The sequence below is a fragment of the Dermacentor variabilis genome, chromosome 9 (assembly GCF_050947875.1).
Source record: "Dermacentor variabilis isolate Ectoservices chromosome 9, ASM5094787v1, whole genome shotgun sequence".
Taxonomy (NCBI): Eukaryota; Metazoa; Arthropoda; class Arachnida; order Ixodida; family Ixodidae; genus Dermacentor; species Dermacentor variabilis.
Genome location: NC_134576.1, coordinates 10,862,043 through 12,015,475, shown reverse-complemented (window position 1 = coordinate 12,015,475; position 1,153,433 = coordinate 10,862,043). Strand labels below are relative to the sequence as shown.

Below are 1,153,433 nucleotides of genomic sequence, written 5' to 3'. Positions count from 1 at the left end.
CACGAGCAACAAGTTTGATTTTAGATGGATGAATTGAATCTAGGCCACAGCTTGTGGTCTTGAGCCCTATTATAGTGCGATGAACTTCATTTGGCGAAGTGGGTTTTAAGAAAAAGGAGTGAGGCACGCGGGGCAACTTGGGCAAGTTAGGGACACCGGCTGCAGAGCTCTTGAAGAGTGATTCATTAAATGAATTCACGACATATATAGCATCAGTTAGAGTGCTGGTGCCGTCCGTAAACTCTGTCACAGGTGTGTCCTGTTGATTAAGATTTAAAAATTCTTTATTTACATTCCAATTTTTTCTCCAGTCATTCCCATTTTCGAGCACTTTATTTTCATAGTAGGTTCTTTTAGCCTGTTTAAGTAAGATGGAGAGAGTTTGTGAATATAATTTGAATCGAGCCTCAAGGGCGAGGTTAAATGGTTGGAGTTTTAATTTTTCGAAGAGGTTATCTTTTTTATTTATAGAGCGCAGTAGTCCTCTAGTGATCCACGGGTGCCTGTGGGTGGAGTACCAACGTGATATGGAGGATACAGACGTACAAGTATTTATAATATCTGTTAGTTTCTCATTTAAAGTGCTGAATGCTTTGTTAACACAAGATTGCCCGGATAATAGGCCCCAGTCAGAGCCGGACACCAAATCCACAAATTTTCCTGAATCGAAAGAGCTTAATAACCATTTTATTTTTATAAGTAGTTTGAGTATTTAGTAAGAGAAAAATTGGATAATGGTCTGTCAGATTAAAATTGACCACACCAGCTTTTTGATTAGTCATGATATTACTGAGTACATGGTCAATAAGCGTATTTTGACCGGAAGAAGGACATCGTGTTGGAGCATCTAGCAAAGATTCCAAACCATGTCCAATGAAGCACTTGGAGTACTGGACACAAGAACTATCGTTAATATTTGTAATTTTAATGTTAATGTCGCCAACAATGATTACATCATAATTTTTGGTGATGAACGAGTTTAATAAACTATCAAGTTCACCACAGAAATCATCGTAAAATGACGATGGGGAACGGTAAGTTGAACCAATGATAGTTCTTTTGTTGGTTGGTCTTTTGTTGATTGTCAAATTCAAGCCAAACTGATTCGCATTTGGCCATGGAAAATGAGATATCTGCACGCCGTTTATAAGATGTGTTGGAAATAAATATTCCCGATCCACCGTGGCGATCAGCCAGACGATGAAAATATTCAGAATGATAGCCCGGTATGGAAAATAAGGTATCGTCAGCTGCAGATAGCCATGCTTCCGATAGACATATGAGCGAAAGGTGGTGATTGGTTAAAGTAAGAAAGTTAACCATATGATCAAAGTTTTTGGGTAAGCTTCGGTCGTTAAAATGTATGATAGAAATCTGAGAAGTGGACGAAGAACTAAGTAGTTGCTTCAGCTCATGAACAGTGTGTGACGCCATGGGGATTCCCAGTCACTAAGGCACAGGAATAGTGCTTTTCAGGTAAAAATGGCTAGATCATCGACTCCAGAGATGCGGTACACCCTACTGTCTGTAGACTTTCGTGCTTAGATACGGCAGTTGTCGACCCAAAGGTACTGCCACTGCTTTCCTTTTTAAGAGCCAATGCTTGAGCAAACAGCCGCTTGTTCTCCGGAGTCAGGTGATCGTTGACGAATATGGGCTTATCCTGATTCGTTATGCCAATGGACCTGGTTGACAGAGGCGCCTTCCTAGCTTTTGTAGCGAACTCGGTCTTGTTTTGACGAGAACAAAAACGCGCAATAATGTTTGGACCACCTTTAGCAGGGACCCTGTGTACAACATCAATTTCTGCAGGGCTCACAGGACAACCAATTTTTTCTGCGATATGTTGCAGAATTGCTTCACAGCTTTCGCCCTTTGTTTCTGGTACACCTTTGATTTCCACATAGTTCATGCGGGAGTATTGCTGCAACTCAGCAACCAGTTTTGTCAGCTGCCCGTTCGTTCGCGAGAGCTCCTTATTTTCTTTGACCAGGCCTTGCTGCTTAGTCTTCATCGTTTCAAACGTTTCATTAAATAGGGCGATGCTGTTACGCAGTTCCTCAACTTCTTTTCGCAACGAATCCATCTCTCCAGATAACTCAGCACACGTTGGCATTATGATTTGGCAGCAGTGGGTACGGCAAAAAATGTGAAGACGAATTCCTATGCAGTGATGCAAATGCGACCAACCTGCGTAGGAGACGGAAAAGGTTCAGCAGAATGCTCCGCTGCCGCGACCTCAGCTGCCAAGTGATGAATTCTGCGGTGATCCTAGTTTATATGGTTTCCGGGTGCCGATGGTTCCTGGCGGGATGGACAGGTGGCGTTCGTCACGGGCGGCACGTGGCGCTTCGCTGACACAGCCAGTCCTGTTAAATCTTCGTGGGTTAGGGCACACGGGCTTTAAATATGGTGGTCCATGCGCTGCTGACGCTGGTTCACGGTAATACTGTGCCGAATCTGTAGAAACCTGCGTAGGTGACGGAAAAGGTTTAGCAGAATGCTCCGCTACCGCGACCTTAGCTGAAAAGTATATTTTAAAGCTACCTCAGCTGCCAAGTATTTTATATAAAGCGCGTATTTAAAAATATTGTGTGCAGATGTCAACACTAGGGCATGGTGTAAACATCAAGATCATCTACAAATAAGGTCACTGCACTAAAAGAAAGTCTTAGCTCTTAGGCCCGTATTCAGAAGCAGAACTTAAGTAGGGCGTCAATAGGTGCGGGAAAAGTACAAGTGTTAGGAAAGTTATAGGAGGGTACTTCAAAAACGACACTTAAGTATCACTTCCGAAAGTAACACTTTTCGAGTCAAGTATGTCGTTTGGTGTCGAGCATACGTAAATAATTTACGTGTGCGATCGGTTCAATCGTAAAAAAAATAATTTTTGCCGCAGACTCATGCGGATTAAATGCTGCAGTGCTTGCTCGCGCATTCTTCTGAGTAAAATACAAAGAACGGTTTGGTTCTAGCGCTTTACTCAAACTCGTCTGCCCACAAGGTCACATTGGTTCTCGTAGCCACTGCGCTTTTGTGTGTCGCCGTCCCAACATTTTTTTGGTTTTGCTCCTGAAAACGTATGGTGTTCTTGCGCCGAGAGTGTATGTGCGTTGCGTATTTTCAACCCGCGCGGACGATGGAGAAAAGGAGGACAAACTTTTCCGAAGGAGAACGCGCCGTGCTCCTGGAGCTCGTTTCGCGCCATCGCCGCGTGGTCGAGAACACGAAAATGGACGCTGTATCCATCAGTCGAAAACGGGAGTGGTGCAAAAAAATCGAGGACGAGTTCAACTGCTGCCATAGCGTGACGCCGCGGACGTGGGGCTAACTTAAAAAGTGTTGGGAAAACCTCCAAGACAAGTGGCGCAAGTGTAGCGCACAAGGCATGCGGGAGCGGTTTTCTACAGGTAAGCATTGTGTCCTGTGCATTTGCGATGTTATTGACGCAGATCCTCTTTCTGAACATTGCATAGCGTTCAGCGACCTAAGGCGTTGGATTAATTCGCCAAAATAAGCAAATTTGGCGCCCGCGAACTTCTCGCAGCTTGAGGCTCGAATGTTTTTTTTTTTCTTTTTTGTACCGTTTGCGCTACGCACTATCAGCGTCAAATTAAACTTGAACAGCGGAGCGCGTGGCCCAAGCATAAGTGAAGATATAGTGCGCGCTGTCCAATCACCATTGACAGGCGCGCACACCCGCTTTGGCCGCACTGCACTCGTCCGGGAGTCAAACGGCCAAACGCGATCGGCTCCCTCACGCCGGGCGCTCCCAGCCATACCACGCTGCGCAAGTTTTCCGATCGAAAGAATGAATGTGGCGTACAAGCGGCAAACCACACCAGGGAATGTACCTCTAATGATGACGGTGCAAAGTGCACCAGGGGCACCACTGTTAGCGTTTCATTTGACGCCGATAGCACTTATGCTGTCGGCGAACTGTGCGAAGATACTCGCCGTAAACTGCAATATTTTAGCTTCGGTTTTCCTTTAGTTTTATTTTCTCCCTTTCAAACAGACCAGAAGCGAAACTATCTCACGATCGCGTAGCGCCCAAACCGGATGTGCGCGACTGCAGATGGTGATGACTGTGCGGAGCACACCATATATGCTTGCGCCACGAGCTCCACTGTCCAAGTTTAATTTGACGCTGATAGTGCGTAGTGCGTAGCGCAAACAGATATGATTCAGTGCCGAAATGACGGCATTTATTTGGCTGAGTGCTGAAATAAATTGCATGTAGTACAGAATGTAGTGCATGCCTATTACATTGTACACCTTTTTTTCCACCCTCGTTCAACTTATGTCGTATTTTGTGATTGCGCACAAACAACTTGCTGTTCTCTAGAAAACAAGTTATCTTGGGTACTGCAATCGCATATTAGCACTTTCTAAAACGAGTGGATTTTCCCAACTACGGCTTCAATTTCCGCGCTCTTGCTGTGTTTTTCCCTCCTTCTTTATTTGTAAAATGTATGGCATGATATGTCAAATGGGTACCATGTAGTAATTGCATTGAAACATTTTCTCACATTTGGCAGCATTGATAGGCAAACTACGCTTCTCAAAGAGCAGTTTGTCCCTCGGAATTTACCGCTGCTTGGCCATCGAAAAAACAATAAGCTGGAGCAGCACAAAACCAGGGACTTTCCCCTGTGGCAGAAGATGCCAGTGCTCTGGGAACAGCTAGCACATAAGTCATGCGTGTCTCCGAATAAGCTATGCTATGGTGTACCTTGACGTTTCTTAAAGGTGCATATCTTGAACACCTGGCTGTGTTGCACACACTCACAGACAGCATAAAACGCTTCAATTTATGTTTTCATATGGCTGTGTAATCATTTCATGTGCTGTTGGGATATGTTAAACCTTGTCTTCGCACAAACTGCTTCCTTGCAATTCCAGGTAGCAGTACACCCTCACGTAGCCAAGCGACCGACGAGCTGCAGCAAGTCGGAGCTACAGCGTCACATGTGTCACTTCGACTGTCAAATCTATTCGACAGCGACCGCAGCGGACATCACGCTGTGCCAGGCGAATCGCGCTCATGCCAATCCCAGTGCACACCTGCTGTCGTTGCACTACTCTCGCAGACGCAGAACGAGTCCCTAGGTGAGGCAAATAGTATGCTTCTTCATTTCTTTTTACTTGTGCTGCCCAAATTTCATGTCATTTACGCTAAACTGCTCTTTTACAAAAAAAAATTACCAAAATTTCTTGAATGGCACAAGGAATCATGGGTACTAAATAAATCATTATTACTCTTCCATGCCTTATTTAACCAGGTTTTGTGCGCTTATATATTGTCGCGTAGTAGTGACGGTGAAGAAAACAGTCGTGAAAGTGTGAATGACGAAACTGATTCTTTAGTGGGCGAACCTGAGGTCACAAAAGCAAATTACACTCGAAGCACAACGATAGCGGCGAACACAGTCAGCGATCGTCGAAATCATATCAGCGGGTCAAGCGCGTCTGCTTTTATACACGAGTTACCCAACGTTCCAGAGTAATCGCTTGTGCTGGCGTGTTACTAAACAATTCGATTGGCACATACACGCAATAATAAATTGTCTTGAGCTGTTTACGTGGTGTCCTCAATAGGTCATGCAAGCACCAGTTGTCAGTGTGACCAACCAGGAGATTAGGTAAAGATAATCGAGAAGGAAACGAAAGGCGCTGAAACCCAGCTCGAAAAGCGAATATAGTTGCGCTGTATAGTGTGTATACATATTCTCCTACTTACATTGGCGACCTCGTGCACTATGCAGCCGTAGACCGTGCATAGGCACCAAGGTATTCAGAACATTGCAGAATGTTCAGTGTAGCAATGTAGCAGCCATCTTGCTATGTGGTCACTTTCAACTCATACTGCAGGTAGTCAAGACGCGGCTGATGAGACCGACTACTGGTCAAGGGATGATGCTGGAAGGCCACCAGCAGAACCTGAAACGAATGCTGCCCCATTACCGACGACCACAGACAGCCGAGAGCTCGTTCATGGTACAACAAGCCACGAAGCTGCTGTGACAGAGCCAGGTGCTGCCGCAACTTCAAGCGGTCATGTGCCAGCTGGAATAAGACACCCCGCGACAAGCAGCAGCCAGAGACAGACGGCGGTTTGACTTGAACTGGCTGCACGTCTCAGTGCCATCAAGGATGACCGTGAAGAAAAAAAAGGAACAATTATTGAAAATTAAATTCATGCGCCTGGAGCACAAATACAAATCTTTGCACAGGCAAGCTGAACATGAACAAACTATGCAGCTTCTTCGGCTTAAAGAAGCCAACCAAAAAAGAAAAGCGGAAATTCTAAAGCTTCAGCTAGAAGCTTTGAAGAAATGGTAAACGTCTTTCTTGTTGCTGTGCTTTTGTCTCATTCCATTTACGTAAAATACTGCGCAACTATGCGGTCTCTGATCCTGAAAGCACTTGCTGTGTCTGGCAACGGTGGCATGCCTGGTGGCGTTGGTTGAAAGGAGGCAGTGGGAGCTTGCGAAGCGGCGTTGTGTATTGCCGGGCTTTGTGTAGGAGAGGGGACAGGGTCTCTCAGCAGGTGGCCGAAGTTGTGTAGTGCAGCACAAGCTGTGATGACGATAGGAACTGATCTTGTTTTTATCTGAAGAGTCATTGCAAGGCATGAAAACCTTCGCTTCCATACTCCGAACGTCCTCTCAACACTGCAGCGAGTCCTGGAGTGGCACTTGTACCTAAACAATGCAGTTTTTCAATTAGTTCATTATTTTCGAACATAATGGTTACTTCGCAGGATTTTATAGTAGCGTTGAAACTCCAAATCACCTGTGTTGAGGGCTGCTTTGTGCCTCTCGAAAAGGGCTCATGAGATAGGACCTGCAGGGGCACCCCTTGTCACTAAGTAGGATATCAGGCACATTCCCTTCTTCGTACTGCACTCTGGCTGGACCATTATCGAAAATTCGGCTGTCATGTGTTGAGCCGGGCCAGCTGGCAACCAAATAAAACAAAAATTGAAGCCGAGGCCCTGTGATTGCCTGCAAAACAAGCCACATCTTAGCTGTGTTTAAAAACGGCTAATAATACAGCGTCACGCACATACCCAGGATATTTCATTCCAAGTGCACTCGAAAGGTAAGGCACGAAACGTATAAACGCCTCCTTGATATTGGAGTTAGCTAATTGCAAAATGTGTGGTCATTTTGTATATGAGAAATCGGTAACATTGCTTACTGCTGCCGTAATCTTTAGCCCCGACAGTTTCTCTCGCAGCTCCGTACATTGTACGACAGCGTAATAAACATACCTGGACATTGATGGAGAAGTACCCCTTTCGACAGCGAAAAACCTCCGCTTCATCTCCTCCGGGACTTCTGATGGGTACATGAGTGCAGTCAATGCACCGGCTCACACAAGGAAACCGTGCGATGGTGTAGAACTCCTTCATTACGGATGCCAAATCATTAGCATTTGGGAACTTCACGAGCTGCGGGAACAAAGTCTCGGCAATCATTCGGGACATTCGTGCAATTATTCGAGACACAGTTGCTTGAGAAACATTAACGATGTCCCCGGTGACAACCTGAAATGTACCGGCGCCGTAGAATCGCAGCGCGATTATACGCTGGAGCAGCGGCGGCACGCGGTGACCGCGTTCGTTGTCTTTTGGGACCAGCGGCAGCATTTCCGACAGCCGTAGCACCGCTTGCTTGGAAAAGCGGTACCGCCACGAGAATTCCGCGTCGTTGTATACTTCCATGGGATTCTGTCGATCCTTAAGCCGTGGCCGTAATGGAGACACGTATCGGTATGCCTCATCCTCCCTAATATTGCGCGCACGTCCGGCGAAATCGGCAAAGTCGGCGAGGCTGCCGTAGCAGGCGGCCATCTTGCTTGCTAGGGGAGAGTAGCGAAAGTCGCACTTAAGGTTGTCAATGACCGTACTTTACTTTCCGGCACTCAAGTGTCGGTTAAAGTTTAGTTTAAGTACAAGATTTGTATATGAAACGCGGTAAGCATCGACCGGCTACTCAAGTCATAAGTTAAGGTTAAGTTCCGTTTGTGAATACGGGCCTTAGTGTTCCTACTGAAACGCATGCGAAACATCTAAATACCTGCAATAGTCTCCTGCTAAACTACCTTCAATTTTCAAATTTACAGAAACAAGAAATAACCGACAGTTCATCCTCCTTCAGCACCAATGTTGTAATATTCCTACTAATAAATAGAATATTGCTCATTATCAGATGTAAGTCTGTAATTAGTCTGCTGTTTCACACACACACTTACACACGAAGTGAAAACTAGCTTCACTTGCACAAGTTCAGATGTAGTTCATATGTTTGAACGTTCCTTGAGTAAGAAACAATATATCGGTGAAACGGGACAATCAGTGAACGTCACATTAAACCGACTTCGCGTGGACACAGCTAAAAAGCTTCCCAAATCCGTATTCGAGCATTTAAACAAACCAGGTTATAACTGATGAGCTTAACCTCTCCATCTTATTCCAATTTTCGTTCTGTACAAGAAAGAAAATAGAGAGAATCATACCTTATCCATAAGTTCAAGGCATTGCAGCCAATAGGCATAAACGTTTCAAAGGGAGCTTTGAAATCTATTGGCTATGTTAAATTTCAACCTATAGGTTGTTTAACATATTTTTAGCAACCATTGAAAGGTAGTTATTTTCATTCATTCTGTATTGCTCATATAGCCTGCGTTGTTTATCATTCTTCTGCCTTTCATACCCACTCCTGCAATAGCTCAATACGGCTGAAGTACGTACAAATAAATATCAATAAAAAACAGTTTGGTTGCTTAGTGTGTCTTTTCCTTTCTTTCCTTTTATTTATTTATTCATTATTTTAAGCATTTTTTCATTTTTTTCTCAACCACCAGTTTCTGCCGCTCCTTTTATTCTCTTTCAGAGATGCGATAGCCCACGCCTACCAGCGAAGCAGATAATAGAAAGGGGCTGCGCACGTCGTGGACTCGCCGGCTGCCAGATGGCCGTGTCACCGGCCTTGTGCATAGTACTGCTTTATTCGCAATTCTACACCCTAGCCGCTAACACACACTCGTCGCCGCAGCCACCTCCCTTACCCCGTTTCCGCTTTAGAAAAACTCTGCCTATATATTGTCACGTGGTGGTGAGGTTCAAGAACACAGTAGCAATACTGTGGAAGACAAAACTAACTTTTATTGGGCGAACCTGTGCCCACAAAAACAGGCTACACTTATAGCACAACGACAGCGGCGAACACGGTTGGCGATTGTCGAAAATCTGATCACTGGGTCAAGCGCGTCGGCTTTTATACAACAGTCGTCGAATGTTCCAGACTAATAGTTGGAACCCGCGTGCCATCCACAAAGTTCTACGCCGTTCGCGTCACGCGATGAAATCTGATAACACAAGGTTCGGCGACAACAGACAACCGGATAGAAGCATCGATAATATTCCAGAAATTTCGGATACATGCAGGCGCGTCCCGCACTGCGCGATAACATTTGTTAGGTGGCGAAACGTGCTCGCCCGATAAAGATGAGTACACGGGTCCATATACTGTGCAGAGGAAAGCATATGTTACCTTAAATAAGGCAAGTCTACTTGTCGAAACGATGGCTCCCGCTTTCACAGTGTTCTCGTTTCGCTCATCGTCACAAACACCTATTGCGACGCATCCCAAGTACATGCCCAGTGTCCCCCCCCCCCCCCCGCTCAGAGATTCGTAACTAGCTCGTTGTGCCGCGGCTCAAGGCATAATCGTGGGATAATAGCTGCAATCATGATGCTCACAAGGGTAAAAATATCACCCTCCAGTTGAATGGATACTACTGCGTGTGCCAAAAAGAATGGGCAACACGGTTTCTTATGACAAGATTACCCACCTTTCAAAACTAACAAAAAACAGTTCACTGTGACCTACATCTAAGCTCACTAAAAAGTATAAGCTAAAAGCATAAAACGGAACACTTCTCTGCTTAGTGCAGGTGTTTCTTGGCTTCGCTGCTTCTGAATGCGTGCGACCACTTGAAGCGTCTTGTGACAACAAGAACAACAAAACTATTCAACAAAAGGTCTTCCGTTTAAACGCTCTCGTCATCCAACGACGCAATTCTAATGGCCTATCCTATCAAGTATCTCAGTTGGACGTCATTGCTTGCTGCCGCTATAAAAGAATACCGGCATGTTTTCGTCTCCGGTGGGCACGGCAGATCCAAAGCCGCCATCTCGCTAAGCGGGACACTTCTATGCTTAGTGCAGGTGTTTCTTGACTTCGCTGCTTCTTAAGCGTGCGGCCACTTGATGCGTCTTGTGACAACAAGAAGCAGCTGATCAACCAAGGCCCTTCATCTCAACGCTGTCGTCATCCAGCGACGCAATTCTACAGGCCTATCCTTTCAAATATCTCAGCTTCACGTCAAAGATTGGCTCCGCTATCAAAGAAGACCAGCATGATTCTATCTTCTGAGGGCACGGCGGATCCAAAGCTGCCATGTTGCTAAACGGAACAGTTCTCTGCTTAGTGGAGGTGTTTCTTGGATTCGCTGCTTCTGCATGCGTGCGGCCACTAGAAGCGTTTTGTGACAAGGACCAGCTGATCAACAAAAGGCCTTCGTTCTAAACGCTGTCGTCATCCAGCGATGCAATTCTACTGCCCTATCCTTTCAAGTATCACTTTAACGTCACCGCTTAGCGCCGCTATAAAAGAAGAACGGCATGATTTCGCCTTCTGTGGGCACGGCGGAACCAAAGCCGACATGTTGCTAAACGGAATGCTTCTCTACTTAGTGCACGTGTTTCTTGGCTTCGCTGCTTCTGTATGCGTGCCGCCACTTGATGTGCCTTGTGACAACAAGAACCACCTAACCAACCAAGGCCCGTCGTTCTCAACGCTCTCGTCATTGGGCGACGCAATTCTGCTGGCCTTCCTTTCAAGTACCTCAGTTTGGTGTCATCGCTTGGTGCCGTTGTAAAGGAAGACCGGCATGATTTCCTCTTCTGTGGGCACGGCGGATCCAAAGCCGCCATATCGCTAAAGGGAACGCATCTCTGCTTAGTGCAGGTGTTTCTTGGCTTCGGTCTTTCTGTATGCGTGCTGCCACTCGATCCGTTTTGTGGCAAGAACCAGCTGATCAACAAAAGGCCTTCGTTCTAAATGCGGTCGTCATCCAGTGACGCAATTCTACTGGCCTATCCTTTCAAGTATCACTTTAACGTCACCGCTTAGCGCCGCTATAAAAGAACGGCATGATTTCGCCTTCTGTGGGCACGGCGGAACCAAAGCTGACATGTTGCTAAACGGAATGCTTCTCTACTTAGTGCACGTGTTTCTTGGCTTCGCTGCTTCTGTATGCGTGCCGCCACTTGATGTGCCTTGTGACAACAAGAACCACCTAATCAACCAAGGCCCGTCGTTCTCAACGCTCTCGTCATCGGGCGACGCAATTCTGCTGGCCTTCCTTTCAAGTACCTCAGTTTGGTGTCATCGCTTGGTGCCGTTGTAAAGGAAGACCGGCATGATTTCCTCTTCTGTGGGCACGGCGGATCCAAAGCCGCCATATCGCTAAAGGGAACGCATCTCTGCTTAGTGCAGGTGTTTCTTGGCTTCGCTCTTTCTGTATGCGTGCTGCCACTCGATCCGTTTTGTGGCAAGAACCAGCTGATCAACAAAAGGCCTTCGTTCTAAATGCTGTCGTCATCCAGCGATGCAATTCTACTGGCCTATCCTTTCAAGTATCTCACTTTAACGTCATTACTTGGCGCCGCTTTAAAAGAAGAACTTCATGATTTCGTCTTTTGAGGGCACGGCGGGACCGAAGCCTACATGCTGCTAAACGCAGCACTTCTCTACTTATGCAGGTGTTTATTGGTTTCGCTGCTTCTTTAATGCGTGCCGACACTTGATGCGTCTTGTGACATCAAGAACCACCTAATCAACCAAGGCCCCGCGTTCTCAACGCTCTCGTCATCTGGCGACGCTGTTACACTGTACTATCCTTTCAAGTATCTCAGTTTACGTCATCGCTTCGCGGCGCTATAAAAGATGACCTGCGTGATTTCGTCTTCTGTAAGCACGGCGGGTCCATAGACGCCATGTCGCAAAACAGAGAGCTTCTCTGCATAGAGCCGGAGTTTCTTCGCTTCGCTGTTTCTGTATGCGTGCGGCATCCTGATGCGTCTTGTGACAACAAGAACCAGCTGATCAACAAAGGCCATTCGTTCTCAACGCTGTCGTCATCCTGCGACGCAATTCTACAGGCCTATCCTCTCAAGTATATCATTGTGACGTAATTGCTTGGCGCCGCAATAAAAGAAGACCGGCCTGATTTCCTCTTCTGTGGGCACGATGGATCCAAAGCCATCATGTCGCTAAACGGAACACTTCTCTGCTTAGTGCAGGTGTTTCTTGGCTTCGCTGTTTCTGTATGCGTGCGGCCACTTGATGCGTCTTGTGACTACAAGAACCATCTAATAGACAACGGCCCTTCGTTCTGAACGCTGTCGTCATCCGGTGATGGAATTCTACTGGCCTATCCCTTCTAGCATCTCAGTATGGCGTCATCGCTTGGCGCCAATATAAAAGAAGACCGGCATGATTTCGTCATCTTTGGGCACTGTGTATCCAAAGCCGCCATTTCGCTAAACGGAGTGCTTTTTTCTTAGTGCAGCCGTTTCGTGGTTTCGCTGCGTCTGTGTGCGCGAGGTGACTTGACGCGTCTTGTGACAACAAGAACGAGCTGATCAACCTGTTCTCAACACTGTTGTCATCGCGGGAGGCAATAATAGTGGCCTATCCTTTCAAGTATCTCAGTCTGGTTTGAACGCTTGGAGCCGCTATAAAAGAATACTGCCATGATTTCGCACATAGAATAACCGACCTGCCTATATAGTTGAGTGTTCGACGATGCCTTCTTTCTGAAGTGCATTCCGCAATATCTAACGATACTTCAAATTGTCGTGGCATATTGTTTATACTTCGCTTTGTATGGCTTATGTGGGTTCTTCTAATGACGTACTGGCTCGAATAAATGTACATTGCATTTCTATATACTCTATTGTTATGTATCCCACTCCTGTCTCAAGCCTGACATCCAGGCTGGCAATATGTAATAAATAAAAATTTCGACTTCTCTGGGCACGGTGGATCCAAAGCCGCCATGTCGCTAAACGAAACGCTTCTCCGCTTTATGCAGGTGTCTTTTGGCTTCGCTGTTTCTGTATGCGTGTGGCCACTTGATGCGTCTTGTGATAACAAGAACGAACTCATCAACAAAGGCCCTTCGTTCTAAACGCTGTTGTCATCCGGCGACGCAAATATACTGGCCTATCTTTTCAAGTGTCTCAGTTAGACGTCATCTTGGCACCGCTATAAAAGAAGACCGGCATGATTTCTTCTTCTATAGGCACGGCCGGTCCAAAGTCGCACTGACGCAAAACCGAGGGCTTCTCTGCTTAGTGCAGGTGTTTCATGTTTTCGTTATTTCTGTATGCGTGCACCCACTTGATGCGTCTTGTGACGAGAAGAACCAGCTGATCAACAAGGGCCCTTCGTTATCGACGCGGTCGTCATCTGTGGACGCAATTCTTCAGACCTATCATTTCAACTATCTCAGTTTGACGTCATCGCTTCGCGCCGCTATGAAAGAAGACCGGCGTGATTTCGTCTTCTGTGGGCACGGAGGATCCAAAGACGCCATGTCGCAAAACACAGAGCATCTCTGCATAGCGCAGATGTTTCTTAGCTGCGCTGTTTCTGTACGTGTGCGGATTCTTGATGCATCTTGTGACAACTAGAAGCAACTGATCCGCAAAGGCCCTTCGTTCTCGACGATGTCGTCTTCCGTCGATGCAATTCTACTGGCCTATCCTTTCAAGTATATCATTCTGAGGTCATCGCTTGGCGCAGCTATGAAAAAGACCGTTGTGATTTTGTCTTCTGAGGGCTTGGCGGATCCAAAGCCGCCATGTTGAAAAACGGAGATCTTATCTGCTTCGTGCAGGTGTTTCATGCGCTTCACTGTTTCTGTGTTCGTGCGGCCACTCTATGCGTCTTGTGAAGACAAGAACCAGCTGATCAACGAAGGCCCTTCGTTCTCAACGCTGTTGTCATCTGGCGACGCAAACATACTGGCCTATCCTTTCAAGTCTCTCAGTTTGCCGTCATGTTGACGCCGCTATAAAAGAAGCGCGGCATGATTTCGTCTCCTGCTGGCACGGTCGCTGCAAAGCCGCACTGTCGCAAAACGGAGGGCTTCTCTGCTTAGTGCAGGTGTTTCTTGGCTTCGCTGTTTATGTATGCGTACAGGCATTTGATGCGTTTTGTGACTACAAGAATCAGCTGATCAATAAGGGCCCTTCGTTCTTACCGCTGTCGTCATCCGTCGACGCAATTCTACTGGCCAAACACTTGGTAACAAAGCTACGCAGAATGCCACCCGAGACGGTTGCCTTCACAGACGCCGCCCTTGGCGGAGACGGAAGCTCCGTCTCAGTGGTAGTCGACGGGTCCGGAGCAGAACAGGGCGCGATATATACAAGCGGAGTAGACGCCACGGTAGCGGAGGAAGCAGCCATCGCCCTAGCGTGCGTTAGTACGGACGCAAGGGTGATCGTTAGCGACAGCAAATCGGCAGTCAGGAATTTTTGCAAAGGCAAAAAATCAGACTGCGCGTACAGCATAATATCGAAAGATAACATAGACAGAGGGATCACCATAACCTGGGCCCCCGCTCACTCCAACATACCAGGAAACGAAGCCGCCAACGCCCTCGCCCGAGCGCTCATTATGCGGGGGGGGGGGGGGCGGCGACGGTAGCCTCAACCTAACTTTAAGGTCGAGACGCTCGCGACTAACCACGAGGTCACAGAGCACTACAGATTAGGACGTCGGAAATATCCACTCCCGGATAGGTCCCTCACGTCCGCAGAGACAGTCACCTGGCGCCGCCTGCAAGCCAAGAACCACACGCCTCCCAGATGTAGATACCTCACGCAAACGGGAAATCCGGAGGACCAATTCTGAAGATTCTGCGATAAAATAGGAACCGTAAGACATGTCCTATCGGAGTGCAGCTACTCCCCGGGCTATAATTTATTCTAGGACGAAGAAGCATGGGAGACCGCGCTTCATAGCGAAGACCCGGCGGCACAGACCGACATTGTCCGTCTGGCAGCCGAAGCGGCAAACCGCTTCGTCTACTAACACCTGCCCCTTACGGTAACATCGGGCTCCCTGGACGCCTACGAGCAGTACCGGAGCTCCGGTGTCACCCATTACGGACAATAAAAGTTTTCTCACTCACTCATTCACGATAGCGCGGTCCCACGTCGACCTGGATCTCGATCACCGGGTGATCGCTGCCCAAGTCCTCCTGCGTGTTATGCCACCGCCCGCCAGCGACGTTCTTCGGAAACGTAAGGTCGGGCGAAGTGTCCGCGCATACGCTGTTGCCCTTGCGTGTGGGCGCGGAAGGGCCCGTAACGAGCTCCAACCCCTCATTCTGCGCTTCTTCCCACAGGCGCTTACCCTTCGGCGTTTCGTACTGGTACTCCCACGCCGCGTGAGGCGCGTTGAAATCACCCGCAATGATTAAGGGTCCATCGCCGGCTGCTTCGCTCGCCTTTCGCAGTAACGTGCTAAAGCGGTGTTTGCCTTTGGGTCTACTGCACACGTTCAATACAAACAGGCCGCGCCCTTTCGTCGGAATAAGCTCGATCAGTAGGTGCGGTATTCTAACGTTCTTGAGTTCGCGTTGCGCCACGGTGAGGTTGTGTCTCCCTAGCGTTGCAGCGGCCGGCGGTGCTCCCGCGTTCACGGCCTCGTCGATCACTTTGTAACCGGCCAGCTTGACCGGGTTGTTGGTTTCTTTTAATAGTATTACCTCCGGCCGTTCCCGGTTGCGTAGGAATTGTTGAAGATGCCCCCGTTTCCTCCTGCACCCCTTGCAGTTCCACTGCCAGATCGTGTACGTGTTCTGTGTGTTACGCTGTCGTAGCCGTTGTGTTTGTGTGGTGTCGTGTCGAGCCATGGTGACTGTCCGCATTATTATTTGCCTTCCGGCTGATCCTGTACCTCTTCGTCTGATACCGGCCTAAGGTACGGTTTCTCAGTCGTCCGTACCGGGCGATGCGCTCCGCCCGGGAGCCTCATTTCAATATTGTCTATGGGCGATTGCAGCGTCGCGACCATTTGAGTGAGCTGTGCTATTGCACTGCTCAGCTGTTGGGTTTGCGCGGTTTGCTGAGCTATTGCGCGGTTCAGTTGTGTTGTTTGCTGCGCTTGTTGCGTCATCATCGCTTCTACCTTGTCTTCGAATCTGTTGACTCGCTCGCGGAGTTTCTTCTCGCGTGTTTGCAATTTGGTCTCGGCCTGTTCCGGGTCTATCGCCTTGCGTTTAGTAGGAGCGGGTTGGGCGTCCTGCGCCTCCATGACTTCCTCCGCGCTCTCGACCGTTCGAGCAGCCGCGTCTGCGGCGACGGCTTTGGTCAGAGGAGGAGGAGAGGGGGTTGTTGGGGCCACCTTTAACCTTGTAATTTCTTTCTTTAGCCTAGCATTTTCCTGCTTTAGTGTTTGGATGACGCATTCTAACTGATCCAGTCGCTTCAGTAACAGGCTTTCTGTGCCGCAGTTGCTACTCATAGCGCTACTGCTGCTTGTAGTTGCTCCGGGGTTTCTATTAATGGGAGTCTCGGTTCACGATGGCGGCGCACGAGGTGCGCCTCCGGAGGCGACCGCCGCCCAGCTAACCTGTGGGGGCTTGGATCCTCGTCCTCCTTCCGCTGCAGCTGCGTAGCTGGCACGGGCCGTCGACCTGCTGCGAGGCCACGCCGAGCGGGGGCGGGAACCGGTGCGAGAGTGGGCTCGAGAACGAGTGCGGGAGCGAGTGCGGGTGCGCGCGAGGCTCTCCCTCGAGGTCGAGCGGCTGTCGCCGCTAACTTGTCTCGGTGTGGATCGTCGTCGGCAGCTCTCCTCTCCGCAGTCGTAGGTGCTGTTGCTGGCGTAAGCGGCCACAGCCTCCTCGCGCATTCTGCGCTCCCATTGTCGTCGCTTGACTAGGTACGGTGTCTTGTTCTTGGCATTGCACTTGCGGTCCCCGGTAAGGTGACCCTTCCCACACAGTTGGCACACGGGCTCGCACCGATGATCGTCGGGCGGGTTGCTGCCTCCGCACCCGCGGCACTTGTCGTTCGGGTTGGGACACACGTCGGTCCTGTGTCCCAGACGACCGCACTCGTAGCACATGTCCATTTCTTTCTTGTAGAGAGAGCACCTCATCAACATCCCGCCGTAGTTCACGTAACAGGCAACGTATTAGCCGCCAAAGAGGATGACCACGTTTATTGTGTTCCCCATGCGCTCGGCATGCAGGACGTTCGGGTTTTGCTGGTTCACGAGACTTCTCACGACGTCCGCCGGCCTTTCGTCTAGCGATATGCCCCTGATGATACCTTTGGACGTGTTCTCCGGAGCCGCTCTGTAGGCGCTTGCTTCGAACTAGAGGTCGCCGATGCGCAGTTTGCAAGTGCTGCCGTAGCGTCTAGCGCGATCTTCTGATTGAGTGCTCACCACTGTCACGTTGTGACGCTCGTTGAGAGAAATGCTGTCCTTCTCAGCTGCCTCGCGTCCCACGCCTGCTGCGTTGTGTATGCAGCAATGGACGCGGTCCTTCTGGTACTTCGACACGTTTATGCCGTCCCGGGGTCGCACAATGATCTTGTAGTCGTCCGTGGGTAGGTTGGGCATCCGGCTCGCCATGGTGATCTTCCGCACGTAGTGCGTTGCTTTCTTCATAGACGCCGCCTTCTTGGAGGACGCTGTCGTGGCTTGCTGGTTCATCTCCGGGTCGTCGCTTCCCGCCGCCTTCTTGGTGTTACGCTTGATCTCGCACCATCTCTGCTGTTTTCCGAGCTCCGTCGGCGATATTTCCTCCCCTTCGACTTGCACGACTTCCATCTCGGAAGCCGGCGCAGCGGATCGGGGCTCCGCTGATGCTTAGGCCTACCGTGCCTTGTCTACCAGCCTGGCTGTCGTGCCGACGTGGCGACGCGGAAAATCTTCGAAAAGTGGCCGGAAAACGGGCTCACCTGCCGAAATCTGGCATTGAGAGAGTCCGTAGAACTTTCACAAGTAGCTGGGAATACCGTGAACAGGATAGCTGTAGAGAATTCGCCGAAAACTTTAGAAAATTTGCGGAGCCGGTGCGACGCGCGTCCGCACTCCGTGGCCCCCTAGCGGTCTCCCCCTCGTAATGGGGGACTGAAATATAAATGCTAACTTCCAAGAAAAAAATCATAATGTTCACAGGGTGGCCTAATTTTGGGACCAATAAAATGGCTTTTAAGGAGTTCAGCTGCAACGCGTTGGTGCGAGATAAGGCAAGAATGTCTGCAAGTGTTGTAAAGAGGCCAAGTAGGTCCTGTGACTGACGCCAGCGCCCGGCAACTGCCAGGCGACTGCACAGGCGACAACACCCGTGTACTTAGATTTAGGTGCACGTTAAATAAACCTAGGTGGTCCTAATTGTTTCGTAGTGGGGGACTCCAAAATAATTAGGACCATCTAGGGTTATTTAACGTGCACCTAAATTTAAGTACACGGGTGTTTGTCCCAAAATTAGGCCACCCTGTCAACATTATGATTTTTATCTTTTAAGTTATCTTTTATACTTCAGTTAGGGCTGTTTTGAGATTTCCAGCAGTTTCACCTTTTCCAGAATGTCTGCGTTTTTGTGTGCCTCTCTTCATATTTTGGGAGAATTTCGGCACACGATTAAAGCATAGCATGGGCCCTTAACCTTACTGCTCAAGAATTTATTTTATTTTCCTCAGGGCTTGGGCAAGCTTCTGCCTTCTTGCCGTTCACCAACCTCCTGATCCACCTACCACTTTTATCCCATTTTGACGGCAGCCGCATAGCTACCGCTGTGGGCAGAAAAGCGCCTATTTGACGTGCGACTGCTTCCTATGTCGCGTCGACTCTACGGTGAGTTAATACGGCTTGGCACCTGCACGCCCTGTGTCAGTTGCCCACTTGACGAATTTGCGTGGTGCTTATTTTTTAGAAATGGCAGAAACGTACTATACCGTACCTGTGTCTACAGTAGTAGTGTTTCCTTGCCTTCGTTCCCTTATGGTAGCCTTTTCCCTTTGCCGATCTTCCCCCCTGCTAGGGAACTGCGAGAGAAAAGTGGCAAGACTGTTGTTCATTCGTTTCACGATTGCGCCGGCACTATTCACTCTCTGCCTCATATCCATGCCCTTCTATTTACCTCTCCTCAGGACTTGTACGTTAACAGAACAGTAAGCGCTGCAGTTTCTGCAGTGCTTTTGAGACGGTACACGGATAATTACAGCTGTCAAGAGGCTAATGCGACGACGCCGAGGGAGCTCCAGAGAGGACTGTGCACGTGCGATGCGCTGGAAAGGCCCAAACGATTTTCTCGCGTAGCCTTTCCTCTCTGCCACGTTCCTTCTATGTATATGCATGCACCCCCACCCCCGCTCCTCCGCGACGCGACGTGCAAGGCAGCAGCAGCAGGGCAATGGTCGAAGGAAAAAGCAAAGATTCGCCTTAAAAAAATTTCTTTGGTTGTTAGTGTGCCGTAACATGTCGACGTGGCGTCACCACGTTGTTTGCTGGATTTCGTCACCGCGAGAGCCAACTGGGCGACTTGTGCACTAGACTTTCTGCCTTCGGGAGTATCCTTATCCTGCTTACAAGATGCCAATGGTCTATGCAGTTTACTACAGGCCTATAAGAACGTTTTTTTTTTTTGCAGCCTGTTCATTATTTGCGTCCTCCACAGGTATACTGTAGAGGTGCTTCCTTTTTACTACACTGTAATAATAAGTGAACTTGTTTTCGAATAACATTGTCTAATAATATCGTATTCTTGCTATCGCTGTGGTACGTAATCTACACAGAGTACTCAGGCACCCTTTCATAAAATGCTTTCAATTTTCGCCTGATTACGCCAGCCAGTGTGCTGTAAATAAATATAACTTCAACGCATTTTCTCAGAAATAAACGCTGAATAAAACGCTGAAGTTATCCCGAACAATATCAGCAAGGGCCATAGTACTCAATCTACTCATGCCCTTATTCGCAAGTTTATTTTTTCCAGGATGTGATCCTGCACCGCAGGAACGTCCCTCGGAGGTCTCTGGTGTAGTTTTTATTCTCAAGCACTCCGTGGAAGCTGTCATCGCGCAACTCCACGATGTCCTGGTGGCAGGCAACTATGGCGCGTCAAGCAAGCATGACCACGCTGGTTCATATGGGTTGTTATACACTATGTTGTGCGTCGTTATATGGCCACATATTAACTCTGCTGGAGCTGTCGTCCATCTAACCTTATTGTTTTCTTCAGACTCTTGATAGACAATACGAGTGCTGTCATTAGGTTCTTTTCAGCTCACTTGGCTCTTTCTCTCTGTTTATTTTCGCAAAGTGCATGTTTATAGCGGTGGTTACAAAATTCGCCCAACGGTGCGCTACCATTCAAGCCTTTCTGACCAGCTGAGAAACTCAAGTCGCAGGCTTTCTTGGACGCGGAGTGGATGTTCAATATGTCGAACCTAGAGTACTTTTCGCGGAATTAGCTAACCGCTTTCTCTTCAATGTCATCGCTTACACTACTCACTCGTGCTGGACACAAAACAATCATGCAACGGCCGTAATGACGTGTCAATTACACGCTAGTCTACATGATGTCCATGTAGTTCCGCTCATCAGCGGTACATGAACAGGGCCCTGTCTTTGTTGAGATTCACGTGCAACTCCTCGCTCTATGACATCACTTCTTATTCGTCACTTCTTTTGTCGACAGGAGCATACTGTATTTCCTCGAAATACTCTTTCGGCTTTTGGCGCGGATGCTGAGAAGACATTAGATGCTTGCGGTGATGTGCGCTAACTTATCACACAAGCGAAGTCACTCGTACCCACTTACCCTCTTATATCACTGCTCATCACCAGAAGTGGCTGTGCACTACTTGCACTACGTCCGTGTTGTGACCCTGCGGCCTTACTATACTTACTTGACCCATACTCCGAACCATTATAGTGAATGACTTCCTTGTGTTTTTGTTGCTGGGCACCTCTTCATCGCCGGCTGCACTTTAAGATTTTGTAAAAAATAAACAGATATGTAACTTTCAACTGCACAAACGGATACGCAGCATAGGGCCCAGTAACGCGTCTGTTATTCGATTTCTGTTCGCTTTTTCACCGGTGTAAATCACTAGAGTTTAAGTTGAAGATTGCCGGCTGTTTTACTCATGCGTCTTTCTTCCAGAAGCCTTTTTCCGAGCAGTATTGCTTTTTTCAGGGAACAAAGATAATAAACAACTCGTACGCAATAAACTTGTGAAAGATTACAAACATCTCCCAGAATTAATGTATTTGAATGTGACTTGAAACCATAAAGTTGGCGGCCGGCCAGACTGATTTTAGCGAGCCGAATATAATAATATACCTAATGCTTTATAAGAACTATCATTTAGCATTCGTATTCATAACCTTTCTCATTATTTGTTTCATGCCTTAAGGCAGCCCTCATCGCTAAAAAATAAAAGTGCAAACTACATTGGATTATTCGAAAGCAGCGATATTTTTTACTTGCACGTTGGCCAAGGTCACGCACAGCGTAGTCACATCATATCATTAGATTACGTTTCTATCCAACTGCAGCAAAATGCATGGGCACTTTGCTGAGCTAAACTGCGATAGGCAAACGCCTCTCCATGACTGCCTCTGTTCCTGTCTCTGTGCGAACGGACGCCACCGTGGCCGCGAGAATGGGACGCAGTCAGAGCCATATGGCTGCAAGGTTTGTCGCCGATGTGCGCGCACCCCAACGCGCATGTCCGCGCTCTCCCACGCGCCCACTCACACAGCGCTACGGGCATGGCGCCTGATCTCCTTGCTCCCCTCGCCGGTGATCACCGCTTTCCTGCGTGCACCACGGACTGCGCCCGGACACTCAAGAGCCAGTAAAGACTTACCTCTTAGAAACTTTCACACTCCCATCTTATCTAAATGGCTTATAACCACAGGAAAAAGAAGACATACGGTAGAAAATTGTTACCTACACGCACATTTATAAGTTTATTCTTTCGTAACTGCGATAATGACAGGTATACGTAAGCGCCAGCGTTTGTTGCGTATCGCAGTCCGGGTTAGCAGCGAGAAACACATCAGTTGAACATGCCAAATCAGGCACACCTGTCGCTATAGTGTTCTACTGTGGCAGCAGTGAAGTGCTAAAATCTTGGTTGGCCTTGCTTGCCCTCTGATTCTGTTACGCTGACTGCGACCGTTGTCCTCATTCTGAGCTTCACCATCACCACAGAGCACATAAAGCTTTCTTTACAATAGCCGCCACTGGAATTTGAGAACATGCAACTGCAGCAATGCGCATTTTGGAGCTGGGCACACTTACCGCTACGCTACCGTTTTATCACGTATTACCTTGGGGAAGCTGTCATTTCATATTTCATAATTCGGTTAACTCGTTTACCGCTGATGTGAATGATACTGAAACGGTGTTTATTTAATACTTTGCAATACGTGAGCTAAACTAATCAGTTAAAAAGTTGAGTCGTGAGATTGTGTTAGGAAATTAGAGGTTGGATTGCGCAACACTTTGACGAGACACACAGAAGAGAAACACACCACCACAGAGCGCTACTTGCAACTATCGTTTTATTCCCTTGTCAGGGGAATAAATGCAGGAAGATACTCGGGGGGGGGGGGGGGGGGCGGTGCGACAAAGAAAGACAAAAAAAAGGAAAAATGTTTTGACAAACATGTTCTGTGTGTCTCGTCAAAGTGTTCCACAATCCAACCTCTAATATGCTACATCAACACGCCCAGTTGTCAACCTTGGTAAGTTTGTTAGGAAATAATGCATTCTGAGTTACACTGTAATAGTGTTGGACTTTTCGAGTAATCCAGCTCACTTAGTAGTTTTTTGCTATATGCCGCAAGGTATATTTTGTTAAATTTTAGCACTTAAAGAAGGCACCCGTTACGATACGGCCAGTGGACCGCAATAGCATTTCCCTATTCAAAAGCAAAGCCCATCAGAAAGAAGCACAGCGAAAAGCCACAAGGCAAACAGCTAGTGACGTTTGCCCAGCCTGTGATACGCTTCCTGAACCGTTGTCGTTAACTACAAATAGTATGCTGAGCTCGGGGCATGCCTGCATTCTGCAGCTGGCATTGCGCGGCAAAAAAAATGGAAAAAAGAAACGCCCGACCGACCTTGCAGGATTAGAAGGAAAATTTCAGTTCTGTGCCATTCTGAATGCGGCACTTTCACAATCCATCCCCAAGCCTAAGCATGGATAACGGAACTAAGGTCATATTAATGTGACAGAGTGTGATGTGTGGTGCGCGACATGGTGCGGTGATCGGGACGGTCAGGAGCAGACGACAAGGAGTGCGCACCGAGGCAAATTCCGTGCTGGACGGTGAAAAACGACAACGCCGAAGAGCGTCCGGCACGTGAACGCGCGGCGCAAGAAAAACAACTGAAAGAAGAAAAGCAAACCAATTAGGAAAGACCACGGGGCGTCAGGCAGCCAATCGGAGAATGCCTAATCGGCCAGAAAGAAGAAAAAGCGTGGTGCACTGGCAGAAGAAGGGAGACGCAGGGAGACGCAGGGGAGACGCCAGGAGAGTTCCAGGAAGCGACGCCAGGAGCAGGTCAACCACCGGAGCGGGCGTTGAAGACGGGCCGTCGGGTTCCGGACTCGAGCCACCAGGACTTCACCCGACCGGGGCCTCCTGCCAACCTGTTCCTGTGCGTCGCCCGTCTACCCGAGCCTGCCGCCAGCTCCTCAAGGCCGGTGAGCTTCTGTGCTCGTTGGTACGACGGGAACAGTCGGGCTACGGGCCCGAGTTCTACGCCAGCTGCCCGGCCAGAACGCCGCCCCCGTCTGTCGTGCCTCCTGCTGCCCGAGGCCGGCGTTCGAGCTTCTGTGCCCGTGGGCAGGACAAGAACAGTCGGGCTACCGGCCCGAGCTCTACACCCAGCTGCCCGGCCAGAACGCCGCCGCTGTCTACTCGTGCCACCAAGCCGCCTGCTTTACCTCTCCAAGCCAGAGCTGGCCAGCTCCACTCGCCCGGTCAACCAAGTAACACCACGACCTTTGGTGAGAGCGGCGCCATCCCGTTCGTCAGCTTGTCGCCGCGTCGAGACTGTTGTGTCCCTGCCGTCGTGGCAAGCCCGGACTCGCGCACTAGTTAGCTCCATACTAGCCCCAAGTGTGTTTCTTTCTGCGATTATGTCTATTTGAGTGTTTCTTTTATGTTTTCTATTTTCTTCTATTTATTTTAAGCCTTTTTTGTTCCATTAAAAGTTTGTGTGTGTGTTCAAACCAATGGCTTTGTCCTCACTTGGGTTCTCGGAGGCTCCGCCTAAGAGAACCGTTAAAACATTTGAGTGCACGAACCTTTGCCCCCATATTTGGGCATCACACAGTGGAATTGTGCAACGGTTCGTCAGCAAACGGACGACCCTGCGACAATACCTAAAAAGTGTAAAGGACAAACCCCAAGTAATCGCCTTGTAAGAAACGATCGCATTATCACCCATCAATCTTCCCAGTTTGCTAACGGTAGTTGCCACTGAAAGGGGAAGGGGGTCGCTACTCTGGTCAGTGAAAAGTTCACGTGCCTGCAGCGAGACGTTGCTCCCACGGACAATGAGGTCGAATACGTCATGGTCGAACTCCCTGTGTACCTTCCTATGCAGCGCCTAAGAAGAAACAGTATCTTTATAACCTATGTTTACGACAGACCCGGCATACACAGAACCAGGGCTGATCGTATTCTCAAGAAGGCAGTGCATTTGGCCGGCTGTCAACCACTAGTCGTCATGGGGGATTTCAATACGCAGCATCAAGCGTGGGGCTATCGGACCAATACGAAGAAGGCTAGAGACATATGGCACACGGCAACGGAGGAAGATCTTACTTCTCGGTGTACCGAGATATGACTCCGGATCTTTTCTTTTTCAAGAACCTGGAAAATGTCAAGTGGATCAACACAGCCATGGACCTCAGTAGCAATCATTCCATCATCGAAGCGGCAATCAGGGCTGCCCGTAACAAAACGAGGACTTTTAAGTTCACTGACTGGGACTTGTTCCGAGCCAACCACTCCGAGCACGTCCTCAACCAGGATATTGACCTAGTCTCTTGGTGCGACGAGATAATAGAGGAGAGAGAGAGAGAGAAAATAATGCAGAGAAAAGCAGGGAGGTTAACCAGAGGTAGTTCCGGTTGGCTACCCTGCGCAGGGGGAAGGGTTAAGGGGGATAAAAAGAGAAACAGAGTGGAAGGCGGAGATAGAAAGAAAGAATAGAAGGCAAGCACGAACAAAGCGCGTACACTACAGAGCGGTAGGTGGCGGCATTCTTAGAGTCTGTCGTGAAGCCCAGTGGACCGCAAGAACCTTAATAGCGCGAGTAAGGCCTTTAAGGCGGATGCTATTTCGGAGCATTGGCCTAAAGCTTTCAGTTCTGAAAGTGGACGATTGTCCAACTGGTCCAGCACTCTGCACATCACTTGTCTCTCAGCACGGTACCTCGGGCAGACACAGATAATGTGTGCTAGCGTCTCGTTGATGTTACATGTGTCGCACGTGGGGCTGTTAGCCATTCCTATGAGGAAAGCATATGAGTTTGTAAAGGCAACGCCTAGCCACAGACGGTAGAGCATGGTCTGTTCACGTCGTGGTAATCCAGGCGGGAGGTGCATCCGTATGTCCGCAGACAACGAACGCAACCGACACATGGTGAAAACATTCGAGTCCCACAGGGGCAAGGTACACTCACGGGACATCAATCGCAGCTCAGCCGCAGCATCTGTTCGCGAAAGCGGAATGAAGACTCGTTGACCACTTTCATGTGCAGATCGGGCGGCTTCGTCGGCGTGGTCATTCCCGCTGATGTTACAATGTCCTGGAAGCCACTGAAAGATTATATTGTGTCCCTTGTCATGGCATTGATGATATATGTGCCGAATTTCTGAGGCCAGTTGTTCATTGGGTCCGTGGCGCATTGGGCTTCGTATGCACTGAAGGGCTGCCTTGGAGTCACTAAAGACTGTCCATTGTTGCGGTGGCTTCTGCTTAATGAAGCCAAGTGCAGCACGGAGCGCCGCGAGTTCTGCACCCGTCGATGTGGTCACACATGGAATTCTTAATTTGATTTCCTCAGATTGTGCCGGGATGACGACTGCAGCAGCAGAGCTGTTGAGTTTTACTGAACCATCTGTGTATACATGTTGCCGGAATCTGTGCACGTTATGAATATGCTCCAAAGTTTCTTGTTTCAAAGCTTGCAATGACGCTCCAGCTTTCTTTCTGATTCCTGGAATTGTCAGTAGCACTTGCGGCCGGTGCAGACACCACAATGTATCTGACAATCGTGTAGCGGGTGTAAATTCTGATGGCAAGTAGGACTGATGTCTTACAATAGTTTTAGCAAAAGTTGAAAGTGGCCTTTTTGCTGACAAGCAAGCAAGATGGTGTGAGGGAATCTGAGTCAGGTGTCGGATGTGTGCTCTCAGGACAGCCGTATCAATGTAGACTGTCAAAGGAGCGTCTCTGGATATGGCCACTGTCGCAATCGATGACGTAGTTTTGGGAAGACCGAGACAAGTCCTGAGTGCTTGGGCTTGCACGCTGTGGAGTTTGCGAATATTCGTAGTGCAAGTATTTCCTAGTATAGGTAAGCTGTACCGCAGGAAGCCCGAAAACAGTGCTTTATATAGTTGCAATATTGACGGTACTGTTGCACCCCAGGACTTCCCGCCGAGAAACACAAGAAGGTCCACAATGGCGGCCAAACGCTTTGTCATGTACCAGATGTGAGGGCTCCAAGACAAGTCTCTATCAATGATGACGCCAAGAAATCGGTGCGTTCGTCTATATCGTATAATTTGGTCATTAATCCGCAAAGCATACGGGGCCATCGCTTTGCGAGTAAAAGCAACGAGTGCACTTTTCTCAGCGGAAAGCTCCAAGCCTTGTCTCCTTAGGTATGTTGACACAGCCGTTGAGGCTTTCTGAAGTCGTGTGTGGACTTGTACACGTGTCACGCCTGAAGCCCATATGCAAATGTCGTCTGCATATACGGAGAGCTGAACGGTTTGCGGTAACGAATCAGCGAGACCAACAAGCACCAGGTTGAAAAGGGTAGGGCTGAGTACCCCGTCTTGCGGTACACCACGGCTGGTATAGCTTGATGGCGTTGGTCCGTCTTCAGTCAAAATAAAGAAAGATCTTTCATTCAAATAGTTGCATATCCAGCGAAAGGTGCGGCCACCAATCCCTACAGCTTCTAAGGCGTCCAGAATTGCATGATGATCTACATTGTCGTACGCACCGTTAACATAAAGGAATAGGGCCGCAGTGATTCGTTTCAGATGTTTCTGGTGTTGTACGTATGTTACCAGGTCGATAACGCTATTTATTGACGAGCGGCCACGTCGAAAACCAGCCATTTCCTCTGGATAGACGTTGTAAAATTCCAAGTACCATTCTAACCGTGTAAGGATCATTCTCTCCATGACCTTGCCGACACAGCTGGCCAGTGCTATTGGACGGTAAGATGACAATTCCAACGGGGATTTGCCAGCCTTGAGGAGTGGAACAAGCCGACTGGATTTCCACGTTGTAGGGACCAGGCCGTCACACCATGATGCGTTGTATAGGCCAAGAAGGGCATCTCTGGCCTCTGGACCAAGGTTTGCAAGCGCAGAGTATGTAATGCCATCGTGCCCAGGTGACGAAGATCACCTGCACCCAGCAAGCGCGGCCTCCAGTTCTTCGATGGAGAAAGTAGCGTCTATACGAAGATCTCGGGAGCAAGGGGGCACAGTGGGAATAGGTGCGCAAGGTGAATACGTGAGCGCCGGACCCGCGATCCTTGCGCAGTAATCTTCGGCTACCTCGACTTCTCGGCGTCCTTGATGTAGGGCTAGAGACTTAAATGGACGACGCTGTTGGGGAGCTGTTCGAAGTCCATGGATTGTTCTCCAGACAATCGACAGAGGTTTACGCGGGTCGAGAGACTCACAAAACGATTTCCAGCGTTGATTTCGCAGTACAGCAAGGCGACGCTGAATTTTCTTTTGAATGCGTCTGGCCTCTCTAAGGTCGTACAGGGATTTAGTCCGTCTGTACCGTCGCTCCGCACGCCGGCGGATTGCACGGAGGCTCTGTATTTCCGAATCAAAAGCTGTGTATTTTTCTAATGGCCGAAATGAGCGCATAGCATCCTTCATAGCCTTGGCGATCTCAAATTCTAGTGTGGACGAAATGCCTTCGTGACATGCGTCTTCCATAAGTGATTTAAACACGGGCCAATCGATTGTTTGTGTAAAATTTGATGGAACGGATTTGGTGAGGCCTTTTATGTTCAGGTAGGTAGGAATGTGGTCGCTTCCGTGGGTTTCTATATCTACGAACCAATGGACGCAGTGAGTGAGGCATCGCGAAACAAATGCTAAGTCTAAACAACTACTGTACGTCCGGCCGCGCAGAAACGTGGGACTGCCATCATTTAGACGGCAAAGTTCATGGTCGCAAGCAAAGGACACGAGGTTTCTTCCTTTCCAATTTATCTTGTTGCTTCCCCAAAGTGAATGATGCGCGTTGAAGTCCCCAACAACAATCCATTGACCAGGTGTCGCATCTATAATGTCACTCAGTCTCTGCCTGTCGAAACGGCTTGATGGAGAAAGGTAAGCGCCCACTAAAGTAAACGCAAGTTTTTTGTTTTTTCACGGTCAAACACACATACTGATTAGTGTCATGTGGCCGCACTCGATGAACAACGTAAGTCAGTTCACACCGTATGTAGATGATCACTTTGCTAATGTCAGTGCAAGTCGATGACACATGAGGTTCATAGCCTGAGATCCGGACAGGTTTGTGTAACTTCGGTTCACATACGGCAACAATGGGGAATCGATTGGTGAAAACGTAATGGCGAAAACCACTGCGGGATTTCCGGCCACGGGCATTCCATTCCATAATAGATGCTTCCTTGACTTGTCTGAAGAACGGCTGAGGCGGTAGAGCCATTGTGCTTGCTACTCGAGGCTCGCAAGAAGCGGATCCAGGCCGTCGAGCACTTGCAGTGCACCTCGAGCAGATGGCGTCTGCATGTCATTTATCAGCACGCGAATGACTTTCATTAGAGATTTTATTATGGCGATTACTTGCTTGTCTTGACCTCGCACGTGATCTGTGCCCTCATTGATTCGTCGGTAGTCCTCCGTCGACCTTTGTTGGGCTGGAGGACTTAATGTCGGAAGTGCAGGCCAGTCGTTTGCAGTAGAGGTACTCACTGCGTCATCAGACACCGTTTTGTTACTGTGGGTGAGCGCCTTGGGAGCACCAGACTAAGGAAGTAGCGTCTGTCTTGCGACGGTATCAGTATATCTAGTAGACGAGGATCGTCTACGGTGACGGCGGACACTACGCCATTGCACTTTGGCGGCGGCCTCTCTGTGAGTTGAGTTGTCTCTCACCATTTGTTTTAGGACTTTCCGCTCTGTCTTGTGTCTCGGGCAGTCTTTCGACGATGCTTCATGGGGACCGGAGCAATTGGCACACTTGAAGTGAGTCGCACGGCAAGCATCAGCGCTGTGCTGCTCAGAACATCTTGCGCACACGGTCGATTTTTTGCATATGCCGCTGACATGCCCGATCTTCAAACAATTGCGGCACTGAAGTGGTTTGGAACGAACCGTCGCACTGGATGACGAAAGAATCCAACTTTCACGTGGGACGGCAAGCTACCTCCCTTGAAAGTTATCCTCACACAGCGTGAATCACCTAGGCGACGGATTTCAATAATAGATACATCTGCTGTGGCGGGTTTGACCAAAATAGGCAGATCGTTGTCGTCGATTGACTCATCGACATCATAAGTCACACCTGATACAGTATTGCTGTCCTGTGGTATTATCGTGCGAACATTTATCTTGCCCAGCATTTTCACTGTACTCAAGATATCCAATGCTGCTCTGTTCTTGACGTCAACCGCGAGAATGTTCTTACGGGTGTTAACTCTCATATCCGTGATCGCATTTGGAACAATAGCATCCATTGTTACAGATATGGCTTGCCTGTTTAGCCGATTCAGGTTGTCGGTCGGTGTCTCGGGCAAGAAGAGGATGGTATGAGCCGTGTCATGGGCCTTTGCTGCCGCCGTCGTCCTTGTTGAAGACGAGGAGGCAGTCACGATTCTCCTCTTTCCTTTTTGCCTCACAACTGTCAAGTAGTCGCCGTCATCCGACAGATCTTCTTCTGAAGCAGAGTAGTACAGCAATGTGTCCTCGCTGACTGTGTCGCTCATCAGGTGATTGCGTTTCCTCGGAGCGCTCGACGCTGTGACGTCGGTCTCCTCCGGACGTCTAGCTGACTCCGATTCCATCGCCGAAGGTCTCGGAAGCGGCGCCTCCCGAAAACACGCAAAAATACTCGCAAAATGAGAGCATTAGAAAACGGGGTTCCACACAAAAGCCACTTCTTCGTCTTCCTTTCAGATAATAGAGGGTGCGGCTAGAGCCACCAAGGCAGTGATAACCGATCTGGAGGTGGACAGGATGAACAGTAGGCTCGCGCATCTGTTGGAAGCCAAGCAGGCACTTCTCGCGAGTTGGAAAACTCAGCGCCATTACAGAGGACTACGCAACAAAATTTCCGAAATAAACAAGACGATAGAGGTGCGATAAGGTGCTATGCAAGTAGCAATGGGACGAGCTGTGCGACTCGGTGGGGGGCCAGCTCAAGTACACTAAAAGCTGGAGTCTCCTCAGGTACCTACAGCACGATGGCAACACCAAGTCCAATCAGAAGAAAGCTTTGGCGAAAGCTGTCCATTTGGCCACCGACTCGACTCCGGATGAGGCGGTCACGAAGCAGCTCATAGACAGGTACCTGGTGGCCACGGACGATCCCAGTTCCCTCCCCCAATTTCCCGAGTACGAAGGGCGCGACCCATCTATGGACGAGGATTTGACCGTGGCTTGAGGTCAAGCCGGTTCTCGCATCCCTCAACGGCAAATCTGCCCTTGGGCCTCACGGGGTCACCAACAAAATGCTCAAGCATCTCGACGACGACTCACTAGTGTTCCTTAAACACAAGATGAATGAAATCTGGTGCAGCGGCCTCATTCCCAAGAGCTGGAAAGCGGCCTACACAGTACTCATACCCAAGCCAGGTAAGGCGCCGAGCATCAATAATCTAAGGCCGATCTCCCTAACGTCGTGTGTTGGGAACGTGGCCGAGCGCGCCATGCTTAACCGCCTCACTGACCATCTCGAGTCTAACAAATACTATACGGACAACATGATTCACTTTCGGTCGGGGCTCTCGACTCAGGACGCCATGAGACAGATCAAGCACCAGATCATTGACTCCACCTCCGCCGACACTAAGGCAATTCTCGGCTTGGATCTGGAAAAGGCTTTTGACAACATATCGCACGCCTTTACTCTCAAGAGGCTGACAGAGTTTAACGTCGGCAAGCGGGCGTACGTCTTGTTCTCCTTCCTTTCATCGAGGTGCACTAGACTCAAGATTGACGAGCTTTTGACCCACGAAATTCAGCTTGGGCCAAGGGTCCAAGCTGAATGTCCTTTATCTTTGCTACAAATGCGGATGAGTTTTCAACGTGCGTCGAGGTCTTACCGGCAAGAGGGCTCAACACCTGGTGAAGGTAGCCCGATAGTCGGTAGAGTGGTGATCTGGTGAAGTCGACGATAGGACGAAGTGGGACGTCAGGCTTGTGGACTTTTGGCAGGACGTAGATTGCAGGGGCTGATCCGTTCGTGCAGAGCAAACGTTGATAGAGACTCACGTGGTGCGGAGGGACCAACTTGAAAAGCCTGGTCAGCAATTTTTGGAGTTTGGTTTGTAGTCTGCTTGTAGGGTCATACGCCAGAGGAGCGTACGTATGATGGTCTTCGATAAGGGCCAACATCTTCTTGTGGTAGTCGCTCTTATCTAGCAGGACCGTAGCGTTGCCTTTGTCGGAGGGTAGAATGGCGATGCTACTGTTATTCTGTAGGCTTCGAATGGCTTGCTTCTCCGTTACCGACGAATGCGTTCTTGCACCGTGTCTCCGCATACCGGAAAGTACACCAATGGCACGGGTGTGGGCTTCTTCTTGCACTTCAGAGGGAAGTTGACGACCGCCCTTCGATGTCCCCGAACTTAGCGAGCTGCTGCAGTTTTGTCTAAGCAACACGTATTTTTCTTATGGTGGCAGCCTTTATCAGCAGGCGCATGGCACGACAATGGGAGCGTCAATATCGGTCACCACGGCCAATCTAGTAATGGAAGCCTTGGAAGGGAAAGTTCTGGCCTCATTCAACCCGTTACCTAAAGTTTTTTACCGCTACGTGGATGACTGTTTCTGTATTTTGAAGAAACAAGACATCCAACGCTTCCTGGACTGCCTGAACGCCCAAAATGCGCACATACAATTCACTGTGGAACACGAGAGGGACAACTCGTTGCCTTTCTTGGATGTATTGGTTCGTCGGGATGGGGGCGCTCTCGCCTTCTCGGTATACAGGAAGCCTACACACACAGGTCGTTACCTTAAGTTTAATTCTTGTCACCCTGTCGGCCACAAGACATCCGTAGTGTCGTCCCTGATAACACGCGCCGTACGCGTCTACTCAGGCGACGATGCACTGAAAAAGGAATTACGGACGATCGACCACGAACTAACCCGCAACGGCTACCCTAGTCGTTTCATATGCAGGGCCGAGAAGCGGATATTAGAGCCAAGCTCGGAGAACAACACGACAATCCGTGCACGTGCAGCCATCCCTTACGCCCAAGGAATCAGCGAGGCACTGTCGCGCGTATTTTGAAAATATGATTTGCGCATTGCCCGCATCCCGACCAGCAAGCTCCGGAACCAGCTCATGAATGCGAAAGACAGGTTACCTCTTGAATCATTCCCAGGAGTTGTGTATAAGATACCACGCGCTGATTGCCACAGAGTATATATTGGTGAAACAGGGAAGTTCGCCAGACGCCTCAAGGAACATAAACGTGATGTAAGAAATAATAGGCACACGACGAACGTCATTGCCGAGCATGCGCAGGAACATAATCACAAGATTCACGGGGACAATGCCACTGTTGTCGCAAAAGAAAACAACGTGTCATCCCGACGGCTGCTAGAATCTCTAATCATTCAATCGTCGCCAGCTACGATGAACCGGACACCAGGGACTATGCCTGCTGTATACGCACGTTCATTGCGTCACGTGCTGGCTATATGGGTGACGACGATTTCCTGTCCAACTCAGTGCACAAGGAACCCGTATGCGGTTCCGAAACGTCAGATTATTCATGAGACTTGGTCAGTGACCGTAATTCCCTTTATTTCCATGCCTGACCAGACGAACTGTCGTCGAACCCTTAATTATGACAACTGGCTCTTGTCAGAGCGCAACAAGATCAATGCCATAATCACAAGGGTCTTCAAGCTTACCCTCGGCCTTCCCCTCCGAACGCACAGAAAAGGCCTCCTCAATTTGGGAATTCACAATACGTTCAAAGAAATTGTTGAAGCACAGGCGTTTTCTCAGTTTGTCAGACTCCCCGGTATCCCAGCGACCAGAGCCATACTTGGGAATCGGGGACGTAACCCCACCGTCGTCGGTCCCGACGATGTGAAGGTGCCCAAAGACGTAAGATCCAAGATTTCCATACACCGGATACCCCACGCCATATGCATTCCACCTGCAACGAAGGAGGAAGACGAGCCAGGGGTAAAGCTCTGCCAGCCGGTGCCCGCTTGAACAAGGATCGAACATGCTTCGCAGACGCTGCTTTATACGCTCTACAAGAAGCCTTCTCCTCAGTGGTCATCCACTGTGATTCCAAAGTCCTCTGCTGCGCTACCATCGCACTTCTAGTTCCAGCGTTGCAGAGCAGGTTGCTATTGCACTCGCATTCACGGACCGTGTACATGACACCATTTATTCAGATTCCAAGGCCGCTGTGAGGGGCTTTCATATGGGAATGATGGCTCCCCAGGCCGTACATATAATCCAAAAGGCTCAAGACATCAAACATCACTAATTTATCTGGTTCCCTGTGCACTTTGAAACCATTGAGGGTGCCTCGCTCAATCCCAATGAGGAGGCGCACTTGGCTGCACGAGGCTTGACTGACTGCGCCGAGTAACGCGTCATCTCCCGGGTGACCCGAGCCTCTCTGATCGTACAACGAGATATGCAAACGTAATTATCTATCAAGAAGACTCCTGCCTTTGCCTCAGTCCTCGCTGTGCAGGGCTCAGGCCGTCACTCTCAGACTTGTGCAAACAAGCACTTACCCGAGCCCGGCAAAAGCACTTACCCGAGCCCGTTCGGGGCACACAATGTACCCCGAACGGTTCCCAAGCCCGTAATGCCCTCTGTGTGGTGGTTATGTGGACTTCGAGCATGTCCTGTGGGGCTGCGGCTCTGTAGGTCCGCCTTTCACCCAAGAGGAAATTATGAAGCTCATTAGGGCCCAGGACCAGCCCTCTCAAATCCTGGCAGTCAAGAGGGCTCGCGAGAGGGCCGTCAGGTTTCACCTGATGGGTCCCGAGTGGGCCTAGCCCGATGACGTTGAGTTTACTCGCGTCTATTGTGGACCGAATAAAGTTGTTTCACTCACTCACTCGCTCACTCCACTGGTTTTACGCGTGAGCATATCTGTGCCTCTACTTTAGATATTAGCAGTGCGGGTGTATGGAGCTCGATGATAACAGTTGACATAACGCCAAGAATGACGCAATAACAATGGCACAATAACACAATACACAATAATAATAACAATAATAACACAATAACAATGGCACACGCCAAGAAGAACAGCGGATGATGGATGACCTACGTAAAAATGGGCGAGCGGCGCGGCAGGGGTCCTCAATTGTCGACCTCTTCCAACTTCCTTTCATCATCCTTGATTTGATTCGATGCATTCATTGACTTCAGTACAATAAGATAAAGAATTACATAAACAATAAGAATATCATTAGATAGACAATGTCGGCAGAAATGAAACAAATTACGCTGACTTGAAATACAGGTTCACTTCACGGAACGAGGTTCTTCTTTTTCTACTTGTATTAGCGCTTTTCGAAATTATGCAATAAACCACGCATTTTAAAAATTCGCCCGCATATGACCCTCAGTATGTGTCTCTCTATGTGCATATTTAAACGGGCTGAAATATTGTTCTCCTAAAATGTAGCGGCAAAAGATACGCACGACGTTTATATAGTGTTTTCAAGTGGTAGAACACGTAATTTGATGCAGACGCTATAATTAAACGACACCGTTTACAAATTTGTTCATATGTCTTAACACATCGCCCCTATTTGCGAAAAATTCTAACTTGCTGCTACATTGGGTTACCCCAGAGCAAGGGAAAATCATGGGTGTGACGTTTAGAAACGCTTGTACGAAATTTTGCAGTATACGACAAGTACATCTAGGGGTTCGGGACTGCTATTCCGAACTTTGATACTGCATGCCTGAATGACATGCTTTGTTGGCAAATGTTCATGTAAAATGTGTTCTTACCAACTTGCGCGATACGTTTCATTTCTTTCACATGTAAATAAATGTCCTGCTTTCAGCCGTCGTGATGCTATTGTTATCTGCTTTGGAATAGTCTTCATCGCTTGGCACTGATTGGGAATTCAACATACGATACATGATATCAGCTTCGGCCGTATTGGATTTCAAACAAATAGATTTCCTACTAAAGAACACTAAACGTCATGCACCGCAGTTGTTTCCCTTCTCCTCCAATTGTGGTTTCCTTTCTTCGGTACCGCGGTACTATGGACTACCGGGGTACTACTATACTATGTAGTGGCGAACATCAGAGGCAGGATAAAGCGTGGTAATTATAGGGCTAATTAAGTAAAGTCACGTGAATAACTTTTTAACTTATTCACTTATATGTGGATCACAATAAATAAATTGCATGTGTCCGGTTTCCACACGCTACATTAGCGTGTCACGTACAAAAATTGTGATTCCCCGCTCCTATCTAGCGCGACGAATCTCCATATCTGCACGAAACCGAAACACAGATGCTAACGGGCGCTTGCAGCCACGCCTCCGATGAGACGTCAGTGGTTCTGAATGCAAGTAGAATTTTATTAATGCTATACAGCATCACACACTAGAAGGATCAACTGGGATATTGGAGATTAAATCAAATACCACAAGTAATAAAATATTTGTTCAAGGAAAACGAACGCACTCCTGCTTTTATAGGTTGGATGGCGGAAGTGAAGCAGAAAACGTCATTGATCATCGTGTTTTCTGAGAATACGATAACGCCTAGGAAACGCTGGTGCCGCAGTTGCTTCCACACCTGTCCGAAGTGTTTCGACTGGTCAGAGTTTGGTGTGTGTTTGTATGTGGATCAATAACAACAACGAAAACCGCAACAAATAAAATAAGAGCGTTCCGTCAAGAACTACATCGAACAACTTAGCAGCTCTGAACAAACGCGCGGATAGTAAACCTGCCATGAAAGTGCAGACGGAAAGACTCAACGAATGAGATGAATAGTGCAAAGGTGAGGTTGTACTTCTGCGGCAATCATCCTCGATTCACTCATCGTAGCGAAGGCACCAGTCTTAGGTAAACTTTCACGGCACTCGTGCAGGAATTTTCCGCTGCAAAATCTGTGATGCCACCAAACTTTTGCTTCGAGCAAACGCCGCCGATAGTACTCGTAATAACTAAACAATAATGGTTTCGGAATTGTATAGGGGCAAACGAGCAGCACTTAGTTAACCCTTCCCTGTATTATAGCTGCTACTAATTCAATAGGAGGCGTTACATTGAAAGCAAGATAGAAAATTGTGCCGATTCCAGTCACAGGGGAATCAGCGCTGCACAAAGCATAACATGTAGAATTATTGGCTCTGTGTATGCCTGTGTACGTTACTTCATCGGGAGAGCATCTGGCTATAATCTCCTACATTATAGTTTTAATCTCACGTCTGTAAATCTTTTCTTTATTGAAGAGACCCCAAAGCAATCTGTATGTGTGATGAAAGTTTCAAACAACACTAAATTGTCCACGTCTTACTGCTGCCCTAAGTTTGTTACTCTGTCTTCAGCTATAGCAAACCCACCCGGTATCTACAAGGTTTATGATCTCTCGTAGCCCATTTGCGACTACCAGGCCAGATAACAGATCCAGAGGTCCAGGTTAAGCACTTGTGCCATGCGACAGCTTAAATACATAGTGGCTGCCCACCGTCATGCACTGCCGCCTCCCAAAAAAACTAATGCACCGTACGAGGGACCCCATATGTTGATCTTGTATCGCAACGGCTAGCCAAACTGTGCTTCTATATACATCGACTTGGGCAAATGCACCAAGGGACATTTATTGAAACGCGTTTTTTATTGCTAAAGCTACGCACTCATGCCATACGACTTCAGGTAAGACGCTAAAAGTGCAATTATTCTAGACGCTGTAGCTCTTCACCTAGATGATGCATTCCTTATTTGGATGAAACTTCACCTCAGGAAAAAATAAGGTTCAGGCCAGGCATTCAGGGCAGGACAGCTTCATTATCCAGCGTGTGAGTAGAGTAATCGCCTGCTTCCTCTGTCCATGCCACTTACACGGCCGCTGGATAAAAAAAAAAACTTTGCAAGGTCTCCTGAGTGAACGTATACAGTCTCAGCCTCGCATATTTCTAGTTGCACATCCAGCATCGTAGTGCAGCCAGAAGAACCGACACAAAGAACAAAAACCCGTAAACGGGTTTTTGCTACTTTGCTCGTTGCTTCTTTGTTCTGTTATGTCAAGGTACTTGGAGAAGACGTCACTCAATATGTGACACCTTCCTGCACACCATAGTTAGCGGGTATTACGTAAGCCCCAAGCGTATTTTCAATGTTTTGACCTAGCTAACTATTAATAATAATGCCCCCCTGCGTATTAATAGTAATACCTTCCTGCGAGAGGGCCTTTAGGGGTATTCTGGATAAATAAAAATAATCTGAATTTCGCATCATTTCAGCAAGTGAGTGGCGTTTTTGTCGTTTCATTGTCGATGACGTTTATTTTTCTAGCATATCTTAACGAACCTACTTGTGTTTCAGGCGTAGTACTTTCCACAAAGGTTACTCTTGCCTGCGCTTTCTCAACGACCACTTTTTCTACCCGTAATATTGAGGGAGTTGGGTTTTCACACAGCGATTCCACTTTGAACTCCAGTGAGCCCTGTCGAGAAAGGAATGCGCAGTACTTGTCATTTCTGCCCGTTCCGCATCTTTACCCCATTGCCCTTTTCCCACTCGAAAAGTACGCAGGAACCCCACTGGAGTTGCGTATGCGTAAGCATACCCGTAAGTTTTAGTTGGCCCACCCCCAAATTTCAGTTGGGCCACCCCTTTTAATTTGGTCCACGCCCAAGTTTCAGTTGGCCCAACCGTAAATTTAAGTTGACCCTCTACTAAATTTGAAGCTGACCCACCCTCGAAAGTTCACTTGGCTCATCCCTTTCAAGTGGCGCACCCTCAACTTTGAAGTTCCGCAATCGAATTCCAAAATTGAATCCCAAATTTCAGTTGGTGCTACCCCCTGAAATTCTCTTGGCCCACCCCCAAATTTTAGTTGGGCCACTTCCAAATTTAAGTCGGGCCACCCCCAAATTTGAAGTTGATCCACCCCCATTTTAAAGTTGGCCGAACACTAAATTTCAGTTGGCCCACCTCAAATTTCACTTGCGCCACCGCTTATTTTCAAGATGGCCATTCCTCAAAAATTCACTTGGCCCACTCAAAATTTAAGCTGGCCTACCCCAAAATTTCATGTTGGCCCTCCCCCAAATTTTAGTTCCCCCTTCCTTATACATTTTCTATGTAACCCTATATATCCCTATGGGTATTCTCCTTGGTCAATTAATTTTTTCTTTCAATTGTTCCTTATTGCTTATAAACCCACCAGTCATCTACATTTACACTGTTATGACAATTAAACGTCCTAACTTCACAAATTACGCATTCTTATGCAGATACAAGGCATTACACTTTTCGCATTGTGAACAGATTTTGCTAAAGCACTCGCCAAAGAATGCTAGCGCAATAAAACCCATAGTTTGTTGGTTTTTATTGCAATAGAGTTTGTTATTTTTTTCTTTCCTACAACTATAGAGGCCTTCTACAAATTCAGGGACCTGTTTGCATATAGGTTCATTTCATGCTGCAAGGTACAAAAGTTGAGTGATGTTTTTTAATATTTTAAGCTTGCTTATCATTAGAGCATGGTCTACAGTATCGAATGCCTTGGTCAGGTCCATGAACATTGCTCAAGCGGCACGGTTGTTTTCAATAAGATAATGAACTCAATCAGAAAATTCTTCCAGGAGTGCGATTGTGTTTCTATTTTTTTCTGAAACCAAATTCAGCTGGATTATGCAGAGAAAATTTCTCACAAAACGACTGCACCACATACACAATATGTTTTTTTTTTCATTATTTACGCTATAGCGCACAAAATTGCGATTGGCCTGAAGTTGGTATAGTCGTCTTTTTTATCGCTTTTATAGACGCCTTATGATCGATATTTTTAGCTCTTGCGGTGTAACGCCAGTTCCAAGTATGCCGTTTAGTATCTTTAGCATTACATCTTTCAGCTCATTGAAATGGATGTGTAAATCTCGAAAACATACTTTAGCTGCTCCCGGCAGTTTATTCAGTTTCATCTGTCGCATGATGCGCCAAAGATCCGGTTCACTTATAGGTGGTAGAAAGGCCGTAGGTGCGCATGTGCGAACTGGTTTGTACACGTCATAGATGCTGTCATTACTTTCTCTCAGTATTTCCGCAGCTGTTATGAACCTATCGTTTAACTTATCGCATATTGTCTGCACGCTTTGGTTGGGAAAGTTCTTTTTGACCATATCCTCGATACTGACGTGTTTTGATCTGCCCATTAACTCATTTGCTACTTTCCATGTCATCCACACATCGTATTTGCTCACTGTGAATTGATGCAAGAAGTATCGCCTTTTAGTCTGTCGTATTTCTGCAGTCACAAGATTTCGTAGCATACGGAAGTCTCTTCTTTTTTCGTCATCTTCCGGATTTTCCTGCATCTCTGCCAAACCTGGTCTTTTATGTAGCAGAGGTTCATTACCTCATGAGTCATCCTTTTATGATCAGGATGTATTTGCTTCAGTGTCACACATCTTGTAGCTCGATCATATATCTCTTGAAATGTTTGCACTAGTTTATTGTATGCGAAGACCTAATGGAGACGACCAGTTAGTATTCTTGATCAATCCATCAACTTTTTGTTGTCTAAGAGATCCCGTTTTAAACAGCTACCCACTCCTTCGACATATTTTTCCGAGGAGATAACACCTACTGAAAAATAATGGTCTGCTAGGTTTAGCTTGATCCCGCCTGACCTATACGATTGTTTTGCCAGCCTAAGTACCATGTGGTCAATGCATGTTTTCGTGATTCTGCTTCCTAAGTATTATTCCCTGGCGTAGGCATTTATTACGTGCATGAGTCCATATTCAGCTAATAAATTCAGACAACCAGCAACTGCTGGTATTGCTTCTTGCTGAATATCAATATGGAGGTCCTCAACCAGTGCTAACTGTTTTTCATTCATATGCTGTTGGAGGAATGGGCTCAATTCATTCAAAAACATATTAGTATCCTTGATTGGTGGCCTGTAAATGCCACACAATATACATGTAGCTTCTCTTTCGTTAATAGATAGCGCTAAAAGTTCTGCATTTTGAAAAGTAACATCAATCTTAGAATATATACATGCGTCTTTAACAAAGATTAACACTCCTCCTCCTCTTCTGTTCTCTCGACATATTGCGTAATTTTGATAACCGTCCAAGTCATAACAAGTCTGTCTGGTTGAATTCAGATTTACTTCTATTAAAACGATCACGTCAGTAACCACATTTCACGACAAGTAAACACATAACTGATCCCTGTGTTTTCTTATGCTTCGTATGTTTATGTGCTTAAACATTAACCCTCACAGGTTGAACTTTACCTACAAATGACTCACAAGGTGCCCCACATTTCTTCCTTATTTCTATATAAACAAGGTGCCTGGTTTATTTCAGTTTACCGAGCCCACCACAAAACCAAGTACGAATCTCCTATGACGAATCAAGCTAGGAAGAAACGAGGGTTCAGTAATTATTCGCAAAGTTTATCAGACACCAGCGTGAGCGATTCACAACAGATTGCACGCAACATTTCACTCACTTTCGCCTAGTGCTGTTTACTTGTATGGTTGGTTTAGAACTCTGGGAAACTTGTCGTTTATTGGCTGTATGACACTCTGGAACGCTTGATTAAGTAATTTTATAAAGACGATGTTGCTAGGTGACACAGACTGAAAATTTGTCACTCGTCCTATTTCAATGAAACCCACCGTGGTTGCTCAGTGGCTATGATGTTCGGCTGCTGAGCACGAGGTCGTGGGATCGAATCCCGGCCACGGCGGCCGCATGTTGATGGGGGCGAAATACGAAAACACCCGTGTACTTAGATTTAGGCGCACGTTACAGAACCCCAGGTGGTCCAAATTTCCGGAATCCCTCTCAACGGCATGCCTCATAATCAGAAAGTTGTTTTGGCACGTAAAACCCCATAATTATTTTTTTTTATTTCAATGAAATATAAACACAGGATCTTGCATATCTCACCAATTGGACCGTGGAAAAGCAACTATTTTTCTCGAATAAAGTACGAGGGACGTACTGAAAGTAAGTTTCGTACTTTATTTTCACACGGAAACTTTATTGCCAAAAAAAAACACCACGGAACCATGAACTATACACCTTGCACTATTTTTCCACATTGTCGCCACTGATATTGACACATTTGTCGTAGCGTGCAGTCAGTTTCAAGAAGCCACTCTGAAAAAAACTCGTTGCCCTGTGATGCAAGGAATTGTCGCGCAGCCTGCTCCACCTCACCATTAATTATTTGGGAAGTGACGTCCCGAGAGTACGGCTTTCAATGCCGGAAACAGGCGCCCATTCATAACAGCACGCACTTTTATTGGCGACCACGTTTCCAGTACACACGGCGATTTGCACTCGAATGTAACCTCGCCTCATTCTTCCTCCGCTACCGTTCCTTCCGTCGTTCAACCAGCAATGGGCGTGCATTCTTACGGCGATTGTTTGTTTCACGTGGTTGCCCCTGTTTCAAAGAAATGATGAAACTTACTTTGAGAACGTCCCTCGTATAAAAATTGGTAGAAGGTGATAGTTAAGTAATTATTTTAAAAGAACCTCATTATTCTGTGCACTTCAAACGTTCGATACACGTTACCCGTAAAATCGTAAAATAACCCCCAAGGCTCATAATATAAAACCTCTGGCGTCTGTACTCCTCAGAGGGAAGTGGTTAAACTTTTCAAGCATTTCAAACAACGCCTCTAAACTAACTTAAAATGAGGGCTTAGCAGTTTGTATTTCAAATCTACGTTACACACGCACAATGCAAATAGTCATCCACCGTGGTTGCTTTGTGGCTACGGTGTTGGGCTGCTAAGCACGAGGTTGCGGGATCGAATCCGCGTTCGATACAGCGACCAAACACAGATTCGAAACGCGGCCGCCGATCCCGGCGGCCGCGCTTCGCTGGGGGCGAAAACGACCGTGCACTTTGATTTAGGGGCAGTGGCGTAGCAACAGGGGGGCCGGGGGGCTGTGGGCCCCGGGTGCAAGGGGCCAGTGGGGGGGGGGGGGGGGGGGGGTGTCATATGCCTGAAGACACCTCCGGCTTGACTGGGTGCAAATGGCAAAGAATGCTCCAGCATCCAATAGCCCGAGCTCATGTACCCGATGCGTTGCGCCGCAGAATTGTCGGCTGCAGCTCTATCAACACCCCACGAAATGATTGCACGATTGTGCGGGCTAAAAAATTTATTTCGCGGAATGGTCGCCAAACTATTCGCCTTAGCAGAATGTTTCATGCGGGGCGCGCTCGTGCCGTCCATTCATGCTTGGAGCAGGAGTCGCTAAACATGCAGTGAGGCTTTGTAAGGCGTTGAAGTTCTTGGGTCCCTCTTCCCTTCAGAGCGCGCAGTGAAGAGGAACAATGACAGCGGCAAGAGGGCGTTCAACGAGCGCACCCGGCGCTCTCGTTTACGGCGAAGCGTTCGATGAGAGCAACGTTGCATAAGTGCGACCGTCAAAAGTCGCGATTGGGATTCTCTCGATTGTCTTCAGACTCGGTGCGGCCTAAGAATTGGACAGCGTATGACTCGACAGGCTGTATATAGTAGCGGGTGCCGTGATGTTCAACTCGGTCTTACTTCCCCTGTCCCGCTCGCTCCGAGAAGCTACTGCGAAAGCTGCCGTTATGTTTCACGCTTTCCTTCTTACCCTCAAAAGTTTCAGAAAACTGCCGTTCTTGTGTGACTTCATGTCACGAGTACAGCGCCTATGTCAGCTGCACAGAATTTTACAAAAACAAAACATGAATTTTGTAGGGATATTTCCCGATATTCTATAAAGTTATGTGTCTTTGTGATTACTAGGAACTCGGTAGCGTGAAAAATATGGCAGATAAGTAATAAGCATATCCTCAGTAATCCCTTAATTAGTACTTATAGAAGAAGAAGAAGCACTTCAATTCCAGAATTAAGGACTCAAAGTCATATTATTTAATCAACAAAAACTTCTTCAACAAAATTGTCTTGGGTGCTACAACCTACAGTAGTTTGGCACTGCGGGCGGTGCCCAGTATGGTAGTAGCTAAAGAAATATGAAATAGTGGACCAGTGAGGTTGATCCCTCAACCCTCTCCATTGCGAGTGCAGACCAATAGGTTTCGCTGGCACGGGCTTCATCGCGATCTTTTTTTTTTTTTTATGGTGACGCCAACAATCGACGCGAAGCGTGCTCTATTCCATTCCCAATCTTTTGGTGGTACCGCAGCTCGGATAATCACGTTTGTCCGTATAGCCGCAAATAAAAACAAGGATTTATTGATCACAATGAAGAGAACTCGTAATTGTCATAACAATGGCGCCCGCGCAGCAGGGAGGCAGGTGGCGTTTTCCGTTTTTCTCATATGGTGGGGAGATCAGCATCACTGAGGCACAATTTAATTTTCGTTTTCGTTCAAGGCGGCCCACAGCAAGAATACTGCGGGCCATAGTACCTACAACGATTTTTGTGAAGTTGTTCTTGGGCAAGATATGAATGTCGGCCTTCAATATTGCAAATGCAATGTTTCCGCTAAAATTAATTTGGTGATTAAAACATTATGAATTTTTTTTTACTTGTGACGTACTTGTGACGATGTAAGGCTTGGTTACCAAGCCTTACAGTCTCACAGAAGATGTGCATATAAGCTTATCACAAGATATCAGTGCAGCACCCTGTGTTATTTGGCGCAGAAAAAACAGTGTGCATTGGCCTCGAGCTCCACCCCTGGAAAAGCTGGCGCCACCGTCGGCGTGACGTGCTATTAGGGATTACGTGGACATAGCGACCGCATCGGCTGCTTCGGGAGCGCCGAAGGGAGCTGAAAACGACAGATTAAATTCCCTTGTACGCTGCGGTCCTCATTTAGTGGCGACATTTTCCCGATTCGAGTGTCTCCTTTACAACTCTTGAAAGCACTACAGTAGGCAGTGGTTGCCTTTGAAGGCGCGCAACATGGTAGACTACTGCTCAGTGCCGCAGTGCCGAACGTACGCAACCGAGCCCGGTGTCAGCCTTATTCACAAGTAGCCGCAGGACAAGAAACAGCGTGAAGCTTGGCTCGCGAAACATAAAACCGGCAAACAGTCATCGGCTACAACTCGGGTATGCAGCAAGCACAGACGCGAAGAAGATTTCTGCTACGGCGCCGGGTCCGCGATGCTCGAAAAACGCGCACTGAGACGCTCGCCCGAGTCCGCTGCCCGACTAATGTCATGACGGTTTGGTCTATGAACTTGTCGATGCTAGAGATACTGGCAAGATCACTGGAGTTGAAAGGGAACGTTAAGAAGCACATTAAAAAAAAGCATGGCATGTGGTCATGTTTGCGTTATGAATTAATGCACTGGATAACAAAAATAAAAGAAGTCGCGGGAAATCGCAGGCTGAGAACACCAATAAATATATAGTGCGAGGGAACTCGAGAAATAATATTGAAACGTCCAAGAATTTAGAAAAAAAAGAAGATTGAATCGTCGCGACGGCACATCACAGTCCCCGTAGGCGTCGAAGTCTCTACAATGAAATTATTTTTGAACGGCTCTGATAGCCCCCACGCAACAATGGTTGCTTGTATACTGTCAAATGCTCATATTCTGCGGCCTAAAGCTCATGGCATGGCGCGAAAACGCGCACGCGGCGAAGGCGAAAGAGAGCGCGGACAAGCATGCAGACGCACAGACGGTCGCTGCGTAGCTGTGCGATCGCTGCATTGAGGCTTCATTCTATTACGCTCCATTTAGTTATACAAACACTATAAGAACATATTTCACATAGTTTGCTCTCAGACTTTGCCTACCTTTCATGCGAGAAGCAGGGTCAGGAGACTCCATCGCGGCGGCCGCGCACTGTGGCTTTCACTGTACGTATTCGGTAAAGAGATAGCGTCCGTAAACGATTCTTTGCTTTCAGTTTGCCTAAGATTATTATTTAGACAGTAAAAAACTTCTCTAGTTTTGAAAGTACTTACAGAAAAGTCCGGCAGAGCTCCCGCGTGGTGTTTTCAGTGTGCGCTGACAGCAAAACCTCTGAGGAGCGCGCCGCGTGATCCCTCATACTACGGCAGCGAGGCGCTTCCGGTAGATGGCGACTCCGTAACTCCTCACCGCCAATACCTGCTGCATTCGCGATCTCTGGGAAAGAAAGCGAAGGAGAGGGGGACCCGGCGGACGTGCGCGGTATCCAAGGCGGCTGTACTGGTACTAAAACCCGGAAATTGTCGATATCCTCGCCTTCCTCGACTACACCCGGGGGGGGGGGGGGGAGTGACAGAAGACCTATGGGCCCCGGGTGCCAGACGACCTAGCTACGCCACTGTTTAGGGGCACGTTAAAGAACCCCAGCTGGCCCATATATGTGGAGTCCCCCACCACGGCGTCCCTCATTATCAAGTCGGGGTTTTGGCACGAAAACGCCTTACATAAAATTAAATAATGACAAGTAATCCCTGCATATGGCCCATAATATTCTCCGCACTTACTTAAAATATAAACTTTTCGAGTGTAGCAGCTTTTAAAGAAAAATGTGAAAGCTGGAAGATCACATTTCTGAGTCATTAAATAGTCGCATCACCAGCTTCGCTGTAAAAATACTTTATATTGAATCGAATCATACTGGGAAAGCGCACGTGCCATGCAGTGATGGAGAAATTGCCGAAATGTTCCTTTAGCATTTTTAATTTAAAATATTCATTTAAATAAACAATCCTTCTGTCAATAAAAAATAATAGTGGCTTATTCCTAGCAATCTAATTCGGCGACACGCCAGTGGAAAGACCCTCCAGGTGGTTTGAAGGTGACTGGGAGCGCATTAATGCGTTAGCAATGCTTCTTAAATCAGAACGAGCAATCACAGGAGTAATGACAATACGGGTACTGTAAACAACTAAGAGTTGTACAATATCAACTAATAGAAAAACGAACTAAACCAACAATTAACCAAAGTGCCTCTTTCTTGCGAACTTCCTATCTGCTGCCAGCAATAGATTCAACACCAGCACACATTCTTTAACGAGCCTTCAACCACCAATAGTTTAAGGGGTGTGTTGCTTTTTTTACAAATAATTTGTTTTGCTCATCACGTGGCATAATCAGATGGCAGCATATGCCCACCACAGAAGACTCGGCCGCCGCAAAGCCTGACGTTGTGCTGTCCTGTTTCAGCTGCTTCTAAAGCTGCGCAGAGGGCAGAGAGCTGTCGCTTTCGAAGCAAAGGCGATCGCGCAGAAGGGGTTCTACGATTTCTCCAAACAACAAACATAAGAGCGCGGCCAGTCAGCCTGCGGTGAATGAGTTCGCGTCGGTGAACGCGCGTCATCATCATCATCATCATCATTTATCATCATCATCATCATCAGCCTGGTTACGCCCACCTCAGGGCAAAGGCCTCTCCCATACTTCTCCCACAACCATGGTCATGTACTAGTTGTGGCCATGTCGTCACTGCAAACTTCTTAATCTCATCCGCCCACCTAACTTTCTGCCGCCTCCTGCTATGCGTCCATTCCCTTGGAATCCAGTCCGTAACCTTTAATGACTATCGGTTATCTTCTCTCCTCAATACATGTCCTGCCCATGCCCCATTTCTTCTTCTTGATTTCAACTAAGATGTCATTAATTCGCGTTTGTTCCCTCACCCAATCTGCTCTTTTCTTATCCCTTAACATTACATCTATCATTCTTCTTTCCATAGCTCGTTGCGTCGTCCTCAATTTTAATAGAACCCTTTTCGTAAGCCTCCAGGTTTCTGCCCTGTAGCTGAGTACTGGTAAGACACAGCTGTAATACACTTCTATTTTGAGGGATAATGGCAAGCTGCTGTTCATCATCTGAGAATGCCTGCCAAACGCACCCCAGCCCATTCTAATTCTTCTGATTATTTCAGTCTCATGATCCGGTTCCGCGGTAACTACCTGCCCTAAGTAGATGTATTTCCTTACCACTTCCAGTGCCTCGCTTCCTACCGTAAACTGCTGTTCTCTTCACGAGACTGTTAAAAAATTACTTTACTTCTCTGCAGATTAATTTTTAGACCCACCCTTCTGCTTTGGCTCTCCAAGTCAGAGAGCATGCATTGCCATTGGTCCCCAGAGTTACTAAGCAAGGCAATATCATCAGCGAATCGCAGTTTACTAAGGTATTCTACATTAACTTTTATCCCCAATTCTTCCCAATCCAGGACTCTGAATACCTCCTCTAAACAAGCTGTGAATAGCATTGGAGAGATCGTATGTCCCTGCCTGACGCCTTTCTTTATTGCGATTTTGTTGCTTTCTTTATGGAGGACTACGGTGGCTGTGGAGCCACTATAGATATATTTAAGTATCTTTACATACGGCTCGTCTACACCCTGATTACATATTACCTCCATGACTGCTGAGGATTCGACCAAATCAAACTCTTTCTCGTAATCATTGAAAGCTATATATAGGGTTGGTTATATTCCGCACATTTCTCTATCGCCTGATTGATAGTGTGAATATGGTCTATTGTTGAGTAGTCTTTGGCGTCCCCTTTCTTGTGGATTAGGATTATGTTAGCGTTCTTCCAAGATTCCGGTACGCTCGAGATCATGAGGCATTGCGTATAGAGGGTGGCCAGTTTCTCTAGAACAATCTGCCCACCATCCTTCAACAAATCTGCTGTTACCTGATCCTCCCCAGCTGCCGTCCCCTTTGCATAGCTCCCAAGGCTTTCTTTACTTCCTCCGGCGTTACCTGTGGGATTTCGAATTCCTCTAGACTATTCTCTCTGTCATTATCGTCGAGGGTGCCTCTGGTAGTGTATAAATCTCTATAGAACTCCTCAGCGACTTGAACTATCATCCATATTAGTAATGATATTGCCGGCTTTGTCTCTTAACACATACATATGATTCTTGCCAATTCCTAGTTTCTTCGTCACTGCTTTTAGGCTTCTTCCGTTCCTGAGAGCACGTTCGATTCTATCCATATTATACTTCCTTATGTTAGCTGTCTTACTCTTGTTGATTAACTTCGAAAGTTCTGCCAGTTCCATTCTTGCTGTAGGGTTAGAGGCTTTCATACATTGGCGTTTCTTGATCAGATCTTTCGTCTCCTGCGATAGCTTACTGGCATCCTGTCTAACAGAGTTACCACCGACTTCTATTGCAGACTCCTTAATGATGCCCACAAGATTGTCGTTCATTGATTCAACGCTATTGCTTCAACACTTCAACACATTGCTTCAAGTCGAATACCTGTTCTGTAGCTTGATCTGGAATTCCTCCTTTTTCCCTCTTACCGCTAACTCACTGATCGGCTTCTTATGCATCAGTTTCTTCCGTTGCCTCCTGAGGCCTAGGATAATTCGACTTCTTACCATCCTATGGTCACTGCAGCGCACCTTGATGAGCACGTGCACCTCTTGTATGATGCCAGGGTTAACGCAGATTATGAAGTCTATTTCATTTCTATTCTCGCCGTTCGGGCTCCTCCACGTCCACTTTCGGCTGTCCTGCTTGCGGAAGGAGGTGTTCACTATCTGCATAATATTCTGTTCCGCAAACTCTACTAATAACTCTCCCCCGCTATTCCTAGTGCCTATGCCATATTCCCCCACTGCCTTGTCTCCAGCCTGCTTCTTGCCTACCTTGGCAGTGAAGTCGTCCATCAGTATGGTGTATTTTGTTTTCACTCTACCCATCGCCGTTTCCACGTCTTCGTAAAAGCTTTCCACTTCCTGGTCACCGTGACTGGATGTAGGGGCGTAGACCTGTACTACCTTCGTTTTGTACCTCTTATTAAGTTTCACAACAAGACCTGCCACCCTCTCGATAATGCTATAGAATTCCTGTATGTTACCAGCTGTATTCTTATTAATCAGGAATCCAACTCCTAGTTGTCGTCTCTCCGCTAAGCACCGGTAGCACAGGACGTGCCCGCTTTTCAGCACGGTATATGCTTCTTTTGGCCTCCTCACTTCACTGAGCCCTATTATATCCCATTTACTACCCTCTAATTCATCCAATAGCACTGCGAGACTCACCTCACTAGATAAAGTTCTAGCGTTAAACGTCGCTAGGTTCATATTCCAATGGCAGCTTGTCCGGCTTGTCCGACCTCCTATATTAACGCGCGTAGTGGGTCGTAAAGCGCAGACCACACGTGCGCTTGCGGACGCGCACAAGCTTGCGTTCACGCGCCCACGCATGCGCAGATGGTGCGGCATGGCTCGTATGCGCCATAGGAATCTCTATGGTACGCGTGGCTCCTCTCTGTTATCGCGCGCTTGGATTGCCTCGCGTTGGCGCGCCTGGCTACCCAGCTACGGCGCGGAACGTTCAACTCTTAGTAAAGCAGATTATTATCATGCAAGAAGGTGGTCTTTCTTTTCTGCGCTGATCTAATAGCTATAAAAGATATAACAATTACGTTAATACATAACGGAGCATTTTGAAACACTGTCGATAACAAAGTCCGAAGCGGCGCCTGCCAAGGTGTCTGTGAGTGAGCCCAATGAGCACGCGCTGTCGCGCGTCGTTGCGGATGCAAACCGCCATTACTCCCGAGGCGCGGAAGGCGCTAGGAGCGCGGACGCGAGCCTACACCGCGCTGCTTTAGAAAGTGAATGCACCGACTGCATGGCGCCCGGGGAGACCAAAATATAACAGGAACGCTGTCTTTTCTTTCTTGGCGAAATGCGAAAACACCCGTGTGCTTAGATTTAGGTGCACGTTAAAGAACCCCAGGTGGTCAAAATTTCCGGAGTCCTCCACTACGGCGTGCCTCATAATCAGAAAGGGGTTTTGGCACGTAAAACCCCAAATATTATTATATTTTCTTTCTTTTTGGATGTGTGGGAAAACCGGAATTTCAACGTCACCCTTATCATACATTGCCCTCAGCCTGCTGATCGCATTGCTAACGCGATCGTTATCAACGTCGTTCTGACCAACGTTACTAGACTAGGTTCAGTCGTTGAACTCTCCCAAGCCGCCGTATGGCGCCCCCGCGTCTTGGTTTGCCGCCAGATGGCGGGAGTTCCGCAGGTAGCGCGGGCGCAGCTCGGCGTTGGCGAAGGGGTTCGGGTCCTCCGACTTCGCAACTTACGAATGCAGCAAATGTTTTCACCGAAACGTCACGTAGCTGTGAAAACGCTGTTGCGCTGCCCCGGAGTGCGCTGTGGAGTCCTTAGCCCAGGGCCACATCAGCCCCGGCCGTCCACTGCGCTCTACTAATCACCTGTTGCCGATGAGTAGCTGTAAGTAGCTGATTAGTAGTTCTAATCAGCTGTTGCTGCTTAGTACTAATTAATCATTAATGCGAACACATGGTATGACTCATGAGGCGTTGTTAGCGCGACCGCATGATTGTCCAAAAAAGTCACGGGAGCCCAATCAAACCAATCGAGGCAGTTCACGACGCCAGTTAAGGCAGCGTGGATTAAGGCAAACTAAATTAGGCGAAGTTAATTAAGGCAGTTAATTAAAATAGAGTTAAGGCCCTCGAACCCACGACAATTGGGGGAACCTTTCGAACCCGCGACCGTTGGTGTCAGTTAGGGCGATGTTGATTAGGGCCCAATTTCTAAGATATAATTAAGGCACTCGAACCCATGACCTTTAGTGGGAGTCCAACACACAGCCTTTGGTACTCATTAAGCCGAAGTTAATTAAGGCTGAGATAATTAAGGCACATGTTTAATTACGATAGAGTTCACTACAACACTCGAACACACGAGCATTTGTAGGAGTCGAACCCGCTTTCGTGGTAATTAAGGTGAAGTTAATTAATATATAGTTAATGAAGGCACTCGAACCCACGATCGTTAATGAGAGTTGAAGCCTCGACCTATGGTGGTGGCAACGCTTTCGCATTCATCCACCTAAGGATAACTCTTTCTTTCTTTCTTTCTTCTTTCTTTATTAGAACATAAGACATACAAACCAAATATTTCACCTGTGCAGTGCCCCTCAAACTTTAATTATTTAGTCATGTAATGAAACAATTAGTTTGCTAGTACTAAAGTTGCTATAATCACCTGTTGTGGCTGTCCGCAGGTAAATCGGGTAATTAATTATTTATTTTGTACTAACAGGCGCTTCTCATCAGCAGTTGTAGACGTCAGCAAGCCGATCGCTGCACTTTTAAAGTAGTAGGAATAAATCCAAGGCATCTTCTCTCGATATACAGGGGGTCCCAGCTAAACCAGAAACGTGGCTGTTTAGCAAAATATTACACTTTACATTTGTTAAATGTATTAGAAGTGTGGCCACATAAACTCAGTGCGACATATTCTTCTTTAGGGCAGCTGTTGAGTATTTTTGTTAGAGACACTGTCATGTATCATTACAATAAATTTTGCAGGCATAATGGACCCGTAGTAATAACCCTATGCATTTTCACAAAGTTGAACTCGGTGACAATTAGAGTTCTCCCATGGCGGCGGCCTAATTACGGCGACATTTAAAAAATGCGCTTATAGCGCTCCGTAGATTGTCAATTCGCATTTTGCTGCAAAAGCATAATTGCGCCCCCGACTTTATATTTTACCTTCACATCCCCTACATTCGACCCATTATTTTGGTACTTAACCAAGGACAACTACAAAACATACAACCTTCAGCACGAAAAGCAAGAGAGTAGGCGTTATATAAGCATTACGCCAGTATTTGCTATCACCATCAATATTATCATCCTGTTTTTATTTCTACTGCGGGACGAAGGGCTCTGCCAACGATCTCCAATGACCCCTGTTTTGAGCTAGCTATTTCTAAGTTGTGCCTGCGAATTTTGAGAAATTTCATCAGAATACCTAACACTCATGCGGCCCTGAAGGCACTTCCCTTCCCTGGGCACTTATTTTCTCATTCTAATAGATATGTGCCCCAGGATTTAGGTGGCCTGGCCAGGTCGGTTATTTTTTCTCTTTGTGTAAATGCAATGCATGTATTGATCACATATGTTCAAGAATCAACGCTAAAGTTTCCCCTCACACCGCCACCAGGAACATGGCTCCCTTTGCGCCAAACGTGACGAAAATGTGACGCAGAAAGCTGTGAAACCGATCAGAGAACGGTCGTACAACGCGCATGACTACTTGCTGAAAGAATATTATGCAAAAGGATAATTTATCCACAGACACTTGAGCTCACGTGCACAATGGCGTCGAAGTTCCCACGTTTGAAATGAATTCGGCCTTCATGACTTGCAAGCTTTAATTCTCTCAAGACATTTAGACAAGTTCTGCCTCTTTTGTAAAGCACAGATACAACTCTCTTGAGATTTTTGACACGTAATTCATTGAAAAACGCGTAATGAAGCCGCAAACTTCGAGCTTCGCCATGTCCGCTATGATCTGCCGTATGCTTTCACCGAATATAATCGGAAATGTCTTGTTGAGCACGCGGAAATGAATTAAACTCTTCGTATAACGTGAAAAAATCGGGAGAAAACGAGTACCGTAAAACACCAATAATTTTGCTGCACAAGTGTCCGCGAATTGTCCGCTTACTGTCCTTGGCATATACCTAACTACTAACTTTAGGTGTTTAAGGCCAGAACCGAGCGGCAAACGTGAGTGGCAGAAGCCCCTTTGAATTTCTCAGCCAAGTCTGTCTTTTCGCAACAGTGCAATGTGTTTTGCCCAGTACGTGACACTTCAGTCACATAAAGTTCTTCGTTGAGCCTTATTGAAGTATGGGAGGCTTTCAATACGAGGCCGAATATTCTTTGTGAAGCATGCGAGAGGAAAGGCATAGCTGAAGCTTCCTATGCAAAGAAATCGAATGTATTTCATTGTAGAGGGCGCAGACAGCAGAAGTTGCCGACAAATTAAATTCAACCATTGGCCGGCATTTTTAGCCAGCACTCAGTGGAATGCTGAAGCTACTTTTTTAGTATGAGCAACTGTATATTAATAAATACACCATAATTTTGATAGGTGACCTGAGCTTTTCTGAGCTAGTGGTAGTAGTGCACTTTATACTGTATTTTTTCAGCATTACCGGTCGGTCTATAGTGCTATCCCACAAGACACGCAGGTAGGCTAAGTTTCATTTCTTGGTCAATTGCTAAATTCCTGCAATAAATTCGGTGTTTGCATGAACACTGCAGGCACCGACTCGACAAAAGGCGTTTCGAGACAGCGACACTGACCGGACGTCTGCATTCTGCAGGTATAAACCATTATAGGCACTGAAACATCCTCGCACATTCTGTTGCATCACGTGTAAATTACGTTAGTTGTATCGTAGTTTTCAAAATAAACTTGTTTTTTAATATTACTTTTTTCAAATGCCGATACAGTTGCCAGGAACGCTCTTGTTTGAAATATCTGTATTAGTACATACGTATGAATATATATTATGTATTTCGCACATGTATGAGACAATGAAAACGGTACGAAAGACACAGGACATATATTATGTATTTCGCACATGTTTGAGACAATGAAAACGGTACAAGAGACACAGGACGGGTGCAGTGTACTTCTTTCTGAGGGCTTTCCCGTCTGCGCTGCTTTAAATATGAGGGTTAACCTGCTCGCCCAACTGTCCATGCTGCTACATTTTTAATAATAATAATATTTTTATTCTTATTATGGTCCTTATGTAATCTCAACCACATTTTTTAATAACGGGTATTTCAGGTAATAGAAAGAAATTAGAATTAGAATTCACACATGACATAGCCACATCACTAAATAACCGCGGTCAGCTTGACGCGATCTTTATCGACTACTCAAAATCATTTGACACGGTAAGCCATAAAAAATTACTTCTAAAACTTGCTGCAATCTTTCCTGGTAATAAACTAATTGACTGGATATCCGATTACCTGCACCTGCGATTCCAATCCGTCACTTTTAATTACATAACCTCTTCTATAGCCCAGGTTACGTCAGGGGTGCCGCAGGGCTCAGTTCTCGGGCCACTCCTATTCATCATATATGTTAACGACATTATTGAAGTAGCCAGAAACACACAAGTGAAAATACGTCTTTATGCAGATGATTGCGTGATCTAACATTCGTACTCTTCGTGATCAAGAAGTGCTTAATAGCGTATTTTCATCCTTTTCAGACTGGAGTAAGACATGGCAGATGAGCATTAACTTCAGCAAGACTGTGGCAATGTCTTTTACTAATAATAAACAGCCCCTAAAATTTACGTATAGCACACAAGGATACATTATTCACGAAGTTAACGAGTTCAAATACCTTGGACTTACTATCACAACTAACCTTCGTTGGCATAATCACATCAATATAGTCTGCTCTAAAGCGATGCGAAAACTAGGGTGCCTAAAACGCACTTTAAAATACGGCACCAATCTTAATGACATTGCCCACTCCCAAGCGCGCGCACTAACCCACCGCGCGGGAGCAAGATTGAGCTCAGACTCCGGTGTTCTCGAGTTTCGGGACACTCTCACTACTTTCAGCGAAATTACTACGCACTATCACCTGGGTAGGAGGACTTATCCTCCCCCTCACTGCAAACTGGCTAGACCTCTGGCGTCCACTTTACGCATGCTTCAGACGCAGTGCTATCCAAACCTGGCCCTTTTCCACACAATCACTCCAGAGGCTTTCAGCTCTACTTGCCCCGACTGTGGGGCTGTTAGCAATTTGGCACACATGCTCTGGCGATGCCCCTCGTTACAGGGACCCAATCGCATCACAGAACAAGAATGCTCTGCCATCCGGAGCTCAGAGTATGCACGTCAAACTTGGCCGGTCCAGAGAGCCAACGATGGGGCGGTTAGGCTCGGCCTACCCGTCCCCACGTGGGAGCGGCCCGCAGCTCTGCCCTAGGGAAAAGCTTCTCAGGACCTTGTTATTAAAGTTCTTTGTCTGTCTGTCTGTTCTGTAGTGTGGTCGCCTTATCGCATACAGGATATTTCCAAATTAGAATCCATTCTAGTGAGGGGTTATCTAGTGAGGCGAGTCCAGCAGTGCTATTGGAGGAATTAGAGGGCAGTAAATTGGATATAATAGGGCTCAGTGAAGTTAGGAGGCCAAAGGAGGCATATACAGTGCTAAAAAGCGGGCACGTCCTGTGCTACCGGGGCTTAGAGGAGAGAAGAGAACTAGGCGTCGGATTCCTGATTAATAAGAACATAGCTGGTAACATACAATAATTCTATAGCATTAACGAGAGGGTGGCAGGTCTTGTTGTGAAACTTAATAAGAGGTACAAAATGAAGATTGTACAGGTCTACGCCCCTACATCCAGTCATGATGACCAGGAAGTCGAAAGATTCTATGAAGACGTGGAATCGGCGATGGGTAGAGTGAAAACTAAATACACTATACTAATGGGGGACTTTAATGCCAAGGTAGGCAAGAAGCAGGCTGGAGACAAGGCAGTGGGGGAATATGGCATAGGCACTAGGAATATCAGGGGAGAGTTATTAGTAGAGTTTGCGGAACAGAATAATATGAGGATAATGAATACCTACTTCCGCAAGCGGGATAGCCGAAAGTGGACGTGGAGGAGCCCGAACGGCGAGACTAAAAATGAAATAGATTTCATACTCTGCGCTAACCCTGGCATCATACAAGATGTGGACGTGCTCGGCAAGGTGCGCTGTAGTGACCACAGGATGGTAAGAACTCGAATTAGCCTAGACCTGAGAAGGGAACGGAAGAAACTGGTACATAAGAAGCCGATCAATGAGTTAGCGGTAAGAGGGAAAATCGAGGAATTCCAGATCAAGCTACAGAACAGGTATTCGGTCTTAACTCAGGAAGAGGACCTTAGTGTTGAAGCAATGAATGACAATCTTGTGGGCATCATTAAGGAGTGTGCAATGGAAGTCGGTGGTAACTCCGTTAGGCAGGACACCAGTAAACTATCGCAGCAGACGAAAGATCTGATCAAGAAACGCCAATGTATGAAAGCCTCTAACCCTACAGCTAGAATAGAACTGGCAGAACTTTCGAAGTTAATCAACAAGCGTAAGACAGCTGACATAAGGAAGTATAATATGGGTAGAATTTAACATGCTCTCAGGAACGGAGGAAGCCTAAAAACAGTGAAGAAGAAACTAGGAATTGGCAAGAATCAGATGTATGCGTTAAGAGACAAAGCCGGCAATATCATTACTAATATGGATGAGATAGTTCAAGTGGCTGAGGAGTTCTATAGAGATTTATACAGTACCAGTGGCACCCACGACGATAATGGAACAGAAAATAGTCTAGAGGAATTCGAAATCCCACAGGTAACGCCGGAAGAAGTAAAGAAAGCCTTGGGAGATATGCAAAGGGGGAAGGCAGCTGGGGAGGATCAGGTAACAGCAGATTTGTTGAAGGATGGTGCGCAGATTGTTCTCGAGAGACTGGCCACCCTGTATACGCAATGCCTCATGACGTCGAGCGTACCGGAATCTTGGAAAAACGCTAACATAATCCTAATCCATAAGAAAGGGGATGCCAAAGACTTGAAAAATTATAGACCGCTCAGCTTACTGTCCGTTGCCTACAAACTATTTAGTAAGGTAATCGCAAATAGAATCAGGAACACCTTAGACTTCTGCCAAGCAAAGGACCAGGCAGGATTCCGTAAAGGCTACTCAACAATAGATCATATTCACACTATCAATCAGGTGATAGAGAAATGTGCGGAATATAACCAACCCTTATATATAGCTTTCATTGATTACGAGAAAGCATTTGATTCTGTCGGAACCTCAGCAGTCATGGAGGCATTACGGAATCAGGGTGTAGACGAGCCCTATGTAAAAATACTGAAAGATATTTATAGCTGCTCCACAGCCACCATAGTCCTCCATAAAGAAAGCAACAAAATCCCAATAAAGAAAGGCGTCAGGCAGGGAGATACGATCTCTCCAATGCTATTCACAGCGTGTTTACAGGAGGTATTCAGAGACCTGGATTGGGAAGAAATGGGGATAAAAGTTAATGGGGAATACCTTAGTAACTTGCGATTCGCTGATGATATTGCCTTGCTTAGTAACTCAGGGGACCAACTGCAATGCATGCTCACTGACCTGGAGAGGCAAAGCAGAAGAGTGGGTCTAAAAATTAATCTGCAGAAAACTAAAGTAATGTTTAACAGTCTCGGAAGAGAACAGCAATTTACAATAGGCAGCGAGGCACTGGAAGTCATAACGGAATACATCTACTTAGGGCAGGTAGTGACTGCGGATCCGGATCATGAGACGGAAATCATCAGAAGAATAAGAATGGGGTGGGCTGCGTTTGGCAGGCATTCTCAGATCATGAACAGCAGGTTGCCATTATCCCTCAATAGAAAAGTATATAACAGCTGTGTCTTACCGGTACTCACCTACGGGGCAGAAACCTGGAGGCTTACGAAAAGGGTTCTACTCAAATTGAGGACGACGCAACGAGCTATGGAAAGAAGAATGATAGGTGTAACGTTAAGGGATAAGAAAAGAGCAGATTGGGTGAGGGAACAAACGCGAGTTAATGACATCTTAGTTGAAATCAAGAAAAAGAAATGGGCATGGGCAGGACATGTAATGAGGAGGGAAGATAACCGTTGTTCATTAAGGGTTACGGACTGGATTCCAAGGGAAGGGAAGCGTAGCAGGGGGCGGCAGAAAGTTAGGTGGGCGGATGAGATTAAGAAGTTTGCAGGGACGGCATGGCTACAATTAGTACATGACCGGGGCTGTTGGAGAAATATGGGAGAGGCCTTTGCCCTGCAGTGGGCGTAACCAGGCTGATGATGATGATGATGATTAGAATCCATTCAAAAAAAGCTGTTAGATTTATTTATGGCCGTTACGACCGTATGTTCTCACCGTCATTCCATGCACACGCTTTATCACTGGACCAATTGTCGTTTCGTCGCACGTGTGACCGCCTAATCCTGCTGCACAAAATCGTTCACGGATCATCTAATATTGAAGCGCCTATCTCGCTAACCACACCTCTTGCGCGAGTAACCCGACGTACTCACCCATTATACATAGATCCCTTCCTTCCAAAAATAGATTGCTATAAGTTTTCTTTTTTCCGCATACTGTTGAATTATGGAATAACTTAGATGGTTCTCTGCGTTCATTGCCGACTAATCAATTTCAGAAAGAACTGCCTAACCACGTTGGTTGACATGTTTTGTTCATAAGTTATGTAACCCACCTCTGCTATGTCTCTAAAATGAGATAGCAGTATTTGTAAATAAATAAATAAATAAATAAAATTCATGGGAGCGTGCGACGTGACTAGAAACTACCGTTTTCCATCGCGGGCTTGGGTGCTTCGCTCATAATTACATCTTTTTTTTAATTATGTGTAATTTTAAGTGTTGTCACGGGACACTGTGTCCTAGTTTTGCTTTCTTCTATTATGGCAACAAAGCGCATGCTATGGTGATCCCGAGAAAATCAGATGAGCAGTTAGAACGAAATACAAAAAACGGTAAAAACTCTGTTGAAGTGTAATTTCAGCTTTTACGTTCGCACCATAATCACTGTATTTAGCGACAACAGTATAGGGCCGAAGCAAGATGCAGCGGATATTGTAAGGTGTCAGATTTAATAAAGATGTTGCCGGTAGAAATGCACCACTAAAGCTTCAAGGCAAAGAGAGCGAAACATTATTCTTATCACTCTATACTTACATATCAGCAGCAAGACATGTTATGAACTGCATTGATTCTTGCAATCTCTCAGCGTCATTAACCAATGCTTAGAGTGGGTTACCAGTCGTAACAGCAAAATTGTTTGTCGCGAAAGAAATAGCGACGCGTTTGTGCTCTCGCTTGTTTACATCATAGTTCTTCCCTCTTACGTCAATGTATTCTAGGGCATAATGTACGCAGTTCCTAGCAGTTTTAAATATAGTAACTGCCTATCAGCCAAGTCCCATGAAAATGGTGAGCCAAGAACTTCTGTAAATAACTTTCTTTACGGCCTTGATTTCGCTTCGTTTCCTTAGTTCCTTAAACTGTGCATAAGAGGAGCGTCACGCTAAAGGCCTGAGGAGGTCTCACTCGTGTAGAGATATCAGCTCAACGTAGTTACTCTGTGCATTGTAAACATGAAGCAGCTCGCGCAGACCGAACACAATACCGAGGGAGGTAGTACACCGAAATTAGCTGCATAGGAAAACTTTCTTTGTATAAATGGGATGGCCTTCCACTTCATCTTCATTCCCTTCAAACACATTTCAACATTTCATTGTAAAATTATACTGACTTATAAAATCGTTCTCGTAGACGAAATTTTGACTCCCTTGCCTATGGTGTTAATAACGTCGCTCGCTTTCTTTCTCTGGGGAAAAACTGATGGACGTGGAGTAGCACCGCCCACTCCACTGCGACGAACAAGATGCTTTACACGCTGCTGGTTCCCATTTCCTACGAGCCCGCACGCAACACTGAACCCCCGGAAGGACCGTGCGACGAGGCTCTTTCCATTCGCATAAAGCGCGATGTGCGGCCGGGCCCCAGCTAGAATCATCGCCGGCGAAGCGCGAGAGACATCAATATCAGCTGAGCCACGCAAAGCCCCAACCGTGGTCGGAGGTGAACGAGACGCGGAAGAAAAACAGAAAACGACGCAGCCGGCAACCTGTCGTTAGGCGCAATTTTAGCCACGTCGTCGCAGAGCGCACGACGGCCGGCGAAGCCGCCCGCGCGAGTCACGCGCTAGAAAGGCGAGTCAAGCTGAAAGCACCCAGACGAAAGCGAAAAAGAGGCACTTCTGTGGGCACACGGTTGGCACTACATCTCCGCAATTCGGTGCAGTGTAGGGAAAAAGTGAGAATGCATAGCCCTTGAAGATTAATCAGTCGTCAAAATTCCATATCATCGGAGTATAAAGCTCGTTGTGTGCCAAACGCAGACGGTCATGACATCCCGTACTTGAAGTGTCCTGTTGGCCAGGTTCCAATACTGGAACGCACCTGCCAGTGTGAAAACAGGTAGCGAGCTTCTTCGCTGCGTCACGGAGTGCACCATCACCTCCCTCGTCATTTGCGTGTCCCGCATTTCGTGTCGGCTCGGAAACAGATCTAATTTGTGCAAGTATACGTTCGTTTAGTGCATTAACTGCTTGAAAATAACCTCGAACACGTTTATTACCGCATCAAGACTGGCTGCATTGTGCCCACAATATCATTATCAGCGTAGCTCTCGGAAGCCTGTTCTATGCGTTCAGGGCTGGCTGCTGCGTGCGTGTTCGGCGGCTCTTTTAAACCTGTCTGGTATATTTACACAACATGAATTTCTAATATCGCCAGGTGCCGGACAAAACAGGTTAACTAAAAAACGAAAAAATGACAGGAAGTAGGATAGTGCATAAGCCAAAGAGGTACTAAAATACTGCAGCAGAGCTGAGCGCCGCTGTCCCGCACATGCTATTGCGATGTGACGTCACGCCAGTGGGCCTCTCCTAAGGAACGTATGAATGTCCTTGTATGCTACCGTTGAATAATTTTTCTTCTGTGAAAGGGAGTTCCACAGTGCGTTAGCATGCGACGGCAAGGTCCACCTCAAATGAAAATGCGCTGCAACGCCGTCCTAGCCCGAAATTAATTTTTTGTTTCGATCAATGGATCAGTGATTATTGTATTTATACTCGACGAACAAACAAAGAAGATGACTAAGATGGAGAAGAAGGGAAGAATGAAGGCATCGATGACCGCTACATCAGCTGATTAACTTAAACTCTTGCACGCTTTCACCGTGTGTTGGAACTTTGTATTATATGGTGCAGCCGATGACAGTAAACAGATGTGGGTGGCAATGAAGCTGGCGAGACGGGCCTCATCACGGACTATGCTTTGAATGGCGATAACTGCGTTGCAGCTCCAGAGGAACTGACAGGCCGACTCCAAACCGTCAGCAAGGCACCAATCAGCGACGTCATGGAAAAAGGTACCGTTAAAATTGGCATGCAAGTGGCAGAACTTGAACCTGTTTATCTGTTAAAGAATACGGAAAGTACTGCGCTGTGTAAGCACATGTTTTCTTGTTTCTGCCTTACTGATGTAGCTGTGAGGGCATTATGGCCCTGTCAGGCAATTTTTCGCCTTTAGCCGTGCTCCCCAGGGCAATTTTTGCGAGATTGTTTTGAACAAACAAATAAAGCAAGAAAGTGGAAGAAATAAGGGGCGAAAGAGAAAGAAAGGAAGAAAGAAAAGAGTCTGAGCGCTGAAGGCGAGACAGATCGGGAAGCACTGCCGTCTCTGCAAGCCACAGTAAATGGCCTAGCACAACTAACGCAAGCGCAAACGCAGCACATACAACAGCAAGTCATTTTCAGTTCCATTGTTGCTGGAGCGATGTGCCGATAGATGGTGAAGCCGGAAAGGATGGTAGCACAGCTGGCGCCGCTCTCTGGCTGCATTTTTTCCAGGTCACGTGCGAGCAGAGCGACTGGCTAAGTGACTCCGACAGGATACTTACCACGCGGCTGCACCTAAAATGTGCTAGGAGCTGCACCTCAAAGGTCGTGTAAAAGAATTGTGGGACGCGTGGAAATAAGTTTTAGCCAGCTATTTCAGATGAACCCCGTCCACTTGTGGGACAGAGTAATTTTTTAGAGACATCAATTTTCTGGACAATACCTTGAGAAGCAGCAGAGAGCGTGCAGCGGTGGCGTAGAGGTAGAACACCCGCATCGCGTGCAAGAGGTCCGTGATTCGAATCCCGGTGCCGCGCAATTTTCCACCGGATTAAAAAAAATGCGCGTGTTGATAAAATTGCATAAGCAGGCCTGGAGTGCGGCCTGATCTCGGTGACCAGAACCGGTAACGCACTCCCTCACCAGAGCAGGATTGGCCACCCTGGTGCAATACTTGGCCACAACATCCTATATGAACATTAACCAACCTTTATATATAGCCTCCATTGATTACGAGGAAGCGTTTGATCCAGCCGAAACCTCAGCAGTCATGGAGGCACTGCGGAATCAGGGTGTAGACGAGCCGTATGTAAAAATACTGAAAGTTATCTATAGCGGCTCCACAGCCACCCTAGTCCTCCATAAGGAAAGCAACAAAATCCCAATAAAGAAAGGCGTCAGGCAGGGAGATACGATCTCCCCAATGCTATTCACTGCGTGTTTACAGGAGGTATTCAGAGACCTGGATTGGGAAGAATTGGGGATAAATGTTAATGGAGAATACCTTAGTAACTTGCGATGTTGATGATATTCGCTGATGATATTGCCTTGCTTAGTAACTCAGGGGACCAACTGCAATGCATGCTCACTGACCTGGAGAGGCAAAGCAGAAGAGTGGGTCTAAAAATTAATCTGCAGAAAACTAAAGTGATGTTTAACAGTCTCGGAAGAGAACAGCAGTTTACAATAGGTAGCGAGGAACTGAAAGTGGTAAAGGAATACATCTACTTAGGGCAGGTAGTCACGGCGGATCCGGATCATGAGACGGAAATAATCAGAAGAATAAGAATGGGCTGGGGTGCGTTTGGCAGGCATTCTCATATCATGAACAGCAGGTTGCCATTATCCCTTAAGAGAAAAGTGTATAATAGCTGTGTCTTACCAGTACTCACCTACGGGGCAGAAACCTGGAGGCTTACCAAAAGGGTTCTACTTAAATTGAGCACGAAGCAACGAGCTATAATGATGGGTGTAACGATAAGGGATAAGAAAAGAGCAGATTGGGTGAGGGAACAAACGCGAGTTAATGATATCTTAGTTGAAATCAAGAAAAAGAAATGGGGGGCATGGGCAGGACACGTAATGAGGAGGGAAGAAAACCGATGGTCATTGAGAGTTACGGACTGGATTCCAAGGGAAGGGAAGCGTAGCAGAGGGCGGCAGAAAGTTAGGTGGGCGGATGAGATTAAGAAGTTTGGAGGGACAACCTGGCCACAATTAGTACATGACCGGGGTAGTTCGAAAAGTATGGAAGAGGCCTTTGCCCTGCAGTGGGCTTAACCAGGCTGAGGATGATGCTGATGATGATGATGATGACCTTGAGAAGAGGCGCATACTGCTATTGGCGGGCCCCACGTTTCCGGACTCCTGCGTCGTGCCTCTAGCAATACACGCGATGAGAAAAGATTGACAGAGACAAATACAGGTTGAAGCGCCGTCCGCTTCCGATGAGCTTCTCTACAGCTTAATATGTGTCGTCTGAGTCCTGGCCTCAACATTCGTCAGTACGTGAGATGCAACGTAAATCGGAAAGAGAATGGGCATGGAACAGACGAGAATGGCGTAATAGCTCCGAGGAAACCGACAAAGTGGAGAGAAGTAATTAATAAATAGAAAATGAGACATCCACCCAAACGAAACTAATTGCGACGAAGTATGCGGGTTCTTCGAGAGAAAAAACATCGCAGTTGAAGAAGAAGAAATTTCCTTTATTAATTACTTCTCTCCATTTTGCGGGTTTCCGCAGAACTATTACGCCAAATTCTTGCCTTTGCTTCGAGTTGTTGGTAAATTCGACTTCGTCCTGCCATCTGCTAGCCGCCTTGTTAGCTCAGATGGTAGAGTGGCTGCACCGGACAGGCGGTGGTCCCGCACTCGAGTCCCGGACGAGCTCGAATTTTTCTTGAACTCACAATTGATTATGAACTTTATTTAAGTGTCCTGAGTAACATGAGTGTTCCCAAATCAAGTTGGTGGCTCCGCCCGCGACAGAACCGAGAGGTGGTGACTCTCTGTGGCATCGCGGACTCTGTAATCTTTTCTTCTAATTGTTCATAAATTCGACTTCGCCATGTCCTCTGCTAGCCGTCTGGTTAGCTTAGGTGGTAGAGTGGCTGCCCCGGAAAGGCGATGGTCCCTTGTTCGAGTTCCGGGCCCGGACAAATTTTTCTTCAACTGCGATGCTTTTCATTCGAGGAACCCGTATGGGTTTCCCTTATAGCAATTAGCTACCTTTCGGTGGATGTCTCATTTTCCCTTTATTAACATATGATATTACTAAGACCATTATGATGTTCGCCTGTTTCTTCCTGACCAATTTCATTTTTTCTCTCTCGCGTCAAATTCCAGTGAATCCCAGACCTCACTAAACTATGACCACTGCGCTTTACCCAACCTAACCCTTCTACATCCTTCACGATGCTGGGATCAGCAGAAAGTACGAACTCAATTTCATTTGTCGTTTGACCAGTCGGGCTTTTCCAGGCGTCGCGAGCGCGCACAGTGAGTACCGCGGCAGTGAACACCGCAAGCACAAATGGACGCGGGGATTCTCTTCACCTCCAGGCGGCTTCCTCCTCCAGCACTCGCTTCCATCGCGGCTCCAAAAAATCTTGCCGATTTCACAGAGGGGTCATCTATGATTTATTTATCTATTTGTTTGTACATAGTGCAGTCTATACAGACCAAGCAGGTGGGCGTATTTCTGCAAACACTCATGTAAGACAAGAATAATATGTGCTCTTGTGCTAGACATATGGAACAGAGAAAGGAAGAGAGCAAAAAGGAAAAGGAAGAAGTTGGCCTTTTTGTACTGCAAAGGACGATATTCACACCATCAGAGAAAGGCACTGGGATAGTCATATCATATTGAAATCACGAGTTCACACGAGAACAAAATGCACTTGCATAGGCGATTGTAAATATAACATGAATAAAAGAGGGACAAATAACATTCGATATTACTGTGCAAAATTCATGAGTAGTGCCTGCTCAAAATTATCAGCAGAGAAAATTTCCGAGGGTAGATCATTCCACTGAACAACAGTACGGGGAAACAATGAATCTTTAAACAGGTTGGTGCCTGCGCGGAGAGGGAGCAAGTTGTCAGCATGTGGAGACGCGCGTGACTAGTTAAAGTTGAATGAGTGTTCGTCCACTAAATTCAAGCGACTTATCGTACATCGTGAAAAGAAACTTTAGCCGTGCCCCAGTTCTTCACGCTTCTAAGGTAGGGATATGGCTTAGGTTTTTTAGCACACGAAAAGGAACGAGAGACAGAGGAAGACACGGACACAGCGCAGTGTGCGTGTCTTGCCTCTGTCTCTCGTTCCTCTTCGTGCGCTAAAGAACCTCAGTTATGGAATACCAACACGCCCTAACCTGCGCTCTTTCTACGGGTATGATTTCTGGTCATTAGTTGTGACGGCAAATCAGTGGACCTAAACTTGTTGAAAATAAACCCTACTGCTCGCCTCTGAACCATTTTAAGCTTATGCTTTATCCTTTATGCAATAGGGGTCCCAAACTATTTTCGGCAATATATAAGTTCTGTATGCTAGAAGCTTTAAATTTGAAGGTTCTCTTTTCAGTTTATGACGCAGAAAGCCAAGCTTTCCAGAGGCGGATGCACAGACGTTTGCAATATGTTAGAGTGTTGATGGAATGTTTATTTATATATTTAGAAAATACTGCAGGCCTTGTAGTGAGTGGCCCTTGCAGCAGGGGCAGAAGTACAGAAAAAAAACAAGGAAATGCAAGAGTACCTGAGTAGCAAAACAAAAATAACAACAATTCATTACATTGGTATGATTGCAGGAAAATAAAAATAAACAATTTCAGAAACACTGCATCAAAACAAGATAAAAACAAGCAAATAACACTTTTCAGCTGTCGCATGTTCAGCTTGCAAAGCGTTCAATGCTGTCAGTGTTAATGAGAAGCGATATGGGCAAGGTATTCAATTCGGTTATTGCACGAGGAAACAAGGAATATATAAAGGTGTTGGTCCTGGTGTTGGTAATTGTTATGCCTAGTATTTATATTCGGAGACTAACTTTATTTGTGTACTATTGATGCAATGTGTGAATGCCATAGGTTGCTTTTTGTTCATGACACGAAGATAGTTTTGTCAGTATTTAGGGTCATAGACCAGGTGGTGTACCATTCATTAAGTCTGGCTAAGCTAGTGCTTAACTGAGCTTGATCATCATGGCTAGTAGTCTCTTTACAGACAAGACAGTCATCTGGGAACAATTTCAATCAATCAATCAATCAATCAAGTTTTATTTTCGCCGCAGACAGTACATTGTTACTGCGAAAATAGGGGGCCAGAGAAAAAAGCTGCATCTGGGCAGCTTGACTAAGCTCTAGCCACCCGTACAACAGCAGTGACACGACGATTTATTATCTTGATTCAGTTATATAAACACATCAGCAAATAAACGATCAGGCAGTCCGATCACAAATGACAACTACGAGAACAATTAGAAGCATAAGCAGTTTCAATAAAGTCAAACAAACAGGTCAAATAAGGTTTTGTTAGTAAGGGCCAGAACGTTCACACCTTTCCGGTCTAGCTCATTTAGTGTAGTTGCGAGGGCGTAGTCAAGTTTTTCTTTCCCATAATGGGCGCGCGAGGAGGGAACGTAGTATGGCGGTTGATATCGGAATGGGTAGGAAATTGTACTTTTCCTGAGATTTGATAATTCTTGGAATAGTTCCGCCCTACCTAATGTGGCGTTAGTACAGGTTCTTAATAATTTGTATTTGTATATATCGTGGATTTTTAGAATTTTATGCTTGTGAAAGAGTGGCTCTGTGTGTTCTAAAAACGAGGAATTTTCTATTGATCTAAGTGCTTTTTTCTCAATAAGGAAAAGTTTCTGCAAGTTCAATGCTGTCGTGTTTCCCCATATTAGCATGCAGTAATGTAAGTGAGAGTTAAAGAGGGCAAAATATAACATCTTTTTAATGCTGACTGGAAAAGTGCGACGGTTCTGGCTTAATACACCGGTGGCTCTACTTAATTTTGGTAATAAAGTTTTCACATGTTCATTCCAAGACATGTTTTCTGAAAAAATGACACCTAGAATTTTAACAAACATATCTATTTTAATTTTGAATGGCCCAAGAGCAATGTGGTCGTCTATATTTTCTAAGGTACCTGGGGTGCGAAACAACACACACTTAGTTTTTGACTCATTAAGAATGAGCCTATTGTTCTGGCACCAAATCAGCAAGTTGTGACAGAACGCACTTCCCTTTTGTCTTACAGTATCAATGTTTTTTCCCTTAACGAGCACCGAGCAATCATCGGCATAAATAACATATCTACAATCCTGATATATTTTTACAATGTCATTAATATAGAAAAGAAAGAGAATTGGTCCCAGTATACTACCCTGTGGAACTCCAAATTTAATAGACCGTAGGTGAGATTTATGCTTATTTAGTTCGACGTATTGATGGCGCGCACTCAAGTAAGATTTAATAAGTTGTAGTGTTGTGTCACGAAACCCATAATGCTCTAATTTATCTAACAATATCGGATGGTTGACTCGATCGAAGGCTTTGCTAAAGTCTAAGAGTATACCCAATGTCATTAACTTATTTTCAAAATTGTTTAATATTTCTTCCTTCAGAGCTAGAAGTGCTGTCTCGGTGCAGCGTCCCTTTCTGAAACCAAATCGGTAGTCCGTTAAGAGGTTATATTTTCTAGTAAATTTCTCAATGCGAGAATTAATCACTTTCTCGAGTCCCTTAGAGAATACAGGCAAGATTGACACAGGGCGATAATTACCTAAACAATTTTTGTCACCATTCTTGTAGATTACTGAAACTCTTGCTACCTGCATGTTGTTTGGAAAAATCCCCGTTGAAAGAGAGACGTTATATATGTGTGTAAGCGCTGGCGCAATTAAATCTATGACGTATTTGATTGGTTTGATTTCTAGATCATCTACATCACGGCTACGGCTATTTTTAAGCTCCTGATATAATGTTGTTACTTCAGCGATGGATGTAGGCAGTAAGTACATTGTGTGGAATAATCTCGGAATATGATTAGCAGCTTCATGGCAGTATGTACTGGTGACAATTTCAACAAAAAAATCGTTAAAAAGGTTAGCTAGTTCCTTTCCACCAACCTTTTTGTTATGTATAACAAGGTTGTCAATCGTGGCATCCTTAGTGCTCTTGTTTAAAGCCTCGTCAATTATCCTCCACACTTTGCCGCTATCACGCAAGCAATTGTTGTCAAATACACGCTTGTAATATTCGCTTTTTGATCTTTTTATATCTTTATTCAATTTGATGCTAACGTGTGGATGAATGGTGCTAGTTATATCATTAACATAGAATAGGAAAAGAATCGGGCCGGGTACGCTTCCTTGAGGTACTCAGGATGGAAATGGTAATGCAGTAGAAGCATGGCCGTTAAAATCTACGAACTGACTACGGTTTGAAAGGTAGGCTCTTATCCAATTTATGATAAATGTAGGAAGGCCGAGCTTATACCCGTGTCGCACGGGCGTTTGGAAGGGTTTCCAACCAATAGTCAGTTGACTCAAAGATCAAGTTCGAGCTGCTGCACGGCCGGTTTCGAAGGCCGCCGAGTCAATAGCCTATCGAGTCAACGGAGCACCTTACAACTCTATCGAAATCTCGATGGCCTTTGAGCAACGGCAACGGAAACAGCGCGAACATGCCCTCTCGTTCACAGTGTGCTAGTACTCCACGGTTAGAAAAAACAAATCAAACCAAAATGCTCTAAAAATAATATATATGAATGTTATTAATTATTCAATAAAGTATTTTTGCCACTTCATATGTGCGAACTACACATACTCTCGACAACAGCGACGTGCAGCGACGCAAACGTTGCCGCAGTTTCGCTAATCAACAACTTGAAAACTTAACATATATGTATGACAATGTATAAACAATGTTTTTATGTATAAAGAAACATAAAAGAAATTAGTGCTTTTAAGTGGTTTTAATGTTGTTTAAATTTTCGTGACATGAAAACGAAAATAAAGATCCGCAGCGCCACACAATTTTGCGAGAAACGCCTGAAACACTCAACGGCCTTTCAAAAGTGCCGTGTAGCAGCGCGACAACTCCTTCGGGTCGCTAGAGTTCTGGCATTTCGAAGGCCGTCGACTGGAAGGCCTTCCAAATCTGACCGTCTGACACAGGTATTAGTCAGTTTTGCAAGAAGTTTACCGCGAGGGACGCGATCAAACTCTTTCCAATGTGCTCCCATGCCCCCGTCTTTCTTTATTATTTTTCCTTCCGTGTTCTTTCTCTCTTAATATTTTTTCGTCTTGGTGTCGCCCCGGCTTTTTTTTCTGCTTTTCTTTCTTTTCTTTTCTCCCCGCGTTCGCACTCTCCCGCTCTTGTCCCCTCGTTTTGGGAACGAAGATCACAGACGGCGGACGACAGCGTTCTTTACCTCTGAAATCTTTCCCTTTAAAACCAGCCGCCAGCAACAACACCCGCACGTGACGTCACTGCACTAACCCTTTAAAGCTAACATGCCGAGGATGACGAGGCCGCCTTTGACGAGAATAGTTTCTCCTATAGAAACGTTGGCCAGCCTTTCTGAGGCTGGCACTGTGGTACAAATTTATGCCACAGTGTGCTATTCCATCTGTCAGCCCCTTTCTTGATTTTGGACTACTGAAATCAAGGAAGATAAGATCAACTTGTTCGGAAGAATGAAGCGTTAGAGCGATTTCGTGAACAGTTGTCAAAAGTTGCGTAGATGTCGACAGTTTCTTTCGAAAGCCATACTGAAATGGAGAGAGCAAGTTGTTACTTTCAAGAAAATTAGTTACGTAATGAGACAGGATTTGTTCTTCTGTTTTACAGCACGTGGATGTCAACTAAAGGGGACGATAGTTCTCAATGCTTAGGCGATCACCCTTCTTCTGGGCTGCAATGACACGAGCCACACGCCAGCCATCAGGTAAAGTCGCCGTGCTCATAGATAAAGAAAAGACAGCTGTGAAGATGTGTGCAACAGGCTCGGCGTAACGGTGAAGAACAGAATTTAGTATGCCATCCGCCCCCCCCCCCCCAGAAGATTTTTCTTTAACATTAAGGAATAAGGAAAACACGCACGCCTTCAAAAGATATGAAGTCTGACCCTTGGCATGGAGAAGAAGCCTCCACGGCTCTATCAGCACGGTTAAACAAGTGGAAATATTCATTCATTAAGTTAGATATTTCCTGAGGATCGGTGATCACAATGTCGCGTTGGCTTATTTCTGGTAACTGTGTGTTCTCACTGCCTAGATATCACCAAAATTTATCGGGACTGGTTCTTATGTGATTTGGCAAAGTATGAGAAAAATATATTTTTATCGGGCAAAAGACAATGCCTCTGAAATCTGGACTTGCAGGTGGCTAATAACTTCAGGGTTCTTGTTTCGGTGTTTTGGGCGCGTTTTAACCTGCGTTCTATATTTATAATTTTTTTCTGCCAATCCATGGGTTTATTTGTTGTGGTTCAACACGTTTATTCGGCACGAATGGATCAATACAGTAGTTAACACCGGTCACAAACGCACGCCACAGGGAAGTAACATCAGTTTTTGGTAAGTTGTCGACCAGCTCCAAAGTTCATCAAGGATACATTGATCATTGGCATTAATAATGTGTTTAACAGTTTTGCAGGGCTTAACGTACTTCCTTTCACAACTATCAATCCTACTACTGACCAGCACAAGCTTGTTGTAAAATGTGCCCTCCTTCCCTAGGACATCGAGCTATGTCGTAGTTTTGCTAAGAAATACAAGATCCAAAATTGAACAAGTATCAACGTTGACACGTGTGTTTTCAAGCACAACTTGTTTTATGTCACATGCGAACATTATGTCGAGAAGAGGGCCATCGGCCAGCTGCATCTCGAGCATGTGCCGCCAATCAGCTGTGGGTGGGTTGAAATCGCCCGCCGTGATAATTTTCCGGTGTTTCAGCACAGTCACGTTGTCACGCCGTGAGGACAAGAACTCGGGAGTGAATGATGGTGAAACTGCGTGATACCACAATGCATGTCCCCAACAATTACCTTTCAAAAACAGACTCTCATGGTTTTCGATCTCAGGAAGCATTTCTGCGGAAAACGTCCTTTTTAGAATAATCGCAATACCTCCTCCCCTCGATCCACAGTCCCGAAGGAAAATCTTATGTGATGGTAATGCCAGTATTTTGTTGCTAACGCCATCATGCAACCAGGTTTCTGTAACAATTGCAATATGGGGGTCGTATGTCAAGAGGAGGCATTCAAGCTGTTCCACCTTAGTTATACTTCTGGCATTCTCGTTCGTAAGAAACTCAATCATGTGACACATGATCTGAAATTGGCTTGCAGTAATATTGACTATGTAATGGTAGAGATCATACCTGATCGGGTCAACCAAGGCAGCGTATATGTTCTTAACATTTACAGTAGTCCCAACGAAAAAAGGCAACGATTTAACTCTGCTCCGCAAGGCCGTAGACCTGGGAGGCTCAAGCCCTCTTATTGTCGCAGGGGACTTGCCCCGCTTCATGTCTGGGGTTATAAATATGGTACCCATAAGGGTAAGCATCTCTGGCAGGATTCCATGGATCTGGACCTGACGCTCATCTCTGACCCTAACTTTTCCAACACGAATCGGGACATCCACGTGTAGAGACTCTAACCCCTGATCTCATCCTTGTCAAGAACGTTACTGAGGCCAAATGGAATAACTTGGCTGAGAACCTTCGTAGTGACGACTATATTTCTGAGGCGCAGCTTCCTATCGTGGGTAAAAACAGCACGAATTTTCGTACACGAACTGGGATATATTGCGCAAGCTTCGGGAGGAGAAGCCTCCCTCCGATTCCCGACCTACCATAGAACAATCGATGGTTCAGGTCCAAGAAGATGTTCGGCGTGCAACCTTTAAGGTCTGCACCGACCTTCCTGTTGAGAAAATGGACAGCAGCTTAGTCCATCTGTTAAAGGCCAAACAGTCCATTCTCAACAGGTGGAAGTGTCAACGACTTAATCGTAGGCTACGCAAAAAGATATTTGCGATTAACAAACATATTGAGGAGTATTGTGTAACCCTCTCTAAACAGCAGTGGGACGAGGTTTGCAATTCGATAGACGGCCAAATGCACAATGGTAAAACTTGGAGCTTGCTTAAGCATCTGCTTAAGGAGAGCAATACTAAGTCTAATAAGATGCATGTAATTGGCAGAACCATACATCAGGCCGCATGTACGACCTCTGAGGAAAAATTAATCCGCACGCTTGCTGACAAATATCTCCCAGTCGGCTCAGGGTGGTCTCCTGTACTTCCCGATTACCACAGCCAGGCCAATTCATACCTGGATGCGTAGTTTGGCGTTGAGAAAGTTCGTAGGGTTCTACGTGGAGTCAATGGTAGATCCCCACCAGGGACGGATGGCATCTCCATCAAGGCGTTACGAAATCTGGATGACAAATCCATCCCATACCTCACAGAGGCAATTAATGACATTTGGAGGAACGGAACCGCTCCATTAACTTGAAGGCTGCTCTCGCCGTACTCATTCCCAAACCTGGCAAAACACCTAGTTTTAACAATTGAGGCCCATCTCGCTTACATCCTGTGTGGGTAAGGTAGCGGAGCACGCAATCCTGAATCGACTCTCCTGGTTCCTGGAGAATAACGACATTTACGCCCATAGTATGACCTCAGACCCAGTACTCACGTACAGGGCAGAAACCTGGAGGCTTACGAAAAGGGTTCTACTTAAATTTAGGACGACGCAACGAGCTATGAAAAGAAGAATGATAAGTGTAACGTCAAGGGACAAGAAAAGAGCAGATTGGGTGAGGGAACAAAAGCGAGTTAATGACTTCCTAGTTGAAATCAAGAAAAAGAAATGGGCATGGGTAGGACATGTAATGAGGAGGGAAGATAACCGATGTTCATTAAGGGTTACGGAGTGGATTCCAAGGGAAGGGAAGCGCAGCACGGGGCGGCTGAAGGTTAGGTGGGCGGATGAGATTAAGAAGTTTGCAGGGACAACATGGCCACAATTAGTACATGACCGGGGTAGTTCGAAAAGTATGGAAGAGGCCTTTGAACTGCAGTGGTCGTAACCAGGATGATGATGATGATGATGATGATGATGATCGGACTCAGACCAGGCCTATTCACACAGGATACCATGAAACTGATTAAGCATCAAATCATAGACAACGACTCTAGCGGCACTCGGGCCGTTTTGAGGCTTGATCTTTAGAAGGTCTTCGACAACGTTCTACATTCGCATATCCTAGCGTCGATATCTCGGCTCAATCTCGGTGAGAGAGTTAATAACTATGTTACATCGTTCCTCTCGGATAGGAAGGCTACCCTCCGAATGGCCGATCTCGAATCACATCTGCTGGAACTTCGCGAGAGGGGCACCCCACAGGGGTCAGTCATTTCCCCCTGTTTATTGAATATAGCTATGGTCGACCTAAGCAGTAAGCTTCTCGAGATTGAATGCATCAAACACGCTATGTATGCTGATGATATAACTATATGGTGGCCAGGAGGCAATGACGGTCAGGTTGAGGGAGCCTTAAAGGAGGCCATAGACACTATCGAAACCTATCTCGAACCCACCGGTCTCAGATGCTCCCCCTTGAAGGCGTAACTCTAACTGTATAGTCCCAAGAAACGTGGTCCAAGGCCCAAGGGGTGGACATCGGTAGAAAACAGAGACATTAACCTATATAAAAGAAACAGTTGCCGCATACCCAGAGTCGATTCAATCAAGGTCTTAGGCATGATCATTGAGTCAGGGGGTTCGAATCACAAGACTATACGCAAGCTAATTGCTAAAACTGAAGGTGCAGTTCGTTTATTTCGGAGGGTATGAAATCGGCAGCATGGGCTCAAGGACGATAACCTCATTCGACTAATGCATGCATTCGTTCTGTGCCACTTTACATACGTGACAGCCATGCATCGATGGAAACAGGCAGAGCGGGATAAATTGAATGCACAGCTGAGGAAGTCTACTAAGCGGGTTCTCGGGTTACCCGTATACACTTATAAAGAGCGCTTGATGCAGCTTGGCGCTCACGATACTGTCGAAGAGATTGCAGAGGCCCTGGAGCGCGCACAGCTAACTCGCCTCACTACAATGAAGGCAGGGAGATCCATCTTGCAGGAACTCGCATATCATCCCAATAGAGTAGCGGAGGAGTTTTCTCACGTTCTTCCGTCGATTCGTGAGAACATTGCGGTCGCCCTCATACCTAGGAACATGCACCCCGATCATAATCGCGGTAGAAGGAGGGCAAGGGCGGCCAACCTCCTTAGGCAAATACACAGTGATCAGCGACAGGTCAGCTTTGTCGATGCCGCTTCTTGTAAGGGACGTCGGGCGTTCACCATCGTCACTGTCGATGGTCTGCACGGAATCACCAATGCGGCCTCGGTTCGGACGAGGGACTCCGAAATAGCTGAACAAATGGCTATTGCACTAGCCCTGCTGGATATCTCACGGGATGTCATCTATATTGATTCAAGATCTGCAGTCAGAGCATTTGCAAAAGGCACAGTTTTCAAACAGGCCCTCAGACTTCTTAAAGGGAAGCTGAAACACTTTTCGAAAAAAATGAGTTCTCTACGGCATTCTACAGTTTTCAGTCCCCTGAACACGAATATCTGGTTCAAAAAGGGCGGAAACAAGCGCAAGCGGCTGTTTTTTCATGAAAACGCGCACCAGCGCCTCAGAGTATCGCGCGAACGCAGCTGTTACCCGTGATTAGTCGGGGCCGCTGTGACGTCACTCGCTGCAGTCGCCGGTCGGCGCCGTCGTTTTAGAGCGTAAGCACGCTGTTCTGTTCTGGATTCATAGCTGAGTTGTAAGCATTATGGAACGTACTCGCTGTCTCGGACAGTTTGTATTTTCGCTGTACATGTTCGAACCGACAGCCGATATGGAAAACGATGGCGGCAACGGCGGCAACGACGATGTTGAGTGTGCCAAAAGCGAGGGCGATGTGTGCACCTTCTCGCGCGTTGGAAATCTTAGCTGTACGTATGTTGTTTTTTTTTCATGTAGCTGCACGTTCCAATGACGGGAGAAAAAATGCGCTAATGTGTCACTGGGAACTTGCTGCTGGAAGAATGCCGAAGCCCTGACTTCTCATTAGATTGTAAACACGGGTGCGATTCCGCGATGTCAAGCACCTTGCCGCTGCTTGTCTAAAGTCCCGTGGTTTTTTGAGTGTTGATACACGATCGCGAACATAAGTGCCGCGTTTCAAAGCGCGCACATGCAGTGCTGTGAGGTACAGTCATGGAGGTTGCTTATCATACACGTCCAGAGATGACCACAGGTATTATATTGACGCGTGTAGTTTTCTCTATCGGGCGACCACGTTTCGCCGCCTAACAAGTGTTATCGCACAGCGCGGGACGCGCTTGCATGTATCCGAAGTTTCTGGAAAGTTATCGATGCTTCTATTCGCTGTCTGTTGTCGCCGAACCTTATGTTATCTGATTTCATCGCTTGCCACGAATGGTGTAGAACTTTGCGGAAGGCACGCGGGTCCCAACGATTAGTCTGGAACATTCGACGACTGTTGTATAAAAGCCGACGCGCTTGACCCGCTGATCAGATTTTCGACGATCGCCGAGCGTGTTCGCCGCTATCGTTGTGCTATAAGTGTAGCCTGTTTTGTGGGCACAGGTTCGCCCAATAAAAGTTAGTTTTGTCGTTCACAGTATTGCTGCTGTGTTATTCAACGTCCCCACCACGTGACAATATGTGCAATATTCATACTATGGTTCGACGACTTTGCGATTGTGGCTCAATCAAGAATCGGAATGCGCGCTCCATGCTAGTGTTGACATAAACATATTAGGCAGTTTTAGCATCGCCATGTGGTAAACACGATAACTGCAAGCGTACGTCGAATGTAACTAGCCAAGCCTATACTCCATTTCATACCTCAGGTGCAACGCTGTGGAAGCTACGCACGAAGTCTGGTCACCAAAATTTATTACTGCGCGCGTTTCCGTCTATGCTTCGCAGCGTGCCAGCGGCGTTTGCTCGCGCGAGCATGCACGTGAAGCTGCCGCGACGGGCGGCAATTAAAATATGCCGACAAAGAAATTGATTTAAAAGAACGTGTTAGCAGCCGTATTGTTTCTATGGGTAAATTCTTTCTTTTTCATTCAGAACTGAGCTTATATATGAAAAATTTTCTAAAAAATCGGGTCAAGAACCACCGAACTTTTTCTAAGTGCGAACGCAGCCACTGCAAGAAGTATCTCAAGCCTCCACAGCGTTGCACCTGATGTATGAAACGTAGTATAGCAACGCTAGCAACAACGCGTTTCCGCATTTGTCGTAAGGCAATCCGGTTATCGCGGAAATGGTCCGAGCACAGCGCAGTTGATTTCGTCGGCACGAACTTATCTCTCCTCATCGCACTGCGCTGCAAGCTTCTTGTCCTTCGGGAACCTGTGAAACACCACATCGTCTCGCCCGCCTGTGTTCGCGCAGTCGAATGCTGCACAGAACGACGGCATGTTGGGTGCCCTTGGCTGTAGGCACTCACACAGCACCGAAGGAAAGAACAGTTTACGAAAATCGCAAAAGAAAACAAACGTGAGCGGTGGCGGCGGCGGCAAATCTCTCGTAGCGTCGTTCTGTAAAGCGCAGGACGGAAAGAGGCATGCCAACACATGCCAGCACGCCGGTCCGGCAGCTCGGTCCCCGCGCGTGACGTCACTCTCGCCGGTTCTCTCCTCTGGCAACCACCTCACCCGGCGCTCCGGGAAGCGATGGGGGCGTGTCCGCGGGGGTGATTTAGAAAGCGATTTCCGCCTCTTATATTAACAAAACGAAGAAAAAAATTTCGGAACCGTAAATTATTAGGTCTGTTCTTCCCAATCCCAGCAATTCATGGAAATTGAAAATCGTTTCAGCTTCCCTTTAAGAGGAAGCTTTAGCTCGGGGGCTCCTATCTAAATACATGTAAAAGGAGAATTCGTTTTTCTAAGCAACCACAGCACCAAATTTGACGAGGTTTCTTGCATTTACAAGAAAAACTCTAAATCTAGTGACTGTTGGTTTCGAATTTTTGAGTTAGGTCGTGAATTTTTTATTAAAAATTGGCAAAAATCGAAAAATTTCAGAAAACGAAACTATCAAGTTTACAACTCTGTAACTCAGCAATGAAAGATGATATCACAATTCTGTGAATTGCATCTAATAGTACATCTAAAGCGGACAAAATTGGTATGTTACACATGAATATAAAAAAAATTTAATCATAGGGACGTACAACGTTTGCAAAACCGTCGTAACCAACGTAACAAATTCACGTAAGATGTAAAATGACATATTGAATTTGTCCGCTTTCAATAATCTAATGGATGCCGTTTACAGAACCACGATATCAGTTCTTGATGCAGAGCTATGAATTTGTAAACTTCGTGCTTCTATTTTTTTCAAACGGTCAAATATTTGAAAATCGTGTTAAGGAAATTTAAGCCCTAAATCGAAATTACGCTTCCAACAGTCACTATAATTTAACTTTCTCTTTCAAATGCAACAAATTTCATCAAAATCGGTCCAGGGGTTATCTCATAAAAACGTTTTTGCGTTTTACATGTATTTGAATAGGCCGCGTCGGAGTTGGGCCCGAGCTAAAGCTTCCTCTTAAGGGCAAGGCAATCACGCACCACTTCATTTATTGGTTTCCTCCACATGAAGGTCAGATAAAGGGTGCTCCTTCCAACCTCAATGAGTCGGCTCACGGGGCTGCGCGTGAACAGGCCCACCACGCTACCCTCGACCAATCGGAATCCAACTCCCCAGAGAACAGGGACACACGCTCCACCTACAACGATATTACTAAACACTACTATCTCAGCCGTAGAACCTACTTTGTTCCTCATCCGCAGCTCAATAGAGCTCAAGCATTAACGCTCCGTCTGCTATAAACGAATAAGTATCCAAATCCGTGGATCTTACATAAAATCTATCCGGAAAAAAATCTAAAAGAAATAAAGATAAAATCTAACCAATGCTACCTGCCGCGATTGTGGTTAAATAGCCACGTTGGACCACATGCTCTGGCGGTGTGCCCGGTCACGCTCTATCATCGATAACAGTTCGACCAGATGGGAAGCGGTTCTCCGCAGCCCTCTTCTGGCTGAACAACTCCGGGCTGTCCAGCAGGCCCACGATGGGGCCGAGAGGCTCGTCCTTCCGGTTCCCACGTGGGAGCGGCCCGCTTCATGAAGACTCAGGATCTGCAGGACGTCATTAAAGTTTTGGTATACCATACCATTGCAATTTAGCACTCGCAGCGTTTTAGAAATAGCGCACGTGTTCTGTCATGCATTACTAGAAATTGTGTTGTCGCGACTCACGACAACTCGTTGAAATATACTGTCATCCCAAGCATAAACGCAGCCATCAAATTTCAGTTTGCCATTGATAAGAAAAGCACGTTTTCCATTGCCGACATCCCGTTTGACAGTTTCCCAAAGTAGTTTTGATTTTTTCAGAGTGTCCTTGCTGTAATAATTCTGGATAGATATACCACTACCCTTAAGCTTACGCACGTGGCGAAAAACGACCTTTTTTTCACAATTCATGGAAATATGAGATAACAGGTTTCCTGTCTGTCTTCCAAGACGATGAATACGCGCGATAGATTCGCATGATTGCTGCAGTTCTATTGAAAAAAAAATGTCGTCAATGACTGCTTTCGTAATGTTTTATCATCTTCATCGTCTTGCTCTTTGACGCCTAAAACAAAAAAGTTTGATCTGCGACTGCGGTATTCAAGGTCACTTTTTTTTTTCGTTCTGGCTACTGAGCACGAGATTTCGGGATCAAAGCCCGGCCACGGCGGCCACATTTCGATGGGGGCGAAATGCGAAAACACCCTTGTACCAAAATTTAGGTGCACGTTAAAGAGCCCCAGGTGGTCGAAATTCCCAGAGTCCTCCACTACGGCGTGCCTCCTAATCAGAAAGTGGTTTTGGCACGTAACACCCCATAATTTAATTTTTTTAATTTTTTTCGTTGTGTTTCATAACTGTTTGATCTCAAGCCGGAACTTTGTTTTCTAGTGTTTGAATTGGGGAGGTTTTTTTTGCTAATTTCAAGCAGTAGCTTATCGATTGCATTCAATCGTGTATTAAGAGTGGCGACGGCTTGTTCATTCAAAGTAAGGCGCTCCCGAATACCAGTTAGCTCAGTTAATATGCTTGCTTGCCCTGACTGAAGGCGCTCAAATATTTCTTCAACTGCAGGGCCTTGGTTTTCTTCAATGTCTCCACAGACAAGCAATTTATACATGCAGAAACAGTCGTAAGCAATTGACAAGCATGTCCATGGGCACACCAAAACCACCAGTGTAATATCGTTACTGCAGAATGTAGAGACAGACAAACTAACCTGGGGACGGAACATAAATCTTTTGGTGAGCAGCATGATCCCTTCGGTTTCGCCGTGCCCACTGACGAAGAAAAGGTGTGGACTGTCTTTTATATCCCAATCTGATGGGGTCACAGGCAGTGATTTGGCGTGGGCAGTGTGAAACATACCCACACGTAGGTCGGCAAGCGATAGGAAGTGAGGAGAAGGGGCGCGGCAGTCGTCCACGTCGCACACTGGGAGCACTGTCGACGAACTTGCTGCAGTCGATGAAATGGCGCTGACAAGCAACAAAACCTGGGGAAGGAACATTAATCTTTTGATGAGCGGCATGATCCCTTAGGTTTCGCCATGTCCACTAAGGGTAGATGACCCTTATGTGAAACTTAACGTCATAAAAACAATAATTTCTATGTTCGCATTCGACGTGCGTTGCTACACAGACGTGAAAACTCCTGATCTGTGAGCACCATTCACGGTTGGCTTATGGGTATTTTTGTGTAATGTCCTAATGTCATATGCATTCGATATCTCGCAATTAGATTGTTCTCTTCGCCTTTTGAGGGTCCGTGTTCTCTCGCACATTGGCGTGCACCCTTTCTCTCGCCAAATGTACATACAAATGGGAGCGAGCTGGTTTTTTTTTCAAGAACATTTGGTGCCCCGAGAGGCGTTTGTTGATGCACCTTCTGTTCTGCCGTACGTGACGTTTTCGGCATGTCAAGGGTAGCCGCTAAATCATACCGGCATTAAAGCGATGCGTAGAAACAAGCGAGCTTCATTTGGCAGACACCTTGGTGTCCAGAAGAGGCAATTTCGCTCCTTTCTCCCACCTGGGTGCAGGATTTTGTCCGTACCGCACGAGGACATTCGTTAGTCTGTCGGGTAATTGGTGCACATAGAGAATGACGGCGAGGTTTTGAATGCGTAAGCATTCTAATTTCTACTTACGTAGGAAATTTGTCCGTCCCTCAGTATGTGTGTAAGGCGACACAATTCGCTCCACAGGTATACATGGGTTCTTATGGGGTTATATATGGGAATGCCTTAGGCCTGCGTATGACTGCTGAGATTTATGACTATATATATATATATATATATATATATATTGTAGCGACTGCAGTCAACACAGGTTTATAGAAATAAACTATTTATTAAGGGGCGAACCTGTGCCCAGAGCTAAAGAAGATCACTCTGTCTCCTGCGCAGCGAACGCAGACCAAAAACGTTCTCTGCCGTGAGCAACTGTCCTCGCATGCCGCATGCGGGCTCTTGGTGAAACCAGATGCGGTCGTTTCCCATTGGTGGGGCAGCTCCTCGGTGGGAGCTGCTGCGCACGCAGGCTGGCAGGCAGGCGCACTCCGCGTGTCTTGATGGACGCTGGTGGTGCTTCGCTTTGTTGCCTCGCTTGCGGCGTCCAAAGGGAATTGTGTGGTACTTTACTGCAGGCTATGTGGCACTATCCCCCCGCCTAATGAGCATCGTCCCGATGCGTAGCAACACAATGTACGGGTTGCGATGAGATAATTTGTATCACGGACGTCTTGCTGGGTGCTTTTATTTATCTCTCAAAATAAGGTATCATGCGCACATGTACGCACTCCGTTAGGTCGCGTTGCCTTGAACGCTCGTGTGCAGCAGATTTAACTTCCTATGTAAGGTCGCTAAGTCGGTGAACTACTTCATAGGGGCCAAAATATCGACAAATAAGTTTTCGGACAGCCCACGACGTCGTACTGGGGTCCATATCCGCTATTTGTCAACAGGTTCACGTAGCATTTCGCGATGTCGTCGGTTGTAGTGCCTTGCGTCTATGCGTTGTTGGAGACGTATTCAGTGTGTCGCCAACTGGTGGGCTTCCTCGGCTCTTTGTAGGTACTCATCTAAATCTGGACGTTAATAATCGTCATCTATCGGCAGCATAGCACCCAGTATTGTGATAACTGCACGATCGTATGCAAGCTGTAATGGCGTTTCTCTGGTTGTCTCTTGTACGGCCGTCCTATAGGCAATTGTGACACAGCGTAAAATTTTCTCCCACATATCTTATGCTCAGCATTGACATACATAGCAATCATCTCCATTCAGGCGTTCAGATCAACCATTTCTTTGAGGATGATAGGCGGTAGTTTTGCTAAGTATGGACAGCTGGGCTAGTTGGTTATTAGCAAAACTAGTTGGTAGTTTTGCTATGGTTAGTATGAGTCATTCTCATCAAGCATTGCCTAAGTAGCGCTGTGAAGGCTGTTCCGCGATCAATAATGACGATGGTTGCAGCGCCATGCCGGAGGACTATGTTGTTTACTAAGAACTTCGCAACTTCAGCCACTTTTCCTTGGTGCAGGAAGTCTGTTTCAGCGTACCTGGTTGAGTAATCTGTAGCCACCATGACGCACTTTTTCCCAAGTGAATATATAGGGAACGGTCCAAGAAAGGGTCTGTGACCTTGTCAAGCTCTTCTGACAAACAGCTTTTTGACACAGTCCTTCTTTCTGTATCTTTGACAGAATGAAAATAAACTTGATTGATTGAAGGTCCATTACAACTTGTTGAAATGCCTCTTTCGGCGGATCTATAGGCTGTAGAAGGCCTGCCACTTTCACAGACGGCGATTTTCTCCTTTGACATTCGCAGCAAGTCTTATCGTGATGTGGCACTGAAGCAAACAATTTGGGCCAATAATAATTTAAACTAATTCTGACATATGTTCGACTCACGCCCAAATGTCCAGATGTGAGTTCATCGTGACATGCTTGGAAAATTTCTTGGCGCCTCGTTGTGGACACTACAACGGAAACTTTTCGTGGTTTGGCTTGAAGTTTGTCTTGTTTAGAACATTTCCTTTGGGGCAGAACGCTGAGGGGCCTCTGGAAAAGAACGGGGTACTAGGATGTTGGATCGTTCGAGGTGTTTGATAAGTGGTAGTAATTCTTCGTGGACGCGTTGACGTTCCGCGATTTCAGTGGTTTCTACAACGCCTAGGTCCGGAAAGTCGTCCTCCTCTGTCAGTGCTGCGTCTACTGGCGCGTGTGACAAGCAGTCGGCATCGGTGTGCTTTCTTTCAGATCTGTATACCACCGTAATTTCATACTCCTGTAATCGGAGGCTCTGCCTTGCTGATCTTCCAGATGCGTCCTTGAGGTTCACCAGCCAGCAAAGCGAATGGTAATCGCTGACTGCCTTGAATGGTCTGCCATATAAATACGGACTAAATTTATTTATGGCCCAGGTCACAGCGAGGCGCTGCTGGCGACTCAGAGTCTAGGCACGAGGCTCGAAGAATCCCATCAAATCATGTGGACGCCGGGACACGCGGGGCTTGAAGGGAACGAAACGGCGAGCGCCTTAGCTCGAGCGCCAATCAACCGAGCGGGGCGAAACCAATCGTCTCATCAATCCACGCCTTCGTGCCCCTGCCATCGAATTACTGCGACCGACTCGAGATCCATGCTTACTTGAACTGCTGTGCTTTAATATGAGGAAACACTACATTACCCATCTGAATGAGCTAAAGATACTTCAGAAAGGAGCTATTGGGGCCATAGAGAACATACCATACCTTGAACACACCAGCCATCTTTTTGTGAAACATAAAATTGTTACGGCGAACAATACATACAAACGCAGGCTTCTACAATCCTACATTAGTGCAAATCGCGGGAAGCTTGACACATTTCTCACACTTGCAAATATTAAACCAATTCCAAGTATTTACTTCCATCGGTATAAACCACCCTGAAAAACTTCATTCTCACGCACTATTTACGGAACGCAAAAGCTTAGCCACACATTATCAAGCACTCTTAACGGATATGAGCAGCAAGACATTTAAGAGGAAGCTTTAGCTCGGGCCCAACTGCGACGCGGCCTATTCAAATACATGTAAAACGTAAAAACGTTTTTATGAGATAACCCCTGGACCGATTTTGATGAAATTTGTTCCATTTGAAAGAGAAAGTTACATTCTAGTGACTGTTGGAAGCGTAATTTCGATTTAGGGCTTCAATTTTCCTAAAACGATTTTCAAATATTTGACCGTTTGAAAAAAATAGAAGCACGAAGTTTACAAATTGATAGCTATGCATCAAGAACTGATATCGCGGTTCTGTAAACGGCATCCATTAGATCATTCAAAGCGGACAAATTCAATATGTCATTTTACATCTTACATGAATTTGTTACGTTGGTTACAACGGTTTTACAAAAGTTGTATTTCCCTATGATTAAATTTTTTTATATTCATGTGTAACATATCAATTTTGTCCGCTATGGATGTACTTTTAGATGCAATTCACAGAATTGTATTATAATCTTTAGTCGTTCAGTTACAGAGTTGTAAACTTGATAGTTTCGTTTTTTGAAAATTTTCGATTTTCACCAATTTTTAATAAAAGATTGACGACCTAACTCAAAAATTCGAAACCAACAGTCACTAGATTTTAAGTTTTTCTTTTAAATGCAACAAACCTCGTCAAATTTGGTGCAGTGGTTGCCGAGAAAAACGAATTCTCCTTTTACATGCATTTAGATAGGAGCGCTCGAGCTAAAGCTTCCTCTTAAATCAATACACTAAACCCCACCAGTGAAGTTAGCTTGTTTTTGTAACTGCGCATTCCTTAAATTGTATTGCTTTATATCATTATGTTTTCACTAAGCATAGAACTACGATGTCAATTTGGCTTCTCTTGCTTTATTATGTGCAAAAATGATCCGATATGTAATATTATTTTTCGTGCTGGTGTATAATAATTATTTACTTTCGCTTGTGTGTTTACCCTGTCACTTCAATTATTCACTTTTTGCTTGTATAATTCTCTTTTTGCTTGTACATTTACCCTGTCATTGCTCCTACAGTGTGGACGATGCTTAGTCAAGCTGCAGTATCCGCAGCTTTTTCGTCGTCTCCCCTTTTTCACAGATGTTTTTGTTTGGCGAAAATAAAACACTGACTGACTGAGACGGACACTGACTTACGCAGCCACAGGTTTTATCCTCCCCCTCACAGAAAGCTCAGCACTGAAGAGGCAGTAGCTCTCAGATTTATTCAGATTATCACATTTCCAAACCTACGCAGATATAGCAATATGTACCCACATACTTATCGCGGCATCTGCCCCTGGTGTGGTGACACACGCCCTACACTCTTCCATATCTCGGGAGATGGAGGGGGGGGGGGCAAACCTCGACAGTTAAGACGCCTAGCACGTCATTTGAGAGGTGGGGTATACAGCTAACCGGAAATACCCTGGCGGGACAAGACGCTCTCGTCCAGCAAGTACGTGGAGCAGCCATGGCCAATGGAGTCCTGGAATGAGGACACCACCCACTCGACCTCAAGAGCAACAACCTCGATGGTCCAAATAAATGTTTCTCTCTCTCTCTTTCACGGTTGCTCAATAGTTGGCCTCTGCGGTCGATAAAGTACGGCTGGCATAGGCTATAACCTTTTCTTCATCATTTTGCCAATGGACCAGGATGGCACCGAGACCGAAATTACTGTCGTCCGTGTGTATTTCCATGTCAGCTGTCCCGTCAGAATGAGCAAGGATTAGAGGCGCTTGCAGGCGTTTTATTAACTCATTAAACGCGCTCTGATACTCGCTTTGCCACACGAAGGGACATCTTCGCTTGTAAGTTTTGTTAGCGGCTCTGCAATTTTTGAAACCTTTTTGACGAGTCGTCTATAGTAAGCGCATAGACCCAAAAAGCGTCGTACTGACTTTTTGTGTGTGGGCGTCGAGAACTTCGCGACGGCCGCTGTCTTTTCGGGATCTGGACGAACACCTTGAGCGCCGATCGCATGTTCCTCAAGCGTGAACTGACACTTCTCCGATTTCATTGTTAGGTTAGCCAACGGATTGCCGCTAACACTAACCGCAGTCGCTCTATGTGTTGCTCGAACGTTGCCAAAAAGATGACCACATCATCCAGATACACTAGGCAAGATTGCCATTGTCAACCGGAAAGCACAGTATACATCATGCGCTGAAACGTTGCCGGCCCAGAACAGAGACGAAATGGGAGAGCTTTAAATTCATAGAGTCCATCCGGGGTGACAAATGCTGTCTTCTCGCGGTCTCGCTCATCCACTTCACTTTGCGAATATCCGCTTGTTAGATCGAGGGAGGAGAAAAATTTTGCACACCGTACGTGATCTAACGTGTCCCCGATGCGTGGGAGGAGGTATACATCCTGTTTAGTCACACTGTTCAATTTATGGTAGTCTACACGTGTGCGATCTTTTTTCTTAACAATCACTACAGGGGATGCCCACGTACTGTTGGAAGGCTGCATGACATCGTCTCCGAGCATTTAGCGTACTTGGTTCTTGGTGATCTCCTTCCTTCGGCGAAACTCTACATGGATGTTGGCATACCGGCCTGGTTGTCTCCTCTGATATAATCCTGTGCTTTGCAAGAGTCATGCACCTTATTTTTGACGAACTAGAGAAGCACTCAGCAAAATCCTGTACCAGGCTGTGTAACTGTTGCTTTTGAAGCACTGAAAGGTTCGAGTGGACGGGGATCCCTTCGAGGACGTCGCGAGCAGTCGGCACAGCCGCTGATGCTAGCTCTGGGCTGCCTAATCCTGTCGTTTCAGAAAACTCATTGCAGAAGGTAACATTCGTTCCCTTCCCGATGTGCAGAAACTCCTTCCCAAAATTCGTGAAGAAGATATTTGCGCACGCGTTACGGAGGTGAACGAGTCCATTGCCACACACACGATGCTGTTCAAGAAAAGTTTCGTGTTGCTATCTGCTATACCTTGGGAGTCGTCGAATTGGTCATTTTCGATCAGAACTATTACACTGTTGCGTGGTGGTGTAGTTACATCGTCATCAACGACACGCAGTGGAGTGGTAAATGGTTCTGATTCTTCCCAGGATATAGCTAGTTCGGTCGAGAATGATACGCTTGGCTGCTTTGAGTTGATAACGGCGCCCTTCGCCTTCAGAAAGTGCATTCCAAGTATAAGATACCTCCAGCATTTCGAAAATACTACGAAGTCACCAGCGTATGTGAATCGTCGTATCTCAAGTCTTGCGGTGCACCTACCCAGAGGCATAATAAGGTGACCACCTGCTGTGGGTATCTTGGGTCCATTCCACTCCGTCAAAACTTTTTTAGCTTCTTCGCCAGTTCATAGCTTATCACCGAATAATCCGCCCCCGTATCAATTAAGGCATTTATCTCGTACCTATCAATAAGCAAAAGTAAGCCTTAAGCTATTTTCTCATTACTGCATTTCTTTACCTGGAACCAATCGTGGATGTCACTTTGGTATCGCGGTGGTGAATCTTCGCATGTCTGATTGTTAGCTGTTTCGCCTCAATAGGTCGCTCGCTTCAGTTTTCCGGCTTTGGGCTAGGCCAACGATGCCTAGCTAGGCTCGAAGAGACACGTGGGTTTGGCGATCGGTAACGCATACGGTATGGCGACCGCGGTTGGTGATCGCGAAGTGTGCCGAAATTCTGACGTGCACGTAAGTATTCTTCGATGTCGGATGGTTTTTCAGCATTTCGGGGGTATGGCGCTTTCATAGGAAATCCGCTAAGACCGGCCTCACGGCTCAGGCAAAATCGGTGCAAATGACCAGCCTCTCCACAGTGAAAACACAGGGGCCTACGGTGGGCGTCACGCCGCACGTATCTTTTCCTGGGTCTTGTCTCAGCCATACGGAACTGGCCTATCGGCACGTATTTACTTGGCCTCGCGATGGGCGCACGGTGAACGATGGACGCACTGTGAACTATCGGTGCACCGTCAACGGCAGGTCGCCTTAGCATGTCGGAGTACGTTGCCGCCGGTCGTGCTGGTGGTGGCTGAGACTGCGGATTGTGTAGCTCTTCCCTGACTACAGACCTGACGAGTTCCCGCAGTGTGTGCAGATTATTCTCAGTGCACACAGAAAAGACATGTGCGGACGCGCAGCTTAGGTCGCGGTTCTATTGCCGGGCTCGCTGCAGAAGCGTCAGTTCAATCGTTGTTGCTTCTGACCGAAACTCAGCAGCGATGCGTGGCGGAGTGCGCACGAGGCCTACAGAATGCTCTGGATTTACTCCATGAATTAAATGGCGCACCTGTCTGCCTTCGCTCATGTTGGGGTCAGCACAATTGAAAAGGCGGGCCGTGTCCTCTATGTACACGACCACGCTTTCATTTGTGCGCGGATCCCGTGCTCGAAGAGCAGTTTCTGCCTTCTCCCGTGATCGTTGTTACCATGCGTAGCCAGCAGCTGCCACCGAAACTCTACCCAAGACCACTCATAAACCACGTGGCTTTCATACCACGCTCGTCGCGAGTCTTCTAAAGTAAACAGTTCGCAGCTTGCGTTCTTCAGTCCATTCGTTCGACCTTGCTACCCTCTCGAGATGGCCCAACCAGTCCTCGGCGTCTTCGAAGGAGTCACCGTGGAAGGCTTGTGGTGTGATAGGTTGGTTCCGAATGAGTTGTGCCGGTGCAACTTAGCTGGTCATGGTAGAGGTGCGAGTTGGCTCCCTTGCCGTGAAGAGAAGAAGTCCGAATACTGGGGAATTCCTTTGAACATGACGGCTGGTCCGTTGGTGCACTGGCGTCAGTTCCAAGGGTTCCAATCACCGAGGATCAGGACTATGCGCTATTCGGTCTGCGTGGCTCGGAATTATACCCCTCACCTTCACCAGAAATATCGCGACTTTAGTCAACACAGGTTTATAGAAATAAACTATTTATTAAGTGGCGAACTTGTACCCAGAGCTAAAGAAGATCACTCTGTCACCTGCGAAGCGAAGGCAGACCAAAAACGTCCTCTGCCGCGAGCCACTGTCCTCAAACGCCGCTTGCGGCCTCCCTTGGTGAAATCACACGCGGTCGTTTCGCACTGGTGGGGCAGATCCTTGGTCGGCACTCGTGCCACTCAGGCTAGCAGGCAGGCGCACTCCGCGTGTCTTGATGGACGCTGGTGGTGTCTCGCTTCGTTGCAACGCTTGCGGCGTCCAAAGCGATCTGTGTGGTACTTGATAGCAGGCTATGTGGCGATATATATATATATATATATATATATATATATATATATATATATATATATATATATATATATATATATATTGTAGTGGGTAATATGCATGTGGCACTGTAGTTGTAGTGGGTAATATGCATGTGGCACTGTGCGGACTGCCACCGCTGCGGCGCGAGACACGAGCGCGGGTTGTTGATGCGAAGCGCTAGGACTCGTGATCTAGACCTACCTGCGATCCCTCGAACGAGCTACAATAAACCCCATTTCATTTGGTGGAGCTGCGCGGTAACCTCGAAAACTGGAACTCCGAAGCCGGACGCTACCGACTGCTGCGACCATGCCTGACGAAACCACCCAGGAAGATGCACCACAGCCTCCGACGGTCATCGTTTCCGGTGCATTGCGCCAGCGTGATCCTGCCATCTTTAGCGGCACCGATGATCATGACGTGGAGGATTGGTTGTCATCTTACGAAAGGGTGAGCCAGCATAACAAGTGGGACGACGTCACGAAGTTGCACAATGTGCTGTTTTACTTAACCGGCGTCGCGAACCTCTGGTTCCGAAACCACGAACACGATTTCACAACGTGGAGCAGATTCAAGACAAGTTTCACAGAAGTGTTCGGGCGCCCCGCTGTGCGCAAGCATCGCGCAGAACAACGCTTACGGGGGCGCGCGCAACATCACGGTGAAACGTTCACAAGTTACATCGAAGATGTCATTGACCTGTGTAAGCGCGTGAATCCGTCAATGGCGGAACAGGACAAGATAAAACACATTATGAAAGGCATTGATGAGGACGCATTTCAAATGTTGCTAGCGAAGGATCCGCGTACCGTGGCCGAAGTTATCAACTTGTGCCAAAGTTTTGACGAGCTACGGAAACAACGCATCTTAGCTCGGCGCCTACCGCCTACGGAAGATTCGTTAGCAGCATTAGTTATTGGCGACAACCACACAACTTTGCTGACGCAAATAAAAGAATTTGTGCGCGAGGAGGTCGCGCGACAGCTCTCGATTTTGCCGACCACGGAGAAGCCTTCTCAATATTTGGCTCCAGCGATCCGACAGGTAATTCAAGAGCAAGTGACCGAAGCTCTTCCACCTCCGTGTCAGCCGGCTCTCGTGGCCGCGCCTCTGACGTGTGCTGAAGCCGCTGCACGGGCGCCTCGTCTGCCGGGATTCTCGCCTCCGCCTTCAGCGCCTCTCCAGCCGGTGTTCTCTCATCCGCCCTCGCCTCGCCAGCAAGTCGCTCCCTTTTTCAGCGCACAGCAGCAAGGCACAAATCCTTGGCGCACTCCTGACAACCGCCCAATATGCTATGCCTGCGGTACACCGGGACATGTAGCGCGCTTCTGCCGCCGGCGCTTGCCGGCCTTCGTGGGCACCGCGCGACCACCCAGCTCCGGCTTCCGACCATACCGTATGCCTCAGCGACCACCACCGGAAGTCTACGCTGCTGATGACCTACCAGCACCGCAGTCACAGCTCTACAATACTCGTCGCTCGCCTTCCCCTCGTCGGCGCTCACTCTCACCCATGCGTCGTAGGCCCAGTGCCAGTACTACTGAGGCGGAAAACTGATTTCCGCAGTTCCTGAGGCACGAACTGCGTCATCGTCGGAACATCAAAGTCCTCGTTTTTTCCCCGCTAACGTTATTGAAGTGTCTGTTGATGGCATCAAATGTCTTGCGCTCGTCGATACAGGTGCTGCTGTATCTGTGATTAGTGAGAAACTTTGCCGTGCATTACGGAAAGTGACCATGATGCCTTCGGTATTATTGCTTAGAACAGCCAGTGCACAACAAGTTCAGCCAGTCGCTATGTGCACTGCCAGGGTGTTGATTCGAGACATTTTGTATTCGATTGATTTCTTTGTGCTAACTTGTTGCTCCCACGATGTGATTCTTGGTTGGGATTTTCTGTCGCGCCATCACGCCGTCATTGACTGTGCACGTGCTGAGGTTCAGTTCTCCGTTCTGTGCGATTTGCCATCTCACGACTTTCAAGTTCATGATGTTACCAGGATCTGTGTAGCTTCAGATACTGACCTTCCCCCTCACAGCGTGGTATTTGTCCCTCTTTCATGCGCATCGCTTGCCGAAGCGACGGTCATGTTTTCACCCGCTGCCGTCTTCATTCGCCGCCTACCTCTATTGTTGCCTTTCGCCCTCCTCACGATTCACCATGGGGCTGCAGCAATACTGATTTCTAACCCAAATTCGTACACTTTGGCTTTGCACTGTGGCGAGACTATTGGTACCACCCAGACTGTGGACGCTGACGTTATTGTGCATTTCCCTGTTCCCGACGACGTGGATACTGCCAACGTAACAGCACTGGCACCCCATGTGCCATCTAACCGAGTACCACCGGATGTTTTTTGTCGCTCTATTGCCGATGACCTCGAGCCGACACAACGTGAGCGGCTTATTACTCTTTTAAATGATTTTCACGCCTCTTTTGACTGCAACCAAGCATCATTAGGCCGCACCAGTACCGTCTCTCACCACATTGATACGGGACACCACGCACCATTACGCCAGCGTCCGTACCGCGTGTCATCCACCGAGCGTCGTGTCATCGCTGAGCAAGTTGAAGACATGCTTGAACGTGGTGTTATCAAGCCATCCTGCAGCCCTTGGTAATCTCCTGTAGTACTCATTAAGAAAAAAGATGGCTCGATTCGTTTCTGTGTGGACTATCGTCGCCTCAACAAGATTACACGAAAAGATGTCTATCCTCTACCGCGCATAGATGACGCCCTGGATTGCCTTCATGGTGCCGAATTCTTTTCTTCTTTGGACTTGCGATCGGGCTATTGGCAAGTGCCAGTGGCTGAATCCGACCGCTCGAAGACAGCTTTTATTACGCCTGATGGCCTGTATGAGTTTACAGTAATGCCATTCGGCCTCTGCAATGCACCCGCGACATTCGAAAGGATGATGGACAATCTTCTACGAGGCCTCAAATGGAAGACGTGCTTGTGTTGTTTAGACGACGTGGTAGTTTTCTCCCCTGATTTCACCACTCACCTCTCTCGTCTACGCGAAGTCCTTACTTGCCTTACCACCGCCGGCCTTCAACTTAACTTGAAAAAGTGCCGCTTCAGAGCCCGCCAGCTGACCATACTTGGCCATGTCGTGTCCAAAGACGGCGTCCTTCCCGACCCTGACAAACTTCGTGCTGTTGCAGAATTTCCGCGACCGACTACAGTGAAAGAGCTCCGCAATTTCGTCGGTCTTTGCTCTTATTTTCGCCGCTTTGTGCGCAATTTTGCCTGCATCATCGCTCCCCTGACGAAGCTCCTGGCTGGCTCTGGTGACCTTCGCGACTGGACTCCGGCATGTGACCAAGCCTTCACCACTTTGCGCCGTCGGCTTACCTCACCGCCTGTTCTACGCCACTACGACCCGAGTGCACCGACTGAAGTTCATACCGACGCCAGCGGCGTTGGTCTTGGGGCCGTCCTTGCACAACGGAAGCCTGGCTTTCCAGAATATGTGGTTGCATATGCGAGTCGTGCTCTCACGAAGGCAGAATCCAATTATTCTGTCACGGAAAAAGAATGTTTAGCTATAGTTTGGGCCTTAAACAAAGTTCGCCCTTACTTGTATGGCCGTCCGTTCGACGTTGTGACAGATCACCACGCGCTCTGCTGGCTTGCGTCACTGAAAGACCCGTCGGGGCGTCTTGGACGTTGGGCTCTTCGGATCCAAGAATTTGACATTCGCGTCATTTATCGATCCGGGCGCCAACATTCTGATGCAGATGCGCTCTCCCGTGCGCCCATGCGATCCGACGAAAGGCCACCTTCATCCATAGAGTGCCCGGTTGCTACGCTTGCCGTTAGTGACATGCCGTCTGAACAGAGAAAAGATCCGTGGATTGTGTCTCTTATTGACCTTCTTAGCAGTTCTTCAACGTCTACATGCCCTCGAGCCATTCGTCGCCAAGCCACCCACTTCGTGCTACGGGACGCCATCTTGTACCACCGAAACTATCAGCCCGACGGTCGCAAATGGCTGCTAGTCATCCCTCGCCATTTGCGTTCCGACGTATGCACGTATTTCCATGCAGACCCACAACAAGCTCATGCTGGCGTCCTGAAAACCTACGAGCGGCTCCGCCAGCGGTACTACTGGCGCGGCATGTATTCTTATGTCCGCAAATACATTCGGTCATGTGCAGCCTGTCAGCGACGCAAGACATCTCATACGACAGGCCCTCTGCAACCTTTACCTTGTCCTGCACGTCCTTTTGATCGGGTTGGCATCGACCTTTATGGGCCTCTTCCATGCAGTGCTACCGGCAATCGTTGGATAATTGTCGCAGTAGACCACCTGACAAGATATGCTGAAACTGCTGCACTTGCTTCGGCTGCTGCTCGCGACGTCGCCGCATTCATCTTACGGCATTTCGTCTTACGGCACGGCGCACCGCGAGAACTGCTCAGTGACCGAGGCCGTGTCTTCTTGTCCGAAGTTATTAATGAGCTACTCGCCGCGTGCCACACTATTCACCGCACCACTACGGCGTATCACCCACAGACTAACGGTCTAACGGAACGATTCAACCGCACCCTTGGGGACATGCTCACCATGTATGTTGCGTCGGATCATTCCAATTGGGACGATGTCCTTCCTTTTGTGACGTACGCATACAATACCGCCGTTCAGGCTACCACAGGCTTCTCACCATTTTTCCTTCTTTATGGCCGTGAACCATCCACTACCCTCGACACCGTACTACCATATCACCCGTATGCCTCTGAATTCACCCCTCTTTCCGAAGCTGCTCGCCATGCTGAAGAGTGCCGCCAACTTGCTCGCTCGTTCACGTCGGATACCCAAGGAATCCACAAAGATCGCCACGACAACGATCAGCCCCCACAGTCCTTCGTCGTGGACTCTCACGTCTGGCTTCGGCTGCCCTTCCAAGCTCCAGGCTTGCTCCCCAAAGCTTGCTCCGAAATATCAAGGTCCGTACCGGATCGTCGCGTGTACTTCGCCTGTGAATTATGTGGTCGAACCGGTGACGCCATCTTCGGACAAACGCCGCCGTGGCCGCGAGACTGTTCACGTCAGCCGCCTGAAGCCGTACCACGACCCCCTTGTCGTATCTTCGCCTTAGGTCGCCAGGATGGCTCCTCTTCGCCCCGGGAAAAGTTGTAGTGGGTAATATGCATGTGGCACTGTGCGGACTGCCACCGCTGCGGCGCGAGACACGAGCGCGGATTGTTGATGCGAAGCGCTAGGACTCGTGATCTAGAGCTACCTGCGATCCCTCGAACGAACTACAATAAACCCCATTTCAATATATATATATATATATATATATATATATATATATATATATATATATTGTTACGTGTAGAAAGACACAGACGAAAGAGGCTATTTACACTGGACTGGAGCCAGAGCACCAGGCCGACATGCACTCGCGCCAAGGGATCAGACCCACTTCGTCGTCGTTCTCGCGGCGACTCGTCCCTTGAGCACCGCTCGATGATATCGTAATACTACCCCCCGGCGGCAAAAGCGCTGTCACGGTGCTGTTAAATATCCAAGGGGCGTGGAGAGTTGTATGGTTTGAGTCTGGCGATGTGGACAATGTCACTGGTTGTCACAGCAGAGGACGTAGTGGGCGTGGCTAGAAAGATTTCGTAGGTGACAGCGGTCACTTGGCGAAGCACGTAATATGGGCCCGTGTAGCAGGAAAGCAGTTTTTCAGAAAGGCCAACTTTACTCGATGGTGACCAAAGCAACACGAGGGTGCCGGGCACAAAATGGACATCACGGTGACGGAGGTCGTAGCGTTGCTTTTGTTTGACTTGAGATACTTGTAGACGAGCGCGCGCATACTGGCGAGCATGGTCAGCATGGGCGATAGCATCAAGGGCATAAGCGCTAGTGGTGGACGGAAGTACAGTGTACAGTGGTAGCGTAGGTTCCCGGCCATACAAGAGGTAAAAAGGAGAAAAGCCAGCAGTGTCGAGACGGGAAGAGTTGTACGTAAAGGTGATGTAAGGTAGAGCCTGGTTCCAGTCACGGTGGTCGTCTGAAATGTATTTGAATAGCAGGTTTGTAAGGGTGCGGTTCAAACGCTCAGTGAGGCCGTCCGTTTGAGGGTGGTAGGAGGTGGTAAATTTATGCTGTATTGAACAGGCACGCATGATGTCGTCAATGACTTTGGCTGAGAACGTACCGCCATGGTCTGTTAGCAACTGGCGCGGAGTACCATGAATCAAAATGATATCATGCAGGAGGAAGTCTGCAACATCAGTTGCACAACTGGCTGGAAGAGCGCGGTTTAAGACGTAGCGGGTCGCGTAGTCCACCGCGACTGCAACCAACTTGTTTCCTGATGTAGATTCCGGAAATGGGCCTAGAAGCTCTAAGCCGACACGATGGAATTGCTCGGCAGGGATGTCGAGCGGCTGTAGGTAACCAGCGGGGATTTGGGAAGGCTTCTTGCGCCCTTGGCAAAGTTCACAAGTGGCCACGTAACGTCGTAGGGAACGGGCAAGGTCCGGCCAGAAAAAACGGCAACGTACGCGGTCATAGGTTCGAGATACGCCGAAATATCCTGCCGTTGGTGCGTGGTGAAGCTCTTCTAGAACGGTTGAGCGGAGGTGTTTAGGTATGACAAGTAGGAACTCAGAGCCGTCCGGATGAAGGTTAGGATGGTACAGAGTACATGACGCGTCAAAGCCGTGAGCTGTTGCGCTATGCAAAGGCTTGGGCAGGTGAAAATGAGTACCAGTATGCTTGGCACCGGAATGGAAAAGTGTTCATTAGAAGGAAACAATACGATCCTGCGATTGTCATTCGTTGTGCAGGAGATTTAGACCAGTTGTGAGGCCAGTAATGTGCGGTAGTACGCGGCACTCTTTCTTCAATGTCTCTTTTTACTGAATTAGTTCCTCTTTCTGACCTCCATAGTTCCATTAAGCTTGATAATCCTCATTGCCGCTCTTGTATTCACGTTAATCTCAGATCTGGCCGAAATAAGCAAGAAGAACTTGACTGTTTTTTCGGCGAAGTGGAAACTCGTTTCAATGTTGTTATGTTTTCGGAAACGTGGTTTACTTGTGAAGGTGACGTTTATGTTGTACCGACGTATAAGTGTTTCTATATGAACCGATCCATAAGAAGGGGAGGTGGTGTTGCAATGTTGGTTTCGAATCTTATGGAATCGGAAATGCTGCCTGAATTTTCTTGTATCACGCCCCATTACGAAGTCTTGGCAGTCAAGTCTGGCACAAGGATATTTTGCGTCTGCTATCGTCCACCGGGTAGCAGTTCTGCTGAGCTTTTTTTATTCCTTGATTCATTCCTAGAATTTGTTAACACGAACCAATATCAGTTAATTTTAGGTGGCGATTTTAACATTGACATGCTGGCCAATAATAACACAACAATCGAGTTCAATACTTTACTTAACGTTCACTCCTGTGAAAATGTCATCATGTCACCTACACGGATTACGACAGAATCAGAAACACTTTTAGATCTCTTCATAACAAATTTCAAAACAGATAGCTTGAAATCTGGCACCATCGCTTATGCTCTGAGTGATCACATGCCAATTTTCATATCTGTCAATCTCACTCCGAATTCCCAACGACAACCGGACCAAACGTCATTTTATCGAGTTATAAATGATCAGACGTTATGCGAGTTCAAGGAACGCTTATCTATTCTTAACTGGGAACATGTTTTTGAGGAAACCGACCCTGATGAAGCATACGAAAAATTTTTAGAGATATTTACTGACATTTATACTGCTTCCTTTCGACTGAAGAAATTCTCCCAATCAAAGAAAAGTAGAAAACCATGGGTCGACAAAGATATGTTGCAATTGATAAGAAAACGAGATAAACTTTACAGACTGTTCTTAAAAAGTAGGTGTCCTGAAGCGCTGAAAACGTTCAAAAAATTTAGGAACTTCGTTACAAAGCAACTTCGCATCGCTAAAAAGCAATATATTTATAACCGATTCAATTCAACTGGTGGACAGTCCGAAAAAGTTTGGAAGGTTTTAAAATCTATCTTTGGTAATTCTTCCGAACCGACCACAAAAATTATTCATGAAGGGATTGAATTAAAAGGTGCTGACCTAGCAGATGCCTTTAATGACTACTTTCTTTCTTTTGCGGACACATCAAACAGCGATGTAAATCTGTCTAATGTGAGTGCCCGAAATAGCGAAACAATATTTCTAATGCCGGTTACAGTAAATGAAGTAATTACAGAATTTTTATCACTCAATAATAGCAAAGCTACAGATGCGTCAGGTTTCCAGATACAGCCCATAAAATTTACTATCGACATTCTTGCACCTTGCCTTGCCCATATCTTCAACTTATCTTTAGTTTCCGGCGTTTTCCCGCGTCTTATGCAAAGGGCAAAAGTTATAGTAATATATAAAAAAGGGAACAAAAATGTAGTGGGAAACTATCGCCCGATATCCATCTTACCTGTGTTTTCAAAAGGCCTCGATAAAGTTGTTCTTAAACGGCTATCTTGTTTTAGTGAAAGATATAACATTATCACTACAGCTCAATATGGCTTTCGTAAAAACAGATCTACTGAGTTAGCTCTCCTTGCTCAAAAAGAATTCATACTAAAAAATTTTGAATAAAAAAACATGGTACTAGGATTATTTCTAGATTTTTCAAAGGCGTTCGACCTTGTTAATCATTTTGTGCTGCTTAAAAAATTGGATCATTACGGTATTAGAGGCATAGCCCATATGCTGATTGCCTCATACTTGCGACATAGGTCTCAGTTTGTTAGTATTGCCGGTGAATGCTCCCAGTTGAAAGCGGTAGCTTCCGGCGTTCCGCAAGGGAGCATTTTGGGTCCGTTTCTTTTTGTTCTTTATGTCAATGATATTGTCCACATCGACAGCACTGCTAAGTACATAATTTGCGCAGATGACACCAGCTTGTTTTTTTCGGGTACTTCAACTGCTGATCACGCAAATCGAGCTAATAAATCCTTAAAAGAAATAAATACTTGGGCGGTTGATAATCACTTAAGAATTAACGTTAGCAAAACTGCAGCAGTCATGTTTCACCCACGTCACAAACACTTTGAACCTCCTCTAATTGAATTAAACAATACCAGAATAGAATTTCTGCAGTCTGTGAAAACTCTGGGCGTTTACTTTGCAGCAGATATGTCGTGGAACGATCATATTAATTACGTAGTTCAGAAACTTTCCAGAACAGTTGGTATCATGCGCTGCAATTGCTTTAATTTTCCTACATCAGTTAACTTGTTACTTTACCACTCTTTGTTCTCTTCCATAGCCAACCACGGATGTATGGTGTGGGCAACAACAACAGCTGGAAACATTAACAAACTCACTGTCTTACAAAAACGTATTATACGCATTGCATGTAAAGTGCCGTATTTCTTCCACACTGCAGGCCTTTTCCATCAACACAACATTATACAGATGAAGTCCATGTATAACTACAGACTGTGCTATAAATATAAACTCTCCATGATGAAAAATGATGACTCCTTGCTTAGACTTGCTGGGTTAGAGCAGAGCAGAACTGTGTATGATACCCGCACAGCAGAACCTTGGAATGTTAAGAAATGCCGCACAAACTATGGCAAACAAATGTTGCAGCATACCTTACCGACACTTCTGAACCATTTGTACTGCTACGAGAATATTGATTTATCTAATATTTCTCTGAAAGAATTGCCCCAAATGTTCGTGTAGTTTTGTACTGTACAAGTACAATGTACTGCGTACTGAACGTGCATGTCTCATTCTCTGTACCGAACGTACGTGTTTTATTTTGTTTTTTTTTGTTTTTCTTCTCACGTTTTGTTTGTTGTTGTACTCTGCCGCCGTCAATGCTGCACTGTAAGAGGAAGCCAGGACCTCTCAAGCTGTCTATACAGCTTTTTCCCTGGCTGTCCTCGCAACACCAGTTGCGGAAATAAACCTTCAAACCTTCAAACCTACCGCCGCGGAGGACTAACAGGCGTAGAGTGGCGTCGGCCGGAGAGTGTTCAAAGCGGTCGGTGAGTGCTCTGATGTAGGCGTCACGACGTTGCTCGTCGGCGAAATGAAGCAGCTGCGACACAGAGAATACGCAAGGAGCACTGGTAATATTGGAGGAGTCAGGGTCGTCAACAGGGTAACGTGACAAGCTGTCAGCGTATTAGTGCAGGCGGCCAGACTTGTAGACCCCGGAATATGAAAATTCTTGTAGCCTCAAAGCCCATCGACCAAGCCGGCCTGTAGGATCTCTTAGCGATAAGAGCCAGCAGAGAGCATGATGATCAGTGACTACGAAAAAAGGGCGACCGTAAAGGTAAGGACGGAACTTCGCAACCGCCCATGCAACAGCAAGGCATTCTTGTTCCGTAATGAAATAGTTGCGCTCCGATGGTGTGAGGAGGCGGCTCGCACAAGCAATAACGCGATCCTGGCCACGCTGAGGCTGGGCTAAGACGGCACCTACCCCATGACCGCTGGTATCTGTACGCAATTCTGTAGAGGCATCAGGGTCGAAGTGGGCGAGAATAGGTGGTGAGGAAAGAAGAGTAACGAGGCGAGAGAAGGCGGCGGCTTCTGGAGTACGTCACGAGCATTGTATGCCTTTCTTCAAAAGATTAGTGAGGGGTCTAGCAATTGCCGCAAAATCATGAATAAAACGACAAAAGCACGACCATAGCCCTACAAAACTTCGAACGCCTGCGGCTGTCTTCGGAACCAGAAAGTCTCAGACAGCGCGAGTTTTGTCGGGATCAGGCTGCACTCCGGAAGCGTCAACGAGGTGGCCCAGAACAGTAATTTGGCGGCGGCCGAAACGACATTTGGACGAGTTAAGTTGCAGCTTCGCCTTTCGAAATACATCAAGTATAGCTGTTAGACGTTGAAGGTGAGTGTCCAACGTGGGCGAGAAGACGATGACGTAGTCGAGGTAGCAGAGACATGTGGACCATTTGAAACCTCGGTCCATGAGTCCATCATACGCACAAATGTGGCAGTTGCCACGTGATGGTCGCCGCGACAATCAACGTTGACAAGACAAATACCTTGCGGTAGAATTTGCTTTGCCAATCCAAAGTTAAAGATAAGCATAAAAGTGTGGTTCGCAGTAATAGCAAGTATACTGTGTGGCACGGTAACGTCCTACTGTAGTGGAATAACGGGCAGAGGAGTGACGAGGTACTCGCCATCAGGGACTGGTGGGTAAGACAAGAGTTCAATATAGGCTATTGATCTTGGCGGCAGGCGAATAAAGCCGGTGGGGCGTAGGCGGCACTGGGGTGCGTCAGAAGGTTCTGCGAGAATCGGCATCTCAAGGCGAAGGGTACTGGCATAGCACTCAATAAGAGCAGAATGCGCGGAGAGAAAATCGAGGCCGAGAATCAGGTCGGGGGGCCAATGAGCAATCACGGTGAAGAGGAAAGGAGTGTGACGGCCGGCGATGCTAACACGTGCCGTACACATGCCGATGATAGGCACAGTACCGCCATCCGCAACGCGGACGACGCGTGCCGACGCTGGGGTGAGGAGCTTGTTCAGTCGTCGCCGGAAGGCAGCACTCATGATAGAAAGATGTGCCCCTGTAACGATTAGTGATGTGACAGGATAGCCATTAACGTCAACGTCAAGAAGAATTTGGTTCGTATTTAACGTGAGCAGAGGATTTGAGGGCAGTGTTGACAACGCAGCTTCACCTCCAAAAGCTGCAGTGCGTAGTTTTCCGGCTGGGCCTGGGAGGCGATAGGCGGTGAACAGAAGCGGCGGGGTTGGGGCGAACGAGACTGATGGCGTCGAGGTGAGGGCGAGTGGCTGTAGCGAAGGTTCGGAGCAGGGGAATCAGCGGCAGTGGGTTCATGGCGGGTGGCATAGGGAACAGAAGGTCCAAAGGTGCGGGAATAAGTTGTGGCGTATGTCCGAGAAGGCGGTGGCCATCGGTTGCGGTAGTGACGAGCGACGTGGCCGATGCGACAGCAGTGGAAGCAGATTGGTCTGTCATCTGCGGTACACCATTCGGACGGGTTGCGGCGAGATGTGGTAGAAAAGGACTGTCGGGGATGAGGAGGGCCGGTAGAGAACTGGGGAACGCTGGGTTGAGATGTTGAACACACGGAGTTCAGACCCAAGTTCTCAAATTCCTGTCTGACTATGGCCTGAATCATGGCAATCGTGGTAGCTGGCAGACCGGGAGGCGTCGCGGAGAAGCTGGCGAACAGGCGGCCTCGAGCTCGCGGCGAACAATACGCGTGACGTCGTCACAGGTGGTGGCCTGACGCGGTCGACCCTCACATGTCGACGTAGCATTGGTCTTGGGTAGCCGCGTGATGTGGTGTGTGATGCGGCGGCTCTTGGTTTGTTCAAGGCGACGGCATTCTTTAATGATGGCGTCGATTGTCCAGACGTTCCCGAAAACAAGCAAATAGAAAGCGTCGTCGGCGATGCCTTTTAGAACATGTGGCACTTTATCTGATTCAGACATAGCATCGTCAGCTTTGCGGCAGAGAGCCAACACGTCGAAGATGTATGAAACGTACGGCTCTGTAGATGTCTGAACACGAGACGCAAGAGCCTTTCTCGCGGCAACCTTGCGGCCAATGGGGTCGCCGAACAGTTCCCGTAGCTTTTCTTTGAAAGTGTCCCAACTGCTTATCTCGTCGTCATGCGTCTGGTACCACACGCGTGGGGTGCCGCCAAGATAAAAGATGACATTGGCAAGCCTAGTGGTTGGGTCCCACCTGTTATTAGCGCTGGCATGTTCATATACCTTGATCCATTCGTCAACGTTCTGTCCCTCCAGGCCAGAGAACACACCAGGGTCGCGATGTTGGGCAACCGTAACGGCTGGAGCAGTCGGACCAGCCGAAGCCGTTGCAGAGGCGGGCTCGTCACCGGAAGGCATGGTGACAAGCTCGATGTACCGACCACTCCGGAGTTCCGTGGCGAGGACGGGGATCGCTGACCTCCACCAGAATGTTACGTGTAGGAAAAGACAGACGAAAGAGGCTGCACACAGGCTGTTTACGCTGGACTGAAGCGAGAGCGCCAGGCCGACATTCACTCGCGCCAAGGACACAGACGCACTTCGTCGTCGTTCTCGCGGCGGCTCGTCCCTTGAGCATCGCTCGGTGATATCGCAATACATACATATATATATATATATATATATATATATGTATGTATCATGAGAAGCCAACAAACACTGACACCAAGGACAACATAGGGGAAATTACTTGTGCTTAATAAATGTAATGAAGAAACGATAAATTAATGGAAATTAAAGTGGATGAAAAAAGAACTTGCCGCAGGTGGGAACCGAACCCACAAACTTCGCATTTCGCGTGCGATGCTCTACCAATTGAGCTACCGCGGCGCTGTTTCCCCATCCACTTTCTTGGGTATTTATGTGTACTATTAGAACCCTGGGAGTGTTAAGCCAGCGCCATCACTCACAGACCTTGGCGGCGGACGTGGAACGTCCTTGTTGCCGCAGGCGTCACGAGAACGTGATCTTTTCGGGTGAAGGCAACTGGTCAATAAACCCACATATGCTACAGGCATCAATGGTGCCGGATTCGAGACCCTCGTTATGTAATAAACGAGAAGAAAGGGTGTTAACCGACCGAGGGGCCCGAATATTATTAGTCATATCATGAGAAGTCAACAAACACTGACACCGCATGCGAAATGCGAAGGTTGTGGGTTCGGTTCCCACCTGCGGCAAGTTGTTTTTTCATCCACTTTAATTTCCATTAATTTATCGTTTCTTCATTACATTTATTCAGCACAAGAAATTTCCCTTATGTTGTCCTTGGTGTCAGTGTTCGTTGGCTTCTCATGATATGACTAACAATAATCGGGCCCCTCGGTTAACCCCCTTTCTTCTCGTTAATTACATAACGAGGGTCTCGAATCCGGCAACATTGATGCCTTCAGGTAGCATATGTGGGTTTATTAACCAGTTGCCTTCACCCAAAAAGATCACCTCCTCGTGACGCCTGCGGCAACAAGGACGTTCCACGTCCGCCGCCAACGTCTGTGAGTGATGGCGCTGGCTTAACACTCCCAGGGTTCTAATAGTACACATAAATACCCAAGAAAGTGGATGGGGAAACAGCGCCGCGCTAGCTCAATCGGTAGAGCATCGCACGCGTAATGCGAAGGTTGTGGGTTCGGTTCCCACTTGCGGCAAGTTGCTTTTTCATCCACTTTAATTTCCATTAATTTATCGTTTCTTCATTACATTTATGAAGCACAAGTAATTTCCCTTATGTTGTCCTTGGTGTCAGTGTTCGTTGGCTTCTCATGATATGACTAATAATAATCGGGCGCCTCAGTTAACCCTCTTTCTTCTCGTTTATATATATATATATATATATATATATATATATATATATATATATATATATATATATATATATATATATATATATATATATATATCATGGCGATGAATGAAGACAGGCGTGTGCAGCAAGCGGATCGTCAACGCCTCACTCGAGCACAGAGCTCGCGCGCTCGATGTCCGACACTTGATCGACAGACCTGCCTGTGTATCGTGTCACGTTCTGCCTCGTTCATTAAACGGTCTTACATATTTGGGGGGTGTTGCTAGGTTTTCCACAGCCCTGGAACTCCGCAGTCAGAAGTCGCCGCCCATCATGCCTGAAGATGCAAGCCATATGCCACCACCGGCCTCGCACACCCTTCTCGGCTTGCTGCATCAACGGGATCCAGCCATCTTCAGGGGCTCAGGCGAAAACGACGTCGAAGACTGGCTCTCATCCTATGAACGCGTGAATGCCCGCAACAAATGGGACGATGCTCACAAGGTGCACAACGCGGTCTTCTACCTCACGGGCGTCGCGAACGTATAGTTACACAACCACGAATCCAACCTTCGCACCTGGCGAGACTTCAAGACGAACTTCATGCAACTTTGCGCAAGATGTGCGTCTCAAACCTGTATGTGTGCATATATAGACATGTATTATAAATGCGTATAATGTGTGTATCAGTGTATGGATACACATTTATCGCTCCCCTGCATTTCGTTTTCTTTCGTTCTTTTTTTTTTGATATTGTAACAGTTTTTATGCTGCCTAATACCCTCTGCCAGTCAAGCCCTATGCGGCTTTGGCAGGCCGGATTAATGTATTCGGTTTTATAGAAATAACAACAGAGTTTATTGTTTATTATTATTCGGTCGGAGCGCGCTGCGATAGCTTTGTGCCTAAGAGTGCTTGTGCAATCGTTCCCAGCATCCCGGTGAGAACTGCCGCCTTTACGACGCGGACCGCACGAACAGCTAATATTTCACATTACAGAGACGTTAAACCATATAACTGAAGCAGGCCATAAAATAACTCTCCAATGGCTTCCAAGTCACTGCGGGATTATTAGCAATGAATGGGCCGATCAAGCTGCCCATTCAGCCCATACTGAGGAGCACCACGTACCAATTCCGCTTTCTAGAACTGACGCACCACGGAAGCTCCGCCTGTTTGCTTGGAAGTACACCATGTCACAATGAAATGATCCCTTTTAAGTAATTTTCGACTGTGCGCCCTTGATCCCACATTAAGTCTTCGAGCGCCATCACGGCTTCGCAATGGAGATGCCATGCTTTTGCATCGGGTGTTGTTTGGTCGTTGCCTTCACCAAAGTCTATGCTTTCCGCATAGGGATGACAGACACCCCAACCTGTGACCACTGCGGCCACAAAATTGACCATATTTTGTGCGCCTGCCCGCAGTGCAGTGAACAGAGGGAATGCCTTCGCTATGAACTTGACCAACTGGACGACCAACCACTATCGGAAAAAAGAATTCTATACCATCGAAGGGATCTAACGTACCACAAGAAGGCCGTGCAAGCGTTATGGCGCTTTTTGCGATCTACCGGCCTTCGTGAACGTCTTTAATTGGATCGCCTTTTGTGTGTCTCCATGTGTACGTGTTTATTTTTTGTTTTTTGTGTTTACAGTTCTCTTCTCTGTCATCTTTCTAACCTCCATCTCACATCCCCAGTGTAGGATAGCAAACCGAAGACTGATATGTGGTTAACCTCCCTGCCTTTCCTCTTCATCTCTCGCTCTCTCTCTCTCTCTGTCACCAACTACATGGAAGACGTCGTCCACATTTGCAAGGGTGTCAATGCATCAATGACCGAATCCGATAGTATCCGTCATATGTTGAAGGGCATCGAAGATGAAGCCTTTCAAATGCTCCTATCGAAAAACCCGCACACCGTCGTTGAAGTCGCTGATCTTTGTCAGAGTTACGATAAATTCCACAGACAACGTCTACTGACCCGGCGCTCTTCCCCGCAAGATGGCTCTGGTTTGAGCTTAACCCCAGTTTCCCACCACGGCCTCCGGCTCTGTGATATCAAAAACTGTCGGATTCGCTCAGCAGCTGTCTCTACTCACTGCCGTTCCAAGCTCTATGCCATCTTTGACTGCAAACATGCGACAAATAATACAGGAGCAAGTATCTGAGGCTATTCTGTCCCCGCGTGCACCGCCGTCGGCGCCTGCACCTATAACACACGCTGATTGTAACGTGGACCATGCCACCGACGTATTCGCCACCACAGCCCGCTGTACTATGAAATCTGCCCGCCTTTCCCACTACGGTACCGGCCAACACTGGACCGTGGCGCACGCCCGACAACCGCCCAATATGCTTCTCTTGCGGCATCCCTGGCAGTGTGGCATGGTTCTGTCGCCGTCGCTCATGGCTTCCCCGAGCTGACCAAACGGCGCCATCATACGCCCCTCCAGTTCTTTTCTGCTCGCTTTGCGAATAACGTCCGGCTTCTCTACGCACCGCCAACCCTGCCTACGAACGCCGCTCGCCATCTCCCCGATGCGCATCGCTTTCGCCATAGCGTCGTCGTTCGACTCCTATCGAACATGAAAAAAAGTTGCCGCAGTTCCCGAGGCAAGAACTGCGTGTGTGTCGAACAACGCAAGGCCTCGCTATTCTCCAACCAACGTTATTGAAGCATCCGTAGATGAAATTGTTACACTTGCACTAGTCTACACAGGAGCCGCCATTTCTGTAATTACCAAAGAACTTTGTAGCTCGCTCAGAAAAGTAATGACACCCTTGTCTACCCTGTCGCTACGTACAGCAAGCGCACAGCACATTCCCCTTTTTGCTGCATGCACTACCCGCGTCCCCATTCAAGGACTCGCATACACAGTTGAATTTATTGTTCTGCCTTCATGCTCATACGACATCGTCTTGGGTGGGACCTCCTTGTCGATCACAAGGCTGTCATTGACTGCTCTCGCGCAGAAATCGAATTTTCGCCGCTCCCTGACGTGCAACTTGATGATGCTAATGGTTCCGGCGCGAAGCTGCTGGTTGCTGATGACACTACGATACCTCCGCATTCGTCTGCGATTGCAACTGCCTGCTCGCAACGGTGTTACAGATACCACTTCTGTTTTTACACCATCAAATATTTTTATTCATCGACGATGTTCTCTTCCCTTCGCTGTCCTCACTGTGAACGGGAGCTTCACTCATATGCTTGTCTCCAACGATTATGCCTCGCCCCTTTGTGCCGTGGCGAGTGCCTTGGACGTTTTGAGCGCATCATGTGACTCTACGACCATCTTCGATGCCCTTCTTGGTGGCACCTGCTCCGAGATGAAAATAATGGCTTGTTGCCCTGCTCTCCCCTGTCTTCGCCAGATGTCTTCGCCAGTTCTATGGATACCAGCTTGAGCGCCGCGCAACGTTCCCAGCTTCTCAACCTGTTTCGAAAGCACTTCTCTACATTTGATTGTCATCAAGTGACTTTGGGGTGCACATGGACGGCGTATCACGAGATGGATACGGGCGCCCACGCTCCGCTGCGCCAGCGACCTTTTCGCATGTCACCCAAAGAGCGCTTTGGTATAGGAAACAAAGTCAGCGATATGCTTCAGCGTGGAGTTGTTCAGCCTTCCAATAGTTCCTGGGCGTCCGCTGTAGTCCTTGTGAAGAAAAAGGATGAGTTCATCCGGTTTTGTGTGGACTACCGCCGTCCTAACAAGATAACGCGCCGAGACGTATATTCTTTGTCGCTTATTGGCGACGCCCTCGATTCTTTGCAAGGCGCGGACTACTTTTCCTCACTCGACTTCCGATTCGGCTACTGGCAAATGCCCATCGCACCCGCTGATAGCCAAAAAACAGCTTTTCTAACACCCAGATGGCCTGTATAAATTTAAACTTATGCCGTTTGGTCTTTGCTATTCTCCTGCTACTTTTGAGCGGGTGATGGACAATCTCGTCCATGGTCTAAAATGGAACACGTGCTTATGTTACCTTGATGACGTGGTCGTCTTTTCTCCTGACTTCGCCTCTCATCTGTACCGTCTCGAGCAGGTCTTGCAGTGCTTAACTAACGCAGGCCTCCAACTCAATATGAAGAAATGTCGCTTTGAAGCCAAGCAACTAACGATACTCGGACACATGTTGTCCAAAAATGGCATTTTAACTGAAACTTCTAAACTTCGCGCTGTCACCGATTTCCCGAAACCAACGACCCTGAAGGAACTTTGAAGCTTCAGAGAGCTCTGCTGATGCTGTTGTCGTTTTATAAGGATTTTTGTTTCTATCATTGCTGCGTTAACCCACCATCTGCGAGGTGACACTTGCCTTTCCACCTGGTCACCAGCTTTCACTACGCGTTTACAACATTGCGCCGTCAGCTGACATCGCCGCCCGTACTGGGCCATTTCGATCCCATGGCTCCCACAGACGTTCACACGGACGCCAGCAGCGTAGGCCTTGGTGTTTTCCTCGCACTTGCAAAATTTCGACCACACCTGCACGGCCGTCCCTTCGATGTCGTTACCGACCATCACGCCCTACGTTGGCTGTCGACATTGAAAGACCCATCAGGCCGCCTTGCCCACTGGGCCCTCCAGTTACAAGATTTCGATATGCGCATTATTTACCGGTTTGGCCGCAAACACACCAACGCGGACGCTCTCTCTCGCTCCCCCACGTCAAGTGACACAACTTGCCTTTCTGCCATCGACTCGGTGTTTTCGTCACCAACGCTCATCGATATGGCTGCGGAGCAGCGCAAAGATCCGTGAACTGGGGCTCTTTTGGATTGCCTATCTGACTCGATCCCCGGCGACTCACCCTTCACTTTTCGTTACGGAATGGAAAGCTGTACAGCCGAAATCAAATGATCGCAAGTGCTTGTTGTCCCTCGCCACCTCCGCGCAGATGTGTGCTCCGCTTTCCATGCAGACCCACAAGGCGCTCACACTGGCCTCTTCAAAACGTACACCAGACTCCACTTGCGATTTTATTGGCGTGGGATGTACAGTTTTCTGCAAAAGTACATCCGCTCATGTTCAGAATGCCAATGCGACAAGTCTCCTGCTCGCCGGCCTTGAGATTCCTTGCAGCCAATTCCGTGCTCCTCTCGACCATTCGAACACGTCGTCATCGACCTCTACAGCCCTCTACCCTACATACCTGCTGGGAATCACTGGATTGCTGTTGCCGCAGATCACTTCACGCGTTATGCAGAAACACCTGCACTCCCAACCGCCAAAGCCACGACGCTGCGCCCTCCCTCTTGGAACACTTCGTACTTCGCCACGGAGCGCTCCGAGAAAGTCTCAGTGACAGAGGACGTGTCCTCCTTTGTGATGTAGTTAACGCGCTCCTTTCTGCATGCCGTACTGTCCATCGCTCCTCTAAAGCCTATCACCCGCAGATTAACGGCATGACTCAGTGATTTAAACGCACTTTGGGCGATATGATATCCATGTAGATTGCGTGCGACCAGACAAACTCGCACCTCGTTTTACCGTATGTGACCCACGCATATAACACCGCCTCACAGGCCACGACAGGATTTTCCTTATTCTTCCTCGTATATGGCCGTGAACCTTCCTGCACCTTCAACACGATTCTGTCCTACCTACTTGACCCACAGGGTGCACGCCACTATCTGACGGTTCCAGATACGCCGAGGAATGCCGCTAGCTATCCCGCTCTTTTACGACTGAAGACCAATGGCCAAAAGTTCCGTCGCGATGACGACTGACTCACCAGCTCATGTCAGCCGGACTCTTTAGTCTGGCTCTGGATACCTACTACCACCCGCGGTCTTTCCGCTAAACTCCTAGTCAAGTACCACGGTGCCTACCATGTCGTGCAACTGACGTCTCTTGTCAATTACCTTGTCGAGCCCTTCCCTGTGTCCGCTGACTTAAGGCGCCGTGGAACTGAGACGATGCATGCGCAGCCACTCAAACCTTACCATGACTCGGTCGTCCTCTACTCCCCTTGAGTCGCCAGGACGGCGTCATCTTCCCCGGGGGCAAGTTTTAGCGAAGACAGGTGTATCCTTCAGGCGCATCATCAACGCCTTCCCTTAGGAACAGAGCTCGTGAGCTCGGCGCCCGACGCTTGATCAACAGGCTTGCCTGTGTATCGTGCAACGTTCTTGCTTGTTAATTAACTGACGCAGGGTGGATTAATTAAACGGCCTTCGTAATATATATATATATATATATATATATATATATATATATATATATATAACAGAGGTTCATTAGACGTTGGACCGATGAGGGCTAGAGCGCTTCATAGCACAATCTCTAAGCTCGAGTATCTGTGCCAAGCGATGCTGTCGGCAATGCTGCTGCCTCCGTCCATGCGTTCTTCATTAGGATATATATATATATATATATATATATATATATATATATATATATATATATATATATATATATATAATGTTGTAAGCGCAAACTGTGTAGTTCATTATCATCTTCAACTGTACATACATTTTCTAAAAATCATCATCACTGTTTGGTTTTGTTGGGACTGACTGACTGGTTAGAGCCGGTGCGTTGCAATACAAGGGCTCTGTCTTCGTACCAGGCGTTGTCTTACAAGTGGTTGAGTGCTGCGATACCTGTACATTTAGCGAAGTTTCCGGCTGCCAACTGTGTAATGGAAGGGCTGCTCCGACGACGCCAGTGCCTACGCTCGCAATTGGACGACATCGTAAAAGAAGAGTAAGGCATTCTACGAGAAGAGCTATCACAGGTTGGCGTTTTCGCGTTTTGAACTACTCAATTGACACACTCTACCAGCAAATAGCGAGAACTGATGAGAACATTTTAAACGATATGCCTAACGTTCTAATCGAAAGTGAAATGCGAGCAAAGATGGGGACCCGGTTTTTACAACGACATCGAAACTTCGTTTCGAACTTCAAAACAGCGGTATGTCCCAAATTTTGCTTCCGCCATCGTAAATTTTTGACTGCCGCACTCGGAACTGATGAAATGATGATGAAATGATGAAGATGGTAACCGAAAGGAATCAGATCGTTTTTGCCCAGTTTTCGACGGCAGTGCACAATAAGGAAGAAGTCAGCACTTCTGACAAGTTTAATTACCTGAGCACTCTACTCAGTACAGCATGCGCTTCGGCCATATTTGGACTCCAGCCAACTGAAGAGTGCTATCAGGACGTCATAGACATTCTCAAAAAAGCACTTCGGAGAAGAAATTAGGATGGTTCAAGAGCACCTTCGAAGCCTTTTGAATCTGGTACTGGTCTCGATGTCTTCGAACATCACGAAGCCTCGAGACCCCTATGACCAAGTACAGATGCGTGTAAGGAGCCTGAAAGCTATTGGTACGAGCCCCTCCGCTTACTGTTCTATGTTACGGTAGATTTTCTTGCGAGTATTGCTGTTAAATTTAGTTCTTAAATTTCAAGTACGTTCCAAGACGACGACAGCCTACACAGCGGCGTCAACGACTCAAGTGGGAACTGACTCGTAGGACCGGATGACGAAATCAGAGAAAAAGTTAGTCTTCTGGAGTACTTCGGGTATCAACTTCAGTAGCCAAAGTAGTGCCAACACATGCGTCTTCCTAAACACCAAACGTCGTCGAGGAAAGCAGGGTGAAATCGCGGTCTGTTCAGCATCGCAACGTGCCTTCAGCAGTGGCTCCACAAAGTGTGTAGCAGAATCCTGACCTGTGGCTGTTGTGCAAATAATTTAAGCCTAGTGCCGAAGTCTGCGACAACAAAGCATTGAAGTTGATATGCGCGCAACACATTCTCACCAAGAGCGGGCGATGTTTTCAATGTGTGAAACAACGTCACATGGCAAGAGACTAGATGAAGACGAAGATGCGATAGATGTTCCCGACGCCATGTCAATTCTGTGTGTAACCCTGATTTCAAAAAGAAAGAGAATGAGGCTTCTGCCACAGCAGTAAACCTTCTTTCTCAACAAGTGATCCCCGTTATATTATTGCAGTCCTTGATGGCGTGGGTGACAGCCATGGCATCTTCAGAGTACTACAGGGTACTTTTCGATGGCGCCAGTCAACGCGGATTTATAAGCACAAACGCATTCCGCATACTGGGGTGTTAGCTTCTGAAAGAGGAAACGGTGAATGTAGGAACTTTCTGGAGCACAGAAGACTCGTGAAAGAATGAGAACAGTCCACGTGACCACCTTGCCAGCAAAAATGATTGAAGCTATTAATCTGGCAATCTGTAGCAACTACTTTCCCATTCCAGGTGAATAAGTTATAAAGAAGATAAGAGAAACTGAATTTGATACACGAGCCCTTTCCTCAGATGGAGACAACATAAATTCTCTAGCGATACTTATAGATTCAGACTATAACTGGCAACATGTGAGTGGCAACATAAGGTCCGCTTGGAAGAAATGGAAGTAACTAAAAGCCTATGCACACTTACTCTGGATCAACTGTGCAAGGGCCACTTCTTTTCCCAGCGAACGTACTTCACTATTTCAGTGCCCATTGTGCTCCGAACATGCCTAGAAGAGGAGACGGTTTCGGAGGCTCTCACGTGATTTTTGGACCTGAAAAGGCTAGGTGTCAGAGCTGATGAAGAATGCATGCTATGTAGCGAACTGACACTTCAAGAGTTCGAGAAAACTATAAATATAAGGGACAGTCGCTACCAAGGTCGACTTCCTCGGAAGAAAACGCTAGACCTGGCAGACAATTTCTATGTAGCCCCTAAACGCCTTAACATTAGGATGCGCAAAATCAAAGACGACCACATAGGTACGACAATACCATACACGTATATCTGGAAGAATGATCAGCAGAAAGAATTCATGATTTTCAGTTTCCCTATTTTCACAAATGTTTACTTTATTACAAGCCACACCGAGCGGTAATGAAGAAATACCCGGCTACATCAAAGAGTCCATCGTCTCTGACGCATCGTCGTGTGAACGTTGAGGGAAGTCGCTGACATGACGTGACAAGAATATTGAGTCATGAAAGACTGAGATATTTGTCAGCCAAAGCCGAAGACTCCCGCAGATCAAGTCGGTGGCTCCGCTTACGATGGGACCGGGAGATGAAGTCGCGCTCCAATGTCATGGGCCCTCTGGACAGCCTGGAGTTGAATGTGGAGATTGCTGCTCTTGAGCGATTCCAGCCATTGTTCTTTCGTGATGGGTGGAGAGGTGTTGAGGGCAGGGCACAGCGAGAGAATGTGTTCAAAAGAGCATGAGTCGTGACCACGAAGTCACTGAACGAAAATATTTAATCCGGGCTCAGGCTAAACCCATGCGTAGTACTCTGCTTTTGTGTTTTCGGCGACACAAGGTCTCAATAATACCTGATGTCGAAAAGGCTTCTTCAAATTTGCCTGCACGAGGAGCAACGATATCAGGTGGCACGACACCGTTTTAGACATGAAGCGTTCAGCAACGCTTCTGTTCCAGGTTTGTTACCTGAATTGTTGTTCTTGCCTGAAGAGCAGCAATCGCTGTCTTTTTCTGGCGTCATGCCCCCGCGAGCTGCCATTTGCTATCAAACGCTGTAAGAACTTGTTGTGCTTGTTTATATGTCGGCTACGCTTACTTGTTTCTAGAGACGACGAATAACATCCTGGTCCCGGTGACCTAGATACCATTTTGGAATCGTTGCGACGTATCGAAACCGGTCAGGATGAAATTCGAAATGACCTGCGAGCCCTTAAAAGTTTGCAGGCATCTCTCGACGGTCAACTGAAGTAGTTTTTCGTTAGGCTTCAGACTGTTGAATGCGATCTCGAACCGATTAAATGTTTTGGCAATAGCTCGTCACCCGACTCTCCTGAAAAATCCCATGCTATCTCGAGGCAACTTAAAAAATAGAGATGCGTTATGAGGATGCCGAAAATGGACTTCGGCGGTGTAATTTACGCTTCTCTGGCATTCCTGATGATCGAAATGAATCATGGTCATCATCTGAATCAAAAGTTATCAACATGTGCGGCGAACACCTTGGCAATCGCCATCGAACCCACCGAATAGAACGCGCACACGGCCTTCACCAGTGCAAAAGAGAAAAGGACTGGCGAATAATTGCTAAATGTACATTTTTTAAAGATAAACGAGGTATAGTAGAACATGGTTCAAATTCAAAGGTCCGGAATTCGCCATTCGCGAAGACTTTTCCCTCCAAACGCGGATCGCCCGACGCAAGCTCATCGCCTTCGCCAAAACCAGTGGCGTGCCCTTGACAAACTGCGTGTAGATAACACTACTTACAGGTATGTCTCCCTGCCCATGGCGTGGTACCACTTTCACGATAGCTAGAACTTAACCCGATAACATGCGCGTCTAACAACCCCTCTGCTGCGCCACATACACACATCGACCCTTCCTACTTAGCTTTATCATTTACTAACATTCGTAGTATAATTTTTAAGCGCACTGAAATCGTATCGTGCTTAGAAAATAGTAACTGTGATAATTTGGCACTAACGGAAACTTAGGTGGACGCCCACCTAAGTTAGGTTAAATTAGGTTAAGCTAATCTCATCCACCCACCTAACTTTGTTAGGTGGGTGGATGTTAGGTGGGTGGATTAAGAAGTTTGTAGGGACAACATGGCCACAATTAGTTAATGACCGGGGTGGTTGGAGAAGTATGGGAGAGGCCTTTGCCCTGCAGTGGGCGTAACCAGGCTGATGATGATGATTAACGGAAACTTGGCTCTGTGGCGATGTGAATGATAGCGAAATTTTTCCTGATACGGAGGACGATTTCATTTATCGCCGAGACAGACATAATCGAAGGGGAGGTGGTGTCTTGTTGGCAATAAAGAAACACATCACTTCGTTTCTGGTACCGATACCGTCCACTATTGAGATAGTGTGGGTTTGTATAACATCGACACTATCAAAGTCACTTTAGGGAGTGTGTTACAGGCCTCCTGACAGCAGTGATACCTTTGTTTCTAACTTTCGTGTTGCTTTCTAATTTGCATTCTAGCTTTATTTCTAACCTTGAGTTCGTTCTAAATTATCTAAAGCTGTAATATTTATTCTTGGCGGTTCTAATTTCCCAGATATAGATTGGCTTAACTTGAGAGGCAATTCGCGTGCATGTAATGACTTTGGCCAACTCATCCTTGATTTTTCTTTTGACCAACTAGTCATCCAACCAAAGCGCATTACTAACGTCTTAGACCTTGTTCTAACAACAGCACCTGAAAGAGTTAGCACCATTTCAATCACTGATGGGTTCAACGACCACTCGTTATTGGAATATATAGTTGGCACACCTTTATGTACGCGTCATCAAACAACAAAACGAATATTTGACTATAAAAGAGCAAACTATAATGCCATTAACCATGATTTACAAAGATTTTCATCTAGATTTATCGCAACATTTTCTCAACGATCAGTCAACAAAATTGGTGCCTTTTTAAAGAACTACTAGGTTTAGCAAATAAATACATACCTCATATCTCATTTCCCTCCAACTGCTCCAAACCACGGTTTAATAGAACTTTGATTTTTGTTTTTTAACACAGACAATGTTTATATCGGGCAGGCAAAAGTGTCAACACGTTAGATTCGTGGAATAAACATAAAGCCTGCGAAAAAGCCTACTGCAGTTCCCTTCGTCATGCATAGCATAAATTCTTTTCCGATGACATTCAATCACTGATAAAAAATAACCCTAAGAAATTCTGGAACACCATATCGCCTTCAAACAGCACTGACACTCCCGCACTGGTGGATAGCACTGGTGTTCCGATACCGCGAGAGCACAGCGCATCTGTATTTAACAACTACTTCCTTTCCACGTTCATAAAGGAAGGCCATTCCAATATGCGAAAGATGGCAGACTTTGATCACCAATATATGACTCCTATTATAGTAACAGCCTCTGTAATCGATACTTTAACAATCTGAAATTATCGACAAGTTCCGGATTTGATACCATTAGCACGAAAATCCTAAAGCATACAGTAGTCCCCTCTAGTACAATCCTTCGTCATATATTTCATCAGTAACTGTTAACAGGGAAGCTGCCGAATGATTGGAAAGTCGGCAAAATCATACCCATCTTCAACTCAGGTGACGATTGCAATGTAATTACCGTCCCATATCACTAACTAACATGACCGGGGTTGTTGGAGAAGCATGGGAGAGGCCTTTGCCCTGCAGTGGGCGTAACCAGGCTGATGATGATGATGATCACTAACTAGTGTTCCCTGCAACTTACTCAAACACATCATTATTACTAATGTCGTTCATCACTTAGAATGTAATAACTTCTTTTTTTAAACATCAGCATGGATTCAGAAAAGGCCTTTGATGTGAGACACAACTAATTGAATACACTACGAATCTTTTTCAAAATATGGACGTCAATGGTCAGACTGACTCAATATTCATCGACTTCTCTAAAGCATTTGATCGCGTTGCTCACTGTCGCTTTAGTTCTAAACTCTCATGCTTAAACCTTGACGAACTAACAATTTCTTGGATAAAAACTTTTTGTTTTTTCAAAAGAAGTCCACTGTCATTGACTAGTACTCTTTCCCTTTAAGCAACGTAACATCAGGCGTACCTCAGGCAAGTGTCCTTAGATCCTTACTCTTCCTGATTTTCATCAATGACTTGCTATCTAACATTAGATCCAGTGCTCGACTATTCGCAGATGACTGGGTTATCTACCGTCAAATCCGTTGCCTCGCTGATCATATCGCTCTTAAACATGACCTTCAATGTGTCACTAACTGGTGTTTGGATTGGCAAATTACCCTGTACACTAACAAATGCAATCTAATGACATAAGGAAGGGAAAATCAGACGTCCACCCATTCGCTGCAATTCCTACAAAGGAATCCTATATGGGTCCCTCAAAAGAAAAGCCTCACAGTTGAAGAAAAATTCGTCCTGTCCGGGACTCGAACCCGGGACCACCGCCTTTCTGGGGCAACCGCTCTACCATCTGAGCTAACCAGGCGGTTAGCAGATGGGAGGGCGAAATTGAATTTGTCGACAACACGAAGCTAAGGCTAGAGTTCGATGTAATAGTTCTGCGGAAACCCGCAAGGTGGAGAGAAGTAAGGAAGGAAGGCAAAATCAGACATCCACCCGTTCGTAGCCATTGCTACAAGTGAAACCCATGCGGGTTCCTCGGACCATTTGTACCGCTACGAGAATATTGATTTATCTAATATTTCTCTGAAAGAATTGCCCCAAATGTTCGTGTAGTTTTGTACTGTACAAGTACAATGTACTGCATACTGAACGTGCATGTCTAATTCTCTGTACCGAACGTACGTGTTTTTTTTTGTTTTTTTTTTGTTTTTCTCCTCACGTTTTGTTTGTTGTTGTACTCCGCCGCCGTCAATGCTGCACTGTAAGAGGAAGCCAGGACCTCTCAAGCTGTCTATACAGCTTTTTCCCTGGCTGTCCTCGCAACACCAGTTGCGGAAATAAACCTTCAAACCAAACCAAACCAAAGAAAAGCCTCACAGTTGAAGAAAAATTCGTCCTGGTCTGGGACTGGAGTCCTGGATGGTAGAGCTCAGACGGTAGAGCGGCTGCTCCCGAAAGGCGGACGTCCTGGGTTCGAGTCCCGGACTAGGACGAATTTTTCTTCAACTTTGAGGCTTTTCTTTCAAGGAAACCATATGGGCTTCCTTCGTAGCAATTGCTACGAACAGGTGGATGTCTGATTTTCCCTTCCTTAATTACTTCTCCCCACCTTGCGGGTTCCCACAGAACTTTTACGTCAAAATCTAATAACATTTACTTGGCGAAAATTCTACTCTATTTTCACTTACTCACTTGGCAATAGTATCGCCGCTCGCACACCTTCATACAAGCACCTTGGCATTATTCTAACACCTAGCCTTTCATGGTCATCCCACATTGAGAGAATAACGGCTATAGCAACGCGTACTCTCGGATATCTAAAACGTAACCTTCGCGGCGCTCCTTCCCTCACCAGAAAGATAGCCTATCAAACATTAGTGCAACCCCAGCTCGAGTTCACAGTTTCTATATGGTCACGTCATCAGACATATCTAATCCACCTTCTCGAGTCGATCCAAAACCGCACTGCACGTTTCATTGCCAGAGATTATCGCCCGTTTTCGGGCGTAACTAATATCAAGTTATCGTTGTCGCTTTCATCTTTGAAATCACGCAGGAATGTAGCATTACTTTGTCTTCTGCTCAAAATTATGCATAATGTAGGCCCATCTACTTTACAACTCGTTCGTCCGTCCCGCACATCTAGACGTCTGCATAATCAACTCAGTTTCCTATGCATATTCGGTCACACCAATGCATTCAACTACTCAGCTCTGCCACGTGCGATTGCGCTATGGAATGGTCTTCCTATAACATCGGTGACATGAACGACCCATTAAACTTCAGACAAAAAATCTGTGCAATATTTGGCTAGTACTTAGCTAAAAACAAGTATGTGTTTTAGGTTTGTTGCTGTTAACTTCAGTGTTTTGTATTTATGTAAGCATTTGTTGTAAGGTTGTTTGCTTTACTGTATACTGAAAAGCTAATAACTGCTAGTTTACATTCCTTTCTTTTTATCTTTATTTATTTCAGGTTCTTTGTTTATTATTTGTTTCTTGTTGTGTCCACATTTATGTAAGAAAAAAATTTTTTGCTCCAGTATTATTATCGGTAACACCCCCCTCACGCAATACTCCTCTGGAGCCTGTGAGGTATATGAAATAAGTTCCCTAGAATTCCTCTGGTTTACAAGGCTTCCTTGGACAAAGCACCCGTTATCATACTAATAAATCTGAAGGATGACCAGAGTACCATTTGGAGTCACTTCTGGGCCCTTTTCTTTATATGGCCACGTTGCAACATCAATATCGGTGCGCCGATAGATAATAAACGAAAGCTTTATTACTTCAGAAATCTATGTATATAATGACCTTCTCATCGGAGCTGACACAAGAGAAAACGTCATTAGGATGTATAAAGAAATCATTATATTCAAATACGCTCCTATGAACATAAAGAAATGGAAAAGCAATGACCTTGTAGTGACTGTATGATTTAAATGTTCGTTCACGTCACAGGAACAAGCACTTTGTTCATCGTTAAGAACACTCAAAGTTCTTGGATTGACCTGGAATACTGACAATGTTAGTTTATTTTTTCATCCTGTGAAAATCTTGCACTGTATTTCAGCTCACGAAGTGACCAAGCGTTTCGCTCTGCACGCTGTGGCAAGATTTTGCGACCCCTTAGGTCTCACTTCTCCTTTTCTTGAAAGATCGAAGATACTTTTCCGAGACTTTTGGACGGTGAATCTCGAGTGAGATGAGCCTTTATCATCCAATCTAACGGACGTGCGGGTAAAATGTAGTCAAGAAACTAATCTTCAGGACCTCACTATCTCCAGATTTTTGGGCGCAGGAATTGCAAGTCCAGTCATGGAAGCGAATCTCCACATCTTTGCGGTGCAAGTGAATCAGCATGCGGAGTTGTTACTTGCACATCCATGTTTGATTCTACAGGCAACAATTGTGGTACAATTCTGCTCGCAAAGGCACATGTTGTACCAACCAAAGCAATGACGCTGACTCAACTTGAGGTGATGCCTGCTTTGTTACTGCCACTTATGTACCGTTATATTTCAAGGAACTGCGACCTAGCCTTAAATAAAAGAACAATTTGGTCTAACTCACAAATTACCCTCTGCTGGAGTCCAAGAGAAATAGCGACATGGAATACTTCCATCCCAAACTGCGTGGCCAAAATACAGAAGCTAAAGAATTCTTCTTTTTGGTGCTTCTGCCCAGGCAATGAAAATCCAGCAGGCTTAATGACTAGAGGACCTTCAGCTGACAAATTACAGCAGGTAGAGCTTTGGTGACATTGACCAAACTGGATGAGCGATTCTTTAAGGTGGCCGAAAGACTTTTTGTTCAGACACTCACATCTGAATATCTGAACATGTCGATATGACAGGTACTCATGCTGTGAGCATGAAGCCAGCCTCGGAGAGAATAATTGATCCGAAGCAGTTCAGTTCTTGTAATAAACTGCTAAGAGTCACAACCAAGAAAATTAACGTAACCCCTACAGCACATAGCTCCACTGATAGTGCTACAGGCGAGCATCCAGAGCACTGCAGCAACTTAGCAGACGATCCCAGGGTCTAAGCCCCGATGAAGTTGATCTCCTGAAACGTGACTTAACATTTCTTTCCAAAAAGAAGTAGACGAACATGAACTGCACAAAAATATAACAGTTTTCAAGGCGCACGCGCTTCAAGGAATCCTTTTTCGATAGGCCAGACGCAGGAAAACAGGATAGAGAATCTCTTAAACCACCTATTCTGTGTACACTGGAAGCCAAACAGTGCCCAGACATTGATTTATACATCAAGCTAATATCAAAGAAAATCCTAGAGGCAGGGCAGCATTGCCGGAAACGCAAGAATTTCTCCCCCGCTCAGCGCCAAATCGTTAAAAATCATATTGTAATAAGAAAGTCAAGGCAAGATTAAAAGCATTTTTTAAAAATCATTTGCCCGTGCACACTCGGGCGTCAAAGATATGGCACCTATCTATCATGGTGTGCAGTTCTATCGTATTTGTTACACCCCTAACAAACAATTTTATTACAGAATTTTTTATATTTTTTTCCTTTAGTGTACTTCCAAAAAGGCAACCTCACCACGGCTTAGATGTACACATGGCTGACTGATACAACCCTCTCCCCTCTTGTGAATGTGAAAGGCTTCGATTATTTTCCTGGTTAGCTGATCCTTGTGGTGCGATAAAACTGTAGTACCATTGTGAAGCGGCCAGCACCCATGTTGTGAGCAGCGCCCCGTAATGTGGGAATGAGTGTTTCCCCCCAGTGATCTTTTGTGCTCCAAAAGTCTTGTGTTTACACACCGACCCGTTTGGCTGATGTATACTTTTCCACACGATATGGGCAAACAGTAAACAACGGATGACCTGCACTCGACAAGCTTTTCCTTATGCTTGACCATGCACTTACGACCATTTACTTTTATTTTTGTTGAAACTCTACGATCCAGTCCGGCAACTATCTTTCCGAGTTTGTTAGGTGCTGAAAAAACTACTCGTAGACCATATCTGTCACCTACGTTCTTTAGGTTATGCTCAATTTTGTGTGCATACGGAATTGATACAATTTTTTTGCTGTCAATCTCTTTTCTGTTGCGCTCTTTCTGATAGTCATTGCGCACATAACGAATCAACTTATAGGCGGATGTACACAGTACATGTTTTTCATATCCTGCATTCTTTAGTCTGATAACTTGTTGGATGAAAGTTTCTTTTATTTTTTCTGGACAAGACTTAGTTAAGGACGCCCTCAGGCACGAGAAAGCTATGCCGCTTTTTACGACTTTTGAGTGTCCCGAATGATAGCTAAGCAAGGGTTTTCCTGATCGCGGATTGTATGAGCAGCAAGCGTGCTCCGGTGTGGTAGTTAACGCCAAATCTAAAGACTGTAGGTCGCCATTCTTTGGCCAGTGAAACAGTGAAAGCCAGTCCTTGGATGTTCTCCTTGAACACTTTTAAGACCTTGTATCGACCGGGTCCCGGTCGAAGAAACGAACAGCAGGCGTGTCAAGACAACAGTGAACGCTTATGTTTATTGCGCTGGGCATTTTATACCTGAGCGAGGGAAAGGGGGTAGTGGAAATAGAGGGCAAGGAAAGGCACGTGTCGTTCCAGCGTGCCAAGATAGCTTGTGCTCGTTTAACTGATACGATACATCTTCCCCTTCAACGCCGTTGGTTTGTCTGCTGGAAGTTTTGATCGTATCCCAGACGTTCAGGAGGACGGGTGTGAAGCAGCGACCTTCGTTGTGGCAGAACTTGTTGCGAAGGTGGCTGCGTACAACTTGCCACTGGCGCACTTGAGTCGGATGTGCGAGATTCTAGAGGCCGGAACCTGGCCTTCATGGCAATACTCTTCGTCTGTAGTGTTCTCAAAAGGTTCGCTCGTTGCCAAGAGGTGCTGCCGATTACGGCGCAAGGTGTTACGGTCCTGCATTTCCACATAGAAGGAACGTGGTCCGACTGATCCAAGCACTTTGGCTTTTCGTGCCCATGCCGTCCCCTTTATGCGAACGACGTCGTTGCTCTTGAGGCCAGGAAGTACGCGCCTGTTGTGCTTGCCCTGCTCGTGCTTTCTGACTCGCGTGGCTGCAAGGGGCCCGAAGTCCGGTATGGGCGTGCGCAGACGTCTTCCTTGCAGTAGCTCCCCTGGTGAGCGGCCATCCTCCTGTGGACTTGCTCTGTAATTCAGGACGCCAAGCCAAAAGTTTTCATTCGCATCCTTTGTGTTTCTTAGAATGCGCTTTATTATCTGTACACCTTTCTCGGCAAGACCGTTTGACTGAGGGTACTCTGGGCTGGATGTGGCATGTTTGAAGTCGTACTGCTGAGCAAATAGCGCATATTCATGGCTGGCAAACTATGGGCCATTATCTGTGCAAACTTCGGTCGGTATACCACAACGAGAAAATATGGCCCCCAACTTTTGTATCAAAGAACTGGCTGTGGCATTAGGTTCCACGTCAGGGAAGTTGGACATTGAGTCATAGGCGCACAGGTAATGTTGGCCGCCGTACTGAAACAAATCAACACCAACACGTTACCAGGCTTGTGTGGGTGTTGGGCGCAAGATGAGTGGTTCTGAGTGCTGCTTACACGCATAAGTCTGGCACACTGGACATTTGTGGATCAGCATTTCAATGTCAGCATTCAGATTTGGCCAGTATACTAACTGTCTTGCTCGGGCTTTGCATTTTCCTATGCCGAGATGCCCTGCATGAATGCGCTTTAATATTTCCAAGCGCATGCTACTTGGCACTACCACCTTCGTTCCTTTCAAAAGGATTCCTTTTACTACAGAGAGCTCAGAAGCAACAGGCTTTAGCGGACCTTCCACAGCACACCCCTGCCCAAGCTTTTGTAGTACCTGGTTGAGATATATGTCACGCTCGGTCTCACTTGCAAGCCTTGAAGCGGTTTGACGTCACTTCGACGTCACTTGTGGGCGAGGCTGTGTCATCTTGAGGAGCAGATGCCCGGGAAAGCATGTCTGCCACCACCATCTGCTTTCCAGGAACAAAATATAAGGTGTAATTATATTTCAACAACCGCAGAAAGAAACGTTGGACTCTTGGCGGCATATCAGCAATGGCTTTTTTTGTATGTCAATTAATGGGCGATGGTCGCTCTCAAGGATGAACGGGTGACCCTATACAAAGTGATAAAACTTTTCACATCCGAAAACCAGCACCCGAGATTCCTTTTTGATTTGCGAATAGCGTTGCTCCGATTCGCTCAGAGCTCTTGAAGCGTAAGCCACAGGCCTCCAGCTACTTCCGTGGCGTTGCATCAGTGCCGAGCCGACACCGTACTGAGAAGCGTCTGATGTTATCTTTGTTTCTCTGCCGGGCTCGAAAATTGCTAGAAGTGGCGATTTACTCAGCTCTTTGCATATAGCCTCCCACTCGCTCTGATGATTAGGCGTCCAGTCAAACAACATCGTTTTTTAGCAACGAACGCAAAGTGGAAGTGCGCTGAGAGAGCGACGGCACGTATTTGCCAAAGTAGTTGACAACGCCCAAGAGCCTTTGTACCGCTAGCTTGTTCTGCGGTGCCGGCATCTTCAGCAGAGCTTCGACCAAAGCAGGGTCAGGACGTATGCCCCTGCTGCTGATAATGTCACCAAGAAATAAGACTTCCTCAACGCCGAACAAGCATTTTGACGCATTAAATGTCAGCCCCCCTTTTGCTGCTGCTCGTAACGAGTTTCTCAGCCTGTCATCGTGTTCTTCTCTGGTAGCGCCCCAAATGAGCACATCATCTACATATACACGCACACCTGGCAGGCCATCGAATATCTCATTGAGCGCCTTCTGAAACACTTCGCTTGCCGATGAAATGCCAAAAGGCAGTCGAAGAAACCGGTAACGGCCAAATGGAGTTGCAAACGTGCATATGTTGGAAGACTGCTCATCCAGAGGGATCTGATGAAACCCGGCGTTAGCGTCAAGGCGAGAAAACATCTTCGCGCCTGCAAGCTCCGCTTCTATGTCTTCTCGGCGGGGCATCTGATAATGCTCCCTCTTAAGGGATTCATTAATTTTTCTTGGGTCCATGCATACCCGCAACTTCTTGTCTTTTTTAAGCACGATGACCAGTGGGCTTACCCAATTTGTCGGACTGCTGACTTTTTGAATGATGCCCTCCGCTTCCATTCGCTGTGGTTCCGTACGGAGAGGTTCTCGGAGCGCCAAAGGCACTCGTCTGGCTGGCTGGATGACGGGCACAGCATCCTCGCGAAGGGTGATCCTGTACTCGCGCTGTACACGGCCTGTTCCCTTAAAGAGCTGCGGAAATCCCTCGACGACCGCTGAGCTGCTGTTCGTTGTTACAGCATGAACATTCCGCTTGATAAGCCCCAAGTCCTCTGAGGCTTTTAGACTAAGGAGGGCGCTGTGGTCTTTCTTAACAACGAAAAAGTCAGTGCATATCTTACGGTCACCAATGGTAATGTGCGTGGAAAATTCGCCAAGCTCTTTGATGACGCTGCCGCTATACGACCGTAGAACTGCGCGACTTGTCTTCAGCCAACCGGCTTTCAATTTTCGAAAAAGAGACAGCGGTATAAGGTTTGCTCGAGACCCTGTGTCGATCTTGAATTTGATCTCCTTGCCTTCAATATTTTCCGTCATGATCCAGTCCCGGTCACTGATAATATTGCCGATGGCGACGTCCAACACATTGAAATCGTCGTTTTGATCCTGAGTCTTAAAATCGTGCTGTACCTCACGGACGGTGTCTCTTGTTTCGCAGCATGATGCGAAATGGTTACGCCCCTTGCACAAGTAGCATGTTTTCCCGTAGGCTGGGCATCGTCGTGCTGCATGTGTTCGGCTGCAGCGGAAACATTTAAAGACTTGCCGTGGTCCTTGCGCAGCGCTTCGGCTCGACGATGCTGCAAGCACGTGAAGTTCCCCGTCTGTCTTCTTCCACAGCGCGTTCTCGCGTGCTGACGTTTCCGCCGCCTTGCATAGAGCAGCAGCTTTATCCAGGGTAAGCAACTTGTCCATTAGCACCTTCTCTCGAAGCTTCTGGGAGTTAGTACCTAATACAATTTGGTCCCGCAGCATCTCGTCCATCATCGTTCCGAAGTTTCCGAACTGTGCTTGTCTCTTCAGCGCGCGAAGAGACTGTTCAAAAGGTTCGGCTTCGTTCTGGAGTCGAGAGCGGAAGACGTAACGCTCGTGAATTATGTTTTCTTGCTCGACGTAGTATTCCTCAAGTTTACCTATGACAGTCGCATAGTCTTGCTTGTCCTCGCCTTCGCTGAACGTGAAGTTATTGTAAACTTCGAGGGCCTCCTCACCATCCACGCTGGAGAAAAGAGCTGTCTTCGCTGCCTCTGACCTCGGTTTTTCAGAGCATTCCGTGGCTGCCAGAAAGAAATCATACTTTTGCCTGAACGGCTTCCACGTCCGTCCTCCGTTAGTCGCCAGGCCCAGAGGTTCCGGTGGCTTTACGTACTGCATGTCCTTGGTCTTCTGTTGCAGGCATACAGCTTCAGCATCCCACTTTTGACACCATGTATCGACCGGGTCCCGGTCGAAGAAACCAGCAGCAGGCGTGTCAAGACAACAGTGAACGCTTACGTTTATTGCGCTGGGCATTTTATACCAGAGCCAGGGAAAGGGGGTAGTGGAAATAGAGGGCAAGGAAAGGCACGTGTCGTTCCAGCGTGCCAAGATAGCTTGTGCTCGTTGAACTGATTCGATACAGACCTCATGCGCTCTTATGTCCAAAACAACATGTTCGACTATAGCCAAAAAAAATCGTCCACAAAACTGAACACTTTTACCGCAAGGCTTTCAAGGTTTGCATCAATCGCTTTGTCAATGCTACCTAAAAAAATCGTGCTAAGTACCGGAGCTACTTTTGAGCCTATACATATACCGGACTTTTGTCTGTACATAACATTATCCCAGAGTACAAAGGTGGACTCAATGCAAAAGGTTAAAAGTTCAAGAAATGCAACACCTGATACGCCAAATTTGCTGACAAATTCCATCTCGTCGTTGTCTTCCGTTATACAATGCCTAACACTTGATAATAAGGGATCATGCGGAGTATTGTAATAAAGATCCTGCACATCTATGCTGAAGAATTCACATCTTCCAGGGTTAGGCGTGCTTAAGTACGGTACTAACATTTCAGACTTTGGTAATATGAACGGATCGGTAACTATCAAGCCATCAGTGGCGTAGCCAGAAATTTCGTTCGGGGGGGGGGGGGGGGGAGCTCCTGTTGAAGCTCGGCCTCCTTCTTAGGAGGACGCTTTAGATCGGGTGCTCCTATCTAAATTCATGTAGAAGAAGAACTCGTTTTTCTCGGCAACCACTGCACCAAATTTGACTAGGTTTGTTGCACATAAATGATGGCGACTGTTTGTTGCGATTTTTTTATTTAGACTGTCAATTCTTCGTTAAAATTGACCAAAATTACAAACTTTCAGAAAACGATACTATCACGTTTAAAACTCTGTAAGTCAACAATGAAAGACTGATATCATAATTCTGTAAATTGCATATAATAGTACATCTACAGCGGACAAAATTGTTATGTTACACATGAATCTAAAAAAATTATTATTAATGAAATAGAGCTTTGAAGAACCCTTGTACACAACGTAATCAATTCACGTAATATACAAATTGACAAACCAAATTTGTCCGCTTTGACTGTTATAATAGATGCCGTTTACAGAACCGCGATATATGTTCTTGATGCAGAGCTATTAGTTTGTAAACGTCGTGCTTCTGTTCTTTTCGAGCTTTCAAATTTTTCAAAATATTCTAAACAAAGTTCAGGCCCTAAATCGAAATTCCGCTTCCAACAGACACTAGAAGTTAACTTTGGCTCTCAAATGCAACAAATTTCATTAAAGTGATCCAGGGGTTATCCCAGAAAAGCATATCTGCGTTTTACAAGTATTTGAATAGGCTGCATTGGAGTTGGACTCGAGCTAAAGTTTCCTCTTAAAAAATTTGTCTAATGATCAAATACATTAATAATAACTGCATTTTCATTACCAAAGATGCTGCAAACGAATTCTTGAACGCTGCGCACTGTCATAACAAGTAAAATATGTATTTTTTCATAAAAGGATATACTTGTATGTGCCAAAAATTGTGCCCAAAATAACTGATATCAATTCTTCCATATATTTTGTCAATTTGAAGGTAAACAAAATATCACACGAACTCTAGAACTATATCAGTTCGAAACCAGCAAAGCCGTGCATGCCGCTGATATGGAAAATATCAAGGCCATGAAAGGAACAAGTTGAGGATAAATATGTTAATGAACTTTGTCATTCAAGATCCTTGTTGACATTCTTTTACATATGCGACGGCTAGTGCAAAATCTCAATGACGCTGTCATTTGTTCCGAAGTATTACGCAGGAGCAGCTGTCACCGGTCATGTATTGTGAGTGATTGCACCGAAATTATAGTCACAACAGAGAGCACGTATAAAAAGCACAAGTTCTGGAAAAATTTACGAGGGCGAGTAAAATTAAAGTGAGCCAATGCGAATACATGACAAACGGGGTACTTTATTTAAAAGTAGTCTCCATGATCATTTAGAAATTTGTCCCATTGACTAACAAGTCGAGTGATTCCCGTCTCATTAAACTCCTTGCGTTACTGCTTGAAAAAGTCTGCAACTTACTCTTTCACGCCATCGTCCGACACTGATCTGGTTCCCTTGAGCTGTTTTTCTCCGTTGGCCCAAAATGTGGATGTGGCAAGGCGACAGGTCTGAGCTGTATGGCTGATGTTGCAGCGTTTCCCACTTGAACATTGCCAGTTTTGTATTAACCACATCAGCGACGTAGGGACGGGCATTGTCATGGAACAAGATGACCCATTTGTCAATTTTCCGTGTAATTTGTTCTTGATTGCGACACGCAGCCGATGTGGCCTGTCACAATATCGGAAACAACTGATAGTCTGTCAAGATTTAGCAAATTCTATCAGTAATGGCCCCTGATGGTAAAAAAAGCCAGAACCATCTTTCCGGCGGAAATGACGGCCTTTCCTTTCTTTGGGGGTCGTCAATTGGAATGTTTCCACTTTAAGCTTTGCCGTCGTGTTTCAGGCTCGTAGTAGTGGCACCATGGTTCGTCTCCGATCACAATTGCAGACAAGAAGTCGTCGCCCTCATTGTGATACCGGATCAGATGAGTTAAGGCAGCGCTGAACTTCTCCGTCTTCTGGCGGTGGTTTAAAATCTTCGGCATTCATTGCGCACACAAGAGCCGATAACCAAGATGCTCATGAATTATGGCGTGAACCGAAACGTGACTGATGTTCACACACTCTGCCAGTTCATCGATGCTTCTCCTCCGTTCCTGTTTCATCAGCTCGTCAACCTTTTCAATTTTGTTAGAGGTGATTGCGCGATGAATTTGGCCCGGGCTTAGATTGTCTTTGCAACTTTCACGTCCTTCTTCAAGCCGTTTGCTCGAACGCTTCACATTGGCCAATGAGATGCAATGTTCAACGTACACGGTAGCTATGGCGACTAATTTATTTTTGGGAACAACCTTCAGCTTTTAAATACCTCACGGCACCATGCTGCTGAACTTCTGGAGCGTCCATAACGTCACACAACCACGTTCAACCCAGTGTATGAAAGCATCGAATAACACTTATCCTCACACCTGGGGTGCTATGCAGGATGCGCCGAGTTTGGCGAAACTCGGGATCTTCACGAGCTCTGGCGACACCCCAAGATAAAAGCACGAATGGTACCGAGACACAGTTTATCTTTCGACAAGCCTCCAGTTTCATTGGTTTATCTAGATTCACTCTGGCTGGCTATCATTCCTTGGGCGTTGCCTTCTGGGCGGTCGACAAACTGGGGCTCACGTGATCATACCGTCGGTGCATGGTCGTGCCTTCTTTCACTTGTTTGTCGTTCCACCGAGTGCATTACATGCACAAGCGAGTTATAAAACAAACGCATTTAGTACAATATTATTAGTTAGTTTAACGTGGTTTAGAAGCATTTTAAAGCTTACAACATGTACACTGAATGTGCATTAGACTAATTTGTAATTTAGTATGCATCGCATTATACCACGAGGGAACGCTGTGGTGGCGCCATCACATCCATTCACCGGGCGAGCATGGCGGCTAAGCATCGGAGGCGCCTAGTGTAAACAAACTCGTACAACGAGCTTGCAGTGCGCGACGTCGTGATCAGGCTCGACGATGACCACTATTTCTTGGACAGTTCTGTTCCTCCGTGAGCAATCTTACCGTGCACCCGAAAAGACTGCCAATAGCTTCGGCGATTTTACAGATCGCAACGCGCACCTACTGTTCACGGCGCAGTGCTGAAGAAACAACTTGTCCGGTGCTGCTTCTGCGAGTGCGCTGAGTTTCTCCACTCTGAGTGACTGCGAGCGCCACGAACATTACATAGTGTGGGCAAAAGGCAGACATCCTATATAGCTACGATGCGACAAGGAGGTGGTACCGACGATGGATCTCGCTACCAACACAGTGAGGGAGACATCGACAGACTGCAGATAAGTATATTTCTACTGTTTCATATTTAGCATAATAAGAGTGCACGGATTAAGTCGCTTTCGTAGTAACGAACTGAATGTCCAGCAGTTTAAAGAAGGCAGTGAGAACCAATGAGTGTTCGTGCTTCTACATGCAAGTGGGCCCGCGAAAATATGGAAAAGATGAAGGTAACCTTCACTAACTTGGTGAGATAACAGAAATTCATGAGTGACATTAAGCCCGCAAAATTTATGGAAGAGTATCTTTATCCAGGTGAAATATCAATAGCAGGTACTGATATAAAGCAGGAAAGTTATACAAAAATTTCATGGGTTGAACAGCACATGGAAGGCATTAGCGAATCGTGATCGCCACGTTGCCGATATCCTTGAAAAAAGTTTAGAATCACTGCATTCTACCGGTTATGCAATATGGGACATAAACCTGGAGGCCAACAAAGAAACTTGAGATGTCAATGACTGTGCAGAAAGCGAAGTAACAAAAATTGTTGGAGATAGCATTAAGGCAGGAAGACAGTGGCGTAGTAAACCGTAGCAACTGATATGCTAGTTGACATTAAGAAAAAAAAAAGGAATGGGCAGGTAGGCCATGCACGTAATCAATCACTTGTTGCCAATTCATAAAAGGTGATTACATAAGCGTGACAGAATGGATGTCAAGGAGAGAGAACTACAGCCGAGGATGGTAGAAAATTGCGTAATAGGACAAAAATATGATTTTGTAGGCATAGAATGCAATCAGCTCGTATAAGACGGGATTGTAGGGTGAGGCATTTGTTTTGCAGCGAACAAAGATAGGTTTGTGGGGCTGACAGTAGAGACTCGTGAAGGTGCGGGGCCACCTTAGCTGCTGGCACATGAATCAACATGACAATTGGCTCTGAAAAACAAAACACCAGTTATGAAAAATAAAGCAACGTTGTCGCAATGCATTGTTTAATTATGCATACTACACTAGACGTTTCCACAGTTAAGGGCACTTAGTACTAATAGTGCAACGAGCATTTTTCTTTGTAAATAATGATTTGTACGCAGCTGATTCATTCCAATACACTTTTTTGCAGCAAAACATTCTGCTGCTGGAGGCACTCAACCGCCTGGTGGCAGTAGGCGAGCGCCAGGCACGTGCTCTTGAAAGTGTGGCAGAGGTCCAAAGGGCTGCTCTGCAACAGTAGTATCGGTGCCCTCACTGCTCTCCTGTCGAGCCCACAGAATGCACCTTATAAAGGAGTTTTCAGTTTAATATTTTGTTTATTATTCAAGAACATGAATAAAATTATTGCAGTAAACATTGTGCTGTGCATATTAGGAGACTTGTAACATGCATTGGTGTCCCTTCAAAATAGGCAAAAACGTAAGACAACCTGTGCAACTCTTGGACCATGTAAATAAAAAATACACTAATGCAGCATACACGTCATTGTGCTGTTTGTTCTTTCTCTGTGCAAGAATACAGTGCGTGTTGATTAGCCACAAGATGAACGGTGTGTGTAATTCACAATGAAGACAGGAAACAGCAGGAGCTTAATAATGCTATCACCTTTAGACTGTGCATATGACTGCAGCACACCCCGATTCAAATGTGCCATTACATGCATGTTCGATACCACATATTTTTAACATTGTCTTATAATTACATGTACTATATTTCACACATCTTAAGCCCTTGCATAGCACACTTCTGATGTATTCATTTCATAGGCCAAATAATTGTACTTTGTCCTTTTGTGTTGTATGAAAAGCAGCATCCTTTACAGTCGGAAAAAACTTAAGACAGGTGAGACCCCGCCCAGATGACCAAAATGCAGCAGCCGATTGCCTCCACGTCTAAAGAAATAGTCCCTCTCCAACGAGCAGGTATTAGTCTGTCCGGCGGCACAATGTCAGTCTAGAGTGCGTGCCCATTGGTGCAGGCTTGTGTTCACCTGCCTTAAAGTGCAGATTCCACAGCTTCCTAAAGTTGTATCCGACTATAGAAACACGTAATTAATGCCTTGCACCAGTTGCATAGACTTCTGCAACTTTATAGCACACAATGATCAGGAGCAGAAATCTATAAAGGCATCCAAGCAAAGCCGGCTGGCCACACTTCATTATGAGGGGCTCCAAAAGGTCTCACCAAATATTCCCATGACGTCCTTGAAAAAGAGGTGGTGCTTGGCACTTATTTAGAATCAAAAACAGATTACAGTGAATGTTGTGTAGCACGTCAAAACAAACTGAGCTTGGTTGTCTGCACAGCATGTAATGGGAGGTTGCGCTTCACATAGGAAACAAACTGCTCTGCCCAGTACAATTTTGAGGCCGGTATGGCACCTATTATGTCAACAGTGTCAATATATAAATTACACTTTTCACAGACCATTGATTTCACCATTATTTTTGTATGATGGTTCTTTCAATCAGTGCTTGTATAACTTGAGCAGGTGGATTTGAAAGCAAAGCTTTGTTTGCAAACCTTCCGACTTCCATAATTGTGTGGCAACGCACTGGCATGTTGTCGAATAGCTCACACTTCCTCGGTCCTGCACCAAGGAAGCCCAAAGGTAACGGCAGCAGCAAGGCTGGTTAATGCTTGCCCCTTTGATTCCTGTGAGTTTAGTGGTAAAGAATATGGCACGTGCATACATACACCTGTGCTGCAAAATTTAACATTTGTCATTTTTTGGAGAGCTAATTTGTGTTGGGAAATTTCAAAGATGTGCACCATTGTGGCCTAATAACTAGAGCATTGGTGATGTTGAAGACTGGGTTATTGGTATAGTAGCTTGAAGTTTAATTGCACAACAATTCAACGGCACATACAGAAGAGTAACACACACAGCAAAGCATTCTGCTGTGTGTATTTCTCTTCTTTGTGTCCCGTCAAATTGTTGTGCAATTAAACTTCAAGCTACTATACCAATACACCCAGTCTTCAACATGACCAATGCTCTAGTTATTAGGCCACAATGGTGCACATCTTTGAAATTTCCCAACACAAATTAGCTCTCCAAAAAATGACAAATGTTAAATTTTGCAGCACAGGTGTATGTATGCACGTGCCATATTCTTTACCACTAAACTCACAGGAATCAAAGGGGCAAGCATTAACCAGCTTTGCTGCTGCCGTTACCATTATCATCATGACACCAATGGAAAGACAGTGCCACGTTTCAGTAAAGGGAGTGTCGGAGGGAAAGGTGTGACAGCGAGGGCTTACAATAAAAATAACGGTTACGAGACACGTTCAATGCCAATATACGCTGCATGTCACTCAGCCTACTTTGGCATTGCGGCAAGCGTTTACTTGTTTGAGCATATCACGTTTTGTGTAATCATTGCTCTAAAGCTGTACAAATGGTCTATTTGCTCTGCAATTTTTATTTTTATCATGGTGGGTTAAAGACCCACTTTTCATTGGCATCTGCACCCCATTTCTCCCGATATGTAATTTTGCCTTGGTGGTTCATGACATCTTCACATACAGAGAGTTCTGCAGAGCACTGGATGTGCATTATTCTACTGCTTAAGAATTGGAGCCCCATTATGAGACGAAAATATACAATTTATCCATCCAGAATAACGCCGCCCCCCAAAAAAAAGAAGATACACTGAACCTCTGGCACATGCATCGACGGTGAACAGAGCAAACAATGTGAAGTATTTTCTTCATGGAAGCTAACACACTAAGATTCTCAATGCAATTTCATTTCGCCACACACACACAGGCACAACCGGCTTGGTGCAACATCCACATCTCGCGCTGCAACAAATTGTGCAATGCCTCACTGTTTCATAGTGCGGCCGATAGATTACGCATGACCAAAATTCAGCATTATGCATACTAACTTCACCAATGAAGAACCCAAAGTTCTTTATGAGATTAGGATTCATAGGTTACTTCACACAATTTGTGATATCCATTTATCTATTTATACTTAATTAACCTCTTTCCCAAGAAAGTGAGCCATTTGGAAGGCACCCTGACAGACAAGTAGAACAATCGGCAAAAAGTCAACCAGCGAAAAAATCAGTATCATAAGCAGCCGCATATGAGATGTCGCTAACACAAAATTTAAGTCGGCTATACAGAAGTGACAAATTTGGCAATATGGCGTGTCTAAACATTGCTTCAATGTTAATCACAGTAACACTGACATTGAAGGCGCCTTAATTCCTACGTACGTTCCGTCGACACACCCGACTACGTTCGTAATGTTCCCACGAAGTAGGAAGCATTCTTTTATATATGCCCGCTCAGCCGCAGTATTCTGGAAAGCTAGCCACCGCTTACGCACTGCCGCATCGAAAAGCGCGTCAGACACATCTCTGACACAGTGGCTAACAGTAGTTTGATGGCGTCCACTGTAACGCTCGGCGCCGACGCTTCTCTAAAAACTCTCAGTCTCGTAGAAACGGAGCGCACAGATGACTTGTTCTACGACGGTGAACGAATGAAGCCCGCCAGGCTGTCTCCGCAGACGAGAGTCTTCGCCTAGCTCGTCACACAGCCAGCGCACTGATGTCTTCGACAGGCGAAAATAACGCTGAAAATCCCCGTCGGTCATGTAGGTGAACGGGTCCGGACGGTCATACTGACGCTTGCTGCCGCTGGATGCAATGAAACAGGCTGCTGCTGCCGCCGCCATGTTTCCGAGTTGAACTCGGAGGGGGTTTCGCGATGTACGAGTTTAGCACGAGTTCGCCTGTCAATCAAAACCAGAGGTCACGCCCCGCGCGAAGCATGTAACTCTAGTGCGCGCACCCACTACAGTTGGGACTTATCTTTCGGCAACAGCGACGCGGTGTCGAGCTGAGAGGCACCAACAATCTTGACCGCCGACATAAAACGCGCACAACGCACTGTCATCGGTGATGTATTGAGCACCACTATCAGAAACAAAGCGTTGACTGTCGCTGGCTTATGCATACATCTTCTCGGGCTGAGATGGCCGCACAACACGGTTTCATTGCCTGCATCGTGGCGCGTAGCGTACAGTAAATAATTATCGGCACGTCACTGTAGCTGCTCACAAGGCGTCGATGCGGCGAGGGGGACGACGACGCTGAGGAGTGCGTATTGCAGCAGTCGTTTGAGATGGCTGCTCTGTCATCGGTGATGAAACGGAGCCACAGCGTCGTAAACACGATCAGCGTCCGAGGATCGCTCGCTCTTCTAGACCCAGTGCAATGGCATTTCTTCATCACAAGCACTGCGCACTCAACAGTTCCAACACCTCTCTCCGTTCGAAATCTGATTTCATAACTGCACACAAGAGCCCTCACCTGCCAAATGCGAGTGCTGCGGTGTCGTTACGATATCCATGTGCGATCGCTGCTGGCTCCAGCAGAGGTAATCCGCAAGCACCTTCGACTGCACAACAGACTCATATACTGCGTACATGCGCTCAGAGGCACCTTCACTGGGCAAGCGATGACAAGCGATGAATTGTGTCGCTGGGGAAGCACGCACTTTTCGCAATGTATCGCAGAGGCTTCGCGCATAAACTGGTACATTTTCACTGAACTGCGTCACTACGCACTCTAAAATAACATACCGCCATTTCGCAGCGACAGCCGTTGTGTGGTCTCTAGTTGATAAAGCGGGGGGCCTTAATGGCCTAGTGAAGCGCCTGCGATGAACAGCCGTACCGCGGCGCTGCGTTTCTATTCCCCTAACAGAGAAAGAGTGGCCTTGACCCTCCATGGATCATGACCGACATTATTGAGAATAGCTCTGCAGCGCCCCTAGGCGACTTATCACCGTATGGACGCCCTCGTGCGTGCGACACGCTTCAATGTACCGCTTCTGAGCTTTCGCCTCACTGTCGCCACTCGCGGCAAGAAGTGCAAAATTTAATAATTTGCTCGATCTCCGTTTGTCATCACAAATTTCTAGCGTTGAAAACGAAAAACAGATACTTAGAGAAATAAAAATGTTCGTTATTTTATTTGTTGCATTTTAACGTATTCGTTTGAGTGAAAGTGTAGGTGCAAGAATGCGCCGCATGTACCCTGTTCACATTCGATGGTGGAAAGAAAGATAGCGCCCGAAAGAGGAGGCACGCCCTTGGCGCGGCCGGGAAAGGCGTGGCAAGCGGCTCACGGCAACTGTGCAGACAGACAGCGCGACCATAGAGAAAGAAATTCAACAAGAGGGGACACTCTTCAAAAACTGGCAACAGGAAACACGTCACGCCTAGTTTCAACAACAACCGTTAGTTGACGCGAGCATCAGAAAAAAAAGAATGTGAAATAAACTTCCAGACAACGTTTTATTTTTTTTATTCCTTCCCACTAAAAGTGAAACAGTTTTGCGTGTAATTGAACTTATACTTTGCAACTTTTTGTTACGTTGCCTAGCAACAAGCTAGCGGCACGCCAGACGCGCGTGCATACGTCACGCGCCAGACAAGCCGCAGGAGTGAGCGAGGCCGGTCGTACGTGCGAAGCTCGCGTGCTCGGCGACCCGTCTGTTTTGGATATAGCCCATGTTTTTGGGCTCCCGGCCTTCTCTACGCTTTTCTTGCGTATCGTCTGCATTTCGGCACGGCACCACTGCACTACTGGACCACGGCAAGGTGAGAAATTGTGTTTGACAGTGTGCGGCACATTTTAAGCACATTTAGGCTTAGTTCGAGTGGCGCAGTTAGCGAAAAACAGCTCCGCCGTCCTGGCGCAGTTAATTTGAGTTAATGCCTCGTCCTGGGAGATGTTTGCGACGCTTTCTATGAGCCCCAACATTACTGTAACTTATTTCGGTAGTTTTGGGGCACGCTTGCCGCACCCGGCTTATTGACGCAGTAAGCGAAAACCGGCTTGGCCGTGTGACGCATTTGCGCGTGTACATGTACATGTATGTAACATGCGTGTACTACGTCGTAGCGCCTAAGACAGACAAGTTTTCGCGCATTCTGTGGCCCCCAACATTATTGTAACTAACGTCGTTATATTTGGGGTAGTTTAGAAGCACGGTTGCCGCGCCCGGCTTTTGACGCAGTTAGCGAAAAGCAGCTCTGCTGTGTGCCGCAGTTAAGCTTCGCGTGTACGGAATCTTACTGGTAGAAGTTCGTGACGCATTCTCTGACCCGAAAAAGTATTGTAATTGGTAACTTTTTAGGATATCTTGAGGCTTGCTCGCCGCGCCTGGGATTGTGAAGGTGTTAGCAAAATAGCAAGCCGGCCAAAGTGAGTTGGTTTTGCGTGTACTGAATTTTAGTGGGACAAGTTTGTGACGCATTTTATAGCCCTGCAACAACATATACCTTTTTTCGGTACTCACGCTTCTCGAAAACGCGACGAGCGATTGCCGAGAGTGATAACACGGGAGTGTTGCATGCGCCGGCGGGACGCGTAAAAGATAACACGGAGGAGCTCAAGGACATGACATTAACGTATTCTGAGCGACTGAAAACAGGCTTTGCACCCACGAGTCTGACTTGAGTGCGATTAGAAGGCATTCTGCGAGAGTGTAACATGGTCTGGCTGAGCCTGTGTTGTAGCTACCTTTGTGTACTTGGCGTACCATCGTGTCGACTGAGGCCAAGTTGTTTTGGAAACGCGCAGTCACCCGTGTATTTGTGCACTTAAAGTGCAGGAAATAATGCCCGGGAAAGGAGGGGTGCTTGAAAATCGGATGTTAAGATTTTATGGCATTGTTTGGGAGGAGTCTTTGCTGCGAAATGTACGTAAAAGTGAATTTATCTGTAATGCCGCTCATTCACCACTTACACACGTTTCGCCTCTACACGGAATACTCCTGTTAGGTCAATATGCCGAAATGATTCATGCTTGTAATTTACTTTCTTTCAGCTGATGGCATCCGGTGGAGCATCGTACGGCAACGACTGCTGCTTACCTGGTGCCACAACTTTGGATGAATGCAGAAGAAGCCTGGAACGAGCATTTATATAGAGCAAAATAAACATTTCATCATTTCAGAAGGCGTCTTTCGCTTTCTTTATGAAATTGCACCTGACAGATTCGGTGCAGTCTTGTAAAGGTCAATCGCAGTCATTTTTACTTAATAATAAAACGATTCCACGTCAAGGCCACGCGAGGTTCAGCAGAAGCGAAAAGAAAAAAAAAATGAATGCCGCGCCGAGCACCGGAGCCGGCGCGGCGTGTACCAACTGGTGTTCAAAACGCGCGCGCCCAAAACCTAAACCGGAAAGAGTCAACAACATCCGCTTGGTGTGCTACAGTCAATTCGGCCGCTGGGCTCTATGGGAGTGTCCGCTCTTGTTGAAATTTCTTTCTCTATGGCGCGACAGTCACGGTATCGCTAAGTTGCGATAATCCGTTGATAACAATACGCGGCGCTGACGCGTTTCGTTGTGCAGCCTTCTGCGCTTGAAACGTGGAAGCAGCGTGCCGCGCAGGGTGCGCTCATGTTGTCATACGCGGCTTTTTGTCTACATATTTTTTTGCCTGCACCTTCGGCGCGTTTCGCGCTATCTCCGTTCACTGACTGCCGCCGAGCAAGCTCGGGTAAAACTCGGGTGAACGAGAAACTCGGCGCATCCTGCATAGCACCCCTGCTTGTTACTTTTGTAAATGAGAGATGCCTCGGGGCTACGCGCATGCCTCGCAGATAATGAACCGAACCATTGTTGCGCGGGTAGGGTTGGCTCACATTCAATTGAAACGCCCTCGTACATTAGAAATGCGAAGATACAATGAAATATACAAATGCGAAGATACAGCTTCAAAAGGGGCAGAAAAGTGTCACTGGAAACAAAGTTCACGGCACGTATACGCAATACCTCGAAAACAAGATCTTTAAATGTACGTATAATTCTCCAATAAATCTACGTACCTAAAGAAAGTCAATGTATATAATACATCAAACAAGGCAAACAAACATGTTGCGCAATCACAGATTCACAGAATCTAGATCCCGCCCCCATTCCATTCACTGCCCTCATGTATCGCGCGCGACAGAAGGCGGAGCGCTTGCTCCCCGCTTTTCTCCTTCGCGCACAAAAGACTGAGCCACCATCGTCGGCTCACCCATTCCAGCCTCTCCCCCCCCCTCCTCCATACGCTTTCATTCGCACATACAGCATGCGGCGGGCGGTCTCGATGTTATCGCCCGTGGACTTTATACGAAACATGAGGGCGACAGCGACGGTAGGATTGCGGCTGGAGTGTCCATATAATTGCTATCGCAATAATATAATAAGAGTATCCGGCAACTGATGCGTCACGTGGCCCATTGCTTTCCGCAAAAGAAGTAACAAAATCAAACTTTACCATGCGACAATTCGCTGCGCCGCAACGATGTCTGTTTCTTTTTTGTGTGGCCGGGGCACCGAAATAAAAAAACGCAAAGGAAAGTACGCTGGCCACAATCGAATGCCTACTTTAGGCACCTGATGTGGCTACCGATGGAATATGGGAGAAAATGTGAGACACTTGGACCAACGAGAACCGCGGGGATTCGCGGCCACAAGCAGCATTTACTGAGTTGTGCGTTTTCCTGTCATAGGTTGACTCGTGCTTGCCGCCGTGTGCTGCCTGGCCGCCCATCATCAGAAACTGAAGCTCTGCATCACCTGAGCCTTATCTTGGTTCCGCAGCGAACTTCACTGAGTCTGCGTCGCCGGTATTGGAAGCAGCGCCACCTGGACCTATAAAAGGACCAGCACTGCAGCAACTCGTTGGGATTCGCGGCCACAAGCAGCATTTACTGAGTTGTGCGTTTTCCTGTCATAGGTTGACTCGTGCTTGCCGCCGTGTGCTGCCTGGCCGCCCATCATCAGAAACTGAAGCTCTGCATCACCTGAGCCTTATCTTGGTTCCGCAGCGAACTTCACTGAGTCTGCGTCGCCGGTATTGGAAGCAGCGCCACCTGGACCTATAAAAGGACCAGCACTGCAGCAACTCGTTGGGATTCGCGGCCACAAGCAGCATTTACTGAGTTGTGCGTTTTCCTGTCATAGGTTGACTCGTGCTTGCCGCCGTGTGCTGCCTGGCCGCCCATCATCAGAAACTGAAGCTCTGCATCACCTGAGCCTTATCTTGGTTCCGCAGCGAACTTCACTGAGTCTGCGTCGCCGGTATTGGAAGCAGCGCCACCTGGACCTATAAAAGGACCAGCACTGCAGCAACTCGTTGGGATTCGCGGCCACAAGCAGCATTTACTGAGTTGTGCGTTTTCCTGTCATAGGTAGGCCATAATTTTGAGTTGTTCGTTTAGCCCTAGGTGATTTTTGTTTTGGCCGTTGATCCCCCCGTGTATGTGCCTTTTTTGATGTTCAAATGGGTGTGGATCTGTGCACATACCGCGCACGCATTGGTTTGTTTGCATGCCGCAGTCACAGTGGGGTTGAACTTTTACGTGACAGCTCGTGCTTTATTCACACGCTTAGCCCCAGACCCTCATTGACATTGCTGTGCATTTGTCTCGCTCTGCTCTTGCTTCGAGCTGGAGACGTGGAGAGTAACCCCGGGCCCAAGATTGAGGACGTACTGACCTTTCTGAAAGAGTTTCGTGAAGAAATTTCATCCGATTTAAAACATGTTAACGACCAAATTGCAAGCTTAAATACCCGGGTCACTGCCATTGAAAAAAAGATTAGTAGCGTACCGGAAATCAAAAAGCACTTTGACGCTGTCAAAAATACTGTTCAGGAAGTTAAGACAAACATATCGAAAGCAAATGAAGAACTCGTCGATGTTGTGGACGACATAAGCAACAGAATGAGGCGCAACAACCTTATAATCAAGGGTATACCCGAAGAGGGCCATGAAGGATACGCCGAATCCGAAGCCATTGTGAAGAAATTTTGTTCCACTCACTTGAAGGTCAACGTTGGAGACATTGAGCGTGCTCACCGTATTGGTCAGCGCCGTCACGGTTTTCCCCGTCCTATCATAATTAAATTCCTCAACTTTAAATCTAAAACAGAAGTCCTACAAAATGCCCATAAACTGAAAAATCTCGAGTCCCCTAAAGTGTGGATAGAAGAAGACTTTTCGCCTAAGGCACAGTTGGCTCGTAGGAAGTTGCGCGAGTTTGCTAAGAGCAATCGTGAGGGAAACGAACGTTTTTCTATTCGTTATATGTCTCTACATTTTAAAGATTCTGTTTACCGGTTCGATTCACTCACTAATAATGTTGTACAGGTTGCTTCAAGGAACCAACCTTCCAGTAATTGACGAAAAACAACTGAGAGGCGTAAGTTCACGCCCGTACATGCAGTCTCGTTGCTCTTGGCAAATTTCCGCAGCCTTTTTCATAAAATTGATGCGCTGAAAACGCTCATACATACTTGCACCACAGATATAGTAATAGGTACGGAAACGTGGCTTTCCAGTGACATCACTAATAGCGAACTTGCACTTGATCCATCTTTTGTAATCTTTCGAAAGGACCGGGAAGGCTTCCGAGGAGGCGGAGTTATTTTGGTCATTAAAGATGACTATCAACCGTCTCTAGTGATAATCGACTCTCCTCTTGAAATAGTGTGGGTCTCTGCACGTATCGGACATGCGCAATGTGTCATTGGTGCATGCTATCGTCCACCCGATAGCCGTTTGGAATTTGTTCATTTTTTCAATGATGCTTTACAACAGGTCTTATCCCAGTTTCCAAAATGCATACTAATATTAGGGGGTGATTTTAATTACCCAGGTATCGAGTGGTCAACTTCTTCGTTAAAGGAAAATTGCAACAGATCTGAGTGTCTTCATTTTCTACAAACCTTGTATTTTCATCACTTAACTCAAGTCGTGCGCGAACCAACTCGGGGTGAACACATACTAGATATTATTTTAACAAATCATCCAGACCTTGCTACGACACATGTGCTAGAACCATTAAGTGATCACAGGGTGGTGCAATGTTCCTTTTCATTGAAACCTGCCAAGAAATATACAGCGAAAAAATACATTCTCAACTACGCACGCGCCGACAATGGCAGAATAATTGATATGTTAGCCTCATTTACAGCAGACTTTGCAAACAATTTTCAAAACAGAACGGTACATGATAACTGGAGCTTGTTCCGCGATAAACTCAAAGAAGTTGAAACTACATGCATACCAAGAATGACCATCAGCTCAAGGCAGAACGATCCGTGGTTTAACCGCGAAGTGAAGAAATGTATAAACAAGAAAAAAAGAGCGTTCAGAAAAGCTGCGCGAACAAATGCTCCAGAAGACTGGCAAAATTACAAAACCATAGCACGCCATACAGAAACAACAATTATCGAAGCTAAACACAAGTTTTTTAATTGCACCCTTCCCAATATGATAAAAACTGATCCGAAAAAGTTTTGGCAAGTAGTTAACCCAAAAGCAGATCACACTGCTCCCTTACTACTTTCCGAAAACGGGGCAGTGCTCAACACAAAAGATAGCACTGAGCTATTTAACAAATGCTTCTCTGCAGTTTTTACTAACGAACTGCCACTTGATAACACTCACATACTTGAACAACCATCTATTCGATTCCCTTTTTCATCCATCATAATAACGGAACATGGTGTTTCTCGTGCCATTGACAGGCTTCCTCATAAAACGAGCCCAGGTCCTGACGGTATAAGCGCTAAACTTCTAAAATTAACCTCGCACTACTCTTCAGTTTTGTTATCTCTAATATTTCAGCAATCACTCGATACAGGGTGCTTACCGGAAGATTGGAAAACAGCATTAGTGATACCGGTATTTAAATCAGGTAATACAGCAGACCCTAATAATTACAGACCTATATCACTGACATCTATCTGCTGCAAATTACTGGAACACATCCTATACTCTCACATTATAGCCTATCTTAACGATAATAACCTGCTCCTCAATAACCAACATGGCTTTCGCCAAAATCGCTCATGTCAGACGCAACTTTATGAACTCGTAACAGATATTCACATTTCTTTGCACAGATTGATTAGTACAGACGCCATTTTTATTGACTTTTCTAAAGCTTTCGACCGAGTACCTCATAATCGACTAAAACTGAAAGTTAGAAACCTACAGCTTAACTACAACACGACGCGATGGATTGAGGAGTTCCTAACGAACCGATTTCAAGTAATCAGTCTCGACAACTGCTTTTCTAACCGCACTCACGTCACTTCGGGAGTTCCTCAAGGATCCGTCCTTGGGCCACTGCTATTTTTAATATACATAAATGACATCGCAACTAATATTACCTCACATATACGTCTCTTCGCAGATGACTGCGTCTTATATAATGAAATAAGCTGCCCTGCCGACATCTCTGTGTTGCAGTCTGATTTAACAAAACTAACTGGCTGGTGTGACACATGGCAGATGGAAATTAACATAGCCAAAACTAAACACGTAAAATTTGCTTCGATACCTCAACCTACCTCTGACCATTATGCAATACGCGGTATTACTGTTGACTCAGTATCTTCAATCAAGTACTTGGGTGTCCTGTTTACCTCCAATTTAAGCTGGAATGCTCACATTGAACACATCACCACAAAAGCATGCAAAAAACTTGGTTACCTGAAACGTCACTTACACCTTGCTAACACAGATACCAGACTTCGAGCATACAGTACTCTTATCAGGCCTTCTTTAGAATATGCGTCAATAATTTGGCACCCCCATCAGTCTAATCTCACGAACCTACTCGAATCAGTTCAAAATAAAGCTGCGCGGTTCATCTTAACTTCATACTCGCGATATCAAAGTGTGTCCGCCTTAAAGAAATTACTTAATCTCCCTTCACTTGGCATGCGCAGGAAATTATCACGGTTGACCTTCTTCCATAGCCTTTACCACAGCAACACTGCATTCGCTCGAGCCCATATTCTTCCCGCTCCCCACATCTCTACCCGCACAGACCATGTTCATAAAGTAAAACCTATCTTTGCCAGGACTAACGCTTATCAAAATTCGCCTCTCGTTTTATCTATTGCCGAATGGAACTCGCTACCTGCAAACATTGTCTCGCTTACGGAATCATCATCATTTCATGCAGCACTACTAACCTGTTTAGAGTGTGTCAACCTGTCAGAACCCACATTTTCTTGAATATTTACTTAAACAGCGTTTTAAAGTGCTTGGCATTGTGTAAAATTCACTCCGTTTCATCTGCTATGTATCTGTGTCGGCTGTTTACCTAAACGCTTATTTGATTTGAGTACCCATCGTGTTCCGATGGGTACTGATTGTTTGCATCACATTCTAGGTTCTTATGCGTGTTTCACACTACTAAACATTGTATAAATTTCGTTACCCTTTTCTTTCTTTCTTTCTTCTTTTTTTGTTTGCTTCTGCTAGATGTTTTTTATGGTTCCTAATGCCTTCATATATTTACATTGTACAGATTTCACTCATGCTTGAACTTTTTCGTCCCCCCCTATGTAATGCCCTAATGGGCCCTTAGGGTACTCAAATAAATAAATAAATAAATACGCATACTACTCGGTATCCTATACTGGTGAGACAAGGGTTTCCTGAGAGGATGCACTCAAGCGAATGCGGTGCAATCCGTCGAGTCCCCGCAGTGATGGCGGCGAGTGACCATTTTTTTCTTTTTCTCGTCTGCTAGCCAGAAAGCGTCCTAAACTCTGCCAGGCGAAAATCCACTCGGCCAGAGAAAACCAAACGTGCACCGAAGTGCTGCGCGTGGTGGTCTGGGCAACAAGAGAAAAACGCATGCGTTCTGTCTGGCTCTGGCAGCCAGCGGGTAGGGTAGCGCGAACAAAAAAAAAAATCCAAGAGGCTCAATTTGTCCTCGCGGATAAAAGTCAAAGTAGAAAAAATAAGTAAGAACGTAGTTACCTTGGCTGACTTTAGTGTCTTGACATGGATGCTTTGGTATAGGTGAAAAAGAAATGTCGATATTTTTTATGTGACATGACGGCACAACTGAACCACCACAACGCTTCGTCTCATCGGACCTCGCTGCGTGCTTCGTCAGGTTGTCTGATAGAGTGTTAATTTGGCTTGTCTCGTTGTATGTTCCGATTTAAGACTTTAGAAAAGTCGGTGCACCTTTGGCGTCAAATATTTATAGGAACATTTGTGGGCGTAAACCCACAAAGTTCCGCAGTTGAAAATCTAAAGCACAAATTTGAAAATTTCAATGCACCTTTCATATGAAAAGTTTATACGAACTTTATACCCATAAAGTTTTGGAATGGAAATTCATGCGCTCCGTAGATACCGCGGCCTCCGCGAGACGCTGCGGCGAGCCCGTTCGTAATCAAAACGCCCTTGAAAAGTTTTGCTCGGATGGGTATGCTTGGCGTTATGTGACTCCCGGTGCACGGGCGTTGCCGCGAAATCCAGCCTGAGCTTCCAATGTTCGCGGTTAAATGCGTTTTCGAGAGTGAAAAAGATATTATAGACAAAATTCAGAATCATTTCAAGCGCCAGCGGTTGCTGTGGTCGGCGGTGTGTGGATAGCACGAAAAAAATTTCGGAGGTGTGGGGGCTGAAGCCCCACAAGACCCCCCCCCCTCTGGGTACGCCCCTGCAAGCCATAAGGGTGGTTTTGAAGAAATCAAGAAAATACTAACTGCCACAAGTCCGTTTCTGATACTATGGTTCTGAACTGCTCTTAACAGTATCTGACTTCTGATAAGGAAGGTTGTTTTGTAGTCATGCTAGAAGGTCTCTTCCAAGAGAAGGCGACGACAGCGGTCGAAAAACAATTTCCTCCGTGTCGGCTTAAAAGCTAAAAATGTGAGGGATAAAGCAGTCACATTACTGGCAAGCAACAATTTTGAGCGACTTGCTTCAGCAGTTAACCCGCCGTGGTTGCTCAGTGGCTATGGTGTTGGGCTGCTGAGCACGAGGTCGCGGGATCGAATCCCGGCCACGGCGGCCGCATTTCGATGGGGGCGAAATGCGAAAACACCCGTGTGCTTAGATTTAGGTGCACGTTAAAGAACCCCAGGTGGTCAAAACTTCCGGAGTCCTCCACTACGGCGTGCCTCATAATCAGAAAGTGGTTTTGGCACGTAAAACCCCAAATATTATTAAAAAATTATTATTATATTCAGCAGTTAAGCGCTCATGCAACCTGCACCTCGAATTGTTTTTCTTGGCAAAAACACATAAGGTTGGCGTTCCGACAATTGGAGGGGCCAGGATGACGTCACCGGGGATGATGGCACGCATACTATCAGCAGTCGAGGTGATCAACAGGCCAGGGGTATCTTCAGCGAAGTAGACAAGGCTGCCCATGTCCCCATTAGCCTGGTAATCCACGTGTTGAAACGTAGTCGAAAAGGGTTGCCGGTGTCTTTGGTATCGAGGCATAGAAGTTCGCTCCAGCCGTTCACAGTACCAACAAAGCAGGCCAAAAACTGCGTAAAAATCAGAAAGCGGTTCAGCATCCCGATTCCGCTGCTGTGAACTCTCCCACTGAAGAAGGCAGCTGTCGACAAAGTCTTTATATATCCTGCTGGTGAAGTCACGAAGCAATATTTGAATAAAATTGGAGGGGCCACGATGACGTCACCGCGGATGGTGGCACGCATACTATCAGCAGTAGAGGTGATTAACTGGCCAGTGGTATCTTCAGCGAAGTAGACAAGGCCGGCAATGTCCGCATTAGCCGGATTATCCACGTGCTGAAACGTAGTCGAAGGGTTGCCGGTGCCATTGGTATCGAGGCCTAGAAATTCGGTCCAGCCGCGGACAGTGCCGCCAAAGCAGGCTCAAGACTTTGTAAAAAGCAGAAAGCGGTTCAGCATCCCGATAGCGCTGCTGGGAAATTTCCAACTGTAGAAGGCAGCTGTCGACGACGTCCTTATATATCCTGCTGGGGAAGCCACCAAGCCAGATTTGCCGACAATTGGAGGAGCCAGGATGACGTGACCGCGGATGAGGGCACGTATACTATCAGCAGTCGAGGTGATCAACATGCCAGAGGTATCTTCAGCGAAGTAGACAAGGCCAGCCATGTCCCCATTAGCCGGGCTATCCACGCGTTGAAACGTAGTCGAAGAAGGGTTGCCGGTGCAATTGGTATCGAGGCGTAGAAATTCGGTCCAGCCGGGGACAGTACCGGCAAATGAGGCCGAAAACTGCGTAAAAAGCAGAAAGCGGTTCAGCATCCCAATAGCGCCGCTGTGAACTCTCCCCTGAAGAAGGCAGCTGTCGACGACCTCTTTATATATCTTGCAGGGGAAGTCACCATGCCAGACTTACCGCCCTTATGAAAATGGTTATTTCCTTTATGTTAAGTGTATGTTTCCCACAGTTGAAATGCGGAAATGTTCTTTATGTTTCCTCCATGTTGAAATTTGGCCACTGCTTTTAGGTTTCCTTCGTGTGTCCTACCTTTATGCATCTTTTATGTGTCCGCAGTGATTAAATCCTGTATTTTACGTAGACATGCATAGATGAAGTGTTCCGTGTACACATTTTATATTTATAAACTTTTCCTGAGTTAGAAAGTTTTGCATTGGTTTTCATTTTAAGGTTACTGTTCCCTACATGAGGCAGCATATGGATTGGAACTCTGCTATGGCACAGAAATTTATGCCAATTTGTTCTAAACTTACGAACTAACTGGACTAACACTTGGAGTACCACTGTACGTTCCTCATTGCAGTGCTGCTGTTGTTCTAGTTATGTCTTTGTTACTAATATAAAATGTAATGTTTGGATGGAAAGATCAGGTTGGATCAGTACTTGCACTTTTAAAAGAAAGTTTTGACTATACTTTGCAAAGGTTTGTCTGAAACTACGAACAGTTTATTGGACTATCTTGATGTTACTTCAATTTGCCACATCTGCTCACCGCAGACCTCTGGAATGTGGAGCTTGGGTGGGAGCTCACAAGGCACCTGAAAAACGAAAGAAAAGCTAATCTTTTTTACCTATTCAAAAATATTCATATAAGCAAGAACAGCTTGGCCTGTATGCACACAGCTAAGAAACGTGGAGCCGTCAAAAATAGCTCATAAAACCATCAGTGCAACACACAAGCTTTTAACTGATTGTTGTTTGAAACAGACTGAGCTGCCAGACCACTCAGGTATTAAACTGCTCACAAATCCTTTAAATAGTATTGCAGCAGCTCCTAAGTAGTACGTGACCTTTAGGAGCAGGTAACTGGGCAATAAATCTTTGTCTGCTACCTTTGTGTGCCTGCTTGTACAGATGTCTCGAAGTTATATCTCAAGTGGTTACACTGTTATGTGGTAAAATACAGGCGGGAATAAAAGCAGCAGCAAACATCAGACTACCTGGGAAATCATCGCCGAAACTTAAATATCTAGTAAGTCAAACGAACAACCGATTATGAACGGTCGCGATTTTGTAGCAATCCTTTTTCTGGTGCTACTCCTTTTCCTCGTTGACCCGACCGACATTCCGCTATCGTTATTCACTAGAACAGCCAGCGGTGGAAGGTGGGTTATAAGAGTGGCAAACATCGAACGGAAAGCATCGCAAGAAAATCGCAGCCCTTATTAGGCAGTGCTGCAAGTCACTGTCTATAACAATCGCAGGAAATTACATCCTGTTCTTTGGATGAAAGTATTAATGAAAACGAGTGTCTAATTGACATGCCTCGATTAAAACGAAATTTGCCGTTGTAATGTCGATCTATATTTGCCCTACAATATAAAAGACAAATACGCGAGCACGTTGAAGAACACAAACAATGCAGACAAGTTCTCGCGAAGCTGGACTTCAAACTGAACACTATCAATTAAGTAATCTTCACGCAAGCTAATATCTGTTCAAGTGTCAAGCATCGCAGTCGTGTGCCAACTCGCGATGCCCACGACACATCGACATACATTCCACATGTAACTTGCGGAAATGCATACTCACGGAAGAATTTCTTGCCGGGAAACTACTGGGGAAACAGTAGCTTTCAGCATGTACGTAAATGTTTGCCCATCCAGTCCTAACAATCCGCGGAAAGCAAGTAAGCGGCCAGAAATAATACATTTCACGGAAACTCCCATCGTGAGACGGTTTGCTAAATGTGCACAGCAACATGGACGAATTGCGCTCCGAAAGTGCTCTGTTGTCAGTGCACAATGCTTACTACATGAACCATAAGCTGCGAAAATGCGCGCAAGCATCAGACTTGCTTACCTTCAACATGTGGTCAGCGAACGCTCCTTCGTCTCGCAGGCACCACACGACGACGCTCTTTCCAAAACGAACAATGTTGAATTGTCGATGAACACCAGCACACGAAAGCACAACTTTCAACAAATTCTTCCACGCACCATAGTTGGAAGCCACAGTACCAGGTATTTCACGAGCGAACGCGGACAGGCGAGAACAAAGACAGCTCGGACGGGTGCTGTAGTACACGGAAGCCCCTGGCTTATCGCAGGAAACATAAGGCGAGCTAACAGCGTTACACAAGTCCAGAAGTTTCCTGATGGCTAATGCACACGATACGGATCACATTTTGTTTATCCACTTCTAAAATACGATTTACCTACCGTCTAACTGCAACGAGCACTCTCACCGCTCACACCAACACAACGTGGCCCAGCTCAATATATCATCCAGTAATTTTACTGGGCATAAACAATGGATGGATGGATGGATATTATGAGCGTCCCCTTTGGAACTGGGCGGTGGGTTGCGTCTCCAAGGTCTTGCTACTATACTGCCTAATATCCCACCTAAGTTAAACAATGAAAAAATAAAAAAACCCTATGAACTACCACGCCCAAATTTTCTGATCCCCTATTGCGAAGTGTGCTTTTGTACGTCTCCGTCTTTTGTCGTTTCCCTACTTTTCTTCCACCAATCCTGCAGTCGCCTCTTACTAATGTCTATTGCGGAAATGTTTGCTTTACCACTGCTCCCTCTCAACCCAAGGGCTTCAAGGAGGCCAGTGGTGCCTAAATCGACCGCTGGGTAGACGTCTTCACATTCTAATAAAACATGCTCCGTAGTTTCCCTAGCTTTACCACAGCAAGCACATGCTTTTTTTTTCCTTCTAATATCTCGCTTTATAGGTGCGTGTTCTAAGGCATCCCGATCTCGCTTCAAAAAGTAATGAGCTTTCCTTTGAGTTATCATGAATGGTTTCTTTCCTGATTTCCTTTTTTCCTCTTAAGTAGTTACTCATTACAGGTTTCTTTTCCATTGCCGCCACCAATGAGATAAATTCGGCCTCTCTGACTTTCTGCTTGACCTTCTTTGTTGCTGTGTTCTCCACCCTACAGGCCGCATACTTGCTGGTAAGCTTCCTAGTCCTTTTCCTCCACTGTGAATCAATGTTTTTCCTGTACAGATACCTGAACACTCTCCCAGCCCATTTATTTTCTTCCGTATTCCTCAGCCGTTCTTCATACTCAATTTTACTGCGAGCTTCCCTCACTTCTAAACTAGTCCAGCCCATATTACCCTGCACAGCTTCATTTGTAGTCTTCCCGTGAGCGCCCAATGCAAGGCGACCCACTGACCTTTGGTTCCCGTCGAGTCCTGATTGTACCCCTGATTTATAGCAAACCACCGCATTTCCAAAAGTAAGTCCTGGAACCATTACACCTTTCCACATGCCTCGGAGGACCTCGTACCTATTGTATCCCCATAGCGCTCTGTGCTTCATTATGGCTGCATTTCTCGTCCCCTTTACTGTTATGGTTTTTTCCTGTGTTTCCATATGTACATTGCCTTCGTTTATCCATATATCAAGGTATTTATATTCTGTTACCCGAAGTATTTCTTGGCCCTGTATCTCCACTGTCTGTTCACTGTTTTCATTGAATACCATAACACCTGAATTTCTAACACTAAATTTCAAACCTAAATTGTTGCCTTCCTGTCCACAGATATTAGCCAGACGTTGCAAATCACTTTGCTTGTTAGCTAGCAACACAATGTCGTCCGCATAAAATAAACCTGAGAGTTGCTGCTCTATTACTGTACCCGCCTGTTTGTATAAGAGATTAAACCTGATATTACTTCCTTCTAGCGCCCTCTCCATCCTCAACATGTACATCATAAATAGCAGCGGGGATAAAGGGCACCCCTGCCTCGGTCCCTTGTTGATATGAACTTTCTCCTCGCTCCTCATCCCTTCCCATTCAACGCAAACGGTATTTTCTAGGTAAATCTCTCTCGAAAGCTGTATACAATCGTTACCTAAACCTTCCCCTTCCAGAATATCCCACAAAATGTTGCGGTCTACATTGTCGTAGGCTCCTGTAATGTCTAAAAAGGCCACATACAACGGTCTGCTTTCTGCTTTTGATATTTCAATACACTGGGCAAGAACAAACAAATTATCATCCAAACGCCTACCTATTCTGAAGCCATTCTGAAGCTCTCCCAAAATGCCATTATTCTCTGTCCATGCTTGAAGCTTTAATTTGATTGCCTGTATTGCTAGCCTTTATATTACCTTTTACATTGTATATTACCGATTATATTAACGGTCTATACGGGTGAATTCTGTCTTTCTCCCCCTTATCTTTATAAATTAAGTTCATTCTACTTTGTCGCCAACTGTCTGGTATTCGTCTATCTTTTAATGTTTTTTCCACTGCTTTCACCATAGCTTCTTTACTTTTTGGTCCTAGTTCATTTATCAGCCTAATGGGAACCTCGTCTAGCCCTGTGGCTGTGCGCTTAGGAATTTTCTCTTCCGCTTTCTTCCAGTTTGAATTTGCCAACACCCTCCCTTTCTTTCCTACTTAGTTCTGTTGCACCCTTCCCAAACATAATTCTCAATAACTAGCGTCTCTTCTGAGTCTTTAAGGTGCGTTTCTGTAACCGCATACACCCCTGTTTGTTCTCTGTGTAACTGCTCCTCAATCTCTGCCTACTTTTCCTTTCTTCTACCGCCCTGCATTTTTATTTAGCCTATTGCATGGCGAGCTTTTTTCTTGTTTTCCTCCTTTTTCTATTATTGATGGCGATGCTCTTCTGATGTTCCCCTAGGGCCTTCTTCATTACTATCTACTCTGACCTCCTGAGCACCCGCAGGCCCCCTACAAAGCAACAGCGCGACCACCAAGTCGCCAGCTCACTTCTCGTGCTAACCTATTCGCAACTTTCACCGCCTATAGGTGGCGCTACTCGAAATTCAATATGGCTGTCGTTAAGGGGATCGTGTCGACGCCACCGGCTAGTGTACGCGCTGCATCGGATCGCATAGTGTTTCCGGCCGCAGCGTGGTATTGTCATGTCTTCATTTCAAAGACCACTGACTCTGGGATGTATTATGACCCACATCGGGGGTTCAGAAACGCATGTTCGGTGACTGGTTGAAGGTGAAGTGTTGAACGCAGGACACATCGTTTGCTGCGGCTTGAAAGAATGCACAGTCTCGTCGTACACCGTCCAAGGATTGTGCCTGCAAGCATCACAAGTGCGGCAGAAACCGCTCGAGCTGTGGTTCGAATTTAGGAGCGACGAAACCATAAAGATGGGTACATGTGCTATTTAGTGGCTTTGTTCTTTTTTTTCTTGCGAGTCCTTCGCCGAATAGGCTTCAGTGGCCGCACTTCAGGAAATTAAAACAGCTCATTCTGTTTACTGCAGAGGCGTTAGCGGGCCCCAACGCTCCGTGAGAATGAATAGCTTGCTGCTGGTGCGTGTGGCATGTGCTACGTGTACTACATATGCGGTAGTCCGCTCTTGGTTTGAACACGCGATCACATGGCTGCGCTCTTCAGCCTGCAAGTGCGACCGACATATGTGCGTTTCCAGGCAGACTGGTTTATGTGCTCGCATTCATTTGCTAAAGCATCGTCTATGCAGTCGTACATCACATGGAAGACGTTTAATGATGCCACAAAACTGATTTCATCGCCGTATGAGCATTACATTGATTTGGTCATTCTCCGATGAACCGTAGAACTCGATTCGCGTGCCCACACCTCAAAAGTGGTTCTTCCAGTACTTACTTGAAGTTTTTATTTTTTTTTTTTTTGAGCCCAGATGCGAAAAGCCGCTAAGAAAATACTGCACGAAGGCAGCGCAAAAGGAAGAAAGATACACAATGAAACGGGAGAAAGAGCAATGCATCACGTTTATTTACATAACATGAAGAGTGCCTGTCCTGCATTGGAGCAACAATTTTTTTTTCTTACAGGGCCACTGCTCTTGCAAAGCAGGCAAGCAAGCAGGCAACACAGGCTGTGAGCTGCACCTGATTGTGCAGCATATCCTCACTAACCGGCATGCACAAAAGTTTGAGGAACTTCTCTTCTATGAAGTCGCCTTCAGAGACTAGGACAAGTTAAGAATTTACAGAGCTGATATGAACCACTTGAGTGCTCAGCTAGCAAAATTTTATAAGAACATGATTGCTGTGAGCTCAGCACGAGCAGTTAGAATTTGTGCCGAGACTGCTGGGCAAAAGAATACACAGTGGCAAAGAGAGCGAATGCTCAGAATAACAGGAAGCAAGTGCCACACATTGTAGATTTGTGCCATCACCAAGAAACAGCTGGCAAAACAAAATTGAAAAACTGCTGACGCAGAACTTCCAAGGAAACGACGCCACGAGATATGGCAAGGCGTGCGAGAAGACAGTTCTCGAAGAGTATGCACTTAACACATTGTTTTCGTGACAGGCTTCCCAATGCGCCATTCACTGCCCACTCCTTTTTTATTCGTTCGTCGCAAGGAAACGAGCGAAGGCTTACCTCGCCTTTGACTGCACGGCGTGTGCACTGAGGCACACAGCACATTTTGTTGCTCTTGTACGTCTTGCCCATTTCATCAAACACGTAACCCGTCAAAACAGTGTCTCTGCGAAAGGCAACCTGTGCCTCAGCTGCGTAGATCACTGCAGAGCTCTGAAATACCGCTGTAAAAAGCGACCCCAATCAAATATACAAAACACAGGCTCCAGCGCACCACACTAACTGAACACTGGCGACGCGGGTACGAAACGCGGGCATCCCCTCGTTGAGGCTTACGACGGCTGCCGCGTGGCGTCGCTACCATCTGTGAAAGTTGCGAATAAAGTGGATCCCGTCTCGTTTAAAAACACCACAACTTCTCACTTCCCTGTTTACTTCGACAACCTCAAAGCCTTTCTCTCGGCTCATTTTCCATATTGCCTCATTAGCAAGCACTACGGCTCTTTGTACTTGACTGTCACGCACAGGCACCTCCGGCACCGTGCATACCACGATCTGCACCAGAGGGGATAGCTCACGCAAGTCGTCCACCCTCTTCGCTAAGCGCTGGGCTAGTCCTGGCCTTTTCCTGTTTAGGACGTCATTTAGCCCACTTGCTACTATGACGAGTTTGCGCACGTGGGCATTTTCCGCGAGCTTTTCTTTTGCTCGCTCCATGACAGAACCCAGTGTGCACCCTGAAAATGTCCCTACCGCCACTCTTTTGTCGCCTTTCGCCCTCTCCACAATTGCTTTTGAACACCCAGCCAGGTTTGAATCGCCAGCGATAATCACCCTTTCACTTTCTTCTACCTCTCCCAGCTTCCCTTTGTCATTTTCCGTGTGGTTCGGACTCGGCAAGGGGCATTGTCCCCTGGGCTCCTGCTTTTTCCGCGTAGCGGCCTCAAGGTAGGTGCTGCTCTTTCCAGCTAACCCTACATCACCCTGCCTGCGTTCGACGTATTCCTCTCACCCTCCCTCGCGTGTCGCGTCAGGGGTCTGCGTTCCATTGTCACGCACATTCTTGCTCACAATGGCGGCCCTGTTCAGCTTTTCCTCGGCTGCTTCAAGTCTTTTTTTAACTAGCTTCCCAGCCTCACGCTCCCTGTTTAGCTCATTTTTGAGCTCTTGCACCTGTTTGAGAACCTCTTCCTGGAAAGCCTCCATTTTCTGTAGCCTAGTATCTACATCACATTGTGTGATGTAGATACTAGGTGATGTAACCGTTCTTTTCCTGTTGCTTGTATACTTCCTTATTATATGCTGTTGTTGCCTTTAGATGTTAACTACAATAACCGTTCTTGTACAGGAGGTCCCGATACAGTCTTTGACTATGGGACCTCCTTCTGCATACTAAGTACTTGCAATTGTGACCCAACTTCTAATAATAAATTTTTGATTCTGATTCTGATTCTGTGCCGGTTGCTTCGACGCCCTCTCCAATCTCACCCATCTCCTCATCTGCCTTGAGGGACACCGCCCCCCCCCCCCCCCGTACTGCCGGTTTTACCGGCTTTCTCGCCATGTATTGCGCGGCTTTTTGCAAATATTATAATACTATATCAATGCAGAGCACGTGCCTTATAGAAAAAAAACGATACGCACAGGATCCAAATCCTCAAAATGCCGCAAAGCAACTCTCGCCACTGTTGCAAAAACAATCAATGTCGCGGAGACAGAAGGTATGACACGCTCTCGCACGCGCTCAACCACGCGGCCACGCTCTCACTTTTGTACCAAACACGCACAGTAAAATCGCTAATAGCTGTTTATCTTGCCACTTCCAAGCTACTCTTTAAGGACTACAAACACTCAACCTCCCACCCGGCTGCACGTGTTGGAACACGTGGCACGAAAGGACGCTCTAATCATCCCGCAAAAGAAATGTACACGAAGCACACCCACGCACCCGAAATACGAGAGACAAAAAAAGGAAAGAAAAGGAAAACCCCCTAATTACGATTTTAAATGCAAAAAAAACAGCAAATAAAAACAGAAGCAAGCTCAAAGCATGCACAAAAACTTATGATGTCGTCGTCGCCACGAAGCCCCGAAAAGCACGTCCATCCACCACAAAATCCAAATCCGAACTCCCGAAATCCGAAATCCGAAACGTCACACTGCGGCAGCGCCGCACTGCGGTTCACAAGTGAATTTAGCCTCCGTGATCCACATTTGCTTCTAGGGCGTGCAGTTTGCAAAAGCACGGCCTTCGAGATTAAATTTTGTTACTGTGGGCAAGTCGAAGCTGGAAGGAAGGCTGGTATTTAAACACAACTTATTGAGTTTAAACTGCCTTGCTGTGCTGCCTTGTTTTTTTAAAGCATATACAGAGATTTTAGACGAACTATGCACGAACTTTTGCCGGCGGACACGAGCCAATCAGCGCGCAACATGTGCAGCTCCGTCTGCATCGGATGGCGGACCGTTTATAGACCGTTTTTTCGTAGGCGCCGCCATATTGCGAACGCAGTGGCGCCGCCTATGAGCAGTGCCATACTGGCTTGGGTGAAAGCGGTCTTTTGCATGGCAGGTATACGCTTGGCGGTAGTTTCTGTCGTTTGTTTTCGCGGTCGTGCGGTCTGCTTAGTATGATGTGCGTCTTCTACGTAGTAAACGGTTCTGTGAGACGTGCTGAAGTGGTTTAAGGCATCATGGCCGGAATTTCTGCTGGCGTTGAGGTGGACAGAACACGCAACGCGACCCGCCGTGGTTGCTCAGTGGCTATGGTGTTGGGCTGCTGAGCACGAGGTCGCGGGATCGAATCCCGGCCACGGCGGCCGCATTTCGATGGGGGCGAAATGCGAAAACACCCGTGTGCTTAGATTTAGGTGCACGTTAAAGAACCCCAGGTGGTCAAAATTTCCGGAGTCCTCCACTACGGCGTGCCTCATAATCAGAAAGTGGTTTTGGCACGTAAAACCCCAAATATTATTATCATTAACACGCAACGCGATGTGTGCGCGCATATTCGAGTCTGCAATCAGCCTCGGAGATGAATTGTGTATTTCTGAATGTTCCAATCACTAATGTGACCTTAGTGCAGTATTATCCTCTGTTTCTAAGCTGCGGAAACATACGCGACGATCATAACAGCGTGATCGTGGGTACCGTTCTGCTACGATAGGAGCTGTGATGTTATACTTTGGCAAGCGTTCAAACTGTTCGCTGCAGGTTACATTGCGTGGACTACTTGGTTCGATGGGTGAGGTTTCCGCACCTGAATAAAATAGTTTTGGCAAGTGATAGCAGCATACCTTACAGTCTGAATTACGCTTGTCCAGCAAAGGGACTGTTTACAAACTGCGCGAGCGTCCTAAGCAGTGGTAAGTGCTGGATTACATATATCTTTGTTCTATATACCGCATGGTCCAAGCATACCGCATCAGAGGTTATATATTTATAAACGTTGTGCGGCGTGACTCTGCGAGGCCCTGTTGCGGCGTTAGCCCGTTTTCTCTTGCTTTTTCGAGAAAGAGGATTATAACCGAATTTCTTTTTCGGTTGTGTTTGTTCCGTTCACTACGACGCACTCACACGCATTACTGAAATTTTGTCCTCAGAAATAGGCATCGCATTCTTTTTATGCGATCCTTCATATATTATGGCTGTATGCAGGCAAAAAAGGCAATGCCGAAGCGCACAGCTTACATATGTACCGTGCTGGTTCACAAACCGCAGTGATCGCTGTGTTGAGCAGCGCCATCGGCCTCATGCAGGAAGGCTAGCGTAGACATATGGTAATTTGAAGCCTACTAGACTTGATATGCGCGAGAACGATGCCGGTGCATGATAAATATTTGATTGCGCCTGCCGCTTAGATGCTTCGTGGTTGCCTTAGGTTGGCCGTGCACGAGCACGCGCTCTTATGTTTATGCTTTGCTCCCTACGCCAAGCGATCAGATATTGAGCAGATTTACCATTTCATGCTGCTGATACAGAGACACCGGGTTTCTTTGTTGAATTAAAACCGATATAAGTAAAATAGTTCACAACACATAAACACACTGCGACTGATAATGTGCGTACACCGCGGCTTATAAAACGCGTCACATTTCTGCGCTCCCAAAAGATATTTCCGCCTACTGTAGTTACCGATGCACCGAAAGGCTTCCCTGACGACCTTATATGAACGGACAAGGCGTAAATTTCACAAAATACCATCTAAAACATCTCAAGATCGCTCCGCAGCACGCGACAGCAATACTTTCAAGCAGCGCCGCGCCGGATCGCCCAAGCCAGAGAGGAGGAAAGGCTCTCCGCGCGCCCTATCCTCCTCGCCCGATGAAAAGGTCTATTGGCGGCGAGGAGTTACGGAGTCGCCATCTATTGGAAGCGCCTCGCTGGCGTAATATGAGGGATCACGTGGCACGTACTCATAGGTTTTGCTGTCAGCGCTCACTGAAAACACCACGCGCGAGCTCTCCCGGACATTTCTGTAAGTACTTTCGAAACGTGAGAAGTTGTTTACTGTCTAAATAATAATCTTGGGCAAACTGAAAGCACACAAGCGTTTACAGACGCTATCTCTTTACCGAATACGTACAGTGAACGCCACTGCGCGCGGTCGCCGCGATGGAGTCTCCCGAACCGGCTTCTTGCGTGAAAGGTAGGTAAACGCTGAGAGCAAACTATATGAAATCTGTTCTTATAGTGTTTCTATAACTCTTGCATAGAGTTTGTAAAGAAGCCTCAATGCAGCGATCGCGCAGATTCGCAGCGACCGACTGCGCGTCTGCATGCTTGTCCGCGCACTGTTTTGCTTTCGCCGCGTGCGCGTTTTCGCACCGTGCCATGAGCTTTAGGCCGCAGAATATGAGCATTTGACAGAATACAGGCAACCATTGTTGCGTGGTCGCCATCACAGCGGTTCAAAAATAATTTCATTGTAGAGACTTCGACGCCTACAGGGACTATGATGTGCCGTCGCGACGATTCAATCTTTTTTTCTTCTAAATTCTTTGACCTTTCAATATTATTTCTCGAGTTGCGTCGCACTGTATGTTTATCGGTGTTCTCAGCGTTCCATATCCCGCTGGTCCTTCTTTTGCAATCCAGTGCATTAATTCATAACACAAACATGACCATGTGCCATGCTTTTTTTAAATGTGCTTCTTACCGCTGCCTTTCCAATCCACTGAACTTGCCAGTATCTGTAGCATCGACAAGTTGATAGACCAAACCGTCATGACATTAGTTGTGCAGCAGACTCGGGCAAGCGTCTCAGTGCGCGTCTTCAGAACATCGCAGACCGGGCGCCGTAGCAGAAATCTTCCTCGCGTCTGTGCTTGCTGCATACCCGAGTTGTAGCCGATGACTGTAGCCGGTTTTATGTTTCGCGAGCCAAGCTTCACGCAGCTTCTTGTCCTGCGGCTACATGTGAATAAGGCTGACACCAGCCTCCGTTACGTGCGTCCGGCCCTGCGGCACCGAGCAGTAGCCTACCATGTTGCGCGCCTTCAAAGGCAGCCACTACCTATTGTAGTGCTTTCAAGCGTTGTAAAGGAGACACTCGAAGCGGGAAAACTTCGCCACTAAATGAGGACCGCAGCGTACGAGGGAATTTAAACTCGTTTTCAGCTCGCTTCGGCGCTCCCGAAGCAGCCGACGCGGCCGCTATGTCCACGTGATCCCTCCTAGCACGTCACGCCGACGATGGCGCCAGCTTTTCCAGTGGTGGAGCTCGAGGCCAATAGGCAGCCGCGATAGCTGGGAGACCCACGGATCAGAAATTCGGGATGACCACACATACGCACGCTTCTTACGGCGCCCAATGGCATGTTTTTGAGAATGTGAGGCCTTATCTTGAATAGGTGGAACAATATTTCCTCGTAGCGTAAGGAATAAAGGCGAAAAAACGTGGCGATGGCTGGCTTGCAGTGGCACCTAGAGCTTCGACCACAGTGAAACAGCCGTACTGCTTGCATGCTCTAGTAATCAAACAGATACACCCATACTCCGCACACAACTTTCATACTCAGTGAACCATAGTCACCATAGTCCTCCATAAAGAAAGCAACAAAATCCCAATAAAGAAAGGCGTCAGGCAGGGAGATACGATCTCTCCAATGCTATTCACAGCGTGTTTACAGGAGGTATTCGGAGACCTGGATTGGGAAGAAATGGAGATAAAAGTTAATGGAGAATACCTTAGTAACTTGCGATTCGCTGATGATATTGCCTTGCTTAGTAACTCAGGGGATCAACTGCAATGCATGCTCACTGACCTGGAGAGGCAAAGCAGAAGAGTGGGTCTAAAAATTAATCTGCAGAAAACTAAAGTAATGTTTAACAGTCTCGGAAGAGAACAGCAATTTACAATAGGCAGCGAGGCACTGGAAGTCGTAAGGGAATACATCTACTCAGGGCAGGTAGTGACGGCGGATCCGGATCATGAGACGGAAATAATCAGAAGAATAAGAATGGGCTGGGCTGCGTTTGGCAGGCATTCTCAGATCATGAACAGCAGGCTGCCATTATCCCTCAAGAGAAAAGTATATAACAGCTGTGTCTTACCGGTACTCACCTACGGGGCAGAAACCTGGAGGCTTACGAAAAGGGTTCTACTCAAATTGAGGACGACGCAACGAGCTATGGAAAGACGAATGATAGGTGTAACGTTAAGGGATAAGAAAAGAGCAGATTGGGTGAGGGAACAAACGCGGGTTAATGACATCTTAGTTGAAATCAAGAAAAAGAAATGGGCATCGGCAGGACATGTAATGAGGAGGGAAGATAACCGTTGGTCATTAAGGGTTACGGACTGGATTCCAAGGGAAGGGAAGCGTAGCAGGGGGCGGCAGAAAGTTAGGTGGGTGGATGAGATTAAGAAGTTTGCAGGGACGGCATGGCCACAATTAGTACATGACCGGGGCTGTTGGAGAAATATGGGAGAGGCCTTTGCCCTGCAGTGGGCGTAACCAGGCTGATGATGATGATGATGATGATGATGATGATCAACTGAGAATTATAGATTATTCAGTTGTACGCCCAAGCAAGCATTTACGGGATCCGTGGTGATGTACTATAACCCCGCTAATGTCAACACAGCAATGACTCGTACTTTTGGTAGGAGCGCGAAAGCGACACGGACAACAGGAACAAACACGACGCTGTTTCTTCGGAGTGTTTCTTCCTTGTTTCCGCGTTGCTTTTACGTTGTTGCTGAAAGTACGATGAATCCTAACGAACTCGCCCACTTTGCTACCTTGCTACAGCAATCACTCGCAGTTTTTAAAAGAAAGGCACTTTTACCATCGACCGCCGGTTCTGCTTTGGTGAGTGAGCGAACTTTTGCGTTTAATTTGTGCGTGTAGTAGAGAAAAGGTATCATAACAGGCCGAGGCATGAAAAAAGAAATACCGTCGAAAAAGCAACATGTCAAAAAGTGCTTAGAAGACCACGGTTTTGAGGGAGCAGTTTCTGCCAATGTTAAATCATTTTCCGCTTTAGAGTATCAGAAGCGTTATAGATATTCAATTTCACTACATTCTTTCGAACTAGGGGTTTTGAAAGTTAGCGTGAGCTCCAGTTCAGCTTTAGAAGTGGCAGCGCTATTTTCAGTTGACGGCTGCAAAGAAATGTCAACGAGCGTAATACAGAGACAAACGTAACGGACGTATTATATTTACGTGTAATGACGCTATCATGCAACCAATATAACACCACGAACAGCTACTTACATGGTAGGTGGTATATTCATATACGCTCATAGCAAAGCGGTAGATTGGCCCCGGAGGCGTCGGCCTCTTTTTCGGGTCATGTCATCATCATCATCATTAGCCTGGTTACGCCCACTGCAGGGCAAAGGCCTCTCCCATATTTCTCCAACAACCCCGGTCATGTACTAATTGGGACCATGTCGTCCCTGCAAACTTCTTAATCTCATCCGCCCACCTAACTTTCTGCCGCCCCCTGCTGCGCTTCCCTTCCCTTGGAATCCAGTCCGTAACCCTTAATCACCATCGGTTATCTTCCCTCCTCATTACATGTCCTGCCCATGCCCAATTTCTTTTTCTTGATTTCAACTAAGATGTCGTTACCTCGCTTTTGTTCCCTCACCCAGTCTGCTCTTTTCTTATCCCTTAACATTACACCAATCATTCTTCTTTCCATAGCTCGTTGCGTCGTCTTCAATTTAAGTAGAACCCTTTTCGCAAGCCTCCAGGTTTCTGCCCCGCAGGTGAGTACTGGTAAGACACGGCTATTAAACACTTTTCTCTTAAGGGATAATGGCAACCTGCTGTTCATGATATGAGAATGCCTGCCAAACGCACCCCAGCCCATTCTAATTCTTCTGATTATTTCAGTCTCATGATCCGGATCCGCCGTGACTACCTGCCCTAAGTAGATGTATTCCCTTACCACTTTCAGTTGCTCGCTACCTATTGTAAATTGCTGTTCTCTTCCGAGACTGTTAAACATTACTTTAGTTTTCTGCAGATTAATTTTTAGGCCCACTCTTCTTCTTTGCCTCTCCAGGTCAGTGAGCATGCATTGCAATTGGTCACCTAAGTTGCTAAGCAAGGCAATATCATCAACGAACCGCAAGTTACTAAGGTATTCCACGTTAACTTTTATCCCCAATTCTTCCCAATCCAGGTCTCTGAATACCTCCTCTAAACACGCTGTGAATAGCATTGGAGACATCGCATCTCCCTGCTTGACGCCTTTCTTTATTGGGATTTTGTTGCTTTCTTTATGGAGGACTGCGGTGGCTGTGGAGCCGCTATAGATATCTTTCAGTATTTTTGCATACGGCTCGTCTACACCCTGATTCTGTAATGCCTCCATGACTGCTGAGGTTTCGACAGAATCAAATGCTTTCTCGTAATCAATGATATCTATGTATAAGGGTTGGATATATTCCGCACATTTCTCTATCACCTGATTGATAGTGTGAATATGGCTATTGTTGAGTAGCCTTTACGCAATCCTGCCTGGTCCTTTGCTTGACAGATGTGTAAGGTGTTCCTGATGCTATTTGCGATTACCTTAGTAAATACTTTGTAGGCAATGGACAGTAAGCTGATCGGTCTATAATTTTTCAAGTATGTGGCGTCCCCTTTCTTATGGATTAGGATTATGTTAGCATTATTCCAAGATTCCGGTACGCTCGAGGTCATCAGGCATTGCGTATACAGGGTGGCCAGTTTCTCTAGAACAATCTGCCCACCATCTTTCAACAAATCTGCTGTTACCTCATCCTCCCCAGCTGCCTTCCCCCTTTGCATAGCTCCCAAGGCTTTCTTTACTTCTTCCGGCGTTACCTGTGGAATTTCGAATTCCGCTAGACTATTCTTCCTTCCATTATCGCCGTGGGTGCCACTGGTACTGTATAAATCTCTATAGAACTCCTCAGCCACTTGAACTATCTCATTCCTATTAGTTATGATATTGCCGGCTTTGTCTCTTACAGCATGCATCTGATTCTTCCCTATTCCTAGTTTTTTCTTCACTGCTTTTAGGCTTCCTCCGTTCCTGAGAGCATGTTCAATTCTATCCATATTATACTTCCTTATGTCAGCTGTCTTACGCTTGTTGATTAACTTCGAAAATTCTGCCAGTTCTATTCTAGCTGTAGGGTTAGAGGCTTTCATACGTTGGCGTTTCTTGATCAGATCTTTCGTCTCCTGCTATAGCTTACTCGTATCCTGTCTAACCGAGTTACCACCGACTTCCCTGGCACACGCCTTAATGATGCCCACAATATTGTCGTTCATTGCTTCAACACTAAGGTCCTCTTCCTGAGTTCAAGCCGAATACCTGTTCTGTAGCTTGACCTGGAATTTCTCTATTTTTCCTCTTACCGCTAACTCATTGATCACCTTCTTATGTACCAGTTTCTTCCGTTCCCTCCTCAGGTCTAGGCTAATTCGAAATCTTACCATCCTACGGTCACTGCAGCGCACCTTGCTGAGCACGTCCATATCTTGTATGATGCCAGGGTTAGCGCAGAGTATGAGGTCTATTTCGTTCCTAGTCTCACCGTTCGGGCTCCTCCACGTCCACTTTCGGCTATCCCGCTTGCGGAAGGAGGTATTCATTCTCCGCATATTATTCTGTTCCGCATACTCTACTAAAAGTTCTCCCCTGCAATTCCTAGTGCATATGCCATATTCCCCAACTGCTTTGTCTCCAGCCTGCTTCTTGCCTACCTTGGCATTGAAGTCGCCCGTCAGTATAGTGTACTTTGTTTTCACTCTACCCATCGCTGCTGATTCCACGTCTTCATAGAAGTTTACGACTTCCTGGTCACCATGACTGGATGTAGGGGCGTAGACCTGTACAACCTTCATTTTGTACTTCTTATTAAGTTTCACAACAAGACCTGCCACCATCTCGTTAATGCTATAGAATTCCTGTATGTTACCAGATATATTCCTATTAATCAGGAATCCGACTCCTAGTTCTCGTCTATCCGCTGAGCCCCGGTAGCACAGGACGTGCCAGCTTTTTAGCACTGTATATGCTTCTTTTGGCCTCCTAACTTCACTGAGGCCTATTATATCCCATTTACTGCCCTGTAATTCATCCAATAGCACTGCGAGACTCGCCTCACTAGATAATGTTCTAGCGTTAAATGTTGCTAGGTTCATATTCCAATGGCAGTTTGTCCGGAGCCAGGGATTCTTAGCACCCTCTGCTGCGTCGCAGGTCTGACCACCGCCGTGGTCAGTTGCTTCGCAGCTGCTGGGTACTGAGGGCCTGGGTTTGATTGTTGTGTTAATATAGGAGGTTTGTGGCCAAGTACTTCACCAGGGTGGCCAATCCGTCTCTGATGAGGGAGTGCGTTACCGGTTCTGGTCACCGGGATGAGGCCACACTCTTGGCCTGTTTATGCAATTTTATCAACACGCGGATTTTTTTTTAATCCGGTGGGAAATTGCGCGGCACCGGGATTCGAACCACGGACCTCTTGCACACGAGACGGGTGTTCTACCTCTACGCCACCGCTGCACTGCACGCTGCACGGGTCATGTAACGCAAGCCATCGAACACTGCGCTTCGTGCCACCGCGTCTCAAGCCGCCGCGCAATCGTTATTTGTCATGAGAGATAATTCGCTGCATGAGGCTGTACGTATGTACTGTTGATGACGCGTGGCCGTCAATGCATCGGATGCGACCAAGATAGATAGGGAAGGCGAGGCGGGCACCCGCCCCCCAATTTTTTACTTGAATACGCCAATAGTTAATACATCTTTCAGGTAGATGATCTATCTCTAGGCGTAAAAAGATAATCACTGGGTACACCATAGGTTACCTATATGTGTACTCGAGGTAGTTCACAGCCTGGTAACATAGAGTGCACATAAGGGTAACATCCTGCCGTAAACACAGAGGGAGTACACAGCCAGGTAACATAGATTGCACACACAGGTAACATCCTGCCGTAAACACAAAGGACACATCCTACAGGAAAGATAAAGTTCATTTCCTCGAGTTCTAACAAAGGATGAGTAAACAAGCCGTAAACAAAAAGTATGTTTCTTGAAGTTCACATAAAGGTCACACTGGGCACAAGAAGGAAACATACAGAAAACATAAAGGTCATGACCATTTTCATAGGAGTGACAATTGGAGGAGCCAGGATGACGTCAACAAGGATGATGGCACGCATACTATCAGCTGTCGAGGCGATCAACAGGTCAGGGGTGTCTTCAGCGAAGTACACAAGGCCGCCCATGTCCCCATTAGCCGGGTTATCTGCGTGCTGAAACGTAGTCGAAGAAGGGTTGCCGGTGCCATTGGTATCGAGGCGTAGAAGTTCGCTCCAGCCGTTCACAGTTCCGATAAAGCAGGCCAAAAACTGGGTAAAAATCGGAAAGCGGTTCAGCATCTCGATAGCACTGCTGTGAACTCTCCCACTGAAGAAGGCAGCTGTCGACGACGTTCTTATATATGCTGCTGGGGAAGCCAATAAGCCAGATTTGCCGACGATTGGAGGAGCCATGATAACGAGACTGGGGGTGATGGCACGTATACTATCAGCAGTCAAATTGATCAACAGGCCCGGGGTATATTCAGCGAAGTAGACAAGGCCGGCCATGTCCCAATTAGCCGGCTTATCCACGTGTTGAAACGTAGTCGAAGAAGGGTTGCCGGTGCCATTGGTATCGAGGCGTAAAAATTCGGTCCATCCGGGGACACGATCGGCGGAGCAGGCTAATAACTTCGTAAAAAGCAGAAAGTTGTTCAACATCCCGATTCCGCTGCTGTGAATTTTCCCACTGAAGAAGGCAGCTGGCAACGAAGTTTATATATATATATATATATATATATATATATATATATATATATATATATATATATATATATATATATATATATATATATATATATATATATATATATATCCTGCTGGGGAAGTCACCAAGCCAGATTTGACGACATGGTGATGGGCCAGGATGACGTCACCGCGGATGATGACACGCATAGTATCAGGAGTCGAGGTGATCAACAAGCCAGGGGTATATTGAGCCAAGTAGACAAGGCCGGCCATGTCCCCATTAGGCGGGGTATTCCATGAGCTGAAACGTAGTCGAAGAAAGGTTGCCGGTGCGATTGGAATTGAGGCGCAGAAATTCGTTCCAGCCGAGGACAGTACCGGCAAAGCAGGCTAAAAACTGCGTAAAAAGCAGAAAGCGGTTCAGCATCCCCATAGCGCTGCTGTGAACTCCCCCACTGAAGAAGGCAGCTGTCGACGAAGTTTCTACATATCATGTTGGGGAAGGCTCCAAGCCAGATTTTCCTGGAGGGGCAAAGATGACGTCACCGCGGATGACGGCACGCATACTATCAACAGTCAGGTGGTCAACAGGCCAAGGGTATCTTCAGCGAAGCAGACAAGGCCGGCCATGGCCCCATTAGCCGGGTTACCCACATGTTGAAACGTAGTCGAAGAAATGTTGCCGGTGCGATTGGTAACGAGGAGTGAAAATTCGGTCCAGCCGGGGACAGGATCGGCAAAGCAGGCTAAAAACTTCGTAATAAGCAGAAAGTGGTTCAGCATCCCGATAGCTCTGCCGTGAACTCGCCCACTGAAGAAGGTGATATAATGACGTTCCTGACGGAGCCATATCCAGTACGACATTTTTACAGATATGTACCTGCCGCACATTTTGGTACCTGTGTATGTACACAAGGAGTTCACCGTTAATTCTTTAGCACGCAAAGAAATTTAAACTTACAGTAACAGCCGGCACAAATTATCTACGCTGCAAGCTACGCACGTTTGCTGGTAAATAAAATGAGCCATTTAAAGGTAGTGTTGGCGTCTCTTTATTCGTATTAAATTGAATTAATATTGCACTAAATGCGCTTTTTTGCGTAAGTATTTATCATAAAGTCAAAATTACCTTTACGTCGCGATAACGGTTAAGTTTAAGCAAGTCGATGCCTTATGCATAATCTTTTTACCATAGTGTCCCTTTTTCTTAGCACCTTTTATTTATTTATTTATTTATTTATTTATTTATTTATTTATTTATTTATTGTACCTTGAAAGCCCGAAGGCGTTACAGAAAGGATGGGAACGAAAGAAAGAGCATGTACAGATCACAGGGTATAATAATAAAAAAAACTTAATAAGAGCGGATTAACAATAGTATTCTTCAATAGTAGTTCTAAGAGCATATGTACCGGTTATATTGACAATTGAGGCCGGTAGATGCTTCCATTCATTGGTAGTTTTAGGAATAAAGGAAAGAAAAAATAGGTTTGTGTGAAAATGTGGAACGCTCAATTTATGATGATGGTCAGTATGTGATGATATGTATGCATGTCCGGACAAAAGTTCACTATTTAATTCCGTATTAGAGTAAGAAATTTTGTGCAGCATTAATAAGCGTGCTAACTTCCTACGGCATGAGAGATGAGGGAGGTTTAGAGTAGCCTTCACAGATGTTACGCTTGATGTCCGATAGTTACTAAGAATGAAACTTGCGCTACGATTTTGTATAGATTCTATCGCATTTGTTAAGTAATGTAAGCCAGGGTCCCAGACAGAAGAGGCATATTCAAGCTTCGGACGTCTTAGTGTTTTGCACAGAAGTAACTTTAAGTTAGCGGGTGCCATAGAGAAATTGCCGCGGAGTTAACAAAGCGTGCGGTTAGCATTGTTAGGGATGTGGTTTATGTGTGTTAGCCAGGAGTACAGGAGCCAGGAGCCAGAGTACAGTAACTCTGTACTTCTTCGAGTACAGAGTTAATAAAGTAATAGTTGGGTAGGTTAGACGAAGCAGTATTGCGGGAAATCCTCAGTAGTTTGCACGTTTGGCTGTTAAGCCGCCTTTTTCAAGTGTTGTACCAGTTAGTTACCTTATCTATATAAGATTGTAGTTTTAGAGTGTAAGAATTTGGTGCTATTACTCTGTAAATGACACAATCGTCTGCAAATAACCACCTTGTGGAGGACGCTCTACAGTTACGCAAATCATTAATATAAATGATAAAAAGCAAGGGTCTGAGAACGGAACCTAATAGCACCCCGGATGGTACTGGACAAAGCGAAGAGTCAGAAGTGTTAGCATAGACGAATTCTGTTCTGTTGGATAAGAAGTTTTCAATCCATGAGATAATATTACGGTCAATGTTGAGTGTATTTAATTTTAGACGAATGGGTGAGAGACGAGATCAAATGCTCTAGAAAAGTCTAAGAAGATGGTGTCAATGTGAAATCCATTATCCAACGCGCACAGATGTCATCTTTAAATTAAATAAGTTGAATATCACAGGAAAACAATTTACGGAACCCGTGCTGACAAGATGAAAAGAATGAATTTGTTTCTAAGAATTTCGTGAGATTGGAGTATATTATATGCTCTAGAATTTCGCATGGCACACTTGTTAGAGAAATTGGCCTCTAATTCAAAGGTAAATACACTTCACCAGACTTAAATAGTGGAACCACCTTGCCAACTTTAAAATTCTTTGGTAATGAGCACGAGAGAATATACTGCGAAAAGATAGACTGCAATTCTGGCGAATGTTTTTATTATTATTATTCAAGCTCCTGTGAACAGCTGTTTACAAAAATTTTGAGAAAGAAGTACGACGGCTATTTCTTATTTTCATTTTTAAATAGCGTTCATTTTCCTGAAAACATCACATTTGAAGCTAATTGTAAAAGTGGTAATTTGTGATACAGCAAGAAGCAGGCCCACCAAATTTCAAATGGCAACATCCCTTACAAAAATATTGTTATAAGGTTATTGAAATATCGTTGTTCAACGTCAACAAATGACCTTGAAAATTTATTGGATAATGTTGAAACATCACTGAGGAATCAGTTGACAAGTGTTGATAATTGGCCCGCGACATTTTGCCGAAACAACGTTGTGGCGTTTCAATTTCAAAGATCATTGACATATTGTTGAAACTATTATGTATGTCAATGTTGAAAGCCCATTGAAGATTGTTGAAGATGTGTTGAGTCTCGAAATTAAAAGCCCATTGAAGTAGTGTTGAAAGGTGTTGTTTGTCAATACTGAAAGCTCATGGATGAATTGTTGCAGATCTGTTGAAAATCAACACTCAAATTATGTTGAAAGCCCTTTATGCCACAGTGTGTGTTTGGCAGTGTTTAAAACGGTACTTTTCTTAAAATAAGGCTTAGCAATGTTGCATATATCTTTGATGTCAAATTGATATGTTTGCGGTGAGAGGATAGGGGTAAAATTTAAATACAGGCGCTTTTGTACTGCAGGCCTCTGTCACTCTAAGCTCAAAAGCATGCTCCTAGATTACCTGTAATAAACCATATTGTAAAGCTGCTAGCATTACTGTTATGTCACTTTTTCAATTGTCTTAGTGAATGGTCCTCCACGAAATAAAGAGTGCTGAACTGATGCAGACAAAAACCATTTTTCTAGGTGAACTGTTTATTTGTAACCAAACATCTGTGTAAATGTGCAACCATTTGTAGTTTGAGAACCTCACAAACTTCTTAAAAACCATTGCAAAGAACAAGCTTGCTGCATGAGACTATAAGAAAATAGAGTATCAGCAGATTTATTCTGTGTGGCCCTCAAGTAAAACAGATCTCCCAAAAGAAATATATCTTTATAAATATAACTAAATAAATAAATGTGCAAGCAGACTCACGTGACTATAAATAAGAACACTCAAAAAAGGTACTTGCTTTTTCTATTAGGTAGCCAGTGGTACTATAACTATTGTACGATTCGCTTGAGCCCACCGCACTCACTGAGAACTGATCTGAAGGGTGGTCATCTATAAGTTTCATGGAATTTATTAAAGACTGGCTGTTGCTGCTAACATAGGTCCAGATACAGAGTGCCAAACATCACTTGCACGAGAAATAAAGACACCATATTCAGCTAATTAACAAAAACTCAATTCCTAATATTGTTTTACAATTTGTAGCCGGTAATTTTAAAGGTGTTTAAGTGCATTAAGTGCATAAGTGTATGTTATAAGTGCATTAATAAATTTGAGAGAATCAGTTGAATGTGTTCACATTTATTGTGCTAGTTGTCCACCTCTGAATAATCCAGCTCAAGAACAAGAATTATGCTACCTGGCACAGGCAACTTAAAAGAAATCTGTAAAACTGAAAAAGGATCACTCTGCACAATCCTTATTTGTTGGTTATATGTTTTGTGCCAATTTCAGTAAACCTTATCTGCTTTGGAACTTGGCAATCACAATAAGTGATATTTATAGCAGCAGTTTATTATGCTGCATTGCCGTTGCATGATCCAATTGTGTTTTCTGCCATGATAACGTTCCTGCGCAGGTCATTCCATATCAGGAGACTTATTCATATTGACTGCTTCAGTTTTTTATATGAAAACAAACAGCTATTAGTGATCTGCTGGAATACTGCAAAGTTACTCCTTGTGTACGTTCCATTTCAATTTTGTTCACTGCCACAAAAAATAACGAAAGAATTGACAAAAAGTCTGGTTTCATGCAAACATGAAAGGCACATCATTTCCATTACTGGAGATATTTTTGTTGCATTTTAAATTTAAGCCGACCTATACCTGGTAATTTTTACTCGTGTATCAATAAACCATTTTTACGAAGTTATGTAAAATGCAGTTTTTACTAAACTCTGACAATGACACAGATGCACTTGCAGGTGTGCGATTCCATGCCGTATCGACCAGTGTTTTTTCGACAGCACAGATGTAGCTGAAAACATTGCCATATCCTTACTAGAGTCCGAAACTCCTTACCCATTGTCATTTATTTTTTCCAGATATTTTGTAGCATTTTGGTGACAGTTTAGTTTTCCGGCTCAGCTGAGTAGAGGACATCAATCAACATTCTTTTTAAAATCCACATTGTATTGAACGAGGCCTTCAAGTGGTGCATGGAAATATGGTGAAGTGATGCAACTGCCAAAACAGCCAATTTTCCAAATATTTCAATACTTCAAGTGCTTTCGGCACCGGCAAAAGAGAGTAAAATTGCAATACATTATTTTTTTTTTACAAAGAATTCAAAGGACAGAAATTAGGTAGCGCAGATTACACAGTAAAGCAGAAAAATATTTCAAGCTCTGAAGGTTCAGCTGATCGCCTGTAAAGAAAGTGTAAAATTCTAATATTTTGGAAGAAGCTTCATGTTCAAGGTAAAAACAGCTTTGATAGTTGGCCAAAAAATATGTGATACATTCTAGGATAGCTATACCTGTCTGTTATGCATGTGTGAAGTTAAAAAGAAGCCAACTTTTTAAATGCGAAAAATTCTTTTTTTAATTTTTGTCGGCACTGAGTTTTGTTGGATGTGCGCACAAGCTTGCCTGCCGGGAATGCAGACGACAAAGCTGGCTTCGTCTCCAACACAGATAGGGTCTGCATTTTATTGCCAAGAGATGCTTGCTATAACGCGACGAAGCTTGTGCTTGGTGTGGGCCGGGTAAACCATACAACTATTGCACATAAAATATCAATACGTGTTAAATTCCTGAGGGCGTCCTGCAAATGCTAAAAGTTATGTTTCATGCAGTTTAAAAAAGGAAATATCTGCTATTATGTAGACAGTAAATCCGGAAAGAGCGCTGATATTGTTCATACAAAGCATATTAAAGGACATGTCGCACTGCAATGCGACATACAGGGTGCAGGACACTGTGGGCCTTGCTCCATGGAACCCAATGATGATGCAAGTAGAAAACACCTTCTTAATTAAAACTGAAAACCTACACGAGTATGAACAAATTCTTGTGGTGTTGCGTGTTGCCACCGTTTCAGAGCCGGAACATGCTCATCTATAAAAGTCAAATATGCCGTGTTCAGTCTGATGTGGTCAGGCATCGTTGGCGACTACTTTTCGTGTTCATGTTAAAAAAATACGAGTCGAGACCGCGGTGCTTGCCGTCACCTGTCTTTGTAAAGACAAAAAAGGCAGTCACAGTTTGTTGAGTAGTTCTTGTGGCTAGTTATATTAACAATCTTTCCTTGCTAGACGACACGGCTTCGTATAGTTATGCTGTATGTGTGATCCACAAATGAACATGAAAAATAATTTATCGCACTTAAAGATTAATACCTTTTTGCTGCTTGTCACATACATAGCAGGCATTTAGGGCTACGTAATGATGGGTAACATATACTTTTGCATCAGCCACCAAAGCTAATTTGTTCACCTTCAACACCAAGCTTCCTGCAAGAAATTAGAACTTTTCAGTTTTTTTAGGTGATCAACTGAACCTCCAAGGCTTAAAATATCTTGCAACTATCCCTAGTCAACCAGGCTGATTATATATTTATTTTCTGCCTTCTGTATTTCCCTACGTTCGTAGAAACAAATTCAATCTTTGCAATTTTTCGCAGTCTCTTTACATGAACACCATCTGAATATCTCGATCATACAATTTCCCTTTGAAAAAAAAACGTGGATGAGTGCCTTCTGTACTTCCATGCGTTCGAAGAAAAATTCAAGCTTTCCAATTTTTCCAGTCACACCACTTACAATTAAATTGTGGGGCTTTACGTGCCAAAACCACTTTCTGATTACGTAGCACGCCGTAGTGGGGGACTCAGGAAATTTTGAGCTCCCGGGGTTCCTTAACGTGCACCTAAATCAAAGTAAACGGGTGTTTTCGCATTTAGACCCCCATCGAAATGCTCACACCACTTCAGTCTCTTGACATGAACACCATCTGAATATCTGGATCACACAATTTCCCTTTCAAAAGAAACATGTGTCCGTGCCTACTAGCTTAGTTGGGCAAGAACAATCAATTTATGCCAAAATTCCAGAAAATTCTTGCGAAGGAAAACAATTGGGGAGGAAGAGTTCGGAGCTTCAACAAACACATCTAATTTTTTTCAACTATATTTTTGATGGTAAAAAAAACGCTGGTTGGTTGCCCTGGATTGACTCATGTGTAGGTGTGAAAGCAAACTTTTTAGAAAATTTTTTCATTGTGTCTACTTTTTAATATCAAGCAAACTTGAAATGTAACAGTTCTTGAAAAAATTGGGTGGTTTGGCATGAAATGACTGAAGATACTTAAAGAAGATAATTAGGAAACACTATCCTTGCTAGAACTATATCAAAAACTAACATAAAAATCTAGTGAAATATAACAAAGCACAGCACTTGTATTCTGGATTCAACAAGTCAACGTAGGCTTCTCAGGAGACTAGCATAATTAGCACAAACAAAATTAACATCAAAATAAGAAGGCATAGAAAGGCAGAACATTTGTATGCTCGTTTGAGAAATCCGAATTGGGCTCTTCAGGGGACTAACATAAACATAAACAAAGATAAAAATACCGAGAGAAACAAAAGCACAACACTTGTGTTTTAGTTTGAGCTGCAAAACTTGGGCTCTTCAGAGGCTATTGGTCCCATGCGAGAATCGAGGCCAGAGTTCTTTACGTAGGGCATGTTCGTACCAGGAAATTGGCGACACGTGAAGCCTGCAAAAACAAGAAAAGCCAGAACAAGTTTTAAAAAGCAACTTCCACATGCAAGAGCGTGGCATGCATTATGCCCTCGTTATATTGATATCGATTTATGTATTTGTCTTGCATTATTCCAACTTTCCACGGGCACAGCTTCACAGCATGACCATTTAAATTTATTCAATGTGGCACAGGACTCCACTAAGTGTCAAATGCAGGAAAGGGCAAAGAGGAACAAAACACTCTAGCAAAATAACTTTATGTATATCCTCAATATCGAAGATGTGAACTTTGCTTGCTTAGAAACAAAATGGTGAAAAAATTTCACGTTGTTCATAAAGAAACCTAAGCTCTTGACAGCTAAAATTATTCCTCGTAACTTTCATAATCAAAATGTGCAGCATTCACTGTGCTTTTTGATGCTCCAAATACAATACTGTCATATCACTAGAATTGAGTGTGGCTTCAATTGAAGTTAGGTTTCATGAGTTCACATGCAATTGAAATGTACGTGTCGCCTTACAAAGACTTAGGACTTTGTACATTAAAGAAAATACTGCTTACAGCGAAGTGTGTTTTCTGCCTCAACGACTGAATGACTGTTATAATGAGGATTCCGTGTAGTTGTGTACCAAGCTCAGATACGACGAAATGCTCAGTCTTCTAAGAGCCATACGTCAGAGCACTGACTTTTTTATAGAACTGGTACAGCGCAACATAGCCACAGTTCATCAACAACAGAGCCAGAGCCAGGCTTGCTCGGCTTGTTTCTTCCTTTGTATATTGCGCTGTACGAGTTCTAGAATGCAATACCAACTCGCCCAATCCTCAACCCTACTGACTTTAACCCTTTTAGGGTTCACTGCTGTACATCTGTGGCTGTGACGGAACATTAAAAAAATTTGCCGTTTCAGAAGGCAGTGTTGCCTGGCATCCCACTAGAGTGCTGCAAACTTCTCAGATTTCTAGAAAATATTCTTATTGTGCTGCTGCTCCTTGGGTTTCTCCAAAACTGATTTTTCACTTAGTTCCTTGGTGTCTGTCATTGCAGTAGTTTGGAAGGGCTGCCACTTCACCTAGTTTACTAGAAAACAAGTTTTTGTCAGTTTCATTACACAATAAAATTATGCTGCTTTATCCTGCATCGAAAAATAAAACATCTAAAACTGCAAATACTGAAAGGGTTTTGCCACTTTATTGCCTCTTAATATTATTTACCGGTTTTTTTTCTCGGAAAGTCACTCTAAAGAACAAATCTGCGATAAAAATATTAGGGATGCACAAATAGCGATTTTTGAGACCAAACCGAATAATGCCAGGAGCAAATCGAATATTGGATAGCTTCTGTATAATGAAAAGCTGATATGACAATTAATGTAAAATGATGCTCACATCCTAGTATTCTTAAAGTTAGCAAGTTTCTGTCATTGCATACTATGTTATCAAGAGCTGTTTATTAAAAACACAAATGCAAAGCAAAAATGCACAAAACAAAAAATGCACAAACACAAATGCACAAAAGCAAAAAAGTTTCTTCACATGCACAGGACTCTTCAGTAAGCATAAATGATTGCTGTGCAGCCTCTAAAGTACCGCTACTTAGGTACCGTAGCCTGGTCTGCTATTTGTGCAAGATCTCACGTTTTATGTCTATCCTGTGTTATTGGAGGTGAAAATTTACTCTACTACGGCTGAAATTTTATGTTTTATTGGTGTTTTGAAATATTAGAATAATATTCGCATTTACATACAATGACTATTCAAAGACCAAATCGAATAGGACACTATTCCATTTTCGAGTGTTTGCACACAAGTTTCGAGTATTTCCACACCACTAAAAATATATAACTCCTAAATTGGAGAGGCATACTTATCCCCAAAATGTGATCCTGAACGGGCTAAACAAGAGCGACAGGAAAGCCCATTCATCTTTTTGATAAATTTAAGCCCATAATCTACTTATCAATGGTTCATAATAGCCCTGTAAACAGGCAAGTGAAGTAAGGAAGCAGGAAACAATTCCAATAATTTCAGAATGGGAGTAGTGGCCATATCCTATGGTCTGTAAGAAGCTTTATACAGTAGTCGCCAAGGGCCTATTCTCAATTTATTGAAGTATATGGGGAAAAGCCACACAAATATTTTTTTCATATTTTAGAATACAAAGTGATAAAGTACATGTTAATAAATACGAGCCCTATGTTAGGTGCTTAGATTGAGTAAGCGTCGACTAAACATAGTACGGTTGACAGTGATGCTGGCAACTCTGTTCCTGCTGTTTCTTTGTTTAAAACAACCAAAAGAAAATTGCCATACAACTCATGTTCCTTCTGCTGAAAGGCTGCTATCTGGCATCACATGGACCTCCTTCAAGATAGGAGCAACTTTAATTCACTGTGGTCTGTTAAATTGCTGAAACCATAGTTTCACATCCCAGAACCTGGAGAGCTGTGTTGATTGCTGAAATTTGGTGAACATACTGCTCCCCTCGATCTGAGCAGTAACCACTCTTGAGCATAGCTTCTCCGCAATTCGTGTATTAGAATAACGCTTTCAGGCTACTGAAACATGTCCTCCATGCCACTATATTTGTAGCGTGCTTCACAGACAACTATCCAATGCAATGACAGCCAAGTAGCACTGCTAATGCGCAAATGCAGCTCATTTCATCTGGTGGAGCCGGCAAAAACTGGCAATGAAGGCAACTTCTAAATCTCAGAAGCATTTGAGCGTGGTGGCATTAGGCACTTAAGATCATATTAACAGTCATTGCAAATGGTAGGCTATTGTAGCACACAACTGCACACATGGGCTACTTGAAAGTCGCTTGTTATGCCAATGGCAAGTTGCTAATTTTAGAAAACAATGTGAATGTAAAAATGCAACTGGAAAGGATATATGGTACTTGCCTGTAAGAGCGTGGAACCTGGTGGGGTCAAAAGCCTCTTTTGCCCCTTGGTGTTCAAAGAACAAATGGCCCATGAGCTCCTCCTCTGTGAACATATAATGGAGCAAGGCCCTTGCAAACTTTCCTGGTCCACCATGGCAGGCCATGGTAAGCTGTGTCAGGATATCCTTCTCAATGTGCCCTCCTCCAGCTTTTGTGAACCTGCATGTTAAAGTAAATGTTAGCAAAGCAGTTTTAAGCCTTTCAAGCACATTTACACAGCAGCGCTAGTGCAAATAAATACAAAAGTACCTGTTGCAAATCTAGAATGCTAAACCTGACTTCTTACTAGCTTCTTATGCTGTCTGGATGCCGCGTGTCTTCAGAAAAAGAATCCAGCACAAACAAGAAAAATAATAACTAAACCAAAGCAACCAAAACATCTAGTATTATTTATTGTGATTACCATTCTCAGGATACTTGATATTTTCAGGTGTTTGTCTCTATTTGCCCCCCGATTTGTGGCAATGCGTAGCCCATGGTCTAATGGGTAGAGATTGCGCTGCTATTTTGAGCGAAGTGGGTTCATAATCAACCGTCAGAACCACCGCTACTAGATACTTTTCAGTTGCAAAACTCCGCTTGGGAGCGGCGCGACAACATGACCCTCTGCGTCTCCACTCGCGAGGTGACGCTGCCGCCACGGTTGGCCCGGTTGGCTACGGAAGCTTACCAGGGCAGCAGTGCGCTGTCGACTCAATGCCAGGGTTTTTTTTTCTGGTCTCCGTGGCGCTAAGTATTAGAAGAATAGCCTTTTTACATTGTGCACTCTGTAAAAAGCAGCTAATAGGTGAATGAAGAGTACAGTGAGGCTTTTCGTTTGTGGCATGTTGTTTTATGTACACATGAAAAAAAAAGAACAGGGAGCGGTACAACGCCGGATTGATGAATCTAAACGTGCTGCATCGATATTCACAAAAGACGCGCTTTCTTGGTGGCTACAGCTACCTTGTGGCTGCTTTCTAGTTGACAGTTAATATCTCTGGAGTAAAAATGCGTCCGCATAACAATGAAGAAATTCAGTACATCGCACGTGAGCGCGAACATATGCTCTGCACAACCAAGAAGAGGGAAACAGCACCCCTCTAGGTGATCTAAAACTTTCCAAAATATCTCTCCGCAAAGGCCTGCCTCATCCAGGGAAGCTGACACACTTTTGTTAGCAGTCTTCATAAAGCCCAGCATCTTTGGCGTCGGGTGCTTCAAGGAACCTTGCTTGAGACTTCTGTACTCAGTTAAGTAACTGTCGGAGCCAACTGCTGAGATTTCAGAGCTTATGTCCGCTATGCATAGATCACATGGTGTGCTCTTTCTGACTTTATGAATAACATATCCACACAGATAATAAACAACATTGTCCTCTATGTTTCCTCGAGCATAAGTGTGCTCATTTCAAGCGTATTCTGGTGACCTGCTTGACTCCAGGCAACTTATCACCGTCGCCTCAATGGCACTGCGAAGACTACTTTGTTTTGACTTGCAGGCTCCTCTGGTCTGCTTGAATGTGTCGTTGACAGCGACGAGAACAGGGCTTGGCACACCTTCCACATTCCTACGTAGCACTGCTTTAACAGGTGTATAGAGGCTTAGAAGGTGGAATATCTGCGTGAAGTTGATTATAGTTGGATGGGACTCATCTCCACCGAAGGAACGCACCAGTCCAAAGCGTCGCTGAAAAACATCGAGTGAGTGAATTTTCTAGCAAATAGTGCAATGTCACTGCAGTCACAACAAATGTCAACAGTGTGCCTTCCGTCCAGTGGATCTTGATTTAACTTGGCTGTCAAAACATAGAGCGCACCTTGACGCAGCAGATCATCGACAATATCTAAAGCCGACATCAGAGTTACTCGCAGCGACTCTGTCGTTTGTTGTGATGCAAAAGTCTTCAGGTTCTTTTGAATTGCATTCTGCTCTGTCAAGTTTAGCAGTTTCAAAAAAATCTTTGATGACCTGAAATGAATAGCGTAACAAATTTGTAGCCCTTAGGAAATGCACAAAAAGTTCAAAGGCGGTGGTCTGGTACACTATTTTGTCGTAGATATGCTCGCAAGTTTTTAAGAACACAAACAAAAAAGAGGAGTAAAAACAAAGTGATAGTTAGGAGGGGTGCTGCACCCTCCCTAGCTATCACTATGCCTATTTCTCGAGGTTTTTCTTGTTTCATTGCTGTTCGCGGGCATTGTATGACGCAACAATGTAATAACTCGCCCAACAAGCCACCCATATGACGCATTACCTGTATTTCCTTCGAGTGGCGCCTGATTCTTCTGGCTGGCAGCTTTGTGCTCAGTGCATCAAACAAGTCATTCAGCATCATGGTGAAAGCCTCTGTGCCTTCCGAGTCTTCCATGCCTGCTGCCTCAGCTTCTCGGTACACTCTAATACCAATGCCCATTCCACGGCTAAACAGCTGTTAAGAAAGGACATCTCAGTTAGTCTTATGAAAGGAAGCAATGGTATTTACCGACCTATTTATGTGAAAAATGCATCTTCTAAGTGATAAAGACCTGTATAGCTAGTCTGACGCTCTGCTTACGAAGATTGCCAGGGGCAACGTGGGCTTTTGTCAGCTTTGAGACTACTCGCACGTATTTATCCTTTTCTGCTTAATAGAGTGCACTGTAATGTTTAAAGTTGAATTGATGATGACTGGCCTGAAAGAAAACAAACAAAACGTTAAAACTCAAAACAATCACTACGGTGTTCTTTTTTACCATTCCATAGTTGTGCTTCTGTAGATGATTCCTGATGCACTTCATGATATGGGGAACATCACAGACGAAGATATCTTTTGGAAAAGATCCCAAGGGTTCTCAATGTAGTGACGTGCCGAATGTAACTTTCCAGACAGCCCGAAATGCTAACCAGGACGATTATCTCAATCTGCAACGTTATCTAGATAGGGTATTTGAATGGTGCAGTCAATGGCTCATCACACTTAATACAACTAAATGTAAAAGTATGCAGGTTTCTCGCCACAGCACTAATCATTGTTCGCGTACTTACTGCCTCAATAATATTCCATTACCATTGTTGACAGCTGTAAATACTTTGGTGTTCATATTTATTCTAATCTATCGTGGAGTACGCATGTAGAATATGTAACTAACAACGCCAATTGCATGCTTGGTTATCTGCGTCGAAACTTGTTTGATGCCCAATCGTCCCTGATGTTAACACTTTACGAAACCTTGGTACGTTCTAAATTAGAGTACGCATGCGCCATATGGGATCCTACTCAAATTACACTCATTCAAACTCTTGAGACCATTCAGAATCGCGGAGCACGTTTCATCTTGTCGAATTATTCACGTTACTCCGGTGTCACATCTATGAAAAAAACCCTAAACTTGCCTGACCTTTCGTTGCGTCGAAAGTCATCTCGACTTAGCCTTTTTCATAAAATCTATTATTAAAACAACGAGATGAAGGACGTTCTGTTTCATCGACCTCATTACATATCTTCAAGGACCGATCATGGCTTCAAGGTGGGTCTACCTTCTTGTCGCACAAAATTGTGTAATGACTCTTTTGTTCCTAGAACAAGTGTCGCATGGAACCACCTTCCCTCCACAATCGCCAGCATAACTGATGACCACAAGGTCAAGATCGTTTTACAAGACGCCTTGTAATATTTTTTTGTTTGCTACACGCCTTGCCATTTCTTCCCCACTCCTTTCTGTAGTGCTTATGGGCCTTGAAAGTATTTTAAATAAATAAAATGATTCCACATTGACTTATTGTTGCCGGCCCCGTCACTGGTTACAGCAAGCACCGAGGCATTGTTCTTGCGAAACTCAAGGATGGCGCTCAGTACAAGCTCCGAAAGGATCCTTCCAGGCGCTGCTCCTCTTGTTGCGAAGCTTGCTATCGGCTGCACCCAGCTCTCGAAGAGTGGCCCGAACATGAGAACTAGTGCATGATCTGCGAGTTGATTTGGGTTTTTGGTTTTCAGGTCACCGTAGTCAACAAAACCATCCATTCTGCAGGAAGCTTTGTTAAATGCAACAACCTGCTTCAGTTTGATTTCATCAAGCAGTAACACACCATACTGTTTAAGCTGATCCTTGTCGTGGAAGTGTAGCTTAATACTCCTCAAGGCAACTTCATTGAAGCCGCACCTGCAAGGGATGCCACTGATTATTTGTTGCAAGCGTGTCTTGGAAGGAAGCGGCAACAGTTCCATGTCAGAAATAAGGGTGTATGCTTTTGGACTTGATATCCGTAGCAAAAGGCAGGTCATTAGCCGCTCATTGTCGTATCGCCCCCTTTTTTGGCCCGAGTCCTTGATGCCATCAAAGCTGTCTTAAACAAGAGCTGCTGCTTTGCCGGGAGAACGTGGAGGGCACTGTCGATCTTCGCTTCAGTGATATTGCGAAAGGAGCTCTTCACGACCGCAAGCTCATGTTTCAGTTTTTCTCTTCTAAGTGTTGCCCGTATTGCTTTGCGACGCAATGGTTTCAAACAGATAATTCTTTGCCTTGGTTTTCGGTGATGACGCTTTTTCATACGGTCCATGAAGAGTTTACTTAGCATCTTACATTCTGGGCAGGTGGTGTTTAAGCTTATGACAGTACATGTCTTCCGTCTCCACGTATCGCCGCCTTTCGTGGCAACCGTTGATGACTCGATTTCTGGACAGAGCTCGGCGGGGATACGTTCGCACGGTTTTATTTGGTCTGTGTAGCTGAGCAGATATTTGAAGTCACGAAGTGAAGTGCTTTGGACGGACGCATTTGTGGCATAAATGGGTGACGGTACAAGTAGGCCGTTCGCACTAAGTGTTAGCTCAAGCTCGCTTGATATTGTCACGTCTTTTTCAATGCGAGGAATAGCATTTTCCAGTACAAGTTTGAACAGCACAACCGTATCGCCAACTGCTTCCGTCGACCAGCCTTCCACGCGTTCGCCCGCTTTAGCGATGGTCGAAAGCTCGTCGAAGAGCGATGCAGGGCTTTCGATGGCAACCGCGTCGTCCATGGAGCACACTCGTTCACCATTGTCAGAATCATTGGGCACTGCGTGTTCATGTTCGCCTCCATTTTGTTTCTTGCGGCGCTTAACTTCACGAGCTGGTCTCACCGCGGGTAGCTTGCGCTTCTTTGAGGGCTTTGATAAATATTTCGGGCAATTCGGAAAGAGACATGGTACAGCGCCTTCCTTTAACGCCCACTCATCCTGAGGTATGGTGACCACTTCACCATTTATGTTGTGCACGAAATCTTCAACGATGTCTGCTGGCTGGAAGTGTACGTCACACACCACAAAAGAGCTAGAAAGTTCTTTGTCGACCCTCGGAATGGCACGCTGCCATTCGCGAAGGCGGGGATGAGTCTTCGGCGGCCTGAAAGAATGTCTCTTCTCGTTTGAAGATTGCACTGAGTCGTAGCCACTCCTGTAGCGAGTCACAAAACACCGAGGCATGCTTGCTCACAAAGGGAGCAGTTTTTTCCTAGAACGCAAATAAGAAACACGACCAAAACGTGGCACGCTGCCGCACGCGTCGGCTTCACTGTCCGCTCGCACAAACGTTGCTCGCACCGCACGCCTTCGGGCGGACAGTGTCGCGCGCGCCGCGCCGCGGGCGCGACAGAAGAGGCCCAAGTGCCGCGAACGGAGTTTGGCAACTGAAAATAATCTAGTAAGGTTGCGTCAAGAAGAGTTCTATAGAGTTTCATACAGCACCAGTGGCACCCACAATGATAATGAAAGAAAGAATCGTCTAGAGGAATTAGAAATCCCTCAAGTAACGCCGGAAGAAGTAAGGAAAGCCTTGGGAGCTATGCAAAGGGGGAATGCCGCCGGGGAGGATCAGGTAACAGCAGATTTGTTGAAGGATGGTGGTTCGATTGTTCTAGAGAAACTGGCCACCCTGTATACGCAATGCCTCATGACCTCGAGCGTACCGGAATCTTGAAAAAACGCCAACTGAATCCTAATCCATAAGAAAGGCGACGCCAAAAACTTGAAAAATTATAGACCAATCAGCTTACTATCCGTTGCCTACAAAGTATTTACTAAGGTAATCGCAAATAGAATCAGGAAAACCTTAGACTTCTGTCAAGCGAAGGACCAGGCAGGATTCCGTAAAGGCTACTAAACAATATATCATATTCACACTATCAATCAGGTGATAGAGAAATGTACGGAATATAACCAACCCTTATATATAGCTTGCATTGATTATGAGAAAGCGTTTGATTCTGTCGAAACCTCAGCCGTCATGGAGGCATTACGGAATCAGGGTGTAGATGAGCCGTATCTAAATATACTGAAAGATATCTATAGCGGCTCCACAGCCACTGTAGTCCTTCATAAAGAAAGCAACAAAATCCCAATAAAGAAAGGCGTCAGGCAGGGAGATACGGTCTCTCCAATGCTATTCACAGCGTGTTTACAGTAGGTATTCACAGACCAGGATTGGGAAGAATTCGGGATAAGAGTTAGTGGAGAATACCTTAGTAACTTGCGATTCGCTAAATGATATTGCCTTGCTTAGCAACTCAAGGTACCAATTGCAATGCATGCTCACTGACCTGGAGAGGCAAAGGAGAATAGTGGGTCTAAAAATTAATCTGCAGAAAACTAACGTAATGTTTACCAGTCTCGGAAGAGAACAGCAGTTTACGATAGGCAGCGAGGCACTGGAAGTGTTAAGGGACTACATCTACTTAGGACAGGTAGTGACCGCGGATCCGGATCATGAGACTGAAATTATCAGAAGAATAAGAATGGGCTGGGGTGCGTTTGGCAGGCATTCTCAAATCATGAACAGCAGGTTGCCATTATCCCTCAAGAGAAAAGTGTATAATAGCTGTGTCTTACCAGTACTCACCTACGGGGCAGAAACTTGGAGGCTTAACAAAAAGGCTCTACTTAAATTGAGGACGACGCAACGAGCTATGGAAAGAAGAATGATGGGTGTAACGTTAAGGGATAAGAAAGGAGCAGATTGGGTGAGGAACAAACGCGAGTTAATGACATCTAAGTTGAAATCAAGAAAGAGAAATGGACATCGCCAGGGCATGTAATGAGGGAAGATAACCGATGGTCGTTAAGGGTTACCGACAGGATTCCAAGGGAAGGGAAGCGTAGCAGGGGGCGGCAGAAAGTTAGGTGCGCGGATGAGATTAAGAAGTTTGCTGGGACAACATGGCCTCGATTAGTACATGACCGGGCTAGTTGGAAAAGTACGGGAGAGGCCTTTGCCCTGCAGTGGGCGTACCCAGGCTGATCATCATGATCACGATTATGATGATGATGATGATGATGATGAACGTTGCGTCAGAACAGCTTGGGTGTCTGGGTATGTGACCCTGGGCATATACCACTTTTCAATTAATCTCTTCCACGCTATCTTGGGCAACTGCTGCTGCTTGTGTTGGCAAGCAGCATTAGGAGCTCAAGGAGGGACATGACTGTCGATCGTTACTAAGATTACCACTACTCATCAGGTTCGCTTGCTGTGCTCCAGAAGTAATATGCGAGATTCCACTCCACTGTGTGAAATGTACATAAGCTGCAAAGACAGTATGTGCCAACCACCACCTCATCAATTAAATTAATCGACTCGCAAAGCACAGGCTCCACAAGATCATGGAGTGAAGTCAGAAAGTTGTGGACAGTCGGTTGATGTCCATATCAGGGAACTCTAGGGAGACTCGGTCATTTCCTCGATGTCCGTCATCGTGCCCTCACACATTCTATTACAATTCTGTCTATCTCGTTGTGCCACCGTTATAATAGTCATCTAGTATCACCACTAATTAAAATATAAGCTGACACATATATCTCATCATCATCATCATCATCAGCCTAGTTACGCCCACTGCAGGGCAAAGGCCTCTCCCATACTTCTCCAACTACCCTGGTCATGTACTAATTGTGGCCATGTTGTCCCTGCAAACGTCTTAATGTCATCCGCCCACCTAACTTTCTGCCGCCCCCTGCTATGCATCCCTTCCCTTGGAATCCAGTCCGTAACCCTTAGTGACCATCGGTTATCTTCCCTCCTCATTACATGTCCGGCCCATGCCCATTTCTTTTTCTTGATTTCAACTAAGATGTCGTTTACCCGCGTTTGTTGCCTCACCCAATATGCTCTTTTCTTATCCCTTAACGTCACACCCATCATCCTTCTTTCCATAGCTCGTTGCGTCGTCCTCAATTTCAGCAGAACCCTTTTCGTAAGCCTCCAGGTTTCTGCCCCATATGTGAGTACTGGTTATTAAATATTTATGGAGAATACATTGAGCATGAGTTCTTGCAGGGATGATGAATGCTATTGCTTAAAGGACCAGTGAAGAAAAATTAAGTTAATTAAATTCTGGCGTTTTACGTGCCCAAACGACAATCTGATCTTGAGGCACGCCATAGTGGGGAACTGCGGATTAATTTTGGCCACCTCAGGCTGCATGGTACCTGGGTAGTTTCGCATTTCACCTGAATCAAAATGCGGTTGTTTGATCTAGTGACCTCGTGCTTAGGGGCACTGTGCCAACGCCCCTAAGCTACTACGGCACGAAAGCACTAAAGAGAAAAATAATTTTATATGTATCTGTAAATGACCTTCCTACAATTCTAAAGATTCACTCGTACCGTGACAAGAGGCTGACTAAACTGTAGAATGAGCAAAAGGAACCATTGGTGGCAGCACCGCCTTAAAGTCGCCACACCAGCTTGCTGCGACGTCATGAATTTTGATGATGTCTGTTCAGGTGTAGCAATTTTTTTACAAATAAAGATGTTCTTCATCATATTCTAAAAACCCAAAATAAGAAGGAGCAGGAACTTTTACTGAACCAATCCAACCCAAGTTTGTAAAAATACTTTAACTCCACGATGTGACAATGAGGTGTCAGCACAAAGATTTTGGGGCGATACTCAGAAAATTGAACTTTGAGCGTTATTTTCTCTAATAATCAACCAACTACCAAGAAGTTAACAGAACTAGATATTTAAAACGATGGTTTTTTATTTTAAACTGATTTGGGGTGTCATTAGTGTCCCCTTAACACAAAACAAGGAATTCGCTTGGCTGCAAAATAACATGCCTGACTGCTTCTCATTAAGGTAGGATTGTCAGTATAGCAGAGAGCATGCACTGGCTCCTCCAGAAGGGAGCCCTGCCACCTCCCCTCAACCTCCCAATTGTTTTATGAGCAGTGACGCAATTTCTGTATCATAAAGAGACATAATGCCAAGGAGATTCATGCCGTGCTGGCTACAGTATGTGGTGTCCGGCACTGTACACCGTCCAGCTCGGCATCAGTTCTTTTTGGAATTTGGCCCTTGAAATGCAGGAAGCCCCGATGACTGCTCGTTCTTCAGCCAACTTTCTCATGGGTGCTGCAGTTTTGGTTTAATACTCCTAGCAGTGCACTGCTGCATGACATAGGTCATAATACCTTCATATTGGTCAAACTATAAAGATGTGCACTCATGTAGACCACTAATGTCCACACTAAGTTTCTGAACGCCCCTCTTATATCAGGCATATACAATGAAAAAGGCACATTCTACGTTTAATATGCTCACCAGTGTCACTGAAATTTACTCCCAGTCCCGGTGTAGTTGCAAAGTCTTTCAGATGAGTGCTTATGGGCACTATGTCTGCTACTTAAGGCACTCTGCACCAATTGATCACCGGAGGAAATGCTTGCAGTTACATCAGCAATGTTTTTTTTTCTGCTTCCTGCGATACATTTTCACGGCATCACGGTATTTGATCATGGTGACGCTACAGAATGGATGGCCACATAATTCTTCTTTAGCATTCCAGCTGGGGCGTCTCCCAGCTCATTTTGAATCTGAAACAAGATGTCAGTATTAAAACGTGAAGCCACGATGCAGCAAAAGCAACAATCAAAAGAGCTACATCGACCAATAGGCTGACATTAATGGACGGATACAAATGACTAGTCATTGAGAACACTAAAGTGTCGCTGCTCTTGTCAATGGCAGTGTGAGCTTGTCAAATAATTTATTTCGCGTTCCTCTCCTTACTTTAAAAATTATTTCTGCTCATCTACTTAACTGTTATGGATACATCTTAAAGGCAGCTCCTTCATATAAAACCACGGTGTTACATTCTTTTACTCCCCGTCTACCTGATGCTACTAAAGTTTTCTTTACTCTCAAAGAAGCTATTTCACAGAACTGCTACACCGACAAAGCATTATTCCAAGCTTGTGCCAGAGCGCCATTTAGTTCACAACGATGCCCTCCCCTTTCAATCTGTTCTCTCTATAGTGCTCGGATTCAAAGCAAAAATAAAAAATACTTTTCGACATAACTAGCTACTATGGTCACAAGAAACTTTGCTAACTGTTGATGTTGATGTTGCCGATAACGTCTACATGCCGCCTAGAAACACTGGGACGACGAGGCAGATACGCCCAAGCATCTCGTTCCCTTACTGATTTTAAAACTTCGTTAAACCAATCAGTTACTGAGATGCGAAAAGCTGAAATTTCACGCAATTATGTTGTTTTGAACGTTCTATCTCAATGAAGTAGGACCTGGAGTGCCATAAGATCTGCCTTTTCCGTGAATGCAAAGAGCGCCTACGCGAAGCCGTTTGCGCGAAGCACTCGATGGCGTCGAACGGAGAATATGAAAAAAGAAAGTTCAATGCGCGCGAACTGGTGCAAAACAAAACACACGCGGTTGGCAAGGCGTATAACTCGATGATTTCGCAGCACTCGGTGGCACCACCCCTATTTTATCTCACGTATCGCATAGAATTGCATGTACACCCTTGAAATTCTTTAATATTATCGCGCGATAGCCTCCTCTGTGTTTTCTAATCGCGCGAACATCGGCAGCACGGCGTGTCAGCGGCCTTGCAGCAACGCGGGGTCACGCTATCCTGAAAGGAACAGCGCAACATATCCAGCTTTTCTGCACACGAGGGGTTAGTTCGCGTGAGTGCAACCACGTGGCGTACTGACCTTAAACATTTCCAACTTCCCGCGGTGACGCGTGATGACGTCAACAAAAGGAAAATAAAATAACTAAAAGCTATCCCTCCGCATTGAACTTTGCCACAATGCCTGTTCCGCCGGCGTTATCAGTGTTCTCGATAAAGCGTAGCCGCTTGTCGCCTGGAAATGACTTATCATCCTACGAGCGTTTAGTCGCGACGAGCGATGATGGATTCTGGGCTTTTGATACGGTTCTTTCTTTTTCTTTTCTTTTCTTTTTGATGCTACGGAGTAAACAAGCTAGGCTAACCGTCAGAAGCACTCCGTGGCAGCCTTTCCTCAGTCGGCACACATTGTTAACATCCGAGCATCGCACAGCGTCTACGAGAGACGCCGTCGTGGAAGGCTTTTGATTTTCACCCATCGATTTCGCTAAGGTGCCCCCAATTATTTCGCTAACGACTTTGCTATCCGCCCTCACGGGCTACCGCCACAGCTGCAAATCGATATGTGCTCAAGTATTAAGACATATACATGGATATGTTGGTTTTGTACCTTGACGCAAAAGTCACGACACAAGAATTTAGCAAACTGTCTCTGTGTCGTCGTCTGTAACCATGCAATGGCCGAAGCTCCTCGCAATATTACGTCACATTTACTGGCCACCAGGCCAGGTACACCTTTGGGTATGACATATACAGTACTTGCAGTTAGTTAGACGGTTAGACGGTAGTAATGTATGCGGGATTTGTATGCTCTAATATTGTCTACCATGCTGCCGTTCCGCCTTTATAATATAGCCGCAATGTAGACTAGCATTTATCGAACGCCATAAAGGCTACCGGCATATCAAAGACCTCGCGCACAGCTCCTGACAATCACTTGTATTCAAGAGTTGTGCGACTGCCAAGGACATCCTTAACGAATGTTACATAACAGATTATGGAATTTTACGTCCCAAAACTACGATCTCATTATGGGGCACGCCGTAGTGGGAAATTTGGGAACAATTTAGACCACTTGGGGTTCTTTAACACGCGCCTAACCCTAAGTACACGGGTGTTTTCTCATTTCACACCCATCGAAATACGGCTGCCTTGGCTGGGATTCGATCCCGAGACCTCGAGATTAGGAGCCAAACCCAATAAAAACGAAGCAACTACGAAGGGGAAGTGATGTTGGCTGTTCGAAGAAGGAGACAGTCGGCACGTGAGACAATTTGTTCCCATCCTTGTTGCACGAGAATCGGTACCAGTCATCGAAGAATGACACCGTAGAATGCACTGTATTTAATGTGATGGAGTCCGCGTCCAGTATTTCAGACCCGAATCACCGTGTAACTGACCACCGGGCATCTCGCTTATAAGTACAGTCGCCCGACAGTTGTCGGGCGATGGCGTCGGCCAGAGGGCCTACTTGACTTCTCATCAACACTTGCCGCCATTCTCTCCTTATTTTGAACCATCGGGTTTCACCTGAACTGCTTCAACAGCCCATTTATTTTCGCCAAAATTTGGCCACCCTGCCAACGTAATGGTTTCTTATTTTTAGGTCATCTCTTATATTTAGGCTAATGCTGTCCTAAGATTTCCAGCGGTTTCACCTTCGCCAAGATGCCCGCATTTTTGTCGGCCTCTGTTCATATTTTGGAGGATTTTTAATAGACGTTGAAACCATTGCATGGCCCCCTGACCATGCTGCTCAAAAAGTCATTTTATTTCCCTGCGGTCTTGTGCAAGCTTCTGCCTTCTTGCCGTTCATCAACCTTCGGGTCTCCCTGTCACTTGTATTCCATTTTGACGACTACAATCCCACAGAAGTTGGCAGTGATATGATGTGCATGGGATTAAAGCCGTTTAAATCAATTCTACCGTGGCGACGACAGCCGCTTTTGCTCACTGTGAATGCAAATATTGCATTAATGAGCGCCATTCTTAAGGATCTAAATTGACTGTAAAAAATTATGCGGGTCCCATGTATGTGCGAATCGATGTAAGCAAAGCTTTGTGTGTTTGTTGTCATTGTCATACGTAATCTCCACAGAGTAGACAGGCACTCTCTAATGAAATGCTGTCAAGGTTTGCCTGATTACGCCTACCATTGTGATGCAAATAAACGGAACTTCAACTCATTTTCTCAGAAATAAACGCTGAATGAAATGCTGACGTCATCCTAAACAAGATTAACAAGCGCCGTAGTGCTCGATCTTATTATGCCCCTATTGCCAAGGTTATTTACGTGTTTTTTTTCTTGGCGGGGGCGGGGAGGCGATGTGCTCTTGTACCTTAGAAACGTCCCTCGGACGTCCCTAATGTGCTCTTTTTTATTTTCTAGCACCCAATGAAAACGGGCATCGCTGCAAATTTAAAATGTCCTGATGGGAGGCCACCATGGCGCGTCGCGCTAGTATGACCACGCTGATTCATTTGGGTTGGCATATGCTATTTTGTGCGTCATACTTTGCCAAATTCATTTACAAACTATACCAGAGCTCCTAAAGGCCGGGCAACTCACTAGGTCCCTTTCCTCTGTTTACTACCGCAAGGTGTGCATCTATCGCTGTGGTTACGAAGTATGCCCAGCGGTATGCTATTACTCAAGCATTTCTGGCGACCTGAGCAACTGAAGTCGCAAGCTTTCTTCAAGCGGCGTCTACGTTCAATATGGCTATCCTCAAGTACTTTTCGCGGACTTCGCTCACCGCCTTCTCTCCAGTGTCATCTCTTATACTAGTCGCTCCTGCTAGACACTATACTGTTAAGTGTGGAAAGACACAGACGAAAGATGCTATTCACACACCATTTACACTGGAGCCAGGCAGCCAGGCTGACACTCTCTCGTGTCAAGGGCACCGACCAACTTCTTCGTCGTTCTCGCGGCGGCTCGTCTCTTGAGCATCGCTCCATGATATCGTAATATTACCTCCCGGCGGCAAAAGCACCGTCACGGTGCTGTTAAATATCCAAGGTGCATGGAGAGTTGTAGGGCTTGAGTCGGGCAACGTGCACAACGTCACTGGTTGTTATAGCAGAGGACGTAGTGGGCGTGGCTAGAGCGATTTCATAGGTGACATCGGTCACTTTGCGTATCACGCGATATGGTCCTGTGTAACAAGAAAGCAGTTTTTCACAAAGGCCGACTTTACGCGATGGTGACAAAGCAACACGAGGGCGCCGGGCACGAAATTGACATCACGGTGACGGAGGTCGTCGCGTTGTTTCTGCTTGTCTTGAGACACTTGTAGACGAGCACGCGCAAGTTGGCGAGCATGGCCAGCATGGGCGATTGCATCACGGGCATAATAGCTAGTTGAAGCTGAGGCGGACGGAAGCACAGTGTCCAGTGGTAGCGTCGGTTCGCGGCCATACAGTAGGTAAAACGGGGAAAAGCCAGCAGTGTCGAGATGGGAAGAGTTGTATGCAAAGGTAATGTAATGCGGAGCTAGGTCCCAGTCATGGTGGTCGTCTGAAACGTATTTGCATAGCATGTCTGGGAGGGTTCGGTTCAAACGCTCAGTGAGGCCGTTCGTTTGAGGGTGGCAGGAGGTAGTAAATTTATGCTGTATTGAGCGGGCACGCATGATGTTGTCAATGACTTTGGCAAAAAAGGTGCGGCCGCGGTCTGTAAGCAACTGACGCGGAGCACCATGCATCAAAATGATATCATGTAGCAGGAAGTCCGCAACATCAGTTGCGCAACTGGTCGGAAGAGCACGGGTTACGGCGTAGCGGGTCGCGTAGTCCACCGCGACTGCAACCCACTTGTTTCCTGATGTGGATTCCGGAAATGGGCAGAGAAGGTCCAAGCCGACACAATGGAAGGGCTCGGCAGGGATGTCGAGCGGCTGCAGGTAACCAGCGGGGAGCTGGGAAGGCTTCTTGCGTCGTTGGCAAAGTCCGCAAGCGGTGACATAACGTCGTACGGAACGGGCAAGGCCCGGCCAGAAAAAACGGCGACGTACACGGTCATAGGTTCGAGATACGCCGAGGTGTCCTGTCGTTGGTGCGTCGTGAAGCTCTTCTAGAGCGGTGGAGCGGAGGTGTTTAGGTAATACAAGCAGGAACTCAGAGCCGTCCGAATGAAGGTTACGACGGTACAGAGTACCGTCGCGGAGGACGAAGAGGCGTAGAGCAGCATCGGCCGGAGAGTGTTCAAAACGGTCGATGAGTGCTCTGATGTAGGCGTCACGGCGTTGCTCGTCGGCGAAATGAAGCAGCTGGGATACAGAGAATACGCAAGAAGCACTGGCAGTATTGGAGGAGTCAGAGTCGTCAACCGGGTAACGCGACAAACTGTCAGCGTCTTGGTGCAGGCGGCCAGACTTGTACACCACGGAATATGAAAATTCCTGTAGCCTCAAAGCCCATCGACCAAGCTGGCCTGTAGGATCTTTTAGCGATGAGAGCCAGCAGAGAGCATCATGGTCAGTTACTACGGAAAAAGGGCTACCGTAAAGGTAAGGGCGGAACTTCGCAACCGCCCAGACCACAGCAAGGCATTCGCGTTCCGTAATGAAATAATTGCGCTACGATGGTGCTAGGAGGCGGCTCGCATAAGCAATAACGCGATCCTTGCCACGCTGACGCTGCGCTAAGACACCTACGCCATGACCGCTGGCATCTGTACGTAATTCTGTAGGTTCATCAGGGTCGAAGTGGGCGAGAATGGGCGGCGAGTAGAGAAGAGTGACGAGACGAGAGAAGGCGGCGGCTCCTGCAGTACCCCACGAGAATTGTACGCTTTTCTTCAACAGATTAGTTAGGGGCCTAGCAATTGTCGCAAAATCTGGACGAAACGACGAAAGTACGAGCACAGCGCTAAAAAACTTCGAACGTCTGCGGCTGTCTTCGGAACCGGAAACTCTCGGACAGCGCGAGTTTTGTAGGGATCAGGCTGTACTCCGGAAGTGTCAACGAAATGGCGCAGAAGAGTAATTTGTCGGTGACCAAAACGACATTCGGACGAGTTAAGTTGCAGCTTCGCCTATCTAAATACATCAAGTATAGTTGTGAGACGCTCAAGGTGAGTGTCGAACGTTGGCGAGACGACGATGACGTCGTCGAGGTAGCAGAGGCATGTGGGCCATTTGAAACCTTGGAGCAAGGAGTCCATCATACGCTCAAAGGTGGCAGGGGCGTTGCATAATCCAAAAGGCATTACTTTAAATTGGTAGAGGCCATCAGGTGTGATGAACGCGGTTTTTTCTCTGTCCATATCGTCAACAGCAATCTGCCAATATCCCGAACGAGGATGAATAGACGAGAAATAGCTGGAACCGTGCAGGCAGTCAAGGGCGTCGTCTATACGTGGGAGCGTGTAGACGTCCTTCTTAGTAATGCTGTTCAGATGACGGTCGTCTTCACAGAAGCGCCACGTGCCGTCCTTCTTCTTAACCAACACCACAGGTGACGCCCAGGGACTCGATGAAGGCTCAATGATGGATTTATCGAACATTTTGTTGACTTCATCTTGAATTACTCGGCGTTCCGACGCAGAAACCCGATACGGTCGTCGGAGAATGGACGCAGCATCGCCAGTAGGAATCCGATGCTTGACCGTGAGCGTCTGGCCTAAAGGGCGATCGTCGAAGTCGGAAATATCGCTGTAGGACGATAATACTTCGCAAAGGTCTTCAGCCTGCATAGAGGACAGGTCCGTCACAAGCATATTCTTTATGTTGGGATCAACGCCCGAGGCTGGCGCGAGGGGCATGCTAAGCTTGCGAGAACCATCGGGCGATAACGTTGCCACGTATCGGTCGCTGAGACAATCAATGGTGGCAAGGCAAATATCTTGCTGTAGAATTTGCTTTGCCAATCCAAAGTTACAGACAGGCATGCGAGTGTGGTTCGCAGTAATTGTAAGTATACTGTGAGGCGCGGTGACGTCATACTGTATTGGAATGTCGGGCAGAGCAGTGACGAGGTACTCGCCATCAGGAGCTGGTGGGAAAGACAACAGTTCAATGTAGGCTATGGACTTTGGCGGCACGCGAAGAAAGCCGGCGGAGCGTAAGCGGCAGTGGGGTGCGTCAGAAGGTTCTGGGAGCATTGGCAACTCAAGGCGAAAGGTACTGGAAGAGCAGTCAATAAGGGCAGAATCGGCGGTGAGAAAATCGAGGCCGAGAATGAGGTCGTGTGGGGCAATGAGCAATTACGGTGAAGAGTACAGGAGCGTGGCGACCGGCGATGCTGACACGTGCCGTACACATGCCGATGATAGGCACAGTACCGCCATCCGCAACGCGGACGACGCGTGCCGAGGCTGCGGTGAGGAGCTTGTTCAGTCGTCGTCAGAAGGCAGCACTCATAATAGAAAGATGTGCTCCTGTATCGATGAGTGCCGTGACAGGATAGCCGTCAACGTCAACGTCAAGAAGGTTTCGGTTCGTGGGTAACGTGAGCAGAGGATTTGAGGGCAGGGTCGACAACGCAGCTTCACCTCCAGAAGCTGCAGTGTATAGTTTTCCGGCTGGGTCCGGGAGGTGATAGGCGGCGAAGAAAAGCGGCGGCGTTGGGGCGAACGAGACTAGTGGCGTCGAGGTGAGCGCGAGCGGCTGTAGCGAAGGTTCGGAGCAGGGGCATCAGCGGTAGTGGGTTCATGGCGGGTGGCATAGGGTACAGGAGGTCCAAAGGTGCGGGAATAAGTGGCGGCGTAAGTCCGAGGAGGTGATGGCCATTGGTTTCGGCAGTGACGGGTGACGTGGCCGATGCGACAGCAGTGGAAGCAGATCAGCCTGTCATCATGGGTACGCCATTCGGACGGGTTGCGGCGATATGTGGCAGAAAAGAACTGCCGGGGACGAGGGGGACCTCTAGATAACTGGGAAAAGCTGGGTCGAGACGTGGAACACACGGTGTTCAGACCCATGTTTTCAAATTGCTGTCTGACGACAGCCTGAATCATCGCAATGGTGGTTGCTGGCGGATAGGGAGGCGTCGTGGAGAAGGCTGGTGAACAGGCGGCCTCGAGTTCGCGGCGAACAGTACGGGTGACGTCATCGCAGGTGGTGGTCTGACGTTGTCGACGCTCACATGTCGATGTAGCAACCAGTGTTGGGTAGCCGCGCAATGTGGTGTGAGATACGGCGGCTCTTAGCCTGTTCAAGGCGACGGCATTCTTTTATAATGGCGTTTATAGTCGAGACGTTGCCCAAAACAAGCAAATTGAAAGCGTCGTCGGCGATGTCTTTTAGCACATGTGCCACTTTATCTGCTTCGGACATATTATTGTCAGCTTTACGGCATAGAGCCAAGACGTCGAGGATGTAGGAAACGTATGGCCCTGTAGATGACTGAACACGAGATACAAGAGCCTTTCTCGCGGCACCCTTGCGGCCAATGGTGTCGCCGAACAGTTCCCGTAGCTTTTCTTTGAAACTGTCCCAACTGATTATTTCGTCATCATGCGTTTGGTGCCACACGCGTGGGGTGCCGCCGAGATAAAAGATGACATTGGCAAGCACAATCGTTGAGTCCCACCTGTTATTAGCACTGGCGTGTTCATAGAGCTTGATCCAGTCGTCGACAGCCTGTCCCTCCAGGCCAGAGAACACACCTGGGTCACGTTGTGTGGCAACCGTGACGATTGGAGCAGTCGGACTAGCCGAAGCCGTTGTAGGGGCGGGCTCGTCACCGGGAGGCATGGTGACAAGTTCGGTGTGCCGACCACTTCGGAGTTCCGTGATGAGGACGGGGATCGCTGACCTCCACCAGAAATGTTACGTGTGGAAAGACACAGACGAAAGATGCTATTTACACGCTATTTACACTGGAGCCAGGCTGCCAGGCTGACACTCGCTCGTGCCAAGGGCACCGACCAACGTCTTCGTCGTTCTCGCAGCGGCTCGTCTCTTGAGCATCGCTCCATGATATCGTAATAATACAAACACGCAACGACCTTTATGAAGTATCAATTACACGCTAGCTGACATGCTGGCGATGTACCTTTCCGCTGAGCACCGGGATTAGAGCGTGGTCCTGTCTATGGGGACATCATCGGTCTACATCCTCGCTCTACAACACTACTCGTTACTCATCACTTTCTTTTCCGACGACAGCAGAATACTGTATTTCCTCTGAATATACCTTCCGCTTTAGGTGTGACCTTGCACGCCCGCTTATTCTGTTACGTTGGCGGCGACCCTTGTCGTCAGGCTGCCGCCTCCATTTTGAGCTTCGCCCTCACCAGAAAGCACAGAAAGTTGTTTTCACAAACAAACCACCGGGATTCGAGCCCATGTACTCGCAGCCTCCTCCATTTGGGAGCTGGGTACGCGAACCATTACGCTACTACCTCCCTCCGCAATTTTCTGTTCATCTACTTTCCCACTTCACGTTTTCGTCGCAGACGCAGGCAGAACGGACGCAGAAACGAAAAAAAAGTAAAGATTGCTTGAGCCGCCAGCTGAATATGACCTTAACTTTGGCAGGTTACTCTCATTGGAGCGCATGTGCTAGCGGCTAAGTGCAGATCGTGGGTCGCCTTAGCTTTATTGTAAATTTGCTTTCACTAACTCTTTTCGGATAAAACTGAAACGCCGGACAAAAATGAGACCTACCGTTGTATTCTTTTCTTGTTTTCTAAGTTTAAACCAAAAGCACTCATTCGCACAAACGGCGATTTTTTTAAAGAAATGGCATAAGGAGGATATATTTCGAGGCCATGTCGCTTCCAGTACGGGCCAGCACCACATATCGACGAGAGAACATCACACTGCCGATGCATGCGGCAGGTTACTGAATGATGAAAACAGGAAACACGAATGTTTTTCAGTTCACGCAACTTATTAGACACAGAACACCAGGCGCCCACCACCATGACATTTTTTTTTACAACAGCGACACACAATGGCGGGCTGATATGCTTCTTAAAAGGGTTTAATTTTATTTTTCCTCGCAGAACCGCAAGCACAGGGAGCGCCGCGCCGTATACAGCGGCCACGTACATACCCTAGCCGCCCTCCTCTTCCCCTAACAATATGGCCGCCGGCGGCTTCAAGCGCTCCCGTAGGCGGCGAATTGGACTGTCACTCTAGAAGTTTAAATATATAACCTCTTTACATAGAAACGACAGCATGATTATTAATATATTATTGGCTTGGATATCTTTCGCACGAGGCCCAAGACGGCACCCTGTCTTCTGACACGTTCTTATGTTTGCGTTCGCGTCTCTGTCTTGAAGGGACGCGCCCCTAACATGCTGCAATGGTGCTTGTGTTGAGCGTATGTAAGGCTAGAAACGCTGTTTGATAATGTCAGTTCTCTAACTTGTGCGGCAAACCCATGTTTATAGTATTCCCGCAATAGCAAGAGTCCCGAGTATAGTAAGCGTAACCGCAAGCGTCAAGTTATAGTCGTAACTTGAAGCGACACCGTAGTTGTAATCAACAGACCCTGCCAGTAAGGAATGAGTGGTGAGGCATGGCTGATGAATAAGTAATTGCCAAGATTCTTTTTCAGTAAACGTTTGTTGCCAAGAACGGCGGGTGCTTATACTACCACAAAGGATGGATGCTGGGCGGTGACTCCAATCATTTACTCGCCACATCACAAACCTACACTGTAATTCAACTGGTTTCACGAACTCTCGCTTATATTCCCTCGACCCTAAACTGCAGCTTCGCCTGCCACCCGGGCTCCAGCTTTTCCTCTCTTTGGGCCTCGCTTCTTTCCCAATGTGCCAAGACATGCTTTATCTGATGCTTGCTGCTCCTTTTTCTCAATAAATGAAGGCATTCATTCATTCATTCCTAAGTTGCTGGAGAAAAAAGTGTGTCTGCATCTCCATAACTACCCTGTCTCTCACCTGGACTCTCCCATCGAAAAACAATGTTGCTGTGTTGCAAATGGCTAGGCGCCACATATACAATTTTCTAGGAATGCCCAGCAGCGCGGCGTGCTATTTTCGGTGGGTGTCGAGATAGTATATCAAGCGCCTTCTCTGCCACATCCACACTTAGCGCTCTACTCTTTGAGCTACTATTAGCGGCTAGCATGCAGTACGAAATGAAAGAAACCTATCTGGGCTGGTCGGGGGCAGCTCATTTCGGATTCGTGATGCATCGATTTAAAATATATACTTCTTATCTAAGCCTAAATGACAGCGATATAGGCGATGTAGTAGCTACGGTAGTCGTAGTTACGGTAGCTACGGTAGCTCGTTGGTTTGGACTAACAACGCTCTTCATGCAGCACTTTCGTCTTACGCCTGTTTTCAAATGGGAATGAAAGGCAGGAGGGTAACGCGCCTTCCTGAAATAAAACATTCGGAATAACTCTTTGTTTGACGGTTGGACATATGTCAAGGGCCCCCGATAAGAACCACCTGCAAGTCGGTATCAGCTTGCAAAGGAGAACTCAGATGAAACGTTGTCAAGCGGATAGTCTTTTAATTATCATAAGGATATCTTTATTGAAATTCCTTAACGTGAGGTGAAAGCCGACTAATACGCATTTATATTTTCTGTGTCATGAAGACCTCATATTAATATAACGTTGCTGTCTTTTACAGACTCCTAAATTAAAAAGTGAGTTATGAATAGCAAATTCTGGCGGTAAATGTGTAAACGCAGGCGCCAAGAAGAGTCCTAGTCCGTTTCCCAGTATTCACTCAATGAAGATGGAGAACGTCTATACTCTCACCCGTTGAAGGGATGTGAACAACAAAACAGTTCCAAAAGAGTGAGTCACAAATATAACATATTATAAAAGGTGAGCTTCCGCTGGAAAACACTCAAAGCACAACGATGGCTGCGCGCATAGTAATGCTTCCCTGGACCTGATCTACGGATCAAGACATCGGTTCATCAGATTGGAATGCCCGTACATTGCAGCGCAATCTCGGGTCCTCAAATGTGATGGGGAATGCACGCCAGTATTCGCTTCGCGAGCAATCTGATGAGATAACGCTCTTTCGCTATTGAATCCGTGACAACATACTGGATATTAGAAACACGTGCAGGTGCGGTTTGAGCTAACCTATAACTTTGGAGCAGTGATCAAACGCTAAAAAAAGCTCCCCCCACCCCAAAAGAAAGGGAATAGAATACAGTTGCTTTCAATATTAGCTGAAACATAGTGCTCCTGGTAAAAAGAGCCCCCAAGGACTGCACATCGGCGCGACATGCAGAAAATTCAAGAACTAAACACCTTTCAATTACTGGTATTTATCAAACCAGCATTTCGTGGTTCAATGTAGCCCTTAAGTCCAGGGGCCAGTTCCACCACGGGTACTGTGGCGGAGCTCAAATTCATGTCAGCATAAATTGTCACATCACAACATTTTTTTCTTTAGACCTTAACAGTAGACAGCCACAATAGATGGAGCGAAACCGTTATCCTAATGCTTGAGTACTTTTCGTTCTAACGTACATGTCCGCACTCATCCATATGTTACAAAATACTGAAAATGTTTCCAATGCTTGATGAAACCGAGCCTGATGCCACCAACGTTCAGAAATCTAAACAGGAGCGTGGAAAATGTTCTCGCACACCCTTTGCGATGTACCGTAGCGCTGAGAATAGTCCATTCTAAAGGCAGAAGTGCATGCTTGGGCACATGTGATTAAGAGGAAGCTTTAGCTCGGATGCTCTTATCTAAATACATGTAAAAGCGGAATTCGTTTTCCCCACCCACCACTGCGCCAAATTTGATGAGGTCTGTTGATTTAAAAGAAAGAGTTAATATCTAGTGACTGTTGGTTTCGATTTTTTCATTGAGGTCCTCAATTCTTAATTAAATATTGGCAAAAATCGAGAATTTTCAGAAAACAAGGGCTATCAATTTACAACCCCCTAACTCAGCAATCAAACATGATATCAAATTTCTGTGAAGTACATCTAATAGTAGATCTAAAGCGGACAAAATTGATATGTTACACATGAATCTCCAAAAATTCATTAATATGGAAATACAGATTTTGTAGAACCCTCATACATCAAGAACTTGTCCGCTTTGAATGATCTAATGGATGCTGTTACAGAACCGCGATATCTGTTCTTGACGAAGAGCTATTAATTTATAAAATTTGTGCGTCTATTATTTTTCGAAATTTCGAATTTTTAAAATTTTTTTCACAAAATTCAGACCCTAAACCGAAATTCCGCTTCCAACCGTCGCTGGAATTGAACTTACTCTCTCAAATGCAACAAATTTCATTATAATTGGTCCAAAGGTAATCTCAGAAAAACTTTTTGCGTTTTACATGTATATTGACACGTGTACTTGTCTTCATCGGGCGACACATTTCACCGCCTAACAAATGTTATCGAACGCCGCAGGACGCGCCTGCATGTATCGGAAGTTTCTGGAATGTTATCGATGGTTCCATCCGCTGTCTGTGACCGAACCTTGTGAAAACTGATTGCACGTGCGCGCTACGCGAATAAGTTAGAACTTTGTGGAAGACACGGGGGTCCCAGCGATTAGTCTGGAAAATTCGACGATAGATATATAAAAGCCGACGCGCATGACCGTTGATCAGATTTTCGATGATCGCCGAGTGTGTTCGCCGCTACCGTTGTTCTTCGAGTGTAGCCTGTTTTTGAGCGCACAAGTCCGCCCAATACGACGCTCGTTTCGTTAATCACAGTTTTGCTGCCTTCTGAACCGTCACTGCCACGTGACATCTGGTGGAAGTGCTAGTGCGTTCATGTGCCGAACGCCCCCGCAAAGCCGCGATCCAAGCCCGAAGCCCGAGGACAAAACCAACATCGCCCAAGACCAGCGTGCTAGCCGCAGACTGCAAGGACTGCCCCCAGAGCACGGACTTCAACCTGAGTCACCAAAGATCGTGGTCAAAACCCCAATGGCTGCCCCAGCATCCCCCGTTATCCTACAACAACCACGGAACCCAACCTTCCATGGAGGAGCGACTGAAGACCCGGAATCCTGGCTGGAAACCTACGAACGAATGGCGGCTTTTAACAAGTGGGACTCCGACGACAAGCTGCGGCATATATACTTTGCCTTAGAAGACGTCGCCACAACGTTGTTTGAGAACTGGGAGTCGACCTTGACAGCATGGGACCTCTTCCGTAACGGCTTCCTGCGCACCTTTACGAGCGTCGTGCGCAAGGAAAGGGCCGAAGCCATACTGGACGCCCGAGTGCAGCTACCTAATGAGAACGTTGCCATCTTCACGGAAGAAATGAACCGTCTGTTCCCCCACGCCGACCCGGATATGCCCGAGGAGAAGAAAGTCCGCCTTCTCATGGTTGGTGTGAAGGAAGAGCTTTTAGGTGCAATAATACGAAGCCCACCGAAGATTTCAATAGAATAAGCGCCAAAATTGACGGCACACAAGAAGAAATACAGACAGGACATTTACAGACAGGACGGGCGTGCTACAGACAGACAGGACGGGCGGACGGGCGTGCTGCCGCCGCCGCCGCCGCCGCCGCCAGCACGCCCGCCCGTCGCCCAGCGCCGCTACGTGAGGAAGACAGACATTTCGCGTGCTCCTGACCACCACCCGCTCTGTTACCACTCCGGAGAAGCGGGTCATGTGTACCGCCGATGCCCATACCGGGAGATGGGAATGTGAGAGTTCGCCGTCAAGGCGCCGCGACCGCAGATTGGCGGACGACCTCGCGATATCGCCGACTACATCGCCGCCACTAACTGGAACCCTCGACAACACTTTCTTTCGCCATCACCAGGCCGCTACCTGTCACCGCAGCGCCGACCGTACACTGGCCCAGCCCGGGGCCGGTCAGCGAGTCCATCTCCGGAAGACTAAAAGCAGCAACCGATGGAGGTGCGGTTGCTGTTCGTCGAACTGACGAAGATCCTCCACCGCCGACGAAGACACCGAAGGAACTGCCTCGACGACATAACGACACGCCGCCGTCCCGACGAAGTCTGGAAACGAAGAATACGACGACGAAATACGACCGGACCACGCGACGTTCCAGCTTCAGTTCAACACGACGTAGCCGTGATCCGACGTTAAGACCTAACTGCAACGCCAGACAAAGAACAACCAACCTCGACGTGCTTCTCCACGGCCACGCAGTTACCGCCTTATTGGACACAGGGGCTGATTACTCCGTAATGAATGGACACATCGCCGTCCAGTTGCAGAAAGATAAAACTGCATGTGAAGGCCCTCAAATTCGCACCGCTGGAGGACACCTCATTACGCCGACTGGAATCTGCACGTCAAGAATTACCGTTCATGACCGGACTTACCCTGCCACCTTCGTTATCTTCCAACAGCGCTCACGAGACGTCATTCTCGGCATGCACTTCCTGAACCAACACGGCGCAATCATATACCTGGAGTCAAAATCGATAACGCTGTCGGAAGATCAAGCGATACCGCCGGAGAGCTCTCGTAGTCAACACGCCTTCAGTGTTCTCGAAGATCAAGTGAGCATCCCGCCTCGCTCGAGCATTGTTATTTCGGTCGGCACCGAAATACCCGATGACGTAGAAGGCTTCATCGAAGGCGACCAACGTCTACTGCTCGACCGTGAAATTTGCGTCGCTAGAGGAATCGCTCGACTGCGCGGAGGAAACACGAAAGTGTTGCTGACAAACTTCAGCCAGGAGTTCAAGCACATCAACAAGGGCACAACGATCGCATACATCGAGGATATTCTGGAAACCAGTAATGCGTTTGTCCTCTCGCATTCTGTCGCATGTACCCCGACGACCGTAGTTCCCGAACCAGACTTCGACATAAATCCAAGTCTTCCCATGATTATGCAACAACAGCTGAGCAGCTTACTTCGACGATACAAAGAGTGCTTTTCGACGTCATGAAGGATTCGAGAAACGCCAGTCGCAAAGCATCGCATAATAACCGAAGAGTGTATTCGACCATTTCGCCAGAACCCTTATCGAGTTTCTACGCGAGAACGTGAGGCTATAAGGCACCAAGTGGACGAAATGCTGCACGACGACATCATCCAGCCATCCAAAAGCCCGTGGGCCTCTCCTGTGGTCTTGGTAAAGAAAAAGGACGGAACCCTACGTTTCTGCGTCAATTATCGTCGTCTGAACAAGATCACGAAGAAGGACGTATACCCCCTCCCACGAATAGACTACCTATTGGATCGGCTCTGCAGCGCTAAATACTTCTCGTCGATGGATCTCAAGTCTGGCTATTGGCAAATAGAAGTCGACGAAAGAGATCACGAAAAGACTGCCTTCATCACCCCAGACGGCCTCTACGAGTTCAAGGTTATGCCATTCGGACTGTGCTCGGCACCTGCAACGTTCCAGTGCGTGATTGACACGGTTTTAGCAGGATTGAAGTGGCAGACCTGTCTCGTTTACTTGGATGACGTCGTCGTCTTCACCGGAAATTTCGACGACCACCTCAGGCGGCTTGCGACAGTACTAGAGGCCATAAAGTCATCAGGCCTTACTCTGAAGCCGGAAAACTGCCCCTTCGCTTACGATGAGCTTCTGTTCCTAGGCCACGTAATCAGCAAATCTGGTGTCCGTCCAGACTCGTAAAAGACAGCTGTCATCGCACAGTTCCCGCAACCCATCGACAAGAAGGCAGTGCGTAGATTCCTTGGCATGAGTGCCTACTACAGGCGCTTCGTCAAGGACTTTTCACGCATCGCTGAGCCATTGACACGTCTAACTAAATGTGATGTTGAGTTCAAGTGGGAAGCGCCGCAGGCCGATGCATTTGAAGAACTCAAACGACGCATGCAGTCGGCAGCGGTACTTGCGCACTTCGACGAGCACGCCGATACAGAAATCCATGCTGACGCCAGTAGCCTAGGCCTCGTTGCCGTTCTAGTACAGAGGAAAAACGGAGTCGAACAGGTGATAGCTTACGCTAGCCGGTCGCTGTCACAAGCGGAAGGCAACTATTCTAGGACCGAAAAGGAACGCCTCGCCATCGTTTGGGCTACAGCTAAATTTCCCCCTTATCTTTATGGTAGGCCATTTAAAGTCGTCAGCGACCATCACGCGTTGTGTTGGCTAGCGAATATAAAGGATCCTTCAGGACGACTGGGGCGGTGGAGTCCCAGACTACAAGAATACGACATCACTGTAACCTACAAGTCCGGACGAAAACACTCTGATGCCGATTGCCTATCACGCGCCCCCACTGACCCGAAGTCGCAAGATGACTTGAATGACGACGCCTTCCTTGGAATGATAAGCGCGGAAGACTTCGCTGAACAGCAACGAGCAGACCCGGAGCTAAAAGGCCTCGTCGAACATATGGAAGGGCACACCGACGTTGTACCCAGGGCATTTGAACGCGGATTATCTTCCTTCACGCTTCAAAGCAATCTACGCGTGAAGAAATCACCAGTCCGCGCGAACTACATTCTTGTTGTTCCGTTGGCGCTACGTCCAGAAGTACTGCGCGCCCTATATGACGATCTGACCGCCAGGAACCTCGACTTCTCCCGGACACTATCGAGGATACAAGAAGGGTATTACTGCTCCTAACCGCCGAAGTTGCCCGTTACGTCAAGACATGCCGAGACTGTCAGCGACGCAAGATACCACCGACAAGGCCAGCCGGATTACTACAGCCGATCAAGCCTCCTCACCGACCATTCCAGCAGATCGGGATGGACTTGCTGGGACCCTTTCCGACGTCAACGTCCGGAAATAAGTGGATCATCGTGGCGACGAACGACCTCACCCGCTTCGCTGAAACTAAAGCTCTGAGGAAAGGCAGCGCCGCCGAAGAGGCAAAATTTTTCGTCGAAAGCATTCTGCTGCGACATGGCGCCCCAGAAGTCCTCCTCACCGACAGAGGAACGGCCTTTACAGCGGAGCTCACCCCAAGCCATTCTCCAGTACTGTCAGACAAGGCACAGGAGGACAACTGCCTACCACCCACAGACAAATGGTCTTACGGAGCGCCTGAATAAAACCCTCGGCGACATGCAAGCAATGTACGTCGACGTCGAACACAAGACCTAGGATGCCGTCCTGCTGTACGTAACATTCGCTTACAACACGGCGGTGCAAGAAACAACACAGATCACGCAGTTCAATTTGGTTTACGGCAGGAACCCGACGACGACGCTCGACACCATGCTGCCGCACGTCCCTGAGGAGAAGAATCTTGACGTCGCTACCTATCTCCAGCGCGCCGAAGAAGCCCGACAGCTCGCCCGCCTACGGATCAAGAACCAGCAGCGTACCGACAGCCGACACTACAACCTCCGACGACGCTTCGTCGAGTGCCAGCCCGGTGACCGTGTTTGGGTTTGGACCCCAATACGTCGACGAGGACTCAGTGAGAAACTATTGCGACTTTATTTCGAACCCTACAAGGTCATCCGACGTGTTGGCGCTCTGGACTATGAGGTCGTGCCAGACGGCATTTCGCAGTCAGGGCGGCGCCGGGCACGATCTGAAGTGGTCCACGTGGTGCGCCTTAAACCGTTTTGCGGACGCTAACGCACTTTCCTTATATTGTTGTTTTCTTTGCTACGAGTGCTTTTCTTTATTACTTTCGTTTGTTTGCAGCACCGGGTCGATGGTTTTTAAGAGCGGGGTATTGACACGTGTACTTCCCTTCATCGGGCGGCACGTTTCACCGCCTAACAAATGTTATCGCACGGCGCAGGACGCGCCTGCATGTATTGGAAGTTTCTGGAATGTTATGGATGGTTGCATCCGCTGTCTGTGACCGAACCTTGTGAAAACTGATTGCATGCGTGCGCGACGCGAATAATGTTGAACTTTGTGTTAGACACGCGGGTCCCAGCGATTAGTCTGGAACATTCGACGATTTATGTATAAAAGCCGACGCGCACGACCTGTTGATCAGATTTTCGACGATCGCCGAGTGTGTTCGCCGCTACCGTTGTTCTTCGAGCGTAGCCTGTTTTTGAGGGCACAAGTTCGCCCAATAAAACGCTCGTGTCGTTAATCACAGTTTTGCTGCCTTCTTAACCGTCACTACGACGTGACAGTATGAATAGGCCGCGTCGAAGTTGGGCTCGAGCTATAGCTTCCTCTTAAGCTCACGAAGGTGATTTGGGCCAAGCTAACTTGTCCATACTTTCATACTTACTTTATAGAAACCTACCGCACCACCAATATGCCGGCTGCTTCTAACTGTACCAACAAAACTATTAAACCAATACAAGCAATGGAGACATCATTTTATCATGTGAGTGTTCAGATTGGCAACTTTTGGATGCGGAGTAAGTTGAGAAATTGTGTGCTTAATTAACAAATCTACGTTAATTAACTTTTCAGTAATTGATCTTACATGGCTAAAGAAAAATAAGCAGCTTGGAGCCCGTCCTCGAGATTATGCAGCCAAGCGAAGAAATTTCGATTAAACATGCTTCTGTAAGAGGCATGCGATCAAAAACCTTGTAAGTAAACGCTCTTGGAAGGCGTAACTGACGCAGAAAAAGGGCATATGTAATGTCACAGAACAACACTTCAAGACGGGAGACAAAGGAGGAACCACACAGAAACTGCGCTAACAACTTCAAGCGCTGTTCTTTCTGTCATAATGAAGCAACTAGCCCGTTTGTCATTACTTACAAACCTGTGAAGTAAACCTGACCGCACCTAGCCTTTTGTGATGCTGTCATTAATAGCATCGCCCCGTGAGCATGTTATTTGTGGCCGGCCAGTCCGCTTTCGATTTTTATTCGCGCTGTTGTTTCGGAGGCAAGCAGTTTAAATTCTTATTGTCAATATAGCAGCGAACGTTTGCTGCCGAAAGTTTGCTTGGTCGCAGAAGCGATGCTGACGCAATGATCGTGCAGATATAGCGCGTCGCTGGCACCAAGACAATACGGTACCGCCGAGGAAACGACGATAACAAAAGTGATCAGCTTGGTAGGTCGGTTCTCACGGCTCCGTGCCGATGGTGACGGTGCCATCGTAACGGAATCTGGGGCGGCAGTTTTGACGGCTGAGGCATTTATTTTCTTGATTTTTTTTTATATATATGTAGCGAAGCTGTTCAGAGGAAGTTCTAACTCGGGCCCAACTCCGGCGTGGCCTATTCAAATAGATGTAAAACACCGCAACGCTTTTCTCAGATAGCCCCTGGACCGATTTTACTGAAGTTTGCTCGATTCTAGAGAGAAAGGTAAATTCTAGTGACTTTTGGAAGCGGACTTTGCATTCTCTTCTTCACATGAAACAAACGTTTCGAGGTTTCTGGGATGGTATTTCAGCAGTCCACGTTGACCTAATTTTAACCTTTAGGGTCCCCATACGTGGGCTGATACCGAAGATAGTACAATACCGACCCGACCTGCGGTGGAGGTGAAGCAGGCGTGGTAGTGATAGCGACCAAAGCTCTCCTTTATCTGCGCGCTCTAGCGATTGCTAAACTAAGGATGTGGTTAGCATGCCCAGCCACTGAATGCAAACTGCAGCAGTTACGAGTAGTGGAATCCCGATGGCACTCATTGTGAAACAAGCTTCCTTTCTCTGTCCGCTTTCGCGATGGTGAACCTAAGAATGAGGAGGATGTGGATTGGTTAAGTTGATGAGAATTTATTTAGATAGTAACTTTTGAAAAGTGTAGCAAATTGAGGAATTTTTCTAAAACACTTCTTTTCTGCACGGAAGCCTCAAACAATGCTAGCCAAATCTTCTTTACCTGCAAGTTTTACGCACAAAAATGTATTCTTTGTAGTCTTCATATATTGTATTTCACATTGTTGTTAATTTGCGAGAATGCCTTGTGAATGAAATAGGCGCCTCCACATTGAAGAGCTGCGGTATTTTTTTCCTCCTAACGTATTCATTTGGCAAAAAAGCCACGTTCGCTTTTGTGCTACCGAGTGATGTGCGCATAAAATATAAAATATTTGATGGAATTTGATGGAACTTGCTGGAACTATGAATTTTCGAAACCGTGCTGAGTTCTCGTGCAAATAACTGTGTTTTGCCTTTCGGGCGAAACTGCGACTTTTTTTTAACTATGAGAAGCGCAGTGCAAGATTTTTAAGGAAATCGAGAAACACGGATCAAAATAAAAGGCTGGCCAAAGTGAACAAGCACCTGCACCTGAAAAGCGTGAACACAGAATGGATGAAGAGGTCAAGAAAACTGGCAACCAAGAACAGGGTAATTGAAAGTCTAAATAGACAACCAGGAGTCCACAGAAAGTGAGAGAAACAGAGACAGCGAATTGAATGCAAACAATGGAAGCGAAAAAGACCATGAAAATTTACAAGAATGGGAGGAAAGATATTAGATGCTAAAGCATGTACGACAACACAAAGAGTAGTGCTTTGATACTTAAGGCTCGAGCTGGTTGTCTACGTACTAAGATCTTGCAGAGGAAATATTCAAAAGCAGATTAGGCATCGAATACCCGGAGAACTCTTAGCGTATTCAAATGTATTTAGCCAGCGAGACCCATAGGTAACATACACCTTCCAGAATGTCTGGGATTTAAAGTGAATGGAAAAATTAATCGCTGAGCAGTCGAGATAAGCAAAAAAGTGTTGAGTATTGGCGGAAAAAGTTGGGAATATATTATTAAGTCCACATCCATTAGATGCATCGGTAACAGCACAAGTTTTAGGGAAGAGGAAAAGAATAAGGAGATTTTGTCGAATTGCTACATCTAAAGCATGTATAGCATACATGATTAGCTAAAGCAGGCTAGGTGAATGTTTGCGCGTTTACTTACTTATCTTTCTCCGGTGACCGCTTTTAGAGCACAGCTCTTAGGCGCCCATTCCTGTGGCGAGTGTCTGCGCCGCCGTCCTACCTTGTAACTGAGCGAATAAGCACAGCGAAGGATGCGAGCGAACGTGGAGCGCAGCGAGAGATGAAAAAAAAGCGGTGAGAGCGAATAGAGCGCAAGGAGAAAAGCGGAGGAGTATGGTATGGCGAAAGGGTGGGAAGAAGCGCGTATTGCCGCGCACGAGGGACTTTGCGGCGACGATGGCTGCGACATGGCGCAAGAGTAGCGCGCGTCGTGTATATCGAAACAAAGTGCTGCATGAGCGGATGTTGTCTGCGACGGCTGCTGTGAATCACGCCCACGCGTCACCCACGCGCTTCCTGTCGTGATTTACCAATTAGCGAACCAGTTGCGCGACACATCGCTTCGTTTGCAACGTGCCTCATGAGAGAGATTATCCGTGCCGGCGAATATATCGCGAAATGAAAGCGCGTATACAGCTGCGCTCCAATTTCGCATTAGGAAGTATCCTTATCGGCGTAAATCTTTTTCACGAGAGATTATCCTGTTTTCACGTGAGTGAAAAACATTTACCGCCGGCTGCGATGCTTCATAATGCGAAATGGGAGCGCACCTGTCTACGTGCTTTCATTTCGCGATATATTCGCCGGCAAGGATAATCTCTCTCATGGAGAGTCGAAGAAGAAGAAGCTGGAGGGAGCGGATGCACATCACGTCGGCTCCATAATCCACGAATCTTTCTGTAGCGCAAATCACCAAAAAGCCACCCCCTATTGCACACCAACGGACTCAGCTCATTCCCAGGAACAAGTGAATACCGAAAACCAGGTGGCATTACCATTTTTCAAGCCTCTACGACAATATCTTGGCCCGACCTCGTGGCGGGAGAGCCGCGAGGCCACGCACCGGAGCCGGCTTCCACAACAATTGCCGATCATTTTCTCAATTATAGAAGTCACCATACATAAGCGCAGCATATCCTAGGAAGAAACGGATATGAGCAAGGGATGGAAGGAGGCCAGGCACAGAAGATCAGACCGGCAAACTTCCCAACATCGCAAGAGCACCTTGTCGCCGACGCGGCTCGACAAGCGCAATGACAACCCGTGGAAAGGCAAGCTAGAGCAAATACGCAAAGCAAGCAGAATGCCACATTTGCCAATAAGGGATTACAAGATTGTGATCAGACCACGTGGAGGACTGAAAATATCCGAGCACGGTATAGTTCACATCACAGCGGCTGTACAATATGCGGCAGGTATCCCTCGAGACGAAAGGGAAAAGGACATTGCCTGCCGCAACAATTATCAAAATATCCTGATCGTCAGTACAGCGGATCAAGAGCGTGCAAACAAATATAAGGAAGTAGGCCGTATCATGATTCAAGACACATTCTACGAGACCAATGTTTACGAGACAGCGCCTGGCATGATGGCTAAAGCAGTCATCAGAGGAATCCCACCCGATGAGGGCCCAAGAGACATCACAGCAGCGGTGGTTACGAGCAAAAATCCAACGGCAAGAGCAGCAAAGAGACTCCGTAATACTACAACAGTAATTGTGCTCTTTGAAGGACACAAAGTGCCCACGTACTTCCGGTACGAGGCAGCGCTACTCCGATGCTCACTGTACAGGAATCAATGGATGCAACGGACTTGGACACAGAGGAGATGTATGTCCCAACTTTGACAACAAGATTCGTGCGGGATGTGATACGCCAAACCCACATGAAGACGATAAATGCCAACCTAAATGTCAGTTATGCGGCGAGGACCATCCGACCGCAGACAAGATGTGCAAAGTCCAAATTCAAGAAGCGCTTCAGCGTTAAACAGAGACAAAGACACAGACTGAAACGAGAACAAGGAGAACATCAAGGCGCTACCTCAAGAGAAGACAGGGCAGAGTCTCGTGGAAAGACTGGCCTCCCGAACGCCAGGGAACGACGCTCCAGTTCGAGAAAAAGGTTTCCATCCACCACCAGATCCTTATCCCGGTCCGGCTACAGGACACCGGGGAAATGACCTGGATCCAGATCCAGGTCCAGAACTAGGCCATCCTCTTCAGCAAACCAGACAACCACGGTGAGCTGGGCAGACGTGGTCGATGGTGTGCGCCCGGGGGCTGGCGGTGAGACCGCCATTAATGACCAGATAAAGCAACTAAAACACAAGAACGCACAGTTGGCGATTTGCTAGCACGTATGAGCGATGAAATAAAATTCCCAAGGAAGGAAAAAAGCCAAACAAGTCAGGTAACTCGCGCTCCACACGCGAGCACGAAACAGCCATCTGAAATCCCGGACAATAAGATGGACGAAGGGAATGACCCCCCTCCACTCAAACGCAAGGCCCAAGCCAGAAGTGATAAAAAAGATAACACAGTGGTACATAAACATTAACCTATATCTAAAAGACCCTAGTAGATGTACAAAAGTCAAATGAAAAACGGGAGGAAATGATGAACGAAATGGCTAAAGCAATAGCAGCGATTATGAGTATCTAGACATCCTAGAGGCAAACCACTCACCAGGTTAATGCACTCCGATCCGTTGCATAAGAAGCACCACAATACTTACGCACTTCACAACCACATAATTATGTAAGTATCAGCTTCTCTCCAACCTCCCGTCTGGCATCCCATGGTCGCACCCGATATGAGGCGCGCTAAAAAGGGTTTAGGATATGGGAATGTAATTGTAGAAGTTGCGAAAACAAAAAGTCAGTTTTGAAGTAGTATATAAAATACAAGGATACGCCGGACGCCATAATTCTGCTGCAAACACATGGGATCGCAAAGCTAGCAGGATACAGATGTTTTGGCTATGCCGTAAGGGAGATGAGCGCATTAACCACACTGGTGAAAGTGAATACAGCGCGCGTGCAACACAACACAGGCATAACGCACATTGACAATATTCTGTTGCAACTCATCCCGCAAAAGAAGACGGGAGGTAGCTTATTTATTCTCAATATTTATAACAACCCCACGCTACATAAACACAAATTCAAGAACCTATTGCAGAAAACATTCAAAGTTGCTGGAGAAAATCTGGTAGTTATAGGAGGAGACTTTAATGTCCCACACATCATGTGGGGATATCTATACACCAGAGCAAGGGAAGGGACTTATGGAACGACTCGCAAGGATTAGGCCTCATGCTCCGTCACAGACCCCGCCACTCCAACCAGAGTAGGCACGGCGCTAAACAGGGACACAACCCCAGACCTAAATTTTACCAATAATATTGAAAAGGCAACGTGGCACAACACACTGGAAGATTTGGGTGGCGACCGCCGCATATAGGAGTTACATGTCAGATAAGGGCCGAATAGACCCAAGGAACAATAATCAAATTAGTAGACTCAAAGGATAAAATTAGTAGACTGGGAACTATTTCGTTGAACGTGAGAGACGACAGAGCAACCATCCATCACAGACATAGAACAATGGACTAAGGAGCTCAGCGACGACGTCAAAGCTGCCATAAAAATAGCGCCACGTGAATCTAACTTGGAGAAATGCGACAGCACATTCCTCCACATGTGGGAAGCTAAGCAGTCGCTTCAGAATAGACTTAGAGATCAGAAGCGTAACAGAAAGTTAAGAAAGCGCATAGCACTCCTCAAGAAAAAATATACGAACACGCTAAGCAATTGACCAAACAACAATGGGACGAGATATGTAATTCCATGGGCGGGCAATTAAGCACCCGCAAAACCTGGCACATGCTCAGGTTCCGGCTTGACCATGAGATTAACAAGAAAAACCACATGCAAGCCATTAATAAGTTAATAGACGCATATGAGGGCACAGAAGAGGAATTTCTCAATTAAACACAGGCACCCTTTGCAGCTATCCTAGCTGCAACGGGAATACAAACGCAAAATTAGACGAGGAGCTCACGGAAGCAGAAGTCCGCGCGGCCCTACAAAAGTTAAACACCAAGTCAGCTCCAGGCCCGGACGGTATAACCAACAAAACTCTCAGGAACCTCGAGGATGAATCGATCGCCAGACTAACAGAATACATAAACTAGTGTTGGGTAAAGGGAGAAGCGCCAGTTCAATGGAAGAAAGCGACGATAACGCTCATTCCAAAACCTAGTAAGGAGCTTGAGATTAACAACTTCAGGCCAATCTCCCTAACATCCTTCGTAGGAAAATTATTGCAATATGTAATTTTAAACAGAGTAGATAAATTCTTAGAGGATAATAACATATACTCAGATACCATGATAGGATTTCGCAAAAACATTTCGACACAAGATGCGATGCTTCAACTTAAGCATCAGGTAATCGATTATAAAACGCACTCTACGAGGGCAGTCTTGGGCCTTGATCCTAAAAAGGTTTTTCATAATGTGAACCGCGCAACCATATTGGAAACCATCGAACGAATAGGACTAGGACAATGGACGTACAACTACATCAAGAGATTCCTATCAGATAGGAAAGCAGTCATCTCCGTCGGAGGGCTCACGTCACCCAAGGTCGACATGGGGCGGGGAGGGGGGGGGGCACGCCGCACGGCGCTGTCATCTCCCCAATGCTGTTTAATCTCGTCTTGATGGGACTCCGCGAAAAATTAAATCACATAGAGTCCCTGAATCACACAATCTACGAAGATGATATTACTCTCTGGGCGTGTGATGGCAGCGACGGATCAATAGAACAACGACTCCAGACTGCAATTAACACAGTAACACAGTAGAGGAACACCTCATAAGAACAGGCCTTACATGCTCTGCAGAGAGATCTGAACTTCTCTTGTACTACCCCAAACTTAGGGGCAGGACTCCCAAAGAATGCGACAGAAACGAGACTCGTGAGGAAATCAAGCTACACACCAAGAACCGGCGGAATATCCCAATAGTCAACCAGCTCAAGGTGCTGGGTCTGGTAATCAAGAACAAAAGCACAAATGGGGAAACGATCAAGAAGTTAGACACAAAGGCAACAAACACCATAAGCTTAATCAAGCGAATTACAAATAAGCACCAGGGTATGAAGGAAGAACTCTCACACGGCTGCTACTATCATTCGTAATCAGTCAGATCACATACATAGCCGCCTTCCACAATTGGTTTGCAGTGAAAATACTGAAATTTACAACCTGATAAAAAAAGGCATACAAACTCGCACTAAGGATTCCCATCAGTACGAGCATGGATCTCTTGCTAAAGTTACGACTCCACAACACACTGGACGAACTCATAGAAGCACAACAAACATCTCAGGCAGAACGACTAACGAAAACCAAAACGGCACGACATATACTAAGCAAACTAGGAATGAATTACAACAATCTATACGGGGAAAAGAGGACGATAACGAGAGAAATTCGTGAGACACTCCTAGAGCCAAATATACCCAAGAACATGCATCCAGGTTACAACGACGGCAGACGCAAGAGTCGAGCAGAGAAAATGATCCGAAGGTTTGGGTCAGACGAAAAAGCAACCTTCGCAGACGCGGCTGAATACCTACACCGAAATAGCTACGTAGCAGTAATCGTAGATCACACCCAAAAACCCCTTAAAACGTATCAGTTAATATCAAACATTCCGAGACAGCAGAGGAGGTAGCCGTTGCACTAGCATTGGTCTCCACGAATGCTCAGTACCTAATCAGCGATTCTCAAGCGGCCATTAGATATTATGCATAAGGTTGGATCTCTCCTGAGGCATGGCACATCGTCACAGTCAATGATGCGAAATTCTCCAGCGCAGAGAATAACGGTAGGCAATTGCTCTGGTTCCTAGCGCGTACGACTCCAGGCATTCCCGCAACCAACCTCAACGAGGTAGCACACGGCGAAGGCAGAGGTCTAACTCGTGGAGATGAGGAAAGAGTGACTTCCATCGGTCAGGAGAGCGCAGAGGAGGAGATCTGGAGAGCAAAAGATAGATTAAGAAGATTTAGCGATATTACCAAATTCTATCAAAATCGGAGGCGAGTATTGCCACCGCCTCACACTAAACTGAACAGAGCTGACTCCGTTACTTGGATGCAATTATAAACAGAAACTTATACGAGTTCCGTGCAACTAAAACCTTTCTACCCCGATATATACGACACATTATGAGGGTTTTACGCGCCAAAACCGCTTTCTGATTATGAGGCACGCCATAGTGGAGGACTCCGGAAATTTCGACCACCTGGGGTTCCTTAACGTGCACCTAAATCTAAGTACACGGGGTTTTTTGCATTTCGGCCCCATTGAAATGCGGCCGCCATGGCCGGGATTCGATCCCGCGACCTCGTGCTCAGCAGCCTAACACTTTAGCCACTGAGCAACCACGGCGGGTCCCGATATATACGAGAGCGATGCGTACAAGCTATACAAGTCTTTTGGAGCCACCCTTCAACACAAGTTGTGGGGATGTGAAATATATCAAGATAAAATGGCAATCTCCCCGGAAAATCTACGGGCGTGGTGGTCGGCCGCGCTGCTCAGCTCAGAACTGCAAGACCAACTTTGAGCCATCCAGTGAGCCATGGAGGCCGCACGGGAGCAGCAGCTCCCAGTGGTCATCTAGGCAGCCCCAGGCCTGGGCCTCCCACTCACCGGATTCCAAATAATGTTATCTCGCTCGCTCACTAACAAATGGTAAACGTTATCGCTTGGCACAGGACGCGCCTGCATGAAGCGGAAGGTTCTCGAATGTTATCGGTGGTTCATTCCGTTGTCTGTTGCCACTGGAACTTCTGTAACCTGATGGTGTGAGCGACGAGAATTGCGCAGTAGTTTCTGGAAAGTACTCGGACACCAGCGATTACGCTGTACCTTCGACTAGTCATGTGTAAAAGCCGACGAGCTTGACCCGCTGGTCAGAAGTCGGTGGTCGTCGACGGCGCTCGCTATTATCGTTGTGCTTTGAGTGCCATTTTCTTTTGTGACCACAGGTTCGCCCATTAAAAAGTGTCTTCCATAATTCAGTTTCGCTGTTGTGTTATTCAGCGTCTCTACAACATGACATCTGGTGGAGGTGCTTGTTTCTTTATGTATCGGACGCCTCCACAAAGCCGTGATCCAAGCCTGAATTGCAAAAGCAACATTAACGCCGCCCCGGATAATCGAGCAAGCCGCAGACTACAAGACTGGCCTCCTGAGTACGCACTTCCTCCCGAGCAGAGTGAAAAAGATTAACACCAAATCAGCAACAACGATGACAACACCAGCGTCACCATCAACCATTCTGCTTCAGCAACCCAGGGAGCCACCTTTCTTCCGTGGAGCTTCATAGGAAGACCCGGACAGCAGGCTCGAGACGTTCGAGACAGTGTCAACCTACAACAAGTGGAACCTTGGAGTGAAGCTGTGTCACGTCTACCTTTCATTGGAACACCGCCAGGGCAGAGTTCGAAAATTGAGAGTCCTCGTTAACCGCATGACACCTTTGCTGCAGCGAGTTCGTTAAGATTTTCACCAGGGCCCTCAAGAGAGAAAGAGCCACACTTCTGCTACAAGCCCGAGTACAACTTCCTAACGAGAACATCGCTGCATTCAAGAGCATCATGAGAGTAACGAGAGCATCGCTGCAGTTCACAGAAGAGATGACTCGCCTTTTCCGTCACGCCGACCCGGAATATCTGAGAAGAAAGTGGCTCTTCTGATGCGCGGTACAAAACAACAACTGATGCGCTACCCGCCCAAGCCCGTAGCACAATTTCCGTGACATGCCACGACGAACCACAAGACGCCGGAAATGCGGACCAGAAAATTCAATCGCCGCTCTATACAAGATTGTGCGGAAATGCAAGCCCTCTGCTTCGACGCCTCGCGAGAGACGATAAGTTATGCGTGAAGAACTACGAAAGATGCTCCCTGCGAGTAAGCCCCAAGTGGATTCAATTTCTGACATCGTCCGCCGAGAGCTGCATCAATCACTGCGAGTTCCTGAACCACTGCCATCGACTGCCTTCATGTTACACCTCCGGGCCTACAGCACGGCACAGTAAAAGCAAAGCTCCGTCGTCCACCGCCGCCGCCAGCATGTACACCCGTCGTCCAGCGCAGCATTCCAAGGAAGACTGACGTTTTGTGGGCCCCCCACCACCACCCGCTCTTCTACCACTGCGGAGAAGCGCGCAACGTATACTACCGGTGTCCATACCGCGAAATGTTAGTACTAGGGTTTCATCATCATCATCATCATCATCATCATCATCATCATCATCATCCCGGTTACGCACACTGCAGGGCAAAGGCCTCTCCCATACTTACCAACTACCCCGGCCATGTACTAATTGTGGCCATATTGTCCCTGCAAACTTCTTAATCTAATCCGACCACTTAACTTTCTGCCGCCCCCTGCTACGCTTCCGTTCCCTTGGAATCCAGTCCGCAACCCTTAATGACCATCGGTTATCGTCCCTCCTCATTACATGTCCTGCCCATGCCCATTTCTTTTTCTTGATTTCAACTAAGAGGTCATTAACTCGCGTGTGTTCCATCACCCAATCTGCTCTTTTCTCATCCCTTAACGTTGCCCCTATCATTCTTCTTTCCATAGCTCGTTGCATTGTCCTCAATTTAAGTAGAACCCTTTTCATAAGCCTCCAGGTTTCTGCCCCGTAGGTGAGTACTGGTAAGACACAGCTATTATACACTTTTCTCTTGAGGGATAATGGCAACCTGCTGTTCATGACCTGATAATGCCTGCCAAACGCACCCCAGCCCATTCTTATTCTTCTGAATATTTCAGTCTCATGATCCGGATCCGCGGTCACTACCTGTCCTAAGTAGATGTAGTCCCTTAACACTTCCAGTGCCTCGCTACCTGTCGTAAACTGCTGTTCTCTTCCGAGACTGGTAAACATTACGTTAGTTTTCTGCAGATTAATTTTTAGAACCACTATTCTGCTTTGCCTCTCCAGGTCAGTGAGCATGCATTGCAATTGGTCCCCTAAGTTACTAAGCAAGGGAATATCATCAACGAACCGCAAGTTACTAAGGTATTGGCCGTTAACTTTTATCCCCAATTCTTCCTAATCCAGGTCTCTGAATACCTCCTGTAAACACGCTGTGAATAGCATTGGAGAGGTCGTATCTCCCTGCCTGACGCCTTTCTTTATTGGGATTTTGTTGCTTTCTTTATGGAGGACTACGGTGGCTGTGGAGCCGCTATAGATATCTTTCAGTATTTTTGCATACGGCTCGTCCACACCCTGATTCCGTAATGCCTCCATGACTGCTGAAGTTTCGACTGAATCAAACGCTTTCTCGTAAACAATGAAAGCTATATATAAGGGTTGGTTATATTCCGCACATTTCTCTATCACCTGATTGATAGTTTGAATATGGTATATTGTTGAGTAGCCTTTACCGAATCCTGCATGTTCCTTTGGTTGAGAGAAATCTAAGGTGTTCCTGATTCTATTTGCGCTTACCTTAGTAAATACTGTGTAGGTAACGGACAGTAAGCTGATCGGTCTATAATTTTTCAAGTCTTCGGCGTCCCCATTCCTATGGATTGTGATTATGTTAGCGTTCTTCCAAAATTCCGGTACGCTCGAAGTCATGAGGCCTTGCGTAGGGTGGCCAGTTTTTTCTAGAACAATCATCCCACCATCCTTCAACAAATCTGCTGTTACCTGATCCTCCCCAGCTGCCTTCCCCCTTTGCGTAGCTCCCAAGGCTTTCTTTACTTCTTTACGAGGGTTTACGCTCACTATAATTCAATTATTATTTTATAGTAATCAACCACATGTAACCAGCAAATGTACTGGCGACAAAAGCTGTAAAAAGCGGCGCAGGAGCTTTTGAATTTCGTGGAAACTGCAGTGAAGCAACGCCTGCGCCCACGCTTGCGCCACGCAGCGTCTTGGTGAACGCACATGTTCAGGCACTGAGCGTTCAGTATTTGACTCATTGTAATCTAACAGCGCAGTGCATGAGTAGGAGCTTTCCTTTTTGCTTTTTCTTTTACAGAATGATAGTTCCCGTGGGCAAATATGTACATTCACACAGCATTTGCTCCAGCTGGTGAGAGCCCAGGTGTGCTGCTAAACCATTACTTCTTCGCAAATAATTTAACACATTAAAACGAAATAAATAACCAAATTGTATCCCGTTTGAAGTGATTGGAGTAATAGAAATTTTCGTTTCTGACGACAGAAAAAATATTTGTGGTAGTCAATTCGTTACAGAAACTATATAGGTGGCGTGATTGCCCAGGATACATGCACTTGCACTGCTTTGTGTATATATATATATATATATATATATATATATATATGTCCCCAGCCCTGCCTGGTGGATGCGGATAGGAACGCAATGCTCGATTCCATAGTTTTGTGTGTGAAAGAACAACAGATGGCCGAAGTTGATCCTAGGGGCACCCCTATAGCATCTCTTGTGGCCCTTGGGTTGTTCAGTGGCTAGTTAGCGCCCTGCACAGAAGTTAGTTAGTTGCAATCTCTTCGGTATCACCCGATAAAAGACGAAACTCAAGATGCAAGTAACAATACCTCCGAACTCATTGGACTTGGCTGAATTCTGAGCAAATTTGAATATGATGTTCAGTAACGTGGAAAGTTGGGCTAGTTGGTGAGTGATCATAGTACCTTGCTGGTGAAGCAGCGCACAAACACGGACACAGTGGAGACAAGCAGGAATAGACGACACTCGCTGCACTCGCAACTATTTTATTTCAGAACACATACTTCAAGTTTATATACCTGCGCACCCTCAGGCGTCAACGCAAATCATGGCAAGATTAGAGGCTTTTATATATATATATATATATATATATATCGTTTGCCCGCTCATACTCGGGCGTCAAAGGCATTGCACTTATCTATCATGGTGTGCAATCCTATCGTAATTTGTTGCAACCCTAACAACCATTTTTATTACACATTTTCTTTTCTCTTCTTTTTAGTGTACTTCCAAAAACGCAACCTCACCATGGCTTAGATGGACAGATGGCTGCCTGATACAACCCTCTCCCCTCTTGTGAATATGAAAGGCTTCGATTATTTCCCTGGTTAGTTGATCCTTATGGTGGGATAAAACTGTGGCATCATTGTAACGCGGCCAGCACCCATGTTGTGAGCAGTGCCCCTTAATATGGGAATGAATATGCGTTTTTGGAAGTACACTAAAAAGAAGAGAAAAGAATATGTGTAATAAAAATGGTTGTTAGGGTTGCAACAAATTACGATAGGATTGCACACCATGATAGATAAGTGCAACGCCTTTGACGCCCGAGTATGAGCGGGCAAACGATATATATATATATAAAAAAGCCTCTAATCTTGCCATGATTTGCGTTGACGCCTGAGGGTGCGCAGGTATATAAACTTGAAGTATGTGTTCTGAAATAAAATAGTTGCGAGTGCAGCGAGTGTCGTCTATTCCTGCTTGTCTCCACTGTGTCCCTGTTTGTGCGCTGCTTCACCAGCAAGGTACTTTGAATATGATGAACTTGCGCAAAGACCAGCAAGAAGGACAGTACTCTATATATAAAAAGTACAAAGGACGAATGCGGGACTAACAATTGAGCTTTATCTAAATATAGTATACGCGTAAGCTGGCGAGGTAAGAACCATTGCATGCGCCACCACGAAGCAACGCTCATTCGGCTGCGGACTGGAACTCACTCGTCACCGTCCTACAGAAATTCCTTAAAGCTAAGTAACCGCGCCCTGAGAAGCGCTGCGTAAGGACTATTCCCTTCGGAATTGTTGTCAGTCACGTCGTTAGCATAGAAGAGTGGGTAATTCGGGTGCCCAGCTAGAGCTGAGGTTGCTTTTGAGTTTTGTCGTATACTGGTATCGCGGGCAAACCATATCACGCGGGTTGTCGGCACCCTTGCGCCGTTCAGCCGCGCTCATGTGCGAGGGCTCACCATCTGGGCACGTTTGCGCAAGGCAGCAGCCACGAAGCATGCACCGCATGCGTCAGCGGGGCAACATCGCGCGCCTTTCTGTGGCGCATGCATGCCCCGCAGCGACCAAGTGAGGGACACAGAATGAAGCGCTGTTTGCCGCCGGCTTCGTGTCGCTGCACGCATTTGCCGGGGCGTTGCTGGGCGCCGACATACATCTCCATATGTGGTGGCTCGACGGTCTCTCGCCGCGGGAGCGGGCTTGCCGAGAAGTCAGACAGCAACCAAATCTGGGCAATTTGTCTTGCTCGAAAATCACTCCTCTATAGATTCGGATGGCGGCGGCCGAGGGAGGTCCGCCGATGTTCGTGGTCCCCGAGGATGCGCGCAAAGCAAGAACAAAAGGCAGCGCCGAAATCAATAGAGCATTTCCAGGAGGGACTTGATCCCCAGCAGCCCTCTGTTCTCTTTTCGTGGCGCGGGAGTCGTTTAAAAATGATGCTCTTTCATCCTCGCCTCCCATGCACAAATGCTGCAAGGAGAGGAGGAGGCCGACAGCCGGCGAAGATGTAGCCCCGCTCGCGAAGCCTTCTTGCGCCGCACGCGGCCTCTTTCGCTGCAGCAGCGCAGCGCCAAGGCAGCAGCCGCGCCGATTCTCAGGCGCGAGGTGGCGACAGATTGCGGTGAACTCTCCTCTGCGCACCGACTAAGCGCACGCCCTCCGATCGCGTTTCTTTGCTTTTTTTCCTCGGTTCATACTTTCTCGTGGAAAAGTGAGCTCGCCTATGTACGACAATACACGACGCTTGGGTGCGACCTTTAACGGGAGAAGTTCGAATTTCGAGCAATTCTGCTTCGCATTTCAGCAGCTTCGCGTATTCTGCATGTGAACGCCCCTTGACGTCTTCGCCACTTTTGCAGCTGGAATGCATGCACGTAAGAATTCTATGAAATAGTCTAATACAGTGGCTAGCAAATAAGATATCCTTTCATTTTGGGTTTACATTAAGCGCTTTCCTACAGGCTCAAGTGCCTAGAACTCAGTATGAACGAGGAGAAGGGGGTTAATCGAGGGACCCGATTTTTATTAGTCATATCATAAGCAGCCAACAAACAACGACAACATAAGGGAAATCACTTGAACTTGATAACTCAAATTAAGAAATGACAAATTAAAGGCAATGAAAGTGGATGAAAAACAATTTGCCGCAGGTGGGGAACTGTCCCACGTCTTCGCATTACGCATTATTAAAATATAAATACCCAAGAATGCAGATGGGAAAGCGGCGCCGCGGTAGCTCAATCGGTTAGGGCATCGCGCGCGTAATGCGAAGACGTGGGATCGTTCTCCACCTGCGGTAACTTGTTTTTTGATCCACTTTCATTGCCATTAATTTATCATTTGTTTATTTCAATTATTAGGACAAGTAATCTCACCTATGTTGCCCTTGGTGTCTTTGTTTGTTGACTCGTTATGATAGAACCAAAATATGTATTTTCATTCCTCGAGAGGGGGGCTGTTCTTTGAGCACGGACCCGTTCGAAAATCCAAAGCATGCGATTTTAGCATCTTTCGGTGTCTGTTACATCAATATTGTTACGGGGTCATACAACAGACGTTGTATGATGTTGCAAAGCTACCGATTTACTAAGAAACACTGTTGTAAAGAATTCTAGATTCACTCTGAACACGTGGGGCTGTTTAGAGTGTATGCAGAATGAAAGTGCAGCGAATATTTTTCCATCCTGTGCCAACTGAAGTCTGGGCCTGCGATTCGAATGAAGCTGCTACCAGGTTCGTTCCAGCGATACCAGTGCCCCGCACGTTCTCAGGTATGGCGGCTGATAACGTTCAATCTATTCCTTAGAGAGACTAGTTTCAGAATCTGGGTAAATACGAAGGTTCCAACGGAAAGCACAAGTGAACGAGCGGGGTATACGAAAACTGGCCTTGGCCTGTTCACTCATAAACCGGCATGACAGGGACAACAAGTTCTGTAAAGTACGCGCAATTTGTGTAACACGTCCTATCTTCGTTAACGAACCATAATTCCGAGGGTTGTAGCAAAGCAAAAAACAATATATAAGGTTACTGTGCTCATGACTAAAAAGTGGCAGATCTTTAATTTATAAAAGCACGAAGGTGGTGACTAGGCCACGTTTTTTAAGCGAAAGTAAGAGCCTGCTAGCAGCCAACGTTCGTACAAACGCGTCACATGGTTTCCAACTCTTTTAAAAATGACTATTGAAATTTTGTTGGCCCATTGTTGATGACTTGCTGACTCAATATTTTTTCAACAATGCCGCAACAGTTATAGAAAGCATGCAGTAATAACTCAACAATAAGGTTGTTGAGTAGCTTACAACAATAAAGTCATTGACTGAACGTTGACTTGTTGAATAATACTGAGTAATATTGAGACTTATTGAGCAATATTGAGTTTCGAAATACATGTGAAAAAAACACACAAACATGTATACCTCTGAGTGTTTTGCAAATATATATTGTTTTACTGATCATTAAGCACCACTAGATATATACAGATATATACGTTACTTGAACCATAGATGCATCTCCCGAGTGGGCAGGGGTGCAAGTGCCCCTTGACCACCAGGTAGGTACACCTATGGGTCTATTTACCTGACTGCCCCTCCATCACCTCTGAGAGGGGGTAAGTGCCCCCTTCACTCAACTACCAGTTGGGCGCCCCATTGTCCACCCAGTAGATAAGTCTGTGGATCAAGCTACCTCAAACGCCCTGCACACTAACACCTGACCTTGGCGGCGGACGTGGAACGTCCTTTTTGCCGCAGTCGTCACGTGCACGGGATCTTTTTGGGTGAAGGCAACTGGTCAATAAACCCACGCGAAATGCGAAGGTTGTGGGTTCCGTTCAGTCAGTCTGTTAGTGGTGGCGTTGGCTAACACTCCCAGGGTTCTACTAGGACACGTAAATATCCAATAAAGTGGATTGGGAAACGGCGCCACGGTAGCTCAATTGGGAGAGCATCGCACGCGGAATGCGAAGATTGTGGGTTCAGTTCCCGCCTGCGGCAAGTTGTTTATTCATCCACTTTAATTTGCAATAATTTATCGTTTCTTTATTTCATTTATTAAGCACAAGTAATTTCCCCTATGTTGTCCATGGTGTCAGTGTTTGTTGGCTTCTTATGATATCACTTACACCTAGTCTTCTGCCGTCCTCGACTGCTTTTCCCTTCCCTTGGCACACATTCTGTAACCCTAACGGAACCAACAAATTACATGACCTGAGCAGCTCCATTTCTATCTCTTTATGTCGATTAAAATATCGGCTATGCCCGTTTGCTTTCTGATCCACGCCGCTATCTTCCCGTCTCTTAACGTTACGCCTACCATTCTTGCCTTTCTTATGCCTTACTTGAACAAAATTATGGCGAATAGGTTACTTAGTAAGAGAGAGAGGGATATATGGGAGGCAGTGATGTTAATTAGTCAAGAGTCTGGTTGGCTACCCTACGCTAGGGGAAGAGAAAGAAAGGGGAGAGAGAGGGCATAGAGACGTGTACGGGCAGTATAACAGCTTCAAAGGCGCTCGCACAAACCAAACGTTCTCAGAAACCAAAAGAAAGCATTCACTGCCTTTAAAGCCGATGATCGGTGGGAACGGTGTTCTAGCAATAATTGTTCACTCAGAGGGCCATCATCTAGTCTCCTGAATGCGTTGGGCATATATTGTCTGTGTACTTCAAATTATGGACATTGGCACAACAAGTGGCCCGTGTTCCTGCATCCGCAGACATCGCAGCGATTGAGGGCAAATGATTGAGTAAAATTGGCTTGTTTCCTATACCTAGCAATGTGCACAGTAAAACGCGTTTATATATGCATTTTTAACGTTTATTCTTCTCTCATTCCTTCTGTGGACATACGTGTGAAAGCATAAATGGTAGCTAGTGCGGCCGCGTATTTTACACCGCTCCTGAAGTTATAGACGCTATCCTCCACATACGTTCTTTCAGCACGTGCATCCAAACAAGACCGAACGATTCGAGGTGTACAAAAATAGCTCAAAGAAATTTCCACCAAAATGATGTGCCGATTTTGATAAAACATGCCAAACGAGACTGCGGCTCGCCGTGGTAAGTGATGCCAGTGTCGAGGACGTGACTGTCGAGTTCATCATAAACGGGCCATTGTCTACGGCCGAAGAGCAGGGCCTCGTTGCCCTTGTCACAGGTGCGCTGCGCCTGCATTGTACATTATATAATTTATGCTGGACAGCTCCCGAATTGCGTATTGAATTGCTGACATTTTCAGGTTTACGCCCAGAGCACACTGTGATGTCTCGCCGAAAGTTATGCCGAATTGTTGAGGACTGGGCAAAGATGATTTGTGACGTTCGCGCGCAGCTTTCAGTGCAGAACTACGTAGCAACCACTCCTGTCATCTGGTCCAGGTCTCACCGTAGCTTCATGGGCGTGACCATTTATTGGGTGAGCGAGTTTTCAATATAGAAGGAGTGCTTTGCTAGGCTGCCAAGAAATTAGCAACAACTTTATCGCATTGTTTAAATTGATGCTGACTCGCATTCTCGGAAGTTCCTCGCACTGGCCTGCAGGACATTCCCAGGAAGTCTTACGTACGACGGAGTGGCCGACATTTTAGACTAAATTGAGCAAACATGTGGCATGCCCCTCCAAAAGGTAGTGACTAGGGTCACTGACAATGCGAGCAACTTCGCTAAGGCATTCGAGGAATTTGGTTCTTGTCTAGAGAACAACGATGAAGGTAGGGATAGTACGTGATTAGCCATGGTATACGTAGAAGTAAGATACTATATGTGCTGCAGATGCACCGCATCGTTCCTACATATATTTCACACTTTCTCGGATGTTTCGAAGCGGTGAAAAATGAGATAATTTTACGACGACACATTCTGAACCTGTAGATTTGATTTATTGTAAATTCGATGTAAACAGCCTCTTCTTTCTTCTTTTTTTGTTTGACACTCTCTAGACACCGACGACAATATGGACATCTCTTCAGGCGACAATGACGATAGACGACGATGTATGCAGAAATCATGTTTCAAATCAGGTGCGCATGCCACACGCTAAGACCACCACCGACGCCAAAAACGCAAAGCAGGCACCTGCGCTTGAACATGTAAGTGCATTCCTCGTGTGAATATGTACTGCTTTGTCGAATGGCGCCCGAAGAGAACAATCATCGGGAAAAATTGTCTCTATTTTGGGCCACTTTCTTAAAGGTAAGCTGAAAGCTTTTCCAGAAAAAATGAGTGAAGAGCAGTACGTCGTGGTTTTCAACCCTCTGAATTCGAATATCGCATCGAAATTGAGCGAAAGAAAGCGCAAAAACATTTTATTTCGACGAAAAGTGCAGCAGCAGACACGCCCAGCTCACGCGCCTCGTTTGCGCCTGTGATTGGTCGGGCGCCTCGTAACATCAACAATGGTGTTCGTCCGGATCCACTGCTGCCGCTAAACACGAAGCATGGTTCAAGGTAGTTTGGTGGTGTTTTGCTGAGACGGTCATGGAAAATTTCGAGAGCTTGCGTTTCTCTGACGAGTTCGGCGTTAAGTCCAAACTCCACGAGAGCGATGTTGCGCGCAACGGTGACTGGCGACGGCTTCGAGCGACAAAACGGGCCGTCACTTGAACAGATCGCTCGGTGTTGTCGCTCGATCGCTCGTTTCTAGAAATCTAGAACTCGTCGCTCGTCGCCCGGAAATGCTATGAGCGACTAGCCAATAGTGCGAAGCTTAAACTGGATGTACGCACCTCAAATACTACTGTTTGTCGCACGGAACGAGCAAACTATTGAATTTTACATGTGCAAAAATAAGAACCTAGTGCAAGACCATCAGAAATATTTTATGCTCCTTCTTCAGTAAAATACATCAAGTTAAATTAATAAATAATGCGTCACGCTAGTTTCGGCGCGTATATTGCTGCCCTCATACCGGGAAGTCGTCGCTCAAAGCCGTCGCTCGCGTGGAGTTTGGCTTGCGGGCGACGAGTGAACGCGACAGACATCGCCTCGCTTGTCGCGCTGTCGCTGTCGCGTGCAAGATCACTTGTAAGGGGTTTATACTTTACTCCCTACATGTACGAGCCGAGTGCGAAGAACCGGGCTCTCCAAGAAGCAAAAAATGCTGGTGCAAGCACTGCTTTCCACGCGAACGAAGGCGAAGCAACTCCTTGTGTTGGAAATGTTCTTTGGCGAGTATGTTTTTTGCTAAGCTGCATTCAGCGTTCCAATGAGTACGTTTCCGGGTAAACAACTGTAGTGTTATGTTCTTGCATTCCTCCTCGTAGAACGTAAGCGGGGATGCGATCTTCGGCATTTGCGCGTTGCCCCAAAGCTGGCGGCGATCTACACAGACGGTTTAAAGGCGGGAAAAGTTTACCGGCTGTTGTAGCACGTGTAGTATAGAACCTTCATCAGCGTGCCATCCGCAAGCTACTCGTAACCGGCGAATTCCGTCAGCTACGTGAGATGGTCGGTTTCTCTATGTGTGTGAGAGAAGGGGGAGCGCAGCGTCCTGGCGTGAGCAGGCTTTCCAACACATGCAAACTTTGCTCTTGCACTGCGTTATGGTAGCTGCATGCAGGCTGTTTCACAACACACGTGCGAATAGAAAATTCGCGGCGCTTGGCGATGAAACCTGCGTCAAGGGTGGGAGATAAACATGCACCTTCTGTTCAGCGTGCTAGCTTTTTTTTTAGCAGAACCCAAAGCACACATTATTGATAAACTCCGGTAGTAATCGTCACGGAAGTGGTTAGAGCACAACACTGTTGTTCTTGAGCGCTTGAAGTTGTTTCGCTTCACAGCAGCCTCCCACTTAGCTGAAAGCTTCTTGTCTTGCAGGAACTAATGGAACATCGAACCATCGTCGCGGCCGCTGGTGTTCGTGTAAGCGTAGGCTGCACAGAACGCCGGCATGATCGGCCTACAAGTTCAACTGATGCTGCGCACGTCAACTACCACTCCTATATACACACAAACAAAGGAATGTAGGGTCGAGCGAAGCAGATTAGGACGGCACGCACGCAGAAATAAGCCCGGTCAGGCACGGTCGCGGAGACTGCGAAGGAGCGGAACACCAGTGTTGACGTCACTACGCCGCGGTTTCTGGTCTCCGCTCGCATCGTCAGCGTCAGCAGCATCGCGCGGCGCTCGACGGGGGCGGAGCTACAGCGCAATTTTAACCTACGATTGCGTCGCTCCTAAGTGAAAAATCCCCCCCAAAATTTTGCCTTCGTGGTTTATAAGGTTCCCGCATCCGTATATGAGCGTCTTATTGAATTCGACAGACGCTTCAGCTTCCCTTTAAGAGACCCTGTGCTACGCGCTGGAATTCTACATATGAGAGCATAAAAGCCTTGTAAAGTTCGAAAGAGAATCTTGGAGAGTGTTGTAATAAGCTGAAGTTGCAGATATTTCAGGAGGGAGACTGCATTATGACAGAGTGTTGCGGCGTCCTATTAGACCAAGGCTCGAAGAAGAAGTTCGTACGAAAGAAACGTACTGCAATCCACTTTTGGTGGAAGTTATGGATAGCTTTCTGCATAGATTTGACGATTCTCTCGAAATTAAACTCGGCGCAGAAGACGCAGTAACTGCGGCAGGTCTCCATCCGTATATTAAGGTACGTTGTTTGTAGGGAGCGTATTTGGAGATTTGCACTCCTTTTCAGCAACTCGCTGAGAAAGCGGTCATTGAGTCGTTGACGACACCAAGTCACAGTGCTCGGGCTTCTCCACGCCACCCTTCAACTTCAACTACTAACACACTGGACGAATTCTTTCCCTTTGAACAAGGCCAGTGTGCAGTAGAGCCACGTTATCGGAAGCAGAGAGAAAACTTGCGTCTAAACCATCAGCGTGACCCCCACTTGATATCTCGATGATACAGTCGTATCAGTACCTGAAGGTGGCATTCATTAGGTATGACATACCGACCTGCTCTTCTGCTCTTGTAGAACCTGCTCTTATAGTTCTCTTTTGCCTCTTTGATTTACCGCGGTGATCGTTTGACAATTTCCGATCGCCGATTTGAGCAGCAGCTTCTTCTGAAACCTCTCAACTGAGGTTCTAACAGCGTTATCACCACCTGTACTAAGGCTAGGCATAGTAGAATAAGCATTTACCTAACAGATCATATCTTGGCGTACTACATCTGTTCTTCCTCATATCTTTATTCAAGGAGTTCTTTAAATTATAATTAATTTGTTAGCACAAGTGCTTTCTTAAGTGTCCTTTTTTTTTCATCCCATACAGTACCTAGGTCTCTGTATTATTTATTCCCGTCTGTTTGATGCAACATCTGTTTTGTAGCGTGCTGCTAAAATAATTTTTCTGCTAAATAATTGTGTGATACGTAAACTCCTTTCTATTTTACTTAGATATATATTTTTTTGCTTTTTTCTAGCTCCCCCTAAATTTCTTACTGTTACCAACCCCCACGTAATCGTGGCTATAAGTGGCACTATTATGCATAGCCACGTCATCCTGCGACGCTTTCTGCCACTAGAATACGTATGAAACGTTTCTGGCCTGCACAAGTAGAAGAAAAATCGTAAGAGGATGGCACGTTAAAAAATATGTCGCTAACGAATTCTTTACGCCAGCATTATAGGCAGAATATGAAAGACCAATGCCGCTTTATGAGCCCTGTGTATAGAAGATGCATAAAAAATGTCACTACTAGCGTTCTTGTTGGTGTACACAAGTCCGGTTCTCCGTTATTGCGTAAACGGCAATATGTTTATCGACAAGGTAAAACTCCACTGCGGTATTTGCACCATCACGCAGAGGCTTCTTATTGACATTCGTGAAATTACATGCCGACCCGCCAGCTGGCCGGCAAGCAGAGCAGCCACTCCCATCAATTACAATAGCAACAAGCAATAACCGCTTATAGCGCAGCGTATAAAGATTTTTGATGTTAGGCAGCCAAAGCAAGCCCAATAACTTGTTTTGGAATGAAAATATTATACTTTGAACAAGAAAGACAAATTATTTTAGATACTGAGAGACATTTCATTCAAATGAAACATGGTTTCGCGGAGTTAAGACATTCCCAAGCAAGCTTTCTTTGTTCATACGCGTTTACAGCTACATTATATAGATGAATAATAAAAAATTTGCAAACATACCGAAGTATATAAGATTCAAATCGGAAGTATCGTATCGCATACAATAATTGTGGTAGTATCTTATATCTGTTTCTCAAATACTAGGGCCCTAGTCAGTTTGAGGCTAGGCAGTTGACCTTGCTGTTGTTTTGTGGCCCAGTTTAGGCGACTACAGCAAAACGCAGGATGAGTTCACACACCGCTGTATCGGCCAATAACCGGAAACGAAGCACGCAGGTGGGTTCCGCGAAGAGGGGACGCGAGGAACATCCACGCGTGGAGAGAAAAAGGATTAGTGGCTGCGTCGTAGAAAAGGCACTAGATCTGCACCCTCTGACATGAAAACTGTTTACAGCGCAAACACATGCAACCACAAAGTATAAGGGACAGGACACAAGCGCTGTCCATGTCAAGTATGCACCAACTCGCCCAGAAAGAAGTTTTAATGCTGCACCCTCTCTCGGAACAAAAGGGTAGATGGTCTGAGCTGAAGGGCAGCGTTCGGGGAGACGGGCGTGAAGATCAAAGGTAAAGGGTGCTTGAGGTCACCGCCACCACTAATGCCCATGCGTTTCCCAAATGTCCCGTCGACCGTCTCAGTCACGGAAATTGGGCCACGCGACACTGCCCAGCCGGTTTCATGTTTGGCGTCCGCGTGCGCCTTCTGAGACTGTGAAAACGGCGGTAGCTTTACCACCACTTAGCCGGCTAAGACAGAGGGATGCTTTTGTGCGCGATCGCCATCGGGTCCCAATTATGGTCTATAGATTTCAATCGAACCAGCCCACAGCTGCGCGGGAGACAGACTTTTCTCAGTACTGGCATGGCAGCCCGCTGTCCGGCAGATATGCAGTTAATAAGCGATGGTTTCATGGAAACATTCTAGCATCTTGCATGGCGTCCTCTTGCAGGTGAAAAGGGAAGGACATCATGGGCCGATACTCGCAGCCCAACGTAGGGGAGAGGGAGACAACACATGTCTTTGAGAAATCCTATCCCCTGGCGTGTTGTAAAGAGTGCCACTGTTTCCACCAATGCCGTGGGCGCCACGAAGGTGGTTCTGCTATTGTTTACAATGATGTGAACTCGCATGTGTGATTGGCTTGTTTGCCACTACTTTGTGAAACTGAGGGCTTAAAAGGTCGTGTTTGGTTGTGTGGAGAGAGCGGAGCTTCGGGCTTGAACTCGGACAGACGCCTCGGCGTTTGAATAAAGCGTCACTTTATCGGACAACGGCTCTTCCTTCGAGCTGCCACCGTGCTCTCGAATCATCGAGGGGCGCCGACTTCGGACCTTGAACACCTTCCCTCCTTAACTAGTGTTGAAGCTACCAGAGGACAAATGGAAAGGAAATTAACTGGCGCAGTCGACCCTAGAATCGGACAGCCCGCAGCGAGGAAGGTGCTTAAGTCCGGTGAAGTTGACTGGACGCTCGCTGCAACTTGGACATGATGGTATGCTATGAGAAGCAGTACTGGCATCCCGTACGAGACTGCCAGACAACATTTGTGAGACAGGAGCTGAGCGGGACGAGAGCTGCTGCACGTCAAGGAACGAGGGCAGACACGAACGACATCGTTTAGCGACAAAGGAGGTGCTGTGCTGTTCTGCATCACGAGTAAGGCAGCAAGGTACGTTGACGCGACTGAGCAAGGCAACGCCAGGAGTGGTCCGGTCGAGCATTTGGAGCACCGAAGGACTACGTCACGACGAGCCTGGGAGACAAGACTGACGCAGCTGACAGCAGCACCGGGCGACGCATCACGACAAGGTGACGCTCATTTTGTGCTCTCTCGAGGTCCCTTTCACAGAATGCACTTGCGTTCAGGCACACTCTGCGTGCGATGGAAGGTGACAGTGTGAACGAATCGCATCGCACACGTGAATTGATGCTTGAGATAGAGGCGTTAAAGCTCAAGCTAGAGCTGGAGAAGATGACGTCGCCGCGTGCATCGTCAGAGGAACCGGAGGACAGGAATCAGCACACCGCAATGGCACGATGCGCGAAAGAATTGAAAGCAGTCCTTGGCTCCGTGCCCACTAACGAGGCAATGATTCCCGCCTGGCTTAAGAAAGTGGACGCTATTTTTGCGGCATAGAGTGTACCTGATGAAATACAGGGCACGATTATATTACCTTTTCTAAATGACAAGATCCGAACATTCGTTACCAATCAATCGCAGACTGGTGTAATGCGTTACTCAGACCTAAAATCTAGAGTGTTGGAGGAACTGCGGATGACTCCAACTGAGCACCGTAGAATATAATCGCCTGCAGACAATGTTCACGTACTACCTAAGAAGTAGAGAGGTGCTGTCATTTGAGAATCTGCCGGAATTGCTGATAGCTGATACGCTAAAGCAGTTAATGCCAAGTGATCTCCACTCACTGGTCATCCAGCAGGAAGTAAAGGGCTGGTTGAAAGCTAAAGACATAGCAGAGTTAGCCGCAAATTTCGAAGAAAGCCTGGACATTAGTAGGCAAGGCAATTACCGATGTGCTGCATCAGGAAACTATAATTATAGGCCGCAAGCTAAACAGGCCACTTGGTCGAGCTTCAGCCGTAATTCTTTGGTGTGTTTTAAATGTGGACAACGGGGTCACTTCAAAAGAGATTGTGACTCTTCACATGACACTACTGCCAAGGACGCTGAAGTTTCGTGCGTAGCTCCCCAGAGTGAGATGTCAGTCAAGAGCTCTTCCACACCACCGCGATACACCGCCTTTGGGAACAACCCACTGACGGGTTACCCGAGAATCGAGATTTTAGTGGGAGGCAAACGCTGCGTCACGGGCATTGATTCAGGTGCAGACATCACGGTGATAAGAGCGAATGCGGTATCAGTTGAGATTTTGGGTCAGAGTAGCGACAAAATAAAGTTAACTGGTGCTTCTGGACAAGGTGTCACCGCGCACCTAATGTATGTGCCTATCGGTCTTCCGTGCTCGTCGGGGAGCGCCGCTCAGCGTGTATCATGGCTTTGCGCAGTAACTGATCGGTTAACTACCAGCGTGACAGTTTCACTCACTCCGGAAGATTACGAAAGCCTTCGTCACTGCCGGCAAGAGCTAATGAATGATCCGCAGGAATGTGATTGGGGTATAGACTTTAAAGCAAAGGAATTCGGACTGGAACAGTATTCCCCGATGAGAGAGCAAGAACAAGTGACCGCATGCTCTACCCGTAGCGCTAACACCGTGCAGCGCGCATTAGAGGAACCATCGAGCAATGAGCGCCAGGCGACTGACACTGAGAGTGGCGCAAGCACCTCATTCGGAGATGAAGGAGAGAGAGAATAGGGCACACAAGCATTGGAGCCGCGAGCTACTAATCCGCCATCAATTGAGGAGCAGCAGCAATTGGATAGTCGGGATGCTGTAGGGGCGAATAATATAGACGACAGCGAACAACTTCAGTCAATCACAGAACGTTCTTTCGCCAAAAAGCAGGAAGATGAGTCACTGGCCGATGCTTGGCGCCAGGCGAAAGAGGGGTCGCACGGCATGGTAATCGATGGTCCATTGCTTTATCACAGGGCAAAGTTAGATGGGAAACAGTGCCTCCAGTTGGCAGTCCCAAAGTCCCGCCGAGCCGAAGTGTTAGTGTTAGCGCACGACAGACCTTGCGATGGTCGCTTCTCATAAAAAAGACAAAAAAGCGCATTAAAGGGGCCTTCTTTTGACCATTATTGGCGTCTGATGTGAAGCGCCACTGTAAGAGTTGTCATGGCTGTCAGGTTCATGCGCGATAGCTGAAAACTAATCAGGTGCCCATAACGCCCCTGAACAGACCGCAAACACCTTTTGAGGTAATTTAACTTGACTGAATAGGCTCCCTAGAGCCAGCTTCGTCACGGGGTCATAAATGTGCTTTAAGTGTAGTGAATCTTTGTACTCGATGGGCAGAAATGATTCCACTGCGAGCTTTAACAGCCAAGGCAACTTGTCAAGCTTTAATAGACGTACCAAAGCAAGGTTTGGGTACGGGCAAGTTGGTATTCCATGTTATCAATCGTCAATTACAGGGCATACATGGACGAGTAACAGAAAATGACGACGAAGACAAGCGGTGACTTCCAACTGACTTTTATTATGAGAAACATACATATATATACTGGGACACCAAGACAAAAGCACCCCCTACAAAGCAACAACCCGACACGAGTATGCGCTCAAAATTCATGACCCAAGATGAACGAGAGCGCATGTGCGACTTCAGAAAAACCAATTCTTTGTCTGTTAATGCAATTGATAGCTTGCTAACTGAGTCACCATCGGCAATCACTGCTGATTCAATGATAAGTCTGGTGCATACATTAGAATGCCTAGCTAAGATAGTGGTTTCTTCAAAAAGCGGGATTCAGCCGCTTTTTGCGCAATGAACACCTAGAAACCCTTCGCGCCCTGTGCGCACTTTATTGCTGTGTTCTTGTAACCTGACATTACGACATCTACCTGTCTGCCCTACATAAGAACGACCGCATTTCAGAGGCATCTTATACACAACGCCTTGCGAACAAACTCTATACTTTTTTCTATTATTACTACTGCAAATCCTACGTTCCTTAGCAACAGGACTGGTTCTGACACAAAGCTGGGCAAGTTTTTTTTTGGAGCAGAGAATACAACGTTGATACCTGTTCTATGTCCTACTTTTTGTATTCCGCTTTTTGAAGAAACCACTATCTTACCTAGGCATTCCAATGAATGCACCAGACTTATCATCGAAGCAGCAGCTATTGCTGATGGCGACTCAGTTAGCAAGCCATCAATTGCATTAAAGGGACACTAAAGGTTACTATTAAGTCAACGTGGACTGTTGAAATACCATCCCAGAAACCTTGAAACGCTTGTTTCGTGCCAAGGAGAGACTTATTTTAAGAGAAAATGCGTTCTGAAGCGTCCGCGTACCTCTAGCGCCGTTCAAATCGCCCGCCCTCTGATCGAGGAGTACTGACATCATGGTCTCATAGTGACGTTGCGCCATCGGTGAGTAGAACGGCGTCCGCAGACGGCGCTACGGCTTTTCTGCGCAAAACGCAAACGCGCGGCCAGAAACAGAGCCAAGACAGAGCCGACAGGAGAGCGAAAGCGGGAGCATGGTGGCTAGCGGAAGGAGACACGCGCGACCATAAGCTGGTACTTCATTCTATGACGCAAACTTCGAGGCTCGTCGCAATGGACCCTGACAACGACAGATTGGCTCGCGATGCTGGGCTCAACTCCAGCGATTTGAGCACTCACGAGCGCGACCTCCTGCTGAGGGCTCGCGCTGCCGGCGTCGTTGCGTACTACGACGGCGGCCTCGACACCGGCTCTCCGGAGCAGGAAAGCAACGAGGGCTTCCCACGACATCACATGGACGTGGCATTCTCGCTGCTTCTTCCAAATGAAAGTTTCGCGAGCCAGCAGAACCCTCACAGCACGACGCGATAACGAAACTACTGAAAATCCGAAGCGTGCCCGGCGCCGAGTCGAGCGCGCAGAGTCGCACGAAAGCGAAACCTTTCGACCACCCATATTACTAAAGAGTAACGTCAAAATGTTAGTTTTTCTTAGAATCGAATAGACGTAGACAAGTAGCATTTTTTCCCGTCTTATAATCGAATGAAATGATATTTTTAGTACGAGTGGTTGAGTATTAGTAACACAAATTATGAGGAGTGCTTTCGTCATCAGGCTAGTACCGGAATGTCGCTGGGGGGCCTCGCATCGTGTCATGCATTTACCTCAATTTCTCGGTTACTAAAGTTCGGTTCCCGATTATATTGACGCCTTAGACGTTCTAGAACATTGCTCTACCACTTTAACTTTAGTTTCTGGTAACCTTTAGTGTCCCTTTAACAGACAAAGAACTGGTTTTTCTGACGTCGCACATGCGCTCTGGTTCATCTTAGGTCATGAATTTGGAACGGATCTCATGTCGGGTTGTTGCTTTGTAGGGGGCGCTTTTGTCTTGGTGTCCCAGTATATATATGTATGTTTCTCATAATAAAAATCAGTTGGAAGTCAGCGTTTGTCTTCGTCGTCCTTTTTGTCCCTCGTCTATGTACTTTTTTATTTATTTTTATTTATTTACAGATACTGTAAGCCCTTCTCGGGCCCATGCAGGAGTGCACACAAAGAACACGAACAAGAGAATTAAATTTAAACTAATTACTTGACATAATTGCAAGGACATAATACATACAAAAGTGAAAAAAGCACTGTAAGTATGCGCTGTAAGTGACGATTGATACCATGGAATACCAACTAGCCCGTACCCAAACCTTGCTTAAGTATATTTCTAGTTCGTCGGGCATCGCTAACACTGTTTGTCTTCACCCATCCATCCTTGTCACCTTGACAACCTTTGCCCTTTGACAGGCGCGCATCATGACTTACTGCATTCGTAGCCGGACGGGACAGCTACCTTCTGAGATTATTGCGGCCTTCGGTGGATTTGTTCCGTCCGCAGGGCATGGAAAAGAGCGTGTAAAATCCTGTGCTCCGAATGGATGAGGCAGGCAAGGATTTATCGTCAATCTTTAAGAATTCAAGTGGATCGAGGACCTGGGAGCCGTAAAATCAAGGCCAGGAAACGACGAGAGCAGAATGTACTTACTGACAGCTCCCTGGAACAGAGGCGGCAGCAGGAATTGTTTCCTCTTCGCAACTGGCATGTGGCATCTACCCCCAAGACAGCGAAGCACGTTCACACAGACGTACTTGTGTCCCTGCCGGACTTCGTCGCACAGACTCTCGTTCTACAGCGTCTACAAAAGCTATGCAAACAGGTTAACACAGAAAATAACAAAAGGCCCTCATGTTCTACCCAACATCGCAAACAATTTGTAACCTGTACTCATAACGTTGTCTATGCCATCCCACTTTCATGCGGAAATACGTATATTGGTCAAACCGGCAGATGCATCAACGTGAGATTAAAGGAGGATCAATACAATGTCAATAAGGTAATCTCGGGTCACTTGGGTATTCACTGCCGAGATTGTTCCTGCAAGCCCATGTTTGAAAGCACTTCCGTTCTGTATAAGGCTCATAGCAGGATGACGAGGGAGATTGTAGAGGCATACGAGATAGCAAAATTACAGCAAAAGTGCGTAAGTAAGCCTTCGGTATCACTTTCGGAAAAGGAGATACGATTCCTTGGTTTGTCTTCGTGACGAATGTAGTACATGTTTTTTTTTCTCTCTTTTTTTCCCTTGCCTTGCACACGTGTCCGGTTCAACGAAATGTACCACTCAATGTTCTTTTTTGCTGTCACGTTTGTCTCCGCTCGCACGGTATATATTTATCGATGCGTGCGAAAATAAAATATATAGTTGAAAGTGAAGCGCTGTGTCTGTGTATCTGTTTCTTTCTTCGTCCTCGTCCAGTCGCGCTTATACACTCTACCTTGGGCCAAAGTTCGCCACAGTGGGAAGGAACACTCCACCGGAACTTCTTACTTTGGTGCGTGACGTGTCGAGGCGTGCTCCGGAAGGCGAGGGTGACCGTTGTGTGTCTGAGGGTTGTGCATCTGGGACGTGCTCCGGTCATACTCTCCTCGTAAAAGCGCTATTCCTGCTGAAAGGGTGTTTTCCTACCTCACCGACAGTGGCCTTTGTCTTGCAGCAGCTGACAAAGAAGGTGGGTTTTTCGTCACAACTAGAAACAATTTCTTGGAAAAAGCGAGAGCTTCCATTGATTCTGTCTTTATCAAGCGAAGTGGTGTTGATCTGAAGAGGGTAAAATCGTAGGCAAAACGCATATTATTCGAATTGAATCTAGGCACTCTTGCACAAGCTGTAGACAGCAAGGAAGGGTTGTCCCTTTGTATGTTTTTCTTGGCGAAAACCCACGAGCCAGAAAAGCCCTTCCGTGTCTTTATTTCGGAAAAAGGCACGTCGCAATATTCTTTCCTGTTGGCTTCAGTGTCACCTTAAGAAGCTAGATGCTAATGATTCGTTTCTGGTTAAAGGATCCCCCGAGGTTACACACTATCTTTCTCAACATTCTGACGTCCCATTTAAGGCTGTGCCCATAGTTATAATAAACTTGTTTTATTCTATTCCACATCAGGCGCTCTTGGTTGTTGTCGAAGAAGCCATTAGTAGTTTTGGTGACGTTGCCTTCCAGAATGACTGTGGGGTGTCTGTTTCAGACGTTATAAAATTGCTTCAACTGTACCTTTCCTCTACTTTCGCCGAATGGAAATGTTTTCCTTAAAAAAAAGCGGGATACGTATAGGGTCATGTATCGCTCCCTTGTTGAGCGATTTATTTTTGCCGTACCTAGACAGGAATGTCATGTCACGAATGGGCAACACAAAAATCGAAAAAGCATATCGTTATGTCGATGATTTTTTGGTTCTGTTTAATTGTGAGGACAGCTGTGTGGCGACTTCTGTTCGTCAAACGATAGAGCTGTTTGAAGAATGCTTATCTCCACTCACACTCGCACATGAGCTTCAGGTGAATGAGTCACTCAGGTTTTTAGATTTGAAGTTATCTTTTACCCGGCAACATGTATGCTGGATGTACGAGCCGCGAGCCAACAAGCCTCTGTTATCCTATGCATCTGCCCATTCAAAACTCGTTAAGAGAGGTATCGTTCAGGCCTGTTTGCATAATGCAGTAACCAAATCCTGTTATCATTTGACAGGACCTAGCTTCAGTTCGCAGATAACTCGGCGGAGGGCGGCAGGGTACCCGAGGTAACTTCTTTTCTCAGTCTCGGAGAACTTGCGTAGTAAGCTTAGCACCGACCCTCACAGCTTTGAACCTCAGGTAAATGATAAAAGAAACAAAACAGCTGTTATCCCGTACGTTCATGGAATTCCCACAAACTTAAAAAAATAGGACAAAGAGCAGGTATCGACGTTCTATTCTCCGTTCCAAGAAAACTTGCCCAGCTTTGTGTCAGAACCAATCCAGTGGCTAAGGAACGTAGCATTTGCAGTATTAATCATAGAAAAAAGTATACAGTTTGTTCGAAAGGTGTTGTGTATAAAATACCACTGAAATGCGGTCGGCCATGGGTAGGCAGGTAGATGTATTACCGTCAGCTTACAAGAACACAGCAATAAAGTGCGCAAAGGGCGCGAAGGGTTTTTAGATGTTCATTGCGCACAATGCGGCTGTATCCCCCTTTTTGAAGAAACCACTATCTTAGCTTGGCATTCTAATGAATGCACCAGACTTATCATTGAATCAGCAGTGATTGCCGATGGTGACTCGGTTAGCAAGCTATCAATTGCATTAACAGACAAAGAACTGGTTTTTCTTAGGTCGCACATGCGCTCTCGTTCATCTTAGGTCATGAATTTTGAGCGCATACTCATGTCGGGTTGTTGCTTTGTAGGGGGCGCTTTTGTCTTGGTGTCCCAGTATATATATATATATATGTTTCTCATAATAAAAGTCAGTCGGAAGTCACCGCTTGTCTTCGTCGTCATTTTCTGTTACTCGTCTATGTATGCCCTGTAAGTGACGATTGATACCACTTAACAGACGCCTATAATGGATGCGGAACGCCAGAACTGATATGTAGCGACCAAGGGACATATTTTACCGCTAAATTAACCACGGAGCTGATTCACAGATTAGTTGTAAAGATGAGGTTCACGACGCCTGACAACCCGCAAAGTAACGGTATCGTTGAATGCTGGAACGGTAGTTTTAAAGGTACGCTCCGTCACGTAATAGGAACGCACGGAAGAGATTCGGACCGCTACGTACCTTGCTTGCTGTGGGCGTATCGCGAAGTGGCGCATGACATCACTGGGAAGTCACCATTCGAACTAACGTATGGTCGCGCACCACATGGGCCCCTCAGCACTCCTCGTAAATCGTGGACTGGTGAGTGGACCTCTCCGACAGGGCTAAGCCAATCAGCAACGGTGTATCTAAAAGAGCTCCGAGAACAGATGAGCAAGGCTTCAAAATTTTTAAATGAGCGTAGCAGCGAAATGCAAAAACTTTATACACAGAGGTGTAACCTGCGCTTCACCCGGAAAGAGTTTTACGCAGGGGATCAGGTACTCGTCGTGCAAAGTGAGGGCGTCAGCAAGCTGCAACCGAAGTGGCAAGGACCCATAGTGGTGAAAGAAAGGACGCGGACCGACATTTACGTTGTAGTGGATACTGCGGGTGCTGAGAGGCTGGTCCATGCTAATAAGCTCCGACAGTATTACGCGTGAGCTAGTAATGTAGGTGTGGTATTCGAGGCTGACGCAGAGTTTGCGAACATCGAGATGACACCGCACGCTACCAAACCGTGTGGCTAAATTCATGTTGCACAGACAAGTGCCCTAAGTCCTGGCCTGAGGCAAGAACTCAGCGTGAATCTGGATGAGTATAGAGAGGCAATGTCGGACCGGCCTGGTCGAAGTAAGTTTGGTAAGCGTAGAATTATACTATCACCCGGTACTAAGCAGACGCGTCCACATATGTGTAAGGTACCAATGGCTTTGAGGGCGGAAGTGGAAAGGCAAATGCAAGAGTTGCTGACCTGGGACTCTATCTACCCAGTACAGTGCGCGCGTTTGCCATTCCTGTGGTGTGTGCGGCCAAACAGGACGGATCCCTCAGAATATGTGTAGATTACACAAACTTAGATTCCGTCACAAACAAAATGGGAAATGTGACTGAGCTCTTGTACTCTATAGCTACAGCAAAGTAACATAAGTTTTAGATACGAACCGCGGGTATTGGCAAATACCGCTTGATCAAGAATCACAAAGGCTGACAACGTTCGCAACACCCAACGGCTTGTACGCATGGAAGGTTACGCCTTACGGACTACGCAATTCTGCGGCAACATTCCAGCGAGTAGTCAACGAGTTACTCAGCACTCACCGTCAGTATACTTGTGCACGTGGTAGTGACTGTGAAGAAAGCAGCCAAACTGAGAAAGACGAACCTAGCGTTTTATAGGGTGAACTTGTGCGCTCAAAAACAGGCTACACTCAAAGAACGGCGACAGCGGCGAATACAGTCGGCGATCGTCGAAAATCTGATCATCGGGTCAAGTGGGTCAAGCGCGTCGGCTTTTATACATCAGTCGTCGAATGTTCCAAAGTAATCGCTGGGACCCACGTGCCTTCCACAAAGTTCGACATTATTCGCGTCGGGTACGCATGCGATCAGATTATACAAGGCTCGGTCACAGACAGCGGACGGAAGCAACGATAACATTCCACAAACTTCCGGTACATGCGGGCACGTCCTGCGCTCTGCGATAACACTTGTTAGGCGGTGAAACGTATCGCCCGATAAAGACAAACAAGTACACGTGTCAATACCCTCCTCTTAAAAAAACATCGACCCGATGCTGCAAACGAAAGTAATAAAGAAAAACACCAGTAACAAAGAGAACTATAATATAAGGAAGTTCGTCAGCGTCCGTAAAATGGTTTAAGACGCAACACGTGGACCACTTCAGATCGTGCGCGGCGCCGCTGTTAATGCGAAATGCCGTCTGGCACGACCTCATAGTCCAGTGCCCCAATGCGTCGAATGACCTTGTAGGGCCCCGAAATAGCGTCGCAATAGTTTCTCACTCAGTCCTCGTCGGCGTATCAGAATCCAAACCCAAACACGGTCGCCGGGCTGGTACTCGACGAAGCGTCGTCGGAGGTTGTAGTGTCAGCTGTCGGTACGCTGCTGGTTCTTGATCCGTAGGCTGGCGAGCTGTCGGGCTTCTTCGGCGCTCTGGAGATAGATAGCGACGTCAAGATTCTCTTTGTCAGTTACGTGCGGGAGCATGGCGTCGAGCATCGTCGTCGGGTTCCTGTCGTAAACCAGCTTAAACGGCGTGATCTGTGTTGTTTCTTGCACCACCGAGGTATAAGCGAATGTTACGTACGGCAGGACGGCATCCCAGGTCTTGTGTTCGACGTCGACGTACATTGCTAGCATGTCGGCGAGTGTTTTGTTCAGGCGCACCGTGATGCCATTCGTCTGTGGGTGGTAGGCAGTTGTCATCCTGTGCCTTGTCTGACTGTACTGCAGAATGGCTTGGTTGAGCTCCGTTGTAAAGGCCGTTTCTCTGTCGGCGATGAGGACTTCTGGGGCGCCACGTCGCAGAAGGATGTTCTCGACAAAGAAATTCGCCACTTCGGCTGCCCTACCTTTCGGCAGTGCTTTCGTTTTAGCGAAAAAGGTGAGGTAGTCCGTCGCCACGACGATCCACTTATTTCCGGTTGTTGACGTCGGAAAGCGGCCCAACTAGTCCATCCCCATCTGCTGAAACGGTCGGCAATGAGGCTCGATAGGCTGTAGTAATCCCGCTGGCCTTCTCGGTGGCGTCTTGCGTCGCTGACAGTCTCAGCATGTTCTTACATAACGGGCGACGTCGGCCAATAATACCTTTCCTATATCCTCGACAGTGTCCGGAAGAATCCGAGATGTCCAGCGGTCGGATCGTAATGTAGGGCATGCAATACTTCTGGACGCAGCCCTGAGGGAACAAAAAGAAGGTAGTTGCGTCGGACTGGCGAGAAGTTCTTCTTTACGAGTGGGTTGTTTTGAAGCGAGAACGAAGACAATCCTCGCCTAAATGCCCTAGGGACAACGTCGGTGTGCCCTTCCAAATACCCGACAAGGTTTTTCAGCTCCGGGTCTGCTCGTTGCTGTCCAGCGAAGTCTTCTGCGCTTAATATGGCAAGGAAGGCGTCGTCATCCTCGTCATCTTGCGGCGGCGAGTCAATGGGGGCGCGTGATAGTCAATCGGCAACAGAGTGTTTTCATCCCGACTTGTAGGTTACAGTGATGTCGTATTCTTGCAGCGTTGGGCGCCACCGCGCCAGCCGACCCGAAGGGTCCTTTAAATTCGCTAGCCAACACAAGGCGTGATGGTCCCTGAGAACTTTGAATGGCCTGCCATGTAGGTGAGGGCGAAATTTAGCTGCAGCCGAAACGATGGCGAGGCATTCCTTTTCGGTTATAGAATAATTGCCTTCCGCTTTTCACAACGACCGGCTAGCGTAAGCTATCACGCGTTCAAGTCCGTCTTTTCTCTGGACTAGGAAGGCACCGAGGCCTAGGCTACTGGCGTCAGTGTGGATTTCGGTATCGGCGTCCTCGTCGAAGTGCGCAAGGCGGCTACTACATGCGTTGTTTGAATTCTTGAAATGCGTCGCCCTGCGGCGTTTCCCCTCCTAAACTCGACATCACATTTAGTTAGATGTGTCAGCGGCTCGGAAATGGGTGAAAAGTCCGTCACAAACCGTCTGTAGTAGGCACACATGCCAAGGAAGCGACCCACTGCATTCTTGTCGATGGGCTTTGGGAACTTTGCGATAACAGCAGTCTTCTGCGGGTCGTGGCGGACTCCAGACTTGCTGATGACATGGCCTAGGAACAGAAGGTCATCGTAAGCTAAACGGCACTTCTCTGGCTTCAAAGCGAGGCCTGATGACTTGATGGCCTATTGTACTGTCGCAAGCCGCCTAAGGTGATCGTCGAAATTTCCGATGAAGACGACGACGTCATCCATGTAAACAAGACCCGTCTGCCACTTCAATCCTACTAACACCATGTCCATGACGCGCTGGAACGTTGCAGGCGCCGAGCACATTCCGAATGGCATGACCTTGAACTCGTGGAGGCCGTCTGGCGTGATAAAGGCGGTCTTTTGGCGATCTCTCTCGTGGACTTCTATTTGCCAGTAGCCAGACTTGAGGTCCATCGACGAGAAGTATGTTGCGTCGCAGAGCCGATCTAATGCGTCATCTATCCGTGGAAGAAGGTATACGTCCTTCTTCGTGATTTTGGTAAGTCGACGATAATCGACGCAGAAACGTAGGCTTCCGTCCTTTTTCTTCACCAACACTACACGAGATGCCCACGGACTTTTCGACGGCTGGATGATGTCGTCGCGATGCATTTCGTCCACTTGTTCTCATATAGCTTCACGTTCTCGCGTCGAAACTCGGTAAGGGTTCTCGCGTAGTGGTCGAGTGCACTCTTCGGAGAGTATGCGATGCTTTGCGACCGGTGTTTGTCGAATCCTCGACGACGTCGAAAAGCGGCCTTTTTATCGTCGAAGCAGACTTCTGACCTGTTGCTGCTTAATCACGGAGAGACTTGGATTTATGTCGAAGTCTGGCTCGGGAACTACGGTCGTCGGGGTAGATGCGACAGAATCCGAGACGACAAACGCATCGCTTGTTTCCTGAATTTCCTCGATGTATGCAATCGTCGTTCCCTTGTTGGTGTGCTTGAACTCCTGGCTGAAGTTTGTCAGTAACACTTTCGTGTTTCCTCCGTGCAATCGAACGATCCCTCCTGCGGCGCAAATTTCACAGTCGAGCAGTAGACGTTGGTCGCCTTCGATGACGCCTTCTACGTCAGCGGGTGTTTCGGTGCCGGCCGAAATAGCAATGCTGGAGCAAGGCGGGATGCTCACTTGATCTTCGGGCCCACTCAATGCGTGGTGTCTACGAGGGCTCTCAGGCGGTATCGCTTGATCTGATGATTGCACCGTGTTGTTTCAGGAAGTCCATGCCGAGAATGACGTCTCGTGAACACTGTTGCAGGATAACGAAGGTGGCAGGGTAAGTCCGGTCATGAATAGTAATTCTTGCCGTGCAGGTTCCACTCGGCGTGATGAGGTGTCCTCCAGCGGTCCAAATTAACGGGCCTTCCCATGCAGTCTTAATTTTCTTCTATTGCGCTGCCATGGGTCCACTCATGACGGAGTAATCGGCTCCTGCCTCGACTAAGGCGGTGACTGCGTGGCCGTCGTCAAGCACGTCGAGGTCGGTGGTTTTTTTTTTTCTTGCGTTACATTTAGGTCTTGGCGTCGGATCCCGGCTGCGTCGAATTGACCTGTGGTTGGTACGTGGCGTCGTCATGTCATCTTTCGTCGGCGTATTCTTTGCTTTCGGACTTCGTCGGGACGGCGGCATGTCGTTGTTATGTCGTCGAGGAAGTCTCTTCGGCGTCTTCGTCGGCGGAAGATCGTCTTCGTTAGTTCGACGAACAGCAACCACACCTCCATCGGCTGCTGCTTTTAGTTTTCCGGATATGGGCTCGCAGAGCGGCCCCGGGGCTGGGCCGGTATAGCGTCGGCGCTGCGGCGACAAGTAGCGGCCGGGTGACGTCGAACGGGATAGTCGTCAAGGGCTCCACTGAGTGGTGGCGAGGTAGTCGGTGATATCGCGAGGTCGTTCGCGATTCTGTGGTTGCGGCGCGTTAAAGGCGAAACCTCGCAGTTCCATCTCCCGGTATGGGCATCGGCGGTACACATGGCCGGCTTCTCCGCAGTGACAGCAGAGCGGGCGTTGGTTGGGGGCTCGCCAAATGTCCGTCTTCCTCACGTAGGTGCGCTTGTCGACGAGTGGGCATGCGGGCGGCGGTGGCGGCAGACGACGGAATTGCGTCGTTGCAGGGCCTTGGCGCGGTCGCGGAGGCGGACCTTGACGGCGTGCGCCGGCGGCGTATGTCATCGCTTCTGGCTGGGGCTGCGGTAATTGTGGTTGCAGCTCACAAACTCCAAGCGATCGGTGCACCTCTTCTTTCACGATGTCGGCGATCGAGGCCACTTGAGGCTGCGACGAACGCAAGACCTTGCGCAGTTCTTCGCGCACAATGTCCCTGATGGTCTCGCGCAGATCGTCCGTGGTCAGTGATTGAATTCCTGCGTAGTTGGTAGAGTTTGTACAGCGGTTGAATTTCCGGTTCCGAATTTCGAGTGTTTTCTCGATGCTGGTGGCCTCGCGAAGGAACTCTTCTACGGTCTTCGGTGGGCTTCGTATCATTGCACCGAAACGTTCTTCCTTCACACCACGCATGAGTAGGTGGACTTTCTTCTCCCCGGGCATATCCGGGTCGGCAGACGGCTCATTTCTTCCGTAAATACGGAAACGTTCTCGTTAGGTAGCTGCACTGGGGCTTCCAGCATAGCTTCGGCCCTTTCCTTGCCCACGATGCTCGTAAAAGTGTGCAGGAAGCCGCTACGGAACAGGTCCCATGTTTTCATGGTCGACTCCCAGTTCTCAAACCACGTTCTGGCGGCGTCTTCTAAGGCGAAGAGAACAGCAGTTTACGACAGGTAGTGAGGCACTGGAAGTGGTAAGGGAATACATTTACTTAGGACAGGTAGTGACTGCGGATCCGGATCATGAGACTGAAATAACCAGAAGAATAAGAATGGGCTGGGGTGCGTTTGGCAGGCATTCTCAGATCATGAACAGCAGGTTGCCATTCTCCCTCAACAGAAAAGTTTATAACAGCTGTGTCTCCAGGTTCCTGCTTTTCGTAAGCCTCCAGGTTCCTGCCCCGTACTCACGTACGGGGCAGGAACCTGGAGGCTTGCGAAAAGGGTTCTACTTAAATTGAGGACGACGCAACGAGCTATGGAAAGAAGAATGATAGGTGTAACGTTAATGGATAAGAAAAGAGCAGATTGGGTGAGGGAACAAACGCGAGTTAATGATATCTTAGTTGAAATCACGAAAAAGAAATGGGCATGGGCAGGACACGCAATGAGGAGGGAAGATAACCGATGCGTCATTAAGAGTTACAGAATGGATTCCAAGGGAAGGGAAGCGTAGCAGAGGGCGGCAGAAAGTTAGGTGGGCGGATGAGATTAAGAAGTTTGCAGGGACAACATGGTCACAATTAGTACGTGACCGGGGTAGTTGGAGAAGTTTGGGAGAGGCCTTTGCCCTGCAGTGGGCGTAACCAGGCTGATGATGATGATGATACATGCCACAGCTCGTCGTCGGAGTCCCAGTTGTTGAAAGTCGCAATTTGTTCGTAGGTCTCCAGCCGGGATTCCGTGTCTTCAGTAGCAGCTCCGTTGAAGGTTGGTGGGTCCTGAGGTAGTTGCAGGAAAACGGGGGACGCTGGGGCAGCCATTGGGGTTGTCTTGGCCATGATCTCCTTTGTCGTCTCAGGTAGGTTCCGTGCTCTGAGGGCAGTCCTTGGAGTCTGTGGCTAGCACGCTGGTCTTGGGCGACGTTGATTTTGTCTTCGGGCTTCGGGCTTGGATTGCAGCTTTGCGGGGGCGTTCGGTACATGAACGCACAAGCACCTCCGCCAGATGTCACGTGGTAATGACTGTGAAGAAAGCAGCCAAACTGAGAAAGACGAAGCTAGCGTTTTATTGGGCGAACTTGTGCCCTCAAAGACAGGCTACACTCGAAGAACGGCGACAGTAGCGAACACAGTCGGCGATCGTCGAAAATCTGATCAGCGGGTCGAGCGCGTCGGCTTTTTACATCAGTCATCGAATGTTCCAAAGTAATCGCTGGGATCCGCGTGCCTTCCACAAAGTTCTACATTATTCGCGTCGCGCACACATGCGTTCAGATTACACAAGGTTCGGTCACAGGCAGCGGATGGAAGCATCGATTACATTCCAGAAACTTCCAATACATGCAGGTGCGTCCTGCGCTGTGCGCTAACATTTGTTAGGCGGCGAAACTTGTCGCCCGATAAAGATAAACAAGTAAACGTGTCAATATATTGACGACATAGCCATATTTTCTGAGACATCGCAAGACCACATGTACCACTTGCGTGCAGTATTACGAACAATTCAGGATGCAGGCCTCACGGTAAACCCGGTAAAATGCCAATTTGCCCAGCTGCAGGTTAAGTATCTCAGACACGTAGTGGGATCAGGTGTACATGTTCTGGACCCTGAGAAAGTGCATGCAATCCAGCAGCTGAGACCACCCAAGACAAAACGTGAACTGAGAAGTGTCCTCGGGCTTTTCAACTACTATAGAGACTATGTGCCTAACTATTGAAGACTCACCGTGCTGGATTTGTTTTCGCATGTTCGGAGACAAGTGTCGTTTTAAGGTAGATCTAAAACATGAATATTCTTGTCTATAATGTCGATATGTCTTGCTTGGCGTGTCAAATAGTCACTCATTTGCTGGTGCGACCGATTGAGCTGAGACTATAGCTGACACTGATCCTGTCGCTCCTGTTGAGTGTGCTCTGGGGGACCTCGGGGTGCACAGAGTGGGTCTCGCCTCTTGGGAAAATCACGGTGTGGACTGGTGACCGTGAGAGACACTATACCACAGGACAATTGGGACTCCGTCCTGTTCATGTGCATTGTGTTAGAGGAGTCAAACCTACGCGAACTTATTAATACTGTTGATTGCAGCGCGGAGTGTGTCATAATTGTTTTTGCGTTGGCAGGATGGCGAGACTTTTGCTTGCTAATGCGAGTGTGAAGTCTACAGGCATTATAAGCATAGTCATGTGTTTCTCTTCGCATTATTACACGAGGTTATCCTTTTGTGTATGAAATGGAGATGGGCCCCGTGTGCGGGAAGGGATTAATTTAATTTTCGTGCGCGTTTTTTTTTCATTTGTTTTATCATGTTACGTGGACATCGAATGTCAAGTAACACTCTTGAGGTGCGAGGAGTCACAGGTTAGGGAGTTGACCTTGCTCTTGTTGTGTGGCCCAATTTAGGCGACCACAGCAAAACGCAGGATGAGTTCACACACCGCTGTATCGGCCAATAACCGGAAACGAAGCACGCAGGTGGGTTCCGCGAAGAGGGGACGCGAGGAACATCCACGCGTGGAGAGAAAAAGGATTAGTGGCTGCGTCGTAGAAAAGGCACTAGATCTGCACCCTCTCTCGGAACAAAAGGGTAGACGGTCTGAGCTGAAGGGCAGCGTTCGGGGAGACGGGCGTGAAGATCAAAGGTTGGGGGTGCTTGAGGTCACCGCCACCACTAATGCCCATGCGCTTCCCAAATGTCGCGTCGACCGTCTCGGTCACGGAAATTGGGCCACGCGACACTGCCCAGCCGGTTTCATGTTTGGCATCCGCGTGCGCCTTCTGTAGAATGCCAGTGAAAACGGCGGTAGCTTTACCACCACTTAGCCGGCTAAGACAGAGGGATGCTTTTGTGCGCGATCGCCATCGGGTCCCAATTATGGTCTATAGATTTCAATCGAACCAGCCCACAGCTGCGCGGGAGACAGACTTTTCTCAATACTGGCATGGCAGCCCGCTGTCCGGCAGATATGCAGTAATAAGCGATGGTTTCATGGAAACATTCTAGCATCTTGCATGGCGGCCTCTTGCAGGTGAAAAGGGAAGGACATCAGGGGCCGATACTCGCAGCCCAACGTAGGGGAGAGGGAGATAACACATGTCTTTGAGAAATCCTATCCCCTTGCGTGTTGTAAAGAGTGTCACTGTTTCCACCAATGCCGTGGGCGGCACGAAGGTTGTTCTGCTATTGGTTACAATGATGTGAACTCGCACGTGTGATTGGCTGATTTGCCACTACTTTGTGCAACTGAGGGCTTAAAAGGTCGTGTTTGGTCGTGTGGAGAGGGCCGAGCTTCGGGCTTGGACTCGGACAGACGTCTAGACGTTTGAATAAAGCGTCACTTTATCGGACAACGGCTCTTCCTTCGAGCTGCCACCGTGCTCTCGAATCATCGAGGGGCGCCGACTTCGGACCTTCAACAGCTTCCCTTCTTAACCAGTGTTGAAGCTACCAGAGGACAAAGGGAAAGGAAATTAACTGCCCTCTAATGTAAAACTATTTGAACATGTGTTTATTCCAATCTCCTGACGTCAGAGTTGCGTAACCGCCGACACAAGCACCGGGCAGTCACCCGCAGGGTTGTCTGAAAATACCAATCAAATGCTCTCCTCGTTCATAGGAGGGCGCTTTCGTTTGCTTCAAAAACAAATAACATTGCCTACACTGAGCAGCTTGTCCTATCTAATTGGATGACAAGAGGCGAGGAACCCGCTCAAGTGGAGAGGGATTTGATGGGGCCGTGCCACTGCACTGAAAATCGATAACCGGACGAAGAGTGTGGTGCCGGCGTCTGCGATTGGTCCGCTTTCCCTTTTAGTAAAGCAATGAAAGGGGCTAGTTGGTGAACGTTCATGGTTATATTGCGCTCAGTTTTACAAACACAATATTAAGGAAGGACAGGACGTGGACGAACGCAGCGCAAACTACCAACTGTTTAATACTGTTAAATAACGCGCTTATATACATGGAGATATGGTGCGGGGGAGCGGGAGGTTCATATAAAAAAGATATGATAAGGTGACGACAAGTGATCATAGTTTGAGTCGGGAATACATCGTTCACATGCACCCGTTCGCCCTGGCAAACTCGACCTCAGCTTTGATAAGCGCGATGGACGGAGTGCTTACGCACATCTCGTTTTCTTTAGCTATCGCGAGCGCCTCCCATATTTGTCTCTCCGTTTTTGTTTTTGATGTTCCAATGACTGTGGTGCTTTCTAGTAGCGGGGAGCATTTGCATTGTGCGGCCAGGTTGCTAGGTGCTGTCAGAAGCTGGCACGTGTATTTGTGCTCCCGTAACCTATCATTTAGAGAACATCCAGTTTGCCCGATGTATACTTTCCCGCAAGCTAGTGGGATTTGGTAAACAACTGAAGTAGCGCATTCCACGTGCTTTTTCACGTGCTTAGTCTGACACACCGTAGCACTAGGGTTGGCCTCTGTGGGTCCTGCGTTCACCCTCTTGCACATGCCTTTTAGTTTTTGCGGGGCGGAGAACAGAACTTGAACATCATGGCATTGGGCTGTCTTTTTATCCTATGTGACAAGCCGTGGATGTAAGGCAACACCACGCGTTTTTTCAATTTTTCCTGTGTTTTCTGCCCTTTCCTGCTGGCTCTGATTTCGGGCAACAAGTTTGCACAGATTTGCACCACCATGCTGTTCGGGTACCCACTGTTTCTTAAGCGGCTTACTTGCAAATCGATGCTCTCCCTCACAGCAAGGCGGCATGATTTTTCAGTTGCTTGACTGATGCAAGCCTTGGCGATGCCTCTTTTTATGATTTTAGAATGGCAAGAGTCATACCTCAGGATTTCTTCTTCTCCTCTAGTTTTGTAGCACCAGCAGATGTGGGAACCTCTGAGCCTAATGTTTATATCAAGGTACTGCAATCGACCTTCGGTAGGAGTCTCGTACGTGAACTCTAAACCTTCATGCGCTTTTTTTAACATGCTGATGACAGTTTCTACGCTAAATGGATCGGTTTGGTTTTCTTTCACGCACACCAAATAATCTTCAACATATCGGAAACAGGTAGTTATGTTAGTTTCTCCAACCAAGGCGGCAAGTTTCCTGTCTCCCACACTAAAATATAAGTCGGAAAGCACGGGAGCTATACAAGAACCATTAGCGATGCCATCCTTCTGCTCATACACACTGTCACCATATTCGATAAACGCACCATGTAGATACAGTTTTAACAAGTTCACAAAACTAGAAATACTGCACTTGCACACGTCCTGAAATTTCGTGTAGCCCAACGTGTCGATGGCTTCTTCTACTGCTTGTACCACCGCTGGCCTCGGGACACTGTAGAACAGGTCCTTCACGTCGATTGAAAAACAAGACGTCGGCGGGCTACTCTTTAGTGTTGCAATAACTTCGTCAGAGTTGCGGATCAAGAACGGGTCGTCGAAAGGTAGAGTTCAAGCAGGCCTGAAGGTAGTCCGCGATGCATCTTTGCCAGGTCCCGCGATCTTCAACAATCGTCCTAAAAGGGATTCCCTCTTTGTGGGTTTTTACCGTGAAAAATGGCTTCAGAGTGAGTTCTTTGCTCTCTTTCACGCGCTTTGCTAATCTTGTCAAGCCCATGCTTTCACATGTTTTGCATGCTTCATTTTTCAGTTTTGCAATTGCTTTGTACGTGATGTCGCTTATTGCGAAATTCTTGCGGATCTCTTCTTGGGCGCATTTTTCGTATTCAGAAGCGTTCATCACGACAAACACGCCTGTTTTGTCCGAGAGCAGCAGTTTTAGGTTTTCTTTCTTGAGGTTCCTAGTCACTCTGCTTGTTCCTGCAGGTTTGGGTTTTCCTACTAGGCTCTTTTTCAACACTCCCGTCAAAACTTCTTGGATGCAAGTCACTTTTTCTGGTTCAGGAGTTCTTTCCGCGACTGAGTGTACCATGGCCAGGAACCGTACTGCCGTTACTGGAGGTTAAATTGCGTATTTTGGTCCCTTATTTAGGGTCTGTTGCACATAATCTGGGATCTTTCTACCGGATAGGTAGACAGCACCGTTTCCTTGAGGCTTAGCGCAGAAACTGTCATCAGCATGTTCAAAAAAGCACATGAAGGTTTAGAGTTCTCGTACGAGACTCCTACCGAAGGTCGATTACAGTACCTTGATATAAACATTAGGCTCAGAGGTTCCCACACCTGCTGGTGCTACAAAACTAGAGGAGAAAAAGAAATCCTGAGGTATGACTCTTGCCATTCTAAAATCATAAAAAGAGGCATCGTCAAGGCTTGCATCAGTCAAGCAATTGAAACATCATGCCGCCATGCTGTAAGGGAGAGCATCGATTTGCAAGTAAGCCGCTTAGGAAACAGTGGGTACCCGAACAGCATGGTGGTGCAAATCTGTGAAAACTCGTTGCCCGAAATCAGAGCCAACAGGAAAAGGCAGAAAACACAGGAAAAATTGAAAAAACGCGTGGTGTTGCCTTACGTCCATGGCTTGTCACATAGGATAAAAAAGACAGCCCAACGCCATGATGTTCAAGTTCTGTTCTCCGCCCCGCAAAAACTAAAAGGCATGTGCAAGAGCGTGAACGCAGGACCCACAGACGCCAACCCTAGTGCTGCGGTCTGTCAGACTAAGCACGTGAAAAAGTACGTGGAATGCGCTACTTCAGTTGTTCACTAAATCCCACTAGCTTGCGGGAAAGTATACATTGGGCAAACTGGACGTTGTCTAAATGATAGGTTACGGGAGCACAAATACACGTGCCAGCTTCTGACAGCACCTAGCAACTTGGCCGCACATTGCAAACAATGCAAATGCTCCCCGCTACTAGAAAGCACCACAGTCATTGGAACATGAAAAACAAAAACGGAGCGACAAATATGGGAGGCGCTCGCGATAGCTAAAGAAAACGAGATGTGCGTAAGCACTCCGTCCATCGCGCTTATCAAAGCTGAGGTCGAGTTTGCCAGGGCGAACGGGTGCATGTGAACGATGTATTCCCGACTCAAACTATGATCACTTGTCGTCACCTTATCATATCTTTTTATATGTACCTCCCCCCCCCCGCACCATATCTCCTTGTATATAAGCGCGTTCTTTAACAGCATTAAATAGTTGGTAGGTTGCGCTGCGTCCGTCCACGTCCTGTCCTTCCTTACTATCGTGTTTGTAAAACTGAGCGCAATATAACCATGAACCGCTTGCCCTTATTTAACTAGCGGTGACTGGTCGAAAATTGCAGCGGCATGCGACGAAAGGTTAAGAATGCCGCTAAAATGAATCCTCAGCAAGGAAGAGTTGGCAGAACGAGGTCTTAAACGTGCCGAAAATGCTCGAAAACGTTACACGGCCACGCAGAAAAGTTTATTATACGCAAATAAACCCATGCTCTCCGGTAAGTGCGAGTAGCCAGTGCCCGGACGATCGGCGGCAACAATATTTTATTCCTTTCCGAATGGGGCAGCCTGCGGCTATTCATAAGAAAACTCAATTTTGTTCGACATATTAATGCATCTTTATCTCGTAGACAGATTCAAAAGATTCAAAAGATTGGTGGCGCTGCTGTCACGAATTTTCCGCACCAGCTTGCTGTGACGTCATGGATTTTGATGGCTTAGTGTAGCAATTTTTTTTTTACAAATAAAGGTGTTCTTCATTGTATTCCAAAAAAAAAAGTGATGAAGTTTTACTGAACCAAAACAGCCCAAGGTTGTAAAAATACTTTAAATCCATGTCCTGACAATGAGGTGTTAGCACGGAAATTTTGGAGCGATAGTCGGAAAATTGAATGGTGAGCTTCATTCCCTCCTATAATAAACTTACTAGCAAGAAATTAACAAAAGTGGATATTTAAAACGATGCTTTTTCGTTCAAGTTGTTCTAAGGTGTCATTAGTGTCCTCTTAGAAGGAATGCAGTTGGCTGAAAAATAGGATAACATGCATCACTGGTTCTCATTAGGGTAACATTGCCAGTATAGCGGAAAGCATGCACTGGCTGATCCAGAAGGGAGCCCTGCCACCTCCCCCCCCCCCCCAACTCTTCCCGATTTCCAATTGATTCAGAGCAGTGATCCTGTTTCTGCACCTTAAAAAGACACAATACCCAGGAGATTCATGCTGCGCTGGCTACAGTACGTAGTGACCGGCACTGCCATACCGCCCAGCTCAGTATCAATCTTTTTGGTATTCGGCCCTTGTAATGCAGAAAGTCCGGATCACTGGTTCTCCAAGCAACTTTCTGACTGGATGCTGCTGTTTCCGGTTTGATGTCCGTATCAGTGCACTGCTGTATATCATAGGACGCAATAGTTTATTCTGCTAAAACTAGAAAGATGTGCACTCACGTTGACGCCTAATGCGTACACCAAGTTTCTGAGTGTCCCTTTTAACGCAGGCATATACCCCGAAAACGACCACTGTACGTTTAACTTGTTCACAAGTGACACTGCAAGTCACACCCAGTCCCGGTGCAGTCACAAAGTTTCTCAGCTGAGTGCTTAAAGTCGTCACGTGTGCTACTGAAGGCACTGTGCACCAATTGATCACTGGATGAAATGCTTGCGGTGGTATTAACAGCGTTTATTTCTGCTTCCTATTATACATTTTCGTGGCATCTGCGTTCGATCATGGTGACACTAGAGAATGAATGGCCAAATGTTTCACCTTTCGCGTTTCAGTGGTGACAACCCGCTTATTTTGAATCTGAAAACAGATGTCAGTAATAAAATGTGAAGCCACGACGCGCCAAAAGCAAGAATCAGAAGAGCTGCATGGACCATTAAGCTGACAAATAAACGAACATAAATGAGTGATTGAAAGCATTAAATTGTTGCTGCTCTTGCCAATGGCAGTGTGAGGTGGGCAATAACTTTATTCTGATTCCCCTCCTTATGTTAAAGATTACTTCTGTTCATCTACTTAACTGCTTTGGTCACGCCTTAAAGAAGCTTCTTCATATAAAACCATTGTTGCACTTTTTTACTGCCCGTCTACCTGCTGCTACTGAAGTTTTGCTTACTCTGAAAGAAAGTATTTCATAGGACGGCTCCTCTGACAAATCATAGTGTGCGAATTCAAAACAAAAATAGCTTTTTAACTTAACTATTTACTTCTACGGTCGCAAGCAACTCTGCTAGTTTTTTAAAGTTTATGTTGTCGATAAAGCATAAATGCCGTCTGGAAGCACAATGGGACGAAACGGCATATGTGCCCAGGCATCTCGTTCCCTGTTGATTTTAGAGCTTTGTCAAATCAATCAACTACTTAAGTGGCAAAAGCTGCAATTTCACGCGATTGCATAATTTTGAATGGTCTATGCCGGTAAAGCAGAACCAACAATGGCAGGGAATCTGGCTTTCCGCGAACGCGAACAGCGCCTGCGCAAATCTGTTTGCGCGAAGCACTCCACGGCGTCGAACATGGAAAAAAGAAAGTTAAACGGCCGTGACTGGTGGCAAGGCGCGTAGTCCGATTGTGTTGCAGCATTTGGTGGAACCACCCCTATGTTATCTCACCTATCATATAGTACAGGTTGGATGATTTCACGGTGCATTGTTTTGCGCTGATAATTAAGGCTAGCAGAATCGGTGCTCGAACACCATACCAAAAATTGTGGCCTACAACATGCCCTGTTTTAGCTGGCACTACATAGCTGCCTTATGTTGCCACAAGCGCAGTGTGAATGTAAACCAGGACAAAAACTCCATGTTCAGTGCCACAAATCTAGCGCTGTACAAGCAATGCTCGCAACGGAAGGAAATTACTGGGAATGAAAACGAGCACAGAGGGGCGCGAAAACACGGACAGGCGCTACACGCATTTCCGCGCACAAAGGGAATTCAGAGCACCTTTGTGTGGCTCAGTCGGACGCGACCGCGATGATCTTCGAGGCCACAAGAAGCGAGCAACACGCAGAGATATCCCAAAGAAGTCACCACGAGGCACACAAATAGCGCCGACAATGCAGGAAGCTCTCAAACAAACCGCGCGTCTGAACTCCAGGAATGCGCCAAACAGGGTTTCCACGTGGTCCCAACGAAAAATAGCCAAATAATCTTGAAATGTAGCCCAAAAATAGCCAGACGGAAATTTTTCGTGAGTGAAATGTAGCCAAAAGCATAGCCAGAACCTTTCATAATGTTTTCCAGCATGCAGGAGGAAAAAACTGAGGAGTGGCTGTGACGGCACTCTTTCTGAACTTAACGCTGTGTGCCAATACTCGCTGTAGACGGCAAACTAGACGGCTAAGTGGACAGCGGCCAACTTAAGTCTCGTTCACGGTGGTCTCGTTCCAATTCTCACGAAGACATCAAAGTAGGCAGCTTCGCGAAGACAGCATTGGAGTCAAAAACGACTCAAGCTACTTTCCTGTCCAAAGAAGGTGGCGGCTTCGCAGCTGGCTTGGAAACTCGACGGAAAGGTTGTCTACGCACAGGAAAACGTAGATACCCTTAATGCGAGTCACATTGTGTTTTTCATACGAAAAAATTTCTACCTTCGTCAGCTCTCCTTTGTTTCCACGAGATGGCGTTACGTCACAGAAGCGTCTTCCAGACTGCTCGTAACGCGTTCCATTACTTAGCATTAAAGCTTCTGCGGCTGTCTCTATAGCTGTCTACGTAGACAGTCTCCGATGTTGGCCAGAATTGGAACAGACCCTAAGTGAATCCGGAAGTTGGCATTGCTCCGCTACCCTCCGTGGCTCTGGTGTTAGGCTGCTGAGCGCGAGGTTACGGGATCGAATCCCAGCCACGGCGGCCGCATTTCGACGGGGGGCGAAAACACCCGTGTACTTAGATTTAGGTGCACGTTAAAGAACCTCAAGTGGTCTAAATTTCTGGAGTCCTCCACTACGGCGTGCCCCATAATCATAAAGTGATTCTTGCACGTAAAATCCCATAATTTATTTTTTTAATTGCTCTGCCATCATTTCGGGCCAGTCCTGCTCTCTTGTTCACATTTCTCGCGAAACCACGCTGCTCTGCACGCAACCTGGCTGCTCGGACGCGCGCGCTTTGTAGCAATCCTAAACATACGGACGTAATCGCGATGTCTCATCGCATCACCGTTGCCGAAGTTATGTACAAAGAAGTTCATAATAAACTTCGCAAATTGCGCCCTGAGGTAGAATTCGCTGCTTTTACCAGCTTTTATGAAAATAAAAGATGTTTATCAGCCCAGCCAACTGAACTGTTCTCATAAACCGCAGGTGCCGGTCGCTGGGCAGTTCTTACGTGTTTGTAAATAAATATCACCTTTATCGGTCCCTTCTACATGCTTTTCTCTGCTTGGTCTTGCGAGCTAGACGTCTGGCGATACGAAAAAAATGTACGCATTCTCACTGCACTGCAAGAATGCACTGGAGACACGTACGACACACCGACCCATTTGCGATCCATTTGGATCGCGAATGGATCGTGAAAGTGAACCTTTGTAGGGAGGTCATATACAGATACGTCTGAAATCATTTTTCTGTTTAGTGCTCACTTGCCGTGGTTGCTTAGTCGCGTTGGCACAGCCCCGCTAAGCACGAGGTCGCGGTATCAAACAAGTGCATTTTGGCGGAAGTGAAATGCAAGGCTGCCCGTGTACCTGCAACTCTAGATGAACAAAATTAATCCGGAGTTCCCCACTATGGCGTGCCTCCAAATCAGATTGCCATTCTGGCACGTAAGACCCCAGAATTTATGTATTTAGTTTTTCTTTAGTTCTTCTTTAAGCTGTAGCATTCATTATCTCTACAAAAACTCATGCTCGATGTATTTTTCATAAAGATTTCGTAAGCATAGTAGGTACAAGTGTTTACTTATAACTGTAATTAGCGGTGATATGCGATGAGCATTCTTATGATGGTGGAACTAACAAGACATACAGAATAGTGATACAATGCGTGAGGGCACGATGACGCGCGTTGCTGAAATGACTGTCTCCCTCGAGGTCACTGACGTGGACATCAACGGACTGCAAGCTCATGGTGACAAGGGTTATGTGCTTCTCAAGGTTGTGCTCGTCCACAAACCTCTGATTCTGTTCCATGACCTTGTGCAGCCTGTGCTTTGTGAGTCAATTAATTTCATTGATGAGGTGACAATTGGCGCACACTGTTGTTATGGCTTATGTACACTTCATAAATCAGAGCAGAATCTCGCATATTACTTCTGCAGCCCAGCAAGCGAATCTGATGTCCAGTGGTAATCTCATTAATATCGACAGTCGTGTTCCTCTTCGAGCTGCTAATGCTGCTAAGCAGCAGCAGTTTCCCAAGATGGCGTGAAAGAGGTTAATTGATGAGTAGCACATACCAAAGCTCGTCCCAAGGTTGATTATCAACCCATTTCCCTCAACATGGCAGCCCGATATCTACCCATTAGACCACGTACTACCCATTGGCACAAATTGGCGGGAAAATAAAGACAGACAATCGAAGGTATGAAGTATTATAAGAATGTTATTTGCAGTATATGATACTAGATGTTTTGGGTACTTTGGTGTACTTATTATTTTTCTTTGTGCAGGATAAATCCTTGTTTTTTCTTAAGCACGTGGCATCCAAACAGCATAAGAAGCTATTAAGAAGTCCAATAACATTAGCATACTGGATCTGCGACAGGCACAATTGTTGTGATTTGCACTAGGGTTGTCGTGTAAATCTGCTTAAAAAGCTTAAAATTACCTTGCCTTAAATATGCAGGTTCACATACGTTGGAGGAGCTTACCATGGCCTGCCATAGTGGACCAGGAATGTTTACAAGGTCTTTGCTTCAACGTATGTTCACAGAGGAGGAGATCATGGGCCATTTACTCATTTAAAAATAACACAAAGGGGCAAAAAGAGGCTCTTGAGCCAACTAGGGTCAACAGTGTTGTAGGCAAGTATCGTACATATTTTTCAATTGAATTTTTGCATTAGTATTTTGTATCCTAAATTAGTAATTTAACATCAGCATAACTAATGACTTTCAAGTAGCCTGTGTCTGCAAGTGTCTAATACAACAGCGCACCGCTTCGAATGACTGTTCATCATCTTCATCATCATCATCAGCCTGTTTTATGTCCACTGCAGGACGAAGGCCTCTCCCTGCGATCTCCGATTACCCCTGTCCTGCGCCAACCAATTCCAACTAGCGCCCGAGAATTTCCTATTTCATCGCTCGACCTAGTCTTCTGCCGCCGTCGACTGCGTTTCCCTTCTCTTGGTACCCATTGTGTCACCGGAATGGTCCAACGGTTATATAACCGGCGCATTACATGACCTGCCCAGCTTCATTTTTTCTCTTGATGACTGTTCATATGGAATTAACTGCCCAATGCCTCCATACTCAGATGCTTCTAAAATTTAAAAGCTGCCTTCACTGCCCGATGTTTTTGGCGGCTCCACCAGACAAAATGAGGCGTATTTGTGCATTAGTAGTGCTACTTAGCTGTCATTTCACTGAATAGCTGTCCGTGAAGCACGCTACCAATCCAGTGGCATAGAGGACATGTTTAAGTAGCCTGAAAGTGTGATTATAATACAGGAATTTTGAAGAAGCTATGCTAAAGTGCGGTTACTGCCCAACTCGAGGAACAACACTTCCACCAAATTTCAGAAATCAAAACGGCTCTCCAATTTCTGTAGCAAAACAGTGGTTTTACCTATTTTACCAGACTACATTTGACCCCATTTGAAGTTGCTCCTGTCTTGAAGGACGCCCATGTGCTCGAGACAGCAGCCTTTCAGCAGAGGAAACATGAGTTGCGTGGCATTATTCTTTGGTTGCTTCAATCCAAGCAACAATATTTGACATAGTTGCCAGCATCACTGTCAACAATACTATGTTTCGCGAACGCTTATTCATTCTAAGCACCTAACCTATTTGTTATTATGCACTTTCTTACTTTGCATCCTAAGATGTGACAAAAAAGCATTTATGTCGCTTTTCTCTATATGGTTAAATAAATTGAGCAGCACTGAATAGGCCCTTGGCGACTACAGTCTAAAGCAACTTACAGACCATGGGACATGTCCACAACTCCCACTTTGAAATTGTTGGAAGTGCCTCCTGCTTCCTCACTTCACTTGCCTGCTTACAGGGTTATAAACCATTGCTAAGTAGCCTGTGGGCTTAAATAAGTTGTGTAACCGGAGTCAATAGTGACCTGTTTCTAGAGCTTTTAAACTTTTACCTTCAATCTACCGTCGTTAGTTTAGAAAACCAACAGTATCCACAACGCAAAGGTATTTGCAATATATATACTAGCTCCCATGCTATCAGATATCTCCCTCGGAGTCTTTCACAAATGTGCAAATAGCATTCTGGTTCAGTCATATGCTCCTACCATACTGAGTACGTCGATGACTATGTGGCTGTTGTTAAGATGGTGCACAGGATCGAGGCTAGATGACACTGTAGAATCGGTAATTAACACTTCTACAAATGCATCGTGGGCTCTAAACTTCACGTGCGAAAGGCCGAGTGATAATTACAGTCGTTTGCTGGACTGTAATCTCCCTTTAATGAACACTCATGTTTGTTTGGAATACCAGCCAAAGTTGAACAAGCAGCTGACATGATATGACAGATAAATAAAAACTGTCATATGTAAAAACTATCGTTAGTAAAAAGAGGAGTTGTAATGACTTGTCCAAAGGAAGCTCTAAATAAATACTGCGTCCACAAAGTAGAAAGAAGCTTTAACAACCAGGTTACAAGGCTGTAAATAACAATATGGGGGCCATCTAGCTGAACGTCCTAAACGACACAAACGCCACCCGTTTCTTCATGACATCAAGTTTCCGGCACGTTTCGGAGCTAGACTAGAAAGCGAAATATTAGAACCGTCTTACATTGCTGGGGCCGAGGGCACGTGCATTAGCTGCTCGTCAGTAGCCCTTGCTGAAAAAGATATTGCATTTCTGATGTCATAGAGAGATCTTGACGTCACGGTGGTACTATCTGTTTTTTTTGTCTATATGAACCCTTCTTCTTCAAATAAAATTTAGTTGTACGTTATCACCGGTCCATTGTACATGTTCTTCTTTTAGTCCTTGTCTTTGTAGCGCTGTCTTTTCTTCCAGCGTTTACCACTGATCTGCGGAATAGTGACCTTCAGCCTAAATTCTACGTTGGATAGCTTCTTTCAACTTCCTTCATCTGCTTCTGTTCGCTCTTGAGTTCCCTTTGTAGCTTTCCAACCCACTTAGCTAGTTCATCCTTCTCCTGCTCTAGATAGTCTAACCACGACCTTAGCACGAACATCCTATAGATAAAAACTATACCGTTGGCTTCTCGTACTGATTCAAAGCACGCTTCTCCAACGCGTAAAGGCTGTTTCACATGCTGCGACTGGAACGACGAAAATCGGTGCAGTCGCAATCGTCGCAATGCGATTTTCGAGGACCCATTTTGCATGATTGCGATTTCAACAATGCGACTGGTGCGACGCCCAGAGTTGCTTAATGCCAGATTTCGTGGCACACGCTGCATAGTTATTTTATTGTAATGAATAAAACGTTTACATTAAAATATTGTGGACTTTTCTTTATCAGCAGCAAGTAATATGCGTGTTTCATGATTCTAAAACGTGTTGAAGTTAAGATTTGCTTTGCAGTGCGCAACGGCGGTTTCTGAATTTCAGTGCGACATGGCGCACGTAAACAGCTGTTCGCAGGTGGTTCAGTGCTCTGTGTTGTCTCATCTACCTTCTATGACTGCCTTCTATGACTGCCTTTATCTGTCTCATCTACCTTCTTCACTGCCTTCTCATCTGCCTTCTATGAACAATCTACGAGATGGCCTATCGACAAGTTCATATAGCTACCCTCTCCGCATATTCAGTATTCGGAATTCGGCTGCCACGAAGTCGTCGTGACAGCCCAACAAGATCCTCGCGCTACCCGTGCTCGGTGTGAGCTTCTGGAGAAATAATGTGTGTATATTGCTCTTGATTGCGCATATGCGGTGCCTGCTGCTAGCCATATTCTTGCGCCAAACACAACAACGAGCTCCAACCCGAAAGCCCACGTGTGCCCCTGAATTAAGCCCTAAATGATATGTTTGATTACTGGACGTGGAATGAAAATTGTGTTGTGAAATTCAACCTTAGCGCTTGCCTGGTTCGTCCAACGCCGTGCGTGTGCTGTGAGTATAGACATGCGAGTCCTTTCTAAATATTTGTAAAGGCGCAATAGCCGATGCATCAAATGTTTTGAGCAGTTACCGTCACTTCTGTAGAAACCTGTACGTTGTAACATAGCATTCTAAACGACACGCTTCTCGTCCACTTTGTTGTCCTGTGTCTCGCGCTGGTAGTATACTCAAAACTTCTAACATAAAGACCATATCAATACGCGCTATTCATAATGCAGGATCGTAGGCCCACGGCAGGCTCACTTGCCGTAGAATTTTTCAGCTTTCTGCTCAGCCTCGCATGCCGCTCACGTTTAGCCTGTTTTGTGGAAATAAATATTATTATTTTATTACAGCTAATAAATATTATAGTTTCTTCACTGTAATTTATAGCAATCATCCATATTTGCATTTCAGTCATGCATTTAACCTATATTAGATCAACATTGTTACGACATCCTTATGGTAGTCATTTCAAACTAGATTGCTCCGCCAGAGAAAGTACAAATGAAAGACTCAATGTTTATCCAAGTTGGTATTCATAAACAGAATATATTGGCAGAATTTTTGCCTGCTTGCATATCCTGCAATTCAATGTTCAGAGCTGGAAAAACTCATTCCTTTTCTTGCTGTCGAAAGGCTTCTTCAATGTCGATAGCAAGCAATAATTATTCATTTCGAAAGCGTTAAGAAATGACTAGATCTCTAAGCTTATCAATGCGTTTTTCTTCCACGAACACAATTGAGTTTTTCTCCCTCTCATTGACAGCCACGGAATGAAACTGTTCACTTTCATAAGTATCAGGATGCAAACATTCTGAACTTTGTTCTGAGCATTTGTCCACATCCTATAGTGCGCGTGCTTGTATCAAGTTCTGGTGTTGCAATCGCTGTGATGTACACATTTTTTTTATTATGTTGCAACAATGCAATTTTGTGAACTTTGTTTCCAATTGTACAATATGTGGCCACGCAGTAACGACCACATTAATAAGCAAAAATAAAGAAACTGCACATTCAGTGTACGTGTTGGTATCTGTGCGAAGTTTTTGTCAAGTGGTCAATTAAATGATGTTAAAGTAACTGCAGTATTATGCAATTGGTCCTAATTTCAACAATCCAACATTTCATCTTTCGCAAGGTTTATTCATGCACCCAATAGGTTAAAACCTTGATATCATGTAATGTTTATGCACTACACTGTTCACTAACTATACCAAAAAGCAAACAGCGGTTAATGTAGATGCACACTGCGAGACACCAACACTGTGACGTTTGTTGAGGGAGGGATGATGCGAGGTGTATGCAGATAAATGAATGACATATGCTTATGTATTCATTTATTTAGATACCTCGCAGGCTGCAAGCTTGGAGTATTAGGCGAGGAGGAATACAAAAGCAGTCGCAAAGGAAGAAGGGCGCAACAGCATCACGCGGTGCCGAACAATCGGTAAAGAGGATACATTCACCGCCCATGCACCCCGTACCGTGCAGGCGAAGCTGAAATGTGCTATTCCTCTGTTTATCGCTGGTTTAATTCCTACGGTCTAATAAGGCTTTTCTCAATTATTGGTTACGTCTGGGTTTCCCAATAACTTTACGCAAACATTTGGCTTGGGTCTATCACATTGTTTATTTGAAATGCCACTCATCGCGCTTCGCATAATCACCATCATGGAGGGTGCAATGAGTGGTTCATTGTGTTAATCCAGTGGGTTCATCAAAGTCGTTCAGAATTATGTTATGCGTTTGTGTTTTGTAATGCACTAATCATACTATATATGACTCAGTTATGCACTGTAGTTAACAAGTGACGCACCGGGGCCGAACATATTATTTAATTAAATACAGGAACACATTTTTGAGCCTATTGCGAAGTCGGAGAGAGACTGCTGCACGCGCGCTCTGCTGCGACAGAGAAACGACGCCACTGTTGGTGTGGCCAATGGCCCGCCACACCTTTGCTGCGAGATCATTATGTCATCATGATCTTGTCTTAACCTCGTCCCCCTCTGTGTCCCTTTCCTGCAATAATACGTGAATAAACGCATATGTTTCAAATGCGCATGCATTTCTACGTCTACCCAACAAGAATTTTGTCCGTCCGTCCCATAAGACGAAGGCAATGGCTCATGCCCCCACAGTAGGATTTCTCCCCCCTCTATTCCGTTGCCCCCTTCCCTTTAATGAGGGGTAAATAAAGTTTTCATCATCATCATCATCATCTCATCGGACCACGAGTGTTTCGCCTAGGCATATACGGCTTCGCTGTAAAAAGAATCAACACCTTTTGCTAGAGAACAAGACGATAATAAGGCGCACTAACAAATGAAAGCTTATTGAACATGCCGAGTAAGTGCTGTTTGACAATAAATCGAAGTTACACAAAAAGGAGAAGCAAGAACTGATGTGTGCCCATACAGATCCCAACAGGAAACACATCCATCTCCGAAAGTTTAACATAGGCCATGCTGACACAATATTATCATAGTGTCTTTACACCTGCAGCTTCCATAAATTCTCTAGGCAGCCTATCTGCACAGGATGCTAGCTTCTTTCTGTACAATGCACCCTCGACATCGGAGCGTGCGTTGTACAGGAAGAAGCTAGCGTTCTGTGCAGATCGGTTGCCTAGAGAAATTGTGGAAGCTGTAGATCTAAAAACGCTGGAAGAATCTTGTGTGAGCCTGGGGCCCTATAACGTAAAGCTTTTCCAATATGGTTTTATTACAATCTCCTGACGTCAAATTTGCGTAACCGCCAACGCAAGCACCAGGCGGTCACCCGCAGGGTTGTCTGATGAGACCAATCAAACGATCTCCTCGTTTATAGGAGGACGCTATTGTTTGCTTGAAAAACGAATAACTTTGCCTACACTGAGCGGCTTGTCTTGTCAAATTGGCTGACAAGAGGCGAGGAGCACGCTCAAGTGGAGAGGGATTCGGTAGGGCTGAGCCACTGCACTGAAAGTCGATAACCAGATGAAAAAGGTGGTGCCGGCGTCTGCGACTGGTTCGCTTTCCCTTACTTAGCTTGCAGTGGCTGGGCGAAAATCGCGGCGACATGCAACGGAAGCTTAAGAATTACGCTAAAACTGATCCTCAGCAAAGAAGAGTTGGCAGAACGAGGTCGTAAACGTGCCGAAAGCGCTCGAAACGTTACACGGCCACGCAAGAAGTTTTATTTACTCATATAAACCCATGCTCTCCGGCGAGTGCAAGTAACAAGCGCCTGAGCGATTGGCGGCAGCCATCTTTTATTCCCTTCGGAACGGGGCCGCCTGCGGCTATTCAGAAGAAAATTTAGTTTTGTTCCGCATATTAATGCTCTTTAACGCGTACACGTCACTTTTACGCGGTGAGTTTTTGCGGTTTTGTGACGTTGCGTGACAGGCAGGTGAAGTGGGTGCAGCCCGAAAACTTTTGACGAATAGCCGGGGGCTAATGGCGAAAAGGCGTCGAATGAGAAATAACTACTTCTTTTTTGGGTCAAATCATGCATAATCAGTCTGGACACGTCATATGAGATGGGGAGCTATCGCGGTTTTCGTGATGTCGCGTGACAGACAGGTGAAGTGGGGGTGGTCCAAAAAAGTTTTTGACCAATCGCGGAGGGCTGAGAACAGGATTGGAAGAGAAAAGTTTGGAATAGTTTTACGTTATAGCGCCTCTGGTGCTGAGTTTCTCCAGGAAATGAGAGCAGCCTTCAGTTCAGCGAGACTAAAGGGACAGTTGTAAGGTTCATCTGCTGCACATTTTCGTTCAAGGCGCTCTCGTTCTATGCGTTCCTTGAACTTTAGGAAAGTTGGCGCATAGTGTGATGCACTAGAAATATTTCTAAAATGCTTGCCCAGGAAATCTGCCTGATATTTCATGGCATCGCCTTGAGCGTTTACTAAAGGAAGCGGTTGTGTTTCCCTACGCTTTAATCTGTTCACCCCGTTCCATACCTTACCCTCATCCTTGTAAGAATTGATACTACATATGTATCTTTCCCAGCTTTCTCGCTTAGCACGTCGTCATGTTCTCCTGCCGTGTCATTTTGCCTTCTTGAAATTAATGACGTTCTCCGCAGTTGGAGAGTCACGAAACAGGCTCCAAGCTTTATTTTGTTTTTTCCGTGCCTCTTTGCATTCGTCATTCCACCAAGGCAAACGACGTTTATTAGCAAGTTCGTTAGTTTGTTTTATGCATTTTTCAGCGGCGTCAATAATAAAACCTGTTAAATATGCCACAGCATCATCTATGTTTAAAGAGCTCAAATCATCGTCTGTAAATATGTAATCTCCTGAAACAGTTCCCAATTCGACGAGTCGATTTTCCATCAGGGAATCTGTGGAGGTCATTCAGCGCGCTTCGTTAAATTTAAGAGAATATGAACGTAGTCACTTCCGTAGGGGTTTTTCAGGACCCTCTAATCAAGGTATGGCATTAGAGATGGAGAGGCTATTGTTAGGTCTATTGAAGAATATGATTTATGTTTAGTGCTATAAAAGGTGGGTTCTTTTTTATTCAGAATAACTGCACCGGTACATAAAAGAAAGTCTTCTATAGTACGCCCTCTTGCATCACAGCGCGAGTCGCCCCATAGCGTATTATGGGCGTTCACATCACCTGTTAAAATGAATTGTTCCGGAAGCTGATTGACTAGCGTTTCAAGATCCCTTAGTTGCAAGCAATGTTCGGATGGTAGGTAGAGGGAACAGACCTGTCGCAACCAATCTGTCGAATAGAATCGCCCTAACCGCTACTGCCTCAAAATTAGTTTGAAGGTGGAGGTGTTCGCAAGCAACTAACCTCTGAGCTATAATTTCCACGCCACCAGACACGGCATGGCCATCATCGCCATCTTTGCGGAATAATGTTTATTGTGTTAAGAAGTTTGTATTTGATGTTTTCAAGTGTGCTTCCTGAAGAACAGCCTAGGATTAAACTCTTGTATTATTTCTTTAATGTCATCTAAGTTGTTTAGAATGTCACGGGCATTCCATCAATAATTTGTACAGCCATCTTATTAGGATGGGAAATGTTCTGTGTTCAGGTGTGTAGTGGTGTACCTTAGGTAACAGGACCGTCGTCTGGCCCTATTATGGGTTTTTCGTTTGTTTTGGCGAGCTAGAGAGAGCCACGCCGATTTTTTGGCACCAAACGTGCCCGTGTTGTGTCCATTGCCTCCTGGGAAGCACTGGACGCCCGCGCGTGCGGGCTCCTATAGTCGGATACAACTTTAGAAAAAAGGGGGCGTTTACTCCTCCGATGCGGATGCACACGAACATCCACAACGGGCGCGCACTCTGGACCGACGTCATGTGGCGGACAGCCGGTGACCCCGCCGTCGGAGAAGATGGCCATCCGGGCTTCGAACTGGGCCAAGTCGCGTCTGCTGTGCGCGTCAACGCCTCGTCACACTGAATTCCCAAACTGTTTGTGATTGTCTATCATGCCGGAAATATTACTGCGAGCTTGCGATACGGCATTTCTGCCGCGTGTGTTTATTGTAAGCCGTGATCCGGCGAAGAAACATTGCAGCGGGCATCGCTGACGCTGCACTACGCTTTGCCTGAAAACAGGTACCCACGGCGACCGCTGCAAACACACATCCTGCCTGGTTGTTCGATGTCTGTTTTATTTCGCTCCCGAGTGAAGTTGCGACGAGAAAAGTTCGCCAATGTCTGGTGCCTACCGTCAGCGGCGGGTGTGTTCGTGTACTGTGTCGCTGCGTTTCTCGTCGGACGGGGTGAAGTGATGGAGCAAAACCATTCTCAGGAGAAATGAGAAAGGCGTGCGCGCATGAAACAAACCTACGAGCATCTCAACAGAAAATATTTGCAAAAGAAGCCTCCAACGCAAAGATTTGTCACCGTCAACTTAGCGTGAACGATCGTTTTCAGCCGTGAGGTGGCCGAGCGTCTAAAGCCTGTTTCACATGCAAGCGAAAATGCTCACGAATCCCGCCGCCGCGCCGCAGAAATCTGTTTCGAGCGGCGGCACTAGCGGCGGCACTAGCGGCGAGGTTCGGGCGAGTCGGGATTTCGTCGCAGCGGCAGAGCGGCAGCACCGCTTCCGAACGGCCCACCTCGACACGTGACCAGTGAAGCACTAGTGCTGGAAAGCCTGCGCATAGAACGATGTTTATTTTCTGGCTACGCGTGGTACGGGCAACATGACAAGAGAGCTTTTCAACGAATTGCTAATTGCTAAGCGCAGGATATGTATTTCTAAAATAAGTATTTGAGAGGCAGGGACAAAGCGATGCTTATGTTGGTAGTCGCAAACTACTGAAACTGGCTGAAAGTCCCGTGTTTTTTGCCAGCAGCATTGCTATTCGCAGCGGCGGAACACGCACGGTGGCATTGCATGTGAGACGAAACCCCGCGAAAAGCTTTGCAGCGCCGCGCCGCTGTTCGCTCCATTCGCTCAATCGCTTGCATGCGAAACAGGCTTAATGGCGGTGCTCGTGCGTTGTGTAGCACCGTCGATTGATTGCTTTCCACCAGTCTCACCGCGCGCGCAAGCTGTATAATCCGTGCTGTGGCACAGTCACGTATAAGTTGTGTTGCCAGCGCTCGATATGGTTTCCCAAAGCATAGCTTTGCGCAGCTTTTCGATTCTCGTGATATGTTGCAATTAAAGTTCCCAAGACAGTGTTAAGAGAACGCTTAAAAAAACATACGAGAAGGTAGGCACAGCAGCTTGTGAACCCACTCCTATAATACCTCTACCCAGGTCTGTTTGTAAATGTGTGTATGTTTTCTTGCGTTTGTCAAGTTTTTTTTATTTCCCACATTTCATTATATTTGAGTTTTTCTTAGTTTTCGCGTTTGTGTGCCTGCTTCTATGCATGTTCGCGCTTACTCTTATTTCCGTCCGTTTATTTTATATTAGCATTTGTTTTTGCTAGTTTTCTTTCAGCAAAGTCTTTACACATTTTCATTAACGAATCGCATTCAAAGCACTAACTCCTGCACACTGCAGGGCTGGCATCTTCCATCTCATTAAAACCTTTCTCACTAGTCTACCTCGTCTTCTCAATCTGCCTACTCGCTGTGTTTTCTGTCCTTGCTTCTTGTGTTGTTGCTGCAATGTGATTAACCAACTTGCTCAAAACAAATTTTGATCGCCTATGAAAACAGGAAGGTTTAGAGATACATTTTCTTAAAAGCGTCATGTGGGTTGCACAGCAACTTTGCCTCTTAGCTCTGATCATGTTTATGCATCAGTACATGTGGCAGCTCACCAGAAGTGCACATGAAAGGCTGCATATTGCGAAGAAACACCTTTCTATGCTGTTGCATTTCTCATGCATTCAGTCTTAGTAAACAGACGGTTTCGCTGCTCATCACATATGATGGTAAAAATTTTCAACACGAATAACATTGTGCAGTGGGGAGTCATTTCCTGTCTGACGCTTTCGTCGTTGCAAAGACATTCTTCAGTGAATGGAGCCCAGCAAAGCAGTGCACTGAGAGTTTTTGCAACTTTCACTATTTATTACTTCACAAATATCATTGTCTGAACCTGGCCGTCGATCGCTATGCCGATGGCTTGTGAATTTAATAATTGCCTCACTAAAACACATTCGATTTCACTCAGAATTTTTTAGTATAAACAATGCTAGCAGAGCTATTCAGGGTGAATAATTGTGCTTACATTGGTGTTACTTCCCCGGTCAGATAAACAAATATAACAATGGCTGCGGCATGATTGTGATTTGATGTGCAGACTGCAAACGGTGCCTTTCAAGCGCGCCCTCGACTACTGCTACTAATAGCTACCCAAATGAGTTTTCTGGGACGACAGAAAGCTGAGCTAGTTGCTAAGGATTCATTACTGAGCTAATGATGTTTGATATTTGTTCTCTTATTCGCATTACTTGCCTTGGCCAGGTAGCCAAAATAAACAATGCCACCACATGAATGTGTTTTTGCATGCAAGCTGCCAACAGTGGCTGCCATTTTCACGTTGATTGCTACCGTTTCACCAACAGTGGCTACAGCTTGACTGCGCTTTGACGTGCAGACTGCTAATGGTGCCTTTCAAGCGTGTCCTCGACTACTGCTACTAATAGTTACCGGAATGAGTATTTTGGGCCTCACTAGGCTAATGATGTTTGATAATTGTTCTCTGATCCGTATTACTTGCCTGAGCCATATAACCAATATAAAGAATGCGACCACATGAATGAGCTTTTGCATGGAAACTGCTAAAAGTGGCGGTCAATTTCGCGTTGACTACTGCTGTTTCGCCTACCATGACTGCGACATGGCTGCGTTTTGAAGTGCAGATGCTAAACGTGCCTTTCAAGCGTGCCCCGACGACTTTTATTTCATCACAGGGCCCGTAATGCTCGTAGGTGGCTGCCTAAAAGAGTATTTTGGACCTTCTGACATTGACATTATTCATCTCAACAGGCTGGAAAAAAACAATAGGGGCGGCACAACTGCACGCAAAGCACAATGTGCTTTGGCGTGCAGGCTGCTAAAAATGGCTGTCACTTTCACGTTGACTACTGCTTTTTTGTGTGTGAAGCTGGACAGTGGCTGCCCGAATGAGCATTTTGGGCCCCACATAGTTATTCAGGGTTAATAACTGTATTTGCATTCAGATTTTCCAGCATTTCAACACGTTTCCATGCGAATTCTTATATTGAGCACGATCTGTGCAGGACGATGCTTTTTCAGAATTGGGCTTCCATTAAAAGAAATATGTCATAAATGAACTGCTTATTTATTTGAGAGGTTACGGGAGAATGCTTGGCTGTTACGAACCCACCGTCAAAAATTTTGGTAGCCCTAATAAGGGTTGTTCTTTTGTTAATAAGAAGCTGTTATGCTTCATCGAGTAGCTCAATGCCGGACAGCTCGCAATCGGAGTCGCTTTCTTCACTGTCATCTTCACCCACTTGTGTGATGATGGATTGGATGCGGTCACTTCCAGACGTATCAAGCCTGAACTTTACCTCCAGGTCCATCACGTGGTGAATGTTCTTCCTCCAGTCTTCTGCCGTTACGTGCTTGATTTTTTTCCCTCAAGACGTCTTCGACCATGGACAGCTTGAAGTCTCTGTTGTCCGCAGCGATGCCATTTTTCACCTTTGCCCACACGAGCTCGATAGGATTAAATTTGCAGTGCTACGGTGGCAGCCTGAGTACAATGCAACCAGCCTTTTCAGCTGCATTGTCTACGATGTAGCTCAGAAAGTGTGGCCAACTGAAGCAGCTGCTTTCTAACCATCCTTTTGCTGTAGGTGATGTTCTTGCTTTTGAGCCACTCCTGTATTTTTTCATTCTTCCAAGCTGTCATCGGCAATTTCTCTTCTCTCCGGGGATGGTAAGGTGCATTGTCCAAAACGGTGACGCTACCAGCAGGCAACTTCTGCAGAACGTCATTAAAGCATCCCTCGAAGCGATTACCATCTATTTCTTTGTGGTAGTTGCCTATTTTTTGGCCACGGAATCTATCTAAGCAGCCGTCGACGAAGCCATCCTCGCTGCCGATGTGCGTCACAATTAGGCGCTGGCATTTTCCAGAAGGTTGTTTCAGATCCGTTGGCAGGCCATTTGCTCGAGCGTATAGGCGTCCGTGCTTCTGCACCACGATGTCTATCCACACGATCGACCCTGTGTGTCCTGCCGTCACCCATGTCTCATCCAGGAAAAAGATCTTTCGGCCTTCTGCCTATAGCGCTCCACGTCAAGAACGTAGCGATTCCACCATTCAGCGATGTCATCCCGGTCGATAAGCAGCGAATTGCGGCTCCTCTTCTCATGCTTGAGTCAGATCTCGACAAGAAGGCGATGCACAGTTCACCGCTTCAGTGATGGGAGATCCATTTTTGCTTGTGCCGAGGTATGTGTGGCCGGCAGGAGGTCTGGACCCCACTTCACGCAGAGTCAGAGACGAGGAGAGCTTTCTCGGCGAAGAATTCTTTATACAATGTTTACCTGTTGTGGTCGTTATCAGGAGAGAGACCAACAGAGCAGCTGCAAGCTGCTTAAATAACACCCCTCAGTCCCCAGATTACCCAGGCGAGGTCTGACAAACAAACTATAGTCGCATACAACTTTAGAAAAGAGGGGGAGAGAGGGAGAGAGTCCGGTCAGCCTCCGTGGTCTTAACGCCGCTCTCGGTGGCCAGCGCTTCCTCGAACCGCGCTGCGGCGTCTGGCCGATCTGGCGTTCGGTCAGAATGGTGCGCCGGGGAAGTTTTATAGCCCGCATATGACAAAGGGAACCAACTGCAAGGCACGGGGTCGAAACACAGCCCTCCTTTGGAAACCGTCCCAAACACAGCGGGAGTCGTTCGTGGTGCGGGCGCCGCCGGACAAAAGAGGGGGTGGGGTTGCATTGCTGCCGGCACGGGGAGGCGCCGAATAGCAGTCCGTGATCCGGTGGCCGCTTCAGTCGTGGACGCCGCACAGCCACGAGGAAACCCGAGCCGTGCACGTAGTCGTGTGCTCGAAGCAGGCACCATGCGGGGATGAATGCTGCCTCCACGGTCGACACACCATAGCACTGGCCTTCCGTCAGGCAAATCCCAGGGCACAAACATAACACCATATACGCTTCGAGAACTCGTTGGTGATCTTCACGAACGTCGGTATCTCGTTGCGGCGAAAGAAATCGTACACACGACCTCGGCGCTCACAATATGTAATACTTCGTGCGGCGTCTTCTTTTCTCCGCATTTCGTGGGCGCTTTCGCGAGGGCGTCGACAGTTTGGCACCCGAAATATGCGAACCTTTGACCTCCCTCCTCACCTTGAACACTGTGCTTTCGCTGACACCGAGCATCTTGAGTTTGTTAAGTTTGCGATTAATGCATTGTTTTATATAAGTACTTGTTCAATATCAACTGATTCATTTGAAGCTCGGAACAGGAGTAGCATATGTGCCGCGTACATGTAAACCAGCGCAAAAGCCATGCATAGCTGCGCTTTCTACTTTCGTCACTTGCAGTGAAGCTAAAGAGCAGACGACGGGCAGCGTTGTGGAAGGCACGGGGTTATTTTTCTGTCGCGATCCGGCATGTGCTGTAGCACATGAGAGCTCTACTAAACCAGTCATAAAAATACAAGAGTCTTTATTTATACCGAGAATTGCGCGTTTCAGAAGCACAATTTTTTGAGAGGGGTTATTTTAGTCGCGGAAGCAATCGGACGTCGCGCTTCGGTCGTCTGGGCGGGGCCTCCCCTCTTTTCTAAAGTTGTATGCGACTATAGTTTGTTTGTCAGACCTCGCCTGGCGAGGCGTGGTTTTGAGGCCCGACGTGCTCAGGGTAGCCGGCCTCTGTGTCTTGGTGGGCGGCGCAGGTTTGACTGCTGCCACCTTGGGGGCGGGGGATGCTGCAGCCAACGACTCGCTGTGCGCGAGCCGGGCAGGTGGCACAGGCCGGTGCGGCGCTGCCCCCTGACGCGTCGCATCGGCGTACGTTGTGGTGTGGTATGGCGAGGAACTTTTTCGTGCTTCCTTGAAAGAGATGTTTTCGTGTACTTTTAGGGTGATTATTTCCTTTTCTTTTTTCCAGTTCGGACAAGATCGGTAGTATGCTGGATGTTCACCTTCACAGTTTACAAAGTGAGGTGTTGCTTGACATTTATCTAAGACGTGGCCTTGGAGTCCACAACTCGCACATGTGAGTTTACCACGGCAGCTCTGCGATCCGTGGCCAAATCTTTGACATTGGTTATGATGCTTTTGTGTACATTCTAAAATCTTTTATTTGGGCAACGTTGCAAGAGTGTATAGTGTGAAGCAGCAAGAACAGGGCACGCTAACTTCTAATTAAGAGGTTTATAGTGGGAATGCAGTTATTTATGAATGTTACCAGAAAGTAGTCCTGCAAGAAAGCATGATAAAATCCAGTGCTTGATGAAACAAAACAATCAAAACAGGAAAGAGAGAAAATACTAATAAACAGGGGGAGAAAAGCATTGTGATCACCAACTGCGCATGCGACTGCTATTCAAGAAACAATATTTTTTTTATTGCATGGAACTGGAAGATCGTGCTTGGATGAGCAAGCTGTTAGTCTGTCTATTGAAAAAAAACAGTGTTTCTTGAATGGTGCTGGCATGCATGATTGACGATTGTAGTGATTTGTTTTTTCCTGCACTTGGGGAGTTTTTATTTGTGTTTTCTTTCTGTAGCATATTTATTTATGTTTGGTTACATCAAGCACCAATTTTTACCTTGCCTTCTTGCTGTCTTTTCTGCTAAACTGTACAAATTGCCTCATTTTCACAATAAATCTTATTTGGAAGTCAGCCCTCATCCCTCTCTAGCGTCATCCTGTTGCTGCTGCTTCATGCTATGCGCCCTTGGAACATCTGTGTGTGTGTGTGTGTGTGCGTGTGCGTGTGCGTGTGCGTGTGCGTGTGCGTGTGTGTGTGTGTGTGTGTGCGCGTGCGTGCGTGCGTGCGTGAGTGCGTGCGTGTGTGTGCGCGTGCGTGTGTGTGCGTGCGTGCGTGCACATAGATTTGGATGTCAACTCAGGGCCTTGGGCGTGGGCGTTGTTCTCCTGTGCCACCGAAAAAAAAATGCCGGAATCGGGCCGCAGCAAGGTCGTCAGTTGCTATACATGGCGACTACGGCTCGGTGAGAAGATCAGTCCTCGATGCCTAACAGTTGACTGTAAGCAACGGCATATAAATAGCAAGCTAGGGCTCATTTAAGCGCCATGGTCGCGGCTGCGCCGCCGGTTCCACAGAAGACCACCAGTCGCACAAAAGCTTTCAACGGTTCGTTGCTTGTCAAGGACATCCCATCCCTCACGGTATGCCGGAACAGGGCCGTGACCATGTCATCAGCTGCTATCTACGATGACTCAAGAAGAGCAGTCCAGGATTCCAAACTGTTGTTGATTAGCGGCAGCACATGCAAAACAAGCAAGCGTTTTTGAAGCGAAACAGTCACTGCTGCGCCACCGCTCCCCCTGAAAACCATCGGTGGGACGAAAACTTCCAGTGATCCTTGCTTCTGGATGATGTCCCCTCCCCCAACGAAACGCCGGAACAGGGCGGCGACAAGGTCGTCAGATGCTATCCATGGCAACTACGGCTCGGTTAGAAGATCACTCTTCGATGACAAACAGCTGGCGATTAGCGGCAGCATCTGCATACCAAGCTAGACCGTATTTACGCACCACGGTCATTGCTTCGCCATCTGTTCCACAGAAGACCGTCGGTCAAACTAAAGCTTTCAAAGGCTCGTTGCTTGTCAAGGAAGTCCCATCCCTCACAAAATGCCGAAACAGAGCCGCGACAATATCTTTAGCAGCTATCTATTGTGCATGCTGCCATCTTGTGAAAACGGGGAGACAATTGGTTCCGCATACTGCGCGTGGTCGGTGATCGGGCAGCGCGTGCTCTTCTTCTTGAAATAAAACACGTCTGAGAGATCATTAAACGTGTACGCATGTGACTCCTCGTCTGGCCGCCTCACTCTTCTTTCCTGGCTACAACATGGTGTCAAAAGAACAGATTCTACCAGCACACATCGGCTCCTAGTCCTCCTCCATGCGAAGGACAATGCCAGCAACGAAACGCCGGTGGGCTGCTCCCTATACGCACATCTCGGTTTTCAAGCAACGCGACCCTTTAACGTTCGAGGCAATGCCGTCATTCGTAATTCAACCTCAGGACGCCTTCAAGTTTTCGTCGCCGAACGAGTGGCTGAAGTGGAAATAAAGATTTGAATGTTTCCGAACCTCTTCAGCGTTGTGCGTTAAGCCCGATAAGCATCAAGTAGACGCGCTGCTCTACATCGTGGGCGAGCGAGCCAAGGAAATCTATGCCACTCTTGCTCTCTCTAAAGAGAACTCCAAGAATTTCGACGCAGTGGTAGAGCAGTTCGACAAATACTTTGTCCTGTGACACAACGTAATCTTCGGACGAGCCAGATTCAACACCAGAGTGCAACGAGACGGTGAGTCAGCCGAGGATATCGTTACTGCGCTTCACACACTTTCGAAAGACTGCGAGCTTAGCGCTCTTCGAGAAAAGTTCCTGCGTGACCGCCTCGTAGCTGGGATAAAAGATAAGCAGATATCCGCCAAGCTACATTACCACGCAGACCTCACTCTTCAGAGGGCTCTTCCTCATCCTCCAATAAAAACAGCATGCAGAAATCATGCCGCTTGTGCAGTCAAGAGTGTCAATCCCGTGCTCCGTGCTCAGCACACTCGGAAATCTGCAGGAATTGCCGGAAAAGGGTCATTACGCCTTCGTATGCATGTCGCGGCGCCTCGGTTGAGTCTAAACGCAACACGGCAATTTAGAAGCGGGATTCCTCGGAGTAATCAAGACGTCGGATGCTGGAACGTTGGAGGCAATTGTCGTGGTTCAGGGTCAGCCAGTAGATTTGAATATTGACGCTGGTGTCGAAGAAACAGTCCTCCCGAAACAAGTATTGCAGACGCTCCAGAACAGACCTTCCCTCTGAGTTCCTCCTCGCCAGCTACATGGTCCAGACGAAATGCTTCTTCCGTCCTCGGGAGTGGCTCGACTAGAGCTCATCTACCGCGACCGTACGACAACTCAGGGTGTCTATGTCTTAGATGAGGTCTGCACTCCGTTTCTAGGCAAGCCAGCGATCAAATAACTCCGGATGTTGACATTTGTAAACGCCATTGCTGAGAAAGTGAATCCGAAAGAAGAATTTCAAGCTTTGTTGTAGGGACTCGGCAAGCTGCACAAGGAACACCGAATTCAGCTGCAAGCAGGAGCGAAACCTTTCGCGCTCAGCTCTCCGAGGCGCATCACAATTCCTTTATACGAAAGGACAAAGTCGGAACTGCAAAGAATGCAGAAACTCGGCTCCATATCACCTGTTGACGAGCCGACTGAGTGGTGTGCATCAATAGTAGTCGTCCCAAAGCTCTCCGGAGACGTGAGAATCTGCGTGGACTTCACAGAGCTAACAGCTGCGTTCTGAGAGAATGGCATCTTATCCCTTCCGTGGAGTACACTCTCGGACTTCTTAATGGAGCTAAGTGGTCTCCACACTGGACGCTAACTCTGGATTTTGGCCCATTCTACTTTGTGAGGGTTCTAACAAGCTTGCCATGTTCGTCTCACCTTTTGGACGCTTTATTTCAACCGGTTACCGTTTGGAATTGCGTCAGCTTCTGAACGCCTCCAGAAATAGACGTCACGCATTTTACAAGGCGTCAGTATGGTTGTCTGTCACATGGACGACATCCTTATCTGGTATTCGAATGAGCATGAGGACAATGAAACACTCAGAAATGTACTGCAGCTACTCGTCAAGGCTGGAGTGACATTCCGAGAGACCATTAAACGTGTGCGTATGTGGCTGTTCGTCAGGCCATTTCACTCTTCCATCCTGGTTACATTATTCGTGGTTACTCAGGCTTGTTTGGTAGATCGGTCCTCGATGTCAAACAGTTGACGATTAGCGGCAGCATCTGGATAGCTAGGTAGGGCGCATTTAAGCGCCATGGTGGCTGCTGCGCCGCCGGATCCACAGAAGGCCATCGGTCGAACTAAAGCTTTCAAAGGCTCGTTGCTTGTCGAGGACGTCCCATGGCTCAGAAAATTCCCAAAGAGGGTCGCGACGATGTCATAAGTTGCTATAAATGGTGACTCAGGCTTGTTTGGAAGATCAGTCCTTAATTCCAAACAATTGACGATTATCTGTACTATCCGCAAAGCAAGCTAGGCGTTTTTAAACGACACGGTCGCTGAAAGGCCACCGCTCCTACAGAAGACCATCGGTCGCACTAAAGCTTTTAACCTTGCTTTAGCCTTGCCATCCAAGACCTTCACTATGTCTAAATCAATGCTGAACAACATCAAATAAAGCAAAAATAAAGGGTCGTTGCTTATTGATGTCGTCCCATCCCTTACAAAATGCAAGGGCGACGGTGTTGTCATCAGATGCTATCCATGGTGACTCAGCTTGTCTGGAAGATCAGTCCTCGATTCCAAACAGTTGATTAGCGGCAGCATCTTCATAGCAAGCTAGGCGTATTTAGGCGACATGGTCGCTGTTATGCTGCCGTTCTCACAGAGGACGATATGTCGGACTGAAGCTCTCAAACGCTCTTTGCTTGTCGCCGATGTCCCTCCCCTAATAAAATGCTAGTACAAGGCCACGAGGATATCATTAGTTTCTTTCCAAGATTACTTAGGCTTGGTTGGAAGATCGGTCCTTGATTCCAAACTTTGACAGATTCAGCATGTGCAATGCAAGACCGTTTTTAAGTGGCATGGTCGCTGCTGGTCCGTTGCTCCCACGGAAGACCATAGGCAGGACGAAAGGTTTTCAAGGCCCCTTCCTTTTCAATGATGTCCCTTACATCACAAAATGCACAATCAAGGCCACGATTTTGTCATCAGCTCCTACTAATGGTGACTTGGGCTTGTTTGCACGATCAGTCCTCGATTCCAAACACTTGACGATTAGCGGCGCCATCTCCAAAGCAAGCCAGGCCTTTTAAACGACACGGTCGCTGCAATGTTGCCATTCCCACTGAAGACCATTTCTCAGACGAAAACTTTTAAAGGATCGTTGCTTGTCGCTGATGTCGGTTTCCACAAAATGTGCCACAACAAGGCCCGATCATATCAGCCGCTATCTGTAGTGAACCCGGCTAGGCTAGAACAGCCTTCTATTACGAACAGTTGATTAGCAGCAGCATCAGAAAAACAAGTCAGAGCCTTTTAAGACGACATGGTCGCTCCTGCGCCCCCGCTCCCACTGAAGACCATCGGTCGCACGAAAGCTTTCAAGTGCTCCCTGCTTCTCCATGATGTCCGCTCTCTCAAAAAAATACCGGAACAGGGCCACGACAAGGTCGTCAACTGCTATCCATGGTGACTACAGCTGGACTATAAGATCAGTCCCCGATTACAAACAGTTGACGATTAGCGGCAGCATCTGCAAGGTAAGTCAGAGCGTTTTTTCATGCGACACGGTGGCTGGTGTGCCGCCGCTCCCACTGAAGACCATCCGTCATACGACAGGTATTATAGGATCGTGGCTTGTCGATGAAGTCTCTTCCCTCACAGAAATGCCGCAATAGGGCTACGACAATATAATCAACTGCTTTCCATGGTGACTAACGTTGGGCCAGAAGACCAGCCCTCGAATAAGAACACTTGATTAGCAACACCATCGGCAAAGCAAGACAAGCGTTTTGAGCGACACAGCTCTCACTGAAGACCACCTCGATCCGTCCTGGGTCAGACAACCTGGGTCAGTTTCAGGTTCTTTTTCGTATCTTCGGTGCCCCCGCTGCCACGGACGAATGAATGGATGGATGGATGCTATGAACATCCTCTTTGAAAAGGTGGGGGGAGGTGGTAGCGTCACCAAGCGCTCGTTCCCATTTTCCTAATACCCTACCTATCTTTTGGAGAAAAAAAACATTCACAAAGAATTCCGTGCTTTCAACTTTCCGAACCACTACTGGGAACTTTGTTTTGTACTCCTGCGTAGTCTGTGGTCTTCCTTCTTCCAACAAAACCTCCAATGGCCCCTTACTAATCTCTACAGCGGACATGTTTACTTTGCCCCTGCTATCCCCGAACCCAACTGCTTCAAGGGGGCCAGAGTATCCTAAACCAACAGCTGGATAGAAATCTTCACGTTAAAAAAAAAACATGTTCCTACGTTTGCCTAGCTTTACCGCAGCAGGCACACGCGTCTTCTCTCTTGGTGACCTCGCTTTATAACTACATGTTCTACGGCAACCTGATTTCACTTCATAAAGTAAGGAGCTGCCCTTTGAGATATATCCGCCCTTGCCTCGTCGTGGATGATGATGCTGATTTATGAGCTCTCCTTGGAAACGGGGCAGTGATAAAAAGTCACTTAGGCTGCTTGAGTTACTCAGGTACCCTACTTTTCATTGTAGCATTTGTGTATACATCTTTTTAGTCTTTTTTGTCTTCCTAAAAACTTCTCTAGCTACCTCGCACGGCAACCTATGGTTATAGCGGATTCAGGCGTATAAATCTCACCTCTGCTTTTCTTCCACCAATGCTCTAAGCGTATCTTGCTTATCTTGGCTGACCGGTTCATGCCTCCGTAAACTTCATGTCCAAGCGCTTCTGTAAGGCGTACGTTTCCTACAGGTCCCACCGGGTGAATCTGTTCGCATTCTATTTGCATGTGCTCAGTGTTCTCCGGAGTTTTGCTGCTGCATACACATGCCCCATCTTGTAGCGAATATTTGCTTCATTGTGTTTTCGTCCTTAGGCAACCAGCTCGAGCCTAATAGCAAGGCACTTCTCCTAGTGTTATAGTATAGACTTTCCTTTCTAATTTCATTCTTCATATTCCTGTAAACCTGCATGGTCTTTCTTGTTTCCATTTTTTGCCTCTAATTCACTGTCTCTGTTTCGCTTTCTTTCTGACTCCTGGTTCTTTATTTACATTTTCAATTACCCTGTACTTAGCTGCCAACATTCCTGACCTCTTTCTCCATTCTGCGTCCGCACGCTTCAGTTAGACATATTTGAGCACTTTAGCCGCCCCTTATTTCGATTAATGTTTCTGAATATTTCTTCATAACTAATTTTCCTCTGAGCTTCTGACTTCAAACGGGGCCGAACCCATGTCCCCCTGCACTGCCCCATTTGTGGTTTTGCCGTGGGCTCACAAAGCCAACCGACGTAACGATCTTTGGTTAACTTCCAGCCCAGACAAGATATTCGATTATAAGCATAGAATAGCACTTACAAACTATAGCGCTCCTGTCATTGCTCCTTTACAGATTGCTCGTATCACCTCATATTTCTTGAGGCCGTAAATTGCTCTATGTTTCATTATTGCTGCATTCCGCTTTCCATTTAGTTTCTTATTATCTTTGGGGGGGCTTGAGTATGTCTTTCGGTCGCTTATGTATGCGCCGAGGTAGTTATATTGCTTGACCACGGCTATTATTTGCTGTTAAATTGACACCACGTGATTACTTATCTCTTCAATAAATATCATAATTGCCGGTTTCTCTGTGTTAGACATAAGGTATAGGTTTGTTACTGCGTTGCCACGCATATTTGCTAGTGTCGGTATATATATTGCATTGTCCGCTACCAGCACTGTGTCGTCTGCATACATCATCCGGGACCGTTTGCTGCTCCATTTTTCTATAACAAATAATAATAATAACTTATTTATTTTCATCAATGATAGAGGAGACTGCAGGGTAAAAGTCGTTTGAGAAACAAGCTACTTGACTGAAGCCAGCAGCCTCCTCTACAAAGCAGGCAGTGATATCACGATACAAAAGGTTCAAAGCTAATGCACTTTCACATGAAACAGTCAAAGAAGTTAAAAATGCGGAAAGAATGCAAGATTGTGCTCTTTGTCAATCGGTTTTTTATAATTACACAAGAATACTTTACAGATAGAGGTATACAGAAGGAGGTCCCATAGTAAAAACTGAGTTGGGACCTCCTGTTTATGGTTAGCACAAAAGTTCCATTAGCAGTTACCATGTGAGCAAGGATTGGTGAAATGTTCACGTAGTGTTCGTACAGAAGTTGTAACTCAATATCTGATTTATGAAGTAAATTTAAAAGGATTGGACGTGTGCATGGTATTTCTTGCACTGACTACCTTCCGCCGTTCTGTGTAACGAGTGGATGCGTCGTTGATCGAGACTAGATAACTCACGAAAAACTAACTTTTCTTTTGCCTCCCGTTTGAACGCCAGGCTTACCTTGTAACTATAAAGCTTAAACACGCGCATTATATTTCCTTTCAAAAATAAATCTGAAATATGGGAATTATATGTTAAAAAGAGCTGAAACTTCTTTTTCAGAATATGTATCCTTTCAAGATTTGTACATGTCGTCGTACACCGTACCAATAAACAATATTATAATGGAAAAAAAAACAAGTGCTTTGTAAACAAGAAGCTTTATTTTGAAAGGTAATATACCTCTGTATCGCGTCATCATACCAACAACACGGGAAAACTTGCCTAAGACCGATTAAATGTGCGCATCCCAAAGCATATTTTGGGTGAAGATAACTCGAAGGGATTTCACACTGCTGACTTGTTTCGCGTGCATAAAGAAGGGCGACGAGGCTACAGTTTATTTGCTTAGATTATGGCCTGAAAATCACAGCTTTTGTCTTGTTTGTATTTTTTGTGCAATGCTTGCTGCTCACAATTCTTGGAAAGTTTTTATAACAACGTTGGCTTTAATCTGAAGGCTACCAGGTTCAGGTGACGTAAAGAATATGCTAGCTTCGTCAGCGCACATTATGTATTTCGCATCTCTATGGATATTTACTACGTCCTCTATCTACACTACAAAACGAAACGGGCCAACAATACTGCCTTGAGGAACGCCTCTGCTGATGCGTTTTTAATCTGAGCGGCAATTATTTATTTGGACGTATTGACATCGATTATCTGGGTGAAAGTTCATGCGGTTTAGACAGTGCCCTCGAATACTGTAAATTTCAAGCTTTGCAAGTAATATGGAATAATGGATGCAATCAAATGCTTTAGTGAAATCATTGTAAAGGCTGAGCATGAGGTCCTTGTTATCAAACTGTGATTGACTGAATTTTTTTCTTTAAGTAGGGTTAATTCTGTAGACAGGCGTTTCCTAAATGCAAATTGGGTTCTAGAGATAATATTGTGTTTATCGAAAAAATTGGCCAACTTCCATATGTATTAGTTTCTCGAACATTTTCGATAATACAGCTAATATGGAAATATGTCTGCAATTTTTATGTGGTTTACGGCACCTTTCTTAACAGCACCGAAACTCTTGCTATCTGCATCCTCCTAAGAAAGATATAGCTCTTGCCAAAGACATGTTAAAAATATAGGCGCAATATGGACAAAGAATATCGAGCACATACTCGGACGAACCTTCATGCCTTCAACATCGCAACTTGAGAAATTTTTAAGTGAAAAGAAAACTGACTGTACCTCAAGCTCCGTAAATGGGTAAAAAAAAAGTGAAATTTTATGTTTATTTATTTATTTCAATACCCTAATGGCCCGGAGGGCATTACTTGGGGGAAGGGGGGGGGGGGTTATCATGCAATCATAAGGTACAACAAGGTTACAGACACCAAGGAAAATAACAAAATATAATAAGTAAAAATGTATCCCTATCTGGCATGAATTTCGAAATATCAGCTGATACACAAGCATTACAATGGCTCGCAAAATAGTCATTAAAAGTATTCGCCAGAGCACTGCCCGATATTTCGTTGCCACAGAGAAATAGCTTTCCTACGCGTGGAGATGATTTGCGGCGACTTAAGGCAGTATTTAAGACAGTATCACTTATCACGACAGTATCACTGGGACTAGCGGCGGGCGAGCTATGGGACTGCCACATTTGCCTCGCTTCGTGTTTCTGCACGCAATCGTATTCATGCTGCCCTGGCCACCTCACAGCACTTTTCCGCGTGTGGTCGATGCTGATTTTCGCCCATATAACTTGCCCCAGGATCAATGTTTGGGTACGTTCACGCACCCCTGCGACCAGCACCTTATCAAGTGGAAGGTATTCCAACACCAGCCCCCACACCTTCTGACGCAGCCTTTCGAAACACTGACCCGAGTTTCGCTGCTGTGTTTCGAGCCACTGTGGGCCGTATTGACATCATCATTGCGGAAGTGCTATATCAAGTCGAGCAAACCTTTGTCAACCCTTACTGGGCCTAGTGTCAAGTAAATTACGGGGCTGTCCGATACGCAACTCTTCGCGTTCATGCAGGTAAAAAACAACTGTTCACTATATGCGCCGCGAACACGTTACTACGCATTACTAGTGTTGCCAAGCCCACACTGTTGCTTCGCTATTGCATATGAATGTACTCATGTTTTACTATCGTTACTAATACTATCAGATGTAGAAGAAATCCCGGGACCTAACACCCGCACAGTCATTACAGAAACTTCCAATGATGTGATATCAGTAATGTAAGAAATCAAATCTCTCGAAATAGCTCTTCTTAACGAAATGAAATCCGTTTGTTCTAACCTTTCGGAACACAATAAACGTTTTGTCGAGATCAATAAAAGGCTCACACAAATTGAAGACGATTCTTCGTCCATAACAACAATGAAAGCACAAGTGATTCATGTCCAAGCCCTCTCGGAAGAGAGCGCGCCGAAAATCGCCAGCCCACGCAAACAGGGCACGCCGGTCGAGCCTCTTTGGCCTCGACCGCTCGGGATACGTGGGAGCAATCGCAAAGACTAGTAACTAAACGGTGCACTAAGAAGCTCGACATTCTCGTGCAGCCAGCAGATATTGAACGGGCGCGTTGGCTTGGGCCTTTCCAGCCAAATAAGAATACACCTATCGTTGTCAAATTTGCACATTTCAAGCTTAAGGAAACTCTTCTATCAAGTGCCAGAAAACTGAAGGGCTCTTCATGCAGCATTCGAAGGCCTGTACCAGCCGTCCCTGGAGGATTGGGTCACCCAGGTGAGGGAGGATGTAAAGGAGGCTACGAAGGAGATCACTACGGATTTTGAGGTGGATAGTGTTGATAGCTGGCTGGCCCATCTGACTGAAGCCAAGCGGTCTATGCTGGCTACGTGGAAGGGGCAGCGGCTTAGTCGCAGGCTGCGTAAAAACATTTCCGAGCTGAATAAGCTGATTTAGGAGCACTGTAAGCTTTTGTCTAGGCAACAGTGGTATGAGGTATGCAACTCGGTGAACGAGCAGGTGCGCAACGGGAGGCCGTGGGGCTTGCTGAAGCATTTGCTGAACGACTCCAATACGAGGGTTAGTCAGGGGCACGTCCTTGCTAGAACTGTACACGAAGCAGTGGGGTCTGCCTCGAAGGAAGAACTGGTTGAAAAGCTGGCCATCAAATGCCTTCTTGTGGCTGACCCGGATGCTCTTCTGACGGAGCAGGCCTACACGGGAGAGGACAACTTTTCCCTAGATGAGGACTTTTCTCTGGAAGAGGTACGCACGGTTGCAAAATAATTGCGCTAACTGAAAGATGGTTGCATCCTTCCGCTCCAGACTTCGACATCTTTCGGCACTACCGCCTTAGCAGGCGAGGTGAGGGCGCCCTAATTGCAACTCACCACAGCTTACGCTGCTATCATATTGTTAACCATAGTGATCTAGAAATCATTTTCATACGTTTGCAAGTTTTCCATGCACCTCTGATTATCGCCACATGTTACCGACCTCCAGACGCTGACTGTTCTTTCGTCAATCAATTCCATAATGCGCTACATTCTCTGCTTGTATTGTACCCCCACTCAGCGTTACTCTTGTTCGGCGATTTCAGTTTTTCCCTCAATAACGAGGAACGACCTCGCCCTCACGGCGTCGAAATGTTCCATAGAGAGCGATTTTATTGACACACGCCTCACTTTTAACTTATCTCAGCTTGTCATGAAGACTACAAGCGGAAGCATACGTTTACCCAGCATACTAGACCTCGTGCTCACAACCCATCCCGATCACTCAATACTTCACGGTACATATTCTTTTGACCCAACACGCGTTAAAAACAAAGACGTTAACACTTTATGAGAAATGTGACTATGGCGTCATTAACAAGGAATTAAACGACTTTTCTATAGATTTTACAATGACTCTTCTCAGCGTTCATTCGAATCGAACTGGTCCCAGTTCAAAAATAAAATAAAATAATTTGTTGATTTATACGTCCCCACCATCACAGCAACAGAAAGCCCAGCTTCACCGTGGTTTAACAACGCGTTAAGGCGACTAAGAAACAAGAAGAAAAGACTTTCTTTCGGCAAAACAATCTAACATACTTTCATCATGGAGTAGGTAGCACATCATTGAAAAGAAATTCGACTCTCTTGCCGCCCAAACTAACGTTCCTTCCTATCATCCAAATTACCGGCTATGCTAAGAAATAATAGTAAAATATTCTGGCAAGTTATCAACTCTAAACCTTGTCCGCCTATATCAATCTGTGACAACCTCAACGTTCCTGTGCGAAACGAGGACGTCGCTGAAATACGAAGCTCTACCTTCTCTTCAACGTTTACTGAGGGGCCCGTAGGTGACCTCCCAGATCATCCCTACACTGATTACCATGACATGCCTGGCATAAGATTTGAAGCTAACGGGATAATGAAAATAATCATGCGCCTGAAACTAACATCGTCAGCTGGAATCGATTGCATCAATGCAAAGATCCTAAAAATATATAAAATGCATTTCCGGCGCTCTTCTATCGCACGTTTTCAGCAATCCGTCATGACCCGAATTGTACCTCATGAGTGGAAGGTTGGCAAAAATAATTCCTTTGCACAAAACGGCCCCAAACCATCGCGAAAAAAGTGTCGCCCCATATCGATTGGAAGGGTGAAGGGTCGCTTTAAAAATAACAAAGCACATCATTTGTTCACAAATAAATTTCTAATATCTGTACATTTTTTTCATCCCTGCCAACATGGATTTCTAAATGATCGCTCATGCTCTACCCAACTAGCCCTATTCATTAGCAATGTCAGCTCCAGCCTAAACGTTAACGTGAGTGACCGTCGACGCACTCTTTTTAGATTTTGAGAAAGCTTTTGACACAGTTGGTCACCAACGCCTTCTGCTTAAACTCTCGCATTTAAACCTTAACCCTCTTGTCCTAAGCTGGGTTTGTGACTTCCTTACAAATCATCAACAGTTTGTGCTGGCTAACAACTGTGCGTCTCGTAACGCACTGGTTGTCCCAGGCGAGCGCAGGGCACGGCTCTGGGTACATTGCTTTTCCTGATTTATATAAATGATATTCCCAATAACATATCCTCTAACATTCGATCATTCGCCGACGACTGTGCTATCTACCGCAGCATCATAAATAACCTTGACTCTACCAAGCTCCAGAATGATCGCAGACAGCGATCCCGAGCTCGAACGCGACTCAGGTCCAATCCCAGGATGGGTTCGCAACAACGAGGCGGCAGCAGATCCCGGTGCAAGAGCAGAACAAGGTCCGGCAGTCAGTCGAAAACACTGAGTCACATGAGCTCCAAGGAACAAAGGGTGACCTGGGCAGAACGCTGCATCCCGAAGTCACAGAGACAAAATGGCAAAACCAAACAACATACACATCCACCGTGAGACGCAGACAAGCAAAAAGAGCACTGTACAGGCGCAAGCGGCCCCAGTGGAGGAACTGCGCCCAGAGATAGGCGAATTTTGCGCACAGCTACAATAGGAACGAAGTCGAAACAAGTCACCAGCATAACAAAGCCCATCCGGGCCCCGAAAAATGCCACCACCGCCTCAGCGCGCGTTCACTTCCTCGGTAGTGGAGGTCTAGGAAATGAACACTGACACTCCGCCCGAGCCGAATCCGACAGCGAAACCGCTGGAAGCGAGAGTAATGGTCTGCGAAAGAGGTATTCAGGAGTCATCCACAGGTGTTCAGAACCGTCCAAGAGCTACATCTGCAAATTAAGAAGGGTTTCGAAGAGCTCCGACAGATAATAACGCAACTCCACGAAGTTTTTACTCTCCTGGTAAGTGATCAGCGCCGAAAGAAGCCGCGAGTCTACCTACACAGAGAGGCAGCCCTCCAGAAAATGCTACTAGAAGATCAAAATATCCTTAAAACGGAATGATCAAAGCGAAGGAATCACCGCTTGCAGTAGAAGTGTCGTGGCTTCACTCGCAATTGGACGACGCTTCTGCAGTACATTGTCGAACAGGATCCACCATCGGACGTAATAGTCTTACAAGAAACAGGAAAACCACGGAGAGTCACCGGGTATGACGCTATTTCTTAAGCCGGAGTACGTAAGCCCTTTTGTGATCGGCCGTTCGCCCCGCAACACCCTTCGGTCACGGTTCGCACGATTATGGGGAACGGGCCGGCGGCCCCGTCAGAATGGTTCTCGACACGGATGAATTATGAATAGCCCGCGAGTACCTCCTTCAGGAGAGGTTCGAGCAATTAGCAATGATACGCCTGTCACCTGGCAGCAACACAAACTGGCGTGATCAAGCCGGAGACGCGGTCAGTCCGATGATCTGGCCATCACCTGTCAGAGTACGATTGGAGTCAGCGAAAAGGGGCAACCTACCTCCGGATTAGTGGGGCCTGATGTCATCGGCCTCCTGACACCGAATTGGGGGAAGTGACTAAACGATGATCACGCAAGGCATAAAACTAACTACGGATGGTGGGAGTGATCGGCGACAACAACTTCATCATCAACGTCTCTGTATTTCTTTGCATTTTCTTGTACTTATGCAAATATATACGTGTTTGTCTAGCGTCCTGAATATCGGGCCCAGCTTCACGTTCACTTACCCCTTCGAAAGGATAGAGAATCCCAATTCTTCGAACCCCGAGTCGCAACATTGGTGGCAGCGGTGGGATAGTCTGCGCAGTGCTTCGACTTCGGCATAATGAGTACACGACCTTTTCTCCTTGTGAGTTGTCCGGCTTAACGTGGTTCTTCCTGGTAGCAAGGGTGTTAGAAGCCTTGTTGAAAGATATCTTGCTTCATCGCTTATTTCCTTGAGAAACTTGTCGGCAAAAGAGAGGTAGCCATGGATTGGAGGAAGTTGCGCAGAACGGACCTGAACGCGATATGCGGGGAATTCGGAATTGATTGTGGGAAGCAGCTAAAGGAAGTGGAAGTCACTGAGGCGATAGCGACAAGCGGCAGAGATGAAGAGGAGATCGTGGAGGCTTGGGAGGATATTCAGGGACAGAGGGAACGCAAACACAAAAAGAAATAATACCAGAGAAAGCAAGAGCACGATGAACGCGAGTACCAGAGAAAGCGAGAGGAGGATGAACGAGAGTACCAGAGCAGGATGAATGCCACAGCAGGATGAGTGCAAACGCGAAAGGGAAGAGTATGATCGACAGCGACCGCACAGAATACGGATGGAGGAACGCGAAAGGGAAGCGCATGAGCTAAAGCGACAGCACAGAATACGGATGGAAGAAATGGAAAGGGAATTCCAGTATCTAAGGGCGCTGCAGGCATGGTGTAGGCGGCACGTATTCGAGGACGGCGAAAACATAGAAAGATTTCTTGAATTCTTCGAGAAGGTTTGCGCAGAGGTGCAACTAGACCGTCACTATTGGTCGGTAGGGTTGTTGGAGGTACTTCCCTGTAGTGTGTCCTGTTGCTTGGGTCGCCTTTCCGACAAAAACTTCTGGAATTACGATAAAGCCAAGAGTGCGTTATTCCGGCATTTTTTTATTCCTGCTTAGCGCGTGAGGGAAAACGAGTGCAAATTTCTCCTTTCGAAGAGACTGAGGTTGCGCCGGCACACGATGAGCACGAAAAGTGCGAGGTGGCGAAGTCCTCAGCGACAGAGTGCGTGAAGAGTGAGGCCGTTGCCGGTCTACAGAGAGGGACCATTCCGGAGGGCGTCCCTTGCGCGGGCGAGGCTTGTTCCAGTAACCATGAGAACGTTAAGGAGGCGCTGGAGACCTTCCTCCTATGCGAGCATTTGGGCGACATTCCAGAATTGTCTAGGATAGACCCACATATGGTAGCAGCCGAGCCAAGAGAAGACCTGACGCGGCAGAACGGAGAGGAAATCGCTCAGGGCTCCAGCATCGGTGACTGCACAGTGTAGTCGTACACTGAAACCGAGAGAGCAGCCATCCCGGAGAGCCCTCCTTGCGGGGACGAGGCTTGTTCCTGCAACCCTATGAGGGTCAGTGTAAGGCTGGATGCTTTCCTCGTGCCTCAGCATTTGAGTGACTTTCTGGCATTGTCAAAAATAGAGAGCGAAGTACAGGCAGTGGCGATACTGAAAGACGTTCCTTGCGGGGAGGAAGCTTCTTTCAGTAGCCCTAACAGTGTAAAGGAGGCGCTGAAAACCTTCCTTGTACCAACGCACTTGAGCGACGTCCCGGAATCGCCAAATGGAGTGAATGCCATGGCGGTTAGGCAGGGCAGGAACCCGAGACTCGAGGGTTCTAGTGACATATTCGGTGACCACATGGTAGCGCAAAATTAGTTCAGGCGGCTGAGGATGAAAAGAGCGAACTTTTCGGTGCATCGAAAACTCGCGAAAGACGCCACATCGCCGTGCCTGAGACAGAGGAATAGGCCATCACGCAGAACCAACAAGGGTTCATTGCGGCGATTCAGGAAACGGAGGCGTCGCGAAAGGCTAATTAAGATGGGAGAGGACGCGTCTCTGCGATTAAGGGTGCGGCTGAAAAATTCGACTGGGCTGAGACATGCGCGTCGGAACCGCGTAGGTCGAACGGTCACTGAGGTAGAATGTGCCGCGAGATCGAGAACAAAGGGACAATTGGTATTCTTCCCACGTTTACGGCCTCCCCCTCGGAAACGAGACAGCAAGCCACGAGCACACGGAGTGGCAGGCGATGGCAGAGGGCAATATAGGTCTTGCATCCCTCGGGCTCTGCGTGGCCCAAAGGCTGTCAGTCGGTGGCCCAATCGAGCGCGCAATAAGAAAGAGTAATGGTACAATTGGGGGGGGGGGGGGCGAGCGCTTGATATAGGTTTTTATTTTGTTGTTGTTGTTGTTGTGGTTGTTATTGTTGTTTCTCTTTGTAATAGCACGCGAGCCATTCTTTTATTAGTTATTAGGAACGTATCACTTTTCATTTTAATAATTTCGCGCTAGTAAAGCAAAACTTTTTCGAAGGGTCTTGCGCGTAGATAGAGTGTAGCTTAGCGTCTATAGGTTTTGAATAGCACAAATAAACAAATGTGCGCAAAAAAAAAACATGGGCAGAAGCATGTAGGATGTGTAAAGGAAGTAGTTTATTCAGTTCCCTTGTCGTGTGGTTCATATTATGTAGGCCATAGGGGCAGATGTCTGAATGACAGACTGTATGAGCATCGGTATAAGTTGGAAAACCAGCGCTCTGGTCACATTAGCGCTCATTGTAAGGCTCACAAATGCATTCCAGATTTTAATAGAACCTGTATTTTGAACAGAGCTGATGATCAACTGACAAGGGAGATATTGGAAGCTCTTGAGATCAAGGAGCGTGGTGATGCTTGTATCAGTGAACCCTCAGTTTCTCTGTCGACAAAGGAACTGGCGTATCTTGGGAGCAGCGCGTTCTCCTTGTGCGATGCAGATGAAGACACTGTTTTTCTTGTTGTTTTGATTCTTCGCAGCAGCTATTTATTCCTGTGTCAAGAAATAAAACGCTCAGTTTTAGGGCGCCTACGTTGGTATGCCGTGTCGCCTTGCTTCGTCCGTTGTGTTGCTTGGCGCCTTCGTCGTAATCTTTAAATAGCACTCTACGAATTAGCTTAAAGTAACGCGGTCATCAGAGCCAAGTACGTTTTGTTTTAGAAGCGCTGCTACCGGCACAGCGACCGAACGAGCAACTCGGCACGCGGCCCTTTCGCCATCTGAGGCATCACGGAGGCGAATGCCGCGGTTCAAAAGGCCGCCTCTTTCTTTCGCTTTGGCGACTAGTGAATCACGAGCTACGTGGAAATTTTAGTTCGGAGGGGCAGAGTTCAGGACACGGGACACGTTGCCAGGGGAGGATCCCAGTTGTTCAAATTTCACCCTCGCCGTACCGTGACCAAACTGACAGCGGTCTCGGGGCCGTTTCGATAGGGAAGAACAAAGGTGGCTCAAAGTAGCCGACTCATGAGCTATGTCGTTGGTTAGGTGTTTATGCCTCGATAGGGAACATAGATCTTTTTTGTCTAAACGATCTCAATTTTTTCATCGTTTGTTCAGAGCTGCGTGAGTGCGCCTTTGAGCCACGATAAAAACGAAATTGACAAAAACGTTAGGCACACTACCATTTAAGCCTTGTTCAGGGTCTGAAATCTAATTTTCTAATTAATTTGTTTAGGTTCGTTTGAGCAGTGCTCCTCTATGGCTGCCTTTCTGGCGCTGTTAGGAACGGCCTGCAGAGGTGCCGACATGCAAAGTTTTCTCAGCCAGCTACAGCTGCGAGCGTGACGAGCTTCCCCGAAGAGACCATGGAAGCCTTCACCACCTTCCGCGGTGACTCGTTTCGTAGGGACGACGATGTGCCGCGTCAACACCCCATCGGCGCCGCTATGACTAAACGTGATCGGCGGACCAACTATTATTAGTGAAATCGCCAACGCCTTCACGGTTCGACTGAGAGAAGGCGAATTCATGGAAGGAGATGCTTTGCGGTGCCTTCTCATGAGCCTTTGAACACGCTAGACAATGGACAGCCGAGGCGGCCGCTGTACGAGGTCAGCTCGGGGATTAAGAAGCGCCTGCTCGGGTCAAGCACCGTGACCGCGAGAACCGACTCTCCTCGACGTAGTCAGCGAAGCCTGTGCGGAAGGTGTGTGTGTAAACCCCCCACCCGCACTCAAAGGCGGGTCGGCTACGATGACTTTCAACGCTCCGAGTTTGTCGCAGGTTCACCCGTCCCGGTTGCTCAGTGGCTATGGTGTTAGGCTGCTGAGCTCGAGGTCACGGGATCGAATCCCCGCCACGGCGGCCGCATTTCGATGGGCGCGAAATGCGAAAACACCCGTGTACTTAGATTTAGGTGCACGTTAAAGAACCCCAGGTGGTCAAAATTTCCGGAGTCCCCCACTACTGCGTGCCTCATAATCAGAAAGTGGTTTTGGCACGTAAAACCCTATAATGTAATTTAAATTTTTTGTCCCAGGTTGAACGGCCGTTTTCCCTCACCTAGGGATCTAGGGAGGACAGAGTGTTTATAAGCAGCTGTTGTGCGGCCACTGAATGTGCTTTCTCTCGCATTCATGCTAGACTGATGAACTGCAACTTCCTTATGTAGGTACTGTAAATAAACCCATATTCCTGTACCCCTAGTTCTCGATGAGAAGCAGTCCTTCCCTTCGACAACGTCCTCAGCGTGGATAAGTTGGACGACAGCATGGGTCAGCTACCATCTATTTCATGCCCGACTCCAAACTTGACAGCGCTCACTGGCTCAGACCTCGGGATTAATTAAGGGAGAGGGGGATTACATAGCATATCTCAGAGGGGGTTTGGGCGCTTGCCTTGTCGCTGCTCCAGGCGCTGTGCGGACTTGGTCACTAAAATGCCAGTTCCGAGCCTACGACCTGCAGCCAACCCTCCCTCCAACATGGCCATTGAACGTGATCTTCCCGGCGAGTCCGGGACTTCGAGCCGGAGCTGAGCCTGCCGAGTGGCCAAGGCTTCTTCAAGGGGCACCGATGATCTGCCCCCTTTCGAGCCCTCTTCCCGGCGGTGGAAGGCTGTTGTGATCGGCCGTTCGCCCCGCGATACCCTTTGGTCACGTTTCGGACGATTATGGGGAACGGGCGAACGGCCTCGTCGAAATGATTATCGACACGGATGAATTATTACCAGCGCGGGAATACCTCGTTCAGGAGAGATTGGAGCAATTAGCAGTGATACAGCTGTCACCTGGTAGCAGTACCAACTGGCGTGACCAAGCCGGAGACGCGGTCAGTGGGATGATGCGGCCATCCCCTGTCAGAGTAAGAGCGGAGTCAGCGAAAAGGGCAACCTACCTCCGGATTGGTACGACCTGATATTTTCGGCTTCCTGACACCGGATTGAAGGAGGTGACTACACAATGATCACGCAAGGCATAAAAGGAGCTACTGACGGCGGGAGTAATCGTCGACTACAACTTCATCATCAACTTTTCTGTATTTCTTTGCATTTTCTTGTACTTATGTAAATATATACGTGTTTGTCTAGCGTCCTGAATATCGGATCGAGCCTCACGTTCACTTACCCCTCCGAAAGGAAAGAGGATCAAACGTCTTCGAACCCCGAGCCGCAACAGCCCACACTCGCGAGCAAACACCTCACCACAATAGACCAAACTCATGCGGACACGGGAATCGATCACGTGTTCATGGAAATGGTACTGCAGTGCAGGGAAAACACGAGTCTTTTTATGCTTTATACAGCGTGCTGAAGGATACGCTAGAAACTCTAGACAGCTTGGTGCAGCATGCGAGGCAAGCTGGCGGGACAAAATCGCATCCTCATACTTGGAGACTTCGTCGAGTACTCATGAGGCGTGAGTGTACGTCAGACACACTAAAAAGGAAACGACCTTGTACAATGTCATCAAAGTGACCGACTTAATCGTAGCGACGAAGCCCACATTTCCAACGAGCGTAGCCAACAGCACGGCCCGCGGCACCTGTCCCGATCCCGTTCCGACTTCACGACATCGAGTGGGAGAACACTCATGACCCGCTAAGAAGCGACCACTCCATACTCGGCCTCGCGTTACACGCGGGAAAGCTTCCGTAGAAGAAAGATACGCTCCACCAAAATCATGGACTGGGCTAATTTCCAGAACGAAACAGAAACGCAAGAAGCCCAAGCAATAAGAGACCTGGAGGGTCGTATTAAAGAACTGCGTGAATCGGTGGCCAGACACCCCAAAGAGGTTGCGCTAACCGCTTAAAATGCGTCAGTGGACCCAGGCCTCTTACACGTGTGGGCAGCGCGCCACACTGCTGAGATGGTGAAGGCAGAGGCACAATTAACCGTAAGCTAAATATTCCCATCGCGAAGCTAACGGATGAGGCAGAATGCTACGCAGAACCACTTTCACGACAGAATTCGGACCATTTCTGTAACTTCCGCCAAGAAGCGCTGGGCACTGCGAAGACGTGGACCATACTCAAACACCTGCTAGATCCGACGCAGAGCAAGAGAGGAAGCAAGCAGACGATGAGCCGAATACTACACAATTGCGGAAGCACAGACAATCAGCTATTGCGCGCTCTACATAGCAGATATGTTGAATTAAAGCAGCTAGCAGGGTGAGTTGACGAAGTAACATATTCCTAGGGGAGGGCAGCGCAGCGCGGACCAAGGACAAAGGAAGTAGACGATACGAGGGCAGCTGAAGACTGGTTTACTTTTCAAATAAGTCATTAAATATACAGAGAATGAGATCATGTGATGAAGTGACGCGTGCAAGTGGTAAAAGGTTGCCACTCTATCCTGCCATTAAAAACTTCGTTTCTTTATCATGCAGAGATAGAAGTCTGGCTGACGCATGCACCTGAGTTTACATGCATAAAGTAAGGTTCTAGAATCTCGCGGTTGATTGGATTTCCATTTTTGTACAGTATTTTAGTTGTTTTTTTTCAAACATAGGTTTTCATGGGCAATTTCTACAGTGCGTGGCCAGATTCGAGCCTTTTTAATTTATGATAGCACCTTGGAGCTCCCTGAGGCGGATGTTTAGGCAGCGTCCCGCCTGCCCAAAGCACTTTTTGCCGCACGAAAGTGGAATGACGTACACAATTCCTATTGAGCATGCCATGAGCTGCCCCGTGTGCTTGATGCGGCAAATGGCCTTGGACGCCTGCTTAACTCTACTGACCCGATTGCACATTGACACAAACGATATTTAGCTGAAATGACGATTTGAACACCATATTTCATGGCTGCCTTTCTTGAACCATGCCCCATCTCATGTACATAGGGGTTAACTGCATACTTTTTTCCCGTTTCGACCTGTTTTAGGGATCATACATTTTTTTTTATTTTCTTCACTAGCCCGTTTCATATTGATACAACAATGAATTTTGGAAAACTGGTCTTCTCTTGGCGATTTAGCTGTTGCGAAAAGGTGAGTATAATGAGGCGGGGCATGACTTTCTAAATGCGGAACCTAAACATGTCATAGCAATGCTTATTTTAACTAGTTTTTAGTGTACCGACGCGTAGATTAAAATTAGTTTGTTTGTCCTGGGGTTATATTGCCAACAAACGTGTTGTGGTGTTAATCTTAACTGTAAATCCAAAAACTGAATTTCATTATTAGTCGGCAGCTGGAAAGTAAATCCGAAACCCATTTCTTCTTTATAAAGGGCAGCAAGAATAACGCCAATATCTTTAGAACTTGTTTACGAGTGGATCATTATTAAGTAGTCATCAACAAACCTAAAACACGTAATCAGAGTTCCCGTCCAGACGCTCCCGAGTGCCTGGCCAACACTGCCGTGAAAGATCTCGCTAAGAATTGGTGCGACCTGTGGGCCAATGCAGACCCCCTGCTTCTGAATCATAACTTCACTACCCTAGATAAGGAACGTAGAGTTTAAATTAAAAAACCAAGAGCTCGAGAAATGACTAAACCGGGATGCCACTCTCATTCCTACACTTTAACTCATCGTTATCCGTTATGCAGTCTTTTTTTGCCTTCATCAGATAATTTTTGGAAGGAAATAAGATAAATCTGTGACGTCAACGCTGAAGGTTGTGCTTGCTGGATACACCCCTTGTAAAAATCTAATGACTTCGGAGTGTTGTTTTTTTTTACCTTGAATGGGTCTTTTACCCGGATCCCTGTTAACTTCTGAAGATTACCGGGACTACGTGTTGCCAAGTGTTTCAGATACAATTGTGCGCGAAGGTTTCTTAGATATATGGCTTTTTATCGTAAAGAAAACCGCAAGGTTCAAGTCCTGACTTTCGCTCACTGTACTAGATAGACGCCCGAGGTTCTTTAACACAGCTACCACAAAGCTATGGTCACTGTGGTAACGAATGAGACAAAGTAAAGGTCATAACTGTCATGACGTTGCGTGTCTTTATTTAATCAATATAGCAATAACCATAGAAATCAATATAGTTGTCAATATAGTCATCCCAATAAAGCTTCGCTGGTTATACTTCTTGTCTTGTCTTGTCTTGTGTCCCAGACAGTGGCGCATACCCACTATGGGGGATTGGTCAAGAAGCGGGCGGTTTTTCGTTCACAGAGTGGAAGGGCACTAAATTTTTCTTCTTCGAATGTCTCGGGGTCGGCGTGGCGGAAGAGGCGAGTCATCTCCGTGAAGATCGCAATGTTCTCATTCAGTACTTGTACTCGCGTTCTCATAACTTCGGCCCTTCCCTTGCGCATGACGCTCTTTAAGGTGTTTAAGAAGGTGCTGCGAAGAGGCCCCACGTTGTTAGGGCAGACTCACGAATCTCGAACCACGTCATGGCGGCGTCTTCCAAAGAGAAGTATACATGCCGCAGCTTCTCGTCGGAGTTCAAGTCATTGAATGTAACAATCATTTCGTATGTTCCCAGCCAGCGTTCAGGGTTTCAAACGATGATCCGCGGCCGGCCGGTAGCTCCTGGAGCCGTGGGAGCCTGATCATGGGGACGCTGGGGCTGCTATTGTGATTGTTGAATTCGCCTTCTACGGTTTTCTAGCGGGGAGGTCCTTGCAGTTTGCGGTTAGCTCTCTGGTCCTTGGTGATGTTGGTGTTGCTCTTTGGCGACTTTGGTAGTTCGGGCTTGGAACTCATATTTTCGTGGCGCTCGGTACATGAACGAAGAAGAACCTACACCATACACCACGTTGTAGCGGCGGTGATGAACACTGTAGCAAAAATGTGAATCCCGAAACTAATCTTTTATTGGGCGTATCTCTGCCCAAAAAAGCAAGTGATGCTCGAACCACAACGTTAGCGGCAAACGCAGTCAGAATCTGAACTGCGGATCAAGTATGTCGACTTTCGTTGAACGAGACTCGTTGAAGGTTCTGCCGCAATCACTGGTGCACGCAGGTCGTGGCGCGCATACAATCAGATGACTCGGTGCAGCAGACAGGACCAGCGATGGAATTCGACACACTTCAGATACAGAAAGGTGCGTCTTGGGCTTAGCGATAACATTGGATTACAAATACGTTCGTAAAAGGCGTTCACCGCAAACATGAACAACTTATGCACGCGTCGATGTATAGAATATAAAGGGTGATCATTCTTAATTTCTATGGAGTTTTCAAGAATAGCCTGTTGCAGATAACATAAGTCTAGTCCTTGAGCTGGATTATTCAGGGGCCGACATTACTTGCATGAGAAATCGAAACGCATATTCAACTAACTAGCATAAATCTCGTGAATCTGTGAATCTTGTGAATCTGCAGTAACGTTATCCATGCAATAAAGGAAGTTCGTCTGAAGCAAGCTCTTTCCGCATGCATCTAGCAGTGATGTGTGAAGCATGAAATGCTGTGACCACTGCGATTTCGGCCCACAACAATCCTAAGCGAACACCCCTGGTGCTCAGCTTGCGTTTTGAAATGCCGAGCACACTGAGCACGAGTGGCGCCGAGTACCGAAATCTCACGGGCCGTTCTCGCGCCGCGCGGTCTTCGGCCAGGCGGAAGAGAGAGCTGCCGTGCGCTCGGCTGAAACCCGAGACGCCGGGAGGTCGGCTCGGGGCGCCGATTAATAATCCGCCGCTTCTTTTGTTTCAGCTGCCTGCGAATAGGGGCCATGACAGGTGCTCGCGACCATTATCGGCCTCGCCGACACAGCGGCGGAAAAATGACACGGTTCGAGCCGCGGAATGCGGCGCCCGCTGCGATCGGGCCCGAGATGGATGGTGGCTCATTACTTGGCCCGCGTGCCCGTGAAATGCGAAAAGTAGCACCCGCGCATTTCCCGCGCACCGAGCAGAAAAGGGGGTGCTCTCCCGACGCGGGAGAACAAGAAGGCGAGAGGTTTGCCGGCTTTCCTTGAACAGCGAGCGCGCGCCTCTTCACAGATGCCTCACCACGCTTTCACCAGATGAGGCAAGTCCCTGCGAACGCACAAAAATGCTTTTGTCAATAATGTCGACTGCAACAAATTATTTATCTATTTAGCAAGAACACAAAACTTGTGAAGGGTAGAAATTCGGACTTGTTGGTACGACATACTGCGAGTGAACCGCAATAACCAAGAGCACACAGGTACTATTCCATCTATCCCGTTCTTTATTTTCCCCTTTTATTGTGTCCATGACTTTCAACCGGAGTACATGCAACCATTGGAAGCGACCTCAAGAAGAAGATGATGAAAACAGAAGAGGGAACGGAAGAAGGGAGAATGAAAAGTAAGCGACAAAGGTGACGTGCATCATATTTGATCTGTGTTATTATGTACAGTATCATTGCACATTTCGGCGCAGCCGACAATGTGGGTGATATTCTTCGCTAAAGACTGTGGTGGTCGTTCGGTTTTCAAGAAAAGTGAGGCCCAAGAGGAATATGGCCTCAACCTTCCCGAAGAAAAACACATGTCAGTTCGTCGGCATTGTCTTGGCTGCAGCCTTCATTTCGAGCAAGAAACGTCTTGATGAAGAGTCAGCAAAAGTAAATATACCAGCACCATTACTCGGCGAACATGTATTGATGCGGCTTCAGACATGCCCTAGCATTAAGCGATCTTCATTTCATGTGCCGTCAGTTATTCTGCAGTCGTTGGAGGTACAGCTGCAGCAAATGTTGCAGCAAAACAAGCTTATTGAAACGTTAATGTCAGCAGTGAACCTTCGCGAGGACACTGTTTCGGAAGTGTACCACTTTCGATCGTCTGTGCTATTGTCTATTGTCTGTGCTCTTTAATGTTCCACCAACAAGAAGCGGGCGTGAAGCAATACGATGAAATTTTCTTACGTAGCTTAATTCATGTTGCGGATCGGCGACTGCTGTGGCAAAATTACGTGTTACTTTTAGAAATCTGTGGTGAAGGCAGCAGTTCAGCGAACTAAAATTACAATTGGTAACAGCCAACAAGAGCCATGGGCGCACCAGAGCAAAGGAGGAGGAGGAATGAACGTTTATTGTAAGAAATAGCGAGAAAGTGTCCTTTCTTCGCCCTAGGTGGGCGGCTCTCTTAGTCCAGAAAGCCGTTGGCTAATGCGGCCGCCCGGGCCCGGTCCACCAGACTTCGCTGATCTTCCAGGCTCTGTGCCTTTAACATTGCCTCCCACGTTTCTTCGATCGCTTGTAGCGGTTCTGAGGCATCATCTTCACTGTTTTTCTCGCGGTGCGGGCACACCAACACCATGTGTGGGAGCGTGTCTGGTACGTCACAATACCGGCATAGGCATGAGAATTTGGTGGGGTGCATTCGGTGCATGATAATTCCATGTACATACGTATTTGTTTGTAGTCTGCGGAGGGCGGTGGCTTCTTCCTTGCTTAATTCTGGATGAGGTGGAGGATATTGTCTTCTTTCCAGTCGGTAATGTTGCAATATTACGGCGTAGTTGATGGGAATGTCCTCCACCCTCGTCGCTTTCCGGAGACCGTGCGGCAGGAAATCTCGGCTGGTATGCTCTCGGGCGACAGCATGTGCTGCTTCGTTTCCTGACAGGTGTTCGTAGCCTGGGGTCCATGCGACGTAGGTGTCGGGTAGTTCTTGGCGTCTTGTTATTTCTTTTAGAATTTTCACTGCTGCGGCAGAAATTCGGCCTTTTCGTAGGTTTCTACATGCCGTTTGCGAGTCGCTCAAGATGATTGCTGTGTCTTTGCATGTGGCGATGCCGAGGACGATGGCCACTTCCTCCGCCGTTTCTGGATTTCTGGCCGGTATGGTGGCAGCGATTAGCTCCTTCCCTTGGTTGTTGGTCACGGTAATTGCGTATGCTCTTCTACCTGGGTATTTTGCCGCATCTGTATATCTCGTGTTGGGGTTCTTTGAGTATTTCTTGCTCAGCGCTCTAACTCTTGCTTGTCTTCTGTCTTTGTGGTATGTTGCATGCATGTTGCGAGGTATTGGAGCGACTGAGATAGAGTCACGAAGGAGGTGCAGCAGTCGGGCTTTCGCGTCTGAGTCTGCTATGAAGTTTTCGCTGTATGCGAGCTTGCGAAGTACTGCTCTGCCTGTTTGAGTCAGCTTAAGGCGTTCCCGCTGGCTGGCTCTGTGCGCTTCGCTCATTTCTTCCCAGGTGTTATGGAGGCCAAGTTTGAGGAGTGTCGGGGTTGAGGTCGTACTGGGGAGTCCTAGTGCGCTCTTGATTGCTTTTCTGGTGATGTTGAGTTTTTCAATTTCAGCTTTCTTGAGGAGTAGATACGTGGTGCCATATGTGATCCGGCTTACAAGGAGTGCTTGGATTAATTGGACGGTTTCTTGCTATTTAAGTCCTCTTCTTTGGGTGGTTATACGCCGAATGAGATGGGTTACTTGTGTTAGGGTCTTCTGAAGCTTTGGAAGTGTAGCTGCCCCAGAACCGTCTTTATGTATTGTGAGGCCAAGGACGCGGAGGGAGCCAACTTGAGGGATATCGATTCCATTGAATCTGACGTTGGGATCTGGAGCGACGTAGGCTGGTGGTCTTCCCCGGGTCCTTGCCTTGATTATAAGTAGCTCTGGTTTTTCGGGGGCGCACTGGAGACCGCATTTTGAGAGGTACTGTTCTATCTGGTCGATTGCCTCTTGGAGGGTAGTTTGCTGTTGGCCGGTTGTGGACGCTTTTGTCCATACCGTTATATCGTCGGCGTATATTGCATGGCTTAAATCTTCGATGCCATCGAGTTGTTGTGGGAGCTTAATCATTGCGAGATTGAACAGCAAAGGTGAAATGACTGACCCTTGTGGAGTTCCTTTGTTGGGCATTTCGAACTTGTCGCTTCGGATGTTGCCTATACCCACCGTAGCCGTGCGATCTTTGAGAAAGTCGTGTACGTATTGGTAGGTCCGGATTCCGCAGTTTGTATCTTGGAGATTTTGGAGGATTGCTTCATGCTTCACATTATCGAAGGCTCCTTTTACATCTATTGTTAAAATAGAGAAATTTTTGTGGCGTTCTAGGTGGTCCAAGAGGTCTTCCTTGAGCTGTAGTAGTATATCTTGTGCAGAGAGGAGCTGTCGGAAGCCAAACATTGTGTCGGGCATGAGTCCTGAGTCTTCGAGGTATGTGGCGAGGCGATCGTGAACCATGTGTTCGAGCAGCTTTCCAGCGCAGGAAGTAAGGGAGATGGGCCGTAGGTTGCTGATTTGAAGTGGCTTGTTGTGTTTTGGGATCATAATTACTTTTGCGTGCTTCCATTCTGCTGGGAGCACACCTTTTTCCCAGCAGTTATTCATGTAGTCGAGCAGTCCATTTAGGGCCTTGTCTGGGAGGTTTCGCAGGATCTTGTTGGTCACCTTGTCATTTCCTGGCGATGTGTTACGGGTCAATTTGGCAAGGGCAGCATGGAGTTCAGGAAGCGTGAAAGGGCGGTCGAGGGTGAGATTTGGTTCGCCTTTGTACGGTCGGGGATAGGTAAACTTAGGGGCATTGTCTCCGACAAGTTTACGCTTGATTTCTTCCACAATTAGTTTTTCTGTTCCTGGATGGGAGTTAATGATTTTCTTGAGGTCATGTCTTTGCTGGGTCTTGGCTCTGGTGGAAGCTAGAGGGGCTCGCAGTATATGCCAGGTCTTCTTCGTGCTGAGTGTGCCTTGAAGTTGGTCGCACAGTTTATGCCAATTCTGCCTGCTAAGTTGATCTCCATATTCTTCTGCTTGCTTTGTTATGTGAGAGATCCGTCTCTGCAGCTTGCGGTTAAGTTTCATCTTTTTCCACCGCCTCAGTAGTCCTCTTCTGGCATCCCAAAGATGTAGGAGGTGAGAGTCTACGGCCGGCGTGTCCATCGTGAGTTGGATGACTTTAGTGTGCTTCTCCGCCGTCTTGACCACTTCGGTGAGCCACTCTTCAATGTTTTCGATGTGTTCTTCTGTCATGTTCTCGGAAGGCCTTCCAATCCGTCAGCTTTGCCGTTCCTGTTCTACTCGGCTTCTTATGGTGCAGGATTTCAAGCTGAAGGATGTGGTGGTCGCTGCCGAGATTTTCTTCCAGTCGGGTCTATTCCGCCTTGGATATTCCTACTGTAAAGGTGAGGTCGGGATTTGTATCCCTGGACACACTGTTGTCTATTCGAGTCGGTAGTTTAGGATCATTCCAGAGGGTGAGGTGATTTTGTTGCGCCGAATCATGCACTCGTGCTCCTTTCTTGGTCGTGTGCTGGTAACCCCATGCTGTGTGGGGGGCATTGAAATCCCCCATTATTACGAGTTTATGTCCTTTAGATAGTTTTCTGGCTTGCGTGATGAAGTTTTCAAAGTCGGATAACGAATTCCTGGGTGGGCTATATAAGCATAGTACGTATAGTCTTTGGTGTGTCTTCTTCTCAGGTAGCACTTCCACTAGGGTGTGTTCCACGGTTGTTCCCTGAATTGTGTGATCCTGCGTGGTGACATTTTTCTTCGTCAGGATGGCTGTTCTCTGAGATCCGGTGTGTGTATTATATCCCTCTATGCGCAGATTGTTGTAATGGGTTTCTTGGATAGCAATGATATCTGGTTGTTCCAGTTTCGTCAGTTCTTGGAGGCTTGTTCTTTTGGTTCGGATAGAGCGACAGTTCCATTGCCACAGCTTCATCGGGAGTTGTGGTAATCTCTTCTTGGTATTACTCGCCATCTTGTTCGATATCGTTCTCTTCGTCCCGGGCCATGGATTCTGGTCTGGCTGCATTGTGGAGGTCTTTACGTGCTTTCTTGCGAGCCGTGTCGGTGTTGTTGAGTAGCTTTTCTACTGTGGCTTTCGTTACGTGGTTCTGCTTGGCATAGGACATGAAGTTGCTGAGGTCTTGGAGGGTAGCATGGATAGGGGTCAGCTGAGCGGTGATGTGTTGCAGGAGCTGTTGTGTTGTCTCCTTTGCAAAAGTGGCCATGGCCTCCTGTATCTGCTTCCGCACCTCCATTGCTACGATTTCCTTGATTCTTTCTTCCGTAAGGGGCGGTGGAATGTTTGGCATTCCTTGAGGCTTCGAGGCTTGATTGGCGGTGTTTTGTTCTTTGCACCTTTGTATGAGCTTGTCAATGAGGACTTGCTGATTTTGGAGTTGTGCTCGCAGGTCTCGTTCGGTTTCCGTGGGCTCTTGTGCTCGTGTGTTTCCTCCTGCAGCGTCTGCATACGTGACTCGCTTTTGTGGGTTGCGTGTACGGGATCCAGATCGTGATCTTGACCGGGGTCCATCGTTTGCTTGACCACTTGTTGATTTGGAGTCACTTCTGGATCTGCGTGGACTCTGTAGTGAGGTACTGCTTGATTCGGATAGTGCCGGAAAGTCTGAGTCTGAATTTGAGTTCCATCTGCGTTGCTGCTCTTGGATCTTGTTTTCCCATTGCAGTCTGATCTTGTACGGTGGTGGATTTGGCTTCAGTTTATGTCAGCACCCCTTCCCTTCTGTCTCATGGGGTTGTTGACAGATTTTACAACTGGGTTGGCAGTCGTGTTCTCCCGGTTGATTCTCCATCCCGCACATGTAGCAAAAGTTGATAAGGGGTTTCGGGCAGATATCTTGCCGGTGCCCTAGTTCTCCGCAGGTTCTGCAGTACTGCACAGATTTCCTGTATGGTTTGCAGCGGTAGTCACAGCATTTATAAATGATGTTGTATGGGACGTGCGGTCCATCGAAGTATATGAGTGCTGTTGACGATCTTCCCACGATGCGTGCTGCGAGAACCTTGTATCTTGCGGATACTCGTAGCCCCTGTAATAGTTCTTCTTTGCTCGCGCCTGGCGGGATGTTGTAGATTACGCCTTTGCTGATGCCCTCTGGGGTCCTGAAATGTGCTTTGACTTCGTAAATGGACCCTCCAAGCTGGATGCTGGTGATCTTGAGGAGCATGTCGTACGCTATGTCTTTGTTTGGTGTACTTGCGATTATTATATTCTCGGCATGTTGCACTTGAATGCGGATGTTGTCGTAGAAGTCTTTCTGGGACAACTTGCTAGCTCGGCCGATGGCATGTGTCACTGCCACCAATGTCCATTTGGAGAGTTGTAATCCCGCCTTAGGTCTGTAGATGATCTTCGTGTCGTCCACTGGCAAAGGCGGAAGTCTCGGTTTTCTATAACGTGGCATGTTTCCCGCAATAGGTGTTGTTGCTCCGGCTTGCTGCGTTCGTAGTTGGTCTGCTTCCTCGGCTGTGGCTTTTGTATGCACCTGTGCCTTCTTGCCTCTCCTCTCCCATGTGTGCCATTTTTCCTGGATGTTTATCGCCTTTCCGCTGTTCACGTCATACGTCCACTCCGCTTCCAGTTGTTGCTGCTCTTGTATCGTTTCCACCTGCATTTCAATATTGTTGTTTTCCTGGCTCAGTTCTCGTGCACTTGGTGCGTCGAATGCGTCAGTCATTGGTACACAGCGGCAGCGCCGAGTCGCTCTCGAAGAGAGCGAGCGGCGGCTCACGAGCGCTCACGAGCCACGGGATACGCTCCGCGGGTCACGGGTCACGCGCGTTCGGCTGGCCGCTTAGCCTTGTAGGGTTATCTCCGTTAGCGTGGCGTGAAACCTTCAAACGGCAAAAAATGACGAGAATTCCACGTACCGCTCATAAACTTGATATCCTCCGGTGCCGCTTCCCGTGCCGCTTCCGTCGATGCCACAGTTTCGATGAATAAAAGCAGGTGTCCGAAAAATTGCCAAAAAGTGCAGGAGCCCAAGCGAAGTGCGTCAGCACTGCTTAGCCCCCTAGCGGGCTTTTCCGCACCAGGGCAAATAAAATAAAAATAAAATTCCTGTACAAGCTCTCTGCAACAAGAACAGGGCATCCGCGCAACGAACGCGCGCTCACTAGCCGACGATGTACTTCAAAATTGGAAACGTCGTGTTCTGTAATCTATGCCTCAAGTATATATGTTTGGAAAAATGGTGTAACCATAAACTTGTAGTTTAGAAAAACACTAATTTAAGAGCGTACAATGAGCGATCAGCCTTGGCGCACGCAGCGAAAGTACGTTGAATATTGGTTTGTTCCATTGGTTTGTGCCATACCCACGTACCAACTATGCGAAACAAAAGCTTTCACACACTTTACCCCAATTATTAAATAAGCTAATTAACGATGGTATTGATGCTTTTTCTTGCAGTAAAATAAGTTAATAAATTACTTTGGTGCCTATTAGCCTTTAATCTCTGTATAAATAGGCTTATTTTTTAGTTATGTATTTTTCTATTGCTGTCTGCTGTATGAACACTTGTATGAGAACGTTTGTTTTGTTTTGTTTTGTTTTGTTTTGTTCTCTCTCTTTTACCCTCCCTTTTTGCCATGTGTTGGTTTCTGCTGCTGCTGTCACGAGAAGGTTTAAGGACTAGTCAAGTTGCTCTTTTGCAACTTTTTTTCCTTATATCCTCCATAAACCTGTATATTTATGGAATTAACTTCATTCATTCATTCATTCATTCATTCATTCATTCATTCATTCATTCATTCATTCATTCATTCATTCATATGCGTCCGCCCCAATCCAGTTCGCTAGCAGCACCCTCTCACATTTTTCACACGTGGCGCCTCAAGGGAGAGCGCCTTCCAAACCACTCGAGCTCCTTCTACAGGCTTTTTCACTCAATTTAATCAGTGCCAGTCAATTTAATCCGAGTGCCAGTCAAATTAATCCCAGCGCCAGTCAGCATAATCCAACTGACAGTCATTTTAGTCCGAGCAGAATTCAATTTAATCCAAGCACTACTGAATTCAATCCAAACTCCAGCCGAAATAATCCAAAAGCCAGTGAATTTAATGCAAGTGTAAGGTCGCTCTGATTGTTCGGGTTCTTAAGTGTCACGAATCGGCCACGTGCTTTGTGCATAGAGAGGGGGTTCACTTGCCCCCGTGTCAGCCGGGCGACAGTTGCTGTGTTATGTGGGGTCACAGGCACCGCGCGGTGTTGGGTGACGCGTCGCGACAGGTGCCAGGTGGGCGAGTGCCGATTCCGGGAAGTCGGCATTGTGCGCACGGTGTTGGCAGTCCGCCGACGGTCACACGAGTCCACACAGACCAGCCTTGAAAGGGACCGCTGTACAAGGTATTGTGAGTGGGGCTCCCGAGTGCCTGACTAATTGGAGGCGCCGCCGAGGTTAAGAAGGGCTTAGCAACTCTGACCCCGTTCCGCATGCAGTGAGCATGGACCTAATCTTCTGCGCGTCCGGAACGCAATCGCCAGCTGTTGTTGGGTGCTACTGCCGGTGTGGTGTCGAAGGCCAGCTTACAGTGCACGCTGTAGGAATGCGGTGCACACGTAAAGAGTGCATTCGGACGACGGCGTCTTGGAAACACGCACTCGGAGAACTTTGTCTTGTAGACAATAAGTTTGAAGGACAAGGAGGGCCATCAGTCTCCCACGCGGACAAACTTTGAGTACGGCCGCACTACGTGGTATCGATGCCCCTGCTTCCGAGACATTTGCGGCCTAGACGCCGTTGGGATTTGAAACGGTCTAGCGATAACTTGTTCGGGCCTGGCGTGTTTTGCTGAGCCCGTCACTAACTACGGAGAAATGAGAGGGCAACGGAGTTTTGGCGAAGAAGGAAAAGAGCTTTGTTTTCCAATATGTTTATTTTTAAGAGTAAGCCCATCCCTGTGGGTTGTGGCTTAACAAACGGTTGACCCTGATTGGCAACTGAACCTGTGGGACGGGCCAACGGCCCTACCGCCTTTTTTTTCTTTGTATATTTGGGCTATAAAAATCGGGACGACATGCTGTCCCTCAGACTTGGCTGAAATCAGGATTACTGATAGATCAGTGAGGCTCCGTACCATGTACGTTAGACTTGGCTGAAATCAGGATTGCTGATAGATCAGTGAGGCTCCGTGCTATGTACGTTAAAACGAGTCTGGGCTCTAACAGTCATTGAGACAGTCGAAGAGTGAGACTTTGTTTCTCAATTGTTCAACTTTGTAATGTATTTGTTTTACCTGCCATGTATATAGAAAAGTTTGCGTATAAATATTTCTTGTACATCTGATCTGCATCGCTTCCTGTCTGCGTTTGATCAACAACTGCCGATCATCGTCCGAGAAGCTTCAAGTTCCAACGGTGAAGCGAGGACGGAGAACGAACGAAACATTACTGCAAGCATAAAACAATTCAAGAACCTTTGAATTTCAAAGCAACTGAAATTTTGCGAAAATATTAGGGATTAACACCTTGACAATTAAAGGGCGAGCTGAGAGACCAATAGCTTTTCTACCACGTCACTAACGACAACTTTTGGAGGTCTTTTTCTTCTTTGTCATTAGAGCAACACAGCAGATCACAATTTTCGCTATTAATTGAGAAGAAATGTCGACATGAGATCGTTAAGAGAGTTAATGACACACATACGATTTGGTCATGGTAGTCAAACGGAACTAAAAAAGTGATTTAATGATAATCACTATAGGCACTGGTATAAGCTTCGGCTATTTACAGCGATATCCGTAGTCTCCAATCAAACACCTCGTCATCGATATCACAAAACGCTCATGAAATAGTAAATAATTGCATATATTGCACCTTCCTTATAGGGTCAAGTCACTGGTGAGCACAAGCGAAATACGATGTGCAGTTCACTGTTCTCGCTTTTTTGCGCACCATAACGTCATGCATATCAAGTAAAATGTGATAAATCGAGTGATTTGGTTATGCCTACTATGAAATCGTATGTTGAATTCTCCGGTAACTATTATTACTCTATTGTACTGTCACAGCGGCAGCTTTCATTTTTGATTGTCACTGCTATCAATCAACCTGTAATAAGCATTATTTGTTACCATTGATTACTGATAACGCCAAGTCATTAGGGATCACAAGTGATGCGCGCACTGCGATGTTCTCCTACTTTTATGCGGAACAGCACCATGGATATCAAATGCACGTCATTCACCATGGCGATTGAATAACTATAATATAATAAGTATGAGATGCTAAGATATACTCACTGCCGATGACGAATCACTTTGTGTAGTGTGGCACTCATAGCCATCATTCGTGTACGTCGTGAATAGTATAAATGAAAGTGTAATTAAATGAGAGTTTTAATCAGTCAGCATTGCTAATTGACATCGCAATGATCCCTGCTGATAAGCTCAGTGCAGTATTCCTATCCTTTCATGCTGCATAGCGTCATGGATGCCATAATAAAACTCTTTTAAACGACGATTTCATTATGATAGCTAGGAGATGCTAGGAAGAACTCACTAGTGATCACGGATCACATATTTCTGTATGACACTGGTAGCCATCGTTCATGCACATCATCATTGGTATCTATCAAAATGTCATTAACGGGCCCCTGAAACGGTTCGGACAAATTTTGTAGACGCTTAGGGTACAGCTAAACTTAATCATTCATACCACAATTTGAGTGAAGCGTCTCATATTAAGAGAGTTACGGACGATTACAAAGTATGCCCTCCTCCACAGCCATGCATTTTCTCCTCAACACGTTCGCCGACTGATCGGGGCTAAGCTCCGCCTTCACTGGCTCTGCGTCATGAGGGCACGTCGTCTTGTCTACGTAGGGTTCTCTAGGAGCGAGCGCGCGAAGCCTCTTCAACCTCTCCGGCAGCTGCTTGGCAGTGGACCCCAAGCGAGAGCTATCGAAGCAGCGTGCGTTGCGAGCATTCTGTCGCAGCGCCGAATGCCAGTGGCGTAGCCAGAAATTTCATCCGGGGGGGATCACGTTACAGCTCGGCGTCTTTCTTATAGAATTTGTCGAGGAATCAAATACATTAATAATAACTGCATTGCAATTGCCAAAAATGCTGCAAACGAATTTTTGAACGCTACGCACTGCAAGACATGTAAAATATGTATTTTTTAAATAAAAGAATATACTCGTATTTTCCAAAAATTGTGCCCGAAACAACAGATATCAATGCTTCCATGTGTTTCGTTTATTTAGTAAGTAAAGAAAATATCATACGAACTCTAGAACTATATCAGTTCGAAACCAGCAAAGCAGTGCATGTCGCTGATATGAAAAATGTAAAGGCCGTGAAACAAAGTAGTTGAAGACAACTATTTTAATGAAACCTTGTCATGCAAGAAACTTGTTTACATTTTTGTACATATGCAACGGCCGGGGAAATATCTCAGTGACGCTGTACTTCGTTTCAATGTATTGTGTATTGTATCGTGCATTGTGAGTAATTGCACCGAAATTATAGTCACAGCAGAGAGCACATATAAAAAGCAGAAGTTCTGCAAAATGTACAAGAGCGAGCCAAATGAAAGTGAGCCAATGCGAATATATGACAAATGCGGCACTTTAATTAAAAGTGGTCTCCGTGAGCATTCAGACATTTGTCCCACTGACTAAGGAGTCGCGTAATTCCCATCTCAAAGTTCCTTGGGATGCTGCTTCAAAAAGTCTGTAACTGACTCCTTCACGTCATGGTCCGACACGAACCTGGTTCCCTTGAGCTGTTTCTTCAATTGCCCCAAATTGTGGAAGTCGTAAGGTTACAGGTCTGGGCTGTATGGCCGATGTTGCAGCGTTTCCCACTTGAACTTTGCCAGTTTTGTGTTAACCACATCGGCGACGTAGGGAGTGACATAGTCGTGGAGCAAGATGACCACATTCGTCAATTTTCCACGTGGTTTGTTCTTGATTGCGACACACAGCCGCTCCGGCGTAACACAATATCGGAAACGATTGACAGCCTCTCCAAGTTTAACAAATTTGATCAGTAATGGCCCCTGGCGGTCTAAAAAAATGTCAACACCTTTCCGGCAGAAATTACGGCCTTTGCTTTCTTTGGGGGCGGTGCATTCGAATGTTTCCACTGTAAGCTGTTTCAGGCTCGTAGTGGTGGCACCATGATTTGTCCCCGTTTACAATAGCAGACAAGAAGTCGCCACCCTCGTTGTGATACCGGATCACATGAGTCAAGGCAATGCCGAACCTCTCAGTGTACTGGTGGTGGTTCAAAATCTTGGGCATGCATTGCGTACAAAAGAGCCGATAACCGAGATGTTCATGAATTAAGGTTTGAACCGAACGGTGAGTGATGTTCACACGCTCTGCCAGTTCATCAATGCGTATCCTCCGTTCTTGTCTAATCAGCTCATCAACCTTTGCAATTGCGTTGAAGGTGATTGCACGGTGACTTTGACCCGGTCTTGGATCGTCTTTACAACTTTCGCGTCCTTCTTTGAACCGTTTGCTCCAAGGCTACACAGTGACCAATGAAATACAATTGTAATGAAGAAAGGAAGAGAATGACATACCGATCATCATCAAGAGCGGAGGGCACGAGACCGGCGCTCGAGCACCACCATCTTGTTCTCCCTGCTCACTGTTCCGAGCTACCGCCCGTTTGTTGGACTCGTCCAATAAACTTCCCTACATTTGGTGGATCGTGCTGGGTACGCACATCGCCGGCACCCTGGAACTCCGATCCCGCACGTTGCACTCGACCATGCAAGCAGACGCAGCCCAACAGCCGCCACCTCTCCCGGCCGCCGTTTGCCCCGGCCCGGTTCGCCATCGAGACCCCCCGGTACATTCGGGTACGGGAGATCAGGACGTCGAGGACTGGCTGTCATCCTACGAAAAAGTTAGTGGACCCAACAAGTGGGATGACGCTGCTAAGTTGAGTACCGCGAACTTTTACTTGGCTGGCGTGGCGAAGCTGTGGTATACGAACCACTAATCGGAATATGAGAACTGGTCTGCTTTCAAGGAGGCAATATCGGCCGTTTTCGGTCGCCCTGCCGTGCGGAAGTTACGCGCCGAGCAGCGGCTGCGCACACGGGCACAGGAACCGAATGAAACTTTTACTGCCTATATTGAGGACATAATCAATCTCTGCAGGCGCACCGATGCATCAATGAGCGAAAGTGCCAAAATACAGCATATTATGAAGGACGTCGATGACGATGTGTTTCAAATGCTTCTTGCGATGTCTCCTGGCACTGTCTCTGAAGTTGTAACACTGTACCACAGCTATGACGAGTTGAGAAGGCAGCGGGCTCTCACCCGACGTTCATCTCAGACGTACAATCAACCGCTCGCTGCACTGGACATCATTCCTGACCAGTCATACCTTATCGAACAAATGAAAGAATTTGTGCGTGAGGAGGTGGCCCGTCAGTTGTCTCTCCTGCCGTTTGCTCAGCGTCAGGAGCTCCCACAATAGCAGCAACTGCAGCGACCAATTCCGTTGGCTCCCGTGCTTCGACACGTCATTCAAGAGGAGATTTCCGAGGCCATGCCGGTGCCCATTCAGCAGCAACCTGTCGCCGCGCCTCTTAGTTACGCTGAGGTAGTAAAGCGGCAGCAGCTTCAACAGCCCTCACCGCCTCATGGTGTGTCGTATGCTTCAGCACCGATTCAGCCATCCGTGACATGGGCTGCTCCCATCCCTGCAAATCCCTGGCGAACGCGCGATAACCGGCCGATCTGTTTTGAATGCGGTGGCCCTGGTCATATCGCCCGATTGTGCCACCGTAGCGCGCCAGGATACTCAGACGCCCGTTCTCCGGACTACACGGATCGTTCACGCTCTCGTTATGAAGTCCGGGTCCCCGAACAAGCACGTCTTCCCGTGACTATCCGCAACCCACGTCTCGTCGCTCACCTTCACCCCGTCGCCGATCCTTGTCGCCCATGCGTCGTCAACCAGCCCCTGAAAATGAGGGAAACTAGCCCCCGCAGTTCGTGAGGCAAGAACTGCGCTGTCGAAATGCTCAAGTCCTCGAACATTGCCGTCGAATATTGTCGAAGTTTTCGTAGAAGGCACCCATGCATATGCTCTTGTCGACAGCGGTGTTGCCGTTTCTGTTATAGACGCCACACGTTGCCGCAAGTTTCGGAAGGTGACCACGCCTCTTGAGATGATGCCCTTACGTATAGCGAATGGAGACCCTGTTCGGCCTATAGCTGCCTGCACTGTTCGACTTATTATCGCTAAAGAGCACTACATTGCTGAGTTTATCGTCCTTTCATCCTGCTCGCACGACTTAATACTTGGCTGGGACTTTCTATTGTATAATCACGCCATTATTGATTGTGCCAGATCTGAACTTGAGCTCTTCCCGTTAAGTGACCAGTCCTACAACCCCGCTCATCAAGCCGCACACAATATAGTCGTAACAGAAGACATAGAAATTCCGCCGACAGCAGCTGTTTTGCTCCCCGTGTTCTGCAACAGAATATGGGATGAAGCTGCATTCTTTGAACCATCACGCCTCCTTCTAAGTCGGAAGCCACTTATTTTGCCTTATTCGACCCTCTCTATTTCGACTGGAACAAGCGCTCTCTGCCTCACAAATCCTCTTCCATATCCCATCAGACTGCTTAAAGGTAAATCCCTTGTATGCGTACAACCCATTGATATCGGTCAAATTTTTTCCGTGCAGCATGATTCAGCTCGACGCGACGTCGACGTCATCAGTGCTCTTACTCCTTCTGATGTACCAGCTGCCGACCTATTCGATTCGTCGATCGCAGGCGGACTGCCACCATTTGAACGATCTGCTCTTCTTCGGCTGCTCTACCAGTTCCGCGACTCTTTCGATGTTGCCCAACGTGCCCTTGGCCGAACTTCTGTCATTTTTCACTACATCGACACCGGCTCCAACTCGCCAGTGCGACAACGCCCTTACCGCGTCTCCACCGCGGAACGCCAAGTTATTTCCGACAAGTTTGACGATATGCTTAAACACGAAGTTATTCGTCCTTCACAAAGTCCTTCGGCATCCCCTGTGGTTCTCGTTAAAAAAAAGGATGGATCGATTCGCTTCTGCATGGATTACCGGCGCCTAATCAAGGTCACACGAACAGACGTGTACCCTTTACCCATAATTGACGATGCCCTTGATTGCCTACAAGGTGCCGAGTTGTTTTCGTCGTTAGATTTGCGTTCCGGGTATTGGCAGATGCCTTTAGCAGAGGCCGACCGTTCAAAGACAGCCTTCGTCACGCCTGACGGTCTATATGAATTCAGTGCCATGCCCTTCGGCCTCTGCAATGCGCCTGCCACCTTCGAGCGCATGATGGACTCGGTTCTGCGGGGTTTGAAGTGGCACATATGTCTCTGCTATCTCGACGACATTGTCCTTGCGCCAGATTTCGCAACCCATCTCAAACGCCTCAACCATGTCCTGACGTGTCTGAAGACCGCTCAGCTGCAACTAAATCTCAAGAAGTGCCGTTTTGCTGTGCGAAAACTTACAATTCTTGGTCACGTCGTATGAAATGACGGTGTGCTTCCGGACCCAGCTAAACTACGTGCCGTGACCGACTTCCCCAAACCGACGACTCTAAAGCAGTTACGAAGCTTCATAGAGTTATGCTCTACTTTCATCGGTTTGTACGCAACTTCGCCTCTATAATTGCGCCTTCGACCAAACTTTTAAGCAGCGCCTTCAATATCTCGTCATGGTCTTCTGAGTGTGACCAAGCTTTCTCCACCCTTCGCCGTCTCCTGACGTCAACACCTTTAATGCGCCGCTACGATCCTACGGCCGCAACTGAGGTGCACACAGACACCAGCGGTGTCGGCCTCGGGGCTGTTCTCGCGCAGGGAAAACCTGGGTTCGCAGAGTATGTCGTCGCTTACGCCAGCAGAATGCTCACGAAGGCTGAGTCAAACTATAGCGTCACCGAGAAAGAATGCTTGGCAATAGTCTGGGCGCTTGTCAAGTTCCGCCCTTACTTGTATGGCCGCACGTTTGGTGTAGTTGCGGACCATCATGCATTATGTTGGTTGTCTTCATTGAAGGATCCGTCAGGTCGTCTTGCCCGCTGGGCTCTTCGACTTCAAGAGTTTGACATCCGCGTTATATATCGTTCCGGACGCAAGCATGCCGATGCTGATAGCACTGTCGCGGTCACCACTATCCACCGAAACTGCGTCCATATCCACTATAAACCACCCATTTCCAGCTCTTGAGGTCGCCACCGTCTCTTCTGCACAGCGCCACGATCCCTGGATCGCTTCGCTTCTTGACGTTTTATCCGAGGCACCCACCCTTTCGACCACTCGAACACTGCGACACCAAGCTTTGCACTTCAGTATGGCCTCTTGTACCGGCGCAACTACTCGCCAGATGGTAGGAAGTGGCTCCTAGTTATCCCCCGAACGCTGCGCTCTACAATCTGCGCTTCCTTTCACTCCGACCCGCAGTGTGCTCACGGTGGTGTCTTCAAGGCCTATGAAGGCTTACGGAAAAGGTACTACTGGCGCGGAATGTTTCGCTTTGCCGCAAGTTCATTCGCGGCTGCCACGAGTGTCAGCGACGAAAAAAACCACCGCATCCTGCCGCAGGTTCATTGTAGCCCCTTCCATGCCCAGACCGCACATTCAACCGCGTTGGAATTGACATTTATGGACCTTTACCTGGTCAACCGCGGCGCGAAACTGATGGGCTATCATTGCTGTCGACCACCTTACACGATACGCCGAAACCGCTACTCTTGCCACGGCTACAGCACAGGACGTCGCCTCTTTCATCCTCAAGCGTTTTGTGCTTCGACACGGTCCTCCTCGCGAACTCCTCAGTGACCGTGGCCGCGTATTTCTCTCCGATGTAATTCAAGCACTTTTCCACAATTGCAACATTGTACATCGGACGTGCACTGCCTACCACCCTCAGACGAACGGTCTCACTGAGCGGTTTAATTGGACACTGGGCGACATGCTTGCGACACATGTTGCATCTGATCAAACTGGGACCTGGTTCTTCCTTTTGCGACATACGCGTATAACACCGCTACGCAAGTCACAACCAGGTTATCCCCCTTCTTCCTTCTGTACGGTCGCCAGCCGACGCACACTATCGACACGTTGCTGCCATACGCACCAGATGCCTCAGAGTGCACGCCCGTGTCAGCAGCCGCCCGTTACGCTGAACATTGCCGACAACTAGCCAAGCGCTTTACTACAGCCGACCAACAACGCCAGAAAAACGCCCGCGATGATGATCACTCTCCTGCCGCAACATTCGCTCCTGGAGCACTTGTGTGGCTGCTTGTACCACCCTGCGCCCCTGGCTTGTTATCCAAACTACTCCCAAATTGCCCTGGTCCCTACCGCGTCGTCGAGCGTGCTTCCCCCGTAAACTATGTCATTGAACCTCTTGCGCTGCAAGGCGACCGTCGTCGACGTGGACGTGATGTTGTTCACGTAGACCGCCTCAAGCCATACTCGACCCTCTTGTCCCCACCTGTTAGATCGCTAGGATGGCTCCACCGTTCTCGACGGGGGCAATTGTAATGAATAAAGGAAGAGAATGACATAACGATCCCCATCAAGAGCGGAGGGCACGAGACCGGCGCTCGAACACCACCATCTTGTTCTCCCTGCTCACTGTTCCGAGCTACCGCCCGTTTGTTGGTCTCGTCCAATAAACTTCCTTGCACAATGTTCAACGTATACGGCAGCCATGCGGCGACTAATTTCTTTTTGGGAAATACATTCAACTGTCGAAAACCTCACGGCACCACACTGTTCAACTTTTGGAGCGTCCATTATGTCACGCAACATTGTTCAACCTAGTGTATGAAAGCATTAAATAACATTTTTCCTCCCACCTGGGTGTCACTTTCCTAAATGAGAGATGCCTGTGTGTGCTACGTGCATGCCTGGCAGGTCGTGAACCGAAACATTATTACTCGGAGTGGGTTCGCTCGCTTTCATTTTACTCACTCTCGTAAATTAGAAATGCGAAAATACAGCTTGATAAAGGGCAAAAAGGTGTCACTGGAAACAAAGTTCACTGCACGTATACACAAAACCTCGCAACAAGATACTTAAATATACGTACAAGTTTCCAATAAATCTACATATCTACGAAAACGTCACTGCACATAACGCGTCAAACAAGGCAAATAAATACGTTGGGCAATCACAGATTCACACATCACAGAATACCAAGACCCGCCCCCCCCTCCTCCCACCACTCCCCTCCGATGTATCGCACCGGGCAGAAGGCGGCGTGCTTCCTCCCCGCTTTTCTCCCTTGCGCACAGAAGACTGAGCCACCATCATCGGCTCACGTTTGCCACCCCCCTCCCCCACTGTCACTCGCACACGCAGCATGCGGCACTTGGTCACGATGTTATCGCCCTTGCAGTTTAAACCGAACATGAGGGCGACGACGACAGCAGGAATGTGCCTGGAGTGTCCATATAATAAGGGTATCTCGCAACTGAAGCGTCCCGTCGCCCTTTCATTACCGCAAAAGAAGTAACGAAATCGAACTTTCACCATGCGACAATTCGCTGCGCCGCAAATGTCTTTCTTTTTTCGTTTGTGGGGCGGGAGCGCTGAAATAAAAAAAGAAAAGCGAAGGAAACTATGTTGGCCACAATCTAATACCTACTTTGGGCACCTAATGTGGCTACCGCACGAATATCGAAGAAAACGTGAGACGCTTCGTCCACAGAGAACCATACGCATACTGCTCGGTATCCTAACCCAGTGAGACAAGACTTTCCGGAGAATTTGCGCTCAAGCAAACGCATTGCAATCCATCGAGTCCCCACAGTGATGGCGGCGAGCGACCATTGTTTCTTTTACTCGTCTAATAGCCAGAAGGCGTCCAAAGCTCTGCCAGGCAAAAATCCACTCGGTCAGACAAAACAGAACGCGCACCGAAGTGCACCGCGCGGTGGCCGGGGCAACACGAGAAAAACGCATGCGCTCTGGCAGCCCGCGGGTAGAGAGAACAAGAAAATTGAAGAGGCTCAATGTGTCTTCGCGTATAAAAGTCAAAGTGGAAAAATAAAGAACGTAGTTGCCTTTGCCGGCTCTAGTGTCTTGACATGGATGCGTAGGCGCAGGTGAGAAACAAATGTTGATATTCTTTTCTGTGACATGACGGCACAAATGAACCTCCACAAGGCCTCGCTCATCAGACCTTTGCTTTGCGTTCTTGTCAACTTGCCTGATATTATGTTGGTTTGGCTTGTCTCGTTGTATGGTCCGATGTACGACATTAGAAAAATTGATGCATCTTTGGCGTCAAATGTTTATAACAACATTAAACCCACAAAGTTTCGGAATTGAAAATCTAAAACATGACTTTGTAAATGTCAACGCACCTTTTAGATCAAAAGTTCATGAGAACTTTATACCCATAAAGCATCGCAATTGAAATCCATGCGCTCCGTAGTTTACGTGGCCTCCGCCAGATGCCGCGACGAGCCCACTCGCCATCAAAACGCCCTTGAAACTTTTTGCTCGGATGGGGCTCCTTGCGTTATGCGACTCCCGGTGCATCGGCGTTGCCGCGAAATCCAGCCCGAGTTCGCAATGTTCGCACTGAAATGGCTTTTCGAGTGTGAAAAAGACCCCCCCCCCCCCCCCCCCCCATTCTAGACAAAATCCAGAATTATTTCCGGCACCGGGAGTTGTTCTGTTCGGCGGTGCATGATAGCCCGGAAAAATTTCGGTGAAGCTGAAGCCCCATAAGCCCCCCCCCCCCCCCCCCCCGAATACGTCCCTGCCGAACACATCTGGTATTCCGGTAACCACAGGCAGGCTGGGCCTGTCGACGGATGGGTGGAGGCATAAACTCAAGCTGATGAAGCAACTTTAGCGTAGACATACGTGAGCGGCCTGATCGGCCAGCACGGTCCATCCAACCTGTTCGCGCAGAGCTTAACCAGCCAAGCAAAGAGGTAATATTGCTCTAACCAAGTGTAAAACATTTTAAACATTTGCAAAAACAACATGTTAACGATTACACTCCTGGTAAAAATTTATACAAGCAGCAAAGAATACACTTCGTTACTGCTACTGTGTTTGGTTGAGCTCTGTGCCACCAGGTGGCTAATTATCTGCACTGTGCAGATAATTCACGTTTGCGCTTCTGCTTATCCCGTGAAACAGCACGGTCAAGCGGCCAAGCCCTGTCCCCTCGCTTGGTAACTGGTAATGCAGGGTGATTAGTTATCACTAGCGATAAGCTGAGTTTGGTCCGAAGCAAAATTGGCCGAGGGCCGACCATCGGGCGGTGCTCGGTGGATCGCTGGGAGCCGATCATGTCGGCACGAAGAGCTTGGACCATAAAAAGGACGACCGATGTTGCCGAGCCCGTCGGCGCTGGCTCGGCCGCAAATGCTGGCACGGATGCGCAGGGCCGCATGATGCCGAGCGCAAGTTTTGGCTGGCCTTAGACGTCGGCTTCATGCTGGCGCGACGCTGCTGTCCAATCATATAGGATGCCACCGCCGCCTTTAATTAACACATTACATCAACCATGTAATGACATTAACCACACTTACATCCATAGGACATCCATTGTACTACGTATGGCTGTATCCGCAACATGCAATAGATATCCACATTGACATCCATTGGATGTGCCTTGTACTATTTCTGGCTGTCTCTTTTATTCGTCATGCGTGCATGCACTGGGCCTGTTTAATTTGTTGTCCCAGACTGCCCCCAGAAATCCCGGCAAATTGCCCAGACTGCCCAGAACTTTATTGCACACTCTCGCAGATGCGATGGCAATGTACCGCGTTACCAAAGGGCCCTCTCTCCAGTGAGCCCGAATGGGAAGAAGCCCTCAAAAGCCCGGACCTCAAACTCCAGCTTAAGGCCGTCCAGAGGGCCCAAGAACTGGCGGAGCGTCACCATGTTCCCGTCCCGACTTGGGCGTCGCCTACGGTTTCGGCCGGAGGAGTTCCCCGCGTGGGATCTCCAACGGCTTGAAACTCCTCAGGACTTCAATAAAGTTCTTGACCGACCGACCGACCGACCGACCGACCCACCCACCCACCCACCCACCACCCAGATTACTTGAGACGCGTTTACAGCCACTGATTATTGGCGTACGCAGCTTCTCGGACATTCCTGAACCGTTTGGAACAACAAATCAATGTGCCACTATTACTAAGTGAAGAAACACTAAAGTTGCCACCACCATCATTCTATTGTGAAAACTCTCATTGGTATTGTAGCGGCAGCAGCATCGGCGTCGCACGAGGGATGACGTAGACGCTCGCGTCTACACGAGGCTCGAGCGGCTGGCGCTCCGGCACGGGCTAGCGTTCCGAAGGAGATGATTAAAAAGAATGCTACGCTAAGAGACGAACTGTCGGTTCTTCCTCTCCTGCGAGAGCCCGAGACTTTAACGGTCTACGTGGTCGCTCGTCGCCACAGTTTGGTGACCCGGACGTGATACTGCCATACGCTCCTGTGGTAGAGACGACCATGGACCAGACCGACGCTACAAGAGCTCAAGGCCAGAACCCATCCGAGGAACGCGGTGAGCCCTCCTGTTCCGCCATCGCTGTCCGCCTCCCACAGTACTGGGACCAGCATCCTTCGGCGTGGTTTCTTCAGGCCGAAGCGCAATTTCAAGTCGCTGGTATCCGCTCTCAAGCCTCGAAGTTCCATTACGCCGTCGTAGCGCTATCGCCCGCCGCCATTGACGAGGTGGCAGATTTGCTGAACTCCCCATTGTCTGCCGCCGCCTATGACGATCTCAAGGCAGCACTGCTACAGCGCACAGCAGCTTCACAACGTTCTCGCATCCAGCAGCTTCTGTCCGCTGAAGAACTCGGCGACCGACGCCCTAGTCAACTTCTTCGCCGAATGAGCCAGCTGCTCGGAAACAACGCGAGATCCATCGACGACACGCTGTTGCGCGAACTGTTTTTGCAACGACTCCCGGCTAACGTGCAGATGGTCCTGGCGACAGCCTCTACCATGGACCTTACCGGACTTGCCGCTTTGGCCGACAAAGTCATGGAAGTAGCCACCCCAACCATCGCAGCCACGTCACCGTCTCCGGGTGACAATACACCCGCTCTGCAAACTCTTCCCTGCTCTTCCGCAGTGCAATCTCCGCTCGACTCCTTGTGTGAGCGCCTGGAACGCATCATCTGTGGAGCGTAACATCGCCGCACGTCTCATCGCCCACACAGCCGTAGTTCCAGCAGATCAAGACGCACGGGCACTCAAAATGAAACCTCAACTACAGCGCCTGGCGTTTGCTACTACCACCGCCGTTTTGGAAACGACGCTCGTCACTGTCGGCGTCCCTGCGCTTGGCAGGGAAACAGGCCGGCCGACCTCTAACGGCGACGAGTGGTCCGGCCCAACACACAAGTCGCCTTTTCTACGTGACGGACAGAGTTACGGGACAACGATTCTTAGTCGACACAGGTGCTGACGTCAGCATTCTCCCCGCCCAGCGCTCCGACCGAAAAGCGACTCATGTGTCGTTTTTGCAAGCCGTCAACGGCACCAGGATTCCAGTTTTCTCGTCACGCTCCATCATGCTAAACCTTGGCCTTCGACGAGCATTCCGCTGGATCTTCCTGGTTGCAGACGTCCGTCATGCAGTCATTGGAGCAGACTTCTTGCATAACTACGGACTCCTTGTGGACATCCAACGACGCCGTCTCATCGACTCCGTGACCCAGCTATCCGTCCCCGGCGTCCCATCATCAGGCACATCGCCCATAGCGCCTATTTCTGCCATGTTGGACGAACCTTTCGCCGCGCTCCTTCGCGAGTTTCCCACTTTGACGCGCCTGCCGGACTGGACGCAACCAGTACAACATGACGTGTGCCATCACATCGTCACCTCCGGCCCACCGGTCTACTTCCGACCCCGGCGTTTGTCCCCGGAGAAACTCAAGATCGCTCGCGCGGAGTTCGAACACATGCTGCAACTTGGCATCATCCGCCCTTCCTCCAGTAACTGGGCATCACCACTTCACATGGTGCCTAAGAAGACGGGAGACTGGCGCCCATGCGGTGATTACCGGGCACTAAACAACGTCACCGTTCCTGATCGCTACCCTCTACCGAACATTCAGGACTTCACGGTAGCGTTGCACGGTGCGACGATCTTTTCTAAGATCGATCTCGTTCGCGCCTACCATCAACTACCGGTCGCTGAAGAAGACATTCCCAAGACCGCCATCACCACACCCTTCGGTCTTTTCGAATTTCTCCGCATGCCTTTCGGTTTACGGAACGCGGGCCAATCCTTTCAGCGTTTCATCGATTCCGTCACCCGAGGTTTGCCTTTCGTTTTTGCATACATTGACGACCTTCTCGTCGCAAGCTCTTCGGCAGAAGAACATCTTCACCACTTGCGGTTGTTGTTTTCACGCCTTGCCAGTAAAGGAATTGTCATCAACGCCGCCAAGAGTGAACTCGGTCAAACCGAACTCGAGTTCCTCGGTCATATCGTCGACGCTAACGGCATTCGACCTCTGCCGTCTAAGATTCGCGTCATCGAAAACCTTCCCCGACCGACCACACTCACCAAGCTTCGCCAATTTCTCGGTTTCGTCAATTTCTACCGCCGATTCATTCCGGAGTGCGCACGACTTATGGCTCCGCTAGACGCCCTCCTGGTAAACAAACGCAAACAAGTGCTTCAGTGGACTAAAGAGGCCACCGACGCTTTCACAAGAGTCAAGTCTGCCCTCGCCGACGCCACGCTGCTTAGACACCCAAAGCCAGACGCACCCACTGCCATCATGACCGACGCTTCAAACAACGCCGTTGGTGCCGTTCTGCAGCAATTCATCGACAATGCGTGGCATCCACTCGCTTTTTTCTCCAAGAAACTGAAGCCTGCGCAGTCCCGCTACAGCGTGTTCGGCCGTGAATTACTCGCTGTTTACCTGGCTATCAAGCATTTTCGCCATTTCCTCGAAGGCCGTGCATTCACTGTCTTGACGGACCACAAGCCCCTTGTGCACGCAATGAATCGTTCGGCGTCCTGTTACTCGCCCCGCGAGGTTCGACACCTTTCCTACATTTCCGAGTTTGCAACAACGTTCCGCCACATCAAAGGCACCGACAACGTTCCAGCCGACGTCCTCAGTCGTGTCAATGTCGTTTCCACGTTGACATCGGAACCTTTCATCATCGAGGCCGACTTACTCGCCAGTCAACAGCGTGACGACACTGAACTTCGTACACTCCGGAATTCTTCAACGTCCCTGAAAATGGAAGACGTCGTTGTGACCCCAGATGGTACATCCGTCGTCTGCGACACTTCTAACGACACACCTAGACCATACATTCCGGCATCCCTTCGCAGACGTCTATTCGAAACCGTGCACAACCTGTCGCACCCTGGCATACGCGCGACACAGAAGCTCCTTTCCAGTCGTTTCTTTTGGCCTCGGCTAAACGCGCAAGTTCGCGACTGGGTTCGCTGCTGTTTGTCGTGTCAACGTTCGAAGATCCAGCGTCACTCCATTCCGCCTGCCAAGTCTTTTCTTCCACCGGATGCTCGTTTTGACACCATACACCTGGACCTCGTCGGCCCTCTCCCACCCTCGAAAGGCTACTGCTACATACTGACATGCATCGACCGTTATACACGGTGGCCAGAAGCTACACCTATATCTGACATCTCAGCGCCCACTGTTGCAGCAGTTTTCATGTCTACGTGGATCGCAAGGTTCGGCTGCCCATCCACAATAATCACAGATCGCGGTCGGCAGTTTGACTCAGCACTTTTCAACGAGCTACTCAAACTACTCGGAACGACGCGTTTTCGCACAACTGCTTACCACCCTCAGTCCAATGGACTAGTTGAACGTTTTCACCGGCATCTCAAGGCCTCCCTTATGGCGCATGAATCGCCGGAGAAGTGGGTCCTACATTTGCCCCTTGTCTTACTTGGCATCAGAGCCGCACTCAAGAGTGACCTAGGTTGCTCCTGTGCTCAGCTAGTCTACGGCACCCACCTACGCCTTCCGTGCGATTTCTTTGTCGCCACCCCCCAAACGCCTATGCCATCACCTGCCGACTACGTTGCCGAACTGCAAGCTTTCTTCAGCCAGATGCGCCCCGTGCCTACACGTTCACAAGAAGCAAGGTCCCCGTACGTTTCTCCCGCACTCAGCTCTGCTACCCACATTTTCGTGCGTAACTGTGCCGTGCGGAAGCCTTTGCAACCACACTACTCCGGGCCATATTGTGTTCTAGAGCGTCGTCCGACGACGTTTGTTGTGAATGTCAACGGCCGATCAGACACAATTGCACTGGAACGTCTCAAACCCGCCTACATAGAAGCACCCACGCCATCAGCTCCACCACTATGCGACGCGACCATGCTGCATCCTTCGCCGCCGCCAGTGCACGTGACACCCAAGACCAACGCCAAGACACGCCGCGTCACGTGGACTTTCCATCGTTCGTCGAACTTTCCTCCTCTCTAGGGGGGAGCCCTCTGTAGCGGCAGCAGCATCGGCGTCGCACGAGGGATGACGTAGACGCTCGCGTCTACACGAGGCTCGAGCGGCTGGCGCTCCGGCACGGGCTAGCGTTCCGAAGGAGATGATTAAAAAGAATGCTACGCTAAGAGACGAACTGTCGGTTCTTCCTCTCCTGCGAGAGCCCGAGACTTTAACGGTCTACGTGGTCGCTCGTCGCCACAGTATAAACCATTTGACAAGTACGTAATGTTGTAGACAATATTTGCAGTTAAATACAATGGCTGACTGCAGCTATCTCTTGAAAATAAAGTGAACGCTAAAAACACAACATAAGGCCATCTCTTGGTTTGTGAAAGGCACAATGGGCACTTAACGCATGAACCAATACAAAAATATCACTTCTGCATTACAGCTAAGGATAAACATACTAAAGAATAAATAGGATAGCAAAAGCAATGCTTGAAAAGGAACACTTCTCTCATAAAAAACGAGTTGTTCTTAGGTGAGCAACAGCGCAGTGTTAGCTGCATTCTCTCAAGTAAAATAAAACACAGAGGGCACATTATGAGACTTAATGGAAACATCATATGGAAAGACATATGGAAACATCAAAGCACTATTTGACTGGCCTTGTATTCAGCAAAAGAAAAAAGAATAGAAACAACGTAAGGAAACATGAAGGAGAGCAACAGCTGAAGGGCCAAAACAGCAATATATGCTTACAATCTGAAAGCCATTGATACGTTATCACAATGATAAATTGTGTAAGAGAAGAAGGCAACCCCCTGCAGCAAAAGGGCGCTAGATTACCTTATCCATAAAAAAATTCGGAACACAGCTGTACATTAAAAAGATGGTTCTAACATATTACTCTCTCTAAGAAATGAAGAGAAATGAATAACGAGGAAGTATCTTAATTTTAGCCTCATTTTCCTTGAATATGTAAGCATGCATCCCAAGTACAACCATGGTATGCTCCATAAATTATACGAGTAGACTAACTATACCATATTTCCATGCGAGCGAGACTACAGCCATTCGTGTGCAGATTAATGGATCATAAGGAATGTCAATGTAATTGCAGTTGGTAGTTACTTAGTACCACAACACACTTGGCATGCACTAGTAAACCAAGTGCAGTGGCACAAGGCCACACCAAGCTGCTGAGAGTGCTAAGCCACTCGTAGCAGTATCAAATCCACCCTTTCCTTTTAAACCGTCTGAATGCTTTCTGTACACTCAACCTGACACCAGGTAACAGGATTCAACATTTGTCGCACATTTGAAAACATACAGCACTGCTTATAATGGAATCACGTGCCACGAAAGGCCAAAGCATTGATTTAGCTGATGCTGAAGGCGAGCTGCTACATCTACATCCGCGTTATCTGGTTGGTGATCACCGGCCTCAACATAGCAGCAGCGCTTAATTGCATTGTAGAGCACTGCACGGGCCCGGGCCGTCCGAAGCGTTTTCCGGCGGGTCCCCGACTCGGGCCCTCTCATAAAAGGCGTAAGTCGGGCCTTCGAACACACGCGAACGTTATGCATTGCATGGTCTAAGGTATCTTGTGCCAAGCTGAAGTGACACGTGCAAAGAGCTGGCTCTTAGTATACCTTAGTAAAGAAAACCGAAACACAAATCAAGTTCTATTTTTTTTCTTTTCAAAAGACGAACATCACGGATGTTCCCACGGTAGGAACAAAAATTTTGGTATTTTATTGTTTATACACTGCAGCTGATCAGACGCCCTGGAGGTGAGGTTGACACATGCGGTACAATCTGTAAGTAAAGAAAGATTTTTGATGCTGCGCCAATACAGGTGCAGACCGCATTATGCAGGGTGTTTCACTTCATTATCATCATCATCATCATCATCCTAGTTACGCCCACTGCAGGGCCAAGGCCTCTCCCATACTTCCCCAACTACCCCAGTCATGTACTAATTGTGTACATGACTGGGGTAGTACTGTACTGGTAAGACACAGCTGTAATACACTTTTATTTTGAGGGATAATGGCAACCTGCTGTTCATGATTTGAGAATGCCTGCCAAGCGCACCCCAGCCCATTCTTATTCTTCTGGTTATTTCAGTCTCATGATCCGGATCCGTAGTCACTACCTGCCCTAAGTAGATGTATTCCCTTACCACTTCCAGTGCCTCGCTACCTATCGTAAACTACTGTTCTCTTCCGAGACTGTTAAACATTACTTTAGTTTTCTGCAGATTAATTTTCAGACCCACCCTTCTGCTTTGCCTCTCCAGGTCAGTGAGCATGCGTTGCGATTGGTCCCCTAAGTTACTAAGCCAAACAATATCATCAGCCTGCAAACGTCTTAATGTCATCCGCCCACCTAACTTTCTGCCGCCCCCTGCTACACTTCCCTTCCCTTGAAATCCAGTCCGTAACCCTTAATGACCATCGGTTATGTTCCCTCCTCATTGCATGTCCGGCCCATGCCCATTTCTTTTTCTTGATTTTAACTAAGATGTCATTTACCCGCGTTTGTTGCCTCACCCAATCTGCTCTTTTCTTATCCCTTAACGTTACATCTATCATTCTTCTTTCCATAGCTCGTTGCGTCGTCCTCAATTTAAATAGAACCCTTTTCGTATGCCTCCAGGTTTCTGCCCTGTAGCTGAGTACTGGTAAGACACAGCTGTAATACACTTTTATTTTGTGGGATAATGGCAACCTGCTGTTCATGATTTGAGAATGCCTGCCAAGCGCACCCCAGCCCATTCTTATTCTTCTGATTATTTCAGTCTCATGATCCGGATCCGTAGTCACTACCTGCCCTAAGTAGATGTATTCCCTTACCACTTCCAGTACCTCGCTACCTATCGTAAACTACTGTTCTCTTCCGAGACTGTTAAACATTACTTTAGTTTTCTGCAGATTAATTTTCAGACCCACCCTTCTGCTTTGCCTCTCCAGGTCAGTGAGCATGCATTGCAATTGGTCCCCTAAGTTACTAAGCCAAACAATATCATCAGCGAATCGCAAGTTGCTAAGGTATTCTCCATCAACTTTTATCCCCAATTCTTCCCACTCCAGGTCTCTGAACACCTCCTGTAAACATGCTGTGAATAGCATTGGAGAGATCGTATCTCCCTGTCTGACAGCTTTCTTTATTGGGATTTTGTTGCTTTCTTTGTGGAGGACTACAGTGGCTGTGGAGCCGGTATAGATATCTTCCAGTATTTTTACATATGGCTCATCTACACCCTGACTCCGTAATGCCTCCATGACTGCTGAGGTTTCGACTGAATCAAACGCTTTCTCGTAATCAATGAAAGCTATATATAAGGGTTGGTTATATTCTGCACATTTCCCTATCACTTGATTGATAGTGTGCATATGGTCTATTGTTGAGTAGCCTCTACAGAATCCTGCCTGGTCCTTTGGTTGACAGAAGTCTAAGGTGTTCCTGAATCTATTGGCGGTTACCTTAGTAAATACTTTGTAGGCAACGGACAGTAAGCTGATCGGTCTATAATTTTTCAAGTCTTTGGCGTCCCCTTTCTTATGGATTAGGATTATGTTAGCGTTCTTTCAAGATTCCGGTACGCTCGAGGTTATGAGGCATTGCGTATACAGGGTGGCCAGTTTCTCTAGAACAATCTGACCACCATCCTTCAACAAATCTGCTGTTACCTGATCCTCCCCAGCTGCCTTCCCCCTTTGCATAGCTCCTAAGGCTTTCTTTACTTCTTCTGGCGTTACCTGTGGGATTTCGAATTCCTCTAGGCTATTCTCTCTTCCACTATCGTCGTGGGTGCCACTGGTACTGTATAAATCTCTATAGAACTCCTCAGCCACTTGAACTATCTCATCCATATTAGTAAAGATATTGCCGGCTTTGTGGCTTAACGCACACATCTGATTCTTGCCTATTCCTAGTTTCTTCTTCACTGTTTTTAGGCTTCCTCCGTTCCTGAGAGCCTGCTCAATTCTATCCATATTATACTTCCTGATGTCCGCTGTCTTACGCTTGTTGATTAACTTAGAAAGTTCTGCCAGTTCTATTCTAGCTGTAGGGTTAGAGGCTTTCATACATTGGTGTTTCTTGATCAGATCTTTCGTCTCCTGCGATAGCTTACTGGTTTCCTGTCTAATGGCGTTACCACCGACTTCTATTGCGCACTCCTTAATGATGCCCATGAGATTGTCGTTCATTGCTTAAACACTAAGGTCCTCTTCCTGAGTTAAAGCCGAATACGTGTTCTGTAGCTTGATTCGGAATTCCTCTAGTTTCCCTCTTACCGCTAAGTCATCGATTGGCTTCTTGTGTACCAGTTTCTTCCGCTCCCTCCTCAAGTCTAGGCTGTCGAGTTCTTACCATCCTATGGTCACTGCAGCGTACCTTGCCGAGCACGTCTACATCTTGTATGATGCCAGGGTTTGCGCAGAGTATGAAGTCGATTTCATTTCTAGTCTCACCATTCGGGCTCCTCCACGCCCACTTACGGCTAACCCGCTTGCGGAAAAAGGTATTCATTATCTGCATATTATTCTGTTCTGCAAACTCTACTAATAACTCTCCTCTGCTATTCCTAGAGCCTATGCCATATTCCCCCACTGACTTGTCTCCAGCCTGCTTCTTGCCTACCCTGGCATTGAAGTCGCCCATCAGTATAGTGTATTTTGTTTTGACTTTACCCATCACCGATTCCACGTCTTCATAAAAGCTTTCGACTTCCTGGTCATCATGACTGCATGTAGGGGCATGGACTTGTACCACCTTCAATTTGTACCTCTTATTAAGTTTCACGACAAGACCTGCCACCCTCTCATTAACGCTATAGAATTCGTGGATGTTACCAGGTATTTCCTTATTAATCAGGAATCCGACTCCTAGTTCTCGTCTTTCCGCTAAGCCCCGGTAGCACAGTACGTGCCCGCTTTTTAGCACTGTATATGCTTCTTTTGTCCTCCTAACCTCATTGAGCCCTATTATATCCCATTTACTACCCTCTAATTCCTCCAATAACACTGCTAGACTCGCCTCACTAGATAACGTTCTAACGTTAAACGTTGCCAGGTTCAGATTCCAATGGCGGCCTGTCCGGAGCAAGGTATTCTTAGCACCCTCTGCTGTGTCACAGATCTGACCGCCGCCGTGGTCAGTTGCCTCGCAGCTACTGGGGACTGAGGGCCGGGGTTTGATTGTTGTATTCATATAGGAGGTTGTGGCCAAGTACTGCACCAGAGTGGCCAATCCTGCTCTGGTGAGAGAGTGCGTTACCGGTTCTGGTCACCGGGATCAGGCCGCACTCCAGGCCTGTTTGTGCAATTTTCTCAACACACGTTTTTTTTTTGTATTTTGCAGTGGAGAATTGCGCGGCACCGGGATTTGAACCACGGTCCTCTTGCACGGGAGGCGGATACTCTACCGTCCCCGCAGGAGTTAAATTGAAAAATTAAATTCTGGGGTTTTACGTGACAAAACCACTTTCTGATTATGAGGCACGCCGTAGTGGAGGACTCCGGAAATTTCGACCACCTGGGGTTCTTTAACGTGCACCTAATTCTAAGTACACGGTTGTTTTCACATTTCGCCCCCATCGAAATGCGGCCGCCGTCTCCGGGATCCGATCCCGCGACCTCGTGCTCAGCAGTCTAACACCATAGCCACTGAGCAACCACGGCGGGTCCCGCAGGAGTTGTACGCCTCATTTAACCTATAGTGGTGCCCTATTTGATCGGTCAAGGTGGACCAATCTGAGCTCGGTTATACCGCACGGATGGCACTCGGCTAGAGGAGGAGGAGGAGGAATGAACGTTTATTGTAAGAAACAGCGAGAAAATGTCCTTTCTTCGCCCTAGGTGGGCGGCTCTCTTAGTCCAGAAAGCCGTTGGCTAATGCTGCAGAGAACCAGGTATTTATGACCTGCACATGTGTGGCCATACATAATTGAGGATATATATAATTTTTTTAGGAGGGTTCCCGTACAGTGATAAAATAAAGGAAAAGACATTAAAAGGAAAGAAACAAAAGAAAGATAGGGGGGGAAGGAACATAACAGGTGATTCTAACTCGTCACCCTTGGATGTTGCCCGGAAAGATAGCTCAGTCGGTTGGTTCGTCAGGCCACAGGTTACTTTCAAGCGCCATAGCTGCTGCTCCGAGCCTCATACTTACGTGAAAAGGGACTGATAGGGACTGACTGACTGCGATAGTCGATTTTTCCTGATTACGAGTGGTGGGAAGGCATACTTTCTTGGAAAAATGGCCGCCCGAGGAGAAGAGCGAACTCGAGCGGCTTTAGAGACTAGGAAAACTGCGTTAAGATATTGAGACTTGAGGGAAAGCTTCGTTAACAAACTATAACACGGCTATCAGCACTCGAATACGACGAGAGAAATTATTGAGACGTGGAAAATTCCCTTGAAATAAATATGGTTTGCGAGACAAATGCTTGTAAGTATTGAACCTCTTAAAAGATGAGGGGGAATATGCGCTCACCGAGAGGGCATCGTCCGCACGAGACCACCACCAGGCACCTTACTGAGACGTGGGGGGCTCTGCGGCCGGAGCAAAGCCTCCCTTCTCCGCCGGCCAAGAGGGGAAAACGCGCTTTCCGATCGCTCAAGGTTGCGCGGACATAGTATAATTCTAGCGTCTAGGAAAAGCTTAAACAGGTGCGAGGGCGGCACGCATAGCGTGGGAAGCTCGCTGCCAGAATAACCATCTCAAGGACTGCTGCTGACGAGGGCGAAATACCTTCGTGTAATTATAATAACCCTAATAGGACTATTTTCGAAAGAAAAACACAGGAAATGGCCCAGAGGGCTATACTACGAGAGCTATGACTGATAATTTTATATATATATATATTCATCTCATCTATGGGATCGCATGCGCGCGCTATTGCTTTGTCTCTGCGTGTAGTAGTTAAGAGAGCCAGTTTCAGGGCGGAGAAGAAGGAACGACAGGAAAGTCTCTGAAGCAGAATTGCAGCGCCGTGGTTTTAAAGCACACCCGTGGTAGAGAAACGGAAGGTGATATAAGCGTGCGTGGCCATGATACGCACACGACAAACTGCCTTAAAATATTTAGACTTGAGGGAAAGCTTCGTTAACAAACGATAGCACGGCAATCAGCACTCGTATATAAATATAACCTTAATAATAATTGTAAAATCATCTCATTTATGGGATCTAATGCGCGCGTTGTTGCTTTGTCTCTGCATGTAGTAGTTAAGAGAGCCAGTTTAAGGGCGGAGAAGAAGGAAGGAAAGAAAAGCAAAATTGCAGCGCCGTGGTTTTAAAGCGCACCCGTGGCAGAGAAACGGAAGGCGATATAAGCGTGCGTGGCCATGATACGCACACGACAAACTGCCTTAAAATATTTAGACTTGAGGGAAAGCTTCGTTAGCAAACGATAGCACAGCAATCAGCACTCAAATATAATTATAACCCTAATAATAATTGTAAATATTCATCTCATCTATGGGATCTAATGCGCGCGTTGTTGCTTTGTCTCTGCGTGTAGTAGTTAAGAGAGCCAGTCACTTAACTTGGACCAAACATTAAAAATATCCAAATGTTTGGTAGCTCGACAGAAACAAGATCATTTTATTTGCCGTCGCTTGCAGATACTCAGTTTATTTTTTGCAATTCGCCTAATTAGACATTTAGTCTTGTCTTTAGACATGGCACCATAAAGAATGCAGCTGTATTAAGAGAAAGGCTCGCTGCCCAGGTAGCTAAAGTTTGTCTCCAAGCAAGTTAAGAAAAGCCAGGTTTGGAAACATTTCCTGGAAGTCCTTGACGTGCACACCCTATCACCAGTAGGGCATTTGCTGTGCAAAAGCTGCAGAGCTTTCTTCGCATATGATGGCGGGAAGACAGGAACGTCGCACCTGAACCGCTACAAGTACAACGCTGCAGATGACACCGCTTCCATTACTTCGTTCTTCACCGAGAAGCAACCTCAGGTGTCATCTACCATTAAGGGGAATCTGACGACTGCTTGCGTCAAGTGGTGCGCAAAGATGTGCGGCCATTTGACGTTTGCGACGACGCATTCCTCAAAGTTGCCGACGAACTGACTGCTATCGGTGCCAAGTACGGGAGCATATCTGCGAAGACCGTGATTCCGCATCCTACGATGATGTCTCGCAGGGTGACCGAAGTTGCTAACGAACTCCGAGAAGCGGTGATGCCTGAGATTCATTCAGCGGCGAAGGAAGATCGCTGCTCGATGACCCTTGACATGTGGACGGACGACTACAAGAAAGTAGCCTATTGCAACGGCGCATTACGTGAGTGTGAAATGGGAACTGAGCAGCCTTGCTTTTTTCTCTAGCGACTTTCCCCCAGAGAGAAAAACGAGAGAGAACATCCGTAAAGAGGTTGTACGAAGGAGCGCTAAATTCGGGATTGATGAAGGTGTGTTAAGCAATGTGGTGTTCATGACAGACCAGTATGCCAACATAATTAGCGCGCTGCGTCCGTATGCCAGAATGAACTGCTGTGCTCACGTCTTGAACATCGTTCTTCGGAACGCGTTTGATGATGGGTACCTCGCTCAGGAACTGCCCGACCATTTGGAAAAACTGCAAAAAGTGAAGGCTGTCGTGACTTATAAAAAAACAGAGCGGACTGACGAGCCAGCTACCACACGGTGTGTGCCTGGAGATATGCACGTGATGGAATTCGAAGCTCGCCATGATCAAGTCCGTGCTAACTCAGTACGATGCGATAGAGAACCTCCTGGATTCAAGGGGCAATCTACTCTTGGAAGACGTCAATAAGGCCTTGTTGACAGAGGTCGTCGAATTCTTGGAGCCCTTCAAGGAGGTCATCTAAAAGCTTGAGCAGGACAAAGTTGTAACGCTGCCCTTTGTATTGATGTACTACACAAAATTGAAGAAGCACCTTAGCTACTTCGACAAACTCGCCAGAAGTGTCCAAGCTCAAATCGAGGACGCTAGAATTTCTTCAAATAAAAATGCCCATAGGAGAGAGAGAGAGAGAGAGGGCTCTTTATTGGAAAAACAGAGAATTTTGCCGGCGCGTATATAACTGCTGGCATGCTACTCTGTATAGGGATGGGAAATGGGATTAAAAGATTCCAGAAATGAGTTCGAGAGAAAAAGGATAAAAGTAAATATGAAATGTCCGAGTGGACCTGATACTAATATTTACAGGTGACATGGCGGGGAAATTTAAGCTTTTGTATAGGAAGGATGCAATTTTTAAAGCTTTCCTATTCGACCAATTTCTGTCAGGTAATTGAACAATAAATCCAAAACCCGTCGCTGTTTTGAAGGGCCGGGCATTGGACCTAAGATGCTCGGTAACGTTAACGGTTCGTGGCAAATCATGTCCATTTGGTGCTCAAAAAATTGTCTCTCGTCGCGGTACGCGGGGCATTCTAGTAATATGTGCTCAATTGTCTCTAAGTTGCGACAGTTATCACAGTATGGGTTAGTGGTAAGTCCTATGCTGTACAGATAATTGTTCGTGTATGCCACGTTCAGTCGAAGACGATGGTACAATGTCTCTAAGTGTCGAGGAAGTGGTCGTGGAATTTTTGGTCTCATTTCTGGGTCAATGTAACGTAGGAAGTTATCTTGGTGAAGCGGCAGATTCAAGATGCGGTCTTTTTCTTGATAGGCATATTTTTTGCCATGTTTGAAGCATCGGCTTTTGTAAAATATGTTCTTTTGAACTTGCGGTATTGGAGTCCATTTCTGGCGGCTTCGTCCGCTCTTTCATTTCCCGAAATGCCGGCATGGCCAGGTATCCACTGGAACTTTATGCAATGCCCAGCAATCTTAGCCCTGTGGTGAAGATAAGCAATGTCAAATGCTGCTGGTTGATTATTGCAACGCTTCTGCCTGTTCCAGATACTTTGTAGGGCTCCTTTTGAGTCTGTGAAAATCACCCATGTCCTTGGCGGCTGCTGTCGAAGTACATACACAAGGGCCTCCTTAATGCCATATAGCTCCGCTGAAGTAGATGATGTCGCTCGCTCAAGACGAAACGAGAATCGTTGCCCTGTAGAGGTTACAAAAAGTCCGCATGATGAACGATGTGGAGTTGTAGAGCCATCTGTGAAAATGTGCGTTGCGGCTGCGTATTCTTTGTGCATATATTCTAAAGCTATCTGATAAGTCGCTGCCTGAGGCATTTTCTTTTTCGCACTGATTCCAGGTATATATGGCACGATTTCCAGTGGGGACAGTGTCCATGGTGAAATGTTTCGCGGCATAATTTGTGACGCCTGAGCAGGAATCGAAATAGATATGCATTCGACGGCCTGCCCAAAGCTAGATGTAGCACGGGTTCTGGAAATATCCCTTAAAAAGTGAGTCTTCGTATGAATGACGTGGCGGAGGTGTATCCGAAGTGTCTCCTGCGAACATAGCACTTCCAGAGGCAGGCATTCAGCTTCTGCTACAGTCCCTGACCGGGACGACCCCTTCGGAAGGCCAAGACATACGCGAAGGCAGTTGTTTCGTGCTGCCTCGAGTTTTCTCTTGCTTGTGGGAGATATTTTGTGCAGGATCGGGAGGTAATATCGTAGTGTTCCGTCGACGTAGGCCTTATGGAGGAGCACCAGTGATCTACAGTTGCTGCCCCACTGTGTTCCGGCTAAAAATCTGAATACGTGCGACGCCGAGGAAATCTTCTCACTCAGTTTTTTCACTTGGGGCGACCATGTGAGGTTACTATCGATAGTCACTCCAAGAAACCTTTGCGTCTTGACGTATGGAAAGGCACGACCACCCAACACTAGTGGGTATTTTTCCATACACCTCCGCGTGAAAGCCATGGCAACGCTTTTGTCGGGGGACAATTTCAGACCCCTTGGATTTAGGTAGGCCGATATATTTGCTAGCGCTCTCTGGAGGCGTTGTTGGGTGGTACTGCGGGAACGCGCCGCACTCCAAATGCAGATGTCGTCCGCATACAGTGTGATTTTGACGCCAGGGGGCAGGTTTCTTTTCAGATGGATGAGGACTAAATTAAATAATACCGGGCTTAACACAACTCCTTGTGGCACTCCCTTCTCGACGGCATAAAGCGCCGTGGGGCCATCCGGGGTACACATGAAAAGTTGGCGTCCTTGAAGATAGTCTTCAATCCATGCGTAGAGCCGTCCTCCAAGACCAAGGGTTTCCAAAGCGTCAAGTATTGCTTTATGATAGACCGAATCATATGCTGCCTTAATGTCTAAAAATAATGCAGTAGGTATGTTTCCAGAGACCAATTCCTCTTCAATTGATGAGACCAAGGCAATGACATTATCAATTGCGGATCTATTTTGCCGGAAGCCATTCATTTCCTCCGGGTAAACTTTTGCAGTTTCCAAGAACCAATTTAGTCGTTTGTAGATCATTTTTTCGAATAGCTTCCCTACGCAGCTAAGCAGAGATATGGGTCTGAAGGAAGCGTAATTTGTTGGCTGCTTCGCTGGTTTCAATATAGGAATGACTTTCGCAAGCTTCCATTCCGTAGGAACCTCCCCAGTTATCCATGAGGCGTTGTAGTATTCCAGAAGGCGTAGGCGAGATGTGTGACCTAGATTTGAGAGCGCTGCATAACTCACGCCGTCATGGCCAGGTGATGATCGCTTGTTTACGTCGCCGATTGCTGCCGTGAGCTCTTCGATGGTGAATGGTAATTCTAAGTCAGGAAGGGTAGCTCGAGGTGGACTAGGCTGACGACTTGCAATTTGCCGCAAAGGTTGTGCCCCGTTGGAAAGGAGCCTGCAGTACTGCTCTGCCACCTCTTTCAGGGATGCGCGCTCATGTAATGAGAGGGCGATAAAAGGATACAGCTGTTGCGGCTCTTTGCGAATGCCTCTGACGACTCGCCAGATTTTGCTCAGCGGTTGTCGTATGTCCAGTGTCCCACAAAAGTCCCTCCACCTTTTTCGGTCCAGTTTGGTGAGGTAACGTCGTATATGTCTTTGTGTCCGTCGACAAGTTCTGAGGTCTTCGATATCCTTCGTACGTAGAGCCTTCCTTTCGGCACGCCTTCGAATGGCACATAACCTTTCAAATTCCGCGTCGTTTGTTGGTACATTACAATGCTTAGTGGCAGAGCGGGTACTTTGTTTGAGGCAATGAGCTATTGCCGGTATTATTTCTGTATTCGTAGTTGAGGCTGTGATTCCTTTGTCTACGGCTGCTGTGTAAGCTTCCCAGTCTACCGACTTCAGTTTCACTTTTCTGGGCGACGTCCGAAAATGGAGGGCAGAGATTAGGATCGGGTAGTGATCACTACCTCGAGCCTCGAAATCTGTACACCATCCGAACATAGGGGCCACTTGACTTGATACGAATGTGACGTCAATGCAGCTAACAGTCGTCGGATTTTTCAGGTATGTTATGCTGCCATCGTTCAAGGGCTCTATATTGTATTTTGCAAAAAGCTTGGCCAGCTTGGCACCCCGAGCACATGTATGTGAACTGCCCCAGATCTCGTTATGTGCGTTGAAATCGCCACAAATAATATGTGGAGACTGAGTGTTTGTCAACAAGTTTTCCAATCTTGTCACGTCGAAAGGTGATCCTGGTTCCAAGTAGACGCCGATCAGGGTAAACACTTTAGATGCAATCACTGTGGTTGCGCAAATATATTCGTTCTTGTCATGTGGTGCTACGTCAATCGCAGAGGCAGGTATGTCGTTGCGAAATCCAACGAGAAGTCGGCTAATTCCATTTTGTCGCCGTGAATGATGAAAATAATACCCCTTTATCCTAAAGTGCTCGTCGACGCGAGACTCGGAAATGACTAAAAAAGGGAATCGGTGCACTCGCGTAAGATGCTTAAAGTCTGCTAACTTAGAGCGCAAGCCGCGAGCGTTCCACTGGAATATAGTACATGTGCGGAAGTGTTTGTTGGTGGACACCGCTTGTGAGACGATTGTTGGCGAAGCCATCGTTGCTACTGCGAAGAATCACGGCTTTGCGCCGTGAAAGAAGACGACACTAGCGGTTCCAAAGCCAGGACGGCCTCTATTTCAGGGATGCTCTTAAACGATGGGCTGGCACGCAGAATAGCCTTGATTGCGGCGAACATCATGGGAATCAGCATACTTGGTATCTCATTTGCAGTGCTACCATCTAACAACTTTTCTTGGTTCTTCCTGTTCTTCTGCTGCGACCTTGAGGACACTTGTTGCTGTCGTGGGCTTGAGGTTATATCACTTGAGGGCTTTGATGGATTCGTTGCAGTTGAAGGCCTTTGCTGGTTTTCTTTCACGACTGAGGCATAGGACTTTTTCAAAGCCGTGTCGCTGCGCTGCACCGTGTCGTGTTGCGTTTGGTTTGTAGATGTATACATCACATCCGGATTCGGTGGTGGTTCTCGTCGTTTCCGCACATTTCCTTGGATTTGCTCCATCGTCCGTGCAAGAGTGGCTGATTTCTTCTTAGGACACCCTCCGTATGACGCAGCATGCTCAGCTCCACAGTTTGCACACCGAGGCTGAGAACGTGACGTACACTCCTTATGCGTATGTGGACCAGCGCATGTCTTGCAGCGGATGGGGCCTTTACAATATTTCGCTATATGTCCATGTCTTTGACATCTGAAACATTGAGTAGCAGACCCCATGTATTCCGTCACAGGATAACTGCAGAATCCAAGCGACACTCGGTTTGGTAAAGGGGCGTCCTTAGAGAATTCCAGGATGACCGAGCGTCTTCGGGTTTCCGTTACTACGCCATCTTCGTTAGGGACGTAGAAAACTTGCCTTTTAGCAGATATGACTCCTTGTTCGCTCAAATACTCCTTGAGGTCGTCATCTGAGTACTCAACAGGAACGTCCTGTATCCTCCCGTACGTGGCAGAGTAGGAGTATGGAACTCGAGCTTCTACAGGAATACCCGATAGATCTGTCACTGTGAGGAGACGATTGGCTGCAGGAAGTGTAGACACTGTCACCATGAGGCTGCCATCCTTGTTGAGACGGTGGCTGAGTATCTTTTCTTGGGCTGTTGTCACGACCGCAGAAGCCAGAAGATTTGGGTTTACTTTCCATAAGCTGCTGTCAGGCTGAGTTGGCTTGAATATAACAGGAACACCTGCGGCTCTTTTCTTTTTGTAAGAGACAACAGTGAAGGCTGTCTGGTCCATCTCTTCGTTGTCTCCTGTAGATTGCCTTGCGTCGATGTCATCTTCACGTAGCCTTTTCCTTGCTTGCTCATCTTCTCTGTGGTCTACAGGAGCAACGTGCTGACCTGATTGCTGATTGCTTGCGACGGATGCCATCAGAGCATCACGAAGGTTGGCCGACGGCGGAGGCTCGCCGCGCTGCTTCGGTCCGGTGCGCTTCGGGAGCCGCTTGCTGTGCTTCTCTCGCAGGACGGTGGCCCCCAGGCCGGCGTTCGGTGAAAGAGAGGCACAAAGAGTAAAAAGGCGCTCTACACTTGCTAAAAAAGACTTAAAATTACAGACGGGCGTTCGGAAGCGAGCCTATCGCTCGTGCTTCACAAAATCGCAACGTTCTTGTGGCCACCTTTCCGCCATCTCCGCGTGCTTGATGAGCAGGAGAGGAAAACTGTTCAGGACAGAGTACGCTAATTGTTGATTGATGTACATCTGCGTTTTCCGCAAGGAAGAACGAGAACATACCAGCTGGATAATGGACCCCCAGCGAAGCGCACGTTCCTTGACGAATTTAAGGAGTGGCACGATGCTGCGGACACTCAGCTAGCTGACAGTGAGCTTCACAGTTACCTTTGGAACAGTGACTCGTGTGACGACATTGAGAAATTGCTTGAATCGTGGGAAGCCCAGTGTAGGAAATACCGAGGGATTTCATTTCTTGCAAAGAAAGCACTTTGCATCCAGTAGCCAGCGCAATTTTAGTGCAGCTGGGTACGTACTCCAAGAGAGGAGGACCTGCTTCAAGCCGGAGAGCCTGGACAACCTGCTGTTTTTGCACAAGAACATGTAAGTTTTCGCCTTTTGCTGGCCTTTTCAGACTCCTATTCATGTGGCATCGTTCTCGGTTACGGTCCTTTTGTGTCACTGGGTGTAATTTTATGCGCATTTTCTATCTTTATTTCAGTAAAAAGGGAGAAACCTTTTATCTGGAATAGCTTCAAGTATGCTGCGGACAGGTTGATTATATTATAATATTCTACGTGGCGATTACGTTTCTGTGTCGACGTTAGAATATGAACGATTTATATTTCATCTGCTTTTACTGATAAAATATAAAAATATAATATATGAAAAAGCTTTTTTATCTTGCTGCAACAAATTATTCTTCAAGAGCCTCTTTTAAAAAATTGTGTAAATAATGTTTCCAACGTGAGTGTAGAAAAGAGCATCAAAGAAAATGTCCCGGGTTTCCTTCTATCCGCTTTTCCTCCATTTTAGTTTTACACTCCTTTTAAATAAATTTCGTTGCTATGTTTTATTGTCACTGTACGTTTATTGTAATGACTTTTCATGTACCACATGTATATTCACCACATTTCATTTATATTGTAACAGATACGAAAGGGACGGACAAGAGAAAAGAAGGGAGGACGAAGAGGACGAAGCGTTGGAGAAGCCGAGCTGCGCTACTATCACGCTACGATCATCATCCATCGCCTGTAAATAAAACCATTTCTTCACAACTCTTCGTAACAGTCGTGGTGGAAGGTGCGGGGTAATCGACACCCGAAGACGGAGGCTGAACCAGAAATTCTTCGACGGAGCCGTCGCATTGCTGGACTCCCACCGTATCTACCGGAGCTGAATATGTCCCACGACGCAGACGAACAACGGCCCATTCCAACAGCTGCGCCGACAAGTTCCGTTCTGCAACTGAGAGATGCGCGTCCCTTCGCTGGAAGATCCGACGAAGACGTCGAGGAATGGCTCATCCATTATAACCGGGTGAGTGCCGCCAACAAGTGGAACAGCGCTTCTCAGCTTTCGAACGTCGTGTTCTTCCTAACGGATACTGCGTTGCTGTGGTTCGACAATAACGAGGAAACGTTCACAACATGGGGAAGATTTGTTTCCGAAATCAAAGAGAGATTCGGCGACTCCGCGACGAAAAAGAAAAGGGCGGAACAGACGCTACTGCAACGTGCGCAAGTGCCAGGCGAAACCTGCACGACCTATATTGAGGCGGTAATAAAACTGTGTAGGATGGTGGACCCTGGAATGTCTGAGGAAGATAAAGTCGGGCACATCCTGAAAGAAATTGCCGAAGACGTCTATAATTTCCTCATCGCAAAGGACAACCTGGCTTCCGTCACTGACATCATTCGGCATTGTCGTACTTTCGAGCAGCTGAAAACGAGGCGCATCACGCCGAAGTTTGGCAGGCTCGCCAATGTGACAACAGTTGCAAGCGTGGACAGCAACCAGCCCCTCGATCTTGCATCAACGATCAGACAAATAGTTCGGGAAGAGCTCAGCCTGCACGCACAAGCGACACATTCAGGCAGTCACAGCTTCCGCCTACCACCAGATTTCGAGTCAAACGTGGCATCCATCGCCCCGTATCCTGCGGCGAGGGGGACTGAGGATTATGAACTCGCGCCCCGACAGCAGCCACGTCTCTACGACAGAGGCGCTACTTATGACGCTCGGCCACAACGAGAGCAGCCGCGTTTTTACCCCCGAGGTCCTGTGACTTCTGTCAGGCCGCGACAAGAAGGGCACCGACCCTACTACCACGACGTGACTTATGAACGATATGACGGATTTCAGAGAGGCGCAGAGACACGTTATCCACATGAAAACGAACTTTCTCGCCGCCCGCAGCAGCCTAGCATCCGTTTCGAGGAAGATGCTGTGCACCGCGACCCGTGTGCTACAACTGCGGTTCCACAGGCCATATAGCACGGTATTGTCGCCAAGGCCGTCAATCACGAAGGACACCACCAATGTTCTCGCCACCCAGAACCCGTACTTCATATGACTTGCGGACGACCGATTCCCTTCCAGTGGACCACTTCCCACGCGAGACCAGACGCAGCGATTCGCCAACTTCTGAGCGGAGTTTGACGCCGCCAAATAATCGTCCCCGTCGCTCTCCGTCCCCTCGGCGCCGTTCTTCGTCACCGCCGCCGGGAAACTAGCATCCGCGGCCAATGGAGGTGAGGTCGCCGGACGGTCTTTGCCAGAAATTCCTCTGCCTGTTGTGATGCTCAAAAACAAAGTGAATGTCTCGATTGACGGAATACCGACCATGGCGTTAGTTGATACTGGGGCGACTGTGTCTGTGATGACCCTCGCTTTCAAGAACTGTCTAGGCCACAAAGTTATGTTTTCTTGGAACGACGGTATTACTTTTCGTGGAGTGGGCGGCGAGTGGCTTCATCCCCTTGGTGTTTGTGCTGTGAGTGTTTTGTTGGCTGGGAAAGTTTTTGTGTCGGATTTCGTTGTTCTTGCTCGTTGTTCCCACGATGTTATTCTTAGTATTGATTTTCTTGAACAGTGTGGCGCTTCCTTGGACTGTGGTTGTGGCGAAATATCATTGAACAAGTTAATTATATCAACAGATTCCGAACAAAGCTCGCGTGGCGAACACAGGGACACAGACACACTCAGTGTTCTTGATGAAGTGATTGCACCATCGTGGTGTCTGACGCCCGTTCGTGTTTCTGCAACTACTGTTGACGCTGATTGTGTTGATCTTGTAGTTAGGCCTCTCCGCTTAAACTGTGCTAAAAAAGATATACTTGTGCCCTGCTCTGTCGTGTGCATGACGAAAGGAGTCGCCACATTGTGGGCGCTGAACTGTTCCGCCACGCCGGTTGTCCTTCCTCGCGGTATGAAAATCGCTCTCTTCGATGAAGCCGCATGTAACTCAATGGCTGCCCTAACTACGGACGTCTCTACAGCTTGCTCTCCTTGCGATAATAGCCATTTTGAAGAGCTAATGCTTGGCATGATCAGCAAGGCTCTCGGTACGTCGGAACGGCAAGCACTGGTACATGTCCTTGCCAGGCATGAGGCTGCATTCGACTTCACGCATGGAGATGCACCCCTTCATTTGCCGTCGTCCCGCGCTCGTCACAGAATAGATACCGGCTCCGCACACCCCATCCGCCAGAAGCCCTACCGAGTGTCATCCTCCGAGCGAAAAGTTAGTGCACAACAAGTCAAGGAGATGATGGACAAAGGTGTCGTTCAAGAGTCGTCTAGTCCATGGGCAGCCCCAGTAATCCTGGTCAGAAAAAAAGATGGCTCCTAGAGATTCTGCGTGGATTACAGACATCTAAACGCAGTGACGAAGAAGGATGTCTATCCACTACCGCGAATAGATGACGTCATTGATTGCTTACACGCTGCTTCTTACTTCTCAACACTTGATTTGCGATCGGGGTATTGGCAAATACCTATGGACCTACCGACAAGGAAAAGACCGCTTTCGTGACTCCAGATGGCCTATTCGAATTTAATGTTATGCCTTTTGGCCTTTGCAATGCTCCTGCCACCTTCGAAAGATTCATGGACACAGTACTACGTGGTCTGAAGTGGGAGATATGCATGTGTTACCTCGATGATGTTGTAATCTTTGGCCGCACGTTTGAAGAACATAATGAACGCCTCAGCCTTGTTCTCGACTGCATCGAGAAAGCTGGACTGGTTCTAAACTCAAAGAAATGTCGCTTTGGCGAACGTCAAACACTGGTCCTGGGACACTTAGTTGACAAGGATGGCGTCAGACCCGATCCTCGTAAGATTGAAGCGGTGAGCTCCTTCAAGCCACCACAATCAGCACGAGAACTTCGCTCATTCATTGGCCTATGTTCATATTTTCGTCGTTTTGTTCCCAGGTTTGCCGACATCGTTTACCCGTTGACAAGTATTTTGCGACAAAATGCATCCTTCAATTGGACACCAGAGTGTGACGCATCATTTTCTCAACTGAAGTTTATACTAACGTCAGCACCGCTCTTGCGTCACTTCGATCCGTCTTGCCCAACTGAAGTTCACACTGATGCTAGTGGAATTGGGATAGGAGCGGTGCTTGTACAACGTCACAGTGGCGCAGAACATGTAGTCGCATATGCCAGCCGTTGCCTGAGCAAATCTGAACGGAATTATACGGTTACGGAACAGGAATGCCTGGCAGATGTTTTCGCCATACAGAAGTTTCGGTGTTATCTTTACGGTAGACCATTCAAGATTATCACCGACCATCATTCTTTATGCTGGCTGGTCGGTTTGCGTGATCCCTCTGGTCGCCTCGCACGTTGGGCACTGCGCCTCCAGGAATACGACTTTGTGGTGTCGTACAAGAGTGGCCGTCGTCACGCTGACGCAGACTGCCTCTCTCGGATTCCTCTTGCGGCTACCGACTGCGATGCTGAGAATTTTGACGACTGTCTCGCTGCTGTTACTTCTACGTTCCCTGACGCGGCAGACTTTCAGCGAGAACAACGGAGTGATGTTGCCCTCGATCCGCTTTTGTCGCCGCCCGCACTTCTCAAGGCAGCGGTCGCTTTACCGTCCGTGATAAATTACTCTACAAAACTAATTATTCCGGGCATGGAGCGCGTTTTCTGCTTGTTGTCCCGGAGAGCCTTCGCTCCGACATTCTACGCGCCATGCATGACGATGTGACATCCGGCCATTTCGGTTTCGTACGAACGCTACACCGCACGCAAGAGCGCTTTTACTGGCCCAAGTAGTACGAAACAACCAAGCGCTATGTCGCTAGTTGTGAAACGTGCCAACGTCACAAGCGACCGACCACCGCAGCCCCGGGTCCCCTTCGGCCATCGACACCACCCAACATGCCATTCGAGCAAGTAGGCATTGACCTTTTGGGTCCATTCCCGTTATCTAGCAACAAGAACCGTTGGATAATTCTCTGCGTAGACCATCTTACACTGTATGCAGAAACTGCAGCCATACCGTCTTCCACCGCCGCTTGCGTGGCGGTCTTCCTGTTGCGTTCCGTGGTCCTTCGTCATGGCCCACCACGTGTCATCATCAGCGACCGTGGTCGCCAGTTCACTGCTGATGCCATTGAAGAGCTACTTCGTTTGTGCACTTCCCACTTGCGTCATTCCACGCCGTATCATCCACAGACCAATGGCCTCGTTGAAAGGACGAACAGAACGCTGACCAACATGCTTGCCATGTACGTCTCCTCCAATCATAAGAACTGGGACGACGTGCTGCCCTTCATCACTTACGCATACAACACGGCGAAACACGAAACCACGAACTATAGCCCATTTTATCTCCTCTATGCCAGGTTACCGCGAAGCCCTCTGGACTTTTTCTTACCGTTCGTTCTGCACAGTGACGATTCTGTATCGAAGACTTTGTGTCTCGCCGAAGAAGCGCGTCGAATAGCTCGTCTTCGTACTCTGGCCTCGCAAAGTCGTTCGAAAGAGCGATACGACAACCGTCACGTACAAGTATCGTTGGGAAAAGGTGACTTGGTCCTTCTTTGGACACCGCAACGCAAGCGTGGATTGTGCCAAAAGTTATTGTCACAATATTCAGGCCCATTTGTAGTTGTGGACCACCTGAGCGAACTCACTTACGTCATAGCTCTCCTACTGTGCAACGGTCGGCGATCAAGCAGAACTCAGCTGACTCACATTGCTCGCCTGAAGCCTTTCTACCCTGCTTGTGCATCGTGACTCGCCCCACAGGCTTCGTCTGCTTGCGGGGAAATGTAACAGATACGAAAGGCACGGACAAGAGAAAAGAAGGCAGGACGAAGAGGACGAAGCGTTGGAGAGGCCGAGCTGCGCTACTATCACGCTACGATCATCATCCATCGCCTGTAAATAAAACCATTTCTTCGCAACTCTTCGTAACAATATTCCTCTGTATTACGTGCCAAAACCACAATATGATTACGGGCATGCCATAGTAGGGACCAGATTAATTTCGAGCACCTGGAGTTCTTTAACGTGCACCTAAATATAAGTACACGGGTGTTCTTGCATTTCGCCAATATCGAAAAGCGGCCGCCATGGCCGCGGGAATCGCACCCGCGTCCTAAGGCTCAACAGTGCAACAGCTCCACCGCTAAACAACCATTGCGGGTAAAGCAGCATTTCGATGCATGTACACACCGGATTTTCCGTCTGATCGCCCGCTACAAAGCGCAAGGCATCAATAATAGAATCATCGACAACAAATATCGTCTATCGGGCCCGGGTCGGGCCTGGTCATGAACACACGCGCCCTGGCTCAGTTTAGTAATGAACGCCCGGGCCAGGCCCGGGCTTGGAACCACGGGCCTGGGCCGGGTCCGGGCTTGGAACCATGGGCCCAGACCGGGTCCGGGCTGGGCTCGGTCATGTACGCCCGGGCCGGGCCCAGGCTTGGTATCACGGGCCTTGGCTGACGTCGGGATTCATAAAGAGGGCCGGGCCCGTGCAGTGCTCTAGGCCCCCGCAACAGCACTACCAAGGAAACGTGTTGCAGTGAATGCTCATATTAAGGTTGCCACTCCAAAGAGAACATTATTTTTGTGAGCTGAAGATAGGTTTAGCCTTGTAGCTACTACCGCGACTAGAAGTTAGACGCCTACGAGTTTCAAAAGAGGAAGAAAATTTGTCAGCACTCCTATAGGCACACGGTACGATGCTATGCAGGGCTGGAGGGTGAATCGTACTCGGAAGACTACTCTCTTGCTGGCTGGCTTGAGCATCCTAAACATAAAGAAATGACAGAACCTTTACACCTAGGCAAACTCATTGCTTATTACTTACCCCGCATTCAGATATTGACCTTTACTTGAAGCACATGCTTGATTTTCTCACTATAACGACAGGCGTGAACGTGTCCAAGACACTCATTGGCTTTCCTTGGGTGCGTTCGCGTCGGGCTTCATCTCGACCAAATCAAGCATGGGCTTGAAGTTAAGGCACATTCCTGAATGAGGGGGTAAGACACACAAAGTAGCTGAAGACACCTAGAGTAACCGGTTTTCAGCTTCTCTGAATTCAGTGAATAGGTTAAAATCCCGGAGTAGAAATCCACACCTTTAGCATCTCCTTTATCATGGAGGCAGATGTAAGGCATCTGCTTAAATACTACCAGTGACAATAAAATTTGCCCTTGCGAGCAGTAGAGCACAGTGAAGCTTTATGTAATATGCAAAGTGTGTAGTGTGTCAAGAACACGTGAAAGTACATGGCTTGTGTCTACAAACGATACAAGCACGTAATGGTGCACGTTATACAAAGAAGCTACGTAAACGTACAGAGGAGCAACAAAGCGTGCAAAATATCAAGTAGAGCTCTTATTACAAAAGACCTCCACTGGCAGACGAAACAAAAGCAATGCATGAACGGTGACTACTTCACAACGTCGAGCACCACTATCGAAAACGTGTGCCAGAACCACTGAAATCATTGTGCCGTTGTGCCCAAAACCTGCGGACAAACACGAGAGAAAGGAAGACTGACAAGAAGGTCGCTTGTCTATCACTATTTGTTTCGAGTTGCAGTTCAGCTGTTCAGACTAGTTCAGTTTAATAATATTCCGAGTATACTCGGAATATTATTATTATTAATAATATTATTTCAGTTTAATATATTCCGAGTTCCAATATGCCTTGAGGGTACTGCAGAAACCGTTGTGCGTTTGCTTTGTACATCAGCTCTTCCGACCCACGCTAAGCACTCGATACCGGCATAAAAGTACAAACACAAACCGCTGACATACCTTGAAAAGCATGTACAGGATGATCCTTTATTAAAGGGAACACGCGAGCGCGTGGCCCGTGCTCTGCGGAGGCTGCTTAGAGCGCCAGCAAAGGGCAGCAAGGAGAAGCACATCTGATTGTGACGTCATCTATTGGCGGCTAGAATAACCAGGCATAGCCGATAGGCAAGTGCCTGCTAGAATTAACCCTAGAAAAGCATTCTAGGGCTTCTTCCCTCGGAACTTTCTTCGTCCGTCCGTTTTTCTGTCTGCAAAACGTGACACGATGTCCTGCATGCATATGTTTAGAAGAGGTCCTACGGAGGTGTATATAAGAATGCCTTATGACTACGTATGACTAATGAGATTTGTGATTTTTACTATACGTAGTGAGTACAGTGAGAGGTATAAGTGTAGGTAAGGTTAATAAAGATTAATATGATTAGTTACGATAACATTACGTAAGTGTAATGGCGATTAATTGATGGTAATCAGTAATACTGAGCCAAGTTAAAATCAATTGTTAATTTATTCCAATAATCAGAAGTTACTATGGTCCAATCAACGGAGCCCAATCAAGAATTAAGGGTACCTTGAGATTAGTTAGACCTAATTAAGTATTGTAGTGGGTAATATGCAAGTGGCACTGTAGTTGTAGTGGGTAATATGCATGTGGCACTGTGCGGACTGCCACCGCTGCGGCGCGAGACACGAGCGCGGGTTGTTGATGCGAAGCGCTAGGACTCGTGATCTAGAGCTACCTGCGATCCCTCGAACGAGCTACAATAAACCCCATTTCATTTGGTGGAGCTGCGGGGTAACCTCGAAAACTGGAACTCCGAAGCCGGGCGCTACCGACTGCTGCGACCATGCCTGACGAAACCACCCAGGAAGGTGCACCACAGCCTCCGACGGTCATCGTTTCCGGTGCATTGCGCCAGCGTGATCCTGCCATCTTTAGCGGCACCGATGATCATGACGTGGAGGATTGGTTGTCATCTTACGAAAGGGTGAGCCAGCATAACAAGTGGGACGACGTCACGAAGTTGCACAATGTGCTGTTTTACTTAACCGGCGTGGCGAACCTCTGGTTCCGAAACCACGAACACGATTTCACAACGTGGAGCAGATTCAAGACAAGTTTCACAGAAGTGTTCGGGCGCCCCGCTGTGCGCAAGCTTCGCGCAGAACAACGCTTACGGGGGCGCGCGCAACATCACAGTGAAACGTTCACAAGTTACATCGAAGATGTCATTGACCTGTGTAAGCGCGTGAATCCGTCAATGGCGGAACAGGACAAGATAAAACACATTATGAAAGGCATTGATGAGGACGCATTTCAAATGTTGCTAGCGAAGGATCCGCGTACCGTGGCCGAAGTTATCAACTTGTGCCAAAGTTTTGACGAGCTACGGAAACAACGCATCTTAGCTCCGCGCCCACCGCCTACGGAAGATTCGTTAGCAGCATTGGTTATTGGCGACAACCACACAACTTTGCTGACGCAAATAAAAGAATTTGTGCGCGAGGAGGTCGCGCGACAGCTCTCGATTTTGCCGAACACGGAGAAGCCTTCTCAATATTTGGCTCCTGCGATCCGACAGGTAATTCAAGAGCAAGTGACCGAAGCTCTTCCACCTCCGTGTCAGCCGGCTCTCGTGGCCGCGCCTCTGACGTATGCTGAAGCCGCTGCACGGGCGCCTCGTCTGCCGGGATTCTCGCCTCCGCCTTCAGCGCCTCCCCAGCCGGTGTTCTCTCATCCGCCCTCGCCTCGCCAGCAGGTCGCTCCCTTTTTCAGCGCACAGCAGCAAGGCACAAATCCTTGGCGCACTCCTGACAACCGCCCAATATGCTATGCCTGCGGTACACCGGGACATGTAGCGCGCTTCTGCCGCCGGCGCTTGCCGGCCTTCGTGGGCACCGCGCGACCACCCAGCTCCGGCTTCCTACCATACCGTATGCCTCAGCGACCACCACCGGAAGTCTACGCTGCTGATGACATACCAGCACCGCAGTCACAGCTCTACAATACTCGTCGCTCGCCTTCCCCTCGTCGGCGCTCACTCTCGCCCATGCGTCGTAGGCCCAGTGCCAGTACTACTGAGGCGGAAAACTGATTTCCGCAGTTCCTGAGGCACGAACTGCGTCATCGTCGGAACATCAAAGTCCTCGTTTTTCCCCCGCTAACGTTATTGAAGTGTCTGTTGATGGCATCAAATGTCTTGCGCTCGTCGATACAGGTGCTGCTGTATCTGTGATTAGTGAGAAACTTTGCCGTGCATTACGGAAAGTGACCATGATGCCTTCGGTATTATTGCTTAGAACAGCCAGTGCACAACAAGTTCAGCCTGTCGCTATGTGCACTGCCAGGGTGTTGATTCGAGACATTTTGTATTCGATTGATTTCTTTGTGCTAACTTGTTGCTCCCACGATGTGATTCTCGGTTGGGATTTTCTGTCGCGCCATCACGCCGTCATTGACTGTGCACGTGCTGAGGTTCAGTTCTCCGTTCTGTGCGATTTGCCGTCTCACGACTTTCAAGTTCATGATGTTACCAGGATCTGTGTAGCTTCAGATACTGACCTTCCCCCTCACAGCGCGGTATTTGTCCCTCTTTCATGCGCATCGCTTGCCGAAGCGACGGTCATGTTTTCACCCGCTGCCGTCTTCATTCGCCGCCTACCTATATTGTTGCCTTTCGCCCTCCTCACAATTCACCATGGGGCTGCAGCAATACTGATTTCTAACCCACATTCGTACACTTTGGCTTTGCACTGTGGCGAGACTATTGGTACCATCCAGACTGTGGCCGCTGACGTTATTGTGCATTTCCCTGTTCCCGACGACGTGGATACTGCCAACGTAACAGCACTGGCACCCCATGTGCCATCTAACCGAGTACCACCGGATGTTTTTTGTCGCTCTATTGCCGATGACCTCGAGCCGACACAACGTGAGCGGCTTATTACTCTTTTAAATGATTTTCACGCCTCTTTTGACTCTTTTGATCGGGTTGGCATCGACCTTTATGGGCCTCTTCCATGCAGTGCTACCGGCAATCGTTGGATAATTGACGAAGTAGACCACCTGACAAGTTATGCTGAAACTGCTGCACTTGCTTCGGCTGCTGCTCGCGACGTCGCCGCATTCATCTTACGGCATTTCGTCTTACGGCACGGCGCACCGCGAGAACTGCTCAGTGACCGAGGCCGTGTCTTCTTGTCCGAAGTTATTAATGAGCTCCTCGCCGCGTGCCGCACTATTCACCGCACCACTACGGCGTATCACCCACAAACTAACGGTCTAACGGAACGATTCAACCGCACCCTTGGGGACATGCTCACCATGTATGTTGCGTCGGATCATTCCAATTGGGACGATGTCCTCCCTTTTGTGAGGTACGCATACAATACCGCCGTTCAGGCTACCACAGGCTTCTCACCATTTTTCCTTCTTTATGGCCGTGAACCATCCACTACCCTCGACACCGTACTACCATATCACCCGGATGCCTCTGAATTCACTCCTCTTTCCGAAGTTGCTCGCCATGCTGAAGAGTGCCGCCAACTTGCTCGCTCGTTCACGTCGGATACCCAAGGAATCCACAAAGATCGCCACGACAACGATCAGCCCACACAGTCCTTCGCCGTGGACTCTCACGTCTGGCTTCGGCTGCCCTTCCAAGCTCCAGGCCTTAGCCCAAAGCTTGCTCCAAAATATCAAGGTCCGTACCGGATCGTCGCGTGTACTTCGCCTGTGAATTATGTGGTCGAACCGGTGACGCCATCTCCGGACAAACGCCGCCGTGGCCGCGAGACTGTTCACGTCAGCCGCCTGAAGCCGTACCACGACCCCCTTATCGTATCATCGCCTTAGGTCGCCAGGATGGCTCCTCTTCGCCCCGGGGGAAGTTGTAGTGGGTAATATGCAAGTGGCACTGTAGTTGTAGTGGGTAATATGCATGTGGCACTGTGCGGACTGCCACCGCTGCGGCGCGAGACACGAGCGCGGGTTGTTGATGCGAAGCGCTAGGACTCGTGATCTAGAGCTACCTGCGATCCCTCGAACGAGCTACAATAAACCCCATTTCAGTATTCTTAATTATTAATTAGATATAAACTACTTCGGCATAACCTTAACTATGGTTTATTAATTCAGTAATTAAGCAAACGTCGTGATTATAGAAATAAGTAAGCCTGAATAATAAATAACAAAATAATTACGTTCGATACCTAGGCTAAAGTTTCACTTGAGTACACTTCTGTCCTAAACCGCTCCAAATCAGGTAAGGTTTATTCATGCTATGGGGGGAGTGGGGAGCCAGGTCTCCGTACTGCAAAAAAGTACGCGGAAACTCTACTGGAGATGTCAAAGTGTGAATAAGCCTACCCCCAAATTTTAGTTTGCCCACGCTCAAATTTCAATTTGACCCTCTACCACTACCGAATAAAAAGGAGCGCACATTCAGGATGGTTGACTGGGATGCCTTTAGGAAACGACGAGCGCAGAGAATCGAAGATGAGGAAAATCAGTTGACCTTGGAACAGTGGACTAGTCAGGTTAAAAGTGACGTCGAGGCGTCCACTAAAGAGGTTCAGGCCGATATTGGCATGAAACACATGGATAGTCGCCTGGCGCATTTGTTGGAAGCGAAGCAGTCAATGTTAGTGAGATGAATTGATGAATATAGATGAATATGAATAGATGAGATGAAATATTGAATAGAAGGCTTAGAAAGCGTATAGCAGTGGTTAAGCAGGAAATCTAAGACCATTGTCGGGTACTGTGCAAGCAACACTGGGATGAAGTATGCGATTCTATTGATGGTCGCATTAAGAGGGGAGGCGCCTGGAGTTTGCTCAGACATTTACTAGATAAGACAAACACTAAATCTAACCAAAGGACTGTGATAGGTAAGCTAGACCATCAGGCGTGTCGGGACTCCACGGAGCAGCAGTTGCTGCAGGACTTGGCTGAGAGATACCTTCCATTGGAGACCTGGCACGATACACCTGACGTGATTTTGGAATATAGTGGGGACGAAAATACAGTTATGGATGAGTAATTTACTGAAAGTGATATAAGGATGGCGCTGTAGAATCTTAATGGTCAATCGGCATCAGGGCCGGATGGCATTACGAATAAAATGTTAAGGAATTTAGACGACGGGTCAATTGAGTTCCTTACGCGGGAGATCAATAGCCGATGGAATGAAGGCTCTTTCCCGGAAGAGTGGAAACTTGTAACTACTGTTCTAATATCCAAACCGGGGAAGTCGATAGGGCTTGAAAATCTCAGACCCATTTCCCTGGCATCGTGTTTGGGGAATGTCGCTGTCCATGTCATTTTAAATAGGCTAACGCGTTATGCTGATGGCAATGGGGTCTTTCCGCACTCGATGATAGAATTTCGGCCCGGCCTCTCGACTCAGGATGCTATGATCAGGATTAAGCATCAGCTCCTTGACCGGCGGACAAGGAATACTAAGACACTAATTGGACTTGATGTGGAAAAATCTTTCGATAAAATCCGACATTCTTTCATTCTACGGGTGCTATCGGACTTGAATATGGGGCAGCGAATTTTCCATTTTGCCGAGCTTTCCTTATGGATAGAAGGACATGTGTCAGGTTTGGGGAGCTAAAGTCGGCAGTCTTTAAATTGGGTTGCTGTGGTACTCCGCAGGGATCCGTACTCTCGCCTTTGTTATTCAATCTGGCGATGTCGAAGTTGGCTAACACACTGCACACTGTCCAGGGTATTGGATATTCTAACTGCGCGGATAGAGATAGACACTATATGGAGAGTCGGTGGTAGTGATGGAGAACTTGAGGCAAGGCTGCAGAAGGTGCTAACGCTCACGGAAGACTATTTGGGTCTTAGGGGGCTCAAGTGCTCCACTAAGAAGTCGGAGTTGTTGATCTTCAAATCTAAGAAGCTAGGTCGTAGGCCGAAGGGTTGGGTACCGGAAGTTGAGCCTTGCATTAGAATCTATACTAGGGAAGTGTCGTTGACACCCAAAGTTGAAGCAATCAGGGTCCTGGATTTTGTACTTGAAGCAAATGGATCGAATATTAGAACCATTCAGCGTATTACCAAGAATACGGAAGAGGCCATAAGACTTATAAGAAGGATATCTAATAGGCACAGGGGTTTAGGAGAAGAAGGTGCGATGCGGTTAGTTCTCGCATTTATTATGTGTCATTTCTCGTATGTGGCAGCTATGCTAAATTGCAATAGGGGGGAGAAAAATAAATTGGAAGCTTTAAACCGAAAAGCAGTCAAGGCTGCGCTTGGTCTGCCTGTGACTACGTCAAACGATATGTTGTTACGACTGGGTTTGCATAATACTTTAGATGAAATTGCCGTAGCTCAGCGCACGGCACAGAGGGAGTGGTTGCTAGGTACACCAGCCGGTAGGTTGTATTTTAGAGTCAATTGAAGAATCGGTGACTGTGTCACACGATGGGGCGTTCTCTACACGAGTAGAGCGTGAACCTCAGGGCCAGTATCATGGTTCGTCCGTTTCCGCGGAATGCGCGCACCATGTACAATGTAGGGAGGCGGGACGCGAGAGCTAGGGCTTTATTGCAAGAGGCAAAGGATCAGGAGGAGGAGTCTGCGTTTGTTGACGCCGCATGAATTACTGGGAAAGATGCTTATTCGGTGGTGGTGGTAGTTGGCAAAGGGAGCGTTAGAAATGCCGCTTCCGTTTATACCAAAAATCCGGGGGTCGCCGAGCAGGTGGCTACTGCTCTAGCACTAATTGATTCAAAAAGAGTTTTGGTGTTCAGTGACTCGCGATCTGCGATTAAAGCTTTCTCGAGAGGACTTGTTGCGGAACCGGCTAACAGGCTGCTGCAGGGTAGGGATATCAGTTCGCATAAAGTTACTTGGTTCCCGGCGCACATGGGGACAGTGGAGGGAGCCCCGCGTAACCTCATCGAGGTGGCGCACAGGGAGGCACGAGGATTAGTGTGCCGTGTACTCCCTGAAGGGGCTGGATCTCCCGCTCCTGAGTTCAGGTACTCCCTACAAAGAGATCACTAAGCACTATTACTTAGGGCGCAGGGCATTCCCCCTGCCACATTCTAAATTAAATAGGCCACAGGCGGTTACATTAAGGCTTCTGCAGACACGAACGTACCCTAACCCGGTCATCATGAATAAAATTAATCCGGACTGCGGGGTTTCAGTATATTCTAGTAAGTGGGGGAGTTTGCTCAATTTAGAACACATGCTTTGGCGCTGCTTGGCGTTGGCCGGTGATGGTTCTCGAGGTGAACAGTGGTGGCAGCGGATGCTGCACAGTGAAGTGCTGGCGGACCAACTCAGGGCTATCCAGAGGGCCCGTGTGACGGCAGAGGGGCTCGGCCTCCCTGTACCGACGCGGGAGCGGCCCGCATCAGTCCCAGACTGATCTCTCAGGACCTAAATAAAGTTCTTCATACCATACCAAATTTGAGTTGGCCCACGCTCAAACTTCAAGTTGGCCACCTCCAAATTTCAATTTGGTCCATGGCGTATCCCGAAATTTAAATTGGTCCACTCCCAAATTTATGGTGGCTTACTCCTACCTCTGAAGTTGGCCCACCCCTACTATAGGCTTCCCCATGCATTTTCTGTGGACGCTATGTATCTTTATTGTTATTTTCTCTAATCACTTTGTAATTGTTCGTTATCGCTTATAAAGCTATCAATCATCTACATTTACACTATGATAATCATTAAGTGTCGTAACGCCGCACATTACGCATTTTTGGGCAGTTACGAGGCATTACAATTTCCGCATAGCGACAGATTTTGCTGCGGTACTCGCCAAAGAATGCTCCCGCATTAAGATACGCCGGGAGTGCCTATTAACTAGCGGGCAAATGTGGGTCCTTCCACGTTTCCAATGTGCTAGCGTACCAATTGCGGTTTGATAGCAGCAGACGCTGCGTTGCAGGTCCCAATTGTTGCGCATCCACCTGGCGTGGGTCCACAGCCGCTTGCCTATCAGCCGTGTCTGCTTACTCTGGCCGCCAATAGATGGCGTTACAAGCGGGCATGCTTGTAGCCCCATCAGGAACGGCTTAAGATTTTTTGGCGAATGGGCGTGCTTTTCGGGGCTCCGTGGCGGCGACGAAATCAGAATTTTTTGTACATGCTTTGAGCTTGCTTCTGTTTTTGATTTGCTGATTTTTTTCGCCTTTAAATAGTAATTGGGTGGTTCTCTTTTTTTTGTATCTATCTTATTTAGTGTGCGCGGGTGTGTTTTGTGTGCATTTCGTTTTGCAGAATGGTTAGAGCATCCTTTCGCGCCACGTGCTTCAACACTTGCAGCCAGGTGGGACGTTGAGTGTTTGTAGCCTTTAAATGGCAGCTTGGAGGTGGCGAGACTAACAGCTACTAGCGGTTTTACTGTGTGTGTTTTGGTAGGAAAGTGAGAGCGCGGCCGCGTGGTTGGCCGCGTGGTTGACCGCGTGCGTGAGCGTGTCATACCTTAGGTCTCCACGGCATTGATCATTTTTGAAACATTGGTGAGAGTTGCTTTGCGGCATTTTGAGGATTTGGATCCTGTGCGTATTATCGATCCTGTGCAATCCTGTGCATTTGAGGATTTGGATCCTGTGCGTAGTATTATAGTATTTTCATCAGAAAAAGCCGTGCAATACATGGCAAGAAAGCCGGGAAAGCGGGCAGGGTGCGGGGGGTCCCTCAAGGCAGATGAAGGGACGGATGAAAATGGAGAGGGAATCGAGTCAACCGACACACACTCTTATGTCGATACTAGGCGGCAGAAAATGGAGGCGTTCCAGGAAGAGCTAGTCAAACAGGTGGAAGAGCTCATAAATGATCTATAGGGAGCGTGATGCACGGAAGATAGTTGAAGAAAGACTTGAAGCAGCCGAGGAAAAGCTGAACAGGGCCGCCATTGTGAACGAGAATGGTCGTGACAATGGAACTCAGTCCCCCGACGGGACAGGAGAGAGAGAGTACCAGCAAAGTACGTGGAATGCGTGCAACATGGTGAAAGGTTTGCTGGAACGAGCGGCACCTACCTTGAGGCCGCCACGCGGAAAAAGCAGGAATACAGGGGCCAATGCCCCTTGTCGACTCCAAATCATGCGGAAAAGGACAAAGGGAAGCAGGGATAGGTGGGAGAGAGTGAAATTGTGATTATTGCCGGTGACTCAAAGCTGGCTAGGTGCTCAGAAGCAATTTTGGAGAAGGTAAAAGGCGATAAAAGAGTTGCGGTAGGGACATTTCCAGGCCGGACACTGGGTTCTGTCATGGAGCGAGCAAAAGAAGAGCTCGCGGAAAATGGCCACGGGCGCAACTTTGTCATAGTAACAGGTGGGCTAAATGACGTCCTAAACAGGAAAGGAAGAGGACCAGCGTTTGCTGAAGGGGGTGGACGACTTGCGCGAGCTATCCCCTCAGGTGCAGATCGTGGTGTGCACGATGGCGGAGGTGCCTGTACGAGACAGTCACGTACAAAGAGCGGTAGTAACTGCTAATGAGGCGATATGGAAAATGAGCCGAGAGAAAGGCTTCGAAGCTGTCGAAGTAAGCGGGGAAGTGTGAAGGTGTGGTGGTTTTAAACGAGACGGGATCCACTTCAATTACAGGCTGGCACGAGAAGTGGGCTGGCGAAATGGTGGTCGCGCTGTTGCTTTTTTGGGGCGCTTACGGTGCTCAAGAGGCCAGAGTAGGTAGTAATGAAGAAGGTCCCCTAGGGGAACCTTAGAATATCATCGCCGTCAACAACAGAAAAAGGAGGAAAGCAAGAAAGAGAGCTCCCCATGCAATAGGCTACATAAACATGCAGGGCGGCCAAAGAAAGGAAAAGTGGGCAGAGATTGAGGAGCATTTAAACAGAGAATATGGGTGTATGCGGTTGCAGAAAAGCACCTTAGAGACTGGGAAAAGCCGCCAGTGATTGAGAATTGTGTTTGGGGAGGGTGTAACAGAAATAAGTCGGAAAGAGAAAGGGTGGGGGGGTGGGGGGAGTCGGAATGCTCATCCATCAGGGAGCCAAATAGAAGAGAGTAAATTCAAAATGTCAAGAGCATCTTTGGTTATCAGGAACAATGAGTGGGAAAAAAACTTAGTTGGGCGTTACGTATTTGTAGACCGGAAATATTTGCACAGAGAAGAATAAAGAGTTAGTGGAATGCATAAGTGTTGATATTAAGGAGTTCGGGAATGATGCTGAAATTATCCTATTAGGTGACATGAGTGCCCACATACAGGATTTAGATGGCTATACCGACAACAACGGGAAGTGAATGCTAGACCTTTGTGAGCACCATAACCTCGTTATCGTGAATACAGGGCCTAAGCCTGGACAGATCACGTGGGAAGTGGGAAACCGGCAATCAACCATTGATTACTGTCTGATGACAGAAGGAATGCATGATAAGTTTAGAGGAATGGTCATTAATGAGGAAGGGTATAGCAGCATAGGAAGTGACCATAAACGAATCATCTTGAAAATGCGATACGTAGTTGGGAAAGAGAGCAAGGAGTGCAATATGGCCAGTCCAAATTTGAACGCTGAACAGGAGGAGGAAGAATAAATTATTATGCAAAAAAGGTGAGGCGCGTAGACCGGACACAAGAGTAGAAAAGCGGACAACACGAACGCCGCTCGTGTAGTCCACTTTTCTTATCTTATGTCCTGTTTGCACGCCTCATCTCTCTTTTGCATAATGAAATTTTACGAACTAGCTCAGCTTTCTGTCGTTCTAAGGAAGAATAAACTTTTATTTTTTAAACAGTATCCCGGGGTAAGCCTCGGTTCTACTCTCGGTGGGGGGTCTCCTCATTCCAGGAACCCTCTGGCCTTCGCTGCCTCCTTGGCCCTGGCGACGAGGCGTCGTTGTTGTTCCAGGTCCTCGGAGACTAGCTTGGCCTCCCACGTTTCTATAAGGTCTTCGCCTTCTTGTCTGGCGTTACAACAGTCCCTCGGTGAAGGCAATGTGTCTTTGTCTAGATGCCATGGACATACGACGATCAGGTGCGCTAAGGTGTCCGGTACGCCCCATATTCGGCAGTGGTATCCTTGTAGCGTTGGGTATAGTCTATGCATAATGATTTCGTAGATGTAAGTATTACTTCGCAGTGTTCTGAGTGTAGTGCTTTCTTTTTGGTTAGCTGTGGGTTAGGTGGTGGGTACACCCTGCGTTCCAGTCTGCGATGTTGAAGGATCCCTGAGTAGGTGATGGGTACGGTCTCTGCCTCCGCTGACGCAGACCAGGCGTCTCGAGAGTAGGAAGGGTTGGCCCGGCAGGTGTAGCCTCGGACCGCGGCGTGTGCCGCTTCGTCCCCCCCCCCAGCCTGTAGTGCCCAGGAACCCATATCACACAGCTGTAGGGGATTGGAGTACTGCAGGGCTTCAATATCTTCAGTGTTTCTGTCGGCCCGCGACCCTTAGCGTAGTTCCTGGCAGCTGCTTCAAAATCGCAGAATATGACAGCTGCGTCCATGCACGTGGTGGTTGCTAGGGCGATCGCCGTCTCTTCTGCAGTCTCGTGGTTTTGTGCACGGACTGTGGCAGACGCTAGCTCTCTGCCCTGAGAATCTATGACGCTCAGGGCATAAGCGTTTCTTTGCGGGCATTTGTCTGCGTCGGTGTATCTGGCGTCCGGATGTTGCCTGTGTCTTCGCCGTAGAGCATCCACTCTGGCTTGTCTTCTTTCCTTGTGGTATGTGGGGTGCGTGTTGCGTGGAATTGGGGCTATGCACAGTGATCCGTGGAGGTTTGAAGGAATTCTTTCTTTTCGGTCCGTGGTGGTTATAAAGGTTTCACCGTAGCTCAGCCGTTGCAGCACTGATCTTCCGGTAGGCGTGAGCTTCAGTCATTCTAATTGACTTGCTTTATGAGCTTCAGCTAGTTCTTGCCAGGTGTTGTGTACGCCCATCTTGGGAAGTCTCGTAGTCGAAACTGTAGATGGTAGGCCCAGTGCGATTTTGATGTCTTTGCGTATTTTAATGTTAATTTTTTTTACATCTGCATTCTTCAGCGCGAGGCAGGGCGTGCCGTATGTTATTCGACTGGTGAGGAGTGCTTCTATACGCGTAGCGTGTCTTGTTTTTTAAGTCCGTTTCTATGGCTTGCAACTCCCCTGACGAGATGCATGAGCTGTGATAGCGTTCGCTGTAGTCGCGGGAGGGTGGCCGCCCCAGACCCGTCTTTGTGTATCTGTAGCCCTAGAACTCGTAGGGTTTAAACTTTTGGAATGGGTGTTCCATTGAGGGTGACGTTGGGATTGGGTTCATCGTAACCGGGTGGTCTGCCTCTCGTTCTTGACTTGAGGACGAGGTGCTCCGACTTCTCGGGAGCACAGCGGAGGCCGCATTTGTGCAAGTAGCTCTCGATGGTATCTACTGCTTCCTGTAGGCGTGTTTCTTGTGTTCCAGTGTTTGGGGTCCTCGTCCATAACGCGATATCGCCGGCATAGAAAGCGTGTCTTTGACGTTGAAAAGCAACAGCGATATGACCGAACCCTGCGGGGTGCCTTTGCTCGGTAATCGGAAGCTGTCGCTGCGCAGGTTGTATATTCCAACTGTGGCCGTGCGGCCCGTGAGGAAATTCCTGACATTATCGTATGTCCGAGACCCGCAGCCCAGGTCTTCGAGGTTGCAGAGGATAGCTTCGTGACGGACGTTGTCCAAAGCTCCCTTTACGTCGATGGCTAAAATCGATGATTTGCTTCTCGTACTCGGGTGGTCGATGAGGTCTTCCTTGAGTAGAAGGAAGGCATCTTGCGTTGACAGGTTCTGCCTGAAACCAAACAAAGTGTTTGGAAAACACTAAAGGTAGTATCATTTGTACGCCCTCAGCTTGAGTTCGCGTCCCCTATATGGTCTTCCTACCATGAATACTTAATCCGCATGTTAGAAGCCATCCAAAACCGAGCTAGTCGATTTATTTCCCGAAATTACAGCTACCAGTCAAGCATTACTCAAATAAAACTCGACCTTTCCTTTCAATCACTGAGTAGCCGACATGACATAGCACTCCTGTCCCTGCTCCATAGATATGTTCACCAAATCAAGCCATCAAACTTGCCACCGGAACGCACGTCTTGCACATCACGACGACTTTATAATGATTTAAGCCTCACTCGCATTTATGGCAACACTAACGCATTTAACTTCTCAGCTTTACCACGAGCGATTCGGTTATGGATTTCATTTCCTAATAGCACTGCCGCTCAAATGAGTAATGATAAATTCAGACAACTACTGAACCTACAGTCTTCATCATAACAAATATATTCATTTGCACATATGTCATGTCATATAATACGTGTCACGTACGGGTCATGACTTCTTTTCCTTGATATTGTAGTTTCAATTTCGTTTGCTTTATGGGCTCGCGCTATGTACGTTATTTTGCGCGAGTGTTACATCGCTTTTTATGTTACCGTGAATTGTGCTTTTCATTCCTTTCCCGATAACTCTTTGTATTGATTTAGTGTTTTTATTTTTTACACTGTTTCGCAAGCATTTGATCATTACAAACATTTCTAGCTCTCACATTTTTTAGCGCTCATATATCTGTTTTCTCTTGTCATTTGTTCAATGACGCCCCACTTACTCAATCCTCCCCTTGGGGCCTGTAAGGTACTTTGTAATAAATAAATAAATAAATAAATAAATAAATAAATATACGTTGTCTTTGAGGTATGAGGTTAGCCGGTTGTGTATGATATGCTCGAAAAGTTTCTCTACGCACGAGGTAAGGGAAATTAGGCGCAAGTTCTTGACGCTGAGCTTTTTCTTTGGTTTGGGGATCATGGTGATCTCCGAGTGCTTCCAGGCAGCCGGTAGCTCCCCTCTCTCCCAGCATGCATTGAAGTACTGGAGCAGGGCTGCGGTAGCCTGCTGCGGCAGGTTCCGGAGATGCTTGTCGATGATCGGACCTGTGCCCGGGCTGGTGTTTCTGGTGAGCGTCGATAGTACTGCAGAGAGTTCAGCGTGCGTAAGGGGTTGGTCAAGGTCGGTGTTTGGTTTCCCATCGTAGACTTTGTCATGTGCCGTCGTATTAACAGGTGGGTCACCGCACAGCTTCTCAATTTCTCGGAGGAGGTTCTTTTGGGATCCGGCGTGGTTGTGCACGAGCCTACAGAGGTGCTGTCGCTGCTGCGTCTTCGTAGCGTCGTTGTCGAGAAGGGAGCGCAGGAGATGCCACGTCGTCTTTGTGCTCAGGGTTCCCTGGAGTTTGTCGCAAAATGCCTGCCAGTTCTGTCTTCCTAATGTCTCCGCGTATGCCTGTGCTGGCTCGGTGACGAAGGCAATTCGCTTCTTTAATTTCTTGTTCAGCTTCTGTCTCTTCCATTTCTTGAGGAGAGTTCTTCTGGCTTCCCAGAGGTGGAGGAGGTGCGTGTCGACGGCTGGCACTACTTCATTCAGCTGTATTGTTTTCGTGTGGCGTTCTGCCGTGTCGAGGACTTTCTTCAGCCAGTCATCTATGTTCTCGATGGTGGTCTCGACATTTAGCACGTCTCTGAATGACTTCCACTCAGTTACCCAGGCCGCTCCAAGCCTAGCGGGCTTGCGAGTGTGAGCCACGGTTAGTTGGAGGATGTGATGATCGCTGCCCAGTGTTTTGGGGTGTCGGCTCCATTCTGCCGAGGGCACGTTTAGCGTGAAGGTGAGATCCGGGTTGGTGTCTCTGCAGACACTATTACCTATTCTCGTTGTTTGGAGTGAGTCATTCCACATGGTGAGTCTGTGCTGTTGTGCAGTGTCATGCACTCGGGCTACTTTCATCGTGGTGGTGCGGTATGCCCAGGCCTTGTGTGGGGCGTTGAAGTCTCCTACTATAACGACTTGATGACCATCGGTGCGTTTCTTAATTTCTCGGACAAGGTGGTCGAAGTCTGAAAGGGGGTCTCTGGGAGGGCTGTACACACTCACTACGATTACGCTCTAGAGCGATTTCCTCTCTGGTATGATTTCGATTAAGGTGTGTTCGATCGGTGTATTGACGGGTTCCAATTCCCGTAGAATGAGATTCTTCTTAGTGAGAATTGCCGTGCGTTTTGTTTGTACGTGGGCGTTGTACCCTTGTAGCCGGACGTTTTGTGTATTTGTTTCTTGCAGCGCTATGGAGGTCGGTTGTGTCTTGTTTGACAAATCCTTGTAAAGTAGCATGCCGTGGTCGATAGGAATGACAGTTCCACTGCCATATGCGAAGAGTCGAGAGCGCATTTGTAGTCCTGTGATTAGGGACCGCCATCTTTGGTTGTTTCGGTTCCCTGCCGGCGCTCGCGGGTAGGTGAAACTGAACGAGAGGAACTTCGGCCGTTTGCTCGCGGCCGCTTTCTGTCGAGCTGAATGTCATTTAGTGACGTGTTGAGATGCTGTGTTGTTACGTAGGTCATCTTGGTGTGGCCTATGAGGTTGTTTTGCAGCGCTGCAAGTCCATCGACCTTAGCGTCTAGCGTGGTAACTTTATTGGCTATACTTGCGGCGAAATTTGTTATTGCTGCCTGGGCAATTTTCTCAATTGTGGCGTGGGTACTTTTCATGAGAATTTCTTGGAGGATTTGGAATGTTGCGTCAACTACGGATTCAACATCTGCGTCGGGAAGTGAGGGTCGCGGCTGTACAATGCTCTCTTGGACTTTCGTACGTCTCTGTTGCAGTTTATTAATGAAATCTTTTTTCTCCTCGCACTTCTGTAGAAGCCTGCTTATGTTGTCTTCCTGTATCTGTTGACATTGTATTAGCTTGTCGACGAGGGCCTGTTGACTTTGTAGTTGACTGTTTCGATTGTGCGACGTGTTTTGTTGAATTTGCACCTTATTTTCGAGAGCCTGAAAGGCCGCAGTGTCGGCCGACAGGAATTCAGAGTTGCTCGTGGTTCCCGTTCCACTGGATCCGCTTACCACATCCGAGTAGCTCGCGCGTTTGGGCGAGTGCGAGCGTGAGAGTGATCAGGAAGGCGATCGGAGTATAGATCTAGATCTACTTCTTTTGGGGGTGCTGCCATCACTGCCCCTCAAGCTGGTGGTTGGGGTTCGTAATTGTGGGAATTCTTCGCCGCCTGAGCTCCAGTGACTGTCTCTCACTTTGAGCCTGTCGATGCGTTGCTGTCGTATGTTGAATGGCGGCGGGTCGGGTTTCAGTATTTTTTTGCAATCTTTGGTTGCGGTTTCGTGCCTTTCTCCACATAACTTACATGCGGGTTTGCAGTCGTGGTCGTGTAGTTGATCGGTTTTGCCACATTTAGAGCAGAAGGCTGGCAATCGTCTTGGGCAGACATCCTGGCGGTGTCCCGTGTTGCCACAGCTCCTGAAGTATTGCACTGACTTGCGGTAGGGTCGGCATCTAAAGTCGAGACTTTGGAAGCGGACCTAATAAGGAACGTGCGGTCCTTGGAGAAAGATCACGGCCGCGGAGGATTGCCCGAGCATACTAGTGTGGAGGACGGTGTACCTCGCTGGTGCGCGAAAACTAGCCTTGAGTTCTTCACTCATGCCGCGAAAGAGTCCGCTTATTACGCCTCTGGATATATCGTCCAGGGTTCTCGTGTTGCCTTTTACAGTGTAGAAAGTGCCGCCAAGTTATATTCTTCTGATATTTTCGAGTTTCTTCGCGTCTTCCCAGTTGGCCGTGCTTGCAATAATCAGGTTCTCGATTCTCTGCGCTTGAACACACACTTTTTCGCCGAAATCTTGCTGCGAGAAACCTCTGGCTCTTCCGAAGGCGTGCGTAATGGCGACATTGTTCCACTTTGCAAGCTCGAGGCCTGCTTTTGGGCGAAATACGACCTTGTAGTCGTCGACTGGTAGATGCGGCTTTCGGGGCTTTCGCTGTTGCGGTGGTGGTGGCTTTGCGTTTGTTGCTTGGCTGGGTCGCTTTCTTGTGTCGTTTGATTCTCTGCGTCCTTCTTGCCTTTTCTGCCCCTCGTAATCCAGATGCTCTCGCGTTCAATAGTTTTTCCGCTGCTTGCATCATAATTCCAGGCAGTTTCTGTGTCACTGAAGTACTAAAGTGCCAAACAGACGACACAAAAAGAGAGACACGGACGAACGCTTGACCTTTCTTGATCTGAACCGTGATCTGTCTTGTGTCGTCTGTTTAGCGCTTTAGTACTTCAGTAACATGCACCAACCAGCTCACCAAAAAGTTCTGCTGGAGTGTCGTTTACTTCGGTCGGGTCCATCTGTATTGTGTTTGTATCTTCCAGCTGTACCCTTGGTATGTTGATTGCTTCTACTGCTGCTTCGCTCATCTCGACAGCGCCCGTACTGTGCTCGCAGATACGCTCGAGCGGCGCGAGCGCGGGCCACGGGGCTGCAGCAGCTCGTTCGGCGTTGGGCTTAGCCAGGCGGCTGTGCGGCCGTTGCAGAAATCAGTAAATAGGACACTCGCTTGATGGTGGCTAGTGTCCACCGATTTCTCTCGTCTTTCCGGTTATGCAGTTGGCAAAATTAGGTTGGTCGCTGGCCGTGATCCTGGTTGACAGGCCCGAGAAGCGGAAGCCCATGTGAAGCGCGTCTGTTCTCCGCGGCCCCCTAGCGGATTTTTTCAACACTGAACAAATAACAAATATATTCGCTAGAGTCGAGGAAGAACTTGGCAAATGGCCAAGTAAAGAGTGGGAATACAGTAAGCTTCTAAGTGTAATGACGACAGAAATACGGAAAGAGAAACACGTCCGTTGGAAAGGAAAAAATAAGCCGAAAAGCTGGTGGAACAAGGACATACGAGAAGCGATCGCTGAAGGACAGAGAGCATCCCGAGAGCACAGGTAGGCAAGGAAGGCGCAGTTACCGCAGGATGAAGTAGCCAGTAAATGGGAAATATACCGGGAGAAAAAGTACCTGGTTCAAATACAAGTGCAAGCCAAGATAAAAGGTGAAAGTGAACGTTCATTGTCAGAAATACGTGAGAAAAAGAAGGCCGCACCTAGAATATTTTGGAACCACATAAAATTATTAGGCAGGAAGTTAACAGCAATACAACATATCCTACACGAAGATGGAAACAAACTAGAAGGGGAAGCGGCTTTAAAATACATCCGAAAAATAACAGCAGAATCTTTCCAACGCAATGACGAGGGCGTATCAGGAGAAAAAAAGAACATGAAATAGAACCAGATGGAAAAGGAGTTGGTGCTGACAAATTTCAACTGGAAGAAAGCCGAAGAGAACATTCCTAGCCGCACAGTCACAGGGCTAGAAGAGGTTCCCGTTAGATTGATTAATGAGCTAGGACCAAAAAGTAAGGAAGCTCTGGTGAAAGCAGTGGAAAAAACTTTAAAAGATGGACGAACACCAGACAGTTGACGACAAAGTAGGATGAACTTAATTTATAAAGGTAAGGGGGAGAAAGATAGAATTCACTCGTATAGACCGTTGACAATTACATCTCTACAAGCTAGCAATGCAGGCAATAAAATTGAAGCTGCAAGCATGGGCACAGAATAATGGCATTTTGGGAGAACTTCAGAATGGCTTCAGTATAGGTAGGCGCATGGATGATAACTCATTTGTTCTTACTCAGTGTATTGAAATATCAAGAGTAGAAAGCAGACCGTCACATGTGGCCTTTTTAGACATTACAGGAGCCCATGACAACATAGACCGCAACATTTTGTGAGATATTCTGGAAGGGTAATGCTTAGGTGACGATAGCCTACAGCTTTTGAGAGAGATTTACCTAGAAAATACCGTTTGCGTTAAATGGGAAGGGATGAGGAGAGAGGAGAAAGTTCATATCAACAAGGGATTGAGGCAGGGGTGCCCTTTATTCCCACTGCTGTTTATGATGTACATTGTGGGGACGGAGAGGGCTCTAGAAGGAAGTAATGTCGGCTTTAATCTCTCATACAAACAGGCGGGTACAGTAGTAGAGCAGCAGCTTCCAGGCTTATTTTATGCGGACGATATTGTGTTGCTAGCTAACAAGCAAAGTTATTTTCAACGTTTGGCTAATATCTGTGGACCGGAAGGCAACAAGTTAGGGGTGAAATTTAGTGTTAGGAAATCAGGTGTTATGGTATTCAATGAAAACAGTGAACAGACAGTGGCAATACAGGACCAGGAGATATCTCGGGTAAGAGAATATAAATACCTTGGCACATGGATAAACGAAGGCAATAGATATATGGAACCACACGAAAAAACAATAACAGTGAAGGGGAAGAGAAATGCAGCCATAATGGAAGCACAGAGCGCTATGGGAATACAATAGGTACGAGGTGCTCCGGGGTATGTGTGTGATGTGTGGTGCGCGACACGGTGCGGTGATCGGGACGGTCAGGAGCAGACGACAATGAGTGCACGCGCGCCGAGGCGGATTCCGTGCTGGAAGAAGGAAAACAACGACGCCGAAGAGCGTCCGGCACGAGAACGCGCGGCGCATGAAAAACAACAAAAACAAAAGCAAACCAATTAGAAAAGACCACGGGGCGTCAGTCAGCCAATCCGAGAATGCCAAATCGGCCAGACAAGAAGAAAAAGCGTGATGCGCTGGCAGAAGGGGAGGACACGCAAGGAGATGCAGGGGAGACGCCAGGAGAGTTCCAGGAAGCAACGGCAGGAGGAGGTCAACCACCGGAGCGGGCGTTGAAGACGGGCCGTCGGGTTCCCGACCCGAGCCCACCAGGACTTCACCCGACCGTGGCCTCCTGCCAACCTGTTCCTGTGCGTCGCCCGTCTACCTGAGCATGCCGCCAGCTCCTCAAGGCCGGTGAGCTTCTGCGCCAGTGGGCAGGACGAGAACAGTCAGGCTACGGGCCCGAGTTCTACGCCAGCTGCCCGGCCATAACGCCGCCCCGTCTGTCGTGCCGCCTGCTGCCCGAGGCCGGCGTTTGAGCTTCTGCGCCAGCTGTCCGGCCAGAACGCCGACGCCGTCTACTCGCGCCACCAAGCCTCCAGCTTTTCCTCGCCAAGCCGGGGCGGGCGCACTCCGGTCGCCCGGTCGGTCAGCTTACGCCGCGACCCATGGTGAGACCGGCACCACTCCTTCCGCCTGCTTGTCGCCGCGTCGCCGCGTCGAGACTGTGACGCGTCCCCGCCCTCGTAGCAAGCCCGGACTCGCGCACCCGTTAACCACATGCAAGACCTATGTGTGTTCTTTGCCGCAATGTCTTCTTGAGTGTTTGTTTTAGGCATGCTTTCCATTTTCTTCTATTTGCTTTATGCCTCTTTTTAGTTTGATTAAAAGTCTTTGTGTGTGTGTGTTAAAACCAACGGCTTTGTCCTCAATTGGGTTCTCGGAGGCTCCGCCTAAGAGAACTAACCGAACCATTGAGTACACGAACCTTTGCCCCATATTAGAGGCATCACAATGTGGAAAGGTGTAATGGTTTCAGGACTTACTTTTGGAAATGCGGTTGTGTGCTTGAAATCATGGGAACAATCGGGACTCGATGGGAACCAAAGGTCAGTGGGACGCCTCGCATTGGGCGCTCACGGGAAGCCTACAAATGAAGCTGTCAATGGTGATATGGACTGGACTAGTTTTGAAGTGAGCGAAGCTCGCAGTAAAATTGATTATGAAGAACGAATGAGGAATATGTAAGAAGGTAAATAGACTGGGAGAGTGTTGAGGTTTGTGTGCAAGAAAAACATTGAATCACAGTGGAGGAAAAGAACTAGGTAGTTCATCAGAAAGTATGCGGCCTGTAGGGTGGGCAACACAGCAACAAGGAACGTCAAGCAGAAACTCAGTGATGCTGAAATAATCTCATGGGTGGCGGCAAGGCAAAAGAAACCGACCATGAGTAACCATGCTTAAGAGGAAAAAACGAAATCAGGAAAGAAACAATTTATGATAACTGAAAGGGAAGCTCATTACTTTTCGAAGCGAGATCGGGATGCCTTAGAACACGCACCTATAAAGCGAGATATATGAAGGAAGAAGAAGCATGTGGGAACTTGCTAAAGTAAATCTAGGGAAACGATGGAGCATATGTTTTATTAGAATGTGAAGACATCTACCAAGCGGTCGATTTAGGCATCACTGGCCTCCTTGAAGCCCTTGGGTTCCGCGAGAGCAGGGGAAGAGTAAACATGTCCGCAATAGAGATTAGTAAGAGGCGATTGTAAGATTGGTGGAAGAAAAGTAGGGAAACGACAGAAAACGGAGACGTACAAAAACAAAGTTCGCAATAGGTTGTCCGAAAATTTGATTGTGGGGGCTCATATTGGTTTTTATCTCTATTACATTTTTAACCTAGGTAGGACATTAGGCAGTATAATAGCAGAAGCTTGGTGGCGCGACCGACCGACCGCCCCGTTCCAAAGGGGACGCTCATAACATCCATACATCCATCCATCTATCCTTCCCCTTGCTGCCTGTTGCTGGCGCTTTAAGCCGCCTCCGCAGAGCACAGGCCACGCGCTCGCGTGTTCTCTTTCATAAGGGACCGCCCTGTAGCTGCTGACGACCGGACACCACTGCAGACATGGCGAGAATACGGAGTGAAGTGTCACAGCATCAGCATCAAAGAGGTTATAAAAATGATCAGCACCGCAACCTAAAAGTGGTTCGTCGTGAGAACGGAAAGGCTGGCGCTATCTTCTGCAGCCCTTCAGGGAGCACGGCACAGAAGAGCACGGCTCAGCGCCAGCACCGAAGCACACGCTTGCCCGCATACGCTTGCTTGCTGGCTGCGCTTATCGCGACGTATGACAGGTACGCGACTGTGAGAATAACTGATAATTGGACAATAATGCTACGCAAGATCTCTTTAAATCTTTTCACTTTTCTAACGTATTTAAACATCATTTTTCATTTAGTGCCACATTTGTGGCATGCTTCCGGCTTCTTGCGTTCGACACTCGTGGCCTCCGCGACAAAGTGTCAACTATCGGAGGCCATGCAATAACTTGCGGAAGCGAGGTTTCGCGCTGTTTTAAAACGTATTGTGGCGCCTAATAAAAGTAGAGCACCTTCCTATAATTTCCATTCGCTTTTTTTCTGCTATGTGTCAGTTAATTGCTGAATGTACTGTACCTCGTTTTTCGATTACCTTTCGAAATTGGAAACAAAGAAGTCTACAAAAAACTGCAACACAAAAGTTTTTGGCACATGTACATTCTTTAGCTTCGCCCAATGCTTGTGTATATTGTTCTACTGAAAAAATTACATTTCATGCGATAACATTTATTTTATGAAGTAGCAACGATCGATCGATGTCCAGCAAAAGAATGGGACGTCTTATGGACATCCATTACATGTGAACTGGTGATACAGCGCGATATAGTCGCACCAACTGCAGGCACCAACTGCGTTGCATAGTCCACGTCAAAACCATAGAAGGGCATATACAATGCGAAAATTTTGGAGAGCCTACAATGCACGCCTAAACTACAAACGTTATGGAGGTGCAATGTAAGTACGTCTGCAGTACTGTTTTTAGAAACGTTCTATGGACATCCAGCATTTTGTCCGCTGTACGTCTTATGAATGAACTAAATGGTTCTTCAATGGACATCCAAAACTTTGATGCCACTCTACGTGCCTTAGATTTATGTGCATTTAAAATACGTCCATAGGACATCCCAATTTTTGCTGGATATTTGGACCAATCCGGCACAGCTATTGGATGTTTGTGGCTATTTGGGTAGTCGGCGCCTGAAAAGATTACGCCTGCCGGCGCCGACTTGTGCGCCGGTGCAACCGGGGAGCGAAGGCCTCAACCGTCGGATCGGGCAGCATTCGCTGGAACCGGCGAGAGCCGTGCGCGTAGGCGGTGGCTGCTGGATCGGCGCAGCTTCGCAGGTTTTCTATGGTGCCGCGCTTCTTGCTCGCAAGAAATGAATATTTCCAGTCTGCGGATTTTCATCTCCTACGTCCACCTTCACATTTACACATAAGTCGCGCGCATTATTTACGCTATCAGAGCCTATCTTTGTAGCGTTGTGGAAGGACAGCCCGTACGGCCGCGTTTCTTTGTTTCTAGAGCTTGTCTGCGCTTTTCGATATGTTGAAATTTAATCGACACGTAAATAGCACGGCCTAAACTCGATGTCTTGCGGTATTTGTAGCTGCCATTAGTGTGCAGGAGTTCGCACGCCACGTGCAAGCGCATTAAGAGACGGTGGGTGCATCGTGATATGCATGGAGCACCGATGTGCGCATGCAGTGTCCGTCGCGTACTGTGAAGGGTGTCCCAGCTAGTCATAGCTAGAACTTAAAAATATGCAAACGCTACGTAGGTGGAAAGAACAAAGGTAATGTTGTTTGCCGTCACTTGGAGATACTTAAACAATTTTTTTCATTCCGCCTCATTGGATAATTAGTCTTAATTAATTTATCAACTAATTAGGTGAAAAGTGTCAATGAAAAAATTGTAGAGCGACATGAAAAACTCCCGGTACTGCTTTCTGTTCCTCAATACGTGCTGCTTAATTGTGTTTTCCCGAGCGTGAAAAAAGCCTGCGAATACACTCTATGTGCCGCGAGTGGTCAGTCGCGCGTCCATATTGGGTGCGTACACTAATCTATCACTTTAGCCTGACTTAATATTTCCCTTTAAAGAAGAACGCACTGTGAACAAGGTAACTAATAAACGCCTGGAATATCTGTATTCGCTTTGATTTGATGCATTCTTGCGTAAGTAATTCATTTTAGGGAGACCTTGATTTATGCGTAAATATGGCCTCGAGAATTGTCATCTCTATCGGTTGTTGCGCGAGGCCATCAGTCATGCCACGTGTCGCTTTCTTCTTTCCTACAGTCCTGTATAGTCCTCCTGACTGAGTGCGTCTGCTGGGTGCGCGCTTGTGCCGCAAAGGCGGCACAACGGCTGACACCAACGGCTGACAAGAATGGCGAGCGCTGAGGAGCGGGAAAGCTTGGAACCACCATGAGCCTTACATTTCAGTGGTTCGACTTCAAGAACCCCTCCAAATGGCCACAATGTTTTTTTCATTTTGAGAATTACAGCTTCCAGTCTTTACCGTGCTACTGACTAGGTGAAATAAGCCCTTCCCTTTATATTATGGGCTCACAATAAGCCAGGCTTTCGAGCATCAGAGTGCTTTCATGTCGTAGAGCAAAAATTCAAGGTAATTTTTATTCATCAACCCAATCATGTGTGTAAAAGGACCCCTAACCAATTTTGGCCATATTGAGCTGACAAGTGCAGTGCATAGAATGCGCGCTAACGATCGTGTATGCTAGGTACATCGCTACGCGCCGCGAAAAGAGCTGAGATTTCAAACCAAACGCCATTATCCTCGCGGGCGCCGCGCTCTAAGCCGGCCTACGTACATGTGCTTGTGCTGTGACGTCGCTCAGTGACACGTGACTTCGAGAGTTATTCAATGCAACATCCGGTATTTGTGTTATCTAGAACCACTCCATACACGTTTTCGCTGACCAAGTACCGCCAACCTTCCCTCCTCCTTCGCGCTCCTCCCTCTCATCCCCTCAGCTTCTGGCGTCAAGCGAAACTCACGTAGCATATAGTTACTATACTGACTCTAGAGGACAAGCTACCCATAGGGCCCATGCATTGAAATCGGGAACCGCAAGAGCGCCGCCATGTTGCTACGCGCCGAGGTTACCAGCTCCTGAGACGCTTAACTGACTCCTGAGTCAGTTTTAATCCGGCAACCGTAGCAGCGTAGCTATGGCGTAGCAGCATGGCGTCTCGCATGTAGTGTCGTGATGTGTGCGTGCAGCCGTGTGTTTGGGCTTTATAAGTTGGTTCTTTATTCTATGTTGCGGAACGGTGCGGGTGTGGTCCATGTTGGCCGTACAGGTGGCAGTTATGCAACCGAGGGATGATCCTGTTGAAGTTTCCGGTGGTATGCGGTTTTCAGCGGTCACGCCTGTTGCAGGAGTGTCACTCGACGAGGTTACGAGCTCGAAGCTGTGGTCAGATTCCTCGTTGGCGTTCCGTAATTCTCTTCGCACGGGCGCGGTATGTTGCAAAAGCCGCTTTCGCGATCTATCGTCGCGACGATAGGTCGGGCTTTTTTATTATTATAAGCACTGATCCAGTTGGGGTAGGGCACATGTAACCTACAAACGGAAGTCTCAGGAGAGCACCTGAGATTATAATAAAGCAGGCGGCGCAGGAACTCCAGGGCACCCAAGGGACAGTGGGGAGATCAAAGCTCGAAGCAGAACGGTACGTAGGTTGGGGCCGCCGAGGCAAGTGTGTGCCAGGGAGTGTTCGCACGGACAGCTCCCCTGGCACGCGCAGCAGAGCCTCGCAAGGTCGAGATACCTTAAAGGCACCTGCGCCCATCATCTTTCTTTTGCCTCGGTGCAGTGTGCACGATTAAAGAGAATAATATGGAGGGCATCCGGTACAGTCGCGAATGCGTCATGACAAATGTAGCTCGCGTCGCCTGGCGTGTGCAGTAATATCAGAGTTGGTTGTGTGAACTTTATGCATAATACGCTTTGTTACGGTACCTTAACGCAATGGGTCTAGAGGACGGTGTTGGTACATTTTTTCGTACCGCCCTAATCCTATACCCCCTACTACAAACACACACACATACCCCCCTCTTTTTATGTATACATACAATTCCTTGCCATGACGGATCCATAGCCTCCTTTATTTTTGAAAAATAGGGGAGGCTATGGACCAATTGACCAGTTCAAGTTGTCAACTGTCATAGGAATCACTGTATTAAACACAATTCCACGATTGGATTGTTTACTTTCATTTTTTGTTGTAACACTGAGGACTACATAGAACTTTATTTTGTATATGTGAGAGAAGTATGTGGATATCACGAGCTTAAGCCAATGTGCGATACACAGACAAAGCAGCTGCTACAACATGAACTGCATTGAGGGCCACACAACACATACGTAATTAAAGGTGCAAAATATAGGGGGAAGCTTCAAAATACGCTCTGTAGCACTGCAAAGTGTAACATATATTGTATGTGTACAATAAATGTTCAAAAATACAATGCATCAATGCCCCATTTGCCTTCAAGTTTATTATCAAGTTCAAGTTTACTGAAGTTTATTATGAGCATATGTACAACAGGAATCTGCTGACACACCCGCAGTCAAGGTGGCTGTTCGAGGTGTGCTGGCTGCCTCAGTGTAAGAAAAAGAAATTGGGTGAATGTCGACACCAGTGCCACTGCTTCTTGCCTCTGACCTGCACGTGCCTCCACGGCATCTTTGTGCACAAGTGTGCTGGCGTGGCGAAGGAGTCATCCAAGAGAAAGGGTATCGTTTACATGGAGAAGTGGCTGTTCACGTTGCCTGCCGCTTTCCCTCAAATGTTTTCTTGGCGACTAGGGTGACACACCCGCAGTCAAGGTGGCTGTTCGAGGTGTGCTGGCTGCCTAAACGAAAGAAAAAGAAAGAAATTAGATGGATGTCGATACCAGTGCTATTGCTTCTTGCCTCTTACCTGCATTTGCCTCCACGGCCTCTTGGCTTGTGGAGTCTGTATGAGGGAGCTGCTGTGACTAGGCGTGGCATTGTCTAAGCAAAAAGAAAAGGCCATTCAAATGGGAAATTATTGAAATCAATGCAGTTCTGTCTGCTTCTTGCACTCTTCTTGCCCAAAAATTTTCAAACATAGTGTCCAGTACACACCAGGACTTTGACTGCTTCTGCTTTTTACCTGCAGGTGTTGCTGCGAGATCCTTAGTATGGCTGCGTGCAGCATTGTAACACTTGGCGGAGGCATTTGAAGTGGTAGCCAAAAATATAAGGAATCATCCTTGTCTGCACGAATGCTTTCAATTTCTAAATGCAGTGGTAACTATCACTATTAGTGCAAGGCCCCCCACAACTATGCGGCAAGTTCCATGGCTCGAAACTGAATTTTTCCTTTAGTGTTTCACAAGATGTCTGATATGTCCACATTAGATGTGATGTGTTTGTTTTTATTTATCCCACTGTGGAGAGAGCATCATTAAATAGTTTTTTTATTTTTGCTTGTCTTGTTTTTTGGTTTATTTCTGAATTTATCAAGCACCAGTCTCATGATGCTAAAATGACTTATGTAATGGCAATCAGCTTTTGTTTTGCAGAAGAACAACGCATTTCCTGACCCATTGTTTGACATCCCCTCACTCGCATAATTTTGCAGAGTATTCTACCTATATTGACTTACTTGACCTCCACTAAAGAGTCTTGCATTTTCAAATATGACTCTTTCCTTAAAATCATTCGACACTTCTCATAATTTCTGTACCTTGGTCTTCGATACTCTGCATTCACCATTTTTGCTTGTTTCTGACTAAAAATGTCTTCTTTAATTTAGAGCTTAAATTTTACCTTTGGAACACACGGAAGGGCTTGCCATTGCATATCTGCATAAAAGGGAAACATGTTTCATTAAACATTTGCAAAATCCAATTGAAGATTGATGAATGCAGCTTGCAGTGTGATATGACTGAATGAGCCATAAAAGTAACTCATCTCACTTGGTAAATTAAAGCACATATTAGTGTGATGTGCAAGATACGTTACACTAACGTGGTGGGTTCTCTTGCTTATACAGCAAAATAATCGGTGCGCGAGAAAAAAAATTATCTTTGCATACCCCTTGTACACACTGATTTAAGGAGAATGAGCTGGAGCTGTCCACATGATCTACTTATTTTACCTGCGAGTATGGTCAACAAAAATGTGTCCCAGCTGCTTAGTGGTACTCGGGATTATGTCAGTATTGCATATGTGTCTGTTGTCTAAAATAATTGAATTTTGAAAATGCTCGCAGGGATCTGATGTGCATATCTTCAGTTTATGGATACATGTAAAAGACTCAGCATCAAGTGCAAGTGAACGTTCCCGCAGGCCCGGAGTCAATCATGCAAATAGATTCGCTGCACAAATTTGTGACCAGAAAAGATATTCCATATGAAATGGCATGCAAGGAAGTGTTGAAAATATTGCACAGTTAATAAAACGTCTACGCTATTAATATGTGGGTTGATGCACTCGTTATGCAAAACGGAGGTGAGGCGTGCAGACAGGACACAAGAGTAGAGTATTTACAAGCAAACAACACGAGCGCCGCCCACTTCTCTACTCTTGTGTCCTGTCTGCACGCCTCACCTCTGTTTTGCATAATGAATCCTTACCAAGTAGCTGAGCTTTCTGCCGTTCTAAGTCTCGATGCACTCGATTTCGTCCGCATTAGGCACTGGCCTCTTGATTACTTCGTGGCACAGAAATACTCGGCATCAGGCTGTTTGTCTGCTGTGGCCTTTGTAGAAGCATGATTGTTCAAAGTGCAACAATTAAACAGATTCTTTGAGTTGCTTGCGGCTTCGCCAGTACAATTCCGGTGCGCTGGTCCGCCTGTCCAGCAACTTCCTACTGAAGGGAAACCTGCAAATAAAAACACCGCTCCGCATGCAGAAAAATGCTCTACTGTGACGCTTCTCAAATGATTGTGATGCACCACAAGAGCTGCCTACTCGCGTGATATTCTCAACAAGGAGATACATTTGTTTACTTACATGTGAAGGTATATGCCAGAGCACTTCGGGGCTTCGGTGGCACACAAGGCACGAGTGTGTGTGCCATAGCGTCCGATGTCAACGCGCGATCGCATGTCAAACCTAAACTGTACGAAACTACTACGCATCCAAAAAACAGATTCGAAACCGAAATTCGCGTCATCCTTTATTGCAAGAATGCGTACATCGTGATTTACATAAATCGCGGACTTAGCGATCGCTTTCTGTAAACTTAATATTAACGTACCACCTTCATAAAGCCATCAGGTATGCGTTTTTAGATGAGAAAGCATAAGGTGACCTGTACTTGCTTTCAGCTCTTTCAATAGTAATTGCGCTGGCCACATTGACCAGTAGCAACAGGGCGGCGCCCTAGAGGTTCCCACTTTTCCGGCCCAGCTTTTCCTCTAGAGTTGTTCTACTAGTTCTATGTCACGTAGTCACAACTTCTGGTTTCAGCCGGAAGCGACGTCACCGCCGTATAGAAGACCTTTGTGGCCCACCGTTCCTTTTCAGTTGCGCATCTCCTCTCGGCACCCGCAGATAAGGTCCCTCGATAATTTTCAAGGTTGCAACATTGCGACATCTGCCGCGCGCGCCACCTAGGAAGTTCCTGTAGCAGACGGCGCCCACGCTAAACCGCGGCACCGCGGCATTCGTGAGGTGAAAAAATATCTGCATACGCGCGGAAATAAGACCTACTGGTGCCTGACTGTGGCGCAAAACGAAAGAAGGACCCGAACTGCTCAATTTAGTCCTTTAATTTCAAATGAGCGCTCCAAGAAAAACACTCAAGAGAGCGTAATGAGGTCTTGATCGCCTCGATTGCGCATGTTTACATTTCGTTCGTTTGCGCTCAATCACCGCGCGAGCCTTGGTGATTGCTTGCGCTTAATCCCGTTTGCTCTGTTAATTATTTTGCTTGTAAGTGTGCCGTGTACACATAGCGGGTACTTTGAACGAAGAATTCGTGTAAGAAAGAAGGTTGACAGTCCCTTGGACCGAAAAACTTTCGACATAACGTCGCTGAAACGTGCGACCCTCACGGTAACTAAACATCTTGTGATATTGTGTATGTGTGTGTGTGTGGAAACGAGTGCGCCAACAGTCTTCTTGCCGCTGAGTGTGCCTGTCATGTAGCGATTACACGACGACTGCTGTGTCTTGTGGTTCAATGCTACGAGCCAGTGCAACTGTCGCGACATGATGAAGCGGTGGTATGGATCGTGTCAGCGTGTCTCCTCGATCATGTTCGGGCTGCCAGCGCGATCTGATCTCGCGGCACACCAACATCGAGCGTAGTGTGTGCGCGTGTGTGAATGTGGTTGACTTGTTCTCGTGAACCGTGCGACGACGCCACGTAAACTTGAATCATGACGCGCATTGCTGTGTTTACCCTTTTCGCCTCCGTGCACCGCTAAAGCCCCTAAGAATTAGAGGGCCCTTCTACGGAACGCACGCGGATTGGCCCAGCTATTACTGCACTGTGTTTTGCTGGCAATCCATGTATCAGTTCTGGCGTTTTTCTTATGTTAATTTGCAGTTGTGTGTTTTTCATCAGTAAAATGGCATTGCCGATTACTGAAACATCTTCGAGTGTAAGGGAAACTTGGAAGGAACGAGCTCGCAGCTGTATGTAATGTACTTTGATATACTGTATTACGCTTTATTATTGGATGGCCTGTAGCAGTGGCTATGCAGTATTCCTTTTTCAAAGCAGAGTAATGCAGGCACTTAGGAATATATTTATTCACATATGCAATGCACAAAATACGATCAGGATATTGGAAATGACCTTTTGAACATATTGAGAGTTGGAAGTGAGAGTTGGAAATGACTTTTTGGACATATTGTAAAGCGCAGTTAACAACGCGCGCACAAACACACGAAAGTGTAAAAGTAGAATTCGCTGCTGAATTTTGTTATTTTTTATCGCACGTAACGCAATGCGGATATTTGTCAGCGAGTTAATGCGTTTCTGCCCCACTATTTACTTGCATACCAGGTCATACTGCACGTGCTAAGTCAACGGGCTCGTAATGCACTAAAATCAATAATCTTCACAAACTTCGGCCGTCAACATTCATGCGCGCGCATGAAATACTACTGCAGTTCTGCACACACAGGTGTACACTTTCTCTCGCACCTTCGTATCGCTCTACGTTACTTTCCTCGCATAGTCGTGCAATTACCGACGGTTCAGTCTTCCCGCCCATTTCTATGCAACCACACTTACCTTCTGGTTAGGTTTTGCTTGCCGCGCGGGATGCAGAATACCTTCTTGTAGTCCTCCGTCTGATCTCGGCACCCATCCGCACAGCAACAAGGCATTTCGGTCCTTCGCATCCTAGGTCATACTGATCTATTGAGCCGGCTTACAACGAACTAAAATAAATAATCTCCACAAACTTCGGCCCTCAACATCCATGCGCGCGAGTGAAATACTATCACCGCTCGACATACGCACGTGATTATTTTCTATCGCACCTTTGTATCGTTGTATGTTACTTGCCTCGCATAGTCGTGCTGTTACCGACGGTTCAAAGTCCGTCCGTCCAATACTGTGTAACCATACTTTTCGCCTGGTTACGTTCTGGTTGCCGCGCGCCATCCTTCATCCGGTTTCGGCACCCAACCGCACAGCAACAAGGCATTTCTCCCGGAACGAAGTTGTCGCAGCGATGTGCACAGCACAACACGCGCAACGCGCGCACTTCGCCCGGCGCGTAGGAACTTTCATGGCGGCAAAGGGGCGGAGCAAGGTCACATGTCACCGATCAGCCTATCGCAGGCGTTGTCGGCTGGATCAAAGCCTGTCGGTACTTTTAAATTATTGAGGGATTTTACCCGCAGCGAGTATGCGGCCCGCCTCTGTACCCACCACCGCGACGCTGCTGACGAAGTTTGCGCCAGGGAAGCGCGTCGTCTGCTACGGGCGCGTAGCGTTCCGTTGTGCTTTCGCACGGCGCTCAACACAAGGCAGTGCTCACGCTTCACGGCGTCATTATCTGCCCTGTACACATTTTAAGAGTTAGCCCACGTACGCGTAAAAACGATCAGTGATATAGAAAAAGGTGGACATTGGCGATTACATTTCGTTTTCGGTGGAATAGTCGCTTTCGTGCGTGTGCATTTCGCGCTTTGGTTTTTAATGCGTTTTAAACGCTTTAAACCTGCTGTAGAGAACTACGCTGTCGCATATATATGGCGTATGAATCAACGTTTATTGATCAAAACATCTATAAACAATGGTATAAATCGTGTGAATCTAGTTGATCGTCTGTGCATCTCGGCGCTGGCGTTTCATACCTTCCGCATCTGTATGGCGAAATGAGGAGTTTATTTGGCTCTTGCGCTTGAAAGGGGACGCTACCTCTCCGTATCAGTCACACTGATCGGGAGCAATCGTCATTCCTGTTTTCCGAACGCGACATCGCGCAAATCAGGATTTACAAAAATTGAAACAAAGCTTGAACACTTCCCCCGATTTTATTAAGGACAAGATATACCTCCAGGGTCGTCCAGGGAGGTTCCATAAAGCGACTCCTTAGTTTTCAAGGCACATATAGAGGACTACTTGATAAATAGATATCATGCTGACCTCTGATACCTCTGGTACATAGTTATAAAATAAGAACATTACAGAGACGTTTTTAGTGGACTTGTATTAGGATATTATAGTTTATTAAAACTCTTCACACACCTTCAGAGGCCTTCATTTTCACTTCATTTACCATTCACACGAGCTTTGCTTTTTTATGTTCCCACCGAGCTCTATTGGCACTGTCGTTCTCCTGGCTCTTCTTTCTGGTAAAAAAGTGCATTCGTGTGACCAAATAGAAGTGTACAATCTGTGTTGTAAAATCACTGCTATGCTCTGGGCAACCGATACAGTTCCCTGTCTTGGCAATTAAGGGCATCTAAAACCCTCCAGAATAGGTCCCCAAAGGCTTCTTCTTTTTTTAAGCTTGCACAACGGTCTGTTCTATGTTTTTCACGCAGCCTAACAGTTTCCTTGAAGGAAAAACAAGGCTGGCAGTCACAAACTCGCGTTAAATCCCAAGCATTGCTTCAGGAGGCAGAGGGTCTTGTGAAGCCATTGTCTCCCGTTTGAACTTCATGCAGGAGGTCATGTTCATCATTTTATGTGATTTTAAGTGATTGCTATATCCATGGGCAACGTCGGCACCAGTTTTCCGCGGGCAGATACTACGTAGCTCACGTCTTTGAGAACTACGACACTCTTCAATATTGTGTTTACCACTCCCTCCATTCCTGCCTCGTAAAAAACAATCTGTGATCGCTGTTCATTTTTGTCTTCAAGAGCTGCCGATCTCCACTATCGACGCAATTGACCGCAAAGACGCGCTCTTCTCCATCAACTCATTAACATTCAAACAGCTGATTTGCACGAGCTCCGTTTGCTCTTGTACGGTGTCCTCTGCAGCGTCGCTCTGAGTTGCCCCTGCGCTTGTTGCGACACTTGCTCTCTTTTTCACAGATTTTCTCCGTTTACGATTTGAGGGAAAGTGCTGCGGGAGATTGGGAAATATGGTAGGAACTGCATCAACGAGCTCCTGAGAGACCATACCCCGCGCTCGATTTCAATCACTTTTTCGTTGATTATATGTTTATCATCATCATCAGCCTGCTTACGCCCACTGCAGGGCAAAGGCCTCTCCCGTACTTCTCCAACTACCCCGGTCATGTACTAATTGTGGCCATGTTGTCCCTGTAAACTTCTTAATCTCATCCGCCCACCTAACTTTCTGCCGCCCCCTGCTACGCTTCCCTTCCCTTGGAATCCAATCCGTAACCCCTAATGACCATCGGTTATCTTCGCTCCTCATTACATGTCCTGCCTATGCCCCCCATTTATTTTTCTTGATTTCAACTAAGATATCATTAACTCGCGTTTGTTCCCTCACCCAATCTGCTCTTTTCTTTTCCCTTAACATTACACCTGTCATTCTTCTTTCCATAGCTCGTTGCGTCGTCCTCAATTTAAGTAGAACCCTTTTCGTAAGCCTCCAGGTTTCTGCACCATAGGTGAGTACCGCTAAGACACAGCTTTTATACACTTTCCTCTTGAGGGATAATGGCAACCTGCTGTTCATGATCTGGGAATGCCTGCCAAACGCACCCCAGCCGATTCTTATTATTCTGATTATTTCAGTCTCATGATCAGGATCCGCGGTCACTACCTGCCCTAAGTAGATGTATTCTCTGACCACTTCCAGTGCCTCGCTACCTACAGTAAACTGCTGTTCTCTTCCCGAGACTGTTAAACATTACTTTACTTTTCTGCAGATTAATTTTTACACCACCCTTCTGCTTTGCCTCTCCAATCAGTGAGCATGCATTGCAATTGGTCTCCTGACTTACTAAGCAAGGCAATATCATCAGCCAATCGCAAGTTACGAAGCTATTCTCCATTAACTCTTATCCCCAACTCTTCCCAATCCAGGTATCTGAATATCTCCTTTAAACACGCTGTGAATAGGATTGGAGAGATCGTATCTCTCTGCCTGACGCCTTTCTTTATTGGGATTTTGTTGCTTTTTTTATGAAGGACTACGGTGGCTGTGGATGGATGGACGGATGGATGGATGGATGGATGGATGGATGGATGGATGGATTAAAAACTTTATTAGGGTCGTTTAGGGCACGCACTAGCGCGCAGCGGGCCTCTCCCACGTCGGGACAGAGAGGCCGAGCCTCTCTGCCGCGTCGCGGGCCCGTTGGACAGCCCATAACTATTCTTCGAGGTTGGGGCTGTGTAGGACCGCATCCCAGCGTGAAGAAGTGTTGCTTTCATCGCCGCGTAACGCGGGACATCGCCACAGCATGTGAGGTAAGTTCGCTAAGTCATTAAATAGTGCACATGCATTTGTTGTCTGAATTTCAGGGTACATCTTGTGAAGAAGTAGGGGGTTTGTGTATGCCCTTGTCTGTAGAAGCCTTAAAGCGTGAAGTCTATTGAGTTTGCAATGTGGGAGGGGGTAAATCCCCCGAGCCAAGTAAAAGTGCTTAGTAATTTCGGTGTACGAGCAAGGAGAGTCCCGATTGTCAGTACCCCCAGCGTGACGTCACGCTGCCCTGTAGCTGCGCGGTTGATGATCCCTCGCGCAGCTCCGTGTGCCAACTCATTGAGGTTGGGCGGGGACCCCTCGATCTGTCCCATGTGGGCTGGACACCACAGGTGTGGTGGCTGTGGAGCCGCTATAAATATCTTTCAGTATTTTTACGTACGGCTCGTCTACACCCTGATTCCGTAAGGCCTCCATGACTGGTGAGGTTTCGACTGAATCAAACGCTTTCTCGTCAGCAATGAAAGCTATATATAAGGGTTGGTTGTACTCCGCACATTTCTCTATCGCCTGATCGATAGCGTGAATATGGTCTATTGTTGAATAGCCTTTACGGAATCTTGCCTGGTGCTTTGGTTGAGAGAAGTCTAAGGTGTTCCTGATTCTATTTGCGATGACATTGGTAAATACTTTGTAGGCAACGGACAGTAAGCTGATCGATCTATAAATTTTCAAGTCTTTGGCGTCCCCTTTCTTATGGATTAGGATTATGTTAGCGTTCTTCCACGATTCAAGTACGTTCGAGGTCATGAGGCATTGCGTGTACAGAATGGCCAGTTTTTCTAGGACAATCTGCCCACCATCCTTCAACAAATCTGCTGTTACCCGATCCTTCCCAGCTGCCTTTCCCTTTGCATCGCTCCCAAGGCTTCCTTTACTTCTTCTGGCGTTACTTGTGGGATTCCAAATTCCTCTAGACTGTTCTCTCTTACATTATCGTCGTGGGTGCTACTGGTACTGTATAAATCTCTATAGAACTCCTCACTCACTTGAATTATCTCATCCATATTAGCAATGATATTGTCACGTAGTAGTGACGGTGACGAAGGCAGTAGGACTGTGATTATAGAAAATAGCGCTTTATTGGGCAAATTTGTACACTCAAAAGCAGGATACACTCAAAATAACAACGATAGAGGCGAACACACTCGGCCATCGTCGAAAATCTGATCAGCGGGTCAAGCACGTCGGCTTTTATACAGCATTCGTCGAATCTAATGAATGCATTGCTGCGCCAAAAAAAAAAGGAAAAGAAACTTGGGAAGAAAGAGTACGAAACGACAGATTGAGCGCTGAACTTCAACTGATTTTATTCTTAGAGCCGGGCAGGGAGAATGAACAAATGCGCATGTGTACATCAGTGTTGCCTAGAGCAATTACAGTGACGTTTTCAACATTTGCAACTCGTTTTCAAACAGAAAAACAGACGTGTCACTAATGCAACTCGCGCCTCTTACTTTTATGTGAAAGGCCTCCAAAAGTTCTCATCATCACCACTCCTGCCAAGTACCTTTATCTCACGCATTAGTGGCTGGCATGTTAATTCCAGGCAAACCGCGCAATGCGCAGGTAAATGCGCGTTACCTTTGCTGATTGCAGACTGTTGATGCTCCCAGGCCCGGCCATTTTAACACATCTCCCCGTTTGTCCAACGTAGGATTTCCCACATTTTACGCAGGCCCCACGGGCAACATGAGCGCCCACACCGACCACACCGTACCATACACCGAAAGATGCTGAACCGCAGCTTGCGCACTACTCACGATAATGCACACACACTTACAGGGAAAAAATCAGGACCACTCGACAAGAAAACGCGATGCAAATGCTTACGGCTACTGCAGCGTCAGCAGCGTTGCTGCACGGCAGCGTGGTTAGCGTAGCGCAAAGTTCGACCACAACACGCTATCCGCAAACGCAAAGCTAATACAACAAGAGGGTACACTCGGAAAAAACTGGCAACAGGGAATACGTCACGCCTAGTGTCAACTTCATCCGTTAGTTGACGCGAGAAATGCATTGACGCGAGCATCAGAAGAAAAGAATGTGAAATGAACTTAGAGACAACGCTTTATTTCTTTTATTCTTCCCCACTAAAGCTAAAAAAGTTTTGCATCTAAATGAACTTGGCGAGTTATTTTTCTTGCGTTCCCTAGCAATAAGCTAGCGGCACGCCAGACGCGCGTGCATACGTCATGCGCCACACCTTGGCCAGACATGACAGTTGCCGCAGGAGCGAGCGAGGCCGGTTGCGCAGCTGAAGCTCGCGTGCTCGGCAACCCGTCTGTTTTGGGTGCAGCTCGTGTTTGGGCTCCTGGCGTTCCCTGGCGTTCCGTGTGCATTTCGTCACGGTACCGCTGCACTACTGGACAGTGGCGTAGCCAGAAATTTTGTTCGGCGGGGGGCTCACTTTGCAGCTCTTAATAACTTATTAATAACTGCGTTGCCATTGCCAAAGATGCTGCAAACTAATTCTTGAACACTCCGCACTGTCAAGACAAGTAAAATAAGTACTTTTTCATAAAAGAATGTACTCCTATGTCTCACAAATTGTGCCCGAAATAACTGATATCAATGGTTCCATGTTTTCTTCATGTTTAATAACTAAAGCGAGTATCACAGGAACTTTAGAACTATATCGGTTTGAAACCAGCAAAGCGGTGCATGCCGCTGATATGAAAAATATATAGGCCATGAATTGAACAAGTTGAGGACAAATATTTTAACAAAACCTTCTTAGCCTTCCTGCCTTTCTTTCATTTGCATCTCTCTCTCTCTCTCTCTCTCTCTCTCTCTCTCTCTGTCGTTCAAGAACCTTGTTTACATTTTTCGACATATGCAACGACCAGGGAAAAATCTGAATGACCTGCCCTTAGTTAGAATCTATTGCGCAGGAGCAGCTGTCATCGGTTGTGTATTGTGAGTAACTGCTCCGAAATTATAGTCGCAACAGAGAGCACATATAAAAAGCAGGAGTTCTGCAAAATATACGAAGGCGAGTCAAATGAAAGTGAGCCAATGCGAATATATGACAAACGGGGTTCTTTATTTAAAAGTAGTCTCCATGAGCATTTAGACATTTGTCCCACTGATTAACAGGTCGCGTGATTCCTGTCTCATAAAACGCCTTGGGTTGCTGTTTCAAAAGGTCTGTAACTGACTCTTTCACGTCATCGTATGACACGAATCTAGTTCTCCTGAGCTGTTTTCTTTTTTTTTTTTTTCAACTGCTCCAAAATGTGGAAGTCGCAAGGCGACAGCTCTGGGCTGTATGGCGGATGTTGAAGCGTTTCCCACTTGAACTTTGCCAGTTTTGTATTAACTACATCAGCGACATGGAGACGCGTATTGTCGTGGAGCGAGATGACCCAATTCCTCAATTTTCCACGTCGTTTGACCTTGATTGCGACACGCAGCCGATCCATCGTTTCACGATATTGGAAACGATCGATAGTCACTCCACGTTTATCAAATTCAATCAATAATGGCCCCTGACAATCGAAAAAGAAGTCAACAACACCTTTCCTGCAGAAATGACGGGCTTTGCTTTCCTTGGGGGTAGTGAATTCAAAGGTTTCCACTGTAAGATTTGCCGCCGTGTTTCAGGCTCGTAGTAGCGGCACCATGATTCGACCCAGGTCACAATTGCAGACGAAAAGTCGGCACCCTCATCGTGATACCGGATTAGATAGATAGATAGATAGATAGATAGATAGATAGATAGATAGATAGATAGATAGATAGATAGATAGATAGATAGATAGATAGATAGGTAGATAGATAGATAGATAGATAGATAGATAGATAGATAGATAGATAGATAGATAGATAGATAGATAGATAGATAGATAGATAGATAGATAGATAGATAGATAGATAGGTAGATAGATAGATAGATAGATAGATAGATAGATAGATAGATATTTTATTTCCAGAAATGCAAGGGTTCTGGTGGATATCGAAGGCTAAAAGCTGTTGAAAAAACACCTTGACTGAGCCGATGGTCCGTTACAAGGCATACATGGTGGTTGCATCAAAAATCGTAACATTGTTAGACACTCACAATAAATTACTTACATAAATGTACAATAACAAGACCGAAAATATTATAAAGACTAAGAGAAAAAAAACATATTTGATACATCAGAAAAACTGGTAGATTATATTGTAATGACTGTAGTCTATATTTATATGAAACCTCGGAACATACCACGTATCATTATTTCTTGTATTGGAAGAATTGAATTTTGGTGTACTAGACACTAGAAAATTTTTGAAAGCAGTACTTGAGAAATAAAATGAATTTAGAATGCGCAAAGTGTAGAAATATTCTATTTTTATAATTTTATGCCTTATTAACGATGAGTCAAGGCAGCGCCGAACCTCTCCGTTTTCTGGTGGTGGTTCAAAATCTTGGGCATGGATTCCGCACTCAAGAGCCGATAACCGAAATGTTAATGAATTATGGTGTGACCCCAACCGTGACTGATGTTCACCCGCCCTGTCAATTCGTCGATGCTTATCCTCCGTTCTTGCCAAATCAGCCTTTGCAATTGGGTTGGGGGTGATTGTACGGTGGCTTTGGCCCGGTCTTGGATCGTCTTTGCAACTTTCAAGTCCTTCTTGAACCGTTTCCTCCAACGCTTCGCAGTGGCCAATGAAATGCAATGTTCAACGTACATGGCAGCCATACGACAACTAATTTCTTTTTTGGAAACATCTTCATCTGTCAAAAACCTCACGACACCACGCAGTTCAACTTGTGGAGTGTCCATTGTGTCACGCAACAATGTTCAACCCAGTGTATGAGAGCATTAAAGCCCCTTGATCCTCACACCTGCATGTCACTTTTGTAAATGAGAGATGCCTATGTGCCACGCGCATGCCTTGCAGATAATGAACCGAAACATTACTGCGCACAGTGGGTTGGCTCATTTTCATTTGAATCGCCTTCGTACATTAACAATGCGAAGATACAATGGGATATACAAATGCGAAGATACAGCAGATAAAGTGTCACTCGAAACGAAGTTCACTGCACATATACACAAAGCCTCGCACCAAGATATATAAATATACGTATAAGTCTCCAATAAATCTACGTATCTAAGAAAAATCCCCTATATATGATGCGTCAAACTGGGCAAATAAACATGTTGCGCAACCACAAATTCACAGATCAAAGCCCCCCCACTCCCCCTGATGTATCGCGCGCGACGGAAGAGGGCGCACTTCCTCCCCGCTTTTCTCCCTGGCGCACACAAGACTGTGCCACCATCGTCGGCTCAACCCCCCCCCCCCCCTTTAAGCACATCCAGCACGCGGCGCGCGGTCACGATGTTATCGCCCTTGGACATTATACGGAACATCAGGGCGACGGCGACGGCAGTAATTCGCCTGGGGTGTCTATATAATTGCTATCGCAATGAGATAATAACAGTATCCGGCAACTGAAGCATCACGCGGCCCGAAAAAGAACAAGTAACAAAATCGAACTTTCACCGTGCGACAATTCGCTGCGCCGCTACAATGTCTTTTTCTTTTGTGGGTCGGGGCGCACGGAAATGAAATAACGGTAAGGAAAGCATGTTGGCTACAATCGAATGCCTACTTGGGGCACCTAGTATGGCTACCGAAGGAATATCGAAGAAAATGTGAGACGCTTTGTCCTCAGAGAACCATACGCATACTTCTCGGTATTCTACACCGGCGAGACAAAATTTTCCGGAGAGGTTGCGCTCAAGCGAACGCGTTGCAATCCATCGAGTCCCCGCAGTGATGGCGGCGAGCGACCATGCATTGTTTCTTTTCCTCGTCTGCTAGCCAGAAAGCATCCGAAACACTCCCAGGCGAAAATACACTCGGCCAGCGAAAAACGAACGCGCATCGAAATGCGCCGCGCGGTGGTCAGTGCAGCACGAGAAAAACGCATGCGCTCGGGCTGGTTCGGCAGCCCACGGGTAGCAAGAAAAAAAAAGAGCCTCAATGTGTCCTTGCGAATAAAAGCCCGAGTAGAAAAATAAATAAGAACGTAGTTACTTTGCTTGCTTTAGTGTCTTGAGATGGATGCTTGGGTGCAGGTGAAAAAAAAAATGTTATTTTCTGTGACATAACGGCACAAATGAACCACCGCAACGCTTCGTGGCATCGGACCTCTATGCGTGCTTTGTCAAGTTGTCTGATAGTGCGGTGATTTGGCTTGTCTCGTTGTATGGTCCGATGTACGGCTTCAGAAAAGTCAATGCACCTGTGGCGTCAATTGTTTATAACAACATTAAACCCACAAGGTTCCGGAATTGAAAATGTAAAGCACGACTTCGGAAATGTCAATACACCTTTCGCATAAAAAGTTTAATAGAACTTTATACCCATAAAGTTTCAGAATTGAAATCCAAGCGCTCCCGAGGATCCGCGGCCTCAGCGAGATGCCTCGACGAGCCCGCCTTTGGAACTTTGTGCTCGGATGGAGCTCCTTGCGTTACGATATGTGGCTCCCGGCGCATGGGCTTTGCCGCAAAATCGAGCCTGATTTCGCAATTTTCGCGCTAAAATGTTCTTTCGTGCGGAAAAAGGACATTCTAGACAAAATCGAGCACGATTTCCGGCGTCAGGGGTTGTTTTGGTTAGCGGCGCATGACAGCACGAAAATATTTCAGGGGGGGCTGAAGCCCCATAAGCGCCCCCCCTCCCCCCCTGGCTACGCCCCTGCTACGGGACTACAGCAAGGTGAGGAATTTTGTTTGACAGTCTGCGACGCACTTCAAGCACATTTAGGCTTAGTGCACCAACTCCGCATCTAGGCCTAGATAATTCGAGTTAATTACTCGTACTGGGAGATATTTGCGACGCTTTCTATGAGCCCAAGCATTATTATAACTTATTTCGGTAGTTTTTGGGCACGCTCGCCGCACCTGGGTTTGCGACGAAAAGCACCTCGGCCGTGTGACCCAGCTCCGCGTGCACTGTATCTTACCGGGACAAGTCTTGGCGCTTTCTCTGACCCCCGACATTATTGTAGCCAATTTCGCAACTTTTGGGGGGACTTTTCAAGCACTGTGGCCGCGCTCGGCGTAGTGGCGCAGTTAGCGAAAAGCAGCTCGTCTGTGTGCCGCAGTTGCTTTCGCGTGTGCTGAATCTTACTGGGAGAAGTTCGTGACGCAATCTTTGACCTCAAAAATTATTGTCATTCATTTCGTAACTTTTTGGGATACGTTTGAGGCATGCTCACCGCGCCAGGGGTTGTGAAGTTGTTAGCAAAAAAGCATGCCGGCCGTGGTGAGTTAGTTTGGCGTGTACTGAATTTTAGTGGGACAAGTTTGTGACGCTTTTTATGGCCCTGCAACAACATGTACCTTATTTCGGTACTCACGCTTGTTGAAAACTAGACGAGCGATTGCCGAGAGTGATAACACGGGAGTGTGTTGATTGCGCCGGCAGGACACGTAAAGGATAACCATAAAATCCAAACAGTGCTAATCGACAGGACCAGAAAGAGGAGGAGACAAACATATAACGCCGAGGAGCTCAAGAACTTGACATTTGTCTTCTGAGCGAGTGAAAACGCTTTGCAACCACGAATCTGTCTTGAGTGCGACTAGAAGGCATTCTGCGAGCGTATAGCATGGTCTGGCTGAGAGCCTGTGTTGTAGCCGCCTCTGTGTACTTGGCGTACCATCGCGTCGGCTGAGGCCAAGTTGTTTTGGAAACGCGCAGTCACCCGTGTATTTGTGCTCTTAAAGTGCAGGAACTAATGCCCGAGAAGGGAGGGATGCTTGAAAATCGGATGTTTTCTTCAGATTTTATTGCATTGTTTGGGAGGAGTCTATTTGGTACGAAATGTATCTAAAAGTGAATTTATCTGTAATGCCGCTCATTCACCGCTTACGCACGTTTCCCCTCTACACGCAATTTTCCTGCTAGGTCAATATACCAAAATGATACATGCTTGTAATTTACTTTCTTGCAGCTGATGGCATCCGGTGGAGCTTCGTACGGCAACGTCTGCTGCTTACCTGGTGCCACAACTTAGGATGAATGCAGAAGCCCGGAACGAGCATTTATATAGAGCATAATAAAGATTTCATCATTTCAGACGACGTCTTGCGTTTTCTTTATGAAATTGCACCTGACAGATTCGGCGGAGGCTTGTAAAAATCGTTCGCGATCATTTTTAGTAAATAATAAAACAATTCCGCGCCAAGGCCGCGCGTGATTCAGCAGCAGGAAGCGTTAAAAAAAATGTCGCGTCGATCAGCGGAGCCGGCGTTCAAAACGCGCGCGTCCAAAACCGAAACCGAAAGGTGTTAATACCATCCGCTTGGTGCGCTACAGTCAATTCGGCCGCTGGGCTCTATGGAACTGTCCGTTCTTGTTGAATGCTAACACTCTAGTACACTATAGCTAACACCCTGAAAGCTCTTTGAGGTCCCAAACTATTTCGGCCCCTATTCTAAAACTCTATTTTCTACCGTGTTCCAGCGAGCTATCGTGCTCTGTGTTCCGCTTGTGCCTCCCTCAGTATTCGTGTAGCGCCGACTTATACCGCTAGCCAGGTGTTCTCGTGCGCTGCGCGACACGAGACTAGAGTGTACTAGAAAGGTTTCGAGTGGGCCGAATAACCGGCTCCGCGCTTGCTAGGAGGTGAGGCGCTCCGCGTTGAAAATGCTGCGGTGGCGCTGCGGTCGAAGTGGATTGGGTTGCGCCGGAGCAGACGAAGCGTCAGGAATGTTCTCGAGCAGCTAGCGGCGGCGGTTTTCTTTGCGTAGCTCGTTCTTTTGTGATCACTGTTTTATCCTGCAGTTACCATCAAAGTGTGTGGCATGCCTAATCGAAGGCATCGTCACTGCTACGCACCGGGATGTCGCACCGGCTACGCGGGCGTCCCAGCCGAGAAGAAGCTGTCGTTGTTCAGCGTCCCGAAAGATGCGGTTCGAAGGAAAGCCTGGGAGCGGAACCTCCATCGCGCTGACAAGCCTCTGGATGAGAACTGCGCAGTTTGTGAGCTGCACTTTGAAGAACGGTACATACTTCGTGACTACGTGCACGTAGTGGCCGGCAAAGAAGTGAGAATCGCACGCGGAGTGCCCGCGCTTACACCGGAAGCAGTGCCCACGCTTTTGCCCAATACGCCGAAGTATTTGAGCTCAAAGGCACCCCCGAAACGTGCACCACGCAAGCGTGGCACGTCTACCGTGCTCGAAAGCCCGGGCTGCAAAAGGAAGAAAGCCTGCACGAGTGTATACCTACGGCCGAGCACGACAGTGGAAACTGCGACGACGAGTCGGCAGTGGAGTGCACGCAATGGCCAGCTCTTGACTCAAACAATCTCAGGGACCTGAAGACCCCTTCAGCGTACTGGTCAGTGCATAATTTTTCCGACTACGAAGGCACTGTTTATGCACTGTCAAGCTTGGAAGCAAGTTCTGGCACGGTGACCTCTGAAAGGGCTGTTCTGTTCAGCCTGAGTGCGACCGAGATTACGTACAGAACATTCCTCAAGCGAAAACTCGTTGCTGAAGGTGCTGCGAAGACTGTGCTCGAAGCAGAGCGAGTCATTTCTGAAGCCTCCGATTTTCTTGCATGTCCTGGTGCGCACTCTACCTCTGCTATTTTAGAGAAAGATCTCACTGCAAAACTTCTGGAAAAAACAACAGTCATTCATGGGGCCTTCCACAGCAAGACATGCACAGGGATGACAACAACCAAAGGTAAATTTGTGAAGCGAAGTGACAGATGCAGAGTAGTACACTATTTCATGTGCAGTAAACTGTGAAGGTCACGCCCTGTGCTATTGAGGGCAAGATTAGGTTAAAAGCCTAATCACGATGATTAGGATGCGCGCTACATGTGGTAGCAACAGTCCAGAAATTAAGCAAGCATATTTTGCAATTTGTGTTGCTTTGTATCGCTGACCGAGGCATATGCAATGCAAAAGTGCTGTGATAAGAATTGGAATAGGAGTTTTGTTAATATTACTAAAATATATCAAATTACCCAGGTGTGTTTGCTCAAGCATGCGAACAAAACCTTTTATTGTTCATAAAGCCCTTTCACGCTATAGTGCACTTGCATAAGTAGAATGATAAGTGATGACAAATTTCTCAAGTATTTTGCAATGAGCTTTGGTAGTAGCTTCACTACTTTTGACATTCATTCTTATTTCAAACAATATTGCACTCCTTACATAATTGTGACTAACTGGTGTGTGACATGAGGGCTTAACAAAATACCTAATTTCTTTTCAGGAGTCCCATGCCTTTCATGCCGTTATCTGCGCAAGACCCTGCTGACACGGATGTCTCGGCTCAGAAACCGTCGTCACAAGCAAATCACGACAGTGGGCCAAAAGCTCAGGTCTATGTTGCAGAAGCACAGGCGCCTGTCCAAGAGACTAATAAGCCTGAAGGGACAAATCGAGAGCATGAAGGCACGAAATTCTGCAATAAAAGAAGAGACTTTGGCGGAAAGCATTGCTATGTTGCCCAAAAAACAACAGGAAAGCGTGCGGCACTGCTTTGATGCCTGCAAAAGAAAGAGTACAAGGGGCATGAACTTTACTAAAGAATGGGTGCTTGAGTGCATTTTAATGAAAATGAGGAGCCCGAAACTCTATAGGCACATCAGGAAGCACAACATTCTTGTACTTCCAAGTAACACCACTTTGAAGAAGTACACTGCAGCATACAAAAGTGGCTTTGGATTCAACAAGAAGGTGATGGAAATCCTCAAACAAAAAAACAAGCAAAATGGACAGCTTCAGTCGTCATGGGGGCCTTCTGATTGATGAAATGAAGTTGTCAGAGCACCTATCAATCGAAAAGTGTGCAAAGTTGCGTGGATTTGTTGATCTCGGCCCATTCACACCTCCCGAAGATGCAGGGCTTCCATGCGACCATGGAATGGTGGTCATGTTTGTCCCGTTCACTGGGCGGCTTTCGCAGATAATAGGAACATTTGCAGCGAATGGAAATGTCAAGGAAAACCTGCTATGCAAAATACTTATTGAAGCCGTGATTTTGGCTGAGCAAGCGGGACTCTTTGTAGACTTCGTGACCTGTGACGGTGCCTCATGGAATCGGAAAATGTGGACACTAATGGGCATTAAGGCATCTGCCAGCAAGATTACGTGCGGAGTGAAACATCCTGTTGACGCAAAAAGGAACCTGTATTTCCTTTCAGACTTCCCGCATCTACTGAAATGCCTTCGAAACTCACTGCTGAAAGGTGGCTTTAATACACCAGACGGACGAGTAAGATTTTATCTGTTTTGAGTGTTCCAGCATTGTTATCCTGCAAAGTGACTAACAATGTGCTTCTTTTTTATGATGCAGGTTTCAACATATTTTGTTAAAGAAGCGTTCAACTATGACAAAGATAATGTGACGCTGAAGGCGATGCCAGGGCTGACTTTAAGCCATCTGGACCCAAACAATTTTGAAAAAATGCGGGTCACCCTCGCGTTCCAGCTCTTCGGTGACCGCGTGTTGCGTGGCTTGCATCATTATAAGGACAGACTTGAATCAAGTTATGGAAAAGGAGCCATAGATGCTACGGAAAAATTCTTCAGGTAACGTGTTTTGTACTCTCAATCTGTGCATGTGATAAGGCAGCATGTGCGACAAAAAGTTGTCTTCAGTTGTGAAAATAGTATTGCTCTAACCTGTAGTGACAGCAGATCTTTATTTTTTTCAGAATGATCAACGAACTGATCAAAACAATGACATCGCGCTACAAGTCTGAAGCTCTCTGGCCAAACTCAAGAGGTGCTGCTGCGTTGTCGGCTTTCCTGGAATACATCACTAAGTGGGAGGAGTGCACCGTCAACGGGGTTGGCTTCATCAGCAAGACAACGGCTGTCGGCTTTAGAGTGACATTGTCTGGAGTGTTGCGACTTTTGGAGTATTTAACCAAAGAAGTTGGATTTAAGTACTTAATGACGGCCAAGTTAAGCCAGGATCCAGTTGAAAACTTGTTCGGGGTTGTACGGCAGTCATCAGGGTGTAATGACCATCCTACACCTGAGCAGTTCTTGATAACTGTTAACTGCCTCAGCTTTTACAGCCTGGCCAGACCTGTTGATGGTGCCAGTGTTGAGCCACTAGTCCTCACAGCGCTACTTGACACAGGAAACACAGACCTGTCAAATTCCACAACCTTGGAAGACACAATTGACAGCTATATTTCAAGGGGGGACCTTGATTCCCTAGAGGATGCTGCCAGCCAGAATGGCAACGGTGTTCCCAGTGAGCACAAAAGTCTAGTTCAAAAAAGAAGTGACTCGCGCCTTATCTACCACATGGCAGGATATGTCGCCAGGAAATTTGTGAAAAAAACTGGATGTGATGCATGTCGCACTCTTTTGCTTGTGAGCAATGCAGAGGGGAGGTCAGACCTGCACTCTGGTTTTACCAGCTTCGCTGACACAGGTGGACTGCTGTATCCATCTAAAGAGCTCTTTGAGTTCATTAACTACTTAGAGAGTGCCTTTACGGGCTGCTTCAGCATGAATCAATTACATGCTGACAGCATTCTGGATGTGCTGTCACTGCTCAGGACCAGAACAAAAACAATTGGATGCACAGTCCATGAAGGCGAAGTAAAGTGCAAGGTTGTGAAGTTTTATATTGTAACACGGCTCCACTTCCTGATTGAGGGCCTAAACAAATCAAATGATGAAAGGCGTCAAAGGATGAAGCACCTAAAAGTGCGCAGGTGTCTGTGACACTGACAAGCAGTACTGCTGGTTGCTTTCGCGAAATAAATGTTGACAAATTTGCATTTGAGTTGCACTTGCCATCAGTGGTTTATAATATACATCATTCCTGTCCAATTATTGGCATGTTTCACGGCCTTTTATTGCCATAACCAAAAATGTATTCATCCTTGTGCAACACCAAGAAAATATTTTGCTTGTACAACAGAACTTTGGTCAGTGATAGCCTGCCTGCTCACAACGAAAAGGTTCAGAGAGAAGTAAACTGAGCGCTGAGTGGTGTTCGAATCCCAGTCTTGCACTCAGCTGTTGCGATTTGCGTACGCGGGGGCCCTTGAGCGCTCCGACTTTGTAACATTTCTCGACTCTGCGATTCCAGACTTTCATTTGGAATCGCGCCCGAACGCATTCCTGCGCTTTATTCTTGTGCGCGTCCATGCATTCCGCGTAAATCTATTTCGTTCTCGCGCTGACAGCATGCTTTCGCGATTCCACTGCCTAATACACATCGTCTGGTTAAGGACTTTTTTTTATTACCTTTGCATGACGACGGATATTTCATCAGTATTCGAAGAACAAAAGTTATGGTAGACTCCGTGTAAGCTGCCAGGCCAGACATACACGCGAACTTGTGGAGTGCGCGGCAGTTGCAACTCGCCTGACGCGCACACGGAGGGGACGGTCAAGCGACTACAAGCGTTCCGAAACACCTCGGAGCCTATCTTGTGCCGTACTGCGCCAATGACCCCTGTTTGAATAAAAAGAATGAACCCGTACTGCCAAGACGCCGCAGAAGGGGCCGCAGTGCACAGCTTGCGCCGCGTCTGCCGGCGCGCCCAGCCAATCCACTTCGATCACAGCGCCCTCTATTCTCTCGACAGCCAGCGCCTCGCTTTGAGCGCCTCGTTCGTCTCACTCAGATGTTCTAGTACACTCACGAGACAGACGAAACATCTCGCGCGCTACGCCATCAGCAAAAGTGCGCCATGCAGCAAAAAAACCCGAAGGGAAAGAATGACTCAAGCTGCGGTTTGGGAGAATGCAGGGAAGAAATTTCGCTTGCGGACGCTACACGGGCCAAGTGGAGAGAGTGTCTGTGTTCGCAGTGGGTTCACGGCAATGAAATATTTATATCTCGGCCATTAATGAAGCGATTTAAAAAAAAAAATTTGCAGCATAACAACGTCCAGCGTACTAGATGTAACTTGATATGTGGCCTGGTGAGGTAACCTTTAACGCGTCAAGTTGGATCACGGAACGTAAGGAGAAACGAAGCATAACTCATTGTCAGTGGGCACGGCGAAATGAAGTTGTCAACAATGCTGACCGCTCGTCTTCCTTTTGTAATTCAGGTTAGCTACTCGCATTCTTCTGTAAAATCTAGTAATAGATTCCTTGTAGTTGTGCCATGCCCAAGTGCTCTTAAGCATATCATGTACGAATGTTTTCTTGTGTGCGAGCTCCTTGTTTGCGGAGATGAGTCAAATCCTGGCCCTGATATCGAGAGCAAGTTAACTGATATCGCGGCAGGCCAGAATGCTATAATTCAAACTATTGCAGAACTGAAATCCCAGTTGACGGCATCACAGGCTGCTTTAGTTGCAGTCAGTGCTAGGGTAGTAGAACTTGATAAACTTCTGCAAGAAGTCAAAAAGTCTACAGACCAAATTAACGACATTAATAGTGCTATTGATTCACTTTGCGGTTCTGTCACTCAGCAGCCCGAGAAGTTGGTCGACCTTGAAGACGGCAGCCGTCGTTCCAACTTGGTTGTTTACGGCGTACCTGAGGCGCCCGATGAAACAGCAGATCAACTAAAAAATAAAATTGTAAATGAAATATTTGAACAGAAGCTTGGGGTGAAATGTTCGTCCGTTGGTAGAATTCATAGGCTTGGCCATAGTCATAACAAAAATCGACCGACTAATTTGTACCTGCAGGATTACAATGAAAAGCAGTGCATTCTAAAAAAAGATAAGAAACTGAAAGGCACACGTATCTTCATCGAGAATGATTATTCCCGTCGCACTCTGCGCAGGCGCTGGCTTCTGTGTGAGAGTGCAAGGGGACATAGGGGGCAAATGGAAAAAAGTCTATCTTGTCAGTGATAAACTACGGGTTGGCAATGACACGTTTGTGTGGGACGAGTACAAAAACACACGTATTAGGCTCCCTGCTAGACGCGTCAACGCGGATAGCAATTGACAACCACGTGTTTCTCGGCCACAGCATTTGCGCTTCTTAAACGTAAACGTACGAAGTATAATTAACAAAACTGCAGAACTAGAAACTATACTCCTTTGTCAGGACCCTCATATAGTAGTATTAACCGAAACATGGCTCCATGAAGAAATTAAAGACGAGGACTTGGTTCCTGGATCCTACAATATATACAGAAGGGACCGAACTTCCCGTGGCGGTGGTGTGGCCGTTATTGTGAGCAAAAACACGTCTGTATCGTTACTAGAACAAATTGATCATCATGAAAGTTTGTTCCTACAGATCAATTTGTACGGGTTCTTGTTTAACCTTGTAGCAGTGTACCGTCCGCCGTGTGCCACGTCGGATTTCCTAACCAAACTTCATGAACATATTGTTAAATATTGCAGAAAAACCATAATAGTGGCTGGCGATTTTAATCTTCCCAGCATAAATTGGAAGAAACTTTCGTCACCTACTCTAGCGGACCAAATTATTTTCGACACAATGTTAGCTTGCGATCTCGACCAAGCAGTTCACGTTCCAACACGGGTGCAGGGATCTGCTTCCTCTATTCTTGATCTGGTTTTTCACAGCAGATCTCTTCGAGACGTTGAAATAACTGTTGAGGAAGGCATATCAGATCATCGGCTAGTGTGCTTCACATGTCGAACAGATAGTTCAAATAATAACACGCTTAAAGAATGCAAATCCGTCAAAAACTATACTAAAGCAAATGACGAGTCCGTTATCGATTACCTTGAACTAGCACTGGAAGACTTCTCTGGCGATTATGTTGACTACCTATGGCTAAAGGTGAAATCCATTTGCCACTTCTGTATTGATAACTTCATCCCTAGTAAAATGAAGAAGGTGCAGCGAAAAAATCCTTGGATCAATCGAGATATAATCCACCTCGTTAGAAAAGTAAAAAGATTCCGAAGGCAAAAAAATTTTCGCCCAGTATTCGACGAGCTAAAACAAATACTCACTAAAAAATTAGAGCAGGTAGGCAGTTTTATTGCTTCCACACGCTGACCCAATTTCTTAAGACTGACCCTGAAAAATTTTGGCGACATTTGAACTATAAGAAGAGGCAAGCTCTTGACCACCTAAAGATTGATGGTCAGATAATTGAAGATAAGCAACACCAGGCATCCAAATTTAATCATTACTTTCATCCTATCTTCTCTGAGTCTAATCAGTGCTCTCCGGTCATTGCTGAAGATGTGGAAAACGTAAGTTCTGATTTTATAACATACGAGGGTATATTTTCTATGCTCTTAAACATGCGGTCCTGACGACATTTCTGCTTTTCTTCGTCGCTGTGCCGAGTGGCTTTCACATTTTCTTCTCGTAATTTTCCGCTCGTCCATATCTTGTGGCATCGTTCCATCAGACTGGCGGGTCGCTCGTTTTGTGCCTGTATTTAAGAAAGGCGACCCTACATTACTATCAAACTATCGCCCTATATCACTGACGGTTACGTCTTGCAAGCTTTTAGAGCATATTATCTCAAATTACATGACAGAATTTCTTGACAAACGTGGTATTCTGTCCCCGTGCCAACACGGCTTTCGTAAGGGGCTGTCTACCACTACTCAGCTTCTCTCTTGCGTCTACGCTTTTGCCTCCGTTCTTGATAAAGCCGGCCAGGTTGATGCTATATTCCACGATTTCAGCAAAGCCTTCGATAGGGTCTCTCATTTTGGTTTGATAACAAAACTAAGCAACTATGGGTTTCCACCTAACATTGTAAACTGGATCTGTGCATACTTGAGCATGCGTAGACAATTCGTCGATGTTGAGGGCCACTACTCTGGATGTCTCCCCGTAAATTCGGGAGTGCCGCAGGGAAGCGTGCTCGGACCGCTACTTTTCCTAGTATATATTAATGACATAACAGCATGCATAGACGATTGTGTGAGTATTAAATTGTTCGCGGACGACTGCTTACTTTACAAAGAGATTAAAGATGCCAATGATCAAGTGATCCTGAATAAAAGTCTTACTGCGATTTCTGACTGGTGCGACACCTGGAAAATGAAACTTAATGAAGAAAAAAGGATTTTTATGCGCATTACCAACAAAAAACGCCCTCTAACATATCACTACACTATTAATCAATCCGCGGTCTCTGAAACAGACTCCTTTAAATATTTGGGTGTAACCATCAACAATCGTCTAACCTGGTCGCAACACATTGATAATGTTTGTGCGTCAGCTCGACGTAAACTCGGCCTACTGAGACACAAGCTGAAACATTCTCCTCCATCCGTGAAAGAATTGGCATTCAACACACTCGTAAGGTCGCGATTAGAATATGCTTGCGTCGTCTGGGACCCATTCACGAAAAAAAAAATATTTAAAAACTGGAAAACATAAACAGGCTTGCCGTTCGCTACATATATAATTGTTATGGACGTTATGACTCCCCCTCTCAATTGATTAATGCAAATAATATTACCACCCTAGAATCCCGAAGAAAGGTAGCACGCTTAACATTGCTTTTCCGCCTTTGGAGAAGGGAACTACAACTTGGTCATTCACCCTGTCTCCAGCCGCTACCAGCTAGAGCGACCAGAAATTATCACCCCGACAAGATAACCCCTATTTTCGCGCGTACAAATTGCTTTAAATATTCCTTCTTTCCTTGAACAATAAATGATTGGAACTCTCTGCCGACCGATGTATTCCTGTCCAATAACATATTACATGCCATTGAAAAACTGCATTTCAAATAAACGTGTGACCACATGAGTATTTTCATGCGTGTTAGCATGAAAAAAAAAACAACCTGTGTAAACTGTGTAAACTGGTACTGCAAATATTTCTCTCCTTTCAATCCAATCCCTTCCATTGTATGCTTGTAGAATGTGTTCTTTATGTATTTATATCATCCTTCAATGTACTCATATGATTCAATGTATTTCATATTTCATATGCACTTCTTTTCTTCGAACGTATTTAATTACATCACTGTATGAACGTATTCCCTCCTGCCTGGGCCACAAGTTGGCCTGCAGTATTCTGTATATAAAAAAAAATAAAAAATATTTGTCGAATGTGTCTCGTGCAAATTACGCCGAAGGTGCAAGAGCGCAAGTCATTGCTTGCAGGGCGCGAACAGATGATCAACGAAGTTGCAGTTTTCTGTGGCCTGTTACTGCGATAGTATGGATATTGTAAATCAAACACTTCTTTATATCGGGTAAAGACCGTAAAAGCTTGCACCTTGAGAATCCACTAAAACTTATGTGCTGCTTCATCTGTGAGGGGCGCGACGCTTCCGTGCAGACGACAGGCAGGTAACAAGCGTCGGGCATTGAGTTAACATTCTGAAAATCGAGGACGGCAACACGCGAGTAGCTAGACGGCCATGTAAGTATAGTGTACTAGATTAGGCTGGAGTGGGCCGCGGGAGGCACCGCGGTGAGGCAGTTTTCCCAGAAACGTACAAGTGGCGCTGTTGCGCCATTCACCTGGTTACCTGTTTGCGCCTTTTACCTGATTAGTAAGAGGCAATTGGAGGATTGGTGGAAGAAAACTAGGGAAACATCAAAAAACGGAGACGTACAAAAGCACAGTTCGCAATATGGGATCAGAAAATTTGGTTGTGGGAGTTCATAGTTGTTTTCTTTTTTAACCTAGGTAGGATCTTACGCAGTATAATAACAAGAGCTTGGTGGCGCAACCCACTGCCCCGTGCCGAAGGGGGCGCTCATAACATCACTCCATCCTCGGCCCTTTGCGCATACATGCATACGCGTCGGATATGTCTCCTCGCCCGGCTGGAAAAAGCGTTTCAATTCGCTCCAACGCGTTCTATAATATACAGAAGAGAGATAGAGAGGGGAAAGAAATCGAGTTGCTTCGTTTTCTTGTGAAGACAGACAGACAAAGAACTTTACTAATGGTCCTGAGGAACCGGCGTTAGGGTACCTCCCTTTTCAGGGAGTCCTCGTACCCATCGCGAGCAGCAACCCCGTCGGGGTCGGAAGATCGTGGTCCCCCGCCCTGTCGCAGGCCTTCTGGACAGCCCGTAGTTGCTCTAAGAGGTTGCCGCTCTTAAGGGCTGCCTCCCAGTCGGTTAGAGTGGTTAGCGATGAGCTGCGTAACGCAGGGCATTGCCAGAGCATATGGGATAAGGAGCAGTACGCCTCCCCAGTCTGGACAGTGGGGTTCTACATTAGGCGCGAAGTGACTGAATCGGCCCCTGGAGGGGAATGACCCCGTTTGGAGCATGCGAAAGGTAGACGATTGTGGTCTATTAAGCTTGAGATGTGGTAGCGGAAAGGCCCACCTAAAATCCCTTGATAATTTGAAAGTAACGACACTCTTTGAACTCTGCCGCCGCCGCGCGACCTCCTCGACTCCTCCTCGTCCCTTGTGCGTTCCCCCGCGACAACCACCCGTTTTCCTGCACGACGATTGGTCTCTCTGCCGTTGCCCTTGGAAACGAGCGGATCTTGAGTTTTGCTTGTGTTTTTCTTTTTCGTTCGCGCCATTTTCCTCCTGAGCACGGCTGGCTCGGCGCTTTAGCTCGGCGTAACGGACGTTGAAAGTCGTTTCCTGCTGTATGTGCTAGCGCTATGCCTTGCTGTTGCGCATATAACTGCAGCAAGAAGCGTGAAGATGGTTATGCCGTTTTTGTGATACCGCAAGGAAAGCGTGACGGCTTGCGTAAGAAGCAGTGGCTGCATAACATTGGCCGAAAGAACTTTGTTCCGACAAAAACTGCGTTGTTTGCGACGTGAGGCGTCTCTCTTATTGCTCGTAGCAAAGCATCTCCTAATGCATCTAGTAACTCTTCCGGCATGCTCACCAGCGTTTTTGTTGCGGCAATTTGTACGTTGCATAAAAATGCGCTTGTCCTCAGTATGCTTAATATTCTGGGGCGGCTGCATCACCTCGCACGTCACCTACTGTTGCTATTCAGTCGGAAGTGCATCACTATAGATTCTGCTTTGCACCATGAAAAAATTAGTGGCAAGTATACCCGTGGTATTGCAGGTGATGAGCGTTGGCTAGTCCACATTGCGTTTTTTTTTTAAGTTTTAAGGCCAACGCCTTTAGATCTCTGTTTTAAGGTCGCGTTGTAAACTGGAAGTATCACGTGGCCCAAAGAAGGCCAGAGGTGACCCAAAGCATTTCCACCCCTGATAAGAGAATGGTTACCCAAGTTAATTAATGAATCATTAGTGATTGAAATAACGTGGATTAGGGAGGATTAAGGTTGATTAGAGTGTATTAAAGAAGATTAAGGTGGATTACTGTGCATTAAGAAGGATTAAGATGCATGAATAAGGATTAAGGTAGGTGGAGGAGGATTAAGGCATATTATGGTGGATTAAGGTGAAAGGTTGATGAAAGCGTATTAATACCAATTAGGGTGCACGAACTAGGATTAGGGATGATTAAGGTGGATGAAGGAATATTAAGGTCGATTAAGGTGTATTAAGGCGAATTAGGGTTGATAATGGAGGATTAAGACCGATTAGGGTGGATTAGTGTGGATTAAGGTGGATTAGGGACCATGGAGCTGGATTAGGTTTGAGAGAGGTGGATTACGAGTGCATTAAGGTAGATTAAGACTATTAGGCAGGATTAAGTTGGATTAAGGTGCATTAATAAGGGTTAAGATTGATGAAGGAGGATTATGGCGGATTGTGGTGGATTAGGGTTGACAAAGGAGGATTAAGACTGTATAGGGTAGCTTAAGGTGGCTAAGGTAGCCTAAGGTGGGCGATGTAGGTGGATTAGGGTGTATTAAGGTGGATTGGGAGTATTAAGCTGGATGAAGGAGCATTAAGGTGGATTAGGGTGGACTAAGGTGAATTAGGGTTCATTGCTGTATTAAGGCTGATTAGAATGAATTAAGGGGACTAACAGGGATTAAGGTGGATTAGGGGGATTAAGGCCGAATATGGTGCATTAACGTAAAGGGTTGATGAAATGGTATTAAGACCGATTAGGGTGGATTAGGGTGCATGAACAAGGATTAGGGTGTATTAAGGTAGAAGGAGATTTAAGGTAGATTAGGGTGGAATACGGTAAATTAGGGTTGATAAAGGAAGATTAAGACCGATTAGGGTAGGTTTAAGTGGATTAGGGTGTATTAAGGTAGATTGGGAGTATTACGTTGGATAAGGGTGGATGAGCAGCATTAAAGTGGATTAGGGTGGATTAAGGTGACCTATATAGGGTTCATGGAGTATCAAGCCCGATTAGGACGGATTAAGGGGGACTAGGGTGGATTAAGGAACATGAACTATGATTAAGGAGGATTATGTAGATTAAGGTGGATTAAGGCCGATTAGGATGGATTAAGGTGAATTGGAATTTATGGAGGGTTAAGACCGATTAGGATGGATTAAGGGAATTAGGGTGGGTTAAGGGACGCGTACAAGGATTAACTAGGATTATGCGGATTAAGGGCGATTGGGATGGATTAAGTGAATTCGCATTTATGGAAGATTAAGACCGATTAGCGTGGATTAGGGTAGATTAAGCTAGATTAGGGTTGATGGAAGGGGATTAAGATGAATTACAGTAGGCTTTACAACGCTTTCGCGTCTCTTGGGCGACAGCTAGCGACACCTTTGATTTTTGGCATTTGCATTAAACTGCGCTTCCACGCACGCATGTGTAGGCGACAATTATTATTTGGTTTTCTCACGGATACAGGCAATTCGCAGAGGGTGTTCACGTGATCGTGCATGCTTGCTATTGATATCGACATCTAGGCGGAGGCCGGGAATCTTGGCTTCAATAGCGAATGTTTTAAAACCACGTTTCTGCGGTTTTGTTCGGTGGTTAAATTTTTTTCATCGATTTAACACGAGCCGAAATCATTCTATCAATGCGTTTTGATTATGAAGGTTGAGCAATCATCCGTGATTGTGGAAATGAGGTAGTAATGCAGATAATATTTTGTAGGCCATAATGTTTAGCAGTGCAACGTATTATTATAAATGTATGAAGACGTTTAACTTATCCTGCCTGAGTGACTAACTCTTGGCTAAATGTTCTAGCTACATTTCACTGAAGACCAATTTGAGCCGCGCATACTACAAGGACTTGGGGAAAAAAAGCTGAAGCCCAACGCAGTTCCAACAATTTTCTCCCACCGACCTGTCGTGAAGCACAGGAAGCCCCCTCGACAGCAGTAAGTGATTGCAGTAACAGTAACACTAGTAAGTGATTGCTGCTGCTTGTCCGACCACCAATAATTTCAGCAATAATGTTTTCGGTGGTTTAACGACCCAGCCAAGGACGCTATGACCGTTTATGCAGGGCGTGCCGCCCCGGCAGGTTTTGCCGCAAACTACAATGCGCCTGCAATAAGGCCCGCCACTTCTCCGAGCGAACCCTGCTGTAAGCCATTTTCTCTTTTCACACACGAATTTAGCATGCGGCCGTACACTCACGCAATAATTACCTTCCTCTATCAGCACCATCTCAAGACTGCCGTGACCTACCTGGTGCGTGCGGCGACGAACCAAATGTTATCAATGGTAAATGGCACCTTTTATTCATTTTGTTGTTGCATCCTACGGCTTTACGATCTTTTACACAGCGCCTGCGGCCACTGCGTGCTTGCCCGAAAACAACAATGCTCCGTAATAGGGCCCGCCGCTTCTCCAAGTGAACCCTGCTGTAAGCTACTGTTTCTACGAAGTCAGTGAGCGGCCGTGCGCTCATGCAGTCATTGCTCCGGTTTCGACCCGGTGGCACCTCTTGTCCGTCACGCTGTGGCAGCCAAAGGCACTGCAAACAGTCCCTGCTGCCACCAGGCCGAGGGGTGTGCGAATATTCGAATATGCTTGTGTTCGATTGGGTAAGCGAATTAAATAGTGAATGAAATTATTCGAAACGAATCAAATTCGTTCTCAAGCTTTCGAATAGTGTTCGAATAAATACCACGAAGTGAGAATAGTGCGTTGTCCAGTTTTCCCGAGTACTGTAAAAAAAAAAAGAAGCCCACTTCGGCGCCGCACAGCATACTGCCACGATCGGGCAGAAAGGCGGGTTAAATGCCGCAACGCTGTCCTTTTGTGTTATCGCATTCACAATGTTCATTTATGGCCTTCAAAATAGTGCGACGAGTCAGGTTTCAGCTAAAGAGTCAGCCACGCTTAGCAAACCCTGCTGGTATACTTAATACGGAAGCCATGACTCAAGTTCTCGTTCCTCTCACCAAATGGAATTTGGCCTTAGTTTGGAGGTTGTCATCACCAGTAGCAAATTGCAATTTTCCTATGAGTATTACATGAAGGTAACATAGTTAATATACATATTTCGAGTTGGGCGTCCCCTATGCGGACATCCGTATTGCGTCGTTCGACAGCTATAGCGGTAATTCAATGACTCGCCGCTAGCGCTTCCCTCTTTCGCATGAATATTCGTTCTGTATGAATATTTGCACAAGTAGCGAATAATCACAAAAATATTCTATTTGTATTCCATGCGGTCTATAGCTACACTATTTGTATCCGATTCGGTTTCGAAACGGCATTGTTCTCACACCCCAACTTTCTTGCATACTACGTCGCAGAGAGAGGGCTTTCCGTTCCTCTCTGCAAGCGCTGCACGCAATGCTTTTAATGCTTCAGTGTGTGCTTAAAGTACACATACATTGCAGGTACTAAAAAACTTTCTTTTTTCAGCATCCCGCCAGGCACTCTTGGAGCGCATAGCTGCATTGGAGCGTGATCAAGAGGATTCTAAGAGGAAATTACAAGCCGCAAAAAAAAAGATACTTGAACAGCGAAGCAGAAAAGGCACAGCTGAAGAAAAAAATCAGACATCTTTTCAGTGATGATCAGATGTCATCACTAGAGCGGTTGTCAGCTCAGGGATCGCGGTGAGAAGCTAACACACTTGTCATGTCACTGAGGCTGAGGCTGGCATGCGGGACGCAGGGCTACAATCTCCTCAGGGACTCTGGTTACCCATTGCCCTCAGAACGTACCCTGCAAAGGCGCATCGAGCATGCAAAGTTTCGACCCGGACTGCTTACTGATGTTTTGGAACCCCTGAGGATCAAGGTATATAGTTAATATTTCCCACGGCTGCTACATTGTGAGCTTGCCTATAGTGCCAGATCTCTTTGGCTGGCTAACCTGTGAACCTAACATGCGCGACACTCTTTACCTTTCTTTTCGCCAGTACGCAGCTAACATGTGAAGTATGTATATCCACACCTTTTGCTGTGTTTCTGCTTTATTTAGTTGAATGGTCTATCCTACGCGTGTTCGATCTGTATGCTACGCGGTCCATTAACACTATTGTGAGTTTACGTTGAGTCATTCCTAATATTGATTTGCATTCTGCAGATCAGTCTCATGAAGCCAGAGGAACGCCATGCAGTTCTGCTGTTAGACGAGATGCAAATCACGTCGGGTCTCGTATATGACCATTCGTGCCGTGAAGTCTCGGGCGCGCCCACATTGCCTTTATCCGATGGTTCGCTGCCTGGCGATTGCTTGGCAACACACGGTTGGCTACTCGTGCTCGGAGGTCTTTCCACTAGATGGAAGCAAACCATCGGGTACCACCTGACCGGCAACTCGATTCACGCTGCCAGCTTGAAAGCTCAAGCAGTCGACCTCATGCGAGTCTATCGGCCTCGATATTCATGTTGTTGTATCTGACATGGGCAGTGCAAATCGGGCACTTTGGAAGCTCTTCGGAATTACCGTTGGAAAGCGCAGCAGGCCACGAACCAGTTGCCCTCACCCCTGTGACCCACAGAGAAAGCTTTGGTTCATGGCCGACGTACCTCACTTGCTCAAAAATCTAAGAAATCATTTGACTAAAGGTCAGCTCATCTACCTTCCCGAAGAAATTGTAAAGAAACATGATTTGCCGACAAACTGCGTGAACATCGAGTATATAGAGGCCCTTGTGAGGCATGACGAGAAGGATGACATAAAGCTTGCGCCGCACTTGAACGCTTCTGTTCTTGAGCCAAATCATTATGATAAAATGAAAGTAGGCCCCACTTTTTCGCTTTTTCATAACGACACGGCTTCTGGTTTGCGTCTGCTTGAGCAGAAGAAAAAAATCTCAACAAATGCCCGCACTACTGCATGGTTCGTTGAAACCGTATTTAGGTGGTTTCGCCTCATGGGGGGGGGGGGGGAACGTCACGAACAACGAACCTCGCTTTCAGCCATGCGTTTGAGAAAGCTCATCAAGACAGTGTTGCATTTTTGAATGCGAATGCTGAATTGTTCTGAAACATTCTTATTGGCAGTGAAAACAAAACTGTTTGGAAGCCTGTACAAACAGGCGTCATTCTAGCTACAAGAACAGCCCTAGAAGTCCAACATGTACTTCTCAGCAAGTACAACTTCCTGTACGTATTGCTAAGCAGATTAAGCCAAGATGGCCTCGAAAATTTCTTCTCCACTCTGCGGGTGAAAAACCCTGTACCGCGATTTTATGAATTTAAGTGCAGCTTGAGAAGTGCAACGCTAGCGCAATTCTTCAAGCCCAGCAAGCATGGCAGCTATTCTGAGGAGGAAGGCTATTTGTTGATACATTTGCGGGACACAAGTGAGGCAAAGCTCAAGACAGACAACATTCAAGCTCAAGAAGACCTTCTAGATTTAAGTCCTGAAGTAGAGGAGTTGATAGCATACCTCGCAGGCTACGTAGTTTCGAGGGTGATAAAGCGAATACAGTGTAAAGACTGTCACAGTTCGCTGGTTAAAGACGGCACGCCTGCGAAATTGATACAATCGAAAAATTTTTCTCAACACCGCCAGTCTCTGACTACTCCATCACAAGGAGTGATTGAGGTAATCAAAGTAGCTGAGAGCTACTTTCGCAATAACAAAGAAGCGCTAATGCTAAATTCGGTAAATGTGGCAGAGGTGCAGGAAAGCGTTACTCGTAGCATTGGCGCGCAAACATGCTTTCCTTCATGTCACAACGTGATTCCTAATATTGTTCAAATATTTTGCCGAGTCTGTATGGAGATTCTTGTGAAAGCCGAAGCTTCAAAAAGATTCTCTTTGGCTGAAAGCTTAAAATGTGCCAGCAACAGTAATGGCATGCGTGCCGCAGTGTCCACCATCAAGTAAGGTGGTGGTGAGCGCCTATGCAATTGTAAAGGGACTGCTGCTGCTTCTGTTAAGTTTTACACTTTACCTAGGCATTCGTAGAAGCCTTGGCAGATAAATGTCATAGACGCTACGCCACTGGTACGAGTTAAGGTAGCCTTTCGTGTGGCATGTGAAGCCAAGGTCACCATTGTTCACGGCGCATATGCTGTTGTTTTCTAAATACAACTTGCGCTTTTCATTTACTGCAGTCAGATAAAACTCAAGAACGAACCCAGAGGTCCTCCAATTCAGTAAATGGGAACGACCAATTGCAATGATGTGGCCGTTCATACCATTTCGCAGAAGCCCTACCCAACCTGCGATGTAACGCTAGGGGATTAACCACGACGTCATGACAAGCGGTCGATACCGTTGGTTGGAAGGCGTGCTTCGAGGCGTGTTTGCCGCTTCGTCCTTACGCTGTATCCGGCTATGGAGCTTTGTTTATTTATCCGGCTATGGAGACTTTATTGTGCATGCGCGCCCCATGTGACACGAACCTCCGCAGCATCCGCGCATTGCATTTTCTTTGCAAATAGCGGCTCCGCTCAAAACAAAACGTTTCACCTGCAGTGTCGTTCTCGTTGCAACAGAGCCGCTATTTGGAAAGGACAAGCTCTTAGCGCAAGACCAGATTGTCCATCAACTTTCGGCCGCACTGAAAATGCTATATCATGTGTAAAACAATGTATACGTTTGTGTAATGACATACTGTTACCAATGTTGGACGAGAAGAAAGGGGGTTAACCAAGGGCCCCGATTTTTAATAATCATATATGAGAAGCCAACAAACAAAGACGCCAAGGACCACATAGGGAAATTACTTGTACTTACCAATTGAATTAAAGAAATGAAAAATAATGACAACGAAAGTGGCTGAAGAAGCAACTTGCCGCAGGTGGGCAACGATCCCATGTCTTCGCATTACGCGAAGGCGTAGGACGCAAAAACGCAAACATGCACGCGTAATGCGAAGACGAGGGATCATTCCCCACCTACGGCAAGTTCTTTTTTCATGCACTTTCATTGCCATTAATTTATCATTTGTTTAATTCAATCGGTAAGTACTGGTAAGCTCCCCTATGTTTTTCTTCGCGTCTTTGTTTGTTGGCTTCTCATGATATGGTACCACTGCTGTGTTCTCTTGAGCGTCTCGTTTTCTCATAATTCTACGCTAGCATTGATTCTGATGTTGAATATTATATTCAATACTATTATTATTGATGTCGAATATTCTATTTTACGTTCTCGGTTAAGTGTATCTTGTCAACCAACGTTTGTGCGTGTACATAAACATAAAACATTCTGCTGACAATGCTGTTTGATTTTCGTTCCTATAAATGTTTCGGCGATGCCTAATTCAAATCACAAATTTAAATATGCTACTACATAATGTAACAAAATTTCGGTGTGAACTATTAAAATACCTTATCCAAAGGCGTTTCTCTTGCCTAAAGATATAGAATGTCTTCTCCCACAGATATACCGAGCATTTCTTAACGCTTCCTTGACGGCGACTCCTAAAGAATATTCTTTAGATGCTTTTCCTCGGCTTCTACTACTGTAGTCGATGAGTGGTTGCCGGCACCGCTTTTTCGCACTGAAATTCCGCAACCGACCTATTCAGTTTACAGACCACAGCAAAAAAGCTACAACTTTCACATTGTGAAGACAAAGACAGTCGATGCAGACGCGACTAATTAAAGGCATGCTGAATATAATAACTGCGGTGCACATACGCGCACAGCCAAGAAAAAAAGGTGCCAGGTGTTCTTATTTATCGCCCAAGAGACGCGAGGGTGAAAGCCTCTTAAAGCCTACTGCTATAATACTAATCCTTCATCCACCTTAATCCCCTCTAATATACCTTAATCCCTCCTAATTCACCCTAATCCACCTTAATCCAACCTAGTCCTCCTTTATATACTTTAATATTTCCTAATGCACCTTAATTCACCCTAATCCACTTTCATCGACTTTAACCCACCTTAATACATCTTAATCCTCCTTAATACACCCGAATTCATCTTAATCCAATCACTAATCAATCATAACTTTGCTAATCAGTAATCATGTCCTATTCACGGGTGCACATGCTTTGGTTCGCTTCCCGCCTTCTTTCGGTCACGTGATATTTTCTGTACCTGACAACACGACCTTGAAACAGAGGTCTGAGGCTTTTGCTTAATAAGCCGCACACAAAGGGATGTGTCACAAGCAATACTAGATCAGACGCAGAAAGTAAAGCATCTCATCATGCGGCAGAAAAATTGTCTCGAGTAAAGAACTCGCCTCAAAAGCTCCCTTTACATCGGTATACCCCGTTCATACGGCTTTAGGAAAAAAGCAACCTCCTAATAAATGTTGCCTCTGGTATTATCGATGCTGTTATTGGCATTTCTCAAAATTTTCAACCCCACTGGGGCGCGCAACTGGCCCAAAATAACACGCCTCCATAGAATCCTGCGGCCCATCCGCGGGAGCCCAGGAGGAATAGCGTGCCGTGCGCAGCCGGCGGGCGAGGAGAATCGAGGAGGAAAGCGCCGTGAGAAAGAGAGTGTTGCTACTTTCAAACTATCAAGGAGCTTTAGGGCCACCGAGCAAGTTGATAATGTGCCAAGATTTCATGGAAGGTGAGAAGTGAATCCCTGTACAGTCCTAAGTCGCCGCCCGTGAGTCCACCTGAACCGAGGACAAGCTCAAAAAGTTTCATTCATACATGCGAGTCCAAGCACGCGCCTGTGGCACGCTTATCGGAACCTGTCACTGAAAAGAAAACATTTCTGCAGAGAGCGCTTTATTTACACATAAAAAAAAATGTTCTCCAATCCATGCTGTAAAGGTGGTTGGACAGCGAAGCTGTAAACGACAGCTCGAACGATTACCCTTTGTGACGTAGGTTGAAATTATTTACGTGGCAACTTCACATGCACTTTACCTAATTAATTATTACGTTTCGATGGACTGCGACTTCGCTTGCGCCGCTACTTCGTGTACCTACAAAGAGTGAGCCAAAGATAAGAAATTCGTCGCGCCTCGTATGCACGCTGCTCTTCAGGAGTCCTCATTAGACAGTTTTAGTTTAGCATACGCAACTATAGCATACGCTATAGTATAGCAAACGCTAAAGAGCACACGTTTTTTAGTTTTAGTTGGCCTGCGACATAGAGTTAGTAGAACAACTCTAGAGGAAAAGCTGGGCCGGAAAAGTGGGAACCTCTAGGGCGCCGCCCTGTTGCTACTGGTCAATGTGGCCAGTGCAGTTATTATTGAAAGAGCTGAAAAGAAGTACATGTCACCTTATGCTTTGTCATTTAAAAACGCATACCTGATGGCTTTATGAAGGTGGTGCGTTAATATTAAGTTTACAGAAAGCAATCGCTAAGTCCTTGACTTATGTAAATCACGATGTACGCATTCATGCAATAAAGGAAGACGCGAATTTCGGTTTCGAATATGTTTTTTGGATTCGTCGTAGTTTCGTACAGTTTAGCTTTGACACGCGTTCGCGCGTCGACATCGGACGCTGTGGCACATTCGTGCCTTATGTGCCACCGAAGCCCCGAAGTTCTTTGGCATATATACCTTCACATGTAAGTAAAGGAATGTATCTTCTTGTTCAGAACATCACGCGAGCAGACAGCTCTTGTGATGCATCACAATCGTTTGAGAAGCGTCACAGTAGAGCGTTTTTCTACATGCGGAGCGGTGTTTTTATTTGCAGGTTTCCCTTCAGTAGGAAATTGCTAGACAGGCGGACTAGCGCACCGGAATTGTACTGGCGAATCTACAAGCAAGTCATATAATCTGTGTAATTGTTACACTTTGAACAATCATGCTTCTACAAACGCGCCACTAGTAGCAAAACAGCTCGATGCCGAGTATTTCTGTTCCACGAAGCAACCAAGAGGCGAGTGCCTAATGCGGACGAAATCGAGTGCATGAACCCACATATTAATAGCGTAGGCGTTTTATTAACTGTGTATTATTTTCAACACTTCCTTGCATGCCATTTCATGTGGCATGTCTGTTCTGGTCACAAATTTGTGCAGCAAATACATTTGCGTGATCGACTCCGGGCCTGTGGGACCGTTGACTTGCACTTGATGCTGAGTCTTTTACATGTATCCATAAACTGCAGATATGCACATCAGATCCCTACGAGCATTTTCAAAATTCAATTATTTTAGACAACAGGCACATATGCAATACTGACACAAGACCATTAAGCAGCTGGGACACATTTTTGTTGACCATACTCGCAGGTAAAATATGTAGATCACGTGGACAGCTCCAGCTCTTTTTCCTTAAATCAGTGTGTACAAGGGGTATGCAAAAATATATTTTTTTTCTCGCGCACCGATTATTTTGTTCTATTAGCTAGAGAACCCACCACATTAGTGTAACTTGTCTTGTACATCACACTAATATGTGCTTTAATTTACCAAGTGAGATGAGTTACTTTATGGCGCATTCAGTCAAATCACACTGCAAGCTGCATTCATGAATCTTCAATTGGATTTTGCAAATGTTTAGTGAAACATGTTTCCCTGTTATGCAGATATGCAATGGCAAGCCCTTCCGTGTGTTCCAAAGGTAAAATTTAAGCTCTAAAATAAAGAAGGAATTTCTAGTCAGAAACAAAAAGCAAAAATGGTGAATGCATAGTATCAGAAGCCCAAGGTACAGAAATTATGAGAAGTGTCAAATGATTTTAAGGAAAGAATGCTATTTCAAAATGCAAGACTCTTTAGTGGAGGTCAAGCAAGTCAATATAGGTAGAATACTGTGCAAAATTATGCGAGTGAGGGGATGTGAAACAATGGGTCAGGAAATGCGTTGTTTTTCTGCAAAACAAAAGCTGATGATTGTCAATACATACGTCACTTTAGCATCATGAGACTGCTGCTTGATAAATTCAGAAATACACCAAAACACAAGACACGCAAAAATAAAAAATTTAATGATGCTCTCTCCACACTGGGATAAATAAAAAGAAGCACATCACGTCTAATGTGGACATATCAGACGCCTTGTGAAACACTAAAGGAAACGTTCAGTTTCAAGCTATGGCACTTGCCGCATAGATGTGGGGGGCCTTGCACTAATATTGATAGTTACCACTGCATTTAGAAATTGAAAGCATTCATGCAGGCAAGGATGATTCTTCATATTTTTGGCTACCACTTCAAATGCCTCCACCAAGTGTTACAATGCTGCACACAGCCATACTAAGGATTAAGGATCTCAGCAGCAACACCAGCAGGTAAAAAGCAGAAGCAGTCAAAGTGCTGGTGTGTTCTGGACACTATGTTTGAAAACTTTTAGGCAAGAAGAGTGCAAGAAGCGAACATAACAACTGCATTTATTTCCATAATTCCTCATTTGAATGGGCTTTTCTTTTTGCTTAGACAATGCCTACGCCTAGCCACAGCAGCTCCCTCATACAGACTTTGCAAGTCAAGAGGCCGTGGAGGCAAATGCAGGTAAGAGGCAAGAAGCAATAGCACTGGTATCGACATTCATCTAATTTCTTTCTTTCTCTTTTGTTTAGGCAGCCAGCACACCTCGAACAGTAGATTCCTCTTGTACAAATGCTCATAATAAACTTCAGTAAACTTGAACTTGATAATGAACTTGAAAGCAAACGGGACATTGATGCATTGTTTTTTTGAACATTTATTGTACACATACAATATATGTTATACTTTGCAGTGCTACATAGCGTATTTTGAAGCTTCCCCCTATATTTTGCACCTTTAATTATGTATGTGTTGTGTGGCCCTCAATGCAGTTCATGTTGTAGCAGCTGCTTTGTCAGTGTATCGCACATTTGCTTAAGCTTGTGATATGCACATACTTCTCTCACATATACAAAATCAGGTTCTATGTAGTCCAAAAGTGTTTAAAACTGAAAGTAAAAATCCGATTGTTAAATTGTGTTTATTACAGTGATTCCTATGACAGTGACTGACAAGTTGAAATCTTGAACTGGTCAATCCGTCATGGCAAGGAATTGTATGTATACATTCGAAAAAAAAGGGGGGGTATGTGTGTGTGTTTGTAGTGGGGAGGGGGTATAGGATTAGGGCGGTACGAAAAAACGTACCAACACCGTCCTCTAGACCCATTCCGTTAAGGTACCGTAACAAAGCGTATTATGCAGAAAGTTCATACAAGCAACTCTGATATTTACATACGCCCGACGACGCGAGCTACATATGCCATGACTCGCATTTGCGACTGCACCGGATGCCCCCCATATTATTCTGGTTAATTGTGCTCACTGCACCAAGGTAAAAGAAAAATCATGGGCGCAGGTTCCTTTAAAGTATCTCGACCTTGCGAGGCACCGCTGCGCGTGCCAGGGGAGCTGTCCGTGCGAACACTCCCTGGCACACACCTGCCTCGGCGGCCCCAACCTACGTACCGTTCTGCTTCGAGCTTTGATCCCCCCACTGTCCCTTGGGTGCCCGGGAGTTCCTGCGGCGCCTGCTTTATTATAATCTCAGGTGCTCTCCTGAGACTTCCGTTTGTCGGTTACATGTGCCCTACAGCTGGATCATTACTTAAAATAATAAAAAAACGATCTATCGTCGCGACGATAGATCGCGAAAGCGGCTTTTGCAACATACCGCGCTCGTGCGAAGAGAATTACGGAACGCCAACGATGAATTTGACCACAGCTTCGAGCTCGTAACCTCGTCGAGTGACACTACTGAAACAGGCGTGACCGCTGAAAACCGCACACCGCCGGAAACTTCAACAGGATCATCCTTCGGTTGCATAACTGCCACCTGCACGGCCAAGATGGACTACACCCACACCATTCCGCAACATGGAATAAAGAACCAACTTATAAAGCCCAAACACACGGCTGCACGCACACCACTTCACGACACTACAAGCGAGACGACATGCTGCTACGCTGCTACGGTTGCCGGATTAAAACTGACTACTGTCACCAAGTCTAGCAAGCGTCTCAGGAGCTGGCAACCTCAGCGCGTAGCAACATGGCGGCGCTCTTGCGGTTCCCGATTTCAATGCATGGGCCCTATGGGTAGCTTGTCCTCTAGAGTCAGTATAGTAACTCTATGGCCTGCGAGGTCTTCGGATCTCAGAGGCCATATGCCATCGTTGTGGCTATCTCCCGACTGTAGTATAGGTGGCGCTGACATCTCCGATATTTCTACGCACCTTTCTACGCACCTAGAAGCATGTGCTTGCTGCGGTAAACCTAGGGAAGTGATGGAGCATGTTTTATTAGAATGTGAAGGCATCTGCCCGGCGGTCGATTTAGGCACCACTGGCCTCCTTGAAGCCCTTGGGTTCAGCGAGAGCAGGGAAAAGGCAAACATGTCCACAGTAGAGATTAGTAAGAGGTGATTGGAAGAAAAGTAAGGAAAGGACAGAAAACGGAGACGTACAAAAGCAAAGTTCGCAATAGGTGGTCAGAAAATTTGGTTGTGGGAGTTCATATGTTTTTTTTTCTTTTTTAACCTATGTAGGACATTACGCAGTATAATAGCAAGAGCTTTGTGGCGCAACTTACCGCCCCGTTCCAAAGGGGCCGCTCATAACCACGACCTACTGTATAATACAGTAGGTCGTGCTCATAACGTCCATCCATCCATTTCCTTCATTAGGCTTCGCCTCGTTAGAAACAAGACGCGATCTCGAAAACACCACAAGGTTATCCAATACTCATTATGCAAAAAAGAAGGTAGGCGTGCAGACAGGACACAAGAGTCCTGTCTGCACGCCTCACCTCTTTTTGCATAATGAATGCTTACCAACTAGCTCAGCTTTCTGTCGTTCTATCCAATACTCTGCCGTCGAAGCTGCTTGAGACTAAGCGAAAGCCGTTCACACAGTCATTTGCTACGAACGAAGTGCCTTTTACAATGCCAAATTCAATTCGTAGCGGGCAGCTGAGACCGCCGCCATGTTTCACGCAAACTCCACAAGCCACGCAAGGACGCTAATGCTAAATCTGAGAAATAGCATGCGTACGCCATAGACCTTTTCATCAGGCGGGGAAAAAAGGGCACGCGGCTAGCCTTTCCTCCTCTCTGGCTTGTGTGATCCAATGCAGCGCTTCTTGAAAGTATTGCTGTCGCGTGCTGCGGAACGATTTCGAGATGTTTTAGATCGTACTTTGTGAAATTTATGCTATGTCCGTTCATATAAGGTCGTCAGGGAAGCCTGTCGGTGCATCGGTAACTATAGTATGCAGAAACATCTCTTGGGGGCGCAAACATGTGACGCGCATCATCAGCCGCGGTGCGTATGTGTTGTGAACTATTTTGCGTATATCAGTTTTATTTCAACAAAGAGAACCGGCGTCTCTGTATTACCAGCATGAAATGGTAAATCTCCTTACTATCTCGTCGCTTGGCGTAGGGACTAAAACGTTAAGAGCGCATGCTCGTGTACAGCTAACCTAAGGCAACCACGAAACATCTAAGCGGTAGGCGCTATCAAATATTTGTGATACACGCATCATTTTCATGTATTTCAAGTCTAGTAGGCTTGAAATCACTATATGTGTATGGCATGCATGAAGCCGATGGCGCTGCTCAACACAGCGATCACTGCCGTTGTTGAACTAGTATGATACATATATAAGGCATGTGCTTCAGCATTGCCTTTTTGCCCTGTAAAGCCATAATATCTAAGATGGATTGCATAAAAACAATGCGATGGTCATTCTTGAGGACAAAATTTCCGTAATACACGTGAGTGCGTCGTAGATAACAGAACGAATACAACTGAAAAAAAAATCGGTTATCATCCTCTTTCTTGAGTAGGAGAGAAAACGGGCTAACGCCACAGTACGATCTTGCATAGTCACGCTGCATGCACAACGTTCATTGATCTATAAAGGTTAATGCTGAATGCTTGGCCCATGCGCTATATAGAAGAAAGACATATGTAATCCAGCACCTACCACTGCTTAGGATGTTTGTGCAGTTCGTAAACGGTTGCTTTGCTGGACAAGTATAGTTCTCACTGTAAGGTATGCTATTATTACTAACCAAAACTATTTAACTCTTGGATGGAAACCTCATCCACCGAACCAAGTAGTCACGCAATACAATCTGCAGCGAAAAGTTTGAACGCTTGTCAATGTATAACAGCACAGCTTCTACACTCTAAGAACAGTTTACACCCTTTGGCGGGTCCCTTCTGCCACACAACGGTAATCGTCATCTGCCTTGATGCGTTTCCATTCTTTAACGCTGCGAGCCCGGAACTTTCCAGTAACGAACGGCACGCGCGTTATCAGAAGGGGCACTCCAAAGGGTGTAAACTGTTCTATGCTGATAACGCGCGTGCCGTTCGTTACTGGAAAGTTCTGGGCTCGCAGCGTTAAAGAAAGGAAACGCATCAAGGCAGAGGACGATTGTCGTTGTGTGGCAGAAGGGGCAAGCCAAAGGCTGTAAACCGTGCTTAGAGTGTATCATAGCAAAATGGTATCCACGCTGTTACGATTGTCGCATATGTTTCATTGCTCCTAAGCCGCAGCTTAGAACTAGAGGATAATACTGCAATAAGGTTACATTAGTGAATGGAACTTTCAGAAATACACAATTGATCTCCGAGGCTCAATGTAGGCTCAAACATACGCGCACACATCGCGCTGCAGGCTCCGTTTACCTCAACGCCAGCAGGAAGTCCGGCCCAACATTACTAGACTAGCTTCAGTTGTAAAACTCCCCGCCCGCGCGCTTACAGCCGCTGTCGCCACTTCTGTGACAGCCGCCAGATGGCAGCGCTGTTCTATCGGGCTTAAAGCCCCTTAATCTCCCAAAGTAGCGCCATTCACTTCCCTCCTCCTCCGCTCGGCGCGGCCTCGACGGTGGCGCCGCCGGTGGTGGGCCTGCCGTAGCAGACGACGGCTAACACGCTACGGCAAGAAATCCGCCGAAAAGCTTGATCGAGCCCTGTGGAGCAGTTCTTTCAATACAGATGTTGCTTCGTCAGTCGGTAACTGGCCTTAAATATGTCGTGTTGGAATTGTGCAAGAAATAGAGAAAAGGACTATTATTCAAGCCGTATTTAAGGCGTAAAGTGCGCGCACGTTGAGAGTTCGTGTTGCTGAAACACGACGCAAGCACGCTGTGTGCTCAAACACGCGCGTAATTACCGAAGTTTCAGGTTTTGACAACGTGAAAGTATGTGTAAGTGGTTTCGTAGGTTCATTTACGTACCTGTAGGATACTTTTGGTCGGCCGGCGCATGAGAGATTTCGACTGTCTGCGGTGAGCGATGCCTGGCAACAGGGCCACTTTTTTCATTGCGGGGTGCTTTGGTAATCTTGACAATATATTGTTTTTTTTTTTTTTACAAGTACTGCTCCAGGAGGGCACATGTAACGGCTAACGGAGGCTTCTGAGGAGCACGTGGCATTACAATAAAGCAGGCGGCGCAGGGAGTGTTCGCATACAAAATCGGCTGTCCGCTATAGCGGACAGTCTATCCTATACTCTCTTGGCATGCACAGGCTTCGGCGAGCCCCATCCAGCCCTGGTTCTAGCTTTGGTGCTCTCGTTGCAGCTTTGGTGCCCTGGAGGCGCCGTCAATAGTACGAAATAATGACACGTTGTTACAACTAGTAAATAAAATATATTGAAGAAATACAATCGCGCTGAGGTGCAAACTTCTAAAGCAGCGCTAGCGCGCCCGCGCGAGAATTCTGAAACGCCAACGAGGAATTTACCGGCCCACCTACGATTCTACGATCCAAGTGCACGTTAAACATCCCCTGGCGACCTAGATAATGTTATCCGGAGCCATGCACTACGACCTCCATCAGAGCTTTAGTCGCTTCGGGACGTTAAAAACGTTAATCACCACAAACCAAATCAATACATGCGGGCGTACATTCGAAGGTATAAGACTGCATCCACAAGTCATAGTGAGCCTTGCAAAAGCGTCGAGAATGTGCTAACTTATGGTAGAGCTCAAAACACACCCAGAATAAAGTCGCTTCTATGTCACAGGCCAGCTGCAGATGCGTGCACTTTCACCGCAAGACGAAACTACGTGAAACAAAGAGAGCACATTCGAAAAAAAAAAGTCAACTTGAACGCGCTAAAAACCACGTAGAGCATGAACACATACACTTTTTCGAAGCGGAAGGTGTCAACTAGGCTCAAAAGAAGAGGTTGTGTGGAGCCGTGGCACTTACTTCCCGAAGCCGTGCGTTCTTTGCCACTTCGTCGAAGTCAACCCGCCCGATCCTGTGAATCCACACTTTTCTTTTTGCGTTGCGCGCGCCGGATGGCAAAGCAAAAAGCTTTTTGCCCTCGCTGTGTCTGTTGCGGCAACCGAAGGCGCAGCAGCACGGCATCGCAATTAAGTTCTCTGCCCTAACACATTCTATTACGCTAACGTATTCCGTCAGTCCGCCTGCCGTACTTTCGTGGCGCAGGCCCAACAATGGAGGTCGGAGCGCGCTGGAAAGAAAAAATATACAAAAGCGCGGCGCCTGCTCCGCTCTGGAAAGAAAAAAATATACAAAAGCGCGGCGCCTGCTTCCACGTGACACAGATTGGCCAATGGGGGAGCGGAGAAGGCTGGGGAGACAGGAGGCGTGGAGGAGGATGCGCCAGGGTGAGCGGGGTGGCGGAAAGATCTAAGAATGGCGCTACTTTTGAAAAATTGAGGGGCTTTAATCGGGCTCCACTGCAGACGCCTCGTCACAGCCTTGAGCACGTGCGGACGGGCAGTTTGCGCGTTTCACGCTCGCTGGCGTTCTCCCTTGTCCGAATTAGTGATTCCACGAGAAAGCCACCTACAACAATAAGATTTATCGCGCCAGTTCGTTAATATTTAAAGAAGGGTAAACTGCACGAAAGGAAGAAACGCATACAGCGAAGCGCAAAAGCTGCGCTTCTAAATGTCGTGTGTTTCTTCCTGTCGTCTTTACGTTTCGCGCAGTTTAGGCTCACGAGCCTGAATATCTGGCCAAAGTGCGTGATTGTAGGATGACCTTCATCCCCACCGAAACTTCTCACCACGCCAAAGAAGCGCTACAAAAAGAAAGATGATGTCGGTCTTGCTACACACAAGCCACAAAAAAAGAAAAAAAGAAGTCGGAATTTTCATTCCGTGAAGATGCTTAATCAGCGAAGCTGAAACGTGCGGCCCCTGTGTTTATCACTGGGTTATCCCGAGGGTTCATTAAAGTATTTCTCAGTTATAAGGTTACCACTGTTTGGATCCCACCGATGGCATCGGTTGTTGGGAACTCGGCGCTGACGCCCGTGGTTGTACCTGGGTCGCAAGCCCCAAGGGTAGCGTTGGCCTGGCGGCCTGGGGTACAACTGGAAGCATCCGAAGGTCCCGGCAAAGCATGAGTCGACTGGTAACAACAAAACAACTTGTTTATTTTAACATCGCAAAGAGTTGGCGGTCAGGTTGACCGAAGTAGAGAGACGGGAGAGCACTTTACTCAACAGAAGAAATCGGAGCCCTCCTTTTGGCGTCCGGGGGCAGCTGTTTTTATACTCTCGCAGTTGAGGGCAAGAAGGAACCCCTCAATAGACGAGCACGTGATTGTACAATGGGCTAAGGTGACGCACACTGCCGCCGGTCGGGCACAATGACTGGAAGGAGAGGGTGACCCCTGCTGTCGCATCGCCTGGTTCGGGCACAATGACTGGAAGGAGAGGGTGACCCCTGCTGTCGCATCGCCTGGTTCGGGCACAATGGCACATACACTCACACACGCACATGAAGACACGTGGCATCGGAACATGCCTGGAAACGCCTGGAAACGCCTGGCGGGGAGCGTTGCGGCGACGCCGAACGGGCCAAAATGTCTGCCGCCCCGCCGCAGTCGCGCCTGGAAACGCCTGGAAACGCCTGGCGGGGAGCGTTGCGGCGACGCCGAACGGGCCAAAATGTCTGCCGCCCCGCCGCAGTCGCGCCGGCAAAACCGCGTGTCGCAGGCGAAACGCAACAGACCGCCCCGCCGGGGGAAGGAGATCCCGATGGACAGGGGACTGCATCCGCTGTCCGGAGGGATGTCGCTCGATGATGCTCATAACCGAAGTCGGGCGTCCCTCGACGTTTCTTGAGCGCAGCGCACAGAGAAGGCCTCGTTCTCTCGTTCAGGTTCGCACGGGACACTGCAAAGTGACTTCGGGAGAGTTCACATTTTTGTTCTCGTTCCCGGCAAGCGTTAGAACTACGCTGAAACTCAACCGCTCAGTCAGCAAGCACGGCACAACCCTCACTAAGCCCTGCCAGGCTCTTTCCCCTTTTTATACCACTGCCTAGTTCCTTACAGTAGTCTAGCATCACTCAGAACGCGTCCACAAATTGGAAAATTGCACTAGAAAGCATATCATCACTTTGAAACACTAAACAAAAGCAATATGTTAAAAAAAATCCTGCCTCAGGAAGAAAAACATCAGTAACAAACAATTTTGAGGCTGATTCCTGCGTTAGGGGCTTCGACTTAAGCCATCGGCGTTACCGTTGAGACTCCCCTTTTTGTAACGCACCTCAAAGGAATATTGTTGTAAAGCGAGGCTCCAGCGCAGGAGGCGGCCATTTTTGGGAGAGATGGTCTGCAGCCATTGGAGAGGGCAGTGATCCGTCTCAATGATAAACCTCGAGCCGGCTAGATAGCATGACAATTTCTGAACGGCCCACACGAGACATGCACACTCTTTCTCGGTGGCGCTATACGCCTGCTCACGACTGGTCAGCTTACGACTAGCATACAGGACGGGGTGTTCTACTTCTCCCTTTTCCCGTTGGCACAGTACAACGCCCATGCCTCGCTCACTAGCATCGCACTGAACAATGAACCCTTTTGTATAGTCTGGCGATCGTAGCACAGGCTGGCTTGTTAGGGCACTCTTTAGGGCGCTAAAAGCTCTTTCCTTTGTCTCGTCCCAGACGACTGTTTGGGGCTCGGTCTTTCTTAGAGCATCCGTCAGGGGAGCCGCGATATCAGAGTACCTAGGGATGTACCTCTGATAGTAGCCGGCGACACCTAAGAACGACCGAATATCGGTCTTTGTGCGCGGTTGCGGAAAGTCTCGCACAGCGGCCACTTTTATTTCAGAGGGGCGGCGACGACCCTGACCAATCACGTGACCGAGGTAGACAACCTCGGCCTGTGCTAACTGGCACTTAGGAGCCTTTACTGTCAAGCCCGCTTCGCGCAGGCGGGTTAGCACTGCCCGCAAGTGTGCCATATGCTCAGACCAGGATGCGGAGAATATCGCTACGTCGTCTAGATACGGTAAAGCGAATTCTTGCTGTCCCCGCAACACTTTATCCATGAGGCTTGAAAAACAGTATGGCGCGTTCTTCAAACCAAAACTCAACACTTTAGGACGGAATGTTCCCATTGGTGAAATGAACGCCGCATACCTACTAGCCTCTTCTGTAAGTGGAACCTGCCAATAACCCCTGACAAGATCTAGGGTGGAAATAAACTGAGCGCTACTAACTTTCTCAAGGCGCTCCTCGATGTTAGGGATCGGATAAATTTGATCCTTAGTGATGGAATTAAGCCTGCGGTAGTCGACGCAAGGACGAGGTTCCTTGCCCGGTACCTCAACTAAAATCAAAGGGGAGGTATAATCACTCTCACCTGCCTCAATAACACCGAGCTGTAGCATTTTCTTTACCTCAGCCTCCATAATATCGCTCTGGCGGGGTGACACCCGATACGCCTTGGATCGTACTGGCTCTGGGGAGGTAAGTTCTATATCATGAGTAAGTACAGAAGTCCTACCAGGCCTCTCAGAGAACAGACCTTGAAACTCTTGTAATAGCCGGTGTAGTTCGGTTTTATGCTCAGGCGACAGCGGTGCTTTACTGATAAGGTCACTAATGACTTGACCGGTGTCTTCCCTGTTCGTCACTGAGCCTAGTCCCGGAAGCTCGACCGGAAGCTCTTCAGGAACGTTTACCATCATGCACACCACTGCTTCCCTTTGTCTATAAGGTTTGAGCAGATTACAGTGGTAAACTTGCTGTGCTTTCCGCTTTCCTGGCAGACTTACCACGTAGTTAACGTCCGACAGTTTCTCAACAATTCGTGCTGGGCCCTCCCATTGCACGTCTAGTTTGTTGTTTAGCGATGTGCGCAATATCATGACCTCATCGCCCACCTCAAAACGACGGGCCCTGGCTGTCCGATCATAATAAACCTTGGCCCTCTGCTGGGCCTTTGTCATTGCTTCACCTGACAACTCCTGTGCCCTTCTTAAGCGTTCGAGGAGCTTAAGTACGTACTCCACCACGACTGGGTCGTCGCCCCTGCCTTCCCATGATTCTCGAAGCATGCGAAGCGGAGACCGAAGCGAGCGACCGTACACCAGTTCAGCTGGCGAAAACCCCGTAGCCGCATGAGGCGCGGTCCTTAAAGCAAACATCACCCCAGGCAGACACAGCTCCCAGTCAGTTTGATGTTCAAAACACAAGGCTCTCAACACGCGCTTCATGACGGAGTGGAGCTTCTCAACGGAATTCGACTGTGGGTGGTACACTGAGCTGTGTAGCAGCTTTACCCCACACCTTTCGAGAAAAGTTGTCGTCAAAGCGCTAGTAAACACTGTGCCCTGATCTGATTGGATTTCCGCAGGAAAACCAACTCGCGCAAATATGGACAGTAGTGCATTGACTATCTCAACTGAGCTGAGTTCTTTAAGCGGCACTGCTTCAGGGAACTTTGTCGCTGGGCAGATCACAGTCAAAATGTGTCTGTACCCCGTGGCTGTTACCGGCAGAGGTCCCACTGTATCAATAACGAGCCGTCTAAAAGGCTCCGTAATGATAGGTACCAATTTCAACGGCGCCCTCGATTTGTCCCCTGGTTTGCCCACCCGCTGACAGGTGTCACATGACCTCACGAAGTGGTCTGCGTCCCGAAAACACCCTGGCCAATAGTACTCTTGCAAGAGACGGTCCTTAGTTTTCTTAACTCCTAGGTGTCCGGACCACGAACCCCCGTGCGTCAAGCGCAACAGATCCTGACGATAGCATTGAGGCACGATCAGCTGATCGAACTCCACTCCTCTGCGGTCTAGATACTTCCGGTACAGGACTCCACCTCTTTCCACAAAACGCGCATTTTTCCTGGCGATACCTTCCTTGACATTGCAGCGTATGTTTTCTAGGCTACCATCCTTCTTTTGCTCGGCTATCAAAGCCGACCGGCTGACTTTTAGCAACCTATCAAGTCCGTCTGACGTAGGCGCGATGAGCAAATCAGTAGATAGCTCTTCTAACTTTCCCGTGTCGGGCATTTCCTCTCCAGTATCTGGCGCCTTCAACGCTACAGACTCAATTTGATTCAGTTCGGGCGTGCTCTGAATATCAGCTTGCTGCGCCTCTGACCCTTTTTCGTTGTTTGATAACGTCGGCCCCGCAACTACCGCCTTTGCAGCGAGCTCCCGAACCTTCGATCTGGTTAAGGCCTGAACACTAGCTTCACCAAACAAAAGCCCCTTCTCGCGCAGGAGGTGATCGGACCTGTTTGAAAATAGGTACGGGTACTGGGGGGGCAGCATAGATGACACTGCCGCCTCCGTCTCAAGCGCTCCGAGAGGTCCTTCAATAAGCACCTTTGCTACTGGCAGACACACTCTATGAGCTTCCACGGCTTGCTTGATCCATGCGCACTCGCCCGTGAACATATGGGGTTCTACGTAAGACGGGTGAACTACATCCATCGTAGCTGCGGAATCGCGAAGCACTCGGCACTCTTTCCCGTTCACGAGGAGGTCTCGCATGTAAGGCTCGAGAAGCTTCATGTTCTCGTCAGTGCTGCCTATTGAAAAAAACACAACTTTTGGTGTTCTTTCCGGACACTGCGCCGAAAAGTGACCCGGCTTCTGGCACGTATAACAAACGCGCGCTTGCCTCATCTCGAACCGCTTTCTGCGTTCGGCTTCGGCTGCCGCCGTCTCCTTAGGTTCCGTCGCACTGCTTCCACTCGCATCCGCACTACGCGTGTTCCCCTTTGCTCTCATGGGTGTGAACTTCGGCCTCTCAAACTTCGAGCCAAATTCACCCTTTTGACCGTCCTTAGCTCCGCGAGCCCGACGCGTCACAAACTCCTCGGCTAGCTCAGCGGCTTTAGCCACCGTACAAACGTCTGGCCTATCCAAGACCCAGTACCGCACGTTCTCCGGTAACCGACTATAAAACTGTTCTAGCCCGAAACACTGCAGAACTTTATCGTGGTCACCAAACGCTTTCTCTTCTTTGAGCCACTCCTGCATGTTTGACATAAGCTTGTACGCAAACTCTGTGTATGACTCACTTCTGCTTTTCTCATTTTCCCGAAACTTCCGACGGAACGCCTCCGCAGACAGCCGGTACTTTTTTAGAAGACTCGATTTCACTGTGTCGAAATCCTCTGCCTCCTCTCTATCCAAGCGAGCGACTACGTCGGCCGCCTCGCCGGGTAACAAAGTGAGCAAGCGCTGTGGCCACGTTTCCCGAGAGAACCCCTGCTTCTCGCACGTTCGCTCAAAGTTAACCAGGAACAAACCAATGTCCTCTCCAAGCTTAAACGGCCGCATCAGGTCAGTCATTTTGAACAATACGCGTTCTCCTGCACCGTGTGCCTGACTTCCATTACGAGCGCGTTCCATTTCTACCTCAAGACGCTTCATTTCCAAAGCGTGTTGACGGTCACGCTCTTGTTGCTCTCGCTCTTTCTGTTCTTTACGTTCACGCTCTTCTCTTTTTGCAGTCTCCCTCTCTTCAATGGTCTCAAGGCATTCCGACAGCTCGTCATCCTCAGCCTCTAACTCAAGAATAGCCTTTAGCAGTTCAGGTTTTCTGAGTTTGTCTGAGACATCCAGACCCAACTCTCTTGCAAGCTCCAACAATTTCGGTTTGCGCAACGACTTCAAATCCATGGCTGCTCTGAATGCTGCTTTCTCTACTGCTTACTATTGTCTTGCCGCAAACTAACCCGGCAGCAACGACAACCACAATTACCAGCTCTGTTTCTGACACTAACAAAAGCCTGGCAAAGCTCAGAAGAAGAAAGTCCCGCACTCACCAAACCTCGCAGCCAAGAGTCCAGCGCAGTCGTTCCGCTGCAGGCAACCAGTCATCACACAGGGCTCGTTGCACTGCTCCCGGATCGTCGTTGAGCTGCTCAGCATACAGTCGACTGCATCTCTTCGCTGCTGGCCTCCGTTGTCGCGATATCACCGCTGGCAGACAGTTGTTTGAAGTCGGAGGCGATCTCACCGCTGCCAACCAGATGTTTGGATCCCACCGATGGCATCGGTTGTTGGGAACTCGGCGCTGACGCCCGTGGTTGTACCTGGGTCGCAAGCCCCAAGGGTAGCGTTGGCCTGGCGGCCTGGGGTACAACTGGAAGCATCCGAAGGTCCCGGCAAAGCATGAGTCGACTGGTAACAACAAAACAACTTGTTTATTTTAACATCGCAAAGAGTTGGCGGTCAGGTTGACCGAAGTAGAGAGACGGGAGAGCACTTTACTCAACAGAAGAAATCGGAGCCCTCCTTTTGGCGTCCGGGGGCAGCTGTTTTTATACTCTCGCAGTTGAGGGCAAGAAGGAACCCCTCAATAGACGAGCACGTGATTGTACAATGGGCTAAGGTGACGCACACTGCCGCCGGTCGGGCACAATGACTGGAAGGAGAGGGTGACCCCTGCTGTCGCATCGCCTGGTTCGGGCACAATGACTGGAAGGAGAGGGTGACCCCTGCTGTCGCATCGCCTGGTTCGGGCACAATGGCACATACACTCACACACGCACATGAAGACACGTGGCATCGGAACATGCCTGGAAACGCCTGGAAACGCCTGGCGGGGAGCGTTGCGGCGACGCCGAACGGGCCAAAATGTCTGCCGCCCCGCCGCAGTCGCGCCGGCAAAATCGCGTGTCGCAGGCGAAACGCAACACCACACACAATCGGCTGCGACGGAGAGAACGACGTCACTGACGGTATGCCCGCAGTTGTCGCTTGCGTTCGATGTCTCGAGTTTGCTCGCGGCGTGGTTAGCAGCCTTCGTCTGCAATTTGCCGCTTGCGATTCTTCGAAATTAAGTCTTTCCGTTACGTAAGACCATGAGTGGCTTATACCCCCGCAAACGCGGCCACCCTATTACGACGACAGAAGTGAAGTGAAATTCTACGCTGGAAAGATGAACGGCCACGCAGCCAGCTGTGGAAGACGACGACGAACGCGGGAGCGGTGGCACGAGCGCGTGCCGTCGATTTCGCAGAGAGTTCCTGGTCGGCACGAGGAACCGCTCTGTTTCGCGCCGAGCGAAGCGTCGCAGAGAAAAAGTGGCGCGCCGCAGTGTCGACATCGTTCCGATAGCCGCCTATGCAGCCAGGCACGCAGCACGTCGGCATCGTCTGCTGATATTCTTAACAAAGTCGGCGAAGGCTACAGTTTCGCGGATTGCATGCTTGCTGAAATTCGCCGTCAATAACGAACCACAGAATACACCAACGCTGCAGCGCGTGCTTAGTCCGGCCCGCCCGCATAGCCGGCTAGTGAGGGAGTGAAGCGGGGCTAAAACCCCTCAATTTCCCAAAGTATAGCGCCATTCACTTCCCTCCTCCTCCGCTCGGCGCGGCCTCGACGGTGGCGCCGCCGGTGGTGAGCCTACCGTAGCAGACGACGGCTAACACGCTACGGGAGGAAATCCGCAGAAAAGTTCGTTCGAGCCCTGCGGAGCAGTTTTTTCACTCGAGATCTTTCTTCGTCAGTCGGTAACTGGCCTTTAGAATTTCGTGTTGAAATTGCGGAAGAAATAGCGAAAAGGACCATTATTCAAGGCGTATTTAAGGCGTAAAGCGCGCGACGTTGAGAGTTCGTGTTGCTGAAACACGACGCAAGCACGCGGTGTACGCAAATACGCGCGTAATTACCAAAGTTTCAGGTGTTGACGGCGTGAAAGTATGTGTACGTGGTTTCGTAGGTTCATTTACGTACCTGCAGGATACTTTTGTTCGGCCGGCGCGTGAGAGATTGCTGACCGCACACAGCCGGAATGGCTGTGTGCGGTCAGCAATGCCTGGCAACAGAGCCGTTTCTTTCATTGCGGGGTGCTTTGGTAATCGTGACGATATATTGTTTTTTTTTTACAAGAACTGCTCCAGGAGGGCACATGTAATGGCTAACGGAGGCCTCTGAAGAGCACGCACATTAGAGCACATTACAATAACGCAGGCGTCGCAAGGAGTGTTCGCATGCAAAATTGGCTGTCCGCGATCTTATACCCCCTTGGCATGTACAGGCTTCGGCGAGCCCCATCCAGCCCTGGTTCTAGCTTTGGTGTTCCCGTTGCCGCTTTGGTGCCCTGGAGGCGCCGTCAATAATACGAAATAATGACAAGGAGTTACAACTAGTAAATAAAATTTATTGAAGAAATACAATCGCGCCGAGGCGCCAACTTCTAAAGCTGCGCTAGGGCGCCTGCGCGAATATTATGAAACGCCAACGAGGAATTTATCGGCCCACGTACGATTCTACGATCAAAGTGCACGTTAAACATCCCCAGGTGAGCTAGATAATGTTATCCGGAGCCATCCACTACGAACCTGCATCCTCGCTTTAGTCGCTTCGGAACGTTAAAAACGTTAATCACCACAAACCAAATCAATACATGCGGGCGTACATTCGAAGCTAAAAGACTGCATCGTAAGTCATATTGAGCCTTGCAAAGGCCTTGAGAATGTGCTAACTTCTGGTGGAGCCTAAAACACACCCCGAGTAAAGTCGCTTTTATGTCACAGGCCAGCTGCAGATGCGTGCATTTCACCGCAAGACGAAATTACATGAAACAAAGAGAGCACATTCGAAAAAAAAAGTCAAACAACGCGCTAAAAACCACGCAGAGCATGAACACACTTTTTCGAAGCGGAAGGCGTGAACTAGGCTCGAAATAAGAGGTTGTGAGTAGCCGTGGCTCTTCACTAAGCCGTGCGTTCTTTGCCACTTCCTCGAAGTCAGCCCGCCCGATCCTACGAATCCACACTTCTTGCGTTGCGCCCGCCGGACGGCAAAGCAAAAAGCTTTTTGCCCTCGCTGTGTCTGTTGCGGCAACCGAAGGCGCAGCAGCATAGCATCGCAATTAAGTTCTCGGCCCGACACATTCTATTACGCCAACGCACTCCGCCAGTCCGCCTGCCGTACTTTCGTCGCGCAGGCCCAACAATGGAGGTTGGCGCGCGCTGGAAAGAAAAAAATATACAAAAGCGCGGCGCCTGCTCCGCGCTGGAAAGAAAAAACATACAAAAGCGCGGCGCCTTCTTCCACGTGACACAGATTGGCCAATGGTGGAGAGGAGGAGGCTGGGGCGACAGGAGGCGTGGAGGAGGACGCGCCAGGGTGAGCGGGGTGGTGGAAAGATCTATGGTATGGTATGAAGAACTTTATTTAGGTCCTGAGGGATCAGTCTGGGACTGATGCGGGCCGCTCCCACGTCGGGGAAAGATCTAAGAATGGCGCTACTTTTGAAAAATTGAGGGGCTTTAAGCCGGGCGCGACTGCAGCGCCACGAAGGCGCGGGCGGTTGGCGGTTCCGCGCAACGGCGCCGACTTTTAAAACTGAAGCTAGTCTAGTAACGTTGGTCCGGCCATACTGACCTAAACCATTTCAGTACGTCTCACAGAACCGTTTTCCACGTAGAGGACACCACGTCATACTAAATAGACCGCAGGAGCGCGAAAACAAACGCCAGAAACTACCGCCGAGCGCAAGATGGAGCGCTCGCCCAAAGCATGCCGACCGCCCATAGATGGCGCCACTGCATAGCAGTATGGTGGCGCACATGAAAAAATGGTCTATATGCCATGGGTTTTTTAGCGTTCTGCGCATACGCAGTGACATTCAGCTATTTTATAGTGTACGCTAAACTAAAGCTGTCTATTATACCTGCGGGTCACAATGCAAATCGATTGCTTGGCGGATTCTTCTTGCACGTGAGAAAGTGTAGTTACGTCACTCCCTACTTCGTAAGCAAGTCTAGCTGCCATCACTGCGGCAACTTGCGCAATGGTAATCTTTCCCGGGAAACGTATGCGGGGAGCGCTACGTGCTTCGCATTGCGTGTAGTCGTAGGAGTGTCTTATCACCAATTATGCACATGGTTCAAATGCTTGTCTTAAGTTTGTTCTTTATTAAAACATACGCTGTTCTGTATGTTGTATGCGTGATTCCAGAGATGTGTGCACTGTTTGCTTCACTTTGGTAAGTGCTTGTAGCCTCTGCCTTACGGAGGTATGAGCCATATATGATGATATTTTTCTGTCGACGTTAGGCCACTAAGAAATCCTGGGATGCTAGCCATAGACAGCTTAGCTGCAAAACAGGATGAAAAGAGACATGCAGCACCTGTTTCGCTTCTTCTATGGTGTGCGAGCGGTTCTGATATTAACGTAACGCAAACATACGTCCGGCAGACAATCCACCGGATCCATGAAGACAGTCTTTTCAATAATGACAGCGTGAGAATGACTGTTAAAAGAGGCTTGAATATGAGCAGCCCAGCATAGTTGGGAAAATTGCGAGCAGCCCACTGCTCTGTTGATTGAGACACATTCCATAAGTCAAATGGCATGTACTGCACGTCGACTGCTGGCCCATCCGTTTGAAGCTCATGAACTTGCAAGCAAGGTTTCTTAGATGAGCCACACAGTGCAGGTTCTGCACACACCTTTTTTCTTGGAGGTCTTTTGCATGCTGGCACCTTCGGCAGGTACTTGGGAACATTTGGCAGAATGGTCAGTACAGCGTCCGGTGAAAGCCAGGCCATTCCGTCAATGACGTGAACGTAGTCTTGAAATACGTACTTTTCTTCAAACTGTCGCTCACACACAGCATCAGTCAGCTCCAGGGGCTAATCAGCATGATGAATGTTCCGATTCCAAACAAATCCCGTTTCGTCATCCTTGGGGACACCAAACAACTTCGGTGCGTTCTTCACACTGCTATACCCACTTCTGCAACCAGGAGCGAAGCAGTAGTTCTTCCGACAAGGCTTTGTCATGTCACCTCATCGGTCAGAGATTAAAAACAGCACACGAAATAACAAATGCGCGCACAAAACACAGAGTAACACAAATATGTGGACGAGTGCAGGCGACAGGCCAATGCACGAGAGCAGCGGTGGCACAGTGGGCCCCACGTGAAAGGCCCCATAGCGCCGCCTCGCGGCCACAGATTTTCCAGGTTTTCTGCTTCATGCACGCGCATTGCCCGCGCCTCACCCTCGGCCCACTGGCCCTACTCTAGAACACTATACGTGTAAGATGCCTGATTAAGAGAAGTACACTCGTGTTCCTGCTGTGGGTCGTTTCCGCATCATCGATGCATGCCAATGTGGTGGCGACATGAAGCAGCTCGCCAAAACACTGAAATACAAGCACTGTGTGCTCAATTGCCACAACAGATCGCGAAACAGCCGAGAAACTTGGTGGTTCGTCAAAAAGTTTTGCAAGAGATGTGGAGACCCTGTGCGAAATTATAGAAAATAATTCATCCCTCACGCTTATGCAAATCAGGATGTCTATGACGGAGAATTTTCCCGGTACCCAAATTGGCAAATCGACCATTGATCAGCTTTTGATGGCCGTGGCTATACACTTTAGTAACCAAAGTGATTCGCAATCACTGGTGACTAATTCTTAACATCTCCTAATTATTAATCTTCACTTGCTGTTCGAATGACTTATCCTTTGACATTGACATCCATGACACTATAGTGTTTACTAGCAAGAGAAACATTGAACTGAGTTTATCACTAGTGTTAACTAATCCCTCTTCATTATCAGGTGGCAATATCAGCAGAAAAATGCTTAATAAGTTTCACAGACACCAACAACTAAGTGCACGATTGGTCGCTACCGCTGTCGCACCAAACAAAGTGATTTGTGATCGCCAGTCACAAATTCCTAGCATTTCCTAGTTATTAAACAAACTGCCATTTGACTCTCTTTTAATTTGATACCCATGACTTTATGCTGTATGAAACTACAAAAAACACCAAATCAAGCTTGTCACTAGTGATGACTAATCACCCTGCATTATCAATTACCATGGAAGCAGAAAGAATGCTCATTTAATGACATTTTGATAGATACCAGTGATGATTTGTATTAATGATGGCTACCAGTGCAATACAGAAATATCTGATCCGTGCTCACTAGTGACTACTTCCTAGCATCTCCTAGCTATCATAATAGAATTGTAGTCTAAAAGAGTTTTCATGTCACATCCATGACGTTATGCTGCATGAAAGCATAAGAACACTGAACTGAGCTTATCAGCAAGGATCATTACTGACTCTGCAATATGAATTAGCAATGCTCACTGATTAAAACTCTTACTTATTTATACTATTCATTTATACTATGAACAATGTGCACGAATGATGCCTATGACTGCCGCACTACACAAAGTAATTCACCATCGCTAGTAACTCAATCTTTGCATCTACTACTTATTAGATTATAGTTATTCTATCGCCATGTGAATGACGTTTCATTTGATATCCATGGCGCTACTCTGCATGAAAGTAGGAGAACATCGCAGTGAGCGCATCACTTGTGATCTCTAATGACTTGGCGTTATCAGTAATTATTGGTAACAAATATTGCTTATTACAGGTTGATTGATAGCAGTGACAACACTCAAGAATGAAAGCTGCTGCTGTGACAGTACAATAGGGTAATAATAGTTACCAGTGAATTCAACATACGATTTCATAGTAAGCAATGTTCAGTCACTCATTTGATCACATTTCATTTAATATGCATGACGTTATAGTGTGCAAAGTAGTCAGAACACTGAACTGCACATAGTATTTCACTTGTGCTCCCTAGTGACACGACCTTATCTAAGGTGTAATATGCAATTAATTTCCATTTCATGAGTATTTTAGCGATATCGATGATGATGTGTTTGATTGGGGTTACGGATATTACTGTAAAATAGTAAATCATATTCACTAGTAGCGGAAGCCTACCAGTGCCTAGTGTATATCATTTATCACAGCTTTCACCTTGTTCTCGTTTTGCTCGTTGTCTAGAATTTCCATCTCGTGCCTTCCCCGCGTTTTCAGCGTATATCATTGAATTACTCTCTATTGTTTCGTTTGATAGCCACGACCAAATCGTATGCATAGTTAACTCTCCTAACGATCTCATGCTGACATTTCTTCTCAATTAATAGCGTGAATTGTCATCTGCTGCATTGCTCTTATGACAAAGACCTCCAAAAGTTGTTGTTAGTGACGTGGTAGAAAAGCTACTGGTCTCTCATCTCCTCCATTTATTTTCAAGGTATTACCCCCTAATTTTTACATAAAATTTCAGTTGTCTTGAAATTCAAAGGTTTTTGCTTTATGCTTGGATTAAATTGAGTGGCGCTCAGAATAAAATGTCTGGCAGTTGGATTATTTTGAATGGTGCTTGGATTAAATGGCAGGCACTTAGATTAAATTGAGCGAGAAAGCCTGTAGTATACTCTAGTTGGTGGAATTTGTTGAGTCGTTTCTTAATTCTTCACTGCTGAAATACAACTTGGAACCAAATATGAACAAACATGTCACATTTTTCAGTGCATGAACAATTCCTAAAACATGAGCTGTTCCGGTTAATCGGTTCTCGTTGCGTCCTGTATTGATGGAACGACAGGAACCCTGGGTATGCGCAGTCTGTAGGCAATAGTACGGCCAATGCTTAGCAGTTGAAACGCAATACTTTGAGCGCATGGCTGCTGGTGCTTTTTGCGACAACCGTGAGCTCTGGGGACATTGAACTGATGCATCATGGTATACAGTGAAAGCGAGAAGCTTTGTGGCTGCATTTGGTCCCACACCGATCACCAAGCGCTCACCCATAGGCCAAAAACGTGGCAGTAGCCACGTGCTCCGAATATTTCATTTAAATCACTGGGCACTGTGCATTTCCAACACTGCTTTGCTTTTGTCTAGCTGTTATAACATTAATAAAGGAGCCGTTCATATGTGCAAGAACTTCCGTGTTCCAAGTGAACTGCGTGTCTTTGCTTCCGCAGGTGCAATGGCTCCAGAGGCAAACACTGAGAATTGTAACTGTCATGTTGCCGTCCTCTCAGTGATTTCGTCTTTTTGTTTTACAGCATACTTTTCTACCCATGCGACTGTTTGCTGTGGGTCGACGGCGAACGCACATGTAGTGGCGTGTTCAGACTTGCCGTCTGCGCCAGCCTTACACCTGCACTAGGTGCCAGTAACGGCTCTCGTTGCGCTAAGCTGTGTGAAATAGACCAAGACTTAAGACTGGGCAAACCATCGCAACGAAAAAAAGAATTACAATGGATGGAGAGCAAGAACTTACACGATACATGCAATCAGCAAAGAAGCAGTGCAAGAAACAAAAAAGGGAGACGTGCATGTCGCTTCTTTTCCCAAAATAGTTGTGTGGCTTCGCACCAACTCACATTATTAAATACACAACAATGTTAACGTGCACAGCGAAATACCATCTGAAAAATAGCTGCTGGACTTCCACATTTGCTGTTTGCGGGGGGATTTTGCATCGCTATTTACATTTGTTTTCTATTTTATATACTACATGATGCCATAAATGTGACCAGCCTCGTACAAGCAGTTACCTTTCTGAAGAGAAGACACAAAGAAAACATGTTTTACGGTATGCCAGTCTTTAATTGCAGTGCGAAATCTCTAGAAGCACCGCGCGCGCCTTTTCCCTGTCATCTGCTTTGCATGCCAGTGCTCTTACTGCTGCTGTTTGTGGCGCTGTTTGTCAGTGCGCTGCTAGCACCCTACAACGGACGCCCGGCACTTGTGCTCGATGGCTCCAGTTGATAGGCACTGCCAGCACTGCAGCGTAGGAGGCTAGACTGATAGATAGATATGCTGCTTCACATTAAAATTAGATTACAAAAAAATTCAGGTTCATCGATGAAGCCACAAGAAGTTCAGTACAAAAGATACATTCTATGGCTCGTCACTCTTGGAATACTATGCTTTCAGACAAGTGTAGAACAGAGACAGTTGCTTTCTGTTGCTTTCAGGACCAATGACTTTAAAAGCGAACTACAGCTATGGTTCAGCATCCGCCCTTATGTTTTACCATGCCTCTGTTAAACATAACGCCTGCACCACATCTGCACCTCAGCATTCATTTCACGTGTTATCCACCTTGTTCATGCACCCCTTAACTCGAGCAGCACGATTTCTTAACTTCTCATGCCCTGCCGTGAACTGGTTCACAGTGATGCAGGCGAATTGAATTGACTTGGAGAACAGCAGCATTGGCTGTATCTGTGTCTGCGGCTGCTCTGTTGATCTCCATGACAGTGATAATGGTGTGCTTGAAAATTTTGAGTATTACAGTTGAACCCACTTACAACAATATTCAAGTGCCACGAAAATTCCATTGTTGTAACTGGTTGCATGAAAAAAAATCAAAATGGGGGATGGCTTAGCGGTTCCGAGAAAACTATAAAGGCGGGAGGCTAGTTCTCCTCCCCACCACCTTCTTCATTCCGATTGTGTTGACTCTAACTGTTTAACTCTGCTTCCTATGCGCTCTGATCGAGTATTGTTAACAAGCCATGGCTGTCGGCGTTTAAGAATGGCACTGCTATAACAACGGCAAAGACTACAGGTAACGGGCGGCAAGTAACATACGAGCTCTGCCGAGGCATCGCTTTGGTGGCCCCAAAAGGCACCTTTTAAAAAATGCGGAGAAGTTGCCATGGTAGCACCTCAGCTTGAAAAGCTGGAGCAAGCTCACCACAAGCATCTCGCCATGCACCCATGGGCTTGCACAGGAAAACCGCATGCCTTGCTTGCTTTACGCCAAGCTTGCGACATCCTTCTCCAAGGCATCCAGGTACTCCATGCAGGGAAGTGGCAGGTCCCTCGCGAAAACAAGCCCATGAGGGACTGAATCATCTACAGGACCTCCCGTGGGAACAATGATCAGGCAGCCTGCCCTACTGCGCCAGCACTGCCGTCACTATCGCTATTCGATGCAAGCACGTTTGCGATGCTCACCTCATCGATTAGAAGCACTTCGTTTCCAAATCTATAGCAATGAGTCTTCTTTTCACCAGCAATGTCATGCATTGCCGATGATGGGCGGGCGGATCAGCCATCTTCCATTTCGGCAACAAGTCAAATGAGGCTGAGAAACAATGTGGCCAGGAATGACTGACGCAGCGAACAGACAAGAAAGAGTGACTTAATCTGTTAGCAGAATTGCGCAGAATGAGGGCCATAGAATAAAGAACCAACTGTGAGGGCCAAGTAAGCAATTTGGGAGCACTGCTGGCAGTGTTATCAGTGCAGTTGGTGTGGTCCATTCGTGTTTCGGAGGGGTGGAAGGGCAATGGGAGAGATGTGCGTGAGGCTGGTGTGCATCTCTCATGGAGAGAAGTGCGCGGCGGCAGTTGGGGTGGTGGGCAATCGTGCATGGGCGTGCATTTCCCTTTTTCTTTTCAAGGATTTCACATTCCATTAACTTTCCGCACGGACACCCGGCAGCCAGACTTCATCGCTATAACCGATAATATGGCATGGGGACATTGTAGTAAGCGGGTTGTTTTCCCATAGATAACATAGAAAAGTTGACAGTGCAGCAGCTTTTCATTGCTGTAACTGATATAGTGTTAAAACCGGTGTTGTTATAAATGGCTTCGACTGCACTACCAAGGTGGCATCAACAGAAGAGGGCTCTCGTTGTTCTGAATTTGGCACATGCTTGGCGCGATTTTATACTAACATGCCGTATTTGAGCAGGACGGAGCAAAAGACTGTGCTTGGCTTAGTTTGGCGCCGCTGTTCCACCACTGCGTTTCTCTGCAAGGAGTGGACTGAAATTTTGACAAGCTTTATTTCAACAAGTAGACACAATGTTTATTACTCAATGTTTGAAATTTGGGCACAAAGCATAACCTCAGAATTACGCTAAAGTGATAACAAGGCTGAGAAATCACAAGATCTGTTCCAAATCAGAGCAACAAAATTCCTGCTAGCACAAATCATTAACAGTGAGAACTTGATCACAAATTACAACAAATGTGTCACTCAAAGTGCACACAGCTAACAAAAAAAGGACAGAAACAGTTTCTCCCCACTACATCACAAAACAAAGAAAAAGAATAAATCCTAGGTCTGTACAGAGCACACAAAAAACATGTGGATCACACTTTTGGCGCAAGTTCAAAGTGCACACACATGCTTGCTTCACAAAATGGTGGGAACATTCACGTCAAGGCCGCAGGGACACGCACAGACACACACCACACAGCACTCATCAATAAATACAATCAAGTGTCACATAGTGTCTTTGGCAGACTAGAGGCGACGCACAGTCCCAGGGGGCCACACACCAGCGTCACTGCTCTGCGTTGATGGGCGACCCTGTGAATATGGTTGAGCAATTCTCTCAAGCATCCACAAGTTGTGCCGATGACTTGTGGCAGGCTATGGTGCAGCCTGGCTGTGAAACCGTCACTCACAATGCATACACAAACAATGCACACAATGAAGGCTACTGCAAAATGCATTATGCTATAGTGTGACATCAAGTGCCACTGCGTACACCACCCCTCTGCAAAAAGAGTAAAGGCCAGCCGGCTGGAATTAACTGTGTTGCAGTAGGGAGGAGTACACCTTATGAGGTTAAGCAGTGGTATCATTTACACGCACCCTACTTAATATGACAACAAAGGAATGCCACTCGGTCGTCTTCCTAACACTTGTGCTTGCGTTCTGCACGCAAAAAACACATATGGCAATTAGGCAATCGCCAACACATCACCCAGCCTTCAACAGGCCAGACAGTTTTCCGAGAGTACACAAAAGATGAAATTTTGGCAGCAACACTAGAGTCCATGGCACATTAAGAGTGCACCACTCGCCGAGGCTTAGCTGCTCGACTTGAGATCCAAATCTGCTACCTTGGCTCTACAACAAATGTCTTGATGCACTGGGCCGAGTCAATCCACCTGTGTTGTGCTCACTGGCACAGCTAGAACCTCCACTGTATCGCCAGTTCCTTCGGTGCCAGCAGCTTCGGCGGACACGACAGGTGCCATGGTGACTTGCATTCCGTGGTACATGGACACTGGTATGGTCACCATACCGGATACTGGGAACGCTGCAAGAGGAAGCATTACTTGTAAGTGCAAAAACACATATGCCGACAGTCCACTACAGGCAGGGATTAACCTTATCTCATATCAGCCAGTTCCATCCTGCAAATTTCCTATTCTGTGTTTATGAGGTATACAGTCGGCGACTGATTTTTCAAACTCCAAAAATTTGGACGTGCCCGATTATTCTGTCTACTTCGCGGCACCGCCATTCTCCGCATAGACCATAATGTATAACTGCTGCCGAAAGTTCGGACACCTTGCAACCTCTCGTCTGATTTTTCGGACGCTCCTTGAGCCAACTCGATCAAGAGCACCATGCACAGACTCTGACCGGTGCCTGGTTCAACTTGCTGAACGCCATTTTTGTTTTGAATGGAACCTCCTTGATGCCCCATGAAGTGGCGCTACTGCAAATCCGAGCTCATCATCATCATTTCTGGCTGGTTCGTAGCTACAGCAGTTCCGGTCTCAGCTTAGTAAGCCATGTCAAGACAATCCAGCAGCTGATTCGTTTCTTCGTGCACGACGCTGCGAGTAGGCCACGTTTTTCGTTTGTGCGACTGCTGTCAGTCTGACGGCGTGGTGATGTTTGCTTTGCGTGCTGTGTTGAGATTGCAGTGATGCAATGCCGCATACGGAAACATCGTGTCAAGTGTCTAATGGCGCCGACAGTGCCTGTGCAGACTGGGCTGGGGAATGCCGGCAAGCGGGTGCCGGGAGGCCTAGGATTTGTCGCCTTCCGATGTGCTCCCTAGTGACGCCGAAAATGTTCTGCCGAGACCTGCGCAGTGGTTGCATTGCGATTCCGGACACCGTCTCATATGACAATTTCACAGGTGCTGATACTGCTGTATTGACATGCACAAAACTCGACGACGGCAAGATCATTCGTCAGGTTTCTGTTGCACCGCCGGACGATGACTCCGAGTCGGAAGATGACGCACCATGTGCTACACCGCTGCAGTGACGGCGCTTTCAGCCACCTATAGTGACCGTACGACCCTCTCCGAGATTCAGGCTTATCTGACTGCGCGTAAACAAAAAAGCTTGCAACGGCGCATTCACGATTTCTTCAAACCTACTGTAAAACCCGAATAAGTGCGTGGAAATAAAGGATTTTTATTTTTCTTAATCTGCTTTTTCGGACACCTGTTTATTCGGACATTTCCGCAGTGCCCGTGAGGTCCGAATAAACGGTCGGTGACTGCAGTGCATAAGGGGACGCTAGCTTTTCAACGGAACTGGTACCTGCCCCATGTTTAGTCACAAAAGCTAATATTCCATTGTTCCCCGTTATTTTGCAATGACGTGCTAAGTTCGTCCCTGTGCCACGTAGGCAACTTGCAATATTGTATTAACAAATTCAATGCAGTGAACAGGATCTGCACAGGATAAAAGGCGGGGTCATGCCTTTTATCGCATGCATTATCATTCTCATATATTACCAGCGCAGGATGGTGTAGAGTTTTCATAGATCTTCGCTCAGTGCAGTTTTCAAAAAGCTTTTGATCTGTGTCAGTCGTGCTGTCCAAACTAAATGTCGCCAAGAATTTCAAAAAATGACAAAGTGCCTTAAGCAAAGAGCAATCACTGTACATCGATGGGTGTTGTTCATGCTAGTGAAGAGTATTTATTTTTTCATTTGCAAAATTATTTAATTAGGTGTAATTACCCAACTTTTCATTACCTTGCTTAAAATAATAAGGCACCAATGCAAGAATTGTGCAGAATGTGAAGTGGTGACAGATAACAGCATTTAAAGCAACCCAAGTCTTGCGTGGTGCCTTTTTGCCAACAAAATGAGAAAGTCCATGAGAGCAACAACAACAACTAAAAAAGAAGAAAATAAAGAAGAAAGAAAGAAAGGGAAAGTGCGCGACAACACGCACATGCACAACAGGGATGTCACTGCCCTTTCAAATAGCTCATCACAGTGAAAATGAGTGCCCATGCTCTTTCCCCAATGTGTCAGAAGCTTTCAGCGCACATCTTTGGTCTCTATCAAATGCGAAGTCAGCAAGCGTAGGAAAGGAAGGAATAACGTTATTGAAAGGGGTTGGGATGAAAGGTTATGAGCTCGATGGGTCCAAGTCCTGCCTGACTTGATCCAAAAGCGCAAGCTGCACCTCCGGGTCAGAGCTGGCGAGTTGTGCCTCCCATTGCTCCAAAGTGTTCGGTAGTTAGAATTTACCTAAAAAGGTATTTAAATTTGGTGGTCTATTTTGGCAGCCCCACGAAATGTAAGCACACCGCAATGAAGAGTGCTTATGCTTATGCTCTCATTACGCTATCAGATAATGATGTTTACGTTTGAGACTGTTGCTATCGCTGGCATGCAGCCGCGTTGTCATGTGGTTTCTTTTAAAATCGCGGGCTTTCTTTTTTGTCAGAAAAATAGAGCACATGACTTGGGTTGATTTAAAAACTATTATGCCAGTTATTTCTTGACATTCTTCACAACTTTTGCATTGATGTCTGATCAATCATTAAAGTTCATCGAAAGTCACATCCTTTGATGCTTGATCCTTTGAGATGCTTGATCACATGTGCTGGGCCTATATGCCACATTCTAAGAAGGCCATATTACCATCCTCCTCTTCACACTCGAAACTAATTAAGAGAGGCGTAGCTATCACCTGTTCGAGGTCAGCCCTTTTGAAGTCATGCCAGCACAAGACAACTGAAAGTTTTCAGACCCACGTAAATGAGTTTAAATGGGCAGGCTTTCCCTCAGCCCTTCTTCAGGTGAATTGCTGTTGTGGAAGCCGTGGCGCAGGAGCAGGCGACCCCCCTAAACAGAGGCCCCTTACAAGCCCTGCCCTATGTGCACAAAATTGCACACAACATGAAGAAGGTGGCGATTAAACAGGGCATTCGGCTCGTGTTCTCAGCCCCCTGCAAGTTATCCCAACTATGGAGGCGCATGGCGGATGGCCCGCGCAAGTTTGCCTGCACCACTTAGCACGAGACCAGTACGTTCACTGTGCCACCAATGTGGTGTCCCAGTTTCCGCTGCGATGAGACAGTGTTTATGTTGGCCAACCTGGCCAATGTATTAATGATAGACTGCAGCAGGATTTCAGCTTCTTGAAGGGTGATAGTGGTGCCAATTTCCTCAGACACACCAGGGAATGCAAAGGTGGCTACCCCAAATTCAATCAAGCCATCATTGTAGGACGGGGAGACTATAGACTTGAGCGAGAAATTATGGAAGCGGCACACATGCGCAGACTTGTCCTAGACACGTGTGTAGGTGAGCCTTTGGTGGCTCTCCTAGACAAAGAAAGCCTGTTTTTGATTAACCGGTGACAGTTGTTTTTCTGCCCCTTGGCACTTTCCATAGTCATTTGGGGTGCTTTCTGCCACGTGTGTTTCATCTTGTTCCTCAGTATGTCAAGGCACGCTAGGCGCAGATGCTACCTTTTGCTGCTATGTGTTTCTTGGTAATAAGCCTCAGTTGCTAGTTACTGCTCATCCTGTCCACCTCTTCGGACCTTACGTTCCCCGTCTGAAGTCGCGGTTCTCTTCCTCTTTAAACATGTCAGACCAACGGGCCCAGAGTTCCCCCTTGAACCTAATTTGTCAGTGCGTGGGGCGAGAAAACAGCTTTAAATCACACAAAATCACTGCAGTTCGCAGAGCCATATCTTGTCTTTCTGCCACCGAGTGCCGCCATCTTGGTATCGGTCGAAAGCTCAAAGTTCCGCCGTTCTGCTTCCGAATTTTTCGGTTGTCACCATCTTGTAACAAATGCACACACACACACACACACACACACACACACACACACACACACACACGCACACACACGCACGCACGCACGCACGCACACACGCACACACACACACACAAAAAAAAAGAAGAAGCGCAGGACTGCTGGAGGTAATCATACGAGCCCTGCGATGAAAGCGGGCCTCCGATTGGCTATCATGCTGAAAGGTGCCTTCTCCGTTGGTTGCTGCTGCAGTAGCGGGCAAGCTGGCAACCACTAGTTGCCTGCTTCGCAAACCACGCCAGCATCTTTTCTTGACATGAAAAAGAATTCGTATGTCTGAGAGCTTCCAGGTTAGTGATGGATTGTCGCTCGTTTGAGAAGAAATTTTTGACAAAGCAGGGCTACGGAAAACGGAAGTGCAAGCCTCCTAGGGCGACAAAAAGGTGGCGGCCAGCAGGAGAAGCGGAACTAAACATGCTGGTAACGTGCCGTATTATCTTGCACCGTGTGACTCCAGCAATGAAGCTGACAATCGCCCTGTGCCATCAACACCGATAATGCAGTCGATGCAAGACGCGCCAACGGAGGCTCCCATGCCGCGGTGAACGGCCGTGCGAATCAGTAGCTGAGACTGCATCGTTGGCGGCGACGCAGGTCGAAGGTCACTATCACCAGCAAAGATGGTGTACTTTGTTTCTGATGAATTGTGCAACACGGACACGCAGCCTGCCAGTGAGCCCTAACCGTCGACAAGCTACACTGAGATAACCGAAGATTCACCGGACGAATTGTCCCCCGAACGACACACTATTCAGACGCATCTTGAGCTGTGTTTCGTGTCAGTGGTGACGGCAGAAGTGTCAGCATGGAGTGTTCACAACTTCGTTTGTGCGATGTCTGCAACTGAATGGTGTGGGTATGCGCGACTCTCTGCGTCCTCTGATATCTTGTTTTCTCGCATAGCTCCTGCAGTGCGGCTTCGCTGCCTGGCCTGGCGCCCGCGGCGGTCGGAGTTGTACAAGCGCAGTGCGAGAGATGGCGCGAGTGTTGCGCTGCTGCGGGGTTACTTGGGTGCGGGAAAGACAAGGCTTGGGTTCAGGACAGCAAGCAGTGCGGACGTGCCGTGCCACATGTTCGATGCATGGACTCCGTTGACAGTCTTCGATTGCGGCACATTACAATATTGGATCACCGTATATTTACCATCCACGGGTTCCCTTCAACGCCTGGAATCACCTGGTACCACCAGTGAACCTGTGAGTGCCATATTCTCGGCGGTAAAGGCTGTCTGACTTCTCAGCACCATGCGAAGAGCACTGACCCTAACGGCCGAGTGGTTTGGGTGCCTCACCGCAGCAGAGACGCAGGTGTGCCCGCGGACGCGCGGCATGGCGTTCGCGCAACGCTGGGTCTAATGACGTTAGCCGGTGAGTGCTCCCGCTTCACTCATGACTACCGCGACTACTATGAATTCCCTAAAAGGCTACGACCCGACCGAGATGGACTTCAGTCATGTACCAACATCCCAGCAGCAGCTGATGCCCCCCACAGGATCTCCCGAAGGAAGACAACAGCCATGGCTGGAACATATGGTCCCGGCGCAACAACGAAAGAGCGGCGCAAGCTAAATCAACAGCTCCCAAGCAAGAGCCGGAGCAGAAAGAACGCCGAGAGCCTCCCGCACCGACACCTCCGCGTCTACCGAGTTTAAAGAATTTTCCATACAAGGTCATCATCCGACCTAAAACCATGGTGGATCTGCAATCTGTGGCTCCACGCTCCTTCGATCTCGAATTAGGGATCCAAGTGGCCCTCGACACACCGCTACAAGAAAAGCCAACTCTGCGCGTTGTTAGCCAGCAGAACATTATAATGATATGTACTCACTGTGAGGAAGATGCGTTCCGCCTCGCCAAGCTTAATAGTCTGCACCTTGACGTTGCCTTGCCAGAGGATGTTTGCAGGAGTGTAATACATAATATCAAGCCTGAAGTGGGTGATGACTCTATCTTCCAAGACGTCTCCTCACCCAGCCATACAATCCTGCGAGCGCGCTGTCTGGGCAAGACTACGTCGGCAGTCATTGTCTTTGCCGGCCAGAAAGTTCCATTCACGGTCATCTGCAGGTGGTCAGAGCGCCGCTACTACATCTACCGGAAAACGAGGGCGGCTTGCATCAACTGTGGAATGCCAGGTCACCGAGCAGACGTCTGCCCGAAACCCAAGGGGGCTGCTTGCCAGAACTGTGGAATGCCGAGTCCACATGAGACGCACGAGTGCGCACCCGTTTGCACGCTGTGCAAGGGTCCGCACAAGACTTATTCAAGGGACTGCAAGGAGAAATTCCACAGAACGCGGAACAAGAACGCTAGTGCCACGTCATCAAACGCGGCATCAACAACGGAACTTGAAGAAGGTAGGAGCATGCCGAGGCAGAAGAAGCAGCCTGAACAGCGATGGCGAGGAGCGTCGTCATCAGTCTCCCACTCTCGTTCCACCTCTCGCGGCCGTTCGAGCTCGAGACGCCGGGCAACAGGCTCCAACCAGAACACCAGTCACGTGGAGGTGGGTAACGAACAAGGGAAGGAGAACTTCACGAAGACCACCGGGGCGCTGAAGATGTCCTCGGGTCAGCTCTCAGATTCGAAGGTGAGCTTTGCAGAGTGGCCTCCCCTCCCCTCGTCCTTCCCGCAGAATAACATGTAGTTGGCAGCACTCAAAAAAGAGATAGAAAGTCTTAAATAACAAGTCAGTGCTTTAACAATCCAAAATTAAGAGCTTAAGTGAGCCACTACTAATGTAATAACGCCGATAACTCAGCCGACTCCTCAAAGCCAAACACAGCAGGTACATAGCTCCCAGCCTGCCTTAGGCGAAGTCTACCAACAAATTAGCCAAGAACTCCGATCCTTCAAGGAGGAGTTTCGAGCCTTTTCAATTTACGTGAACGCCCAATTCCAAGAAATTCGAGAGCAGATTGCAAACAACAGGCGATACACGGAGACGGCAATTTCCGCACTTCAAAAGGAACATGCGGATAAAAGACATAAGTCCAAATTCGCTCGTACAATGCAAGTGGACGAGCCCTCCGATACGGACTCACCATGCCAGCCAAACCTAGTATAAAGATCTGGCAGTGGAACTGCCGGGGCTACAGGAGAAAGCAGGCGGCTCTTAATCTCTTACTATCTCAGGAATCTGACCCACCGGCAGCTGTCCTAATTCAAGAAACCCACCTAATACCTATCAAACTCCAAGACTATGTGACTTATCAGCAAGACCAGTTAACTGCCACGCTAGTGCACAAACTATACACTGCCATACTGCACGACCCTTTCGAGCCGGATATTGCGCACTGCTATATTACTATTTTTCCTCTCCAAAGAGGAGCGACAAGCACACATGTGTTGAATGTTTACAGCCCTCCCAAAGACAGGCACACAAGATTGGGTTCCCTCATAAAGAATTTTCTGAGCTTAGCGGGCCATGCCCCCTGCGTGATTGGGGGCAACTTCAACGCACCGCACCCTTCATGGGGCAACCCGGCGGCAACACCAAAAGGCAGAAAACTGGAAGTAGTAGTGATGCAAGAAGGGCTATCGATCCTCACCGATCCCACTTACCCTACGAGGCTGGGAAACAGTGTTAGAAGAGATATGTGTCCGGACCCGACGTTCACCAAGAACATAAACAGCGCGATTTGGAAGAATACCGAACAGCACCTGGGAAGCGATCACTTCATCCTCTCTCTGGAGATAAGCACAAATGCGTGCAAACGCAAAATAGGCATCGCAAGAATTACGAACTGGGACAGGTGGAGACAGGCCCGGGCATCTACTGCAAACCCTATTACAAACCTAGAGGAATGGGTTAAGGGTGAGGTGCAAGATTTGAAAGCCTTTACAAAAGAGGTTTGCATGACAGAAGATTGCCCAGTGGTCGATCCACACCTTCTACATTTATGGGAAGCAAGACACTCATTGACAAAAAGATGGCGAAGACGACGGCTTAACTGCAAACTCAGGAAAAAAAATAGACGAGATAAACAAAAAGGCAGAATTCTACGCCATATCCTTGGCCAGACAGAACTGGAATACGCTCTGCGATGGTATTCAGGGGAAGCTAGGTGTGTCAAAGACTTGGAAGCTCCTGCGTGTCCTAATCGACCCCAGCAGCAGCAACTCGGCCACTAAAGACAGGCTCACGAAGATTGTACACACCATGCCAGGTACGGACACAGAGTTGATGGAAAACCTCAAGACCAGGTATCTGTGCATGGACCCAGTCGTGGAACAACCGGAGTATTCTGGGCTGCCGAATGCGAAGCTGGACATCCCACTCACGAAAGAAGAGATCAAAGCAGAAATAGCGGCCATGAGAAAAAATGCAGCTCCAGGTCCAGATCAAATAACAGCAAAGCTCTTATTTAACCTCAGCAATGACACCATCACCTCGCTGGTGGAATGCTTCAACGAGCAGCATTGGGCTACAGGAACGCTACCAATATCCTGGAAGACGGCCGAGGTTCGGTTCATTCCGAAGCCGAACAAACCCCTTAAACTGGATAATCTAAGACTGATATCGCTGACCTCGTGTTTGGGCAAGCTCATAGAGAGGGTCATCAACACGATACTCAGTAGATACTTAGAAGAGAACAACCTCCTACCTAACACTCAATTCGGCTTTCGCCCTCAGCTATCGACCCAGGACGCCCTCTTGTACCTGTACAAGGATCTCCTTGAGACACCCCCCAAGTCACAGACAAGGGCCATCTTGGCACTTGATTTGAAAGGAGCGTTTGACAACGTTCTGCATAAAAATATTCTTCAAAGCCTCACTGACACCAACTGTGGTGCCAGAACCTACAACTATGTCAAAAACTTCTTATCAGCAAGGCAAGCCACTATAAACTTCGGTGGAATAAAATCAGATCCCATCACTCTAGGCCCGAGAGGAACTCCGCAAGAAGCGGTACTGTCACCCCTTTTGTTCAATTTGGCTATGAAAGATCTCTCAGGCCTTCTCTCCGAAATCCCGGGTATCAAACACACATTGTATGCGGATGATATCACTGTCCGGTGCAACTCGGGGAGTGGCGCCGAGATTGAGGAGCGTCTTCAAGCAGCAGCGGACACGGTGGACCAGTACGCCAGGGAAAGAGGCCTCCAATGCGCGCTGGGAAAGTCCGAGTTGCTCATCCTGAAGAACCCGAGGACACCCCTGGCGCAGAACATCACGGTGTATATAGACAACCACTCAGTACCGAAACCCACAGCGATCAAGATCCTAGGGCTGTATATCCCGCAGGGGCGACAGAACACCACCACTATGAAGAAGCTTACAACATCCACCGAGCAAATCCTCCGGATGATGCATCGTATCAGACATAAGCACCATGGCATGAAGGAAAGGGATGCCATACGCTTAGTGCAGGCGTTCGTGATTTCTCGGATAATGTACAGGACGGCATTCCTTAACCTCTCCAAGTCGGAAATTGAAAAGTTGGAGACACTTATCTGGAAGGCCTACAAGACGGCACTGGGGCTACCCAACTCCATGCCAACGGCAAAGCTCATGGCTCTAGGTGTACATAATACCCTCAAAGAGATGTGGGAAGCACAATGCCTCTCACAACTCAATAGGCTCGCACTCACAAAACCAGGTAGAGATCTGCTCGAAAAGATGCCCTATACGATAGACCAAAGGGAAGAGGTACCACGTGAGGTGAGGAGACGCATCAACATGTACCCCATTCCGCGGAACATGCATCCCGCATATAACATCGAAAGGAGAAAAGCAAGAGGGGAAGCCCTGCGGAAGAAATGGGACGAACAACCTAACACCCTCTATGTAGACGCTGCAAGGCCAAATAATGGAGTGATGACTATTGTGGTCTCAACGCTTTCAGGATCGATGGTGAATTGCGCCTTGATGAAAAAATCCAACCCCACTCACGCAGAGGAAGCAGCTATTGCATTAGCTATAGCGTCTAACCCCAACGCCGATGTGCTCACTGACTCCCAGAACGCCTGTCGCAACTTCAATAATGGATTAATTCACAGGTCAGGGTTGTCATTGCTGACTAAGCATCCACCCAGACAAACCTCAGTCATCCGGTTTCCCGGTCACCTGGAACTACCAGGAGGAAACGAAGCCGCTCACAGGCATGCCCGAGCTCTTCTATACCGGGCGTCTCCCCCTGATGACCGTGAAGAGTGCTGGGACCTAACTGCTTTAGCAGTGTATGCTGACAATCTTGCACCATACAGAACAGCCAGGAAGGAGTACCCAACACCACATAAATCCCTGAATAAGTTGGAAGAGAACACTCTTAGGAGACTACAAACTAATACATACCCAACGCCAGCTAAGTTACACCAGTGGTACCCTACACTATACTACCCGCAATGCTCACACTGTGGAGAGGTAGCTAACCTCTACCACATGGTGTGGGCTTGCCAATTTAATCCCATAGTTGACCCCATTCCAAATCCCTCAAAAGAGCAGTGGGAGGCTATTCTGCTCAGTGATGATCCTGACCGTCAGCACTGGCTGGTGGGGAGGGCCAGCGCAGCAGCAGTAACCAGTGGGCTACCGGAATAGGCGGCCCACCCACGAGTTCTATGAATATCCTGAAAATAAAGATGTTTTCAATCAATGAATCAATCTGCGAGACAGTCTCGTGTGGGCGCCTTTGAACGCACCATCGTTCGCGTGACCGTACACGCGAACGACGAGGCGTTGGAATCCAGCATGGGGCGAACATATTCGCTCGCTATCTGGTTGCGGTGAGTTGGACTTCCTAGATTTGTCGCGCGCCCATCGGCATGTTTTGTGGATAGCAACTCGGCTAGCAGGCATTGATCTATGAAAGGTGCCATAAATGCCCTTGTGATTGTTTGCACTACTGTGTTGTCATTCCTTTGTCCCAAGAGCGTGCGGAGGAGAACCCCACATCTGGCTGCCCAAGGTGGACCTCTTGGGGCATCGGACGATAGATTTAACAGTTTTGCTTCGTTCGAGACCTTTGTTTGAACCGTAGCGTAGGGCTAGCGTGGATTTTGATTGCTAGCCTTGGCGGCGTGCTTTCTTGAGCGAGGTGGCTGTAGTGTGTTTGAACATGTCAACATGCTAAGCCTTTTCGCAAGTGTGTTTTTTTAAGGGGGGACGCGGGTCTTGAAACGGCAAAAAATCACAAAAAAGTCGATTTTCGGAAAAGTGCATTTTCGCTATGTTTATACATTCAAGAATCCCTCCGCGAAATCTAGAAGCTAAATTTAATCGGAAAATAATAAAAAATCGCGCTTAAAGGGGCCAGGGTGAACGCGAATTCAGCAAAATTTGGTCAAAAATGTTCAAACTTCGCGCCGTCACCATTTGCGAACGCGGTGGCCGATGGCCGCCATCTTGCGCTTGTTTTGAAGCTGTTTTCTTTGTGCGCATTTTGCACCAGTTCAAAATGGCATCGGCGAAGGGAAACCGACGCTATCGCGTCATTTCTGGAGGATGCGTCCGTGGCGCCGATTGGCCAAAGCGCGCACACCCCCCGCGCGCCTCGCTCCTATTGGTCCGGTGCTCGTCGGCGCGCGCGCTCGACCGCTCTCGCGTCTCGCTACGTTTGTTTATCTCTGATTTCATCGCGCCGCTGTCAGCGTTTGTTCAGCCGCTTGCTTCGCGACGTTTGATAAGATGCTCATTTCGCTGCCCGGATAGCTGGAAAAGATTGTCGTCTCAAGGCTACTACGCGTCAAGCGGCTGTGGAATGCGCGACGGAAGGCGGCTAGGCCTGTGATAGTCGCGGAGTTGCCGGTTGCTGGTCTGCCTGGACATTCTACCGGATCGAGTTCCGAGCTGCAAACTGGCACGTCTAACGTCAACACTTCGTCCGCCCACGCCACGCGTGTTGGCACAGATCATGCAGGCACCGTTTCCTTCACGACTGAAGAAAGTAGCGAGCGCGCAGCGAGCGCCGGAAAACGTCCGGAGCGCCGGACCTTCGAAGTGCTAACTCCAGCAAGAAGCGAGAACCTCTTTGAGCGCAAGGAAGCTGGCCAAAAAGCGGCAAAAAGATAGGATGTATCCAGATTATGCCCCTGGTAAATTTCCTTGACATTTTATTGGTATGTTCTCAATAAAGATTTTGCAGAATGTTTTTCCTTGATTTCTCAAAACAACAATTCCGACAGACTTCCAATTTTGGAGGTAAAATAGCTTCTGTGCTATTTCAGCTATCAACTTAATTTTTTTTTGCCAGAAAGATAAATGTATGCAGTTAGCAATATGCACCTTTTAAAAGTAGCACTCTTCTCAAAAAGTTTTTGAAATGGGTCACATGCTTGACATGTCAAGATGGCATTTTTTTCTCACAACTTTGATGAGCTCTAACTCTTACTCAGATTAGCCTAGAACATTGAATAATACCTTATGGCACTCCCTGAACATTCTAGATAGTCTTTATACTAAAATTACCGTGTTAGGGTTTTCTGTTTAGATGCTAATTTTCCTCCAAACAAAGGACTCAGCCTATACAATGCATTTAGAGTATATCAGAAACTACTTATCCTGTGGCAAAATTAATTATATTTTTAGAATCTGCATATTAAAATACACAAAGTGTGAAAATTTCATTCAGATCTGTCCACAAATAAAAAAGTTGTATTTCAAGTGTAGCCTCCCCCCTTAATGACATTCGAAGGTACGAGAGCCACGTGGTCTGCATCCTGGGAGAGCGAGGCTTAGCGCCCACGGAGAATCGGCAAGCCTGAAGCGAGTGAGTACGGAAGCCTCGTGGGTGGTCTGAATTTCTTATGTAAATAGCTTCATCTATCTCTTTGACTCTGATGAAGTCGCGGCTCTGGGAGCCAGGTGGCCGTGGGCCACGGGTGCCGCTATGGGCTGACTGGTATTGCGGCCTGGCACCGGGCACTCCGACACCGTCTAGGACGGTGGGCGCCGTCAACTTGGATGCTGTGTGCACCGAGCGGGGTAGGACCACCTAACAGAGCTGACGTCTCCTTGCGGCTGCCTGTTTTGCGCTCATTTTGAGTGTTGTTTTTGGATGCCGGTTGTTGTCAGGGTAGCGACGCTTTAGGCCTAAGGCTTCATGAAGCTGCCTGTCGCACGTGGAGGGACACAACCTGGTGGACCGTGGCGCTGAGGTGTTGCAATTTGCTTCCCTCATTCTAGTTAGCCTCGCATGAATTGAAATTACTCGTTCGACTCAAGGAAGCGAGCTTCGTTCACGTGAACTTAGCATCTGAGTAGCTACCCGATCTTTTGCTAGCCGAGTTGAACATCGTACCACGTGGGCGATGCGCATGCAGAATTCCTCTCCCTTGCACTACTTTAGTGTTTGCCGAGTGTGTTGAGTGTACGCAACGTGATTGGAGCCACCCCTGGTTTGCCGTCACCTGCACATCGTCTGTGCTGCTGCCCTGGACTAGGATCGAGCCACCCCGGGCAATGGTGATGCTGTGGCCGGTGCAGCGCAGCGACTTCAGCGGCCTCCTGTATCGAGCTGACTGCCCTCGGCGGCGGAGAAAAGAGCCGGTGGTCATCGACAGCTACTGCGGCTCTCGCCAGCAGGGTGCGTCGGCGCGAGCGACGCTTGCTCGTTCCGACTACTGTGTCGCCGTTTCCGGAGTCCTGGCCTGGAATCGTGCCATCGAGTCTGCAAAGCTGCTGCTGTTTCCAGCTGACGCCAGCGGCGTACCCAAGGACAATGTCGGCTCGCATGCTATGGACAGCGTGTGGACATTTCCTCAGCGCAGCCACTGTTGCATGTACTATCTTGTTCGCGAAGCACAGGTTGATGTTAGACCGTGTCACATGTTTCGCCGGAATAAGAAGTGATTTAAGGTTGGGGGGATGCGGGGATGCGCGACTCTCACGCGTCCCCTGATATCTTGTTTTCCCGCATAGCTCCTGCAGTGCAGCTTCGCCGCGTGGCCTGGCGCCCGCGGTGGTCGGAGTGGTACAAGTGCAGTGCGAGAGATGACGTGAGTGTTGCGTTGCTGCGGGGTTACTTGGGTGCAAGAAAGACTTGGGTTCGGGACAGCAAGCAGTGCGGACGTGCCGTGCCGCGCGTGCGCCGATCCATGCTGCGAGATTGGTTCGCGTGGATGACCAGGCATTGGGATCCAGCATGGGGCAAACATATTCGCTCGCTATCCGGTAGCGGTGAGTCGGACATCCTAGATTTTTCGCGCGCCCATCGGCATGTTTTGTGGATAGCAACTCGGCTAGCAGGCATTGATCTATGAAAGGTGCAATAAATGCCCCTGTGATTGTTTGCGTTACTGTGTTGTCGTTCCTTTGTCCCAAGAGTGCCCGGAGGAGAACCCCACAATGGAAGTTAAATTTGAAAGACCAGCAAGACCAAGAAAAAATTTTCAAAGCCCACCAAACGAAGATACAAAGGCGCAAGAAGATGCCTGACAGCAATGATGCCTAATATTACAGCCCTAGTGCATTCTAATATGTTGCAACAGACCTGCTTGTTGGCCTAGTTGGTGCTTGCTAAAAGACATGTTTTTTGCCGCAAGTTAAAACACACACAAAAGGAAGAAACATAAAGACAACACGGGCGGCACTTCCAACTGGTTTAATTTGGGCTGTGACCCATGACACATACGCGCATGTGCAGGCTGTTCACAAATCTACGTTACCCAGCGGTCAAACAATCTTATTTCCGAATTGTAGAGCACGATAGATGTATCGCTAATGCAATGTGAACCTTTCTTTTTTATATAGTAAGCTTCCATTAGCTCACATGCTGTTCAATTTCTACTTCTGCCAAGAACCCTAATCTCAGAAAAACTTAAATCTTAAATGGTTAATGTAAATGGTAAGTAAATTTAAGATGGTTAATCTTAAATCTAGAAACTCCAGGGTGTTGAAGCATTGCGATGATATTTTATTAAACATATTTAGGGCCAATGGCAAAGGGCTTTCGTTTATGCATGAAGTGCCACACTGTAACGCCCTGCAGTTTTTAGATTTAAGATTAACCTTTCATGACGGGCAAGCTTGTTGGCAATATTTCCCACGTGCCAAGAAAGGGTTGCTGCCGTATAATTCATGTCATTCCAAAATTGTCAAGCTTGAAATTGCTATGCTCTGCTTGGAGTCTGCCCTCGGAAAGTCGTATACACACAGAATGCAGGCCTCGTTCAATAGTCAGATTAAGCGACTTAAAGCAGCATGGTTTCCTCACTCGGTGACCTCAGTCACCGAAAGCCTTTTACGGAAGGCTAAAGTTACCAGCGCCACAAGGGAGGAAGAAAGTGCCAGAACCGTAAGACCTGCAGTGATGCTTTATGTTCATAAGGTCGCCCATAACCTCAAGAAGGTGGCAGGCTGATATGGCGTACCCATGCCTTTTCTGCCCCCGTCAAACTGCGTCGACTGTATGAATATAGTTCCAGTTTTGTACCTGCAGGCTGCCTGATTGACAGCAGTCTCCAGTACAATCAGTGAGGCATTTTTTTTTTCTTTTGGTACAATTGACCATGTTACTGAATGAAGGCTCCGAGTGTCAGCAGCCTTCCAAGTCATCTTTACTTGACAATGGCTGCAGAACTTAGGATCAGGGTGCCAGTGATACATATGCAGCTGCTAGGTGCTTTCCAGAATTGTACTTTTGCACGCTGCCTTGATCACTTCTGCAGCCAGGTGTCTGTGCAAGCCCAAGGGGCCTTGTGAATAGAGCTCACGATGAGGTTCTCTTTATGAAGGGGTCGTATGATAGATATTGTTACGAGCTATCGTGACAATATGATAATAGAGTGATCGCGCAATATGCTTAGTTGCGGATCCGAGGTGCCAATGTGCGAAATGACTAGCCACAGATACAAGGAGCCGGTGCTCGATGTGCTTAGTCGCGCAGTTCGAGGTGCCGACGCGCGAGGTACCTAGCCGCGCAGTCCGAATTGCTGATGTGCGAAATGTCTAGCTGCGGGCTTGAGGAGTCGACCCTCGATCAGTTATTCGTGCAGTCCGAGGTGCTGATGCGCGAAATTTCTAGCCACGGGCTCAAGGAATCGACACTCGATGTGCATATTCGCACAGTCTGAGGTGCCGATGCGCCAAATTCCTAGCCGCGGGCTAGAGGAGTTGACACTCGATGCGCTTATTCACGCACTTCGACGTGCCGACGAGCGAAATGCCTAGACACGTGCTCAAGGAGTCGACATTCAACATACTTGGTCGCGCAGTCGGAGGCGCCGATGCACAATATGCTTAGGTGAGGGTCCCAGAAGTCCGTGCACAATGTGCATGATCGTCCAGTCGGAGACTCCCTATACGCAAAATGCTTAGCCGTGGGACCAAGGATTGCGGGTACGATGTGCTTGGTCACGAATTCCGAAACACCGAGTGCTGAAGAGCTTATGCGTGAATTTTGGTCGCGAAGTCCTCGTGGACAATGCTCAGAATGCTTGGCCGCGTGTCTGAGATCTCCACAAGCGTAGGCGTCGGCCACACTAATGCTATGTTCGCATAGCACCCGTTTTGACACGTTGAGATTACGGTGAGTGTAGGTGTCCAGACTCGCTAGGTGCAAAGAGCCGAGTAGATGACGCGAGCGCCGGACCAATGGCGAACCTTTTTGAGTGACGTGGCGGGCACAGCCAATCCCAGACTCCGCCACAACCTTCAATCATTTGCTTTTTGTGTGCTTGTTTCCGTATGGAGGAGATAGCTGAAGCGCAAAATTTGAAGACGGAGAAATGCACTTTCCAATGAGACCAAGATGATGGCGCTCGGTCACGCCATTCCGGAGATATTGTGGGTTGAAAAACGCTGTTCTTTCTTGATTTCCGAGAGATTTTTCGCCACTTTGGCTGATAAAACGAATTCTTTAGAGCACTTATGTGTGGTTTACAGTGATGATATTTGGGAATGAGAGAGAAAAGGAGTTACAGAAACTGAAAATATGATTTTCAAAAGATAGATCTTTTGGTCATATTTTGCTATGCGAAAGCCACGACAACCCTTAACAAACCAAGGTCAAAACACGTTTTTTCAACGTTTATGATGCCGTCGCTTTCTTGTCAGGGCTTCGACACCACCCCACGACACAAACATCGGCCCAGCCATTGGCCCAACGCATTAGCAGCCCTTCGGGCAACAGAACAAAGGCCGACAGCTTTCTGTCGCACTGTCCCACTGCTGGTTATAGCAACTGTGCTTGGAGCGAAACCAAAGCTGCCAAAAAATAGTTGAGGTCTAGTTCACAAGTCAACAGAATACCAATCCGTAGCCTGTACTTCCCATCATTCCCATGATAGTTGAACAATCGCAGTGTCAGATTTTCCTCTAGTTATAGCAATATTAAGCTCTATAGTTTCAGCAGACAGGGGTGGGTTTGTTAGGGCCCCTTCCGACGTCAACATCTGGAAACAAGTGGATTGTCTACCTTACCCCTACGTTACCACCGACTACTTTACTTGCTAAGCCGAAACGAAGACCCCTACCCATGGGTAGCTCAGCGGAAGTAGCAAAATTTTTCGTCGACAACATCCTGCTACGACATGGTGCGCCAGAAGTCCTTATTACTGACAGAGGAACAGCTTCTACTGCTGAGCTTACTCAGGCCATCCTGCAGTATTATAGACAGACAAGTCACACTGGAGGACCACTGCCTATCACCCGCAGACGTATGGTCTAACGGAACGTCTGAACAAGATGCTTGCTGACATGTTAGCAATGTGTGCTGACGTCAAATACAAGACCGTGGGATGCCATCCTTCCGTATGTAATCTTCGTGGGTTGATAGTTTTCAAACTGACTCTTTACAGCATTTTTGTAACCCTCCTCCATGTTAAATGGCAAATAAGCTTCATTCATTCATTCACAACAAGGCAGTGCAAGAAACAACACAGATAATGTTGTTCAAGCTGGTTCACGGAAGGAACTCGACGAAGACTTTCGATGCCGTGCTGCCGCACATCACTGATGAAGAGAATCTCGACGTTCCCCCCAATCAACTCACCCGCTTGCGCATCAAGAACCAGCAGAGGATTGACAGCCGGCACTACAGTCTTCGATGATGCTATGTGGAATACCAGCCTGGCGACTGTATTTGGGGTTGGACGACAATATGTCGTCGAGGAGTTAGTGAGAAGCTTCTACACAACTATTTCGGATCCTACAAGATCATCTGACGCATTGACGCACTGAACTATGAGGTCATGCCAGGCAGCATTTCACAATCCCAACAGCGCTGCTCATGACCTAAAATAGTCCATGTGCGCTTCAAGCCATTCTACCAGCACTAACGAACTTTGGGACTCCGTTTCCTTGTTGATTTTTCTTTACTAAGTCTGCTTTTGCTTTTTCGCTCATCTATTATGTTTCTAGCATCAGGACGATGCTTTTTAAGAGGGGGGCACTGACACGTGTACTTGTTTATCTTTCTCGAGAGACCGCTTTTCACTGGCTAACAAATGTTAAACGCTATCGCTCAGCGCAGGAAGTGCCTGCGTATATCGGAAGTTTCTCAATGGTTCTATCCGTTGTCTGTTGTCACCGAACTTTGTGTAATCTCATTGTATGCACAACGTGAATACATGGGCACCAGCGATTACCGTATTTACTCGAATCTAATGCACACCTTTTTTCTGGTAAAACGGTTCCAAAAATTATGTGCGCGTCAGAATCGAGTACAACCCTGAATCTGCGTTACCATATTGCCATCGGCATTAGAAAAATGACCTCCTCGTACACGCTTCTAGCCTAGCTGTCGTAGCTTCCTCCATGTGCATACCTCCATTTTGTATGTGTAACCAGGCGCTGCTGTAACCTAGTCTACTGCCTGTCTGCCCGTTTTCTGCGTTTATTCAATCAGCATGGAAGCACCGACTGCAAAAGCACGCCTAGTCCACCATGATGCCGCATTTAAAAGGAAAGTTATCATGTGCACAGGGACGGATGGAAATCGGCCCACGTCACGGGCATTCGGAGTTCCCAAAACCTGCGTGCGGGACTGGCGCAAACAGAAGGAGAATATTTTCGCCAGCAAAGCAACAAGGAAGGGTTTCAGTGGACCGAAGCAGGGCCGCTTCGAGAAAATAGAAGAGCTGCTCGCGAAATACGTGCAAGAGCAGCGAGCAGCACAGCGCCCTGTGACGACCAATCTGCTCAAAGTATAGGCGATGCAATTAGCCCTAAAGAAAGGTCTAATGAGGAGTGACTTCAAAACGAGCAGGTGCTGGCTATCAAATTTTAGGAAAAGAAAAGGCCTTTCTTTTTGTAGGTGGACAGAGATATGCCAAAAATTGCCCGAAGAATAAGAAAACAAATTGCACAGTTTTCAGTGCTACGTTTTGAATTTGCACCATAGAAATGGCTACCACTTCGGACAGATTGGAAATGCCGATCAGACGCCGCTCTACTTTGACGTGCCTGCCACCACAACCGTTGAAAAGACGGGGCGAAGCAAGTGCGCATTTTGTCCTTTGGCTACGAAAAAACTGAAGTCACCGCAATGCTTTGTTGCACTGCGGATGGGCACAAGCTGCCCTCGTATCTTATCTTCATACGGAAGACGCTCCCGAAAGGAATCGAGTTTCCGAGTGGCGTGATTGTGCACGCAAATGAAAATGACCACGGACTTGGTTGCTGGCTGGATTGATAACGTTTGGCGGGAGAGATCCGGCGGCAGTTTGGGTCTGCGTGGTATGCTTCTGCTTGACGCGTTCAGGTGCCACCTTGACCAGTGCATCAAGGACAAGCTGGCTGCATGGAACACCGACCTTGCCTTGATACCCAGCGGCATGACACTGCAGCTCCAGCCGCTCAATGTTTGTTTGAACAAGCCAATGAAAGGTAGAATTTGGGCACTCTACACCGAATTCACGCCCGCAATAAAATGAAATGTGCCTCGCTGCAGGACTTTGCTGGACGGGTGAAAAATGCATGGTGCATGATCCCGTTTGCCATGGTCAACAAGGCCTTTAAAAATTGCTGGATTTCGAATGCCATGAACGGCACTGAGGATGAAATGCTTTGGTCTGTTGACAGCGATGAAGAGTTGTCTGAGTGCCCCACGCGACTCGTACCGACGCAGTGAAAATCTTGATGGCAAGGTACGCTACTTCCGTATGTGTTTTTATTCATCGCAACTTTAGTGTATTGCGAATGAATCTGTTTTTTCCAAATGAGAGACAATAGTATTTCTATATGAAAGCACGAGAAGTGCGGTATTGTACTATTTTTTTTTTCTTTTTGGTCATGGAAAACGGGTGTGCCTTACAATCGAGGTTATCATTTTTTTTTAATTTTTTGGTCGTGGAAAACGGGTGCGCGTTACAATCGAGGGAGCGTAAGAATTGAGTAAATATGGTACTCTGAAACCTTCTATAACTCATGTATATGAGCTGACAGGCTTGACCTACAGATCAAATTTCGCCGATAGCCGATTGTGTTCACCGTTATCGCTGTGCTTTGAGGGTAAGTTGCTTTTGTGGGCATAGGTTCGCCCAATAAAATGTTAGTTTTGTCACACACAGTTTTGCGACTGTTTTCTTCATCGTCACTACAATATTGTGGTGAAGCGCACCAAGAGTGGAAATGGGTTACTGTCATGGGACATTCCTTAATTATACCTGCATGCACCCGCTGTCTCCTGTCACGGTTTGATCACCAATGGTACTGGCAGGCCGTTGTAGCTATTTTGAACGTGCCTGTGGCAGTTTAAGCCCTTAGGAGCAGTGAAAGGCATGCACTCGTTTTTTTCGGACTACGATTTTTTGGGTGTTGATTGTATCTGTGTTTGATGTATCTGGGATAGACCATATTCATTAAATCAAAGTAATAGCATGAGAATTCTACACACAGCATAGCAGCTTTCTCAGCTAACAAGAGATTCTCTGTGCTGCTTTATCTCAGAAATGTCCAGATGCAGGTCCTGTATGTCACTGGAAATGGTCACATTTTTTCGCAGTAGCCCGACAGGAGGCTCTGGAGCGTTTGTTAGAAGAGGCGTAGACAACTCACCGCTCTGTGTGCCGTCCTCGCCTGTGAGGATAATCTGTCCATCGTGGTTGATGGTGGCCTCAGCCAGGGTGGCCACTGCCTGGGCAGCAGCCTCGCTGTTCAGCTCCATGTTCACTGCACTGATGGGCGTCACTGCCTGGCCACCCTCACCATCACCCGTCACTGCTGTGCCCATCTGCACCAGGGAGGGGTCCGTCCATGCAATGGTCATTTGGGGTGGGAGTGCTCAGCAGCAGCAGGCTCGTACAAGATGATTTACAGTAAACCTTTGTTATAATGAAGTGAATGAGATGCCAAAAAATTTCAGTGTATACAGCAGTTCGATAAAAGCATTACTCCATAAAAGCTAAAGAAAGTAGACTTGGAATAGCACAGCTTCATGGAAGTCTAATATGGGTGTCATGCAGTGCATTTTTGATCGCGAACAAGTGAGATCGGGATCGAATTTCTTGCTTGCTATTGACTCCTTCACACAAGCTGTGGGAGAGAACCAATAGGGTCCTGGCATCAGCGACTTTGGGCATGCAGAAGGTGGTGTAGAGTAGCATTTGTCTGCTCCATTGCAGACTACTTCCACAGCGCTGCGGCCACCGCAACCACGCTGTCGATAATGTAAGGTCGCAGTATGGAGGAAAAACGTAAGCTGCCAGAGAGCGTCTCGCTCTCTTGGTGTTAATAAGCCCCTGAATAAAACTTAAGGCAGCGACATTCTTTTATCGACATTCTTTTATCTTGCCGCCCGAGCCAGCTAGCAAGGTCCAAGCCCCGTCCGTCTCTGTCGATGGAGCAGAGCCATGTCGTTGCGCTTGCGCCGTTTTCATGGAAATTAGCATGCGAGCGTCCCCATGCTGCTGGGTGGGTCTTTCATTTTCTCATTTTTTGTTTTGTTATGACTTGAGCCAGCGCCATGACATTTGCTCTTGATTATGGTGCGCAACCCCCCAACTCTGCCATCACCGTGGCGTGCAATTGACGTGCTGTGCAGCGTGATCATCACGATCAAAAAGAACAAACTGAGAGGGAGAGCGGTAGGAGGCCAGTTCATCCGAGGCATGCTATTGTGAGTGCACATGTGACCCTCGCTCTTAGGCATAGGTTGGCAGTGTGGAAGAATACTCACTCACACTCACTCACCATAATTTTTCCCGGCCCCGCACTCACTCGTGTTCATGCTCACGTCCACTCACTCACATGCGCTCACTCACTCTCACTGGCACTCACCTTCACTTGCACTCACCTCCACTCACACTCACTGGCACTCTCGCACTCACTGGAACTCGCTTGCACTCGCCTCCGCCCACACTCACTGGCACTCACTCGAACTCTCCTCCACTCACACTCACTGGCACTCACTCACGCTCGCACCCATCTTCACTCCCACTCACTGGCTCTCACTCACACTCATCTCCGCTCACACTCACTGGCACTCATTCACACCTCCACCCACACTCAGTGGCACTCACTCGAACTCTCCTCCACTCACACTCACTGGCACTCACTCACGCTCGCACCCATCTTCACTCCCACTCACTGGCTCTCACTCACACTCATCTCCGCTCACACTCACTGGCACTCATTCACACCTCCACTCACACTCAGTGGCACTCACCATCACTAACACTCACTTGCACTCGCCTCTGCACACACTCACTGGCTCTCACTAACACTCATCTCCGCTCACACTAACTGGCACTCATTCACACCTCCACTCACACTCAGTGGCACTCACTTGCCCTCATCTCCACTCACACTCACTGGCACTAACCATCACTAACACTCACTCGCACTCATCTCCGCTCACACTCACTGGCACTCACTATCACTAACACTCACTTGCACTCGCCTCCGCTCACTCACTGGCACTCACTCGCGCTCATCTCCACTCACACTCACTGGCACTCACCATCACTAACACTCACTCGCACTCATCTCCGCTCACACTCACTGGCACTCACTATCACTAACACTCACTTGCACTCGCCTCCGCTCACACTCACTGGCACTCACTCGCGCTCATCTCCACTCACACTCACTGGCACTCACCATCACTAACACTCACTCGCACTCATCTCCGCTCACACTCACTGGCACTCACTATCACTAACACTCACTTGCACTCGCCTCCGCTCACACTCACTGGCACTCACTCGCGCTCATCTCCACTCACACTCACTGGTACTCACTCACGCTCATCTCCACTCCCACTCACTGGCCCTCACTCGCCCTCATCTCCACTCACACTCACTGGCACTCACCATCACTAACACTCACTCGCACTCATCTCCGCTCACACTCACTGGCACTCACTATCACTAACACTCACTTGCACTCGCCTCCGCTCACACTCACTGGCACTCACTAGCGCTCATCTCCACTCACACTCACTGGTACTCACTCACGCTCATCTCCACTCCCACTCACTGGCCCTCACTCGCCCTAATCTCCACTCACACTCACTGGCACTCACCATCACTAACACTCACTCGCACTCATCTCCGCTCACACTCACTGGCACTCACTATCACTAACACTCACTTGCACTCGCCTCCGCTCACACTCACTGGCACTCACTCGCGCTCATCTCCACTCACACTCACTGGCATTCACGTCCACTCACACTCGCGCCTTTTAATTGTGTGTGAGTGAATGTGCTGACCTCTGCCACTCACAATTCGTGTATATTCAGACCGAAGCTTCTAGTTTAGCACCTATTACATCTGGATTGTGGGGCAGCGGTGACGTATCACGTGCAAGAGGTCCGTGGTTCGAATGCCGGTGCCGTGCAATTTTCTACTGGATTTAAAAAAAAAAAAAAAAAAATAATCCGCGTGTTGATAAAATTGCATAAACAGGCCTGGAGTGCGGCCTGATCCCGGTGACCAGAACCGGTAATGCACTCCCTCACCAGAGCAGGATTGGCCACCCTGGTGTAGTACTTGGCCATAACCTCCTATATGAACACAACAATCAAACCCTGGCCCTCAGTTCCCAGCAGCTGTGAAGCAACTGACCACGGCGGCGGTCAGACCTGCGACGCAGCAGAGGGTGCTAAGAATCTCTGGCTCCGTATCGGCCGCCATTGGAATATGAACCTGCCAACGTTTAATGCTAGAACGTTATCTAGTGAGGCGAGTCTAGCAGTGCTATTGGAGGAATTAGAGGGCAGTAAATGGGATATAATAGGGCTCAGTGAAGTTAGGAGGCCAGAAGAAGCGTATAGTGCTAAAAAGCGGGCATGTCCTGTGCTACCGGGGCTTAGCGGAGAGACGAGAACTAGGAGTCGCATTCCTGATTAATAGGAATATAGCTGGTAACATACAGAAATTCTATAGCGTTAATGAGAGGGTGGCAGGTCTTGTAGTGAAACTTAATAAGAGGTACAAAATGAAGGTTGTACAGGTCTACACCCCTACATCCAGCCATGATGACGTGGAAATCTAACGCTTCTATGAAGATGCAGAATCGGCGATGGGTAGAGTGAAAACAAAATACACTATACTGATGGGCGACTTCAATGCCAAGGTAGGCAAGAAGCAGGCTGGAGACAAGGCAGTGGGGGAATATGGTATAGGCACTAGGAATAGCAGGGGAGAGTTAGTAGATTTTGCTGAACAGAATAATATGCGGATAGTGAATACCTTCTTCCGTAAGCAGGATGGCCAAAAGTGGACGTGGAGGAGCCCGAATGACTAGACTAGAAATGAAATAGACTTGATGCTCTGCGCTAACCCTGGCATCTTAGAAGATGTGGACGTTCTCAGCAAGGTGCGCTGCAGTGACCATAGGATGGTAAGAACTCGAATTAGCTTAGACCTGAGGAGGGAACGGAAGAAACTGGTACATAAGAAGCCAATCAATGAGTTAGCGGTAAGAGGTAAAATAGAGGAATTCCAGATCAAGCTACAGAACAGGTATTCAGCTTTAACTCAGGAAGAGGACCTTAGTGTTGAAGCAATGAATGACAATCTTGTGGGCATCATTAAGGAGTGTGCAATAAAAGTCGGTGGCAACTCCGTTAGACAGGATATCAGTAAGCTATCGCAGGAGACGAGAGATCTGATCAAGAAACGCCAATGTATGAAAGCCTCTAACCCTACAGCTAGAATAGAACTGGCAGAACTATCGAAGTTAATCAACAAGTGTAAGACAGCTGACATAAGGGAGTATAATATGGATAGAATTGAACATGCTCTCAGGAACGGAGGAAGCCTAAAAGCAGTGAAGAAGAAACTAGGAAGCGGCAAGAATCAGGTGTATGCGTTAAGAGACAAAGCCGGCAATATCATTACTAATATGGATGAGATCGTTCAAGATGATGAGGAGTTCTAAAGAGATTTATACAGTACCAGTGGCACCCACGACGATAATGGAAGAGTGAATAATCTAGAGGAACTTGAAATGCAACAAGTAAAACCGGAAGAAGTAAAGAAACCTTTGGGAGCTATTTAATACAGTACCAGTGGCACCCACGACGATAATGGAAGAGTGAATAATCCAGAGGAATTTGAAATGCAACAAGTAACGCCGGAAGAAGTAAAGAAACCTTTGGGAGCTATGTAATAAAGTACCAGTGGCACCCACGACGATAATGGAAGAGTGAATAATCTAGAGGAATTTGAAATGCAACAAGTAACGCCGGAAGAAGTAAAGAAACCTTTGGGAGCTACCGTATTTATTCGCGTATAACCCGCACCAAAATGTGAAAAAACGCGTTTAAAAAGTGGGGGTGCGGGTTATCTGCGAATTTTTTCCTTGGGAGGGGGGGGGGTCGGCTTCACCGCAATGTGCGGCAGCCTCCCCGTGTAGTCCGCCATCCCCATCGTCATCGACGCTTGTCAAGCCGATGAAGGGCCAACGAAAGGCCAGCATTGTTGAGCCTCGCGTTAGGCGCTGTTTAGTGTACTTACCCCAGTTTGCACTGTTTGCCTGCTTTGTTTTGGCATCATGAGTGCGACTCGACGGCAGTGTTTCACAGCGAAAGAGAAGCTAAAGATTATAGCCGCTGCCGAAGAAATCGGCAACAGAGCTGCTGCAAGACAGCATGACGTCGACGAGTCGTGCATTCGCGACTGGTGGAAGAAAAAAAGAGAGTCTCGAAGCAACGAACCGGAACAGGCGAGCGTTTCGGGGTCCGAAGACTGGCGCGTACCCCCACCTCGAGACGCAGCTTGCGAAGTTCATTGAGGAGCAGAGAAGTCGTGGCCACGCTGTTTCGACTGAGATGGCGCAAATGGAAGCCCTGAAGTTGGCCCGGGAATTGAACATTCCACGTGAGTTTCGTGCAAGCCGTGGATGGCTTCAGCGCTTCATGCGAAGACATGGATTTTCTATGCGGCGGCGAACAACCATGTGCCAGCGGCTTCCTGAAGCCTACGAGGAAAAGTTGTTGAACTTTCAACGACATGTGATCGCACTTCGGAAGGAGCACAGCTATTTGCTGTCTCAGGCGGGAAATGCTGATCAAACACCTGTGTACTTTGAGATGCCGATGGACACGACCATGGAAAAAAAGGGCTCCAAATCAGTCAGCGTGCTGACCGGCGGAAATGCCAAGCTGCGCTGCACAGTCATGCTATGCGCTTTGGCTGACGGCACGAAACTGCGCCCGTATGTCATTTTCAAACGCAAGACGCCACCTAGCATTCCACTGCCCCCAGGAATCGTTGTGCGTGCGGAAGAAACTTCGTGGATGAACAGTGGCCTAGTCGGTGACTGGCTTCGAGTAATCTGGGAGCGAAGACCAGGTGCCTTGCTGGCACGCCGGTCGATGCTCGTACTAGATTCCTTCAGAGGCCACTGCACTGATGCGGTGAAGGCTCGCCTTGCCGAGACCAGCACCGACCTCGTCATAATACCTGGCGGCATGACGTCCATGCTACAGCCACTCGACGTGTGCCTGAACAAGCCGTTCAAGGCACACGTGAAGCGGCTGTATGCCCAGTGGATGGCCGACGGCATTTACGCCCTCACACCGACGGGACGCGTGCGAAGGCCTGATATTCCATTGCTGTGCCAGTGGATCGTGGATGCGTGGAAAGCGATACCGGCCGATTTGGTGCGCAAAAGCTTTAAAAAATGTGCGATCAGTAATAGTCTGGATGGTTCCGAGGACGACTACGTCTTTGAGAGTGGCGATGAAGCCTCGGATGGCAGTAGTGAGAGCGGCGACGATTAAGAATCGGATAACCAGTGACGTGGTGGCGGTCGTTTGAATAAATGTTCTGAAAACGAAATGATCACTGAGTGTGAGTTGCATCTTTCTAGCGCTCATTTTTTTTTTTTTCAGGTAAACGTGCGGGTTATACGCGAGTTTTTTTGTTTTTTTTCCGCCGAGTTCAAAGTTAGGGGTGCGGGTTATACGCAGGGGCGGGTTATACGCGGGTAAATACGGTATGTAAAGGGGGAAGGCAGCTGGGTGGATCAGGTAACAGCAGATTTGTTGAAGGATGGTGGGCAGATTTTTCTAGATAAACTGGCCACCCCGTATACGCAATGCCTCATGACTTCGAGCGTACCGGAATCTTGGAAAAACGCTAACATAATCCTAATCCATCAGAAAGGGGACGCCAAAGACTTGAAAAATTATAGACCGATCAGCTTACTGTCTGTTGCCTATAAAGTATTTACTAAGGTAATTGCAAATAGAATCAGGAACACCTTAGACTTCCGTCAACCAAAGGACCAGGCAGGGTTCTGTAAAGGCTACTCAACAATAGACCATATTCACACTATCAATCAGGTGATCGAGAAATGTACGGAATATAACCAACCATTATATATATAGCTTTCATTGATTACGAGAAAGCGTTTGATTCAGTCAAAACCTCAGCAGTCATGGAGGCATTGCGGAATCAGGGTGTAGACGAGCCATATGTAAAAATACTGAAAGATATCTATAGCGGCTCCACAGCCACCGTAGTCCTCCATTAAGAAAGCAACAAAATCAGAATCAATAAAGGCGTCAGGCAGGGAGATACGATCTCACCAATGCTATTCACAGCGTGTTCACAGGAGGTATTCAGAGACCTGGATTGGGAAGAATCGGGGATAAGAATTAATGGAGAATACCTTAGTAACTTGCGATTCGCTGATGATATTACCTTGCTTAGTAAGTCAGGGGACCAACTGCAATGCATGCTCACTGACCTGGAGAGGCAAAGCCGAAGGATGGATCTAATAATTAATCTGCAGAAAACTAAAGTAATGTTTAACAGTCTCGGAAGAGAACAGCAGTTTACGATAGGTAGCGAGGCACTGGAAATGGTAAGGGAATACATCTACTTAGGACAGGTCGTGACTGCGGATGCGGATCATGAGACTGAAATAATCAGAAGAATAAGAATGGGCTGGGGTGCGTTTGGCAGGCATTCTCAGATCATGAACAGCAATAATTGTAATTATGGGGTTTTACGTGCCAAAACCACTTTTTGATTCTGAGGCACGCCGTAGTGGAGGACTCCGGAAATTTCGACCACCTGGGGTTCTTTAACGTGCACCAAAATCTAAGTACACGGGTGTTTTCGCATTTCGCCCCCATCGAAATGCAGCCGCCGTGGCCGGAATTCGATCCCGCGACCTCGTGCTCAGCAGCCCAACACCATAGCCACTGAGCAACCACGGCGGGTCATGAACAGCAGGTTGCCATTATCCGTCAAGAGAAAACCATATAACAGCCGTGTCTTACCAGTACTCACTTACGGGATAGAAACCTGGAGGCTTACGAAAAGGGTTCTACTGAAATTGAGAACGGCGCAACGAGCTATGGAAAGAAGAATGATAGGTGTAACGTTAAGGATAAGAAAAGAGCAGATTGGGTGCGGGAACAAATGCGAGTTAAGGATATCTTAGTTGAAATAAAGAAAAAGAAATGGGCATGGGCAGGACATTTAATGAGGAGGGAAGATAACCGATGGTCATTAAGGGTTACGGACTGGATTCCAAGGGAAGGGAAGCGTAGTAGAGGGCGGCAGAAAGTTAGGTGGGCGGATGAGATGAAGTTTGCAGGGACAACATGGCCACAATTAGTACATGACCGGGGCAGTTGGAGAAGTATGGGAGAGGCCTTTGCCCTGCAGTGGGCATAACCAGGCTGATGATGATGATGACATCTGGATTGTGAGAAGGCAGTGTTTTGGGCTGAGTTTTATTTTTATTATACATAAACGATTTGTCTTCCCGATTACATGGTAACATGCATCCATCTATTTGCTGACAATTGTTTTACGCACTGTGAAATCAATTGCAATAATGACCACCATATACGAAATTCTACCTTTTCTTGGTGTCAGGAGTGGCAGATTACTCTAAATGCCCAAAGTAATGCTAACAGTAAGCAGAAAGAAATAGATATCTTATTTTACTTACATTATTACATTACTTACTACAATCCAGAATTAAAAAGTGAACTTTTCTCCGAGCCTGCATACATATCTCGTACTGACCATCACCTTAAATTGAGCATTCCACATTGTCACATGACCCTATCTTTTTATTCATTTATTCTAAAACTACCAATGAATGGAATCATGTGCCGGCCTCAATTGTTAACATAACTAATACATCTGCGTTTAGAACTACTATTGAAGAATACTTTTGTTAATCTGCATTTAAAAATTTTTTTTATTATTATAACCTGTCATCTGTACATGCTCTGTATTTCGTTCCACTCCCTTCTGCAATGCCTTCGGGCCTTGAAGGTACAATAAATTAATAAATTATTAACGACACACCTCTCACTTGTGTATATCAGGGTAAAGATTTAGGTGTCTCTTTAACACGCAATCTCTAATGGGAAACCCATGTTAACAACATAACCTTAAGTCGAAATCAATGTATATTGACACGTGTACTTATATTTATCAAGCGACCACGTTTCGCCACCTAACAAATCTTATCGCACAGCACGGGACGCGCCTGCATGTATCTGAAGTTTCTGGAAAGTTATCAATGCTATCCGCTGTCTGTCGTCACCGAACCTCGTGTTATCTGATTTCATCGCATGACCCGAATGGTGTTGTTAAACTTTGTGGAAGGCACGCAGGTCCCAACGATTAGTCTGGAACATTCGATGACTGTTTTATAAAAGCCGACGTGCTGGGCCCGCTGATCAAATTTTCGACGATCGCAGACCGTGTTCGCCTCTATCGTTGTGCTATAAGTGTAGCCTGTTTTTATGGGCACAAGTTCGCCCAATAAAAGTTAGTTTTGTCCTTCACAGTATTGCTACTGTGTTCTTCAACGTCACCACCACGTGACATCTGGTGGAGGTGCTTTTTGTTCATGTACCAGACGCCCCCGATAAGCCGTGATCCAAGCCCGAACTGCAAAGAGAACACCAACGTAGACCCGGACCATCGAGCAAGCCGCCGTCTTCAACAGCTGCCCCCGGAGCATGGATTTCTACTGGAGAAGACCAAGAAGACTGTGACCAAGGCAACCCCAATGGCAGCCCCAGCGTCCCCCATCGTGCTGCAGCAGCCCAGGGAACCACTGACGTTCTGCGGTTCCTCATTTGAGGACCCGGAAAGCTGGCTGGAAACGTATGAGAGGGTCGCTACATTTAACAGCTGGGCAAGCGACGACATGTCTATTTCGCATTGGAGCATGCCGCCAGGACGTGGTTTGAGAATCACGAAGCCACCTTGACAATGTGGGACCTCTTCCAAATTGGCTTCCTGCAAACATTTACAAGCATCGTGCGAAAAGAGCGAGCCCAAGCTCTACTGGAGACCAGAGCAAAACTGCCGAATGAGACGATCGCAATCTTCACTGAGGAAATGAGCCGTCTGTTTCGCCACGCCAACCCAGAAATGTCCGAGGAGAAGAAAGTTCGCCTACTGATGTGTGGTGTATAGGAGGAACTTTTCGCCGGAGTGGTAAGAAGCCCACTGAAGACCGTCGACGAGTTTCCTCGTGAGGCGACAAGCATCGAGAAGACACTGGAATTGCGGAACCGGCAATTCGGCCAATGCACCAAGCCAACAAGCTACGCTGGAATTCAATCACTGGCCACAGACGATCTGTGCGAGACCATCAAGGCCATTGTGCGCGAAGAACTGCGCAAGGTCTTGCGATCATCGCAGCCTCAAGTGGCCTCGATCGCCGACATCATGAAAGAAGAAGTGCACCGATCGCTTGGAGTTCCTGAGGTGCAACCACAATTACCGCAGCCCCGGACAGAAGCGATGACTTACGCCGCCGTCGCACGCTGTCAAGGTCCCCCTCCCAACTGCGCCAGGCCCTGTAACGCCGCAATTCCGTCGTCCGCCGCTGCCAGCACGACCACCCGTCGCCCAGCCCACCTATGCGAGGAAGAGGGACATTTGGGGGTGCGAGGGCTTACCCCCTCCCAGGTCGCTCCTACCAGCTCCCTCACAACAGACGTGGGAAGAGCTGCTCAGAACGCCGGAAGAAAAAGTACAAAAAGCCCTCGTTGCCTGGGGCGAAAGGGTCGCTCCTCGTGAGGGGCCATTCTAAGACTCGGGCCTGCCAGGTCATAACTGAGCAGAGTCTCAATAAAGTTGTTACCACCACCTGGCGCGCCCCCACCACCGCCCGCTCCGCTACCACTGCGGCGAAGCCGGCCATGTGTACCACCGATGCCCATACCGCGACCTCGGATTGCGAGGCTTCGCCATCAATGCACAGCACCCGAGGGAAGGTGAACACCCTCGTGACATCGCCGACTACCTCGCCGCTACTCAGTGGAGCCCTCGACGACCATCCCGTTCGCTGTCACCAGGCCGCTACCTGTCGCCGCAGTGCCGACCATACACTGGCCCAGCCCGGGGCCGGTCCGTCAGCCCATATCCGGAGGATCTCCAAACTGACGAAGATCCTGTGCCGCAGACGAAGACGCCGAAGAAACTACCTCGACGACATAACGACACGCCACCGTCCCAACGAAGTGAGGAAGCAAAGAAAACGCTGACGACGCCACGTACCAACCACAGGTCAACACGACGCAGCCGTGATCTGACGCCAAGGCCTAACTGTAACGCAAGACAAAGAACCACCGACCTTGACGTGCTTCTCGACGGCCCGCAGTCACCGCTTTAGTAGACACAAGAGCCGATTACTCCATCATGAGTGGACCCATCGCAGCCTAATTGAAGAAAGTTAAGAATGCATGGGAAGGCCCGTTAATTTGGACCGCTGGAGGACACCTCATCACGCCGAGTGGAATCTGCACGGCAAGAATTACCATTCATTACCAGACTTACCCTGCCACCTTCGTTATCCTGCAACAGTGTTCACGAGACATCATTCTCGGCATGGACTTCCTGAACCAACATGGCGCAATCATCTACCTGAAGTCGAAGTCAATAACACTGTCGGAAGATAAAGCGATACCGCCGGAGAGCCCTTGTAGTCGCCACGCCTTGAGTGTGCTCGAAGATCAAGTGAGCATCCCGCCTCGCTCCAGCATTGTTATTACGGTCGGCACCGAAACACCCGCTGACGTAGAAGGCGTCATCTAAGGCGACCAACGTCTACTGCTCGACCGTGAAATTTGCGTTTCAAGAGGGATCGCTCGATTGCACGGAGGAAACACGAAAGTGTTGCTGACAAACTTCAGCCAGGAGTTCAAGCACATCAACAAGGGCACGACGATTGCATACATTGAGGAAATTCTGGAAAACAGCGATGCGTTTGTCATCTCGGATTCTGTCGCACCTACCCCGACGACTGTACTTCCCGAGCCAGACTTCGACATAAATCCAAGTCTCCCGGTGATTAAGCAGCAACGGGTCAGAAGTCTGCTTCGACGATACAAAGGCCGCTTTTCGACGTCGTCGAGGATTCAACAAACACCAGTCGCAAAGCATCGCATAATAACCGAAGAGTGCGCTCGACCACTCCGCCAGAGCGCTTACCGAGTTTCGACGCTACAACGCGAAGCTATAAGAGAACAAAGTCGACGAAATGCTGCGCAATGACATCATCCAGCCGTCGAAAAGCCCGTGTGCGTCTCCAGTTGTTTTAGTGAAGAAAAAGGCCGGAACCCAACGTTTCTGCGTCGATTATCGTTGACTGAACAAAATCACGAGAAGGACGTATACCCACTCCCACGGATAGATGACGCATTGGATCGGCTCTGCAATGCTAAATACTTCTCATCGATGGATCTCAAGTCTGGCTACTGGCAAATAGAAGTCGACGAAAGGGATCGCGAAAAGACCGTCTTCATCACGCCAGACGGCCTCTATGGGTTCAAGGTGATGCCATTTGGACTGTGCTCGGCACCTGCAACGTTCCAGCGCGTGATGGACACGGTTTTAGCAGGATTGAAGTGGCAGACCTGTCTTGTTTACTTGGATGACGTCGTCGTCTTCGCCGGAAATTTCGACGATCACCTTAAGCGGCTTGCGAAAGTATTAGAGGCCATCAAGTCATCAGGGCTCACTTTGAAGCCGGAAAAGTGTCGCTTCGCTTACGATGAGCTTCTATTCCTTGGCCACGTCATCAGCAAATCTGGAGTACGCCCTGACCCACAGAAGACAGCTGCTATCGCAAAGTTCCCACAGCCAATCGACAAGAAGGCAGTGCGCAGATTCCTTGGCATGTGTGCCTACTACAGGCGCTTTGTCAAGGACTTTTCACGCATCGCGGAGCCGCTAACACATCTAACGAAATGCGATGTCGAGATCAAGTGAGAAACGCTGAGCCCGACGCATTTCAAGAATTTAAACCACGCATGCAGTCACCGCCGGTACTTGCACACTTCGATGAGGACGCCGATATTGAAATCCACACTGACGCCTAGGCCTCAGTGCCGTCCTAGTCCAGATGAAAGACGGACTTGAACGGGTGATATCTTATGCTAGCCGGTTGCTGTCAAAAGCGGAAGGCAATTATTCTACAACTGAAAAGGAATGCCTTGCCATCATTTGGGCTACAGCAAAATTCCACCCTTACCTCTATGGCAGGCCATTCAATGTCGTCAGCGACCATCACACATTGTGTTGGCTAGCTAGCTTAAAGGACCCTTCAGGGCGGCTGGCGCGGTGGAGCCTCAGACTGCAAGAATATGATGATGATGATGGGGTTTTATGGCACAAGGGCCAGGTATGGCCAAAGAGCGCCATGTCCGTGCTAATGAGTTTGCAGTGTAATTATGATTACTATGAAGTTGGTGCGACGTGGCTGTAAAGAGGCCTTAAAATATACGCTCTAAAGTGCGTAAAATCTGTATAATAAAATTATGGTGATGACGTATGACTTGTACTCTGAACATTTAGATGCATTTAAAAAGAATGATACGATAGGTAAAATATATCAGATTATAAGAAATGCTAGAGCACTACTGCCTCCTTAGAGCCTTTAAACACAAGGGCCTGGAGGCATGTGCTATGCAAAACAATTATCGCATTGGCATCCTCTGGAGAGAGGAGGCGCTACGAAAGCATGGGACTAATAACATGGAAGTCCAGATCTCTGAGGAAACCTAGAACTGTGTGTATTAACAAGCGGTTCCGGACCAAGAAGCATTGCAGGATGAAGAGGAATGTGCTGTCTGTATGCTAAGGAAAAATGTCTCTCTCAGATTCGGCTTCCCGACACTCCAGGAGGACGTGGAGTACGGTCAGCCTCTCCCCGCATCTACCACAGGTTGGAGGCTCACTTCCGGTGAGTATTATGGGTGCCAAATGTGTGTCCTATTCTGAGACGACAGAATAGAACATCTGTTCGGCGCGGTTTTGTAGTAGAATCCTAACTGTGGTTTTATCAGGTGGAGCTTATTATCCGTTTCCGCGTCCCACATGCGTTGCCAGTGGTCTCGCAATCTCCTTCGCAAGAAAGACCTCAGATCTGTGTCAGGCACCGCAGCGGTAAGGTTAACAGCTTGCGATGCGATTGACGTGCCATCTCGTCCGCCAGAACGTTACCCTCGATGCTCCTATGGCCAGGCACCCAGCATATAATGATATGCTGGTTAGATCTGTACGCTTTACACAAGACGGAATATAGTTAATTAAGTACTGGATTTTGGTGTGTATAGATTGACATCAGGGCCTTCACGACACTTAGGGAGCCTGTATATATCGCTGACTTTTGAAGTTTTGATTTTCTTATATGCTTCACAGCAGACAGTAATGCGTAGGCCTCGGCCGTAAATATATACTTGTTTCCGGATGTAGTACATCGGATTCTGAGAAGGATGGGCCGACGGCAGCATACGACACCCCGGCATTAGACTTCGAAGCGTCTGTGTAGAACTCTGCGCAGGAGTGCTTGTGCTGGAGTTCTAGGAAATGAGTTCGTATTTCGATCTCTGGTGTGTGTTCTGTTACTTTTAAAAAGGATATGTCACATTCTATGACCTGCCACTACCAAGACGGTAACAACTTGGTTGGATGCATTAGGCGAAGCTCGAGGAGTGGGACATGTATCTCATCACTAAGCTCCCTCACTCGAAGCGAGAAAGGCTTTCTTACAGAGGGATGATTATGGAAAAGTGTAGTACAGGTCGTATCGTTACCAGTGTTAAAATTTGGATGTTGATGATTGGAGTGTATTATTAGGAAATATGTAAGGCTGATGTAAGTTCTCTGTAGATGGAGGGACCATTCATTTGATTCCGCGTATAAGCTTTCAATCTGGCTTGTTCTGAAAGCGCCAGTGGCTAAACGGATACCTAGATGGTGGACAGGATCTAGGATCTTTAGTGCGCTCGGAGCGGCAGAGTTATATACGATGGCACCATAGTCCAATCGTGATTGAATTAGGCTCTTATAAACATTCATCAGACACTTCCTGTCGCTACCCCATGTTGAGTGGGATAGAATTTTAGGCAAGTTCATAGTCCTTAGATTTTCTTCTTTAAGATATTTAATGTGCTGTATAAAAGTAAGCTTGGAGTCCAGTATAATACCTAAAAATTTGTGTTCTTTGTTGATAGGCATTTGATGTCCACATAGTTGAACACAAGGATCTGGAACCAGGCCTCTCTTTCTAGTAAAAAGAACACCAGAACTTTTGTGGGGGTTAACTTTAAACCCGTTTCCGTCCGCCCACTTAGATATCTTGTTCAATCCCTGCTGTACTTGTCTTTCGCACACTGCAAGGTTACAGGATTTAAAACCTATTTGTATGTGATCTACGTAGACGGAATAAAAAATAGCTGGCGGTAATGAAGCGCGCAGTGTGTTCATCTTAACTATAAAGAGGGTGCAGCTGAGCACACCTCCTTGGGATACACCAGTTTCCTGTATAAATGGACGCGAAAGTACACTCCCGACTTTCACGCGGAATGTACGGTTGGACAAATAGCTTTCTATCAGGGCGAGCATATTGCCACGGATGCCCATTCCCAACAAGTCTCTCAAGATTCCGTAGCGCCACGTTGTGTCGTACGCCTTCTCCATATCGAGGAATACGGATAGGAAATATTGTTTAAGTAGAAAGGCGTCGCGAATGTTTCCCTCAATGCGCACAAGGTGATTGATTGTGGACCGCCCTTCTCTGAAGCCACACTGAAAGGGATCAAGCATTTGGTTTAATTCCAGGTAATGTATGAGTCGCCGATTAATCACTTTCTCAAAGAGCTTACAAATGCAACTTGTGAGGGCTATCGGGTGGTAACTTGATGCCAACGAAGGATCTTTACCTTGCTTCAGAATGGGAATCACAATCACTTCTCTCCACGCAAGTGGAAGATATCCAGCAGCCCAAATAGTGTTGAAAAGTGCAAGTAAAGTCAGTTGTGTATCAGTGTGTACATTCTTAATTTTGTCGTACATAATTCTATCAGGTCCTGGTGCAGAGCTCTTGCATGTGATCAAAGCAGCTCTCAGCTCCACAATACTAAAGGGACGGTTGTAAGGCTCATTCTCTCGACTTTTTCTTGTTAATGGCTTATGTTCTTCTATTTGTTTGTATTTGAGAAATGATTGTGAATAATTTGTTGGACTTGACACGCTCTCAAAGTGCTCCCCAAGAGAGTCTGCCTGGTCTTGCAGTGTATCGCCCTGTGTGTTTACCAGAGGGAGTGAATATGTTTGCTGCCCTCTAATCCTATTAACCCTGTTCCAGGCTTTGACCTCATCTCTAAACGAGCTAATACTCAATAAAAACTTGTGCCAACTTTCTCTTCTGGCGTGTCAGCGGGTGCCCCTGCCTTGGGACTTTATTTTTTTTAAAGTTGACAAGATTCTCAGCAGTGGGAGAAGCCTGTAGCAACCCCCACGCCTTGTTCTGATTCTTACGGGCGATTCTACATTCGCTGTTCCACCATGGTACACGTCATTTGCATGCCAAACCACTCACTTCGGATATGCATTTTGATGCGGCATCTATTATGAATGTTGTAAGATACTTCACCGCAGCATCAATTTCTAAAGAAGACATGGCAGCCCATGAGATGCTAGTGAGAGTTCGAAATTTCTCCCAGTCGGCTGCGTCTATCTTCCACCTAGGAGCTTGTGGAGGATATTCGTTTTCTTTAGATGTTCTTATCAGTATGGGGAAGTGGTCGCTCCCGTAAGGACTGTTCGTAACTTCCCATTCAAGTTCGGACAGTATAGACGGGGAAACTATACTAAGATCTATTGAAGAATAGGTTCTGTTTGCAAGAGAGTAATATGTGTGTTCCTTCTTATTCAACAGGCACGCACCAGAAGAAAAAAGGAACTGTTCAACCAGACGTCCTCGCGCATCTATACGAGGGTCGCTCCACAGGTAGTAATGTGCATTGAAATCGCCAAGAACAACATAGGGTTCTGGCAATTCATCTATAAAGGACTGAAATTCATGTTTGCTTAGTTTGCAATGGGGGGGTATATAAAGCGAGCAAATAGTGATAAGTTTGTTTAGCAGAACAACTTGAACCGCCACTGCCTCAAGGGCCGTTCGTAGCTGTAAACGTTGACATGCTATGCTTTTTTGAATTACAATTGCAACACCGCCCGATAGCATCATCGCGATCTTTGCGAAAAGTAACAGTGTTGAAGAAAGTTTGTGTATTTTGATTTTAAGTGTGTGTCCTGTAAACACAGCACTTTTGGATTGTGTTTATGGATGAGTTCTTGCACATCATCAAAATTCCTAAGAAGACCTCTGACATTCCATTGAATGATTTGTGTATCCATATTAAAAGAAAATTGGTGCTGTGTTTACGGAAACGGAACGGATGCCTTAGATTACAGAGCCCTTTCGAGGCCCTGTAATAGGGGTTTTGCCCTTTCTGAAGCGTTCGAGCGAGTCTCGGCATTCCTTAGGCGTTTGGTGCGCCTTGAGGACAGGTGTAGTGTCCATTGCCTCCTATGAGACAGCGGACAAGCGCTTTTGCGAGCGAGAGGTTTTCCGAGAGAGTCCTGCCCCGGAAGGCAAGAACCCTGTGCCCACCAGCCCGGAGGTCGATGGGGCTTCCTGAGGGATTTGGCTGCGCTGGCCGTTGCCAGCGCTGGAAGGGGCCTTCGGAGGTTGGGGCAGCCTCGGCTGCGCCCACCTTCGGGGTTGATGGCCCCGTCTGCTGGGTTGGCGGAGCAGCGCCAGCTACAACCACCGCGGGGGCAGATGGCGTAGTGCCGACTCACTGCTTGTGGGTCGGACAGTCGTCGGAGGCCGTTGTGACGCTGCCCCCTGACGCGCCACATCGGCAAAGGTTTTCTTGGGCAGGTACGATACCCGCCTGCGTGCCTCCTTGAAACTTCTGTTTTCTTTTACTTTAACTGTTACAATTTCCTTTTTTTTTCCAGGATGGGCACGACCGCGAGTACGCGGCATGCTCCCCATCACCGTTTACACAGTGGAGAGCATTCTCACAAGCTTCAGATGTGTGTTCATAGGCGCTGCACTTCGCACATGTTTGGCGGCCTCGGCAGCTCTGCGAACTGTGGCCGAAGCGCTGGCATTTGAAACATCGGGGTGGATTGGGCACGTACGGCCTGACATGGAGCTTGATGTACCCGGCCTCGATTGATTCGGGCAGGACACTTGAACCAAAGGTGATTATTAGGTGCTTGGTTTGGATCTCTTTACCATCTCGCCTCATCTTTATTCTTCTGACATTGATAACATTTTGCTCACTGAAGTCCTCCAGGAGTTCCACTTCAGTCAGCTCAAGCAAATCATCATCCGACACAACACCATGGGTGGTGTTCATTGTACGGTGCGGCGTTACTGTTATGTGGGTCTCCCCAAATGACACTAGTTTCTGTAGATTCTCATATTGTTTCAGATCGCGGAGCTCCAAGAGGAGGTCACCGCTTGTCATCCTCGACACCTTGTAACCTGAACCAAAAACATCAGTCAAGGACTTTGAGACAAGGAATGGTGAAATGGTTCGGACTGCTTTGTTTGGCTTTTCAGAGTGAATAACGTGGAAGCGGGGGAAATTCTGGACTTGGTGTCCAAAAAACTTGAAGACATCTTCGCTGCGCCCTCGTTTCTGAGGGCGATCAACAAGGGAGGGGAAAGAAGTTTCCATGAGAATATGTATACATTCGGCAACAGCGCCGACCGCCCACCATGGAGCCCAATGAGGGGATGCGGCAGAGCTTGCATACAAGTCTGCACGACGCCAGTCGTACGCCATCACTATAACCGAATATGGTGTACCCAAAGTTGGATAGCCACACAGGGTTAACCCTTGCCGCCAAGGAGAAAGGAACTAAATGGAAGAGAGAAGAAGACAGGAAAGGTCAAAAAGTGAAAGATAAAGACGAAGATTTGAGGTGAGAGAGACAGGAAAGGGCGACTGTCGATTTCCCCCGGGTGGGTCAGTCCGGGGGTGCCGTCTACATGAAGCAGAGGCCAAAGAGGTGTGTTGCCTCCGCCGGGGGGCCTTAAAGGTCCGAACACCCGGCATCGGCTCAACCTCCAGGATCCCCTTTTCCCCGGACACAGCTAAGCCACGCACAGCTACACGCGGGAGGGTCCAACCCTCGTGTGCTCGGGTACGTGATGTCGCAACACACCAAACACCTGCTGACACAGACGCCCCTGCGGGGAGACTGCAAGAATATGACGTCACCGTAATATACAAGTGCGGAAGAAAACACTCTGATGCCGACTGCTTATCATGCGCCCTCATCGATCCCCCGCCGCAAGACGACGAGGACGACTATGCCTTCCTTGGAATAATAAGCGCGGAAGACTTCACCAAACAGCAGCGAGCAGACCCGGAGCTAAAAGGCCTCATCGAGTACTTGGAAGGGAACACCGACGCTGTCCCTAGGGCATTTAAGCATGGGTTGTCTTCGTTCACACTAGAAAACAACCTGCTCGTGAAGAACTTCTAACCAGTCCGCGCCAGCTACCTTCTTGTACCATCAGCACTGCGTCCAGAAGTACTGCACGCCCTACACGACGATCCTACCGCTGGGCACCTCAGATTCTCCCGGACGCTGTCGAGAATACAGGAAAGGTATTACTGGCCACGTCTGACCGCCGACGTCACACGTTACGTCAAGACATGCCAAGACTGTCAGTGATGCAAGACAACACACCCACAAGGCCAGCAGGATCACTACAGCCGATCGAACCTCCTCGTCGACCATTCCAGCAGATTGGGATGGATTTGTTGGGGCCGTTTTCGACGTCAACATCCGGGAATAAGTGGATCATCGTGGCAAAGGACTACCTCACCTGCTTCGCTGAAACTAAAGCTCTACCAAAAGGCAGCGCAGCCGAAGTGTCGAAATTTTCCGTCGAGAACATCATGCTGCGACATGGTGCCCCAGAAGTCCATCACCGACCGAGGAACGGCTTTTACAGCAGAGCTCACCCAAGCCATTCTGCAATACAGCCAGACAAGCCACAGGAGGACAACTGCCTACCACCCACAGACGAATGGTCTCACGGAGCGCCTGAACAAGACCCTCGCCGACATGCTAGCAATGTACGTCGACGTCGAACACATGACCTCGGATGCCATCCTGCCGTAACATTCGCTTACAACACGGCGGTGCAAGAAACAACACAGATCACGCCGTTTAAGCTGGCTTACGGCTGGAACCCGACAACGACGCTCGACGCCTTGCTGCCGCACGCCACTGACAAGGAGAATCTTGACGTCGCTACCTATCTCCAGCGCGCCGAAGAAGCCCGACAGCTTGCCCGCCTACGGATCAAGAACCAGCAGCGTACCGACAGCCGACACTACAACCTCCGACGACGCTTCGTCAAGTACCAGCCCGGCGACCATGCTTGGATATGGATCCCGATACACCGACGAGGACCGAGTGAGAAACTATTGCGACGCTATTTCACACCCTACAAGGTCATCCAACGTATTGGCGCACTGGACTAAGAGGTCGTGCCAGACGGCATTTCGCATTCACAGCGGCGCCGCGAACGATCTGAAGTGGTCCACGTGGTGCGCCTTAAACCCTTTTACGGACGCTGATGAACTTCCTTATTTTGTTGTTTTCTTTGCTACGAGTGCTTTTCTTTATTGCTTTCGTTTGTTTGCAGCATCGGGTAGATGCTTTTTAAGAGGGGGTATTGACACTTGTACTTATATTTATCGGGTGACCACGTTTCGCCGCCTAACAAATCTTATCGCACAGTACGGGATGCACCTGCATGTATCAAAAGTTTCTGGAAAGTTATCGATGCTTCTATCTGCTGTGTGTTGTCGCCGAACCTTGTGTAAGCTGACTTCATCGCGTGACGTGAATGGTGTAGAACTTTGTGGAAGGCATGCGGGTCCCAACGATTAGTCTGGAACATTCGATGACTGCTGTATAAAAGCCGACGCGCTGGACCCGCTGATCAGATTTTCGCCGATCGCCGACCGTGTTCGCCGCTATCGTTGTGCTATAAGTGTAGCCTGTTTTTGTGGGCACAGGTTCGCCCAATAAAAGTTAGTTTTGTCCTTCACAGTATTGCTACTGTGTTCTTCAACGTCACTACCATGTGACAATATGCTGAGCACCAAAGCGACTCATCTTTCTGAGAAAACGCCTTCGTCTTGCACTAGCAGATACAAATCGGCTGGCCTACAGAATGCTTGTTCGACCAGTGCTGTAGGACACACATATAGTTTGATTTACGTAAACAAAAGAACTAATAAGAAGGGGTGCAGAGGAAAGGAATAAGGTTCATTTATGACAAATACAAGTTGACGGATTCATTGACTTAATTATTAAAAAGGGCAGGTTTATTAAAATGGAAAAGTACGGCAAAACTAGCACGACTGAAGTTTTTCTTTCAATTTATTCACAGTCACAAAACCATTGACACATCCGTACAAAGTTCTTTGAATCGTTCTAGGTCAATGCCCCACAAGCACTCTAGAACACCTAATGAATACACCTTTAACTCAAATTGCTTTAACTATTCATATTTCTGTAAAACAATTAGGGAACAGAATGAACCTAGTGCTTCCATTATTACTAATGCTTCATATTTAAATAATTTCATGACTTCGAACGGCTGCCAACTTCAACAGTGTTCGCTCGGCGCTTGCCTCTCATTGATCATCGAGGAGGGAATGGCACGTAGACGAGACGACGTAAAAGAAACTGGTTTACTACATCACTATGGGCGAGGGAACATCGAGCAACAGAGCACCGTAGTGTATTCCAGCAACTACAAAAGCTAGAAGCATTCTTATCTAAAGAGCAGTGTGCTATTTCTTCAAATCCCTTACAGGGTTCTGTCTTCACAGCAGTGGAGTCCAGAACAAGCAATTCCAATGCATCTTTATACTTTGAAGGACGCACTGGCATTATTTGTGTACTTGCGCATAGCATGTGGTCTATTTGGTGTGTATACGAAAAAAAAAAGCTCTTGCATGGCATTGCGTGTGTCAATAAAAAAAAGCGCTGCTGGCACAGGCAAAAAAGAAAAAAAAAACAACTGCGCATGTGACATGGGGGGGGGGGGGGGGTAAGTCGGACAAATCGCTATAATTTTCAAAAAGCTGCTTTGAAGCGGAGGTGCCGTGCGGCTGCTGTTCCTGTTGCCATGATGACGCAAACAACCATGTGCGCTGCCACTTTCCTAAAGTATTGCCCGCCCGAAAGGGCTGAACTGAAGGGCGCCTTGGTGCTAGCGCCGAAAGGAGTGGCTGTATTAAGTCGACCAATGGGAGCCATGTGGAGATCGACACGGTGATCTGGGACACGAGCACGGTGACCTAGAATCATCCATGCCTAGAATACTGGGAGAGTGTCCCAAGTGGCGGCTCCCGTGTCGGGCGTTTGCGGGGAACTGCCACGCTGCTTTGCTGCTGTGCCGCACCCGCACCCGAAGCCCTTGGGTTCAGCGAGAGCAGGGGAAAGGTAAACATGTCCGCAGTAGCAATTAGTAAGAGGCGATTGGAAGATTGGTGGAAGAAAAGTAGGGAAACAACAGAAAACGGAGATGTACAAAAGCAAAGTTCGCAATAGGTGGTCAGAAAACTTGGTTCTGGGAGTTCATATTAGTTTTTTCTTTATTTCTTTTGTAACCTAGGTAGGACATTAGGCAGTATAATAGCAAGAGTTTGGTGGCGCAACTCACCGGCCCGTTCCAAATAGGACTTTCATAACTTCCATCGTAGCACCCGTAGGCTTTCTGCGCTAGGGAGGCAAGTGGTAAGCCATGTGCGTCTGCTAAGCGCTGTAGTTTTCTTGTGTTCAGTTTCTACGCAACACACTTTGAGTCTATTTAACTTCAATGTTGCGGTACGACATGGAACTTACCCATCCATAAGCATTGTCTTAGTGCTGCAGCAGCAAGATAATAAAAAAATGAAGTGTCAAAGGGCATCAGCGTGGCCTAGTTCCGGCACTAGAGTTCCGAAACGGTCATCTGGGAGCTGTACGTGCGTAGAAACGCGCAAAATGAAGTCGCACGCACAAAGAGAGAACCAAAACAGTTATTCGCATGGGTAATTGGGCAGAAGGGTGATGCATGCAATAATTAAGAGTAAAAAAAAAACAAAAACTGCTCGAGCATTCAACTGCAGTAGACAGGTGCAGCTACAGCTTTACTCACCACTAAGAGCTTTTCAGTCACGGTTGCCAGTGGTTTACAGCCATATCCAAATGTCTTCATCAGACAATTTGTTAGCCTCGACTAGTACTTTATTATAGAAAGAGCACCGAAAAAGAGCTTAAGGAAAACGAGAGTAGAGGCGGCCGTAGCGCCATAATCATGTTAGCTTATTTCTCTTCACAGATAGCGTGCAGCAACGAGCATCGGCGTGCTTAGACGAAGCTGGTATTAAATGCAGACATTAGAAATAAAAGCAATGCCAGCTAAACTTTATTCCACAAGGTTTTACACAAAAGGTGCCCTACAGAAAGAGACTTTACAGATATCCAGGTAAAATTAAATTAAAGGCATAGGTATACCAGCATTTTTGCTGTATAAATTAAATAACTGCCGAATCAAAAATACGGCAAGCGATATACAAACGTAAGAGTGTTATTTCAAATACCTTAGAAAATTACTCAGGAATGCAAATCTGCTCTGTACAAACAATAAATATAATCAACAAATATAGAGTTCTCCTATGTTCCGTGCCTGATAAAAATTTAACACAAGACAACAAATATTCAGTATAAACATGTACAGAGTGGACGTTTCGGAGTATGCTGGGGTCAGTCATGCATCCGCTTTGCATCTTTCTACAGGGATCACTGTACATCAATAAAGATATTTATCCGGGGTGCTGGGATTGCTTCACCATTAAAAGTGCAATAGATGAGAACGTTTAAAACAAATTCAGGTAATCTAGTCTTACGTGCAGCAGCTTCAGATATTTTGAAGATTCACGGTGGTTAGAGTTCACACATTTCAAAGACTGCAAAGAAAATGGAGACGAGTAGTTACATAGAAAGCCACAATTTCAGCGGCAAGTGAGTGCACGAGAATAGGGCACCCGAACGCAACTACCCGCTTTTTCCTGATGAGTTCAATAACGTCCATGCATCACGCTTTTGTGATGAAGCTCCCGAGTACTGAAACGCTTTGTGAAAAGGTTCTCAAAATCTCTGATAAATCTAAAGAGATGGCCAGATGGGCACAGCAAGCCTCCCTTGTCCCACAGCCAGATGTGTGTAACGAGCTGCAGTCAGCTGACTAAAATATTCTGCCTTTGTTAGCTGAATATCGCGACAGTGTACACACTTTGTTTTCAGAACAAACTTCCTAGTCCCACAGCCGCAATCGTAAAAAATGAGCCTTTCACTACATTTTTTAGACATGCGTTCGGCGTGATTCTGTTCAGCACCAGATTGGTTGCCTTCTTTTATCAGCCTTTAGATCAAGCCACATTTTCTGGCTTTGCACCACCTGCATCATCTTGAAATCATCATTGGCTCTGAATTGATGCAATGCCTAGCAACGCAGCGAAGGTGCGTAACTACAGAATAAGCAAAGAGAGAAAGCAAAGAAACATCGGGAGCAGTGATGCAATGTGGGGACGACATTACACCATATTATAGCTCAACGTGAAAAGCGAGAAAGGTTAGGAGACTGGAAGTCGCGATGTAATTCAGAGATGACATTACTAAGATTACGCTGTACGACTAAAAAGGTGCAGGGGCTTTACTTTACGCATGCTAGGCCAATGAAAAGAGAGAAAGGAGCAAGGTGTGGGGGTTACATGATGCGGACACGTTTTGTCAACCCGCGAGAAGCACTGAATCTTAGATCCATGTCATTTGCATTTGTCCTTTTATAAAATTTTCCATTTATACACAAATTTATTTTTTCTAGATTGAAATGAATACATAACTATTACTGGCCCAGCCATCTACGCATTTATTATGTGAAAGCTTAAGTGTTATAACAGCCTTGTTATATAATCCGCGAGTCCCGTCGTAAATCATCAACATGTAACTTGTCTAATCATTTATTTACTTTGAAAAGGAGCAGTACGGGACTAAAAGCTTGAACAGCTTGACTTTGGTCCCGACCCCTTACAAGTTGCCAGTACAGCAAGATGATGGCCAGTCATAGATAAGAATTTCTAAGTGGACAAGCGTTGTGAGTGACAAGTAATACAGAATGAAAGTAACAAAATGGCAAATGATCACACAAGCGAAATGGTAGTACAATTATCAAAACCTGAGACCAGCGGTGAACAAGAGGAAAAAAATGGAAGGCGTATACTAGTAGTCCTTCAAATGAATAAGCCTGCAAAATCATTAGATAACATAGTTTTGGTTAGATGAAGGATCAAAATCTTGTCAGTTTAATCTGTTTAGCAGCAAAGGTAGAGTGTAAGACAAAGATAACAGATATAGATATAAAGATAGATAGATATATAGATAGATATATAGATAAAGATATAACAGTTCATTGCGGCCCAGTGTTCTAAATCAAACAGCGTCTTGTTAGCCTTTATTTCTATATCTGATTACAAGTAGCCTGTAAGAGAAACAGTTGTGTCATCAGCGCACGAAACAAATGTAACATTATCAGTGCAGTGTATGATGTCATTTATGTGAATCAAAAATAAAAGTGACGCAAAATGTTCTCATATGCGAATGGCCCGCCAGTGGGATAAGCATAATTTATTGCCTAATGTAGGATTGTTAGGTAAACTAGCAAGCATTTGTTGGGCATGACGATGTTATGTGTGTTTGCATTAAATTACCACCCTTGATGCACTGCAAATATTTCTATTCACTTTAAACGTCAGTACAGCTATTGCCTCCAATGGCAGTAAAATGTGAAAAGATTACGTCCTTATAAGTTGTCTCTTTTCACTATGTAATCACAACTACGTATTAATTGATCAGCAAGTATAGTTCCTTTGTATGAACCGGCGAACATACAGAATAAACTGCTAAATTTACTTTCATGTTAAGAAGGAAACAGCAGAGCGCGGGAGGCAGTCTTGTGGAGCAAATCCAACACATGAATATAAGCAAAGCGTTAGCATGAGCAAGCCGTTTATACATGCTTCGTTGTCCTGATTATGCGCGTCATCTCATGCTTATTCTATTTTGCAGCATGTTTACGTTCGTCATGCCACACTGTACTAAATGCCTCCGCTCACAATGAAGTGCGCACTCGATGTGTGCCAGAAACAGCCTCGTAAGTGCGGATCTTTGCAGTGACAAACCTGCAAGCATAGAAGGAAATATACAAAATCCCCGTATTTACAGCACACAAACGCATTCTCTGTGTAGCGAGTCGCTGCAGTGCTCCAGATTGCGCAGCTATGTAGTGTATCACAGGAGCTTAATTATTGCAATGTTGGCTTATAGCGACCAAATATCAAGTGCATAGCAGACGCCCGCCACTTAGGCGCAGCGTCTACAGTGGAAAAAACCTGCAGGTCCATCAAAGCAGCGTGGCGACTTGGCAGTTCTCCGGAAAAGCTTCACCCTCCCAACCCTGTCCCGGTACGGTCCAATCAAGAATGCAGGCACAAGATTGGATCATAAATGGGCATAACTGTCTCATGCGCACACCTGCAAGCACCCGGCGCCAACTTGTCGCATCGGCAGACAGGGAGAAGAGGCGAGCATCCGAAGAAAGAGTAGGCGCCTCTGGTACACACATGCACACACACACACATGGCTCGCATGACTTCCAACAGTCGTGTCTTGGTGACTGGTCGGCGCCTCCCTAAAGCCGAGAAGCCTAACGCTTCCCGGCCCTTTGGCGCCGTCTGCAAAGTCCTTTCCATGCCTGATTTTGAATGTCTCTGTGCTCTGCACTCCCGCTAACAGTTGCCACACAAGCAAAGCGTAACACTATCTATGGTGGAAATTAATGTCTATGCTAAACAGTTTCTGTGAACAACTTTTTTTTTAAGAAACCTGCATTGGGATCGCATCATCGTGCATCCTGTCATATTTTTCGTGATTTCTATTTTTTACTCATACCAAGTGTACTGCTACTAATAATTTCATGTATTAATCCGCCTCTTTCATGTTCTTGTGCTGCCCTCTGACGCACGCCGCTGGAAACGTTTTGGAAGAGTGTCGGGGATATCGCCAGTTGATTTGTGCACCTGCGCCCATGTTGAGTGTGCGTCAGTTGTGCGGTTTGTGGATCGCGATTAATTATTAATGGTTTCTCTGGGGCAGCATGTCGTTCACCCATCGAGTATAGTGGGTGAACAGGCCCGAGTGCGCTGTTGTGGTAACAGCGCGGCCGATAAAGGCACGCTGAGTTCCGTCTGCCGACACGGCTGCCTTAAGTTCGTTGTCGCTGATGTCTGCGATTGCACATCGCTTTTTGTATTCCTTTTACACATTCACTAAACACTTCGCATATTCAAGAAGCCTTCGAGCGCAGCGTTTCCCATGGGATTTGCCAAAGCGGTGCATTTGTTTACCTCTACAGCTTGAGATTGCTGTAAGCCTCGGTTATTGTAGAAACGGCGCATCACTGATGTGAAATAATCTCAAAACATAGCAAAACATACAGATGAGTCAGTATGGGCGGCCGAGTCCCTTAAACAACTGCAACTGTGATCAAGACACATATATATTACGGGCTGCTACTACTGACCCTCGCTTTTGTTTAACTTCATCATACTTACAGTTTGCGCATGCTATAAAGTATTATTAGAGATAACTGTGCTCGGCATAAGTCCCCACTTATATGCCGTGTAGTTCTCTCGCAAAAAGGCGGATGCCATCGCTGACACCAATGGCAACTGAGCGAGTTTATGCTGCTGTATCGAATGCACTGTCTCTCCTTTCCTGTTTGACGCAGAGGTAAACAATGCTTCTTTTGAATTAAGAAATGTCAGCATAACAACAGACACAGCCCCACCATCTACGGGAATGCGACTGGCAGCGTTAGGGTACGGTGACCAAAGTACAAGATGTTGGCACAGCTCTGTGTCGCCGCTTGCTGCTTATTGTGTACGTGCCGTGCGAAATGATGAGTAGTTATCAAATTGCTATAGGGCCCCAACTGAAGTATAACACCGGTTTCCTTTGTCCTGACTGCTTATTTTTTAAGTTCAGCTCCATTGGTAGCAAGTGCACGAACTCGATGGGGTCAGGCCTAACCCAAACTTCGCTAAACAGGATCAACATTGGCTCAAACTTCACGTGCACGGCTTGAGAGGACTGAAGCTCGTGCATTTCAACTTCGAAGGCATGTCAACGCATTTTGAGTGCGAATAATTATATTCACAAGTGAATGAGCTGCAGCTATCGCGTTGTTGGTTCGACGGCTGATCGCGTAGAGTTTGGTCAAGCTATCACGGTCGTCACGCTGATTTTGTCGGTGCTGTCGACACGAAAGCCCGTCGCACTATATGACAACTCGCACCCGTCGGTTGCGTCGTTGTCGGCCTATTACGATCAAATGGTTTCAGTGACACAGTGCTGAATAGTCGACCAATCGTCGGCGCCAGCGTCTTGTCGGTCTCATATAGACCGATTGTTACCACGCCTTAAACAGCACATGAAGTCAGGCACGCGGTGCCACCACCAGCAACAGCGGGCCGACGCTGCATGAAGACGGCGTCAGCAACGTGTTTTTCAAGTGTTGCCCAAATGTAATGCAGGGGTTTATCGATAAATTTGACAGCCGTCAATGCAAGGCGGCAACTACGTGGTTCACGGTGCAGTCCGGATGAAGCACTGGCCCTTTTCTGTTTCAAAGTGGAGTTGCAGTCTTATGCACGTTTTCGGCACCGCACCGACGTCGAGTTACCAGTAGAGTTTCAACGCGGTACATGGCACGAACGTTTGCAACAGCGCGCGTCCAGGAGCTTTTCTTTTTTTGCCGGGGTACTTTCCCCCGATATCTGGCCGCGCGGCCGCGTCCCTTCCAAAATGTTTTGCGACTAATCTGCTAGGGCAGGGCGCATGCGCCCTCGCGCCGTGAAAGAGGCAGATTCTGCTAGTGTTTTAGTGTTTTCCATTGTATAAATTACTTATTGGGCTTCTCTTGTATATATATGTATGCCCTCCCTGCAACGATCTCTTGTGAGATTGGCAGCATTCTTAAAGGAATAAACAAACGCTGCGTGACTTCCATTCGCCTGCTTGAGCGCATTCAATCTGCACTCTTTTCGCTGCAGGAAAGGAAATATTTTTCTACCCTTGGCCCACTTAACAACGAAGATTCAGCGGAAGAGCCATTCACACAATAAATGCCAAGAACACGACAAAACCGCACAAACTACAGCGATGTGGTACGTGCAAGTTTCGCAGGACTGGATTTGAAGCCACTGACCTGGCTTCAAATCACTTCCGACTAGCAGCAGAAAGCCAACGCAATGCGACAATAGAAAAAAACGAAAGGAAAAAGAAGAATCGCAGATACAGTAAACTCTCATTAACTCGAACTCGCATATCTCAAAATATTGGTTAAGCCGAAAGTTTTCCACACCGCGCCTTCCCCACCCATAGCTGTAATGTATTTGCTTCCATTTATCTCGAAGCATTCTTTGGGCGTAATACGGATATCTCGAAATTTTGACCGGGACGGCTGAAGGCAAAGGCCATTACCAAAAGATGATACAGGCTCCGACCGAGCGCTTGGTTCCTACTAAGTGCCGAACGCGGTCACGATCTAAGGGCGAATACAAAATTCCAGCGGACGCAGCCGTTTTCCATCAACCACGTCAAGTAACCTTGGAAGCAGTCACGTGGCGTGCGCCGCTTGCGCAAGGGGGCTCATGGGTTTCATCGGGTAGTCACTCAGGCGGGCTCCAGTCCACCGCATTTCGCACGTGCGAGCGCTCTTAGGTGATTGTGCATGTGTGGTTTTGTCAACTTTCCGTTTCGTCGCACTATGTGCACGACGCGTTGATTGCGTTTTTTTTTTTGTTGTGTGTGTGTGGTGTAGTCAACGGACGATGACGATGTACCACCCCAAGCAGTGTAAATCTCTAACGCGGGATAAAAAAGTCACGTTAATCAAGGAAGTGGAGAAAGCAGGAAGGTCCAAAACAAGCACCCCCAAAGAATTCGGCATCCTCTTGTCGACGCTTTCGACATTTCTAAAAAATCGGCAGAAGGTCTTGGATGGCTTCGAGCAAAGCTTTCCCAGCAAGTGGAAGTGGATTCGGGCCTCGAAATTCCCGGACATCGAAGCAGCACTCATGTTGTGGCTCCAGAATGTCAGGGCAGCCAACCTTCCCGTGACAACCCAAATGATGATGGAGAAGGCAGACGCTCTGGCGTTGCAGATTGGCCACACAGACTTCAATTGCAGCAATGGCTGGTTTGAACGATTTAAAAAGAGAAATAACACGGCCTCGAAGCCTACTCACGGCGAAAGCGGCTCCGTTGATGAAGGGCCTCGCTGCCTCGCTGAACTGCAAAAGGCTTATGCGGGCAAGGTCATTTTCAACCTCGACGAAGCAGCACTATTCTATAAGATGCTGCCTAGCCGCACATACATGCCGAAGGGAGAAGCATGCTCAGGTTCAGGTGCTAAGCAGCGCAAAGACCAAGTGACAATACTTTTCGGAGCCAAATCCACCGGCGATGAAAAACTTGCGCTGCTTGTTATCGGTAAGTCGCTCAATCCAATGTGCTTCCGAAATGCAGGCTCCCGAGAGATGCGACTTACCATGCCAATAAAGCAGCCTGGATGACTGCAGCGTTCTTTGAAGAGCATGTGCGTGCTCTTGACTGCAAAATGGCTAGGGACGGCTGAAAAGTGTTGTTCGTTGTGGACAACTGCCCCGGCCACGGAAAAATCAACAACTTGGAGGCAGTAATGCTGGAGTTCCTGCCTGCTAATATGATGTCTGTGCTCCAGCCGATGGACTAAGGAGTTATTGGGGTTGCTCTCAAGTTCTACAGGAAGAGCCTCCTGCACCGAATTTTATGTTCTTACGACAGCGGTAAGAAGTATGAAATATATTTGCGGGGTGCACTACCTAATCACCGGAGCCTGGTGACAAGTACGTCCATTGACAATTGCTAATTGTTTCACGTGCCGAGAAATCGCCGATTTTTGCGCGCCGAGAAATCGCTCGGGCCAGACACTGACGACTTCAGTGATTGCGATGAACTTTGTGATGAAGTTCACAAAGCTACCAGCTGCACCAGCGATGCCGAAGACGGCGAAATCACTTTTGAAGAGTACGCACTCTATGAGTCGGACGTGCCCGTTACCGGAATGTTGTCCAACGCCGACATTGTTGAAATAGCAGTAAACGATGCTGATCACGCTGACGAAGAACAACCTAGAGAAGTGCCGACAGCTGTAGAAACAAGAAACTTGCTACGCTTGCTCCGCAACAAAGTTTAATGCAGCGGCAACTAACAACGGCTCATGCGGTGCGTTCAGCAGCTCCAGGACGCTTTTCTTGGGCCGAATGACAACACAAAGCAGGCAAGCATCAACCAGTTCTTCTTTCCAAAATAATAAAATTACGTTTTTCCTGGGAATTCTGCATTTATTGCAAAAGCTTCCCTTGTGCTGTGGAGCGTTTGTTAGCAGTGCTGGTTGTTACTGGCTCTTTCAGTGACCCAGTCACTGAAATTTTTGGCATTTTGCTTAACTGGAAACTACACTTATCTCGAAATTTTCCCCGCATTTTACAACTTCGAGTTAACGAGGGTTTACTGTATTCTGCCGAAATGCACCAAAATTACTAGCTTTGGGCAGGATAACAGCACTCCCTCATTGTTTCTCAAATATTACACAATATAAAATAGGATAAAAACACGTGTGCAAACATCAGAACTTATTATTTAATGTCTCAACCAGTGTAACTCTATTGAAGTTGCTCTACGCCTCCAGAGAAAGCACCGAAACTGGGAGGGCGAGTGTCAAATGACGAGAGGAAGCCCGCAAGGCGTTTGGGATGAAATCGTGAATATGGCTATTTCTGTTTGTTTCTCGCGGGGCCACAGAAAATCGGGTGTCGGCGTCTGTTGGCTGTGTTCGAAAATTCATGATAAAGGCAATAAATAAATATACAGGGTGTCTACCAAGTTGACATTTCCAAATTCCCTGATTTTTCCAGGTTTTCCCTGAGTGCCTTTGCAAAATTTCCTGAGCAACACAGAACTTTGCATTATGTCAAGAGAGGCTGACACCATGTTGCCCAATGCTGTCACTCCCTAGTAAGCATGTTAAAAAAAAAAACTTAATCATGTTTGAATAGTGACTTAATTTAGTTTGAATGGTAAGGAGTAGTGTTTATTTTATTCACAAAGAAAAAGAAGCGAGGGGTTAGTAAAGTGCACAGCGAATAAAATATCTTCGAAAAAAAATGGTAAAACTCAATGCAAATCGAGTTGAACATTCTCAAATATGAATAAAAAGGAGATGCATACAGAAGCAAATCTTTCAGAATATGAGCTATTTCTTGTCAACTGATAGCAAGCTCATAGGTATAGGGCCCGAACTTTGTTACAAGGGAGATTCGCTCAACAGCTGGTATTTGCGAACCTCAGCTGTCCTGATATACCCTCAGCCCCCGCAAGATGCCTCAGTGTTGTGTTTCGCTGCTTTGAAGAGCTTATTTTGGTTTGTATGAGGGACATCTGCATCTCGACGTGAGGCAAAACTGTTTTTTCAGCTCAAGCTCCTACAAAAGCAGCGGTACGCATCCTTTCTTCTGTATTTCTCAATGCGTAGGACCTTTCTGTTGTCCTTCTGCAGCACGTTTGTCCCAAATACCATTTGAAGCATCCTCTTAATTATAGCCAACGTCCGATTTTCGGACTCCTTAAGGGCCGTGAAAACGTTCGAAAAATTGGTGAGTTCGAAAAAATGAATGCATGTCCTTTACTGCCCTCACGGGCTCAAATTGCCACAGGCACATCTGAAAAAGCTCTGAAGGCCTGCCAGTACACTTATTAGGCATATCAGTGCTCGTACTGTGACAGGAGATGGCGAGTGCACGCACGTATACTTAAGGAATGCCTTGTAACGAACCATCGGCCCAGTCAAGCTGTTTTTCCAACAGCTTTTAGCCTCTGGGATCTACCAGAACGCTTGTAATTCTGGAAATAAAAAGTCTATCTATCTATTTATCTACTCAAGTATTATTCCGCAAAAAAAAAATAGACGGACATAAGAGAAGAACACCCACCAAGTGCAAGCTTTCAACTCCGCAGTTTAAAGCATGCGTTTGGTGTGTTCTTCTTTTACGTGCGTATCTTTTTTATTGCGCAATAATACTTGAGCAATAGATTACCAACTTTCCCAGAATGCTGCTCTCATTGAATACATACTGTGTGCTGTGAAAATTGCCCCTTCACACGCTTGTTAAGCTTTATCGCGTAACATTTCTGTACTGAGGCGATGCAATGTGCCATGCTTTCCGAGATTCGAAGCCAATCGCAAGGACCACAAAAGTGGAGTTGGTGCCATTGCTAGGCCTAGCATTGCTATTGTGTTGGCTGCGGATGTGCCAGTTCGAGATGGCTAGGTAATGAAAAGGCGGCGGTGGTGGCCTTGATTGCTGTTTTGGACCTGTGGTCACGGCAAAAAGTCCGGAAAATTGGTCTGCGAAGGGTTCTTGCGCACGAAATTTCAGACGTTCTTAAACACTGACTCTATAGGGTACGTGGTGGGGCCGTGAAGCAGTCCGAATTATCGGGCGTCTAGACAGTTGTGTGTTGACTGTGCACTGGCAACTCCAGCCGACGACACGTCGTCAAAAACGATTCGTTACGACTCCTCTCTGTTACTTGAGCCACCATTACCGCAACTTTCGTTCCCTTTCAATAAAATTGGATCATTTTCCCTGATAGAAGCACGAATGCCCCAAGTTTTCTGAGTATTTCCAGACTATTGAAAATCCCTGAGAATTCCTGGTTTTCTCGGTTTGTAGACACCCCAATAGACGTTAACCTGTAAATAAAATTGTGGGCTGGGGATTCAACCCCAGTAACTATGGTTTGCGAGACCAGCACGTTAGCCCATTCAGCCACTGTCTTTTTTTTTTCTTTATTGCCGAATTCAGCCACTGCTGGTCCATGGTGCACACGCTCTTAAAAGAGGTTTTATATGAAAAAGTTCGGACGCAGCATATGCACGTGCCTTCGATACTGTGTCCACTTCCTCTTCGATAGGGTCCCGCCAACAACAGCCTCCCATGATTTCCGATGCGAACGTAGCATGTTTACGCTATCGCATTCCACTCTTAAAGGGAACATAAATGTCTTCAGTTGTGGTGCTAGCTCTGATATACTCACCCATGTTAATAATCACGCTCACTCACTCACCATCGCACTCACGTCTACTAACACTCACGAGCACTTCCATTTATACTGTCATTCACACTCATATTCGGTCACCTCAACCTACAAGGACTCACACACACCTCCTCTCATCCACTTTCACACTCACCTCTACTCACGCAGGAACACCATATTCGCACTCATTTGCACTCACACTAACAAGCACTCACTCATGTTTACACTCAGCTGCACTCGCACTTATTCACATTCACCTGCACTTGCACTCACAGGCACTCACGTTCACACTCACCTCCGCTCACATTCACCTACGCTCAACACTCACTGACACTCACTTCCGCTCACAGTTACTGGCACTCACACTCACCTCTGCTGACACTCACTGGCACTCAGTTGCACTCGCGCTCACCTCCACTCACGCTCACTCACATTCGCGCTCACCTCCGCTCACACTCATTGGTGCTCACTCACATTCACCTCCGCTCACGCTCTGGCACTCACTCGTACTCCCACTCACCTCTGCTCTCACTCACTCGCATTCACGCCTTTGAAATGAGTGTGAGTGAGTGCACTCATTAGTGAGTGTGCCAACCTATGCTCTAAGCGGAGCGGCTTATCAGTACGCTTCGAGCAATCCGGTTTAAAATGCATGCCTTTGGGTCGGGACTGGGGAAAATATTGAATAAAGTTATCATTTGAGCAAGGCAGCCTCATTATAATGAGTGTTTACTGTATGTTCAATCAATTACTAGTAATTAGTTACATTTTTGGTATTTTCGTATTCTAACAATTACTCTGATCGGTCAGTAACGCTCAGTGTATTTCAACTACAGTGGAACCCCAATTATACGACTTTCTCGGAACCGCGAAAAAGCATAAAATATGAACATAAATTATACCTATAAGAATATATTGTGTGGGACGCGAGCACGGCTGGAAATTCGCAGAAAGAAGTGAGGGATGCGTCCCTAAAGAACAAGCAACAACTGGCTTTATTTTTTGTGTTCGTCCAGCCTCTATGCTCAGTTGCACACCCTGTGTAGTGTAGTGTAGTGTAATGGGCGTAGCCTTGGGGACGTCTTCCGGTGACACAGGTATCTGGTGGTATGCCCGTACGAGATCAATTTTCGAAAAAAGTTTGGCCCCATGCAGACCTGCCAGTATGGCGTGAATATGTGGCACGGGGTACTTGTCGGGCATTGTGACACTGTTCAGCCCTCAATAGTCCCCGCAAGGACATGATGATCGCCTAGGAACCATGTGAAGGGGACATGCCCAAGGACTGGAAGAAGGTTGGATGATACCAAACTCCAACTTACATGGTCGAATTCCTGTTGTGCCACCACCAGTTTCTCAGGCGACAATCGAAGTGGTCAAGCGTGAACCGGTGGTCCAGTAGCACTGATGTGGTGAAACACGTGTTTTACTGGGGATCCTACTTGGTGCCGGTGTGTCAGGTCAGAAAATTCGCTCGGTATGGAAGTGAAACGAAGAGGGCCTGCTGGCTTGATCAGCGTAGGGCTGAGCGGCATATGTCTTGAAAGCTTGCCTTTTACATCGCTTTGTGACACAGGGTCCTGTAACCTCCGGTTACGCACGTCTACTAACAGTTCGAAGTGGCGCAGAAAATCCGCCCAGAGAATGGCAAATTTCACGTCGGCTACTATGAAAATCCATCGTAGTGTTTTCTGCAGGCCCAGACTGACGGTTAGGGAGTGGTTTCCATACGTGGCGATGTTGACTGCTTGCAAAGGCGAAGTGTTTGGGTGCTTTCAGTCCGCAGGCGATGCTACAAGTACGCTCACTTCGGCGCCTGTGTGGACGAGGAAGCGGAAACCGTTGTTGCAGTCGGTTAGGAAAAAAAATGATGAGCGACCTTCTTACATGGCAGAAATGCTGGTCGCCCTCAGCGCCTGCACGGGGCGCTTCCAGAGAGCTCACAGGGTGGTACGGATTTGCGTGCAGCATTGCTGAACTTGCGATGGTACCAACATAGTTTTTGGTGTTTCATAGGCGACTGCGGAGCACTCTGACTGGTTGACCATGACGCGGTATGGAGGGCGGCCACGAAATCCACGAGACGCGAGATTTCGTTCTTCATTTCTTGTAGCTGCTCATGTGGAGACGGTTCGCTTGTGATGGCCGCGACAGATGCGGGAGCTACCGCCATGAGCTTGTCGGCTAACTCGGCCAGCTTGGATAACTCGTTCTCATTTGACATATCATGAGAAGCCAACAAACACTGACACCAAGGACAACAGGGGAAATTAGTTGTGCTTAATAAATGGAATGAAGAAACGATAAATTAATGGAAATTAAAGTGGATGAAAAAACAACCTGCTGCAGGGGGAAACCGAACCCACAAACTTCACATTTCGCGTGTGATGCTCTACCAAGTGAGCTACCGCGGCGCTGTTTCCCCATCCACTTTCTTGGGTATTTATGTGTACTAGTAAACCCTGGGAGTGTTAGCCAGCGCCACCACTCACAGACCTTGGCGGCGGATGTGGAATGTCCTTGTTGCCGCAGGCATCACGAGAACGTGATCTTTTTGGGTGAAGGCAACTGGTCAATAAACCCACATATGCTACCTGAAGGCATCAATGTTGCCGGATTCGAGACCCTCGTTATGTAATAAACGAGAAGAAAGGAAGAAAGGGGGTTAACTGAGGGGCCCAATTTTTATTAGTCATATCATGAGAAGCCAACAAACACTGACACCAAGGACAACATAGGGGAAATTAGTTGTGCTTAATAAATGGAATGAAGAAACGATAAATTAATGGAAATTAAAGTGGATGAAAAAACAACTTGCCGCAGGTGGGAACCGAACCCACAACCTTTGCATTTCGCGTGCGATGCTCTACCAACTTAGCTACCGCGGCGCTGTTTCCTCATCCACTTTCTTGGGTATTTATGTGTACTAGTAAACCCTGGGAGTGTTAGCCAGCGCCACCACTCACAGACCTTGGCCCCTCGGTTAACCCCCTTTCTTCTCGTTTATTACATAACGAGGGTCTCAAATCCGGCAACATTGATGCCTTCAGGTAGCATATGTGGGTTTATTGACCAGTTGCCTTCACCCAAAAAGATCACGTTCTGGTGATGCCTGCGGCAACAAGGACGTTCCACGTCCGCCGCCAAGGTCTATGAGTGGTGGCGCTGGCTAACACACCCTGGGTTCTACTAGGACACATAAATACCCAAGAAAGTGGATGGGAAATTGAATGAATGAATGAATGGTCGGTCGGTAGGTAGACAGATAGATAGATAAACTTTATTAAAACAATATTCAGAAAAACTGCTAATGGTCGGGGCCCTTAGTCCAGGGCTCCGCTGGCTCTTGCCATCTTCTCAGCTCTCTTTATCAGCTTGGGCTGGTCATCGAGGGCCGAGCTGGACAGCAGTGCCTCCCATTGTTCCCTAGTGGTCTTCGTGTCTGGGTGTTCTATGTTGTGTAATGTGCACTCCCACGTAATGTGGTATAGGGTTGGTGTGGCCCCACACCATGGGCATTCGTCCCTGTAGGCTGTGGGGTGTATCCTATGTAATATGTGTAAGCTCGTGTAAGTGCCTGTCTGGAGCCTACGCCAGGCAGCGGCATCTTCTGTCTTTAGATTTCGATGGGGTGGTCGATATCGCAAGCAATGCCCTCTGTGGTAGTTCATGATGGCTGAATACTCGAGGTCGACAGGGTCCAGGTCTTCTGCAGCCGATGTGATGAGTGCTCGGTTATGTACGAATCCTCGAGCTGCTCTGTCGGCCTGCAGGTTGCCCGTGATGCCAGTGTGGCCCGGTATCCGGATGATGGTTTGGGTGGTGAAGTTTGGGTGGGTGGGAAAGTGTATACGATCACAGTCTGCAGCAGGGAATTGCGGTGCATTTGCGAGTTGTCAGGTTGTTGATGCGAGTTGTCAGGTTGAAATGTTCGGCAACTGTTTTGGGAAGTTTCTTGGTTGTACTGAAACCTTTATTTCACTGATATTCTAATTTATAGTACAGTTGAATCTCGGTATGACGAATCGCATACAACAAAAATACCTTTGGCATATTGAATTTTCATTACATACTGCTGTTGGCAATGAACATTTTAGCTTTAGTTTGTTACGCCCTATAATTTATCCAGCTTCAACTGTGTATGATAAAAGGAAGAAGTACCTTCAGACAGGCTTTCTATGGAAGTGGCAACTAACAAGGCAGATTACATTTGAATGGACATCTATGCCAAGCGCTAACACACACCGAGAAGCTCCTGGCCCCTCGAGCAGCCCCAACAGGGCCTCGTGTGCATGCACCCACTGCCCAGCAGCCACTCACCGTGCTCACGGTGCGGACCTGCGCCTGCGTGCCATCTGGAAGCGTGAGCAGCGCACTTCCAGGGTCCACGTGGATGATGGAGACCGTGCCGTCAGGGTTGTTGATGGTCTGCACCATCGTGGGCGTGTAGTGCGCAAGCGGGCTGGTGTACAGAGTCTGCAACAGAACACAGCCGGGATAAGTGCACATTTTTGTCACAGTGCCTGTGGTTGCTCCGTGCTACTCTTACTCTGCCAAACATCAAAATGAGGACTTGACTGCAAAATGACCCAAGGATAACCAGGATGAAGAAGCATGAGCTTGGCCATGAAAGAAGCTGGAGTGAGGCCACCTGGGCTATAATCCTTGCAAACACTCGTCATTCTTTCACTGGCCACTGTTTCCCGAGACGCATGTCATAGGCAGAAACTGGGAATGCCAAACGAGTCAGACAGCAATGTTGGTGGGCTTTGGTCAGACTGTACCACAACACCGGGCTCAACAAAACAGCACACCAAACCTCCTACAGTCAATTTCCTTTAATTCGACCCTGACAAGATCAACGAAACTGATTAAATTACCCAGGGGGTCGAATTAACCAAGAGGCAGAAAAAAAAATGGCAAAATGGACTGCTGATGCATTTGGCAGCATTTTCTCATTTTAACACACCCCTAAATTCAATGCGCAGCCACTTTATATGTGTTCAAAGTAGAAAACTAACGTAGAAATGACATTTAAGTTCCTAAAACAAACAGAAACCTAATGCGTACCTAATTTTTTAGCAAGAAATATGCAGCAAGCCTGTGATTCTGGCATTAAGAAGAAGATGAAGATAGCGAACTTCACCTTTACAGGATATAAATTCCTTTACCCCTGATGTTCAACACCAGTCCATTCTGCGTTTGGCATCAATCACAGCTGCCAATGTGCAATGCATGCAATTCTCCGGAAGAGGCAAAAAAGGAAAAGAAAAGAAAAGGTGGCGCAATTTGTTGCTGCTAGCTCAGCATGTAAAATAACTTATCCCTTGAATGGTATTTTGCACTTGATGACGGGAAGTTGTGTATCGTCGCTACTCTCGGCTAGAGTGGTCTCGATAACTATCTCTGTTGCTATCTTGACGATGCTGGCTAAGCTGGCTCTGTTGCGAATAGGCTGTTGCGAATGTGCATTTCATACTGAATCCAATTGCACCGTGCAGGCAATTTTACATTTTTGTATGCCCTGGCATGCTTGGCCCTTAAAACACAAGCTCGTATCAGGCTGCATGTTGAAGAGCAGAACCACCTATAAACATAAACCCTTTGAGGGTCAATTTTTTTCGCCCAATGTGGCCCCCCAAGGTCGAAGTTTTTTTTTTTATTGCAGGGTGGCCATAATCTGACACAAATATATATCCCATGGGTAAACATGGATTGTTCATTCTTGAATACAGATGGCTTTCATAAATACTTATACTAAGAGTAAAAGTAGATACAGGAAAAGCTAATTAAATCACACCTCGTAAATCTCCACAGAGCCCCATGTATTGAAACAGTTGTAATTCAAGCGCTAATTCGGTCCGCCACGAATAATTCGAACTGCGTGCCACCATGGCCAACTCGCAGTGTCTGTCGCATTTAAGCAACAGATGGCGCAACATACCCATCACCATCATCGCCAGGCGTTTTTAGGGAGCAGCACTTGCATTTATTCGCAAATGCTCCGAAACTAATGAATTGGTGACAATCTGTTGTACTGAACAGCAATGAGGTTCTCAGTTTAATAGTGGACCTGTGTTTTCCAGCAATCTTGTATTTATTGCATATAAGCTTTTGTTTTCCAGTTTTTATTTTTCCAAAAGACAGAAGCGTCTACCCAACTTTAAGGCAGGCCAATCTGTGCGACAGACGAAAGGACCACACATCATGTGATTTGATCACTGCTCTATGTGTAGCTGGCGTTGATGGTAAAGAGCAGGTCCTGTCCGTGCTGTTTCATTCAGGTTCAGCGTGATTTGCCACCTGTCAAAGATTCGAAATCTGGAGGGTAACGGAGAGTTTGTGTACACTCCCCCACTGCCCACCTCCTTCTCCTTCTTTCACCTGCCTTCTGAAAAAAATGGAACCAAGTTGTGACCCTTTCTAATTATATTATGGGGTTTTATGTGCCAAAACCGCTTTCTGATTAGGAGGCACGGCGTAGTGAAGGACTCCTGAGATTTCGACCACCTGGGGTTCTTTAATGTGCACATAAATCTAAATACACGGGTGCTTTCGCATTTCACCCCCATCGAAATGCGGCCGCCGTGGCCGGAATTCGATCCCGCGACCTCATGCTCAGCAGCCCAACACCATAGCCACTGATCAACAACGGTGGGTTGTCGTGACCCTTTCGCGGCCGCCGTGTAAATATAAACCTATTATTGTGACGGGTCACTTGAAGCTACAAAAAGAAACCGACGTGCTTTCACGAACAGTGTCGAGAACGAGAGGCCATTGTAGGGTCTGTTGCAAAGATGGCGGCAGTAAACAAATAACTTCGTTGCTAATCTGTGCACTCGCTTTTGTTTGCAAAGCAGTTTGTTGGCTTTACGAGTGTCACGCAACTACTGCAAACAGACATGCATCGATTCTGCACCAAACTAACTTTAATCGCCGCCACCAAATGAAGCAACGCTACTTGGCCCAATGGCCTAGGCAGTATAGCCGCGACGAAAACTCTCTGCCGGCCAAATGTTTGTGGGGTTGGCTCATCAGGGAAAAGTTCGATTGATGGCTCTTGAAGCGGTGTGGAGTTCATTGCCGCATATCCGACACGGTCTGCGTGCCTATCAGCGGGCTAATCGGCCCGACCTTCGCACCTTACGAAATATGCGCTGCTTTTGCTGCTGTTCTCTCTGTAATGTTAATTTTGGTCGGTTCTGTCGACCAGAACAAACCTTGCACTGACAGACGCAGCACCAGCCGATGTGGCGGTGTTTGCAATGATGAAGACTGCTACCATGTCAGCTGGGGCACGCTATGCTCTCGTTTTGCACCGGAAACAAAGTGAAATGCTCACTTGAGCAGCATCGAGCACGAGGGGCTCCACGGGGCATGTCATGCGTGGCACTGTGCTGGTCTCTCCCTCATGTGTGTCAGATATCCGAAAAATCAAACAGCAGACATTCGATTCATGAGTCGAATCATTTGAACGTGCATTATTCGATTCGATGACATTCGAGTATTTGCACACCCCCAATACCCATCCCGACTCTTCAGAGAGTCGGCCTCTTTAAGAGCAGAGTAACTGCTACAATGCTCGACAGTGACGGTCCCAAAGGAAGGGCAGACGAACCACCATCTCGGGCGTCAGCTCAGTGGGGAGCGTGTTCAGCAGAAAGGAGCTGTCAGGGTCACAGAGGGAGAATCCTTTTTGTAAGTAGGCATTTGGTGAGCTCCAGTAGCGCGGCTGCGCCATACATGGATGCAGATGGTCTCGCTGTAAGTACGCAGTGCACAGAAGAAGCTGTTAGTGCTGTGCGACCGTTGGATTCCTACCCGCTAGGCTCTGACGACGTCCTGCTGAGGTATGTTCGCGCAGAGAAGGATGCACAAGAGTTCTACAAAGCGGTGATTCCATGCACGCTGAGAGGAGCACTTTTATGCTATTTTCACGATATGTGCCTTACTGGGCATGTGAGTGGCCCCTAAGACTTACCTAAATACCGTATTTACTTGCATAATGATCGCACTCGCGTACTGATAGCGCCCCTCAATTTTGTCATCAAAATTCGATTTTTTTTCCTTTCCCGTTTAATGATCGCACCTGAACTTGCCCCAGCGATATGTCGTGTGCCAAGTCTAGCTAATGATGATCGCGCTTACCATCTGTAGAATGCTATGCAGATGACTCTTCCAAGACATACTGAGCTGTCTGCACGCACCAAACATTCTTAAGCAGATGCCCCATTTCACTCCTTTCATCACGTTCCGTACTTCCATGAAAAAGAAGCTACAACCAAACTTACCTTGCCTTTATTATACGTAGGCTTTATAATGGTTGTGGTCAACAACAACAACAACAAAAAAGGCGCCTTTCGATTCTTCTTTTCTGCACTCGTGGGCACGCAATAAATCGCGAGTGGCAACGATAGTAGCCACGTTTACTCTGATACGTTAGAAGTGTACCCTCTTCATACGTCGACGCTTGTAATACAGCCATGATATTCGCCCACCCATAGCAGAAGCGTGCCATATTAGGATAGTAGTGAAGACAAATGCCACAGTTTCCGCAGCGTGCTCGCCACTGGTTTCTGTCACTGGTAGCTAAGCGCGTCCATCTCTGTTTCTGTCCCCTCAAAGTGGCCATGGCTATGCTATTGCCGCGAACTTGCGAATAGTAACATTATTATCCATTATTGATACGGAAGAAACTGTTTCAATGCGGGTAATGTACTCACGAGAAGAAAAAAAAAAACGCTTTCGACACGTTTGGCTTGCTCAGCCGGCCGACATTTTTGTGTTGGTGTTCCGCAGTGTTACAGCGGCAGCGGCCTATTTGTTGGCCTGTTGTCATCCCACAGCAAACGCGGGATGAAAAAAAAAAATGTTTTTGCGGGAAATTTAACCCACGTCATGATCGTACCCCTGAATTTGCGTCAATTTTAATATGGTAAGTTGTGCAGCTCTGCTACCTGGCCTAAAATGAAGCGGGGCGTAATGCACTACGCCTACAAGAGAAGGAGCCTACCCTTGCCAATGCATGAAGCCGTGTGGTAGACGACCGGCCGGGCTGACTAAATGCCAAACACCTTGGAAAATTGTGGCACATAACGTCGTGAGAATTTACCCTGTGACACTGAGTGGGAACCAATTCCTTCTCGTCGTCACAGACTATGTCAGCTAGTGGCTCGAACTGTTTCCCTTACGAAAGCTGTAGGCACGAGTAATCGTGGGGAAGCTGATCGAATGTGTTCAGACGATTTGGCTATCCTGAGAAGTTGATAGCCGGGAATGCATCCTGCTTCCCTGCCAAACTTTTCGCGGACTCTTGTGCAGCTCTTCGCATTGAGCACAGGAGAACAACAATGTACTACACACAGGTGAATGCGTGCAATGGTGTGCCACTGAATGTGTGAACCACAACATCACACACGCGCTTGTTGCATTTGTGGAGATCCACGGCGACTGGCACATCTGCTTTCCTGAAATTGGGTTCGCTCTCGGGATGACAGTGAATCGCTCAACTGGGCTTACACTCGCCACCCTCACCCTTGGAAGGGAGCGCCATGATGCCTCCAAGGTGCAACATTTGCTGTTGCTTGTTTGTTTTTCACATTCCTTGCCGTGGACACTGCAACTGTCCCACTCGAGGCGGACACCAGAACTATTGCAAAGCGCAAATGCGTGTAAACAACACCTCCCAGAAAGTGAAAAGTGCAACTGTGTGGCATCTCCATGATACCGAGGTTACGTTTCCTTGCGCACACAGCTAGCACAGCTGCAGAGAGAAGGGCAAAAAAAGGAAGAAGCGCGCCTCCGCTGCTAGGCGACACTTGCCCGGGCGGAGCATGTGCTGACAAAACCAGATGTGTTGTCGCTTCCGCAATTAAAGAAATATTTAAAAAAAAGAAAGAAAGAAACTTCTCCCTCACATTGTTTTCATTGGGCGCCGTCTCATGTTTTTTGAACCCATGCCCGCAGCTTCTGTGCCCTGTCGTCTGTTAGCCCACTGTTTCGGCTGCCACGAAGGATACACGGAAATCTGAGATTTCGAAATATTAGCTAATTTGCAGTACTGAGGCGTTAACATGACACAGAAACTGAATAATGATTGTTGAAAAAAGTTTGCTATTCTGAAGTTTGTAGTGCACTAATATATTGTTACATTGAAACCGTAACAAGTCAGCAAGGGATTTCTGAAAAGTTTGTTAAAGGGGGACACAGGGATCAGATCACGAAAGTCACGAAAAAACAAAAGAACTATTTTTGGCAATAATGCATTTTGGTATCTGCAATGCCTAATCTACGTTGTATCAAAATGGTTTGGCTGAAAATGCACTAAAAGTTCCAGAAAAAAATTAATTTGTTAGTGCGCAGGGCAAGAAAACAGTTTTAAATCGTGTAAACATACCGCACTTTGCGGAGCCATATCTCATCTTTTGGCACAAACACAAAAGAAGCACGTGTCTGCTAGAGGTGGACACACGGGCCCTGCGATGAACAATGGCCCCCTATTGGCTGCCGTGCCGAAAGGTGTCTCCCCGCTGGTTGCTGTTGCAGCAGCGGGCCAGCTGGCAACCGCAGCGGACTGAAGTTGTCTGCTTCGTAAACCACACCGACATCTTCATTTGACATGCAGTATTCGGATTTCTGAAAGCTCCCAGGTGAGTGATGGATCGTCACTCGTTCGAAAAGAAATTTCCGACGAAGCACGCCTACGGAAAACGGAAGCGCGAGCCTCCTACGGCGGTGGCCAACGGGAGAAGCGGAGCACCCAACTGAATATGCGGATAACGTGCCGCATTATCTTGCACCGTGTGACTCAAGCAGCGAAGCCAACAATAGCCCTGTGCCATCAACACCGACAACGTAGCCACCTGAAGACGTGTCAACGGAGGCTCTCGCAGCTCTGCGTACGGCCGCATGAGTCAGCAGCTGAGATCGCAGCATTGGAGGCGATGCGGGTCAAAGGTAACCATCGTCGCAGAGACAGTGTACTCTGTTTCCAATGCATCATGAGGCACGGACACGCAGCCGGTGAGCGAGCCCCAACCGTCAAAGAGCAACAGTGTGATGACTGAAGGTTCCCCAGACAAATCGTCGCCCAAACGTCGCACGATTCAGACGCACCTCGAGCCGCTTTTTGTGTCAATGGTGATGGAAGAAGCGCAGGCATGCTGCGTTCGCGACTCCCTTCTAGTGTCCGTAACTGAGCGGAAGTTCAATTTGATGGACCAGCAAGGCCTTGCTTTTTGCGGTAGAGACTGCAGTAAACGAAGCAGCCGTGAAATAAAATTCAGGGAGCCAAAGAGCCTACTTGGAAATGTGTGCCACCTTGGGTGTACATCCTGGTGCCCTTGCCGTGCAGAGGGCTCAAGAAAAGGATCAAGAACGAGGCAGGCAAAGTCCACCAAACAAAGAGGCAAATGTGTAAGAAGATGCTCGACAGCAATGATGCAACATGTTACATGTTGCTTTCTAATAAATCTGCAATGCTTTTAAAGCTTTACAGCCCATTTTCTCAATTGCATTTTTTTTTGTCGTTCACCTCGCTTGTGGAAAACATAGCACAACAATGCCTGGACTGATCTTGATCCAGTTTGTTTTGCTGTGATCCATAAGCTGTGCTGTACTTGAAGACCATATTGAAATGTTGAAATATGAAAATGAACATGAAATGAAATATCTACATGGCTCTATGCAGTGAAGCACAGTCACGTGCATGTCATGTTGAGCAAAAAATTTCAGTGCACTAAAAAAAAAACAGTCTTAGTGTAGATTAGACATTTGGGAAACATGCAAAAAATTCCCAGCTACGTACCATGTTTCTTTACTGTGCCAGGCTTTCCACAAGCAAGGAACTTATAAATTCTTATGAAACAAAAACTAATGAAAATATATTTATGAAATTTTAAATTTGTCTCTTTATTGCAATATGCAGTGCGTGTGACAAATTTCAGCCCTTTCTGTCAAGAAACAAAAAAGTTAGTTCTGATCTCCTCCTCCCCCCCCATAATATGGTGTTCATAGTAATGAGGTTTGATTTCACTGCAGCTGGTTCGACTGCATCACGGAGGTTCTATTGGACATGAATACGTGACTTTGTCTGCTTTGCCCCTTTCTTTTTGTTGTTGTCTGTGCTTCTACCCGATATTCCAGACATTCGGTAACCGACAAAAACTCGTGGATCAGTGGTCAACAGCATGTACAGAAATGTTGATAGTGGCGCATCGCTGTAAGTTTGCTCAATGTTCTTGCATTAAAGATCTATGATTGCAGCAAATGAATAACAGAGTTGACTTCCTTTATTTTGCCTATTTAAAACTTTCAGTTACAGTAAAACCTCGTTAAACCGTACCCACTTAAACAGTAGTTTCGTATTAAAGGTAGTTAAGTCAAATCCTCGGCTCGGCGGCCATTCAACATAATGTATTTTGTATCCGCATAAACCGTACCAGTTTATTGCATACATATCAGTTAACACGTAGTGTTTCCACTTTTCGTCGCGCAATCACGGCGGTGCGTAGTCCCCATTGGGCGGCCTGTCAGAACAAGCCTCAGAGATTGGAGCAACGGCCTCCAAGTGCCCTGTGCGTGTGAAGCCACATCAACATCAACATGATTTCGGTGTCGTGCAAGCAAGGACTGGAGTCATGCCGAAGCTCGGATAAAAGACACTGGGAGCTCAGCATAGAAAATTGGACATTGTTTGTACTATTGAACGTGACACGAAGTCGGTGCTGGCATACTACAAGGATCTACCGTTGACTACGGTGTGTGGCATCTGGAATGCAAAGAAGTTGCTCGGCAGCGCTGCTGCGACCGTGAAAAGATGTCAGCTACAAGGCTTGACTTTTTGCCATTGTTGCCTCTGTTGCCGAAGTGTCACCTAACAGTGACGAGGGCGACACGGAAAGCAATTAACAGCACGGGTGATTCAGGCCCGATAGTGGCAGAAGCTGCGCATTACGTCAGCTGCATAAATGCAATCGTCACAATGAGAACAGTACCCGGCAATGAAAAAGGCGCCCTGCGACTTGTGCAACGCTACCACCGGTGTGCACGGAGAACATGCAACACTAACGAGGAATCTGCCATGCGAGTGTTTGCCAAGAAGAGGGGGCTGGCTGAAAAGCTGGCTCGCTGCTTCAGTAAGTTGGAGGCTGCTGTCGTCACCACAAGGCCGCTGCGGCATCAAACGAAAATAACACTTTTGTCACACAAAGTAAATAAATACTGCATGTCTTTTTCCCCTTTCATCACACTCTCTCCGAGTTCCATTTTTGACAGGTAAGTGGGCGATCTCATGCTATTTATTTATTTATTTATTTATTTAGGAATACTGCAGGCCTTAGAAGGCCCAGGCAGGAGGGGAAAGGTACATACAAAAAGAAAACACAATAGATTGACGAAGGAGTAAAAAAAGAAAGCTCCAGAAAAATGTAATAGAAAGTACAACTACATAATGAGTAAAGCACCTCTAAATAATGCATAGAGAGTGGCAGATACAAATTGAAACACTGTTTCACAAGCACAATTTCAAAGCACAGGAAATGTAATAGAAAAGAAAAGGAGGAGTGCATAATTCAAAATTACTACAACGCGCAAATCAATAAATATTGCACAACGGTTAAGCAGTATACTACCGTTTAGTATGTACTTTTTCCGAGCTCCGGCCAACTACGGTTTAATGAGGTTTCACTGTAATTCGACTCAAGAGCAGACTGAGCAGACTGAAGATCAGCCTGACAAGCAGTCCAAAGTTCTGTGCTAACAATGCGAGAGGAAAGTGCACCACAGCTGCAACTGACAACCTTGGAAAATGCATGCGGCCCATGCACGAATACAGTAGAACCTCGCCGATACTGTATTTATTCAAATCTAGGCCGATAGTCCTTTTTTCAAATAATCATATTCCAAACTCTAGGGCCGGCTTAGATTTGAGGATTCTAAAATATGCGCCAGTTTTTCATTGAAACTGCTAAATATGGTGCATAGCTAGCACCATCTAGAAAAGTCAGTATCGCAGCCGCTACTAGCCGTGCAAGCTGCCAACCGTACACAAGCGAGGTCAACATTTCGACCTGTGTCGTGTCGGCCATATCGGTGTGCGCCGTGGTGTTATCGCGATGGCACCAAGCAGGAGATGCTACTACAATGCCGCTTTCAAGCGAAAAGTTGCGATAGCCGCAGAGGCATTGTCGAACCTTCAAGCCGGGCGGGACTTCGGCGTCGACGAGAAAAATGTCCGCCGCTGGAGGGGACAATGACAGCAGCTTTTTGTGTGCACCGCAACGAGGATGGCATTTAGCGGACCAAAGAAAGGCCGTCACCATGAAGTGGAGACAGTTTTGGCCGACTTTGTTCAGACGCAGAGAGCAGCTGCCCTTCCAGTGACAACAGAAGTGCTCCAAGCGAAAGCTAGGGAACTTTCGAGGGAGCGAGGCCTAACGCTAAAGAATTTCGAAGCCGGCCGGGGCGGGCTTCAGAAATTCATGAAGCGCTTTGGCTTCAGCCTCTGACGTTGCACTTTAATCACCCAGAAGCTGCCAAGCGATTTCGAAGAAAAGCTGACAGCTTTTCAGTGCTACGTGCTGCGAAAGAGAGAAGCGGCAGGCCATAACCTTGGGCAAATCGGCAACGCCAACCGGACGGCTGTGTATTATGATATGCCAGTGGCGTACACCGTGAATGAAAAGGGTGCCAAGGAGGTGAAGGTGCGCTCTGCGGGCTACGAGAAGCAGCGCGCAACTGTGATGCTCTTCTGCACAGCTGATGGACATAAACTCCCTTCTTACATGATATTTAAAAGGAAGACACTGCCTGCTCGAGAAACTTTCCCAAGAAATGTCATTGTGCGGGCAAATGAGAACGGGTGGATGACGGGTGCGATGGTGGAAGAGTGGGTTAAGATTGTGTGGCAACGGCGTCCAAAAGCCCTTTTGACAAGAACTCGCTCTTGTCGTCTGCGGAAATATTACACGGACTGGTTCAGTGACGAAGACCACATGCTAACGGCAACGGGCCGCATCAAACGTGCATCGCTATCGCAGCTGGTGGGCTGGGTAGCTGCAGCGTGGGATGATGTCCCAGGTATTTTGATTGTGCGCGCCTTTAAAAAGTGCAGCATATCTAATGTGCTTGACGGTACCGAAGATAGTGCACTGTTTGAATGTGACAGTGACAGAGAACACAGCAACGAGTCTAGCAGCGACGACGACGTTGAATGAGCTCTGCATGTTCAGATTCAATAAATGCTGTTTGTATTTTGTGAATGCTGTCCTCGCCTCTTTTGTTCAGCCTACATTCGAGGTAATATATATATTTTTTTTGTTGGCTTTGGACTTTAGGGGGTCGGCTTAGATTCGAGTAAATAAGGTACGTTCCCGCTATGTACGTTTTCCCAGTGTCAACGTTTGCAATCAAGAACACAGAAAATGACCCAATAGTGTTACGCTCATATTTTACGGATTCACATGTTTTCTGGAAACTGTTCTTTTTTTTTTTGCATTACTCACCAACTCAATTTCGTTTCGGCTTCCCGTTGCCGTCTTAAAACACCACACAATAGGAAAACAACATGTGCCTCGGGCTGCCAAAGCCTCACCAGCCCGACGCATGTTGACGTCTCGTGCCACAACGATCCGCGCGACGCTTTGCATTACGTAGATATCAACAATAGTTGAGTATGCCAATTTTTTTTTGTTGTTTCGGATTGTATATTTTCCCAGTTAGCACGTTCTTTTTTGCATTTTTTTCCAAGACATATGAATGAGCTTCTACCGTGTATGGTGTATATTTGACAGTACTTTAAAACTGCGTCAGTTCAGATTTCACAGGACCAAAAAGAAGAAAGAATGACCAAACGAAGTGCTGGATGGCAACAAAACTGAAATACCTCAAGCCAGTACGGCTAACCACACAGGCAATTTATTACACTGCAGATGAGACTGCCCAAGGCAGCTGGACCTTGCCAAAATGAAGTCATATACAATGCAGCAATGCCTTCCGATATTCATTATAAGCAGACACACTAATACTGCTGAAAAAAAAAAAAAAAGGAAATATGCAGTCAAGTTCGACACAAAAACACATGTCTCTAATGTGCCAGGAAGAGCTGTGGAGATTTCGACCGCAAGGTGGCGGCTTTGTGCCACTAATGCAGCAGGGAAACAAGTCCCACACAACGCATCCTTTGCACTGTTGTTGCCATGCAAAAGTGCCATCAGTGGGACCACAAGGGATCGCCACGTTGGCTGCGGTTTAACTGAGACAGGCCACTAGCCAAAACATGCACGCATTGTTTTGAGTGCATCAAATGCACAGAGGTTCAGAAAGTGCCATGGAGGAGAGCTTTCCTTTCCAGTTGCTAAGTGCCATTGGCCCTCTGTCCAGTCCACTTGTGTAATCTCGCACTTTCTCACCAGTGACGTCCACAGGCATAGAGTTTCTCACTACATTATCCACAGCGGGGGAAGACCGGCGCTGCACCACTGTTGCATGTGTGGGAATGCCAGCATGTAGTGGCTTTAAACGGGAGTCGTCCTTGCGGAACCGGGACACCTTGAGAAAGCACCCGGCTATTACTATTTCCGCCTGTAACACTGGTTCGTTTGCTACTAAAACAGCATGCAAGGAGCATTGTTTTCCTAAATATTACACACAAACACTTCTTATTCAATCACGAGTACAGTGAAACCTCGTTATTTTGGATTTCATAGGACCGAAAAGAAATGTCCTAACTCACCGAATGTTGAATTATCGAGGGTATCGAGAGAACAATAAACAAGTGCTTATTACGTCAACACGCTTTTATTTACTGAATGAATGAGCCAATCCTTTCTCTAATTTGCACAAGAGCAGTGCAGATCATCATCCCGCGGCTGATTTGTAACGGCAAAGGCCTTGCGACTTCCTTCCCAGCGTAGCCACGGTGCCCGTCTTCATCTGAGACGGGCTTTCTACTACCACGCGCACGTCCCGATTATTTATTGATCAGTGAGCTGGTCGCTGTCCACTGCGATATAGCCAGTGCTCTTCAAGCTCGAAAGCTTGTTAAAAACAAACTACCGTTTGCCGCAACTTCTGCGGACAAAACCGCGGCCACTATTGACACGACTGCACAACTGTGCAGTCATGAAGGCACACGGCCAACGCAGTGCTATGCACAGCAGTAAACGCAAGAACAAAGGCGTTAGAGGCACGAATTGGTACCACGCATTCTGCTGTCGCTGTCATTCACGTACGATTTCCGCCAATGGCAATGCAAACTCTGCAGCTTTGCTTCGGTGCTCACTAACGACATTTTTGCACTTTGGTGTCAGATATTTGCTGTGCACCGGCACTCACTGAGCTCCGAGAGTTGTCCGAATTAGCTGATGTGCGGCCAAATACATCCGAATTAAGGATAGTTCCACTGCATGAAATAAAGCATATGCCAGCCGGGACCGAAGGACGAGTCCGAATGATACAATTTTCCGAATTAATGAGGGTCGAATGAACTAGGTTTTACTCTACTTGTGCTTGGCTGTACAACTATATGAAATGTAAGAAGTGCCAGCAGGCTGCTAAAGTTGGAGAACAGACGATAAGGCCTGTGCTCACTTTGCAACAGCTTGTTGTCTGTTCTTGTTAGTCAGTGCTTGTTTCTGTACTGGTGGTCAGTAAACTGTGCCATGTTCTAGGCCAACCCACATTTTAGACAAAAAACCCATCTCCCTGCCTTTCCCAAGGCAGTACAATGCCAATTAGCAAACTAGAGTAGACGGTGGCGGCAGATTTCCCTCCTCTGGGCAATACTGCGAGACACTGTACGTCTACGGGTACGAGCATAGTGCTGACGAGTTCCCTGTGGCGGCTTGTCACCAGCCACTACGCCAGCCATTGGCAAGTTCGTGTCCCAGCTGTACAGCCTAAACTGCTAGGCCTAACCAGTGTTGCTTGCATAGCAGTAAGCAGCCATAGCTGTGGTTTGGTGTAGAATCAATGTGGCAGCAACTTTGTTTACAGCTGCCATGTCTGCAGCGTTGCGCAATTTAATGTCATAAAGATCGTGCGGCACACTGTGCATCATCCAACATTTCGGTTGTCGTTATATATTGGTCCTGCCTTACATAGTGTAGACCAATTGCTTATAACGCAAGTCGTCGCGAATATCCGCACTATAAGGGGTACCAAAACTATAAACGGTATGACCAAAACAACAATTTTCAAGGCCTGCACATAAGCAAACCATGCAGGCTGACCAGCCGTACGTGTTCGAGAATTGAAGCTTGAAACTGCGAGCTTTGCATCCAGTCAAATTTACGAACGTTGAAAAGTTAATGTCCAAGTACCGACAGTCATTGCATGAAGCAGACAAAGTAATAACTTTTAGAAAACGACGACAGAAATTTCAGGCACAGCACAGTGTCGCATCATCTGATTTCTCCCACTGAACGGTGTTGAAGAAAACATGATGACTGCAGACCAATTTGCCGCCATTTGAGCGTTGCCCGTGCCCTCACTTTCGTTGTCAAGGTGGTTTCTCCCCTTTTCATGTGCCATATAGCTACTGCAATGCACTTCGTTGACTCGGCATCAAACCCTAACGTTGGTCGCCAACGAGGCCCGCTGGTTAGGCCTAGCCAGCTGGGGTGTCCAGTGGTATGCAGATGCGGGAAGCTTGCCCTTGATATGTTCATACCCATAGACGATTACATAGAGACTACGCATGCGATCATGCGCACACGATGAACTGAAAGCAACGCGTACGAAGTGGTGTTTGGTTCCTTGGGCGATCAGCTGCGGAAACTACTACGAATGACTACCAAGTTTGTATGCATGCACACTGGTATGTACGGCAGAAGTTCAGCAGTACACATAAAGCCTAATAGCTCTAAACTAAATTTGCAGAACGCCGCTTAAACTGACAGCGTCACAGGCGCAATATCTGCATCTCACGACGTACATCGTGAAAGGTGCACATAAACTGAAACTGCGTTCAGTGCAAAGCATGCCATTCATAAGCAGCCGAGCAAAGGCTTCTCCATCGTCTAGGCAACCATTTGCACTCGTGTCACGCTGGCGCAGCTTTTGTTTTTGTTCGTTCATTTGCTCCATGCCTGATGCTCCTCGTCCACATTGCCCTCGTTGCTCTCCTCTCCCATCGGCGGGCGCACCTCGTTGAGAAGCGTGCATGCTACCGTGCTTGTCGGCGGGATTTGCCCGTGGAAGCTACATTATAACCGGCATTTCGTCTCGCGCGGCTGCACTGTATGCGGTATGCGTAAAGGCCTCGCATAATGGTCGCACTCACGTAATGATCGCACTCGTGTAATGACCGCACTCACGTAATGATCACACCCCTGAATTTTGTCGACGAAATTCAATTTCTTTTTCTTTCCCGTGTAATGATCGCACCCCGAACTTGTCGCAACGATATGTCATGTGCCAAGTCTAGCTAATGATGATCACACTTACCATTTGTCGAATGCTGTCAATTGCTACGCGAACGACTCTTGAAGACATACCAAGCGGTCTGCACGCACCGAACATTCTTAAGCAGATGCCCCATTTTATTCCTTTCATCACTTTCAGCACTTCCATGAAAGAGAAAGCTACAACCAAACCTGCTTTGGCTTTATTACTTGTAGGCTTCATAATGGCTTTGGCCAACAACAATGACAGTGCCTCAGTGCTCCCTTCAGTTGATAGTTGCACAATGAGTCCTTACCAACTAGCTCAGCTTTCTGTCGTTCTAAGACAAAAAAGGTGCCTTTCGATTCTTCTCGTCTGCACTCGTGGGCACGCAAAAAATAGTGAGCGGCAACGATAGGGGCCACGTTTACACTGATACGTTAGAAGTGTACCCTATTCATATGCCGGCGCTTGTAACACAGCTAATATATTCGCCCACCTTCAGCGGAAACGTGCCATATTAGGATTGTAGTGAAGACAAATGCCGCAGTTTCCGCAGTATGCATCTCTGTTTCTGCCCCCTCGAAGTGGACATGGCTTTGTTATTATCGCGAACTTGCCAATATTAACAATATTACTCCTTACTGATAAAACTGTTTCAATGTGCGTAATGTACTCACGAGAAGAAAAAAGTCGCGTTAGGCACGTTCGGCTTGCTCCGCCGGCAGCCATATTTGGGGTCTCGCACCAGTCCCGCACTATTACAGCGCAACTGTGCTGCGGCAGCTGCCTGCTTAACCTGTTGTCCTCCCGCACCAAATGTGGGATGAAAAAAATTTATTTTTTCGTGGGGAATTTGCCCACATAATGATCGCACTCCTGAATTTGTGTCAATTTTTTTTTACAAAAAAGTACAATCGTTCGGTGAGTAAATACAGTATTTACGTTCCCCGTTGCGTCTGAATTATCGGTTGTCGACTGTAGACACATTTCTGCGAGTCAAAACTGTCCTAAAATAGGCCCTTACCGGACAATTCAAATGCAATATGCCCCCCCTCCCCACCTCTTCACAGTGGTTGTACGGTCTGCTTTGGCTGTGCTAGGGGACAGTGAATGAACTCACTGTCCACAAACTGGAAACCCTCCGCCTTGGAAGAGTTTCAAGCGGCAATGAATAAAAGCTCACAATGAATGATAAAGCATTTACACAATTCTAATGCACAGCTTATGTTCCAAGAATACAGATATGAAAACTGCCTGCGCACTGCAATTTGATAGGAAATCCCATTCAGATCGTTGGCAACAGCCTACAGTCACGGCCATAATCATTGGCATGGCAAGCAGTGTGCAGGCTATACTCGCGGACAACCTTCTGCCGCTGTGAAGGGAAAGCCGCAGGGGCGGAGCTTCTCTATATATGTTACCATGCCAAGTATTCCGGCAGTGTTTGACAGCACTTTTCATTGCTCGGAACAGATGCTGAACCGAAGCACATTTCCCGTGCAACGGTTTTGTGTTTGCCTAGAAGTGGAAGGGAAAAGCCGCAAAATAAGTAAGCTTTTACATTCAGTGGTGTGTTTTGTGTTGCTGAACTGTTGATAATAAGGTGTTTATGTTTTCTCTTCCCCAGCTTACACTAACAAGCATGAAAACGTGGGACTCTTTCCAAAAGTGCTCGCACTTGCCTCCACCAGCTTTCGCTTCAAAGTCACAGAAAGTTGTCCGCGAGTATAGCAACAAGCACAAAGATGACGCTCTACTTTCATTGCAAAGACCTAATTGAAAGAGGTTATGTTAAGCTAGTGGAAACATAGTGGCGTCACATGCTTTCAGAGTCTTGTCTTGAGCACATTGCAGGACACACTGGTGACGTGGCCAGACCCAGGTGGGTCATCCAAAAAATGAGGCACACCACACAGAGGGCGAGGAACAGCTCTTCATGAGTGATGACGGTGGACATTAAGAACAAATAGATGTCCACAATGTGCAGGTAAATCCTGCAGGTTTCGCAATTTTCCGATGGCCAGAATGAGAGGCAGGCTACATTTTTCTTGGTATAGAATTGGGTGTGCATTAGATTTGGGCGCTCACTGTCTTCTACACTGAACACCCGAGAATCGGGTAACCACTGCCACTGCAGCCAACCTTTTTCTTGCCTCTTGTTTCATTTCACATACCTGAACATTTCCATTGTTGCTGTCAGACACTGTGCTCCACTGTACCTTGTCGATGCGCACGCTGGGTGCTGTCGACAGGGTGGCCTCGGTGACTGGCTGCTGCTGCTGGCTCAGCTGTGGTGGCGTCGGGCTCTTGCTGCCCTTGTCCTTGTCGTCCTCCTCAAAAGCCGGCAGCAGGTCCTCTCGGCCGTGGAAGCGGTAGCAGTTGATCACTATCTGGCGCAGGGCGTGCGTCCACGACACCTGCTGGCGGACATACACAACCCCGTCAAGGAAAAAAATTTTTCTTTTTATCTCTCAATATGCAGCATGTCCCAGTTAACGTTATCCGAAAAAGTTCTGGGTCGCTGGGGGAAGAAGAGATAATTTCAGCTGCTCTGGAAGTCTCAAGGGGGGGAGGACGTGGCTTTTAAAATCAACTTCCTTATTTCTTCATGAATTCTGACAAAAAAATTGGCAGAGGCAGTGGGAATGTTTCTGTGATCTTATCACAGAAATTTTTACGTTATATCTCTACAACTTCTTTATTTAGAAAGTTTTTCTCCTTTTGAGCTTGTCCCAAGCCTGAATGGCTTACAAAATTTGATAGAAGACTTATTTGAAGCACTGTGCATTCGAAAACTAGTGGTTGAGGGTGTGAGATTCCTAGATTTTGATGTTTACAGCATAATTTTTTTAGTTCTCAATTCTTCTGAGGTGACTGTACAACAGACATTTAGAGTGTGAACAACTCATTGAATCAGTCATTCACAAAATGGTCACACAGGGAAAGCAAGAACGTCACACCTTGAACTGCACTTCGAAAAAGACAAAAAGGGGGGGGGGGGTGAAGGGGGGATTAGATGGACCTAGCAGTTGCAAAGAAAGCAGCCAGACATGCTGAGCAGGAAAAAAAATGAGGGTCTAAGATAATGGCTTTTAAACTTGTACCTTCAATTTCAAGTTATCAAAAGGCACCAGGGCTGTAGTCATTGATGTCCTATCAAATGCGGGGCGTCTAGAGTGTTTTACCTGCAGTCGGAAATGCTTTGCTTGACTTTTTTTCCCCAAGACATCCTTCTCCACTGCTCGGTGAAGAGCATGTTGGCTTGGTTGCAGACCAAATGTTGCACAATGTCCCACAAAAGCACACCAGAAATTGCAGAATGCAGTGGAAGGTTTGCTGAACATTGTGAGCATATCTAAATGACACATTCTTGGTACCCCCCCCCCCCTCCAATTTTCACTTTTTATTTTTCTTGACACCTTCACATCAAATACACACTTTCGATGTGAACGAACTGAAATAATCAAGCCAGAAAAGTGAGAAATTTCCGACTGCATTGCAGCTCAAGAAACTAGAACCAAGAAAAATAAATAAATAAAATAAAAGCCGGACTGTTGTGCACAATGTGCTTGGTCAAGGAGCCTGAGGAGCTGACGTTCAAAATGGTACGCTGCAGTTCTGACGAATCCGTGCACCATGTTCTTGATCGCCGAGTCCAGTGTGCCGAGGTAATGCTGAACTGTGGGTGCAAAGAGTACGCCCGTGATGTGCTTGGCCGCGGCACTGATACTAGAAAGGCTTAGCCACGTGTGCAAGGAGTTCGTGTGTCGTGATGTGCATAGTCGTGGGTCCCGAGGATTGCATGCATGATGTGCTTGGTTGCGAAGTCTGCATCACCAATACTCAGAATGCTTAGCCGTGGCTCTGAAAAGTCCAGTTGTGGAGAGATCGGCTGCACTTGTGCGATGTCCGCGTAGCACCAGTTTCTACACTCGTCGAGATAACGAGGGTCGGGACGTTGAGAACTCGTGAGGTGCAAAGAGCGGATGACGCCCCTACGGAGCGAGCGCCATACCAATGGCGAACCACAGTGAAGATTTCCAATAGCGCCTTGATTCGCACTTCAGACCCCGGAGTCGCCGAGCAAGTCGCCATCGCCCTCGCCCTGCTAGATGGTCGTGGGTCTGAAATCTATAGTGATTCCAAAACGGCAGTTAGGGCCTTTCAGAAGGGTTGCATCGCCAAGGAAGCTGTTCTTAATGGCTCGAGTCCATATGCTCTCACAAACCATTCAATTCACTGGTTTCCCGCTCACGTAGGGTCGGTCGAGGGTGCCCCCTCCCCCCCCCCCCCGAACCTCAATGAGTCTGCTCACGACCTCACCGACAGCGCTTCCTCTATAAGAAGCACTGACTTCCCTCCTCTCTATGGTCACAGGGACGCTCCCGCTACTCACAACGAGATTATTAAATATTTCTACATGTCCAGAAGGGTCTTTCCACCCCCTCACCCCAAGTTGAATAGGGCGCAAGCCGTTTCACTAAGGCTTCTACAGACCAGCACATATCCGTGTCTGTCCACTCTCGACGAGGCTTACCCCAACGTGTATCGCGACGACGCCTGCCCGTCCCGCGGCCAGACCTCCACTCTACCTCACATGCTCTGGGAGTGCGGGTCGACATACCCCAAGTTCATCAAGGAGGGTGGGACTCACTTCTGAGTAACCCCGCTCTAGAAAAGCAAATCCTGGCCGTCCGGCTTGCCCGCGACCGGGCTGGTGGGCTAGACCTGCCGGTCCCGACGTGGGACTAGCCGGGTGCGTGACGAGTTCGCGTCCTCGCCGGACCTGCCATAAAGTTTATTCACTCACTCACTCACTCACTCAGTCACATGGTGGGTGCAGCCAATCGGAGATCGAGTAAGGTCATTTGCTGCGCCTGTTCTTGAATGAAGGAGATAGTTGAAGTGGTAGATTTGAAGTTTGAGAAATGCGCTTTCCGATGAGACCGATATGACAGCGCTCAGTTGCACCGATCTGGAGATATAGTGGCTTGAAAAATGCTATTATTTCATAACTTTAGTGAAATTTTTGCCACCTTGGCTGATACAGTCGAACCCACTTATAACAATATTCAAGTGCCACGAAAATTCCATTGTTATAACCGATAATTGTTATAACCGGGTTACATGAAAAAAAAAAAAGAATCAAAATAGGGGGATGGCAGAGCTGATATGAGAAAACTATATAGGCAGGGAGGTCAGTTCTCCTCCCCACCACCTTCCTCCATCGGGCTGTTGATTGTGTTCACTCGCGCTCCGATCGCATGTAACAAGCCACGGTTGTCAGCGTTAAAGAATGGCACTGCTACAACTGCAATGAGGCGTCATGGGTGGCAAGCGATATGCGAGCCCCACCGAGGCATCACCTTGGTGGCCCCAAAAGGGGCCTTTTAAAAATTGCGAGAAGGCTGCCGCGGCAGCCTGTCAGCTTGAGACATCCAGAAGAAACGCTGAGGAGAGATCGCCACAAGCATCTTGCACGAGAAAAGCCACGTAGTGCAGCGGAAGGTTCCTCATGAAAATGAAGCCCCAGAGGGACTGAATCATGCCAGGCCTCCTGTGAGGACAATGTTGAGGCAGCCTGCCCTACCACGTCATCGCTTCCGTCGTCGCCGTCGCTATCCGATGCAAGCACATTCGCGACGATCATCTCATCGGTTAGAAGCACTTAGTTTCCAAACCTATAGCCGTGCGCTTTCTTTTCACCGGCAACGGCATGCATTGCCGATGATCAGCAGGCAGATCAGCCATCTTCCGTTTCGACGGCGAGTCAAGTGAAGTTGAGAAACCGCGCGGCCAGGAACGACTTCGACATAGCCAACAAAAACGAATGCGAGTGATTAAGCTGGTTGCAGAGTTGCACTGAATGAGGAGCTAGCGAGCAACATGCAAGAAATCTGCTTGCGGCGCAGTTGGCGCGGTCAATTTGTGTTTCAGAGGGCGGGGCGACATAGAGCTATGGGCGCAGCCCATTCGTGTTCGGAGGGGTCGAAGGGCGACGGGAGAGAACGCGACAGGAAAATGAACGCGCGGCGGCTGTTGGAGCAGCAGCCCATCGTGCAGCAGCTTGAATTTCTCATTTTCTTTTTTTTTTTCTTTTCATGGATTTCGCATTTCACTATCTTTTGGCTCAGACACCTAGACGCCAGACTTCATTGTTATAACTGATAATGCCGCGTCGGGGCATTGTAGTAAGCGGGTTAATTCACCATGGAAAAACATACAAAAGTCGACAGTGCAGCAGCTTCTCATTGTTATAACCGATATATTGTTAAAACTAGTATTATAAGTGGGTTCGAATGTACAACAAATAGTTTTTTAGAGCATGTCTATGTAATTTCCAGTGATGTTTCAGAATCGGATAGAAAAAGGGTTAAAGGAACTGACAATGGGATTTTCAAAAATAGATTTCTTGGCCATTTTTCCACAATGCGAAAGCCGCAATTTTGAGAAAATTATAATTCTAAGCAACATTTGATTCAAAAGTAATGTATTTACATTCCTCCCAATTATGCAATAATTTTTCCAAGTTGAAATGAAGCAAGGTGTAATGAAGGCCTGTAAAGTATGAAACGAATCTACTTCTACTCGTTTTCCACTGATCAAACTAAACATAGACTTCTTAACTCCTGTACACATTGCAATATACACATTGGAGTCCCTGGATCATCAAGGCAGCTTTACTAGGAACGAATTTCGAAACTTGGTCAAGTTGGAGGCAAGCATCATCAAACTTGGCAGCAGCGAGGCAACCAGGAAGGACACACCTTCAAATAGCATCTACTTTCAATTCCATAAAGATAGCCTGGTGTCAGCTTCGGCTGCTGGATCAACGGTGCCCGATACCGCAACGCGGAACTTCGGCAGGTGCATGAACAAAGCCACATGCCCTGAACGTCGTTATTGTTGGAAAGGGGTGTGTCGTGACATACCTACCTGCGCAGGCGATGGAACTACCTGCGTGCTATGAAACTTGAGTGATTTCGCCCGGACTGACCACTTGGCAGCAGCGAGGCCACCAGGAAGGCACATCTTCAAATAGCATCTACTTTCAATTCCACGCAGGTAGCCTGGTGTCAGCGCCGACTGCTGGATTAACGCTGCCCAATACTGCATCACAGAACTTCGGCAGGCGCATGAACAAAGCCACATGCTCTCAACGTCGTTATCGTTGGAAAGGGGTGTGTCGTGACATACCTCAGCTGCGCAGGCGCTGGAACTACCTGCGTGCTGTAAAACTTGAGTGATTTCGCCCGGACTGACCACTTGGCAGCAGCGAGGCAACCAGAAAGGACCCATCTTCAAATAACATCTACAGTGAAATCTCGATATAACGAACTTCAGGGGACCGCAGGAAAATGTTCGTTATTCTGAAGGGTCGTTATAGTGAAAGCGCAAAAATTAGCCATAACAATAGCAATTCAGTAACGCAAACGGTACCTTTGAAACGGTACCTCCTTGAACTCGTTTCTCACACAATGCACACCTGATCGTCAGACAAGGCACATTTATTTGAAATAGTCCGTGATCGTCTTCTGACGGGTGCAGCACAGACTGCAGCACGAATGATTCCAGACCGTCCTCATTCTTATGCACACCTTCGTTCGCTGCACCACTTTTGGCCATAAATATGCGGAGTTTTTGCAAGCAGTCCAACGCACCTGTGGCCGACATGGACTCATCGTGGTCTTCGGGCGCTGCCGTAACATCATCGTCCATGTCGTCACTGCATTCCTCATCTTGAGTCGCCGTGCCCTGGACACTCTGCAGTATGTCATTAGTGGTAAGCTCCGCTGAGGTCCACGTCGCCTCGTCACACTGGACATAGACGTCAAATGTGACTGAAGGATTGACGGCTAGCTGCTCAGCCACCTCGCTCCAAAGCTTGCTTGAACTGTCCTCCGCTGCCGGTTCATCGGTTTGTGGTTGGCCATCTGTGATCGTCAGGCCGGCCTTCTTCCAGCAGTTTTGGATGGCGGTGGACGTGACGCTCCACCATGCGCCTGTCAGCATTTCCGCAGCCTGTCAGACGTTAATGGCTGTCGAGTGCTGCAGGTGCAGGTTGATAAGCAGCCGCTGAACAAGGCGCTTCTGGAAGTGCGACTTCACGCTCCTTATTATTCCTTGGTCCAGTGGCTGAAGTACTGATGTGCAGTTCGGCGGCAGATACTCGAGACGCACATTCGTGAGCCATATGTTGACAATGTGCGCCGAGCAATTGTCCACAATCATCAAAATGTGCCGCACCTCCTTCCTCACCTTCTTGTTTACCATCAGCAGCCACTCAGAAAAGAGCTCGCGGGTCATCCAGGCACGCTGATTCGCTCTATAATGGCACGGCAGTGACACTACATTTTTCATGCAGCGCGGCTTCGAAAACCTCCCAATCACCAGAGGCTTCAACTTTTCAGTGCCATCTGCATTGCAGCAATACAGCACGGTGACGCGAAGCTTCGACTTTTTGCTGCCTCTGCATTATTCTCCTTTAAAATGCATTGTCTTGTCCGAGAGCAGCTGATAAAAGCAGGCCGTCTCGTCTGCATTAAAAACATGAGCTGCAGCGTAAGACTTGACCATTTCGTGGAAGCTTTCCTCTCTCCACGTGGCTGCTGCTGCTTCATCTGCTGCCTTCTCCTCGCCAGACACAGACTGCCAGGTTACGTCGTTTCGTTGGCGAAAACGGTGGAGTCAGCCAGAAGACGCTTCGAAGCCAGTGACTTCAAGAATTGCAGCGAACTGCAGCGCCTTCTCGTGCAGCATTGGGCCTGACACGGGCACATTTTGTGCTCTCACGTCTTTAAACCAAGTCAGCACTGCTGCGTCAATATTCTGGAAATCGCCGAGCTGCAGTCGCTTCCTTAATGGGGTAAGCTGAGATTCTTGCTGGTGCTTAAAGATTTTCTCTTTATCTTTGAGAATCGTGGCGATTGTCGACCGCGCCACTCTACGTTCTTTAGCCACGACAGATTGTTTATTCCCGTTTTCTATCTCGCGAAGAATGTATACTTTCTCGCTCAAAGAAAACTGCTTTCGCTTCTTCGCCGTGGTTAGAGTTCTTGAGCTCATGGCAACGCGAATGCCGGCATGCACTTCTAACACAATTATATGACCAGAAGAAAAACAAGCTGGACAGGCCTGATACGGGTGACAGCACGCGAACAACTGAGAAAACAAGCAAGAAAAACGTGATGCGTCGTCGCCTCCACAACAGGAAAAAAAGAAAAGGCCCACTTCAGCTTTAATTACTACATTTTTTTTCCTTCTGCCGTACCGTCTCAGGTTTTACGAGCCCATGCTCCCCACCTCTCCACTCACAAAACCTGGTGCGTCGTTGCCTCCGCAACGGAGAAGGAAAAAAAAGAAGTCCCCGCCCGCATCCTTGTCCTCCCGCGCCATCTCAGGTTTTTGCGGGAAGCAAGTTGCAAGGCGCCCACTCTTCGCGCTGCGTCGTCTGCTAGCTTAGAGCTCCGACTGCCGTGATGGATACACTGAAATCTAAGAATCCTCGCATTTCGGGATATGAGTTTGTAGTACTGAGGTGTTGTTAAGATGACACGGAAATTAAATAACGATCGTTATACTGAAGTTCGTAGTAGTGAAATATTTTTACGTTGAAACTATAAGCAGTCGGCATGGCATTTCTCAAAAGTTTGTTAATCTGAAATGTTCGTTAATGTGGTGTTCGTTGTAACGGGGTTTGACTGTACTTTCAATTCCACGCAGATAGCCTGGTGTCAGCGCCGGCTGCTGGATCAACGCTGCCGATACCGCAGTGGGGAACTTCGGCAGGCGCATGAACAAAGCCACATGCCTTCAACGTCGTGATCATTGGAAAGGGGTTTGTCATGACATACCTCAGCTGCGCAGGCGCTGGAACTACCTGCGCGCTATAAAACTTGAGTGATTTCGCCCGGACTGACCACTTGGCAGCGGCGAGGCAACCAGGAAGGACACATTTTCAAATAGCGTCTACTTTCAATTCTACGCAGGTTCGTTTTCTTCAACCTTGTATTTTTCTCACTTCCGATTTTTTTTTTCTTGGCTCGCTGCTGGCAACAAGTGTTATCTGTTTTTTGCTTTTTTGTGAAGCTGCATAATGTCACCTTGCATTGACAAGCTGAGGGAAGAGCTCAAGAAGGAACTTCAACAATTGAAATCTAAACTCGAACGAGATGTCAGAAAGGAATTAAGAGACTGAAAAAAACCTCGAGCACCTCAATGCGACGTGTGAACAGATAACGAAAAAAATTACTGTTCTTGAAAGGGAGAATGAAATGTTAAGGAAGGCCAATGAATCGTTGATGAATGATTGCACATGTATGAAACCGGAGCTTGAGAAACACGATCTAAGAATGACTGCTAGTGAGCAGTATTCACGGAGGTGCAACATCGAGATTAAGGAAGTGAATGAAGAGGAAAATAAAGACCTCAAGAAAGTTCTATGCCAGATAGGAACACTTGTTAATGAGCCTGTGATCCCGGATGACATTGAAGTTGTGCATAGAGTGAAACCCCGAAACGACCAAGCCTGCCCTAGTATTATAGCTCAGTTTAGCAGCCGTGTAAAACACGACTCTCTTGTTCAGAAGACTAAGAAAACACGTGTGTCAACGTCTGACCTCGCCCGTTCGTCGGTCTCCCCTGTGTTTATAAATGAGCATCTTTGTCCCCCTCTAAAACAACTCTTGGGAAAGACAATAGAGAAGAAGCGAGTCTGTAGTTGGAAGTTCGTCTGGACGAAAGATAGAAACATTTTGGCACAGAAAGATGAAAACTCCCGAGTAATTCATGTTCGCAGCCCTCGTGATCTTGACAAAATTGTGTAGAGCTAAAACACGGAGGATTATTGAAAAAACAAGATAAATTGAAAAATGGCACTACACAGAGATGTAAATAAGATATTCAGCACTGAACCTATAAAAGGAATAAAATGTTTACATCTTAACATGCAGTGAGCACGTAATAAGGCAGACGAACTATATATTCTCTTGGAAAGCTTTAATTTTACTTTTGACATTGTAATGCTCACGGAGACATGGTTCACATCAGAGAGAGATGTTATAATGGATCCAAGTTATACGTTTTTCATAAACAGAACTTGCAGATCTGGCGGCAGATCTTATTACATTACATGTAAAAAAAAAGCTTCGAATGTAGTATACTTGATCAATTCTCTTTTGTATTGAATGATATCGAACGTCTTGTGGACAAACCCAAAAATTATGCCATTGCTACAATGTAACGTCCTCCTAGCGGGAGCTTGTCAAAATTCATTATCTTAAACCATAATATTTTACTCGGGAAATTAAGTGCTTATGGGGTACGTGGTGTAGCTAATTCACTATTTAGTTCGTATCTGTCTGAAAGAAAACAATGCGTCTCAATTGCTAACTGTTTTTCATCTTCTAAAACCATTTCTTGTGGGGTACCTCAAGGAAGCATTTTAGGACCAATGCTCTTCAATATCTACATAAATGATATTGTTAAGATAAACAATGACGCCTCATTCCTGCTCTACGCGATGACACTAGTATTTTTGTTTCTGGACAAGATCCAACTGAAATTGTTGCGAGAACTCAAAGTGTACTTTCAGATGTGCTGCAATGGTCTACAGCTAATGGCCTACGAATAAATGCGACAAAAACAAAAGCTGTCTTTTTCAGATCCCGAGGCACTGAAGTCAACGTCAACCAATCATTAACGCTTGAGGGAATACCCGTCGAAATAGTGGAGAAACATAAACTTCTGGGCGTGACTTTTTCTGCTCATATGACATGGACGTGTCATATTGAATCACTGACTAAATCGTTATCGCGTGCTGCTGGTGTTCTGTCACGATGTAGGCACTTTCTTCCAGAAAATGCTAAACTTCAGATTTATCATGCTCTGTTTTCTTCCCATATAAATTACTGCCTGTTAGTCTGGGGCACCACAACCCTTAGTGACATAAATACAATTCACCTATTGCAGAAAAGAGCAGTTCGGTATATTGCAAACGCCCCGCGCAATAGTTCTACAGTTACATTGTTTACCCGCTATAAAATATTCAGTGTGGATCGCATGTTCGATTTTCGTTTAATGTTTTGCTTATTTCTTTTCAAACGAGCAATTCAAAGTTTTTATTAAAGATTTATCTAATATAAGCATGCATTACACTGATTCACGCAATCGCAGCACCGACAAGTGGCTTGTTCCTCGTTCCCGCACGACCTATCTTTTGCAGTCTCTTCGATTCACACTGCCGTCCCAACTTAATAAATATGAAGAGAAAGACGCCAACTTTTCTAGATTTACAAAAAAAGAAATGCGTGAATTTTTTCTAACTCTTGTCTAATGTGTTTTGTACTGCCCGAACATGATCAAGTATGTTTCATTATTCCTTGTAACACGGTTATTTTCGTCATTTTATGATGTGTGTTCACGTGAACATTTAATATTTCAACTATAATGTACAACTGTTCTGGAGTGTACTTATATATTGACATTATTTGTTCTATTGTTCCGTTGTTGTATTTGCACAACCTCTTCTTAATTTTTTTTTGAACTGCATATTTTACTTGATTATTGTAAATTTGTTTTTGAACGTATGAATCGTAATACCACTGTCATGTACGTGGGCCTTTAGTTATTTTCAAGTGGTGTTACTACCGCTTTTCGCCTAAGGGACCCCCAACTGTCGTTGGAAATAAAGATTTGATTGATTGATTGATTGATCTTGAAACGTTCCTTAACTACGTATAGAACATAAGCTAACGCTTATTTCAGGTGGTGGCTACAATATATCTATGTTGAATGTGTCTCTATCGCAACAGTTTCATCGTCATCAGCCTGGTTATGCCCACTGCAGGGCAAAGGCCTCTCCCATACTTCCCCAACTGCCCCGGTCAAGTACTAATTGTGGCCATGTTGTCCCTGCAAACTTCTTAATCTCATCCGCCCACCTAACTTTCTGCCACCCCCTGCTACGCTTCCCTTCCCTAAAAATCTAGTCCGTAACCCTTAATGACCATCGGTTATCTTCCCTCCTCATTACATGTCCTGCCCATGCCTATTTCTTTTTCTTGATTTCAACTAAGATATCATTAACTCATGTTTGTTCCCTCACCCAATCTGCTCTTTTCTCATCCCTTAACTTTACACCTATCATTCTTCTTTCCATAGCTCCCTGCGTCGAGAGTACTGGTTGCGTACGTGAGTACTGGTAAGACACAGCTGTTACATACTTTTCTCTTGAGGGATAATGGCAACCTGCTGTTCATGACCTGAGAATGCCTGCCAAACTAACCCCAGCCCATTCTTATTCTTCTGATTATTTCAGTCTCATGATCTGGATCCACAGTCACTAACTGTCCTAAGCAGATGTATTCCCTTACGACTTCCAGAGCCTCGCTGCCTATTGTAAATTGCTGTTCTCTTCCGAGACTGTTAAGCAATACTTTAGTTTTCTGCAGATTAATTTTTAGACCCACTCTTCTGCTTTGCCTCTCCAGGTCAGTGAGCATGCATTGCAATTGGTCCCCAGAGTTACTAAGCAAGGCAATATCATCAGCGAATCGCAAGTTACTAAGGTATTTTCCATGAACTCTTATCCCCAATTCTTCCCAATTCAGGTCTCTGAATACCTCCTGTAAACAAGCTGTAAATAGCATTGGATCGTATCTCCCTGCTTGACGCCTTTTTTATTGGGATTTTGTTGCTTTCTTTATGGAGGACTATGGTGGCTGTGGAGCCGCTATAGATATCTTTCAGTATTTTTACATACGGCTCGTCTGCACCCTGATTCCGTAATGCCTCCACGACTGCTGAGGTTTCGACTGAATCAAACGCTTTCTCGTAATCAATGAAAGCTATATATAAGGGTTGGTTATATTCTGCACATTTCCCTATCACTTGATTCATAGTGTGAATATGGTCTATTGTTGAGTAGCCTCTACAGAATCCTGCCTGGTACTTTGGTTGACAGAAGTCTATGGTGTTCCTGAATCTATTTGCGATTACCTTAGTAAATACTTTGTAGGCAACGGACAGTAAGCTGATCGGTCTATAATTTTTCAAGTCTTTGGCGTCCCCTTTCTTATGGATTAGGATTATGTTAGCGTTCTTTCAAGATTCCGGTACGCTCGAGGTTATGAGGCATTGCGTATACAGGGTGGCCAGTTTCTCTAGAACAATCTGACCACCATCCTTCAACAAATCTGCTGTTACCTGATCCTCCCCAGCTGCCTTCCTCCTTTGCATAGCTCCTAAGGCTTTCTTTACTTCTTCTGGCGTTACCTGTGGGATTTCGAATTCCTCTAGGCTATTCTCTCTTCCACTATCGTCGTGGGTGCCACTGGTACTGTATAAATCTCTATAGAACTCCTCAGCCACTTGAACTATCTCATCCATATTAGTAATGATATTGCCGGCTTTGTCTCTTAACGCATACATCTGATTCTTGCCAATTTCTAGTTTCTTCTTCACTGTTTTTAGGCTTCCTCCGTTCCTGAGAGCCTGCTCAATTCTATCCATATTATACTTCCTGATGTCCGCTGTCTTACGCTTGTTGATTAACTTAGAAAGTTCTGCCAGTTCTATTCTAGCTGTAGGGTTAGAGGCTTTCATACATTGGTGTTTCTTGATCAGATCTTTCGTCTCCTGCGATAGCTTACTGGTTTCCTGTCTAACGGCGTTACCACCGACTTCTATTGCGCACTCCTTAATGATGCCCATGAGATTGTCGTTCATTGCTTAAACACTAAGGTCCTCTTCCTGAGTTAAAGCCGAATACGTGTTCTGTAGCTTGATTCGGAATTCCTCTAGTTTCCCTCTTACCGCTAAGTCATTGATTGGCTTCTTGTGTACCAGTTTCTTCCGCTCCCTCCTCAAGTCTAGGCTGATTCGAGTTCTTACCATCCTATGGTCACTGCAGCGTACCTTGCCGAGCACGTCCACATCTTGTATGATGCCAGGGTTAGCGCAGAGTATAAGGTCTATTTCATTTCTAGTCTCGCCATTCGGGCTCCTCCATGTCCACTTTTGGCTATCCCGCTTGCGGAAGAAGGTATTCATTATCCGCATATTGTTCTGCTCTGCAAAGTCTACTAATAACTCTCCCTTGCTATTCCTAGTGCCTATGCCCTATTCCTCCCTGCCTTGTCTCCAGCCTGCTTCTTGCGTACCTTGGCATTGAAGTTGCCCATCAGTACAGTATATTTTGTTTTCACTCTACCTATCGCCGATTCGACAACTTCATAGAAGCTTTCGACTTCCTGGTTATCATGACTGGATGTAGGGGCGTAGACCTGTACAACCTTCAATTTGTACCTCTTATTAAGGTTCACAACAAGACCTGCCACCCTCTCGTTAACACTATAGAATTCCTGGATGTTACCAGCTATATCCTTATTAATCAGGAATCCGACTCCTAGTTCTCGCCTCTACGCTAAGCCCCGGTAGCACAGGATGTGCCCGCTTTTTAGCACTGTGTATACTTCATTTGTCCTCCTAACTTCACTGAGCCCTATTATATCCCATTTACTGCCATCTAATTCCTCCAATAGCACTGCTAGACTCACCTCACTAGATAACGTTCTAGCGTTAAACGTTGCCAGTTTCAGATTCCAATGGCGGCCTGTCCGGATCCAGGGATTCTTAGCACCCTCTGCTGCGTCGCAGGTCTGACTGCCGCCATGGTCAGTTGCTTCGCAGCTGCTGGGGACTGAGGGCCGGGGTTTGATGGTTGTGTTCATATGGGAGGTTGTGGCCAAGTACTGCACTAGGGTGGCCAATCCTGCTCTGGTGAGGGAGTGCGTTACCGATTCTGGTTACCGGGATCATGCGGCACTCCAGGCCTGTTTGTGCAATTTTATCAACCAGCGGATATCTTCTTCTCTTTTTTTTTTAATCCGTTGGAAAATTGCGCGGCACCGGGATTCATGCGAGGCAGATGCTCTACCTCTACGCCACCGCTGCACCCTGCAGCGGTGGCGGTAAGCAACAGTTTCACTTAGTATTAGATTCGAATGGATTCCATGGCATTACTGGTAGTCCTACCCTTATTACCGCTAATAGTAGTACTTTAATTGATTTATTCATAACAAATCTGGATCCTAGCGACAGCGTGGGTAGTGTTTTTGCCTCACAAGTTAGCGATCACTTGCCAATTTTTTTGCTTGTTAAGACCCCCTACCAAGACACTAAAAAACTTTCTTGCGTAGTTCGAAAAGTACAGAACATTATCAACATACACTCGACAATTTTAGAAATAAGCTAATAAATATTGCCTGGGAAATCGTCTATGACTCGAAAACATGCGATGAAGCCTATGATAATTTTCTGTACCTGTTTAAGAAAGCTTACTTCGAATCATTTCCACTTATCCTTATTAGGAAGTCAGGACAATCACGCAAGCCTTGCATAACTAATTACTGCTTGAAACTAATTAAGAAGAAGAATAAGCTTTTTTTAACAAATTTTAACCACACGCGGCCCTGAGGACTGGGAACTACTTAAAAAACAAAGAAACACAACCAATACATTCCTGCGTAATGCAAAACGCGCATACCTGCACAATATTTTTTCTCTAGAGAACAGTTATAAACCTGAAGCCATGTGAAAAAAAATAAATACCTTTTGAATCGTTTCAATGCAAATCAAAATATCAGTGAATTAAAATTAAGCGATCAATCAGTATAGGGTACTAAACTGGCACGAGCTTTTAATGACATTTTCTGGACCTAGGGAAAAGCTCCTAAAATTTTGATGCAACCTATACGATTGAAAAAAACCCCAAGAGCCTTTTTCTAAACCCGACAAGCGAATCTGAAACTTTCGCAACTCTTTGTTCACTTAGAAACAGCGCAGCTCTGGACATAGATAATTTGCAAATAAAACATGTAAATACATAGCAGATTTAACTGCACCGGTACTCACTCATATCTACAATCTAGCCCTCTCAACCGGAACTTCTAAAAAAAAGAAAATGCAAATATCAAAAGTGATTGTAATTTTTAAAAGTGGAGATAAAAACAACCTCGCCAATAACTGACCAATTTCCCTTCTACCACTGTTCTCTAAAGGTGTCAAGAAACTGTTACATTCTAGGATTTCTTCTTTCGTAGATAAATTCAATTTGATGACTGAATGTCGGTTTGGATTTCGCAAAGGTCAATCGACGGAGCATGCTCTGTTAACACAAAAAGAAATTATTCTAAAAGCATTTGAGGAAAAACAGTTTGTTATTGGAATATGTGTAGATCTTTCAAAAGCATTCGACAGGTTGAACCATGGCACATTATTAGTAAAACTTGAATTTTGCGGGATAAGGGTACTATCTTTAAAACTTTTAACATCATATTTTAAATACCGGAAACAGTGCATTTCTATCAATGGCAGCCTGTTCCCTCTGAAATCGATAAATGCTGTATCCTTGGACCGCTCTTATTTATTTACAGTCGCCGACTGATTTTCCGGACTCCAAAAATTTGGACATGCTCGATTATTCGGTCTGCTTCGTGGCACCGCCATTCTCCCCATAGACCATAATGCATAACAACTGCCGAAAGTTCGGACACTTTGCAACCTCTCGTCTGATTTTTCGGACACTCCTTGGGCCAACTTGATCGAGAGCACCATGCACCGACTCTAACCGGTGCATGGTTCGACTTGCTGAATGCCATTTTTGTTTTGAACGAAGCCTCCTTGCTGCCCAATCAAGTGGCGCTACTGCAAATCCCCGCTCATCATCATTGTTTCTGTCTGGTTCGATAGAGTGGCTCTACAGCAGTTCCGGTCTCAGCTTAGTAAGCCATATCAAGACCATCCAGCAGCTGATTTGTTTCTTTCCTCGTGCATGACGCTGCGAGTAGGCCACCTTTTTCGTTTGTGCGACTGGTGTCGGCGTGACGGCGTGGTGATGTTTGCTTTGCGTGCTGTGTCGAGGTTGCAGTGATGCAATGCAGCATACAGAAACATCGTGTCAAGTGTCTAATGGCGCTGACAGTGCCTGTGCAGACTGTGCTGGGGAATGCCGGCAAGCGGGTGCCGGGAGGCCTAGGATTTGTCGCCTTCCAATGTGCTCCCTAGTGACGCCGAAAATGTTCTGCCGAGACCTGCGCAGTGGTTGCATTGCGATTCCAGACACCGTCTCATTTGACAGTTTCACAGGTGCTGACACTGCTGTACTGACATGCGCAGAACTTGAAGACGGCGAGATCACTCGTCAGGTTTCTGCTGCACCGCCGGACGATGACTCTTGAGTCTGAAGATGACGCACCATGTGTTACGCTGCTGTCGCATGCGGAGCGTGTACAAGCAGTGACTGTGCTTTCAGCCGCCTATAGTGACCGTACGACCCTCTCCGAGATGCAGGCTTATCTGATTACTCGTAAACGGAACAGCATGCAACGGCGAATTCACGATTTCTTCAAGCCTACTGCCAAGCCCGAATAAGTGCGTGGAAATAAAGTATTTTTTTTTTAATCTGCTTTTTCGGACACCTGTTCATTCAGACATTTCCGAATGAACAGGTGTCCTTAGTCCCCGTGAGATCCGAATAAATGGTCAGCGACTGTATATGTTAATGATGTCACTAACAGTAGCAAAACACCATCTTATATAATCTACGCGGATGACAACATTAAAAAACTTCAGTTAAACATCAATAATTTTCTCCAAGGCCTGCAAACATGGAGCAATATGAATTAAATATCAATACAAGCAAAACCAAAGCAATCTTTTTTACTCCTAAACAGTCGCCAGTAGTTCTCACAGAAAATCATTTACTTGAAAAAATGCCTTCAGAAGTTGTTGACTCTTTCAAAACACTTGGTGTACACTGTATTTACTCGCATAATGATCACACTCGCATAATGATCGCACCCCTAAATTTTGTTGTCAAAATTAGATTTTTTAAAAATTTCCCGTGTAATGATCGCACCCCGAACTTGCCGCAGAGATATGTTCTGTGCTAAGTCTAGCTAATAATGATCGCGCTTACCATCTGTCGAATGCTACGCGAGCGACTTTTCAAGACAAACCAAGCGGTCTGCACACATCAAACGTTCTTAAGTAGATGCCTCATTTCATTAGTGTTTTAGTTGAGCGTGTTTACGCTCAACTAAAAGGGTACGCGAATGCGCATGCGCCGTCCGCTTAGCCGTAAGCGGGATAGCGGAGGGAGGAACATGGTCTGCTTAGAAGCTGCCTAAGTGGAGCGCGGAGCGTCGTTCCGCTATCACAGCTAGGGCACCACTGTGAAGCCACATCGACTTCAACAGCGCCATAGTGACCGCCATTTCAAATGCAAGATGGCTCCGTACAATGTGAACGTGGTGTCTACGCTGCCCTGTTCGGCTTCTTCTGCAGCACAGCGCAGGCCCCGTAAGCGGTTACACATTGATGAAGACTTTGTTCAGTATATGTGAAACGCACAGTCGCAACGTCACCTGATCTTGTTCTCCGTAGGTCTGGCACCGAGGAGCAGTATGGAGAGAGGGAGCAATTATTGCAAGAAATCTCCGATTTGATGAAGAACGCCGGCTCTGTGCTGAGAACTTTGCAGAGAACGAGCAACGGTACAGGGCCGCGGTGGCATACTACATTGGCGCGGTCGGCAACAGTACGACAGCGCCTGGCGCGGCAAATCAGAGACGCGGCCACGTCATCGATGAACGTGTCAGACGGTGGCGAGACACATGGCAAGTGAAATACAGTTTGCATTTGAGCCCTTATTTCGCCCACCTTGCGCGCCCGGTGTACGAGAGCATAACGGGTCCCAGTACATTTTTTTTAAATGTACACGCGCCCGCGCCGTCTGTGATCGCAGTGCGAGCACTGAGATGTCTAGTATTTGTCCATGGCTCCAGCCTAGTTTACTGAGCTGTTATGTAACACTTCTTAGACTCGCAAATACTGAGCCCGCCTATTGTTCTGCACCATGCAGCCAAAATGTTGCGCCCATCAGTTATTTCCTGTCAACAGAGAGAGCAAGAATACAATTAGATTGTCACGAGACACTCAATTTTAGCTGCTGCTGCTCCTGCCCTTTTGTCTCGGACCAATTTCAGCATATATGTTAACTTCACTCATGTTTGCAAACACAAGACTATGAAAAGCCAAGGTAACTGGCAGGGCCGAGAAAATGAAATTGTACTCCTTTTGAATGTGTATTTGCAATATTATTCTTAAAACCAATAAAAACGTTTGGTGTCATCCCTGTGCTTTGTTTTTTTCCCCTTGTATGCAGGTGAGGGTTGTGCATCAGACTTGTTGCTGTCAATGTACGCCAGCCACGACGAAAACACAGAAGAGCCTTCATTAGATCGGGTGTGCTACACTCAAGAAGGCAATGGGGATGAAGGCAGCACGACCAGGCCAAGTCAGCAAGTGTCGGCGGCTGACCCATCACATAGGTGCAAAGGAAGTGATAGTAAATAGTTTATTCAGTAATTCACAATTTGTGCTGCAGGCTCCTTAAAGCACGGTGTTTTTCTTTGAGCGGGGGTCAAACACATACGGCAGAAGTGCAATCTGAATTCCCTGTTTAATTACACTCATGAAGAAGGGGCGTATTTGTAGAGACATGGCATTGACATATCAGTGTTTATTCAGGTGCACAAAGAATTGCCGCTGTGCACCACAAATTAAACCATGTCATCATTCCCGTGCAATGCCAAGCACTGTGCAACATGTTCAAATATCAAATACAAGAAAACAAACAAAATGTACAATGAAGCACTAACTAATGCAAGTGATAGGAAAGTATGCTATAAATTTGATTCCCTTGTAGCACTGGACACCACCCAAGCAGAAGCAGGCTACTGAAGAGAGTAAAGTGGACGAACAAGCACAAGGGCCCATTACACTCAGAAAAGACAGCGACAAGCACGTGCTCCTCAAACAGGTACAGCAAAGCAAACTACATTGTTCGAAAACAGATGACAGGTGGCATTGCAGCTGCACAAGACTAATATTGTGTTCATTAAGCCGAAGTACCTGCGGTTAACATTTTCTGAGCCATTTAATTGTTTCTAGTAATAATTGCTGCGTGATTTCATGGTTTCCTGTCTGACTGTTATGCACATATAACAATTCAAGTCTTATCTAACCAAAGTAAGTGGTACCTTATGCCAGCAGTGTTATTATTGTTGTCTATTCAATTAATTCAAGTATGTTTCTTCGCACCTTCTGCACTTGTGTATGGTGCACAGCACCTCGGTCCTTGATTGTCCTAGGCACAACAGTGCACCCTACATGCCCTGTCGTCGACTGCACGAGGTGCAAGGCAAGGTACGGCCACACCGCTGGCACCCTTTAAAGGGACACCAAAGCGAAACAGTAAATCAGTTTAGACTAATGAAGCATTGTTTGAGAACCCTGCAGGCAGTCATGTCAAAAAAATAGTTTGATTATTAGATGAGAAAATGAAGGTCCAAGTATCAGTATTTGAATTTCGCACCGAAACCCCAGCGCCAGTACATCAGCATGACATCAGGGATTCCAAAGTATGTTTTCACATTTGGGCCGCGTTGGCTGAATAAAGGTTCCTGAAACTTGCCATGTTTATCATTTGGTTCCTTTAGAACCCAATGTAGTCAATCTGTACCGCTGTATATAATTAGTAGGCCCTAGAAGATGCCATCAGAATCCAAGACGTCACAGCCCCCAGGGTGCGGGAACTTAAGTAGACATTGCCACCCATATTTCGTTCTTGCGCTTTTTCTGGCTTACCAAACGTCTTATCGTTGTAAGAGTGGTGTTTTTGGTGTTGTAGAACGGTAATTTACTGATACAGAAGAGATCGTTTTGCACTTTAGTGTCCCTTTAACATTCCATAGAATGGGAGCAGCAGAAGTCATGCCATTGCGGAAATACTATAAAACATTAATAACATTCAAGGGTTACAGGTGTGATTACAAGTGTGAAGTGTGATGTGGACAGACAGACCACAAACCAGTTAAGTCAATGGTGAACACTTCAAATAAATAAAAAGCAATGAAGAACAGAATAGATTTCGCGACATGCGTCTTAAGGTTTGAGGCCAGTGGGTACCTGATGGCTAAAAATAGGCCATGTCAAAAAGAAAGTACAAAAGAGGTAGTTCAAGCAAATAACAGTTTAGCAGATAGAACACATTGTTTTAGCACATACAGTAATGTAAAAACAAAATAAAAGTAAAGAAGTCAACCTAATGACTGCATTTGCATTTGTGATTAATGCGAGTCAAAACAATGGGGATGTCTTGAGATGAACGTACTTTGATATTTCTTCGCTACTTTTCAGGAATTAGAGGCCTGCAAGCTATGGGGCTGGAGCTCCTGACAAGGAGAGAGGAGAATGATTTCATCCTTCGTCAAAAGGAAATTGAACTCCAGCACTGGAGGTTGGAGTATGATGAGAGGCATCTGGCATTGGAAGAAAAAAAGGTCGCTCTGTTTGAGGAGAGACTCAAAAGAGTGGAAACCCAGTGTAAGAACAATAATGATAAAAAATATGCTCAAGCAGCATGAAAACAAAATGCTGAGCCTCCTCCAACAGCACAGCTCATAAGTTCGGCCTGTAGGTGTGCATTCATCTTTCAATAAGGCTCTACAGAGAGACACGCACGAGTGTCTTTGTCATTCCATGCCTGTCTTTCTATGGCACTGTTTTGAAAAATGTATGAAATAAAGTGCTTCTGCTGTGTTGAAGAAACCCGAGTCAGTGTTGTGGCCTCCAGCTGCGGGGGTTCCACTCCAAAATATTCTGAGACCTGCGAACCGTACATGCAGGTGTGACAGTTCGCAAGAATAGCACCAACTTTATACATACGCAAGACATTTTGCTGGCGCAACTTCTGATTTTTGTAAAATCTAGAAAAGCAAACAACCCTGCTATTTTTCCGAAGCCCCACTCAACTGCCTGCCTCACAGTGCTCATCCTTTTGATAAAGGCAAGCTGCTGCACGGTAAGGCTAGACCCGCCCATAAGGCTTTAGTAGCAAAGGTCGTAAGGGGTAGGCCGGATCACCGTAGAGGCAAAAACTTCCTCCTTTCACAAGCTGCTCAAGTTTCTGGTACGTCTTGCTCCTTCGGAGGATACCTGTAATGATAGCACACAGAAACATTTTACTAATTGAAATCACATCTGATAGCCTTTAGTAAATTCTTGCAAAGTGTGTGTAGCTTGGTTACCATTAAGTGCACACACATGCTGAGGAAACTGCTTTCTGCATAGTTTTTTGATGCACATTTATTTATGCAACAAGACTAGGTTTAAGATATTCCATCTAAATAATTTAACAGGGTTCTACCACAGTATCTGACAATCAGACTTGGATATTTCCACTGTTCTTTAGTGAATGAATGCTCTTTCATGGGTATTATTCCTCATGTAAATGTGCGATTCTCTGTAAACATGTGTGCTTACAAAGAAAACCAGTTTATGGCACAAGTGTTAATCGGGACATGCCATTACTTTAACATGTTCACCTTGCTAGGATTGATATAACCACTTTCTTGCAGCCACATTGTTTTATTGCCATGTGATTCAATACCTATTTATTTCACTGACCACCTGTACATACAACACCTAACCATTAGAATAATTGCATTCAATTACAATATTATAACAGCAGCAGAGCTTCTTCGGTGTGTCACAGCATTAGTGTACCATCAATTACTCACCTGTTGAAATATAATCTTGGAACTATGCTGTTCATATCATTGAATCATCTTTACACCACGATGCATATTTTTCATTGTTCTTGACATCACTCCCACTACATTGTCAAAAAATTTTGAATGCTCTACCATCTCACCATAAACACTGGTTATAAGGCATTACACTTGAAAACATTGTTTAAAATTTCTTTTATGATACGGATGTTTTTGCAATTTTTGCTTATTTTGTCCCTGTGATACAAGTTCACAGCTATTTCACAATTACTGTAAAGTTTGACAACAGTTCCCAGACAGCCTTGTGCTCTTAGACCTGTTTCAGTACATTTATTATACTGTTGTTTCCTTCTCCGAATCTAAAAAGACTTGCATTAGGTCTGCAGTTAGACATTACACACAAGCAGATCATTTGCTGTTTCCTCCAAACAACATGGAAAGCTTGCACCTTGTCTGGTATACGTGTTACTGTATGCGTGTTAGTCTGAGTCACCTTATGCAGCAATTAGCTGTATATACTGACGATCATCAGTACCGTGAACTTGCCTGCATCGTGACGACTGTCCACGTATGGGCCGTTCAACTGGCAGATGATGCCATTGGGGCACATGATGGCCTGATATTTCAAAGCATGAAATCATTTGTGCCCAGAGAAAAAGAGCTTTTGGTCCCTTGATGGTCGGCAAATGGCCCGTGCATTATAATCGATGAACCTCCAACAGTTTCGTAGCGGCGCCCCTTTGGAATACACGGCCTGCAAATAAACATTGGGTGAGTAGACCGCACACTGACACAATACCGAGAGCGTACCTGAGAAAAGTCTTCCAATTTGGCGAGATCCAACCAGAAGTGATTATTTGCATCTTGAAGAAGATATCAAAAAGTGCTCTCAATGTGGGCGAGCACCGCATTTGTCGCCGACGAAATCACAGAGTAATGTCATCCGAAGAGCGACTCCAGTTCGCGCAGCCTGTTTGGATATGCCAGACGCCGCAGAGTTAAGCAAAGACTCTTGTCTCCTGGAATTTTGACGCACGGCGGTGTAGACAAAACTTCTGGCAGTCGTAATGCACTCTGCAGCCTTCGCAAATTATCTTGCTTGAAACGAAAATATGTCCGGAATTGTCCGCTGTCCATCCTGTCAATGTTCAGGTAGCCGTGGGCTGACAGTGGTTCTCGCCGCGTGTATTGAAGCACTTCGAGGCACAGCAAATCTTCTATTTCGGACCACTTCAACGTGGACATGAGGAAAGGGTCCTCTAATACACTCTGCAGTGACATTGCTTGTCGTGCGAACGGGAACCACTTAACGAGGCAGCCCAGATTCCACAAAAACTTTGCCACCGCATGTGCACCTATCAACAAGGTTGTCAACAAGGCTTGGACTGGATCCGGAACACACTCGATGACTCTCCCGAAGTCGACACATTATTTTTCACTCTGAAAACTGCACCACTAATGCCCTAAAAACACATGCATACATGCTTTATAAACAAATAAGTTATATACATATGTTTTGATTTGTAAAATTCACATGAAGTGATTTCATTTTTTTTTTCACCACGCCGTATTTAGTCGGAGGGCGCTGCAAGCGGGAAAGGCCCACTCCGCTATGCTAAACGCATAGCTAAAACGTGAAAACCGCCCGCCGCTCCGCTGTTGCTTAGGGTGGCAAACCGTAGCGGAGCGGACCGTAAACACGCTCAACTAAAACACTCTATTACTTTCATCACGTTCCGCACTTCCATGACTAAAAAAAAGCTGCAACCAAACTTGCCTTTATTATGTGTAGGCTTTATAATGGTTGTGGTCAACAACAACAAAAAAGGCGCCTTTCGAGTTTTCTCATCTGCACTCATGGGCACGCAACAAATTGCGAGCGGCAACGATAGTAGCCACGTTTACACTGATACGTTAAAAGTGTACCCTATTCATATGCCAACGCTTAGCAGAAACGTGCCGTATTGGGACAGCAGTGAAGGCAGGTGCCGCAGTTTCCGTAGCATGCCGGCCATGTGCATCTATGTCAATGGCAGCTAAGCGCGCCCATCTGTTTCTGTCCCCTCAAAGTGGACATTACTGCGTTTGCCGCAAACTTGCCGATATTAACAATATTATTCAGTACTGATACGGAAGAAACTGTTTCAATGCACGTAATGTACTCACGAGAAGAAAAAAAATCGCATTCGGCACGTTCAGCTTGCTCTGCCGGCTGCCATTTTTGTTTTGGTGTCTCGCAGCAAAGGTGGGACGAAAAGAATAAGTTTTTTTCTTTTCGCGGGAAATTTAACTCGCGTAATGATCGCACCCCTGATCTTGCGTCAATTTTTTTGACAGAAAAGTGCGGCCATTATGCAAGTATATACGGTACTTCCACAAGCATATGTCCTGGGACACGCATTTTAAACACATTATTACCAAACTTTTGAGGACTGTCGGCATTTTGGCTAAATTACATTTTTTCGTACCACCCAATATTAAATGACTGATTTACAACGCATTATTTTTGCCCAGCTTAAACTACTGCTTTTTTGTATGGGGCAAAACTACATCATCCAATTTACAACAATTGTCATGTACTTCAGGAAAAAGCCCTTGGACACATAGCTGGAGTGCCCTTCAATGCACATACAAAACAGCTTTTCAAGCAGCTTAATGTAGCACCTGTTCGTAATTTATATTCATATAATAAGGCCATATGATGCAAACATACCATGAATACTAGAGAAGACATCATAATGCCGTTATCGCACTTGAAGACTAGGACACCTACATATAACACACGCACCAAAGAGTATTAAAAAGTCCCATTTTGTCGAACTAAATATGGAGAACAAATGCTTCAATACAGCATACCTGCACTTCTAAATTTTCTTCATGAACGAGAGATCGATGTCACAACTGTCAGCAAAAACACACTGCACTCGATTTTTATAACGCATTCATATCATCTGTTCTACGTGGGGTGCTTGTCTGAAAACTAATATGCATTTTATTATGGGCATTTGATTTCATGCATACAACCCTGCAATTCTCTGTATTTGTTTTTTCCTACAGAGAATATGTGAAATAGTAGTCCTTGCCTGAAATTTTGATATTGAAATGTATGCTGTTTTTGTTTGTAACGCTTCTTGTGCTCATATTATGTTTGAAATGTTAGTGTCACTGGTTTATCCTACTGTATGCCTTGTAAAGGGGGTCCGAACCTCTGTCAAGTAAATTCACTTTCACTTTTTAGTTTGGGCTTTCCCTCTTCAATATGGAAATAAATTTAATTCAATTCAATTGAAACTTGCTACAAAATACTCTGTCATTATTAAAGGGAAAACGAGACATCCATGTGAACGTAGCTAAGTGCTACAAAGGAAACCCATATGGGTTCCTCGAAAGGAAGCACTTCGACTACGCGTGCCATCTGCTAGCCGACTGGTTAGCTCTGATGGTAGCGCGGCTGCCCGGGAAAAGTGGTGGTCCCGGGTTCGAGTCCCGGACCAGGACAAATTTTTCTTCAACTGCGAAACTTTTCTTTCGAGGAACCCGTATGGGTTTCCTTTGTAGCACTTAGCTACATTCACGTGGATGGCTCATTTTCCCTTTATTAATTACTTCCCTCCACTTTGTGGGTTTCTGCAGAACTATTACGTCAAAACACTCTGTCGTTCCACTTCAGTTTTGAAAAACACACATTATTTAAATTGCAGTATAAAACTAACTCTTTGTGAACAACAGAGGCTTGGCTAACTAAATTTTGGCTGTATAATGTGCCTTTTTGCCCGCCACAGACTTTGTTGCGCTTCCCAGTGATTTCGTGACTGCAGGACTCAGAGTTACCACTTAGATAAGCCTATCCAAGAATGTGCCTCCACTTGTGCTACCTTCTGTTTGTCCTCCTCGGAGCGTGCGTCGCTGCGGACATTGGCCCAGGGCAGGTCACTGGGCCACCAAAGGGGTCTGGTCGACTCCTTGCCCCAGCCTGGCTTGCCCCGCCCAGTGGAGTACTTGAGCATGAGGGGGATGAACGCCCGCAGCTGTGCCTGCACACATCACACACACCGGGCTATAACAGCGACCCACCACAGGTGCATAGAACGCACCGATGAGAGCCCAACACAGCACTCGCAGCTGCTGCACTTGTTTCTTTCATTTCAGGGGGGCAGACAAGGCGAAAGGGCGGTTAAATTGTTTTGAGAGTTGTACAAAGCCCTGACACAATAATCACAAGCTGACAAATCTATAAAAAAAGTAAAAAATATTCAGGTCATTTACTTGCCAAGATAGGAAAGGTTTCATGTTGGCAAAAATCCTATCTTCAAAGTGCTGTTATTTAGGTACAGTCGCCGACTGATTTTCCGGACTCCAAAAATTCGGACATGCTCGATTATTCGGTCTGCTTCGTGGCACCGCCATTCTCCCCATAGACCATAATGCATAACAACTGCCGAAAGTTCGGACACTTTGCAACCTCTCGTCTGATTTTTCGGACACTCCTTGGGCCAACTTGATCGAGAGCACCATGCACCGACTCTAACCGGTGCATGGTTCGACTTGCTGAATGCCATTTTTGTTTTGAACGAAGCCTCCTTGCTGCCCAATCAAGTGGCACTACTGCAAATCCCCGCTCATCATCATTGTTTCTGTCTGGTTCGATAGAGTGGCTCTACAGCAGTTCCGGTCTCAGCTTAGTAAGCCATATCAAGACCATCCAGCAGCTGATTTGTTTCTTTCCTCGTGCACGACGCTGCGAGTAGGCCACCTTTTTCGTTTGTGCGACTGGTGTCGGCGTGACGGCGTGGTGATGTTTGCTTTGCGTGCTGTGTCGAGGTTGCGGTGATGCAATGCAGCATACGGAAACATCGTGTCAAGTGTCTAATGGCGCTGACAGTGCCTGTGCAGACTGCGCTGGGGAATGCCGGCAAGCGGGTACCGGGAGGCCTAGGATTTGTCGCCTTCCAATGTGCTCCCTAGTGACGCCGAAAATGTTCTGCTGAGACCTGCGCAGTGGTTGCATTGCGATTCCAGACACCGTCTCATTTGACAGTTTCACAGGTGCTGACACTGCTGTACTGACATGCGCAGAACTTGAAGACGGCGAGATCATTCGTCAGATTTCTGCTGCACCGCCGGACGATGACTCTGGAGTCGGAAGATGACACACCACATGTTACGCTGCCGTCGCATGTGCAGCGTGTACAAGCAGTGACTATGCTTTCAGCCGCCTATAGTGACCGTACGGCCCTCTCCGAGATTCAGGCTTATCTGATTGCTCATAACGGAACAGTGTGCAACGGCGCATTCACGATTTCTTCAAGCCTAGTGCAGAGCCCGAATAAGTGCGTGGAAATAAAGGATTTCATTTTTTTTTCTTAATCTGCTTTTTCGGACACCTGTTTATTTGGACATTTTTGCAGTCCCCATGAGGTCCGAATAAACGGTCGTCGACTGCTTTTCCATGCAAAAATGAAAGTTGTTTAACATTTTCATTTTTTATTTTTACAATGCCAACAATGCAGAAAATTAATTCCCATACTTATGTTCACGGCTGTGATTCAGCCTACTTGCAATTTTCGGCCCAATGTGTCACGTGTCTCAATGCTACGATGTGCAGGTGCCGCATGTGAGCTTGAGTGCATGATCCTGGTGGACCTCCGCCTGCCTGTGTCTTTTATTCTGTTGCACATCAATGCTGCTTGTCTACGCACGAGCTTACTCTGTTTCATCGAGCAAGCGCACAGTTGAACTTGACAGGCACACTTGCTTATTTGTCTGCCGATAGCTCACGGACCTAGACATCACTTCTACAGCTCTCAGTCTTGCCCACGATCTCTGACCCATCAGAAATGGACCACTCAATAAGTGGCAAACTTCTAACGACAGCTTGCTGCCGCCCACCATCATGGCAGCGAGCGGCTAATTTTTATTTACAGCCACACTACCTTGGTAGTTGTTTGATCTCACCAGTGCTGCTTCACCAGACGTTGGTGACAAACGTTATGCTTTGACAACAAGTTGAAGCATCTTTATTTGCAGCAGCCCTACAGCTCTCGGAAAGCTAAGAAACCACATCACTAATGAAAGCGAGAGTGTGGGGCACAGCCTGAACATCACTTAAGCAATATTCTTCCGACAATGTGCACGTGGGTCATGTCCTAAAAATAGAGTGAGACACCATACGTGTCTCTACACTGAACACGTCGAAGTAAACCAACGAAATACTCTCTGACACTGCGCCAGAAACACTGACAGCAGGAATCACATGCTACTTTTCCCACAAAGGAGAACACAATGTGGCTGTGGTGCAGTTGCAGTGCCAACCGAAGCCGGAATGCGATGCTGCCAGAGCAAAATGGACGAAACTTTACCATGGCCACGGTCCGGCCGTGACTTAGAAGCACTTTGCGCCTAGCCTCTGCTACTTCCCATCCTTCACTAGAAATGGAGGTAGTTGCCTGTTCGCTCTAAGGTAGCACATAGTCTGCCATTTCCAGCAAGCCAAGCAGCGGCCAGCGAAGTTTGATACGTTATGCCGGTGAGGCTAAGACCACTGAAATTTTGCCCTCTGTATAATTCGGTGCATTAACCTGGCCTGCAACATCCCGGCTATCAGTTGTGGCAGCGCACGGGCACCAGTACCTGGAGCGCCAAAGCACAAGCTCAGCATGCTCACTTGAGTGAACCCGAACTGTAGGCCCGCATGCTGCCAAGCTACAACGTTGTACCCTCCGGTCCAGCGGTCGTGAAATAGGACATATTCTATTCATGCGCCAGCCATGCGAAAACTCGTCGAATGCCGGCAGTCACTAGACTGTAGAGCCTCAAATTTACAGAAACATAGTATAACGCCATGCTTGTCTGCATTTCACGGGACTATATTTAAGGTCTCCATATCTATACTTGCACCTTTCGCTTGGTCACCCCAATACGCTTTTCGGCTCTGAGCAGAGACAAAATGCACCGAGGCTCTGTTCATTAAATGTACACAGCCGAATAGAGAAAACTGGCCTGACCTTGAGAAGAAGGCTCGAAAAATACAACAGCGCTTCAAAAGTTGGGCTCATCATTCAACTTTTTTGCACATGTGTGCTTGGCGAGTTTACCTTTGGAAACGGTTAACTTGTTGCTCTTGAAAAGTACTGCAATATATCTGACTGCATGCGAGGTTTTTTTCTTAGTTATTACATTGCAAAATGTCTGGAATTACACTCGAACCAGACTATATTGAACCCGTTTACATCGAATTATTCTATATATCGAACAATTTCTGGACACGATATAGTTAAGCGCAATGCGTTGGCGGGCTAGTTGGTGCGGATCCATAAATACTTCGATTAGCGCAATACAACGGACACAAGAAAGGCGACAGGACAAGGCGCTACAGTCGACTCCCGATAATTTGAAGCCGCTTAATTGGAATTTTCGGTTAATTAGAAGTGAAGTGCTGGTCCCGTCAGTTTTGCATGTAATCCTATAGAAGAAATCGCTCGACAATTCGAAGTCCTCATCCAGTAATATTGTTTAATTGGAAGTTAATTTTCAGCCGGGATCCTCGAGGTGACCGTCATTCTTTGATAGAATGTGCAATTTTTCAAGTGTTGCAACAGCTCCGTGCTCCACGTTGGTGTCATCGCCACCGCAGCCGCCCGCAACGCCATCCTTATTGGAGCGGCGCGATTATTCATTGCTACGGCTGCCGTGGCCTCCGCGATCAACTCCGGCGGGAGGGGAAGCGGCTCCCGCCGGAGCTGATCGCGGAGGCCACGCGGGTGCCATAGGTGCACGCAGCGCTGCATACTGGCAGTGGCGAGATTGTGCGAGATTAGTCTTGCAGCGTGCGCAGCGTATGTCGAGGCTTTATTCTATGCCGAGGCGTGTGTTGGTCGAGCGCCTTTGTGCGGGAAGCTCGTAGGCTAGGTTGTTCCACGAGTGATTCGGAATTGACTGTACCTAGTCGCGCAGTTTATAGCCATGGCAAACCGTGGCTCTTATCGCACGCTCGACCTGGCAACGAAAGTCGAGGTTTTGAAGGAAGTTGAGAAGGGAGGTGCCGCCAAACAAGACATAGCGCGGAAGTACGGGATCAAGCCGAACACGCTCTCTAACTACATCAAGAACAAGCGCACAATAATGGATGCATTTGAGAACGACAAGTTCAAGACTTTCGGAAGCGAATGCGCACCGGTGCTTACCCAGAGTTGGAGAAGGCTCTGCTGGTTTGGATTAGGGAGGCCAGGAGCAACAAACTTCCTCTCAGCGGAGACATCGTTGCGATGAAAGCCCGAACGCTTGCAGCAATGTTGGGGATCGATGACTTCGTTTCGTCAGATGGATGGCTGACGCGCTTTAAAGATCACCATGACCTGGTTTTCAAGAGCGTGTGTGGTGAAAAGGCGTCCATTAACCAGGAAACATGCGCCACGTGGAAGGACGGAAAGCTGCGTGAATATCTCGCCGAATACAGACCGGAAGTCATCTTCAATGCAGATGAGACTGCACTCTTCTATCGGCTTCTACCAGAGAAGACCCTGACATTCAAGGACGACGACTGTGCTGGGGGCAAACGCAGCAAGGAGAGAGTGTCGGTGCTGACCGCGGCAAACATGACTGGCACGGAACGATGTTGGTTACTTGTGATCGGGAAAGCCGCGAAGCCGAGATGTTTTAAAGGCGTGAAGACGCAGCCTGTGGACTATGAGGCGAACAAAAAAGCGTGGATGACGGCCGAAATCTTCAAGAGCTGGATAAGCAAATTGGACCGCAAGTTTGCTGCTTTGAACCGCAAGGTGCTGTTCCTTGTCGATCACTGCAGTGCTCACGTGAATGTGCCAGCCTTGAGTGCAATACGCCTCGCATTTTTGCCTGCAAACACAACGGCTGTTTTGCAGCCAATGGACCAAGGCATCATCAAGAATGTTAAAGTCCTGTACAGGCGGCACCTCCTCGAGCGCATGATTTTGTGTATGGATAGCTCCACAAAGTACGAGGTGAGCCTGCTTAGTGCCATCCACATGTTGGCGCGAGCATGGGATCGTGTGAAGCAAGAAACAATTGCAAACTGCTTCAGGGCTTGCGGTTTTGTGGCAGCTTCTTCGGAGGATGCCTCTGAAATTTCAGCGGAGGAAGCGTCAACAAGCGAGCTTGACGGCACTGATTTTGGTGATACTCTCGGGGACGTCAATTTTGAAGATTACGTCGCCGTAGACAAGGCGGTCGAAACGTGCGGTGCGCTGACGGATAGCGAAATTGCAGAGATTATTCGGCCCTAGGAAGCGACCCAGGAAAGCGACGATGACGTTGAAGGCGAGCTGCAACCTAAGGCTGCCGATGTAGCTGCGGGCCTTTCTCTTGCGACGCGCTTCTTTGCCGCTGAAGGTAACGCGGGAGAAGCGTTCCGCCACATCTACAGCCTGCAGAACTTGCTTTCAGCAGCGCGATTCGGCAAGAAGAAGCAAAGCAAGATGACCGACTGTTTTTCTTAGAGAAAATACTCGATTTCGCCACAAATGAAGTGCTGTTTTTTGTGTTTTGTGCTTAATTGGAAGTTTGTTTATTCGAAGTTTTTTGCGGTCCCCGTGAACTTCGTATTAACGGGAGTCGACTGTACCTTGTCCTGTCGCCTTTCATGTGTCCGTTGTATTGCGCTAAACGAAGTATTTACGGTATAGTTATAATGAGTACCGTATTTACCCGCGTATAACCCGCCCCTGCGTATAACCCGCACCCCTAACTTTGAACTCGGCGGAAAAAAAAAAAAAGAACTCGCGTATAACCCGCACGTTTACCTGAAAAAAAAAAAAAATGAGCGCTAGAAAGATGCAACTCACACTCAGTGATCATTTCGTTTTCAGAACATTTATTCAAACGACCGCCACCACGTCACTGCTTATCCGATTCTTAATCGTCGCCGCTCTCACTACTGCCATCCGAGGCTTCATCGCCACTCTCAAAGACGTAGTCGTCCTCGGAACCATCCAGACTATTACTGATCGCACATTTTTTAAAGCTTTTGCGCACCAAATCGGCCGGTATCGCTTTCCACGCATCCACGATCCACTGGCACAGCAATAGAATATCAGGCCTTCGCACGCGTCCCGTCGGTGTGAGGGCGTACATGCCGTCGGCCATCCACTGGGCATACAGCCGCTTCACGTGTGCCTTTAACGGCTTGTTCAGGCACACGTCGAGTGGCTGTAGCATGGACGTCATGCCGCCAGGTATTATGACGAGGTCGGTGCTGGTCTCGGCAAGGCGAGCCTTCACCGCATCAGTGCAGTGGCCTCTGAAGGAATCTAGTACGAGCATCGACCGGCGTGCCCGCAAGGCACCTGGTCTTCGCTCCCAGATTACTCGAAGCCAGTCACCGACTAGGCCACTGTTCATCCACGAATTTTCTTCCGCACGCACAACGATTCCTGGGGGCAGTGGAATGCTAGGTAGCGTCTTGCGTTTGAAAATCACATACGGGCGCAGTTTCGTGCCGTCAGCCAAAGCGCATAGCATGACTGTGCAGCGCAGCTTGGCATTTCCGCCGGTCAGCACGCCGACTGATTTGGAGCCCTTTTTTTCCATGGTCGTGTCCATCGGCATCTCAAAGTACACAGGTGTTTGATCAGCATTTCCCACCTGAGACAGCAAATAGCTGTGCTCCTTCCGAAGTGCGATCACATATCGTTGAAAGTTCAACAACTTTTCCTCGTAGGCTTCAGGAAGCCGCTGGCACATGGTTGTTCGCCGCCGCATAGAAAATCCATGTCTTCGCATGAAGCGCTGAAGCCATCCACGGCTTGCACGAAACTCACGTGGAATGTTCAATTCCCGGGCCAACTTCAGGGCTTCCATTTGCGCCATCTCAGTCGAAACAGCGTGGCCACGACTTCTCTGCTCCTCAATGAACTTCGCAAGCTGCGTCTCGAGGTGGGGGTACGCGCCAGTCTTCGGACCCCGAAACGCTCGCCTGTTCCGGTTCGTTGCTTCGAGACTCTCTTTTTTTCTTCCTCCAGTCGCGAATGCACGACTCGTCGACGTCATGCTGTCTTGCAGCAGCTCTGTTGCCGATTTCTTCGGCAGCGGCTATAATCTTTAGCTTCTCTTTCGCTGTGAAACACTGCCGTCGAGTCGCACTCATGATGCCAAAACAAAGCAGGCAAACAGTGCAAACTGGGGTAAGTACACTAAACAGCGCCTAACGCGAGGCTCAACAATGCTGGCCTTTCGTTGGCCCTTCATCGGCTTGACAAGCGTCGATGACGATGGGGATGGCGGACTACACGGGGAGGCCGCCGCACATTGCGGTGAAGCCGACCCCCCCCCCCCTCCCAAGGAAAAAATTCGCAGATAACCCGCACCCCCACTTTTTAAACGCGTTTTTTCACATTTTGGTGCGGGTTATACGCGAATAAATACGGTATATATAGCAAAAATTACGCTTACATCAAACAAAAATAGCAGCGGCTCCCGGTATATCGAACGTCAAGCAGCGGAAAAGTACCCCCAGATGTTGGCTTTCCCTTGCGGTGGCAGGGAGACCCGGCAGTGGGGCTCCATCCTAACCAATCTCCCTACCGTGACCGTGCTGCCTTGGACGAGCCATCGACAACCCCCTGTAAAAAAATTATCCTGGCCCGCCCGCAGCGCTTGCTCAGACAGCCAATCAGGGGCTCTTGTGCCCTCGTCGTGCAAGATGGCGAAGGTGCGAGTTGTCTCGCTGCTTTTCTGGTTCATTGTGTGTGCGCTTTGTGGGCCTTATCCCGCAGTGTTGCCGTGATAAAGCGGCAGAATTCGGCTTTCGTTGTGAAGCTCGAAATCAAAAATCGGGTCGAATGCGGTGAGATGTCGGGTGTCCCCGCAGCATGCAAGATTCCGAGGAGCGCTCTCAGCGCGATCTTGAAGAATAAGGGGGAGATTAGGGCTAAAGTGGCCAAACATGGCGCCCAAAGCATATACACGGCAATGTACGAGCGGTTCATCCGAAATCGCTACAGCTGTGCCGGCTTCCACGTGCTTGGTGATGACTGTAAATTCTGATGACTGTGACGAAGCCATTGCCGGTGTTGCCGAAGTTTGGAGCGAGCTGTGAGAATTTCCTAAAGCTGTTGACGAACCAACAGTCGATGAGTTTGTGAGTGCAAATGATGGTGTCGCGACCACGGGAGAGCCTGAAAACGAAGAATACATTGCCGACATCGTACCGAGCACAAGTGAAAGTGGGCACAATGAGGAAAGCAACGACGGTCCTTTGCCCACATCCTCCGATGTGATTGGTGTGCTCACAGTAGTCCGGTGCTTCTGCACGAATGCGGAAGGTTGCGGACTCAGCTGCTACGACTCCTTAGACAATGTGGAGAAGGGCGTGCATTGCAGGCAGTGAAATTGCCTAAGAAGAAGAAAAAGCAGGACTATTTCACGCGAAACTAAGCTAGTTTCATCAATAAAGTGATTTTATAAATGTTATGTGCTTTTATGACATCCAATTATTTAGCAGGCTTATATGTATCGAATTATGCTTTATATCGAACTGATGGCCGTTTTTTTTGCGAGTTTGATATAGCAGAGTTCGACTGTAGTGGTTCCTCGGCTTTTTATTCTCCACTGAGCTACAGGCCAATAATTTTGACTGGTATAGGCTGAGCAATATTGCTGGCACAGAAAAATTGTGTTTCCGAACTCCAGCCTGCATCAGAGTGTGCATCTCTACTTGTATTTCTTAGTGTGCAACATCATTGGGCCATGAAAGTAATGGCTATTAAGTGGTAATTATTGTGGTTTATACCACCATACTTTGAGACATTGAAGTGTGTTGAGTGCTTGTGTTTACTTTTCTAGATGGTGCACCATATTTATTATTTTCAATTACAAGATGGTGCGCTTTTTAGAACCCTCGAATCTAAGGCGACCCTACCCCCAATTTGGCATATGAGTATTTAAAAAAAGCTATCTGCCTCGATTCGAATAAGTACGGTACTGGTGGTAAACCATAAAAAGAACTGCGTCATGTACTTTGCCCATGCTGTGTCAGTGTGGTGTACAGGCTATTGTGGAAGGCCAACCGAGTTCATTACTGAATAATGGCATTGATTTTTAATGCCAGCATATATTTTAGGATACTTGAGCCACTTTCTGGCATCTATGTCCTTCTCTATCTATGCCTATAACCATTTTCCTGCCAACTGCCAGGTCACTGGGTAGTCCACGGTCTAATGGGTATAGCATTGGGCTGCCATACTGAAGAAACCTGGTTTGAACGCAAGCGCTGGTCCAAGTGTGGGGTACTGGGTGAGTGCTGCTCCTTAATGAGCCCCTTTGCGACACCTACTTGGGTCGGTGGGTACACGCAGCTGGGTAAAAAATAAATTTTAAAAAATGAAGAGTGGCACTTTTAAATGACAAAGAATGATCCACAAAAATTTCCTTTGTGGCGGCTGCAGACCCAACCCGCATTACATTCAGACATGCACCGTGCAAGGCGGCACTAGATGGTGCAGCTTGTTGCATGCCTCATACACGATGCGTTTTGGCAGTGGCAAGACGGCGTGTCACCACACTGCTCCAATGCAAGCTGCACTAACCTTGACATTCCTAGCGAGTCGAGTTCTACCATAATTTTTGTCACCTGAGTCATCTTCTCGACCGGTGTAGGGATGCCGTCGACGACGAGTGGAGGCAGCTCGTGCAGCGTTGGGTCGTCCTGGGCTTGGGGTGGGGCCTGCTGCGCCAGCGCTGCCTCAAGCTCCCCAACCAGGACACCCCGGCAAGCACGCACGACCGTCTCCAGCGGGTGGGCTCCAAACACCTGACAAGGAATCGTACAGTTCAGGCAATTCCATTATACAGCATACGGCTAACTTCAATGTAACAAAGTACTGTAGGGGTGTGCAAATACCAAACAGTAGATTAGGAATCGAATACTGAATCCAATATCAGAATGCACGTACCAAAGTGCATGGCTTGCAGCAGATTTGGCCCATGCTGCTACGTGCTCTCCATTCATACCAGAGGAAAATGCAAGTCATACGAACGCAAGAAGGAATTCTTTACAAAATGAAAACTAACAAAAAGAAGAAGTGCAGCACATCCACTCTCAAACAGCTGGCTGCCGCTCTGACCACTGTTGCCTATCTCCGTCTTACGGTAGGCACACGGGCAGCGTGCAGGACGTGTCAGTGATGCAGCATTTGCTGCCACTGTGCAAGCTACAGCATTACCTGCACTTCTCATCCTAAAAAAAAAAAAGAAACGCCACCAATTGCCTATGTTGATGATGCAGTTCAAAAGTTGAGCCGCTGCCTCTACAACATTTCTCAAGCGGCACACTGGCAGTGTGGTGTGCAGGCTCAGCCCGTGGCTGGAGAACACCACAGACCTCGCAAAGGCAGACCTCCGGTGGGCCTGCATCACTGCAAATGCGGTGCTGCACGTAGTACTCTGGAGTCATTGGATAGCAGGGACAATGCAAGCTTTTAGTAACTTGAGTATCTAGGAATCAAGGTGTACAGTATGGCCTATTCCTATTAAAGGGAACACCAAGTTAGTATGCCGGCACTGACTACATAGCAGTCACATATGAAGGTCTTCAAAATACTTTTTTAAAGCTCGAACGTGCCCTGAATACATTCAAGTGCTCTTTTTTTTCCTTCTGAAGCTAAAGTAGTGAAGTTATGCTGTATCGAATACTGGTCAGTTTTGCAGTTAAATACCGTATTTACACAATTATACATCGACCCGTTTTTTAAAATTCGAAAATCTGAAGCGGGGGGGTCGACTTACAATCGAAACCAAAACATGGCACCGCCAAAAAAGCGTGACCAACGGGAGCTACAATGTAGTTACGATTTTATGTTTGCTCTATGGCCCTACCCATAGCTTTTCGCTATCCCGCGTGTTTGCTCGCTTTTCGGAAGGGTTTTTCAACATTTTTAAGAGTTTTACAGTGCACACAACACTCATGGGAGGGTGTGATAGTTGATGAAAGCGCTGATGAGAGCGAATGCTTTGTCTGCCTTCCACTTAAACGTTTCTCTGAAACTTGAGATTAGACAATGTGCATGATGCCAAGGCCGCTCTTCTCACATGTGGCAGACTACACCTAACACTTCCCCACTCCGCCTTCTCACGTGTGCTTGATTACATTACCACGAGATTGTTCCCCTCACCCTTTCTCCGTGCTTGAGCAGGAAGACGGAGCACATCAAGCCACCATCCTTCTCTGCTCCCCATCCCACATGTTCATTCGCACCCAAAGCAAATCATCATCATCACCATCATCATCATCCCCTATTTTATGTCCACTGCAGGATGAAGGCCTCTCCCTGCAATCTCCAAATACCCCTGTGCTGCGCCAACTGATTCCAACTTGTGCCTGCGAATTTCCTAATTTCATCACCCCACCTAGTTTTCTGCTGTCCTCAACTGTGCTTCCTTTCTCTTGGCACCCATTCTGTAACCCTATTGGTCCACCGGTTATCTATGCTGTGCATTACAGTCGAAACCCGCGACAATGAAATACCACAACAACGAAATTCTCGTGACAACGAAACATTTTCGGATCCCCGATGAACGACCATAGGATTCAATGCATTTCGTACCTCTCGGTAACGAAATGTTCCTGTACTGCAATCCCAAATCAACGAAATTTGCTGGAATGTAACTCCGCATACTACCTACTCAAATAAGGCTAGCAGGCTCCAAAATACGCTCAAATGCGATTCATCATCATGAGCCTGGTTACGCCCACAGCAGGGCAAGGGCCTCTCCCATACTTCTCCAACAACCCCCGTCATGTACTAATTGTCGCCATTTCGTCCCTGCAAACTTCTTAATCTCATCTGCCCACCCAAATTTCCGCCACCCCCTGCTACACTTCCCTTCCCTTGGAATCCAGTCCATAACCCTTAATGACCATCTGTTATCTTCCCTCCATGTCCTGTCCATGCCCCCCCATTTCTTTTTCTTGATTTCAACTAAGGTGTCATTAACTCGCGTTTGTTCCCTCACCCAATGTGCTCATTTCTTATCCCTTAACGTTACACCCATCATTCTTCTTGCGTCGTTGCGTTGTCCTCAATTTAAGTGAACCCTTTTCGTAAGATTCCAGGTTTCTGCCTCGTGGGTGAGTACTGATAAGACACAGCTATTATACACTTTTCTCTTGAGGGATAATGGCAACCTACTGTTCATGATCTTAGAATACCTGCCAAAAGCACCCCAGCTCATTCTTATTCTTATGATTATTTTACTCTCATGGTCCGGATCCGCGCTCACTACCTGTCCTAAGTAGATGTGTTCCCTTACCACTTCCAGTGCTTCGCTACCTATTGTAAATTGCTGTTCACTTCCGAGACTGTTAAACATTAGTTTTCTTCAGATTAATTTTTATACAAACTCTTCTGCTTTGCCTCTCCAGGTCAGTGAGCATGCATTGCAATTGGTCCCCTGAGTTACAAAGCAAGGCAATATCATCAGCGAATCGCAAGTTACTAAGGTATTCTCCATTAAACTTTTATCCCCGATTCTTCTCAATCCAGGTCTCTGAATACCTCCTGTAAATAAGCTGTGAATAGCATTGGAGAGATTGTATCTCCCTGCCTGATGCCTTTCTTTATTGGGATTTTGTTGCTTTCTTTATGGAGGACTACAATGGCTACGGAGCCGCTATAGATATCTTTCAGTATTTTTACATACGGCTCGTCGATACCCTGATTCCGTAATGCCTCCATGACTACTGAGGTTTCGACAGAATCAAACGCTTTCTCGTAATCAATGAAAGCTATATATAAGGGTTGGTTATATTCCGCACATTTCTCTATCACCTGATTGATAGTGTGAATATGGTCTATTGTGGAGTTGCCTTTGCGGAATCCTGCCTGGTCCTTTGCTTGACAGAAGTCCAAGGTGTTCCTGATTCTATTTGCGATTACCTTAGTAAATAGTTTGTAGGCGACTGACAATAAGCTGATCGGCCTATAATTTTTCAAGCCTTTGGCATCCCCTTTCTTATGGATTAGGATTATGTTAGCGTTCTTCCAAGATTCCGGTACGCTCGAGGTCATGAGGCATTGCGTATACAGGGTGGCCAGTTTATCTAGAACAATCTGCCCACCATCCATCAACAAATCTGCTGTTACCTGATCCTCCCCAGCTGCCTTCCCCCTCTGCATAGCTCCCAAGGCTTTCTTTACTTCTTCCGACGTTACCTGTGGGATTTCGAATTCCTCTATACTATTCTCTCTTCGGTTATCGTCGTGGGTGCCACTAGTACTGTATAAATCTCTATAGAACTCCTCAGCCACTTGAACTATCTCATCCATATTAGTAATGATATTGCCGGCTTTGTCTCTTAACGCATACATCTGATTCTTGCCAATTCCTAGTTTCTTCACTGCTTTTAGGCTTCCTCTGTTCCTGAGAGCATGTTAAATTCTATCCATATGATACTCCCTTATGTCAGCTGTCTTACACTTGTTGATTAACTTCGAAAGTTCTGCCAGTTCTATTCTAGCTGTAAGGTTTCAGGCTTTCATACCTTGGTGTTTCTTGATCAGATCTTTCGTCTCCTGCGATAGCTTACTGGTATCTTGTCTAACGGAGTTACCACCGACTTCTATTGCACACTCCTTAATGATGCCCACAAGATTGTCGTTCATTGCTTCAACACTAAGGTCCTCTTCCTGAGTTAAAGCCGAATACCTGTTCTGTAGCTTGATCTGGAATTCCTCTATTTTCCCTCTTACCGCTAACTCATTGATCGGCTTCTTATGTACCAGTTTCTCCCCGTCCCTCCTCAGGTCTAGGCTAATTCGAGTTCTTACCATCCTATGGTCACTGCAGCGTACCTCGCTGAGCACGTCCACATCTTGTATGATGCCAGGGTTAGCGCAGAGTATGAAGTCTATTTCATTTGTAGTCTTGCCGTTCGGGCTCCTCCATGTCCACTTTGAGCTATCCCACTTGCGGAAGAAGGTATATTCATTATCCGTATATTATTCTGTTCCGCAACTTCTACTAATAACTCTCCCCTTCTATTCCTAGTGCCTATGCCATATTCCCCCACTGCCTTTTCTCCAGCCTGCTTCTTGGGTACCTTCGCATTGAAGTCGCCCATTAGTTTAGTGTATTTTGCTTTCACTCTGCCCATCGCCGATTCCATGTCTTCATAGAAGCTTTCGACTTCCTGGTCATCATGACTGGATGTAGGGGCGTAGACCTGTACCCCCTTCATTTTGTACCTCTTAAGTTTCACAACAAGACCTGCCACCCTCTCGTTAATGCTATAGAATTCCTGTATGTTACCAGCTATATTGTTATTAATCAGGAATCCGACTCCTAGTTCCCGTCTCTCCGCTAAGCCACGGTAGCACAGGACGTGCCTGCTTTTTAGCACTGTATATGCTTCTTTTGGCCTCCTAGCTTCACTGAGCCCTATTTTATCCCATTTATTCCCCCTCTAATTCCTCCAATAGCATTGCTAGACTTGCCTCACTAGATAATGTTCTAGCGTTAAAATGTGATTGTTCTGCACTAAAATTCCGTAAAATACCACCACATTACACTTGTGTGAGCGCCGACATTTTTGTTCACAAAAACAACCAAGCGCTGGAAGCGATCAGTGCGCTGGAAATGCGTCGTGGCCGCCATCTTGTTTGTTGATCACCCATTTGACGCGGCATGCATGTTGCTACCGACATGTGACGATGGTTTTTGCATGCCTAATAAGTGAGATCATAGATTGTTCTTCGAAAGACGCATTCAGTTTGCATTCCCCGCAGCTGACAACTCGGTGAGGCTTAGGCCAATGGCGTGAGGTGAAACTGAATGCAAACTGAATGTGCGTTTTGAACAACAATCACCGATTGTGGCAGTGGACTGTGTAATGAGCGCCTTGGTGGGAAAAATGCAGCAAAAACAAGGAAGTCCACGTCCCGCCGACATGGAATTGTTTATGGCGCTTGAGATGGCAGTCACAGTATATGGAGTGTCTCGCATTTGGCCATGATTGAGCGATCATCTGGGAATATGCATCCCTTGCTTCGAGAACGCTCGTTTTGGTGCCATGCGATGGGCATTGCGTCCAGATTCACTGCCAGATGAAGATTTGCACAAAAGGGCCGTTATCTCAATAGTTCGTTTTCGGGTACACATGATACGATCACTTTTGCACTAGGCACCAGACACGGCAGCGCCTACGGGCAACAGGGTGCGCTGAAGAAATGCTGCTGCACAAGCTGTTGCTCTGCTTCTGGTGCCGAGCTACACAACAAAATCTCGCAAAAGTGATCACATCTCCAAAAGCAATTGGCTGAGATACTGCGCTACTACGGCAGTACTGCCAGTGCTGGTCAACGCATGTGGCGCACTTTGTACTCTTCGCAATGCAGTTCTATTTCCTCGAGAAAAGCTTGCAGAGTAGGCTAACAGAATTTTGACAGTAAAGTTTTGTTCTGAGATACATTATCCAAATTGTGCCCTCTTTGTTCGCAACAACGTAATTCTCGCGAAAGCGGATCTTGTCGAGCTCCCCGCCGATTTCGTTATTGTGAGATTCAACTGTAATCCTGTGTGCTTGAGTGCATCTTACAGCCAAAAAGAGAGAGATGGATAATATTCCGTTTATTGATGGTGCCATAAAGCTATAGTGTGCTGATTTCATGGTGCTGACTGCTGCACCTTTCTGAGATTTCGTTCGAGAAGATAAATGTACATTACTTTTGGCTTCTCTCGTCCCTTGGTCTACTGTGATATAATAAACCTGTAGTAGCAAATCAAGCCTTCTGCTCTGCAAAACCCCACCTACTATTAAAATTTATCTCACCAGTGTGCACCTATTTTCACTGCTGGGTGATACAGTAAATCTCTAACGTATCCAAACAGTTAGATCTATCAATAACTTGAAACATAATATATGCCTATCTGCAGCTTATACGAAAACTCCGCATGTTTCGGATAGTCTCCTGAGATCATGCAATGAGGTAATTTAGCGATTTGTTTCACCAAGGCCTCGTAGAACACACAACAGCTAATTTACTTTTTTTTTTTTGTAGATGGATGGCGCAAGTAACTCGGACTGCAGCATGACTCTTTGATAAACTGATTGCAATGCTTCGCCCATTCACAAGACACCGATTTGTGTTCACAGTTCTTGCTGCATGTTCTCATTTAGCATAAGGCAGGAGCCGAGTGCAGTGTGGAAGCAGCCTACATGCTCCTCTTGTACTGCAAATCGCACATCCCTTTTTGCAGATCAGTTTGCTCCAGACGAATGAGATGAAGCTTTAGGCAGCGCACCGAACATTGCCTCAGCGAAAGCGCACAAATACAAAACCATTATCATTTCTGCCCTGCTACTGCGCAACCAGCTGTTGAAAATGTAACTTGCTCTTTGCTAACACCCTGTGCTCCATTCATGCTGAAGAAGGTGGAATGGTAGAAGGAAAACATGTGCAATACTTGGCTGCGAAAATAGTGATAAGCACATTCAGGTGAAACGCGGGTTCCAGAATGGTAAAAAAATGGTTGAAAAATTGATTTTGAGAAAAATGCACTTTAGTAATGTTTGTGCCTTCAAGCATCATCATCATCAGCCTGTTTTATGTCCACTGCAGGACGAAGGCCTTTCCCTGCAATCTCCAATTGCCCATGTCCTGCACCAACTGATTCCAACTAGCATCCGCGAATTTCCTAATTTTATTGCTCCACCTAGTCTTTTGTCGTCCTCGATTGCGTTTTCCTTCTCTTCGTACCCATTCTGTAACCCTAATGGTCCAACGGTTATCTAACCGGCGCATTACATAACCTGCCCAGCTCCATTTTTTCCTCTTGATGTCAATTAGAATATTGTCTATACCCATTTGCTCTCTGATCCAAACCTCTCTTTCTGTCTGTCTCCTAAAGTTATGCCTAGCAATTTTCGTTCCATCGCTCTTTGCGCAGTCCTAAACCCCTTGGCTTCCGCGCTTTCCGCCGAAATTTTTCTGCCGGTAGACCGCGTGCGGCGCTGTATAAAAATTGCGATAAATTCCGCTAAACATGTGGGACAGCAATAAACCTTGATTTATTGGATGCGCAATTTTTCAGTGCACCAACACACTCAAAATGACTTCAGTGTGTGAAGTGCCCTGAAACACACAGGCATGTGAAGCGCAACTTCGTACTTTTCGCGCTTCCATCTGCTCTCAGACTTTTCCCCTTGCGCTTTGCAGATGGAGCACAGCGTAGATGGATTTTGCTTCATTTTGTTTGGCGGTATTTGGCGAGGGAAATGGGCCCACTCGGCTGCCTGCAGCTGCATTGGTGTTGCAGCTACAAGCGGCTTTCTTCGACCATGGTACTGAGGGAGAACGGCCTCTTCGAAAATGTCCTCCGCAAGGTTTACTTTCCAGTCAGCATGATGAAGCCACTTGCCTGTTGCTTTCATAAAAAGAACATAGCTGTTATAAACAGCTATGTCCATTATGTTGAAGATATTTTTGTAGCCCTTAGCATATTACCTCATGATAGGAAATCAAGCGCGTTGTTGATCCTCGTGATGAGCTCCCCCCATGCCTCGGTTGTAATCGAGCGCAGCCTCCGGTTTCAGATTGGGCAAGTCGTTCTTGCGACTCTTTTTTCCAGTGTCTGTCACATTGGCTGCATTGTGGCACGTTGAAAGCATAGTCACCGTCTTTTTATCTTGCCAAGTGAGGGCCATGATTCCGCATGAAAAAAGAGCCTTGCATTGCCCTTTTTGCTACTTCGCCTTCTTGAACTCGTTAGGCATGTTTTTACGGTGTAGGCGAACTGTGCCAACAGCATTTGAACCACCTTCTTTGATGAGACGGAATAGTGCAGGCGAGGAATACCAATTATTCATGTAGAGTGTGTGGCCGTTGAGCAGGCGCTTTCCCACTAGCTCAATGACAACAGCCTCACTGCACAATAATCCAGTTGTAGCGGGAGTCTTCTCGCTTTTGCCAGTGTAAATTTAAAACTGCAAGCAGTAGCCACTCGAAGATCACACAGTTTATAGAATTTAATCCCAAATGTGGCTCGTTTTGAAGGGTTGAACTGCTTATAGGACAGCCAACCGCAAAACTTCATGAGGCTTTCGTCAATGGCAAGATGCTCTTCAGGACGATAGGCTGTACTTATGGATTTCAATATGTGGTCTAGCACTGGGTGTATCTTCCACAGCCTATTTTCACCTTGGGGAACGGTATTGTTGCAGAAATGAAGATATCGAGATAATGCCCAAAAACAATGCCTTGACATCACTGAACCAAAAAACGGTGCGCTCATAACACACCTTGTTGACCAACATGACTGAATGCTGCTCTTCTTAACTTGGCTCATAAGCACCTGGCAAAGTAAGCTTTCATTTCATCTGGCGTTGGATCATGCCAGGTGGGATCGGGATGCTGCTTCTCGCTTGCAAAAGCGTTTGTGTGCATGGCAACGGTGCTCCGAATCTCATCTCCGAGGAGGGCATTGAGCACTGGGACGCGCACCTATTTGCAGTTGGATGCCTCTCTTGATGCCTGGTTGACCACTGAATGGGTGCTTGACCACGTTTTCAGCACTGTCGTCTTCTTCCCAGTCCCACTGTTCAAGTTTTTGCACCTTTGGAGACGGTGGAGAAGGGTCCATGGGATCTTCATCTGAACACGGATGCTCTTCATCATCACTGGCACTGTCATCACCTTGGCACTCCGCATCGTCTAGCTGAAGATCCTCATCATCGCTGATGTCGCTCTCGGCCTCACTGTTGAACACAAGTTCAAGAATTTCCTCTTGTGCTAAAGAATGTTTTTTTCCGCGATGCCATGTTTTGCACGACACTGGGGCGCGAGCTTTTTGCCTTCGAAAAAACAAAAATCAACCTCAAACAGTGGACAACTAGGTCCATCTAGTGGAAAGCATATGAAGCAAAATGAAAACACCTTGTTTTGTGCTCACATCTACTGAATAAAGTCACAAGCAACCATTTCCCAAGCGGCCGGCGAATCGCCAGCTATAGCGACTTTGGCCTTTCGTGTCAGTGCCCGGCGGATAGCCGGCCGCTGAACCCAATGGGTTAACTTGTTCTTAAGCTCCTTTGTCAGTCTCCAAGTTTCTGCCGCATATGTCAGCACTGGTAAAATGCACTGATTGTACACCTTCCTTTTCAATGATAATGGTAAGCTTCCAGTCAGGAGCTGGCAATGTCTGCTGAATGCGATACAACCCATTTTTATTCTTCTGTGAATTTCCTTCTCATGATCAGTGATCCCTGTGATTAATTCACCTAGGTAAACATACTCCTTGACAGACTTTAGAGGGCGACTGGCGATCCTGAACTCTTGTTCCTTTGCCCAGCTCTTTATCATTATCTTTGTCTCCTGCATATTAATCTTCAACCCCACTCTTACACTCTCTCTGTTCAGGTCCTCAATCATGTGTTGTAACTCATCTACATTGTTGCTGAATAGAACAATGCCATCGGCAAACCGAAGGTTGCCGAGATATTCGCCGTCAATCATTACTCCTAAGCCTTCCCAGTTTAATGGATTGAATACTTCTTCAAAGCACACAGTGAATAGCATGGAGAAATTGTGTCTCCCTGTCTGACGCCTTTCTTTATAGGTATCTTCCTGCTTTTCTTGTGTAGAGTTAAGGTAGCTGTAGAACCTCTGTAGATGTTTTCCAAAGTATTTACGTAAGCATTCTTTACTCCTTGATTACATAATGCCGCTATGACTGCTGGTATCTCTACTGAGTCAAATGCCTTTTCGCAATCTATGAACGCCATATAGAGGGTTATTGTATTCTGCGGATTTCTCGATAACCTGATTGATAACATGGATATCATCCATTATAGATTATCCCTTCCTGAAGCTAGCCTGTTCCCTTAGTTAACTAAGTCCAGTGTAGCCCTTATTCTATTGGAGATTATTTTGGTAAATATATTATATAATACTGGGAGTAAGCTAATGGGCCTATAATTTTTCACTTTGACGTCTCCCTTTTTGTGGATTAGTATAATGTTTGCATTCTTCCAGTTTTCTGGGACCCTTGCAGTCGATAGACACTTCGTATAAAGAGCTGCCAGTTTTCAAGCATTATGTTTCCTCCATCTTTGATTAAATCGACTGTTATTCCATCTTCTCCTGCCGCTCTTCCTGGTTTCATATCTTGCAAGGCCCTTCTGACCTCATCGCTAGTTATAGGAGGAGTTCCTGTATCCTGTACATTACTGTTTCTAATTGAGGTATCCAGGGGTGCGATAGGAGATGGTTGTTCGGCGCGTTCGTTCGGTCACCAGCGCGTGCGATTGGCCTACTCCGCGCCGACGTCGGCAGCCGCGGGGCATGGCCACTTTTTGGTGACATCAAAATGACGACACGCTCCTGTCAATCATCCTCCCACCAAGCATTTCGTCTGCTAGGCGCCGAACCCGACGGGAGCTGGGAAGTTTGGAGCGATCATACGGCTTCGCATGGCATGTCTGGTGGATTAGATTGGATCCACCGGTGGCTGTGGCATGGCACGTTTGGATCGAATCCATAGTTTAATTCGAGAAAATGGTGCTTCCGTTGGGAACATAGGTTGTTGCGCTGGCGTTTCTAGAGGAAGGAGGAGAGCGGGTGGCGGTGCGAAACGCATTTGAGGAAATGGCAGAAAGTGAATTCCGGCGTCGTTTTTGTTTCTCGAAACCAATAGTTCGTTGGTTGTACAGCGAAATCGACCCCATTATCGGTGCCAGCGAGCCACTGGAATGTTGTCGCTGCCTCTTGAAAAGTGCGCCACTCTTCCCGTCGTCTCTTTTTCTTTTTTCTTCTCGCTGTGCGTGACCTGACATAGGGACGACGCAAAGAAACTAATCGTTATAAATTGCGGTAGTCACATGTACTACTATTTGAAAACATGTTTGGGCTTGAGAAGAAAAAATACATTTTTTTAGATAAAGATTTCATTCATATGGAAGACGAGAAACATTTTGTTTTGTAGTATACTGTCTGCAAGCAGGCGACAAACGGCGGAAGTAAACTTCCGGGGAGGTCACCGCTTCCTGATAGGCTGCTCTCTCCGCCCCGCTGTCACAAATTTTGCATATTGCAACTTTGTGACGTTGCAGCAACCGAACAGAACGTGTATCGAACAAAATATCTCCGATCGCGCCCCTGACTCCTCTGGGTGCTGTACAGGTCAGTATAGAATTCTTCCGCTGCTTTTACTATATCTTCGAGATTGCTGATGATATTACCCTGCTTATCTTTCAATGCATACATCTTGGTTTGTCCTGTGCCAAGTTTCTTTCTCATCGATTTCAGGCTGCGTCTAATTTTTACGGCTTCTTCAGTCTTTTTCATGTTATAATTTTGAATATCCCTTATTTTCGCCTTGTTGATCAGTTTTGGTAGTTTTGCGAATTCTATCCCATCTTTTGAGTTGGACACTTCCATTTTTTGTTGTTTCTTTATTAGGTCCTTTGTTACTTTGAGAGCTTGGCCGCTGGTTGCCTTGGTGCCTTGCCTGCCACTTCAATTGCTGCCTCTGAAGCCAACCTAGTTACGGTTTCATTCGTTAGCTCTATGTCATCATCATTTCTCTGTTCTAAGGCAGCATATATGTTAGCAAGTACTAGCCTGAATTTCTCTGCTTTTACCCTTACTGCCTCTAAGTTGACGTGTTTCTTCTTGACCAATTTAGCTCTTTCTCTTTTCAAATTGAGGCGAATCCTAGCCCTGACTAACCTGTGATCACTGCACTTTACCCTACCTTTCACTTCTACATCCTGCACAATGCTGGGATCAGCAGAAAGTATGAAGTGAATTTCATTTCTTGTTTCACCATAAGGGCTTTTCCAGGTCCACTTTCTGTTGCTACGTTTCCTGAAAAAAGGTGTTCATTATTCGAAGTTTATTCCTTTTTGCAAATTCTACCAGCATCTCTCCTCTAGCGTTCCTAGAATCGACGCCGTGGTTGCCAATTGCTTGTTCACCAGCCTGCTTTTTCTCCACTTTTGCATTGAAGTCGCCCATTAGTACAGTATATTGAGTTTGAACTTTTCTCATCGCTAATTCAAAGCCTTCATAAACATGATCTACTTCTTCATCATTGTGACTGGATGTTGGAGCGTAGGCTTATACTACCTTTAATCTATACCTTTTATTAAGTTTGATTACAACTACAGCTACCCTCTCATTAATGCTGTAGAATTCGTCAATGTTGCCCGCTATTCCTTATGGATTAGGAATCCTACCCCGTATTGCATCTTATCTAGGAGACCTCTATAGCAGAGGACATGTCCGTTATTCAGCAAGGTATAAGCCTCACCAGTTCTTCTAATCTCACTAAGGCCGATGATATCCCAAACAATGTCTGATAAATCCTCAAGGAGGCCTGCTAAGCTAGCCTCACTCGAGAGGGTTCAGGTGTTAAACATTGCAAGGGTCAGTTTCCATTGGCGGCCTGTCAGTATCCAAAGATTCTTAGCACCCTCTGCTGCGTTACAGGTCTGACCACCGTCTTGGTCAGGTGCTCTGCAGCTGCTGGGGAATGAGGGCCATTGGGTAATTGAGTTTGCCATTGGAAGAGGGTGGCCGAATACTGCACCAGGGAGGCCAATCGCTGATCTAGTGAGAGAGTCTCTTGTTGAAGCTTTGTAGGCCTTCCTAATTTGGTTGTACCTGGATTAGTGTAGCTCCAGTCGCTCTCAGCATCTTGTGCCAGTGACAGGCATCACTCCCAAGTCTGCAGAAGTTGTGCACTGGAGAACGTGAATTTCAAGCTCACCAGCATAGAAAAAAAAAAAAAAACATAGCGGGATTCCAACTTCTGACTATGGCAACTGAGCATTCACCAAAGCTCAGTCAGATAACCCCGCAGGCGGGGATTATCGAGGGTGCTACATGCCTAAAAACTTCTTTGATTTGTCCACAATAGAAGTGTTTTTCTGATCGCGATGGGTAACTCAATATAGTAATGTAGATTGAAGATGGAGTCTTACAAAATAGATGTTTCTCTTTAATGGCAGGCCAGAAGAGCGTGCAGCTTATGCGCTTCGTCGTCTTTCATGGAGCCGGCCTTTGCGCGCGCCGTCCCGCGGTGTGGGAGCCCTACATCATTGTGTCAATTGACCCCCCCCCCCCATGCAAAAGGCGATTATCTCGGTCGCACGAAAAAGTTCTTTTAGCGACGACAAGAAATGGAGCTCCTCAAGTGCATCTCAGCGTTCACGTATGCATATACTATGGTTTCATGCGCACTACATGAACAACTTCAGCGCGAGGGCGACGACGGGGCGAACCAGGGTCAAAACTGCGGGGGACAACTTCGTAGGTCACGTCACTGAGGCAGCATGTAACCTTGTAGGGACCAAAATACCGGCGGAGCAATTTTTCCAAGAGTCCACGGCAACGGATGGGCATCCAGACTAACACAAAGGCGGCGGTATTGTAATGGATGTTGTGTCGGACCCTGATTGTATCGAAGGGTGTCGGTATGCTGTTGGCTCCGGATACGATGCCGAGCAAGCTAGCGTGTTTCTTCGGCTCTTTGTACGAACTCTTCTACGTGTTCGCTGGTCAGGTTGTTATCAGTCAGAGGTAGCTGGTGTCAAGTGTTGATGTGATGTGGCGCCCTTATACAACTTCAGACGGCGTAAACTGTGTAGTCTCCTGTACAGCAGTGTTATACGCGAAGGTCACAAAGGGTAAAATCTCGTCCGTCTTGTGCTCTACGTCGATATGCATTTCATTTCATTTCATTTTTATTCCTAAAAGACCCCGTAACGGGGTATTACATAAGGGGTCGGTTACACAGAAATAAGCAGAAATTATGTGTTAATGTATGGTGAAAGGTGATTGATGACGCTTTCTATGAAGGTGGATGGACAAGGGATGGCAGCGGTGTCGCCCGGAAGGCCATTTCAGTCAGCAGCTGTACGAGGAAAAAATGACGTAGAAAAGGTAACCATGCGTGCACGTGGGCGCGCGACTTGAAGAGGATGACAAGTGCCACTAGATATGCGTGTTGGTGGAAGAATGTATGGCGGGATACCCATCGAGCTATGAAAAAGTTTATAGAATAAAGAACGACTGGCGATAAGGCGGCGACATGAGAGAAGGGGTAAATTAGATTCTAATTTTAGTGATGACACACTCACATCATAAGAATACGAACGATGAATGAATCTAGTGGCACGGTTTTGAAGTGACTCAAGGGCGTCTTGAATATAAGCTTGTCGCGGGTTCCAAATTGGTGAAGCATATTCCAATTTTGTTCGCAGAAGAGTTTTATAAGCTAACAATTTTACGTTCTTAGTTGCGTTATGTAGATGACATCGCAAAAATCAGTGTTTTATTTGCAGATGATATGACGTTAGTGAAGTGCAAAGCCCAAGAAAGATCATGGCAGAATTGCCGTTAGGTATGTTTTTCAGCTGTATAATAATTCAGCCACGCGTTTTCATTATCCCGCAGCTTGGTGGAGCGGAAGAGGCGTTTTTTCTTGTTTTCTAGTCTTTAAAGTGTTTTAGTAAACCATGGTTTTTGAGAGCAGGCACGGAGACTAAATTTAGGGATGAATTTGTCGACTAATACATCTATTTTATCCTTAAATAGCATCCAGTTTTCATGCACTGAGCGACAATGAAAATTTTCTTGGAATATTGGAAGAAAATGATTTAGTTCATTATTTAAAGCGGTGTAATTTCCCTTGTCGTAGAGTCGTATGGTCTTTTTGGTGGTTTGCCGTTTTACTGGAGTAATTATAAAGCCGGCTTGAACTACTTCGTGGTCACTTATTTCTGGCAAGTATGAGATGGATTTTATGGCTTCAGGGATACTGGTTAGTATTAAGTCTAAAATGCTTTCACAATCTTGGGTTACACGGGTTGGTTTGGATATGATTTGAGTAAAGTTAAAATTAAGGCAAACATTTATAAACTCGACTGCCTCGCTGTGGCATCCTTCGTCAACGGTTAGGTTAGGCCAATCAATGTATGGAAAATTAAAGTCGCCAAACAAGATTATATGTGTATTAGGGTGCTAGGTTGAAAGTTCACTTAGTACGGAATTAAGTTTGCCAGGGAAATCAGGGTTTCTTTGCGGGGGTCTGTAGCACACGCGAAGTAAAACGGATAGGGGTGTAGCTTGACATTTTATCCATAGCATCTCGAGATCGGATGAAAGATTAATCAATGTGGATGGTAGTTCCTGGCTAACAGCTATGAGCACTCCTCCTCCCTTTCTGCCATCGCGGTCCTTGCGGAATACTTGAAAATTCGGCAAGTCAGCCAGGATCTCGTGATCAGTGACGTCACTATTAAGCCATGTTTCTGTTAATATGAGTAAGTTGCTGATGGAGGATGAAACAAGATTAGAGACTAGTTCATGTTTTGAAATAAAGCTGCAAATATTCATAAAAATTGCGGAAAGATATAGGGTAGTTTGCGGTGCTGATTGGGGTGTGTTTGAGGATAATTGACATTGTGGTGATTGCTACGTTAGTTCCTTTACTGTCTGGGAGGATTCATCAAATACGTAACGTTTTGAACCAATGAACAATGTTTTGAAGCACAACTTAAATGCGGTAGATTTTGTTTTGGCGAAGGTTACTAGATGCTTTCGGGCATGCCGGACTGAGGGTGAGAAATCTTCACCAACGCTGTAATTTGTGTCTTTGAATTTCTGTCCTTCCAATAAAATCGACTGTTTGACTTTAAATTATTAGTTAAATTTTACGATCAAAGGCCGGACGTGATCAGGCAAATGGTGTCCAAGGCGGTGTGCGCGTTCTATATGTGAAGGATCGGTTGTTAGTTGAAGGTTTTCATTGATGGTGACGAATGACTATTGCTTCAGAATCAGCGAAGGATTCTTTAGGATTGGGATCATGAATGCCATAAAATATCAGATTGTTTCAGCGCGAGTGGTTTTCGCTGTCATCTATACGGGATTCAAAGTCATAATACTGGCGGGTTATTTTAGCGCTTAACGTTTTGAGGTCATCTAATTCAGTGCGCATGCTTGAGAGCCGATTGTAATGTGCTTCAAGGTCAGTCAAACGCTTGCATATGTCAGTCAGTGTTACGTCCGTAGATAGCAGGTGATCTTTAACAGTCTGAAGTTCGGAGATTAGTTTGGTTTGGCCTGCGGACACAATTCTTAGTTCAGCGAGCACAGAATCTAGCGTGGGTCCCGGGTTAGTTTCAATATCCCCTGCCAAAAGTATTAAAGAATGGATCATTTGCGAACATTCGACAATAATAACAACGCAGCACTGCGGGCTCGGCAGCTGTACTAAGAAGTAATTGCTTGATTTTTTATAAAACAGAACCTGCGAATTACCAACCTGCATGGTAGAGATGAACGGATTAGTAGACTGTGCTTTCACACAGCTACCGAGCCCACAGAGCGGCGCAGACGGGTGGCACTCTCTTCTAGCGGTTGAGGTTGACGTTTGTTTCGTTGTGATTGGCCAGGCTGGATCGAAGATTGCGACATCTGGTGGCACGACAGTAACGTGCAGATTGGTCAGTGGATGGCGCCAGTTGTGACAGCCATCTTCGAAGTAGTTGGGGGCCGGATTCGGTGCAGGTACGGCGTAGGCAGGCAGGAGAGCCACCAGGAGCGTGCTGGCGACGACGGTGAGTGTCTGCATGGTAAAGATGAACGGATTAGTAGACTGTGCTTTCACACAGCTACCGAGCCCACCTGGAGAGTATATCAGCCAGCCTTCTGTTCAGACGTTCCGTTAATCCATTGGTTTGAGGGCGATACGCAGTGCTCTTGCAGTGAGAGCAATGCGTCAGCTGGAGAATGTCCTGCTTAAGTTCGGCTGTAAATGCTGTACAGCAGTCGGTGATGACAACAGACGGTGCACCATGTCGTAGGATGATGTGGCGTACAAAGAACTTGGCCACTTCATACCAGTTTGCTTGCGGAATAGCTTCGGTTTCGGCGTACCGGGTTAAGTAGTCGGTAGCGATGACTATCCATTTGTTACAAGAAGAGGTCACTGGGAATGGCCCAAGTAGATCCATTCCTATTTGTTGGAACGGTGCTTGAGGAGGGTCCACAGGGTGGAGAAAGCCAGCCAGTTTAACTGGTGGTTTCTTGTGGCACTGACAATCACGGCGGGTCTTCACGTACCGTTTCACAGAAGAATAAAGCTGGGGCCCGTAGTACTTCTGTCGTATCTTTGCTAATGTCTTAGCAAATCCCAGGTGTCCTGCGCATGGCCCATCGTGGCAGGTTTGCAAAATGTCTTGGCGCAGCGCCAGCGGCACGACAAGGAGGTACATATTGGGACCGCTTCCACAGTTTTTCCTGTAAAGGACGTTGCTCTGCAAGTAGTACAATGATAAGCCACGCACGAGCGAGTGGTGTAAAACACCTTCAACTCCATGAAGGTGCTCGATCAGCGGCAGCAGCTCAGGGTCAGCACACTGGTGCTCAGCCATCGTTATGGCATCGATAATGCCGAAAAATGGCAAGTCATTATCAGGGTCCAATGACGTCGTAGGAAGTGGTGCACGTGACAGTCAGTGTCGCTGTGCTTCCTCCCAAATCGGTAGACAACTCTTATGTTGTACTCTTGTAAGTGCAGGCTCCAACGGGCTAGTCTGCCTGAAGTATCCTTGAGGTTGGCAAGCCAGCACATGGCATGGTTGATCGCTGACAGCCTTAAAGGGTCTACCGTATAAGTAGGGTCGGAATTTACTAATTGCCCACACAACCGCTAAGCATTCTTTTCCAGTGGTTGAGTAGTTTTTCTCAGCCTTGGTGAGACTGCGGTTTGCATAAGCAATGGGGCGTTCCGCACCAGCTTGCCACTGCACAAGAACTGCGCCGAGACCAGAATTGCTGGCGTCAGTATGAATTTCAGTGTAAGCGTCTTTGTCGAAATGAGCACGTATAGGAGCCTCTTGCAAACACTTGCGCAATTCATTGAACGACGGCTGCTGCTCGTCCGCCCAAATCACACATCGTCGCGTGTAAGCTGTGTCACAGGCTCAGAAATTCTTGAGAATCCCTCGACAAAGTGCCTATAATATGCACACAAACCAAGGAAGTGTTGGACAGCCTCCTTGTTTGTGGGTGGCAAAAATTCGGCGACAGCAGCTAACTTGTCGGGGTCTGGTCCGACGCCTTTAGGACCAACGACATGGCCACGAAATTTGAGCTCTTCAAACCAGAAGTAGCATTTTTCAGGCTTTATGGTTAGCCCGGCAGTACGGATCGCAGCGAGGACACTCTCGAGTCGTGTGAGGTGTTCGTCAAACGTGCCCGAGAACACACCATCGTCGTCCAAGTATACGAGGCATATTTGCCATTTAAGTTCAGCAAGCACGGTATCCATCATCCGCTGATAGGTGGCAGGTGCGGAACAGACCGAAGCGGAGAACTTTGAACTCATAAAGCCCGTCAGGTGTCACAAACGCTGTTTAACACGATCCTGTTTATCAACTTCGATTTGCCAATACCCTGATTTAAGATCTAATGAAGAAAAAAAACGGCATGTTGTAGACGATCCAATGCGTCGTCGATGCGTGGCAATGGATAAACATCGCGTTTGGTGACACGGTTCAACTTCCTGTATCTACACAGAAGCGTAGCGTGTTGTCTTTCTTTCTGACTAACACAACAGGGGAGGCCCACGGGCTTGTGGATGGCTAGATCACTGGACGGCTGGTCTTGGAGCATTTCTTTCACCTGATGCTTGATCGCTTCCCTCTCCACTGGAGTCACTTTGTAAGGATGCTGACGAACAGGACGTGCAGGCTCATCCATAATAAAGCGGTGCTTTGTGATGGACATGCGATGCACTTTGGACGACGTTGAAATACAGTCCGCAAATTCATTCACGAGACTCAGTAGGCGGTCTTTCTGGTGGTCTGGCACAGCAGCGTTAACGTGAATCCATTCTTTTATGGTGGGTAACTCAGATTGCTGAAACGATGCGGTTTCCAATGTGGCAATGTCAGTAACATCAGTGATTTCGCGAAGAAATGCGATTGTCATTCCTCGCGGTACATGCCAATGCTCATTGCTAAAGTTTGTTAGCAAACAACAGAACATTTGTTTCGCACCTGAAGAAGGCCTCTGGCTATACAAATGTGGTGCTCAACAAGCAGGGGCACGTTTGCCTCAGCAATTCCTTCGGCAGTGTCCTCTATGTCGAATCGGACAAGGGTAAGCACGCTGCTCTTGGGTGGCAACGTGACGTGATCATCAGCTACGGAAAGCGTGACGTCATGGTTGTTGTCATTACTGTTCACTATGGCTTGTGTAGTAGCAAAGCTGACTCTGGACTCTTGCAGGTCGATGATGGCACCGTTCGGCTGAAGGAAATCCATGCCAAGTATAAGGTCCTTTGAACATTCAGAAAGAATGATGAAGTCGCCGATGTACGTGAAGCCCCGAATGTTGACTTGTGCCGTGCACCAGCCCATTGGAGTTATGAGGTGCCCTCCTGCAGTACGAATCTGAGTCCCAGTCCAGTGCGTCGAAACTTTGTCAGTATCCGCGCGAGATTCTGGCTCATAACAGACGTGTCCGCACCCTTGTCGATCAACGCCGTGACTTCGTGGTCATCTATGGTAACTGGTACATCGCAAGACATTGACGCTGAACTACACTGCTTTCTCTGTGTCTCAATTACGTCATATCGCGGTCGTCGTAGTGGAGGATCTTCAGCATTCGCAGCGTCAGCGACCTCACCACAGGTCGTTGGACTCAGTTTTCCCGGGAGGCAGGTCTTGATGAGCAACGCCTTGTTGCGCTCGGCGTGAGGATGGGGCTGGAAGACCTGTTTCGGGCAGGTGACGGTGACCGGGGGACACAGAATCGTGGGGAAAATGAGGTCCTGGCGTTCGTGAGGTAGGCTTCAATCTCCAGGGGCGTTCACCATTGCGCGGGCACGGTGCATTCAGTGAAAATCCACGGTGCCCAGCTCAGCAGTAAGGACACGCCCTGTAAAGGTGATCGGCTTCACCGCAATTAAAACACAAGGGCCTCTGGTTTGCAGTGTGCCATACATCGGTCTTGCTGGGTGGTCGTGTTTCAGCCATGAATGGCGTGCGGCAAGTCCTGAAGTGGCCAGTTGCTTGTTCAACGGCGCGCACACCATGAAAGTCCGGGACGTTGCATGCATCGTGAAAAGTCGGAGACTGGAAACAACGAACTTCGCGCAGCTTCCACATACGACATGCGAGGCTGTGGCTGCCGTACCTCGAGCTGTGGTGTCTCGGCTTCGCTCCGAGACTTGTACTGCCTGCCTGATTTCTTCCTGGACGACCTCAGCCAGAGCGAGTCGCGGTACTGATACAGGAGTCACCTGAAGCTTTTGGAGCTCTTCTCAACTAACAAGCCTAATGAGCTCCCACAAGGCGTCGGTATTGTCCAAGGGTATAGCAAGAGGGTTACGCAATAGGGTCGACACGTCGCGGTTGTACTGCCTTGTTCGTTGCTGCAGTGCCTTTTCCATTGATATGGCTTCTGCGAGAAACTCTGCAACGGTCTTTGGTGGGTTGCTTATTAGGCCACCGAATAATTCTTGCTTGACGCCGTGCATCAAGTTCCTGACCTTCTTTTCTTCCGGCATGGATGGATCCGCATGTCAGAAAAGACGGCACATATCTTCGACAAACATTGCAACACTTTCGTTCGGCCACTGTACTCTCACCTGAATTACAGATTCAGCTCGCTCCTTTCGATCGAGGCTGGCGTATGTGCTAATTAGCTGCCGTCGGAATTCGTCCCATGTTGATAAGCCTGCCTCACGGTTCTCAAACCATGTCCGCGCATAGTCCTTGAGGGCAAAGTAGGCGTTGCGTAGCCTGCGCTCTGGAGTCCAGCCGTTGTATTCTGCGACACGATCAAAGTGATCGAGCCAGTCCTCAACATCTTTGAAGGCGTCCCCATGGAAGGATGTGGGGATTCGCGGCTGGTTAAGGACGACCTCGGTCGGTGCCGTTGTGGAAGAAGACGGAACTGATGTACTCATCCTTCAGACTGGATTGGGTAGAGGCTCGTACTCAGGTGGCAGTCCTTGAAGTCGATGGCTTATCCGTACGTGAACTGGAGTCAGCTCGACTGGACTTCATACTGGGATTGTAGGCGGCTTTCAATCTGGGAGTGGTAGCATATACCCACACCTCCACCAGAAAAATGTAACGTAGATTGAAGACGGAGTCTTACAAAATAGACGCTTCTCTTTAATGGCAGGCTAGAAGAAGAACGTGCAGCTGACACACTTCATCGTCTTTCATGGCGCCGACCTTTGCGCGTGCCGTTCTGCGGTGCGGGAGCCCCATGTTATTGTGTCAATAGAGTGATTTCTAAGTGGTTCCAGCCTCGTAGCTCCGGAGTCGCACGCGCGCAGGTGACACAGTATAGTATTGCTCACTGGTTCTAACATCGTGGTTTTGGAGTCACCCGTACGCATGCGGCCATGAATGCAGCTCAGTAGGTACAGTCGGCAGCGAGCTTCGGAAGTTATTGCAGCTCATTCCATAAATGTTACAAGCCTAAAAACTTCCTTGATTTGTCCACGATAGAAGTGTTTTCCTGATCGCGATGGGTAACTCAATATAGAGCGATTTCTAAATGGTTCCGGCATCGCAGTTCCGGAGTTTCGGCCTCGTAGTTCCAACATCGTGGTTTCGGAGTCAACTGTACGCATGCAGCCATGAACACAGCTGGATATACAATACATTTTGGTGAACTTGAACAATACTTAAATGTAGTGTGGAAAAAAAAAGATGAGAAGAAATAAAAAACTTTCAGTGCTTACCGGGAATTCACTAGTAGCGTGTTCAAGGCGGTACACCAAACAACTCGCGTCTCGACTGCCTGTCGAGTGCATATGAGAAGCCTTTCCAAACGAGACGGACCTGGTACTGATGCGCCCCGCAAGGCTGAAACATCGGATTTGAGGAGCGTGCATTGACTGAAACTTTTGCTCAAAGGCAAATTCTCCGTGGCGAGACGGGTCACCAAACAATAGTTCTGAGTCACGCGTAAAATATGCGACCTTGCTCTATGGTTGGAAAGCGCTTATAAGATGCCTCCTTTAAGCTACAGTGCAAGCTTCTGCTTCACGCGGGAAACCTATTGACGTCCCGTTTGCCGCCGAACTTCTAATACTTGTAATTTAGCAGTTGCGAATGTGCGCTTCGTCGTCTTCTTAAGTACAAACGAAAACCAGCAAAAACTAATATAAGTGTGAATGTAGAGGAAATATATGGGTGCACACTAAGACCCTTTATTACATGATGAAGATCTGTATTGTGAACTTTGCTACTGTTGTCGCGACATTATTTTTCTTATGATGTGCGTGATACTGTAAGTCTTATCATATTTTCTTCTCGCACAACAATTTTTTTTCTTTTTTTTCTCTGCGGTACGGAGCCCATACCCGTTCGTGTTTCAAATAATAATTATGTGCACGATGCGCTCGCTTTCATAGCAGAAAGGGGCACCTTAGTAGGTACAATCAGCAGCGAGCTTCAGAAGTTATTGCAGCTCATTCTGTAAATGTTACATGTCTAAAAACATTTTTTATTTGTCTGCGATAGAAGTGTTTTCCTGATCGTGATGGGTTATTCAATATAGAGCAATTTCTAAACGGTTCCGGCATCATAGTTCTGGAGTCGCACATGTGCAGGTGACGCGGCATAATATTGCTCAATGGTTCTAACATTGTGGTTTCGGAGTCACCTATATGCATACGGCACGGAGCAAGAAACATTTAGGAGCAGAAACTCCACTGTTTGCGGCGACCAGAAAAGGTCACAAGCCCGTGGAGCCGTTATCGTGCTGGTGGCCTAGAAAGAAATTACCGCCGTTGAGAGCGCGCCGGAGCCGCTTGCTCGGGCGCAGCATTTTTTTTTTCGCTGCGGCTTCTATGACGCGCCGCATGGTGCCGCCACTGTATACGGCCCTGTCGGCGCATACAACAATTGTGACCTTATTTGGTCGCCCGCGCCCGCTCGCGCTGACGGTAGTTTCACCTCCTAAATGTCTTACTCCGTGGCATACGGCCATGAACATGGCTAGATATACGATACATTTTTGGCAAACTTGAACAATACTTGAGGGGGGACACAGCCCTCAAAAACCAAAAAATAGCGGAAAAGCCGATGTTTGAAAAACAATTTTTCGGTTGTATGTCTCATAAACTACCTGTTCTGTAATTATCAGCCCCTAATTCAACCGCAAGGTACAAAAAAAGAAAAAAGAAAAAGAAATGCTACTTCTGAGGCCACCGCGGCCCACAAAACACGTGCAAATGCCGAAATGAAGTCAAACATCGCGCGCACGTGCCATTCCGGGCCCATGCGGACTGCATGCGCCTCCTTTAAGCTACAGTGTAAACTTCTGCTTCTGGCGGGAAACCTATTGACGTCCCGTTTGCCGCCAAACTTGCAATACTTGTAATTTAGCAGTTGCGAATGCACGCTCATCACCTTCTTGATTACAAATTAAAACCCGCAAAAACTAATAAGTGCGAATATAGAGGCTGTATCAAGTGCCGTCAAACACCTGCCTTCAAATTATTAATGCCACTTTCTATCTGTAAGTAGGAAAAAATCGGCTTTCAGCATGCCATGGGAGTCATGAAACGTGTTGCGGCAGGCAAAATTTGTTCAAACTTCCCCCACGCGCTGCGGCCGCAGTTGCCAGTAGGCTGCTTCAATCTTGTGCTTTTGTAGCGGGTGTCTTTGACGTAATAGTCCTGACGTAATAGTTTGCACACATTTTGTGCCAATTAAAAATGGCACCGTTTGAACAGAGCAACCTCTCTTGCCACTTTTCCGAAGGGTGACTTCGGAACTACGACTGAGCGAAGCGTATGCGCACAAGACGAGCCCCACGTCTTGTGCCTTCCATTGGCTGGCACGACCGAAGTGGCCATTTTGTTTATTATTTTTGTTTTGCATATGCCGCTATCTTTGTCGTCGCTTCTGGTCATCATTTGCTTTCACTTGCGTTCACCATATTTTCGTCTTGTAGCATGTCACGAGACACTCGCCTATAGAAGACGAGTCAAGCTTATGGAAAAAAAAAATGAAGCATCAATGGAACGAGAGGCTGAAGATCGCGGATGACGGCATGTTGCCCGAATGGCCCGCACAAACGTAGCGGCCGCAACCACCTGTTGCATCCAAAGTGCTACATTCTACCGACGTGGTTGCTTCTACTAGGCCTAGCTGCAAACTGATGTCATCAAATCGTTGGCTGGCACATCCAGTGGCATCCAAGACTGTGTTGATACAGCATACTATTCAGTATTCGGCGGGCGAGAGTGCATGAGAAGTGTAGTGATCTTAAGACATTGAAGGAGTGTGGCATCAAAGTGCGCAACGGAGCGGAAGTTCAAGCTGCTAGTCGCAAAATCTTCGGAAGTCACGAAAGGCGCATCTAGAAAGTAGTGCTACAAAAGCCAGACTTTCAAAACAGCACAAACCAGCAAAGGTCCCTGCATGCAGCCATGGTACACTGTTGCATGACAACAATCAATTTAAGTCACTGAACGAATACTCCATGCGTGTTAGTGACTTGAATTAGTTGCAGGCCACTGGAATGAGCACATAAAGTGGTAAATACAGTTTCTCATGCTGTTTTAGGACCAGTACACGCCTTTATAACAAGCTTTTCCCAGTTCTCTAGGAGGATATAGTCATATATTTAGTATGGCCATTTTGGTAAAGAACAGCGCAACAAAATGATGTCATTATTACTGCTGTAGCTACATTCTAGAAAACATTACAGCTGTCTAAACTTCAAATGCGTTTTTCTCCGTTCTATGCTTTTGCACACCGCACTCAGTCTTGCAGGGTTTTTTTCTATGATGTTGTTGAGCGACAAAATAAGTTTGGTATCAGTGTTTTCATATTGAAATGATCTAGAAGGTGATGCTATTTCTGTCACTCTAGCACCATTTTGCAAATTACAATAAAAAATAATAATGAATTAAAATAAGAAAAAGTATTCACAGCGAATGCTGGTCTGCTTTCTTACCTTCAGAATGCGTTCAAACAAATAAAAATAGAATGCCCCCATTAGAACAAGTATTTGGCATTAGGGTCATGGCGCTTACCTTTTGTGCTTAGCAATGCAAAATTGCTAAAAGAACCCATTAGGTTATGTTCAGACTTTAATACTTTCTGAACCAGATTACCTTCGAAAAACAAATTATAGATTTGGAATTAGCATGGAAAACTGATCAAACCAGTAAGGTTTAGTTCTGATTGAACCAAAAATAAAGAAAAACATTTTAGATCCGACGCCCCCTTAAGGGGGGACGTGGCAATGAAACTTTTTTTTTTGTTTATGGGAATAAATTGACGAAATTTGGCATGCAGGTGTGATTTGTTATGCTGATACCATAACAGAAATCAGTTTTGAGCTATCTATTATAGTTCTTGAGTTAGAACACTTGACATCCTCTAATGGTCATCCCCCAAATTAATTAATTAATTACACATAAGTCTGTCAAGATATTTATACTATCGTGTTCAAAAAAGCCCATTATGTGCAATAAAGCTATTGGTTTATTTTTTAAATGCCAAAATAAGCACAGAAGCTTTTTTTGAACTTTTCTGTGCATATTGTCTTACTAATGACCTTTGCAAAAAACCCATTATACATTTTTTTATGAGGTGCAGATGAAAATGGACAGCTTTATTGCAGTCATCAATGTTTCACGATCTAAGTGCAAAAGACAGAATGATTCTGTCTTCATTTGTTGTGAAATTGCACTGGGATGACTGAAAGCAACTGCACAAGAAATGAAAGCTGAGAAAATGGACCTCAAAGTTTTATTTGCTGGAAACATCAAAATATTTACTTTGAGCACCTAAAACCCACCTGGAATGTAGTACTTTGCCAATGAGGACACATTTCCCCTTACATTTTGAGGTAATTTTTCGCTTCTTTACAGCAGTTTCATTTGCCTTCGTTGCCTTTTTGATACATCGTGCATCCTTTTCAGCAGCCCGCCGCAGTGAACATGATCCTGGACTGTATTCCAGTTGCGGCATAACTGTTTGCAGTGCTTTTTCACAGCCAGCATTGAAACGGCAAACTGCATCTGCCACAGCACTTTCAACACTCAGGAGTGAAGCAAACTGATTTTTTTATTGGAGTGACCAAATGACATTGTTCAGCGACTTGATGGCGTTCTGTGTTTTGCCTTGCTGGCTTCTTTCAAGGAGTTCTCTTTCTTGGAGTTCTCTTGACGGATGCTTATATATAGGCAGGAGTGCTGCTCGAACATGTGCAGGAAGCTGCAGCTTGTGTGCAGGGGCTGGTTGATCTGAGGCCACTGCAGAATTAAACTTGCACCAAGGGTTCACGCCAGTGGGACAGTGCTCGTGATGCGGCTCATCATCGGTCGACGTTATATGGTGAAAAGTAGCCATGATGGCCTTTTCCATAGCAGGCACATCATTCGGGCTACTTTTTATGGCTAAGCCATAATAATTTCTGAGTTCTTAAACCCTGCGTTAGGCGGCCCTTTCCACTCATGCTGAGCTCACGGTCCCTGCTCTTGTTTTTCTCAACAAGGTTGTGCAAAGCAGTTCCCATTCTTTTTTTTTTCATGTGATTCACACACTCTTGTTTGTGTATGGGTATGAAACCATACGCCTTCTCTTCACTGAGGGCAATATAAGTGCGGCTATCCTCATCACAAAGGACATTTGTGTAACGGAGCTGGTGTTTCTGAAGAGAAAGCTGAAACATGGTTTTCGCTGCAATTATTTCCGTTTGCCTTGCACTTGCCTCTGTGTTTCTTTGGCATTGCGGTCGGTGTTCTTCATGCCACTGAATAAATACTGTCTGCAGGCTTGAGGCCAAGAGAACATCTATGGCAATAATTGGAGAGGACACAGTGGTCCAAGACAAGGCCAGAATATAATTCAATAACACAGGCAACATCAATGTGAGTTGTGTGGCCCCTTGTCATCCAAGTGCCATCATAGATCACATCAACGTTGCCCGGGGTGCATCCAAGTTCCCTGTAGATCTCACGCACCTTCTGTGCACTTTCGGGCTCTATTGTCATGGCTGCTGAGGCAGTAGCAGGGTGACTATGCCTACGGTGCAGCCTTGCATAGGATTTGTGATGCAGTCCTCAATGGGAAATGTCCATGTGGGAGAAGACATCATTCAATGTGACTTGCTTTTTGCCTACTGACTGCACAGCTCTCAGTGCACGAACGTTCACTTCAAAAGTGGTTGATCTTCTGAGTGCCAGCACATCTTGGGGATGACCACCTTTTGCTTATCACCCCACAGTCGTCACACAACAGTTCCATTTTAGTTGCAAGCCCAAGACATGGCCCAGTTTCAACACGAATTGGTCTTTTCCAGCACTGATTGCAGCTTGCTGCAGAGAGCAGCTCGTCTTAGAGTGCTTTATATAAAATGAAAGACGATGACTCAGGAACCACATCGTCGGCGCACTCTCCTTCTTTCAAAAGCTGAAATTTCCTCTTTGTTGCAGAGGTAGATGACAGCACATTGAAAACATCCGCTCTTGTCTCCGCTCGTTTCACAATCTCTTCATTCGTGAGAATTGGAGCTGAAATCCACAGCTGAATATTTGACACGATGTCTGCTCTCGCCGATGTCACATTGCTGTCACGACCACATGCGGATGCGCCTTCACCACTGCACGCAAGCACGTTGTCACCACAGCCCACGGTCGCGTTATCACCACAGCACGCGGTCGGGTCGTCAACAGAGCCCACGGTCGCGTCATCAGCACTGCACGCAGACGCGCTTTCCCGATCACCCACGTGCGCCGGTCGTACCTTGTAGACACGGACGGTGGCATCCGCTTCTGCGAGTAGTTTTCGCCTTCTGTTCCACGCCTTTTGTTGTTTTCCGTACGCGTGGGCCGTTCGGAACTTGCTTAACAACTACCCTAACACGTGCATTAGGGTAGTTCAGCTGCCATGATGGTCAAGCACAATGAACGGAACGCGCAAGGCACTGCTGCGCCAATGCGCGCGAGTGTGTTTCACAGGCAATTCAAAAGTACAACAGCCAATAGGAGTACTCCATGTTCCCCATGTGACTACTGCGGCCAATCACGATGCCGCTTTTACCTCTTTTTCAGTCACATTTGCTGGTTTTATTTTTCAGTGGAGAAATACAGCGCTGTGGCTATCTCGAGCTCCGATCTCTCCTCTTTACGATATCAAGATGGCGGCGCTGCATCATCGGATAGCCGAGCTATCCGCAGTGCGACAGCGCCTTCCGAAGCCCGATATTTTCGCAATTTTTGATGACGGTGCTCTAGCAAAGTGTTGTTTTTTTCTATTTCTACTGCATATTTTGTTATAATATTTGATCACGAGGTAAAAGAAGATCCGAGGATCTCGAAAAAAGATAAATCGGAAAATCAAAAATTTTGACTATTTCAATTGCCACGTCCCCCCTTAAAGAATGCAATGAATCTGTGTGGCCAAGCTCATGAACTGCTGCTACATAAACACTGCCTGTTTTGCCAGCCTTTCATGATGCGTGGCTTTCCTCAAGGATAAAAAAATAACGGATCTGCCAGCATGGCATTGCTAACCTCAAAAGAAAGAACAACACCGGAACGTTGGTAAAAGTCATTACCGCTCGTTACAGATGTGACAAAGGGAGTAGTGCCGCTTCCTGGCCCATTAAGTTTCTCACATGTTATCTTCACACATCCACCACGACCCGCATGTAGACTTACAGCCACTCTATCACCAACGTATCAAAAATAGGTGACGGGTGAACACTTGAGTCAATGTGCCAAAGTATGAGTCACGGCCACAACACCGACAACACACGACTGTTTGAAGCTGAACATTTCATGATGGTCTACACAGTAAGCGAGTGACTAGCAATAATGCGTCTTTCCTACAAGTTATTACAAAGTAGAAAGCATCCCCCCCCCCCCCCATGTCTTTACCGAGTCAGCAACTTGACAAGCCTCTCATTGAAAGTGATCGTCAAATAAAGAATGAAAAGCAAAACACACTTACCATGATTCAATTCATAAGTGAAAAGTTCAGACAGCTTGGAATACATTTCTAGCCTTACTTTTAGTAAACGCACAGTATACACTGCTTGTGTCATTCGGACAAGGCGTAATGAGCTCCGATAGTGCTTGTGTGCCCTCCGACGCTGTGACAAAAGCTTCATGTCATTCACCCAGTCATCGTCAAAGAAACCCGTGGAAGCAGAGGTTTGATGAGCTGCACCAACGTCATGCATAGCTATTATAAACACAGTGGCAATGGAGGCAGCTGAGGTAAATGATGGATGCGTCACCACATGATAGAACATGACGGCACTAACAAGATCATCATGAAAAGTATCAAAAATACGCCGTTTAAGGGGGGACGCAGCCATCAAAAACCGAAAAATTGCAAAAAAAGTAGATTTTTGAAAAACAATAATTTGGGGTTATGCCTCATAAACTACCTGTTCTGTAATTATCAGCACCTAATGCAACCTCAAAGTAAAAAAAAAAAATGCTATTTTTGAGGCCACCGCGGCCCACAAAATGAAGCCGAAATGAAGCCAAACTTTGCGTGTGCGCCATTCCCGGTCTATGCAGCCTGCCCGCGCCATCTTGCTGTCGTTTTGACCGTGAATTCTTTGTCTCTGTTTTGCTGCCTTGCAAAATGCCATCGTCAGCCCAGTTGAGGTGCTATTGGTGTTTTCCCACGATAGGATGTGGAGCGCTGATGGGCTGGAGCAGCACGTTCAAATCCTGTGAGCTAAAGCGCGCTTGCCATTGGCTACTGCACGGGTGGCAGCGGCGGCTGCTCCCTTTGATGTCGCGCCCACCGCGCTTGTGTTGTTGTTGCCCCTTGCTCCATCTGCCTCAACAGACACCTGTTCGTGAGCTGCCCATCGCCTTGCGCTATTTTAGATTATTTTCTCAGCTTTTTTTTCACTAGTTCTTTGCTGCACGCGATGCCAGAAAAGCCCAAGACAGTGGAGATGTTTGGTGCGCGGAAGCGCGATATGCGTCTCATACGAGCATCGAACTTCCCATCTTCCGCAGCTAGTGCCGACTGCGTAGATGCTTTCAGCACGGAACTGTGCTGTCGGCTGTCGCCAGTCGAAAATCCGACAGATTGAGTATGCCTGGAGCCGCAAGGGCTAATTAGAAGCTCCGCATGAGTTTTCCAATAAAAAACAGATGTGTTCAACTTTAAGGCCCCTTTTCTCGGAAAGCGATATCTCAAGAACCGCTCTTCAGCTTTGTGTGCAGTTTTTTTTGTGTTCCTGAATGACTTTGCCAGGGGGTAACAGGCTTCTTTTTTTGAAAGCTGGTGCAGTTAACTTATAATAAGCAATTAATATTTGCTGAATGTAGTCATTACTGGCTACATCAAATTCAAATTTGTCTTAAAATGTTTTGGAGGGGAAATTAGAGAAAAGGGCTCTGTAGCCTCCTGGGATATCCCTCAAGGATATCCCTCATCACAATGAATTTCAGCTTCTTACAATCTCCTGGCATTTCTCCAGGCTCTTCCTCAGGCATACACGTGAACCACCTAGTTAGACCTCAATAACTCTGAAACTCATAAACACATCTTCATGAAACTTTGCAGTTAACTCATAGGTCGGCGGTGTGAATGCACCCTGAAATTTTCATCCTGATATAGTGAAAAAGTAAGAAAGTTCTGTCTCCAGGGTAGCCTCCCCCCCTTAAACGGCTGATGGTCATATCTCGGCAACGAGTCAACCAGACAGACCCTGTTAAGATTCCACAGTGGCTTCCAGCCTGCGGAACATACGAGTCTATTCCCACTGACGTGTCCCTGCAAGTACGAATGAAACCTGTTCAGCACCGACTATGGGCCGGCGAAATGCAGTCTTTCACGCCACTCCGCGATAAGTGTTTTCGCGATGAACAAATCTGGTGTGTGGTGGTTTTACTAAATGCAAACCGTAATGTAAAAATCTGTCCAAGTGGGGGCTGGGATCAGATTTGTTTTTGCTGCTCACGGTACCTAAAAATGCCATTTGTAGAAACTCTGACATTGACGTCCCATGCTTGGAGCCATTCGGTGAAAAGATAAGAGTGCCATCCATGCTTTCTTGCGGAATGCACACATCAGTCCGGGAGAGAGAGTGGGGGCAGTCTTTCACGCCACTCCGCGATAAGTGTTTTCGCGATGAACAAATCTGGTGTGTGGTGGTTTTACTAAATGCAAACCGTAATGTAAAAATCTGTCCAAGTGGGGGCTGGGATCAGATTTGTTTTTGCTGCTCACGGTACCTAAAAATGCCATTTGTAGAAGCTCTGACATTGACGTCCCATGCTTGGAGCCATTCGGTGAAAAGATAAGAGTGCCATCCATGCTTTCTTGCGGAATGCACACATCAGTCTGGGAGAGAGAGTGGGGGGCTACAGGACACATTGTGCCCCCTTTCTTTGTCCGTGTCTTTCAGAGTAAAACAATCTTGAAATACATAACCGATTCGCCCAAATCACCACTTGGACCGGGAGGCCTTTTGCGTTCTTGACGCAGCGTGGCGGCTCTTTACAATAATGAACGGCTGCAGGTGGTGTTCTTCACTGCATTGCGATCTTTCCACTATCAGTATGATTCACCACATTACATGACTGTATTGCGGTGAAGCTTACTAATGCAACTTCACTATTAGCGAGTGCGAATATCCTTGCTGCATGAGCTATCCATATTTTTGAGCGATGCACCTTGCTCATTTTTACTGCTGTCCTTCAGATTCAATGTCTTGTTTGATAGCATCATCCACGACTGTGTCGTTTCATTGGCATGAATATTTCCGATGAAGGAAGAAGCTGTCCCTGTCTATTACGAGAAGCACACTTGCAGGGGTGCACTGTTGAGGGGGGAGGCTACACTTGAAGGACTACTTTTTATTTGTGGACAGATCTAAACGAAATTTTCACTTTGTGTATTTTAATGCGCAGATTCTAAAAATAAATAAACTTTTCCATAGGATAAGTAGTTTTCGATATATACTGAAAGCACTGTATATGCTGGGTCCTTTGTTTGGAGAAAAATTAGCATCTAAACAGAAAATCCTAACACAGTGGTTTGAGTATAAAGACTATCTAGAATGTTCAGGGAGTGTCATAAGGTATTAATCTATGTTCTAGGCTAATCTGAGCAAGAGTTAGAGCTCATCAAAGTTGTGAGAAAAAATGCCATCTTGCCATGTCAAACATGTGACCCATCTCAAAAGCTTTTTGAGATGAGTACTGCTTTGAAAAGGGGCATATTGCTTACTACATACATTTCTCTTTCTGGCAAAAAAAAACGTTATGCTGATAGCTGAAATAGGACAGAAGCTATTTTACCTTCAAAATTGGAAGTCTGTCAGAACTGTTGTTTCGAGAAATCAAGGAAAAACATTCTGCAACATCTTTATTGGGAACATACCAATAAAATCTCATGGAAATGCACCAGGGACATAATCTGGATGCATCCCATCTTTATGCCACTTTTTGGCCAGCTTCCTTGTGCTCAAAGAGGCTTCTCGCTTCTTGCTGGAGTTAGCACTTTGATGGCCGTCTTTCTCCTTTGCTCACTGAGATGCAGTGCCAGGAATATTCATGTGTAGCTGCTGTACAATTGCAGTGGACGCAAGCAGGTTCCCAGTGTTGAAGCGTAGGACAGCTTCTGCAACAGCAGCTTGCACGGCAAAGAGAGATGCATGCTGTTCCTTTCAGACACTCCAAATCACTGAGTGAAAGCTCTCAATCGAATTCTGTGTCTTGCCTCGCTGGCATCTCTAGAGCAGGGTTTTTTTCAGATAGCCGCGTATATACAGGCAGCATTGCTTCTGCCACATGTTCTGGCAAGTTGTAGTGGTGCCTGGGTTCCGGCTCTCCTTTTGCTCTTGGAGCATTCTGACGACAGAACATTGCGAGAGCCCGTCCTCCTTGGCAGGGTCCTTGGAAGCATCCCCACTTTCTAGCCGCACCCGGGACACAGCACGAGTCCAAGGAATTCTTGAACGACGGATAAATCTACGATTTCAAATCCAGTCCTGCTGTCGTTGACGTCCTCACGCGTGTCGACACCCAGCAGCTTGAACTTTCGCTCCATTGCAGACTGCGATGCCAGGCACGTTTTCCAGCAGTCGCTGCGCGCTCGCTACTTCAGTCGTGAAGGAAACAGTGCCTACACGATCTGTGCCAACATGCGTGGCGTGGGTGGATGAAGTGTTGACGCTAGGAACTCATCCGGTAGAACGTCCAGGCAGACCAGCAACCGGCAAACCTGGGAGTATGACAGGCCTAGCCGCCGTCCGTCCCGCATTCCACGGACGCTTGACGCGTAGTAGCCTTGAGACGATGATCTCCTCCAGCCATCCGGGTAGCAAAACGAGCACCTTATCAGACGTCACAAAGCAAGCAGCTGAACAAACGTAGACAACATAGACAGTGGGGCGATGAAACCAGAGATAAACAAACGTAGCAAAACGCGAGAGTGGTCGAGCGCGCGCCAAACAGTGCCAGACCAATAGGAGCGAGGCGCGCAAGGGTGTGCGCACTTTGGCCAATCGGCGGCACAGACGCATCCTTCAGAAATGACGCAATAGCGTCGGTTTCGCTTCATCAACACCATTATGAGCTGGCGCAAAATGTGCACAAACAGCTTCAAAACAAGTGCAAGATGGCGGCCACTGGCCACTGCGTCCGTAAATGGCAACAGCGCGAAGTTCGAACATTTTTGACCAAATCTTGCTAATTTAGCGTTCACCCTGGTCCGTTTAGGAGTGATTTCTTATTATTTTTCGACTAAATTTAGCTTCTAGATTTCGTGGAGGGACTCTTGAATGTATAAACATAGCGAAAATGCAATTTTCTGAAAATTAACTTTACTTGTGATTTTTTTTTTCTGTTTCAGGACCCGCGTCTCCCCTTAAAGGTACACTAAAGGTTACTATGAAGTCAAGTTAAAGTGATAAAGCAATGCTCTAGAACGTCTAAGGCGTCAATATAATTGCGAACAGAGCTTTAGTAACGGCAAAATTAAGGTAAATGCATGACACAATTTGAGACCCCCCAGCGACATTCCGGTACTAGCGCTATGACGAAGGCACCTTCTCATGATTTATATCACTAGTACTCAACTACTCGTATTAAAAAGATCATTTTGTTAGATTATAAGACGGAAAAAAAATGGCACTAGTAGTGTACTTCTATTCGATTCTAAGAAAAAATAACATTTTGACGTTACCCTTGAGTAGTATTGGTGGTTGAAAGGTTTTGTTTTCGCTCGACTCTGTGCCGCGCGCGCTTTGGAGTTTCAGTTGTTTCGTTATAGTGTCGTGCTGCACAGGTTCTGCTGGCTCACGAAACTTGCATTTGGACCAAGAAGCGAGAATGCCACGTCCATATGATGTCGTGGGATGCGCAAACGGTCCACGGAACTTGGCCAAGGGCAGTTGCAGCGGTGAATCCAACGTTACTTATAACTATGTGCCAACGAGTGAACCTCTCCGTTCGAAGTGATTAAGTGCCGTACCTCTGCCACAGCGCGTTGGCAAAGAGCCGAAAAATCGCATAATGTGCTCGCTGTACTTTTGTCCAGAGGATTACAAGTTCAATGCCGACTTACCGAAGTCGTATGGAGTGCCTTTCAAAGCAATGCTTTCCCATAGCGCTGTTCCATCGGTCTTGCCTGCATTCTCCGAAGTGGAAGAACAACTGCAGGTCGAAGACGGGCCACAGTGAATGCAGCATTTAGTTTTCACGAAGGAGAAGCTACAAATGTGCGAATATGTACAGCCATGACATACAGTTGCCGTCATAGTAGTACGCAACGACGCCGGCAGCGTGAGCCCTCAGCAGCAAGTCACGTTCATCAGTGCTTAAATCGCTGAAGTCGAGCCCAGCATCGCAAGCCAATGTGTTGTTGTCAGGGTTGTCCACTGCAACGAGCGTCGAAGTTGGCGTCATAAAATAAAGAACCAGCTTATCGTCGTGCGCTTTCCCTTGCGCTAGCCACCATAGTTCTGCTTTCGCGCTGCTGTCGGCTCTGTCTTGGCTCTGTTTCTGGCCGGGCGTTTGCGTTTTGCGCAGAAAAGCCGTAGCACCATCTGCGGGCGCCATTTTACTCATCGACGGCGTAACGTCACTGGGAGACCATGACGTCACCACTCCTCAATCGGAGGGTAGGCAACTTGAACTGCGCTAAAGTACGCGGATGCTTCAGAACACATTTTCTTTTAAAATAATTCTCTTCTTCGCATGAAACAAGCATTTCAAGGTTTCTGGGATGGTATTTATACAGTCCACGTTGACTAAAGGGGGGATGTGGCTTTGAAAATCAACATCCTTATTTCTTCATGGATTTTGATGAAAATTAGTACAAATGTTTAGAATGTCTCCCTGATGCTTCCATATAAGTTTCAGAGCGATATGTTGAGAACATTTTATTCAATTTTATTGAGCAGAATTTTTCTCCCTCTTACTTTCTGGAGAGCCTGGGGAACTTAAAAACATGATAGAAGGCTTGTTAAGTATTGACTGCACAGCTAAATGCATGCTTAAGGTAGAAACCTGACGAATGAGCTCGCCATCGTCGAGTTCTGCGCATGTCAGTAAGCAGTGTCAGCACCTGTGCAACTGTCAAATGAGACGGTGTCCAGAATCGCAATGCAACCACTGTGCAGGTCTCGGCAGAACATTTTCCGCGTCAGTAGGAAGCACATCGTAAGGCGACAAATCGTAGGCCCCCCAGACCCGCCTGCCGGCATTCCCCAGCGCAGTCTGCGCAGGCACTGTCGGCGCCATTAGACACTTGACACAATGTTTCCGTATGCTGCGCTGGATCACCGGAACCTCGAAACAGCACACAAAGCAAACACCACCATGCCGACACCAGTCGCACAAATGAAAAACGTGGCCTACTCACAGCGTCGTGCGCGAAAAAACAAATCAGCTTCTGGATGGTCTTGACATGGCTTACTAAGCTGAAACAGGAACTGCTGTAGAGCCACTCTATCGAACCAGAGGAAACGATGATGAGCAGGGATCTGCAGTAGCGTCATTTCGTGGGGCAGCAAGGAGGCTCCGTTCAAAACAAAAATGGCGTTCAGCAAGTCGAACCATGCACCGGTCAGAGTCGGTGTATGGTGCTCTCTATCGAGTTGGCTCAAGGAGTGTCCGAAAAATCAGACGAGAGGTTGCAAAGTGTCCGAACTTTCGGCAGTTGTTATGCATTAAGGTCTATGGGGAGAATGGGCGGTGCCGCGAAGCAGACCGAATAATCAAACATGTCCGAATTTTTGGAGTCCGGTAAATCAGTCGGCGACTGTAAGCATATAAAGTTGCTCTTACATGTTACTACAGTGCAGTCCACTTATAACGATATCGAGAAAGACGAAAAATATGATCGTTATAACCGATGATCGCTATATCTGGACTGCAGTTATCAAAAAAAAAAATTTTTTTATACGCGGAACATACCTTTGCAGCTCCGAACTCCAATTCGCTACTTGCTCTAAAGAATATATGATGTAGACAGTAGGCCGTAAAAAACAAACTTTATTTCTAGCGCCAATGACCATGTCAAGGGTTAGGCGCGCCGAAAAAGTCCGAAATCTGCACTTGCTTTTGCGGCAGCTTCAGATTCACAACCGCGGTGTGCATGGATTCCAGCTGCTGCGCGAACACTGGCGGCAATCCTTTAGCATGCATTACATCAATTAAGGAGTCGATCGACGACAGTGCACTTTGCGTGGACATCGTGGTCGGGGTCAAGGAGCCACTGTCGATCTCGTTGTCACTGTCGCTGATGCCGTCGCCACCGTCGCACAACTTTGCCGTCTGTCGAGACAGCACATCTTCGGCGATCGCCTCGTCGGTGACTTCATCGCAGAACGAGGCAGCACTGTCTGCAGTCAAAAACTCCTCCTTCAACACAACACCTGTGTCACCAGTAGGAACGAGCTCCCAGAGCTCGGTATGTCAGCGACTTCCACCGGGTCGGTCTCAGCGGGTTGGGGAAGTTCGTCCTTACGCACAAAGCCCGCCTTCTTGAAGCAATTGGTGATGAACCACTGGTAAAGCGTCTCTTCAACATTGGCGTACAAAGGGTCTCTAACCCTTTCCCGCTGATCGGCATGGCCGCTGATAGCTCCTGCCTTCACAATCGCGGTGCTCCCGGTTTTCAAGAGGGTTGATATTAACACGTGTACTTATCTTTATCGGGCAACTACGTTTCGCCGCTTAACAACTGTAATCCCACAGCGAGGGACGCGCCTGCATGTATCCGACGTTTCTGGAAAGTTATCGACGCTTCTATCCGCGTGTCTGTTGTCGCCGAACCTTGTGTTATCAGATTTCATCGCGTGACACGAATGGTGTAGAACTTTGTGGAAGACACGCGGGTCCCATCAGTTAATCTGGAACATTCGACGACTGATCTATAAAAGCCGACGCGCTTGACCCGCTGATCAGTTTTCCGACGATTGCCGACCGTGTTCGCCGCTATCGTTGTGCTATAAGTGTAGCCTGTTTTTGTGGGCACAGGTTCGCCCAATAAAAGCTAGTTTTGTATTCCACCGTATTGCTTCTTTCTTCACCGTCACTACCACATGACAATATCGTTAACTGGACGAGCTCATACTTCTTCACGAGGGCGCTCACCTTGAAGCCGCATCGAGAGTCCTGCAAAATATCCACCTTCGTGTCAAGCGACACAGCTTTGCGCTTTGTCGGCGCCATCTTCTAACTGGGTTGAACCATTTGAACCGTTGGTTGCACGCTGCTCCGGTGGCGTCAGCCTGCTATCGCGAGAGACGCGGGACGGGCGCCACCGCGCCGCTTTGCTTGTCGCTTTTTTTTTCTTTCTCTCTCTTTCGGAGCGACTGTGGCCGACGCGCATGAAGCAGCTAGCGCCATCTTGTGGCGCGCTGCGCCTAGTCAGCTATTCTCCGGTGCGCGGGCGGGGCGAGACGCGCTGCGCGGTAATGGCGGCAAATACGAACTTACGGAGGTAAACATCGCCTCGTCTCAACATCGTTCGTTTCAGGGAACTAAGCAACGCAAGTGTTACGATTATTTGGCACGGAAAACTCCGTCCAGACTGCAAACTTTTGATCGTTATATCCGATATGCGGTGAATAACCTATCGTTATAAATGTTTTTTTTCCCCATAGACCTAATGCATAAAATGACACTCTCATGTCGACCCATCGTTATAACCGATATATCGTTATATGTGGTATCGTTATAAGTGGACTGCACTGTATCTCCTGTTTGTTCATGTTTAGGCAGTACTTATTCTGCACATCCAGTGAATAAACCTTTGGTTGTTAGTGCACTCTGTGTACGTATCGTTCTTCTTCATCTGGGCCCTTGTGTTCTCTGGTGCTGTATTACTACAGAATTTAGCATTCCTGCTGGATGACCTTGTTGAGCTTTGTCAAACCAACACAGAACCTGTACCCACCCAATGGCTTTGGCATGATGACAAGGTCCGAACACCATGTGATTGACATGTTGACTTTTCGGATGACTCCTTGAATTTCCATGTCATCCAGTTCGTCATTTTTCAGGTGCTTGAGCAACGGGTATTCGCCATGAAACATTTTGTGAAAAGCGAAGAGCACCAGGAAGTATACCGCCTGTACTTTCCGCAGTCCACGAAAGATTGTGGCCTGGGTTGACGAAATGCTGCGCAGGGTGACCCCTGTTACGCCACTCCAACGTGGCAGTGAAACTTCTCAGCATGTGCAACCTTACATTTTTGGGACCAGATACCTAGGCTTTCATTTCATCCAATCCCCAAGGCAATCCGAGGAAAAGGGTAATACGTTACTTCAGCTTCAGAGTCCATTTTGAACTGTGCAAGGTGGCCATTCGCACATGTCAGTGTACCTTGCCCGATGCGTACTGAGTGCGTTTGACAGAACCCAACAGCTCTTTTGGCTGCTTGGCCTTGGAAATGTCAGCAAAGTGACCTTGCTTCTTACAGAAATCTGATGTAGCTTTATCTGCGGGGCACTCGTTTTGTGGATGGAGATAATGGCCTCAGTATGCGTAAGAGTTGGCTGTGCATACTTGCGTGACAATGCACTTGATGCTACCTTCTTGCATCACCATTTAAGCTGTTGAAAGCAGCACTTTTACAGAAGCTTGCAGGGGAGAGACACTCTTTCTCGGCTTCCTCGTGCACATGTGCTCAGCACAGTGCTTCTTTCGCGGAAAGTTCTGTGCATCAGCACAACTGGTCATGTCGTAGAGTACTGATCTCGGAGGCCACTACCAGAAACTCATTATTTGCATGGATGCGCACAGGCTCTTCAAATTATCCGGTACAATGTCGATTTATGGAGCTTATTGTGCACTCCATAAATTGCATTCGTTCGCTTGAAGTATATGCAAATCACACATCAGTGACATCATGATGTGAGAACATAGCGGAACATGCAGATTTTGTGCAGGGAAGCTCTGTTGCATCACTCTGAGTCGCGCTAGTATGAGCGAGCGAACACCTTCAAAAACAGCGAGCGGGAGACCGTATAGTATGTGTTGTCACGCTGCCTACTTATCCTTCTTTCTACTTTTTTCGTGCACACAATACATGTGTTCCATAAAGCAGACACAGACTAGGACTTTGCACATATGATCGTTCATTTAGAGAATTCATAGTTTCCTCGAGGAAACGCCAGTGCCAGTATACTGGCACCGTTGGCAGCTGAACGAGGTAGTTATTTAAGAAGCTGTATATCGAAGGGGACTTTGCTTGTTGCCTACTTGAGGTAAGAGGCAAACGGTGCATCTCAGAAGTTAAATATTGAGTCAGTATAACAATAAGCAAAATACCCCGTGTGCGTAGTCACATATTCATTTAAGGGAAGCACCAGTGAGTGTGACTGGCAGCCTTCGAGAACGGCACGGTATCAATGTTGAAAGTGCATCGTGCCGTCGTTTCTCACTTCTTGTGTTTGCACTGTACGAAATGAAGAATAGCTCATTTCAAATCTGTATGGTCAAAACTAAATTAAAAAGCAGTTTTCTTTTTCATCCAAATGGCTTAATCAGCTTCCAGTCGGTCGATCAGGTTCATCCGCACTAACTCGTCGACTGTGATAAGGCTAACCTCGGTTGAGCACAATCGATATCGGCTCAAGCTGTTTGTGCAGCTGGTGAGGATGAAGTTCGTGCAGCCAACAATGCAACACCACTTGCTGCCCCCCATCACTTGCCCGTCCGCACAGAACACAACTTCTCACGACTGCAATTTCTTGCACCGAACACTAGCCCGATCGCTGGCTCCTCGATGCCGTTGTCTGGAATTCATTCCCAGAATGCTTTGCACATGCCACCCCTCACATCGTAACGCAATGTTGCCAGTAGCTGAGGAGCAGGCAAATGAGGTGGTTTGAAAGAATTAATGAAAATAATTTGAAAAAAATCTGTGCAACTCTCAAACACGCTTTCTTCAGGACCTGATGAAGTGTGCAGGGGAACGTAAGCAGCGAATTTTATCGATGTCCATCGACATCGAAAAATTGCTGGAGTTGCCTTTAAAAAAAGAGTGATGCACCAAGCATGGCAAAGGAAATGTACCAGCATGTCACAAGTGCGCCTTTCCTCCTCAAAGGCTCTCAAGAAGATTTTCAGGCACCATGTTACAAATCTGTCTCTGTGCAATGCATAAAACAGCCCCTTGCTGTGAGACACATTACCTGCCCAATTTAGTATGCGCCTGCGAACGCATTACCTGCCATTGGTACAGTGAAACCTCGTTAAACCGTAGTTGGCCGGAGCTCGGAAAAAGTATGTACTAAACGGTAGTACTGTTTAACCGAATAGCATGAGATCAACCACTTACATGTCGAAAACGGAACTCAGAGAGAGTGCGATGAAAGGGGAAAAGAACATGCAGTATTTATTCACTTCGCACGACAAAAGTGTTATTTTCGTTTGATGCCGCGGCGGCCTAGCACGACGACAGCGGCCTCAAACTTACTGAAGCTGCGTGCCAGCTTTTCAGCCAGCCCCCTCTTCTCGGCAAACACTCGCATGGCAGATTCCTCGTTGGTGTTACATATTCTCCGTGCACGTGTGCAGTAGTGCTGCAGAAGTCCTGGGGGCGCCTTTTTCATTGCCGGATGCCGGAGTTTAGAATACTTTTTATTTGGAATAGAATAATGTTATCGCGCCCCTGTTCTCGCCACAATGATTGCATTCACGAGGCTGATGTAACGCGCAGCTTGTGCCACTGTCGGGCTTGAATCGCCCGTGCTGTCGCTTTCCGTGTCGTCCTCATCACCGTCGCTAGTCGACACTTCAGCAACAACACTGGCGACGATGGCGAAAAGTCAAACCTCGTAGCCGACATGTCTTCGCGGTCGCAGCAGCGCTGCCGAGCAACTTCTTTAGCATTCCAAATGCCACACACTGTAGCCAGCAGCAGATCCTTGTTGCGTGCCAGCGCCAAAGTCTTCTTGTCCCGTTGGACAGCACGGACGATGTCTAATTTTTCTTCTATGCTGAGCACCCGGCGTCTTTTTTATCCGAGCTTCGGAACGACGCGAGTCCTCGCTTGCGCGACACCATAACGCCCTCTGGCATGGCCATAGAGAAAGCACAGCGTCGAAATGATGTTGATGTGGCTTCGCGAAAATGCACAGGGCACTTGGCGGCCGTTGTTCCGATCTCTGAGGCTTGTTGTTCTGCTGCCCCGCCCCGCCCGATGGAGAGACGGCTCACCGCCGTGTTTGCGCGATGAAAAGTTGAAACGCTACGTTTTAACTGTTGTGTACGCAATAAGCTGGTACGGTTTATACGGATACAAAACACATGATGTTCAATGGCCACTGAGTCAGGGATTTGAATTTACTGCTTTTAAAACGAAACTACTGCTTAACTCTTTCGCTACCGCGCCTATTCAGATCGATCAATTTGATCGACGGATTTGAAGTTCAAATTCTCGCGCTCTCGCGCGGCTTGCGAGCACCATCTAGGTTAGAAAGTGGGAAGCACACAACGATTTCCGCTATGTTTTGTTGGTTTTTTACTTTCTGGTTCGTCTCCGCGCGCCGCAAAACGTTTCGGATTGTCCAGCGAGCGCGTCGATCATGGCGTCGTCATCGCGCGCAGACGCTCCTGAAAGAAGTCGTGTTTCTCGCCAATCGAGCGCTTCTGTAGCTGATTTTGCGGATGTAATCAGTAGTAGTGAGCCTGAAGAAGACGTGGACACATCAGAATTCAGCAACGATGACGAGGATGCATCAAATCAAGCCGGAACATTCAGCGGGTGAGTGGCAGTTCTATGTGCGGCGCACATAGCGATTACTAATATATAGTTATGGGCAGTGGAGCATGTACTCACAGCTATATTATGTATTTTCAGGGTCTCAACGTCATACGGACACGATTCCCTGCCAGCAGCTGTAAAGCGCGTGCAGTTTTTTCCGAGAAGAAACCCGGGGGTCGAAGTTGGCGGCGCGCTCCGGAGTAATGCATGGCACTTTATACGGGCCATCGATGTCTTCCAACTATTTTTCACAGCAGAGATAATCAACGTTATCTGCGAAAACACCAACAAATATGCGTGGACGCATATTTTAGAGATGCAGACTTACGCAGAAAAGGACGGCTCATGGAGAAATTTCAATCCGGGTGAAATAATGCAATGCATTGGAATCCTGATATACATGGGAATTGTGGAACTGCCTCGCCTCCATCTATATACTGGAATACCTCGGAATTGTTTTCGGGCCTTATTCCTCCAAAGATTATGCCCAGGAGCCGATTTTTTTCGTTCCTTGGTTTTCTTAGTGTGATGGACCCGGAGAAGACTGACCCTGTCTGCGATGGCAAGCTGCACAGGATCGCTCATTTACTGCAGCATATGAACGGCGTGTCAGGTCAGCTTTTCCAGCCATATCGAAATTTGTGCGTCGACGAACGAATGGTTAAATCAAAAGAACGATCGGGAATTCGGCAGTATATGCGTGACAAGGGGGTCAAGTGGGGGTATAAGCTATGGGTCCTCGCTGACTCAAGAACAGGCTACACTGTTCAATTCAGTGTTTACACCGGAAAGCGAGAAACACCCAGCTCAAAGGGACTGGCTTATGACGTTGTAACCCGCCTTTGTGATGCATATTTGGATCAAGGCTACATTGTCTACCTTGACAACTTCTACACCTCGACCTCCCTCTTTGAACATCTCCTTGAAAGGAAGACTCTCTCTTGCGGAACAACGCACAAAGATCGTCGTGGATTTCCCTTCCAGTTGAAAGACTCCACTTGGGAGAAAAAAGCAACTCGAGGTGACATTCACTGGCTGCGGCGCCGTGATGTGCTGTACTTGCAGTGGAAAGACAAGCGCACTGTAAACATGATAAGCACAGCACACACTGCCAACAATCACGTCACTGCAATGCGAAAAGTGAAGAGAGGAGATCAATGGACAAAGCTCCCCATCAAGAAGCCGCTTTTGATAGAAGACTATAATAAGGGCATGCTTGGTGTTGACAAATCCGATCAACTTATTGCTTCCTATAATGTCTTGATGAAGTGTGTCAGGTGGTGGAAGACACTGTTCTTCCACTGCATTGACATTGCTGTCGTCAACAGCTTCATCATTTTCCAGGAACACAGGGAGCATCACCCCGAGATAGAGGAGCTCTCCAGAAAGGCTGGCTTTGACCAGCTTTCATTTCGAATTGAGCTGGTAAACCAGATTTTTGGGTTGGACGACAGACATAGTCACCCTCCACCTCCTCCAAAGAAGTCTGAGCACAAGCCCCAGGTGCAAGAAAAGCGCCATAACTGCAAGCTCTGCTCTGAAAAAACCAAAGTAGAGATGAAGACGGCAGTTTTTTGTGAGCCATGCGGTGTGCATCTCTGTTTCATCCTGACGAGGGACTGCTTTGGAGAATGGCATGCCACTCAACCACGCTAACTTTTTTTTTGTGGAAAGAACAGTTTTCTGAAAAACTTTCTGAAACTTGTGTTATTTCTTTAGAACATATAAGGATACAAAATGTATACCTTCAAATTTTTTTACCCCTGATATTTTTCAAGTTGTGCACCTTTTTCCAGCAGAGCGATGTGCTGACTGTATAAATTTTTACTTTATAAACATTTTTTCATTAATTTGTGTAATAAATACATATGCAATATTTATGTTATTGAATAGTACATTCCCTTAGCTACATGTTGATACCAAACAATGTAAATAAGGCATTCGTGCATAGCCGCCAAAAAATATTTCCTTCTACCTAGTAAAAACTGCCCTTTTTCCCCTGGCAGCGAAAGAGTTAAGCGGGTACGGTTTAACGAAGTTTTACTGTACCAGTAAAGACTGTGTGGATGGGCTGAGCCACCCGAACAAAGTCGACAAAGACAATGCTCAACTCTGGTAAGCATGGCACGCACCTTGAAGTGGTTCTGGGGCTTCCCAGGGGTGACCGCCAACACCACCGCTTGTTGGCCAACACGCGTCGTATATTCATCAATGGTTGCCTTCAGTTTCCTGCAGGTATTGCGAAACAACACATCCCACTGTTCAAAGACAAAGTCACAGTTTCACCAGAAAGGCACATCACTGATGGCGATAGCAAAGAAACTCCTGACGAAGTAACATCTGTAGTTTTATCGGTATCATGCGCACTCGGGCAAGCATGAACAGATCTCGCTGGATGACCATGAACTCGCTGCTATAGCGCGAGTGAACACTTCCCACTGTGTCACTGAAACTTGAGATTACGTGAGACACAGGAACATGCTTGCTAACAAGTTTTCTTGACTTGCTATAACTGTATTTGGTTCTCTTTTACTGAGCAAACATTTGTCATATACTGCTCATTCCTGTAATGCCATCAGACCTTGCAAGAGTGCTAAATAAATAAATGCGTATCAAGAGAATAACCTTCACGTCTTGCTCTTTGCACTTGCTGCAGAGAAATCACTGTCAAGATGTGGCAAACGTCTCCCCTGGCCCCCTCCCCCAGTGGTGTGTGTGCCTGATCACATCACACTGCACGTTCACTCAAGCAAGAGGGATTGTCAGATCTAGTTTTTCCCCAAGTGCTGCGAGCAGGAAGTATGCTTGAAAAATAATTCTGACTTCAGGTGACGTTTTTATAGCTTTGCACCAAATTTACTAGCCATGCAGGCTGAAAGTACAGGCTTGAAATGACTGAAAACTTTGTGTCACGACATTACTTCGTTATATGCGAAAAAAAAAAATGTTTTCAATGGAACTAAAATGGAGAAATGAAAAATGTTTGTTACAATGCAAATTTCATTAGATCCAAGGTTCATTACATCGAGGTCTAACAGTATAATAATACATTATTGACATGTGGACTTGTTTATCGTGTATATCGTACTTGAATCTAATGCGCACTTTTTCATTCTGATAAAATGGGTCCAAAAATTATGTGCATGTAAGAATCGAGTAAGACCCTAAATCTGCGTTACCATATCGCCATCGGCATTTCAATATGGCTGCCTCATATGCGCTTCAAGCGTAGCTGCTGTAGCTTCCTCCATGTGCTGCAGTACGTGTGCTTAGGCAATGTTTCCATCGGCTTAGGTTAGTACACCGTCCGTCTTCCAGTTTTATGCAATTGCTCAATCAGCATGGAAGTGCCAACTGCAAAGACATGCCGAGTTGGTCACAATGCCACAATTAAAAGGAAAGCGATCTCATGTGCGGAGACAGATGGAAATCGGGCCACATCGTGGGCGTTCAGAGTTCCCGAAGCTGGCGTGCGGGACTGGTGCAAATAGGAGAGGTGTCCTATACTGGCAGCTGCTACGTATGGCGCAGCCACACAGCCACACAGCCCCTGTCTTGAAAGCGATCTGCGACGGAGAGAGTCTACGCATCTAGGCACACCACGCTGTGTTCTCGTCGCTTAGTTCGTGTTGAAGCGAGAGGTCACATAAAGGTCAATTGGCTCATGTCTGCTACCGCACTTCCTCACTCGAGCGTTTTGATAAAGAGTTTCTGTGGTCGCCGAGTGAGACATGTTTGTGTTTGTTGTATTTCTGTATGAAAGAATGAGGTGCGTGGTACTGCAAATGATTTTGCTTTGTTTAGGTCATGACAAACGGGTGCACGTTACAATCAAGGGAGTTTTTTTTTCTTTCTTTTTTTGATCACGGAAAACGGGCACACGTTAGAATCGCGGGCGCATTAGAATCGAGTAAATACGGTACGCATTTTAGAAGCATGTGTTTTTTTTTAGTTTTTTTTTTAGAGGAACTCTTTCAGTTGTGGAGGCAACCGGCTGCTGCGCTTCGGTCATCTGGGCGGGGCCTCCCCTTTTTCCCTAAGTTGTACCCGACTATAGTCATCACCAACCTATCTGATTCATTACCTTGTGATGACAAAGGCACTGACACTGGCCCCAATGGTGAGCTGATGCCAACGTGGCAAACCCCGTTTAAGTTTGTAATCAAATTGCAATGTGCAAGCTATTTGCGAACCCATTTTCTTGGATAGAAGGTACATATTACAAGTGGGTAATTACACAATCAGTCATTGTGAGAAGCTGCTATGGGCAACCTGGACATAGGCATTTTCGTCAGAGATATGCTATCTCTCTCTCAATGAAAATGCCAATGTGCATAACCTGTCCCCAAGCACTGTGAAACCTGATGAGGAAGCCAGTAGTGTCCCAATTTGGGTCACTGTAAATGGGTAAGGTAAAATGTCGAGGTTTCTGTGGCCATTAACCGTGCAGTGTGCTGCACGGAGATCTGCGACGAAGAGAGTCTACGCATCTAGGCACACCACGCTGTGTTCTCGTCGCTTAGTTCGTGTTGAAGCATCACTAGTTGGCACACCGTGCCAGAAGATGCAGCCAGCTCCTTTGCATCTGCATCGCCCACAATCGAGCTATGCATGTGGAGAGGAAAAAAAAAAAAAGCAAGTGCCCATTTCTCGGCGAGCGCAGAAACGCACCACAATAACAGCAGCGGACAGCCCAGTTGAAAGAAGATGGCGCCGACAAAGCGAAATGTGTCGCTTGAGACGAAGCTACAAATTTTGCAATACTCGAAGCATGAGTTCACGCAGGAGTGCTGCAATCATTATGGTTTCAACCAGGGGTCATGCCGATCAACGGAAAAGGTGGGCTTTGTGCGCCAGGATGAAGCCCCCCATGATAGTAGAACATGGTGGAAGCTGCTGACATTACAGAGCTCTAGCAGCACGTCGCTACTAACGATGAAACAGGTGGTGCTTCGATGGACGAGTTTCTGAGTGCAGATAGTGCTGCCTCGTTATGCAAAGAAATCTCCAATGGGGTGATCGTTGTCACAACAGATGGCAGTGTTGTACGACGGGGACGATGAGAATGACAATGACCAGTCTTTGACACAGACCCCGATATACAGTGGAACCCCGTTCATACGTTTTTCACCGGACCGAGGAAAAAAAACGTAACAGCCGGGAAAACGCAACAGTGAGGAAAGCTCCGAAAATGAATGAAAAAAGTGCAGCTTTACTATAGACAATTTATTTCCACAGAGTGCGTTTAGAACTTAAAAAAGTCTAGAATGGTTACTTGCCGTTTCTTTCGCTCGCTAGAAATCACCACACGTTTCTCAACAGCCTGGAAGGCCGCATTTCTGTCAGCGTCACTGTGAGGTGCGACGTACCTGCGGAGGAGGTCCAGAGCCGCGACGGCTTCTCCAAAGCTAGGATTTGGCAACTCCCCGGCATCATGCGGCTTGTGCTCCTCGTCGTCACCGCGCCACGGCAATGGCAACGGACGAAGGAATATCCGCGGGAAATTTTGCCCTCTTTGGCGTAATCATGCTAATGATTGGTTAGTATTGCTGCGGATCACGTGCGTCCGAGCAGCCCGGTTGCGCGCAGCGCGGCGTGGTTTCGCGAGAAATGCAAACAAGAGAGGAGAACTGGCCCGATAGGCGGAGCAACGCCATGAGCATCGCCAACTTCCGGCTTCCCTTTAGCTATAGCTTCACAAAGAGTGACGTCAGGGCCTCTCCTAAGTTTCCCTCCTCCGTGAGTCGACCCGTCCAACAAACCATGCGGTGACCGTAATCACAATGATAGCGAGAGCATTTTTCACGTATGGCCATCTATTGGTGGCCTCTCGAACTGGCGTGCGGCTTCTTGCAGCCAGTTCCACAGTCAAGCCCAGCCAAGCCCGGTCAAAACTCGTCAAAAACCAAAATGGCGGTTGGAGCGCGTTGCCTACTTTAGCCCAGGCGTGTTCGGGTTGCGACGCATCATGCGGGAACGTTTTCACAGCTACTACGTAACAGCAGGGTTCCTTATACATTGGATCTTATGGAGCTATGCCGGGACCAGATGAAAACGACGTAGCAGCCGGGAAAACGCAGCAGTGAGGAACGTAACAGCGGGGTTCTACTGTATATGCAAAGTGCATTGTCGTCAATAGAGTCACTCATTGATTTTATGTATGCTAAATTATTGCCGCTAGTGTTTGCGCAGCAGCTGGACACCGCAGTTATGAACCTGAAATTCCCGCAAAAGCAAGTGCAGATTTCTGACTATTTAGGCACATTGCCGTGCTGTTTAAAGGTATAAATAAACATTTTATTTTTACAGTCTAATTCATACAACATCTATTTTTAAGCGTAAGTGACAAATCTGGTTTCGGAGCTACAAAGGTATGTTCAGCAGCTTTTTTTTTTTTTACTGCACTCCAGATACAGTCAAACCTGACTATGTCAAACCAGTTTACATTTCATTGTCCTATATATCAAACAATTTCGGAACACGGTATAGTTACGCGTATATATGGCAAAAATTACGCTTACATCGAACAAAAATAGCAGCGACTCCCGATATATCGAACTTCAAGCGGCAGAAAAGACCCCCCAGAAGTTGGCTTTCCTTCGTGGTGGCGGGGGAACCCGGCAGTGCGGCTCCATCCAACCACTCTCCCTAACGTGACCGCACTGCCTCAGGCGAGCTGTCAACACACCCCCCTGTATCCAGGCCCGCCTGCAGCGCTTGCTCAGACAGCGAATCAGAGGCTCTTGTGCCCTCGTCATGCAAAATTGCGCAAGTGCGAGTTGTCTCCCTGCTTTTCTGGTTGATTGTGTTTGCACCTTGTGGGCCTTCTCCCACTGTGTTGCCGTGATGAAGCAGCAGAATTCGCCTTTAGTTTTGAAGCTCGAAATCATAAATTGGGTCGCACACGATGAGAAGTCGTATGTCACTGCAGTGTGCAAGATTCCGAGGAGCACTCTCAGCGCAATCTTGAAGAATAAGGGGGAGATTAGGGATAAAGCGGCCAAACTCGCGACCCGGTGCCCGTGGCGCCCAAAGCGTACGGATAGCAATGTGCGAGTGGTTCACCCGAAATTGCTTCAGTCATAACGGCTTCCGCGTGCTCGGTGATGACTGTAAATTTTGATGAATGCGACGAAGCCGTTGCTGCAGCAACAGCAAAACCTCGTTAAACCATACCCGCTTAAACAGTAGTTTCGTTTTAAAAGTAGTAAAGTCAAATCCCTGACTCAGTGGCCATTGAACATAATGTGCTTTGTATCCGCATAAACCGTACCAGGTTATTGCATACGCATCAGTTAAAACGTAGCGTTTCAACTTTTTGTTGCACAAACACGGCGGTGAGCCGTCTCTTTCGGACGGCCCGGCAGAACAACAAGCCTCAGAGATCGGAACAACGGCCTCCAAGTGCCCTGTGAATTTTCGCGAAGCCACATCAACATCAACATCATTTCGACGCTGCGCTTTCTCTATGGCCGTGCCAGAGAGCGTTATGGTGTCGTGCAAGCGAGGACTCGCGTGGTTCCGAAGCTCGGATAAAAAAGACGCTGGGTGCTCAGCATAGAAGAAAAATTAGACATTGTCCGTGCTATCGAACGTGACACAAAGAAGTCGGCACTGGCACGCAACAGGGATCTGCTGTTGACTACAGTGTGTGGCATTTGGAATACTAAGAAGTTGCTCGGCAGTGCTGCTGCGACCGCAAAGACATGTCGGCTACGAGGTTCGACTTTTCGCCATCGTTGCCAGTGTTGTTGCCGAAGTGTCGCCTAGCAACAGTGGTAAGGACACGGAAAGCGACAGCATGGGTGATTCAGGCCCGACAGTGGCACAAGCTACACGTTATGTCAGCCTCATGACAGCAATCGTCGCGACAAGAACAGGGGCACGATAACGTAACTCTATTCCAAACGAAAAGTATTCCAAACTCCGGCACCCAGCAATGAAAATGCGCCCTTGGAACTTCTGCAGCACTACTGCCCGCGTGCACGGAGAATACGTAACGCCAACGAGGAATCTGCCATGCGAGCGTTTGCCAAGAAGAGGGGGCAGGCTGAAAAGCTGGCACGCAGCTTCAGTAAGTTTGAGGCCGCTGTCGTCGTGCTAGGCCGCCGCGGCATCAAACGAAAACACTTTTGTCGAGCGAAGTTTATAAATACTGCATGTTTTTTCCCCCTTTCATCGCACTCTCTCTGAGTTCCGTTTTCGACAGGTAAGTGGGCGATCTCATGCTATTTCGGTTAAACAGTACTACCGTTTAGTACGCACTTTTTCCGAGCTCCGGCCAACTACGGTTTAACGAGGTTTCACTGTATTGCCGAAGTTTGAAGCGAGCTGTCAGATTTGCGACAGCCGTTGACGAATCAATGATCGACGAGTTTGTGAGTGCAGATGATGGTGTCGCGATCACGGGAGAGCCCGGAAACGAAGACTACATTGCCGACATCGTACCGAGCACAAGTGAAAGTGGGCACAATGAGGAAAGCAACGACGGTCCTTTGCCCACATCCTCCAAAGCGATTGGTGTGCTCGCACTAGTCCGGTGCTTCTGCATGAATGCGGAAGGTTGCGGCCTCAGCTGCTCCGACTCCTTAGACAATGTGGAGAAGTGTGCGCATCGCAGGCAGCGAAATTTCCCAAGCAGAATAAAATATTTCAAAGAAATATTTCATGGCAAACTAAGCTAGCTTCATCAATAAAGTGATCTTATATTGGCCTCGAGCTCCACCACTGGAAAAGCTGGCGCCACTGTCGGCATGACGTGCTATGAGGGATCACGTGAACATAGCGGCCACGTCGGCTGCTTCGGGAGCACCGAAGAGAGCTGAAAACGAGTTTAAATTCCCTCGTACGCGGCGGCCCTCATTTAGTGGCGAGATTTTCCCTCTTCGAGTGTCTCCTTTACAACGCTTGAAATCGCTACAATAGGTAGTGGCTGGCTTTGAAGGCGCGCAACATGGTACGCTACTGCTTGGTGCAGCAGTGCCGGACGTATGCAACGGAGCCCTGTGTCAGCCTTATTCACATGTAGCCGCAGGACAAGAAGCTGCGTCAAGCTTGGCTCGCGAAACGTAAAACCAGCAAACAGTCATCGGCTACAACTCAGGCATGCAGCAAGAACAGACGCGAGGAAGATTTCTGCTACGTTGCCTGGTCTGCGATGTTCGGAAAACGCGCACTGAGACGCTCGCCCGAGTCCGCTGCCCGACTAATGTCATGACGGTTTGGTCTATGAACTTGTCGATGCTATAGATATTGGCAAGTTCACTGGAGTGGAAAGGGAGCAGTAAGAAGCACATTTAAAAAAAAAGCATGGCATATGGTCATGTTTGTGTTATGAATTAATGCACTGGATTACAAAAAGGAGCAGCGAGAAATTGCACGCTGAGAACACCGATAAACATACAGTGCGACGCAGCTCGAGAAATAATATTGAAACGTCCAAGAATTTAGAAGAAAAACAAGAATGAATCGTTCCGACGGCACATCACAGTAGGGTTCGAAGTCTCTACAATGAAATTATTTTTGAACATGATAGTGCCCACACAACAATGGTTGCTTGTATACTGTCAAATGCTCATATTCTGCAGCTTAAAGCTCGTGGCACGGCGCGAAAACGCACACGCGGCGAAAGCGAGACAGTGTGCAGACAAGCCTGCAGACGCGCAGTTGGTCGCTGCGAACCTGTGCAATCGCTGCATTGAGACTTCATTCTATTACGCTCCATTGAGTTATAGAAACACTATAAGAACACATTTCACGTAGTTTTCTCTCAGCGTTTGCCTACCTTTCACGCAAGAAGCCGGTTCGGGAGACTCCATCGCGGCGACCGCGCGCAGTGTTGTTCACTGTACGTATTCGGTAAAGAGGTAGCATCTGTGAACGATTCTGTGCTTTCAGTTTGCCCAAGATTATTATTTAGACAGTAAAAAACTTCTCTTGTTTCGAAAGTACTTACAGAAATGTCCGGGAGAGTTACTGCGTGGTGTTTTCAGTGAGCGCTGACAGCAAAACCTACGAGGAGCGCGCCGCGCGATCCCTCATACTACGCCAGCGAAGCACTTCCGGTAGATGGTGACTCCGTAACTCCTCGCTGCCGATAGGGTATGTGCTTTTATGACATCCAATTATTTAGCAGGCTTACCGTATTTACACGATTGTAAGTCGATTCAAATGTAAGTCGACCCCCCAATATTGCGTGACAGGAAAAAAAAATGAGAGCATACCCGAGGGCGCATTCGAGAACAAAAATTTATTAGTAGCTCACATGGTCACTGGACTACTTGTCTATACTAGTGCTGCCATCGTCATCGTTGCTGCGGTCCCACAGTGCGTCGCAGTCTAGCGAAATTTCACATTTGGCAAACGACCGCATCACGACATCTTGTGAAACAGCAGCCCACGCCGAATGCACCCAACCATACGCAGCCGTCAGGGAGGCTCCTTTGACAGGTACCGTTGGCGTAATTTTGCGGTATACTGCCGCCAGCCGCTCGTACTCACGATGGAGCAGGGCCTTAAAAGGCGAAGGTCCGGGCTTGTCATGGTCATGAAAATTACCATGTCGCACTTCACTGGCAGGGACCGATCACGCATTTCAGCGACGTACACCACAAGCTTAGCCTACAGCTCTAGAAAGCATCGACACTTCGGCACGTGGGAAATTTCTCACTTGCCGTCACAAGTGAAAATTTCGCTTCGTTGCAGTTGCCACTCTCGCACCACCCGTTCAGAAACAGAAATTGCGGACCGCTGCGCAGTGATTTGTTTCTTTGGCGTAAAGGATGGCAGCCCTCTTGAACGCTGCTGTGAACGAGTGCCGAACGATTAGTGGGCCTGGAGCACTCGACGACTGAGGAAGCGTAGAAGTAGCACGTAGCCGGCAGTCAAGTGGAACGTGTCAAACCAATGCCAATGCCACGGCCGCTCGATGCAAAGCAAGGTGCGGCCAGCTACGTCGCGCCGCGGACAATAGGCCGGCGCGCCTCGGCCGAGTTTACAGTTGCGACCGCTTTTCTTGGTGAGGGCGCCACCGGTTGGGGATGCTTTCGCGACTTCGCGCCGGGGCTAATCGGGCGTTGGTTCTCGCGTCAGAACGTGTTTGCCTCGTGCTCTACGCTCCAATCTCGTGCTTTTTCGCGTGCGTGTGTGTGAGCAAGTTGGTTCGCGTCAGAACGTGTTTGCCTCGCGCGATATGCATTAATCTCGTGCTTTTTTGCGTGCGTGTGTGTGAGCAAGTCGGTTCGCGTCGGAATGTGTTTGCCTTGTGTGGTATGCATTAATCTCGTGGTTTTTCGCGTGCGTGTGTGTGAGCAGCTTGCCTGTGCTTGCTGTGCTTTGTTAAGGCTTTTCAGTGTGCGTGTCTGCCGTAGCCAGCCTTGTTCATGTGGCGCGATGATGCGCAACTGTTGTGTGCCACTCTGCGACACAAATGCCAAAAAGGACCCGACTGTGAAACATCACGAGTTCCCATGCAACTTGGAGCGTCGAGAAGCGTGGCTAAAAAATATCTCTCGTCAAGGAGCGGCGGGAAAAGGAAGCAAGTGGGAACTGAGCGATAGACCTCTGGTATTTTCCCTGCACTTTACACAAAGTGACTATAAAACGAACACGGAACTTAGGCTCCTGCTTCCGAATGCGGTACCGACCGCATTTTGCAAATATCCACAGTACCTGCAAAAGGAGAATGTGTAGCCCAAAAAACGCTATCGAGGAAACTTTACTGATCACACAGTAGTTGAGGCAAGTGATAATTGCGGCAGCTCAGGAGAAAGCCCCAACATTGAAAGTGCCTTGCAGTTTCTCAGTGACGAGGTGGAAGCTCTAGTTCCAGAGACTGCCTTAGAATCATGCTCTGAACGTAGTTTTTCTGTTGACCAGGCCTGCCAAGCTACATTAGATAATGTGGACGTCCTAGAACAGTCAAAGCAAGCTGTCAAGAGATTGAAAAAAAAAAATTGCCCGTCAAGGAGAAGAGTTGAAAAAATTGCAGTCCGAACGGGACGAAATGAAAAACCGCCTCTTAGTTTATGAAAACAACAACGAAATTCAGTCCTTTGTTCAGGTATTACAAAGAGCGGAAAAAGGAGACAAAGCTGCCGTTTTTATCAGCAACCAAGTGGCCACTTCAGGGGAAAAAAACCTGCCAACAATGAAAGAATACTGCGGGAATGTGTTTTATGGAAAGCGCGCTCAATTAAGGGCATGGGAATATTCGAAGCAGAGGCTTTTTGAAGCTTCGTTAAAAGGGACGCACTCCTTAGCCTCTAGCATCACTCAGTATGCTTCGTTTTCATGAGAAACAATCTACTGATGATTATTTGCAATGATAAGCATTTTTATTTCATCTAAGTTAGTTTGCATTACTTGGGAAACTCGGTACAAGTCCTCTCTATGTAAAGTTTTTACTTTGCGTACGTGTTCACGAGAAGTGAATAAAAGTACTGATAGATTGCTTCACGTAGAACCTCTCGATGGAAGTGCATCACCCGGTCGTGCATCGTACGGGCAACCATCACGGATAGCGTCCAGGCGTATTCTAGAACAGATTTCCACCCCTGTGACAATCTGTTGGCGTTTGTGGCGTAATCGGCACTTCCATTGACGACTTAAAAGATTTTGTCTGCAATTTCCAAATATAAAACGCATTATTTACGCCTTGACTGGAGTGGAGATCGCGCGTGCCGACGCAGCTGTGAAAGTGCTCTCTATCAACAGCCATCCCCGAGCGGTGGCGCCGCAGCGGGCGCACGGAGAACTAGGCCCGAGACGCCGTTCAGGCGCGACGCAGCGGGCCGCACCTTGTGCTTTTGGATTGAGCGGCCGTGCCAATGCCTTTCAAAAGAGAAAGAGAAACCCGCGAGCGGCGTCTGCTCTTCCATGAACTACCGATACTCCCCACAAGCGCTGCCGTTCTGAGGGTGCCGCCGCAAATAGGAACAGCGGCGCTTCCATCAGCTATCGAACCCCACCCCCCCATGATTTTTGCGTGCACTGTAAAACTCTTAAAAATTTTGAAAAACCCTTCCTAAAAGCGAACAAACACGCGAGATAGCGAAAAGATACGGGCAGGGCCATAGAGCAAACATAAAATTGTAACAACGTTGTAGCTCCCGTTGGTCTCGCTTTTTTTGGTGGGGACATGTTTTGGTTTCGATTGTAAGTCGACCTCCCAACTTCAGTCTTTCAAATTTAAAAAAAGTGGTCGACTTACAATCGTGTAAATACGGTATATAGAATTATGCTCTATATCGAACTGATAAGTGTTTTTTTGCAAGTTTGATACAGCCGAGTTCGACTGTACAGCGACGATCGGCTATAACACTCGCATTTTTGTTCTTGATATCATTGTAACTGAACTGCACTGTATATTCAAAGAGAAACTTCTTTCTTTGATAGACCAATGCGTTTCTTCAAAGACACTTTCTGCAAATTGTTATATAGAAACGCCTTGAGTTAACAAGGAACAACGCAAATACTTTATCACCAAGAAGCAATATTTATACAGCCAACTGAAGATTCTTGGTTCCGAACTAAAGAACAAAATGAAAATGGCAAGAAATGAGAACATGTTAGCTCTTGGAAGCAAATTCAAATTTAATCTGAAAGAAGTGTGGCACTACATTGAGTTCATGTGGTCAACAAATAGTGAAGATATTTCTGCTGTACCTGCTCTAAAACACAAAGGAAATTTAGTAAAGGACGACGTAGGCAAAGCTGAATGTTTTAATCAACACGTCCACATTATTTTTTCCCTAAACTCGTCAAATATTGTTTCATATGCACCTAGGCAGCTACCAGACATGACAAACATGGTAGTTTCAGGCATGTTGTTACAATTCACTTTGTGCTGCAATGAATGGAACGGATGCCAACGCCCGACACACAATGAGCCTAATTGTCACGGTTGTCAACATGAAAAGACTTGTCCATTGAGTGTGTGCGACAGGATTATGCACCAGTGCAAATCCCACTCTCCTCTACCCTACGTTCAACTGTTCTACGCCAAAGAGCGGTTCCTCTCTGTGTCCCTCAGTGGGGGTTGGCCCGACGTGTCCCAACAGAGCCCGCTACCAGGGAGCAAGAGAGCAGTAAAACACGTTGTGGCGCTAGTTGGTGCATAGCTTTCAATAGATGAAGCACCAATAGTGACGGCACACTAGGAAGGAACAAACACAAAGACAAGCCTCTGTATTGGTTCCTTTCTAGTGTGCCGTCACTATTGGCGCTTCGTCTATTGAGAGCAAGAGAGAATGAGGCTGCCGGATGGTGTAGGGTATAGAAGGCCAGTGAGATGCCACGTGGAGACGCATCTTCCCTGCCCTTGCGTGCAGGAGCATGCATGCCAAATGTGCTTTTTGTCTTAGAGCGCACCGCACACCTGTGATGATCCCTGCAACAGCACAAACTCTCCTCTGTAAGCTAGATCCACATGCCGCACATGGCCCGATGCCATACCAGATCAAATGCTTAAACATTACAGCGCACACATTTCCCCATATTTTACCATATTTAATTAATCATTGAGCTCATTGAACACACCATTTCCCTCACTGACACATCCGGTGAAACTATCTGTGAATTCAAATGCACGAACCTTAATGCAGCTTTTTTATCTGCATTTACAAATGAAACCGATCTGGCTGTTTCTCCAAACCTCGCAATTATTCAGGAGACAATACCTACACTTATATTTTTTCAGAGGCAATTTTGTCACTAATAGAGAACTTACAATTTTCATCCCCTGCTGGCATTGACAACATCAATGCTAAGAACACCAAAGATACATGTTCCTCTCTGTTGAGCTTGTTATTCACTCAGTCACTCCTCACAGGCCAAATGCCCAAAGATTGGAAACAAGGGAAGGTCGTTCCAGTCTACAAATCAGGTAACAAGAACTCACCTCTAAATTACCGTCCCATTTCTCTAACTAGTATTCCCTGCAAAATCATGGAACACATAATCTATACTCACAACATGGCATTTCTCGACTCGAATAACTTTTTCAATCCTGCCCCAGCCCGGGTTTCGCCGCAGTCACTTCTGCGAGATGCACCTTGCTGCATTCGTACAAGATCTGCACTCTAACCTTGATGCTAATCTTCAGTGTGACGTAATATTTTTAGATTTTGCTAAAACCTTTCATAATGTACCCCATAAATGCCTACTGATAAAACCTTCCTGCTTAAAGTTTCACCCTAATATACTGAAGTGGATTAAAGAATCTGACTAATCATTCACAATTTGTCACCATTAATAATAGGAATTCTAATTCAGTCTCTGTAACGTCAGGCGTCCCGCGGGGATCCGTGCTCGGCCCGCTACTTTTCCTGATATGCATAAATGATTTGCCGTTAAACATACCATCTAGCATACGTACGTTCGTGAAAGATTATGATATATCATGCTAGTCTTTCCACCGCCGACCAATCTTCTCTTCAAAGTGATATTAATGCTGCCCAGGACTGGTGTAACGAGTGGCTAATAGAACTTAATTCATGCAAGTGTAAATTTTGTCCATTCACCGTCGCTATAATCCTCTCATATTTCCTTACGTAATCTCTGAAGTATTCCTACCATTGTGTTCCTTATGTTTTCTAGTACAGTCAACAACTGAATTTTCGGATGCCCAAATTTTCGGACATGCCTGATATTTCGGACGTCTTCGCGGCACCGCCACGAGCCCCATAGAATCAATGTATAAGGACATCTGAAGTTTCGGACGCTCGAACCCCCCGCCGTCCAATTTTCCGGACTTTTTGACGCGACAGAAGGTCTTTTGGCTCCTCGCGCCACGCCCTTGCGAAGGAAATCGACTTCAGCCGAAGCATATCACCGCTTTGAACCACAACTAGCCAAATCTAGCCGTCAGACACTGATTTGGTCTGCCACGCTGGCTATGTTTATCGCCGCACTTCCGCCTCCGGCGGAGTTTCTGGAGCGGCGCCATTTCGTTTGTTTACGCCGGCCACGTTTTGGCTAGCGTGGTGTGTGGTTGTGCTGTTCAAGTGTGCTCTGCGATTAGGCCTAGGTGCTTTGACGCTCGTCAGCGAGCTCCACTGTTCGCAACTTGACGATTTCGCTTGCCTTCGATGGCCCCCACTCCGTCTTCGTCGTCCTCGCCGATGGCATCGAAGCACGGAAAGCAGTACCGTCGGTTAACGATGGAGAAGAAAGCTGCCATAATTAAGCAAGTCGTGAGCGGCCGATCCCAGGCTGGCGTGAGCAAGGAGTTCGGTGCCCATGGACAACGTGATCAACGACCTCCGCTCTGCTGGGGTTTCCATACCCACGGAAATAACTTTCGAACAGTTTGTTGACACTGACAACGAGCTCGACTTCTGCGCAGAACTGACTGACGAGGAAATAGTCCGTCACCTGACGGACTATTTCCTATTGACGGACTAGGGATTCAGAAGACTCCGATGTTGAAAATGAGGGGACAATGCCTGCGCCGACTACAAGCGCCGAGTTGACGCGTGCACTGTTGACTCTTTCATCAGTGTACAGTGCTGACATGACCCTTGCTCAGATCGAGGAGAATGTGATCGCATGCAACCGGAACGCCGTCCAAACAACAATCAACAAGTTCTTTAAGCCACTGCAGCAATAACACCAGCTGCCCGACGATGCAATGTACATAATAAACCGGCTGTCGGCTGCATACAGAGTTTTTGAACACCTCGTTTTATAACCACTTCACTGATGCTTTGGCAGGGTTTCGGAAGCCTGGTACTTTGCTCTTTACCTCAACATCCGATAAAAAAAGAAAAAGTGAGTTTTTTTTGCATGCATTCATTTTTTCGGACTGCCTGAATTTTCGGACGTTTTTACGTTCCCTAGAGGGTACGAAAAATCGGTCGTTGACTGTACAAGGCATGTGCCAGTAGGAATTTTTGTAGTGCGGTTTTTTCTATTGTTCTTGAAAATGATGAACAATGAATTTTATTTATGTTCAGACGTAAAGGCCTATTGGAAAAAGAATTACATATTTGAAATCAGCACAAAAATCTTAATAAGGTTGGAAAGTTTCATTACCATTGATGAAAAAATGAATATTATATCAAACGCAGTGCCCTCCTTAAAAGGACTGTCGTCGCATTGTTAGTGCGGAGAGAAAGCGAATGTCCTCGGCAGCTTTTCAAGCAGCTGCTAAGCAGAGGCAGCAAGAAAATCCCCATCCGGATTATTCCGCTGGAGCCTTCCGAGCCATTGGCTATGATGATTTCATGCATCCACGAGATTAAAATGCTTTTTTCACATGATGACTAGTTTTTTGAACTTTTCTCATCACACTTTTTTTGGTAATCAACAATATTCCGGGAGGCATAGTTACTCGCCTAATCATCCAATATGAATAATTTTTGCTCTATCTGATAGCAAGGCTCCCAGGGAGAGCAACAAGTCTACAATACTGCATTTCTGCACCTTGAAACATATTGAAATTTTGAGGAAGTTAAAAAAAAAAAATCACGTCAAGTAAAACTTCGAACTTTTGTAACTTCGGATAAAACAGAGGTAAAAACATGAGACAATGCTTATTCCACACCTTGAGCATTTGGGAATATGTTCACATAACTTTTACATTTCTCACTGCAAAACATTTTCTGCCAGTCATCCCGAAACATGGGAAGGAGAAAAATTGTATAAAATATTTTTCTCATTATATAGAGAAAAACTAGTTACATATATGCATCAAGCATATACAGTCGAACCCGACTATATCGAACCCGTTTACATCGAATTATTCTATATATCGAACAATTTCTGGACACGGTATAGTTACAATGAGTATACAGTCGACTTCCGTTAATACGAAGTTCACGGGGACCGCAAGAAACTTCGAATTAAACAAACTTCCAATTAAGCACAAAACACAAAAAACAGCACTTTATTTGTGGCGAAATCGAGTATTTTCTCTAAGAAAAATAGTCGGTCATCTTGCTTTGCTTCTTCTTGCTGAATCGCGCTGCTGAAAGCAAGTTCTGCAGGCTGTAGATGTGGCGGAACGCTTCTTCCGCGTTACCTTCAGCGGCAAAGAAGCGCGTCGCAAGAGAAAGGCCCGCAGCTACATCGGCAGCCTTAGGTTGCGGCTCACCTTCAACGTCATCGTCGCTTTCCTGAGTCGCTTCCTGGGGCCGAATAATCTCTGCAATTTCGCTATCCGTCAGCGCACCGCACGTTTCGACCGCCTTGTCTACGGCGACGTAATCTCCAAAATTGACGTCCCCGAGAGCATCACTAAAATCAGTGCCGTCAAGCTCGCTTGTTGACGCTTCCTCCGCTGAAATTTCAGAGGCATCCTCCGAAGAAGCTGCCACAAAACCGCAAGCCCTGAAGCAGTTTGCGATTGTTTCTTGCTTCACACGAACCCATGCTCACGGCAACATGTGGATGGCACTAAGCAGGCTCACCTCGTACTTTGTGGAGCTATCCATACACAAAATCATGCGCTCGAGGAGGTGCCGCCTGTACAGGACTTTAACATTCTTGATGATGCCTTGGTCCATTGGCTGCAAAACAGCCGTTGTGTTTGCAGGCAAAAATGCGAGGCGTATTGCACTCAAGGCTGGCACATTCACGTGAGCACTGCAGTGATCGACAAGGAACAACACCTTGCGGTTCGAAGCAGCAAACTTGCGGTCCAATTTGCTTATCCAGCTCTTGAAGATTTCGGCCATCATCCACGCTTTTTTGTTCGCCTTATAGTCCACAGGCAGCGTCTTCACGCCTTTTAAAACATCGCGGCTTCGCGGCTTTCCCGATCACAAGTAACCAACATCGTTCCGTGCCAGTCATGTTTGCCGCGATCAGCACCGACACTCTCTCCTTGCTGCGTTTGCCCCCAGTACAGTCGTCGTCCTTGAATGTCAGGGTCTTCTCTGGTAGAAGCCGATAGAAGAGTGCAGTCTCATCTGCATTGAAGATGACTTCCGGTCTGTATTCGGCGAGATATTCACGCAGCTTTCCGTTCTTCCACGTGGCGCATGTTTCCTGGTTAACGGACGCCTTTTCACCACACACGCTCTTGAAAACCAGGTCATGGCGATCTTTAAAGCGCGTCAGCCATCCATCTGACGAAACGAAGTCATCGATCCCCAACATTGCTGCAAGCGTTCGGGCTTTCATCGCAATGATGTCTCCGCTGAGAGGAAGTTTGTTGCTCCTGGCCTCCCTAATCTAAACCAGCAGAGCCTTCTCCAACTCTGGGTAAGCGCCGGTGCGCATTCGCTTCCGAGAAGTCTTCAACTTGTCGTTCTCAAATGCATCCATTATTGTGCACTTGTTCTTGATGTAGTTAGAGAGCGTGTTCGGCTTGATCCCGTACTTCCGCGCTATGTCTTGTTTAACGGCACCTCCCTTCTCAACTTCCTTCAAAACCTCGACTTTCGTTGCCAGTCGAGCGTGCGATAAGAGCCATGGTTTGCCATGGCTATAAACTGCGCGACAGGTACAGTCAATTCCGAATCACTCGTGGAACAACCTAGCCTACGAGCTTCCCGCACAAAGGCGCTCGACCAACACACGCCTCGACATACGACATAATCTCGCCACTGCCAGTATGCAGCGCTGCGTGCACCTATGGCACCCGCGTGGCCTCCGTGATCCGCTCCGGCCACGCGCGGCAGCCGCGGCTCCCGCCGGAGTTGATCGCGGAGGCCACGGCAGCCGTAGCAATTAATAATCGCGCCGCTCCAAGAAGGATGGCGTTGCGGGCGGCTGCGGTGACGATGACACCAACACGGAGCACGGAACTGTTGCAACACTTGAAAAATTGCACATTCTACCAAAGAATGACGGTCACCTCGAGGATCCCGGCTGAAAATTAACTTCCAATTAAACAATATTACTGGATGCGAACTTCGAATTATCGAGCGATTTCTTCTATAGGATTACATGCAAAACTGACGGGACCAGCACTTCACTTCTAATTAACCAAAAATTCCAATTAAGCGGCTTCGAATTATCGGGAGTCGACTGTATATAGCAAAAATTACGCTTACTTCGAACAGCGGCAGAAAGTGCCCCCGGAAGTTGGCTTTCCGTCCCGGTGGCGGGAAAAGCCGGCGGCGCGGCTCCATCCAACCGCTCTCCCTACCGTGACCGCCCTGCCTCGGATGAGCCGTCGACACCCCCCTGCAAAAAATGATCCTGGCCCGCCTGCAGCGCTTGCTCAGACAGCAAATCAGAGGCTCCTGTGCCCTCGTCGTGCAGGATGGCGGAAGTGCTAGTTGTCTCGCTGCTTTTCTGGTTCATTGTGTGTGCGCCTTGTAGGCCATCTCCCGCAGTGTTGCCGTGATGAAGCGGCAAAATTCGCCTTTTGTCGTGAATCTCGAAATCATAAATAGGATCGAACGCGATGAGAAGTCAGATGTCCCCGCAGCATACAAGATTCCGAGGAGTACTCTCAGCACGATCTTGAAGGGGGAGATTACGGCTAAAGCGGCCAAACTCGCGACCCGGTGCCCGTGGCGCACGACGCGTACTGGAGCACGCCGACTTTCGCGTGCTCGGTGATGACTAAATCCTGATGAATGCAAAGAAGCCGTTGCCGATGTTTCCGAAGTTCGGAGCGAGCTCTCAGAATTTCTGGAAGCTGTTGACGAATCAACGGTGGACGAGTTTGTGAGTGCAAATGATGGTGTCGCGACCACGGGAGAGCCCGAAAACGAAGAATACATTGCCGACATCGTACCGAGCACAAGTGAAAGTGGGCACAATGAGGAAAGCAACGACGGTTCTTTGCCCACATCCTCCGACGTGATTGGTGCGCTCGCGCTAGTCGGTGCTTCTGCGCGAATGCGGAAGGTTGCGGCCTCAGCTGCTCCGACGTTGACCATGTGGAAAAGTGCGTGCGTCGCAGGCAGCGAAATTGCCCAAGCAGAAGAAAATGCAGGACTACTTCGTGCGAAACTAAGCTAGTTTCACCAATAAAATGATTTTATAAATGGTATGTGACATCCAATTATTTAGCAGGCTTATATCGAATTATGCTCTATATCGAACTGATAGGCGCTTTTTTTTTGAGTTCGATATAGCCAGGTTTGACAGTATAGTTATTATATAGCACATACATAACTATAGATTACCTACAAATTTCATTCCTCTAGCAGCAATGTCAAAAATGGTATTGCTCGAGGCCCAGGTCCCCACTTAAGGATGTGTTATGCTCTTGCAGGCGCTTATTAACACACCTAGCAGTCTGGCCTATACATACTTTACAACATGCCAGCAGAATTGGGGTAACGTATATAGAGGCCAGACTGCTAGGTCTGTTAATAAGTGCCTGCAAGAACACACATCCTTAAGCAATTTGGCGGTTTACTACCATGGCTGCAAGAAGTGCAAAAAAAGTGTGCCGCTGTTTGGTCGTGTGAACATTTTAGGGAATGGTAAGACTAGATGTGAATGGGAAATCTTGGAAGCTTTCTACATTGGACATGAGAAGGAAAATTGTATCAGTGATACGCCTTTATGTTTAACCAACAAGGAACTTGCTTACCTATCAGGCAGGTAAAAGGTGATTAAAAATAACTGGCATTGATGCACAGGTTTTGGGAGCAGTACAGGTTGCGCATGCATCGCCTGTTTTCGTGCAGCAATGTACCTTTTGGGGCGATATCCATGCACATGTCTTGGGAGGAGTTGAAGATGCGCATGTGTCTGAGGTTGTGTGAGGCAATGTGAATTGCAATAAGGTAGCGTTGAAAGTCCAGTGTCCGCCTGTGTCTAATGCCTTTTACTTGTGTGCGCATCCTTTGTGCTTTGCACAAAGGATAGTCTCTGCCAGTCCTGGAATTTGTCTGTTTTCCTACGCTAATGAAAGATACCGAGAAAACACAGGTGACCCACTGTTCCCCTGAACCCAGTGAAATAACGCAGCATTACCCTCTGGTCCAACATTACGTCCAAATGTTAACCCTTGAACCAACCGTGAGTGGCATACCTGAGCAGGCGGGTCTGCTGGCGCTTGCGAATGGAAGGGTTTGTCTCAAAGGTGTGTGGCCGCTTGCGCTTCTTCCCCGTGGCTATGGCGGCAGCAGCAGCCACCCCAATGGGACCTGATGCAAGAATTGAAAGCAGTCACCACTGCACTGTGATTCCACCCGAATGGCTTTAATGCCATCCCTTATGCAGTGCAAGACGGAGGAAGGTCACACCCCAAGTAAGTAATGGTGTGCATTATTAGAAAATTTCAGATATTATTGTTCTTAATATACGTTTAGAAAATTAGCCATATGAAACAAATCGAATATAGCCGGAGCAAACATGGTTCTTAGTGTTTACTCCTATGATGCAATAAAGTGTGCCTTGTCTTGTGCTGAATTTTGCGATAACTTCCCGATTCTGGAGAAATTTCGCTTGTAAAACACACTTAGCCACTGGATGTCTAAGCATTGCAGGAAAGCCAGGCTGTCACTAGCAAGGGCCACAAGTTTGTGAACAGCGAGGATGCACTCTTTTGCAGGTCCCCCTCCCCACCCCCCCCACAATCCTAAGCTTATTGCTTGACAGGAAATGCGATGAGTGGTGACTGGTACAGGAAGTTTACAGGAAATCGATGGCACAGGTAAGGCGGTAATCGGTAAGGCACAGGTTGGCGAGAACAAACAACTAGAGGAAATTACTCAATTTTGCAAAGCTAACATGAGGCCCATACACACTCTTTTAGCATAACAGCTTACTGGTTTAATTTATTTTACCAATGACAATGTAATTGCAACGTTCGAACATGTTAAAATAAACAAATTCCCTAATAATTGCATCTGCATATTATTATTCGATATTCAATGCAAAGAATTTCTATTCAATTCGTATTAGAAAATTTTGATATTTGCACACCCCTACAAATAACATATTAGTTTGACGAGAGGCAGCAGGACAGTCTCTCTGAATCACATTGACTTTATGATCTGCACGTGGTGCGTTAATGTCCTTGAAAGCTAGCATTGTGATGAGACTTTCTAGCCTGCATGCGAGTGTCGATTGTCTGCTGTGGATGTGGTGTGTGTAGATGTGGCCTAGAAAGGGGGAGTCAATCGAACACACTGACCTGCTGCTGCCAGCTGAGTGGTGACATCGTCGGCAACTGTCGAAGAGGACAGCAGGTCCGAGTCGTCGAAGGGGCTGTCGGGGCTCGAGGGCGGGTCGCTCAGGTCGTCGGCTGACATCATCGAGTGACTCACCACAGCCACACTGAGCGACTGCGTCAGCTCCCCTCCATCTGCGTTCATCCTCCAGCCGGGGGCTGGTGGGAGGTGTTCGGCCACCACCTTGCCCGTCGGCTGCACCAGAGACATCTCCCTTTCAACTCTGAATCTGTTCTGCCACTCGTCGATTTCAGTTGCAAACACTATGGCACCATGGTGAGAGAAACCAATTGAGAGGTGAACTTGGTGACCCTGCCGAGAAAGCTCAGCGAAAACAGCCTGGTCGAACAATGCACCTTACATTCGTGCTGTTGTATATCAACCGGTGGTCATCATGACAATCTGACGACTTGTTATACCCATTTACTAATACTCAGATACATGGGTCATATGAGGAAACTATTATCTCATGCAAAAGCAGAGACATGACAGCCCTGGCGAAAGGGACAGAAATGTGGCAGCATGCATTTGGTCTGCGCTCCTATATTAATTGCCCGATGACTTTCTCTTCAATAAAAGCTGTATCAGTATTGAGCGGCCCAGCCCACTTTGTTCTTTTGGCGCGTTGCCACCATTTGGCCAAAATGAGTTGGCACATGGCAAAGTGTTATGCTTACGCTTCTGTGCATGTTGGACTGCCCACAGCAATGACTATCCAACCTCACCAATAACTCTCCAGGGCACGCAACAGCACACATCGTTCTGTCTTCTGTCCAGCATACACGCGCACCAATATGCCCCCAGCATGACAACACATCACTCAGCCACTTTCTACAACTGCAATAGTTTTATGCCACCACCTCTTATTTCTTTGCTTAGATGATACAGACAGCTGCCTGTCGGCAGCCGAAGCAGGAGTGGAACATCTGGGAAGAGTAGCATTGACAGGCATCATTGAAACAATTGCATCCCTTTAAACACAACAGAAAGATGAATGTGCCAAAAACCGAAAAGCACATACTAAGTTAAAAGAGTCTAGTTCTTTAAAACAGTACATTGCTACAAAAAAAAAAGAAAAAGAAACAGCAGCAAGAAACTTTAATGTATAAACTTATTCACTTGGCACAGATGATTACACAGTAAATAAAAGTGAGAAAACAATGGACCAGTTAGTGATGTCACGTAGAAGGAGCAGGTTCCATTCCATGGCTGTTCTAGGAAGCAATGCGCACACATATGTGCATGGGTTCGTGAACCTAGTAGAGCACTTAACGGGCTGACTTTTTCGGCATGGGTGTGTGGCCGCAAGCTCGGCCCTGACCCATGACTAAGAATGCGCATGGCCCGGACCCAAGAGAGAATGTAAGTGTAGCCACTTTAAGAATCTGATTGCTATGGCATAGCTGCCAACCTGTGAATATTAAAAATTCGTAAAAAACAAACAAACGCGATCCTATAAATTTTTATTTATTTTTTACTCAAGGCAAGCATCTTCTACAGGATACATGCACAATTTATTACAATCATTTACCTTTAGATACAGCACATGCGCAGCAACAATCTTTGGAGCAGCAATAAAGTGACAAGTAGTTTTGCCAATGGTGTCTTTCGCAGCTACTTTGACGTTGCCAATTTTGCCTTGTATAGAAATTTTTGTCAATAAACCTGCACACAGCAAGTATTCTTGTGGTGTTCATTGATCAGTGGAAGATATTCGAGAATATCTTTGGAGATGGATGAGTCAAAGTTTTCACAAACATAATTTTTTGTCAAATTAGAAGCAATTTTCAGAAATTTTCAAAACAAGCCTGAATTTATAAACCCTATGAAAAATTTGGGACAGTTGGCAGTTATGCTGTGGTGATGTATCCCAAGACATTCCACTAAAACTGCAGAGGCAATAAAACATCGCAAAAGCTTTTTCTGACAGATCTACCAAAGCTAACATCTAACAGTACTGTGCAAGATTCGTCGGACAATCTCGCCGCAGCCACCATTTGTTAAGAGTTGTTGGACGATCTACGAGCTGTAGGCCGGTCTCACCGCTGCCATTCAGATGTAAGATTTGGCAGTCGTAGCTGAAGGAAGGAGCTTGACTCTTTGTCGGGACTTAGGAGAGCAGGATTTATTTACATGTTATTTACAGTTGAACATGAGATACATTGACAGTCTAGCGTGACTCCGAAAATAGAGCCCACAAGACGAGCATACAGCAAACAGCTTACGAGCACACAGCTCACGAGTACAATTCGAGCACGACGAGCACCCTCTAGCAGCCGACAATCGCTGCTTATAAGCACTCTGCTCGACGTCATAGTTCGACGTCATTGAAAACCAGCCGCCTCTCCGCGGGACGGTTTACACACACACACACACACACACACACACGTGTTCACGGTCCGAAACCGACACCACACGAATTTCATAGAGCTCAGAGCCGTCCCGGGTAGCGCGCCCGGGTAGCGCACATTGCCTTGCGCCTTGGTCGGCACGTGGGAAGGAGCCCACAACGACGTTCCCACGGCAATGCCCCCACCCGTAGCAGATCAGGTCCGTGTTGTCGTGTTGCGCACAAAGCCTGCTTCGTCGAACTCCTTCAGTCACAACGGCGACGAGGCTAGAGCGTAACGGTGGCGGTTTCAGCACAAAGCCTGCTTCGTCAAACGCATCCTAGCTGAAGCGGCGGAGAGTGGAGGATGCGCGCATCGTTCCCGACACAAAGTCGACTTAGTCACGCCGTGGCTAGAAGGTGGCAGCGGCGTTCCAAGATGAGGTTGCCACCGCTGGCGTAAATGGCTGGCAAACTTGCACTGCAGCTGGCCATTCTTAACAACTGCTAACATAAAAAAGGCTGACAGAAGCCAAGGCTCGGTTAAAAATTTAGGGCATTTTATTTAAAAGTCTTGTGTGCACTTTATGTTGTTAACACCGCTCGTTATAAGCACCTCTGAAAGGAACTGTCAGTTTAGCCTGGAGGTGCGGCACTGACAGCGATGGCAAGTTGTAGTCCAGCGTCGATGCTGTTACTGCTCGACTGCGGCAATCCAAACACGCTCTTGGACATAGCTCTTATAGCAATGAAAATTATAAAATTATACTGGGTGCAAAAGCAGCCAATATTTCAAGTGTGCACTTTTTAATTTAGGCCTGAAAATAATGACAGAGCGAAATGCACTGTAACAACCAACCCTCCCAAGCCCACAATAAAACACTTCTCATGCATAAACTGAAGGCCAACGAAGAACCCTGTGTTTGCGGTTAAGGTAGAAGCCATCTATGTTACACTGCAGGAACCATAAAGCCACCGCCAAAGTGTTGTCATAAATTAAAAGAACTGAAATGACACAACTGCAATACAATAATCCCATCAAGATTGATAAAACAGTGCAATACAAAAGGTGGTAACAGTTATGGCGTTTTTCACTGGTCGATTCGGAGCAGGATTTTTTGCTCCGCGGCAACGAATCCAAATTTCACTGGTCGATCTGGAGCGGGTTCACACGTTCCACTGGTCATTTCGGATCAACTCGCTCCGCCCCGGATCGCTCTCACTTGCTCTGCCGCCAACGCGTGGATTCGTGTGGAAATAGCTCGCGTCACTTCCGTCTTCAAGCGAAATTGGTACCCTGTTGGTACGCAACAACGTTCTTGTATGCACAACATTGCTTCGCAAAATGGCTGCGTTCGGTGCTGCTGCAGCGTTCGCGTTTAGCGATGAAGCGATTACGAAGTGACGTGGGTGCTGTACGAAGCATTCTATGCACGTTGTCCATGCACAATACTTGCGAGCGCGACATGGAAATGGCGGACTATGCGAATGCCGCGGTCAAATTACACACAGGGGACGGTGAGTTTGGTTGCCGTGGAAACGTAAGAGTGGAAGTCAGGCATGGTTTCCGGAACCAGTTTGTGCGAAGTGTACGCAGACTTCCTGTGTGTTCCCCACGGAGTGTTTTTGCGCTCCGCTAACCGATTTGGATTTGTGAAACCAGAGCGGCCGCTCCAGATCGACCAGTGAAAAACGCCATTAGATTACAAGCAGAGTTGTTCTTTTTGTAGAATTCTCGTTTTTTCACGAGAACAAAGTTTGTTTTTCTGTAAAAAAAACAAAAACAAGGAGAATTAGACTTTGTCTTAGAATAAGATTGGGGCTAGTTTGTATCACAGCGTTCTGCTTACTGTGCTACACAAAGGACAAAAAATGAGAGGCTGAAACACGTGTGCGCAAATACACATGAACTTTGTCTTACAACCCATCTGACGATGAGTGCCAATGGTAATGTGTTAGCACTGAATCAATATAGCGACATAATGTATTGGCACATTCTTAACGAGTTATGTACGAAGCGTGCACTGCAGAGGGATTCCTGTTTCACGCTTCCCTAAGGACACCCGCCACCATCTGGCACAACCCCCCCACCCCCCCCCAGCCTGGGCGTGGCCTCCAAAACACATGGTGCATCGGGGCGTGCGAACGCTGACAAACACATCATGCAGCAACCAGGTTCCTTTCTCGAGCTTCTTTCTGCACATGCTGCGTCATCCGGTGGCACTGACGAGATTTATGTGCATGGCCACCAAAAAGAGAACCGTGGCGCACCAGTGCTTGCGAACGCTGAGAATTGCTTCCTCGTTTGCCACGCACTCAAGAGGCACATAGTCAGTGACTCAAATTGGTGAGAGGTTAATTGAAGAGACACACGTACCCAGCGCATTTGTGGCGCAGCCTGCTAATGTGTCTGGTTTCTGCCCTTGAGAAACCCTTGTGATGTGGGTTCCATTCCGCTAATCATCAGAAAAAAACTTATGGAATCATTTACATCATTGTAGGGCAGCACATTGCCAGTGGCACATACCTAGTCATTCAAGTTGGCGGCATTCATTGAAGAGCGGTACGCACCTACTGGGGCATACCCAGTGCGCCAAGTATGCATCAAAGAGTTTCTTCGAACAGTGGTACTTACGCAGTCCCACATCTACAGTGACCCATGTTGGTGTGAAAGAGGTTTATTGAAGAGCAGCATATATGTACACAGTGCCAGATACTGAGTGACCCAAGCAGGCCTGAGGGTCTTTATTTTAGACCCCTTTCCTTCAGCACAGCAGCCCAATTCGCTAGCCATTCGACCACTGAATACCCAGTAACCCAGGTAGGTGGGAAAATGGTTATAGACATAATTTTGTGCCGATACATGTGTGGGCTTTAATTTCAGAAAGCTCTTTTCCGCTGATGGCACTTTTCTTCAGCTCCTGTGCTTAAAGGGAAGCTGAAAGGTTTTCCAGAAAAAAATGAGTGAACATCTGTACATAATGGTTTTCAACCCTCCGAATTCGAATATCGTATCGAAATTGAGCGAAAGAAAGCGCAAATATATTTTATTTCGACGAAAAGTGCAGCAGCGGACACGCTTAGCTCGAGCGTCTCGTTTCCGCCTGTGATTGGTCGGTGAGCTTCGTGACAACAACTCTGCCGCTGCCGACCGCTGCCGCTACACATGAAGCGCGGTGCCAGGTTGTTTGGTGCTGTTTTTCTGAGACGGTAATGGAAAATTTAGAGAGACTGCGTTTTTCTGAGGAGTTTGGCGTTACTCCCTACATGTACGAGCCGACTGCGAAGAGCCGGCCTCTCGAAGAAGTAAACGATGCTGGTGCGAGCAGTGCTTTCGACGCGAACGAAAGCAAAGTCTTGGGATCTCCTCGTGTTGGAAATGCTCTTTGGTGAGTATGTTTTTTGCAAAGCGATCTAGTGATCTCGCCGATCTTTCGCCGATCTAGTGAGCTCGTTTCCGGTCAAACAATTGTAGTGTTGTGTTCCTGCATGCCTCCTCGTGGAACGTAAGCGGGGATGCGATCGTCGGCATTTGTGCGCTGTCCAAAGCTGTCGGCAATCTACAAAGACGGTTTAAACGCGTGAAAAGCTTCCCGGTTCATGCAGTACGTGTGGTGACCTTCATCTGTTGACTACCACTCACGTTGACTACCACTCACGTTAATTACCACTCACATTGACTACCACGCACGTTGACTACCACTCTACATACACGCAGACGCATCAACAAAGGAATGCAGGGTCGATCGAAGCAGATTACGATGGCACGCACACAGAAACAAGCGCGGTCAGGCACGGTCGCGGACGCTGCGAAGGAACGAAGCAGAGTTGACGTCACAACACCGCGGTTTCCGGTCTCCGCTCCGCTCGCTCACTCAAAGGGGGGCGGAGCTACAGCGCAATTTCAACCGACGATTACGTCGCTCCTAACTGAAAAAAAACCCCCAAATTTTACCTACATGGTTTATAAGGTTCCCGCATCCGTATATGAGCGTCTTATTGAATTCGACAGACTCTTCAGCTTCCCTTTAAAGGAGCACTGACACAAAAATTTGAAGTCGAGATAACTTGTGAGATCGATTTAGTTGGTCACACACACATCGTCTATAAAATATCAGCGGCGAATATCGCTTAGAACATATTTAAAATCAATTTTAAAGTACGTGCGCCCAGCCAACCGCAAAACAGAGCACCTCGCGACATTGACATCAACCGGGATTGTAAATAGCCAAGAAAACGCTTCGTCATGTGGCTACGTCGCGAATTTTCGTTGGCTGCCATGCGGCTTACATGTGCTCTTCTCCTCTGTTGTTGCTTGTTCTAGCTGTTGTAGTGGGACGCTCTCCGTGTCGCTGCAACTGCAGTTTTTGTCGTGTCCATCAGAATATTTCCCACACTATCAGCTTGACTGCGCTGCCACAACGTTCAATGCCGATTTGCTGTGCCTTACCATTGATTGTGGCCGATGCGAGGGTTTTGTTGAGGTTCGTCCTCGCCATCGCCGGCCGCAATATCTGAGTCGCTAAGTGATTGGCCACGTCTAAAACGCGAGACACATGGCGCGATTTTCCGTGCGATCTGTAGTACGGCGCGTCGTGTGCGACTTGCCGCATGCGGTGATTCGGGACACATGGTACAATTGAGCGAGCGGCGGCCCAGAACCGGCGCCCCTGCGTGAAAGTTCGGAATCCTGCGTAACTTCGAACAGAAAGTGAAAGCAACCGTATTTGCACAGCTATCTTGTTTGAAACAAACGATGACAATATAAACACGTCTATGCGAGCACTGTAGACGTGTTTCCACAAGGCCGCGTTAGCAGTATCGGATCCGTTGACAGCCGCCGATGGCCAAGAGCCGGCAGGCATAGCTCGCTGGCCCATCGAATCCGACACCGATTGCGCTTGTGACACGATCGTTTGCAGCTCGTATAACGAAGCGCCTATGTTAGTCGGCACAACGTGTACACAGTTATGTCACGCTTAAATTGCAGCACATTTGATTTCTTTGGCGCCAACAGAAGCGAACGAGCATGCCAAGCGAGCTTGCGATCGCTGGGAGACGATGTAGGCCTAGCTCGCCGGCCGTCTATCCGGGGCCGAGGGTCCTTGCAATGCGTCCGCAGCTCGTAATAAAGCGCCTAAATTCGTCAGCACAATCAATGCCTGAACATTTATGTTTCTCTTAAGTGAAAATACGGTTAGTTTTCCCAGAGCCGTTAGTAGCGATGAGTAAACAGGCCAGTCAGGCGAGCCGCTTCGTATACAGACGATTGATGGCGTGTCTGCGCTTACCGCGCCGGAGTAGAAATCACGCCAACGATTTACTATTTCGCACAACGTTTTTTAACTCGCACTCTTTCGAGGTCACCTTATTCTAGGAGTTATTTCGTGTCAGAAACAAATTGTAGCCCATTTATGTGCCGTCGTCAGCGGCGAAAGAGGCCCGCGTTTCGACCAGAAAAAAAACAAAACAACAGACATGATAGGAGCGGCGAGGCGCCTGCTCGCCGGCCCCGCCCCGCCGGGTCTACCACGTGGCCATGACGTTCACGCTACTGGCGCTGTCATTGGCTGCGGTCGTCCGACCGATGCGGCAATCGCACGGCAATACGTCATGGCTTTTTGCGAACACGTGACCACTTTGTTTACACTCCCGTTTGCCCCATCTCGTTGCTCTCTGGAACCGAAACTTCGAGTGGTCGCTACAAAAAAGACTGCAAATAATTACCTGTCACGCTCTGAAGTAAATGAGGTTTCGTGCCGTGATTACTGGGTCATTAACTACTTATCAAAGCAGAAAAAACCACGTGGATTTTTTTTGTGTCAGTACTCCTTTAAGGAGCTGGGGCTGCGGTTGGCATATGAAAATCCATGCCAGCTGTGAACAGCGAAAGGTTTCACGTGAAAAAATAGTATTGGTCAATCATGAGAGGTATAACCTAGCTTATATGTGGCCATCCCTCAGCTGGTGCATTCCTTTAACATCAGCGGCCTATCGTTGGAACACATCGGTACGCAAGCATATGGCAGAGATGGAGCAAACGCGGGCTAGCTGGGATGCCTTCGCCAGCTGCATAAGAAAGGATATGCCACTGCATATACGTGAGAGATGTGAAAAGGAATTTCACCAGAGACAGATGAACCAGGAAAGGCACCGCAATGTGTGGTGCACAAAGAAAGGACAGAGCATGAACAACTTCTTGGACTACAACTTGCACGGAACATGATGCAGATAACACACACGTGAGAGTGCGGCACACTGTTCACAGCCGGGAAGAAGCCTTCATGAGAGACACACACACAAATAAAAAACTTCAGGTGGTTTGCTGCTGCTTGTATGGCACCGCCTCGCAAGGCGGAACAGTGCATTAGAACCTTAGAAAGATAATGCTAGAAGTAATGCAATCCAAAGGTGACCGTAGTTAGTAGGCTGAGCGAGGTGAAAGTCCGCAAGTGCCCCTGTTGCAATCTGTCAAGTCCCCAGAAAGAAGGTGGCGAGCGCTCATCGCCTCTTTTTGTTGTCTGCTAACCTGACGACTTCCAGCAGCCAGACAAAAACATCCTGGCTGGTTCAGGCATCCTGCATGTTCATTTTACCCAGAGTAAAATGAACATGCAGTGGGCGAAGCAGCCCGAGAGAAACGAAGGTGCTCTGGCTGGCTCTGGAAGCCTGCGGGTAGCCAGAAGTGGAAAACCAAAGAGGCCCAATGATGCTGAGCGGTACTGAACCACGTCACAAGTGTTCTCAAGGACAGAAATCTGATGCATTAGCAGGCTGTGCCACAAATGCACTGGGTACTTGCCGCTTTCAATGCCTTTCATACCAATGCTTTAGCAAGCTGCACCATGAATGAATGCACCTCTCCCCAACTTGGGTCACTGAGTTATGCCTCAGAGTCTGTGGCAAACGAGGGGACAATTCTCAGCATTTGCAGGCAGTCTCACGTCCCACTTTTGATCTTAGAGGCCATGCGCAAACTTCTCAGCAGTGCCACTAGATGGTGCAGTGTGTCCAGAAAGAAGTGCGAAGAGCCCAGCTGCCACATGAAGAGTTTTTTAGAGTTCGCAAGCATCGGCATGCCATGCATTTTAGAGGCCAAATGCAGGGTTTGTAACAGCGGCATTAGATAGTGCTGAGCGTTCTTAGGCAAGCACAAAAGGGGAATCCCGCTGCAGTTCATGTCTCATACATAACTTTTTTCGATGGCGGCAATACGCTGTTGTTGCTACCCTCGAGAGTCATCGTAAGATGGATTCCGTTGCATTTGTTTTGATTTTCTTCTTTTTTGCAAAATTAAGTGGCACAGTAGCACTGTGCACCTCTGCGCTGCTCTTCAACGAACCTCTTTGATGCCGACATAGGTCACCGAGGATGTGGGACTGGGTATGTCTCACCAAGTATGTCCCTTCTCCTCAATGAACCTACTAACTTTGGTCACTGGGTATTTCCCAGTAGGCATGTGCCGCTCTTCAATGACAGTCTTTGACACCAACTTGGGTAACTAGAGATGTGCCACTGGGCATGTGCAGTGTGGTATAGTGTCGCCCCCTGCTAGATCTCCATGTTATGATACATTTATGTTTCGTAGTAGTCTAACTAGATGGCGCACCCCCCTTCTGTCATGTGACGAGCTTGGACCAATCGGGAGGTGTCATCTGGCGTGTGAAGTCCTTTTGGTAATAAACGGCCGCGAGCCGGCGCAGTCCTGTTCCGGTTTTCATCAGGAGCAGTTAGCTCCAAGTCTCCTTCACTGCGTCGGCGCTCGCCGCGCGTTCGCTGGGCGCGGGCCCCCACTTGCCTGCCGCTGCCGACACAACATGCAGCTCTACGATGACAAAAAAGATTTATTTAATTTCTCCGAAACTTGGCGGAATGAAATATGTGCTGTTGAAGACAGAGAGTGACATCAATTGGAAGCGGATTACAGATCGTTCAACTGATCAAGATGGCACTGGCATGAGCCGTTCGTGTCACGTGTTTTCAACCTATTCTTTCTTCTCAATTTTCAACACACTCCTGTGGCCAAATTGCATGTGTGCGCTCAGCCCTGCTGGCTGTTCAACAGTAGCAACAGGAAGGACTGCGCAATACTGTCTTTCCTGGAAACACTTCAATGGAACAGCTGATCTTCTATGTTTTAGACGGCATGTTCATACCCAAAACTACGAGACAGACACACACAGGCGCTAACTATGAAGTTGGAAGTTGGCGCTAGCTTCCACTGTTGGAAGTTAGTGCCTGTGTGTGTCTGTTTTCTCTTCTATGTTTTTGTGCTATTTGCACTGTAGGAAAAAACTACACTGGAAGAGAGCTCATTCGTTGGCACCCCACATGGACATGGTATCTACACTGGAGCTCTGAGATTGCACAAGTCGTGCCGAGGAGCCACGCATTAGGTCATCTTCACTCGCAGTGAGCAGTAATTGTGGCGTTTTTTTTTTTTTTCCAGCATCGAAAACAGCTACTTCTGCCAGCTTTTTGTGATGCTTCCACTCACGGGGATTTTCTATACTGCCATTATTGTCTTAAGCTAGGCTGCCAGAGTAACATCAAAATAAGCTGAGAAGGCCTGGCAACCATGGCTTGCTACTGCTATTTGGCGCTGCAGCTCTACAACATGGGATAGCGAAATGTTAAATCATGAGGCAGCAACTCATGAGGCAGCCTCCAAAAAAATTCAGGTCGAGGGCTACTCCCGTTTTACTTGTACTTTGAAGTTTCTGCTACCAATAACGTGGGTTTTGTGTGCGTTATTTATGATAATCCTTTTCGCTCTTAGTTCTTGGACTTGCTGAAGAAGCGAAAATGGTGGCCTTGAGAAAGTGTTGCAGGGGCCCTCTAGGCATCAGCGATACAAGACAGCTTCAACTAACGGTGCATTTTTCTATTAAGTAGCACAGCACAAACTCTTGGTTAGCATATTCAGATTAATTTTGCTTACTGCAAGAGAAGGCTGCTGCGATCTTTACAGTGAGCACATCTCCTGCAAGTTAGGCATAACACATTTGTGCAAAGACAACTGGGACCGGTGAGGGACCCATTACAAGACTGCTGCTAAAACCATGTACTACAGCAAATCTGAGACCCACAAAGCTTACTTGTATCTTAAGCATCCTCCACATTTATCCTGGTGAGAGAATGTGCATTGTCAGCCAGAAAAAGCAGCAGGAGCTTTAATAAGCAGTTCGTGCTACAAGATGTTAACATGCATCGTTTACAGATCTGTCAGAGAATATAATATTGTCGTGGTACGACATGGACAGCAGACAGGGAGACGTTCAAGAACAACAGGACAGCCTGTTCAAAAACAAACGGAACCAAGGCACGTCTTCTTCGTCCTCACCTAATCTCAGCCACCCACCAGACGGAATCCGTTAATGCTCCCATCGTCGTTGTCTTCTAAGTAGAATACACGCGTCATTTGTCCCTCCCTAAAAGAGCATCGCCCCGATGCTAAAACACTAATGTCACTCGCGGAAGTAATAGTTTCTGGCATAGTTATTCGCTCACATACAGCTTCATGCGGACAACGTGCACAAGTTCAGAACAATGCATGCGGCGCCGCATACAACTGGGACTATCGGGGACGACCTCGTACGTGACATCACTGAGTCGGCGCAATACTCTATATGGCCTGAAGTATCTTAACAGCTTCTCGGAGAGGCCTCGTTTCCGTATGGGTGTCCAAACCCACACTCTGTCGCCGACGTCATAGATGACCATTCAACAGTTAAGATCATAGCGCCCTGCGTCGTAGTCTTGCTGCTGGCAGATCCACAAGCGTGCGAGCTGCCGAGCCTCTTCTGCACGTTGCATAAACATATCGGCATCCGTATCAGTGTCGTCAAAGTGGTGTGGAAGCACTGCATCCAACATCGTTCGCACATCCCGTCCATGAACAAGATTGAACGGAGTCATGCGCGTTGTCTCTTGTTTCGCCGTGTTATATGCAAAGGTGATATAAGGAAGGATGTCGTCCCAATTTTTCTGTTCAACATCCACGTACATGGAGAGCATGTCTTCAATTGTTTTGTTTAGGCGTTCTGTTAACCCGTTGGTTTGTGGATGGTAGGCGGTTGACTTCCGATGAGACGTTCCACTTAGCAGCAAGACGTGATCTAAATCTGCAGCCGTGAATGCGGTTCCTCGGTCTGTTATTACGATGGTTGGTGCGCCGTGTCGCAACACAACATGCTCAATGAAAAAGCGCGCCACCTTGGCTGCTGCACTTCTCTTGATTGCCCTTGTTTCAGCGGAGTGTGCGAGATAGTCGGTCGCTACGATAACAAAGCGATTCCCTGCAGTAGGAGTAGGAAGTGGGCCCAATATAACCATTCCGATTTGGTCAAATGGTCTTCGAGGAACTTGAACGGGTTGTAGGAGACCGGCTGGTTTCGACGGAGGCGACTTGCGCCTCTGGCAGTCGGGGTAAGTGCAAACGTGATGTTTCACGGTGGTGGTAAGTCTCGGCCAGTAGTATCTCTGCTGCACTCTGGCCAGTGTTCTTGTGTAGCCTAAATGACCAGAGTCACCTCATTGTGACAGGCTTCAAGTACTTCCGTACGAAGAGCTGCAGGAATGACGAGCAGATAGGGGGACCCGGTCGAAGAAAAGTTTCGTTTGTAAAGTACTTTCGCCCACAAGCAAAACGACAACAGTCCTCTTGCAAAAACTCTAGGCGGTTTCGCAGACATGCCCTCTAAGTAATTGATGAGTTGAAGCAACTCAGGGTCGTCCCGTTGTTGTTGTGCGATGGTGGATGTGTCCAGAACACAAAGAAATGCCGAGTCTTCTTCGGGTGGAGCAAACGACTCTATTGGCGATCGAGACAGGCACTCAGCATCCGTATGTCGTTTCCCCGACTTGTACGTGACAGTCATGTCAAACTCTTGCAGCCTTAGGCTCCAACGCGCCAGTCGTCCAGAAGGATCTTTAAGGTTTGTCAACTAATAGAGTGAATGGTGGTCGCTGATAACTGTGAAGTGGCAGCCATACAAATATGGGCGAAATTTCATAACCGCCCATCCTACGGTGAGGCAGTCTTTCTCAGTCGTGGAGTAATTAGCCTCTGTGCTTGAGAGTGTTCTACTTGCATAGGCAAGTACTCTTTCTGTGCCCTCCTGCTGCTGCACAAGAACAGCTCCCAAGCCAACATTGCTTGCATCAGCGTGGAGCAATGTAGGAGCGGTCTCATCAAAGTGAACAAGCACTGGAGGTGTCTGGAGACATTCCAGCAAGTCGTTGAATGCCCCTTGCTCTTCATCACCCCATACAAAAGCAACGTCGTCTCTCGTCAGGCGAGTTAACACTGACGCAATACGAGCAAAGTCTGCAATAAACCGCCAGTAATAGGCACAGAGGCCGAGGAAGCGCCTGACAGCCTTTTTGTTGGATGGTACGGGAAACTGTGCGACGGCGGCAATTTTTTCGGGATCCGGGCAGACACCTGCATGGCTGACGACGTGACCAAAAAACTGTAGTTCCGCAAAGCCAAAGTGGCACTTCTCCGGTTTCAGGGTAAGGCCGGCGGACCGGATGGACTGCAGGACCGCTTCAAGCCGTTTGAGATGTTCTTCAACTGTTGCAGAGAACACGATGACGTCGTCAAGGTACACTAAGCAGGTTTTCCACTTCAGGCCTGAAAGCACAGTGTCTATGAGGCGTTGGAATGTAGCAGGGGCTGATCACTAGCCGAAAGGCAAGACCTTAAATTCGTATAGGCCGTCTGGTGTCACAAAAGCAGTTTTTTCACGGTCTCTCAGGTCTACTTCGATTTGCCAATATCCACTTTTTAAATCCATTGAGAAGTAACGCACGTGTCGAAGCCTGTCGAGTGAATCGTCTACACGGGGAAGCGGGTATACGTCTTTCTTTGTCAACTGATTTAGTTTTCGGTAGTCCACACAGAAACACAAGCTGCCATCCGTTTTCTTGACCAGAACTACAGGAGATGCCCAGGGACTCATTGATGGTTGGATCACGTCGTCATTAAGCATTTTTGTCACTTGTTGTTGTATAGCTTCACATTCTCTGGGAGCAACACGATAAGGATTTTGGCGAATTGGTCTTGCCGTATCCTCTGTAATTATTCGGTGCTTTGTTAGAGGTGTCCGACCAACCAGGACGTCGTCGCAAAGCAGTCGCTGAATTTGGCCAGTAGTGTAAGAAGCCATTCTCGTTCATGTGGCGACAAAGCAGTGTTGAGGTCAAGTACAGGAGCCGGGTCTTGTGTAGGCGTTTCTTCGAGTAGTGAACCGCAGCCGCGAACATCGGCAACACCATAAAAATAAGCCACAACCGTTCTCTTTGGAAGGCGCCGTCGCTCTGTGCTAAAATTTGTTAGCAACAGGTTCGTGCACCCTTCGGTGACATTTACGATTCCTTGTGCGACCGAGATACCATCAGTGAACAACAACATGGTTATTTGGTCGGCAACACCATCGCAATGAAACGGCACGTCACATGCTACCGAAACAAGGGTACATAATCGAGTTGGGATGACAACGTCGTCTTGTGTTAGACGAAAGGTGTGGTGTTAAGTGGTGTTAAAGCAATAGACTAAGCCAGGACTCTTATATAATGTCACCATGAGATCCAGGATGTTAAATACGGCGCCATATTCTTTCAGAAAATCCATTCCAATAATCAAATCTTCACAGCACACAGGCAGAACGATGAAAGCGGCCACGAAAGAAGAATCCCCGATATTAATTCTAGAAGTACATCTTCCAGTGGGCATCAGTAATTGACTGCCTGCCGTCCTTATGTGAGGGCCCGTCCATGGCGTCTTTACTTTCTTCAGGCAGAGGACGAGTTCCTGGCTCATTATAGAGAAATCGGCACCAGTGTGGACTAACGCTGTCACTGGCTGTCCGTCCACCAAAACATCAATGTCGGCGTTCACAATTTCTTCGGTGTTTATCGGCTTCACAGCATTCTGCAGTGGGAGTGTTGGGGGCTTTTTATCCTCTTGCGGCAGGCCTGCAACCTTACGCCCAGAGGTCGCCGCCTTCAGTTTCTCCGGCGTGGGCTGGGCGACTTTCGTCCTCGGAGGTCAGCAAAAGTACGTCCAGTAGGTGAAGCCATCTGACGTGGAGGAGGAGTTGGAGAATGCGACCGACGGCCGAAATCGGACCTATTATTCGGCATGGATTCGTCATTCGGGTGTGCTATTGGAGGTTCCCGAAAAGTAGCATCGTCGCGGCATAACATGGAATCATTATTTGCACATCGACCATAGGACCACGGATGATGAGGTCGACATGACGTGTCGTGATGCCAGCAATTACGCGAAATATGGCCGGCGCCTCCGCAGTGAAAACAAAGTGGCCGCCTATCGACGGTGCACCATACGCCAGTTCTCCGAAATTGTGGCCGTCCCGTAGCGTCGTTTTGCGGCGTTGACCAAGGGGCGGCGAACGATGGCTGCTGGTGCGACTGCAGCAGCATAACGAGTGCACGCCTCGAAGCATCCTCTTGGGGCGGTGACCAAGGAGTGGCTGTCGAAGGCTGGTGGTACGGCGGTGCAGTTGTGACGGGTGGTCGACATCGGACAGCGGCGGCGTAAGTCATGGGACGCTGGTGATCTTGAAGATCGGCTGCCAGGAACGCCTGCCTGATTTCGTCGCGCACCACTTCGGCAATTGACGCTACGGGTCTATCCAATGTCGGTGTCAGAATCTTTTGCACTTCGTCTCTGACAAGCTCTCTGATCAATACTCGGCAGTCCCTACGGTGACATTGATTGCAGTGCTGGTGGATAGTCGATCGTACTGCCTGCACCGTTGATGAAGGGTCCGCTCAATAGCCGTAGCCTCTTTGATAAAGTCAGCGAATGTGACTTGTGGATTCCGCACAAGCCCCGCGAACTCCTCTTTCACACCTCGCATGAGGTAGCGCAACTTCCTATCTTCGGTCATGTTCGGGTCGGCTCTACAAAAGAGGCGGGCCATGTCTTCGGCGAACATTGTGACTGACTCAGTAGGTTGTTGCACCTGTAGCTCCATCATCTGCTGGGCGCGGTCGCATCGGTCGGCACTTGCAAAAGTATCCGTGATCTTCTGTTGAAAGTCATTCCATGTCGTCAGGCTAGCTTCACGGTTCTCGTACCAAGTACGGCCACTGTCGTCAAGGGCGAACTAGACGTGGGAAAGCTTTTGCTGCTCAGTCCACTGGTTAATCTGTGCAAAGCGTTCATACTTGTCAAGCCAGTCTTCAATGTCTTCGAAGACTGCACCGCGATAGCGATCGGGAACCAGTGGATGCAGAATGGTTACCTGTTGTGGACTGGGAAACCGGTAGCTTTGGGGTGCTTGCGGTGAGCTGGTTTCGGCCATTGCAAGATGTGTGCAGCTGCCGGAGAGAGGTGGTTGAAGAGGGGAAAACTCCGGGGCAAGGCCAAGCAGTCGGCAACTAAAATGATGCACGGGTATCGTAACTGGCGACAATGCCTCCGGGCTAGATGAACGACTCCCAGAAGGACTCCGGAGCATCAGGCGAACTCAGTACCCAGCGCCTCCACCAGTGTCGCGGTACGACGTGGACAGCAGACAGGGAGACGTTCAATAACAACAGGACAGCCTGTCCAAAAACAAACGGAACCGAGGCACGTCTTCTTCGTCCTCACCTAATTTCAGCCACCCACTAGACGGAGTCTGTAAATGCCCCCATCGTCGTTGTCTTCTACGTAGAACACACGCGTCAATATGCTGTCTGTTCTTTAATGTAGTTTTGTCTACAATTCGCCCAAATATTATTAACAGGGCATTAGTTTACAGTGTTTTAGTGTTATTGATGTGTCTGGGTAAATGTTTAGTTCCTAGAGATATGTAATGACTTGTGCAAAAGTTTATCCTACGGTAAACTATTAGATAAGCTAACTGCTGCTATAATTAAAAGAATTTCTGTTTACCTTAGCAAGGGACAATTTGTCAAAAACTGCTTCACTCTAGTGCTCCCCAAGCAATGAGTGTGGATAGTTGTCATTTTAATTTATGCAAACAATTTGACAAATGCAGTACCTAATGATGTTTTAATTAGATTTGCAGAGGTATTCTACAAAATGATCATTCTTAACAGAAAGCTGTTTGATGATTGTAGAAGCAGCTAATGCAAGAAAAAACAATGTTTGTGCCTCCAAGCAAATAATTACAGTGTGCATTTTTTCAGCTTATCTAAAGTGGACACCATAAATTCTCATGTAATGTCAACTACTGTCATCAATGTATGTATCATTACGTGCGAACATGCAGACAAGAAGCTATATAGTACAAGTATCAGGGGCGTAGGCAGAAGGTGGGTGGGTGGGGGGGCTTATGGGGCTTCAGCCCCTCATTGAATTTTTTTTCGTGCTGTCATGCACCGCCAACCAAAACAACCCACAGCACTGGAAATCATTCTGGATTTTGCCTAGAATGTCCTTTTCATGTTCGAAAAGACATTTCAGAGCGAACATAGGGAAATCGAGCTGGATTTCGTGGCAACGACCAAGCACCACTGGGAGTCTCATAACGCAAGGAGCCCCATTCGAGCACAAAGTTCCGAGGGCATTTTGATGGCGAGTGGGCTCGTCGCGGCATCAAGCGAAGACAGCGGAATATACGGAGCGCATGGATGTCAATTCTGAAACTTTATGGGTATGAAGTTCTCATGAAATTTTGACAAGAAAGGTGCATTGACATTTCCAAGGGTCCGACCACAGTTCTTTCACTTTGGGACACTCGTCTATACATATTTGTCATGTTGTAATTACTTCTTTTTTGGAACCAATAAATCTGAAGCTGAATCAGTATCTATGAGAGCAGACACTGGAATGCTGTCGACTTGCACTTCAAGAAGATTCATATGAGTGGGCAGCGTCAGTAGAGGATGTGGCGGTGTAGGGAGCAATGTAGTGTCACCTTGAGGCACTGCACCTAGTTTTCCAGCTGGGAGCGTCCGTAGGGAGTCAGGGAATATGAACGATGGGGCTGAGGTGAGCGAGGTTGTCGGCATTGGGGCGTGGGGCGAAGACGACCATGAATTGAACTGGGGAGCTCTAGGTTGGGTGCAGGAGTTTCAGTAGCTATGTTATCGGACCCTGCAGTACAGGGACAAGGGCCGCATGGGCAAGAGTAGCCAGTATAGATGATCTGGGCCGGCGAACTCCAGCGACTGCGACAGTGGCAAAATATGTGCCCGATTCAACGGCAGTGAAAACAGATCGGCCTGTCGTCAGCAGCACGCCACTCAAATGGGTTACGAAAACGTGGTGGGTAATAAGAGGTAAGATGGGGGGAAGAACCTGGGTGGGCATCATGGTGATGTGCCCGAGGAGATGGAGTGAAGACCCATGTTGACGAAATGTTGGCAGAACTCTGCCTGAATCAGGGAAACCGTGACACAGGTGTGTTGGAGGAGCTGGATTCAAAGGCAGCCAGATAGGCAGCCTCAATTTCTCACCAGACAATCCAGGTAACATCACCAGTGTTATTGGACCAGGGAGCGTCCGCAGAGGGAAATGTTGCAGTGGTGTTTGGTAGACGGGCAAACTGTTGGTCGATATGACCACTTATAGCGAGTTGCAGGCGGTGGCCCTGTTTGATCATCGCCACGTTGTTGAAGACGGGCAAGTTGGAGTCGTAATCAGTAATGCCTTCGTGAATGTAGGAAACCTTGTCTGTCTGTCATGTGCGTGTCAACGTTGTAGCACAGAGTCAAGACATCTTGAATGTACATGACATAAGGCTCCATGGACGTCTGCTGTGGTTGAATAATGCCTTCTTCGCAGCGTGTTCGTGACCATAAGCGTTGCTGAACAAGTCACAGCTTTTGTTTAAGCGTATCCCCACTGGTGAGGTCATCTTCGTGTCTGGAACTATATTCGAGGTGTGGCACCAAGATAAAATACAGTCGCCAACTGATTTTTCGGACTCCAAAAATTCGGACAAGTTCGATTATTCCGTCTGCTTCACGGCACCGCCATTCTCCCGAAAGACCATAACGTATAACAACTGCCGAAAGTTCGGACACCTTGCAACCTCTTGTCTGACTATTCGGACACTCCTTGAGCCAACTTGATCGAGAGCACCATGCACCCACTCTGACCGGTGCACGGTTCCGACTTGCTGAATGCCATTTTTGTTTTGAACGAAGCCTCCTTGCTGCCCAACCAAGGGGCGCTACTGCAAATCCCCGCTCATCATCATCGTTTCTGCCTAGTTCGTAGCTACAGCAGTTCTGGTCTCAGCTTAGTAAGCCATGTCAAGACAATCCAGCAGCTGATTTGTTTCTTCGTGCACGACGCTGCGTTTTTCGTTTGTGCGACTGGTGTCGGCGTGATGATGTTTGCTTTGTGTGCTGTGTTGAGGTTGCAGCGATGCAACGTGGCATACGAAAACATCACGTCAAGTGTCTAATGGCGCCGACAGTGCCTGTGCAGACTGCGCTGGGGAATTCCGGCAAGCAGGTGCCGGGAGGCCTAGGATTTGTCGCCTTCAGATGTTCTCCCTACTGACGCCAAAAAATTTCTGCCTACACCTGCGCAGTGGTTGCATTGCGATTCCGGACACCATCTCATTTGACAGTTTCACAGGTGCTGACACTGCTGTACTGACATGCGCAGAACTTGACGACGGCGAGATCATTCGTCCGGTTTCTGCTGCGCTGCCGGAGGACGACTCAGAGTCGGAAGATGACGCACCATGTGCTACGCTGCCGTCGCATGCGGAGCGTGTACAAGCAGTGACTGTGCTTTCAGCCACCTATAGTGACCGTACAACCCTCTCCGAGATTAGGCTTACCTTATTGCGTGTAAATGGAACAGCGCACAACGGCACACGTTCACGATTTCTTCAAGCCTACTGCCGAGCCCTAAGTGCATGGAAATAAAGGAGTTCTTTTTTTTCTTCGTAATCTGCTTTTTTGGACACCTGTTTATTCGGACATTTCCACAGTCCCCATGAGATCCGAATAAATGGTCGGCGAATGTACTATGTTTGCGAGTATGATAGTATGGTCCCATCAGTTATTGGTGCTGATGCATTTGTACAGGCTGATCCGGTCCTCGACCTCTTGCCCATCTTTTCCCAGGTATACGCCAGGATCGCAGGGAGCGCAGAGTGCGATGCAAGTCGTAGGGACGGCAGCAGGTGTCACAGAGTGTTGAGTCGAGCTATCGTTTCCAGGTGCCGTGATGGAAGGCTCAACGTACTGTCTATTGTGAAACTCCGTGAGGAGGACAGGGAACATCCACCTCCACCAAATATGTTACATGGGAAGACGCAGCCTAGGAGCTATATAGAAGAGTACAAATGACTATGCTGCACTTAACCAAAAGGCAACAGCCCATGCTAGTCTCCAAACGTTGTCGTCATCTTCACACTACTAGCCTCTTGGTTTTCGTAAATAATGGTCCGCAGCAGCACTACTGCATTAACCCCCCTGAAAAAATTGTGTTTTCTTAGAAATTAAATAATGTCCCTATAAGTATAACGCACGTGTGCAAGGTCAAAGTTGGACTGAGAATGCAATGATGTTTGAACTCAGGCGACTATAGTCGGATAAAACTTTAGAAAAAAGGAGAGGCCCCGCCCAGATGACCGAAGCGCGACAGCCGATTGCCTCAGCGACTAAAATAGTCCCGCTCGAAAAATTGTACTCCTGAAACGCGTAATTCTTGGTATAAATAAAGACTTTTGTATTTTGATGACTGGTTTAGTAGAGCTCTCATGTGCCACAGCACATGCTTGATAGCGACAGAAAAATAACCCCGTGCCTTCTACAACACTGCCCGTTGTCTGCTCTTTAGCTGCATTGCAAGTGACAAAAGTAGAAAGAGCAGTTCTGCATGGCTTTTGCGCTTGTTCACATGTACACGGCGTATCTACTACTCGTTTTCCAAGCTTAAAATGAATCAGTTGCTATTGGAAAAATACTTATATAAAACAATGCATTTATCGCCACCATTACAAACCTGAGGCGAGAATACGGTCGAGGCAGGAAGGTACAAAAATGCTTCATTCATTATTTCACTATTTATTATATTATTATTATTATTTATTAATATTATGCTATTATTATATCTATTATTTATAATACTCTTTATTTTAAATAGCATAAAATTTATATTTTTGGTTTCGTTTTCAAAAATTTTTTTTCCCTTTTCATTATCTTTTGTTTTGTTTTTTTTGCAAGCCTGCAATCTCGCCAGTTTGCGCAAGGCAATGCGTGCGAGTTTTCTGCCATGGAACCCAGCAACATTGGACTTTGTTGCCGAACGAGCCTTGTGTCGCCTCGATGTCCACTCCACCAAGGAGTCTCGACATGAAGAACAAGAGTGGCCATATCCTGAATAGCGATTCACGCAACATGATCCTCCACTGCTACATCTATTGCCTTAACAGGGAGCCTGAAGGCAGCGCGAAGGCCACGACCAAGTTTGTCACGGAGATGCTCGGTCCGACGAAAAACGCAGTGACAGTGCACGAACACACCCACCACTAATAGCAGGCACCAGTCTTTGGAAAACCTTTCTCGCCATAACTTCCCTCGGGAGCGAAATAAAACAACACGGAACAAACACGCAGGATGTGTGTCCATAGCGGTCACCGCGGGATCCTGTTTTCAGGCAAAGCGTAGCGCAGTGCCAGCAATGCTCGCTGCAATGTTCCTTCGCCGGATCACGGCTCAGAATAATCGCACGCGGCACAAATGCCGCATCGTAAACTCGCAGTAATATTTCCGGCGTGATAGACCATCACAAACAGTTCTGGAATTCACTCTGACTAGGGGCTGAAGCACACAGCTGACGCGACCTCGCCCAGTTCGAAGCGCGGGTAGCCATCTTCTCCGTCGGCGGGGTCACCGGCCGTCCGACTCATGACGTTAGTTCAGAGTGCGCGCCCATTGGTGGATGCTCGTGTGCCTCCGCCTCGGAGGAGTAAAGCCCCTTTTTTCTAAAGTTGTATCCGACTACAGTTGCTAAGGCAACATCTTCAAAGGGTGACCCGTTATTTGTAACAATCCCAGCCAACAGCTGAAGCACCACTCCATGTTGTGCAATCTACTGCATCAGCTAATTTTTCATCCAACTAGTACAAGTGAGAGACATTAGACAGCAATAGGCTCCACTGTATGCAGTGGCTAAAAACGTCTGTGAACATATAACAGCTCTCCTGGATTGCAATCTTGTATGCGTTCTAAAAGCAGACGTTCGGTTTCGTTGCGCACGATTGTGCAAGGCCGCATCGACATTGCGGCCTAGGCCAATCTAGGGCAATCGCATGAGGTGAAACCGAACATTGGCTTTTCAAACGCGTACAAGATAGCAGCCCTGGTGTCCATAACCTCAGCTGGAAGTCAGCGCAGTGTTTGGCACTTGCTTGTCCCATTCCCTTCAAATATGAAAGCAACTTGAATGCATGCAAAGGCGCTTAGTGTTTGGTCTTTGTACAATGTAAACTGGCAGAATGTCCGGAAAAAAAAGTGCATCTGCACAACAGCGAGCGTTCACAGGCCCCAATATTTGTGAAAACTAACCTTTGGCCAAGACTTTGGCCGTTCTAAGCTGCTGGTGATTGCTGCCAGATATTGCTACCGGATATTGCTGACGTCAGCTGGCCGCCGGTGAAGAGGATGTCAAATCCATTCTTTTGTTTCACGCAGATTTTACTAGTCTGGACAACATGTTCGGCTGGCGCATCTGAAGCAACCTGTTTCGACTCAACGGCCTTTTTCTTGAGTGGAGAATGCGCAGAAGGACCAGATCATGCGTTTGAGTAGCACGCACATGAGCTCTTGGGAAGCTTCGTCGACTGGACTGGAGCGCCACCCACTTCGACTTCCTCGGACATGTCAGCTGGCCGCTGTTGAACAGGATGTCAAATCCGTTCTTCTATTTCACGCAGGTGAGCAATAAGTACCCATCAATGAAATCTAGTGACCGATGCCAAACCCATCTGACGTGCCCACGTCGTGTTGTGCCTTTTAATGCTCTGTGGTGATGTGGAATCCAATCCAGGGACCAAAACAGAAAAGATGCTGCGTGAACTTTTTGATGGACAAAGAGCGATGCATAAAGAACTAGAGAAGCTAGAGAATAGGCTTAATAATGTTGAAGAATCAGTGGCGATCTTTAATCACCTCAGCGCCAAAATTGTGAAATTGGAACCAACTGTGGAGCAGTTAGACAAGAAATTAAATGAGCTTGAGGATAGGAGCAGGCAAAACTTGTGTTCTTGTGTTCGTCGTCTCGGAGTCTGCTAGAGAAATGCCAGAATTACTTGCACAGGCAGTGGTCAATGGCTTATTCCGAGATACACTAGGAGTGAAGGTATCAGCCGTAGAGCGTATTCATAGAATTGGCGAGCGGCACACTAACAAATCACTTCCTGTAATCTAAAAAGTGATCGACCACCGTGACAAAGTTGCTGTCCTGAGAAACTGCTACAAATTAAAGGGATAAAGCGTCTCGATCTCGAAAGATTTCTCGGCTGCCACTAGAGAAGTTCGAAAGTGTCTTTGGGATAGCACCACTGACATGCGGAACAAAGGTAAAACTGGTCTACAATAAAATAAAAATTGGCACTGAATTGTATGCTTGGGACAGAGCTAGGAAGACACGAGTATCGAGCAATTAGCACCGCGGAAACAAGCACATGCACCGTCGGCGTCACGTGGATAAGGGGAGGGGGGGGACGCAATGAAACGAAGGCGGAAAAAACATATCCCGGTGTCTTAATCGAAATGCCCTAAGTATAGTAAACAGCTGAATTATAGTTATTGCCCATAAACCCCATGTAATAGTCATTACAGAAACCTGGCTGCATGGCGACATAAATGACTCGGAAGTCATAAGCCTGGCTATCATATTTACCGTAGGGAAAGAGATTGCGGCGGCGGCAGCGCTATCTTGTACTTGGAGTCATCGTGCATTACAAGACTACCGGATATTGCTGACGTGGAATGCATTTTGGTGAAAATTTACTTTGATTAATTCCGTTTGGTAATTGCCGGATTTTACCACCCCCCTAACAGTGACAGCACATTTTTCGAAGTGCTTAACAGATTCTTGTGCAATAAGCACACTTCTAATCTTGTGCTTACTGGTGACTTTAAAGGGACACTAACGTGAAAAATGATTTCTTCTGCAACAGTAAATTACCATTCTACAACACCAAAAACACCACTCTTACAACGATAAGATGTTTGTTAAGCCCGAAAAAGCGCAAAAATGAAATACGGGTGGCGACGCCTACTTAAGTTCCCGCACCTGGGGGCTGTGACATGTTGGATTTTGATGGCATCTTCTAGGGCCTACTAATTATATATAGTGGTACAGATTGACTACACTGTGTTCTAAAGGAACCAAATATTAAACATGGCAAGTTTCAGGAACCTTTATTCAGCCAACACGGCCAAAATATGAAAACATACTTTGGAATCCCTGACGTCACGCTGACGTACTGGCGCGAAATTCAAATACTGATACTTGGACCTTCATTGTCTTATCTAATAATCAAACTATTTTTTTGAAATGACTGCCTGCAGGGTTCTCAAACAATGCTTCATTAGTCTAAACTGATTTAGTGTTTTGCTTTAGTGTCCCTTTAACATTCTGTCAGTAAACTGGGATGGTGATTTCCCTGAAGCACTTTCTAGTTGCACTGAGCCGCTTACAGACATTGTTTGGTTGCATCGCTTAAACAGCTAATAAAAGCACCTACGCGAATACAAGATGACAGCCAATCAATTTTGGATCTTTTTCTTGCAAGCGACAGTATACTTGGGGCACTATAACGTAAAGCTGTTTTAAACTTTTCTATTCCAATTCTGCAATCAGCCTTCTGCTATTGGTCAAAAACTTTTTCGAACCACCCATGCTTCGCCTGTCTGTCAAGCGACGTCACGAAAACCGCGATAGCTCCCCATCTGATATGATGCGTACAATTGATTATGCATGATTGGACCGAACAAAAGAAATATAGTTATTTCTGATTCGATGCTTTTTCGCCATTAGTCCTCGGCTATTGGTCAAAAGTTTTCGGGCTGCACCCACTTCACCTGCAAAACCATCACAAAATCGCAAAAACTCACCGCGTCAAAGTGATGTCTAAGAGTTAAAGATGCATTAATATACCAAACAACTGGATTTTTTTCTGAATAGCCGCAGGCTGCCCCAAGGAATAAAAGATGGCTACCGCCATTCACTCAGGCACTGGCTACTCGCACCTGTCGAAGAGCATGGGTTTAGTTGCATATAATAAAACTTTTTTGCTTGGCCGTGTAATGTTATCGAGCACTTTCGGCACGTTTATGACCTATGTCTGCCAAATCTGCTTTGCTGAGGATCCGTTTCAGCGGCATTCTTAACCTTCCGTTGCATGCCGCTGCGATTTTCGACCAGCCACGTCAAGCTAAGTAAGGGAAAGCGAACCAATTGCAGACGCCAACAACACCCTCTTCATGCGGCCGTCGATTTTCAGTGTACTAGATAGGCCCCATTGAATCCCTCTCTCCACTCGCGCTGGTTCGAGGTGGCGACGTAATCCAACATGGCAGTGCTGGTGGCTTTGATTAATGCTGTTTCGGACCTATGGTCACCGCAAAACGTCCGGAAAATTGGTCGGTGAAGAGTTCTTGCGTCCGAAATTTTTGACATTCTGATACATTGACTCTATGTCGTACATGGTTGTGCTGCGAAGCTGTTCAAATTATCGGGAATCGGGAAAGTAGGTCATTGACTGTACACTGGCAATTCCTCCAGGCGACAACAGGGCACCAAAGACGATTTATTACGATTCCTGTCTGTTACTCGAGCCAGCATAACTGCGACTTTTGATCTTTTCAATAAAATTACAGCTAACTTTCCCTGATAGAGGCACAAATTCCCCGAGTTTTTCCTGAGTTTTTCCAGACTACTCGAAATTCCTGAGAATTTCTGGTATTCCCAGTTGGTAGACAACCTGCTTCCGGACGCCGTCTATGTGCTGTAGCACCTCGGCAAACGCGGTAGGCACAGGGCACGGCATCTATGGTGTCGTCATTGTCCTCGTCCGATGCCGCAGTGGTGTCGGCACTAGGCAAAGCCTCCTCGATGGCGTCATTCAGCAACACCTCGCCGCAGATCGCAACGTTGTCGTCGGCCTCCACGTGCTCAGTGAAGGTTGTGGTGAGGTTTAAACCCTTGAAATTGTCGTCGGCGAAGCCTGCATCAGCCTTAAGCAGCATCGAGGTTGTTGCATCCCCAGCAGAGGAGGCAGTCTCTCGCTTAAAGCCACAGTGCTTGAACGAGTTAGCGATTGTACTTCGCGATACTGCAATCCATGAACTGGCAATAAAATACATCACGTCGCGCACAGTGATCTTTTTTTCCCAACTTGCTGCGCTCTAGAGCCGCCAGCCGACGCTGCACTAACCGCTTCCGGCAACCTTGCTTGACGCACTTACCAGCATCTAGCAGCTGCAGCTGGCTTGTGCAGTTGGGCAGAAAAAAAACAACCTTTATATTCCTCGGGCTGGACGTATCGGGAGGGTGGCACGGTGCATTTTCAGGAAAAGGAATATTTTCCACACCTTAGCACCCATTTTGTTATCCAGCTGCTGCGAAAAATTGCTGAAGACGCCTTTTTGTTAAGTTGTAGCTGCACGACAGCGTCTTCAAGTTCTTAAAGCACTGTGGCTTTGCAAACTTTCCAACAACAAGCACGGGCAGCCTCTCGGAACTGTCCTCGTTAGCACAGAATAGTGCCACCTCATGCTCTTTACTACGCTTGTCACCATGACAGCTGTCACGCTTAAACGCAAGAGTTTGCTCGGGCTGCATATGGTAAAAAATACCGCTCTCATGGGCGTTGAAAACGTCGCAGGGCTTGTATGCAGCAATCATCTCTGGCAGCGACTCCATGCACTCGTTCGCTGTCGAAACGTCCACAGAAGTGCTTTTTCTGCAGGAGCGGCTGTACACAATCCTGTTTTGTTTTTTAAAGTGATCCAGCCACCCGTTCAATGCCCGGACATAATGCCACAAGGTCCGCTTTTTCTTTTAGAATGGTGCCATCAACGATAATCGCAGAGCTCCATACTTGATGCAGCCACTTGACGAGAATTTTTTCTAACTTCTCATGCTGTCCTTTTTTTTGCCGCTTTCTGCTTGAGCCCGAACTTGTTGGCATTCTGCGATTTCACCGCTTTGTTTGCCAGGATCATCTTAAGCAAAGATTCAGGTATCTTAAGGTCCCGGGCAATGCTGGCTTTCGTGGCTCCATGCCGTTTTTCCACTTCCTCGATAATATTCAGCTTATCACCGAGCGACAGAACTGTCCGCTTTCGGGACATCGTGCGTCGCATTGCTCCACACAACTCAAAACCTCCGCTGAACACTGGTCGCTAGGATTACGACGAAGAACACGTGCGATAAACCTAGGTCTCTCGGCGCTACCTTGTGGGCGATCTGCTGCTGGGAAACTGGAAGGAGAGAAACGCTTCCCCAACACGACGCCACCAAGGAGAGAGGGAGAAAGTGATTGTGGAAAATAAAAGGTGTTATTTCTGCACAGCGAGCATTGCAGGCTACTGCTAGTGGGGGAGAGAGAAACTAACGATGAGACGAGGCAAGGAAGAAAGTTGCGCCAGAGCAAGCCTGTCAAGCAGTGTCAAGCACTCTGCATGCGGAGAGACGGAGCGAGGAAAGAGACCCGTGGCAGTTTTTTTTTTCGGCCGCCGTTCCGCGCTTCATGGGGGTCGTTGTATAAGGCGGGTCAGGTGTAAAATTGCGTCGGATAACCGGGGTTTTTAATGCATTGCTTCTATGAGAACTTCGCCAGGACTGCGCTAATCCGTAGTGAAACCAGAGTCATCGCAAAAGCATGGGACGTGTAACCGGGGTTCCCCTGTATCTATTTTTTTTTTTATGAAAGCCTAATAGGTTCCTTCAAGCATGGTTTTCGCCATGGTTATTCAACAATAACTCAGCTCATCGAGATTATTCATGATTTAGCAGCAGCCCTAGACAGACATAACTAGATTGACATTATATTTATAGACTTTGAAAAGGCATTCGATCGTGTTTCTCATCCAAAAATATTATTGAAGCTAAAACCAATACTAAAAAACACCATCTTACTAGCTTGGATAGAAGTCTACCTATCATCCAGACGTCAAGTCATGTCCATTGATGGCGTAAATTCACGTGCCATTTTAATACTTTCATGCACTCCACAAGGATCTGTCCTTGGTCCTCTCTTTTTCCACGTGTATATTAATGACATTGTTCAGAACACTCCAGTCAAGATACAGCTCTTTGCCAATGAAGTCATGTCCATTGACGGCCTAAATTCACGTGCCATTTCAGTACTTTCATGCATTCCACAAGGCTCTGCCCTTGGTCCCCTCTTTTTCCTCGTGTATATTAATGACATTGTTCAGAAAACTCCAGTCAAGATACGGCTCTTTGCCAATGATTGCATTATATATCAGGAAATTACTTCACTTAAGGACCAGGTTTTACTAAGCTCATTTCTGGATCGAATACATACATGGGATTCAGAGTGGCAGATGACCATTAACAAAAATAAAACAGTCACAATGACTATTACTCGCAATAAGTATCCCATAAATTTCCCATACTGCTTTGATAATCAACCTTTAACAGCAGTAACCAAGTATAAGTATTTGAGAGTTGTCATTTCTAACAATTTTAGATGGAACGAGCACACTGACTATATCCAAAATAAGGTGATGAAAAAACTTGGATACTTAAGGAGGTGTTTGGGTAAGTCAACAGAACAAATTAAGCTTCTAGCACACAAAACCATTATTTGGCCACTACTAGAATACTCCACAGCTGCATGGGATCCATACACATTTCAATACTGGAAATAAAATAGAGGAAATGGGCTAGATTTATTTATAACAAATAAAGTTGGCAAGCATCTCCTACAGCTCTCTTAGAAAATGCTAAACTTAAAGAACTAGAAATCCGGCGACACCGCGAGAGAATGAAACTTTATCTTCCTTACCGCAGACAATTAGGTATTGTGAAGGATACATATTTAGGCGACGTAAACCAACGGCCCACTCGCTCCTATCACACTGAAAAAGTAACTGAGTTTTCATGTAACACCATCTTGTTCCGATACTCCTTTTTCCCAAGTATAACCAATTGCAATTCAATTCCAGCAGCTGTAGTCGAATGCCTGACAGTATCATCTTATTTACATGCTTTAGATTCTATAACACACAACTCTGATGTACTACAATAGCCTTGATGTCACTTTTTGAGTCTTTCTGTATATACAGTTTTTTTTGCAACTTTGCCATACAGTGTTCTAACTAAGCTTCTTGTTGCAATCTTCCAATTCCTAATGTTCATTGCTGTATCTCTTTGTGCTTATTGCACGTCTGTTGTATGTATGAAAAAAACTGTAACCCACTCCTGCCTAAGGTCTGAACCTAGACTGGCAGTACTGAGACAAATAAATAAATAAGTTGGCCTACAGTATGGGTAAGTCTGTACATGAAGTAAGACATAATGGGAAATTTTGCTTCGTAACTATCAGCCACAATCGTCATATGAAGCCATAAGTTCCGTTTTACATAAGCCAAGTTGCACCTATCACCAAAAAGTATGTCATGGTTGACAAAGGCATATTTCAGGTGACCTCTAGAAGACTTCAGCTCGGGCCACGTAAGCAAGCCTTTAGAATTGGCAAAGTTTGGGGATGAGAATGCTTCCCCAGCAAACAACTTCTTAATGAGCCCTATCAATTCAGCCAGACAGTTAAACTGTCTGGCTGAATTTACAGTGCTCATTAACCCTTTGGCTATCGGACCTTTCTGGCCGTGACGCACCCCCAGTGTCGGCTTGGTTTCAGGGAACGAGCATAACAGGGAATGAACACAGCAATTTATTTTTGATTATGATTGGCATACAAATAACACAGTCAATGCAATATGCACATTTCAGTGTTCTGCAGCTGTTGTTAGTAAACATCATCATCATCATCATCATCATCATCATCATCAGGCTGACTATAAAATCCGTTCAACATCCGAATCTGACGATGCGGAACTCATCTCTTCCTCGCATGCGACTCTGTCCGAGTCCGAGCTCGGCTCGTATTCTGAATCGGAATTGAGCCACCGCTTCAGTGAGCAGACGAAGGTCCCGCGCGCTGAGCCATCCGAAAGTAACCGCGCGCAGGGAGGATGCGCTTTCAGTCGCCCGCACAACGGAGACAAATGGGACGTTGCGTGATCAAGAAGACAGAGGGAGGTGGAAAAAGGCTACACAACGTTCGAAGGGCTCTACGTTCACTGCTGCAAGTCGGAAGCGAAAGCAGCAATCGAGTCGCCCTTTTCGGAGAGGCAACGGCGCGTGCGCCTGAACTGGACGCGCCGTAGCAGGCACACCAACAGAAGAAAAATAAAAACCTTCAAACCAGCGGAACCACCCTTGAACCCATAACCACACGCGCGCGACGCATGATCCAGCGAACGCGGAGCCACCGCGCCACTCAGCAAAGAGAAAGTGGGGAGTGGCAGTCTCACCGTACTCTTCAATACACAGGTCGCGGCGAATATACGATCTTGTAAAAAGAGTCAACAGATGGCGTGGCCAATCCAGAAGCGCCAGGTTTGCGCTCAGGCGCGAAATTTTGAACGCACGCTAGAGAACGTACCGGTACGTCAGTGACACTGTAGGGGGGAAGCGCGATGACGTACCGGTACGTCCGTGACAGCGAAAGGGTTAAGAGACAGCCAAGCCAGTACTCCTTTTTTTCAGCTGTTCCTTTATTGGTCAACCAAATCGGACGTTTAAGCTTTTCCTTGAAAAAAGCTATCGCTCTGCAGAAATCAGTTTCTTCATTCTGGGCTGTAAGTTGTAGCCTATTTGGCATGGTAAAACAGAATACTGGTCATAAACATGTCATGTTTAACAGCAAAAGTGAGTAAAGAAGATTAATAGCCAATAAACATTTCCTTTCGACCTTCCTACCACATTGGGATAGCTAAAAGCTAGTTTGAAAAAAATTCAGGTGAAAAATGCATTCGCAATATAAATAAACAAGGACAAATACAAGGAAAATAACTAAGTATTCGAAGTGCTTCCACTTTCAATGCCTTCACCTTTTATTAGCAACACATGCCTGACCAGACTGTCCAACAGATGGGTGAGAGAAACTTTTTTTATGCATCTTCAACATCACCGTGCCAATTGTACTTAATTTATTTCATCAACAGCATGTTCACTGCAAGACGAAGACTCCTCCAAGCAATCTTCAATTAACCCTGTCTTGTGCTAGCTGATCCCCCCGGTCTGTAAACTTCCTCATTTCATCACACTGCCACTGTCCTTGACTATGCTTCCCTTCTCTTGGTTGTGCCCATTCTATGATCCTTATGGTAGAACTGGTTATGCATTACATGGCCTGCCCACCTCCGTGCATTTCATAGTAAATGTCAACTAGAATATTGACTACTCCCATCAACTCCACACCGTTCTTTTCCTGCCTTTTAACTTCGTCCAACATTTTTCATTCGATCACTTGTTCTGCAGTCAACCTCCACATTTTCCCCCATATGCTAGTGCATGTAGAGTGCAATGATTGTATACTTTTCAAGGACAGCGGTGGTAGCATGCTGGTCATGATTCGGCAATGCCTGCCTCCAGTGCTCCAGCCCATTCTCACAGGATACTCGCCTAGATAAACATACTCTTGCAAAGATTCTAGAGGCTCGATGCAAATCATGAATTCTAGGTTTCTTGCAAGGTTGTTGAATATTACGTTTGTCTCCTGCATATCAACCTTCAACCGTACTCTTACACTTTATCAGCTAAAGTCCTCAACCACTGGATGCAAGTACCACCAACAGTGCTGAGCAGGATGATGTTATCTGCAAACCACAGGTTGCAGATGACAACCCCTGTGGATCCCCACCCCTAGCCCATTCCAATCTAATGGCTAGAGTGTTTCCTCCAAGCATGCTGTGAAAAGCATTGCAGAGATTGTGTCTCTTATCCTGGCTGGCCCCTTTCTTGATTGGTATTTTGCCACTTTTCTTGTTTAGAATTAAAGATACTGTGGAATCTTTATAGACATTTGCCGATGTTCATGTATGCTTCCGGTACTCCACAACTGCTGGTATCTAGACTGAATGAAATGCCTTTTCATAGTCTGTGAAAGCCATATACAGTGGTGGTCCACCCAGTTGAGCATTTGGAGCAATTTTTGGAGCACGAAAAATGTTCTGGAGCAATTTAGGAGCAGCCACAACGGCATTTTTGGAGCAGTTCGAGAGCAGACAAATTTGTCTTTTTTGGAAAATTTTGAGTAGTACTGCAGTAATCTGTAGCCATTTGGCAAAGCTTGTTATTATTATGCAATCAGTAAGTGCTGCTCAAAATAGTGAAGCAAGATACAAAGCCAACAGCGACCAATTAAGTTTCTCTTCCCACAGACAGTATGCAATGCACAGTATGTTGCAAAAATTTTTATTTGGCTAGGCAAGAAACTTAATTTTGTAAACAATTAAATAAAATTTGAGAACGAACATGAGAACAAACATATGTGCCTGGGTGCAAGACAGACATAAAATTACAAATAAGCTAGAACAATTTGCACCATCAGGCGCAAGACAAAAAGTTATGGCAAATGTCTTATGTGCATTCCAAATGACAGATGTGCTTCGATATGCTCTACCGCACAAAATGTGTATTACGCCCGATAACAATGCTAGAACCTTAACAAGAGACTATGAGTCTATGAACAGCACTAAGATAAGATGCCTCTGTACGGTGTGGCGCAAAGATGGTTATGGCAGTTGAGAACAACGTTCATACCATCCCGTATACTCCCTTTCGTTGTGAGGCGGTTTGTCGGCTATCTGTGCATTTTGTGGCCTCTGCGAATAGATACGAGTCGATTTGGCGTAAGACCATAAGTTTTGTTGCCGATACCCGACCGACCTCTTGAAGCACTACCTCTTACTGCCCCCAAGTGCTCAAATTTCCACAGACATGTCCGAAATAGGTCTCAAGGCGTGCCAGTACTATTATTAGGTGTATCGGTGCTCGTACTATGACAGTAGATGGCTGGTGCACACATGTATAATTAAGGAATGCGCAGTGTCTCCCGTGACAAGTGCCTCTTCCCACTCTTAGTATGCTTCACTGCTATACTTTGCATATGCTTCACTGCGTAACACTGCTATATTGAGGCAAAGCTAACTTTTGGGAACCATCATTGTGCAACGCGTCATGCATTCAGAGCTTCGAAGCCATTGGCGAACATTACAAAGGTGGAGTCAGCACATGCTAACAGCGGCGAATTGATTTAAAGAAAAATATGGCACCCAACAGCAGGAAGCTTGGTAGCGAACGTCGAAGTAGCTAGGCCTAGCTAGCACTGCCTTGGTGGTGGCTATGGCTGCCAGCAGATCTGTGTGCGAGAATGCCTATTTGAAGCGGCTAGGTAAAATGGTGGCGGTGATGGCTTCGATCAATGGTGTTTCAGACCTGCAGTCATGACAAAAAGTACATAAAATCGGATAGCAAAGGGTTTTTGCATCTGAAATTTTAGACGTTCTTATACACTGACTCTATGGAGTACCGTGGAGGTGCCGCAAAGGTGTTCGAATTGACGGGCATGTCCGAAAAATCGGACGTCCAGAAAGTCGATCGTTGACTGTAGTTGCATAACCCTACTGTAAACATTGCATTGCCATGAAACGCAAAAATACCACACTTTTGCGCAGTTGGCCCAAATGGCACTTGAGTGGGCGTAGTCAGGAGCAGTTGGACAACCAGTGCATATAGAGAGGCTGGTTGTATTCCGCAGATTTCTCAATTACCTTATTCACAACATGGACATCATCCATTGTAGAATACCCCTTCTTGAGTGAGTGAGTGAGTGAATAAGCTTTATTGCAGGTCCGGCGAGGACACGAACTTGACACGCACCCGGCTAGCCTCACGTAGGGACCAGCAGGTCTAGCCCACCGGCCCGGTCGCGGGCACGCCGGACCGCCAGGATTTGCATTTCTAGAGTGGGGCTACGCAAAAGCGAGTCCCACTCCTTCTTGATGAACTTGGGGTATGTCGAGCCGCATTCTTAAAGCCAGTCTGTTCTCTTGGCGGCTGAACTCAAGTGTTGCCCTGACTTTACTGAAAATTACCTTGCTGAATATTTTATACAATATTAAAAGCAAGTGAAATGGCACATAATTCTTCAATCCTTTAATGGCTACCTTGTCATGAGTTAGAATAATGTTGCCATTCTTGCAACTCTCTGGTACACTTGAAGACGTGAGGCAGTGCGCATAAATGGTCGCATGCCTTTCAATGTCCCACGCATCTTTGATTAAATTGAACGTTATTCCACCTTCTCCTGCCGCTTTTTCTCAGAGACATGTCTTACAATGTCCTCCTAACCTAATCGTCAGTTATAAATGGAGCTTCTGTGTCCTGTTCGTTACTACTTCTAATCAAGGTTGTGTGGCTGCTCTGGGTACTGCAGAGGTCAGTATAGAATTCTTCCACTGCTTTTACTGTACTATCAAAACTGCTAATAACATTATGCTGCTTATCTTTCACTGCACACATCTTGCTCTCTCAAATGCCAACTTTCTATCTTACATCCCAGTCAGATGGGTAGTGACATTTTGAGCGAGTGTACTGCTAGTGCCACTCGCAGGCTGTCAGAAAGAAAGATTCCTCAGAGAGAGTTCGTCAAAGACACTCCCCAGCGAGCGTCTCTGAGCAACTCACTTCGCTGCGTTGACATGTGTGGCCTCAATAGCAATGAGTGAAGAATAAATAAATTCTCACAGTACAGTTGGCACTAAATTAAAGCACGATGAACACGTGTTACAATTAGACTTACATTCTATAATGGGTTGGTGCGACAAGTGGCTTGCGGAACTAAACATGAATAGATGCTAAATAAAACATGTTTCTCGAACCAACAAACGCTACCAAGTTTATAAACTTAAAAGTACTATGCTTGAACAAGTTTCATGTTATGGATATCTCAGAATCAATATAACCTCTGATCTAACAGGGAAAACTCATGTCACTGTAATAAAGCAAATTGAATGCTAGGATACTAACGTCGAAATGTCAGTAAATCTCCAACAGAATTAAAATTGCTTCTTTATAAAACCCTTGTGTGCACCAAATTAGAATATGCCACAGCTGTTTCGCATCTTGGCCGTGATTAATGCACTTGAACTGATTCAGAATGACGCAACTCGCTTCACACTAGCCAATTACTTTCGCACATCCAGTGTGACAGCAATGAAATCCCGTTTATCATTGTCTCATTTGTCAAAAAAGTTTTCACCTATGCTTAATTCACGAAGTCTACCATCATCTACATGCTGAGCTCATCCCTGCACCTACGTACCTTTCATTGCGGGTTGACACCATAGTAAAGTTCAGTGTACATTCTCTCACACAAACCCATTTCTGCACTCTTTTATACCTAACACCTCATGTGATAGCAACCACATTCCCGCCAATATTGTTTCCATGACGGATCATGCTTTGTTCAGAAATCTTTATTTGGATTTTTTCCACTGCAACTAACTGTGCCGTATAGCGAGTCATTTTGTTTGTGCCACACGGTTTTTGTTTTATCGTTCGTTGTGGTATTCTGCCTTACCGTTTCTTCAGCGTAACTTTGTATAACTTACCGTCCCTTTGTAACCACTCCCCTCTCTACAATGCATTTGCATAAGAGAGTATTTGGAATAAACAAATAAATTAACAATTCTAAGACCACTTCGTTGTGATTTCAAAAGTTAAGAGTGTGTGCGACATCAGTCAAGCCAAAAAAAGCTTGAAACCTTCCTTTTCGAGGGATTGTGCCATTCTGACTCTGGATATGTCCCTTCCTTGGATTAGCTCAAAACAAATAGACGTGCTAATGGGATTACAGTATTCCCATTTTAGATGGGGGAGGTTCTTGCACATAAGCATCTTCGTGTGATGAAAAAGTAACTGTTTCTAAAACTAAAAACGCTGAGAATCATATAAACCCCTATAACTTCCCAGATCATCGCTGCTATCAAACCCTAAGTGACACTCGGCGAGAGACAATGCACTCCCTCAAAGTGTCATTACATTTGCTCGTCTGACTTGGGTATTAGCCATTTAACACTGCCTCCATTTTCTTACTGCTTACTTGAGCTTTCCAGGGTTATACTTTCAAATGCCATCTTTCTTCTTGCAGTTGATCTTTGACACATTTACAATTTAGCAGGTTCATTCTTATCTGTGGAGTTAGACATTTTCATGCTCTGTAATTTCCTTATTAGGGCCTTTGTTGCTTAGGAGAATGCGGCCTGTGAAATTATCTGAGCTACAGTTCACTTCATTATTTCTATACTATCCTCACACTTGTTCGTGAGCCTGAATTCACTCATAGGTAGGCACTTGACTAATCTTTCTCTGTTTGAACTGAGAGTAATCCTGAACCTCACTAATTTGTAATCACTTCTGCACAACTATGCTGGGCTTGGCAGACAGCATGAAACTTATTCCTTCTCCGTTAGGGCTTTTCCAAGTCCACTTCCTGTTATTGCACTTCCAAAAGAAAGTATTCATTTACTGGAGCATATTCAATGTCCTGATAAGTACATCTTCATTATCACTGCACAAGATCGGAGCATAGCCTTAGTGCTACCTTTAATATCTATCTCAACTTTATTACATTTGTTTACTCTAAAATTAGTTGAACAAGTATATTCTCTTTGTCAAGTTTTTAGGAATGGTTCTAGGCACAAAAAATGACGTGGACAACAGAAAAAAATACACAGAGAGGCATACTAAAACCATTTCTAAAAGCCATGTACCAACAAGCCCAGCAGCAGACGTTACTAAACTATCTTTGTCAGGTATGTATCAAATTTATATGTTCGATCAAACATGGAATGCATTCCCACCACCATATGAAATAGTATTTTTTCAAAGGATACAAATTTGGAACTTGTAAAGAACCGAAACTTGGCAAACCTGGAGTCAATGACATGCTGCAATGCATTAGATTGTGCTATCTATGTAGTATATTGTGTTCCTTGTGGTACATATGCATGGCAAGAGTGATGCCAAATTTCTCTTCATCAATGTTATTTGCGCACCACTTGGAACGATGGCTGGGGGACGACAGACGCAAGTGTAAACTTTCAAATTGTTTTAACACATTGACCTTGAATTGTAACCAACTAGCCCAAACCAGTGCCCTTGTAAGAAATTTTTCTGTCGTGGGCACAGGAGGGCACATCACTTGGCACATGGTGGCAGGAAGGTATGGACCTTTTACAGCACCATACCCATATTTGCTCACATGACAGCGTCTTCTGGTCAGTACTTGCTTGCTAGTTCACAATGGTCATGGCGGCACTAGGTACGGATCAGACAGCTGTTATTCCGGCCACCATGGTGAGAAGTGTGTGTGTAGACGACACAAGGCTGCAGAGGCAGTGTAAATAAGCCTTTAATTTACCCACTTTGTCTTCACTGAAATTTTACTGTGTGCTAGCTTACCGGCTGAAGGTGACGAATGCAGCAGCCTGAAGTTTGCTTTAACCCTTTACATTCTAGCCTTTACAGCGGTATATCTGTAGGGCTGTTTCGGCTGTACGCCTGCTGTCGTCGTTGCCTTTGTGCACAACAATTTCGTTCGGTAATAGGTGTGTGCACATGCAGAAGAAGCCTGTTTGCTACCTGCTCCAGCCATGGTGGTTAGTTCTGACCATGTAATTGTAGTTGCCAGCGCTGTTCCGACAATTTGGGAATGGCTTTCTGATTAATTACAGCTCAGATTAAAATATTTGCGTACATGTGGACAAAATATATTGCAAGTGGACGACAAATCACTCACCCGCTGTTTTTTTATCCCCAATGCAACGAGAAAGCTTGTGGCGCCTACCTATTACTCCACGTTTGACTTCGCTGCTATGGACTCACTTGCACTGCTTATCAAAGTTCAACATCATGAGACATTTTGTGGTGCCAGTGGTGGCAATAAGATTGTTTTCACTGCAAGTAGTGTTAGACTCACCGTCACTGCCGGCGATTCGCTATCCAACGCTGAGAGTAAATGTGCTCGCCTTGCGGAAAGGTGTGCATGGTGAACGGTCGTAAATACAGGCACTCCTGGTATGGTTGAGGTGTATAAAGCCAAGCTAAAGGTGCGGTATGGTTTTGCTTAACGTGGACGCGATCCACGCGTGGCACAGTTATGCTACATCTACAGTCTGGTGAATGGTTGTAAATACGGGCACTCCTGGTACAGTTGAGGCGTATAAAGCCAAGCTAAAGGTGCGGTATGGTGTTGTCCACACGTGGCACTGTTATGCTACATCTACAGTCTAGTGTAGCCAGCGCAGGAATCAAACATGCCCATTCGCATGCCAGAGCAGCTGGAATAGGGTGCATGGTGCACTAGCTTGGCTGACCAGTAGCATGCTGTTTGAGTTCACTGAAGCGAGTGTGTTGCATTTGCACCTTCGATAAACAAAGTCAGCTAGTGCTGCGGCAACAACTGATTGTCACATTGCTGCGTGTCATGTTTATTTAGCCCATACTGTCAATCCAAGTGGGGGATTGTTACAGGAGTGGGCTCACATACGAGAGGTATACAAGTCAGCTCAAGCGCAGGGCTGATAAGTAGCTGAGGCTTGGCAAGGATAGAGGGGCTCGTTGCTATGTGTGCATAAATTCACGGCCAGACAGGCTGGGTATGGGCCGGACTGCGGCCATAATAAAGCTTCACCCATTTCGCTCTGGTGCCATTGCATTCCTGCATGGTTTACTGTGGCATCCACAACATGGCCACCATGTCGTGTTCTCCTTCGTGATATATACGACATGCAGTTCCTGCTCGTTTTTGCCGCTGTGTCAGAAAAGATTTCGTTCGTCTACTTCGATGCATCCAATGTAGAGATGCAAGAAATATCTTGAAGATGGTGCACTACCAGAAATGATTGCTCATGAATATCACCCTTGAAAACAACTTACCTTTGAATGTTACCTTTGGTTTTCGTGTGCCATCGCGGCATATGGTACTTATAGTCACGCAGAGAAAACATTTGCTAAGCAAATCTTGATAATATTAAGAACGGCCAAGGTGCAAGTTTTGCCAGCCAGTTGTGACAGTGGCGTCAACTTTTCTTGGAAAGTCACCGATACGCTCTAGCCAAACGGCGTCACTAAGTCTACTGTGCCCGCATTGCAATGCGCCACGTCTGCCACTCTGCGTCGCGGGATTGCCGAGATGAGTTCGACGAACAAGGCTTTGTGACTAAACATGCCACCGCCAGCCCGGTCGGCTGCGAGCGGGGGAGTTGACGAGGGAACGTCTACGGAGGCCCCTTCCCACGCGCCTTTCAAGATGCAAGACAATGGACAACCGGCGGCCGCGCTGCGGGGGTCAGCTCGGGGAATAAAATGCGCCTTTCCTGATGTAAGCCCCGAGCTCTGCGAAAACCGTCTGACGTCGGTGGGGGCCGTGAACCTGTGCAGAAGTGTGTGTGTGTCCCTCCGGCAGAGAGGTGACCCGTTTACAATGACTGGTCGAACGTTTCCCTCACCTTGGGATCGAGTATTTATAAACCGCTGTTGTGCGGCTGTTCAGTGTACTTTCTCTCGCAGTCATGCTAGATTGATGTACTTTCTTTCGCAGTCATGCTAGACTGATGAACTGCAACGTCCTTATGTAGATACTGTAAATAAACCCATATTCCTCATTCTTGATGAGAAGCAGTCCTTCACTTCAACAACGTCTTCAGCGTGGATAAGTTGGACGACGGCATGGGCCAGCTACCATCTAATTCATGCCCGACTCCAATCTTGATAACGGGTTACGAGCGGTGGGATTGACCTCCCAATCCTTACAACTGTGCTCTTGAAATGTGCTTGTGCAGCTGCGTTAACTGCAGTTTACATGCTTTGTGCGAGTTGGCTGGTCCGCATCGCACTTGCCTGCTGTGCTGCGGTGCGGACCTTTTGCTCTGAAAGCTGGGACAGAAAAGATTACTCAAATAATATTGAGCAACAAAAAATGACACGGACGTAAGTGAAGATGGCACACCACCTTGCGCCTGGTGTGTCGTCTTCTCTTACGTCCGTGTCATTTTTCGTTGCACAATATCATTTGATTAATGGATTACCAACTTGCCTGGAATGCTGCTCTCATACAGAAAGGATGTACTCAGCCTTCCTCTACTCAGCGTTGTGGACTGCACAGCCATTTTTCTCATGCTTGAGTGCATATGTGAGCACCTGATGGCCAGATAACGCATTCGCATTCTTGCAACAGGGAGAACACATGTCGACAGAGGTGCTCGTCAACTCGCAAATGAGCGAGCAAAAAAAACACCTGGCTGCCTAGGCGCAACATGGCTCAACTGAGAGACCAACAGTTGCGTACAGTTCTTCAATATCCGCCACGTCCGTGTCGCTACCATTTTGCCGCCAGGTGCATGCTTCGTCTGCATAGGCGCTATTTAGCTTCTAATAAGAAAATTAGGCAATTACCAGCCCTGCGGCTTTGCCAAGATTACTTTAAGAGCATAGGCTAGGAATTTATAGTCAATTTCCCACAATTGAAATTTCTTTGCAGTTAGCCTTCAAGTGATGTCTGGCCTCTCGGCCGAACGTTACTGGAGGGAAGATTCATGCTTGCTTGCTCTCGATTCAGAAGACATTCAATGGCGACAGGCACATGGCAACCACTGGTACACTGTGCACTTAATGCTCGCTGTAAAAGGTCTACACTGACAGGTCACCTGCTACCTGGAGCAGAACCAGCTTATTTGAAACTACTAGAGTATACAAGTGTTACTGATGAGTGAAAGTCGGGCACTGTCGAGGGGACCTCTTTGAATTTGTGCCTGCTGAACGTCTCTGTTGAAACGTATATCTGCGATAGACTTTTGTGCTGTACGCAAGCTCAGATCCCAACTGGTGCATGTTGGCAACCATGAATTCAAAGTTTTAGTCACTCTTTCTCACATTGTACAAATTAGTGTAATGTTTAATGTCACTTCGAATGCTCTGCCCATGCAACACAGCCTAATGCATCCGCTGTAAACTGCTAAAAAGCCAGTGATTTCATTATTTCCACTTTTAACATCTTTTTACCACTACAAAATTGTTTCAAATTTTTGCTATATACACTGTGGCACATAGCTGCATATGAAACTAGACAGGCTGATCTTTACATTTCGATCAAGCGTAAAAAAATAATTAATGAATCGACGTAAAAGTGTCGAGAGGAGCGGGTCACATGTGATCGAAGCTGAAATATGAACCGCAGCAGCACGAGTGGTCTCAGCGCATTGCACGACGAGCTTAAAGAAAGAAATGAAAATGTGCCGCGGGTACCAATAAAAATGCCGCCCTCTTTTCGCTCGCCAAAGACCGCGTCATCTCGGGCGCATACAGCGATCCTCTCGCCGGTGGATGCTGCCCCGCAACGCAGCGTTCCTCCGCTTCCAAGCATCCTCCGATGCTTTTGTCGAGACTCGGAATCGCTCTAGCGGAAAAACAGTCAGGCATAGCCGTTATTTAGAGCGCTAAAAGTGAGCAGACACCAATGCCGATGGAAATCGCGCGCTACACGAAGCGTCTCGCCACGGGGCGGGCCAGGCGGAAAACCAGCGACTGAGCAGGTGCTGCGGCTGCGCACTTTCAGCCAAAGGCATCCCTCCTCCTCGACCTGCCAGCCACGGGGCAGCGCCGGGCAGTAGCAGTGCGACCGCGCCAAGCGCCCACATAGGAACAGCGTCGAGACCTCGCGCCCCTACCTGACACAGGCGGCGAAAAAGCTGAGGTAAGTCACGACCGTCATGACTGCACTTGGTCCGCGCTCATGTGCCGCCATGCTGCTGCCCGCTGAGGGACGCAGCGGTCCCTGCCCCGATGCGCCCGACCGTCGCAATAGACACTCGCGTCCGACAAGGGTATGATTTCCGATCGAGACTTCTCGACTCATGTACTGATGAACGTCCGTCATTTTTGGAGCTCTACACCGTCTGACTGCTGTCGAAATACGCATCTGAGCGAGTTCTGAAGCGACAACAAAACAAAATGTACAAAGAAAAAGTATAGGCGGCCATTTTGCGGCTGCGCGGTGCGAGTGTCCCGAGGCGGAGTGAGCCCCTTTTTCGGCAACGGATTGCGAGCTCCCGGAAGGGCCTAGCACTGCGCGGTAGGTGCGCAGTGTGCGTTAAAGAGTTAATTAATGCTGCTTTCGCGTACGCTCGCGTTTACTTACCGTTCAGAGGTGCTCCTGCCTTTCGAGAATTGGCCGAAAACCATGCGCAAGAGTCGATTAAAATGACGCCGAACTGAGCAAGACGGCAGCGGAACAGGAAGTGACGCGTGCAATCGTCATCGACTGCTTCTGTGGGCCAGCGGTAAGCTTGTGTGCCGGCGTTGCTTCAGATTGCTGCGCTTTCTTTTTTCGTCGTTTTTTTTTAACCCTTGTTGCTAGGGTCGTGCGAATGGGCATACATTTCAGTACCATTATCGATGTCGATGCTCTTATGGTGCTTATATTTTGGACCCCCCCCCTCTCCCCTGTGTTTCGCCTGTAGATCTGCTGCTTCCCAGAGTTTGGATCGATTCTCGGCGTAGAGACCGATCTGCGCGCCGCTCTTGGCACATTTCGACAGCCGTTCTGTTTGCTTGCTTGGTTCACCGGACTGTCTAAGAACTCGCAAGTTCAAATGCGGTGGCTATATCGTCGAGACTAATACTACGCATTACCTCGCCGGGCTACATCATACCGAAGAACAGCAACGGTGAGACTGCCATGGCATTCAGTCAGCTGTCGGCGGCTGTTAGTGTTTCGTCTGCTACTGCCCGTCTTCTGCGAGCGTGTGTTGGTGGCGCCTCGGCTGTGGTTGTGCCCGCGCGTTCGTGCTTTTACAAGAGGAGCCGTAAAGGTAGCGACGACTATGAGCGGCCGCCGCCCCAAGTCGACTACAGGACGCTGTTCCAGAATAGCTACAAGTTGCTGAAAGAAGACGCGCGTCAGTTTAGCGACGAGGTGGTCGAGGCGCTGCGCGGCGACCCCGCAATTTACGAACACGGCGACTGCGAAGTCTTCTGGAAATTCGATGCCAAGACCATCGACGAGTGGACGGTGACCACCGACAGAGACAACAACGAGGGCTTCTCGCGCGCCGAGTTGGCGCCGGGACCTGCCGGCGCTGGCGTCTTCTCGGGCTACCTGGACACCCGGGTGCCAAAGGACGGCAAGGTGGCCGAGACCGGCTACTGCAACATCCGCTCGCCCCGGGCGAGGCGGCCGTTCGGCATGCCCGCCGCCTATGAGTGGTCGGCGTTCACGCACCTGGAGCTGCGCATTCGCGGCGACGGGCGCACCTACATGCTCAACCTGGGTGCCGACCAGTACTTCGACGTGACGTGGAACGTGCTGTACCAGTTCCCGCTGTACACCCGCGGCGGGCCCTACTGGCAGCTGGCGCGCGTGCCTTTCTCCAAGTTCTTTCTGAGCAACAAGGGCCGCGTGCAGGACAAGCAGGGCGCCGTCGACCTGACCGGCATCAAGCACCTGGGCATCACGCTGGCCGACGGCATCCCGGGTCCGTTCCGGCTCGAGATCGACCACGTCGGCGGCTACGTGGACGGCTCGCACAGCGAGGAGTTCGCCTACGAGATGTACGAGGTGCCCTTGGGCTACGGGCTCGGCGGCTGACGTGGTGGTGCTGTGGAAGTGTGTTGGCATGCCGTTGTTGGCTAGGCGTGTTTTCTAGGAGAGGCCACGCAAGAATACTCGACGTGCTCAGCCCAAGCAGTACACAGCTGTACTGAACTTTAGCAGCAATACATTTGGTTCGTGCATGATCACCTGCGAGAGTCTTTCCTGTTTGAAAGGCGGCAGCACGTGTGTTGGTTCCATCGACGTTTCTGCAGCTTCGTACTGATTCAGCAGGCAGCGCATAGAAACATTAAGGAATTGGAGTGGGCACAGATTGTACATTATACGAGTAAACTCCCTTGACGTTTTTAAAGGGCTATTTAAAGTGGTCTTTGACGTTTTCCAGTTTGATTTACCTTCTTAACATTACCATATCCTTTAAATTTCATTGGCACAGTGAGGATGTAAAGTGTGTCATAGTCTAAGCTTGATAAAACTGTCAATATAGAAGTAATGGAAGATGCATATCTCCTGGGCTAGGATGGCCAACTCTCTCGTGTGGACAGAGCGACTGGCGACCCTGTTAGTGCTGCCTGTCTGTATGTGCAACAAAGACTGCTGCTAGTGCGGACGATTGGGGCCTACAGCAGAGCGAGAACAGTAAAAATGAAACCACCTATAATATGTTTATGACAGTGCGACAAAACACAAAAAAGAATGTGCAAATGGCTTTTTTAAAAAAAATTATTATACCAGGCAATATAAAAAAGTTTTTCTGTTGTTGCAACATTTACTCAAAAGTTAGGGTGGTTGACAACTCTACCCAAGGCACCTTTTAGTATGGGTTAGGGCAGCCAGTTGCTGTTTTTTCTGTTTTACTGCAAGCTACCATTATAAGCTAGAAATGCGTCTGGCCAAGCCGCTTTCCAGGGCCAAACGGTAGGAAAGAGAGGGCACACTGTCTTGAAGTGAGACAAGAGTATAAAAAAAACCTTTGTGCAGGCTCTTGCTTTAAGTGTATTTTGCTCCCACAGGAAAAAACAAATTACGTATAAAGCCAAAAGACAATAGATGGAATTTACTGACAGGAAAGACGGAGAGGTCAACCTGAGCTAGTGCGCACTAGTTTGCTACTCTGCACTGGGGAAGAGGGCCGTGAAAGTACCTGGCGACTATGAGAGAAGTGGGGAGTGCTTGTGTACATTAGGCAGTGGCCCTACAAGAGCCGCTCGTCTAGTTTGGTGTCCTGCAGAAACTTCAACAGTGCTTCAGTTGCCTGCATTGAAGTTGCAGTGTCAGGCCATGGGCAGAGGATAGCGTCCTCCGACAGTGGTTGCCTGCCGACGCTGGCTAGGGAACTTTCCAACGTCCTTTGCTCCAGAATATACACTGTGCAATCGCACAACGCAGTGCCTATTCTGTGGACCAGACCACAAAATACGCTTCAGCTTTATTTTGTGGACCAGACCACAAAATACTCTTCAGCTTTATTTTGTGTACCAGGGGACAGCGCGAAATAGACTTCCGTCTTGCGCCTTAGCTTTACACCAGAGTCATATGCTATGCGCTGTAGCCCATAGCCCAAAAGGGGACGCCAAAGACTTGAAAAATTATAGACCGATCAGCTTACTGTCCGTTGCCTACAAACTATTTACTAACGTAATCGCGAATAGAATCAGGAACACCTTAGACTTCTGTCAAGCAAAGGACCAGGCAGGATTCCGTAAAGGCTACTCAACAATAGATCATATTCACACTATCAATCAGGTGATAGAGAAATGTGCGGAATATAACCAACCCTTATATATAGCTTTCATTGATTACGAGAAAGCGTTTGATTCCGTCAAAACCTCAGCAGTCGTAGAGGCATTACGGAATCAGGGTGTAGACGAGCCATATGTAAAAATACTGAAAGATATCTATAGCGGCTCCACAGCCACCGTAGTCCTCCATAAAGCAAGCAACAATATCCCAATAAAGAAAGGCGTCAGGCAGGGAGATACGATATCTCCAGTGCTATTCACAGCGTGTTCACAGGAGGTATTCAGAGGCCTGGATTGGGAAGAATTGGGGATAAAAGTTAATGGAGAATACCTTAGTAACTTGCGATTCGCTGATGATATTGCCTTGCTTAGTAACTCGGGGGACCAATTGCAATGCATGCTCACTGACCTGGAGAGGCAAAGCAGAAGAGTGGGTCTAAAAATTAATCTGCAGAAAACTAAAGTAATGCTTAAAAGTCTCTGAAGAGAACAGCAATTTACAATTTGGCAGCGAGGCACTGGAAGTCGTAAGGGAATACATCTACTTGGGGCAGGTAGTGACGGCGGATCCGGATCATGAGACGGAAATAATCGGAAGAATAAGAATGGGCTGGGGTGCGTTTGGCAGGCATTCTCAGATCATGAACAGCAAGTTGCCATTATCCCTCAAGAGAAAAGTGTATAACAGCTGTGTCTTACCAGTACTCGCCTACGGGGCAGAAACCTGGAGGCTTACGAAAAGGGTTCTACTCAAATTGAGGACGACGCAACGAGCTTTGGAAAGAAGAATGATAGGTGTAACGTTAAAGGATAAGAAAAGAGCAGATTGGGTAAGGGAACAAACGCGAGTTAATGACATCTTAGTTGAAATCAAGAAAAAGAAATGGGCATGGGCAGGACATGTAATGAGGAGGGAAGATAACCGATGGTCATTAAGGGTTACGGACTGGATCCCAAGGGAAGGGAAGCGTAGCAGGGGGCGGCAGAAAGTTAGGTGGGCGGATGAGATTAAGAAGTTTGCAGGCATGGCATGGCCACAATCAGTACATGACCGGGGTTGTTGGAGAAGTATGGGAGAGGCCTTTGCCCTGCAGTGGGCGTAACCAGGCTGATGATGATGATGATGAAGTTTTTTTCACCTGCCATATGTGGTTTTTCAGATCAGTAAGTGGAAGCCGCAAAACGGAGCCGTAAACACGCAGAGATAACTTTGTTCACATAGGTTCAAAAGCCACTTTGAACTTGCCTGTCATAAAGGTATTTAGATTCTGGCGATGTTAGCTTGACAGTTAACAGGCTGAAATTGCTGCTCAGATGCAAATACGTGTGCCATCTCTGCATCAGTCTACAAACATCATGCTTGTAAAGTAATGCATTTTTAAAATTGCTGTTTATAAAAGCTTGCCTGCTGTACATGTACAGAACAAATCCAGAGTGGTTATTAAAGCACACAAATAGCCATATTAATACAGATGAAATGAATATTTATTACAACGTATTCTTGCCACAACAATGATTCTGACAGAGGGACCACAATGGTAGCAATGCCAGTGGTTTTACAAGTTGCATGGTTCGTACAGGTTTCGAAGGCCAAAATTAGAACTATTCTTCCAAAACACTATAGATAGTTTTATTGCAATAAAAATACAAAAATGAAGTGGCAACAAGGGTGTCATCCATTATTGGTGGCAATCTCTGCAAAACCATGTACTTGATTTGGGCAAACCATCAAGACATGCACATTCCAGATGTCTCCATTCCAGACAGGAATCGCAACATACTGAATCCGCCTTGCCAATAAGTTTTTTGCATGCGGGACAGAACCATACCGGTTTTCTCTTCTTCATTTCTACTAATGCCATTACAGAGAGCCAGGCATCATCATCAAAGTATGGCTTTATCTCTGCCAAACTGCAGGCATCATCTAAAATTGCCGAGGACACCTTTTTTTGAAATACCTCCACCATGTGTTCAGAAATCTTGGTGCCATTCATTGCCGCTTCCAAGTTGCAACTGTCCACAGGCCATCCAAGCATGACTTTTGCACGATCAGCGGGTGCCTTCTTGGTGAATGGCACTGGACGTGTGCACCTTCGTTTTGTGGGGAGACCGATAACAGTCTGCCCTCTTCCGTTTGGCCTTCCACAGCGCTTTAATGTTGCTGGCAACTTGATATGGCCAAGGTGGTCCACAGGACCTAGAATCGTACAACAGTTCATCAACATCAATCAAAAGCTTCACAACAGTATGTATTTCACAAACAAAATGTATTTTCCTTTGAATCCCTATTATAGCTTTGCATTTATACTGTACCCACCCCCTCTGTAATGCCCTCTGGGTCCTAAGAGTATAAACTAATAAATTAAAAAAAATTAAGTGCAAGATAAGACAGAACTGGCATCTCTTCAGAAAAACCATGGAAATGCATCACTGAAAGCAACTGCAATGCAGCTTACCACTTGCACTGCATGCTTGCTGTAATGTTGCTGCAGGCGCTCCTTCCAGAGTGGGTAGTGACATGGGCCCTGTTATTTCTTTGCTGGATGCTGGCATGTCCATGGGCTGGCCTGCCATAAAAATGTACAGTTGATTTTCACAGGTGCAATGCGTGTCCGCCACATAAAATATGAAACTAGTGCCGAGGCATAAATGCAAAATACAAAACACTCACTTGTACATACTGTCTGTGACTTGCATGACGTCGTCTGAACAGTCATGTGCTGTTATTTCAACAAGGCACACCTCTTTTCTTTCTTCGATGCTTTTCTTCAATGCCTTCAACAGTTCTACTGTTTGTTGATACTTTCGCATTGGCAGTTCCGCAACAAGTGTCGCACTATCTAGGAGAATTGTCATAGCTTGTCTATGCTTCTGACACTCTGACATTACCTTTCTTGTTGCTAGATGAGAGACCACGTTAGCTTGGCCTGCAACAGTTGGATCTGTGGCAAAGAGTCGACAAGACTGACTATAAAAGCTTCTTGTCCATCTTGTTGGTGTTGAGTTGTCGAAGAACATTGGTAGACCAAGCTCCTTACGGTAAAAGAATGTGTGTCTACATGGCAGGCGCATTGCTTTGGACAGACTACATGAGCAGCTTTCCTCAGATACTTCGAGATGAGCATACTGTTCTAAGGAATCCATTTCATTTGCCTTTTTCAGTTCCTTGGAGACTATAGCAAATGCATATGGTGTCAAGATGTTGCAGTATTCTTCTTCACAACTTGTTAAATTTCTCACCACTGGGGCCTTCAGCAAGGCTTCCATTGCTCTCTGATCCCGTTCAAGACGCAGACTGTTCACGACAGTAAGCAGGTCAGAAAACATCTCAAATAGAGGCGCATACTGCTTGACAACTTGCATTATCTTCTGATTGTTGGCTTCAACACGATTATTTGTGGAATTTCCAAAAATTGTGGCTTGATGTTTCAAACCTTCCACCCACTCATTGCGTATCGGGTGCCAATTTTTATCGAAATATTGAAGAACCTTGGCACAACCAGTGTTCTGCAAGCTTTTATAGGTCTCTTGGTATTCTTCTTCAGTTTCAGAGTAGCACAACTTCTGCAATAATTCCAGAATGTGCATCCTCATCTGACTAGTGACAGCCATCTTTTCTATGGTCACCTCCCTTTTAAATGTTCGCAGGACATGAAATAAGCATATAGTGCTCACTGCACAGGGAAACACATTCTTCAAGGTCTTTCTTTCTACAAAATCTTTGTCAGTCATAATAACTTTAGTGTCCGTGGTTGACCTGTTGTTCACATTAAACCTTGAAAACAATGCTTGTAATGTTGCTTCGTCCTCACCTGCACACAATATCAATGCCACTATTTCACTCTCACCATTGCAATCTTCCACAAGGACAACATACAATGGCATCCGTTTATCATTAGTCTTGTGAATGGCATCAACGAAAACAATCTCTGGAAAGTTCTCATATGCCTTTTTCATGTCACTGTCTTGGTAGAAAAGGCCAATCAGCACATCATCACTATCCACAAGCATGTTCATAGTGCCGCCAGATTCCTGCACATGGGAGGCAATGAAGTCTAGCGTTGAGCCTTTCACTTTCTCCGCCTGCATCTTTATTGTTAAATTGTGAAGGTCACGCAGGAGTATTCTCTTCCAACCATTGAAAAAGTGCCCTTGTATGCATTTCTTATTAGCTTTGAGTGCAAGAAGTTTCTTTGCTTCTCCTGTTTCCTCTTCGTTGAGTCTTCTTTGGCATGGCAGGTGCTGGAAACATTTCTGCAAAGAAGAAGAACGAATTCAGGAGCTCATCTGCTGCTGCATGTACTAACATTTTTTGTATGAAAGAATTGACCGAGTGCCTTAGCGTTCTTGTTAGACGCAACCATATGAAGCCAACAGATATCCAGGAAAGCATAGCGGATAGTATTTGTAGTTTTCAATTAAAGTACAGTTATGGGATAAAGGGAAACTAATTTGTTGATTTAATGGCAGTGTAATAGACATACCTCACTCAACGTGTGAGTGTGTTGGTAAACAACTTCAGTTACTTCCAAGCATTTCCCATCTTTGGTGGCAAGGAAGGAAATGTGGGCCGGGCAGTTGATCTTGTATGTCCTGTAGAAAATAGATACATAGGAGCAGTGAAGTTACATTCCTCCTGCCACATGGATTCACGGCTTTCCACATGGTGTACGCCATTCCTGTACCATGCTATACCCTTCCAACGCCATTATTTCATGATTTGTAAAACGTCAGTAAAGTGAATTAAATATGCGGAGGAGTCAATAACTTACGTTTGTTTAAGACGAGCACCTGTTGACATGGATTTGCGAAAATAGATACATAGGTGCAGTGAAGTTACATTCCTCCTGCCACATACATTCACGGCTTTCCACGTGGTGTACGCCATTCCTGCACTATGCTATACCCTCCCAACGCCATTATTTCACAATTCGTAAAAGGTCAATAAAGAATTAAATATGCGGAGGATTCGATAACTTACGTTTGTTTAGGACGAGCACCTGTTGACACGGATTTGTGCGTTCTTCCGCCGTGCTTGCAGCTATACGTCAAACTGTAGTAGGTCAGGTTCTCGTCAATGGGGCGTGTGATGCCTTTTTTTCTTGCAGCATGAACGGTACAAACTGCAAGTAGCAGAGAATTCTACGTCCACTTGATGTCACGGGATGCGTGAGTGGTCCACGCCACTTGACCAAAACCAGCTGCAGCAGCGAATTCAATGCTCTGCCTTGGCTCAGTGTCTCCATAGTCGCACATTTGGGTTTTGCACCAAAAAAAGTAGCGCCGTCTGTCGAGTGTCATTTTGCTCACCGTCGGCAGTAAACGGCGATAATGGCACGTGCAACATCACTACTCCCTGGTCGGGGGCAGGCGATTTGGATTGCGCTTAAGGTGTGGGGACCCTTCAGACGTGATTTTCTCTGAAATGAAGCCTTTCCTTGGCACCAAACAAGCGCTGCGAAGTTTCTGGAATGGTATTTTAACAGTTCATGTTGATTTAATATTTGCCTTTGGTGTCCCTTTAGTAGAATGTGTTGCTCGGCTAGTTGGTTTATACTTGCAGGTTTAGCAAGTGCACACCTTAGATGAGACAAAAGAAGGTAGATGCGAGACGAGCGCAAGTTAACGCTTGTGTCTACTTCATCTAAGCTACTGTGCGCTTGTTAAATCTGCAAGTGTGGAGCGAATAGGAGTTCCTTGTGTACCAGGTCTGACCTGGAGAGCCAGTGCCACTCCTGGCACTGCAGGTGCGATGTAATACAGGAACGTAGCAGATCAGCTCGCCAATAAACCCGCTTGTGCTACCTGAAGGCATCGTAGTTTCTAAGACATTTGCTGTGCAATGAACGAGAAGGGGAACCGAGGGGCCCAACTTTTGTTACTTACAATAGTATGAAGCCAGCAAAAAAAGCATAGGGAAAATTATTTGTAGGTTTTAACTAAGTACAGGAAAAACGAGTGTGCATAGAAAATAATAATAATAATAATCTTTATTTCCATCGGGATGATGGAGGTTGTGGGTAAAAGCTGCTCGTAAACGGCAACTTGACAAAGGCCCACAGCCCCCTTCTACCTTGGTTTTCTTTGAACGTGCTGTTACTTGCTTTCCTTGCTTGGTGCATTTACTAGTGAGCTTTCCGATTTCAACTGTTTACAGCCCGTACTGAAACTGGTGAGCTTTTTCAGTCATTATGCTAACACGCTGAAGCAACATGGGATAGTCGGTTAGGACTAATTTTGAATCTAACGCAGCGTAAACTCAACAGAGACCCAGTGCTTTTATTAAGCAAATGCATATAAAGAACCAAATGTCCAACAAAAATGCAAAATCCAAACATGCGCAGAATACGAAACAAGCTGCAATGATGTGGTGAAAGGAAAATCGTCAATTTTTCTCGTGAGCATTACATTGCAAACTGTTTGGAATTAGTGGTTCCTCGGCTTGTTATTCTCCACTGAGCTACAAGCCAATAACTTTTGTATTTGCTGAGCAAAATTGCTGGCACAGAAAAATTGTGTTTCCAAACTGCTGCCTGCATCAGAGCGTGTGCATCTCTGCTTGTATTGGTTAGTCTGCCGCATCATTGGGCCATGAAGGTAATGGCTAACAAGTGGTAACCATCGTGGTTCACCCCGCCAGCCCCTCAGGCATTCCAAGTATGTTGGGTGCTGGTGGTGCTCTCTCACCCATGTCATTTTAAAAGTGAGTCTCTTCGCCGCATTCTCCGATTTGCGACACGCGTCATCCCGTCTGGCCTGCTACTTACGGTTTGCCTCTCAAGCGCAATCTTCGGTGGTGTTTGCCATGCGTCACCATCATACTCATTTAAGTTAGCGTCATTGCGCTTTGTAAGTGAGCTGCTCTTCGAGAGTGGTAAGCACGCGTGGCCTCCTCATCGTAATGCATACTCGGCTATACCCAACTAGGTTTCTCCGAGGCAGCCAATGACAGTTTTAGACATGCTGTTCTGTATTTTGGATGCGTGATTTCAAAGAGTGTAAGCACTGTGCGCTTCACTTTGCTAAGTGCTTGTAGCCTTTGCCTTACGGGGGTATTAGTGCTTACATGAGTACGAGCCACTAATGGCGATAGTTTTTGTGTGTGTTGCCCTAGCCATATGCAGCTCCACTGCAAAAGCAAAAAAATTGTTTGCTCTCGCTTTCGCAGTGTTGTCATCAGCGTGGTCGTGACAGCACTCTCAGTAACACACTATTGACAATTGTTAGTTAAATAAATGAAGCATTGCAATCTCAGAAAAGACAGAAAAATCCTTTTATCAGCGCACTGTTGTTCTGCACAAGACAATTGTGTGTAGCTGCACCTGCTATGCATGGCCTCCGAAATAACAGCAGCGTGCAGCATAACGTAGCCCACCATCATGAAGCGTCCACGACGAGTCCTTTTGCTGTCGTGACATGCGACTTTTGGGTGGGGCTTTGCCCTCTTGCTTTCTCCGCTGTGTAGCTTCCACCGCACTAGTGGAGGCAGAGAGAAAGCCAGATATTGGTGAGGTAACTCAACCTATAACTAAAGAATTCGAAAAATTTTTGCAGCACATTGGTGAGATGACATGCTTCAATAGTATGGCCATTCTATCATTACTTTTAGAAGTGTTTCAGGGCCCCTTTAAGTGTGCATTGAACAAAAGAAAATAGTGCAGTGCAACTACAAAGGCTCTTCGCAGTTTCAATTATATACTCAAGTGCCACCAAATGGCTTGACTATACCTGCCGTGTAGTAATTTTATTTCTGCTATGAGAAGCAGGCAACTCTTCCTGGGTGAACTGCTGGCTGCATGGCACAGTAAGAGTTTTATGCTGCTTTGTCTAAGTAGTTTGTATCTTTAGCGACTTTGTGCATCTTAAAGGGCCCCTCACCAGGCCACATAGCAAATTTTGGTTATACGCTGGAAGTTATGTGCCCTCTGAGGAGTGTTCTACCACAACAATATTTCAGATTAATTTAATTTCTTAATAGCAGAGATAGAAATATTTGTAGTGGAGCGAACCTGTGATTTCAGAAGGTGAGTGTCACCACCAACAGACACTGCTCCATTTGGTCTGTCTAGTCTCCGCAAGCAAAATTCCTTCCGTGCGTTGTCCCATACTGGAGCCAGAGGATCGTGTGATGAATCGTCACAGCTTGTCAATACTGTCACAGCCTTCTTATTTTTCTTTTTCTTTTTTTGTCTCACATTTTTGCTTCATAGCGCACTTCCGGTGACGGTCTTGCACAAGAGCTATTGCATTTGTCCCATGTGCTGCGAACAGTTTTGTGCGCTCTACACGAGAACACATGACCAGTGCAACAATCACGAGCAATGAGGCAGGTGTGTGTGCATGATCATGCACTGGAACCTGGTTGAAAAGGGCATATCTGTACACACAACTGCATGATGTGGGAACAAGCAGATGACATGAAAGTACATCTCTCTTGCTATGGTACGAATTAAACCAAAAGCACGCAGACATTCGGTTTGTATGTCTTATTATTCTTCTAAACTTTAATTCATCTATTGAAGCAACAGAATAAACAAATAACTGATGTTGCCTTAATAATTTTCGAAGTCGCATGTCACCATGAGCTGCGTCGCAACACTGCCATGTAAGTAGATGCACTTGGGCGATATACGTCTACTCTCACTGGCTGGGAGCGCAACGCCCACAACGAGAAGGGCGTTTGGTTTGAAATTTAAGCTTTTTCTATGGCACGTAGGGATGTAATACTTAGCAGACATAATCATTAGCGTGCATTGTATGTGCTGCATTTGTCAGGACAAAATGGCCTTACCTGGTGAGGCACCCTTTAAAGAGCAGAAAGCTAGTGTCTACACAACTCAAGGCTTGAAGATCAAGGTGCCTTGAAGAATAATTTGACAGTGGAAAATTCAGAGAGCAGTTCAACATCTTGTGCATGCATATCTATATGTCAGACTTGCAATGTAATTTCTTCAGCCTTATCATGCTTCAATGACATTTCAGTTGTTTTTTAATGTACACAGGCGGAACATATTTTTTTGTGTCGCAGTATGCATGGTCACACATGAAAAGAGGTCCTTTGACTCTCGCCAATGCGGTTAGTCGGGAAAATGTAGGCCGATTTTGCCACGTGTGTCTGGCATTAATTATTTACAGTAGTCGCAATCTTGTTCTTTCTGTGGTAATGCAAAGTAGTGCATGCTGTTCTTGTCATAGTAGCCATTGATGGTTATTATGTCTAACCTCACAGTAGACAGTGAGATGCATGACTTAGTGAAAAATTTGAGAACAAACTGAGCTTTAGTGATTCTTTGATCTCACATTCTGAAAGAATCATCATTGGTCATGTTTGTTTGCACCATGAATGCTTCAGTGGTGCTAGCCTCATTCTTATCCCAAGCACAAGCAGCCTTTTTATGAATGTTTGAAGAAGAAATGCCAAATGAAGTTACACTAAGGAAAGAATACGGTCGAACCTTGATGTAATGAACCTCGATTCAGTGAAATTTAGGATGTAATGAACTATTTTCATTTCCCGATCTTAGCTTCATTGTAAACCATGTATTTTTTTGCAAGTTAACAAAGTAATTCATAGCACAGTTTCAATTTAGTAAAGTTATTGGTCGTTTCACTTGAAGCCTGTATGGCTGGTAAATGTAGCAGAAGAGTATAAAAATGTCAGCCGAGGCAGAAGTTATTTGCAAGCCTCTTTTTGCATGAAAATTTGTACTGGCAATGATGCCGTTGAAGCAACCGTGCCGGGGTGCGGCAATCGGGAAACTGCTGTGCCATTTGCCACATTGTTTGCCAACTTTCTCGAAGAGCTGCAATTTCCTTCAGATTCAATGCAAAGGCTGAGGTGAACGCATGGTATCAAGCATGCACTAGGGAGGCTTTGTGATAGACCTGAGAACCGAGATCTGTTCATATTTGCCTGAGCGCATGTGACACCGATGAAGCTGCAAACGTCACTTCGTCTAGCTTTTGCTACACCGTTATCAGTGTTCCACCTTTCTGGCAAAACTGCATTGTTTTTATTGCGATTATATGGACACTCCAGCCAATTTCCGCTGTCTTCATCGCTGTGATGTTCCGTACAAAGCCCAAGTGCGATAAGGTAGTAGCCGTACACCTTTTGCTACAGGCACGAGGGAAGGCATGCAAGGGTGAGCAGAGAAGGATGGTGGCTTGGGGTAGCGTCGTCATCTTGCGCTCGCTAGGAAGTGCGTGCCAACTGTTTTGCAGGCGCAGAGGAAAGAGGAGCAGCGACATGTGTGCTGTGAGATGGGGGAGGTCAGGGTAGCGCGCGTCTTGGAAGTAATCTACGTTGGATTCGAAGGCTAGCCAACCAGAAAAAGCTTGGTGTGCACTGTGTTGTTGCATGCCTAATTCACATTCAGCCGACAGGCAGCACGAATGTGAATTCGCTCGCTGTTACTGTCGCTCTTCATCACGCCAGTGTCCCAAGCACGAGTATCTGTAGTCATTGATTGAGATGTATTAAAGGGCAACTCTGGCGTTTTCTTAACCATGTTAGGATATTGTCATTTTCAAAAGGCATTGACAGTACTGTCACCGGCAGGGTGGTTCAATTTGCTTAGAAATTCATCAATAATTTTAAATAAGCAATAAATGAGATATTGAAACCGATACGGGTAGCTGCTTCGCGTGACATCACGATAGGTCACTGACACCTGATCCTACACTACCATAATGTAAACACGCAGAACGCATGCTAAAAATGCTGAACAGGTGGCGCTAACGCCAAAGAAGCGGAGCAGATAATGTCTCCTGACGACACAGGGAACTTTGACAGACTTTCCGAAATGGACGGCGGCGATTTAAGCGACAATTTGAGTGACAGTGGCAGTGTAGTCTCCAATGTGACAAACACAGGGTGGCTAGTAAATAATCATGAGTTGTGAATGCAACCAATCTTTAAAATTCATTTTCAGGCAAGCTAAATGACTTGCAGGCATTTAGTTCGGCACTGATAATCGGAGTACAAAAAAGAACACATATTCAAAATTTTATTAATATCAGTGGACGTCGAAAAATCGCTAGAGTTGCTCGTTTGTGCTTACTTCTGCACATGTGACACGATGCTTGCCTATTTAATTAGTTGGTGAATGTTTACAGCGCTTTATACAGCTGTTGAAATTGCCAACCTTACTGCGTATAGCTGTCTAATAATTTGCTGTTGCAATCAATGCTTCGCCTTTCACGCTCAAGTGCGACTTTTTGTGAATATTGTCTTTTATTTTTAAAATGTGGGTGTCATCTGATTACGGCTCCAGGTGCTGAGCGCTGTCAGCCATGGCATCCAAAATTTACGTTGCTGCGCAATGCGAAACATGCAAATCTGAGGCGCCGTCAGCCATGCCGATGCACTGCTCTGTGCGACCTGCACCACATGCAACGGCGCTCATAACCACGCTTTTATGGCCCAATTTTTTTGTGATTTGTTGAAGTGCCTACTGTGAAGGTATTATCTACCAGGAATGTTCTGGAAATCTGTGAAATAATTATTACTGCTGAGACTTCAAAAACAACTTAACAAAATTCACGACTTAACCAATTTTTTTTTTTTTTTGCTCAGAGTACAATTTTTGTGATAGCAAGGTTCGACTGTATTTGCATTGATTCAGAAGAAAGAGTGAGGCATAAATTTAGCATTTTTTGATTTTGTTGCAGAAAAAATGAGCATTTTAAAACTGCATCTGAAGGTACAGATGGTGCCATGCTTTTTCTGCTTAGCAAACAGTTTTGTAACTGCGCAAACAAACAACCACAGAGAGAGAACACACAAGGACAGACGCAGAGAATAAAACAAATGTTCTATGCCAATGGAAAAGGCAAGGCCAATGTCGTCATTCGACTGCATGAACTTAGTAACAGCTTCAGAGTTTTTTGTTTCAAATGGGTCGCTCACTTCAAGGTGCGACAAACACTTCTGCAAAAATCAGCTTACATCGTACTGCCAAGTTTCTCTTTCACGCACGATGGACCGGAAGAGGATATCCCCGTTGTGCGTCTTGGCCATAAAAAACATGATCCGTCTGTCCTTGTGTGCTCTCTTTGTGGTCGTTTGTTCGCGCAGTCATAAAACTCTTTGCCAATATGCATCAACTCGCCCAACAAGTTTTCCTCTGCTTCAAATGCCATCACTGGTGGTGCTCTACAATGGATGCACAGTGCCTGTAGGTACAATTACTGGTAAGGCCAGTGTGATGTGCAGCTTAACGACTGACGCTGTGGCAGCTCTCAGAGTCTTGCCGATATTTTGCAATGCCAGTGCCTGGAATAATGTAACTTGTAAAATCCTTGCCGTCTTTCAAAAGTTATCTTGGATCATAATGAAGAACCACATGCAACCAAAGGCCGAGGCTTAAGCAGTAAAACTGAGGCAAACAAATGGCAGGCACTCTGCTGTCCTGCTTTGAAAGATCTTGAAAGACCAAATGTAATGCAACAACCCTTATTGAGGGAGCTGAAACAAATTGAGAAAGTGGTTTGATTCTTGCTGAATGTTGCCAGTTTGAGTTTCCAGCGGCAGCCTGTCCGGATGCAGAAAACTTTGCAATGAATCAGGTCTGCAAAACCTTGTAGCTCCACCACTGAGTGTGGCCGGTTGCGCACTCACAGGAGCAGCAGCGGTGGCTGTCATGTCTGGAAAAGTGGTAACGGGTGCATGCAGAGGGTGGTGTGCCGAGATGAGGCCTGTAGCAATTGATGCAAGTGGTTGGAGATGGCCTTCACTGGACAGGAGGGTAATAAAGTTAATGTGAACTACACCTGTGTGGAGCTGATGGTGTGCAGTCTGTGATCGCACCACCCATTCAGTATGACTGCTGAAATTTTAAGAAAATGAAACACCGTTGGCACTCATTTATTATGTCCATCACAGAGTAATGAATATGTAGACTTTCTTTTTTTTTTCTGTGATGATTACAGCCTTGAGTTGAAGGGGTAACCATTTTATTTTTTCTCAGTTCAGTAAAATTTTTCCACAGTGTTCACAGTTGGATTTCACAAACTGGGATTTGCTCGCATGACGTTGGACAACTGGGCGAGCACACTGCCTTCTCAAAGCTTGTTTGCGATGAACAGTCGTCAGAGTCGAGCAGTGGACACTGCTGGCACCAGCAGGCAGGACTAGATGAGGCACGCAGGAGGATCACAGCACACGCTAAGCTTGTCCCATCTGGAGCACACCACTGTTGTGCAACGCCTTGGCCGACTGTCTGGCTGGAAACCACTACAAAACCACCCTGTCTTTTCTGTGGTCTGCACTGAAGTATACGCAGTGGGTGCCATTGTTTGCGTGCATCGGCATAAGAACAACTTGCTAGTTTTCACAAGTGCACGGAAGAAGAGTGAATGCGTGCATCGAGTGGCTTTTCGAGATGGTTCTTGGCCCCACCACCTGGCAGTGCTGTCAAGCTGGTTGTCCCTGGAACTCGCAAGGCACACAAGCGTTGATCTTCGAAATGAGCAGGTTTCAGACAAACTGCTTCTTCCGGCGTTCTTTTCTCCTAGGTATACCTGCAGTGTGAAGTAGAAAAGGCACATCTAAAAAGACCTTCCTTTCTCTAGTGCATAGCAGCTTCCATGCAAAGTTCTTGCATATGAAAGTGCAAGTGTTACACTGGCTTGCAGAGATCAACACTTTTGGTACCAAAACTTAAATTAGTGCCGTGATTACCGCTCACATGAAATTATGCAGAGCATTGAGAATGTCCCAAACATCCAGGTGCGACAGCAGAATGTGGTGTATCATCATCGTGTCACCACCATAATGTGCATCATAGTCTTCTCAGGTGCTATTTAGAGACTGTTATTTAACAAGTTAGAGGTGATTACCACAAGGTACTTGTAGAAGTGTCGGTTATATTTTTTTTGTTGTATAGACTTCTAATTCATAGCCGATTGAGCCAAAGTGAAGTTTCATTGCTGCATTTGTTTCTCTTTAACTTCTCTGTGGGCCGTATTTGATAAAATAGGCTTGCCAATCTTGCAACTATGACATTTTACATAACGCAGACATGCGCTGTGCATAAAAATAACTTGAGTGCATACGTTCAATCCTTAATCATTGTTATAACCAAGTTGAATCTGAGACTAAAATATGTTCACTATATTTTGGTGGGCCTAAGCAGCCAGCTTGGCCAGACAGGAGGCCAGCAATTAGCTGGCCAATTGGTGTCCTGCAGTGCTGAAGCATGGTGCACGAACAATGCTTAGTTACAAGAAACCTTCCAAAGCAATGCGATGGCAGTGATACAGTTAGTGCGAATAATGCATGCTGACTGGCTAGCCAGCTGACTGAAGCTGCTGGCCACATCAGGTGCTCTTGTTCAGCGTGTGAGAATTTCGCAACTGTAGTAGACATTTTGAGCTGCAAGCAAACAAATATTTGCTTCACTGTAAGATATTGCATCATATCTCGCATTCTCAGTTTCTTTATAGGTAAAGGAAACCCACTTATATGAAGCATGGTAACACAAGATTTAGTTTAATTAATTGTATCTTTTCATGATTGTGCCACATCCAAATGCAGCTGCACTTTTTTTTTTTTTCATTCGTAAGCAGCTACACATTTCTTGCAGGTGCTGCAATTGAGTGCAAAATAATTTATTTGGAAAGGCTAACGCGTGGTATGAAGACAAAGCTCTCTGGTTTTGTTGAAAAAAAATTATTGTTTTCGTTACGAGCTCCATCAGAATTATCAGGTGAAGTCCAGTTTGCAAGATCCCATGTGTGTCATTTAGCTGTACTATTTCATGCAGCTAATTTTCCTCGTTGTATTCACACATTGCTTGCCTTCAACCCAGCACTGAAACTTGGTGGAAAACTTGCAATCAAAACTAATGAGTTTCCAAGATGCAACCTTTCTGGTAATATCTTTGTAAACAACAATTTACCACCACCTGCCCTACAGATGTGCAATAATTGACACGTGTGAGGTCACACTCTACTGTGAAATAGCAAAGCATTTTGGCAAAATGCGTTCCTCGCATACTTTGGGCAAACCCCGAGTGGTCAAAGTTATGCAGACCTGACCTGCCCTGCAGTTTTCCCATGTCAAAATTCACATTCTGACATTGTGAATATTGGAAGTACGTAGTATACAAGCTCCTGGGAAAAGATGCTTTTTGTGTATTGACATGATCAGCCACCCTCCAGGGTATGTCATCACGTTTCGATTATCTTTCAAGTCTCTTGTATGTTTAAATTTTTAGCACCCCCAGACACTGACACTGTATTGCAGAAGGAATTCTAAGTCTTCCTAATTTCATTAAAAAGTTTCATAGGTAACTTTAACTGCTAGCAAGTATTTCTGTATCGTGCCTGAAAAAACTTTGCTTCCTTCAAAACTTTTAGTACTCTCTTATTTGCTAAGAGTGATGAGTTCTGCATGAAGAATCATTATTCATTAGTTTATGCACTCCTTTCTTACATACTAGGCTGTAAAATGGAGGTGGGTGATCGTAATGAACTTTGAATATCATGATGTTTCATTTGAATGATTACTGTATAAATTAGGACATTTTTTTTTATGTAATGCTCTTGCATTATTCATATGTCACGAGTGCTCCATTGCCTAGCTTGCTTAATTAGTCACTGCATTAGTCTCATTTCTTTTCACATTTCTCCACTCCATTCACATGACAGTCATAACAATATGTAGGCAATTTTTTATCAATAAAATATGGTATTTTCAATTTTTTTGTTGCTTAGCATGGTACTATAAGGTCCTGTGAATTAAGAGGCAGCCACAAAATAATTGAACAATATTGAGATCTAAATAAGTTTTCCTGAAAAGTGGTGACAGCACATTCACTAAGCAGGAGTTATTTTCACTTACGCACCTTCGGTTTCCAGCTAATATAACAGTTAAATAACACCTGTGGCTAATGCTGACAATGTAAGCATGTTTGTTTTCGAGACAAAATGTTTTTGAAACATTGTCTTTTCTCATGTTAACAAGTCTAAACTTGCATAGTTTTGCTGACTGCAGTTCACCTCAATGTGCGTGCATTTGAACGACTTGAACAAGTACTAGCACGACACTTTCAGATTGCCATTCTTTTACGTAAATGACAGTGTAAACCCTTTGAACCCAAGAATAGTGATACTCATTTCTATGGGCCAGTTTTGTTAGTGACTACAGTCTCAAGTGGTGCATGACAGACTGGCTCGCTCAATTCCTGTGGCTGCTGCCATACATAAGCGCAGACAAATGTGCATTCCGGTTTGCTCTATAGGCAACTTCATTATTGCTGCACAACGTCAACACTCTGTGTCGTGATGTCACAAAAATGTAGAGGACGTCAGGTTTGGCATTTCAAGGTGGCCTCGTTTTAGTGTGTCAGTGGCTTTTCCCAACCTGCCGAGTGCTGCACTGTGGGCAGCTGCACTTCCGGATTTCAAGGCACGTGTTTCTTTAATTATGTGTGTACTGCAGTGAAGATACAGTACACACATGCAACCTGGAAACTGCACACTGTGGGGTGGGCCATGCGCACGTGGTATGAACTTGGTTGAAAATTTGTGCTTGTGGTACACATTCTGCCTGTCTTCGTGTCCTCATTTTCATTGGACCATTACATGTATTATCACCATTGCATTACCGCTTCACCAGCAGAGAGGTGTGTTTCAATTGATCACTTGGAGGCGAATAAAAAAAGGAGTGTGCCTAGCAGTGGAAGATCCTGCTCTGGCTTTGATTGAGATTGCATCGGTGAAAAAAATCGAGCCTTCTGCCACTGCTGCTATTCATGCTGCTTTTTTTAGCATCCAACAGGGGTCACGTATGTTTATAAACACATGTGCATGCCTGTCTGCTGCATTTGAGAGAACTGATGCATGGAAACGCACCAGGCCTTGGGAGAATTTAAAGGGCAGCCTTCGAAATACTGGACAGCTGCACCTTGTCACTGTGTGAGCATCTGAGGGAGAGAGTGTACCTACGCCTGGCGCACCTGCGGCCAAAGAACCCTTCGTCGCAGAGACACCGGTTGTGGCGGATGCAAACGCCATGAACACAGCGCCGCTGGCAGTGCTCTGCAAAGAGGAATGCAGGGGTTCAGCACACAGCTTCTTTTGCACGGAATCGCCTACGGCAGTACTGTCCACAGTGTTGACGCACTGTGGACACATACTATAAAAGAGATCTATTTCTGAAAGGTTAATCAGAGTAGTTCTTGTTTTAGGTGAGGCTGCATCCCTGGGCAATGGAAAGATGCAGTGGCACCGCTGATGGTGAAATTGTATTTCACATTTTTACACGCATTTGCTGGTTGCTGCCGAGAAAGTAAGTGTCAGAGAAAGTGAGAGACAATTAGTGACATAGCAAAAGCTTATAGCACTGGAGATACACTCGTAGTTCTTTATTCTGGGTTGCTCGTTTGAACTTGCGTCACACCGTATGTGCCTCGGCACCAACTATGGCTCATCTCATTGGACACAGAGTCTCAGTGGTGCTCTAACTTGTTCCTTGTGCTTGTGAAAAATATGTGTGGGACATGCATTATTACCACGACTTTAGCTGACCTTGAACCTACGCTGGGGCTCATTCCCGGGGCAAGGTAATGCCGGAAGTTCAAGTGCATGGGCTACACTATGTCGAATGCTACAAGTTCTGAAGGTGCTCTCCAGGAGAGTGAAGTTCGCTCTGATCTGAGTGAGCTGAAAGTTGAGGATAAAATCATAAATTAGATGCTGGCTGCCATAGGAGTGAGTCCTTTAAAAAGAAAGCATGGAAGAAAACACTCGACAGACCTCTGCAAAAAGAAGATCAAACAGCTCCAGAGAAGTGCCAAAAAAGTCTGCATTCATACCTAGGTCTTCCACGGCCATTAACAACTGCTGAAGATTAAAGCGACAAGTTTTCAGTGGGTGACTACATAACTCCAATGAAATAGCTGAAAGAAAGAAGTGAGAATGAAGGAGGATGACTGGGAAAATACAGATTTTGACAGTAGCTCCCATTTCACAGTCACATGAAAAAGTTATGAAGTACTTCGGAGCAACAGGCATGCAAATCTACTCGTATCGGAGCAAAGGATGGCATTTTTGATACGCCCTAAAAAAAAAACAGTGCGCCCCATCGGTGAATAAGTCATATCTTCAGTAAAGAAATTTTATGAGGACGGCTCTGTTAAATATTGTCAACTGGAAAAAACGACATTATCTGCAGTCAATCTGTGAGAACTTCACGAGGAGTGGAAAAAAAGTGAAGTTTTATCTGCATATTCTCTTCATTCACAGCTTTGCCCCTGCCACACTGCATCTCAGCCGGAGGTAGTTAGACCCACACTTTCTGCTTGCGTATGGCGCACTAGAACTTGATGCTCAACACCGCAGGTTTCATGCAAACAACAGAATAATTGTCATCAACGATTGTTATGCCAGATGGAAAAGGAGGACTGCATGCATGGCTGCTGTTGCGTGAGCAGCGATGCCCTTCGGAGGATGCTGGAGAGCACACCACCAGCCAGTTGGTACTTCCATGTTCAGCATTGGATCAGTGGTGTCCGCTGCAGACATGAAACAGCAATCTTAAGTGGCACTGAATCTTATGAGAAGTGTTTATGCATGTTAGAGCTCAAATTGCACCACTTTGTGAGCATGCAGCAAGAAAAGTATTTGAGAGCTCGAAAGAAATGGTGACGAGTTGATTCTTCAATTAGACTTTGCAGAGAGTTATAGCTTCCTCATGCAAGATGCTCCCCAATCCTATAGCTGGGTAAATATACAAGCTACATTACATCCCTTTGTTGCATGCCATTGGTCCAAAGAAATTGGTGCCCTCTGTCCAAAATCACTTGCAATTTTGGACTGTGTCGGGCATACCATAGCTGCAGTGGCTACTTTTCAAGATCAAGTATTGCAAGTACTAAAACATGAATTTGCTAATTTGAAAAAAAAAAAAACCTCACAATTTCTTTGACGCTGCATCGTCACAGTACAAAAACAATAACAATTTTGTGAATTTGTGCTAGCATCAAAACGACTTTAGTTCCAGAGCGGAACCTTTTCTTGTAACATCTCCTGGCAGGAGCACTTTCGATGGCAGCCTGTCTTCAGCTGAGGGCACCCGAGCAGCTTTTTGCACGGTCACAAAAAATATCTGGTATATCTGTGCTTTGGGTGCCAGATCGAAGGGTTGAAGAAAAAGAAAGGGTGCTCAGTAGGGTTGGAGTCCATGATATCCCTGAAAGATATGTGCAATTTTCGCCACTTCATGCCATCATCGCTGATGACTCCAACACTGGGCTCACCTCCTATTCAGCCACACAGGCACTAAAGACTTCCCCCTCCTGAAAGCACCAAACCTGGTCCCACAACCTAACTTCTACTGCGCCTGTTATACCTGCACGAACATATTGATGTGGGAGTGAAACTGCAGCGCCTAGCACCAATCGGCAGCCCTTGATGCCCTTCTGAAATGCCATGCCAGCCAGCCACACTGTTTGCAAGTTGTCAGCCACATGAAAACAGCATACAATCTTACCACCCACGCAGCTGCCGCAGTTGCCCCATAGAAGCCTGCAGCGCAGTGAAACACGCCTAGGGACGTGGCGTGCAACATAAAAAATTTTTTCTCGCCTAAACCTCCAATTAAACTTTCAGAGATAACTATCTTTTGTACACCCTTCCAAATTGTTTCAAGCAAGCATTTTTACTTGGACCACATCATCAAGCTACATGTGCCTGAACATGAGGAATATTGCACATATTTCATTGTTTGTCCCTGTAACACTTCAAAGCTACTCTCCCATCGGCTTGAATACTTTTCTGACACGTTTACTGCCATTTATCCAGCAGTTTTGTTGTCTGTAAAACTTGCCTCAATTGGCACAGAATCATCATATTGCTTCACCCCAAAGCACATCATGGGACAAAGTAGCGGGCTGCCAATGGGAGAGAATAGGAAAGCGCAATTCCTTTTCAAGCAACGAGCAGATTTTTAAGGCTTCTTATGATATGATCAATAAATATTGGGCCCTTCAGTTTTCTTTGTTCTCGTCCATGTGGTATTGTATTTTGCGATGTTTTTGTGCAACCTAGGTTCTGCCCACCATAGCAACATTCAAATCGCTGTAAGAGACAAGCAAAAATAGTTTATGAGGGCAAATCATGCACCAGAATGATTGGCCACAATGTCTTGTGTGGAATATTATGCATCACAAATCTCAAATCCTTACAAGGTGTAACTAATAAATAAACTTGAATAACTTCAGAACAAAAACGCCAGTTTCATAGCAAAAAATTACTCTTAAACATCCAGTGTAAGTGAAATAAAGGTGTCCCTAGGATTGTCTTCTCTAAAATCGCGTAGACTGCTATCACTTTTGTATCTTTTTCACAATGTTTATCATAGCAGCTCCCAGTTACCATTTCTTACCATACCTGCCCATCGAGTGTTTTCTGTCTGGACCACCAATTCAAAATAGAACCGTTCATTGCAAGAACTAACCAGCTTCTACATTCACCTCTTGTCATCGCTATCAATCGGTGCAATAACCTACCGGGAGACATTGCTGGTATCACCGATGATGACGTGCTCACTCGCAAATTAGAGAGTCGTCTTGGGGTGCGAACGCTTATATGTGCGCATCTCATTTTTTACATACATAGCTATATTAATATGTATATGCTTCTTTTGGCCTCCTAACTTCACTGAGCCCTATTATATTCCATTTACTGCTCTCTAATTCCTCCAATAGCACTGCTAGACTCGCCTCACTAGATAACGTTCTAGCGTTAAACGTTGCCAGGTTCATATTCCAATGGCGGCCTGTCCGGAGCCAGGGATTCTTAGCACTCTCTGCTGCGTCGCAGGTTTGACTGCCGCCGTGGTCAGTTGCTTCGCAGCTGCTGGGGACTGAGGGCCGGAGTTTGATTGTTCTGTTCGTATAGGAGGTTGTGGCCAAGTACTGCACCAGGGTGGCCAATCCTGCTTTGGTGAGGGAGTGCGTTACCGGTTCTGGTCACCGGGATCAGGCCACACTCCAGGCCTGTTTTATGCAATTTTATCAACACGCGGATTTTTTTTTTTTTATCTGGTGGAAAATTGCCGGCACCGGGATTCGAACCACGGACCTCTTGCACGCAAGGCGGGTGTTCTTCCTCTGCGCCACCGCTGCAACTACCGGGGCTTAGCGGAGAGACGAGAACTAGGAGTCGGATTCCTGATTAATAAAAATATAGCTGGTAACATACAGGAATTCTATAGCATTAACGAGAGGGTGGCAGGTCTTGTTGTGAAACTTAATAAGAAATACAAATTGAAGGTCATACAGGTCTGCGCCCCTACATCCAGTCATGATGACCAGGAAGTCGAAAGCTTCTAGACATAGAAAGACATAGAATCGGCGATGGGTCAAGTCAAAACAAAATACACTATGCTGACGGGCGACTTCAATGCCAGGGTAGACAAGAAGCAGGCTGGAGACAAGTCAGTGGGGGAATATGGCATAGGCTCTAGGAATGGTAGGCGAGAGTTATTAGTAGAGTTTGCAGAAAAGAATAATATGCGGATAACAAATACCTTCTTCCGCAAACGGGATAGCCGAAAGTGGACGTGGAGGAGCCCGAATGGCGAGACTAGAAATGAAATAGACCTTATACTCTGCGCTAACCCTGGCATCATACAAGATAGGGACGTGCTCGGCAAGGTGCGCTGCAGTGACCATAGGATGGTAAGAACTAGAATTATCCTAGGCTTGAGGAGGGAACGGAAGAAACTGGTATATGAGAAGCCGATCGATGAGTTAGCGGTAAGAGAGAAAATAGAGCAATTCCGGATCAAGCTACAGAACAGGTATTCGCAATTTAACTCAGGAAGATGGCCATAGTGTTGAAGATATGAACGACAATCTTATGGGCATCATTAAGGAGTGTGCAATGGAAGTCGGTGGTAACTCCGTTCGGCAGAATACCAGTAAACTATCGCAGGAGACGAAAGATCTGATCAAGAAACGCCAATGTATGAAAGCCTCTAACCCTACAGCTAGAATAGAACTGGCAGAACTTTCGAAGTTAATCAACAAGCGTAAGACAGCTGACATAAGGAAGTATGATATGGGTAGAATTTAACATGCTCTCAGGAACGGAGGAAGCCTAAAAGTAGTGAAGAAACTAGGAATTGGCAAGAATCAGATGTATGCGTTAAGAGACAAAGCCAGCAATATCATTACTAATATGGATGAGATAGTTCAAGTGGCTGAGGAGTTCTATAGAGATTTATACAGTACCAGTGGCACCCACGACGATAATGGAAGAGAAAATAGTCTAGAGGAATTTGAAATACCACAGGTAACGCCGGAAGAAGTAAAGAAAGCCTTGGGAGATATGCAAAGGGGGAAGGCAGCTGGGTATGATCAGGTAACAGCAGATTTGTTGAAGGATGGTGGACAGATTGTTCTAGAGAAACTGGCCACCCTGTATACGCAATGCCTCGTGACCTCGAGCGTACCGGAATCTTGGAAGAACGCTAACATATTCCTAATCCATAAGAAAGGGGACGCCAAAGACTTGAAAAATTATAGACCGATCAGCTTACTGTCCGTTGCCGACAAAATATTTACTAAGGTAATCACAAATAGAATCAGGAACACCTTAGACTTCTGTCAACCAAAGGACCAGGCAGGATTCCGTAAAGGATACTCAACAATAGACCATATTCACACTGTCAATCAAGTGATAGAGAAATGGGCGGAATATAACCAACCCTCATATATAGCTTTCATTGATTACGAGAAAGCGTTTGATTCTGTCGAAACCTCAGCAGTCACAGAGGCGTTACGGAACCAGGGTGTAGAAGAGCCATATGTAAATATACTGAAAGATATCTATAGCGGCTCCACAGCCACCGTAGTCCTCCAAAAGAAAGCAACAAAATCCCAATAAAGAAAGGTGTCAGGCAGGAAGATACGATCTCTCCAATGCTATTCACAGCATGTTTACAGGAGGCATTCAGAGACCTGGATTGGGAAGCATTGGGGATAAAAGTTAATGGAGAATACCTTAGTAACTTGCGATTCGCTGATGATATTGCCTTGCTTAGTAACTTAGGGGACCAATTGCAATGCATGCTCACTGACCTGGAGAGTCAAAGCAGAAGAGTGGGTCTAAAAATTAATCTGCAGAAAACTAAAGTAATGTTTAACAGTCTCTGAAGAGAACAGCAATTTACAATAGGTAGCGAGGCAATGGAAGTGGTAAGAGAATACATCTACTTAGGGCAGGTAGTGACGGTGGATCCGGATCTTGAGTCTGAAATAATCAGAAGATTAAGAATGGGCTGAGGTGCGTTTGGCAGGCATTCTCAGAACATGAACAGCAAGTTGCCATTATCCCTCAAGAGAAAAGTGTATAACAGCTGTGTCTTACCAGTACTCACCTACGGGGCAGAAACCTGGAGGCTTACGAAAAGGGTTCTACTCAAATTGAGGACGACGCAACGAGCTTTGGAAAGAAGAATGATAGGTGTAACGTTAAAGGATAAGAAAAGAGCAGATTGGGTAAGGGAACAAACGCGAGTTAATGACATCTTAGTTGAAATCAAGAAAAAGAAATGGAGAGGCATGGGCAGGACATGTAATGAGGAGGGAAGATAACCGATGGTCATTAAGGGTTACGGACTGGATTCCAAGGGAAGGGAAGCGTAGCAGGGGGCGGCAGAAAGTTAGGTGGGCGGATGAGATTAAGAAGTTTGCAGGGACGACATGGCCACAATTAGTAAATGACCGGGGTTGTTGGAGAAGCATGGGAGAGGCCTTTGCCCTGCAGTGGGCGTAACCAGGCTGCTGCTGCTGCTGCTGCTGCTGATGATGATATATTAATATGTGAAATTCTGCTTGTATTGCCTACACTGTTCACTGTGTATCCTTTGACTAGATAATCAGCCCAGCTACCTGATTCAGTGTTCTGTTTTCTGTTTTACTTAGAGCAGTTTGGCTTTCTATAGTTTGTATGCGTTCCTGTTAGAATTTCTTTTTATTGCAGAACCTTGCCTTGTGTATTGATTTCATGTATGTGAACTGCATACCCCCCTTCCCCCCCCCCCTCACCTCCCTGATGTGATGCCCTCGGGGTACATGAATAAATATATGACTGATCAGAAGTAGCTAAACGAGATTTTATATTGGCCTTGAAGTCTGCGAATGCCAGCTGAGTCGGAATTCCAGGCCTGTCAACACCACAATCATTGCATCACCACTCTTAGGAAAAAAGAAAGATGCAAACTGCAGTCGCTGTGCTAAGCAGCTCCACTGCAATGTATTATCATGAGCAATATGAGCGGGAACACGTGGCAAATAGCCTCATAGACCTAGTTGCTTCTTGGATGGTGCTGTTGAAAACAGAGGGGAAAGTGGGATTCCGCCAACTGTGCACTCCCGCCGTGGTCCCCACGTGGGTCGGCAGCTCGCGGCATGTCATCGGCCGCCGATAGCCAATAAGTTACGTGCGCAGTAAGTTGCGGTGAGTCATATTGTTTTTCAGTCGTGGTTTGTTGTTATATTTTCTTTTAAGAGTGCAGCTCTTGGGCGCCTATTCCTGCATTTAGCATAAGGTATTTCCAGGTTTACCCCCCACAGGACCTCGTGTATATCTTGTGGAGCGAATTGTGCCACGTTTTACAGGCAGATGGACAGGTTTCCCAGAGCTCTTGAATGCTTATGCTTCAAAACAGTGCTACTGTTGGCCCCGCTTCAGTGCACAAAGTTATCAGTAACCGCCATATCAAACAGCTTTGTCAATGTGCACTGGCTATGCAAACTTCTGCACTTTGTATAAAGAGACGCATGGTGCCAACAGTTATTAGAACAGCGTCCTCCTTTCCACTTTGTTTCCCATGGTGGCTGCCCATAGCAGAGTTCGAGGCTATCTGACACGTGCTCCTGTGTTCCAGCTCATATTGCTCACAATACAGTGAAAGCTCGTTAATTCGAACTTCAATAATTCGAATTTATGGATAATCCGAACTGTACGATTTGGTCCGGCCAAGCTCCACAGAAGTCTATGTATAAAAAAGTCCGTTAATTCGAACGCGAGAAGGTTCCCTCACGGGCAATTCGAACTACGCTCGCCTGGCACACGGCCAGAGAAACGCGCCTACTGCCTACACACAAGGCTGCGTTGCCTCCGGAACGGAGAGAACGGCGAGTGGAGGCAAAATCGGAAAAAAAATCTAACTGGCGCGGGGTCAGGCAGAAGGCAGCGGCGGCTGCCGCCTCTCCGTTCTACGTAACCTCCGAGACTTCTTTCCCATTGCGAATCTCGGAGGCTTTGCAAATCTTGTGCAGCTGCTAATGTTGTGCTTAGATGGCACGGCAAGCACCGAAACACAGCGAATCAAGTACGTCGCAGCTGCGCTTGCAATCAAGAACCAACGAATCAGGGTCTTCGCCACCTTCACATGTTCAGCGTCTTTGTCTCTGCAGTCTTCATCGGTTGTGCACCTCTGTTTTCAGCTTAGGAGGTATCTGCCGTTGCGATTCATTGTGGTGGTGTTAAGCCTCGACTAACGTTCGTTTCGGTGGACATCGGTGGTGTGGCACAGTCGGACCCAGAGCTTCGACTTGAAGATGGCGTGTGCCCGTGGCACACGCCATCACTTTCTGACACGGCAAATTTCTGACATGCCCTACTGCTTGCAAATGGCAGTGTACTGTTGCTCTCCTTCACTTTCGTTAGTTCTAACTTTCGTTAATTCGAACTGAAGCGGCTTCCCCTTGCGGTTCGAATTAACGAGCTTTTACTGTAGTACCCCTTCACATGGCCTAGCAGCTATGGTTATAGAAGCGAAGGAATGTTTACATATAAGCGTTGCTCAAGATCAGTCTTAAGTTGAACACCGCTGCTCACTAACAGTTGTCACTTTGTGTCCCTGCAAGCGGCCAAATTCATTCAAAGTGGCAGTTGTGGTTATTGGTGACATAGTGGAATTCACTGGCCTGTCAGATGCACAAGTCAGAAACTCTTCCTCCAGAGATGTACACTTTAACAGTGGGACCGATAGGAGGTGTTGTGTAAGGACTTTGGCTTGAACAGAGGCATACGATGTGTGTGCACTTCAAGTATATTGGAGCTCAGATGCAAGCATTGAGGCTAGCGACCACAGAACAAGGAAAAACTAGGAGGAAGTGTGACTAAATACAATTGAAGCCAGAACACTATTGCCCAGCACATCATCATATTGCAGTAGGTTCTAGAGTACAAAGTCATCTCAATGTGCACTCTTTGGAGAAAACAACTGATGCAGCAGTAACGTGCGGCCGCTAAAGTTGCATTAGGAGAAAAGCTGCACCGAATGGTTATCAAAGTAAGCAAACCAGTACATAACGGTTAAAACCTACTCATAGAGAAATGAGCGAGAATAAAATGGAAAGGGCTGGCTTCGTGGCTTGTAAAGGCTGGCTGTGTCACACAATGCTCATTCCTGTTTTTTTTTTTTTTCTTTTTCAATGCCACCTACACTGTACTGCTGTACATCTTGAAAGCTGGCCCTTCTGCTTACCCTGCTTGATGGTCTAGCATACTTGCACATTGCACTATACTTTCCAGCCTTAATTTCAATGAAAAAATAGATTTAACATGTTTAGTAAAATTTCAAAATAGCTCCTTTTCTTTTTTTTTTTTTTCGCAGGCAATGCAATCGGTGATGGCGTGTCACGGCCACACATTTATTGGTCGGGACCCAACTATTGTCAATCTAAGATAATTAAGATCAATTGAGCATTGCTTAGGTAAATTTAGTGGTATAAAATGGTTTTGAGAATCAGTTTTGAGAAGTATGCAATTTATTGAGTGGTGTGCCTTTTTTTTTTTTTAATCTGTTTCACTGACCTAGCATTTATGCTACCTTGGGCCAGGAATCACTGGATGGGAAAAGATGACAAGGCGTGCTGTTACTCTCCATTTTTGTACTTTAAATAAAGCAGGAGCTCTATATTTTTAGACTATTTTTAATATGACACATTAAAATAATTTCGTAGGGCACAGTAAGGTTACCATGTCAATGAAGAAAAGGAGTGTTGCTCAGTTGGCTCTTGGAGGGGTTAACCACACAAGAAAGAATTTTACATTTCCTGGTGAGACCCATGAAATCCATTTTTTCGAACCCTGAGGAGTTCAAGGCACACCACATTTGTTTACTGCAAATGCAGTACAGTGGGAGCACCCGGCTCAAAGCCCTGGTGTTGCAAGGGGCCGTGACTCTTAAGAACGTGCATATGATACAGACCCGAATATGACACCAGGTGAATTTTCTTGAGCGAGGAAATGGAAAGAAAAAATTTATCTGTGTATAATATGAGCGAGGAAAACTCTGCAAAAGCAGTTACTTAGAGCACCCTTTGATCACTGTCGTCCTCAGTTGCACTTTCTTCGACAGTTCCTAGTTCGACAAATGTTCCCATCTTCTGCACCACTAATGCGTGTTCGATATGCCATGCTTCTTCAAAGCACGACACACAAGGTCCTCTGGGAGGCTCGCCAATGCGTCCGGAATCCACTTACACAGCATGGCTGGTGACGCCCGTTTCGGCCGGCTGGTCGACGTCACTTTGAGCTCACCCAAGTGCATCCGTTCTGTGTAGCATCACTCGAGTGTGTCCTGGAAGGCTTGTGATAACTTGTAAACGGCTTGTTAAGTGTGAATGGCTTGTGCACGTGAGTGTTGGTTGCGATGCAGCACTAACAAAACCAAAACTTTGAGCGTTATTTTATTTATTTTTTTTACGGTATATCCCGATAGCTAGCTAACTGCTTAGTACACCAAAAACATTACACATTTATGCGCATCACCAAGGAAGCTGTACTGCTGATAATTTCCATTGATGAACTTATTGTCACATATTTGTAGCGACAAAGAACAGCAAACTGCCGAAAGTGTGAGTTCAAACCTAACTCGCTATTTGACGCACTTGTAAAGCGAGTGCTCAAGTAGCAATAATAGCAGTGGTCGTCAAATCTAATCTCATTGGTCAAGTTAGTCCACTATTTATAGGTGTCTAACTGTTCATTCCCGATTAGCCGCTGGTGTTTGCGTACATTCAAGTATACAATGCTACAACTTGGGACGTGCGTGCCCCCCCCCCCCCCCCTCCCATTCTGATCAGGTCCTTCACAATAAACAATCAAGAAATATCTCGTGCCCTGCGACGACCTGGTAACTATTGGCAGCACAAACTGGTGAAAAGTGAAATGATGTATGGCACAAGCGTATTTAGGAATGGCTTAGCCAATGATGGCCCAACGATGATGACAGCTAGTCCAGGAAGGGGTGATCATGGTCATCATTGTGCGGTGGTTAAGCAGATGCAGCCTAACCTTATAGCTTTATTGGCTTATGCAACCTCAGCACATGACTACACTAGTACAAAGGCAATTAAGCACACCATGGTCAGTTTGCACGAACTGCATGTGGCAACTCTGAGCTCTGCCACTGGTCAGTACTGCAAGACTTCTTTTTGTGTATCTTGACATTGCGTATCTTCCTTTTTGTGAATTGATGCGATTAGAAAGCGTTCTCAAAATGATGCACTTCATAAACAGTGGTGATTGTTTTTAAAGCACAATCTGCTATGGCGTTGAAGTGAAGTAGGCTAAGCCTACCGGTGCCCTCAGCACCAAGCCGCTCGCAAGATCGTTCCAAAAAGTTGCCATGCAGGAAGTGTGTCACTGCCGTGTTCATTCCTGAAGGGCTAGTGTATTTCATGCTTTCCGCGAGTGGCCGGGAAAGCTTGCTCGTACTGCACCCCTGCAAAAAAGTGCACGCTTCAACTAGCGAAAAAAATTATCCAAAATGTTATTTGTTGTAGCCGATAGTCTGTCATAGCTACATTTGTTAAATGTAACATTTCTACTAGGCAGAGAGAACTCAAGTATGGTCTATCAGATCCAAAAGTATGTTGTAGGTGGCTCCGTTGTAACAGGCTCATGGACTTGCATTTTCACTCAGCCAAATTGATTGGCAAAAGGCTGAACTGTGGTGTTGCACACAAAAATATTTAGAACTGAGGTTAAACAGCGCAGACAAAACAAGGACATGAAAGAAATACCACAGACAACCACCCCCTGCCGAATGGAAATTTATTTGAAATTCTCCAGCCATATTATACCTTTCCCAGTATAGGCACATGTGCACCAGTCATATAGTATACATCAGCAAGATCACTTTGTGATTTTGCACAAGTTGTCACACAATCTGAGAAAAGTTTCCAACAGGCATGATGTTACTTTTCAGTGCCCCATGCAAGGTTTCCTCGGTATGCAATCTAATAAAAATGCTCGAAAGCCCCTGCGCACCACCAGTCGTAAATCACTGGCTGCATGTGCAATGTTTGATCAGATGGCGCTGGGCTGTTGAAAAACTTATACAGGACAAATGGAACAGTTTTTCAATGAAAGAGCTTGTCGGCACTACAATAACGGCTATAGAAGTCATTTAGCGGGACATTGTAACAAGTGTGTATGTACTCCCATATCATAAAAGACAAAATTCATAGGGAAAGGAAAAAGTAAGGGAAAGATAAATAATAGAGGCATATCATATTCGAAAGGAAGGAGATAAATGTCTATAGCTTTATTGCATAAAAGACTATGATGTTGCTGATTTTGCTGATGTATATATGACTGGTGTATGCATGTCTATACTGGGGAATGTATAAAATGGCTGGGGAACTTCAAATAAATTTCCAGTTAGCAGTCAGCACTTGTTTGTGGTATTTGTTTCTCCGTGTCTGTTTTATTTGCACTGTTCAATCTCGGTTATTAATATGAACCAACTAGCCCTCATCAAAATGTTAAGAATGTGGTGGGGCGCGGCCAGTAGTAGTACTCCTCTTGTATCCTGTGAGCGTACAGGAAAATACGAGGTGCCCTGCTGTGTGATCATCATGCAAGGTGTGCAGGATTTCTGGCTGCAATGCTGTGGGCACAATGAGAAGGTAGTTTGCATGGGCTGGTGAATTCTTCTTTAAGAGGACACCCTTGCCTAAATGCCCTAGGGACAATGTTGGTGTTGCCTTCCAAATACTCGACAAGGCCTTTTAGCTATGGGTCTGCTCGTTATTGTTCAGCGAACTCTTCCGCACTTATTGTTCCTAGGAAGGCATCATCTTCGTCGTCTTGTGGTGGCGGGTCAATGGGGGCACGTGATAGGCAGTCGGCATCGTAGTGCTTGCATCCAGACTTGTAGACGACGGTGAGGTCAAATTCCTGGAGTCTGAGACTCCGAAATATAAGGTGTCCTGAAGGGTCCTTTAAGCTGCTCTACCATCTGAGCTAACCATCTGCTAGCCGCCTGGTTAGCTGAGATGGTAGAGCGGCTGCCCCGGCTGCCCCGTCCCAGACCAGGACGAATTTTTCTTCAACTACGAGGCTTTTCTTTCGAGGAACCCATATGGGTTTCCTTTGTAGCAATTAGCTACGTTTGGGTGGATGTCTTATTTCCCCTTTATTAAATACATGATGACGTTGAAAAGCAGTCTTTGTATTGTCGTAGCAGACTTTTAAGCTGTTGCTGCTTACTCACGGGAAGACTTAGATTTATGTCAGACTGGTTTGGGAACTATGGTTGTCGGGGTCGATGCGACAGAATCCAATAGGACAAATGCATTCCTGGTTTCAACAATTTCCTTAGTGTATGCGATTATCGCGCCCTTGTTGATGCACTTGAACTCCTGGCTGAAGTTTGTCAGCATCACTTTCGCTTTCCCTTTGTGCAATCCCTCTTGTGTCGCGAATTCCACGGTCGAGCAGTAGACGTTGGTCGCCCTCGATGACGCCTTCTATGTCTGCGGGTGTTTTGGTGCTGACAGAAATGACAATGCTGGAGTGAGGCGGGATGCTGATTTGGTTTTCAAGTACTCTTAAGGCAGGCTGACTCGAAGCTCTCTCCGGTGGTATCACTTGGTCTGTGGAAAGCATTATCGACTTCGACTTTAGGTCAATGACTACGCTGTGTTGATTCAGAAAGTCCATGCTGAAAATTAAATTGCGTAAGCACTCTTGAAGGATAACAAGGGTCGCAGTGCAAGTCCGGTCTTGTACTGCGCAGATTCTGGATGGCATTGTAAGGTGTCCTCTAATTGTCCGGATATGAGGGCCGTCTCTTGTAGTTTCGACTTTCTTCATCTTGGCGGCAAAGTGTCCAGCGATGGCGGAGTAGTCGGCTCCTGTGTCTACTAGAGCAGTGACATTGTGGCCATCGAAAGGCACGCTAAGGTTGGTGGTTCTTCGTTTTGCATTGCAATTGGGTCATGGAATTGCACCACAGCTGCATCATGTTGTTCTTTAGCTGCTATGTCTTGTCGTCAGGTCGGTCTTACTTTTTTAGCGTATCCTGGGCTTCGAGGCTTCATCGGGATGGCGGCCTGTCATTCCTATGTCATCCCGATATATCTTGAAGAGCCATCAGCGGCGGCGGAGGATCTTCTGTATTTCAACTTACAGCAACTGCACCTCCATTGGTTGCTGCTTTTAGTTTGCCGGATATGGGCTTATGGACAAGCCATGGGCTGGTCCTGTGGACGGTCGGCGCTGCAGCGACACACCGTGTCCTGGTGACGGCAAACGCGACGAACGTTGGGGTCTCCACTGTGTTGTGGCAATGTAGTCGGTGATATCACGAGGCCGTTCGCCAAGCTGTGGACGCGGCACACTGATGGCAAAGCCTCGCAGTCCCAAGTCATGGTATGTACACCGGCGGTAGACGTGATCCGCTTTTCCGCAGTGGTAGCATAGTGGGCGGCGGTCTGAAAAGCATTATACATCTGTCTTCCTTGGGTAGCTGCGCTGGGCAATCAGGGCGAACTGGCAGCGGGGAACGATGCAACTGCGATGTTACCAGGCCCTGGCGCTGGCTTGGAGGGGGAGCGGGACGGCGGGCTGCGGCAGCGTAGGTCATTGCTTTCGGCTGAGGCCACAACAATTCGAGGACTGCAAGTGACTGCTGCATCTCTCAGAAGATGTCAGTAATGAATACTACTTGGGGCTGTCTAGAAGGAAACATCCCGTGCTGTTCTTCACATACGACGGTTCTTATGGTCTCTCGGAGCTCGTCGGAGCCTAGTGCTTGAATTTCGCACTTCGGCGAAAGCACTTGATGGTTGCGCATTTCCCGCATCTTCTCAGTCATTGTCTCTGTCAAAAATTCAGCTACGTTTTGCAGGGAGTTGCGAATCACTCCGGCGAAAAGTTCTTACTTTATACCCCGCATCAGGAAGCGTCCTTTCTCCTCGGACACTTCCGTGTCAGCATGTCGGAAAAGACTGGTCATCTCTTCCGTGAAGATGGCGATGGTCTCGTTCGGCAGTTGCCCTCGGGTTTCCAGCAGAGCTTGTGCTCGCTCTTTGCACAGGACTGTAGGAAATTGCAGCGAAATAAGTCCCACGTTGTTAAGGTGGTTTCTCGATTTTCGAACCACATCCTGGCGGTGTCTTCCAATGAGAAGAAAACATGGCGCAGCTTGTCGTCGCTGTTCCACTTGTTAAATGTAGCGACCTTTTCACAGGTTTACAGCCAGTTTTCCGCGTCCTTGAATGATGATCAACTGCTATGGTGTTAGGCTGCTGATTACGAGGTCGCGGGATCGAATCCTGGCCACAGCTGCCGCATTTTGATGGGGGCGAAATACGAAAACACCCGTGTACTTAGATTGAGGTGCACGTTAAAAAACCCCAGATTGTTGAAATTTCCGGAGTCCTCCACTACGGCGTGTCTCATTATCACAAAGTGGTTTTGGCACGTAAAACCCCCATAATTTTTTAATGATGATCCACGGGAAGTTGGCGGCTCCCTGGGCTGTTGCAGCACGATGGGCGACGCTGGGGCTACCATTGTGGTTGTTGACTTGGCCACGATCTTTCCAGTCATCTCAGGTAGAAGTGCATGCTCTGGGGGCAGGTTTTGTAGCCTGCAGCTATCTTGATGGTTGTGGGCAACACTAATGTTGTCTTCGGTGTGTGAAGTTGATGGGGGCGTGCAGTACATGAACACAAATTACCTTCACCAGATATTACGTTGTAGTAGCGATGAAGAAAACAATCATAAAACTGGGAATGACTTAAATAACTTTTTATTTGGGCGAACCTGTGCCCACGAAAGCGAGTTACACCCAAAGCACAATGATAGCAGCGAACACAGTCGGCGATTGGCGAAATCTGATGAGCGGGTCAAGCGCTTCGGCCTTTATACATGAGTCATCGATGCTTCCAGAGTAATCGCTGGTGCCCGCATGTCTTTCAGAAAGTTCTACACAATTCATGTCGCGCATACAAACAGATTACACAAGGTTCAGTGACAACAGACAACGGATAGAACCATCAATAACATTCAAGAAACTTCTGATACACTGAAGAAGGCCCGATACAGGTGGGCGCGTCCCACATGGGGCGATAACATTTGTTCGACGGTGAAAACCGGTCACCCGAAAATAATAAACAAATACACGTGTCAATATATTGCCGCAAAAATGAAATCTGTGACACTCAGATTATGTAGCAGTGTTTGGACTATTTTGGTTGGACCTTAGATAAAATTGAGCATTACAGCCTGCACTGTCTGGTACTCACCCCTTTGCACTGCGGCAGTGCTGTCGATGCGGTGAGCACATTGCGGGCCCACAAAGCTCCTCGTGCACCGACACTGGTTGACGCCAACACAGCGGCCGCCGTTGAGGCACGGGATGGAGCACTTGCCTGCATTGGCATTGTTTTCAAGCTCAGCCTCCTTTCACTTGATCAGGCTAGTTGGTACGAATTCATGGCGGCAGGTAGTGCAAAATTATGGGCACACAGGAACCACAGCACACAAAGCGTACATCACACGCCTCTAGCACTGTTGTAACCCGCCATGGTTGCTTAGTGGCTACAGTGTTGGGTTGCTAAGCACGAGGTCGCGGGATCGAATCTCGGCCACGGCAGCCACATTTCGATGGGGGCAAAGTGCGAAAACACCATTGTACTTAGACTTAGGTGCACGTTAAAGAACCCCAGGTGGTCCCGGAGTCCCCCACTACGGCGTGCCTCATAATCAGATCGTGGTCTTGGCACGTAAAACCCCATAATTTAATTTTAATTTAGCACCATTGTGGCTAAAAAAACTCTCCTGTCTTTGTGGCGGTACGAAGCCACTATCTGTTTATGAGGCGCACAGCACCCTGGAAGAACTTTGACCACCTGGGGTTCCTTAGCACGCCTCCGCTTCTAAGTGCACGAGCGTTCTAGCAGTTCGCCATTGGTCCAAATACGGTCAGCTCAGAAAAATGTCACCACGTTAAAAAAAAAATAGCACACGCAAAATGACAAGCGCTGTGTTATAGCTTGTGTTATGTCATTTTGTTCATGTGTTTTTTCTGTGGATCCATCTGTAATCTGAATCTCGAGATCAGAAGCACAACAGTGTAGTCACTAAGCTACCCGATGGTAGTTTGTAGATTTTAAAAAAATTAAGCAATGAAATAAAATATCTCTGCTGCTTAAAATTAAGGCATTACTTAAGGAGTGCACTTGAGAGAACACCTGTTAAAATATTAAGGTGTTTATAAGGTGTCTCAAGGAATTGCCCTAACTACCAAACTGAATTCTGTTTGGAACAATGAGGCATTGCTGCGAAATTTACTGCGAAACAAATATAATAAACCAAGTGACTATTCGCAATCTCTTTCTAAGATGGCAGTCACGCTATGACAAAAAATTATATCTGTATTAGAAGTGAGGGATGGATCCAGGGTAGCCTTCAGAGAAGGACCTCATCAAATCCTACAGAGGCAGTGAAACTCATGAAACCAAGGTGGCTTGCTCGAGGTGCCTTGCCGCTGGGTCATCATGGAAAGCATGCAGCACCTCTGGCTGCAGTGGTGAAGGCACACCAAGAAGCTTTTCTTTACGAGGGTGTTGTTTTGCAAAGAAAACGAAGACAATGCGCGCATAAATGCCCTAGGGACAACAAAGTCGGCCTTGTCTTGCAGGTATTAGACAATCCTGCTGCACAAATGTCTGCGCTCATTGTTCCCAGGAAGGTGTCCTCAGTATGTCAGTAGGGGCAGTTTTTCAAGGGCACAAGCAGTTGGGATCAGAGTGTTTTCGTTTCAGCTTGCAGATTACTGTGGCCTCAAATTCCTGCGTGGATTCTCAGGCTCTATGATGCGACACAGCTTGAAGGGTCCTTCATTCCAGCCAACCCAAGGCATGGTGGTCGCTTACGATTTTGAACAGCCTACTGTATAGCTAAGGCTGAAATTTTGCCATAGCCCAAATGATTGCAAAGCACTTTTTCCTTTTAGAAAAACGGCTTCTGCTTTCAATAACAACCAGCTAGTTTGAACTAAAATGTGCCACACGATCTTTCATTAGATTTAGTTCGTATTCCCTGGCTCGTTCATTTATGCAGCGTCTAGTCTGTCCTATATAGGAAAGACTGACTGGCGCACTGCAAGGCCTGCATGTGCAAACCACGTTTTTCTGAGATTAATATTCTTGGCACAAGTAGATTTCAAACAACACGTGAGCTAATGGAAGCTTACTATATAAAAAAGAAAGGTACAAATTGCATTAGTGATACATCTATCGCGCTCTATCAATCGGAAACTATATTGTTTGACACCTGGGTAACGTAGATTTGTGAAAAACCAACGCATGCATGTATGTGTATATATATTCATGGGTCACAGCCCCAATTAAATCAAAGCATATTTAGTGCCAGCAAACAAGGACGGAAGGGAGAAGACAAAGACACCACAATGCGCTAACTTCAACAACTTCATTTTCAGGAAATACACCTATGTAACCCATGCACAGTGGCGCCACCTTATCCAAATCTTACTCATCCAAAAAAGCCGTCTCTTTATCTAACAAGTCGACTGAAGGGGCACTAACACACGTGTCACTATTCCGCCAGATAGCCTGAGCCTCAATAATCTCTCGCACATCTTTATCTTCGTGCTTCGCAAGAACCCGGCAGGATCCATACACCGGCGCACAGCTGCATTCCTGACAGTGGGTCGACAAATGACCGTATTGCTTACTTTTCACATTTTGGCAATGTTCCCGTAATCGGTCATTAAGACATCTCCCTGTCCGATGTATTTTTTCCCACAGGACAGCGGAAGCTCATATACAACGGCTTCTACGCATCCCACTGGCGCTTTTCGATGATTCGTAGAGCATCCGGCAGCTGGCTTACGGTGCGGGTCCGTCAATCGACATATTTTTGCCAGCTTTTCTGGTGCAGAAAAGACCACTTTTGTGTCCACCCGGCTAGCCATTTTCTTAAGTTTATGTGCCGTTCTATGCAGGTAGGGCACTACCGCTACCTTCCTTCTACGTTCCGTCCCTTGATTTGCCGTGTCCCGAGTTGTGCTATCTGACCTGCACTTTTTTAGCAGCCCCTCGACGACCGAAACTTGCACTGATTCCGGAAACCCTGCTGCTGATAACCTTCCCGATTGATCCACAAGACTCGTATAGATCTTATGGTGGAAAGACTTCTTTAGAGCATTTCCAAAGCATAAGTTGGCAATGCTCCTCTTGAGGAGCTTCGAGTGGGCTGACCGATACGATAACAGGGGCTTATTAGCTCTACGTTTATATTCCCAGCACGTGTGCCATTCCATGAACTCGAGCTGAATATCTAGGAAACACAGCACGTTATTGGTGGGCTCTTCAATCGTGAGAGTAAGTGGGCTAAGGCCTGCAGAAAAAACTTCGTAAAGCTTGCCTACTGTAAAACGTGCGTCTGGTTCAAAAAGAACGAGATAGTCGTCAACGTATCTGACGACTTTAACCACCCTGTGCTCCGACAAGGTACGGGACAGGTTCCAGTTATTGTGAGCTAGAAAAATGTCACTTAGTATGGGCGCCAAACATGAACCGATGCAAACCCCTTGCTTTTGAATTTCCCTTGCCATTTTTCCCTTGCCATTTGAATTTCCCTTGCTTTTGAAACCCCTTGCCACGAGTTTCTGCAGTCATCGAGTGAGATATCTTCATGTTTGCTTGTGCACGCATGTTTGCAAGTTTATATGGCCAATAAAACTACTATCCTTACTTCACATAGCTAGCTGCACACTAAACAATCGATGCTTTGCCTTTTGGGTGAAACTGCGACTTTTATGGTTTTGCCCTGAATACAGCAAAACAACAGCTTTTCACTTACCCGCCTCTCATATGTAGGCGGCATAGCCTCTGCATGAGCACTGGAGAAAGAGCTGGTGCTCGCCTGTTCTTGGCAAAACTTGTGAGGGTTAGCCTCATCAGTCCAGCATGAAAGGAAAAATGAAGGCTGTATAGCTGTTAGCCTTGATTAGTAACATTTTTCAAAGATTTCTGGTTCAAGAAACATTTAGATATTTTTTTACACGTAAATGCAGTGTTGAAGTGTAATTTTGCAACCAATGTATTGAGGACTACCGTATTTGCACAATTCTACCACGCCCCTGATTATAACGCACAGTTGTATTGCTGCACAAATATCCAAAAAATAACTTGGTGCTGATTCTGCAGTGCACATCAAATAATCAAACCCGAGTCGTCGTGTACCGTGTTGCAACAATTTTATGGCACAGAAAAAGGCACACAGACAGGCACGTGCACAGCTGAATCTTAGCGGCTAGTGACTGTCGAAGTTCGACGACACCTCCATTTCGCTGTCTACCGACCACAGAAAGTCATCTTCAGTTCTGTGTAATGCATTATAAATGCCACACATATAGCAGACTGGAAAATGGCGACCACAAACCAAGGATTAAATAAACGTCTGTTCCATGCCAGTGTGGCTAGCTACCTTGCATTTACCTCCGATTTTTTTAAGAATTGGTTTCGTTCTTCATTAAGAGTAAAATTAGTTACAATTGTAAAGCACGTGCAAATTTGAACACATTCTTTATTTAATAAAGTTGCTGGTTGGAATCGTGCAAGCGCAGTAATAAGTTTTAAATAAAAATGTGTTTTTTTATCCACATCCTACCTTGAAAATGACAGGTAACGTAATTTGTGAAACCAGTCACCTATTAGAAAACTTGAGCGGGTGCCTAGACAAACAGGAGTGAAGATCAGGAAACTAGCGGGCATATTTGGCTGGCATATCTTCAAGAACAGGTTGATTAGTTTCCTTCTGTTGTACTGTCAGAGTATGACTGCAACACCTGGGCAATGCAATGAAACAGCTGACTGCCTTGCATCACACGTTACTGTGAAAGCAGTTAAGTCCTCGAAATTGGCTTTGCCTTGTCCATCTGTTGCCTTACACTGACAACCATTGTTGTCATCAACAAAAAACGATTTTTGCAGTCATCTGGCCTCCTCATCATCTCCAGCTTCACCGTTGCCACAGGTTGAAGAAAAAGAAAAGTTATGCACAGTTGTGATTCAAACCCATGTTACTGGAGCAGTGAGTATTTGGGAGTCACAATGCAACAACAGTGCTGGGCAATTACTTCAAGGTTTTGTGCTACACACACTCTGTGCATATATTTCAGAGGCTGAAAAGGCAGTACTGTAGTGGACAAGGTGGCATTATGCGCATTTTCTAGAAGTTGTTCTTGACAAAAAAGTGGTATGCTGATGTGAAACTACGCTTCTCTGCTCACAAAAACAGCGTCGGCAGCACAAAAGGGGCATACATGACAACGATGATGATCGGCCTCAAACATGACACATGCCCACAATAGAGCATGCAGCAAGAATCAGGCAGTTGGTGGAAAACAACAAAGAATGCCTTGATGGCATCAGTGCCAGCAGCAATGTTGCAGTGATATCACCATATAGTTTACACAGTAGCTGGCAGGGTTCACAGCTGCCAATTGCCCCATGTATCAAATGTACGTGGAAAAAGATCACTCAATTCTTGTAGGTGGCACTGCATCATTTCGCTCGTGCCATCGGTTGTAGTACACACCTTGCCTTCAAAGTTGATTAATCCCCATGTAAAGGCCTTTAAAACTACTCTGGGAGCCTTAAAAGCACACAGCAACTTCCTTATCCTCGGTGGCATAATCACTGATTTACACAAACAATTTAAGACATGATGAAAGGAAACAATATTTCATGGCCGTCTCAAATGCCACACTATAGAAATGTTGGCCAGGTAGGTGCATGGATGTTGTCCTGCTGATTAATGGAAACAAGATACGACTGTTTTCCAGAAGTTCTTTAAACTTGAGTTGGCCACAATGCAACCTCATCATAATAATACACAAAAGAAAGGAAAGTAAAGGTGATGCAGTGTCACGGTATCAAATCCCGGCCACAGTGGCCGCATTTTGATGGGGGTGAAATGCGAAAACACCCCTGTACTTAGATTTAGGGGCACGTTAAGGAACCCCAGGTGGTACAAATTATTCCGGAGTCCCCCACTATGGCATGCCTCATAATGACATTGTGGTTTTGGCTTGTAAAACCGCATAATTAAAGAAGCATGATACAGTAAGAGTGCCTGAGTCAAATGTATTCAAACATTAAATGCTTAGCAGCCCAACACCATAGCCTCTAAGCAACCACGGTGGGTCTCCCTGGATTTGTAAAATTTCGCCTCATACTATGACAACTCAGCCCCAGTCGTCGTGTGTGCCACGTCTCTCCTCTGTTTTCCTCTTTTGACTGGTTTATATCTCATGAATATATACCAACTGACCCAGATCGCAATTCCTCGACAAAAACTGGCAGACAAACACAAACAAAAAATTAAAATAATGGCAATAACTACAAAACTATAAAATAACTATAACAATAGTGCAAGACCAACAGTCTAAAAAATACCTCTATCTGTTCATTTAATACCATGGAGGAACATTGCGTGCGCTGGCGGCCTTCCTGTGCTCATTACATCGGTGTGAGACCTGGGAGGATGAGTGGCCTAAACCTTGAAGCATGGCCCTCAGTCCAAAGACTATCTCATCCACAAGTGCACCTTCAAAATGTGCTGACTCACTGTATTCACAACGGGGACCATAGTATCCACGCCGGCAAGAGCAGGTATCCTTCTGGATGCACTTTCCCCCGTTCAGGCACTTTTCTGCACAGATGCCTAGCAGGTGGAAAGAAGAACAAGAGTAAGAAACGTGATATCGCGTTGCAACCGAAACCTTCTCAAGGAGCGTTTGGGGACACACTTGAACCATGTTACTGTAACGAACATGCTTATGTGCTAAAGATAATCCAATATATCTAGTAATTTGACTCACCCATAACGAACTTTAACATTCTTTTACTGCATTTGTAATACGCAGATTTTTTACCTTGAGTGGAGAAAATAAGCAAAGAAAGAAGCCTTTTCTTTTTCTCTGAAACAGAACTACGCATATCAAGCAGTAATTATTGCCTGTGCCATGAACAGTTTTTTGATACAGTTTATCGGAGGCAAAGGGAAAAGTGTCCCAGTATGCCTTCATTGAGCCTTTTTGAGAAGGAATCATTTTCAAACAACTGTCTTGATCTTCTATAGTGCCGCATAGCAATGATCATATACGCTGCATATTTTTTATTTATTTAGTTGTTTCCTTGTATGGTCTTTTCATTGTGTTATGGTAGGCTGCTCTTAAAAGCGAACAATTTGAACGAATAAACTTGAGTTCGTACTTGGCGTCATTGTCCGTCAAACTCATCATGAGTTTACTCAATCAATCAAATCAACCCGTCAGTCTGAGTGAGCCACTCGGGCTGAGCAGCATTTTGGTGGGCTTGAGTCGAAGTGATCTTGGCTAAGAACTCTGGTGAGTACCAAGTCGATGTTACACATGTTGACGAAACACATGTACTAACTCCTATCTCATTCCATTCAGTATTTCTCTCTGGACAAATGTAAGTTTTTTTTTTTACCTTTCAGCATTTTTTTGTGTCTGTTCATTATGTCAGTGATTGTTCATCGTATATTTTTCATTTTTGCTTGTTAATTGAACGGTTTACTGTGTCAGAGCATTCTTATTAGTGTATCATTTTTGTAACAACTCGTATGACTGTATGTCAACATTTTCCAACATCCCCCCCCCCCCACCACTCTTATGTAATACCCCTCAAGGGGCCTTTAAGGGTATAATGAATGATGATGATTATAATGATGATAAGTGAGCTTGGCCGAGTATAATTTTGGTGAGTTTGAGTCCAAGTGATCCTTAAGCAAAATATGTAATTTGTGAGTGAGTCGAAGAGAGTTCTGATTATTTTTCCGACCTATGCTTAACGTACATCCAGAGTTCCTGTCCTTATCATTTTAATGCAATTGTTAAGGACCCTATGTCACAGAAAATCTAGCATTGACATCCAGTGTCAACTGTGGTTTCAGCAAAAATCATTCTGAAGTATACAAACCAAACGACGCATAACCAACCACGCAGACCCTCTGTCTAGCGCGAAGAAGTTACTGAACAATTTGAATTTCTCAAAGTAAGATACATCAGAAAAATTGTAAAATATGACTTACACACAACCTACAGATATGATAGCGCCAGATTGTAACTTGAATATACAAGAAAACATAATTCTGTTATGTGGAAACTGAAACACAAATCCCTTTTCCAGCGCTTCTACCATTCATAGACCAGCCACGGCGTCTGAGATTTGAACGTGCCAGGTTTCTTGCAACACCTTCAGATGGTGCTCACCTCCGCCACGTCGCGGCCCACGCAAGAGGCAGCATTTCTACCAGAAAGCTTGCCTTTGTGCATATATTGTTCGCCGCCAGCGTTCCGCGGTAAACATTACAGTTACATAAGCTGCAGTTGCTGAGTATCGTTAGAAGCAGTCAGGGATCTTTGAATGCTATTGCATTCCAAAGACGAAGCTTAAGCACCCTCCAAATTTTTGTACTGCTTGTTTCCCAGGGCGATCAGCGAGCTTGTAACAAGATTCTGCTTGCACTGCCGCTCACAAAATAAGAGCATGCGCTTAGTTTAGCCACAATTGCAGCAATACATAGATGAAGAGGTCCAGAAAAATTGGCCAGCTTGAACTGGAAACCAATGCGTTTACTTTTCTTGGAATTAAATAAATCGTTACATTCTCGTTCAGTTCCATTTCATGAGAAATTAATGGCTTTGTTTGCTGTTCAATTTCTACCCACCCTGCCATTAGACATCTCCCACCGAGGCACAGGCGACGAGTGTATCACTCGCCTGCTGAGAAGGCCGTAGACGAGGAAACTTCGAGGCAGCGCTGAAGTTTATATTCTCACGACCACAGAGGCATTACGTTCGGCGTAGCGTGAAATATGCATTGCAGGCATGACTGCTCTGGTATACGTGAGAATAAGCTTGTGATCCTTTCATTGCTTCCACTTGGTGCTTAACTGCCCAGTGTCGGGCAGCCAAAGTGTTGCAAATGGCAGTGGAACTTGGTCACGTGGTAAGGAATTTTGACAGCGAGGTGAAGTTGTTTTTGCTCTGCCCGAGCGTTTGTTTTGGCCTCCTTGCCTATTTACGCTGTATATGGTATTTGACATGCAACTTGCCCATTTTAATGCTTGACTTTTGCTGTTTATGTCTGCCTGTATGGCCTCACTTTAGCCTGCACTAGCCCACAAACGAATTGCATAGCAATACTACAAGCAACATTTCCCCATTAGTGATGGAGGGGACTGTTGTCCTCAAAAGGTGCCACAGTGTTGTGATCTCTGGCCCCCATCTTTACCTTGGAGCTTTATATGTATGTTTATATGTATGTATTTTGATGTGCATCTCGCATGAATAGTCACAAAGCCCGTAGCATGCGGGCGCTCCTTGCTGCTACTGTATTGCAAGAAGCGAAATATTTTGCACACAGAAAGGGAGAGCCAGCTGACTGCAATGCACGCATGTTATTTCGAAAAGGGAACATCACACCCGCGTGGCTGTGCTCGGCATGTCTCCTGGGGGCAGGGGAAAGTTTATTATGCTTATTATTTTTGTTAATTTAGCGCTTGAAAATTATGGCGAGTTCTAGTCATTTTGAACTCGCCATGATTTCAATCAGGAAGAAATCCATACAACACTCAGAAGCAACAATCACTCGCCAGCAGCTGTTGTCACTTGCTCCTTTTCTTAGTGACATTTTCTTGTGCCACTTTGACAAACGCAGTTCAAGTTGTGTCAGTGACATTCCAGTTGTTGGGCTATATGTACCTCTTTATTGACAATTTTCTATGTTAGTCAACGAGAAGCTACATGGCATCACATCTAATGTGTTGACAATTTTTAATCAACAACATGCGGCCTCTTACCACTGTTGCCAGGCATAGTGCAACTAAACAAACTATCAGCACCACGTGGGGACACTGCACTTTGGCTATTCTAACATGGTAACAACCTTCACATTTGAGATGATGCAGTTGAGGATAGCATAAAATTTCTACAAGTCAAAGTTTCTGTTAGTCCGGAGCCTGCATTTACTAGGCCTACAATTACTGATGTTAAAAAGGCCTTTTACTGTACGGAAGCGTCCAGTCCAAGATAGGAAAAAAAGAACTATCATTATTGCCTGCCTGCCAAAACGGCAACCGTTCAGAAAACATGCATGGCCGCTTCAGAGCTTAGCTTACCCGCATCGGCAAAGATGGATACCCTTGATTTCCAGCATTTCTGAACCCACTTGGAAGACTGCGATGCATCAAGCAGGGAATTCAAACCCGTGCATGTGGTCTTGCACATTCACACGTTGTCTTGTAACATTAAGATAGCCTCCTGTCATAATGTAAGCATTCTCATGTCTGCACCTTGTAAAGTCAAACATTTGTGCCAAACATTTTTACCTGTTTTCTATGACTGGCACTTCATTGATGTAATTTACTGTTGGAACACCCAGTTTGCATTTGTGATGCCTTAAAATGCACTGTATAATGGTGTTATGGCCGACAGTAAATAAGTGTCTGCTTAAAGCGGCCCTGCAATGTGACCGGAAAAACTTGTTGAGCAGCACTGATGGCATTGCCTTTATGCAACTATTTTATGTAGCAGGACGTGGCATGTTAGACTTCTATTGGTTAAAAATGTAATATGCGATTTGCGATGTTATGATTACTGCAAGAAAAGCTATCACATTATGTTTTCTAACAATTTTAGTCATTGCAAAGCTACAAGTGAGGTTTTACAACCATCACAATGACACATCACATGCTGAGCACTTTGGTACGCTAGCGGCTGCCGCACAGGAGCTTTTGTAACCATAACAGTGACACCATGCTTATGCCACTGAACGCTGTTGCCAGGCAGAGTAGGCTCGGCAACCACGTGGGTGGCATCATGTAACGTCATGGCATAGTGTATCTTAAAGCAGCAAAAATTAAAGTGGATGGTAGCTGAACTGATAACTTCAGTTTGTGTAGGTAAATTTTCATCCATTCGCAAAAATGTTGCTCCGCATGGGCAGGCAACAATATTTCACACCACGTAACCTTGACCACAAACTCGTTCTCATTCAACATCTTTCCCTTTACCACCAGCGAACCCTGCAAACACCTCTACCCTGCCAGAGTCTGTTGTGTTGTAGTATGTGGGTGTGGGGCGACCATGAGAGCCTGGAATTTTCGCAGTAACTTTTGAAAAGCTTTTATGCTCAGGCTTCCTCCCCGGAAGGGGAGCAGGGGGTGAACTTATAGGGACAAATGCTGTCCGTGAGCGAGAGTATGTGGTTAGAAAACAGCAGGTGGCACTCACTATATTGCAACTCGTCAATTCCTTTTGCTGTGTATTCTGTGACATGCTGAGAATATATCAAGAGCAAATATGGTGACTCCAAAACAGCATTGCAGGGCCCCTTTAGACTCAAACATTCATGCCATGATGAGAAAAAGAAGGCATGCGATACATATCACACAACAGGTTTACAGAGTGCGTATTAGGGATAGTGTATCTCATTGCACTTAAAGGGTCACTAAAGGCAAATACTAAGTCAACGTGGACTGTTAAATACCATTCCAAAAACCTCTGGATGCTTGTTTTAGGCCAAGAAAAGGTTTAGTTTACAAGAAAATTGCAGCTGAAGGGCCCAAATACCTTTTACAAAATTCAAATCTCCTGCCACCTGACCGGGGGGAGGGGAGTTGTTTATCGGTTGTTTAATATTATTGATGAATTTTTAAGCAAATTGAACCACCCTACCGGTGACAGGACTCCCTATACCATTTGAAAATGACAATATCCTAATATAGTAAAAAAAAAAAGAACACTAGAATTGCCCTAAAGAGGAAGTTTTAGCGTGGGAGCTACTATCTAAAAAAATTCATGGGAGAGGATAAATTGTTTTCCTCGGCACCCACTGCACCAAATTTCATGAAATTTGTTGCATTTAAAAGAAAAAGTTAAAATCTAGTGACTGCTGCTTGCAACTTTTCAATATAGGTTGTCAATTTTTAAACAAAAATTGCCAACAAATTTTTAATTTTCTGAGCACGAAACTATCGTGTTTACAATTCTGTAAATGGCACCTAATAACAGATCTAACGCAGACAAAATTTATATATTATACATGACTCTCAACAACACCACCAATGTGTGAGCAGAACTTTTGCGAAACCCTCGTAAACAATAAGTATATATATTGACATAAAGTTTGTCCACTTCGAATGTTCTAATGGATGTAGTTTACAGAACTGCAATATCTGTTCTAGGTGCAGGGCTACAAATTTGTAAACATTGTACTTGTTTTTTTTTTTTCATACATGCCAATTTTGGAAAAATCCATAAAAATTTTCAGGCCCTAAATCGAAATTTTGCTTGCAACAGGGACTAGAATTTAACTGTCTCACTCAAATTCAACAAATTTCATTAAAATCAGCCTAGTGGTTATCTCAAAAAAGCATTCCTACATTTTACATGTATTTGAATAGGTGGCATCAGAGTTGGGTCCGAGCTAAAGCTTCCTCTTAAAGGGCCCCTCACTTGGTCTGGCCATTTTGAGCTGACAAGCACAGAGCATACAATGCGCGATAACGATTGTGTCTGCAAAGTATTACAGCGCTACACGCCGTGGAGAGAGAGAGAGACTTTATAGAATAAAACAATTTTGAGCTTCCGTGGTTCGGGCCTCACTGTCCAGGATTCCACTGGCGTGAGCGGCTCGCTGGTCTGGGTCCAGGAGAACTAGTTGGCCATCCTGATCCTCGTCCTTCCCACTGCCTGTTTGTGTCCTGTGTTTTTGGTTGCGTGAAGTTTAATGCATCACGGAAAGACCTGATATTTCAAACTGAGAGGCGTTTTCCCTTCTCACGGCAGCTGGGCTCCAAGGCGGAGCATGACGTACAAGTGCTAGTGCACCTACGCACACGTGTTTGCACTGTGAAATCGCTCGTGGTGACACGTGACTTCGAGAATTATTCGATGCAACATCTCTTATTTGTGTAATATGTTGCTTGAATAGGCGAATTAAAGCTTAGAGAAATAATAAAACACGCAAACTGAATATCTGCATGTTTTTGTTTTACTTTGCACCACAGCGAGAGAGATGTACTTCCGTTTCGTCTGCTTGTTCCCACGTCGTGCAGTCACCCGCACAGACACTGAAACTGTCATTTTCTACTGTGTTACAGCGCAGGATCATGCTCTGTGATCTGCTTGTGTCTGCCTCAGTATTCATGTAGGACTGACTTATACCGCTAGTCAGGTGTCCTTGTACACAGCGCATAAAATAGTGCGCTGTGCGAAACGAGACAATGACAACAGCTCACGCGCAATGCTGTCAGTGGAAGTGTGCCGTGCCACAAGAAAGCTAGGAGAACAAAAATGACGCTGGGGCCTGTGACGTATGTGTCACACGATCCTCGAGCTCCGATATGGGAGAACGCAGGGAAGGAATTTCGCTTGCGCAGGCTGGACGGGGCAACTGGAGAGAGCGTCTGTGTTTGCGGTGAAGCTCGCCTCCTGAAACCGGGTTCGCGGCACTGAAATATTTCTATCTCTGCTATTAATGAGCTGATTTGAAAAAATTTTTCGGTAGAACGCTGCCTAGAGGACACATAACAACTTCCAGTACATAACCAAAGTTTGCTATGGGGCCTGGTGGGGGGCCCCCTTTCACAGCTTGTTCATTAGGGCTGTTTAGTGCATCTTGTGAAATAGCAGAATTTTGAGAAATGAGATACAGAACAAAAAAAAATGCTGGCTTTTCCGTAATCAAGAGTAAATTTAAGCATTAAGTGGCAACCAGCAAAGCAGATTGATTGGAGATGACACTAGCCACAACCTTAACACGTTCAATGCATGTTCGCAATAGCATACCCCACCGCACCATATTGTATCTGCGCACTGGTCCATATGGACACTGTCCAGCTAGAAGAAGAAAACCGGCTGAAGGCCGCAAGACAAGCAGCAAAAGGGAAACGCCAGGGAGACAGAGCGCACTGCCTAGCTAGAAGAAGAATGACTTGAATTATAGGGTTTTACGTGCCAAAAGCACAATTTGCTAATGAGGCACGCTGATGTGCAGGACTTTGAATTAATTTTGACCACCAGGGGCCTTTAATGTGCCCACAATGCACAGGACATCGTCGCCTTTGCATTTTGCCTCCATCGAAATGCGGCTGCCACGGCCGGGATTTGATACCGCGACCTCGTGCTTAGCAGCACAACACCACAGCCGCTAAGCCACCGCGGCAGGTAGAAGCGCCTGAAGGAGGCGCCCCGCAGCGTGGCGCCATGTCGACGCAACGCAAAACCCGCGCCCCGGGACACACAGGCCGCCGGTGTTCAGCGCCAAAAGATGACAATGTATCTGTCTTTTGAATGTTACTATTGGAAACGACAAAACTTCAGCGTACTAGAAGTTGCAACTTGAGTGATATTGTTAAAAAACAGAAGGAAGCTCTCAGAAGCAGTATTTTTTTAACTTGTTTGGGCAGCAGCTAGCGTATGAAATGCAGTCCTGTACAAAGGGCTGGGAGCCAAAACGACTGCTTTTTCTTAAGTTTTGACCAGTTGCCCGGATGTTCTCGTTTGAGTGCCCGGCTCTAGCTTTTAGCTCAAAGTCGCTTGAAGGTCGACGACAATGGGAGCCAAAAGCATTTTATCCTTAACTGTCGCTACCACAGGGATAATACGTGTTTTTTTGTAGGTTACGGTGAACTTTTTTTTCTGAAGGAACTACTGCACTCAACATTTCATCGAATGCATAAACAAAAAGCAGAATGAATGCACTTTTCATGCATACAGATTTTATTAATGAGATGCCATAAAAAAGATATAAATTGCCAGAATCGAGATTGTAGGATAAAACTGCACAGAGTTTGTAAAGACATGCTTGTATCTACTAAGAAATAAATGTAAAAAAAAATTACGAGCTATACAAATTGTATTGCCGTTTAATAGGCACTATCTACGAAAAAATTCAAAATTTTTTATTGAACGGGTATTTCACTACAAAAATGTAAGTGCGAGCACTATAGTTTGACATGCCGGGCTGCGGCTGCCGATGTTTTGGGAAGACTTGTGTCGTTGTTGCTCTCAAAGTCAGACGAAAAGGCAGCATCCTCAGACTCGCTCCATCAATAACATAAGCTGCAGATGCAGCAGAGTCGCGAGATCTGCGATGTTTTGAAGCGTGTGCGCCGCTCCCGGAGGCGGCCAGTTTGCTTTCTACTTTGACTATGGCGATATCAAGAAGTGCATTCAAAAATTAACGCCTGGTAGGGAAAAAGCGAACTGCTTAGAAAACAAAAGTTCAGTTCTCCTCCTTCACGTCCTATGGCACAGAGTGTCTGTGAGCGGCGTGAAAGGTCTCGAAAGCAGATTTTCAAACCATCGATAGCGGGTGGCCATTTTCACTTTGTGCTTTGACGATCGTGAAAACTTCGGAACGCGTTCAAAAATCGTCGCCTGGGGGGGTAAAAAGTGAACTGTTTAGAAAACGAAAAAAAAAAAAAAATTTTCTCCTCCTTCACATTTGATAGTGCACTGTGTCTGTGAGTGGTGCGGAAGGTCTCAAAAGCGGCGTTTCAAACCATATTTAGTGGGTTAACGATGCCCAATGGGCGCGGCACGGAAAGAGTTAATAGGCACAGGACAGGGCGCTCAAAATTCCACTCTTTGTCATCCCACTTAGTTGTGGAATAGGGTACATCGGGTCATTGCTTTAATGCAAGAAATACAGGCGTTATCAAAAGTTTAACCATAGCTAGTTTATCCGCAGAGGTAAAGATGAGATGGGAGAGCAAGATAATAGAGGCCTATAGCATCAAGCGAATTGGTGATGCTTATGTTAGCATGCCGTCTATGTCCCTTGTTTTGAGAAACATTTTCTGGCCTGCACTAGAGCTGATTGTATCTTTTGATCAGCCTGCGCAGTTGATCGCTGATCATTCTCACTTTCTTATTATTATTGCCTTTGTAGTATGTTCACCATGACTTCAATGTGCACAAAATTCTTGTCCTGAATAAACTCTGTTTGTGCCCATCCTGTTGCATGCGTTCTTTGTTCACATCTATTTCACGCCACTCATTTCCTGAAGCACAGTTTCAAGAACATCTGATGTCTGTTGATGAATGCTTAGTTGCTTTAAAGGTGCAAAAAAAGAGTAACTCTAACTAGGTCTACATTTGGTAAAGCGTTTTTTTTTTTTCTTGTCAAAGTCATGTTTTCTACATTTGTTCTGGGAAAAAAAAATTGCTAATACCAAGCTTGGCTGCTGTTGAATTTTCGTCGAAACGCAAAAAGCGGTGCATTTGTCTGACCTTACGGATTTTAAAGCATTTTCTCGCATTTGGTCCATTTTGGCACAGGCAGAGTTCTTCAAACTGGCCAAGTGATCCTCTTCGAAATGCAATGTAGCCCTTTTTTACTGATATACAATTAACAACACCTTACACAGTGTCGAAACCTATGATCTCACGTCAAAGTAATGCAGTGACTACAGCGAGGTGTTGCCACTGGTCTTGTTACGATAGCAATAACTTTTACACAGGAGCACAGTTTACTACTACAGCTGAATATCCCTGTTTACCTTCACACACATTGTTTTTCATTTTACTGCACAAGCACACTGCGCAATGCTGAAGAGGTCATTGCACACCAAATTACTTTTCTGTATTGAGAATTCCAATGCATGGCTGGTGGTGTTCATGTACTGAAAGTGTAGTAGATTGTGAAGGTACGGTATTTGAATGTGCTTTAGCATCGGTGACGGAGAGATTATGTTCGCAGGTTGGCCATGCTGATGTCAAGCCGTCGGGCGATGAAATCAGCCGTACGGTTCATGTCTTCACTGGCAGATGGCAATGCAGTGGCGAGGCTGCGGCGGCGGCGGCATCTCTACGACCGCATCCTACGTGTAGACCATGCCGGCGAGCTGGGCGCTGACCGCATCTATGCCGGTCAAGTGAGTCTCGAGACCTGGCACTGCACCGTCATGCATATGCTGCAGGTGCTGCATTTTTCCACAGATGTGCGTGCTGGGCCGCGACCCCGTGGTGCGCAACATGTGGGAGCAGGAGAAGGAGCACCTGCACGCCTTTGAGCGCCTTTTGCCACTGCACCGGGCACGACCCAGTGCACTACGGCCCCTGTGGGACTCTGCTGGATTTGCACTTGGCTTCGGTAAGCTGCATTGCAGCACACGTTAGGTTAGCAATTTGTTACAGAAGTAGCTTAAAAAGTTGACGCTCCACTTGACTACAGCCCACATAAACTGCATCTTTTGATGACACGACCCACCTAATCCATGCAGTTTGTGATGTGCAGGGTCCACTTTTGATTGTGGCGCACATGAGGGGTACAGCAATTGTAACACTGTTTTTGGTTGGTAAATGCTTCTAGGGAGCATGATCTTGGTTCCTAACCTGTTCTTGCATAAGGTGTTTTCAGTCGTGAGAGTGCTGCATCCTTTTTGTTCTTTGCTTGTGCCCTTGTTCCTTTTGTTGCATCATTTGTAGGGAATCTGTTCCAACTTGCCCTACTTCCAGTCGTTCTTAGGTATTCTAGCAGTGCAAGCAGAAACACAAGAAAATGCACACAGCAATAACGTACTTCTTGCTTTTTTTTCTAAAACCACCTACACTCATACCCTTTGCCAAAATGCATCACAAGCACATGCACAAGCATATTAAAACATATTGCAAGCAAATTATTCGCATCTAATCTTCCTCATCTGTACATATCATCGATTCATGTCACCATCATATCTGTACATATTGTTATGTGAAGAACGAGTCAGTAAGACAAGCAACTATTTAGAGGTTATATTTACAACAGCGGTTGCAGCGCTGACTGGTTAGATTCACAGCACGAGCCCAGTTCATTCTTCCTGCTCTTTTATCGAGTGATGACGCCCACACGCCTCGTTCAAATAATCAAATACCACGTGCATGTAGCATAATCCCCTGGCGGCAGAAGCGACGTACCAGAGCGTCTAAATGTCATCACTGGGAAGGCGATATTGCTTCAGTCGTATAACGTGCACAATATCACTGGACGGGGAAGTAGATGGGGCGTCAGGGGTGATCTCGTAGGTGACGGTAGCCACGGCACGAAGCACTCGGTATGGGCCTGTGTAACGAGACAGCAGTTTTTCTGACAGGCCGACCTGACGCGACGGAGACCATAGAAGCACCAGAGAACCAGGCGGGAAGTGCACGTCTCGGTGTTGCTGGTCGTACAAACGCCTTTGACTCTCTTGGGATTTCAGAAGGCGGTCACGGGCAATTTCCCTTGTGTGGGCACAGCAGGCGATGGCGTCAAGTGCATATTCACTGGACAGTGCTGCGTGAACGGGGAAGGTTGTGTCGAGGGGCAGTGCCGGTTCTCGGTCGAACAGACGGAAGAATGGGGAATAACCGGCTGTGACGTGGCGTGAGGAATTATAAGCAAATGTGACAAAAGGTAGAGCGAGGTCCCCGTCAGTGTGGTCTGAAGAGACATATTCTGCGAGCATGTTTGTGAGAGTGCGATTGAGACGCTCTGTGAGGCCGTTTGTTTGCGGATGGTATGACGTGGATAGTTTGTGCCTCATGGCACAGGACTGCAGGATGTCCACGATAACTTTTGATAGGAATGTCCCGCCACAATCTATGAGAAGTTGTCGCGGAGCTCCATGTAATAAAATCACGCGTAGAAGAAAATCAGCGACATCTGTGGCGCAGCTTATAGAAGCACTCGGGTGATGGTGTAGTGCGTGGCGTAATCCGTGGCCACAGCGATCCACCTGTTTCCAGAGGTAGAAAGAGGAAAAGGGCCAAGTAAATCCAAACGAACCTGAAAGAATGGTCCTGCGGGAATGTCGAATGGTTAAAGGTACCCAGCAGGGAGCGTCGATGGCGTCTTGGATCGCTGGTATTTCTCACACGCAGCTACATATCTTCGAATGGAGCGAGCAAGCCCTGGCCAAAAGAAGCGTCGGCAGATCCAGTCGTAGGTACGTAACTCACCTAGGTGGCCGGCAGTGGGGAGGTCGTGAAGTTCGTGGATAAAAGTCGAGCGAAGGTGTTTAGGGACCACACGGAGATTATCACAAGCAGGGTCATTGGGGTGAATGTTGTGGCGGTAGAATATGCCATCTTGAAGTGTGAATAAGTGAAGGTAACTGTCGGCAAGGGACAATTCCAGGCGGTCAGTGATGATACGCAAGGACGGGTCACGGCGCTGCTCGTCGATGACATGGAGCAGTGGAAAAACAGAGAGAACACAGTCATCAGTGTCAGTATCAGATGTAGAGGTCGCGTCTTCGACTGGGTACCGAGAAAGGCAATCTGCGTCCTGGTGTTGGCACCCCGACTTGTAAGTCATTGTGTAGGGATACTTTTGTAGTCGGAGGGCCCAACGACCGAGCCAGCCAGTAGGATCCTTGAGCGACGAAAGCCAACAGAGCGCATGACGGTCTGTAATTACTGAGAAGGGCTTGCCATATAAATATGGGTGAAGCTTTGAAACAGCCCAGACGACAGCAAGAAATTCACACTTGGTAATCGAATAGTTGCACTCTGCAGTTGTCAGGAGCCGGCTAGCGTAGGCTATAATGCAGTCATGTCCGTGTTGGTGTTGCGTCAATGTGGCGCCGATTCCATAACCACTGGCATCGGTTCGGACCTCTGTAGCTGCGGACGGGTCAAAGTGGGCCAAGACCAATGGACTGGTGAGAATCGTGATAAGGCGTGAAAATGCGGAAGCCTGAGGGTAACCCCACGTAAAAGGCTTGTCTTTCTTCAGAAGTTCAGCGAGTCGTCGAGCGATTGCTGCAAAATCTTTCACGAACCGTCAGAAATAAGAACAGAGCCCTACAAAACTCCGGATGTCTTTGACAGACTGAGGTATAGGAAAAGCCGTTACTGCTCGAACCTTCGCTGGGTCGGGTTGTACTCCGGAAGCGTCGACGAGATGGCCCTGCACTGTAATCTGTCGGCGCCCGAAGTGGCACTTCAATGAGTTTAATTGGAGCCCAGCCTTGCGGAAGACGTGAAGGATAGCTGCAACGCACTCAAGGTGCGTCTCAAATGTACAGGAAAGCACAAGGACGTCGTCGAGGTAACAAAGGCAAGTTGACCATTTGAAACCTTGAAGCAGTGAGTCGACTATCCATTCAAATGTGGCAGGGTCATTGCATAAATCAAATGGCATAACCTTGAATTGGTAGAAGCCATCTGGAGTGATGAAGGCAGTCTGTTTTTGGTCTTGCTCATCGACGGAAATCTGCCAGTAACCAGATCGAAGGTCGATGGATGAAAAGTATTTGGCACCATGAGGAAAATCGAGAGCATCATCGATTTATGATAAAGGGTAAACGTCCTTTTCAGTAATTCGATTTAAGTGGCGGTAATCAACGCAGGAACGCCACGTGCCATCTTTCTTTTTACCGAGCACGACCGGCGACGCCCAAGAACTCGACGAAGGCTCAACAATGCCTCTGTCTGGCGAGCATCTTGTTTACTTCCTGCTGAATAACTTGCCGCTCGGCCGTGGACACGTGATACGGTCGGTGGTGAATGGGAACAGCATCACCAGTGTTAATCCGATGCTTAACAAGGGACGTCTGATCAAGTGGTCGATTGTCAGTGTCAAATATGTCGCGGTAGGAAAGCAAAAGGCGATATAGGGCGGCTGCTTGGTCGGGTGCGAGGTCCGGAGCAACCATGGGATGTAATCGGCCGTCCAGATTCAAGGCATCCTGCGGGTAATCAGGAGGATCTGGAGATGCATCGGCTGCAAAAGCAGTGACGTGGTCGTCCGTCACTGACCGTAGCATGGCCACCGCTATGCCTTCAGGTAACACTTGCTTCGTCAAGCCAAAATTGATAATGGGGAGACACATCCGATTAGTGGCAAGGGTTTCGATGGAGTGTGGCACAGAGATGTCGCATGCCAGGAGGACATCACGAATAGGTGCGATGAGATAATCGCCATCAGGCACTGATGCTGTTGAAGCCAATTCGACAAAGGTTAGGGCTTTTGGAGGTAAGCGAACAAACGCTGTAGTCCAGAGGGTGTTTAGTTGTTAGGGGCCTGAAAGAAGAGGAAGCTCGAGGCACAGCGTACCGGTGGAACAGCCGATGAGGGCAGAAAGCGTTGTCAGAAAGTCGAGCCCGAAGATTAGGTCATGAGGGCAAGTGGTCAGTACGGTGAACAAGACTGGTACTTGGCGGCCAGCAATTTCTATGCGAGCAGTGCACATACCAATGGCAACAGTGGCGCCATTGGCGACGTGTACGGCTGGAGTGATGGTAGGCGTAAGAACTTTTTTGAGGCGACGACATAAGTTAGCGCTCATTATTGATACTTGAGCTCCAGTATCAATTAGTGCCGTCAACGGAACACCAACTACGTCTACTTCAATTAGGTTCGTGTTCATGAGGAGCGTCAACGGAGGATTTGGACAGGACGAACGTGATGCAGCACTACCTCGAAGAGCTGCATGGCCTAGTTTTCTGTCCGTTGGTTTGGCGAAGAAAAGCAACGAGGTTGGAGTGACGGGGAGCGACAGCGATCGCACGGAGGAGCGACTGTCAGGGGCATCAGAAGAAGGGTACAGACGGCGAGGTGAATAACGGCGAGCGTCAGCGTATGGGCAAGGAGCATGGAATGAACTCCAGTACTGCGGCATCCAGGTGGTACGGCAGTGGCGGGATATATGACCAACGTGGTGGAAGCAGATCGATTTGTCGTCTGGGGTTCGCCATTCAGCAGGATTGCGTGGTCTGAGAGCGAAAGACTGGTCATGACAGGTTGTGGACATGACAATGGGTGCCGAATCAGGTATGGAGACAGAGCAGGCGGTAGGGATGCCAAGGTTTGCAAGGTTTTTGAAAGAATTGTTCCACGTATTGTAATCGCTGACTAGATGGTAGTTATCGAGCCAGTCTTCGACGTCTTCCCTGTGTAAGCCAGCAAACATTTGTGGGTCACACTAACAGCTGTTGATTGTCCAGATGGAAGAAGACTGGGTAGAGACGGTAGCGTTAGTTGTACAGGGTGGGTCTTGACTGGTCATTGTAACGCGATGGGGTGATGCGACGACCGGAGCGGAGCTCCAGGGAGAAATGGTGAGAGGACTAAGGAGCAGCCTCCACCACTTGTAAGAAACTTGTTTATTCTCGAAGATTCTGTGCTATGACAACAAATAACTCGTGACTCTGATGATGATATGCACAGATACGATGATGACATGAATTGATGATGATATGTACAGATGAGGAAGTGAGATACGAATACTTTGCTCGCAATATGAGCAATAAAAAAATGTGAAGTGCACTATACACAATGGTTATCAAGAGTCCAGCTCAGCACACATGCAGAAAATCCTTGACCTGGCTGCAGATGGTTTGATAATACAGGCTACACTATAGTGTACCCGCCGTGGTTGCTCAGTGGCTATGATGTTAGGCTGCTGAGCACAGGGTCGCGGGATCGAATCCCGGCCATGGCAGTCACATTTCGATGGTGGCGAAATGCGAAAACACCCGTGTACTTAGATTTAGGTGCACCTTAAAGGGAAGCTGAAAGGTTTTCCAGAAAAAATGAGTGAACATCTGTACATAATGGTTTTCAACCCTCCAAATTCAAATATCGTATCGAAATTGAGCAAAAGATAGCGCAAATATATTTTATTTCGACGAAAAGTGCAGCAGTGGACACGCCCAGCTCGCGCGTCTCGTTTCCGCCTGTGATTGGTCGGGCGCCTCGTGACGTCAACACTAGTGTTCGTCCGAACCGACCACTGCCGCTACACATGAAGCGTGGTGCCAGGTAGTTTGGTGCTGTTTTTCTGAGACGGTAATGGAAAATTTAGAGAGACTGCGTTTTTCTGAGGAGTTCGGCTTTACTCCCTACATGTACAAGCCGATTGCGAAGAGCCGGCCTTCACGAAGAAGCAAACGATGCTGGTGCGAGCAGTGCTTTCGACGCGAACGAAAGCGAAGTCTTGGGATCTCCTCGTGTTGGAAATGCTCTTTGGTGAGTATGTTTTTTGCAAAGCGATCTAGTGATCTCGCCGATCTTTCGCCGACCTAGTGAGCTCGTTTCCGGTCAAACAACTGTAGTGTTGTGTTGCTGCATGCCTCCTCGTGGAACGTAAGCGGGTATGCGATCGTCGGCATTTGTGCGCTGTCCAAAGCTGTCGGCAATCTACAAAGACGGTTTAAACGCGTGAAAAGCTTCCCGGTTCATGCAGTATGTGTAGTGACCTTCATCTGTGCGCCATCCGCACACTACTCGTAACCGAAGTCTTAAAGGCGGCAATTCCGTCGGGAGCGGGGAGCATAGCGTCTGCTTTCCAGCACATGAAAACCCTACATTTGCAATACGTTATGGTAGCTGCATTCAGGCTGTTTTACAACACACGTGCAAATAGAAAATTCGCGGCGCTTCGCGACGAAACCTGCGTCAAGGGCGGGAGATAAACATGCACCTTCCGTTCAGCGTGCTAACACGAAGGAGCTCGCAGTAAATCAAAATCCAGGTTTGGGCAAGTTCATGTATTCACAAGGCCTTCCAACACCAGTTATCATCAGTCAGTCCGCACTCGTGCCGTCTTTGTTTTTGTTGCTCCGATCTTCTCGCACTGCATTTAGAAAGCCTGCTAGTGGCAAGTAGTCCTCTCTCATTCTGTGGCCATATACAGCAACTGCGCAGGCTTCTTTTCGTGAAAGCTGGCCTTGACAGTGGTGACGAGCTCCTTGTGTACGCGAACACTGACGGCACTGCGCCGGGCCTTAGACGAGCCGACTTGACTGGCAAGCCCAACGCACGTTTTAATGATACATTCTGGTGATAATCGTCGTCACGGAAGTGGTTGGAGCACAGCACTGTTGTTCTTGAGGGCTTGAAATTCTTTCGCTTCACAGCAGCCTCCCACTTCGTTAAAAGCTTCTTGTCTTGTGGGAAGTAATGGAAGACATCGTCGCGGCCGCTGGTGTTCATGCGACCGTAGGCTGCACAGAAAGCCGGCATGATCGGCCTACCACTTCAGTTGATGCTGCGCACGTTGACTACCACTCTACATACACGCAGACGCACCAACAAAGAAATGCAGGGTCGATCGAAGCAGATTACGATGGCACGCATGCAAAAACAAGCACGGTCAGGTACGGTCGCGGAGGCTGCGAAGGAACGGAACGCTAGTGTTGACGTCACAACACCGCGGTTTCCAGTCTCCGCTCGCATCGTCAGTGTCAGCAGCAGCGCGCGGCATTCGACGGGGGGCGGAGCTACAGCGCAATTTTAACCGACGATTACGTCACTCCTAATTGAAAAAAAAAAACAAATTTTACCTACATGGTTTATAAGGTTCCCACATCCGTATATGAGCGTCTTATTGAATTCGACAGACTCTTCAGCTTCCCTTTAAAGAACTCCAGGTGGTCAAAATTTCCAGAGTCCTCCACTACAGCGTGCCTCATAATCAGAAAATGGTTTTGGCACGTAAAACCCCATAATTTAACACTATGGTGTCTGCAATCAGCTCAGCCTCAATTGTTATTCAGGTCCCTGTGAAACAAGGAGCTAAATTTTATGCACTTACACTGAGCTTGACGCTTCATAAGCATTGCTTGCAGTGTGTTTTCTAAGTTCTGTTATTGCTGATATATATTTATGCTATGCATGTGATATGCTTGGAGGATGGTTTATGGGCCATAATTGTGGCACAGCAAAAGGATGAGGGAACCGACACATTGTTTCTCTCGTCCTTTTCCTGCGCCTCAGTTCAGGTGATAGATCAACTAGCTCAGCAACGTTTTTTTATTGGTAGATGGTACACGTGCGTCTGGTTTTCTTAAGTAAACTGTTGTTGGAAGTGCATCTTCTTGTGTCCATGATTCTGCTTGCACTACTAGAATATTCTTTATTACGATCCCATACCAGAAAGCCCACATTACAGCCCCCATTCTTGTTTGGTGTTGCTGCACTGACAAGTGTCACAATCCCGTTAAGTGTCATGTTTCACTGATTTTCGAGGGAAATGCCGTTAAATGCTGACAACACAGGCATTTCTTTTACCTAAGTTACCGCCCGTGTGGCTTTCAGTGCGCAACCATCTGTGTGGGGTTTTTTTATCTCAAATATTTCGGCAAGCACCAAACAGGCCCAGCAGTTCTAACTCAAACCACTTGTCGGGCCATCACTTAAATGCTCCATAATGAAAGAGATGTAGTGGACATCTTAAGGAAAGTGTTGAAATTTTGTTCTGTCAAAGCAATGTAGTTGCTGCTACGGTGCTGCTACGGTCACCATTCCGTCCTGGGTGTGGCTATTTCATGTTTTAGCAGGTCCTGTGTACCACATTACATTGGTACAGACAGCGGTAAATTAAAGTCCGTCTTGTCCTGGCTTGACTACTGATGCCTTATCTCGTTGCGATCATCGACGAACTGGGTGCATCTGTAATGAGGCCGCACTTCACCTCGAATGAAGCGGTACGATGTTTACCATGGCTCTGTGAATAATTGTTCGAGACCACGTAGTGAATTACACCTTGGCCTCTTGCGATAGACAGTAAGAGCAGGACAATACACAACAGCAGTTTTAGCGCATGCTGCGTGATGCTTGGTCGGGCTCCTGTACGACTTGCTCGAATCGAGGCATTTTTGTTTAGGCTTGCAGTTGATCAGACCTGTTTAGCAGCTCATGTGTGTATGCAAGGGCGTCGAGTAAGGACAGAATGTGTGCAGCTTCGGCACTGCTGGGCCATCGCGGTGCCATGGCTTGCACAGTGGCGGTGGAGTCGGTCATCACGGAGCACTACGACAACCAAATCCGCGAACTGCTGGCCGATGATAGCGAGGATCACACCGAACTGCTGGACTTGCTGCGCCGGTGCCGAGATGACGAGCAGGCACACCACGACACGGGTCTTGAACACGGTGCCGAAGGGACACCACTATATGCTCTGCTCACAGCCGCCATCAAGGCCGGCTGCCGTGGTGCCATTTGGGTTGCCGAAAGGGTCTGAGTGAACAGACATCTGGTGGGCGCAGTGCAAGGCAGACCCAGACGGGTACATAAATAAAACAACTGTGAGAATACATGTGGTGCAACGAGTACAAACATTTGTACAAGTCTGTAATTTTGCTGGCTCTGTCTACTTCTGGGGCGTTCATGCTGAAGGAATTTTTTCACTTCAGAAATACCGAGTTATGGCCGCTAGGGGCTCTGACTAATGCTGTCAAAGCTTGGATCCGTGATAAAATGAATGGCGTGAGGACAGCCACCAGCTAAGCTCAGTTTGGCACGTGTCATGCACTGGTGGCTTGGTTGTTTCATTTACCTTGTTGCAAATTAAAATCAAATCATTGTCTTTCTGCAGATGAGGGAAGGCAAAGCTTCTCTGCTATGCATGCTCCCCTGGGATTTATTGTCAGCGTCATGTGCCTGCTACTAAGAAACCAATTCCCCCAGGTTCCCCAATTTTCCCCAAATCTACAGATGACATTTTTCAAATTAAGACTCCAGCATGTGTAATAGTAGTGATCAAATTGATAATGGGGCATCTCAGTTGGTCAGTGAAGTAAATTCATATTAGAAGCAGAAAAAGAGAACACCGATCAAAGTGACATTGTCAAAAGGGTGGCCGACATTTGGACTTCCAGCCGGAAGCATTGGTTGAACATCAATCCTTTTGATAGCAACAAGCTTGGTCGCCATTCTGTTTTTCTGTTTCTTATAGAGTGTGAGATTCACGAGCCCCTGATTTATTTCTTCTAATGTTATTGTTAAAGGGCCCCTCACTAGGGCCCATCGCAAATTTTAGTTATACACGGAAAAACTTAAAATGTCATGTAGGGACCGTTCTAAAACTTTTTCAAATTGGCTTGTTATTCAATGAGATAAAACTGAATGCCATGTTACTGTACCGCCAGGAGGCGAGTAGCTGCCAACACAGATGACGCAGTTACAGTAATCAAAAGAGAGAGTAAATAGGATGCAAAAAATGGAAACAAAAAAAGATCCTGGAGATTTACAAGAATGGGAAGAAAGAAATTAGAAGGGAAAATTTGTATGATAACACAATGGGCAGTGCCTTGCTATTTAAGGCTCAAGCTGGTTACTTAAGGACAAAAACATACCAGAGCAGATATTCACTACAAGATGAGGCATGTGTATGCTACAACAAAAATCTGGAGACCACTCCGGGTTTTGATACTGTACACTTGATACACTGATACCTGTAGGTAATGTGCACCTCCCAGAAGCGCTTGAATTTAAAGAGGATGGAAGCATCAACCAGTAAGCAGTAGAGATAAGCAAGAGATATTTAGAGTATTGGTGGAGAAAAAGCAGGGAAGAAATTGATATGACCGGATCTGTTGCAGGCATAGATAGCACGGTACAAGATAGAGAAGTTTTGAGGAAGAGAGAAAAGGTTAAAAAAATGTATACAAAAATGCATCTAGAATGAAAAACATGTATAGCATACCCGAGTAACTCAAGCCAACAAGGTGACCATTTGCCACTGCCATATTTCAGAGAGTATGCCAATAAATTATCATCATCACATACCCTATGTTTCGTGTAGTGTCTGCAAGTGACGTTTCTTCACCTCCTTGTCCCCAACAAGGAGGTGAAGCCACAAGACCAGGTCGAGTTCACGTGACGAACCCCGCCTCCAATTATCTTGTTCTCTGCCTTTTCTGCTGAGCGGCACATTTCCGGTGGCAGCATTGTGCGTACTGCACTGGACGATTTCTTGAAGCTACGAGTCATATTGAGCAATGTTGCTAGGACTGCGATATACATCATAACAAGTTTCCATTGACTCTCTGGTTTGAAGTGGTGCTTCTCCACGGACACGCTGGCTTTGGTTCGAAACTTCTAATGTTCTTGGAGGGGGAGGTGGGGGGGGGCGCAGCACTGTGATACTTTGCAGACATCATTGCAGGTGCATGAACTATAGCCTGCGCTTGTCTATTTAGAATGGCCTAATTTGGTGAACCTGATCCCAGCATGAGAAGCACAATCACATGCACAAATGCCTCTTTGCAGTGCGTGTTTCTTCACTCCAATGACTAATTCAATGTGGAATGCGCAATACCACAAACAAGGGAGAGAAGTCATGCGGATTCTATGCACTGTGGGAATCTGTGTAAGGAAAGTTTTCTGTGCTGTTTGCTTTGATTGACAATAATGAGCAGTGATGTAGATGGCGAACATTTAATTTTTTCAGCATTTAGTGCCATATGAGAGTGGGGAGTTGATGTTAAACATTAACTTGCATACACCACAGCTGTTTGTCTGCGTAGTACACTGAACACACAGCGAGAGGTGTACTTGAGGCATTGTTGTGTGCCACTGTTCATCACCTCCAAGAAGCTTAGCATTGCCTCACACAGCACATTGCACTGTTGCACAAGTGTTAAACTTCAACTGAATAATGGGGCTGTGTGTGGCCAAAACCACTATCAGATTATGAGGCACCGCTCATGGACTAGTTAGTACATATTCTTGAATAGTGTGTGCAGCGCAACAAAAACAGGGAAGGAACACTCAAACAACACTTCCGTTCAGGCTACTGTAAGAGGGATCACCAAATGCGGGTGACTTTAAATGATGTTGCAGGTAGACGTTGACCTGGTGCTGCCAGGTGCCCTTCTCTGAAGTGATCACCCTGAGAGGACAGTGCACTTTGTGCATTTTGGCTGACAAAGACATCCAAGCACAAATTATCTGCCTTTTATATGGCTTTCCTCAGACTATCATGCTTTCTTTTCTTTTTTTGGGATCGGGGAGGTTAAAGAGACACTAAAGGCAAATATTATTCAAGGTAGACTGTTAAAGTGCTATTCCAAAACCTCGCAGCGCTTGTTTTGTGCCAGGAAAAGACTTGGTTTAAGAGAAAATCATGTCTAAAGGGTGCGGATACCTTTACTGCAATTCAAGTCGCCCGCTCCCGAGCACGGAAGTGGTGACGTTGCATATACTATCTCTGCCCTTTATAACCCTCTGTGAGTACAATGTCGCCCGACAGATCGCACTACTTTTTTTCTTTTTTTTTGCAAGATCTCGAACGTACCGCCATAGAGTAACCGAACCAAGACAGGGCCTGCCGATGCAGCTGCTTTTATCTGTGACATCACACAAACATGGAAATCTCTGCTACGTGCACTTGTTGGACCAAATCCAGTGCAGCACTGTGCAATAACGAAACTACTGAAATAGGAAGGCACGGGCAGTGCAGAGTTTATTTATTTATTTATTTATTGTCATACTCTCAAGGTCCGGGGGCATTACAGAGAGGAGTGGTGATTATTACAAACAAATTCGTTAACAATATTCTTGAAGTTTGTGGTGTCAGAAATGGCAGTGATGGAGGCAGGGAGGCGGTTCCAGTCATTCGTCGTTCTTGGTAAAAAGGAATCAAAATAAACGTTGGTGCGACAAGTTGGAACTTCAACCTTAAAACGATGATCCGCGCGTGACGATATGTATGATGGCGGGGAGATTAGTTCATCCTTAAGTGTTTCGTTAGAGTAATAAATCTTGTGAAAAAGGCATAGGCAAAAGTATTTACGACATAACTCTAGGTTAGGCAAGTCAAGAGTTAGTTTCATTGATGAGACACTTGCATGACGAGAATAATTCGAAAGAATAAAACGAGCAGCTCGGTTTTGAATGGATTCGATGGTGTTCTTTAGCTGTAGAGTAGAAGGGTCGAAAATAGAGCATGCATATTCAAGTTTAGGCCTCACTAAGGATTTGTACAGAAATAACTTGACAGCTGCAGTTGCCGATGAAAAATTACGCCGTAAAAACCCAAGCATGCGATTAGCGTTACCATAAATGTAATTTATATGAATGTTCCATGTAAGATTGTGCGTAATGTAGATACCAAGATATTTGTATGATGATACATTTTCTACAGGTATGTTGTTAATATTGTACATAGGAAGGGTGGTATTTCTGACAGCACGGGACACACGCAGCGCCTCGCATTTATTAGAATTGAGCTTCATTTGGGATCGAGAACACCACGATCTTACTATGTCAATGTCCGATTGAAGGGTATCGCAGTCGCGAGAGTTAGAAATGACACGATAGGGAACACAGTCATCGGCGAATAACTTAGTTGATGATTTAATTTGGTCTGGGAGGTCATTAGTATAAATTAAAAATAATAATGGTCCTAGAACGGAGCCTTGCGGTACACCGGAGGTTACTCGACCAGTGGAAGAGAAGCATTCATTAGCATAAACAAATTGGGAATGGTTACACAAAAACACTTGATCCAAGCAAGCACGTTTGGATCAATGTTGAGGTTACTTAATTTAGTTAAAAGCAATGCGTGTGAAACAGTATCGAAGGCTTTGGCAAAGTCTAAAAAATGCAGTCAATAGTAACGCTAGCATGCATCGCCTGGAATAAATCATTAGTGAATGACAAAAGCAGTGCTTCGCAGGAATAGTGCTTTCTAAATTCGTGTTGGTAGGGGGTGAAAAATAAGTTTGACTCGAGAAATGAAGCCAGGTGTGAGTAAATTATGTGCTCCGTTAATTTGCAGGGAACGCTGGTTAGGGATATAGGTCTGTAATTAAGTGGGGAGTACCGACTGCCAGACTTATGTATGGGAATCACCATCCCTGCCTTCCAATCATTCGGAAGGATGGTGGTTGAGCAAAAACGAAACCTTTTGACCACCCGCGTCGTTGTAAAGGGTAACCTCAATGAGTTATTTTTTCTAAGCGTCAAATATAACTGGACAAATAGCATTTTTCTTCCATCTTATAATGCAATGCAATTATCTTTTTATTATGAGAGGGTGAGTACTAGCGATAGAAATAAAATGAGGAGTGCCTTCGTTATCGGGCTAGTACTTAAATGTCCCTGGTGAGTCGCACATCTTGTATTTACCTCAATTTCTCAATTATTAAATCTTTGTTCACGATAACATTGACTCCATAGGCGTCCTTGAGCATTGATCTATCACTTTTGCTTCCCTTAAAGGGGCTGACAACTGGCCAGAATGTGTTGAAACATTGACGAAAATGAAATGACCATGATTTATAGTGATAGATTCCAGCACACTGTTTGTGGTTTAAGTAGGAATTATAATTCTAAGTTGGCAAAAAAAGTCTCGAAAACCAGCAAGTGGCGAGGCCTGGCAGTACTTGGTAGTTCGGATATATTCTGTGAGATAACTCTACGTAAGTCGACTGTTCTTAAGTACAGCTTAAATATTGCTTAAAATTGCAGTTGGTATATTATTAGACTATCGCCCATTATTCTATGCTTCGGAAAGCAAAAATGCGTGCGTGGCTACGGCAACACACTGAACTGTGTATCACGTGAAAAGGCGTCCTTTTGTTTTCGATCCGATTGGTTTCGTTTTGAGTGGTTAAATAGCTTAGTAGTTGCACAGGAAACCATGAAAACACACAGAAATTATTGTAGAAATCGTTTAGCAATCCGGAAAACCTGAATCGCAGTGACATCGACTTGATAAACAAAATCACACTTCGTTACAGCACGGCCACACTTGTTGTCTGCCTCCTACTAATGCCAGAGTATAATTGCTATTGTGTTCACCTATCACCATTTTCAGCATGCTTCCAGTGAACGACCATCTTCACTGCAGATAGAAAAATTCTGGATAAAAAATGTTCCACGACGTTTTCCACATTAGCACTTCATGATTAGACACTCTGACCAGTAAGCTTTCCATTGCACACACACAAAAAAAATGGGTACCATGAAAATTGGTTGCAAGTTCTTTTAATATTTGCCTTGAGTGTCCCCAAAATCGGAAAGGGATGCAAGGGCCAGAGGAGGAGCAGAGCGCGCGCCGGGGAATTTACGGAGAAACGTGCGTCGGCGTGTGGCGGGGGAGTGGAGAAGGAGGGTAGGTTTGGCGCACTGGGTTTGCCACATCCCACACACTCTGAAGTTACAGCGATCGCCACAGAGGGCAAAAATCAACTGCGGTGCATTCCAGCATGAAACGCATAAATGGAGCTACTGCAATCTGGTCGTATACTTTGTACTTTTTCTCCCAGGGGCGCTCAACGCGGCTAAATATTTTATCTATATATGTACATATATAACTGACAAACGTAGTTAACATGTCATTTCTTTTTGCAAAATAAGCAGGCCATTGTTTTTTTTGGACTTCCGTTATTAACGTATGTGCTTTATTAAAGGTTTTCAGACTTCACAGACATGTGATAAGCAGCAGCCCACTGGTATCGATTGCAGTCCGGGCTGTTTATTCAGATTGTACGAAGGTAATACTTGCGAATGACATGGTCGTTTCCTTTGAGCAGCATCACTCAGGTTCGTTTAATTAGATAACAATAATATCTCATCCAGTTTATGCGTCCCACATTCGATAGCCACCACAATGCGTTTTTTTTTACTCTTGGTTTGCCACGCAGCATAACGTCATAATGGAGCTAAATATAAACATGCGGGCCCATTTCATAGAGCTACAACAACAATCGCTTATAATATGTGTTGTCCATAGTCCATATTTCATAGTCTTCTGCTTGATCACTGTTCAATTTGACACTTTTGAGCACACTTTCGCGAATGGTCTTTGTCCATGGGCACGTCCAAAGTAGATGGCGGGCATCCACTGCAAATGCAGGAGCGGAGCACTTTGGGCACTGGACACTGGCTTCGTATGAGTGACCCCAAGTGATGGCTGGTGTAAGCACCGCCCCGGCCCAAAGCTTCTGGAGAGAGACTTCCTCAATCCGAGAAAGATTGTGGGGAGAGAAGCAGGCACACGGGTGTCACGAGAGGGAGAGATGATGTTACAGGTGATGAGAAAGAGTGAGCAATGGCCCACAAGGTCATTGCTCTGCTCATGGCCATGTGCCTGCACCCCGTCAGTGATGTTGACACATGTAGAATTATCAGTTTTACGTATCTGCTCACAAATACGCAACATTTTCATTACTTGTTCGAGATTCTTAACTGCGCCGAGGCTGTCAGTATAGATGTGGGTTTCGTTGATGTTACACAAAAGGCAAGGGTTTCTATCTCATCGTGTATAGCTTTCAGTTCAAATAGGGGTCTGAAAAGTCCGTTGCATAGCTGCGAGTGGCTTAGATCTCGAGATATGTGGGACTTTAAAAGGCTATTTGTTCTCCTTTTGAGTTAACCGCCACATACCATACAGCATTCCGTAGGAAATAAGGATCATATCGTATAAACTTCCAAACATAAAATTATGGGGTTTTACATGCCAAAATCACTTTCTGATTATGATGCACGCTGTTGTATGGGACTATGCAAATTTCAACCTCCTGCGGCTCTTTAGCGTGCACCTAAACCAAAGTACACGGGCGTTCTTGCATTTTGCCCCCATCAAAATGCGGCCACCATGGCCGGGATTTAATCCCGTGACCTCTTGCTTAGCAGCCCAACATGGGGAGGGGGGGGGGACAGAGTCCCCCCTGCAATGCCAAAGCCTATCCCCTCACCCCCCCCACCACACGCGCCTGAAATGTCATTACCAGAGTTTTGTCACCCACATCATTTGATGTTTCTTTTGACTTGCCTCAACCTTTTCACTTAAAATATTATTGTGGCTAATTATGCGGGAAGTTACAGCAAGGAACACGCGAGACGAAAAAGGCAACACGAAGCAATGGCTAATAGTTTATCGCATCACTGTCGATGCAGACGTGCACAGCTTTTAATTCATACTTTCGCTTTATTTCCGCAAATCCTGATCATAGGAGGACAAGCACATTAGGAGCACTAGCGGCCAGCTGCCTCATTCGTATTTTCTCAGTTCCACATTGTTCTAAATTTACACTGTAAACACCATGCACATATACTATATATTTAAATATACACACAGGACAAAGAGTATTATATTTTTTGAAAGAGAAGAAGGTAGCCAATTAAAAATTATTTCTAGAGGTGTGGGTAGCCAATGCCTAGAGAATTAATATGTTGCTGTATGTTCATCTTCTTCAAATTGCTTTGCGTTCTTTTTTGACCCTGAAAAGAACCTGCAGACTTCAGTGACCCCTTTGGCAGAGTCTTTTATCAACACGGCGTCTGAAATGCACATGAATAATATGTGTCCCAGTATTGCTTCTCTTTCCAGTGAGCAATGCTAACGACTCATGAAATAAACAGTACTTTTATGAAAATTTACAACATCTTCTTAGGGATGGAAACATCGTCACTTGCATGCACAGGTCATAAATATGTACAGTGTGTCCCAATTAACTATGAAACACGGAGATTAAGAAAAAAGAGCAATTGTGTTACTTGAAGAAAACCTAGAGCATATTGTTTCCAGTACAGTGGAATAGCTTCCAGTATATTTTTCATTACTGAGATTTAATTGGGTAATTGTAATTATTTATCTAGCACAGGACATACTATTCTAATTATCAAAAGTGCCAATGACGCATTTGTAGGCACAGCGAAGGGACATCTGACTGCTGTATTTTCAGCGTTGTACTAATTGTATATTAATAGTTTTCTAGTGACAAACCGTGCAAAATATGAAAAATACCATGTGACTGCGCTCCCACCCGCATGATAAAGCTGCACCCTCAAACAGACTCCTTCTGAGTAAGCCAGAACGAAATAAAGGAAATAAAGAAAAACACCATGATCAAGCTAGTTCCTTATCCGCCACCCCATGGCTGAAGTAACAAGTCCCGTTTGGTGTTAGAAATAATCTGTGAGAGCTGTTGTCCTTGCGTAGATAAATTGCGCGGATGGTTCTTTCTCCTTTTTTTTCTTTCTTTCTTTTTTTGCCACAAAAGCTATCACCACTAAAGCGAACTGACAACGTCAATCTAAATGTTTAAATGTGTGTTTCGTTTCGTCCCAGTCGCCATGTCTTTCTCCATTGAGCAGAGGGGAAACATGATCCTTGCCTTGGGAGCTGCAAATGGCAACAAGAGGAAGGCCGCAATTAAATATATATATTAGTCATGGAAGTGTGCCGGTAGGTGAAATGCATTGACTATCATCAGGAATGATAGAAACCGAAGACAAACCGGCGTCTTCCAGAAACAGCGGCTGACGACTCCATCTTTGAGTCCTAGCATATATACATGGGGATGTTCTAGCATTTATGGCCTCAAATCCTCATGGTAGCGTGTGGGATGTGGCCGCCCAGGTACTGTTAGGTATGGGACCTTTCCCTGAGCCTCCTTCGAGTTCACCAGACCACATCGAATCGGGTCAAACCTAATTAAGGAGCGCAGAAGCACATCTACCACGTTCCCGAGGCGCAGCACGTCCAAACAAGTTGGCGTCCCCCACCTCGTGCGCCTTTATGTGGAGCTATTGTACCACTGTTTGACTCTTCCTGAACATGTAGCAGGATCCTGGCACGGTTCTAGGTAACCTGGGTCCCGAGGAAAGCTGCTTTGCAGATCTGAAAGGTCGCTCGAAGACAACCCGTCTCCCCCCATCCGCCTATTGTGACGGCGCTAGCAAGCCGCGAGGCAACGACGGCCGTACTGCACCGTGAAGCCCTGGGAGCAATCTTCCCCCACCCGTCTGCCTTTGTAACTGCAGTTGCAGACCAGGAAGGCCATACCGCAGACAAGTAATCCCTCGGACAACTGGAGCCCAAGGAGCGACCCTTTGCGCCGGGTGTGACTTACATTCGCACGGGCGCCTACCATTGGCCGAAAATGATGCCGCGTGAGCGGGCTCGCCGATTGGCCAAAAATGACGCCACCTGAACGGGCTTGCCGATTGGCCGAAGGTGACATGACTTCGAGGCACCGAAGGGGTTAAAAGCCAGCGACCAGGAGCAGCAAGAGAGCATTCCTTCATTCATCTCTTTCGAGCTTCGTTGCAGACGCCTCGCAGGGCGGCGAAAGTGAAAATATTGACCTTTTGCTAGGCGCTGATCATTACTGGGAAATTGTCACGGGATCCGCTAAGCGTCTCAGCTCCAAATTGATGGCAGTGGAGACTATTCAGATAAACAGTCCAGGGCCAGGTCAGCACAAGGAAGTCAACAGGATTCTACTCCTCTGCTGCTGGCGTGATGCGGATAGGAGTGAGTGAACAAACTGACAAGGAAATATCGGCACAGCTAAAGTCTTTCTGGGAGCTCGAGCACATCGGTATCAAGGAACATGAGCCATTTCGTCACCAGGACGCGGTCCGTCAGCACTATAAAGAAACCGTCAACTTTGAGAATGGCCGCTAGAAGGTGTCGTTCCCTTGGAGTTTGATGGTTTACAAGCTTGGCGACAACTACGAGTGCGCAGCAAGGCGTCTTAAAGCACAGACAATGCGCCTCTGGAAAGGAGATTCGTTGATTAGGGAATACAACGCCTGCATAAGAGACTACGTAGAAAAGGGCTATGCAGAGCCAAGCCAGCAAGGACTACAGCACGTCGGAAGGTCTGTTGTACTATGTGCGACATCAAACAGTTTTTCATCACGAAAGCCGGACAACAAAACTGAGGGTAGTATTCGATGCATCATCAGGTGCCAAAAATAGCCTCTCCCTGGACAATGCTTTGGAAAGTGGCCCAAACCTAAACCCAGAACTCATTCATCTGCTGATCAATTTCCGCACTTACAACATTGCCATCGTTGCGGATGTTGAAAAGGCCTTTCTCCAACTATCCCTATCAGAGGGCGATCGGAACGCTGTGCAGTTCCTTTGGTACGCTATGACGCCAAAGAAAGAGGAAGAACTTCCAGCTGTGGTTACCTGTCGGATGACTCGCGTGCCGTTTGGTGTCACGTCAAGCCTATTTCTCTTGGTTGCAACGTTGCAACTTCATCTTGAAGGCCTGCCAGAACAGTATGCTGAGACTGCGGGTGTCCTGCGCAAGCATCTTTACGTGGACAACCTCGTGACTGGGGTTGACAGCCTTGACAAGGGTGAAGTCTTGTGCCAGGAATCAAAAGATATATTGTCTCAATCAGGGATGCGGCTACACAAGTGGATGTCGAACGACCGCGATTTCGTCAACTTCTTAAATAATGGCAACGCGGAAAGAACGAATGCTGACGTTGGACATGCTGCAGCTACAAAGGTATTGGGAGTTGAAATGCTCAGACTGACCACATTGAATACAACGTAACTTCACTCATCGACTTCCTCTCTGCAAGAGCTGACAACAAGATATTTCTGCTGCAGGTCTCGGCAAGAATTTTCGACCCTTTTGGATTTATTGCTCCCACAAAATTATGCGTAAAGGTAATGTTCCAGAAGTTGTGGGAGTTGGGAATTAGTTGGGACGATCCCTTGCCTGAAACATTGGAGCCCAAGTGGGACTGCTTGTGTAAGGAGCTTCCATGCATTGAAGAAGTGTCTATTCCAAGACTGATAGCGAAAGGCTTTAGAAACGATTATACGGAGAAAGTGGTGCATATTTTCTGTGATGCAAGCCCGAAGGCCTATGGTGCTGTTGCATGTATCGTGACCAATTCTCTGTTCGGACTAACAAATGTAAGCTTGGTCATGGCGAAATCGAGAGTGGCCCCTTTGAAACGCCTCTCGCTACCTCGATTGGAGCTGATGGGAGCTCTTGTTGGCGCGTGACTATGCCACTATGTTACCAAGGCCTTGGATCTGAAGAATGTTGCTACCATCCCCTGGACTGATTCTACAGTAGCTATGTAGTTAATCAAGGGAAACATGGAGGCCCTTCGTAGCAAATCAAGTCTCAGAGTTACAAGCACTGACAGATTCCAAGGATTGGAAATACTTCCCAGGTTCAGACAACCCCACTGACCTAATCACCCGCAGCATTCTCCCATCAGCCCTGTGCGGAAGCGAATTGTGGTGGAGAGGACTGCACTGGCTTCAGGAGGATGACGCACATTGGCCAACGACAAGTGAGCCGAGCTCGAAGGCTGGGGAGTGCCAAATGGAAGAGCGAAAGATGACGGTGATGTCAGTAGTATCATCATCATCATCCATGGCAATTCTCAATGTTGAGAATTATAGTTCATTCTGCAGAGTCGTTCGAGTAACCGCGTGGGTCCAGCCGCTTTGTCGACAACTGCCACAACAAAGAAAGAAAGACAATCGGCCCATTACGAGCTGAAGAAGTAATCTGCACTGAAAGATACTGGTTGGCTAAAGCTCAAGGAGATGCGTTCAGCGACGACATTTCAAACCTGAAGAATCGAAGACCGCTGCACAAGGGCTCTCCTGTTTTCCCTTTCAACCCGTACTTCGACAAAGAGGGCCTCATGCGAGTTGGTAGACGCTTGCAATTCAGTGATAACGAAGAGACTAAGCATCCCATCGTTCTCCCTGGCAATTACCCCTTCACGTCACTGCTCATATGGAAGGAACACTTGAGAACGCTGCACACGGGCGTACGCGATACTCCAGCACAGCTGCGAGAATCGTATTGGATTATCAGAAGACATCAGGCCGTAAAGAAAGTTATCAAGCAGTGCTTCGTCTGTCACAAACAAAGTTGCCCTCCTGCTACAGAACCAGTAGCATCACTTCCAGCTGACATAGTGACAAAAGGAAACCCGTTCGGTATCGATCTTGCAGGGCCCTTGATTTGTCAACACTCACGCGACAGCAAAATATGCTACATTGATATTTTGACCTGTGCTGTGACATGTGCCATCCACCTTGAGCTCGTCAGCGAGCCGTCGGCTAAAGCCTTCCTCTTGGCCTTTATACGCTTTGTGGCACGCCGTGGAATCTGCTCGCCAGTGTATTTGGACAACGCGTTCACATTCAAGCGTGCAGCCAGGAATCTAAAGGCCATGTTCATGCTGTTGCAAGTCGAGGAAATGCGAACGTGTTCACGATTACACTCCTGCAAAAAATTTACACCAGCAGCAAGGAAGAGTACATTTCGTTACTGTTACTGTGTGTGGTTGAGCTCTGTACCACCAGGTGGCTGCACCGTACAGACCACACTGGCGTTTTTGCTCATCCCGTGAAACGACATGGTCAAACGGCCGGGCCCTGTCCCCTTGTTCTTGCGTTTACCCGAATACCGGACTCGCGAAATGCTATAATCCTCTGGTATAAGGTGACTGCCGCAAACGCGCAAATCCTGGCGCCGATCGGATAGCGGCAGTCCGATGCGCTGCAGCCGGTCCGCTCGTCTGCTGCCTTGCAGAGGGACACGATGTCGCAGCTTGACATATTGCCAGTAGCTACGTTTGCAGCCCACAACGCAACAAAGTCGAATCATGGCGCTCGTGAAAAGAGTGAGTGTGGAGCTCTCGTCAAAATGGAACACATTGTAACACAAGCATACAACGCTAGTTGTGTGCCGGAAGTGCATAGGTGTAGTGAGAAATTGTTCTTGTGCATTATTTCTGTTACTTTCTTTTTGTAGAAACAAATTAACTAACATTCCAAGTATTACGAACAACATCTGTGGCTTTATTCTTCACCACTGACCCTCACCACCGCTTAGGTCACCGGACCATCCTTTGAATTAATTCTTTCTCGCTCTCTCTGTAGCTCAATACTCATCGATTAAAGAATGCCATGGTCCCATAGGCTCACTTCTGGGTTCCCTTTTCTGAAGCCGACTTGTTCAATTGTTTGTTGCCAACTTGTGCAATTCTTGCATAATGTTCTGCATGTCTATTCGGGACATACCTTATACTCAGTCTAGGGCCAAGCTTAACAGCCACATACCCAACAGCACATGCCCAGATGCAGATAGTCGGTGTCCAACGTTGGCTGTTTGGGCCTGAACCATGATCGAATAGCGATGCACAGGTGCAGGATATTTCTGACACTTATGCAAGTGCACCATGGCAAACAAGCAAAAGACCTTCCACTGCATGGACCTGCCACAGTGAGGAGAACTGCTATGTGGCTTCTTGAAAAACGAAAACAAACTAAACAATCTTGGCGTAAAGTTAGGACTTGCATTAGCAACTCGCACATGGGCTGACGTCACCGCCGCTGCTTCAGGTGCACTTTGACCAAGTTGCGCTTGCGAGGCGCAATACATATCACACCTTCTGAAAGCTTTTGTGTTTGCTGCTGTGTGGTCTCAGGCGCTGTTGCTTCAAATTGGACATGCAGTGCCGCTGTGGCGTCCACAGGCGGAAAATCTGTGTTCCCTGGTCGCCGCCCCACAAGAGAGAGACTGGCCAGTAGCGATGCGAACCTGTTTACGCGGAGAGACAAGTCAACTTCTATCTACCGTTGCGTCTATAGATACCACAATGGCTATAAAAACACAGGCCGGAAGCTGGCGAAAGTGCAAGTTGATCGATTTCCATGGAAATCGTACGTGTCTGATTGCAGCCGTTCGGCGCAAGCAAACGAGTCTTTGCACGCTTTATTCTGATTGCCGTCCAAGATATTATTAGGACATAGCCTTGTTTTCGCTTATCATTGTCACTCAGTGAACTCACCGGAACCGAAGCCACTCAATGCATGAACAATACAACTCTGTTCTCTGCCTTCGTTTACGCGCCCTGATCCGGAGTTCGGTTTTCAGCTGGGGCCAGTATCCACAAAGACCTTCTTAGAAGAATACAGTTTCGCCCGAAAGGCGAAGTCTGATAGTAAATTCGCAGACGGCCATACCAGGTAAGGATAGTACTTTTATCAGCCGTATCAACTTGTAAACATTCCTTTGTTATTTAAATTGCACAGCAAACACGAACATATTACACTCGATCGCGGACAGTCGCTGTCAAAACGCTGGCGTGAGGAAACGCGGCAGCAGCAGCGAGCCAAGTGACCTTCGTGCTGTATATCAATTTTTAATTTTCATTTCTTTTATTTCTTTAAAGGGACAATGACGGCAAATATTAAGCCAAGCTAAAGTGATAGATTAGTGCTCCAGAATATTTAAGGCGTCAATATTATCACAAATAGAACCTTAGTAATTGAGCAATTGAGGCAAGCGGAGCACATGGTTAGAGACTCCCCAGAAGATCGAATTACTTGCCCGACGACCAAAGTGCTCCTCAGTTAAATTCTGTCCCTATACTCAACCAAGGTTTGAGTACGGGCTAGTTGGTATTCCATGGTTCAATCGTCACTTACAGCGCATACATATACGGAGGACAAAAAAGAACGACGTAGACAAGCGCTGACTTCCAACTGATTTTTATTTTCAGAAACAAACGTATATACCCTGAAACACCAAGGCAAAAGCGCCCTCTACAAGCAGCAACCCGACATGAGAATGCATTCAGAATTTGTTACCTAAGATGAACGAGAGCGCATGTGCGACCTCAGGAAAACCATTTCTTTGTCTGTTAGTGCGATTGATGGCTTACTAACCGAGTCGCCATCGGCAATCGCTGCTGCTTCAATGATAATTCGTGTACTTTCATTGGAATGCCTAGCTAAGATAGTCGTCTCCTCAAAAATTGGGACACAGCCGCATTGTGCGCAGTGAACACCTAGAAAGCCTTCCCGCCCTTTGCGCACTTTATTGCTGTGTTCTTGTAGCCTAACGTTAAGACATCTACCAGTCTGTCCTATATAAGACCTGCCGCATTTCTACTGAAATGGGTGGGTTGCGCCACCGTGCTCTTGTTATTATATTGCCTGATGTCCTACCTAAGTTAAAAAAGAAAAAAAGAAAACACCATGAATTCTCATAACCAAACTTTCTGAACCCCAATTGTGAACATTGTTTTTGTACGCCTCCGTTGTTTTTCGTTTCCCCCCTTCCACCAATGTTCCAATCGCCGCTTATTAATCTCTATAGCGGCCATGTTTACTTTCCCCCTGCTCTCGTTCAACCCAAGGGTTTCAAGGAGGCCAGAGATGCCTAAATTGACCGCTGGGCAGATATCTTCGCATTCTAATAAAGCATGCTTCATCGCTTTCCCAGCTTTGACGCAGCAAGCACATGCTTCTTCTTCCTTGTTGTATCTCGCTTTACAAATGCGTGTTCTAATGCAACCTGATCTCGCTTCGAAAGAAGTTATGATCATAAATTGTTTCTTTGCTGATTTCGCTTTTCCCTCAAGTAGTTACTCATGGCAGGTTTCTTTTCCATTGCCGCCACCCATAAGGTCATCTCAGCGCCCCTGTGACTTGGCTTGGTGCCGCCGACTGTGGGGCGGCGTTTTACTCACCAACGGCAACAAAGGGCGGTGATGGTGTATGGAACATCGCCACTCCCCCAACTGAGTGACGGGAGATTTGAATTGCAGTATTCGGATTCTTCAGATGCACTTTTCTCGTAAACTAAGCCTTTTCTTGGCGCCAAACAAGCGTTGCGAGGTTTCTGGAATGATATTTAAAGAGTCACATCAACTTAGTATTTGCCTATGGCATCCTTTTAAAGACCCCGTAGTAGTGGTGCAACATAAGGGGTGGGATATTATATACAGAGTTTCCCACGTAACTTGAGCCAAACATTAAAGATATGCAAATGCTACGTCGCTGGACAGAACGAAGGTAATGCTGTTCGCCGTCACATGTAGATACTCAGATTATTTTTTTTTATTCCCCCTAATTAGATAAGTAATCCTAATTATACAACTTAAATATTATAATTAGATTAAAAGCGTCAATGAGAGAATTGGAGAGCGACAAGGAAAACTACCATTTCAGCTCTCTGTTGCTCGATACGTCTAAAAAAAGTGTTCTTTCCAAGCGTGAAAGAAGGCCGCGAGTCCATGCAAAGTGCCTCGAACGACCAGGCGCACGGCAATTTTGCGTGTATTCGCAAGCTTCTTTCACGCTCGGGAGAACACTTTTAGGTAGCACGTATTTAGCAACAGAAAGCTGCATCGGTAGTTTTTCATGTGGCTCTACAATTTCTCCATTGACACTTTCAATCTAATTAAATTAATTAGGAAACTGAATAATTTATTACGACTAATTATATAATTACGTGTAATGCAAACCATAATCTGAGTATTTACAAGCGACGCCAAACAATGTAGCTGCGAGTACAGTGAGTGTCGTGCATTCTTGTGTCTCCGCGTTGTCACCGCACTGCTTCACCCACACTTGATCGGTCACAACTCGCGGTCCAACTTTGCACATCACTGCTCAATTTAGTGGCCTTTTGATCAGCAGGGCTGGGCGAAATGCGAGGGGTGCTTGACAACGAACGTGCAATAAGATCAAGCATAATGCTTGCACATACTTCTGTTGTAATTTAAACACCGTGTTGTAAATAATCTGCTCCTTGTTACAGGTTCAACGAGTGATAGAGAAGCAAATTGTGCAGTTCAAGCAGTAGGAGAGTAATCAAGTAACTTTTTTCTAAGGGCATGAGTGCGAAGGAGATTAAAGGTGAAATACATAATAACGTGTGTGAGGAAAGTATTTCACCAGCGCAACGAGGGTGTCGTCTGTAGGAGAGGCAAAAGATCGACTCAAGACAAAGCGCATTCAGGCCAGTGCATTAACCCACCAGCAAACTGATTCTGTGCAGTCGAGGGTTTGACGAAAATTATGTTAGCGAGGGAAGGTCATCGAAAGCATGCAATCGCCAATGTTTAAAATAAGTTAAACTTATATTGACCTTCCGACATGCATAGATTCCTCGATCACAAAACAGTACGCGCAGGAACAGTGATTACATACGCACTTGACCAAGCGCTTTCGAATACGTATACATCGGGGCCCTTTGTTCTACGCACGTCGTCTTTAAATGTGTACTGCTTTTATAAGCACTTAGTTCTATAATCTGCGTACGCGTTTTCTTGCAAAACTGTGCCGGATTTAACCCCGACCATATGAGCTTTCGTCAAAGATTTCATTGTGTTTTGGATGCGGTAGGTATCATCCATGTCACTTATGTTTAGCAACGGCCCATAGTAATGCCGCCATGTTTAGGATAGATTGAACACAGCTAGACAGGAAAAAAAAAAAAAGCTAGCTAAATACATCCTTTTTTCTTCAGGAATATCTCAGGCTGCTTAACACCATGCAGAAATTCAACCTGCTACGCTGAGAAGTGATAGACCATCCATCAAGTTCTCAGGACATAGTCGCGTCAAACATTTATGTGTTCGCAAAACAGAAAATGAACACGAGAAGAACACGCACTGTCCTCAATGCTGTTCGAGCAGGACCGTTGTCAGAAGTCTGTTCAACTGCGGAGCGAATGGATTCAATAAAGTGCCAATCCGACTTACCTTCCATGTTAGGTTTTCAAACCTCCCTCGCACCTTCCTCAAAAGTTGAGTAGGATCGGTGGCTACGTATCCTTGAGCAATATTTCGCAAGTATCTGCCCTCTGCGCATTGCCTAATGACTAGATGGTTCACAAATCCCGATATTCAAGGACAGAAAATAAATTGCACGTAAGTCTCAATTATAGGCCAGTAGTTTAATACCAACATCTAAGGTTCTTAAAACACACTGTTTGTAAACCATTACAGCAGTCTTTATTTAGTAGCAAAATCCTTTGCGAGCAGTAACAGTGGCTTCGCCAATATCTGTCGACAGCCAAGCAATTGATTACTTTTGTAGGATAGCGGACAAGAAGAAATAAATAGACGCTATATTTTTAGATTTCAATGCCCTTAATGAAATAATTAAGGCAACTTACGCAGAAAATTAAGAGCCATTCTAGGTGATGACAGGTCGGGCATTGTTCCGGTTATCGTAAGTGGTTTGCAACTACTCATAGCAACGCATCAGCCATTCATGAAGATAAAGTGTTTCAACACGGTCAGTACATAGTGCGTCTGATGTCCCTGAAACCAGCGAAACATATTTCACGACCATCGCACACAAGCGCCGACCATCAGTTGGCAGGGGGCGTCGAAGAATGTCTGTGCCTTTCCGGATACCGAACCGCCGGTGCACAAGAACAGACGCTTGTCTCGTCCATGCCTTCTGCTACCAACATCTTCGCACCGTTTCCCTGGAGTCACGCAACGTAGCATAAGAAAAAAAAATTACGCAGAAGCTGCTCTCTAAGTATGCGTGAGCATTGTGCCACGTGCGCATCTCCACACACTCCGGTGTCAATGTCACCCGGACATGATCCGGCCTGCACTAACAAAGACAGCGCTGTGGCGACACCAACTGCTGCTGATGGCGGTACAAGGTGAACTGATGACGCAAGCAAGCCACTGCAGGCGGCGACGACAAGTGCGCTGACGACGTTGCGATCATTTTAAGCCGTTATCGCTCTTGAGCGCCTTATATCCATCCGCGTCGAATCATTGTGAACCGTGATCAACCGCACTGCGGCGGCGGTTGCATCTGACACGGCCGCGAGGGCTTTATCTTGAAAGCGGTCTGCGATGGCGACAGAGCGCGCCGACTACTGACAGCCTCGTGTGCTCTGTGTTCTCGCCGCCGAATTCGCATGGAAGCGAGAGGCAGCACGAAGGTGAATTCACTCGCTGCGGCGGGCGCTAGCTTTAATGCCACCATCTTGCGGTATGGATGGACAGTTTTCTCGTTGGGTAAGCATATAAATGCTCACGCAATAAAAATTAACAAAGCATTTAAGACGCAAGCTTAAACTGGCCCATTGAGACCCAATAATAACCGTAAATGAGATTCTTGTAGTACGTCCAACGCTGACAGCGAGGTGCGGAACCCGTATGCCAAGGACATATCCACAAGAACAGACACCATTCCTTTTCCGTTTATTTAAGACAAAACTTCGTAACACCATCATATGATAAAGGAATCCAGAACAATTAATTCTGTTGAGTGCATTTTAGTGAACCATTTAGTTGTCGCACACATGAAGAAACGGAGCATTTTCTCCGCAACAGACATAGCGCGTAGGGGAATTCACAAACATTTGATTCAAATACTTTCTTTTAGTCGATGGCGCATGAATATAACCATCGTCCTGCTCACGCTCTACGGATTCAATACTCTTGTTCTAGGCTGCTTGTAAGAATAGCATTGCTATTGAGTTATTCTGTTCAAACGCTGTTCTATTTCTACTGTATTACTATAGTTAAGTATTCATTTACCTTATTGATGTACTAATCTGTTAGTGTATCTCTTGTGTTAGCGTAGCGTTTTCTTATTGTTACTGTATTTATCACTCACTTGTAGGTATAATAAATGAAATTAGTAACTCAAGCAGTGCTCACCGCTGCGCTTGGCTTGTAGAACACGTTCAGCGTTCCACGCTCTGTGCGCTGAGGTTTTACGAGTGCTATGACCGCCGCATTTGAACCAGATCATCCTGGCAGACAATGATGCCAAAGAAAGCATCAGGTGAACTGAACCGTTGTTTTAAGTTGTGCACATTTCAATGAAGGTCATTTGCACGAATGGAGGAACTTTTTATAGTTCTCCGAATGCGCAACTTGTCCCACGCATGTGGCTCGCTGCAAGTACGGTGTCTGTGCGTGCGTGCCATATCCCTGGCAGCCACTCACCGCTACGGCGGCGGTTGATCCTTTCAACCACTTGCGTGACATAGTGTACATGAATTGTAACAGGCAACAACATGGCAACAAACTCTCTTATGCGACCTCGTGGCATCAGCTGCTATATTCGAGACCCTCGCTGTGCAATTATAACATGAAGCCAACAGACAATGACGCCAAAGTTGGGATCCTATCGCGCGGTAAACCTTTCGGTCCAGTTTCATTGCCTTTATTATTCCTAAATAATAATTGATAAACCAACAGTTAATCTTTCTTGTGCTTCTCTTGTCTCCATTGTATGTTGGCTTCAACTGGTTGTTTTGCTAACAAAAAATCAAGCTCTTGGTTGGCCTTTTCACTCACCGCATTTGAAAGCTTATCACTGACCGCTTACTTGGTCTCGTAAGTACGGTGTGCAGTCAAACCTAAGTCTGAGAGTTGCCACTGCACCCAACACTACAGTCAAGAAAAGGCACTCACCTCCTTCGCAGTGCGGTCCCTGGTATCCGACGGCGCAGTCGCAGACGCCTGGGGCCACGCACGTTCCTCCGTTCATACACTGTGGATAGCACAGCGCTGCTGGGCAGGCCCCCACCACGACCGAGGTCAGAGCTGAAGGCAGTGTGCCTCCGACGCCGACGCAGGTTACCTACGACACTACGGGTTCTACAGCTTTGTTCGGCGCAGATTACAGACTGTCCGCCACACGCGGACAACGAGGTGAACAGTCAGTCTCACTCGTCCCTGCATTAGCTGCGGCGCTACTACACCGATCGGTTTTTACAAAAATAAGAATTGCGCAAATGTTCGCGCACATTAGGCGCACAAAAACAACGAAGTGTCCTCCACTCGAACCGGGGTACAAGCGTATTCTACGATAGCGGCATGCCACAACACGTAACTCAGTCAAGTCCAAAATAGTCGCTAAGAGGCAGGCACAATGAGAAGCCAGTCAGTGAGCTCCGGCAATTGAGACGTCGAAAGACAGACGCCGCAGTTGCCTGCGGATTTCGGGAATGCGAGTGGCTGCGTGCAATGTCACCCTCCACGGCAATTAGCGATGATCAAACCTCGCCGAGCAGAATGCCTTCACGTCCGTGGCATGTTTCACCAACTGAACAAACGCAGCTTGAGTACGGTTTTTTTTTCCGACATAGGGCACGATAACGCAGATGCGGGCACCAGTGTTACAACCCGCTGGACTCTGAGAACAAATTTAATTAACGTGAACTGGAGCGATAACTTCAGCTCAATACACTACGGCCCTTGCATAAAGCAGTGATTGTTAATTGAGATTATAAAGTGGTAGGCGTATAGATTTATGGTAGGGATGTAGATTTATGAGTGAAAAAAAAAAACACACGGATGAAAGTGCAGGTAAGGACGAGTTCACTTTCAGGCAATGGGCTATGAAAAAGGACCTTCACGAATAGGAGATATTAAAGTCCACAGTCATCTGGCAATACTGGTCCCGTCTTCCGTGCAAGACTGCTGCACATAAGAGCGATAATCGCCGTGCGGATATTGAAGTACAACGGTCATGTTCAGCGTCAGGCGGTAGTCAACAGCAAACATTGCTGTACCGTTCCCAATGGACCGAACGACGCCAACGGCATTTTGCCTCCTTAGGTGTCCGTCCAGACGACAGACAGCTGCCTATTTAAAACTGGAACCTACGGCTGGACTCCTTTTCCCGAAGCTCCTTCTGCCGAGACTTTTTTTGCATCTCACCTAAACTAAGAGCTATAGAAATGAGAACGACACGAAGCTGAACTAGTTGGTGCGGATTCGTGTTAGGATAAGGTAGGCGCGCAGACACGGACACAAGAAGAGGGAAATGTGTTGCCCCTCCTCTTGCACCCGTGTCTTCTCTTTTTAAAACATGAAACCATAAATAATTGCTCATTTGCGCTTGAATTTGCACTGCTTGGGCATATTATTTCTATCACTTATTCCCTCGCTCTCACTGCTGAATAAAACAGTCATAGTTCATTGCCTGCATTGTTTTGGATGTCTTGTTTCACTCATAGCAGCATACGACAATGAAGGTGGAAGGGGTGAAGTGGGGGGGGGGCACTACTTAACGAAAGCTATGCGAGCAGTTTTGTTTCGCCCTCCTGTGATGGCGGATAGTGCCTTTCTTCCACGTAGAACGATGGCGCTCGATATGTTGGAAAAAAAAAAGACGATAGTGAGAATAACAGACACGGTAAATTGGATGCAAAGGTAGAAATTAGGGGAAGAAAGCTCCATAGACTTGTACAATTACGTAAAATAAGAAATCAAGGAAGACGATTTACTCATGAAGATCATGACGCTCTTTTTGGCAGAACTGTTGAGCAGACGTCAAAGAACGGGCCAGTTGTCGGCATTTTTCGGTGTACTGAGCGACCGCAGAAACAGGTGAGCATTCAGCAGGGTCCGGTCGGTATGGGAGAACCGTACCAATGGTGCTGGAGGGATGGCGGCCGTAAAGCAGAAAGAATGGTGAGAACCCGGTAGTGGTTTGAGAGGCAGTGCTATATGCGCGCATGTGATGAATGGATGTACAAGATCCGAGTTGGAGTGTTCAGACGCAACATGCATTGATAGCATGTCACCAACAGTTCTGTTGGATCGTTCTGTTAAGCCATCAATCTATGGACGATAAGCAGTAGTAGTGCGGTGAATAATTTGCCGTTCAGACAGGAGTGACTGCAGGACGTCCGAGAGCAATACGCGACCCTGACCGCTCAGCAGTTCATGAGGTGCGCCATGGCGGAGAACGAAGTTGTTCAGAATGAACGAGGCGACGTCTTTTGCTGATGTGGCAGGCAAGGCGGCAGCTCCACCATATCGTGTCAAATGATCTACGGCGACAACAATCCATCGGTTGCCAGCGCCAGTAGATGGAAGAGCACCGTATAAATCAATGCCGACAAGGTCAAATGGCTGAGCTGGGCAGGGAAGTGGTTGGAGAGGTGCGATGGAGAGATGCGGGACACATTTGTTTGCGTCGTTGGCAGGCAAAACAGGAGCGTACGTATTTCTGGACGAAGTTGTACATCCCTCGCCAATAATCTCGTAGGCGAAGCCGTGTGTAGGTTTTTGACACTCCGCCGTGACCACACTGCGAGTCAGCGTGAAGAGCAGAGCAGAAATCTTGTCGAAGGTGGCGAGGCACCACAAAGAGCCATGTGCAGCCGTCATTCTGGTAGTTTCGGCGGTATAAAAGTACGTCGCGGATGGTGAAATGCTCTGCCTGTCGACGTAACGGTCGAGGTGCCGAAGCTGCCAGAGGATTTGATAAAATCGAATATCATGGCTATCCATGAATCTTTTCGTTGCTCCTAGGCCATGTCTAGGATATCAAGTGGTGAGACATCATGTCTGTAGGTAGAAGTGCTGCTTTTTGAAGTAACTGGGAAGCGTGAGAGGGCATCGGCGTCAGAGTGCCTGCGTCCAGAGTGATAGACGACACGGATATCATATTCCTGGATTCGGAGGGCCCACCGAGCGAGGGGGCCCGACGGGTCTTTGAGGTTAGACAGCCAGCAAGGAGCGTGATGATCTGTCACCACCTCGAAGGGTCAACCGTAGAGATATGGGCGAAATTCCTGAAGAGTCCATACGATAGCCACGCAAGCTTTTTCTGTTACTGAGTAATTGGCTTCAGGTTTCGTGAGGGCACGACTGGCATAAGCGACCACGTATTCGACATAAGTGTTATTAGGTTGTGCGAGCATGGTACGAAGGCCGGCACCACTTGCGTCAGTGTGAAGTTCTGTAGGTGCGCTTGCATCAGAATGGTGCAAGATTGGCGGAGACGTGAGTAGCCAACGAAGAGTCGTAAAGGCATCATCAGAGGCTTCCGACCAAGCAGAAAGTTCATTGTCACCTTGGAGAAGTTGGTTTAGTGGTGCGATCACAGTAGCGAAATTGCGACCGACACGTCGAAAATAAGAGCATAGGCCAATGAAGCTGTGTAGTGCTTTCAAGTTAGTCGACTTCGGAAATTCGGATACGGCGCGAGGTTTAACAAGATGAAGAATGCCTTCTTTGGAGACAACGTGGTTTAATATAGTAAGCTTTTGAGCTGCAAATAGGCACTTTTTAAGCTGGAGACCCGCATTCCGGAGATAGGTGAGCACTCGGTGTAAACGGCGAAGATGAGTCGGAAAATCAGGGGAGAAGACGACGACGTCGTCGAGGTAGCAGAGACAAGTATGCCACTTCGGGCCACGCAGGATGCCGTCCATCATGCGGTCAAAGGTGGAGGGCGCGTTGCACAGACCGAACGGCATTACACTGAATTCATACAAGCCAACTGGTGTCACAAACGCGGTTTTAGAACAGTCAGGGTCAGCCATGGGCACCTGCCAGTAACCAGAGCGAAGATCTAAGGAGGAAAAAGCTCTGCTCCTTGCAAACAGTCAAGTGCATCGTCAATACGTGGCAACGGGTACACATCCTTTCGGGTAATCTTGTTAAGCCTTCGATAATCAATGCAAAATCGTATGAAGCCGTCTTTTTTTTTATCTAGGACTACTGGTGATGCCCAGGGACTACTAGAAGGCTGGATGACACCGCATTCGAGGATATCGTTCACCTGCTCATTGGTAACGCGTCTTTCAGTCGCTGATACTCGGTAGGGACGCTGTTGAATGGGTGCATGGCTCCCAGTGTCGATAGTGTGCGAAACAGTCGTTGTGCGGCCGAGTGATGTTGCTTGGCAAACAAAACAGGAATAGAAGCCTTGGAGCAAGCGAAGAAGTTCGTCGCGCTGCGTCGTTGTAAGGTCTCTGGCAACAGCTGGAGTAAAAGAACGTGGCAATGACTGAGGAGGCGATGCCTCGAGGGCAGCAAGTGGAGTCGTCCATCGTGTCAAATATTGAAGATGAGGCCAGTGGCTCTGCTCTGCCAAGGCTTACACGGCGGCACAAAGTAATTGGCTCAGCTGATGGGTTTGACACGCACACGACAGAGGCGCCAGCTTTGAATTCGAGGACGGCGAACAAAAGTGGTAGTAAACGGCGGCGAACTAAGAGTTCAGAGAGAGCGAAGAGTACAGTGCCATCATCTACAGAGTCAGAAGAGATACTCACAAGAGCGGAAGACCAGGCAGGTATAACGGTGTCTTCTGAAACAGCGATTTTGCGACAAGGGTCCTTGTGATCAGTGATAACATCGGTCGAAAAGCGAAACAGCGCGATTTCGGCGCGGGCACAGTCAATGATCGCATGATGTGTGGAGAGAAAGTCCCAACCTAATATGATGTCGTGTGAACATGATGGCAACACGATGAATTTTATGATATAAAGGAGCTCCTAAATGACGACACGAGCGATGCAGGAGCCGGATGGCTTGACGTGCTGCGCATTGGCAGTCCGTAGGGACATTCCAGAAAGCGCCGTCGTCACCTTTCCTATCTTGCGACAAAAATGGGCATCTATCACTGAAAGTGCAGCGCTGGTGTCGACAAGAGCTAGGGTCAATATTTCTTCTATCGCGACTTTAATAACATCTTTCAGGGAAGTGTGAGGCCTTATACATTTCACTGACGCCGCAGTTTTCGCCTCCTGACGTGCGGTTTTTAGTTTTCCTGGCGCAAAGGCTGCGCCGATGGTGCATGGGAGAAAGGGAGCGGCGGCGAGGAGAAGGTGAAGGGCGAGCGGAGAATGCGGTCTCGACCACAGGAGGAGATTCAAAGGTGTCTGAATAGTTGCGGCGTTGTTGGAAACGTGGCGCACATGGACGCACGTTGTTGGGGACGTTCGGTGTAAGCAGGCGACAGTGACGTGCCACGTGTCCAGCACTGCCACAATAAAAACAAATCGGACGATTGTCTTCCGTGCGCCAATCGTCTTGAGGTCGTGCGTAGTGCACCAGTGGCCGGACTGTAGGGGATACGGGTGGGCGAAGGGGACCGTAGGTCTGCGGTGCAGGCCTCGTCGCGACTTAGGTGTACGTTGGAGGAGTGGCAGTCGGAGCCTGCTGGATAGAATGCGAAATGTGGTCGGCTACTTGCTCCCTGATGACAGATTGGTGAGCGGGCGCCAAAGGAGAACTCGACTGGCCGTGTGTAAGTGGAATCAGAGAAAGTTGACGAGCCACCTGTTCACGGACGAATTTCTTGATCTGTACCAGCAGCGAAGTTTTATCCGGGGGCAACAGCCAAGCTCGACATAAGTGGCCTGAGGAGGAGATTAACGGGTGGATATGCGTTGTTTGCATAGTTCGTCGAAGCTTTGACAGAGACTCACGAGTTCAGAGACTGTCGACGGATTTTTCGCCACCAGCATCTGGAAGGCGTCATCTTCAATGGCTTTTAAGATATGGCGGCTCTTCTCGGCATCAGCCATTGTGACGTCAACACAGTTACAGAGGTCGACAACATCTTCTATATAACTGGTAAATGTATCCCCGCACTGTTGAGCACGACCACGCAAAGGTTGCTCGGCGCAAAGCTTGCAACCGGGAGGGGGGGTGCCCGAATACCTCCGTCACGTTAGTCTTGAAGGCCGTCCACGTCGTGAGAGCACGTTCGTGGTTGCGGTGCCACACGCTGGCGACACTGCTGAAATAAATCAACACGTAATTCAGTTTTTTTGGTGTCGTTCCAGTGATTGTGGATGCTGACCCGGTCGTAGTCGGCGAGCCAGTCTTCTACGTAATGGTCTACGGTACCGCTCAAAATTGGTGGGGCGCGTTGACGCAACGGGCCGGGGTAGACCACGGTAGTCACAGGGGCAACGGGTAGTGCTTGTGGTGGTCCTTCTCCTGGCATAATGAAGACGGACTACAGTGTCCGATTGCGATGTTCCAGAATTCTGATTGCACCCAGCAGCTCCATCAATTGTAAAGGAGGTTTATTCAGGTCGTACAGGAGCAGCGACAAACGCAGCACCAGCAGGTAGGGCGCAGCCAGAGAGCGAACTAGGTACGAACCACGCGACGGGGGGAGGGGGGGGGGGGCTTTTCAGCCTGCTCATTTTTTCCGTCGCAAAGCAAGTATTCGCAACAGACAGCTTCAGAAAAATATGGAGACGACTGGGCACGTTGCAATGTAGTGCGAATCTAGTCAGACTCTTAAGGAACATCCACCATCCAGAAGCCTTGGTGTTCAGAGCAGGTGGGAACATTAACTGGTCAAAGCTGGTGACGAGCAAAGATATCGGCAAAAACAATTTACTGGTTTTCCCGTAATCGAGAGTACATGTAAGCACGAAATGGCAACCAGCAAAGCAGATTGGGTGGCAGTGATACTGGCCACAATCTTAAAATGTGTGTAGTGCATGTTCGCAACGACACACCCCACCACACCACACCGCAACATGCCATAATGTGCAGTGATCCATGCGGAAGCTGCCCAGCTAGAAAAAAACCGGCTGAAGGAGGCACGACAGGCAGCGCAAGAAGCCAGGCAAACAGAGCGCACTGCACAGCTTGGAAGAAAAGCGCCTCAAGGAGGCGCGACCAAACGTATCAGCAAATCTGGATTCTTTCTCGGTGATCTCGACATAAAAGGTCAGGTGTTATGCCGCCACTAAGCGAAGTGTTGGCTTCACGGGGCGTTGACTTGCCAAGGCTGGCTGCATGACGTAATGCTCTCTCCTAACTTTTACAGCGAAGCTGTATACCTCTACTGTCCAAGGCAATTTTGGTGTCGTTGGCGTGGTAAGCAAGAACTCCCCATACGTGGGCCGATCCCAGAGATAGTACAATGCCGGGCCGCCCCGCGGCGGACATGAAGCAGGCGTTAATCACTGTGGTTAACGCCTGTATAAATCCCTATAGAACTCCTCAGCCACTTGAACTATCTCATGAATATTAGTAATGACATTGCCGGCTTTGTCTCTTAACGCATACATCTGATTCTTGCCTATTCCGAGTTTCTTCTTCACTGCTTTTAGGCGTCTCCCATTCCTGTGGCCCGATTCCGAAGATGGTGCAATACCGGCCCAACCCGCGGAGGAGGTGAAGCAGGCGTTAAGCACTTCCCATTGGTGGCCCGTAGGTGGCCAACTTCTTAATCTCGTCCGCCCACTTCACTTTCTACCGCCCCCTGCTACGCTTCCCTTCACTTAGGATCCAGTCCGTAACCCTTAATGACCATCAGTTATCTTCCATCTTGATTACATATCCTGCCCATGCTCATTTCTTTTTCTTGATTTCAACTAAGATGTCATTAACTCGCGTTTGTTCCCTCACCCAATCTGCTCTTTTCTTATCCCTTAGCGTTACACCCATCATTCTTCTTTTCATAGCTCGTTGCGTCGTCCTCAATTTAAGTAGAACACTTTTCGTAAGGCTCCATGTTTCTGCCCCGTAGGTAAGTACTGGTAAGACACAGCTGTTATACACTTTTCTCTTGAGGGATAATGGCAACGTGCAGTTCATGATCTGAGAATGCCTGCCAAACGCATTCCAGCCCATTCTTATTCTTCTGATTATTTCAGTCTCATGATCCGTCCGGATCTGCTGTCACCACCTGTCCTAAGTAGGTGCATTTCCTTACCACTTCCAGTGCCTCGCTACCCATCGTAAACTGCTGTTCTCTTCCAAGACTGTTAAACATTAGTTTTCTGCAGATTATTTTTACACCCACCCTTTTGCTTTGCCTCTACAGGTCAGTTAGCATGCATTGCAATTGGTCCCCTGAGTTACTAAGCAAGGCAATGTCATCAGCGAATTGCAAGTTACTAGGGTATTCTCCATTAACTCTTATCCCCAATTCTTCCCAATCCAGCTCTCTGAATACCTCCTGTAAACACACTGTGAATAGCATTGGAGAGATCGTATCTCCCTGCCTTGCGCCCTGTTCGATACGGGACCTTTTCCTGAGCCTCCTTCGAGTTCACCAGACCACATCGAATCACGCCACAGCTAATTAAGGAGCGCATAGCACATCTACCCCGTTTCCGAGGCGTGGCACGTGCAAACGAGTTGGCGTCCCCTACCTCGTGCGCCGCAGGTGGAGCTATTGCTTGACTCTTCACGAAAGTGTAGCGGGAGCCTGGCACGGTTCCAGGTAACGCAGGGCTCGAGCAAAGCTGCTTTGTAGCACTGAAACGTCGCCCACATCCGCATTTTTGACGGCGCTTGCAAGTCAGAATGGCAATACCGCAGAGAGAAGTAAGCGCTCGGATAATTGGGGCCCAAGGAGCGACCCTGTGCGCCGGGTGTGACACAATCGCACGGGCGCCTACCATTGGCCGAAAATGACGACAGCTGAGTGGGCTTGCCGATTGGCCGAAAATGGCGTGTCTTCGAGACACCGAAGGGCTTAAAAGCCAGAGACCGGGAGCAGCAAGAGAGCATTCCTTCATTCATCTCTTTCGAGCTTCTTGCCACGGGCCGCAGCGTCCGAGTTGCTGCCGCCCCGTAATGACTTTATGACTGTTAACTTCTTTGTACTCCCACTGTAAATAATGTAAATAAACCTCCAGTTTTCATCTCAAAGTCCTCCTTAGACTGTTAATTTCTTTGTACTCCCACTGTAAATAATGTAAATAAACCTCCAGTTTTCATCTCAAAGTCCTCCTCAACCTCGGCCAACTCCCGCACCCAACGTAAGGTCCAAAATCTGGGGGACAGCAATTAGTATTGTCCTCCAGATCCAACAACTGGTGGCAGCGCTAGGGATGAACCTTCGTCGAGAGAAATCCTGAGGAACCCGGAGCAGCGGAAAAGAGCCTTCGTCCAAAAGGAGTCCCGATGAACTGGGAGTAGCGAAAAAGAGCGAGCCTCCGACCCAGGGAGTCCTGAGGAACCGGGAACAGTGGACCAATGAACCAGATGGCAGGGTGCTGCAACCTTAAGTAAGCGTGTGGTTTTTTCCTTTTTGATTCGCCAGACTTCAAATGTTGTGTTTATTTTGATAGTTCTAGGAATCAGGAATTTGTTGCATATTGTGTGTTTGCACAAATTAATTAAGGAAAACAGTTCTGACCACCAGTCGGGGGAGTTGCCATGGATCTTAGAAGGTTGACGAGGTTAGACTTGTTGTTGGTGTGCGACGATTTGGGAGTTGAGGCGAACGAACAGATGAAAGAGCCAGCTATCATAAAGACGATTCAAGATAGTGGCAATGATGATGAAAGCATTGATATTGCTTGGGAGGTGATACAAGAACCACGGGAGTATGAGCGTCGTGAACGTAAGCAAAAGTACAAGAAAGAGAAGGCAGCATTGGAAAAACAGATACAATATTTTCAGCAGTTAAAAGAACAAAGACAACGCCTGTCTGAAAATTCTGTAGGCAGTACAGAGCACAAGAATGAGCAAGTATCTAGCGGATTTTCGCCAAAAGTCGACGAAAGAGGTATTGCCTGTGAGATTAGCGGCACCTTCATAGGTGGGAAAAGGCTAGCTGCTAACGATGCCTTAGTGGCAGCAGAGGCCGTTAAAGGCCAGAGTGAGAGCGATGAGGTGCTGTGCCAACAGAGGACTGTAGAGACAGCTAGGCCAGCTGCGAACAAATTGGCACAGTTACCGCGCGCGTGCGTCGCATCTCATGGTATCGAGGTCGTTAGCGAGGTACAGGGTACTGTTGACCCGACAGACGCGAGCACCCATGTCGAGTCAGATCTGCAGGCTGAAGTGAAGTGCCAGCTGGACGATGCAGTTGAGGGTAGTTCTCAGGATTGCGAGCTGTGTAGCTCAAGGGATGACAGCTGCATTGTTCAGGGATCGGTGCGGCTCTCCACCAGTCTAGGTAGCCAAGACAGGGATAATTTAGTTAAAGATCATTCAGACTGTGCAGGTAAGAGACCGATCCGGGCCGACGAATGCGTACCGGCCAGCACGAGGCACGAGAAGGCAACATGAAAGAGAGTTCGAGGAAAAAGCACCGTAGAAAGAAGCACGCTAAAGATCGGAATGCGGGGGCTAATGTAGCGCAGCCAAAGACGGCGAGAGATCCAAAAGGGCAGGGCTCGAGAAGAAAGGTGCGGTCGTCGTTGACGACGTGTACGCATCAAGCATGTTCGAGCCACCGGTCGAAAAGAGACCGAGACGCATGTTCTGCACAGAATGTTCTGCGGACGAAAGGCACGGGGCAGTTACGTTCCTCGTTGGTTACGTCGTTCTTTTCGAAGTTCAGTGTGTAGTACAAAGAAGCGCAAGGTGGCAAGACGAGACCAGGTGGTTGGGAGTCGCGGCGTGGTCAATCGAGTTCGTGATGAAAGAGGGGCGCCAGGACAAAAATTGGCAGGAGACCGTAACGTCTTGGAGGAGCTGATAGTGTGTCGGCCCTTTTGTTGTTCCTGGGTAGCCAATATAGCTTTCGAACCATGACCACCTCGGGTACGGCTCAAGAGTATTAATCAGTCGTAAACATCTGGAACGGGAGGCCAAGAGAGCTTCCGTAGAAGTGAAGCGTGTTGTGTGTTTTTTTAGCATTTGAAAATTTTCGCGATTTGAGGCTAGAGTTTCTTTCAATAAGTAAGGTATGAGCTTTATGTTTTCGTTTGAGAAGCTCCGAGGTTTGAAAGAGCCGTTTTATTTAAACAATTAGTCTCGCGAGTGTTCGTTAATGAGTATATAGGCTTTCTTTATTTTTGTGTGTGTGAGTAACCTTAGTGTCAAGGTTATCGGTGAGCGGCCTATCGTAATGCGCGTGTGTATTAGTTAACCTTCTTATTTTTATAAGTGTTTTTTTATTTTCTAAGGTTAACCGCGTAGGTTTTCAGTAAGTGCTTCATTTGCACTCAGAAGCGTTCTTAGTTCCATTAGCGCGTGTCCTGTGTGGACGGAAGAAAGCAGATTTATGACTGGGTTGCTCGCGTGTGTTGAGGGCAGCCGTATTCTGACTTCTTCAGTGAGAGTGCGTAGAATGAGTTATTAGCAGACACATTTTTTAGGGTTCTGTGGAGTGCATAAGTTACGCAAATTAAGTTCTTGTTTAGGTTACATGTCCTGTAGGGACTAAAGGAAGAAACGTGAGTAAGCGTAATGTAAAGTTTGCCTACGACGCAAGTACGTGTTCTGAATAGTGACCACAAGGCTAGCGCGCTTGTGATTACGTACTTGTGAAGATGACTGGACTGTTCAGTGGCCCCAATACGTGCTATAAGTACGCCACTGCGATAGGTTGGAAACATGCTGTTCGTGTAGTTAGGCCACTTAAGTTATATTCGGCTGTTTTCATTTGTTCTTTGCAACGACAACGACCCTTTGTTTTGCTACAACAATAACACTCTGGCCTTGTCGGTATTCGGGGAGAAATGGATAGCGGTTTGGAGGGGCGGTTGAAACTGCTTTGTAAAAATTGGGGAAATAAAAGATCAGGGTTCATTTTGACTCACTAATAGCCGGGCGAGTCAGGGGTGAAGGGCCTGCGCTGTCAGGATTGAGGGCTCAATCCCATCGCTCGTGATCCGTTGTCAAGATTGGAGTCTGGCATGAATTCGAAGGTAGCTGGCCCATGCCGTCGTCCAACTTATCAAGGCTGAGGACGTTGATGTAGGGAAGGACTGCTTCTCATCGAGAACGAGGAATATGGGTTTATTTACAGTATTTACATGCAGTTCATCAATCAAGCATGACTGTGAAATAAAGTACGTCAGTCTAACACGACTGCTTGAGAGAGTGTCTCAGTCCAATATGACTGCTTAAGGAAAGTGTGTCGAGCATCCGCAAAACAGCAGTTTTTAAACACTCGGTCTTCCCGCGATACAAGGTGACGCGAACGTTCGTTTAGTCATCATAAACTAGCCGCCTCTCCGCGGGACGGTTGACACACACACATGCACACACACACACACGTGTTCACGGTCCGAAACCGACACCACACGAATTTCGTAGAACTCGGAGGGGACCTGGGTAGCACGTCCGGGTAGCCATTGTCCTGCGTCTTGGTCGGCGCGTGGGAAGGGTCCTGCGTCGGCGTTCCCGCGGCAACTCCCCCACTCATAACAGAAGAGGGCGGCGTTGTCGTGCTGCGCACAAAGCCTGCTTCGTCAAACTCCTTCAGTCACAACGGCGATGAGGCTAGAGCGTAACGGTGGCGGTTTCAGCACAAAGCCTGCTTGGTCAAACGCATCCTAGCTGAAGCGACGGAGAGTGGAGGATGCGCGTATTGTTCCCGACAAAAAGTCGATTAAGTCACGCCGTGGCTAGAAGTTGGCGGCAGCGTTCCAAGATTAGGTTGCCACCGCTGGGGTAAATGGCTGGCAAGCTTGCACTGCAGCTGGCCGTTCTTAACAGCGCCTCCATGGCCCGGAAAATCTCGACTGTCTAGCGCAGATAACCGCTGGGCAGTAAGAGAACAGCTGGTGGCCAGGGGGTGATGCCTTGGCTCGCAGTGACCACTTGTGTAATGTCAACGCCCCAAAACATCCAACACGGACAGGCAACTGCAAAATGAACCCCACAACACGGCTCTGCGCCGAGATGACGTACATTGGCTCTCACTTTAGACCCGCTAGGCTTCAAAAAGAAAGATAAGTGCAGAAACAAAAAAAAATGCTGCATTTCGCTATGCCAATTTTTGAAGCGATTTCGTGCTGATAAATTCAGCAATCATGGAGGGAATCCTGCTAAATGAGAGGGGATCTTCTTGGCTTAATAAAATTAACACTAGCAACCCTAAAATTTAGGCGGGACCCTCAAACGCAGAATTTAAATTAGCCTGCTCAAACCATCCGCATTGCTATGCAACTTTCCCTTCTTATATCTAACGGAGATTTTGTATTCTTGGAGAGTGAAGCTCGATCGGAGCAAACGGCCATTTTTGTGTGACATTTGATTGAGCCACGTCAGAGGACAGTGGTCGGTCTCAAAGATGAACTTCGCTCCGCACAAGTAACACAACAACTTCTGGGCGGCCCAAACTAAATGAGCGCATTCCTTCTCTGAAGCGCTGTAGGCTTCCTCTCTTACATTTAGTTTATGGCTGGCATAGAAGATAGGATGCTCCTCGTTATCATCGCCGACCTGACTAAGTACCACGCCCATACCTCTGTCGCTTGTGTCGCACTGAACTATGAATTCCTTTGTGTAGTCTGGCGCGTGAAGCACAGGACGAGAAACCAATAGCGTTTTCAAACTTTGGAAAGCTTTCTCTTTGTCCTTATCCCGGTGTATGCTACTCGGTGCTCCCTTTCGGAGGGCGTCCATTAATGGACTTGCCATTTGCGAGTAATTCGGAATGTACCGTTGATAGTACCCCACAAGTCCCAAAAATGAACGAAGGTCTGTTTTCGTGGGCGGCTGAGAAAATTTTCCAATCGTAGCTATTTTCAGCTCGGCCGGCCGTCTCGTGCCTTAGCCGACAACATGGCCCAGATACGTAACCTGTGAACAACCAAATCTACACTTTTCCGCCTTCATCGTTAAGCCGGCTTCCCTCAACCGTAAGAACATCTGTTTGAGGTGCGATACGTGTTGTTCCCAGCTGTCCGAAAAAATTGCTACATCATCAAGATATGGCAAGGCGAACTCCTGCAAGTCGTTTAGGACAATATCCATTAACTTAGAGAAGCTAAACGGCGCGTTCTTCAGCCCGAAGCTGAGTGCGAGAGGGCGAAAAGTGCCTACAGGTGAGATGAATGCGGCATAGCGGCTGGCACTTTTTGAAAGGGGAACTTGCCAGTACCCCTGCACGAGCTTTAGAGTTGAAATGTATTTAGCAGCGCTAATTGTTTCAATTCGTTCCTCAATGTTGGGTATCGGGCACAGCTGATCCCTAGTGATGGCATTTAACTTTCTGTAGTCAACACACGGACAAGGGTCCTTGTTAGAGGTTTCTACCAGTATTAGCGGTGACGTGTAGTCACTCTCAGCGGGCTCAATAACTCCCAACTCTAGCATGCGCTGTATCTCTGCCTTCATAATCACTCTCTGTCTTGGAGACACTCTGTAAGGCTTTGATCTTATTGGTTCGGTTGATGTCAGCTCTATTTCAAGCGTTATTAGTTCGGTTCTACCTGGCCGATCGCTTAACTTGTCGATATATTCCGTTAACACCCCTTTTAGCTCATCTAGCTGCTCGGGTCTTAGAGCTTGCGAGGTTACCGAGTGTTCTACTACTTCTTCTAGGCCGATTTCAGAGTTGGAGGTTGCCCTATACTCCTTAAACTTGGTACTAGTGCCATCCTGCTCTTTGATGGTATAGTTAACGACTCCGCTCCGCTATACATACGGCTTCATCAAATTGCAGTAAAATATCCTCACATCCTTCCTCCGACCAGGAATTTTCAGAGCATAGTTAGTATCTGAAAGTTTGTGCAACACTTTAACGGGCCCGTGCCAGTGAACTTCAAGCTTGTTCTTTCTTGAAGGTTTGAGGATCATTACCTGGTCTCCGGCGTTAAGCGTACGAAGCCTCGCATCCTTGTCGTAATAGAATTTGGCGTTCTTTTGAGCTACTCCCATGTTCTTTCCGACTGGTTCTTGGGTTGCGCTTAGCCGTTCCAGCAAATTTAGCACGTATTCAACCACTGTTGGACTCTCCCCTCTTTCCTCCCACATCTCTCTTAACATTCTCAATGGAGAACGGAGTGTCCTCCCATACACTAGTTCTGCTGGCGAGAACCCTGTCGCTTCATGTGGAACCGTTCGCAAAGCAAACAAAGTTGCCGGCAGACAGTTCTCCCAGTCCTCCTTGTGCTCATAACAGAGCGCATGCAAAACTCGCTTAAGCACCGAATGCCACGTCTCTACACTGTTTGACTGAGGGTGATAGGCAGAACTGTGTATTAAATTTACCCCGCACTTTTGCAAGAATGTGGAAGTCAGTGCGCTCGTGAATACTGACCCTTGATCTGCCTGAATTTCGGCTAGAAACCCAGCTCGTGCAAACACTGTCAAAAGCTCGTCTACTACTTCGGTGGAGCTGAGCTCTTTCAGAGGGATTGCTTCTGGAAACTTTGTAGCCGGACACAGCATGGTAAACAAGCACCTGTAGCCCGATTTTGTTTTTGGAAGAGGCCCTACCGTGTCTATTACAAGTCGTCTGAAAGGCTCTGTTATTAAGGGCACTACCTTCAGTGGAGGTTTCGATGTCTCTCCTGGCTTACCAGAATGCTGGCAGGCGTCGCATGATCTTACAAAGTTTTCTGCGTCTTTGAAACAGCCAGGCCAGTAGTATTCCATAAGAAATCTTTCCTTTGATTTGCTTATTCCTAGGTGGCCGGACCACCCATTTCCATGACAGAGACTCAAAAGGTCCTCCCTATACTTAGTAGGTACGACTAACTGATCTAAAATCCTAGCCTTTTGATCTCTGTAGTGCCGATACAACAATCCTCCTCTCTCATGTATCGTCACGTTGCGCCTAGCAATGCCTTCTTTGGCTGTGTGATGTAATTTAGCTAAGCTCTCATCATTCTTTTGCTCGGCTGCCAATGACTCTGTATCCACACGCAAGAGCTGATCAAAGTTCTTTGAGGCCGATGATAATAACGACCCTGTCTCACTTGTGAGTGCGTCAGCATGCTCTTCCTGCAGGCTTGAACTTTGACACTCTAGTGCTACGCTCTCATTGAACTGGTCAGCTGGCAGGTTTTCCTCAACTGTTTTTTCATCACTCGAGCCTAGCTCGGATTCGGTTATTGCAGTTATCTCCTTTGCTACTTCCGCTAGAGCAGCTTGTGCATTTTCGGCCGAAAGCGACACGATTTTACGAGCTTGGCCTCGCGTCAATGCCTGTACTACGCCCTCTCCCAGTTTAAGCCCTTTTTCACGCAGTAACTGATTTGAACGATTCGAAAAGATGTAAGGGTACTGCAGCGACAAAAATTTGGAAAGTGCAGCCTCAGTCTCTAGCTCCCCGAATGGTCCACTGATTTTGACTTTGGCCGTGGGCAGACACACGCTGTGTTCTTCTACGACTTGTTTAAACCATGCTACTTATCCAGTGAAGTCAGCTACCGTCACATAAGACGGACGGACAATGTCCATCGTGGCGGCACTGTCTCGCAGCACCCAGCATGGTTTGCAGTTTGTGTAGGTCGTGCAGAACTTGCAGGTCGTGAAGATATGGGCATAAAAGTTCAATATTCTCGTCTTTTTCATCCACATAGGAGAAAACTACGCTAGGCTTTCCGCAGTTTACAGCTATATGTCCCAGTTTGTGGCATTTGTAACAGCGAATTGGTCTAAAAGATTAGAATTTTCTTTTCTCTTCTTTTTGTGCGGTTTCTCTGTTAAGTTTCTCCTCGCTCTTTTCTGCGGGCTTTTCCTCCATGTCTACAGGCTCCGATCGTCTAGTCTGCGAACCCTTTTTGAACGGAAAGGGTTTCCGCGGTACATTTCGACCGTCCCAGTTTCCGTCCTCGGCGTTCAGCTTTCTACGCGTTGCGTACTCTTCGGCTAATTCAGCCGCCCTTTCCACAGTGTTTACATTCCCTCTGTCTAGCACCCACAGTTTCACAGCTTGGGATATGGTTTTGTAAAACTGCTCTAGACACATGCATTCAATGATCATGTCTCTGCTGTCGTACGCTTCCGCGCTTTTCAGCCACTCGACTAGGTTGGCCTTTAAGCCGTATGCAAACTCCGGATACCCCTCGCTATCTTTCTTGCCTGTGCTCCTAAACCTCTGCCAAAAAGCTTCGGCTGAAAGGCGGTACTTTTCCAAAAACTAGCCTTAACTTTCGCATAATCATATACGTACATCCTGTGCACTGAGTCTGGCGATTACTTCCACCACCTCACACGGCAACATAGACGGCAACCGCTGTGGCCATGTATTCGGGCCGAAGTTCATCTTTTCGCAAGTCCTTTCAAAATTGCTTAGGAACAAGTCTATGTCGGTCCCGACCTCAAATGGCTTTAGTAGCCTGTCCATGCGGTATAATTCTGCTCACTTGATCGTCCCAGAGCGCCTTCACTTCCTTGAGACAACTCCAAACGTTTGCTTTCAAAATCCAGTTGCATTTTTCTTAAATCGCGATCTTTATTGTGTTCCCCTCTCCCGTTCTTCTCTGTCCCGTTCTTCTCTTTCTCTGTCCCGTTTCTCTCTTTTTTTTTCAGAAGATCAAACCCCATTTCAATTTCTTCCTCACTGGCCTGTTCGGAAATTAGCTCCAATAATTCCGATTTTAGCATTTCTTTGCGTACATCTAGTGGGCCTAGATTCTGCCTCACTTGATCATCCCAGAGCGCCTTCACTTCCTTGAGACAACTCCAAACGTTTGCTTTCAAGTTCAAGTTGTACTTTTCTTAACTCGCGATCTTTATCCTCACCAACACCACCACCTCACCTCACCTCACCAACAATCAACAATTCGTCTCTCAGCAGTCTCCTTAACTCCATGATTGCTGCTTTACTGCCTTGATCCTGCTTTCTAAATCTAGCTAGGAAAACACAACCTAGCTGACAATCAACAATCTAGCTTCCCTACAGTTCTAAACAGAACAACCACAAAATGAAGCCTAGAGAGTCAAAGCAAGAACCAAGCACTCACCGCAGACACAGCACCACGTCGCAAAGTCCATCTCACCGCTGTCAGCCAGTTGTCAGGATTGGGGGCTCAATCCCATCGCTCGTGATATGTTGTCGATTGGAGTCCAGCATGAATTCGAAGGTAGCAGGCCCATGCCGTCGTCCAACTTATCCACGCTGAGGACGTTGATGAAGGGAAGGACTGCTTCTCATCGAGAACGAGGAATATGGGTTTATTTACAGTATTTACATGCAGTTCATCAATCTAGCATGACTGTGAGATAAAGTACATCAGTCTAACACGACTGCTTGAGAGAGTGTCTCAGTCCAACATGACTGCTTAAGGAAAGTGTGTCGAGCATCCACAAAACAGCAGTTTTTAAACACTCGGTCTTCCCGCGATACAAGGTGACGCGAACGTTCGTTTAGTCATCGTAAACTAACCGCCTCTCCGCGGGACGGTTGACACACACACATGCACACACACACACACGTGTTCACGGTCCAAAACCGACACCACACGAATTTCGTAGAACTCGGAGGGGACCCGGGTAGCACATCCGGGTAGCCATTGTCCTGCGTCTTGGTCGGCGCGTGGGAAGGGTCCTGCGTCGGCGTTCCCGCGGCAACTCCCCCACTCATAGCAGAACAGGGCAGCGTTGTCGTATTGCGCACAAAGCCTGCTTCGTCGAACTCCTTCAGTCACAACGGCGCCGAGGCTAGAGCGTAACGGTGGCGGTTTCAGCACAAAGTCTGCTTCATGAAACGCATCCTAGCTGAAGCGACGAAGAGTGGAGGATGCGCGTATTGTTGCCGACACAAAGTCAACTTAGTCACGCCGTGGCTAGAGGTTGGCGGCGGCCTTCCAAGATGAGGTTGCCACCGCTGGCGTAAATAGCTGGCAAAGTTGCACTGTAGCAGGCCGTTCTTAACAGCGCTTACGCGTGGTGCAGCGCTGTGTTGTTTTGTTTGTTTGACGTATGTTCTCCAGGGCCCAGGATCCCGAAGTTCGTCAAACGAGGCTCGACACCAGTACCCTGCAGGTTCTTTCAGCGTTCCTCATGGCCAGCGAATTGATTTCACCGGCCATTCCGAACTTCCGGGGCGACGATGAGCAGTTAGATACGGGACCTTTTCCTGAGCCTCCTTCGAGTTCACCAGACCACATCGAATCGTGCCACAGCTAATGAAGGAGCGCAGAAGCACATCTATCCCGTTCCCAAGGCGCGGCACGTGCAAACGAGTTGGCGTCCCCCACCTCGCAGGTGGAGCTATTCACTGCTTGATTCTTCATGAAAGTGTAGCGAGAGCCTGGCACGGTTCCAGGTAACGCAGGGCCTGAGCGAAGCTGCTTTGTAGCACTGAAACGTCACCCCCATCTGACTTTGTGACGGTGCTTGCAAGTAAGAATGGCAATACCGCAGAGAGAAGTAAGCGCTCGGACAATTGGGGCCTAAGGAGCGACCCTGTGCGCCGGGTGTGACACAATCGCACGGGCGCCTACCACTGGCCGAAAATGACGACACCTGAGCGGGCTTGCCGGTTGGCCGAAAATGTCGTCACCTGAGCGGGCTCGCTGATTGGCCGAACGTGACGTGTCTTCGAGACACCGAAGAGCTTAAAATCCAGAGACCGGGAGCAGCAAGAGAGCATTTTTTCATTCATCTCTTTCGAGCTTCTTGCCACGGGCCGCAGCGTCCGAGTTGCTGCCGGCCCGTAATTACTTTATGACTGTTAATTTCTTTGTACTCCCACTGTAAATCATGTAAATAAACCTCCAGTTTTCATCTCAAAGTCCTCTTCAACCTCGGCCAACTTCCGCACCCAACGACAAGGTCAAATATCTGGGGGACAGCAATTGGGATCGTCTCCAGATACAAAAGCCCTTCTTTATTGGGATTTTGTTGCTTTCTTTATGGAGGACTACGGTTGCTGTGGAGCCGCTATAGACATCTTTCAGTATTTTTGCACACGGCTCGTCTACACCCTGATTCCTTAATGCCTCCATGACTGCTGAGCTTTCGACTAAATCAAACGCGTTCTCGTATTCAATGAAAGCTATATATAAGGGTTGGTTATATTCCGCACATTTCTCTATCACCTGATTGATAGTGTGAATATGGTCCATTGTTGAGTAGCCTTTACGGAATCCTGCCTGGTCCTTGGGTTGACAGAAGTCTGAGGTGTTCCTGATTGTATTTGCGATTGCCTTAGTAAATATTTTGTAGCCAACGGACACTAAGCTGATTGGTCTATAATTTTTCAAGTCTTTGGCGTCCCCTTTCTTATGGATTAGGATTATGTTAGCGTTCTTCCAAGATTCCGGTACGCTCGAAGTCATGAGGCATTGTGTATATGGTGTGTCCAGTTTTTCTAGAACAATCTGCCCACCATTCTTTAACAAATCTGCTGTTACCTGATCCTCCCCAGCTGCCTTCCCCCTTTGCATAGCTCCCAAGGCTTTCTTCTTCTGGCCTTACTTGTCGGATTTCAAGTTCCTCTAGACTATTCTCCTTTCCATTATCGTCGTGGTTGCAACTGCTAATGTATAAATCTCTATAAAACTCCTCAGCCACTTGAAATATCTCATGCATATTAGCAATGACATTGCCGGCTTTGTCTCTTGATGCATACATCTGACTCTTGCCTATTCCAAGTTTCTTCTTCACTGCTTTTAGGCGTCTCCCGTTCCTGAGAGCATGTTCAATTCTATCCATATTATACTTCCTTATTTCAGCTGTCTTACACTTCTGGATTAACTTGGAAAGTTCTGCCAGTTCTATTCTAGCTGTAGGGTTAAAGGCTTTCATACATTGTTATACACTGTAGGCATTTATACATTGGCGTTTCTTGATCAGATCTTTCGTCTCCTGCAATAGCTTACTGGCATCGTGTCCAACGGAGTTACCACCGACTTCTATTGCACACTCCTTAATGATGCCCATAAGATTGTCGTTCATATCTTCAACACTATGGCCATCTTCCTGAGTTAAATTGCGAATACCTGTTCTGTAGCTTGATCCGGAATTGCTCTATTTTCCCTCTTACCGCTAACTCATCGATCGGCTTCTCATGTACCAGTTTCTTCTGTTCCCTCCTCAAGCCTAGGATAATTCTAGTTCTTACCATCCTATGGTCACTGCAGCGCACCTTGCCGAGCACGTCCCTATCTTGTATGATGCCAGGGTTAGCGCAGAGTATAAGGTCTATTTCATTTCTAGTCTCGCCATTCGGGCTCCTCCACGTCCACTTTCGGCTATCCCGTTTGCGGAAGAAGGTATTTGTTATCCGCATATTATTCTTTTCTGCAAACTCTACTAATAACTCTCGCCTACCATTCCTAGAGCCTATGCCATATTCCCCCACTGACTTGTCTCCAGCCTGCTTCTTGTCTACCCTGGCATTGAAGTCGCCCGTCAGCATAGTGTATTTTGTTTTGACTTGACCCATCGCCGATTCTATGTCTTTCTATGTCTAGAAGCTTTCGACTTCCTGGTCATCATGACTGGATGTAGGGGCGCAGACCTGTATGACCTTCAATTTGTATTTCTTATTAAGTTTTACAAGAAGGCCTGCCACCCTCTCGTTAATGCTGTAGAATTCCTGTATGCTACCAGCTGTATCCTTAATAATCAGGAACCCGACTCTTGGTTCTCGTCTCTCCGCTAAGCCCCGGTAGCATAGGACGCGCCCACTTTTGAGGACTGTATATGCTTCTTTTGTCCTGCTAACTTCACTGAGCCGTATTATATCCCATTGACTGCCCTCTAATTCCTCCAATAGCACTGCTACAGTCATCTCACTAGATAACGTTCTAGCGTTAAACGTTCCCAGGTTCTGATTCCAATGGCGGCCTGTCCAGAACCAGGGATTCTTAGCACCCACTGCTGCGTCGCAGGTCTGACCGCCACCGTGGTCAGTTGCTTCGCAGCTGTTGGGGACTGAGGCTGGGGTTTGATTGTTGTATTCATATAGGAGGTTGGGGCCAAGTACTGCACCAGGGTTGCCAATCCTGCTCTGGTGAGGCACTGCGTTACCGGTTCTGGTCACCGGGATCAAGGCGCACTCGAGGCCTGTTTATGCAATTTTTATCAACACACTGATCTTTTTTATCCGGTGGAAAATTGCGTGGCACGGGGATTCGAGCCACGGTCCTCTTGCACGCGAGGTGGATGCTCTACCTCTATGCCACCACTGCACAATGTCATCATCACGCTTCAAAAAAATTAAATTATGGGCTTTTAGGTGCCAAAATCACTTTCTGATTATGAGGCATGCCGTAGTGGAGTGCTCCGGAAATTTCGAGCACGTGGGGTTCTTTAACGTGCACCTAAATTTAAGTACACAGGTGTTTTCGCCCCCATCGAAATGTGGCCACCGTGGCCGTGATTCGATCCCGTCACCTCGTGCTCAGCAGCCCATTACCAAAGCCACGGAGCAACCACGGCAGGTATGATCATCATCGGGTGGAAAATTACCGTGCTACTAGAGGACAGTAAAGAATTTGCAGAGACTTGCGAATACGTGTAAAGATGAAGCGACTTATTTAAACCTATTTTAGATGAGAGAAAAGGGGAAATGTAATCGCTAGTGAAGCGAAATTTCATCCAGTAGTCATGTCGGCACTGTGCAATCAAGGAGTAGACAACGCATGCGTGAATCTGTTCGCAAATCTCTTCGCAAATATCTACAACGATTCCACAGCTACTCTTGTTCTCCAAAAGCAGAAAATTACCTGTCAAGAAGAGGGTGAGGCAGAGACATAATCTCTCCTATGCTATTCACTGCATGGTTAGATGAAGTATTCGAGCTTTTAAATTGGGAAGGATTAGGCGTGAGGATCAATGCTGAATATCTCAATATCCTTCGGTTTGCAGATGTCCTTGACCTGTTCCACGACACTGGGGACGAGTTACAACAAATAATTGAGGACCTTAACCGAGAAAGTGTAAGAGTAGAGTTGAACATTATTACGCAGAAGACAGATGTAGTGTTCAACATCCTGGTTAGGCAACAAAAGTTCATGGTCGCCAGTCTGGCAGTAGAGTTTGTGCAGGAGGACGTTTACCAAAGTAAATAACTTAAAGGGGAATCTGATCATGGGAAGGAGTAATTGATTGTGATTGCTTTGTTTGCTTCGTCACATTACAGTGTAAAAAGAGGCGGAGGGAAACGCCGTTCAAATGGCGGCTTGAGGGGTTCTTCACCCCCTTTGTCAAGAACGGCAGCAGCTGAAGACAGCACAATATCAATGCACTCTGGTTAGGCATTTTCTAAATATAGATCAAGCCTATAAAAAATTTAAAAACATAGCTTATACATCAAGAAAGCCGCTGTCCTCTCCTACACTTAAGTAAAGCACCACCTAGTTTATGCAAGGAATCGTTAAGTCTGCTGTAGCTAAATAAATTACTACATAGTTGATCGCAGAAGAAAGAGCCACTAATTATGCTACACTTAAATGAAACACATCTATTCCTTTGTTATACGAATGATTTCGAATTCGTGGAAGAGCACAGCGTAGCGTTGGAAAGCCAAATCAGAACGAAAATAAGGAACTTTTCACATTTCCGTTTTTCGTGTTTCGCAGGCTTTTTTCTTTACTGAAATATTAGCCATCTTCAAGAACAAACAATTTGAGCACTTAGAGCTCAGACAGTGCTCTCGTAGAAGCCTCGTAAATTTACAAAAGAGTAGAAATGGGTTCTAGTGCATACAGCATCAAATCCTGACTTGGAGCTTAGTACTCTCGTTCAAAAGAAAAGTGTACAATCATTGCATCCAACCAGTGCAAACATATCGGGCAGTAAGTTGGAGTTTAACAAAGAAGTTTGAGAACAAGTGAACGACCGCAGAAGGGGCGATTGAACGAAACATTTTAGGCGTAACGATAAGAAGAGGAAGACAGCGGTGTGGATCAGAGGACAAACGGGTATGGCCGATATTCTAGTCAGCATTAAGACAAACAATTCAGAGCCATTCTGTGAAAGTGGATGAACAGCGGAGCTGTGTATAACGAAAATAAAATAAAACAACAAAAGAATATTGCACAAGCATGCACTTTTTTATGTTTACTCTTATTACTGTTTATCTCGTGACCACAGCAACTATTGCTTTATGGTCGTTATGATAGGCGGCCATGGGTTCTGTGATGACACTGTAGATCTTCTTGGTGGCCCTTTCGACATGCGTCATACCGGCCACCTGTGCGCGAACACACTCGTCGTCGGACCCGTATCCGAGGTGCACTTCGACTGCTCTAGCTTCGTGTACAGAGCAAAATCGGTGCTGAACGCATCGACGTCCTTGTTGGAGCAGACGAGTCGCACAGCAACGGGTGCAGCGACCGAGGCTCGATCAGCACTGACGAACCGACTCTCGGTGACGCGCACCTCTTCCGGTTGGTGGTGCCCTCCTGTGTCCCGCCCTTTTGATGCACAGGCTGCCGCAACAGGAAGTATAGGAGAGATGATGCTGCCACCTTCGGGCTGAACACCTTGTTGTGACCGCATTCGCACAAACCGGAGGCAGTGGTCACAGAACGCCGAACGGCTCGTCGTACTTGTGCATAATCTGTGGGCCGTCCGCCTATAGATTTATATCCCCTACAGGCTCATACCCTCTTAAGCAATGTTTCATACCCCCGTAAACGCGCCCCACGTAATGATAGTTTTTGCACACGCACGTGACAAAACGCTGGAAACTAGCCTAAGACAGCTCCGCTGTGAAAAATGCAGCTGGGCATGCCACGTAATGCATACTGCAGATAACCGGTGCACTGTTACAGCTATAGAGTGGGTGCCAAGAAAGGGAAGTGCAGTCGAGGATGGCAGAAAATTAGGTGAGGTGATGAAATTAAGAAATTTGCACACGCAAATTGCAGCCAGTTAGTCCAAGACAGGGGTAATTGGGGATCGCTGGGACAGGCCTTCATCCTGCAGTGGATATAAAAATGATGATCGCTAATGAAGAGGAGAGGAATAATGTGGTATAATTTCTACAGTAAATTGTACGCATGGTTAAGCTAAACAGTTACCTCGGTGTATGCATAAACAAAGAATGACTTACTCAAGCACCCGCCAAGATAACTTGAGGATGAAGTAAAAGCGGAATGCAGCAATAATAAAACCTAGAGTATTTGGGGGGGGGGGGGGCACAATAAATATGAGGTGGTGCGTGGTGCCAGCCCTAACGTTCGAAAATGCCCATTCTGTGCTTAAAAGCAAACACTTTCTCAGGGCTGGAAGTTAACGAATGTTTATTCTGCCGATTGGCATCGGCCGCCCACGGCAAAACCACAGAAGAGGCAGTGCACGTTGGTTGGGTCTTTTTGGAAGTCAGAGAAGCGGTTAGCAAAATTACTTTCGATGTAAGACCAAGGAGCATGGATTAAAAAAGATGGGCGGCAAAATTGCACAGGTACCTGCACATGAAAAATGTAGACACAGAATGGAGGAAGAGCTCAAGAGAGTTGGCAACCAAGTACTTAATAGACAATCAGGAGTCAAGACGAAAGTGAGTGAAATAGAGAAGCTAAGTTGGAAGCACAAGATGGAAACAAAATTGACCATGGACATTTACAAGTACAACAAGAAAGAAATAAGGAGATAAACTTTGTAAGGCAACAGCGACGACAGTGCCTTGCTTTTTAAGGCCCGAGCTCGTGCCTGAGGAGAAAAAACATACGGTAGCAAATATGTGCAATAACATGAGGCATGCAGCAAAAATCCGGAGAACACTCAGCACATCTTAATGGGATGCGAAAGCACTCACGCAGGGAGGGGTCTTGCTCAAAGGAAGACTGAAGCTTTGTGGAACAGCTCGACTTTTTCCAACTGCCGTCTACACCGGCTGGATCCTACACTGAAGATGCAGATTCCATCGGACTTCTCCCGCCGTGATGCAACTTTGCTGTGCCGCCTGTGGTGAGGGGTGGCTTTTACGAAAGCCTACTCATTCCTTAAAGAGAAGCTGAAGAGTCTGTCGAATTCAATAAGACGCTCATGTACGGATGCGGGAACCTTATAAAACATGCACGTAAAATTTTGGGCGGGATTTTTCACTTAGGAACGACGTAATCGCCAGTTAAAATTGCGCTGTCGCTCCGCCCCCCGTTGAGCGCCGCGCGCTGCTGCTGACGCTGAAAATGCGAGCGGAGGCCGGAAACCGCGCCGTAGTGACGTCAGCACTGGTGTCCCGCTCCTTCGCAGTCTCCGCGACCATGCCTGACCGCGCTTGTTTCTGCGTGCGTGCCGTCATAAACTGCCTGGCTCGAGCCTGCATTCCTTTGTTTGTGTGCATGTGTAGTGGTAGTTGACGTGCGCAGTATCAATTGAAGTGGTGGGCCGATCATGCTGGCGTTCTGTGCAGCCTACGGTTGCACGCAGACCAGCCGCCGCAACGATGTTCCATGACTCCCCGCAAGACAAGAAGCTTGCAGCTAAGTGGGAGGTTGCTGTGAATCGAAAGAATTTCAAGCGCTCAAGAACAACAGTGCTGTGCTCTAACCACTTCCGTGACGACGATTACTACCAGAGTTTATCAATAAGGCGTGCATGAGTGAGAGTACGACTTTCTGCTAGCCGGCTTTCTAAACGCAGCGCGAAAAGGTCGGGGCAACGAACGCACAAAGACGGGACGGGCGGATGGATGGTAACTGGTCTTGGAAGACTTTATGAATACACGAACTCGTCCAAACCTGGATTTTGATTTATTGCTAGCTCTTCGTGTTACCACGCTGAACGGAAGGTACATCTCCCAACCTTGACGCAGGTTTGGTCGCAAACCGCCGTTAAGTTTCTGTTCGCGGGTGTGTTGTGAAACAGTCAACATGCAGCTACCATAATGCAGTGCAAGTGTAAAGTTTTCATGTGTTTGAAAGCCGGCGCACCCCCTCGCGCACAGAGAGAAAGCGGATGTCTCGCATAGCCGACGGAATTCACCGCCTTTACGGCTCCGATTACGATTAGCGTGCGGATGGCACGCTGATGAAGGCCACTACACGTGCTACAAGAGCCGGAAAACTTTTCCCGCATGTAAACCGTCTGTGTAGATTGCCAACAGCTTTGGGGCAGTGCACAAATGCCGACGATCACATCCGTCCTTACGTTCCACGAGGAGGCATGCAGGAACATAACAGTACAGTTGTTTGCCCGGAAACGAACTCAATGGATCACTGAATACAGCTTTGCAAAAAACATACTCACCAAAGAACATTTCTAACACGAGGAGATGCTAACACTTCGCTTTCGTTCGCGTCGAAAGTACTGCTTGCTACCAGCATCGTTTGCATCTTGGAGAGGCCGGCTGCGTATACATGTAGGGAGCAACGCCGAACTCCTCAGAGAAACGAAAACTCTCGAAATTTACTATTACCGTCTCACCAAACCACAACGCCAAACCACCTTGCACCGTGCTTCATGTGTGGCGGCAGCGGCCGGTCCGGACGAATACCAATGTTGACGTCACGAGGCGCCCGACCAATCACAGGCGGAAACGAGGCGCGCGAGCTGCCTGAGTGTTCTGCTGCACTTTTCGTCGACATAAAACCTGTTTGCGCTTTCTTTCGCTCAATTTCGATGCGATATTCGGATTCGGAGGGTTGAAAACCATTACGTACAGCTCTTCACTCTTTAGCTTCCCTTTAATGGAATGTCCGACCCACCGATCTGCGACTCATGCAACTGTGAAGAGATGATCGAGCACGTGCTGTATCTTTGCAATCTCTATGACATCGAATGCAACGTTCCTCCGAGGGTGTTGGATCGATTAAACAGAAAGCAATTTTCAGACACTAAGATTCTCGGACCATGGCGCCATGCGTCGCAAGCTTACAAAGCAACGCGGCCACTGCTGCAATTTATGAAATTGACTGGCCTCAGTGACCGATTGTAGGCATGAAATGATGGACAATGGCGAGAGTACCTTCTTCCTTCCGTCTCCTTTCTTTCTTTTCATCCCTTAAACCCCCGTGTATGGTAGCAAACCGGACGTGCGTCTGGTCGACCTCCTTAGATTTGCTTCATTCTTTTCCTCCTCTTCCTGCTTCAAGCAGGGAAACCCGTAGGTGATGTGCACCCACAAGAAGCGCTGAGATTTAAAGTGGACGGAAGCATAAACCGGTCAGCAGTCGAGATAAGCAAGAGACGTTTAGTATCAGTGGAAAATAAAAGAAGGAGAGGAATTGATAGCTGCGGAGTCATTTCATGCATCTACGTAACTGTGCAAAATATAGGAATAGAGTTCTAAATGAAGAGATAAGTGATATGGGGATAGGCTGCAATGGATGTTCATAATACCTGATTAGCTCAAGCAGCCTAAGTCCTCGCCGGCCCGTTTTGAAGGGGATGCCAATAGAAATTTTTATCACTATCTTCAATAAGCGCCGTTGCTTGCCGCCTGAGCCCTCTCGCAACGGCTACATTTCCAGCGCGATGTTTTCAGCTGCGGGTAACGAGTACTTCTTGCGACACGCCACATTGAAGCCGGCACGGTTCGGGTGATCGGCGCAAACAGTTTCAGCTGTCCGAACGTCGGCGAGAGTATCTGGTGCTAAGTAAGGACACTTCAAAGGGGGGAGGAGGGATGAAGAGGTGAAATAGAGAAATACAGGCACATCGAGTCGCCAGGACGTTAGTTAGATGCAGAAAATACATCGCGGAGTGAGCAAGTCGGCGTTCTTGTCAATCTTCCATCGAGGGCAAAAGCTAGGGCCCATTACGCAAGTGTTGCAAGCAGCTCGTCCGTGGCAGGCTCAAGAAAAGTTCAAAATGAGTTGGAAAGTCAAACTCTGCCCCGTGTACGTAGGATAACATAGTCGTGCTTTCTAGCTAGCGTTGTGTTATTCCACAAAAGAAGAGGCAGCACTGCCTGCTGTGAACGGCGTATTCTTGCGAAGGATCGAACAATGCGATCCTAAACAGTCGCTCTGCGAAATACTCGGTGGAGCGATTTTGGCAAGTGGACACTCGTTCCTATTTAGACACAACTATTCCTATTTGCAGGCCCAAGTTGAAATCATCTAGGACAATGCAGGGGTAATTGGAGATCGCTGGGAGAGGCCTCCGTCATGCAGTAGACATAAATATAAGCTAAGAATAATGATGATGATACGGCGCAGCTTATCGTCCGCCTATCGCTTTGAAATTTCACACTGAAAAAAAAAAAAAACATTTGATAGTATTTTCGCTTACATGTACGGCCACTGGTAGGTGGGTGCGGTGGGTCCGAGCTGCTTGCAAACATCGCACTTGCATCATTGTTGCAAGCTGGTGAACAGTAAAATTTCAGTGGGGTGCCACCGTTTGTTGATAATTTTAATAGTCATGTTGTTATTAAGTACCTTCTCTTAGGCGCGCATATCGTGACAGCACTGACACCAATCATCATTTGCCATTCATCTGTTAACTTATTCGTTATCACAAACATAGTGCAGCCGTCCGCCTGTGACGCCACCGAAGGGCCGCAAGCTATTCGAGCGTTGCTATTTCGAGCGTTGCCCCTTCCATTGTTTACATTTCTGCTGTGTCATGTGTAAATCTCAGCCGCTGTCAAAGAAAGGAAACTTGCTTTGTGATACACAGTCTATTTTCACGGTGATTTTGGCGAGCCGCGAGTAAGCAAAAACAATGCGCGCGCACATCTTCATAACGCCAGCAGGGGGCAGCGAGTATAACGCCCGCGCGAGGCGAGCGAGCCACTTGCCTGTCTTGCAGTAGCGGCCCATGTATCGTTTCGGACACTCGCAGATCTTCGCGGCGTTGCAGCGACCCCCGTTGGCGCATTTGCGGTCACATTCGGGGTCTGGACCTGCAGCACAGTTTTCATATCAGTTGCGTGTACAATGTAGTCGTGTTATGTTACGTTAACAAACGCGACAAGGCGTGACGTGTATGTATGTATGTATGTATGTATGTATGTATGTATGTATGTATGTATGTATGTATGTACTGTAAACTAAGGAGCAGTGGGGCTGTGGCTTTGAGAGAGAAAACGATGACGAGAGAGACAAACCTTGTTTCGGTGCTCGATCGACTGTGTTACCTCTCGCTGCTCTATCGTTCTAGTTGCGGACGCCTACTGTCCGTGAGCCCACCTCGCCAATATTTCCATCAGTCTCTATCCGCTGTTCTCAAACCATGGCGCACCCATGACAACCAGCCTATCTGTTATTCGTGCGGCCTACCTGGGCATATTGCATGGCTTTGCCGCCGGCGCGGATGGTATCCTTCGGAATCTCCGAGGGAACAAGGCAACGGTTTAGACTCTCCGACCCGTTTCACTTCTGCCGCTCACCCTTTCGAAACCTCGCCTCCTGCTTCCCGAACCTTCAATACCCGTCGGTCTCCATCTCCACGTCGGCGTTCTCTGTCGCCGCTTATCCGTCGCCCTGAAGCTATCCGAGAGGAAAACTAAGCACTGCAGTTCCGGAGGCAGGAACTGCGATCTCAACGAACTCCTTAAGACCTCGTTTATTTCCTGCGAACGTCCTTGAAGTTTATGCAGAAGACTTTGCCGTTCATGCGCTTGTAGACACGGGAGCAGCAATATCAGTGATTTCGGACCAGCTTCGTCTTAACCTTAGAAAAGTCGCGACGCCATATTCTGCCATTTCATTACGTACAGCAAGCGCTGCGCCGATTGAACCCTTAGGGAAGTGTACCGTGCATGTTGTTATAAGCGGTACTTTATACCATGTTGAGTTCGTTGTTCTGCCTCGCTGCTCCCATGCCATGATTTTAGGATGGGACTTTCTGTCCTCTCATCATGCCGTTATAGATTGTGCCCGTGCTGAACTCACGCTGTCGCCATTCGACCACACCGTTTTTGAAGATAATGATGACGCTTCCGGTCGTGTGTTCGTCACCTCCGACACCGAGATTCCTCCATACTCTGCCGCATTTGTACCCGTTTCCTGCGTTGGATTTTCCGAATCCACTGTTCTTTTCACACCGTCTAAGCTTGTTGCTCGCGGTCATCCCTCCTTGCTTCCTTTTGCCCTTCTTGCAATTCGTCAAGGTTCCAGCGCACTTCATGTATTGAACCTGTCTCCTTGCCCTGCTAGCCTGCTCCACGATGAATGTCTTAGTTGTGCTGATGAAATCTAACCAAGCATCCTTTACGATGTGTCTGACGACCCGGCTTCTCCTTCGGTTGACGCTCTGGCCCTTCAAGTTTCTCCTCCCACGCGGCCGTGTGACCCAACATTTTCCCGGTGTATTGATCCCAAACTCACTCCAGGTAAGCACGCCCAGATCATCGATCTGTTTGATTGCTTTCGCACGTCATTCGACCAACAACAATCTCGCTTAGGCCGTACTTCCACTGTTATCCATCACATCGACACCGGCAACCATGCGCCTTTATGCCACAGGCCGTATCGTGCATCCGCAACGGAGCGTAGCGTCATCGCTGAGCAAGTTGGAGACATGCTACAACGCAGCGTCATCCAACATTTGCACAGTCCCTGGGCTTCTCCTGTAGTGCTGGTCAAAAAGAAAGATGGCACAATTTGCTTTTGCGTGGACTACCGGCGACTTAATAAGATCACCCGCAAGGACGTTTATCGACTACCCCGTATTGACAACGCGCAAGACTGCCTTCAAGGCGCCGAATTCTTCCCATTTTTCGACTTACGATCCGGGTACTAGCAAGTGCCAGTGGCCGAGTCAGACCGTCCAAAAACGGCCTTCATCACGCCTGACGGTTTATTTGAATTCACCGTGATGCCATTTGGCCTGTGTAACGGGCCTGCCACATTTGAAAGAATGATGGACAACATCTTGCGCGGCCTCAAATAGCAGATATACCTGCGGTGTCTGGACGACATCGTCATCTTTTCACCTGACTTTACTTCCCACTTACTTGACTTGAACACGCCCTCAAGTGCATCGCCGATGTTGGCCTCCAGCTTAACTTTGAGTGTCGCTTCGCTGCCCGGCAGCTGGTCATGCTCGGCCATGTCGTGTCGAATGAAGGTGTACTCCCTGATCCGGCGAAACTACAAGCCCAGTTTCCGCGACCAATGACCTTGAAAGAACTGCGCAGCTTCATCGGGTTAGCGTCATACTTCCGCCGTTTCATCCTAAATTTCGCCACTATAATAGCACCTTTAATGCATCTTTTTCGTGGTGGCCACAACCTTTCGACCTGGTCACCGGATTGCGATGCCGCATTCACAAAGCTGCGTCGTCTCTTAACGTCACCACCAATCCTGCGCCATTTCGACCCAAGCGCTCCAACTGAAATACACACGGATGCGAGTGGCGTCGGCCTTGGTGCCGTTCTCGCTCAGAGGAAGGCTGGCTTCGATGAGTATGTCGTCGCCTTCGCCAGTCGTGCACTCACTAAACCCGAATCAAACTATTCGGTAACAGAAAAGGAATGCCTGGCTATAATTTGGGCCATAACCAAATTCCGTCCGTATCTCTATGGACGCCCATTTGACATAACTGATGACGACTCGTTGTGCTGGTTGTCGTCCTTAAAAGAACCATCCAGTCGTCTGCTCGATGGGCCCTTCGACTGCAGGAGTACGACATCTGAGTGCTGTACCGTTCTGGCCGAAAACACTCGGATGCGGATGCCTTGTCTCGTTCGCCACTAACAGACGAGGTTAGCTCCCCGAAGGCCTCCGAGTCCGAGTCTTCCCTTGCTGCCACGGACATTACTTTTGAGCAGAAGACCCATGGATCGTGTTCATGCTGAGTTTCTTGTCCACGCCATCAATACCCACTACCAATCGCGCATTACGTCGCCAAGCACACCACTTTTCCATTCGCGACGGGCTCTTGTACCGCCGTAACTACCTTTCGGACGGCCGCAAATGGTTGCTTGTCGTCCCTCGGCAACTGCGTTCGGATATTTGTGCAGCGTTCTACGACGATCCCCAGTGCGCGCATGCAGGTGTACTCAAGACATACGCGCGCTTACGCCTTCGTTACAACTGGCGGGGGATGTATCGATTCATCCGTCATTATGTCCGCTCCTCCCTCGTTTGCCAACGCCGCAAAGATCTACCTCGTCGTGCAACCGCCCCATTGCAGCCGTTGCCTTGCCCAGCACATGCTTTTGATCGAGTAGGCATCGGCATTTATGGACCTCGGCCAAACACATCAGACGGCAATCGCTGGGTAATCATGGCCATCGGCCATCTTACGCGTTATGCGGAAACTTCCCCTTTGTCGAATACTTCTGCACGTGACGTCGCCTGGTTTCTCCTGCGCCACATCATCCTTCGCCACGGAGCCCCCAGGGAAATACTTAGTGACAGAGGCCGCGTTTTCCTCTCCGACGTCATCGAGGCTCTCCTCAAAGAATGCCGCATCATTCATCGCACCACTACTCCATATCATCCGCAGACAAATGGCATGACCGAGGGCTTTAGTCGCACTCTTGGTGACATGCTGGCCATGTACGTTGCATCCGACCAAAGCAAATGGAACCATGTTCTACCATTTTTGATCTACGCTTATAATACCGCCACGCAGCCTACCACGGGATTTTCGCCCTTCTTTCTCCTGTACGGACGCGAACCTTTTTTCACAATGGATACTATCCTTCCGTACCGCCCTGACACCACGGAAACCACTACCTTATCCGAAGCTGTTGCACACGCAGAAGAGTGTTGCAAGCTATCCCGTATGTTTACGGCAGAAGACTAGCAACGCCAGAAGCACCATCGAGAAACTTCCCATGCCCCTGTATCCTATGCTTCTGCGTCGCTAGTGTGGCTTTGGGTTCCAGTCCCTACCCCTGGACTGTCACCGAAACTCGCGTCGAAGTACCAGGGCCCATACCGCGTGATCAACCAAACGTCTCCAGTCAACTATATCGTGGAACCCTTCGAGCTACCTTTGAATCGTCGCCGTTGAGGACGTGAAATTGTGCATGTCCAGCGTCTAAAGCTGTACTATGACCCGCCTGTGTTATTTTACCCGTAGGTCGCTGGGACGGCTTCCTTTACTGCAAGGGAGATAAGTGTACTGTAAACTAAAGAGCAGTGGGGCTGTGGCTTTCATATATATATATAGGTTGCTTAAATGATATTGCGCGACAAAAAAACGACACGGACGTGAGCGAAGACGACACACGTCTTCTTTCACGTCCGTATCGTTTTTTTTGTCGTGCAATATCATTTAAGTAATGGATTACCAACTTGCCCGGAATGCTGCTCTCATAACAGAGGTCTTTCATAGGAGAGGCGCTAGAGTCTTGAAGTAGCCTTAAGGAAGGACATAAGAGGTATCAAGTATAGTTTGTCCATACTAAATTCAAACTACAAAAATTGAAAGCATCAGTCAAGTGCGTCGAAAAAAAGAAACGAAGAGTAACGGCCGCATTGCTTCGAACGAAACATTGCGCCCAGCGTGCGCAAGTGATGGACCAAAATGTAAGACTCAAGCAATATGAGCAACACTCGAGGTGTCTGAACGTGGAGGTCCAACGCGTGCCACATACTCTTAAGAAAAGTGTTTAACAGCTAGCGCAATCGGAGTGTGGTATTATTGGAGTGAAATTGAGGCATGCGATCGCGTTCAAACCGCGAACGCTGATACCACGTGATACAGGTCGCACGCAGCGCCGAGCGCAACTTGTTTCCCCCGTGTAGCTTCTTTTGAAACAGCTGGCAAGTAAGTTCGGGGGCTGAGGTCAAATGAGCGCTTGTGCCCTGCCATGAAGCGTCTGTCCGGCGGGGCTGAAGGAAGGGTTGCGAGCGTGCATGAACCAGAAACAACGAGAAAGGGAGACATTTCTGCGGAAGCCAGGCGGCAGCTACACTGTTAGACTTATCAAGTGTTGGTGTCTTACCACTGTTCAAACTTCCCGAGCAGTTTAGTTTGAGCGTGCGACCACAGGTTTCAATCCTTATGCAATGGGTCCTATACTGCTTATTCCGTATGCTGCAATGGCGTGCTTTCAACCTGGTGCTCGCTCTCTGCTAAACAAGCAAGGGGACATGGAAACGTTTTTTACGAAGCATTGGGGCACTTTTCAATGTTATGACGGTGACTGAAACAAGCTATAATTATCTATCCATATATTTTGTGCATCCTGTCGCTGATGCTTCTTTCTTAGTTGTCCAGGTAATCGGACTGATGGCATAGTACTTGTTGAAAAGATGTTGTAGGTGATCTTATCGAAGCGTTGAGGGGAATCTCTGGCGATTATAAAATACTGACCCTTCGTAGTTGTAAAAGTGCTTACGAGCAATAAAAACAGCGCTAAACGACAGGACGAGTGAAGGGACACAGACAACAGCGCTGACTAACAACCAAAGTGTCTTTATTCTTTCAGTCAGCATATATATGCTCCGCCGCTACCTGAAACCACAGAATCAAAAGAATTGGGCATTGGTAAGAATTGGGCATAAGACACTTTGGTTCTTAGTCAGCGCTGTTGTCTGTGTCCCTTCACTCGTCCTGTCGTTTAGCGCTGTTTTTATTGCTCGTAATCATGAACCAACCAGCTCAAATGCGTACTCTTCTGTAAAAGTGCATTCACGATTTTACACCAACTTCCCTAGGGTGACTTTAGGGCATTTGATTGTTCTCCTAAAAAACTGGTTTTTTCTTTTTTCTTTTTTTTTTTTTGTGCGTACGGTGTACGCTCCTCAGCGAAACTTTGATGCATTCCTGGAGGTTGACTTAAGTGTCATATTGTCCCAAAGAAATCATGTCGCGGACTCCCTTTTCGTCGTGGGGTCGATGCGGGGGAGTCGGGTGGTGTGGTGGAAGCGCGTGACCACGACTCCTCATGCAGGCACCCGGCCGATGCGTCTGGAACGTGTCTCGCATTCGTTTCACGCTTGTCCGTGCTGTACATAGGGGGGGGGGGGGACTCATTACATTTGTGGTATGTTTTCGCAACCATGTCTGATCGCTTAAACTCTGGCCCCTATTGGATCAAGTCGCCTTGCCCGATTGTTGCGAGTAGCGGCGAAGCCTGCGTCGCCTCCAGCGTACCGCGGGTTCTTTGGATGCTGTGGAAACCAATTTAAGGAAGGGGTTTCGGGGACACCAGGCTAGTCAGGAAGGTCGTCCAAGACCGGTATGACATCGCTTTGCATGTAGAAGGTGTACAGTATAAAGTAATGCCAAGTTAATAAACCTTGTTTTCGAACGATACCTGCGCACCTGCACTTGCCTCTGTCGGAGCTCCCTTCGTCTCTGTGCTGATGCGTCCCAACAGCTGTGTCACTTCGCTACATCCAAGCAGCATGGGCCCAAGAGCGACGGCAATATTTCATCACGGGAAATGAGACTGATCATTTCATTAACAAACCAACGCGAATAAACCGTAAGAGCGCTTCTTTATTGGATGTGTTTCTTTATTCAAAATATACATTTCATTGCTGCTGCGTGTTGTGAAAAGTGCTCTTCAGGATGCCGATATTTTGCCCCTGCCTCGCACGAAAACAAAATTGAACCTCACAGTCGGCGGCCACTTACGGTTGTCGGCGCATTGCTTCTGTAGACGCAGCCGAAGCGGTGTGCCGCTCAAGTAGCGCCCCTTCTCGTTCTCGATGCGAAGCCCGATCCCGAACGACGCCGTTCCGGTGACGTTGCCCCAGCACGGCAGGAACACTTGGAACACTGCAAACCACAGTGAACATTGTTTGTGGCCGCAACACATTCGCGCGTACGTGAGATAAATGGCGCACAGTCGAAAAATATGCATGGGATAGTGAAGATAATTGTATAGAAAAGCACAAGTACTTTGTCTTAAGCCGGACTGCGGCGTGCAATAAACCGTTGAATGTGCCTTGAAATATTATTAGGACCCGTGCGTGGCGCTTGCCGCAAATCGGAGCCTATAATTTATATATTTATTCAGATCCAGCTTTCAGGATGGATGGATGGATGGATGCTCTTTAGAACGGGGTAGTGGGTTGCGCCACCAATCTCTCGTTATTCTACTGCCTAATCTGCTACCAATGCTTAAAAAAATAAGCAATAAAAGCAAGAAGAGGGAAGGAAAAAGAACCACGAATAATTCCTATAGCTAAACTTTCTGAATCCCTATTAGGAACTTTGTTTTTGTACGCCGCTATTAGTCATTTCCCTACTTTTCTTCCACCGATCTTCCTACCGCCTTTTACTAATTTCTGCTGGGGACATGCTTACTTTCCCCCTGCTCTCGCTGAAACCAAGGGCTTCAAGGAGGCCAGAGATATCTAAACTGACCGCTGGGCAGATATCTTCACATTCCAAAAAAACATCGTCCATCGTTTTCCTAGCTTTACCGCAGAAAGCACATGCTTCTCCTTTCTTGTTGTATCTCCCTTTATAAGTGCGCGTTCTAAGACGTCTTGACCTCGCTTCAAAAAGTAATGAGCGTCCCTTTGGGTTATAAATTGTTTATCTCCTGATTTCATTTTTGCCCCCCGAAGTAGTTACTAACAGCAGGTTTCTTTTCCATTGCCGCCACCCATGAGATTATCTCAGCCTCTCTGACTTTCCACTTGACGTTCTTTCTTGCCATGCTGCTCACCATACCGGTCGCATACTTGCTGGTAAGCTCCATAGTTGTTTTCCTCCACTCTGAATCAATGTTTTTCCTGCCGAAATACCTCAACGCTCTCCCAGCCTATTTAGTTTCTTCCATATTCCTCAGTCGTTCTTCATAATCAATTTTACTGCGAGCTTCCTTCACTTCAAAACTATTACAGCCAATATCACCCTGCACAGATTCATTTGTAGACTTCCCGTGAGCGCCCAATGCGAGGCGTCCCACTGACCACTGGTTGCCATCGAGTCCTGATTGTACCTCTGATTTCAAGAAAACAATCGCATTTCCAAAATTAGGTCCTGGAACCATTACACCTTTCCACACACCCCGGAGCACCTCATACCTATTTTATCCCCATAGCGCTCTGTGCTTCATTACGGCCGCATTACTAGCCCCCTTTGCTGTTATCGTTCTTTCCTGTATTTCCATATACCTATTGCCATCGTTTATCCATGTACCAAGGTATTTATGTTCTGTTAACCGAGGTATTTCATGGCCCTGTATCTCCACTGTCTGTTCACTGTTTTCATTGAATACCATAACACCTCATTTTCTAACACTAAATTTCAAACCTAAATTGTTGCCTTCCTGCCCACAGATATTAGCCAGACGTTGCAAATCACTTTGCTTGTTAGCTAGCAACAAAATGTCGCCCGCACAAAATAAACCTGGGAGCTGCAGCTCTATTTCTGTATCCGCCTCTTTGTATGAGAGATTAAACCCGATATCACTTCCTTCTAGCACCCTCTCCAACCTCACCATGTACATTATAAACAGCAGCGGGGATAAAGCGCACCCCTGGCTCAGTCCCTTGCTGATATGAACTTTCTCCTCGCTCTTCATCCCTTCCCATCCAACGCAAACGGTATTTTCTAGGTAAATCTCTCTCAAAAGCTGTAGACAATCGTCACCTAAGCCTTCCCTTTCCAGAATATCCCACAAAATGTTGCGGTCTACGTTGTCATAGGCTCCTGTAACGCCTAAAAAAGCCATATATATATACAATGGTCTGCTTTCTACTTTTGATTATTCAATACACTGAGTAAGAACAAATAAGTTATCATCTAAACGCCTACCTATTCTGAAGCCATTCTAAAGTTCTCCCAAAATGCCATTATTCTCTGCCTATTCTTGCAGCTTTAATTTGATTGCCTGCATTGCTAACCTGTATATTACCGATGTAATGTTGAACGGTCTATACGAGTGAATTCTATCTTTCTCCTCCTTAGCTTTATAAATTAAATTCATTCTACTTTGTCGCCAACTGTCTGGTATTCTATCTTTTAAGGCATTTTTTCATTGTTTTCACCAGAGCTTCCTAAGTTTTTGGTCCTAGTTCATTAATCAGCCTAACGGGAACCTCGTCTAGCCCTGTGGTTGTGCGCTTAGGAATTTTCTCTACGGCTTTCTTTCAGTAGAAATTTGTCAGCACGAGCTTCTTTTCTATCTGGTTCTCTTTCATGCTATTTTTTCTTCTTAAAATACAACCTCGTCATTGCGTTGGAAAGATTCGGCTGTTATTTTTCGGATGTAATTTAATGCCGCTTCCCCTTGCAGCTTGTTTCCATCTTTGTCTGGGATATGTTGTTGTATTGTTGTTGACTTCCAGCCTAATAACTTTATATGGTTCCAAATATTCTAGGTGCGGCCTTCTTTTTCTCACGCGTTTCTTAAAACCAACGTTCACTTTCACCTTTTATCTTAGCTTGCGCCAGTATTTAAACCATGGACTTTTTCTCATGGTATATTTCCCATCCTGCGGCAACTGCGCCTTTTTGCCTGCGTGTGTTCTCGGGATGCTTTCTGTCGTTCAGCGATCGCTTCTCGTATTTGCCTGTTCTAACAGTTTTTCGGTTTCTTTTCTTCCTTTCCAACTAACATGTTTCTCTTTCCTTATTTCTGTTGTTATTACACTTAGAAGCCCACTCTTTAATTGGCCATTTGCAAAGATATTCCTCGACTCTAGTGACTATATTGTTATTTGTTCAACGCTCAACTTTGGGCTGGCCACTTTGCACTCCTTGCTCTCTTTTCTAACTACACAGACAATTTTCAAAGTTGTGCGTTTATGGTCACTCCCTATGCTGCTGACCCTTCGTCGTCAATGACCATTTCTCTCAACTTATCATGAATTCTTTCTGTCATCAGACAGTAATCAATGGTCGATTGCCGGTTTCCAACTTCCCACGTGATCTGCCCTTCACGCTTAGGCCCTGTATTCACGATAACGAGGTTATGTTGCTCGCAAAGATCTAGCATTGACTTCCCGTTCTTGTCGGTATAGTCATCTAGATCCTGTATGTGAGCATTCATGTCACTAATAGGATCATTTCGACATCATACTCGGAACTCTTAACATCAGCACTTATGCATTCCACTAAGTCTTGATTCTTCTCTGTGGAATTATTTTCTGTCCACAAATACGTTACGCCCAGCCAAGATTTTTCTCCTTATTGTGCCTGATAACTAAAGATGCTCTTGACATTTTGAATTTACTCTTTTCCATTTGATTCCCTGATGGATGACCATTCCGACTCTCCCTTCCTTTCTTTCCGACTTTTTTCTGTTGCACCCTTCACAAACATACTTCTCAATCACTGGCGGCTCTTCCGAGTCTCTAAGGCGTGTTTCTGCAACCCCATACAGCCCTATTTGTACTCTTCTCAATCTCTGCCCACTTTTCCGTTCTTCTGCCTTCCTGCATGTTGATGTAGCCTATTGCAAGGCGAGCTCTCTTTCTTGTTTTCCTCCTTTTTCTATTATTGATGGCGATGCTATTGTGAGGTACTCTTAGGCTACCTACTCTGGCCTCCTGAGCGCCCGTGGGCCTCCTAAAAAAGTAACAGCGGGACCAGCAAGTCACCAGCCCACTTCCTGTCCAAGCCTGTAATTGAAGTGAATTTGACCCCTGCGCTCTTGCTCTCTTCGCGTGGCGCCCTCAAGGTAGGTGCCGTTCCTTCCAGCTACCCCTCCACCACGTTGCACGCCTTCCATGGATGGATGGATGGAAGGTAGGAGCGTCCCCTTTGAAATGGGGTGATGGCAGTTGCCACCATGCTCAGCTTTTTATTTTTGTTTAACTGTGTTGTAAGTTTTTAAAATTCGCCATTTTCTTTAAGTACTTCTTCCTACACTTTTAACGTTATGTCACCTCTCTGCTTTTGAGCCACCAATTTTCCACTCACTTTTTTGCTAATTTCCACCGCATATTTATTTACAAGACTATTGTTATCTCTAAATCCTAGGGCCTCAGGAAGCGTGACTGTGCCCGCATCGACATCGGGATGGATACCATCATATTTTAGTATGAGGTGTTCTATTGTTTCTACAGATTTACCACAAACAGTACATGTGCCTTTTTCTTTGTTAAATTTCCTTTTATAGCTGCGCGTTCTAAGACATCCTGACCTAGCTTCAAAGAGCAGGGCACTGCCTCTTGAGTTATCATAAAACGTTTCCTTCCTGATCTGCTGTTTCCAGTATCGATATAGTTCAAAACTATGCTTCTTTTCCATGGAATTTATCCAGTTTTTACCTTCCGCATTCTTAACCTGTCGGTTAATACTCTGTCTTTCTCCGTCCTCGTGTCTCGCATACGTACTGGTTAGCTTCTTAGTTCTTTTCAGCTATTGTGAGTCAATGCTCTTTCTGTATAGGTATTTAAATACGTTAGCTGCCCACCAGTTATCGTCCAATTTCCTCAGGCGTTTTTCGTATAGGATTTTACTCGAAGCTTCCCGTACTACGATCGATGCCCAGTCCATACCACCCTGTACTGCCTCGTTTGTGGTTTTCCCGAGGGCATCCGGTGCTAATCTTCCAAAAGCTTTCTGATCTACTTCTAGTCTCGACTGAACTTCTGCCCTTAAGCACAGGACCGCATTCCCGAAAGTAAGTCCCGGCACCATTACTCCCTTCCAAATACCTCTCAGTACGTCATACCTGTTGTACCCCCCCCCCCCCCCCCTATGCCCTATGTTTTATTATCTCGGCATCTCTTTGCCCTTTTGCTATGAGAGACTGTTCTGCTTTTCCGTGTACATCTGCCCTTTGTTTATCCATACCCCGAAATATTGGTATTCGGCCACTCGGGGTATTTCATGGCCTTGTATAACTCCTGATCAGTTGTATCGTTGGAAAACATCCCACCGGACTTAACTACGCTGAAACTGAAACCTAGACTGTCTCCTTCGTCTCCACAATAATTAACCAGAGTTTGCAAATCTTCCTGGCTATCTGCTAACAGTACAATATCTTCCGCATACATTAAACCCGGTCGTCGTTGCTATGACAGATTATACCCTAGATTACTTCCTTGCAGCCTTCTTTACATACTTATCATATAAAGCATGAACAGCAGCGGTGATAGAGGACAACGTTGCCTTAACCCTTTGTGTACCTCGACAGTTGTGGCACTCTTAATTCCTTCCGATGTATATTAAACATTATTTTCTCGATATATTTCCTGTAGGGAATCAATTACCTCATGACCGATATCTTCATCTTTTCATATTTTCCACAGGAGTTCCCTGTTCACGTTGTCTTATGCACCGCTTATGTCCAGGAAGGCTAAATACAGCGGTCTATTTTACGCCTTAGCTATTTCTATGGACTGGGTAAACACGAACAGGCTATCATCTAAGCGCCTACGACTTCTGAACCCGTTCTGAAGTTCTCCGAGTATTCTATAACTTTGTACCCATGACTGCATATTTAATTCCACCGCCTGCATCGCCGCCCTATATATAACTAATGTTATCATAATTGGTCGGAAGGATTTTATGTTCGTCGTATCGCCTTTCCCTTTATAAATCAAATTCATTTTACTCTGTTTCCAGCTGTGCGGAATTTGCTTATTTGTTATGACTGCCTCCAATGCTTTTATCGGCGTTTCCTTGCTTCTTGGGCCAAGTTCAATAATTACTTTGATTGAAATTTCGTCTATCCCCGCGGATGTGCGCATTTTGGAACATTTGCTTCCGCCTTTTTCCAGTTAAGATTGGTCAGTTCTGCGCTGTTTTATATTATGTTATGCTGTGTTGCTCCCTCATTTGGAGTGATTACCCTATCGCCTTTCCTAAATGACTCTGCTATAACTGAACCAATGTAGTTCACAGCGTCATCTTCCTCTAAACATTTTCCTTCGGCATCGTGAATCTGTTCCTGCTTTCTGTGATTCGCTTTACCCAGCCAGCTTATATGGTTCTAGAATTTTCTTGACCCCCCTTTATTTGCATCGCGAATTTCAGCCAGCCAGCGATCAGAGGACTGCGTTATTTTAGCCTGAACGAGGACCTGCACTTGTTGTTTCTTTTGTCCATAAGATTCCCATTTCTGGCCTATTTCCTCATCAGATAACGGCGCCCTCTTTTCTTCTCTATGTTCCCGTGATGCCAACCGTCGTTGTTCGATGGCCTCTCTAATTTCCTCATTCTACCAACTTCGTGGCTTCCTCTTTCCTCTCCAGCGTATTATTCCTTTTACTTCTTTTATTTTTGTACTAATGAGTAGCTCTAACTGATTATAATCCCACCTTTCCATGGGATGTTTCTCTATTGCTTCCTCTATGCCAGCTGCTATTTGCGCTATTTCTTCGTCATTTAATTTTGCGTACTCTTTTTGACTTCCCTGCATTTTTCTTTTGAGCAAGGCCTCCAGTTGTAAACTAATACGCTAATGATCACTTCGGACACCATACTTCCCCTCTTCGTCTATTTCCATTATTGCAAGCTTGCTATACATCCCCTGCGACATTAAGCAATAGTCAATGGTCGTTTGCCTGTTAAGAAATTCCTACGTGATTTGTTCCTCACACTTAGTTTCTTTATTTACTATAACTAGGCTGTGTCGCTCACAGAAGTCTACCATCAACTTCCCGTTACAATCTGTGTATCTATCCAGATCCTCGAAGTGGCCATTCATGTCACCCAGCAGAATAATATCGGCACCTTCTCTAAACTGCTTTACATAGTCATTGAGACACTTCAGTAGATCCTTGTTCTCTTGCCTGCATTTGTCCCCTGTCCCTAAATAAACAACTCCTAGCCATGTCTTTTTACCGGCAATTGTACCTGATACCCAGATATGTTATTTGCAAGTTAACTTTATTCTTTGCCTATTTGTTTCTTGATGTATCAGCATACCTACTCCTCCTCCCTTCCTTTCCGTTGTTGTTTTGTTGCTCCCTTCCCAGACGTAGCCCTCAATAAACGGTGGGTCTTCTAGATCCGTGAGATGTGTTTAAACTAGCGCATATACACCTACTCATCGTCCTTTAACTGCTGTTTTATTTCTAACCACTTCGCTCTCTTTCTACCGGCTTGCATGTTTATGTACCTGATCCTGGTGTTAAATTTATTTTTGTAGTTTCCTTCCTGGACCTCCTAGTGGCCATTTTATTGGTGTCAGGCCCTATTGTTGCACTTTCTATATTGTTTCTACCTACCCCTACGCCATCTGCCATAGTGGACCCCCTGAAAAAGTTACTGCCCGGCCTGCCAGGCGCCAGCCGATCTCGGCTCCTAGCCTTCCATTAAAGTGGATGCCATCTCGTGTAAAGCCACCACCAAAGCCTGGTCTATGCTTTTCTCTGTTTGTATGTCACTTCAAAGCCTTTCTCCTGGCTTAGCTTTATTATCGCCCGATTAACAGCCACAACATCCTTAGTAATTTCTCCGTTCCATCCTTGCACCTCCGGCCCTGTGCACACCACGATCTGGAGTTGCTGTGCTATCGCCCTTAAATCGTCAACTCCCTCCGCTAATATTTCCACTACTTTTGCGGCTTCACCATTCAGGACATCATTTAGCCCTGCCGTCCAGCAGGTCTCGGCGGCTCTTGAAAGACAAAGGCCGAGCGAAACCAACGGAACGTTGCCCCTCAGGGCGATCGACCGCGGGAGTTACACGCGCTGGAGTTGAGTAGACAACACCTGCTGAGAAGACGTCAGGGCCCGCGCCGCGCCGTCGCTTATGTCGTTCTGCAGGCGACTAAATAAAGTTGTTTCTCTCTCTCTTTAGCCCCGCATCTACCACTACCAAACTGCGCTCTGGAACGTTCTTAGAAAGTTCGCTTTTTGTCTCTCTCAGTACTGCGTCCATTGTCCTGCCTGGGAACGCCCAGACTGCTACCCGCTTATCACCCTTTACACGCTCCATTATAGTTCTTTTGCACCTCCGCATATATGAGTCACCACCGATAAGCGCTAGGGTATTCCCTTCCTCCTTCCTAATATCCAAATTATGCTGCCTCTTATCAGTGATTGTGACCTCATTCCTTGGGGTTAGCTTGCTCCCCTCCTCTCCATCGCCTCCAGACTTCCTAGTTGCCACGTGTGCGAAGCTATACCTGTCTGAACCTGCCTGACCTTCTTTCCTACTGCTGTCCATGCCAGTGCAGGCCCCATCCACGTGGCTGGCGCTGGAGAGTCCGCCAATGTGACTTCGCATGGTGGTGTCAGCCATTTTTTCGTCCAACAATTCACTAAGCTGCTCTTAGAGTTTGCACTTCTCTGCTCTATCTACCTGTAGCTCCTTTTCTAGAGCATCCACGCGTAACATTAGGCTGCTGTTCGCTTCGTCAGCCCTGTCAAGGCGTGCACTTCATACGCAGCATTTGCACATAAAATCAGTGCCTTCAGCCTCCTGCAGATTCGAACCGTATTTCCTTCCAATTCACCGCCGCCTCACACTCCTTGCATTTAACCTTCAGTTGCTTGACCATCTTAGCAGCACTCTATTATCGCTACCACAAAAGCTAGAAAAAATACCACTTGCAACCACGTGCTCAAATAAAATTCTGCCTACCGCAAAAAGCCGATCACCTAAAAAAGAAATACTAACTACCTGTCTAAACAAGTTAACTCATAAATGAGCCCTGCCAATCATATCTCCCGGCCGGAAAAGACCCGGCCGTTAGGTCACTGACCTGTTTTTCGCGAGCACTTCACCTGAATAGCATCTAAAAACTAGCCTAAATCTAAATCCTAAAATATTGTTGCATGTGGAAAGACACAGACAGAAGAGGCTATTTACAGGCTATTTACACTGGAGCCAGGCAGCCAGGCCGACACTCGCTTGCGCAAAGCGCGCCGACCAACTTCATCGTCGTTCTCGCGGTGGCTCGTTTCTTCAGCATCGCTCGATGATATCGTAATACTACGCCCCCCCTCCCCCCCCCTCCGGCGGCAACAGCACCGTCACGGTGCTGTTAAATATCCAAGGCGCGGGGAGAGTTGTACGGCTTGAGTCGGGCGACGTGGACTATGTCACTGATTGTCACAGCGGAGGACGTAGTGGGCGTGGCTCGAACGATTTCATAGGTGACATCGGTCACTTTTCGGAGCACGCGATATGGACCTGTGTAACAAGAAAGGAGTTTTCCACATAGGCCAACTTTACGCTAAAGTGACCAAAGCAACACGAGGCTGCCGGGCACAAAATGGAAATCGCGGTGACGGAGATCGTAGCGTTGCTTCTGCTTGTCTTGAGACACTTGTAGACGAGCACGCGCAAGTTGGCGAGCATGGTCAGCATGGGCGATTGCATCACGGGCATAATGGCTAGTTGAGGCTGTGGCGGACGGAAGCACAGTGTCCAGTGGTAGCGTTGGTTCGCGGCCATACAAAAGGTAAAACGGAGAAAAGCCAGAAGTTTCGAGACGGGAAGAGTTGTATGCAAAGGTAATGTAAGGTAGAGCCAGGTCCCAGTCACGGTGGTCGTCGGAAACGTATTTCGATAGCATGTCTGTAAGGGTTCGGTTCAAGCGCTCAGTGAGTCCGTTCGTTTGGGGATGATGAGGCGGTAAATTTATGCCGTATTGAGAAGCACGCATGGTGTCGTCGATGACTTTGGCCAAAAACGTACGGCCACGGTTTGTTAGCAATATACGCGGCACACCATGCATCAAAATAATATTATGTAGGAGGAAGTCCGCAACATCAGTTGCGCAACTGGTCGGAAGAGCATGGGTTACGGCGTAGCGGGTTGCGTAATCCACCGCGACTGCAACCCACTTGTTCCCTGATGTAGATTCCGGAAATGGGCCGAGAAGGTCTAAGCCGACACGATGAAAGGGCTCGGCAGGGATGTCGAGCAGCTACAGGTAACCAGCGGAGAGCTGGGAAGGCTTCTTGCGTCCTTGGCAAACTTCACAAGCGGCGACGTAACGTCGTACGGAACGGGCAAGACCCGGCCAAAAAAAAAAAAAAAAAACGGCGACGTACACGGTTATAGGTTCGAGATACGCCGAGATGTCCTGCCGTTGGTGCGTCATGGAGCTCTTCCATAACAGTGGAGCGGAGGTGTTTAGGTATTACAAGTAGGAACTCAGCCGTCCGGAAGAAGGTCACGATGGTACAGAGTACCGTCGCGGAGGATGAAGAGGCGTAGAGTAGCATCGGCCGGAGAGTGCTCAAAACGGTCGATGAGTGCTCTGATGTAGGCGTCACGGCGTTGCTCGTCGGCGAAATGAAGCAGCTGTGATACAGAGAACATGCACGAAGCACTGGCAATATTAGAGGAGTCAGTGTCGTCAACAGGGTAACGCGACAAGTTGTCAGCGTCTTGGTGGAGGCGGCTAGACTTGTACACCACGGTATATGAAAATTCTTGTAGCTTCAAAGCCCATCGACCAAGCCGGCCTGTAGGATCTTTTAGTGAAGAGAGCCAGCAGAGAGCCTGATGGTCAGTGACTACGCAAAAAGGGCGACCGTAAAGGTAAGGACGGAACTTCGCAACCGCCCAGACAACAGCAAGGCATTCTCGTTCCGTAATGGCATAGTTGCGCTCCGATGGTGCTAGGAGGCGGCTTGCATAAGCAACAACGCGATCCTGGCCACGCTGACGCTGGGCTAACATGGCACCTAGGCCATGACCGCTGGCATCTGTACAAAAATTCTGTAGGGGCATCAGGGTCGAAGTGGGCGAGAATGGGTGGTGAGGTGAGAAGAGTGACGAGACGAGAGGAGGCGGCGGCCTCTCCAGTGCCCCACGATAATTGTACGCCTTTCTTGAAAAGATTAGTTAGGGGTCTAGCAATTGTCGCAAAATCTGGAACAAAATGACGAAAGTACGAGCATAGCCCTACAAAACTTCGAACGTCTGCGGCTGTCTCCGGAACCGGAAACTCTCTGACAGCGCGAGTTTTGTCGGGATCAGGCTGTACTCTGGAAGCGTCAACGAGATGGCCCAGAAGAGCAATTTGCCGGTGGCCAAAACGACATTTGGACGAGTTAAGTTGCAGCTTCACCTTTCGAAATACATCAAGTATAGTTATGAGACATTCAAGGTGAGTGTCGAACGTTGGCGAGGAGACGATGACGTCGTCGAGGTACCAGAGGCATGTGGACCATTTGAAACCTTGGAGCAAGGAGTCCATCATATGCTCGAAGGTGGCAGGGGCGTTGCATAATCCAAACGGCATTTGTTAAAATTGGTATAGGCCATCAGGTGTGATGAACACGGCTTTTTCTCTGTCCATATCGTCAACAGCAATCTGCCAGTATCCCGAACGAAGATCAATAGAAGAGAAATAGCTGGTACCGTGCAGGCAGTGAAGGGCATTGTCTATACGTGGGAGCAGGTAGACGTCCTTCTTAGTAATGTTGTTCAGGTGACGGTAGTCTACACAGAAGCGCCACGTGCCGTCCTTCTTTTTAACCAACACCACAGGTGACGCTCAGGGACTCGAAGAAGGCTCAATGATATTTTTATCGAGCATTTTGTTGACTTCGTTTTGAATTACTCAGCGTTCCGACGCAGCAACTCGATACGGTCGTCGGTGAATAGGCGTAGCATTGCCAGTAAGAATCCGACGCTTGACCGCGAGCGTCTGGCCTAAAGGGCGATCGTCTATGCCGAAAATATCTCGGCAGAACGATAATACTTGGCAAAGCTCTTCAGCATGCTCCGAGGACAGGTCCAACGCAACCATTTTCTTTATATTGGGATTGGCACCCGAGGCTGGCGCGAGGGGCCTGCTAAGCTCGCGAGAACCATCGGTCGAAAACGCTGCCACGTATTGGTCGCCGAGACGATCAATGGTGGCAAGGCAAATACCTTGCGGTAGAATTTGCTTTGCCAATCCAAAGTTACAGACAGGCATGCGAGTGCGGTTCCCAGTAATATTAAGTATACTGCGAGGCACTGTAACATCATACCTTATTGGAATGTCGGGGAGACGAGTGACGAGGTACTCGCCATCAGGAACTGGTGGGAAAGACAACAGTTCAATGTAGGCTATTGACTTTGGCTGCAGGCGAAGAAAGCCGGTGGGACGTAAGCGGAAGTGGGATGCGTCAGAAGGTTCTGCGAGCATCGGCAACTCAAGGCGAAGGGTACTGGAAGAGCAGTCAATAAGAGCAGAATGTGTGGAGAGAAAATCGAGGCCGAGAATGAGGTCGTGGGGCAATGAGCAATTACGGTGAAGAGGAAAGGAGTGTGGCGGCCGGCGATGCTGACGCGTGCCCTACACATGCCGATGATAGGCACAGTACCGCCATCCGCAACGCGGACGACGCGTGCCAACGCTGCAGTGAGGAGCTTCTTCAGGCGTCGTGGGAAGGCAGCACTCATAATGGAAAGATGTGCTCCTGTATCGATGAGTGCCGTGACAGGATAGCCGTCAACGTCAACGTCAAGAAGGTTTTGGTTCGAGGGTAACGTGAGCAGAGGATTTGAGGGCAGGGTCGACAACGCAGCTTCACCTCCAGGAGCTCCAGAGCGTAGTTTTCCGGCTGGATCCGGGAGTTGATATGCGGCGAAGAAAAGCGACGGGGTTGGGGCGAACGAGACTGATGGCGTCGAGGTGAGGGCGAGCGGCTGTACCGAAGGTTCGGAGCAGGAGCATCAGCGGCAGTGGATTTATGGCGGGTGGTATAGGGAACGGAAGGTCCGAAGGTGCGGGAATAAGCGGCGGTGTATGTCCGAGGAGGTGGTAGCCATCGGTTGTGACAGTGACGAGCGACGCGGCCGATGCGACAGCAGTGGAAGCAGATCGGCCGGTCATCAGGGGTACGCCAATCGGACGGGTTCGGCGAGATGTGGCGGAAAAGGACTGCCGAGAACTGGGGAACGCTGGGTGGAGGCGCGGAACACACGGAGTTCAGACCCATGTTCTCAAATTCCTGTCGGACGGGGGCCTGGATCATCGCAATGGTGGTTGCTGGCGGATCGGGAGGCGTCGTGGAGAAAGCTGGGGAACAGGTGGCCTCGAGTTCGCGGCGAACAATACGGGTGACGTCGTCACAGGTGGTGGTCTGACGTGGTCGATCCTCACATGTCGACGTAGCAGCAGTGTTGGGTAGCCGCGCAATGTGGTGTGAGATACGGCGGCTAGCTGTTAGCCTGTTCAAGGCGACGGCATTCTTTTATAATAGCGTCGATAGTCGAGACGTTGCCGAAAACAAGCAAATTGAAAGCGTCGTTGGCGATGCCTTTTAGCACAGGTGTCACTATCTGTTCTGGACATATGCTCGTCAGCTTTACGGCATAGAGACACGACGTCGAGGACGTAGGAAACGTATGGCTCTGTAGACGCAAGAGCCTTTCTCGTGCCAGCCTTGCGCCCAATGGGGTTGCCGAACAGTTCCCGTTGTTTCTCTTTGAAATTGTCCCAACTGGTTATCTTGTCGTCATGCATTTGGTGCCACACGCGTGGGGTGCCGCCGAGATAAAAGATGACATTGGCGAGCATAATCGTTGGGTCCCACCTGTTACTAGCACTGGCATGTTCATAGAGTTTTGTCCAGTCGTCAACATCCTGGCCTTCCAGGCCAGAGAACACACCTGGGTCGCGATGTGGGGCGACCACGACGATTGGAGCAGTGGGACCAGCAGAAGCCGTTGCAGAGGTGGGCGCGTCACCGGGAGGCATGGTGACAAGCTCGGTGTGCCGACCACTTCTGAGTTACGTGGTAGGACGGGGATCGCTGACCTCCACCAGAATGTTGTATGTGGAAAGACACAGACAGCAGAGGCTATTTACAGGCTATTTACCCTGGATCCAGGCAGCCAGGCCGACACTCTCTCGCGCCAAGGGCACCGACCAACTTCTTCGTCGTTCTCGCGGCGGCTCGTTTCTTGAGCATCGCTCGATGATATCGTAATAATATTAAAGGAAAGCACTCATCTATTTGTCGTAGTCACGGCGCTCTCGCAGTCCGTCCATCCGTCCAGTCCCGTAATCCAAAGAGCACCGAAACAAGCGTCCACACCATACTTCCACGTACTTTGCTGGCACTCCCTCTACTGTCACGTCTGGGGACTGCGTTCCATTGTCACGACCATTTTCGTTCACAATGGCGGCCCTGTTCAGGTTTTCCTCGGCTGGTTGAAGTATATTTTTCCGCTACCTCCCTGCATCACACTCCATATTTATCTCGTTTTTGAGCTCTTCGACCTGTTTGACAAGCTAATCCTGGAAAGCCTCCATTTTCTTCAGCCTAGCATCGACATCACAGTGTGAGTGGATTGACCTGTTTACCTCTCCACTCTCATTCGGCCCCTCATCTGCATTGAGCGGCCCCCGTACACTGCACGCTTTCCCGGTTTCTTGCCATGTAATGCATAGTCTTTTCTACGACAAATACTATAATACTATAATAATGCAGAGCATGTGCCCTCTAGCAAAAACTGATACGCACAAAACCAGAGATTGACGACGTCAATCCAAGAAAAGAGGACATTGTTGAGCTTCTTTGTGTGGTCGCAGTTGTTCTTGCTTACCAGGTTGTGTGACACAAGCCAATAGTCGACTTCCTAGTGGTCGGTACCGCTGAAGAAAACAGGGCCGCATTGCCGAAGAAAGGTGAAGCAACAGACCACAGTCGGAAGCTGGTAAACAACCTGCTGCCTTTCATCCGTCACCCGAATAGAAATTGAAGGCAAGGTACTGCTGCGGAGTTCCAGGGTTGGATCGATTCCGCAACATCTGCCAAATATGTTGGAGCGTTTCGTATAAGCCCACTTCTTAACTACTAAAGACAGACACAGAAAGTTAAGGACCAGTGGCGGATCCGGAGCAAAGCTTGGACTGCCTTATTCATTCTGCGTGAGCAGCGCACTCTGCTTCTGCAAGTAATGCCGGTCCTCTTCATTACAATAATTTTAATTGAATTGTAGCGAAGAAAGAAACGAACGTTTATTGATCGAAACAGTGTCCCGAGCGAGGCCTAGTATCACCCTGAGCAATGGGCGCTTTTAAGACGGGAGCCTTTCTAGGCCCATGGTGAAGTTTGTGTCAGCAGACCTGACCGCCGGACTGTCCACCGAAGCGTCATCACGCCATATGAAGACAGATTAAAGAATGAAAAAATGATTGATAGTGACAGTTAGTGAATGATAACATTATAATATAGATTGTTAGAGGTTAGTAATGACTACTAATGACTACAATATGACCAATATGTCTAACGACGGATTGTAATGACCATAATTGATTACAAATGACTAATATGCTTACTAGTGAGCAGTAATGACTAATAATGACTTGTAATGACTAGTAATGACTATGAAATGACCAATATGTCTAACGACAACTTGTAACGACTACAATTGATTAGAAATGACTAAAAATGCTTGGTAATGACCAGTAATGACTAATAATGACTGAAATGACTTCTGATTACTACTGATGATTATCATATGACCAGCATGCCTAACGACGGCTTGTAATGACCACAATTGATTACAAATGACCACATATGCTTAGTAGTGAGCAGTAATGACTAATAATGACTCAAAATGACTTGTAATGACTACTAATGACCAATATGTCTAACGACAAATTGTAACGAATACAATTGATTACAAATGGCTAAAAATGCTTACTAATGAGGAGAATGATAAAAGGAGGAAGAGTAGGCTTTCGCCGTTCACCTCTTAAGAGAGATCTTAAGAGACCTTGTAATTTTAGGTGTTTAAGCCACGCAAAGTTAAGCGAAAAGTAAATCGAAGGCCGGTGCTGGCGTGCTGGCGCTTGCAGACCTAGCTAGCACTTGTTCCATTGACGCTAACTGTCAGGTCGTGATAAGCCCAATGATAGTAGCCGAGACAATAGCAAATATTACAGCAGTGCAATTTCAGGCATATGCGTGTCAGAATGTGTGTTCAAAGTGTTAGTTTATAGAATATGAATCTCTATCCTCAAATTTCTGCTTAGTAATTGCCCACTGTGCTAATTAAATGTGCAGACGAAATTTGCAGACCAACCGGAGCCAGTACGGAGAACCAGGCGCCTTCCTCGTTCACTTGTTGCGCGGTTTCAGACAAATACCGCCGATTTTACGAGCTGGCCAGTTACGCTTGCGCATAAAATTTCCTTGGTTGAACACGGTTACACCAATTTTGTCGAGGGATAGCACGGTTTTGCTTGCTTTGGGAAAGGGCACAGACGCTGGTCGGCATCGTCACCAACTACCGCATCTACAATTGCACCACAAGACAATACGCAAACGCAACTCAACGCGGCAGCAGCAGCGAGCGAATTGACCTTCATGCTGCGTCTCGCTTCAACGCAAGCTAAGCGTCGAATACACAGCGCATACGAAGCTACCAGCACTCGGCACACTTTGTGCACATCGCAGATCACATTTAAGATATGGGCGCCCACGCGGCGTACGCAGTAGCCGCCGATCATCATCATCATCATCATCATCATCAGCCTGGTTACGCCCACTGCAAGGCAAAAGCCTCTCCCATACTTCTCCAACTACCGTGGTCATGTACTAATTTTGGCCATGGCGTCCCTGCTAACTTCTTAATCTTATCCGCCCACCTAATTTTCTGCCGCCCCCTGCTACGCTTCCTTCCCTTGGAATCTAGTCCGTAACCCTTAATGACCATCGGTTATCTTCCCTCCTCATTACATGTCCTGCAAATGCCCCATTTCTTTTTCTTGATTTCAACTAAGATGTTATTAACTCGCGTTTGTTCCCTCACCCAATCTGCTCTTTTCTTATCCTTTAACGTTACACCCATCATTCTTCTCTCCATAGCTCGTTGCGTCGTCCTCAATTTAAGTGGAACCCTTTTCGTAAGCCTCAGTGTTTCTGTCCCGTACGTGAGCACTGGTAAGACACTGCTATTATAGTTTTCACCTGCTGTTCATGATCTGAGAATGCCTGCCAAACGCACCCAAGCTCATTTTTTTTCTTTTTCTGATTATTTCAGTCTCATGATCCGGATCCGCGGTCACTACCTGCCCTAAGTGAATGTATTCTCTTACCACTTCCAGTCCCTCGCTACCTATCGTAAACTGCTGTTCTCGTCGGAGACTGTTAAACAGCCGCCGGTATTGGCAGGCAAAGTCCCAGTTTGACTTTGGCTCAGCTTAAAGGTCAGATTGACGGAACCTGGCGTTTGCTGGGTTTGTACCTGAAATAGTAGAGCTATCGCTCTAAAACATAGCAGACGGTGCGCCCCAATGACGCGATGCGCGCGATGCTAAAATAGCCATGCCGCAAGCATACTTCGCATGTGCAGAGCTTCTGATTCGCATTGGTAGGCGTCGCTTACAGCAGCGCGCAGCTAAAACCCCTCAATCTGCAAAAGTAGCGTCAACCACTTCCATCCTCCTCCGCTCCACTCCCGCAGTGGGCGCGACCTCGACAGTGGCGCCGCCTTTGCTGGCCCCGCCGTAGGAGACGACGGCTAAAGCCTCTTTCACATGCTGCGACTGCAACGACGAAAATCGGTGCTGTCGCACGCGTCGCAATGCGATTTTTAGAGGGCTCATTTCACATGATTGCGATTTCAACAATGCAACTGGTGCGACGCCCAGGGTTGCTTACTGCCAGGTTTCGTGGCACACGCTGCATAATTACTTTATTGTAGTGAATAAAATGTTTACACTCTAATATTATTGACTTATCTTGATTAGAAGCAAATAATATGTACGTTTACTAATTTAAAACCGTTAGTTAAGATTTGTCTTGGAGTGCGCGACGGCGGTTTCTGTAGTTCAGTGCGACATCGCGCACGTAAACAGCTGTTTGCAGGTGGTTCAGCGATTCTTTATTCTATGGTTCAGCGCTGTGTGTTGTCTTATCTACCTTCTATGACCGTTTCGTTTTGCCTGCGCTACAACAATCTACAAGATGGCCTATCGACAAGTTCATATAGCTGCCCTCACCGTATATGCAGTATTCGGAATTCGGCTGCCACGAAGTTGTGTCTGCCCAACAAGATCCTCGCGCTACCCGTGCTAGGCGTCAGCTTCTGGAGAAATGATGAGTGTGTATTGCCCGTCATTGCGCATATGTTGTGCCTGCTCCTAGCCATATTCTTACGCCAAACGCATCAAGAAGCACCAACCCGAACGCCCGCGTGTGCCCTTGAACGAAGCCTCAAACGATCTGTGTGATTACGACGTGGAATGAAAATTGTGTTGTGAAATTCAACCTTAGCGCTAGCCTGGTTCGTCCATCGCCGTGCTTGCGCTGCGAATATATATATGGGAGCCCTCTATAAATATTTCTAAAGGCGCAAAAGCAGACGTATCAAATGTTTCGAGCAGTTACCGTCACTTTTGTAGAAACCTGTACGTTGTAACATAGCATTCTAAAAGACACGCTTCTCGTCCACTTGTCCCGTGTCTCGCGCTGGTAGTATACTCGGAACTTCTAACAAGAAGACCATATCAGTACGCGTTATTCATAATGCAGGATCGTAGGCCCACGGCAGGCGCACTTGCCGTAGAATTTTTCAGCTTTCTGCTCAGCCTCGCACGCCTCTCACGGTTAGCCTGTTCTGTGGAAATAAATATTATTATTATATTATTAATTTTATTAGATATTATAGTTTCTTCACTGTAATTTATAGCAATCTTCCAGATTTCTTAAGCTAGAAAGAGCGTAGGTTAGGGCGTGCTAGCTAGTCATGCATTTAACCTGTATTAGATCAACATTGTTACGACATGCTTATGGGAGTCATTTCAAACTAGATTGCTCAGCCAGAGGAAGTACAAATGCAAGCCTCAATGTTTGTTCCAATTTGGTATTCCTAAACAGATTATATTGACAGAATTTTGTGTCTGCTTGCATTTCCTGCAATTCAATGTTCAGAGCTGGAAAAACTGATTCCTTTTCTTGCTGTCGAAAGGCTGCTTCAATGTCGATAGCAAGCTATAATTATTCATTTCGAAAGTGTTAAGCAATGACTATATGTCTAAGCTTATCAATGCGTTCTTATTCCACGAACACAATCAAGTTTTCTCTCTCCGTCTCATTGACAGCCATGGAATGAAACCGTTCACTTTCATAAGTACCAGGATGCAAACATTCTGGAGTTTGTCCTGAGCATTTGTCTGCATCCTATAGTGTGCATGTTTGTATCAAGTTCTGGTGTTACAATCTATAGTAATTAACTATAGTGCAACAGAAATACGATGGACAGGAACGAAGTGAACACACAGAGCGCTTCGTTCTTGTCTGTTGTCAATTTGTTGCACTTTAGTTAATAATGAATACACAGAAACTCATCTAGTCGGGCTTATAAGCCCGCTTGTGTCCTGGAATATCTGCACGGCTATGTATCCTGTAATTTAATTTCTGGCCATGTGCTTGCAAGTCACGTGTCAATCTCCTGATTTTCCTGACAATCTTGTGTGATGTGCAGGCCCAAATAGTTTCTGGTGAATCCATGCAGGTGTTGTGCAAGGTGTAATCTGCACTACAAGTGCTGCTTTGATATCTTTCAGTTCAGCTTTTCTAGGTGTAGGATGACCTGGAATAGTACTCACTTATATGGGGTTTAGCTTTATGTAGTGTCATACTACTGTTACACTGCTATTGCCATGCCATATGTGCCTTATGTTTGCTTGCAGCTTCATGATTAGCAACCTCCTCTGTGTGTTTGGCAGTTGCATATAGTCTCCTGGCCTAATTGTTTGCCCCCATATTCCACGGTATGGGCCTGTTGTGTTTCAAGTTCAGGCACTCCCGAGGTTGTGTTTTTGAAGGGAGGGGTATTTTGAAGGGAGGGGTAGTCGTCTTTGCATCTCATATGCTAGCTGGCATAGTATCTTGGGACGAGGTTCTGAGCTCTTGAGACAAAGAATTTGTGCTGCAGGCTGCAACTCTACTGTCTAGGTGCTTGTTCGTTAGGTCTTTCTCATAGAGGTCTTCAAGCATGGTAAAGTTGGAAAGACCTGTTATTACTACCCGATGCCTGTATTCGATGAGTTGTCTTTTTTGTGTGCTGCTGGTAATTCATACCGTACCATACCTTGGACACAAGCACAGCATCTGCGATTTTCTATAGTATCCACTTGTCCACCCCCATTATTTCGTGATTATTCTTTTCACCAGGTGTGGAAGTTGCGTCCAGGCATTGCATAATTGTTTCATCCATGTGCTGGCTCTGCCGTCATGGGCTTACACTAGCTGAGGATTTGTGGATGTTGACTTGTGGGCATATTTGTCCAGCTATGTGGATCACAATGTGCAATCTGGGGTAGTTCTTGATTCTAGTTTTTCTTTTTTTTCCGACGTTGATATGAGCTGACTTATCAGAAAGCGAGAGGCCAGACTGGCCAAGAAAGTTTGCAGTGTTGTCAAGGGCTTGTTGCATCATTCTTGATTTCTGTATAAGATAGCTTTCCCATAGACTGTAATACACCATAGGCTGTAGTGTTTCTTGTAGTATGCCCGTGTTGTTGGTGTGTGTGGGCCAAATGTACCTCCAACTCTCACCTGGAATTTTCTGCCTTTCAGAAAGTTACCGTTTAAGTGCTCTACCAGAAATGTTTTTGCTCATCATTCCTCTTATTAGAGCAGCATGAGGTACTGCTGTTAAAAGCCTCTTCACTCTCAATTCTTTCATAAGCGGTATTACACAATGTCCTGCAATAAAGTTTCTGCTGCTTATGGCCCACTCATATCTGCCAGAAGGGACAACTCTTGAAAAAGGTTTTCTTTGTGCTATGTGTGCGACATATATGTAGTATGAGCATTCATGCCTTGACATTATACATCTGTAGAACCAGCTTCCTGACAGAGTACTTGCTATACCTGATCATGCTTATTTGTGCAGTGCTGTTGAACAATACATATTGATGCAATGAATATTTACACACTCGAATTATCACGAAACATGGTTGTTTTACAATTCTGCCCTTTGCTTTTTATTGGTGTTAGATTTTGCATAAGCATGCCCCCTATGCAATAGTATTTTGAAGTGTAAGGGTTCAATAAAAGGTGATGAACTAAGTCTAAGTGCAAGAGCTTTTTTTATCACCTATGACTCCCATCGAAATGCGACTTCCATGGCTGGCAAAACAACCCCTCGCCTTGTGTTAGCAGCAGAATGCTATAACCACAGTGGCAGGTGAACAAATTGAACAATATTTCTGTCGATAATTTTTTTTCTTGCCTGTATGTAAGTAAAGTTTGCAATAAGTTTGTCATTGCAAAAAAGCCCAGTTTGTGTTCTTTTATTGAATAAACCACATATTGTGCATAATTGAAATGCAGAAATTTGTTCTAAAATCCTCGGGTTATATATGTTCTTGCAAGTAGCATGGTATTTAATTACGTATAAAGATAGTAATCGCAGCCGATATCGTTATATGGTTTTACACACTAATATATGTGATCACAAACTTATTAGAAACTTACTAGAAACATGTAAGGCATGAATGTTTCTGCACACTTAATCAGCCGTGAACGTGCAAGAACTGCTTGTACTGGCTGACTTCACTGCACAGTTTTGATTTACTTTTCTTCAGCGTGTCGTTTTATACTGTTTTATCCCCACAAGAACCGGCCGTTTGCCTACTTTTCGCATTGTTGCACGAGTTCTATATGATTGTGCAGGAGGGTACGTTGTCGCTGTGCCACTATAGCAAGCAATTTACTTAATCTACTAGCTGTACAGTTAATTACCTTGCAGAGCAAGTGTTCACACAGATGCAGTAAGGATACAAAGTCCGCAACATAGTCAATGTTTATTGGTTTCTGTGCAAGAAAAAAAAATTATCCAGAGAAGAGGTGCAACTTAACGTGCATGTCATGTTTTATTCAAGCCACGGATTTAATGCTAACATAGCAAATTCATTACGATAGCCTACACTTTCGCTCTGTCAAATTTAATAAGAGGCAAGATAAGCTTTCAAGATGCATCGGGAAATTCGTGCTTGAAAACCGACAAGAACATGCAACTGAACGGTACCGCGTTCAGTGCAACGTTGAAACTTCGAGTACTTTGCTGTCTTGTCATTTGCCCTTGCCAAGGTTGAAATAATTCAAGCTGCTCCGTAAGCGCGATTTCTGCATGCTACTCAGCAAAAGAAAATTGTGACGACCTCGTCGTCTGCTGGGGATCGAACACCTCCTAGCACTCACAACTCGCAAGGCGTACGAAGCAAACGTGAAAATGCACTTCATTTGCTGTGTAGTGTGTCAACAAACGCATAGAAATCGGAGAATGCAATCTGCGGTACAAGTTTTTTATTCTTTCTTCGCGTACGTACTGAATTCGACGATCCACGTCTCCGCGCATTGCACTTGTCGTGCGAAACGCCATTTTCCAAAATAAACCGGCGAAATAGCTCCGTTGACAGCTCTCCGCGCAATTTCGACGTAAAATCGCAGCGATCGGTGCGACGGTGCGACTGTGCGACCAACCGGTTGGTCGCAGCCGAAAATCGGGGGGTCGGCACTGCGACTGCGATTTTCATCGCAAACGACGGAAATCGCACTTCCGGTGCGACGAAAATCGCATCATGTGAAACAGGCTTAAGTGTGTGTGTGTGCGGGTGTGTGCGCGCGCGCGCGCGCACACACACACACACACACACACACTTAAGCCTGTTTCACATGATGCGATTTTCGTCGCACCGGAAGTGCGATTTCCGTCGTTTGCGATGAAAATCGCAGTCGCAGTGCCGACCCCCCGATTTTCGGCTGCGACCAGCCGGTTGGTCGCACCGTCGCAGCGATCGCTGCGATTTTCCGTCGTAATTGTGCGGGGAGTATCATGGAGCTATTTCGCCAGTTTGTTTTGGAAAATGGCCTCTCGCACAACAAGTGCAATGCGCGGAGACGTAGATTGCCGAATTTCGTACGTACGGGAAGGGAGAATAAAAAACTTGTACTGCAGATTCCATTTTCCCGTTTCTATGTGTTTGTTGACACGCTATGCAGCAAATGAAGTGCATTTTCACGTTTGCTTCGTACGCCTTTGCGAGTTGTCAGTACTAGGAGGTGTTCGATCCCCACCAGACGACGAGGTCGTCACAATTTTCTTTTGTTTAGTAGCATGCAAAAATCGCGCTTGCGGAGCAGCTTGAATTATTTCAACATCGGTAAGGGCAAATGACAAGACAGCAAAGTAGTCGAAGTTTCAACGTTGTGCTCAACGCGGTATCGTTCAGTCGCATTTTCTTGTCAGATTTCAATCGTGAATTTCCTGATGCATCTTGAAAGCTTATCTTACCTCTTATTAAATTTGACAGAGCAAAAGTGTAGGCTATTGTAATGAATTTGCTACGACAGCATTAAATCCGCGGCTTGAATAAAATATTACATGCACGTTAAGTTGCACCTCTTCTTTGGATAATTTTTTTTCATGCACAAAAACCAATAAACATTGACTATGTTGCGGACTTTGTATCCTTAATGCATCTGTATGAAGACTTGCTCTGATAGGTAATTAATTGTACAGCTATAGTAGGTTAAGTAAATTATTTGCTTGCTATAGTGGCACAGTGACAACGTACCCTCCTTCAGCGTCATGTAGAACTCGTGCAACAATGGGAAAAACAGGCAAACGGCCTGTTCTTGTGGGGATAAAACAGTATAAAACTACACGCCGAAGAAAAGTAAATCAAAAATGTGCAGTGAAGTCAGCCAGTTCAGCAGTGCAAGCAGTTCTTGCACGTTCATAGCTGATCAAGTGCGCAGAAACATTCATGCCTACGCGTTTCTAATTTATTTATTTATTTATTTCACAATACTGCCGCTCTCAGCAGAGAGCCTAGCAGACGGGCGTGAACACTTTCTTTTCCCGACATAAATACATGTGTGAGCTACAGAAAGCATGAGAAAGCAGCAATATTCAACAAAATACAAAGGATAAGGTAGATAAGCTATACAACAGAACACTAAACAAAGCAGAATTAAATGAACAACAACCGGGGCATATCATAGTCAAAGCAAAAAACGTGAAGTATTTGGAAACAAACAAGTGTATACATTTTTTTTTCTAAGCACTGTTAGTTTAACATAAGGAGAACAGGGAACAAACATGAGAAATCGTTAATAATCTCTTGTGATGAGCTCCAGTTGTGAAACGAACAGGGATAAAGAATTTGTCGCTGTTAATGACGAGTTAAGTTCATTCCATTCTCTGATTACTCGAGGAAAGAATGAGTACCTGAATGCGTCATTAGAAAAGGAATACTCGGTTAGCGTATGTTCGTGTTGACGCCGTGTTATTCTAGATTGCGAATATGAAATGTACCGGGTGATATCAATTTTATACTGACGGTGCAGCATTTGAAACAGAAATTTTAGTCGACCTTGTTTCGCTCTCGTCGATAATGTGTTGAGGCCTGAGGAAGCTAAGAGACGTGAAGGTGAGTCAGTAGAACGATATTTGCTATGAATGAACCTTGCGGCTTTTCTTTGAACAGCTTCAAGTTTAGCTATGTTAGTTGCTGTGTAAGGAAACCAAATTGTGTTAGCGTATTCTAAAATAGGTCTCACAAATGTTTTGTAGGCCAGAAGCTTAATGTTCGTTGGAGCGATCTTTAGGCACCTTTTTAGATAAAATAGCTTTCGTAGTGCAGTAGTTGTAATATTAGTTATGTGTGTTTCCCAATTGAGGTTTGATGTCAGCGTTATCCCTAAATATTTCTGTTGACCATGGAAAGAGGCGTGCCATTAAAGATATAGGTGAAATGAGAGGGTTGCTTTTTTCGTGTTATTGTCATTGCCACTGATTTATTGACGTTAATAGACACTTGCCACTGGGAACACCAGTCGGCTAGCGTGTTAAGTGAATCAGAAAGATCTAGATGGTCGTTATGGCTGGTAATTTCTTTATATATCACGCAGTCATCCGCGAAGAGCTTGATTTTGCACCCTATATTATTGGTTATATCGTTAATAAAGATCAGAAATAACAGCGGCCCGAGTACCGAGCCTTGCGGTACTCCAGATGTGACAGGAACGACATCAGATGGCATGTGGTCAAACATAACAAATTGTGAGCGGTGTGTTAGAAAAGCTGTTATCCAAGCAGAAACTTCTCCTTTCCCGATGGCATGCTCCACTTTTGCAATTAGCTTAGTGTGGCTCACGCAATCAAAAGCTTTAGATAAGTCAAGTAAAATCATGTCAATTTGAGAACGATTATTAATACTAAGAGCAAGATCGTGAACTACCTCTGTTAGTTGAGTGATGGTTGATAAGCCAGATCGAAAACCATGCTGGTGAGGCGATAGGATGTTTTCACGTTCTAGAAATACTGTCATGTGTTTTAGAATGATGTGTTCTAGTATTTTGCATGAAGTGCTGGTGAGAGATATGGGTCTGAAATTGGCAACATTATTTTTGTCTCCTTTCTTGTGGATCGGTATTACTTTAGCCTTTTTCCAGTCATGTGGTAGATTAGAAGTTGCTAGTGATTTACGAAAAATGTGTCCCAGATATCTACTGCACCACTCAGCATATTTTTTTAGGAATTCGTTTGGAATTTCGTCAGGCCCGATTGATTTCTTAGGGTCAATGTTGAGGAGAAGATTGTGGATTCCGGCGTCCGTTATTATTAACCGATCAAGCGCTGACGTACAGGATGGTGGAAGAGGGGGGAGTGTACCATTGTCTTCCGTGAAGACTGATTTGAAGAAATTGTTATATTTGTTTGCCGTTGCACTTTTTTCTTCTTCAGTTAGTTTGGTTGTTGTCTGCTCGGTACTGCGCAGATGTTTCCAGAATCTTTGTGGGTTATCTTTTAGGAAGTTAGCAAGAGTGACACTGTAGTAATATTGTTTCGAATCTTTTAGTTTCTGCTTGAACTGCATAACTGCAGATTTTAACTTCAAGGTTGTAGATGGTTTTGGGTTATTCTTGTTTGCCTTACGAAGCCGATTTGCGCGCCGTTTAGCGTGGATGATTTCGCGTGTGATCCATGGATTCTTAAGGTGCTGTTTTTTCTTTTGCATTGGAATATAATTAGTTATACAGTGCAGGACAATGCTCTTAAAATGTAGCCACAATGCATCTACATCAGTAGATTCCTGAGATGCTTTTTCCGAAAAGGAATCGAATTCATACGACAGTTCATGATCACACATATATAACTAATAAGTTCATGATCACATATATTAGTGTGTAAACCCATATAACGATTTGTGCTGTGATTACTCTTTATAAGTAATGAAATACCATGCTACTTGCAAGAACATATCACACGAGGATTTTAGAACAAATTTCTGCATTTTAACGATACACAATATGTGGTTTTTTCAATAAAGGACCACAAACTCGGATTTTTTGCAATGACAAACTTATTCCAAATTTTACTTACATACAGACAAGAAAAAGATCTCTAGACAAAAATATTGTTCTTCAATTTATTCACCTGCTACTGCGGCTATAGCATTCTGCTGCTAACACAAGGTGAGGGGTTGATTTGCCAGCCATGGAAGTCGCATTTCGATGGGAGTCATAGCTCAAAAAAGCTCTTGCACTTAGATTTAGTTCATCGCCTTTTATTGAACCCTTAAACTTCAAAATACTATTGCATAGGGGGACATGCTTATGCAAAATCTAACACCAATAGAAAGCAAAGGGCAGAATTGTAAAACAACCATCTTTCGTGATAATTCGAGTGTGTAAATATTCATTGCATCAATATGTATTGTTCAACAGCACTGCGCAAATAAGAATAATCAGGTATAGCAAGCACTCTGTCAGGACGCTGGTTCTACAGATGTATAAATGTCAAGGCATGAATGCTCATGCTATGTCGTACACATAGCACAAAGAAAACCTTTTTCAAGAGTCGTCCCTTCTGGCAGATATGAGTGGGCCATAAGCAGCAGAAACTTTATTGCAGGACATTGTGTAATACCGCTTATGAAAGAATGAAGAGAGTGAAGAGGCTTTTAACAGCAGTACCTCATGCTACTCTAATAAGAGGAACGATGAGCAAAAACATTTCTGGTAGAGCACTTAAACAGTAACTTTCTGAAAGACAGAAAATTCCAGGTGAGAGTTGGAGGTACAATTGGTCCACCCACACCAACAACACAGGCATACTACCATACTACAAGAAACACTACAGCCTATGGTGTAAACAAGACCTCGACAACACTGCAGACTTTCTTGGCCAGTCTGGCCTTCGCTTTTTGATAAGTCGGCGCACATCGGACGTCGAAAAAAAGACTAGAATCAAGAACTACTCCAGAGTGCACATTGTGCTCCGAATAGCTGGAGAAACATACCCGTAAATCAACATCCACAAATCCTCAGCTAGTGTAAGACCATGACGGCAGAGCCAGCATGTGGGTGAAACAATTATGTCATGCCTGCGACGCAATTTCTACACCTGGTGAAAACAATAATGTTGTAATTATGGGGGGTGACAAGTGGATGCTAAGGAAAATCACAGATGCTGTGCTTGTGTCCAAGGTGTGGTACGGTATGAATTACCAGCAGCAAACAAAAAGGATAACTCATCGAATACAGGCATCGGGTAACAACAGGTATTTCCGACTTTGCCATGCTTGAAGACCTCAATGAGAAAGAGCAAACCAACAAGCACCTAGACAGAGTAGAGTTGCAGCCTGCAGCCCAAATTATTTGCCTCAAGAGCTCAGAACTCGGTCCCAAGACTCGGTCTCATATGCCAGCTAGCATATGAGATGCAAGGACGACTACCCCTCCCTTCAGAAACAACCTTGTGAGCACCTGAACTTGAAACACAATAGGCCCATACCGTGAGATATGGGGGCAAACAATTAGGCCAGGAGACTATGCTACTGCCAAACACACTGAGGAGGTTGCTAATCATGAATATGCAAGCAAACATCAGGCACACATAGTACACTGATGTGGCAATAGCAGTGTAACAGTAGTACGACACTACATAAAACTAAACCCCATATAAGTGAGTACCATTCCAGGTCATACTACACCTAGAAATGCTGAACTGAAAGCAATCAAAGCAGCACTTGTAGCGCAGATTACACCCTGCAGAACAACCTCCATGGATTCACCAGAAACTGTCTGGGCCAGCACATCACACAAGATTGTCAGGAAAATCAGGAGATTGACACGCGACTTGCAAGTACATGGCCAGAAATTAAATTACAGGATACATAGCCATGCAGATATTCCAGGACACAAGCGGGCTTATAAGCCTGAAAAAATAACTGAAAACTGGATGAGTTGGAGAGTATTCATTAACTAAAGTGCATCAGACAGACAACAGACAAGAACGAAGCGCTCTGTGTGTTCACTTCGTTCTTGTCCATCGTATTTATGTTGCACTATAGTTAATGAATTCATAAGGCCGCAAAGGAGAAGAATGATACCTCTGCCCAAAAGCCCCATTTTACATACAAATCCACGCGTGCACACGCGCACGCACGCGCACACACACATTGCACACACACACACACACACACGCACACGCACACACAAATGTTGCAAGAGTGCATACCCTGAAGCAGTATCAACAGGATGACACTACAGATGGATGAGGACTAACTTTACACTGAGGTTCATTTGTAAAAATATGGCGAGTTATACAAATTACCAGAAAAAAAGACAATGAGCAAAACGAGAACAAGGTCAAAGCAGGAGCCAAAGTTTCGACAAGTGGACTTGTCTTCTTCAAGGTCCACTTGTTAAAATGTTGGCTCCTACTTTCACCTTGTTCTCGTGTTGCTCATCGTCTTGAATTTGCATCTCCCGCCTTCCCCATGTTTTCCCCAGAAAAAGAAAGACATCTTTGAATGCTAGATAAAAATTGGTGCTTGATGCAGCCAAACAAATAAAAATGCTACAGAAAGAAAATACAGAAAAATTCCAAGTGCAGGAAAAAAATCATTGCAATTGCCAATCCTGCATGCTAGCGCCTTTCAAGAAACACTGTTGTTATTCCAATAGACAGACTGACAGCTTGCTTATGCAAGCACATTTTTACAGTACCATGCCATTGGAAAAAGAAATGAGTTTCTTGGAAGGTAGCTACATGCACCCTTGGTGATGGCAATGTTTTTTCCCCTGGACTTGTATATCTATATATGTATTTTCTCCCTTTCCCGCTTTTATGTATGGTTACATCAAGCACTAGTCTTTATCAGGTTTTATTGCTGTACTACTTTCTGGTATCCTTTATAGATCACTGCATTTTCACAATAAACCTTTTAATTAGAAGTTAGCGTACCCTGTTCTTACTGCTGCACTCTATACATTCTTGCTACATTGGCCAAATAAAAGATTTTATAAGGTACACAGAAGCACCATAAGGGCCATAAGGGCCAGTGACTTGTCGCAGTCTAAAAAAGATAATGAATAGCCTGGCTGCAAATGGCACCAGACAACACATAGGACGAACAAGAAAACCGAGATGATCTAACAACCAAAGTTTAATGTACACACTGAGTAAATGCTCACTGACAAGCAATAGACCGAACATACACAAAAAGGAGAAGCAAAAATTCATGTGCGTTTCCTGACAGGAAATGCATCCATTTCTAACGGACGCCGTGCTGACAAGATTCTCCCAGCATTTTTAGATCTACAGCTTCCGTAATTTCTCTAGGCAGCCCATCTGCAGAGAATGCTAGTTTCTTCTTCTACAATGCACGGTCAGATGTGGAGAGTGTATTGTAGAGGAAGAAGCTAGCGTTCTGTGGAGGTCGGCTGCCTAGAGAAATTATGGATGCTGTAGATACAAAGACACTGGGAGAACCATGTCAGCATGGTCTCTGTTACACTTTCAGAGATGGATGCGTTTTCTGATGGGATCTGTATGGACACACATAAGTTTTTGCTTCTGCTTTTTGTGTAACTTCGATTTATTGCTTATCAACCAGCATTTACTCAGCATGTTCAATAAACTTTCATTTGTTAGTACGCCTTGGTCTCTAGTTCATTCTTTTTACAGTGAAGCTGTATATGCCTAGGCGAAACACTCATGGTCCGATCCCAAAAACCCTAGCATAGGGGTATGAGCCATTGTTTAAGGGGGTGTGAGCCATTGCATTCGTCTTGCATGATGGACGGAGGAATTTCTTGTTGGGTAGACATAGAAATGCTTATGCATTTCAAACATACATTTAACTGCGTATTATTGCAGGGAAGGGACACAAAGGGGGACGGGGCTAAGACAAGATCATGATGTCATTATTATCTCGCAGAAAAGGTGTGGTGGGCCATTGGCCACACCAATAGTGACGTCGTTTCTCTCTAGCAGCAGAGCGCGCGTGCAGCAGTGTCTCTCCGACTTCCCGATAGGTTCAAAAATGTGTCCCTGTATTTAATCAAATGAAATGTGCAGCCCCGGTGTGTCACTTGGTAACTACGGTACATAACCGAGTCATGTACTGTAGTCATGAATAACGCATTACAAAACGCAGACGCGTAGCATAATTCAGAAAGACTTTGATGGACCCGCTGGATTAACATGATGAACCACTCATTGCACTTTTCTTGATGGTGATAGTGCAAAGCGCGATGTACGGAATTCCAAATAAACAATGTGATAAACCCAAGCCAAACGTGTGCATAACCTCACTAAGAAACACAGACACAACCAATAATATAGAAAGACTTGAATAAACATATTGGAATTAACCCAGTGATAAATACCGGGGCCGCACATTTCAGCTTCGCTGGTTTACTATGAGTACAGGGCGCATGGGCAGTAATTTTTTCTGTTATTGTTTGTTAAGTATTGTATAATGTTGTGCCAGTAAAACACGTTGCGCTAGTTGGTGCAATGTATTGGTACTGCTTTTCTTTTGCTGTTTTTTCTTAATGTTCTGCCCTTCGTCCTTGTGTAACAACTTTTTTACTTCCTCTCGCATAATACTCCAACCTTGCAGCCTGCGAGGTATATAAATAAATAAGTACATGAGCACGTCCTTCACTCATCTCCATACTCCTCGCATCATTCCTTGCTCAACGAACGTCTCGCAGAGTGCATCCACATTAACTTCCGTTTGCGTTTCGGTATAGTTTGTGAACAGTGCAATGCATTAAGATTACTTTACATTAAGGTTGTGATCTATGCAGTGCATAAGCAAACCTTGCAAAAAATGACATGTTGCATTGTTGAAAACAAGAAAAATTGTATATATCGCAGTTTCTTTAACAGTATTTAATTGACCAGTTGACAAAAACTTCACTTCGCATAGACTCCAACACGTACATTCACATAGATTCCAACACGTACACTGAATCTGCAGTTCTTTTTTTGCTCATTAATGTGGTCGTTACTGCATGGCCACATTGTAGATTTGAAAACCAAGTTAAATAAATTTGTTTTTTGCAATATAACAATATGCGTAGATCACTGCGATTGCAACACCAGAACATGATACAAACATGCACACTATAGGTTGCAGACAAATGCTCAGGACAAACTCCAGAATGTTTGCATCCTGATACTTATGAAAGTGAACAGTTTCATTCCGTGGCTGTCAATGAGAGGGAGAAAAAAAACTTAATTGTGTTGGTGGAACCAAAACGCATTGATAAGCTTAGATATATAGTCATTGCTTAGCACTTTCGAAATGAATAATTATAGCTTAATTCCTATCGATATTGAAGCAGCCTTTAGACAGCAGGAAAAAGAATCAGTTTTTCCAGCTCTGAACATTGAATTGCAGGAAATGCAATCAGGCGTAAACTTCTGCCAATATAATCTGTTTAGGAATACCAAATTGGAATAAACATTGAGACTTGCATTAGTACTCTCTCTGGCTGAGCAGTCTAGTTTGAAATGACTCCCATAAGCATGTCGTAACACTGTTGATCTAATACAGGTTAAATGCATGACTAGCTTCAGAAATCTGGACGATTGCTTTAAATTACAGTGAAGAAAGTATAATATTTAATAACATTAAGATTATTATAATAATAATATTTGTTTCCACAAAACAGGCTAACCGGGAGCGGCATGCGAGGCTGAGCAGAAAGGTGAAAAATTCCACGGCAAGCGCGCCTGCCGTAGGCCTACGATCTTGCAATATGAATAGCGCGTATTGATATGGTCTTTTTGTTAGAAGTTCCGAGTATACTACCAGCGCGAGACACAGGACAACAAAGTGGACGAGAAGCGTGTCTTTTGGAATGCTATATGTTACAACGTACAGTTTCTACAAAAGTGACGGTAACTGCTCGAAACATTTGATGCGTCGGCTTTTGCCCCCTTATATATATTTAGAAAGGGCTCCCATATATATATTCGCAGCGCAAGCACGGCGATGGACGAACGAGGCTAGCGCTAAGGCTGAATTTAACAGCACAATTTTCATTCCACGTCCAGTAATCACACAGATCATTTGAGGCTTCGTTCAGGGGCACACGCGGGCATTCGGGTTGGTTGCTTCTTTTTGCGCTTGGCGCAAGAGTATGGCTAGGAGCAGGCGCTACATATGCGCAATCACGGGCAATATACACGCATTACTTCTCCAGAAGCTGACGCCGAGCACGGGTAGCGCGAGGATCTTGTTGGGCTGACACGACGACTTCGTGGCAGCCGAATTTCGAATACTGCATACGCGGTGAGGGTAGCTATATGAACTTGTCGATATGTCATCTTGTAGATTGTTGTAGCGCAGGCAGAACGAAACGGTCATAGAAGGCAGATGAGACAACACACAGCGCAGAACCACCTGCGAACAGCTGTTTACGTGCGCCATGTCGCACTGAACTACAGAAACCGCCGTCGCGCACTCCAAGACAAATCTTAAAGAACGTTTTTAAATTAGTAAACGTGCATATTATTAGCTTCTAATCAAGAAAAGTCAATAGTATTATAATGTAAACGTTTTAAAAATTACAATAAAAGAATTACGCAGCGTGTGCCACGAAACGTGGCAGTAAGCAACCCTGGGCGTCGCACCAGTCGCATTGCTGAAATCGCAATCATGTGAAATGGACCCTCTAAAAATCGCATTGCGACGCGTGCGACTGCACCGATTTTCGTCGTTCGAGTCGCAGCGTGTGAAACAGCCTTAACGCGCTACCGGAGGAAAGCCGCGGAAAAGTTCGTTCGAGCCCTGCGGATCAGATTTTGAGGCGAGACTCTACTTGGTCAGTCGGTAACTGGCCTTAATAATGTCGGGTTGGAAATGCAAAGAAAATAATAGGGAAAATGACCATTATTTAAGACCTAAAGCGCCCGTACGTTGAGAGTTCATGTTGACGAAACACGACGCATGCACAAGGTGTACCCAAACAGGCGCGTAATTACATCCACTTCAGGTTTTGACTGCGTGAAAGTATGTGTACATGGTTTCGTAGGTTCATTTACGTCCCTGCCGGATACTTTTGTTCGACCGGCGCCTGAGCTTCGAACTGTCTGGGGCCAGCAACACCTAGCAACAGGGCCGCTTCTGCGCCGCGCCTATTACAGATGTGTGTAGCTCATGCACGGGTCGTGGCGGCCATGGGCAACGTTTTCACACGTAAACAGTATTGATAATTTGAACAACGTACAAGCAGATGAAATCGTTTTTTTTTCTTTATTTAAATATTACAGTGCAAGTGGTTGGAATTTGAAAGCAAGAACGAACTTGTTGGTACAACTGCACAGATGTTCCGAAAATAATTATCCCCCCCCCCCTCGCCAGTAACACTTTTGTTGAAGTGCTTATTTTTTATCTGTATACTACGTGCGCCTGCTGTATTCTTTCGCGTTGTAACTTTTCGCAAGCAAGCAGTGTTGCTGTAACTGGAACACTCAAGGCACACAAGACAGAAAAATAATCGATTGTTGGCTTTTACGTGCAACACCACGATCTGATTATGGGCACGCCGTAATGAGAGACTCCGAATTAATTTCGCCCAGCTGGGGTTCTTTAACGTGCCCCCTATGGACGGGACGCTGGCGTCCTTGCATATCGCCTCCATGGAAATGCGGCCGCCGCGCCCGCGATTTTATCCCGCGACATCCCGCCATCAATCCGCCTGCGCGTACTTTCGTCGCACTGGGCCAACAATGGCGGTCGGAGTGCGCTGGAGTAGTAGTAGTAGTGAAAACTTTATTGAAAATGTCCGGCGATTTGGGCGGGGTTGGGCCATAAGCACCCCAGCCTAGGTGACGGCCTCGAGTCCTTGGACTCGGGCGGCTTCCTCGGCGTGCCGGACGGCCCACAGTTGATCGGCGAGGTCGTGGCTGAGCAGGGCCGCCTCCCAACGCGCCCCTCGGTTCGAGACTGCCATTTCTATCCCGTTCGTCGGGGACTCCTGCTGCTGGCTACCGGTGCATGCCCACAGCATGTGCTGCAGCGTCGCTCTGGCTCCGCACGTTTTACAGTCGTCGGACGGATAAATGTCGGGGTAGCAGAGATGAAGGATCGCCGGGTTAGGATATGTGTGTGTCTGCAATTGCCTTAAGGCAACCGCCTGTTTCTTGTTTAGTTTGGCGTGCGGTGGTGGGTATTTACACCTGTTCAATCTGTAGTGTTGCGTGATGTCTCTGAAAGTGGTCATGCGATCCCCCCCCCGTCCACTCCCGCATCGCTCTCGCGGTGGGCGAGACGTCGGGATTGCCGGCGGGCGCCGCGGCTCGGCATGCAAGTCCTCGAGCCGTGGCGTGGGCCGTCTCGTTTCCCGGGAGCGGAGGGTCCGTGTGGGCGGGGGTCCATACGAGGAAACTGTCGTTTTTGCGGCAAATATTGCCCTGTTCAATTTGGAGAATGCGGGCCGCTTCCCGGGAGATCCGGCCGCTAGCGTAGTTGCGTATCGCTGCCTGCGAGTCGCTCATTATCACCTCGGCATCCGTGGTGGCCACCGCGAGGGCTATCGCTGCTTCCTCGGCTGCCTCCGTCTCTTCCGTGCGTATCGCCGCGCTCGCGACGCAAGTTCCGCTATTGTCCGTGATTGCGACCGCGAAGCCACGTTGCCGCTCGTAACGGGCCGCATCTACGTGGACAGTTTCTTTGTTGCTGCCGTATTTCTTTTGTAAATCTCGCGCGCGCCTGTTGCGCCGGCCAACGTGATGCGTCGGGTGCATGTTCTTGGGCAACGGCGAAACGGCGATGCGCTCGCGAATCGGTGTGGGTATCGCGACCTTTTCGCCCTGCTGTGTGTAGTAGCTGATGCCCCGCGTCTCGAGGATGTGTCGTCCGGTTCTGCTTTTTGACAAACGCTCGTACTGCGCGACGTTGTGCGCTTCTATTATCTCGTCTAGGGTATTGTGCAGACCCAGTTCGAGAAATTTATCCGTACTGGTATTGATCGGCAATCCTATGGCACGTTTGTACGCCTTGCGCATGAGGCGGTCTAGTTTACTTCGTTCTGCCACTTGAGGTAGGAGGCGACGTACTTTATGTGACTAGTTACGAACGCCTGTACCAGGCGGATCGTATTGCTTTCTTTCATTCCACTATGTTTGTTCGTGATACGTACATCTCAGTAACCGCATCGTTTCATTGACCGCACGCTCTAGTCTGCGTACGGTTTCGCCGTTGTGGCCGTTGTCCGACAGGTGCAAGCCCAGTACCCTAATTTTGTGAACATGCGGGATGACGGTGCCGTCAGATGTGACTACTCATTTCTCTGTCGGCGCGCTCGGCTGCGGAGTCGGCGTTCTTGGGTTTGCGACCCCTGCGCGTGGGTCTGTAAAGCAGGAGCTCCGATTTGGCCGCGGAGCATTCGAGGCCCGTGTCACGCAGATACTCCTGCACCGCGTCGACAGCCGCCTGTAAGGTTTGCTCTACGTGGCCGTCATTTCCCTCAGCAACCCAGAGCGTAATGTCATCAGCGTACAAGCTGTGGTGGAGGCCTTCTATCTCTGCCAGTTCCTGGGGTAGTCCGAGAAGCACGACCTTAAAGAGCATGGGCGAGATGACAGAGCCCTGCGGTGTGCCCGTGCAACCTATGTCTATGTCTTGCAATTCCAGTCCGCCGATCACTACGCGGGCATGGCGACCCGTAAGGAAGTCCCGTACGTAGTCGTAAGTTCTCTCGCCCAGTCCCAATGCTCGTATGCTTTCAAGTATCACGGCGTGTTTCACGTTGTCGAACGCCTTTTTGAGGTCAAGACCGAGTATTGCTTTTGTGGATCGCGTGGGATTGTCTACGATGTGGTGTTTGAGTTGAATCATGACGTCCTGCGTAGAAAAGCCACGACGGAACCCTAGCATCGTGTGCGGCAGCATGTCTCGGTCCTCGAGGTAGTTGGTAAGGCGAGTGAGAACCGCGTGTTCCATGACCTTGCCGACGCAGGACGTCAGGGATATTGGTCGAAGATTGCCGATCTGTACCCGTTTGCCCGGTTTGGGGATCATAATTATGCGCGCCGTTTTCCACGAGCTCGGTATCGTGCCGGCATTCCAGCACACGTTAATGTAATCCGTCAGCCGTTCTATCGACTCGTCGTCGAAGTTGCGGAGCATTTTATTGGTTACGCCGTCCGGGCCCGACGCCGATTTTCTGTTGAGGTTGTGCAGTACCGCCCTCACCTCTGCTACGCTAAAATCCTCATCTAGATGCGCGTTACTCTGCCCCGCGTACGCCGGATGCGCGACGGTGCTAGTTGCCTTGACGTAACGGGTTCGCACGGCTTCTAGAAAGTCCGCGGACGTGCCTTCGTAGTCGTGTACTAGCTTGTTGATCTTATGCGCGTGCGCTTATTTGGTCTCCTCAGGATCCAAGAGATGCCGGAGGAGGTGCCATGTCTTGGCCATTCCTAGCTGGTTCTCCATACCGTTGCAGGTCTCCTCCCATTGCGTTTTGCATACCTGCAATGCGTGGTCTTCTATGTCTCTGTTTAGCCGTGCTATGCGTCTGCGTAGCGTTCGATTGTGTCGTTGACGCTTCCACCTGTCTTGTAAGCTGCGCTTGGCTTCCCACATGTGTAGGAGTTTACTATCTATCACCTCTAGGTGTGCTTCCTGCGGTACTTTCCGCGTTGCCGCTTCAACGTCCCTCCAGAGCGTCGCGGTCCAGCTTTCGATGTCGTCGATAACCTCGCGGTAGCGAGGCTATGGACGTGCGCTGGAAAGAAAAAAAAAATATACAAAAGCGCGACGCCTGCTTCCACGTGACACAGATTGGCCAATGGGGGACAAATGGGAGTGGAGGAGGTTGAAGCGACAAGAGGCGTGGAGGAGGAAACGCAGGGGAGAGCGACAGCGGGAGAGAATATCTAAAAATGGCTCTATTTTTGGAAAATTGAGGGGCTTTACGTGCAGCACGCGGTCCCGTGTTTACGCTAGGCGTTATCACGACTGTACCTAGATGACGCTTATATCGACACGTTTTTCGAAACCGCTACATGTTCCGCAAATCCCAACTTTCACCATTTGTATTTGTTTGCTGTGGTGCACAATATGCGTTTCCTGCGTCTCGTCTGCCCGTGCTCTCCTCTGGCACCCCGCTATGCTTCACGAGTTGTGTTTGGCACAACGTTTGACTTGTAATGCGGGTGTTTTTATGGTTCCGTACGCTGCCACGTTCTAAGCGCATCTCGCGTATCATGGGTACACGCTACGGGACTTTGAGAGCGAATGGGACAGTCCACTGTAGATGGACGGTAATCCCTTGATCGGTAGGTCTGTTATCATCCAACTCTATTTTCTAATTTGTTATACCGCAGGCGAAACGACACAAACATAGAAGATACATGGGACAACACGTAGCGCTGTGTGTTGTCTGATGTACCTTCTATGTCTATGTCGTCGTGCCTGGGCTACAGCGCGTTAAAAGATGAATTCCATATAGCTCATATTGACGCGAAATAAGTTTGCACGTGATGACACGGGTCCCTTAAGGCGAGAACGACGAAGTTCGTGGTTGCGCGCGCGCTCTCCGAGAACCAGCTATCGCTAAAGGCAGACGTTTTTTGCCAATCTGTCGGTGGTAAACTGTTTTAGTTGTAATAGCTGGGTGACATTTCTCGTGGACGTGCGGGGTACGGTCAACGTTAAGATCTCCGGAGCATAGCCCAGACCTAAGCCCGACGAGTAGTTCAGCCGAGCTTAACCCTGTGCACGTACGTGGCAGCCGACGTCTCCAGTGACTCCAGTCACAGCACGGTCTGCTACCCGAACGAACTAGGATGACGAATCAACCACCTCCTGCCACTCCTGCAGCATCGCACGTTGTCGTCAATCACATCCGGACGCCGAATCTGTTCCACGGAAGTGCTTCAGAAGACGCCGACGACTGGCTTGACCATTTTGACCGGGTTGCCAACCTCAACGACTGGAACCACGAGCGTAAGCTACGCTACGTGTACTTCGCTCTTAAGGATTCCGCGAAAACATGCTTTGAGAACCACGAGGCGACACTGACGTCATGAGAGTAATTTCGTAGGCAGTTCCTCAATGCCTTCGCCAGGGCGGACAGGAAGGAGAGGGCGGAGTTAGCGTTGGAGGCAAGAATTCAAGGCACGAATGAGCGAGTGACAGCGTACGTAGAAGACATGAATCGGCTTTTCGGACGTGCGGACCCTTCTGTGACCGAAACAAAGAAGGTGCGCCATCTCACGCGCGGCGTCAAAGAAGAAATCTTTGCTGGCTTCATTCGAAATCCGCCGACGACACTTGCAGAGTTCCATGACGAAGCCACTACTATGGAAAAGGCCCTTCAACAGCGGGCCAGGCAGAACAATCACGACGCCATGATTTCAAGGGAGCTTTCAGCCGCTACCCTCGGTAACCACGTTGGCGTCTTGCGAGAACTCATCAGGCCTGTCGTCAAGGAGGAACTGCAAAAGATGCAGACGACCACTGGCCCTGTGGGACAACTTTCCGTTGCGGAAATGGTGCGCGCCGAGGTCCGACAGGCCATCCATATCCCTGGACAGTACGAGGCACCACAGCAAGGACCGCACGCCGAAGTGAGTTACGCTGAAGCAGTACGCCGTCTGCCACCCTCAAGTGCAGGCAGCATGGTACGCCCCACTCAACAAATGGACGTAAGCTTCAGGCCGCCTCGCAGCCCACTGCACATCGCCGAAGCAAGGACTAGGAAGAGCGACGTCTGGCGCATCACAGACTACAAGCCCCTTTGTTTTCATTGTGGCGAGGCCGCACACATCTACAGAATGTGTCCTTATCGTCATGTGGGGCTCCGTGGATTCTCACTGAATGCACCTCGTCCACGACCTGGTGAGCGGCCGCCGGAAATAGAGAGTTTCGTCGCGAATCGTCGCAATGTTGATCAGCGACGGCAGGAGCCCTGTTCGTCGTCTCTTGCTCGTTACAGGTCACCATCACCAAGCCAAGCCTTTACCCGCGGCGCTCTGAGACGCCGCTCGCCTAGCCCAGCGGGTCGGGAAAACTGAGTTCAGCGACCTCCGGAGGTGAGGCCGCTGACGACGACCGTACGCAAGATCCTCCACTACGACGACAACAACGAAAACAGAACGACGCAGACGTACAGACGGAGTCAAACACCTTACGAGAGGTAGTAACGTCGAACATTCCCGTCACCATAGACGACGAAGAAACAACGGCGTTAATCGACACTGGAGCGGACACCTCAGTTATGAGCATGGACCTTGCCTGCAAGCTGAAGAAAGTTTCTACCGAGTGGACTGGGTCGCAGATTCGCACTGCAGGAGGCCATCTGCTAACCCCGGTAGGAAGATGCACAGCGCAAGTGAGCATTCGTGGGTTTATGTACCTCGGAGATTTCGTTATCCTCCCAAGCTGTTCGAGGGACCTAATTCTGGGAATGGACTTTCTGCAGGCTAATGGAGCTGTGATTAACTTACAAAAGTCGCGGGTAACGTTTTCGACGGCGCAGGCCTTAGCAGGGAGCAGCACTGACGACACGCATGTCAACGCCTTGAGGATTGTTGACGAGAACCTCACGGTGCCGCCAAGGAGCAGCGTAGTGACCCTCGTCACCTGCGACGCATTCGACGGCTATGAGGGTATTGCCGAGGCAAATATCCCGCTGCTGCTCGAAAGACACATCTGCATCGCCCGGGGCCTTGTTCGAATACAGCATAAGTGCTCGCAATTTTGTTGACAAACTTCAGCCATGAGTATCAGCACGTCCCTCAAGGTACAGCTGTGGCATTCCTGAACGACATTGCTGACTTCTCCGACATCGGCACGTTACAAGTGACTTCACCGGATGCAACAACTCACGCCAGCCTGAATACCCGCGTCCACATTAATGCTGACTTAGCAGATGTACAGAAGGATCAGCTGCTGAGCCTACTGACAGAATTCTCCTGCTGTTTTTCCGCGGAATCCAAAGTCCAGCGCACTTCCGTTACGCAACACCGGATCGTTACAGAGGAGTTGGCGCAGCCTGTTCGTCAGCATCCGTATCGCGTGTAACCTATGGAGCGGGAGGCGATTAAGCGTCAAGTTCAAGAAATGCTAAATGATGACGTCATCCAGCCGTCAAGTCCGTGGGCATCGCCTGTCGTACTAGTAAAAAAGAAAGACAACACACTCCGGCTTGTGCGTTGACTACAGACGGCTTAACCGAGTCACCAAACGCGACGTTTATCCCCTGCCACGGATCGATGACGCTTTGGACCGTCTGCGTCATGCTCAGTTCTTTACTTTGTTAGACCTAAAGTCAGGCTACTGGCAAATCGAAGTGGACGAGCGTGACCGTGAAAAAACCGCCTTCGTGACTCCCGATGGGCTGTACGAATTTAAAGTGCTTCCTTTCGGTGTCTGTTCCGCTCCTGCTACGTTCCAACGAATGATGGACACTGTACTCGTTGGACTAAAGTGGCAGACGTGTCTAGTGTACCTAGACGACGTTGTTATGTTTTCCAGCACGTTCGATGAACATCTCGCCCGGCTACGAAGTGTCCTTACCGCAATACGTAAGGCCAACCTCACCATCAAGCCTGCAAAATGTTACTTTGGCTTCCAGGAACTCAAGTTGCTAGGCCACGTGGTCAGCTCCCAAGGAGTACGACCAGACCCAGAAAAACTCGCTGCCGTTGCCGAGTTTCCTCGTCCTAAAGACAAAAAGGCTGTTCAGCGGTTCCTGGGCCTCTGCGCTTACTACCGTCGTTTCGTTGAAGGCTTCTCAAGGATTGCTGAACCGCTCACGAGACTGACGCGACAAGATGTGCCCTTTGCGTGGACGAAAGACCAAGAGCAGGCCTTCACCGAATTGCGTAAACGCCTTCAATTCGCTCCAGTGCGGGCGAATTTTGATGACACCACGGCAACTGAAATACACACCGAAGTCAGCAACGTAGGACTCGGGGCCATTCTAGTTCAATGGCAAGATGGCGCAGAACGTGTAATTGCGTACGCGAGTCGTAGTCTGACAAAAGCAGAAGCTAATTATTCAACGACCGAAAAAGAATGCTTAGCAGTCGTGTGGGCCATCAGCAAGTTCCGACCCTACTTATACGGCCGGCCATTTCGAGCGATCAGCGATCACCACTCGCTCTGCTGGCTTGCCAATCTACGAGACCCGTCTGGTCGCCTCGCTCGTTGGAGCCTCCGCCTTCAGGAATACGACATAACTGTTGTCTACAGATCCGGCCATAAGCATAGCGACGCTGACTGCTTGTCATGTTCTCCTATTCCCTTGACATCCTCCGACTTGGAGCTAGATTTGCCATTTCTTGGTGTCGTCGACGTGGTGCGCATGGCTGGCTATCAACGTGCAGACTCTGAGCTGCTTCCAGTCATCCGATATCTCTAGGGAGCTGACGTTGTTGTCCCACGCCCACTTTCACGAGGATTGACGTCGTACTCCCTGCGAAACGATGTCCTGTACAAGAAAAATTTCGAGAACAGCCAGGAAACGTTCCTTCTCGTCGTTCCGACGGCACTGCGCGAGGAAGTTTTACAGGCGTGTCACGACGGTCCCTGTGCCGGCCACTTAGGCGTCGCGAGGACATTAGCGCGCATACGCAAAATACTATTGGCCACACCTATTTTTGTCGGTTCAGCGCTATGTGCGAACGTGCCGTGACTGTCAGAGGCGTAAAGTTCCACCCGTCAAGCCTGCCGGCCTCTTTCGGCCTTTGGATCCGCCTCCGGTGCCGTTCCAGCAAGTGGGAATGGACCTTCTTGGGCCGTTCCCCACGTCATCTTTGCAAAATAAGTGGATTATCGTGGCAATTGACTGTTTAACTCGCTATGCGGAGACGAAAGCTGTGCCGCGAGGAACTGCTGGTGAAATTGCCAGCTTCTTCGTCCACAACATCGTGCTTCGCCACGGTGCACCCGCTGTACTCATTACTAACCGCGGTGCAGCGTTTACAGCGGAGTTATTGCAACAAGTCCTCACACTGACGCACACCGACCACCGAAAGACCACAGCCTTACATCCCCAAACTAACGGCTTAACAGATTGCCTAAACAGAACATTAGCCGACATGGTCTCCATGTACATTGATGTGGAACACAAAACATGGGATGAAATTTTGCCATACGTCACGTTTGCTTACAATACCGCTGTGCAGGAGACCACCGAGTTTACACCATTCGAGCTTGTTCACGGACGTCGCGTTACAACCCCCTTAGACGCCATGCTCCCGGTAGACCACGGAGCCACAAGGAATGACACCACTGAAGATTTCGTCGAGAAAGCCGAGGAAGCTCGCCAGCTTGCTCGGAATCGCATCCGCACCCAGCAGAGTACCGACGCCTACCGTTACAACCGGACCTGACGGAATGTCCAGTACTTACCAGGCGACCGCGTGTGGGTGTTGACACCTATCCGACACCGTGGGTTCTCAGAGAAATTGTTGCGCCGCTATTTCGGCCCCTATGAAGTTGTACGCCGCCTCAGTGATGTGAACTACAAGGTGGTGCCTCAAAGCTTTGATCCTGGTTCGAACCGACGCTGTCCCCGTGCTGAAGTCGTCCACGTAGTACAAGCCGTACTACGCACGCGAGGGATAAGCAACCCTCACAAACCACTTCAGCGTTGTGTACATTCCTGTATGTTTTTTTTTCTTTTCATGTTGGCACTCTTGCCCATAGTGCGCGCCCGCTGCCCTTGAAGCGACCGGGCCGGTCGCTTTTGAGAGGGGAGCAATGACGCGAAATAAGTTTGCACGTGATGACACGGGACGCTTAAGGCGAGAACGACGAAGCTCGTGGTTGCGCGCGCGCTCTCCGAGGACCAGCCATCGCTAAAGGCAGATGTTGTTTTGCCTATCTGTCGGTGGTAAACTGTTTTAGTTGTAATAGCTGGGTGACAATATATAGCAATTGAACCTAAATCGTGGAGCTCCACTTGCACCCCTCAGCGGTGAAGTCGCCGAGGGGCGCTAATGGAGGGGAACGACAGCGTTTTTCGGAACACTGCTTGATCCCGCTTGACTAATTGTGCAGGTTCGTTTTCATAATTTGTATTCAAGATTTCGTAGTAGCTGCTACAATGTCGTCATGGTGCCCTACCCTCGGGCATGTATTGAGATAATAGCCGATTGTTGGTCTGCTCTGTAACTGATTTTGTGCGGAGATGTGGAGAGTATTTCTGGTCCTAATAAGCTGAAGGAAGCCGTACCCACAATATCATCACGTGCCCAAGTCGATGAAGCAGATAAGCGACCGCGAAGGAGAAAGAGGACGAAGTCAAGACGATTGCACACCGCGCGATCACATCTGAGCCGATGCTTAATGAGTTACTGCCCGAGATGCGCCGGAAGGATCAGTTGCCGCCGTACCCAGTGAAAAAGAAGTTCAGGACGATGAGTACGATTTTTGTCGGTGGATGTACCAGAGATATTTTATGTGAAATGTACAGTCCGCAAGGAGGTCTTCCAGCAATACTGCGAGATCGACGTTACTATGAGGAGCGGAAGCACGCCAAAAAGGAGGTGCTGCTGGCGTCGAACACTTTTGATAACCAAATCTTGAAGACGACTCCGACCAAGGGTCAGGTAACTGACACCCCTGTGTAGGGGCAAGTGCCTAAGGAATACAGTCATGCGAAGACTCTTTTTCGTGATGGTTGTCGTCATATGGACAACTATGGCCACTCTTTTCGCAGAAAGAACAGCGCTTCAAGACGTAGCACAAGGGAAGGCTCTTGTGTCCTTTCCGGAAGCGCTGTCCTTTCTGTGATAATTAACCAACTAGCCTGTCAGTCAATGCTTGCACTCCTTTCGATGATGGCGCCGGTGCCTCCGTCTGAGGCGACGGCTACGAGAGAAGAAACTCCAGTCATTCCAAGTGGTAAAAGCGAAGCTTTCTTGCTTCTACCAGCCACGCGCCTCACAGCCTTTTTCGTCTGGCGACAACGCGGAACAGTCTGCGCAGGAGCACCTCCATGCCTACGAGTGCCGCCCACCGTTGAACGCTATTCGGGGCACGTGACCGCAAGGGGCACAGTACGCAAGTTGTCTTTTTCGTGCAGGTTATCCTCCTATGGACAACTATGGCAGCTGCCTTCGTCGCAGGCGACGGCTACGAGGCGCGGGAGGAACTTCCAAGCAGTGGAAGTGCTAAAAGAGAAGCTTTCTTGCTTGCACCAGCCACGGCCACAAACCCTCTTTATTGCGACTATGTGGACACTCCGGGCGCATTTTTGCCGTCGCCGCAATATTCCGTACTAACTCCACGGGCGATAGCGCCGCGCGTCGTACGTGAGAGTGAGAATACGCGAGGGAAGCGGACGATCGCACCTCAATCTGGAGCGCGCCAGCGAACAAAGGGAAGAGCAAGCGCGCCGTTTTCCGTCGCGCGAAAGGCCGCGATGGAATGGGGAGAAGGAAGGCGGCGCGGCGTTGTACTTCGGCAGCGAGTGTGGATTTCGCCATCGGGCGCAAGGGGAACTGACGATCACGGCTCAATCTCACTCGCGATGTATGGACGAAAGCGGGGAGGCAGCGCGGGAGCGAGGGCTTCGACTCCACCACCAAGGTCCATCTAAATAGGCCGTGAAGCTTGGAACGAAAAGTGTGCCAGAACCCATCGCCAAAGATATCAGATAGTAGTGCACGGTTGAAGCGAAACACCGAAACCACAATGTTAGAACCATTGACAAACACTATGTCGTGCCACCTGCCGCGATCAGCAAAACCCGTATACCGCGGATAATTCAAGCATGTTTTCAGGCATTTCAGATATACGGAATAGACTTAGACTGAGGCTACTGACATGACTTGCGCTGACTATCTAGTTAGACCCCCCCCCCCCCCCAGAAAAAAAAATTGTCGAGCAAAAGGAATAAAAGTGACGAGAAGGTTGCAACAGTTGCAAAGTTCACATACAGATTTTCATCAAGTAAAAAAGGTCGTAGTTTGCGTCCATTTATTTCTTCTACATTGCACTTATATTCGTTTTTGCGGGTTTCCGTTTGTGCTCCTGTAGATCACGAGCATGTATTCGCAACTGCTAAATTGCAAGTATTGCAAGTGCAGCGCCAATAGTGACGTCCATAGCTTTCCCTCGCGAAGTGTACAAACAATCTCTAAGTGATCGCAGACGCAGACGGTGTAGCTTAAAGGGACACTAAAGTAAAAATGATTTCTTCTGGATCAGTAAATTACCGTTCTACAACACCAAAAACACCACTCTTACAACGATAAGACGTTTCGTAAGCCAGAAAAAGCGCAATAACGAAATACGGGTGGCGACGGCTACTTCAGTTCCCGCCCCTGGGGGCTGTGTCGTCTTGGATTTTGATGGTAACTTCTAGGGCCTACTAATTATATATAGCGGTACAGATTGACTACATTGTGTTCTAAAAGAACCGAATATTAAACATGGCAAGTATCGGGAACCTTTATTCAGCCGACACGACTCAAATGCGGAAGCATAATTGGGAATCCGTGACGTCTCGCTGACGTATAGCGGCGCTGGGGTTTCGGCGCGAAATTCAAATACTGATACTTGGACCATCATTTTCTCATCTAATAATTAAACTTTATTTAATGAGTGCCTGCAGGGTTTTCAAACAATGCTTCACTAGTCTAAACTGAATTATTGTTTCGCTTCCCCTTAAAGGAGGCGTCGTAAAGCGATCAGATTGGCTCAAAGCTGAGGCGCGTGGATGGCGCTTGTGCCTCTCGCCATAAAGCGACGCACTCATCGGGCTCCCTTTCACGTCCACTTGAACTACTGTGCTTCAATATGGGGAAACACTGCATTAGCGAACTTGGATAAGCTAAAGGTACTTCGGAAAAGAGCGATTAGGGCAGTAGACGGGATACCATAGCTTGAAAACAACTGCTTATTAAGCATAATACTGTTATGGCGGACGACAAATGCTGGTTGCTACAATCCTCTATTAGTGCAAATCGCGGGAAGCTTGACACATTTCTGAAACTTGCAAACCTTGAACATACTCAAAGTATTTACTTCCGTTGACATAAACCCCTTGGTAAACTCCATTATCACGCCCTATTTACGGTACGCAAAGGCTTAGCCAAACATTACGAAGCACTCTTAACGCATATGGGCAGCAAGATATTGAAATCGACATCCTAAACGCCTACAATGCAATTAGATTGTTTTCGTAACTGCACATTCTTTAAATTATACGGCGTTACATAATTGCTTTCACTAAGCATAGAACTACGACTCCATTTGTTTTCCTCTTTCTTTATTATGCACTATGTGATGCTATATGTACAAATATCCTTTCTGATATAAGTCTATATTGACACGTGTGCTTATCTTTATCGGGCGACCACGTTTCGCCGCTTAACGACTGTAATCGCACAGCGACGGACGCGCCTGCATGTATCCGACGTTTCTGGAAAGTTATCGATGCTTCTACCCGGCTGTCTGTTGTCGCCGAACCTTGTGTTATCTGATTTCAATGCGTAACGCGAATGGTGTAGAACTTTGTGGAAGGCACGCGGGTCCAAACGATTACGTCTGGAACATTCGACGACTGCTCTATAAAAGCCGACGCGCTTGACCCGCTGATCAGATTTTCCGACGATCGCCGACTCTGTTCGCCGCTTTCGTTGTGCTATAAGTGTAGCCCGTTTTGTGGGCACAGGTTCGCCCAATAAAATCTAGTTTTGCCTTTCACAGTATTGCTACTGTGTTCTTAACATCACCACCACGTGACATCTGGTGGAGGTGCTAGTGCGTTCATGTACCGAACGCCCCCGCAAAGCCGCGATCCAAGCCCGAAGCCCGAGGACAAAACCAACATCGCCCAAGACCAGCGTGCTAGCCGCAGACTGCAAGAACTGCACCCAAAGCACGGACTTCTACCTGAGACGACAAAGAAGATCGTGGTCAAGACAACCCCAATGGCTGCCCCAGCGTCCCCCGTTATCCTACAACAACCTCGGGACCCACCAACCTTCCATGGAGCAGCGACTGAAGACCCGGAATCATGGCTGGAGACCTACGAACGAATCGCAACATTCAACAACTGGGACTCCGACGAGAAGCTGCGGCATGTCTACTTCGCCTTAGAAGACACCGCCAGAACTTGGTTTGAGAACAGGGAATCGACCTTGACAACGTGGGACCTGTTCCGTACCGGCCTCCTACGCACCTTTACAAGCGTCGTGCGCAAGGAAAGGGCTGAAGCTATGCTGGACGCCCGAGTGCAGCTGCCAAACGAGAACGTCGCCATCTTTACGGAAGAAATGAGCCGTTTGTTCCGCCACGCCGACCCGGATATGGCCCAGGAGAAGAAAGTCCGCTTACTGATGCGTGGTATAAAGGAGGAACTTTTCGCCGGGATGGTAAGAAGCCCACCGAAGACCGTCGAAGAGTTTCTTCGTGAGGCGACGAACATTGAGAAGACACTCGAGATCCGGAACCGGCAATTCGATCGCCGCACGAACTATACAAACTACGCCGGGGTTCAATCACTGGCCACCGACGACCTACGCGAGACTATCCGAGCTGTCGTGCGGGAGGAGCTACAAAAGCTGTTCCCATCATCACAGCCTCAAGTGGCTTCGATTGCCGACGCCGTGCGTGAGGAGCTCCAACAACAGCTTGGAGTAGCCCCTGAATCGCCGCAGCCTGAGCCGCAAGCGATGACCTACGCCGCCGTCGCGCGCCGTCAAGGTCCCCTCCGCGACCGCGCCAGGGCCCTGTCACGCCGCAGTTCCGTCGTCCAGCGCACCTACGTGAGGAAGACGGACATTTGGCGCGCTCCTGACCACCGCCCGCTCTGCTACCGCTGCGGAGAAGCGGGTCACGTCTACCGACGATGTCCATACCGGGAGATGGGACTGCGAGGTTTCGCCGTGAACGCTCCGCGCCCGCAGCAAGGTGAACGCCCCCGGGATATCGCCGACTACCTCGCCGCTACTCAGTGGAGCTCTCGACGACCGTCGCGTTCGCCATCACCAGGCCGCTACCTGTCGCCGCAGCGCCGACCATACACTGGCCCAGCCCGGGGCCGGTCAGCGAGCCCATATCCGGAAAACTAAAGGCAGCAACCGATGGAGGTGCGGTTGCTGTTCGTCGAACTGACGAAGATCCTCCGCCGCCGACGAAGACGCCGAAGAAACCATCTCGACGACATAATAACGACACGCCGCCATCCCGAGGAGGTCAGGAAGCCAAGACTACACCGACGAAAGACGACTTGACGATGCGACGTACCAGCTTCAGTTCAACACGACGCAGCCGTGATCCGACGCCAAGACCCAACTGCAATGCAAGACAAAGAACCACCGACCTCGACGTGCTTCTAGACGGCCACGCAGTCACCGCCTTAGTCGACACAAGCGCCGATTACTCAGTCATGAGTGGACACATCGCCGTCCAGTTAAAGAAGGTTCAGACTGCATGGGAAGGCCCTCAAATTCGGACCGCTGGACGACACCTGATTACGCCGACAGGAATGTGCACGGCAAGAATTACCATTCACGACCGCACTTACCCTGTCACCTTCGTTATCCTCCAACAGTGTTCACGAGACGTCATTCTCGGCATGGACTTCCTCAACCAACACGGCGCAGTCATCGACCTGAAGTCGAAGTCCATAACGCTGTCGGAAGATCATACGATACCGCCGGAGAGCCCTCGTAGTCACCACGCCTTGAGTGTGCTCGAACATCAAGTGAGCATCCCGCCTCGCTCCAGCATTGTTATTTCGGTCGGCACCGAAACACTCGCTGACGTAGAAGGCGTCATCGAAGGTGACCAACGTCTACTGCTAGACCGTGAAATTTGAGTCGCAAGAGGGATCGCTCGACTGCACGGAGGAAACACGAAAGTGTTGCTGACAAACTTCAGCCAGGTTTCAAGCACATCAGCAAGGGCATGACGATCGCATACATCGAGGAAATTCTGGAAAACAGCAATGCGTTTGTCCTCTCGGATTCCGCAGCATCTACCCCGACGACCTTAGTTCCCGAGCCAGACTTCGACATAAATCCAAGTCTCCCCGCGATTACGCAACAACAGCTCAGAAGTCTACTTCGACGATACAAAGAGTGCTTTTCGACGTCATCAAGGATTCGACGAACCCCAGTCGCAAAGCATCGCATAATAACCGAAGACGGCGCTCGGCCTCTCCGCCAGAGCCCATACCGAGTTTCGACGCGAGAACGCGAAGCTATAAGGCACCAAGTCGACGAAATGCTGCGCGACGACATCATCCAGCCGTCCAAAAGCCCGTGGGCATCTCCTGTAGTCTTGGTGAAAAAAAAGGACGGAACCCTGCGTTTCTGCGTCGATTATCGTCGTCTGAACAAGATCACGAAGAAGGACGTATACCCCCTCCCACGGATAGACGATGCACTAGATCGGCTCTGCAACGCTAAATACTTCTCGTCAATGGCCCTCAAGTCTGGCTAATGCCAAATAGAAGTCGGCGAGAGAGATCGCGAAAAGACGGCCTTCATCACCCCAGACGGCCTCTACGAGTTCAAGGTTATGCCATTCGGACTGTGCTCGGCGCCTGCAACGTTCCAGCGCGTGATGGACACGGTTTTAGCAGGATTGAAGTGGCAGACCTGTCTCGTTTACTTGGATGACGTCGTCGTCTTCGCCGGAAATTTCGACGATCACCTGAGGCGGCTTGCGACAGTACTAGAGGCCATCAAGTCATCAGGGCTCACTCTGAAGGCGGAAAAGTGCCGATTCGCTTACGATGAGCTTTTGTTTCTAGGCCACGTCATCAGCAAATCAGGAGTACGCCCCGACCCACAGAAGACAGCTGCCATCGCAAAGTTCCCGCAGCCAACCGACAAGAAGGCAGTGCGCAGATTCCTTGGCATGTGTGCCTGCTATAGGCGCTTTGTCAAGGACTTTTCACGCATCGCGGAGCCGCTAACACATCTAACCAAATGTGATGTCGAGTTCAAGTGGGAAACGCCGCAGGCCAAGGCATTTCAAGAACTCGAACGACGCATGCAGTCGCCGCCGGTACTTGCACACTTCGACGAGGACGCCGATACCGAAATCCACACTGACGCCAGTAGCCTAGGCCTCGGTGCCGTCCTAGTTCAGAGGAAAGAAGGACTTGAACGGGTGATATCGTATGCTAGCCGGTCGCTGTCAAAAGCGGAAAGCAATTATTCTACGACTGAAAAGGAATGCCTCGCCATCATTTGGGCTACAGCTAAATTCCGCCCTTACCTCTATGGCAGGCCATTGAAGGTCGTCAGCGACCACCACGCGTTGTGTTGGCTAGCTAACTTAAAGGACCCTTCAGGACGGCTGGCGCGGTGGAGCCTCAGACTACAAGAATATGACGTCACGGTAATATACAAGTCCGGAAGAAAACACTCCGACGCCGACTGCTTATCACGCGCCCCCATCGATCCCCCGCCGCAAGACGACGAGGACGACGACGCCTTCCTTGGGATAATAAGCGCGGAAGACTTCACTAAACAGCAACGAGCAGACCCGGAGCTAAAAGGCCTCGTCGAGTATTTGGAAGGGAACACCCACGTTGTCCCTAGGGCATTTAAGCGCGGGTTTTCTTCGTTCACGCAACAACCTGCTCGTGAAGAAGAACTTCTCACCAGTCCGCGCCAGCTACCTTCTTGTTGTACCCTCAGCGCTGCGTCCAGAAATACTGCACGCCCTACACGACGATCCAACCGCTGGGCACCTGGGGTTCTCCCGGACGCTGTCGAGAATACAGGAAAGGTATTACTGGCCGCGTCTGACCGCCGACGCCGCCCGTTACGTCGAGACATGCCGAGACTGTCAACGACGCAAGACACCACCGACAAGGCCAGCAGGATTACTACAGCCGATCGAACCTCCTCGCCGACCGTTCCAGCAGATTGGGATGGATTTGTTGGGGCCGTTTCCGATGTCAACATCCGGGAATAAGTGGATCGTCGTGGCGACGGACTATCTCACCCGCTTTGCTGAAACTAAAGCTCTACCAAAAGGCAGCGCAGCCGAAGTGGCGAAATTTTTCGTCGAGAACATCCTGCTGCGACATGGTGCTCCAGAAGTCCTCATCACCGACAGAGGAACGGCTTTTACAGCAGAGCTCACCCAGGCCATTCTGCAGTATAGCCAGACAATCCACAGGAGGACAACTGCCTACCATCCGCAGACGAATGGTCTCACGGAGCGCCTGAACAAGACCCTCGCCGACATGCGAGCAATGTACGTCGACGTCGAGCACAAGACGTGGGACGCGGTCCTGCCGTATGTAACCTTCGCTTACAACACGGCAGTGCAAGAAACAACACAGATCACGCCGTTTAAGCTGGTTTACGGCAGGATCCCGACAACGACGCTCGACGCCATGCTGCCCCACGTCACTGACGAAGAGAATGTTGACGTCGCTAGCTATCTGCAGCGCGCCGAAGAAGCCCGACAGCTCGCCCGCCTACGGATCAAGAACCAACAGAGGACCGACAGCCGACACTACAACCTCCGACGACGCTTCGTCGAGTACCAGCCCGGCGACCGTGTTTGGGTTTGGACACCGATACGCCGACGAGGTCTGAGTGAGAAACTATTGCGCCGCTATTTCGGACCCTACAAGGTCATTTGACGTATTGGCGCACTGGACTATGAGGTCGTGCCAGACGGAATTTCGCATTCACAGCGGCGCCGCGCACGATCTGAAGTGGTCCACGTGGTGCGTCTGAAACCCTTTTACGGACGCTGACGAACTTCCTTATTTTATTGTTTTCTTTGCTACGGGTGTTTTTCTTTATTACTTTCGTTTGTATGCAGCATCGGGTCGATGCTTTTTAAGAGGGGGGTATTGACACGTGTGCTTATCTTTATCGGGCGACCACGTTTCGCCGCTTAACAACTGTAATCGCACAGCGACGGACGCACCTGCATGTATCCGACGTTTCTGGTGCTTCTACCCGGCTGTCTGTTGTCGCCGAACCTTGTGTTATCTGATTTCATCGCGTAACGCGAATGGTGTAGAACTTTGTGGAAGGCACGCGGGTCCAAACGATTAGTCTGGAACATTCGACGACTGCTCTATAAAAGCCGACGCGCTTGACCCGCTGATCAGATTTTCCGACGATCGCCGACTCTGTTCGCCGCTTTCGTTGTGCTATAAGTGTAGCCTGTTTTGTGGGCACAGGTTCGCCCAATAAAATCTAGTTTTGCCTTTCACAGTACTGCTGCTGTGTTCTTAACGTCACCACCACGTGACAATATTAATTATTTGTGTTCACTTGTGTATTTACCCTGTCACTTCAATTATTCGCTTCTTGCGTGTGTAATTATTCGATTTTGCGCGCATATTTACCCTGTAATTGCTGCCATAGGGTGCTTAGTGAAGCTGCAGTATCCGCAGCTTTTTCGCCATCTCCCCTTTTTTACAGATGTATTTGTTTGGTGAAAAATGAACGCTGGTGATGATACATTTGAGGGCATGCTTCCGCATACCAAAACAGCTCCAGTGGAATTTCTGCATGCAACGTACGACGTACCACCTAGCGGTATAAGCGGGTCAATCGCAGTAAACAACATACGCTAAATCACTAAGCGCCAGTATGTAACACACGCATTTCATTATGAAAAACATAAACCTCCTCAACAGCATGAACAAATTATTTGTAGTAATTTTTGTTGTAACCAAGAAGCGTTCCTTGTTTTCCACATTCTCGCTTGGTTTGTGACGTTCAATTCCAGAAAAATATATGTGCGCAGATTGGCCTCTGTTTTTACTTTCGTTTTCGTTACGTCATGCGGACCGCTCCCATGTGAAGCCACCACCAAATTCAACTCTTCGGAAACCGAGTCATTACAGAATACGGCTTACATCGTAGCTTGATGGATCGAGCTATTCGCCGCGTCCGTCGATCGCGGCCCCAATCTATCACGACGAAGGCCTGAGACTGGACGGCAAGTGATCGCTAAGTGCAGACCACCATTATCGCTGTCGCAAGGCCATCCGGCCAGCGTTCGTGCGTGCTGGCTCATCTTCTAAGCCAGTACAAGGACTGGACTGGTGCGCGCCAATGTTAATCGAATCTACGTAACTCGAAGGCGACAGAAGTACGCGGTGCATTCTCTTTGCTTCCGGCTTTTGCGCACGTAAAATGCGAGCCGTTCATAAGCGTTCGACAAGACAGGGAACGGGCTCCGAAAAAAAAAAGCAAACTGCTCGACGTACAGCTGCGTGTATCCAACAAAAATATAAACCGCAGCATAGAAGGCAGGCCGAAAGATTTGTTGCAAAATATTTTCTGTTTGCAGGGAGCGTGAGGCTTACAAGTCCTGACGACGTATCCAAGTATATAATTTTTTTTTAACGCAATGGCAGTGAGACAAACAAGAATAGCTTCTTGCCTACAACATCCAAAGCCGAAGCGGCTTCCCACGACGAGAAATACCACGAACGAACGTTGTTCGTGTCGAGAAATTCTACAACCGTTACGCCCGCAACTCGGACCGTACAAAACACGAACGGACAACACGTACTTGGTGCCAACGCGGCGTTGTGAGATCGTGCGCTCCCACGTGACCGCAGTGGGCCTACAGTGACCCGGCGCCTGCCTTAGGACGAGCACGGACGAGGCGGCATTCTTCAAATCACGCGTGTTCTGCGATGAACAAGGAAAGTGCCAGCTCATTTTTTAATGCTTTGGCGTCTTACCTTTTGCCTTGCGCGGTACTTTTCCTTTCGTCTCAATAGATATGACCGGGTCCTTCAGAATCGACCCATCCAAGGACTCCAAGATGTCGAAGTCGTAGTAGTAGTGCTGCATGGCAGAAACAAAAGCGCGCTACTTAGCCACCGCAAATGCACTCTTCATTCCGGCGGCACTGTGTGGGCGCGAAATGAACGTGAAGCAGGAGCTCTGCAAGTACACTGCTACGACGGCACAAACGTGAATAAAATGTGGTTTCTGGTTCATCTTCCGAGTGAACGATAATAGATCATAAACGCCGCACGACAGCACATTACACTTCTATACACAGTTGACCTGAAACCATCATGAACAATGTAAGACTATAACGCTAGAAAAGAGGAACGAATGAATGAAACCCCGTTTATTCCACATTAACATGTGCCGAAGATGCAGGTGAATTGCCATGCCATGCACGTACACCCTTGAAATTTTGTAGCGATAGCAATTCTGTGCACACTGCACACCGCCGTCGTCCTCATCGTCGTGGGCAGCGAGTGTCCGCGATTTACATGCTTGCCTGTGCGCTTGTTAATTTCATTAGCGAGCGAATGCTTACAGCAGTGAGTGTACCGGGACGGCCGACATTCTAGTGGACGTTAGGAGAAAAAAACTGACTCGCCGTCCAGGCGTTGCAAATGTCCAGAGCTGTTGCAAAATCAATACACCCGCTGATGGGAGTACAAAATGTTTCCTTACGATAGAGTAATGGTAGTCGATAATCGCTTTGTGGTCACTCTGGTAGGCATTCCATATCCATCTTATTCAGTCTTTACAGTGTTGCTAATTCACCATTTGCTTAGCCTCCAATGCCGAAAAAGGTTGTTGTAAAAAATAAAATGACCTGATTCCAATGTTTTTCACCATCCAAGCAGTGTTTTCTGTCAATTATTACTGCTTTCTGTAACCTCACCTGTAATTACTGTATGTTAACCTGTATGTTAACACTGAGCTACATGATAAGCTTACTAAAAGTTGAAAAAGAATACTGGATGTTTATTTGTTTTTTTTAGACATAAGAAGGGGTGCTTAAAAGTGAGCCGCATTTGCAAAATGCTTGCATAAACAGGAACTACCCCGGTGATGTGCTAATTGTGGCCATGTTGTCCCTGCAAACTTCTTTATCTCATCCGCCCACCTAACTTGCTGCTGCCCCCTGATACGCTTCCCCTCTCTTGGAATCCAGTCCAAAACCCTTAATGACCATCTGTTATCTTCCCTCCTTATTACATGCCCTGCCCATGCCTATCTTTCTTGATTTCAACTAAGATATCATTAACTTGTGTTTGTTCCCTCACACAATCTGCTCCCATTTTATCGCCTTAACGTTACACCCATCAATCTTCTTTCCATACGTCGTTGTGTCGTCCTCAGTTTAAGTAGAACCCTTTTCGTAAGCCTCCAGGTTTCTGACCCCTAGTTGAGCACTGGTAAGACACAGCTATTATACACTTTTCTCTTGAGGGATAATGACAGCCCGCTGTTCATGATCTGAGAATGCCTGCCAAACGCACCCCAGCCAATTCTTATTCTTCTGATTATTTCCGTCTCATGATCCCGATCCGCCGTCACTACCTGTCCTAACTAGATGTATTCCCTTACCACTTTCAGTGCCTCGCTACCTATCGTAAACTGCTGTTCTCTCCCGAGATTGTTAAACATTACTTTAGTTTTCTGCAGATTAATTTTAGACCCACCCTTCTGCTTTGCCTCTCCATGTCAATGAGCATGCATTGAAATTGGTCCCCTGAGTTACTAAGCAAGACAATATCATCAGCGAATCGCAAGTTACTAAGGTATTCTTCATTAACTCTTATCCCCAATTCTTCTCAATCCAGGTCTCTGAATACCACCTGTAAACACGCTGTGAATAGCAATGCAGAGATCGTATCTCCCTGTCTGACGCCTTTCTTTATTGGGATTTTGTTGCTTTCTTTAGGGAGGAGTACGGTGGCTGTGAAGCAGCTACAGATATCTTTCAGTATTTTTACATACGGCTCGTCTACACCCTGGTTTCATATTGCCTCCATGACTGCTGAGGTTTCGACTGAATCAAGAGCTTTCTCGTAATCACTGAAACCTATATATAGCGACCGCGGGTTGGTTATATTCCGCACATTTTTCTATATCACTTGATTGGTAGTGTGATTATGGTCTATTGTTGAGTAGCCTTTACGGAATCCTGCTTGGTTATTTGGTTGACAGAAGTCTAAGGTGTTCTTGATTCTATTTGCGATTACCTTAGTAAATACTTTGTCGGCAACGGACAATAAGCTGATCGATCTATAATTTTTCAAGTCTTTGGCATCCCCTTTCTTATGAATTAGGATTATGTTAGCGGTCTTCCAAGATTCCGGTACCCTCGAAATCATGAGGCATTGCGTATACAGAGTGGCCAGTTTTTCTAGAAGAATCTGCTCACCAAGCTTCACCAAATCTGCTGTTACCTGATCCTCCCCAGCTGCCTTCCCCCTCTGCATAGCTCCCAAGGCTTTCTTTACTTCTTCCGGCGTTACTTGTGGGATTTCAAATTCCTCTAGAATATTTTCTCTCTCATTATCGTCGTGGGTGCCACTGGTACTGTAAAGCCTCTATAAAACTCTTCAGCCACTTGGACTATCTCATCCATATTAGATATCTCATCCATATTATGATATTGCCGGCTTTGTCTCTTAACGCATACATCTGATTCTTGCCAATTCCTAGTTTCTTCTTCACTGCTTTTAGGCTTCCTCCGTTCCTGACAGCATGTTAAATTCTATACATAATTTGCTTCCTTATGTCAGCTGTCTTACGCTTGTTGATTAACTAGGAAAGTTCTGCCAGTTCTATTCTAGCTGTAGGGTTAGAGGCGTTCATACATTGGCGTTTCTTGATCAGATCTTTCGTCTCCTGCGTAGCTTACTGGAATCCTGTGTAACGGAGTTACCGCCGACTTGTATTCCACACTCTTTAGTGATGTCCATAAAATTATCGTTCATATCTTCAACACTAATGTCCTCATCCTGAGTTAAAGCCGAATACCTGTTCTGTAGCTTGATCCGGGATTCCTCTATTTTCACTCTTACGGCTAACTCATTGATCAGCTTCTTATGTACCAGTTTCTTTCGTTCCCTCCTCAAGTCTCAGCTAATTCGAATTCTTACCATCCTATGGTAACTGCAGCGCACATTGCCGAGCACGTTCACATATTGTATCTAGCCAGGGTTAACGCACAGTATAAAGTCTATTTCATTTCTAATCTCGCCATTGGGGCTCCTCCATGTCGACTTTCGGCTATCGCGCTTGCGGAAGAAGGTATTCATTACCCGCATATTATTTTGTTCTGCAAATTCTACTAATAACTCTCCCCTGCTCTTCCTAGAGCATATGCCATATTACCGCACTGACTTGTCTCCAGCCTGCTTCTTGCCTACCCTGGCATTGAAGTCGCCCATCAGTCTAGTGTACTTTGTTTTGGCTTTACCCATCGCCGATTCCACGTCTTCATAGAGGCTTTCGACTTCCTGGTCATCATGACTGGATGTACGGGCGTAGACCTGTATGACCTTCAATTTGTACCTCTTATTAAGTTTCACAACAAGACCTGCCACCCTCTCGTTAATGCTATAGAATTCATGTATGTTACCAGCCGTATACTTATTAATCAGGAATCCGACTCGTAGTTCTCGTCTCTCCGCTAAGCCCCGGTAGCACAGGACGTGGCCACTTTTTAGCGCTGTATATGCTTCTTTTGTCCTCTTAACGTCACTGAGCCCCATTATATCCCATTTACTGCTCTCTAATTCCTCCAATAGCACTGCTAGACTCGCCTCAGTAGATAACGTTCAAGCGTTAAACGTTGCGAGGTTCACATTCCAATGCGGCCTGTCCAGAACCAGGGATTCTTAGCACCCTCTGCTGCGTCGCAGGTCTGACCGCCACCGTGGTCAGTTGCTTCGTAGCTGCTGGGGACTGAGGGGCCGGCGTATGATGGTTGTATTGATATAGGAGGTTGTTGCCAAGTACTGCACCAGGGTGGCCAATCTTGCTGTGGTGAGGTAACGCGATACCGGTTCTAGTCACCGGGATCAGGCCGCACTCCAGGCCTTTTTGTGCAATTTTATCAACACGTGGATTTTTTTTAATCCGGTGAAAAATTGCGCGGCACCGGGATTCGAGCCACGGTGCTGTTGCACCCGAGGCGAATGGTCTACCTTTACGCCACCGCTGCACTTTGTCGGCGTATCAGGGTCCAAACCCAAACACGCTCGCCGAGCTGGTACTCGAAGTAGTGTCGTTGAAGATTGTAGTGTCGGCTGTCGTTCCTCTGCTGGTTCTTGATCCGCAAGCAGGCGAGCTGCCAGGCTTCTTCGGCACGCTGGAGATAAGCGGCGACGTGGACACTTTCTTCGTCGGTGACGTGTGACAACATGGCGTCGACCGTAACCGTAGGGTTCCTGCCCTAAACCAGCTTCAATAGCGTAATCTGTGTCGTTTCTTGTACTGCCGCGTTGTAAGTGAAGATTACGTACGGCAGGACCGCATCTCACGTCTTGTGTTCGGTGTCAACCTACGTGGCCAGCATGTCGGCGAGAGTCTTATTCAGGCGCTCCGTATAAGACCATTCGTCTGCGGGTGGTAGGCCGTTGTCCTCCTGTCGCTTGTCTGGCTGTATTGTAGAATGGCTTGGGTGAGCTTTTCTGTGAACGCCGTTTCTCTGTCGGTGATGAGGACTTCTGGGGCGCCATGTCGCAGCAGAATGTCTTCGACGAAAAATTTCGCCACATCGGCTGCACTTCAGCTTTCGTTTCAGCCAAGCGGGCGAGGTAGTCCGTCGCCACGACGATCCACTTATTTCCGTACGTTGACGTCGGCAAGCGTCCCAACAAGTCCATCCCAATCTGCTTAAATGGTTGGCAAGGAGGCTCGATTGGCTGTAGCAATCCCGCTGGTCTTGTTGGCGGTGTCTTACGTAGCTGACAGTATCGGCATGTCTTGTAACGGGCGACATCGGCGGTGAGGCACGGTCATTAATACCTTTCCTGCATCCTCGACAACGTCCGGGAGAATCCGAGGTGTCCAGCACTCGGATCGTCATGTACGACGTGCAGTACGTGTGGGCGGAGTGTTGAGGGACCAACAAGAACGTAGTTGGCGCGGACTGGTGAGAAGGTCTTCTTTACGAGTAGGTTGTTTTGAAACGAAAAGGAAGGCAATTCTCGCCTAAATACCCTAGGGGCAACGTCGGTATTCCATTCCAAATACTCGACGCGGCCTTTTAGCTCCGGGACTGCTCGTTGCTGTTCAGAGAAATCTTCCGCGCTTATTATTCCAAGGAAGGCGTCGACATCTTCGTCGTCTTGCGGCGGCGGTTCAATGGGGACGCGTGATAGGCAGTCATCATCAAAGTGTTTTCGCCCGGACTTGTAGATTACAGTGATGTCATATTCTCTCAGTCTGAAGCTCCAACACGCCAGGCGCCAGGAAAGGTCCTTTAACGTCGCTAGCCAACACAACGCGTGATGGTCGCTGACGACTTTGAATGGCCTGCCATAGGTAAGGACGGAATTTTGCTGTAGCTCAAATGATGACAAAACATTCCTTCTCGGTTGTAAAATAATTGCCTTCCGCTCTTGACAGCGACCGGCTAGCGTAAGATACCCGTTCAGGTTCGTCTTTCATCTGTACTAGAACGGCACTGAGGCCTAGGGTACTAGCGTCAGTGCGGATTTCTGTATCGGCGTCCTCTTCGAAGTGCGCAAGTACCGGTGCCGACCGCAAGCGTCGTTTGAGTTCTTGAAATGCGTCAGCCTGCGGTACTTTGTCCTTGAACTCGGCATCACATTTAGTCAGGTGTGTCAGCGGCTCAGCGATGCGTGAAAAGTGCTTGACAAAGCACTTGTAGTAGGCCCACATGCCAAGGAATCTACCCACTGCCTTTTTGGCAATGGGCTGCAATGGTAGCTGTCTTCTGCGGGTAGAGGCGGACTTCCGATTTGCTGATGACGTGACCCAGGAACAGAAGCTGCTCGTAAGCGAAGCGGCACTTTCCCGGATTTTCCGGAGCAACCACGGCGGGTAAGGGAACGCAAAGATAAAAAAACGTAAAGTTGTGCCTTATGTTCAGAAGACTTCCCACAATTTAGAAAAGGCCGTGAAACGATATGGAGTAGAGGTGGCGTTTTCGCATCCTGGGAAGCTTGCTGGATTATGCTCGCGCATAGGAAGAAGCAAGGATGTGGAATAAAGCACACCAATTCTTATGTAGATTGGAGTGCGGCAAAGTCTACGTGGACCAAACAGGAAGGTGCGTGAATATACGCCTGCGTGAGCATGAATAGTCAATTAGGAATAATGCGAGTCGGCCCTTTCCTACTCATTGCTTGGCTTGCCTGTGTAAGCCGATCCTGAAAGAAGTGAAGATATTGTGCCGGTGCCCAGATAGCCGAGCGAGTGAGCTACGCGAGGCGTACCCTATAAGAAAGAAGGGAGATCATTGTGTCAGCCACACCTCACCTTATCTTCACGGCAATGAGATGAGGTTTATTGATGAACATAGTTAGGTTGCGTGTTGCTTGAACAGAAAATCTTTTGGGTGATTATGGTGTTTCCGCGCACGCGCAGTGTTGTACTTTCGGCACGTGCTTATACGTGATCTTTGTGGAACGAAGATTAGTTGCAAATCTGCGCCTCTCCTTGTGTGCTCTCTCTCTCTGGTCGTTTGTTTGCGAAGTTATAAAACTGTTTCCTCAATGACGCCTTCTACGTTTGCAGGTGTTTCGCTGCCTACGGAAATGACAATACTGGAGCGAGGCGGCATGCTGACTTGGTTCTCAAGTACACTCAAGCCACGTTGACTGGGAGGCCTTTGCGTCGTTATCGCTTGGTCTGTGGATAGCGTTATCGACTTCGACCTCAGGTAGATGATTGCGCCCTGTCGGTTAAGGAAGTCCATGCTGAAAATTGCGTCTCGTGAGCTCTTTTGGAAGACAACAAACGTGAAAGGGCATACCCGGTCTTGAACTGTAATTCTTGCCGTGCAGATTCCAGTTGGCGTTATGAGGTTTCCTCCAGCTTTCTGAATTGGAGGGCCATCCCATGCAGTGTTGAATTTCTTCAACTTGGCAGCGAATATTCTACTTTTGACGGAGTCGACAGATCTTGTGCCGACTAAGGCGATGACTGCGTTGCCGCCTAGAAGCACGTCGAGGTTGATGGTTCTTTGTCTTCCGTTGCAGTTAGGCCTTGGTGTCAGATCACTTCTGCGTCGCGTTGACCTGTGGCTGGTACGTGGCGTTGTCAGGTCGTCTTTAGTCGTGGTATTCTTGACTTCCAGGCTTCGTCCGGATGGCGGCGTGTCGCGGCTATGTCGTCAAGCTAGATCTAGTAGTATTGTCGTCGTCGGAGGAGGATCTTCGCCATTTCGACGTACCGGAACCGCACCTCCATTGGTTGCTACCTTAATTTCGGGATGGGGCTTGCGGACCGGCCCTGGGCAAGGCCAGCGCATGGTCGGCGCTGCGGTGACAGGTAGCGGCCTGGTCACGGCGAATGGGACGGTCATCAAGAGCACCACTGAGTGGCGGCGAGGTAGTCGGCAATGTCACGAGGTCGCTGTCGAAGCTGTGGACGCGGCGCGTTGACGGCGAACCCTTCCAGTCCGAAGTCGCGGTATGGGCATCGGCGGTACACATGGTCGGCTTCTCCGCAGTGGTAGCAGAGCGGCTGGTGGTCGGGAGCGCGGCAAATGTCCGTCTACCTCGGGGCGTTACGCTTAACGACGGGTGAGTGGCGTCATGGGGCCTTAGCGCGGTGGGGGAATCTGGTGGCGGGCGACGGTGACGTATGTCATTGCTGTTGGCTAGGGTTGCGGCGATTGGCGCTGCACCTGAGGAACTTTAAGTGATCGCTGTAGTTCCTCCTTGATCATGAGGCCACCTAAGGTTGCGACGAAGGCAAAATCTTGCGCAGTTCTTGGTGTACAATTGCCCTCATGGCCTCTTGGAGGTGGTCGGAGCCCAGTGCTTGGATGGCGCACTGCGGCGTGAGCACTTGGCGATCATATTGCCTAGTGCGCATATCGATCGTCTTCTCAATGGTTCTGTACTCGGAAACACACTCAGCAACAGCCTTGGGCGGGCTGCACATCAATCCGGCGAAGAGCTCTTGCTTGAAACCCCTTATCAAGAAAACAGCTTTTTTCTCTTGTGGCATGTGTACTTGATAAACAGATGTTTATCTTTATCGGGTGACCGCTTTTCACAGGATAACAAATGTTAAACAAGTACACGTGTCAATGTACTCTACCACTATGGTGAAGAGCATAGAAGTTGATTGAAATAATAAAGAAATGGTGACTCTGCCGTAATCGAGAGCAGGCGTAAACATGAAATGGGTACCGGCAAAGCGGATTGGTTGGCGATGATACTAGCCACAACCTTAAAATGGGTGTAGTGCATGTTTGCAACGGCACACTCGACCTCGCCTCGCCATATTGTGCACTGGTCCACATGGACGCAATAGTTTCTTGTCTTCATTGCAAGTATCCTCTCTGTCAAACAATCAATCGCGGCGCGCCGGACTCCCCGCGGGATTCACGGACCGCTAGCCTTGAAAAGAGGTACTCAGCGCCAAAAGATGTCAATCAGGTGTAAGGTTACTTGTGTCTGCCTTTTGAACTTCGTTATTGGAAATCACAAATGAAGCTTCAGGGTAGTACAAGTTACAGCTTGCGTGATAATGTGAAGAAACATGAAAAAGCCGGAAGCAATATTTTTTGTGAGTTTTTCGGCAATAACTAGCGTAAGTAATGCAGTCCTCTACAAAGGGTTGAGGTCCTGAGACCACATTTTCTTACGTTTTGACTGGTTGCCGGGATGATGTTGTTTTGTTCTCGAAACTTGCCCGGATGTTCTCGTTGGAGTGCCCGGATGACAGTTCTGGCTTTTGGCCCAAGGCGTCAACAGGAGCTAAAAGCATTTTATGCTAAAGAGGAAGCTTTAGCTCTTGTGCTCCTATCTAAATGCATGTAAAATGATAATTCCTTTTTCTTAGCAACCACTAGACCAAATTTCACGACCGTTATTGCATTTAAAAGAAAAACTTAAAATCTAGTGACTGTTGGTTTCGAATTTTTGACTCAGGTCGTCAATGTTTTATTAAAGATTGGCAAAAATAAAAAAATTTCAGAAAACGAAACTAATCAAGTTTACAACTCCGTAACTCAACAACAAAAAGTGATAATACAATTCTGTGAATTTGCGTCTAACAGAACATCTAAAGCGGACAAAATTGGTGTGTTACATATGAAAATAAAAAAAAAAAACATTAGTAACAAGGAAATACAGCTTTTGCAGAACCCTTGTAGCCAACGTAACAAATTCACGTAAGATGTAAAATGACAAATCAAATTTGTCTGCTTTAAATGATCTAATGGATGCCGTTTACAGAACCGCCATATCTGTTCTTGATGCAGAGCTATGAATTTGTAAACATTATGCTTCTATTTTTTTCAAACAGTCGAATATTTGAAAATCTTTCTAGAAAAATCAGAACACAAATCGAAATTCCGCTTCCAATAGTCACTAGAATTTAACTTTCTCCCTGAAATGCTACAAATTTCACTAAAATCTGTTCAGGGGTTATCTCAGAAAAACGTTTTTGCGTTTTAGATGTACTTGAAGAGGCCGCGTCGGAGTTGGGCCCGAGCTAAAGCTTCCCCTTAAAAAGACTTGGTTGTCAGTCAGCGCTTTGGTCAGTGTCCTTGTCCTCGTCCTTTCGTTTAGCGTTGTTTTGTGCTCACTACCTTTGCCTGTTACTAAATTTCGTGCGGCTTGTTTTCGTGGGTCAATCGTAAGAACGCCTTAAAATTACATGCAAAGTCAATGCTGTAGCGTTGTTGTGATGTAGCCAGCTACTGTTGCTGCATAGAGTGGCTCGGCCCAAGACAATGTACGTATATTGTCCTAAATAATCTCACTGAAACAATATCGGACACACTAAGAGCTCAAATTCGCGTTCAATCTAGCTTGCCTTGACGCGCAAGTCCTGTAGACTTAGTAGGGCTCAAAGCGCGCTATGTACTCGTATGACAGGTCGCCGAGTAGACGCGCAAAACAGCGCTTGGTGCGTGCATTTAAACTTGTTTCTTTGCTTTGAGGGCCAAGGAAACTACATCGTTAATTCTGGACAAAACCAGCAAGCGGTTACCAAACGTCAAAGAGTTAGCTGACTTGTTGCGAAGCAAGGAGTTAATGTTTTCGATTGTCGTTGAACACGTCGTTTTGTCCCATTTTGCCGACGATGACGATCTTAGAACTAAATCAGAATAAAAATGGGCTGGTGTGCGTTTGGCAGGCATTCTCAGATCATGAACAGCAGGTTGCCATTATCCCTCAAGAGAAAAGTGTATAACATCTGTGTCATACCAGTTCCGCCGATCTACTGAGTTAGCTCTCCTTGCTCAAAAAGAATTCATACTAAAAATTTTGAATAAAAAAACATGGTACTAGGATTATTTCTAGATTTTTCAAAGGCGTTCGACCTTGTTAATCATTTTGTGCTGCTTAAAAAATTGGATCATTACGGCATTAGAGGCATAGCCCATATGCTGATTGCCTCATACTTGCGACATAGGTCTCAGTTTGTTAGTATTGCCGGTGAATGCTCCCAGTTGAAAGCGGTAGCTTCCGGCGTTCCGCAAGGGAGCATTTTGGGTCCGTTTCTTTTTGTTCTTTATGTCAATGATATTGTCCACATCGACAGCACTGCTAAGTACATAATTTGCGCAGATGACACCAGCTTGTTTTTTTCGGGTACTTCAACTGCTGATCACGCAAATCGAGCTAATAAAACCTTAAAAGAAATAAATACTTGGGCGGTTGATAATCACTTAAGAATTAACGTTAGCAAAACTGCAGCAGTCATGTTTCACCCACGTCACAAACACTTTGAACCTCCTCTAATTGAATTAAACAATACCAGAATAGAATTTGTGCAGTCTGTGAAAACTCTGGGCGTTTACTTTGCAGCAGATATGTCGTGGAATGATCATATTAATTACGTAGTTCAGAAACTTTCCAGAACAGTTGGTATCATGCGCCGCAATTGCTTTAATTTTCCTACATCAGTTAACTTGTTACTTTACCACTCTTTGTTCTCTTCCATAGCCAACTACGGATGTATGGTGTGGGCAACAACAACAGCTGGAAACATTAACAAACTCACTGTCTTACAAAAACGTATTATACGCATTGCATGTAAAGTGCCGTATTTCTTCCACACTGCAGGCCTTTTCCATCAACACAACATTATACAGATGAAGTCCATGTATAACTACAGACTGTGCTATAAATATAAACTCGCCATAATGAAAAATGATGACTCCTTGCTTAGACTTGCTGGGTTAGAGCAGAGCAGAACTGTGTATGATACCCGCACAGCAGAACCTTGGAATGTTAAGAAATGCCGCACAAACTATGGCAAACAAATGTTGCAGCATACCTTACCGACACTTCTGAACCATTTGTACTGCTACGAGAATATTGATTTATCTAATATTTCTCTGAAAGAATTGCCCCAAATGTTCGTGTAGTTTTGTACTGTACAAGTACAATGTACTGCGTACTGAACGTGCATGTCTCATTCTCTGTACCGAACGTACGTGTTTTTTTTGTTTTTTTTTTGTTTTTTTTTTCTCCTCACGTTTTGTTTGTTATTGTACTCCGCCGCCGTCAATGCTGCACTGTAAGAGGAAGCCAGGACCTCTCAAGCTGTCTATACAGCTTTTTCCCTGGCTGTCCTCGCAACACCAGTTGCGGAAATAAACCTTCAAACCTTCAAACCTTCAAACCTACTCACGTACGGGGCAGAAACTTGGAAGCTTACGAAAAGAATTCTACTTAAATTGAGGACGACGCAACGAGCTATGTAAAGAAGAACGATGGGTGTAACGTTAAGGGATAAGAAAAGAGCAGATTGTGTGAGGGAACAAACGCTAGTTAATGACATCTTCGTTGAAATCAAGAAAAAGAAATGGGCATGGACAGGACATGTAATGAGGAGGGAAGATAACCGATGGTCATTAAGGGTTACGGACTGGGTTCCAAGGGAAGGGAAGCGTAACAGGGGACGACAGAAAGTTAGGTGGGCGGATGAGATTAAGAAGTTTGCAGGGACAACATGGCCACAATTAGTACCTGACCGGGGTAGTTGGAGAAATATGGGGGAGTTCTTTGCCCTGCAGTGGGCGTAACCAGGCTGATTATTATTATTATTATTATTATTATTATTATTATTATTATTATTATTATTATTATTATTATTATTATTAAGTAAGTGTCAAACAAGACTTCAGTATCATCCTTAGTATTTCAAGGACACCTGTGAACCAGCTCGCAGAGAACTTGCTCGTTCCACCTGTAGCAAGCTATCGCAGTATTCATATTGGCTTAGCGGCTATGTGGTTGCGATGCTAAGCCAGAGGCCGAAGGTTCGATTCCCGGCCACGGCATCTGAACCTCCATGGGGCCGAAATGCAAAAAACGCCCGTGCATTAGGTGCGCGTTAAAGAAGCCAAGGTTGTCAAAATAAATGCAGAGGCGCCCGCTGCGACGTGACTCATAATCAAATCTAGTTTATGGCACGTAAAATCCCTTAAACCTTTTTTTTTTCGTTGTGGGCTGCTTCTAAAAGCCGTTCCTGTTGGCGATGGTATTCGCCGCCCCGGTGTCCGTCGCAATTATAGCCGGGAATGAGATGAAAAATTCCCAGTTCCCGCCAGGATCGAACCCGTATCGCCGCGCGGGAGCCAGCCACTCTAACAATGAGCCACGTCAGCGCTTTTTTTTTATGCATAGAACAAACTGTTCACAAAGCAAGAAAAACGCAGGGCTATAGAATTTTGAGGTGACTGAAACCACATTCAACAGTGAGGCAAAGACACGCAAGCGCCGCATAAACGCGCTAACTCCGGCGCTGTTTCTTTTGCAGCGTACACACCCCGAACGTAGGCAGCAGATTCCCGAAGAAAGGACCTAGTGTTTCGTGGTGGTTCAGCGTGCCTATCACAGCCTACTGCACCAAAGGCTATGCAGGTGAGCTACGCCAGAGCGTGCTAGCTTGCAGGAGAAAATATGAAATATGCACGCGTCCTAGCGCGTGAGGGGACACGCGACGTGAGATGCGCGCTGCATTGCGCCTGCGTAATATTACAGCAGGTGGCGTGCCACAAGCAGTTGCATAAATAACGGTGCAAGGGAGACAGAGAAGCCTTGAGGAAGCAAAAGAAGGTTAAGAAGGTGTGTAAAAATACTAGAATGCATGTATCGCATACTTGAAAAGTCAAGCAGGCCAGGTAACTTCTTCACCGACCTGTTTCAAAGGGGATGCCAATAAGTCATCATCCTCATCATCAACAGCACCATGTTGTGCCAATTGTCACGCGACGTGAGATGCGCGCTGCGTAGGGTCGATATGTGCAGGCTTTGTATAGCACCTGCGTAATATTACAGCAGGTGGCGCGCCATGCTGCAGTTGCATGGCGCGCCAGACTCAGAAGAGCCGCCAGTTATTGAGAACTATGTTTGGGAAGGGTGCAACAGAACTAAACCGGAAAGAAAGGGAGGGGGATTCGGAATGCTCATCCATCAGGGAGCCAAATAGAAAAGAGTAAATTCAAAATGTCAAGAGCATCTTTGGTTATCAGGTATAATGAGTGGGAAAAAACTTCGCGGGGCGTTACGTATTTGTAGACCGGAAATAATTGCACAGAGAAGAATAAAGAGTTAGTGGAATGTGTAAGCACTGATATTAAGCGATTCGGGAACGGTGCTGAAATTGTCCTACTAGGTGACATGAATGCCCACATCCAGGATTTAGATGGCTATGCCGACAACAACGGGAAGTCAATGTGAGAAACACGACCTCGTTGTCGTGAACACAGGGCCTAAGCAGATCACGTGGGAAACCGGCAATCAACCATTGATTACTGTCTGATGACAGAAGGAATTCATGATAAGTTGAGAGAAATGGTCATTGATGAGGAAGGGCATAGCAGCATAGGGAGTGTTAGGGTTGGCGTCTCGCACCACGTGTAGAAAGGGATTTCACCCGACCTTCTCTCACCATGCCTCGTCGAAATGAGGCGTGACTGCTCTTGCTACGGTTGGCGTCCCGCACCACGTGCAGAAAGAAATTTCTCTCACCCGACCTTCACACGCCTTGCCTCGCGAAATGAAGCGTGACTTCCTAATTCGCCATGACCATTTCGAGTGTCTGCCGGTCTGGCGTAAGCACCGCTGTGTTTACAGGCCTCTTTTGTGTGTGTGTGTGTGTGTGTGTGTGTGTGTGTGTGTGTGTGTGTGTGTGTGTGTGTGTGTGTGTGACTTTAGAGGGACCCTTTCCTCGAACGGCCAAAGTCTACAGGAGAACTTTCGCGAACCAGCAACGCACAAGAGAGTCGGACAAGCGTGTACAATTCCAGGAGGCGGGACGGCCTCCTCGTTGCAGCAGGCTTTCTGTGCTGGTCACGTGACGTCGACGGAAGCAAGAGCCCTCCTCCTTCCAGCAGGCTTTCTGTGCCGGTCAGGTGACGTCGACGGAACCAAGAACCCTCCCACGATTGTAGAGAGCCTATTTAAGGGGCTCCGAAATGTACATTTGAACACTTCATTCTCTTCAATTTTCATCAACCTTTGAATAAACCGTGCAAGTTTCGCACTAGAAATCGTCACGCCCTTGGTTGGTCGCCATGGTCTACCGCATGCCTGGAGCCCGCCGACAACGCCACGCTACCCAACAAGTAACGTCGGTCGAGCTTCGATAGGCAGGCACCGCTAGAACTCGGCAGCAGAACGACACGCTACCCTGGAGTACGCAACAGGAGTGACCATAAATGCATCATTTTGAAAATGGGATACATATTAATTATTTAAAAACTTTTTGTGCGCAAACAAACAGAGACAAAGAAGAGGAGCAACACAAGGACGAGCGCTTTCTAACAACTGCTTTAATTTTCGAAGAACTTCCTGCTTAAATACCGACATATCTACGCGATCTAGTCAAACAGAGCACGCCTATAGCGCATATACATATGCATATGCATATATCGGGCACTGGATTAAAAAACAAAAGGAAAAATGCATCAGCCATCCTTCCGTTTCATTGCTGGATAAAGAAAATTTGCTGTTGTCATCACATCTTTAACGTATTTTCATCGCAAGTGCTTGTTACATGCGCCTTGATGTTATCATGTTGACCGGGTGGCTTTGGTCCAGGGCATTGTATCTCAAGTGTTATATGCGCTATAGGCGTGCTCTGTTTGACTAAATCGCGCAGATTTGTGGGTAATTAAGAAGGAAGTTCTTCGAAAATAAAACCAGTTGTTAGAAAGCGCTCGTCCTTGTGTTGCTCCTCTTCTTTGTCCCTGTTTATTTGTGCACAAAAAGCTTTTAAATAATGAATCTGTTCCGACTAGGCCGACTCGCAGTTATGGGACATGTAGTTGGGAAAGAGAGCAAGGAGCGCAAAATGGCAGGTCCAAATTTTAAAGCTGAACAAATAGCAAATATAGTCACTAGAGTCGAGGAAGAACTTGGCAAATTGCCAAGCAAAGAGTGGGAATATGGTGCGCTTCTAAGTGTAATAACGACAGAAATACGGAAAGAGAACAACATGTTCGTTGGAAAGGAAGAAAGAAACCGAAAAGCTGGTGGAACAGGGAGATACGAGAAGCGATCGCCGAATGACAGAAAGCATCTCGAGAGCACAGACAGGCAAAGCAGGCGCAGTGGCCGCAGGATGAAGTAGCCAGTAAATAGGAAATATACCGGGAGAAGAAGTCTATGGTTCAAATACTGGTGCAAGCAAGATTAAAAGGTGAAAGTGAACGTTCGTTGGTCAGAAATACGTGAGAAAAAGAAGGCCGCACCTCGAATATTTTGGAACCACATAAAACTATTAGGCAGGAAGTCAACAACAATGCAACAACGTATATTAGACGAAGATGAAAACACACCGGAAGGAGAAGCGGAAATAAATTACATCAGAAAAATAACAGCCGAATCTTTCCAAGCCAATGACGCGGTTGTGTTTGAAGAAAAAAAGAGCATGAAAGAGACCCAAGAGAAAAAAGAGCTGGTGCTCACAAATTTCAACTGGAAGAAAGGGGAAGAGAAAATTCCTAAGCGCACAGCCACGGGGCTAGACGAGTTTCGATTGGGCTGATTAATCAACTAGGACCAAAAAGTCAGGAAGCTCTGGTGAAAACAGCGAAAGAATGCCTTAAAAGATAGAATACCAGACAGTTGGCGACAAAGTAGAATGAATTTAATTTATAAAGCTAAGGAGGAGAAAGATAGAATTAACTCGTATAGACTGTTGACCATTACATCGGTAATATACAGGGAATCAATGCAGGCAATCAAATTAAAGCTTCAAGCATGGACAGAGAATAATGGCATTTTGGGAGAACTTCAGAATGGCTTAAGAAAACGTGGGCGTTTAGATGATAACATATTCGTTCTTACTCAGTGTATTGAAATATCAAAAGTAGAAAGCAGAAGACCGTTATATGTGGCCTTTTTAGACATTACAGGAGCCTATGACAACGTAAACCGCAACATTTTGTGGAATATTCTGGAAGGGGAAGGCTTAGGTGACGATTGTCTACAGCTTTTGAGAGAGATTCACCTAGAAAATACCTTTTGCGTTGAATGGGAAGGGATGAGGAGCGAGGAGAAAGTTCAAATCAACGAGGGACTGAGGCAGGGGTGCCCTCTATCCCCGCTGCTGTTTATGATGTACATGGTGAGGATGGAGAGGGCGCTAGAAGGAAGTAATATCGGGTTTAATCTCTCATAGAAACAGGCGGGTACAGAAATAGAGCAGCATCCGCCATGGTTGCTCAGTGGCTATGGTGTTGGGCTGCTGAGCACGAGGTCACGGGATCGAATCCCGGCCGCGGCGGCCGCATTACGATGGGGGCGAAAACACCCGTGTACTTAGATTTAGGTGCACGTTAAAGAACCCCAGGTGGTCGAAATTTCCGGAGTCCTACACTACGGCGTGTCTCATAATCAGAAAGTAGTTTTGGCACGTTAAACCCCCATAATTTAATTTAATTTTTTTTCAATAGAGCAGCAGCTTCCAGGCTTATTTTATGCGGACGATATTGTATTGCTAGCTAACAAGCAATGTGATTTGCAACGTTTGGCTAATATCTGTGGGCAGGAAGGCAACGATTTAGGTTTGAAATATAGCTTTAGAAAATCAAGTTTTAGGGTATTCAATCAAAACAGTGAACAGACAGTGGCAACACAGGGCCAGGAAATACTTCCGGTAAAATAACATAAATATCTTGGTACATGGATAAACGACGGCAATATGTATATGGAAATATAAGAAAGAATAACAACAGCAAAACGGACGAGTAATGCGCCCATAATGAAGCACAGAGCGCTATGGGGATACAATAGATACGAGGTGCTCCGGGGCGTGTGGAAAGGTGTAATGGTTCCAGGACTTACTTTTGGAAATGCGGTTGTTTGCATGGGTACAATCATGGGTACAGTCAGGACTCAATGGGAACAAAAGGTCAGTGGGTCGCCTTGCATTGGGCGCACACGGGAAGGCTACAAATGAAGCTGTGCAGGGTGATATGGGCTGGACTAGTTTTGAAGTGAGGGAAGCTCGCAGTAAAATTGAGTATGAAGAACGGCTGAGAAATATGGAAGAAAGTAAATGGGCTGTGAGAGTGTTCAGGTATCTGTACAGGAAAAACAATGATTCACAATGGAGGAAAAGAACTAGGAAGCTTACCAGCAAGTATGCGGCCTGTATGGTGGGCAACACAGCAACAAAGAAGGTCAAGCGGAAAGTCAGAGAGGCTGAAATAATCTCATGGGTGGCAGCAATGGAATATAAACCTGCCATGAGTAACAACTTAAGAGGAAAAAACGAAATCAGGAAAGAAACAATTTATTATAACTCAAAGGGAAGCTCATTACTTTTCGAAGCGAGATCGGGATGCGTTAGAACACGCACCTATAAAGAGAGATATAAGAAGGAAGAAGAAGCCTGTGCTTGCTGCGGTAAAGCTAGGGAAACTATGGAGCAGGTTTTATTAGATTGTGAAGACGTCTACCCAGCGGCCGATTTAGGCACCACTGGCCTCCTTGAAGCCCTTGGGTTCAGCGGGAGCAGTCGAAAAATAAGTATGTCCGCAATAGGCATTAGTAAGGGGCGATTAGAGGATTGGCGGAAGAAGAGCAGGGAAACGACAAAAAACGAAGACGTGCAAAATCACAGTTCGCAATAAGGGATGTGAAAATTTGGGTGTGGTATTTCATAGTGCTTTTTTTCCTTTTTTATTTTTTTAACCTAGGTAGGACATTAGGCAGTATAATAGCAAGAGCTTGGTGGCGTTTATACCGGTGGTGAGGGGAAAGGAAATACATCAGGGCACATCTACAGTGTTAGGCGCGGAGTGGCACCAGCTGTCATAACCATTCGAAATCGAAACTGGATACCGAAACAAGATATTGTATCACTTCTCCCTTGAAAGAAAATGCTCCACTCGCTCACCTCGCATAAGAAGGAAGAGTCATGACTTACAGAAGAATACAGAAGTGTAAGCAGTTATACAATTTCAATTTCAATCAGAATTTATTATTAGAGGTTGGGTCGCATTACAAGTATTTAGTATGCAGAAGGACTAAGGTTTGACTTATTACCATGCATCATTTATACATTTTTGTCGGCGTTGGCCAAACCGAAAAAATAAATGCAGTGGAAATGTGGCACACTACATGCTACGTGTTACTATATTGAAATGAGTTGGGACAAGAGATCACATGTAAGCACCGTAACACAAGTGTTTGGTTATGACATCTTTATAGAATAGAAAAATCAGGTACATGTACCTATCATATACTTTTTTTTCTAAGCAGACATCTTTGGCTTTCCCATTTTTTAAAGAAAGAAGCATACAACATAAAGACATTGAAAACGAACACAAGTTCATGAACACAATCGCATTGAAGTTCGGAAAGTACCCGTTTTGGGAGGGCAATGAAGAGATGCGTACTTGGACATACACGTCATGCATGATAATAATTGAGTTTAATGATTACAAAAAACTCAGATGAACCCCCTTGGATAACACGGATGGTTGGCTCATTCGCTCTCAGCCTTAGTCGAGACAGTTCTGTGTCCGCCATGGATTGAAGAATGTACGTAGTGCACGTTTTACTCTAAGAGAAATGCAAGGAGTAGCCCCCTCTCCCCCCCCCCCCCCTCTGTGAAGATACTAAAGCACTGAAGTAACATCGAAAAGTTTTTTGCCATAAAAAGATTCGTATGATGGTCACTACCGTAGTGAACTTGACGATGTGCGTACTGCACGTTTACGCTACAATAAATGTAAGGTATCCCCTATACCACTACGAACTGGAAGGCGGAAAATCATTTTGAAGGGATGGGTAGTGACTGGAAAGGCTCCTTTCAGTTAAGTTTTCAAAAAAAAAAATCTTGTCGTGAAGGGCATTTCACAAGTTTGGACGCATTCCAACGTTTGCAATTTTCAAGCTTGAAAAGTATTGCGACCTACTGTACGGTAAACCTTACATGAACCTGAGTACTTAGGATTAGACTTTCTTCAGTTGCGTACTCGGACAATGTCTCCTGGACGACACTGATATAATTTTGCTGCTCCACGACGGTCCACGTACGTCTGAACATTTTTGGCGTAAGAGCCGAATCCGCATGCAACCACTTCCTTAATAGTCTGGAAGCTGTATTCAGTATCCTCACTCTAGACAAAAGGTTGTTCTAGCTTTAGTAGTTTTCTAAGAGGCTCTACCAATTCAGAGTACTGCGGCATATATTTTGCATAGTATCCCGTAAGGCCCAGAAATGAACGCATAGTCCTTTTGTCACTTGGATGTGGTGCCTCAACAATTGCCTCGACTTTTACCATCGCCGAAATGCCATTTGCACTCAACCTATGTCCAAGAAGAATTAGCTCTGGGACGGTGTATACGCACTTTGCATTTAGCTCTACGCCAGTAGCTGACATTCTGGTAAGCACAGTTTGCAGATTTTTATCATGCTCACCTAATGTACGGCCCCAAATCAAAACAATCTAGATAGCACAAGGTACTTGGGCAGTTTCTTAAAACAGATGACATGATCTGCTGCAAATCGGATGGCGCAGATGCCAAACCGAAACACACACGCTTGAAGCGAAAGAGACCGTCGTGAGTGATTAATGTAGTAAGCTGACGGCTTTTCCCAGTCAATAAAACCAGATGATAAGCGGACTGTAAGTCCCACTTACTGAAGACAGTAGCATCAGCGAGTAGATGCAACAGTTTGTCAGCCCTCGGTAGTGGCAAGGCGTCGATGACTATAGCCTTGTTGGGTTCTCTAAGATCGACGCAAAGTCGAATGGAATTCTCTTTCTTCCGAACCACGACAAGGGGAGAAATCCACTCGGACGCTGAGACTCGTTCGATGATTTCAGCTGATTCCAGCGGTTGCAGTTCAGCGGAGACTTGCTCACGGAGAACCAAGGGTAGAGGACACAGTTTCGCTGAGACTGGTTGCACTGAAGTTTGAACGAACATCGTGGATGAAGCCCTTTACAAGACCCAAATGTCGTGAGTACAGATGGACGAACTCTGCCGGAGCGTTGTGCGGTAGAGACGAAAGCTGAGCGTTTGCGTCGGCTGGAGCTCCTGATACTTGACATTTCAGCGAAGACCCTTGGATGTCAATGCGCAAAGCTTGAAAGGCGTCTAGGCCCAGAAGTGCCTTGGCTGGTGACGTAAAATGTCACTGCTGCAGACGTGTTGCGGTACTTGATAAACACGGAGAAATGTCCTGAATGCAATATTTCTTGCTGCGAATAATTCTTGAGTCGAATAATCGAAAGAGACAAGAGAAAGCCCTTGAAATGTTCTTGGTACGTAGAGATGTTGATCAGCGACACTGTAGCTCCTGTATCCACGAGCAATTTGAGTGGACTAATCGCAATGAGGACTTAGGCGTAAATTGTTGCCGGACGGGAATTCGGTGCTTCAATTGTAAGCACAGACAAGACTGAAGTGGCTGATTCTGTCTCAGGGCTAGGGGAAACAAGCTGATCTAGAGCAGGGGACTCTCGATGCGTTCGTTTCCTCGAACGGCAAACTGCAATGTCCCACTTTTCCGCGCGCACGGCAGGTAACGTGCTTGGCCGGACAGTGTGGATCGGATGCGATGTGGTGAGTTGAACCACATCGGCAGCAATAGACTGTGATGTCTCGACTGGCTTCGCAGAGTTCGGACCTGGCGTCTTGTCGGCCGGCCTCCCCAGGTCGCGACTTTCCGCCGTGCCGTCGGGCGCCATCTTGCACCCGCCGGGCCGAGGGAGAAGGGTGGCGGGGTCCGCCATCTTGAGCGCCCGGGCGAGGAAGGTGATGGCTGGCGACGCCATCTTGGCGCTGCTTCGACACGCGATGGACAGACGAGTTGTTGAAAACTTGAATTTCTTTGTGAACTTGTTCTACGCTTCGTTCGATTTCCTCGACTTTCTTGGGCGTGAGGGAAGATCCTTCACGGAGCATCCTTTCTCGTATTCTTGCTGACGCGGCGCCTTGCAAGATTTGGTCGCGAAGGGCCTCGTCGTGCCAAGCGCCGAACGCACAAGCAGGCGCTACACTTTGTAAGGCGGTGTCGAAGTTCTGGAAGGTTTCACCAGGTCGTTGCTTTCTGTTCCTGAAGATAATACGATGCACCAGGGAATTGGTGCTTTCTTCATAATGCCAGTCGAAGATGCGAAGAATGTCTTTGAACGTTGTAGATGTCAGGTCCGTTTGCGACGCGAGGTCGTAGTAGAGACGCTGCCCCTCCAAGCCTAAGTTACTTAGTAAAATGGCTTTCTTCCTGTCGTCTTGTAGTGCCTCGCCTCCGGTCGCCTGGAGAAACGTATAAGAAGAACCTTTCCACATGAGCCACGGTACCGCAGGAGTACCGGGTAGGGCAAGGAAAGGCGGCATGGGGGTGCGAACGCCATGCTGGGCACCGAGAGCAAAGGCGGGGAAGTTGAGGTGGAAGAGACGTCTTGCATGCCGGAAACAGTAGAGGCGCAGGAATAGGACGTAGGCAAGTTGCAAGGAGCTAGCAGGTGAAACGGTTTACCTAGTCGCCAGTTTGTACTTGAATGGCGACGGAAGGCGCTGCGCAGTGGACGTTGCACAAGGGGAACGCTAGCAGCGTTCGGGCAGGAAACGGCGTCCGCAGCAGCAAAACGGCATGGGAGCTTTGATCCTCGTGTACACCCGGACGTGGCACAGGTACAACGCTAGCGGCGTCCGGACAGGATCCGGTATTCTTAGCAGCAGAACAGGTTCATCCTCGTCGCCAGTTTGTAGTAGCTTCGACGGGGCGGCCGGACGCGAGACCTACGACATGAGGCCTAACGGCCCAGCGCGAAGCGCCGCAACAGCAGAACCGAAATACTCGAGTTAGGAACCAGACAAAGAATCCGTTTATTCCGGTGAGGGGAAAGGAAATACATCAGGGCACACTTACAGCGTTACGCGCGGAGTGGTGCCAGCGGTCATAAGCATTCGAAACCGAAACTGGATACCGACACAGGATATCACATCACCTCTCCCACGAGAGAAAATGCGCCACTTGCTCTCTTCGCAACAAAAGCAAAAGCACAGGCCTATGACTTTTTTCAACTAGGTATCGTATTTGCTATGTGTTGCTATAGTTATGCCATATGAAAAGCTAAATCACCCTTCCTTGGAAGTTTACAAGGGCAATGTGTGCAGCTTGCTACTGCATGGCAGATCAAAATGTGTTTAACGCTTTAAAGTTTCAGCGGAAAAATAAATATAAAAATAAAACGTTGCTTTAATACGTGTAGCCAGTCGTTTGTCGTACGTAAAACAAAGAGTCGGTCTAATAAACTAATACCTGGCGTCTGACTGCAACTTTTACATGGCTTCAAGAATGTAAAATGCTACATTTCAAACTGCAGCAGTAGTCGAGTCTGTCAAAAATGAACTCCATAGCGCACCTCATAAATGAAATAAGTTCATGCCTTTTAGTAAGCTTAGATGCAGCGGCAGTGAACTTTCTTGTTATTATCAAAATGTGGGTAAGCTTGCCATAACAAGCCTTGTCGCCATTTCTTATAGGACCATAGGACCATATTTTCATCCCTACTGAGCATCATGTTTGCAGATATCATACTCAAATTATGGCTTGAGAAGAAGCGCAACCAGAGATGGTGCGGGGGGGCACACTGGGCACGTGCTTAGGATGTGTCACAAGTGGTGTTAGCAACACACCAGACTAATGACAAACTTATGACTTTATTGGGGTCCCGAGGAGCTAGGCGTGGGCCTGCTAGATAGGTCCCTCCCCAGCCGTTGGCTAGTCCCATGTCTTAACAGAGAGGCCATGCCTCTCTGCTCGTTCACGGGCCCTCTGGACAGCCAGGAGCTGTACGTCTTGTTTCGGGTCTTTGTTGGTCTTCGTCCAGTCTTCTTCTCGGTTCCTGTAACACAGGGCACTGCCAGAGCATGTGACTTTATGAGCTAAATTCAGTGCCACAATCTGGGCAGAGTGGATCTATGACGAGGTGGAACATGTTCAGAAAGCCCCTACAGGGGTATACGGCACCGCCTGGAGCATGCGGAGCGTGCTAGCTTGTGGCCTCTTGGGCTTACGATGGGGAAAGGAAAACTCTGCCTATTGCCTCTGTAATGACATGTGATTTCATGAAAAGTAACTAGAGGAGCACTGTGGACGAGCTCTCCCGAACTCACCCGAGACACCATCCTGTCGCGACATTTATGAAACCTCGCGAACGGCCGTGGGCTATCTCATTGGGGTTCAGGTGACCCGGTAATACGTCTGGCCCCATGTGAGCTGGGTACCAGACTATGTAGTGAACAATGTCAGAGGAGTGTTTGCCGTTTAGAATACTGGCTGCTTCTTTGGCTATCAATCCCGATGGAACGCTCTAACGGCTGCTCGGGAGTCCGTGTACACCTTACTGCGTTTTGTATCAAGTAATGCGAGAGCTATAGCTGCCTGTTCCACCACATCGACCGAGGAGGTCTTCAGCGAGGCTGCCGAGAGGAGTTCTTCACTCTCATTGACTGTTGCTACGGAGAACTTGTTGGCACTGGCGTGTCGCGACGCGTGAACAAAGGTCTCCGTTCCGGATATGTTCTTTAAGAAAGTTCTAGCCCTAGCTAACCTTCGGCCTTTATTGTGTTGGGGTGGACATTTCTTGGAAAAGGGTCTACAATAAAGGAGTTCCTTGTTTGAATATCAAGTTGCGTGATATTTCCGATTGAAGCTAGGACGGAGGCCTGCCGCATCCAGCAGTCTTCTGCCTGCTTTGGAGCTTGATAATCTAATAATTTGTGCTGATCTTTGTGCTGCTATTAATTTAGAAATTGTGTTGTGTACTCCCAATGTCATGAGTTTCTCTGTGCTGCCGTGATTGGCACGCCGATCACCCTTTTGATACTTTTGCGCATAAGCGTGTCTAATTTATCCATTTCAGTTTTTGTCCAATTGAGGGCCGCGACTATGTAAATGACATGGCTGATGAGGAAAGCATAGTGAGCCCTAAAGAGTATATCCTCGCCTATGCTGCCTTCCTTGTTGGACACTCTCATAATTCATCTAATAATGTACTCAGTTTTCGTGGTGAGTTGGGCTATAGTCTTAGCGTTGCATCCCTTTGAGTTTATTGAAAGCCCTAGTATTTTGATAGAGTCTACTCTCGGGATGGTGTGCCCGTCTCTGGTACGAACGCTAATGGGCACCTGATCGAGTGGGGTGAGTCCCCTAGCACCTCGTCTAGCCTGACTGTACAGCAGAGGTTCCGACTTTCCAGGCGAGAGTGCCAGTCCCGTTCCTTCCAAGAATGACTGTAACATCCAGAGCCTCCTGTAGAGCTTGTTCGACCGTAGCCTCCGATCCTCCAGGACGCGAGATTGTAATATCGTCAGCATATAATGCATGACCTACGTAAGGAATTGCTGCAAGGCTTTCCGAAACTTGCGCATTGCTATATTAAACAGAAGGGGTGAGATAACGGCCCCTTGTGGAGTACCCCTCCTTCCGAGTGTGAAATATTCTGAGACTGATTGCGTCAACTTTATGGCCGCCGTCCTACTCACGAGGAAGGATGCAACAAAGGAGAAGAATTTAACTCCTAAGTTCAAGGCCGATATCTCCTGAAGGATTTGTCATGTGCAATTGTATCGAATGCCTTGGATAAATCCAGTGCGAGGACCCCTTTTACATCTTTGCTTTGAGAGTCGATTATCTGTGTTTTGAGCAGGAGCATGACATCCTGCGTTGAAAGCAAGGGCCTGAAACGAATTATATCATACGAGAATAGTTTGTTGCGCTCGACATGTCTCGATATCCTGTTATGCACTGCATGCTGCGCTAATTTGCTAATGCAAGAAGTAAGGGAGATAGGACGGAGGTTCTCCAAGCTGGGTGATTTACCTGGCTTGGGGATTAGGACCACTGTGGCCTTCTTCCAACTCTCCGGTACAACGCCCTGCTCCCATACATTTATCTCCTTCACTAAAGCTTGAATTGCTTTGTCGTCCAAATTTCTTAAGAGCCGGTTTGTAACTCCGCCGGCGCCTGGGGCAGACCTTCCGTTTAAATTGTGCAGCACTTCCCTGATCTCAGCTTCCGAGAAGGGGACGTCCAGATCTGGGGCAGGCGCGCCCTCATACCGAGGGAGGGGGAGAATCTGGGCTTTGGCCAATTGGAAGGTATTTGTTGGCTGGTTTCCGAAATACGGAGGCTTCTGAGATGTCTTCCATTTCTTCCTTATTAATTAATCAGTCTATGACTAGTCTCTGATTACATTTGGATTGTCCATATTCTAAAAGAAGTTTGAAGAGGGTCCATTTGGTCTCCATTGCGCATTTTCCCATCCGCTGCCGAGCCGGCGTCTCTCCAGCGCTCTTTATCAAGTTCGGAGCAATGCTCCTTAACGAGTTTATTGAGCTCCGCGATCTTTTTCCGTAGCCTGCGATTGAGTCTTAGTGTCTTCCATATCTCGAGGAGAGAGCGCTTGGCTTCCAGGAGGTGCGCTAACCTTGCGTCCATCCCTGGGGCATCAAAATCTGTAACTATTTCTTTGGTGGCCTTCTCGACATCCATTTGGATCTGTACAAGCAGTTCACTGAAGGTGTCGTATACTGCCTCATCTTCACCCCTTAATTTCCTAAAGAGGTCCCAGTCTGTGCATTTATAGGTTTTGGAGGAGCTGCTATTATTTTCATCCTGATTTCTATTATGTAGTGGTCGCTCCCCAAGTTCTCCTGTAAGTTGGACCACTTGCCCACCACATTTGTAGTGAAGCTAAGACCAGGCGTCATGTCTCTGGCGACCGAGTTTCCCAGTCTCATGGGGAAACGTTGGTCCGACACGGCTTATGCCTGTACTCTCTACTCGCTGCAACTAGGTTGGCACTTTTCTTTGTTCGTGTTCATCATCATCATCATCATCATCATCATCATCATCATCATCATCATCATCAGCCTGGTTACGCCCACTGCAGGGCAAAGGCGTCTCCCATACTTCTCCAACAACTCCGGTCATGTCGTCCCTGCAAGCTTCTTAATCTCACCTAACCTTCTGCCGCCCCATGCTACGCTTTCCTTCCCTTGGAATCCAGTCCGTAACCCTTAATGACCATCGGTTATCTTCCCTCCTCATTACATGTCCTGACCATGCCCCCATTTCTTTTTCTTGATTTCAAGTAAGATGTCATTAACTCGCGTTTGCTCCCTCACCTAATCTGCGCTTTTCTTATCCCTTATCGTTACACCCATCATTCTTCTTTCCATAGCTCCTTTGTTCGTGTTACATAACCCCAAGCGGGGTGGGGAGCGTTGAAATCTTCTGCAACTAGTAAGGGCTGCGATTTCGCAGCGGTTGCGACCCTATATATTAGTGACCGGAGATTATGCTTATAAGTGGAAGGAGTGCTGTACAAGTTGAGAATGAAAATGCTACGTCGGATTTTTCCGTGGCGGATGATTTCAATGAACTGTGCCTCAAGATCGGATTTCTTATGCGAGTTACAAATTTTGACTTCGTGCTACTGAAAAGAGGTGTCTTTCCTGACGAATGTAGCGATACCTCTGCCATTTTCTCCTTTTTGGCTAACCGAACGGTAGCTTGATAAATTTACCTTCTCAACAAGTGTTTCTTGCAAGAGCAGGACGTGCGGCATTAACGCTTGTGCTTTGATGAGCTGCAATAGAGCAGCCTTGCGCCTTAACAACCTGGCACAATTCCGCTGCCAGATAATTGTTTTGCGGGTTTGCAACATACCGCGCCCGTGCGAAGAGAATTATGGAACGCCAACGAGGAATCTGACCAAAGCTTCGAGCTCGTAACCTCGTCGAGTGACACTCCTGCAACAGGCGTGAACGCTGAAAACCGCATACCGCCGGAAACTTCAACAGGATCATCCCTCGGTTGCATAACTGCCACCTGTACGGCCAACATGGACCACACCCACACCGTCCCGTACCACAGAATAAAGAACCAACTTGTAAAGCTCAAACACACGGCGGCACGCACACATCACAACACCACAAGCGAGACAAGCCATGCTGCTACGCTGCTACGGTTGCCGGATTAAAACTGACTACTGTCACCAAGTCTAGCAAGCGTCTCAGGAGCTGGCAACCTCGGCGCGTAGCAACATGGCGGCGCTCTTGCGGTTCCCGATTTCAATGCATGGGCCCTATGGGTAGCTTGTCCTCTAGAGTCAGTATAGTAACTCTACGGGGGCGCCCTCTGGAATGGGAGCGCGAGCGCCGTCTCGATGCCGACTGATATGTTGCGGCGGGGGGAGTGGAAGGCTTTCTCTCCCGCCATTGCTTCACCGCCTCTAGCTGTGTCGAAGCCACGTGGTCCTGCCGCCAGCTGCGCATGCTGTGCGCGCCTGCGGCGCCGCCGTCTTTGGCGCACGATGTATGGCACCTGCAAGCGCTGTATGAACTTGCAGTCTGCCGTTTGGTGTGCTCAATCACACATGGCGCACTTGGGATCACATTGATGGTCCTCTGATGGTGTGAGCATGCCACATCCGCGACATTTTTTTCTGATCTTCGCCTTTCGGGCAAACGTCGGCCCTGTGGCCCAATTCTCTACACGCATAACAAACGTCTACTTACCTGCGATACAAGGAACAAGGGTAGCGAACACCATCACACACGACGTTTGGGGGGACCTTGTGTCCGTCGAACACGATCACTGTTCGTCTCTTCTTGATTCTTCGAACCCCCAGAGCGCCTGGGTTTCTCCGGTTGACGATCATCTCCGTCAGTTCTGCGTCACTGATATCCTGGATGATTCCGTGGATCACTCCGTTACACGTGTCGTCCGACGCAGCCACGCTGGCCGGCACTTCTGTGACGATATTTGCCATACAAATCTGCTGAACCTTGGCGTAGGCGCGCGCTTTCGCCTCGAACGGCGGGGCAATCACGAGAATGTTCTGGAAGGGGTTCGTGCACAAGGTGTCGCCGAACACCTGCTCCGTTGTTAGGGAAGCCGGCTTGGCGAGCGCACGCTTGAATATAATAAGGTCAGTCTTCTTAACATCCAATCCTCCACGAGGCCGTGTAATGGTCTTAAAGTGACCCCTGGAAGTTTCGCGATTTTGGAAGCTTCCACAACTCGTCTCAATACATTCTGCGGTGCGGCAGTGCAGGCGCCGCCATTACCGCTTCCTTTCGCTGACGTGGGCGCTTTATAATCACGCCGCTCGGCAAGTTTCTGCTTGCTCACGACTTCGACCCAGCCTGAGCACTCCGCTTCCTCCGGATTTATTTCCCTGCCTTCTACAACCGAGGTATTGGGGTTGGAGGCCACTTTCTAGCTCGACGACGCGTTGGGCCTAGGCTCGCCGCCTGCCCGACCGCCCCATATGGTTTGGCACGTTAGGCGTAGCTGCGCGCCAACGTGGCGTGCAGTGGAAAAGTCTCGGGAAAGTCCGAAAAATTCACCCACCGGTAAGATTTCGGTAGCTGCTTGTTCCTTGGAGCAAACCGGGTCGATTGACGCACAGTTCCTGTGGGTTGAGGCAAGAAATCTGGTCCAAAACGTTTGTAGAAACGGGACCCGACGTGCTCGCACATGTGCGTTCGAAATCGTCTTCTTCAAGTCGAACTGTGGGTTATTTCTTTTTTCTTTAAATCTAAAAAAATGAAGTTAGTATAGCAGTTGACTGTTGCAGTCATTTAGATGTTTCGGATGCATTCCAGTCGGAAGATTAAGAGCTACGACTTTCTTTTAGTGCCATGACATTGACTGTCTTGATGTTCTTTTACACCATGTCCTCGTGTTGACTTTTGCACATGATATTTTTCAGGCACCCGCTTTATATCATGCAAGAACGCACCTGCAAGAACACAAGGATGTCAAAGAGCCAGCCCAGCGCGGCTTCACATCGCGCAGAGGAGCGCGCGCCAAAGAATCAAAATACATTGCCATGCAATTTGGACAAGAAAACTAGAATGTGGGTATATTGGGTGTACCATTTGACTAAATGTCAACAAAATCAAAATAAAGTATGTCACACCAAGGTGAAAATTCTCACGTGCTCTAGGCAGTCATCTTAACATGGCGTATTTATCTAACGTCTCTGATGGGAAAGTCAAAATCAAGTATGCTCTCTGGAGACAAACACATAGGAGGAAGTGTCATTGAAAAGTTCGAATTGTGTTAAAAAAACGCTGATTAGTTTTGAAAGAAGCGACATCTTTTTGTCTTGGCTCTCAACAGATATATCCATGTGATAAAAAAATAGTGGTACAATGAAATTGCCTATTTGCTGAGTGACACGATACATACTTGCAGTGAGAACAGTGCCTGTGTTCACTATAAAAAGCAACAGCTCACGATTGGTTAGGTGCGTACATACATTTAGCAGCTTTAATAGCTTACATTTAACAGCACGTGAATGCAAGGGTGCAAATACAAAGTGATTCTGTATTTTATTTGCTAACACGAAGCAAATAGATTTTCCTGTCTCCCCTTTTATCTACTTTTTACACCTCATTTCAGATGTATGGCTTCCTTTTAGGTTACAAGAAAGGGGAAGCACTGGGGGAAGATAATTCCATGTTTAAGAAGTAATCATCGTTTACGTGCATACTCACGAAACCAGTTCATTGGAACCGCTCGTGCCTCCCGAAGCGAAAGCAAGGAGCAATTAAGGCCTCTAACTGTGTACACCGTGGCGCACACCTTACGTCTTAGAAGGCGGAGAGTAACATGTATTTGAAAGTTATTTTAAAAACGTAAAATTGTGGTTTCTCCTTCTGTGAAATAGTCATATGATAGCTTCTGGCAGGTATTTGATATTTTGATTAGGGTGAGACAATCAACTTGCCAACCAAGTATGCTAGTGGAGGAAGAGATGAGTTCAAGCAAAGAACTGAGAGCAATTAACTGAGTAGAACACTTGTTCATCAATTGGCGGATGCGAACATATAGTGTTAAGCAAAAGCCCCTTAGTTTCATGGCTTCTGCAGACATAATTTGTATAAGGCAAAATAAAATTAAAGCATTGCTGTACATGATAAGTTTCCGGACATGAAGAGTGCACAGTAAGGCGATGTATTAACCTTCCCAGACACATATGTACTTGTTTTGGGATGAATATTCTCTGAAGTGCGATAATATTTCCTACTTTAGAGCACCCGAACCACTTCATTAGGAAAAAAACTTTGGTTTCAGGTAGTTGGTTCATTGTGCAAGTATATGCGTCATCATCATCAGCATCAGCCTGGTTACGCCCACTGCAGGGCAAAGGCCTCTCATTTACATCTCCAACTACCCCAGTCATGTACTAATTGTGGCCATGTCGTCCCTGCAAACATCTTACTCTCATCCGCCTACCCAACTTTCTGCCGCCCCCTGCTACGCTTCCCTTCTCCTTGGAATCTAGTCCGTAACCCTTAATGACCATCCGTTTTCTTCCCTCCTCATTACATGTCCTGCCCATGCCCCCCATTTATTTTTCTTGATTTCAACTAAGATGTCATTAACTCATGTTTGTTCCCTCACCCAATCTGCTCTTTTCTTATCCCTTAACTACACCCATCATTCTTCTTTCCATAGCTCATTGCGTCGTCCTCAATTGAAGTAGAACCCTTTTCGTAAGCCTCCAGGTTTCTGCCCCGTAGGTGAGTACTGGTAAGACACAGCTATTATACACTTTTCTCTTGAGGGACAATGGCAACCTGCTGTTCATGATCTGAGAATGCCTGCCAAACTCACCGCAGCCCATTCTCATTCTTCTGATTATTTTAGTCTCATGATCCGGATCCGCGGTCACTACCTGCCCTAAGTAGATGTACTCTCTTACAACTTCCAGTGCCTCCCTACCTATCGTAAAATGGTATTCTCTTCCGAGACTGTTAAACATTACTTTAGTTTTCTTCAGATTAATCTTTAGATCCACTCTTCTCCTTTGCCTCTCCAGGTCAGTGAGCATGCATCGGAATTGGTCCCCTGAGTTACTAAGCAAGGCAATATCATTTAGTGAATCGCAAGTTACTAAGGTATTCTCCATTAACTCTTATCCCCAATTCTTCCCAATCCAGGTCTCTGAATATCTCCTGTAAACACGCTGTGAATGGCATTGGAGAGATCGTATCTCCCTGCCTGACACCTTTCTTTATTGGTATTTTGTTGCTTTCTTTATGGAAGATTACGGTGGCTGTTGAGCCGCTATAGATATGTTTCAGTATTTTGACATACGGCTAGTCTGCACCATTTCCTTAATGCCTCTATGACTGCTGATGTTTCGACTAAATCAAACGCTTTCTCGTAATCAATGAAAGCTATATATAAGGGTTGGTTATATTCCGCACATTTCTCTATCACCCGATTGATAGTGTGAATATGGTCCATTGTTGAGTAGCCTTTACGGAATAGATATCTTTCAGTATTTTTGCATACGGCTCGTCTAGTATATGCATAGTCGCATGCAAAAATCCACGTGCATGAAAGGGATATGTGAAACAGGGTAGTGCAATTCTCAATTTATGTTTTGCGCCTTTGTCTTTTTCGTGCACTTCCCTGCCGGTGCTTATGCTTATGTGATCTTTGATGCATCATATTCATCACATCTGACTTTTAGTTCACATGTGAAGCCATGCTATACTTTAGTTAGATTGCGTATTCAACCAGTCACAATAATTGATCATGTAATTATGCAAACTGCTCCTCAGAAGTATAGCATTCTTACCGTAATGCGAATGAAAAGCTACCATATTTGACGAAATTTGATGCGCAATATTGCGCGATATTTTATACCCAATGTTCCTTGCAGTTTTATACTCTTTTGCTGCACACTAGATAATATTGTAAATTTAATTTAGAAATACGCACTAATACTACATACTAATACATACTAATACATACATACCTTTAGACATACTTAGAAACAATAGGGTACAGCCCATACATGAATAACTTTATGTGAAATATAAGCAAGGCTAGCTAGACGTGCGGCCTCACATGAGAATATACAACATTTCTAAGTGCGCTGCATTCTCAGTCAGGAACAACCATACGCTGCACAGGGTATTGTCAAATGAGCTGCTGTCTGGAATATGGCATACAAAATAAGTTCCTTGCACAATTTATCTACAATACGAATCCCACGCTTAGCAGCTCATCTGGTAACCTCTGCCATATAAGTGCACTCGTTTTGTGTCAGAAATGCGTTTGCTGGCCAGTAATGTGGCGCATATTTCTCTTCAATCATAGTGTCAATACGTTGTGAGTTTGCACATGTTGGTTCTATGTTGAACTTTCCAGCGTATACTTTATTTTTGAAAAGAAGGAGACAATTGAAATTAAAGGATATTTCTACACTGTAATAATGATGAAACTTTAGAGAATATACTGATGTTTTATTACAAGATGTGTTCTAATGTTCATGGACATCATTGTAATTTTATTTTATGTGTTTATCAGTGTGTATCTCAAATTATTATTGAGTTTGTCTTGTGACTGATGAATAAAGATTTTGATCTTTTAAGAGCGAAAATGTTTCATTTGATTAACTCAGCGACTACAGATTACATCCCATTCACCAAGCATAGTGCAGAAGCTGCTTATGAAGGAATAAAATATTCCCCACATTTAAGTATTGCGAATCCCTTCTAACGTGATCATGGACCTACATCGTGCTTTCACATTATTGGGAAGAGTTCTAGCACTCTGTTCTGCAGGAGTAGAAACACTGGGCTTGCATGAGTAAAAGTACTCGGTTTGGAGGAGAAGGAGCAATCGGTCTGGTGGAGTACTATTACCCCTGTGGGGAGACTATTGGCACTGCGGAAGAGTACTAGAACTCCCTTTAGGTGGAGTAACAAAACTATGTCAGGAGGAGTTGTCCTACTCTCTCTCAAAGAGGGTCGATCAACTCTCGAAAAGACTGAAATATGGGACAAGTAGATGCTCCATCAATTAGAGTGCCCGGAACACTCTTTGTTTTTAGAGTGCAGATGACACAGGGATCAGAGCGGCGGAGAAAAATGCGATGTCGATATCATACGGCGCAACAACTTTAGGAGAATGGTGGTAGTCAGGGTCAAAGCATGGCACTGATAACACAAGTTCGGCATGCGCGCAGTCGACAAGAGCTTGATTGACTGATAGAAAATTTCATCTAATAATAGCGTCGTGCGAGGAACGAGATATGACAACTTCGATAACATGCATAACGCTTTGAATGACGACCCGCGCTGTGCACGATGCTGAAGGCTGAATGCGATGCGAGGTTGCCGTACGCAGTGAGAGAGGTAATTGGAGTGGTCGTTTAGTTGAAATTGCGGCAAAGCATCTCACTAAATAGGAACGGCGGCTCCGGTGTCGATAAGTGCGTGTACGGTGACGCCGTCTACGGTCAGTTAAATTTCCTTCGCCGGGGAAGAATGAGGCCTAGAAATGTTCGACGTAAACGCAGTTCTTGCCTCTAGAACTGAACCTGTTAGTTTTCCTCTCCGGATGGGCTGGGTCGGCGAACCATTGGGGAAATGGATCGGAGACGTGGGGAAGGCGACCGGCGTGAATCGGAGGGGTGGCGATTGTAAGGAGTCCGGAGGAAGATTAGATGAGTCATGACGCGGAAGTCGAGCAGGCATGTAGCTTGGCGCTATGAGGTAAACGGAGGCTGTGACGGCGGCAAAATCGTGCTACGTGGCCCAGAAAATCGCATCAATAGCGTATCGGCCGGTTATCAGGTGCCGCCACGGGTTGTTGATGATGATGATGAGTGGTGTTTTATGGCGCAAGGGCCAGGTTTGGCCAAAGAGCGCCATGACAAGTGGTAATGTTGAATATGTATTATGGAAGATGTGACTTGGCTGTAATGTGGCCTAGAGGCATGTGCTATACCAAAGAGCTATCACAGCGGCATCCTCTGAAGAGAGGACCCGCTACGGACATGTGGGAATAAAAACATGCAGGACAACATCTTTCAGGAAACTTAGGACTGCGTTGGTGTCAAATAAAGGTTCTGGGCCGAGTAGCATTACGGGATGTAGGGGGATGTGCTGCCGGTATGCTAGCGGAAAATGTTTTCTTCTTTCAGATTCGGCTTCCCGACACTCCAGGAGGACGTGGAGGACGGTCAGCCTCTACCCGCATCTACCGCAGGTTGGAGGATCATTTTCAGTGAGTAAGAAGTTATGCGCGCCAAATGTGTGTCTGATTCTGAGGCGACAGAATAGGACATCTGTTCGCCGCGATTTTGTTACGGAGGGCCAAAACCTAACTGTGGCTTTATCACGTGCAGTTTGTTATTTACTTCTGCGTCCCACATATGTTGCCAGTGGTTTCGCAGTTTTCTTCTTAAAAAAGGCTTCAGGTCTGTGACAGGGACCGAAGCAGTAGGACTAACTGCATGCAATGAAATTGATGTGGCCATCTGGTCCACTAGAACGTTTCCCTCGATGCCCCTATGTCCAGGCACCCAGCATATAATCACACGTTGGTTAGATATATATGCTTTACACAGTACGGAGTAGAGTTCATTAATTACCGGATTTTTGTGGTTACAGAAAGACATCAAGGCCTTCACAACACTAAGGGAGTCCGTATATATAACTGATTTCTGGAGTTTTCATTTATTTATATGCTTTACGACCGACAGCAGTGCGTAAGCCTCAGCCGTAAAGATACTAGTTTCCGGATGCAGTACAACAATTTCCGAAGGATGGACTGACGGCTGCATAGGACACCCCGTCGTGTGACTTCGATGCGTCTGTGTAGGACTCCGTCCAGGAGTATTTGTGCTGGAGTTCCCGGAAATGTATTTGGATTTCAATCTCTGGAGCGTGTTTTGTAGCTTGCATGAAAGATATATCGCATTGTATCAGCTGCCACTCCCAAGGAAGTAGCAGCTTAGCTGGATGCATTAGGCGAAGCTCGAGGAGTGGTATATGCATTTCATGACTAAGCTCCCTCACACGCAGCGAGAAAGGCTGTCTTACGGAGGGAAGATTGCGAAAGAGTGTAGCATATGTCATCTCGTTAACGGTATTATAACACGAATGTTGAGGATTAGAGTGGACTTTCAAAAAATATGTTTGGCTGATGTATGTTCTCTGGATTTGAAGTGACCACTCATTCGATTCTGCATATAAACTTTGTATGGGACTCGTTCTGAAAGCTCCTGTGGCTAAACGGATACCTAGATGGTGAACAGGGTCTAGCATCTTTAGCGCGCTTGGGGCGGCAGAATGATAGATCACGGCACCATAATCTAATCGTGAACGAATCAGGCTCTTATAGAGATTAATTAAGCACTTCCTGTCACTACCCCACGAAGTATGGGATAGAAGTTTCATTAGGTTCATTGCTTTGAGACATTTTTTTAAGATGTTTAATGTGGGGGACGAAAGTGAGTCTGTAGTCTAGTATAACACCTAGAAATTTGTGCTCTTTGTTTACGGGTATTTGTTGTCCACATAGTTCTAAGCAAGGATCTGGGATCATTCCTCTCTTTCTTGTAAAAAGAACGCAAGGGCTTTTGTTAGGATTGATCTTAAATCCATTCTTGTCTGCCCACATTGAGACTTTGTTCAGGCCATGCTATACCTGTCTCTCGCAGACTGCGAGGTTACAAGATTTGAAAGCTATTTGTATGTCATCCACGTAGACAGAATAAAAGATTGCCGATTGTAATGAAGCGCGAAGCGTGTTCACCTTCACGATGAAGAGTGTGCAGCTGAGCACGCCTCCTTGGGGTACACCCGGTTCATGCATGAAAGGACGTGAAAGTACATTGCCGACTTTTACCCGGAAAGTACGACTGGACGATAGGTTTGTATTAGGTTAAGCATATTACCATGGATGCCCATTTCTACCAAGTCTCTTAGGATTCCGTAACGCCACGCTGTATCATAGGCCTTTTCCATATCGAGAAATATCGATAGGAAGATCTGTTTATGTATAAATGCGTCCCGGATATTTCCTTCAACACGTACCAGATGATCGGTTGTGGAGCGCCCTTCTCGGGAGCCGCACTGATAAGGATCAAGCATTTTGCTCTGTTCAAGGAAATGAATGAGTCGCCGATTTATCATTTTTTCAAACACCCTACAAAAGCAACTTGTGAGGGCTATCGGGCGGTAACTTGTCACTGAGGAAGGGTCTTTGCCTTGTTTCAAAACAGGGACCGCAATGGCTTCCTTCCATGCGGTGGGAAGGTACCCTGCATCCCAGATGATGTTGAAAAGTGTGAGTAGTGTAACCTGTGTATCATTGTGTAAGTTTTTGAGCATTTCATACGTGATTCTATCAGATCCTGGTGCGGAGCTGTTGCATGCGCTCAGGGCAGCTCTCAATTCGGCAATACTAAACGGACGGTTGTATGGCTCATTCTCTCGACTTTTTCTTGTTAATAGCTTACGTTCTTCTATTTGTTTGTATTTTAGAAAGGATTGCGAATAATTTGTTGGACTTGACACGCTCTCAAAATACTCCCCAAGTGAGTCTGCCTGGTCTTTCAGTGTATCGCCCTGTGTGTTTACCAGAGGGAGTGAATACGTTTGGCACCCCCTAATCCTATTCACCCTGTCCCAGGCTTTGGCCTCATCTCTAAACGAGTTAATGCTCGCTAAAAACTTGTGCCAACTTTCTCTTCTGGCCTGTCAGCGGGTTCTCCTACCGTGGGACTTTACTTTCTTAAAGTTGACAAGATTTTCTGCAGTGGGCGAAGCGCGTAGCAACCCCCACGCCTTGTTCTGATTCTTACGGGCGATCCTACATTCGCTGTTCCACCACGCTACACGTCGTTTGCATGGCAGACCACTCACTTCGGATATGCATTTTGATGCGGCATCTATTATGAAGGCTGTGAAGTACTCCACAACAGCATCGATTTCTAAAGAAGACGTCATCCCGTGATATACTAGTTAAGTTTCGGAATTTCTCCCAGTCTGCTGTGTCAATCTTCCACCTAGGAGCCTGTGGTGGATATTCGCTTTCTGTAAGTGTTCTATATAGTATGGGGAAGTGGTCGCTTCCGTAAGGATTGTTCGTAACTTCCCATTCGAGTTCAGGCAGTATGGACGCGGAAACTATGCTCATATCAATTGAAGAAAAGGTATTGTTTGCAAGACAGTAATAAGTGGCTTCCTTCTTATTCAGAAGGCACGCACCAGAAGAGAAAAGGAACTGTTCAACAAGACGACCTCGCGCATTTATACGAGAGTAGCCCCACAGGCAACTGTGCGCATTGAAGTCGCCAAGAACAACGTAAGGTTCAGGCAATTCATCTATAAAGGATTGGAATTCATGTTTCGTTAACTTGTAGTGTGGGGGTATGTAAAGAGAGCTAATGGTGGTGAGTTTGTTTAGGAGAACAGCTCGAAGCGCCACTGCTACAAGGGGCGTTTGTAGCTGTAAACGCTGACAGGAAATACTTTTATGAATAAAAATGGCAACACCACCTGATGATACAACAGCATCATCGCTATCTTTGCGGAACTTGACATACGGTAGGAGAAAGTTTGTGTGTTGTGGTTTTCAATGTGTTTCCTGTAGACAGAGCACTTTTGGATTGTGTTTTTGGATAAGCTCTTGGACGTCATCAAGGTTCCTAAGAAGACCTCTGACGTTCCATTGAATAATTTGTGTATCCATTTTGAAAGTAAATAAGTGCTGTGTGTATGGAAACGGAGGTGATGCCTTAGGTTACAGAGCTCTTTCGAGGCCCTGTAACGGGGGTTCTGCCCTTTCTGGAGCGTTCGAGGGAGCCTCGCCGCTCCTTAGGCGCTTGGTGCGCCTTGAGGATAGGTGTAGTGTCCATTGCCTCTTGCGAGGCGCCGGACACGTGCTCTTGCGAGCGAGAAGTTACAAGGGAGAGTTCTGCCTTGGAGGGCAAGACCCCTGCGCCCACCAGCCCGGAGCTCGAAGGGGCACCCTGCGGGATTTGGCTGCGCCGGCTGTTGCCAGCGCTGGAAGGGGCCGGGGAGGTTGGGGCAGCCTCGGCTGCGCCCACCTTCGGGGTCGATGGTCCCCCTTGCTGTGTTGACGGAGCAGCGCTAGCTGCAACCGCCGCGGGGGCAGATGGCGTAACTGCCGACATCCTGCCTGTGGGTCAGACAGCCGCCGGAGGCCGTTGTGACGCTGCCCCCTTACGCGCCACATCGGCAAAGCTGCTCTTAGACAGGTATGACACCCGCCTACGTGCCTCCTTGAAAGATATGTTTTCTTTGACTTTGATTGTCACAATCTCTTTTTCTCTTTTCCAGGACGGGCAGGCGCGCGAATATGCGGCATGCTCGCCATCACAGTTGACACAATGTGGTGTGTTTTGGCACGTTTCGGAGGAATGTTCATTGTCACTGCACTTGGCACAAGTCAGCCGGCCTCGACAGTTCTGTTAACTGTGGCCGAAACGTTGACACTTAAAGCATCTGAGAGGATTGGGAACGTATGGCCGAACACGAAGTTTGATATAACCAGCCTCGATGGACTCGGGAAGGACACTTGAGCCGAAAGTCAGTATCAGGTGTTTCGTCTTGATCTCTTTTCCATCTCTCCTCATCTTAATTCGTTTAACATTGATAACATTCTGGTCACTGAAGCCCTCCAAGAGTTCAGCCTCAGTGAGCTCCATCAAGTCATCGTCAGAGACAACACCACGGGTGGTGTTCATCGTAGTGTCATTTGGGTTTCCCCAAATGACACTAGTGTTGACAATTTTTCAAATTGTTTTTGATCGCGGAGCTCCAAGAGGAGATCACCGCTTGACATCCTCGACGCCTTATATCCAGGACCAAAGGCTTCAGTCAGTGACTTGGAAACAAGGAAGGGTGAGATAGTTCTTACTGGTTTATCTGGTTTTGCAGAATGGATGACATGGAAACGCGGGAAGGATTCTTTTTGGCGGCCAAAAAATTGTAAGACTTCATCGGTGCGCCCTCTTTTCTGAGGGCGATCAGGTAGTGGAGGGAAGGAAGTAGCCATGTGTGGACGTGTAGTTTTCGGCAGCAACGCCAGCCACCCACCATGGAGTCCAACAAGGGGACGCTGCAGAGCCTGAAAAACAGGCCCTGCAAACGCCAGCTGTACGTTGCCACTATAACCCAATATGACATAACCAAGGTTGGCTACTCACACAAGGTTAACCCTTGCTGCCAGGAAGGTCGGAAGTAATAAAGAAATGAGAAGGAGACAGGAAAGGTGCAAAGTAAGGAAAAGACGAAGGTTGTAGGGAGAGAAAGACAGGAAAAGGCAACTACCGATTTCCCCCGGGTGGGTGAGTCCGGGGGTACCGTCTACGTGAAGCAGAGGCCAAAGAGGTGTGTTGCCTCCGCCGAGGGGCCTTAACGGTCTCAACACCCGGCATCGGCTTAACCCCCACAATCGCCTTTTCCCCGGACACGGCTAAGCCGCGCACGGCTACACGCGGGAGGGTCCAACCCTCGTGTGCTCGGGTCCGTGGTGTCGCAACACACCAAACGCCTGCTGACGCAGACGCCCCTGCGGGGGCCATGGTTTGACAACAGGGGCTCCAGCAGCCGAGTAAGGGACGAAAACCGGACGGGAAGGTGGCGGCGGCACATGGAAGGTATAGCCGGGCGACAGCGTCAGCGTAAGTTCGCGGTCCAGCAACAGGCTGCGGAAGAGGGGTAGGTGGCAGCGCCGCGTCCACTTGCCTCTAAATTACATGACGAAGCGATGGAGCCAACGTCGTGGACGGCTCGGGCGCGCTAGTAGCCAGAGAGTGTTGGCGTGCGACTTCCTGGCGGATTAACTCTTTATCTCCCGTTTTAGAGCAGAGATGTTGGCAGCGTCGCGGCCGAAATCCAAGGGAGCTAGATTCGCGGTGTCCTGCTGAGCAGCGCGTGCTGAGGTGCGCTTCTTGCGCAGCTCGTCGTACTGCTGACAGAGCTGTTAGACCTCGGCAATCGGCCACGAGCATCTTCGCCAACTTCGCCACGAGCATCTGGAAGGCATGGTCATAGATGCCTTTCGTGGCATGCTTGATCTTGTCAGCTTCGTTCATAGATGACACGCTCAATGTAACTGGTGAAGTTATCCTCCTCGCTTTGAGCTCGACCACGCAAGCGCTGCTCAGCGCGAAGCCGGCGAACGGCGGGATGGCCGAAGACCTCTGCCAAAGTTGTGAAAGCCGACGAGTTGGTAAATTGATTCGTGATTGCGCAACCATAGGTTTGCTACGTCAGTAAAGTAAAATATAACATTAGTGGGCTTGGTGCGGTCGTCCCACTTAATATAAGTGCTTGCACGGTCATATTCGGCGAGCCAGTCTTCCAAGTCGTGGTCATCTGTGCCGCTAAATATAGCAGGATCGCGCTGCCGGATGACGCCAGAGCAGACGATGGCCGAGGGCACGGGAGCAGCAGCCTGGGACGGTCTCGGAGCATCCCTTTCAGTGGCTGGTGGCGACTGGTAGCGGTAGCTGGCGGTGGCACTTCAGTAACTGCGGAGTTGCAGGGTGTCGAAGGAAAACCCAGCACCCCACGAAATACGAAGGCGTGTTCGCCTAGTTCTAGGTTTGTAGCGGCTGCTATAGCGCAAGCAAGCGCTTCGCGTCGTCGTCTCCTTTTTCACCAGCCTCAGGCCTACTACCCAGTGCCATAAGTACTATATATATATATATATATATATATATATATATATATATATATATATATATACAAGCGCGTAATTATTCCATGCCATTGGAGAACGCAAAGTTCCAGCAAGTATGAATTTCTTCAAACTAGTGGCCTTGTTGTGCACAATATGGAGAAATTTGTAAACGGTGTTGTTTATTTCCAGGGATTGCAGCGAATTATTCTACTGCCGGAAAGCGCTATACAAACGTGGCACGCGTGTCTTGCCGCTATGCTTTGAGAACGGGATGTGACAACAAGTTTAAATATCCACAGAAAAAGAGACACGCTAAGTGCCATATGCGGGCGAATTTTTAAAATGCGTGCTTTGTTGTAGAATGTAAAAACGTGCTAACAGCGCTCATAAAACAAAAAGTCAAAGATGGTGAAATGAAGTAATTGCAAGAGGACGATTCAGGACACCTGCAACGCCGCTCCTAAATTGTTATCTAGATCATCCATCATCCACCGTGACATCTGCGCCGCTGACCTCACTGTTGGCGCTGTGCCAACTTTTACGGCCGAGCTTCATGCACCCACATTGTGGATCTTCAAATTGCGCGCAATACAATCGCGCGTAAAAAGAGCGGGACTGAAACTCATTACAATCCTTCAAAATCGGTGAAGCATGCATTTTTTTTCTATTTTTTCGCCGCGCAATGCCAGCCGCGAAAAGAAGGCACCCCTCGAGCTCAGCATACTGATCGTGGATAACGCCGGCGGTTCAGCAAGTGCATCGTAGGCTGAGAAAAGGTCACTACCTGCTTACTTTGCGCATTTTCGCTGTACTTGTTTGTGATGGACTTTCGAATCGGGAATATCTACTGTGGTCTACTGGGCGTATTACACTAGGTTTGTTTCTTAAAGTGAAGCTTTCTATTTCTCTGATTCGTCTGTAAGCGCCGAATACGCATTGCAGGAAAGCCAACTTACACATGTGCGTAGAACACTACAGTTTATTTTATTTTTGTTTATTTCAAAGTACCTTACAGGCCCCAAGGGGAGCATTGAGTAAGGGGGGCGTCATTGAACAAATGACAAGAGAAAACAGATACATGAGCGCTAAAAAATGTGATAGCTAGAAATGTTTATAATGATCACGTGCTTGCAAAGCAGCGTTACAAATAAAAACGCTAAATCAATACAAAGAGTTGTTGGGAAAAGAATGAAAAACACAGTTCACGGTAATATAAAAAAGCGACATATCACTCGCGCAAAATAACGTACACCCGTGAGCATGAGTATACGGACCACGGGAGCGCGTGCCAAACTGCATCGACGCGCCGCCTGCCGACGCGGCGCCTGCTGCCGAGAGGGCCGCCAGAGCAGCGGTGCGCCTCCCATCACATCTGCTGGCCTGACATGTAGCTTTGCCTGACGTCGCTGTGGTGCTCGTAGACTAAGCGTCCACTGGGCGTCGTTTTCGCTGCTCCGTCGCATCTGGGCCATTGTTTTACGCAGCGGCTGCGGCTGGGCTGGCACGCGCGTCCGCCGCGCTTCGCTTTCATGCTTTCTTTGGGGGAATTATCGCACGCCGCACGGCCTTCTCTGACGCCTTTAGACGACTCGCACAAAGTGGCCTTCTGCGGCTTTGTGTTATCTCGAACTGTTCCAATGCTTGCTGCCGCAGGTAGAAGCAAGGTTTTGCAATCAGTGCCCGCCGTCGCGTTAAGAAGTAGAACTGAGCTGCAGGGGCTACTATGCTCCGCAAGCAGCAGGTTGCCAAAAGGAGAAATTAGCGGCACCGTACTGCCTTTATTTCTTCAGACCCTTCAACAAGGCTTGAACAAGAAATGCACGCGAGGGTGCCACTACAGACAGCAGCGACAACGCTGACACATGCGCGAGAATATACAACCAGGTGCAGCTGTGCGGTGCACGCTGCCGTGAAGTTCCAATTACGGTTGCCTGCTTGCGAATCGGGTCAGGGTGACCGGCCTGAATCACTAGTCGGGGTGACCATCGACAGACTGCGGTCTTGAGGGCACTTAGGACGAGCCAACGTGTTGCTGTTATTTTCGTAGATTATAATTTTCACAACTGTATTCATGATTTCACTACGCTGTCAATTTTCCATAGGCGGCGATGACGCATCGAAGGTGCCGTGGTATCCGCTCGTAACGCGATGCCATGAGGAGATCCCGACCAGTGATTCAGGTCCGCAACCTCGACCCGATTCGCAAGCAGGCAACCGTAATTGGAACTTCACGGCAGCGTGCACCGCACAGCTGCACCTGGTTGTATATTCTCGCGCATGTGTCAGCGTTGTCGCTGCTGTCTGTAGTGGCACCCTCGCGTGCATTTCTTGTTCAAGCCTTGTTGAAGGGTCTGAAGAAATAAAGGCAGTACGGTGCCGCTAATTTCTCCTTTTGGCAACCTGCTGCTTGCGGAGCATAGTAGCCCCTGCAGCTCAGTTCTACTTCTTAACGCGACGGCGGGCACTGATTGCAAAACCTTGCTTCTACCTGCGGCAGCAAGCATTGGAACAGTTCGAGATAACACAAAGCCGCAGAAGGCCACTTTGTGCGAGTCGTCTAAAGGCGTCAGAGAAGGCCGTGCGGCGTGCGATAATTCCCCCAAAGAAAGAATGAAAGCGAAGCGCGGCGGACGCGCGTGCCAGCCCAGCCGCAGCCGCTGCGTAAAACAATGGCCCAGATGCGACGGAGCAGCGAAAACGACGCCCAGTGGACGCTTAGTCTACGAGCACCACAGCGACGTCAGGCAAAGCTACATGTCAGGCCAGCAGATGTGATGGGAGGCGCACCGCTGCTCTGGCGGCTAGGGTGCCTCGATGCGCGCGCCCCCGCGGGGGCGCGCGCATCGAGGCACCCTACTGGCGGCCCTCTCGGCAGCAGGCGCCGCGTCGGCAGGCGGCGCGTCGATGCAGTTTGGCACGCGCTCCCGTGGTCCGTATACTCATGCTCACGGGTGTACATAGCGCGAGCACATAAAACAAACAAAATTGAAAAAAATGAGACATTCGCAGTACAGCGCCAGCGTCGACTGGCCGGCCGGTCAGTGCCTGATAACGGCGCGAAGCGACGAGTACAGAAAGAGTAGCGCATGCGCACAAAGTTCTCTGGAAGCACAAGCTGCGTCTGCTAGGCATGACGCCACTCCTGTCGCGATTAACTGAGCTTTCCTGTTCATCGGAGGCAGCATGTGTGCGTGAACACGGGCTCGTCTTCAGATATGGGGGAAAAAAGCCCCTTTCTAAAGAAAGATGGCCGAATGCGACGCTACCCAGACGAAGTGTATATACCTGGATTGCATTACGTGCGTCACGCAACTGCCTAGAGCAACTTTCAGCGTATAACCAAAATTTGCTATGGGGCCCGGTGAGGGGCCCTTTAAAGCCACATGGTACGCCGATCCTCGTAAGCGGTGACTTTAACATCTATGTGGCGAAAGAGCGCGGCAAATGGATCGAGAGTTTCATGCTAGATCGCTACTTGTTGAAACTGATGAGCCTGCAGAGACCCACGACGCAACGCCGTTCCTGCATTAATCTCACGTTTGCAAGCAGGCTATGCCACGTTACGATGGGAGAGCCTCTGACCGTCTACCACAGCGATCACAAGGCAATACTGTGGGAGTGTAGAGTCGTCCGTGAAAGTGTGAGTGTGTGCATGTAATCAACGGCTACATGAGCTAAAATAAAAGCTATGCAATTTAACGAAGTCTTTCTTCATTCAACTTGAACATTCCAAAAATACAATCCTATGGAAGCAATCAAATCACATATGCATAGTACTGCGTCGTTCGCATTCCTTGGGTTCGTTGCGTGGTCGTTGGCTTTGCACTTTGATTTTGATCAGTTTGCATTGGCGGACAGCTTCGCGTTCAACTATCTTCTTTAAAGAAAGGGGCTTTGATTTTTTTCTAGTGTTAAAAAAATTAGAAAAAAGATCCTGTTTATTTATTTATTTTTTATTTAGTACATACTGCAGACCCTTTTCAGGGTCCAAGCAGGACAGGCATATATTCTTAAAACTCAAAAGATACAGAACACAATGAAAAGAAATATACATAAAAATAAGGAGACAAATATTGCAAACTATTAAGATGTCATAACATGGTTCCAATCGGATATTGTCCGCGGAAAAAAGGAATATTTAAAACAGTCAGTTTTCGCAAAATACGGTGTCAATGAGTGAATGTGATGATGTCGGGTATAACGTGTGGTTAGAGGGGATATGTACTGTGAAGGATCCAAAGCAAACTTATGGTTAAGTAAAGAATAAAGAAATTCAAGGCGATATTTTCCTCTTCGCGTTTCAAGTGTTTCAATATTGTTAGCCGCCATGAGGTCAGTGGGGGAGTCGGTGATTTTAAATTTGGAATAGATAAACCTAACAGCTTTTCTTTGAACCCTTTCTAATTTATCTATGTTAAGTTTAGTGAATGGGTCCCAAACAACCGAAGCATACTCGAGCTTTGGCCTGATGTAAGTGTTATACGTTAGAAGTTTTATGTGAGAAGGTGAATTTCTTAGTTTATGCCTCAGAAAACACAGCTTTTTAAATGCAGAGGAGCATATGTTATCTATATGTGAGTTCCAGGAAAGACGGCTTGTGATTGTTACACCTAGATATTTGTAGCTATTAACCTGCTTTAGTGTTGATGATCCCAGTGTATACACGTGGTTAATTGGGTTCTTTTTATGTGTTATTTGCATCGAAACTGTTTTTTCAGTGTTAAGAACCATGGAAAACTCACTGCACCAATCAAGAACATTTCGAAGACACTGGTCAAGTTCGTTTTGATCGTTAGTACACGTAATTTGACGGAAAACGACACAATCATCAGCAAACAAGCGAATATGAGTTCCTGGAGTAACCACATTAACAATATCATTTATGTAAATCTGAAAAAGCAAAGGCCCCAAGACGCTTCCTTGGGGCACCCCAGAGGTGACTGGGAGACAACTGGAGCTGCACCCATCGACTGAAACAAATTGCACTCTATTCGTGAGGTAATCTTGAATCCACGATATTAAAATGTCTGGAAGATTAATGTTTTTTAGTTTTTGAATCAGTTTTTCGTGGTGAACTTTATCAAATGCTTTGCTGAAATCCATAAATATGGCGTCTATTTGACCATTCATATCCAGTGTTTTAGCAAAGGTGTGTACTATTGTAACTAATTGTGTTATTGTAGAATAGCCCTTTCTAAACCCATGCTGAAAGTCGCTTAATATGGAGTGTTCTTCAAGAAATTTGTTAATATGTTTAGCAATAATATGTTCGAGCATTTTACAGCATGCGGAAGTTAAAGAAATAGGACGGTAATTTTGTAGTAATGTGCAGTCACCTTTTTTAAAGATGGGAACAACTCGAGCAGTCTTCCATTCAACCGGAAGTTTTGATGACAGCAGAGATTTTTTAAACAGCACAAAAAGAAACTTCGCAATTATTTCGGCATAGCGTCGCAAAAATACATTGGGTAAATTATCAGGACCAGAAGAAGTTTTAGGTTTCAGTTCTAAAAGCAAAGCAAATACACCAGGGAGGCTAACAAAGTCAACCTCCGATACAGGAAAATTTGATGCGCTTTGTACAGTTTGTAGACCTTCTTTAGAGAATACGCTGTGAAAAAAATAATTAAAATGGCGTGCAATATCAATCGGATCAGTCAAAGTATCTCCCTCCGCTGTTATTTTTGAGATATGTTTCTTGCTGTCACTCAGGAAGTTCCAAAATTTACTTGGGTCATTTTTAACAAAACTGGGTAATGTTGTGTTAAAGTAGAAGTCTTTTGACTCACGAACCGCACGTTCAAGATTATTTTTAAGCGTTTCAATCTGACTTAACTGGTGGTTTTTTTTTCTTAGATCTTTTTAGTTTTCGCTTCAGTTGAATAATCTTCCGCGTCATCCAAGGTGTGCGTTTGTGAACTTTTTTGCGTTTATTCGGAACAAAGGCATTTAGACAATATTGACACATTTCGACGAATCGCTCCCACAGCTTGCAGACATCGTCATTATCATCGAAGCTCGATAAACAAGTTTCCATATGATCAATCACTGCGGCATCATCAGCCCTAGAATAATCCTTGAAACAACGTACGTGACTGGCTTTTTTGTTGTGGTAAGGGGACTTAACTAAATCTATCGATACGCTTACGAGGTGATGGTCTGAAATGCCTGTTTCGACCGATACAGTATGCATAGAATATTGACGGCTAGCAAAAACTAAGTCTAGTATAGAGGAAGATGAACCTTGTACACGAGTAGGTTGATTTACAATTTGAGCTAAATCATGAGTAAGCATGACATCAAACAGAACGTCTGCATTGCTCCCAGACTTAGCACCGCCTTGTAGGCGGTACCAGCACACATCTGGCAGATTGAAGTCACCTATTAACAGTATTTTCTTATTTTGGAAATGAGACAGGTGATGTTGTAGCTTAATAAGATAGTCGGGTGCGGCATCTGGTGGCCTGTAGCAACCATACAGGATGAAAGAATGACCCCAGCAAGAAATTTTTATGCAAAGGCATTCAAGGTCAGGAACATCATATACAAGGTCGCATTCTACAGAGTCTTTTAAGAGAATGGCTACGCCACCACCCCTTGAGGTCCTGTCCTTGCGAACAACTTTATAATGAGGAGGAAATACCAGGTCATCTGCTAAGTCCTCATGTAACCAAGTTTCCGTCAGGACTGATATGTGTGGGTCGAACTCCAGCAGTTTAAGTTCAAGCGAGTCTTTCTTGTTTGCAACGCTGCGTGCGTTAATGTTAGCTATTCTCAAGCTTTTTATACTAGATTGGCCCGTGTTACTATGGCAAGACAAGCTATCTGTCTTAGTGAAGAAAGAAGCTGAGGTAAATGAACCACTCACTTTATTGGTGAGCGGTTTCGCAACTGCGTACAACTTCGCGTCACGGGCCGACTTGCGCCGATCCCGTCGTTTTTTTGAACCCTCACTTTATCATTTTTTTCGCAGTCCCAAACGTAAGGAATATTATTGATATATAACTTATCAAACACCAAGGAAACCCTTTCTTTTTTATCTCGGTTCGGCTTCGCGCTATCCCATAGTTTCTTTCTTAGTTCACGAACGTTCTTTGAAAAGTCTTCGCCAATTGAATAATCTTTTCCCTTTAGTTTCTTTCCGTTCTTGAGTATCACAGTTTTATGCCTACTGTCTAAAAGCTTTAGGATTACAGGACGTGTTTTGTCAATTGCCGGTTTACCTAACCTATGTATCCGCTCAATAGGGATAGGGTCGAGTCCTAAAATATCATGAAAAATATCTTTGTTTACGGTTTCTTCAAGCGATTCATTTGTTTCCTCTTCAGTTTCTGGGATGCCATATATGATCAGATTTGACCTCCTACTATAATTTTCAAGATGCTCAAGCCTTGCTTCAAGCCTTTCAATCGTTGTACTCATACAACTAACCTGTTCTTGGCAGGACGTTACTCGGCTCTCAAGCCTGGACAGGGCATCTAATTTGTTCTCTATGTTCAGTAATCTGTTCTCTTTCATATCTTTTATGTCGACTGCAATATCATTAAGTTGTTGTAAAATTCGGGTCATGTCAGGGCCTGGGTTCGATTCAATGTCTCCGGCTAACAATAATAATTTCCTCAGACACAATGTGAAAACCTGTAGCAAGCAACAAAGCCGAGGGCACGGCAGCACCAACAGGAATAGGTCATTAGAACGAAAACATTTTCCATACTTTTTGCTCACCTGCACAAGGAAGACAAACGGATTAGTGCTCCGCATTCTGTCGATGCTGCCATGCCCAGTGGTTGCAAAACGAGCATGAATCCCATTTATAGCTTGAGTGCACTGTGATGCCCCCTGCAGTCCAGGTTCCTGGCAATCAGAACGTGTTGCCGAAGAATGATGATACGGATTCCAAGATTCCAATGCTGGTGGGCGTATTTCTTGATCGATGTCTTGATGCGTTGAAAGATGGACATGCGCAGAGAGGTTCAGCACGCCGATGTCCGGACAGCCAACGTTGAAACACCCAAGAAGGCCACACAGCTGCACAAGGAAGACAAACGGATTAGTGCTCCGCATTCTGTCGATGCTGCCATGCCCAGTGGTTGCAAAACGAGCATGAATCCCATTTATAGCTTGAGTGCACTGTGATGCCCCCTGCAGTCCAGGTTCCTGGCAATCAGAACGTGTTGCCGAAGAATGATGATACGGATTCCAAGATTCCAATGCTGGTGGGCGTATTTCTTGATCGATGTCTTGATGCGTTGAAAGATGGACATGCGCAGAGAGGTTCAGCACGCCGATGTCCGGACAGCCAACGTTGAAACACCCAAGAAGGCCACACAGCTGCACAAGGAAGACAAACGGATTAGTGCTCCGCATTCTGTCGATGCTGCCATGCCCAGTGCATATAGTAGAGAAATAAAGTGAGCTGGATTACTCGAAAACGCGGCCACAATTACAGTGTAAATCAAAGTTCATAATTGTCTAGGAAAATTACACTGCTCAACGTTTTAACTAGTTACCTTAGCTCAGGTATTGCAATGTACTTCGTTCTAAGCGAATGTGCCTAGTGAAATCAAAGGCTTTAAAGTGTATGGCAACACGTCAGCTAATGTAATTAGTTAAAAAGGTGAGTATTCACATCTTTTATTTAGAGAGTTATGGATTTTGATTTACACTGTAGTAATGTCCGCCTTTCCGAGTAATTGAGCTATATGAGCGATCTTGAGCGTTTCTGAAAAATGGGAGGCGATAACCATTTTATTTGACTCATAACCTACGCTGGTAAAGTTGCTTACTTTTGTTATCGGTTCGACTTGGTTTGTAACACCAGCCTTACAATTGCTACAGTTCATTACTGTGAATTGGACGACACGCAAGCATTCTCTTCCTTCTCAGACTTGGAGTATTAAACGCGTTTAAATGAAGTGACCAAGGCTCCCGCATGCAATCCGAAGCATCTAATACTTATTAGAAAGACTTTCTTGGTCAGCGTCCTTCCTTTTCTTTCCCACATCAATGTACTACTCGACCATACGAGATGACGTCAAAGCGTCAACTGCATCACTGGAACATTTTGGCAGCGCCTACGGTATGTAGGCAACAATGTTGTTACAGGCCATTCCTGTACATTGGAGAAGGTGGTCACCGAGTTGACAAAGGTCGCGAAGGAACTATAGTCGTCTGTACCCTATCCCTCTACGTTGTGAAAATATTTCCCATATTTTCGCCCACTCTACCGTGGTCCCAATTTGGTGCAAATGTGGGGCACTCCGGATAGGCCGCCATTGGAATATGAACCTGGCAACGTTTAACGCTAGAACGTTATCTAGTGAGGCGAGTCTAGCACTGCTATAGGAGGAATTGGAGGGCAGTAAATGGAATATAATAGGGCTCAGTGAAGTTAGGAGGCCAAATGAAGCATATACTGTACTAAAAAGCAGGCACTTCCTGTGCTACCGGGGCTTAGCGGAGAGAGGAGAACTAAGAGTCGGATTCCTGATTAATAAAGATGTGGTTGGTAACACACAGGAATTCTATAGCATTAACGAGAAGGTGGAAGGTCTTAATGTGAAACTTAAGAGGTAGAAAATGAAGGCTGTACAGGTCTACGCCCCTACATCCCGTCGTGATGACCAGGAAGTCAACAGCTTCTATGAAGCCGTCGAATTGGCGATGGGTAAACTCAACACGAAATACACTATACTGTTGGGCGACTTCAATGCTAGGGTAGGCAAGAAGCAGACTGGAGACAAGTCAGTGGGAGAATATGGCATAGGTACTAGGAATAGCAGGGGAAAGTTATTAATAAAGTTTGCAGAACGGAATAATATGCGGATAATGAATACCTTCTTCGGCAAGCGGGATAGCCGAAAGTGGACATGGAGGAGTCCGAATGGCGAGACTAGCAGTGAAATAGACTTTATACTCTGCGCTAACCCTGGCATCATACAAGATGTGGACGCGCTCGGCAAGGTGCGCTGCAGTGACCATAGGATGGTAAGAACTCGAATTAGCCTAGACCTGAGGAGGGAACGGAAGAAACAGGTACATAAGAAGCCGATCAATGAATTAGCGGTAAGAGGGAAAATAGAGGAATTCCAGATCAAGCTACAAAACAGGTATTCAACTTTAACTCAGGAAGAGGACCTTAGTGTTGAAGCAATGAACGACAATCTTGTGGGCATCATTAAGGAGCGTGCAATAGAAGTGGGTGGTAACTCCGTTAGACAGGATACCAGTAAGCTATCGTAGGAGACAAAAGATCTGATCAAGAAACGCCAATGTATGAAAGCCTCTAATCCTACCGCTAGAATAGAACTCGCAGAACTTTCGAAGTTAATCAACAAGCGTAAGACAGCTGACATAAGGAAGTATATTATGGATAGAATTGACCATGCTCTCTGGAACAGAGGATGCCTAAAAGCAGTGAAGAAGAAACTAGGAATTGGCAAGAATCAGATGTATTCGTTAAGAGACAAAGCCAGCAATATCATTACTAATATGGATGAGATAGTTCAAGTGGCTGAGGAGCTCTATAGAAATTTATACAGTACCAGTGGCACCCACGACGATAATGTAAAAATACTGAAAGATATCTATAGCGGCTCAACATCCACTGTAGTCCTCCATAAAGAAAGCAACAAAATCACAATAAAGAAAGGCGTCAGGCAGGGAGATACGATATCTCCAATGCTATTCACAGCGTGTTTACAGGAGGTATTCAGAGACCTGGATTGGGAAGAATTGGGGATAAAAGTTAATGGAGAATACCTTAGTAACTCGCGATTCGCTGATGATATTGCCTTGATTAGTAACTCAGGGGACCGATAGCAATGCATGCTCACTGACCTGGAGAGGCAAAGCAGAAGAGTGGGTCTAAAAATTAATCTGCAGAAAACTAAAGTAATGTTTAATAGTCTCGGAAGAGAACAGCAATTTACAATATGTAGCGAGGCACTGGAAGTGGTAAGGGAATACATCTTAGGGCAGGTAGTGACGGCGGATCCGGATCATGAGACGGAAATAATAAGAAGAATAAGAATGGGCTGGGGTGCGTTTGGCAGGCATTCTCAGATCATGAACAGCAGGCTGCTATTATCCCTCAAGAGAAAAGTGCATAATAGCTGTGTCTTACCAGTACTCATCTATGGGGCAGAAACCTGGAGGCTTACGAAAAGGGTTCTACTTAAATTGAGGACGACGCAACAAGCTATGGAACTAGGCGGTGACTGCGTGGCCGTCGAGAAGCACGTCGAGGTCTGTGGCTCTTTGTCTTGCGTTACAGTTAGGTCTTGGCGTCGGATTACGACTGTGTCGCGTTGACCTGTGGCTGGTATGGGACGTCCTCAGGTCGTCTTTCGTCTTCGTATTCATTGCTTCCACACTTCGTCGGGTCGGCGGCGTGTCGTTATGTCGTCGAGGTAGTTTCTTCGGCGTCTTCGTCGGCGGCGGAGGATCTTCGTCAGTTCGACGAACAACCGGACTTCCATCGGTTGCTGCTTTTAGTTTTCCGGATATGGGATCGCTGACCGGCCCCGGGCTGGGCCACTGTATGGACGGCGCTGCGGCGACAGGTAGCGTCCTGGTGACAGCGAACGGGATGGCCTCGAGGGCTCCACTGAGTAGCGGCAAAGTAGTCGGCGATGTCACGAGGGCGTTCACCTTCCCTCGGGCGCTGTGCGTTGACGGCTAAGCCTCGCAATCCCAGGTCGCGGTATGGGCATCGGCGGTACACATGGCCGGCTTCGGCGCAGTGGTAGCAGAGCGGGCGGTGGTCGGGGGCGCGCCGAATGTCCGTCTTCCTCGCGTATGTTCGCTGTACGACGGGTTGCCGTGCTGGCGGCAGCGGCGGCGTACGACGGAATTGCGGCGTTTCAGGGCCCTGGCGCGGTCGCGGAGGGGGACGTTGACGGTGTGCGACGGCGGCGTAGGTCATCGCTTCTGGCTAGGGATGCGGTAATTGAGGTTGCGCCTCAGGAACTCCCAGCGATCGCTGAACCTCACCTTCACGATCTCAGCCATCGGAGCTACTTGAGGCTGCGACGAAGGCAAGACCTTGCGCAGTTCTTCGCGCACAATGGCCCTGATGGTCTCTTGGAGATCAACGGGGCCCAGCGCTTGGATAGCGCACTGAGGCGTGAGCACTTGGCGATTATATTGCCTAGTGCGCATTTCTAAAGTTTTCTCAATCGTCGTAGCCTTTGTCAGGAACTCAGCTGCGGTCTTCGGGTGGGTTTCGGATTAGTCCGGCAAAAAGTTGTTGCTTTACGCCTCGCATCAAGAAACGTACTTTTTTCTTTTCGGACATTTCCGGGTCGGCGTGCCGGAAAAGACGGGTCATCTCTTCTATGAAGATCGCCATGGTCTCATTGGGTAGTTGGCCTCGGGTTTCCATCAGAACTTCGGCCCTTTCTTTTCGGAGAACGCTCGTGAACGTCCTCAGGAAGTTACTGCGGAACAGGTCCCACGTTGCAAGGGTGGACTCCCAGTTCTCGAACCGAGTCCTAGCGGCATCTTCCAAGGAGAAGTACACATTTCGTAGCTTAACCTCAGATGTCCAGTTGTTAAAGGTCGAGATCCTTTCGAAGGTTTCGAGCCAGGTTTCCGGATCCTCCGACGTAGCTCCACGGAAGGTAGCGGGCTCTCTGGGCTGTTGAAGTACGACGGGTGATAGTGGGGCTCCCGTTTTGGTTGTCTTGGCCACAATCTTTTTGGTCTTCTCAGGTAGAAGTCCGTGCTCCGGGGGCAGCTGTTGTAGACGACGGCTTGCTCGATGGTCCGGGACTACGTTGGTGCTCTCTTTGCGGTCCGGGCTTGGATCACGGCTTGTCGGGGGCGTCCGGTACATGGACGAAAAGCACCTCCACCAGATGTCACGCGGTAGTGACGCTAAAGAACACAGTAGCAGTACTGTGAAAGAGAAAACTAGCTTTTATTGGGCGAACCTGTGTCCACAAAGACAGGCTACACTTAAAGCACAACGATAGCGGCGAACACAGTCGGCGATCGTCGAAAATCTGATCAGCGGGTCAAGCGCGTCGGCTTTTATAGATCAGTTGTCGAATGTTCCAGAGTAACCGCTGAGACCCGCGTGTCTTCCACAAAGTTCTACACTATTCGCGTCGCGCATACATGCAATCAGATTACACAAGTTGCGGGAAAAGACAGTGGATAGAACCATCGGTAACATTCCAGGAACTTCTTTTACATGCAGGCGCGTCCTGCGCTGTGCGATAACATTTGTTAGGTGGTGAGAAGTGGTCGCCCGATAAAGATAAAGAAGTACACGTGTCAATATAGTAAGGCTCCAAACTCACAGCACGAACGTAGATGCAAGGCGCCACTAGGTCAACTGGCAAACACAACTAGTTCTGGTGATGAGCAGGCAATCCAGGCGTAGTCGCCATAGAAATTTTTGGTCCTGCTGTTAAGCGGATAAGTGGGTACGAGTGAGTTCGCTTGTGTGATAAGTCAGGCCACATCAGCACAACCATCAGCTTCTCAGAGGTCGCACCTAAAGCCTAAAGTACATTCAGAGGAAATAGAGTATGCTCCTGTCGACAAAAGAAGTGATGAATAAGAAGTGCTGTCGTAGAGCGAGGAGTTGCACGCGAATCTCAACAAAGCGCCACGTTCTTATTCCGGCGATCAGCGGAAATGTACATGGAGAGCAAGTCGACTAGCGTCTAATTGATACTTCATTAGCGTCGTTGCGTATTTGTGTTGAGTCTAGGACGAGCGAGTACGTCAGCGATGACACTGGAGAGAAAGCGGTGAGCTAAGCCCACAAAAAGTAATTGAATATTGCCATATTACCAAATGTGGGAGAAGGCCTGCGACATCAGTTGCTCAGGTGGCCAGGGAGGCTTCAATGGTAGCTTACCGTTGGGCGTATTTGATAACCACAGTGATAGACACAAATTTTGCGAAAGTAAACCGAGGTAAAGGGCGAGTGAGTGGAAAATAGATATATGAAAGAACTCCTTATTATATATGAAGAGACTGAAGAAGACAGTCAATTTAGATGGATGACTTTTCCAGCTCTGGTAGAGTTAATATCTGGCGACGTAACGACGCATAAAATGGTATGTACCAATTGAAATTAGTCAGCCTAGTCATAGTTATGTGGCATGCCATGGTTGCCTGCCGCCAGGGCATCGTGGAGTTGCGCATGACTGTTTACATTCAGTGGTCGAGAATAACAACTAACACATGAGATACATCAGAGGACGTTTCTACGGTTCAAAGTGAGTTCCTGAAAAAGAAAGAAAGCTTGCGCATAGATGAATTGGAAGACAGAATACTACGGCCCTTATTAACCTTGTTCGCGATAACGTCAGCGTTTTATTCAGCGTTTATTTCTGACAAAATGCGCTCAATTTATATGTATTTGCATCACAATGGCGGGCGTAATCAGGCAAAAATTGACAGAATTTTATGAGAGGGGGCTTGAGTACTCTGTGTAGATTATTTACGACAGTGATAGCAAGAATACAACATTCTTAAGCGAATAAGATTCGAAGACAAGCTCACTTATCAGTACCGTGTAGTAATAGGGAAGCGCCTCTGAACAGGCTGAAATGAAACACAGTCTTGCATGTGTGTAGCAAACTGGATAGGTTATTGGCGTCTTTACAAAAAGCTAAGGTTACTCCTGAAGGCAGAAAACCTAGTGGCCCGGTCGGCCAAGTTGGCTCTCACAGTGATGAAATCCCTCAAAGTACGCGATGAAAGCACGACGACAGGCGACTGTACTCCAAGAGATGGAGACAATTGTTTTGAACTGAATTTACGTATATGCTTAAGATCGCGCTCACAAATGGAATAGTTTTATTCCAAGAGCGAAAAGCGGCTGCCGTGTCCACGGTAAAGTTCATTTAAACGGTTTCAATCCCACGGCCATTGCATCATTGCGGACTTCCGTGGTATCGTAGTCGTCAAAATAGGCTACAAGTGATAGTGAATTCATGAGGCTGATGTACGGCAAGGCAGAAGCTTGCAGAAGGCCTCACGTAAATACAATGACTTTTTGAGCAGCATGGCAAAGCGGCATGCTATGTTTACGAAGTATTTCAAAAATCCCCCCAATATGAACAGAGGCGGACAAAAACTATGCAGTAACTCCACTGAAGTTGTTTATGTATGTCTAAACATACCCACAAATTCCGCTTAGCAGAACCCCAAATTTCAAGTTGGCCCACCCTCAAATTTGAAATTTCATGTTTGCTGACCCCCAAATTTTATGTTGGCCCGCCGCCAAATTTGAAGTTGACCACCGCCAAATTTGAAGTTGGCCCACCCCCAAATTTCTCTTGGCCCACCTCGACATTTCAGTTGGCCCACCCCCTAAATTCAGTTGACCCACCCCTAGTATAGGCTCTCCCATGCAGCTTCTATTTTCTAAATGTGATCACATAGGCGTTTTCTCTGATGAATTCTTTTGGTTTCAATTGTTCCTTATCGCTTATAATGCAGCCCAATCATCTATAGACTATTATAACATTTAAATGTCTTAATTTCGTCAATTACGCATTTTTGTGCAGATACAAGGCATTACACTTTAGTAGAGTAGTTTGCTGGGCCAGTTGGTGCATGGTGAACGCAAAATGGTTTCCAGCAAGTACGGACGCGAGCACAAGTAGAAACGGAGAGGACAACGCTGGACCGAGACACAAGTTGAAACTGCTATGGCACTACGTGTTTCCTGTTCTACGTGTTTCCTGTTCTACGGATCCCGCCAGCATTTGTGTTAGTGCCATAGCAGTTTCAACTTGTAAGTGTCGGTCCAGCGTTGTCCTGTTTGTTTCTATTTACTTGTGCTCGCGTGCGTACTTGCTGGAAACCATTTCGCGTTCATTAAGGCATTACACATTTCGCGTGACATATTTTGCAGGGGCACTCGCCAAAGAATGCTTAGGAATTAAAATTCGGGCATCTTGGGAAAGGTGAAACCACTGGAAACACCAGGACAGCACTAACTTAAAAATGAAAGATAATTTAACGATAAAAAACCGTAACGTTCAGAGGATGGCCAAATTTTGAGACGAACGGTTGCAGGACCAGTTAAACTGATACCTTATGGTGCGAAATAAGGCGATAATTGTGAGCAAGTGTTGAAGAGAGGTCCAGTGGGTCCTGTGGCCTACGCCAGCGCCCACGAACTGTCGGGCACATGCGGGCGAGATGCCCGCTCGTCAGTCGTTACAGGATGAGTAGGTCTGGAATCGGAGACGTGGACTTCATCACATTAAATACAATGCACACTGCAGTGTAATTCTTCGACAACTGGTGCAGATTCTCGCGCAATGAGGATGAGAACAAAGTCTCATGTGCCGACTGTCACTTTCCTCTAACTGCCAACATTTCTTGATGGTGTTCTTGACAGTCACACAACTTTTGAATGCAAGAGTTGTACGCGAGGTCCTTGCGTATGTGGGCAGCCATTTTGGTGTTCGATATCTTCTAGTCTACATTGAGGCTATATTAAAAAGGCGGCACGGCAACATGGTAGGCAATATGGAGAACAGACAAATACCGCATGCATAACTGCGCAATAACCTAAAATAGCGGTCTTCTTTCACGCACCTGGGTAACCGTGACAGGACTGTACTTTGAACACTAACGGCGACTACTCTATATGTCATGCCCAAAGGTGTGCCTGGACCGGTGGCCCGTAAATATGACGTAGTATTGCGAGTAGCTTCGGCCATAGCACGCTAACGGACGACGACACAGAGACAGTTTGCACAAAAAGACAGAGAACCCTTTAAAGAAAGGCATCAATTTTAGCCGGCGTATAGACATCAAAGCAGAACTTTTTGTTAGGCTAGTTGGTGCATGTTACTGAAGTACTAAAGCGCCAGACAGACGACACAAGAAGAGACATGGACGAGCGCTCGTGCGTGTATAGACAGTATAGACATCGCTGACATGCTACTTAGCGTGGGAAAGGGAATTGTGGAGAAAAAACAGGAGACAGGCGTAAAAAAAGGACTTTTTGTGTCGTGCCTTTTGCCTGAAGGTGCAAAGGCAACCTTTTCAAGCGTCCATCTTAATACTTAAGCACATCCTTTCTCAATTTGCAGCTGCTGCGGTAGCCCTTGAGCGCGAATAAAGAAATTGCCTGGGAAATGATTGGCGGCACGTTTACGACGGGTCGAAATCGAAGGCCGTCCACGTCTCTCGCACGCGCTGCGTGAGCTTCCAACGCTCAGAATGTGTTCCGACAGAGAGAAAACTGCCACGAAGTGCTTCCCAAGGTTACACTAGCCCGTTTACTCTGTAGCATCAAAAAAGAAAAAAAGGAAACGTGGCTATACTTCAGGAAGCCTCCGAAAAGCCCAGATTAATCATCACTTAGTTTGCGTCGTCGCGACTAAAGGTTCTTAGTATGATAAGTCATGCGCAGGAACGCCTTTTACTTTTTTATTTTCGTTTCGTTCAGGTCCGGACTACGTCCCCACCGGTACTTTAGATATCCTTCGTATATGTTCAGAATGATTTGTACTGATGACTCCTGGACCTCTGGTCGATCGTTGTACTTGGAAGGAAAAATAAATTGCACTCAAAGTTAGACAATTCCAGAAACTGTTTCGTCTTAGCACTGTTAGGGCTATGTTTTCCTCAATAGTTATTCAAGGCCAATATGTGGTGATCCTGCACGAAACAGGTATCAATGTTAGCCGTAAACTTCTGAGGCTGCGAGATAACGATCGGAGGTCTTTCTATGTGACTGCCCTCAGTCTGGTGTAGACAGAAAACAAACCTCGAGTGTTGCTTAATTGCACCTTGCTGGGGCAGAGAAACATTGTCCAGGCTGTGCTCAACACCCTTGCGTTGTCGTGCTACTTGACATGCTGGCTGTTGCTATGTGCGATGCATCGCAATGATGTGCACACATTATTTTAGAGCGCAGCTCTTTGGCGTCCGTTCCTGGGTTTCGCGTCGTCGTCGGCGTTGTCGTCGGCCTCGTAACCAGCTCCGCCCCCCTTTCATCCCCCCAGCGCTAGCAGCGACCGACTGATACCGCTGGATGCCGCTGACGCCGCTAGAGAGTCAAGATAACGTGACTGCATAGAACACCGTCGCCGCCATGCACAAAGAGGAGGAAAGGGTCCCCCCCCCCTGTTCTTGTGTGGCGGATAGGGTGCTCTTCAGTTGCCGACGCGCCGGTTATTTCACGTAGGCCCCGGCACGTCGACGAATACGTGACCACCTTCCCACGGCTAGACCTGGTTCTTAGCGCTGCGGAAGCGAGGGTATCATATTGTTTGTGTCGGCATCGGCGGCGTTGTCCCTGAAACCAACTCCGCAGCTGGGGTTGACTCACTATCGGCGTCAGCGGCATCAGTCAGTCGCTGCTATCTCTTCCCTCCTCCCTTTATCGTGTTGTCCGCTTGCTGCGCGCGCTTCTGCCCCCATCGTTTGCCGCTGGGTGTACACGCCGCCCCCCTCCCCCCTCTTCCTGCGAGTCTCCGGTTGTCAAAGCGCCGGCTCGAACTTAATTCCTTTCTTCGCTCCTCCTCCAATGCAACCCCTGTGCGGTGGCAATCAGAGAGCCAGATCGGTGGCGGCGGATCTGTATATGTGCACCGCCCGAGCCGAAATTGTCGCTGCCGTTCGCCCTGTGCGGTGGCAATCAGAGAGCCAGATCGGTGGCGGCGGATCTGTATATGTGCACCGCCCGAGCCGAAATTGCCGCTGCCGTTCGCCACTGCGAAATTATCTGCCAGTTCTTTCTGAGCCATGAGCGAGACGACCGATGGAAGTCCTCCGTCTGCTGCTGCTGCTGCTGCTGCTGCTAAACGAGCTGCCAGAGGAGAGGCCCAGCGCCGTCGCCGTCAGAATCCAGAGGTGCGTGCCGCCGAAGCAGAAGCTTACCGTCGCCGCCGTCAAGATGATCCAGGAGTACGCGTCGCCGAAGCAGAGGCTAAGCGCCGCCGCCGAGAAGACCCTGCCGTTCGCGCCGCCGAAGCGGAGGCTCATCGCCGCCGTCGAGAGCAACCAGCAGTAAGCGAGGCTGAAGCAGAAGCTCATCGCCGCCGCCGAGAAGACCCTGCAGTTCGCGCCGCCGAAGCGGAGGCTCATCGCCGCCGTCGAGAGCAACCAGCAGTAAGCGAGGCTGAAGCAGAAGCTCATCGCCGCCGCCGAGAAGACCCTGCCGTTCGCACCGCCGAAGCGGAGGCTCATCGCCGCCGTCGAGAGCAACCAGCAGTAAGCGAGGCTGAAGCAGAAGCTCATCGCCGTCGCAGAGAAGACTCTACCGTTCGCGCGGCCGAGGCCGAGGCCAAACGCAAACAAAGGCTCGCAAACAGTCAGGGTGCAACAAATGCTTTCCGGCGACAGTTTACAGACAATCCGTTTGGAAGTGTGTGTTCAGTGTGTGATCGGCTCTGGTTCCAAAATGACGTGAAACCGCTTCCGGATACGTGCCGTGAGAATCTCCGGTGTGCGTTTCCCAACTCTTTGCTGCGCTCAAATTTCGCATTAGGAAGTAACGTAATCGTCGGTAATTTTTTCTTTTTATATTAAGTATCGGCTCTCCTGTTTCCTTTCATTCCCATTATACCCATTCTCCAGCTGCGATTAGGTCGCTTGTATTTACACTGGCTCACCTGCCCGTCTTCCTATCTTTTTTCCTCCTTCCTCCAAAGCGCGTGTCAGCACTATGAAACTGATCTGATGTGAAAGGCGTGAATACGACGACGGGTAATCTAGTTAAGCTAGTCTAGTGAATCTACTGAAACGCAACATTGCTAACTGCTAAATGTTTTCAAGAAATCCTGTCCGCATAGAGATGCGGAGAGTTTTCTTGAGCAGGTTGAACGCAGGTTGGCTACCCACAACTTGTGCTATTTTCTGTAGCAGAAAAATCCCGAAGTCACGAACCCGCCAACTGGCCCAGAAGTCACCTCGTGAAAAAGATATCGTAGCCATCATACGTTACATACACTGCATGTCGCATAACTTGAAGAAGATTGCCAAGGGAGCTAACGTAAAGGCTAAGTTCTCTGCTCTGTGCAAGTTTTAAGGCTCTGCAGAATGACCAACTCTTTCTTTTTCTTTTTTGCAAGGCAGCGGCCTGCTTCACAAATCACGAAAATAAATACGTCGGTTGCCGGGCAGGAGTCGCTTACGAAATTCGTTTTTGGTGTGCTAGAAAGTACGTGGGCCAAACCAAGCGATGCCTGAATTACAGGCCGAGGCAGCGTCAAAAGAATGTTAGAAATGGGAGAAGGGGCCACCTGGCAATTGATTGTAGGGATCGCTAATGTAAGCCAAATTTTCATATTTAACAGGGATAGGCGGGCTAGTTGGTGGTTGATATTGTAATGCAATATGTAACCGCGCAAACAACAAAGGACAAAGAAGGAAACACACAGGACAGGCGCGGAACTTCAACTGAGATTTACTTCGGGAATTCCAACATTTATACATGTATCATAATCGCACTTGCTAATCATCAGACAACCCTCACTCGACGTTGGCATGTGGGCGTGAGTGGCATAAATGTGCATGTAAATATTTGAACTCTTCATCACTCAGTGACACTGACGAGCTGCTTACGCAGTTGCCATATTGCATTTTTACACAGTAAGCTTCATAGATTAGATAGAGGTATCAGCCTCGATAAAAAAAAGGTATTTTAAGCTACCAGTCTGCTCATTCGAAGCTTGTAAAAATGGGAATTGCGAAAAACTGCTTGCGTGCCGCTCTTCATAAGTCCTGCCAGCATGAAATGCAGCATGGCCTGTTCTTACAGTTGCAAAGACTGCAAAACGCAGGATTTCAGTATGAGATGGTCCCCTCGTTGCTAGAAACCCTTGACAAGGAAGCGCGGGGCCCATCTGAGCTTCGCCCAAGCGTAGAGCCGCAACGCCGTGGACCTGTTGCCCATCTCGTACTACCACCAAATCTCTCACCGCCTCAAAAAGGTGGCTGAAAAATGTGAAGAACCGGTGGTTTTCACGGCGCCCAAGAAACTGGCGGGCATGTGCAACATGGTGCAGGGAAAGAAAAAAAAGAATGTGGTATCAAGCACGTTGACAGGTTCGTACCATGCAGAATAGGGGTAGTGCACCAGATGCGCCTCTCTTGTGGCAACAGCTGCATAGGGCAGAGGGGACGGTGTCTAAACGTCAGACTGCAGCAACACCGCGCAGGGGTAGAAGGATTGGTGGGGTGGCAAATTGGCTGACCGTTGTCGCCACTGTCGAAATTGCACGCCCAGGTTCCGCGACACCAAAGTCTTGAAAATGTTTGCGTCACAACTGAGCCCAGAAATCTATGAAGCTTACTGTGTAAAAATGCAATCTGGCAGCTGCGTAAGCAGCTCTTCAGTGTCACTGAGTGGTAAAGAGTTCAAATATTTACATGCAAATTTATGCCACTCACGCCCGCATGCCAACGTCGAGTGATGGTTGTCTGATGATTAGCAAGTGCGATTATGATACATGTATAAACGTGGCATTTCCCGAAGTAAATCTCAGTTGAAGTTCCGCGCCTGTCCTGTGTGTTTCCTTCTTTGTCCTTTGTTGTTTGCGCGGTTACATGCTGCATTTCAAATTTTCATGCCTGCCTGGAGCAGTGACAAATGGGTTAGATTCGTAATTGAGGCCAAAAGGATCACTGAGGCAGGCGATCGGTGCGTGAGTCTTGCATCAATCCCATTATCGCGAAAAGAACTGTTTTACCTGAACGCGAATGCGTACAGACGATCTGTTATAACACTCCTTTTATAAAATAGAACATTTTTTTCTGATTAAACATTGTTGGAAGTAAAGGTGTCTGCATCGTTCTCTCCTTGTTCTACGTCGTCTACATGCCTTTCACATCAGATCATGTTCGACCAACACACCCAACTATCCATCCTAACATTATAAATCTAGGTGTCAATGGTTTACTACAGAAAGCAGAGCATTCTATATCACACACTTCACGTGTGCGTAACTTATGAGATTGTGAACAACATGCAAATGTGCCCGACCTTTCAAGTTACAGCACTGTATTTGAAATATCACTGGCATTATTAGCACCGAAGTCCATCTCTACTGAACCTGAATACAATGAGCGCATATGTAATGCAAACAAAGTATTCAAGCCACAACAATAGACAAACATACGTAATGCTCTCAGCATGCAACTAATACGAGCAAAATACACTCAGTTGCATTCTCCACGTTCTGCACAAACACGCTTCGCATATATTTGTAGTCTTTCAAATCAACTCAATATGCTTGGGCTTATGGTTTATTCAGAGTCATGTTTCTTCACACTTGCAGGTAATGACTAATTGGCCCACACTGTCAGCTGGCAGTCGGTAGTACTCGGTTATGTACCTTACACATACTGCCATTCAGCTGCACTAGCGTTCATTTACACTCGCCTGAGCTAACTTATTGACTTCCAACTTTTGTGAAATCAGCAGAAATGAGTGAGCGTGCTCTTGAGTGTGTGTCTACCTGTAGTGACCGTACAGCCCGTGCAAGCGCTTCAATGTCATCCGGGTGTGAACAATATTGCACACCTGTCTCTTTCTGCGCCCCACCCCGCTTTTGTGCTGGCAAAAAATCAGCGCTTTCTTCCTGTGCTTCAACACAAGCATATGATCATTGCACACTGCAACGAACAGCCATCCTGGGCTTGATTTTCGCGCACCGGTGCTGCGGTCCACTCTATAGTTGCACTGGAGAGCCAGCGGTTCTTCTTTCTTGAGTGGCGTTATTATTAGTGTCGACCTTTCCTGCTTTAATAACGTATATGAAAAGTACAGTTGAACGAGAATAAAAAAAATCGCAGAAATTTGATAATTTGAGAAACAAAAGCTCATAAGAAAGATCTTATAAGGCCTATTTTGGGGCTAGTTGGTACCTCACAGTTCATAATCAACACTAGATATCAATCACTACACATATTCAAAATGTCCAACTTGTTGATATGCTTTTTGGTTCTTTCATAGTTTTTTCGCAATGCAGCGCTGCTTTCTAACAACATTATGAAACGACGCAAGTACTGAAATTTACCGATTTTTGAGTCTGCAATAAAATCTGAAACTACTTGCTCGACGTGAGATATCGCGCCGTTGAAATTTGCCAGTGGCATAAAACTTCGCCCCTTCAACAAGTAACGAGTGTGCTGCTTTTCTCCAAGAGATACTGTGGCAAATTCTGATTCTAGCGCAAACAGACACTTCGGTGCTGCTTCGTCGTCGAAGTTAACTATTTGCCAGTCGCGCAGTCTTGGAGCTAAATTGGGCTTTTAATTTCAGTTAACTCGACGTATTGAACGGGAAAGACAGAACCTCACGCAAATCCACACATTACACAGAGGAAAGTGCCTAACACACAAGAAAATTGTTAAAAATAATACCGTCGTTCGCCATACTTAAATTACAAAATGCAATAAATTCATTTCGCCTATAAAGAAACTAAAGGTTACATGGTTAGAAGGCTACACGCGATTAATAGCGGCGTGATAAAACGCACGCCCTTATGAAAATCCGCGCACGAAATTTCAACGAAAGGACACCTGGCTACGTCAGAGAAATATCGCCAGCAATAATGCAATTTTCTGGGTGTCTACCAAGCTGGCATTTCCAAATTCCGTGAGTTTTCCAGGTTTTTCCTGAGAGTCTTTGCAAAATTTATTGAGTAACACAGAACGTTGTTTTACGTCATGACGCGCTGACACCATGTCGCCAAATGCTGTCACTCTCTAGTAAGCATGTTAAAAAACGACTTGATTCCGTTTGAATAGTAAGGAGTAGTGTTTATTTTATTCAAAAAGAAAATAGGAGGGAGGGGCGTGTTAGTAAAATGCACAGCGAATAATGCATCTACGAAAAATGTAGTAGAACTGATTGCAAATCGAGTCGAACACTTTCAACTACGAATAAAAAAGCACATGCATACAGAAACATATATTTTCGTATATGAGCTACGTCTATCCATTGACAACGAGCTCAATGGTACGAGGCCCGAACTTTGCCACAAGTGAGATTGGCTCTCAGCAGCTGGAAAGTCAATCTCAACTGTCTTGACACATTCTCAGCCTGCGCATAACCCCTCAGCCTTCTGTTTCACTGTTTTAAAGAGTTTATTTTGGTTTGTATGAGGGACCTGTGCATCTTGGCGTCAGCCAACACCGCTTTTTGAGCTCAAGCTCTTTCACAGAAGTGGGGCACACTTCCCTTCCCGTTCATTCCTGAATGTGTCGGTCCTTTTAGTTCTCGTCTTCCTGCTACCGTGCGTTCAAGAACAAATCTATCGGAACTGAGCACAACCGCGAGTGATTAGGCAGAAATAATCAGGTAGTGGGCGGCACCAAGGAAATTTACTGAGTCCGAAATGTGACAAGCCGCTGCTTCAAAATATTTGCCAAATAAAGAAAGAAGGAAATATCTACAGAGGTTCTACAGCTACCTTAATTCTAAACAAGAAAAGGAGGAAGATACCTATAAAGAAAGAGATCAGACAGGGAAACACAATCTCTCCAATGCTATTCACTGCGTGCTTGGAAGAAGTATTCAAGGTAGTAAACTGGGAAGGCTTAGAAGTAGGGGTCGACGGCGAATATCTCAGCAACCTTCGGTTTGCCGACGACATTGTTCTATTTACCGACAATGCAGACGAGTTACAACAAATGATTGAGAACCTTAACCCAGAGTGTGTAAGAACGGGATTGAAGATTAATATACACAAGAGAAAGATAATCATGAATAGCCGGGCAAGGGAACATGAGTTCAGGATCGTCAGTCAGCCACTAGAGTCTGTGAAGGAGTACGTTTACCTAGGTCAATTAATCACAGGGAACCCTGATCATGAGAAGGAAATTCATAGAAGAATAAAAATTTTACCGACGATTACGTTACTTCCTAATGCGAAATTTGAGCGCAGCAAATAAGCTGTTTCACCTTTTCGATAGATTGAGGCAAAGAAATCGAGCAACACATGTATGCGCTATCACAGAATTTCTTTTTTATTTTTCACACGTATTCCTTTAACAAAGACTCCGCTAACAGTTCTTGACAGTCATGAAGGAAGCTTTGTGGTCGGAGAAATAGACTGATATATGTTCGACTTGGTACACCAATGCTTGATTCTCAAAGACGAGATCTATACAAGTGCCTCGCGAGGTTGTCACAGCCGTGGGACGCGTTACGAGCGAGAGGAACGGGATGTTCTCCCGCATAAGTGTTAGGAAATTGCTGTTTGTCTTTATGTCAAGCCGCCACCGATCTGGCTCTCTGATTGCCACCGCACAGGGCGAACGGCAGCGGCAATTTCGGCTCGGGCGGTGCACATATACACATCCGCCGCCACCGATCTGCCTCTCTGATTGCCACCGCACAGGGGTTGCATTGGAGGAGGAGCGAAGAAAGGAATTAAGTTCGAGCCGGCGCTTTGACAACCGGAGACTCGCAGGAAGAGGGGGGAGGGGGGCGGCGTGTACACCCAGCGGCAAACGATGGGGGCAGAAGCGCGCGCAGCAAGCGGACAACACGATAAAGGGAGGAGGGAAGAGATAGCAGCGACTGACTGATGCAACTGAAGAGCACCCTATCCGCCACACAAGAACAGGGGCGGGGGGGGACCCTTTCCTCCTCTTTCTGCATGGCGGCGACGGTGTTCTATGCAGTCACGTTATCTTGACTCTCTAGCGGCGACAGCGGCATCCAGCGGTATCAGTCGGTCGCTGCTAGCGCTGGGGGGATGAAAGGGGGGCGGAGCTGGTTACGAGGCCGACGCCGACGCCGACGACGACGCGAAACCCAGGAACGGACGCCAAAGAGCTGCGCTCTAAAATGCGTTGCATCGCATACAGCGGGCATTGTCAGCTCCTGACTTGAAGCTTACCATTATCATTGAAAAGGAAGGTGTACAGTCAGTGCATTTTACCAGTGCTAACATATGGAGCAGAGACTTGGAGACTGACAAAGAAGCTTGAGAACAAGTTAAGGACCGCGCAAAAAGCGATGGAACGAAGATTACTAGGCACAGCATTAAAAGAGAGAAAGATAGCGGTTTGGATCAGAGAGCAAACGGGTATAGCAGACGATATTCCAATTGACATCAAGAGGAAAAAATGGCGTTGGGCAAGGTCATGTAATGCGCCGGTTAGATAATCGTTGGACCATTAGGGTTACAGAACGGGTAGCAAGAGAAGGGAAACGCAGTCAACGGCGGCAGAAGACTAGGTCGAGCGGTGAAATAGGAAATTATCGGGCGCTAGTTGGAATCGGTTGGCGCAGGACAGGGGTAGTTGGAGATCGCAGGGAGAGGCCTTCATCCTGCAGTGGACATGGAACAGGCTGATGATGATGATGATGAAAGAACGAAGAGCAAAAACACACTAATCTTGATTCAATTCATGAGCGGAAAGATTGTATAACTTAGAATACATATTGTAACGGATACGAAAGGCGCGGACAAGAAGAGAGAGGAGAAGAGAACGAAGAGTTTTAGAGGCTGGGCTGCGCTACGATGACGCTACGATCATCATCCATCGCCTGTAAATAAAACCATTTCTCCGCAACTTTTCCTAACAGTTGTGGTTGAAGGTGCTGGGTAAGCGACACCCGAAGACGGAGACTGAAGCAGAAGTTCTTCGACGGAGCCGTCGCCTTGCTGGACTCCCACCGAATCTACAGGAGTTGAATATGTCCCACGACGCAGACGAACAACGGCCCATTCCAACAGCTGCGCCGACAAGGGACGCGCATCTCTCAGATGCGCGTCCCTTCGCCGGAAGATCGGACGAAGCCGTCGAGGAATGGCTCATCATTTATCACCGGGTGAGTGCCGCCAACAAGTGGAACAGCGCTTCTCAGCTTTCGAACGTCGTGTTCTTTCTAACGGATACTGCGTTGTTGTGGTTCGACAATCACGAGGAAACGTTTACAACATGGGGAAGATTTGGTTCCGAAATCAAAGAGCGATTCGGCGACTCCGCGACGAAAAAGAAAAGGGCAGAACAGACGCTACTGCAACGTGCGCAAGTGCCAGGAGAAACCTGCACGACCTACATTGAGGCGATAATAAAACTGTGTAGGATGGTAGACTCTGGAATGTCTGAGGAAGACAAAGCCGGGCACATCCTGAAAGGAATTTCCGAAGACGCTTATAATTTCTTCATCGCAAAGGACAACCTTGCTTCCGTCACTGACATCATTCGGCACTGTCGTACTTTCGAGCAACTGAAAACGAGGCGCATCACGCCGAAGTTTGGAAGGCTAGCCAATGTAACCACAGTTGCAAGCGTGGACAGCGACCAGCCCCTCGATCTGGCATCAACGATACGACAAATAGTTCGAGAAGAGCTCAGCCTGCACGCGCAAGTGACACATCCAGGCACTCATAGCTTCCGCCTACCACCAGATTTCGAGCCAAACGTGGCATCCTTCTCACCATATCCTGCGGCGAGGGGCACTGAGGACTATAAATTCGCGCCCCGACAGCAGCCACGTCTCTACGACAGAGGCCCTACTTACGACGCTCGGCCACAACGAGAGCAACCGCGTTTTTACCCCCGAGGCCCTGTGACTTCTGTCAGGCCGCGACAAGAACAGCACCGACCCTACTACCACGACGTGTTTTATGAACGATATAACGGATTTCAGCGAGCCGCAGAGACACGTTATCCACATGACAATGAACTTTCTTGCCGCCCGCAGCAGCCTAGCATCCGTTCCTATGAAGATGCTGTGAATCGCGACCCTCCCGTGTTCCACAACTGCGGTCCCACAGGCCATATAGCTCGGTATTGTCGCCAAGGCCGTCAATCACGAAGGACACTACCGATGTTCTCTCCATCCAGAACCCGTACTTCATATGACTTGCGGACGACCGATTTGCTTCCAATGGACCACTTCTCACACGCGACCAGGCGCAGCGATTCGCCAGCTTCTGAGCGGAGTTTGACGCCACCAAGTAACCGTCCCCGTCGCTCTCCGTCCCCTCGGCGCCATTCTTCGCCACCGCCGCCGGGAAACTAGCATCCGCGGCCAATGAAGGTGTGGTCTCCGGACGGTCTTTGCAAGAAATACCTCTGCCTGTTGTGATGTTCAAAAACAAAGTGAATGTCTCGATTGACGGAATACCGACCATGGCATTAGTTGATACTGGGGCGACTCTGTCTGTGATGAGCCTCGCTTTCAAAAACCGTCTAGGCCACAAAGTTATGTTTTCTTGGAACGACGATATTAGCGTTCGTGGAGTAGGCGGCGAGTGGCTTCAACCCCTTGGTGTTTGTGCTGTGAGTGTTTTGTTGGCTGGGAAAGTGTTTGTGTCGGAATTCCTTGTTCTTTCTCGTTGTTCGCACGATGTTATTCTTGGTATAGATTTTCTTGAACAGTGCGGCGCTTCCGTGGACTGTGGTTGTGGCGAAATATCATTGAACAAGTTATTTATGTCAGCACAGTCCGAACAAAGCTCGGGTGGTGAAGACAGGGACACAGACACTCTCAGTGTTCTTGATGAAGTGATTGCATCATCGTGATGCCTGACGCCCGTTCGTGTTACTGCAACTACTGTCGATGCTGATAGTGTTGACCTTGTAGTTAGGCCTCTCCGCATAAAATGTGCTAAAAATATAGTTGTGCCTTGCTCTATCGTGTGCATGACGAAAGGAGTCGCCACATTGTGGGCGCTGAACTGTTCTGCCACGCCGGTTGTCCTTCCTCGCGGTATGAAAATCACTCTCTTCGATAAAGCCGCATGTAGCTCAATAGCGGCACTAACTACGGACGTTTCGACAACTTGCTCTCCTTCCAATAATCGCCATTCTGAAGAGCTAATGCTCGGCATGATCAGCAAAGCTCTCGGCACATCGTAACGGCAAGCACTGGTACAGGTCCTTGCCAGACATGAGGCTGCATTCGACTGCAGGCATGGAGATGCACCCCTTCATTTACCGTCATCCCGCGCTCGTCATAGAATCGATACCGGCTCAGGACACCCCATCCGCCGGAAGCCCTACCCAGTGTCATCGTCCGAGCGCAAAGTTATTGCAGAGCAAGTCAAGGAGATGATGAACAAAGGCGGCGTTGAAGAGTCTTGTAGTCCATGGGCAGCCCCAGTAATCCTGGTGCGAAAAAAAGATGGCTGCTGGAGATTCTGCGTGGACTACAGACAGCTAAACGCAGTGACCAAGAAGGATGTATATCCACTACCGCGAATCGATGACGTCATTGATTGCTTACACGCTGCTTCTTAATTCTCAACACTTGATTTGCGATCGGGGCATTGGCAAATACCTATGGACCCTGCCGACAAGGAAAAGACCGCTTTCGTGACTCCAGATGGCCTATTCGAATTTTTCGGACATTAACTTTCTTCATTTACTTCAACATCACCAGCTCACCCAAATTGTTCACGAGCTCACTCGCGGTAAACACATCCTGTACCTCATCCTAACAACCCATCCTGAGCTCTCAGACATTCACGTCTTGGAAGAAATAAGTGACCACAAAGTTGTGCAATGTTCTCTTCTACTCCCACGGACCGACAAAACAAAAACCAGGAAGCTTATCTACAGCTACGCACGTGCGGATGTTGAAAAAATGAACCTGTTGCTGGAAACTTTCACAAATAGCTTTCATGCCAATTTTCATAACCGTACGACTAATGAAAATTGGAAGTTGTTTCGTGACAAACTCAAAGAAATTGAAGATTCCTGCGTGCCAGAAGTAATGATAAGTACGAGTACCAACGATCCTTGGTTCACCACAGATGTCAACAGGGCACTAAATAGAAAAAAAAGAGCATTTAGTAAAGAGGTTCGATCAAAGGAAGCTAGAGACTGGGAAAACTATAAAAGCATTTCCAAAATAGCTGAAAAACTGATTTCTGAAGCCAAAAACAAATAATTTAATTTTACGCTTCCTGGTTTGATAAAAACCAACCCTAAGAAATTCTGGAACACTGTTAATCCTAAAACGGCTAGTACGGTTCCTGTTCTTTTGGACGCCCACGGCAGCAGTCTGCCTATCGAACAGTGTGCAGAACAATTCAATAGCCACTTCTCACAAGTTTTTACGAACGAATTGCCCATTTACAATACACTGCTGCTTCCTGAGGCCAATATACAGATTCCATTTTCACCCATTCACATATCTGCGCTTGGCGTGGCTCGTGCAATTGAACGCCTACCTCACCACACTAGCCCAGGACCCGATAGTATCAACGCGAAACTCTTAAAGATTACCTGCCAACACACTGCTTTCCTGCTATCTCTAATTTTCCAACAGTCACTCTATACGACATGTGTGCCAGAAGATTGGAGATCCGCTTATGTAATGCGGGTATTTAAATCTGGTGAGAGATCCGTTCCTAATAATTACAGGCCAATTTCACTAACATCGATATGTTGCAAGGTACTCGAACACATATTATACACTAACATTATGACTCATATTAAGCAGAACAACTTGCTTCATAACAACCAACATGGCTTCCGCAAACATTTATCGTGTCAGACGCAGTTATTTGAGTTAATAACGGACCTTCATCAAGCAATCGACTCTTCCTTCTACATTGACTCCATCTTTATTGATTTCTCTAAAGCCTTTGATCGCGTGCCTCATAACCGCCTGATGATAAAGATACGCAACCTACAGCTGGACCAACGTACTACGCAGTGGATCAACGCATTTCTAACAAACCACTTTCAGTCAGTTAAGTTAGGGAGCTTCTTATCAAGACGTACAGGTGTTGCTTCAGGAGTACCCCAGGGTTCGGTGCTGGGTCCACTGCTTTTCTTAATATATATTAATATCAAGTCGAACATAACATCAACAATACGGCTATTTGCAGACGACTGCGTAATTTACCGAGCAATATCAAGCCCTTGCGACATCATTGCTCTCCAGACTGACCTTGATGAACTAACCTCATTGGTGCGCCTGGTGGCAAATGGTTATTAACGCAGACAAAACTAAACGTCTCAAGTTTACTTCCGCTGCTAACACTACAACGAATGCCTACACAGTTAATAATACTATCATAGAAACTGCAGCGTCGGTAAAATACCTCGGCGTAAATTGTACCCCTAATTTATCCTGGAGCACTCATATAGAACTGATTACTACCAAAGCCTTAAAAAACTTGGTCTTCTTAAACACAGACTACACCAAGCCAACCAGGATACAAAACTTCACGCATTCAACATGCTAATCAGGCCTGTGATAGAATACGCGTCAGTGATCTGGAACCCTCATTATACCTATCTTATTAACATGTTAGAATCTATACAAAACAAGGCTGCACGATTCATCCTTTCCCGTTACTCTCGGTATCAAAGTGTAACATCACTGAAAATATCGCTCCATCTCCCGCCTCTGGTCATTCGCAGAAAACTCAGCCGTTTATCTTTTTTCCACACTCTCTACCACAATAACACACGATTTGCAACTTCACATCTTCTCCCGGCGCCGCACACATCGGCTCGTGTAGATCATATGAAGAACACTAAACCCATTTTCGCTCGAACAGAACGATTCAAATACTCACCTTTGGTCCTGGCTATCGAAGAGTGGAATTCGCTTCCTTCTAGCATTGCGGCTATCGCTGAAACATCATCATTTCAAACAGCTTTTTGGTCCATACTTAGAAAATTCCAACGTAAAATGATGTGCGTCGTTGTGTTTTCCTTTCTTTGTTTTTGTGCGCGCCGGCCGTATCGTTCCGTGAAATGTTAGATGCCATGTTTTGCAACTTCTGAAGGTGCTTTTCTTTCTTTTTTCTTGTGGAATTTGCTACATGCGCAATTTTCCAGTTCCTGTTCCTAGCCATTTTTTTTCTTAATAACTTGTACCTAGCTTCTTAACTCGTTTATTTCTGTCTTCAGCCATTTATAAGAAGTGTTGTATATTTATAAGTTTTCTTTGATGAATCCCCCCCTATGTAATGCCCGCATTGGGCCTTTTGGGGTATTGAAATAAATAAATAATGTTATGCCTTTTGACCGTTGCAATGCCACCTTTGAAAGACTCATGGACATAGTACTTCGTGGTCAAAAGTGAGAGATATGCATGTGTTACCTCGATGATGTAATATTTGGCCGCACGTTTGAAGAACATAACGAAAACCTCAGCCTCGTTCTCGACTGCATTGAGAAAGCTGGAGTGGTTCTAAACTCAAGAGAGTGTCGGTTCGGCGAACGTCAAACACTGGTCCTGGGACACTTAGTCGACAAGGATGGCATCAGACCCGATCCTCGTAAGATTGAAGCGGTGAGCTCCTTCAAGCCACCGCAGTCAGCGCGAGAACTCCGCTCATTCATTTGCCTATGTTCGTATTTTCGTCGTTTTGTTCCCCGGTTTGCCGACATCGTTTATCCGTTGACAAGTATTTTATGACAAAATGCATCGTTCAATTGGACACCAGAGTGTGACGCATCATTCTCTCAACTGAAGTTTATACTAACGTCAGTATCCCTCTTGCGTCACTTCGATCCATGTTGCCCGACTGAAGTTCACACTGATGCTAGTGGAATCGGGATAGGAGCGGTGCTTGTACACAGTGGCGCAGAACATGTCGCATTTGCCAGCCGTTGCCTGAGCAAATCTGAACGCAATTATACGGTTACGGAACAGGAATGCCTGGCAGCTGTTTTCGCCATACAGAAGTTTCGGTGTTATCTTTACGGTAGACCATTCAGGATTATCACCGACCACCATTCTTTATGCTGGTTGGTCAGTTTGCGTGATCCCTCTGGTCGCCTCGCACGTTGGGCGCTGCGCCTCCAGGAATACGACTTTGTGGTATCGTACAATAGTGGCCGTCGTCACGCTGACGCAGACTGCCTCTCTCGGATTCCTCTTGCGGCTACCGACTGGAATTCTGAGAATTTTGACGACTGTCTCGCTGCTGTTACTTCTACGTTCCCTGACGCGGCATACTTTCAGCGAGAACAACGGAATGATGTTACCCTCGATCCGCTTTTTGTTGCCGCCCGTACTTCTAAAGGCAGCGGTCGCTTTACTGTCCGTGATAAATTACTCTACAAAACTAATTACTCCGGGCATGGAGTGCGTTTTCTGCTTGTTGTCCCCGAGAGTCTCCGCGCCGAAGTTCTACGCGCTATGCATGATGATGTGACATCCGGCCATTTCGGCTTCCTACAAACGCTGCGCCGCACGCAGGAGCGCTTTTACTGGCCCAAGATGTACGAAACAACCAAGCGTTATGTCGCCAGTTGCGAAACGTGCCAACGTCACAAGCGCCCGACCACCGCAGCCCCGGGTCCCCTTCGGCCATTGACACCGCCCAGTACGCCGTTCGAGCAAGTAGGCATTGACTTTTGGGTCCATTCCCGTTATCTAAGAACAAGAACCGTTGGATAATTGTCTGCGTAGACCATCTTACACGGTATGCAGAAACTGCAGCCATACCGTCTTCTACCGCTGCTTGCGTGGCGGTCTTCCTGCTGCGTTCCGTGGTCCTTCGTCATGGCCCACCACGTGTCATCATCAGCGACCGTGGTCGCCAGTTCACTGCTGATGCCATTGAAGAGTTACTTCGTTTGTGCACTTCACAGTTCCGTCATTCCACGCCGTATCATCCACAGACCAATGGCCTCGTTGAAAGGACGAACAGAACGCTGACCAACATGCTTGAAATGTACGTCTCCTCCAATCATAAGAACTGGGACGACGTGCTTCTATTCATCACTTACGCATACAACACGGCGAAACACGAAACCACGAACTATAGCCCATTTCATCTTCTGTATGCAAGGTTACCGCGAAGCCCTCTGGACACTTTCTTACCCTTCGTACTGCACAGTGACGATTCTGTATCGAAGACTTTGTGTCTCGCCGCAGAAGCCCGTCGAATAGCTCGTCTTCGTACTCTGTCCTCGCAAAGTCATTCGAAAGAGCGATACGACGACCGTCAGGTACAAGTATCTTTGGAAAAAGGCGACTTGGTTCTTCTTTGGACACCACAACGCAAGCGTGGATTGTGCCAAAAGTTCTTGTCACAATATTCAGGCCCATTTGTAGTCGTGGACCGCCTCAGCGAACTCACTTACGTCATAGCTCGCCTCCTGTGCAATGTCGGCGATCAAGCAGAACTCAGCTGACTCATATTGCTCGCCTGAAGCCTTTCTACCCTGCTTGTCCATCCTGACTCGCCCCACGGGCTTCGTCAGCTCGCGGGGAAATGTAACGGATACGAAAGGCGCGAACAAGAAGAGAGAAGACGAAGAGAACGAAGAGTTTGAGAGGCCGGGCTGCGCTACGATCACGCTACGATCATCATCCATCGCGTGTAACTAAAACCATTTCTTCGCAGCTATTCGTAACAATATTTAGCCTCATTTGTTTGAGCATAGCTTAATCGGCTTCCAAAGCACTTTTGCATGTTCTCTGAAGCTGTGACCAAAGCTTCCTGTCGTCCACCCAGTCAACATTATGCTATCTCCCGAAACAGAGGTTTGCTAAGTCGCAGCGGCGTTGTACACGCCTACTGTAAATGCGGAGGCAACGGAGGCAGATGAGGTAAGCAATGGACGAGTTACCACATGATCAAACATGGCAGCGCCCACGGGATCACCGCGAGAAGGGTCAATAAACGTTGTGTTTGCTATTGGCCGCATACAGGCGTAATCAGCTGGTCGGCCGCGTATTGTCTTGCATGATCTCGCATGAAAGCACGCTTACATGCGCTGGTCTGGGCTGGGCAGAGAACATATCGCTTATACGGAGGACATTATGCAGGACTTGACTAAGAGTGTAGCAATCATCACGTGTTTCGCCATATTCACCTCCTAATCTAACTGCACCTTCGGCACCCATTTTTTTTCACACAATGGCCACCTTGCTAGATATGTGCTGCCCCCCCCCCCCGAAAAAAAGAAAGATCCCGTGGAAGCACTCCTACTAGGTCAATACTCGGACGTAGCTATTTTCACTGAGTCTTCTGGCTCAATCGAGATATTCAAAATAACGAAATTCTTCATACTTGGTCTTTTACAATTCATCGACAGGATAAAGTTGGGAAAAGAGGTTTTTGTGAACGCTCCGTTGCACTCATACAATATCGCAATAGCGGTCATAAAATACTTCGTACTAATGTGCCGGTGCTGTCAGGAAATGATATTGACACGTGTACTTATCTTTATCGGGCGACCACGTTTCGCCGCTTAGCAAATGTAATCGCACAGCGCGGGACGCGCCTGCATGTATCCGAAGTTTCTGGAAAGTTATCGATGCTTCTACCCGGCTGTCTGTTGTCGCCGAACCTTGTGTTATCTGATTTCATCGCGTAACGCGAATGGTGTAGAACTTTGTGGAAGGCACGCGAGCCCGAACGATTAGTCTGGAACGTTCGACGACTGCTGTATAAAAGCCGACGCGCTTGACCCGCTGATCAGATTTTCGACGATCGCCGACCGTGTTCGCCGCTATCGTTGTGCTATAAGTGTAGCCTGTTTTTGTGGGCACAGGTTCGCCCAATAAAAGTTAGTTTTGTCTTTCACAGTATTTGCTACTGTGTTCTTCAACGTCACCACCACGTGACAATATATTCCTCACTCCTTACCGACCACCTGGCTGCGAACGAACCTTTCTTCATGAATTCCACTCTATGTTAAATTATTTAAACACCGGGTTTCCTCTCGCTAATTTCTTTCTCTGCGGAGACTTCAATCTTGCTGGTATAGATTGCGTCAACCTGACACGACCATCTAAAGATTTCATTGAACTCCCTCTTCAATCTGACACATAGTATTAACACCCCGACTGGCGGAGCCAATATCCTTGAGCTTGTCTTCGCATCACAACCCAATCTCATTCAGCCACTTGCGTGTACAGACGGCTTCAGTGACCACCGTACCTTAAATCTGTTGATTCTGATTGCTAAGCATCGACCCCAAAATCAGCTTATACGAGACTGTAAAAAAAAGCAACCTTTAGGCAATCAATTCTGAACACGAAAAATTTATCCAGTTCCTTGTCGACAAGCGCTTAATCAAAAAGTGTTGAACAAAACTGGTCAGTGTGTAAGCAGAAGATATTAACATTAATCGATGAATGCGTCCCCCTCGTGCCTATTCGTTGTGACACAGGTCATCCTTGGTATATTATTCATCTTGGAAAGCTTTGGAAAAAGAAAAAGCGTCGTTGCCGGTTATCGAAAAACGACACGTCCGCAATAAATTGAAAGCAATATTTCACTTGCCTCAGAGAACACACCAGTTTGCTGAAAAAAAGCTTAAAAGAAGTATTATTGCGAGGATCTACTGAAGACTATCCGAGATCAGCCGAAAAAGTTTAATATCATAAACCCAAAGAATTCATCGCATAACACTTCACTGATAAACCAATATGTCTAACGAGTACCGCTTCAGCAACGTTCTGACCAAATGAGCTTCTATTTTTCTTCAGTTTTTACTAAGGAACCAACTGACAATACTCTCTTTTCGCCTAGAGACACCTTTCCCCAGATGCCACCGGTTACAGTGACCGCGTAGGGAATCCTGGAAGTTATTAAGCAACTAAAGATAACTAGCACCCCCATACCAACATCCCTACAGAAATGCTGAAACCCACTGGTGTAGTAAGAGGCTACATATTGTGCATTATATTTGCTCAGCCGCTTTAGGAAGGCTGGATACCAGAAGACAGGAAGAAAGCCAAGGTAACGCCAGTATTCAAATTGGGTGAACGTTGTAACCCATCAATTTACCGTCCTATTTCGCTTCGATGCATTGCCTGCAAAATTCTCGAGCACATTATTTACTCTCACGTTACTATTTGCTATCACCGTGAAAGTAATCGTTTCTACTTTAAAAATCAACGCGGATTCCTACTAGGTTTGTCTTACGAGACTCAGCTTTTCGAATTCGTCACTGGCCTCCAATGGAACATAGACTCCTTGTTCCAAACTGACGTCATGTATATAGATTTCTCAAATAGCCTTTGACCGCGTTCAACACAAACGCCCATTAAACAAACTCTGATGTGTCAATCTTGACCCACTAACTCTCTCGTGGACAAAATCCTTTTCATCCGATCGTTCACAGTTCACAGTGATCGGTGACCATCACTCCGCTGTGACTCCCGCAAATTCGGAACTCCCTCAGGGATGAGTGCTTGGCTCCCTACCCTTTTTAATTGATGTAAATACCTTGCCGTCGGGAATTTCACAATCCATTCGACTATTCGCTGGCGACTGTGCCTTGTACCTCCACATAACCATCAATAAACACCACGAGCTACTGCAAAACGATCTCTGCTTGATACAAAACTGGTGCTCGCGCTGGATGATGCAGACTAATGCTTCTAAATGTAAAGTTATGCGAGTATCTCGCAAGCACTCTAATACGGACGCTACTCACTAAACTCAACCAACCTAATACGTGGAGACTAACACAAGCACCTTGATACCAAACCAGTAGCAACTTAACGTGGTTCGAACACATTACTCAACTTGTGAGTAATGCATCAAAGAAACTTGGTTATATGAGAAGAACGTTGTTTTTATGCTCACTCTCAGTCCGCCAAAGAGCATACGTAACCTTCCTTAGCACCAAATTCAAATACTAGTCATCCATTTGGAGCCTTCATCACAGCTACCTAAATACACTACTCAAAACAGTACAAAATCGTGCTGCTCACTTCATAACGTTTAACTGCAACTACCATTCGAGCATCGATAATATTAGGGAGTACCTCGAACTGCACTCTCTAAACATGAGACGCCAGCTATCTCGATTCTGCTTGTTTCATAAATTGCATTACTCCTTTCCTAACTTCCCTTATTACTACCTCCTGCCCGCTATCCACATCGGCTATTCAAGTCTATGAGCATCCAACAACCTTTTGGTAGAACCACCACATTTAACAAATATATTCTTCCTGTAGCCATTGAGGCATGGAATAACTTATCCGAATCAATCGTTGCAGAGCGTGACCATAAATCTCAAGCAACAGGAAACCGTTTTTGCTCAGAATCACGTTAATCTCCGCCCATGCATCTGAACCCTTTTATATGCGTGTATGTGACATTTATGTATGTTTATAGTTAGTGTCACTTGTTAAGCGTTTAGGTAATAAGTATGTTACCTTTCGAGCGTTCTGTGCACATACATTTCATGTGACATCACTCCCACGCAAACTGTCATTTCGCTTCACGCTGATCATCCTTTTGGTTGTCCTTACTGATGTCCCCCCCCCCCTTATGCAATGCCCCTCAAGGGGCCTTGAAGAGTCTAATAAATGATGAATTAACAAGCATGGTGTTACGCGCACACAGGCAAACGCAAACACATCTCACTCGATGAGCGCGGACAATCGCTGTCCAAGCGCTGGTGTGAGAAAGAGCGGCAGCAGCGAGCGATTGACGTTCGTGTTGCCTCTCGCTTGAAAGTGAACGAGAACGCAGCTCACACGAAGCTACGATCCCTCGGCGCACCTAGACCCTGTACTCATCTCAGTACGCTTCCAAGGCCTGCGCTCAGCCACGCCGTACGCAACAGCCGCCACAGTAGAATGCCTCCCCCCGAGCGCACGGTGGAAGACGGCGTGCCTCCTCCCCGCCTTCCTCCCGTGCGCCCGCGGGATCGAGCCATCATCATCTCCACTTCGCGCTTACGGCACGCAACCACGCTCTAATCGCACTTGGACCGGAAAATCACGGTGACCCCGACAGCGGAAATAGGCCTAAAGTGTCCACGTAGTTGTTATCGTAATAAAAACAAGAAAGAACACCGTAGGGCGTTCTTTATCGTGTGTGTAGGTGCAAGGTACTTCCCGCATTGCTGGCTTCCGCATTTGAAAGCCTCCGCGTCGCGTTTGGAGTGCTTCAATCCTTCCGCGACTATGCCCGCCATCTAGCAGCGTACGTGGCTGAGTCAAACGTCCGTGGCCGGAAAGCCAGGGCTGTTGCAGTGAGGATCTACCTTGTTCTCACCGGCCTTCCAGGTGAAGTTGACCGAGTGCACTCCCGAGGGAATCACGGGCAGGTATTTCTCGAAGTTCGGGTCAAGGATATACGGAAGCACCACGCCGTCCAGTATGGCGAAGATCTCCATAGGGAACCCTGCGCGACACCGACATTGGGACACTTTTTAAATTACCAAGTACAAGTTTATTGTGTGTTCAGCAAAAGCTTCGCGCACGATGCACGCCACACCAGTGCCATAACTCCAGTAGTCCTTTGAAGCTCTTCTGCATTATGTGCTTGAAATCAAAGAAGATTACGTAGACGGCCAGGAAGAAGCGCGTCCGGTGCGCTATAGTTTCTCAGTACCGCAACAGATACTCTATGAAATCACATCAAGATATATTGCGATATCAGAAGACGTATGTTACCTCAGCGTTTTATTCTGAAAGGCCCCACAAACGACGACGACGCTGCGATGAGTATATGCAAAGTAGATAAAGTGGGAATATTGTCACGTAGTAGTGACGGTGAAAAAAAGCAGCAAAACTGTGAGTAGCTTAACTAACGTTTTATTTGGCGATCCTATGCACACAAAAGCAAGTTGCTCTCAAAGCACAACGATAGCGGCGAACACAGTCAGTGATCGTCGAAATATGATCTGCGGGGCAAGCAGGAGCCTTTATATGCATGAGTCATCAGAGGTCCCAGAATAATCGCTGGTGCCCCTATGTCTTCCACAAAGTACTACACAATTCGCGTCGCGCTTACGATCAGATTACACAACGTTCGGTGACAGCAGACAAGGGCTAGAACCATCGATAACATTCGAGAAACTTCCGTTACATGCAGGCGCGTCCTACGCAGAGCGATAACGCTTTCACTTAGGCGGTGAAAAAGCGGTCAACCAAGAAAGATGAAGTACACGTCTGAATGCCCCCCTTATAAAGGGACATTAAAGCGAAACAATAAATCAGATTAGGCTAAGAAAGCTTTGTTTGAGACCCCTGCAGGCAGTCATTTCAAGATAATAGTTTGATTATTAGATGAGAAAATGAAGGTCGAAGTATCAGTATTTGAATACCGCGCCGAAACCCCAATTCCGGTACGTCAGTCTGACGTTAGGGATTCCAAAGTATGTTTTCCCTTTTGGGCCGCGTTGGCTGAGTAAAGGTTCCTGAAACTTGCCATGTTTAACACTCGGTTCCTTTAGAACACAATGTAGTCAGTCTGTAACGCCATATAATTAAATAGGCCCTAGAAGGTGCCATCAGAATCCATGACGTCACAGCGACCAGGTGCGGGAACTTCAAGGAGGCGTCGCCACCTGTCTTTCGTTCTTGCGCTTTCTCTGGCTTACCAAGCGTCTTATCGTGGTAAGAGTGGTGTTGTTGGCGTCGTAGAAACGTAATTTACTGATGCAGAAGAAAACATGTTTCTCTTTAGTGTCCCGTTAAACAAAGCAACGTCTCAATGCCACAAACAGGAGGGCGAAAAAAAAGAAAGCACGCTTAGCAAAGAAAAAGTAAAAAGAAAACATAGCCCAAAGTCTGTCAACGCTGGTAGAACGGCTTAAGCCGCACAACATGAACTATGCCAGGTCGTCAGCGGCGCCGCTGTGATAGCGAAATTCCGTCTGGCACGACCTCGTAGTCCAGTGTGCCAATTTGTCAGATGATCTTGTAGGGTCCAAAGTAGCGCACCAGAAGGTTCCCTCCAAGGCTTCATCCGTGTATAGGGGTACAAACACGGTCACCGGGCTGGTACTCCAGATGTCATCGTCGGAGATTGTAGCGCGGGCTGTCGGTCCCCTGCTGATTCTTGATGTGCAGGCGGGCTAGCTGTAGGGCCGCTTCGGGGTGCTGGAGATAGGCGGCGACGTCGAGATTTCCTTCGTTGGTGACATGCGACAGCATGTCATCGAAGTCGTCATCGGCTTCCTTCCATAAACCAGCTTGAATGGCATGATCTGCGTTGTTTCTTGCCCGGCCGGGTTATAAGCAAAGGTTACGTATGGAAGGACGGTAACCCACGTCTTGCGTTCGACGTCGACGTACGTACATTGCAAGACGAGCGTCTTGTTTAGCCTCTCCCTAAGAAGAATCCACTGCGGGTGATAGGCAGTTGTCCTCATGTGGCTTGTCCGGCTATGATGCAGAATCACTTGCGTGTGCTTCGCTCTAAAAGCTGTTTCTCGGTTGATGATCAGCACTTTCGGGCCACCATGTCGTAGCAGTATATTCTCGACGAAGAATTTCGCTTCTTCGGCCGCATTACCTTCAGGCTTGAACTAGGAAAAGAACAGCGCCAACTAAGAAAATAACGAGCGGTAGACCCGCACAGGACAAGCGCCACACTAAGCGCAACGTTGCGCAACTTGCATGGCGTGAGACCGGGCGGCAAAACATTCGTCACGGAAACAATGCCTCTACTGCAAGAAGTGTGAACTACGGTTCCGAGAGATAAAGATTCTTTAGATCTTAAAGGGGCGTTCGATAACGTCAAGCATACAGCAATCTTACAGATGCTAAACGCGCTGAGCTGGGGGGCCAAGACGTACTCCTATATCAGATTTCCTCTCAGATAGAAAAGCCATCCTAAAGGTCGGGGACAAAGCCACAAACCCCTTCCTACTGGGCGGGCGTGGCACACCACAGGGCGCAGTGTTATCCCCTCTCCTCTTCAATATCGCCCTAATAGGCCTACCGCCATTCCTCGATAACATCCCAGGGATCCGGCATGGCCTATATGCCGACGACATTACCATCTGGTCATCCGCAGGGTCCGTAGGGTAAATGGTGAACCGCTTGCAGGAAGCGGCAGACGTGGTGAGCAACTATGCTAAGTCGTGCGGGCGCAGCTGCGCCCCTTAAAAGTCGGAGCTACTCCTGGTCTCACTGCGAAAGAAGCACGCATCCGAATCGCCCCCTATCAACATACAACTGGAGGGACACACCATCATTCCGTCTCACAGTGTGAAGATATTGGGAATGGTTTTCCAGTCGGATCGCCCAGTACAATATTCATTCAGAAGCTTAAGAACACAGCAGCCCAAGTTACCTACATGATCCGGCGAATAACAACCAAGACAAGAGGCATGGAGGAGGCGGACACGCTTCGGCTTGTCCAAGCCTTCGTCGTGTCTTGATTAACTTACGCTATTCCATACGTAGTACTCAACGCGACGGAACTCAAGAAAATCAACGCAATGATCAGAAAGACATAAGCAGGCGATGGGCCTTCCGATAAGTACGTCCACAGATCGCCTACTACGACTAGGTGTGCACAACACGGCTGAGGAGCTAGCTGATCGAGGCACATTTATCCAGTCAGCGAACAAGGCTGGCGGTTGCGGAAGCGGGGAGGTTCATTCTCTTACGCCTGGGACTTTCTGCTCCTTTGAGCCATCCGCCGCGTCAGACTGTGAGCTTACCCCATGCCATCCGGTGCAACATCACCGTACGTCCTCTACCTCGCAACATGCATCCAGTGCACCACGCAGAGCGAAGGGAGGCCCGAGCCCTGGCCATAGACAAGCGATACGGGACATTATCCTCTACAGCCTACACGGACGCTGGCTCTTACCCCAGACGCGCAGCCACAACAGCCACAGTAGTCGTCAACAATGAACATCGGAGCACCATTTCGCTCACACGAAACAATCCCCTCCAAGCCCAGGAAGCGGCGATAGCACTCGCGCTCTCCCAAACAGAGGTTGAAGTCATAGTGACCGACTCCCAACAGGCGTTATGCAACTTTGTTAGCGGCAGAATTCATACCACCACGCTCCAGATCATCAATCAAAAGCCGCCAACGAGATCAGCCATGATCATCTGGGCGCCAGCTCATCACGGCATTCCTGGCAACGAGGTCGCCAACCACGTGGCTCGAGATCTGACCCACCGAGCCGACGCCGAGGAATCTGAACCCGAGCGCATGCATCCTTTAACCTCGTACCAAGACATCACACAACACTACAAGCTAACCGTCAGAACATATGTACCCCCACACAAGTCACTACCTCGAGAGCAGGAGCGATTTCTCCGAGCTCTACAGGTTAATACATTCCCCCAACCAACAGAAATCACCTTATGGCCCCCCCACAATTCTCTGCGCAATGCAGCTTCTGCGCAGAGCCCGGGTCCCTCAGGCACATAGTAGGGGGTTGCCGACCGGCACCATTAAATCCTTCGAACCCTTACCCCACTAACGAGCTTTGGGAGAGCCTTGGCCAGCTCCGACCTCGAGGATCAGCAACGGCTGATTGCGAGGGCCCAGGACGCGGCCCGAGCTCAAGGCATTTCGGAATGAGGACGCCTCTCCAAAGCTGCATTCGTCCAATAAAAATGTTTATTCTCTCTCTCTCTCTCTCTCTTGGTAGAAGCAGATATACAGAGATAGAAAGGCAAGTGAGGTTTTGGAAACATTCATTTAAAAAGAGAATGAAAAACTGTGTTAGTGGTACTTCTGTTACCCTCTTTAAAAGCGAAATCTGATATCTTGAACAGTTTGGCAGATGATGCATTGCGGTCCTGTACGCATGTCTGTGATTTTCCTTATATTTGCTGTTTTTTTTCAGTGACTAAAGATACATAAAGTTGGCGCTGCTTTGTCGGTCGCCCGCTCGTGAGTGCCTTAGGTGGCGCTGTTCTTTTCCTAGTTCAAGTATGTACCATCTAGCCCAAATAAAGGTTGTTCTGTACCGTTAGGCAGGGCTTTCGTTTCGGTGTAGCCATAAGGTAGTCGGTAGCCATGACGATCTACTTATTTCCGGATGTTGACGTCGGAAATGGCCCTATAATAACCCATTCCGATTTGTTCGAACGGTTGGCAAGGAGGCTCGATTGGCTGTAGCATACCTGCTGGCCTTGTTGAGAGCGTCTTGTGTCGCGGAAAGTCTCAGCATGTCTCAATGTAACAGGCTGCGTCACCGGCGACACACGGCCAGTAGTATTTCTCTTGTATCCTTGAGAGCGGATGGGAAAATCCAAGCTGCCCGGCTGTCAGATCATTATGCAGGGCGTGTAGGATATCTAGCCGCAATGCTACGGGATCAACGAGAAGGTAGTTTGCGCGGACTAGGGAGAACATCTTTGCGAGGATGCTAGGAAAACGAAGACAACCCTGACCTAAATCTCCCAGGGACAACGTCGGTGATGCCTCCCAAATATTCTACGAGGCTTTTGAGCTCCGGGTGTACTTATTGTTATTGAGCGAAGTCTCCTGTGCTTATTGTTCCCAGGAAGGTGTCATCTTCTTCGTCTTGCGGTGATAGGCAGTCGGCATCAGAGTGCTTACATCCGGGTTTGTAGACGACGTTGATGTCTAATTCCTGGAGTCTCAGACTCCAGGAACGTGCGAGGCGTTGAAGGGTCCTTTAGATAGGTTAGCCAACACAAGGTATGGTGGTCATTTACGACTTTGAAGGACCTGCCGAGGAATTTCGTGGTAGCCTATACGATGACAAGACATTCTTTCTCCGTCGTAGAATAATTTGCTTGCGCTTTCGGCAGCGACCGACTAGCGTAAGCAATGACCCTTTCAAATCCGTCTTTCCTCTGTAGCAGGAAAGCGCCGAGGCCTACGCTACTTGTGCCGGTGTGGAGTTCGGTACTCGCGTCTTCATGGAATGGGCGAGTACGGGCGAGAATTTAAGCTCTTCGAATGCTTCGATTTGAGCTGTTTTCTGCTTAAATTCGACGTCTGATTTCGTGAGAAAGGTTAATGGCTCAGCGACGCGCGAGAAGTTCCTGACGAAACGCCTCTAATAGCCACACAAGCCAAGAAATCTTCGCACTCCTTTCTTGTGGGTGGGCTGTAGAAATTTAGCGATGGAAGATGTCTTCTGCAGATCAGGGTGGACTCCAGATTTGTTGATAACGTGGCCGAAGAACAGAAGCTGTTTTGCAGGCCACGCGGCTTGCTTTTTACAGCTTTCCTGTCACCGGCGGTAGGCGGTGCTGCTGCGGTGGCGATGTTCCTTATCGACCAGCCAGTGCAGCACGCAGCCGTGCTTCGCCGGTGTGGAAGATGACGAGGCGGAGGTTGCACAGAAATGTTGCGGAGAGCGCGTCGGCAAACCACCCCACTCCTGCGCAGTGGAAAAGCCCTCAGGGGTTGTAAAAATCCGTGAAGCGTCCCCGACGTCCATAACCTGTAGTGACTGGAGCGGGCTGCGGTGGCGGGGGTTGTGGGTGCGCCTGAGGGTGCGCTGGGGTTTACTGGTTCGTCGGAAGTACTGTATGCTGGCTTCAGCAGGTCATTAGAAACGGTGACGTCGTTCCCGTTCACGTGCAGGGTGACATTTTCGTCATCGCGATAGACAACCCGGTAGGGTCCGCTGTAAGGCGACTGGAAAGGCCTGCGGACAGTGTCGCCGCGAAGGAGAGCGTGTGTGCATGTTGCCAGGTCCCTAAAGACGAAAGGCATAGGCTTGCAGTTATGCGCTGCAGGTCACGGGCTGAGGGCGGCGATGGTGCGTTTAAGTCGGCCGACAGAATGGGTAGGATCTCGCGTGGCTGTGTTGGATGGTAGTGGAGCAAGGAATTCGCCTAGGAGAAGGAGTGGTTCCCCGCAGACGAGCTGTGCAGGTGTAGCCTGAATGTCCCGCTTGAAGGTGGCGCGAAGGCCTAGGACGACGGCTGGGAAAGCCTCGAGCCAGGCCGAGTCCGTGTGACACATAATGGCTGCTTTGAATTTTTGGCGGAAGCGCTCGATCATCCTAGTAGCACAAGCGTGTAAACTGGTGGTCCTCAAGCCCCTCAATCCCGATGATAAGCCCGAAGAGCCCGAAATGTTGCGATAAGAACTGTCGTCCTTGATCGGTTGTGACGCAGCGAGGGGAGCCGAAGCGAGAGATCCAGCCGCTAAAGAAGGCCGAGGCGCCGTCTTCCGCGGCGATTCTCTCTAGGGGCCATGCCTCAGGCCATCGAGTTTATCGGTCGATGGCGGTGAGACAGTAGCGATAAGGTCCGGCTGGGGGGAACGGCCCTATAATGTCGTGCACATGCTGAAACCGACCAGATGACTGAGGGAATGCTCCGAGCGGCGAAAACACGTGTCTGGTGACTTTGGCGCGTTGAATGCCATTCCGTCATGTTTGTTGCCAGTCAGTGCCAATGTCAGCGTTGACCAGGTGCAGCAGTCACGCTGCAAGGAGGGTCAGACCTAGCGATCAGCGGTAAGGCGTGTAGAGGCGCGGATGTCGGGATGGCTCAGGTTCTGCAGCTGGTTAAAGAGGCCACGGCGATGGCACGGGGGCACATAGAGCCTGACTTGTCCTGTGGAGATGTCGCAGTAGATAGCGGTTGTCGACCCAGGAAAACGGGACTTGTTGCAGCTGTAGCGACGACTCACCCTTAAGGAGCTCCTGCAGTTCGGCGGGCGTCTTTTGAGCCTTGGCGAGCATGTCAGCTGTTATCGGCGGAGAGCTGGTAGCTGACACACGTGAAAGCGCGCAGGCGACCAGGTTATCTTTGCCCCTGGCATGCCGGATGTCTGTGGTAAACTTCGCAATGAGCGAGAGCTGGTTCTGCTTTGTCACGGCGTTTGTCACGGCGTTTACAGAAGGTGTAGGTTAGAGGCTTGTGGTTAGTGCAAATGGTGCAGTGTTGTGCTTCGAGCATGTGGCGAAAGTGCTGAACTGCTTCGGGGGTATATGGCGAGAAGCACTCGGTAGTAGTACGCTGTCCAATTGGTCTGGGCGGGAGTCGTAGTCGTGTCGGTGGAGCTGGCCGTGGAAAGGGACCTGTTCCAATTGGAGAGTTTCTTGGAAAACGCCAAGGCAGGCCAGGTGCTGTCTATGCGTTACATAAGGGAGGCGCCAAAGGTGAAGCTTGAGGCGTCCATGAAGAGCCACAAGGGAGTGTGGCACGGGCTCAGAGAGAGGCATGGCGTTGCAGAGAGCGGCTTTGCATTTCTCGAAAAGGTTCGCTAAAGCTAGTGACGGCTTGGCTTCCTCGTAGTGCAGCCAAGGCATCATGAAAAGGAGCCTGGTAGTCAGCTGTGTGCGGCAAGAAGCGCCTATAGTTCAACTTGCCGAAGAAATTACCGATGTCATTAATGATGGAGGGCCGAAGATAATTTTGCAATTCTAAGATGCGGTGAAGCAACGGTCGAGTTCCCTCCGATGAAGTTTCATGGCCGAGGAAGTTGACGATGGAGGCGCCGAGAGTGCTATTTTAGATATTTACGAGTAAGCCGAGGTCACCATGACGTTGGAAAAGTATACAAAGGTGCCTGTGGTGGTCTTTGGCGATTCGGGAGACGACCAATATCTGGTTAAGATAGACGAAGCAGAAGTCGAGACCGCGGACGATTTCGTCGATGAGGTGTTGAAAGGTTTGTCCAGCGTTTCTCAGGCCAAACCTCATGTAAGGAAACTGGAATCAGAAGAAGGAGGTAATGATCGTAGTTTTCTGGACGTCGCCCGCATTGACGGGCATCTGCGCGTAGGCCAGTATCTGCAGCAAGGCTAGCACGGAAAAGACGTGGTAGCCATGTATGCGAAAGGCAAAGTCCTGTATTTGGTGGACGGGGTACCAGGTTATCGGGGATGGTACGAGCATTGAGGGCGCGGTAGTCCCCACACGGTCGCCAGCTTTCGGGGCAAGGTTAAGCGGCGAGGCCTATGGACCGCCGGAACGGCAGGCAATTCCTGCGCGCAGCATGGCTTCGAACTCTGCTTTGGCTATGCGCAGGGCGGTCCAGAGCAATGCAACAGGCGCGGCAGAAAACCGGACGGCCCCGAGTGGTCCGTATATATTGTACAGTGGTGTGTCGCACTTTTCGTGGCAGCCCGCTAGCGTCAAACCGGGAAATTTGGCAAGGATGGCGTGGTACGGCGAATGATTTTAGATACCGATCACATTAATGCTGAGATGGTAGATAGTCGTGCGCTGGCCTGGCGAAGAGTCCCGTTGCCGCGTCGATAAGTCGGTCGGTCGTGGCGGCAGTCCGGAAGGAGGTTGTAGTGTGGCGAAAAGTATGAGCCGATGGCAAAGTTCCCATGAAGGTCACGACGCAGGTTTTTCAGTTGGATGTGCAGATGGAGAGCGCGGTAGGCCTTGATGGTGGACCGGTTCGTAACGCTGAGTTCGAAACACTAATGGTATCTTCGACTGGTCGCCTGTATGCCCCGAAGCAGAGTCGGGTAGTTCGGTCGTTTCCCGAGCTCAAAGGTAGGGGTCAAGCGCGCAAGCCGAACGTGCGACTCGCTCTCGGAGGAGGAAATTACTGATGCGAAACCACGTGACTACTGCCAACGTCCGATGTATCGCCTATCCAAAGCTCCCCGCGCTGCCGGAAAAACCGGCGGACGTGCCGGCGGGACGAACGTTCGTCGAGGCGCCAGCATGCAGTGGCCTAGGCTGCCAAGGTTACGGTGGGCCGTCGCCAACAGCAGCGACGCGGCGCTGCGATGACGTTTCAATCTCGATGACTGCTCCGACGACAGGGCTCGGAGCGCCTCAGAGCGCTCCAAGATAGAGGAGAGCAATCGAGAAGAACCAGCCGAACGCAGGGCGCGCACCCTCTTTCAACCAGCCGAAGACAACGCCGCTCGCGAGAGCGCTCCAGAGTGCTCACAAACAGCCGAAGATAGCATTAGATATACGGGGACCTTGAAGATGAGCTCGTGGATACGAGCGAATGTAGGAGCCGCAGTCGACAAGGAACCGCTGCCGTGTGATTTGATCGGTGACGAAGATGCGGCGGACTGGAGGTTGGTAGCTCGCAGCCGCGTCTATGAGCTGCTGTTGGCGTTCCCCTGATGTCCAGCGGAGCAGGGTGGTCGACATTGTCGGGCTCTGTCCCCGAAGCGTCGACGGTATAGTGTCAGTAGGCTGCTCCGATGAGCCGGTGTTATGGTCACGGCTCTGTGAGCGGGGCCATATCGATGGGCGTTGATCCATGCGCCCTCGAGTAGAGTTGATCTGTAGGGCGATATCACAGATTTGGTGCGCAACCACTGTGGTATCTAGCGGTGCGGCGACGCCCTGGACGGGGGGGGGGCGACAGCGGCGGCAGAGAGACCTCGATGACACGGTCAGCGATATCGGCTAGTTGGTCTAGAGGTTTGTAAGCTGAGCCTGCAGAATAGCCTAGACGTATGGTGGCACTCGTTGAAGCCATAGTGTTCGTAGGAGAGAATCGTGCAATTGCGTCTTGCCCGCGAGAGCACGCATGTGGCGGAGCAACTGCGAAGGTTTGCGCTCGGCGAGTTCTACGGACTGCATCAGTTGTCGTACCTTCTGGTCTTCCGGCAGTGACGGGAAGTGGGTAACTTAAATCTTGAGGTCCTGATGAAGGTTGGCCGATAGTGGGTTGGCGAGGATATCCTGGCTTTGTTGGCGTAGAGGATATCGATTAGGCCGACGACGTAATCACAGCGCGTTCTTTCTTGGGTGATGCACGCCAGGGAGAACTAGGCCTCGACTTGAGGGAACTATACCTTAGGCGATTCCGCCCGAAACGATGGAAGCTTGACGGCAACACGGCAGACGCCGAGCGGAGCAACGTCCGCGATGCCGATTGCAGGGGTTCCGACGCCTTCAGAGAAACCGGTAGGCGAGGCCGCCGTTGTGTTGGCGTTGCCAGGATTCTCCTGCGCGGGATTATGGAGTTGGTGCAGCTGCTCCTGAAGCTGCTGCTGTTGCTTTTGTATCATCTCCTGCTGGTCCGGAGCTGCCTCTGGAGAAGTTCGGTCTGTTGTTGAAGGGCGTCCTGGTCGTCCATGGCGACGCGTTATGTCCGCGGTCCGGGTCACCAGTGCGGGATGTTGCGTTGACTAAGGAACGACTCCCGACACAGAAAAAGGACAGCGGTTTGTTGCCTCAACAGCAATAGCAAGTGATCGTAACGATGCTGCCTGCGTCCCGTTAGAATGTGTTTTTAAAGCCACGCAGCCAGCCTTTTGTAGTTTCTCTGTCACCTGATCTCAGGAAATGAGGAAACAAAACTAGGAATAGGCAAGAATCATATGCATCAGCTAGGAGACAAAGCCGGCAATATCATTACTAATATGGATAAGATAGTTGAAGTGACTGAGGAGTTCTATGGAGATTTATACAGTACCAGTGGCGCCAACCACGATAATGCAAGAGTGAATAGTCTAGAGGAATTCGACATCTCAGAAGTAACGCCGGAGTAAGTAAAGAAAGCCTTGGGAGCTGTACAAATGGGCAAAGCAGCTGGGGACGATCACGTAACACCAGATTTGCTGAAGGATGGTCGGTAGATTGTTCTAGAAAAACTGGCCACCCTGTATACACAATGCCTCATAACCTCAAGCGTACCGGAAGCTTGGAAGAACGCCAACATAATCTTAATCAACAAAAAAGGGGACGCTAAGGACTTGAAAAATTATTGACCGATCAGCTTACTGTCCGTTGCCTAAAAAGTATTTACTAAGGCAATCATGAATACAAGCAGGTGCACCTAAACCTTCTGTCAACCAAAGGGCCAGCAGGATTTCGTAAAGGTTACTCAACAATAGACCATATTCAAAGTATCAATCAGGTGATTGAGAAAGGTGCGGAATATAACCAACCCTTATATGTATCCAGCTTTTATTGATTACGAGAAAGCGATTGATTCAGTCGAAACCTCAGCAGTCATGCATGCATTACGAAATCAGGGTGTAGACGAGCCGTATGTAATATTACTGAAAGATATTGACACGTGTACTTGTCTTTATCGGGCGACACGTTTTACCGCCTAACAAATGTTATCGCACAGCGCGGGACGCGCCTGCATGTATCCGAAAAGTTATCGATGCTTCTATTTGCTGTCTGTTGTCGCCAAACCTTGTGTTATCTGATTTCATCGCTTGACGCGAATGATGTAGAACTTTGTAGAAGGCATGCGGGTCCCAACGATTAGTCTGGAACATTCGACGACTGCTGTATAAAAGCCGACGCGCTTGACCTGCTGATCAGATTTTCGACGATCGCCGACTGTGTTCGCCGCTGTCGCCGTTCTTTGAGTGCAGCCTGTTTTTGAGGGCACGAGTTCGTCCAATAAAACACTAGTTTCGTCTTTCTCAGTTTGGCTGCTTTCTTCACAGTCACTACCACGTGACATCTGGTGGAGGTACTTGTGCGTTCATGTACCGAACGCCCCCGCAAAGCCGCGATCCAAGCCCGAAGCCCGAGGACAAAACCAACATCGCCCAAGACCAGCGTGCTAGCCGCACACTGCAAGGATTGCCCCCAAAGCACAGACTTCTACCTGAGACGACGAAGAAGGTCGTTGCGAAGACATCCCCAATGGCTGCCCCAGCGTCCCCCGCTATCCTGCAACAACCTCGGTGCCCACCGACCTTCCACAAAGCACCTACTGAAGACCCGGAATCCTAGCTGGAAACTTACGAACGAATCGCGACTTTCAACAACTGGGATCCGACGACAAGCTGCGGCATGTATACTTCGCTTAGAACACGCCGCCAGAACGTGGTTTGAGAACAGGGAGTCGACCATGACAACATGGGACCTGTTCCGCAGCGGCTTCCTGCGCACCTTTACGAGCGTCGTCCGCAAGGAAACGGCCGAAGCCATGCTAGACGCCCGAATGCAGCTACCTAACGAGAACATTGCCATATTTACGGAATAAATGAGCCGTCTGTTCCGCCACGCCGGCCCGGATATGCCCCAGAAGAAGAAATTCCGCCTTCTCATGCGTGGTGTCAAGGAAGAACTTTTCGGCGCAATGATATGAAGCCCACCGAAGACCGTAGAAGAGTTCCTTCGCGAGGCCACCAGCATCGAGAAGACACTCGAAATGCGGAAACGGCAATTCAACCGCCGTAAAACTCTACCAACTAAGCAGGGATTCAATAACTGGCCACGGACGATCTGCGCGCGACCATCAGGGCATTGTGCGCGAAGAACTGCGCAAGGTCTTGCCTTCGTCGCAGGCTCAAGTGGCCTTGATCGCCGGCATCGTGAAAGAAGAGGTGCACCGATTGCTTGGAGTCCCTAAGGTGCAACCACAATTACCGCCACTCCAGCCAGAAGCGATGACATACGCCGCCGTCGCACGCCGTCAAGGTTCCCCTCCGCGACCGCGCCAGTGCCCTGTAACGCCGCGATTCCGTCGTCGGCCGCCGCCTGCACGCCCACCCGTCGCCCAGCGCACTCACGCGAGGAAGACGGACATATGGCAAGCCCCCGACCACCGCCCGCTCTGCTATTACTGCGGAGAAGCCGGCCATGTGTACCGCCGATGCCCATGCGGCGACTTGGAGGGTTCGGCGTCAACGCGCCGCGACCGCAGCTTGGGGAGCGCCCACGTGACATCGCCGATTACCTAGCCGCCACTCAGCGGAACTCTCGACGACCGTCCCGTTCGCCGTCACCAGGCCGCTACCTGACGCCGCAGCGCCGTCCATACACTGGCCCAGCCCGGGGCCGCTCTGCGAGCCCATATACGGAAAACAAAAAAAAACAGCAACCAATGGAGGTGCGGTTGCTGTTCGTCGAACTGACGAATATCCCCAGCCGCCGACGAAGACGCCGAAGAGACCATTTCGAAGATATAATAATGACACGCCACCGTCTCGACGAAGTCAAGAAGTCAAGACTACACCGACGAAAGAAGACTTGACGACGCGACGTTCCAGCTTCAGTTCAACACGACGCAGCCGTGATCCGACGCCAAGACCTAACTGTGACGCCAGACAAAAAACACCGACCTCGACGAGCTTCTCGACGGCTACGCAGTTACCGCCTTAGTGGACACAGGACCCGATTACTCCGTAATGAGTGGACACATCGCCACCCAGTTGAAGAAAGTTAAAACAGCATGAGAATGATTGAATGAATGTATGTGGTTTAGTGGCGCAAGGGCCAGATATGGCCAAAGAGCGCCAAGACAGTGTTAGTGATTTCGCGGTGGAATGATGAGTTCTGTGACGAAGATGTGACTTGGCTGTATAGTGGCCTAAAAACAGTCGCTGTAAAGTGCGTAAAATCTATGTGCTATAAAATTATGGCGATGATTAATGACGAGTACTATGAACATTAAAATCCATCGTAGAAGGATGATGCAAAATATAAAATATATAAGATGGTAAAATTTCTTGGAGCACTGCTGCCTCGTCAGAGCCCTTGAACCACAAGGGCCTAGAGGCATGTGCTATTCAAAATAGTTATCACAGCGCCATCCTCTGAAGAGAGGAGACGCTACGAACATGTGGGGCTAAAAACATGAAACACAACATCTTTCAGATAACTTAGGACCGCGTTGGTGTCAAATAGCGGTTCTGGGCCGAGTAACATTACTGGATGAAGGGGGATCTGCTGCCGGTATGCTATGGGAAAATGTTTCTTTCTTTCGTATTCGGCTTTCCGACACTCCAGAAGGACGTGGAGGACGGTGAGCCTCTCCCCGCATCTACCGCAGGTTGGAGGCTCGTTTCCGGTGAGTAAAAAGTTATGTGTGCCAAATGTGTGTCCTATTCTTAGACGACAGAATAGGACATCTGTCCGGCGTGATTTTGTTACGGAAGGCCAGAATCCTAACTGTGGCTTTATCACGTGGAGCTTATTATTTGTTTCCGCGTCCCATAGGCGTTGCCAGTGGTTCCGTAGTTTCCTCCGTAAGAAGGGCTTCAGGTCTGTGACAGGGACTGAAGCAGTAGGGTTAACTGCATGCAATGAAATTGATGTGGCCATCTGGTCGACTAGAACGTTTCCCTCGATGCCCCTATGACCTGGCACCCAGCATATGATGACATGTTGATTACCTATATAGGCTTTACACAGAGCAGAATAGAGTTCGTTAATTACCGGATTTTTGTGGTTAGAGAATGATATCAATGCCTTCACAACACTAAGGGAGTCCGTATATATGACTGATTTCTGGAGTTTTGATTTCCTGATATGCTTCACAGCCGACAAAAGTGCGTAGGCCTCAGCCGTAAAGATACTAGTTTCCGGAGGCAGTACATCGATTTCCGAGAACGATGGACCGACGGCTGCATAGGACACCCCGTCGTGCGACTTCGATGCGTCTGTGTAGAACTCCGTGCAGGAGTGTTTGTGCTGGAGTTCCCAGAAATGCATTTGGATTTCAATGTCTGAAGCGTGTTTCGTAACTTGCACGAAAGATATATCGCATTCTATGAGCTGCCAATCCCAAGGAGGTAGCAGCTTGGCTGGATGCATTAGGCGGAGCTCGAGGAGTGGGACATGCATTTCATCACTAAGCTCCCTCACACGCATCGAGAAAGGCTGTCTTACGGAAGGACGATTATGAAAGAGCGTAGCATATGTCATATCGTTGATGGTATTAAAACATGGGTGTTGGGGATTAGAGTGGGCTTTCAGGAAATATGTTTGGCTGATGTATGCTCTCTGCAGATGAAGTGACCACTCATTTGATTCTGCATATAAACTTTCTATGGGACTTGTTCTGAAAGCTCCAGTGGCCAGTCGGATTCCTAGATGGTGGACCGGATCTAGCATCTTTAGCGCGCTCGGTGCTGCAGAATGGTAGATCACGGCACCGTAGTCCAACCGAGATCGAATGAGACTCTTGTATAAATTCATTAAACATTTCCTGTCGCTGCCCCATGTTGTGTGGGATAACACTTTCAGTAAGTTCATTGTTTTTAAGCATTTGACCTTGATATTCTTTATGTGTGGAATAAAAGTTAATTTAGAATCAAGTATGATGCCCAAGAACTTGTGTTCTTTGTTCACAGGAATTCGCTGACCGTACATTTCGATACTGGGTTCAGCAATGAGCCCTCTCTTTCTAGTGAAAACCACACAAGAACTTTTGTTGGGGTTCACTTTAAATCCGTTTTTATCTGCCCATTTGGACACTTTGTTCAAGCCCTGTTGTACTTGCCTCTCACATACTGTAAGGTTGCAGGATTTGAAACCTATCTGTATGTCGTCTACGTAAACAGAATAAAAAATGGCTGGCGGTAATGAAGCACGAAGCGTGTTCATTTTTACGATGAAGAGCGTGCAGCTAAGTACACCTCCTTGAGGTACACCAGTTTCCTGTATAAAAGGTCGCGACAATACATTGCCGACTTTCACACGGAATGTACGGTTGGACAAATAGCTTTCTATTAGGACGAGCATATTGCCACGGATGCCAATTCCCGACAAGTCTCTCAAGATTCCATAGCGCCACGCAGTGTCGTACGCCTTCTCCATATCGAGGAATACGGATAGGAAATATTGCTTATGTAGAAAGGCGTCGCGAATGTTTCCCTCAATGCGCACAAGGTGATCGGTTGTGGACCGCCCTTGTCTAAAGCCACACTGAAAGGGATCCAGCATATTGCTGAGTTCAAGGAAATGTACAAGTCTGCGGTTAACCATTTTTTCAAAAAGCTTACAAATACAGTTTGTAAGGGCTATCGGACGGTAACTTGCCGCCAAAGAAGGGTCCTTGCCCTGTTTAAGAAAAGGGACCACAATCGCTTCTTTCCATGTGGATGGGAGGTATCCCGTAGCCCAAATAGCATTGAAAAGTGTGAGTAGTGTAAGTTTGGTGTCAGTATGTAAATTTATGATCATGTCATACATGACTCTATCAGGTCCCGGTGCAGTGCTTTTGCATGTGTTCAAGGCAGCTGTCAACTCAGCAATATTGAAAGGCCGGTTATAGGGTTCATTCTGTCTGGATTTTCGTATTATTGGCTTACATTCTTCTATTTGTTTGTATTTCAAAAAGGATTGCGAATAATGGTTTGAACTCGACACGCTCTCAAAGTGTTCCCCAAGCGAGTCTGCCTGATCTTTCAGTGTTTGACCTTGTGTGTTTACCAAAGGAAGGGAATATGTTTGTCGCCCTTTTATCCTATTAACCCTGTTCCAGACTTTGGCCTCATCTGTATACGAATTGATACCGGATAAAAACTTCTGCCAACTCTCTCTTCTAGCCTGTCGGCGTGTTCGCCTGCCTTGCGATTTCACTTTCTTATAGTTAAACAGATTTTCGGCAGTGGGAGAGGCGCGTAGCAACCCCCACGCTTTGTTCTGTTTCTTACGAGCGATCCTACAGTCCTCGTTCCACCACGGGACACGCCGTTTGCATGCCAAGCCATTTACTTGTGATATACATTTAGTTGCGGCATCTATTATGAAGGCTGTAAAATATTCCACAGCAGCATCAATTCCTAACGTGGACATCTCATCCCATGAAATACTACTGAGAGTTCGGAATTTCTCCCAGTCAGCTGTATCAATCTTCCACTTGGGAGCCTGTGGTGGATAATCGTTTTCTTTAAGTGTTCGCAGCAGTATGGGGAAGTGGTCGCTTCCGTAAGGATTGTTTGTAACTTCCCATTCAAGTTCAGGCAGAATAGAAGGAGAAACTATGCTGAGATCAATTGAAGAAAAGGTTTTGTTGCCAAGACAGTAATATGTGGGCTCTTTCTTATTCAGAATGCACGCACCAGATGAGAAAAGGAATTGTTCAACAAGTCGTCCTCGCCCATCTATACGAGGGTCGCCCCACAGGTAGTTGTGTGCATTGAAATCGCCAAGAACAATATAGGGTTCTGGCAATTCATCTATGAAGGACTGAAATTCATGTTTAGATAACTTGTAATGTGGGGGTATGTAGAGCGAGCACACAGTGATAAGTTTGTTTAGGAGAACAGCACGAACCGCCACTGTTTCAAGGGGCGTTCGCACCTGTAATGGTTGACAGGCTATACTTTTAAGAGTGACAATCGCAACACCACCCGATGATGCGACGGCGTCATCGCGATCTTTGCGAAACGTAACATACGTTCGGAGAAAGTTTGTGTGTTTGGAGTTTAAGTGTGTTTCCTGTAAACACAGCACTTTTGGATTATGTTTGTGGATGAGTTCTTGCAAATCATCAAGGTTTCTAAGGAGACCTCTGATGTTCCATTGAATGATTTGTGTATCCATATTTAAAGTAAATTGGTGCTGTGTTTACGGAAAATGGAAAGGATGCCTTAGATTACAGAGCTCTTTCGAGGCCCTGTAACAGGTGTTCTGCCCTTTTTGAAGCGTTCGAGCGAGTCTCGGCGCTCCTTAGGCGTTTGGTGCGCCTTGAGAACAGGTGTGGTGTCCATTGCCTCCTGTGAGACGCCGGACAAGCGCTCTTGCGAGCGAGAGGTTTTCCGAGAGAGTCCTGCCCCGGAAGGCAAGACCCCTGCGCCCACCAGCCCGGAGGTCAATGGGGCTCCCTGAGGGATTTGGCTGCGCTGGCCGTTGCCTGCGCTGGAAGGGGCCTCGGAGGTTGGGGCAGCCTCGGCTGCGCCCACCTTCGGGGTTGATGGCCCCGCCTGCTGGGTTGGCGGAGCAGCGCTAGCTGCAACCGCCGCGGGGGCAGATGGCGTAGCTGCCGCCTCACTGCTTGTGGGTCGGACAGCCGCGGGAGGCCGTTGTGACGCTGCCCCCTGACGCGCCACATCGGCAAAGGTTTTCTTGGGCAGGTACGATACCCGCCTGCGTGCCTCTTTGAATGAAATATTCTCTTTAACTTTGATCGTTACGATTTCTTTTTCTTTCTTCCAGGAGGGGCACGACCGCGAGTATGCGGCGTGCTCCCCGTCACAGTTTGCACAGTGGAGAGCATTCTCACAAGCTTCAGATGTGTGTTCGTGGGCACTACATTTAGCACAAGTTTGGCGGCCTCGGCAGCTCTGCGAGCTGTGGCCAAAGCGCTGGCATTTGAAACAACGGAGTGGGTTGGGCACGTACGGCGTAACACGGAGCTTGATGTACCCGGCCTCGATTGAATCGGGCAGGACACTTGAACCAAAGGTGATTATTAAGTGCTTCGTCTGAATCTCTTTACCATCTCGCCTTATCTTTATTCTTCTAACATTGATAACATTTTGCTCACTGAAGCCCTCCAGGAGTTCCGCTTCAGTCAGCTCAAGCAGATCATCATCCGACACAACACCACGGGTGGTGTTCATTGTACGGTGCGGCGTTACTGTTATGTGGGTCTCCCCGAATGACACTAATTTCTGTAGATTCTCATATTGTTTCAGATCGCGGAGCTCCAAGAGGAGGTCACCGCTTGCCATCCTGGACACCTTGTAACCTGGACCAAAAACATCAGTCAAGGACTTTGAGACAAGGAATGGTGAAATGGTTCGGACTGCTTTGTTTGGTTTTTCAGAATGAATAACGTGGAAGCGGGGAAAATTCTGGATTTGGTGTCCAAAAAACTTGAAGACATCTTCGGTGCGCCCTCGTTTAGGAGGGCGATCAGGAAGTTTGGGGAAAGAGGTTTCCATTAAAATATATAACAATTCGGCAACAGCGCCGACCGCCCACCACGGAGCCCAACGAGGGGACGCGGCAGAGCTTGTGTACAAGCCTGCACGACGCCAGCCGTACGCCATCACTATAACCCAATATGGTGTACCCAAGGTTGGATAGCCACACAGGGTTAACCCTTGCCGCCAAGAAGAAGGAAGTAAATAGAAGAGAGAAGGAGACAGGAAAGGTGGAAAGTAAGGGAAAGACGAAGGTTGTAGGAAGAGAGAGACAGGAAAAGGCGACTGCCGATTTCCTCCAAGTGGGTCAGCCTGGAGGTGCCGTCTATGTGAAGCCGAGGCCGAAGAGGTGTGTTGCCTCCGCCGGGGGGCCTTAAAGGTCCAAACACCCAGCATCGGCTCAACCCCCAGGATCCCCTTTTCCGCAGACACGGCTAAGCCGCGCACGGCTACACGCGGGAGGGTCCAACCCTCGTGTGCTCGGGTACGTGGTGTCGCAACACACCAAACGCCTGCTGACGCAGACGCCCCTGCGGGGCAGCATGAGAAGGCCCTCAAATTTGGACCACTGGACACCTAGGATTTTCCGGGACAATATGGAGGATACAGGAAAGGTGTTATTGGCCGCGCCTGACCACCGACGTCGCCCGTTATGTAAGAACATGCCGAGACTGTCAGCGACGCAAGACACCACCGACAAGGCCAGCGGGATTACTACAGCCAATCGAGCCTCCTTGCCGACCATTCAGGCAGATCGGGATGGACTTGTTGGGACTCTTTCCGACGTTCATCATCATCATCATCATCATCGTCGTCGTCGTCGTCGTCGTCATCATCAGCCTGGTTACGCCCACTGCAGGGCAAAGGCCTCTCCCAAACTTCTACAACTACCCCGGTCATCTACTAATTGTGGCCATGTCGTCCCTGCAAACTTCTTAATCTCATCCGCCCACCTAACTTTCTGCCGCCCTCTACTACGCTTCCCTTGCCTTGGAATCCATTCTGTAACTCTTAATGACCATCGGTTATCATCCCTCCTCATTACGTGTCCTGCACATGCCCCTGTTTCTTTTTCTTGATTTCAACGAAGATATTAACTAGCGTTTGTTCCCTCACCCAATCTGCTCTTTTCTTATCCCTTAACGTTACACCTATCATTCTTCTTTCCATAGCTCGTTGCGTCGTCCTCAATTTAAGTAGAACCCTTTTCGTAAGCCTCCAAGTTTCTGCCCCGTACGTGAGTACTGATAAGACACACCTGTTATAAACTTTTCTCTTGAGGGATAATGGTAACCTGCTGTTCATGATCTGAGAATGCCTGCCAAACGCACCCCAGCTCATTCTTATTCTTCTGATTATTGAATTCTCATGATCCGGATCCGCAGTCACTACCTGTGCTAAGTAGATATATTCCCTTACCACTTCCAGTGCCTCACTACTTATCATAAACTGCTGTTCTCTTCCGAGACTGTTAAACATTACTTTAGTTTTCTGCAGATTAATTTTTAGACCCACACTTTTAGACCGACGTTACCAACCGGCAATAAGTGGATCGTCGTGGCGACGGACTACCTCACCCGCTTCGCTGAAACTAAAGCACGGCCGAAAGGTAGCGCCGCCGAAGTGGCGAAATTCTTTGTCGAAAACATCCTGCTGCGACTTGGCCCCTCAGAAGTCCTCATCCCCGACAGAGGAACGGCCTTTACAGAGGAGCTCACCCAGGCCATTCTGCAATACAGTCAGACAAGGCACACGAGGACAACGGCCTACCAGCCACAGACGAATGGTCTTACGGAGCGGCTCAATAAGACCCTCGCCGACATGCTAGCAATGTACGTCGACGTCGAACAGAAGACCTGGGATGCCGTCCTGCTGTACGTAACATTCGCTTACAACACGGCGGTGCAAGAAACAACACAGATCACGCAGTTCAAGTTGGTTTACGGCAGGAACCCGACGACGACGCTCGACGCCATGCTGCCGCACGTCACTGACGAGGAGAATCTTGACGTCGCTGCCTATCTACAGCGCGCCGAAGAAGCCCGACAGCTCGCCCGCCTACGGATCAAGAACCAGCAGCGTACCGACAGCCGACACTACAAACTCCGACGACGCTTCGTCGAGTACCAGCGCGGCGACCGTGTTTCTGTATGGACCCCGATACGCCGACGAGGACTGAGTGAGAAACTATTACGGCACTGTTTCGGACCCTACAAGGTCATCCGACGTTTTGGCGCACTGGACTATGAGGTCGTGCCAGACGGCATTTCGCATTTACAGCGGCACCGCGCACAACCTAAAGTGGTCCACGTGGTCCGTCTTAAACCATTTTACGGATGCTAACGAACTTTCCTTATTTTCTTGTTTTCTTTGTACGAGTGCTTCGTTATTACTTCCGCTTGTTTGCAGCATGGGGTCGATGCTTTTTAAGGGGGGGTATTGACACGTGTACTTGTCTTTGTCGGGCGACACGTTTAACCGCCTAATAAATGATATCGCACAGCGCGGGACGCGCCTGCATGTATCCGAAGTTTCTCAAAAGGTATGGATGCTTCTATCTGCTGTCTGTTGTCGCCGAACCTTGTGTTATCTGATTTCATCGCTTGACGCGAATGGTGTAGAACTTTGTAGAAGGCATGCGGGTCCCAACGATTAATTTGGAACATTCGACGACTGCTGTACAAAAGCCCACGCGCTTGACCCGCTGTTTAGATTTTCGACGATCGCCGACTGTGTTCGCCGCTGTCGCCGTTCTTTGAGTGTAGCCTGTTTTTGAGGGCACAAGTTCGCCCAATAAAACGCCAGTGTCGTCATTCTCAGTTTGGCTGCTTTCTTCACAGTCACTACCACGTGACAATATTCATAGCGGCTCCACCGTCATCGTAGTCCTCCATAAAGAAAGCAACACAATCCCAATAAAGAAGGGCGTCAGGCAGAGTGATACGATCTCTCCAATGGTATTCACAGCGTGTTTACAGGAGATATTCAGAGACCTGGATTGGAAAGAGTTAGGGATAAGAATTAATGGAGAATACCTTAGTAACTTGCGATTCACTGATGATACTGCCTCGCTTAGTACCTCAGGGAAACAATTACAATGCATGCTCATTGACCTGGACAGGCAAAGTAGGAGGGTGGGTCTAAAATTTAATCTGCAGTAGGAGGGTGGGTCTAAAATTTAAACTGAAGTAATGTTTAACAGTCCCGGAAGAGAACAGCAGTTTACAATAGGTAGCGAGGCACTGGAAGTGGTAAGGGAATACATCTACTTAGGGCAGGTAGTGACAGCGGTTCCAGATCATGAGACTGAAATAATCAGAAAAATAAAAATGGGCTGGGATGCGTTCGGCTGGCATTCTCAGATCATGAACAGCAGGTTGCCACTATCCCTCAAGAGAAAAGCTGTGTTTTACCAGTACTCACCTACGGGGCAAAAACCTGTAGGATTACGAAAAGGGTTCCACTGAAAATGAGGACGACGCAATGAGCTATGGAAAGAAGAATGATGGGTGTAACGTTAAGGGGGATAAGAAGAGAGCAGATTCGGTGAGGGAACAAACGCGAGTTAATGACATCTTAGTTGAAATCAAGAAAAAGAAATGGTCATATGCAGGGCATGTAATGAGGAGGGAAGTTAAACGATGGTACTTAAGGGTTACGGACTGGATTCCACAGAGAAGGGAAGCATAGCAGGGGGCGGCAGAAAGTTAGGTGGGCGGATGAGATTAAGAAGTTTGTAGGGACAACATGACCAGAATTAACACATGACCGCGGTAGTTGGAAAAGTATGGGAGAGGTCTTTGCCCTTCAGTGGGCGTATCCAGGCTGATGATGACTTATTAGGCTGAAAATGACTTATTATGTCCGTTTCAGCATGGATTCCGCAGTGGCCTTTCAACTGTAACGCAGTTGATAGAAACGATTCATGATTTCTGTGTTGCTATAGATGCCTGTGTACAAGTCGATGTTATATGCATAGATTTTGCGAAGGCTTTCGACAAAGTTTCACACCGTAAACTGCTCTACAAGCTTCGAAATGTCGGTCTTAGTGAGGATGTTCTCGATTGGATAGGAGCGTATTTAACTGATCGCCAACAAGCAGTCAGAGTGGCAGATACTATTTCAGGAAATCGTGAGGTGTATTCGGGCGTGCCGCAGGGTTCCGTACTAGGGCCACTACTTTTTCTGCTATACATTGATGATATCTCAGCGGTTGTCCAATCACCTGTAAAAATTAAGCTTTTCGCAGATGATTGCCTAATTTATTGTCCGGTAACATGCAGGGAAGATCAATTTAAACTCAACCAGTGCCTTCAAAACTTAAGCTCATGGTGTCAAAAATGGGGTATGGAAATTAATTTAAAAAAAACCACTTACACACACATAACAAAAAGAAAGGAAGTGATCTCGTTCACATATAATATTGCTGATATTATACTGGTAAAAGTATGTAGCTTCAAATATTTAGGTATAACCATAACAGATAAATTGAACTGGCGTCCTCATGTTGAAAATATTTGTCAATCAACGTACAGGAAGTTGTGCTACTTACAAAGGAAATTACGCCAGGCGACGAAAGAAGTCAAGTTGATTGCATATAAGACATATATCCGTCCGAGCCTAGAATACGCTGGTGCTGTGTGGAGCCCCCATCAAAAGGTTTTAAAACATAAACTAGAACGAATTCAAAGAATGTCAGTTCGCTTTATCTGCTCTAAACATCGACGACGTGACTCGGTAACTGAAATGTTAAAAATATGTAACTTGGAACCACTGGAATCAAGAAGGCAGAAGCAGCGATTGAAATTGCTTTTTCAAATACTACACGCAGATGTGAAAATAAACAAGGATGATTATCTGACGCTCTTTCACAAAAGGTTACCACGAACAACACGCAGTACATTCGTGCAACCAATAGTAGCTCGAACAGACTTATTCCGCTTTTCTTTCTTTCCTGACGCTATTAAAATGTGGAATGAATTACCGAATGATGTGGTACAAAAAAATGCTATGAGTGATTTTGAGGTTGGCCTTGATAAGTATTTCGCTCACATTGTATAGCTTATATTTGTTCCTTGCATGTAGCTGTGTGTTTTTTTTTCTACAAATGTTCTATGTATTACAAATGTTCTACTACAAATGATCTTCAGTGTTTGTTCTATGTACAATTCAATTACCGACCCTCCCTGTAACGACCCTCAAGTGAGGGTTAACAGTATGACTAAATAAAAATAAATGATGATGACGCGAAGAAATGCGCAGGATGCTCCCTTATACGCAGCGTCAAGTAGCGTCTATTGCTGATATCGTCCGAAAGGATATTGAGCAGTCACTTGGGGTCCCAGAATTTCCACGGTTGGAAGCGATGACCTACGCAGCCTTGTAGGCAACGGACAGCAAGTTTGTAGGCAAAGGACTGATGCTGATCGTTCTATAATTATTCAACTCTTTGACGTCCCCTTTCTGATGGATTAAGATTATCTTGGCGTTCTTCCAACATTCCGGTACGTTCCAGGTCATGAGGCACATCGTATACAGGGTGGCCAGTTTTTCTAGAACAATCTGCACAACATCCTTCAACACATCTGCTGTTACCTGATCCTCCCCAGCTGCCTTCCCCCTTTGCATAGCTTCCAATGGTTTCTTTACGTTTTGCGGCGTTACTTGCAGGATGTCAAATTCCTCTAGACTACTCCTTCTTCCATTATCGTTGTGGGTGCCACTAGAACTGTATAAACCTCTATAGAACTCGTCAGCCACTTGAACTATCTCATCTAAATTAGTAATGATATTGTCGACTTTGTCGCCTAATGCATACATCTGATCCTTGCCTATTCCTAGTTTCCTCTTCATTTCTTTTAGGCGTCCTGCATTCCTGAGAACATGTTCAATTCTATCCATATTATGTCAGCTCCGTTATGTCAGCTGTTTCACGCTTGTTGAATAACTTGGAAAGTTCTGCCAGTTCTAGTCTAGCTGTAAGGTTAGAGGCTTTCATACATTGGCGTTTCTTAATCAGATCTTTCATCTCCTGCGATAGCTTACTGGTATCCTATCTAACGAAGTTACCACCGACTTCTATAGCATACTCCTTAATGATGCCCATAAGATTGTCGGTCATTGCTACAACACTAAGGTCCTCTTCCTGAGTTAAAGCCGAATACCTGTTCTGTAGCTAGATCCGGAATGCCTCTATTTTCCCTCTTACCGCTAACTCATTGATCGGCTTCTTATGTACCAGTGTCTTCCGTTCCCTCCTCATGTCTAGGCTAATTCGAGTTCTTACCATTCTACGGTCACTGCAGCGCCCCTTGCCGAGTACGTCCCCATCTTGTATGATGCTAGGGTTAGCGCAGAGTATAAGGTCTATTTCATTTCTAGTCTCGCCATTCGGGCTCCTCCGTGTCCACTTTTGGCTATCCCGCTTGCGGAAGAAGGTATTCATTATCCGCATATTGTTCTGCTCTGCAAAGTCTACTAATAACTCTCCCTTGCTATTCCTAGTGCCTATGCCCTATTCCCCCCTGCCTTGTCTCCAGCCTGCTTCTTGCCTACCCTAGCATTGAAGTCGCCCATCAGTATAGTGTATTTTGTGTTCAGTTTACCCATCGCTGATTCCACGTCTTCACAAAAGCTTTCGACTTCCTGGTCATTATGGCTGGATATAGGGGCGTAGAGCTGTAAGACTTTCAATTTGTACCTCTTATTAGGTGTCACAACAAGACATGCGAACCTCTTGTTAATGCTATAGAATTCCTGTATGTTACCAGTGTAATAAGATGATTTATTATAAGGCACTAGGCACAGTCTAGTCGCACTGTCAGTAGGCGAACGCTGATCGCGCGCACAGCCGACACAAGAGCGCCTTCTTCGTCTTCCTCTTCACCACAGTGGCCCCCGGGAGAGAAGAGGAGCCATCCTGGCGACTTACGGCGTAAATAGGATGAGGGGGTCATAGTACGGCTTAAGTCGGTTGACATGAACCGTGTCACGCCCGCGATGCCTATGGTCGGGTGAAGGTGTCACAGGTTCTACAACATAGGTGACAGCGGAAGTACGGTCTATGACACGGTAGGGGCCATCATAGCGTGCAAGGAGTTTAGTCGAAAGGTCAGGGCTGTGAGGCGGGACCCACAACCAAACAGGGGAACCAGTCGGGAAAACTGGTGTAAGCGCCACTGTCACGCCGCAGCTTTTGATGACCTTGAGCAGCGGTCGTAAGGGTTCGCGCGAGCTGCCTACAGTCCTCGGCGTATTTGGCGGCTTCAGACACAGGCGTGCATTCGGAAGCGTCGGGTCGGGTATGGGAGCATTGTGTCCATAGTACACGAGGGCTCGCGTCCATACAGCAGAAAAAAGGGCGAAAAGCCAGTGGTAGCTTGTGTGGCCGTATTATAGGCATACGTGACGAACAGCAAAACAGTGTCCCAGTTACTGTGATCCGAGGCGACGTACATAGTCAACATGTCACCGAGTGTGCGGTTGAACCTCTCTGTCAAGCCGTTCGTTTGCGGGTGGTAGGCTGTAGACTTGCGGTGAACGATGCTGCATGCAGAGAGAAGGGCTTGGATGACTTCGTACAAGAAGACACGTCCCCTGTCGCTGAGCAGTTCGCGTGGTGCGCCATGTCGAAGAATGAAGTTCCGCAAGATGAAGAACGCAACTTCGCGCGCAGAGGCCGCCGGGAGTGCGGCAGCCTCGGCGTAGCGCGTCAAGTGGTTGACACCTACAATTATCCATCGGTTACCCGAGGAGCTGCAGGGAAGTGGCTTATATAGGTCTATGCCGACGCGATCGAAGGGCCGAGCCGGGCAGGGCAGCGGCTGTAGCTCGCCAGAAGGGCGCTGTGGAATTTTACGCCGTTGGCACGCCGTGCAAGCGCGTACGTACTGGCGCACGAAGCGATACATGCCGTGCCAGTAGAAACGCTGCCTTAGCCGAGTATACGTTTTCAGAACACCGGCGTGACCATTATGAGGAGCAGCATGAAAATAAGCGCATATGTCAGAACGCATGTGTCGTGGTATCACCAGGAGCCATTTGCGACCATCAGGCAAATAATTTCTGCGGTAAAGAACGTTGTCGCGGACAGTAAAGTGAGCGGCTTGGCGACGAAGTGTTCGAGAAGAGGGTGTGGCGGATGGGTCGTGGAGGAAATTCAGCATAGTTGAAAGCAGGGGATCCTTACGCTGCTCGTCCGGCATATCAGCGACGTTGAAGGCTGACATGGATGCGAAGAGCGGAGACACTGAAGCCACATCACAAGGTAGCGGCGATCGTGAAAGCGTATCGGCGTCAGAGTGCTTTCTGCCCGATCGGTAGACAACGCGGATATCATATTCTTGTAAGCGGAGTGCCCATCGGCCTAGGCGACCTGACGGATCCTTCAACGAGGACAGCCAGCAAAGTGAATGGTGGTCGGTGACAATGTCAAAAGGGAGACCATATAGGTATGGACGAAATTTGACGAGCGCCCAAATAATGGCCAAGCACTCCTTTTCTGTTACTGAGTAGTTGGCTTCTGCCTTCTTTAAAGTGCGGCTCGCATATGCGACGACGTACTCGTCATAGCCGTCTTTCCGTTGTGCGAGGACTGCACCAAGTCCGATACCGCTGGCGTCCGTATGTACCTCTGTAGGCGCTGTGGGATCGTAGTGTCGAAGAATCGGTGGCGAAGTAAGTAGGCGACGTAGTTGCTGGAAGGCTTCGTCACAGGAAGTTGACCACGTGGAGATGCTGTTGGTAGCGGTAAGCAAATTGGTCAGTGGTGCGATGATAGTCACAAAATTGCGCACAAAACGCCGAAAGTAAGAGCAGAGCCCTATAAAGCTGCGGAGCGCCTTAAGAGTAGTGGGCGTCGGAAACTCTGCGACCGCGCGAAGCTTGGCTTCGAGCGTCCTTCGATACAACGTGACCCAATATTGTTAACTTGCGAGCAGCAAAACGGCACTTCTTGATGTTAAGTTGGAGGCCAGCAGAGGTAAGGCAGGTCAGTATCTCATGCAAGCGAACGAGGTGCGTCGGGAAATCTGGCGAAAACACCACGATATCATCAAGGTAGCACAGACATGTTTTTCACTTGTAGTTGCGAAGGATGGTGTCCATCATACGTTCGAAAGTAGCGGGCGCGTTGCAGAGCCCGAATAGCATTACGGTAAATTCGTACAAGCCATCGGGCGTGATGGAAGCTGTCTTCTCACAGTCATCATCTGCCATCGGCACTTGCCAATAGCCGGAGCGAAGATCCAAAGCTGAGAAGTACTCCGCGCCTTGCAAGGAGTCGAGGGCGTCGTCTATCCGAGGCAGCGGATAGACATCTTTAACAGTGATCTTATTTAGTCGACGGTAATCCACACAGAAGCGTATTGACCCGTCCTTCTTGCGTACTAATACTACAGGAGACGCCCAAGGACTGTGGGAAGGGCGAATGACGCCGCGGTGCAGCATGTCGTCGACCTGCTCGTTAATGATCTGTCGCTCGGCTGCCGACACGCGGTATGGTCGCTGGCGTAAAGGAGGATGGGAACCAGTGTGTACGCTGTGAGTGACGGTTGCCGTACGCCCCAGAGATAGTTGGTCACAGTCAAACGACGAGAGAAAATTCTGAAGAAGCGCGAGGACTTGCTGGCGATATGGAGGCGGCAGATCGGCGTCTACGACAGATTCAAGAACGTCTGACGACGACGACGACGACAATGATGATGAAGATGTGCACGGCACGGGAGAAGTGAGGGCGTCGAGTTCATAACAGGCCGTGTCGTCGGAAACATCGAGAATGTGAAGTGGGTCAAGGGGCTGAACACGACCGAGTGATTCGCCGCGCAGTAACGTCACATGGTAGTGAGACGGGTTACACACAAGCATCGAGGATAATCCAGACACAGTGGTGAGGACGGCAAATGGGATAGGTAGGGCCTTGCGACGTAGAAAAATCAGCGACGGTGTAAAAAGTACTGTAGCGTCTGGCGCGGTAGAGCAAGAGACGGGCACAAGCACACACATGTCGGTTGGTATGCCCGTATCGAACACAATAGTGAGCTTGGAGGCTTTTTGTTCAGAGGGGTCAGGCAGCGGGGCATCGGCAAGCGGGAAAAGCGCCACTTCGGCCCGGGCACAGTCGATGATGGCACGATGGTGAGACAAGAAGTCCCAGCCGAGAATAATATCATGTGAACATGATGACAACACGAGAAATTCAACAACATAGACAATGCCGTCGATGACCACCCCTGCAGTACATTGCGCAAGCGGGGCTATATGCTGCGCAGTCGCGGTGCTTAGAAGCATACCAGCTAACGGCGTTGTGACCTTATGGAGGCTGCGACAAAGCTTTTCGTCGATAACAGAAACTGCAGCCCCAGTATCAATAAGCGCAATTGCGGTGGTTCCTTCGACCAAAACGTCCAATAAATTGCGTGGCGACTGTGCAGGCCTTGTAGAAGTCGCGAAGCTGGCAGTTCGTGCCTGCGGAACTGCAGCAACTAGTTTCCCTCGCTAGGTGACTGGCGGCGACGTAAGGGGGAAAGTTAGCGACGACGTGGTGATGGCGAACGATGGGTGCCGACAGGGCGTCGAGGAGGCGGCGAAAACTCGTGGTCGGGAAGCATCGCATGCCCGGTAGTATCGTGCGAATAGGCATATCCAGAAGGTGCGACAGTAGCGTTAGCAGGAGGCATGCGACGATGGCAGAAGCGCGCAACGTGGCCGGCGACACCGCAAGCGAAGCATATGGGTCGGTTGTCGCGTGTGCGCCAAGGGGTCTGAACTGGGCGTCGAGATGGAATGGGAGGCGTCGCGGGAGGAGGTGCAGCTTGAAGTCGCATTGGCGCCGGAAACGAGAACGTCGGCGGCGCAGGTGGCGCGGCGACTTCTGCATAGGTCAGAGGTGCAGCCACGGGAGGGCAGGGTTGGGCGAAAGGTAAAGACCCAGCAAGTTCCTCGCGAATCGCCCGCCTAATGGGAGCAGCCAGAGATGTGTCAGGCAGGGGAGGTCCATCGTTGAGAGGCAGCATAGACAATTGGCGCGCTACCTCCTCACGAATGAAATCCTTAATCTGAACAGAGAGCGATGCTGCTGGCGTGGTGTTTGAGCGAAGCGTGAGGCCCGCGAGAGAGTCGCCAGGTGCCAGAGCGCTGCGCGCAAGGACCCTTTGTCGACGCAGCTCATCGAAGCTCTGGCAAAGAGTGACGACAGCTGCGACAGAAGTAGGGTTCCGCGCCAGGAGCATTTGAAATGCGTCGTCCTCGATGCCCTTGAGGATGTGCTTCACCTCAATTCAGTCATGGCTGAATCGACACGGGCGCAAATATCAACGACATCCTCTATATAACTAGTATAAGTCTCGCTGGGCTGTTGAGCGCGCTGGCGGAGGCGCTGTTCAGCACGGAGTTTTCGCAAGGCTGGGCGACCGAAGACTTCCGCGAATGCAGTTTTGAAAGGTTTGCAGTTCCCGTTCATGATTGTGGAACCAGAGGTTCGCAACATCAGCAAGATAGAAGATGACGCTACGGAGCTTCGTCGGGTCATCCCACTTGTTGTGTTCACTGACGCGCTCGTAAGTAGAGAGCCAATCTTCTACGTCAGTCTCACCTGATCCGCTAAAAACAGGAGGGTCCCGCTGCCGTTGCACGGCGCCGCACATGACAGGAGCGGCAGATGCGCCAAGCGGATTGTTGGGAGCGTCGTTCATGGTAGCGGCTGGAGCAGATGTTAAAGGTCGGCTGCGAAGCTCCAGGGTGAGGTCGGGGAGTGCAGCACCTTCCACCAAATGTAATAAGATGATTTATTATAAGGAACTAGGCACAGTCTAGTCGCACTGTCAGTAGGCGAACGCTGATCGCGCGCACAGCCGACACAAGAGCACCTTCTTCGTATTCCTCTTCGCCACACCAGCTATATCCTTAGTAATCAGGAATGCGACTCCAAGTTCTAGTCTCTGCGCTAAGCCCCGGTAGCATAGAACGTGCCTGCTTTTTAGCACTGTATATGCTTCTTTTGTCCTAACTTCACTGAGCCCTATTATATCCCACTTAGTGCCCAATAATTCCTCCAATAGCACTGCTAGACTCGCCTCACTAGATAACGTTCCAACGTTGAACGTAGCCAGGTTCAGATTCCAATGGCGGCCTCTCCGGATCCAGATATTCTTAGCACCCTCTGCTGTGTCACAGGTCTGACCGCCGCCGTGGTCAGTTGCTTCGTAGCTGCTGGAAACTGAGGGCGGGGGTTTGATTGCTGTATTCATATAGGAGGTTGCGGCCAAGTACTGCACCAGGGTGGCCAATCCTGCTCTGGTGAGGGAGTGCGTTACCGGTTCTGGTCACCGGGATCAGGCCGCACACCAGGCCTGTTTATGCAATTTTATAAACACGCGGACTTTCTTTTTATACTGGTGGAAAATTGCGCGGCGCAGGGATTCGAACCACGGCCCTCTTGCACGCGAGGCGGATGCTCTACCTCTACGCCACCGCTGCGTGCGCTTCGCGTACGACGGTTTGAATGGTCTCTCGGACCTCGTCGGAGCCTAGTGCTTGAATCTCGCTCTTCGGCGAAAGCAATTGGCGGACGTGTTGGCGGGTGCGCATTTCTAGCGTCTTCTCAGTCGTGGTTGCCTCTCTCAAAACCCAACTATGGTCTTCTGGGGTTGCGGATAAGTCCGGCGAAAAGTTCTTGCTTTACGCCACGAACAGGAAGTGGACTTCTTTTTTCTCGGACATTTCCGGATCGGCGTGTCGGAAAAGACGGGTCATGTTTTCCGTGAACACGACGACGACTTGATTGGGCCCTCGTGTTTCCAGCAGACCTTGCGCTCGCTCTTTGCGTACGACGCTCGTGAATGACTGTAGGAAGTCGTGGCAAAATCGGTCCCAAGTTGTTAAGGTGTTTTCTCGATTCTCGAACCACTTCCTGGCACGTCTTTCTATGAAAGGACATGGCGTAGCTTGTCATCAGTTGTTAAATGTAGCTACCCTTTCATACGTTTCCAGCCAGCTTTCCGGCTGTTGAAGCGATGATCGGCGGAAGGTCAGTGGCTCCCTGGACTGTTGCAGCACGATAGGTGACGCTGGGGCTGCCATTATGGTTGTCAACTTGCCTTTGAGTTCTAAGGCCTTCTCGAGAACAGGTCCGTACTCCGGTAGCAGTCCTTGCAACCTACGGCTAGCTTTCTCGTCCTTGGCGACGCTGGTGCTGCCCTCAAGTGTCGAGCTTGAACCGCGGCTTTGCGGGGACGTTCGATACAATCACGCACTAGCGTCTCCGCCAGATGTCACGTAGTAGTGAGGGTGAAAAAAAAACACAGCAACAAAACTGTTATTGACGAAACTCACGTTATATTGGGCGAACCTGTGTTCACAAAAGCGCGTTACACTCAAAGGACAGCGATAGCGGCGAACACAGTCGGCGATCGTCGAAATCTTATCTACAGGGCAAGCGCGTTGGCCTCGAAAGTTCCATAATAATCGCTGGTGCTCATGTGCCTTCCACAAAGTACAATACAATTCGCCTCACGTATACAATCAGATTACGCAAATTTCGGTGACGACAGACAACGCATAGAACCATCGATAACATTCGAGAAACTTCCGATACATGCGGGCGCGTGCTGCACTGAGCGATAACTTTTTACCTTTGTTAGCCAGTGAAAGAGCGGTCGCTGGAGGAAGATAACAAGTACACGTGTCAATATATTGCTTACACGACTTTCCGCCCCACGCATTTCCCAAAGAAAGCGTAGCCTGCACCACTGCAGTAGAAACGAATGCAAGATGGCGGCTACTTAGCACAGTGTTAGTCACGCCGTCAGGCACGTTTAATGATCTTGGTAACACTATGTCCGATCTCGGCTTGTTAAAATGACTTTCGGTATTGATTTAATGCGAATTGGGCACAGAACTCGCCTCTATGACGGAGCCAGAAAATGTCGTCGCTCCTAAGCGCCTTTGCCCAATTTGGGAGCACAATTTTAGTTAATATCTAAAAGCAACAGTAGCAGATTATAAGTAAATATACAAGCAACAAGAAAAAAAAAACGGTTGCAGAACAAAATACAGAATTGATTACAAATAATAAGAAGGTTCAACATATCTCATGGTAGCAGGAAAAATTGTGCGGGAACGAAATACCAACAGTTTATTTACAACAACAAAAGAAAAAAACAGAAAAAAAGAAAAAGCGAACAAAGACCGACAACAGTAATCCTTGTCATTATTCTGTTAATAAAAATGCATTTTACTTCTCTTTTAAATTGTGATAAAGATTTTGCGTTTTTCATTATGAAAGGAAGAGTGTTCCATATTGATATGGAAGTGAATTCTACAGCCTGTTTACCATAGTTACTGCGGATTCATGGTAAAAGAAAATTGTTATTCAACGCAAATCTGGTGGCACTATGAATTATCAGGTTAGATGGTGGAAATGGGATCGATGGTAGCTCATTATTCACAATTCTGTAGAAAAGATACCTAGGTTGTATTTAGTGACTCCCGAAATGGTAAGGATGTTATGCTCGTGTCGTAGGGAAGTGGCAATAGGAAAGAGTGCACTGTAAGTATTTATTCTTATGGCTCGGTTATGAACTGTCTGAAGAGACGCAATATGGGTACTATGGGTGTTTTTCCAACATATTATGCCATCAGTAATGTGAGAGTGGACAAAAGAGTGGTAAAGTGAGAGTGATGTGGTACGTGTGAACATCTATAAAGACTGTGCGGGCTCTTCCAATCCTGGTTGTAACATTCAGCTCTTCTCTCAAGCAAGGGCGTGCATCGATTTCCCAAAGGCCTTTGACACAATCAACCACACCACTGTGCTAACAAAACTTTAAATTTACGGTTTCAGGGCCCCTTCCTTGGCTTAATCAAAAGCTCTCTGCATTTGTGGGGATGCGCGACTCTCACGCATCCCCTGATATGCTGTTTTCCCGCACGGCTCGCGTGGCCTGGCGCCCGCGGCGGTCGGAGTGGTACAAGCGCGGTGCGAGAGATGGCGCGAGTGTCGCGCCGCGGCGAGGTTACTGGGGCGCCGGGAGACAAGGCGCTTCCTTTTTGGGTTCGGGAAGCAAGCGGGACGGACGTGCCGTGCTGCGCGTGCGCCCATGCTTCTGCGGGACCGTCTCGCGTGGCCGCCTTAGACACCGTTCGCGTGACAGTACGCGCGAACGACCAGGCGTTGGGATCCAGCACGGGGCGAACATATTCGCTCGCTATCAGGTCGCGGTAAGTCGGACTTCTAGATTTGTCGCGCGCCCATCGGCATGTTTTGTGGATAGCAACTTGGCTAGCAGGCATTGATCTATGAAAGGTGCAATAAATGCCCTTGTGATTGTTTGCACTACTGTGTTGTCGTTCCTTTGTCCCAAGAGCACGGAGGAGAACCCCACACATTTCAGGTGTCAGAGGATTTCAATAAATAACTGTATTTCCGATAACTTACCCATTCATTCTGGTGTACCTCAAGGAAGCATTTTTGGACCTTTGTTATTTAACATTTACGTAAACGACGCAATGAATATTGACACCACTGCCCGATTCATCATATACGCTGATGACACTAGTCTGTTCTTTAAATCCGGTTGTGCAAGGGACCTGTTGGCTCTTGCGAACATTGCTTTAAGTGAACTTAATCGATGGAGTTCATTGAATTCACTGTCTATAAATAAAAACAAGACAAAGGCTGTACTTTTTCAACCTAAAAACAAAAATGTCCACATTGACGGCCATTTGCTAATGGGTTCCTCGATTATCAACATTGTGCCATCCATTAAATGCCTCGGGGTCGTATTTCAAGAAAACTTACTTTGGAATCTTTATACAGACTCAGTTGCTAACAAAATCGCTCGTGTTGTGGGAATACTAACGAAACTTCGATTTTTTCTTTCCTTGAGCGTCAAAAAATTGCTCCTGTCCCATCTGAATTACTGTCATTTAGTATGGGGAAACACCACGATGCTTAACATCACAAAACTTTTTCTATTGCAGAAGAAAGCAGTGCGCGCTATCGCGACTTCTTTATATGACGCTCATACGCAGCCTCTTTTCAGCGCCCTTAATTTACAACTGGTCACCTCCATATATCGTAGTATTTTACTCAAGCGTTTCACTACTGCGAAAAAACAGAACACGAAATTTTTCGAGCGTTTATCTCTATTGGCAATGAATTCTAACATTTACAACACACGTCACAGAGAAATATGGTACGTTCCTAAAGCGCGCACTAACTACTGTCAACAAATGTTACGCCACGAACTACTATCTTTGCTAAACTCATTAGAAACTCAACAGACACCTATCTATCCTTTTAATGGGCTCATTGTGTATTTCTTTTTTTATTTTTTTTTTTGCTCTGGTATACACTGACGCCATGAATGGTTAAGCAATTTTCTCTGCTTGTCAATAACTTATTATTTATAGATGTGAATTTCAAGGCTGTATTATTTGTGCATTTTATGCTATTCGCTTTCTGCAATATAATTTCTTGCAGCATTCTATTGTTGATTTTTTTACCCGTATGCATTTCTATTATACAATGTTCACTAATGTTCACTTTTTTTCTCGTTTATCCATTATTGTATGTTCGTGTTCTCTTTATTGTGCACAGTGCCATTTCTGTAGTGGGTACGGACCCCGTTAAGCCGAATTCATTTGGCTTTTTGTCTGTACTCCTGTCATCTGTACATGTATAGATGCAAATAAACTTGAATTGAATTGAATTTAATTAAAATGCGCATACGATAAGCAATTTGCTTTTTATGTGAGCAATATGATTGTGATATTTCAAATTACAATCAAGTAGAATACCACGGAAAGATGAACATGAACTTGGAGGAAGGCGGTGAGGCCCAAAAGTGATAGGCGGAATGGATGCTATGTTTCGCTGATGCGAAGAGAATACAACAAATTTAGTCTTAGTTGCATTAATAGATAACATGTTAACATTACACCAAATTAGAATATTTTCCAAGTCAGCATTCAACTTATTAACGAGAGATGAAATATCTTTATGAAAGGCGAATATAGTGGTGTCATCTGCGTACAGAATGCACTTTGTGTAAGAAAGACAGTTAGGTAAATCATTAATATACACAAAAAACGGAAGTGGCCCCAGGATAGATCTCTGGCGCACCCCAATGTTAGTAATTCGATGTCGAGAATGAGCATTGGAAACAGGAACAACTTGAACTCTGTTTATAAGTAGCTTTTTAGTAGTGAGAGAGCAGGCCCACAAATGCCAATTGCTTCGAACTTAGAGAAAGGAATATTATGATTTATGCTATGAAATGCTTGCGTTAGATCGATAAAAATTGAGTCGGCAAGAAATCCTTCGTCGATTACTTTTTTTAGTTAGTCAGTAAGAAGAATGAGTGCCAGTTCTGTGGAATATCCACGACGAAAACCAAACTGGCATGAAGAGACGATATTAAATTTAGAAAGGTATTTCGTTAGCCGTATTTCAATTAGTTTCTCAATAACTTTGCCAAAGAATGGTGGAATGCAAATAAGTCTGTAGTTATTTAATAATGAGCTATCGCCTTACAATAACAAACCCTGTAGTAGCACAGCAAGAAGTGCTGCCATGCTTATCAGCCACAACAAAACTGTTGCGTGTTCAACCTACTTCATCGGAGGCACCTGTATATATAAAGAATGTTCGGGCCCTTCCATTCTGTGTGTGACATCCAGCTCTTCTGTCAACTTTTCGGCATATGTCACCAGCACTGTATGTAAGCACCGGCCCATTATTGGGTTTGTGTCCTGTGCCTCCTTTCCGTGATGATCTGAGATTTTCCGAGCACTCTACGCTTCTATCACTCTGCCACGACTTGAGTACAGCTCATCAGTACAGTCCGCGTACCAAACTCGCTTAGCTAACAAATATGAGCTTGCTCAGCGCCGGACAACACGCAGCCTCCCGTCTTTTCGGCCGTCGCAAGCTGCTCACGTCAGCCTACGAGGATTGTCTCAAGTCGCACTCCCTGCTATACCAGCGCAACATTGCACTAGTCCGTCTACTCTGCCGGGTGCTTGATAGCTCTCTGGACAGCACTCGTCTTTCTTCTTCAGTTCATCTGAACAAGTGGTCAGCACAGCCTGAGCCCCATCACGTCTGTATGACCCGAAACCACAACTCCGTGATTATATCTGGCATACAGCGCTTTCTCACCACCGCCATGGCCATTTGAATTCCCCTTCCTTGCGACCGGACTGAATTGGCGCTCCTGTGTGTTGTGCACCCGTCGACTGCGTGCATGTCTGCCGTGCTGTGTGATTGAGCACGTGTGTGTGTGTGTGTGCGTGTGTGCACGCGCACACGGAGGGGAAGGGGGTGTCTTCTACACCCAACAAATTCCTGCTCTAGATGACTGGATATCAGCAGCTCTAGCGTACAGGCATCAGCCTTTTTTTAGTCTGAAGTGCCATGTTGCCACTAAGATTATTATTGTTATTATCATTATTATTATTATTATTATTATTATTATTATTATTATTATTATTATTATTATTATTATTATTATTATTATTGTAAGGAGTTTTATTGGACAAGTCCAACAAACGGGCGGTAGCTCGGAACAGTACGCAGGGACAAGATGGTGGTGTTCGAGCGCGGATCTCGTGCCCTCCACTCTTGATGGTGATCGTTATGTCATTCTCTTCCTTTATTCATTACAATTGGCCCCGTCGAGAAAGGTGGAGTAATCCTGGCGATCTAACAGGTGGGGAGAAGAGGGTCGAAGTACGGCTTGAGGCGGTCTACGTGAACAACATCACGTCCACGTCGACGACGGTCGTCTTGCAGCGTAAGAGGTTCAATGCCGTAGTTTACGGGGGAAGTACGCTCGACGACTCGGTAGGGGCCTTGGCAATTTGGGAGTAGTTTGGATAACAAGCCAGGGGCGCAGGGTGGTACAAGCAGCCACACAAGTGCTCCAGGAGCGAATGTTGCGACAGGAGAGTGATCATCATCGCGGGCGTTTTTCTGGCGTTGTTGGTCGGCTGTAGTAAAGCGCTTGGCTAGTTGTCGGCAATCTTCAGCGTAACGGGCGGCTTCTGACACGGGCGTGCTCTCTGAGGCATCTGGTGCGTATGGCGGTAACGTGTCGATAGTGTGCGTCGGCTGGCGATCGTACAGAAGGAAGAAGGGGGAAAACCCGGTTGTGACTTGCGTAGCGGTGTTATACGCGTATGTCGCAAATGGCAGAACCAGGTCCCAGCTTGATTGATCAGATGCAACATGTGTCGCACGCATATCGCCCAGTGTCCGATTAAACCGCTCAGTGAGCCCGTTCGTCTGAGGGTGGTAGGCAGTACACGTCCGATGTACAATATTGCACTGGTGGAGAAGTGCTTGAATTACATCGGAGAGAAATACGCGGCTACGGTCACTGAGAAGTTCGCGAGGAGGACCGTCTCGAAGCACAAAACGCTCGAGGATGAAAGAGGCGACGTCCTGTGCTGTCGCCGTGGGAAGAGCAGCGGTTTCGGCGTATCGTGTAAGGTGGTCGACAGCAATAATAGCCCATCGGTTTCCCACCGTGGTCAAAGGTAAAGGTCAATACAGGTCAATTCCAACGCGGTCGAATGGGTGGCCTGGGCATGGAAGGGGCTGTAATGAAGCTGCGGCAGGATGCGGTGGTTATTTTCGCCGGGAACACTCGTGGCAGCCGCGGAACGCTTACGGAAAAGGTACTACTGGCGCGGAATGTTTCGCTTTGTCAGCAAGTTCATTCGCGGCTGCCACGTGAGCGGCGAATGAACTTGCTGACAAAGCGAAACATTCCGCGCCAGTAGTACCTTTTCCGTAAGCGTTCATAGGTCTTGAAGACACCGCTGTGAGCACACTGCGAGTCGGAGTGAAAGGAAGCGCAGATTGTAGAGCGCAGCGTTCGGGCGATAACTAGGAGCCACTTCCTACCATTTGGCGAGTAGTTGCGCCGGTACAAGAGGCCATCACGGATGCTGAAGTGCGAAGCTTGGCGTCGCAGTGTTCGAGTGGTCGAAAGGGAGGGTGCCTCGGATAAAACGTCAAGAAGCGAAGCGATCCAGGGATCGTGACGCAGTGCAGAGGAGACGGTGGCGACGTCAAGAGCTGACAATGGGTCGTCTATAGTGGATATGGACGCAGTTTCGGTGGATAGTGGTGACCGCGACAGTGCATCAGCATCGGCTTGCTTGAGTCCAGAACGATATATAACGCGGATGTCAAACTGTTGAAGTCGAAGAGCCCAGCGGGCAAGACGACCTGACAGATCCTTCAACGAAGACAACCAACATAATGCATGATGCTCCGTAACTACATTATACGTGCGGCCATATAAGTAAGGGCGGAACTTGACAAGCGCCCAGACTATTGCCAAGCATTCTTTCTCGGTGACGCTATAGTTTGACTCAGCCTTGGTGAGCGTTCTGCTGGCGTATGCGACGACACACACTGCGAACCCAGGCTTTCGTTGTGCGAGAACAGCACCGAGGCCGACTCCGCTGGCGTCTGTGTGCACCTTAGTTGCAGCCGCTGGATCGTAGTGGCGCAGTATAGGTGGCGACGTCAGGAGACCGCGAAGGGTGGGGAAGGCTTGGTCACACTCAGAAGACCATGACGAGAGATTGGAGGCGCTGCTTAAAAGTTGGGTCAAAGGCGCAATTATAGAGGCGAGGTTGCGCATAAACCGACGAAAGTAGGAGCATAACCCTATGAAGCTTCGTAACTGCTTTAGAGTCGTCGGTTTGGAGAAGTCGGTCACAGCACGTAGTTTAGCTGGGTCCGGAAGCACACCATCCTTTGATACGATGTGACCGAGAATTGTAAGCTTTCCTGCAGCAAAGCGGCACTTCTTGAGCTTTAGTTGCAGCTGAGCGGTCTTCAGACACGTCAAAACATGGTTGAGGCGTTCGAGATGGGTTGCGAAACCTGGCGCAAAGACAACAATGTCGTCGAGATAGCAGACACACATGTGCCACTTCACACCCCGCAGAACCGAGTCCATTATGCGCTCGAAGGTGGCAGGCGCATTGCAAAGGCCGAAGGGCATGACACTGAATTCATATAGTCCGTCAGGCGTGACAAAGGCTGTCTTTGAACGGTCGGCCTCTGCTAAAGGCACCTGCCAATACCCGGAACGCAAATCTAACGACGAAAAAATACTCGGCACCTTGTAGGCAATCAACGGCATCGTCAATTCCGGGTAAAGGGTACACGTCGTTTCGAGTGACCTTGTATAGGCGCCGGTAATTTACGCAGAAGCGAATCGATCCATCCTATTTTTTAACGAGAACCACAGGGGATGCCCACGGACTTTGTGAAGGGCGAATAACGTCGCGTTTAAGCATATCGTCAATCCGGTCGGTAATAACTTGACGTTCCGCGGTGGAGACACGGCAAGGGCGTTGTCGCACTGGCGAGGTGGAGCCGGTGTCAATGTAGAGAACAATGGTAGAAGTTCGGCCAAGGGCACGTTGGGCAACATCGAAAGAGTCGCGGAACTGGTAGAGCAGCTGGAGAAGAGCAGAGCGTTCAAACGGTGACAGTCCATCTGCGATGGACGAATCGAATAGGTTGGCAGCTGGTACATCAAAAGGATTAAGAGCACTGACGACGTCGAGGTCGCGTCGAGCTGAATCTTGCTGCGCGGAAAAAATTTGGCCGATAACAATGGGCTCCACGCACCCAAGGAATTCACCTTTAAGCAGTTCGATGGGATACGCAAGAAGATTTGTGAGGCAGAGAGCGCTTGTTCCAGTCGAAATAGAGAGGGTCGAATAAGGCAAAATAAGTGGCTTCCGACTTAGAAGGAGGCGTGATGGTTCAAAGAATGCAGCTTCATCCCATATGCTGTTGCAGAACACGGGGAGCAAAACAGCTGCTGTCGGCGGAATTTCTATGTCTTCTGTTACGACTATATTGTGTGCGGCTTGATGAGCGGGGTTGTAGGACTGGTCACTTAACGGGAAGAGCTCAAGTTCAGATCTGGCACAATCAATAATGGCGTGATTATACAATAGAAAGTCCCAGCCAAGTATTATGTCGTGCGAGCAGGATGAAAGGACGATAAACTCAACAATGTAGTGCTCTTTAGCGATAATAAGTCTAGCAGTGCAGGCAGCTATAGACCGAACAGGGTCTCCATTCGCTGTACGTAAAGGCATCATCTCAAGAGGCGTGGTCACCTTCCGAAGCTTGCGGCAAAGTATGGCGTCTATAACAGAGACGGCAGCACCGGTATCGACAAGAGCATATGCACGGGTGTCTTTTACAATAACTTCGACAATATTCGACGGCACATTTCGAGGACTTGAGCATTTCGACAGCGCAGTTCTTGCTTCACGAACTGCGGGGGCTCGTTTCCCTCATTTTCAGGGGCTGGTCGACGACGCATGGGCGACAAGGATCGGCGACGGGTGAAGGTGAGCGACGACACGTGGGTTGCGGATAGTCACGTGGAGCCGTGCTTGTTTGGGGACCCGGACTTTCATAACGAGAGCGGGGACGATCCATGTAGTTCGGTGAACGGGCGTCTGAGTATCCTGGCGCACGACGGCGGCAGAATGGGGCGATATGACCAGGGCCACCACATTCAAAACAGATCGGCCGGTCGTCGCGCGTTCGCCAGGGATTTGCAGGGAGCGGAGCAGCCCATGTCACGGACGGCTGAATCGGGGCTGCAGCATACGACACACCAGTGGGCGGTGAGGGCTGTTGAAGCTGCTGCCGCTTTACTACCTCAGCGTAACTAAGAGGTGCGGCGACTGGTTGCTGCTGAATGGGCACCGGCATGGCCTCGGAAATCTGCTCTTGAATGACGTGCCGAAGCACGGGAGCCAGCGGGATTGGTCGCTGCAGTTGCTGCTGCTGTGGGAGCTCCTGACGCTGAGCAAACGGCAGGAGAGACAACTGACGAGCCACCTCCTCACGCACAAATTCTTTCATTTGTGCAAGAAGGCATGACTGGTCAGGCATGATGTCCAGTGCAGCGAGTGGTTGATTGTACGCCTGAGATGAACGTCGGGTGATAGCCCGCTGCCTTCTCAATTCGTCATAGCTGTGGTACAGATTTACAACTTCAGAGACAGCGCCAGGGGACTTCGCAAAAAGCATTTAAAAGACATCGTCGTCGACGCCCTTCATAATATGCTGTATTTTGGCACTTTCGCACATTGAGGCATCGGCGCGCCTGCAAAGATCGATTATATCCTCAATATACGCGGTAAAAGTTTCATTCGGTTCCTGCGCCCGTGTGCGCAGCCGCTGCTCGGCGCGTAACTTCCGCACGGCCGGGCGACCGAAAACGGCCGATATTGCCTCCTTGAAAGCAGACCAGTTCTCATATTCCGATTAGTGGTTCGTATACCACAGCTTCGCCACGCCAGCCAGGTAAAAGTTCGCGGTACTGAACTTAGCAGCGTCATCCCACTTGTTGGGTCCACTAACTTTTTCGTAGGATGACAGCCAGTCCTCGACGTCCTGATCTCCCGTACCCGAAAATACCGGGGGGTCTCGCTGGCGAACCGGGCCGGGGAAACGGCGGCCGGGAGAGGTGGCGGCTGTTGGGCTGCGTCTGCTTGCATGGTCGAGTGCAATGTGCGGGATCGGAGTTCCAGGGTGCCGGCGATGTGCGTACCCAGCACGATCCACCAAATGTAGGGAAGTTTATTGGACGAGTCCAACAAACGGGCGGTAGCTCGGAACAGTGAGCAGGGAGAACAAGATGGTGGTGTTCGAGCGCCGGTCTCGTGCCCTCCGCTCTTGATGATGATCGGTATGTCATTCTCTGCCTTTCTTCATTACATTATTATTATTATTATTATTATTATTATTATTATTATTATTATTATTATTATTATTAGAATCATCACTACGACTACATCCATTGTGTTGAAGCCAGTGTAGCACATAACTCAATATATTTCTAGAGCTTCGTACGCTCTCACTCTTCTAAATAGAGGGCCAAATATGTATGTCTTGATAAAAATGGTGATGTCTCGAACACTGCTGATGCCTTTGCAGAACATTTATGTTCGCTATATGGTGCGAAATATGCTACAACTTGAATTAGGAAGGAACAGCGCCAACTAAGACGATCACGAGACGGAGAACGACACAGGACAAGCGCGGTCGCGGGATCGAATCCCGGCCACGGCGGCCGCATTTCGATGGGGGCGAAATGCGAAAACACCCGTGTGCTTAGATTTAGGTGCACGTTAAAGAACCTCAGGTGGTCGAAATTTCCGGAGTCCTCCACTACGGCGTGCCTCATAATCAGAATGTGGTTTTGGCACGTAAAACCCCAAATATTATTATTATTATTACAGGACAAGCGCCATTTCTGGTAGTGTTTTCGTAGTAGTAGTAGTTGTAGTAGTAGTAGTAGTAGTAGTAGTAGTAGTAGTAGTAGTAGTAGTAGTAGTGTTTTTAGTAGTGTCGTTCTCCCTCTCGTGATCGTCTTAGTTGGCGCTCTTCCTTCCTAATTCAAGTATGCACCATATAGCCCAAATGAATGTTGTCCTGAAGTAGGCTACAAGTAACCTTCCTTCTCAGTCCGGCACGGTGTGTACGTAATCAGTCAATGAAAACCTTGTTTTCAAGTATATGGCAGCACCTCAAACCTTCCCTTTCTTGTGATGCTGATGGCATTTCTTCTGTAGTGCTGAAGACATATGGAAGCATACTTGTTCCCTGTTCTTACAAGCACCTCCAATAGTGCCCTAAAGTCTAGTACGTTTTCTAGCACTCGGAAGGTAGCATGGACATTGCCCGTGTACAAATCGGGTACTAGATGTGCAGTTCCTAACTGGCAACCTTTATCTGTTCTCTGCAGTGCGGCAAAAGTGTTTGAATCGGTATTGCATACCTCGCTTTCTGTTAATGCTAAGAGAATTTTAATAAAATAGCAGGATGTCTTTCTGTGCAGACGACTTAAAGCTATTTGAGACTGTCAACAGTGTTCACCATTCCATCGACCTCCAAACAGACATTTTTTCACTCAAACTGGTGCAGAAACAATAAGGTACTCTTAAATGCTTCCAATGCTATGGCATTAAGTTATATGCGGAAAGCACGCCATGTGCAATTTTCCTACACCCTACGAGGTGCTCCACTGCCCACGGTCGATGAAATTAAAGATCTTGATGTGTACTTCAACAAAATGTTAAGCTTCTCTTGAACCAGATAACTACACAACATGCCCTTCGCGCTCTTGGAATTGCATGCCGTATATTGCATAATTTCCACGCACCTGTTGTGTTTCTGAAATTGTATTCTGCTGTGTTACTACCACTACTAGAGTACGCCTCTGTAGGAGGGTGTGCAACGTGCAAATCTGACTTCATTCAGCACGTCCAGAATAAATTGATATCTATCTTGAAGCATCACTTTTCCCATTCTGGCGACCACACTTGAGCCTTCTCAAATATACCTCAACTCGCACCTCTAGATTCAAGACTTAAGCAGGTCTTTAGTTCCTGCATAAGGAAGTCCATGACATTATACATTCCCCAAAGCGTCTTGATCATATGCATTTCTTCGTGCCGCAACAGTAAACCAGGCAGCGTTCCACATTCTTTGCCTGGCCTTATTGCAAGACTGTGCTATATATGACTCGACTGCAAAACACATAGGAACTGCGCCTGTATTGACATACTTGAGAGTTCATTTCCTCTGTTTTGTGTATCTGTAGATAATCATGTATGGTTACCTCCCTTTTACTCTTTCTCGTTTTCTTTTTCCCATTTCGTTTATCTATCTCGCATTTTGTTGTCTACCACATTCGTGTTTTCTGTACATTTTGTCTCACATATTGCTCTTTAGGTGCACCAACACGAAGGCTATGTAGCTGTTCCTGGACACTATAATAAACACTTCATTGATTATTATTGTAGTATAAAACTGTGCTTGTTAAGTATGTACTAGTATATTATTTCAGTCCAGCAGAAGCATGAATTAAGAAAGTGCAATAAGATGCTATGTGCCTGATCATATGCATCATCATCATCAATAGCCTGGTTACGCCCACTGCAGGGCAAAGGCCTCTCCCATACTTCTCCAACAAACCCCGGTCATGTACTAATTGTGGCCATGTCATCCCTGCAAACTACTTAATCTCATCCGCCCACCTAACTTCCTGCCGCCGCCTGATACGCTTCCCTTCCCTTAGAATCCAGTCCGTAGCCCTTAACGACTATCGGTTATCTTCCCTCATTACATGTCCTGCCCATGCCCCCCCCCCATTTCTTTTTCTTGATTTCAACTAAGATGTCATTAAACTCGCGTTTGTTGGCTCACCCAATCTTCTCTTTTCTTATCCCTTAATGTTACACCCATCATTCTTCTTTCCATAGCTCGTTGCGTCGTCCTCAATTTAAGTAGAGCCCTTTTCGTAAGCCTCCAGGTTTCTGCCCCGTAGGTAAGTACTGGTAAGACACAGCTATTATACACTGTTCTCTTGAGAGATAATGGCAACCTGCTGTTCATCATCTGAGAATGCCTGCCAAACGCACCCCAGCCCATTCTTATACTTCGGATTATTTCCGTCTCATGATCCGGACTTCAGAGACTGGTAAACATTACTTTAGTTTTCTGCAGATTAATTTTTAGAACTGCTTTGCCTCTCCAGGTCAGTGGGTATGCATTGCGGTTGGTCCCCTGAGTTACTAATGGTATCTTCGACTGGTCGCTTGTATGCCCCGAAGCAGAGTCGGGTAGATCGGTCGTTTCCCGAGCTCAAAGGTAGGGGACAAGCGCGCAAGCCGAACGTGCGACTCGCTCTCGGAGGAGGAAATTGCTGATGCGAAACCACGTGACTACTGCCAACGTCCGATGTTTCGCCTATCCAAAGCTCCCGGCGCTGCCGGAAAAACCGGCGGATGTGCCGGCGCGACGAACGTTCGTCGAGACGCCAGCATGCAGTGGCCTAGGTTGCCATGGTTACGGTGGGCCGTCGCCAACAGCAGCGACGCGGCGCTGCGATGACGTTGCAATCTCGATGACTGCTCCGACGACAGGGCTCGGAGCGCCTCAGAGCGCTCCAAGATAGAGGAGAGCAATCGAGAAGAACCAGCCGAACACAGGGTGCGCACCCTCTTTCAATCAACCCGCCGTGGTTGCTCAGTGGCTATGGTGTTGGGCTGCTGACCACGAGGTCGCGGGATCGAATCCCGGCCACGGCGGCCGCATTTCGATGGGGGCGAAATGCGAAAACACCCGTGTGCTTAGATTTACGTGCACGTTAAAGAACCCCAGGTGGTCAAAATTTCCGGAGTCCTCCACTACGGCGTGCCTCATAATCAGAAAGTGGTTTTGGCACGTAAAACCCCAAATATTATTATTACCCTCTTTCAACCAGCCGAAGACAACGCCGCTCGCGAGAGCGCTCCAGAGTGCTCAGAAACGACCAGCCGAAGACAGCATAAGCAAGGCGACCCGTTTCACCGGCTAACAAATGTTATCACACAGCACAGGACGCCCTTGTATGTGTCGGAAGTTTCTGGAATGTTATCGATGGTTCCATCCGCTGTCTGTTGTCGCCGAACCTCGTGCAATCTGATTGCATGTATGCGCGACCCGAATGGCGTAGAACTTTGTGGACGGCATGCGGCTCCCAGCGATTACTCTGGAACATTCGACGACTGATCTATAAAAGCCGACGCGCTTGACCCGCTGATCAGATTTTCGCCGATCGCCGAGTGTATTTGCCGCTACCGTTGTTCTTTGAGTGTAGCCTGTTTTTGAGGGCACAAGTTCGCCCAATAAAAGGTTCGTCTCGTTAATCACAGTTTTGATGCCTTCTTAACCGTCACTACCACGTGACAATATCATCAGCGAATCGCAAGTTACTAAGGTATTCTCCATTATCTTTTATCCCCAATTCTTCCCAATCCAGGTCTCTGAATACCTCCTGTAAACACGCTGTGAATTGCATTGGAGAGATTGTATCTCCTTGCCTGACGCCTTTCTTTATTGGGATTTTGTTGCTTTCTTTATGGAGGACTACGGTGGCTGTGGAGCCGCTATATACATATTTCAGTATTTTTACATACGGCTCGTCTAGACCCTGATTCCGTAATGCCTCCATGACTGCTGAGGTTTCGACAGTTTCAAACGCTTTCTCGCAATCAATGAAAGCTATATATAAGGGTTGGTTATATTCCGCACATTTCTCTATCACCTGATTGATAGTGTGAATATGGTCTATTATTGAGTAGCCTTTACGGAATCCTGCCTGCTCCTTTGCTTGACAGAAGTCTAAGGTGTTCCTGATTCTGTTTGTGATTACCTTAGTAAATAGTTTGTAGCCAACTGACAGTAAGCTGATCGGTCTATAATTTTTCAAGTCTTTGGCGTCTGCAGATTGCATCATCATATCACCATATCATTGATCATATGCATTGTGCTATTAATTTCCTCCGAGTTCTAGTAATGGTTGGCTGCTGTATCCAGTGTTTTGCAACAAAATAATATGCCGCAGCAATTACTGAGCGCCTCACAGAACAAAGTGAACGTCTTCTGGTATTTTTTTAGGGTAACGAAGTGTATAAATTGCTAAAATAACCTGTTTGTATATATATATATATATATATATATATATATATATATATATAGACACACATATATACCAGCAAAAAAGCAGTTCTGGGTCCGGGTAAATATTCACAGTGAAGTACACGCGCGTATGAAGCGGTTTATTGACCTTTCGGTCGGGGTCCGGCCTTCATCAGAAGGATGAAGGCCGGACCAATAGACACCTATTGAAACCCTCAGATTCTCAAGCTTGTATTATGTCACGGTATGCAATTTAATTAATGTCGAGAAAGACAAACTTGACATGTTGAAAGCAGTTACAATACAACATGACCTTTACACCGTGAAGTTTTCTTCTAGCAATACGCTCAATGTGAAGGACTCCCGATCACCAACCTAGAATAATAAATGAGGTACTCCATGGGCAAGATTTTAGGGAATGAAGAATCGGGAGGAGGCAAGCTACGAATTACGCTAATTTTAGCTATTCTAATGTGTTTATTTTTTGCCTGTGTGAGTGCTACAGGTGTTTCAATTTTTTTACTGACTTTGTCAGAACCTATTTTTACGTTTGTTTCATGCAGAAACAAGCCTAATTATATTGACACGGATACTTCTTTATCTGGATCCGGTGACCGTATTTCACTGGCTAAAAATGTTAAGCGTTATCGTTCGGCGCAGGATGCGCCTGGACGTGTCGGAAGTTTCGCGAATGTTATCGATGGTTCTGTCGGTTGTCGTCGACGAACCTCGTATAATCTGATTGCACACGCGACACGAATTGTGTAGTAGTTCCTAGAAGGCGTGCGGGCACCAGCGAATACGCTGGAACTTTCGACGACTGATGTATGAAAACCGACATGCCTGACCCACAGATGAGGTTTTCGACGATCACCGACATTGCTCGCCGCTGTCGCTGCGATTGAGCCTGCATCATTTTTCACCATCACTACTACTTGACAATATTTCTAACACAGATTTTTTCAATGATACTTCGCACGCCTAATTCTTACATATTTGGCTGTGCAATGAGCTACCGAAAAATGAAATGGTGCAACAGTTTTTGATATGATATGGCATCGTCGTGCAGCTCTTTGCAAAGCGATCTTGCAAACCGACGACGCGCGAGCGCGAACGCTGTCGTCGGTATTTTGTGCACTATTGTTACTTCAAAGATAAAAATAAACTGTTGCGGCAGGCCTACATTCCTTAAATAAACGTGTTTTTATATCTAAAAGAGCACACAGTTCACTTATTGTTTCAAGCTTAGTTTACAGCAGCCTGTTTTAGGTCGGACTTTGACGGATGAAGACGAAATAGTCGAGCAGCAGTGTGTCGTAGCCGAGGAGCGAGCTTCGGCGTGCGTCAGAGCTTGTGTCCAGTGGTCACTTGCCCTCTTCCTCCGAACAGCGCGAAGCGAAGCGTTCGCTTGCTGACACGTGCCAATGGTGGGCCTTAGTGCTCGGCGCGGTGCGATAACGCGCTCGCTGCGAAAGCGAAGTTGGCGGAGAGAGAGAGAGAAAACTTTTATTCTCAATGTTGAGAGGAGTTTTCTTTCCCAGCGGTGTGGGATAGTGTGGCGTCTGCTTCGCCGCAACGCTATCAGACGCTATCAGCCTATTCCACCAACCGTATCTGGCCTTGCAGGTTGGAAGTTTTCGTTTTCATCTCCCACTCTTCGTGTGAAGGAGCTCGCCTAAAGAGTTCTCCCGGGGGAAGGTTCTTTTGGCATTCCCAGGCATCCGCCAGGGGGCAGTTACAATGTTTGCAATTTGGTGGATATTCACCGCCGGTCATTGCAGCTAGTCTTTTTGGACTAAGTACAGACCTAGTCTGCGCTCTCCTGAGGTTAGTGGCCTGTATTCTTGTAACTAAAGTAATGTTTAACAGTCTCGGAAGAGAACAGCAATTTACAATAGTTAGCGAGGCACTGGAAGTGGTAAGGGAATACATCTACTTAGGGCAGGTAGTGACTGCGGATCCGGATCATGAGACGGAAATAATCAGAATAAGAATGTGCTGGGGTGCCTTTGGCAGGCATTCTCAGATCATGAACAGCAGGTTTCCATTATCCCTCAAGAGAAAAGTGTATAATAGCTGTGTCTTACCAGTACTCACCTTCGGGGCAGAAACCTGGAGGCTTACGAAAGGGTTCTACTTAAGTTGAGGACGACGCAACGAGCTATGGAAAGAAGAATGATTGGTGTAACGTTAAGGGATAAGAAAAGAGCAGATTGGGTGAGGGAACAAACGCGACTTAATGACATCTTAGTTGAAATCAAGAAAAAGAAATGGGCATGGTCAGGACATGTAATGAGGAGTGAAGATAACCGATGGTCATTAAGGGTTACGGACTGGATCCCAAGGGAAGGGAAGCGTAGTAGAGGGCGGCAGAAAGTTAGGTGGGCGGATGAGATTAAGAAGTTTGCAGGGACGACATGGCCACAATTAGTACATGACCGGGGTTGTTGGAGAAGTATGGGAGAGGCTTGTACCCTGCAGTGAGCGTAACCAGGCTGATGTTGATGATGATGATCCTTGTCAGTGTCTTGAGCGAGGATGGATATAATCGCCTCGATTCGCGGTAATAAACGGTAATTTTGTTAAAGGTGTGGATACCTTCATGTCGGTCAACCCCATCGGGCAAGCCCACCTCCCGCTTACTAGCTGCTCAGGAGGCTAGGTGGGCGGCCTCATTGCCAGGGTTGCCCGCATGAGGGGGTACCCACATCAACTTCAATTGACTGAGTTTTTTGTTGATTCTGAATGCCCGCGGGGAATTGAAACCCGAGGTGTAGTTACGAATCGCTGTTGTCGAGTCGGATATAATAATCTTGGGGCCCGGGATGGAGGTGCCCATGGCGATGGCGCCCTCTTCCGCCTCCACAATAGAAGATGTGTTTCCGTCGCACAGCTGATGGTGTGTCTGTCGTCAGTAGTGATGGCTATGGTGTTTCGACCATCACTGGTGCGAGCAGCATCCACGTATATGGCGGGTTGGTTTTTGTAGCATTGCCAGAGTGGCGCCGCCATAGCTTTGCGTCTACCGCTGTTTTCAGTGTTCATGTTCTTCGGAAGCTGGGGGATAATGATCTTGGTCCGGATAGTGTTAGGTATCCGCTGTCGTTGCGGGATGTCTAAGGCTGGGCGATACCATATAGTGTACAGGATCCGCTGTCCCGAGTGTGTGCCGGATAATTGAACTGTTTGAGCCCATTTTTGGGCCTCTATGATCTCCTGAACGTTATGCACCCTAGTACTCAAAAGTGCCTGCGTATTAGTCCATTTTGGTAGCCCAAGAGCCTGTTTGAATAACATTCGGATTAGACCGTTAATCCATTCGAAGTCGCTCTTCCTGAGATGCAAGTAAGGGCAGACATACGCCACTCGCCTCAGAAAAAAGGCCTGGATTAGTCTGCAGGCATCTTTCTCCTTAACTCTGTGCCGTCGGTTGGAGACCCTTATGAGAAAATTCTGTAATTGCCCAGCTGTAGTTTGGAGTCATGCTACGGGTTCTTGGTTGTGCGTGTTTTGCTGGATGCACAATCCTAAGACTCTGATTTTAGGAACGGGTGGGACCGGTTATCCGGCTACCTGCACCTGAATGTGTGTGAGCATATTGGCAGCCGGATTTGCGGGATTTTTGTTCCGCACTATGGACGACCGCACGCCAAGTTTCATCCTAGACGCCAGCGCTCGTTTCTCCCCTGGCGGAACGATTTCATCTCCAACGGGTGTAGGTTTCCGCCGCCGCTTCCCTTAGCGGTCGTGCCCGCGTTCAGTTCGCGCTGCGCGCGAAACGTCTCTTGTTTGCGACGGCGCCTCTTCGGATGACCGGAAATTATTATTGCGTTGTTTACTGTCACGACAGCAATGTAAACACGAAAGGGTTGATGCCACCAGTGAAATTCTGCCGATTCACAAGAAAATGGTACGAAAAAAGCAGACGACAGACATGGATTACTGCGGTGCGCCGAGTGAAGTAAACAACTGGCAAACGAAGCGAGCGCGTTCATTAATCACTCCTGAGTGTATGACGGTTTTTATATGTAACCCACATGAATTTAAGAATTACTCGGTACATAATTCTTTTATTCATATAAAAACTTTGAGTTGTTCGACGAGCGCATGTCTTGTCTTCTTTCTCGTGTTTCGTTTGTGTGTGCGCTGCCAAAAAATGGAAACCACTTCTGTTGTATGCGCTAGCAGTGGCCGAAGTTCACGCGTGCCGAGAAATTGAATACATGCACGATGCATTGAACATGACCGGAGTTCATTCCCGCTTCACCACTGCATCGCTCGATCGACTTACTGGACGATACACGCCCGCGTCTTGGTCGCGACGGCATTGCTGAAGCAGGAATGATTACTAATACTTTCAACTTCCGTCTCTTGGGCACTGTTAAAATATGGTCAAGCTGTCTACATTGCTGCCTCTATTCCATATTGTAGGGGACGTACTAGTTAAAGTTGTGTGCGCATGTCGTACTTGTGCTATGCAGCGATATATCTTTTTATTTCCGCACAGTGTCGATGGAAGTCCGTTGTCGCCATCAGAGACAACACGGATTTGTAGCAAACATTGTGAGACACTGCAAAAATGACTTTAGCTCGTATGTGCCGCATCGTATGTGCTGACGATTTTTGCAGCGGCACATACGATGTCGTTTACAATTACCTGCTCAGCGTCACTTACACGGTTAAACAGACGCTGCCCTTTTGCAGCCATAAAAATAATCGTCAATCGTATCGATCTTCTTAAAGGCAAATAGAAGCGTGTACAGTCTGTTTCACACTTAGGGGAAAACTCGGAAGGTATTGCATCGCGATGCGGCAAGCAATGGAGTCGTGCGGTGGCAGCAGCTCGAGCAGGCGCAGACGCTCGAGGGGCGGAGTCGTGATCTGCGTCGTCTGCTAGGGCGGCGCGCGCTGGCCGCATTGTCGGGAAGCGTGCTACTGTCAGGGGCAGTGCACCGATTTCATCGGTACTGCGGGAGCTGAGCTTATATTCTTTACTAAACGTTGTGCGAAGCCAAACTCCGAGGCAATGAAGGCATTGGCGATAATGGAGTTCCACAAACTTCTTTTGACAGCATGCTTCGTTTGTTCTTTCGAAAGGCCGGGGTACTGAGCGCGTGCACGTATATTTCTTCACTGTGTGTGCTACCGTAATAAGCAGTGACAAGACGCACCAAGATGTGCGCGGAACGTGCTCAGTCTTTGTTTGACTCGAAAGCAAAACAAAGCACTCAACAATGATAACTATGGGGGTCGAACACGATGAAACAAACGGATACGATTAAAGAAATGTTTTAGGTTAAGACAATGAGCCGGAAGTGATTTTTCTCGACAATCATTCACTACACCAGGCAGACCCTGCCCGCCGGCGGTGAATCGGACACGTCATGCTCGGAACTTCAGTTAGTATCTCGTCATGTCCCCAGCGGCAGCGATGACAGCGCTCATCCTGGAAGGCAGTGAAGTGTAGAATGACTTGATCAGGGATGTCTTCATTCGCAACACGTCTCAGTCGCTGACAATGGTGGATCGAAGCCTATCCTCGGGGGCGACTGATAGAGGGGATGTTGCGCCAGTGATACTTTCAACGAGCCCCAGACATTTTAAATGATGTTGGCGCGCGGGGATTGAGGCGGCCACTCCAAGAGAGTGACTGCGCGCTCTTCCGGCAGTTCTTGCACAACAGGAGCAGTGTGGATCGGCGACCTATCGCGTTAGAATATACAGTCGCCTTCCAGAAACGGGCCGTCAAGAATGCATGGAATCAGTACGTCGTCTATGACTGCCCTGCACCTTTCAGCGATGAACTTACCTTCGAGGCGTATCAGTGGGCGTCGCACAACGCTTAGTAAAGAATACCGGCTCATTTCACGCAGTAACCATGAGATCGGCGCCCTGCAACTGACAGTAGAACGCTTCCCGACAATGCGGCCAGCGCGCGCCGCCGTAGCAGACGACGCCGTTCAAGATCCCGCCCCTCGAGCAGCTGCGCGAGCTGCTGCCGCCGCCTGACTCAAGCGCTCGCCGCATCGCGATGCAATGCGCTCCGAGTTTCCCTAAATGTGAAACAGACTGTAAATCGCCCTTCAAATGAAGTGTCCACGCGCACACACGTAGGCACACACCGCGCGCGGCACGAAACGTACCCAAACACGCGCAGTGCAGGAGGCAATCAAGGCGGTGCGAACGAGAGATGGGAGAGGGGTAACACCCGCTATTAGAATTTTGCTTCGCATGCGGCGCTCTCAACGCCGGCGCAGCAGCGCCGCTCTCGGTGCCGTTCTTGTCCATAAGCAGTTCTGATTTTTTTCGGCAGACAGCTGAGGCTATTGTTGCGAGCGTGTTTCTGCACTGTGTCGGCCGCTGCCTGGAGTGATTCTGAAATTTCTCCATCCGACCCAGTGCACGTCCAGATCGTTACGTCATCGGCGTGGATGGCGTGCATGATATGAGGACTCTCTTTGAGCTGTCGGGATAAGCCACTCATGGTGGTATTAAAAAGGAAAGGAGAAAGTACTGCTTCCTCTTCTATCGGTGCCATGGTTGTGGCATTGTCCACATGCTGGATAAGCTCATTCGTCCACGCAGTGAGGTCTGCTATATCGGTGAGCTGTTTGCGGTTTCTTACGTATCCGAATGCATCCCATTTGGTATGCGGAATTACCTTCATTTTCCTTTTATGCCCTTTGGAAATGATAGTGATAACAACGAGATAGTGATCGCTCCCAAGACTAGTTTCGGTGTTATCCCAAAGAGCACCGTTGGCATTTTTGACGAAGCATAAGTCTCGTGTGGTATTCCTGCTTACACTGTTGCCGATACGCGTAGGCCTATCTGGGTCAGTGATGAGTGTAAGTTCTAGGTCAATTGTCACTGAATATAGCGCATTGCCTTTCCTAGTGCTGTTTTGGTATCCGCAGACTGTGCGGAGCGTTAAAATCTCTTACAACAACAAGTGGTTCCTTCTCTTCGGCTTTACATGCTTTTTTTCAGGAGGGCAATAACTATGTTGCTTCTATCTTTCAGGGAGCTGTACAAATTAATGATAAATAAACATCTGTGTTCCTTTTTTTCTAGGCAGTAGCTGTACAAACGTGTAAGGAATTTTGTCTTCCTCCAGATCAGTTTGGATTGCCGTAAGGTTGCGTTGTACCGCAATTGCCGTAGAAGGTCTGTTGGCGGCTTCACTTAATTCAATGAACGTGGTATTCATTCATTCATTCACCAAACTTTATTAGAGTCCTGAAGCCCGGTCTTTTCAGACCGAGGCGGGCCGCGTCCACGTCAGCAGCGCCAGGCCGAGCCTTATGGCGTCATCGTGGACCCTCTGGACAGCACGTAGTTGATCTTGATATGAAGAGCTTGATATCATCTTGTGCCAGTAAAGACATTTTTCTTCGGGGTCGGCGAGAGTTACGGGACAGCCCGCCAGCATGTGTCTGATGTCAACGATGCCATCGCGCACGTTACATTCTTTCCTAATGTCTCTTTCGGGGTGAATTTTATTTATGAAATACGGAGTGGGTACGTCCCGGTTTGCAGTAAACGTAGCGTGACTGCCTCAGCCCTGTTCAATTTTACGTGTGGCAGTGGGAATTGCCACCGCCCCAAGTAGTAATATTTAGTGATGTCGTTGTAAGTTAGTAAGTGATCTTTATGCTCCCCGGAATGGTAGTGGGCTTCGGTTCGGTTCTGACCGGCACGGCAAGCAAGTTCTCGTGCCAGGTCGTTCGTCACCTCGTTGAGGTTGGGCCGAGTCTCGTCTACATGTCCCATATGTGCAGGAAACTATCGAATTTCAGTTTTGATAGTTTCCACCTTGTCGATAATTTTAGCAGCAGTCCCAGTGACATAGCCGTTGTCAAAGCTCTTAATTGCTGTTTTGGAATCGCTATAGATGAAAGACCATTTACGGTTCCTTATGACTAGTGCAATCGCGGCTTCCTCCGCTACCGTGGAATCCTTAGTGAAGATGGTGACGGCGTCCCGTACCTCGTCCCGGCTGTCGACCACCACGGCCGTGCAGGCCTCCTTGCCTTTGACCCAGGCAGCGTCTACAAGGGCCGCTTGTTGTCCTAGCTGTTCAATTTCTTTCAACAAAGCTTTCGCTCTCGCTTTTCTCCTGCTAACATTGTGTTCCGGGTGCATATTTCTCGCGAGGGGGGTGGTTCTGATCGCGTCTCTGATCGCGTCTCTAATTCTACCTGGGATTCCTTCGGGTTCATCGATCTATTGGGGTCTGTCCCTATAGCTTGGAGTATAAGCCTGCCCGCTCGCGTTTTCGTCAGTCTTCTCTGCTGCGCCATCTGTTGTGCTTCCGCCATCTCTTCTATCGTATTGTGCACGCCTAGGTTCATGAGCTTCACGTTCGAGGTGCTGATGGGTATACCTAGGATAGCCTTGACTAACTTTCTGATCATAGTGTTGAGCTTGTTCAGCTCGGCCTGCGACCATTTAAATAGACCTGCCACGTAGGTGAAGTGACAGAGAGCGAAGGCGTGCACTAGCCTTAGAGCGCTGTCCTCACCCAGGCCTCTGTGTCTGTTGCTGATACTCCTTAGTAACCTGATGACTTGGTCCGTCTTGTTTGAAATGTATTGAATGGCATTGAGGTTGGTATCTCCCGCTGCTATGTGGAAACCTAAAGCTCTAATCTTTTCCACCTGCTTGATCGTGGATCCCTCGGGACAGTGTAAGACAATCTTGGTCTCCTCTCCGGGGACGTAGCTCCTGGGTTTTCGACCTCCGCGCCAACGTTTTAGGACCAAAAGCTCCGACTTTCCCGCCGAACAGTTGAGTCCCATCTCGCCTAGCGTGCTTTCGACGGCGTGTATGCTCTCCTGCAGTCGGGTCTCCGTTTGGCCTACGTTACCGTTGGCGCTCCATATGGTTATGTCATCGGCGTATATTGCAAAGTGTATACCTTCTATACTCTCCAGTTTCCTCGCGACTCTGGTCATTGCTAGATTAAATAACATGGGCAAAAGTACGGCCCCTTGCGGGGTGCCCCTGTTTCGCAGGTTCATCACCTTCCATTTTAGTTTTAGCGTGACGCTCGCTTGCCTACCGCCCAGAAACACCTCGACTACGCTGAATAGTCTCTAGCCCAACCCTAGCTCGGACAGGACTTCGAGGATGGCCTTGTGCTCTATGCGATCAAAAGCTTTTTCGACGTCTGGTCCCAGAATCGCTCTCGCGTGCACCGGGCTAATGTGTATGAGCTGGAGTTTGATCAGGAGCATGGTGTCCTGAATCGATAGTCCGGTGCGGAAACCGATCACGTTGTACGGGAGTATGTCATTTTGCTCGACGTATCTAGTGAGTCTGTTGAGAATAACGTGTTCCATAGCTTTACCTATGCACGATGTAGGTGAGATTGGATGTAGGTTATGCAGATGGAGCGGTTTACCCGGTTTTGCTATGTGGATGATGTTGGCCATCTTCCATTCCTCCGGATAGTCTCCCTTTCTCCACGACTCGGTGAAATGATGCGTGAAGAAAGTCATTGACTCATCGTCTAGATTCATTAAGAGTTTATTGGCAATACCGTCGGGTCCGGCTGCTGATCTACTAGAGAGACCATGGAGGGCGGCCCGTACCTCACCCTCGGTGAAATCGCGGTCCATTTCCTCGCACGGTCTTCCCATGTACTTCACGCGTTCGTCGCTATCGCCCGGCTGTTTGAGCGGGAAATATTTGTCCACGAGCTGTCTCATGACTACCTCCTGAGTCGTGTACTGGCTCACTTGATGTACTAGTCTTGTAATTGCTGTTCTCTTGTTTGACTTAGTGTCGCTCTCGTTCAATAGATGTTTGAGGATGTTCCAACTGCCTCCATGTTTTATTCTGCCGTCTGCCAAGTGGCAAACTTCGTCCCACTGCTGTTTCACGAGCGTTCTCGAATGCTCCTCGATCTGTCTGTTTAGCAACGCTATCTTTTTCCTGAGCGTTCGGTTGAGTCTTCGCGTTTTCCATCTTTGCAGGATGGATTGTTTGGCCTCGATCAGATGCGCGAGCCTACTGTCTATGCTCTCTATGTTTTCTTCGGTCTTAATTTCTTTAGTGGCCTCCCTGAGGTCCTCTTCGAGCTGGTTGATCCAGGTCTAGTAGGACTGTGTGCCCGCTTCTATCGGTTCCGATTCTAGTCTCCTCGCTCTAACTTTCCTAAAAAGGTCCCAGTCTGTGCACCGAAAGGTTCTAGTCTCTTGTTTCGGCATACCTATACCTATGTGTATGATATATAGTGGTCGCTGCCTAGATCGGTGCCAGAGTTTTCCCAACTAGTTTGTTTCGAGTTCTTGACAAAAGTTAGGTCGGGAGTAGAGTCCCCGCACGTGGACGTGCCACAGCGGGGTATACCCAGTAACTTCGACTTGCGTACCTGTTTCCCGTAAGGCCACAACATCTACCTTGGGATCAAAGCTAACGAGTTGGAACTGTAGTGGTGCACGCTTTTGCTTAAAGGATCTCCAATTTCATTGTTTACTCTTAATGGTTTCAGCCATCTTTATTGGTGTACGGTTCTGCCCTTACCGGCAATACAGATGTCATTTTGAAGCCCTTAGCATTGAGCACTTTGGTGGCTGTGGTGGCAAGTTTTTCGTGTTCCGGGGTTTGTGTAAGGCCCTGGGTACATTCGGCTCTATACACAGCGCCTATCCTAGTAAGCTCGTGGGCTACTATCTGCTGAAATTCTGCGGTGGATTTTATGTAACCGGAGACTGTCTAAGCTAGCTGAGCAATTGCTCCTTCTAACTTCGCTACTCTGTCCGTAGGGTTTGAGGCGTCGGACTCCTTGGGTGTGTACCGCATTGACGCTTTGCGTTTGTCGACTCTGCCTCCATTGATTCAAACTGATCTTTCCGAACACAGGCCACTATTTCGCGTGCAGCGGCGTCATAGAGGCGCCTCCAATTGGCTGCCCACTTTCTAGGGCCCTGATTCTGGCATTGGCTGCCTCTGGCTGTTGTCTCAGTGCTCTAATCTATTTAGTGAGCTCCCTCACCCGGTTTGCGTCTTGTTGAGGTCGTGCGGGCGTGGGCTCGTGCTCGGCATTGGCTGACCAGGCGACCTTCCGCGATACCGCCTCGTCACTGCGTTGTTTGGAGTTGTAGTAGTTGCGAGGGTGGCTGTTGCTCCGGCTGCGCTGCCTGCTGCCACTCCTGCTCCTGCTTCGCGCTGATCGGAGCGCACGGAAGGGTGGCTGTGCCGCACGGCGTCTCGGTAGCTCGTTCCGCTCTCTTTGCCGGCGCCAGATGCGTTTTGTGAGCCACTCGCCGGTGGCCCTGCTGTCGTCGACGTGGTCGCGCTTCCTTTTTTTCCCTCTCGGCTGGTTGTCTGCGCTGCGCAGGTGCGTAGAAGCGATAGCGACAGCTAGGAGCGCCCGTAGGGTGACTGCCGCGGCAGATGATGCAACGCGCTTTGCACGCTGCTCATGCTCTTCGTCTCATTTGCTCATGCTCTTCGTCGCCGCAATGGCGGCATCGTTCTCGTCTTGGGTCTGGACAGACATTGAAGCAATGGCCAATCCGGCGACAGTTAAAGCAGGCTTCAATCCGTTCGCAGAATGGATGCACATTAAAGATTAAGGCCAAAAATCGGACGTGCTTGTGTGATGTTTGTCCGGCAAAGGTCACCAAATGTGGCGAGAGGATCCTATCCTTCTTGCTCCAGCCTTATCCAATCCTGCTTTTCTCGTGAATATTTCCTTGAATATGTCGGCGTCAGTCTCGTCCGAGTAAGCGTAATAGATAACACCTTTCACTGAATTTTCTGGGGCCGGTGTGTATGTAAAAACGGCACATTCCTCTTGCTCAATTTTAAGGCATTTGATGTTATCATAAGCTTCAGCTCTTACCCTTTATGGGGTGCTGATCAAAGCAGTGTTGCTGGTAGGGTGTACTCTGACTTGATCTTCTTGCACCGATTCATCTGCGTTCGCTTGGGCGGCTGCACACACTGTACGCAGAATTTTGGCTGGGCCGTAAGATAGCAGGTTGATTGCGCACTGTCGGCGAATGATGATCTTGTAATCTTCCTATTTGAAGTAGTAACTTAGCGCGAATAAAACCACGGAAACAAGAAAGACGGGCAAGGACAAGCACTACCCGCGGGTAGCTCTTGTCGGGCGCTTGACGGGCACCCTTTTGCCATGTGGCACCCTTTTCCCATTACGGATGGAAGGTAAATCACACCACAACGCACCATTTTCAAGAAGTCTTTTCATGTCCTTAACATAAAGCGTGAGCAAGAATGGAGGCAGATGGCGTCCTTGTTTCAGACCTTGGTGAACTTCCACAAGTTCATTGGATTTCGGGTCTTCCCATCAATTCAAACACGGTTGTCCCACGGTTGTTCCGGGAAAAGAGAAGTACGACATATATTTACACGATATGTAGCTGTTGACAAGGTGCTAGTTAGCTCTTTAAGTTAACAGCGTAACTTCTTCGGACTGACCCGCCGTGGTTGCTCAGTGGCTATGGTGTTGGGCTGCTGAGCACGAGGTCGCGGGATCGAATCCCGGCCACGGCGGCCGCATTTCGATGGGGGCGAAATGCGAAAACGCCCGTGTGCTTAGATTTAGGTGCACGTTAAAGAACCCCAGGTGGTCAAAATTTCCGGAGTCCTCCACTACGGCGTGCCTCATAATCAGAAAGTGGTTTTGGCACGTAAAACCCCAAATATTATTATTATTCTTCGGACTAATCTTAAACACCTTCTTCATCAGCTTGTGGCAATATCTTCCTCGGCAGCTTCACAACATCGTCACCTATGCCTTCGGGCTTGAAAATATTCCATAGCAATTTACCCTGTCCACGTTGTCGTAGGCTACCTTATTATCTATACATTATATCCATAAATATCTATTCTGAGCTATTAAGCTATCGATACACTCAGTACAAACACATTATTCTCTAAGCGACTGCCCGGCTGAACACATTCTGCAGTTCCCCCAATATGCTACATTTTACATCCACTCCGAAACTTTAATTTTATGGTGTGCATTGCCATATGCGCGACGTTTACTGTAACCGGTCTGCACGAGCTCGTTTTATCATGTTTGCCTTTGCGGATCCCGTTCATCCTGCTTTCACGGCACCCAATATGATTTTTTCTTTAGTCACCTGAGCAATTTTTTTCACCTGCTCAGGGTCACCTGCTGTCACTGTGCCACAGTCACCTGCTCTAAATAGGTGAGCAAGATTCACCTGATTGACTGTATTGGGATTTCATCGGGTCCTGCGGCCGTGTTAACAGCTCTTTCGTTACCGCTAGCATTGTGTCGGTGCTTTTATGTTAACATTTTATTTCAAGAGTTAGAAGTGGCAACTTGTACCACGACACCTAAAATATATACAGTTATTACTACTGTTTTAAATGGATGTAGAGCAGTAATAATTTTTCTGACAATTCCTAATTAACAGTTCTATATCTGAAACTTCGAAATGACACCTCAAGGAACATGAATGAAAGCAATAATATGCTAGTTTTAGTATAAGTACGGAGAGTAAAGAAAGTCTGTTATATACCGAACATGCACCTGCTAGGATTCCTAGTTCCCAACTATTGTAACTGAGATTACGCTAAAAATTAATATCAAGATTTGTAGACGTCACTACTGGCGATAGGGATGTCCACGCTATGCGCGAAAGAAGTAGCTTCGCAAATGTGAAAATGGACAAGTTCCTGTTGTGCAGGGGACAGTTTTCTTTACTCATTGCAACAGTCACCTGGTTTGATTTTTACAGCAGTCTTGATACAAGCGAAACTATGGTTGTCAGGTAAGGGAGCATGCAGAAGCCTCCGCCTACTGGTTTACTGCATTCGATCAGCTTTTCTGGAGACCAAAGGTAGTCTAGTGTGCGTTCAACTGGCGCTTGAGCCTCCATATGCTCTGTCCAATTCATGTACAGTGCTGCGCAGTAACGTGGGGTGTTGCACAATATTGACACGTGTACTTATTCATTCTTTTCTCGGGGACTGCATTTCATCCACTAACAACTTAAAGTTATCGCTCAGCACAAGACTCGCCTGCATGATTGGAACTTGACGTTTACGTAATAGCCCTGCGGAAACCCGCAAGGTGGAGAGAATAATTAAGGGGAAACCAGACATCCACTCGTTCGCAGCAATTGCTACAAACGAAACCCATACGAGTTCTTTCTTTCTTTCTTTCTTAGGACATAAAACATACAGTCCAATATTTTCTCAGCCCGTCAAAGTAATGATGCTTTTGAGCGGCACTGGGCAGTGCTCTGGCCCAAATCACACAGTCTTGTGCTCTAAGAACAGAGGAAACAATAGGAAGAAAGAAAAATAAAATGTACAATAGCAAATATAAATTTCTTGTATGCCCCGCAAAGAGTAACCTGTAGTCCGCGAAAGCACCGATGCTTTTATGCGGACCACTCTGTATTTGCCTTCAACAAAGCACAACACAAGGACACATTTTCGAACCCTCCTCCCTTCCATGCCTTCACCCTATTCTTCCATCGCTCGTCTAATTTCTTGTATTTTGTTCCTGCACGAGCTATAGTTTAAGCAAAGACATATTGTTACGGGGTTATAGCAGCAAAATAAATGTACAGCACATCCCTGTATTTCATCATATACATCTGTCAATGTGTTGGAAAAGTAGCAGTTATCAAACACTATTGGAAAGTAAAAGAAAGAACAAAATACACATAGAAAGAACACATACCCTAGTCTGCTTTATACAATTGCTAGCGAAAGTTCATCATGGTTCATTTCGGTTCCTCGAAATAAAAGCCTCGCAGTTGAATAAAAATTCGTCCTGGCCAAAGACTCCAACCCGGGACCATCGCCTTTCCGGGGCAGCCGGTCTACCATCTGAGCTAACCGGACAAATTTTTCTTCATCTGCGAGGCTTTTCTTTCGAGGAACCCGTATGGGTTTCCTTCGTAGCAAGTGCTACGAACGAGTGTGGATGTCTCATTTTCTCTTTATTAATTACTTTTCTCCATCTTGCGGGTTTCCACTGAACTATTACGTCAAGCTCTTGCCTTTGCTTCGAGTTGTTGAAAAATTCAGCTTGTTTACTTCGAACAAATGCTTTCCAAGTAAACGCTCTTGGAAAGCGTAACTGACGCAAAAAAAGAACATCCGTATAGTCAGAAAGAACAGCGCTTCCATGCTGGACACACAGGAGAAACCACACACACACACTGCGCTAACTTGAATCGCTGTTCTTTCTGTAATAATGAACCATGATAATGTCACTCATTCTTGGGTTCAAATTCTACATCCCAAACACTATCACCAAACACTATAAATTGAGAAGGGCCCATTTCCCCCCGGCACACTCCTCGTTAAATAGACGGCAAGCGACGGCATGGCACCTCTTACAAACAGATACATATCAGAACCCGGTGGCCTACCACCGCTACTACCCGGACCTTTACACGGATAGATGTAGATTCTGTGAAGAAAGGGCGGACCTACAACATATGGTTTGGGCTTGTCCTCGTACACCCATACAGAATAAAATAATTAATACCAGAGAGCAGTGGGAGACCGCGTTGCTCAGCTGTGCACCGGAAGACCAACTCAAGGCAATCCAGCAGGCCGAAGATGCCGCCTAGCCAAAGAGCTCGAGGCCGTCATTTAGGTAAAGGCCTAGGTCTCAAATCTGCTGTGCACAAATAAAGTTTATTCCTCCTCCTCCTTTAAGAAGTACATCAGTCCTCCGTTGTGTGTCGCTGTTGTCGAAAAAAAAAATGTATCATGGTGGCGACTGCCTTGTGGTCTGTGTATAATAAGTTGCGAGAACCGAAAAACAGTCGTATTTTCTGTTTTCATCATTCAGTACCCTACCGCGTGCATCGGCAGTGTGATGCCGTTTCGTCGATAGGTGGTGTCGGTCCGTATTGGCTGCGCCATGACCTCGAAATATAGCATCCTTAGGTCATTTGTTAAAAAAATCACTATTCGTGTAAATGAGCGTTCAAGTCGCCGATGATGAAGCTGTTGCTGCTTTAAAGTTAGGAATGAGTGTTTTTGGTTTAAACCTAGAAAACAAGAAAAAAATACAGCTGTACACCTCATATTTGTCCAGCGTTTCAGTTGTAACCAAAAGGAATCAGTGAAAGCTAATTTAGAGTAATGCTAAGGCGACGATGTGCACGCAGCCGCAAGCCCACATGCACTCCAATGAAAGTAGCCTGCCAAAGTTAAGTTCATGTGTCAGCTAGCAACTCAAGCAATCTTCACTTTTATTTTTCATTACTGCGTCAGTTATGCCTGCGTCTGTGACGAAAAGGAGAAATGGCAAGGCACGTAAACCATAATTGGTGGCAGAAGGTGGTAACGTGATCGTTAGCGTGCCCACCTCCCAAATGCAGAATGCTGCGAATAGATGGGCTCGAATCCCGGTGGTTCGTTTATGAAGACAGCTTTATGTGCTCTCCAGTGACGACGAAGCTGAGAAGGAGGCGCCAGCCTGACTACAGCGGTCGCCGACGGCGTAACAGAATAAGCGGGCGCGCAAGGTCACACGTAAAGCCGAAAGTATATTCAGAGGAAATGCAGTATGCTCCTGTCCACACACACACACACACAAAAGAAGTGGTGAATAACGAGCAGTGTTGTCGAGCTAGGCTGTAGACCGATAATGTCACCAAACACAGGACCACATTCCTATCCCGGTGCAAATGTGGTGCAAATGTGGGGCACTCCGGATAGGCCGCCATTGGAATATGAACCTGGCAACGTTTAACGCTAGAACGTTATCTAGTGAGGCGAGTCTAGCACTGCTATAGGAGGAATTGGAGGGCAGTAAATGGAATATAATAGGGCTCAGTGAAGTTAGGAGGCCAAATGAAGCATATACAGTGCTAAAAAGCAGGCACGTCCTGTGCTACCGGGGCTTAGCGGAGAGAGGAGAACTAGGAGTCGGATTCCTGATTAATAAAGATGTGGTTGGTAACACACAGGAATTCTATAGCATTAACGAGAAGGTGGAAGGTCTTAATGTGAAACTTAAGAGGTAGAAAATGAAGGCTGTACAGGTCTACGCCCCTACATCCCGTCGTGATGACCAGGAAGTCAACAGCTTCTATGAAGCCGTCGAATTGGCGATGGGTAAACTCAACACGAAATACACTATACTGATGGGCGACTTCAATGCTAGGGTAGGCAAGAAGCAGACTGGAGACAAGTCAGTGGGAGAATATGGCATAGGTACTAGGAATAGCAGGGGAAAGTTATTAATAAAGTTTGCAGAACGGAATAATATGCGGATAATGAATACCTTCTTCCGCAAGCGGGATAGCCAAAAGTGGACATGGAGGAGTCCGAATGGCGAGACGCAGTGAAATAGACTTCATACTCTGCGCTAACCCTGGCATCATACAAGATGTGGACGCGCTCGGCAAGGTGCGCTGCACTGACCATAGGATGGTAAGAACTCGAATTAGCCGAGACTTGGAGGGAACGGAAGAAACTAGTACGTAAGAAGCCAATCAATGAGTTAGCGGTAAGAGCGAAACTAGAGCAATTCCAGATCAAGCTACAGAACACGTATTCGGCTTTAACTCAGGAAGAGGACCTTAGTGTTGAAGCAATGAACGACAATCTTGTGGGCATCATTAAGGAGTGTGCAATAGAAGTCGGTGGTAACTCCGTTAGACAGGATACCAGTAAGCTGTCACAGCAGACGAAAGATCTGATCAAGAAACGTCAATGTATGAAAGCCTCTAGCCCTACAGCTAGAATAGAACTGGCAGAACTTTCGAAGGTAATCAAGAAATGTAAGACAGCTGACATAAGGAAGTATAATATGGATAGCGTTGAACATGCTCTCACGAACGGAGGAAGCCTAAAAGCAGTGAAGAAAAAACTAGGAATTGGCAAAAATCAGATGTATGCGTTAAGAGACAAAGCCGGCAATATCATTACTAATATGGATGAGATAGTTCAAGTCGCTGAGGAGGTCTATAGATATTTACACAGTACCAGTGGCACCCACGACGATAATGGAAGAGAGAATAGTCTAGAGGAATTAGAAATCCCACAGGTAACACCGGAAGAAGTAAAGAAAGCCTTGGGAGCCATGCAAAGGGGGAAGGCAGCAGGGGAGGATCAGGTAACAGCAGATTTGTTGAAGGATGGCGGGCAGATTGTTCTAGAGAAACTGACCACCCTGCATACGCAATGCCTCATGACCTCGAGCGTACCGGAATCTTGGAAGAACGCTAACATAATCCTAATCCATAAGAAAGGGGACGCCAAAGACTTGAAAAATTATAGACCGATCAGCTTACTGTCAGTTGCCTACAAAGTATTTACTAAGGTAATCACAAATAGAATCAGGAACACCTTAGACTTCTGTCAACCAAAGGACCAGGCAGGATTCCGTAAAGGCTACTCAACAATAGACCATATTCACACTATCAATCAGGTGATAGAGAAATGTGCGGAATATAACCAACCCTTATATATAGCTTTCATTGATTACGAGAAAGCGTTTGATTCTGTCGAAACCTCAGCAGTCATAGAGGCATTACGGAATCAGGGTGTAGACGAGCCGTATGTAAAAATACTGAAAGATATCTATAGCGGCTACACGGCCACCGTAGTCCTCCATAAAGAAAGCAACAAAATCCCAATAAAGAAAGGCGTCAGGCAGGGAGATACGATATCTCCAATGCTATTCACAGCGTGTTTACAGGAGGTATTCAGAGACCTGGATTGGGAAGAATTGGGGATAAAAGTTAATGGAGAATACCTTAGTAACTTGCGATTCGCTGATGATATTGCCTTGCTCAGTAACTCGGGGGACCAATTGCAATGCATGCTCACTGACCTGGAGAGGCAAAGCAGAAGAGTGGGTCTAAAAATTAATCTGCAGAAAACTAAAGTAATGCTTAAAAGTCTCAGAACAGCAATTTACAATAGGCAGCGAGGCACTGGAAGTCGTAAGGGAATAAATCTACTTAGGGCAGGTAGTGACGGCGGATCCGGATCATGAGACGGAAATAATCGGAAAAATAAGAATGGGCTGGGGTGCGTTTGGCCGGCATTCTCAGATCATGAACAGCAGGTTGCCATTATCCCTCAAGAGAAAAGTATATAATAGCTGTGTCTTACCAGTACTCACCTACGGGGCAGAAACCTGGAGGCTTACGAAAAGGGTTCTACTCAAATTGAGGACGACGCAACGAGCTATGGAAAGAAGAATGATAGGTGTAACGTTAAGGGATAAGAAAAGAGCAGATTGGGTGAGGGAACAAACGCGAGTTAATGACATCTTAGTTGAAATCAAGAAGGAGAAATGGGCATGGGCAGGACATGTAATGAGGAGGGAAGATAACTGATGGTCATTAAGGGTTACGGACTGGATCCCAAGGAAAGGGAAGCGTAGCAGGGGGCGGCAGAAAGTTAGGTGGGCGGATGAGATTAAGAAGTTTGCAGGCATGGCATGGCCACAATCAGTGCATGACCGGGGTTGTTGGAGAAGTATGGGAGAGGCCTTTGCCCTGCAGTGGGCGTAACCAGGCTGCTGCTGCTGCTGATGATGATGATATTGAACCTCAACGCCGCGTTGAAGAAAGCCTGCGACTTCAGTTGCTCAGGTCGCCAGAAAGGCTTGAGTGGTAGCATACCGCTGAGCATATTTGGTAACCACAGCGATAGACAAACACTATGTGGGAGTAAACAGAGGAAAGGGGCCCAGTGTGTCAGATGGCCTTTTCGAGCTCTGGCATAGTTTAAAGAATGAACGTGACGAAGTATGACGAACAAAATAGTATATGCCAACCTAAATGAATCAGCGTGGTCATACTTGCGCGACACGCCATGGTGACCTGCCACCAGGACATCCCGGAGTTGCGGCGATGACAGTTTACATTGGGTGCTTGAGAATAAAAACAGGCAAAGCAGAGACGTCCGACGGACGTTTCTACGGTACAAGAGCACATCTCCCTCCCCATAAAAAAACACAAAAATTAGCTTGCGTATAGGAACATCAGAAGATCGAGTACTACGGCCCTTGTTTATTTTGTTCAGGATGACGTCAGCGTTTAATTCAGCGTTTATTTTAGAGAAAATTAGTTCAAGGTACGTTTATTTGCATCACAATGGCGTGCGTAATAAGGCAAAAATTGAAAGCATTTCGTTAGAGGGTGCCTGAGTACTCCGTGTAGATTACGTACGGCAATGATAGCAAGAATACAACATTATCAGAGAATACAATTCGAAAACAAGTTCACGTATTAATGCAGTGTAGTAAAAAGGAAGTACCTCCACAGTGTCCTTCTTCTTTTAAACTCCTTCATAAAACTTTTGTTCGAAACTAGAAGATGCATCAGCTGTGTGGGATTCATTTACTGAAAGTCTTATTAGTCACCTTGAAGCTGTGCAAAATCGAAGCGCATGCTTCATTTTTTTCCATCTATTCCCGTCTTTGCAGTGTTTGATGTATCAAAGCAGCGTTACAGCTTCCATCCCTTTCCTTACGCAAGGAAATAACACGTCCTTCCTTATTTCATAAGATTTACTACAATAACCCTCGTTTTAAGCAAGAATTAATTTCCCACCCTTCATTCATATCACCTCGTATTGACCATCGTTATAAAGTGTTTGCTTGTCGTTGTCACACTAACCAACGCTTTCTTTCTTTCGTTCCTGAAACTTGTAATGATTGGAACCACTAGCTCACCTCCACTATCCATTACGAATCCAAGTGATTTAAAAAATGCGCTCGAATATGTTAGCTAATATTAGCTTTGTGATTTTATTTCCTATTCATTGTTACCACTCCCTTCTGTAATGCCCAGGGGCGTAGCCAGGCGGAGGGGGGGGGGATTATGCGGCTTCAGACGCCCACCCGAAATTTTTCGCGCTGTCGTGCGCCGACGACCAAAACAACCCCCGGCACCGAAAATCATTCGGGATTTTGTCTAAAATGGTTCTTTTCCCTCGCGAAAAAACATTTCATCGCGAACATTGCGAAATCGGGCTGGATTTCGCGGCAACGGCCATGCTCCGGGAGTCACATATCGTAACACAAGGAGCCCCATCCGAGCACGAAGTTTCTAGTGCGTTTCAAACGCGGCATCTCGCGAAGGCCGCGGAATCTACGGAGCGCATGTATTTCTATTCTGAAACTTTATGAGTATAAAGTTCTCATAAACCTTTGATGCGAAAGGTGCATACATTTCCAAAGTCGTACTTTAGATTTTCAACTCCGGGTGTTTGTGGGTTTAATGTTGTCATAAACATTTGATGCCAAAGGTGCCTTGACTTTCCTAAAGTGGTACATAGGATCATACAACGAGACAAGGCAAATCAACACACTATCAGACAAGTTGACAAAGCAAGCAGCGAGGTCCGGTGAGACGAAGCGTTGTGGTGGTTCAGTTGTGCCTTTATGTCACAGAAAAGAACGTCAACATTTTTTTCACCTGCGCCAAATCATCCATGTCAGGACACTAAAGCCTGCAAAGGTAACTACGATCTTATTTATTTTGCTACTTTGACTTTTGTTCGCGAGGACATATTGAACCTCTTCAATTTTTTTGTTTCTTTTCTTTTTTTGTTCTCGCTACCTGCAGGCTGCCGGAACCAGCCAGGACGCACGCGTTTTTCTTGTGTTGCCCCCGACCACCACGCGGCGCACTTCGGTGCACGTTCGGTTTTCTCTGGCCGAGCGGATTTTCGCCTGGCATAGTTTTGGACGCTTCCTGGCTAGCAGACGAGAAAAAGAAACAATGCATGGTCGCTCGCCGCCATCACTGCGGGGATTCGACGGATTGCAACGCGTTCGCTTGAGCGCAACATCTCAGCAACATTTTGTCTCACCGGTGTAGAATGTACTATGCCTATGGGTCTCTGTGGACCTAGTGCCTCACGTTTTCTTCGGTATTCCTTCGGTAGCTACATGAGGTGCACAAAGTAGGCATTCGATTATGGCCAACATTCTTTCCTTGAGTTCTTTTTATTCCCGTGCCCCCGCCCCACAAAAGAAAAAAAAAGGCATTGTTGCAGCGCAGCAAATTGTCGCATGGTGAAAGTTCAATTTTATTACTTTTTGTTTTGCGGGAAAGGCCACGGGATGCTTCGTTTGCCAGATACTGTTATTATATTATTACGATAACAATTATATGGACAGTGAGGCGCATTCCTGCAGTCGATGTCGCCCTCATGTTCCGTAAAAAGTCCAAGGGCCGCGCGCCGCCTGCTGTATGTGCAAGTGAAAGCGTAATGGCTCATTCACACCGGCGACTTTAGTAGGTCGCGCGGCCATTTGCAACTCGCGATCAAAAAGCGACCGAAGGCGACTGATGTTCACACCGGCAAGCCAGGCTGAGCGCGACCCGCAAGTCGCAATCCCGGAGATTATCGTTCTCAGCGAGAACTCTCGGATTCTACGCGCAATTTGCCGCGACGCGGGACGAGGCCGCATGTAGCCGGTGAGCCGGTGCCGCAAATGAAATACCACAAATGAAATACCACAAAGACAAATGAAATATCACTTCCGGTGCGCCGCTGATTGGTTTATCAGTTTTGCGTCCACGGTCGCGCGGCTGAAAAATCGCGCAGAGAGCGACTGGCCCAAAATGGTCGCTTTTCGAGAAAAGCGACCGTTTGCGACCATTTGCGACCAACTTGGTCAAGCGACCATTGTCAGTCGCCGGTGTGAATGAGCCATAAGGGGGCGGGGGTGGCATGGGTGAGCCGACCATGGTGGCTCAGTGTTCTGCGCGCAAGGGAGAAAACCGGGGAGGAAGTGCACCGGCTCTTCTCGCGCGCCATACAGCAGTAGTGGTGGAACGAGGGCGGGCTGCTTTCTGCGAATCTGTTGTTGCGCAAGTTTATTTGCCTTGTTTAACGCATTACATTGTCACGTGGTAGTGACGTATAAATAACACAGTAGCAATGCTGTGGAAGACGAAACTAACTTTTATTGGGCGAACCTGTGCCAACAAAAGCAAGTTACACTCAAAAGACAGCAATAGCGGCGAACACGATCGGCGGTCGTCGAAATCTGATCAGCCGGTCAAGCGCGTCGGCTTTTTACATCAGTGGTGGAATATTCCAGAGTAATCGCTGGGACCCGCGTGTCTTCCACAAAGTTGTACACCATTCGCGTCGCGCATACATGCAATCAAATTACGCAAGGTTCGGTGACAGACAGCGGATGGAACGATCGATAACATTTCAGAAACTTCCATTACATGCAAGCGCGTCCTGCGCTGCGCGATAACATTTGTTAGGCGGTGAAACGTGGTCACCCGACAAAGATAAACAAGTACACGTGTCAATATACAGTAACTTTTTCTTAGATACATGGATTTATTGGAGACTTACACGTACATTTGAATATATTGTTGCGAGGTTTTGCGTATACGTGCAGTGAACTTTGTTTCCAGTTACACTTTCTTGCCCTTTTTTGTTATATTCCACTGTATGTTCGCATTTATAATACACGAGGGCGAGACAAATGAAAGTGAGCCAACCCACCCCGCGCAGTAATGGTCCGGTTCATTATGTGCGTGGCATGCGCGTGGCACAGAGTCATCTGTCATTTACAAAAGTGACACGCAGGTGGGAGGATAAGGGTTTTTTAAAGGGCCCCTCGGCATGTCTGGCCATTTTGAGCTGACAAGCGCAGAGCACACATTGCGCGATCGTTTCTGCAAAGTATTACATCGCTACGCACTGCGGAAAGATATGAAATTTCAAACCAAACGCCGTTTTTCCTTCTTCTCGCGGCCTCCGCGCTCCAAGCCGGAGGAGGACGTATTCATGTACCTGAGCCTACGTCCTTGTGTCCGCAGTGTGACGTCGCTCATGGCGACACGTCACTTTGAGAATTATTCAAGACAACATCTGTTGTTTGAATTGACGAATTGATGTTTGGAGAAATAATAAAACACACAAACGGAATTTCCGCGTGTTGTTTTTTTAACTTCGCACCGAAGCAAGAGAGATGTACTTTCGCTTTGTCTGCTTGTTCCCACAGTCCTGCGGTCACGTGCACAGGTACCGAAACTATGCCACTTTCTACCGCGTGATCATGTTCTGCGATCCGCTTGTTCTGCCTCAGTATTCGTGTAGCACTGAATTATACCGCTAGTCATGTGTCCTTGTGCACATGCTGCAGCAGTGCGCAAAATCGTGCGCTGCGCGAAACGATAACCGCTCGCGCGCAACGCCGCCAGCGAAACTGCGCGGCGCCGAAAAAAAGCGAGAAAAAAAAGTGGAGGCGGGGCCCATGACGTATGCGTCACGCGATCTTCGAGGTACCGCAGGGGGGAACGCAGGGAAGGAATTTCACTTGCGGAGACTATGGACAAGAACGGCACCGAGAGCGGCGCTGCTGCGCCGGCGTTGAGAGCGCCGCATGCGAAGCAAAATTCTATTAGCGGGTGGTACCCCTCTCCCACCTCTCGTTCGCACCGCCTTGATTGCCTCCTGCACTGCGCGTGTTTGGGCACGTTTCGTGCGGCGCGCGGTGTGTGCGTACGTGTGCGCGCGTGGACATTTCATTCGAAGGGTGTAGTACAGTCTGTTTCACATTTAGGGGAAAACTCGGAGCGCATTGCATCGCGATGCGGCGAGCCCTTGAGTCAGGCGGCGGCAGCAGCTCGCGCAGGTGCTCGAGGGGCGGGATCTTGAACGGCGTCGTCTGCTACGGCGACGCGCGCTGGCCGCATTTGTCGGGAAGCGTTCTACTGTCAGTTGCAGGGCGCCGATCTCATCGTTACTGCGTGAAATGAGCCAGTATGTTTTACTAAGCGTTGTGCGACGCCCACTGATAGGCCTCGAAGGTAAGTTCATCGCTGCAGGGCAGTCATAGATGACGTACTGATTCCATACATTCTTGACGGCCCGTTTCTGGAAGACGACTATATATTCTAACGCGATAGGTGGCCGATCCGCACAGCTCGTGTTGTGCAAGATCTGCTGGAAGAGCAGCGCGCAGTCACTCTCTTGGAGTGGCCGCCTCGATCCCCGGGCGCCAACATCATTTAAAATGTCTGGGGCTCGTTGAAAGTATCGCTGCCGCACCATCCCCTCTATCAGTCGCCCGCGGATAGGGTTCGATCCACCATCGCCAGCGACTGAGACGTGCTGCGAATGAACACATCCCTGATCAAGTCATTTTACACTTCACTGCCTTCCAGGATGAGCGCTGTCATCGTTGCCGCTGGGGACATGACGAGATACTAACTGAAGTTCCGAGCGTGACGTGTCCAATTCCCCGCCGGCGAGCAGGGTCTGTCTGGTGCCGCGAATGATTGTCGAGAAAAATCACTTCCAGCTCATTGTCTTAACCTAAACCTTTCCTTTAATCGTATCCGTTTGTTTTATCGTGTTCGACCCCCACAGTTATCATTGTTGAGTGCTTTGTTTTCCTTTCGAGTCAAACAAAGACTGAGCACGTTGCGCGCACATCTTAGTGCGTCTTGTCGCTGCTTATTACGGTAGCACACACAGTGAAGAAATACGTGCACGCGCTCAGTACCCCGGCCATTCGAAAGAACAAACGAAGCATGCTGTCAAAAGAAGTTTGTGGAACTCCTTTATCGCCGATGAAGGTTCAGAGTTTGGCGAGGCACAACGTTTAGTAAAGAATATCAGCTCAGTTCCCGCAGTACCGATGAAATCGGTGCACTGCCCCTGGCAGTAGCACGCTTCCCGACAATGCGGCCAACGCGCGCCGCCGTAGCAGACGACGCAGATCACGACTCCGCCTCTCGAGCGTCTGCGGCTGCTCGAGCTGCTGCCGCCGCACGACTCAATTCCTTGCCGCATCGCGATGCAATACGTTCCGAGTTTTCCCTTAAGTGTGAAACAGACTGTACACGCTTCTATTTGCCTTTAAGAAGATGGGTACGCTTGACGTATATTTTTATGGCTGCAATGCGGCGAAAGGGCAGCGTCTGCGTAACCATGTAAGTGACACTGAGCAGGTAATTGGAAACGACATCGTATGTGCCGCCGGAAAAAGTCATTTTTGCAGTTTCTCACAATATGTTTGCTACAAATCTGTGTTGCCTCTGATGGCGACAACGGACTTCCATCGACACTGTGCGGAAATAAACAAAATATTTCGCTGCATAGCACAAGTACGACATGCGCACACAACTTTAACTAGTACGTCCCCTACAATATGGAATATAGACAGCAATGTAGACAGCTTGGCCATTTTTTAACAGTGCTCAAGAGACGGAAGTTGAAAGTATTAGTAATCATTCCTGCTTCATCAATGCCGACGCGACCAAGACGCGGGCGCGTATCGTCCAGTAACTCGATCGATCGGTGCAGTGGTGAAGCGGGAACGAACTCCGGTCATGTTCAATGCATCGTGCACATATTCAATTTCTCGGGACGCGTGAGCTTCGGCCACTGCTAGCGCATACAACAGAAGTGGTTTTCATTCTTGGGCAGCGCACACACAAACGAAACACGAGAAAGAAGACAGGACAAGCTCTCGTCGAACAACTTAGTTTTTATATGAATAAAAGGATTATGTACCGAGTAATTATTAAATTCATGTGGGTTACATATAAAAACCGTCATACACTCAGGAGTGATCAATGAACGAGGTCGCTTCGTTTGCCAGTTGTTTACTTCGCTCGGCGCACCGCAGTAATCCATGTCTGTCGTCTGCATTTTTCGTACCATTTTCTTGTGAATCGGCAGAATTTCACTGGTGGAATGAACCCTTTCGTATTTACATTGCTGTCGTGACAGTTAACAACACAATAATAATTTCCGGTCATCCGAAGAGGCGCCGTCGCGAACACGAGACGTTTCGCGCGCAGCGCGAACTGAACGCGCGCGCGACCGTGAAGGGAAGCAGCGGCGGAAGCCTACACCCGTTGGAGATGAAATCGTTCCGCCAGGGGAGAAACGAGCGCTGGCGTCTAGGATGAAGTAGTGTTCCTGTATATGCTCCCGCAGGGAGCAGAGTTGCGCATAACTTTTCCGGCGCCGCTAGCACCGCTATTGGCCGAGCGCGAAAAATGACGTCAAATGATCCGCGCCGCTGCGAAGCCAACTTTACGGGCGCATCGCCGACTCGTGCGAACTCGTCGTTTCCGTCAGTGCCATCGCCATTGCAATCAGCGGACCGTCGATCGTGCGTTCGGAGGAGCAGCTGCGGGTTTCAGGTACGGTATTCGACGATGTGAAGTCAAGGACCTTGGTGAAGTGATAGGAAACACATTGTACTGGCACTTGTATTCCAGTATGACGGGGTGCAGCGCGCCACACTGCACAAACCGCACGGAAGGTGGTAAAGCGCTCTACGCGGTGCCAGTGGAACAAAACTTGTTCAATTAAACATGCTGGAAATCTACGTTGTGCTTTGGTGAATGCTGTTTCCTGTGGTCGGGAGTGGAGTGAATGCACTGTTTAATGACGTAAAATTTCCTTGCCTCTAATGCGATAGGTCACAAAGCTTTGTAACCTGGCTTTTTGGCCAAAGCCTGCTTCAGTGATTTCATTGACTTGATACAGTGTCTTCAACTACTGGCTCTTCTCTGAGTGGTAAGAGATAAAGAAAAATGTGTTGTCATATTACAGTCTGCACTGTGTGAATAATTACTCTGCAAGTTTGCCATCTTGATGTGATTAGTGCAATAAAAATAACCTGTTGTTACTCTTAATAGCTTGTTGCCTTTCCAGTTTCTTTGAATTCTGCCCCCAAGGTTCCAAGAACCAGCACACTTGGCTTGCTGCCAGCAGCCGTTCATGCATTCCCTTGTATGAAATAAATTTGACCTAGAAGCTTAAGCTTGCATCTTGAATCTTCTACTTGCAGACTTGCTGCTACTAAATAGCTGATCAGTCTGCGGTATTAATGAATCGTAAAAGTAAGCTTTGCTTAAAATGTGCGCATGTGAACATTTGAAATGCGCGTATATCTGTCTGCACCGCATGTATCGAAAACGTGCAGCTCTTGTGAGCGATGGTTAGTGATAAATGACGCTCTGTGAACGGTCACTGACATAACTGCAGGCACAATGCGTTGGCGGGCTAGTTGGAGCGAATCCATGAATACGTTGTCCTGTGAATACGAATCCATGAATAGGAATCCATGAATACACCTTGTCCTGTCGTCTTTCTTGTGTGTGTCGTTTTGCGCTAAACAACGTTTTCATGGATAACTGCAGGCACGATAGCTCTCTTAGCGACGGTCATTAATCGGCTGGTTTCGGCAGCCAAACTGCGCTAAGTGTCCACCTTACGTGTGTGAAGTTTTCTTTAAACATTCTTTAAAACATTTCTTGCCTTAAAGCAAGAAATGTTTTAAAGAGTGTTCGGTTTAAAGAGTGTTCAGAATTCTGACCATGATAAGACAACTTCATATGCATGCTGAAAATCATCGCACCGCTTTTTGTGGCAACGTACTGCGCGTTTGCGAGCGAACTTTGGAGCTGTTCGAGCTACGGGAGTATTTTATTTTGAGGAATCGAAGGCGGTCCCACCCGCTATTTGTACGTTCGTGTGTGTGTTTGTAATGCGTGTTTACATAGGTGCATAAAAAGTTTCGGTTGGTTGGAAGCCCACCCCCTCCGGCTGCACGAATGACTCGTTCGAGCGTAGCCTGTATTAAGAAGTGCCCTTTGCTAAGCGCCTGCGAACAATTGGCGCTTGTAGCTCGCGACCACTAGAGAAAAAGGCGGATCACAGCGCGGCATTTGGCTCCTGCGCGCGCGAGGGGTGGCTTCGCTGCAGAGCTGGAGCACGACGGCGGACCTATGCGCAACTCTGCTCCCTGCGGGAGCATATACAGGAACACTAGGATGAAGCTCCCTATGCAGTGGAGCTCACCTCCTGAAATCATGGGTTCGCGGCACTGAAATATTTTTATCTCGGCTAATAATGAGCCCACTTGAAAAATTTTTGCGGAAGGACACTCTCTAGAGGTCACGTAACAACTCCAGCGTATAACCATAATTTGCTATACGGCCTGGTGAGGGGCCCTTTAATGCTCTCGTACATTGGGTTGAACTTCGTTTCGTTGTATAATGAACACTCCGAAATTTAACGGCGTGGTGTCGTGAGGTTTTTGGCAGCTGACGTTTCCCAAAAAGAAATTAGTAGCCTTATGGTTGCCGTGTACATTGAACATTGCATTTCGTTGGCCACTGTGATGCGTTGGAGAAAGCGACTCAAAGGACATGATCGTTGCAAAGACGATGAAAGACCGTGCCAAAGCCACCGTGCAATCACCGCAACACAATTGCAAAGGCGGATTAGACAAGAACGCAGGATAAGTATCGATGTATTGGCAGGGCGTGTGAACATCAGTTACGGTTCGGGTCCCACCATAATTCATTAACACCTCGGTTATCGGATCTTGTGTGTGCAATGGATGCCCAAGATTTTGAACTACCACCAGAAGACGGAGAGGTTCGGCGCTGCCTTGACTCATCCAATCCGGTACCACAATGAGGGTGACGACTTTTTGTCTGCAATTGGGACCGGCGTATAATCATTGCACCACTATTACGAGCCTGAAACACGACGGCAAAGCTTACAGTGGAAGCATCTGAATTAACCACCCCCAAGGTCGTCATTTCCGTCGGAAAGGTGTTGTTGACTTCTTTTTTTTGGTTGTCAGCTGCCATTTGCTAAACCTGGAAAGACTATCATTTGTTTGTGATATTGTAGAACGTCGGATCGGCTACGTGTCCCCCTCAAGAACAAACGACGTGGAATATTCGCGAATGGGGTCATCTTGCTCCACGACAATTCCAGTGCGCACAACGCTGATGCGGCTAACACAAAACTGGCAAAAATCAAGTAGAAAACGCTGCAAAATCCGCCACACAGCCCAGACCTGTCGCCATGTAGCTTCCATATTTTGGAGCATTTGAAAAAAAAAGAAAAGCAGCTCAAGGGAACTAGATTCGTGTCGGACGATGACGTGAGAGAGTCAGTTACAGACTTTTGACGCAACGCAAGGAGTTTTGTAAGACGGGAATCACTGGACTCCTTAGTCAGTGGGACAAACGTCTAAATGCTCATGGATACTACTTTTAAATAAAGTACGCTGTTAGTCATATATTCGCATTGGCTCACTTTCATTCGACTCGTCCTCGCATATTTTGCACAACTCCTGCTTTTTATATATGCTATCTGCTGCGACTTTAAGTTCGATGCAATTACTCCCAACACACGACCGATGACAGCAGCTCCTGCACAACACCTTCTAACAAAGGACAGCGTCATTGAGATTTTCCTCTGGTCGTTGCATATGTACAAAAATGTAAACAAGGTTCTTGAATGACACAGAGAGAAAGGTGCAAATGAGAGCGAGGCAGGGAGGTTAACAAAGTTTTATTAAAATATTTGTCCTGATCTTGTTCCTTTCATGGCCTTTACATTTTTCATATCAGCGGCATGCACTGCTTTGCTGATATAATTCTAAATTTGGTGTGATATTTTCTGTACGTATTAAATAGACAGAAAACATGCCAGCACTTATCTAAGTTATTTCGAGCACAATTTTTGACGCATACGAGTATATTCTTTTATGAAGAAATACATATTTTACAAGTCTTGACGATGCGTAGCGTTCAAGAATTCGTTTGCAGCATCTTTTGCAATTGCAACGCAGTTATTATTAATGTATTTGATCCCTCGGCAAATTCTATAACGAAGAGGCCGAGCTGCTGCGTGACTCCCCCCCCCCCCCCCCCCCCCCCCCCACCCGACGAAATTCCTGACTATGCCACTGGTAACGCCCTATGGGCCCTGAAGGTATTCACGTAAACAAATAAACAAATAAATAAATAAATATAGCAGTGGGGTTCCGGTGCCGACTTCAGGACCGCGCACTTAAGGCTACCGTTTCTGCAGCTCTTTCAGGCACTTGGAGCGGTCCACGGCACCGGCTTCTCGTCATGGGAATTCGAGGGAGCCAGCAAGGACAACGAAATGCCCACCGCTTGGAAATACACGTGAGGCAACATCGTCTGCACCAGCTGAACTGCAACCATTGCGAGAAGACGAGGCGATGGCGTACGCAGCTTACCTGGTATCGTTGCTGCTGAAAGGAAACGCGGATGACGGCACATGCCCAGCAGCAGCGAGTGATATGGCTGCATGGCCATATCTTGACATGACCACTGCGTATTGGATTACGAGCGGCTTCGAAGCAACATGTCAGCAAGGCTCGTCACGTGATGCCGGGCTATTTAAACAGCTACCACGCTCTGCTCAATTGGGTTCCGGTGCCGACGTGAGGACCGTGCACTTAAGGCTCCTGTTTCTGCAGGTTGGTGAACATTACCATTATAGACCAGTTTGCGGCATGTCAATGTCGGTGCCGGAACCCTACGCGTCAACCGGGGGGTTTGTTGGGCTCGTAACTGATGTGTGCTGTGCTGTATGTTCAACATTTTCTTTGATGAAAGTACTGTTACTCATGGCCAGAGATGTTGAGGAAGATCCCGGCCCTTTTTAGGAAAACGCAGAACATTAATTACTAAAGGCAATAAAATGCCTACCAAACCTACTAGAGGGCCAAGAGAATATCCTCGCGGAGCTTGAAGTTTTGCGGTGACAGTAGAAAGCACTGCATGAGCAAATTGAACAGATGTCAAAAAAAAAATGTAGCTCTGACCGAGGGCAATGAAAATGAAGGTTTCCAGGCACAAAACACTAGTCTGGCTGATACCGTGCGCAATGTATTGGCAAAACAATACGATATTGAAAGCAGGTGGCGCAGACATAATTTACTTTTCTTTGGCATGAATGACACTGAAAAAGAAACATGGAACGAGACCGAGTCCAAGGTGCTTTCGCTTTGTGCGGAAAATCTGGAAATAGAAATTAACCCCTCCGCTATAGAGAGGGCGCACAGAATTGGCAGACAGGTAGTTCACAAAAAAGGCCTATAATTGTGTAGTTTACTGCTTTCAAAGATTAGCAAAGGGTCTCGGCCGCTGCCTCTAAGCTTAAGGGAACTAACTTTTCAATCAGCGAACATTATTCTAAACATGTTTATCAGGCAAGAAATTCTCTGCATACATATGCACGGGAACGAAAAAAGAAGTATATGCTTAAGTATACCAACATGTATAGTTTTGACGGCTCTAGTGGTTCTGTCCGAGAATGTCTGCAATAGCAAACAACACAGCCCTCTTCCCGATTTACTAAAAATAGACCTGAACGATTTCATTTTATTGTCGTAAACTGCCGAAGCCTAAAGAACAAAACTGATGATTTTGCAGGCCTTCTATCGATATCAGAGCCTGACATTGTTATCGTAACTGAATCTTGGTTAGACCCTGACATTGCGGATTCTGAGGTTTTTTCATCAGACTATGTCGCATATCGAAAGAACCGAAATGCGCGGGGATGGGGGGGGGGGTGTTTGTTCTAGTTCGGGACACAATTGAAAGTGTACCATTACTTCCAGCTGACGATACGCCAGAATATGTATGGTGCAAGGCTATGCTTCTCAGATGGAAACACCCTTATTGTCGGTTCTTTCTACAGACCACCTAATATGAACACTGTTGAACCATTTTTTATCAGCTTTTCAAGGTCCTTCTCAGCCCGATCGCCTAAAACGGTAATTCTTGGTGGTGATTTTAACATGCCAGATGTTGAATGGTGTGGTCTATGTCCTGTCGTTAGGATCGGCCTGCAGGGGTACTGCTCTGCAAAACTATCTCAGCCTGCTGCACGTGCTTCGATCGACCCGCGGTGGTGGCGCCCTTCGGAGAACCAGCGAGGACGACAGCGCTAACCGACCATGAACTCCCTTCGGAGAACTGGAGACTACGGCAGCGTTAATACACTATGCGCCTCGTTCGGAGAATCGGCGACGACAGCAGGGCTGGCCACGTTTGGCGCACAACGTATTGTTGCTTGCTTTGCCGGGTCTTCATGGCCTCTCTGCAGCAAGAAGAGCTTCCCTAACGAAAGGGTGCGTTGCGGTACGTGGGCCCCAGGATTCGTCACAGTCTGCTGACACTCGTGGCGAATACAGGAGAAAGCCAGCTCTGGAATTTAGAGGCACCGGCTGGGGTCAGGCGTGACCACGTGGCTACGAGGACGCGCTCAATTCGAGTTCTGCGAAGCCAGTCAGGCCTCGGTGGGGGCAGTGAAAGCTGTGCGTACGTGTGTGTGTAAGCCCTTCCGCTCAAAGGCGGCTCGGCTACGCTGGCTGGTCGAACGTTTTTCCCTCACCTAGGGATGTAGTGAACACGGAGTGTTTATAAGCAGCTGTTTGTCGCTGCTAGTGTGTGCTCGTCAGCGTGCTCTGTGATCGTGCTCGTGAGCTGTGTGCTCGTCATCGTGCTCGACCAGCAATGTGATGGGTGTGTTTGGCGCTTCGTGCTCGCATGCTGTATGCTTCGTCTTGCTTGCTCTATTTGGAAGCCACGCTTGACTGTAGAATGTTTCTCTTGTTTAATATGTAAATACTGTAAATAAACCCTGTACGCCTAGTTCCTCCCAAGCTCCTCTCTACGACCTGCAACCCTTACAAATGGTGGCAGCGGCGAGGTCATCCTCAACTCTGAAACTGTGCAGAATAATAGGTCATTGCTTTAGGCTGCATTTTGCGAGCTAATAATCACCTATGGGCTCGTCCACTTGGTTGATTTTCCTACTCGTTTTCGATGTACAGACGCAAATGTGTTAGACTTGGTCTTTAGTAACAAGAGAGATATCATAGGCTTCATTGCAAGAGTACCAGTGATTAGTGACCATGAAGTAGTTGCAGGCACTATTCGTTGCAGAAATATAGAATTTACCAAAATGCGGCCTAGAAAAGTATTTTTTATGAAAGGGGTAATTATGAGGCTATCTCTAATGAGTTAAATGATTTCCTGCCTATATTTGCGCATTAGAGTTCATTCTGTAGCATCGACAGCCTGTGGGTCGTATTCAGGGATAAACTGCTTTCATAGACCTCGGATTTTGTTCCATCTAATCTGGTTTCGGCTAAGCGCCGCAAAGATAAACCTTGGAATAATAAGGCTTTACTTTCATCAATTCAGAAAAAATCGTGAACTTACAAAATATATTGCAAAACAAGAAACCCAAACTTGTACACAAAGCTAAGGGATATCAGCACAAAACTTCAAAGCAAATTGAAGGTTGCGAAGAATGCATATCTGCAAGCCTTAGCAGATAAACTCAAAACGAATCCCAGAGAGGTCTGGCGGTATATCAAGAGCAACAAGAAGAATGACAGTGGCATCCCGGCCATCGCAAATGATGATAACCTAATGAAGGAAGACAAAAGAAAAGCAGAAGTTTTTAACAAGTATTTTCATTCAGTTTTTACGAAGCAATGTAGCATTGCTATTTCTGACACATCGACACAATTACCGCAAATGGAAAACATTACCCTGAACAAGGAAGAATTGGAGGCTTTGTTGTTTAATATGAACCTGCATTCAGCTCACGGACCCGATGGAATTTCTAATCATGTTTTGAAACACTGTTCAAGACAGATAGCGCCTTTTTTAGTAATATTATTCAAGAAATCACTAGATATTGAAAAGCTGCCCGAAGATTGGAAGAAAGTCAACGTGACTCCGATATTCAAAAAGGGCGATCGCACACACGTAGGCAATTACAGCCCGGCATCTCTAACTTCCGTTTGCTGGAAGACGTTTGAACATGTCCTGTACTCTAATCTGATGAAGCATTTTCAAGCAAATAACTTTTTCACCTCGGCTCAGCCTGGGTTCCGCTCTGGTTTTTCGTGCATAACACAACTAACCGAATTCACGCATGACATTGCACTCGGCCTGGACCATGGTGAAAAAATAGATGCACTCTTTCTTGATCTGCGGGAAGCATTTCATGTCCCCAGTTCCTATTGCGTAAATCCCCAGTTCCTATTGCGTAAATAATATTGCACTCAGTACCACTGGGCATGTTAAAACCTCAGAGTTACATTTTGTGCAACACTTGACTGGACTAATCATGTTAACTCAATTAGTGCGAAAGCTTGCCGTCTGCTTCACTTTTTCTGACGAAATTGTAAGCGTTCTCCTTCATCACTGAAGGCAACCTTGTATCTAACAAACTTCAGGCCTATTCTAGAATATGCATCCGTTACCTGGGATCCGTAGACTAAAAACCTCAGACAAAATAGAACGCGTCCAGAAGCAAGTAGCACGCTTCGTAACAGAGAATTATAATTTTACTATGAGAGGATCCGTAATACGGTAAGGGTTGGGTTGGAAAACTTTCTCTTGACGCAGGAAAATCCTAAGATTGAAATTCCTTCACAATACATACAAAAGTAAAGCTGGTATCAACAAAACAATGTTCATTAAGGAGCAGCATTACGTTTCATCTAGGAGAGGCCACGCTAACAAAATTAGAGCTTAACAGTGCAGTAACAATGTGTTGAAGTATTCATTTTTTCCTAACACGATTAATGATTGGAATGAGCTCCCTAATGAAGTGATGGCAGCGTCTGGTACTGAAAATGCTATTGAGAGCGATATTCTTTGAATGTTATGTTATTCATCTCTGTACATACGCTACTATTTTCTTTTTTCTAGTTACTTTGTTACTTACATTGTTTTGTAATTTGTTAGTTTGTCTTCCGCTTTTGCGAATTTCAGGGCTTAAAAATGGTGTATTTACTGATGTATTCTTTGATGTTGCTGAATATTTTTCCATTGTGACCACCTGTATATTAACTCCCTTACGATAATGCCATGCAGGCGATGTAGGTGTACCGAATAAATAAATAATAATGAACCGGTTGAAAAAAAGCAAAAGTCTTGTAGGTCTGTAGTAAAGTGGATAGACCATTCGCGTCTTGGCAACAGGATAAGGTTTCTCCTGAAGGCAGAAAGTCGAGTGGGCAAGTCGGCCAGTTGGCGTTCGCCGCTTAGAAATCCCGCAAAGGACGCGTTGGATGGATGGATGTTATGAGCGTCCCCTTTGGAACAGGGCGGTGGGTTGCGCCACCAAGCTCTTGCTATTATACTGCCTAATGTCCTACCTAGGTTAATCAATAAAAAGAGAGAAAAAAGAATACTATGAACTTCCACAACCAAATTTTCTCATCTCCTATTGCGAACTGTGCTTTTGTACGTCTCCGTTTTTTGTCGTTTCCGTGCGTTTCTTCCACCAATCCTCCAATCACCTCTTACTAATCGCATTGTGGATATGTTTACTGTTCCACTGTTCTTGCTGAACCCCCGGGCTTCAAGGAGGCCAGTGGTGCCTAAATCGAACGCTGGGTAGACGTCGTCACATTCTAATAAACATGCTCCATAGTTTCCCTAGCTTTACCGCAGCAAGCATATGCGTTGATGCCACGACGACGCGCCCACTGTACGCCAACAAATAAAGACAACTTTTTTTAAAGTGGAGGTTTCTTTGCTTCTTGCTTCGATTTTTCCCCTGATGTTGTTGCACTCTTGCACGCCGCGTCGGAAGGTAGTTCAAAGCGTGCATATACATGGAAGGAGCGTGAAAAAGAGGAAAGGCGACGCAAGAAACTCATTTAGACCTTTCCATCACGTCACATGCGCATAGTGCCCTCTGGAGCTTCATGGGCGTCGTCACATTAGCCTTTTCACAGCTGTATTGTCCGTGACTCCCTGCAAAAAGCATTGCAGAAACTGCAGCGCCTACCCTTATCATAACATGCAAGTCCTGTAGAGAGGTAGCTAGAAGGGAAGAGAGGGTGCAAGGAGGAGGAGAATGGGTAGAACAAGGGTATTCGCGAAACGAGTGAATAAGACCCTTGCCATTCTTTGCTGGCATGTCTCATACAGGGGGGATGTACGGAACAGGCAAAGGACGACGTAGGAAGATAACGAAGCTCTACTACTATAGACACGCCAGGGGTTGCGGGCAAACTGAAGGTACGGTTCTGCACGTTTCTGCTATTTCTAAAAAATAAATACCATGCAAATTTGTCAAGTGGACAACTGACGCAGGGTGTGCAGACGCAAAGTCGCCATTAATCACCGTAGGGTATATGTGAATTACTGAAGTGGTCGCACGTCACTTATGTGCCCGCCGCAGTAGCTTGACGGCTATGGCATTGCTCAAGATCACTGGTTGGATCCGCCCCTTGGGAACCGGATTTCGACGGGAGCGAACTGCAAAAACGATCGTGCACTTTGATTTGGGATCACGTTAAAAAACACCAGGGTACCAAAGTTATCGGGCGTAGGTACGCCACTACGGCCTGCCTAATAATCCGATAGTGCTTTGGCACGTAGAGCACCATTATTCTGCCAACACGTCTGCCACGATGCGATGTGCCATGTGAAGCAATGACAGTGCTGAACCCTTTCACAGGTTACAAACAATGGCGCACAACAACGCATCAAGCAAACACGGCTCACTGTATGTTTAGTACTATGCCGTCAAAGAGCAGTAGTGCACGCAAGGTAACGTTTTCCATCAACCCGCTACTATGGTATTGCACAATACGCTGAAAAAATCACATTCGCAGTCAGCATGACTGCCAATTAACTTAAATCAAAACAAACAAGACAGAAAGCTTCGCTTACATCGATTCGCACAGTGCGTGGGATTCGCATAATTGATATGCTTAAGAATGGCCCTCATTAATATAATATTTTCATTCGCAGTGAGCAAAATCGGCTGTCGTGTCCACCGTAGAATTGATTTAAACGGCTTCAACCCCATGGCCATTACATCATTGGCAACTTCCGTGGGATCGTAGTCGTCAAAATGGGATACAAGTGACAGGGAAATTAGGGGGTTGATGAACGGCAGGAAGGCAGAAGCTTGCACAATACCTCAGGAAAATAAAATGACTTTTTGAGCGGCATGGTCAGGGGGCCGTGCTATTGTTTCGACCTGTATTAAAATCCGCCAAAATATGAACAGGGGCCGACGAAAATTTCGGGAAAAGTGATAGCGCTGGAAATCTTAGGACCAGCATTATCTTAAATATAAAAGATGACCTAAAAATAAAAAAACCATAACGCTGACAGGGGGACCATATCTTGGCCCAAATAAATCGTCTGTTGAAGCACTTCAGCTGAAACCCGATGTTGCGTAGCAAGGCGAGAACGTCGGCAAGTGTTCAAAAGAGGTCAAGTACGTCGATCCTGTGGCCGACACCAGCGCCCGGCAGCTGCCAGGCGACAGCACGTATAAGCGAGATGCCTGGTCGTCAGTCGTGTCATTAGGGTCTGAAATATTGGACGCGGAATACATCACATTAAATACAGTGCACTCTACGATATCATTTTTCAACGGCTGGCACCGAATCTCATGCAATGAGGATAGGAACAAATTGTCTCACGTGCCGACTGTCACCTTCCTCGAACTGCCAACATACGTTGTTGCTTAGTTTCTATTGGATTCGGCTGTGCCTCACCGCACATACTGCCAGGTGGCCTGAGCGTAGGCTGGTAACCTCGCAGGTCCTTTTCTAATTAAAGCTTTTTCACCATTGCCACACAACAGTGCCAAAAACAGGCATCTGCTCCGAATATCGTAGACGCGTTTCGGTCAAGGCGTACACGCTAACAGCTTTGCCGTCTGAATTTGCAGCCTGCTTGCGACTACCGTGCATGATTATGTAACGCTATCGACCCATAACAACGCCGCTTCAGTTCATCGGCCAACATCTCGTGACTTCAGTGTCCGGTCCTGTTAACTGGCAGCGTCGCTTCAGATCCAGTTCTGTGCTACGACGGAATCCCATCGGCGCTTTTCGACGGGAGTGCGCCGGCGTGAAGTGACAGGTGCTCCACGGCCTATGGAATGCTTTCATGATGCAGCTGGTGACCGCTTCGCAAGATTTTGACCCCGGATCGGCATCGGCGTCAACCATCGCACCATGCCACCTATTTTTCTTTTATCGACTTACGGTCCGGCTACTGGCAGATATCCGTCGACGACATGGACCGAGAGAAGACTGCATTCATTACCCCTGACGGTCTTTATCAGTTCAAGGTGATGTCTTTCGGTCTCTGTAACGCGCCCGCCACCTTCGAACGAATGGTGGACTCTTTGCTTCAGGGGTTCAAGTGGTCCAACTGTTCGTGCTATCTGTACGTCATCGTTTATTCACCCACATTTGACACGCATCTAGACCGTCTTTCAGCGATTCTTGACATGTTCTGCCACTCCGGTCTCCAGTTGAACTCGTCAAAATGTCACTTGGCTCGCCGGCAAATCGCCGTCCTTGGACACCCCGTGGACGCCAGAGGCGTGCGACCCTATCCGTACAAAATTGGCGCCGTTACGAACTTTCCTGTTCCGAAGTCTACCAAGGACGTTCGTAATTTCGCAGGGCTGTGCTCTTATTTCCGACACTTTTTGAAGGATTTTGCGACCATCGCCCGTCCCCTTACCGACCTCTTGAAGAAAGACGGCCTATTTTCTTGGGGACCTGACCATGCCGCATCTTTTTCGCAGCTCACTACTCTCCTTACCACGCCTCCAATTCTGGTCCATCTTGACCCGTCTGCTTCAACGGAAGTTCGAACTGATGCCAGTGGTCACGGCATAGGAGCAGTGTTAGCACAACGCCAGCGTGGACATGATCGCGTTATAGCCTATGCCAGCCGCCTTCTATCACCCGCCGAGCGCAATTATTCAATCAAAGAGCGCGAGTGCCTCGCTCTTGTGTGGGCTGTTGCCAAGTATCGTCCATACTTGTACGGACGCCCCTTCTGTGTCACCACTGATCACCACGCGCTCTGCTGGCTATCCTCGCTCAAGGACCCCACGGGACGACTCGCTCGCTGGGCGTTATGCCTGCAAGAATATACCTTCTCCGTGGTATACAAGACGGGACGCTTGCACCAGGATGACGATTGTTTGTCCCGCTACCCCGTCGACGACCCGGCTGATGCGGACACCATCGCTTGCGTTTTCTCTGTGTCCCAGTTGCTTGAAATCGGCAACGAGCGACGCCACGATCCTTCTTTGCGAGCCCTCATCGACCATCTGGAGTGAACGCCTGGCGACGCCTCTCTCCGGATGTTTCTCCTTAAGGAAGGGACACTACACCGCCGCAATCTCGATCCACACGGCTATGACCTTCTGCTCGTAATTCCATCACACCTGCGTTCGACTGTCCTCCAACAACTTCACGACGCTCCCGTGGCTGGACACTTGGGCGTCTCGCGCACATACGACCGTGTAAGCCGTCGATTCCTTTGGTCGGGTCTCGCCCGCTCCGCGCGGCGCTACGTTGCCGCTTGTGAGCCCTATCAGCGTCGGAAGAAGCCCTCCACACCTCCAGCTGGATGTCTTCAGCCGATCGACATCCCACCGGAACCATTTTTCCGTGTTGGTCTAGACTTTCTTGGACAGTTTCCTCTCTCGGGCTCCGGAAATAAATGGGTCGCCGTCGCCACTGATTATACTACGCGGCACGCAATCACCAGAGCCCTCCCGACAAGTTGTGCTACTGACGTTGCTGACGTTCTGCTCTATGACATCATTTTAGTGCACGGTGCCCCGCGCCAATTACTCACTGACCGTGGCCGCAGCTTTCTCTCGGCAGTCGCCGAGGACATCCTCCGCTCCTGCTCGACTAGGCACTAGTTCAGCACGTCCTACCACCCACAGACCAACGGCCTCACGGAGCGCCTCAACCGGACCATCACCGACACGCTATCAAAGTACGTCGCGACCGACCACCACAACTGGGATCTTCACTTACCATATGTGACGTTCGCGTATAATTCATCGCGTCACGACATCGCCGGCTATTCACCATTCTATCTCCTATATGGCCGAGAACCCGCGTTGCCCTTAGACACTTTGTTGCCCTCGGCCACACGTTCAGCCACTGACTACGCCCGCGACGCGATCGCACACGCCGACCACACGCGCCAGCTCGCCCGCACCCGTCTCGAGGCCTCGCGGGAGCATAAGAGACGCCTCTATGATTGCCACCATCGCGACGTACAATTTATTCCGGGTTCTTTGGTGCTTCTCTGGTCCCTCATTCGACGTATGGGCCTTTCCGAAAAGCTGCTGTCGCGCTACACTGGCCCATACCGTGTGGTGCGACAAGTGACCGATGTCACGTATGAAGTCATCCCTGCCAACGTCTCAGCGTCATCGTCGGCTGCAAGTGACATCGTTCACGTGGCGACACTAAAGCCATACCACACACCTTTCGCCGCGGATGTGTAGACTAAGCACCGGGACGGTGCTTCTACTGCCGGGGGTGATGCTCCGGAACAGCCGCCACAGTGTGGCTGCACTGAGGAGAAAGAAGACGACGTGGCCACCGCTTGATATAGCGTCGCCATCCTTGCCACCGTTTTTCTACGTGCAACTATATTGTAAACAGACTTGTACATCAGCTACACGTAACAATATAAATGGGCAGCGCCGTCGCCACCCCTTCAGTGGCCACGGGAGCAGCGATACGATGTGGTACACCAACGTCTTTCGTCTTTTGATCCTTCAGGTTAGTCCAGTCTAATCCAAGCGTGCAAATGATATCTGCCTCGTTATGCTCGCTTGCCCACAAGTGCTGTTAGAAAATGTATGCCAGTGTTATTATGTGCTTAAATTGCTTTTGTCCGGAGATGTCGAATTAAACCCTGGCCATAGCACTCATACTAACTCTCAAAACCCGACGCCCGAATCTGACAGTGGTGCCATACTCGCCCTTCTAGAGGATCTTAGAACCCGCTCAACAAACATTGAACAAGGGCAGGTCGAAATATTGAACTCGGTTAAGTCTAATACATGCAGTCAAGAGGAACTAGACGTGAAGGTTACTGATATTTCAAACCGGTTTATAAATGTCGAGACCAAACTTGCGGGCTTTGAATCCGTCCATCAGGACCTGAATGTACTCAAGTCAACTGCTGAACGACTAGCAAAAGAAAATTATTCATTAAGGGCCCGAATGAACGACCTTGAAGATAAATCCCGCTGAGATAACCTCTCATTTTTCGGTATAATTGAAGTCACCGAATGCACCGAGACATGGTTACAGTCAGAGGAAAAAATTGTGAATATAATACAGCAAAATATGTCAATTACCCTTTCTAGTACCGATATCGCCCGGGCCCACCGAATCGGCATTGCAGAGTCTACGAAACCGCGGCCAATATTGGTGAAATTTTCCAACTACAAAACAAAGGAAATGCTATTAAATAAATGCTCAGTCTCAACTCAGGTTCAGATGTTTCTATGTCTGAAGATTTTAGCCCATCTACAAGACATGCTAGAAAAAACTGGTGGAATTCGCGAAGGAAACGGCACCTAACAAACGCTTTAAACTGAAGCACGTGATGTTATTCTTAAACAAGAAATGCTACGCCTATTGTGCTGAAAGTGATAGCGTTTGCGAACAAACTAGCGTATATGCTACTACTTCACGTGTTGATCGCAGTGCCGCAGGTGGTTCTGATGATGCGAGATAGCTGGCTGGGCGCCTTTGTCCGCGTGCGCAGCGGATCTCTGGAGTTTCAGTGCTGTTCACAAATATACGAAGTGTTGTTCGTAATCGCGATGACTTTTCCTGTGCCGCTGATACCACATCGGCCGACATTATTGTCCTAACGGAAACATGGCTGAATGATTCTGTTAGAAGCACGGAAATCCTCGCTACCCAAAAGCGGTATTACATATTTCGCTGTGATCGCGCAGTCGCACGTGATGGCGGTGTTCTGGTCGCTGTTTCTGATCATCTCGATAACCTTCACATTCCTACGAGACTAGAGTTTTTATGTGTGCAGATCACGAATGAATATCAAAAACTTCTATTGTGTGGATGCTACCGTTCGCCCTCTACTGGGACTGGTTTTTCCAGCGACGTTCATGACGCGTTGAGCGCTGTGTGTGCCAAATTTCCGAATCTTCCTATCTTTTTATTTGTTGATTTTAATTTCCATAATGTTACCTGCTCTAGCATTTCGTATACCACTATCAACTCTTCGTCAGAATCGTCTGATTTTGTACATCTTTGTTCCGACTTTTATTTAACTGAGGTAATAACGCAGCCTACGAGGGTCACATCTTCAACACCCAATGTATTAGACTTGTTGCTAACAACGGCCCCTGATGCTGTTTCTAATATTACCTATTTATTAGGTATAAGCGATCATTGTTTATTACATGTCATGTTGAACTTCCCTGCTCGAACGTCGCATAACAACATAAAAGTAATATATGATTATGCTAAAGGAAATTACACTGCAATCAATAAAACACTTGAAGACTTCCTTGACGAATTTCTGGCGTACTTCAACGAAAGATCCGTAAATACCCATTGGCAACTTTTCAGAAATAAGCTTTGCGAATTGGTCGACTTGTATATTCCTTGAGAAAAGCTTTTAACTAACTGCCACTATCCATGGTACAACCTCTCATTGAAACGTCTGGCAAACAAAAAAGGAGGCTTTTCCGCAAAGCCAATTCTTCTGGAAAGCGTGAGCACTGGTCAGCACTCCAAAAAACTGTTAACAATTACAAGAAGTCTGCGAAGGAATCGAAGCACTACTACTTTAATGTGACGTTGCCAAGGTTACTAACGACTAATAAAAAAAAATTTGGAGTAGTGTCAATAAACGAGAGCAGTCACTTATAATTCCTCGTTGGCCCTCCGTCAAATCCTATTTCAAGAACTGACGTCACTGAGATCCTTAACGAACCCTTTAGTGCAGCAAGTACCGTAACTGACATTACTAATGTTAGAGATTATGCATGTAACGTAAGCTTTCCAATGGACCCTAACAGGTTTAGTTATGACGGAATTATGAACATAATTAACAATTTGAAAATCTCTTCTTGCAGGTCTGATAACATTAACACCAAAGTCGTGAAGAATAATAAAGTGTACTCCGCAATTTTTTTACTGGAGATATGTGAGCAATCACTTGAAACAGGAGATATACCGCACGAATGGAAACTGGCTAAAGTGATTCCACTCCATAAATCTGGCGACAGGCATTCACCCTTAAATTATCGTCCCATATTATTAACTTCCATTTTATGTAAAATTGCTAAATTATCTGGTTTTCTTGAATCATTTTCGTTTTTCACGCCTACACAACATGGTTTCAGGAAGCAGTTTTCCTGTGAAACACAGTTATTATCTTTCAGCAATGAAATTTATTCCATTCTTGATAAAGGTTCAGGGGTCGACGTCATCTTCTTAGATTTTTGCAGGGCTTTCGATAAAGTGTCCTATAATATGCTGTTGTATAAGCTTGCTCATCTTCATATCGACCCAAATGTTCTAGCATGAATTCGTTTTTTTATCTAATCGCTCGCAGTTTGTCCACGTTAACGGTCTTCAATCATCTTCAATGCCAGTTACGTCTGGGGTACCACAAGGTTCGGTACTCGGACCCTTGTTATTCCTTGTGTACATAAATGATCTACCTAACAATACAATATCTTCTATCAAGCTCTTTGCAGATGATTGTATACTATACCGTGAAATTAAAAACACTAATGATGTCCACTTATTGCAAACAGACCGTAACTGCGTTACTGACTGGTGTAGTAAATGGAAAATGCTTTTAAACGCATCAAAATGCAAATCCATGTGCTTTTGACGTCAAGGCGTCTCGCCACCAGCCTCTTACAGCATCAACAATGTTTCGTTAGCCCCGGTTGCCTCGTATAAATACCTCGGTGTACATCTGACATCAAATTTATCCTGGAACCAGCATATCACCTATATTACAGGAAAAGCGAACCGCATGCTCGGTTACATAAAAAGAAACTTTTCTAATGCACCCATTTCAGTCAAACTCCGTCTTTATAAAGCACTGGTTCGTTCAAAGCTTGAATACACCGCGTCGATATGGGACCCCGAAGCTAAGTCACTCATATCTGTGTTGGAAGCTATTCAGAACCGTACCGCTCGTTTAATCCTTCATAACTATGACCGCACATCAAGTGCCGCATTAATCAAAAACACTTTGTCACTACCATTACTTTCACTGCGCAGAAAAATTTCACAACTCTGTCTTTTTTTTTTCAGATCTACAATCTGAATCCTATTTTGAAAAACACTTTGCTCCTTCCACCCACCTATGTTTCATCGCGCATTGACCATCCACGCAAAGTTGGCGTTCCACCTTGTCACACTACCGCTTGCTTAAATTCTTTCATTCCAACTACGTCATCCGAGTGGAATCACTTGCCAGCAGATGTGGCACTTGCATTTCTGCATTTCTGCAAGAGCTGCGTTTCTTGTTCATGACATGTGCCCTTCGTTCTGTGGTCCCTCATGAACTCTGTGTTGCTGATTTCTAGTTTGCCTTGTTAGTTCTTGTTTTCTTTTCTCGTTCTTTAGCTTTCCATGGATGTGCACAATTGCTGAAATCTGTAAATCTGTGAAATCGGTAAAACTCAGTGCAGTGAGCTATGTAATGCTATGTATGCAATGCTATGCTATAATGCAATGATATGTAATGCTGTGACCGATGAATGTATTTTTATTTCTTGTTATTCTTGTTATTGTATGTCTTGTTCCACTCCCCTCACTAATGCCCGCAGGGCCATGAGGGTACTTGAAATAAATAAATGAATAATTAAATCAGCTTGTTTTCACACGATCACTTTCGGAGATGGTTTTAGTTTCGCCATCTTTCGCGAGGTTCAGCACTAAAGGCACGCACAACATGGTCGGGCAAAAGCGAGAAAGAGGCTCGCTGGCTCTCGCGAGCCGAGTCTCGAAAACTCGCGACAGTGGAACTGCCGCTGAAAGTGGCAGCACAAGAACACCGCCGCTGGTGGAGCGCTGAGATGATAAAACAAGTACTAAGCAACCCCGGTTCGCCTGGTCTCGTCATTAAAGTATCTGGTTACATGTAAGTGGTTACTCAAAAATGGAACTGGATTGCAGTGATCGTTACTGAGTAAAAAAAAAGCAATCGAGCAATTTAATAGTTACCAAAAATGTATTCCATTACAGGTAAATATTTACATGCGCCGGGTCATCAACAAGACAGGGCCAGTTCGTTTACCAATAGCGGCGCTGCGGCGAACAGCGCCTGCTTTGCCTCCACTGTATTTATACATTTGTTTACTTACATGAAAATTTACAAACACAACGTCCCACATTTGAGACATTGAACGAATGCGTACAGAAAAGAGAAGTAATAAAAAAAAAACATCGACAAATCACACGGTTAGGCCGTCCCTTCGTAAACTCAGGAAGTCATATAGCTTCCGCAGTGAAACATCTAGGTTGTTGCACATTTCAACAGTAAATGGAAAAAGGTGAGAAGCTGAAATAAATCAGGTGCCACCTGAAAAGAATACTAAGCGCGTCCGTTGTACGGGCAAAAGAGGTGGAGTGGCTGACAAATGCAGAATTGACTTCCATTCTAATTCAACAGCGTGTGACTTTGCGCAGCATGATAACTCGTTCGCAGGTGCGTGAGTGAGCCAGTCGTTCACGTCATAAGGTGCACTGGCGTGCAACGAAGGCGAGAAGTTACGATCATACCGGCTAAAAATGAACTACAGAGCTTTCATTTGGACAGGCTCGTGACCCTAGATTTTTGGGATGTATACAACTAAGTGAGCGAACAACTAACACTCATTTAAGGACGGGTCTCGCAAGGTATTTATAGTCAGAAAGTTCACAATTCTTAGTTGCGCCTTTTACAGTTCTCTTTAGGCAACCCCAGTTTTCTAAGTGAATAACAATATTTCAGTTTAGAGGCGCACATGGCGCATGACCAACTGCAGTGTCCCCGAATTTGTCTTGTTTGTCAGCCCTGGGTCGTCGAATAGACCAAGACGCGACACACGATGGCTGTAAACCATCGCTTCACCTGACGTTGGTTTCACCGCCCGCTCGTCGAAATGACAACCAAGCGAGAATGGCATTCAATAGCTACATGCTCGCCAGTAAAGCATCTTTCTGTCCAGAAGGAACGTCAGGTCTAACACGGGAAAATATTATTTCAAATGGCTTACGCTGTCTGAGGTGTGTGCAGAGAGCCATGTGTGAAATTCAACAGTTGCTTTTTAGTTGTAAACGCACACCGTTACTCTTTTGTTAGACTTAATTTCTATCTGCCTCGTCTTGCTCCACTCGTACAGATATAAAAACACATTTACATTTAGCCATTAGTGTGGGCCGGAGTCTGACTGTATAGCGATCTAAGTAACGCCTGCAACTTCACTATATAAATAATGAATAAAAGAGGGTCAAGCACAGAGCCTTGGGGCGCACTGGAACAAAGATGGACGGTCGATGAACGCCGGCGATCGAGTTTCACAATCCGAGACCGTAGGTGCAATGACGGTGTCCAACCGGGCAGTTCTTTTCCACGTGTGTACCACAGAGAACAGCATCTCATTTTAGAAGTTAGCTATGACACACCGTGTCAAACGCCTTCCACTAGTCATTAAATACCATATCGGCGTGCTAGAGTTCTAAGTACTGACGCAATTCCATGCGTACATTCCAATAAATGTGTGATTGTAGAACAGGCTCGGAAATAGTGCTCCGGTTGCGAAAAATATGATCATCACTGAGGAACTTGGTAATGCTATCACGTTTAACAGTCAAAAATGATACATTTGGTAAGCGCCCATAAAGCCCATTCGCTGAATTATTCCGGCATCCTAGAGGGCTTCTGCTAAGCGACGTCTTCGGTTGGGTGGCAACTATGGTCCACGCAGAGCGCCACGGCCAGCATCGCAGCTCTCGAAGCATGCGCGTGCTCCTTTTATGCCAACGGTGCGACTTTGAGACGATCGGCGCGTGCGTTTGGTTGCGTGAGCAACAAGGAAAAAAGCTGCTCATCACAGCGATCCAATTTGTTCCACTCTTCCCTCGTGGTAGCCAACGTGTGACGTGAGAGCTGACATATGGCCGAGTTGGCGTGGAATATTACACGGAGGTAAACAGCGTACGCAAACACTAGCGCTGAACTAATTTTATTCAAGACGTAGCAAAATATATATCTACAATTACCACAGAAAATAGATAACAGCAAACGTAACACGAACAGTAATAGCAGCTTTACGATTGAAACACCGCTTCCAGCTGCAAATAAAATCAATATGCGTGCCATTTGTCAAAAAAGACTATTTTCTTTTTTTGTTAACGCAATTGATGGAATGCACGTATATTTTGTCTTCTAGATGTGACGTGCTTCAATGATCAAGCGAGTTACATCACCCTTATATCATGCGGTGATGTAGTGCCACTTTTGGCAACCGAAGAGTCCGTTACTTGTGCTGGCAACATTGTCCAATAAACGAAGACGCCTACGACATCCGGGTTTACGGCGGCTCTTTCGCTTGGTGTTGCGATCACGCGTTTTTCACTCGTGGCATCGAATGCAAGTGTTTTGTCGAAGGGGAAAGGGTGCGTGCTGCCGATTGCGTTATCACAGAGAAAGAAATTCAACAAGAGGGGACACTCGGCGAAAAGTGGCAACAGGAAACACGTCACGCGTAGTGTTAATCCAATCCGTTAGTTGACGCGAGCATCGGAAAAAAAGGATGTGAAATTAACTTACCGACAACGTTTTATTTTCTTTTTGTTCTTTCCCGCTAAAGCTAAAACGTTTTGCGTACAAATGAATTTATACTCTACGACTTATTTTTCCCGCGTCACCTAGCAACAAGCTCCCGGCATGCTGGCGCGCCAAATGCATGCGTCATGCGCGAGGCACGCGTGCGAGGCCGGCTGCGCACGCGACGCTCGCCCGTCTTTTGGCCGGGTTTGCTGGGCGCCCGGCGTCTGCGTCTCGGCACGGCACCGCTGCACCGTCGGCAAAGTGAGAACATCTCGGTCTGCGATCCATTTCAAGCAATTTTGCCGTTTAAGGCACGAGACTTGCGACGTAGTTAGCGACAAACGGCTCGGCCGTCCTGGCGTAGCTTACTTGAGTTAATGACTCCTACTGGGAGATGTTTGCGACGCTTTCTATCAGCCACAATATTATTATAACTTATTTCGGGAGTTCTCGGGCACGCTCACCGCACCCGGCCTTGTGATGCAATTTCGCGTGTACCGAATCTTGCCGGGACATGTTTTGGCGCATTCTCTAACACACAACATTATTATAACTAATTTCGTTACTTTTTGGGATACTGTTGAGGCACGCTCGCCGCGCCTGTCTTGACGCAGCGAAATGCAGCTCGGCCCTGGTGACAAAGTTAGTTTGACGTGTACTGAATCTTAGTGGGAGAAGTGTGTGACGCTTTCTATGGCCGCGCAACATATACCTTCTTCCGGTACTCACGCTAGTCGAAAACGCCACGAGTGTTTGGCAAGAGTGACAACACGGGAGTGTGTTCCTTGCGCAGGCAGAACGCGCAAGAGATAACGCCAACGAGCTCAAACACCAGGAACTTGGAAGTCGAAAATTCGGCCTTCTGGACGATTAGGAGGAGGAATTCTGCGAGCGCCTAGCATGGTCTGGTTGAGAGCCTGCGTTGTGGCCACCTCTGCGCATACGTAGCGTACTATCGCGTCGGCTGAGGCCAAGTTGTTTTGGAAATGCGCAGACAGCCCTGCATTTGTGCAGGAAATATTGCCCGGGAATGCTTGGAAATCAGATGTTTTCTTCATAATTTATAGTACGGCTTGGGATGGGGGGAGTCGGGTATTTTCAACGCCACATACGTAAAAACTAATTGCTTTTGTTTGTAATGTAGCGCATTCACCACTTCCGCACGTGTCCGTTGTACGTGCCGTATTCCTATAAGGGCTAAATATCAAAACGATACATGCTTGTAATTTACTTTTGTCAGCTGATGCCGACCAGTGTAGCTTCGTACGGGTACTGCTGCTCACCTGGTGCCACAACATTGGATGAACGCACAAAACGCCCCGAACGAGCATTTATATAGAGCGAAATAAACACTTCTTGATTTTACGAGGCATTTTGCGCCTACTTTATGAAATTGCACGTGGCACAGACTCGATGAAAGCTTGTAAAGATCGTTCACAATCATTCTAATTAAATAAACGATTCCGCAAGAAGACCGGCGCAATTCAGAAGCAAAAGAATAAAAAAAAGGAAGGCGCCGAGTAGCGCAGCCGGCCTAGCGAGTGCCAGCTAGCGTTCCAAACACGCGCGCCCGAAACCGAAACAAGGAAGAAGTTAACACCATCCGCTTGGTGCGCTACAGTCAATTCGGCCGCTGGGCTCTACGGGAGTGCCCGCCCCTGTTGAATGTCTTTCTCTGTGACATTGTTTTGATCGGTCTGAAAGATAATTCAGCGACTAAACCACTGTAATGGTTGCGCTGTGCGTGCCAATGTCCGGCCTGCCGAGCGAGCCGCATCAAACTTTTCTATGAGAAAGAGCCTTTCGAGCGAGCCGGAAAGTGAAGTGTCTGTGGCCTCCGAAAGCTGCAAGCACTTGTTCGCGGCGTTGATCCACTGGTACAGGCCCGATGCTCGACTGCTTACGATCTGCATAGGCAACTCCGCACTCGTGTCGCAGTATGTCCCTATGGCATCGCACAATATGTAGGCAGTAACGCCTGTCTTGCTTTCAGAAGCTCAACACGGATATTCTGCACTGAGACTACAAATTATGCAGATCCCACGCACTGTGGTAATCGATGTAAGCGAAGCTTTCCGTGCTGGATGCTTTGATTGACGATAATTAGCGGTGATGTCGATGGCTAAAGCTTAATTTCTTCAACATTTAGGCTAAAGCGAGAGTGGTGAGCTGATGTTAAACGTTACCTTGCGTGCACCACTGCTGTTTGTCGGCACAGTACACAGAACACACAGGGAGAGGTGTTTCCTTGAGGGGTTGTTGTGCGCCATATTTTATAACCTCTGAGAGGATTGAGCGTTGTCATTGCCTCACATGGCACATCGGCATTCTGGCAGAAGAACTAAACTGGAATTGGATTCTTGAGCTGCACATGCCAGAACCACACTCGGATTATGAGGCACGCCGTAGTGGCGGACTCCGGATTAATTCTGACACCGTGATGTCCTTTAGCGTGTCCCGAAATTCAAGTGCACGTGCCTTTCCATTTCACCCCCATCGAAATGCGGCTGCCGCGATTGGGATCACACCCGCGACCTTTAGCAGTGCCATAGCCGCAAAGCTGACGCGGCGGGCACAGAAGTGTTGATTTGAGGGTTGATCGCTTCCGTAGTGTCTCCTGGACCCTGCGGAGCGCTTTAATTAATGCGGCTCTGTTTCATCGCGCATAAGTTTCCCGCTTGACATATTTGCATGGCGTTTGTTTTTCAGAAATAGCATCAACGTACTGTGCCGTACCTTGAACATAAGCTTATCCTGTGTCCCCGCAACCGCTGTCGTATAGTAGTGGGGTTTTGTTGCCTTCTCACGTCACCTCCTCTCTCTCTTAAGTGGGAACTGCCTCCTACCTCTTCTACTCTCTACAGTTCTATCTGTGTCCCCTCTGGCCTCGCACGTTAGTAGAAAGGGAAGCGCTGCAGTTTCTGCAATGCTTCTGAAGGGAGTCACCGATAATTACAGCTGTCAAAGCGGCTAATGTGGCGACGGCCAGGGAGCTCCAGAGGGGCTATTGTGCACATTCGACGCGGTGGGGCGAAAACTAGTTTCTGCCGTCGCCTTTCGTCTCAACGGGCAACGTTAAGCAGAACGCAATTATTGTTTTTTTTTTTTTTAGTCATTGTTGAGCAGATGGCCCGCAGAGAACAGAGGGTGTTCCAAGATAATTTTGTTTATGCAAAAGCATTTACGCGTTGAATTATTAAAAAGCTTGTCCATAAAAAAAAAAATAGAATGGTTCAGCCTTAGGATTGAGAACCAATTTCGGGTAAATGATGAAAGGGAGCATGGCTTATACTGAAAAGTCACAGTGCTACCCTCTTCAGGGTAGCTTCCTTACCTTGATTTATCGTCGGCGTCAAAGAGTTTGCCGTTCATACGACCACAATATTTCTTCAACAGAATGTTAGCACTGCACCGTAACAGATATCTCATAACTTCACTGGTGTGCCCTTCATCACATTCGGGACCCATGTATTTATTCCAGTATAGATTAGGCACTAAACGAATAATTTCGCTTTCGTGGCATTATTGCATACGGTACCGCAGTCCACATATTTACAACAGATCAAATCAGTTTAGCAATGGCGATACAAAACATTCGTGCAACTACTTACAAAGAAACAGCCGCCTTATTCCGTAGTATTCCAGCTTTTCTCTTCTTTGCCTCAGTATTGGCACCCAATATTCTGTCATTGATCTTGCGGAAACATGAACGCATGATTTTTCGGCCCCGATTTGTAATTGCTCCAGCAATTAAGCACGCAGCACTTATTAGGCATATCTTGGCATGAACGTAATCCACATTCCGTGGCAATGAAGGTTTGCCGGACACAGAACCGCAATCGCAGAACAAGCGCAGAGACAACACGCCCGGTTCACGTCCACAAAAAAAGCGTGCTCGGAAGCATGTCGCAGCATACCAGGAATTTTCTAACGCCGCAGCTATCCAAGGAGCGGCAGGGTTCCCGGAACTAATCGAATTGTTATCGCCGTCGTCACCCACTCGGTCTTCCGCGTCTCATTTTCAACACAGTTGCGCCGCTCGTAGCTTCGTAGAACGCTGCACGGAACTCCTATGTGGGCCTCTTTTGCGTAAAGTTGCTCATGGGGAGGGTACAGCCAGAAGGCCTTAGGTTCTATAGAGGGTATTGCCCTGACGCGGTGTGCGCGACAGAAGCAGCCCACGGCAGCAGCAGTGGGAAAAGGAAGAGGAAAAGAAAGCTTGGCTTTAAAACTGTAACGTTCCTGGTCACCGTGTCTCCGGATAGAAACAAGGGAGAGTTCCGTTCCTTAGTCGGGGCTGCACCTCTTTCTTTTCATAGTTAGCCGATACGTGTAATAAGGTCGTCCACGTCCGTTGACTAGTGCTTGTTCATGCTCGCAGTACGCAGTGTTCGAGGTAGGGCTCGGGCTTGCGAACACAGCAAACATATGACGCCCGTAGAAATTCTCAAACCCTAGTGAAACGCGATAAATGAATACCAACCAATCACACCAAGTGCTTCTTACTGCAAGTTGTGTCAATTGTACAGAAAGTTACACGGTTTTCTAAGGAAATGTTTATAGATAGCCATCATGTGTGTGCGCACTATGTATGTTTTTGTGCGCCTGTCTCTTTTCAGAAGCTCAATTCATGTGTTGAGAATGTGCCCGTGTGCGAAATTTCTCCGAAGCTCGGCGGTGCGAAGCGCTACGTTCAAGTTTTCCCGAATCTCAGCGCTGCGCTTTCTCGTGCGAATCCGGGCTAATGCCGTTCCTTCTCGTAACCAGCCGAGCTTGTGGCGTTTGCTATACCGTAATTGGACGCGGATATTTAATGCGATTATTGTTTTTTGTTAGCTTCAGCCGTACTGAGTCCGTCCGTCCGTCCGTCCGTCCCGTCCGTCCGTCCGTCCGTCCGTCCGTCCCGTCCGTCCGTCCGTCCGTCCGTCCGTCCGTCTGTCTGTCTGTCTGTCTGTCTGTCTGTCTGTCTGTCTGTCTGTCTGTCTGTCTGTCTGTCTGTCTGTCTGTCTGTCTGTCTGTCTGTCACGCCGTACCAGCGGCCAGGGTGTCCCAACAGGCATCTTAATCATATATGTATTGAAAGCTGAGCGAGTTGGTAGCTATTCGTTATGAAGCTTTAGCGCGCAGAAGAAATGAGAGACAAAGCAAAGGTAGCATACAGCGTGGACTCGCACCTTATATATATTCAAAGGCTCACACTCAACCACTCCAATAGCTGTCCTTCTAAACCTCTCTTTTGTAATAATACGAATTTGTTATCTCATAAAACAAAAGTGCAAAATTACCGAGGCCTTCCATATCAAAAAGCGTGCCGATGTTGGCGTAAGTGAACCAGATTGCGTGCGAGGTCTGGGTTATATATATATATATATATATATATATATATATATATACTTATATTACGAGCGGCATTTCGTACAAGAAAGGTATATAAAGATGTATAAAAAACGAGACCTTGCGCACAATCTGGCTCACTTCGCCCATATCAGCCCGCTTTTGTAATGTAAATTATGCATGTAATGAAGAAAGGGGGTTAACCGAGGGGCCCGATTTTTATAAGTCATATCAAGAGAAGCCAACAAACACTGACACCAAGGACAACATAAAGGAAATTACTTGTGCTGAATAAGTGAAATAATGTAAGGATAAATTAATGGAAATTAAAGTGGATGAAAAAACAACTTGCCGCAGGTGGTAACCGAACCCACAACCTTCGCATTTCGTCAGTGTTTTTTGGCTTCTCATGATATGACTTATAAAAATCGGCCCCCTCGGTTAACCCCCTTTCTTCTCGTTTAATATGGATGAGATAGTTCAAGTGGCTGAGGAGTTCTATAGATATTTATACAGTACCAGTGGCCACCCCGGCGGTAATGGAAGAGAAAATAGTCTAGAGGAATTTGAAATCCCGCAAGTAACGCCGGAAGAAGTAAAGAAAGCCTCGAGAGCTATGCAAAGGAGTAAGGCAGCCGGGGAGGATCAGGTAAAAGCAGATTTGTTGGAAGGATGGTGGGCAGATTGTTCCACAAGAATTGGCCAACTTGTATACGCAATGCCTCATGACCTCAAGCGTACCGGAATCTTGGAAGAACGCTAACATAATCCTAGCCTATAAAAAAGGGGATGCCAAAGACTTGAAAAAATATAGACCGATCAGCCTACTGTCCGTTGCCTACAAAGTATTTACTAAGGTAATCGCAAATAGAATCAGGAACACCTGAGACTTCTGTCAACCAAAGGACCAGGCAGGATTCCGTAAAGGCTACTCAACAACATACCATATTCACACTATCAATGAGGTGATAGAGAAATGTGCGGTATATAACCAACCCTTATATATAGCTATCATTGATTACGAGAAAGCATTTGATTCTGTCGAAACCTCAGCAGTCATGGAGGCATTACAGAATCAGGGTGTAGACGAGCCGTATGCAAAAATACTGAAAGATATCTATAGCGGCTCCACAGCCACCGTAGTCCTCCATAAAGAAAGCAAGAAAATCCCAATAAAGAAAGGCGTCAGGCAGGGAGATACGATCTCTCTAATGCAATTCACAGCGTGTTTACAGGAGGTATTCAGAGACCTGGATTTGGAAGAATTGGGGATAAGAGTTAATGGAGAATACCTTAGTAACTTGCGATTCGCTGATGATATTGCCTTGCTTAGTAACTCAGGGGACCAATTGCAATGCATGCTCACTGACCTGGAGAGGCAAAGGAGAAGGGTGTTTCTGAAAATTAATCTGCAGAAAACTAATATTTAACAGTCTATGAAGAGAACAGCAGTTTACGATAGGTATCGATGCACTGAAAGTGGTAAAGGAATACATCTATTCAGGGCAGGTAGAGACCGCGGATCCGGTTCGTGAGACTGAAGTAATTAAAAGAATAACAATGGGCTGGGATGCATTTGGCAGGCATTCTCAGATCATGAACAGCAAGTTGCCATTATCCCTCAAGAGAAAAGTGTATAACAGCTGTGTCGTAGCAGTACTCACGTACGGGGCAGAAACCTGGAGGCTTACGAAAAGGGTTCTACTTAATTTCATGGCAGCTGAACGATCGCAGTGCCCGAGGTAATTTTTTAATTAGTAATTCTAGTTTCTTTTTCTGGTAGAAAGCTCCATTTCATGCAGGGCGTAACTTGCAACCGACACTCTTTCTTCTGCCATTGCAGGGAAGCGAACCGATCTCAGAAAATTGAGGACGACGCAACGAGCTATGGAAAGGAAGATGATGCGTGTAACCTTAAGGGATGAGAAAATAGCAGATTGGGTGAGGGAACATGACACCTTACTTGAAATGACAGCTTAGTTGAAATCAAGAAAAAGAAATGGGGGGCATGGGCAGGACATGTAATGAGGAGGGGAGATAACCGATGGTCATTAAGGATAACGGACTGGATTCCAAGGGAAGCGTAGCAGTGGGCGGCAGAAAGTTAGGTGGGCGGATGAGATTAAGAAGTTTACTGGTGCAACATGGCGACAATTAGTACATGACCGGGGTAGTTGGAGAAGTACGGTAGAGGCCTTTGCCCTGCAGTGGGCTTAACCAGGCTGATAATGATTAAGAGGTGCAAAAAAGATGCGAGACAGCAATAATGTTTCGCATTAAACAGCCGCAACTGCCTCCAGGAACAGGGAAAGTACTTGGGCCATGGACCCGAAACGGTGCTTTCAGAAATTGGCCGTTTCGTAATACCTCACTCGCGAGCGCAACGCCTACGTGAAAAGAGTCTCCGGCCCCGTGCAGTTCAAGCAGACTCACGGCCGATAGGACGGCGAAGTCCTGTCGAATCCTACATTGAGTCATAGTCGATGCGGAAGGTTGCGGGATTTTTCTAGATTTCGGGTGCGGAATTGGGTACATAGAGTCGGCGATGATGCAGAACCAGCCTGGTTCAGTAATTTACTGTTTGCCACGCGCAGGACATACAGCAACGTAGGGTTAGCATGTGCTCTCAAAACAGGGTCGACATATGGGAGGCAAATTTGTAAAGGGCGAGCCCTCGCGTGGGCGAAAGCGTTAAGAAATACACGTGGCGGAGGTGCCAGCCGGTTTAGGTTACGTTTGCCGAACTGACTCGATTTATGTGCCTGCAATCTGAAATACCAAAGGACTGAGATTTGTGGTAGAGGACTCCACTAGAAACCTTTCTTACTGGCGCCGCAACCAGTGAAGGCGGCCAGCGAGCGAATGCTGTCGCCTCGAGCCCGACCGCTCGCTCGGTGTCAATCACGGTCGACGTGCGCCGGCCCACTCGACAATCGTTCCGGCTGCAACGAGCCACCATCATAAACAGGGTCTCGTCGAGGGGGCTTTGCTCGCACAGCCAGCGGCCGCGCAGAAGCCAACAAAAAGGCAACCGATAAGGCAAGCAAGACGAGACTTGGGAAAGCGGCTGCGCGTTTCGGAAAGAAATGAAGAAAACAATTAGCGGCGCGGGTAGACGGGCACCTATTGCGCGCTCGGGTGCCGCGAAGGGAGGCGATGAAGGAGGCGCGGAAAAGGCACACAGCCGCCAGGCGTCGTCTGGGCGGTGCGAAGCGCACGATAAATCACTGCGCCTGCCTTTCTCGCTTGTTTACTCGTTCCGCCCAGACGCCCGGGAGGTACGCCCGCACGGGAGCGGACGTGTGTGCACATTTGTGCGCGGAGCACTGCTGAAAGAGGGGGCCGGTTTTCTCTCCGTGTTTTCATGACGCCAGGGACTTGCTGCAGTTTATTGCACCCAATAACAGTAACCGCATTCATTCCTCCTGAAAGCGACTATGATCGCGGTAAACTCGGCCGCACATTTTCTGGTGACCCAGGTATCTTTTCTCACAGCGAAACAAGCCCGTTCGGGCACCGTGCTGGACGGACGATGAATGATTCTCGTGTATCGGTAGTCGCTGCCGCTTGCCCTGTTGTGTGCGGTAGGAGAGCATGGTTCACTTCGTGTGTCTGCGGCATGGCCGTGTGTCCTACAACATACCGCAGACTTTCGACCAGACTCCGGTTAATAGAAATGTTTCCTAATACTCTGATGTTACGAGACATCGTTATCATGACTGCAGGCTGTTTAAACTGTACTTTGGATATTTTCTGACAGTGCTGGGATGCAGATATCATTTTACATAGTCTCTGAGGGATGTAAAAACTAGAGGTGCTTGAAAGTGCAACCTATACAGGATGCTTCATTCAACCATGAGTAATTTTAATAGAAAGGCTATGCAAATGTTTGTTTATGCTTATGTGCTTTGACGGACACAATTTCCACGAAACAGGAGTGTGCCCAAGCATACAATTACCGAAATTCCGGTCAATAACTTTCTTTATTTTCGCGATTGTCATATACGTTCACGTTAGGACTTTCGTACAGTGTGAGGAAGAAAGGATAAACAGGACACAGCGCTGACTCGCGGCCTCTCTTCCTTCAATCAACAGCAAGCCGAATATAGATAAGAAACTTGAAGAGAATGTTGTCCACACACATTTTATTTTACACTAGTCTGAAGCGTCCGAGTTACGATGAAACTGAGAAGAAAGGGGGTTAACCGAGGGTCCGGACATTTATTAATCATATCATGAGAAGCCAACAAACAAAGACACCAAGGAAAACATAAGAAAAATTACTTGTACTTACTATTTGAAATAAAGAAATGATAAATTAATGGCTGTGAAAGTGGATTAAGAAAGTATCGCGTGCAGCGCCGATACTGCCAGCACAAAGAAGCAAGCCCGCGCGTTGATGCTGTGCAGCTGGGCGGAGAGCAGTTTCTGAGGCTTTCTCCTCGTTCGCGCTTTGTCAGCGAGGAGCGTAGGTCGACCGTGTGGGAGAATACAGACACTCGTTCACTTTTCCAGGCCCCGCACTCACTCACACTCAGAACCACGCGCTCGCACTCACCCCAACTCGCAATGACGTCCATTCACACTCACTGACACTCGCACTCCGCTCACACTCACTGGTTATCACCGATACTCGTGCTCACTAGCGCTCACTCGCACTCACGCCTCTCAAATGAGTGCACTGACGAGAGGGTGTGCCGCCCTCTGCCGCCCACAATTCGTGTATATTCAGATGGAGCTTCCAATTTAGCACCTATTACATCTGCAGTGCTACAAAGCAGTGTTTCGGGCCCAGTTTTACTTCTAATATACATAAACGATTTGTCTTCCCGATTACCACGGTAACATCCGTCTATTCGCTGACGATTGTTTTTCGTACCGCGAAATTAATTGCAATGATGATTACCATATACAAAATTCTCCCTTTTCTTGGTGTCAGGAGTAGCAAGTGACAATAAATGCCCAAACATCAGTAACGCTAACAGTAGGTAGAAACAGATATCTGATTTTACTTACACTATTAATGACACACCTCACACTTGTGTATTTCAAGGTAAACATTTAGGTGTCACTTTAACGCGCGTTCCCAGATGGGAAACCCATGTTAACAACATAACCTCAAGTGGAAATCAATGTATATGCTTAACACTAAAGCGACTCATCTTTCTGGGAAGACGACTTCGTCTTGCGCCTGCAGATACAAATCTGCTGGCCCACAAAATTCTTCTTCGGCCACTGCTGGAGCACGCCTGTATTGTTTGATTTACGTATACAAAAGAACTCATAAGAGGGGGTGCAGAGGAAGCAATAAGGTTCATTTGTAATAAATACAAGTTAACGGATGCGTCGACTGAGTTATTAAAGACAGCCAGTTTATTAACACTGCAAAGTAGGGCAGAACTAGCTCGACTAAAGTTTTTGTTTCAATTTATTCATGGTGACAAAAGGATAGACACATCCTTACGAAGATCTTTGAATCGTTCTAGGTTATCACGCCACAAGCACTCCAGAAGACCTAATGAATACACCTTTAACTCAAATTCCTTTAAATATTCATATTTCCTTAAAACAATTAGCGAACGGAATGAACTTAGTTCTGCCATTACTAACGCTTTATATTTAAATAATTCACGACTTCGCTCTGCCGCCAACTTTAACAGCATTCGCTCGGAGCTTGCCCCTCGTTGATCATCGAGCAGGGAACAAACTGGTTTAATACATCGCTGCGGGCGAGCAAACATCGATCAACAGAGCACTGTAGTGTATGCCAGCAACTACAAAAGTAAGAAGCAGAGTTCTTATCTACAGAGCAGCGCGCTCTTTCTTTATATCCCGTACGGGGCTCTGTCTTCACAGCACTGGAGTCTGGAACAAACAATTCCAATGCGTCTGTATGCTGTATGCACATGCGCGGTGACTGGGCCAATTCATTCACAGCTGGCCTAGCTGTTTCTACAATGCTGTGTTGGCAAAGCACCTCGTCACTCTCCCTACGGCCTTTAACGGCCTCTGCTGCCACTAAGGCGTCGTTAGCAGCTAGCCATTTCCGTTCACCTATGAATGTGCTGCTAATCTCACAGATACTACCCCTCTCGTCGGCTTTTGGCGCCAATCCGCTAGACACTTCCTCATTTTTTTTTTTTTTTTTTGCTCTGTACTACCTACAGAATTTTCAGGCAGCCGTTGTCCTGGTGCGTTTAATTCGGAAATCTTGTATCCGTTTATCCAATGCTGCCATCTTTTTCTCTTGCTTTTTGTCACGCTCACGTTCTTGACGCTCACGTTCTTCACGATCACGCTCCCGTGCTTCTTGTATCAGCTCCATAGTAATCTTAATGCTTCCATAATCATTGCCGCTATCATTGCTGGCTTTTTCATACGTTCATCCGCCTAAACTCCCAACTCGTCGCATAACAACAAGTCTGACTTCGTCAACCTTCTAAGATTCATGGCAGCTGCCCCGACTGGTGGTTAGAACTGTTTTCCTTAAATAATTTGTGCAAACACACAATATGCAACAAATTCTCGATTCCTAGAACTATCAAAATAAATACGCAAAATTTGAACTCTGGCGAATCAAAAGGAAAAAAAAAAAAAACACGCGCTCACTTACGGATGCAGCACCACGCCATCTGGTTCATCGGTCCGCTATTCCCGGTACCTCAGGACTCCCTGGGTCGAAGGCTCGTTCTTCTTCGCTGTTCCCAGTTCCTCAGGGCTTCTTTGGACGAAGGCTCTTTCCTCTTCGCTGTTCCCGGTTCCTCAGGACTCCCTGGGTCGAAGGCTCTTTCTTCTTCGCTGTTCCCAGTTCCTCAGGACTTCTTTGTAAAAAGGTTCTTCCCTATTGCTGCCACCAGTTATTGGATCTTGCCGTTGTGCGCGGGAGTTGGCGGACGTTGAGGAGGATTTTGAGATGAAAACAGGAGGTTTATTTACATTATTTACAGTAATAACATGAATTAGCAGTCACAAAGTCATTGATGGCCGGCAGCAAATCGGACACTGCGGCCCGGGGCAAAAAGCACGAAAGAAATGAATGAATGAGGTAATCCTGCTCTCTGCTCCCCGTCTCTGGCTTTTAACCCCTTCGGTGTCTCGGAGTCAGTTAATTTTCGGCCAATCGTCGAGCCCTCTCAGGTGTCGTCATTGTCCTCCAATGGCCCATGCAAGTGCCGTCCAAGGGCTCCACAGTCCGAGGGATTACTTGCCACGGCGTTGCCTCCGGGTTTCCAAACGCTCAGAGGGCGGAGACGGGCTGTTTTCGAGCCACCTTTCAGAGCTGGAAAACAACTTCGCTCGGGACCCAGATTACCTGGAACCGTGCCAAGCTCCCGTTGCACTTTCGGGAAGAGTCAAGCAGAAGGACAATAGCTCGACGTCCGGCGCACGATGCAAGGATCGCCGACTTGTCTGACAGGCCCGGAACATGTTAGACGCGCGTCTGCACACCTTAATTGGGTGCGACGGCGATTCGATGTGGTCTGGTGAACTCGAGTGATGCCAGGAAAAGGATCCGTATCTAAGGGCGCTGTAGTTTTTTTTTTTGTGTTCAGTTTCTACGCAAGACACTGTGAGTCTAACTTCAATCGTGCAATACGGCATGGAACTTACCCATCTCTAAGCGTTGCCTTAGTGTTGGAGCAGCAAGATAATACAAAAATAATGTGTCGAACGGCATCAGCGCGGCCCAGTTCCGTTGCTAGAGTTCGGAAACCGTAATGTGGGAGCTGTACGTGCGTAGAAACGACCAAAAGTTATTCGCATGGGTAATTGGGCAAAAGGGCAGTGCATGCAATAATTAAGAGCAGCGAAAAAGAAACTAAATTGCTGGCGCATTCAACTGCAGTACAAAGGTGCAGTTACAGCTTCGTTCATCAACTACGAGCTTTCCAGTCACGATTGCCAGCGGCTTACAGCCACATCCAAATGTTTTCATTCGACAATTTGTTGGCCTCCACTAGTACTTTATTATAGAAAGAGCACCGAAACAGAGCTTAGCGAAAAAGAGATAAAGAGTAAGGACGGCCGTAGTGCCGTAATCATGTTAACTTATTTTGCTTCAGAGATAGCGTGCAGCAACGAGCTTCGCCGTGCTTAGACGAAGCTTGTCTTAAATGCAGACATTAGAAATACAAGCAATGCCAGCTAAGCTTTATTTCACAAGGTTTTACACAAAAGGTGTTCCACAGAAAGACTTTACAGATATCCAGTTAAAATGAAATTAAAGGCATAGATACCAGCATTGTTGCTGGTAAAGGTGTTACGTAAAACGTAACTAAACGTAAAACGTAACGTAATGGTTTTACGTTACTCACCCGTACCCGTTTTACGTAAACGTTTACGTAAAACGTAAACGTAAAGAAACGTACCGGTGTTTTTTCAATCACTTTCGAAAATTGTTCAGGAATACGAACCTACTCTATATAAATAAAAAATATAATAAAAATGGGGATCTCCTGTGTTCCGTGTGACAAAAATATAACGTGAGACAACAAATATTCATTATAAACATGTACAGAATGGACGTTTCGGAGTATGCTGGGGTCAGTCATGCATCCGCTTTGCATCTTTCTACAGGGATCACTGTACATCAATAAAGATATTCATCCGGGGTGCTGGGATTGCTTCACCATTAAAAGTGCAATAGATGAGAACGTTCAAAACAAATTCAGATAATCTAGCCTCACGTGCAGCAGCTTCAGATATTTTGAAGATTCACGGTGGTTAGTGTTCCCGCGTTTCAAAGACTGCAAAGAAAATGGAGACGAGTAGTTACGTAGAAAGCCGCAATTTCAGCGGCAAGTGAGTGCACGAGAATAGGGCACCCGAACGCAACTACCCGCTTTTTCCTGATGAGTTCAATGACGTCCATGCATCACGCTTTTGTGATGAAGCTCCCGAGTACTGAAACAGCTTGTGAAAAGGTTCGCAACATCTCTGATAAATCTAAAGAGATGGCCAGACGGGTACAGCAAGCCTCCCTTGTCCTGCAGCCAGACGTGTGTAGTCAGCAGCGGTCAAGTGACTAACATATTCTTTCTTGGTTAGCAGAATATCGCGACAGTGCTCACACTTTCTTTCAGCACAAGCTTCCTAGTCACATAGCCGCAAATGTAAAAATATTGAGAAACGCGTTCGGCGTTATCGGGTTCCGCACCGTACTGGTTGCCTGCTTCTATCAGCCTTTCATCCAAGCTACATTTTCTGGCTTTGTACCACCTGCATCATCTAGAAATCATGATTGACTCTGAATTGATGCAATGATGCAATGCGTAGCAATGCGGCGGAGGCGCGCAACTACGGAATGAGCGAAGAGAGAAAGTAAGGAAACATCGGGAGCGGTGATGCAATGTGGGGACGACATTACGCCCTATGATAGCTCAATATGAGAAGCAAGAAAGGTTAGGAGACTGGAAGTGATGATGTAATTCGCAGACGACATTACTAAGATTACGCCATATGACTAAACAGGTGCAGGTTCTTAACTTCACGTATGATAGGTCAATGAGAAGGGACAAAGGAGCAAGGTCCAGAGGTGATATGACGCGGAGACACCCCGTCAACCCGCCAAAAGCATTGAATCTTACGTCTGCGTCATCTGTATTTGTCCGGCCTCTCCTCCTTTTACGAAATTTTCCATTTATACACAAATTTATTTATTTCTAGATTGAAATGAATATCTGACTATACTGGTCCAGCCGTTTACGCATTTATTACGAGAAAGTTTAATTGTTACAACAACCTTGTTATATAATCCGTGAGTCCTCTCACAAGTCCTCGCCCTCCTGTGGCGCTGCAGTATGTATAAATAAATAAATAAATGAATATGTGGGATAAGCGTAATTTATTGCCTAACGGAGGATTGTTACGCAAACTAGCAAGTATTTGTTGCGCATGACGATGTTATGTGTGTTTGCATTAAATTACCACCCTTGATGCACAGCAAAGATTTCTATTCACTTTAAATGTCAGTACTGCTATTGCCTCCAATGGCAGTAGAACGTGAAAACTTTATGTCCTTATAAGTTGTTTCCTTTCATTATGTAATTACAACTACGTATTAATTGATGAGCAAGTATAGTTGCTATGCACGAACTGGCGAGCCGTACAGAATAAATTGCTAAATTTACTTTCATGTTAAGAAGGAAACAGCAGAGCGCGGGAGGCGGTCTTGTGGAGCAAAACAAAAGAAAGTAAATGAAATAAAAGAAAGCAAATGAAAGACGCTAGGGATTATCATGAACAAGCCGTTTACATCTGCTTTGTTCTCCTGGTTATGCCATCATCTCGTGCTTATTGTATTTTGCAGCACGTTTACGTTCTTCATGCCACACAGAACTAAGTACCTCCGGACACAATGAAGTGCGCGCTGAATGTGTGCCAGAAACAGCCCCGTAAGTGCGCACCATTGTGGTGACATACCTGCAAGCATAGAAGTCAATATACAGAATCCCCGCATTTAAAGCACACAAAAATGCGTTCTCTGCGTGGCGAGTTCTTGCAGTATTATCTTCCAGTTACGTAGTATATCATAGCAGCTTAATTATCGTAATGTTGGCTAATAGCGACCAAAATATCAAGCGCGTAGCAGACGCCCGCCGCTTGGGCGCAGCCTCCACAACGGAGAAAGCCCGCGGGTGCGGCAAAGCAGCGCGGCGGCGTGCCAGCTCTCCGGTTCACCCTTCCAGTACTCTAGGTCACCCTGGCACGGTTTGGTCCAATCAGGTGCGGAGGCGCAAGTTCGAACTATAGATGGGCATAACCGTCTGATGCGCGCACCTGCAAGCACTCGGCGCAAAGACGGGGCTGAGCGTCCGAAGGAAGCCGCTGGGACGCGCACGCGGCTCGCGTCACTTCCGGCGGTCGTGCCGACACGCGTATGCGCGAGAGCCGAGGAGGCCGTTTGGCGCCGCCGGCAAAGGTCTTCCCGTGCCCGATTTTGAATGTCTCTGCGCTCGCGCTAACGATTGCCACACAAGCTAAGCGTAGCCGTAGCTGTGGTACAAATTAATGTACATGCTGGACAGTTTCTGCGAACATTTTTTTAAAACCTGTATCGGGATTTTGGTTTAATAATGTCATCGCATCATCGCGCATCGTGTCATTGTACTCTTCGTGATTTCTATTTTTTACTCGTACCAAGCGTACCGCTACTACTCATTTCACGTATTAATTCTGCTAGTGTTTTAGTGTTTTCCATTGTATAACTTACTGTGCTTCTTTTGTATTTATATGTACGTCCTTTCTGCAACGATCTCTTCTGGGATCTGCAGTATTGCTAAAATAATAAATAAACGGTACGCGACTTCCGTTCGCCTGCTTGAGCGCATTCAATCCGCGCTCTTTTCGCTGTAGGAAAGGACATATTATTCTACCCTTGGCCCGCCTAACAACAAGCATTGAGCGGAAGAGCCATGCGCACAATAAATGCCGAGAACACAACAAAACTGCATAAACTACGGCATTGTGGTACGTGCAAGTATCGCAGGGCTGGAGAAAGTGACCTGGCTTCAAAACACCTCCGAATAGCAGTAGACATCCAGCACAACGCGACAAGAAAAAAAAAACGAACAAACGCAGATATTCTGTCGAAATGCACTGAAATCACTTGCTTCTGGTAGGCTAACATCGCTCTCTTTGTGTTTGTCAAGTATTACACAATATAAAATACGACAAAAAACACATGCGCAAACAGCAGAACTTATTACTTAATGTCTCAACTCGTGTAACTCTATGGAAGCTGCTCTACGCCTCCCCAGAAAGCGCCGAAATTGGAAGGGCAAGTGTCAAGTGAGGAGAGGAAGACCGCAAGGCGTTCGGGATAGGGAGGTATATCTCTACGCTTAATTTTTTTTCACTCCCGATGAAACTAGTTAATTGGAACATTTTGAACATTTTATTTCACTTTCCTAACAAAGCAGTTTTGGGCGGATATATTGCAAACATGGTGAACCGCCCAGAATACCTGTAATCCTAGAATTACGCCAGTAGGCACGTCGAACTTAGCATAATAGAATCCGTTGGCTTTTGTGTTTGCGCTACCGTTTGAGCCTATTCTTGTGGTTCTGGCAAGCGCCATTATGTTTGAAAAGTAGCACTGCTAAGCTTGAAACAACGGGTTCGATCCCCGGCCGCGGCGGCCACATTTCGATGGGGGCGGAATGCCAGAACCTCAGGTGTTCAAAGTTAATCCGGAGTCCGGCAATGCGGCGTGCCTCTAAATCGTATCGTAGTTTCGGAAAGTAAAACCCCGGATATTATTATTTGAGAAGTTCGCTGAATCATGCGCAATGCATAGAGATGGTAGAGATGCTTCTATCCGTTGTCTGTTGTCAGCGAAGCTTGCGTAATCTGATTCTATTTGCGACGCGAATTCTGTAGAACTTTTTGGAAGACACGCGTGCATCACCAATTACTCTGCAATCGTCGATGACTCATGTATAAAAGCCCACGTGCTACCGGAAGATCAGAGTTCGACGATCGCCGACCGTGTTCGCGGCTATCGCTGTGCTTTAACTTGCTTTTGTGAGCACAAGTTCGCCCAATAAAAGCTACTGCTGTCATTCACAGATTTTTCGCTGTATTATTCACCGCCACTACTACGTGGCATCTAGTCTAGGTGCTACTGCGTTCATGTACAGAACGCCCCCGCAAAGCCATGAGCCAAGCCCGAGCCACGAAGACAACACCAACGTCGCCAATGACCGGCGAGCCTATCGTTTGAGCCTATTCTTGTGGTTATGGCAGGCTACGGTTATGGCAGGCCCCCGGAGCACGGACTTAGGCGACCAGGAAATGCACGGCCACGACAGCAGCTACAATGAGAGCCCTAGCATCGTCGACACCTAATCATACTGCAGCAGCCCAGGGAGCCACCTACGTTCTGTGGTTCAACATTCGAAGACCCGAAAAGCTGGCTGGAGACGTATGAGAGGTTGCTAAATTGAACAGCTGGAACAGCGACGAGAAGCTGCGACACGTCTTTTTCCCGTTGGAAGACCCGCCAGGACGTGGCTCGAGAATCGAGAAGCCACCTTAACGACGTCGAACCTGTTCAGGAGCGGCTTCCTGCAGACATTCACAAGCGTCGTACGCAAAGAGCGAGCCCAAGATATACTAGAAACCCGAGTACAGCTTCAATTGTTGCGCTAGCTGTGATAAACTCACCCACGTTCATACTCACGCCTAATCACGCTCACTCACTCACTTTCGTACTCACGTCTACCGACACTCACGAGCACTTGCATTCATACCATCACTCACATTCAGACTCACCTCAACTCACAAGCACTCACTCACATTCACACTCACCCACACTCACTCACTCACGTTCACACTCAGCTGCAACAGCTAATCGTGCTGTAGCGGCCCCAGGGAGTGACAGACGTTCCGCGGTTCAACATTCGAGGACCCCAAATGCTGGCTGGAGACGCATGAAAGGTTGCTGCATTGAACAGCTGGAACAGCGACGAGAAGCGACATCTCACGGAGGAGACGGCCGGTTTCTTCAAGCGCACCGATCCAGAAATGTCAGAAGAGAAAAAAGTTCAGTGCTTGACGAGGGCTGTCAAGCAAGAGCTCTTCGCCGGATTGATACGCAACCTGCCCAAGACTGCTGAATTTCTCTCCGAAGCCACGACCATTGAGACGACGTTCGATATGCGCACAAGGCAATATAACCGCCGAAACTACACCGATGCTCAAGTACTCGGCAGCGACGACATGCGAGAGACCATCAAAGAGGTTGTGCGAGAAACTGCAGAAACTCTTCCCAAGGTCGCAGCCACAAGTGGCCTCAATCGGCGACATCGTCAAAGAAGAGGTTCAGCGATCACTTGGGGTTACTGAAGCGCAACGGCCATCGCCCCAGCCGGAAGCGATGACATACGCCGCCCGCCGCCAGATTCCCCTCGCGCGACCGCGCCAGGGCTCCATGACGTCACGGTTCCGTCGACAGACGCCGTCACCACCGCCAAGCCGCATACCTGTCGGCCAGCGAAACTTCCCGATGAAGACAGATAATTGGGGCGCCCCCAACCACCACCCGCTCTGCTACCCTTGCGGATAAGCCGGCCATGTGTGCCTCCGATGCCCGTACCGCGACTTGGGCCTGCGAGGCTTTGCTGTCAACGCGCCGCGTCCACAGCTTGGAGAGCGCCCTCGTGACATCGCCCACTACCTGGGCGCCACTCAGCGGCTACCTGTCGCCGCAGCGCCGATCATACACTGGCCCAGCCCGGGGCCGGTCAGCAAGTCCATATACGGAGCACTGAAACCACAACCGATGGAGGTGCGGTTAGTGTGCGTCGAAATGCCGAAGGTACTCTGCCGACGACAACACTTCAAGATCTAATTCGACGACGTGTCAACGAGATGACACCATCCCGACGAAGCCTCAAAGTCAGGAATACGCCAACGAAAGAAGACCAGACGTCGCGACGTTCTAGCTTCAGGTCAACACGACGCAGCCGTGATCCAACGCCAAGACCTAACTGCAACGCATGACAAAGAACCACCGACCTTAAAGTGTTTCTCAACGGCCACGCAGTCACCGCTTTAGCAGACACAGGAGCTGACTACTCCGTCATGAGACTACTCCGATGGGACTACTCCCCATCGCCGACCAGTTGAAGAAAGTTAAAACTGCATGGGAAGGCACTGGAATTCGGGCGGCTGGAGGACACTTAATAATGACGACTGGAATATATACGCAGGGCAAGAATTACCGTTCATCACCGCACTAACCCTGCCACCTTCGTTATTGTCCAAGACTGATCAAGAGACGTCATTCTCGGGATGGACTCCCTGAACCAACACGGCGCAATTATTCGACCTGAATTTGATAACGCTCTTGGAAGATCAAGCGACAACGCTGGAGCCGTCTCGTAGACAGCCCGCCTTGACTGTGCTCGCAAATCAAGTTAGCATCCCGCCTCGCTCAAGCATTTTGATATCTGTCGGCAGCAAAACGCCCGCAGATGCTGAAGGCGTCATCGAGGGTGATTAAAGTCTACTGCTCGATCGCGAAATTTGCGTCGCAAGAGGGATCGCTCGACTGCATGGAGGAAAAGCGGCAGTGATGCTAACAAATTTCAGGCAGGAGTTTAAGCACGTCAACAAGGGCGCGACGATCGTCATCGATCGAGAAAATTGAAGAAACCAGCAATGCGTTTATCCTCTCAGACTCTGCCGCACCTACCCCGACGACCATAGTTTCCGAACCAGACTTCGACTACAATCTAAGCCTCCTCATGAGTAAGCGTCAACAAGTCAGAAGTCTTCTCCGACGATACAAAGGCTGCTTCTCGAGGTCATCGAGGATTCGACCAACACAGGTTGCAAAGCACCGCCTAATAACCGAAGAGCGCACCCGACCACTCCGCCAGAGCCCTTACCGAGTTTCGACGCGAAAACGTGAAGCTATAAGGAAACAAGTCGATGAAATGCAGCGCGACGACATCATTCAGCCGTCGACAAGCATGTGGGCATCTCTTGTTGAAGAAAAAGAACGGAACCCTACGTTTCTGCGTAGATCATCGTCGACAGCCCAAGATCACGAAGAAGGATGTATGCCCCCTCCCACAGATAAACGACGCATTGGATCGGCTCTGCAATGCTAAATACTTCTTTTTTCTAATGCGAGGATTAATGTCTAAGGGCACACAGGGGTAGGGGATGCGGGGGAATAAGAATCATTAAATGAATGAAAAAGATTTTCGGATCTAATAAACTCCAGGACGGATCGATAATGTCGTCCCTGAATCCAAGCATAATCCTAGCTAGGATTATGAGGTGAAAGTCCCGCTACTGCGAGGTGCCGGAGCCGCGTCGGTTTCAACGCATGGCAAATCCACGGCACATGGTGGATGATGTCGCCTTCAGCATTGCGTGCCTTGCAGACTGGACACCCAGGGTGGGCACATAACTGGCAAAAGTGCGGCCACTTCCGAGTCACGGCAGGAGTGAAGGCAACCCCGACCCGGATACGCCGAAGCGCAACCTCCTCTGCTCGGGTAACACCGCGGGGGAGGGTCACGGCACACGGAGGTATGAGAGCACGTGGCAGCGTGCTCCTTTCTTGTTAAAAGGAGGGTGGCATCATCTGCGTGAAACAGCAGAGGCAGTGACGATGTGGGGGGGTTGAGGTCGCTAGACGGGTCGCAGAATCCGCACAGCTTTGCAAGCTCAGAAGGTTGCGTTGGACCCACTCGATAGATATTCGCTGCGGGTACGTGCCGCCAAAAGATGGATCTGCTGACATATTTCAGCGCTGCGACTGACGCGTCGCAGGAGCCGCGTCATCTGGAGGGCATCGGTGCGGATGACGATGCGGGCCATGGGCACCATAAGAAAGGCGGCCACAGAGCACAACGCTTCTCGAAGAGCAAGATGCTTAGCACAAAAGAGGAACGAGGCTCTTGGATTTGAAACCGGGGCCTCTTATTCATGGCAGCTGCACAAGGGCAGTAGTTGCAGGTGCAGTATTTCGCTTCTATTTCTCACGATAGTACTTCTTAGGAGCAGGGAGCTTTCGATCAGGAACGCCGCGAGCAGAACCGGCAACGAGCTCGTTGACGCCGTGCCGGTTCTTTAACTGTTTTAAGCTCTTAAATGATGGAATTACATGGCACAGCTACTGGCGCTAGTTGTGGCTTGCTTTCGGTGGCAACAAATGTAATTCTCAAAAACTTTACGAAAGCAATGCGGGATCACATACCGCTTTGAAAGCCGTATGACGATATTACGTGCCATGTAGCGCAAGCACTCCCGGCTTCCGTGAAGTCTGCGAGCAGACAGTGGCACGCACAGGAGCTTTTTCAGCGGCAGAGGTTTCAGCACTAGCGAAATATTTGATATTCTTCCTTGGCATGCAATGTATTGCAGTGAATTTCGGTAACACATGCGCGATACATGACTAAGGTTCATTTACTGTATATATTTAAAAAAACGGCTTTTTGTCACACTACTATTACTGATGCATACGACGGCCGAGTGCTGCATCTGTGTGCGAAGCCAATCCTTTCACTTTTCGTTGTCTTCCTCTTGTTATTACTTTCGGCAAGGACCTGGAAGTTTGAAAAGATCCTTTCATCGTCTAGTTATTACATTGCTCTTGTAAACTCAGTGCAGCACGAAAAGAAACAATGTGGTGTTTTTCCCACTCCGCGCTCTTGAGCGGATTGACCAAAGCCATGGCGTAGCGAGTTACGTGAAAAGTAAGAGCTCTCACTACTGCTACATTAATTCTGCGAGCTTGCATCCCGAATTGTTGCCTATGTTTGCGAAGAAAGGTGATGAGAATAATTTGAGACCCTCTGTAGGGCAGCACACGGTCTTTATGTTCCTCTACATCGCAGCAATTCAGAATGATAGACATAATGGCTGTAGCATTTTGCCATGCTACTATCCGAAAAGTACTTTCGGCTGCACTACTACCAAGTTTAATGACTAAACTTTGCCTTTTTATTACTATTTAAGGAGATATGGTGTCTTTGCGCAAGAAGCTGTCAGGGGCACAGTGCAGAAAAAGAAAACATGAACGGAACAGTGCATTGAGGAAGAGTGCGCTGGCCCTAAGAAAGTACGTCATGGCAAGACTAGTGCAGAATTCCGCTCAACAACCCAGAGAAGGTTGTTTGTATGAAAGTGACAAGACGGCCGAAGAGCAATCCCACAGTCGAGAGGCCGAAGCAGCACTCCGAAATCCGGATGAACCGCAGCGCTCTGCTGCTTCAGGGTCTTCCACCGTCACCATTTTACCAGATTGTGACGACGAAAGCGAGCAAGAAGGCGCCTTAGCTTATGCAGCCTTATGACTCAAAATTACAAGCATTCAAGGCATATTAGTTATAGGAGGGCCTGTTGACATAGGGTTGAGGATCGGGCGAGTTGGTATTGCATTGTAGAACTGGTACTGCACAACATACGAAGGAAGAAACAAGCCGAGCCGGCCAGATAAATGAACAGAGCGCTGCTTCCAACTGGTTTATAAACGAGTTTCACGAAATATATACCTACAAGAAAGCATCAGGACATGTCGTTGCAACACTTCACAAAACGTCAGACCGATAGAAGGCTACACAATCATGGGTCACAGAACGCGCAATTTTGTCATGCCAGGTTAAACTGATGAACAAATCTTGCTCTACAGCGATCTGTTCCTTTATCTGGCCGGCTAGGCTTGTTTCTTTCTTTGTATGTTGCGCTGTACCAGTTCTAGACTGTTGACATAGACGAGGATAGCAAGGAATTTTCCATAGATGAGAACAACCCTCATTTCTCAACTAGGTTTATCGAAAGACACCTCTCAAGCGACACTGGCTCTGTTATTCTATATCTGCAGACAGAGTATTTCGTTTCTGCGGCAAACTGTTTGGTCGGAGTCCCGAGTGGTCATTGGCGAACTCTGGATGTAGCGACTCGAGGCACAGAATCTTAAAAGTCATGAAAAGTCAACAAATCATTTCATGTCGTATCATGCTTGGACAGAGGCGAGTCTCGGAATGAGGCATATTGAATGCATTCACAAGGAACACGAGCTCATCATGACACTGGAGAAGAAACGCTGGAAGAGCGTGTTAAAGCGCATGATCAGGATACAGGCTGTTTCACATGGCGCGACTGCGGCGAAAACAATCGTTCTGCCGCGCACGTCGCAGAACCATTTTCGCTGACAGCTTTCACATGCGTTTGCGGCAGCGCGATTTCCGTCGCAGCGATGCGCAATGTTGCCCCCTGCTCACGAAGTATCCATGCCTGCATCGTTACATAAAAACATGAAAACTAATTAAATATTCAAATTTTCCTATTATTATTCGATAATAGAATAGGTGCACCATTTTTTTTACGTTTAGAAGAGTTGAGACTCTACGACAGCTTGCAGATGCGGTGAATCAGACGCTGCACAACATCGCAAGTATGAGCGTGCGGCTTGTGCGGCGTCGGTGGGGTGATTCCGTTTAGTACATTCTAGTTTCGTAGTTGCTATGGAAGCCACAACTTCATTCCTGGATGAGTATACGCTTTTGCAGAAGAACAAGATACACCAATGTTTATGAAGCTGTTAAGCCACAGGCGCTGTTGGGTACGCCCTATTGAAACATAACTGCGCGCGACATTGCTGCACAGAGCTAGCAACGCGCGGTAAAACAGGAAAGCGCCTATTTTGACGGCGCTTTGTTTCGTCACACATTGCCCCTCCCACATGGCGCCGATCGCTGCGATTCAGCGACGGCGCGACCAACTTGTTGGGATCCAGTCGCAGAGAGCCCACGACGTCGCAGCGGTCGCTGAGCGACGGAATTCGCTGTGTAGCTAGCTGACTGAAAATCGCGCCTTGTGAAACAGCCTTAAGACTCTTTCTCTCAAAGCACTGTACAAGATTTCGTGGCTCTTTAGACCGGCTGTTCAGAGAAAATACTGCAAGCTTCCTGGGATTAGTCGAGCTGCTTAGTGAATATAATGAGATCATGAAAGATCATTAAGGCGTGTGCTATGTCGAGATGTCGCAGATCACTGTTGCAGAAAGATGATTCAGAATGAAATAATTGAGATGATGGTGAAGGATGCAGTCAAGCACATCACAGAAAGGTCGAAAGCTGCAAAGTATTATTCCATAATATTGGTCTGTACGCCTGACATCAGCCCCATGGGGTTAATATGTATAAGAGTTCGCTTCCTGCACGCAACTAATGGCATGGCTCATATCCAAGAGCATTACATCAGGTATAAAGCAATGAGCGACACCCATGAAGCGGTCCTTAAGAGGAAGCTTTAGCTCGGGACCAACTCCGGCGTGGCCTATTCAAATACATGTAAAACGCATAAACGCTTTTCTGAGATAACCCCTGGACCGATTTTATTGAAATTTGCTGCATAAGAGAGAAAGCGAAGTTCTAGTGAGTGTCGTAAGCGGAATTTCTATTTAGGGCCTGAATTTTTTAACACGATTTTCAAAGATACAAAAGTTTGAAAAAATGGAAGCACTAAGTTTAGGTATTAATATAGCTGTGCATCAAAAACAGATGTCGCGGTTCTGTAAATGGCACCCATTAGATCATAGAAAGCGCAGAAAGTTCTTATGTCATTTTATATCTTACGTGAATGTGCTATGTTGCGAACAATGGTTATGCAAAACTTGTTTTTACATTACTAAATTTTTCGACATTCATGCGTAACGTATCAGTTTTGTCCGCTATAGATATACTATCAGATGCAATTCACATAATTGTGGTATGATTTTTCTTTGGTAAGTTACTGAGTTGTACACTTCATTCTTTCATTTTCTCAATAGTTTCAATTTTTGCCAATCCTTAATAAAAAATTGACGACTGAAATTAAAAATTCGAAATCAACAGTCACTATATTTCAAGGTTTTCTTTTAAATGCAACAAACCTCGTCAAATTTGGTGCAGTGGTTACCAAATAATCGAATTCTCCTTTTACATGTATTTATATAAGAACACCCGAGCTAAAGCTTCCTCTTAAGAGGAAGCTTTAGCTCGGCCCCAACACCGACGCGGCCTATTCAAATATATGTAAAACGCAAAAGCGTTTTTATGAGATAATCCCTGGACAGATTTTAATGAAATTTGTTGCATTTTAGAGAGAAAGTTAAATTCTAGTGACTGTTGGAAGCGGAATTTCGATTTATGTTCTGATTTTTCTTAAAAAGATTTTCAAATATCCGACCGTCTGAAAGAAATATAAGCATGAAGTTTATAAATTCATAGCTTTGTATTAAGAACAGATATGGCGGTTCTGTAAAGGCATCCATTAGATCAATCAAAGCGGACAAATTTGATATGCCATTTTAGATCTTACGTGAATTTGTTACGTTGGCTAAAAGGGTTCTGCAAAAGCTGTATTTCCATGTAACTAATGTTTTTTTTTATTTTCATATGTAACACATCAATTTTGTCCGCTTTAGATGTTCTGTCAGACGCAATTCACGGAATTGTATTGTCATTTTTCGTTGTTGAGTTACAGAGTTTAAACTTGATAGTTTCGTTGTGTGAAAATTTTTGATTTTTGCCAATTTTTAATAAAACATTGATGACCTCAAAAATTCGAAACCTACAGTCACTAGATTTTAAGTTTTTTTCTTTTCAATGCAACAAACCTCGTGAAATTTGCTGTAGTGGTAGCCGAGAAAAACGAATTTTTTTCATACCATCGAATTGCTGAAAATATTTTTAACAAAATTCAGGCTTTAAATCGAAATTCCACTACCGACAGTCACTAGAATTTAACTTTCCCTCAAGTGCAACAAATCTCATTAAAATATGTCTATGCGGTTATGTAAGAAAAACGCTTTTGCGTTTTGCATGTATTTGAATAGGCCGCGTCGGAGTAGGGCCCCAGCTAAAGCTTCCTCTTAATGAGAGTGTTCTATCAGCGCTACAAGAGTTCGGGATCAAAGTTGAAGGTTGACGTGGCCAAGGCTACGCAAAGGCGCTAACAAGAAGGCGACAAAACAAGGGGTGCAATCAAGAATTATTGAGCTAAATTACAGTGCATTTTTTGTTCCATACGGATGCCATTCACTGAATTATGTCGTTGGGGTTGTTGCCACGTCTTTAGGAGAAACTGTCACTATATTTGGTATTCTGCAAAGGTCGTTTTCTGCATTCGTTCGGCGATGGAAGATCCTCAGGCATCACGTTCAAGGACTAAGATTAAAACCTCTTCGCGACACCTGGTGGGAGCGCAGGATTGAAAGCCCGAAGCCCGCCCGTTACTAGACAGCCGAGCTGCACGACGCGTTTCATGGACTGGATGTGTCTCATCATGCAGAGGCCGGTGTAGTTTGGTATGACATCCTGTTTCAGGTCAACGCACTGTGCAAGAGCATGCAATGAAAAACTGACATTGCCGCAAGTACGCAGCTGCTGAGGGCATGTTCAGAGTGCATTTCAAGCTATCGAGATCACGGATACGAAAACTCTTTGGTGACAACCAAGGCCCTTGCTGAAGGCATGGGCGTTGACGCCAACTTGAGGCCAGTTCCGTGGTTGTGGCAGAAGAAACGACAGTCTGTCTTATTTCAAGGCGCGACGGCGCATGCGCCCTGGCGGTTAGTCGCGAAACGTTTTGGAAGGGACGCGCGCGGCCGCGCATCCTGATATCGGGGAAAGTGCCATGAAAAAAAAAAGTGCACCCGGACACACACTGCACTCGCGCCGCGTTGGAACTCCACCGGTACACGTCGGTGCCGAAACGTGCCGAGCGCACCTCGACCTTAAAACAGAAAGCGGCCAGGGCTCATGCGAACTGCGCCGTGAACCATGTAGATGCCCTCGTGCATTGATAGCTAGCAAATTTAACGATAAGCCCCCACGTTACACTTGGGTGACACGTTAAAGGATCCCGTTGCTGACAAAGTAGCGGGGTCGGCCATATCTCGCCGGTGGTGGAAGCGCGTGTCTGACTTCCAGGTACTCGTTTAAGGCGCGGTAACACTGGGTCGATACGAGAGCGACAAAACACTGACGCCAACCACTCTGCACAGTGTCTCGCTGAGACCGTTTCATCACAAGAGGCCGACAACGACGCAACCGACGGGCGCGAGTTGTCGTTGCGCGACGGGCGTTATTTGTCCAAGGCGCCGGCGTGCGAACCGTGACAGCTCGACCAAATGCCACGCGATCGGCGGTCGAACCGGCAACGCGATAACCGCAGCGCCTTGAGTCGAAAACCGCCTTCGAAGTTGAAATGGCCAAGCTTCAGTTCTCTCAAGCCGTGCACGTGAAGGTTAAGCCAATGTTGACCCTGTTTAGCGATGGTTGCATAAGGCCTGGCCCCATCGAGATCGTGCACCCGTTACCGATGGACCTGAACTTCAACATGAGCAGTTACAACGAAGGAAACTGTCTTATAGTTCAGTTGTGGCAGTATAGTGATTAAATATAAACTACTGCTCCCTGGCACGGCTCGTCCACAATAAACGGCAAGCGGCGACACAGCTCTTTGCCAACATGTGTATGGAGGTCACCGTTCCCAAAGGCATTCGCTAAGTAGTTGGCGAACACGAGAGAGTGCCTTCAGTACAGCAGCATAAACAACCTCCTTGCTCAGTTACCGACGGTGTCAGTGATGGTATCCGCGTTATCGCGAGTGAAGTACATGGCCTACAAGTGATTGCTCATGCCGAGCACAGTTTTCTCTAATGATACTTTAGGGCATGCGCAAACTGTAAGCATGATGAAAAACACGAATTAGTAATAACAGCTTGTAATATAGGAGACTGGACTACAGTCGCAGCTGTTTAAGTGACTCGGCCGCTCATATTGGCTGGCCTCCGGGTGGAAGAACGCGGCTCATATGCGCAGATATGTATATTTTGCTACGCTGTGACGTTATTTTATATCAGTGAGGCGCCGTTTCCACGATATCCGAAGCTAACAAGCATCTATGGCTGTAGGTGGTGATGTGAACAAATGCACCGCTTTTTACGACGCGCTGGGCTGCATTCGAAGACTTTTTTCAATGTGCGAAATGCCCAAGGAACGCGTAAATTGAACACAAAAAGCGAGATGCAGGAGCAGGCATCAGCAACACCACGGTAGCTTCGTTGGCAGACGGGCGTGCCTCAGCCCACTCAGGCCTGATATCATAACTACATGGCTTCCTACGTGACTACATAACAGGCTACATGACTTCCAGGAGCGACATGCTGCCCTGGAGAAGCCATTATTAATCCATCGCGATCCAGAAAACGGGCAACCGACGCACACTCAATATGGACGCACGTACAAAGCAACCGGCGAAAGCCCCGGCACCCGTCCAAAACGTTTCCACCAGCGTGTGGCAGAGGGCAGTCGAGGAACATGAAAAAGACGGATTCAGGTACGACGGTGAAGACGAAGCAATTATTGGAGAAGAAACATTCAAGAGGAATTTTTTCTGTGAAATGGCGGACACAATAAAGATGTCAATCGAGAAACGCTTCACGCAGGTGAAGCAGCCCGTGAACTTAACAAAACTTCCAGAAAGAACGGTGCCTGCTAGGCTGTGCAGCGACCTTTATCGTGCTCTCAGGGACAAGGAAAGTGCAGACATAAATCATAAAGACCTTGGCGACGAACTTTTGTGCCTAAGGCTGCCTCCTGATTGCAGCACTCCTGTTAACGTCCTTCAGTTCATCTTAAATCACAACCTCCCCAAACACATGGGTGGCACTTAGGCTACTCTTTACACCGCCCGTCTCAGTGGCTACAGCGGAGAGAAGTTCCTCTAACTTAAAACTGATAAAGGTTTATTAAAGATCATCTACGGCAGATGAAAGACTGCCATCTTTTGCAACTTCGTCCATTGAAAACAAAGTTGCATCTGCCATGAACGCTACCGAAGTCGTAGCTCAAGTCGCAATGTTACAGGCCCGCGAGGTTTCGTTATAATATTTTGAGTTGTGTTTTCCTTTGACTTGCTTTCTGTGTTTAACAGTCATATTACAGAACAGCGCAGAAATCACGTCGTTGTTTGAAAGACTTTAGAATCTTTAATATTTATGTGTTGCAAGCTTGTACATTAGTATACTTCGTGACTTGCACTTTAGAGCATTTTTATGCTCGCGGTCCTCTTGACAACATATTTTTGTTTTCACGGATAAGATCTAAATCGCTATCATCATCTTTTTGTAAAAGATTACTTCCACAATTATATGTTTGGAGAGCACCTTATATTTCTTGTATTCATTGTACCTGGCGCATTATAATATAAAGACGCACGGACTGATAGGTTCATCAAATCACTGACGTTGATATGTTCATTCTTACATCTGATACCTCTCTGCATGGCTCGCAAAGTTGCAAGTGCTTGAAGGAGAATGCGCAGTACGACGCTAAACAAGATCCAGCGCAAACTGCATTATGCTGTGTCATCTAATATTATGTGTGTGTGTTTTGCCGGTATGCTGTTCCATGAGGTTTGGAGCAATACAATGGCAACAACAGACTCAACTAGATAAGTAGACAGCTCGCTCTATGCCTGCGCTTGTTACTGAATGGATGCTTTATCGGTCCCTTCATTACAGAGATCCTACTGCTGCTATTTGAGAGTAGCTATAGTACTACTTGTGTCGCTTTAACGCCCATCCTATTTGTGCCTCGAGCACTGGCTGGTTCCTTATAAAAGTTTAAATCAGACATTCAATATTTTCGCTTTGCTTGTGCGCGCTAGCTTCTTGAAAAACTACAGTTCTCTGGCATTTCGGTTAATGCAACTGAACTTATTTTTTCACTGGCAAGCCTCTCTCCGCATGTGAATTTTAAACCATATTATCTGCTTGTAATGTACATGGTCTGTTACCTACTGGGACATTTGGCGGCGTCATGGTGACAACTTCTGGCTGGCGCTAATGATTCGCCGTCTCCGTTCAGGCTTTAGCCAACGAAATACATAGTTCGCGTTAACGAACTGTCAAATACAATTTTGTTTTACAATTAGACATCCGCGCAAAATGAACGCAAAGAAATCAATCGCGAACAGGTAAATATAAAGAATGAGTTTAACGGCTGGGGGCACCTTGGCAGGAGTTCGCACAGGGCGCCGAATGAGGTAAGGCCGGCCCTGGGGCCAATAACTTCTGGCAGAAGCTGCGCTTTCGTAATGGCGTCCAGAGTCAAGCAAGGTCACCAGGATCGAAACGTGCATGTAGGCGGCGGCCGTCGCAGTTTATCTTTGACCGGTCCTGCGAAGCCAGGGTGCGTAGCCGAGCAAGGCGACGCGCTTCTACTCGACAGAGGATCTTAGTAATAGAGTCACTGCCATGAGCGAAGTAAGCAAGCATGGTGTCAAGCGTGTAGCGAGGCGGCCGAGCATGAAGAAAAACGGTCAGTAACCGGCGGTTTCCTGTCTTGCTGTGTTGAATGTAATCCATGGTTATATTGCGCTGTGTTACAAACACGATACTAAGGAAGGACAGGACGTGGACGGACGCAGCGCAAACTACCAACTGTTTAATATTGTTAAAGAACGCGCTTATATACATGGAGATATGGTGCGGGGGGGGGGTACATATAAAAAGATATGACAAGGTGACGACAAGTGATCATAGTTTGAGTCGGGAATACATCGTTCACATGCACCCGTTCGCCCTGGCAAACTCGACTTCAGCTTTGATAAGCGCGATGGACGGAGTGCTTACGTACATCTCGTTTTCTTTAGCTATCGCGAGCGCCTCCCATATTTGTCTCTCCGTTTTTGTTTTTGATGTTCCAATGACTGTGGTGCTTTCTGGTAGCGGGGAGCATTTGCATTGTTTGCAATGTGCGGCCAAGTTGCTAGGTGCTGTCAGAAGCTGGCACGTGTATTTGTGCTCCCGTAACCTATCATTTAGAGAACGTCCAGTTTGCCCAATGTATATTTTCCCGCAAGCTAGTGGGATTTGGTAAACAACTGAAGTAGCGCATTCCACGTGCTTTTCCACGTGCTTAGTCTGACTGACCGTAGCACTAGGGTTGGCCTCTGTGGGTCCTGCGTTCACCCTCTTGCACATGCCTTTTAGTTTTTGCGGGGCGGAGAACAGAACTTGAACATCATGGCGTTGGGCTGTCTTTTTTATCCTATGTGACAAGCCGTGGATGTAAGGCAACACCACGCGTTTTTTCAATTTTTCCTGTGTTTTCTGCCTTTTCCTGTTGGCTCTGATTTCGGGCAACAAGTTTTCACAGATTTGCACCACCATGCTGTTCGGGTACCCACTGTTTCTTAAGCGGCTTACTTGCAAATCGATGCTCTCCCTCACACCATGGCGGCATGATTTTTCAATTGCTTGACTGATGCAAGCCTTGGCGATGCCTCTTTTTATGATTTTATAATGGCAAGAGTCATACCTCAGGATTTCTTATTTTCCTCTAATTTTGTAGCACCAGCTGATGTGGGAGCCTCTTAGCCTAATGTTTATATCAAGGTACTGCAATCGACCTTCGGTAGGAGTCTCGTACGTGAACTCTAAACCTTCATGCGCTTTTTTTAACATGCTGATGACAGTTTCTACGCTAAATGGATCGGTTTGGTTTTCTTTCATGCACACCAAATAATCGTCACCATATCTGAAACAGGTAGTTATGTTAGTTTCTCCAAACAAGGCGGCAAGTTTCCTGTCTCCCACACTCTAAAATAAGTTGGAAAGCACGGGAGCTATACAAGAACCAATAGCGATGCCATCCTTCTGCTCATACACACTGTCACCATATTCGATAAACGCACCATGTAGATACAGTTTTAACAAGTTCACAAAACTAGAAATGCTGCACTTGCACACGTCCTGAAATTTCGTGTAGCCCAACGTGTCGATGGCTTCTTCTACTGCTTGTACCACCGCTGGCCTCGGGACACTGTAGAACAGTTCCTTCACGTCGATTGAAAAACAAGAAGTCGGCGGGCTACTCTTTAGTGTTGCAATAACTTCGTCAGAGTTGCGGATCAAGAACGGGTCGTCGAAAAGTAAAGAGTTCAAGCAGCCCTGAAGGTAGTCCGCGATGCATCTTTGCCAGGTCCCGCGATCTTCAACAATCGTCCTAAAAGGGATTCCCTCTTTGTGGGTTTTTACCGTGAAAAAAGGCTTCAGAGTGAGTTGTCTGCTCTCTTTCACGCGCTTTGCCAATCTTGTCAAGCCCATGCTTTCACATGTTTTGCCTGCTTCATTTTTCAGTTCTGCAATTGCTTTGTACGTGATGTCGCTTATTGCGAAATTCTTGCGGATCGCTTCTTGGGCGGATTTTTCGTATTCAGAAGCGTTCATCAGAACAAACACGCCTGTTTTGTCCGAGAGGAGCAGTTTTAGATTTTCTTTCTTGAGGTACCTAGTCACTCTGCTTGTTCCTGTAGGTTTGCGTTTTCCCGGCACCACCATTCTCAACCGGCTATCTACTTTCGCTACGCTAGCTCGGCCTCATCGCAACTCTCCATCTGAGCGTGCTCCTCGCCTCTTCGCAGCGAATTAGATACGAAAAACTGCTCAATGTAGGCAATGAAGGAGATTTGCGGCCACAAGCAGCATGTACGAAGTTGTGCCTTTTCCTGCCATAGGTTGACTCGTGCTTGCCGCCGTGTGCTGCCTGGCCGCCCATCATCAATCACTGAAGCTCTGCATCGTCTGAAGAATATCTTAGTTCGGCAGCGAACTTCACTGAGTCTGCGTCGCCGATATCGGGAGCAGCGCCACCTGGACCTACAAAACAACCAGCACTGCATCAACTCGTTGGTATTTGCGGCTACAAGCAGCATGTACAAAGTTGTGCGTCTTCCTGTCATATATGAATGCCATACTTTGGGTTGCTCGACTAGCCCTAGGTGATTTCGGTGGCTGTTGATCCCCCGTGTATGCGCCTTTTTTGATGTACGAATGGTGTTACGTTTCGCCTACGACGCGCGGTTTAGCCGGCGCGACTGCAACAAAGCGGCAGACATTTTGGCCCGTTCGGCGTCGCCGCTACGCTCCCCGCCAAGCGCGTCCAGGCATGCTCCGATGCCACGTGTCTTCATGTGCGTGTGAGTGTATGTGTGTTTGTGCCCGATCGGAGGCGATACGACAGTGTGAGTCACCTTCTCAGGCGATACGACAGTAGGAGTCACCTTCTCCTCCCAGCCATTGTGCCCGACCGGAGGCGATACGACAGCAGGGGTCACCTTCTCCTCCCAGCCATTGTGCCCGACCGGAGGCGATACGACAGTGGGAGTCACCTTCTCCTCCCAGCCATTGTGCCCGACCGGAGGCGATACGACAGTAGGAGTCACCTTCTCCTCCCAGCCATTGTGCCCGACCGGAGGCGATACGACAGTAGGAGTTACCTTCTCCTCTTTGTGCCCGACCGGCGGCGCCACGACAGTATGCGTCACCTTATCCCATTGTACAATCACGTGCTCGTCTATTGAGGGGTTCCTTCTTGCCCTCAACTGCGAGAGTATAAAAGCAGCTGCCCCCGGACGCCAAAGGAGGGCTCCGATTTCTTCTGTTGAGTAAAGTGCACTCCCGTCTCTCTACTTCGGTCAACCTGACCGCCAACTCTTTGCGATGTTAAAATAAACAAGTTGTTTTGTTGTTACCAGTCGACTCATGCTTTGCCGGGACCTTCGGATGCTTCCAGTTGTACCCCAGGCCGCCAGGCCAACGCTACCCTTGGGGCTTGCGACCCAGGTGCAACAACGGGCGTCAGCGCCGAGTTCCCAACAGGTCGTACCAGAGGTGCGACCACAACAACCGTTGCCATCGGTGGGATTCAAACAACTGTCTGCCAGCGGTGAGATCGCGACAACGGAGGCCAGCAGCGAAGAGATGCAGTTGACTGTATGCTGAGCAGCTCAACGACGATCCGGGAGCAGTGCAACGAGCCCTGTGTGATGACTGGTTGCCTGCAGCGGAACGACTGCGCTGAACTCTTGGCTGCGAGGTTTGGTGAGTGCGGGACTTTCTTCTTCTGAGCTTTGCCAGGCTTTTGTTAGTGTCAGAAACAGAGCTGGTAGTTGTGGTTGTCGTTGCTGCCGGGTTAATTTGCGGCAAGACAATAATAGGCAGTAGAGAAAGCAGCATGCAGAGCAGCCATGGATTTGAAGTCGTTGCGCAAACCGAAATTGTTGGAGCTTGCAAGAGAGTTGGGTCTGGATGTCTCGGACAAACTCAGAAAACCAGAACTGCTAAAGGCTATTCTTGAGTTAGAAGCTGAGGATGACGAGCTGTCGGAATGCCTTGAGACCATTGAGGAAAGGGAGACTGCAAAAAGACAGGAGAGCGAACTTAAAGAACAAAAAGAGCGAGAGCAACAAGAGAAAAAAGAAGAGCGCGACCGTCAACACGCGTTGGAAATGAAGCGTCTCGAGATTGAGATGGAACGCGCTCGTAATGGAAGTCAGGCACACGGTGCAGGAGAACGCGTATTGTTCAAAATGACTGACCTGATGCGGCCGTTTAAGCTTGGAGAGGACATTGGTTTGTTCCTGGTTAACTTTGAGCGAACGTGCGAGAAGCAGGGGTTCTCTCGGGAAACGTGGCCACAGCGCTTGCTCACTTTGTTACCCGGCGAGGCGGCCGACGTAGTCGCTCGCTTGGATAGAGAGGAGGCAGAGGATTTCGACACAGTGAAATCGAGTCTTCTAAAAAAGTACCGGCTGTCAGCGGAGGCGTTCCGTCGGAAGTTTCGGGAAAATGAGAAAGGCAAAAGTGAGTCATATACAGAGTTTGCGTACAGGCTTATGTCAAACATGCAGGAGTGGCTCAAAGAAGAGAAAGCGTTTGGTGACCACGATAAAGTTCTGCAGTGTTTCGGGCTAGAACAGTTTTATAGTCGGTTACCGGAGAACGTGCGGTACTGGGTCTTGGATAGGCCAGACGTTTGTACGGTGGCTAAAGCCGCTGAGCTAGCCGAGGAGTTTGTGACGCGTCGGGCTCGCGGAGCTAAGGACGGTCAAAAGGGTGAATTTGGCTCGAAGTTTGAGAGGCCGAAGTTCACGCCCATGAGATTAAAGGGGGACACGCGTAGTGAGGATGCGAGTGAAAGCAGTCCGACCAAACGTAAAGAGACGGCGGCAGCCAAACGCAGAAAGCGGTTCGAGATGAGGCGAGCGCGCGTTTGTTATACGTGCCAGAAGCCGGGTCACTTTTCGGCGCAGTGTCCGGAAACAAAACCAAAAGTTGTGTTTTTTTTCATTATGCAGCACTGACGAGAACATGAAGCTTCTCGAGCCTTACATGCGAGACCTCCTCGTGAACGGGAAAGAGTGCCGAGTGCTTCGCGATTCCGCAGCTACGATGGATGTAGTTCACCCCTCTTACGTAGAACCCCATATGTTCACGGGCGAGTGCGCATGGATCAAGCAAGCCGTGGAAGCTCATAGCGTGTGTCTGCCAGTAGCAAAGGTGCTTATTGAAGGACCTTTCGGAGCGCTTGAGACGGAGGCGGCAGTGTCATCTATGCTGCCCCCCCAGTACCCGTACCTATTTTCGAACAGGTCCGATCACCTCCTGCGCGAGAAGGGGCTTTTGTTTGGTGAGGCTAGCGTTCAGGCCTTAACCAGATCGAAGGTTCGGGAGCTCGCTGCAAAGGCGGTAGTTGCGGGGCCGACGTTATCGAACAATGAAAAAGGGTCAGAGGCGCAGCAAGCTGATATTCAGAGCACGCCCGAGCTGAATAAACTTGAGTCTGTAACGTTAAAGGCACCAGATACTGGAGAGGAAATTCCCGATGCGGGAAAGTTAGAAGAGCTATCTGCAGATTTGCTCATCGCGCCTACGTCAGACGGACTTGATAGGTTGCTAAAAGTCAGCCGGTCGGCTTTGATAGCCGAGCAAAAGAAGGATGGTAGCCTAGAAAACATACGCCGCAATGTCAAGGAAGGTATCGCCAGGAAAAATGCGCGTTTTGTGGAAAGAGGTGGAGTCCTGTACCGGAAGTATCTAGACCGCAGAGGAGTGGAGTTCGATCAGCTGATCGTGCCTCAATGCTATCGTCAGGATCTGTTGCGCTTGTCGCACGGGGGTTCGTGGTCCGGACACCTAGGAGTTAAGAAAACTAAGGACCGTCTCTTGCAAGAGTACTATTGGCCAGGGTGTTTTCAGGACGCAGACCATTTCGTGAGGACATGTGACACCTGTCAGCGGGTAGGCAAACCAGGGGACAAATCGAGGGCGCCGTTGAAATTGGTACCTATCATTACGGAGCCTTTTAGACGGCTCGTTATTGATACAGTGGGACCTCTGCCGGTAACAGCCACGGGGTACAGGCACATTTTGACTGTGATCTGCCCAGCGACAAAGTTCCCTGAAGCAGTGCCGCTTAAAGAACTCAGCTCAGTGGAGATAGTCAATGCACTACTGTCCATATTTGCGCGAGTTGGTTTTCCTGCGGAAATCCAATCAGATCAGGGCACAGTGTTTACTAGCGCTTTGACGACAACTTTTCTCGAAAGGTGTGGGGTAAAGCTGCTACACAGCTCAGTGTACCACCCACAGTAGAATTCCGTTGAGAAGCTCCACTCCGTCATGAAGCGCGTGTTGAGAGCATTGTGTTTTGAACATCGAACTGACTGGGAGCTGTGTCTGCCTGGGGTGATGTTTGCATTAAGGACCGCGCCGCATGCAGCTACGGGGTTTTCGCCAGCTGAACTGGTGTACGGTCGCTCGCTGCGATCTCCGCTTCGCATGCTTCGAGAATCGTGGGAAGGCAGGGGCGACGACCCAGTCGTGGTGGAGTACGTGCTTAAGCTCCTCGAACGCTTAAGAAGGGCACAGGAGTTGTCAGGTGAAGCAATGGCAAAGGCCCAGCAGAGGGCCAAGGTTTATTATGATCGGACAGCCAGGGCCCGTCGTTTTGAGGTGGGCGATGAGGTCATGATATTGCGCACGTCGCTAAAGAACAAACTCGACGTGCAGTGGGAGGGCCCAGCACGGATTGTTCAAAAACTGTCGGACGTTAACTACGTGGTGAGTCTGCCAGGAAAGCGGAAAGCACAGCAAGTTTACCACTGTAATCTGCTCAAACCTTATAGACAAAGGGAAGCAGTGGTGTGCATGATGGTAAACGTTCCTGAAGAGCTTCCGGTCGAGCTTCCGGGACTAGGCTCAGTGACGAACAGGGAAGACACCGGTCAAGTCATTAGTGACTTAGTCAGTGGAGCATCGCTGTCGCGTGAGCAGAAACCCGAACTACACCAGCTCTTACAAGAGTTTCAAGGTCTGTTCTCTGAGAGGCCTGGTAGGACTTCTGTACTTACTCATGATATAGAACTTACCTCCCCAGAGCCAGTACGATCCAAGGCGTACCGGGTGTCACCCCGCCAGAGCGATATTATGGAGGCTGAGGTAAAGAAAATGCTACAGCTCGGTGTTATTGAGGCAGGTGAGAGTGATTATACCTCCCCTTTGATTTTAGTTGAGGTACCGGGCAAGGAACCTCGTCCTTGCGTCGACTACCGCAGGCTTAATTCCATCACTAAGGATCAAATTTATCCGATCCCTAACATCGAGGAGCGCCTTGAGAAAGTTAGTAGCGCTCAGTTTATTTCCACCCTAGATCTTGTCAGGGGTTATTGGCAGGTTCCACTTACAGAAGAGGCTAGTAGGTATGCGGCGTTCATTTCACCAATGGGAACATTCCGTCCTAAAGTGTTGAGTTTTGGTTTGAAGAACGCGCCATACTGTTTTTCAAGCCTCATGGATAAAGTGTTGCGGGGACAGCAAGAATTCGCTTTACCGTATCTAGACAACGTAGCGATATTCTCCGCATCCTGGTCTGAGCATATGGCACACTTGCGGGCAGTGCTAACCCGCCTGCGCGAAGCGGGCTTGACAGTCAAGGCTCCTAAGTGCCAGTTAGCACAGGCCGAGGTTGTCTACCTCGGTCACGTGATTGGTCAGGGTCGTCGCCGCCCCTCTGAAATAAAGGTGGCCGCTGTGCGAGACTTCCCGCAACCACGCACGAAGACCGATATTCGGTCGTTCTTAGGTGTCGCCGGCTACTATCAGAGGTACATCCCCAGGTACTCTGATATCGCGGCTCCCCTGACGGATGCTCTAAGAAAGACAGAGCCTCAAACAGTCGTCTGGGACGAGACAAAGGAAAGAGCTTTTAGCGCCCTAAAGAGTGCCCTAACAAGCCAGCCTGTGCTACGATCGCCAGACTATACAAAAGGGTTCATTGTTCAGTGCGATGCTAGTGAGCGAGGCATGGGCGTTGTACTGTGCCAACGGGAAAATGGAGAAGTAGAACACCCCGTCCTGTATGCTAGTCGTAAGCTGACCAGTCGTGAGCAGGCGTATAGCGCCACCGAGAAAGAGTGTGCATGTCTCGTGTGGGCCGTTCAGAAATTGTCATGCTATCTAGCCGGCTCGAGGTTTATCATTGAGACGGATCACTGCCCTCTCCAATGGCTGCAGACCATCTCTCCCAAAAATGGCCGCCTCCTGCGCTGGAGCCTCGCTTTGCAACAATATTCCTTTGAGGTGCGTTACAAAAAGGGGAGTCTCAACGGTAACGCCGATGGCTTAAGTCGAAGCCCCTAACGTAGGAATCAGCCTCAAAATTGTTTGTTACTGATGTTTTTCTTCCTGAGGCAGGATTTTTTAACATATTGCTTTTGTTTAGTGTTTCAAAGTGATGATATGCTTTCTAGTGCAATTTTCCAATTTGTGGACGCGTTCTGAGTGATGCTAGACTACTGTAAGGAACTAGGCAGTGGTATAAAAGGGGAAAGAGCCTGGCCGGGCTTAGTGAGGGTTGTGCCGTGCTTGCTGACTGAGCGGTTGAGTTTCAGCGTAGTTCTAACGCTTGCCGGGAACGAGAACAAGAATGTGAACTCTCCCGAAGTCACTTTGCAGTGTCCTGTGCGAACCTGAACGAGAAAACGAGGCCTTCTCTGTGCGCTGCGCTCAAGAAACGTCGAGGGACGCCCGACTTCGGTTATGAGCATCATCGAGCGACATCCCTCCGGACAGCGGATGCAGTCCCCTGTCCATCGGGATCTCCTTCCCCCGGCGGGGCGGTCTGTTACGTTTCGCCTACGACGCGCGGTTTAGCCGGCGCGACTGCAACAAAGCGGCAGACATTTTGGCCCGTTCGGCGTCGCCGCTACGCTCCCCGCCAAGCGCGTCCAGGCATGTTCCGATGCCACGTGTCTTCATGTGCGTGTGTGAGTGTATGTGTCTTTGTGCCCGATCGGAGGCGATACGACAGTGTGAGTCACCTTCTCAGGCGATACGACAGTAGGAGTCACCTTCTCCTCCCAGCCATTGTGCCCGACCGGAGGCGATACGACAGCAGGGGTCACCTTCTCCTCCCAGCCATTGTGCCCGACCGGAGGCGATACGACAGTGGGAGTCACCTTCTCCTCCCAGCCATTGTGCCCGACCGGAGGCGATACGACAGTAGGAGTCACCTTCTCCTCCCAGCCATTGTGCCCGACCGGAGGCGATACGACAGTAGGAGTTACCTTCTCCTCTTTGTGCCCGACCGGCGGCGCCACGATAGTATGCGTCACCTTATCCCATTGTACAATCACGTGCTCGTCTATTGAGGGGTTCCTTCTTGCCCTCAACTGCGAGAGTATAAAAGCAGCTGCCCCCGGACGCCAAAGGAGGGCTCCGATTTCTTCTGTTGAGTAAAGTGCACTCCCGTCTCTCTACTTCGGTCAACCTGACCGCCAACTCTTTGCGATGTTAAAATAAACAAGTTGTTTTGTTGTTACCAGTCGACTCATGCTTTGCCGGGACCTTCGGATGCTTCCAGTTGTACCCCAGGCCGCCAGGCCAACGCTACCCTTGGGGCTTGCGACCCAGGTGCAACAACGGGCGTCAGCGCCGAGTTCCCAACAGGTCGTACCAGAGGTGCGACCACAACAACCGTTGCCATCGGTGGGATTCAAACAATGGGTGTGGATCTGTGCACATTCCGCGCGAGTATTGGTTTGTTTGCATGCCACGGAGCCCAGTCACAGTAGGGTTGAACTTTTCCACGACAGCTCGTGCTACCTTCGGGCGCTTTGCCCCGGATCCTCGTTAACCTTGCTCTGCTCATGCTTGGAGCTGGTGACGTGGAAAGCAACCCCGGGCTCAGAATTGAGGTCGTGCTGACCTTTCTGAAGGAGCTCGAGAAGAAATGTCCTCCGATCTAAAACAAGTTAACCAACAAATTGTAGTTTTAAATACCCGGGTCACCGCTATTGAAAAAAAAAAATTAGTGCACTGGAAATGAAAAAGCACTTTGACGCCGTCTGCAATTCTGTTCAGCAAGTTAAAACGAATAAATCTAAAGCAAATGAAGAGCTCGACGATGTTGTGGACGACATAAGTAACACAATGAGGCTCAAAACCCTTATAATCAAGGGCATACCTGAAGAGGGTCATGAAGGATATATCGAATCCGAAGTGATTGTGAAGGAATTTTCTTCCGCTCACTTGAACGTTGGTGACATTGAACGTGACCATCGTGTTGGTCAGCGCCGTCAGTTTTCGCCGTTCTATTATAAAATTCCTCACGTTAAATCTAACAGAAAGGCTACGAAATGCCCACAAACTGAAAAACCTCAAATCCCCTAAAGTGTGGATAGAGAAATACTTTTCACTACGCGACTTTGCTAAGAGCAATCGTGAAGAAAACGAACGTTTTTCTATTCGTTTTACGTCTCTACATTTCAAAGGCTCTGTTTACCGGTATGACTCAATCACTAATAACATTGTACAGGTTGCTGCAAGGAACCAACTTTCCAGTAATTGACCAAGAACAACTGAGAGGCGTAAGGTTACGTTCATGCATGGAGTGTCGTTGCTCTTAGCAAATTTGCGCAGGATTTATTACAAAATTGACGCACTAAAAACGCTAATGCATTCTTGCACCACAGATATAGCAATAGGTACGGAAACGTGGCTTTCCAGTGGCATCACAAACAGCAAACTTGCACTTGACCCATCTTTCTTAATCTTTCGAGAGGACCGGGAAGGCTTTCGAGGACGCGTAGTTGTTATGGTCATTGAATATTACAATCAACCGTCTCTAGCGATAGTCGACTCTCCCCTTGACATAGTCTGGCTCTCTTCACGCATTGGACATACGCAATGTGTCATTGGTGCATGCTATCGTCCACCTGATAGCTGCTTGGAATTCGTTCATTTTTTCAATGATGCTGCACAACAGGTCATATCCCGGTTTCCAAAATGAATATTGATATTAGGGGGTGAATTTAATTACCCAGGTGTCGAGTGGTCGACGCCGTCCTTGAAGGCAAATAGCAACAGATCTGAATGTCTTCATTCTCTACAAACCTTGCCCTTTCATTACTGAACTCAAGTCGTGCACGAACCAACTCGGGGTGACCACATACTAGATATTATTTTAACAAATCATCCAGACTTGCCTGCGACACATTTACTAGAACCATTAATGGATCACAGAGTGGTGCAATGTTGCTTTGCACCGAAACCTGCGGAGAAATATACGGCGAAACAATGCATTCTCAACTACACACGCGCCGACACTGCCGAAATGACTGGTATGTTAGCCTCATTTACAGCCGATTACGCAAACAATTTTCGAAACAGAACGGTAAGTGATAACTGGAGCTGGTTCCGCGATAAACTCAAAGAAGTTGAAACTCCATGTATACCAAAAATGACCATCAGCTCAAGGCAGAACGATCCGTGGTTTAACCGCGATGTGAAAAAGATCATAAACAAGAAAAAAGGAACGTTCAGAAAAGCTGTCCGAACAAATGCTCCAGAAGATTGTCAAAATTACAAAACCATAGCGCGCTGTACAGAAACTACAATTCTCGAAGCTAATAACAAGTTTTTTAATTGCACCCTTCCCAGTATGATAAAAAATGATCCGAAAAAGTTTTGGCAAGTACTTAACCCAAAACCAAAACACACTGCTGCCTTACTAATTTCCGAAAGCGGAGCAGTGCTTAACACAAGACATAGCACAGAGCTATTTAGCAAATGCTTCTCTGCAGTTTTTACTGGCGAACTGCCGCTTGATAACACTCGCATACTTGAACAACCATCTATTGAATTCCCTTTTTCATCCATCATAATATCGGAACATGGTATCTCTCGTGCAATCGACAGGCTTCCTCGTAAAACCAGCCCAGGTCCTGACGGTATGAAAGCTAAACTTCTAACATTAACCTCGCACTACTCTTCAGTTTTGTTATCTCTAATATTTCAGCAGTCACTAGGTACGGGGTGCCCACCGGAAGATTGGAAATACGCATTAGTAATACCAGTATTTAAATCTGGTCGCACAGCAGACACTAATAATTGCAGACCTATATCACTGACATCTATTTGTTGCAAATTACTGGAACACATCCTATACTCTCACGTTAGCGCCTATCTTAACAATACTAACCTACTCCTCAATAGGCAACATGGCTTTCGCGAAAATCGCTCATGTCAGGCGCAACTATATGAACTTGTAACGAAAATTCACATTTATTTACACAAATTGATTAGTACAGACGCCATTTTTATAGATTTTTCTAAAGCTTTCGACGGGGTACCTCATATTCGACTAAAACTGAAAGTTAGAAATCTACAGCTTGCCGTGTTGTAGAAATCTACAACACGGCACGATGGAATGAGGAGTTCCTAACGAACAGATTTCGAGTAATTATTCTAAACAATTGGTTTTCTAACCGCACTCACGTCAGTTCGGGAGTTTCTCAAGGGTACGTCCTTCGTCTGCGGCTGTTTTTAATATGCATCAATGACATCGCAACTTATATTACTTCACAAATACGTCTATTCGCAGATGATTGCGTCTTGTACAATGAAATAACCTGCTCTGCCGACACCTCTGTGCTGCAGTCTGATTTAACGAAACTGACTGGTGTGACACATGGCAGATGGAAATTAACATAGCCAAAATTAAACACGTAAAATTTGCTTCGACTACTCGACTTACCTCTGACCAGTATACAATACGGGGTATTACTGTTGACTCAGTAACTTCAATAAGTACTTGGGAGTTCTGTTTATCTCCAATTTAAGCTGGAATGCTCATATTGAACACATAACCACAAAAGCATGTACAAAACTTGGTCACCTGAAACGGCATTTACACCTTGCGAACACAGATGGCAGACTTCACGCATACAGTTCTCTTATGAGGCCCTCTTTAGAATATGCATCCATAATTTGGCACACCCAGTATTCTAATCTCACGAATCTACTCGAATCAGTCCAAAATAAAGCTGCGCGGTTTATCTTAACTTCATGCTCTCGATATGAGAGTGTGTCCGACTTAAAGAAATCACTCAATCTCCCTTCTCTTGACATGCGCAGGAAATTACCACGGTTGTCGTTCTTCCATAGCCTTTACCACAGCAACATTGCATTCGCTGGAGCCCATATTCTTCCCGCTCCACAGATCTCGACCCGCGCAGACCATGTTCATAAAGTGAAACCTATATTTGTGTGGACTAACGTTTACCGAAATTCGCCTCTAGTTTTATCTCTTGCCGAATGGAACTCGCTGCCTTCAAACATTGTCTCGTTTACAAAATCATCGTCATTTCATGCAGCACTGCCAACCTGTTTGAGTGTAACAACCTGCTTTAGAGTATAACAACCTGTCTGAACTCACGTACGCTTGAATATTTACCTAAACAGTGTTTGCATATGCTTGGTATTGTATAACATTCATTCCGTTTTATCTGATATGTATTTCTGTAGGTTCTTTACCTAAATCATCATTCGCTTGTTTTTTTAAACTCGTGTTCTGATGGGTACTCGTCGTCTCTATAGCGTTTTAAGTTCTTATGCATCTTTCACGCTACCGAATATTGTACAAACTCCATGTCTCCTTCCTTTCTTTATTTTCTCTTTTTTTCTTTGCGTTTATTTCTGTTCGACGTGTCGATCTATTTTTTTATTGTTCCTAATGTCTTCCTATTATTTGCAATGTAAACATTGCAGTTACGCTTGACCTTTTCCATCCCGTCCCCCCTATGTAATGCCCTAATGGGCCCTTAGGGTACTCAAAGAAATACTTAAATAATAACCAATAAATAAAAAAGTATATAAATAAATTAAAATGCTACTGGTCTTGAAAGCAAAATAAAGTGACATCCTATAAACGAGAAGCGCGTTTGATTGGGCTTTTCAAACAACAATGCAGCTTACCGCGCGATGCTTACGTCGGTGCTTACGTAAGTTTCACGTGGGGAGACTGGAATAAAAACAGATTAGAATAGTTTTACGTTATAGGGCCCCAGGACACTGTCCCGGTCCTGATGTGCGGAATCGACATACGTGGATAGCATGTTGGCAAGCGTTCTGTTTGTACGTTCAACCAGACCATTAGTTTGTGGATGGTATGGTGTCGAATGCCGGAAGCTAGCTGAACCCATATAAACGTTCCCTTCGACGACTTCTGCGGTAAATTGTCTCCCACGATAAGTTATTATAATAGGAGGAGGCCCATGTCGGAGACTGATGGAATATAATAGGAAAAGAGAGACTTCTGCTGTTGTTGCCGAAGGCAGCGCTGCCGTCTCACAATAGCGGGTCGGGCGGTCTAAACACACGCGATAATCCAACAATTGGAGGAGCCATTGGAGGATCGCGGACAGCGGTCCAGGAGATCTATGCCAACTTGTTCGAAAGGGGCACTGGAAGGCTTAACTGGCTGAAGTGGACCATGCAGTATGTTTGGAGGTCGTTTGTAACGCTGGCATTCGATGCAACTGGCGACGTACTGATCGGTATCGTGACGCATCTTGGGCCAGTAAAAGCGCTGCTCAGCATGGTAGAGCGTTCTTGTGGAGCTAAGATGACCAAAAGTTGGATAGTCGTGCATGGCGCATATAGTACTTGAATGCGGAGGCTCCTAGGGACAACTAAAAGGTAGCGCGCGCAAGTGGTCGAGTAGCTCTTATGCAGGACGCCGTCAAATAGGCGAAAGCGGCTGTTTCCTGAAGGCTCGTGCGCGGTCGCGAAGAACGGTTGCAAGCTCTCGTCCTTCTGCTGTTCGGATATGAAGGTACCCATATCAGGACATTTCGGATACAAAGGGGATGTATTGATCGAATCTGTCAGCGTTGCATTCAGTCGCTGAAAGAGGCACCCGAGAGAGGCGGTTAGCATCAGCGTGTCATCCGCCGCTCTTGCATGAAACAATAAAGTCGTACTCCTGTAGACGCAGAACCCAACGCGCAAGCCGACCAGAAGGGTCCCGAAGATTCACGATGTTACAAGCTTTTTAGGCTTACGTTCGCACTTTCGCCGATTCATTCCCATCCAGATTTGCTGACGTGGCCCATCCTCTTACGCGCCTTCTCAAGAAAGGCGTTGCTTTTGAGCGAATCACAGAGTGCGACTCTTCGTTTGGTCAGTTAAGGTTACTCTTGGCGTCGCAGCCTATTCTTCGCCACTTCGATCCCTGGTATTGGCATCGGCGCTGTGCTTGTTTAGGGCATCGGCGAAAGTGAACACGTGATCTCGTGCGTTAGCCGCATTTTCAGTCGCTCCGAGCGCAATTATACAGTAACCGAGCAGGAGTGCTTGGCGGTGATATTCGCGGTGCAACGGTACCCTTCTTACCTCTACGGGCGCCCCTTCACGGTGGTCACGGATCATCATTCACTGTGCCGGCTCGTGACAATATATAAATATTTTCAGCATTATATTTACCCTTCCGCTTCGTAATCAATATATTCATCATCAAGGCCAGCGTCATGCGCTTGAGCAATTTGCCGGCTGAATAAAGCGTTGAGTTGCCTCGCAGGTGGTCGAGGTTGCCTTCCATCCCTTGGTCCACGGCGTGTTCGAGTATCCCTGGAGCTTCGTTCAGGTCGCCGCTTGCCCCTCCTTTCCACCGCCGTGGCACAGCGCCATCAGGACTATCTTGCGTCACCGTCTCTGCCCAACCAGCCCCTCCCTCCATGACCGTCACAACTCGGAAGCGTGACCCTAGCACGTTAGCTGGGCTCCGTTATAACGACGTTGAAGTTGGGCTGGACAATTACTATAGAGTCAGTTACCTTAACCAGTGGGATGATTTTCATAAGCTTCGAAACGTCACATTCTACCTCACTGGCGTTGCCAGGACCTGGTTTCTTAACCATGAGAGTACTTTACCAGTCTAGGCGGCGTTCAAACAGCACCTTCGCTAGAGTTTCGGCACTCCAAGCGTCCACTCTGAGGTCGCCAAGAAAAACCTTGATGGACGCATGCAACTTCCTAGCGAAACGTACACCTGTTACATTGAACACTTTCTCGCCATTTGCCGCCGTGATGACGCAACTATGAGAGAATCTGATGGCGTTCGTCACATCCTAAAGGGCATTGGACACGCCGCATTCAAGGCACTGGCGATAAAGAATCCCCACGACGGTTGACGATGTCATCGCGACTTTCCAACACCTGGACGCCACTGAATGCGTTGACACGCTGACGCCTGTGACACACGTCCTTCCTCGGCTACGGACCTGGGGATGCTCATTCGCGCTCTCATACGCGAACAGCTCCAAGCGCTTGGCCTGCTCAATCCTCCCGTCACTCAAGCTCTCCTCCATGGTGTGCACCGCGAGATGTGTCACTTCTACAATGTGGACCTCGTATGCTCATGTTGCGGCCATGCAACTAACATTCATTCAGACGACGCCTCCTGCACCTGGTTCTCCTCGCGTCTCTAGCACCCCATGCATCTGCCCCTGCACTTTACACTTCCTGGCGTAGCCCCGGCCAGTTTGTTATTACTGCTGTATCCGCGGGCATACATCGCGATTTTTCCAAAACACCAACTGCACGAACGCCGTGGCTACGATGCCTACGAAGGAGACCCGTTGCTTCCTCCGAGTCAGCACCAGCGCCGGCCTGCACCTCGCTCCTTTTCTCCGCCTCCCAATCCTGAAGTGTCTCGCAACCAGGGCGCCGCCGCTCCCCTCTCCGGCCATGAGCATCGTCCCTGCGACCGGCCACGCGTCGATGGTGCAGATCGTGCACATTTTGGAGGGAAAGCTGCACGTTTCAGCTGCAGACTCCTTCAGAGTGTCCGGCCAATACGTAAGTACCGTCTGTGGAAGGTGTTTCAGTTCAAGCATTGGCTAATACGGGAGCTGCTATTTCCATTATTCAAGCTCACTTGTGCTCTCGTCGACGAAAGGTTTCTACACAACACAAAGGACCTATTCTACGTGGTGCAAATGACGCTGTAATTCGGCCGTCGGCACAGTATACCGTTAGAGTGTTCATTGACGAGATTTCGCAATTCCGCATCGATCATGTGGTTCTCGACTCAGCTCCTACGTGGTAGCGTGGACCTGTTCTCTTGGTCTCCTGCATGTGACGTTCCTTTTGCTACGCTACATTATCTTGCGTCTCCACCTATTCTTCGCCATTTCGACCCGTCAACTGCATCTATATATTTATTCATCAATTTCGAATACTTTCCTGGTCCGAACGCATTACAGAAAGGAGTGGTAAGTAGAAAATAAAGCAGTACATAGTACAATAACAGGTTTTAAAAAGCGACCGAAAATAGTCTTAAATTTGTCAATGTCAGAAATGGCAGCGATGGAGGGAGGAAGGTCGTTCCAGTCGGCACTAGTGGTGGGAGTAAAAGACTGATGACACATTTTGGTTTAAAAAAAAAATGGAACACCAACTTTAAACATGCGAAGCGGGATGAAATGTACGAAGGACGAGCAATAAGATGATGTTTAATAGTGGGTTATGGTGATACATTTTGTGAAAAAGGCACAGTCTGAAATATTTACGGCGCAATGAAAGGTCTGGTAAGGTAAGTCTGCTTTTCATGGAAGTAATGCTGGCATAAAGGGAACAGTTAGATAAGATGAAACGTGCTGCGCGATCTTGGATGGATTTTAGTGTGTTTATCTCGGTGATTTGATAGGGATCCCATACCGTGGAAGCATATTCTAGCCTTGGCCGCACTAGTGTTTGGTTAGATTTATCGGCAAAGGCGCAGCAGGGAAATTTCGACGCAAGTATCTAAGAACCCGGTTAACATTATTAGTGACATGTTGTATATGCGTATGCCATGATATGTTACGGGAAGTAGATACAGAAGTTGTCTGAAGTAGATACTGACGCCAGCGGGGTCGGTCTTGGCGCCGTCCTCGCGCAACGAAAACCGCGCTACTGAAAATACGTCGTCGCCCATGCGAGTCGTACGTTGAAAAAGCAGAAGCCAATTATAGTGTGACTGAAAAAGCGTGCTTAGCTCTAGGCGCTTGGCAAGTTCCTCCCATACTTACACGGCCGCCCATTCGATCTAGTGACGTATCACCACGCGCTTTGTTGGCCCACCCCGTTGAAAGATCCATCTGGCAGTCTAGCACGCTGGGCACTCCGAATACAGGAGTACGATATTCGCATCGTCTATCGCTGCAGACGCAAGCACACTCACGCAGACACCCTGTCCCGTTCACCTCTATACCTCCTGACTCGGCCTGCAGAAACACTTGCACACACCCTATGCGATCTCTTGACCTTGACTAAATTGGCACGGAACGACGCCGTGACCCATGGGTCACTTCTGTTTTCGCCCATTTTCTGGATCATCGACCATCCCTGTATCCCGCTCCGTCCAACGCCAAGCTGTTCATATCGCCATTCGTGATCGGCTACACTGCAAAAATATTTACACCTTTAAGGGTGTTTGCTTGTCACGTGGGTAACACCCCTACCGTTAGGGCATTAAAACCATCTATAGAGAACGACAACGGAGCTCTACCTAGATGTGCGATGACGAAAGACGCAGTTGAAAACTATGTAATCATTCTGACAGCCTTGGGCGCACAGAAATATCCGACAGGATAATCTCACAGGGATAGATATGAAACTTTATTTCATGCACTTATGTCTCCTGGCACAGCAGTCACCAATTTTACTTGCAAGAAGAAGCTGACAAACAAGATATGTCATCATTGTTTTCCGCCAACAATTTGATCTTGTCTCTTAAACTTATTTTTGCGAGGCCTTAACGGTAGCGGTGTTACCCGTTTGACAAGCAAACACCCTTAAGGGTGTAAACATTTTTACAGTGTACTCCACCGACACAACTACGCTCCCGAAGGCCGTAGATGGCTACTGGTTACTCCCCGCAGCTTAAGATCACTAATCATTGATCCGCAATATGGCCACGCCAGAGCATTTAAGACATATGAACGCATTCGCTATCGTTACTACTAGCAGAAAATATATACTTTTGTACGAAAGTTTGTTCAGTGCTGGCCTCACTGTCAACGTCGCAAATAACCACCTTTACGCGCGTCTGGCGCCTTGCAGCCGCTTCCGTGTCCTGCCAAACCCTTCGATTGCGTCAGCATTGACCTCTACAGCCCACTTCCACTGACACCGGGTGGCAACCGGTGGGTCATAATTGCTCTAGACCACTTGACACGCTACGCCGAAACTGCAGCTTTGACAGCTCGACAGGTCTCAAGAAACAGATTGGAGAAGGTTGCAAACCAGAACCTTGCGAAGCCCAGCACACTTAAACAGTAAATTCCAGACAATACCCAGATACGAGCTGCACACTCTGCAAGCACGAATACGCAGACATGGCACACATGAAAATGCGCAGAAATCAGAGCAATATACTTAGAGGACAACCCAGAAACGGACCTTCTCGAGGAGCGATGGCTAAGCGCTCCGAGTAGTTCGGACCTACACGACCAACTATCCGGGGAGCCAGGGCAGCGGTGGAAAGGCTGTGCCTCACCGCACATAATGCTCGGGCGGCCTGAGCCCCTGCGGCGAAGCTTGCAGGCGCTTCTCTCAATAGTTTTTTCCGTCCGTCCAAGTGCTAAAGCGCGACATGCAGCCTCTTTCGTTCTACATAGCGCCATCCTTCGACATGGCGCACCTCGAGAACCCCTTAGTGATAGAGGTCACGCCTTTCTCTCCGAAGTCGTCGAAGCTCTGGTTTCGCAATGCCACATTATCCATCGAACGACCACGGCACACCACCCGCAGACTAACGTGGAAACAACGGTTTAACAGCACTCTCGGTGATATACTCGCGAGGTTAGTGGCATCTCATCATGGTGACTGGGACCACGTACTACCGTTTGTAACGCTCGCATACAACACCACGATACAAGCTACTATGGGATTTTTGCCTTTCTTCGTTCTCTATGGACAGGCGCCTTCGCATACCATCGACACTCTCCTTCCTTATCGTCCCGACGCTTCCGACTGCCCACCTGTGTACGATGCGGCCCGACAAGCCGAAGAGTGCTGCCAGCTGGGGCGCACGAGAACGTCCGTTTCTGGGTTGACCTCTACGTATATTGCTCTGATCCCTCGATATATTGCTCTAGGGGCCTACGAGGTTGGAGGCGGAGCGACAGCTCTGCCTCCAACCTCGCAGGTCCCCAGGACGGCTCTTTTTCTGTGGCGGCGATTGGGAAGAAGACGCGCCTCCATCCAGCAGTACCGCCAATGCTCGGCTCGCTTTGCTGGCCACTGGTATCTTTCGAGACGGTGGCTCACACTGCCTCGCCGTTCGTTGAACTCGTAGCGTCCTTAAAGGATACCCTATTAAAGCTCTTATCAATACATGTATATTGTGAGACAACGTTTAGGCCGTCAGACTCTTTAATCTCTCGGGTGAGATCCTCACGATACAGGCCCAAAGTGAAGATGATGAGTACGGACAGATGAGAAAATGAAGCGTTTTAATAATGCTCACACCGCGCGTTCAAGTGGCCAGCCAGGTCGCGACTAAGCCAGGAAGGAAACGCCAAACGAATCGTTTGAGCCGCGAAACGTCAACAATGTCCAAAACACGGTAACGATGGTTCAAAGAAACTTAAATGGGAATAACACGATAGTTCACTGGGGATGTTTGTTGAATAATAATGTAGGATCCAAGGAAGCGAGATTCAAACATCCAACACTATACGGGTGTAGAGATGGGCGTCCAAAGGAGTACTTCCTTTCCAGGACGAAAGGAGACGTCTCGACGAGAGGTGCTGTAACGTCGCTTGCGATCTACCTGACTGGCATCTGTGTTGAGGCGAGCACGTTGGCAACATTCGCGAAGTTACGAGACGGACGGTTCGCGTATACTGGCCGATGTGTTAGTTGGAGCATTTAGGAAGCCACGCCATTGGTGAATGTCGGCAAACGGCGGTAAACAAGTTAGAAAGGTGGGTACCCGTAGTTCCTTGGATAGCGGTGTTGTGAGCAAACGTAATAAAAGGTCAAATTTGGACCAGTTGTGGTTTGGCTCCATATACATTAGTATCATATCTGTTAGTATGCAATGGAATCGCTCTGTTAAGCCATTTGTTTGAGGGTAGTATGCGGACGCCGTCTTATGAACTATGTCACAAGCTCTGAATACTTCTTCAATCATCGTTGAAACGAAAATCTCGTCGCTATCGCTCAACGCTACACAAGGCGCCCCATGGCACAGCACAATGACGTCCAGAAAGAAGGCGGCAATGTTCGAGGCCGAACAAGAGCGTAGAGGAGCGGTGTCTGCGTACCATGCGACATTGTCGACAGATGTCACTATCCATCGATGACCTGCCGGCATTATGGGCAGAGGGCCGACTAGGTCTATCCAAATGATGGCAAAGGGTGTCTCGGGACATGGAATGGGCTGTAAAAGCCCAGCAGGAGGCGAAGTCAGTCGTTTCCGCCGTTTATTCTGAACTCAAGAAGCGATGTACCTCGCTCAAAGGTAGACATGCCTGGCAAAAAAAGGGCTCCTAATGGGGTTGTAGGTTTTGTGGAAACGCAAGTGGCCAATGGTCGTCGTGAACGGCTTCAAGGACTTGTGTACGCAACGAATGGGGAAGAAGTGGTGACCAGCGCTGAACGTCGGTGTAAATGTAGCGGTGCCGCACATCGTTTTCGAGCTTAAATAGTCGCAGTTGTCGACGTGCAGAAGTTTGGTGCAGACGTTCCGCACAGGCGGTGGATAGTGGGGTTGCAGTAGGGGTCAGCTGACACGAGGCGAACTGAATGCCGCGATTGGAAGACAGCGTGTTAGTAATAGTAGATAACGTAAGTGGAAGCATGGTCTCATTAGTAAGCGGCGAGCTATGAAGAGACGTCCTCAAAGATAATAGTGTCAGGGGGCAGCGAGACCGAGCGTCGGCGTGCTGATGTTTTTTTCCCAGACTTGGGGCGCTTTAACGTAAAACTATTCCAAACCCTTCTATTCCAATTCTGCAATCAGCCCACGGCGATTGGTAAAAAACTTTCTTCGACTACCCCTACTTCACCTATCTGTCACGCGAAGTCGCGAAAACCACGATAGCTCCCCATGTGATATGACGTGTACACATTGATTATGCACAATTTGACCGAGCAAAACAAAAACAGTTATTTGCGATTCAATACCTTTTTGCCATTAGCCCTCGGCTATTGGCCAAAAGATTTCAGGCTGCACCCACTTCACCTGCCTCTCACGGGACGTCAAGAAACCGCAAGAACTTACCGTGTCAAAGTGACGCGTACGCATTAAAGATACATTAATATGCCGAACAAAACCGAATTTTCTTCTGAATAGTCGCAGGCATTCCCGTTCCGAAAGGAATAAAAGATGGCTGGCGGCGTTCGCTCCGGCACTGGCTACTCGCCCCTGCCGGAGAGCATGGGTTTATTTGCGTGTAATAAAACTTCTTGCGTGGCTGTGTAACGTTTTCGAGAACTTTCGGCACGTTTACGACCTCGTTCTGCCAACTCTTCTTCGCTGAGGATCCGTTTTAGCGTCATTCTTACGCTTCCGTTCCATGCCGCCGCGAGTGTCGACGAGCCACCGCAAGCTATGTAAGAGAAAGTGGACCAATCGCAGACGTCGGCACCACCCTCATCATCTGGTTATCGATACTTAGTGCAGTGTCTCGGTCACATCGAATCCCTCTCCACTTCAGCATGCTGCTCGCCTCTTGTGAGCCAATTAGGTAAGACAAGCCGCAATGCAGGCATTGTTATTCGTTTCTCAAGCAAACAAAAATGACCTCCTATGAACGAGGAGAGCGTTTAATTGGTCTGTTCAGACAACCCTGCGGGTGACCGCCCGATGCTTGCGTCGGTGGTTACGCAAATTTGACGTCAGCAGATTGGAATAAAAACATATTGGAATAGGGGCCGTATAACGTAAAACTATTCCAATATGTTTTTATTCCGATCTCCTGACATCAAACTTGCGTAACGACCGACGCAAGCAGTGGTATAACGCTGTAAAAGGAGAGCACAAATCCCATGGCCACCAGCGTCGTGCAAACAAGTTGGCGGGTTCTCATAGAAGTGGCAGAAGACGGGGCCGGATGTCAAGGCTTGCTCTAGAGAACTTGGTAAGAAAGTTCGCAGTCGTCTGTCGAAGTGAAAGCAGCGCCAGAGGTCAGCAACTTCTGCATCGGGGACACCATGGTAGCAAAATTAGTGATGAAGCAGTGGAAGTAGGATACCACGCCGGAGAAACTTAACTGTTTTTGATTTTCGGGGCGAGGGAACAGAATCATAGCAGCAACCATATCAGAATCTGGTCGGACGCCACTTTTACTGATAAGGTGGCCCAACACTTTATTGTTCTTTGTCACAAAATATAATTTTTTGTGTTGAGTTGAAGTAACGCGTAGGAGATGCATGCAAAACCTTTGCCCAAACGGTCAAGGAGTTGACGAGAAGTTGTAGAAGAAATAACCATGTAATCTAAATGACACAGACAGTTCATCCACTTAAGGCGGCATAAAACTGTGTCTATCATCTGTCCAAATGCGGCAGGAGCATTACATAAACCGAAGGGCATTACGTTCAACTTGTAAAGTCCGCCTTGCTTCGCAAAGATTGGCTTGTCCTTGTCCGCCTCGTGCATAGGTATTCGGCAATACCCGGATCGGAGGTCTAGACTTGAAAAATTATTCAGCGCCCAGGAGGAAGTCAACGGCACCGCCAATTCTAGGCATCGGATACACGTCTTTACACGTAATCTTATTAAGCACTCGATAATCAACGCAAAATCGTACAGAGCCGTCTTTCTTCCAGGCCAGCACAACAGGAGGCGACGAAGAACTGGACGACGGCCGAATGATGTTTCTATTTAGCAAGTCATCAACGTTGTCCGCAATGATTTTTCAATTCTGCGGAAGACACGGGGTATGGGCGGCGGCGCACAATCTAACTGCCCTCGGTTTCGATGGGATGCGCTGCGACATAAGTCCGCCCCAGAAGCATGGAGTAAACATCAGATAATGCGCTGTGTTTTCGCAGTAGGGCCAAAGGGTCTTTCTGCGCAGCAGTCAGGTCGGGATTTATTGCGGCTGTTAAAGCAGAATGATAATCAGTTGTGGTATAGAAAGGTGGTGATTTGGTGTGAAAGGGCACTGGCGAAAAAAGTTGGGTGTTAGCAAAGTCAGTCACAGTGGTGACCTAGGAGAGCACAACAGGCGAAGCACAACAGGCGAAGTAGCGTTAAGTACAGCGATCAGCGCTCTACAATCGTGAAAAGGCATCAGGCCAGGAGGAATGCTAAGCACACCAGATATGCAGCGACCATTCGGTGCAAGGAATACATCACCATTTACCACGCAGGTCAGTGTCAGAATATGCTCACTGCCCGAGGGAATGAAACAGACGTGACGAAGCGCAGGCTGTGAGCATCGACAGCGGATCAAGAATCCCGTCATAGGAATATTTCGTTGGCGGCAAGGTGACGCTGATGACAGCAAGTCCCATCCCGAAACGTGGGTACACGGAGATATGCCGACGAACTCAATGCGGTGAAGGAGGCCATCAACGAAAACACGCTCAGTGCAAACGCCGGAGAGGTGAATACGAACAGCACAACGAAGGGGAGGGCCATCATATAGTGTCTTCACCTTTCGAAAGCGACAACACAAGTCAGTACTAACAACGGAAAGCGATGCACCCGCGTCAACCAAGGCTTCAGTCCGTACACCTTGAACACTGACCAAAATTACATTTGACGGGCTCTCCGGGGGAGCTTTGTGTTGTCCGAAGGATGTAGGTTTCCCTGCTCATGCTGCACTGATTAGTTTTCTGGGATGTGATCGGGGGTCGAAGTAACCAGCCGAAGTGGGGAAGAGGATCGCAGCATCGGTGTTGGAGAGCAGGGACGCAGGAAACGCAGTGAATCGGCTGCGTTGAATTCCTGAGGATATGGACAAACGCGTGGATAATTGTAGTACGAGCACCGACGTTGTGGTAGAGGGCCGGAAACTTACCCCTTTCAATTCCGGCACAGTCACATCGTTCATCTTATTGACGGCGCCGGCTAAACATTTGAATGCGGCCACGGAATGCCTTAGTAGTGGCAAACAGGTCGAGGTGAGCTCCAGGCATTGTAAGACCGAAGCGGTGGTAGTCTTGCTGTGATAGGATTCAGAGAACCGTGCATTGCAGGTGCCTGCTGTGGTGGCTGCTCGGAGGGTCGTGGGGCAAGAGCGTAAGATGGCGTAGATATGAAGTGTGGGCTCGAGACTTCCGGGCACTTCACGGCAGCCATTTCTGCCCCAATGATATGGCGTACGCCGCCCTCAGCAGGCGCCATGTGGACCTCAGGAGCATCAAGCTATAGGCAACAGCACTTCGTTATTTTTCGTTGGGTTGCTTAATGCTGTTATTCTTTCTTCTCTCCCGTTTTCTCTCTATTTTTTTTCATCTCTTGTTTATGCACAAAATCCCTTTTATTAAATTTAATTTTTTTCCCAAGAGCACCTTTTTCTGCCGCTTCTTTCATTCTTTCTTTCAGACAGACGATAGCTCACTGACCTCCAGCGGAGCAGGTAATCCTCCTCCCCCTCCCCCTGTCGTCGTCGTCCAGGCCCCTTCCAAGAAAAAAAGAACACACGGTTGGCTGACACACGGCGCTACCGCACATTGCCTCACCGACGTTGAATACCGCCCCTTTATATTCAATTGCACACCCTCGGTCGCTGCGTAGCGCACGCGCCTTACCCTCTCCCCCCTTTAGAAGAAGCCCCCCCCCACACACACACACACACACACATATATATATATATATATATATATATATATATATATATATATATATATATATATATATATATATATATATATATATATATATATATATATATATATACTGTGCCGAGGGAAGCATACGTCGCCTTGAAAAAGAGAAATCCACTTGTCGACACGTCGGCTCCCGCTCTTACCGTGTTCTCGTTTTGCCCATCGTCTTCAGTTTTCATCTCCCGGCTTCCCCGTGTTTTCCTCGCTATGCAGTAAAGCGATTCACGGTCTCAATCCTAATGCTTCACAGCAGGAAGTGGCGAAACGAGCTCTCTTTCCCTATGTCAGCCTCGAAAGGCTACATTTGCAAATTTATTCGTTTATTCCTACAGACTAAAGGCCCACTCGGGCATTACATAGGGGGTGGGGGGGAGCCAGCCACAATTGCAAACGTTTAAAAAAGAACATTCGTAAGATACAGTGACATAATTATACAAATAAAGAATAACATACGCAAGTAAGCACTCAACACTGAAATAATCACACATTTAAGAAAATCTTCAACTTGTTAACAAAAACATCACGGTTAATGGCAGATACAAAGTCCCTCGGTAGTTCATTCCAGTGATCTAGTGCCAAAAGTAATGATGAATGACGATAAAGATAAGCGAGAGCAAAAAAAGGTTGCACTTTCAATGGGTGATCAAAACGCTGAAAAATACTATGAGCTGCATGGATGTAAGGTTCGCGGAACAGGTATCTACTATGATAAAGCGCGTGAAAATGTGATAACAATTTTATTAGTCGGCGGTTTTGAAGAGAGGGCAATGAAAGTAATTCCTTGATATCCGTAACAATGTAGTTTCGTGAGTATTTCTTTGTGATATATCTCGTTGCTTTATTTTGTATTGCTTCGAGTTGATCGATCAGACAGGTTTGATGCGGATTCCAAATAATGGATGCGTACTCTACCTTTGAACGAACAGGCGTAGTATATGCTAATAACTTAGTAGCAGAGTTCGCCAAGTATAGGTTACGTTTAATGAAGCCGAGTGTTTTCGATGCTTTACAGGTCATGGTATTATTGTGCTCGTTCCAAGATAGGTCAGAGAAGAAATGAACTCCGAGATATTTAAATGTGGGTAATTTCTCAACAGGGATTCCCTGAATCGTGTAGTAGCTCAATTCCGGATTATGTGCTCTCGTGAACGTCATGGTTTTAGATTTAGAAATGTTAATTTCCATTTGCCACTGACAACACCAAAATGCGAGTATGTTGATGTCTACCTGTAATGAGTTCTTGTCTTCGGTGTTACTAATTCGTCTGTAGATCACAGTCGTCTGCAAATAACCTGATAGCAGAAGATAAAGTGTTTCCTATGTCGTTAATATAGATAAGAAACAATATTGGACTCAGGACCGAACCCTGTGGTACACTGGATTTTACATGCGAAAGTGAAGTTGAGTACCCGTTCACGTAGAGTGATTGACTTCAGTTGGTTAAAATATTTGCTATCGAATTTATAATCCTACTGTTTATGTTAAGATTCGTTAGCTTCATTAATAAGCGGATGTGCGGAACTTTGTCAAATGATTTTGCAAAATCAATAAATATAGCATCTATTTTTAGTTCACAACGAACGGGGCTTCGTGGAGGTCAGCTACCAATTCGAATAGTTGAGTTTCACAGGAACGACCAGGAAAGAAACAATGTTGGTTGCTAAGAATATTGGACCCAGGACCAAACCTGGGTCCAACGTTGTGATCTGTTAGAAATTTTAAGACGGTGGATGATTTGATGTGTTCTAGTAATTTACAACATATGCTTGTTAGCGAAATAGTAGTTTGAGACTAAGGAGGGATCACGATATTGAAAAGTAGGAATCACGCGTGCACACCGCAAGGCCTCAGGCGCGCATCCTGTATCAGCTGGCTGTTGAAAAATAGCAACCGAGGTACGTGATGTAGCTGGTTTTGTAAGCTTTAGCAATTTTGCGAAGACGTCATCTCGTCCGGGTACCGAATTAACTAGTAGACGATGTATAGCGGCTTCTACACCTTCGCCAGTGGCTGTGAGGTCATTCATTGAAATATTTAAGCTGAAAAAGTTCAGATCTGGTGGCACTGGTTCTCCTGATGTGAAAACCGAACAAAAAAAAAGTGTTTAGTTCTTCCGCAACATCGGACTGCAGAAGAGGCTCACCGCCTATCGCTATCGACAGAAGGGATGCTGACGATGGTTTCGGATTTACTACTTCCTAAACTTTTTACAGTTGCTTTTTAACATTTGTGATAAGTCGTAGTTGTAAAACTTTTCCTTAGCTGCTTCAATTTCTGCTTTGCAAAGTCTTCACCTTTAGAGATAGCCTTCCCAGTCGTCGGCAGAGGTCGAATGCTTTGTTTTTGAGTACATTCTTGTTTTTAATGCACCGCTTAACATGTGTTGTAAAGCACGCGTTTCTTATTTGAAGATGTGATGGTAATTCTTGGAATATATATCTTTCCTTTAGTGCAGTGAGCAGCCTCTGAAATATCTGCCAATATTTTGCTTATATCACGCTCGGAAAAGGTTATTAAAAGCAGCGTAGAAAGTGTTAGTAGGTCATTATTCAGTGCGCGTACATCCCCTCTGTTGTAATCGTATATGGTTTTCTTTACATTACAAGGTTTTTCATATTTTATGGTATACTCGCAGTGGACAACATTGTGGTCACTCATGCAGTCAAGGGCGCGTACATACATGCTTTGTGGATCTGTAGTCAGTGCAAGATCTAGAACTGAAACACCACGCGTGGGACATGCTACCAAATTCGATACCAAATGCTTTGACTTTGCGTCATTTTCCTTGATTATTTGGCAACCAGCTCCTTAGTTGACACTCGAGTTGCAAATTTTGCAGCAGCGTAAATGGACAAAAACGTGTAAGCAAGGCGTAAATATTCGCTTATTTGTATAAGTTATCCGAACAAGCCACACCTCTTTGTTTAGTTGCGCGACATCTTTACTGGAGCGAACTTTACCACATTTTTTCTGAAGTTTGTACTGCATCACAGTAGCTCAGGTTCTATGAGTACCTAGTATAAATTGCCAGAATCGCCTTTGTGCAGCGCTTTGTTTTCTCGTAACAAACATTGTAATTTGCAACTTTTGCAAATTACAAAATACACCTTACGCATTGACACCAGTTATTTTGCCTGACAAACTACGCCCCACCAAACAGGCCGGCCGGCAGACGCCATGCGAGAAGGCGTGTCAACCGGGGCGCGGTGACGATCCCCCTCGCCGGCGCGCCCACCTTGGCGCCGGTTGAGGGACGGTGGGTCGCCCCACTCGGAGCACCCTCGCCGAGTATTGTGTTGCGGAGGTGAATAAAATGAAGCCTGCGTTCGTCAGCATGCTTCTTCAGAGTCTCTCAGAAGAATGTAGACCAGCCTATGCGAAACGTTCTTGTAAAGCAAGCAGGCGAGCTCTTATTAAATAGCAACTCCGGCGATTTTTCGAGATCAACGGATGACGATGAAATTCGCTGGGTACGTTCCGCTGCACGCTCCCGTCATGCCCTCCAAAAAGCAGGTTTCAGAGTTGCACAGATTTGTTACGAATGAATTTAACAAATTGCCTCGAACACCCTACTTTACCTGCTCCTCAGTCACAGACAACATCGAGTATGACGTCAGGGGAGTCCCACTCAGAGCATGCCGGGATCATGCAGACGACAGCGACGAGAGCGCGGAAGAGTCGACGATCGTGAGCTAGTGCTTCGCATGAGAAGTTGCTGTCACGAGAAGACCTTGAAGACCGTAACTGCGTACAGAAGCTTGCTTCCAGTATCAGTGTCGATTTGAATGTCCACGGTGCCTACTCGCAGCACGCTGCGCTCAGTGAAGGCCACGCAGGTGACGCTCATTCCATCGTTTAATGGCATTGATGATGATTGATTGACATGCCCTTTGGAACGGTCTCGGTGACAAATAGCCATCTAGCCTGCTTTATTTGCTCAGGTATATGCCACACATTGTTTTCATTCTAGCATTTTTATATACATCTCATTAATCGTTCTTCTCTTCCTCAAAGCTTCTACATCTACCTTGCACCGCGAACTATGTCTGTAACGAACCCGGTCGTATCAATCTCTTTCCTGATTGTTCCTAGCAATACTCCAAGCGTCTATTGCTTCTCTCGATTGCTGACCGGTTGATGCTTCCGTCCACTTTAAGTTCAAGCGCTTCTAAAAGGTGTGCGTTACCTACGGGTCTCACTGGGTAAATACTTTTTTGTCCTAATAAACTACCTCGAGCCTCAAAAAGCGAGGCACTGCCCTTTGTGTTATCGTAGAGATTTTCCTTTCTAATTAGCTTGTTCCGATTTTCGTAAATCTCCATGGTCTTTCTTGTTTCCATTCTTTGCATCCAATTCATTGTCTCTTTTTCTCTTACTTTCTCTTTGATGACCCATGTTTGTCTATTTACACTTTCAATTACGCGGTATTTCGTTGCCAACTTTCTTGACCTCCAGGTGTTAACCGCACAAAACGTAGACGGGACACGACACGAGAAGGTGACAGCACAGCACTTGTAGTGTCGTCCTCTCGTCGCATGTCCCGTCTACATTTTGCTCTGTTAACAGCAGGATGGAAAACCAACAAGCCCAAGCTGCTATTTCTTGACCTCTTCCTCCGTTCTTGCCCTCAGGCTTTTCAGTTACAGATACTTGAGCACTTGTGCAAGTTTGCTCTGCGCTTCAACGGAGGCCCAACCGATATCACCCTGCACTGCCTCATTTGTGGTTTTTCCTGGGCTCCCGTAGCCAACCGGCCTGCAGATCTCTGGTTTACTTCCAGCACCGACAAAATATCCGATTCTAAGCATATAATGGCACTTGAGAATGTTAGCGCTGGCACCATATCTCCTTTCCAGGTTCCACGCATCACGTCATATGTATCGCGGCCCCAAAGTGCTCTATCTCACATTATCGCTGCATTGTGCTTCCCCTTTATTTTCAGATAATCTTAGTGGGCAGTTGAGCAAGTGTTTCCAGCCTTTATGTATTTGCCGAAGTAATTATATTGCTTGGCTATGGGTTGACATCACATAATTACTCATCTCTCCGTTGGAGATCATAGTTCCCGATTTATTTTTGCAAAACTCAAGGCCTAGATTTGTGGCTGTGTTGCCACACATATTCACAAGTTTCTGTAAATCTCTTGCATTGTCCGCTAGCAGCACAATGCCGACCACATATATCAATCCGGGGACTTTCGTTTGCACCATTTCTCCATTGGGCATGCATGATAAATCAAAACCTAATTCATTGTTTGAATGCGTCTTTCTATGCCCTTGACATAAAGCGTGAACGATAGTGCAGACAAAGGACATCCTTGCTTCAGTCCCTGGAGAATTTACACCACTTCATTACGTTTTCGGTTTTCCGGTCTCTATATATCTCCCTCAGCAGCCCCATGAATTCATTATCAACGTATGCCTTCATGCTTGAGAATATCCCACAACAATTCCCTATCTACGTTGTAGGCTCCCATATTTAGAAATGCGATCCATAAAGCTCTTTCCTGAGCTACTAACATCTCTATGAACTTATTGTCCTCTGGGCGTCTGCCTAGTCTGAACCCATTCTGTTGTTCCCGCAGTACGTCATTTTTTCCCACCCACTTCGACAGTTCCAATTTTATGGCTTGCATTGTCGTTGTATATATGATCGGCGTTACTGTAACTGGCCTGTACAAGCTCTTCGTATCCTTATCACATTCACCTTCGTAGATGAGGTTCATCTTTTCACACCATCCAACCGGAATTTCTTTTTTAATCATTTCCTGAATGGCATCATTCTGCAGTGCCTTGCTCTTTGGACCGAGGCTTTTGGTTAGCTGTATTGGGATTTCATCGGGTGCCGCGACGGCTTTATTAGGGACATTTTCTTCTGATTTTTCTCAGTATATGTTTTCTACGCTAAATTTTATCCTCTCATCTGCTTCGGCGTGAACTACGCTTTCTTTTCTGCCGAAGTTATTACTCATAACATCTCTGTACCCCAGCGCATCGTCTCCTTAGAAGATCTTACAGTCCTTTATAGCCGTTTGAGAGTTTTTCGTTGGAGCTCTGAATGCTCTTACATGCTTCCAGAATTGTTTTGGTGCACCTTTGTCTCTTTTGCGAATGTTCTGCGCCCAACGCTTGCGTGTGCACTGAACTGTCTCCTACGCGAGTTAACTAGCCCCCTTTTTCTTTTCTCGGTATTTGTTCCATCTGAGAAGCACCTCTTCTTCGTGTAATTCAAACTGCTTGCCTTCTAGATGATCTCTATACGCCTGCTTACATTCTCTATAGCTTGCTTTATTTCCTTGTTACACCACTTACGTGGTTTCCTCTTTCGAATCCAACAATCTTTTTGCTGCGTATGTATTATCTCCTGCTGGATAACGTCTACCAGTTCCTCATAGTCCCAGACTGTTGTAGGAAACACCCTCATTTTCTTCTCTATCTTTATGCGATCTTGTAATTCGCTTTTCCTTCACTTTTAGAAGTCCTGATAATACCTGTTCCTGTTTCGCGTTAGTATCTCTCCCAAACATTAAGGGTAAATGTTTATGCCCGCTACCCACGGTACTTTTTCCATCTTAATGAATCATCACTTGGCCTATTCGTTCGTAGACCGTTCCTGAGACTAAGGTGTAATGGATGCATGACTGCCTATTTCCGCATTGCCATGTTACCTGTTCATGACACTTATTATCCCTGTTAAATACTATAATGTTATGTTAATCGCACAGATTAAGCACTAGACAACCATTGTAATCAGCATATTCGTCTAAATCCTCCATTTGCGCTTTCATATCTCTCACTTCTGTCAACTAGCCCGATTTGTTGGACTCATTAATATCGCTTCTAAGGCAATCAATCAATTCTTTCTTTTTATCTCTACTAACACTTCTTGTCCATAGTTAAGCTAGTTCCAGCTACGTCTTTTTGTCTTACCATGCGCCCCTAATCCACAAATGCTCTTTACATGTCTTTTTTTACCCTTTGCCAATTCATGCCTCGCCTAATCAGCTTGCCTCCGCCTCTCCTTGAGAAAGTCATTCTGCTGCACCCGTCCCATGAAAATATTTTGAATAACAGGCGGCTGCTCCAAACCTCTACGATGCGTTTCGGTAAAGACGTAGACACTAATAGCTTCGCATTCAGCTACGTTTGAATTCCCAGTCCTTTTTTTTTTTTTTGCCCTGCTTGTGGCCACACAGGATGTTTATGTGACAAATTTTACCGTCTCTTTTCTTATCCTTTGCGCGTGTTGTCCCAACTTCCTTTAGTCTAATCCTGCCCTCGCTACATTCGACACTTTCCCGATTGCCCGAGGCCCACCTAGAGATGCCTCAGATGCCTCGAGTCCAACGGGCGCTGCCACACCACCGCCGACACGCATCCCGTCGCGCACAAGGGCGCCTTCTCGACCTGCTCGGTGCACTTCGCCGTTGATGTCAATGACCGTAAAACTCGTGGCCTTAGCTAGCGTGCAAATTTATCTCTTTAATGCAAGCACTGCCCTTTCGATAGTATACCCCTGCTTCTCAAACCCTGGCACCGTGCACCCTGACAGTTGTACTTCCTATGAAACATTGCGCAGGTCGGTAACACCTTTGGCTATTTGCTTCGCGATCCCTGTTCCCCGTCGTGGTAGTACGTCAATCACTCCGCCCAGTATCACCACTAGATGCCTTTCCTCCGTTGTGTCCCATAAACCCTCTGAATAAAATTAAAGCTAGCGACGTACTTGTATCGTGCCGCCGCAGCTGCGGCGAGGAACATGAGAGGAGGCAGTAGAGAAGATCTGCGCCTCCCAATTGGCTGAGCACCGTCACAAGGTACTTTTCGCGTCCTCTTGACTATTTTTGTCTCTTTTTTTCCGCGCCTCGGTGCACACGACGCCAGGAAAGTACGGCGTCGACTTCCTGCGTCGAGGCGTTCGCAAGAGATTTGATGTCTTTTGGTTAAGTTTCCTGACTACCCGTGTCGTCGATAAACTCTGTTTTTGTTTCGTTTTGTTAGCCATTGGTTTTAAGTGTACTGAAGGTGCAAAAGTGTACAAACAGGGCTTTTATTTTTGTTCACCGGCTACGGAACTCAAGGATGATTAAGCTTAGGCACGGGTAGACTTGTGCGAGCGTTGCTTTCTGGTTCAGATATTTTGTCTCCTGATTGCGCTACCGTCAACCAGCGCTTCTGCGTCAACAAGTGCGTGAAGCTATGGAGTGCGTAGGCTGCTTGCTGTCATATATAGTGCTAAAACGTAGCGCGCGTTTTTTACTACTGAGTATGCGTAGTTTTGTCAGTCCATGCCTATTTAGGCGCTACAAATATATTTTGCGTTTGCGAGGACAAGCTGTTCTCGACGACTGTAAGCCATTTTCACACTTGTCATCTTATAGCTGGAAAGGTATACGCTGGGATTTTGAACGGGGCTTCGCGCACTCTCGTGTACGCGTTTACGGGAATGCGCGAGTTTTGGGCTGCGCTGCCCCGTTAAACAACATGCAAGCATTGTTCCGTTCTCTGTGCGACTCCGCGATCGAAAGAGGTGGTTGTTATTTATATGTTGTACATAAAATGTACATGTTGTACATTTCCGCCTGCATGCTGTTCGGTACAAACGTCGCCCACGCTTTTGTGTTCGTCCTTCCCGTGAACGCAAGGCAGTGCGCATGACGCCACAGCGAAAAAAAAAAAAAAAACCTGGGACGCGTAGCACGTGTCCTGGTGAAAGCGATCATTCGAACATGTGCCGCGCGTGTCAGCTTTGTAACAATTGTTTGTTTTCCCGACGCGAAGTCAAGCTTTCGCGTTCGAGCAGCGCGCGTATGTATATACGTTCAAATGTCTTCCGATTGAATACCTGTCAATAGTCTGCGCTCGCGTTTGATTTCAGTTTATTTGCAACAATGTTGCAAGAGACCAGGAATAAAAGCTGATCAACCAGCTCGAGAGGACTTGGCCACCCTACACCCGCGTCGGCATAACGGTAGTTGCAACAGAAAAAAAAACAATGCAGCATACATGGGTGACGTAAATGCAATACATAATTGCTTATGGCACGTGTCAGAAACTTACAAAAACATTATTTCGATAAGCAGCAAAATGAAATAAACAATCAGCAAGAATTTTGCACAAAGGTATATGAGTTTATGGTAAATATTTTACTTCGAGTAATACTCTCCGTGGTTCTTTAAATGAGATTTGTGAGATGTCAAAGAGCTGTTCTCAACTAATTGCATTTAGCAATGTAGACAGCAAGAACTGTAGCATGTGCTTGTCATAATTTGTGTGAATTTCTTTATTTGCCATTCTTACTGCTTGCATGTAGAATATTTTGTTATGTTGGCTTCTAGTCCAGCTAATGTTGCTAGCGCATTATATTGTTGACCTTACCAAATTTATACTGGCGACACAAATTATAAATTTACACGCGCGGACAAAAATGCTATACTCCACGCAGCGGGAGCCGGAGCAACGGCAAACTGCATCGCAACGCCATCTGGGAAGACAGCCAATGGGGGCCCTTTATTATCTGCAGGCATGTCGCTTGACTAATGTCAATATAGATGGCGTCGCGATGCAGTGTGCCGTAGTGTGCCGCTGCTCCGGCTCCCGCTGCGTGGCGTATACCACTTTTGTCGGCGCCTGTACATAGCATTGACCTTAATACTATGTTGTAAAAAAAGGTCGGGGTGTGAAACTGGTATGAATGCTTGCATATTAATCTAATCGCACACTTTTGCAACATTGCAAGCTTGTTATTTTCGTTCGTGGTTGTGCCCCAAACCAGCAACGCATACAACGCAATTGGTAAAAAGCGTTATAAAGAACCATGTTGACAGGTACAGGGCACTCAAAAGAAATGCGGCGTATCCCACCACCAATCATTCTAAGTTCTACACCATTCGTGTCAAGCGATGAAATCAGATAACACAAGGTTCGGCGACAACAGACAACGGATAGAAGCATCGATAACTTTCCAGAAACTTCGGATACATGCAGGCGCGTCCCGCGCTGTGCAATAACATTTCTTAGGCGGCAAAACATGTCGCCCGTTAAAGACAAGTACACGTGTCAATACCCCCCTCTTAAAAAGCATCGACCCGATGTTGCAAACAAACGAAAGTAATAAATAAGCACTCGTAGTAAAGAAAAAAACAATATAAGGAAAGTTCGTTAAAGTCCGTAGAATGGTTTAACACGCACCACGTGGACCACTTCAGGTCGTGCGCGACGTCGCTGTGAATGCGAAATGCCGTCTGGCACGACCTCATAGTCCAGTGCGCCAATACGTCGGATGACCTTGCAGGGTCCGAAATACCGTCGCAATAGTTTCTCACTCAGTCCTCGTCGGCGTATCGGGGTCCATACCCAAACACGGTCGCCGGGCTGGTACTCGACGAAGCGTCGTCGGAGGTTGAAGTGTCGGCTGTCGGTACGCTGCTGGTTTTTTATCTGCAGACGGGTGAGCTGTCGGGCTTCTTCGGCGCGCTGTAGATAGGTAGCGACGTCAAGATTCTCCTCGTCAGTGACGTGCGGCAGCATGGCGTCGAGCGTCGTCGTCGGTTTCCTGCCGTAAACCATCTTGAACTGCGTGATCTGTGTTGTTTCTTGCACCGCCGTGTTGTAAGCGAATGTTACGTACAGCAGGACGGCATCCCAGGTCTTGTCTTCGACGTCGACGTATATTGCTAGCATGTCGGCGAGGGTCTTATTTAAGACCATTCGTCTGTGGGTGGTAGGCAGTTGTCCTCCTGTGCCTTGTCTGACTGTATTGCAGAATGGCCTGGGTGAGCTCCGCTGCAAAGGCCGCTCCTCTGTCGGTGATGAGGACTTCTGGGGCGCCATGTCGCAGCAGGATGTTTTCGACAAAGAATTTCGCTACTTCGGCGGCGCTACCTTTCGGCAGTGCTTTAGTTTCAGCGAAGCGGGTGAGGTAGTCCGTCGCCACGACGATCCACTTATTTCCGGTTATTGACGTCGGAAAGGGTCCCAGCAAGTCCATCCCGATCTGCTGGAATGGCCGGCAAGGAGGCTCGATTGGTTGTAGTATTCCGGCTGGCATTGTCGGCGGTGTCCTGCGTCGCTGACAGTCTCGGCATGTTCTGACATGACGGGCGACGTCGGCGGTCAGGCGCGGCCAATAATACCTTTCCTGTATCCTCGACAGTGTCCGGGAGAATCCAAGGTGCCCAGCGGTTGAATCGAAGTGTAGGGCGTGCAATACTTCTGGACACAGTCCTGTCGGGACAACAAGAAGGTAGTTGGCGCGCACTGGTGAGAAGTTCTTCTTTACGAGTAGGTTGTTTTGAAGCGAGAACGAATATAATCCTCGCTTAAATTCCCTAGGGACAACGTCGGTGTGCCCTTCCAAATGCTCGATGAGGTTTTCCACTCCGGGTCTGCTCGCTGCTGTTCAGCGAAGTCTTCTGCGCTTAAAATGCCGAGGAAGGCGCCGTCATCTTCGTCATCTTGCGGCGGCGAGTCAATGGGGGCGCGTGATAGGCAATCGGCATCAGAGTGTTTTCGTCCGGACTTATAGGTTACAGTGATAGCATATTCTTGCAGTCTTAGGCTTCACCGCGCCAGCCGTCCTGAAGGATCCTTTAAATTCGCAAGCCAACACAAAGCGTGATGGTCACTGATGACTTTGAATGGCCTGCCATATAGGTAGGGGCGAAAATTCGCTGTAGCCCAAACGATGACGAGGCATTCTTTTTCGGTTGCAGAATAATTGCCTTGCGCTTTTGACAACGACCGGCTAGCGTAAGCTATCACGTGTTCATGACCATCTTTTCTCTGGACTAGCACGGCACCGAGGCCTATGCTACTGGCGTTAGTGTGGATTTCGGTATCGGCGAGCTCGTCGAAGTGCGCAAGTACGGGCGGCGACTGCATGCGTCGTTTTAGTTCTTGAAATGCGTCGGCCTGCGGCGTTTCCCACTTGAACTCGACGTCAAATTTAGTTAGCTGTGTCAGCGGCTCAGCGATACGTGAAAAGTCCTTGACAAATCGCCTGTAGTAGGCACACAGGCGTCTGCGGGTCGGGGCGAACTCCAGACTTGCTGATGACGTGGCCTAGGAACAGAAGCTCATCGTATCGAAGCGGCACTTTTCTGGCTTCAGAGTGAGCCCTGATGGCTTGATGGCCTCTAGTACTGTCCCAAGCCGCCTAAGCTGATCGTCGAAATTTCCGGCGAAGACGCCGACGTCATCCAAGTAAACAAGACAGGTCTGCCACTTCAATTCTGCTAACACCGTGTCCATGACGCGCTGGAACGTTGCAAGCGCCGAGCATAGTCCGAATTGCATGACCTTGAACTCATAGAGGCCGTCTGGCGTGATGAAGGCGGTCTTTCCGTGATCTCTCTCGTCGACTTCTATTTGCCAGTAGCCAGACTTGAGATCCATCGACGAGAAGTATTTTGCGTTGCAGAGCCGATCTAATGCGTCGTCTATCCGTGGTAGGGGCTATGCATCCTTCTTTGTGATCTTGTTCAGTCGACGATAATCAAAGCAGAAACGTTAGGTTCCGTCCTTTTTCTTCACCAGGACAACAGGGGATGCCCACGGGCTTTTCGACGGCTGGATGATATCGTCGCGCCACATTTCGTCGACTTGTTCTCTTACAGCTTCACGTTCGTGCGGCGAAACTCGGTAATGGTTCTGGCAGAGTGCTCGAGTGCACTCCTCGATGATTATGCGATGCTTGGCGACTGGTGTTTGTCTAATCCTCGATGACGTCGAAAGGCAGCCTTTGTATCGTCGGAGCAGACTTCTGAGGTGCCGTTTCTTAATCAAGGGGAGACTTGGATTAATGTCGTAGTCTAGTTCGGGAACCATGGTCGTCGGGGTAGACGCGGCGGAATCCGAGAGGACAAACGCATTACTGGTTTCCAGAATTTCCTCGATGTACGCGATCGTCGTGCCCATGTTGATGTGCTTGAACTCCTGGCTGAAGTTTGTCAGCAACACTTCAGTTTTCCATCCATGCAGTCGAGCGATGCTTCTCGCGACGCGAATTTCACGGTCTTGCAGTAGACGTTGGTCACCCTCGATGACGCCTTCTACGTCGGCAGGCGTTTTGGTGCCTACGGATATGACAATGCTGGAGCGAGGCGGCATGTTGACTTGACTTTCGAGAACACTTAAGGTATGGTGACTACTAGAGCTCTCCGGCGGTATCGCTCGATCTTCCGATAGCGTTACCGACTTCGACTTCAGGTCAATGATTGCGCCGTGTTTGTTCAGGAAGTCCATGCCGAGAATGACGTATCGCGAACACTGTTGGAGGATAACGAAGTAGGCAGGGTAAGTCCGGTCATGAACGGTAATTCTTGCCGTGCAGATTCCAGTCGGCGTAATGAGGTGTCCTCTAGCGGTTCGAATTTGGGGACCCTCCAATGCAGTCTTAACCTTCTTCAACTGGGCGGCGATGTGTCCACTCATTACGGAGTAATCTGCCCCTGTGTCGACTAAGGCAGTGACTGCATGGCCGTCGAGAAGCACGTCGAGGTCGGTGGTTCTTTGTCTGGCGTTGCAGTTGCGTCTTGGCGTCGGATCACGGCTGCGTCGTGTTGAGCTCAAGCAGGAACGTCGCGTCGTCAAGTCGTCTTTCGTCGGAGTAGTCTTGGCTTCCCGACTTCTTCGGGACGGCGGCGTGTCGTCATTAGGTCGTCGAGATGGTTTCTTCGTCGTCTTCGTCAGCGGCGGAGGATCTTCGTCAGTTCGACGAACAGCAACCGCACCTCCATCGGTTGCTGCTTTTGGTTTTCCGGATATGGGCTCGCAGAGCGGCCCCGGGCTGTGCCTTTGTATGGTCGGCACTGCGGATACAGGTAGCGGTCTGGTGACGGCGAACGGGACGGTCGTCGAGGCCTCCATTGAGTAGCGGCGAGGTAGTCGGCGATGTCACGTGGGCGCTCTCCAAGCTGTGGACGCGGCGCGTTGACGGCGAACCCTCTCAGTCCCAAGTCGCGGTATGGGCATCGGCGATACACATGGCCGGCTTCTCCGCAGTGATAGCAGAGCGCGCGGTGGTCGGGGGCTCGCCAAATGTCTGTCTTCCTCGGATAGCTGCGCTCGGCGACGGGTGGGCGTGCTGGCGGCGGCGGCGGTGGTGGTCGACGGAATTGCGGCGTTGCAGGGCCCTGGCGCGGTCGTGGAGGGGAACCTTGACAGCGGGCGAGGACGGCGTAGGTCATCGCTTCTGGCTGGGGCTGCGATGACTGTGGTTGTAACTCTGGAACTCCGAGCGATCGCTGAACTTCTTCTTTGACAATTTCAGCGACTGTGGCCACTTGAGGTTGCGATGAAGGGAAGATGCTTTGAAGCTCCTCTCGTACGACTGCCCTGATGGTCTCGCGCAGGTCGTCGGTGGCCAGTGATTGAACTCCGGCGTAGTTTGTCGAGCTCGTGCGGCGGTTGAATTGCCGGTTCCGCATTTCGAGTGTCTTCTCAATGCTGGTGGCCTCGCGAAGGAACTCTTCTACGGTCGTCGGTGGGCTTCGTATCATTGCGCCGAAAAGTTCCTCCTTTACACCACGCATCAGCAGGCGGACTTTCTTCTCCTCGGACATTTCCGGATCGGCGTGGCGGAACAGACGGTTCATTTCCTCAGTGAAGATCGCGATCGTCTCATTCGGCAGCTGCGCTCTCGTCTCCAGCAGAGCTTGGGCTCGCTCTTTTCGCACGACGCTTGTAAATGTTTGCAGAAAGCCGCTTCGGAACAGGTCCCACGTCGTCAAGGTGGCTTCTCGATTCTCGAACCACGTCCTGGCGGCGTCCTCCAATGCGAAATAAACATGTCGCAGCTTGTCGCCGCTTGCCCAGCTGTTAAACGTAGCGACCCTCTCATACGCTTCCAGCCAGCTTTCTGGGTCCTCAAATGTGGAACCGCGGAACGTCGGTGGATCCCTGGGCTGCTGCAGCACGATGGGGGACGCTGGGGCTGCCATTGGAGTTGCCTTGGACACAATCTTCTTGGTCTCAGGTAGAAGTCCGTGCTCCGGGGGCAGCTGTTGAAGACGGCGGCTTGCTCTATGTTCCGGGTCGGCGCTGGTATTGTTTTTGCGGTCCGGGCTTGAATTACGGCTTGTCGGGGGCATCCGGTACATGAACGTAAAGCACCTCCACCAGATGTCACGTGGTGGTGACGTTGAGTAACACAGTAGCAATACTGTGAACGACAAAACTAACTTTTGTATTCCACTGTATTCCACTGTATTTTGTATTCACTGTATTCGAACCATTGTATTCTCCACAATACGCAGCTCACATTCCAAGGAGCTTTGATTGAGCGCGTCCAGACTCAAAAATTTCTAGGCGTTATCTTTCACAAAACATTGAGTTGGTCCAATCACATAGATAATCTTCGCACCCACATATCGCGATCCATTGGCAGAATTGGCAAAATCAGATGTTTACTACCCCTCTGGGTGACAAAGCAACTTTACTACACTTTAGTTTACTCGCCCATACATTACTGCCTATTAATCTGGGGCACAACAACCAAAACAAATAAAGATAGTATTCACAGGCTCCAAAAAAGAATCTTGCGTATAATCGAAAATGTTCCGCGCCGAACGCCTTCTGCTCACTATTCCATAAACAGAGCATATTAAAGTTTGAGAATATATTCCATAAAAAACTAGCGACAGTCATCTACTATCAAATTAAATCGGACGCAGATATATTTCAGGATACCTACTCGCGTAAAACACACACGTATAATCTTAGGAAAACCACCTATTACAGTGAAAGGATTCGAACCAACTACGGCAAGCAAAAACTAACGCACCTTATACCTTCATTTCTAAACTCTAACATGTCGGCCATGAGCATAGTGAATGAAAGCCGATCAGTAGCAATTTTCAAAAAAAAAAAAAGATACATGCTTATCTAATGGCGCTTCAAACATGACATTCTTTTTCTCTTTCTCTTCCGTGTAAGACTTCCTTATATTGTGTAAGCTTTCTTCCAGAACTACATTGTGCCTCAAAATTCAGCCATGAAAATTTCTTGTCGATAAGCTGTTCATATCAATTATGTTCTAGTTCACTTATTAAAACCACGGCTTAGTTCTTTTTTTTCTCTCTTCTGCATTTATGTATTACATGATGTATTAGTGTTACATTATTAGTCATTATGTAGTGTTATATTTATGTATTATGTATTACAGGCTGACTGTACTGCAATAATTGTTTTTCTTTTCTTTTTTTCCTTTTTTACTACATTGATGTATTATCTAGTGACTCGCTGAGTGTTGCGCAATATCGTGGTCTGGGCGGGGATTGGCGCATTCTCAGGCTTTCTGTTGCCTTTTCGCCACCCCTTCCCGTTGTACCACTGGATATGTATGCTGAACTGATGATGAAATAAACCATTCATTCATTATTGGGCGAACCTGTGCCCACAAAACAGGCTACATTTATAGCACAACGATAGCGGCGGACACGCTCGGCGATCGTCGAAAATCTTATCAGCGGGTTAAGCGCGTCGGCTTTTATACAGCAGTCATCGAATGTTCCAGACTAATCGTTGGGACCCGCATGCCTTCTACAAAGTTCTACACCATTCGCGTCAAGCGATGAAATCAGATAACACAAGGTTCGGCGACAACAGACAGCGGATAGAAGCATCGATAACTTTCCGGAAACTTCGGATACATGCAGGCGCGCCCCGCGCTGTGCGATAACATTTCTTAGGCGGCAGAACATGTCGCCCGATAAAGACAAGTACACGTGTCAATATCATCTGTTCATGCTTAATCAGCTCATCAACATTTGCAATTACGTTGGGGGTGATTGCACGGTGGCTTTAAGCGGGTCTTGGATCGTCTTTGCAACTATCACTTCCTTCTTTGAGCCATTTCCTCCAACGCTTCACTGTGGCCAATGGAATGCAATGTTCAACGTACACGGCATCCATACTGCGACTGATATCATTTTTGTAAATGCCTTCAGCTGTGAAATTGCCACGACACCGCGCTGTTCTACTTTTGAAGCGTCCATTAGGTCACGCAACCATATTCAACCCAATGTATGATAGCAATAACGAACATTTATTCTCACACCTGCGTGTGCCTTTCGTAGATGATACATGCCTGTGTGCTACCCGCATGCCTCACGGATAACCATTATTGAGCGGCGTTGGTTGGCTCAGTTTCATTTGACTCGTCCTCGTACATTAGAAATGCGAAGATACAGCTTGATAAAGGGCAAAAAAGTGCCACTAGAAACAAAGATCGCTGCGCGTATACACACAAAACCTCGCAAGAAGATATTTAAATATAAGTATAAGTATCCAGTAAATCTACGTATCTAAGAAAAAGTCACTGTATATAATGCGCCAAATAAGGCAAATAAACATGTTGCGCAATCGCAGATTCAGAGATCACGATATCCTAACGCCCACCACCCCTCCCTCCACTCCCCCTGACGTATCACGCGCAATGGAAGGCGGCGCGCTTCCTCCCGCTTTCCTCCGTTGCGCTCACAATACTGGACCACCACCATCGGCTCACCAATGCTTACCTCCCTCCCCCCTCCCCCCCCCCATGTTTTCATTCGCACATACAGCGTGCGGCGTGCGGTCACAAGGTTATGTCCCTTGTACTTTCTACGGAACAAGAGGGCGGCGGCAGCAATGCGCCTGCAGTGTCCAACTAATTGCTATCGCAAAAATATAATACGAGTATGCGGCAAATGAAGCGTCCCGGAGCCCATTGCTTTCCGCAAATGAAGAACCAACAAACTCGAACTTGCACCATGCGCCAATGCGCTGCGTTGCAACGTCTTCTTTTTTTTTTGTGTGTGTGCGGCGGGGGAACCGAAATGAAGAAACGCAAGGGAAAGCATATTGGTCACAAAAGAATGCCTACTTTGGGCACCTAATGTGGCTACCCAAGCAATATCGAAGAAAACGTGAGACACTTGGTCCACAGAGAACCTTACGCATGTTCCTCGGTATCCCACACTGGCGAGACAAGACTTTCCTGAGAGGTTGCGCTCAAGCGAACGCGTTGCAATCGGTCGAGTCCCCACAGCGATGGCGGCGAGCGACTATTATTTCTTTTTCTCGTCTGCTAGCCACAAAGCGTCCAAAACTCTGCCAGGCTAAAATACACTTGGCTACAGAAAAACGAACAAGCATTGAACGTGCCACGCGGTGGTCGGGGCAACACGAGAAAAACGCATGCACTTTGACTGGCGCCAGCAGCCCGCGGGTAGTGAGAACAAGAAAATTGAAGAGGCTCAATGTGTCGTCGCAAATAAAAGTCAAAGTTGAAAAAATAGATAAGAACCTCGTTACTTTTGCTAGCTTCAGTGTCGTGACGTTGATGCTTTGGCGGAGGTGAATGAAAATGTTGATATTCTTTTCTGTGACATGACGGCACAAATGAACCGCCAGAACGCTTCGTCTCATTGGAGCTCGCTGCGTGCTTTGTCAACTTGTCTGATAGTGTGTTGATTTGGCATGTCTCACTGTATGTTCCGATGTACTTTAGGAAAGTCAATGCACCTTTGGCGTTAAATGTTTATAACAACATTAAACGCACAGTGTTGTAATTGAAAAATCTAAAGCACGACTTTGTTTAATCACCTCATCAACCTTTGCAATTATGCGCAAAAATTTCAATTATGTCAGTGCATGTTTCGCATCAAAAATTTATGAGAACTTTAAACCCATAAAGTCTGGGAATTTCAATCCATGCGCTCCGTATATTCAGCGGCCTCAACGAGATGCCGCGGCGAGCGCGCTCACCATCAAAATGCCCTCGAAATTTTGTGCTCGTATGGGGCTCCTAGAATTATGTGACTACCTGTGCATGGTCCAGGCCTCGAAATCCAGCCCGAGTTCGGAATGTGCGTGCTGAAATGTCATTTTATGCCTTCTTGAGCCTGAGAAATACATTCTAGACGAAATTTAGAATGATTTCTGGCGCCGGGGATTGTTTTGGTCGGTGGTGCATGGACAGCACGAAAAAATTTCGGGGGGGGGGCACTAAAGCCCCATAACCTCCCCCCCCCTACTCTTGGCTACGCCCCTGCTGCGAAGGTAGAGAGGGACAAGAACAGCACTCTTGCAAGGTATTTTCACGGCTATGACCCATAAGCCAAACGTTCCTATCTGATCCATAGTGTCCGAGAAAAATACTTGGCAGCACGAAATGTCGAAGTGGCTTCAGCCTCATAGGTCGCCTCTAAAACACGATGACCCCTCTGTTCTTCCCAGTTCTGATGCGTTGGTCTCTCTTTTCTAACAAGCGTAATCCTGGGTATGTCACTGGTTTTAGCACTGATGTACAGGATTTGTCCTACTCCTTACCTCATAACAAGTTGTAGTATGTCAAGCAATGTATTACTGAAGATAATGACAAACAATCGTTTTTCAGTAAGTCTCTTGTTTCTGTCAAAAGCTTCATGGAAATTTTATCATTAGTTTTAACTTCACGTGCGTATGTTGGGACAGAATTTTTCTTTTTTATGGAAATCAGAAGTATCTATCGGTTCTTGTGCTGCGCCTGTTCTCAGTAACATATTTGTGGTTTATGAATTCAAAGAAACTTCGGTGACCTGGTCGTTAAAGTTGTGCGATGTGCTGATTTTCTTTTTATTGTAAATACATTTGACGTACAAAGAAGAGTCTTTGATGTGTTAAATGTGTCCAGGGAATGCGGTGAAGGCCTCAGATTCATCTGTGAACTGCCTGTTGAAAAAGAGCTACAATATCTAGACTTTAGAGTGGTATTTTCTGCAGCAGACCACGTTTGCTGGCATTATTCTCCTAGGGCAGCGAAGCCTTTATTTAGATTTTCCTCTGATCACTCGAAAGTAGAAAAAAATGACATTCGTGTTTTATGCATACACTCTTTGCTTAAATTGTGCCCCCAGAGGATGCAGCTTAGTTTTGAGAGGCAAGTATACAGACTAAAATAAGCAGGGTTCGCTACCGGTATTATCACAGGGGCTCTTGAAGAAGTGGCAGAATCAGTTAAAGGTAATACTAAAAGAGCAGCAGTTGACGTTGATCCTAAGAACATAAAGAATGTAGTATCGCTTCCTTATGTGCATAGGCTAGCACGCGAGTTAAATAACGTGCCAAGCAGATATGATGTTCCTATCGGTTTTAGTAGCGGCCACAAATTTGGTCAGCTTTATCCAGCCGTCCACAAAAATATGTATGGAGTGACGTGTGAAAAACGTACAGGATGCACTGTCAAGCATAAGAACTATGTAGATTGTAAAATTAAAGCTCTGTACAGAAAATACTGTGCTCTTGAGAAAACACCAGTCAAACTAGTCGTTGTTTAAACATTAGGATCCAGAAGCATGCGCTCCACGTAAAGAATGGCACTGGTTTTGCGGTTCACTGCAGCCGTACAAGCTGTTGTAAATCCATGCTTGACGAAACTGAGATTTTGCATCCGCGAAGTGCTCAAACAACAAGAGAAATATTTTTTACGTGTTTTTGCAAGGGAACAAATGCATCAGTCAACCTTCGATAGCATTTTTTCACAGGCGGGAGTGCCAGCGAGTCAGCTCTGGATTATCCAGCCATGGGTTTGCCACGTATTTGCTTCTTTCCTTTCCGCGGTGCACGCGTGAGAGGGTTTTCCTTTCTTCGTGGTTGTGTGCTCGTTCTGTTTCGTTGCAAATAAAATGTTAGCTTCCGGGCAGCGCACTTGTCTGTCGCTTTTTTGCTCGTCCACGATTTTTTCGCACTGGTTACTTTTTTTTTAAATATGCAACCGCACCAACTCGCCCCGTTCTCAGTTTTGACGTTGCTGTTGACGGTTTATGCAGCAGGTATAAATTCCTCGCGGACAATTCCATAAAGATCGAAGATCAGCATGGGCTTCACGTGGCCAGGAACAGGACGTGTATTTTTCCAGCGGGGTGAATTGGCCGACTTCCGCTGCGACGATTGCTGTTTGGTGACAGGATAATAAACGTAAGCTCTTGTTTCATCACCGGTTACAACACTGAAGATGAATCAGGGGTCCCCTCTGACTTATCGCGTCTGTTCTGTACAGAGAGAAACACTGTGGAACTTGTGTTCGTCGGTGAACAGTTTTGGCACAAATATGGCAGAAATGCATCTCATGTTAAAAGCGTTCCGACAAAATTGGCTGAAACATGCCGTATGATTGTCCTGCCATATCGTAGACATAGTCAGCCTGCGATAAGCAAGGATAGCTGTCCTTATCCGATGGCGTCCAGTTCTGGTCATCGTCGTCAACAAACGTCTTTGAAGAAGTTATGTCACGTCGTGCTTTCAATCAACTCGAAAGCTTCCTGTAACAACAAGACATTGTAACAAGAACGTTGTTGTAACAACAACGTTCTTGCCATACGTTTTAACAAAATTTTATGCAGATTATATGCTTACCAAAGTCCGTCTTATTTGTTGAAAAAAAATGTGGCGAATCAATAAATCATAGCGTTGCAAAATCACTCAGCAAAACACTTCCTTTCAGCTGCATGCTTGTCAGCGCGCAAGGGACACTGCTCAACACATCTGGCGACGGAAAGGTGTACTACACTCAGCGCATGCTTTTTAAATTTCATTTGAGTAGCCCCTCGTGCACTAATTCTCGCACAGCATTCCCTGCCCACGACTTCGTTGTTTTGCCCACACGCATTCTCCAATTTTTTTCTGTCAGTTCGCGGCCCTTCACTGTGCGTCCCGCCGCTATCACGCAGAACCCTTTCGCGCACAGCCTTTGTGAACAGCGCCGGCGGCCTTTCGAGTCGACTGCGAGACGCTGTGTTCGAAGGCTGCTGGCTTGCGCTGTGCTCAGTCAGCGCGGAAGGTGCTTTAATTCCGCCCTGCTCTGGACGCCCCAGTGTGAACTGGCCTTAAGAGCGGAGGGATGTCGCATGTGAACCTATATAGGTCGCCTTGCTTGTCAACATGGAGACGTGTCGCAGTGTCGTTCGAACATTCTGGGTAAATGTACGGCCGTTCCTCGTGAAGTGCTTCAAAGTAGTCTGTATGTTGTGGTGAAAAATGCAACTCCTACACTTTGTTTTTATTCGGGAGCATTTACTACGAGGCATATGGAATACAAAAGAGAGTGAAATATAAACTTCCAACTGTGCGCCGTGCAGCAATGATAGGCAAACTTGCTGCCTAGCACCCCACAGCTATTACACTCACCATATTGAAAGCGATTCAGCTCGTGTATAGCACAGATGCTATCGGCATGCATTTAATTGAGGAAAAAATTTGTACTGATCCCAAGAAAATTGAACTTAGGTTAACAGAGAATGTGCCTCTACTTTGCAGGCTATTGACCGCTCAAGATCTGGAGCGCGTATTCACGTGGAGAGAGTTTATGAAATGGAAGAGAGAACAATAACAGAAATGTATTTTGTGTATATTCGCTCCATAGGGTCTATATGGTGAAGAAATTTTTCTCACGCGACATTCAGCTTAGTAAAAAGATGAAACTACCACCTCCAACGCCTCTGTAGTGCAGCAACGTCCGCATTGTGTGAGGCGCGAAATGATATCGGGTGTGCCAACTGATACGGAATTTAAGCTTTCTTTTTGCTTTTAAAAAGCCAAGTTTTCTATCCAGATGAAACTGTGTTGGTGGAGACCACTAAAATAAAAGCATCGAGTATACTTATTTTATTCTAATTTGCAGGAGTTAAGTAGATATTAATTACGTTTGTGGTCATAATCTCAGTACAAGGTCTCAGCACATTTTATTTTTATTTATTTATGCAGCATTGATTTAGACACAGTGAAGGTCTTGGATGGCAAGGCTAAAGGCAGTACATTGTCTGCCTGACTAAGGCCCTGTCACCCATACATTGCTCAACAGTGCGGTAGCATATAACATACAGATAGTATACACACATATCAATAGCGTGGATTAGTGGATTAGACATACATAGCATACATTGCAAACATACGTGCATTAAATTCAACAATCACTATACAACTTTCCAAGTAGAGATAGTTTGGAATACCTGGATAGTTCAGATTGTTGAAAACATGAAAGTGAAATGTTTGCGACGCGTTACATTAACACATTTTCTCACATTTCAAAAAAACATACGCACCACGCAAGTGGTGGGGCGCAGCGGCTCTTTCAAGGTTTACCCGCCGTGGTTGCTCAGTGGCTATGGTGTTAGGCTGCTGAGCACGAGGTCGCGGTATCGAATCCCGGCCACGGCGGCCGCATTTCGATGGGGGCGAAATGCGAAAACACCCGTGTACTTAGATTTAGGTGCACGTTAAAGAACCCCAGGTGGTCAAAATTTCCGGAGTCCCCCACTACGGCGTGCCTCATAATCAGAAAGTGGTTTTGGCACGTAAAACCCCATATATTATTATTTTCAAGGTTTCGCGGGCTTTCTATTAAGCAGAGACAAATGTGCTATGTAAACGGCAACGCGTCGCAATACAGCTTGAAGTGATGTTCTCAATTGCCCTCTACAATCATTGTATTGACGTTATAGCCTGAAAGTTATAATAAAAATTCTAATTAATTAGTACTACATACTTAACGTGAAACTAAAGTACTGGAAACTTCAGCAAGTTGTTAACAATATATAGTTGGCCGCACAATCGCACGAGGCTTTGCTGTTTCTAAAGAAGCACAATGAGATATATTATTTGAGCCGTATTAGTAAATTACCCTTCGACAGTGCCAAAAATGCATTTGAATTGCAAACACGTTCGTGTATTTATGTTCAGGTGGACATTAATGAACCACCGGCGGTCAAGATTAATCCGGAGTTTCCCACTACGGCCGGTCTCCTAATCAGATTGTTGTTTCGGCACGTAAAGTCCTGGAACTTATTTCTTGCCTTCCTTCGTGGTGTGTTCATCCCGTGCAACAAGGGCGCGTGCACACACCATTACTGGCTTGCAGGGAAAAGAAAGACGTTTAGAGAAGCGTACGTCATCCACGAGCACGTTTTATTGTTTTCTTCTTGTCTTTGTAATATATTTCTCTAAAGCCATTTGATTCACCGCAGTTGTCTCGATCTGCCATCAAGAAAGGAAATAAGTTACATCGCGGTAGCAATTGCAAAATACAAAGATATTAGCGAGTGGGAACTATGTTTTGCCAGTGTAACAGGCAGTAAACAACGTCAGTAAACAACGTGTAAAAAGCTGGATAAAAAAGGTGCAACTTTCCTGAAATACACCTTGAGCGGGACAAGTTTGCGCTCCACTAAGTTGCCAAGCCAAGCCTTCGCAAGCGCGCACAATCCATCTGCGCAGGTTCGAGGCCGCCACTGGGGTGCGCGGCCGTCCGACGAGTCTCGCACCCACCGCCGGTGTTGAAAGCCTTTGGGCACGCAACGGTAGCCGCAATGCGGGGCTATCGGTCGCACGTGGCAATGCACAACGCCCGCGTCGGCGAAAGCGCTTCGTCACGGCGGCCCAACAACGAGCGTGCACAATCGGCGCCAGAAAGGGCGAATGCAAACGCTCACCGCTGAACTCCCGCACTTGTTTCTCGTCGATCCACAGGGAGAAGTCGTCGTTGCGAGGCTTCGCGCGTCCTGCGTCGGCGGCGACCAGCAGCAGCAGCAGCAGCAGCACGGCCATGCTGAGGCGGTGGCGGCCGACCCCGACGAGCTCCCCCGCGAGACTGGCCCTTCCCCCGCGACCGGCTCCGGGTGTCTCCCTCTCCCGGCCATTTCCGTCTGGACGCGGGTGGGAGCGGCCCACGGAGCGGACGTGCGCCACCGAGTGACGAACGATGCTGTTCCGAACGCCGGACAGCTCTTATTTGGACACTGGCTTGTGTGGTGAAACAAATCGGCATTTTACGTACGCGGGAACCGCGCGGCTGGGAACAGACGTGGCTTCACCACGAAAGTGCCCTTTTCTGCGAATGCCTAAATACGTTCGGACTCGAACTAGGAAAGAACAGCGCCAACTGAAGGCGATTTCACATGGCGTGATTGGGGTGAAAAAAATCGTCCTGCCGCGCACGTCGCAGAGCAAATTTCGCTGACAGCTTCGTTCGCGGCAGCGCGATTTCCGTCGTAACGATACGCTCACGACGCGCTCGAAGTGTCCGTGCCTGCGTCGTTAAGTGAAAACAATGCGGAAACTCGTCAAATATTCTAATTTTCCTATTGTTATTCGATGATAGAATAAGTACACCATTTTTCTCACGTTTCAAAGCGTTGAGACTTTGCGACAGCTTCCAGATGCGGTGAGTGAGACGCTGCCCGCAAGTATGAGCGTGCGGCTTGTGCGGCGTCGGTGGGGTGGTTCCGTTTAGTACACTCTAGTTTCGTAGTTACTATGGAAGTCGCAACTTCTTCCCTGGATGAGTGTATGCTTTTACAGAAGAACAAGCTACTATCGAGTGTGCACGTATAAGGAACTAGCACAATTTGTAGCCAATAAGATGTTTACGACGGTGGCGATCGAGTGGGTATGTGCCTTATGTTGAAGTGGCGTCCTTCTCCCGACCAGGATAGCGTGCAGCTTCACCTTTTAACCGAATAGTGTAAGCGGAACAAAAATGTTTTTGAAGCTTCTAAGCTCCAGGCGCTGGTGGGTACGCCCTATTAAAATACAACTAAACTGGCAGAGCTACCAACGCGCGAGAAAACAGGAAAGCGCCTATATTTACGGCGCTTCGTTTCGTCGCACACACCGCGCTGGTCGCTGCGGCTCAGTCACGGCGCGACCAACTTGTGGGAACCAGTCCCGGAGACCACACGAGGTCGCGACAGTCGCTGAGCGGCGGAATTCGCTGTGTAGCTGACAAAAAATCACGCCACGTGAAACAGCCTTAAGACGATCACGAGCGGGAGAACGACACAGGACAAGCGTCTTAGTTGGCGCTGTTCTTTCCTAGTATGCACCGTCTAGCCCAAACGAATGTTGTTCTCAACTTTGGGACTCGCGCAAAAATTGTTTTTGGGCAAAAGAAGCATTCGCTCCTAGCCCCACTTTCTGTTCGAGCAGCGTAATTTTTCGTCCTTGCAAAACCTGTTCGAAATTAGCATGCGAAACATGCTCATTCGCATGTAAACGATGATTTCCAAAAAGAACACTGCATTGCGTACTGGAGTGGTTCTGTGGTCCTGGATCATATAAAGAGTTCCCATTCGCCGACTAGAAGGTTACTCCCATACGGATGTTTTCACAAGACAATGGCATCATGAAACGTGAACTAATAAGCACCTCGCTGGGCCCTTCTTCGCACCATGGCCTGGTGTTCTCCAAGAAGGGGGATATAATTTGATGTATAATGTTCACTTCAGATCGCTAGCGTGACTTGAAACCCAACGGACGAGGAAACGAAGTCGTGCTTAACGAGCAGGCCCGATCGTTTGCACCGCTGATGCGATTCCTTCGCTGTTTGCGATTCCTTCGCTGGTGCACGGCGCCCCTCTTTGCGTCACGGCCACGGAATGTCCGGTCGGATGACGGTGCAAGCAATCCCCTTTCAAACTAGCTCATCGCGCGCTCCACAAGCTAGCTGTTTGACCTTTCTGGATAAAGAAACGCTTTCATACACCAGCCTAAATGGTTCAAAATTGAAAGCTCACGGCATAACATCGTCTTTCTTTTTTTTTTTGCGTTGTTCCCATCTCTCTTGCTGCTCTCGCTTAGGTCCCTTTGACTTTTCTCACAATTCAAGACCTCGGGCAAGTAATTTCGTTCACATTTATTGCTCCATGAGCGCCATCATCATCAACCTATTTTGTGTCCAGTGCAGTACGAAGGCCCCTCCCAGCGATCTCCAATTACCCCTGTCGTGCGACAAACGATTCAAGCTAGCGCCTGGGAATTTCTTAATTTCATCGTTCCACCTAGTCTTCTGCCGTCCTCGACTGCGCTTCCCTTCTCTTGTCACCCATTCTGCAAGCCTAGTGGTACACCGGTTATCTAACCTACGCATTACATGACCTCCACCATCAACGGACGCTATGCACGGATCATGTGTCTCTGAAAGTGTTCTGCTATCGGACGTGCAAAGAATCCCGACCTTACTTGAAACAGCAGTACCACCGCTCTCTGAAATATCATAAAGCTTTTCCCTTCTAAAACTGTTTTTTTGTTTAATTGTTCTTTTCGATAAAGTTCAAAAGCAAGGTTCCCGTGCATTGCGCCTATCCAGTATGGAGTTCCGCCATATCGGACTTGCAGAATCATTTTTTTTTTCTTTCTTTGCCGGTGCCAACCATGCTGCCGCAAAACTCACAGCTATAGCGGACAACCATATAATAATGTACTGAAAGGTTTTGCGGGATGTTGTATAAAACCGCCAATAAACAGGCGACCCTAGTTTCCGGCCGCAGGGCGGACAGCCTAAACTCGGGGCTGTTCCGCTGGGAGCTCCCGAGCTGGGGTGCGATCGGAGATTGTTGTTCGGCGCGTTCGCTCGGTTACCGGCGCGCGCGATTGCCTACTCCGCGCCGACGTCGCCAGCCGCGGGGCGCGGCTACGTTTATGGTGACGTCAAAATGACGACACGCTCCTTTCAGTCATCCTCCCACAGGGCATTTCGTGTGCTAGGCGCCGAACGCGACGGGAGTTGAGAAGTTTGGAGCGATCATCGCTCGTTACGAGACCGGCTTCGCATGGCTCGTCTGGTGGATTGGATTAGATCCAAAAGGCGGCTTCGGCAGCTGAATAGCACGTTCGGATCCAATCCGTAGTTTAATTCGAGAAAAATTACGCGTGTGTTAGGAACTTTGGTTGTTGCGATGGCGTTGCTGCAGGAGGAAGGAGAGCGGGTGGAGGTGCGAAATGCGTTTGAAGAGATGACAGAAAGCAATTCCGGCATCGCTTTCGTTTCTCAAAAGAAACGGTGCGTTGGTTGTGCGTTGACTCGACCCCATCATCGGGTGCCAGCGAGCCAGTGGGATTTCTACTGAGCGGAACGTGTTGTGCACACTGAGGTCTTTCGCAACGGGAAGCATTTAGCGGGGTGTCGGCAGTGAAGAATTCATTTGCCTGTCGCAGTCATCCGTCAGCGACACTATCCACGATGTGGCAAACGCCATAACTGTCGTTGGCGCGCAAAAGCGGTGGGTGGGCTTCCCCAAGACGACAGCTGCGAATTCCAGGGCAAAGGCGGCGTTTGCGCGGCTCGAACTGATCCCCGGTGTTCTCGGCTGCGTCGATGGCACACTTATCGCCATACAGCAGCCCCAAGGCGTGAGCCCCGGGGATACACAGAGCTTTATGTCGAGGGAGGGTTTCTACGCCATGAACACCATGATCGTAAGTTTTATTCTGCATTGTATCCTTAGTCATATTTTTTTTCGTTTATGTCGCAGTAATTTTCCATTTCACTCGGACTGTTGCAACAGAATCTAGTCGGAGCGATATTCTCGATCTATCCACAACGGGAATTGATTCTTTTTGAGGATACATCGTGATGGAACAGTGATGAAATCTTGCGGTGCGGGACATAGTGCGGTTCAGCGGTCTCCACAGCCCATGAGATTGACGTTGCTCGATCGCGGAGTAGCCGCGAAGCTTAATTCACGATGTCGATGGATTCAAAACATCGCTCCTGCTGGATTATGCCGTAGTACTCGCTGTCCATTGCTGCGGTCCTGCGTCCTCGTTCAATGTGCACACGTTTAATCATGGGCGCTACATGTTGCAATACATGTGCAATTTAATAGCACTAAAGGAGTTCTTTTATTCCGGTTTTGTGCCTGCAGTTTTTCATGTTGGAGGTGTTGTGGAACATTAGCTGAAACATAAAACAGTAATGTGGGTAAACGCGGGGGTGCCAGCAAGTTGTGACGTTCCGAGCAGTTAAAAGGCGGGTTAGCCTTTGACAGTGCCCTGACGAAAACAAGTAAAACTCTTGCTTGGGCTAGTTGGTTCATGCTTGGATTAGTAAAGGCAAGGCGCAGGAGACCGGGACTCAAGAAGAAGAACAGAAACGACAGGACCGGCGCCGGTACTGTCGTTTGTGTTCTTCTTCTTGAGTCTCGGTCTCCTGCGCGTTGCTTTTACTAATTCAAGACGAAAACAAGTCCGCGTGTTGAAACTTTAACTACGAGTCCTTCCATGTCCGAGATTTGTTCATATCAGTATTTGAACAGTCTGTCACAGTGTGCGGAGATTCAGTTAGGTTCACATAACAAAGTGCTTTAAAGGACTTGTGCGACAACTGTTTTCACTAATTTTTAATCTGCAGACTTGCGATGCAGACCTCTGGATCGAAGACATCAACCCTTGCTTCTCGGGGTCCTGTCATGATTCATGTGTGTGGCGTAGGAACCCTCCCCGTGCATACCTTGAAGCAGAACTGCGCCCTAGTCAATGTTTGGTTGGTAAGTGCTGGAAATGTGCGCCACAATGAAGTAGATATCGCTAAAGATGTCACCCTGCCCTTGCGCAGGAGACTCCGGCTATCCCTTGGAGCCGTGGCTCTTGACACCAGTGCCGGGGTATCCAGCTGACAGCACCCCTGAAGGCCTCTACAACAAGGAGCACACCGCCATGCGCAATGCCGTGGAGTAGTGCATCGGGGTCCTGAAGAGCAGGTTCCGCTGCTTGCAGCGTCGCCGCACCCTGCTCGACAACCCCGATCGAGAGGCGACCATCATTGCCGCTTGCAGCTGTTCACAACATGGCCTTGGCGGCAGGTGAGCCTGCCCCGGAAGAGGACGACAGCGACGTGCCTCCAGCTGTCCAGCAGACTGTAGATCTGGTCGACCCGCCAGCACCACCACCGCGGGAGCTGTACCTGAGGGGCCAGCAGCAGCGCAACCGCGTGGTGAACTTTCTTCAAGGACCACGGGGCGTGCATGCTGACCACCTCTGGAGCGTACGCCGCCGCCTGTTGCGACCTTGTCGGCAGCGGCCAATAGAATGGTGCCACTGTTTGGTACGTTAATTTTTAAATTTTTTTTTCACAGGTGCGAAAAGAAAGTGAAACGAATGCTGTCGGTATGCCAAAGTTTACAAACACTGTTGGTGTGGGCTCATTAGCCACTGTGAATTTATTAGTCAACGTCCAGCAATACAATGCAATGTTGCCTCCCCGGAGCATCACGCTGCGACTCAATTTGTTATGTTCTCCAGTCTGGTGCAATATTTTTGGCACGATAACATCTTGAACATTAGCTACCCATCTCAACGAAACCGTCTTCTTTCAATGAATGACCCTATGGCGGCACAAGCTTCTGCAAAATGCCATCCTGATGAACTGTGCATATTATTTATGCATGGCAAAAAACTGTGTACAAGAAAGAAGCATACCACAAGTGCATATGCCATGTGCTTCTTTCTTGTCCTTCTCTTTAGCACACAATAACTTCCTATCCTTCCTATGAAGTATGTTGGCTAACACTTATGCACAAGCAGTGGCTTAACTGTGAATGGGACACGGTGTCAGAGTTTGTCGCCGAGCCAAAGTGACCACCTCACAAACTGGCGGGTAGTCCGAAAAAGCCTGTTTAAATCGGGGCTGCAACGCGGGCAAGAGGGAATACTGAATCATGCTTTTAAAAAAATTAATGCACGACATGAGCGCCATCTTAGAACTGAAATTGTATCGGAACTGCGGAGTATAATACAGTTGAGTAAAAGAAAATTGCCCTTACTGTAAGGTAAAAGAAAGAAGAGAGTCATTTACGAATATACCTAGAGACGTTAAGAGGTGCCTGCCTCTCCTCTGCACAGACATACACACATATCACAACAAAATCGCAGCAATACACAAAAACAAACTCGCACAAGTATTTCAGAAGTCGCGACACAAAACCTAGTGCACAGTTCAAGTTCTCAAGTGCCCTCATGTAGAATGCGAGGTTTTTGAAAGTATACAAAAAGGTGACCTTTGTTGCTTGTTTAAACTTATACTGTGGGGATGAGCGACTCTCGCGCGTCCCCAGATATCTTGTTTTCCCCAATCTCCTGCAATCCCGCTTCGCCCCGTGTCCTGCGTGACGCCCGCGGCGGTCGATCTGGTTGAAGCGCAGCGCGAGAGATGGCGCGAGTGTTGCGCTGCTACCGGCGGGGTTACTTGGGTGCGGGAGCGGAAGGCGCTTGCTTTTGGGGTTCGGGACAGCAAGCAGTCCGGACGTGTCGTGCCGCGCGTGCGCCGACCCATGCTTCTGCGAGACCGTCTCGCGTGGCCGCCTTGGAACGCGCCATCGTTCGCGTGACCGTACGCGCGAACGACCAGGTGTTGGGATCCAGCATGGGGCGAATATATTCGCTCGCTATTCGGTCGCGGTGAGTCGGACTTCTAGGTTTGTCGCGCGCCCATCGGCATGTTTTGTGGATAGCAACTCGGCTAGCAGGCATTCATCAATAAATGCCCTTGTGATTGTTTGCACTACTGTGTTGTCGTTCCTTTGTCCCAAGAGTACGGCTGTGAGAGACCCCACAAAACGCAATAAGCTTTGCTGCTTGTTTAAAACTATACACAGCAATTTTTGCTGCAGATGTAAAACTATACACAACAACCTTTGCTGCAGATTTAAAACTATACACAACAACGTTTGTTGCAGATTTAAATCTATACAGAACAACCTTTGCTGCAGATTTAAAACTATACACAACGCCTTTTGCTGCAGATTTAAAACTATACACAACGCCTTTTGCTGCAGGTTTAAAAGTATACACAACAACCTTCGCTGCAGATTGAAAAAAAAAAGATGCACTGCACACTTAAAGAAAGAACTGCAGCAGCCTTTGCTGCAGATAAAAAAAACTACAACAGCCTTTGCTGCAGGTAAAACAAAACTGCAACAGCCTTTGCTGCAGGTAAAACAAGATTAGAAAATGTGATAAATTATTCTGCAGGCCGCTGCAGTGCCGCAGCAATGGCCCGGGAAAGTACCGCCACGCTGCGCAGCTTCTGCAACGCCTGGCCCTGTTGCTGCAGAATGGTCTCCAGGGCTGAAGCCTGCCGGTCTGCAGCCTCCGTGTGCAGCCTGGCCTCGGTGGCCAGCTGTTCCATGGCGACGGCCTGGCGGGTGGCTGCATCCCGGAGCTCGGCAATCAGCTGGAAATGAAGAAATACGTCGCCAATGTCAGCTCAACGTTCTTCGCTACCGACACTTTGCTGGGAGCTTCTGTTTATGGATGGTCTCAGCGCGCACAACACTTTTCTCTCCGCTGAAAATCCAGTGGCCCAGCGGCATCTGTCAATGGTGCCGAGTTCAGCACACAACCATTTCCTGTTGTTTGGACAGACCATAGTGGTGCGGGAATTCATTTTCTGTCCCCTCCTCGAACGCATCTCACACCTCCAAGAAGAAGAAACCAAACAGCCCAGGGCTACGCACCAGTTTGCCTGGCGGGTGGTTGTGCAGTATCAGCGATTCCCTGTGCTATAGATATCCACCTCCAGCATGCAAAACATACCCCAATGAATGATCGAAGAAGGCGGGTAGATGTGGCATTATAAGTGCAAAAATGTACATTTGTGCTTAGTGACTACGCTGATAATTTATTTCCTTACACACTCAGGTTTGCTTTTCTGTAGGACTGTGCAAATAGTAAATGCTTGGTACGAATTAATTTTGAAGAAAAGACCCAATAGAAAGACACTGCATCGAATATTGTAAAATAGCAAATATTCTTCCATAGATTTCCTTAATTTAAATTTGCGCACATTCGCGATAAAGTTTTTGTTATATTTCAAGGCAGAATAGCTGTTCATTGCACTTCAACGTTATTGAAAAAATTTTCTCGGCTACATCCATTTCCATCCTATCTCTATTTGAGATATATCTGCAGTGCACAGAAATAGTATCCACGAAGCGTGTTGGCTTGCTGCTGCTGCTCACTGCTCCGGGTGTGCAGCTCCACTAGACGTGGGAGTGCCTCACGGGCACTCGCCTGCGGCACTCGGCGACGCCTTTGGCGTTGTGGTGCTGAAAGCATGCGAGTTATGCTATTTTTGACAGCAGTAGCCTATGTAACTCATCTTTAAAAGGACTGACATGGTAAGAAGCTTCACATACCGATGGGCGATTCCATTAAACTGTTAATACTGGTACTGTTGCGTACTTCAGGGTAGCTTACCGTACTGCCGCCGAGAAGTAGCGACGCCTGCCTATCGAAGCTCGACCGACATTACTTATTGGGTAGCGTGGCGTGTCGGCGGGCTGCAGGCATCCGGTAGACCATGGCGACCAAGCAGGGGCGAGACGATTTGCTAGTGCGAAACTTGCATGGTTTATTCAAAGGTAGATGAAAGAAAATAAGAAGAGCATAAAGTATATCTAAAAGTACATTTCGGAGCCCCTTAAATAGGCCCTCTACAAGTGTGGGCGGGATCTTGCTTCCGTCGATGTCACGTGACAGGCACAGAGAGGGCCCCTCCTCCTCTGGCATTACCGAGCAAGGAAAGGAAAAGTCACGCCTCATTTCGACGAAGCCTGGTAGAAAGCCGGGCGGTAGAAGGCCGGGTGGTAGAAGGCCGGGTGATAGAAGGCCGGGTGATAGAAGGCCGGGTGGTAGAAGGTCGGGTGATAGAAGGCCCTTTGTGCGCAAGGTTCGTGACGTTAACCATCGCAGGAGAAGTCAAGCCTCATGTCGACGAACCCTGGTAGAAGGTCGGGTGAAATTCCTGTCGCCATGTGGTGTCAGACACCAACCCTAACAGTACAGCTAACATGACAAGGTGACTCCAACTTACGAGCTGGGGCACTCAGGCACTCCTGGGCCACATCCTGGTCGGCTACACCATCGGCACCGCGTGCAACGCTCTGAAAAGCCCGTTCAATAAGACACTGCTTTAAGGACACCGAGTTCAATAAACGAAAAAAGAAATGCGAAGTGGGCAAATTCACCTGCAAGCCGCTGGTACCAGGCGTCTCGCCAACCGAAACTGTAGACTGGGCCGGCAATGACTGCATGGGCTGAGGGCGCCAGAAGTCCCCAGCGAGAGCTCGCTCCTGCAGGCTCTCATCTGGGGGGACCAAGTGTAAGCATGTGTTAAGAATGTGTCACATAACTTCTCTGCACGCATAACGATGTTTGTACCAACAGCTACTAATCATAACTGACACGGTTTAATGTAGCGAATGTGCAGGTAATGGGGGCTGTGGCGCAGCTAGATTTTTTTTTTCGAGGGGTGTTTGAAAGCATGGCATACTATGCACATAAAGACCTTCGAGAAGGGTGTTCGGTGTGCCAGCCACTGGCCCTCAGTCGATGGTCTCGAGCACGTCTCGAGTCGAGTTTCGAGCACGTCATCATCATCATCATCAGCCTGGTTACGCCCACTGCAGGGCAAAGGCCTCTCCCATACTTCTCCAACAACCCCGGTCATGTACTAATTGTGGCCATGCCGTCCCTGCAAACTTCTTATTCTCATCCGCCCACCTAACTTTCTGCCGCCCCCTGCTACGCTTCCCTTCCCTTGGGATCCAGTCCGTAACCCTTAATGACCATCGGTTATCTTCCCTCCTCATTACATGTCCTGCCCATGCCCATTTCTTTTTCTTGATTTCAACTAAGATGTTATTAACTCGCGTTTGTTCCCTCACCCAATCTGCTCTTTTCTTATCCCTTAACGTTACACCTATCATTCTTCTTTCCATAGCTCGTTGTGTCGTCCTCAATTTGAGTAGAACCCTTTTAGTAAGCCTCCAGGTTTCTGCCCCGTAGCTGAGTACTGGTAAGACACAGCTATTATATACTTTTCTCTTGAGGGATAATGGCAACCTGCTGTTCATGATTTGGGAATGCCTGCCAAACGCACCCCAGCCCATTCTTATTCTTCTGATTATTTCCGTCTCATGATCCGGATCCGCCGTCACTACCTGCCCTAAGTAGATGTATTCCCTTACGACTTCCAGTGCCTCGCTGCCTATTGTAAATTGCTGTTCTCTCCCGAGACTGTTAAGCATTACTTTAGTTTTCTGCAGATTAATTTTTAGGCCCACTCTTCTGCTTTGCCTCTCCAGGTCAGTGAGCATGCATTGCAATTGGTCCCCTGAGTTACTAAGCAAGGCAATATCATCAGCGAATCGCAAGTTACTAAGGTATTCTCAATTAACTTTTATCCCCAATTCTTCCCAATCCAGGTCTCTGAATACCTCCTGTAAACACGCTGTGAATAGCATTGGAGATATCGTATCTCCCTGCCTGACGCCTTTCTTTATTGGGATTTTGTTGCTTGCTTTATGGAGGACTACGGTGGCTGTAGAGCCGCTATAGATATCTTCCAGTATTTTTACATATGGCTCATCTACACCCTGATTCCGTAATGCCTCCATGACTGCTGAGGTTTCGACTGAATCAAACGCTTTCTCGTAATCAATGAAAGCTATATATAAGGGTTGGTTATATTCTGCACATTTCTCTATCACTTGATTGATAGTGTGAATATGGTCTATTGTTGAGTAGCCTTTACGGAATCCTGCCTGGTCCTTTGGTTGACAGAAGTCTAAGGTGTTCCTGATTCTATTTGCAAATTACCTTAGTAAATACTTTGTAGGCAACGGAGAGTAAGCTGATCGGTCTATAATTTTTCAAGTCTTTGGCGTCCCCTTTCTTATGGATTAGGATTATGTTAGCGTTCTTCCAAGATTCCGGTACGCTCGAGGTCATGAGGCATTGCGTATACAGGGTGGCCAGTTTCTCTAGAACAATCTGTCCACCATCCTTCAACAAATCTGCTGTTACCTGATCCTCCCCAGCTGCTTTCCCCCTTTGCATATCTCCTAAGGCTTTCTTTACTTCTTCCGGCGTTACCTTCGGGATTTCGAATTCCTCTAGACTATTTTCTCTTCCATTATCGTCGTGGATGCCACTGGTACTGTATAAATCTCTATAGAACTCCTCAGCCACTTGAACTATCTCATCCATATTAGTAATGATATTGCCGGCTTTGTCTCTTAACGCGTACATCTGATTCTTGCCAATTCCTAGTTTCTTCTTCACTCTTTTTAGGCTTCCTCCGTTCCTGAGAGCATGTTCAATTCTATCCATATTATACTTCCTTATGTCAGCTGTCTTACGCTTGTTGATTAACTTCGAAAGTTCTGCAAGTTCTATTCTAGCTGTAGGGTTAGATGCTTTCATACATTGGCGTTTCTTGATTAGATCTTTCGTCTCCTGCGATAGTTTGCTGGTATCCTCCCTAACGGAGTTACCACCGACTTCCATTGCACACTCCTTAATGATGCCCACAAGATTGTCGTTTATTGCTTCAACACTAAGGTCCTCTTCCTGAGTTAAAGCTGAATACCTGTTCTGTAGCTTGATCTGGAATTCCTCTATTTTCCCTCTTACCGCTAACTCTTACCGCTGCCTCAAAATCTAAGTTCACGGGCGTCCTTTCACCACGGCAGATTCGACTGTCTCCGACAAAGTTCTAAGCAACACCGCCCTAGCATGTCAACTACTGCTGGGGCCGGGTGTCCCGATCCTAAACGTTTGTAGGCAAATGAACCCACTTTTTATGGTCTGACGCGACACGCAAGCGGATATTTTCGACGCCTAACGTGAGCTACACACCGTGTCACGACAAACGACACACCGTAATACGCTTTCTGTCACCGTAGGGCGCGTCGCATTGAACCTCGCTTGCCGAATTTCTGACGGTCACAAAGTACCAGTTCACAACACTTGATAATAGTATTCTAAGCCAGTGCTTACCGCCTCCGACCGCCCGTACAAAGCGGCTCGCCCACCATCCACCCGCGCGGTTCCGGTTAGCTGCAGGATGCGGCCGCCTCCGGTTCCCCTGTAAATAACAGACCGAGCGTATAAGATGACCGGCTGAAACAACTCCGCGCACACTCACCTTTGCTGCTGCCTGACAAGGGCCAGCGCCTGGTTTGCGTAGAAGCGCTGCCTCCGCCAGAAGGCCTGCCACTGCTGCGCGGTCTTGCGTGCAGGGCCTTCGGCTTCCAGCAGCGCCTTCAGCTGGACCCACAGCGCCTCCTTGTCGGCCATTGTGAGAGATGGCCGTAGTGGGTACGATGGCGTCACGAGGGCGGGGTGCTCCTCCATAAAAGATAGGAGGAGCTCCCTCTGACGCGCCGAGACCCGGTGGCCGAGCGACACATTTCTATGCCACGACATTTCGAAAAGTGCGCCTAGTAGACCGCTCTTTTTTTTTCTTGCGCTGTGCGTAACACCACCTAGCAAACTTTCAGAAAAACTGATTCTAATAAATTGCATAGTCGTGCACATTACTATTTGAGAACGTGTTTAACTTTGAGAATAAAAAATTCTTTTTTTTCATATAAAAATTTGATTCATGATCTTGGCTAGTAGCGCGAAGTGAACACGGGCACAGAAAGGAACAGAGAGGACGAGCGCTTGTCATGTCTGTTCCTTTCTGTGTCCGCGTTCACTTCGCGCTACTAGCCAAGATCATGTTACCGTACCAACTCGCCCAACTGTCTATCCTTTTGCAAAACATTTGATTTATTAGAAAGCGAAAACCATTTCGGTTTATAGTATATGGTCGCCAAGCAGACGACAGACGTGGCAACGCAACGTCTGGGGAGGTCACCGCTTGCTGATTGGCTGCTCTCTCCGGTCCCTTGTCACAAATTTTGCATATTGCCAATTTGTGACGTTGCAGCAACCGAACAGAACGCGTATCGAACAAAAATAGCCGATCGCGCCCCTGTCTGTCCGCTTCCGTGTAGGTGGCGCGGCCTACGTCTTTGCGCGCCAATGAGCAGCCAGCGTTGAGAGTTGCGGCCGCAAGGTTACTGCGAATACGAGTGTAGGCTGGGATACAGCGCAAGTTGGACAACGACCCATCGAGGGATTGTTAGAACTGCGCGCTAAATCACGACAAGCGGTGGCCCTGTTTCGTGCGGATTCAACCATGCGCACCGCACGCTTCTGACAACTCTCCGCATATCTGAATCTTATGCTCGATTTATTGATGAAAGGACCCCTACAGGCACGGACACATTATATATCTCTATACAGCAACAGCCAAACTATGTTGAAAGGTTGGAAGGACGCTTTACTGTAGACTAGTTTGCTGGGCCAGTTGGTGCATGGTGAACGTATAATGGTTTCCAGCAAGTACGGACGCGACACAGAAGTAGAAACAGACAGGACAATGCTGGTTACGTTTATTGTGAAAACATTCCACAAATCTCCCCCGCGTATGCGCATACAACCAAGAACAATAACAAGGCGTTGTCCTGTCTGTTTCTACTTCTTGTGCTCGCGTCCGTACTTGCTGGAAACCATTATACGCTTTACTGTACTTGCGCGACAACTGCATGTTCGTGTTAACCCTTTCAGTCACGAATTATGATATTCCGCAGGACAAATCTTTAAAACTTGCAGCTATATATATACTGATGCTTTAGGAGCCCACATCGAAAAAAAAGATCACATCCCTAGGGCCATTATTATTCTAAATCGGTCGCGTCCTCATTGGGGACATCGTGACTCAGTAATAACTTTTATTTAACAAGTGGGCTATGGCAGTTTACAAAAAGAATAGACCTTATTTATTCAGGCTTGTGCGAGCAGCGCATCAACGGGTTCGCAGGTTGTGATATTCGAAGGAACAGTCCCTCTCAGCTGCGATGTACAGGAAAACATTTCAGGCAGCGGCCACAAACTTTTTGAACTGGCACCGCTATGGAAACGGCGACTGGACTTGCTGATGCTAACGCTCCTTCGCATCGTACCTCACACAATCGCAGCATGTTTAGAGCAAGGACGGTGACCTGAAATTCGCCTTTGAGGAATGACCTTAAAACAAACATTGCTAATTGCAGCACAGGTGGCACATGTGCGAGCGCGTCGGCTCCCGTTTCTACAAACCTTTTGGACCAGATTTCTTGCCTCAACCCACAGGAACTGTTTATCAATCAACGCAGTTTACTCCAAGGAACTGGCGGCTACCGAAATCTTACCGGTGGGTGGATTTTTCGGACTTTTTCGAGACTTTTCCACCGCACGCCACGTTGGCGCGCAGCTACGCCTCACGAGCCAAACCATACGGGGCGTTCGGGCAGGCGTCGAGCCTAGGCCCAACGCGTAGTCGAGCTAGAAAATGGCCTCCAACCCCAATACATCGGTTGTAGAAGGCATGGAAATCAATCCGGTGGAAGCGGAGTGCTCAGGCTGGATCGAAGTCGTGAGCAAGAAGAAGAAACTTGCCGAGCGGTGTGATCCTAACGCGCCCACGTCAGCGAAAGGAAGCGGCGCCGCAATGCTGCACCACAGAAGGTATTGCGACGAGTTGTGGAAGCTTCCAGAATCGCGAACCTTCCTAGGAATCACTTTAAGACCATTATAAGGCCTCGTGGAGGTCTGGATGTTAAGAAGACGGACCTTATTATTTTCAAGCGTGCGCTCGCCAAGGCGGCTTCGCTAACAGCGGAGCAGGTGTTCGACGACATGTTGTGCACGAACCCTTTCCAGAACATTCTCGAGGTTGCCACGCCGTTCGAGGCGAACGCGCGCGCCTACGCCAAGGTTCAGCAGATTTGTATGGCAGGTGTCGTCATAGAAGTGGCGGCCTACGTGACTGCGTCGGACGACACATGTAAAGGAGTGATCCCAGGAATCAACGTGGACATCAGTGACGCAGAACTGACGGAGATGGTCGTCAACCAGAGAAACCCCGGCGCTGTGGGGGTTCGAAGAATCAAGAAGACAACAACAGTGATCGTGTTGTTCGACGGACACAAGGTCCCCCTAAACGTCGTATGTGATGGTGTTCGCTACCCTTGTTCCTTGTATCGCAGGCAAGTAGACGTTTGTTTGCGTGTGGAGAATTGGGCCACAGGTCCGACGTTTGCCCGAAGGGCGAAGACCAGAAAAAATGCCGCGGAAGTGGCATGCTCACAGCATCAGAGGATCATCAATGTGATCCCAAGTGCGCCATCTGTGGTGGGGCACACCAAACGGCAGACCGCAAGTGCAAACAGCGCTTCCAGGTGCCATACATCGTGCGCCAAAGACGGCGGCGCCGCAGGCGCGCACAGCACGCGCAGCGGGCAGCAGGACCGCGTGGCTTCGACACAGCTAGCGGCGGAGAAGCAATGGCGGGAGAGAAACGCTTCTACTCCCCTCACCGCAACATATCGGCATCGAGAGGACGCTCCCGCTCCCGATCCAGAGGGCGGTCCAGCAGATCGCGCTCTCGCCCCAGAGGGCGCGGCAATAGCAGCAGACGCTCCCGTTCGAGAGGACGATCGGGTTCCAGGGTCCGAATCCAGGAACCAATGTCCTGGGCAGACAAGGCCAGGATGAACATCTCCAGCGGCAAAAAGGTAACACAGGGCATCTCGCCGGAGCGTAAAAGAGAGCAATCCGAGATTTTAATGCTTAAGAAGGAAAATGCAGAGCTAAAAAGACACTACGAACGCTGAGGGCTGAGTTCGAGCTCTTCCGTAACTCGCGTGAACCCCGCGAAGTAGCCTTACCCATCCCAGTTCAAGCAGAAGGGTCGAATAAGCGCAAAGCTATTTCTCCCCCCCACGACCACGGAAAGAAGGCCAATGCAAACTGACCAGTCCCCCGCTCAGGACCCTAAGCCAGAGCCAAACATACTCGCGTCTTTGAAGGCAATTGAGGAATCGCTCACGCAGATGAGAGAGGCCTTAGCTATTCAATCTTGCACTGTCGAGCATATGGACCGTAACACCTCCCACCTAACACGTAGAGTTGGCATCCTCGAGTCTAAAATGAAAATGATAGACTCTAGCAAAATCAAAAGCATCTCCACTGGCACCACTGCAAAAGCTAAGAAAGTACAGCAGGATCCCGATAACACGAGTACCCTGCAGGCTCTGCTAGTTTAATAGAAATCAAAATGGCGGGACAAACCGGAAACCTAATTAACTGGCAGTGGAATTGCGCCAGCTTCTTAAGGCGCAAGGCTGCTCTATTGCAGCTCATCAAAGCACAAGCGATAATGCCGCACATCCTGCTCTTGCAAGAAATACTTAGTGAGAAGATAAATTTATCGGGCTACCGTTCGGTTAGCCAAAAAGGGGAAAATGGCAGAGGTATCGCCACATTCGTCAGGAAAGACACCTCTTTTCAGGAGCACGAAGTCAAAATTTGTAACTCGGATAAGAAATCAGGTCTCGAGGCACAGTTAATTGAAATCATCCCCCACGGAAAAATCCGACGAAACATTTTCATTCTCAACTTGTACAGCTCTCCTTCCGCTCATACGCATAATCTCCGGTCACTAATATATAGGGTCGCAACCGCTGCGAAATCGCAGCCCTTATAGCCGCAGGAGATTTCAACGCTCCCCACCCGGCTTGGGGTTATCTAACACGAACAAAGAAAGCGGCCAACCTAGTTGCAGCGAGTACAGACCTAAACCTGACGCTGGTCTCGGACCCACGTTTCCCCACGAGGCTGGGAAACTCGGTCGCCAGAGACACGACCCCTGATCTCAGCTTCACTAGAAATGCTGTGGCCACGTGGTCCAACTTACAGGAGAACTTGGGGAGCGACCACTACATCGTAGAACTCAGGATAGAAATAATAGCAGCTCCTCCCAAAACATATACGTACACAGACTGGGACCTCTTTAGAAAAATAAGAGGTGAAGATGAGGCAGTATACGACACGTTCAGTGAACTGCTTGTACAGATACAAATGGATGTCGAGAAGGCCACCAAGGAAATAGTTACGGATTTTGATGCCCCAGGGATGGACGCAAGGTTAGCGCATCTCCTGGAAGCCAAGCGCTCTCTCCTCGAGAGATGGAAGACACAAAGACTCAATCGCAGGCTACGGAAATAGATCGCGGAGCTCAATAAACTCATTGAGGAGCATTACTCCGAACTTAGTAAACAGCAATGGAGGGACGCCTGCTCGGCAGCGGATGGAAAAATGCGCAAAGGAGGCAAATGGACTCTCTCTGAACATCTTTTAGACGATGGACAATCGAAATGTAATCAGAGACTAGTCATAGACCGATTAATTAATAAGGAATAAATGGAAGGCATCTCAGAGGCCTCCATATTTCGGAAACTAGCGAACAAATACCTTCCAATGGGCCAAAGCCCAGGTTCTCCCCTCCCTCCGTATGAGGGCGCGCCTGCCCCAGAGCTGGACGTCCCCTTCTCGCAAACTGAGATCAGGGAAGTGCTGCACAATTTAAACGGAAGGTCTGCCCCAGGCCCCGACGGAGCTACAAACCAGCTCATAAGAAATTTGGAGGACAAAGCAATTCAAGCTTTAGTGAATGAGATAAATGAGGTATGGGAGGAGGGCGTTGTACCGGAGAGTTGGAAGAAGGCCACAGTGGTCTTAATCCCCAAGCCAGGTAAGTCACCCAGCTTTGAGAACCTCCGTCCTATCTCCCTTACTTCTTGCATTAGCAAAGTAGCGGAACATGCTGTGCATAACAGGATATCGAGACATATTGAGCGCAAGGAACTATTCCCGTACAATATGGTTGGTTTCAGGCCCTTGCTTTCAACGCAGGGTGTCATGCTCCTGCTCAAAACACAGATAATTGACTCTCAAAGCAAAAATGTAAAAGGGGTCCTCGCACTGGATCTATCCAAGGCATTCGATACAATTGCACATGACTATATCCTTCAGGAGGTATCGGCCTTGAACTTAGGAGTTAAATTCCTCTCCTTCGTTGCATCCTTACTCGAGAGCAGGACGGCGGCGATAAAGTTGAGGCAATCAGTCTCGGAATATTTCACACTCGGAAACAGGGGTACACCCCAAGGGGCAGTTATCTCACCCCTTCTGTTTAATATAGCAATGCGCAAGTTGTCGGAAAGCCTTGCAGCAATTCCTTGCGTAGGTCATGCATTATATGCTAACGATATTACAATCTGGTGTCCTGTAGGAGCGGAGGCTACGGTCGAACAAGCTCTACAGGAGGCTCTGGATGTTACAGAGTCTTTCTTGGAAGGTGCGGGACTGGCACTCTCGCCTGGAAAGTCGGAACTCCTGCTGTACAGACAGGCTAGACGAGGTGCTAGGGGACTCACCCCACTCGATCAGCTGCCCATTAGCGTTCGTACCAGAGATGGCACACCATCCCGAGAGTAGACTCTATCAAAATACTAGGGCTTTCAATAAACTCAAAGGGATGCAACGCTAAGACTATAGCCCAACTCACCACGAAAACTGAAAACATTATTAGATTAATTATGAGAGTGTCCAACAAGAAAGGTGGCATAGGCGAGGATATACTCCTTAGGGCTCACCATGCTTTCCTCATCAGCCATGTCATTTACATAGTCGCGGCCCTCAATTGGACTAAAACAGAAATGGATAAATTAGACACGCTTATGCGCAAAAGTATCAAAAGGGTGATCGGCGTGCCAATCACGGCTAGCACAGAGAAACTCATGACATTGGGAGTACACAACTTCGGAATTAATAGAAGCACAAAGATCAGCACAAAATATTAGATTATCAAACTCCAAAGCAGGCAGAAGACTTCTGGATGCGGCAGGCCTCCGTACTAGCTTCAATCAGTGAAATATCACGCAACTTGATATTCAGACAAGGAACTCCTTTATTGTAGACCCTTTTCCAAGAAATGTCCATCCCCAACACAATAAAGGTCGAAGGTTGGCGAGGGCTAGAAATTTCTTAAAGAACATATCCGGAACGGAGACCTTTGTTGACGCGGCGCGTCACGCCAGTGCCAATAAGTTCTCCGTAGCCATAGTCAATGACAGGGGAGAACTCCTCTCGGCAGGCTCGCTGAAAACCTCCTCGGTCGATGTGGCGGAACAGGCTGCTATCGCTCTCGGATTACTGGACTCAAAACGCACTACGGTGTACACGGACTCCCGAGCAGCCGTTAGAGCCTTCGCATCGGGATTGATAGGCAAAGAAGCAGTCAGGATTTTAAACGGCAAACACTCCTCTGACATTGTTCACCACATAGCCTGGTTCCCAGCTCACATGGGACCAGACGTATTACCGGGTCACCTGAACCCCAATAAGATAGCCCACGACCGTGTGCGAGGTTTCGTATGCCGCGACGGGATGGTGTCTCGGGTGAGTTCGGGAGAGCTCGTGCACAGTGATCCACTGGTTACTTTTCATGAAATCACCTCTAATTACAGAGGGAATAGGCAGACTTTTCCTTTCCCCCATCATAAGCTCAACAGGCCACAAGCTAGCACGCTTCGCATGCTCCAGACGGGGTCCTACCCTTCTAGGGGCTTCTTGAACATCCTCCACCCGGACATCGATCCACTCTGCCCAGATTGTGGCACTGAATTTAGCTCATTAAATCACATGCTCTGGCAGTGCCCTGTGTTACAGGATTTTAATACAGAAGAAGACTGGACGGAGGCCATCACAGACCCGAGACAGGACGTCCAGCTCCTGGCTGTCCAGAGGGCCCGTGAACGAGCGGAGAGGCATGGCTTCTGTTCCGACATGGGACTAGCCAACGGCTGGGTAGGGACCTGCAGGCCCCCGCTTAGCTCCTCAGGACCCCAATAAAGTCGTTTGCTGCTGCTGCTGCAGCACAGGCAAAATCCTCCGATACAAAAAAGTCTCAGCAAATTAGTGAACAGCCATACGAATTAAGGGTAGCAGTTTTATCAGCAGTAGAAACTTGTGAACATATGCATACTAACTAAATTAACAAGCATGGTTTCAGGCGCGCACGAGCAAACATAATGACACCGCGCTCGATCACCGCGGCAACTGGCTGTCAAGCGTTGGCGTTAGGAAACGCGGCGGCAGCAGTGAACAAAGTGGCTTTCGTGCAGTCTATTGCTTCAACGTGAAGTGAACGCCGAGAACACACAAGAAGCACAAAGCTACGAGCCATCGACTCTGCCCCCAACGCAGATCATTCTCAAGATACGGCACCCACCACGTGCGCGGAGTTGGAGCCATAGTAGCACGCCGGCCCTCCCGGTGTCTCGCAGCGCTGGAGGCGCGCTTTCTTTTCGTCTCTGGGTGATATTGAGCGGCAATGGGCGCGCGCCGACGCCCTCGAACTGGATCCGGAATCTCACGGCGGAAATGCGCTTGCAGTGCCCATACAATTCCTATCGTAACCGTCCGTGCTGCTTCTACGGGTCAGCTTCGCCCGGCATCAAAATCGTCCGCACAACCACTCGAGGACGCGACCTATAGCCAAGACCGACGTCGTTCGCTCGATGGTCCGTAAACGTGCGCGTTCACCATCTTCGCTATCAGACAGTGCAGTGCAGCCATCCTTCATACCACCACGTTAAAATATTTCCGCCACTGAGAATTAAAATTGTTATAGCGTGACTTCGCATATCACTGCGCAGCCAGTGCGCGCATTTCTTTTGTACGGATCACGTGATCCCTTGTCTATATAAGTACACTGTGAAATAAATGGTCATTCTTTTGACTGTTGGAATGCTACCTGTCCGCTTTATTGCACTGGCGACGAGGATGGGATGTGCCCGCTTCAACTAGCTCAAGCCCAGTACGGAAGCAGTGTCATAGACGATCGGCAGTCGACAGGCACGGAAAGGAAAGCGGCGGTAGGCATGGCCCGGAACGGATGAAATCGTCGGTACCACAGCAACGAGTCAACGCAATCATCGGCAGAGCGAACGGATAAGTACACAGTCACTTCAATGGAAATGGCGCTACTACAGATGCTAGACGAGTACGACGAGAAGGATCACAATTTTTATTCCAATTTATAACGCTTTGATCATTTCGTCACAGCAAACGATATCAAAGAGTAAGAGAAGCTGGCCGTATTCTTGAGCGTGATGGGACCACGAACTTACGAGGTGCTCAAAAGTTTGGTAGTACCCGCCGTTCCTGGGGATAAATCCTTTCAAGAGATGACAGTGCTGTTGAAGAAGCACTATAGCCCAAGCTGTTCGGTCATCGCCGAACGTTGCAAATTTAACAGGCGAGCACAACAGGAACGAGAAAACGTCGAGGACTCCATAGTGACTTTAAAGCATTTAGCAAGGAAGTGCGATTTCGGTCTGTTCCTGCAAGACTCGCTGCGAGACAGATTAGTGGCAGGCATAAGACGCGAATAAACGCAACTCGCCTTGTTTGCTGAAGAAAATTTAACCTTTGATAAGGCGTGCAAAACAGCCTTGGACCGGGAGCATGCTGCGCGACAAACAGCGTTACTGCATGCAGAAGGCAAGGAAGCCGTGCTGCATGCCATGGCGATAAGTGGACAGGCAACTGAAAAGAAGTCTTCGGCAGTTCAAGGACGTCAAGCGAGTCTGCGAAAGATGTGGCAAGGCGCATGCCGCTAGTGTTTGCTGGTTAAGAGTGTGCAGTGTCACAGCTGTTCACAAATTGGCCATATACAGGCGATGTGTCCCAGTAAGCGCAGAGACTTAACGACTGCGAACGTGGTGGACTGCTCTGATAGTGACTCTGAATTAGAGGTGTACCATGTTATTAATGCAGTCCATTCTGGATATGAAGTGCAAGTAAACGTAGAAGGGAAAGATATATGCATGCAGGTGGATACGGGAGCTGCTGTAACCCTAATTCCGGATAGTGTTAGGCTGAACGCATTTCCTCGTGTCAAGTGCGAGCCATCGCGTGTCACCCTAAGAACATACACTGGGGAACCCGTTCCAGTGAAGGGGCAATGCAACGTTCTCGTTATGAACGGAAACCAGTCTCTGCGACTGCCACTTATCATTGTCAAAGGTCACGGAAAACAGCTCCCACTGCTGATGGGGTGAAATTGGCTCGAGAGGCTAGGGCTCGACAGGAAAAGTGTGTTGTCCGTAAATGCAAGCGACGCTAGCAAAGTGGAAGCAGTGAAACAAAAGTTCCCAGGGGCGTTTTCTAAGCAACCCGGAGTAGTGAAGAACTACGGAGCAAGGATAGTTCTAAATCGGAACTGTACTGCCGGCAATCAAAGCGATTGGGCAACGCCAGTGGTTGGGATTCAGAAAAAAGATGGCTCGCTGAGATTGTGCGGGGACTACAACGTGACCATTAATCCCGTGCTAAAGACCGACCGCTACCCATTGCTTCGACCAGAAGACTTGTACTCTGACATAGCGGGTGGCAAGGTGTTTTGTGTGTTGGAGCTATCAGCCACGTATCAGCAGATTCCGCTTACTACCGAGTCCCGACCACTGCTAACCATTAATACGCACATGGGAGTTTTAGAGTTCCAGCGCTTACCATTTGGTGTAGCCAGTGCGCCAGCTATTTTTCAGTCATTCATGGATGAGGTGCTCAAAGGCATACCACGCGTGGGATGTTGCACAGATGACGTCATTGTGCCGGGAAAAAACGTCAACAACTGCCAAAAGACGTTGGAACTAGTCTAGCGGCGGCTTAATGATTACAACGTGACTCTGAAAGAGGAAAAGTGTCTTCTTTTTCAGAACACAGGAACTTATCTAGGCCACACTATGAGCGCTGATGGTATCTATCCCACGGAAGAAAAGATATGGCGGTCACGGAAGCGCCAGAGCCCACTTGCCAGACGGAGCTAAACGCTTATCTAGGCATGTTAAACTTTTACGCAAAGTTTTTAAGCAACATTGCGTGCGTGGCGGAACCATTGCATCGTCTGTTGCGCAATGGCGAAAAGTGGTTGTGCACACGGGAGTGTAGTGAAGCTGTTGCTGCTACGAAGGAGGATGACGACGAAGAAGCGCTCGTCCCTAGTCAGAGATCGGCTCCGTGATTGCTAGCCGATTCATCATCATCATCATCATCAGCCTAGTTGATTACGCAGTGCTAATTACCTCGAACCAAAGTTTTGCTTGCACCAATGTGTCCGTGAAGGCGAGCGGCATCGACCGATACCAGCTGACCCCAGAGGTGCGTTTTTCTTTGCCACATTTCGTGACTACTTCTACTGCCGCCGTGCGAAGGATTGCTAGGCTTAGGCGTGTTCCGCGGACACTAGGCCCAACACCGTCGCACCGACAGCGGCCTGCCGTACATCCCGGCGGCTGCCGCTCGTCAGCTCCCAGATGGAGGCGCCCTCTCAAGCAACAATGATTGTGGACAATCACATGTGCGTTCAAGTTCAAGGAAAAGAGATATCACCCGAGGAATACCACAGCGACGCCGGATGGACGCTCGCGGGGGAACGCATGTCGAGACTGCGCCAGCAACCCCCCGCCAGCGGCAAGCCCGACGGACCTGGCGGGAGTCAAACAAGCACGAGGTCTAAATTCTGCAAGAACGTCAGAGCCTCGGCCATCAAGGCAGCACGCATGCCAGCCATGACACTAGAAGAAAGCAAGATAGTTGTCAGACCCAGAGGGGGACTGAACATCGTCAAGACCGGCACCACAACCGTCGCTGCGGCCACACTCGCTGCGGCCAAGATCACGAGCGAGGAAAGCGTCGTGGACACCATCCTAAATAAAATCCAGGAAATATCTATTCAAGGCAAACCCTATGAGGTCAGCGCATATCACACGGCACTTCACGACACCGTAAAGGGCGTGATCAGAGGCATCCCCATCGACACGAGCGCCGACGAGCTAGATAGAAACATCGTCAACGAGAGGAACCCGCTAGCAGTGGCCGCAGAAAGGATTGGAAGCACGACCACTGCGATTGTGGTGTTCCAGGGACCCAAGGTACCGAAATGCGTCCGATACGGAGTCACCCTGATACCGTGCCGCCTATACAAGAAACAGATCGACGTCTGCCAGCAGTGCGGCTGCGTGGGACACCGCAGGGACGTGTGTCCGACCCCCACAATCAAGACTTTCCTGGCCTGCGGACTCTCGAACCCTACAGAAGGCCACCGCTGTACCCCAAAATGTAAGTTGTGCGGAGACGAATACCCGACCGGAGACCGAACGTGCAAGGCGAAATACAAGATCCCCTACGTAGTGCGCAAGCGACAATGGGAGCAGCGACAGGCCGAACGCCAGCTGCTGTCGGAGAGCGATTCCCCGCCACTTGACAAGCCGCCAGACGCGCGAAAGTCAAGGACACCATCGGAAAACCGCGTGCCCAAATCCAGAGACAGCAGCTGCTGCAAGAGAAGCCTCAGCAGGAAAACATCACCACGTGATCGAGTGAGCTGGGTCGACGCAGCGAAAGGAAACAATATAAGGAACGCGCAGAAAATCACCGAAACCACGAAGAAAGAAGATATGAACAAGGTGCGGGAGGCAAATGAGATCCTAAGACAAGAAAACGCGGCGTTGCGAGCGAACATCAACAACCTCACGAAAGAGATCGCCGAGATCCGTCAGTTGCTGCTATGCAACAACGAGCCTCTACAGAGACCCACGCCAAGCACAAGCAAGACCGAGGAAATGCCAAGGAACATCCAAGAGAAAGCCATAGAGGAACCGGCACCGAAGAAGCGAGCCATCGAGGCCACGCGCACGCAAACAGAAAACGATCGCATCGACAGCCTCGAAGCGAAATTCGAAGCGACATTCAGCAAACTCGAACAGCTAATCACGACGAACATCGCAGCAGTGACAGCATTGAAACAAACAATGGAGACCTACCAAGCCGAGAACACGAACAGATTCGCCTACATCGAAAGGACCTTACAGCCATTGGTAAGCCACCCGACGTTTGCGCCCCTCTTCGCGCAACATCCACCCAACCAGGGAGCCCCGTACACGCCAACGCAATCATGACCTCCAACGCAACACCAGCAGCAGCAGGTGTAACCGCGTGGCCGTGGAACTGTCGCGGCTTCGGAAGGAAGAAGGCAGTCATCCAACAGCACATCGTACACGCCGCGCGCAAGCCAGACGTTATACTACTACAAGAAACACTAACCGACGCACCGTCCCTCCCCGGCTACAGAGTGCACAAGGGACCGCCCGACGGCAGAGACCTGTGCGCCCTGGTCATGAAGGGACTCACATTCGTCGAACACGAGCTGCAAAGAAATATAAAGATGGAGCCCACACTCGCCAAAATCCTCCCGGGCAAAAAGAGAAAAGGAAGCATATTTCTGCTCAACGTCTACAGCAACGCATCGCAGAGAAAACAGATTCAAGACATTACTGCGCAGAGCCAGCGCCGCAGCGCGCCGCAACACGCTGATCGCGTGCGGAGACTTCAACGCGATGAACCCTGCCTGGGGCTACAACAAGTACACAGCAAAGGGCCGTGACCTGTACCAAGACGTCATGGAACTCGACTTCACCGTCATCACGGACCCGACACATCCGACGAGAATTGGTAACTCAGTGTCCCGGGACACCCCTCCGGACCTCAAGTTCGTCAAGAACGACATCCGGGGCACGATCACCTGGAGAAACACGGGGACCGACCTTGGCAGCGACCACACCATCGTGGAAATCGGCATACCGGAACACAACGACACCAGCATCAAAACACACAGAGGATAGACTGGGATGCCTTTCGAGACGTCAGGAGAGCGACGGTGACGACGAGATCGAAGACATCGACTCGTGGACGGCCGAAATCACCAAAAGCGTACGCGACGCGACCAAAGAAATTAAAACGGGTGCGGAGATCGACAAAGTAGACAGCCGGCTTGCGCATCTCATCGAAGCCAAACAGTCGATACTCAATCGCTGGAAAAAACAGCGGCTTAACGGCAGACTGAGAAAGAAGGTGGCAGAGCTGAACCGAGCGATCGAGGATCCCTGCCGCGCTCTCTGCACGCAACAGTGGAACGAGATCTGAAACGCGGCAGACGGGCAGATGTACAGCGGGAAGACATGGAACCGGTTGCGGCACCTGCTCGACAAAACCAAGACCAAGTCGCACCAAAGGGCTCGCCAGGCTCATACATCGGGCAGTCTCAGCACACGGCGTCAACGAAGTCACCAGGCGCATCAACGACAAATACCTGCCGACTACACCCACCGAACAACACGCGCCGTACAGCGGCCTGCCTAACGCGAAGCTCGATCGTGACATCGGCCGGTCGGCAGCCGGCCCGGACTTCGTCACGAACAAGGCGCTCAAGAACCTCGATGACGGCTCGATTGAAAACCTCGCAAAATACTACAACAAGTGCTGGAGAGCGGGCGCGCTGCCAAAGCTGTGGAAGACAGCCAAGACCATCCTGATCCCCAAGCCGGGGAAGCCGCTGGACACGGGTAACCTCCGGCCCATCACGCTCACGTCCTGCTTGGGCAAGGTGCTGGAGCACGTCCTGCTCAACAGGTGGCAAGACTACCTGGAACGAGAAAGGCTGTACCCGGCCATGTTGATCGGCTTCAGACAGCACCTCAGCACGCAGGACGTGATGCTGCAGCTCAAATACCAAATCATCGATGATAACGGCAGCGCCCGCGACAACAAAGCAATCCTAGGGCTCGGCCTACAGAGCGCCTTCGATAAGGTGAAACACTCGGCGATTCTGTCCCAAGTCTCCAAGCTCAACATGGGCGAAAGATCCTACAACTACATCAAGGACTTCCTCACGGACAGGACCGTCGAGCTACGAGCAGGCGACCTACTGACGCAAGAGACGAAGCTCGGGAGTACCAACACACCGCAGGGATCGGTCATTTCGCCGATGCTGTTCAACCTGGTAATGATCGGAGTGGCCGAAAAGCTCGGGCACATCGAAGACGTCAGGCACACCATCTACGCGGACGATATCACGTTATGGGTCACCGGTGGCAGCGACGCCCACATCGAGGGCGCGCTGCAAGCCGCCGTCGACGCAATAGAACATCAGCTGGAAGGCACCGGACTGAGATGTTCCTCAAGCAAATCGGAGCTTCTCATGCTCCCACCTACCAAAAACAGTAGAGGCAAGACCAGACAACACGAAAACAAAAGGAAAATCACAATCGTCCCCAAATCCGGCAACTTGATCCCCGAGGTCGGGAAAATTAGGATCCTAGGTACGGTCATCGAAAAGCACGGAAGAAAAGGCGACACCAACACCCGTTTCAAGGCAAAAGCAGCCAATGCGATTCGACTCCTGAAACGAGTCACTTCCCGAAAGGCTGGCATGAGAGAGGAGAGCCTAATTAGGCTCGTCCAATCGTTCATCAGCCACGTCGCGTACGTTGCAGCCTACCACAGATGGCTGCAACACGAACGAAACAAAATCAACGTGCTCATCAGAAGAGCCTACAAGACAGCGCTGGGCCTGTTTGAGTCCACGAGCACGACCCGCTTGTTACAACTCGGGATACACAATACGCTCGAAGAAATAGCCGAAGCGCAACGGACCTCTAAACTGGAGCGGCTGTCCATGACCAAAGCCGGGAGGAAGATACTGGACGATCTGGGAATTAGACGCTCGAACGAGGTGGAGATGAAGCTCCCCGCCAACGAAGAGGTCCGACGCCAGACCAGAATCGACCCCATACCGAAGAACATGAATCCCGAGTTCAACAAGGGAAGAAGAGCGGCGAGGGCCAAGGCTCTCATCGACCAGCATGCCAACGACGAACACGCGCGCTACGTGAACGCGGTCGAATACCAACGGAACGCCTTCGCAGCGGTCGTCATAGAGGCGTCAACCGGCGCCACGAGGACGGCAGCGAGCGTGAGAAGCGCCGGAGTGGAACAAGAGGAGGAGGTAGCCATGGCCCTGGCCATCGCCGACGCAGACTGCCACACGGTGCTGAGTGACTCAAGACAGGCGGTGCGAAACTTCGCCAAAGGCCAAATCTGCAGGAAGGCTGAGTGCGTACTGCGAGCGGTCAAACTAGAAGAACGAAAAGTACGACTCAAGTGGTTCCCGGCGCACGCGGGCGACGCGTCGGAACGCAATGAGAACCATAATGAGACGGCACACGCAGCGGCGCGAGCGCTAACCAACCGCGCCCCGGCGACAGACCGTCCGACGTGGTTCGGAACCAAGGACCGCATGACGGATTACAATGAAATGACGAAGGCCTACCGCCTGGCTCGCAGTACTCTCCCACTCCCGCACCCGTGACTGAGCCGAGCGGAGGCGGCAGTACTGAGACAGCTCCAGACCGGATCGCTACCGAGCCCGAGACTGATGAATCGGATGTACCCCGAGAAATATCCGTCAGATATGTGCAGAGTGTGCAGGAGGGAGACCGCAGACTACACGCACATCTTGTGGGGACTGCGTTAAATATTCAGAAGAAGCAAAATCAAGAATGCTCCCACCGCGGCTCTAGGCAGCCGCGAAGAGTCGATCAGCTCTGGACCGAGACGATCAGCTCTGGGCCATCCAGCAGGTCCTCGAGGCGCTCGAAAAGCACGGACCCAGCGAGCCGGTAACGGCGAGCGGAGACCCGCAGCGAGTAACGGTGACTTCGAGGATTACGTAGGCCCTCGTCGGCGCGTGCGAGAGCCCAACTGCAGGCATAAATAAAGTTGGCTCCAATCCAATCCAATCTGCTACGAAGGAGTTGCTTGCCAAGAGTTCTGTGCTCCCTTTTTACGACGTAGTCAAACAAATTGCTCTGTCGTCTGATGCTTCGTCGTATAGGTTGGGTGCTGTTCTTTTTCATGAGACTGCTGAGGGACAAGAGAGGCCAGTAGCGTTTGCGTCTAGAACACTTACATCTGCTGAGAAGAACTATGCTCAGGGTGAGCGGGAAGCATTAGCACTGATGTTTGGGTTTTGGATTGTAAGACTTTATTTGTCCAACAGATGTAGGGAAGGCTTTAAGCCTCCCACCTACACGACGGCCAAGAGTCCTTGGACTCTAGCGGCGGTTTCGGCCAGTCGGACGGTCTTCAGTTGAATCTCCGGATCGGAGCTGAGTAATAAGGTCTCCCATTGTTCTAAAGACTTTATTCTTCCCTCAGAGGGAGCCTGTGGGCATTCCCACAGAATGTGATTAAGATTAGTCCTGGCTTTACATAGCTTACACTGGCTCGAGTACTGACCTGGGTAGTAGAGGCTGCACGAGACCGGGCTGGAAACGAGTTGGTTTGCAGGCGACGCCAAGTGGAGGCCTGGCTTTTCTTTAAGGATATATCAGCCGGAGGATAATTAACCTGCCCTATTCTGTAGTATTCTGTGAGCTCTCTGTAACATACTAAGCGGTCCCGCCCCGTGAAGCCTTCGGCTAGCCCACCAGCTCGGTATGTAAGTCCTCGAGCTAATTCGTGGGCCGCCTCGTTCCCAGCGAGGGAGTCGTGCGCAGGTGCCCAGATTATTTGAATTTTCCTGCTATCTGTGCAGGTCTGCAGGATTCTGTTCGCCTCGGGAGAAATTCTGCCTCTGGCAAAGTTCATCACTGCAACAATAGAGTCGCTGACTATAATTTTGGCTGAAGTGCTTGCAATTGCCAGTGCTATGACAAATTCTTCTCGAAGCTGAGAGCAATGCGTTGGAACTGTGCCACTGGCTATCAATCTAGTTTCAGCGCTCGCTACAGCTAGGGCCATGCGGCCGTTGCTATAGTCTGCAGCATCAACGTAGAGCACGTCCTTCGAGTTTTTGAAACGCTTCTCAAGAGCCTCGGCCCGTTTCTCTCTGCGCTCCTTGTGATGGATTGGGTGTATGTTTTGAGGTAGTGGTGGGATTATTAGTCGGTTCCGCACGCTTCGACTTTGATGCCTTCCTGCCCCTCATAGTTTATGCCTAGCCTAGCTTGGATTTTCCTGCCCGTAGGGCTTCCCGCAAGTCTCTGATACTGCGAGATCCTCACTGCTTCAATAATCTCCTCAAGAGTGTTGTGGAGCCCTAGAGCTAAAAGCTTTTCATTTGCAGTGTGGATGGAAGCCCCAGCGCCTGTTTTATACTTTTACGTATGATGCCCTCAATCTTCTTCTCGAATGACCTAAAACTGGGGAAGGGAGCAACATAAGCTATTCTACCTATAACAAAGGCCTGGACTAACCCAACTAGATTCGCTTCTCTCATCCCGGACCGCCTGTTGGCAATCCTGCGGATCAGCCTCATGGTCTGCAGTGCGCAGCCGTCTAGTTTCCTTATTGTTTCGCCATTAAAGCTGTTGGCCTGAATCAAAAGTCCCAGAGCTCTGATTTTGTGTACTTTTGGAATGGGGATCCCCCCAGCTGTGAGGGAGATTTGCGGTTCCTCCTTACTGGCCCTGCCATTCGGCTGGTATAGAAGCAGTTCCGATTTTTGCAGTGAACATTTAAGTCCCCTAGGTCCCACGTAACCTTCAACTGCCTGGATAGCCCTTTGGAGGGTCTCCTCTATTTGGGCATCGCTGCCCCTAGCTATCCACAACGTGACGTCATCAGCGTACATGCTGTGGTTTAGTCCTTCAATAGCCTCCACTCTTTCAGGGAGTTTGATCATGGCCCCATTGAAAAGAAAGGGCGAGAGTACAGAGCCCTGTGTTTTAACCCTGTTTGGGTTAAAAAAATTTCACCGCTACTTGTATGGAAGAGACTCCAATCTTTACACAGACCCTCAGCCAGAGCTCGGAATATTAGGCCAAGACAAATCTGTGCCTACACTTGCTGCAGCTTGAATGCAAAGATGGGCAATTATGTTGGCAGCGTACAGGTATAAACTGAGATACCGGAAAGGAAGAAACGTTCAAGTGGCTGATGCTCTGTCCAGGCTACCACGGCCTATTTTAGCGGCCGACGAGCCTCCCGAGTGTCTCTTGCTCTTTGACAGCATGCCACTAAAATTGGATGACGTGGCTAAAGTTACCAGACGTGATCCCACCTTGTCTCGCGTGACGAACTTCATTCTAAATGGCCGGCCGTCGCAGAGCTCGGAAGATTTGAGACCATTTTATTCACATCGCGATGAGCTATCAGTAGAGCAAGATTGCATAACATGGGTATCAAGGGGGATTGTCGCGTCCGCTGCCGGAGCGGTGATGCGAGGAAAAGACTGACGCCACTCCGATGTAGCCACGAACCCCAAAAACCCCGTGTTTATTAGCCAGCCGCTTTTTATCCCTTTTCCTCAATGACGTCACAGCCTGCGCACACGAGTGCTTAGTCACATCAGAGATAACCGATAACACTACATCTCCCCCTTTTTTTTTCAACACATAGAAAACGAACCACAAAACAACCAAAGAATATGAAACATACAAATAGGATGAGTATACAGCACCAAATTGCAGTATGCAGCTCTCAAGTGTAGCCTTGTCACTGTGGCGGCCTTATTTCTCGACCGTAGCTTGTCATATAACCACCACCGGTCTCCCGTCCTCATATGGGGCAGCAGCCGGCGTTGAATTAAGCGCATAAGGCTCTGCCGAGACCTTGTGTTCCTCGGATGCAGCGTCCAGAATCACTGGACAGTCATAGGACGGGTCATGCGCGCTGGTTCGCTCGCTATACCGAACCAACGCGCGTCTGTTTCTCTCAAGTTCAACCCCGTCGTCTGTCCGCACCCGATAAGACCGAGTCCGCATGGCTGGACTCAACACTGTTGCTGAAATTTTTCGGTGTTTTATCCATACCCGGTTTCCTGCGGCGAGTAGCGGTAGCTGCGTTACCCCATGGCGACGGTCGTAGCCGAGTTTTTGCTTAATCCACACTGTCATGTCTTTGTATCGGAGGCTCCTGAGACCACTAGTCATTGGCGGTACTAGCTTTTTCGGGTGCACGGGAAGCGTAGAGCGCAACCGTCGGCCCATCAATAGCTGGGCTGGGCTTGTACCCAAAGGACCTGGGGAGTCCCTGTAAGCGATGAGGGCCAGGTAAGGTTCAACCGATTTTTCCAACATCCGTTTCACCGTCTGCACTGTACGTTCGGCCGCTCCATTTGACTGTGGGTACCTGGGGCCGGACGTGACGTGATGGAAGCCATAACTTGTCGCAAACAATGCAAATTCTGCAGAAGCAAATTGCGGACGGTTGTCTGTTACGACAAGTTCTGGAATCCTGTGCCTAGCAAATACACTCTTGATTTGCTCAATAACCGCCGCCGAGCTCGTGCAAGATAAAAGGGCAAGCTTTCGATAGCGCAAAAAATAGCCTTTTTCTTGCGCGAACTTTTGTTCCAATGGGCTGCAATTTGATTTCGCTGATACAGCCTCGTGCATGGCTCGATACTTCGCGGCAATCTAGCTCCCCTATCTCTACATCCGCTTCCGTCCAAAGTGCCCGGGAAAGGGCGTCCGTTTCACCGTCTGCACTGTACTTTCGGCCGCTCCATTTGACTGTGGGTACCTGGGGCTGGACGTGACGTGATGGAAGCCATAACTTGTCGCAAACAATGCAAATTCTGCAGAAGCAAATTGCGGACGGTTGTCTGTTACGACAAGTTCTGGACAAGTACTGTTTATCGTCAACCACATCAAGAAATTTGACTACACCAAGTGCTTCAATGGCTGGGAGCCATAATGCAACACACTGGAGTGATTTTACAACGTACAGTTTTCCTGGGACATAGGACACTGAAAAGCGATATCGCATGAGCCTCAATCGGAATCATTGTATTCTAGGAGGAAGCACATCAAGGGGTGATCGACCGAGTAACGATACGATTGGTTTGTGGTCGGTCTGAAATTGAAATTCCTGCCCTATCAAAAACCCTTACAACCTTTCTGTCGCCCACATCAGCGCAAGCGCTTCCTTTTCTATCTGTGCGTACCGTTGTTCTGTAGGTGCTAATGAAACAGAGTGATATGCAACCGGCCGCCTTTCCCCCATCGATTGCACTTGCATGAGCACACAGCCGAGACCGAATGACGACGCGTCGGCGGACACAATAGCGCTCAGCTTGAGGTGGAATTTTGCGATGCATTCCGCCGAGGTGATCAATTCTTTCAGAGACTGGAAGGATTATTGCTGGGGCAGGCCCCAGTGCCACTCACGGCCTTTCAAGAGAAGACTACGGAGCGGTGCTGACATGTCGGCAAGGTTGTTCACAAACATTGCCAGATAGCTTATCATGCCCAAAAACCTGCGGACATCAGCAACATTTAATGGCGTAGCCATTTCGTTTATGGCTCGAAATTTCTTGGGATCTGGCGTGATTCTCGGCGCATCAACCACATAGCCTAAAACGCTACTCTGCTGACACAAAAAGAGCATTCTGCCCGATTAAGTGTTACCCCCGCTGCAACCAACCTTTTGAGCACTGTGGTCAGCCGTTCATTATGTTCATGCTTCCTAGCTCCGTAAACCAGAACGTCGTCTATCAAGTTCACTACTCCTTGAAGGCCATCTAAGATTTCCGCCATTCGCTTTTTAAGGTATCCCGGGGCCTAGGTAATACCGAACTGCAGTCGCTGGAAGCAGTACCTACCGAAGGGGGTGATAAATGTTAATTCTTGACTTTCTTTCGCCAATTTAACCTGGTGAAATCCTGAATTGGCATATAATTAATTTCGAAAAGTATGTGGCTCCCGCCAATTGCCCAAGTGCATCGTATACGGTTGGCAAGACAAGCCGTTCACGTAGGACGCTCTTGTGCAGCTGGGTTAGATCCACACAGATTCGAACTTCCCCACTTGGTTTGACTACTGCCACCATTCCTGCACACCAGGTAGCGGGGCCATCTACCTTACGAATGACATCGCTTTTGACCATTTTGGCCAACTCTAGTTTGATGGGGTTCTTTAACGGGATGGGTGCACGACGGGGCGCGAAGATTGCAAAAGGGACCGCGCCCTGTTTCATGCGAATGGTGTATTCGCCTGACATCATGCCCACTCCAGAGAAGAGCTGCCGATACATGCGCTCGTACTGTTTATCGTCAACCACATCAAGACATTTGACTACACCAAGTGCTTCAATGGCTGGGAGCCATAATGCGACACACTGGAGTGACTCTACAACGTACAGTGTTTGTCGCGTCGTTTTGCCTTTCCAAAAATATCTGCTGAAAAACAACCATTCACTTCGAGGCGCTGATGTGCAGCGCTTCTCAACACCGCTTGTGACCTATTTATACGAGGCGGTACTCCGGGGAAATCAGGCGGAACAACAGTGACTTCTGCTCCTGAATCAATTTTTTGCACTTACGCGTGCACCATTGACAGACACTTCCGCGTATATGGCATTTCAGCCGTTGAGTGTCCCAACAAAAAAAGTTTTGTCCGTCGCTTTCTAGCATAGAGACGCCCACCTGGTTGTTTTCTGTTCTCTTGTGACACAGCACGGCGAAATGTCCATGGATTTCACAGTGGTCACACCGCGCTGAACGTGCAGGGCACCGGGCTCATGGGTGGCTCGACCGTCCGCAGAACTGGCACCCTTGCGTTCGCCGCTGTGCTGTGGCACCAAGCTCCTAGTTGCTGTACGGCTTACTCGTTGTTCGTCGGACCATGTCAAGTTCGCCTGTATTCGCCTCGTTCGTGATGGCCCAGAGTTCCAGTTGCTGTCGGTGAACTGGTTCCTTGAGCCTGGCCCTCGCCAGAGCGGTCGCTAGCGTAAGGGTGGCATCCATCTGGAGCCCTTCCGACAGCTGCGCGTCCTCAAGGCCGACCAGAAATCTGTCGCGGATCATTCGATCCCGGAATTCTGCAAATTCACAGCGGCCGGCAAGTTAGTGCAGGGCTGCCACAAAGTGGACCGCACTTTTCCCGGGTTCTTGCTTTCGGCGATGGAAATTTGCGCTTTCATAGACGACATTGTCCGTGGCCACAAAATGGGAGTCAAAGTTTTTCTTCACTTACTCGTAGCTTCGAGAGTCCTCTTCGGCAAGGCGAAATGTATGAAAAATTTTTCTGCCCTGCCTGCCCATGGTGTACAAAAACGTTCGCACCTGGGCCTCCTCCGTTCTGTCGTTGAGCCCTAACGCGTTGCGATAGTCATCGAATGACATAATCCATTCTGGCCATTCGGAAGTCCGGTCGAAGTTGAAGGGCTGCCGGTGGCGGGGCTGCCGCTGGCGGAGCCGTCATCGCGCAGATCAAACGCCGGGTGAGCGCCGCAACGGCTACTCGGATGGGGGGCTCGATCCCACTTCTGACACCATGTCGTGTCCGCTGCCGGAGCGGTGATGCGAGCGAAAGAGTGACGCCACTCCTATGTGTCCACCAACCCAAAAAACCCCGTGTTTATTAGCCAGCCGCTTTTTATCCCTTTTCCTCAATGACGTCACAGACTGTGCACACGAGTGCTTAGTCAGATCAGAGATAACCGATAACACTACAGTGATAATACCCGATAACTTAAGCTTCGGCTAATGGTCTTGCATCAATTGCATGAAGACCACCCGGGAGCTAGACGCATGAAAGCGCTAGCAAGAAGCTTTGTATGGTGGCCGGGTCTCGACCTTTCGATTGAGAGCTACGTTCGACAGTGTGGGGTGTGTCAGGCCGTTCAGAACGCGGCTTCACCGGTTCCTTTGCAGCCTTGGAATTATGCCAAAAAACCCTGGCAACACGTACACGTCGACCATGCTGTAAAAGGCTGCCAGGCATTGTTAGCCCTCGTCAACGTGTTCTCAAAATGGATCGAGGTCTGGCCTGTGTCATCCACTACTCCTAACAAAACCATTGAGAAGTTACGTAGTGTGTTTGCCGCTTACGGTATGCCAGACGTACGTGTGAGTGATAATAGACCACAATTCATTTCTGAAGAGTTCTGAACGTTCTTGAGTCTGAACGGTGTAAGGCATGTTAAGACGCCGCCGTATCATGCGGCTTCTAACGGAGCGGCCGAGCGTTTAGTGCAGACAACTAAACAAGCCCTATTGGAAGCAGGTCTTAGATAATGAACTCAGCTACAAGAAGCATTCCTTCCTGGATTGTTTGGACAGCTATCTTATGAGTTATCGGAATACTCCAGACAGTACCACTGGCCAGACCCCGGCGGAATTGTTTTTGAAAAGACAGTGACGGGTGAAGGTCTCTCTGCTAGAACCAGATTTTACGCGCTCCATGCGGGAGCAGCAACAGCGCCTGAATGAACACAATGATGTGCGGCGTGGGGTCCATCAATGTTTTGCTGTGGGGGACGCTGTGTGAGTGAAAATTGTGCGAGGTGAAAGAGTGTCGTGAGACGATGGTGTCGTGACGCAGGTTGTTAGTCCCGTTACCTATGTGGTGAAAGTATCGCAGGCGGTGCGATTTACGCATACGGACCACATCAGGGCCCGCTACGCAAGCCCGGGTTCCTCAAGCTTCTCGCCAGTACAAACTGCTCCTGCAGCCTCGGAAGACGCAGCTCATCCATCTGTTCCGATGTCTAGTGAGCCAGTCGCTATGCCATCTCTGGCGGTTCCATGCGCGACGGAGTCTGCAAATCATCAGCTTCCGGTATCTGAATCGCCCACGCCCGGTACAGCTGTCCCCGGCGCTTCGAACCAGCTAGACGATGCATCTACAGCCGAGCTACAAATTCTTCGTCGTAGTGCACGGGTGCGACATCCCCCGAACAGACGCCAATCCAGTGAAGGGGGAAGAAGTGTTATAGCGTGACGTCGCATATCACTGCGCAGCCAGTGCGCGCCATCCTTTTGCACGGATCACGTGGTCCCTTGTCTATATAAGTGCACTGTGAAATAAACGGCCATCCTTTTAGCTTGTTGGAATGCTGCCTGTCCGCTTTATTATGCTCGCCCGAGCACTTACCCGGCAACAAAGTTATCCGCACAACCACTCGAGGACGCGACATATATCCAAGAGCGACGTCGTTCGCTCGATAGTCCGTAAACGTGCGCGTCCACCTTCTTCACTATCAAAGAGTGTAGTGCGGCTATGTTTGCACCACATTTAAATATTGCCGCCACTCAGAATTAAAATGAATACTAAATTACAAAAAAAAAAACATTTCTTTGACAGCGCACTAGGTGGCGCCACAAGTGCGAAAAGATTAAAATCCCTAAATAAAAAGGCAACGACTTTCTGTGAGCTTTGCCGCTTTCTCTCTCATCCGTCGTGCTTCCGGAGAGTCGACCCTTCCATTTGTCGAAGCGCTGTGGTCACGTGCTAGCGCGCGCTTTTTTGGTCCGTAGTAGAAGCCGGCGCCATTCCCGGGTATCGAAATCGCGCTTCGGCTGATTTCTGGCGGCGGTGTTTTGGCGGTAAGCGTTTCACTCGCGCTAGCGCCTTTTACGTATTGCCGCGCTGCCTAGCCTGTGTTGTGCTTATGGGCGCAGCAACCAAGGAGGCTAGAGGAAAAGACTTTCCGTTATTCCATCCGGGAGAAGCAACGCGGCTCGCAGGATCGGCTGGAAAGGTTCACTCGCTGCTACGAAAGCCGTGCTTCATGTTGTCTGAGCCTCGCCGTTCACGCTTCTGGTTTGGCAGGCTTTATTATGATGTGCACATTGCTTGGCGCACTCGCTTTGTTCTGGTTGAAACCGTTACGGGGCTCACACATGAAAGTTGCGCTTTATATGCTAGTTTGGACCAGTCGTTCAGTGACGCTTAATGTGTACTGAAGGGATGCGTATTTCTAGGCGTATTTTTTGTTTGTTTCTTGAGCTCGACTGCGCTGACAAACTCGAGACTAAAACGGTGGTTCTAGTCATTTGAGACCCCGCTGTTCATGCTACTCGTGGTGCAGGTCTAGCTTTCATGCAGCGCGCATTGCTGCACGTATTTGTATTTACGGGGTTGTTACCAAAGTCGGCAGTTACTGAGCCTAGGCACAGTATCGGCAGTTATACTTTGAGTACGCCATATCTGCGCGCATAATAAATTATAACGCAGACATCCGCTAAACACAGCCGAAAATATATTGGGTTCAAAGATGTCGTGCAAATCTAAGCTGGTTGAAACATATTTAACGCCGATAGGTCGGGTAAAAGAAACCTCTAACGAAGGGGTGCGCAATGACCCACACCATTTTCAGCATTCGACGTTGATAAAATTGTTTGGCCCCGAACACGTTGAGTTGACATATTAAGAGTTCTTATTTTAGAAATTATTTGTGAAATATCACAGTCTATATTCTTTCCTCCCTGCCTTGCATCATTTCTCAAACAGTCGTGCCATACCAAAGCTTTGTTTAATCATATTGGGATCAGATCACCGAAGAGGAATTTGAAAGCCAAACCCTTCGGAATTACGGCATAAAGAAATTAAGGCCCGATGAATTACCAAGCCTTTTTGTAGTACTAGCAAATATATCATTATATGACAGAACATATAATGAAAGTAGTACACCTCCATCGGTTCAAATAAAGCCTAGACCCCACTCCTGTGTTTCAAGAAAATGAAAGGCAAATATACAGATACAAAGCGTATGTTGTTCCAATTTCTCTTGGCGGCGTTGAAGTTCAAATGAAGCTGATCAAAAGGCGCCGTTCGAGAAAAAAAAACAGTCCTTTAACTCGCTTGAGCACACCACCTTAACCGTTGACACCGCAATCAAAGTGATCGCTGTGGAAGGAGCTTCCATAAAGCAGTGCGACGTGGATAACCGGCCGTTATTGGAGCAACTCATTTATGTACATCTCCCGTTATAAACTCAATAACCAAATCCTTCAAAGGGACGAACGGTGGGAGCGTCTGCTATGTGTAGCCGGTCGAGGTGCCGCGCCCGGGAGGAGCCGAGAGAGATCTTGTTACTTCCAGATCATTTAGGGGTTGTTAAAAAGTGAAGGTAGTTCTAAATTCTCACGCGGTGCCGAAGGGCCACCCGCGTGGTAAAGAGAAAGTCACGGTATCTGTGTAGAGACGCGGATGAAAACAGGGTCAAGAATATTGGGTAGCAGAACCCTGAGTATTTAATAACTGTTTTTTTCATAAAAACTAAGTCTTTCTGTACATAAAAGAGGGTTTTTTAACTGTTGTGAATGATTGAGGCTGCTCTAAAAAACGAATTTCAACAGCCAAAAACAAAGGCTTCCTAAAACGTGGAGTGGTTCGTCTTCAAACATCTTTTTCTTCAATAGTGTTTCGCCGTCTGGTATCAGGCGGCGTTCATTACCTTTATTTATGTCTCGAATATGAGCCACACCAGTGGGCAGCTTTTTGATGAGAACGGCAACAAGGAAGGCCGCGCCTCTACATGGAGACACCGTGACCTTAAGGTCTAGGAGGTCTTAATATGGCCATTGTGTGTACGTGTTAAATTCATGCCCATATTTTAATTAAAGTAGGACACTCCTGTTGAAAAAGAGCGCTGCATACCCGCATGTTGACGATTATTCTAACTTTTTGCACAACACGGATTATATGTCGACATTCAGAACTAATTTGCCGTGCTGTAAGATAATAAGCTAGAAATAAGCGTGGGGAATTCCTTCGAGCTCTTAAGGTAAGATAAGGAAGACTGGCGTTGCGCAAACCCAAATCCGTGCGCACCAACTCAAATAAACCCATGGGCGTCGCGATGGCAGTTGTGGGAATGGCGCTGGGTTCAACTGGCATGTGGTGGTACGGCTTAACCAGATCAACATTAAGATGCCCCGCAGGCACGTCTGCGTCAGCAGGAGTTTGGTGTGTTGCGACACCACCAACCCGAGCTCGTGAGGGTTGGACCTTCCGCGTGTAGCTTTGCGCGGCTTAGCCGTGTCCGGGGAAAAGAGGGTCCTGGGGGTTGAGCCGATGCCGAGTGTTTGGACCTTTAAGGCCCCTGGGCGGAAGCAACACACCTCTTTGGCCTCTGTTTCACGTAGACGGCACCTCCGGACCGACCCACCCGGAGGAAATCGGCAGTCGCCTTTTCCTGTCTCTCTCTTCGCACACCTTCGTGTTTCCCTTTCAATTTAGTCTTTCCTGTCTTCTTTTTTCTTCTGATAACTTCCAACATTCCTGGCGGTGAGGGTTAGCCTGGTGTGCTATGACCTACCTTGGTTATAACATATGCGGTTACAGCGACGACGTACAGTTGGCATGGTAGGGCTTGTTTCACCACATATCCTGCCTTGTCCCCTCGTTGGTGGGTGACTGGGATCGTGGCTGAATACTCAACATATTTCATGGGAACTTCCAATCCCTTCTTAACTGATCGTCCCTCTAAAAGGGGGCGCACCGATGCTACATTTCAGTTTTCTCTCAAAGGCACTCAGACTTTCCCGAAATTTCCCGTTGTTCGTAGTGACGAACCTGACAAGAAGGCACGAACAATTTCACCATTCGTTGTGGCGAAGTATCTCACAGAGACCATTGCAGGAGGCTATGAAATCACCAAGCTGGCCAGTGGCGACCTATTATTCGAAATGAAACACAAAGCACAACACGACAAGCTAACGAACCTTTTAGAACTTGGAGACATCCCCGTCAGTGTAACAGCACACATGACTATGGATACGGCCAAAGGCTTGACTTATGACATTGACTTGATGGACTTGACCGAAGAAGAACTCCTGGACGGATGGAAGGATGAAAACGTAATAAGTGTACAAAGAATAAAGATCAGACGTGACAAGAAGGAGCTGCCAACTAAGCACCTGATAGTTATCGTTGGCCCTAGCACGATACCAGAAACATTAGAAACTGGATATATCAAAATCAGAGTACGACCGCACATCCCAAACCCGCGACGTTCTTTTAAATGCCAGAGGTTTGGTCACGCTTCCCAGAGCTTCCGAGGGCGGCTAACCTGTGCGAAATGTGGCATCAATGATCACTCCTCTGCAGATCACTGTAAGGTTGAGTCCCGTTGTAGTAATTGTAATGGTGGCCACCATGCATATGCTCCATCATGCGCAGTCTGGAAGAAAGAAAAAAGAAATACTTGCGATAAAGGTAAAGGAAAACATAACTTTCAGCGAAGCAAGGCAACGCATCTCACCAACATTCGCACAGAGGGCATCTTTCGCCGAAGTGGTACGTCGGGGGGCAGCACCACAACGGCACTTGGCGGACGCCAGCGCCACGCGTAGCGAGCGCGCGGCACCGCCAGCCGCCCCTATGGTGGGAGCAGCAAAGGCAGCCCTACCTCCCCCGAACTTGACCATAGCGGAGGCTTCTGCTAGCGCTGGCACCAGTCAGCGCAGCTCAGAGGTCAAGACAAGCCCATCAAACACCAGGACGGTGGTAGGCCTGGTGTTCCGATACAAGGCCTTCACGGAAAGCACAACCCTCGCAAGAGCTCGTGTCCAGTGCCTCGCAAGAGGCCATGGACACAACATTCAGTCAGAAGGCGCAGTTGGCGCCTAAGGAGCGGCGCGATTTTGTCGACCGCTCCAGGAAAGACAAAACTCCAATTACAGGACCCCAAAAGGGCACTGTAAGCTAAATGAAGTCATTCTCTTTGACACATAGCACAGCATTTATTTTAATATGAATACACTGATTATTCAGTGGAACATCAGCGGCCTGCTTTGCAACCTAGATGATGTCCAAGCAATCCTTAATGAACTAACTCCAAACGTGCTATGTGTCCAAGAGACTCATTTGAAATGTAAACATAAAGACTTCCTTCGTCACTATGTTATATGTCGGAAGGATCGCGATGATGTCCTCGCATCATCCGGCGGTGTAGCCATCATAGCTGACAAATCTATAGCTTGTCAACACTTACAGCTACAAACACCCCTTGAGGCAGTGGCCGTTCGAGCTGTACTTCTAAATAATCTGATAACCATCTGCTCCCTATATATACCGCCGCATTTTCAACTTCAAAAACAAGAATTGAAAACATTAATCGATCAGTTACCTGAACCATATCTTGTGCTTTGAGATTTAAATGTACACAGCAACCTATGGGGCGACTCACGCTGCGACGCGGGAGGTCGCTTGATTGAACAGTTCCTTTTTTCTTCAGGTGCATCTCTTTTGAATGGCAAGGAGCCCACGCATTATAATCTGGCAAACAAAACATACTCCTCAATAGATCTTAGCATTGCATCTCCTACACTTCTACCTTACTTTAAATGGAAAGTTATTAAAAACCCTTACGGGAGTGACCATTTCCCTGTGGTTCTATGCACATCAATGCCTAATGAATGTCCTCCACAATTACCTCGCTGAAAAACTGACTCAGCTGACTGGGAAAATTTCAAAAACATTGCTTCCTTATCCTGGGACGAGATCTGTCCTTTAAGCATATACGCTGCGGCTAAATATTTTACGGTTTTTCTCCTTGAAATCTCCTCCAAATGTATCCCTGTAACAAGTGGATTGTCCACAAAATGCCGTCTTCCGTGATGAAACGATGAGTGTCGAATAGCGCGTAAGAAGCAGAACAAGGCATGGGGTTTACTTCGGGATTCTCCGACGGCAGAAAATCTAACCAATTTCAAGCACGTCAAATCCCAGGGTTGGAGAACGCGGCAACAAGCTAGAAGAGAGAGTTGGAGAAAGTATATATCGGGCATGAACTCTTACGCTGATGGAACAAAGGTCTGGAATAGAGTGAAGAGAATAAAGGGTCGACAGCCTTACTCGCTGCCTTTGCTTTATACTCAAGGCGACAGCATGGAAGATCAGACGAAGTTTTTTGGCGCACATTTAGAACAGATATCCAGCTCGTCGCACTACTCTGAAACATTCCAAAGGTACAAAAGGCAAATAGAAGGACAACCATTAGAACGGAAAAGCACCAAATGCGAGGCATGCAATAGACATTTTTGCATGGCAGAGCTTCAGGCAGCCCTAAACAGCTGCAACAAAGCGGCCCCAGGTTCTGACCGCGCCCTATATGAAATGCTCAAACACTTGCAGTCTGAAACACAAGAAATCCTTTTTTGTCTCTATTATTCTATATGGTCTTCCGGCCACATTCCCTTTGTTTGGAAAGAGGATATCATGATTCCCATTTTCAAACAGGGTAAGGACCCTTCTTTGGCATATAGTCATAGGCCTGTAGCATTGACAAGATGCTTATGCAAAGTTCTTGAGAAGATGGTAAACAGCCGCCTGGTCCACTATCTAGAAATAAACAAGAAATTAGACTCATAATAATGTAGTTTCAGAGAAGGCAGATCGACGACAGATCAGCTTGTGTGCATGGAAATGTGCATCAGGGGTGCCTTTGTCCACAAACAGCCTGTATTATCAGTGTTTCTTGTCATGGAGAAGGCGTATGATACTACGTGGCGCTTCGGGATCCTTCGGGATATTTTCGCAATGGGCATTCGCGGCAACATGCTCAGAATTATTGAATGTTGTCTCTCTGACAGGACATTTCGTGTTAGAGTTGGCAACGTGCAGTCTCGACCGTTCATACAGGAGACAGGTGTACCGCAGGGTGGAGTACTGAGCTGTACGCTATTTATTGTTAAAATGAACTCCCTCCACAACTTCTTCTCTCGCACACTCTTCTACTCCGTCTATGTTGACGATGTACAGATAGGGTTCAGGTCGTGCGATCTTAGCATTTGCGAGTGGCAGCTACAGCTTGGCTTGAATAGATTTTCAAAGTGGGCTGGACGAGAATAATTTTAAATTGAACCCTCAAGAAAGCACATGTGTCCTATTCTCAAACAAGAGAGGTGTACTACCACAGCCAGATATTAACCTTAATGGAGAAAGACTAACTGTCAGCCTTGAACACAAATTCTTAGTTGTTATCCTGGACACAAAGCTCAACTTCATTCCCCACTTAAAATATCTTAAAGTGCCTGAAGACCATGAACCTTCTCAAGCTGCTCTTTCGAACAACCTGGGGCAGTGACAGGAAGTGTCTGCTTAGCCTGTATAAGAGTCTCGTGCAATCACGCCTCGACTACGGAGCTGTGGTGTACCACTCCGCCACAGAGAATGCGCTAAAGATTCTCGACCCAGTCCACAACCTCGGTATACGACTGGCAACAGGCGCCTTTTGAACCAGCCCTGTTGAAAGTCTGTACGTTGAATCTAACGAATGGTCCTTACATCTACGCAGAACATTCTTATGTTTTTCATACTACACTAAGGTAAAATCAGACACCAAACATCCATGTCATTCCATCGTTAGCGACCTGTCCGTTGCCAGACTTTACCGTAACCGCTCACCTATCAGAACTCCTTTGAGCCTACGCTTGGAAGCAATGGCAGAAGAAACGGACATCCGGCTCACATAAAATATTCTAATCCCTCCCACTCGTCTTCCACCGCCTTGGGAATGGCGGACCATGGAGTGCGATATCTCTTGTGTCGAAATAACAAAACATGCACCTGAGGCACACATACGATCACATTTTTTCGAACTCCAAGCGAAGTACTACTGTGCCGAGTTTTATACAGATGCTTCCAAATCATCCGCTGGTATGGCGTATGCAGCTCTTGGGCCATTTTTTCCCACCTCCGGTACTCTAAATTTCAACACAAGTATTTTTACTGCTGAAGCGTACGCGATGCTCTCAGCTGCAAGGCAGATCAGACAAAGAAATCTCAATGGGCCATCATCCTCACAGATTCATGAAGCGTAGTGAGGGCATTAATGAGATTTCGAAAACAGAAGAACCATGTTTTAATGAACTATGCACACAACTATGCTTAGCCTTAACGTACAACCAAAACATCGTCCTATGTTGGGTACCTGGCCATAGGGGCATAAAAGGTAATGTAGTTGCTGACGAAAATGCAGCGTTAGTCACTTTTAATGAAACGGACATGAATAAACCCATACCAGCAACAGAACGTAAGCCCTTCTTACGCCATAAACCGAGGAAGTACTGCCAGGAGCAATGGGATGATGCAGTAGTGAATAAGCTACACGTTATCCAACCAAAACTAGGGAACTGGATATCTGAAAGAACAGCAAGACATAAGGAAGTGCTTCTTTGTAGATTGAGAATAGGACATACTTATGCCACTCACTCCTACTTTTTGACAGGAAGCGAGCCTCCGACATGTACCAAATGTGGCAACAGGCTTACAGTTATTCATGTTCTTATCCAATGCACTGAAATAGAGGCAGAAAGGAAAAAGTACTTCCCCTCCGCGTATCTCCAACACATGCCGTTAAACTCAGCATTCTTTCTGAGCAATGAACCGCTTTTTATTTTTCAAACAGTATTAAACTTTTTAACTTAGATGTAATTTGGCCAGGCTACTTGTGGCACGGCCTCCACCTGGAGGTCGTAGCTTTAATGAAACCATTTTCTAGAGCACATACCTCCCAGCCCTTGCTTGCAATGCCTTGCTGAGGGAGAAGTGCTACAGCCACTGCACATTTTCCTAATCATCCATATCTCGCGAAACATCTATTGTCATCGCAGACACGAGCAATCACAGTCATGTATATACTTGTATCTTGCGCACTTTAGAGCGAATAAATTTGAGGCCCTTTTATAGCCACATAACATCGCATGTATATTTTGCACTTATAAGCGAATATTTTTTGGCCTCTATACAGCCATGTTTCGTATGCTCCCCGCAATTAACACTCATATATAATTGAGAACCCCGAATCACCGGCTTGGCGCTCTTTGGCCACATCTGGCCCTTGCGCCAATAAACGCTACAAATCAAATAATTTGCTTAAGATAGTGCACCCATTAAGATTAGATGTGAAATCTTGCATATGGGGAACTGGCTAGCTGTCATGCACGGTTAGAGCACTGAGAGTACGGTAGTCTCCGCACAAACGCCAAACATTCGGATCCTTATTTGGCACCAAATACAGCGGCGAAGCCAAAGCAGTGGATGAAGGACGAATAATGCGGAGTTGCAGCACGTGTTCAAACTCCCGTTTAGCGACGGCAAGGCCCTCGCCGAACAAGCGGCGAGGACGGGAAGAAATTTGGGGATGATGTGATGAGCAACAGTGTGGTTATTAGGTTTGTTCAAATTGCAAGCTTTTGTGACATCGGAAAACTCGACCAAAATGCTTTATTAAGGACTTGACGGCACACGTGCGTGAATGCTAGTGGGGCAATCAACTCTCGATAAGAGTGCAACGATCGACAGACGAGTAGTGCCATCGGTGAGCCATTGGTGCCGCATGCTAACGTGAAGGTTGTAAAAGGACAGGAAATTCGAACCGATGATTGGATTGTCGACGTCAGCGATGACGAAAATCCAGCAGAATGCGGTAACGTCAGTGCTAAGCGAATGAAGCCCGTACGTCGCTATGGTAGAGGAGTTAGCAGTGCGGAGAGGCTGTCCGCGAGGCTTCCAATGGAGATCATTGTGGGAGGGGTGTACTGCGCTAATCTGGGCGACCGTGTCGATAGCGAAACGTATTCCCCGCAATCATGAGCAGGCGGCCAGCTCGAGGGGCACGTGCGGCCGTCAGTGACCTGTCGTTTCCCGACCGGGTGGTCAAGAGGGCGTGCACTTTCTAGCAGGATGTGCAAAACTCAAGTCATACCAAAAGATTCGCTGGAACTGAGGGTGGTGAGAAGACGACGAAGCACACGGACTCGTCTGGGCCGGCGAAGCAATGGCGGTCGTCAATGTGCCCTTCGACATCAGCGAGAGCTCCGGCGCGACGAGAGGAAACGAAGGAGGACAAGCCTCGTGGACTTTGTTGGCGATCTCAGCAAGCCGGTATAGCGTCGTTGCTTCAGCGGCAGCATGGACGAGGTGAACAAGCTGGGCAAAGCGTTGCGCGAGAAATTCCTTGAGCAGAGCGCTGTTGGTGTTGATGTTACCTTCGCCCATGAGCTGCCGCATCACGTGCAATATTCGGGCAGGGTGTCTGTCACCAAGTTCTTCGCTGGTCAAGAGTTGTTGCAGGAGAGTGCGTTCCGGAGGTACGGTACGCGTCAGGATCGTTTCCTTGAGGCGCTCATAGTGGTTTTTACCTGAAGGCTGGGCGAACACCTCGTTGACGTCGTTGACTACTTCGGGTAATGGTGACGAGATCACTTTGTAGTACTGCGTCATCTGTGAAGTTATCCGGTGCATGTGCAATTGCGCTTCGGCTTGTAGAAACGTAGGAAACGTAGGTAGTGACTGCGGATCCGGATCATGAGACTGAAATAATCAGAAGAATTAGAATGGGCTGGGGTGCGTTTGGCAGGCATTCTCAGATCATGAACAGCAGGTTGCCATTATTCCTTATGAGAAAAGTTTATGACAGCTGTGTCTTACCAGTACTCACGTACGGGGCAGAAACCTGGAGGCTTACGAAAAGGGTTCTACTTAAATTGAGGACGACGCAACGAGCTATGGAAAGAAGAATGATAGGTGTAACGTTAAGGGATAAGAAAAGAGCTGATTGGGTGAGGGAACAAACGCGAGGTAATCATATCTTAGTTGAAATCAAGAAAAAGAAATGGGCATGGGCAGGACACGTAATGAGGAGGGAAGATCGACAGAACGACACCTTACTTTTTCGCGCAGACGTGACAGACACACATTTAAAGTTCAGCCACTTCAGACGCGCGTCACACCTAATGGCGTTATCATGAACCCTTTGCCGACACGCACTACATGTCCACAAACTATGATTACGCTTCTGAGTAATTGTTGCAGTGAGTGCGGCCCACCCATCATCGGTGAAATGGTTCCGAATTTCACCTACCTCAACTCTGTCGTCCAGAACTGCTGAAGGAACTTTCTCAGGGGCGACTTCAATTCCTTTTTCACTGATCTTGTGTCCCCTGATAGCCTTTAAAGACATGGAACAACATACCCTCCAAAAGAAGAAAGCGCAAAATTTTGGTACAGCACTACAATCATATTTATTAGCTATAAACCACTGATTTGGTGCCTGTATTTCTGCTTGACGTTCTCTTCTTTGCGGTTTGATAGATCTTTGGGTTGATAAATCTTTTATGCATGCTGTAAAAAAATTATTTTTTTTGTTTTTAATGTGCTAATATGTTGCATTCTCCTCTGAATTGATCCCCCTATGCTTGTACCGAATGTGTATTATATTTCGCATCCGGACCCATCCACTAGCTTGCGCCTATTGGGTCCAACAGCTTTTTGCGTATGCACTGTAACACCGAGAACTCGATTTAGCCTAGACCTGAGGAGGGAACGGAAGAAATGGTACATAAGAAGCCGATCAATGAGTTAGCGGTAAGAGGTCAAATAGAGGAATTCCAGATCAAGCTACGGAACAGGTATTCGGCTTTAACTCAGGGAGAGGAGCTTAGTGTTGAAGATATGAATGACAATCTTATGAACATAATTAAGGAGCGTGCAATAGAAGTCGGTGGTGACTCCGTTAGCCAGGATGCCAATAAGCTATCACAGGAGACAAAAGATCTGATCTAGAAACGCCAATGTATGAAAGCCTCTAAACCTACAGCTAGAATAGAACGGGCAGAAGTTTCCAAGGTAATCAACAAGCGTAAGACAGCTGACATAAGGAAGTACAATATGGATAGAATTGAACATGTTCTCAGGAACGGAGGAAACCTAAAATCAGTGAAGAAGAAACTAGGAAAAGGCAAGAATCAGATTTATGCGTTAAGAGACAAAGCCGGCAATATCACTACTAATATAGATGAGATAGTTCAAGTGGCTGAGGAGCTCTATAGAGATTTATACAGTACCAGTGGCACCCATGACGATAATGGGAGAAAGAATAGTCTAGAGAAATTTGAAATGCCACAAGTAACGCAGGAAGAAATAAAGAAAGCCTTGGGAGCTATGCAAAGCGTAAGGCAGCTGGGGAGGATCTGGTAACAGCAGATTTGTTGAAGGATGGGGAGCAGATTATTCTAGAAAAACTGACCACCTTGTATACGAAATGCCTCATGACTTCGAGCGTACCGGAATATTGGAAGAACGCTAACATAATCCTAATCCATAAGAAAGCGGACGCCAAAGACTTGAAAAATTATAGACCAATCAGCTTACTGTCATTTGCCTACAAACTATTCACTAAGGTAACCCTTATAAAAATTTCTAGCAACATTTTTTAGACACTCTTTAGACTTTTGTTACTAGAACCTACCAACAGTCAATTGAAATCCTACCAGCTGTCTTTATACATCCTAACAACGCTCTAGTAACATCCTAGAAATAATTGGCCACCAACTTCCAATAGAAACATGTTCATAGGATGTCTAAACTTCCTACCAATTTCCTATGAACATTTGTCTTTATACACCCTAGTAACATACTTTCAAAAGAGAAATGTTCATATATATTCTGTTAACTTCCTACCAATCCCCTATTAACAAGCTTTCTTTATACACCATATTAACATTCTTTCAAAAGAAAAATTTTCATATATTTTCTGTTGACTTCCTACCAATCCCTATTAACAAGCTTTCTTTATACACCGTATTAACATTATTCCAATTGAACAATGTTTGTAAACGTTCTGCCAACTTCCTACCAATCACCTATTAACATTTGTCTTTAAACACCCCAGTAACATCCTATCAAGAATAGGATGCCATCAAGAATTGGCTACCGTACTTCAATTGAAGCATGTTCATAGATGGTCTGTAAACATTCTACTAACCACCAACCAACACAAGTCCTTAGGCTCTTTAGTAACACTCTGGCAATATTTTACTTCCATGTACTTGTGTACTTGCTACTGACGTCTTATTATCCCCCTATGAACATGTTGGTAAAAGGCAGTATGAAACCTAGAAGGTGCATGTACATGGAAAACAAATGCAAGTTTGCACTGAAAGAATTTTATTCACACAAAAATATTTACACAGGATTGTGAGAGAAGTAGTAGAGAAATTAATAAAAATAATAAATGAATAATGACTTAGTTGATTGCGGCATGGCAGCTGTCGCATAGTCTCTAGCAAGCATTGATTGTAGTGTATTTTTTAGATTCAGAACTGATGTCTGAGAATGTTTGCAGAATGAACCAACCCTGCACAGAAACAAGATGGTCAGTGTTAACATCATGTTCAGGTTAGCATATCACATACACAGAACAGCTATTTAACAGGGTTCACATGAATCCTAAAATTGTAACAGTCATCCCTGCTTACTTGCAGAGGAGATGTCAAGGATGAGGAACATTTTGCAATGCATATCCTTTGCTGCGTTGTATTTACTACGTGTTATTAAAATTAGGAAAGTGTCCAAAATGTTTTCTCTACCAATTATCTGGATAAATGAGTTACTCACTCAAAAAGTTAATTGCATGGTTTATTCGTGGTGAAATTTGTAGCGCGCACATCAGACACGGACGCAGAGACGGTGGACACGCGAGCGCTTACTCACAGCTGGTTATTTTTTGAAGGACTGAACGTAACAGCGCCAGCTAGCTGCACCGAGCATGTGCAAAACGTGTCATCCATATTTATATAAGCAGATTACAGAGCCTGAAGCAGTATTCAAGAATACAAATGCTTTGTCAGTGATAGCAACCAATGGCTGACTGAGGCATATTTAAGCACGCCTTATTATATGGAACGCTTCTGTAATTTGACGTGATCGTTTATTTTTACTCGAAAACAAAATATCAGTGTCAAAAAATACCGGTTCACAATGACATTGGTTACAATGGTTAAACAAGTGCGAATGATTTTCTTTCACATTCGCACTTGTCTAACCAGTGCAACCTATGGCATTGTGAACCGGTTCGCTGAAACATGTAATTGTGAACCGTGAAACTATACGCTCAATATTTTACTATCTCTCACTAAGTGCAGCCAGAGTAGGAAAGAGCAAAGAATTATTTTATTATCAGACAATATTTAACACATTAAATCATTGCGAACGCTGTGAAAACGAAGTATTCGCACGCTTCTTGTTTATAGCAACTTCAAGCGAACCGCATGACGCGGGGCAGCTGGAAAATGTAAGACAATCGTTCTTAAAACATTTCACGTCGTTGCAGTTCGCGCAATAATAACCTGCCAAAATGCGGCGTAAGAAACAGAAATAAAATAACATCAAAATAATATGCTTATGAAAAATGATGGAAAAGAACATACCTTTTATTAGAGTTTGGAGATAGAGAAAACTTCGGCGCATAGCAGTCTTGAGGAACAGCTGTTCGCTATTTGCGCAGTTTAAAACACGGACAGTGCCAATATTAAATCACTTCACACGACACTGCATCGCAGCTGGCAGAGAAGTTCCAGAAACGCTCACATCACGGAACGAAGAAAGCACCGTGGGCTTCGCAAACACCTTGCTGGTAGGCTTGCATCGATCAATTAGCCACAACACAGCATAAGAATAAATAGAAGCAAAAATAGCCAGATTTCTGCTACAATACGCCACGAAACCTACATCGCTCCGACCGTGCCATGCCGGTGTCGCAAAGGAACTGGTGGCGATTGCGATGGTCTCCCTCTTTGCCTCGACTCGGCCAACTGTCAAATTTCTGCGCATGCGCGGGAGTGGCATGGGACATTCTTTCCATCCACCTGCTTCGCCTTGACCACCGCGGAACTAAAGCCCCTCTTTAAGCCGAAACATGCCCCCTCCCCCTCCCCCACTACCTTGCGATGGTTGACTCACACCTAGACATTCTTCGCCTCTCGGTGAAAGCTGTGGCCGGCCTTTTTGTACGCACCCCTTTCTGGGAACTGCACCTAGAGGGAGGAATGTCCCTCGTGGCCGAGGTTAAAAAAAAACTGACCGGACAGCCGGCTCGATTTTGTTGGGCATTTAGGGGCTGCATAGTTTTATCTTTCGAGACAATTATTGTTCTGAAAACCAACTTTTTTCTCGAAATGTAATAAACATAGTAAAATAAAATCATATTGGGTATATTATGTGTTTATTCTATTTTGCGCAAGAGCTTCCTTTAGCACTTGCTGCTTTCGAAGACAAAACTTTGCTCTCTGGCGCCCAACGGTGAAGCACATTGTAGTACTATTTTTATAGTCAAATACATGTCCAAAGCGTGGCGGCTATGACGTTAGCAGTTTTCAGACGCCCGAAGCACGGCAGAAGCATGGCCTTTAATATCCTGGCTCTTGGTATACGGAATGCCATTATTACAGATGTCATGATGACCCCTTGTCGGAGCTCAAAATTTTGTCGCCGTGTTGTGAAGCAAGATCACTGAATATTAAGAGTCCATAATTATTTCTTTTCAATCTGTTTTCACACACAGCAAGCTACTATCGCCATAAAGCACATCAACTGACATAGTTACTTTGCCTTCACTTTGATGCAATGCCCTATTTCCTTTAATGTGCAGAGGCCGTCGGTAGGAGGCAGGGACGAAAGCGTGCGAATGGGAACGCGTAGAAAGCTACATTTTTTTATACAGTAAGGGTAATTTAATTATTTTTTTCACAGAAAGGTGTTACTTGCACAAAGTTCAGCTTTTCTTTCTATTCGACCTGTGCGCTTCTCAGGTCAATACTCGCTCTCACTCAGCAGCAGCTGTATTTTGCAGCCTTTTGGACATTTGAGCGGCAACGTTCCAGCGCCGTGTTACCCTAAGTTTCGGCTCTTTTTCTTCTTTTTAACAAATATCGTGACGCTACTATGCTGACACGTTCCAGCTTAGGGCGTAGACTTTATATCGCAGAATGCACTGACCTGATTATTTCGTTGCAAAGCTAATTGGTGGCATTGCAATAGCAGTGCGTGGTAAGGGCAAATTTACGCTCGAGCCCCACGCCACACCACCCGCCTGCCCGCACGCATGTGGTCGGGTGAAAATTTGCACATTTCGTAGACTGGTACACACAATTCGGTTTACACTGCATGTGCGAGCCCAGTGAATGCCAAAATTTGTGAACCAGTGGGCGAAACGTACAGTTTATGGTACGACCGCACGCGTCACGGCTCAAGCATAAATCGGCCTTTAATTAACCAGCCCCAAGGTCGGGATAAGGATCTGCAACTGGTGCGTGGCCTGCATAGTAAGTAGTCCGCTATCACACCGGTCAGGTGGTGTAGCGCAAGCATTTTTTCTCGGAGTGTGCTCACGTCACCGCACGCTCACGTAGTCCAGTAGAACCTTCAAAAATATTAGTTCTAACAGTTTACGAACATATTTCTTTAAACATTTTAGTAGCACTCCATCAACAATTGGCTACCGACTTGGATTGGGACTATTATTTAAAACTTGACTACTCAGTATGTCATATATCGGCATTAATGTGTGTTAGAAAAATTTATCAAAAACTTTCAAGTTACTTCCCAGTCTAAATATTTTTCGGCAAACAGTACGAGCTGTGGACGTACTGAGGATACATGTCCTTCAAAAAAAAATATAGTTCGATGATGTATAGTAAAACATTCTTTACACAAAAGTAACAAGCCTTTTTTCGCAGTACTAAAGTGGTTATAGAGACAAAAGCTAGAAAAATACATGTTGATGGGGACCTTAAAATATTCTGCCACTAAAGTAAGAATGAAGTCTTTTACGGTGTATCAAAAATATTCTTTATACAAAAGTAAGAAGGAAGTCTATTAACGGTGTATTTAAAACATTCTTTATACAAAAGTAAGAAGGAAGTCTGTTAACTGTGTATTGAAAATATTCTTTATACAAAAGTAAGAAGGAAGTCTTTTAACGGTGTATTTAAAACATTATTTATACAAAAGTAAGAAGAAAGTCTGTTAACAGTGTATTGAATATATTCTTTATACAAAAGTAAGAAGGAAGTCTTTTAACGGTGTATTTAAAACATTCTTTATACAAAAGTCAGAAGAAAGTCTTTTAACGGTGTATTTAAAACATTCTTTATACAAAAGTCAGAAGAAAGTCTGTTAACGGTGTATTGAAAATATTCTTTATACTAAAGTAAGAAGGAAGTCTTTTGACTGTGTATGAACAAATGTTACTAGAATGTAAATGTAAATAGACTGTCAATAAAGTAAATAGAAAGTTGGTAGGAGTTCTAAAGAATGTTAACATTCATTTTTATAAGGGAATCGCAAATAGAATCAGGAACACCTCAGACTTCTGTCAAGCAAAAGACCAGGCAGGATTCCGTAAAGGCAACTCAACAATAGACCACATTCACACTATCAATCAGGTGATAGAGAAATGTGCGGAATATAACCAACCCTTATATATAGATTTCATTGATTACGAGAAAGTGTTTGATTCTGTCGAAACCTCAGCAGTCATTGAGGCATTACAGAATCAGGGTGTAGACGAGCCGTATGTAAAAATACTGAACGATATCTATAGCGGTTCCACAGCCACCGTATTCCTCCATAAAGAAAGCAACAAAGTCCCAATAAAGAAAGGCGTCAGGCAGGGAGACACGATCTCTCCAATGCTATTCACAGCGTGTTTACAGGAGGTATTCAGAGACTTGGATTGGGAACAATTAGGGATAAAAGTTAATGGAGAATACCTTAGTAACTTGCGATTCACTGATGATATTGCCTTGCGTAGTAACTCAGGGGACCAATTGCAATGCACGCTTACTGACCTGGAAAGGCAAAGCAGAATAGTGGGTCTAAAAATTAATCTGCAGAAAACTAAAGTACTGTTTAACAGTCTCGGAAGAGAACAGCAATTTACAATAGGTAGTGAGGCACTGGAAGTGGTAAGGGAATACATCTACTTAGGGCATGTGGTGACGGCGGATCCGGATCATGAGACGGAAATAATCAGAAGAATAGGAATGGGCTGGTGTGCGTTTGGCAAGCATTCTCATATAATGAACAGCAGGTTGCCATTATCCCTCAAGAAAAAAGTGTATAATAGCTGTGTCTTACCAGTATTCACCTACGGGGCAGAAACCTAGAGGCTTACGAAAAGGTTTCTACTTAAATTGAGGAAGACGCAACGAGCTATGGAAAGAAGAATGATGGGTGTAACGTTAACCGATAAGAAAAGAGCAGGTTGGGTGAGGGAACAAACGCGTGTTAATGACATCTTAGTTGAAATCAACAAAAACAAATGGGCATGGGCAGGACATGTAATGAGGAGGGAAGATAACCGATGGTCATTAAGGGTGACGGACTGGATTCCATGGGAAGGGAAGCGTAGCAGGGGGCGGCAGAAAGTTAGGTGGGCGGATGAAGTTTGCAGGGACGACATGTCCACAATTAGTACTTGACGGGGGTTGTTGGAGAAGTATGGGGGAGGCCTTTGCCCTGCAGTGGGCGTAACCAGGCTGATGATGATTATGGTGATGACTGTAACACCTATGATGATGATAATAAAGAAAGAAATAAAGAAAGTTTACTAGAATGGAAAGTGAACGGTACAAAGCGCGTTAAAAAAAGGCATGGCATTTGTTGATGCTTGTGTAGGACCAGACAATGAATACTGTACTGGATTAAGAAAAAGAAGCAGCGGGTAATTGCTCGCTTAGAAGACCGATAAGCATCCAGTGCGATGCAACTTGAGAAATAATGATAATGAAGCTTCGGAGACTTTAGAAGAAGAGAAAAAGTAAACACTGATTCATCGCCATGGCACAGCACAAGTCGCCGTATAGGCGTCGAAGTCCCTAGCTATAACGAAATTATTTTTGAACAGCTCTGATAGTGTACATGCAATAATGGTTGCTTGCGTACTGTCAAATGCTCATATACTGCGGCATAAAGCACAAGCCACGGTGCGAAAATGCTCTCGCAGCGAAAGCGAAACATTGTGCGTGGACATGCATGCAGATTTCTTTGTGTTAACTTGTTGCTCCCACGATGTGTTTCTCGGTTGGGATTTTGTATCGCGCCACCGCGTCGTCATTGACTGTGCACGTGCTGAGGTTCAGTTCACCGTTCTGTGTGATTTGCGACTTTCAAGTTCATGATGTTAGCAGGATCTGTGTAGCTTCAGATACTGAAGTTCCCCCTCACAGCGCTGTATTTGTCCCCCGTTCATGCGCATCGCTTGCCGAAGCGACGGCCATGTTTCCACCCGCTGCCGTCTTCATTCGCCGCCAGCCTATATTGTTGCCTTTCGCCCTTCTTACGGTTCACCATGGTGCTGCAGAAATACTGATTTCTAACCCAAATTCGTACACTTTGGCCTTGCACTATGGCGAGACTATTGGTACCATCCAGACTGTGGACGCTTACGTTATTGTGCATTTCCCTGTTACCGACGACGTGGATACTGCCAACGTAACAGCACTGACACCAATGTAGCGTCTAACCGAGTATCACCGGATGTTTTTTGTCGCTCTATTGCCAATGACCTCGAGCCGACAAAACGTGAGCAGCTAATTACTCTTTTAAATGATTTTCACGCCTGCTTTGACTGCAACCAAGCATTATTAGGCCGCACAAGTACCGTCTCTCACCACATATATACGGCGCATCACGCACCATTACGCCAGCGTCCGTACCGCGTGTCATCCACTGAGCGTCGTGTCATCACCGAGCAAGTTAAAGACATGCTTGATCGTGGTGTTATCAAGCCATCCTGCAGACCATGGTCGTCGCCCGTAGTACTCATTAAGAAAAAAGATGGCTCGATTCGTTTCTGTGTGGACTATCGTCGCCTCAACAAGATTACACGAAAACATGTCTATCCTCTACTGCGCATAGATGCCGCCCTGAATTGTCTTCATCGTGCCGAATTCTTTTCTTCTTTGGGCTTGCGATCCGGCTATTGGCAAGTGCCAGTGGATGAATCCGACCGCTCGAAGACAGCTTTCATTAAGCCTGATGGCCTGTATGAGTTTACAGTAACGCCATTCGGCCTCTGCAATGCGCCCGCGACATTCGAAAGGATGATGTACAATATTCTATGAGGCCTCAAATGGAAGACGTGCTTGTGTTATTTAGACGACGTGGTAGTTTTCTCCCCTGATTTCCCCATTCACCTATCTCGTCTACGCGAAGTCCTTACTTGCCTTACCACCGCTGGCCTCCAACTTAACTTCAAGAAGTGCCGCTTCAGAGCCCGCCAGCTGACTATACTTGGCCATGTCGTGTTCAAAGACGGCGTCCTACCCGACCCTGACAAACTTCGTGCTGTCGCAGAATTTCCGCGGCCGACTAGTGAAAGAGCTCCGAAGTTTTGCCGGTCTTTGCTCTTATTTTCGACGCTTTGTGCGCAATTTTGGCTGCATCATCGCTCCCCTGACGAAGCACCTGGCTGGCCCTGGTGACCTTCGCGACTGGACTCCGGCATCTGACCGAGCCTTCACCACTTTGCGTCGTCTGCTTACCTCACCACCTGTTCTACGTCACTATGACCCGGCTGCACCGACCGAAGTTCATACGGACGCCAGCGGCGTTGGTCGTGGAGCCGTCCTTGCGCAACGCAAGCCTGGCTTTCCGGAATATGTGGTTGCATGTGCGAGTCGTGCCCTCACGAAGGCAGAAGCCAATTATTCTGTCACAGAAAAAGAATGTTTGGCTATAGTTTGGGCCTTAAACAAATTTCGACCTTACTTGTATGGCCATCCTTTCGACGTTGTGACAGACCACCACGCGCTCTGCTGTCTTGCGTCGCGGAAAGACCCGTCGGGGCGTCTTGGACGTTGGGCCCTTCGGCTCCAAGAATTTGACATTTGTGTCATCTATCGATGTGGGCGCCAACATTCTGATGCAGATGCACTCTCCCGTTCGCCCATGCGATCCGACGAAACGCCCTCTTCATCCATAGAATGCCCGGTTGCTACGCTTGCTGTTACTGACATGCCGCCTGAACAGAGAAAATATCCCTGGATTGTGTCTCTGATTGACATTCTTAGCTGTTCTCCAACGGCTACATGCCCTTGAGCCTTTCGTCGCCAAGCCACCCACTTCGTGCTACGGGACGGCATCTTGTACCGCGGAAACTATCAGCCAGACGGTCGCAAATGGCTGCTATTCAGCCCTCGCCATTTGCGTTCCGGCGTACGCACGTATTTCCACGCCGACCCACAACAAGCTCACGCTGGCATCCTGAAAACCTATGAGCAGCTGCGCCAGCGGTACTACTGGTGCGGCATCTATTCTTATGTCAGCAAATACATTCGGTCATGTGCAGCCTGTCAGCGACGCAAGACATCTCCTCATAAGACCTTTACCTCTGCAACCTTTACCGTGTCCTTCACGTCCATTTGATCGGGTTGGCATTGACCTTTATGGGCCTCTTCCATGCACTGCTAACGGAAATCGTTGGATAATTGTCGCAGTAGACCACCTCACAAGATATGCTGAAACTGCTGCACTTGCTTCGGCTGCTGCTCGCGATGTCGCCGCGTTCATCTTACGGCACGGTGCACCGCGAGAACTGCTCAGCGACCGAGGGCGCGTTTTCTTGTCCGAAGATATTAATGAGCTACTCGCCGCGTGCCGCCCTATTCACCGCACCACTACAGCGTATGACACACAGACTAACGGTCTAACGGAACGATTCAACCGCACTTTTGGTGACGTACTCACCATGTATGTTGCGTCTGATCATTGACATCGGGGTTATGTTTTCGCTTTTGTGACGTACGCATACAATACCGCCGTTCAGGTTACCACAGGCTTCTCACCATTTTTCCTTCTTTATGGACGTGAACCATCCACTACCCTCGACACCGTACTACCATATCACCCGGATGCCTCTGAATTCACCCCTCTTTCCGAAGTTGCTCGCTATGCTGAAGAGCGCCCGCCAACTGGCTCGCTCGTTCACGACGGATACCCAAGGAATACACAAAGATCGCCACGACAACGATCAGCCCACACAGTCCTTCGCCGTGGACTCTGAGGTCTGGCTTCGGCTGCCCTTCCAAGCTCCAGGCCTTAGCCCAAAGCTTGCTCCGAAATATCAGGGTCCGTACCGGATCGTCGCTTGTACATCGCTTTTGAATTATGTGGTCGAACCGGTGACGCCATCTTCGGACAAACGCAGCCGTGGCCGCGAGACGGTTGACGTCAGCCGCCTGAAGCCGTACCACGACCCACTCATCGTATCATCACCGTAGGTCGCCAGGATGGCTCCTCTTCGCCGCGGGGGCAATTGTAGTGGGTAATATGCATGTGGCACTGTGCGGACTGCCACCGCTGCGGCGCGAGACCCGAGCACGGGCTGTTGATGCGAAGCGCTAGGACTCGTGATCAAGAGCCACCTGCGATCCCTCGAACGAGCTGCAATAAACCCCATTTCAATTGTTACATTTGGACAGGTTAAAACTGCAATTGGATGCTTGCCTTGTACTACGAAAAGTTAAAAGAAAGAGGCTTAATGGAAGGGGAAAATTAGTGTTTATTATGGTGTTGATCAAGAGCGAAGTTTTATAGTTGCGCAAGGACCAAAACGATGGTACATGATTATACCGAAAAACGTTGCTCCCGGAATGACCCGAATTAGTAGTTATCGCGGTCGATGCTCGTTTTTGCAGGCAAAGTAAAGGCCATGAGTAGGCTTTTATGTTTGACCCTAAGATTCACAACAGTAACTGATATGTGAGTGACAGAAAGCATAGTAGAGGGAGCGTCGTGCGTCGTACGGAAAATAATATCTCTCCTTTAAGAGCGCGTGACATCCAAAGGCTTATTTTTTACATACGTTGTGGATTTCTTCTTTCTAGTGCAAATGACTATCAAAAATAACTCCAAGGTATTTCAAATGCGAAAATGGCTGTATTAACGAGCTACCGAGAGTAAGTGTAATTAAATTGTTGGTGGTCTCGTACCCAGAGGGAAAAATGACATACTTAGTCTTGTCTACATTAAGCGATAAGCGATCTTCAAAAACCAAGGAGACAGGTTTTTCAGTTGACTCATTATTGTGGTTAGAATTTTCGGAAGAAATTCTCCGGCAACAATAAGAGCGGCGTCATCTGCATTAGCGCACATTTCTTGGGGGGAGCAAAAGTTGCGCATGCTTCGGCTGTTCTCACGTTGTCTCTTCGAGGTGTTATTTGTGCACATGTCTTAGGAGGAGCTGAAGATGCGCATGCGTTGGAGGTTATGTGCGGCAATGTAAATTTCAATAACGTACAGTTGAAAGTCCAGCGTCCGTCCGTGTCTATCGCCTTTTCCTTGCGTGCGCGTCCTTTGCGTTTCGCTGGTACCCCCTTTTTCAAGTTCGTCATCTGCATACATTATTAATTGTGAAGAGGGAAAAGCCTGTGAGAGATCGTTTATGTAAAGTGAAAACAATGTGGGACCTATAACAGAACCCTGTGGTGCACCGCAAGATACTTCTTTAACATGTGATATGAAATCACTAATAAGTACCCTCTGCTTTCGGGAGGATAAATACCTACGAAAGAATTTAATAGAGCTCTTTGTAAATCCACAGCTTTATAATTTCTGCAGCAAGATGGGATGATAAACCTTGTAGAATGCCTTTTTAATATCCAAGAAAATAACGACAGGTATGTGATTTTGATGCATCACAGAATTACGAACATGGGATAAAGTTGATACAGCCGGAAAAGTAGACCTACTTTCTACAAAACCGTGCTGCTGATGTGTAATAATATTACTCTCATCAGTAAAGTTTTTAACCTGTTGTGCAATTAGCTTCTCGAAGGGAGTGTTGAGCACGCTAAGTACTGATATTGGCTTGTAACTACCTAGTTGGTTTGGATCTCCATCTTTATGTATGGGAACCACTTTTGCAACCTTGAGTATATCTGGGTAACAGTTATTTTCAATGAAATGATTGAAGAGGTGGCACAGGTAAGGACCATTGATATCAATGTTTTCCTTTATTGCCAGCATCTGGATGCCATCAAGACCCGCTGCTTTATTTAATGCCATCCCACTGACAACAGACCTTAAATCTTTCATAGAAATGTATGGGAAAAAATTAGGGGGTTTTACGTGCCAAAACCACTTTGTGATTATGAGACACGCCGTAGTGGAGGACTCCGGAAATTTCACCACCTCAGGTTCTTTAACGTGCACCTAAACCTAAGTACACGGCGTTTTCGCCCCGATGGAAATGCGGCCGCCGTGGCCGGGATTCGATCCCGCGACCTCGTGCTCAGCAGCCCAACACCATAACCACTGAGCAACCACGGCGGGTGTCAGTAAAATAGAGGTTATTACATGCAGTTTTGGGTACATTTGAAGTAGATGGCTGCAATGGGAATTGACTAGTAAGGCTAGAATCAACATTAATGAAGAAATCGTTAAAAGCATTGGCAACATGCGGAGAGATATTATTGGTTGTGACAGTTTGTCCATCTGTTGCAATTACGTTTCTGACGTTTCCATAGTTGTTCCGCGTCATCTATGTTTTGTGTAACGAGTTTTGTATAATACAGTTTTCTTGATTTCCTAATCATTGCTACTGACTTGAAGCTTAGAACGACAGAAAGCTGAACTAGTTGGTAAGGATAAATTATGCAAAAAAGAGGTGAGGCCTACAGAAAGTCCACTTCTCTAATCTTGTGTCCTGTCTGCACGCCTCACCTCTTTTTTGCTGCTGACTTGTTCCTGTAATACTTAAACTGCTTGCGGTAAAACTGGTTTATTTTATTTTTCTTCCATCTGTTGTATGAATCCTTACTCTTCAGAACAGCAAGTATGTTTCGGGTTATTCAGGCGCACATAGGCTCTTCATAATTATGCTTCAGATATTCGCTTGTAGATTGGGCAATTACATTTGTGATATAGGAAACAAAATTTTGAAATTGAATAGTTACATTGTCACTAACCAGGTTTTCGAAGTTACCACAATCAAGTATTTTATAACTCTCGCATATTCAATACGAGAAGATCACTTTGGGAGACTTTGGCGAGGCGGTATCATACTGGCTCTTGGTAGGCACATAAACGTGGGGCAATGATCGGCGACAGTGATATCGCACATTCCAGCTCGCAAATTCTTATAAAGGTTGCACAACATGTGATCAATGAGAGATGCGTGTTGACTGGCTATTCGTGTTGGGGGATTAATGGCATTTTTTAAAAAAAATTGAATGACTGAAGTAGGAAGACATAGTCATTGCAGCCGTCTGATAATAGATCGATGTTAAAGTCACCGTAGACTACAAAGGGATTGTTTGTTGTCGAATATGACATGAAAATAGTTTCCATTTCTGAAAAGAACTTTTGTACTTTAGTATTCGGCGGACGGTAAATCACGCCAATTATGAGGGCACACTGAAGCTTTACGAAAAGGGCTTCAGCTGCTTCACTGTTGAGTTTCTTAATTTCAGAAGCGCAATAGCCAAGATCAGCTTTGACGAAAAAGGGTACGCCACCGCCACGTTTAGAGCTGCTCCTAGGCTGCGATAGCATTTTGCTGCCCGGTATAGAAACAGATTCCCCTTCCTTTAACTATGTTTCTGTGACAGCAATGATGTCATATCGTAAAGAAAACTGCGACAGGTATGCCAGGAGATTATCGGAATTTTTACGCATACTTATTACCTTGCAATGTACAATAGATAAGTCATCAAATGCAAGGCTGGATTGCTCTCTTTCGGGAGCGGTATACGCCGTCGAATTAAACAACTCTGCTCAGGTCCCGCGTTGGATTAAGGGGGGGGGGGGAGGGCTAAGGGAGCTGCAGCCCAGGGCCTCACTTCGGGCAGTAGGAGAAGGAGGCCATTTTATTGTAACCTGTTTAGTATATGGAACCATGGGAAACGGAACTTTGAACGACAAGTATGAAGCGAGAAAACCAGAACGAGCAGACGGGGCCCCCCGCCTAATGTAACAGCATGCGTTTAGCCTGATCATTGTGGGAGAGCTTGTCGAGCTGCATAAACAGGAATCCCCCGCCACCCCGGCGGGGCCCCCTTTCTTACGAAGCGAGGTGCGTTTGCTTGGAAGAGTTTTCTTGTTTCCCTGTCAGCCCGTTTGTCCAGTGCTGTCTGGAGAGGAGGGGCAAGGGGAAACACCTAAAACAAGTAATTTGGGATGAGAACCTAAATCTGCCTTGCCCCTCGTCACCACCACGCCACCCTCCACCTCTCAGATAGTTTCGCCGCTGTCCTTCTAATAGAAAAGATGTGCTGCAGTAACCAACAGGGCCTCCCATTCGACTTTTCTTTACCGTGATTGTAATTTGGGCTGGGGAGGATGACTCCGATAGCGGATGATGATGAGTCTGATAGCAGTGTCTAGGCAGGAAAGGAAAGAAGACATCACACGGTGCTTTTGTCCGCGTGCCGTGGGGCATGGAATGTTCACTGTTCAGGCTATGGTTGTGGAAGAGGGAAGGGGGAAGTTGGAGAGCTGGACACAAAGGTCTGTCTCCAAGGCCCATTCCAGCCTAGTGGCTGCGCACCCTCGCGCGTGCTCGACGGAAAAAGTAGGTCAGACTGGCCGCCGAACTTTCCCCAAAGAAGTAGAAAACGATTACTCAGACGCGACGGAGGGCGCGTAACTTCGCCCGTGCTAGGAGTCGCCCTCTCCCTTTCGTTCTCACGCTCTGCGTCGGCGGGGCCAAAGAAAAATCGAGAACCTCCCAGAAAAGACGATTGATCCTAGCCAATAGGCAGACGAGACCGGAACGGGAGAAGGTATGAGTTTGTATGGAGAAGGAGGGAATTTGTAGAAGGAACTCTATGCCTACGTGAACGCCTGCTTTGACGCTAGTAACAGACAGACGCGGCGCGCGTCTATAAAAGGAAGTTGATCGCGCGCTGCGATTCAGCCCCGAGCCGCCGGTTAAGCTTGCATAAGCCCGCCCGCTGAGGAGCTCCCGGGGGACGCATCACTCTAGGCCAGCCGCGGACCATCCAGGCAGCGTGGGCCAGTCATCGGGACGGCCACCGTTGGACACCTGCGGTCGTGTCGAACTGACGAAGTGCCCGGTGAACAATTATCATCCATTCATTCGAAAATACTCGGTCGGAAGCATCAAAGTGGTGCGTCTAAACCAAAGGCGAAGTTAGAAAGAGAAAAGCGTGAAAAGAAGCTACCAAAGATGACAAAGTACCTACTGAATGCAGCTTCCGCGGAGAAGTATGCTCGCTCTACCCAGAGTACGTGTAAAACTCGCAATAGTACCGACTATGCTTCTGTGGAGGACTTGCCAACTCCATCACCATAGTTTCCTGGCAAGAAGCAAGGTTTGACTCATCTTGGTTGTCTGGATCCTGTGAAAACGGTGTTAACCTCGTTCGTCCATATTTCTGAGCAACCGACGCTAACCGAGCCCTGTCCTCTTCCTCAGTCAGCAACATCTATGCTACTCGGCCGGGACCCTGCCACAGAGCTCCAGGTGTCCGGTCCGCCACGCCCGATTTCTACTACTGCTGATCAACAGGTGCCAAACCTCCCCAATGAGCCTCCTTCTACTGACGATCGCCAGGAAACAACACTCCAAGAACCGACTCATTTGTTTCCTGTTAGTTTGGCTTCAAATAATCATGTTCCCACCGACAAAATGTGCCTCGAGAAGACGAATGAGACGGCTTCTCGTTGCGGAAACGGAGAAGTACAGACACCCCCGCAACAAGAGGTACGTTGCGAGATTCTCCGAAGTGACCCTGCTAAGTGGCCGGATGTTATAACTCACAGCTTTCGGAATGTATGCCTTGAGAAAGGGCCACTGTATTTTTAAAATCGGGCAGAAAATTTTCCGTCTTCCGAAAGGCAATACAAAACTCAGAAACGCTATATGTCACCTCATCTTTTCGTGCGAAAGGCGGTAAATGGGGAAGCGTACGAGCGACACTGGTTAATGTACTCGGAGTCCAAAGGTTCCGTTTACTGTTTCATGTGCAAACTATTTTCGATTTCAAGCAACCCCAGTGCTTTCACCACGCACGGCTTTTCTGATTGCAAAAGAGCACAAGAAAATGTTTGCGCACATGAAAATAGCGTGGAGCACCGGAACTACAGGGCAGCATGGCTCGCCCGCTCTAACTCGAGCAGCATATTGACAAGAAGCTGGTCAAGCATCTTGTCACTGAGATCGCTTACTGGACAGAGGTGTTGAAGCGCGTAGTCGTTGTAGTTAAGCTTCTAGCTGAGCGGTACCTAGCGTTTAGGGCAGTGGGCAGATTTTCGGTTCACCGAGAAATGGCAATTATATGGAAGTGCTTGAGGCCTTTGCCAGGTTTGATCCCTTTCTAGAGGAGCACATCAAACGCTACGGGAACAAAGGAAAAGGTGACCCATCGTATCTGTCAAAAACCATTTGTGATGAATTTATCGAGTATATGGCAAAGGCTGTCATGGAACGCCTCGTCGACGAAGTGAAACGCGCAAAATAATTATCTTTAATTGTTGATTCGACTCCAGACCTTACTCTCGTTGATGAGCTGTCAGTTGTTTTACGATACTACTTAAATGGGAAAGTGTACAAACGGTTTCTTGTATTTGTTCCAATTGAGTCGCATACCGCCTTGTATATTTTTCACACCGTGGTGTCCCTCTTGACGACCAATGGCATCTCAATTGATGATTGTAGGGGCCAAGCTTATGATAATGCGAGTAATAAATATGTTAGGAGAATACAAAGGTCTGCAAGCTCAAATCAAGCACCTGAACGAATAGGCAGTCTACGGCCCGTGAGCTGGCCATTCACGGAACTTAGTTGGCGTGTGTAGCGTCGACAGTTACCTTGAGGCAGTCAAATTTTTCACTGTAATTCAGAGACTGTATGTGTTCTTTGCTGCTTCACCTACGCGATAGAGGTATCGTTTGGACAGCGTGGGCGGAACTGGCCAGCAGCTTGTTTTGAAAGGTCTCTCTGAGACCAGGTGGTCAAGACACGCTAAATCATGTAAGGCTATTCTGAAAATATTCAGTGAAGTCTTGTGTTGCCTTGAATCTATATCAAAGAACGAGGAAGAAAACAGTGACACTAGGAACGAAACGCACTCTCTCTTCAAGAAAATGACAAAACTAGAAGCTGCATTCATAACGATTTTCTGGAGTGAAATCTTGGAGCGCTTTGACAAAACGATCGTAGCACTCCAGAAAGCAGGCCTAGACATTCCAACTGCTATGGACCTGCTAAACTCTCTAGAAGGCTTTGTTAATTCTTTGCGGCCTCTCTTTGATACCTTCGAAGAGAAAGCACGCACGCTAAGTACCAATCAATGTTATCAGGATGAGGGCAAAGGCATCGTTTTCAGTAAGCACCCGGACGGAAAAAGCAATAGTGCGCTACAAGGTAGAAAAAAGTTTATCGTAGAGGCCTACAGTGTTGTACTTGACAGTCTAGGCTCTGCTTTACGAGTACGAAAGGCTGCCTACACTGAACTCTGCGAAAGGTTCGGATTTTGAAAATTGCTGACATAAGTTGGGAGCGAGGACTCTCTGGGCACAGCAGGCTGAGAAGTTGGTGAAAACCTATAAAAGTGATTTGGAGCTACCATTTTCCGCTGAAATCGTTCAGTTTGCGAACTTTCTGCACAACTCTGTGTGCCAGGACACAAGTTCCTTGGGAATAATGAAGTTGCTGCACGAAAGAAAGCTTATTGATGTGTTTCCGAACCTTTCTATTGCTTTGCGAATGTACTTAAGCATACTCATGGCAAAATCTGAGGCCAAACAATCGTTTTCCAAGTTGTCGCTGATAAAAATAGCCTTTGTTCGCGCCTCCTTGGTGACAAGGTGAACTCACTTGCTATCATGTCCATTGAAAGTGACCTCCTCCGCCATCTATCCTTCGAACAGACTATGGGTGCTATGCAGGATGCGCCGAGTTTCTCGTTCAGCCGAGTTTTACCCGAGTTTGCTCGAAGGCAATCAGTGAACGGAGATAGCGCGGAGCGCGCAAAAGCTACAGGCAAAAAATATGTAGACAAAAAGTCGCGTATGACAACATGAAAGCACCCTGCGCGGCACGCTGCTTCCACGTTTCAAGCGCAGAAGGCTGCGCAACGAAACGCGCCAGCGCCGCGTATTGTTATGAACAGATTGTCTCAACTTAGCAATACCGTGACTGTCCCGCTGTTTGTCTGCACACTTGCCGTGAGCCGCTTGCCATGCCTTTCCCGGGCGCGTCAAGGGCATGCCTCCTCTTTCGGGCGCTGTCTTTCTATCCTCCATCGAATGCGACCAGGGTACATGCGGCGCATTCTTGCACCTACACTTTCAGTCAAGCCAATACGTTAAAATACAACAAATAAAGTAACGACAATTTTTATTTCTTTAAGCGTCTGTTAATCGTTTTGAATACTAGACATTTCTGATGATAAACGGAGGTCGAACAAATTAATAAATTTTGCACTTTTGCCGCGAGTGGCCACAGTGAGGCGAAAGCTTAGAAACAGATACATTGAAAAGGTTCGCACGCACGAGGGAGTTCATACGGTGAGAAGTCGCCTAGGGGCGCTGCAGTGCTATTCTCAATAAAGTCAGTCATGGAGACCATGACCCATGGAGAGTCATGACCACTCTTTCTCTATTAGGGCAATAGAAACGCAGCGCCGCGGTACGGCTGTTCATCGCAGGCGCTTCACTAGGCCATTAAGGCCCCCGCTTTACCCACTAAAAACGATACATTAGTCATAGATACGGGAGCAACGGCTGTTGCTGCACAATGGTGGTACTTTCTTTTAGGGTCCGTAGTGACGCAGTCAGTGAAAATGTGCCAGTTTATTTTTGTGCGCGAAGCCTCTGCGATAGATTGCGAAGAAGTGCATGCTTCCCAGCGAAACAATTCATCGCTTGTCATCGCTTGCCCAGTGAAGGTGCCTCTGAGCGCATGTACGCAGTATTTGAGGGTGTTGTGCAGTCCTAGGTGCTTGCGGATTACCTCTGCTGCGGCCAGCAGTGATCGCACATGGATATCGTAACGACACCGCAGCAATAGCATTTTGGCAGGTGAGGGCTCTTGTGTGCAGTTATGAAATGAGACTTCAAACGGAGAAAGGTGTTGGAACTGTTGAGTGTGCAGTGCTTGTGTAAAGAAATGCCATTGCACTGGGTCTAGAAGAGCGAGCGGTCCTCGGACGCTGATCGTGTTTGCGACGCTGTGGCTCCGATACATCACCGATGACGGAGCAGCTATCTCAAACGACTGCTGCGATACGCACTCCTCAGCATCGTCGTCACCCTCGCCGCATCGACGCCTTGCAAGCAGCTGCAGTGACGTGCCAATAATTATTTACTGTGCGCTACGTCGCCACAATGCAGGCCATGAAACCGTGTTGTGGGGCCATCTCAGCCCGAGAAGATGTTTGCATAAGCCAACGACAGTCAACGCTTTGTTTTTGATAGCGGTGCTCAGTACATCACCGATGACAGTGCGTTGTGCGTGTTTTATGTCGGCGGTCAAGATTGTTGATGCCTCTCTGCTCGACACCACGTCGCTGTTGTCGATAGATAAGTTGGGCGTGGTCCAACCATGGTGGGTGCGTGCACAAGAGTTACATGCCTCGCGCGGGGCGTG

General features: G+C 47.3%; 5 protein-coding genes, 2 non-coding genes and 3 pseudogenes across 21 annotated transcripts; 5 read left to right on the top strand and 5 right to left on the bottom strand.

Annotated features, from left to right (window-relative positions):
* The first annotated feature begins 102,920 nt into the window (after positions 1-102,920).
* Positions 102,921-102,993, top strand: TRNAT-CGU (transfer RNA threonine (anticodon CGU)). The gene has a single exon. It is a non-coding gene; the product is annotated as a tRNA-Thr (tRNA).
* Positions 102,994-176,038: 73,045 nt separating this feature from the next.
* Positions 176,039-180,553, bottom strand: LOC142557954 (uncharacterized; annotated as a pseudogene).
* Positions 180,554-221,506: 40,953 nt separating this feature from the next.
* Positions 221,507-221,579, top strand: TRNAP-CGG (transfer RNA proline (anticodon CGG)). Its single transcript has one exon. It is a non-coding gene; the product is annotated as a tRNA-Pro (tRNA).
* A 134,804-nt stretch (positions 221,580-356,383) lies between these two features.
* Positions 356,384-358,729, bottom strand: LOC142557953 (uncharacterized). Its single transcript, XM_075670135.1, has 2 exons — positions 357,741-358,729; positions 356,384-356,783 (listed from the first exon to the last, which is right to left on the bottom strand). Exons 1-2 carry the CDS (start codon positions 358,727-358,729, stop codon positions 356,384-356,386), a joined length of 1,389 nt encoding a protein of 462 aa, XP_075526250.1.
* A 74,436-nt stretch (positions 358,730-433,165) lies between these two features.
* Positions 433,166-654,232, bottom strand: LOC142558608 (DNA-binding protein P3A2-like). Of its 6 annotated transcripts, none has more exons than XM_075670767.1 (11): positions 654,140-654,232; positions 611,515-611,746; positions 610,408-610,522; positions 590,597-590,693; positions 562,535-562,837; positions 545,841-546,020; positions 536,113-536,271; positions 510,776-511,021; positions 493,536-493,691; positions 455,185-455,359; positions 433,166-434,473 (listed from the first exon to the last, which is right to left on the bottom strand). In XM_075670767.1, the coding sequence occupies exons 2-11, from the start codon at positions 611,693-611,695 to the stop codon at positions 434,313-434,315; spliced, it is 1,773 nt and encodes a 590-aa protein (XP_075526882.1). In that variant the 5' UTR covers positions 611,696-611,746; positions 654,140-654,232; the 3' UTR covers positions 433,166-434,312. The 6 variants fall into 6 exon arrangements, with proteins under 6 accessions (XP_075526882.1, XP_075526885.1, XP_075526886.1 ...); XM_075670770.1 differs by having other exon boundaries at positions 510,821-511,021; XM_075670768.1 differs by having other exon boundaries at positions 433,167-434,473; positions 510,776-511,018.
* CIA30 (complex I intermediate-associated protein 30) lies at positions 653,331-659,951 on the top strand. 2 transcript variants are annotated; one of them, XM_075670784.1, is made up of 2 exons: positions 653,331-653,695; positions 654,462-659,951. In XM_075670784.1, the coding sequence occupies exon 2, from the start codon at positions 654,680-654,682 to the stop codon at positions 655,586-655,588; it is 909 nt and encodes a 302-aa protein (XP_075526899.1). In that variant the 5' UTR covers positions 653,331-653,695; positions 654,462-654,679; the 3' UTR covers positions 655,589-659,951. The 2 variants fall into 2 exon arrangements, with proteins under 2 accessions (XP_075526899.1, XP_075526900.1); XM_075670785.1 differs by lacking the exon at positions 653,331-653,695 and adding an exon at positions 654,163-654,281.
* A 96-nt stretch (positions 659,952-660,047) lies between these two features.
* On the bottom strand, positions 660,048-663,109 carry LOC142557952 (uncharacterized; annotated as a pseudogene).
* Positions 663,110-670,234: 7,125 nt separating this feature from the next.
* shf (WNT inhibitory factor 1) lies at positions 670,235-1,085,634 on the bottom strand. 9 transcript variants are annotated; one of them, XM_075670776.1, is made up of 10 exons: positions 1,085,393-1,085,561; positions 907,974-908,113; positions 827,876-827,981; positions 773,706-773,849; positions 766,960-767,064; positions 737,367-737,462; positions 697,222-697,317; positions 690,867-690,992; positions 674,244-674,340; positions 670,235-670,818 (listed from the first exon to the last, which is right to left on the bottom strand). In XM_075670776.1, the coding sequence occupies exons 1-10, from the start codon at positions 1,085,505-1,085,507 to the stop codon at positions 670,809-670,811; spliced, it is 1,035 nt and encodes a 344-aa protein (XP_075526891.1). In that variant the 5' UTR covers positions 1,085,508-1,085,561; the 3' UTR covers positions 670,235-670,808. The 9 variants fall into 9 exon arrangements, 8 of the variants coding, with proteins under 8 accessions (XP_075526891.1, XP_075526889.1, XP_075526892.1 ...); XM_075670774.1 differs by having other exon boundaries at positions 674,248-674,340; XM_075670777.1 differs by having other exon boundaries at positions 674,259-674,340.
* Positions 862,592-1,093,935, top strand: LOC142558611 (uncharacterized). The gene is made up of 4 exons (XM_075670786.1): positions 862,592-862,628; positions 1,090,090-1,090,225; positions 1,090,294-1,090,782; positions 1,092,708-1,093,935. Exons 3-4 carry the CDS (start codon positions 1,090,525-1,090,527, stop codon positions 1,093,104-1,093,106), a joined length of 657 nt encoding a protein of 218 aa, XP_075526901.1. The 5' UTR covers positions 862,592-862,628; positions 1,090,090-1,090,225; positions 1,090,294-1,090,524; the 3' UTR covers positions 1,093,107-1,093,935.
* Positions 1,093,936-1,106,434: 12,499 nt separating this feature from the next.
* Positions 1,106,435-1,107,079, top strand: LOC142557951 (uncharacterized; annotated as a pseudogene).
* Positions 1,107,080-1,153,433: the final 46,354 nt, after the last annotated feature.

Excerpts from the sequence above, each read along its gene's own strand:
- LOC142557953 (XM_075670135.1), bottom strand. The coding sequence starts at position 358,729 with ATGTGGAATGACTCACTCCAAACAACGAGAATAGGTAATAGTGTCTGC. Across the intron at positions 356,784-357,740 it reads CGCCTAATTTCCCTTACCTC|GCAGAACCTGTCAACGCAAG; the intron begins GTGCGTAGAGAA and ends GTTTGGTTTCAG.
- CIA30 (XM_075670784.1), top strand. The coding sequence starts at position 654,680 with ATGGCATTCAGTCAGCTGTCGGCGGCTGTTAGTGTTTCGTCTGCTACT.
- LOC142558611 (XM_075670786.1), top strand. The coding sequence starts at position 1,090,525 with ATGGCCTTGGCGGCAGGTGAGCCTGCCCCGGAAGAGGACGACAGCGAC. Across the intron at positions 1,090,783-1,092,707 it reads TAGAATGGTGCCACTGTTTG|GCCGCTGCAGTGCCGCAGCA; the intron begins GTACGTTAATTT and ends ATTATTCTGCAG.
- shf (XM_075670774.1), bottom strand. The coding sequence starts at position 1,085,507 with ATGGCCGTGCTGCTGCTGCTGCTGCTGCTGGTCGCCGCCGACGCAGGA. Across the intron at positions 908,114-1,085,392 it reads ACAAGTGCGGGAGTTCAGCG|GGTTCCCTATGGAGATCTTC; the intron begins GTGAGCGTTTGC and ends GGTGTCGCGCAG. Across the intron at positions 690,993-697,221 it reads TGGTCCCCGTTGTGAATACA|GCAAGTGCTCCATCCCGTGC; the intron begins GTGAGTCAGCAC and ends ATGCCAATGCAG.
- LOC142558608 (XM_075670767.1), bottom strand. The coding sequence starts at position 611,695 with ATGAACGCAGATGGAGGGGAGCTGACGCAGTCGCTCAGTGTGGCTGTG. Across the intron at positions 610,523-611,514 it reads CACTCAGCTGGCAGCAGCAG|GTCCCATTGGGGTGGCTGCT; the intron begins GTCAGTGTGTTC and ends TTCTTGCATCAG. Across the intron at positions 546,021-562,534 it reads CGTTCATCTCTACCATGCAG|GTGTTTGGAGCCCACCCGCT; the intron begins GTTGGTAATTCG and ends ATTCCTTGTCAG.